Source organism: Anastrepha obliqua, chromosome 4, assembly GCF_027943255.1.
Source record: "Anastrepha obliqua isolate idAnaObli1 chromosome 4, idAnaObli1_1.0, whole genome shotgun sequence".
Taxonomy (NCBI): domain Eukaryota; kingdom Metazoa; phylum Arthropoda; class Insecta; order Diptera; family Tephritidae; genus Anastrepha; species Anastrepha obliqua.
Genome location: NC_072895.1, coordinates 54,913,167 through 56,066,599, shown reverse-complemented (window position 1 = coordinate 56,066,599; position 1,153,433 = coordinate 54,913,167). Strand labels below are relative to the sequence as shown.

The 1,153,433-nt window shown below is 35.3% G+C and overlaps 26 protein-coding genes, 1 long non-coding RNA gene and 5 pseudogenes across 39 annotated transcripts; 18 read left to right on the top strand and 14 right to left on the bottom strand.

The window, feature by feature from the left end:
* The first annotated feature begins 304,617 nt into the window (after positions 1-304,617).
* LOC129244165 (syndecan-like) lies at positions 304,618-341,444 on the top strand. The gene is made up of 3 exons (XM_054881779.1): positions 304,618-304,728; positions 340,040-340,325; positions 340,624-341,444. Exons 1-3 carry the CDS (start codon positions 304,618-304,620, stop codon positions 341,442-341,444), a joined length of 1,218 nt encoding a protein of 405 aa, XP_054737754.1.
* Positions 340,081-387,374, top strand: LOC129243633 (syndecan). 2 transcript variants are annotated; one of them, XM_054880804.1, is made up of 4 exons: positions 340,267-340,325; positions 385,174-385,191; positions 385,270-385,347; positions 385,646-387,374. In XM_054880804.1, exons 3-4 carry the CDS (start codon positions 385,287-385,289, stop codon positions 385,816-385,818), a joined length of 234 nt encoding a protein of 77 aa, XP_054736779.1. In that variant the 5' UTR covers positions 340,267-340,325; positions 385,174-385,191; positions 385,270-385,286; the 3' UTR covers positions 385,819-387,374. The 2 variants fall into 2 exon arrangements, with proteins under 2 accessions (XP_054736778.1, XP_054736779.1); XM_054880803.1 differs by lacking the exon at positions 340,267-340,325 and adding an exon at positions 340,081-340,160 and having other exon boundaries at positions 385,174-385,347.
* Positions 387,375-398,498: 11,124 nt separating this feature from the next.
* On the bottom strand, positions 398,499-426,876 carry LOC129245429 (probable peroxisomal acyl-coenzyme A oxidase 1). Its single transcript, XM_054883590.1, has 8 exons — positions 426,581-426,876; positions 405,510-405,666; positions 401,079-401,371; positions 400,588-400,993; positions 400,016-400,522; positions 399,838-399,943; positions 398,988-399,143; positions 398,499-398,920 (listed from the first exon to the last, which is right to left on the bottom strand). The coding sequence occupies exons 1-8, from the start codon at positions 426,705-426,707 to the stop codon at positions 398,660-398,662; spliced, it is 2,013 nt and encodes a 670-aa protein (XP_054739565.1). The 5' UTR covers positions 426,708-426,876; the 3' UTR covers positions 398,499-398,659.
* A 4,130-nt stretch (positions 426,877-431,006) lies between these two features.
* On the top strand, positions 431,007-431,440 carry LOC129246476 (general transcription factor IIH subunit 5). The gene has a single exon (XM_054885331.1). It carries the CDS (start codon positions 431,151-431,153, stop codon positions 431,370-431,372), a length of 222 nt encoding a protein of 73 aa, XP_054741306.1. The 5' UTR covers positions 431,007-431,150; the 3' UTR covers positions 431,373-431,440.
* An 18-nt stretch (positions 431,441-431,458) lies between these two features.
* On the top strand, positions 431,459-432,255 carry LOC129246474 (zinc finger HIT domain-containing protein 1). Its single transcript, XM_054885330.1, has 2 exons — positions 431,459-431,978; positions 432,046-432,255. The coding sequence occupies exon 1, from the start codon at positions 431,459-431,461 to the stop codon at positions 431,921-431,923; it is 465 nt and encodes a 154-aa protein (XP_054741305.1). The 3' UTR covers positions 431,924-431,978; positions 432,046-432,255.
* A 538-nt stretch (positions 432,256-432,793) lies between these two features.
* On the bottom strand, positions 432,794-450,350 carry LOC129246473 (probable peroxisomal acyl-coenzyme A oxidase 1). Of its 2 annotated transcripts, XM_054885329.1 has the most exons (9): positions 450,326-450,343; positions 450,059-450,255; positions 435,313-435,469; positions 434,961-435,253; positions 434,493-434,898; positions 433,915-434,421; positions 433,758-433,863; positions 433,322-433,477; positions 432,794-433,257 (listed from the first exon to the last, which is right to left on the bottom strand). In XM_054885329.1, the coding sequence occupies exons 2-9, from the start codon at positions 450,201-450,203 to the stop codon at positions 432,997-432,999; spliced, it is 2,031 nt and encodes a 676-aa protein (XP_054741304.1). In that variant the 5' UTR covers positions 450,204-450,255; positions 450,326-450,343; the 3' UTR covers positions 432,794-432,996. The 2 variants fall into 2 exon arrangements, with proteins under 2 accessions (XP_054741304.1, XP_054741303.1); XM_054885328.1 differs by having other exon boundaries at positions 450,059-450,350.
* A 2,848-nt stretch (positions 450,351-453,198) lies between these two features.
* LOC129246472 (probable peroxisomal acyl-coenzyme A oxidase 1) lies at positions 453,199-459,512 on the bottom strand. The gene is made up of 7 exons (XM_054885327.1): positions 459,222-459,512; positions 455,302-455,461; positions 454,942-455,234; positions 453,961-454,873; positions 453,791-453,896; positions 453,550-453,705; positions 453,199-453,485 (listed from the first exon to the last, which is right to left on the bottom strand). Exons 1-7 carry the CDS (start codon positions 459,361-459,363, stop codon positions 453,225-453,227), a joined length of 2,031 nt encoding a protein of 676 aa, XP_054741302.1. The 5' UTR covers positions 459,364-459,512; the 3' UTR covers positions 453,199-453,224.
* A 6,800-nt stretch (positions 459,513-466,312) lies between these two features.
* Positions 466,313-566,928, top strand: LOC129246471 (uncharacterized). Its single transcript, XR_008582467.1, has 3 exons — positions 466,313-466,400; positions 566,280-566,320; positions 566,431-566,928. It is a non-coding gene; the product is annotated as an uncharacterized LOC129246471 (long non-coding RNA).
* Positions 566,929-571,953: 5,025 nt separating this feature from the next.
* Positions 571,954-599,204, top strand: LOC129244164 (diuretic hormone receptor). Its single transcript, XM_054881778.1, has 12 exons — positions 571,954-572,028; positions 572,553-572,709; positions 580,637-580,835; positions 581,063-581,159; positions 583,546-583,639; positions 583,699-583,779; positions 586,191-586,270; positions 589,055-589,165; positions 589,322-589,510; positions 592,882-593,000; positions 593,076-593,126; positions 598,802-599,204. Exons 1-12 carry the CDS (start codon positions 571,954-571,956, stop codon positions 598,845-598,847), a joined length of 1,299 nt encoding a protein of 432 aa, XP_054737753.1. The 3' UTR covers positions 598,848-599,204.
* A 9,447-nt stretch (positions 599,205-608,651) lies between these two features.
* Positions 608,652-611,058, bottom strand: LOC129245681 (uncharacterized). The gene is made up of 3 exons (XM_054884008.1): positions 610,941-611,058; positions 610,573-610,836; positions 608,652-609,015 (listed from the first exon to the last, which is right to left on the bottom strand). Exons 1-3 carry the CDS (start codon positions 610,980-610,982, stop codon positions 608,872-608,874), a joined length of 450 nt encoding a protein of 149 aa, XP_054739983.1. The 5' UTR covers positions 610,983-611,058; the 3' UTR covers positions 608,652-608,871.
* An 8,506-nt stretch (positions 611,059-619,564) lies between these two features.
* Positions 619,565-694,150, bottom strand: LOC129243625 (probable beta-hexosaminidase fdl). 4 transcript variants are annotated; one of them, XM_054880783.1, is made up of 8 exons: positions 693,568-694,150; positions 624,650-624,832; positions 623,830-624,578; positions 621,695-622,430; positions 621,318-621,541; positions 621,140-621,234; positions 620,841-620,935; positions 619,565-620,366 (listed from the first exon to the last, which is right to left on the bottom strand). In XM_054880783.1, exons 2-8 carry the CDS (start codon positions 624,811-624,813, stop codon positions 620,207-620,209), a joined length of 2,223 nt encoding a protein of 740 aa, XP_054736758.1. In that variant the 5' UTR covers positions 624,814-624,832; positions 693,568-694,150; the 3' UTR covers positions 619,565-620,206. The 4 variants fall into 4 exon arrangements, with proteins under 4 accessions (XP_054736758.1, XP_054736756.1, XP_054736757.1 ...); XM_054880781.1 differs by lacking the exon at positions 693,568-694,150 and adding an exon at positions 686,212-686,309; XM_054880782.1 differs by lacking the exon at positions 693,568-694,150 and adding an exon at positions 669,539-669,773.
* Positions 694,151-702,732: 8,582 nt separating this feature from the next.
* Positions 702,733-707,065, top strand: LOC129243938 (cytochrome P450 4p1-like). The gene is made up of 8 exons (XM_054881419.1): positions 702,733-703,084; positions 703,157-703,357; positions 703,462-703,543; positions 704,583-704,683; positions 705,772-706,036; positions 706,125-706,348; positions 706,403-706,717; positions 706,778-707,065. The coding sequence occupies exons 1-8, from the start codon at positions 702,886-702,888 to the stop codon at positions 706,936-706,938; spliced, it is 1,548 nt and encodes a 515-aa protein (XP_054737394.1). The 5' UTR covers positions 702,733-702,885; the 3' UTR covers positions 706,939-707,065.
* An 8,343-nt stretch (positions 707,066-715,408) lies between these two features.
* LOC129243937 (cytochrome P450 4p1-like) lies at positions 715,409-725,068 on the top strand. 2 transcript variants are annotated; one of them, XM_054881417.1, is made up of 8 exons: positions 715,409-715,698; positions 721,597-721,794; positions 721,852-721,933; positions 721,994-722,094; positions 723,666-723,933; positions 723,996-724,219; positions 724,298-724,612; positions 724,709-725,068. In XM_054881417.1, exons 1-8 carry the CDS (start codon positions 715,500-715,502, stop codon positions 724,867-724,869), a joined length of 1,548 nt encoding a protein of 515 aa, XP_054737392.1. In that variant the 5' UTR covers positions 715,409-715,499; the 3' UTR covers positions 724,870-725,068. The 2 variants fall into 2 exon arrangements, with proteins under 2 accessions (XP_054737392.1, XP_054737393.1); XM_054881418.1 differs by lacking the exon at positions 715,409-715,698 and adding an exon at positions 721,368-721,470.
* A 2,493-nt stretch (positions 725,069-727,561) lies between these two features.
* LOC129244163 (uncharacterized) lies at positions 727,562-733,730 on the bottom strand. Its single transcript, XM_054881776.1, has 4 exons — positions 733,596-733,730; positions 730,176-730,408; positions 728,159-728,269; positions 727,562-728,085 (listed from the first exon to the last, which is right to left on the bottom strand). Exons 1-4 carry the CDS (start codon positions 733,728-733,730, stop codon positions 727,935-727,937), a joined length of 630 nt encoding a protein of 209 aa, XP_054737751.1. The 3' UTR covers positions 727,562-727,934.
* A 320-nt stretch (positions 733,731-734,050) lies between these two features.
* LOC129245073 (uncharacterized) lies at positions 734,051-734,845 on the bottom strand. The gene has a single exon (XM_054883043.1). The coding sequence runs from the start codon at positions 734,707-734,709 to the stop codon at positions 734,281-734,283; it is 429 nt and encodes a 142-aa protein (XP_054739018.1). The 5' UTR covers positions 734,710-734,845; the 3' UTR covers positions 734,051-734,280.
* Positions 734,846-735,108: 263 nt separating this feature from the next.
* On the bottom strand, positions 735,109-738,137 carry LOC129245072 (zinc finger protein ubi-d4 B). The gene is made up of 3 exons (XM_054883042.1): positions 737,433-738,137; positions 736,921-737,190; positions 735,109-736,851 (listed from the first exon to the last, which is right to left on the bottom strand). The coding sequence occupies exons 1-3, from the start codon at positions 737,821-737,823 to the stop codon at positions 736,010-736,012; spliced, it is 1,503 nt and encodes a 500-aa protein (XP_054739017.1). The 5' UTR covers positions 737,824-738,137; the 3' UTR covers positions 735,109-736,009.
* Positions 738,138-739,212: 1,075 nt separating this feature from the next.
* LOC129245493 (uncharacterized) lies at positions 739,213-740,474 on the top strand. The gene has a single exon (XM_054883683.1). The coding sequence runs from the start codon at positions 739,308-739,310 to the stop codon at positions 740,097-740,099; it is 792 nt and encodes a 263-aa protein (XP_054739658.1). The 5' UTR covers positions 739,213-739,307; the 3' UTR covers positions 740,100-740,474.
* Positions 740,475-740,500: 26 nt separating this feature from the next.
* On the bottom strand, positions 740,501-741,850 carry LOC129245494 (josephin-like protein). Its single transcript, XM_054883684.1, has 3 exons — positions 741,568-741,850; positions 741,340-741,511; positions 740,501-741,262 (listed from the first exon to the last, which is right to left on the bottom strand). Exons 1-3 carry the CDS (start codon positions 741,641-741,643, stop codon positions 740,908-740,910), a joined length of 603 nt encoding a protein of 200 aa, XP_054739659.1. The 5' UTR covers positions 741,644-741,850; the 3' UTR covers positions 740,501-740,907.
* A 434-nt stretch (positions 741,851-742,284) lies between these two features.
* On the top strand, positions 742,285-743,672 carry LOC129245317 (ribonuclease kappa-B). The gene is made up of 3 exons (XM_054883401.1): positions 742,285-742,523; positions 742,660-742,779; positions 743,026-743,672. The coding sequence occupies exons 1-3, from the start codon at positions 742,455-742,457 to the stop codon at positions 743,122-743,124; spliced, it is 288 nt and encodes a 95-aa protein (XP_054739376.1). The 5' UTR covers positions 742,285-742,454; the 3' UTR covers positions 743,125-743,672.
* Positions 743,673-759,151: 15,479 nt separating this feature from the next.
* LOC129246350 (guanine nucleotide exchange factor DBS) lies at positions 759,152-997,604 on the bottom strand. 5 transcript variants are annotated; one of them, XM_054885104.1, is made up of 19 exons: positions 997,162-997,604; positions 922,331-922,876; positions 922,160-922,274; positions 922,010-922,100; positions 920,034-920,264; positions 919,025-919,174; positions 918,837-918,949; positions 914,442-914,670; positions 914,061-914,369; positions 913,790-913,999; positions 876,860-877,027; positions 783,985-784,110; positions 779,105-779,200; positions 776,605-776,790; positions 771,641-771,958; positions 771,360-771,557; positions 770,792-771,298; positions 763,296-763,422; positions 759,152-759,679 (listed from the first exon to the last, which is right to left on the bottom strand). In XM_054885104.1, exons 1-19 carry the CDS (start codon positions 997,502-997,504, stop codon positions 759,564-759,566), a joined length of 4,179 nt encoding a protein of 1,392 aa, XP_054741079.1. In that variant the 5' UTR covers positions 997,505-997,604; the 3' UTR covers positions 759,152-759,563. The 5 variants fall into 5 exon arrangements, 4 of the variants coding, with proteins under 4 accessions (XP_054741079.1, XP_054741080.1, XP_054741077.1 ...); XM_054885105.1 differs by having other exon boundaries at positions 914,442-914,562; positions 997,162-997,603; XM_054885102.1 differs by lacking the exons at positions 876,860-877,027; positions 913,790-913,999; positions 914,061-914,369; ... (6 more) ...; positions 922,331-922,876; positions 997,162-997,604 and adding an exon at positions 811,313-815,404.
* LOC129246351 (uncharacterized) lies at positions 833,502-839,676 on the top strand. The gene is made up of 11 exons (XM_054885106.1): positions 833,502-833,559; positions 833,640-833,890; positions 833,958-834,114; positions 834,463-834,710; positions 836,458-836,593; positions 838,068-838,176; positions 838,247-838,324; positions 838,413-838,760; positions 838,825-838,927; positions 839,000-839,108; positions 839,167-839,676. The coding sequence occupies exons 1-11, from the start codon at positions 833,502-833,504 to the stop codon at positions 839,592-839,594; spliced, it is 2,025 nt and encodes a 674-aa protein (XP_054741081.1). The 3' UTR covers positions 839,595-839,676.
* A 7,296-nt stretch (positions 997,605-1,004,900) lies between the features above and the next one.
* Positions 1,004,901-1,050,573, top strand: LOC129245812 (uncharacterized). The gene is made up of 3 exons (XM_054884210.1): positions 1,004,901-1,005,017; positions 1,048,667-1,049,881; positions 1,049,943-1,050,573. The coding sequence occupies exons 1-3, from the start codon at positions 1,005,011-1,005,013 to the stop codon at positions 1,050,008-1,050,010; spliced, it is 1,290 nt and encodes a 429-aa protein (XP_054740185.1). The 5' UTR covers positions 1,004,901-1,005,010; the 3' UTR covers positions 1,050,011-1,050,573.
* On the top strand, positions 1,004,902-1,048,660 carry LOC129245813 (glycogenin-1). Of its 3 annotated transcripts, XM_054884213.1 has the most exons (7): positions 1,004,902-1,005,017; positions 1,025,171-1,025,481; positions 1,025,583-1,025,872; positions 1,025,948-1,026,128; positions 1,036,579-1,037,361; positions 1,042,075-1,042,288; positions 1,047,352-1,048,660. In XM_054884213.1, the coding sequence occupies exons 1-7, from the start codon at positions 1,005,011-1,005,013 to the stop codon at positions 1,048,074-1,048,076; spliced, it is 2,511 nt and encodes an 836-aa protein (XP_054740188.1). In that variant the 5' UTR covers positions 1,004,902-1,005,010; the 3' UTR covers positions 1,048,077-1,048,660. The 3 variants fall into 3 exon arrangements, with proteins under 3 accessions (XP_054740188.1, XP_054740186.1, XP_054740187.1); XM_054884211.1 differs by lacking the exons at positions 1,036,579-1,037,361; positions 1,047,352-1,048,660 and adding an exon at positions 1,026,424-1,026,471 and having other exon boundaries at positions 1,042,075-1,043,377; XM_054884212.1 differs by lacking the exons at positions 1,036,579-1,037,361; positions 1,047,352-1,048,660 and having other exon boundaries at positions 1,042,075-1,043,377.
* Positions 1,050,574-1,053,954: 3,381 nt separating the features above from the next.
* LOC129245656 (UDP-glycosyltransferase UGT5-like) lies at positions 1,053,955-1,067,771 on the bottom strand. Its single transcript, XM_054883965.1, has 7 exons — positions 1,067,573-1,067,771; positions 1,058,451-1,058,612; positions 1,058,266-1,058,362; positions 1,055,111-1,055,572; positions 1,054,851-1,055,054; positions 1,054,503-1,054,777; positions 1,053,955-1,054,407 (listed from the first exon to the last, which is right to left on the bottom strand). The coding sequence occupies exons 1-7, from the start codon at positions 1,067,573-1,067,575 to the stop codon at positions 1,054,012-1,054,014; spliced, it is 1,599 nt and encodes a 532-aa protein (XP_054739940.1). The 5' UTR covers positions 1,067,576-1,067,771; the 3' UTR covers positions 1,053,955-1,054,011.
* A 7,045-nt stretch (positions 1,067,772-1,074,816) lies between these two features.
* LOC129244858 (UDP-glycosyltransferase UGT4-like) lies at positions 1,074,817-1,098,671 on the bottom strand. The gene is made up of 6 exons (XM_054882746.1): positions 1,098,607-1,098,671; positions 1,084,002-1,084,163; positions 1,083,804-1,083,900; positions 1,083,217-1,083,675; positions 1,075,311-1,075,789; positions 1,074,817-1,075,228 (listed from the first exon to the last, which is right to left on the bottom strand). Exons 1-6 carry the CDS (start codon positions 1,098,607-1,098,609, stop codon positions 1,074,833-1,074,835), a joined length of 1,596 nt encoding a protein of 531 aa, XP_054738721.1. The 5' UTR covers positions 1,098,610-1,098,671; the 3' UTR covers positions 1,074,817-1,074,832.
* Positions 1,098,672-1,105,539: 6,868 nt separating this feature from the next.
* LOC129244967 (UDP-glucosyltransferase 2-like) lies at positions 1,105,540-1,113,312 on the top strand. The gene is made up of 6 exons (XM_054882898.1): positions 1,105,540-1,105,634; positions 1,111,018-1,111,179; positions 1,111,250-1,111,346; positions 1,111,404-1,111,862; positions 1,111,934-1,112,412; positions 1,112,849-1,113,312. Exons 1-6 carry the CDS (start codon positions 1,105,632-1,105,634, stop codon positions 1,113,239-1,113,241), a joined length of 1,593 nt encoding a protein of 530 aa, XP_054738873.1. The 5' UTR covers positions 1,105,540-1,105,631; the 3' UTR covers positions 1,113,242-1,113,312.
* A 12,601-nt stretch (positions 1,113,313-1,125,913) lies between these two features.
* Positions 1,125,914-1,129,639, top strand: LOC129244162 (NADH-ubiquinone oxidoreductase chain 2-like; annotated as a pseudogene).
* Positions 1,129,640-1,130,054: 415 nt separating this feature from the next.
* On the top strand, positions 1,130,055-1,131,590 carry LOC129244161 (cytochrome c oxidase subunit 1-like; annotated as a pseudogene).
* Positions 1,131,591-1,135,361: 3,771 nt separating this feature from the next.
* Positions 1,135,362-1,136,703, bottom strand: LOC129244160 (NADH-ubiquinone oxidoreductase chain 5-like; annotated as a pseudogene).
* Positions 1,136,704-1,137,863: 1,160 nt separating this feature from the next.
* LOC129244159 (NADH-ubiquinone oxidoreductase chain 6-like) lies at positions 1,137,864-1,139,421 on the top strand (annotated as a pseudogene).
* Positions 1,139,351-1,140,541, top strand: LOC129244726 (cytochrome b-like; annotated as a pseudogene).
* Positions 1,140,542-1,144,413: 3,872 nt separating this feature from the next.
* On the bottom strand, positions 1,144,414-1,152,949 carry LOC129244158 (UDP-glucosyltransferase 2-like). The gene is made up of 6 exons (XM_054881775.1): positions 1,152,926-1,152,949; positions 1,147,543-1,147,704; positions 1,147,376-1,147,472; positions 1,146,274-1,146,732; positions 1,145,706-1,146,184; positions 1,144,414-1,144,806 (listed from the first exon to the last, which is right to left on the bottom strand). The coding sequence occupies exons 1-6, from the start codon at positions 1,152,947-1,152,949 to the stop codon at positions 1,144,414-1,144,416; spliced, it is 1,614 nt and encodes a 537-aa protein (XP_054737750.1).
* Between the last annotated feature and the right edge of the window lie 484 nt (positions 1,152,950-1,153,433).

The following is a 1,153,433-nucleotide window of genomic DNA, read 5'->3' as shown; positions in this document are numbered from 1 at the left end:
TGAAGGAGATTGGCCTTTGGGGACAACTTCCTGTAGGACATAGTAGCATTTCGGCCTCCTTCAAACTGCCGGGAACAAGTAGTGTTTTTCAAGCAGAGGTCTTCGCGATGCTACCGGCATGCAAAATGCTTCGGGATCACTGTTGGGAGGGAGACATTAATATTTTTTCCGATAGTCAAGCTGTGATCAAGGCCCTGTCGTCGGCATATTGCAGCTCTCTTTTGGTGAACTCCTGTAAGGAAGAACTCAAACGTCTCGAACGTGCTGGAAACATTTCACTTATCTGGGTTCCTGGGCACAGAAATATAGAGGGAAATGAAATTTCCGATGAGCTTGACAGGAAGGGATCGACAGAACCGGTTTCAGCTGTCCCCTTCTCAGACATCGGTACTCATGCGGAGATGCTTGAAATTCCGTACAACCCCTATTGCAGAAGCTGTGGGGATCCTGCAGAGAAAGATACTGCGGAACACTTTCTCTGCAAATGTCCGGCTCTGGCGGCTGTCGTGTCCTTTGGGGATGACTTGAAGAAATTCTCCAGCCTAGATCCCTTTCTCTCCTCCACAACATCAACAGCACTGGATGGCTGTAGACGGTTTTTCTCTTCCCTAAATCTTTTCACAGGTAGTGGTCCACATTATGGTATCAAAACGGCACGTAAGTGCTACCTGCCATCTTACCTACCTACCCATTCAAGAATTTCTGTAGCTATGAAGGGTTGCATGTTCATATCAATAGAACAGTTTAGTCAGTGGTAATGCTCCGATATTGAATTACATTGGAATTGAACTTTTTCTAAAATTTTATGGTCTTACACTAAATATGTACTACAATCAGTATTACCAGATGTTTTTTTCTCAAGAAATCCAATTTCCAAAACAAAAAACTGTATTTTCGACCAAACTACTTTACTCTCCAAAATGAAATTTGTTTAGAAATTTTATTAACCATATATAATAATAAATAATTTTATTAAACCTAAATAACAAATATGAATTTAATAAAAATAAAGTATCATAACATAAATACTTTCAATTGTATTTTACTCACGAAAAGCAGTCTTCATAAACTAAATCACATTTTGCATTCAGTTTCAATATTTTTCGTAAATTGCTTTGTTAATTTTTTTATAAATTTGATCGATTTCGAGGTATCAAAATTTAGTACAATTTGAGGCATTTTTCTTAAGAGATTTGCAGGAATATCTAATTTCTTTAAATTAATTTGCTATTTTTTAATTGTATTAAAAAAAAAAATAGTTATAAAAATATGGAATATTTTAATTTATTCGTTCAATTCTAAAATTCCGAAAAACCTGTAATTTATTTCAAACTGGTGCATATTTTTTCTTGTATTGTGAGTGAAAGGCAAAAAAGGCAAAATTGCAGAGAGTCTAGACATTTTCTTAGCCAAGATTAATGCTCTAAGTTTCGACAGATTGGGTCCAGAGGAACAGAGGGGTGTTATTTGAAGATGCCTCCTGACATGCTTGGGAGGTGACTCAGACTCTAGAAAATGTCTGCAGGAGTGATACCTATGGTAGCATCCAAGGAGAAATTGCTTACTGAGCATTTAGATGTTCTCCTTAATTTGGAGCATGAATGGCTCGTTGTAAAGGCGCTGCAGGGAGGACATCAGAAGGCATCCCGCGGCTGCCCTGGTTGCAGTATTTTTGGTAGGTATGGAGCTATGTGCATCGCGTATCACTAGTGCCAAGCGACTAGACGGGCGCAGCATTATCTCAAAACCGACTGGTCGATTGCTTTAAATGTTGCCACCAAAAACCTTGAATTTCAGCTGAAGTCAGTCTCACAATTTGGGTTTTCATCGTTGCTACAATCTACTCCAGAGCTACTCAACTTCATCTCTATCAATATCTGCATAATTCCTCTCTCACCATGCCACAACTCAGTCAAACTACTTTTATGCATCTAAGCCATAGTTCAAGCAAAAACATTCAAGTGTAAATTTCGTTCAAGTGTCTTGTTATTTATTTCAACAACTTCTTCATAATCCACTCACTATGTAGCTGTCCATATGTATATGATAAGACAACTGAAATTCCTACACCGCTCATATGCCTCAATGTCTACCAACAAAAGGGAAAGGTAGATAACTTTAAAAACCCAGGCCTATCAAATACCTTCCCTTTATCTATTGCTATTGTTTATTTTGTTTCTCTTGTCGTACTTTTCATTACTTTTTATATAATTTGTGATGATATGCATACTTTTCTGTAACATATTTTTCTACTTCCCTTATAATTATCAATGCATCCGGTTTGCCTTGGCTTTATTTCTGTTACCTGAATTGTTTTGTTGTATGCTCTGGCATTGCTATTGCTATTTCTGTTGCCCAAGTAGTACTTTCAACTCTTCGTTAGTATCATTCAAATATTCACACATACCTATTTTAATTTACACACACGTATTTACATATTTTTATACTCACATATTCTTGTTTGCTCGCTGATACTTCTATGGGACTCCATGATGTTGTGTACCCTCATAGTTGTATGTTTGTCTGCGTGCCTTTTGCCATATAACATGCCACAAAATGCTTGTGCGTGAGCAGAGCCTTGCAAATTTTAAGCATTTTTTCGTACGACCATTCAGAGCGTGTATAGAGTCTACATATTTGCATTGGTCGTTCACTGCTTGCATTGCATACGTGTACTTACTTTCGGTAGAGGTAGTTGTGGTTGTATCTTCCGTACTCATAACCCACTCTTATTCACTCTCGCCTCCAAGCCATTGCGCAGTTTTTCTCTACATCCATCATTTGCTTTCTTCACATTACATATTGCACTGCTTCATTTTGCCCACTTAACTACTCTACCCTCCTGCAGCCTTTTTTGCTCTTTCCCTCTTTTGCTCTCTCCTTAGCCTTCACCCTTTGTCATGGCTATTGTCGAAAAATTAAGTTTAAACTAATTTTTCATCCTTTGATTGCTGTCCTGCACATCGCTGTCTTCCACCATTCTTCTCTCGGTATATTTCTTTTGTGTAATGTTATACTATAATGTTGGTTAATATGTATGTATGCACATCTGAGTTGCATTTCGTTGCATTCACCGGAAGTATGTTGCTTTGTGCAGCGGATGCGGGTATTTGCCGTAGTGAAGACGCTTTTGAAAATTGCGTTGATCCCTGGCAGGACATTTGTATGCGTGCGCACAGAGTGTAGATATGAATATGAAAATAGGCGTCCTCCCCATCTTTTTTTACACTGGCTCTACCTTTTTCTACAAGTACAAGCTCCTACCATAGGGTAGGACTTTTGTATGAGTGTGTATATAGATGTGTGATTGTGTGCGTCATTATACTAGCAAAGGAATTTGGTTGTTAAGCATTAAATGTCAGCTGTTGGTTGGTCGATTGCCTGTTTGAATCTTTAAACAGTGTTTTAATTTAGAATAAAGTATTTTGTGCGTTCTAGTCTCAACTAGTCGTTGACCATACCCCAGTCTTGAACATTTCTTCCAAAGCATGCGCCATAGACAGCAACAGCTTCAACAAAAAACCAACCAGTTATATCTGAAGAACACCAGCAACAACGATGACTTGTCAAAGCCTTCACTGTAAAAATCATTACTGGAAAGCTGTGTGATGAGTATGAGTTTTTAACTAGGAAAACGTATTTATGCCTCACCCTTGACAACTGAACAGTTTAAGAGAGAAAAAAAGTTCCCGCGTAAACCGGTGACGCTCTAAGGCAACTGATTTGGTCTATGTTTTTTTTTTTGTTTTTTTTTGTGTGTTAATTTGCCATGTCTGTGATTAATAGTCCAACCAAAAATTTATCGCCATTGCTTTGCATTAGTAAAAGTTATGCTGCATTGAATAAATTTTCCTCTTCACTTGCTTTAGATTTTTCATAGTTTTAAAAAAGGATTTGAATTTGCAACAAAGAGATTACATTAAATTTTGCGCCAAAAATGCATTCAATCGTGCAAAAATCGTAAAAATGTTGTGGAACTATGTCGGTAATGATACTCTAAAGAAAACAGCCGTTTTCGGGTTTCTCGAATGCTTCAGCAGAGATGTCGAAAGCAGTGGCAGGCCATCGACATCGAAAATTTATGGAAAAATCAATAAAGTGAACGAAAAGTTGATCAGTAAGCCCAAATCGATCATCAAAGAGAGGACTTCAGCATTGCTTATGGATCTATTGAGACAGTTAGGTAGTTAATCAAACACATCATTCCTGGAGACGAGACGTAAGCTTATGAGTATGACACGCAATCTAGCCTTCAGGCGAGTGAGTGGAGAGCTCCGAATGAATCAATACCGAAAAACAACTCGTTTTGAGTTAAAAGAGAAATCGATGCTCACTGCTTTTATGGATTAAAACGGTATTGTATGTTACGCTACGAGTTTTTGTCGGAAGATCAAAAAGTTAACAGGCACTATTATTTGGGCGTTATGAGACGTTTATGTGAAGCGATTCGCCAAAAGAGAAAGGATTTGTGGGAGAATAACTCTTGGATTTTGCTCCATGATAACGCACCATGGTCATCATTATTCGAAAACGTTTGACCAACAACGAAACGAATAGCATCCAACAACCATCGAGTTCTCTGCGATTTTTTTTTTTGCTTGATCGAGTCAAGAAACCACCACAATTGGAGAATTTTAACAGACGAAAGGAAGTGATATAAAAATCGAAGACGGTTCTGATCGCTTTACTACTCGTAAAAATAGAGTTCCAGAAATGTTTGGTGAGCTGGATCAAACGCTGGCATAAGTGCATTGCAGTTAATTAGCGTACTGCTTCAACAATAATATCACTTTTGCGAAATAAATTTGTATTTGAATTTACTAAGTACGTTCCGGGACCTTTTTTTATCAAGGTGGTGTTTCGAGTTACTTTAACAATTTTGTCTAGTTGGATTATTACTACAATCACTTGGCCTATCTCATTTCTGAAGTTAGTTCTAACATATAGGTGCAGGTAGGTAGGTACCTGTCAGTGGCGCGGGTTAAAGTATGAAAAAATTAAATTGTTAAATAGCAAAACTTGTTAAGATTTAAAAGAGGAACCGAGTCGGGTTTATGCAGTTAGATTACTACTAACCTGGACTGGCTTTCTTACTGAAGTAGATCGTATCATGAATTTGTAGAGTCTTGCCCCAAATTCTTTTTATGTTCGTGCATTTCTGGCTAGTGGGAGTTTTGCATAGCCTTTGGCCAGACCAAAAAATAATGTAATGCCCTCATAGCCTTACTCTTAATATGTCTGTACAGATTAAGTTATTTTAAATTCTATTCTAAATATATATTTGGCTATTTTAAGGAATTTGGTGATTAAGAGTATAAAGACTTGTCTTCAACGGGCACAGTATGTACGGCAAGGGAGGAGAATATGGTGTATAAAAATTTCTATATTCCGGTTGCACGTGCATGCGATTGAGTTGGAGTTGGCCATGAGCTATCCGTGTGCAGCCTTTGAGTGCCCAGATCGAAGTCGTTCGAATTTTATGACGTCCAGTCTGGTCACATTATGCTTATTTTTTGTTATAATGGCTGAGTTTTTGTATGACTTAGTTATTGGTACCAATGTTTAGTTGAGCTCCATCATTTATGATGGTATTTATTGCACGTTTTTCAATTTTTACATGTTTTACAATGTCAGTTCTGTTTTAACTTCAGTTGTCTAATGCTAATACTGGTGCTTGTTTAATGGTATAGCTGGCGAATTAATTTTCGGTTATGTCGGTGTGTCCCGTCACTAAAATTAATATTATTTCATGGCACTTTGCTATCATTCCAGTCATGCGCGCAATCAGGTGAAGGTTTTGAAGTTCAACTCTGTAAAGGAATTTACACAAAAACAAAAGTAAAATATTTGACAAGCTGAATTGAGATGATGCGCGATTTTTGTATTTGTAACTATTGAGACTCTAAATCATAATAAGTACAAAAAAAAACCGCAAAACAAAAAAAAATATTTTTTTAGAAAACTGAGCGGATTTTATAATTCTGTTGAGTCTCTAAATCATAATAAGTACAAAACAAAACAAAAAAAAGCAAAACAGAAAAAACGGAAAATTATATGAGAATTATATTTGTTGCGAAACTAACGAAGCAGGGGTTACAGGGGCTAATTTCTAGGAGAAATGTATTCTATTGTTTGGAGAACACTGACTACAGCTCAGATTTAAGCAACGAACGTTTTCAATAAATTATTTCATAAGTCAGTTGAGTATTGCCAGCATGTGTATTAGGTGAAAGAAATATTTCTTTAATAATATAATAATGCAATACGCTTAGAAGCTTCTATGTAAAATAGCTAATTGAAATTTTTAAGCCTTAAAAAAATTTCATATATATGAGGTCTACAACATTGCTTATTAGCAAACCACAATCCGAATGAAAAGTCTGCCATGACTAGCCATTTTGCACCACTGTACTCCCCTATCCCCCACTATGCTTCTTGTCTTTGCACTCCAATTACGTTGCTATGCAACCGAGGTATTTTACAGCTGCTTACAGTAACCATATTGCTATGCAGATATATCATCGGGTGTCCGTTTAGCTGCATAAGAACTAACGATATCGATAACTATGGTTTTACAGCTGAGAATGGCAAACTGTGTTAACATTTCTGTTCAGTAAGTCATCGTGATTCATTTAGCGCCAAAATAACGCTTTCAAATTGTAGAAATTTATTAAAAAAAAAAAAAAAAAAAAAAAAAAAAAAAACAATACAATTGTTCGAAGAGTTGCTGAAGTCGCCAAAATGGCGATTCGTCTTCACTCTCTACTTGTTCGCCTTTATCCTTTGACTCTTGGAAAATTGTACGTAAGGATCTTGGCTCACGTGCCTGTAAAATACAGCTCGTGTAAGAATTGAAGCCAAATGAGCATCGTTTGCGTGGCATTTTTGCTGATTGGGCTCATTTAGGTTTATCATTCAGATTTATTAGAAAAAGTGGTAAACAAAAAAATGGACTATGTAACTCGTAGCGGCGGCGGACGTATTAATAAATTAAGTGCCATGAAATTATCTGCTAGTTTATAATAAAAAAAATCATTCCAACATTATTTCCATTTTTTATTATCATTTTATGTTCTTAAGCTCTTACAAAACACCCAATATGTACGAAAGTGTGTTTGCAGGAGCCTACAGTGATGCTTCTTAGTATTGGAGCTGGCGCTGGTAGCCAAAGTGATCATTGTAGTTGCATACATACTCCATAGCCGTAGTAACTGTTGCTCCTAACAGGGATGTTGCAGTAGAGGCAGGCAGCCAGCGGCTAGTGTGGTTACATGAATTTCACGCTTCGCCTATTTGCAGCAGCATGCGTGCATTAAATGCATATGTAGAGGTTTGCCACAACTGTTCGGCCAGACGCAAATGAGCCGCCACCGTACACATACGAACATTTGAGTGTGTGAAGCCGTGTGTGAGCATGTGGGCGAGTAAAATATTTGCATACTCGTATTAACCAATTTCCGTATGTGTGGATGAGCTTAGTGCTGAAGAATTCTCGGTTACTGCAACATATTTTTGCTTTCTACAACCTCAACCGGTTTTATCCATGATCATTTATCCCTTTTTATACTTTGCGTAGCCTTCATAGCAAACACTCGATTTAACTCTGCAGCTGTGTTGATGCATTTCATTGCTATTGTTGTGGTTGTTGTAGGGATTTATCAGTAGCATGTGGCCAACTATTGTATTCTAGAAGCGGTAGCAGCAGCAGCGGGAAAGAACTTTTGAAGTGGGCAATTTCACCAATTCAACTCTGGCTTCTACTGCATTGCATTGCAGCGCATACTTCAACATGTACACACATTGGCACAATATAAACCTGGAGAACTTTTGTGATACCAATAAAACAAAAAAGAATAAAAAACGTGAACCAACAACTGCTGAAGCGGCACGCACCGGCATATTTTTGAGTGTCACTCTTCAGTGTATTGAAAAATTTCATGCCAAAAGGAATTTAATGAAAATTTTTTACTTGAGTTCTTTCGCGTTCTTTTACCACTCGTTTACGTGAATATTTAAAAAAAAATGGTTAGCAATGCATTCATACTAACTATGAGAATAGGAGCTGGGTAGCAGATTTTTGAGTGATGTAACTGGATGTGAGGCTTTACAACTGCAGTTTCGTTCATAAAATATAAAAAGTTGTAAATAAATAAATACATCTCAGCTAGATCCTTCTATAAGGGCATACTCTCGTTTTTTTAATTGAGAACAAAGCTCCAAAAGTCATTAACAACCATCTCGGAACGTTTACTTATACAAGAATGTCAAAGATCCATAAAATCACGTCTACAACACGACGTCACTTCGTACTGACTACTGGTACTTAGTGGTGTTTCAAGAAATAAAGAAGCATACTACTACTGGTCTGCCATTTGGGATTCCTGTCTTCACAAATTAAGAAGAAGGTTAATAGCAGGTGAATTAATGTAGAACTTACAAAGGCTCTCAAAAACGAATAAGCGGCGTCTGATAGGCATGCTAATGTGATACTGGACTACACAAATCTAGCTATCTTTTCAGACAGTCAAGCAGCTGGCAAGGCCTTAGTTCAAACTAGTTTCACAATGTTGAGAAAAACTAGGACTGCTTGGTGATTAGCTTCAAGTTACTCTGATATGGGTTCCCAGACACAAAATAAAGAGGGTAGTAAAAAAGGAGACGAGCTGGCAAGAAAAGGTGCGGCCTAGGTATAACAGAGGCGGTTCTAGTAGCTACCCCTTTCAATACAATAAAAACACCCATTGCTTCGCACTACTATGCTTTAGCCGAAAGAAGGTGGAAGCAATTAACTGCATGTACTACACCAAGAGGGCGAACTACCTGTTACCTCTCGCTCAAGCACTCCACGTATTACCCTTACAGTTCACTGGTAGGTAGGGGATCATGCAACCAGACACAGCCTTCCTCTCAATTCCATCTACAGAAGCTGTCAGGCGGAGGAGTGGTGAAAGCAAGTCTTTTCTTACCTGTATCTGGATCTCACGAAATGGATCTGAGAGATCACACGAGAACAGGGGTAATAAAACGGCGCTATTTATGATTTTTTATTGCAAATACTCAACAACAACAACAATAACACAAATCCATAAACTAAACGTTTTTTGGATATTGGACTAGCTTCGAATACAGTATTTTTTACTTAAAAGACGTCTTTTGGGTGCCTTCGGCCCATCTTCTTACAAATCTGGCATATTAGAAACTTGAATTTACATTCAAATTTAAGCTTGAGTCCTACGGTATAATGCCCATAAATGACAGTACCAAGAAATAAAAAAATAAACAACTTTGAGCGAAATGATTCTGAAGCGCGATATCAGCTTAAGAAGCGGTTTAAGCAATTTTGACCAAGTTTAACGAAATATGCAAGTCCTTGCTTCCTCGTACTAATTGGCGCCAGTTAGACGCACCAAGTGAATCCAAGTTCTTCTCCACCTGAACTTTCTAACACAGAGGAGGACTTTCTTTTCCTCTCCTATCCCCAGCTGGCGCCTCGTCTAACACTTTCAGATCTGGAGCGCTTGTATCCATACGGACGACTCGACCTACCCAAAGCAGCCGCTGAGTCTTTATTCACTACACTATGTTTATGTCGTCGTAAAGCCAATGCAGCTAATTTTTGCATAGCCTACGATACTCACCGTAGCCAAAGTGTAAAAATCTGATTATTTCTCAGAAGTCTACTCTTAAACACTCCAAAGGACATCACATCGGATATTGTCATCTTTCAAGCTTGTTTTTGTCGAGAGAGGACTCTATTAATCAATTGCCTACTTAGTCCAAAGTTGTTGGCAATTATTTGCAAAGGTTACTCTCCGCTGAATTTCCAAGCTGACGTTACTGTCAATGTTAATGCTAGTTTCTTAATGTACGACGTTTCTTTCAAGTTTTGTATTGTACTACTGTAGGTTTTATAATCGAAGAGTATGCTTTCTGATCCCATCTCTGTGGCTATATTGACACATTTCTTGAGAATTAAGAATATTCATAAAGCTTCTCAAAAACACATTAAATGTATAGTTTCCTGTGTCAGCTATACTTACTAATTTTATGCAAACTTTCACTGCCACAAATTGTGCTCTTCCTACACTCACGTGACATTCAGCTAAATACATCAACGCATATCAGCAGCCATGTCCGGCTAAAAGTGCGATGAACGTGTGTTCTCACTGCAGTTTGTTAGTGCATAGTTACGTCAGTATATGGAGTGCCACTTAACCCGAGAGAGCACAACGTGGCGTACACGAGTGACCCCACAGACCTACAAACGCAACGTACATATGTACATATCCGACCAGCAGCCACAGCAACGCGCATGCATGCATAATTTTTTCTTTAATTTCAGTACCATTTTTATTCTTGTTAAACTATTTTGCAATTTTACAGAAAAAATGTTAAAAAAACAGTGAGAAGAGCAAAACCAACCAGCATTTCACAGACGTTTCAAATTACCTTACAGCTAGAAATCAAAATATATACTTTCCACAAGTTGGAATACTCCGAATATTCTGGTTTATAGGTGTACAAGAGTCACAGATTTATGGTGGTTTTCTCCAAAAAATAAAAAACAAAACGCAGTCGAGCTGAACTCTTTCACCTTGCAGTTTGCTGGCCTGCTTCAAGCTCATCCACTGTGGAGGAAATGTGCAGACTTCTGTCTAATTATTTCGGTTGCCTGCGCTACAGTTAAGTGTTCATGTGTGTGTGTGTGTGTGTGTGTAAGGATGCTCTTGAAGGTATGTTTGTGTGTACGAAGCGCTTTTTGCTCGCAATTTAAAGCTAAACTATTGCAAAAGATTTTCATCTCACTCACTGCTTCAAATTCATGATTTTTCGAGAAATGTTTACATTTACTTTTCAGTAGCTCAAATGAGACATTCTTTACAATTCTAAACAGAATTTGAAAAGCGCTTACAAACTTTTGATTTCGCTGAAATTCTTTGAGAAAAGAACGACGTTTTTTTTATTTTATGGGATTTGGAACTTCAATAAGCCACAAATAAAAGCTTTAACTTAGGCTTACCTTTCTTTGCACGATTTTTATTTTTGGTTTAAAAAAAAAATATCTAAATCCAACGACAATTTTTCTGTTGTGAAAAATTCTGTGGACTCCTAATTTGGACTACCGTTAGGCGGAAAAAACTAGGTTCGATTCGATTCGATTACGGTGACTGATGCTTCCCTTATGTATGCAGCGCGGCTTACTTTTGCCTGGAGCCCCATTATGATGCCTACCTATATATTAGCTTGTGGGAAAAGAAATTCATTTTTTTCCTGGTAGATGGCTGTAAGGATCGATATCTCGCAAAGTATAGAGCAAACAACTTAAATTTTATGATCGTTGTCAAGGTTACATTTCACACAAAAATAATTTTTTTGCTGCTTTTTGCTTCTTTCATTCAGTTGTGAGTTACAGGGTGTTAACAATGGCAGTCAGCAAGAGGAAAACTTGGTACATTTTACATATTTTCATTGATAAAGGCGAAAATACAAACAAGCCCGCTGTAAATGGTAGTTACGTACAATTGTGGTTTCGTCGATTCCGTTCAAGCATTTTTGTTATTAAAGAAAATTTTGATAATGTAGAAAAGGTCGATAAAATTACAGAAATAATCGAAGTTGACCGGCATGTCATACCTTGGCACTGGAGCCAAAAATTTACCATGCAATAGTTTGAAACCATTTGCGCAAAAATTTGACGCTAAAATAATACATTGTTTTCCCCCAAACTAATACTTGTGCAATACTGTGCATTTATCACAACATAAAATTTATCCGTATTGTGACTAAAGCAGGGCTGGGATTGCCAACTTATTTTTTTCAAGCAAATTATGAGCAAGTTTACGAGCTTTCGGCAAACCATTTCTAAGCAACAGTGCAGTATTTTCGAGCTTGTAATTTGGGTATCTTCCTCTCTTTTTAGACACAGCGAAGCGGTTGTAAGAATTAGCACCAAAACAACAGACGATTGTAGTATTAAAGTGGGGCAACACGCTAATAAAGTGTCTTCCAGTGCAGAAAACACAGCGACTCAAACAAGTTATTTTTTTCTTACGTAAATAACGACTGGTTTCGTTATTGAAAATCCAAGAATACACTATTTTGTAAAATTTGTTTTACCTTTTTTTCTGGTTCTGAAGTGTATGTTACTCAGACTTTTCTTTCAGACAAATTAAATATCCAAAATTTAAATATCTTTCAGAAAGATGAAATATCAATTATATTGATTTCATTATTTTTTCAATTTATCTTTTTTTTTGCCACGGAAGTGGCTAGGTTTGAATCTTCGGGCATAAAACACTAATTTCTATAAAAAATTGCTTCTCATAGCGGTCGTCCCTCAGAAGGTAATGTTACACCTTCGAGTATATTTTTGCCATGAGAAAGCTTCTCATAAAAACTGTTTGCCGTTCGGAGGCGGCGTGAAGCTAAAGAAGCAACATCAAAACTGCACACCACAAATAGGAAGAGAGCTCGGTCAAACACCCGTTAAAGGGTTTAAGCGCAATTATATATATACATTTATTATTACAAAAAAAATATATATATATTTTTTACCTGAAATAAAAACCTAAAAATTTCTTAAATCTGCATTTAAGTCTTTTTATTTCTCAACACCATTTGATGTTGAATACACTTTTGTAATTAAATGAATATGTACCACTGTATGTATGTATATATGTGCATATGCGACTGTGTGCTAGAAGACCGCAGCTACTACATAAACCCGAAATGTGCATTTTAATTAAAAATATGCGAAATCTGTGAAATTTTTAATTTTTAAGAATTTAGTTGAACTTCTAATAGCTCAGTCTCTCTGCGCCAACACTTGCTAGATCCCTCCTTCTATATGTGGCTGAAAATATGATTTCCTTTATGTGGTTTACACTGGCAAACATGAGCTGAAACGTGACAAAATTGAAATTTTCCACCGTAGTGAATTGCAGGAAAAAAAAAACGAAAATGAAACGAATAAACAAAAAATAACCAACACATTTTTGAATTACATGAATTGCCATGGGAACTGGAAAAACAACAATAAATATGGTTGCAACGATTGCTTGCATTCACGACATTGTAATTTGATTGTTGAAGGATTTAGGTGTGAGCGGCGGTTGATAAGCACGTGCCGCCACAACAGCGCCCAACAGGGCGTATGAGTGATGGCGCGTTTATTCGACGAGTATTTTACCCCGTTATTGCGCGTTTGATTTTGTTTCGCATCTTGCTGAAATTGATTACTAGTGAGTTAATTATTTTTTGGATGCAACGATGGCGATGAAAATTGTTTGCAAATGAAATGAAATATTTGTCAAGTGGGAAATTGTGATTTTTTGTAGTTTAAAATGAAGTGGACTTGACGAACCGAAATTCCAGTTGAGTTGCATTTTTAATTGAAAACAATTTGCAAGTTAATGCCAGAAGTTAGTTCCGGACTTCCTATTAGTTCGAAAATTAATATGTCTCTGCCTACGTATGTACATGTGTTTATACTAAATGAATAAAAATATAGAAGCATTTTCGAAACTGCAACGCGAAAACCTGCTGCGACGATTAGAATGTTTTGTACTTTATTTAATTAGTTTTAATTTTTATTTACGGTAAACGTTTATTGGTATAGGGGTTATTCTGTTCAACTCACCGATTGAAAAGGGCAACTCCACATTCATATAGTATCTGTTTGTAATGGGGGTATGAAAGCAAATACATAAAAAAGTGCAGATACTAAAAAAATCAATTTTTTTTAGTGCCACATAATTTGTATTGCGAAAATAGAAAAAAATTAAGTACTAAAAGTAATACATGGTGTCATCAGAGGTAATGCGTTAAAGAAAACATGTTTGAGTTATGCTGTCGCTTAATTTTTGAATGGAAAATCAGAAGTTGATTATTAACCTGAATCAAATTACAAAATATAAGTATTTTGGTGTTATCATCTGTTTTTTAAGGGAAAAATAGAAATTATTAACAAATTTCAATAAAATACTGGAATATCGGCCCTCAAAGAAAAGTGTTATATAGGGTGGTTAAGGGCCGATGTTGAATGTGAACCACACCTAAACGTCAACGACGCCGTTGGACTTCTTTCTTTGGAGTTATTTGAAAGAAAAGGTGTACTTCGATAAACCAACAAAAATTCAAGGGCTAAAGGATGAGATAATTCGGCACATTAACGGCATTGAACCTTAATTATGCCTCAGCGTCATTGAATATTTGGACCATCGGATGGAGTTGTGCCGGCAATGCCGCGGCTGTTATTTGGCCAATATTTTGTTCTAGACGTAATTGAGCCATACCAATATTATCATAATAAAGAGAAATGACAATAATTTTCTAAAAAAATTTTATTTTATTTAAAATCAACACCGGCCCTTAAAAGTTAACCACACTTTAGAAAACGTAGGAAGCTTTACTTAAAAACATGATTGCATGCCATTGTCACCTGAATTTTAATGTGAATATTGTAGCTAATTACAAAGATAAATTGAATGTGAGAATAAGTAGCGCAACAGATGGAATTAAGAACTGTTTCACAAATAAATATTTTTGAGTAGCGTGGCTGCCTGTTTCTAAACTTAGAATTACAGGGTTGCCCATATTCGACGGACCCATCTGGCAACCCTGTATCTTTTGAGAGAGACGTCAGATCGCCTAATGACATACCGCGTTGGAAGCGTCAGTTCAAGCAGAATTTTACTATGGAACAGTTAACGCCACGCGAGCGCTCCCAAATTATTGAAATTTACATTCAACAAAAGAAGTCAAAAGAAGAAGAAGAACAACAAATTCATCAGGTCCGATGAGGCTCATTTCTCATTGAATGGGACGGTAAACAAGCAAAATTGCCGTATTTGCGCCTCTGAAAATCCTCACAAAATTCAAGAGGTACCTCTTTACGACGAAAAAGTCACTGTTTGGTGCGGCTTTAGTGCGAAAACAATTATTGGGCCGTTTTTCTTCGAAAATGAAGATGGTCAAGCTGTTACCGTCAATCAGGAGCATTATCGCGATATGATAACCACTTTTGTGATGCCAATTATTCATCGAAAGCGTATGAGGCAGTTCTGGTTTCAACAAGACGACGCACACTGGGGATTTTTGTACAGAGATGCGGAAAAAAGTATACATCCCAAAAAATATTTACATTTGTTGTAATATTTGTGTATGAAAAGAACATGTCTAAAAACAATTTTTTAAAAAAATTTAAAACAATTTTTTTTTTAAATTCATAAATTTTAATTTTTTTTTTCGTAAAATTAATTATAAATAGATAATCAAATGCTTTACAGCCTGTGTTCTTCCGGCTAAAATATATAAAAATATTGTACCCTAAATGAAAAATAAAAAATTGGAAGTCGGCTCAAGCAAAAAGAAAAAAAACCACCTTGGGCTTTGAAGTTTTTTCTTGGTCAGTTCAATACTATAAAAAAATTATACTTTTGACATATCTATAAAAAAAAACTGTAAGTCGGAGTTTAGTAATTCTTTTTGATTTTATTGTTGGTTCTATTCTGGAATTTAGAAATACCATTAAACATTGCGTAGGTGGTATGTTGCAAATTTGACTTTTTTCCGCAAAACCCCCAGTGTGCGACGCTCCACCACACACAGCTCGCACCAAAACGGGCACAATACGCCGTACAGGCTCAAGGCGGCCATTTGAGAGATATCATATTCAATACCATAAAACATGGGTCCGTCGAATATGGACAACCCAGTAGAACTGTCCTCTATTCTCTACAATCTCTGGGTGTTTGTCCGAGCTCCTCCTCCTATTTGCGGTGTGCATCTTGATGTTGTTCCACAAATGAAGGGACCTACAGTTTCAAGCTGATTCCGAAGGGCAGATAATTTTTTTTATTTTTATAAGGAGCTTTTTCATGGCAGAAATACACTCGGAGGTTTGCCATTGCCTGCCGAGGGGCGACCACTATTAGAAAAAAAATTTTCTTTATTTTGATATTCCACCGAGATTCGAACCTACGTTCTCCCTGAATTCCGGATGGTAGTCACGCACCAGCGCATTTGGCTACGGCGGCCGCTATATGTCTATTACATGTATTTATAAAAATTTAGTCGAAAAAAGCGAAATACGGCAATGAAACACCAATGGCAATGGTCGATCAAATTCGTATTATTCCTCTGTTACTCTTAAATTTTAGTGCCTTTTTGCATACAAACAATAATATTATTGCACTCCCAATAGAACTCATTTTATTCGCAAAAAAGGAAAATAGTTGAAAATAAGGCTAAAGATTTAGTGATTAGTAAGATTGCCTTGGTAAACCAACAGTCTTTGGAATGGTGAAACCCGGGCTGACTATTGTGGGAGTGAGGTTACCTTCGATAGTTCAACCACTTCCTATTGTACTAAAGTCGACAGCATATTGAAGGGAAAATACAACCTGGTGCGAAGTGATCATCGGAAGATGATACAATTCTTGGCAAATGGCGACAAATGCTAATTCTGCTTTGAAGTTTGTTAAGTAAACTGATGCAAAATGTACATCAATCAAATATACATAAACTGGTCAACCACCACGACGTTTAGCCACTCACTATGAATAGTACGAAACAACACGAGATGATGCCAGGTGTGGTCGGCGCCAGAGCTGACGTTCTGCTGAGAACATCGCAGTAGTGGCTGAAGATGTCGTGGAGGACTATGGACTATCGACTTGTTAGATTTGTTCGAAAACCCTACAGCCCAAGTGACTATTATTGACGGTGAGCGCTATTGAGTAGCCTTTTCCTTACTCTTTTACGCGAATTGTAACTGGAAATTATGTGGCTTCAACAGGGTAGAGCATGCACCATTGCTGCTATCAAAATCCTGAAGGCTGCATTTTTGGGTTGCCAAATATCTCTCGTTTTGGTTAATTGTATTGGGTGGCAAGATCGCCCATTCCACACTTATTTTTATGTAGTGTTTTCAAGTGACGCGTTCGTGACAACTATCTACAGTTTTAGGCCGCCTTCGAATGGCGGATGGACTTTTATGAGGAACTTTTCATTGCAGAAATACACTCACAGGCTTGTCATTGCTTGCCGAGCAACAATCGTTATTCGAAAGAACTTTTTCTACCATGCACGGGACTTCGAGTTCGAGCACTACCAACCCATTCGGCTACGGGGCCTGCCGTCAAGAAATGCAGGATCTAACGCTGAAAATTCTGGCAAGAGGTTTGAAAAACGTGTTAAAGCGGGGCCGTATGGTCATCAATTCTAATGATGAGAACTTGACCGTTATAATATTCTAGTTCTAATGAAAAAAATGGCGGCCGCCGTGGCCGAATGGGTTGGTGCGTGACTACCATTCGGAATTCAGAGAGAGAACGTCGGTTCGAATCTCGGTGAAAGATCAACATTAAGAAAAAGTTTTTTCTAATAGCGGTCGCCCCTCGGCAGGCAATGGTAAACCTCCGAGTGTATTTCTGCCATGGAAAAGCTCCTCAAAAAAAATATCTGCCTTTCGGAGTCGGCTTGAAACTGTAGGTCCCTCCATTTGTGGAACAACATCAAGACGCATACCACATATAGGAGGAGGAGCTCAGCCAAACACGCAAAAAGGGACTGCGCGCCAAATATATATTTAATATATATATATAATGAAAAAATTTACACATCAAATAAACATCATCCACAAGCAAGCTAAAATTTTTAATTTATAAAAAAATTAAAGCCAAATTACACTGGATCACAACTTTGCGCCGCCTTGTTTGACTTTCCGCTGACTGCTGAAACCGAATTCGAATTTTGAATAAAACTACACTATTCCCACTAAATAAAGCTAATATTAATAATAATGCTAATTTTATTGCATTCCCTCTTTGACCTCAGTAAATAAACTCTCTTTGGCATCTTCTGCCGCTCATTGAAAACTTGCTCCACTTCTTCCACTTAATTTATAGCTTATCTGACCGCTGTCGATTGAGTTCAAACGACTTAATCATTTGGCCCAATTGAAGCTGTGGCATCCGCTACCAAAGACGATGAAAAGAAAAGCAATAACAATAGCGCAAATGCAGCGTAAACGCGCTGCACAAAAGCAAAAAAAAAACAACAACAGAAATATAAAGAAGCCACCAGATTAGCGAGATATTAATGAAGTCACCAACAAGCATTAAAGATAAGGCGATGAAAAAATGAGAAAAAAAAATAAAACGAGAGGAAAGTCTAGAAACAAAAGCGCGCTGGCACCATCCGTCGCCCGCCTGTATTCTTCTTTTATTACTTTCACCCAAATCTATTAAAATGTGTAACTTCGCTTCGATTTTTGTTTACTTAAGTGTAAGTTGCAATCAGCTAGCGATCATCCTCTGAGCGCACACACTTCCATTGTGCTTAAACTGCTATCAGCTATTTTTAGTGCGTGTGTGTGTGTAGGTTCTTTCGCTACTTGGTGGGCGAGAGCTCGTGTTCGCGTAGCATTTTGGGTCATCAATTTCAACGCCCACAAACAATGAACATATTCAACATTGTTGTTGGTGTTATTATTGTTGTTAATTGTTATTATTTCGTATCAGTTTGTGGGTGGGTTGATCATTGCTTGGTATTATTTTGCTGCTTATGCTATTGACGTTGCACAGTGACCAAGCAAGTGTATTGTTGCTGTTTTCACTGAGTCAGTTGGTGGTCTGTTTGGTTGAAATTTTAAAGTAAAGCGGAACTAACGATACGGGAAATGGGGAAAACTGGAAAGATAGAGGAAAGGAGTGGCAACGGCAACACTCGCACTGTTGCGATAACAATAATAACAATAAACGTCGTTCCAGTTATAAAGACAACAAACAATAACGACTTCAGCAGAGACTACAATACGTGGAATAATACGGGTACAACAAACATTTTATTTCAACTTCACAATGTTGTCGGGAAATATACGCGTACAACCAACAACAATGCGTCTGCGTTTTTGCTCACTGGCTATGTGCGGCGCGTGTCTGCGTTGAACGCGTTCGATTCTCCGTCAATTCATGTCTTTCCATTGTGTTGATTTGTTCTATTCTTGTTTTTATTCTTTAGATGTTTTTTCCTGGCACTTGGCTTTATGTTTGTTTTGGCTTCATTTCATTATAACTTTACATTATAATTTCTGTGTTAATTTCTTTTTCACTCGATGGTCTTTGTTTATTTCCGCAAGATTAGAGTTTGTGTGTGGTTTGTGAGGAAATCGGTAGGGGAAAATATCGAAAAAATTGGATTATATTATATTTGTAAGCAGAAGATGGGTTATGTGAGAAGTGATGTGTTAATAGATTTTGCAGAATTTTTCTGGAAAAATGAAGGGGTTGTGAAACAGAAAACTGAAGTTTTTCTTAATTAAGTGTCATTTTCCCGATTATGTTTTTTATAATATAAACTAGTTTACACATTTTGGGTTAATCGAATACGCTAGCAAACATTTTCTTTCACATTACATAAATTTTAGGGTAATTTAAATTTCATTAAATATGAAAATTGTATATATTCTATCAAACACAATTTTTCAACTATTTTTGGAAAACCCGGTTTTGGATGTTTTTTGGGTAGTAGCAAATATCTTGTGAAAAAAATCATTCGATCGGAATAATATGTCTCAAAAGTGCAGCAGTGTATATTGAATAGTACTTTGAGAAAAGGGTTCCAATTTTTATTCGAATTGACTACTTTATTTAAGTTTTTCTTTTCCATAGGAAATGATTACGCTAATAACTCTAAAGCATAAATTAAATTGAAAGATCAAAGCTCAACTTGCCGTTGCCAATTTGTTAAGAGCTTCAAAAACAGTGTCAAACAAATCGTCTTATAATGTATAATGCATTCTATTCTTAAGTTCATAGCTAATTTTTTCATTACTATCAAATCATAAGATTTTGCTATTTCTTAAGAGAAGATTTTATAACTTTCGTTATAATACATGTCATACACATGACTTCTGCAGAAGGAATGTCTTCTCTAAATGAGGAAGAGACGATCTCGCACCTTCTGTGGCACTGTCTTGTTCTATTCAAACATATACCACTCTACAGTACTGTGGAAATTAGGCATCTTCCTAAATTTGTGAAAAGCTCACACAAGTTTTAGGTGAGATAAGTATGTCATCACAAAGGGCAATGAGCCTTGTCCATAGTGCACTACCGCGCCAACCTTACCTAACCTAAGCAAAGCTCTTCCATTTACGTGCATGAGTAGATAAGGCAAACGTTTTTGATCATCATTAATTTTTATAAAAATTCAGTTAATACTACAACAAAATTCAAATAATACAAGGACTCAAACTTTGAACAAAATTAAAAAAAAAATTATAATTTTAATTTTAAAATTTTAAAAACAAAATTTTAAAATTTTTTAGAAAAATTCATAAAACTGCAAATTTTCCTGTCTACGCCCTCTTTATAGTCCATTAAATTTTAGTATAAGTTTCAAGTGGTTATATAAGTCTCAAGTGACCACAAAATACCTTTGATTTTGTAAAATTCTTTTGATGACGAAGTTAAGTTTTTTTCGTATAAAAAAATTCGAGCATGTTATTCACAAAATTTCTTCGACAGCCAAACAATATGAATTTTCTTCTTAATCTTATATATATATATATATATATATATAATTTGCGCGTACAGCCATTTTGGGTGTTTGGCCGAGTTCCTCCTCCTATTTGTGTTGTGCGTGTTTGATGTTGTTCCATAAATGAAGGGACCTACAGTTTCACGCCGACTCCGACCGGCAGATACTTTTTATGAGGAGCTTTTTCATGGCAGAAATACACTCGGAGGTTTGCCATTGCCTGCCAAGGGGCGACCGCTATTAGAAAAATGTTTTTCTTCATTTCGGTGTTTCAGCGAGATTCGAAGCTACGTTCTGTCTATGAATTCCGAATGGTAGTCACGCACTAACCCATTCAGCTACGGCGGCTTAATGTTCTTCCCTAAATTTGTGCTATGGATTGAAAGTTTGAAATAATTTTTTTTAGAAATAAATATTTACTTGTGCCATCAATTCTTTGAAAAATAACAAAGGGAACAAAGAGAAAAGAATGCACTTTTCCGTAAATTTCGTATAAAATGTTTACAGATCAAAGTTGCTTAAACCCCTCTTTTAATTTCACTTCTGAAATATCGTAAACATGTTGCTTCAGTGCAAAAAAAAAAAACAAAATTAATTTGAGTTTCTATAGCAAACGTCCAAATAAAAAAAATTAATAATTAAAAAAACAAACAAAAAAAATAAATATTCATCTTTTTGTATTATTGGTCGAAGACATTTTTAATAGCAAAATAAAGGTGTGTTTTTTGTTTTATTTAAACGTCTCAAACAATTTACTGTCGGTGTTCAATAACTTTTATCTTTTATAAAATGTTGGAGTTTGATTAGGAATCCTTTCCTTAGGTATTATATGATATACATATATGTTGATCTACCTTTCTTCTGTAATTCAAAACCTTTAGTTGGCGATAGCTCATAAGGTTAGGTTAGGTTAGGTGAAGTGGCTGTCCTACGACGCACCTAGGCCAGTTAGAGGCCCCTTGTGATACCACCGGAACTGTCCTGTCCTACTCAACTTGGTCCTCTCTAAACCATTGTGTGGCCTTTAAAAAGCTAGCTATACTAGATAGTTTGAGATTTGCAACATCTGCAATGCTGTCCAGAAAAGGGAAACCGAGCAATCTCCATTGTCTCTACCTCCTCTATATCTTGACAGCTTCTACAGTAGTCATTAGATGGTGCCCCTAATCTACTGGCATGTCTTCCTATTAGACAGTGCCCAGATAGGACACCTACTACAATCCTTAGATCCCTCCTGCCTAACTTAAGTAGACTCTTAGTGCGACCCATGTTCCATTCGGGCCACGCTAGCCTACTTATAGCGCAGGTGTTTAACTGCCTCCAGTTGGAGTTAGCAGCACTAATGGTGTATCTGTCTATCAAAAGTTTACATGTTGCCAAGGGCATATTTATGTCAAGCCTGTCCTGACTAATTTGGAGCGAGGAGCCTAATCTAGCTAACTCATCTGCCTTACAGTTACCTATAATGTTACTGTGTCCCGGCACCCAGAGTAGATTAATAGAAAAGTACTGTGCAAGTGTTGTTAATAATTTGTAACACTCCTTTACTGTCTTAGACGAGTGTTTGCTTGATAGAAGCGATTTCAGAGCTGCCTGACTATCGGAATAAATGAAGATATCTCTAACAGTGACTACGCTTTTATTTAGCATTAAAAGGTTTTCTGAGATTGCCAGGATTTCGGCAAGGATAAATTGGCGAAAATAATTTTCGAATATACACCACCTCCCACTTGATCATTGAGTTTTGAGCCGTCCGTATATATACTAACCCCGTTTTCGTTGTTTGTTAACCCATTCACCCAGTCCTCTCTGGATGGAAAATGGACTGTATAAGGCCTGTCTAGGTATGTATTCACCGAGTCACAAAAGTGGGTGGTATTAGGAATACCTGGAAACATCCCAAGTATGCGCGAGTGTCCCCATTTGTTTGTCTTGAGCATCGATGATTCCCTCAATCTTAGAGCCGCTTTGGCGGCCAGTTGTCTACAATATAGGTCAATTGGTAGTAGATGCAACATAACGCTTAGAGCCGAAGCTGGCGTTGTCTTGAGCGCCCCAGTAATACTGAGGCTTGCCGCCCTCTGAATACTATCTAGTTGCTTAATGGAAGTTTTCTTATCAAGGGATGGCCACCAGACCAGGACTCCGTAGGTCATAATTGGTCTGACAATGGCCGTATATAACCAGTGAACTATTTTGGGGGCTAATCCCCATTTTAAGCCTACAGTTCTCTTACAGGAATAAAGCGCCGTAGCAGCCTTCTTTATTCTTTCCTGAACATTCAGCTTCCATGAAAGTTTCCTGTCAAGGGTTAAACCTAAGTACCTGGCCTTTTCACCGACCAGCAAAAGAGTTCCGTTGAGTGTCAGAGGCCGACAGTCGGGAATTTTATATTTCCTTGTAAACAACACTAGTTCCGTTTTGGCCGCATTCAGGCTCAACCCACATGTTTTGGCCCAAGTATCCACATATTTTAAGGTTCTATGCATTAGACTGCAGAGGGTGTCTGGAAACTTCCCCCTTATTAATATAGCTACATCGTCCGCGTAGGCCACAACCTTGATTCTCCTCTCCTCCAGATCCAACAACAACTTGTTCATTGCTAGATTCCACAGAAGAGGAGAAAGTACCCCGCCTTGAGGAGTACCTCTACAGACAGATCTGCGCATCACCGAAGAGCCCAACGTCGAATTCACGAACCTGCTCGTAAGCAACTGCTCAATGAAATTCACAAAGGTTCCGGAAATGCGCAGGTCTGACAGCGTGTTCGTTATGACCTTAGGCAGGATATTGTTAAAAGCTCCTTCGATATCTAAAAAGGCTGCCAGTGAATAATCTTTAACTTCAAATGAGCTTTCAATTGATGTGACCAGTGAGTTTAGGGCCGTCTCTGTAGATTTTCCTTTACAGTAGGCATGTTGCGATTTGGACATACGTGATTGGGGTATGCTGTTCCTGATAACCGAGTCAATCAGCTTTTCTAATGTTTTCAGTAGAAAAGATGATAGACTAATCGGTCTGAAGTCCTTAGGTTTGGTATGCGAGCTTCTGCCTGCCTTCGGGATAAAGATGACCTTAACCTCCCTCCATGCTGAGGGAATGTGATTTAACTGAAGAGTACTTTTGAAAATGGTTACTAACCACCTTGTGATATGAGCCAGAGGCTGCTGAAGTTGTGCCGGTATTATCCCATCAGGGTCTGGCGATTTATACGGCTTAAAATTTCCTATAGCCAAAGTAATATTAGTTCCATTGATTATGTCTGAGATATCTGAGCTAATCTCAAATTCTGATACTCTGGGGTTGCAAGTTCGGGTAGGACCCGAGTTATAGACTTCAGAACTCCCCGGAAAGTGGGTATCTAATAGTAAACTTAGCGACTCCTTGGTAGAAGTCGTCCAGCCGTTGTCTGGCTTCTGTAAAAAGCCAATAGATGTCGTTGATCTAGCCAAGACCTTTCTTAAGCGAGAAGCTTCCGCTGTAGTTTCTATATCCTCACAGAACGACCTCCATGAAGATCTTTTTGCTTTCCTCAACTCTTTTTTATAGACTTTGAGTTGCTCATAATAGAAGTCCCAATCGTCTTCCAAATTAGAGTATTTCGCCTTATTAAATAGTGTTCTACATACAATCTTATGAAGGCTAAGTTCTGAGGACCACCATGGGGGTTTTGTCTTCCCCTTGTGCCTGACAAGAGGGCAAGACTTATTTAGCGCTTTACAACATGTTCCGGTAAACAAATTGACTAGCTTATCTAATTCTTCCTCGTTTTCTGGATAATAAGGGGGAATTTCAGGAAGATTTCTCTCCAACTCGTAATTATACAGCTGCCAGTTGGTCCTCCTGTAGTTCCTAAAACTAGTTGGTTGAGGGATTTCTTCTTCTAATATTAATTAAATATAGCGATGGTCTGAGAAGGAGTGCTTCTCTAATACTCTCCATTGAACCACCTTATCTATTAAACAATCTGAGACTAGGGTGATGTCAAGAACTTCCTGACGATTCCTGATTATAAAAGTAGGATCGTTCCCACGATTACATAACAGCAATTTAGTACATAAAATGTAATTGAAAAGTAACTCACCACGTTCGTTGATATCCGAGCTTCCCCATACAGAGTGGTGTGCATTCACGTCACCACCCAGTATTAATCTGCATTTGGAGGCCTCGCTGTCCGATATCAAATCCACCAACAGTTGTGGTGGTACGGGTTCTTCGTGGGCCAAGTACATCGATGCCATTCGAAATTCGATGTCAACTGCTTCCCAGCTTACCGTCGTGAAGTCTTCATTGCTATATTTTGGGATTAAGAAAACGTTAAGTTTAGATTTAGCTAATACGCATGTCCTACTTTTACCTGCACAGCTGGCAGCGTAAAGTTTATAGTGCGGAGCCCTCAATCCGCATATGCGCCCTTGTCTCACCCATGGCTCCTGATTGAGGACAATATCAGGATTTTCTGCCGCCATTAGTTCAACAAGGGCTGCTGTAGCTGCTTTACTGTGGTGCAGATTTATTTGAAGGAGCCTCATTGGTTACATCTGCGTCTACCTCACCCAGGAGCTCTTTCTCCGACAATAGGTTTGCAAAGTCTTCTGTCAAATCCGCCCCAGAAGAAGCGTGTCCAATACTGTCGACATCGCCTATAGACTCTTTTTCGTGCACGTCCATCTCGCTAGACGAATCTTCATCATCAGCAAGCTGGCCTAACGTGTCGCTTCTGTATGTCCTGATTTTAATCTTACAGAAGCCATAATTGACTTCGCCATCGCTCTTCGCCAATGGCTCTAGTGAGTCCTCAGTCAGCAGTAACATGACTTGCATAGTGGCTCTTTTCGACTCCACCTCGGTGGTTGATTTCTCCTCAAAAGACTTGACAAATTTCCATTTGTCAGCTGGAAGATTAGGATTGCATGATCTTAACAGCTGCATGATATCCTCAGGCTCTGATGGAGTAGTTGGTAGCCAAACCCTTGCTCTTGGACGAGACGGAATTTCCTTCTTCTCGACCACCGCCAGCTTGGCACCGGGATATACTTCGCCAACTTTAGAGATGGCAATCTTGTAAAGCTGCACCGACCTTTCGTCGTCGCAAGCAACTATCTTTATTTGACCCTGATACCACCCTGCATCTGTACAGGAAGGAGGAGGCCCAGGGTTGCTGGTCATAACCTCCATCGCTACTTTCGTCAGCGCAGCATTCACCCATTTCCACTGGTTCTTGGGGATTTTTCCTTCAGGGTCGTTTTCGTCTACAACGCCTATTATGATGCGGTTTTTCGCAACCTCCGCAAAAGACTTGTGTGGCGTGACATTGTGCAACCTTATTTTCTTTGCCCCTCGGCTGACCTCTGACGCTTAGATATGTCCGGATGCACCGGACGCTCAATTTGGAAATTGGGTAGTACCGCCTTCGCCCACTCGATCGCATCTTGCAACTCCTTAGTGAGTTCTTCCCCAGCTGGTGGCGTTGAGTGTACTCTAGTGAGTAACCTGGCCGCATTGCGCCTTTCCTGGTACCCAGCTTTTGACGGGTCGGAAATTTTTATTGTAGGCCATTTCTGGACCTGAGAACTGCTTTTAGCGCTGACTGAGGTCGCAGTCACCTCAGCTTGACGACCAACTTTCGGTTGTCGCAACAGTTGCTTGTTTGGCTGGACCAAATTACCAGCCGTAGATTTGTTAGCCACCGAATTTTGACTAGGCTTGGCCTCAGTCGCAACTGGGGCTGAAGAGAGGCTCGTCAAGGACGCTGCCCTTTTTGCAGAGCTGGAAGCTCCTTCCGGTCCTTTAGCGGAGGAACCGGTCTCCATAGAATTTTTATTTTTAAATTTGCCAATATTCATTTTGGACCCACGAGTGTTGGAGAAGGAGAAGTCCGCCTACGCATAGCTCCAGGTACGTAGGTAAGGCTAGCTATTACGGAGGGCGCCAGGTATCCGTAAGCTCCGTTTACGACTGAGTTATTTTTGAAAACGGCCCCCAGCCTGACAGATCCTCGGCACGGGTCGCATTACACCTTGATCCACCCTTTACCCCCGACCATGTTAAAGATACTCCGAATGATGTTGTACTATTGAGGAGTAGCGAACACCAAACTTTGTATAATTAGCTTAGCTAGGTAAAGTATAACAAAAAAAAAAAAAATAATTTGTAGATTATCGGTCTAGCAATTGCTTTTATAGAGGAAGTGAATGGTCTGGCTCTTGTGTAAGGAAATCATTAATTATTTGTAAATCTGTGTCATTAGTTTTACTAAATGATGTAGAAGAAAATTATATTCCTGAAGCGTAAAGAGTGTTCCTGCTGGTGAAAAGCCCAGACGTATTTTTTTTTTAATTTTTGTGAGAAGAAAAAACAGCTAAATGACAGATAAAAAAATAATAATAATTTTGTGGACCTACCACTGCCGGACTCCTTTCTAAATCGGGCGAACCTACTTTCCCCGAAAAATCATACAAACAAATCATAAATATTAGAGGAATCTAAAACAGAGGAAATTCATAGACTTTTCTCTAGTACAATATCTATTTGTTTAGTTTTACCATGCATGCAACAAGTTAATATTTCAGCTCAATTATGAGTAGAGTTACATTTTATTATTTTTAAGTTTCACTTATTTACAAAAAAAAAACTCTCCATTTCCATATTGTAACCATCTGCCCACCATGATACATAAAATTCAGCAATAACTCTATGTGCGAAAAAAACAAAAATTTAAATTACTCAGTGTTGAACAAAAGCTCAGTAAATTATTAAAATTGTGGGAATACTGCATATTACTTTGTTTTATGTGTATAAAAAAGATAGAACAAAACTGCGCAGCATTTGTAGAAGTTGGAAAAACACACACAAAATCACTCAAAGCAATTAAAAACTGTTAATGAAATTATGTTGGTTAGTAGTAATGAAAGAGTTGTTCAAAAGCAAACAAATAATTGGTTGAATTCCGGTCATATTTTGACTTAAAATGTGAATGCGATAGAGTGTTACCTTTTTTGTATTTTTTTGTTTTACTTGTTGGTGAATAGTGAAATTTTGATGTATTTAAACGTAAATTCTTAAGAATGAGCTTGGAAGTTACATATCATGGAAGAAAACTGTTGTTAATAGGACTATGAATAAGTTCGTGCGGTTTTTTTCGAAATTTGAAACTTTATTGACGTAAAATGGTTACAAATTTAATATTCAAAGTATTGTCCATCGCTTACTACTACTTTTTCCCATCTTTCTGGCAATTCACGGATTCCCTTTGTGAAAAATTCGGTCGGTTTTGCCGCAATCCACGAATCGATCCATTTTTTGACTTCATCGTAATTACGGAAGTGCTGGTCAGCGCAAGGTCTGGACTATACGGCGGGTGGGGTAGGACATCCCATTTGAGCGTTTCTAAGTATGTTTTGACCACTTGTGCAACATGTGGCCGAGCATTGTCATGTTGCAAAATAACTTTGTCGTGTCTATCGGCGTATTGCGGCCGTTTTTCTCGCAGTGCTCGGCTCAAACGCATCAATTGTCGTCGGTAGACATCCCCCGTAATCGTTTCATTCGGTTTCAGTAGCTCATAATACACAACACCCAGCTGGTCCCACCAGATACACAGCATAACCTTCAGGCCATGAATATTCTGCGCCGACGTCGATGTTGAAGCATGGCCAGGGTATCCATACGTTGCCCGACGTTTTGGATTGTCGTAATGGACCCACTTTTCATCGCCAGTCACAATTCGATGCAAGAAACCCTTTCTTTTGTGCCGTTGAAGCAGTTGTTCGCATGCCATAAAACGGCGTTCAACGTCTCTTGGCTGCAATTCATACGGCACCCAATGGCCTACCTTTCGGATCATTCCCATGGCTTTTAAACGTTTGGAAATGGTTGATTGATCAACTCCCAAAGTTTTTGCAACCTCTTCTTGCGTTTGAGCCGGATCTTGATCGAGCAATTCCTCCAATTCGGTATCCATGAACTTTGGCGGCGCACCCTCGCGTTCTTCGTCTTCCAAGCCAAAATCACCACTTTTAAAGCGTGCAAACCACTTCTGGTACGTTCGCTCAGCTAGAGCATGCTCACCATAAACTTCCACCAAGATACGATGACTTTCGGCTGCTTTTTTCTTCATATTAAAATAATGAAGAAGAATTCCCCGCAAAAACACATTATTTGGCACGAAATTCGACATTTTCAAGTGTGGTAAAAATATTGTTGTTTACGCTTCAAATAAAAAACTTATACTGACGTTTGTGCCTTACGACAGTAGCTCTCCAATGAATGTTTGGAAATGTGGATCGATGGAATAATAATCAAGTTACGCCATCTGTTGTAAAACCGCACGAACTTATCGATAGACCTATTAGGATATATATATTATATATATAATTGACGCGTACACCCTTTTTGGGTGTTTGGCCAAGCTCCTCCTTCTGTTTGTGGTGTGCCTCTTGATGTTGTTCCATAAATGGAGCGTCCTAGAGTTTGAAGCCGATTTTTTTTATGAGGAGCTTTTTCATGGCAGAAATACACTCGGAGGTTTGCCATTGCCTGCCAAGGGACGACCGCTATTAGCAAAATGTTTTTCTTAATTTTGGTGTTTCACCGAGATTCGAAGCTACGTTCTCTCTGTGCATTCCGAATGGTAGTCACGCACCAACCCATTCGGCTACGGCGGTTGTTAGGATAGCTTCTACCAAATTTCAGTTTTATGTATTGAGCCGGAATATTAAAAATGAAAAATTTAGTGCATCTTTGTCCTTAAATTGTTTGAACAACACATCTTATTTAGACAGAAATTGTAGAAAAAAACTTCATGAGTTATTGATATAATGTCATAAATCGTATTGGGTTCACACTCGAAATACTGGGAAAACTAATTCTGAAACTTTCACTTTAAATTCAATGTGCTATAAAAATGCATACCCAGGAAAAATCTAAAAATTCTCGCTTAACTGAAATTTGGTGAAATTGAAAACTTTCTTTTTTTATTTTGTATAAAATTTCAAACTGTGGGTTATATGGTTTTTGCTGTTGTATGAACTATATATGTATATATAAAAAAAAAACTCAAAAAATAGTGGAGTATTCACGATTTTGTTACGGGGTGTATATGAGATGAAATCACAGGGGTGCGAATTATTATTAGTTAAAGGAAGTATGCCTTAGCTACCCAAAAATAAATATTTTGATTTAATATTTTTTGTACAAAATGTAGACTCTATGTAGATGTGGTCCGCTTGGTAAAAATAATTAATGCAATTTGTTTAAATAAATATTTATTAACATTTCATAGCTTGATTATTCTTCTTTTTCTTGATTGCTAAAACCACTTACATGGCAAACTACTTGTCCATCGGCTTTAAATATCAAGCGATTTCAAAAAAAAAAGCGTCATTATTTTTCACTAGAGAATAACTCAGGAGATGTCGTAAAAAAATGTAAAACTACCCTAATTTATATGTATACGAATATATAAGTTGAAGTTCAAAATAAACAATGACGCCAGTGTTTTCGATGGTCATAAATGACAATGAATATACAAACCGCCCAAAATCAGGAATCACCGAAAACTGTATCGAAATTGTTCGTAAATTTATGAAAAATGAACCGAAATCATCGTTGACGGAGTTGAATATCTCCAAAACATCGACTTATCGCATTTTAATTGATCATTTGGGCTCACGAAAGCTCTGTGCACGTTTCATTCCGCACAAGTGAGCTGAGGACCAAAAATTGTTCAGAATTCAACTTTCGAAAGACCTCGTTAAAGATGCGAGAAAAGACGAGAACTTCCTTTAGAACATTTACCTGGTGATTAAATGTGGTGTCTCCAACATGAACCTTAAACTAAGCGTCAAAATGCTGAATGGAAGGGCTTATACGAGCCACCACCCAAAAAATCGCGTTTGGAGAAGTGAAAAATCAAGTCAATGCTCATTTGTTTTTACGATTCCAAGGGAATTATCCATAAAGAGTTCATGCCAATGGGCCAAACCGTCAATGCAATTTTCTATCTTGGTGTTTTGAAGCACTTGTTGCATCGCATTCTTTGAATTCGCCCTAAATACCACGAAGGAGGAAGCTGGCGCTTATTGCATGCTAATGCACCATCTCATCGATCCACTCTTGTGACTGATTTTTTGACTAGAAATCGCATTTTAGCCATCAATCACTCACCCTTTTCGCCTCATATGGCTCCCTGTGACTTCTACCTATTCGAAAAATCGCACTTGGCCATGAAAGAAAAACGTTTTGCATCCGTAGAGGGCATTCAAAAGGCTTGTACCGGCATCCTGAACGACATTCCGGTCAATGACCTGAAACACTTTTTCGATAAGCTTTTAGATGGCGCAAACATAATGTTCGATCGAGACCAGGGAGAACTATTTTGAATAAATAAACTCGAAGTTATTAGAACAAAGCTCCTGTCGTTTCTATTTTAGCTCAGTCTTGTTTATTTTGGACTTGCAACACCAAAATTAAGAAGAAGTTTTTTCTAATAGCGGTCACCCCTCGGCAGGCAATAGCAAACCTCCGAGTGTATTTCTGCCATGAAAAAGCTCCTCATAAAAAGTATCTGCCGTTCGAAGTTCGGCGTGAAATTTGTAGAACCCTTCATTTGTGGAACAACATCAAGACGCACACCACAAATAGGAGGAGGAGCTCGGCCAAACACCCAAAAAGGGTGTACGCGCCAATTATATAATATATATATATATAGAATGTCCAAAATAAATAATTAATAATATATAAGGTGACCCAAAATTAATCCTCCGATTTTATTTTAGAATAATTTTTTCATAAAAGAAAAAAGGATGATTTTGAGTGACGGAAACCTTTAGTTTGACCTTTACGCGCTCCGTTGCTTGTCTATTTGTGTACTGCAGGTGTCTAGTTCACAAGTGTCAAATATGATTGACGTACGAGGCCTTTTGCAAAAATTATGTATTGAGTGATTAATTTTGCTGGTATATGTATTATAATTTAATTCACTAGTACATATTAACCTTGTATATTGTTGAAGAGCGAGATTTTAAAAATATCTGACTGAAAAAAAAAACTATATATTTTTATTCATCCGCATTAAAATGCCTGCAACTTATAACGCTACCAGTGGCTAATTAAATTAGAAATTCAAATGTGTTCACTGGATTAAATTAGAAATTCTAATGGATCACCACAAAACCAGTCATACTTGAAAATTTGTAACGACGACACCACAATATGTTGTACAATTATGTAAAATCAAATGAAAATTGTGGCAGTGGCGGAAGCTTTGAAATGAAAGCCCATCCGCACGAGCACCATAGCAATAACCATCGACAGCAGTGTTGCAGCAACAAATGTTTGTATCTAGAACTAACGAAAGCAGCATTAGGATGTACATATAGGTGTATAAGAATGAAATCCGCCAATAACAATGGTATTACATTGCACCAACCCAAATTACAGGGGCAAGCGGCATATGCGAGTGTGCTTACATATGTGCAGCAATCCAAATGCTGCCAATTTCCACACTTTAATTAAGCGCGAATTATGTAGCGGGTGCAGGAAGATGCACACTTTTTCTATTCAAGTAGCTGTTTTAACTGGGCATCAGTGATGCTCTAGCGCTGGAAAATGGCGCATTTCTTTCTACTTTTGAAAAATTGCTTCATTCCTAGATTGGTTCACATTTACTAAAATAACCACCTAAAATTTGGTTTAGTAAAATAATATCTGAAATTAAAGTTTTCCTACCGGGTGTGTAAATATTTTCATATACTTCACATCTAAGTATGCTTGTGCGTATGTTTTAGATAACCACATGCTTATAAATGAATTTTCACATTAAATGTCAAATGTATTCAAAATATTCTTCTCTTCTTAATTGGCGCGATAACCGCTTACGCGATTTTAGGCGAGTTTAACAAAGCGCGCCAGTCGTTTCTTTCTCGTGCTAACCGGCGCCAATTGGACACACCAAGTGGAGCCAAGTCCTTCTCCACCTGATCTTTCCAACGCAGAGGAGGCCTTCCTCTTCCTCTACTACCACCAGCTGGTACCGTATCGAATACTTTCAGTGCCGGAGTGTTTGTATCCATTCGGACGACATGACCCAGCCAACGTAGCCGCTGGATTTTTATTCGCTGCGCTATGTCTATGTCGTCGTAAAGCTCATACAGCTCATCGTTCCATCGTCTACGATATTCGCCGTTGCCAACTTGCAAAGGTCCAAAAATCTTGCGCAGAATCTTTCTCTCAAACACTCCAAGCGTCGCTTGCGTGTTTGTGGAGGTACACTAAAAATATGATCGACAAATTAGGTTCTTCCGTATACTTTAGGTTGTAGATATGGCTGAATACATCTTAAAATTATATTTTTAATAGTTCCTGAACCCTCTAACTTTTATGCAAAAAAATCTATAAATCCGTAATGTGTGACTATTTTCTTAGCAATTTATTAATATATTTATACATTCTGTCAAAAAATACCGGAAATTGTTCAATAAAACGCAAAATAATTGTTTAATCATCAATATTTATTTAGTCGCCTTCAAAATACACTCCATTCGACGCAATGCACATAATATGTATGCCAACGATTAGCCCAGTCATCATAGCATCTTTTTAACGCATTTGAAGAGATCTTCTTCAGCTCCTTCAGCGAATTCTCCTCAATGGTCTCTATGGACTCAAAGCGGCATCCGCAGCGGAGTGGCAATTTAAGTTTTGGGTCACAGGGGGCTAAATCCGGCGAATACGTTGGCTCTTTGATGATATTTGTAGAGTTTTTGGTGAAAAAAGAGTTCACAATATGAGCCTTGTGAGACGATGCATTATCATGGTGCAATATTCATGAGTTTTCTTTCCACAAATTAGGCCGTTTCACATGGCACATTCTCTCTCAAACGTCGCATAACTTCCAAATAATATTCTTTATTTACCGTAGAACCATTTAGAATGAATTACGACCGCACAACTCCATGATAATTAAAGAAAACGAGTAGCCTAACTTTCACTTTTGACCGACTTTGACGTGGTTTTTTGGGTTTCGGCTCATTTAAAGAGGGCCATTCAGCCGCCTGTTGACCGGTTTGCATGTCACAAACTCTTGGGGCGAGTCGAGAAGTCACGCGTCCTATGCCTAATTGATGGTGTAAAATGTTGCGAATTGATTCATGAGACACGCTAAGGTCACGAGTTACCTCCCTCAAACTTATTTGATGGTTTTCCAGTACCATTTTCTTGCAGCTATGAAACAGTTAATGCAAACCCTGGTTATATAGCATTGTTCAGAAAATATAATCATTTATCTATATTTTTTTTTGTTGTTTTTTTTTATCAAAAGTAATGTGTTAGTTTTTCGCTTTGCAATAATAACTATTTTTTGAGTCTCATACATATTTTTTTAATCGAAAATAAAAATTCTACTCTAGAGCATTATTTTTGCTCTCAAAGCAATTAATTTAAAATCGAAATGTGATACCTTTCGAATAATTTTAATTGACATTTAAATAGTAAATCCATCTTAAAAAAGAACAAAAACTATGCACATATGATTGTGTTTGTAACCGAGAAAGTTGTCCGAGATACTTAATCTTCGGAAGACAGACCATTTGTTTTTTTTTTTTGACGTAAACGACACAATGGTGTAAGTTTCTCTCCACCTCATAAACTTTTTCCAAAAACTGAGTTATTTACACTGTTTGTTTGTAATTATTTAGATGAAATAATAATAAGATATCACTTAATATAATAACATGGTAGTATTATATTGATATAAAAAACAAAAATATATCGGAAAACTATGTATCTTGGACTTCAGAAAACTATCTTGGGCTTCAGAATACCATATAAACTAAAAAATTAGAAAGAATACGAGAACATAGGAAATTCATAGTTAGTAAATTATTAGTGAGTTAGATAGTTGCTTTATATGATGCTTGTAGTAGCATAAACTATGTTTTAGAATAGAATTAAATACAATTAAAGAACCAAAAAAAAAATATTCCTGCATTGGTAATTTTTTATCCCACATTATCCCTTTTTACGTATTTCTGACGTTTACGTTTAATAATGACTTTAACCCACATTATTAGAGTGGGTTACAAGTATTTTTGATCCTATTTCAGTAAAGAGACAACAAATACCCACTTAAGTTCGAGCGTAAAAAAACGCTTCCCGTTATGCCTTATATACATAGAATTGCTGAACATCTCATATATCTAAACTGTAAAGATTACATAATTTAATTACCATAAGAACTAGCAAATTCTGAGAAGTTTCAGATGTAAACAAAAAAAAAAACGCCGATATACTTTAATTTTAATTTACCCCCTCTATCAGAATGCTTTGTCAGAACCTAATATTTTTTAATTATATGTTGCACAGCATTATTATAAGAATAATTTGAAAGGTTTAACTTTTTTTGCTGATTACAATTTTTTTTTTCTATTTACAGGTAATAATGAAGAAAATAATTATAAAATAAAATACCACGAGAAAGTAACTGTTTTTATTCAACCAAAAATAATGATTTTTTAGTTGCTTGACAAGCCAGCTCAGAGATCGGTAAGAATTGTAAAGTCATTCAGTTTCACTTCGTGATGGAATTAGCGACCAGCAAAAACCCACTCAGCTATGGATGTTGCAGCACATAAATATCTTATAACTATTATTGAAGGAAAACTTCTTAGGCGTCGATGGACGAACGCGAATGGAGAGTCAAATTTCAAGGCCATGCAACGTTTCGGGCATTTTCGTTCCGCGAGAGAGAAAAACGATATAACGTAGAGGAAATGGAGCGAGAGAGCTATACCTTATGTATATCTTAAATACACTTCAGGCTATTTTTCCAGAGTTTTTCATTGTGGTTGCTTATTTCTAGTGAGAAATAACACTGCCTACTTTTTGGCGCTTGTTTGTTGCTGCAAATTTGTAGGAAATATATTTTTGGTGCCTACTTTTTGGCGTTTATTTCCGTTTCCTGGCTAGTGGTTGTGCGTACTATAAAGTGCTATCCATTCCGGCATCGGATTTATTGGTATTGTTGCCTTGCGGTAATTTGTGCCGTTGCTGCGGTCCTGGAATCGCTGCGTTTGTGCGGGTGATAAATGCTCGGAGTAGTGCGCGGTGTTGCCACGGTTTGTGCCCGGCGTTTACCTACACCGGTCGACCCTTCTCCATTTTTTGTAAATTTTCTCTATTTGTATTCTCCGCAAATGTTGTGAATTTATTTAGGTATATATTCTTTCTCTCTCTTTCTCTCATTCTCTCTTGGGTCTCTCCCACTTTCTTTGTCTGCCTTGGAAGTTTCACTTCTGTTATGTGTACTACGCTACACGCACTTTTTTGAAAGGTTAGTTAGCGCTGTACCTTAAGTATTAGATACAATAATTAATTATAAATCTAAGCGCCAATGATATGTGGGAATGCTCCCACTAAAGCAGACCTTCCCTCTTCGGCTGACTTCCACCCCTGGACCGCATTTGCACTACATCGATGCTGGAGCCGCGATTGTGGTTATCAACCAAAAAAGAAACTTGCTCTCTACCTACGACGTATGAAGGTTACACTTCGCTGATAGTCTCCACTATTTCCATTAAATCTGTCTCACTTAGCTGTCTTCCAAGGATTATGGTTCACTTCGAACCTTCAAAAGCATTTACATATGTGCTTGTATGCCTATTCACTAAATGTTGTTACTTTTCCATTCGTTGAAAATTTCAACCTAACTGCATATTATATTTCCTGCGCTCCATTTATACATGGCAGGGAACTTAACTGCAGATCGCAAAAAAGTTAGGAATTGTGTGTGAAAATTAATGGGAGTACTGCGCACTTTGATTTAAATAAAAAAAATTTAAATACAAAAAAAAATGCTAAAATCAAAAACTCATTTCATTGCAAAGTCCTCAACTCTAATTAGGATAATCAAAATGAAATGTGCGATGACGCAGGCAGTAATTAATGGTCATTGAAGGCAATCGATTCACACAGCAGCAAGGCAAATATACCACACACACATATATACACTCCTACATTACACAGTAAGGCAAACCAATTTTGACTGCGTGTTTGACTGCCGGGTCGAACTGTCGGACTGTTGGACTGAGTGATTTCTCTATTGGTTTGCATTGAATTCATAATTACACATTAATTCGTTGCCAATGGAATTGTTATACATTTTTACATACATATGTATATCCATTATATACATATAACCATTTACGTAGCTGTATAAATAGGCGTGTGTCCCTGTATTGACATATAACGTCAATTGGCTTGTCAATTGTTTGTATTTAGATGAAATTTGATTAGGTGGTATAGTGGTTGAATGGCACAAGCAGCAGCAACAAAAATAGAAATACTACAACAACATTTAGTTATCAGTGCTGCAGTTAGCTTGTGAGTGAGAATTGGACAATTGAACAGGCAGTCAACCTATGTATGTACGAATGCTTCACTTGTATCACACCGATGAGACTTTCCGATTATTAATGGTGTGAAAGTGCAGTGATCACTCCACAGGCTGGCCAATAGCAAACACAATAGAGCATAGGTTTATCGGTGGCAAAAACAATGCATACATCTAATAAATGTGGTTAAGCGGCATAACTGGAGTTCAATCATAATTTGCTGGTAGTTGTAGAACCGGTTGGTCGTTTTTGCAATTGCGCAATTTTTGCGGCCAGCCCCACTAATCGTATGGCACATAAATGCTTACATACATACTTGTAGATAACACCACAAACTAAAATTTTGGTTGTTTTGTACTTATATAAAATTGAGCGGAATTAGTGCTTTTGGTTGACCAGCCATGTAGGCGGTTGGCGTTTAACAGTTTTATTGTTGTCGTTGTGGTTTCAAGTTCTCTGCCGATTGTTGCAATTACAGTGTTGTCTTCTTTGTGGTTATTTGTTTGCTGGTGTTGTTGTAAATGTCATTCATAAGCGATTTTCGCTTATCATAATTAACATGACAAGCGAATGTTTTGTGGGTGCAAATTTTACTTCAAATTTGCAAAACCGCAGAATGTGTTGCATGTATTTAGGTGCTAGCAATTTTTGGTTTAATTTGGACATTTAAAATATGAAAAATAACACTTTACAAAAAAAAAACACAGTATGCTTATGCATTTTTGGTGAAATAATGTAAGAGTATGGAATATTTTTGTAGGTTTCACAAATAAAAAAAATGCTTTTGACACGTTCGCTACCAAGCGTTACATATACTCGTATATATGTATCAGCTGAGTTTCCATGTAGCACCGCCGACACAAATACAGCCCTTGAAAAATACTTCAGTCTCTTTCCATTTGAAACTTTTTTCAATAAAATTATTTGATTATTTTGCATATTAAGTTTCAATCAAGTCAATTTAAAATGTTTTCAATCTGCATCAGTCTTTTTGTCTAAGAAAAATATCATTTTTTTTACTTCTTCGAAAAAAAACTTAAGAACGAAGCAAAATAATAATGAAATTACAAAAATGTAGGCGAAAGTGAAAAATGGCATTAATATTTTGTTAATACTCTTTTTCTGCTTTATTCTCTCTATTAAATTCTCTTGACCGCATTCATATTACCTTCAAGGCGATGAACTCGTTCGACACCATTCAACGAAAAGCAGCATCACATCATTATTTAGTCTCCCGTGCTTTATGATTGGTGAGACGAACTTGAAGTCGAATGCTACACGTTTGGGCCGCCGTTTTCTACCAGCTGAACGTGCTCTATTTATTTTCGTTTCATCTTGTCGTTAGATGCAGAATCCAAAATTAAGTAATCATCTATGAGTTCGCGAGCACCTAAAGCGAATAGTACTTTTCAGAAAAAATTAACTAAAGGGTTAAGATGCCGTTTATGTTCTCAAAAAAAGAGAAGATCGTACCACGTTTTGCGAAAATAAAAGTCAGGCATTTGGTCAATGTATCCATCCATATTTAGAGATTATCGTACCCAGAATAAGCCAGCTGTATTTTCATTTAGACATAATATTTTGTAAAAACCCTATAATTTGCCTGCCACATAAATGTGTCCCTGGTGCGTACCAAAAAAATATTTAAAAAATATTTTTATAATGAGCTTGAGTCTCTAAGATACCCAGTTATAAGCAAAACGCACATTACTACACAAAAACATATAAATTTTTAGTTATACGAAACAAATCGGACCAAAAACACGATTTGTTGGTAAATCTTCACCACTGCACCACCATTTTTGCCCAAAAGTAATTATTTTTAGAAAATTAAGAGAATGAATTAAATCGGGTTATAAAAACGATTTTTCAGATTATATCGACTCCAATGACTCCTAGTGAGCCCAGCTCTTCCAAATATATTTGTAAGTAGTTCAAATATCTATCGAATATCAACCAAATCGGTACATAAATACGATTTTTTAGAATAAATCGACCCTGCCAGTTTCTTAGGTAGTTATGAAAAATGCCGTGCATTTAACTTGATAAGTTATGGAACTCTCACCATAAAAATTTCAGGAATTACTGAACGCATCTCACCTATAAATAAAAAAATAAATTAGAGAAAGGGATTTTTTAAAAAATGAGAAAAAAGTGTCTTAGTGACCAAAAGGAACCCAACTTATTTCATTTCGACGAAGTCTATATCAAATTTTTCAATCCTGAACATTAAATAGCAATTTTCAAAATTTGTTCAGATTTTTTTTATTATACGCAAGCCCGCAAATAAACCAATTTTCAGAAAAATTTACCTGAAAAGCCAAAAGAACTGTATCACTTGCTATGGAATATTTTGAACCTGAGCGAAATCGGTTCATAGATACAGTATCTATTAATATTTCAACCGCAGCATCTAAATTGCCTTAATAAATTTTAAAACCGTTTTATGCACGCTTTCAGCGTCCAAAATTGTACCACAATCGCATGAAGAGTTAACGGATTGATAAAATTAAATTAAAATAATTCCTACATAAGATTTCGTTTTGGTTTTCATTGTGTACTGCATAAGTTCTCTGGTAGGATATTCTATTTTCTACACCTCAAAGTATTTTAGTCTTTTTTTTAATTTCAGTTTGAAATGCAAACCAGCAGTAAATTTTTTAAATCGCTTGTTCACTAATAGCCCTTGCCATTATAATCTGATTTCCAGGTATTGAAAACGCGATAACAATTTGCTGCCGGCAGCATTAGAGAGTACACCTCTTGACCCAATAAATCTAACATACACACGTGAGTGAACTACTGCTCATCTAAAAGCTTACTCTGCTTCTTCTCGTTTCCTGCCTAAGTACAGAATATGTTGAAAGCAGCTTTTCAATGCCCATCCTCTACTGCAAATTTTGCGTTCCCCTCGATTAGTATATTTGAAATTTTGTTTTTTTAGATTAACAACTTTTCCTATGCTATTTGGTTTTTTTACTTTTCTGCCTGTTAATCTATACACCAGCCACGGTAGCTTCCGCAACTGATTTCACAACAGACCCCAAATGCACTACCGTTGAAATTCCCAATTCCCGATTATGTACGTCGCTGCTGCAATACAAATAGAGCGTATTTTTCTTTTTTGTGTGTGAATTTTTGGTCTGTTTTTGAATCGCACTTGCTGCGTATACGCAACCACCTCCCTAGGACTGCCATGTGCACACCGTGCAGTCAAATATACTCATATAAGACATCGTTGCTTGTTGCACTTGTTGCCTGCTGATTTTTCTTGCATCTACCAGTTTTCTATATTCTACATACATTGGCGTCTTCTTGCCGCACTGAAATGTCACAAAAAGTCTACCCACCCATTGGACCAACTATGTAGCACAACACGTCAATTAAGTTCGCTTACTGCTTGGTTGGTTCAGCGATTGGCACATTTTCCTGTTCCCAACAATGCCTTCCGCTGCCTCTCGTTCCTATATTCAGTGTCATTGCTGAGTTTTAAATGACCCGCTTGGCCTCACATTGGCTTCGTTGCTAGTGATGCGTTGGCACATGCTCCCGGCACTTCTGTTGTAATCTTTCGCCTAACCTGTAGTTAGTATATTTGCTCTTTGCAGCTCTTCTGTGTAATTTCTTGGTGGTGTGTTGAGTTTATTTATGTTTGATTTTTGTAAAATATCCACTCAACATAACTGGGATTTTTTATTCTACGTTGCACTATTGACTGCTGATTTATACTATGAATTCGATTACTCTATGTGTTGACCCCATTTTTCATGCCTTCGACTTTCTTATTTACTATGCGGGCTGCATTAGTGCCTTGAGAATTTATGGTATATTGTGGCAAATTGTAAAATAAGCTACAGCTAAGTTGTTAACCTGCTCGGAAAGCATCATTCAATTGCAATTGAGTATTTGTAGATATTTTACTCGATTGAACGATCAGCAAATTAGGTTAATGCCGGTGCTCTTTTGCTATGTAAATAAAATAGAATTTCATTGTATTTAACTTTTTTAAACAGGGTCACGAAAATTAGAAAAATATGTAACATCCTTCAATGGGATATATTCAAAGAGACAAGGTGAAGCCGGTGTTTGCGAAACTACGAGGTGCGTTCAAGAAGTAAGATGACGAAAAGCACAATTCGATTTTAAATTCCCGGTTTTTTCTCTTCTTAATAATTACAACTACATGCCATATGTACTTTGATTTTGATGGATACAAAGGTTAGATATGTTTTGATTTGTGGACATGTGGACATTTTCTGATACCGGAAAACAATTTTTTAAAAAATCTGAATTTTTTAGCCAAAACAATTAGCCCACAATGCTCACCGTACTTGGCCTCTTGCGACTTTTTTTTAATGCCAAAATAGAAAATACTTATGAATGGTTGGAGATTTTCCACGATTGTAGGGATAAAGGGCGCATCCTTGGAGGAACTCAGGCCATTCCGAAGATTAGTTTGTGGCTCGAGGATTGTAATAAGTAAACGCTTAAGTGTATTATATTTGAGGTGAACTATTTTGAAGGCAAAAAATATATATACATAGGAGATTAAATAAATATTTTTCGAAAAAAATTAAAAACTTACAATACCTTTCGAACACATTTCGTATATTACATTAGAAGAAAAGTGGTCAGTTTTAACAAACACATCGGGAATATACTCAGAACAATTATCCTTAAATTCTTCCTTTAGGCTGCCAAACCGGTGTAGCGTCTACCAAGCTGAGATCTACGCTATAGACCAAGCAGAAAAAACGATAAGAACAATGGACTTATCTCCATCAAAACGTACCGTTTTTGTTGGTAATCAAGCAGGGGTCTGAGCTCAGCGCGCATCAATTCAAGATGTGCTAAGGAATGCTGGAGGTCGCTCTCGCTCATCCAAAGACGCAGCTTGGAATTTTTTGGGTCCCTTACCACTCTGAAGTGGAGGGGAATAAAAGAGCGGTTGAGTGTGCATGGGAAGACTCTGAACTTGACCTCCAGCGAGTGGTTCAGAACATTAGCATTATCCTATCCAAATTGTATACAGAAAACAACTGGAGCGTAATTACGGAAACCAAGTAGTCTCTGACCACTAACTGCAGGGTCTCCAAAGCGCTATGATTGAAACTGAATCTAAAAAGGATAAAATGTCTAATTGGATTCAACAGATCAACCACCAGCACCCTCACAGGTGTTATAACGGGTCACTGCACTACCGATACCCTAGCCAGTTGAATGGGTGTACCTCACAACGACTTCTGCAGGAGTTGTGGATATTATGAAGAAGTTGAGTCGGAACAGCACCTCCCCTGTGAATGTCCTGTGCCTCAAAGAAGCCGTGCCAAATTTCTTGTCCAATATTTCTTTAAAATTTGCTAGTCAGTTGAATGGGTGTACCACAGAACGACTTCTGCAGCAGTTGTGGATATTATCATGAGTATTATGAGTCGGTACAGCACCTCCCCTGTGAATTTTCTGTACCTCAAAGAAGCCGTGCCAAATTTCTTGTCCAATATTTCTTTGAAATTTGCAGGCTGTCTCACTGGAGGGAACATCTAAGTTTTTTAAGCAACTTGGTTTAGGGATGGAAATCAAATGCAGGTATCACAATGCATTTTAAGGCCACCGCATGTTTTTTTCTTAGATAAGCAGCCTGGTGTATAAAAAGTGTTTAATAGACTTGGCGTTTTTCCAAAAATGTTTCAAAATTGAAGGGCAAGTCCTGCGTTGGGGTTATTTCCATACAAAAAAAAATCGTAATAAAAATCATCAGGTCTCTGCCTGCAGCTGCTGATTCAAGCGTTTGGTCGTAAATTTTTCTGAAATTGGCTTTTTTGTAGGTTTGAGAGTAATAAGAGGAAAATGGAAAAATGTTGCTATTTCCTTGTTTTTTTAAATTAAAGTATTTTTGGTTATTTTAAACATTTTTTGCTAAATTTTTTAAATTAAAATATATTAAAAAAAAATTGTTTTTGATGAAATTTTTATGTTGCTTTTTTTTTAATTTTTGCGCAAAGTTTTTTTTTGTAATTCTCTCCACCATTCTTCTTAAATATGGTTCAACTATTCATATTTTTCGCTGAATCAAAGCAATTTCTCCAGCGAGATTTTGTATAAGCTGTCCAGGTACACAAAGTGCAGAGCGTTGGAATAAACTCAACTTTAAATCACATCTAAAGAAACCAGAGCAAGATCTCCAAACAGGGCGACCACATGCCAAATAGTTCAGTGTTTCTTTTAGACTAACGTAAGAAGCCAAATTTTCGTATACAAATAATATTATAATCCGTAATATCTCTCGCTGTGTTTGCCAATTTATTTGCATTTTATCATATATTTGTTAATAGTCTCTGCTTTAACAGGACTTGGAACTTTAATCAAATTTACTTCCATTTATTCCATTCGCAAATTAACAAATTAAATTGTTTATTTATTATTTTACTTCTGTAATAACTTAGTTAAAAGTCCATAAATTCTACCGAAAGCTTATCAAATCCTCACACTAACTTGTCCTTGCAAACATATGCCTACACATATATACAAGCGTCTGCGCAAAATTGGGCAGCAAGGACATTTGACATATGTGATTTTAATTGCATTTGAAATACGAATTTATATAAATTTGGGCATACATCCGCAAGTGGTCATGTATTTCAACCATTTTACTGAAGTTTATTTAGCCAGGAGGTAAGAAATTCGTAGAAAGGAAGATTTTTCTTATGCTGTTTATTTTTCTTTTAATTTTTCTTTTTAGCAAGTATCCCTTAAGAAATTTTAGGCTCATTATACCACATCAGAGTTGCCCTTTAGTTAAGACTTATCGTAATAATTTTTTCGTTTTTGAGAGCACGTCAATCGACCTTGATCATAAGCACGCAATTTCGTCGCAGGTGATCGCTTTTATGCCTGAGATATACGTAATAGTTTCTAGGCTCAATGTCAATTGCGGACGTAGAATATAAAGGTGTTCTTTTTTTTTTTAACGAACACCACAATTGTTGGTTGACACTGGTAAACTTACGTAAAAAATGAATGAATGAAGATCATCATCTCGAAAAGAGTTTCAAACTGTGGGCTCCTTTATTTGTAGAAGAAAATTAGTATGGATTGAACAAATAAAGACTGACAGCTCGTTCAAATACTAAAAAAGAACGGATTGCACTGCACGACAAAGTCAAACCTTTTCCAAAATAACTAAAGTTCCGACAATAGATTCTGAAAGAGTGGGTAAGAAAAAAATACTCATGAGTGTGTCGGCGATTTAAAGGATTATATCAAATTTTTTTTTTTTTTTGTTTTTACATCAAAAAATATAAGTGTATCGGCGGTTTGAAGGCTTACATATGCATTTTTTTTTAGGGCGTTGAAAATTCTAAGTTTTTCCACATTCTTATGGTTAATCGGCATAGGAGACTATGTGCTCTTTACAGTTAGAGGAGTTCAGTTGTAAGTAAAAAAAGGGCAACATTTTTTTAGAACGTTTTGACCCTCAAACTCCAAAGGTCAAAAATACTCATAACAAAGAGGTATAGTGAATTCAAATGTACCATACAAATATTTGCCATAAAATTCTACATAAGAGTCTCTACATAAAATTTTCTTAATACACCAAAGCGTAAAGCTCAACTTGTGCGCCAGAAATAGGTCATTGCCACTCATATCTGCCTCCATCTTCCGTCTTCAAAATAGCATGCTAAGTATTTAGAACTACATGACAGCAAACTCGTTAGTCTTATGACTAGTCAGCTCATTAGGCTAGCAGCCGACCAATCTGTCCACATGTGTGAGGTGTAAATTGAATATAAATTTATAATCCTAACTTTATATAACTCTATTATAACAACACTGATACATACAAACAAACACACATACATACTTACATTTGTGCAAAGCAACATTGAGGTAAAACACAAATACACACAAACTAAAAGTCATACTCGCATTTATAAATAACGATAAGCAGACAGGTGTAAAATGTAATTTAATATGACACCTGCCTCCTTGCATTGGCTTTGCAATATGTGTGTGAATGTGTGTGTGTGTTTCTCGCTATCTATTTTTGATTTATACACATGGCTATGTGCAAACGCTCGTGTGCCTTTGAGGTGATTACCCTAGGTAATTTGAGCAAAAACAAAAGGAGACGAGGTTGGATTACGATATTGCAATTACAACAACTACGTATACAATTGTCAAACGGTAACCATAATAATTGTCATAAATATTGTAATTATTCACATAAAAGACCCATATGGAGTGGATGCAGTCATAGTAAATATATATAATGGACACACATATGTATATGTAAACACATATATGGTACACACATACGCTAACACAGATATTTATTAACAATCTGTCACAGCTGTATAGTTATACACATGAATTATAAATGGGCGCCAATTAACCGAGTGCAGCCGCAGGCATATACAGGAGGTGCCTATGGCACAAACACTTACAAAACTGCACATACACCTACACATGTACATGTGTATGTATGAATACTGAACACATGCTAATATTAACACGTACTTGCTAAGCTTCGTAGTTCATTATTATTAATTTTAAGACGTGTTTTTGCATTCGGCACACGTTTGACATTTGCATGTCGCATTTACAGGATTTATTGGGAAAGTTGTCAAGGTGTTAACTTCGTACGAATAAATGAACATAAACTTTGTGTCTCTGCATAAAAGTGAAGATAGGATAGTAAAGAATCGAATAAGATAGGGTGTGGTAAGATGAGCTGGAACAGGATGGTCTAGGCTGAGAAATGACTGGAAAGAAGAGGAGAATATAGGATGTATTAGCATAGGAGAGTGGAAGGTAGTGTAAGGAAGGATGCGTTAGAATAAGATGGGTTAGGATAGGATATAAAAGTGTGGCATATAGCAGGATATAAGAGAACAAGAAAGGGATTAAATAAGAAATAAGATAGCATTGCATAACAAATTAATTTTTTTTTCCTTTTTTTCCATATGTTATGTGTAATATTTGACAAATTCTTTAAAGTATGTAATGGGAGAAGATTGCTTTAATTCCGAGTTCTGGTATATCACATTGCTATCAACATATCCCGTATTGGTAACTTGTATAATTATACCAAGGAAAATGTTGGGGTAGTTGGCGCATTGTTGGCGGCGTGCGCTTATCACATGGGCACATGAATTCATCAGTGTTGAGCCAATTACTTGTGCTTCCTGTTTTTTTACGGGTAGCGAATCCCTTGAGTAAAAAATGAAAAATGTTTGAGTTATGCAAAAGTGATCTCAGTTACTTGAAAATATTGAAGGAAAGATAATTGCATTCACCGATACTCGGAAAAATACCTGGCAACATTGTGCGAAGTTCAACAGGGATCTCTAAACGAACTCTCAAATTGGTGTAGCAATCGGGAACTAGTCGCAAATCCGAAAAAAAGGATCTGCTGCTTTTTAGCAGCAGACATAACGTACATGTTCTTTAACAAATGGTCCTAGGGGAAAAACCTCTTCGAATAACCGAAATGGCTAAACATCTAGACAGTATGATGGACAAGAAGCTAAATTGGGGACTCACTGTTAGAGATAGAGTACGCAAAGCAATGACGACGTTGTACTTCCGCAAAGATTAATTTGGGAAAAAGGGGGGATTTAATCCAGAGTAACACATTGACACCACACAGCGGCACCCTTTTCTTGAGCCTCGTACTATCTGTGCATACATGGATCATCCCGTTCCCACTCTTTCCTTGAGGTGACGAAGATGCATGATCATCTGGTGATCAGTTTTCGGCTCGTCGACTACTGCAGTTTCTTTCAGGTTGAAGTGATGGCGATAATAAAGTCCGTGACACTGGTGCAGTGTGATGCTATGCCTACATTTTCGGTGATAGCAGTCAATAGCCCTCAAGATAGTCATGAAATGCCGCACATCTCTTAACGAAGTGGCTCATCCATTTCAGCCACAGTTAACATGGGTTTCTATCCATTGCGATATCGAGTGCAAGTGCAATGAATGAGCGAGACTTGGCATCAAGAGGACTGATGAGTTCACAGACAAGCACATAAGCATACTCTTACTGACTTCTAAGCTACTTAGTTTTGAGAAGATTTTAAGAGCAGCGAATGAAAGATGGCATAATGAAACCACCTGTAGGGTTGTCCACCTGCAGTCCGTCTCTCAATGCTAAGCACACAGAATCTCCGCTAAACCAATATAAACAAGACTAGCACATTGATTTTCATTATAATGGAACACTGCCCAATAGGCAGACACGCCCAGAGGTTGGGCGTTTAAACACATGACTTCTGTAGAAGCTGTCTAAATTAGGCAGAGTAAGAGACGATCTCGCCCCTTCTATGCCGCTGTCCTGCTCTATCCAGCCGTAGATTGGCCACTTTAGGTAGATGATTTTTCGAAAACTTGGAAGATTTCAGTACTGAGGAAATCAGGAATCTTCTAAAGTTTTTTAAAAGTTCACACTAGTTTTAAGAAACATACGGACCAGCTTCCCATGCGTCATCACGTGTGGGCTCGTAAGTGTGCCCCACAGTGGGCAACCGTACATCATCTAACTGCCTTTATTTAATTTAAAGAAATTTGAAATGACGTCTATTCGCTGTCGATGTCAGCGGTCGACGACGGAACAAGCAAAGGAATAGTAAGAAAGAAACAGAAAGCTGAACGCAGCACATTTCTATTTGCTGCCGGATCCTTCCGAACTATGATTGAAAACGAGTTGTAGAGAACTAGTTGTGCTATCACAAATATGTATATTGAAGCGGGACAATTTATATGGACCAGTTTTTTCGACATCATTCTTAGCAGATTCGTGTTCTATATAAAATTATAAAAAAAAGTCCATTTGCCTTAAAATCAATTCCAATATTTACTGACGAATTATGAATATTATTTGTTTAAATTTGCAGATTTTTTGTACTACGAACTTATTTTTGATATCTATTTTTACTTAAAGAATTGTAAGATAACCAAATAATAAATAAATAAAAATATAACTCACAAAATGGAAACAAATTTTTTTTTAATATTTAACAGATACAAAGATATGTAACTTTTTAATATTATAATATGAAATGTGATTGCATGAAAGTTGCGTAAGATTTAAAAATTATTTCTAACACTTAGCCCCATCGTGCTTGGTTCTTGTAGTAAGATTTGATATATATAAAAAAAAACCGTATTACTGAAACATCTCCAAGTGGAACTTTGTATTGAAAGGAATAGCGTTCGTAGTACTTTAGCAAATAAGTTTAGGGATATGCTTTACTGGACTGTTTTTCTTATGATTTTATGTAGAATCCAAATCTTGCCAAGAACGATGTAGAAAAAAAATGTTTTTGGATAGCTGAAGAGGCATATTAGCCTTAACATAATTTGCAAAATTGTTTCCATACCTTTTTTTTATTGATGCGAAGTAAGAAACACTTAATGAAAAAATTTTAATTTTACTAAGCAGTCGTTTCTAACTGTCAGTGCTTGATTCAAGGCACATTTATGGAAGGTGGTGGGACTAGACCAACAACAATGTTAATTGTCACGGCAAGGTATTGGGGAAGTAAAAAATAAAAAAATAATTAGCTTTGTTTAATTTTGTGCTAACAGCTACCAACACCACTTTTAATAGATACGCCTTGGCTTGATTCAAATTTTATTCTTGATTTTTATGAATTGATATACCCCTTACCTAAAAACTCAGAAAAGACCCTTGAGGGCGTACAAGCGAAATAAAAAGATATATGTAAAGAGTTTTTATTTTTAATTCATCTTAAAACCGTTTTAGACATCATCCCATGTAACTAAATTTATCGGAAATGACCTAAGAATGTTAATAATAAATGATGTATAAATACATTTGCTCTGTGACAAAGGTAGGACTCACTAGAGATTGATTAAGAAAAAATGTGACAAGATATAATACCACTGATTGAGATAGAAAAGAGTTTTTGTATATCCTAGTCGACAACTCTTTAAATGAGTATACTATTTGGAATATCGACATTTCAGTATGACAACCTCACAGCAGCTAAAGTCTAATTAAATTCACACTTTCCTACAAATAACCCAATTTTTCTTATGTGCTAGAAAGCCTAACTATATGTCTCATGCCAGGCTATCTCCTACAAATTTTGGCTTCTCAATCCTTCGCACCATAATACGCTCATATCATTGTCAGCTAAAACTTTATTTAACCGATAATAGTGGCAAAATGTGCGCTAGAAACCATTTAAACCGAATCAAATGCATTTTCCATTTTTCCGTATTTTAAAATTATCTATCCTTCTCCATTCAACCTAACCATTTTCGAAATTTTTTCCTAACTTACACTCTTCACTGCTGGAGTATTACGCGAAGTTTTCAACGATTCTAATTAAACCTTAATTACCAAAGTCATTATGGCTGAACGAAATGAACGTGAACGAAACATTTAAACGCTAATAACAAAAACAATAATTTTCAGCGTGCTTTTGTGATTACCGCCCTTGCTGTTGTTGCTTGCAATCACTTTACTGGCTAATCCTAGTTGTTATCCTTTCTGCGCCAACTGCAGCTGCTTTTGCAGCTGAGTCTAATGACCTAGAAATTTGTTGCAGTGCAAAAGCCTTTCACGCTCTAAATTACGTAAAGTGATGTGTAAATAACCTGTAGGGAAATTCATTGGATTTCTAATGTTTATTACTCTTCTAGTGAACTAGTTTGGTTGCCTTTTCTATTTCGTACAAGCAGCGGTTGAGCTTCTCTAGTTGATGCCTTTGAAATTGTCAACTGTTGCCTCACTATATAACTTTTTTGATAAATCGGAGCTAAGCGCTGACGAGGAGAAGAAGTGTCGATTGTGTTTAAATTACTTCCTATTTGGGTTCTTTCAGACTAGTGATAAATGGACCACTACCAAACTGGTTCGCATTTGTAAGAATGGGACTAGTGTGAAACTAATTCTCCATGTTGGGTGTACTAGTATTGTGTATATTGGCGTAACTTTGCTGTAGTTCTCTCCTAATTATGTTGTATTTATTTATTGTGAAGTTTTCCTTTTTTTTGTGATAGGGGAGAGGTGCATTGCAAAGCACTTTAAAAAGCAACAGCAGACAGAACTAATAAAAACTGTAAAACAATAGTTAAAAATTATTTGGATGACCGTACTTGTTCGTAATCATTTTCCGCACACGCACACAAGCACTTGCATATGCGTTTCCAAGTGTGTTGGTGTTTTGCGCATTAGCCAAAAAGCTAGCGCAAGCTAATGTCATGCGAATCGTTTTTATAAATTTACAAAAATAAGTACTCATTGCCGCTGTCTCTGGTTTTCCCTAGCCAACTGGCATATCCGCTGTCATTTGTGGTAAATAGCAAGCATAGCTTACATTCATTTTTGTTGTAATTTTTTACTTTGTCATTTTATTTTTGTAGATTTGGTCGTTATCGCTTTGTTCTTGTTGTGTGCTGTTATTATTTTTGTTATTTTTTGTGGTATTTCTTGATACTAATTCGGCATTGCAATTCAGCTCGCCGAAAAGTATGCAACAAATGTGTCGTGGTATAAAAACTTTGCTTGCGTATTTCACGTTCTGCGTATTTGTGGCAAAGTTTTCGGCGATAGTTTTTCAATTTACCAGAGAAGCACCACTTTCAGCTTTACTTCCAATATCTTCTTTCTCACTCACTCACAAACAGCAGCATACGAATCGCATGGCATGAATGACGTTAAGTATGTATACCCTTCCTCTTGTACTCAGCTCTAGAGTTTGGTTTTCCGGCGTCCTTTTGCCGCCATGCTTTAACCGTTTTTATGGAAATATCCAGCTTGTCATTTTCCTTGTTTGCTTGCTGCCTGCTTTTTTGCTTTTGTTTCCTTGTGCTTTTGTTTTTTGTTCTCTTTACTTCTTCTTCTACTTCTCTCTATTTATTTTTCGCAGCCGTGCGCAGTTGCAGAGATTTAGAGATTTTTTGTTTGCATTTTTGTTAACTAACACTTTCGGCTGCTGTTTAACTAATGAATTCTTTGCGTTCTTTTGATTTTGTTCTTTTGCCTGCTTTTTGTGTGGATATTCACTATTTGCTAAGTACATAACAACTCTTCGTAGATAGTTTCGGATTTTATGTGTTATAACTTGTAGCGAATTTCAAGAAACTTGCAGGCATGCGAAATATTACACGTAACGATTTGGAAATGTTCGACATATGACTGTACAGAGCTTTAGGTTTTCTTAAAAACAAAAACTTGCTAGTTTCTCAAAGAGAAACCATTATTTATAAAAATGTTTAATGCTAAACTATTTATCTAAGTATTTTTTTTCAAAATAGCAGGAGACAGCGGGGAATATTTGGACCCAAGAGCTTGCTATGGAGGACTATTTTGACAATGAAATAATTTTGAAATATTGATAACAAAAATCTGCTAACAATAATTAAATGTATTCAACTGCTCATGTGATCATTTCATTTTTTTCTGTGCATTCAATTACAAATATTCAAATATTGTCTTACTGACGCAAAATCGTAACATATTGTGTTTCTTTGATTTCGGAATGAAAGCCTATTGAGAGCATATTGCATTGGCAATATACAGATTTAGTCGAAGCTGGTAATTTAGATAAAATATGTTGAGGTGTCTCAATGTCCTCCAGGCACAGTCATTACTTTGTCTGAGTAAAAAGACCAAGCGCAGACGCGAACACTGGTCAAGTAACCTGTGGAATAACCTATGAGACCAACTGTGAAGCAACTCTCACTTCTCCACCTATTCTCTACGGTATACTCCATGACATTTCATATTGCGCTCATCAAATTCGGTAGATTGATAGTATGAGCAACCTGAGTACAAATAAACTAAAATACAATATATGTGTAATTTCGCACAAACTACCTTAGAAATATGTAATATTTATAATCCCTCAAGGCATAAACTGTAATTAAATTATTCTTTTACCAGCGTATCCATGAAAAAATAAAATGATAAAAGTCAACAAATATTTGTATAACTTTTCGTATTGCCAATTACATTCATGTGTATGTAGATATATGTAACTAAATATTGTTGTTGCTAAAAGCCACTTCAATATTTCAATATATCCCAATAACCCAGAAACTTATATTAAATTTAAAATTTCATTTAAGGTAAGTATCAACAAATATCATCTTGTGGGTATTCTTTTTCCCTTGTGACGCCTACGTACACAATGGAGAGGCCCGTATTTGTCAGCGGTGCAGAAGCAAAGTTTGGCATAAAAGACAAATTAAAGTACGCTACCTTCACCCTTTCCCTTTTGGGGGGGAATCTCGTAATCCTATGTGTATCTGGAGATTATTATTTGTAACTACACAGAAACGTATTTCGCAAAGCATGCAAAATACAGGTACCATTTGTTTTATAGCAACGTTGCATATTTTACGGCAACTTTTCCTTTCTCAGCACGTGTACAAACGAAGGTTTATTTTTATTCGCTTAATTTTAATATTTCTTTTGTAACTATCAAGTAAAAATACATACGAAATATAATAACAAAAATGGAAAAAGTAAGGCCTTTTGAACTTACTTTTGGATTTCCTTACCTTTACCTTTGCGAAATATCACCATAAAAGTAAATAAAGTTTGAAAGCAAAATAAATTGCGTTCAAAGGAAAAATTTTGCAATTATGTACATATACTTGTATCAGTTTGTGTGTTTGACTTTATTACACAGAAACTAGGGTGCGTGCGCCTTGCAGGTATTTGTTGCAATTACTTTTGTGCGTCTTGTGTACCTACTAAGGTCGGCACAGAACAGGCAGCAGCTGCTCCATTCAGTCATTGGCCGACTAAAAACTTTCTGCTTGTGCGTATAAAAATACTTGTGTTTGCTTATTTATATTTGCAAACGAACATCGTTTGGGCCAGTGGGTTTTAAATATTAGCTTGTTATGATTCGTACTTTTCTTAATTTTGTTTAATGGTACGTAGTCGTAAGTGAGGCACTTGGCATAGAATGAATCTCAAAATACAAACATATCCATATGTTAAAAACTGTAAGCCAGTTAGGCTTACGTGTCTTGCAGGTAAATAAATTAGTAAATTGATTAAACTGAAATTGTTGAAAAGTAGACTTCTTAATATTAGCTTGAGGGAAACTTTTGTGTTGTAGCTTTTACAGGTAACTATAGAAGAATACGAACTCAAAGCCGAATTCTATAACTTTTCATAGATCGATTCCTCGCAACACTTGCACTGTATACAGTTAAATTGTATCCCGAAAACGGCTGAACCGATTGGACTCAAATTCATATATAAATTTTGTCGACAGTCTCACGCTTATCCTGCAGAAAATGTTAAATGTATTTCAGAAACTGTAAAATGTATTTTGGAGTAGTCAATTGTGGCTCAGAAACCATCAAAAGTGTTTCAGAAACGGTAAAATGTGTTTCGGAATAATCAATTGTACTTCATATAACGCAAAATGCATAGAAGAAAACGTAAAATGTATCTCGGAATAGTCAATCGTCCTACAGAAAAATTAAATGTACTTCAGAAGACGAATACTACTTCACATTGTATTGCAACTATGCGAAAGTAAAAATGCTTGCTCAAAATTGATTCATTGGGCTTCAAGGAATTTTAAAAAATCTTATTTCAGGACCAATGGGTTTCACGTGCCTACTTATAAAAATTCAGTCCACGCAACTCGAAGACATCGATATCACAAAGAGCTGAAAGGCTTATTTTCCTTCAAAGTAGCAAAGATATTACACTATGCCCACCAAATGAGAGAAGTTTTAGGAAATCTGACTGCGTCCTTTTTAATAAATATGGTTCCTAAATGAAATAAATATCTAAGATAATTGAAATATTGCAATGGGCACATTGATCGATAGGGGCAGGTTTTTTTTTAACTAGTGTTGCCATCTCTCTAAAATTTCAAATGATTTAACCATTAATCTTAATAATAATAGGCACATCAATCGAAATGTGTTTAAAGGCATAGGACTAGAAATATATTTAGTAGCGATGCCACCTATCTGAAAATGAATTAAAAGTGCAAGCTAATGTAAATACTACAATAGGGACATGGATGTAGTTTAAGAAGCTTAAGAAAACCTTAACGTAGACACTTTTTTCAATGTGGTTGCCACCTTTGTAAAAATTGAACTTATATAAAAATGTGTAAATTACAATAAATTATTGCAAATCAAAGTTGCTAAATATCAATTAGGTCCAAAAAATTTTAGAAAATGGAATAGAAAGTTAAATATAAAAATAAGGCCGTCAAAAGAAGAATTTTTATAGATACTTCAATGCAGAAACATTTTTAAGTAGACTTGTCACCTTTCAAACACATTTTTTTGTATTCGTTGATGCTTTTTTTGTAATAAAATATCTAAATTGTTAAAAGTCAAACAAATATGTAACAATTAATGTAAAATAAAAACCGCCCAACCGATACATTTTTGTAATAACCTGAAAATTATTATTACAATATGAAACTACAAAAATTCCATTCCTGTACACATTCGAATAAATTTTAATTTAAAGCTGCATAACAATATGAATATCAACACAAATGTGAAACAAAATTTGCTGAAAAAACCCAATTAAAAAAAACATTGAAACAGCTGTTATATATAAAATAGTCGGTAAAACTGTACAACTACACCTGGTGATTATCTAACTCAAATTTCGTTTTGAATTCCCAGTTCCAATTAAATGCCATATTTACTTTCTACTGTTTTTCTCGAAAAAGAAAACAACGTACATGTGCCTCAGCGTCGAACATACGAGTATACGCGTAAAATTAATTTCCTTCCCTACTTTTTGGCGCCAAGCCATCCCATCAACAGTCATGTAATCGATTACACGTACATTTATCATTATTTTTTGGTGTTTTGTGTAGGGGTGTGTGAGTGTGTGCATGGTCAGTGTCTGTATTCCATTTTTGGCTTGCACTGAGTTGGAAATGATTGTAAGCGCCTGGAAATAGGTAACACAAAAATTATGCAGGTGCGGATGTGTGCGTTTTTGGTGTTTGGCAAGAGCAGCAGAAAGCAACAACACAAATTTGGCTTATTGCTAAATTCGCAGATCAGTTTATGACATTGTGAGCCTATTTGCGTTCGGCCAACCCAGCATTACTAGTTTGGTCTGACCATACAATAATGGATCCTTTGCTCTATCTTCTGTATGCTTCTACTTTGAAAAGAAGCTTACTTTCTTAAGTGCTAAAATAAATCGTCGTTTCTTATGCGGCAAAAAAAAGTTTCCAGTCGCTCACTTTATTGCCTCCCGTGCTAACGCTTTTTATTTTTAGCCTTCGTTTGGCATTTTTACCCGTTTTCCAGTGCCTTTTTTCACGCCCTACATTTACTCTTGATCTATGCGCTCGTTTGCCACTTTTACATCACACCTTTTTTATTGTTTTTTTTTCTTGTGGTTTGCCGCGGCGAAATTTTATCATTTTTTAATGTGTCACGTCCCTTTTCTGCTCATTCCGCGTATATCCACAAGAACAGGAAATATTTTTTCTTCGCACACTCTTTGCTGTTTTCTTGTATGTTCTTCGCATAAGCCACAATAAAAATCAGCTCAACAACGTCATTACAATGCTCCCAAAAGTAGACGACCGTGGCGTGGGGCAATGGTGCTGTGTTAATAAACAGACAGCTAAATGCCTCTGGCCACAACATGGAATGTCTTGCATTGTTGCATATTACAATTTTCTGCTATTTTTTTTTTTTTGTGGCCAGCAATTCTCTTCGTGCTTGCGGTGTAGTTCAACTTGCCGCGTCGGAAAGTATACATCATTTGCATGTCGCCTCAGCGTAACTTCCGTCACACACACACTTTTTAACGTGCATCCATTATATTCGCTACTGTTCGGAGCAGCTGTGCCTCAGTGTATAGCAAACAATAATTGCTGATGGTGCTACTTTCATGGCGTAACGCTTCCTGTGTTGAGTTTCGTAAGTTGGTGTTTGGTAGTCTGGTACGCGATTATTTTAAAAGTAGTAGAGAATTTTTGACGTGATAACGTCTTATAATTCGATTTAACAGGCTGCACGCACGAAAAAATGTGTCGTTACCTTGCTCATATGTAGTTACCTTGCTCATATGTAGTTACCTTGCTCATATGTAGTTACCTTGCTCATATTAGTGTTACCTTGCTCATATGTAGTTACCTTGCTCATATTAGTGTTACCTTGCTCATATTAGTGTTACCTTGCTCATATGTAGTTACCTTGCTCATTGCATTGAATGAACTGCAAGCGAAAGAGCGGAAGAAACGACAAAGCAAACAAAGCAAACGAACGGCAACGTTCGACATCTTGCTATCCCCTACTTAAGTGAGCGTATATATGTATGTATGTATATGCGCATATGTACATATATAAATTCACTTATTTGTATTTGCATATGCCTTCTTATTGATTATTATTATTTTGATTTACTTGAAGAATTTCAAATAAAACCAAGTTTGTTAATAATACCTGTTGTTTTAATGTTATTATTATTATTTTTTTATTATATCTGAAGGAAAAAATGTATGGTAATATTTACCATATCTATACTAATATAATATTATAAAGAGGAAAACTTTGTTTGCTTGGTTGTAATGAATAGGTTCAAAAACTACTGGACCGATTTTAAAAATTCTTTCACCATTCGAAAGCTACATCACGAGTAACATGGATTATATTTTATTTTGGAAATAGGGCTCGAGATATAGGTCAAAACGTGGACCCGGGTAACCTTCGGATGTGTATGTACAATATGGGTATCAAATGAAAGCTGTTGATAAGTGCTTTAATACGGGGTAATTTTCATACCTATTGATGACTAGGGTCTGGAAATATATGCCAAAACGTGGACCCGCCGTGTCTTTGCACCGAATTAAACCAAACTTACACACATTGTTAAGGAGGTATTGAAGATGGTTTCCGTATTGTTTGGGTACATATTGGTAGATATGGTCTCGAGATATAGGTCAAAACGTGGACCCGGGTAACCTTCGGATGTGTATGTACAATATGGGTATCAAATGGAAGCTGTTGGTGAATGCTTTAGTTCAGAGTATTTCCATCCGCTCCATGACTAGGATCTCGAGATAGAGACCAAAACGTGGACCCTAGAATGTGTTTGTACAATATGGATATCAAATGAAAGCTGTTGATAAATGCTTTAATACGGGGTAATTTTCATACCTATTGATGACTAGGGTCTCGAAATATATGCCAAAACGTGGACCCGCCGGGTCTTTGAACCGAATTAAACCAAACTTACACACATTGTTAAGTAGGTATTGAAGATGATTCCCGTATAGTTTGAATACCTATTGGTAGATAGGGTCTCGAGATATAGGTCAAAACGTTGACCCGGGTAACCTTCGGATGTGTATGCACAATATGGGTATCAAATGGAAGCTGTTGGTGAATGCTTTAGTACAGAGTATTTTTCATGCCGCTCCGTGACTGGGGTCTCGAGATATAGGTCAAAACGTGGACCCGGGTAACCTTTGGTTGTGTATGTACAATATGGGTATCAAATGAAAGCTGTTGATAAGTGCTTTAATACGGGGTAATTTGTTATGTTATGTTATGTTATGTTATGTTATGTTATGTTATGTTATGTTATGTTATGTTATGTTATGTTATGTTATGTTATGTTATGTTATGTTATGTTATGTTATGTTATGTTATGTTATGTTATGTTATGTTATGTTATGTTATGTTATGTTATGTTATGTTATGTTATGTTATGTTATGTTATGTTATGTTATGTTATGTTATGTTATGTTATGTTATGTTATGTTATGTTATGTTATGTTATGTTATGTTATGTTATGTTATGTTATGTTATGTTATGTTATGTTATGTTATGTTATGTTATGTTATGTTATGTTATGTTATGTTATGTTATGTTATGTTATGTTATGTTATGTTATGTTATGTTATGTTATGTTATGTTATGTTAAAGTATATTAAGTTATGTTAATGTTAACTCATTCTCTATATCCATACAAAATATCTATCAAACAAATAAAATTAAAATTTTCTTTTGAAAAATGCAACCATTCAATCAGTATTTTCTTATGACGTTATCACGTTAAACTATCGTCAGTAAACCGACTTTACAAACAACCTCTTTTTTTTTTTTGCACTTGCAAGAACATCGCTGTCTGCAATTTTTTCTGTATGCTGTGAACCATCTACATATGGCGTACTGACTGAAAATCTTGTTTTGCTAAAGCACTACGCCGTATTCATATCCTTCCAACTACTTTCTTATACTTATCCGGTCTCAAATATTTTTGAGTATACTCTGTAAGGTATTTTTGGTAAGGTCACAAGTAAGTTTTCGAGCAACTGTGCATAAAAAGGGGTTATGAGTTTATTTGCAAAAAATTGACTTTATACCAGCCTCTTGTTCCTTAAAATTATTTTCAATTAATAATTAATGTAAATATTTGTCACTGCCAATAATCCTGATAAAAATAATTGAGCGGTATCAGCTGAAATGAAAAGTAAATTGTTCCTCCTTTAATTTTGCTTGGGCTGTATCGTAGATGCCATATATCCCACGATGCGGATTATGCAACCTGCAGAGGTAATCAATCAATCTCAAATAATAAATCATATATTAAAATAATTATAAATTATGGATTATGATTAGCAGATCATGGGCCGTACGGCATAGGTAATGAGTCATAGATTGTGTGGAAATACTTGTGAGAAAAAAATAGATAGTAGATCAGAGATCGTAAATTATAGATCATAGCTCATAGCTCATATGTCACTCTTGGATCGCAGATTATAGGTCACAGTTCGTAAAATATAGATCATAAATCAAAATTCACTGATCATAAAACATCGCAAATTGTAAACTATAGATCGCAAACGATAGAACATAAATCATATAATATAGCCCATATATGTATAAAAGAGATGACAGATCGTAGATCAGAAAAAAAATCGAAAAAAGTAATTAGGGCACAGATCACAGACCAAAGATCTTAAATCACAATTCACGGTCATAGGCTATTGATCATAGATCATTCATCAAAACTACCTACCATGAATTTGCATCATTGCTCATAAATTATAGACCAGAGCTTACAGATAACCGATCACAGATCATGCCTGTAGATCACAGTTTATAGATAATAGGTCCGAGAATATAAATTATATAATTATGATCGCAATTTTAGATCACAGATATACATAATAAATAGACAGATCAACGAATTACTGGTCACACATCATAGATTATTGATCATATATTGTATTATGTATCATAAATAATAGATCATGCATCACAAAGCTCAAATTTCAGATAATTCATAATAAATCATAGATCACTTATGGCTTACAGATTACAGATCTCAGATAAAAATCATAGAACATAGCACATATATCACTGTTTGTAGATTACATATCAATGTTCATAGATAATAGATTGTTGGTAAACAAATCTTACAAACTTACATCATGGATTGTAGATCAGAGATCACAGATTCTGAGTCACATCATTCATTATTGATCATCGCGTATACTTATCACGCATCTTTAATCATGGATCGTGCAGTATTTATTCGTTAAATAAAAGTAAATGGACGAAAATGAGATAAGAGTAGATACGTATAGTTACACGAGTATTCCGTCGTTCTCTTCTTCGGTCCCAAACACGTTTATAGAAAATGCAATACAATAACAACAACCAACATCATGAAATGTTCATTATTGATTAGTCCTGCTCTTAGGTGAACCCATGGTGATGCAACGAGTATTAAATTGAGTCTTGCTAGAATACTTCGTCTGCTGCCAAGACTTCGATGCAAAATGTCAAACCAAAGAAATGAAATAACCACAAAATTGCTGCAGAGTAAATATGAAACTTTCAAGCAAATGCTCCATTTTTCCTAACTTGTGCAGCATGCCATCAAATAAGAGTGACACATGTCAAAAAGTCATAACGCATATGTGGCACAACGTGGATTATGAAAAATTGAATAAACCTGTGACAGCTTATGGCAACAAGAACGAGAAATTTCATAAAGGAGCCCATCAGTGAAAACCGCAACAGATGCTGAGCAACAGAAAGCATGCAACGCACTTTTATCTCTAAGCTATTTTAACTCAGTGGCGTTATTATTTTGGAAAATAGTAACTAAAAAACACCGAGAAACAATAAAATCATCAAATGAAAGCCTAAGACGCTCAAAAGTTTTCAGTCTCAAAGCAGCCAAACCATTTCACAAAGAGCTTTGGCTCTGCCTCTTTTTGTAAAAATCGATCGAAATTTGTTGCGCTCAATGTTTCTTTTAATATTAGTTACGCATATCTCTGACGAAAACGTGATTCACTTATTGATTTATATGCACACATGCATGTAAAGGGTCATTCAAAACACACGCCTAGATGTTGTTTTAAAACAAAATATGTGCAAATTTAGATATTTGCAGGTTTCATTATTTTTATTCAAAATGCAGCTCCTAACAATTTAAATTATCTTAAAAATTACATTATTTACATGTCCATGAGCACGTCTACAAGTGAAATTCGCCATACAGTTCATGCATGAATGCCTAAGTTGAAACGTCGAGATATCGATGCTGAAGTTTATTTGGCAGCACTTTCCGCCGCAGCAGCAATATTCTGAACAGAATGCCAAATTTTTGGTCTGCTGGTAATTTTCCTATTCTGGACTGGTTTTGCAGTTTCTTGAAATTTTTCACAAATCTTTGAATTGTCAACTCAATATAAAATTTTACGATATGTTGCACATAAATTTCGATTATTTTCATAATAGTTTCAAAAACTATAACGCGTTATTCTATCGTGTAAAATTATACATCTGTCTACTTGACTTCAAATTTCAAAGATTACATAACAAAATGGTAAAAATCAAGTAATTAATTCGCATCTACACTTCAGTTAGGAGTTTGGCCTAGATCCTCCTACTATTTATGGCGTGCGTCTTGACAATGCAAGTGTAGGGGCCTACAATTTAAAGCCGACTTCGAACAGTAGATATTTTTTTGAGGTATTTTTCATGGAAGAAATACACTCGGAGGTTTGCCATTGCCTCCCGAAGGGCGATCGCTATTAGAAAAACTTTTTCTATTATTTGGTGTTCATGTACGGAGATTCGAACCTACGCACTCCCGAATGGTAGTCTTAGACCAACCCATTCGGCTACGGCGGCCACAAACAGCAGCCTCTTAGTAATTATTCATAACTGACATATAGGCGTCTCTTTTGAAAGACCCTTTATAAGCGCTCAGCCGCCCAAGGATGTGTCTTTGAAGGCGAAGCATCAGTCTACAGAAGTAGAGCAATTGTTATCAATTTAGTGCAATATTAATGAAGAATAACAGCTTAGGAGACTTACAAGCAACCAACGAGCATTCGAGCATTGAGTATAAGTACATGCACGCGCCTAGAAATAGATTTATACATATAAGCGCTGGAAATACAAAAGTTTAATTACCAGCCCGCGAGAACGGGTGTGAGATGAGGGGAATGTGAGTGGAATAATAAAGCGAAATGGTTAACGATAACACGTGTGCGTGCGCAGAGTGTAGTGAAGAGTCTACTAAAGCTACGTTGATGACGCGAACGGTGTTGCGAAACGCTGCGCTGTGTCGCGCCGCTCATTCACCACGTATTGCATGCAATGACAGAAACTTCGTCATATAACTTTAACATGCATTGTCATTTGCAGATTAACACTTTTAGTTACTTTTCGAACTTATAGCATACCCAAAGGGACGCTTAAATGATGAACGCAGATGTATGTCTATGTGTGTGGGTCATGTGTGAGCACGAAATACGAAATGATGAAAGTAAAAGTTTTATTATGCGATTAAAAGTGAAGTTTGAGGACTTAATAGAGAGAAGAAAAGAGAAAACTGATTAGACGGGGAAAGACAGAGCGAGTGGAAGAGATGAAAAGAAAGCGGTGGACTGGTGAAAGAAACAGGTATTAAGCGATGTAGTGCTGAAATGGAAACATGCTGGAGTGAAAACCGCGCGCGGGTGCTGAAAGCAGGTGCATGGTGCCGCGCTGCCGCTGTGGCAGTAAACCAACTCTTTGGGTTAGACAAACACAGCCGCACTTTGCTAAGCAAACATGCTAGTGTTCTTACACGTACATATATGCAAGTAAGAGCGCATGCATTTAAGTACACAATATTCTTGTGAGTCTAGGCGACATAGTCTATGTCATCAGAGATGTATTAACCTATGATAGCTGACCTCTGCCAGCATGTTTTTTTTTTGATTTACCAAAAGTGGAATAGGTCTCAACGGTCCATGAATATGAGCACCATTAAAGTAGCAATACAACAAATTATAAAGGGAGGGGATGTTCAGAAAAAAAAAATATCCATTACATACATGTGTTAATTTCAATTATGTATAGCAACTGTGAAGCATCAATTCATAAGTAGCGTGGCTGCCAAAACGCATAAAAAGTGGAATAGCATTGGGAATCGTTGACGACTAGTAGGCAAACAATTTGGGTAAAACACGAGCCAGCTCGCACATACTCAAACACTCTTCAGCAGACTCAACCATTAATGCTTTGAAAAATCTGGTAAATCGTAAAAATCGTTAACTTTTTTGCCCCAGCGCAATCTATCCAATCGCAAACCAGAGCATGCATGAGTTTTAACTGTCGAGCGCCTTAAAGTATGCCACTCAGCGCCACAAATATGCACATACCCAGGGTTTGTGTGCGGTACACCACAGTTGTGTAGCGTAGTTCGCGCGCGTATTCCGATATTTACGCTGAGCAGTTTTTTTTTCTACATTCTGGTGCAGGGAGCCGCGGTTTTTTGTATAGCATTTTTCCTCCTATTTTTCTTGCTCGCCTTCGCTCACTGCTGATGGTTTTATGCAAGCGTTCACTTTTAGTCATAGCGCAATAAAATCTTTTAAAATCACACAGAACTCATGAATTTAGAAGCAATCTTTCAAGTCATGCTTTCAAGTATCAAATATAATGTACAAAAAATTTTCGTTTATTTTCGACTACTACGATGGCAGTGGCACTATCATCATATCCTTTGCGAAAATCATACGAAATATCCTTATATATTGTATATCGCTTTTCTTTTTACGGAAAACTCCTCTGTTATCCTTATCAACATACAAGTACATACTCGTATATGTATCTGTGCGCATTTGCCTGTGGTAGTGGAAAATTTTTCGTAAGTTTTTACCACAGTTATTCATACGTGGATACGCCGCTTGCTTGCTTCTGCTCTACCAAATTGCTGATGTGGAAAATAAAAATCCTATTGATCTTCTGTAATCCTTTCGTATGCGTTTGTATGCATATGCCTGATTGTTTGTTTGTTTGTTTGTATTTGAGTTACCAATTCGACAGTTAAGCGGATGTGATTGCTGGCAAAATGCTGGGTCATTCATAATAAATTTTATATGTATATTGACTGAAAAACTCTTAAGGATTTCAGCTGATACATTTGTGCAATGAGCAGGGTAGAGTTGGATACACAATTGTGCTGAATAATGTCTTTTTGGGTGAGGTTATGAAGTTGGGCTTTTCCCTCCTCTATATTTACTTGAAAATAATTTGAGTTTAATTTTTGGATGGAAAGTACCCAGCTGGAGGTGCGTGGAAGTAAGCTTACCAAGTTTCAAGGGGATTAAAGCAAGACTTGTTGTCAAAATCGAAATTGAATAACGCTGCATCAAAATATGGAGACAAATTTTAAAGGGGACTGAACCCTCAACGCCGATGATTTTTACGTCAAAGTCATGAAAAAATCTAAAAGAGTACCTAATCTAACGCTCAATGTTCAAATAAAAATTTCATCGAAACAGAAATTTTTTTTGTTTAAATTAAGGCCCAATGTTGAAGTAAAATTTCCTTCAGAATTAGAAAGGAATTAAAAAAAATAGCTCCCAATATTCAAATGAATTTTTTCAAAATCAGAGAAAAATAAGCAAACATTAATGCTTAATGTTTTTTGGAAAGAAAATTGTCAAAAAACTTCTTTTTTAGTCTAAGATCACCTTTAAAATGCCATTTTATTTGGGTCGATTTTTGAGTGCCAGTTGAACCATAATGAACTTTTTAATCTGAGTTTAAGCCTGTAAGGGTTCTGTAGACATAACAAATTTTTATGATATATACTCGTATTTTCTTCAAGCCAAAATCTATATTCGGCAGTATATTGAAAACAACATATTGCAAAAACATATAATTTTACATAGGAATAAGCTGGTCTGGTTAGTTATTTGGAAGCCTGTGTAATTTAGTTATCCCGAAAAAAACTTTTTGTCTAAATGCCCAACAACTTGATCGCGAATTGGTTTTGTGTACCTGTAAGAAAGTCCTTACTCGAACAAAAATTGGAAGTTGGAAAGGAAGTAACGAAGCAAAAAAGATTACAAACTCTGACATGGTAGCTCTATAAACTTATTAAACTGATTGTCCTTAATACTTTTGTACGCGTTCAAAAAAGAATAGCCTTCCTTTTTTTGAAATAGATTTATTACAAAATTTCGCTAGCTTCACATAACAATAAAAGTGTATTTTCCCTTAATTTTAATGTAGCAACTACAGTGCGTATAAGTAACTTCTCTGATATTAATTTGATTTCGTTTCACATTCTCCCTGAGTACAGTACAGTTCTAATGGCTCTGGAATTTCTAATAGCAATAATTATATTTCAGCAGCAGCACGAAAATAGACACCTCTTAACAATTATTACAACAACAAACACCTAAACTGCTAGAAGCGATTCACAATCTAAACTTGATTTCCCGAGCCTCCACTCATTACTCCAACTCATTTACGCCGTTTAATGTACTTTTCATCGATTTTGAACTTTTGCAAATTTTTATTGCTGCTGATTTTCCAAATCTATGAAAATGGCAAATTTACTTCATCATAACTGTACTTATCCACCAGTACATTTAGCTACTTAGTTTATGGGCGAATCGACTAAATGCTTGACTGAACTCACTGAAGAGGGTTAGCGACTGAAGGCAGTGCCTGTGGCTGTGGCTGGAGAAGTAATTTAAAGTGATTATGGTGCATGCTACATTGGATAGCAGCAACATAGACTTAGCTAATCATAGCAACAAAAATAAAATATATAGAGAATTATCACTGATTATAACAACAAAAAACAACGGTTCTGATGCAACACTCATGGTGAGAGAATAGGTAGATGATGCTGATGATGCTCGCATTGGCAATAGCAACGTTTTACTAATTGCAATAACACCAGCAAAAACTAATATAAAACAACAGTAACAACATCACAACGCTTGTGCACTGCGCTAGCAGCTGGCTGTTTGGCTGGTCGACTGGCTGTCTGATGTAAGTGCTGTGGTAAGTGCAACTGCGGCTGACACAACTGAGACGGCATTACCCGCAGCAAATAGCCAGACATGCCAGCTATGATGGCAATTCAACCACTTTAATTATGAAATGAAATGAAGCTAATGAAATTCAGTTTACTGCACACTTAAGCGTAAATAGATATGGAATTGCGCGGGCAGATAAGCGTGAGCGGTGGACGGAGTGTAGCTAAATGGATGTCGACTGCGTAACTGTGGTTAGCATAGGCTACGCTGCTGCACTTTATTCGAAAAGTGATAAAATTAGCGACATGCTGCAGGACGTACGCATATAGACACATACACATGCACGGAGCACAGCCGCGCACTCACGCACTCACCCATTCAAATGCACGCACACCACATTTTGAAACGCCTTAACCAACGAATTGTGTTGGAAAGCTTTATGGCTTAGTGGTTTGTAAATATGGCAGCAATGGCACTCACTGATCAATGCACCAATGCTGATGTAGCGTTCTACTCGCGGGCCAATGGTAATGAACATTGGCTTAATTCACTTTCAATTGCAGCTACTCGTACAGAGCATACGCCCGATAGTCTCCTTGCAGTCAAAGTTGCCAGTTCTGAACTAACTTAAATAGCCAGACCACGAACTAAAACTTGATTGTGCGCAGAAATGTATATATATTTTTTAACAAACCGTACGTTGATTAACTGGTACGCACAGTAGCTGAATAAGAGTACATACTGATGATAACTCAATTATGAAATGGTATCTATCCATAAGAAGTTAAGTATTTATTTGTTTACATTTTATCGATTTCTAACGCATTCCGGTGGTAGGGATGAAATATAGCGATGATTAGTTGGATGTTATCAGCTTGAGGGGGTCACTTCGTATTAGGAATATACTTACATATTATTATCCTAAAAAACCTACTCTTAGAAAAAAATGTTTCGATAGGTGAAGCTGAGGTAAATGTAGTCAAAAAATTGTATTTGTGCTCTAATTTCATTCCGAAGCAAAGTATATTTGTTTGGCACGATAACCGCTTACGCGATTTTGGTCGAGATTAACAAAGCGCGACAGTTGTTTTTTTTCTCGAGCTAACCGGCGCGAGGTAGACACACCAAGTGAAGCCAAGTTTGTTTCCATCCGATCTTTCCAAAGTAGAGGAGTTCTTCCTCTTCCTCTGATACCACCAGATGCTGGTACCGCAACGAATACTTTCAGAGCCGGAGCGTTTGTATCTGTTCGGACGACATGACCCGGCCAACGTAACCGCTGGATCTTTATTCGATGCACTATGTCCATGTCGTCGTAAAGCTCATACAGCTTAACGTACCATCGTCTCCGATACTCGTGGTTACTAACGTGCGAAGGTCCAAAATTCTTTCGCCAAATCTTTCTCTCAAACACTCCAAGGGATCCCACAAGGTATATTCCTCTCGTTTAAGCGTCTGTGCCATACAATAAGAAGGAAATGGTGAGAGTCTTATAAAGTATGAGTTTTGTTCGTCGTAAGTAGCACTTGTTGACAAGGGAGATTCTACGTTGATATTTCTAGGCTGACATTGTTATCGGTGTTAAAGCTGGTTCTTAAATAAACGAAGTATTTTACAACCTCGAAATCATAACTGTGAATAGTGACGTGGAAAGATATTACACTCCATATATTACAACATTCATTAAACGCATCATTAATGTGGACGAGATGTGGATTTATGAGCACCGCATGAACCAAAACTCCGAATGAACCAAGTCCAAAAAATCACGTTGTTTTCAGTCGAAGAAGAATGCGATGCTCACGGTTTTTATGGATTACAGAGGTATTCTACACCACGAGTTTTTGCCAGAAAGTCAGACAGTTAATGGGGACTTTTATTTGGGCGTTATGAGAGGTTTACGTGAAATAATTCGCCATAAAAGAAACAATGTAGGAAAATCACTCGCGTTGCACAGGGCCATCATTATTGGAGAATATTTGACCAAGAACGAAACGTATAGCATCGAATAGCCATAGAATTCACCTCACCCTCTGCAATTTTTTTCTGTTTGATCGAGTCACAAAGTCACCACGGGGAAAGAGTTTTAACAGATGAAAGATAATAATGGAAAAGTCGAAGACGGTCAGAGCCTAATGGGTATACCGAAAATAGAGTTACATAAATACTTCAAGAGATGGCATAAATGTGTTCGAGTTGATGCGAAGTACTTTGACGGCGATAATATCACTTTTGAGCAATAAACTTGTATTTTAAATATTCTGAATATATTTCGAGAACTTTTTGATCAACTTTTTGATAACTTAAAACCCACAAAGGAGGTATGTAACAGCTTTAGGGTATACGGATTAGTAAAGTTGCAACTGATATATAAAACAAAAGCATTTAATTTTTTTAATGAATACTCTACATTTATTGAAAATTTATAACTATTTCATTACGTGCACATCTTTTTACTTGCTTGTGCATTAAAAATGGGAAAGAGTCAAAGCGAATATATGCGGTGTCAACGAAAACAAAAAAAAATAGTTTAATTAAATAAATAAAATTGATGTATTGCATATATGTGTAACAAACAAGCGTGTACATGTATATGTGTACAATATTTATTTACTATGTCGCTCACTTTTAATTGATATACTGCGGTGCGTGCCATATGACGCATTGGCATTAAGTTCGTGTAAATATGCGGAGATTTTATTAATTTAATTTACTTTTGTTTTCATTTCACAAATAAGTACCTTGTCGCTCATAGCGGCAGATAAAATGCAATGTCAACAAAAAACTAATGGGGCAAAATTTTGCACGAAAGAATTAACTCAGAAAAGATGTGACTACCGAAAATGACTGCCAATGGTACAATGGTATCATTTTATCAGGCTTGGAAGCAGGCAAAAAAACTACAACAAAAAAGCAAAGAAGCAAAGTAAATAGACATGAAATTATTTAAGCAATGTGCAACATGAACATATATAAGTATTTTTGTGCACGTGACAAATTTCGTTTATCAGTGGCGGAGCGGGTCAAACTCACTTGGGATCAAAAATAAGTTTAGTTGGAAAAATTGTCTAGCCATTCAACCCATTCGGATAGAAATATAATTTTTGCACATTTTTTTGGCACATTTTAAAAGTGCAAAATATGTGAAAAGTGGAGAAGCACTTTCATTGAACAAATACTACACCAATTAGTCCACCGTGCGATTAGGATGATTAAGTTTCAAGGGCCGGTGTTGATTTTGAATAAAATACAATTTTTTTAAGAAATTATTGTAATTTCTCTTTATTATGATAATATTGGTATGGTTTAATTACGTGTAAAACAAAATATCGGCCAAATGGCCGCCGCGGTCTCGGCGGCACACCTCCATCCGATGGTCAAAATTTTCGATGACGCTGAGGCATAATTGAGGATCTATGCCGTTAATGTGCCGAATTCTCCCATACTTTAGCTTTAGAATTGTTGCTGGCTTATCGACGTATATAACCCTAAAGAAAGAAGTCCAACGGTGTCGTTGACGTTTAGGTGTGGTTCACATTCAACATCGGCCCTTGAAGTTTAACCACCCTTTATAATCGGAACGTACTACTACTACAACACTATGGCGAATGTGCTGCAAAGGGTTAAATTTTACTGAGACGCCGGATTCAGAGTATTCGAAATTAACCTCTTTTCCCAGCTCCATCCACCTCTTTATGTTATATACCTACGTTGTTTGTTTGATTCGTAAAAAAACCAGATTAGCACTCTGAAATGTAGGTACATATACACAGTGGCAAACATAAAAATGTGTACACCGGTTGTTTTATCATTTGTCAAGTGGAAACATTTTTTACTTGGAAATCAAAGAATTATACTCATATAACTACCGTTGAAAGAATTAAAAATATTATTAGTAAAACGAAAAATTTCCGTATGGTTCAAATAGGTTGCACAATCGTGCAAATTTTTCAAAATGTGGTTTATTTGTAGGCTTGAGTGAAATGAGAAATCAACTGAAAAATTTTTGAAAAATATTTAATAATTTTCAGGTTTATTCAATTTTGAAAATTTTTGTATTGAGCCTTTAAAAATCAAACATCTTCATTTTTTTTTTCAATTCTCTATGCTTCTTTTTAAATTTGTTGGATAAAATACACTTTTTAAAAAAATTTTACTTATTTTTGTTCAAAATTTTATGAAAAACAAAAAGAAAAGTTGTGTTTGGTCATTTTCAAAAAACAGGCGCCTTCAAATTTGTTATTTATTTTATTTTAGTAATAGCTTAGGATGAAATATGTTCAAATTTAAAACAGAAAAAAATTGTTTGAGGAACAATTTGTAATTCTTAATCCAATTAAAAAAAAAAAAAATTTTTTTTTGTGAGTTTCGGAGCACATATCGCTGGGACATTTTTCTTATTTATTTTTTAATAATAACTGAGGATAAAATATACTTAACCAAAACTGTTTTTTTTTGGGAGAAAAGTCATATTCCATGTTTTAAACGTTTGAGGATCTTTTTTTATTACTGAAAAACACCCGCGCACAAATATTTTTCTTCTTTTATTAATTAAAACTGAAATTATACTCAGTTTTTTCGGCTATCTTCATAATGAATGCTCATAGCTTTTCGAGTTATATTCAAAAACGTGCAGTGAAAAATACCGTTTAAGTGAAGCGAATAGCTATAGCTCTAGCTGCGCAAAAGGTGTGCCCGCGCTGTTAAAAGTTATGGGAATCCCATTATGAAACTGAGCTATTATTTAAAAAAAACCTTAAAGCGTTTTTTCAAAAACTTTTATCAAACAAATTAATTTTTTACAAATTTTTGTTTTAAAAGCATATATTTTGCTAAAAAATAAAAAAAAATTATAAAAGTGTCAAGTTGAGTTGACTTCACTTCGCTTCGAAAAATAAATCTCACAATTATAATATTTGTTCCCGTCTACTTTTTAATCCTTTCTCTTTCGTACAAATAAATAAATTTTTAGAAGAATATACGACACTGCCCAAAATACGAGGTGTGTTCAAAACATAAGGCGAATTTTCATCTCGAAGATATGTTCACTGTTTCACAATAAACCATATTTAGTTTGTTTGTGAGAGGCGATTTTCTGTTATCTACTCTCCTGGACCCTTCCATTGGGACGCTTGGGTTGGATGATGTCACAACCATATAAGCATGATCCGTCCTCAATTGTTCCCTATTAACCCCTTGCAGTGCTTTAACGAGTCTGACACGTTATGAATTTTGGTCCAAACATGAATAAACGAGCCAGGCTTGTGAATAGATCGTCGGGCCAAACGTAAATATCACGAGCCGAGGTCGTGTACAGATAGTCGGATCAAACATAAACATCACGAGCCTGGGTCGTGATTGCATGTTGGTTTCAATCTGGTGGCGTAGGGGTTATGTAAATCTGGATCATGAGCTATGCTCATGCGACGTGGTTTTTGGTCAAAATTCAGCAATTTTGGAACGATTTTCACTGCCACCCGTTTCATGCCCTTATTTTTTTAACACAACTCGTACTTGAATCACTTGACATGAAATCGCTCTGGTACCATATCTTTGAAAACGTGGAATTCTTTCACTTTTAATTACTTTCCATTATTAATTTTTATTACATATATTTGTACTTTTTATAGCAGTATTTTTATTGTTAGTCAGCAATGATTCGCAATCTAGTTTTTCGAAATTTTGTGACCACGTACCTTTGATTAGGTACTTAGTTCATTCAGCAAGAGTTTTCGGACTCTGTTTTTTTTTGCCTACTATTTTGTGATATACCCAAGGGTCTCAATAGTGTTCATATTGAGGCTGCTTCCAAACTAATTCTTCCAAGAAATTCTAACTTATGATAAATGTTGATATATCCGATAAAGATACGATCGTATCCGATAAAAGGTTCATCAAAATGTTATTACCAGCAATTACGTTTACGGATCCTTATATCTATGCCGATTCTGCAACGCTTTAGTAAGTAAAATACTTCGAAATCATTTGGCTGCATTCCTATCGAACGATTCATTTAATGCAATTCTCCGGTAAGCGTTCGCCCGATTAATATCTCACGTATACTCTCACGATTAATATCTCACGCCTCCCATCGTGTTAGTTGAATGAATTTTAAATCATTGCAGTCTTCAACAAAACGTTTGTGCACCTTGCACTGTCTCATCTTATTTCGCAAAATCTTTTAATACTCTCCTCCAGTTTGAAACTGTGATCACATAAATTTTTGCAAGCGTTCTTCACGAGCGATTGGGTTTTTTGTTCCCACAACATTCGGTGCTTGTCCAAGAGCTGCCATTTTTGAATCATTCCTCCAAAATATATGGGAAATGTTTTATTATCTTACAACCACAACAGCTGTGCCGTTTTGTGTTGTATGAGTCAAATAATTTAAAAGTTTGCTTATTGTGGGTAACTTATGAATTTGAAGACTTCTGCCTCATCACTTTCCGTAATTCTTTACAATTACAATTTTTTCGCCGTAATTCGAAAAAAACAACGGTATTTTTCAGCAAATTTGCATTTACACTTTATTATAAAAAAATTTAATAGGCTATAAAACTGCATAATCTTTCTAAAGATTCTCATTAAAAGCCCTGAAATTGGGTCCTATCGCTTGTCGCTGGCTGTATACTCAAAAAAAAAAAAAAATGTCAGAACTGTCAGTTCAGTATGCTGCAATGCGGCGCAAAATTATTCATCTGTTTTTGTTTCTGAACAACTGTTTTACTATTATAAAAAAATAACAATTATTTGCGTGATAGAAATCTTTATTTTGATCTTTACGCGTTCCATTGCTTGCTAATCCACAAGTGTCAAATATGATGTCATTTGCAAAACTTTTAAGACTTCTGATAGCGTGATTAATTTTGCACCACCTTCAGCACCATTCGTATGACTCCTCAATCGGTTTTGCACCTCTTGTTAACACTTTTATGCGCACCACTGCGTGTCTGGGTATGCCGACATGTGCGTGCGTGTATGTCATGCGTGTAAATCATTCATTCTTTATTGTCATAAAGTTTTTATTGAGCAGAAAAATAATAATGCAATCATATTCGTGTGAACACATCTGCATATGTACATAAACCGAGAATGTTTTTATATGCATACGTTTTGAAAATTGTCGAAAATATTATTTATTTATTTTTCGCTTAAAATCTTTCATTTGTTAATTTTCATTTATTTTTTACGCACAAATACAAAAAAATTTAATTAAATCTTCCACTGAATCAATTTAATTTGAATTATACAATTACAAATTTTTGCCTAATGCCGCCGTAAATTAGTTTACCGCCACGACAAAGTGATTATATAAGTTGTAGTTGTCAAATATTTATTATTTAAGTAGTGCATAGGCGACAAAATGTATGTCAATCATAAGCCAACATAGCAAAAAACAAAAAAAAAAGAAATAACCAAAAGCAAAAAAAAACCAAAAACATCTAATTTTACAACGATTTCGACATAATTTGCATAACTTAATCAGTTGGTCATAAAAAAGTGTATTTTAAATGAAAATTTAATAGAAAATATAGAATTTTTAATATTATTCATAAATAATTAGTTTCTGTTATCATTAATTCATTTACAAAAGGAAATACTAATATACTAAATAATATATTTGATATTATTATAATATTATTTTTTATTAAATATGCGAGTATGATTTTGTGGGATTTTGTTTTCTTTTTTTCTAATAAAAATTAAAGGTTTTTCTAATAGCGGCAAATCCCCGTGGGTAGTTCTGCCATAAAAACCTGCTCACAAACACCATTTGCCCTTCGGAAGCGGCGTAATACTGTAGGTCAATGAAAAAATTTCAAAGCAACGTGATTTTTGCGCCACTTCAAACGTGTTTTTTATTACAGTAAAATTCAATGGGCTACAAAGCTGCATACTCGATTTTTTTCAATTCTTATGAAACTTTTTCAAGTTTTTTTTTATTTGCAAACTATTTGAAAGTTGGATTTTGTGGGAGAATTAACTGTTTTTTCATGAAAAAAATACCAAAATTTAATAAAGAACAAATTAATGGTGATCACTTGTCAATAAGGCCCTGTGATGTAGTTATTTAAAGCAGTGTGAATATTATTTTAAGTAGTGTGAACGGCAGTACTTGGCGCCGAAGTCTCTCTCCCACAACAAATCCGACACCGAATTCGCGCTCCTTTACATGTCAGCTTTAGTAGACGTCGCAAGTTCCTATGTCTTTCTTGCCTTGCCCCGTCCATCGTATTTCTTGAATGGCAGTAATGTCAGCCTTTAGTCTCACGAGGACATCAACCAGCCGGGCAGAGGCACCTTCCCTATTAAGGGACCGGACATTCCAGGTGCATCCCCTCAAATAGTTATCCTTATTTCGTTTGCAGGGGTCGTCTCAGTAAAGGTAGTTCTCATCCGAAGCTTTGTAAGTCTTTTAATTGGAGGGGATTTTTTAATGACGGGTCCCAAACCCAGCGTACAACCAGCTATCCTGGAATGCTTCGCCTTCTCACTTTAGCTCACTCCCGAACGGGTGTTCGGAAGCTAACCAGAGGATACGTGGGCTAATCCCGGACGTTGTGAGCTGCTTGAACCATAAGCAGAAGAATCGTCCTGGCCACTCCCAAGTGAATGGCGGTCAGTAACTTTCCCCACTTGCGTGGACTTTTACACATGGAACCATCCTCTATACTAATATAATTAAAGTGAAAAATTTAAAACATGTTTCTTATTTTGTTATTCGGAGAAAATTAGCGGCCTTCGCTTTGAGCGACGTATCCAGGATTTCAATTTTGCCTAAGAGATTGCGTCAAAAAAGTTAGGAATAGGTGTAGCGAATGCTCTGTCTTGAGGTTTGAACTTTACAATCTTGCCGAAAATTTGATGACCCATATAGCTTTATTCATAAATAGTTTTAAGTTTATCCAGTTTTTGTTTTTTTAGTTTTTGAAATAAGTTTATGTAAATGAGAAAATAAATGCAAAGAACGCAAATTAACTCATTTATTTATTAATTTCTTACACATCACTGGCATATACTTATATTAATATATTTGTTTATATATAAATATAATTGGCGCGTATACCCCCTTTGGATGTTTGATCGACCTCGTCCTCCTATTTGCGCTGTGTGTCTTGATGTTGTTCCACAAATGGAGGGAACTACAGTTTTCCAGTGCTCCACCAAATGGTTTCTTATGAGGAGCTTTTTCATGGCAGAAATACTCTCGGAGGTTCGCCATTGCCTGCCGAGGGGCAATCGCTGTTAAAAAACTTTTTTCCGAATTATAGTCACGCATCAACCCATTCCGCTACGGCGGCCGCTCAAGTCTGGAATAACTCAACATTTTTGCTTATCCAGCCATGTGAAGAAGTTTAAGTTCAGCCTGCGTTTTAAAAAAAAATTTGTAACCTACGAATTTTGTGTGAAACTTTCTTTCGGGCAATTTGCGATTTTAAATTTTTCACAAAATCGCGCAAAATTATTTTTATTGCTGAGTTTTTTTATTATTATAGGAAATTTTTACTATTATACTAGATTCTACTAGACGCGGGGTTGGACGCGGGGTTTAGTCAAAATGGAAAATTTTTACGGTAACGTACTTATATAGATTGAAATTTCACCAAAACAATTGTTTCAATTCACCGCAGTGAAATTTGTCCTTACACATTTTCCGTGTTCAATTATTTCTGACTTTTACGTTGAATTTAAGGCTGTTATGAGTATTTTTTACCTTTTCCTTCCAAAGAGACGCAAAAGCGATATCCAGTAAAGACTTAGAGAGTTAAGATTTTCAGAATATTTTGATTATGTTAGGGTCTCATAAAGATTTTGTATGATTTGAAATATATCACTATTACTTATCAAGCCAGAAATCTGTCCACTTCCATTGGGCGAATTACTTTATAAGTTTTCAAAATAAATTTCCGTGGTTTATAAACCTTATTCGGATATGAGTCGGAAAGTCACTATTTTTCATGCTGAATAGAAATGTCAAATGAATCTGTTTACGTGTAAAGCTGGGTTGACAGATATCCTTACGGAAAGGTCTGCAGGTCTAAAAGCACATTCGTCAAATACTAATATAAAAAAGTTTCAATAAAATCTGACGTGAAAAATGTTCTTATTTACCACAAAATATCTACTCATTTATGCGGTTGACGCCAAACAGTATGCCACAAATAATGCTTATTGAGCGAGAAACCCTTCAGTCACCATTTCAACAACCAGCTAATCATCGGCAATGAGACGTTTGGGTCAGCATTTATTAAAAAACGTAAAACGTGCTGAGCCGACAATCGCATTACATTTTTATGCCACCAAATAAATTGGGAACCTTTTGGGATAAGCCAAACAGAGCATAGAAATATGCAACAAATAAAAAAGAAAAAATAAGAAAAATTTGGTTGTACCCAATATAATGAATTGATTGAGATTTATATGCGGCGCACGTTTGACGATTTCTCTTTTCAAGTATTTCGTTTCAATTGAGATTTTTTTTCTATTTTTCGGTTTGTTATTTGCGTAAAAACACTGCGTTAAATAATTATAGCGCATGCACTTATTGACGAGATTTGGCAATATATTTGGTTCCGATTAAATTTTAATAATTCCTTTCTAAAAACATATTTTGTTCTTTGACAAAAACTACATAAATCGAAGTTTCACACTTTGTGCAAATTATTAAAATTTTCATTAAATTTCCATCAAAATTTCACACATTTTAATCAGAATTTTTAGAAAAATTTGGAGTATGCGCATTAAATAGTACAATAAAATAAAAGTTTCAAGTGACTAAAAACTCACATTGATTTTTAGGACTTTTTTTGGTTGCATTCGCATCAAGCATTCGCTAAATGAAGCAAACATCGCCAATAAAAAAAATCGTAATAATAAATGTAACAAGTAAAAGCGATTTTTTAGCCAAGACTCAATGTGTTACTGCATACCCAATTTTTGTTTTAATTCTGATTAAAAAGTTAAAAAAAATATGTTAATTTTTTATATGTGGACAAAGTTTAATACTTAAATTTTTATGGATTTTGCATAAGAATTATCTACATTTTCATAAAAATTACTCAAGTTAATTAAGAGTCAAAAAAATTCTGAAAATTGATAAAAAGTTAAAACTTTAAATGAAAATATGTTTATTTTTTATATTTGTGCAAAACTGAAAACTCATAGTTATACAGCTTTTGCGTTAATTCTAGTGCATATACAAAAAATAAAAATAAAATAAATAAATAATTGGCCATACACTTCTGTTGGCCGTTTAGCCGAGCTCCTCTTCCTATTTGTGGTGTGCGTCCTGATGTTGTTCCACAAATGCAGGGACCTACAGATTTAAGCTGACTTCGAACGGCAAATAGGTTTTATGAGGAGTCTTTTCATGGCAGAAATACACTCGGAGGTTTGCCATTGCCTACCAAAGGGCGACCGCTATTAGAAAAAAACTTTTGCTTCATTTTTGGATTTTCATGCACGGAAATTCGAGCCTACCTACTCCGGATGGTAATCACGCACGAATCCATTCGGCTAAGTTGGACGCCCTGTTTTAAAAAAATATATTGAAATTAATTTATAGCCAAACAAATTATCAAAAATGCTCAATAAACCCTAGTGCAATAATTATTTAACGTAGTGTATATTGCTAGTTTGCGACTACTATAGGTGCTTTGAATCGGTTGTGCCACATTTGAACTTCTTTTTTGCTCCCATTTGAATTGTGAAAAGGTAACTTTGATTTTTTTTCAATTTCCAATTTATTTTATCCTTATCAAATGGTGACATGACTGCTGTCACTGCTAACCGACTACCAGGCCAAACAACTGACCGCCTACCCAGCGGTCAGTGTGCCTGACTACGTGGGTTTGTATTTAAAGGGAAAAAAAATTCTTTGTTTTACCAAATGTGCGGCTGTGTGTCTCTTGGCTCACCTGCACTTGTTTTGTCTACCTTTTTCTCTTTGCATCAACCGATCAAACTGTCTGTTTTGTGTATTTGCGCTGCTGTTGCTGACTGACCTTTATTCTTCTCTGTTTGTCTGTGGTAAGTGCACTTGCTTGCTGTTGTTTTCCTTGTTTTTGTTGTTGGATTAGTAGCACCCATCGCTCACTCAATTACACGTCTAAAGCATGCACACAAAAGCAGCAAAGCAAAATGAAAAAAAAAACGCACCCACACACACACATAAGTATTCTAAGCATTGCATACTTTTAGGGATTAACTAGTAGGCGAAAATCCTCCCGCGTAACACCACAGCTGGTAACCGCCAACGCCAATCACATTTTCCCTGTTCTACATCGTGCGTACCCTCTTTCTACGGCTCATACAGTCAATCCCTCAAGCGGCAATTGAGGCGGTCAGTTGTCTGGCGTGAAGTTTGGCTTGTCGACTAACTTTGTTTTTGTTATTGCCGTTTTGTTTTTCATGTTGTAGCTGAGTGACGTGTTGCATTTCCATAGCCCTACCTGGTAGCGTGGCGACCATTAAAACCTATTGACCTCAATGCCTTGCGTGCTTTTAGGCGCTCCGACTTACTGCTTCATGCCCACCTACGTAGGTATGTCACTGCTTGTGCATTTGTATTGCACAACACGTTTATAATTGTGCCGAGTGTCATTGTCCATCTGGTTTTAGCTGAAATAATTGCTTAACTCGTGAATACCTCGGGGTATTCGGGGTAACACTTCACCTGACTCACCCATCCATACCTCCTCACCTCAGCTTCCAACAACTCGGCTGTGTTTGTAACTGCCACTTCTGTTTAGCTTATGGAAGCTACCAAAGTTGAGTATTATATGCAAAGTTGTTGAAGTATGCTTTGCATGCAAATACTAGAACACCCTATTCAAACATCTACTCCCACCTACGAATGTATACTACGAATGAATGTTAATATACGCTTGCGAATGTGTTTGTGTGTAGGCATAGTAGGTGCTTCAATCCCTTTATGCTCTTAACTCTCAGCTACTTTGGACACTCTCGCCCGTCTGCTGTGGTGGCACTGATTTTGGTTCAAGTGGCTGGCGCAGCCAAACACCTCTAGCGCCTGGTGGTATGCAATGGTTCATTAAGCTTAAGCGTAAATTGTGTTTGTGCAAATCGATAGGGAGTGAATGAGGCATTCAGGTATATCTAAGTGTTGCCTGCAATTGAAGTTTTGCTTTTCGCTGTTGTTGATTTATTTAAGTGTGTTTATTTTTTCAGTTTTTGCTGCACAGGATATTATTATTAATTATTATATTATTATTAATAGGACTATGAATAAGTTCGTGCGGTTTTACAACAGATGGCGTAACTTGATTATTATTCCATCGATCCACATTTCCAAACATTCATTGGAGAGCTACTGTCGTAAGGCACAAACGTCAGTATAAGTTTTTTATTTGAAGCGTAAACAACAATATTTTTACCACACTTGAAAATGTCGAATTTCGTGCCAAATAATGTGTTTTTGCGGGGAATTCTTCTTCATTATTTTAATATGAAGAAAAAAGCAGCCGAAAGTCATCGTATCTTGGTGGAAGTTTATGGTGAGCATGCTCTAGCTGAGCGAACGTGCCAGAAGTGGTTTGCACGCTTTAAAAGTGGTGATTTTGGCTTGGAAGACGAAGAACGCGAGGGTGCGCCGCCAAAGTTCATGGATACCGAATTGGAGGAATTGCTCGATCAAGATCCGGCTCAAACGCAAGAAGAGGTTGCAAAAACTTTGGGAGTTGATCAATCAACCATTTCCAAACGTTTAAAAGCCATGGGAATGATCCGAAAGGTAGGCCATTGGGTGCCGTATGAATTGAAGCCAAGAGACGTTGAACGCCGTTTTATGGCATGCGAACAACTGCTTCAACGGCACAAAAGAAAGGGTTTTTTGCATCGAATTGTGACTGGCGATGAAAAGTGGGTCCATTACGACAATCCAAAACGTCGGGCAACGTATGGATACCCTGGCCATGCTTCAACATCGACGTCGGCGCAGAATATTCATGGCCTGAAGGTTATGCTGTGTATCTGGTGGGACCAGCTGGGTGTTGTGTATTATGAGCTACTGAAACCGAATGAAACGATTACGGGGGATGTCTACCGACGACAATTGATGCGTTTGAGCCGAGCACTGCGAGAAAAACGGCCGCAATACGCCGATAGACACGACAAAGTTATTTTGCAACATGACAATGCTCGGCCACATGTTGCACAAGTGGTCAAAACATACTTAGAAACGCTCAAATGGGATGTCCTACCCCACCCGCCGTATAGTCCAGACCTTGCGCCATCCGATTACTATCTCTTCCGATCGATGCAACATGGCCTGGCTGACCAGCACTTCCGTAATTACGATGAAGTCAAAAAATGGATCGATTCGTGGATTGCGGCAAAACCGACCGAATTTTTCACAAAGGGAGTCCGTGAATTGCCAGAAAGATGGGAAAAAGTAGTAGTAAGCGATGGACAATACTTTGAATATTAAATTTGTAACCATTTTACGTCAATAAAGTTTCAAATTTCGAAAAAAACCCGCACGAACTTATTCATAGTCCTATTATAATTATTTTTTTATTAATATAGTTTTTAATACTAGATTGCTTTCTGCTTCTCAAGTTGTTTAAAATTATTTTTTTAAGTGCTTACAATTTTTAAATTTAATTGTATATAAAAAGACTTATTTTTTCTTCTTTTTGAATTTTTTCCACTTTTTAATGCAACATTGGGAATGAAGGAAATTATTTTTAAAGAAACTGAAAATGTTGTGTTATTATTAAACCGACCCTGCGCTCACAAAATAACGAAAAAATACTAAAATTTTCTTTTTTTAATAAACCAAAAATCCAGCTCAATATTTACCATGAAATAAATTGCAATCAATCACATAATTATTTTTAATTTCAAAATCTGTAGTCACTCAATTGGGGTCATATTTCTAATAAATAATACCATTTACATTTAAAATTAATTATTTTGGCAAGGAGAGCATCCTTCACTCCATTTTTTATAAAAAGCGTTTGTTCTAGAAAATGTGAAAATTAAAGCTTTCTTAACATTTTGTTTTGGACAAATAACAATTTTTGTTATGCATAAAAAATAAAACAAAACATAAATTATTATGTTTATAGTAATGCAAATTTTGTATGAAGATTAGGGCGAAAATTGAATTTAAATTTGAAATATTATATTTGAAAAAAGAACAGTATTTATTTTAAATAAAAAGAAGAAAAAAGTTGTTTAAGCTTTTTGTAAAAATAGAAATTTCGTATGAAGATTAGCGAAAAATTTGAATTTAACTTTCTTTATGTTTTTATTGTGAATGATAGATAGGTCTATCACCCTCTCTGATGCACTGGTGCTACACGGCAGTAGTTAGACCGATATTGCTGTATGGTGGACTGCGACAAGAAAACTGACTTACTTAATGCCACTGAAAAGAATTCAACGACTCGCTGCTCTGTCCATAATAGAAGCGATGAAAACCACTCCAACGGCGGCGCTGGAGATGATACTCGGCATGCGACCTATTGACCTTATGGCGTAAAACCTGGCAGCGAATAGCAAAGTGGAGCTCAGGTTGCAAAGACTACATGACTCCTTACTTTAATTGGGAGAGAAGGTTTGCCACCACAATTGAAGAGAAGGGATTGCACAAAGGCATGAAGCCTGGCCATACAACTATTCACATCTATACAGACGGCTCTAAAACTTTAGACGGAGTGGGAGCAGGAATTTACTGCTCAAAACTAGGGATAAGGCAGCCTACCAAGCTGCCAGACCACAGTAGTATTTTCCAAGCGAAAGTTTTTGCTGTGGGGAAAGCCGCAGAGCTAGCCTACACTAGAACAAGAAAGAACTCAACAATTAATTTATACGTGGACAGTCAAGTAGCAAAAAAAAACCATTAAGCTCATATTGCATTAAGTCCAAAAATGTTCGACGGTGCATGGAGGCCATAGAAAGGCTAGCCGCAAACAGTAGGCCGCATATCTACTGGGTACCTGGTCACAAAGGCATTATGGGGAACGAAATAATAGAGAGATAGCAAAAAGTGCTGTCAGACTACCTTTGAACAAGATAACGACATACCAAAACCGCTAAATACAATATACAATGATATGTACAACTACATGAAAAGGCGAGTGGAAGCTAGGTGGATTAATCGGACCACATGCAAAACAGTGAAAGTCATGTGTAGAACTAACGACAAAAAACTGACTCAATTCGTAGTTACGCTCTCGCGAAAGGACTGCAGCACTATCATAGGTATGCAAACAGGTCATAATCTATTGGCTGCACATGCGTACAAGAGAGGGATTGCTAACACCGACAAATGCAGGAAATACAGAGAGGATGTTTAGGAAATTTTAGAACAATTACTGTGCGTTTGTAAAAATGTAACGAATTTACCGTTTGTTGACTTCCATTGTTAACACCGCGTAACTCACAGCTGAATGGAACAAACAAAACGATCAAACAAATATTTTTAGTATGAAGTGTCACCTTAATAACGACTTAGAATTTTTGGACCGATACTGTACGAGATATCGATCCCTACAGCCATCTACCGAGAAAATAATTGTTTCCTCAAACTAATATACTGAAGTTATAAAAAAGTTTTATTGACAATGTTATTTGAAAACAAAATTGTACGTTTAACTTTGCATCCCCTTGTATTTATTATAATTTAAACTTTTCACCCCGCACACTAATAAACCAAAATCGGTCGGTTAGTCACCGGTGACCTGACGACTTTATCAAATTATTTTCACTACAATGCTGCCCATTAATTATTCCGTGCAAGTTATTTACAGCTTAATTAAACGCTGCAATTAAAATATTCATATAAATAATAATGTAAGTAATGAAATTAAAGAGGAAAATACAAAAAGAAAAAATTTTATAACAAAACTCACGGAGGCATGACATGAATGAAATGTAAGCAATTGTGATTTTCCAACATAATTAAAAATAATTATTATTTTTGTGAAAGTAAAACAAAAGAAAACAACATGCGTGTGTGGGCAAAAACTGGTTAAATGTTTGCAGATTTTTGCCAGGCTGGTTGCGTGAAATGGCTTAAAAAATTAATATCTCATTGGTTCTGATGGCACGTTATGTACCTGGAAAATTATACAAATATACTGAGCTGTGTCATATTTTATTAAGAGTTTTCAATAGCAGGAAAAAATTATGAATTTTTATTTAAAGCTTAAAATTTCGTTGTTAAAAGACATAAATTCAAAGCTTTGTGTTGGACATAGTTTCAACGAATGCTTTATTTAAATTATAATTCTATAACAATTTAAAATATTCTAAAGTCAATCAATGCCACTTTGAACAGGTAAAGAAATTACAATAATTTATTGAGTTAATTATTTAGTTAGCATAAAAAAATCACGTAGATGCACAACAAAAGCACTTTCAGAATAATTTAAAATAAGAAGCCTCAAAAATTATGGAATTGCCGCTGTAACTGCACTTCATATAATGCAAGTAGTAACACCCACACCCCTCAGCTCATTCTTGCTCTGTGATAGTGACAATAGACCTGTAGTAGAACAATTTCCAACAAAACATTCTAAAGGATATGTTGCGGTGAACACTTGCCACTTCTTACTTGTCATGGAGATAATTAATAATGACGAAAGTTATTGAACCAAGTTACAAAATTGCTCTCGAAGAATGGTACGGAAAAGTCATTCGCCGTGGTCGTGCATGCTGCTCCATCAATTTTCAAAAGCTGCTCGGAAAAATCTCGCGATATAAATTTTAAGTATTAAGGCCCTCTCCTCATTTGAAATGGTGTTTTTTGAGTATTTCCTTAAAAACGTGTAATAGAAACGAAAAAAGATTTTTTATTTTTGATTTCAATATTTCATTTTTGCGCCATTGTTAAAAAATAAAATTTTTTTTTAGCCATACAAGGTTCGTTCAAAAAGTTGTCAGCCTTCAAAAAATGGTATTTGCATGGACAATGGACACAGATGTAGCCGGTTCTACTCAACCGATTTTGATGAAATAAAATTTAAATGACACAGAATTGATGTCGTTTTTGTGTGAACTACGATCGTTCTGAAAAAAATCGGATCTTTAAAGTCAAAAAAGAGGGGGAAAAAACTGGGCCCCATATTTGAATGTCCGCCATTTTGTCAATTTCTTTTTTTAGAGATTGTAGCTTACACGATAATGGCATGCATATTGAACAAGAACCCTTTTGTCTTTCTGATTTCAGACACCTGTGAGTTCCGGAAACCATGTCGCCAGCGCCATATCTTTTTTTGGAAGACTTTTCGAACATTTTTTGAAGGCTGAAAACTTTTTGAAGGGACCTCGTATGGTCAAAACAAAATTTGTATATTTTAATAATGGATCAAAAAATAAAATGCTTCTACACGCTTTTAAAGAAACACCAAAAAAACACTATTTCAAATGGAGCGAGGGACTTAAGGGGCTAGGAGTAGTCAGAATTTTCTAAATTTTTTTTTTTTTGCATTTTCGAAAAGTATGAATTTCCGACAAATACTTTTTCGAGTTACTCAACATTTAACAAAGGGCGCTCGGGCGCTCCGGAGCCGATAGCAAAGCTTTAAATACGTTTTTTTCAGAACTATGTTTTTTGAATTGGTAATCACTGTAACTTAAAAACGGCTTGGTAGACTTCAGTAAAATTTATACTGCTTTTGAAAAACATAAAAAACTTGTTCCTGACCGAAGGATTTTTTTGTTTGTCGGTTTTTTTTTCTCGAAAATCTGAAAAATATTTCCTGAGTCCGCCATATTGTTAATTTTCAAAAACAAAAAAAAAAAAAAAATAGCTTCGACCAGGCACAAGATTATCTATTAATAAAACTAATTTCTCTAGCCTGAGATGAGGACTTGTGATGATCACCGCAAGGGACTTCTGGAGAAACCGGTTTCACACAAACAGCGATAAGTTTTACAATTATTTTTTTTTTTTTTGTTGAAATTTTGCTAAAGTCAAGTCGAAACATGGTGTATAGTATTAATGCTATGTTTTTATTTTTGTAAAATAAAGCAATTGACTAGCAAAAAAAAATTGTCGAAAATCATCATTTTTTCGGGCCTTTGACTACCCATAACCACTTAACCTATTTGAATTACCCTTTGGCATAACATACTTATCTCGCCTTAATAGTTTCTCAGACTATGCATTTCACCCACTGCTTTGGTGTAAAGGTTGCAACATATGGACCGAGATATGTTGCAACCTTTACACCAAAGCAGTGGGTGAAATGCATAGTCTGAGAAACTATTAAGGCGAGATAAGTATGTTTGTTATGGACCGAGATATGTTGCAACCTTTACACCAAAAGCATACTCCTAACCTAAGAAAGTTTTGCCTTACAAAATCATTACATTTCTTTCCTCACAGCTGCTTGCTAGTCATTTTCGCTTCCTTCTTAAATCAGAACAGTTCGTAAGTAAATTAAATTCCTTCTAATTTCAAACCAGACACGCAGTGAGGAAAGGATTTTCGCGTACAATATTCGGTGTACTAATTCATCTTTATCTCCGTCATCATCTTTACAGTCTCAATATGAGTTTGAAAAATAACTTCTGGGTCGCAGTGTCCTTCTGTTCCTACTATACTACGCATCATATCTTATTTTATCTTACCTTTTCATCTAATATTGCTTTTATATACATATATGATATATATATATATATAATTGACGCGTACACCCTTTTTGGGTGTTTGGCCGAGCTCCTCCTCCTATTTGTGGCGTGCGTTGTGATGCTGGTCCACTTTTTATTTTATATTATTTTTATCAGGCTCTATTTCAACCCATTTTATCTAATTTATCTTAACTTAAATTTTATTTCTTGATCTTATTTTATATTATTTATCTTGCTTCATCATACCTTATCTTATATCATCTAATCTTATTTATGGTATATTATCTTATCATCATATTTTATCTTTTTCTGTCTTAGTTTATTTTTTCTCATCTTACCCTGGTTGGTTGGTTGGTTTAAGGTTGACCCCGCATCGGAGTGTCACATAGACCGCAAGTTGGGTCCGTTGTATTGCCCTAGAGCTCATTATATTATATGATTTCCCCACCTAACCGAGATTTTTATTATAGATTTTGGTCTAAGATATTAATTCGTTTCGAGAATTTAATGAGAGATTCGACTTTCAGGTCCGAGAGTACTGAAAGATTGTCAATTGTTGGAGAGCCTAGAAGAGCGAGTCGACTTCTGGCTATGCCGGGACAACTGCACAGCAAATACCTGCTCGATACTTCCTCATCTTCGTCGTTCCTCATCTTCGTCCACAGGTCGTTTTGAGGAACCCCAAGCCGACGTGCATGAGTGCCCAAAAGGCAGTGGTCGGTGTTAAGAGATATTATATGCCTTAGTTCGTATTTCGAAAGACTTATAAGGGTTTTTGTCTGTTTCAGATTGCAGGATGGCCAGATTAGTCTGGTCGTAACGCAATTAGTTTCCACTCGCCACCACCGATCAGCAATGCTGTGAAATTCTCGATCAATGATCATTTTACATGTTGAGAGCGGAATGTGGATTGTGGGTAAATTACTAACATTTGATTGCGCAGCTCCAGCTCTTGCGAGCTCATCAGCTTTGCAGTTACCTTCGAATCCACTGTGACCCGGTACCCAGATAACTTGGACAGAATTCTGAACACTTATTTCTTTAAGAGATAAGAGACAGGATCGAACCACATTTGAGTGGGTATAAGAGGAGCTGAGTGCTCGAACGGCCGCTTGACTGTCAGTGAAAAAGCGGATATCCTCTAGTGATATTCTCTTTTATAAGAGAGTTTTCGCAGAATACCAGATAATGCATACTTCCGCTTGGAATACACTGCAGCAGTCGGCTAAACTAAATGAGGGGAGTTGGAAAGGATTCCAAATCCCTCTTTACCGTCTTGTTTTGAACCATCTGTATATATGTATCTTACCCTACCGTTACATAAAGGGTGGCGCAAAATTAATCGGGTGGCGCAAAATTAACCATTCAACTTTTTACCAAAAAAAAAAATTATTTTGAATGACGGAAATCTTTATTTTGACCCTTACGTGCTCCATTGCTTGTCTGTTTGTACGCTGCAGCTGTCTAGCTCACAAGTGTCAAATATGATTGCCGTAGGACAATATTTGCAAATAATATAAATCTTTCCATAATTGATTAATTTTGCGCCACCTGTTATTATTTTTAAATTAAATTATTTTAATGAGTTATTGCATTTTATATTATCTTATCTTGTTACTTCTGATTGACACCTTATCTCATGTTATATATTTTTTCTCATCTTACATTTACTCGCACATATTATCTTTAAAAAAATAAATAAATAAATGGGTAATAAAAGTTTTTTTCTTTTGTCTTTCTTATCTTATCCTATTTATCATATCTTACCACATATTGTTTATATATTTATGACCTATATTTTCGTATCTCATCTAGGCTTAGCTTATGATAAGTCTTTTTTACTTTATTTGATTTTATGTTGTCTTATCTTGTCTTATTTATCATAACTTATCTTATTTTTTTTATATTATCTAATGTTTTTTGTCTTATCCTAGTTTATATTTTCCTTACCTTATTTTATTTTCATCTTGCTTCTTACCGCATCTTATCTTATTCATCATGTCTTTCATCATTTGATCTTATTTATCTTATCTTATTTTATCTTATCTTATCTTATCTTACCTTCTCTTTGCCTTATGTTAGCTTTATGTTATATTACCTCAACTTATATTGGTTTTATCTTTTATTATCTTAGCTTTTCGTGCCTTATCTTATTTTATGTTTTCTTTTTGTTTTTATCAGAACTTGTCTTATCTTACCTTCATCTTATTTGTATCTCTCTTTAATTTTATCGTATTCTTTTCATATTCTATTTTATTATCCTTCTCTTATATTATCTTTTTATTATCTTTACCCTATCTGATGTATACTATGATTTTTGCTTTCTCCAAACTTGACACTTCATATATGTAACTGTGTCATGTATGAATGTTCTGTGTACTACACAAATGATTTTACTGAACTATTGATTAATTTATTTGCTTTTGACTAATTTAATTCATTAAAGAAAATAATATCTTCAACACAATTTTCCAATTACAAAATTTAATATTATGCTTGCTGGCCTTATTTATACAGCAAGCTCATTGTCATTTGCAAATTATAACATGCCATTTTGTATAATTTGATTAAACCTGTTGTCTGTTTCTTATTCTTCAACACATGCATACACTCGTATTCGCACCTGCATACATACATACATGGGTATGTTAAATGGTTAGTTGCTGTGTGTGCTTGAATGGTCGATGTGATGGCGCTTTTGCCATTATTGGTAAATTAATTGAATAGTGGCGATACAAATACAAATATATCAGTTGAGTCATGTAGTCATGCACACACATGCCTATACATACATATGTGAAAATGCAAAATGTACTTTGAAGAAGTGGTGGTATTTTCCGATGTAGGTCGAAAGCTGATGGCTTTATATATGCACATTTGTACGTGCAGGTATATAGCGATTGTTGTAACTGGTGCATTCTACTGGTTAAATCTAAGTAAACGCGGTTAGCTAGTTTGTGTTGGTTTACATGTGATACAAGTACATATATGTATGTAGACATTTAATCACTTGATGAGCTAAATTCCGCAGGATGTTTTGTGGATATCATATACCATGCACTAATCTCAATTATTACAATTTTCAATTTTCATAGAAATGCACACATGCCTATGCATAGAATATATACATACACATACACATAAAATGATGGGAAAAAGGGATAATTCTGCTGAATGTATGTGAAGCATTCTTGGTCATGCCAAGTTGATCGTTAGTGATGTTCAAAATGCTGGACGATAATACTCCATAGACCACTCACTTTTGTCAGTTTTTTCTTTCTCAACAAGAAGGTTCCAGAACCAGTTTTTCGAATCTTTTGACAATTCCTACGAACTTCGTTTCAAATCGGTATGTTTTGGTGCTCTGATCACATTTAAGTAATTCGCTATCTTGCTTTGAAATGTTTTTCTTCTTATGGGAAACGATTTTTAGCTGATTGAAATATACGTATACAGATTGCATGGTTTCGTTGATAATTATCGTCGACCATATGAATATGTTAAGTTTGTCGTTGTATTTTAGTAGATTTTAAAATATGCTTATCATTATAAAGCTGCCACAGCTCACCGTTCTAAGTATGTGGAGATGGTCAAGTAGCCTGCGGAAAGAATATAGCAACTCAACATTTTGACCCGTTTTACCTTTTTTATTGCTTTTTTGTTGTTGTTGTAAAAGTATAGCTCATTGTCAAACCAAAAATGACACACATCTAAATTTCAAAGTTTAAATAAAAATTTAAAAAGGAAAATTTTCATTGAAATTTTAAACTTTTTAGTGTGAACTAAGAACTTAGGTACGCAGTTTCTTAGCACATTAAATTTTAGCATAAAAAGTGTAAGTTTGAATTTAATTGTTTTCCTTCACAAAAATGAGTAATATTATACATTTTTTTATGTGGAAGAAAACAGCAAACACCGTCTGAATAAAAGTTATCAAAGTTCAAAATTTGAGTCACTGGAAATTTGATCTTTTTTATATAGTACTAAATTTAGTGGGCCACAAAATTGCATAACAAAATTTTTTCTTTTAATCTGTATAAAAATTTTGAAATTTTGATGTTAATTTTACGATTTTTTATAAATTTTGTACAAAGTTTGAAACTTGAATTAACGTGGTTTTATTTTAGAATAAACTATATTTTGATGAAAAATAATTAAAATTAAAAAATAAATAAATAGGCAAAACTTGTCCAAATACTGGGGTGCTATATATTTTTTTGGGGTTTTCTGGATGCTTTTCCAGTAGCCAATTCGACTTGGCCAATTTTTCAGTACATTTGCGCTACCTTCAGCATCTATCTCACAAGAAGCAATTTCGATGTAATGCTTCAACTCTTGAATCATCTCTGTTGGGCTAGCATCTGCAATGGCTTTTCATAAAAATAGACTAATAGAGTCAAATCTCAGCTTCAATACGTCCATTTGACTTCACCGTTGCGGCTGATTATTCGGGCTTCGAAGTAAATGCGCAAAAGGTCAAAAGTGAGGTTGGCTGTGTAAGACGAAGCGTCAAACGTCGTCATTAATCTGAGAAATAAACGATAGTAAGTTCGCTATTTATTATTACTATTCGAAACAAAAAATTGCTTTAATGATGCCGTCATACTAAAATCTAGCCCAACAGCCACATGTTGTGGATTTTCCGTTTCCCAAATATGGCAAGGCTGTCAAGTAACGTAGCTGAGGCGAGAGAAGTGAGATTCATCATAAATTTCTTACAGTTTATGTTCAAGACTCATCACTGTGGAAATATGTTTTTAATATTTCTTAATTTTGTTCAATCGAAATTCGTCTTATTTTTTAAATAGGCTGTTAGTTGAACTGCAAGAGGTAAAAAAATGAATAGCTGGACGCTTTTGTATAACAGCAGAATATGAAGTAAAGCTACTTGATTTTAAATCTTCCACGTTTTCAATTAAAGTTCCAGTATTCAGGAACAGCCACTTCGCTTGAAGGATACTAATTCAATTAAAGCAACTCTTCTACAAACATTCAATGTGGCAAATAAATTTAAAGCTTTAAAAAATAAATTAGCTTCCAATGACTAAAGTTTCGCCTTTAAAATAAATATTCATTATTTTTCCTTCAGTCCCTTGGCAGCGCTAGAAAGTTCCAAATTAAGACTAAAATCACAACAAGGGCGTCAAATGCGTTTCCCAAATGTGCGGCTTTGTATGAACATCTGTGTGATGCACAAGAAAATTGAATACCACATGCTCACTAATGATGTTGCCGCAAAGCTGGAACTACCATAGCAACCAGCGCCTGGCAATCTGCAATTCCACGCCGCTCCAAATTAGCAGCAAACGCTATGCTGCCATATCTAATTAGTTTGCGGTGAGTGCGAGTTGCCGGTGCCGCACTTAATTTTATTTCACTTTTGTTGAAGGGAAAAAGAAAACAAAAAAATTGTTAAATAAAATATATGGATAAAATAAAAGTAGAAAGAAGAAACTCCGAATAACGTAAAATGTGGCAAGCAGGTTGCGAGTAAACCATTTTTCCCCCTTAATTGTTTACTCTTCTTTGGCTTTTTGTCAGTTTTTTTTATTTTGTTGCCGCACTTTCTATTCCATCGTAATTTTAACCCTTTGCAAGGAAGTTTTACTCAATTACTTAGAACTTGTATTTATTTGTTTGGTTTTCTTTTTCTGAAGTGTTGCAAATTGTATTAAATTATATGAAAGCTTTGCTTTGGTCTACTAGAGCCCCAGCTACGCTTTTGTATACTCAAAGGGTGAAAAGCTCAGTATCTAACTTAGTACGTAAACCCTCTCCGTCGTGGATTGGTTGTGCCTTATTTTATTTTCATTTGAATTTTTACAGTCGGAGGAACTTCAAATTGCCGTAAAATCGTTTCCTAGAATTTTAATGTAGGGAAAAATGTAACAGCAAATAAGTAGTCCTGCTTAAGCCCTTTCGCTTGAGATAATCCTGTCCATTCCAGCTTTAGTTTGCTCTTTCACTCTTTGTATGTGGTCGTTTATCTATTTTTGCAAATCGTTAATTTTTGAAATTTTATTTTGTTTATTTGCAGGTAAGCAACGGATTGATACTAAAGGGTTTAGGCTTTGTTCAAAAATACGACATTAGAGTAAGTACTTACAAATATATACTGCGTTAAACAGCTGTGGCACAGGCACTTATTGACAAATTTAAATAATTTTTTTGTTTGCCATTTAATTTTAGATTTTTTTTTTATAAAAATAGAGTTTATTCTCCTACAAGGACCATTCTAAACCCAAGTTTAAAATTTTATGCAAAATAAAAAAAAAGAAACATTTACATAAAAATTTCCCAGTTTTTAAACAGAATTTTTAGAAAAAGGCAATTTGATAACCCATTGAAATTTGGTATAAAAAAACGCAAGTCTGAAGTTTTAAAAAATGCCCTGATTTTTGACAACTTCCTTCTTATTTTCAAAACAGAAAAAAAAGTATTGGCAAAAAGCAAGGTGATTTTTGAGTTACTTGAAATTTTAGTAGCATACACTTTAGTATACGAAATTTCAGTGGGCTAAAAATTCAGTTTAGATGTGTGAATTTTCGATACAGTCATTGTAAGTAAGAACTTTTAAGCAAAGATAGTTTTGGTGACATAAGCAAGATGAAGTATCTATCGTCAATCTTCAAACCAAAAGTACCATCGCACTCGGCGATTATAATATTTTTGTTGTGAAGAACTACGTTAACTGCGGAACTATCACTAATACTGCCAATAATGTCGGCCTTGAAATGCAAGGAAGAACATATTTTGTCAACTGGTTATACATTGAACGGCCATAGTTCTATTATAAGGTAGAGTGAGATGAAAGATGGCAATATCTAGAGTGGCAACTTTTGTCATATTCGAGAGGTTTATGGATCTTTGTGTTTCGTTGACAGCGAAAATGGATGTCGTAAGCAATGGAACGGTGATCATCAGAAAGTGCAGTGAATTGAAATTATCTACATAGTCCCGATTTACACAGGTAAACATTTGGTAAGGGAAACGTTTTGTTCGTTAGAGAAGGACGTAAAGAGAGGGGTTTTTGTTGCCCGTACTGGCGACACGTTATATAATGGGCGCTTACACCCTTGTTTGGTGTTTGGCCGAACTCCTCCTCCTATTTGTAGCATACGTCGTGTTGTTGTTCCACAAATGGAGGGACTTACAATTTTAACCCGAATTTGATCGGCAAATATTTTTTATGAGGAGCTTTTTTATGGCAGAAATATATTTGGAAGTTTGCCATTGTCTTCCTATTACAAAAACAATTTCTTCATTTTGGTGTTTCACGGAGATTTGAACCAACGTTCTCCGAATTCCGAATGGTAGTCCCGCACCAACCCTTTCGGCTACGGCGGCCGCTCGGAGTGTGTAGTATGTAGCTTATTGCGGAAACAGATCATTTTCGATGTGAATCATATAATTCGGAGTTTTTAGCGGCAAAAAAACAAATTTTTTAATAAAAAACCACAGAAGTCTCTCAACTGAGTCGTATCCGTCGACACCCCAAACTGGCGCCCCATAAAACATGATTGATCTTGAGCACGCTTCATAGATTTTTAGTTTATTTGAAATGCAGATTCGACGATTATTAATATATTTAAGCCAAGTTGCATTGATAGTTGTTTTAGAATCTGCAAGCTTCACACTTAAGTATTCTCGTCACCAAACATCCAATTATAAGAAGAAATTTCGCTACACTTTCTGAGCACCATTCACTTCGACTTGATGAAATTTACTTTAAGGCTCCATTGAATGCTATAATCTCGGATTGCGTCGTTTATATCCTGCCATTTATTTGGAGGCAAAAAACCATAAGTCGTCGGCGTGCATTAAGAGTTTGATACGGGGAGTAGCCATCCACTCCATCAGGAAGGGAATCATTTAAATCATTTAAGAAGAGAGAACAAAAGTTGGGCTTAGCAAGACAACCTTGCCTTATCCTTCCATTTGCATAAATTATTTATTTATTAATTTTATTATTTTATTTGTAATATCATTTTACAAATTTTACAAAGCCGTTTCATTTCAAAATATTTCTATCTGAAAATAATACAAAATATACAGTGTCAGCCGAAATAATAGCAGCGTGACATATTGGAAAGTTTAGACGATTTGTTAACTTTTTTTATTCCTTCATTTTGTATATAAAAACAATTAATAATTTGATGTTATTTAATTTTTAGAGTTTTTCGAAAAAATTAGAGTGTGGGCATGCAGTTTCAAGCCCATTCGGCTCTGGTGTAAAATTATATAAGTTCAAAAGGGGTTCAAATTTATATTGATTTTAAACAATTTTTTTTCGGACTCTCTGAAACATAGCATATTGTCAAAATAAGTTGTAAATGCGACAACAAGTTTTGAATTGTTATGAAAATTTATTTTTTTCTTTTTTTTTTAATTTCGTACGAAGTGTGAAATCTTAATTTCTGGGGGTTTTGTTGTAGCATGAACTGTACTATGATTAGAAAAACATTGTATTGTATTTATATGTACCTATATCTACAGGGTCCACCATATGACTTTACGGAATTAAAAATGCTATAAAAAAGAACTACTCAATATTTTTCCAAACTGTTTTTTGTATTTTGAAGTACAAACCTTCCGGTTAATGATGGAATACAACTTCATTCATATGGCTGCCTCGGCTAGCAATGCACCATCCCATACGATCGGTCCAATTTTTCAACACATTTTCGATTGTATGCGGCTGTATTTCAGCTATGACATCGCGTATGTTGGTCATCAATTGTTGCTGGTTTGCCAGCCGCCATAACACTAGTCTTTGACGGCACCCCAAAAATAATAATCCAACGGCGTCAAATCGCAGCTCCGAGGCGGCCAAACGATATCAGAATTTCGGCTGATAATGCGATCTTCGAAGACAGTGCGCAAAAGATTGATCGTATCATTCGCAAGTGTGGCAAGTAGCACCATCTTGTTGGAACCAAGTGCCACCAATATCCTCTTCTTCAATTTCTCGGAACAAAAATTCGTTCAACATGGCCCGGTAACGCTCTCCATTGACGGTTACGGCCACTCCTCGCTCATTTTCGAAGAAAAATGGACTAATGATGCCTCTCGACCAAAATCCGCACCAAACAGTGACTCCGTGTGAATGCATCGGCTTTTCTTCAAGTGCGTGCGGGTTTTCTGAGCCCTAAATGCGGCAATTTTGCTTGTTAACATACCCGCCGAGATGGAAATGAGCTTCATCCGAAAAGATTCATTCGGTGCTTTTCTTCTTCCCATTGCCGTACGTAATTTTCGTACATATTCTGCAACATTACCATGATTTTCAAAGTGATGTCGCAATATTTCCCAGCGTTCCTTGAGCGTATACACAACCATTTTCGTTCAGCGGAAGAATAAAACTAATTTTCTGTCAATTAAGATGACAGCTAAGTGTTACCATTCTTCAAATAATATATTACCTAGTTCAAATCCGTAACGATAGATGGCGGGCCCTGTATTTTCAAAGACACGCCAAGATGGTCATTCATAATAAAACAAGATTAGATTCTTTCAAGTTTCACTATTTTTATTAAAAATACGCTTCTTAAGAATTTTATGGTGAAAATTACATCATTTGAATGTCCCACCAGGAACCGTCTGCAGGGAAAATCCGCCAAACAGTTGATTCATAAGCGTCTAATTGTTGAGAACGTCGAGATATCGGTGTTGAAGATTGTTCGGCAACACTTTGCGCCACAGCAGCAATATTCTCAACAGAACGTCCAGTTTTTGGTCTGCTAGTCCTTTTTCTATCCTCGTCAGAACCACTTTTTTGAAGTGTCGACTCATTCGGAGGATTATATCCAACAATTCAGAAATTATTCCACACACATCTAGGCGTCACTTTTGCAGAACCCTTTTCTAAAGAAAACAAAATGTTTTTTTTTAATGTTATTCTTTAAAAAGATGAAAAATTGCACTATGTACTCAGTGTGTTAGATCTAAATTCGAAAATTCCAACAATACCAACCTAACTAATGTGCATTCAAACAATTTATTTGACTTATTTAGCTTTTTTTATACATAAATTTTTGTATTGTTCTCACACACACACTCTACCACCCATCGCATGGTCTATTAAATTTTTATTTGCATGCTGTTGCTGCAGCGCTTTGATGGATATTCGCTCCATTCTAATGCACACCAAAATCTAGTATGCGTATGCATGTCTTATATGTATGTATCTGTGGCGCATTTATCAATTTATATATACATATATACATTTGTGCAATAAGTGTTTTCAGCTTGTTCTGATATCTACAGTGGTCATGTTCTCGCCATGTCCGTAGGCTCACACTCACTTCTCATGAATGCTATAAATTTTATCACATCTGCTTTTTATGTTTGCCGCTTGTGGAATGCAACAACAATTTGGTCATGCTGCGCCATGTTGTTGAAATTGTTGCAGCAACATAATTTTAAGCATTTCTATGAATGCAACATATCACTGCACTTTTGCTTCATCGGGCATTCGAATGTGATTAAGTGGCATCTACTATGTATGCATATATTTATGTACACATGTAAGTGGGTATGTACATACATATATGGTGCGTCGTTAGCAGGTCGTTAGTCTGTGAGAAATGATAAATGCACGGTCGAGCTAATATTTTCGGTGCCTCGTTTAGAGATGTCTTCAAATTTTAAAGTGAAATTCACATGTGTTGCATACGGAGTTGGTCAATAAGTTTTGAGGTTTGATAAGAAAAACACAAATTTATGGTTAAAATGCACTTTATTATTCAGTATGGTCTCCCATGTATACACTTGTTCCAACGAGATTCCAACTTATGAATTCGATCCCTAGAAGAGCTGCAAAATACGCTTCCACAGCTGTTATGACCTCATTATTCAATCGAAAACGCTTTTCACGCATGCCTTTTTTAGGTATGGAAACAAGTGGAAGGGCCCACTCTGATGAGTGTGGTGGATGCTCCAACAATTCGAACTTTGATTCATGGATTTAAACCATTTTGTCAGAATGCTCTTGTGACACCATGCATTGTCCTGATGGTGTCCTAATATCCATGACATTTCGGGATGCTACCAGCATCCTTGTTACAAAACTTTATTTACCTTAAGGTACTCGAGCTCACGAACAATCGCTGGTGGTGATTTCCCAGTCAAATATAATGCAATCACACTATTACGCTTGAAATCCATTACTGATTTTCTTTTTTCGCATTTACTCTAGGCAAAATGCTTATCCGCGCTTGTAAACAATACTCTGGACTGTCATTTAGCCAACCAAGAGACACGGGCATCAGCTGCGTGAGCGGACTGAAGTTGGTTACACTTTGAGTGTCGGATCCTGTAATATCATTACCATTGTCACTACCTTTACTGGTAACATTACCCTTACCCTTACGATTACCATTACCAGTACTACTATCGTCGTTATGAACATTGCCATTACTATTACTATTGCAATTACCTCTATCATTATCAACATCATTACCAATACTATTACCATTACCACACTCATTACCATTACCACTACCAATACTATAATACTATATAGAAGTACTGTTATTTTTAAATAGATTGACACTAACATTACCATTCCCGTTGCCATTCCCACCAATCCTAACGTTAGTAGTACACATTTTCAAAACATCGAATATGTTTATGTACCCATACCTCATAGAAGTATAGGACTATGAATAAGTTCGTGCGGTTTTTTTCGAAATTTGAAACTTTATTGACGTAAAATGGTTACAAATTTAATATTCAAAGTATTGTCCATCGCTTACTACTACTTTTTCCCATCTTTCTGGCAATTCACGGATTCCCTTTGTGAAAAATTCGGTCGGTTTTGCCGCAATCCACGAATCGATCCATTTTTTGACTTCATCGTAATTACGGAAGTGCTGGTCAGCCAGGCCATGTTGCATCGATCGGAAGAGATAGTAATCGGATGGCGCAAGGTCTGGACTATACGGCGGGTGGGGTAGGACATCCCATTTGAGCGTTTCTAAGTATGTTTTGACCACTTGTGCAACATGTGGCCGAGCATTGTCATGTTGCAAAATAACTTTGTCGTGTCTATCGGCGTATTTCGGCCGTTTTTCTCGCAGTGCTCGGCTCAAACGCATCAATTGTCGTCGGTAGACATCCCCCGTAATCGTTTCATTCGGTTTCAGTAGCTCATAATACACAACACCCAGCTGGTCCCACCAGATACACAGCATAACCTTCAGGCCATGAATATTCTGCGCCGACGTCGATGTTGAAGCATGGCCAGGGTATTCATACGTTGCCCGACGTTTTGGATTGTCGTAATGGACCCACTTTTCATCGCCAGTCACAATTCGATGCAAAAAACCCTTTCTTTTGTGCCGTTGAAGCAGTTGTTCGCATGCCATAAAACGGCGTTCAACGTCTCTTGGCTTCAATTCATACGGCACCCAATGGCCTACCTTTCGGATCATTCCCATGGCTTTTAAACGTTTGGAAATGGTTGATTGATCAACTCCCAAAGTTTTTGCAACCTCTTCTTGCGTTTGAGCCGGATCTTGATCGAGCAATTCCTCCAATTCGGTATCCATGAACTTTGGCGGCGCACCCTCGCGTTCTTCGTCTTCCAAGCCAAAATCACCACTTTTAAAGCGTGCAAACCACTTCTGGCACGTTCGCTCAGCTAGAGCATGCTCACCATAAACTTCCACCAAGATACGATGACTTTCGGCTGCTTTTTTCTTCATATTAAAATAATGAAGAAGAATTCCCCGCAAAAACACATTATTTGGCACGAAATTCGACATTTTCAAGTGTGGTAAAAATATTGTTGTTTACGCTTCAAATAAAAAACTTATACTGACGTTTGTGCCTTACGACAGTAGCTCTCCAATGAATGTTTGGAAATGTGGATCGATGGAATAATAATCAAGTTACGCCATCTGTTGTAAAACCGCACGAACTTATTCATAGTCCTATTATTTTAATTTATCTTTGCAATTTTGACAAAACCTAAAAACGCGTTCCATTTACCCATGCGCCAAGTTGAATAACTTGCAACACGAGTTTCGAAAAAACAGAATGTCGCAAGCGACCGAAATAAACTGTTGTATTAATAAATACGAAAAACTTCCCAGCGCGCACACATGGAATACACCACTATTGTTGTCATTGTATTGGTTATGTGCAAAATGTTGCACATTATTTGCTCATTTTGATATTTGCAATGGCAAGGGCGACGTTCCAAGCAGAACATTCGATAGCAGCCGAAATGCAGCCAAAACTGCGAGGATGTGTGGAAGTATGTGTTACATATATGCACATAACTGTAAGCACAAGTATGCGTGTTTGTGGGCAAAATTGCATGTATCACGTTCTAAACTGAAGTTGCACACTTTCCGCTTACAGCAGCCACCCTCTATCTCTTCTTGCTATTCTTTACTGCCGCACTTCGTCCTGCAGCTTCCTGCCATTGAAGCAATGAGTTTTAGTTACAAAATTGTATTTTGCCTGCGAGTTCATGTTGTTAGGCGAATTGATGCTGATAACGCTGTTATTATTGTTGCTGTTGTTTGTGTTGTTTTTATTGTTATGCTCCACTAATCTACTAATGTCAGTGCAATGGGAACAAATTGTGGCACTAACAATCGAGGTCGTAGCAAAAGCGAACGCAGAAGCACGAAAAGCATTTCAGAGGAAACGAGGCAAAAAGTCAAGTCAAGCCAAACCTAGTACAGGCTAAGCGCACAGCAAAGCCGTATGAATCTATGACATCGCATTCTTTCCACGAACCAAACGACGCGTCTGCCAAGATTTACGAGTTCACAATGCAGTGTGTGTTTGTTGGTGCTACATGTACATACCTATGTGTGTGTGTATGAACATGTGTGTGTGAATGTATGTATATTCATAAGATGGAGTGAATGAGTGTGAGGGCGTTTGTTTACAAGTGTTCGGTACGTGACGCTGCTAAATGTCATATGTTGTCAATTTGTATTGAAAGCTGAATGTTTTGTGGCCAAAGTGCAGATGACTGGCTGATGGAATGATTTGCAGATTGATGATGGTTAGGAGTTAGTAAATCCACAAGTAAGAGAAATATGACTAGTATTAGGAATAAGATGAGAATAAAGATCGTACCACAGGACAATATGGTAATGTTATTGGTTATGTTAATGTAAACGTAATTTAGGTCTTAAATGCGGAAAAATCGGTGATTTCAGTGCGAATGGTAATGGTAATAATATTGGTAAACGTAATGAAAAAGTTAAAGGTAATGCTAATAGTGATGCTAATGGTAATGGTGATGGTATTGGTAACAGCAATGATAAATTAAGGTTTTGTATTAATAATTTAAATGTAATTCTGATTTGAGAGGTAGCACCAAAGCAGATTTCAAGAGTAATTATACTTTTAATGGATATATCAATGACAACAATAACTGTAATAGTAATGGTAATGGAAAAATAATTAAATATGGTTGTAAAAGTAGGTTTCATGCTAAATAAGATAGCAATGGTGATTTTCAGAATAATGATGATTGTTATTGTATTTGTTATGCTAATTGAAAATTTTAGGATATGTTAATTTAAAACTAATTATGAACTAAAAGGCGATGATAGTGGTGATATGCCTGGAAAAATAATTATAAAGGTAATGATAAATGTAATGGAACATTGCAACTAGTTGTACATGTTTTAAATAACGAGCTATATGAGTTGAGTTTTGTGTAATGTAAATACTTTCATGGGGGTGCTGTAGAGTGGCAGACATGTTGTTTACTCCAGAAGCTTATATGGCTTCTTTCGTTTAAGCCTTGTCTTCCGATTTTCTAGATCAGACAGTACCGAAACCTCGCTATTGATTGATACAACGCTGTTGAAATGTATTTATGTGTAACTTAGCATACTTTTGTATTGTGGCGGTGACTGATTTGATGCCAAGATTGCCTTCAAGGTCGTTATAGCGAATATACCAAAGAGCATTTACGGAGCACCTTAACACTTTATTCTGAAGTCTTTGAATCGGCATTACATCGCTGGAGCTTAAGCAACCGCAAAGTTATTTTCCATGTGTCCATACAAGTTACAAAAGTTGCTTGTACAGCAGGACTTCGTTGAATTTTGATAATTTGGCCTTTTTGTCCACGAGCCTATTGGAAGATTTTATATCTTATTTAAAGTTCTTTTTTTTTCTTAAGTGTAATGGGGATAACAGTGGAAATGATACTGTTAATTGCAATTCCAATGATGGTAGTAATTGTATTCGTATTATTGGCGATCTATAATGCTGATCGTGTTAGTAATGCCACTAGTAATGGTAATTATAGTGGTGACGGTAATCATAATGGCATGAGTGAGTAACGAGATTCACTTAGTGATTATTTATAATACTTAAACAGCTTAGGCCATTAGGCCCATTACTATATTTTTGAAGCGCCGTTTTGTTTTTATTTAAAAACTAAATCTATTAAGCTTTGTATTATAGGTATTTTCTCTATCTCTTACTCACAGCTAGTTTCCTCTATCTCTCTCTCTCACAGCTAGTTTTCTCTATCTCTCTATATCATGCAAAAAGCTTCTTGAGAGGCCTTTTCAAAGCCTTGTTAAGCTTGCACACCATCATTCGCCTATCCTCCAATATCATATTTGTGATTTTATAGACCATTTCTGTTGTGATGAGTACAAATGAGTGATCAAAGTATTTTGCTAGTACTACCGCATCGAAATTGAGTAAATAAGGTGCATAACTCCAGTCAAATGCGAATAGTGCCCGTAATATTTTGAAAACGTTTTTTTTTTAATTTTTTTGCTTAACAAGTTATATATTATAGGGTTTCGGTGGTCTAGAGCTGAAAAATTTAGGGTATTTTTAGGAATTTTCTTACAATAAAAAAATTAAAACCGATATTTGAATTTTTTAGGCTTAATATTTAACTTCGTTTACATACAAAAATGAATTTTTTTTTTTTTTAATTTTAGTAGTTTTAAAAATAGCGCTGAAGTTGAAAAGTTGAAACACAAAAACCAAAAAATTATTAATCAGTATATCCCATACTAACATAAACAAAAAAAACTTCCACGGTTTTGAATTCGAGACTCTAAAAATTGTTTTTTTTTTAGCTTTTTGGTAAAGAAATATACGAAAGAATTGAAATAATAATATGATTCTAGTACGGGCGATAGCCATTGATGTTATGATTAACATATTACAGACGATTCGGTTGAATAGTTTTTTTTTTTTTGACAATATCAGGCCGAAACAGTCGTTTCGAGATAAATGAGTTTAAAGTTTGAGGTACAGGAGCGCGCGGACCACTCTTCTATTTAATGGACTGTAGAAGTTATAATATTGGGAATTTCCGCAAGGAAATTTCAGTGTATTTCTAAGCTACTATACTTTCAAAATACCCAAAAAACAAATTATCGATTTTTTTTAATTTTTAGACCACCGGGTCCCCTTAAAGTAAAGGTAATTTTTTTGTGTTTTATTACTAAATCTCTCAGTAGTATTACTAATCAGTAATATATTTTTCCCTAAGTTTATTTTTTATAAAAAATAATACTTTTTCCATTACATTTCATTCATTTTTTTTGTAATTTTTATGTACAAAGTATTTATAATAATGCATATCAAGGGAAAGAGCATTTAATCACTTATATACCAACTTCAATGTTTTAGAAATAGGTAATGAAAATTAAGAAATGTAACTAATGTTTTTAGTTTTTCGAAGGTCTGTTTTTTGACCCCTAATAATACCTACCTGTAATAAAATTGGGTGCGCTAAAAGTGATATGCTATTTAAATAGATGGAATAAGTGAATCACGTCCATATTTAGTTTTTTGCATAAATTAATTTTAAATAATATTTTACTAATGCTCTTATTTCAAGTTTCGAAGGTCTATATATCTATTTTGGAGGCTAACTTTGAAAATTGGAGAAATTGATTTTTACTTATGACTCAATTAAAAAGAAATTGGCTTGGTCCAATACCCAACCGACTGCTGTACCGTTTAATGTTTATTTAGATGAAACTCACTTTTTAGTTTTTTGCTACACTATTTGTAGAAAAAGACTTTCACAAAATTGTTTGAAAGATGGGGATGCGTTCCTTTGGATATGATTCTTAACAATATCCTGATATTGGATTTTGGTTGACAATGGCATCTGCTTCATAGTTATCAGGGCCTTATGGAGCCACCCTGTATCGACCAAAGTTATTTTTATATTAACAAAAGTCTTCATATGAAGAGATATAAACCTCACAATTGTAGCTACACAAATTGATTTGACTTGCTCTTGAGTTTAGTTCTTAAGTGTATGCAATATTTATTTTACTGGGGTATTTGCAAATGAGCAATAGAGCAAATGTGATCCGTTTCAATTGAACTTATCGGTCTATGCAAAATGGGACATTTACCCTTTATCTAATAAAAATATTTTCCAGCTTCAACCCTTAAAGTTTACAACACTGATTTATTACACGCCCAAAGCAATGGATTTGAATGTTGCTTTGGATTCCTTTCTATTGAAATTTAAATGAATGTAATATCTTTATTTATTTTAAAAAGTTTTGCTGGCCCATATCATACTCATATAACCAAAAGAACCCAATTTTTAGCTTAGGGGGGAATTAAACCTAAGTTAGGTTGGGTACCGCAGCACTCAAAACTTATTTGCTTCGTTGTGTTTTTATCTTCAGTTGCCATATTTGTTATTTTTTCCTTTCGCGCTCAAAAAATGTTCATTTGCATACAGGAATATATGCACGCATTTACTTTTTGACTTAATTTTCTTCCCGGCCATTATTCAATTTTGCGCCTCTGTATCGCCTGCCACCTTATTTTATTTATACATTGTAAATATATCTGCGTATCATTTATATATATTTATGTACTTTTTGAAAAAATTCGCACTTGTGACCATTTGCATAAATAATTGTATTTTTTCATTTACTCATTTTTGTTTTTTTTTCATTCATCCTCATGCACATTTGTATGGAATTTCGTGTTAAATAAAAAATATATTTGCTCTTTTGAATGTATAAAAAACGTGACCTTATTCGTTTTGTTCTTTTAATATAATTGCAACGGCAACCGCTTAACAAGTGTAACATTTTGTCAGTATCCCGTTATAGACAGCGCGAATTCGGGCAATTTTTTATGCCATTGCAATCATTTATTCTCTCGACCATATTCGATTTGCCGCCATTCGATTGGTTTGCGTGACACTTATGCGCACAGCACGCACGTATATGCAGCCGGTAATCAGAATACAAACTATGTAGCCAAAATTTTTGCTCACGAACTGGTACTTGTTGGAAAAAGCGGTACTAGTTTGAATGCGACTACAATTTTTCTAGTTGCAAATGGCCAGTTAGAGGTGTATGCTGAAACAAATATTCCTCCATTGCTATAAAAAAGAAAGCCGCAAACATTGAGGATACTCCTAATGAAGAGTAGATAAATATTAGTGTTGATGAAGCCAGACATTTACTTTTTTGTTCATTATGGACTAGTTCTTTAACTGGTATGCTACTGGTGCAGTAGCTGATTGGTTTGTTAAATGGTATGGTACTGATACAGAGGTTGACAACATACATTTTTTCATGTTAAGAATACCAATTGCTTGAAAAAAGGTAGAAGACCAACTACGCAGTTCAGGGTAGTTCTGAACTAGTAAGTTAGACTTGCACTACGATGGCTAAGGTTGTTCACGTGAAATATTTAACTATTTTTTATTCCTTTAAATATCACACACGTTGATACAATGAATAAAGTAATCATTTTTAGGCTATGGCATAAATTTAAAAAATCCATATATATTTAAAGAGACTACTTGTTGCTATCTTATGCTTCAAATAAGTTGCAGAATAACTACGCATCACTTTGTTGCACAGCTAGGAAATCGACTTGGGAAATTACTTACTACCATGAAAATATTTTGATTGCCAAAAATCACCCCTTAGGCAGCTGACAGCGGGAGCCTGATATGAGGACACTTACGCTTTTAGGATGCTCGTACGAAACGCGCTCAAGCTGTGCAGACAGACGAACGAAAATGCTATCCCTTCGAAAGTTTTGGAATACATACGAGGTGTGCGAAAAAAGTAAGATGACTTTTTTTCTCGAAACACGCTTCTTTATTCATCATTTTCTAGTTGACCCTCTTCAAAGTAATCCTCTATACAGCTAAAGTTCCAGCGCTTTTTAAAATCCGCGAAAAACCTTTCTTGGTGTAACCTCTGCCTCTATCAATGGTTCAAAATCGCTGATTTGGTGGCTGAGGCATGATTTCCGTATTGGTTTAGGTCAAAAATAACAATTCTTTTATAATTTATGTCAGTAGCGGAAAATTACCGAGCAGATCACAATTCGTCCAATCTTTGTATCTGTCAAAAATAAAATAAATATGAAAAGTAAATAGCCACCTTACCTTTTGAACACACCTTCTGAATCTCTATTTTCTGCCATTCCGATGGGCTATTTAAAATAACCGTTATTTAAGCAAAGTTTTAATACCCTGGTGCAGTAGAACCGGCAGACATTGAACACTTTTTTGGATGACATTTTGGGTGTATGTTTATTTGCAATGCCACTTCAGTGCCTGTTCAGAAGTCAAATAATCCTTCTCTTCGATTTACCCAATGCTACCGTAGCCTAGTTACTCTAACAGTTTAAAAAAATTTATTCAATTATTGTGAACCTCGTTGGGTCTTGTGTCCGAAGAATGCTGGGCTCGCACATTCGTATAAAAAATGAAGTAGATTTTTCTTCTCCATTCTTGTAACGAACTTTTCTGGTGGTTGATATCTTGTAAGTTTGTTGTGACATGGCGTGAGTTGGCTACCGCGGTCGACTAGTTAATCGTTTCCTTTTTTGAGAGTTCTTGTGAGAAGGCAGAATTTCAGATTTTCTGAAGTCTGCCAATGCATCGTAATCGACTGATATCCTCAAAGTCCACATAATCCAAGACATTGTTCATAATCAGATGGGTATCTGCAACTCACACGTAAGAGATCCATGCCTCTCTGCGAAGCCGCGGCGAACATTTAAATTACGTCAAATTTCATTAATAGCAGTGGACATCAGCCTTTCAAATAACAAAATAATAATTTTTATAATACCTCACTTGCACCAGGCAATAAAAGTCTGCACTCAGTTTTTCTTTCTAAAATATTTAGAAGGATTTCCATATTAAATATTTCTCGTTATTTCTTAACAACAAATACAGTTTCTGCAATAACGTAAATTATACAAATTACAACTTAAAACTGTCTTTAAAATTCAAGAAAATTCTACAAATTCCAAAAATTTTCCCCACAATTTAAAATTTACTAGTCTAAATTTTTTTTCCAATATTAAGTTTTATATGACATCTAAACTGTTTAAACACAATGAAGTTCAAGTAAGAAGCAACTCAAAATTTTCCATTGATTTTGGGTATTTCTTCCGTCAGGAGTCATGCGAATTTTCTTTCATATAAAAACCATATGGAAGAATATGCGAAGCACCGTCAATAAAACAAAAAAGGAGCAACTTTTACGACGAAGTTTTAGAGACTTAAGGCCTACACCTTATTTTACTGAAATTTAATTATTACTGTTATTTGTAGCTGTTACGCCGATTAGAGGCGCATAGTGCCGAAACAAAAGATTGACAATGTTGTCGATTATTCGCTTTTGTCTTGATCTGGGACCACGTTATGTTTTGTCGTCTCCTAAAATCTCATCGAAAAGGCTATGTCGCCATGATCCTTAATGACGTCCTCTGCGGCGATGCCCTTGAGGATTATAGTCCAACTGTCTGCTTATTTCGTTAGCTTGTTTCCGGAGAGTGTGCCCAAAATTAAAACGCTTACAAAATTTAAATTTTTATGAAGATTTCTTGAATTTTGTTAAATTTTTGTGAGTTTTGGACAAAACAAGCTTATGTTGAGAAAAAATTTAAACGCTTACAAAATTTAAATTTTTATGAAGATTTCTTGAATTTTGTTAAATTTTTGTGAGTTTTGGACAAAACAAGCTTATGTTGAGAATAACATTTTCATAAAAAATTAGCGAAAACGATTCAGCACGACCAAAAATTGTGAATTTCGTTGGCAGAAAAACTGAACTCCGACTTTTCAGAATAAGAAGAAAAAAAAAAAACACATAATTGTGTAAATAAAATAAAAAATTAGAAAAAAAAAAAAATTAATACTTCCACAAATCATAAATGAAGTGGCGCAAAATGAATCACCCTATCGGCAGATCTGTAATTTTAGCAACTGGTGGCGCACGTCAATCATATTCGACACTTGTTAACTAGACAGCTGCAGTATACAAGCAGAGCAGGGCGCAATAAGTGCAACATTATTCCGAGCGAAAAAAGACCATTACTTTATTTAATTACCGACCGCTTTTATTGGAAACCTCTGTGAATCCTTATATATCCAGAACGGATATTTTTGAATATCTTGAAAGGCAAGAAAGGATTTTGTTATTAACTTTCCTGAAAAAAATTTTGCATCCAGTTATATAAAACTTCTGATTCCAAACAGTTCCGTCCTAGCCTGATCCGGTTCACTTGGGGGATTAACATTTTTTTATTTATTCATTTTATCAATACAAATAAAGTCACTTTGCATACCTACATTTATTTCCACGCTGCTTGTTGCCGGAAGCTGTTTTTAGGCGTTTTATACATTTTCCCTCTTTTGCATATTTTGATTGGCATTTTATTTTCATTGTTTTAAACTCTGTTTTAACACCCTCGTGCGCCATATCGTAAGCAACACTCTTGCGTGCCAACAAAACTAAAAAAGTATGCATCAAAACGGATGTAAGCACTTGTCTGTATAGGTTTATGCTAACATTATTTGTTTTTGCCGTTTTTTGCATTATTTCATTTTTTTTTCAGGTCAATAGTGAAATTTATTGATTTAGTTATTTGTTTTATTCGATATTTTGCTATGAATGCTAGAGATAAAGCCGTATAAATATTTTTTACGCATTTGGGATATTAAAAATTTCACGCTTCGAATCAAATTTAATGTAATTTTTAATTATTTTAAACAATGAATTTTCAGAGTTGTGTACAAGTTTAAGTTTTTAGAGACACAGATTAATTTAAATGATTTGTTTCTTTTTCGTTTATAACGAATATAAAATAGTGTGAATCCATTCAATTTTTTTAGTACAAAATTCATTCCAGGTATGAAAGCCAATAAGGGTTAGATTACCATTTAATATAAATTTATACATTTTGGAATATATGTATTGAAATTTTAATTGTACATTAAGGTGATTGTTATCATTCAGATTTCGTAAAGTATGCAGATTGGTATAAAATCGCCAATCGCTTTTATCACTTAAATAATGATAGTGTGATTTATTGTTATTTTTTTAGATCGGATTTTATGTGTGCTGCCACCTGTCATAGTTTGAGAAAATAATAATGTGTTTTCCTACAGATTATCAAATTATTTGAAATAACTATATAAACGTGAGAAATAATGCCAATGAAGCGAAAATAATGCCTTAAGGGGTTACATGGGTTTCGTGGGTTCAAAAAATTGATTTTTGTTTGGCTTATTAATTTCTACATCCTATCATCCTAAATTTTCAAGTCGATCCGAATAATAGTCTCGGAGAATGTGTGCGCTCCGAGACACTTTCATTGTTACTCAAAACTTTAAACGCGTTTTTCTCGGAACCGTGTTTTCAAAGTCGGTTATCAAATGTTCTCGAAAACTACTTAACCGATCTTGATGAAATTTTACACAGGTGTTGGAGATACAACTTACTCGTGCTTACAGATAAAATACAGGGTGGGCCATGTAAAATTTGCTTTTTGAATCGGCTATCAAAAAAAAAACTAATCAATATTTTTTCAAACTTTTTTTTTTATTTTGAAGATTGAACATTGTAATTTATGCATGAAAAATAATATCGATCAAATGACTGCCACGACTAGCAACTCGATCAACTCAAATTTTAAGCACATTTTCGATTGTTTGGGCTCCAATTTCATGAATGGCAACTTCGATTTCGTGTTTTAAAGCATCATTCGTCTCTGGATGGTTCGCATAGCATTTGTCCTTAACGACTCCCCACAAAAAATAGTCTAACGGGCCTAAAACACAGCTCCGAGGCGGCCAATTGATATCGGAATTTCGGTTGATTATTCGGTTTTCAAAAACGGTAGCCAAAAGTTTGAGTGTAACTTTGGCAGTGTGACAAGTTGCACAGTCATATTGAAACCAAATGTCGTCCATGTCATCCTCTTCAATTTTTGAAAACAAAAACTCGTTGAGCATGTCACTGTAACGCTCGCCGTTTACTGTAACCGCGGCTCCTCGCTCATTTTCGAAAAAAAAATGGCCCGATGATGCCGCCAGACCAAAAACCGCACCAAACAGTGACTCGTTCTCTACAGTAACGTGTGGATTTTTTGAGCCCCAAATCCGGCAATTTTGCTTATTGATGTAGCCAACGATGTGAAAATCAGAAAAAAAGAAGAAGGCTCACCATTTTGGAAATACATAGGTTTTCAATATTTCCCAATTTTGTTCAAGCGTATAGCTTCCCATTTCTTAAATGTCAAACCTTTAAGTAAATTATGAACACATTTGACATGTCACTTGTGTTACCATTCTCAAAAAAATAGGTGGTTCAAAAAGCAAACGCTATATGGCCCACCCTGTACAATGCAAAAAAAGCTACATTATTAGCATGAAATACTTTTCTTTTCGTATAATAATTGTTCGATTCATATTACAGTGGCTCACTTTTTAATTAATAAAATTCCTGAGAATACAAGGGCTGCCTTATCGGAAGCTTTATAATTTCTGCAAATGTCCTCTTCTGAACCTCTATTTGCACAAATGTTTAATTGTTGTTTATTTCATTTTTGATATCACTGTAACATCATAAATATTATTTTGAATAAGTTGAAATCATCCTTCAGATCTTACGACAATGTCTGATTAGCTTTGAGCTCAACTAATTGAAAAACCCCGATAAGAGCCCCTTGACTTTTGTCTTATTTTTTGGGAATTTAATTTAATAAAGAAATAGGTGAAAAAACGAATGAAAATTTTGTATGTTGCGCCTACTATTTAGATGTAAAGAAAAAGTTTTTTTGGCATCTATTCAAATTCGCCGTCATACTAAGTGAAGTGTAGCTTAAGGGGTCCCGGTGGTCTAGAGCTCGAAAACTTTTAGGTATTTTTAGGAATTTCTTTTAAGAACGCGTGGACTGCTCTGTACTTAGTTAGTGAGCTGTAGAAGTTATAATATTTGGAATTTCCAGATGAAAATTTCAGTGTATTTCTAAGCTACTATACTTTCGAAATATCGAAAAAACAAAAAATTTAGATGTATAATTGTATTTACCATTAGATTATTTTCGAGATCTTGAGCGTCTTCTCAATTGGTATACGATGACATGTTCATAAGCAAAGATCAAAATGTAGTTTAAAAGCCGAGCCACAAAGTCAGACGAAGAGACAGGCACGGAGTAGCATATCAACCACGGACAAATCGATATCAGGCACTGAAGAGGTAAAGTTCCGAATCGATATTTGTTATGATTGACTGTTTGGTTGAGCTACTCCTTCTTTATATGGTATGCGTCTTGTTGTTGTTCCGCAAATGGAGGGACCTACAATTTTAAGCGGACTCTAAACTACAGATATTTTTATGAAAAGGTTTTCTATGGCAGGATTACACTCGGAAGTTTGTCCTTGCCTGCCGAGGGGCGATCGCTATTATAAAAAACTTTTACAATCATTTTTTGTTTCATGTACTGAGATTCGAACCAATGCACTTCGGAGTGGTAGTCACGTACCAATCCACTCAGCATCGGCGGCCGCGTTTAACTCTTTAACCAAAAAGGAAAAAATCGGATACTTCAATTAGAAACATAAACTAGTGTTCGAGCAAAAAGTATAATATTTTATTTTTTTAAATAATCTTTAAAATGGCTTATGATGAAAATGGTTAGATTTTGGGTATTATGTTAATTTAAATAAAAATTACTTGAGTAATAATGTCCTTAAGTATTTAGGACGACTTTCCCGGTAACTCTGTGTGTAACTGGTGTAAAGTTAAATTTCATAAATAATGGAAAAATTACTCCTTCTGGTGAATTTTAATATTTAAAAGAAAACATCCTGCTTAAATTTTTCGAAATGTAGTATGCATTAATAAACCACAAACACACTCGGTTCTGTAAGCAGAATTCAAACTTTGTCGCCACTTTGTTGACCTTTTCAATAGTATGAGTAACTATAATTAGAATACAAACATGCATCTGCGTCTGTGTGCGCAATCAAAAACTTGTTTTAGCTATTGTCAACTTTCACCAACGGTGGTTCCAGTCATGTGCTATTTTTGCCACATTACCAGCAATGTAAAAACATGAGATTTAATTTAATTTTTGTGTTGCCTTATTCAGCACACTACACTTGTTATTGTTATTTGTAGTTTAGTTCATATGCTCGTATTCGTATATGTTTAGAATTTAATGTATCTAGGTAAGCGTTAAAGTTTATGCCCCTGCAAGCGCATGAAGCAGAGATTCATAAAAAGCAAAGCATACTTAATGGCGTGTAATGCAAATGGTGAAGTTGTGTGTGGAGAGCAACACGTTCTCTTAACTTTATGATTCTACTTATCATATTGTGGACATTTTTGTAAACTTATTATCATAACCATGAAAAAGTAATTACACAACTAATATAGCATATTTGAAACACTGTAGGTGTGTGTAAGTAAGACCGCTGGAGTGACCTTTTGTTGGTGCTTGGATAAAGAATGAGTTATTTCTGAGTGGCGCTCTATACACACAAAAGTAGCGAATATAAAGCTTCACAGCCTTTTGCACAAGTTGAACTAAATGCGTACTTGTAATGCGAGGGAAGGGGAGTTGCGTAAATGTGTTATATTAGAAAATGTTACATATGCAGCAGCATAAAAATACAGCAAATAGCTTACAGTTCTCATATACTCTCAATATAGATTTAGGAAAACATTCTTTTCATCTAAAAAGAGGTTTCTCGTTTCCCCGACAGTGGGTTCTACGTTACTTGAACATACCGACTTTGCATAGGGCTAAGAAATGTTATTGTTTTAAGATGTTACAAGAAATGATAGTAGAAAAGAAACGAACAACGACAAGATGCTTCACCTTTTGGGTCGGCAATAATTTAAGGCAGTTTCGGCATTGTGTGAACTGAAAGCCCCTCAAGCCTTACCTCTGCTTTGACGGTTTTGACATTTGATTCTTTGACCGATGCATAGTAAAATCTTTCGTGTTGTTGCCATGAATTCAATTTTACTCGAAAAAATAGTAAATGTTCACTATACAGGCGCTGCATCTGGAAAATTTCGAAGAATTCCTGATATTTTATGACCTTCTGTGACCACTATTAAAAACTTCATCAACTAATTTGAGTCGTCAACACCAGCGCGTGCTCGACCGGATTGAGCAAGTGAAAACATCATCATGCAATATGGGAGGGAAATTAGAATTTTTTCGAACTTTCAGCTGGAAATGCGCTTGGAGCCCTGTTGACCAACACTTGGACATAACTTTACATAAGTTATTGATAAGTTTCTGATTTTGCCACTTAACTTGTCGCTAACATACCAGCATCATGTCCTTCTGATTAACCTAAACTCCACTAAATCTAGAGAGCATAGAAAGCTCTAGGTTTTAGATTCCTAAGCTTTGTATTTTACCTGCTTTGAGAGCCGTGAGGGAATCGTAATGCCATATAATTTTTTTAAATATTGGGAATAAAACTCACCCAAATTTGCAAGGCATGGTATTTGTCGAAGGGAAGACCGAGAAACCGATTGATAGACGCAGCAGGAAACGATCTCACAGCAATGGGAACTCGCAACTACGAAGGAAAAGCAAGCGGTAGAACACTTTGGAGGATTTTGTGAAGGAAGCTTTGACGCACCCCGCGTTATAATGCTGTGAATGATGGTATTTGATTGATATGTGATATGAAATGTAAAACATATGGGAAAGCGTTAAGGCGAACTGTCGAAAATAAGAAATACGAACTAAGGAAACGAAGAAAATAACACAAAACATTAAAAAAATGTACGATGAAAAACTAATATGGCCGGCGCAATTTTGAAGACGCAAGCAGTTTCTATGAAAACTGAGTAAAATCTAAGTCTTGGCTAACACAGCTCTTATCAAATGACCTCTCTTGGAGTCTTGAACTTTTGTCTGCACAACCAATAGATTATTCCAACGACGGATATTAACTACTGAATTTCACACAGGCACCGAAACAATGAATTTTTTCCAAATAAAATTAATTTATCCCTAAATATCATGAACGTTTAGTTGTCAATGGGCTGCCCTGCGAATTAATACTTCTGGCTTCTTTTTTGAATAGCTGTGTTAAAGGTTGAGTCTATAAGGAGGCAATGAATCGGTTGAAGCCTTAAGACTTAAACGAATTACGCCCGCCATTTAGCCAACACTTGATTTACAATTTTTGACAAAATCATCGACTTCTCTAATGGGGGCCGTGGTAAACATCTGTGTGCTATGATTTTTTTCTTCATTTCATTTTTCATTCACAAGCCTTGCTCTTTCCAATATAATATAATACAAATTTTAATACTTTCCATCTAAATTCTTTGACTTAATTTGTCTGCTGGAGACTGGCGTTTACCGACTTAAATGTCATAACTAATTTTGGTGGCCATCCTTGTTCGCGCAATGATCTTTGTTGAACATAAATCATCGCCCTCAATCAGTTTGTCTATCATTTGTGATCCTTATTTGCTCATAACCACTTTCTGATGATCAATACAGTTGTGCTGTATTCAGACGAGGCTATGTACGAATTTTTCGGGCTTTCTTTGTTAGGCTTATACAAAAAATTTCGCCAAATGTTTGTTTTTTGTGGGGCCATCGGCATAAGAGGCCATAAGAGGTTCCCCATATACTTTATGAAAGCAGCACCTGCATCGAATTGAACCCAAAGACCATAAATCGAACAGCTACTTTCATGGTTTTTGGAGTAGAGTAAGAAAATTAATAATAGATTGTATTAAAAAAAAATAAAGCTTTGCCCAAATTTGTTGCTATTTGCTATGATTTTGATTATTTAATCGGTTTCATTTGGTAGAAAACTTACTTCAGTGTATGTTGCGTTCAAAAGTTAGGATTTGCCCTATTTAGCTGACTCGAACTCACTCGAGCTTGAGTTGTTTACAGTAGCACAGAAAACAAACAATGTGACATATTACCATGTAAGCTTATAACAGTCCTACCAAAAAACAAAAAAAAATTATTTTTGCCATATGTCATCCGCGGACCGTTTTATTGATACCGTCTCGTTCATATTTGAGCAGAAATTATTTATATTATAACGGAAGTCAGCACTGCGATGTGGAAGATCTATTGTGCCCGCTTTATTGATTCAGAGTATTTCTATGAGCCCAACTTCCTCAATAAAGTTTAATATATGTTCTATTTTATTGAGTTTTATTTCCTCCTCTACTAAAATATGTTTACCATCATCCTTGACAGAGGTCTTACATGGAAGCCAAACATTGAGGAGAGAATCAGAAAGACAACAGTCGCCTTGTATGGTTGCAGGGGCGCTATCGGCAAAAGATGGGACCTCTCGCCTAAAGTCACTTTTTGGCTTTATAACACGATTATAAAACCAATCTTGCTATACGGAGTCCTTGTCTGGTGGAACTCGCTTGAAAGGATGGTATCAGTTAAGAAGCTGGAGAAGGTACAAAGGTCTGCCCTCATTGGAATCAGTGGGGCTCTCCGTACCACTCCTACTCTAGCGCTTAACGCTATGCTGAATGTGGCGCCCGTGGACATTGTAGGAAAAACTACCGCTGCACGCGCCGCAATCAGGTTAAGGTGTTCGGGTCATAGGCTAGACTTAAGTTAAGGACACTCTAGCATTCTTAAAAACTTTGAGTTCATCCCTATGGTGCTGGACCACTGTACACCCATGCTAGGTCCGAGTGGACCTTTTTCTACCCACATTCCCTCAAGGGATGAGTGGGCGGGGTGCAACATTCGGCGGCAAGGCATGGCAAACATGTTCACGGATGGCTCGAAGTTGGACGGAAGGGTTGGTGGGGGAGTATTCTGTAAGGAGCCTCCCATCAAACTTAAATTTAGGCTCCCGGACCACTGTAGTGTTTTCCAAGCGGAGGTATCCGCAATTAAGGAAGCGGTGGACTGGTTGCTCAATTCGGTAATTACCGTTAAGGAAGTAAATATCTACTCCGATAGCCAATCGGCAATTAGGGCCTTGGGCTCGCTGTTTGTGCGCTCGAGATTGGTCGGAGAATGTCTGGCTTCTCTCTCGATTGCATCCGAATACTTCATCATCAGGCTCATTTGGGTTCCCGGGCACAGCGGCATAGAGGGAAACTGCTGGGCTGATGAGCTGGCTAGACAGGGAACTTTGGAGACGGTTTCGTCGCGAAATGAGAGAATTGTGGTTCCCCTGAGAAGCTGTGGTCTGCTCCTGGAAAGATGGGCCTCGAGTCAACTCAGCGAGCGCTGGGCTACTGCGCAAACGTGCAAGGTCGCGAGATCCTTCTGGCCACGGGTAGATCGGGGACGCTCAAGGGAACTCCTAAGGCTAACAAAACCCCAGCTCTCAAATTTGGTGGGCATCCTTACCGGACACTGTCCGTTAGGTGTTCACGCCGTAAGACTTGGGATTGCCTCAAGTCCGTTCTGCAGAAACTGTCTGGAGGACGAGGTGGAATCATCTCAACACCTTCTTCTCAGCTGCCCTGCTCTCGTCTGGCAAAGACTTAGATATCTAGGCTCTTACTTTTTCGCTACGCCTGCGGATATAGCCGGTGTAGATATCATAAAGTTGGTGAAGTTCATTAGTAGCTTGTTACGGCTAACTACGAACGCAAATCAGCCCCCGTCGGCGCCGTCGTAAAATGTTTGGTCATCATCGTATCCAATCCCAAGGCTCCTTCTTCCTTCCCATCTCCTTTCCCCTCTCCCATGTATGGCACCACAACGGACGAATTTACTAACATTCGTCCAAGTGAGCTCTTTAGCTAGGGCAGCCATTTAACCTAACCTAAAATATGTTTACCCGGGTGCCGCGATCGATCAAAATGAGGTATAGAGGCCAACGGCGCCGATTCACTCATCTTAAATACACCGCGAGTGCACCTGCTTAAATTGCCGGCAAGAACCTCCACTTCAGCTAAATTCATCTATCGACTTCTGATTTTAGTTAGTTCTCACATAAGTTGATATGACGCACACAATCGAGTTGGCTCTGTAATTCATTTTCGGGTAAATTTCAATGCAATTGCCAGTAAACTTCAATGAAGCTCATTCGGAAGCTAGACGAATATTATAATTGCGCGCAAAGAAAACGCTCTGTTTAAATTTTCAAACTAACTCAACTAGGCTTAAAATTTATTCATTTTATTCGCTTATTTTTGTTAATACGACCCAAGTTACTCTTAAACATTCCACACTATAATTCGCATATTCCGTCTCGTATAATTTTTTGCTTTTAAGCCATATTTTTCCTCCTCAGCGTAATTGCCCCATGGACACATTCTCCTAGCAGAGCTCATTGTTTAATGCTGTAAATACATTCATGAGATTTACTGCTTTCATATGCACCAGCCGAAACATACTTGCATGCATACATACAATGGTTCATATACATTACTCAAGTCAGATCCCAATATGAGCGTCATGCATATAAACTCATAAATCCACAGATGATATCAATTGCTTGCTAGCGTCACGCTTACTATGTTACAACACAAGCACCGCCATTGGCAACTTCGTACGAATTAAAAACAAAAATTCATGGAAAATTCATTATGTCCATCCAGTGTCATATCAGCATGCATGCCATAGTGGCTGCCTGTCTAGCTGGTTGCTTGTAAACATGCTGCTGATATCGTTACCGCCACTGTAGGAGACAAAATGTGAAGTAACAGATCGACGAGTGGCAATTATACACATGCGTGCATGCTATTTGTGTTTGTATGCGAGTGGAGTACAATCCACAATCACTGTCACACTATCAGCTTTCACGCTACTGACCGCCTCTTAGTTAGTAACGCAACTACCAAGCTCTTCGCTGCTACGCTCCGCTTCATTTCGCAGCGAATCACTCTGCATGCGAATTTATCACTCATACGCACCGGTGAACGAAAGTCAGCCAGAGGCGCACTCAATACGTAGCTAGTATCCAATTCGCCTTGCGATGCGCTCATTGCCTTGTTGCGCTTATCGGTGAAAGCAACTTTTGTTGTTGTTTTTGCTGCGTGCTTTGATGCTTTTGAGTGCTCTAGCTAGTGCTGGCGTTGGTGGCGCGAATTTGCACTGATTTTTTCATCAATTTCGTTGACTTTCGTTTTGTTTTTGGCACCTTTCGCTACTGAACACTTCAGTTGAGTCTGTTGTTGCTTCTGTTGACCCACCTTCGCTGGCTGCTTTCCTTGTTCATGTTGACGTTGTTGGTGTTTCTGTTGTTGCTTAATAAATGAAAATGAATCCAAAGTTCACAATAGCCAACCAGCCAGTAGCAGTAGTTGGCTGGCTGTCTGGTCAAAAGATTTTCTTGTTTATTTTCAGTTTTAATTTTATTTTCATTCTTGTATTCATGTCTTGGTTTCGGGCTTTCTTTTTCATATTTGCTGCTACCTCTTTGCTACTTTATCTTCTCTAGCAGCACTCGCTTTCGCAGTTGCTGCTGCTGCTGTTGTTGCATTCATTGTTTGTGGCACAAATTTGACTTTTATAAATTGCTTCAGCCTTGCTACACCCCACAGTTGCACACTTGCTTCTGCCATTTTTTGCCAGTGAGAATATTTATTATTGTTGCTTTTAAAGTCGGCGCCCTTCTTGTTGTTGCTTTTACAACTTCTTTGATGTGTGTTATTCTGTTTGCTTGCCGCTGGCGGACGACAGCAGGATAATTAAAAATGTTGCTGTTGCGGTTGCGATGTTGTAGTGGTAGTTTGTTGTTGCGCCATGCTGTTGTTTAATTTATTGTTGTTTACGCTTTCGCCCCAACCTGCTGCCTCGCCTTGTTTATTTACTTTTTTTTATATTTTTGTAACTTATTTATATGTAATTTTTGTTTTCTCTTTCATATTTTCACCTGTTTTATGTTATTTGAGCTCACTATTTTCACCATTAATCGCATTTTTGTTGCTGTAGTTTATTTGCACTGCTGTTTCTGCTGCTGATTATTTTTTGTTTACTTTTAAACTTTAAAGTTTAATTCATTTGTTTTATTTTTAGTTCGGCTTGCTTCCTTTTTTTAATAGAATGTTGCATATTTTATTTTTATTCGCCATTGCAACTTTCACTTTACACACCATGTTAATGGTGGAATGTTCAGTTTTAATTAACATTATAGTAATTAAAATTCAAGCGTTTGCAGCGCGTTTAAATTACCACAACAATTAACTGTAATATAAAAATGTTGGCTACTTTAAAATGAAAATAAAACCACAATTTTACAAAATTTCTCTTAAGAGCTACCAGCTGTAAAGAAACGTTGAAGAATAGCAATCGACGTCTAGGTGTTCCTAGGTGAACTTAATCTAACAAAAGTTGTTCACGGAAGCAGCATCTCAGGCAATCGGTTACCTATTTTACCATTTTTGGTAAATCTGGTTAGGTTGAAACTGTACCATTAATGAAACTTAAATAGTTAGTTCTGAGTAATACACAACCATTTGTTGTCATTGCAACTTAAACAGATATCTTTAATATTTGATTTCCAGTTTTCTGATTATACTTATCGTGATAATCGTTTGACGCTACAGCCTCTTGTGAGCTTTGACCTGCAAATCGTACACCTCCATGTTGATCGGCCCGTGGTTTTGTCCTTTCAATTCTTGAAATTTTAGTTGCTCTAGATTTTCTTTCACTTCATCTAACCATTTCGACCTTGGTCCTTTTTAGTTTTGCTGGTGTATGCGCTCGTCTACAATACTTTTCTTTGGGCTCTTGAACTGGCCATTCTCGGAACTGGCGCGATCTTATTAGTTGCGCTTGAATGTAATCTACTACATTTTCGCCTTTAATTAGATAGTTCCGCCAGTGCCTCATTCTATCGTAGATGGCTTTCATCTTGCGCGGTTTTAATTACGCCCAATGTTTTCTGAAAACTTTTCTTTCAAGGGTTTACAGTTTTGTCTTGTGTTTTATCATTCAAGGTCCATGCTTCGGCCCCATAGCATAAACAGTGCGAGCTACTACCAGCTAGCGAGGTCCGTTCAAGTGTTTTGGTTTGAAGAGTTTTATACGTGACGGTTATGACTTATTAACTGCTTAAATTGGTTCGCTCGTTCGACTTTTAAAAACTGCAGCCCGTTTCTTGAGAGAGTCACATCTTACCAAGTAACCAGAGTTAAGTTGCTATACTATGCAACTGGAGTTCTAGAAGTCATTCGGAGCATAATTGCGACGCATTTATAACACACCTTAAACGTTTTTCCCCTTTTGTCTTATGATTATGGACGGTAAACTGTGATTTATATTTTTTTGTTTTGAGTTCTGCCATGCGGTCCCTTGTATATACCGCAGAAACTATCTGCAGTAAAGCCAGCCCGTTACATTAAAACCTAGTAAGTCTAGGAACCCACTGCAATCTTGGCTTGTTATTATGTTTAGAATAATCTTGGAGTTTAAGTCCTGCTAAAGAGAAGAGTAAGCTTAGTGTTATAAATGAAATAACTTTTTGTTTTTTCTTTAGAAAAAATGTATTGAATTTTTGGCTGCTACTCCCTTCACATCTTCAATCTGTGTGTGCACAAAACTAATTTTCGTATTCAATTTCATCAACTAACTGCTCACCAGATGGTTTCTCACAATTTGTCACGCTAAGAACCATTTTCTAGTTTTTCATTTCCGCTTGCCAATTTTTCTTCTCCATTAATATCGTTTGACTTTTCGCTTTGCTCCAATCGTCATCACTTTGTTTCAACTTGCCAATAACCTGCACTTAACCACATTGCAAGGGCAAGTTACATAATTTCGCATGCAAATGTAACGAGTTAGTGCCAGTTTTCTTGATTGTTGGTGTTTAAATTGCGGTTTGCGGTTTCATGATCCTAGAAGTAAAAGGTGTTTTTTTCAGAGCTTCAGAACTTAAAAGGATAATACAAAAAAGAAATATTGTTGGAAAGATTCTTTCTATTGTGATCTGGTGGATTGTTTCATTGGATTTACATTCTGTATACGTTATCCGGCATATATCCGCCACGACTCCGAGTTACATGGTCCATTCGATCAGTCGAATAAATCGCTTTTTAAGCAAGCTGTGCCATCTTTTTGGAACCAAATGTGGTCTATGTTTAGCCGATTACTTTTTGGGAACAAAAATTCAGTCAGCATGGCTCGATAGTGTTGGCCATTCTCCATGAGAAAGGACATTTCGAAAAAAATAACAGCTTTGAAAAGTAAGGAACATATTAATTTATTGTTTCAAAGTATATTTCGTTGTTCTGGCATTAAACGCTTCATGATAACTTATCAAACCTTACTTTTTCGAAAAGCGAATATTTTTTTGTGACCAATCACTCACAAGTTATCTGAGAAGTGGAAAAATGTAAGTCCAGAAATCCGCTTTTTCGTTCGAGGTTTTTTCTGCATGTTTTTTTCCACAAGTAGGTTGGCACGCTTGATAGAATTTCAGCACGAAGTTTGGTTGAAGGCTCTTCCGCTAATTGACTAAGCTCCGCAAGTGCAGGTTAGCACCACTGCGTGCTAGATTGAAGTGTTACCGGGACGTTCTCCATCTAAGAAATATCATGGATTGAATCATTTCGAACCATTATTATCTATAGGGGTTAAGTAATAAATGTCCGTTTCAAAGGTATACACCTAAAATGATTTTTCTGAAATTGTTGCCACCTGTAGAGTATGAATAAAAAAGGTTAATGTTTCTTCAAATAAGAAATGAATATTTTTCAAATTCAAAGATACACACCTAGTAATAGGTGCATTCCGGAGGACCTCAAAAACTCTCAGATCCCCCGTTCTTGCTGCTGCATCGCGCGAAAAGGAGACTGAGGTGGCGAAAGATAAGATCGTGAACAGCGCGGATAGTAAGCGAACAGCATTTTGCGGGCTAGGCGAGAAAATACGTAGCCTAGTTGAAATGCTGGAGGAGGGTAAAAGGCGTTCTATACACCAGCCTATGAGAGATGCCATAGAGAGTATCAAGGCATTATACGAGCTGGCAGCCATCGAGCAGGGAGACCAAAAAGCCAAGGAGGTAATTAGAAAAAGCAGCGGTTCGCAAACATCCCCATGGCTAAGGCACAACCCAGACCCAAAGAGGAAATTGGATGGTGCGGTTTTGACTCCAAAACCTAAGCGGACCAACTTGGAGAAAAACAGAACAGGCGTACAGCAAGTTACTGGAACACCACCTACCTCCACCACACGGAGGGAAACTAAAACAGTGGATGCAACTGAGTGGAGAACGGTGGCTAAGAAAACCAAGCCAAAGGATGCAAGACCAAGGAAAGTAAGACCTGACGCGATAGTGATAGAAGCGAAGGGCGAAACTTCCTACGCGGAAATACTGAAGTCAGTAAAATCCGACCCCAAACTCGGAGAACTTGGCAAAATGGTGTCAAAAATAAGGCGAACACAAAAGGGTGAAATACTCATCCAGCTGTCAAATGCGGGTGAACAAACCAAAGAGTTCACCTCAATAATAGGCAATGCACTTGGAGAACGAGGGGCGGTACGGAGCCTAACACAAAAAAAGGTAAAGTGTAAAGACATCGACGAGATCACTACCAAGGAAGACATCATAAGCGCAATATGCGATCAATTCGACATTGGGGCATCTACCGTAGAGGTAGTAAATATGCGAAAAGCGTTCAATGGCACACAGACCGCAGTCCTAAGCCTGACAGAAGCAGAGGCGAACAAAATTCTCGCTGCTGGACGAGTCAAAGTGGGCTGGGTAAACTGCCGGATCCGTGAACGGCTCATACTAACTAGATGCTTTAAATGCTTGGAGTTTGGACACATTCGGCGAGACTGCAAAAACAAAGCAGATCGTTCGAAACAGTGTAGAAAGTGCGGCGAGGAAGGCCACGTCGCAAAAGAATGCAGCAAGGACCCAGAATGCATGCTCTGCAAAGCCAGGGGGGAGTCCAATTTTAAGCATATAGCGGGCAGCGGTAGATGCCCAGTTTTCAAGAGAGCTCTGAGCGACCAAAGGAGATGAGAGTTATCCAGATTAACTTAAACCACTGCGAAGCAGCACAGGATCTGCTTACTCAGATGGCATTAGAGCAGAGAGCAGAGGTAGTCCTAATATGCGACCCCTTTAGGGTTAAAAAGGACGCTAGATGGTGTTGCAGCAAAGACATGGAAACTGTCATTTGGACGCGCAAACACCCTCTCCAAGAGACTTATGACCAAGTCGAGGGCTTCGTAAGAGCTAAAGTGGACAACATTTATATGTATAGCTGCTATGCCCCGCCTAGATGGACGCGAGAGCGCTTTGAAAAGTTTCTAGATGACCTCACGCGGGACGTCGAAGTTAGGTCGCCAGTAGTAATTGGCGGTGATTTCAACGCATGGGCTACCGAGTGGGGCAGTAGACTTACCAACGCCAGAGGACGTAGCCTGCTAGAAGCCATTGCTAAAGTAGACATTAGTATCGCAAATAATGGACGCGCGCTTACATATCGCAAGGCCGGTACGGGATCTATTATTGACCTAACACTTGTCAGCAGCTCACTTTTGCAGAAAATCAAGTGGCGAGTAAGTGAGGAATTCACTCATAGTGACCACCAAGCTATTATATTCGAACTGGCAAAGAATAAAAGATTACGCGCAACTAAGCCAGTAGGGCCAAGGTGGAATGACAGGAAGATGGACACCGAGGCCTTTGGGTACGCCCTAAACGACCAAAGTTTAGAGCGAGGTACAGCAAGTGAGCAAGCTCGACAACTAAAGAGCATTTTGTCTAAAGCTTGCGATGCGGCAATGCCAATAAGAAGGCCAAATCGACAAGGAGCGCCCTGCTATTGGTGGACTGAGGAGATAGCGCAACTGAGACGGACCTGCCTGCAAGCGCGGCGTAAAATGCAAAGGTCCAGGGGCAGAGCTTGCTATGAAACGGTGCTAGCGCACTTCCGAAAGGCAAGGAAAGCACTACAAGAAGAGATTAAAAAAAGTAAAGTCGAGAGCTTTAAACAACTATGCAACGATGCGGACATAAACCCATGGGGTACTGCATACAAAATGGTACTAAAGAAACTGGCGGGACAACGAGCTCCATCAGTGGTATGCCCAGTTATTCTTAATCGAATTGTAGCGACGCTATTTCCCCAGGGACCGAGTATAGATAGATTAGAATCTGCTGATACCGTAAATACCCAACAGATTCCAGTCGTATCCGCAATAGAGATAATGGAAGCGTGCAAGAAAATCGGCCACCGAAAAGCACCGGGGCCGGATGGCATACCAAATGTAGCCCTTAAGGCGGCTATCCGTTTGCGTCCCGAAATATTTGTTGCGGTACTACAAAAATGCCTAGACGAAGGTGTTTTCCCTACACAGTGGAAATTGCAACGACTTGTGTTGATTCCAAAAGGAAAAGGAACAGCCGATGATCCGTCCTCGTATCGGCCGATTTGCCTACTGGACACAACGGGTAAAATACTCGAACGTATTATTTGCAATAGACTATTGCCTATACTAGAGGAGAAGGGAGCATTAAGTACAATGCAGTTTGGCTTCCGGAAAAACCGTTCGACGATTGACGCAGTCACTACGGTTGTCAAAGCGGCTATTAAGGCTATAGAAGGAAAGCGGTGGCGTTGGGGCACCAAGGAATACTGTGCTATAACCACATTAGATGTCAAAAACGCCTTTAACTCGGCAAGCTGGTCGCACATTTTGAATAGCCTATACGAAATTGGCATTCCGCCGTATCTTCTCAGGATACTAAGGAGTTACTTCTCTGATAGAGAACTGATGTATGAGAGCAGTGCTGGAACAAAAACGTACCAGGTTACTGCTGGCGTGCCGCAGGGATCGGTCCTAGGCCCTGTACTCTGGAATATCATGTACGACAAAGTCCTTCGCTTACCGGTACCCAGAGAGGTAAGAATAATAGGCTTTGCGGATGATATAGCGATAGTGACGGTGGCTAAGCACATACAGGAAGTGGAACAGATCACGAATGGAGCGATAAAACAGGTGAAAGATTGACTCGAGCAGGCGGGACTCAAATTGGCAGAGCAGAAAACGGAGACGGTTCTGATAACAAGTCGGAAAAAAGTCGAGCAGATGAGAATCAGAGTAGGAGAGCAAATTGTTCACTCACAACCGGCTCTGAAATACCTAGGAGTTATGATAGACTGTAGGTTAAATTTTAAGGCCCATATTGACTACGCGGTAGAGAAAACCGCTAGCATACAAGCGGCACTCTCAAGGATCCTACCAAACATAGGTGGTCCTAAGTCAACTAGAAGGAATTTGCTTGCAAATGTGGCCACTTCAGTCCTCCTGTATGCAGCCCCAGTTTGGGCAAATGCGGCGGAACTGAAGGATAACAAAAGGAAGCTATTGTCTGTATATAGGCTAAGTGCCCTAAGGGCATGTTGCGGCTACAGAACAATATCGGATGACGCGGCGTTTGTCATAGCTGGTATGATACCAGCGGACATTCTCGCGAGTGAAATGAAGCGAGTCTATGACAGGTGTGCAGCGGATGCCGAAATAAATAAAAAAACGGTGAGAGAAGAAGAGCGGCTTGTGTCACTAACAAGGTGGCAAGACCGATGGAATACCTCCAGTAAAGGGCGATGGACCTATAAACTGATTCCCGATTTGCGACCATGGCTAAATCGGAGTTTTGGAGATACAACCTACCATGTGACACAGTTCCTTTCTGGACATGGAGGTTTTAGGAAATATGTGCATAGGTTCGGGCATGATGACAGCCCCTACTGCCCTGTGTGCATCAATGTAGAAGAAGACGTGGAACATGCCAGTTTCCACTGCCCACGCTTTAGAACAGGAAGAATAATTCCAAATGCAACTGACGTAGTCGAGTTCATGTTGCAATCGGAGGAAAAGTGGGAGGAGATAGCTGCATACGCTACTAGAGTTCAGAAGGAACTCAGATACATTGAGCAAATGAGACGCATTAACCGATAGACATTGACGAAGCTATATAGCTAACCAGCCCTGCGAAGTAATACGTTGAAGCAGTCCCGCAGGGATAGTGGTGGAGGAGACGGAGTTTAAGGGTTTAGTACGTAGGTGTACTGTTTTGCAAGGCCAGACAGTATGAAAATTACTGACTGTGCGTGGTCCCGAATGAGGTGTACCCTTAGCGAGCAGTATGAATCGTGCATGCCGTCTAAGTTGACGGTATCTATGAAAGATTCCCCCTTCGTTAACCAAAAAAAAAAAAAAAAAAACACCTAGTAATAGATTTTACTATTGTATTACTGTGCATAAAATATTTTGCACCATTTTCGCATCACAAATAAATGCTTATTTGTTTAAATTCCGGTTTCATAGGTATATGCAAAAAATATATGCTTTCGAATTGAACTTGCGCATTTTACTTGCATATTTTATAACAATACTAACTTCTAATTCTCAGCACCACACATGCCATTTTTCCAGTAATACAGTTTTAATTTAAAATCAAAAAAAAAGAAAGAAAACAAAGAAACAAAACATAAACTTTCTGCATTGCTTTCCACATATGAGTCAAACTGGTTGCCGGCAAAACTTTTTGCATTCAAATGCCACATATCCATACGTACTCGAGTGCATGGTGTGAAGTTATTTTCGCCTTAAATAACTTTTCTAGTTTCTCTCTCATACACACACACACACTTCTCCACATACAATCCTTCAAACACATGTACATATTAACACTCAAAACTTGGACCATTATTGCTTGCACATGACTCGCCACGACTTCTAGGTCAGCAAACGTCATTGTATTATTATTATTGCCAACAAAAATGCAAAGCAACAGTCAATGCAAATGGAAGCGAGGAGAAGTGCGCTGAGTGCTTTTGTTGCCAACTGCCTGCCAAGTGCCTTTTGGTTACCAACGTGACTGCAAATCTTTTTGGTTTCTATGTAAACAACTTTCTTATTGTAATATATGTAAGTTTGAGCATCTTTGTACATGTATATGTATGTATGCGTATGGCTGTATTAATGTATATATGCTATATGCATTTCGTCTGCTCCCCAATTGCTGATATGTAATTAGTCTCCGTTGTGCGAGTTTGCATTTTCGGTTTTAGTTGCCAACTACAAACTGCCGCCCGCCATCACCCGAATTCCACAAGTCGCAAAATTTTAACCCAATGCAGCCGGTGCTGGCTTTTAGCCACATGACTGTATATATGTATGTAGATGTGGTAAGAACTACGCGCTTCTCTCTTCACTCACTAGCATGAGATGGTATGTGACAAGCGGCTTTGCAAAGCATCTCAGAAAAAAATTAATATTATATAAGAATCAGAATATTTTTAAAAATAATATATAAAAAACAAATTAAAGCCTCACAAGACTTGCCAGCTTGCCACATTTTTAATGACTCCATAACATTTTATTTTCGCTTTTCGGATAGTATGGCTTTTATCTGGAGTGGGCGGGGTGCACGATTTCTGGCTGTGGTTAGCCAAAATGCTCTTAGCAACACTTAACGTCATCCGCTGGCATGCAAGCGCCAAATTAAAAGTTATGTATATATGTATGTATGCATTATGTAGACTATATAGAACTGAAATTAGAGTACTAGTCTATTCAAGGGAAAAATTCGACTAATTACGTAACTAGTTAAAAAAGCAAAAAAAAAAAACGAAAATAATAAAAACTTGCAGATATTTGTTTTATTTTCCAAGAGGCGTACACAGATCGCTACCAATACTCGATTCACGGGTTCGGATATTCGCTCGAGCCCTATTATTATTAAAGTGGAATCATACCTCCAGTTTTATACCGCCTGCGGAGGCCTATACCTATACCGGAGGATAAGAACTTAGTACCTTTAACAAGAAAAAGTAAAAAGTGCATGAACTGATAAAATACCTATTTCGGCATACCCTTGCCAAGTTTTGACAATTAGTTTGTTTCTTAATTAATCTAGTTAATGGGTCTGCAAACACATACATCTGCAGAAATTCACCTTCTGTGTCACTGTCCTGCTTAATACACACGTAGACTCACCATTTAGGGTAGTCAATCCTTTAATGAATTGGAAGATCTCGGCTCTGTCGGAATTAAGGATCTTACAAAATTTTGGAAAAGTGCACATTGGTTTTAGGTGGGATGAGGGCATCACAATTAAAAAAAACCACCAATAAATTTTAGACAAAAAATGTTTAATCAGTATTTTTAAGCTCATTCTGAATTTTTTTATCAGCAAAAAAAAAAATGCAAAAGTTTACGCAATTTTTAAGCTTTATAAAACTTGCATTTTATTAAAGCAAAAATCATTGGGGTATAAAATGGTATACTTATGTCTTTCCAAAAATTCTGATTAAGTTGCATAATATTTTTATTAAAATGTGAGAATTTTTTTTTGTTAATTTACACAAAGTTTTCAATTCGGGGCAATATAGTTTTTGTACCAGATTGAATCATATTTTCATGCAAAAATTGTTAAAATTAAAGAAAAAACAAAAAAATTTTAAAAATTTGTACATAATTCGCTGTGCTATAAATATTTAAGATTCAACTCTAGTAGCTTTAAAAGATATCATAGCATAATCCTTGAAAATGCTTGAAATGCATAGCAGAAAAAACGTCCCAAAACTTAAAGTGTCCTTAGCATCACCTGTCCAAACATCGGGCCAACGCCACGGCTGTATATTCAACGAAACTATAAATGAACATAGAAAATGGGCTATGTGGCTCTGAAAATTAAAATTGACTATTTTGACTATACAACTTCTAAAACTACGACGTCCACAGATTTGACTTAAACACTTGCGCTAATCCGGGTAATTACCAAGGTATATCGTCACTAGTGACTATTGTGAGTAAGGAAGTATTATTTTGAACTTCAGTCTGAACTAAGTTAAGTTACACAAGACATCTTAAGTGCAGTCTATGTTTGAGACTCTCCAAATTTCTGTGAGGACTTCAACAGGCCATGTTCTAAACCCCTGATCACAAACTGTAGTCCAATGGATTCAGATCTGTACTTCCAGACAGCCAGTCTTCTGCGGAAATGATCCCAGGAATATTGCTTTTTAGCCACTGGTGGGTGGTTTTGGAAGCTCTCCATTCTCTCCATTGAAGACAGTACTGCTCAACTGCTACACCCCGTCTTCTAAGACATTCTTTTGGTACACTTTTGCCTCGGTCTTAACCCCTCTTACGCAGAAATGAAGAAATTTAACACTCACCTTTCCTCACCAAACCATCACGGAGGCTGGATGGTGGACACGCTAAACCCTAGGAACAACATATTTTGCGTTTTTAAAAGTTTTAAGAAAAACTTTATTGTTTTGATTACTAAAAACTTCTTCAAGTGAAAATTTTCTCATCTGTAAAAATAATATTTTCATGACCGTTAACCGCATGCCACCGAAGAAGCTGGTTGCATCTGTTGAGTCAAATTTTCTTCAAGCGCGTTGACGAAAGATGATCAGTTCAGCGACGAAAGGTTTTCATGTAGAGATCATCTCTAATTAGTTCTGACATTAATCTGGTCGATACAACCATTTCCCTGGACATGATCTTTTGCTTTCTAAGGGAATTTCTGAGAATTCTTTCTCGAACGCCTTTTATGGTTGCGGTGGTTCAAACTACGCGAGAACGATCACTTCTTTTTCTGTCTGCCAGTTCAGACATTTGGGAAAATGATTGATCGTGCGGTAAGCAAACATTCTCGAAATATTAGGTTTTTTCAGTAATTTGTACATCTCGCTTGCACTTTTATCACACTAAAGTAATGCCATCACTGCAATGCGATGTTCCTTAGCTCGAATGAGATTTTCCTTGTCACGAAACTGAGTATAATTTATGAGTAGACAAGGCATACGAACAAAAGCAAAAATAACGTTACTTTTTTCTGCAAATTTGTTCTTGTCGTATGCATTGTAAAATTTGTCATAAGACTAAGTATATATTCAATTTTTAAAAACAGAACATTTGCCTCTCTTAAAATTTTATTTTTTTCATTTTTTTGTTTTTTAATTTTTGACAAAAAAATGTTCTAGCGTCATTTCTAAAAGACACCACCCTTCATAAGAATTCATATAACTTTGCGAGTCCACTGTGAATCTGTGAAGAATACCGTACTTGGACCAATACTTCGATCACCTGACATGGAATCTCTCTATTGAAAACATTCGTAATCATTATAACGCCTTGCGCAATTTCACATTATTTCTCAAACTCTAAATGTTCTCAGTCTGAGATGCTGAGTACAAAGCACACACATACAACCGACTATTCATTATGCGGTTTACTTCATTATCAAAACGACTTCCATGTAATTATTTCACTGTGGCTAAGGTAAGAAGGTTATGATCATTGAGAAAAGGTAGGCTGCGATCGCTAGTTTCAATTCCAATATAGAAAAGCATAATTCGTTGAACAATTTATTTTTGACTAGTCCATTTTACTACATGGTTTCTTTTGCATATACTCGTATTCGTGCATATTTTACACATACACTCACTTGCCTTCTACAGCTTGATCATTTACTCTGCTCGGCCGCCACTTCACTTTCGACTCTCATCGCAAGCTTTCGTTGACAATTATAAGTTTGCCACACTCACCACGCTCTACTCGTTGGCGCAGGCATTGCACGATGCAGAGTGTGACCAACAAAAACTAAAGTAATTAAATTTTATGCCGGAAAGATGAGAGATTTCTCGTAATTGGTTTAGATTTGGTTGGGTGTTTTGTGTTTTTGATACTCGAATTTTGGTAATCTCTTTTTCCAAAGATTGCATTTTGTCGTTGTTGTGTGTGCGTTTATTTTAGTTTTTTTGTGGTTTGTGATTTTTCCCATTACCCAAAGTTTTCTCATTGCTTGTTGCTGAAATTGACAACTGCAATTCGTTTATTGAGCAAATTGCTGATATGGTGCACTGCAGCATTGCATACTTGCAGGCGTTTTGAGGGTTTTTGAAAGTTGTTGTCAGCTGAATTAATTATTGCAAATTTGCTGAAAGGCGATTGTGTTCGCAGAACTAATTATGTTTGGCTTGAATACAAAATCATTTACATTAAGAATGCAAAAATAATCTAAGTGAAGATTAAGGAAAAATTGACAACTCTCGAAAATCCCGTTTTATGTTGCCAAATAGAATTTTCAAACTTCTATGGCCTTGCTGACGTAAAAAATTCGCTCACACTTTTAAGCATAGATGTGGTAATATGTGTATATCTAAAAATAAAAAAAATAAATAATTGACGCGTACACCCGTTTTGGGTGTTTGGCCGAGATCCTCCTCCTATTTGTGGCGTGCGTCTTGATGTTGTTCCACAAATGGAGGGACCTACAGTTTCAAGCCGACTCCGAACGGCAGATATTTTTTATGAGGAGCTTTTTCATGACATAAATAGACTCGGAGGTTTGCCATTGCCTACCGAGGGGCGACCGCTATTAGAAAAATGTTTTTCTTAATTTTTGTGTTTCACCGAGATTCGAACCTACGTTCTCTCTCTCAATTCCGAATGGTACTCACGCACAAACCCAATCGGCTACGGCGACCGCCACGTGTATATTTATGAAACCGGAAATTGGCTTCGAAAATGGCGGAAAATACTTAATTCAAAGTAATACCGCATACTTAGTGGAATTTGGAAGTGCCATGGCAGAGAAAAAGAAAAAAAATCAATTCCTCGGCCTTGCTGCAAATTGGTGATCGAGCCCTTTTCACATTATCTAAAATAGCGTTTATCTGTACGTGTGTGACTGGTGGAAAAGTACAAGTGCTTTTCAGGAGGTACTAAGTGTTTTTCAGCTATGCACTCTCGGAAATTCCATAGCCAGGTTTACTCGTTGCCAGCAGATGAGCTTTTGAAACTCTAAAAAAAGAGTATTCTAAGGTAGAATAAAACTTCCTTTCTTACTGCCACCATATGGCTTGTCCCTAAAATTCGAATGGCGTAGGCTTTTGTACTCATTGGCTGAATATGGCCTTGCCTGAGAGTGCACTGCAACTTAACTTGGCAAACCATCTCCGTACAGTTTTAAAACTTATGCTCAAAGGAAAATTGTTCACTGCATTCTATTGATCTTTATCACGTTTAAAAAAACACAGTACAGACCATCACAATAACTAAAATATTTTTTTGTTCCCAGGAAGTATCTCATGACTATAAAATTCAAAGAGCCAGTTTAAAAACATATTTATAATAAAAACTAAATATTTTTTATATTATAATTATATGTATATGCCCCTCCATTTGTATGTATGTAGTATAAACACAAGACGTCCACAACAAATTAAACAAAAACCTCGGACAAGCCCCAGGAAAATGATGTTTGCGACAATCAAGCCGCCGGAATGGATAGCACTTTATAGTACGCACAAGCACTGGCCAGGAACAGAATTAAGCACCAAAAAGTAGGCACGAAAAACATTAGAAACAAAAAACGCTCCAAACAGAAGGCACCAAGGAAATATAAAGCCGAAAAGTAGGCACCAAAAATTTATTTCCTGCAAGTTTGCACCAACAAAAAAGCGCCAGAAAGTAGGCAGTGTTATTTCTCACTAGAAATTAGGAACCCCAAGGAAAAACTCAGGAAAAATAGCCTAAAGTGTATGTAAGGTATATATAAGGTAAAGCTCTCTCTGTCCTTTTCCTCTACGTTATATCTTTTTTCTCTCTCGCTGAACGAAAATGCCCAAACCGTTGCATGGCCTTGAAATTTTACCCGAAAATGGAGTATGGAAGCGTCCATCGACGCCTAAGAAGTTGCACTTCAAAAAACACGACTTTCTGATGTACTTTATCTTCAATCAGTTCAGCTCACATAAATCTTGAAGCTTGACCGAAATGTTTTGGCAGAAGTTGTAAAATATAATAAATTTGATAATTTCGGTTGGATAATAGCCACTTTTATTGGTGAAGCCCTCAAATTTACATCCTGTGAGCTTATGTTTTAATAAAGTAATTTTTTACTCCTTCGAGAATCCTTCGTACAGCTCATCCCTGCTATTTAAATAACTTCAATACAAATTATGCTCCCAATCAACGTGATCTTCATCATGTTAATGAGATACCTAATTCTAACTCGCTGGATTTCTCAGTTTCTAAAATAAAATATTTTGTACTATTGAACGCTATCTGTAAACTTCTTATTCAATTATGTATCTACATATATATTTTCTTTTTTTTTTAGTTTTAGTAGTCAGTCTGAAATGATGACTTTGACTTTTTGAAAATATGTACATAAAATATATTATATAAAGCTAAAAAGTGAACAATTTCTTAACTTATTTTTATCACATGGAAGTCAATAGTAGCTGATGCATAACATATAATGAAAATCCGTGTACCAGATTCTTTTCGCCGACATTAATAGACTCATTCTGAATGAACATTAAAACTATTTGCGTGAAGTTCATTTTAGGTATATTTTTGACGAAAAATTTAAAACTCAAGTGCACTGAGGAAGCACCCACAAGGGTTGGATGAGACAAGAAGATATTAATAATTAAGAAAAACTTCGTATTAATTATTCCCCGCATGGCCATTCCATGTTGAAGCCACTAAGTAAATGCGGAATATCGTACGCTTAAGTTGCAAAAGCTATGCAAATTTTAAGAAAATCAACAAACATTTGAACCACGGATAAATAAAACTTTTCATAAGTATACTACATAATATTGAACTGGATAAGGGTTAGTCTCTTGTTTTTCACTTGTTCAATAAATAACGCTCATGTGTGTGTGTCCCAAAGTGATTCCTGTTTTCATAACTAAACGTTTTGCTACATAACTGATTTTACTTTACATATTCTGAGGCGATCATTTAACCTTAAGCAAGCCATTTTTGTACATGCACTACATGCACATGCACTTAGGAACACCAATTTTACTTGTTTATTTTCATTTAAAATTTTGTTTTTCTACTTGCTTTCTACAAATCTGCTTTCTCAATGGATTTCTCGTTTGAAATTTATGTCTAACCTACTTTTGTAGAATGTATCTTCCTAAGTACATAAAACACAATTTACACTTTCATCATTTTACTACTCATTTCTTCTAAATATTATGGATAATAAAAATGACTTCTAAATTTATGGCCACATGAAATCTTATTTGCTTTTACTGGCATTTGAGTCATTTCTGCGCCGCAAAATATGCAAATATAAAATTTGCACTGCTGCCATAAACTTTCGGATTATTGAATTTGTCGGCAGACTTATTGGAAAATCCGTAGGCACACAAGCAAGTTAAGAGATCTCTAGAAAGTGTACGTTTTGTAATGTCGGTGTAGGTGTTAGGAAAACTAAGGGAGGGATATCCCAGAAGGAACAGGAAGGCGGTTTTAATAATATTGATACTTTTTCGGGGTAGGCCCGCTAATTAGTGTACTCTCAAAAACCGTCATGTAAAAAAGTAAATAACATGATATAAGTTATGTGCCAACAATTTTTGAGTTGTTTCGGCCACCAAAAGTTCAATAAAAAGATTTTACCAGGTCCTGCAGAGTTTGTTGCATCCACTTGCTGTCTGCGTTTATCACTTAGGTGATTCTTACTAAGGTCGGAAACCAAAAAAAAACAAATTACGTGGTTTTCATATTCAGTTTCGAAAAGATATATATGAACCATTACTGCATCCTACAATGAATTTTATGGGTATTAAGAGAGTCTCGGGAGTCATTCAACTTTCATTGCTTTAATCTAGACATAGGAACTTTTTCTCAATGATTTTCAGCCGATTTGCCGCACGTACACTGTGTTAATTAACTATAACATTCGCACTTATTAAAAAGTTTTGACAATTTATTTTTTGATGACTTAATTTCAATCAGTTTTTTTATCAAACATAGTTTATTCTCAAACAAAAACCATACAAATTCAATTTTCACGCTAAGTGGAAATAAAAAAAATTCGAAAAATTTTCATAAAAATTAGATTATTCAAGTGCGCAGATTTATAGCCCATTAAATCATACGGGCCTTTTATTATACTGGCAAGCTTAAAGTGGCCCAAAGATCGCCTTAAATTTTCATATATAGATATATATATTTTTTTTACGGTCTTGTTCATTTTTCTCTCACAATGACTCGACTCATATGCGGGCAAGCTCCCAACACCGTCAGTAAAAAAAAGAAAAATTAAAAAAAAAAACGCAATTTTGAGCCAATTCAAACAAGCGATATTTTACACCAAAACCCAATGAGCTTTAAAACTGCGTACTCACAATTTTCTAAAAATTCCGATTAGAAATGTATAAGTTTGAGTTTTTTTTTAATCTACTTGAAGATTTATACTGGGATTTATCTGGTTTTTGTAGTAGAATTAACCATATTTTCAGAAAAGAATTATAAGAATTAAATAAAAACAAATAAGCTGTCTAAACTTATCAATAAGTATCTGTAGTATAGTTATTTAACAGAGTGTATGGGATACCACAAAGCCTCAATTGCTACACCAGATACAACTTATATGGATGTAAGGCAAAACCTTTCTTTAAACTTCTGTTAGTCAAGAGCAAATAGGGACTTGGAACTTTATTTTAGAAGAAATTTCTTCGATCACATTAAAATTATTTTCATCTTGGACTTAAAGCAATAAATTTTAAACAAATTCAGCAACTCCCCCAAATATGACTAGTTAATAACTACTTATTAGAGACTACTGGCCAAGTGCAGTTTTAAGCTATTCCCTGGTTGGATTACATCCATGCATAGGTACATGTTAATGTAATAGAAGTACGTTGTTGTATAGCATTAACTCCATTGCTGCTGATTTTCATCCGCACTGCAGCCATATTTATGTACAAGACGAATATGTCACTGACGTATGAAAAATACCAAGATGTACGAGTAGGTACGAGCGCATAGGTATGTAAGTATGTAGGCAACCAGAAAAACTGCCAATAACAAAGGCAATAACGCATGCAATCGTACGTGTTCGCTTCCGTTTTCTTCGCTCGCACTGGCGTTACATACTTACGTATACGTTTGCTAGCCGCTTGCACCACTGTTGTGCACAAAGCTTCACACGCTGATGGTTGCTATTTGCTATTTGCAATTCAAAATCACTGATTCAGTGTGATTTTTTTCATTTATCCTTTATTTACTTAACTCTTCTTTTGGGGCTTCTTGTCACATATTCTCTGCAATTTTTCGTGCTATACAAGTATAGCGCTTATGCTTCCCCTTTGAGTGACGTTATACAAATTTATTCCGGCGCATAATATGTGATTTCCTCGCGCAGACACTCGTATTTGGTTTTTTCTCTTTCTTTCTTTAGCTGCGCCATCCCATCAACATATGCAAATGAGGCGGATGTGAACTATCAGGGAGAAGTAATAAGTTTTCCTATTAGCGGATAATAGGATGTTCAAATCAGAAATCATAGCTCGGAGTAGGAGGCTGTTACCAAGCCTTGGATTTATGCATCTTCTAGCTTTTGTCGAAAGTAGGCAAGGGGACTTCTTATTGAAAAATAAATAATTATGGAGATGTTGATAAGACCGTCAGCGGAAAATGTTGTCAAAAACCAAATAAAATATGAATAACAACTGCGAAGTATTTAGCAATAATTTGTGATTGTTTTATGATAAACTGTGATGGATTAATGATGAATAATGGTTGATGAATGCTAATCAAAGACGAATTTTGAAGGTTAAATATTGTTTGATGCAAAAAATATTGGCTTGAGAATAATCAGTGCCAAAGACTTCAAGCCATATTGAAGCGAAGGCCGGGCAGACGCACAGAAAGCTGTGCGCCGTCTCAGCCTACTCTCCATATGCTGGGCAGAATGCACTGTCTGAGATGCCCACCTTTTCCATGTTCTCTGTCACAGAAAGCGGCCCGTCATCAGTCCAACCAGCTGCCAACAGTCCCCTTTGCTTAGTGACAGGATTAACTGCGACAGTCGGTCGGTCATAACAAGTAACATCAGTTACCTGCATCCTCTCTCAGCTTGCCAAGCTCGTTTGTGGGTTAGAGAAACCCGTAGTTAACTGCGGATTTGAGGGCTACAGGCAATGGTGTATTCTTTTATTTATTCTATATATTATAATTAAAATTACCAATGAATAATGAGTTATTCAAAATTTTTGTTATTTGACAAATACTAATCAGTGAACGTTCAATCTTGAAAGGGGACTAATACCATCTTGAATAGATGGCGTATGATAATCTGGTGATGATGGCTGAGGTCCAATAAGAGATAGGTCATTAATGATAAATTATTAAAAGGAGTTGAAAGAGTGATTAGCAAGGATCAGTTAAAAGCGATGAATAATATCTGATGGATGATGAATGCATAAGTTGAAATGAGAAATTTAAAACAGATAAATAAGAGTCCATAATAGTTTATCATTGACTATGGTCCAACATTTATATTATATAAAATTTGCATCGTTTCCAGTGTGATGAATAATGAATTAGAGTAAGAGGGCGAATTATTAACGAATCACGGCCAGGTATTTATGAACGGGTACCTGTGAATGGTTAATCATGAATAACCAATTATAAATAAATAAACAGTAAATAATGAATGAAGAATTAAATTTTCTTCAATCCCTTTTTCCCACTTTTCAAGCAGTAGATTGCCTTCAGCGTACTAGTTGATTTTTATATACCAGGAAATATATGTATACCTATATGCATATTTTAGCTTCATGAAATGACGTATATAAAATCAAGTTAACCACGAAGCAAATCTCTGCAGCACCTCTCACCAGGCACAACATGAACGAAAAGGAAAATGCAATTGCCGCATTTAAATTGAAGTATTTTCTGCATTTTTCCGCCATTTCAGACGATGTAAGTGCACTCTCGAATCTGCACATATACATGTACATACATACCTGTGTATGTATATATGAACCTACATATATTTTTATGTCTATACTCAACGATATGTGCGCTTTTTAAAATTGTATATGCATGCACAGATGCAATAAACATTTGCTTGTGTTACTTCTTCTTCTTCTTGGCCTTCTTGTTCTTCTTAGTTTTCATTTTATATCCTTGTGCTGGTTTACTGCTTCTTTATTGGCAAATGTGTGAAATATGCAGCGACATTTGTTGTATAGCAACATCATTGTTCACACTCTCACACACACTCGCACACGCCCGCACACGCTCGCTCATGCACAATACGTGCATTCCTATTGTGTAAGTAGCGCATACATTACCTACTTTTTACAACTGCCAGCTGATAAACGACTTCGGATTGTAGGGCAAATGTGTGGGCGTTTGCGGCGAAGTATTCATGCACTACATATTGAATGGTAGATTTACTTGTGTGGGTGTCACTGCATACATATTTATACGCACTCACATATTTTTGCATTATTGCCACAATGCATTTTTTAATATCGCAGCAACGGCTGTGATTTTTATGCAGCATTGTGGTAAGATTGAATTACGGGGTCGGAATATTTACATTTACAAACTTAAATTGCAAATATAACACCTGCAAATTGAATTTACTTTAACCTAATTTTGGGTCGCGTGGGAAGATTGCGTTTCTAAAAAAGTTTTGCTAGAAGAGTAGAGCAAAAAAGAATGGAGGTTAGGAAAAATATTTGCTAGGAAGAGATACGATTTGTTGAACGTTAAAGTGCTCTTAATATTAAAGACGTTTTTAGCTTTTCTTTTCAAAATTTGATGTGTGTATTTCTGAGCCTTCTTAAAAATACTTCTAACAAAATTGACACAATTAAGGAATAATGATGAGGGGAAGTACAGGCCGCAAACATATTTTTTTTTAAATAATCTTATCTTTCCAAACTTAGATAAAAGTCTTCCAAAGTGGCAACATTGCCTGGCTGGGCTATTAGTGTTAGTCCTTTTTAAGTTCCAACTGACACTGACACTTTTTACTTTGTAAAAAGTTCCACCGAATACATTTAGTGAAAAGAAAGTAAGTGAAGCGCCAATCTTACTGCTTTTTCACAGAAAGTTTTAGCCTTGCAGAAGGATTGCTCTTTTGTAAGCAAATTTCTATTTAACAATTATTCTATTCATTCAAGGAATTAAAATTCCAAAACTCAAAAAAATGAATCGAAAACTCAAAGCTCTGGCACAAAACTCCAAATTGAAAATTTAAAAGCGCAAAATCCAAAACTTGTAAGTCAAAACTCAAAACCCAAAATAGCAGACGCAAAACACAAAACCGAAAGCACGAAAATCAAACCTCGGAACTGAAGAATCTCTCACTCAAACTCTAAACTGAGATCTCACAATTAAAAGTTTAATATTTCACAAGCTCAAAGCTCTCTTTGTTCGTTAGCAAAAAACCCAAAACTTAAAACTCAGTCGCAAAATAGAAAAATCCAAAATTCACAAACTCAAAATTCAAATCATAAACTCATATCCCAGAGCTCAAAACTAAAATCTCGAAATTTAAAATAAAAAAATAAAAAATTTAGAACTCATGACTCAAAACTCAAAAATCTAAATAGGAGATTCCAAACCCAAAAATCAAATCACAAAACTGAAATATAAAAACTCAAAACTGAAGATTCAAAGTTTCACAAATTAGAATCCCAAACTCAAACGCAAATACAAATCTCAAAGCTCGAAACACGAATCTCAACACTGAAATTTCTAAACCACCAAAATGCATAACTCAAGTTAAATCTCAAAACTGAAAATTCAAAATTCATAATTTATAAATTACAAATTAAAAAGAAAGACACTGAACTTAAAAAAAATATATTTCAATAACTCATAAACTCAAAATGAAAACTGAAAATTAAAAATCTCAGTTTGAAATTCAAACTAAATACTGAACATTGAAATCCACACTAATTCAAAATTCAAACTCAAAAATTTCAAAAAAAATGGGAGGTTCAAAGCTTAAAACTAGATATTCAAAATAAGAAAACTCTGCTTCTTCTGAACATTGAAAAATACGATAAATCATAATACAAACTCAAATAACAATTCACGATTCAAAACTTTAAACCAAATATTTAGGAATTTATAACGCAAAATTCACACAATCAGAGACCTAAAAATAAAAACTCAAGAATAAAAATTCAAAAAGGTGAAATTTAAGAATCCAAATTGATAACTCCAAACTAAAAATTTAAACTAAAAACACAAAATGTCAAAAACATAGAAACTGAAAATTGAAAGTCACGAACTCTACCTCTCAAAACTCAGACTTGAAGAATCTAGGTATAAACTGAAAATCTCAAAACTATAAACTCAAACAAAAAAGAAAGAAAAAATGCAAATAACACAAATTGAAAAACTATTAAGCAGAGCATTCGAAATTAAAAATGGAAAACTTAGCACTAAAAATTTCAGATCGCCATAAGCGCAAAAACTTTAAATCCAAGACTCTGAATTCGAAACTACAAGAAAGCAAAAACAAATAAAAATGTAATTCAAAATTGAGGACTTAAAACCAAAGCACAAAAATTAATACTCAAAATTAAAGCTCAAAGCTCAGATTATAGAGCTCAATCTTCAAAGCTACAAAAGCTACAAAACTAAAAATTAAAAAAAGCTTGAAATTAGGAACTCAAAAATCTCAAGTCGAAATTGAAAATTCCTAAGTCAAAAGTGATAAATCGAAATTTCAAATTTTAAACTAAAAACCAAAGAATCCAAATTAAAACTTTAAACCCGAAATTGCGAATCCTACAGGGTTGCCAATATTCGATGGTCCTATCTGGCAACACTGTATCTTTTGACAGAGACGTCAGATCGCTTAACGACATACCGCGTTGGAAGCGTCAGTCCAAGCATATTTTTAGCATGGAACAGTACATGCCACGCAAGCTCTCCCAAATTGTTGAAATTTACATTCAATAAAAAAAGTTAATATAGTCGTTGCTCAAATATCTGAATAATAAAATATAAATTGTCCGCCTGCCGCCTGAATATAAGTAACAAATTTTGTACGTAGCTCCAGCTCCCGAAATAGTCAGCATTCAAAATGCGAATTGTTCAGAATTTAATTTGAAATTAGTAGTTGAGAGTGTGCGCAAGCATACCAGATGAGGCGCGTAAAAGTATGCAACGCATATTTTTGCATACCATGACTCATCACCTAACTGTATGCTAGAGCAGCTGAATATTTAAATACTACAGAGAAAATTACTTGTATTTAAGCTATAAAATGAAAAATTGTTATTCTAATGTGGATTTACTTTCACATACTTATTTAAATATATTCGGGCATATATGTTTATGTGCATATTTGTGGTCTAACTGCATTTGCCTATTCACCAAAAATTGTTACACTACCGCATTGGTATTCATGTTGCAATTTTCTAGGCACAAATAAATAATGAGCTAAATAGCAATGAATTTTCTGTCAGAAAATTGGCTTGTGATTGCCCAACTAACTTGACTAGCTTGGCTAACTGTAGGTACCAACACTACAATGGCACATTGACTGAAGCACGCTTGCTCGTTATGCGGTGCTGCCACAACCTTTAGCCACATTTAACTAATTGTCAACAGCAATAAATAAATGCAGCAATGCTGCTTTTTGCGGTTTTCCCCATTCGACTGACCCATGGCGCAATTGCCCTGACGATGGAAAGTGCTGCATTAAATTTTAGTACTTCGAAAAGGAGCATAAATAAATAGTTTTGAAATTGAAAAAGGACTTATTGTTTATTTTACCATTTTTAGGAACACAATTTGGCCGACATTTTGTAGCTAAAAAATTTGCTGCACTCAAAAGAGCCTAAAAATATGTGCGAGCATTAGTGAACAGCATTGCTGTGCATTGCGCTTGTGTTTTTGGTCCCATTTCACATTTTCTTTTAACACTTATTGCTTCCGTTGTCGTTATTGCATTAGCTGATATTTGAAATTTTTACTTTGTTTAGTACTTTGCCACAGTTATTACTCGTATTCTAACAAAATGCATACACCATGGCGTATGAGTGTCAATTTCAAACAAAAGTGCATCTTGTAACACATTGTTTGCGAAGTGCAGCAAAAGTGACACATTTTCGTTTTCAAATAAAGTAATTGTTGTTGCGAATATATACGTTTTGTGGAGCAGAAGTGCAAAAGAGCAAAGGAGAGCTGGAAAGCGGATAGCAGCACAAGGGCTGTTGGTATGGCGCTAAAATGCAATAAAAACTTTCGCTAACACACACATATGTACGTACACAAAAAAACGGCTAAAAGTTATAAAAGCCTGTGTGTAATGCATAGCAAGACACAATAACGAAGAGCATAAACCAAAGTGCAACAAAAGCGTCCAACTAATACTTTATTTTTATTTTTTATGCCAGAAGCAAACTTTCGCTTTTGCGCCCTGCGGTTGCCCCACTAGCGTCGCGCTCTGCCAACATTTTGAAAATCATGATGTCCGCTGCTATTGAAAAATTTACATACAAACTAGCAAAGTTTTGCTTTGATGCGTTTTGCACGCCTCTTACACTTTGATGCTCCAACATGTGCCACATGTTGTACATAGTTTGCGCGCTGGGACAGAGAATTATGCCGACGTTAAGAGCTGGATGACTTTGGTCAGCATTGTGTGACTACAAGTTCATAGCTTCATTTTCAATTTTGTGAGCCGCTGAAGAGTAAAAAAACAAATAAAAAATGGCTATGCGAAAAACGAGGCATACAACACATTTAAGGTTGGAAATAAATAAATAGAAAGTAAGAAAAAATGTCTTTTTAGATGGGACCATTTACTCAGCCTTTCAACGCTTTTTGTAATATCCTAAAGTTGTACAAATTTATTTAACATTCGGCATATATTTTTAGTGTGCTTGAAATAAGATTTTTATTTGTTTTTATTGTTATTGTAGAACTTTTTGAAAAAAATTCTGCGGAAATACTGAAAAGTGCCTATAGAATGGCAAATCTGTATGAAGTACAAAATTTATTAAAATTTAAAAAATGTTCATCAATTAAAAAAAAACAAAAAAAAAAAAAAGGAATTCTCGTGGCCATTGATAATTTTTTTAATTCTGGTTTTGAATAACCAATTAAAAAAAACATGATTTTTTTGCCTTTCGTGTACAATTTTCTGTAAGGGTACCCACGAAATTCGAGAGCTACTACTTTGTTAACCTTAGAAAATCACTCAAGCACTGCCGATTCACATGTGGATAGAATGATTTCGCGATCTCGCAAGTTCGTGTACTTGCCCTGCACTCTCTAAGTTGATGCAAAGCCCACCCCTTCAGGAGCAGACCGCAAGTAGTGAAGGAGATGCGAATCCACTCATTTCGCGGAGACACTCTTAGTTTTCTGCAATATTGATATGCTAGAGCGATCGGAAGTGAAGTCAGGTATGCCTCAATTCGCTGACGAGTTTCATCAAACCAAGGACTCTGATTGTCGCTTGGCTGTCGAATTAGAAATTTACTTCCTTGACTCGGTGAATCAGCTGCTTCTTTAATTCAGGCTACATACACTGCAATGCTGCGGTGGCCTGTTTTTGTGCTCCTTATAGTATACTCTTTCTCTAAACCTTCCAACCAATTTCAAGCCATCAGTGAAAAAGTGCAACAGGCCCTGCCCCTAATTGCTGCACCCCACCCACTCTGTGCTTGAGGAAGTGTGAGTGGAGAACGTCCCGCTTGAGCGGTGCACACTGATCAGTCGAAAGGGGGACGAACGCAAAATTATGAAAAAAGTACCATGCAAAATTTCAACACGATTGATTATGTAAATTTTGCGTTATGTCGTAAACTGGCTTCAAAGACGAAAAGCACGTTACTGAAAAACACTTCGAAGTCGAGCGGGTACAGTAACCCGGCCTGGAGCAACGGATGCTCATAACTTCAGCATTTTTGTTACGTCCGATTTTTGAGATACGAGGGACACCTCTTATACTTTGCGCGCAATAATAAAAAAACTCAGTAAAATAATAATGAAAATGGCTTTATTGTTTTTCAAAACATTCTTCTCGAAAGTCAGTGGCGCTGACTACGAATTCTATTTAAGATGTTCGGAAACCAAAAACAAAATCATTATTTGCGAAGTTAGAGCTGTGAGAGGGATGGCCCATTCGATATTTTGAGTGCTCAAAAAATCTTTTGTGTGAGCCTACAAGTAAGAGCTCGCATTCTCTTCGTGATGGATGGTGTGTCTGCGGCGTTAAGTTTTCCTTAATTCTCCGAAAACTGCTGGCAAACAAATAGTTTTGTACCACTCAGAATTGACTGTTTTTAGCTTCCTTAATGGTATAGTTGCGACATAACCAGATTTCCGAATATAACCAATCACGCAACAATTGCAAAGATTCGTCATCTGTTAAAATGTCAGAGGCGTGCTTCGAACCACCGAGGTTAAGGATGCCTTTATCTCGTGACAGTCTTGCTTTATCATTTGACGTATCACTTCTTTGCAGAACAACCGTTTTTGGACGGCCTTCAGTCAATTCATCCTGCAAGGATCGACGGTCATGTTGGAGCTCGTTGTACCAACGTTTCACAGTGGCTAAGTTTGGTGTTTCAACGCAAAAATCGAAGTGAGTTGGTCAGTGTACTATCGTTCCGATAGACTACGTAGGAAATCTTAATATATGGTCGCATGAAAATTTTGATTTAATTCTTTGAATTCCATCTTTTAGGCGAGACGAATTTTTCAACTTACTGAAAAAGACCAAAAAACCTCGTAAGTGGAAACGTTGTATGCAAGTAAACGAATTACAGCTCATAGCACGTACTGCTGCAAAGGCGAGAAATATAAAATGCAACTCTGGGATTATTCAAATTGAAAAATGAGAAAAAGCAAATGGAATTTCCAGTAAAGGTTATAAAATTATTAAAAGTATACACGAAGGCAATAGAAAAATATGAAAAAAATGTAAAATGTAAAATCTTTTATGCAGCCGCTATTAATTTGAAAATTAGGTAATTTTTTTAATTTGTATGCTAATTTATGCATTTCTGCGCAACATTTTATCGTACCCTTATGCTAATGCGTTGCTAGTGTTTTCAATTTTTCTGATTTTTTTCTGCTATATTTTTGTTTAAAACTTTTTAGTTTGCTCTTAAATGTATTTGTAGTTTGTTGTTTTGAAACATGTTTTTTTTTCTTCTTTTTTTCAAAAAATGTTTGCCTACACAACCATTTACAGAACGTTAACCTCAAAAGTTTTCAAACTATTTTACAACTGCTGGTAAAACAAAAAAGGTTAAAATACAAAAACAAAAACACCTACACAGCTCAATGCCGCTAAATGTATTCTCAGCTCGCACACTCAGAAACTCAGAAATGAAAGCATACATACACATACACATGTGTACACAAGTGTGTTGGCTTACAGCCCAGTTTGTTTATAGCCGGCCACAAATTTTTGGTTGCATCGCACAACTTTGACTACGACTTTCTACTCAAACTCCAACTCCAACTACAACACCAATTCCAAACTCCGACACTAATTCAGTTTTGTAGGCGTCTAAGTTGGCTATGATTTTTCGTAAGCTGACTTTCAGCAACGGGCTTTGTATTTAATTCATGTTGTGTGTATTAGTATTTTGTTCTTTCATTTCAACTGGATTGTTGTTGTTTTACTTGCTTTACTTTATTAATAAAATTTTTGTATAGACTCGTATTTCTTTTGTGTTGATAAAAGTTTGTCTGCTGCTTTTAGGCTGATTTATTTTACTTTTGCTTGGCTTATGACTTATGAAAATGTTTTATTGTTTTTCTAAGTCATCCACATAAAGTTTGCAGGCGTGCATGTCTTCATTATATAAAGGGTGATTTTTTAAAAGCTATAGGACAGTTTTTTAAAAAAAACACACGTAAAATTCAGAAAAATGCATGAAATTTTTATTTAAATCGATAGTATAGTCCATATAATTTAATGTTTGAAGATTTTTTTATGCAAATGTTGACCGCGACTGCGCTTCAAATGGTACATCCGCTTAGTCCAATTTTGGCATACTCTTTCCAATGTTTCGGCCGGTATCTTCCAATATTGAAGCAGGCTTGTCTGAATAGACATGAGCTTTAACATAGGCCCACAAAAAATAATCTAAAGGCGTTATATCGCACGATCTGGGTGGCCAATTGAAAGGTCCCGGACGAGAAATAAAGTGTTCACCGAACTCGCCTCTCAACAAGTCCATTGTTACGCGTGATGTGTGAAATTTGGGCAAAAAAAAGTTGGATATCATTTCACGGTAGCGCTCACCATTCACAGTTACGTTACGATTCGCAGCATCTTTGAAGAAGTACGCAGCATCTTTGATACCTACAGCCCATAAACCGCACCAAACTGTGACCTTTTCTGGATACATTGGCAGCTCTTGCAATTCTTCTGGCTGATCTTCACTCCAAAATCGACAATTGTGTTTATTTATATTACGTACTCATTGATCCAAAAATGAGCTTCGTCGCTGAACATAATTTTTCGATAAAAAAGTAGATCTTAAACTTTCTTAACAGAACACGCATTTTTATAATAAAATTCAATGATTTGCAAGCGTTGTTCGTTTGTAAGACGATTCATGGTTAAGTTATAGACCAAACTGAAGATGTTTGACAGTGAAACAACACACGAAACGTGCGTCAGCTGTTTAAACCAACTGTTTAAAAAGATAATACCTAAAAAATCACCCATTATCTACATATATGTATTGTGGAAAGAAAATGCACGTCTATGAACTTTTTTCGCAGTAAAATACTTATGCATTGCACATTTTTATAAGGATAGTCCATGTTTTGCTTTCCAAGTCTATTCGTTTTAAGTTAATAATAATAATATAATGATTTAGAATTTTTAAATAATTTTTCTAATGCCCGGTTACACTAAACAGTTTTAAAATTCATCAGGCTACTCAAATTTAGGGTTAAACAATTTTAATACGAAACTTTGCTTTTTAACATCCTGATCTTACATCCTAAATCTGACATAAATATTTTGCTTATACATTGTTGGAGCGTATACCCTTTATTGGACATTTGGCTGAGCTCCTGCTCTTCCAACTTGTGTGTGCGTGCTTATATTTTTCCACAAATGGAAGGACGTACAGTTTCAAGCCGACTCCTAACGGCAAATTCTTTTTTTATGAGCAACATTGTTAGGTTTGTCATTGCCTGATTCTGATTAAAAATTGTGAAATTTTGATGAGCATTTGTTGCATCTTTTTTTTTAGTTTGCACAAAGTTTGAATCATGTGTTTATAATATTTCATAAAAGATATTAATGAAATTAAAATTAAATCCTTGCGGTATAGTTACGAAACGCATTTTATAATACAAATTTCTCGTAATATTCAGCTGGCGATATGTAGAGTGTAACCGGGTTCGAAATACACTGACTTTCAGTTGTTCCTACATTTACGTTCACGGCTTTTTAACGGTTCAATCTATTATCTAATATAATACTATAATTTGTCTGCTGAATAGTTCACGACATTACCAGAAAACTTAATATATATTTTTTGAAAACATCCTTCTAGAATTAAAGTTTGTTGATTTGTATTTTATTTCTTTTTTGATATTTCCCTTTTCTGTATTATTATAATAATTTTGTGGTACATATAAGTACATATATTTAGTACTTTTCATAACTTTTTGTGTGTTTTCCGTACAACGCAAAAATAAATAAAAAACAGAGTATTAAAAAATAAAACTCAAAAAAATTATAAAAAAATTGTTTAAAAACTAATAGAATTAGTGTGAAAAAATCGTCTTGCATTAGTAAAAGAGTATAATGATCTTAATTGTACAAAGATTGTATATTGTTAATATATAACAGATTGTAATAAATAAATGATAAAAACAAATATGTACAAATTATAAATTTTCCGATAGGGTGATTAATTTTGCGCCTCCTTGTATATAAGGAAAGAGTTTAGGTATATCAGCTGCAGGATTTATTTTAATTATTTATTTTTATTTCATTTATTTTCAATTCTCAGTCCATTTATGAGGGCTTTAATACACAAAGGCTGGCAAGCTCAACTATAATTACATCCCTACGACTTTTATTTTGCGGACATGATGTGAGATCGTACCAATTTAGCACCAGACTTTAAATGACGCAGCCCTCATAAACGAAATTTTCGAGTTCTTGAAGCTCAGGCTATGCAACTATGGTGGCGGACTCTACTTACTTGTACCAAACACCTACATAAATGACTCTTTCAAACAATCATATTAAAAGCAGTCACAATCTAATCGAATTGAAGACACACTGCAACCTACTAATGGTAAAAATGGAAACCACAGAGGCAGAATAGATGGAAAATCCGAAAATGTTGGAAAAGTTCATAAGCATTTAATGCATCAATGGCTATAGGAATGCTAGCACATAAATAATGTAATGCACCGAAAGCGATTTAAAAAATAATAGAAAATACTTAAAAATTATACAGAAAGTAGAAGAAAGACGAAGAATGGTGAAGAAGAAGAACTGAAACGTACCTAAGTCGTTACAAATGCATGCCCATAAGCACTTGTAATCTTATTGTTGATACACACCAACGACTTACGCAAGTTTTCAGTTTTCATTTTACAATATTATTGTTAGCACTCGATGCACCCCAGCAACCTTTCGCTCAGCCATCATCGCGTCCGTTTCTATTCTTACTTGCGCCCTGAAATGTATGTATGTACTTGAGGAATACCAGCCCCGCGCCACCAATCAATCCAGCTGCTTTTATAGAATCATGTGGACATTCAATCACTCATTGCTTTTGTTCCTTTCGACTGTTACTTCACCCATCTATCTCTTGTTTACTTTTGCTAATAGGGTTTGGTTTTTTTTATTTGCTCTTTTCAATTCCCGTTTACTTGTCAGTCTGGCCTGCAATATGAGTACTAATTTTATGCTTTTCATTATTTATGGTAGTTTTAAAATCCAACCGCTTAAAGTTAACTTTTTTGTTTTCTTTTTTACATTACTTTGCTACTTTTCCTTAGCCTCAATAAAACTCATGTCTGCACCTTAAGCATCATTTTAAAAATGTTAGTTCGTATTTGCGCGCGGAAATTTCCGCAATGCTTACATTAAGATCTAAGACTTTTCCTTCCATTAACGTTTATTCTATACTTGCCATATATAAATTTTTTATTACTCTTCTTGCGTTCATTAAATATTTAATTATACTTGGTTTATTTAGAGAAAAAAAAGTACGCAACTCAAAAGAAATTCAGCAAGTCTCAGTCGCTATTTGCCACAAGGCATGAGGAAACTTTAATAGTCTCTCTCATATTAAAAAAAAAATCAAGAGCAGTTTATTCGATGCAATAAATTTAATTTTTCCATATTTCTAAACTGATTTCTGGTAGGTGGCCGCCACCAGAGTTCATACAAATTTCGTATGTTTTGCTTTGTTTTGTTTTTTGAAAAGTTTGTAGACCAACGCCATTGAGTAATATCGCAGTAGGTAGTCTGGTACTGCCGTCTAACGAAAATTCCAAAATCAAGAAATCGAATGGCCTGGAGATTTACAAAATTAACAGGGACCTATGTATATCATAATTATTTTTCTAAATTGCAAATGAAAATAATCAAAAGCTTCCACATATCGAAAAGCAGTTTCGAACGTCGACATATGCATATTTTTAATGTTCTAAAATTTTATGCTATACAAATTATGTTAAATAATCACATTTCGATATTTAGTAAACCACTCAGATATCTTGCTATATATTTTTATCAAACTTTAAGCATATTTTTCGAGTGGAAAGCACAATTTCCACCCACAAATAATGTTTATTTTCTGAATTACTACTTTTTCGCGTGTAATTTTCATCAAAATCTCACAACTTTTGAAGAATTTTTAGAAAAATTTCCGGTATCAGTTTTATAGCCAAGAACAATTGCTAGTTCTAATTGGCTTAAATTAGTTTTTAAATTTGTTTCTACATTCAGAACATATAAAAATTTTTTTTTTTTAATTTGAAATTTTGATTTAATTAAAAAAATGTTTTATTTTGAGATTTTTACACAGTTGTCATTTTTGATTTTAATTTTGACATTTTTATTTTCGAAAATTTTGCTTGCTAACTGGTTTGGTTTTTTCTTCATTACATTTAGAATATATGTACATAAAAATAAAAAACTATATCAACTATCGAATTGGTTTTTATAGCTCTTTACTTTGGGCTTAGTGGTATTACGTTCCTGCAAAAGACGTGTAATTGTTATCTATCCTCTCTAAGCGGCACAAAAATGGGTTCCCGGAAGCATTGATTATTAAATCACCAAGATCGACTTTGTCTACAACTTCGATGTTTACTTCCTCAATCAGGGTATCTGGGATTTTCATATCATTCCAAGTGACTGCGAAATACCAAAAATGCGCAGTGAGTCATGATCTGTAGTCTTTGCCAAGCATCTTTCATTGATATGACAGCCAATATATTGAAAATGCTGAAGCTCCCTCCTTCAAAGTATGTCAGCCAATGGCGCATTAATCAGTTCTACAGCGTATTTGGTAGCAGAAAACTAGATAGTTCGGCAAATGAGGAAAGCTCAAAAAACTGCTCGTAAACATAACTTGAGACATCGAGTTAAAGCACACGAGCTCTGATGGGTTGCCGGATTTTGAATGTCGCAAATGGATGTACCAGTGGGGCACTGGACTATGTAGCATATGGATGCCAAATTCGGAAGTTCGGGAGTTCTGGGACGCTTTATCTGTTCTTTTTGTCTTACTTGAACTACGTAGCTCACGACTTCTGTTGTTGTGCAGCAGCATAAAATATTTCTCATAAATATTTGGAAATTTTGCTGAAGTGGCAGTTCTTGGCGGGGAATAAGGTAGGGTCGGTTTGATAGTTGCAGAACTCCCTCGCCTTGCCTCTTACAATGATTTCTGCGTAGGTTTCTTCTGATTTTGCTGATTCGGTGTATGACTTTCACGTGTAAAATTTGAGTTCTATAATTAATTTATTATTATTTTTTTTTTAATAGCGGTTTCAATTCTTATACAATTCTAAAATTAGAACATTAAGTACAGCTTTTTATAAATGCTCTGTCTCCTCATAAATTTCCTCCATTTCTATGCAGCAGTAGTTACCGTAGTTACCGTAGTTACAGTAGTTAAGTTAAAACCTAGCTTGAAATTTGACTTTCCTGTTTGAGTTTAAAAAACCACCTATCATTCGTGTGCCGTGCAACTACACAGTCTCATTTAAGCGCATGATGCCTAGAACTCAACAAAAGTCCTAACATTTCCACCCGGTTCATGCGTATTTTGCTATCGAGCACTTTTATCCGAAAAGAAAAAAAGAGAGTGTGAGACCAACTAGAAAGTAACTTTTAACTACATTGAAACTCAATAGTTCCACCAGTAAAAGTTTTGCTGCATCACTTTGAATTAAATGAAACAACAAATATAAAAGATGTAGCGGGCTAGCTTAGCAACTTCAAATAGAATTACAGTTAAAAGTTAATAGTGTTGCTAAGAAAAGGGAAGAAACAGAAGAGGAGGAAGAAGCAACGTGTAATAAGCGCACCCCCTTGGTAAGAGTATAATTGTCGAGTTGCCTGCCTGCTAACCTGTCAGTCAGGTGTATAACGGCGCGGCTTGAAGGGAATAGGGAAATATTAAGAGTGTCGAAAGAACGCTTTAGAAAATTGTGCATTTCAGCAAAGGTAGCAAAAGTAACAAACTGAGAAATTAATTATTAATTCTTATTTGGTCATCAGACCACACAAATTGGTGCGCTGAAGCAAAGTAAAGATGAACGGGGCAAACTAGCTAATTTTAGAGTGTGAGAGGAGAAATGAGAAATCACCGAGGGGAAGGGTGCGCGAAGAGTTTCACAGTGAGTGGAAGTGGCATTGAAGTACTGTTACTTCGGTAGGACATCATTGCCGCAACGGTAATTAAAAATTTCATTATTAGATATTGCGATGGCGGCAACAATTCCGGTCACGCCGACTCAACGGCATCCAAATTACCTCTTAGTTATTGAGAGAGAGAGAGAGAGAGAGAGAGTGTATGTTTGAGAGCATGTACATATTGACGGCGTGTTCGCAAACGTAGTTAAGAGCGCGTGTTAGCAAAATAGTGCAACTTGTGTGTACTTTACGCTAAAAGTTTTTAAATACTTTTGCACTTTGTAGGGTGGCGTAAATAAATGCGTTGCAAATCAAGGGGTGGAGGTACAAGTAACTTTTACGCCTATTCTGTGCTCTGCGTTTGCAAAATCAAGTTTTATCGTGCGTGCTAACGGTCGTGGCTTTAAGGGGGATGGCGGCTAAATGAAAGTGCTTCAAATTACTTTTAAGCTTTTACACGAGGCAATATCATACATATGTACGTATATTAGGGTGGCCCAAAAGCTTGTTTGCTTGCCCATCAAATTTGTCTAAGGGCCAAAAACTTTCACAACTTTTTTGTAAGATATTGTTGTTCATTTATAATACTAAATAGTAATAGTATAAAATAAATAGTAACACTTTTTATAGCTAACCTGAAAAACCCCCACAATTAAAAAAATTGTAAATTAAAAACAGACAAAAACAGGTATCTCGTATTTTCATATTTGAACTAAGAAAATTAAAATAAAATATATAGGGTTATCTAATAAGAGGAGTTATTTTGATATTCAAAGAAAAAGGCTATTTTCTAATATAAATGATCGGATGTTTATTTCATTACAAAGAGGAAGGTATGCCGTGAATAGTGGAAATTAACATTAGGCAAATGACCACCACGACCATGCTTACAGAACAATATACTTTTCATGAAATTTCCCATAACCGAATTGCAAAGTGTCTGCCCTATGTCCTCGTTAGTCTCACGAATTCCATCTTTGAGGTCTTGAATTGACCCTGGACTGTTGGTGTAGACCTTCTCTTTCATGTGGCCCCAAAGAAAAAATTCACAAGGTGTTAAATCACAAAATAATTCGAGAGATAACACGGTCCGGAAACTTTCCCCGTAAAAAATCAATGGTTTCGTTGCTTGTGTGGCACGTAGCAACGTCTTGTTAAAAATAAACGTTGTCCAGATCAATCCCATCCAATTTAGGACATAAAAAATCGTTAATAATTTCTCGATAGCGATAGATAACTCCTGTTATTGGAAAACCCTTGCTTTTATATGCTTCTTCAATTTCCCAGTTTACGAGTAAGAAGTTTGCATATTCCTCTTAAAATGAAAAAAAAAAAACACAAATGTCTGTTTTCTTTTTGTAAATTTTGGCCTACAAAATTTTGAATAAAAAATAATATCTTATTATATTGTTTTCACATGCTTTTTGAAATGTTGAAATAATTTATAGCTCGCAAGTTGGGCAGCACTATTTTTGTACTTAATATCAAGGAAGTTACATATTCTGACATTTTAGAACTGAATTAGATTCAAAGCTTAATAATACGCGTTATTTCATATAATAACAATTCAGTTTTTATTTAAGTAGGTTAACACAAAGTATAAAAGAAAAACATAAAACGCAAATAGATTAGCTGTGCCTGCTTACAAATAAAAAGTTGAAAGGAGACTGTAGGAGGCATTTCGACAGAAGGTCGAAGTGAACAAACTAGGGTTGACATGTAGCTAAAATATACAAATTATTTCAACAAAAACAATAATTTTTCCTAAGAAATATATTTAGAATGCTTCTCTGATATAAAGGGTATTTTAAAAGTGACGCCTAAATATCAGCAGTAAGTGATTCCTAGACCGACCCTTTTTTTAATATCATCTTTGACATTTCTCAAGTAGTCAGGTGTACAACTTTACACGATAGAACAACGCGTTAATCGTTCACAAAAAAGCTAATATAAAAATAGCAAAAATGAAATTTCTAAAACAGGAAACAATTTTGACCCTTTGACTTAAGGGTTTGCAATTTTTAATTTTGTTTTTGATAGTCCCCTTAAGGGGTAACATGGGTTTCGTCGGGTAAAAAAAGGCCTATTTTCAATATTTTTTTTTATGTAAAAAATTATTTATTTAATTCAAAATTTTCCGGTCTTATAGATTCATATTTAAAGAATAATTTCTGAAATTTTCCAAAAAAAATAATTGAAACTCCTCCATTGTGACGTAATTTCCGGTGACCCCTCGAGAAAAAAGTGCGTCCGCGTTGTCAGCATAACTCTAGACAGGATCATATGAAATGAAAAAACAAAAATAAATGTTTTAGTTAAGACCATTAACTCGTGCTTGAACGAAGGAAAGAAAATAAAAGTAAAAATTGTTTTTTTTTTTTAAATAGTCTTAATTGGAAAAAAATCCTTCATCCAAGCACGAGTAAATTGTATCTCGAACACCTGTGTAAAATTTCATCAAGATCGGTGGAGTAGTTTTCGAGAGGATTTGACAACCGACTTTGAAAACACGGTTCCGAGAAAAATGCGTTTAAAGTTTTGAGTAACAATAAAAGTGGCTTGGAGCGCACACCTTCCAAAGGATGTATCTCCGAAACTATTATTCGAGTCGATTTGAAAATGATTATATTCTTGATAATCTTCTTGAGATGTTGTAGAAATTAATAAGCCAAAAAAAAAAAATATCGACTTTTTGAACCCACGAAACCCATATAACCTCTCAATGTTTAACTATCAAATACAGTTCACGCTGTACAAAAGAAATCTGAACTGCAGTTTATAGAAACTGGACTTGTGCCTTTTTGGTTTTTTTCCAAATGCGCTTGCCCATTTTGCTTTACAAGAAATTCATTTTTATATGCAAAAAAGAGATAACTAAAAATTCGGCAAAAAATACGCGTAAAACTTCCACTTATTTTACTAACATTTGATGATTAGTGTGTCTGCGTACCCTAACAGTTCTAAAGATTCTGATTGCAAAGTTCAACGTTTAGATAAAAATTTGTGAATTTTATTCAAACTCTGAAAAAAATAATGACAAAATTTTAACTCAAAAAACATAACAATTATTAAAAAATATATCCTGCCCTCAGCTATGCTCAGCACTGTGTATACAAGGTGGCGCGAAATTAACCGTCCGATTTTCCTTTTAAATAACTTTTAAAAAGAAAAAAATCGGGCAATGGAAATCTGTATTTTGACCTTTACGCGCCATTGTGTGCCTAGTTCACGAATATCAAATATGATTGACATACGTAAAAGTTAGTAAACTTCCGATAGGGTGACTAATTTTGCGCCACTACTTATTGCGAACACCCTAATGTACTTCTTTATCTATTATATATTTATACGCTATATAATCATTAAGAAATACCAACAGACTTTGCACTAATCAGTTTCACATTTCTCTCTTTCTCCTTCTCTTTACAGGTAAGGGCTTGCTTTCGACCCGCTGCTTTTAATATCTACATAAATACGATTACATGCACGAGTACATACATCACTTACTATGCTTAGCTAGCTGCTTTGACATTTTAATGAGCGCTGTGTACATGCCATCAAACTTTGGCGCTTTTCCTATGTACATATGTTTCAACTGCGCGTGTGCGTGTGCGTTGGTGTTTCACTTGTGAGCATTGAATGTTGACAGCATTTTAGGCGCCTAAACTTATTTGTGGCATTTGGTAAATTAAATATGTAAATATGTGTTTTGCAACGGAAAACTTCTACACGTAATCATATCTCTGCTGCTCATTTAGCACGTGACCTTTTTAGTGGGAGTGCGTGAGTGACTTATGAGCTCATTAGAGAAGAGTTATGAGTAAATTTTTTGAGATGGTGCAACCCAGCAAGAAATCGGAAGTGCATTTACATGTATGGAAATAGCAAAAAAGTGAAGGAGTTTGTGTTGATATAAGAGATCAATTTGTAGATCACTGCAAATTTATTTTTTGTGTACTAATGTTATGTTGACTCAAAGACGATGCAAAAATGGTGACACTAAATTTTAGTTGGTGGCAAGGTGGTTTTTTCTAAGAAGACTACTAGAATAGTTTTCTAGAGCAATGTTATTCTCTAACAAATTTACAAATTTGTTTTTTGAAGGTTTAGCGACGTAAGACTTAAAACGACCCATTCTGTTGCCCATGTCTGACCACCAGTGGCCTTGATACAAGCTTGGCAAAGTCGTACTAATGATGAAAAAAACCGTACGGAAACTACGCTTAGCTAAAACTTCTTTATTTATTACTTGCAAAAGCCGGTTTATATGTAAAAATATTTTTGACGTGATAACGTCTTATAATTCGATTTAACAGGCTGCACGCACGAAAAAATGTGTCGTTACCTTGCTCATTACTGTTCATATGTAGTTACCTTGCTCATATTAGTGTTACCTTGCTCATTACTGTTCATATGTAGTTACCTTGCTCATATTAGTGTTACCTTGCTCATATTAGTGTTACCTTGCTCATATGTAGTTACCTTGCTCATTGCATTGAATGAACTGCAAGCGAAAGAGCGGAAGGAACGACAAAGCAAACAAAGCAAACGAACGGCAACGTTCGACATCTTGCTCTCCCCTACTTAAGTGAGCGTATATATGTATATATGTATATGCGCATATGTACATATATAAATTCACGTATTTGTATTGGCATATGCCTTCTTATTATTATATCTGTATGGTAATATTTACCATATCTATACTAATATTATAAAGAGGAAAACTTTGTTTGTTTGGTTGTAAAGAATAGGCTCAAAAACTACTGGACCGATTTTAAAAATTCTTTCACCATTCGAAAGCTACATCACGAGTAACATGGATTATATTTTATTTTGGAAATAGGGCTCGAGATATAGGTCAAAACGTGGACCCGGGTAACCTTCGGATGTGTATGTACAATATGGGTATCAAATGAAAGCTGTTGATAAGTGCTTTAATACGGGGTAATTTTCATACCTATTGATGACTAGGGTCTCGAAATATATGCCAAAACGTGGACCCGCCGTGTCTTTGCACCGAATTAAACCAAACTTACACACATTGTTAAGTAGGTATTGAATATGATTTCCGTATAGTTTGAATACCTATTGGTAGATAGGGTCTCGAGATATAGGTCAAAACGTTGACCCGGGTAACCTTCGGATGTGTATGTACGATATGGGTATCAAATGGAAGCTGTTGGTGAATGCTTTAGTTCAGAGTATTTCCATCCGCTCCCTGACTAGGATCTCGAGATAGAGACCAAAACGTGGACCCTAGAATGTGTTTGTACAATATGGATATCAAATGAAAGCTGTTGATAAGTGCTTTAATAGGGGGTAATTTTCATACCTATTGATGACTAGGGTCTGGAAATATATGCCAAAACGTGGACCCGCCGTGTCTTTGCACCGAATTAAACCAAACTTACACACATTGTTAAGGAGGTATTGAAGATGGTTTCCGTATTGTTTGGGTACATATTGCTAGATATGGTCTCGAGATATAGGTCAAAACGTGGACCCGGGTAACCTTCGGATGTGTATGTACAATATGGGTATCAAATGGAAGCTGTTGGTGAATACTTTAGTTCAGAGTATTTCCATCCGTTCCGTGACTAGGGTCTCGAGATAGAGACCAAAACGTGAACCCTAGAATGTGTTTATACAATATGGATATCAAATGAAAGCTGTTGATAAGTGCTTTAATACGGGGTAATTTTCATACCTATTGATGACTAGGGTCTCGAAATATATGCCAAAACGTGGACCCGCCGTGTCTTTGAACCGAATTAAACCAAACTTACGCACATTGTTAAGTAGGTATTGAAGATGATTTCCGTATAGTTTGAATACCTATTGGTAGATAGGGTCTCGAGATATAGGTCAAAACGTTGACCCGGGTAACCTTCGGATGTGTATGTACAATATGGGTATCAAATGGAAGCTGTTGGTGAATGCTTTAGTACAGAGTATTTTTCATGCCGCTCCGTGACTGGGGTCTCGAGATATAGGTCAAAACGTGGACCCGGGTAACCTTTGGTTGTGTATGTACAATATGGGTACCAAATGAAAGCTGTTGATAAGTGCTTTAATACGGGGTAATTTGTTATGTTATGTTATGTTATGTTACGTTATGTTATGTTATGTTATGTTATGTTATGTTATGTTATGTTCTGTTATGTTATGTTATGTTATGTTATGTTATGTTCTGTTATGTTATGTTATGTTATGCTATGTTATGTTATGTTATGTTATGTTATGTTATGTTATGTTATGTTATGTTATGTTATGTTATGTTATGTTATGTTATGTTATGTTATGTTATGTTATGTTATGTTATGTTATGTTATGTTATGTTATGTTATGTTATGTTATGTTATGTTATGTTATGTTATGTTATGTTATGTTATGTTATGTTATGTTATGTTATGTTATGTTATGTTATGTTATGTTATGTTATGTTATGTTATGTTATGTTATGTTATGTTATGTTATGTTATGTTATGTTATGTTATGTTATGTTATGTTATGTTATGTTATGTTATGTTATGTTATGTTATGTTATGTTATGTTATGTTATGTTATGTTATGTTATGTTATGTTATGTTATGTTATGTTATGTTATGTTATGTTATGTTATGTTATGTTATGTTATGTTATGTTATGTTATGTTATGTTATGTTATGTTATGTTATGTTAAAGTATATGTTATGTTAATGTTAACTCATTCTCTATATCCATACAAAATATGTATCAAACAAATAAAATTAAAATTTTCTTTTGAAAAATGCAACCATTCAATCAGTATTTTCTTATGACGTTATCACGTTAAACTATCGTCAGTAAACCGACTTTGCAGACAACCTCTTTTTTTTTATTAACAGCGCAAAACTGCTCCTAACACCTTCTTTTTGTATTCATAACAATTCACTCATTAATTCGGCAATGCTTTCACTCTATCTTTTGCCGATGATGCCCATGCATCCATACAATTTGTGGAAAAAATGTGCTTCTCTGGCGTTAACACCTCTTTATTGGGTGTTTGGCCGAGCTCGTCCTTCCTTTTGTGGTGTGTCTTGCTGTTTTTCCACAAATAGAGGGACTTACAGTTGATTGTTTTTCATGGGGAACTTTTTCATCGCAGATATACATTCGGAAATTTGCCAATGCCTGTGCAGAGGCGACCACTGTCAAAAACCTATTCCTAGCATTTGGTGTTTCATCCTCGAATTTTCAAATCCGGGAAAAATATAATGATAGTCATGCCCCAACCTATTCGGCTACAGCGGCCTCCCTTTGCACTTTGCCATTTTTGAGCCACTTGAAATTTTCATTTGATTATAAAGAAGCTCAATAGACCATAAAACTGCATGCTCGAAATGTTTCTAAAAATTCTGGTTAAAAATTGTGAAGTTTTGATGAAAATTCGTTTCAAACTTTAATTTATGCGGTCTTTGTTGGACAATGCAAAATTTTTTTCACAAAAAATAATACTTAAACTAAATGAGAGACACAAAGATCATCAAAACTTGTCAATATTACGAATAAATAGAAAGAAATGCGCAATCGGCTAATAATAATAATACTCATAGTCATACCTTCTGAAGTTTAACAGAAAAAAATGTATAAGGTGGCACAAATTAATCACCCTATTGGCAGATCTATAATTTTTGTAAATGTAAAACAATGATTTCGATATAATAAATTTCTTTTAGTGAGAAAAAAGTGCTTCAAAAACAAGTCTGATTGATTACTTTTTCGCCACTTTGTATTGGTGCATCATGGTTTGAAAGGGGTAACTGGTATTTTGCTTACCTTCAAAATATCACTACTTTTCTACCAGTGCTATTCTTTATTTCGGAATATAAAAATATTTTTATATATATTACATAATTTTTTTACTTTATTTTTATTGGAAGCAATTGAGTCCTCAGCCCTTAAGGCATACAAGTACAATGCTAGTGGCGGTGAAGCAGAGCGGCAGCAGGCACTGAACTAGCAGACAGTGAGGCAGTAACGCTCATGGATGTACAACACTTATTAGTTTAGATTTATTGTCAACAGCCTTTTGAGGCTTGCAAATTAGTTTATTTAGAGATTGGAAGCGACTCACAGTCGTATGCCCTTAAACGTTTGTCCATTGTCCCCTTCTGTGGCAACGCTCTCGTTAAAAAGACCATGCGAATTGGCCAGAAATTCCCATCGCAAATCAATCGCTACTCTTAAGGTTCTCTAAGTCCCTGAAGTCCAAGTACGTGGAGCCGCATTCCATTTTAACTAATAATACATAATATTGTGAACTGAATGCTCGCAAACAAATAGTAAAGGAGCAAATGGTATTAATACATGGCTCGGTTTGCTTTTGAAGAAAAAAAAGAATTATTAGAAGTACGAAAAATATTACAAAATAAAACATTTGGAATACTCTAGCCCAAAATTTGTCTATGTGTGTACTCCCACCAACATTAATGTTCATTAATATTTGGCACGCGGTACTTCAATCGTATTTTATTTTTGTTTAGGATCACTTATTTTGCACATAAAATACAAACTCATCCTTAATCAGAGTAGAAATATATATACGTAGCAAGATTAAATGAGTGACCTCTGTATGGCCTAGCCAAGATAATGGCGCTAAATATAAATATAATTCTACTGCGCGCGTCGCAGAGGAAATGAATAGTACTCTTATACGAAATAAAATACAGCAGCCGTAATAACAGTGACAGGGGCAAAAGCAACACATTAATTTAAGGCTCTTTCACACCACCAAACGACCGATGCTGCTACGTATTCTATGGAAGGCTATTATCTTAGACTTAATCTCTATGCTATTGTGGCATATACATACATACATATATTACTACACACAAGCATGTAATGTTTATTATTATTAACATCATAACTACTGTACCATTACAAACAACATATAAGTACATACAAAAGTACACGCCGTTATTGCTTTGCGAAAGGTCGAAAAGTCAAAGTGTGATGACATTCATCAACAACAAAGCAACTAAATATGCGTAAAAGGTTATGAGTGCATAGTTAAAATGAAGATTTAAGGATACATTTGGCCACACAGAAGTCATAAATATATAATGCAGAGACACACATACATGCATATAAATATACGCACACTTAATGTTTCTTGCATGTTGACTGCGAGTAATGCCACTATTTTCACATCTGCATTAGGGGTTTTGCTTATTCAGGTGCGGAATAGTTTAGTGTGTTGAACATGAGTAAATCTCACAAGCATAACTTGCATGCACATATGTAGATACATGAACATATAATTGAGTTGGTTTGTGAAAATAACACATTATTTTTGTTTTCTACTACTTTTTCCAGGGCACATTAGTTGAAGAAACAACACTTGAAAAATTCGCTTTTGTCTTTTGTATACATTTGTACAAGGCATAATGACAATGGAGTGCATAAAGATCATAATAAATATTTCAATCACTCAAAAAAATATGGTACACAATATATTATATAAAAAAGTTAGTCAAAAACATATTTGAATGATTAATTTTGTGCCACCTTGTTTGTACATACATCTGTGAATGAAGTTGAAAATCTTCTGTAGGAACTCTGAATTTTTAAGCTATTCTGCTTATCGAAATCAACTAAATCTTTCCATCCAACTATACAATATATGTACTATATTTTGCTTCTAGAAGGAAGAAAAATCTTCTTGGTCTACCACTGCGTATACGTGACATTTAGTGTTGATGAGTTAATGTTTCAACAACATTAACAAGTAGGCTTCACCATGTAGTTATATACAATCACATTGACTTCGTTAAGGTTACTAACCCTAACCACATTTACTAAGTAAATAACCTAAAATTTTCTTCTTTTAACGTTTGCTGGAATTCAAGCATCTTGGAAAGCCGCTTGTGCGTGAAATCAACACTTTGTATTCAAAGTCATACCGAAATCTTTCGAAGCCTTTGAATACATTGGATTGGATATTTTTTGTGATGCGTGCACGTGAAATAAAAATTATATACGACTTTGAGCATATTCCATATGTTTTCACTACTAATTAGCTATACGGTTCGTATTTTGCATCCTTAGAAGGAAATAGTTATGATAGGTATAAAAATGCAATAACAAAATTGATAGATATGAGTAATTATATACTTGCACTATCTAGTATTAATTCATACGTGGAAAAATTTTAAGCACAATACTAGTTTAAAGAAAAAAAATTATATAAAAACCATGTAATGCAAATTTTTAAACTTTGTACATAATTTTTCATTAATATTAAAAATTTTATACAAACTTCCAGGGTTTTAATCAGAATTTCAACAATTTTTCTAGGTATACGAGCTTAAAAACACCGTACAAAAAAACAAAAAAAAAAAAAATGCCAATAGTCAACGGAATTTTTCAGTCACTTTCAACTTGCAATTTGATATATTAAAATTTAATGGGTTACACAACTGCAGATCTAAAAAACTTCTGAAAAATTATGGTTAAGTAGTTGAAAGTTTTCATCGAACTTCGAAAAATTTTGTAACAGTGTCTATATATGAGAAGAAGTCGAGGGGGTGTGAATTAATAGCGGTTAGGGCAAGTGTATATTAATTAACGAAACAAATCATAGAAATAAAAACATTTGATTGTTTTCCGCTTATAATGAAATCAGTTTTGTAGTTTGGAGAAATCAGCTCTACCAGAAATTTGCAAAAATTTAAAGCTAATTTTGGGAAAGGTGTGTAATTACAATACTAAACTTGGCTTTTTAAGCACACATTGAGTTTTGCTTTCGGTTCTAGCTTCACGTGGATGTCTCATTTTATCTCTTTTTTCGCTAAATTTCTTATGAATAGATAATTAACTCTCTACCCTTTGATCGTTTAATGGCTTCGCCGTATAATAATAACACCAAAGGGCTCTCTGTTACATCAGAACTAATATTGTAGGAGCAAGTTTTTGAAAGGCTTTAGAAATAAAAATTAATACAAAAACATCAACAAATTTGTTCATATATAATTCTCCAACGTAGTATAGAAATCTCCACGCTGTACGTTTTATGAATCATATGTCACCATGTTCAAGAAATGTATATTAGGTAAAATATGTCCAAATTGCTCATTTATCATACCTGAGCATTTCAGGCATTGTACAAAATTGGTGATATGAATCATATATGATTCATCGGATAGGGAACCTGTTAAGTACCTTTGTTTCGCTTTTAAGTCATCCGCGGGCGCCAGACCCCTTAAAAAGGTAATCAAAGTCTTTCTTCCTCGTAATTGTTTAGCAACTCTGGCAACACTTACCTTCTATTGTTGGAATGCCGACCAAAAATTTAATGCTCTTCTCTTTTCTAAGCAGCTTATTTGAATACTTTTGAATAAATATTTGGCATTGCAATAGGTGAATAAACAAATTGAGCAGTTGCATTTCCTCTGATTTTATAGAAATCTAAGTCATTAAAAAAGGTAAAAATAACAACATTTCACTTTTTGTAAGGTACCATAGGTTTTTATTCAATGTAAAAAATTAAACTAAGAAAGTATAACTGTGACTCTTTGCTATTGTTTCCAGTTTGCATTGGTAACATATAAATACTTTCCGTGCAACCCCACATATCTCAACAGCAACTTGTCTTGCTTAAAAATCAAAAAACTCTGTTAAAGCTGCCGCATGTATTTGAATATAAATTTTGCTAAATACATATTTCCTTTTACTGCCATGATTTATATCACCCCAAAATGTCTGCTAAACTTTTCCTGGTGCTTCTTTATTCTCTCCTCGTTTTGCCTCATGCAATCGGCGCGACATAATGAACACCATAAATCATAATGAGCTAAAACTGAAATCTTCGCAAAATATAAATACTTTATAAGGATGCTACTGTCAAGATTTAAATGTAATATTTGGAAGTAAAAAATGAATGTTGGAAGTTCAGCGATGAATAAAAATGTTTGAGAAAGAAAATGAATATTAAATGTAATCTTGTAGTACAACTAAAATCAGACTTCAAGCATGTTTATTATTTGTATTTACTGGTATAATAATAAACTAAAGAATAAATGACGCTACGCTTCATAAAGCTTTATTTACTTACAAAATAAAAAATAAACAAATTTCATATTTTTTGTCAAGGCATAAGCAATAATGAAATAGAAGGGAAGTATTTTAAAAAATGTGGCGTTTTGGAAGCAAATATTATTGATGCCACAACATAGAAGTTATGTCTCATGCCTTGTTTAACGTGGAGAAATATTAACGATTTCTATATCATTTTATAAAGATTTAATAACTAGCAAAAACCATTTATGTTATGCCAGAGTTTTTCTCATGTCAAACAGTTAAAATTACCTGGAATTCGAAAAAGTTGCATCTTTTACAAAAAAATTAAGGAAATAAGAAATATAAACAAATTCTCTGATCTGAAAAGACATCGTAACTAGCGAAAAGTAGGGGTTTTTAACATCTTTGTTATGCCAAAATACGGATTCAAAACAAAATTACCAATTCAAAAAATTTTTTTGTTTGCGAAATTTTTTTTCTTTTTGTAATATTTTTATAAAAAATGTTGCATTATACAGCAAAAACCATTCAACTAAAAACTCCAAACTCTATAAAAACTGCATTAAAATTTTCAACTTTTTTATCAGTATCTTTAAAAGCTCATGACATCAACGTCAAAATTGTTCTAATGGCAGTTCAATATATTGTTTATAAGCCATCAAAAGCATTTGCGTCTCAGTTTTGTTGAATTTTTTTTCTGTGATGGAATTCAAACGTTATATTTGGCAGCGACCGCTGATGTACGCTCTCCAATCGTTTTCATCCACATCCGATGGACTATTCCATCTGGTCCATTTTGGAGAGCAAGGTGAGGACTAAAAAATATGCCAGTATGCGTTGAAAAAAGCGATTATACGATAATGGGCCAAAATACCTCAAGATCCCATTCGTGCACCATGCAACTCATTTTTTGACCGTTTGAAGGCTATAGTCAAGGCAAAAGGTGGTCATATCGTGATAAAGTAAATATATGTTAAAATTGTAATCATTTTTGAACAATTTTGTCTTTGAGATCAATAAAAACTAATGTCACACAAAAAAGTTATGGTGTTTCGAATAGGTAACCCTTCATATCGGTCACCCTGTATATGTTTGTATATTTTGTTTTTTGTAATGTGAATTTTCGTATATATTCGGACGCTTTTATATAAAAGAAGGTAACGTCGTATGAAACAACTTGTCAAAAATCAACGCGATTTTTAAGTATATTCAAACTTACGCCTTGTTGTACCAAAATTATGTTATAGTACTTCTGTGAATTTTGCGAAAAATTTTGGGGCTTAAGCTGCGTAATTTTTGTTCTAAAACATATTATACTTTTATAAAAACATAAAGAAGAATACCTAAATACAAAAAATCAAATGTTTAAACTAGGTAATTCAGCTGCTCATCCGCTGTAAATCTTGTTCGTTATTGTACTGTAGAACCGACTGTCGTATGAATCTACGCGCATTTAACATAAATACTGGCAATTAAACCCAAAAACTATTTATATATTTACACTAGGGTGAACCATCAGTTTTTCTATTGGAATGATTTGAAAATGGCCCCAGAAATCGAGTGTTGTATAAAAAAAATTAGTTTGTAAAGACATATTTTTTCCAAAAATCACCTCAGATAACGCAGTGCAACAAAATGAAAAACAGTTCCACAGCTGAAATATCGGAGTACTTTTCTGATAGGTTGTAAAGGATAAGAAGGCTCGTATTTTGTCAAGTTTTTGTATCAATATTTTTTTTTTAATTTTGTGCCAAATTAATGTTTGCACTTCTCATTTTAAATGAATTTGGAGATATTTTTGGAAAATTATATCTTCACCTTTAATTTTAGCGATAGAACTTAAAAAATCCGCTTAGTAAATTTTGTTTTATAAGCAAAACTGTAAAAATTTTGGTAGTTCTGTGGATAAAAAAATACTAGTAATAAATTAGTGAAGTAAATTAGAAGGTGGTGTACAAATATAGGTTATAAAAAAAATTGTATTTGCTTGTCCTCTTGGTTGCTCTGCCAACATGTCACAAAACGTAGAGTGGTGTTACTCTTAAAATTAAAATAAACAATTGGCGCGTACGCTTCTTCCAGGTGTTTGGCTTAGCTCCTTCTCCTATTTGTAGTGTGCGTTGTTACTTTGTTTCAAAAATGGGGCGACCTATGGTTTCAAGCCGATTCCAAACGGCAGATATTTTTATGAGGAGCTTTTTCAAGGCAGAAATACACTCGGAGGTTTGCCATTGCCTGCCGAGGGGCGACCGCTATTAGAAACGTTTTCTATAATTTAATGTTAATGCATAGATATTCGAACCTACGTAATTCGCTTGGTAGTTACGTACCAACATACTCGACTACGGTGGCCGGCGTATCTTCAGAATCAAACAGATTAAAGAAAATGTATAATAATTGTGATTGCCTTGAATTCTGCTTGTTGGTGCTATTTCTGACAGATTCTGAATTATAGAAAATCAGCCAAACTTTCATCAATTTAGACTTCTAAGCTCTAAGCTAACTCTGAAAAGATATTTTCTTATCTTTTCGTTTCTCGGAGGCTTACGAATGGATACAATTTCTTTTTCGCACATATTATTATATTGATAATGTTCATAATCACTTTTGTGCAAATCGTAAAGCTCAAACTTTACATGTACTTGACGGGATTTGTTTAACAAATACATTTATTAAAGCAACTTTAATTTTTACAGAAAACTCAAGCTTTTTGAGGTACTTTCAAATCGAGACAGCTATAGCAAATCTCAATATTTTTCCGAAATATTTTAGCAGAGATCTTAAACTTGAATGAGGTTTATAATTCCGTTGAAAAAGCTTTACCGATTTTTTTTTCGTTCTTTTTTTTTTTTGTTTCATTTTATTATTTTTGTTTTTTTGTAGAGTAATGCACCCTAATGCGCATAAATATATGGTATGCATTCCATGAAAATGTTTGTCCGCGTTATCTCTTTCATCTTGTTCACAGCACTCGCCATTTCAGCATTTTTTCCGTGATTTTATATATCAATTTTGTTTGCTCTCCCGCCCACCCCTCTTCTTGTATTTGTTGTCTGATCATCACTACCAAAATTATCCTCCTCATCACAACAATCGAATCGAAAGTATCCATTCACTCAATTTAATTTCATTTATTCTTCCTTTCGCACACAGCAGCCGTCAGCAAATTCACTGTCTTCCAAGCATAACTACATTTGTACGTGTGTGTGCGGCTGCAATATACAGATATCGCTTGCCTATTTTCTTGCTGCTGTTTTCAAGCAGTATTGTCATTTGTATTGAGTGCACTCAAAACTCTAAACCACAGTCGTATCAATGTCATTCCATGCTTGTCTTTTATGGCTTCTGCTTATTTTTACTTTTATATAAGCAAACATTTGAACACATGTACACATAAATTTGAGAAAAATAGCTGCTCTCTTTGTGCACTGAAAATCTATAGTGTATACATACAAGGTGGCGCAGAATCTAACCTAAGCTCTATCGAAAGATTTATAATTTTTGCAAATATTTTCAGTATGAAAACAGGCAAGTAATGGAGAGCGTAAATGCCAAAATAAAAATTTCCATCACTCAAAATATAATAATTTTTTTATTCAAAATCAAAATTTGATCATTAACTTTGCGTCACCTTGTATACATACATACATATATGTGCGTATGCTATGATAAATGTGCTTGAATTCAATATTGAGTATTCGTATGTCCTGCTTCGAAGTTGTTTTTGTATTTTCTCATTTTACTTTCACCTAAATTTCTAGTATTGCTTATTCTTCTGGACTGCGCACAATGTAGGGGATTTGGACCGATAATGTGCTTGGCCAAGCACTTTTCTACCTCTGGTTCTTCTCTATGCCAGTGAATATACATACATACATATGCACTTGTACATATACAAAGCCAGTCGCAAGACTCGCTCGAACTTTTTCAATCACTCAATACAATAATGGGATTTGATGATGTGACGCATTGTCGTGCAATGATTTTTAATAAAACTTGAGACATGTAATTTAGTGGCTCATGAGAGTAGTTTTATTGCTTACAAATTTGTTAATGTGTGTGTGTGCACATGTTTGCGCTGCAGACCAGTATTTAGAGAGTATAGGAAATTGCGAGAGAGTCAGGCATTTATTACTTCAAACAACTTTTTGTCTATTCAGAAATAGTATATTTTTTGTTTTGGGTTGAACAGCACATAGCAACAGAGCACAGCTTATGTTCTGACATAAACTTTGTTAAAAAAATTATGCCAATATTTTGTTCTTAAACTCAAGATGTAAAAAAAATAATTGAATAATTTTATAAAATAGCTCCCAATGTTACAGTTAGAAAATGAAATATATGTCATTTCATTTTGTCTTCATGCCATAACATTAACACGCAGCAGGAATATTTTTGTTAGTCGTAGTACATACTATCTAGTGCGAATTGCGGTCATATCAAAAAGGTTTGTCTTACCATTATTTCTGTCATAAGATAAAGTCAAATGCGAGTTATAATGTGAAATATTTGTGTAAACTGTTAAGACTCCTAATTCTATTATGGTATACGAGTAGTTGGTAGATGAATCGCCTTATACAAGACAAAGCTATTTGACTGTATGTTATAACATTAAGGAGGGAGCCTGCTTTAGAGGCTTCAAAAAATCGATTTCTTTTTTTTTGCATAAATCTCTTCCCAAACTATCCAAGAATGTGTCCTCAAAATTTCAGAAGCAAATTCAAAATAGTTTCGGAGTTACAGAAGAAACTGTGATCAAGCGTCGAGCAGGTATACGAGCGGATTTTTTATATAGAAAAACTTTGACGCGCGATTTCTCGGTTTTTTATTTTTCCGATTTTTCCTGATTGGCGGGAAAGATAGTGAAAAAGTTAAACGTCCTATCGAAACGAGATATGATGGATTGTATTCGGAATTAAATTCTCTTCTAGTTGAACTTAAGAAACCTTAAGAAAGTTATGATCAACCCACTTTTTAAACAATCTAAAGTGAATTTGTTTGTCCAAAAAAATTATTATTTTTTTTAATTAGGGAAAAGTTGTTGAATTTCTCACTTTTTGTTTAATTTTCTTGGTTTAACTAGAAGCTATACTATACCAAAATAAAGACTTTTTGGGTTTTGGGTTTCAGATGAAAATTGCGACCTGTATCTTTCCCGCCGCGCGACACATGCACACTCGAGCCGCCTCGGCAAAATGCTTGTGCCAGGCATACTATAACATATATTTTAATGAAAAAATTTGAGAAAACTGTTCAAATATATAACAATAAAACCAGAAAATTTCGTTTCAATCGAATATTTCTTTCCTTTAAAGCAGGCTCTCCCCTTAAAGGGTCCCAGTGGTCTAGAGCGCGAAAATTTAGCGTACTTTCAGGAACTTTTTTTAATAAAACAAATGAAAAACAATATTTACATTTTTTAGGCTCTTTATTTAACTTCTTTTATATACAAAACTGAATTTTTATTTTTTTTATTTTAATAATTTTAAAAATGACGCTGAAGTTGAACCCTCCGAAAAATGGGACCTGGACGGTGTTGTCCATTTTGGCTCTTCTATTTATCTGAAACACAAAAGCCAAAAAAGTTATTAATCAGTATGACTGTAGCTATATCCCGTACGAGAATAAAAAAAATTGTCAAAATGGCGCGGCTTTGAATTTGACATTCTAAAACTCGGGTTTTTTAATAACAAAAATACAAAATAATTGAAAAAATAATATGATTCTAGTACGGGCGAAAGCCACTGATGTTATGAACAACATGTTACAATTTCAAATGATTGGGTTGAATTTTTTTTTTACAACACCAGGCCGAAAAAAGTAGTTTCGAGATAAATGAGTTTAAAGTTTGAGGCACAGGAGCACGCGGACCGCTCGCTATCTAGTTAATGGGCTGAAGAAGCTATAGTATTGGGAATTTCCGTATGAAAATTTCTCAGTATATTCCTAAGATACTTCCTAAGATACTTTCGAAATATCGAAAAAAGAAAAAATTGATTTTTTTCATTCTAGACCAACGGGTCCCCTTAATACTTAATCTTACTTTTACTATTTAAACATACGATAATGTAATACAACCTTAATTAGTTATGTACTTACATATTTATTTATATTTATACATATTTACAATACACCTCTGCAATCGCTTGAGCCAATCTTCAAAACAGTTTTGCCACTCAGAAGTGTATACCTCCATAACGAGCTGTTTAAAGGCTTTAACAGTTTCTTCTTGCGTTAAAAACGTTAATCTCGCATTTAATTTTTGATGTTCGGGAACAAGAAGAAATCAATAGGTACCAAATAAGGGCTGCAAGGTGGATAGCCTATTAACTCAATCTTTTGAGTGCTCAAATCTCTTTTGTGTGAAGTGACATAAGAGAGCTTGCATTGTCTTGATGGAGGATGATTCGTGTTCGGAGTTTGTTTTTCCATCTCCAAAAACTTTTAGCAAACAAATGGGTTTTTGCTAGTCAGAATTTACTCTCTTAAGCTTCTTTAATAGCATACATAGTTGCGACATGACCAGATTTTCCGAAAACGGAGGTACTTCTTCTGCAAACAACATTTATTGAACTAAGCTCGTCTTGGAACACCCATACCGCCGATTGCTGTTTTGGTTTCGGCTAATATACATATATACAAGAGCCGCCACCTGTTTTGATGTCACAGATGTGCTTAGAGCCACCGCAACTGAATTTCTTCAGCATTTCTTTACACCCATGTAATGTGTCATTTTTGGGCGATTGCCAAATTATACGAGAATAAATCTTCTTGAAGGCAAAATGTTCTTGCAATATTGAATGTATGCTTGTCACATTAATACCCAAGGATGCCGCAATGTGGCGATGTGTCACATGATGATCTTGCGCTATCAGTTGACGCACAGCATTTATTGTTTCTGACAAAACAATTGTTTTGTAATGCCCTTCATAAAATTCATCGTGCAACGATCGAAGACTACGTTGGAATTCCTTGTACCAGCGTTGCGATGCCAAAAGTCAGTATGTAAGTTGATCTATACGCTACTGTTTCGATAACCCACGGCGAAATCATAATAAATCATTGCATGAATATTTTCCCCAGTTAATTTCATCCTTCGGGCGAGACGAATTTTTGAACTTACTGAAAAAAGAACAAATAATGTCATAATTTGGTACACCAGTTTTTGCTAAGAAACGGCAAAGGACAAGGAAACAAATGTAATATATTTGTAATATATATGTATAAAGTCGCATTTATATGATTGGCACGTACACCTTTTCTTTTTTGGGTGTATGGCCGAGCTCCTCCTCCTATTTGTGGTGTGTGTCTTGATATCCTTCCACAAATGGAGGGGCCTACAGTTTCAAGCTGACTCCGAGCGGCAACTGGTTTCTTATGAGGGGCTTTTTCATGGAAGAAATACACTCGGAGGTTTGCCATTGCCTGCTCACCGCTTTTCTAATAGCGTTGTTTTTCTTAACTTTGGTGTTTCAACGAGATTGGAACCTACATTGTCTCTAAATTCCGAATGGTACTCTCGCACCAACCCGTTTGGCTACGGCGGCCGCCATGCGATTGCTTCACATTAATTTGTAAGAACTTAACTTTATTACTAAATGCGTTTTGTAATTAATTAACTCAAATAATCATAAATAAATAACATCACATTAATTACCGTATAACTTTCCACAAAATACGTACAACACAAATTTTATGTAGTACTACCCATAATTGAAACTTTGAAGTTAATTTGTAGCAACATTAATATTTTAGAGAATGCCAATAATTTGCTCTGTTATTGTTGCCGACACTTCTTTGTTACACAGTTGACCAATAAAAATGCGTTAAACTATTTCACTACACATAAATTTTGCGGTTATTAACAACACTTTGTTAGATAAGTTGTAATTGTATGCCAACTTAATTGCTATTTAAATAACAACAATTACGCCTGTTGATCATACGCCATGGCGTGCCGTCTGCGGCTCCACAAATAAAAACAGCAGTGCGCAAACTGCGCATGGAATGTTTTCAACCCACTAAGCGCGAACAATAAAAAATGAGTTTACATAATTAAAAAACAAAAAAATGCATTTAAATCTTATTAAAATGCAATCAAATAATAATTGTAACAAAAATTGTGTTAAATAAACAGGTTTATTAATATAGGCATATACAGTATTGCGAAAAAGTTTGAAAACACTAGAGGTGAAGTCAAAAATATTTAGTTTATTGTACACATCGTTTTTTTTTTCTTTAACTTATTTTTTTGATTTTTTAAATAAAATAAATATTTTTGGCGAATACAACTGAAGGGAATGAGAATCACTCGTTTTTTTATTACTTCTTACACATCACCAGAATAATTTAAAACTTTGCATAGCTATGTAGTCTATGTAAATTGTGTTCGCCGTGTTATTCCTCCAATTTGTGGTGTGCCTCTTAATGATATTCCACAAAAAATGTAGTAACCTTCGGTTTTTATATCAGCTAATCGTATGGCGGTAAAAAGTGGCCACAATCAGAAATGGATTTACCAAGAAATCCGGAAATATGATTCGAAAATCCTTAATCTATTGATCTTCAGTAACAAGGGGTGAAGGCAAGTCATAGCCACGATTGAAGCGATAGCTGACCGTACTGCTATTCTCAGCCATGGTATCCATACTCTCATAGAAGAGACTTTCCAGTTTTACGAGCCCATATCTTCATGATATTAAGAATTGATAGAAAGCTTTGGGTGACCACACTGCTGCCAGGAAGAATGTTAATGTTTCTTAAACGCAGGAATTCCTAATTCACGAGTAGAGCGAAATTCCCAAATTCAAAGCATAGTAAATTTTATTGGACAAATAATTAAATCATATTTAAGGAATAAAATTGCGTTATAAATTTTACGAAAACTTAATAATCTGCAGTTGTCGCAAACTTTTGCGACAGACTGTATACGCACTGCATTAAATCAGCAGTAATTTTCTTAATGCGCTTCATTTATTTAAATTGTCACTTTTTGTGCGAGGACCATTTCAATTACTTGCACCACTTAACTACATAAATATCAGCTCGGACGCGATTTACTTTGGCTAGCGCATTTAATTATTTGCTTGCAAATTTATTAGTATTTTTTGTGACTCTTTTTTGGTTTACATATTTATTTTCTGGCATTTATTATTTCCTAGCTTTTTAATCCATACTTGTAGAAAAATAAAAATTAAAAATTGCAACATCTACATTTACCTTAATTTGAAATTAAGTGTTTTTATTTACGTCATTTATCGATGTGTATGAGGGATGTATTTTTAAGTACCGAAAACTCTCAGACTATTTTCCACAAGCCTGTGGCTTTCGGAATATGAAATGGAGACTGAAAAATACCTTTTTATAGCAAAATTGACTTTTTAATAAAAACCAGGATATGTTTGCTTTTATTTTTTTTTCTTGTAACATAAAAATCGATCTAGAAATGCTTCTGTTGTAAAAAGTTACACCTTAACAATTCTCTGGCCACTCCGCTTAAATTGTACCAGATTGAAATATGCATGAAGTGGTTTAAGCCGCAGAATCCACTGTTTACTTTTCAAGTTGCAATATATAATATTTTACATTTTATATTTTATAATTTATAATTTATATTTCATATTTTAAATATCTTATGTTTTATATTTTATATTTGATACTTTATTTTTATATTTAATTAGCATCTTCACCTTTTTCGGTGTTTGGCCGAGCTCCTTTTCCAAGTTGCGGCGTGCGCCTTGCTGTTGTTCCACAAATGCAGCGACCTATAGTTTCAAGCCGACTCCGAATGGCAGAAATACACTCGGGGGTTTGCCATTGCTTGCCGAGGAGTCTTTCACAGAGATTCGGACCTACATTCCCTCTGAATGCCGAATGGTAGCCACGCCCAACCCATTCGGCTATGGCGGCCACCGTTTTAAATTTAATATGTAATATTATTAGTTTCAATAATTTTCGTCTTAAATTAGAAAGTGTATTTAAAATAAGGTAGCTGCATAAAAGAACTTATCTCTGAGCCAGCGTTTGAAGGTGCGGTGAAAAACCATGCACTTCTATGTGACTTTTAAAGCAAAACATTGGCATTCAGAAACACTTGGGTTGAAAATCCGCCACCGCGACATATTTAAAAAGGGTCCATTGATCGGCTGTATGCATTCATCCTTACATAGCTTAACATGTCATCTAATTTATCTTTTTCCTTACTAAAACTTTAAAGTATAACTCATTCAAAAATTTCAACTCTATGGCTGTTAGCACGCTCACTTGTCTAAGTCCTCTTTGATATACGCGATCAAAGAACCGAACAGTACTGTTTATCATACTAGAAAGAGAACCATTTTAGTCGAATTTACATAGAGAACCAAAGTTAATCCTGATTTTTCTGTAAATTTTCTATAGGCAAGAAAAATATAAATTGCATGGTCTTTTCGAATGCGCCCTCAAAGTCAATCCTGGGCTTTGATGGTTCTACCAGGTAGTACTGCGATATCACCTATATAATTGAAAATATTTTTCCTGCTGCCTGCTTGCCCTAATATTTAAATATATCCACCATTTGGTGATGCTTGCAGTCATAATCGAAAATTTATATTGCCTGCACTTACTCACCACTTATAATTCACTTTATTACTAATTTATCATAATAAAAAAATCTGAATTTAATTAAACATTTGGGAATACATCGTTATAAGTTATATTATTATTTTGCATAAAAAAGCACTAATTAATAAATACAATAACTTTTTCAGCTGAACAGAGTGCAGTCGGTGATAAATGCTAAAATTTTTTAATGCGCTTTGTATATGGAAAACAGTACTTTTTCGAGCGCACTGAATTAGAAAAAAAATTTGCTTGAAAAGAAAAAAAATGTCTAAGGTTTTTTAATTGATTGAAAAATTCCATTATCAAGTAGAGAATATTGAAAATATTAACTGATACCTAGCACCGCAATTGTTCAACCTTTGAGTTTCCGCAGCACTGATAAATAATAGTTTAACCAGCTGTTTCTCTAAGCTTCACCTAATAAATGTTTTTTTTTTTCAATAATGAATTTATATTTATCATTAATAAAACATTTATATTACATGCATTTCTTTAGTCGTTCGTGAAAAGACTAAGAAACCTCTAGGGCCTACACAGGGCTACACAAATATGTGCAGGATTTCTTTTGCTATAAGTGAAATTTAATGGCAACGCACTCGCAACTTCCTTGTTTTTCTATATAAATAAATTTCGATTTATCTTGGCCTAAATAGTGCATTCTTTCATCAAGATCGAAAGAAAACTCTTACTGAGCTTTTCCCTTGCCTTGGTTTCCCATGATTTGCAGTTCAATGTTAATTTGGGGCTTTATATCTCAGGCTATATATGTAGGCTGCAATATTAGGACAAGCTACACTAGGGCGGGTCGATTTAAAAACCGTTCATTGCTCTGTGAAAATCGTATACCCAAATTGGGGGACATCAGAATTCGTTTTAGAGGTATGGTTCCTTCGGCAAAGTTTCTTATTTTGATCCTTAGAATATGATTTTCACAGAGCAATGGGCGATTTTTTTGCCTCCCCACAAAAGGCACTAAAAGTTCGACCCAAATTGAGGGACATCAGAATTCGTTTTAGAGGTATGGTTCCTTCGGCAAAGTTTCTTATTTTGATCCCTAGAATATGATTTTCACAGAGCAATGGGCGATTTTTTTGCCTCTCCACAAATCGACCCGGCCTAAGCTACACTCTTTCATTCATGCCCGTCCCTGTATATTCTTAGCCCTTTCTTTGCTAGATTTAATTTCATGGTAATTTACAAGTTTATAAGTACATTTATTAATTATCCATGGTTTGAACTCAAGGGCTGTGTTTGAACTCAACTCCTGATTCAACAATTTTCGGGTATAAAATTATTCAAAAAATTGGTGTATATGGTTAAGTAAAAACTTACAGAGGTAAACAGGATTCCTCAAATTATCTTTAAACCGAAAAAGCAGTCGGAGTTAAAACTCACTTTTTGTTCATAAAGACAATTATATCCTAGTATGAGAAAGATCGTCAAAGCTTTGTGGATTCTCAGAAGCCTGTATTTTTTTAAACCTTAGTTCTCTATCAGTTCCACCATCATTTAACAGTTCAATGTTATTTTTTGAAGGAATAAATATTTTTTCTCGAAGCTAATGCTCGTTAGTGGAACCTTTCTCATTTTATAAAAATAATCATACTAATAAAGTGTTGTGACACCTGCAGCTTTTAGTTTATATAGAATTTCTTCAGCAATTTTTGGTACTCATTCTGATTATTTTGCTATTTGTCAAATAGAAACGGTAGAAAAACGAAGTTCGCTATTGTCTACTTGTCACATTACTACATCATATTTGAAGCATCAATTGCATCCGCAACCTCAAATTACTGGCGCATTAAAAATTGTTCCCACATAACTCGCAAAGAACTCGTGAACTTGTGTTTAACGAGTAAAATCTTCCATTAAATCTTATACATTTTTGGAATACATAGTACATACACCCTCCAAGCAATACAATAACATACTGGCAATTTTTAGTCTTTCACTTATTCATTTATTTATATTTTTAATTTCAATTTTGGTTTTTTGTTTTTTTGATTAATATAGTTCATTCTATGATAAAGACCATAAATATCCAAATGTGAAAGTTAGAGATTTAAAAAAGATTTAAGAAAATTCACGTGCGCAATTTTACAGCCCCTTAAACTTCAATATAGCTTGAAGTTGCTCAAACTGTTCGCTGATTTTTAACCATTTTTTTACGGTATTGGGTGTCTTCTTCCATATGAAAAAAATGTCGTGCATTCGTTATATAGAGACTATCACTAAAAAGAAATTTTCACAATCAAAATGGTTTTGTGCTCAAACCTTCCTTTTGTTATAGTGAAATTCAATAGGTAATAAAACTGCATACTCCACATTTTTCTAAAAACTCTTACTAAAAGGTTGAAATGTTTGGTAAAATTTGTCAAGCTTCTTCTTTTGAATTTGCAAATGTTTAAAATTTATGTAATTATGGTTTTTATAGTATTATACCTACTATACTAAGCACATCTTTCTCTGATAACTTAAAGTAAAAAATAGATTAGAAAATAGTCAAAAATGGTCGATATGTGGTGCCTTTCTGACAATTTCGGACGGGCGTATTAATTAAATAGATATCCACGTCGCAGTTACCAATTCGGAATTTTGAAAACCACTTTTCCGCATTCCTTGCACTCACGGTATCCTCTCCATGAACAGTGTTTATTTCTGCAGCAGCGGTTGTTGCATTTTTACCACTTTTATAAAAAAAATACAAAATATGCCACTTATACGCGTTTGAAGATTCCCTTTTATTTTTTAACAACACGTGCTTCTATCCGCGATTAAAATCCCTTGTTGAATGCACAATATATCAAAGAAAATATAAATAGTTCCGATGTATTCCGCGAATAATTTTTTGTATGCAAAAATCGTACAAAAGTGAAATTATGGGTAAAATACGCATGAACTTATGGACTGACGTGATATATTAGCAAATACTCGCCATTCACTGCTCTGCCGATAAGGCAAATGTACGAAAGAGTAGTCAGCTACTCAAAAACAAATAAGAGATAACTATTGAAATCACAGACCATAGACTTTTAATCTATGCTTTATTTTCTTATTTCCTCTGAGTGGAGGAACACAAAAGCTAAGTTTTTGAAAAACATTTTTCTATTGTTTTTGGTATTTTAACAGTAATACGAAATGATCTATATATTTGATTAATCTGCATTAGTGAATTTAACAAAGTTACACAGTAAAATAGTAGTATGATTTTTTTATTTGCTCTTCCAGCAACGTTGGCGAGATGAGCGATTATATGAAAAAATAACTAATGAAGCACGATAAACTTTTTTAAAGTTCAAACTGCGTAAACCATTTTAGCTTCTGGAAAAAGCAAATAACTGTATATTATTATGCATATGAAAATAAGGTAGTGAACGCTGATGGCTGCTATTGTTTTTAATTGGTGAATGAATTCAAAATTGGCGGAACTTAATTAGAGTGGACATTGTGTAATGAAGTATTAACATAATAATACTAGAAAAACAAGCACAAATCTTTTGTTGTATATCCATATTTTCAATTTGTTACTTTTTTGATTCTGTGAAAACATAAATTGCGGTTGGTAGCACCACTGGCGCACAAGAACCAAAAAAGCGATGCAACATAAAATAGCAATCGAGCACGAATGAATAAAAAGCTTTTAATTAAATTACTAATAATTTATTCAATAGCAGAAATAAAGCATACAATATAGTAATGATGTTAAAAAAAAGTAATTGCTTTAACGAATAACTTTTCTTTTCGTTGCAGAGAAATTATAAATAAAAATTAACTTTAAAATAAGCAATCAACTGATTTATATTAAATGTAATTAAAATTGACGTATCTGCCTGTGGTTTTGAAAAAACTCATTTTCTTTTGAGCTCATAAGATTATTTGTGTTCAACTAATACCTAAACTAGCCTTTTTAAATTCTTAAGCTGTCTCCAATTTTCCCATTTGTATAACTTTTATTAATATCATTAAGCCTCACGCACCTCACAGCGGACACGACTTATTCGAAGTATCCAGATGCAGGGCTAATAACGTACTAAACCACTGAGTACAGGCGTTTGCTTTTGCTGAAAGCAACGAAATGTTCACATTTTTTATAACATGCGAATGAAAAGTAAAAGGATATAAATCAGCTTTTTAACTCAAAATCTAGTAAAAGAAACACAATTCCATAGCTTTGAAGTCGTTGAAGAAATACCAAAAACAGCAGGAGTGTGTGTTTATATATTTACAAGAGCTCACACATACATACATAAGCTGTATGTGAACTGTGCACTAGAGAGTAGTGTGGTTAGTATTTCTGCAAGTGTTGCTTCTCTATTACCAAGAACAAAAACATATATTTGCGATAATGTGCCACCAGTTGATCGCTTAGCTTCAAACGTTCCACGAGTAAATACCATTAAATAAATATATATATCACTGGGGGAAGATACCACTGCAACAACGACACACACACACAATCCGATTCAGTAACTGATAATATCCGCTGACAATTTCATTGCTCCATAGCACAGCTAATGTCCCTTGCGGCGCGGCAATGGACTAAAACTCCAGAAATATGTACGCATGTACGAGTAGGCTACATATAATTCTGCTAACAACTCGGTTGATTGCTTTGTTGCCCTTTCAACCGCTGCTGGTGCTGGTCAAATAATAAAATGAGCAATCATAAAAACCACACCAGCCAAACCGAACAAAAGCTGAGTTAAAAGAATAATCTAAAACAACAAGAACATAATTTTATAAAAAAATAGGACAACTCACATGAAAAGCACTGCGAATTGAGAAAGAATTGTCATAGAGACTAAACACATAAACTATTTATTTTAATTGTTAATATTTGGTTGGTGAAGTTCACAAGAAAATTATTTTTACTAAATCGATTTGTGTACCATATGTATGTGCATATATTTTTAAGTATGCCTTTAAGCGCTTATGGATGTGTTTGAGCCTTGGCCGCAGCGCTGAATGTAGCATGGAAACTCATAAAACGGGCATTAGAATGATAAATGAGGCATAAGTGATGTAAACAAGAAGAAGAAAAATATGCTCTTGAGTTGATTCTAAATACAACTGACAGCTCACGCTACAATCTAGCCGATAAATGAATTTCTTTAAATAAAAGCGGTTAAGAGTGGTTTAGAGTTGTTAAAGTAATGCTAAGCTGTAAACCTAAACACAGACACTTGCGCAAGAGAAAACTTCATTCTCCATAAAAAAGCGGGTACTGTTTTCGCATCGCAAATATAAAATGTATTATATTTTAAGACTTCCACCAAAATATTTATATCTAAATATTTAATATAAAGTATGTACCTTCCAAAAACTCCTTAATTCGATTTCGGTGATACAATTTTTTTAAATTCGTTATTTATAGCTCGTTAGTTATAGCCAGATCAACCATGAAAATTGTTACGTACAAAAAGTTTAAGAAATTTGGACGAACATTTTTTTATTCTTTGTTGTGAATACTCAAATTCTTAATGGCTTAATTCTAAACTCCTACAAACTTAGAACGAATAGCAAACAAACTGATTGCTTTATTTTCTGATTTGTTATTGCAAAGAGGAAGATGAAATAAATAAATCAAAACTTTACTGGAACAAACCTCGAGTAAAGTAGTTCCTTTTAATAATAGGAACTATTTATGTTTGTCATCCATCCAGTCAGCGCCTTTGTTCTCACGTAGAATAGTTTCCTTCAATGCCTTATTATCTTTAATTGTTCTTTCTCTACGAGACGGCGAGGACACAAAACTTGTAGAATTTGGTTTTACGGAATGAAAATTGCTTATTAGTATACTTTTGGTACAATTTGGTCCTAGATGCAATTAAAAAAAAATAATAAGAATAGTTAATAATTAATAAAAATAAAAAACGAAATCCGTCCAGACTCATTTTGGCTTTCCAAACGTCAAACGCATAATAGCATTATTTGGCGATCTTTAATAGTCGCTTAAAAGCGCTTAACAACTTCCGATAAATTGTGAACAACCAAGAGTTGCATGCGTTCCCAGCGCCAAGTCTCTTTGTGTAAAGTCAAGAGATACTTTGTCCTCTTTGCCGACTGTGCAGAACTAATTTTTATTTTGCATGGACAAAACGCATGCCGCTTTGTTTTGAAGTATTTCAAATGAAGTAGTACCAACAAAAATAATCAAACATTATTTTGCAATTTATACTTTTGCTTTTTTTTTTGAGTCAATATGCAACGCTTAGAACATAAGTTACTCATACGCCCAGGGGTAGTCAAAGGCATTCAAATATAATATAATATAATAAATAGATAAGAAACTATTTGCTTTAGTGGTCTTTGGAGGTATGCCAATTTGTTCCAAACGTAATTGAGCCGTAGAAAATATTATCATAATAAAGAGAAATGCCGATAGTTTCTTAAAAAATTCGTATTTTATTCAAAAGCAACACCGGCTCTTGAAACTTAACCACCTTTATAATAATTTTTTCGACATAAACTTAATTTATTTATAAATCTAATAATACCCAATGATTTAAGTTGAGTTCATAAAATTTTCAAAAGAAACTACTTTCGGCGAAATTATAGCTCTTTTTGTAGGACTACTTCTTATATGTAGTGCTTTAACGGGACCATCATAGTTGTGTGCAACAAAAATCAACTAAAAACAAAGTAAGTACCTAATATAAGGTTTTTCCAATTATCGGTTTGTAACACGTTTACCTGAACGTCGCGAAAAAACCCCATAAATTTTTTGTTTGAAAATAATCGAAGCTTTCGAATAAACAAAACACAAACGATCAAGGGTTAATTTTGATTTTCTTTTAATGTGCCCTAAAAACTTAGTAAAAACTCACATCATTCGCGTGATTTAGAATCGCGAAAGTAGCCAAATATGTTTGCAAGTATAGTTTCGAAAAAATGCCTTTCCAGGTTCTGCCTCTGCCATCGACGGTCCTTGAGTCCATCACTAATTGTCAGATATCTCGTAAACAATTAACTTAATTGACTTTAAAATTTCAGGAAATATTTTTATTTATTTATTATTTAATTTTAAGAATTTTTTTTTATAGAAATCTAGGTTTTCCTCCTCCCAAGTTTTCAGTTTTTTGCAAATAATTTGTTTTTATTTGCAGCAAAACATCACACCTTTTAATCAGATTTTGGCTCAGGAAGTTTTAATATATATTAATAAACTGCAAATATGAAGTGACCCAAAGAACGCTTTATTTTTCTCTAATTTTTGTATTGAGCAACTTGAATTTTTTTTGGTAAAGTTTATGGGACTTTAAATCTAGAAAGTCAGAATTTTTCTAAAAATTCTTGTAGAAAAGTGTGAAATTTTGATAATATTTTTGTATTGCTTAATTTGTAAATAGTTTGAAACTTGGATTTATACGCGTTTTGTAGGAGAATGAACTATGAATTATTATTATAAAATTAAAATTAAATAAAATTAAAATTCATCAATTAAATTATTATTATAAAAGTAAATAACTCAACTAGTCCTAGTGCTAAAGCTGTATAACACAGTACATAATTTTGAATGCCGAACACCTTAGCTGAACGCACTTGAGTGCAGCCTGCTGGCAAAAAGTCTCATTTTCAAACTGCATTTCCTGCCTGTGATATGTGTTAGTTTTCTACAAATGGAGGGGTCTACAGTTTAATGTCACCTACGAACGGCAGACAATTTTTATGAGGAGCTTTTTCAAGGAATAAATATACTCGGAATTTACGATTGCCTACCTTGAGGCGACCGCCACTGGAAAAACTTATTCTATTATTTTGTGTTTCGTGCCCGTGGTTTCATGCAAAGAGCAGTCGCAGGCCATTCATTTCGGCTGCGGTGGCCAGCTCTTGGGTTAGTGAAAAAATTTAATGTAAAAATTTAAAGACAAAAGTTTTTCCACCAACAGGAGCCACTCGATAAGCTTTGGTAAACTCCACCTGCATTTCGAGCATGAAAATTCTATTCATAAAAACCACGATTTTTTACTAAACTGAACAGTTTTCTTTCCATGAAGAAAAAGATTAACCCAACTTGGAGGCGAAACTCGATCTAAAAGTCTATCAAATGCTACCCTATTTTCTGTTATTATTAATTTTTAAAATATTATATTTAATAAAATATATATATATAATAAACAAATTATTCTTTAAACTTTGGAGAGTTCAAAACACCAATTTTTTCACAAAAGCTTATTAAAAAATATTAAAACAAACAATTGACAATCTGAGAACAATCTGACAAAAACTGAGCACTATGAAAAACTTGCAACTTGTGAATGTGTGTGTAGATTCATAGAAAACTGGCGGGCAATAAAAAGCATATAAATATTTATATGAGCAAACAATGAACTACACAAGCCGCATTCAAACAAATGAAATTGCAAATTGTTGCTAACCTACTTCGAGAGCGACGTTGCACCAAAAATACTACTGCACATAGTTTTTTTTGCTTTTTGTCCACTACACCACAGCATTTCAGGTGCTGTCTGTATGTAACGTATTGCTGAAAGCGGCTTTAACTTCATCCGCTTCTAAGCTGCCTCTAAATCTCTATGTTTTTGGTTATTTTTTTTGTTTTGTTGCTCTGCTCTTTTTCTTTTCTTCTACTTTTCACCACTCTCTTTCTAGTCTGCTGATTTTCTTTATGACTTTTCGCACTTTTTCACTTTACTGTGAACTTTGTTGTTACCATTTCTTCTCTTTATTTTCAGCGCTCGTTCTTCACTTTATGAGACGTTTTATTTTAATTCCTTTGCTTCCCTTTCTTGCGCCATTTTTTCACTCTGCCATGCAAATCGGTTTTAGGTGCAGCCACAAATATGTGGCTTTGCGGTTAACCTGTTTCGTGGCAATGTGTTTTTTTTCCTTCTACCTTCTTTGTGCATTTGGAATCAAATTCAATTCATTGCAATATCATAAAATTCTCAGAAAATATTATTTTAACAAATGCAATGTGCAACAGAAGCGAAACAGTAAAAAGAAAATAAAAAGTAGTTTGCTGTTGGGTTGTAAATTTTTATGAATAATAAATAATGTGGTCTACTAATGAAATATCACTCAACATAGCAAAGTTAAAATTAAAATTTTTTTTTTTTTAAATCTGTCCATATGGTGGCATGCCATTTGATGGAGCATCACAAATTAAATGAGGTAATAATAAACGATAAATATTGAGCTGATTGAAGCCGTAGAATTGTTAACACAATAATAATAGGCAATTTGAGGTGCTCAGGAAAAGTTAGCCCTTGCCCACACCTTTCGGTATACTCCATGAAGTAACTGCTTCTAGTAGCTAACTTTAAGGCTTGAGGTTTTTCGAGTTCATCACTGTTTAGTGTGCCCATTTTGGTTATCCCAGGCTCATTACTGTCATCTCGTCGCAGAGCCTCAAATTTTTATCTAGTTTTATTCTCGTAAATTACACTGATCGACAAAAATGATGGGTCTCATGAGCTTTTTTGGAATTTTCGCTCTGGGTATTTTTTATTTTGTTTTGACTCCCTAAAATGAAAATAATAAAATAGAGAAAATTTGACGCACAAACTCTTGCGTGATACGAACTGTAATATTTGGCTAGAAGCTGGTCTCTTGCAAGCATTCAACAAAAATCTCCGAACATACCGCAACTAATTTTTCCCTGGCATTGTTTCTTCATGCTTCAAATATCTTCATGGACACCATCCCCATATTCGTCCCCCTTTCGCTAACGTCTCGGAAGTTCTCGGGAAGGAGATGTTGTTGTTGTAGCAGTAATACTAAACCCTGTCAGTGTACTATAAATCACCGTCTTCGTCTAACTCATCTAAAGGGTGGTCCAGGGAACTTTCTGTTTCGACAGGTTGGGCCCAGAGAGGGAGAGGGGTGTTAGATGAGTGGGTTTGGTGGGGCAAGCGAAAAGGTTGTTAGTGTCGTGCGGGGTGCCTTCACATGTAGGACATATGTTTAGTATGTCGGGGTGAATTCTGCATAAGTAAAAGTTTAACCTGCTACAATATCTAGACCTAATTGTAACAATGTTACATGGGTCTCACGGGAAAGCTGGAGCTGGCACTCGGTGGTCGGGAGCTTAAGAAAGGGGTAAGGGTCTCTGGATGATTGTTGTTTATTGTCTGTCTAAACACTGTCAGTTCCAGTAGTTGTCTGTTCGTTTTGTCCTGGATCTCATCGGCGTAAGGATCTCTCAGGTGTCTCCTGACATTCCTAGAAAGCGGCTCTTGCTTAAGCAGGTGTTTGCATGGGTGAAGCCTGCAGTAAGCCTTCGGAAAGAGATCGAGGTAGTTGATAAAAAGGTGAATTTTTAGTGACACATTACAACCAAAGAAAGGAGTACTTCTATCAGAGATTTGTAGTGATATACTTTGTGCTTGTCTAAAAAGTTGCACGTGACATTTTATAGAAGCAGATTTCTTTAAAGAATTCAACTTTTCTGCAATTTCCTGACATGAAGTTCAACGAATTCTTGTTCCCTTATTTTAGCGTCAGTAACTTTCGGGTGTATATATGCTGAGACATTGTGAACCATCGCTTTAACAAAAGTTTCAACCTACGAGGCCTCGTTATTAATAGGACCTCTTTTGCTAAGAGACAACACATCATCAAGGAGAAGCTTAGAAGTAAAAAAGCTAAGGCTAAGAGACACCAGGGGTAGTTTTTACAAGGGGTATAATCAAACGAAGTTGAGGCAACTCATAACTAAGAACAAACTCAGAATGCTCATGGAACTCCTGTCGTTTCTGTGACCAGTATCCGGAAACTTCACTACACCTTCTTTTTGGATGTGATGGTATAACGCAAAGAAGGTTGAGATATCTCGGCTGGATACGGTCGGAAGAAAGTCATATACGCTCAGTCTAACACAGCTCTCTCACTATGGAGTGAATGAATGACTTACTAATGGAACTGGGTTCCGATAAACTACTGTGACGAGTAGAGGGCAGAGAAGACCATGATACCAAAGTGCAAACCTAATTTTTATTCATTCATTCATTCAACTTCGGACGATGATGAGCTGATGAAAAGAGCCTATAATTCCGTGACTATTTGAAACAATGTTAGCAAAGGCATCTACAGATGTTGTGAAAAAACCAACCAGGGAATTCCGAATACACTTGGTAATATTCAAACTTTTACCATCCAACTTTAATTTTAAATTTCTTGATTTACTCAGCCTCTCGACTTGTTTTGTCAAGTGAACGTTTCCTCAGTTGCTCTTCAAGCCTCCGTTGCAACCTTTACAATACAAACAACTCATTTTATTTGCAAAGAACTCATTCGGCGACTATCACCTTGCCACGTCAATTAGCACCATCAACAATGCAAAAATAACAAACAAACAATGCACGCGAAGAAAAGCAAAACCAAAAAAATCATGGAACGAAATCCATGAATAAATAAAAAGAAAATAATAATTGCACGAATGTAAAAAGGATTTAAAATTCCGGCCACGCACAGTTTTTTTTATTCCTTTTCCTTCTTAATGACACCAAGGTAATAATACCTACCAAAATTTAAATGACAATAAATAAGACAACGACAATGAGATGATGAACAAAAAAGAAGAAAAAAAGAAAGCGCAAATAAATTATGAATGGACAAAAAGGACGAAGCTAGTTGGGACTGACAAGACTAATAAAGCTATGTAAGAGCCGAGGAGGTGAAGACGGATGAAAGTAATTATGATGATGAGGAAAAGAGAAAAAAAATTATGGATGGCTGGTGAAGGTGAGCGAGATGAAAGGGTAGGGAATCAGTGTGCAAATGAGAGAGAAAGAGTGAGCTACAGAAGAAAACCTGCAAAACACGAGCTGCGGGAAAGTGAAGGCAGCAGTTGCATGTACATAGAAAAGCCAAATGAAGCACAGACAGACCTAGTCGGTTACGAGAAGATAAACAAAAGTAATTTTAAGGACATCCTGGACTAGACCTACGCATTCCTATCCTCACACTATTGTCCATTATTAGTGCAATAACATACAACAATGGCCGCGCAACAACAGAGTAATAGCAAATAAGGAGCAAAACTCTAAACGACTAAACGCGTTGCATAAGCAGTCTTTGCGCCACAAGGTATGCAAGGAGAAAAAATATTGAGGAAAGGGAAAGATGGTATGCAGAAAGAAAAAAAGTGGAAAAAACGCAGACAGTAAAAGAAATTAAAAGCGACAAGCAAAATTATGTCGACGAGGAAGCGAATTTGTAGGAATTTGTAATTAAATGTCAAGCCAGCCGGCAAGGCATACCAAAGCATGCTCGTAAATGAAGTAGATAAGTGAGTAGGCGGCAGCAACGAAATGTAAAAGTATAAGGGTAGGAAACTGCTTCAGGAAGCGTGGCATTTAAGAACATTCGCCAAGCCCAACTGCCACCAACAGACAGTAAACCACTTTAAAGTGGGGGACAAGGCAAAACAACAGCAGTGAGTGGATACCTACAACAATTTATAATGTGTCACTTTGCTGGTGCTGTCAGCACAAAAAAATTACAACTAACCTGTCACTTGCTGCTTAATGTCATTAAACGTGTAAATGAAAGGACAAATGACACATAGAGGGCGACAAAGAAATGAACAAAGTAAAAAATAACGTTGTCAGAAGTGCGAAATAGTGGACGGAAAAAACATTTCACTACTCAAAGTGTGCAAATAATATGAAAATCTAATTTGTAGAGGCGCCTAAATTGTTTATGCACTCACACACATTCGCATGCACACGAGACGGCGACATCGAAGCCCACACACTAACGAATGCCTAACAATGCGTAAATATTTAATTGAAGAGATTTTTGGCGCTGATTACATAAGTGCCGTTTTTTCTTCTTCCCCTTTCTCTTAAACAAACTGAATATCCTTATGTGCTTGAAGAAGTTGTAAATGTGTATTGCCTCCTTTTAGGCTTGAGAGAAAAAATCTGCGTAGCTTGCGTTTATAACGGCAAGTGAGGCTGACATTTACAGTTGCGTGCGCTACATTGCATCTGTGTGTGGTTTCGTCTGGCCACTTTGTTAAATATGTACTTGCGTTATACACGTGCTTCTATTTTGTTGCATACTTATAGGTTGTCTGCACGTTACGCCTTCCTCGACGACATATTTATGACTCTTATCCATGTGTGGCATTTAATAAGCGTTGCAGATAAAAGTGAATTGAATATTTATTTGAGAAAGCATTGCAAACCTACGGAAATCAAGAAAAGAAAAAGAATAAAAACTGATACTCGAAAGTAAAAAACAAAAAAAAAACCAGCAGATATTTCCCAAAAGGCAAAAAAAGGAAAGCATTCTCACTTAAAGCAAATAAGCTGCCAGGAAAAAAAATGTTTACATACCAACACTTTTGAATTTTCTTATTCTAACGGTTGTGCGCCCAAAAGCCGTTTAAAATTTACATTCGCTTTCAGCCTCCGACTTAGCTACTCCTTCTCATTATGTACAAACGCCACCACACATAAATTTAAAATTTAAAATTTACATTCGCTTTCGGCCTCCGACTTAGCTACTCCTTCTCATTATGTACAAACGCCACCACACATAGCTTTTGAGATATGTATGCGTATGTCGGTGACGCACTAGAAATAGCATAAATCATCAGCCACTTAATTGTGTACGCCAGCCAGGCATAACTTTCAGCCAACAAGCGTATATGTTGGCGGACAAGCTGAACAACGCCAAACTAGCGCACTGACCAACCCCAGAGCAAACAAGCAGCAAAATATGAGTTCAACTCTAGTAATTCAGAGCAGATACGTAGTTGGTAAATGCTCTCTACCTTACCACTAACTAGTGCCCGATGAATTACTTCTGCTTTCGCCACTTTCTTTCCCACTCCAATTTCTCAATTTAGCTGTCTGCCTGCGCAGGAGGAATGCTGTATCATAGATAGCTTGTAAGTTAATTAAGTTGGTGAAAGTGTGCTATTATAGTATTTCGAGATCGGACTACTTTCATACACATTCTTGGATTAAATTAATCCACAACTGAGCAGGCACAAAGAAAACGCAAAACAAATATTTTTTTAAAGCCGCAGATGCTTGCAAAATATAAATCCTTTTCGCTTATCTGCAGAGCTTTGATTCGCCAATGTCATCGCTTCAATACTCCAGAACTAACAAAGGGTAGGACGCTCAAAATTAGATAAAAGAGGAAGGTAACATTATTTAAGAAATACAACTAAGAAAAAACGACTTTTTCAATATTAGAAATGTTTTCTTAAAATTTTCTTGAATGCCATACATTTATCATATGAAGAAATTGCGCAACCCTGCCAAGAAAAAAAAAATATCAGAATCAGCGGGCTCTTTTAGTAACTCCTTATTAAACCAAAATTTAATGAGAAATAAAATTGCACACCAAGAACCTTTCTCGCACTCTAATTAAACGCCGAATTTTTATACTTCTTGTATAAAATTTGAAATTTGAATTTATGATATTCTATATAGACAACGAGCTTTGCTTTTATATTTGCAAAAAATCAAATAATCGATAACAATTTGTTCATGTGCTATTTTGACGAAGTTTTCAAGAGCAACACAATTCGTTACAAATAACGAACAAAGGCCTGACAAGATTCTGCTGCCTTTGTCGGCTGTCAATAGTCATCAGATACCACTAATTTGCTATTTAGTATGGACTCCATCGTCACTTGCAAAGGCTATAGGCTCTTTGGACATCACCATTTACTATTTTGCCACTGCCAACTGCCAGTTGTGACCTAACATTTTTCAAATATCTTCTTATATTTCCATAAATTTTATCTTATTTTATTTTATTTTTTTTATTTTTTTTTTATCAATTGGTGTGACATTTTTCAAATATCTTCTTATATTTCCATACATTTTATCTTATTTTATTTTATTTTATTTTATTTTTTTTCTTCTTTTTTTTATCAATTGGTGTAGTCCAAAATGCTTTATTCCCCAATTTAATAAAATACTTTCTCTAATTTGTTGTTCTCACTGGCGATTGAAATTCATATTCCATTAGCGACAAGGGCCTCTTATACATCTCGATACATCAACTTGTTGAACAGTTATCAACTACCAGCTCGAATTCACACTTTTACTTATTATACAATATGTTATATGAGTTTTAATCACTTGGTAGTAGCCAACCAAAGATCCAGCTTTCATTAGTTACCAGTTAGTAGTTAGTAACTCCTGATTCTAAATAAAACTACCTAACTTCTTTTTCTTCTTGATTAGTGCGATAACCGCTTACGCGATTAGTCCAAAATACCTAATTATTCGCCTTAATTTTAGTTTAAGAGTTACAAATTGAATCGCAATCAGACTGCCCACACTTTGAGTTTTTTAATCACTCCAGCCTGACTATTTTTCACTCGAGAGAATTAATTTTCGGTCCAAGTTTTGTTTGTGTTTATCACTGTATCGAAAAAAAAACGTTTGCACATTTGAGGGCTGCTCTAATGTATACCCACATACAGTCGCAATATTCCCATGTACCCATGTAACCCATTAGGCATGCAATGACTTTTGTAGCTCTGTATCGCTTTGAAATTGTTGTATTCTAATACGGAGACTGGAGGCATGAATTTGAGGTGTGCTTGTGGGTGCTATAAATATAAAACGAAAAATGTTTTTACCATCAATTTTTTTACCAGACATTTATTAATCTTGTAACAATACATAAAAAAGAAGTCAAAAAATTACGAACTGTAAATTGTATAAGCTGTTGAAGTAGGGGCTCCAAAGAAAATGGCGCGCTAAACTTGTCATGATTCCAAGCTTTCTAATGATCTGAAATAAAACAGTGAAAAGTTTGTTCATTTAAATGAATATCACTATCGTACTAACTAAAAAAAGGTGGAAATAATTTGTTTCTGCTAAATTACGGCTATCCAAAATTTCTGAATTTTTTAAAAATAGTCAAATAAATGTATTTTCTTAAAATAAAACTTTGTACAATAGAGATGTGTTTTGAGAAGACTCACACCAACTTTCAAGTGGTTTCAGTTCAGTAGAAACGTTTCATGTCAAACGTTTTGGAAAATGTAGTCGAGCCTTTAAAATTTTCAGACAACACAGATCGGAACCGATGACATGTCACTGAAAAGGCTATAACTCACGAAATAATAATGACATAATCTAAAAATAGGAAATATTAAAAAAAAAGTAAAAAATAAAAATATTCAGTTTCGTGAAAGAGTTTTCATTTAACATTTTTCTTGTTAAATTTTTTTCTCGCTATGTGCATCCGAAGTGGGACTCAACATCAATGCCCCTAAAACCAAGGTCATACGCATAAATATAAAGAACACTACTAAACGCAGCACCTATAGAGAAAGTTCAATGTATCTACTTTCTAAAATGCATTATTTCGATCTCTGGTGCTTAGAAAAACCTGCACGATATATAAGGTTGGCAAAAAAGTCTTGCGGTATTTTCATTGAATTTTCAATTGTTCATAAAATTGGTTATAATAATGCGATTTAAGTCAAATATGCGCCATTTTGTTCGATGACGAGTTCCCAACGAGATGCCAACTTCATAATGCTCCTCTTATAGAAGCTCGCTTCCCTATTGTCAAAAAACTCGGAGAGCCAATTTTCACAGGACTCTCTTGTGGACAACTTCCGACTACCAAGCTCGTTCGCCATGGACAGAAATAGGTGGTCATCACTTGGTGCGAGATCCGGACTATACGGTGGATGCAAAAGAACCTCCCATCCGAGCTCCCGGATCTTCTGGCGCGTCACCAAAGATGTGTGTGGCCTGGCGTTGTCCTGATGGAAGACAACTCGGCCTCTGTTGATCAAAGATGGCCTCTTCTGCATGCGTGCTGCATTCAAGCGGTCCAGTTGTTGGCAGTACAGGTCCGAATTGAGCGTTTGGCCATAGGGGAGCAGCTCATAGTGGATGATTCCCTGCCAATCCCACCAAACACACAGAAGAACCTTCCTGGCCGTCAATCCAGGCTTGGCCACCGTCTGGGCAGCTTCACCGCTTTTCAACCACGACCGTTTGCGCTTCACGTTATCGTAAGTGACCCACTTTTCATCGCCAGTCATCGCCAGAAGCGATTCGCATGCATCCATACGGGCAAAAATGTTTTTTTTTGTGTCAAGTCGAGCTTCTTTTTGAATCCAAGCTTCTTCAAATAGTTTATAACGGTTTGATGACTCATGCCCAGCTCTTGGCCGATGCTACGGCTGCTACTATGCCGGTCTCTTTCGATCAATTCAGCGATTTTATCGCAATTTTCGACGACAGGCCTTCCGGACCGTGGCGCATCTTCGATCACCTCTGCACCAGAACGAAAACGTTGAAACCATCGTTGTGCGGTGGAAATGGAAACTGTATCGGGTCCATAAACTGCACAAATTTTATTGGCAGCATGAGATGCATTTTTGCCTTTATCGTACTAGTACTGTAAAATATGCCGTATATTCTCTTTATTTTGCTCCATGTTTGCGACGCTATAACTCACGAACGACTAAAAGCAAACAACAATTAATCAAACACGTGAAAAGAGCTTTCCAAAAAGCCCTAGCGTGAACCGATGCGACGAATACAACTAGAACTACGCGCTTGCAAAGACAAGCTTGCGGAAATACCGCAAGACTTTTTTGCCAACCTTTATATATTACGAGGCAAGCCATCGAATGGAATCCCCAAGGGATGTCCAACGCACACTTGGAGAAGACAGCTAGAGAAAGCAAGAATATTTAGTGAATTGAAATGGAATGAAATAAAAATAATGTCATTGGATAAGGACATATTTAAGAGTTTTGCTATGGCCCTTTCTTTCACTTTGGAGCGGAAGGAATAAATATATATCAACCAGAAAATACCAATGTGCTGCAAATACAATTAATGAATTTTTCCTATAAAAATTTAGAATAAAATACTTCCAAGCATCAGAAAAAAAAACCACTTCTCCATTATTCTATTTTTTTTTCTTTTTGTATTATGTCAGCAGCCGAAGGCAGTCAATTTAGTTGTAAAATTTTTCCAAAACTCCAATGAATTAACTTGCTCTGACAAAAGACAAATAAAACTGTCTCAGTGTTGTCATAACTTTTAAACTTTAATAACTTTTTATATATTTATTGTATATTCCATCTCACAATCATTAATCGCATTTTATGCCAAAGTTCAGATTTGCGTTTGTCATTCAGCAGTTTTTTTTATACGAGTATATAAATATCTTGTTCTGAACTACCGTTATTGGTTGATCAGTGAAAAAGAATTTCTGCTTTTTTATTAACAAAAAAAATATTGTAGCTACTTGCCGTTCCCGCCATTTTCCGGTATTACTCACTCACTTTAACTCATTACTTTCCCTAGTTTCGGTAATTAAATCCATCGGTTAAGCGAAATCGCTTCCTATGTTCCCTATCAAATGTTCTCTCAAAAGTGCTTATTTTTCTCATCCGCTTTTTTTTTCTTTGAGTAACAAACGAAGAACTATAACAAAACTTATCACCTGACATAATTTAAGGTTCAACTTTCACTCAACTTCGTACCAACTCCACAAAGTCGACAAAGAAATAGAGAGAGCAAAGTAAAAGTGTCGCTAAACCAACCTGACTACATTTCATTTACATCCCTTCAGCAAAGTTGACCATTTGCAATTTATTTTCTGTTTGCCTCAAGCAAGGAACTAAAAGGAGGGGAAGTGCAGTAAAGTTCAAATTAAAATAAGTTCGAGAAGGAATAGAAACGAAAAGAAAAATGTGCGGAAATGCGCATTTTTAAATTACACATTTGAAATAATTCACAGTATCATTTATAAGGCAGTCATATACTCTTTGTCTCGCTCTAGTTCGAGGTAGCCAACCATATTTCCCCTTACACGCTTTCGCTCACCATTAGCAGCTCATCGGCTTACTACTTACTACCACCACTTAGATCCTCTAACTGCAGCCCCATTTCATTCATTTTGCATAATTTTTCTTGCCATTTTCATGGGATTATATCGTGTCTGTTAGCCATCCATTTTCCTTCGATAACCCCTCTTCTTTTTCTTACGTTCTTCTTCTTCATTCCGATTTCTACTTATTTATTTATTCATTCATAGTATCAACATGTGACACAGCTAATTATCTAAGGCCCTTATAGGTAATAATTGGAGAAGTGTGGGCGTGTAGAGAGAAAAAGTGTGCAGGCAGAGATGATTAAGAACGCAAGTTTTACTAAGAGAAAATGAGACCATAGTTGTTTTTTGTGTCAACTGAATGAACAACATTGATTAAATTAGATTACTTCGAGGCTTGCACTTCAACCTCATAGTCTATTGTGTCGTTTACTCATCACAGTTACGCATCCAGGCCCAGTTCTATTATTAAAATAAAGATAGAGTTGGATTGGATTGGGTCGTATGTGCCTTTCTTCTGACTGCAGATGCCTCAACCTGATCCGCCCTATAGCGTCACATACGAGAAGAAGCTGCATTAGAGTCATGTGCAGATAATTACGCAGTCTGCAGTGGTCTATGAAAATGGCCGTGAGCATTCTCAGTTAATCCTCGGAGAGGGTTATGAGTTTTTTAAACCTATATTGCTTGTGCCCTCCCAGTAAAGATTTCACCTGGCGTAGCCCCATATTTTGGTTTGAAATTTCGTTATTCCAACAAAATTTCGGCTTCAGACGCCTTAAAAATGTAACAATGACAAACGACAACCTATGGAGACTCTGCTCTATCGCGTGCACGTGTTTTCCAGTGGTACAAATTGTTCAAAGAGGGCCGTACATCAACCCAAAAAACCACGTCAAAGTCGCTCAAAAATTAAAGTTATGCTGACTGTTTTTTCGATTACGAAGGTGTGGTGCACTCGGAGTTCCTTCCTCAAGGCCAATCTCTTAACGCTGAATATTATTTAGACGTATTTAAAGCGTTTGCGCTAGAACATTCGTCTTAAAAGGAAGGAATTGTGGGACAACAAGTCATGGTTTTTGCATCACGATAATGCACCAGCTCATACATCACGTCTTGTTCGCGATTATTTGAACAAAAATAATGTTAATATCATTCCGCAAGCACCGTATTCGCCTGATATGGCTCCATGTGACTTTTTCCTGTTTCCTAAGCTCAAGTTGCCGCTCCGTCGAAAACATTTTGAGACAATTGAAGTCATAAAAGAGAATTCGACGAACACACTCGAGCTTGACTTGTTTACAGTAGCACAGAAAACAAACTATGTGACATATCACGCTGAAATTTGCCATGTAAGCTTATAACAGTCCTACCAAAAAACAAAAAATTTATTTTTGTCATATGTCATCCGCGGACCGTTTTATTGATACCGTCTCGTTCATATTTGAGTAGAAGGTACATCTCCGTTTGGAAAATTACCCATCCGCACGAAACGCTCAGTTCTGGGGCCATATTCTGTGTGCCAATACAGGCCACACTCCTGGAGTTTCCTTTAAAATGCAGGTCTACTCCAGTTTACCTTGTCGTCCAGTTCAATTTTGACTTTACTGATGTCATCTCTCGGTAGCTGGGAAGTGGGGGCTGCAGATTTCACAATTCCATGCTTTTAAATGGCATCACTTTTCCTCTACCGAAGCCTTCCCTGGTAATATTCAATATAGTACGCTTGGCTGATTGCTGCATAACTATATGAAGAGGTGTCAGCTCAGGCATCACCTCCATCGCAGCTGTAGGATAGGTCTGCATCCTCCCCATGATGCACACGCATGATAAGCTCTGAATATACAACTTGCGTGTACGCTAGCTAGAAAAGGTCTGTGTTCAAGTGTAAATCAAACTTTCAAACTTTGCTCAGAACTCACAACTCACAATCCAACAAATTGAAAAAATTGTCGTAGAAATTTCAAATTTTTGATCAGCACGTATTTGAAAGTCTTTTATATGGAAGAAGTTGAGAATCGTATGCAACAAAAAGTTATCAAAAAGCTACATGACTTTAATAGACTGCAAATCTACCTACTTCATGTTTCAGGAAGTTCTAAAATTTTAAATTTTGATTTACACGACTTCTTTTATAGTAACAACTATATTTTTAAATTTAGCACACCAAACATATTGTAAGAAAAAAAATGTGGTAAAAAAAACCGAACGCTGACTTTTTTCGACCAGTGTAGTATTATCATTCATGTTTTTCCTTTCCCCTCAGTATAACACACACTACTTAAAATACTGCATGACCCGTTTTGAAATTTTCACTCGCTCTGAATTCTTACCTTACTTAAATAAAATCGGCTACTAGTGCTTACAAACGTACTTCAAATTCTATTTCCGAAAAAAGGCAACGCATAATTTGAGGTAGATAGATAAGTAAAATGGTTGAAGTACCAGCCTAGAAGCCAAACAGAGCTGTTGATGTAATGGAGAAGATTGACAGGATGTAAGTTAGCGCATTTCCCCAGGCTGTCGATGAAAGAAGCACCTAGTGATCTTAACCGTATACCTGCCAAGCCCGGACATTTACAGAGAAAGTGGTCAACAGTCTTTCCAGTCTTGTAAGGCCCCCACTTGTTCTGCAATGGGGATTAAATGGTGAACCTAGGTTTTTTGAGTGGGTGCTGATCGTCCAATGAGCGGTAGACAGAGCTACGAGTTTGAAAATTGAAAGACGTGGAATCCACAAGACTTTCTGGGACCTGCATCTATTGTACTGGGATCAACGGGCTTTCGGAATAGTACACGAAGAAAGGGAACTCCATCTCTCTTGCACTTCCAGGTATTTTATATAAAAAATTGTTAAACGCAAAACGCAATTGAAGAGGGAAAATAATGTCAGGTTCATACCACCATGGGAATTTCTAAGGTAGCCAGCTTAGAGTGATTGAGATGTGCTAACTTTTGACACTAAAAAATAGAGCAGCATAATTTTTGTATAGCTTGATTTTACTCTCGTTTCTATTTTTACTTCTATTTCTACTGCCATTTTTGTACCTCCATCTCCAACGTAATCCCATTTCACTTCCATAACTTCATATTTCTTTTTTTCTATTGCTAGACCCGCTATTACTTTCTTTAATTCTACTCGAACCTTATTGAACTTGTTTTCTACCTTTTTCATTCTATACCATAGTACTTTCCGCTCCCTACTTTCTTATAGCAACTCAACTTATACATACTTTCGCTAGTGCCATCTGGTGTCAATTGACGAAATCTCTGGCAGAAACTTTACGTTTCGAAAAGTTTCTTTTGTGTAAAGACAATGGCTTTTACATCAACATATTTACAGCGCTGACTAGCGGCTAATGGATGCATTTACAATAAAGTTTAAAAGTTTAAGCTTAAAAGCTTGAAGCTTTGTGAACTTTTAAAAACGTGCAACCAACTCTGGTGCAACTCTGGATCCCGCTTTCGGTACTGGAAGTTGATTAAGCTTTTATATAATTTCATTTCGCAACACCAAAAAGTAAGCTTTTAGTTAACCAAGTGCCAAACTTTATAAGACTGTCTATAAGACTTTTTTTAAGACTAGCCGTTAAAAGCTTTTGCCTATGATTGGTTGCGAGGCTTTGACCCATATTTTCGTGCATTCCAAAGGGGGCCCGTAAATGGCCTTGAGCTGCCCTCTACGTCAACTCACTAATGGATTTGAGCTTTAATGCATTTACCACAGCCGCAGTTGCGATTGTCAATTAAACTACGTACACACACATGAATTACACTGATATAGGTGCCTATTATGAACGTCCACATTTGGGTGTACAGTAGGTTCTGTTTTTATGCGGTAGATACGTTCCGCAAGAAACAGCATAAAAAAAAAACAGCATAAAAAAAGCTACTAGTTCTATAGTAAAACTATAGATACGTTTCAAACGCTAAAACCGCATAAATCTGAAATAATGTAATAAAATCGCATAAAAAAGGGCACTAGTCCCATATTATTACTATAGATACGTTCCATAGACCGCATGAATCTGAAATAATTAAATAAAATCGCATAAACAAAATATTGTATCTTTGAAAATTATATCTTTATATATCTTCCATACTTGTAGGGTTAGCTTTTCTGATGTAATCTGTGATGAGTTTTTGCTTAGCTGGTTTAGAATCTTGTTTATATGTACAATTCCCGATAGGTCAACATGCATTTTGTAATTAAAAAAAAAACCGCACTATTTCAAAACCGCATAAAAAAAAGCCGCATAAAAACAGAACCTACTGTATATGTTAAGATAATTACGATACTGAAAAGCTGTTGTCTGCACGTTGTTTGCAGTAGATAATGTTGCTATTTTTAGTAGCATACTTTACAGCGTCGGCACTCACTGGCACAAGTGCCTGCATACAATTACGCGTACGCACATAAATACTAATTCCGAAGCATTACAGCTTGTTTGTGTTTAATGATAACCATTTTCAGCATTTCCTCAAATATCATGTTGCTTGTGCTTAGTAAGCGTATATTTTTTTATATTCCACGTTTCAGGTAATCCTTAAATTCATTTATTTCTTTATGAATTTTTTCGAATTAAATTATTTCCTCACCAAACCTTCTGTTGCTCTACGAAAAAATTTATATTTTGTGACAACTCTTATACTATTCTATTATACATATGCATATACCTATATTTAAATATATATTGGCGCGTACACCCTTTTTTGGATGTTTGGCCGAGCTCCTCCTTCTATTTATGGTGTGCGTCTTGATGTTGTTCCACAATTGGAGGGACCTACAGTTTCAAGCCGTCTCCGAAAGGCAGATATTTATATGAGGAGCTTTTTCATGGTAGAAACACACTCAGAGGTTTGCCATTGCCCGCCGAGGGGCGACCGCTATTAGAAAAAAGTTTTCTTCATTTTAGTGTTTCACGGAGTTTGGAACCAAATCAGTCCCTATCGATGGTCACGCACCAACCCCTTCGGCTGCGGCCGACCTCGTCTTTTCTAATTTAATCTCTACCATCTGTCATTATTTACTCTTCATTCTGGAGTGTTTTATGTTTTGTACCACTTTTTTCTAAAAATAATATAACTGAAAATTTCGATTCGTCAAAATTTCTAGCATAAATTTGCACCGTTATCATCGTAACTTAACTGTATAAATAAATAAGCTAATAAAAATATGATACATAATATAGTATTTGCAGTTTATTGTGAAATTACTTTTTTTCACTGCTCTTATCATTTGTTAGTACCACGCGCAGTTTTTTATAATCCAATCCTTTTGCCGGTTACTGTTTTCAACCCTCGTATTTCAGAGATTGTTTTAAAACCTGCATGCTTTCTGAAACTATCTATATTCTAACTGCCACTCCTCTGTTTCTTGTTATATATCGTTTGTGATCTAATCGTTTTGTTATCATTTAATTCCTTCATCACTTTATTGGAACTTGAATGACATACTTCAACCCTCCAACCATTGATTTGTCATCTTAAATCTGTCATTTGTCATTATTTATGTTTCATCTGCCACCATATATATATTCGTATATATATATATATATATATATTCATATATATATATAAATATTCATATATATATCGTTTTTCTATCACCAGATATTTGTATCACCTCATTCATTCATCGCTCAATTCGGCGATTGAATGTGTTACTTAGGTGATTCATTTGTTGAATGCAAGTAACTATTATTTAATATTAGGTGCGCAACTAAGCACAACTTTATTCTAAAAACTGCTATCCACGCATCAAGCCTTTTTCATAAATCATGTGCCATCGATCGGAACAGGTGATAATCAGACGGCGCAATATCTGGAGAATGTGGCGAGTGGGGTAGGATTTCCCATTTTAGTGTTTCCACGTAAGTTTTAACGGGGTTGCCAACGTGAGGTCGAGCGTTATCATGCTATAGAATCACTTTTTTATGCTTCTCCGCGTATTGCCGCCGCTTCACGCACAGTGCTCGGCTCAATCGCATCAATTGAAGTCGATACCGATCCCCAGTGATGGTTTCGGTTGGTTTAAGCAGTTCATAATAAATAACACCAACTTGGTTCCACCAAATACATATCACAACCTTCGCAGCGTGAATATTCGGCCGAGGCGACGGCGTAGAAGCATAACCGGGTAGTCCCCATGACTTTCTTTTCTTTGGATTGCTGTAATGAATCCGTTTTTCATCACCCGTTTCGATGCGATGAAAAAACCCCTTCCTTTCTTACCGCTGGAGCAGCTGTTCAAAGGCGAAAAAACGACATTCAACACCCCTTGGTTTTAACTCATAAGGAACCCAAGTCCCCTGAATAATATTAAAGCAAGCTCTTCTTGCGTTTGACACGGGTCCTCATTGAGCAATGCCTCCAATTCAGTGTCTTTGAAGGTTTTTGGCCTTCCTTCACGCGGACGCTTGTCAATATTAAAATCTCCGTCTTTGAAGCGACGGAACCAATTTCGGCACGTTGTTTCACTTACAGCCGCATCTCCATAAACTTTTTGTAGCTCTCGATGCGCTTCAGCCGCCGTTTTTTTCGAATGAAAGAGAAAAATCAACACTTCCCGCAAATGACGATTATTCGGCACAAAATCAGACATTTTCACAAAACCAAAAGTATATGATACAAAAACAAAATCACTAATGTATCGAAAAAGTTTGTTTACCATATGTCTAGGCTTGGTTTATGGCGTTTAGGTTATGTTAGAATCGACTAGCCATCTATTGACAAACAGCGGGAACTTAGTTGCTAATATTAATTTGTCATCAATCTTCTGTCTTTAAGATATTCACATTACTTCAACCCTCACCTTTCTGATACTGCCAAACTTTTATTCACCAGTTAAATGTTAAGCTCATAAGCTTCACCTGCTAAGTCCTAGTCACTGTCATATCAGTTTTCATTCAGTTTGTCATGTACTCGAAAAAGTAGTCCTCACCTCCGTCATCCTTAACTTGTTTTCTTTCATTTATCAGCCACCATATAAATTAGAGTAAGAAATATCAGCTTATCCTAAACATTACGAGTAGCTGTCAAATTTTCTATAATACAAAAACTGGAATTCAAATAATTACCCTTAGAATGTAAAAAACTCCACGTTATTGAAGTACACTATGAATGCCATGCTTAATTTGCCTACTAATTGGAAAACCATTGGAAATTTACATTGTATTATTTGTATTGATATAAGAGCCATTCCAATAGTTAAGAAACATAATATTTTTCTTTCTGAATACATTTCTTTTTTAATTGGAGCTTGTGAAGTGAAATAAATTCTATCTGGTGGCAACTCTCTTAAATCAAATAAAGATTTTTGCGCTCATCAAAAGCTCCAAATAGCTTAATGCTCTCACAATTAATGGACATTTACAAAGCTCTTTATTCGTCCTTCTAAGGATGCCACACTTGAGCTTTTATTGTGCCACTACCTAACAAGTGGGCATTCGTAATAGCCTGGCAGCTCAGTAGCCCCAGGAAAATAATTGTAGGTATTTGTGTATGAAGGGAGCGCTACTCATTTTATACGGCATCATACTCACTATTGCGCTCTCTCTCTCTCTCTCTCTCTCTTTCGCTCGAATCTCCTTATCAAACATGGCTGCTTTAATCTGTAGCTCATTGTTTAAATAAAATTCCCTCATTCTTCGTTGCCACACTCTCATCTGCTTTGAGATGTGTAAATATGTTTGTCAACAACAACATATTTTGGCGTGCTTTGTAGCTGTATCAGTTGTAGCACATGTCAGCGCATGCTGTGCGACCAGTTTGAAAAATTCCAGTGTCGCGTTCGGTTGGTTCCGCTGAACAAATATTTCAAACGTTCGAGTGTGCCAAATATTGATGAAATACAAGACAATTTGTGAGTGAGATAAAAATAGGTTTAAAATAAAAATTTATAACAAAACTTAATTGTAGAGTTTTGGTGAAAACGTTCCAAAATAAATTAAAAAACAAAAACGAAAAGGAGAAATCGGCCGTGAAAGTTAGTTCATTAGAAAAGTGTTGCTTACTTTTCGGCGTTTGAGAATTTTCGCCAACTAGGTAAGTTGTAGCTGATTTTGTTTTCTAGTCGCTGTGCTCCGCACTCTCTTTATATATATTTAAGCAGTCAACCAGCATGAAATCCAGCTTCAAGGCAGTGCGCCTAAATGTACTACACATATGTTTGAAATCAAATTGAAGCACATTAAGCTGTCAATAATCTGTAATGCAATTGCAGCAGTATGCATACAAAACATGTCAATTTTGTTGTATGCATGCCAAATGCGCAATTTTCATTTACTTATGCATACCCACACACATGTGCTTATACATACACATACATGCACCCAGTGCCGTTTTTCACAAACGCCTTAATCCATGTACTTGTATGCGTACAGACGTGCGTTGTGCACGTTTCTGTTGTAGGTCAGTGTTGCAATATTTATGATGTTCGGCGCTCCACATATACACGTCGCTCATCAATTCGTTATGGTGCGCCAAATAATAGGCAACAGATTTTCATGCGCTACAAACAAATCGTTATGCTTGTTGTTTGTTTTTGTTATTGTTTTCTGTCAATTTTATCGTTTATATGTTTTTGTGTGCCATTAAATTTTCATTCGTTCCACTTTTATTTGATAGCCGCTATCCCACCACCTCTCGTGGCTGCTGGCAGTTGAATTTGCCAAAAATGATTGTGTTATTTTAGGCGCTGTGGCTGCGCATAAGCTGATTATGAGCTTATTGTGTGACCTGCTATGGTTTTTTGCGTGTTTATGTGCTAGAGCTATTATGCGTTCGGCCAGCAGTAAAAAGTTAGGTGATTTACGGTTGTGTACTAGTTGATAAATATTTTAATTCTTTATCCTTGTACAAATTAACAACCGAATATTTGCGATTGCATGTGCATTTTTGAGTGTAGGGTTTTTCGTATCGTACCTAGGCAAGTAATAGGAATTATTTAAATTACTAAGTAGTGACAAATTTTTGTAGGCACATTTTGTGGGCGTTAACGTTTGTGATATTAAGCACATTTTTTATCCCTTAGGGGTTTATTTGTAGTACAAATAGAGTGCACCATGCAAGCAGGCAGAATTCAGGCCAAATTTATCTTTTAACAGACGACTTAAACCGATTGACCACCTTTTTGGGCGGGTTATTAATTCATCTATTTTATTCATTATACGCCTACAATACTCGATAGGCCCCTACAACATTTCGCATACAAGCTAAATGCTCAAAATCATTAGTAACTCAGCCTTTAGCGTTACATGCCATCATTGAAAATTTTGTGCAGATCGTAATATAGGGATTAGCGGCAACTTGAACACTAGTTCTATAGATCAGGGACCCTTAACTCAACTGAATACACGAACACGGCTCAGTTTCGCCTACAGGTGATGATAGAGTCGAGTTTGTTGGAAACTTTCCCTTTTAACCAGTAACTAAGTAAGCCAAAGAGTACAGCTACCAGCTAAAATCAGCTACTGATAATTTTTCTGCCTACTTGTCTTTTTTTTTTAAATAAAAAATAATGCTGATAGTTTAGAAACTATGTATGGTAAATAGAATGCATATTAATATAAAATTCAGCTGGTTTTGGTATGCAAATAGTGTCATTAAGCCTTCTTTTTGGTCGTTCAGGTGAGGTCTCCTCACAGTGTAGAATTTTAGGCGCGTGACAATTTCATATATTATTACTTTAAAATCCCTGAGAACATTCCAGGGTATTTCATGCACAGCTGCACAGCAGTTAGTTTGATTTATACTGTCAGAAGCATTGCATAGCTCTTTCTGCATATCTAAAGACACAATAAGAAGAATGTTAAGACAATTTGGATATTTCATTGATTTTTATGTATGAAGTAGTGTATGGTATAACGCATATTTGTGGGCGATTAAGCCAAAATTCGTATTTATTTTATTCAATACCAGAAATAGTTCGCAGTCGTTGTTGTTGAATAGGAAAATATATATACATTGCTTCTTTCTTCTAAGTGTCAACTATATCTCTTATTGACCGAATTTAGGCCATCTGCCTACACTATCGCCTATAAATATGCATTATACACTACTTCATATGGTATAATGCATATTTACAGGCGATTAAACCAAAATTCGTATTTACTATATTTATTTAACTTTTTTTATAATCAATACTACAAATAACTCAGAATTATTAGTAGAAAATCATAAATACACTGTTACTTTTGTTTTTTTAAACTTCGCATCCTTACACACTTTTAAATACTATCTTAGCGCCAAGTTTAACTCTCATTGGCTATAACTCTTCCTATAACTCGTATCGCCCATTTTCCAGAAGCAACTGGTAACTTAACGTATGCTTATAGGCGATTGAGCCACATTTTATAGCATACTTTAAAGCGCAACTTGCAAAAGGTAGGTGAAAAGTTTTGCTTTTCCTAAGATGCAAAAAACATTCAGAGATTAATTTGCGGCTTTTGGCCGGCTTACTTATGCATTCCTCTTGCAATATGCTTTTATGCCATTTACAAACCGTAAACATTTGGTAACTACGGCATTCAATGCGACTCCTTTAAATGTCTTACTTGAAACTTGTACAGTACAGTTAGGCGCTAAAGAGAAACTATTATTTTTACATAAATTGGAATTAACGAAAAATGCTTCAATATTCTGAGGTTTAGGCTACTTTATAGGCCGGAAATATTATTATTATTAATTTTTGTTTTTGCTGAGAGAATTAAAAAAACAGAAATTAGAGGGTGAATTCAAAAACATTTCTAAAACAATTAAGTTTAAATTGACCTTTGAAACGATATTTCTGCTTTTTAAAGAATATAACCGAAAGAGCAGCAACTTTTAAATTGCCAAAAGTCTCGAAAAGTTTGGCATTATTACTGCTACACTACCTACAGAAATAAATTGGATTGTTTAGCAGCATTGAGTTTTGGACAAATAACGCCTTTCTTGCATAATTATTAAAAATTATAATATATTATATATAATAAATGTATTATCTATGCTTAATTTTAAAGATGTTTGCTTGCGGCATATCTTTACGCGCTTTATTTGGGCACCTTATGCCACCTTTTGTACATTTGAATGCTCGAATTTGTCAAATTCATTTTTATTCCTGCTTTTCGCGTTTTTAACCAGCTTATCGTATTAATTTTCCAACCACTCTTAAAGTAAAACAAAAAATCATCATGCTCGTAATTGAATCACTTCCATCAAATGCCATGGCGGTTTTCTTAACTGTCGGTGTGTTTAAAACGCTCAAAATTAGCACCAGCTTCTTCTTCTCTTTAAATCGCATTACTCGAGAGGCTCCCACTTGCCTTTTAATTGACATTCCCCACAAGTTTTGTGTCAACTTGTCAGCGCATTGCTGCATTTGTTTTTGCCCAAATCTTTTCTTTCTTCTTCTGCGGTGTCACCCTCATCTGTAAACCTTGATGTTTGTTACGTGCTTTCATGCACCAAATGTGTATGTTTGTATTCAAGGGTTTCCACGCGCACATTCTCTGTGCCCTTACGCGCTGTTTACTGTACGGTTATCACGTACATTTCTATTTGGAGAATACATACAATGAAATGTGAATGTACTCGTATTTATGCATGCCACACGCGTAACTGTATTTGACGAACGCTCAGGAATACTAAATTATATGCGAACCTTGTTTTTTGTTTGAGTTTGGTTCGTTCTTTCTACTACTTAAATTTAACACTACAGCGTATCGAGTAGCCTTAAAGTCTTACAATGTACTTGGAGGCATATCCCCGAGCTTAGGCTGTCTGCAGGTGATGATATAGTACCTTTTGTAACTTGCTAATTTTAGTTGCATAAAATAGTAAAAATGTTAAAGGCACTAGTGAAAAACACCCACACTCACGAAGCTAAGCCAATCATAAAATGAAAGTTAATACTTGTAGAGCTTATAAGGAGCTGGAATTATTATAGTTAACAGTTAATTCAACAAAGCCAACTTCAATGGAATTCTAGTCTGCAAATAATATGCCTTCATATTTGCTGCCTTCTTTCAAGCGAAAATGCATATTTGCCGTTACACACCAGTTTAGAAACTTCTTGAAAATGTAAAAAAGTTTGCATATACTCTTGACTTGTCTCTAACTAAGCGCACACAAAGTTCAGCAGAAAATTAGAAGAGGAGTTTGCGGGAGAGGGGCGGGAGTTTGAGAAGGTAGTAAGAGGTGATGCATATCGTTCACTACATGGCTCGTCCAGTTGTTGTAGTTGTGTTTGGTCTCTTAACTCACCTGGTAGGCGGCCAGATGGGCGCTGCAGAATTCAGAACTGACAGGCCAATTGCTTTAAATGCCGCCAAAAAAATTTCTTTGTATTTTCCCCAAATGCTACCAACGAAGGAGCGATTTGAGGACCTTCCTGCTGTTTTGAACCTTAGTAGCAATTAGAGTTAGATGCACCGAGAAGGAGAGCAGACTATCAAAGGTTGTTTTCAAAGTTTTGGGATCATTTACGGTCGGTAGTGGTGTGTAGTCGACATGGACTTTTTGCTGTACTTTGACCTTCATTGTGCAGGTGGTAAACAGAGTCGCCGTAGATTAGTAGGCGAAAGTTTGAGATTCCCGCAGTGAAGAAGCGAGATTCTTGTTCACTTTGGAACTGAAGCTCCTTCGGTCATTGCCGCGCACCGAACTCCCTGTTTTGGTTAAGGAAAATATAAATTGAGACATATAAATTGAAATGCAAGGGTAAAAAGACAACACTTTGCGGCAATCTTTGTATCATCCTCCTATGTACGGATTTTTGATCTCAAAATAATACCACCTCTTTAGTTACGGTGGGAGGGTCTATTGTTGAATACCACCTGCTAGTACGGAATTGCTCCCTGTATCGAAAGCCCTCTAAAGGTACAATACTATAATACTATGACTGTCCTGTCGCAGCGGCGGTGTTGGTTAAAAATTTGTTTTAAAAATTTTTCCGATGTTGAAAATTTTGGTATAGAGTTTTGAAGGTGAAATATTTTCGACCCTTTTTTTTTTGTTAGGTAATTAGTGTTATATTACAATATATATTTGAATAAAGATGTATTTAAAAAAAAAAATTTTGTGAAAATTTTTGGAAAAAATTGTTTTTCATTTCATTTTTAAAGAACACTCCGTCAGATTTTTTCTTAGTTACTAGCTGAGACTGTGCTTTGTATTCCCTGAAATTTCCATTATAAGATGGCTATAACTTTTCAAGTTATGTATCAAACATGCACGGGATGATTTATCTAGCTTTTCGATCGTCGACATCTGCATATATCACAAATTGAGTTCATAGCTAAACATTTTAGAAAGGGGTCGCTTTGCGCTTGAACAACGTTACGAAATATTAAAATCGAATAATCAGCCAAAAAGGTGATCGGCTTAAAAGCCTCAATTTGACTCCATTAGACCATTTTTTTGGGCGTTCTGAAGAGTAAATGTAATTTGTTTCAAAAGTGGAAATATAGAACTGACATTGTCATTAATGACGTTGAAGTTCACGGCAAAATTAAGTTGGGGAAAATCAAAAATTTTGGAAAAAAAAGTTTTTTAATGTATATTTTAGCATAAACAGTTTAAAGAATATATATAAAAATGTTAAAAAAACCCCAAGGTATTTCTCTTCGCCCACACAAAACTTTCGACTTTGAATAAGTCCAAAAATTAAACAATTTTTTTCATTTTTTTTTTCGTTTACTTCTTGTTATTTTCTAGCCTAAAAATAAACTAATTTTGGGAAAAATTTACGACAATGTTCAAAATACTTGAATCACTTGACATGGACTTGCTATAATACTCTATTTTTGACTTTGTCCTATTTCTTCCTTGAACTTTACATATGATATAGCCAAAATGTAAACAAAAAACATGAGGATGCGTTCTTTTCCCACTATAGAGTATGTCAAGCCTCAGATATTGGGGCATCTTTCAGTCAAAAAACAAAAAATAAATCGAATTTAAAGATCTTTGTAGTAGTCCAAAACCCTCAAAAATAACTTCTTAATTTCCTAAACACATTTTGGCCTACATTATGTAACTGCTTTAGGCATTTGAAGGCAGTTTTACATTAACTGAAACAACGCTACTTGCCGGAAATAAGTTCAGCCATACAAACTAAAGTTTTATTTCCAGTAGTCCTTACTTATCATACTTGCAATGTATGTATATATGAAAGTATAGTATGAAGGGCCCGACTCATCTAACTGTCACCTATAAACTTCAACTGTCAACCGCACAAAATTTTCAAGCAATTCCTTCTAACTTTTCTATAATGCAAAACACACAATTCCCTGCTGCTTTTCATTGACACCTCATTAAGGCTCGTTCTCAACTACTCAGCAACTTTTATTGTACTTTTTTTATGTCATTTGCATGCTACCTTTCATTGCTATGCCTAATATGCGTACACATGAACTCGTACAGCTTTCCACATGCGCCAAGCCCCTCTTTCGCTAGCAACACCATTTTATTGCCGCACTGTTGTGTTGTAATATTTCTGAATCATTTTTCTTTTCCTTCTCTTTATTTTATTTCATTTATTCTCGTATTTTTCTTATGCACACAATTATTGTTGATTACTTTTCATAACCGTTTTTTATGTTAGTCATAGGCACATAAACAATATTTACCCATACCAATGATTGCGAAGCATTTACTGCTTGACTGTATTATAACAAACACCCACACACACTGGTATTGTGTGATATTATTGATATGAATTCATGGGTGGTGAGCGTAGCAGGTTGAAAATAAATGAAGAACTTAAAGCTTGTTGCTTTCAGAAACGAGTAAGCGCGAATGAATTTTCAACTCTGGAGCATTAATTTGTCTAAAAGTCATGCAGCGTTGATAGACGACAGATGTTCAGACAGTAGATATTTTTTAACCCATTTGGTAATACGAAGGATCCAACTTGGGCCTATGTGTATGGCATAAGTCATAGCAGCAACCTCAACTCAAAATATTTTTTGAGGTGGGGAAAAAGTAATGTCGTATTTTGTCAATTGAGCGCGACATTTAAACATATCTTGCGTTGTACTTTTTGCATCAGGTCACACTAAACGGCGATTTGAAGCCGACAATCTATACTACAAGTGTCTCTTTAATAGTGTTGTGATCGTACGTTTCAGTCTTAAGTTATAGCGCGTCAAAGATGGAGTCCACCAACCAAGAAATTCGTCATATTTTACGTTTTTACTACCTAAGAGGTAAAACTGCAACGAAGGCGGCGGCAAGAATTTGTGAAGTTTATGGGCCTGATACTGTAACGATTCGCACAGCATAGCGTTGGTTCCACCGATTTCGTTCTGGTGTAGTAGATGTCGAAGATGCACCCCGTACTGGTAGGCCAATCGTCGTAGAGACTGATAAAATCGTTGGAATTATCCAAAGAGACCGGCATGTGAGCATTTGCTCGATTAGTCAGGAACTAGGTGTAGACCATAAAACCGTTTGGAACCATTTGCAGAAGATTGGATTCCAAACAAAGCTGGATGTTTGGGTGCCATACGTGTTGACGCAAAAAAATCTCTTGAACCGAATCAACGCTTGCGATTCTCGGCTAAAACGGAACGAACTTGACACATTTTTGAAGCGGAAGCCGAGCCGGCCCAAACCATCACCAAGCCCGGATTGACCGCCAGGAAGGTTTTGCTGTGTGTTTGGTGCGATTGGAAGGGAATTATCTACTTTGAGCTGCTCAACTATGACCAGACTCTTAATTCGGTCCTCTACTATGAGCAACTTGACCGTTTGAAGCAGACGATTGACCAGAAGTGGCCAGAATTGGTCAATAGGAATGGTTCTGTGTTCCACCAGGACAACTCTCGTCCTCACACTTCTTTGATGACCCACCAGAGGCTACGAGAGCTCGGATGGGATGTCCTATCGCACCCACCATATAGTCCGGACCTGGCACCAAGTGACTATCATCTCTTCCGGTCCATGCAAAACGCCCTTGGTGATTCCAAGTTGGCCTCAAAAGAGGCTTGCGAAAACTGGTTGTCTGAGTTTTTTGCAAATAAGGAGGAGGGTTTCATAAAGGGGGGATAATGAAGTTGCCTTCTAAATGGCAACAAGTTTGGGAACAAAACGAGGCATATTTGACTTCGGATAATTCTAAGTAAATTAAATAAAGCGTCAAACATCACAAATCCGACATTTCCTTTTCCCCAACCCAATATTATATATGGACCAGTCCGTCAGAAGGTAAAAAAAAAAATTATTGAGCAAAATGAATTCTAAACCAAAAAGAGGGCATTTGTGAAAGAAAATGAAAGAAAGAGGAGATTAAGAAATATGGTCTATAAACCTTTTGTAACAAATTTATGGAAGAGTGATGATAACATAGGCGCTGCGATAGAGCCCCTTTCAACAGATAGGATGAAATATAGACAGGCCACGAACCAACTGACGCGGTTCAACTGGCTTAGAATGAACTTAGAGCCCTTGCGCAAAGCAGTGTTGGATGGTGCAGAGCAGTTCTGGACCGAACAGAGTAGTCTGGTACCAAACTTAATATGTGATATCTTTGGATATAGCAGTATCGAAGTAGTGTTTGCGGTTTTAAATTTTTGATTTGATTTTTAAATGACCAGTATTCCTTTTAAGTTCATAACTAAATATAGAATGCCTCGACGTGCCTGTGATGTGCTCAATCAGGCTACCGCTTATTTGAGTACAATTGAACCGTTTCAGTAGTGTTTCAGATATGTTATGCCAAACTCAAATACCCTATCGCAGACTACTTCCTCACCCTTAATCACACCTCTAAATCCAACTTTGGCAAAAATAAAAGTACATTTTCTTTAACTGTATCTTCCTTAAGCTCTCGTCGCAAGCATCTCACTGAAATAGCTTTCATAAAACCTCTAATACGTAAAACTTCTTCAACTTTAACTTTATTCTGCGTATTACTCAACAATTTTTACACTCATACCTACTTAACTTCCTACACTTCATTATATTATTCACTTTTACATTAAACTTTCAGCATAGAAATATTCTATATTTTCACGCACTGACTTTTACTGCCTGCTCCGTTACATGGCAACATAACAAAGCTTGGAAATAAATACGCACACTTATTCGCTTAATTCACGCGCGTACACACTTTTATTGGTGCTATGTGCCTTTGCTGTTTATTTTCAGATTATTCTTTGAACTCTTAATTCACGCCGCAGCCATACACACCTCTCACTAATCCGCCCGCTCGATGTTCATACATATTTCTAGGATATATTTGCATTATTTATTCCTTTCACTTGTAACTGTCAATTTATGTACATATACACTCATACATATGCATAAATACAATATACACAATTTTGAAGTCGTCAGAAGTTCTGCGACTTAGTTTGGCGCCCGTTTCCCAATGTCCACATTCTTAACTGATAGTTCCTGATACGCGTACGCTTACCTTGCGCACACTTCCTCTTCTCAACATTGAATGTCACAAAACACAGGCGTTTTTATAACATTCCATACATCTTTTGCCTATAAAAGTTCGCAAAAAGTGCGAAAAAGTTCCGAGAAAGTGTGAATTTATTTGTGTTTTACTCGGTCTCGTGGGAAACACTGTATGCATACTTGTTGGAAACATTGGGGAGAATGGTGGTAGTATTAGTAGTAAGAACTAAAGCAGTCAAAACATAATTCAATTTCCTTATTGACGATAAAAGTTTTGCGCAGCAGCAAAAACAGGTATATAATTCGTTGGAGCGGATAATCATAACTTTAGTTGAGTCATAAACGAATAAATGGTGAACTTTTTTCCGTTATCGCACACTGTTATTGTCTAAGAAGATCCCTACTATACTTTTTCGCGGTATATTTTTTAGAGTATTTTACTCGTATTACATTATGTTTTTGAAGACTAACAACTTTTTGAACGAACCGTGTATGGCCAAAAAAAATTTTAGTTTTTTTAACAATGAATCAAAAATAAAATATATACTTAAACCAAAAATAAAAAGTATTTTATTTCCCCTTTACACGCTTTTAAGGGGGGAAGCTGGTCTAGAGCGCAAAAAATGGGCATATTTTATGAATTTATTTTGACTCAACAAAGGAATCAATCGAAAATCTGTGAAATAGGTTTAATAATATAGCTTTCATGGTACAAATACAAAATTTTTCGTCTGAATTAATTTCAAAATGGCCGCTGTCCAGCAGTTCTCCTAAGGCGCCTTTTTTTCTAGTGGGTCCATTGCCGAAGACGTAAACTCCTTAATTTTTGTCCTGGATCAAAAAATAAAATTTTTTCAGTTTCTATATAACAACAGAAAGAGACGTACGTAGGATTTTTTCGATATTTTGTTTTTTCGCGAAATGGTGCACGTTTGAACAAAAAGTTACAATTTTCACTTTAAAGAACGACATAAAATTGTTGATTAAATCAAAGACCATGTAATATAAATAAAAAATCCTACGTGCGTCTCCGGAGAAAGGTATTTCGAATGCATTGTCAAAATTTCGTAAGAATCGGTAAAGATTTGTTCGAGTTATGTCTTCGGCCAGTTTAAAAAAAGTGATTTCGAGAAAAACGCGTTTAAAGTTGTAAATAGCGTTCGGGGCATACCTGCGAGGCACTGCCGTCGAATGAAAAATTTGGGCATTTAGACATTTTTGCTGGCATCCCTCATTTGGTATATTATTTCTAAGACCCTAAAGCACCTTTTAAGACAAAAAAAAAATGTTCGACTTTTTCAAAATTCTAGACCAGCTTCCCCCCTTAAAGAAACACCCAAAAAACACCATTTCAAATGACCCACCATCGACCCTATACACTTCACATTATCCAAATTTTTACAAATATGGGTCAATGTGACCTACAAAGGTAAAAGATATTGGGTTAAAACGCTCGACAAATATATGTATATTCAATTTTAGTATAGCTTTTTAAAGACAATTTTAAGGATAAACTTGGTTTTATGCTTTTTTTTTCAAATAGTTTAGATCAACTTGAGACCAAAGTAGGCAGAGTTCAGTATACGTCCGATATTCTGCAGCTACATCGTAATCTCATTATTTTATTTAATTTTGTTGCATAGAGTATTTGTCATAATTTCCACCCACTAGTCAGTTTTATGAGTTGTGAAGCCAAATTTTTTTTACGTAGAATAAAAACTCGAAAATTTAGTTAGGTAATAGTTTTAGTTCAAACTTGGGTTGTGGGAAGGAAAGAGTGATTATGCTCATTTTCAAAGCGTTATCTATATTAAAAAGTAATATTCAACTTGAATTTGGTAGCTGGAAAACCATTGCATTTCCAGCTAAGGCTTATTGTGTGACGTCTTTCTACCATGAACTTAGCTGCAATTAAGAATTCTGTTAAGAGTTAAGTCAAGCCGCTGATTTTTCCTGAATTTAATGTGCGTTGACAATAGTTGGCTACCAGGGTTGTCTGTATCTTCATGTAACGACGCTCATTTACCAGAAAAATTTCTCTTTTGTTTTTGCTTTTTTACAATTTTTCCCCCAGTACTGGCCTTATTTACTTCTTATTACGTGAAATATATATTTCACAAAATTTTATTATAATTTCATAAAAATAAAAGAGGAGTAATTTTCTTCTTTCATTTCCTTATTTGAGTGAAACCATGTCCAGATATTTTGGACATTAGCATAAATATTTCTGAAAATTTGAGGCTTGAGTGTAATAAGAAACAAACTTAAAAAATATAAAAGCTAAAAATTGTAATTTAGAGATTGAATCAATGCCGAAAATTTTGGTGTATAGTTCTTGAAGTGAAATATCTCCGTTTTTTTTTTTCAATTTTATAGATATATTTAAATTCAATAGTTAAAGGTTTTTTTTTGAAGTTTTTAGGAGAAAAAATACTTAAAAACAATTTTATCTATATATATAAAAAGAAGTTACATTTCCTTGATAATCTTATAACTCAAGAACCGCCGAACCGATTGACACAAAAATTTTAGAGTTCTTTTCTATCTTTGAGGAGGTGGTTTGTGTGAAGTTTGATTGAAATCGGTGCAGCCGTTCCTGAGTTATGACATTTTATGTGAGTAATGGTTTCCTCTCATACGAAATGCCTGTATGGGAAAAACAACAACAAATACACAGCCGCTTATGAGCGTTTCTGTTGTACTGTTGTGGTTGTAAGTGTATTATGTTAATATTAATTTTGGACGAAAATATAATAGAAACTGGAGCATTCAAGGAATTGGAAAAACATTTTTAGCTTTATTTATTTTAGCATAATTTATTTAGCGTAAAAAATTGAAATGGAAATTAAAGAATCAAAGTTTAATTACAAGTTTTTATCGGTTTCACCTTGGTGACCACCACAATCAAATTTTAAAAAAGTAGAGAAAAGGCTATTGTGACATCTTTAGAAAGTATGTTGAATGAAAAAAATCAACTAATTCAACTGTTTAAACATTTTACGAGTTCTATAAAGAAAACTTAATATGAAAAATTTCTTGCGATATAAAAAAAACATTTTATGTATGGTGGTGCGAAGCCCACTGGGAAATGCTAGTTTTTTGATAAAAAATTTTTAAAGAAATGTTGATTGTCAAAAAAAAAAAATTTAAAAATTAAAGTTGTTGTCGACAGTTGACAATTTAGAGTACCTGCATACTTATTACTCTCTAGTATAAAATCAAAATACTGATACTTAAATCAGCTATTTATTCCAGCAACGGTTCATTGTCTCATATTTTTTGTTCCCCTTCTATTGCCCTCATTTCTACCGGGTCTTCGGTGTAGGTTTGAACATTTTTTATAAAAGTTCTTACTGCACACTTACACACTCACACCATTACAAATATTTGTATAATATATATATCAGTGCGCTCGACATTGACCTCGTCTACCTATTGCGATTTTAATCAAAAGTTGAATGTATCTTTCCACCGCCCACTTGAACAAACATATGACGAAATTGGTTTGCGCAATTTTCCACATGCATACATACAAAGGCATATTTAAAATAGGTTGGAAACTTTTTCAGACAACTCATTGTTTTTTAACCGTTGCTGAAAATTTCTTTTGTTTGCGTATGTATGCAATGCGCCTAAAAGTATGTCAGACAAGGCTTTGTTATGAGAAATTGTTATTGTTTTTTTATATTTGCTTGCATAAAGGCGACTAACTAGCTGACATTGAGGAGGGGGTTGAGATAGAGATGGAGAGAGAGAGAGAGAGAGAGAGGGAGAAGTAAAACGGGGGGGAGAAATTCTGCAAAAAGTTTAGAAGTGTAAAAACTGCTTCAAAAGTTTAATGTATTCTTTTAATGTACTAGTAATATTGTTTGTTTATCTGGATTTTTTCCTATAAAATAAAAGACTCTACAATTTCGTGCGAAAAATATTTGTTTGAGGTGATTATTTACTTGTGTGTACAGACACATAACTGATTACTCGCGTATAAGAAAAATGTGTTCCTTTTCATGCAGTAGACTGTTATATGTTTGAGAGCCCGTATAACATATCGGTTTAGCGAGTATATTAAATATAAATATATGAAATACAGTAGGTTCTGTTTTTATGCGGTAGATACGTTCCGCAAGAAACAGCATAAAAAAAGAACAGCATAAAAAAAGCTACCAGTTCTGTAGTAAAACTATGGATACGTTTCAAAAGTGCTAAAACCGCATAAATCTGAAATAATGTAATAAAATCGCATAAAAAAGGGCACTAGTTCCATATTATAACTATAGACACGTTCCATAGACCGCATGAATCTGAAATAATTAAATAAAATCGCATAAACAAAAAATTGTATTTTTGAAAATTATATCTTTATTTAAGAATCGAAAAATAAATTTACATCGTCAGAAATAGAATCAGACAATACCCGCATGTTGCGCCTTCGTTTAGGATTTGGCGTAAAATCACTTTCGTCACTTGAGGAAATGTACACGTCTGATCTAGATAGTTATGCAGGCGGTTCCATACTTGTAGGGTTAGCATTTCTGATGTAATCTGTGATGAGTTTTTGCTTAGCTGGTTTAGAATCTTGTTTATATGTACAATTCCCGATAGGTCGACATGCATTTTGTAATTTAAAAAAAAAACGCACTATTTCAAAACCGCATAAAAAAAAGTCGCATAAAAACAGAACCTACTGTATAATAAACATAAACCTAACTGTGGGATACTTGAGAAGTAGTAGGATGCCAACAGAAAACCTTGGGGGTGGGGTAGCCACCATTAGTAGCAAGAATTTCTATTTGCATGATCCGGCCGTGGCTACTTCTCGATTAATTTTCTGCATGACATTATAGCTAAAAATATGGTCATCAAGGCTTTCATGTGCGAGCGTTGATATTGAGAAACAAAAGGCACGTTAGGACGTAATATCTCTCTCTCTTCTCAGTTTACTCAATGCCTTATTTTACCTGATATTCTCATAATTGGCTGAGTCATTGTAGCGCCAAAAGAAATAAGCACGTTTGGGCGAAGATCACAATTTTTATCATTTAAATGTACGAATATGACAGATATGATGAACCTATTCTAGACTTTTTTTAATATTCCGGCCTATGCAAAAATAGTGGGTTAAAAACAAAGAGTAAACAAAAAATCAAAAAATATCGTCGGCAAAATTGTTTGCTAAAAAGTTCCTTAATATATCGATAAAAATCAATCGACTAATACTTTGAAACAAAAATTTTTGCAAAATCTTTTAATTTTCGCCGAACATCATCCAAAATTTTTTTCTAAAACAAAATGTAATTAATTAATTTAATTAATAATTTTTCTAATATATCGATTTTTGTAAGAAACGTTAAAAATATTCAAGAAACATCGCTCGAAATTTTTTTCAAACAAGTCAAGTAATATATCGATACATATCGATCCACTAATATTTTTGATACAAAAATTTTTGCAAAATCTTTTAATTTTCGCAGAACATCGTCCAAATTTTCGATCGAGTATTATTTATGTTATATCGATTTTTGCAAAAAGTGGCACATAAAAAACAAAAGAACAACTTGAACGAAACAGTTTTCAAAAAACAATTTCCGAAATTTTTTTGTAAAAAAAAAATCAAAGTAAAAATACGATAAAAATCGATCGATTTTTTAAATATACGGTTAAAATTTAAAATTGATCGATTTGAGAATAATTCCCGGACTCTTTACTGGAATATCTGGGCTTAGATATTTTTAACACCGTTATTTTTAAAGTATTAGGGCTCGTTTTACTTTTTTCAGTAAATCATCGTTCTTTGTTGGCTGCGCCTTTCATTTTATTCTTTGCATCTCTCTTTTTTTATCTTACCCCCAAGCTAACACTAGACCTAACAAAACATTACTTTATCTGGTTATAGAATTATTTTTAGCGATATGTGCCACAAATTTAGATACAAATAGCTTTAAACTCAAATCAAAATTATCTTGCTGCAAAATGTACACCTTAAAGCTAAACCTCATTCCTTGGGTGAAAAGTAGTCCGCCCATAATCCAAACCAATATCAGCCTGCCCATTTTGTCCCTATTTTTTTATCTCCTCCTTTTTGCCTTACTACTTTGAAGTAACTGCCTGCATGTCCAGCTACCATTACCTACCTTGCATTCCATCGCTCTTGCATTTCTCATAGCTTTTACCTCCTCGCCACTACCTCTAGCCACTAACACTCACCACTCGACATCCTTTTTTGCGTACTCCCAATGAAGCCTACTGTCGCATTGAAACTCGACAATGCGGACACTATGAAACAAAGTGAGAAACCTAGTATGCCTATCTCTGTATGTGTGTGTGTAATCATAGTAGCTCGACAGGCGCTGTCACAAGCTCCGACAGGCTAGTACAGCAAAAGGCTTTGTTATGTGATTTTTTTCGAATTTTTTTTCTTCATTCTTTGGTGTAGTGAAAAGGGAAAATTACAGCATGGCGCCTTTATTACCACAACTCTGTAACTCTGTGGTAGTGGCAGATTTGTTGTATGTGTTTTTTGTTGTTCTTAAAATTTTTCATTGTTACTGCTTCTTTAGTTGTGTTCACTGTTTATTATGTGTAGCGCACTGGACATGGTATTACGTGCACTCTCTCGTTTATTTACCTTGTTGTTGTCATCGTTATCCTCTTTGTTTGCCAAAACGCTTCGCTTCTTCGGCACTTGTTCACTATTACCAACAAACACACGCACTAGGCCGCATTTTGAATATTTGTGTCAGATTCTTTAACTTGGTTAACAGCACCTTAACCCGCTTTCTATGGGCAATGCTGATATGCATTTCTGCAACGCGTTCATAGATATACTGATACGTTTCTGTCCCATTGTTGGCTTAAAATTCCTTTTTTAGTATGTGAAGTCGTGTGTGAACAAAACTTCGGTGTTTCTTTGTATGCCTGGTTATAGATTGTGCCCGACGCTTAAATAGAATTTCAAGTAACAAAGATCATTACACGGAACCCAACTCATTGTCCTTTAGAGACCTACCGTAGTAGGGGCTGTACTGGATAAATATCTCATGGATTCACACCAATCTCAAGAGTTGGACCCTTCGATCGTTTTTGAGCTACGCAGGATCAGAGGAACGTTGATGTTCCATTGGGTTGAAACACTCAAGCTTCCGCCCTTTAGAAAAACAGAGTGCGTGTACTCCTCTTTCTCGAAAAAATTAACACAAACGTGGGCTGTGTAGCCAATTAAAAAGACATAAACTTCAATAAATCCAATAGATCAGATTTTACCAAAATTGCAGTCTGGCATTCTACGTCTATTTCTGAAGCACTATCAGTCAGTTCAGGACTATAATTCCCGGTTGGTCATCTGAATAAATGTTGCCTTCCTGAATGCAAAAAGGGGGTCATCTCATCGTCTGATGATGACGGCATTACTGGTCCCACCATTTGTAACACTATATCTAGACGTATGCCACGAATTTGAGGAGAAGCTCGTACAAATACACAAGAAGAGCTTTGTGCACTAATTGTAAATAATATATAAACAGTCTGTCTAATGGGAGTGTGGCCGCTGAAATGCAAACTTAGAGTTTCGTTATAAAAAAATTAAATGCTGTTAAATAGGTTTATCTTTTTCGCAATACGCGTCCTCGTTTTTAGAAAATAAGTTTCATTTAGGAAAAGCGATTTGAATCAGTGTTCTTATGTATACACCACATAGGTTCGAAAATTTCACGTGTATCTACAGCAAAATATTTGAAGAAGTCGAAGACGTTCGCAGATAAATGGGTGCAACGGTATACCGAAGTAAAGAACGTTGACAACTTCGTGAGATGAGGACTAATATATATATATAGCAAGATCAGAAGATCATTGATATGTTATTGACAAAGCCGAACTAACTGAAACTGAAGCAGTTTTAAGGAAAAGTGGTGTTAATGTAGCCAAACACAAAAATCGAGAACATTTACGTGCAGAAGACTTGAAATTGCGGAGCACATTGAAAAAACTGCGTATCTTATTATCACAAATAAAAAAGGACTTGCTTGGGGGAAGGAAAATTCAGAACGGAATTGGGCAAACGCAATATTCACAGATAAATCTTCCTTTTGGGTGAATAGATGCATACGTCAGTTCTGTTACACTGCTGACAATTGACAACTTCAACGAATTTTTAAGCACCCAGTTAAAGTCCATATTTAGGGCTGCTATACCGCCAATTTGAATGAAGTTTTGACGAATAAAATTTCCCAAGAAAGCCTTATTGTTATTAGCTGACCTTGTATTTTACAAGAAGAAAACGATCCCAAGCATCCCAACCGAAAGTGTGTGGAATGGAAACCGCAAAGTGGGATTGATATGTTGGATTGGCCTTCACGGTCGCCTGATGCCAGCCCAATTGAAAATGTTTGGGTAATAGTTAAACAAAAACTCAAAGAAAAACAAATGTGGACGTTCAAAGGCAAACTCGGTTGGCTTATAGTCGATTAGCTCAACTATTTGCCAAGAAATTAACAAGAAGGTTGACTCGAAGATGTGAATCCATTATTGCTTAGGGGAAACTAAACATTTTACTGAATATATTACGTATTATACATATTATAAGCCCATATAATGCAGTTTGTTAAAATAAAATTGGTCAAATAGTTTCTAAGTTATGACTTTCATAATTCCATCAGACAGATTGTATATAAGGATGAACCAAAAAAAGCACCTTCTGCTATATTTAAAAAACAAAAATTTAAGGGGACTTTGAAAACCTAACAAAATTTAACAAACAAAAATTGTTTAAATATTTATCTCGTATTTTTTCGATATCATTTTTTAAATATTTGTTAACACGTTCGCGGACGTGAATGCTACAGGATTCAAATTTTAAAGCCAAGTTTTGTTCATTTAACTTCATGTAACTTTAAGTTTTTGTAATTAATATACATTTGAAAGTAATGACCACTTGATTCATTAAATACTTTCATACAACAGTTAAAATACGATGTTCTGACTACTCTTATAATACGAGGAAAGAGGAAAGTGCAATAGGTAATTTTAAAAGCACTAGCAGAACGGGTAGGTGTAAAGTAATAAAAAATAATGAAAAATAGGTGCCTCAGTTTTTTGGCCAAAGAATATATTTAGGGGATAGTATCAAGAAACATTTTTTTATCTTACTATGCGTATATGTATGTATAAAAAACTGCATTTAATAGGGAATTGCTTGCCTAAGAAGCCTCCAATACTTTTTTATCCAATAGTTTTTATAGACTTTGTGGTTCCATTGAGTTTTCTTTCTAAATATGTGAAGGCCTTGGAGGCTCTTAATTTTCTCAAATTAATTGTAGTCCAATATTGGTGTCAGTTCACTCATTAAAGATCTTTTTAGTATTTCTTTATTGACAAATTTGTTTGTTTAACACAAAGCTGTGTGCGTAGATCAGCACTTTAAATTATTGACGAACTTTTCTCAAACCAGTTTCAGTGCTCTTGACCTCTATGAACTTTTGCCTATGTTTTCGGATGAATCAAAAGTATTTTGGCAACTCACACATTCGGAAAGCAGTCATTCCTTCTTCTAAAAGAAATCTAATTGGCACATACACCCTTTTTGGGTATTTGGCCAAGTTCCTCCTACTCTTAGTGGAGCGCGTCTTGATCTTGTTCCACAAATGAAGGGACCTACAGTTTCAAGCTGACTCCTAACGGCATGACACCAGGAGCTTTTTCACGTCAGAAATACACTCGGAGGTTTGCCTTTGCTTGCCGATAGGCGACCGCTATTAGAAAGAAATGTTTCTTCATTTTGGTCTCTTACAGAGATTCGAACCTACGTTCTCTCTGAATTGCGAATGGTAGTCTCGTATCAACCCATTCGGCTACGGCGGCCACCGTAGTTCTCATAGTTATTAGATTCGCAACTAAGTTCCCGCTGTTTGTCAATAGATGCCGCCAGCAGTATGTGCTAGTCGTCGATTCTAACATAACCTAAGAGTTATAAACCAAGCTTAGACATATGGTAAACAAACTGCTTCGACACATGCGTGATTTTGTTTTGGTATCATATATTTTTGGTTTTGTGATAATGTCTGATTTTGTGCCGAATAATCGTCATTTGCGGGAAGTGACGAAGACACTGAATTGAAGGCATTGCTCTATGAGGACCAGTGTCAAACGTAAGAAGAGCTTGCTTCAGTATTACCAGTTACCCGTCAATCCATCTCCAAGCGATTGCATGCTTTGGGAATGATTCAGAAACAGGGAACTTGGGCTCCTTATGAGTTAAAACCAAGGGATGTTGAAAGTCGTTTTTTCGACGTTTCGCCTGTGAACAACTGCTTCAGCGGCAAAACAGCAAGGGTTTTTTTCATCGCATCGTGACGGCTGATGAAAGATGGATTCCTTACAGCAATCCAAAAATCGTCGCCTCGGCCGAATATTCACGCAACAAAGGTTATGCTATGTATTTGGTCGAATCAAGTTGGTGCTATTTATTATGAACTGTTAAAACCATCCCATTGATCCCAAGTCAATTGATGCGATTGAGCCGAGCACTGCACGAGAAGCGGCGGCACTACGCGAAGAGGCATGAAAAAGTGATTCTACAGCATGACAACGCTCGGCCTCACGTTGCCAAACTCGTTAAAACCTACCTGGAAACACTGAAATGGGAAATCCTACCCCACTCACCACATTCTCCAGATATTGCGCCGTGCGTTTATCACCTGTTCCGATCGATGGCACATGGTCTAGCTGACCAGCAGTTCCATTCATATGTAGACATCAAAAAATGGCTTGATCCGTGGTTAGCCTCAAAAGATGAACAGTTTTACCACGACGGTATACGAGATCTACCAGAAAGATAGGAAAAAGTAGTAGGCAGCGATGGGCAATACTTTCAATGATTAATATTTTCATCAAAAAAACAGCGAGAACTTAGTTGCGCGCCTAATAGTTAGTTAAAGAATGTCTTACGGTAGATCTCCAAATACTACTTGTTCACTAATTTTGCAGATACTAGATTTTGGATAAAAATTTTACGCTTGTATTGTTTTCGCAAAATAGAAGTACTTTGTGATTTACAAGGGCACAACTTACTTGAACGTATTCCAAAAAAACACCACCTGAATACTCGATCTACTAGACATTTTATCCGCTTAAAAGCAATCCTATATCTATCTAGCTATTCGGAATTGTGTGTTTGCCACTGTATAAGCGATGAACTTATTTCCTCAACTATAATAAACTTTCTTTTATAAATTTTGGCCTAATTTCCGCTTCCTTAATGGAGATTTCACATAAACTACTCTATAAATGGCTGCCCTCTTGTTGGTCAGAGTAGGAAATTTCTCCAGAGCACACAGAAATTTACAAAAAATGCACACTACTTTCATTTCGTTGCGAAATATTACATAACTCAGCCGAATGACTATCAGACTGCTACACAGTAGAGAGCGCAGAGCAATAAATACAAATTTAGTTAAGTGTGAAGTAGCGTAGATGCAAATTAATGCAGATTCACATACATACACACACGTAAGTAGCCGTTGCATGGTTTTGTGCGCAAACAGAATTTTTCTGCATTTACTCCAAGTGCACTCCCAAGTGTAATTTTCAACTAGTTTACAGCATTTTAAGCTCGGAAAGCTTATAGATGTGTGCATGCGTGTGTGTGTGCATTTCTCAGTCGTAAAATGCAAAATCGAGACTCATATGTTATGTGCATGTATGCATGTGAAAAGTAGTTGTGTATGAAAGTGATGCGAAAAATGTTCTAATTATGCCCAAAACGAATGCACAGCGACGCTGTAGTGGGAGCTAAATAGCACTTGAGCGTATTGCTCAAAAATTCCTTTAGCTAAATTGCTAGCTCTTCTAATCATAGTGAATATTTTCAGCAGTAATAGGTTGTCTGCTTAGTTTTATTTTTTTTTTTTTCAATTGCATAATATTAGGCGTTTTCAAATGGTGATGGCTACGGGAAAGCAACAAAGTGTGTTTTTAAACAGAATGTGCATGAATGTGGCTCTTCTTTTTTTTAATTACACCAACATATTTCACTCCCTTTTCAAACGCCTAAAAGCGCGCAAATACATTTTCGCTAGCTATTTAGCTTTACAGACACTGCACCAGCAAGCGGTATTTGCGTGCGCGCAAAATTTCATAGTTCCGCCCAAATACGCAGACGCATACACAACGTTACACGGCGACTATCGGTATCGCCTAGATGTATGCAATACATTTGTCAAAAAATTGCATTGCTAAGTAGATACGCCATGCGCGCATCTGCATGTGAATTAGTATTTGCGAATGCGGATTTAACATTTTTGTTTTTTTTTTTCAAAATACATTTACGGAACAGCTAAATAAGATTTTATCAAAAAATACATATTTTTTTTCTCATAATCACATACATCCAATGTTAACAGTGGTGCAACAACAACATTCGCAAAAATACAATATTTAGCCAAATCGAAACATTCCTCGTTCATTGTTGTTGATTTTGCTCAAAACCTTTTATTTTTCTATTTTATTTTGTTTCAAGAGCACAGTTTTGTACAATTTTATTATATTGTGGCTGCGTGCCGCAGTGCAGTGTATTCACACTTTTTATTTGTCTGTTGAGAACACACGCCAGTGGGCATGCATGCATTCGCAGATATACGCTGCACGCTGTGGTCTACTTTTCGGCGTTAACTCCATTTATTGCTAGCTTGGCTTTGCTGCTGTCATTTGAGCTGCCGTGGAATACTAATACATTTTTATTTCATAATGCTCATGTTTTGAGTTACATTTACATGTCTACATATATTTCATTTTTCTTTCTCTTTTTGAATAAATGTATGCATTTTATTTCTGAGTGAAATATCACAGTTTTCTATTGGTTCAAATTTTTGCGCTGTTTTTGTGAGTATGTAGCAAAAAATATATTAAAATTGTAACAGCATTTTAGGAGAATATTACAGCATACTTTTCGGGGTAGCTCAATGATGTTTCGTAAAAGCCACATAGTAAATAAACAAATATTTTAATAGCGAAATAGTAAATAACCAAATGGTTAACAAACTTAAATATTTTATTTGGCTGAATAGCCAATGAATTGCATTTGAGATCTTTTTTTTTATTTGCATCTGGCATGTAAAATGCAACTTTTGGGAAAATATTTATATTAATTATTTAGCCATTTCAATGTGATTGATTGTGGCCAAAGCATGTCTTTTCAAATTGAAACGAAATAAATTTACTACATCACTGGGAAAGAAATTTATTTCATTTTTTATTGCTTTCAAACGATTTGATTTATTAAATTCATTGTAGAATTCTTATTTGCTTAACATTTCACTTCATATTTTCATTTTTTATTTTTTTCAAAATTTGTATGGAATAAAATATTTCTATTCAATCCGATATACAATAAAATGAAATAATTTGTTTGACTATGAAATTAAAACCAGCAAATATTTCTCTTGCATTTCATCTGAATTTATTCAATTTATTACTAAAAATTGGGTAACATAAAAAGTTATGTATAAAGTCCTACTTTTATTGATGTTCATTAGGAATTTTATTTTCAAATTCAGTTTTTGGTGTTTCCACTTCATAATTTCGGGTTTGAATATTGCCATTCTCATATACGTTCTTGAATACGCGGCTGGAATCGAGGAAGCTTAGCTCAGAAATACGGCTCTCTAAGGCTACCCATTACAATAAACGGCGTGCTTTCTATAATATTTAGGTACTACAAATTAAATTAGGTTTTACTATTTACGTTTTGCTATAAATTTCAAGTGTGCGCGTTGAGCTCTTCCTATAAAATGGGCGATGCATTTCTGAAATAAATGAATTTAAAAACCCATATCCTTGTAAAGAGTTTAGATATGTTAGACAAATTTTTCTGAAAACTTACTGGCTTGAGCATAGAAATAAAACCTAAAAAAATTTAAAAACATATAACTTATTATCTTGCGATTGATTCAATGTTGAAAATTTTGGTATAGAGTTTCTCAAAATGAAATATCATGGGTTTCTTTTAACATATAATTATATATTTTTTATTTTTTAGGTAAAAATACAAATGAAAAAGTCTTTTTTTAATAATCAAATTTTTTTGTTCTACATTTTTTAGAAAAAAATTTTACTGTGACGTTTGAAAAACACCCGCCTCGGACTTTTCCTTTATATATCTATTAAAGGCCGAGAAGAAGCTTTATATTGAGACTTCCTTAAAATGTCGCCTCACTAAGCAGTTTTTTCCACCAATTTTGGACAAAACAAAATTAGGCTTAAACAATTTTTTTTAATAATACATTCAATGTTAAAAAATTAAAAAAAATTAAATATTAATAGAAACCAAGCCAAATTATAATTTATCTTAAAAAATGAAAGAGTATTCTAAAATGTTAAAAAAATCGAAGTTATTTCACTCTATACCAAAATTTGTACAATAATACAGGGTGGCTGATGAATTTTGCTACATTAAGAAACTCAAGTAACTTTTTTTTTAGTGTATGGAATTCATTTATTTTTTTTTCAAGTTGAAGGTCATTAAATTTTATTAAATGTAGCTTAACTAGTTTTAAAAATAATTGAATTTAAATGCGCCCCATGCTCGTTGACACAAGTGCGGCATCTTAGTAAAAAGTTGTTCATTGCTGCTTTGAGAGTTGCGACAGGAATAGCCGCAATTGTTGCCCGAATGGATTGTTTTAGTTCATCCAAATTTGTTGGCTTTGTTTTATAAACTTCTTGTTTACATAAACCCCACAAGAAAAAGTCAGGTGCAGTAAGGTCAGGCGACCTGGGGGGCCAACGAAATTCGGAGTTTCTTGAAATCAGTTTATTGGGAAATTTTCGTCGCAACTCTGTCATAACAGTCTGGGCTATGTGAGACGTTGCCCCATCTTGTTGAAACCACACAGAGTTGAAAGGAATTCTCTTTCGGCGTAGTTCTGGATAGAAAAATTCTGTCAGCATTTTCAAATAACGGTCTCCAGTAACCGTAACGGTGTGACCATTTTCTTCAAAAAAATAAGGCCCGACAATACAGCGTGAAGAAACCGCACACCACACTGTCACGCGAAGAGGATGCAATTCCATCTCGCGGAGTATCTGTGGGTTAGAAGTACTCCATATTCGACAATTTTGTCTGTTCACATTGCCGTTTAAATCGAAATGGGCCTCATCAGACATGAAAAGGCAGTTTAACATGTTTTGGTCTTCTTCCACCATTTGCAGGATCTTCTGGCAAAATTCCAAGTGAATCGGCAAGTCTGCTGCATTCAGTTTGTTAACCATTTGAATTTTATAGGGAAATAAGTCTAAATCTTTGTGCATTATTGTTTGCAAAGACTGTCGGCTGACACCAAGTTGAGCAGATAAGCTTCTTGTTGAAACCCTTGGATTGCTTTGTATAGCTGCAGCTACAGCAGCGATCGTTTCCTCCGTCCGAACTGGTGGGTTTCGATGATAAGGCCTTCTTGCGACTGTTCCTTGCTCAGCAAAATTATTCACCAGTCTCATTATGGTCCATCTGCTCGGGGGATCGCCGCCAAACATCCGCCTGTACTCTCTCTGTACCAAAACTACGGACTCCAGTGCGTGATAGCGGCGGACTATCCAAATTCTTGTTTGCGTGTCCCAGTTATCCATTTTAATAAATTTTAAAGATCAATCTGCAAATTAAAACAAAAATGGAACAGATAACTTAAAAAGAAAAAAAGTTATTCAATTTTTTTTTGGTAGCGGCTTTCATCAGCCACCCTGTATTAAATGAATCGCAAATTTTTATTATTTTTTTTCGAAGCTTTCCAATTTACTACTTGTTATAATCAAACCTGCATATAAACAAATTTTCAGAAAAACTCCCCACAATGCCCAAAATATTTAAGTCAATTAAATAGAAATCACTCAGGTAGGTTATTTCACATTAAACAAAAACACTGCTGGGTTCAAACAAAAATCAAAGCGCAACCAAATAGGTTTTTGTGTGATGAAATAGGCTAGATGAGTTTCATAAACGTAACACGTCGGGCCGCACCTTCTATGATTCAGAAGTTCTCTATCGACTTAATTCAGTTCATATCTCTTTCACTTTGTTGCACTCCTTTTTCTTAAGCAGCCAAGGAGAAGGATTGTTTTCTTTAGAATCAATGTGGCGTACTATTCTTAACACAACACTAATCATGGTAGCCGCGGACATTGCAAGCAATCAATCAGGCTGAAAAGTACGGGGCGACAAGCTTGATGTAAGTTTCGACTACTCCAGCGCTCTTGAGTTGATTGCATTTGTGACTAATCAATGCACAACCATACTAAATCCAAGCAAAAGTTTCTCTATTCACAACCCTTTTTCTTTTTTTTTTTTGGTGGGTGAGGTAGGGTTCAAAATGCCTTCGCACTTATAGCGACCGTCGTCTACTGCGGCGTGTGGTATGGCCACTAAAACGATCCTTCCTCTCCTTCTGGGGAGACACCCTTCCCGGATCTGCTTTCTGTATTACTTCGGTAGGGCCCAGAACGGCATCCATAAAGGACTAATGCTATTCCCCCACGTCAAAGTCCACCATATTTGTAGCCAGCTTTCATGCTATAGGCTCGTCTTCTTGTGTCTCTATCTGTGCGGCTTCACTTTGCTGCACTGTGTCGAGGTCAATCTTTTTTTTTTCCCACCCCTTCTTAAAGCGAAAATAGACAGCGTGCAACATTTGAAGACAGAGCTCGGTAAATCTCCACTCGGAGCTCCTCATTAGTTTAGGATACCGCGCCTTCTTGGGTGTGTTCAATACGGAGGTGGATGTCATGAAAGAAGAAGTTGTGTAACAACTGTGAAGCAAGTAAACATTTACTCCAGCACTTAAGCGCGCTGAAGTTGCACGCGAAATCAGTCAAGAGAATGCGTAACTTCGCATATGAATATCAATATCGAACTCATATAGGTTTCAGTTTTGAGAATATTACACGGATTGGGGATTAACTAGCCAGACATGGAATTTGCGATGTGGTTTTCAAAGAAAGACTTGAGGTTCATTTGACTACCTGCAGTCTACTAAAGTTCTCTAGGAGAGGTCGTGGGCTTCGTGTTGGCTTATTATGGCTGAGTACATGAACTTGTAAGGTCGTGTGACCTTTCTGATCATGCGCGATTCGAAGGCGCTTAAGCATAGCATGCCTCGGCTATTGATTGTGGTACTATATGTGATCTAATCAACGGTCTCCGTTAGACATTCATGCGGTAAAAGTTCACATTACTTAGATTCTTTTTGCGGCATTTATCGCAGCATCTACTTCTCAGTTGCTTAGTTTTAGTGAAGCTAAGATTCAGTTTTAGTGAAGCTAAGATTCGACGCCTACAGAAATTTTTAGGTCTGAACATCACCGGCTTGCTGAATTTTGTCAGTAGCCGGATGTCAATACAACCGTAAAAATTAATCACTTGGTCACTCATTTACACACTCCTCTTTTTCTTCTTAGACGTCATAACATTGGACGAATGCACTGAATATTTATTTGATTTTATTTCGATTCTCCATAACTTGGCACAAACTAACTGAACCACTTTCCTTCAGTTAGTGCAAACTAACTTTAACTTTACCTTAGAATTATCTAAGTCATTATATTTATCCTCTGTATGGTTACTCTTCCACCGCCACTTCGCACTATCCATTTTTCAATGCTCAGACGGGTGTCAACACCTGGAAGTATTCACAAAAATATAATCTCTACACCATAAAAACCGCACACAAAACTTATTCGCCATAAACTTCAGTTAGAACATCAAGCAAATTTCTGACTCAAATCTAAATGCGGGAAACTATTTTTGTCAAAGAATAAAGAAAAGAGTAAAAATTGTGTAGAAGAGGAACCACAAAAACTTCAACATTTCATGTGGTTGCTTGCTATGCCTTGCAAGAAAAATGTGGAAACACTTGTGGCAAAAGTGCACCAGACATTGATGTTGCAACTTGCAAACTAAATATGCAAAAAAAAATATAGGAAATGTGGAAGGTGAATGTGCCAAAATTGCTTAGTCACGAAGTGCATTAGCAGAAGAGCAAAAAGTGAGGTAGTCGGAGATGCCATAGAGATGGTGTTACCTGGGGGTGCTGGCAAAGGTGAGAAAAATAGTCGACACCCTGAATAAGCAAAGCTGTGTTGATTGTGCGAATAACACATTGCACCAGTACGCAAGTCAGTATTGTGTCTATTACTCCATTTTTGTTTGCGCTCGCATATGCAAGAACTTAGCATGTACGAGATACGACTGATAACAACGATGACAGTAAAAATTTTGCTGGACAACTTCCTATGTATGTGAGGTCCCATAAACTTTATTATTATAACTTAGCAAACTCAGTTTTTCAATTCCTTTCTTTACAGTTTGAAATGACTATATTTCCAAAAAATATTTTTAAACGCTTATGATCATTCTGTGATAGTGATGTGGACATGAAATGAAAGAGAATACGTCTAGCAATGAACAAATATAATTTTTTTACTTTTCATCAGCACAAATATAGTACAATAATGTTCTCTGAAAAATCAATCCTTAAACATCCTTGAAATTGGCAATTATATTATTTTTTTTGGAAAAAAGCATATGCTTCTTCGTACTTTTAGTTCTTCCGAGCGCTGTAAATAATAATAAAGGTGTAAAAAATATATTTGAACTTTCCTCCTATGAAAACAAGTATACGCAGTGGATATCTCAGTTAATTTCCCTATGAAACTTTAAAGTCCCATAGAAATAAAAATATTGAAAAAAGAAAAAAAACTGAGCACACAGTGTTACTAACTAAAATCTATAGTTTCGCATACATATGAAATGTACTCAAGGTACTGTCTCACCCTATTCATATAAATAAAACTTCAATTCTTAATCGGATTTTGGAGGATACCATTTTTTCAAGATTTTAGCCCTCGTATATAATAATAAAAATCATGGTGAAGTGGCGAAAGTTCGAAGAAAATATCCAAAAAGTCGAAAAATTAGTACTGGCTGATCGAATATTTAAATTATACAGATGGCAGAATAACTACAGGTCAGTAAAAAATAAACTCGAGAGATTTTGCATGCATATTTGCACATGAAAAAACGGGTGCCCATGGAGTGCCACGAATGCTCGCTAATACTTGAAGTAATGTGAGAGTTATTTGGACCGAATTCATAAACGCATTTGGAACTTCAATGAAACCTGGATCTATCAAAGTGATCTGAAGTACAAGCAGGACTCAGTAAAATAGACGGTAGAAAAACCGCCAAAGAATTTCGAAGAGAAAAAAACCCGCCGTCTTATGACTACAATTTTTTAGGTTAAAGAGGGAGGTTTATTAACTGATTACATGCTTAAAGAGACTACATTCAATTTGATCCAATTGTTACGCTAATTTACTGGGTCAAGCGCTTGCAAAAGTAGCACAATATATACACAACCGTTGCCAGTTGGAACGCGGTGTTCTGTTTCTGTGAGATAGGATCTCAGCACACACCACTCGAATTGCAAGGAAATTTACAGCAGTCAACTAATTGCCTTACAGTCCAGACTCCGTATATGTCTTACAGCGATTAGAAATTAGAAAAAATTATTACGAGAGTGCAAATTTCAAACAACAGCGAAATGAAGGCCAGAACTATTTATTAGGTTGTCCGGAAAGAAATTGCCGATTTTTAAAACAAAGTAAATACAGTTTTATTAAAACTTAGAATGAACTTTAATCAATTATATATTTTGCATTTTGTTCGATAACCTTTTGCCATCTTTCCAGCAAATTCATTATTCCGCGCTCATAGAACTAATGGCTTTTATTTGCAAAAAACTGAACCAAGTGCGATTTTATAGCCTCGTCATTCCCGAAAGTTTTACCTTATAAGGAGTTCTGCAACAAATGGTAGTCTGACAGTGCAAGGTCAGCGCTATATGGTGGATGCATCAAAAGTTCCCAGCCAAGCTCTCTCAGTTTTTGGCGTGTGACCAAAAATGTATGCGGTCTAGCGTTGTCCTGAGGAAATGTGACACCTTCATGATTCACCAATTCTGGTCACTTCCCGTTGATGGCTGTATTCAATTTGTCCAATTGTTGGCAGTAGACATCCGAATTAATCGTTTGGTTCCTCTGGAGCAGCACAAAATATACCACACCGTTTCAATCCACGAAACTAACAGCTTAATCTTCTTTTGGTGAATATCAGCCTTTGAAGTGGTTTGTGGCGCTTCATCGTGCTTGAACCATGATCGTTTTCGTTTCGTTGGCATTATTGTAAACAATCCATTTCTCATCACAAGTGATAATCCGCTTCAAAAGCGGATCGACTTCATTGCGTTTAAGATGCATATCACGAGCGTTGATTCAGTTTCTTAAATGAATTTTTTTCAATTTATGTGGTACTCAAATATCAAGCTTTTTTATTAGACCAAGACTCTTTATATGCTCATGAACGGTTGATTTGTGTACATTTAACTTCCTCCAATCTCACGCAAAGTTCTTCCTCGACGTCACTTGGCCGACCTTAACTTTGCTCATCTTTAAGTGAAAAATCTCCAGAATGGAATTTGATAAACCAATTTCGACACTGTCTTTCTTTTAAGGCTTTATCACCATACAAATCCTATATGGAAATAATAAAGTAAAATATAAAATAAAGTAAAAAATCAACTCCGTCCATATGAAAATCGGCAGAAATCGGAGAACTCTGAGTAATAATTTTCCATTGCTATAGTGGTATTATATTCACCACGCGAAATATGTGTTTCACTTAAGGGAACTTACATGGAAACATAAAAAATATGAAAACCGTACTTTACCTTCATTATGTACCGTAGGGCGCGAACTTATTAGCTAACCCTCGTATGCATGTAATATGTCATTTGCACATGTGTTGCATATGTATGTATTTGAGAAACCGTTATTTACACCTTGATTGCTTCAGTTAGCGCCAACACACACACAGATGCACTCTATGTGCTTTGTAGTTAAATTAATGCGTCGACGACGAAACATATTTTGCCAGCAGACACTTGCCACAAATATTGAAAAGAAAGCCAACAGCTGTGTTGTTTCATCATTGCTCTTCCAACTTCTATGTACTTTTTTTCCTTCTGCCCTCTCCGTTCACTCTATCGGCTCATACATGCGGCTTGATGTGCATCAACATGTCTGTTCGTTACAAGAAGCTACCTACAACCCATTGAAATGTGCAACGTAGATTCAAAATAAATGGCAATGGCAAATTTTAGTTGGCGTCTGAAAGTCTATGGTTGTCGCTGGGGAAGCGCGAAAATTGCAATGTGCCAGCAGCAAAGCCATCTATGGCAGCCACATCACATGCTATGCCAGCTGTCAGCAGTACTGCGCCTGTTTATTGTCTTCGCTTGTGTTGCTTTTGTTTTGCTATTCCAAACTTTTCAACTTACCACCAAGAGTTCGTGTCATGCTTTGTTAGGTATTCTGATTTTTTTTATTTTCCTTTTCATTTTCTTTTTTCCATTTGCATTTCATTCCTCTCTCCTTTTTTATGTTTTTATTTAGTGGGTTTTCTGCAGTTACACTTGAGTGGCAGCGCTTTGTGTATTTGGTGTTATTTGCAACTATGTTTCTGTTTTCATGTTGTTCTGCTCTTGGCAGCCCAACTGTCTAACAGCGACACTTCGCTTGCCATATTTCGGCATTTGCTGCATGTATGCGTTGGTTTAGCTACAAGAAGATGGTGCCAAAGGCAATATGAAATTTCTTCATTTCCTTTGCCGGTTCATGTAAGGAATTGTGTGAAGTTTAAAAATTTTAGCAAATAAGAGTGCGAGAAATTAAAAGAAAAACCCCTGCATTGGGATTATTGTAATTTTAAATTAAAAATATGCGAGCGTTGGAAAAGTAGGGAGTAAAAGAATTAGGATTATGAAGAAAAACATTTTAGGTGAAATAGAAAATTGTGACAGATGTTTTTTATGTGGCATATCTCTCAGTGCGCACATCTCATCGGATCATACTGTACCGTTATTTAAAGATAATTTCTTGTGGCATAAAAACTTGTTTGACAAGCTTATATTCGGCGACGCCACTGTTGAGTTAGAGCCTTTCAAAATGGAGGTGAAATGAAAAAAACTTGATAGATAAAGCGTAAAAGGTTATAGTAAGCGGTAAAAACAGGAGGGTGCTTACATGTCAAGAAAACACGATAAGAGCTTGAATTCAAATGAAATAAGTTATATATATTACTTCATTGTTAGGTGCTTAAGCATTTCAATTTTGAACAAATTACTTATTTACAAACAAACACTAAGACTGGTTTGAACTAACAGCATATAATTTTGGTGATGCGCTAGCCAAAAGCACATCACCCCTATCCAACGTCTGCAAATAGAAAACAAATTATGCGGAGCATAGAAAATGCCCAATAATATATAAAGAAAAGCGGCCTTCATTGTGATACAGGCATACTAACTGTGCCTGCAGTAACGAAGCAATTTTCCAAAGACGCTTAAAACGCACAATAATAGCAGACCTTATGGAGAGCAAATAGTGATTATGTTGAAAAAATGTTAAGTTATCAAATGAAAATTGCTTATTAGTATCCCTCTAGTGCAACGGTACAATTGGATAATCCACAATCGATCAGATATTCACAATACGTCAAGTCGTGTCAAAGACCCATGAAGGGAAAATCGATGCACTCCAATTTTGGTCGGTTTTAAAACTGCATTCGACGGCATGAAAATTAGTGCCTTATATTTGTTGACATTGTTCAATACCAAGATGACGCTATTGAGTACCAGTAAGGCCGTCAAAATTGGGATGAACTTCTCTTAACTGCTTGATACCAAACGCGGTTAGGGTAACTCACTATCGCGTGGCTTCTTTGACCTGATGCTTGGAAAGAGCATACAATTTCTGTCCTTCTTGTTCGCCCCTTTCTTCTAATTGACACAGTAAGTAATGCCTTAAAGTCGGTTGGAAGGATTGCTCTTAAAACTAAAAGTATTCATGACTAGAGATCAATCTGCGGCACAAATTATTTTTCGTTTTGTTATCTTGGAAAAATTTCATATGAACGTGAAACTATATAGTAGACTATATTTAGTAATGCTGTTGGCTCAGCTTTTCCCTTTTTATAAATTAAATTTCTAACAGAAGTCTAAAGCTTCATAGGGACTCTTCAAGAGATATCCACTGCGTATACTTTATTTGATGGGAGTTGAGTTGAAAAAGGTTTTTATAAATTGAAGTTGAGGTATGAACTATTTTCTTTTACTGCATATGTTTCTTCTTTATATATATATATAAAAGGAGGTTAAATTTCAAGGACCGATGTTGAATGTGAACCACACCCAAATGTCAACGACACCGTTGGACTTCTTTCTTTGGGGTTATTTGAAAGAAAAGGTGTACGTCGATAAGAGAGCAACAATTACACATTAATTAATGGCATAGAACCTCAATTATGCCTCAGCATCATCGAAAATTTGGACCATCGGATGAAGGTGTGCCGTCGAGGCCGCGGCGGCTATTTGGCCGATATTTTGTCCTCCACGTGATTGAGCCATACCAATAATAGCATAATAAAGAGAAATGATAATAATTTCCTTAAAAAATTTTATTTTATTCAAAATCAACACCGGTCCTTGAAACTTAACCAGCCTTTATATAAGTATACATTTTTTTATTCTTACAAAATAATGCATTAAGCAATTTAAGAGATATTTAAGGATACATTTTTCGACGGTTATAATTGTACTCTATTTGTGCTGACGAAAAGTGAGCAACGCTTTTGTTTTACTAGCTCGCTGTAATTTCTTTCGTTTGATAATATCATAGAGGGAGTTCAATTATTTGAAACTTTAACGTCCTTAAAAAATGTAACTATTGAAAAAATGAAGAACTGATTATGCAGGAAAATTTTGCTTCGGTGGCTTTTACCGTCGTAAGATAATGCGCATTGTAATGCAAGTAGACTTATTCTCTTCTATTCTTCATCCAATTTAGAGGTTACAAAACAAACATCAAAGTTGTTGAGCCCGATTCATTTTCTAATAAGTTCTGTTTGGTTTCTGAAAGTTTTCGGTTTTTTACGATTTCACAAGTCGAGGTTTGAAATCCAAAATCATTTTTTATTATTTGTATTGCTTAAAAAGTGGGTGACATAATTATAATGTCAGCACATATTGGTACGTTAAAAAACAGTATTTTTTTCAACTCAATTGATTTTTTTCAATTCAATTTATTTTTTTTTTAAATATACAATATTTTGTTCTACCACAAATACATAAACATAAGCTCAAGTTTTAAATTGTATGCAAAATTTTTTAATATCTCTCCAATTAACATCAAAATTTCACATTTTTTATACAACATTTTTAGAAAATTTTTGGGCATGCAATTTTTCAGTGCTATAAAATGCCCAAAAAGTGAACTGATTTGTGGGAATTTTTTTCGCTCAAATGTAAAGCTTCCATATAAAGGATGTACGATTTTTTTTATACGGAAGGAAATGAACACGTATTTTGCCATCTATTGCCACCACTTTGTCAAAATGTCACATCTAATGTGCTCTAAAACTGCGTATACAAATTAAAATTAAAAATTGTGTTTAAAAATTTTGAAATTTTATGAAAATTTGTGGAATTTTTATAAATTTTTACAGTGTGTGGGTATTGGATTATAGTAGTTTTTATTATTGAATGAAATATATTTTTAGGAAAAAATTATTAAACTTGATTTAAAGAAAAGTAATATTTCGTCCAAGGGTGTCGGTAAAACTTCGTATCCAACAGTATAAAAAAGCAAAATTATATAATATTAAAAAATAAAAAAATAATCAAAACTTTATTGGTGCTCGCTGCTTTTAAATTATTTACAACGGACGATTTATTGTTTAACTAAAACACTTTTCAATTAAATTTTTAACGTAAACCAGCCATTGTATAAAAGAAAAGCTGTGAATTAAATGCCTGCCCTTTTGGCAATTTTAGATACATTTTAACGAAACTTAAATGATTGGCATTTAATACTCTTCAGATAATGCCGGATGTGCGCCTAGGAGTAATTAAAAAGGATTGGAAAGTAGACTTGCATCAGTTCAGCTCCATTCACATTGTTTATTTTCAATGTATTGCAAAAACAAAAATCCATCTACAGGGCACACCACGAATAGGTTCAAAAAAATAATGATATAACAAAAAACCAATTTCGTTTCGACTGCTGAAATAGAGTTGGCGACTATGGCAGAAAAAAACCAGCTAAGTTTCCGTCGGTCAAGACAGAAAACATTAGCCGTGTCCAGCTAAGTTTGATGAATAACGCGATACAATACAAAGTACTACGCTCTCTCACCCTCTTTTCGTCTTTCTTTTTTTTTTCTCATTACATCATCAGCAACTTATCTGCTTATCCACCAGCTTGCAAACAAAGTACCAACTTCTTTCGAATTACAGCCAACTTGCACCGAGCACCGGAAATTTTCTTAACATTTTGGCATTTGCTCCTCCACAAGCAGCTGAAGTCAAGGAAGTGAAATTTCTGTAGCCAAACTTATTTGCGCCTACCCACATGCCTACACAAGAAATTTACTTTAAAAAATAGTTTACCTACGCTGTGCTATTCCATAGCACAAGTTTAAGCGGCAGCGCCCACATAAAAGTGGCTTTAGAATTTGTTTCTTTAACTTGCTGTCTGTCGGCCTATCTTACGGCAACAACTTCGCTCGACTTCCGACGTGACTTGCACTTCAGACTTGGCGCAACGAATACCAACTAGCAACAAAGCGCTCATAAACTGTGGATAATTTGTGAACGCCGGTGAATGGCAGGCGAACGGCCTGCAGACGCAACCGCAGCCACAACGGCAGCGGCAGTGGCAACTAAAACAGTGAATAGGAAAAGTTTGCATTCCATCACTATGCTGCCGTACGTTGCATAAACAAATTAATGATGTTGCCAGTGCTTGCCTGCTTGCACGGCAACTTCTTGCGCATATTAACAAGCATTGAAGAGGAATAGTCGGGGAAACCGCAGCATTAGTGGTCGGTTGCTGCTTTTCACAATTTAATGCTGTCTTTATTTCTTTTTTTACTTCAGATTCATTCGCGCTTATTTTTTACTGTTTTTTTTTTCATGTTGAAATATTTTTAAACCCAATACGCCTCCAAGTATGCTATAATTACTTGTTTTTCGTGAAAAGAAAGAGAGATAATGAAAAACAGGAACCAACTTGCCACATTCATGTAGCATGCCAACTTTTCCACTTGCTTCCGACTTCCTTTTCACAGCAACATAATAAACAAAAAGAGAAAATGTAGAAATAACTACTTCTTTGAGCGCCTTCACATCACCGCATACCGTTAAAGAAGTGTTAAAGACTGACATAGAGCCCCTGACAAGGGTGTAGCTGGGTCTAGTGAATATATGAACGAAGTAGTGGCGCTTGATTTTAATTATCTGCTCGTGTTGCATACACGGCGGCGCAGGCCATTCACCGCAATACCACCGATATGATGTCGAACATACGAAAGCATTGCAGGATAGCGAATCCGCATACCCTAACAAACATACATATAACGGTATTGCCGGCATACTTATAGACGCAAATTATTGCAAATTTTATTGCTCCTAGCGTTAACTTGTATTGTATGACGCATTTGCCGCTGCACGCCAGCTTGTAATCGTAATAGCAAAGTATGCATGTGTACACAATTACTTGCAGCGTGCATTTGTTTGCTTACCACATTAACAATTCGCAAATTGAATTGCATAATTAAAATACACAAGTAATTGTCACATGTGTTGGTGTGCAGTTTACCATGAAAATTGCTTTTTGCGGTTTCATCATACCCATGCATGTATGGTATGCTGTGACGCCTAACAGTATGCTACATGCATCACAATGATTCAAAACTGACAGTGATAAATAAAAAAATGTCATTTCATTGCAATGCCACTTCTGTTGCAATGTATGCATGGACACGCGTTCACTTACGCCAACCATGTGTGCACGCAGTCCGCTAGCGCCTAAAGAGCTGCCTTCCAATCGACGCTGTGCATGTAGACGTGAGTATTTAAGCCACAAACCACAAAACAAATAAAAATGCATTACTTAACCTCAAATATTTTACGCGTATCATCACATTTTCACTCAAATCAGCGAGTAAATTAGTAAAATTAAATTTTTTAATTTTGTAGCATGTTTTCAGGCGCCGAAACAGCTGTATTAGTATAGCAGACAGCACGCAATAGAAAAATTTAGAAACCGTTGCAAAGTGTGCATACTTTCCATGCCATTAACTCTCATTACAAGTCAGCGGCATTTAATTTTACTGTGACAATGATATGAATGTGTAGTACAGAGCTCAGTATGCACTTTCCGGCTCATTCACTTCTTTAACGATTTCTTAATCTCTAACCTAAATATAAACACTATCATTTCGAATGTTTCATGAACCTCGGTCAGATTGCAATGTAAACGCAAATAATGTCATTGATAAGCAAACCGCGTAGTTGGCAACATCTCGCTTATGAGTTGAAAAAATTCAGTGAAGCATGAATGCGCAAAAATGACAAGTAAGTTGAAGCAGCAGACGATGGGCAACATGTAATAATAACGTGCGCTTGTAGTCCGAACAACGAACCAACAGCCTTGTCGGGTGGCGCTACTTGGACACTGTCACCTTTACAGCTTAGCAGAAAAAAATAGAAAACAAATAGAAAAAATAGCTGTGCATTATTATACACATATAAACACCTATTTATGCTTTTTATTGATTGCCTGCACTACAGGGAATATTTATGGCGCCCATGTTTGATACTGCGCCTAAATTTATGTCACACAGCAAGCTCAATCGAGTGGTGTGTATGTGGGTAGAGAGCATTGACTCATGATGGCTGACTACAGATGATTTATGATGTATAATCAAGGAGTTGATTTGTTTTTGTGCTTTGGTTGTGCAATATGTTTAATGTGTAGCCTATTAATAATACTTGCGCCTAAAAACATATCAGCGTAAAGTGCTTTTATTGAATATTACACAATAGCCAATGGACATGCTCTTTGCTTTTACTACTATTATTTTTCCATTTAAATAAAATAATGAATAATTAATATCTATTTACAATTAAATACAAGGCTTTGTTGCGTACAATAAAATATTGATTTGATTTGCAAATAATTTGGAATATTCGGACAGGCAACTAAGCAGTATAGGATACACTAAGCCAGAGCTTTGCAATCTTACAATTAATCAATAATAATAAGGCCCCACCAAATGTGTACTGACAACGGTATTCCTTCTCAGCAACATGTTACTGCCCAAAAACTTGAAACAAAATTACAAATCATAAATAGTTACTTTTTCATTCATATATATAATTAGCAGGAAAGTAGACTTAGATTAGGTTAGGTAGTAATGGTTGCCCAGAGAGTGGGTCCACTTGGACGAAAGAAGTTTGGTTCATCCTTTGTGATGGCATTGCAAGGGGGGATAAAGAGGTGAAGGACAAAAAAAAAACAACGATAGGGCGAAAAATAGCGGGGACTATGAATGGTGACTAATTTGCGGTTGTGTTAGCCCCTTTGTGCTGCTGATGAAGTTCATCAGATTTTTGATATCAAGCAGGCGCTCGATGTAATCCGATTCCCACGGAATTTGAGAGATGAGATTTTGTCATCCTCAGAATATCCCTCGAACACCTCCTATCCAAACGCGGCCACCTTACACGTACTTGTACTTGCTGAGCGCTCGCTGAGTTAGTGCAAAGCCCTCTCCCCTTTCGTCCAACTTCCAACATCCGTGATCAGGTTAACCTGGCCCTGTCCCCAAGTGTTGCCCCCGATCCACTCCTTCCTTGATAGAATATGGGTGGAGAAAGTTCCGCTTGGACTAAGTGAGGGCACACACTTATCCGTCGACGGGGGGATGAACTCAAAGTTTCTGAAGACGCTTGAGTGCCCATATGTGAGATGGAGCTTATAGCCTAAGCCCCTCAGTCTGATTGCGGTACGTGCAGCGGCAATTCTGCCTGCGATGTCTTTAGGTACCACATTTAACATTACATTAAGCGCTAGAGTAGGAGTAGTTCGAAGCACCCCACTGATTCCAATTAGTACAGACCTTTGAACTCTCTCTAGCTTTTTAACTAATGCCATCCTCTCCAGTGAGTTCCTCTAGGCAACGACTGCATATAACAAGATTGGCTCTCTTATGGTAATATAGAACCAAAATACAACTCTAGGCGAGAGACCTCAACTTTTGCCAATTGCGCCCTTGCATCCATACAAGGCGTTTGTTGCCTTCCTTACTCTCTCCTCAATGTTGGGCTTCTACGTTAGGTTACTGTCAAGGCTTAGATCTAGATACTTCAGCTTGTCAGAAAGCACCCTCATCGAGGGGAGTTGAGCTCTGGGTATTTTACATTTCCTCGTGAAAAGGACGAGCTCCGTCTTAAGAGGATTCACCGATAAGCCGCAGGCCGCTGGCCATCTAACAACTACGTTCAGATATCTCTGCATTAAATCGTACAGTGTATCTACAAACTTTCCTCTAACAATTAGAGCCACATCATCCGCGTAGGGAATCACCCTACAGCCCCTTCTCACCAGTTCCTCAAGCAAGTCATTAATAACAATGACCCAGGTATTTAAGGATATTATTTGTCACCTCAATTCTGATTTATCAGGTTATACGTATATGGCTTGATGTCCAAAACTGAATCGGTTTCAAGATGGAAGATAATTTTAAAACAATATATAATATCTGTTTTTGGTTATAAGTCAACTTTTTCTTAAATGTTGCTTCAAGTGAACGAATTTCTTTGGTGTTTTTAGTGAAAGGAGATTTTAATTAAAAAAAATCATGATTAAAATTTTAAATAAAGCTGTTGAATAAATTTTTGAATTTACGAGTTTTCACTAGGTTTCTATTTCATACCATTAAAACAAAACACCTTATTTGAAAACTATTCTGCAAATTATTTAAGAAACTTGTATGTCTCCTTAACTGTCCAAAAAGGTATGCAAATATGTATACGAATGTGAATAGTAGCTCCTCTATTTTCGAATCAATATATTTCCACTAGAAAGCAATGCCAATTCAACTAGAAACCAATATTACAACCTTTCTTGAAAACTAGTTTTCAATTGTATAAAAAATGGCTAGGGTTTTAGAAACTAAATTAGGAGTAGTTTCTCACCATCCAGCTCAAAACTATTGTAGTTTGATGGAAAATTACTTTTTATGATAAACTTTTATAATATTACAAGCAATCAATAACCTAACAAAAAAAAATGTTGCTTCCACTAGTAAATTTTCTCACAGTATACTATAAACTTTACATACATACGTACTATTACAATAAAAAATATATTATATTGCATTTTATATTGTTGCATTTATTATTATCACCAAAATGAAAGCATTCATATTTACTATCCACATTTTTATTTTTTAATTCAATTTTTTTTTGTGTCACTAAAAGCCCAAATGAAATATTTACAACCATTTGCTTTATTGCTATACGAGTACACGCCTGAAAGTATGCAACTCATATTATAAAAATACTTATCGTTCGGTAGTAATTTATTTGCTCAATACCAATCATTTTTGAGTATTATGGCATATTAAATGACAGTAAATGTTTAAAATACATTCCATTTATTTATTTATTTATTACTCATAACTCCACGCAGCTAAGTATGCAATAAAGTTTTCCAAAATCGAAAAAAAGAAATATAAGCAGAATAACTTAAATTAAAAAATGTAATATTTTTGTTACATTCGCCACCGTACAAACCCCTTTCCGGCATCTTCCCAACTTTCTGTATTATTCGCGCGCAATTACGTGCGCGCTTCGACCCAGTTTCATGCTTATATTTGCTCATATAAATTTTACATTTAATAAAACTATTTTAATCAATTTTGCTGCAAACATACACATATGAATGTGAATGTGTATGCATACCCATAAAGCATATATTTATGTAATAAGTGCATCAAAACTTCCACCGCCACTCTTTTATTTATAACCCATTGTGCGGTGACAGTGTCGAAGGCTTTCAGCAAACACTTGTCACATTCGAAAACTAGGTCGACTGTCGCCATTTGCACTGAAAAGCTTTCTCTAAACGTCTATTCGCTTGAAATTACTTTTCTGTAAATTTACAAACTTTACACTTTCTATACACCTTGACACTAATGAGCTTGCGCTGTCTCGAATTGCTCCATTTGGCTCTTTTTCGGCAACAGAGAAATGCAACTTTGTTACTTAAGATATTACTGTCGACATTTTCTTCAAAGTTGCGCTTTTCTGGGAATTTTGCTTCCTATCGTGCACTTCACGTTTGAACTATTTAAACTTTTTATTATGCCGAGAGCATTTGCTGTATTGATTGTTGGACGTTGACACATGCCAACGTACATTGTTAGCACTTTGTTGCATTAAATTTCATTAAAGTTTCTATATTATACGTTACATTGTTGTTGTATGCATTTTCCTAATAACATTTCATTTCTTATTTATTTGCAGAAGACTGTTAAACCATCGCCGATATCGCCGTCATTATCCTCATCAGCGAGTCTCTCAGCAACACCCAAAGACGAAATTTACATTGACGATGAGAGCATTGAAGGATCAGGCGGTCGTGGCGGGGTGAGTTGTGCATTTTAGTATTTCTTTCTTTTATGTAGTAGTTGGTGTTAACAGTAAATAAGGATTTACATATATAAATATTTATATTAAAGAGTAATAAGCGAAAGAAACTAGTAAAAGGGAAAAATTTGAATAAAAAATAGTAATTAAATTATCAACAGGACGGATAAGAGAAAAAAAATTATTAAAACATGTATATGTAATTAAGAATATGTACGATTGCTATATTCTAAAAAAAATCCTAAATTAAGTTTGTAAAAATTAAGCACTAAAGAACTTTCAACAGTTATGATAGCAGACAATACTTAATAGATTATAACTGCATTGACATTTCCTCTTTCCTTATTAATTTCAAAGTGTTATCTGTAAATTTGAAAGTAGTGTAAGACCGAATCTTTGTTAAAACAATGGTTAACTAAGAATGGATCCCTAGTAATGACAACTGACCGATGGCATGACACCTAATTGGTCATAGCGTATTGACAGTTGCTTCCTCCTATTTATTTAAAAGTGGTGTAAGCCCGTAAATCTCTTTAATTCAAACAATAGCCGACTAAATATGAATCGCCAGTAATGACAGCAGATATTCATCAATAGCAGTTCATAAAGGAGAGCTTCATGCACAATTGCTCCTTCCTATTAGCTTTACAGTATTTAAGTTTGAGCCAACATAAAATGGATCGTAGGCTATGATTATTGAGAGATCTCAACTCATGGATGATATTGCTTTAAAAACAACTCAGCTATTAAAGTGCAATTCACACAAGTTTTTATCTTTATGTAAGTAAATAATTAGGGACGGACACCGTAGCCGAATGAGTTGGTGCGTGACTACCATTCGGAGAGAACGTAGGTTCGAGTCTCGGAAAAAAACCAAAATGAAGAAAACGTTTTTTCTAATAGCGGTCCCCCCTCGGCAGGCAATGGGAAGCCTCCTAGTGTATTTCTGCCATGAAAAAGGTTCTCATAAAAAGTATCTGCCGTTCGAAGTTCGGCGTGAAACTTCTAGAACCCTTCATTTGTAGAACAACATCAAGACGCACACCACAAATAGGAGGAGGAGCTCGGCCAAACATCCAAAAAGGGTGTACGCCCCAATAAGGTCTACGGGTCATTTTCTTATCTTGTATATCAAGCAGTATTTACAAATCGGGGCAATAAGTTGTTCCTCACTTTAAAGTGCACTTCGACTCTCACCTTTCTTTCTCGACAATCTGTTTTCCAAAAATTTTTCAACTGCGAAACTATAGCAACGCTCGTTGAAAATTGCAATTCGTACATAAATTGAGCAACATAAATTTACTTGTTGTAGACAAATTCAAAAAATAAAAACAAAAATAAAAAAACGAAGTTAAAAAATTTTAGTGGTACTATCAGCTGGGCTTTAAATATATCGATTGCAGGGTTTAATAAACGATTAGAAAACTAAAAACGCTTTTACCGCTACGACAAGGTAGACTATGAAGTCAGAGGTCAGTTGATAAATGGGCTCTGAATGCTGTAAACTCCCTCAAATGACAAACTTCAAAACTAGAGATTTCCAAATAATGTTCGAAGATTTTTATATAAAAGTCTAAAACTTAAATTCCTGTTTTTTTTAGTTTAAACAGTATCACACATTTTCTAAGCTATAATCTAAAATACTTACAAAACAAAATTTGTTTTTAAAAATTAACAAGTTTTTTTTAATAAAGTTGCTAAGCTTTCAAAATATTAAAAAAAAAATCGAATATTAGATTTGTGACTCCAACACGTCGCTCATTTACTTCGAGTTATGACACCTCAAAAAACCATATTTGCAAGAAAAGTGACATTAAAATTTTCATTTTACTATATCTTCCTAAGTAAAAGTAAAGGTGCATCAAAATCCGTGAAATGAGAAATGGCGCTTCCACCCTTTGTTTGAGTGCTTGACCGAGCTCCTCTTCCTATTTTTGTTAGCAAACAAATTTTATTATGAATTGTGACAATATTGAGGTAAAAATTTTAACGATTCCTTTTTTTTAATTCTGCTAAATTAAATATCATGCAGTTATTTAATCTCTAAAATTGTTTAAACTCATTGAAATTTAATCGATTTTCCAAAATCGTGGATAAAGTTATTTCCTAAATAACGCTTTTTATTTACTTTAGAGGCTAAATATCGTGGTAACTACCAAAAATTCTCATTTTGTTAATTGAACTAATAATTCTTCTTCATTCCCTTCTCACTTTAATTGTAAATAAATGCTTAAGGGGGTAGTATGGTATTTTTTTTTTCATTTTTTTTTTTTTTTTTTTTTTAAATTATTCTACAACATCTTAAGATTATTGTGTGAAAGTTTGAAGTGCATTAGAGTAAAATTGACAAAGACACAAAGGATTAAGTATCTACCTCTCCAACCGGATTTCACGCTGCCGAAAATAGCTACCTAATCTTTAAACGCGTTTTTCTCACACTTGCCTTTTTTACGGTCGGTGTCCACTGTAGATTCATATCTACTGCACCGATTCTTTTCAAATTTGGTTTTTTTGTTTCCTTACTTTATTCACGAGGTAATGACGTCGAGTTTTTTTTTTTTTTAATTTTGTCATATTTTAAAACAACAAAGTTTTCAAGTTTGTTTTATGAAAAATCGGTGTTTTGACTTCAAAGCGCTTTAAAAATTAAAAAAAAAAAAAAAAATTCGACGTTGTTACCTGCGAAACTTTATTAGCTGATGAAATCAATTTGGTTTTTTGATTTTAGTTGATCCAGTAATGAGTTCTGAGGGACACCGCAATAAAACTTTTTTATGAGACGTCCGCGAAGATTCGCTGCCACCAACTCATTTCTTCATAAAAATCAATGAAAATTTCACACAATATTCTTTAAATATGACTTTATAATGAAGTAATTTTAAAATTTTGAATAAATCAACTGTGTCGACAAAAAAAATTTCGAAAAATATGCTTGTTTTACACCGAATTAACCATACTACCCCCTTAAAACTTCTTAGTTAACATTTTAAAATAAAAGTAAGTAAAAGTAAACAAAGTATAGCATTTTTGAGTACTTCAAATCCACTGATTTTAACTTTTAAGCAACTTTCACACACAAAAAACACCACACATATTTCCAACAGCTGTCTAAAGCATTGCTGCAACGACTTCAATAAATTTACTCACACATACATATGCCTGCAAATGCTTAGCGACATCCTTCTACTCAAGTGCATTTTGCCTGTTTACTCAAGCTACACCTGGCATATTTTTCTCAGGTAAACATTTACAATGCACGCATGCTTTTCACATTTAATTTGCAAATACAAAGGCGCATACAGAGCGTACGGCCAAAAGCTATGCAACAATATGGCAGCAGTGCTGCAAAGTCTAGCAAAAGTCAAATTTCAGCTAGAAGCAAAGAAGCACTTCTCTGAAGTTGCACGCTTGCTCCCATTGCATACGAAAGCAGTAAAACATCATTGTTTGTTTACTTTGCTTGCGTGGGTGTGTCATATACCTGTATGTGTGGTTCTGTGACTTTGGAGCAGCGAATTGCAGTAGCCAAATGGGCGAATTGTGTGCGAGTAGTTGTTCAACCTGCCAGACGAGCGAAATGTTGGCATGACTTAGTTGAAATGTTTGCAATATTTCAAAATTTTTTTTCCTCCCTTGAGTACTCATAAATATGTACATATGTTGCTGCATGGTTCTTATACATATTTAAACATTTTTGTGAATACTTCTTATAATAATAATGAACAATTGGCATGTAATTTACGGAATTTACAGAAATCACATTTGTACTGTCCAATTCCATACTGTCAAGAATTTGCATTTTACACACAAATCTATGCCGCATAACCAGAGTGTCGCAGAGAGAAAGCCAAGGCCCTAGAGCAAAACGGTTTGAGACCCTCTTCACGAAATATTGCTTTTACAAATCCTTCTCTTCAAATTTGTGAGAACCCAACTATGACAGTTTCAGGGATTCCTGAGCAGAGTTTCAGCTATTACTGAAACAATAAGAAAAAACTCTGAAATGGAAGTTTTCCAAATGGCAAAATAAAATTTTTTCCCAAAAATTTTAAAGAAAATAAAAAAATGTTCCAAACAAAATTAAAAACAAACAAAAAGTTTGTATGTCATTTTAGGCTAAACAATTAGAAAAAAATATTATAAAAGTGTTAGATATTTCATTTGAAACAGAACCCAAACCAACATTTTGTACTTTATTATAATTTATTTATAAATTTCAAAATTATTAAATCTTTTTCAACATTTTTTTACTTTACTTCTTAATATATTTAGGCCAACAAATGAACAAATTTTTTCAAAAATTGACGGCAATGTCCAAAAGACTGGGATTGCTTGATAAGGAATCGCTCATCACGTCACGTGAACTACTACAGCAACAAAAACAGATATCGTTAATTATTTGAGAACTAAAAAATTCCAATTTTTTAAATATTTCGTATCAAGATAATTAGTAGAGCTTGAAAAGGCTCCATGATGCACACTGAATATTGGAAATCGTCCATTAAGGGGGGACCCTCATTTAGACGGTCGAAAAATGCATCATTTTTGGGAATTTTTTTCTCAGGTAAAATAACTTCAAACGTTTTGTAATTCATAAAGTACTTTAATAAATGTCTTGACTGTCTACAAAAATTTTCGGAGAAGAAAAAAAACATTTTAAGTATGGAAATATACACCTCGTCCATGGCACCTCATTCTATCTGTGTACATTCTAGCGCTCTGAATTTTTTTCTGAAATAAAAAAACCTAATTTTTTTTAAAACTTTAGGATAATACCTGTGACATTTTGATTTAAAAAAAAATGTCGAAATTGATATTTTTTACCCAGTTTTATGTTAAAAGTGATTTTTCATGCATAAAAATTGACTTTAAAATTACAAAAAAATATGAAAATCTTTTTTTTTTTAAAAACACTTAATGTCACATTGAAAACAATTTAATTATCTTTAAAATGAGCTATTGTAAAGCCTGATTGGTTCAATACAGCGTTCTCAATTGTGTACACAAAATCGAAAAATGATGTTTCGAGAAAAACGCGTTTAAAGTTTTGGATGCAGGCGATCAGGCCACCCGTCGCGTCCTGTTAAAAATTTTGTCACTCCTTCAAAAATACAGATATCGACTTGAAATTTTGAAAGTATATTCTTAAATAGTTGTAGAATAGATTAAAATTATTTCCAAAAAATCGATTTTTTTGACCCGATAAATGAGGGTCCCCCCTTAAAGTTTAAACGAATATTTCCCCACCAAAGCAAATATGCATTCTTAATTTTCATTGCATAACTTCCGGCGCCGATGTCGCTAACAAAATGTGGCAAATGCCACATTCTTATTTTTCTTATTCGCTACATTGTCGCCACATTAGCGCTCAGTATATTTAAGGTGATATTTTCACAGTCCACTGCACGTGAATGAACGTACTGCGAAGCGCTCATTTATGCACTGCCTGCCTTCTCTGGCACTTGGGCACTGCCGATCGACTCTGCCTTCCAGCATTACTTTATTGCCAGTTGTGGTTTGTTTTACTCATTTTATTGCTCATTTTTTATTCCTTACTATATCGTTCATTGTTTTAACTTTTACTCCCTTTGGCATCTTTCACTGTGCAGCAATCGCAATCGCAATTTAACTAGACCATGTGCCGGTCTCTTCCTGCAACATCCTGTGATAATTTTTAATAGCTTAGTGCAAAGAGTTACTTATACAACGCATTCAGTGGTGAGGAAGGATATTTAGTCACAGCAGCAGTAAAGATTTCATTGGTGACTTATTGGCTGAGGGCCAGCAAAGGCAATAAAATGCATTGGCGTTGAATGTGTAAAAGTAGATATGAACTCAAATATGATAGTACGGGTATTAAGTACGGGCATGCAATTTAAATCTTTAAATGGTAAATTTAAGGTTGAAAGGAAAATCATTATATATATATATATATATATATATATATATATACATATATATATACAATATAATTGGCGCGTACCCTCTTTTTGGGTGTTTGACCAAGCAAGCTCCTCCTCCTATTTGTGGCGTGCGTTATTCCACCAGATATTTTGCATGAGGAGCTTTCTCATGGCAAAAATACAAACGGGGGCTTGCCATTGCCAGCCGAGGGGCGACCGCTATTAGAAAAAACGTTTTTTTTGTTTTTTTGGTCTTTTACGGAGGTTCGAACCTCCGTTCTCTCTCTGAATTCCGAATGGTAATCGTACACTAACATATTAGGCTACCGCGGCTCTTTTGTATAACTGTTCAATAATATTTTCTGACCCTAGTAAGCTTATTTAATTAAACTAAATATCTGGCTTGTCTATTAGATTTCAAACTTTGTGCACACATCCTTCAAATTCCATTTTTCGCCACTCTTTGCCCGCAAAATCAATTACCAACTTATTTTATATTTCATCACATTCGATCACGCGTTTACTCATCAAACTAATATAAAAAGTAACTGCTGAAAAATTAAAAAAAAAAAATCTCAATAAACGCATCACGCACACACACACACTCCACTCAATGGCTTTCTGCATTAATGCCATTCTTAGCTTCCATACACACATTTCATTCTGCCGCATCTTGTGTCCACTCGTTTTTTCACTGCTTCTCCCATTTCCACTTTATTTGTCACTACCCGCCAAAAAATTCTGCGAAAAAGTCATTTAATTAAATTTCATGTCATGTTTTCCCAACAGTTGCGCAAAGCACTCCCCCTCTCTACCACTCAAGCGTCGGTAGATCATCACACAGCTGCTGCTTTGAGTTACATTTTTTGTTATATTGTCAGTTCAAAATTAATTTACTGGCTTAAAATCAACATGAACCGCCGACGTTGTAGTTGTTATTGCTGCTATTGCAGCCACCGCCATTCACTTGCCTCGTGGATGCTTAAGCAAAGGGGTCGCGCCACATGCACCGCAGGCATTCCTCGATGGTTTGTTGGCTCTCACTGCTTTGTTCAGCTGCAGTTGCCGCCAAACCATACTTTTATCCATATGTGCTCGTTTTCATTTAATATCATTAAAAATAAAAATATGTGCGCATCCCTTGTATAAATAACCGTGTTAATAAGGGATTCGTGGAATTCTATGCGAGTGGTAGGTCATACAGAGCTCTTGGCTAAGCTATCATTTAATAATTGTTTTTGCAAAATAATGTTGTGAATCATTTTGAACTGGACTGCCAAGTTATGCAAGGAGGCGCAAAATGAATCAACCCATCAGAAGATGTACAATTTTTGCAAGTGGCGTACGTCAATCATATTTGACACTTGTGAACTAGACAGCTACAGTGTACAAATATACAAACAATAGCACCCGTTTTGTTTTAAATCAAGGAGATCTTTCATGGCAGAAAAACACTCGGAGGTTTTCCATTGCCTGCCGACGGGAGTCCGGTATTAGAAAAAACCTGTTCTTGATTTTGGTGTTTCATGCACGGAGCCTCGAACCTACGTACTCCGAATGGCAGTCAACGGCCATGTTAAAAATAATCAAATATATTTGTTATATATATTTCATACCAAGGCATATTGTGGCAGAAATGAAATGAAGAAAAATTGTTTTCTAATAGAGATCACCCCTCGGCAGCCAATGGGAAACATTCGAGAGTACTTATGCCATAAAGAAGCGCCTCACAAAAACCATCTGCCGTTGGCAGCCGGCATTTGTGGAAAAATATCAACACGCACGCCACAAATAGGAGGAGGTGCAATATGTGGGTTGTGACTCAGCTGAGTTCAAAGTAATTATAGGAGTCTGAAGATTCTTCGAAGGCATTCTCTGTCATAAATGTTTTCTCCTAAATTTCCGCATAAGAAAAAATTGTTGCTCATCATTTTGATTTTGTTTTTTAAGTTCGGCAGCAGTTCCCAGAAAGTTCATTGTGAGAATTTCCTCTTTGCCAGCTCATTTGTTTAAGAAGTTTATTATAACAGATTACACCCCTATTGACATGGTGTCCCCTGCCAACTTAAAAACATACAATTTTTAAAAATGTCAGAATTGTGTGTGAAGCCCTACAAAGTAAAGGCTAGCGCCAAAATGTCACAGCGCAGTTGACAAAATTGTCGAATTTATTAAGTTCACAAGCGTACCTGCGAGTACTTTGCATATGAAAATTTAGCTGTTTTCAAAATTTCAACATCTGCATGACACCAATTGGTACAGCAACCATCAGTCATTCACACTCTGTCAACATAAAATGGCAGCAGCTCACCAACAGAGCGAAGTAATCAAATTATGGAATGCTTTTGGGTAGTGTAAGGGTACACACACAGCCAAATAAATTTGTGAGAAGTAGGGCAGTAGTAGCAGCGTTCACATTGTTCGTATAGCAAATGAAATGAAATAGATGTATAAATTTACGACTGACAAAAATTCCCTGCTACATAATGATGACCCCCGTAATCTTTACTAAGAAGCATACTAATGCGCTCGTTTAAGGGGGCCCGGTGGTCTAGAGCCCGAAAATTTCACCTATTTTCACGGACTTTTTCCCCCCATTCAAAATGAAAAAACGATATTTCAACTTTTTGTGATTATTACTACATCTATTGAGCATCCAAAAAAGTTGTTTTTATTTTAATATCAAGACTTATTATCATAAAAATTCCGCTGAAGATGACCCTCTCGAAAAATCGGGCGCGGACGGCGTAGCTGATTTCCAGACTTCTACTCATCTGTAATACAAAATTCAAGAAGATTCTTAATCAGAAAGAGTGCAGTTATGGTCAAAACTAGAACTAATCGAAAAAAAATTAAAAATTGACAAAATGGCGCGCTTTTGAAAAAAAGTTCGTAAAACCGGGTCTTATTTCACTAGTTTTTTTAAAGTAAAAGTGTAAAAAATAGGAAATTATTTAAATAAAATTATGAATCTAGTTCCGACGGGAGGAATACATGTGGTGAGCAACATATTCAAATTCCAAGTGACTCGGTTGAATATTCTTTTTTTCGTCCACGCCGTGCCGAAAAACGTCGTTTCGAGATAAATGAGTTTAAAGTTTGAGGTACAGGAGCGCGCGAACCGCTCTCTACCTAGTTAATGGGCTGTAGAAGCCCATATGGGAATTTCTGCATGAAAATTTCACAGCATACGAGTATTCCTAAAAAAATCGCTTTTTTTTAATTTCTAGACCAATTTATGATGAAGACTGCTGGGGATATTGCCTGTGTGTGGGACATACATATAAGAATATGAAACCGTTTAATAAAATATAATAATTTTAGAGAATTCAAGGTGATAGTTAAAAGTCAAACAATTTAAAAATGTTATCACACTGAGGTTCTATTTTATATTAATTGTAGTTCACCGACTCTAACTGTATTTAGAAAAGATAAACAAAGAAGGAGAAATATGCGTAAATTCCAAATTCGAAAAATCAGCTAAGAATTTTAAATAGCTGAAAATTAACTAGATGCAGTTTTCTGTACTATTAAGAAAAATAAGGAAATTGTAGTTTGATATTAAGGTTACTCTATATCCATAAAAAATGTCAAGCCCCACGTTTGAAAAAAACTTTGCGATGAAGCGCACATTTGCCTAAATTTACTAGCTTAATGCCATATTCTCAAGTATATTTCTCCAGCATAGAATCGTTAGCAGCAAAGGTTATATACAAGGTGAAGTCCAAAATAAACAATACTAGCGTCATAAAAATGTTTTTGATGGCGCCATCCTTTTAGTGAGTTTGTGCGTTGAAAGTTACATCCCTATCTGACTATAAGCTTGGTGACACTCGGTTCAGTGGAAGCGAAGTTATTGCGTCTAAAGTGTCAGAATGTTTGTGTCATCGGTGCAAAAACAAGTTTCGGACAAAAAGCTAATATCAAATTTTGTTTTAAAATCGGATGAACGTTTACCGAAACATTTGAATTGATGCAAAAAGTTTATGGCGATGATTGTCTATTTCGTGCCAGTGATCATGAGTGGTTTACACGTTTCAGAGATGGTTCAGAGGACATAAATGACAATGAATATATGGACCGCCCAAAATCAGTAATCAACGAAAACTTCATCGAAATTGTTCGTAAATTTATGAAAAATGAAACGAAATCATAGTTCAAATTCATGGAATTGCAGTTGAATATCTCCAAAACATCGATTTATCGCATTCTAACTGATCATTTGGGCTTACGAAGGGTCTGTACACGTTTCATTCCGCACAAGTTAATTTGGGACCAAAAGTTACTTAGAATTCAACATTCGAAAGACCTCATTAAAGGTGCGAGAAAAGACGAGAAATTCCTTGACAACATTGTAACTGCTGATGAAACGTGATGTATGCAACATGAACCTAAAACTAAGCGCCAAAGTGCAGAATGGAAGGCCCCAGACGAGCCACGACCCAAAAATCGCGATTAAAGAAGTAAAACATCAAGTTGATGCTCATTTGTTTTTACGATTCCAAGAGATTTGTCCACTCAATCAATGCAATTTTCTATCTTGGCGCTTTGAAGCGTGTGGTTCATCGCATTCGTCGAACTCGCCCTGAATACCGCGAAGGAGGAATTATTGCACGACAATGCACCTTCTCACTCACCGTATTCGCCTGATTTGGCTCCCTGTAACTTCTACGTATTCGGAAAATTACATTTGGCCCTGAAAAGAAAACATTTTGCGTCCATAGAGGCCATCCAAAACATTTGTACCGGCACCCTGAAAACATTCCGGTCAATGACCTGAAACACTCTTTCGAAAAGCTTTTAGATCGCGCAAAATAATGTATCGAGGCCAGATGGGACTATTTTGAATAAATAAACTCGAAGTCATGGGAACAAAGCGTTGGTCGTTTCTATTTTAGTTCAGACTTGTTTATTTTGAACTTCACCTTGTAGCAGTGAATGAGGACCAAATAAAGTATCTACTGGCCACTCAAAAAGAATCCTCGAATATTGGGGCATACGTTAGAAGTGGAATTGTGAAAGACCTGGTATACTTAGAAAGCAGCAAAACAGGCGGCAATTAGGACTTAGAGCTCGTTGTTTCTGGGATCAAAATTTGTCGGGGAATGCTTGACTTTCCTTTTGACTGCATCCGAATACTGTGATATTAGGCTCGTTTGGGCCCCCGGTCACAGTGGCATAGCAGGAAACTGCTTGGCTTATGACATAGTTACACAGGGACTCTTAGGACAGTTTCAACGCAAAATGAGATGATTGGGTTTTCCTTGAGAGCCTGTGGCCTGCTCCTAGAAAAATGGGCCTCGCATCAACTCAGTGAGTGCTGGGTTAGTGCGCAGAGGAGCACAGTCGCGAGATCCTTCAGGCCACGGGTAGATCAGAAGTGCTCGAGGGATCTTCTGTAGCCAACAAATCCAAAGCTCTCAAATTTTGTGGATATTCTTATCAGGTATTGTCCGTTAGGTGTTCATGCGGGGAAATTTGGGAATGCCTCAAGTCCTTTCTGCTAAAGCTGTTTGAAGGCGGAGGTGGCTGCCCTCCTCTCGTCGTGCTAATATTCAGATAACTGGGATCTCATTTTTTATTGCACCGGATTACTTAACTGGTGAATTTCGTCAGCAGATTGGAGTGGTTAGCATAATTATTATTCACGCTTTGGTCAGCATCCGCCTTTCTCTTTTCGGGTTTTGCTTTGTTTTACCCCCTCTGCTTTTCCTTTGTACAGCATCACAATGGACGAATTTAATTCTTTGTTTTTATGCCAACCTAATCTAACTTACTTCATTTTTTGACAGAAAACATATAAATTCAAATTTCCAATTTTATACACAAATTTTAAAAATTTCGCCTTCTTTTCACCTCTACTCCATAGATTTAACTAAAGCATTTAATTGTTTAATTCATACTATACAGTCAAAAATCCCGTTCCTGATTGAAAATCTAAGAAAATATAAAGCTTAAAATATAGAACGTTGCATTAAATTAATTGAAACTAAATAAAAATTAAAAGCAGTCTTCTCAGGCCGCCTCTATAAATGACTAAGCACTCTTTAACGCCACTTGTACAAGTCCAGTGAGCAACAATGCACCAGCTCCCTGCACATACGCTAATACATATACATACATGAATATCTATGCCTACAACTCCCTTTGCGCTGTTGTAATATCCGCCTTCAGGATATGTTGCACTTGTTCATATGTGTATCCTTTGCGCTCTAAAGCCACCATTTCGCCTACTGTGCCTCAGCGACTCGACCTACTATGAAAACTATGCATGTATGTGTGTAGTAGCAAAAGTATCCCAAGCAAGGCGTGGTGTAACAAAATAAATTTCCGTAATGTATATCGGTCAAAAGCGACGGCGGCGACGACTTTTCCACATATGCATAAGTAGGACCAGCTGAAATCACTGCGCTGCCATTTCGCATTTGTCCGTCCCTATTTCCGTTTGCCTCTTTAGCTTTTTTTTTTGTTTTTTTTAACAGATATTTGTCGGTATTTTTTCATTACTCTTTCTGCGCACTTACTTTTTGCGTCCAATTTTCTAAAGTGCTATTGCCTAACTCTGTCCCTGATTGCACACTATTGAGGGAGCTTGTAAAACGCGCTTGTGAAATTTGTAAGGAAATGAGAGCATAAACATTTACTACAATGACGATCGACGCCTATGTAATGTGTATATCAACCGGAAGTTTTGCGGCTAAATGTGAGGAAATTTCACTGGGTCAGTTTGTGGTTGTGTGTGTGGTTGTGTATTGATGTTGCTATTGTTGTTGTTTGGTAGTCGTAGCATTTTTAAATTGGCTGTCGATTTATAACATCTGAACACATGTGTCTACAGGGTGCTCCAACTGCAAATATCTATTTTAATTATATTTTATTTTTGCCCTGGCAGCTTTTGGCGCTGCAAATTTTTTCTGTGAGTTAGCTATTCATATACAACACATACCTGTGTGGAGAAAAATCAGATACCTCATGCTTCAACAAGATTGGAAATATTATAAACTTTTTTCCAAATAAGTGCTGTGTTGCCAAGTTTCAAGTTTTATAAAAAAAAAAAAAGAGGTTGTCTGTAAAGTCGGTTTACTGACGATAGCTTAACGTGATAACGTCATAAGAAAATACTGATTGAATGGTTGCATTTTCAAAAGAAAATTTTAATTTTATTTGTTTGATAGATATTTTGTATGGATATAGAGAATGAGTTAACATTAACATAACATAATATACTTTAACATAACATAACATAACATAACATAACATAACATAACATAACATAACATAACATAACATAACATAACATAACATAACATAACATAACATAACATAACATAACATAACATAACATAACATAACATAACATAACATAACATAACATAACATAACATAACATAACATAACATAACATAACATAACATAACATAACATAACATAACATAACATAACATAACATAACATAACATAACATAACATAACATAACATAACATAACATACCATAACATAACATACCATAACATAACATTACATTACATTACATAACATAACAAATTACCCCGTATTAAAGCACTTATCAACAGCTTTCATTTGATACCCATATTGTACATACACAACCAAAGGTTACCCGGGTCCACGTTTTGACCTATATCTCGAGACCCCAGTCACGGAGCGGCATGAAAAATACTCTGTACTAAAGCATTCACCAACAGCTTTCATTTGATACCCATATTGTACATACACGTCCGAAGGTTACCCGGGTCCACGTTTCCACCTATATCTTGAGACCCTATCTACCAATAGGTATTCAAACTATACGGAAATCATCTTCAATACCTACTTAACAATGTGTGTAAGTTTGGTTTAATTCGGTTCAAAGACACGGCGGGTCCACGTTTTGGCATATATTTCGAGACCCTAGTCATCAATAGGTATGAAAACTACCCCGTATTAAAGCACTTATCAACAGCTTTCATTTGATACCCATATTGTACATACACAACCAAAGGTTACCCGGGTCCACGTTTTGACCTATATCTCGAGACCCCAGTCACGGAGCGGCATGAAAAATACTCTGTACTAAAGCATTCACCAACAGCTTCAATTTGATATCCATATTGTAAAAACACATTCTAGGGTCCACGTTTTGGTCTCTATCTCGAGACCCTAGTCACGGAGCAGCATGAAACATACTCTGGACTAAAGCATTCACCAACAGCTTCCATTTGATACCCATATTGTACATACACATCCGAAGGTTACCCGGGTCCACGTTTTGACCTATATCTCGAGCCCTATTTCCAAAATAAAATATAATCCATGTTACTCGTGGATGATGTAGCTTTCGAATGGTGAAAGAATTTTTAAAATCGGTCCAGTAGTTTTGAGCCTATTCATTACAAACAAACAAAGTTTTCCTCTTTATAATATTAGTATAGACAACATATCTTATAAGGTATATGGTAAATATTACCATACATTTTTTCCTTCATATATAATAAAAAAATTAATAATTATAACATTAAAACAACAGGTATTATTAACAAACTTGGTTTTATTTTAAATTCTTCAAGTGAATCAAATTAATAATAATCAATAAGAAGGCATATGCAAATACAAATACGTGAATTTATATATGTACATATGCGCATATACATACATACATATATACGCTCACTTAAGTAGGGGAGAGCAAGATATCGAACGTTGCCGTTCGTTTGCTTTGTTTGCTTTGTCGTTCGTTCCGCCCTTTCGCTTGCAGTTCATTCAATGCAATGAGCAAGGTAACTACATATGGGCAAGGTAACACTAATATGAGCAAGGTAACTACATATGAGCAAGGTAACTACATATGAGCAAGGTAACTACATATGAGCAAGGTAACTACATATGAGCAAGGTAACACTAATATGAGCAAGGTAACTACATATGAACAGTAATGAGCAAGGTAACACTAATATGAGCAAGGTAACTACATATGAGCAAGGTAACTACATATGAGCAAGGTAACTACATATGAGCAAGGTAACTACATATGAACAGTAATGAGCAAGGTAACGACACATTTTTTCGTGCGTGCAGCCTGTTAAATCGAATTATAAGACGTTATCACGTCAAAAATCTGTAGACAAAATGTTTGCAGAGCCTATTCGGAGAGGTTTAGGCGTTTCAAATAATAAACAGGGGTTACTCCTACGATGGGAACTTTAAACCATATTCGTCATATGAAATGTGAATGCCATTAGATCAACTTATTTGGCTCAATAAGAATTGAAGCTGCGATAGTTTTGTTACCTTGACGAGTATATTCACTGTAGCATGCACACTAGAAAGGCCAAATTCTAGCACCAAGAACTACTCCCAAAATTTTTTCTGTGGAAAAAATTAGTCACTTCCATCCTTGCATTGGAAAAAATGCCGTTTTCCCTAAATTTGGTATAAAATATTTAAAAGTCAATATTATGAAATTTAATTTTCTTTCACAAACATTTAACTATGTATTTTCTATTGTTAGCCAAAAATCCACCAAAAATTAATAATAATAACAACCATAACCATATAACAAATCTAGAGGATAGCACCGAAAAAATATGTTTCAGGTCATCCTGTAATGTCTGTGGCATGAGCACTATTGCGCAAAATTTGATGAAGTTGTGAAATCAAAATTTTGGTAATTATTTTTATTAATTTGCTTAAGCGACTCGTTGTTTACTTTATCACAATAAAAATACTAGATTTTAAAGGGGTTTTGGCATTTCCAGATTATATAAAAAAGTAGATTCGTTAAGAATATCAATTTGGTGAACTGTTGGACTATTTTTAAGGAAAACCTAATGAACTTTTGGACTATTTCTAAGGTAAAACTATCAAAAGCATCATTTTGTTTGCTTAGTCGCGATTAACTAAACTTGATTGAGAAGTTCAGACATCCGCTGGGCAGATAAAGTGATAAATGAAAAACACAATTCACTGCATACTCTCTGGCGAGGGGATTACTAAGCGCGAAGCTCTTAAAGAAACGATTAATCAAGAAACGGCCGAGATACCTAAAGCATACATATTCCGAGTCTTTCATAAAGCAGAAGAAGAAACCTTCAAAAAGGCTTGGGAAATTGTACATTAAAGGCATATAAATAAAATAATGCTCCAGAGATATTGTGGCTATTTTTTTATTATTATTTTTTCTCATAAAATCATCAAATTCATACTATAAAATATAGCTTCCTTAATTTTTATTTTTGATTTGATTTGTAAAAAGCACTTAGTTTTGAAACACCCTGTAACAGTTAAGCTCTCGTGTGTGTACTTTGCCGCAGTTGTCATGCTATACTCTCATAAACAACCAAACAGTACTACATATGTATTCAACACCCTCGGGCTTTGTGACAACATCCGTTCGCCATTAAATCATTTTATTTCACCTTTCTCACTTTATTTGTTATTTGCAAAAAATGTGCCTGTCCTTTTTCATCTCTAACTCTACATAGCTTAAGGCTTATAGCTTATAGCTTATCTTGTGAGTTTTATAAATGCTTCGCTGCTCTTGGCTATTAACTGTCATGAAGTTGGCAACAACAATAAATAAGCAACATAAATAAAAGTTGAGTTATGTTAGCTTTGAAATGGTTTTTCTCGTATTTCATGTGCCACATTTGCCAGCTCATAAGTGATAGAAACAATCAGGTGCATGGAACATTTACAAGTGCTTATAAAATATTATCTATAAACATGCACCTACTTATGCACACACATAGTGCCACGCGGAAAATTGGAAACACTGACAATTTCTCACATCTTGCAAATTTTTGACTATCCGTCTATGTTTTATCTCATCTTTTTTTGTGTTTTTATAAAAATGTAGTTCACATCACGAGAAAAACCATATAACTCTAAGTTTCAAATTTTTTACAAAGTTTCAAAATTCAACAAATTTTCATAAAAGTTTTAAACCTTTTATTCGAAATTTTCAGAAATATTCTGGCTTTCATTTCTAACCTATTCAAGCCAATTCAATTATGCTCTAACATTCTGCCATTCGAAAGTGGCTCAAAGTTTTTGTTAATTATTGATACTTTGTTTTTGTTGATTGTGTTATGCATTTTCGTTGATATAAGGAATATTCGACATTTTTTTCATATGCAGAAAATACACAAAACCGTCAGAAATGAAACAAAATGACAAAACCTAGTGCGTTTTTTGAGCTACTCAAAATTTCCACTTCCTCACACCACATTTCAATTTGCTATTGTTACGAGTTTGATACGTTTTTGCCCAAATAACGTCTCGAAATAAGTCCTTTGAGCTCGATCACTGGATTGTTAAAGAACAGTTTAAAATTAATGGCAACACAGCTGGCTTGCTTTATTTTCGGTATTTAATCTATCTACTATTCGTGAACACTAGGGCGGGTCGATTTAAAAATCGCACTCTAGGGATCAAAATAAGAAACTTTGCCGAAGGAATTATACCTGATGTTCCCCAATTTGAGTCGAACTTATAGAAAAGAAACTAAAAAGTTCGACTCAAATTGGGGAACATCAGAATTCGTTTTAGAGGCAATGGGCGATTTTTTTGCCTCCCCACAAATCGACCCGGCCTAGTGTACACACTCACATACTTAACTTAAGACCTTTTCTGTATGGTTACTTGCCAACAACTGTCTATCATCGTGTGTAACCGAGTGTAACTGAATGAGTGTCCTTTCCTCGATTGCAGCCTTGTAGATATACTCCGACTGCCAACCAAACGGCGATATTCCGCTAAACAAAACTCCGCTACAACATAAAAAATAGTAACAGCTTTGGGTGGATTTCCGCAAGAACCCACTTATTCTGCGCCAGATGTAGGTGCTTAATTGTCAACTACAAAAGTACAGTTGAAAAGGGGGTGTGTACTCCTGGAAATATTATCCATTATCGTTAAACTGTGTATTTGTTTCGCCACATGTGGTCGCTATCTGACGTCAAGCGCGTTCATGTTCTCGTAACACTATAATGGACAAAACTGATGTTACCAGTCATGTCCTCCTCTCATTTCGCAGAAGGGTCCGTAGGCAGCTGATTGGACTAATGACGGGTCACGTTCTATAGGGGAAGCACATGGAAAAGGTAGGCATCTCAGGCAGTGCATTCTGCCCAGCATGTGGAGGGGAGGATGCGACGGCGCCCCACTTTCTGTGCATCTTCCCTGCCTTCGCTCGAATTTGGCTTGAGGTCTTTGGCACTGATGTTACAAGAAGCGGCCACCTTGGCTCCTTGGCACCACAAAATCTACTCAGATTTCTTCGGAGGTCGGGTAGATTTAAAGAAAATTCAAAAGGGAACCCGAATGCTGTACAATAGACTTAATGTTGCCTGAGTTCTGCACTTGCTAGTTGTCCCGACAAAAAGTAAAAGATAAAATAAAAAACCCCTATAAAACAACTTGGTTCAAATTTTTCTAAAAACACCGATTAAAAAGTTTTAAGTTTGGTAAAAATTGGTTATTTTTTTTTTAATTTGTACATTGTTTGAAATTTAGACGCAAATGGTTTTAGTAGAAGAATGAACTAGATTTTCATAAAAAAGCATTCCAATAAGAATAAAAAGTATTGCAGATAATCATAGATTTTTCTTAAAAAAAATTTTTAATATCTAAAAAGTTCATAAATAATTCTTAGACTTACTTCTTTGATTAGCGGCATGAAGATTTCAAAAGATTTTTGTTCCAAACTTCAATAGTAATAACAGTAAAGTTTACAGAGGACGGGTTTCTAATAGCGGCTGTCGCTCGGCAAGCAATGGAAAATCTCCGATTGTATTTCTGCCATAGAAAAATCCACATAAAATAAACCATCTTTCAACGTCGGTACACAACTGTAGGTCCCTCCATTTGTGGGAAGACACCAAAACGCAAGCCACCAATAAGAGGAAGAGCACGCCAAAATACCCAGAAAAGGTTTAAGAGCCAATTATATATAACCGTTAACGAAACACTCGCAATCGTCCCTTCTCACGGTGACCTAGCTTCGTTTTCTTATTCAAGTGCTGCTACTTACCTGCTTATCCTTACACAAAGAGCCCAATAACACGGCTGACCATATAACCATTGTTCTGCCCTACTCTTTATTATTTCAGCTCATTATGTCTTCCGTGTCGATATGTCGTTGTGTTATCAACACTAGACATTGTTTGCATTCTCATTATCTTTCATTTGCACGCATTGCAATTTCATAGCTGTATTATTATATTCACTCATGTCCTTGCACACACGACAAACGCCTTTTTGTTCATGCACGTGGCATTACGTATGCATTATCGTCTCCGCACTCTTTGTTTCGAACACTAATTATTTATGTCCTGCCATCAGAAATGTATTAAACGGAGCAAAAGTACATTGAACGGACGAAAGCAGTGGATAGATGGAGAATGCTGGACAAGGTTTGTCGAAATAATTCAGTGAAGTTTCATTTTCTGTCAGAGTGTGAGCGGAAAGGACTTCCAAAACATTAATACTGCCATATCGGGTGTGGTTTAACAGCTGAGAATAGCAAATTGTGTTGGCATTTATAAAAAGTAAGGTTTGGCAAGTCATCATGAGCGGCAGAATAACGCTTCTAAATTCTGGAAATATACTTTCAGAAAAAAAATCTCTTCGTGAAGTTAAACACTTCGTCCATTCAAAGGGTTTTCCAATAACAGGTGTTATTTTTAATAGGATGGCGCTGTTGAGAGATGATTAACAATTTTTCATGACCGGAATTGGATGGTATTGATCTGGACAACGTTTATTTTCAACAAGACGTCGCTACGTGCCACACAAGCAACGAAACCATTGATCTTTTACGGGAAAAGTTTCCGGACCGTGTTATCTCTCGAAGAGGTGATCACAATTGGCCACCGAGATCTTGTGATTTAACACCTTGTGACTTTTTTCTTTGGGGCCACGTCAAAGAGAAGATCTACGCCAACAGCCCAGGGTCGATTCAAGACCTCAAAGATGGAATTCGTGAGGCTATCGAGGACATAGGGCAGCAACTTTGCAATTCGGTTATGGAAAATTTCATGAAAAGGATATTGCCCTGTAAGCGTGGTCGTGGCAGTCATTTACCTTCCCCTTTATAATGAAATAAACATCCGATCATTTTTATTAAAAAATAGCATTTTTCTTTAAATATCAAAATAACACCTCTTATTGGAAAACCCTACCATATATGTGTTCTTTATACCCTGACGCCATCATCGGTCCTTATTTCTTTCGAGCTGTGGAAGAAGCTGCCGGTACGGTGAGGGACGAGCTCTATCAAGCCATGTTGACTGAATTCCGAAAATTAAACATCTAAACATTGACGGCATTAATTTCCAACAATACCGTGATATTTGCCATACAGCACACTTAACAAACGATTTATTGCAATATTCCAACCGCCATTGAAATTATAAAAAAAAAACAAATGCGTGAAAAAGACGATTCTAAACTCACCATAAATATAACAGATCAGCTCAAAAGGGGTTTCTCTGCAGCGAATATCTACATATACAATAGCACTTGGACAAAATTCTACTACGCTGTCATTGCTATTGTCCTCATTGCTTGTTAAGGTTAACTTTGCAATGAGATTTCCTTGAAGTGGCTTCCTACAAACCATATCGCTGAGACAATGTCACTATATAGTTACATACAATTTTCTGTATTTCCTCAGTGCCATTTATATAAGTATTATACTTGTATGTATTTGTTAATGCATGTAAACCAATATCGATTTGATTGCATTCAATAAATTCTGTTTGAATTGTCATCTTCCTACGGTAGTAATATTCTCTTAGCTATTCACCCGCACGCTTTTTAATAATTTATTATTTTCAGTATGTAACTGTCTCTGCCATCATCATCTCTGCCTTTGCTGTCTTGTTGCCTATCTGCTGTTATTCGAATGTTCTTACTGTGTTCAATGTCATTAAGGTTGTTCGGTTCCATGCACTATCTTGTTGGCGTGTCCCTTCGCAATCCCATTATGTCCTGTGCTGTCCTGTTCAGTTGTCTTGTTCGCCTGTCTTGTTGCATGTTCTCTTTCATTGTTCTGCTGTGCGGATCATTTGTTGGCTCCCCAAAGTTTTGCCACTTCAGCACACATCAAATTGTTTAATATGTATATGGGTGTGTGCGTGGGAGTATATGCCCGTGTTTGCAGCTGCGTCACTGTGCATTAATGATAGCTGTATTTATGTATTTATTAAACATTTATTTACTATTAAGTAAATTCATATTTATTCATATATTCATATAGACTCAGAAATACAAATAAATTATTTATTCATTAATTCATCCGATTCGTCCTCATCAGTAACATTATTAAGATGCTCCCTGTTGAGAGGTCATTGACATAAGGAGAGACAACAAGGAATGATAGAATAATTGGAGTGTAGCAAAATCAGAACTTTTTATGTCCAAAGCATTTAATGTTTGGTGAAAAGTACTGGTTGATAACGAATTAGTGCGCTAAATAATTAAAACGAAGGGATTTCTTTAGAAAATTTCGAGTATAGGTGCGAGATGGGAGTAATTTCAGATGTTTCACTGTTTTAGGTATGATGATACGGCCTTTCAATCGGAAGTCGTAGCAATACTTAAAGTAACGGACTTACAATAGTGGATAATTGTTGCAAGGCATAAGAAATGATCTTTAACTTATGTGGGTGAAGGGACACTGTGTTATTCAAGGCAACGAACTGCGGTTTTTTAGAGTGCCCAATTAGACCAAAACCAATTTTAAGACCAAGCATAGTGGAAACAGTTGGTTCAATCATCTGCAAAACAACGAAGTCTTTACTGAAAATATGTGATGGGTGGGTAGTAACATTTCTTCTCAAACTGATGAGGAGTTAGCTAAGCACCTTGATAGGACTTTTCTCTTAGGACTACATAGAGCCTTTTCTCGTTGGAGAATGCTCATTCTATTTCCTTTGACAAACTACTAAAATTTGCTGCCTTCCACAACTCTATTTCATTTCACTTCGTATTATATTAATTCAAATGGCATATGCAACAAGAAATTTTGATTTATAAACAAAAGCGATATTGCAGTAAATTCCTCACAGAATAATGCAAATTTTAATAATTTTTGGCACTTTTGTGGCTATCATCCCCCATTAACTTATTATCATGGGCATTATAAACTTTTTTTGTTGCAAATTCAGAATATTTCCACTTAATTGCGAACTCGCCCATTATCTTTTGTATATAATTTTGTTTTCACTTAGTTACATTAAATGCGCATCAGTTCAGTCAATTTAAGCAAGCACTGCTGTTATAGCAACATCCAAATACTGAACTGCACATTCTGAACTCCAAATTGTCTGTAGGTGCACAAATCAAATGCATGGAATTTAATGCGAGAGCTCGCATGTTTGTATGTGTGAAATATGAACTGTGTTTTGACTACCTGAGATAATAAAAATACCGGTTGCAATAAAGAACGGTTGCACTACAACTACATAAATATATACACTTCACCAGGTGGGGGTGTGCTTGCACATATACGAGTACACTTACATATGTTTATATGTATGTTTAAAAAAATGCTGTGACAGAGCGACACCTTCACAATAAGCAACACACGGCCATGGAGGTATAAACTATGAACAGAGCTGTTGTGGGAAATTAATGTTTTTGATATTTTTAATATTGTTTTCCTGATTTTCTGTACGAGCGTAGTCCATTATATTTTTATATACTTTTCTTATTGTCATAAAGAATAAAAAATAATAAAATGATTGAATTACGCACCACATACGTAAGAAAAACGGAGAAACTTATGATATGGTGGCATCAACTAACAATACGAAAAAATTACTACTGGTAAGGACGCACAAATCTGTTCGCTGTTGAGCGACTTCTTGTCAAGGGATGGAAGTGTTTTGGACGTTGTTGTCAATTCCGTTGTTGTCCGCAAAAATGTTGAAAAATTTGGTGCAGAGTTTTTTATAGTGAAATATTTTCAGTTTTCAGTTTTATTTTTATAATTATTTTCTTAAAGTTTTTTGGGAATTGCATTTTTGTTCCTTGTTCACTCCTCTCTGGAGCATAGGGCCTCGACATGACTCAGTTTTGCGTTGGTTTCGTTACTCTGTTTTGACTTCTGACAGGATAGGTGATTAGCCTGCCGATACATATTGCATATACTTAATGAAAAAAATTTGGCCAAAAAAATTTTATATAATATTTTGATAAAAAATTTGGGAAACAATTTGAGCTATTCCATTCCAAGTGATCCAGGTAATTTGGACAAGGTCGTAAATTTTTTTGAAAATTGGTTTATTTGTAGGCTTTTGTACAATAAGTAGTAAACTGAAAACATTTTCAAAAATTTTAAGAATTTGGAGATTTATTCAAAGTTATAAATTTGGATATGTAGTATTTTAAGTAAAATTCTTCGGATCTTCTTAACACTTTTATAATATTTTTTTGTTATTTAAGATAAAATAAACTTTGTAAAAAAGTTTGATTTGGAATTTTTATTTTATGCAAACCTTTTCCAAGTATTTTTATTATTATAGTAATTTTTTCTAAAAATCAATTTAGTCCTTGGCATGAGTATAGTGAAAAGTAAACGCTATATTAGTTGCTTTCTAACATTTTCATAAACAGTCCAGTCTGGGCATGATAAAAAAATGAATACAAGAAGGTGTTTGCTATATCGCGACTGTCATTTAGTGAACAACGAAAACTGTTTGCTTTTCCTTTTCCGGTTTTGCGTTTTTTGCTTTTTAGTATGATTTCGTGATCCATTTCAAAAGCTTATTTCTGTTTTTTTTTTATGTTTTCTAAAAACGAAATAAACAAAAAGTCACTTCAGCTTTCTAGATGCTATTACTTGCCACACATATCGTAGTAAAATTTGTCAAAATTATTTACTTCTTTCTTGCTTTACTCATTCTCTAATCTATTCGCCCTTTCTCCTTGCACGCAGTTTGATTAAATATTTCTTTTCCGTATAAAAAGTGCTTTATATAACAGCCGGAGTTAATTATTTTAATATTTTTTACAACGGTCGTGCGCATTTTTTCCACCAGAAATAAATTTTTATAAGGAATTAAAAACAATCCACGCTATTCTTTAGCCGCTCAAAACTTGCACTTAATTATTACAAAAAGGTATGGGCTAAAAAACTGTATGGTAAACCCCAAAATATTTCCTGAATTTCATATTAAAAAGTTCATAATTTTGAAGAAAATTTCTCTATATTAGATTATTTGTAAAGTTTAACATTTTGATTCACATGAATTTGGGTACAGTATAAACTTAAAAAAAAATAACAAACAGATTTAAGCTCGACAAATCTTGTAAATATTAAAATAAAAAACGATCACGAGCACAATTTTACCCGCCACTGTATAGCACTGTATATGCTTAAAAACTGAAATGTTCTTTTGCAAATTGTGGCGTAGAGATCTCCAAGTCATTTAAGATATGGTACACCATCGGTTGTATACATTTCTCTACATTGTTTTAAATACGAAAATCGTTATATTAAATTCAATTTTACTCATGATACGAGCTCTTATGACCTTACCATATGTTTTCTTCATGTGTTCCTTTAATTTGTCTAATATTCTTCTGTTGAGTGAAGTCCGTGAAAGTCCGTATAGACTTCGGATTGATTCTGATCGATATGAAATCAAAAACAAAAAAAATGTATATATATATATATATTAGGGCGGGTCGATTTAAAAATCGCTCATTGCTCTGTGAAAATCGTATTCTAGGGATCAAAATAAGAAACTTTGCCGAAGGAACCATACCTCTAAAACGAATTCTGATGTCCCCTAATTTAAAAATATCACCATTTTTGGCCTGTACATGAAAAAATCAGCTAAATGACTATGTTTTTTCTTTATTTTTATTTATAATATAAGGTTGTCAAAAAAGTCTTGCGGTATTTCCGCAAGCTTGTCTTTGCAAGCGCGTAGTTCTAGTTGTATTCGTCGCATCGGTTCACGCTAGAGCTTTTTGGAAAGCTCTTTTCACGTGCTAACACGTGTTTGATTAATTGTTGTTTGCTTTTAGTCGTTCGTGAGTTATAGCGTCGCAAACATGGAGCAAAATAAAGAGAAAATACGGCATATTTTACAGTACTACTACGATAAAGGCAAAAATGCATCTCATGCTGCCAATAAAATTTGTGCAGTTTATGGACCCGATACAATTTCCATTTCCACCACACAACGATGGTTTCAACGTTTTCGTTCTGGTGCAGAGGTGATCGAAGATGCGCCACGGTCCGGAAGGCCTGTCGTCGAAAATTGCGATAAAATCGCTGAATTGATCGAAAGAGACCGGCATAGTAGCAGCCGTAGCATCGGCCAAGAGCTGGGCATGAGTCATCAACCCGTTATAAACCATTTGAAGAAGCTTGAATTCAAAAAGAAGCTCTATGTATGGGTGCCACACGACTTGACGCAAAAAAACATTTTTGCCCGTATGGATGCATGCGAATCGCTTCTGAATCGCAACAAAATCGACCCGTTTTTGAAGCGGATGGTGACTGGCAATGAAAAGTGGAGAAGGTTCTTCTGTGTATTTGGTGGGATTGGCAGGGAATCATCCACTATGAGCTGCTCCCCTATGGCCAAACGCTCAATTCGGACCTGTACTGCCAACAACTGGACCGCTTGAATGTAGCACTCATGCAGAAGAGGCCATCTTTGATCAACAGGGGCCGAATTGTCTTCCATCAGGACAACGGCAGGCCACACACATCTTTGGTGACGCGCCAGAAGCTCCGGGAGCCCGGATGGGAGGCTCTTTTGCATCCACCGTATAGTCCGGATCTCGCACCAAGTGATTACCACCTATTTCTGTCCACGGCGAACGAGCTTGGTAGTCGGAAGTTGTCCACAAGAGAGTCCTATGAAAATTGGCTCTCCGAGTTTTTTGACAATAGGGAAGCGAGCTTCTATAAGAGGGCCATTATGAAGTTGGCATCTCGTTGGGAACTCGTCATCGAACAAAACGGCGCATATTTGACTTAAAGTGAGTTATAGAAAAGAAACTAAAAAGTTCGACCCAAATTGGGGGACATCAGAATTCGTTTTAGATGCATGGTTCCTTCGGCAAAGTTTCTTATTTTGATCCCTAGAATATGATTTTCACAGAGCAATGGGCGATTTTTTTGCCTCCCCACAAATTGACCCGGCGTAATATATATATATATATGTCTGTATATATATATATATATGATGGGATGTTATTGTCATTTTAATACAACTTTAAAGGCGAAAGTCTTTTTAGGAGGTTTCAGAGATCAGTCTGAAAGATTTCGACACTTTAGCAAATAGATCCCTCACACTTTTACACTACACTTCACCTGGTGGAAAAGATGACTTTCCTGGTGGATTCAATAACTAACTCAAAAAATTATAGAATAAACATTTTTAGTAATTCTTTAAAAATACCCCTGAAATGTTTTTCCAAATTTTTCAAAAATTACAAAAAAATGTTTGACAAAAATAAAAAGTTTTGTTAAAAGTTATCAAGGAACAAATTTGTAAAATGTTAAAAACAACTACAAATATTTCTCTTTAAAAACTCTGTGAACAAAAAAAAACTATATATAATAAGTTTTTCCACAAAATAAACGTGTTTCCAAATGGTTTCCCAGAAACATCTAGAAAAAAGGAGTAACGCCACAATTTCAAACTTAAATTTCGCATGGAATAACTTTTTGAAAAATAACGAAATAAAACTAGGCATGAAATGAAAAATGTTTAAATCAGCCTGCGATTATATCCAAGACACAATATTTGCATATCAAACCTCTTAACAAAAATAGTTTTAAAAATAAATAATATATTTTCTGGGCTAAGGTTCTCAATCAAATGGGATTGGCTTATAATTTGAAATAGGAAGAAATGGTGTTGGGGAAAAAAGCAAGTGAAGTATTTTTAAAATTCATTAACACTACTAACAGGCAATTAATATGGAATAGAGTACTAAGCAGTACGCACAAATTATTTTAAGAACTGTACCCTAGAACAGGTCAAAGTCATTTTACGGATGAGATATCAAATTTTTTAATGCAAAAGTAATTGCATTATGCTCAATGGCATTTATAATGAAAACTTAATGCAACTTAAACGAAAAGGAAGCAATTCAACATATTCTTGGACGATGCCCAGTACCGTTGTACTTTCTTTGGAAAACCCGTCCTTGGTAATACTGAAATACTTCTTGTTCTAAATAGTGTAAATGTTTTTCAATGCAAAAAATTACTATTTTTTCCAAATTTTTTCAGTTGACTTCTTCTTACATACAAGCTTACAAATGAAACAATTTTCAGATAAATCGACAGCAATATCAAAAATAATTGTATCACTTGACAAGGAAGAGCTCAATAAATATTTAAAATACTTCTTCAAGCAACACTTTTCTTTCCCTTTATGTATATCCTTCCTTCTAAAGATACTTCCAAATTTTAAGTGTGACATTTGTATAATTCTTCATTTTGGTTTCACCAATACAATCAAAAACAAAAGCAAGTGTCTTTGTTTGCCTCCAGCGTGAGAGGTGATTTCTCGCTCCATTACTTATACGTTTTATATCATTTTTAATGTGCGTATAATGTTCATCCAAATTCCCTTGTTGGCTGCTATGTGGCATGCAGAAGAAATATATTTTCATTTAAGCAAAATACTAAACGCTAAGAGAAGGCAGACAAGGAAACAAAGCAAACTGGAGCAAGAAAAGCCTAACAAAAAAGCATTGCGACAAAAGATATTAAGACAAGAGGGTTTTATATCTTAGCTAATATATGAATGTTGGTGCTTTTGTAGCTTGTTTATGTTTTACTGAAAGCATGAGAATTCAACTATACACCATTTCAAGAAAGACATATTCATGTTAGGTTAAATAAAACGCTCTGAGCGTTTTCCGCTGCTTGCCTTTATAGAGCCCTATTTCTTGATATATAAATGTATATGAATGTATGTGTCTCCCATTGGGTTGTATTTACTATATAGTAATTTAAAGGAGACATTACGCACTTAAAAAAGTACATGGCAAGTTTGTATTTGATGGAACTAGTTGTGTATTGGAACTTTGCAAAAGAAAAGTAAAGCAGAGAAATTTCGAACACTCTTCAGTAACACTACGACTATGCTAGAAAGTCGTAGAAGGTGATCAGAAAGAATGGATCTAATATAAAACCAAATGCAATAGCAAAGCTGAGATCCAACGATTATGTTCTTATAATACGGCCGTCGAAAAGGTGGCAGTGTGCCGGTGGGTAATTCGCCGAAAATTTAATTTTATGCAACTTAGTAAAGGAAATTTGAAGTCATATATCCATTGCATGAGCAATGGATTAATCCAGAATGTATTACAAAAGGTTTTATAGATATTTTCTTTACCGGTTGGTCCAAGAATGAAATAAGTTCTGGAGCCGGATGGTACTTAAACGAGAGTAATAGGTATCATTACGTCATAAAAGAGAATGGCTGTTTTTCAAACGGAAATTTTTGCCATTCTGAAAGTAGCAGAATGGATAATTGAGAGGAGATGGAGCGGGAAACAGATTGCAAGACAAAATAAGCTCATACTTATATGGATTCCAGGACACAGCGGAGCTCAATGGAATGAAATTGAGCCCATACTCGGAATCAGTTCCGCAGGAATTAAGAAGGGGATCAGTGATTATGTATGCAATGTACATAAAGAGCGTTGGTCGGGTCTTGAACGCGGCAGAACTGCAAAGTGTTTTGTGTAAAACTTGGAAGAAAAGATGTTTGATTGACGGTCGGTATTATTATAGGACACAACCCATGGGGCAACATATGACCAACGTTGGAATTATTGAGCACCCAATTTGCCTGTCTTGCTTGAAGGAGGTTGATGACAACGAGCATTTTCCCTGTAAATGTGCCGCATTTGCTAGAGCAAGATTAAAAAATTCGGGTTCCGATGCCATGAGAGCAAGTAAAATTCGTTCACTCAAACTGGAGGATATTTTTAGATCCATCAAAGAATCTGGATAGTTCTCACAGGTCTAACTACCTCTATTCCTCTATTCTATCCCATCATTTTCCTTTTGTTACTTCTCTCCTTTCCTCCTTGACTATCTACCCTTCACTATTCAGAGCTTTAAATTACTACAATAGCCTTTTGAGCCTGAGTGTTTTAGGTGTTACCAAATCTCTAGGTGCTTCTTGGCTCGACCTTTCAAATTTCATTTTCAATGGAACTCATGGAAATTGTGTCGTCTGATCATTGTGTGAACATTCACGTCATTCCCAGAAATTAAAAAATAAGTCTAGCAACAGTGACCGAAAAAAATCATGCTAGAGTCGCGGTGAACCCGCCAATAATATCGCAAAGACCTACTTAAGTACAATAAACGTTTTTTGCGGTTTGGTAATAGTGAAAGTAAACCTGTGCTTGGCAATTTGGTGTGACATTTCCCATTATCACGATATTTATATTAGTTATAATGCGACTGCGACTTGTGACTCTTTTATGTTTACCTATCCTGACGTAACTTGCAATGTATATTTACGCTCATTGACTTGGGTTTTATATATGATGATTCACTAAACGAGTATCATAGAAATGTCGAGCATCCATAAAATTTAATGGGCTACAAAACTTCGCACTCGAAATATTTAAAAAATTCTAACTTCATATTTGGAGTTTTAATAAAATCTTAAAACCTTTTCTTTTAATTTCCTTAACCATGTATATATAAATATATATGTATAGATGTAAATCTCCGTAACCAAATACGCAAATTTACCAGTGGAAAAAATGCTTACTAGCAGACACAACCAAAAATAGCAATAAGAAGAAAGCAAAATACCAAATAAAATGCACCAACATCAAGCTCTTAAAATTTTTACCAATTTGAAAAGCAAAAGAAGAAACAACATACGCCAGCACTCAATTTAAAACACAAAAAATATATATAAAAAGAAACAGCTCCAACCAGTTTTGCTTCGTGTGCGGGCATCCTAGCAACCACTCAACGCCACTTCGACTTGCTTGAATTGGTGTGCCTCTTCGCTCTCTATTCTCTGCTGGTATTCGATGTAATGTTGCTCGTAGTTGTTGCTGTCGAGCCTTTAATTTATGACAATAAATTCGCTTAACTTTACGACAAATTGAAATGGTAGAGTGCTATAGTGGGTAGGTAATGGCTGTGCAAAGTCAACAAGGACGTGCACACAGAGCACTGGCAGTGGCGCGCATAAAATCATAAACATGTTGACATAAATGTGTAGGATAGGAAAACTTTCGGTGAGCCGTGTGGCAATCGGTGGTATACGGCGTTGTTTGCTAAAATTTTGGCTTGCCTGGCTGACTAGCGCAATTGCTTAAAGCCTGCCTTGCTTGTTTGCCAGGCACGAGCAAACGCCTGTTTGACTTTCCGCCACACGATTAGCTAATGCGCTCGTAACAAAGAATTTTGCAAGCAAAATTTTGCTACTATCGTCTTGTAACTGTGTCTATATAGCATTTGTTTTTAAAGGGTAGTTCCACTCGAGCGGGAAAAACATATACTTGACTTCTATTTTTTTTTTTGGTGCATTGAAGAAAAGTTCCACTGAAGCACTATTAACTCGTATCTCTTCGATTTCTTTTTATTTGCAGCCCTTTTGTATAATTATAAATGCGTCATTTGTTTACCCCTTTATGTAACTAATACTACAACAAAAATCATATAATGCAAAGTTGCTAACATTTTTCTTACTTTATCAAGATTTCATCAAAACTTTCGACCTTTGAACGAATTTTTTAGAACCTTTCCGGCAGAAAATATGGAGAAAATTGTCAAAAATCAACGTGCATTCAGAGCTATCCACTTTTCTATGTTTGAATTATATCTGCTAGAATGTTTAGCTTTGCACAAACTTTGAAAAATGCTTTTTAATATAGAATGAATATATTTTTATAATCCAATTATCAAAGCTAATTAAAAAAAAAACAAATAGAAAAAGCTTATGGTGTATGTAATGTAACTCTCCTTATAACCTTTGAAAATAATTCCATATTTTTCTTACTGTTAGTCAAAAAAGTAGAAAAAATATTAAAAGGTTATTTTCAATAACGCCGCGCCACAATCCCACTCACCGATGAGAAGATCGCCGTGGATAGTTCAAAGTTAAATTTCGGACCCGAAATTTGAAGAATCATTACAAACTTACTAAAATTGGGTATAGGAATAACCTTTCTTAGCCACAGTTACGAATTATTTAAACAATTTTGTCATTGGAAGCTACAACTTTACTCCATATTTCCATCTTTCAGGCAGCATACGTGTTCCTCTAACGAAAAATTCGAGTTATTTTGACTTGATCCATTCACTGAGCCAGTTTGCGATGCCCTCATAAGAAGCAAACTGCTCTCCAATAAGGCCTGACTGCATTGATCGGAACATTGATCGGAAAACAGATAATAATCCGAAGGTGCAATGTCTGGGGAATTCGGCGAGTGGGGCGAAATTTCCCAATCCAGTCCCTCTAAATATATCTGACCGAATTAGCATTGGCGTTGTCATACAGCAAAATCAGTTTGTCATGTCTACTGTCCCATTCTGGCCGCTTTTCTTTGAGAGCTCGATCCAAACGCAATACCTGCAGTCGGTAATGATCGCCAAAGATGGTTTCAGATGATTTAAGGAGTTCATAATAGCTGACACCCTTCTGATACCACCAGATGCACAACTTAACTTTTTCCGTGCCCCTTCGCGATCATTATCACTCATGACGAAATTGCCACTTTGGAAGCGTCAAGTTGCATTTGATGGAGCGTGATTACCGTAAATATTGATGAATATACGACACGTTTCAGCTGCACATTTCTTTAAAAGGTAAAGAGGGTGACCTCCCGCAAATGCTGTTTTTTCGTCAGATAAAAAAGAATCTTAAGGCTTCAAACGATCGTGATCTACTCCGATCGAGATCTCACATACTCCCCTCCAAAACACCAGTACATATATTACTAGAGCGAATACAAAAATAGTATCAGCCACGACACCTCCTTTACGAGGGCGGAAACTTATTCCCATACCCAATAATTTTATATGGATATATGCTTATCAAGTGGAAGCAGATTGTGTGTATGAAATTTACTTGCATTATTACTTACACTTATCTTTTTTGAAACTTATGAATCATGTACTTGAAATATTTGTTCTTCAGTGCCTATATGTTTACGAGTCAGCTTGTACATTTCATCCGAGTAAGAAAGTTGACTGATTCTATTGCTCTTCCCACGAACAATTTTTGAAAATGATTAAGAAAGAGTAGCTCCATGTAATACCTTTTACCCATCCCCTTCAAAATATACCAGAAACTAACTCCATCGTTGCTTGTTAAATTTTATTTTGTGTACTTTATAATACATAAACCTTCCTGTACAATAATATATGAACAATTTTTTTTAATTTCACCTCTTTTTCCTTCATCTTCCATTTATTATGTATTTTCTCTACTATCCTTTTTTTTGTTTACTTTTTTTCATTTTAACCCTTACAACGCACGCACACCCCCTCATTGGCAGCTTATGAGCAATCTTAAATTTATTAGCGGCACATAAATGTGGCGCGTTTTAATGACAAGGATTAAAGTGCACATACACACACACACCAACACAGGCGTTTGCCCTATATAAGCGCTTAATTAATTAGATTGTCAACTCGGCGCCCTGTGTTTTTGTGTATAAGAATGTATGGAAACGCGTGGCATATGGTTCGCACAATTAATGGGCGTGCCCCTCAATTTGCAAATGATGACTGTCTGTTGGCCCAATTATAGTTGTATGTTAGTGGAATATATTGTATAAACATACAGACATACACATTGCCACATGATAGCACATATCTGTGTATATGTATGCGTGTGTAAATGTTGTGCAGTTTATGCGTCAATTAATTTTTATTTTTGACATGTTTGCCAATGAGATATGAACGATTGCAGCTGTCGCTCATACGCCATGTCATCTGGTAGAGTATTATAATTGTTAAATGTTCCATTGGTCTTTACTACTCAATTGCCGACTTAGTCTAAAGTAGTACTTGTTGGCAAGAGAAACTGGATTTCAGTGCTGGCATTATTATCTGTATTAATGCTGGTTTCTAAATAAACGAAGTCTTTTACAACCTCGAAATCATAACTGCCAATAGTGACGTGGTTGCCGAGACGCGATAGCGCCGACTGTTTGTTTGATGACAGTAGGTACTTCATTTTGCTGTCGTTCACCTCGAGACTTACGAAACTTATACTAACTTTATAATATTACTATGGATATGAAATGAAAGAGAATATACCCAGCTATTAAATGAAAAAAAATGCTTACTTTTCGCCCGGACACATAAAGTACAATAATGATAGATATCTTTGAAATGTTCTAATAAATTATTAAAAAAAAAATGTACGAGCATGTTTAATGTATTTGCATACCTCAATGCATAACTCATACATCAATGCATAACTCATACCTCAATGTTCCTCTTGCTGTGTTATAAAAATGTAAAAATAGTTTAACTTTCTTGCTGTGAAATAAAGCACACGCAACGGCTGTCTCTTACGTTTTCCCTTTGAAATTCCAAAGTCTTTTAGAAAATTAAGTTGACGAAAGAATTAAGAACTAAGTATGCAGCATTCATTATCATCATCATCAAATCAGTTAAAGCTCGAGGTAAGCTAGGGCTTCCTTTATTATATGTCTCCATAGGTCTCGGTTTTTTGCATCGCTCCATTTTGGTAGCGTAGGTTTTATTGGATATCATCAATACATCATCTTGGGGATCTTTCACGTTTTCTGCTGCCCCTAGTATAAGAATTGAAGGTTTCCATCGTAACATCAAGCGAAGAAAATCACAGATTTGGTACCCCAATCGATTGACAATTAGAGACCTCGCTGGTGATATTAGCATTTCATTTCATTAAAACTCTACCAATCAGAGTGATGATTTGATAACAAAAACCGAATCTCATTTATTGTCAAAAATACGCTTTTTGGGTTGATGTATGTGAAACAATACAATACAAGAGAGGACTCGGAGCTATAAGTATGATTTGGAAATACTCAAGCGAGGGATCTGAGTCAGCACAAAGTCGTCCAAAAGTCAGCATTTCGATTATTTTCGTGTGGTGCATTATGAGTTTCTTCCGCTAGATCAAATTGTTAAAAGGGAATATTATTTCATCGGTTATTGCTTGTCAGAAAATGTTCTGATCTATGGACAACCAACATTGATTTATGCGTCACAGTAATGATAGCACAGGTCTGAGAAAATGGTTCATCACGTAAGCATTTTGAACATTTCTTGGTTAAGTCTTCCAAAAATGGAATTTGTCAATTTTTTTAGAAAATCGAATCTATTTTTTTTAATGTGGTGTCACATTGCACGCTTTCTCAGCTTCAAACCCTAGTTAGAAAAACTCGTTTACGATGCTTCTTATATTAAAAAGCCATTTTTTGAGCATTTCATCACGAATTACTTAAAATCCAGAGGTGGTGGATCATTTCAAAGGCCAGATTCATATTCAGCACGAAAAAGAAACGCAGTTACTGAGAATATGTTATTTTAGCAGCTCACACTGCACTCATTTTTCTGACTTAGTATCGTAGGACTTCCAACTATACAGAAATCAATTAATATTGAAACATTTAAGACTAAATTGGCCAAGTTTGGCTAAGAAATAAATTATTCCTGGTGAATACAAAACAGAGCTGAGTCTCAACAAAATATCCATTACAGACAATATGAATGAAATTATATTCACTCAAATGAAGCACTTCAAGTCACAAGAGGGTTATATGCAAATGATTTTCGCTGTTGTATTTTCACTACAAAATCCATCCTTGAAACAAGATGCTCACCAAATTGCTGCCAGTATTTGTTTATTCACTTAACGCCATTACATGAATCTTAGGATTTGCACTACTACTCGCTCTTCTGGCTGTTACCATTCTCAAAGGCACTAAAGGCAGCAGGAAACCTTGTTAAGCAAAGTGTACATCAATATGCAAACTGGATTACTGCGTACAAAGCAAACGAATAAAGAACTGAAACAAGATATAAACAAAAAAAAAAAAAATAGTTTCATAAAACGAAGCTTATAACTTATTTACCAAACAATTTTGTACTAGCAATGTTACGTATACGCCCCGTGGAGTGCAGTTGTCCACAATGCCGGCAAGTGGTGCAAGGAGTGAGAGTAAGTAGTTGGATGGACGGGCAAATAAAATAAAAGTAACAATAATTTGACCAGCAGCGAACAAGTGCGACACATTTTCGGAAATGGAGGTGGAGAGTAGAAGGTAGCGTAGCAGACATTTAGTAAATTTTTAAGTACTCAAAAGCCAGTGCAGGCGATATGGTAAACTAGTCGCTAGTAGCCTTAATTTAGTGACTACGTTTTCTTTGTACTTCACTTGGTCTCACTGACCATATTTGAGTGCTCGCGATGTGGCGAAAGCTGATGAAAGTGTATTATATCTAGAAAGAGGGAGCCTTTTTTTAAGTTCACTCAAAGCTCGAAGTCGAAAGCACATCTAGTTTGTATGGATTTCATATCATTTGACTTCAATTTCATTTTAATCTATGGCATAAAAATCATACAAAGTCCAAAACAATTCAAGCATTGGTCTTATCTGCATTGATATGGACAAAATGGGTCTATTTCTCCTTTATTGGTCAGAAGTTTTTGTGAAAGAAGGCATTCTAATCAAGCCACCTACACCACATAACTCCTATATCATCCCGAATGATTTTTCTAATAACTCGAAACGAAAATACACTTCACATAAACTCATCATGGTGGCATAGAAGAGGTCACGGAATGTAATATATCAAGCGGGTGCTTCTAAAAAATCATGACACGAATGTTGGAATCGTTGTGTAGAATTGCAATTGTGAGTTTTTTTTGTGAAAGTCGAGATAACAAACTTTGTTGTGTTAATTTCCTTCAATAACGCCTACGGCGGCCGCCGTCGTCGAATGGATTGGTGCGTGACTACCACTCGGAATTCACAGAGAGTACGTAATTTCAAATCTCGGTGAAACACCAAAATTTAGAAAAAACACTTTTCTTATAGCAGTCACCCCTCGGCAGACAATGGCAAAACCTCCGAGTGTACTTTTGCCGTGAAAAAGCTTCTCATAAAAATATCTGCTGTTCGGAGACGGTTTGAAACTGTACGTCCCTCCATTAGTGGAACAACATCAAGACGCACACCACAAATAGGAGGACGAGCTCGGCCAAACACCCAAAAAGGGTGTATGCGCTAATTATATATATATATATATATATATATATATAACGATTAGGTTTCAAAGCTTTATTACTACACCTCGTATGCTAAGTTAGCTTCATGTAGCTTCTTGACTTTATTATTGCCTGTACCTTTATTACTACCTGGCAGCTCCATCACTTACTTGAGTTCATTGAAAATTTGTGGAGCTCTACCTATTTTTAGGTTTATCACTATTAGGCTGACATTCGCTTACAATTGCTGCTATGCAACCTACTTCCGCTGTCCAGTATCTGTTTAAAGTATATATGTATGAATTTTTCTACCTTATTTCTATTTTTTCTCTAACAGATTCTTGCTCTTCGAATTACGTACATTTTACTTAGCCTGCCACTTGTTTTCTGTTTATTGCTGCAATTTTGTGAACATTTTTAGCAGTCTTGCTAGCAATCTTCCTATAGCACTGTTTCTGTTACTCAAGTAGCCTGTTTGGTGCAGTGAATATTTTTGCATTGTGAGCTCTTCTCTTCTGACTCTCTTCCAGCATTCCAGCGAAGTTTTCCTTGAAGCTTCAAACCCTTCTAAAGCTGCATACAATTTTTATATCTTTTTCTTTGTTTGCTGTCACACTCTTGCATGCACCACCTCTTTTTCTCCTCTTACATTGGCTTGGCAACTTTACATTTGTGCATTCCTTTTATGCAAAAAAAATTCTAACCTTCCAAAATTTTCTGCCTTTCTTAACAGTCTGAAGTTTTTTTTAACTATTTCCCCACTTCTGCTCTCAAATGCACAATAACTCACTGCTTCTCAAGCAAGTGAGCTTGGTTTCATTTCTCATTTAAACATTTTTCCATTTAAACATTTTTCCTATTATTTTTAGACTTTTTACTCCAACTTGTGAAAACTTCTTCCCACCGGTCCTCCATACCTAACAATCTTTGGCATCATTTCGTCCACATTCACCATATTTTCAAACTGCCGTCCCAACAGTACGTCACTAAAGTGGTCACTCGTTACATAAATTCCCTACGTCCTTACAACCGCACACAAATTGCTAGTTACCGGTCGTCGGTTCCATTCCGGCATGCGTCCCGTGATGTGACTGTATGTGTATGTATTGTGTGTATTGTGTAGTTGATCTCAGTCGCAACGCCATTGCCATCGTCAGCATCATGTTCTCCATTATTCAAATTATAACTTGTGGCAAGTTGCCGCTCCCCAGCAGCACAGCACCGCCAGCTCGCCACACTGGCAGACAACCACAGTAATCCCCACTTTGGCAGCGTTCATTGCACTTATAGCCACTGTTGGTGTCGCTGTGTCGCTGTAACTATACAGTTGACTTCATCTGAGTTCACCAGATCTGGGTTGTGGTGGTGGCAATCAGTGCAATAGCAGCATCAACAGCACCGGTAGCAACCACAATCTCAATTCATGCCTTACTTTTCTGCAACTCCACCATCACCATCGACTCGGTTACATAGTTTCAGTTACGCTTCGTTGCCGCTTTTCAAGCTGGCGTATCTAAAACGGTAATTTGAGCGGCGTGCGTCAATCCGGCAGTAACTGCAGTTGCCTGACTGTTAACCGCTCTTCGCCTAATATTATTATAGCTTTTTTCTTTGCAGTTTTTAACTGCGCTGTAATTCAGGCGAATAGTTTACTCTACTGAGTAGCAACTAGTAAATTACTTTTTCGTTTTTTTTTTTGTATTTGTTTTGTTTTGTTGAGGATTTTCTCAAATTTTTGTTGGCTGTTTATTGTTCAAGTTTCAGTAATGGCATTTCAGCTAATATACAGGGTTATACGTTTCGGTATTTAAAACGTATAACACATGGGATTTGTCAACCAAGGAGCTTAATAGGCAACTGTCGAAGTGAGGCTCAAAAAATCCATATGTGGTTACTGAGAAACTCTAGAAGGCGGCTACTAAAACCGAACCGTCTTTCCATTTGCCTGCAATATCTTAGTGAAATCGGTTATCTACAAGGGACTGTGTACTAGGGGAGGAGAGTTGACTGGACACACCTGAAAACCCACTGTCGTATGAAATATAATATTAAAAGATCAAAAGGGATTTCTCTAATAGCAACCACGGCAGGCTATAGCAAACTTCGGATTGTATTTCTACCACTAAAACATCCTAAAAAAATGAAAATGGGAAGTACTTAGGTCGAAAGCTCCACCTCATTTACTATGGAACTAAAAAAGGATGCATACTATGACCCCATAACGGAGGGGAAGCGGAAAACATGATTTTTTGCGATATTTTCACTCTCAATTCCAATGTATCCAATACATATACAGGCGTGTTTCGAAGAGTATCACACTTTAAAAGTGTACCCAATTTCAGGCATCTAGTTGTCTACGTTGGAAAGATCAGGTGGAGAAGGACTTGGCTTCACTTGGTGTGTCCAATTGGCGCCAGTTAGCACGAGAAAGAAACGACTGGCGCGCTTTGCTAAACTCGGCCAAGAAAGCGTGAGCGGTTATCGCGCCAATTAAAAAGAAGAGCAAGCTATCGAGTAGGTATTAATCAAAATTCCACTAAAACATAATCATTTTATTTCCTATACTTTTATAAAAACATATAATAGTACACAGTTCTCGGCATGAAAAATATCTTGAACCTGGTCGGAAGTAAACTGGAAGTAATTTCAAAGCGTTAAGTATAAAACCAATGTAAAACCCCTTCCCTTTTGACTATGAAAATGAATGTACCTATGCCAAATATCTGCCGCCGTAGCCGAATGGGTTGGTGCGTGATTACCATTCGGAATTCACAGAGAGGACGTTGGTTCGAATCTCGGTGAAAGCAAAATTAATAAAAACATTTTTCTATTAGCGGTCGCCCCTCGGCAGGCAATGGCAAACCTCCGAGTGTATTTTTGCCATGAAAAAGCTCCTCATAAAAATATCTGCCGTTCGGAGTCGGCTTGAAACTGTTTGTGGAACAACATCAAGGCGCACACCACAAATAGGAGGAGGAGCTCGGCCAAACACCTAACAGAAGTGTACGCGCCAATTATTTATTTTTCTCTTATTATTACGCCAAATATGTGACAACTTTTATGGATTTGAAAGATACAAAAAGGCGCAACAATAATCATTCAATTTTGTTTTTGAATAACTTGTTTACTAAATTAAAATATTATTTTGAGTTAGGGAAATCTGTATCTTCACATTTACGCGCTCCAATATTTCTCTGTTGGTAAACTTCCGCCGTCTAGTTCACAAATATCAAATATGATGCAGGATGCCATTTGCAAAAATTATACGACGTAATTTGCAAAAATTATAAATCTATCGAACTTTACCCCACCTTGCATAACTTGGAGAAAACTTGCAGATAACATTCATAGAGTGAAAATTCTTAGAAGCATAGTACTAAGTTCCCGTTTCACATGAAATGACTATCAAAATCCATTCAAATTACAAAGCCGTGAAGCATGCGTGAAATTTCCTATTCATCTCACTGCTGTGAAAACAACGCACAACGTGTCAGCAAGATTTTTGCACACCTATTTTAAGTACTCCGAAGATATAGCATTTTTAAGTGGAATGTATTAGCAAGAAGTGTAACTGCTTCTTCTTTATTTGTTTGCATCAATATATTAATTGATTTTTTATAATTTGGCCTCTGCGTTGGAAAGATCAGGTGGGGAAGTAATAGGCTTAACTTGGTGTGTTCAACTAGTGCTGGTTGGCACAAGAAAGAAACGACTGGTGTACTTTCTTACCCTACACCAAAACTGCGCAAATGGTTATCGCGCCAATTAAGACGATAAAGAAGATTTTTTTTAAAAACACTTTTCCTACCTTTTCTCATTGACAAACAACGTTTGCTAGCAGTATTTCACGGCAAGCCAAATGTACGTTGCTAGCAGAATTTCACGGATATTAGTAATATAAATTCATAAAAGAGAATAAAAATTCATAAAAGAGGCCATTTGGGGAGTAAAGGATCATTTGAGTGATGCTATATTAATACAATATATATTATTATATCTTAATAAAATAGTCAAAATATTTCTTTTGTTTAAATAGTCCTTTAAATAATCATCAAAATTCCAATTTTAAACGTATTTTGCACTTGCTGCGACATTCCCAGCTGTGTAACCCTGTATTTCTTGTTTTGCTATTGTGCTTCTGTTAAGGGTTATTACCTCAATTGCAATTAACCTTCGCCACTGTGAGTTATCATAAAAAGTATTGTGAGCAGAGTGTAATGAAGTGTGTGAATCACCTGAGATATGAAAGTGATGGGAGATCTGAGAGGCGGTGAGGTTAAACGAATGTCTCATTTTGGCATAACTGAACTTTGTACAACCTCCTATGAATCTTTTGTAAGGACGAAGCTCTTCAGATTTCTGAACTCAGTAAAATTCAAGCTATTAAATTCCAAAACAGCACTCATTAGTGGCAGAGAGGTTTTTATATAGTTGTTGTATATTTGTACATCCCTTCAGCGCTCTTCAACATACCTTACCTTAGTGAATTTTATCTACTTAACTGCATTTATATGTACCGTACTAGCGCCCCTGCTGGTAGTGTTAGCAGGGGCGCTAGTACGGACGGCGCATAGTGAGGCTGCGCATCTGGAAGTTTGAATCGCACGGCCTTAGAAAATCTATGTTTTGGTAGACTGATAAAAATGGGCTGCAAGCCTGCCCTGCACTCTTCTTGGGTGTTCGAACGTCTACTCCTATTTGTGGTATGCGTTTTGATGTTGTTCCACGAATAGAGGGACCTACAGTTTCAAGTCGACTCCGAACGGCAGATATTTTTATGAGTTGTTTTTTCAGGGAAGAAATACAAAAGAGCACAAATACGCTATTAGAAGAACCTCTTTCTATCACTTTAATGTTTCCTGCACGGAGATTCGAGCATACGCACCAACTCATTCGGCTACGGCAACCAGTATAACTCGTAGTATAGTATGACTGCCTTTTCGTCCCACTAAAAACACAACATGAACTTTTTGGTGGTGACTAAGTGGGGGACTAGTCAGGCTTCTATGCAAAACTACCTTTTCTGCGACTTTTAGAAGTTACTCTTTCGACACCACTAGACTTTAACTCATACTAATGTACTTATTTACTTTTATAAACATTAAAATTGTTTTCTATGCGAAATCCAAGGACTTGAAATCTGGTATTTTGCCACATAGTAAAAAAATTCAAGCAACTTTCGTCAAAATTAGAAAACTCTTTAAAAAGTTATGAGTCTTTTAATTACATAAATCTGGCTTATTTAATTACAGTTGACAAAATCTAAGTTTGAAGTGGTGCAAAAATCGTATTGATATTTGACAATTAGTTTTTTTTCTTTTTTCCTTTGGTTTTTCTTTTGTTTGAATTGAGTTTTCTGATTGCCGTGAGTTTTCTTTTATTGAATATTAAAATGAGTTTCTTGTATAAGAAAATGCACAAAACTGTTTCCAAAAAATAAAAACAAAATAAAAAATAAATTTAATGACTGCGCTATTTTTATCAATTTTTGTTCTTGAATGACAAAATTGGAAAAGGAAAAATTAATTAAGTAGATCGAAATCAACCCGGATTTGTAACCGCTTCAAATTTGCAATTTATTTTATTAAAATTTCGTGAGCCATGTAACTGCATATTCCGAGATTTTTGAAAAATTTAAATTAAAAAGTTCAAAACTTAGATGAACATTTTTCTGAAATTTTCCACATTTGCATTAGGTCTATGGCTCGATATCTATATGTGGGTTTGGTTAAACCATAAACCAATGTTTTCTAAACAAATCTCAAAAACATTTTAACTCAAAAAGCATTATAAATATTACTCTCACCTGTGCTCGTCAGTGTATGTTGCAGATCTATTCAATAACTAACAATTTTATTAAAAACAAAAAAAAATTCCGTAATACATGTAGTAATAAATTTCTTTTCTTTTCGCATTGCAGGTAAGCGGCTTTTAACTATCAATCACTATGCTTATTGCATTTGCTTTGAGTCATCCAAACTGAGCGATCATTTAAGTATTAGCCCATAGATTAAGATACCGTCTTCTAAGTTATTATTTTTAAGTTTTTATTTTTACCTTGGGTACAAAACTTAACTTAACTAGATTAAAACTTTGTTAGTGACAAAATGCATCGAAATTTTGTAAACATTAGTCCTTATTGAAGTTGTTTATGTACATGATTCACATTAAACTTTATTAGTAGAGTCCAAAAACTAAAACTTACAAGCTGCAACTAACCGAAGCAAACCAAACAATGTTGTGGTCGCTGCTAGGAACGCTGTCGTGGTCGCTTCAGATTACATTACGAGCGAATTGGGATGCTGCCGCGGACTATTGCTGCAGGTGTCCATTCAGACGTGCCATAGTCTACATAAACGCGCTCTTACGATTTGTGAGAACTTCTGCGAGAAAGTTTTGGGACTTTTTTTAAGAGCTAAGTCACCAACTGATAATGCATAACAGAAATATTATTCAAAGATTTTTGTGTTTTTTTTTTGATAGAATTTAATCTATAATTTCAAGGCATTTATTTTTTAATATAATATCCGGCAAATATACACCGCGGCTATGTGTTACATGGTCCCCCTGATCAGTCCAATTTTCGTCTACTTTTTCCAGTAAAACTGAATAAGAAATCTAAATGAGCCCAATCAGGAAATATACGGCCCAAACGAGGGTCATTTGGCTCAAATTCTTGCACGACTTATATAATTTGATTAAAATTTTCTACTCAGTCGAAGGGCAAGGGCCAACAAATTGAGAACGACGACAAATAGACATTTCGCCGTCTTCTTCAACACTTTGCAATATGAACTTCGCTTACATAGTTTTTTTTTTTTTGTGCTTTCGCTTTTGCTTTTGCAAAGTCAATTTGCACAATTTGGAAGTGTTGTTCTGGTGTTAAATGATTCACGATGACTTGCCAAACCTTACTCAACACAGCTTCCCATTCTTAGCTATCAAACCAAGTTATTGAAATCGATAGTTTTCATGCCGCTAAACAAAAACTTCCGCTGTTATGTATGAACTCTGTTACTAATTTTAGTTTTTCCTCTCAACTAATTGTCATTCTGACTTTTTGTCAGTTAGCTGGATAAAATGTAGTTTTATTTGGTGCAGACTTTCGTTGTTAACTTCTATTACTCGTCTACCATTATAACCCTAATTCATCCTTTGTGCTTAGTTTCCTGCAATTTGTTGTTCCCTTTTAATTTTTGTTGTTGTGTTTTTGCCTTTTCTATGCTACGATTAAGGAAATGTCATGGCGAATTACATAAGCTCTGAACATTTCAACAAAGTAAATCTACTTGAATGTTAAAGCAGCCGATTCGTAACAAAATTGCTACTTTAATCCTTGAGCGCCAACGATGTAGGATCCTAGAAGAACGCAAAATTGATGGGAAAGAGGATGAAGCATTTGTGCACTATTAATTCAAGTGTTGCTATCAACAAAGTGTTGGTAATAAAATCTGTAATGCGCATATAAAATAGATACTTGTGCCACAGGCAATATATAAACAGCTAGTAACGGTGTCAGGTTGTTCGCAGTGGCAGGGAAGTGGAAAACAAGAAAAGTGAATTTGGAAACTACAAGTGAAAATATTACCTGGAAGCTAAAGTGCTGTGAAAAGGTGCAAGTGTAGGCTGAGTGAAGAGCGAGCGACAGATGACAAGCCAAAATTGTCTGAAAAAGACGAGCACAAAATTGGCAGCGGAAGTGATAATGGAAGAGGTAATGAGGTGGTGGTGCGGGGTTGATAATCAAACATCAATGGTGGTGGCTCTAACGGGCAGACGATTCATACAGCACATCTATGTCTCACTCTCTCTCCCTCCAGGTGTGGGAAAAGTAACCGTAATTGGAGTGGCGTAAAAGGTAAGCAGACAACAGAAATATAGAGAGCGCAGAATTTAAGATTTTAATTCGTACATCGTAATAAACATGAAAAGCTACTTTCCACAGCCTTGAAGTAGGCTATATATTTTTCCGCAATTGCAAAAAAACCTAATTTACTAAATGACCAATATTTTCAACTCACCAATTCCTCCTCTTTCCTTCATATTTAAACCCTTTTAGTGTAGCCTTACCGTTTTTCACCTCTGAATTATTGATGATATAATTTAGAGCAGTTGGAAGCGTCCGTTGCGAGCGTGACAAGTCAATATTAATGAAATTTCATTTCAACGCATTAATAAATAAAATTTAATTAAATCCATTCAAATAACCGGAGGAAGAAAACAAGTGCTTTTATAGATACATACCTGTATCGGATATTGTGGTACTTCAGCGTTCCTCTACTCAGTCAGCTCACTTCCTGTCTTCACTGCAGTTTGCGACGAAACAACTGCATGTTAATTAACAAGTCTTTCTCGAGTGACAGAAGGAAAGCAAAAGCACGACGGTTTTACTTTAGCTTAACGTGGCAAATAGCTTGACGACCGCATGCACAAACACACACACATGTACACATATACACATACTGCATGTTTATCCAAACAAGCACCGTCTAAAAAGAATAAGCAAGTTCCGAAAACTATTGTCAGTTTCGTACAAAAAGCAGTAGAGGGAGCGTGGATAACAATAAATAAACAGCAGTGCTCAAAGAGTAAGCCTGCCCATTCCGATGCCATTATTATCAGAGACACGAGCGAATATTCTTACGCGGATGGTTTGAAGCCGGTAAAAAAAGAAGGCTCGTTAACAGAAGAATCACTCCCTGATATCCATGACATAGATGAAGTAACTACGCTTGAGCAGCTCCCTTAGCACTAAACTCCCCGCTGCTCAATTCCAATGTAGAACTTTCGAAGATTAGATCGATACAAAAGGTTTACAGCGTTACGCAAATTGCTACTATTTCTATACCTTCAGAGACAGCCAAAAAGCTAATAGACATGGGTAGAATTCGTATTGGCTGGGTGTTATGCTGCTGCGTTTAATGCTGGTCTAGATGCTGCTTTAAATGCCTGCACTTTGTGCATATATCCAGAAATTCAACCAACGAAACCGATTTTAAGGTGGTATGCTTTAATATAGTGAAAATATGAACAAGTACTCTAAAGTATGAAAGAAGAAAACCCTACCCCACTGACCATGTGTTACCGGCGGCAATAAATGCCCGGTATTTCAGGAACTGCTTCGAAAGGTAAGACCGTTATGAGATTACTCCAGCTCAATATCAATCAATGAGAAGCCGCACAAGATCTCTTTCCGCTAACAGCAATGGAATTAAAGGTTGAGGTTGCCATACTGAGCAAACCGTACTGAGAAGGTCAGCCAATCGGATGGAAGATGCTTTAAAGCATACCTCCACCGGTTCAAACACAAGCCGGAGTCCAGCTATGACTACAGTGTGCAAAACGCGATAGAAGATATTCATCACGTATTTTTCGAATCCAGGCGACTCGAATCTAGGCTTCCCAACATATTTGGCGGAAAATAAAAGTCCGAATTGTTCGTGCAATTTGTGCTACAAGCAGCAACAAATGGATGGCAGCATACGACATAATATTAGCAGCGATAAAGAAACTAACGTTCCTCAACAGACTATGGCGTAAGAGCGGCGACTAGTTTGCCGTTTCCTCCCACGATGTAATGCTTGGCGGGCAGTGGGAATTCAGCACAACACCAAGCTTGTCCTGGTTTCACAGTACCATTTGAGGGTAGCACCTATGATTAAAAAAAAATACTGCATGCACCAGCGTTCAAATGCTTTCACACACAGCAGCTTATTCTATACCTTTGTCTCTCGCTCTCCGTTTTCCACTAACCCTTTCTTTCTCTACCTCACACACGCTCCCTCGCTAGCAGTAAATCCTTCGCCGCAGTAATTACAGCATGAAGCTCAAGTTTATTTGCGTTTTGGTTATCTTTGAGCAACAGCAATTACCCAAACAACAACAACAGCAACATCACTTCAAATACACAACAACATCACACAGTTTTCGGTTTGCCGCATTGCCAAGCGCAGCTAACTGTGTTCATGGTTAAGCACCTTGCTGTCATGTGGCGGTGCTGCAGTATTGCAAGCAATCCAGGTATGGCAATTGGGTAGCGTCAAGTTCCATAGCTAAGAGTAAAACTTTAGTAAAAGCGTTGGTTCATAAATATTTATTTGCATGTCCTTGTATTTTGAACCCACTCTGTGGCACATAAAATTGCATTTGAATCAGTAAAATAAGCAGTTGGTTAGAATGCAATAGCTTTGAAGTGCAAAATTGTGAGAAATTTTGTTTAGGAATTGTAGTTGATTTAGTTAACGGTAGACAAGATAGAATAAGTAAACAATTTGTGAGTTAAAGAAGGTCATTTACATAACCAGCAAAGTGAATATGAGGGCAATGAAGAGGTCGAGACCCCGGTATAAGAGCTCCTATTCATATTTTGATCAGTCGTTAAGTGCTTCCCGAAATGCAAGAAATAATAAAAAAGCTGCAGTGTCGTTCGCAATATCTCAATGTATGTATTTTAGCTGAGCTCCTCCCAATTTTCCTTGGGAGCGTCTTGAATTTTTTCATTCAAGTAGTTGGCCAAAAGATAGCTGTGACCGCTTACCATTGATTTCTGGTTTATGGATTCAAATATAAAGCCTGAAGGTGATAGCAAATGATGTACTCAGCTCAAGAACAGTCACATGCCATAGGCCGCTATACAGTCATTGTAGTCTACGGTTGCGTATACGTAACGTTAACCCTTTTCTTGGGGATAATAATACTTAAAAGTATGTACGAAAATTAGGACTCCTAAGGGTTATGGCACGCTAGATGCTAAAAAAAATTGGTTTTTGTGTGAACTTTTTATTAATGAAAAATGTGAAATCAATTATAATTATTGTAAAAGGTTTGTGTCCGACGACTCCTTTGTGAGCATTAAGTGAGAAAAAAATTTTGAAATATATGCTGGTTTAACATGAAAGTCGTTCTCTATGCTCAAGATCATTATTAATTATTTATTTACGCTCGGTAAAGATGATAATAATAACTAACAATGAGCCACCAATCCGGCGACGGGTTGCTTCTTTAGTTTAAATGTTATACATATTGAAAAGGTACACAGACACACAAGTTTTTAAAATAGTTTGCAGAATATTTTGTACCTACATTTTTCCTTAAATATGTGAATTAGAAATCACTTAGTGAAAAATCGTAAATTATAAACTTCATCAAGTAGTCATATATATCTGTCAAGGCTGCTTATTAACTTCTTATACTCTATAACTAAAAACAGAAATAAAAGTCCTTATTATATATTATACTATGATATAAGTAGTATATATTTTGAAAACATATATATATTTAAAATAATAAATACATATTTAAATAAATTTTTAAAATAATATTTATTGGGCGCCATGTTAAATTAATCAGAATTGATATAAGTAACGACGTCCTTAAGTATCGAGGACGACTTTCCCGGCAACTCTGTATATTTGCACTTGTAAATATAAATTTTCAAAATTTTACCAAAATATCGTTAAGAAATTGTTAGAGAGAAATGAACTTCGCTAAATAAAACAAAAAATACTACTTGATATCCCATAAAATTCCGTTTCAAAAATGAATATAAAGTTTTAGCCCATTTGAAAATTGTACAAGTCAATGGCAAGGCTAACTGAACGAATTTATGTAGTTTAAGGTAATCGCGTACAAAATTTGCCCTGAAGCTCACACTACAGGCATCAAGAACGCATTCCTGGCAGCCGAATTACCATTTTCTCTACTTCAGTCGGGCATTCGCCAGACTTAAGAGCATGATTTTTGGTTAATACAAATAACACATATTAAGAATATATACAGTCAAATTCTGATTCCTTCGACAGATCTCTAAAATTCTTTCTGGTATCAAATAGGTTCGAAGAAAAAAAAACTTTGTAATAAATATCTCCCCTCTCTACTGTTTTTATTTCAATAATTCTCTCTTCTATAATAAAATACTATTAACACCTAGACAAAGGGAAATATCTCGAAGGCAAATACCTATAAAAAAATATCATCCATTCAGACGCGGCATAAAACTTTAGGACTTTCCACTTGTGAAAAACATCAAGACGCATATCTCAAAATACCCAATCAAGGGTGCGCTATATTATATATATATGTAAAGTTGCATTTCATATACAACACTCAGAATTATTGTATATTTTCAACTTCATATCACACCTTGAAAGCGAGTAATAAATGAAGTCGTTGTGAAGATAAACCCAGTTTAACTTTGGTACTCTTCGTAGACGAAAATTGGTATGATCTTAAACTTCTCCCTAAATAAGCTTAAAAAATGTTATACATTTGGCAAGGAACACAGTGACTTAGGAGATATTAGACTGATAAAATCCCTTTTCAGCTACTCATTTACCATTGAATGAATCCATCTCTGAGACAAGTTTTCAAAGGCTGGATTTATTTAAAATATGTATGTGACAATATTCCTCCTTGCAGTTTGATACCATTTCAGTTCCTTATTGGATAGCAGTTTAACATTTTTTTTTTACAACACGTAAAAATTAATGGTTGTTATATCCGAAATTCGCGCGAATTCATTTATTATTTTTGCACTGATCTTCCTGCAGAGATATAAAATCGTAGTGTAACCAAGATTTTTATTTATATCGCGTTGATTTAACTTTCATAAATATCAAATTAACATTTTAAAAATATATTTAGCTCAGCAATATTTTTTCGTTCGTTGCGGTTCGTTACATTGCGCGCACATAAATGAAGTTCTTTTCTCTCTCTCCCCCTATCTTGTTTTTGCTCATAATTATGTATATTCGATATTTCCCCGCATATATTCATTCCATTATAACCCTGACATTACTAATTTATTTTTCAGCATTTTTAAACTCGTACTGATATTTCTTTAATGTAGAAACAATTTGTTTGCGCACCAGTGCACTTCACAACGTAGTTATTTTTATTTTTAATTTATTTTTTGCCCTGCTTAATTAAAAAATATTCGCAGTTGTGCGAATAAATAAAGAAAAACGCTCTAAGCTGTTGTATTTATGCGAAAAGTGTATTGCTTGCGTGCTACATGGCGGATGAGTGATATGTTTAAAAGAAATTATTATACAACTTAATGAAAAATTACCTTTTACTATTTGTTATAACTTTTTAATAATATTTTCTTTCATATTTTCTCTCTTAATTTTTTTTATTGCATAAAAATGCAAAGCTGTTGAAAGCATACGGAAACACTTTATGGCATTTGGTCGTAGAATTTTATATTTTTGAATTTTATTATTTATGACGATATGCATTATTTTCCTAAATAGAGTATAATTATTACATTGCTTTGTGACTTAAACCTTTTTTTAAAGTTAGTTCAAAGTAAGTAGTAAAATCTCCACTTTTTCAAGATATGTATTACCTTGAAGGCGGAATGTTTATATCCGATTTTGCCACTCCACTTCTAAATACCAAGAATTTGTGTAATAGCGACATATGTGCGTACTGAGTTGGATTTTGTATTTCCTTTTTAATGAAATATTTTTTTTGCTTTGGTTTAATTGCAATTCTCACTTCAATAACAAGATTTACAAACAAATTTTTCAACGGAAATAAAAACGAAATGATACAAATTGGGTAGATTCACCAGATTCTTAGTAATTTCATTGTATGTAGGTGAATTTCGTTGAATGAAAATTTCGACTCACATACATTTCTAAGCTATATAAAAATCATGTAAATTGTGCAGTTTTGGAGTATTTTTGAAAAATAAATGTAATTGAAAAATGCAACAAAAATAAGAAACCGTATTTAAGGCAAGACTTCAACGCACAAATGTTGCTTCGGTCGAACAATTAATAAAATTAATTTTCTTAAGGTCTGCAAAGTTCTAAATTATTATTTTTCTTCGAAAGAAAAAATTGTACCCTTAAAATATTTTCTTTTATCTAGTTAGTTTTGAAAGTACAGGTATTGAGTTTTCGGACTGAAAATGTGTGTTTTTATTATATCTTTTTTTTGTATGATGTATTGTGAACTATTTTTTCATGGCACCAAAAGTATTTCATAGCCTACAGGTATGTAAGGGTGACTATTATTAGAAACTTTTTTTCAAAATAGGGTGATGCAAAATTTATAGGTACAGATTGATCTCATTCCGGTGGAATCGAGGAACGTAAAATTAATAATCACATAGAGCTGACACGAGTTTCGGAACCACTTTTCTTTTACTTAGTTCGCTTATCATTTAAGGTTGCCCAAGGCTTGTCTGAAATCGTTTAAATCGTACTATAAGGTTGAATATACCATCTGATGAACATATTTAGCTTATCTCGTTTTATGTAAAAACGGCAAGGAAAAAAACTGAACAAAATTATTGTGAAAGCCCTTAACTAATATATGTACAAGAAACGAAAATTATCCGATACTTTTAGGATGCCAACGCTTATTTAGAATATGCTCTATATCCTAATACAGGGTTATTAAGTAAATGTCCTTGCTTCGGCGTTTCATTTTGACTTCTGATCACTGAAAAAATAAGTCCCTAATACGCTTCGCTAAATTTCAAAAATATATTATAGATAAACAACAAATACAGTCACCCTAAAGGAAATACATTGCAGCAGGACTTATTTATTCAATATTCAAAAGCTTCAAAATTTCACCTCTTTACTTATTTGTAAAATTATTGCATACCTTAAAATTTCAACCTCTTCATTACATTCAGCATTTTCAACTTGCAAATACCGGACGATGTCAAGTGATGGCCTGTAATGAAGAGAAACCAAACGGAGAAATTCTCTTTGACTTGTAATACTTATGTGAACAGTTTTGTTTTGTGGATGTACTTTTTTCTTCTTCATCATGGCAATTGAAAATATAAAACCAAAAAATGCCGTGAAGCAATTCGTTCGAACATATCCTGCCATTGCGCTCAAAAATACACACAGGCACTGCAATAATTTAACTCGTTTTTGCATCTTTTGCTTTACTGAAAAATGCAATCCGTCGAAGTTTCTTTGGAAACAACAAATGGTGGAAGGAGAAACTCATTAAAATTATTTTCCCAAATTAAAACGTGGTCTGGCATGGTGAATGTGATCGCACGTAAATGAATGGTACAAAACAAGTACATATACATATATAAATAAAAATACGAACTCCGGTGGCTGACAATCGCCATTAACAAACAACTTTTTAAGAATTACACAAAAATGTGTATGGGTTCTCAGCTTTAATAGGCGCAAAATTTTTGAAAATAAAAATACGAAGTGAATATCGATAATATTGGCTAAAAATACGACATATGGTAGCAGACTTAGCTAAAATTACTTTTGTTGCAAAAATTACAAATTATTTCGTAGTACTTGATTAAAAGCTCACATAAAAAATGGGTGGAAACGCGACCCAGAAATACTTTACTGGAAGGAAACTTCAATTTTTTTAGATATAAATTAAGAGTTTTTACAAAGAGCGTCGATTACAAATTTAAGCTTATATTTAAAGTAGTTGGCAACCTTGTTAATTTAAAAATTCCAATTTCTGCTTTTCATTTAATATTGTGTTGGGGTAAATTCTGTATTGTCTCATACACTTAATATTTGACACAAAAATGTATGTTAAAAAAGATGGCAACCCTCTCAGAACAATGTTCGTATATCTTTTATAAATATTATTTCTACTGTGCCAAAAAGTTCAATATTTGTTAAGCTCCCTTCGTCCACCAACCCACCAACATTTTCACAGATTTGGAGTACAAATGAAAATACGGGAATTAAATGGTGTCTCAATATAATCCCGATAGCGTTTATAAAACGCAAAAGTTGATAATAAATAAACTGTACATACATACATACACATTCACAATATATTTAAATACTTTGTACAAATGTATATATTTGTGTATGTAATTCACTGCAAATTTTCATTTTTCGCTATCAGCACAAAAACGCAGCATTCATCCATCCAACTCCTGACTGACCCCATTTCGCGCTACTGCGCCTTTTAGGTGTCACATGTCGTATAAGTAACATGTTGAGCTTTTGTGCAAATATTCACTGGGGAAACGTGCGAAATACAAGCATAAAAATGTATACATGTATGTTTTAGTATATTGCAGTACGTTTGCCAACGTTCATGCAGCCAGCAACTTCCCCCTGGAAATAATTACGCACACCACCTGCTGCTAGTGCCATCGCCGTCGAGCAGAGAAATCATAAAATGCATATTGAGCCAGCCACAAGCAGCCATCACTTGCTTTTGCGTGCGTGTGTGTGTGTCGCAACCTCAACTTTATCATTACACCAGTTCAACTGCAACCGCAGTCAAGGCAATACAGTTATTTACATACAAGTACATACCGGCGACAAATTTTTGCAGGCTTCATAACAACACTGCAGCATAACTTTTGTTAACCCCCAGCACCTCTTAACCATCTGAAAACACAGTGAAGACACAAGAAAAAAGTGCTCATTAAATTTTTAATGAAACACCCAAGTTGCAATGGCAGTTTGACACTACAAGTACGCGTAGCACGGGCTGTTGATTTATTATGCGTATATTCAGCGTGTAGGAATTTCATGAAGATGAGCAGAGGCAAGTAAGTTATGGCAACATAGGCCACATATTGAGCAGACATTGCCGCCGCAAAAACGTATTTGACATGACATGGCCATGGTAAGCCAGCCCAGCCAGTTTGCTACTCCTTCAAACACACGCAGACATATCACACGCAACAAAGCAATTAAGAGGAATGTATGCGATGTGTAAAGCAGCTCAATCTTAAAAAATAAAGCAAGTAAATATGTAACCGAATCCCACATCATGTCAGACCATCTCTTGCTTGCAGCCTGAGCTGCACTTTTAAACACAGCCAATGCATCCACCTGCCTGCCTCTCACACCTCCGGGCTCCACCAAAATACTTGCACACATTTGAAGTTCATTATTGCCATACCTAAAGAAGACCAATTTCCAGCAGCTGCAGCCTCATATTGCAACTGAGCTAACATTATAATATTCAGTTATCAATATGCCATTACATGCTGCATATGTTGCACAAGTATTTTGATATGTAAATTGCGGCATTGAATGAGCTCATTAAATGTTTTTAATTGAAGGTGGCAACCTGGTGTGTGGCATGTGGCTTTTAGCATATGCCATATCATTTGCATACAAATGTGTTAACGTATGCTCCGACATATACGCATACATGCGCACATACATATCTGACATTCACCAATAACTATTGTTTTCCTTTAACATAAGCTGGTGAATACTGTGGCAGCGTTATTGGTTTCATATAACCTACAACTTGCCACAATATGGTCATATGCTTGAAATGCGAACATACAATAGCGATATGTATCTTTGGTCATCTTTGTATTACTTAACATGTTTGACTAGTGAGCTTTTCATGTGTGCGCGTGTTTAAAAGTATATGCAACAGAAGAATTTTCTGGTTTTGCACTTATAACCTTCTCCATATCATTCTGCGCAATCAACAGCAACTGCTGAGGATATTCTTAGCTTTTTAGTACGCTGCTGTTAAGTTACAGCTTGAGTAAAAAAAAAAGTTGCCTTAAAAATCTAGTGTACATAGCAAATGGCCAAGATCCTGTAAATTAGGTGTAAGTCTGATTATCTGTATATTTCCTACATATTTATGAATATGGTTTAAGGTTGATTTATACTTTAAAAAGACCACAAACTGTTGCGGGTTCTAGAGGATTTTAGGCTTTCTCATGCTAGGTTGTCTAAGCTAGGAAAATGTTGATTGAAAGATGATACGTTTATGCGGCAAATCTTCTGCACCACTTAGGTATGTAGTGCTAAGCCATTTTGCTCTTACAGGTAAGCGACTACATGTCAAGTGATCGAAGTATCAGTTTATTTGAAGATTTGAGTGTAATCATTTTCATCTTTGCTTGGTTTTGAAAATTTTTGTATAAATCTGTTTTCTGTTCTCTTTAAAATTTTCATATATGATTTTTTTTAGAGGTTTCTTTAAGTAAAATATCTTCGGATCTTATTAAAATTTTTTTAAATTAACATTTGTTTTTTTAATTTTTATATTTTTTTAGTATTACATGTCTCTATGGGGACCAATTTCAATCTAATCTAGCATTAAACATACCCTTAAACATTTTTTTTTTTTGATTTTTTATATAAAATATACTTGTTAAAAAAAAGTTTGTTGCTGAAAATTTCCAAATTTTTCTCTTTTTGTGTGAGAAGTGTTTCCCTAAACTTTTGAACAAAGAAATAAAAATTTTATCCAAAATTTTTTTTTTTTTGATATATAAGGTTGGCAAAAAAGTCTTGCGGTATTTCCGCAAGCTTGTCTTTGCAAGCGCGTAGTTCTAGTTGTATTCGTCGCATCGGTTCACGCTAGAGCTTTTTGGAAAGCTCTTTTCACGTGCTAACACGTGTTTGATTAATTGTTGTTTGCTTTTAGTCGTTCGTGAGTTATAGCGTCGCAAACATGGAGCAAAATAAAGAGAAAATACGGCATATTTTACAGTACTACTACGATAAAGGCAAAAATGCATCTCATGCTGCCAATAAAATTTGTGCAGTTTATGGACCCGATACAGTTTCCATTTCCAGCGCACAACGATGGTTTGTAGAGGTGGTGTAGAGGTGATCGAAGATGCGCTACGGAAGGCCTGTCGTCGAAAATTGCGATAAAATCGGTGAATTGATCGAAAGAGACCAGCATAGTAGCAGCCGTAGCATCGGCCAAGAGCTGGGCATGAGTCATCAAACCGTTATAAACCATTTGAAGAAGCTTGGATTTAAAAAGAAGCTTGATGTATGGGTGCCACACGACTTGACGCAAAAAAACATTTGCGAATCGCTTCTGAATCGCAACAAAATCGACCCGTTTTTGAAGCGGATGGTGACTGGCGATGAAAAGTGGGTCACTTACGACAACGTGAAGCGGGATTAGTGGGATTGGCAGGGAATCATCCACTATGAGCTGCTCCCCTATGGCCAAACGCTCACTTCGGACCTGTACTGCCAACAACTGGATCGCTTGAATGTAGCACTCATGCAGAAGAGGCCATCTTTGATCAACAGAGGTCGAATTGTCTTCCATCAGGACAACGCCAGGCCACACACATCTTTGGTGACGCGCCAGAAGATCCGGGAGCTCGGATGGGAGGTTCTTTTGCATCCGCCGTATAGTCCGGATCTCGCACCAAGTGATTACCACCTATTTCTGTCCATGGCGAACGAGCTTGGTAGTCGGAAGTTGTCCACAAGAGAGTCCTGAGAAAATTGGCTCTCCGAGTTTTTTGACAATAGGGAAGCGAGCTTCTATAAGAGGGGCATTATGAAGTTGCCATCTGATCGTACACTCGTAGTCTCATAGTTTCAAACTTATGAGGTTCTACACCTCATTAATCACTTTATATACTTATTGTACTACCTACGACATATTACTTGCGTATTCTTATCTGTGCTACATGTCGTATGAGTAACATTTTAATATGTACGGCGTTGTATTTATTAAAATTTTACTCATAAGACAAGCAAACATATTAAAATTTTGCTCAAAGCATAAAATGTTGCACGCGGCAGCAAATTAAATTTGCCAGTGGCAGTAACTGTGTGTTCATGCATCACCGACTCTCGAGTTTCCATACTCTTCACCCACAACTGCACTCCCAAGACGCTTGCCATCGCTGTACTATGGGATCCATGCTCTAGCTTAGCTTTTTATCAGTTGCATCATTATCATCAACAGCAGCAGCATTTGAGTTTGTAGCAGTGTCACTGGTAGCAGCTGCATTCTTTGCATTTTACTTCCGCTTCTCAAGCACTCAACCGCCTAGCTGGAATGCTGTAAAAACTATTACAATAACTACAACTAAATTGTTGCCTTTTCGCAGTTGCCTCAGCTGCTGCTACAGCTGCCAGCTATGCACTTTTTCCGCTATATTAATTTTTGCAAAGTGCTTTTGCTACTTATTTTCCACGCACTCTCGCTACAGCTGCTACTCCTCCTTTGCTGGAAATCGCATTTGGCGGGCATGAAATTTTGCTTCAGCTGCTATTAGTGTTTTTTTCTCTACACTGCTCTTTTTTAACTTAACGCTTCTTGTTTTATTCTCTTCCACTATTCTCAGTAAGTTGTTAAGAATCTTTAATATTTTCTCTTTGTTCTTTGGCTGCGTCTAATTCAGCTTAAAAAAGGGTAAACGAGAATCGAAATAATTAAAAACATTTTTTTTTTAATTTTAAAGAAAACATTAAAAAAATAAAAAGGGCATTTATTTAAAGCAAGCATCATTTTAAGAATTTATTCATTCAAGTTATCATTAAATTAATTAAGGTGCATCATGGCAAGCACCATTCGAAAAAATCTTCAGAAAGTAAATGCAAAAAAAGGAATTATTATAATTTAAACTAATTCAAAATCTTCAGAAAGGTCGCTACAAACAACTTGAGCTAATTTTAGCCCGGCGTTCGTCCCTACTGTGTAAAAAATAGCACAGGTGTAATAAAACCACTTCTAACTTTTGTTCTACAAAATTTCGGACCTGCCGCTTGACGTACCTTTCTGCATAGAAACAAAAGACGCGCTCCCTACATAAAAAAATATTTAAATAATTATACACCCTTATGTTATGTAGTAATTTTTACTTGTTGCGACCGTTTGTAAGTGCCTAGCGACAAACCCCTAGTTAAAAAAGTTTTGAAACTCCGTTTTTTCTTTTTAATTAAAAAAACTATTTTTCTGACGCAAATTTAAACTTTTTTTTACAAAAATAAGCACTTTAGTAAATAGTTTTAAATTGCAGATTAGCTAGTACTTCACCTCTATCTACGATCTCTCTTCATTGCACGTTTCCAACTCACTGCGTTTGTCGTGCTTTACCATCATCATGACAACTTAATGAGCTTCTTTTAATTATGAAATTAACACTTTACATCAAAGCTCGGTTGTTGTAGTGCTACTGATAGTATCATACTTAGCTCGATTATACGGCAATGACTTCTATTTGCTTTTCGTAGAAATTTCTATTACGTTGAGCAGCATTCAATGTGCACTAGAGCATCATTCGTACGTTGATTAGATTACAAATTTCTTCCTTATTAACCCTTCCTTATTAACCCTTATTAACCCTTTGACTAGTCTGTTGCGTTTCTTCGTTTATTAGCTGACTGCTTATTTTCCAGACTTATTTCTAAACTTATTTGTGCATCGGCATTGGCCGTCCGCTCGCTGTCTTTGAACAGCTGGCAGTGCAGCTAAATGCACGTTTCGCATTTGTTGCAGAAATTCACCAAATACTCTAATTAAAGTGTCAAAGAGTAAATAAATTGAGTTGGAATTTTAAAATTGTCTGAAGCAATATCGCTTAAGGAAGGAGGGAAAGAGAAGGGCAGCAATAATGCATGAAGGCATGTATGCGTGAGCACATACTTACTAGGGAGATCCCTTCCGTAATTTCAGTATTTTTCAATTTTCGGAGCTTGTAGATTGGGAACTGAGAAATTGGTTTTTATGGAATAAAAATCAATATTCACTTCAATTATTTTGCAAATATGGATATGTTTAAAAGTTTTTGTTTTCTATTTACAGATGGTAATACCTATGTACGCCTCTGTTGCTATAGTGTCACTTACAGTGTCACTTGATTATTTATATCATTATAAATTCTTCTTATTTTTCTTCAACATAAATTAATTTAATTTAATTTAATATATGGAAAATAACAATAAATTATTATTTTACAATAAAAAAAGGAGCACTAGCTGCCAGGGCTTACGGCTCAAATATGAAAATATCACTTGTAATTTACTTGCACACAAATTAATTTACATTTTTACATTCCGCCCCCATCCTGGTAATCCGCAGCATCAGTTGGCTGTATTTTTCGCGATTTTCGTGATGTCACCTCGTCTTCCTCCGAGCTGTACGCGCTCAATTCATCCGACATATCATTGTTAGCATCTAAATCGTTGTAGTTGTGGTTGCTTTTATGAGTATTTGTACTCGTATTGCTTTTCGTCGTTTTACTCATTTTTTAATTTAATTTTAATTCAATTTCCTATATTTGAAAAATTTAATAAAACGCAACATAAATTAATATGTATTAAAATCTACCACTCTTAATTATCTCTTTATTGGCGTACATTTGTTTACTGCTTAAGCTTTTCCGCATTGAGTTTTTTCGACCTAACTTAAGTTACTTCATCATAAACTTAATTATGCTCTCTTATTTGCCAAGGGGCGACCGCTATTAGAGAAATGTTTTTCTTAATTTTGGTGTTTTCGCCGAGATTCGAACCGACGTTCTCTCTGTGAATTCCGAATGGTAGTCGCGCACCAACCCATTCGTCTACGGTGACCGCTAACTATAGGCCAGATTTACTCAAATTCATATTATTTATTTCAAGGACTCCACTAGGAACTTCTAGGAAAACTGTTATTGGTGATAATGAAGCGAAGCCAACTATTTCTGCCAATTTTAAAAGCTTGGACTGAATATTTCTTTACGGTGTGCGGATTCAGACCTGGGTACTCTGGACTACTGTTAATATTGAAAATGAAGTCGACTGTTTGTGTTCACTTCCCAGACCCTAACAAAGTTTACTTTTTTGTTTGTTATAAAAACACATTATAAAAGGCTTGAGGCGCGTATTAGCCTCGGATATGAATATGAATATCACAATGAATAAGATAATATACCGACTATAACAGACTAAGAAGAACATGAGAAAAATATCTAATCGGGCAGGTTCTGTTATTAACTTCCAAATGAAGTTCTTTGAAATGTTCTGGTGACTGCATAGAAATTTACTCAGATGTGAATTGCAATACCTGTCCGTTTGCATTTTTTTCTAATTCTTCCATCTTCTCTACTTACAGTTTTCATCGGCGCGCACTTTTGTGTCTCACTGCCCGCACAAACTGCTACCTTACTCTACGTCTCCCTCTCTTAACCACCTTTTGTTTAATTACTTACAAGTAGCTCACCTTTCTTGCAGTACTTTCTGCCAAACATAGCTTTTCAGAATTACTGTACAGTCACGTCAATTTGCCGCGGTGCTTTCTCGTTTTCTATTTCCCTTTTATTACTCCATTTTTGTCCTCTTACTATGCCATTGGGCATAGCATGCCATCACATATTCCCACAAAGTCTTTGATTAGTTTCTATTTTTCTGTGAACATCCAATTATGTTCTTAGCTTTTGACTAAGTTCATTGGAGAGCTAAAGCTGTTCTCCTGTAATTTACTCTCGTTTTTTTCGACCTTCATATTCAACATTTTTCTTTTATCAGTTGCTCACAAAATATCTAGGTGTGACGTTAAGCCCACTCTGCTATAACTTCGGTGTTTTTGTTTTATGATAATGAAAAGAGCTCAGCTTTGAACTGCTGCTTTGGAAACTATTAAAGTTTTGGTCAATTAAATTACTACCATTTGTTTCTCACAGCTGAAAAGGACATTTTCTGCATCATAGATTATTTCAGGTGTAAAAGTATGTCTTTCTAATGCATAAATGGAGAGCGAATTTTATTATTTTGCCCACCAGTCCTGTATACAAAAAAATATAAGGTTCCTAATGATAAACTTCGTTCAATCACCATCCGGGCTTACACTTTTTTCCGTGGCAGCTTTAAGTAGCTAATAGAAATGTTAGGGAAAAGAAAAGAAGCCATCAATTCCTTTGAATTGTAGTAAGGGCACAAATTTTACATTTTTAAAGTTATATATCTATATTTACATATTTACTTTTATCATTTATAATTTTTTCCACCTTTCTTCATCCTTTCTCAATCGCTATTATAAGATTATGTAGATAGGTGAACTGGTTGAAGTACTAGTCTGGCATTCCCCAAGTACCACTAAAGCGCCTTTTTGATATTAATATGGGACCTAAAATGGGCCACAAGGTTTTCATATAGCACATGAAGAAATGGAGCTCCACCTCTTCTGCGCTTTCCTGAGAAACAAGTTGGGCGATTCCCTTTTGACAACAGTCAGGAGGGTACCCATGACCCTGTAGGAGACTTCTATGACCAATTCAGTGAGCCCCTTCCTTGCAAGCTCTGCAGCAATTTCATTTAACTCTATGCTTCCATGTCCTGGAATCTCGATCTGAGAAATGTTACCTACACACCCAAGAGGTTTGATCTTCTCCTCACAGAAGTTGACCAGTTTGGATCTGCATTATGGCGTCGTTAGAGCCTTGATCGCCGCTAGACTTTCGGCAAAAATGTTTATATCTCCCTCTCTCTTACATTCCCTAAGCGTTTTGCATGCTTCCAGGATCGCAGTGACTTCTGCCTGAAAAACACTAGCAGTATTTGACAATTTTAAGGAACTAGAAAAATTGGCGAATTTAGATGAAAACCCCTGCTCCGATTCTCGATTCTATCTTGGAGCCATCAGGGAAGAGTGAAGGTAGAAGTACCAGCATCGGTACAGATTTTGTCCTCGTTCCAATTTTACCAACTTGGAATGATTGTCTTAGCATGGCCCTTATAGATTGCCTCCAGAGGCCAACCTCCTTTAACATGATTTCACTTTGAGCAGCGATGGAAATAACATGAAAGTCGAAAGGAAGTAAGTGCAAAACGATATTCAGCCCAGCACAAGTTCTACATGTTCTGATGGTGCCATTATAAGCAGCTCTTTGCACCCTCTACAAAATGATATTATAGATCTTCCGCAGACCTTCCCACCCAACTAGGCACTAGGACGTTAAAATTTTTGTACATCCAAGCAACAATGAAAATTTGTTTTTTTTGCGATTATGTAGTTCCGCAAACGATCGATATACTCGTACATAGGTTTATAATCTATTTTACTCTACAGCCGAAAAATATAATGAGATTGACAAGTTGTTTACTTTTCATGGTAATTAAACGAGAGATTATCAGATATGATAACACTGTTCCGCAAAGGTTATATTTTTAGTTTACCTGCAAAAATTTCATATTCATGTGAAACTATAGATTTTATTTACACATACTTAGTTTTTTTTTCTCATCAATTTCGTTTTTTAAAGTACTTTTTTTTTTGTTTTTTTTTATTTCAATTATAAATTACGATCTGTTAATATTAACAATAAGTAATTGGTGTTAGGGTTTGGATTTAAAATGTCCCTTCTCTTTGAAAGAGAACATTATTGTCTTTGGTGGTATTTAGTTAAAATTTTACTAATACTTAGTTTTCTATAATTTTATATTATTATATTTTATTTTATATTACAGTACCAGCAAGATCTGTGGGTGTTTTGCGCTTTAGTCTTTTTGGTTTAAGTTCCATTTCCGGTATCAGTCTCATCTCATGGTTTTTGTGCTCAAATAGACGCAAGATGGGCTTACTGCTGCTTCTTTTTACTGCTTCAGTGACAGTGTCTATACCGAGGTCGCGGTGAATGTCGTCATTTTTTATGTACCAATTTGCGTTTGTGATTGTCCTTAGCATCTTAGATTGACTTCTCTGAATGATTTGTAGGTTTGATTTACTGGCAGTCCCCCAAATTTCTAGTCCGTAGTTCCATGTCGGTCTGATTATTAATTTGTATATCATTTGTTTATTAAGTAAGCTTAGGGTTGTTTGTTTTCTTAGTAGCCAGTAGAGTTGTCGGAATTTGTTTTTCATCTCGTTTCTCTTGTTCAGTATGTGTTTTTTCCATGTGAGTTTTGAGTCAATCGTTATGCCTAAGTATTTTGCACTTGAGTGTATTTTTATGTCTTCCCCGTTAATTTGGATTGGATATCTTGCAGATTTTCTCTTCGCGTATATTACATGTTGTATTTTGTCTTTATTCACCTCAATCCCCCATTTTTCAAACCGTTGTGTTGTAGCTGATAGCGTATCTTGCAGTGTTTTTGTTGCTGCTTCTTCATTGTGGTTAGCTGACATTAGAACTGTGTCGCTGTGTAGCTATCATTGATCCTCGATAAGTTGGCGTTGGTATATCTGCTGTGTATACTAAGTATAGTATGGGGCCCAGTACGCTTCCTTGAGGTACTCCAGCAGACGCCGTCAAGATAACAGAGCACTCATCGTCATATTCTATGAAGAAATGTCTATCAGTCATGTAGCTTTTAAGGATATTAAATATGTTAAATGGTAAAATGGTTTTTAGCTTATATAGAAGTCCTTTGTGCCATACCCTGTCAAAAGCTTTCGCGATGTCCAAATACACGGCAATGCAATATTTCTTCTTATCGAAGTCGTCTGTAATTTTGTTTACTACTCTGTGAATCTGTTGCACAGTTGAATGTTTTTTTCGGAAACCGAATTGGTGTGAGGGGATAGCGTTTTTTTGTTTTAGAATCAAAGGCAAACGTACATAGAGGTATCCATTATTTGTACTTTATTTCATAGGTGGAAAGTTTAACAATATTTTTACGTATTTATAACAAGGCAAGAGGAACGAAGTAGAGGTATGCAAATAGTACATGTTCAATATATATATAAACTTTTTTTAAAACAAATTCATTCGAAAATGTCAAGGATGTTTAAGGATACATTTTTCAAAATACGTTATTTCATTATCTTTGTCTTGACAAAAAGTATATTAGAAAAAAAACAATTATTAGCAGCTGGATATACTATCATATATCCTTTGTTATCCATGCCAATATCATAGAGAAAGTATCAGCATTTAAATTTCCTTTTTTTTAAATTGGTCCTTTTTAAATTGGTCCTTAAAAACTTTAAAATATTAAATATATGAGCAAAGCAAAATCTGAGTACGCAGCATTGTCGTATCACATCTAGAGTTTTACATATCCACAAAATGTGATTTTTATAATAGTCACTATATTTTATTAATACTTTGAAAGGAAACGAGCACACATATAAGCACCTAAAAGCGCATTACACTAGTGCCTTATCAAAACACAAAAGCTAAATACTCTTTCAAAAGACTTTCGGCTTATTAATGGCCAAGCTGAAATACAATTAATTAACAAAAACAAAAAAAAACACACACACACAAAACTGATAATATAATATTTCCTCTGCTTCAGTTATTTCTAGTGATTCGCCCGGCACGATAAAATTGCAAAATTTTCCAAAGCTGAGGATGCATTTGGCATAAAAAATATGAACTAAATCCTCTTAAGAGTGTAAAAATAACAATACCTCATTATTCATTCATATTATTATTAAATTAATTTATTTCATTAAAACCCTTCCAAGCATCCATCGAAAAAGCATCGCAAAGTAAATGCAAAAATAGAATCATTAAAATTTAAATTAATTCAAATCCTTCAAAAATATGAGTTTAAGAATTTACCATATTTGAACAACATTTGGAGATTAAATAAATGGGAATGAAAAGGTGTCATCCACTACATTCAAGTTAGCTAAGGCGTCGCTATCTCTCAAGGAGACTTTCCACGGAGCATACAACTGCCGCTCATATCTACTATATTACATAGTATTACTTAGTGGTTCTTTGCTACCTCCAACAACACTTGAGTACGCTACGATTGCTAATAGCAATATCTTCGCTACCACCACTCAACTGATGCTGCTCTGCTGATTATGTTCGCCACACTGCGCTTTGGAATGTCCTTATTTTTTATAAGTTGCCTGGGTGCTTGAAAATCTACAACTAATTAGTAAACAGCAGCTGATGCTGAAAAAATATATCTTACGGGAGCAATTTCAAATGGCAAAAGCACAACGGAATATAAAAGTAATCAGCTATTAAGCGGCTTAGATGGAGTAGTGGGAAAAGGATGCGATAGAGGTGGCCGCAAGTCAGAAGGGATATAAATAAGAAACGAATCCCGAGAGTAAATTAAATAATTCTAGCTTGTTGGCGACTGAAAGCTTTTGTTCCCGTTGTTGTTGTTATTTTAGCAGTTTATCAAGCTCTGTCAGTATTAAATAGGCACCGATCGTCACCGTATATATCATCCAACGGTAAGCCCAGGAAACATGCTGTATCGACGAGAGGGCCGAAAGGGATACGGGTGGAGTAGAGGCGGTGAGTGGCTTTAAGGGAGCAAGTGAATTGGTGGTTGTATCGTGTAAGGTACTTTCATATGCCGAACATTTGTTGGATATGTCAAGGTATAATTAGGAGTTTAACGTACTGCAATATCCAGAACGCAATTGTGCTAAGATAAAGCAAATCTCTCTCGACTACGACGGTGGTTGGTCTCGGAAGACGGCATTCAGAAGGCGGGTGTTTAAAAAAGTGGTAAAATATTGCCGATGAATATCGTTCAATGACTGTCTACATACTATCCGGTCCTTTTAGTTGTCTTCTACACTGGATTTCATCAATGTAGTTGAAGAGATGGCCAGCTCAGCCACCAACAAGTGGCTGCAGGGGCGCTTCTTGCGGTAGCAACTCAGGTGAAATTGATGGCTGAGCATCTTACCGGTAGCGTATCAATCTCATTGTCAATATGTTGCAGGGACGACATCAAGAGGCATCCCATGGCTGTCGTGATGGCAGTATTCTCACTAAGCTTAGTGCATTGCAAATCACTAGTGCCGGTCTACCAGACGAGCGCAGCGTAATTGAGAACCAACCGGCCAATTGCTTTAAATGTTGCCAGCAACATTTCTACGTATTTGCTCCAAGTGCTAGCGGCTAGCGATTTAAGGATCTTATTGCGGATAGATTTTGGATCTTAGAAGCAATTGCAGTTGTATGCGCCAAGAAGAAGAGAAGGTTTAAATGTGGAAAACTGGAGATTACTCGCAGTGTAAAAGCGAGAAAGACTGGCGAGATAATCGTTCGCTTTGGAACACAAGTCAGCTATGGCTTTACCGTACGCCAATCCCAAGCAATAGCCAGTGTAGGAGACAAGTGAAACTGCTCTTGTGTTTCGAAAAGCTTCAAAATGTAGAAGTCGAAAAGTAAAGGCGAATGGACACCCTTTCTATCAGCTTTTATATATATGTATATACTTCTGATTATCGAATCAAGTAGATGCAATAAAAAACTATTCAATGAATTTATATCGGTTGTTGCAAGTAATAAAATAAATAAAAATAAAAAGAAATACAAAAAATATTTTTAGTAATAAATTATAGATTTCAGTATATTTTGGATACCGAAAACTTCGGGATTATTTGGCTACAGTCTCGCGATTTTCGGGATTTGTAATTTCTTACGAAGCATATGAACTGAAAACTGAAAAATCTATTTTTATGGCATCAAAAGCAAAATTGACTTGAATTATTTAAATATGGATATGTTTGAACGTTTTTATTTTTGTTTGCTGTTTAATATAAAAGTCCATGCATATGTACACGATTTTTTGATTTTTGTTTTGTTTTGATTTACTTGATTTTTGTTGCAGCTTAAATCAATATGCAATAAAGCCCACTACTATTCTTTTATTCCACTTGAGTTGTATGAGGGTAAAAACTGTATGAGCTTCTTCTAACCGCCAAACACATTTTTTATTTTAATTTTTTTTTTACATCAATCCTTCTATGACATACCATTAGTTACTTTGCAAATAAGGTATATTAAACGCGTTTAAATTTAACTTTTGCCTTTTGTTTTGTTATTAATGAAATAATTTTCGACTTAAGTAAACAAATTATTTTTAAAACCCACTATTTTTGAATTATATATATGGTAGAGAAGCTTCGGAAACATTATTGATGCAATTTTTCCAGCTAAATTGTTACAAACTATAGAATATTTAATGCCAATATTTCGGGATTGTCTCGAAAATTTCGGGATCACAAAATTCAAAATAACGTACATCTATAGCTCTTTCAGCTCATCATGCTACAAATTTATGCATTACCCACGCTACCGGGGCCACAGATCGCGAGGAGAATAGATCTCCCGAATGCTCTCCAGCATCATTGAAATAAAATAATTTCTATTTTCTAACCCATTTGTATGATTCATGTGCGCAAAGTATTCGGAGAAATCTATTTTTTAGTCATAACCTATTTGGGCAACGGACTTTAATATTAATATTCTTATCAGCATTGCCCTGAATTACTCGCGTTGCAACTAAATATGTATGTACAAATGGGATTGTCGAGATGTTAACTGCAGATGCTTCACTATTCAAAATCCTCAATATTTTTATTTGTTGTTTGTTGAAAGTAGACAACGAGTTGGCCCCAGTCGAAGAAGAATTAAAATCTTACAATTTAACTCAATTTAATTTCGCTTTTTATGAGTCAATTGGTCTGTGAATTTCTTAGTAGTAACAAATGATATCAATAAGCATTTGGTGTTTCATCTTATATGCATACACACACATTTACACGTACAAGGCACAGCTGTTTCTAAAGTAAATGTTGAATATTATCGTCTTTTTGTGCACATTGTAAAAATATACCCAATTTAATGCGCCAGTTACCGCAGCCATACCCTAATTTTTAGTGCCATAAAACTCAAGCAATAAAATTTTTCATAACTTGCGCTTTCATAATATTTATTGCATTGCTTTGAGTTTTTTCCTCAATCGCTTATTATATATATATTTTTTTTTTTTTGTGCTACTTTTATTGCTCTTACGACTTTGTTTCCCAGCACCTTGGAAGCAACGCAATCGAACACCATTAAATTTTGCTTTTGCATAGCAATAATTGTTTGCTTTTATGTAAGAATTTTTAAAGTAGCATACCCTGAGGCGATAATAGGTGCTTATACAAACATATACCTACATTGTATACCTAAAAAGCTATATTTACTTTCATTTGCTTTTCGTTACCGCCTAAGCAAAGCATTTTATGGCCCATTGAATTTGCATAAGGAGATTTTCAAAAATGGTTAACCACTTACCATGAAATTAAATAGTTGTGTGTGTGGTAAGTAAAAGAAATGAAAGCCAGGAAAATCAATGCAACAGTCCATCATCAGACTAATGACGTGTGATGGTGTGAGAGACGTGCTGAGAGGAAGATAAAATAAAAACTGGGAAGTAGAAATAGATCTAACATTTGAATATAATGGAAAATTTGAAATTAAAATTAAAATTTGATTTTCCTTTCAGAGAATTTTCTGGTGGTACTGTGCGCAGTACTCTAACCGCAGCAACCAAAAGAGGTGATATATCTGCATTAACTTTGTCAAAGGCAGTATTAGTCTAACGGGCCTAAGTATTTTTTATTTGTTTTAGTGAAGGTTGAAGTTTTAAAATTTTGGCCGAAGGCGCGAATAGTTCCTCGAAAATGTTATGTATGAGACAAATTCGGATATATGTAATATGTGTACTTAGTATTTTATATAGAATTTCAGGAAGAATTTTTTCGTAGTATACATAGACACTATACCTCCACCTCTCGAATCAGGTCTAATGAAAGTTTATGAAAAAATTCATCTAGAGTGTTAAATTATACACAGAAATTTTAAACAGTCAATTTTACTAGGAGTTACCGGAGACGGAAAACTCGCGCAAAAGACAACTTTACTTTACCGCATAGGATGAAATAAAAATGAATTTGCAGTCGTTTTTCCGACCAAAGTATGGCCTTAAATACACTTTAGTCTCGTTTGTTGTAATTTTTTTTTTTTTTTTTTGTTGGTTCAAGCCACATCCTCTCACTAATTATTAACATTTCTTCGCGTTGAGTCATGAGTATTGGATAGTGTAATCACACCCTTAGCATACTTCGATTTGGGAAAAATATTTACTTACAGCTAATTAAGTTAATAGTTTGCCAATAACTAGCCGAAAAATGAAAAGTTATATCGTGGAACTGTTTATAAGGAAATGAAGAGTCATCAACAATGATTAATGCCATTGCAATTCAGTCATGAATTCAATGTGAATATTGAATGGCTTGGCTTGTTTCAGTGCATTTGCTTGTTAGTATTCGTTTCATTTCAATGACAAACATTCATTATGCAGCAAATTGAAGCCAAACTAGCAGATTTTCATTTGATTTTTTCCAATGAAGTTTTCATTAAATTTTGCAAATATGTACTCATAACCACAACCAAATGGTTATTATTTTTTATTCACTTCATTTCGATTGGCTGGGAAAATATGCAAAGAACAACATTTTTTTAGATTGTGGTTGAAATGGCAATGAAGCAGGTCGAGCACTAAAAATGACTATTTTCAAAGCAAACTAAACGAGAAGCGCAAAACAAATGAAACGAATTGAAAACCGCAGCACAAAAGCATTAATTTCATATAACTCATTACACGCATTTACAAACAAATGGTCAAACTAATAATTACAGGCCCATTGCCTTTAATCGTTGCTCAATTTTGAAAATTTTCTGAAGCAAAACATTTTAATTAATTCATTTAAGTTAACTTGTCAATTTGGTGTTTTAGCTGAAGGGAATCACTTTAAATCTAAGAACAGAAGGTAAATGCCTCAAATCGATTACCAGAACTTTATTGTTTTTTGGAATGATTTAAATGCTCAGAAAGTGACCACTCACCTTCTATTCACCAGGCCTTAGAAAGTGGCGCTAGATGAAGCAACTGGCATACATAAACATTTGTAGGCCGTAATGGAAAGTAGCTGCCAAAAATTACGTTTATTTGGAAGCGTTTAATGAGTATTAGTAAGACCACGTTCATACAGGGCAGCTTTTATTGCTTCAACTCGTCACTTGTAATGCTCGTACTCTGTCAACACTTTTTGTGTTCTTGTTCCACTCAACGAAGTTGCTGGGTAAACATGACGGAAACAGCGAAAGAGAATGCACGCAGCTGAATCAATAAAAGTTATCTTGTTGAAACGGGGTCGAATTAAACTTGCCTAATATCCGACAAAAGCGATTTGGCAGCATGAAAAATGTGTTTAACTCATTACACTATTATAAAGTATAACAATACTCGCAAGCAGCGCATCTTGCTCGATAACTTTGTTGTTGTTTTCATATGCAAATTTTTCATCAAACGAGCAGAGCCCAAGCAGAGCGAGCAGAGAAGTGGCGTATCGAAAAACGGTTTAAAAAATATGAAAGAAAAATTACCGAAGAAGCGTGCTAAGCCTTTTCCCTAGCCCGCCTAAGCAATTTCTTATTTCCTTGCTACTTTTTTACGAGTATAGGTATTCACTATGAATCAAAGGGCACTTCTATTCAATCTAATCTGATACATTCTTATTTTAATTTACCAATCGTTGGCAGAAGAAATCTTTCGTAAATTTCATACGGGTACAATAAGTTTTCATTTTAATTTTAATTTTACGAAAAGATGGGCCAAGGTGTGGAACCCGCAATGGCTACATAATGGCTAAAACTTTAAAAGAATGTAGAGTTAAAAATAAAAACCTTTTTCATAATTTCATAAACCAAGTTACAAGTAATGTACAGTTCGAGTTCTTTAATTATTTCTTGGCGTGCAAATTGATTATTTCCCACAATTGATTATTTCTTAGTAAATAATTTGCTCTTTCTGACGCCTACGAACTGCTGATAATTTTTATGATAAGCTTTTCGTAACATAAGTCAACACACAGTTTCTGCACTAGCAGTTGAGGGTCGATACAGTTCTTTCTACAGCATCCATACAATGAAGATAAAACTCAAAGCTTTTAGACTAAGAGCGCCGATTTCAAATTTCAGAAATTGTAATTAAATTCTCATAACTGTGTAAGAAAAACCTAATAAGACGTTATATAATATTGTACTGAAGGAAAGAATTTTAATGACCCTCGGGGCAATTGAAAGAAAATACGAAATTCCATATTATGAATACGGCAATTTTCCTTCAATCAAAACCTACTCGCTCTAACGCTCTTCGCTCTGCGGATTACGCGGCTAAGCACATTTGCTGCCATTTAAGATATTGCATTCAGCAGCTCATGTTTTCCCCAAACCAAACAATTCCCATTGACTTCTGCCACTTCACTGTACTTTAGTACTTTAATGGCGCCTTTGGTACTCATCTAGTGCGAACAATGGAAATCTTATGATGAAGATGCGATGCGGCAGCAGTTTGTCATGGTTTAATTTTCCTCCATGCGCTGCTACCCTTCTTGTCTTTCTTTTTGTTTATTTTATTTTTATTTTTTTTTTTATTTTTTTTTTACGTTGTGTATAGTGTAGTGGGTATATGTATGTACTTCTTTCGACTTTTCTTCAGTTTAACCGCTTCTTACTACTTTTTGCTCTAAGCGCTCTTATAACCTCTTCTATATGTGAGTATTTATGTCTCTACTCAGCAGCGTAATTGCGGTGCAGAAAATAATAGTACAACCGTTACGCAACGTTAATTGTTGGTGGAGTAGGTTTTGGTTTCGCTATTGTTGTTCTTGCTCACTCCCGTGCCACCATTGTTTTTGGAAGCAGTTTTACAGACACACACACAAGCAAAACACAATTGAGGTTAAGGTAAATATTCGTTAAGCATTGTAAGGATGACAAAACGCTCCTGGCGACATCGCTCTTTCAATACGCGCAGCACGCTTTCAGGCTCAAGTTGGTAAATACCCATTGTGTGGTTTGGCGTAGGTTTGGTTGTTTTTTTTTTTTGTTTTTGTCCACTCTAATTTCTATTATGTGTCCCTTCACTAGCGCTCTTTTGTTCATTTAGCCTGGAATTTTCTTAATTTCTTTTCACTGCAATGCGTTATGTGTGTGTTTGGATTTTAAAGCAGAGAACTATGCTATTGGTTTTCCCTTTCATTGTCAAAAAAGTAGTATTCTCGAGTAATGGTGAATTTTTGTACACGCGTACAAGTAGACGTACTAAGCTAGTGAGATGATTATAAAAAAGCAAGGAATTTGAACTATGAAATGAAATTAAGCCAAATAGAATAAAATAAATGTAATTAAATTCAAATAAAATTAAAAAAATATCAACAAATTTAATCGGTAAATTCTATACAATAAAACTCATTTAAACTATTGCAAGTTAGACCAAAAAACATATAAATCAAAATAAGTTTATTACATTAAGTTAAGCTAATTGTAATCAACTAAAACTAAGTTAAATTAAGTTTAGAAAAAAAAATATATTAAAGAATAAAAATAAATAAATAAATAATTGGCGCGTACACTTCTATTAGGTGTTTGGCCGAGCTCCTCCTCCTATTTGTGGTGTGCGTCTTGATGTTGTTCCACAAATGGAAAAAGAATAAACTACAAAATAAAACAAAACTAAGGAATGAAGAATATATTTGAAATAACTTGATTTCGCTAAAAATCGAATTGAATTGAAAAATATAGAACATTACGAAAACTCAACAAAATGAATTATGAAAAGGAAACACTAGTATAAAAAAAAAAAAGCGGACGTATGAAATGAACATAATAAATAACATGAAACAAAATAAAAAATTAAACAAAAATAAAATTAAATATAAAATTATATTTGATTAACTAAAAAACAAACTAGATAGTTCAGAAGCCTAAACTATATAAAAAGTTTCATTAAACAAACTAAAATAGAGTAATAAAAAATTAAGAAAGTAAATTAAATGAAATAAAATAAAAACAAATAGAAAAAGAAACCAAAATTAAATAAAACAAACTAAAATAATATAGTGTAAAATCAATTAGAAATAAAATTTAAAGAAATCAAAGTACGTTTAATTAAACTAAAACACATAAAAAATTAATGAAACTAAATTAAAAAATAACATAAGGTGCAATAAAATTAAATGCGAGAGAAAATAAAGGAAAATAAAACAAAATGAAATCAAATAAACTGTTAAAAATAAAATATAATTAATTAAAACAAATAAAGATGAATAAGCGTTAAAGCAATTAGAAAAATAAATAAGAAAAGCAACTCGAAATTGAAATTTGAAAAGGCCGAGCCAAGGAGCAGCAGGAGATTTGGTGGCTCCTAAAACACTCAGGCTAAAAAGCCCATTGTATTTAAAGCTCTGGAAAGGGGGTAGATAGTCTAGGAGGAAAGGAGAAAAGTATCAGAGAAAGAGATAGGAAAGAATAGAGGCAGAGATAGAGGTAGTTAATCCTGTGAGAATTTTCCAGATTCTTTGGCAAATCTGTAAATACCCTCCAGTTTTAGAGAAGGACTATTACTCATTCTCATGACATCGGAACCCAAAACTCGTAGCCGTGCTCTAGCAAAGGCAGGACACTCACAGAGAAAGTGCTCAGTGCTATTCGCCCCCTCCAAACATGACAGGCACAATGATTCCAATGATGGTCGTATGCTGACCCCAAAGGTTGTGTCCTGTAAGGATACCGACCATCAACCGAATGTCTTTCCTTCTAAGTTTTAGTAGAAAGTTTGACAGTTTTCTGTTCGGACTTGTCACAAAAAACTTTGCAGCTCTGCAGCGTTCTAGACCGGATCATCGCTCTTTATGCAGATTGGCTACATAGTAGCTGATTCAAGATTCCTGCGGAACTGATTCCGATTATTGGCTCTGGCCCTTGTGGTGGAACCGCTCATACACGGTTGGCCAATTCATCGGGAATTTCGTTTCCTAGAACACCGGAGTGTCCTGGAACCCATATAAGTACAAGCCTGTTTTGTCTTGCGGCAGAATTAAGCTTCTTTTTACATTCTTGAACAATCTTTGAGGTTTGTTTCGCATTCTCCAGTGCCCTCAGTGCAGCCTGACTGAAAACTCCCATCTGTTTCCCGCTCCATCTCCTCTCGATTATCCATTCGGCTACTTTCAAGATGGCAAAAACTTCCGTTTGGGAAACTGTTGCCATTTCCCCCATAGCATAGTCATACTTATTACTATCGTTTAATTACCATCCTGCTCCAGACACTATTTCATTCTGGGACCCATCGGTAAAGAAAATATCTGTTAAACCTCCCTGCATGCATTCTGGATTGCTCCATTGCTCACGCAATGGATATCTGACATCAAATTTCCTTCCAAATGAAACTGTGGGTATTAGGTCTTCTTTAAGTGCCAAAAACAGTGGATACTGCTCAGATAGCAACTTAAAGATTTCTCTGTGTCCGAAGTTCCGTCTTCGTGCCAGAAACCATATTTATGGAGTCTACACATTGCTTTTGTTGCTTCCTGTTGTATCTTAAGATCCAAGGGGAGCATATCAAGCATAGCATTTAGGGCATCACCAGAGGTTGTACTCATGGCACCCGTGATGCATAAACACATACTTCTTTGCAGCTTGTATAGTTCCCGGATTGTGGACTTAATAATGCTCCGTCGCCACCAGACCACAGAAGCGTAAGTGATGATTGGTCTGATAAGTGCCGTGTATATCCATAGGACCACAGCAGGTTTCAGACCCCAGGTGTTACCAAAGGCTCAGCTTCTTATCCAAGATTACTTCTAGATATTTAACATCATCGGAAAGACCAAGTGTCACACCTTTCAGTGTTGGAAGACTGAGTCCATCCAATTTCCGTTTTCTCGTGAACAAGGCAATGGTTGTTTTGTTCGGATTAATATTCTGTTGTTCTGCAATTTCGTGCAAAGCCTCCTTAGGGATTTATCCGATGTTAGCGCACAGACATCGTCCTCATAATCTTAGTAGAGGGTCTACGACGAAGTACCACAGCAGCGGAGAAAGAACACCGTCTTGAGGACATCCTTGCTTGGCCCTGACTGTGATTAGTTCGTCACTGCTCTCACCAGCGGTTAACAACCTCTCAAAAAGCATGGAAAAAGCCATTTCGGCAGAAGAATATATTGAGCCGAAAATGGCATTATCAAAAGCCCCCTCAATGTCCACGATTACGCCCATTGTGTATTCCTCAGCTTCCAGCCCCACTCTGGTAAGCGTGTTAATTTTTACTAAGTGGACTTCTCGGCAATACCCCCACTCGAATATGTTTCTCCACCACTCGCTCTAGACTTTTCAACGCAAACGATGTCAATCTGATTGGTCTAAAACTTTTTACTAGGGAATAGTCGTCCTTTCCTGGTTTTCGCAACTTAATAAAACACAAAAAACTAAGATTAAATAAAATCTAATGAAATGAATTAAAATAAAATTAGACAAAAAATTAAAAAGATTAAATAAAATAAAATATAACAAAAAACAAAACTGAATTGAAAATTAAACCATTAAAAGGAAAATAAAATAAAATCAAATTAAATTAAATAAATAATAAAAACAAATCAAGTTTATTTAAACTAAAAACTATATAAAATAACCTAATTTAACTAAAATTTAAAAAAGTAAAAAAAACTAATTAAAATAAAATAAAATCTTATTAATTTATTTAGTCAATTGCATAGTGGCCGCCGTAGCCGAATGAGTTGGTGCGCAACTACCATTCGGGGTACATAGGTTGGAATCGCTGTGAAACACCAAAATGAAGAACAAGTGTTTTCAAAAAGCGGTCGCCCCTCGGCAAGCAACGGCAAACCTCTGAGTGTATTTCTCTCATGAAAAAGGTCCTCCCAAAAAAATATCTGCTGTTCGGACTCGGCTGAAAACTGTAAGTCTCTCCATTTGACAGCATCAAGACACACGCGACAATAGACAGCAAGTAAAAAGCAGTTTAGTTGAGATGTGGCGTTTAAATTTTTCGATCTGCCAAAAAAGCTGAAAAGCTATTTTTTTATTTCTAAGAGAAAAAATAAAGCGTTGTGTTATTTTATTTTGTTTTATTATTAATATAATAATAATTTTTGATAAAAAATTTAAAACTCAAAAAGTAATGATTATAGCTGATTAAAAAAATATGAACTCTAAAAATAGTCTTTAATTAAGAGTAAAAAAAAAGCAATAACAAAATGTGGTTTAAATTTGATACAAAAAATATAACTCGATATTTGATTGTATTTCCCGAACAATTAAATAAAACTCGGATATTTTTTGTTATTGCGCGCAAACATAAAAATCCCCAAATAATGATTAAATATCAACTTTTTCAATAGAACTCAAAATGTTCACAGTGCCTAGGACTTGCTTGTTATTATTGCTATTAAAAAATCGTTTGTTAAATATTTTTAAAGCATGGATAATAATTCTTACCCGGCAGATACCTTTATTGTATCGATTTTCATCCTATTTATTCCCTCTCAAACAAATAACACATAAAGAAAATCTCTTAACAATGCCCTCTGCTAATTTCTCAATAAATAAAAGAAATTTCTTTCAAATACTGAAAATCAACACTCACTCCTCTTATTATTCTCATAACGTCAACACAATTTTGTTCGCTGGTAATAGCTACCAGAGAGCGCCCCAAGTGTTTGCTGCCAATTGGCGCTTCAGTTCTAAGCAAGGGAATTAAAATTACAAGGCACTTAATTTAATCCCATGAGATGCTTGTTTTGCGTGAAAATCTTTAAATGAGTCGCGGTTACGTGTATCTGGCAAAAGCAATGGAGAAAGTGCGGCATAAATAAACGAATTGATAGAGTAGCAGCATATAAGGACTGCAATCAAATAAGGGGAGAGGAGAAAGTGATAAAAAAATAAATATTTTTAAAACGAAGAATGAAGCTAAATAAATTGGCGATACCAGCTAATAATGCTGAGTAGCCAATTTTTGTTCTCGTTTTCGCTCATGGCAGTCGTTCATTGAGGGCGTTCTCAGCAAAGTACATGACAATATTTTTTCTATTACTGTTATTATGCTTAATCTTCTTTTAACGGAATTACACTACAACACTTATATGCGCTGTTTTCATTGTCCTTTGGATTCCAATGTTACTTTGCTGCCTATGAAGCTGGAAGCTTGTACATAAAGCAGTCATTTATTGATGCTGATCGGTTGTTTCATTCCGGCTCAGCGTGCTTCGTTCTTGCCGTTGGCCTTCAAACTCTAATTGTAATGTTTCTTTATTGCCTTGAGGAGTGAGTGGCAAGCAAGGAATAAAACATTAAACGGAAATAGTATACCAACAGACGCTCTGACACCCATGGTTAAAATTTTCGGAAACGGTTATCATTGCTGTGGTCTTATGCTCTTATGTACTTGGAGAGTGGCCACCCACCCCACTTTAGCGCTGGTTGGAGTATTAAGCTATTAAGCGAAATAAGACGAAATAAGATGAGGAAAGCGAACTAGGAATTAAAGGCAACTAAGACGTGCAGATAATAGTATGAACTGGCAAACTTGTAATCGATTAAAGAATTAAGGACTTTTGTAATTTCTAAGTTAGCTCAAACGGAAATGAAGTAGACTGCAGATAAAAAGTAATTTCATTACGTATTCATTCTTGGAAATTAAAAAGAGGTATTCATTTAAATAAATAATATAAAAACTAAATTTAATTGTTTGTGTCCAAAAAAATGTTTCTTTGTCAGATATATATGTTAAATATAGAAAATATTGTGTTCTGTTTTACGTTCTACATAGAGAACAGTTTTTGAGGTTTCATATAATTTTATCGTTTTTGTAGTTTATAATAGAGTTTCAATTTAAAAACAATTACTAAAATAGGAATTTTTTCTGGATGTTGTTTCACAAATGGAGAGACCTAAAGTTTTAAGCCGACTCCGAATGCCAAGAAATGCTCTATCTCTGCAAATCGACTTCTGTGATTATAGAAAATGAAATTTTCTTGCACAGTGTTGTAGTATTTGTTGGTATGTTCTTGCAAATACTTTGTGAGAAGTTCCTTTAAAATTTATATAATAGAAATTGGTTTCAGCTTCCTTTCCTTAATTTACACAGAAATCAGAATATGATCCGAGCTAATGTAACTTTATTTTGTCTAATTTTCAGAAAAAAGGTGAATTTTTAAATTTCATTATTTGTTGTAAGCAATAGTTTTTCTATTAAGAGCATTGAAAAAATGTTGGTACTTTTCTGAACAATTTCGATATCGTGTGACTTGCGTAGTTTCAGCTAAAAGATTTTGTAAATTAAAAACACGAACCTAGTTCTCAGATTTAAGCTATTTCAACTCGACAAATAAGCAAATCCGTCTTTAGGCTATCAAGAATAGCAATTACTTATAGAATTCGTAATAGCTTTTTCCGTACATAAATACCTAAGAAAGGAAAAATACAAAGTGTTGCTTATCTTAAGAGGGATAAGGGTACTAAAGGGTGATTTTTTAAGATCTATAGGAAAGTTTTTCAAAAAAGCACACGTAAAATTCAGAAAAATTCATGAAATTTTTATTTAAATCGATAGTAGAGTCCATATAATTTAATGTTTGAAGATTATTTCATGCAAATATTGACCGGGACTGCGCTTCAAATCGTCCATCCGCTTAGTCCAATTTTGGCATACTCTTTCCAATGTTTCGGCTGGTATCTCACATATAAATGCTTTAATGTTGTCTTCCAATGCGTTAATTGAAGCAGACTTGTCTGAATAGACATGAGCTTTAACATAGCTCCACAAAAAATAATCTAAAGGCGTTATATCGCACGATCTGGGTGGCCAATTGACAGGTCCCAAACGTGAAATGAAATGTTCACCGAACTCGCCTCTCAACAAGTCCATTGTTACGCGTGCTGTGTGGCATGTAGCACCGTCTTGCTGAAACCACATGTCATGCAAGTCAAGCTCTTGCATTTTGGGCAAAAAAAGTTGGATATCATTTCACGGTAGCGCTCACCATTCACAGTTACGTTACGATTCGCAGCATCTTTGAAGAAGTACGGTCCAATGATACCTCCAGCCCATAAAGCGCACCAAACTGTGACCTTTTCTGGATACATTGGTAGCTCTTGCAATTCTTCTGGCTGATCTTCACTCCAAAATCGACAATTCTACTTATTTACGTACAAATTGATCCAAAAATGAGCTTCGTCGCTGAACACAATTTTTCGATAAAAAAATGGATCTTCGGCCAACTCTCCAAGAGCCCATTAACCAAAAATTCTGCGTTGCGGTAGGTCCTTCGGCTTCAATTCTTGCACCAGCTGTATTTTGAAAGGCTTCACACCTAAATGCTGCGAACGGCGACGAATTGATAATTGATGGTCATCATTATCACTGGCCGATACAGCTGCGATATTTTCTTCAGTTCGTACTCTACGTAAGCGTGTTGGTGATTTGATGACCAATAATGTAAATTTGGTTCTAAATTTAGTCACAATAGCTCGAATAGTCGCTTCAGTGGGTCGATTAAAATGACCATAAAATGGAAGAAGCGCGCGATAAACTTTCTTAACAGAACACGCAGTTTTATAATAAAATTCAATGATTTGCGAGCGTTGTTCGTTTGTAAGACGATTTATGGCTAAATTATAGACCAAACTGAAGATGCTTGACAGTGAAACAAAACACGAAATTTGCGTCAGCTGTTTAAACCAACTATTTAAAAAGATAATAGCTGAAAGCCTCCGTTGCTAACGCTGCGTTATCTTTTTGTTTATTTAGGAATTCTATTGTTATTTAAGCTTTTAAAAATAAAATAAATAAAAATAAAAAGATAATAGCTTAAAAATCACCCGTTGTTTACTATTTTCGCGTCAGTAGACACTTTTTATGCATATTTTGTCTGAGAATACCTCTAGTAAAATTGTCTACGGAATAATTTTCTGTAACATATTAACCCACTAGCGACCTTATAAATGCAATGTTTTTGAACCTTCCACTAAAAAGTGTCAAAGCGACCATATTTTGAGCGGCTAATGGTTAAAATGTACCACAAACCAATCCCTCTTGAAATTTTCTTATACATGTTCAAACTAGGTGTTATATTTCACTCAAATACTTATTTATACATATTTTTCATTTTTCTACTCTCAGTTGTATATAGAGGCATCTTCTATAAATTGCATGACTTGAAGTCATTGCGATTTGCCAAGTATTTTTGATATTTGTAATGAAAATAATACATTTTTCTAATAAAACCTCCTGAAATGATATCATTCATGCTATATCCAGTGACTTAGTGCCGAATTTTTGGCTTTTTGCTAAGAAATCTTCAAATAAGTTTTGTATATTGCACTGATTTCAAATCGTACATTTAGAGAGTATAAAAATCAATTAGGCAATAAAAAAATTTAATTGGGAATGATCTTGAGTTGGAATTACTTAGACTCCAAACTGGCTGTTAACCCTACCAAACAATGAATATTATTGAAGCTCTTTCAAACTAAACAAATTTATTTTTTATTTTCTTCATAAACTTGCACGCTTTAAAAGTACTGTGAACTCATGCTGGCCATGATGATTCATCAAACCTTTCTAAAAAAACAGAATTCGCTTTATTAGTACAATAAAAATGTCTGATATGATAATTAAATTTACTACACTTCTATGAAAAACACTGATACAAGTCAAAGCAACTTTTCGTAATTAAAAATTGTCGGGCGCCACAAAAAAATTTGCCTAACATCCAAAGTAATTTCTGTTTTTTTCACTTTCCTGCTGTGTGAATCATCCTTCATTGTCATGGCTCTTGACACATTTTCCTTTTAATTCCAGCTACTTATTTTACACCAACAAAATTTTTCATGTTCGCATTTCTATCGCCCAAATTGCTTTCAATAACTCAAATGCTTCCATTACCCACTTGTTCGAATGGCCAATCAACGCGTGTGTCCTTTCTTTCTGCTCGCACCATTGCGACATAAACTTTTCTCAACGATGACATCAATAAATTTTGTGTGTGCCTTTGACAAGTTTTATAACAATCAACGAACAAATACACACCGCAACTACAATATTTAAACGGTCAACAGGAGGTAAAGAATAGAATGAAAAAGTGCAGAACAGATGGCTCTCTCTAAATGTACCTACTGTGGTCCCTTTAAATGCACCACACTGGACACAAGTTGCATAGGACAAATGTGGGGTAATTGAGCAATTTAAAAGCGGTGCTTTGCCAGCTTAGCTTTGTAGCTCTTGGGCTTTCTAAGTCTGTTTTTAGTGGCATTTTAAACTATTTGCTTAGATGAGAAGCAAACTAGTACCTAGTAATCGACCAGCCAGCAAACCAACAACAATTCACAGTGAATCCACTATCCAATACTCAATCGATTTGAGAGTAATCCCTTGTGCGAGCATCTGATTACTTTGTCGATTTCAAATGGCCTTTGGCGAATTCATTTGTATGAGTAGTTCTCCTTCCTATCTTCGATTGCCATCCAAGTGCTTGTCCACTTCCCGCTACAACTCAAATTCAACGCCTAGCACTTAGACGAGCTGGGATGAGCGAACAGTTGGCGGTTTGGTGGTACAACTTGCAAGTTGTTGGTTTGTTCTGCACACAGTTACCGACAATAACAAACAAAATGGTCTCGTATGCTGCGCCTGAAATGCTGTCTTAAAATGCTGCATCCAGGGAGTGCGGTAAAAAGCTTGCTGGGAACAATTTTCCTAATTTAACTTTGGCATTCAGTGAGTCGAGTGATATCGTCGACGTGGTCGTCATCGTTGTTAACGTGGTCGTTGCTGGCCGCTTGCTGCAGCCACAAATGGTGCATAGCATTTCCTGCCATTACACAGTTACATTGGCGGCAATGGCAGTTGTTTGATGCCTTTGACTGCTTCTGCAGGAAATGGAAAAAGTTTTCAATTCGGTTTGGTTGCTGAAAGCTCGCGTTGATGCTGGAGCAGAGTTAACGGGTTTTTGCAAACAAACAAAAAATAACAAAAAAAAAACAGAAACAGAAAAGTGATGGACAAAACGCAATAAATTCCGCAGCAGTTTGTAATGCTAAGGGGGCATGATGGAACGGGCCAAGGAGAAGAAGCGGTTGGCGAGTGAGAGCGAGGAATACAAAGTGATAAGCCAAATCCCAACAAATATAGGCATTTCAACAACTTTACTTCTTTCCTTTTAACGTAAAATTGAAACTATTTCTCTCCCTTCACTTTTCTCTCTTCCATTATTCCCATCAATAGAATGAGAAGTGGGTTCAGCTGAATTTACGGAAATTCAATAAAATGCGCATCTTTTATGCAACGACATATTTCACTTCGATTACGATTTAATTTCGAAATGTGCCGCTAGCCAACTTACTCGATTGAATGTGGCCAGTATGGGCTAAAGCTAGCCAGATCCCGATACAGGTCACTTGCAACCACAAAGTTGTGAAAATCAACCAGCCAGCCAACCAACCGCTGGCATAGTTTCCAACAGCAGTGCCGAAATTGCGTTATTTGCAGTCAAATAACAAACAATATAAAAACAACTACAAAAAAGCGGAAAAATTGAAAATTTATTTATTTAGTGGAATTGAGTTTTATGCTGTGGTTTATTTTTGTATTTTCGGCAGTTTCATTCAATTTATATGAGAATTGGTTCGTTGCGTGTGGCGCTGGAACATTTTATGAAAAGGGTGAATTTAATACTTTGTAAGATGATAATGGCTTTAGTAAAGTTAAATATATTTTTGATTAAATTCATGAATTCGAAATGGAAATAGAAACATTGTTTCGTGTAATTCAAACAAAATTTACAATAATATTTGGTAACTGAAAATAAAAAATTAACTTCATAATAACACAACATCAAAAGTCTAAATTTTTAAAGTTCAATCAGAACCCCGAAAATCAGAGAAAACTATCAACTAAGCGTCACTTTACTTGCCCATAAGCGGGAACACTCTTCTCCCTAAACGTGATATTTTGCCTAGGGACAATTTTAGTGAATTAATATATATAGCAAAAAAATATGAAATATATTATGCATTTAATGGCATATATTTATTATTTACATTTTTTAGTCTAAGAATTTACAATCTCACAGACTACGAACAACACAAAATAACTTAATACTAATAATAAATTCAAAAGCAAAAAGCGAGATTCAAAAAATTAAAAAGGGTGACCTTGAAACAGGAAAACGTAAAGGAAGGCAGTTTGGCTAGTAGCATAAATTCACGAATAGATCGAGGAATATGAGCATTAGAAGAATAGTTAATTCTCACATTATTCCCATAGAACGGACGTAAGTTACGAAGAGGACATTGGAGAATATTAAGTATGATTTGTTCCAACAAATACGGACAATCAAAATCACTATTGATGGTTTTATAAGTAAAAGAAAGGCTTAGGATACACCCACAAATTTCAAGATTTCTACAGGACGGCAGCTTAGTAACTATGATTTGGAAAAAGCCAGCTCTTTTTGTACCTAGGTATTGGTTTTATTATTCGCTGGAATTTTATAACTATGGATGTAGTTTTAAAGAAGTATAAAATTCAAGTTAATTTATTATATTTAACTATCTACTTTGGATCCGAAGATGATTTAATTTTTAATGCGTATCTACTTATTTATATATGTACTTACATAAACAAAGGTAGGGCCTGTTGACGTTCAAGCTACAAGTACTTTATTTTTTAATGCAATCGTGGTTTATGAGGAAATGAGAAGAGAAGAAATATCCTGCTGGTACTGTGCATAGTTTCAATGTTGTGGCTTATCATCTCGGCAGTCTCGGCACTACCTGCTGCTGTTAGGTTTGACTACATGGACGTATCAACCGCATTATCAAGTGAGGTGCTTATGGAGTACAAATTTTTTTAGCGCTTCGTGATGCTGTACTGTATTTTTTCCGCATATAAAGTCACAGTGCATTCATATGACTAAACTCAGATAAAAGAAAACTTATTTATGCTATGCAGTATTAAAAAAAGTGATTGCTTTTGTAGACAACCACAGCATATTTTTTTAGAAATGTTGTTTTTATGCTGCCAGTTTTTGAAATATTGGTTCAAGCACATTGATTTTTTCAATTGTCTCTTATTTTGTCACTCTTTCCATTGTTGACAATTCCATTTGTATTCCAGATCATGGAGCTCATCATCACTGTCATCACTTTCACTCCACGTATTTTTGTATACTCTCTCCATCTTAATTCGAATGATAAGCTGTGTCTTCGTCAGCTTCAGTTACAAAAAATTAGTTTCAATTTTCCAAATAAGTGACTCATTATATTGCGTCAGCTAATCTAAATTCTTTCCATTCATTCTCAATATTTCACCTTACTTCCTTCTTTCCTTCATCAACCCTGGAGAGAAAAAAGTTTCAATAAATTAAATTCACATGAAGTCCACAAATAACTTTGCTTCTGAAGAGCTATTAATGAATACTAACATTTTTCTGATATTATACTTGTACAGCCAGTCACAAGCATCTCAAGCTGGTCGTAACCTCACGATTTTCTGCCTCAGTTCAGCGCTTCATTTAATATTTTCGATATGTCATTCCCTGACATAACAACCCTGTAAAGACAACTGCAAAAAGATATATCACAAATGGGGCTGAGCGTTTTTTTATAAAGTTTATTGGAAATTTATTAACAACACCGCTTGACAGAGATAACAAATTTTCTAAACAAAAAATCAGTCGCGGAACTAGGCACAAGTATTCCAATTCTTTTATCCGAAATTATAAATATTAAAAGGCGGAAATTCGAGGATGTGGCAGGGGGAAAATATGTATTCTTTAGCAAATATTTTTTTTATTTTTTCAAAAATAATTACCAGAAGATTTCCAGAATATTCAAAGGTAAAAAGTGTAAAAGAGCCATTTCAATACCTGCTCATCTTTGTGCACCAGAAACTTTTTTTTCTTAATTCTAGATGATTTTCTATTTTAACTATTTGATATCCAAATTTTTATTCTATAAGCACATTGTACTGAATTTTTTAAATAGTTCTTTAAATTAATCATATGCTTGAATATTCAAAGACCTCTAAAAAGAATTCTGATGTCAAAGGCCATTAGTATGTTGATTTTTTTTTTTTGTCAAATGGACTCGCAACATCAAGACGCACACCACAAATAGGAGGAGGAGCTCGGCCAAACACCCAAAAAGGGTGTATTCGCCAATTTTATATATATATATAATTTAAGTAGCGCCAATTATTTATATATATATAAATTTGAATAATAAAAATTCAAATTCAGCACAAAAGTGGATGCCACAGAAAGTACGAGAAATTTGATTACCAGTATTTTTCCGTATATTACCGGAAATCCTTCAAATTAATTTAATACGAGTGCATATGTTTGTATGCGTGAAGCGCAGTGAGCGTCCAAATCTGTGAATTGTGAAAATATTCCAGTCATGGCCAACTGTTTCCATTTAACTCCCACCAATACCTAGCAGTATTTTGCTACACGTTTGCCTTTGGGCGTTTACTGCGCCATTTGCTTGAGGATTTGTTATTGCAGTTGCCTGAAAATTTTCCAGAGGTAAAGAAAAGTTTATTTGCTTGCTTTCACTCAAATAGGTCATCTATGAATTTTAATGACGTCATGCATTCAGAGCTCTGGGCTCAAAGGCTCAAAATAGAGCTGCGTAATGGAGAACGCATTTGTGAGAAGCGGAGTAGAGTAGAGAGGATGCCTGAGCAAGTCTAGTGACATAGTTTATGATACAATTTTTGGCAAGGCAGCAAATCTGGTAAATGATTTGCCAAGCCAAAGGCAAAATATTTAGGTGAGCAAAAGTTCAGTAAACCAAATTTTTGCTGTTGGCAGTTTCAAAATTGCTGCATGATGTGTGTTTTTGGAAAAATCTGAATATTTTGTTGTTGCTGACCTGGCAAGAGGCTAATAATATGTATGAAGGCTGCCTAATTTTTTTTTACCAATTTATTTCAGTTTCTACGTTTTTGAAATCAACCCATAATTTGGGTTAGCAGAGGTGTTTGCTGATTTTCGATATGTTTTTTTTTGTAAAGTTATAAGCATTTAAAGTGAATTGAAGACATTAAGATTATGCTAACAATTATAAAAATTTCTTAGTTTCACAGCTGATTGCGATTATTTGACCAGTTTTAACTGCCGTTCCTTTTTTAATTTTCATTAATTTCCTATAAAAACACAGTTAATTCTACATCAAATACCAAATAAATTTGCATTTCAGACTTTGAAAAAAATATATAAAAATGCCAGAAATGTTCACCATAATTTCTACGCTTTTATTGCGAATTTTCAGATCTAATCTAGAAAATCGAATTATGTAGTTCTACAGTCCATTAAATTTTAGTTCAATAAAGAGCAAGTTTCAAGTAGCTCAAGATTTCTGTTTTCCCTCGCGATGTTGCGTATTCGCGCTTGGGTGTACAGGGTACTCTCTCCTAACGGACACCTCTCTTAAGCGGACACTTTTTTCATTACATATCACAAGTCCGTAAGAATTATTTTGACTTTTTTTCTCTTGAGCGGACATCTTGAGCGGACAATTATCCCATAGCACGTTGATCCTCCTATAACGGACATATATTTCCCTTAAGAGATAGTACACAGTATATACATACATATATGAAAATAAATTCAGATAAATTTGCGTCACGGTTTGGGGTACATAAAATCTTAAGCTTATTTCAAGTAATACGATAAAGCTTCCACAAAAAACTTATGCTTAAAATCGCATGCAACAAACGAGATTGACATACATTTTTTTTAGATCTGAGCAGGCCGTAAGATCATAATGGAAAACCATGCACTCAGGCATAGACATCAATTGTACTTCAGATCTAAGTCAAAAAGTATGGTTGGGATAACGAGGAGAGAGGAGGGCAGTACAAGGTTAACTCTCTCCAAATTTTCCTGACTCCTTCTCGAGCCTGAGAAATGTATTGAGAGATACAGGGGAAGCTGATGCATTCGCAATATGTTTGATATAGAAAAGTGCGTTCTGAGCCTACGGAACGCAGAGAAAAAGCGCTGCGTAAATACTTTTCGGTTATTGGTGCAGAATAACTTCAGTTTTTATATTAACTATTTCTTTTACTGAGTCTTAACATTGTTGCTTTTTTTGTTTTGAATCAATCAATTCTATAGAAACACGTTATACGGAGAAAAAAAAATTTAAAACTGTTTCATAATTTTTGTATCATTCTTTGTTTTACTTTACTCGCTCGTTTTAAATGTCTGATAAAAACAAGAAAAAGCAATTTTAAATGTTATATAAAAGAAATTTTTTAACTTTCAAATGAACCTATTTTCGTAAGCATAAGATTTCTATATCAAAATATATATTCTATTTTAATCACACTTTCATCGTAACACAAGATAAAAAAAAATAAAAATGGTCACACGTCGCAGCAAGAATGTTCATTAGAATTAGACGCCAATTTTGCATTCTTATTCATCATAAAATTAACCACAGAATGTAATCTAAAAGTCGTTCTTCTCGATAAAAGAAACACCCTGAATAGGGCGGAAAACTAAACAAGAGACAAAAAACCAAATTATTCAAATATATTTAACATTTTGTTAAATTTCATCTGAATTGAAATCTCGTAATTCACACGATAACAATAGTTCTACCTTAGCATAATTTTTTATTCTTTTTTTCTGATATTCTGATTAATCAAAAAATAAGTACAATACGTATTACTTTTTTATTATTTAATAGCTACATACTCGTACATATATATGTATAGGATTACGAGCTGATATTAAATTTTAGTTTTGGAAACAATTATTCAAAATATGTACAATAATAAGCCTTAAAACACAAAATTCAACACAATCCAAATCTCGAATATTTTAGAATTTTCAGAAGCCAATCACATTCTTTGGTAAAATTCAATAAAATATGTTGAAACTCATTCCAAACTACGGCCGTATATGCTGGTGCTGACAATGCGAAAATGTATGAAACTATTTACGCTTATTTTGGCAATAATACGTAGCTTTTGACTATCAAAGCTTGTACGGTTGCGTTTGTTAATTTTTTCCTCTTGCCTCAAATTCTTTTTTTGTGACCACACAACAATCCATTTGGGCTGCCTCCAAAACAAAATGCATACACACATACATACAAGCATATATACAGAAAAAGTAATACAACACAAATTTTCCGCAGAGTCAACCCAAATCAGCGCGTGACAGTTACTCCTTCCACAGATTGTTGCAGCAACGAGTTTATAAAAAATGTACACCTCTTTTTCATTTTTTCGCTTGGCCGACTTTCAGGCGACTGTAAAATGTTAGCAAAGCTTTATACTACTACACTTTCATCCAAAATTCATTTCAAATTTTTAGCCTCCGCTCTTACGTGGTTTTAAATCTTATCCGCCGCATACCATAATTCTGTGTTCTTGCTCGCCAATTAAATTTGCACTGGAAATTGTATTTTAGTGTAAAAATTAAAAGCATATTACCCAACTTGTTTTCAAATTTTAAGCTGGTCTGCGAAAAAAGGTTCCATTTTACGGAGTTCTGGGTTGTCAATGAAAGGTGAAAATTTTACCCACGCTACGTTTTGTGATTTGCATACTAATACCTTTTCTTTGCTTTAACGCTGCTTTAAAATATTTTTATATTGTTGATAGCTTCTTTAATTCTCATTTTTTCCTCCTCTTGCATTTCCTTTCAACCATAGAATTGCGGCAAGTTTATGTATCTGACATGCGAAATTTCGAATTTTTGCTGAAAAATTATAATTCCCATCCAACAGCAATTTGAGTATTTTCCAGCATGACTATCCGAGTAGCGCCTTTTTTATGGCATATTGGCATACCTATTTGTTTCCTTTTTTCTCTTCTTTTAATTTTCATTTCACCTAAGTTTCGTTTGTTGTAAAATTTTGGCTTCCTGTGTATGCGTATACGTTATAATAACCGTTAGAGAACTGGTAGAAGTAATTGCAAAAGTATGCATTAAAATATACTTTAAAGTATAAGTCAGGTAATAGGTTAGAAAATAAGTTATATATATGAAAAAATATAAGTTAAGTTCTGCGTTAAAATATAGGTTGACTTTCACTATTGCTATAAATTTATGACCACTACTATTTTAAATTATTAAAACAAAAGTATGAAAGAAAATTTATTTTAATCGTTCGCAAGCAGTCATGTGTAAATTTGCATCTAAAATATATAATAAAATAAACATTAGCTAAAAATGAGTATTCATTTAACATAAGTCCAGTCCAACTGGTTATGCAATCATGGTGTCATACAACTTTTATGCAAAATATTTAAAACAAATGATCACTTTTCGCTTAATAATAATTGTCAACATTGCCCATATATAACCTATAATAAATTGTGTATTAGAACATAAATAAATAAACTGAAATATTAAACTGAAAGCTCAATGCATCAAAAAAGAAATCTATATATATTTGAAATTTAAAGAATATTTAATGGCTAGCAAAAAGTTTCACTAAACAATTTTTACGAAATTCTAATTAGTGAAAAACGAGCTAAAAAAAAACAAAATTCGCCATAATAATTGCCAGTTACGCAATGGCAGACAAAAGTGAAAAGTGGATTGAAAAATTAAAAATAAACGGTAATGGAACGCAAAAGAGAAAAAACGAATATTGTTTGTGCATAACTAGCAAATCCAATACAATATTTTTTATTGTTTTGCTTTTTTCTATATTTTCCTTCCTACGCTTTTTCGTAGAAATTAAGAACAACACGAAATTGCACGCTGGACTATAAATTTTTATGTGTTGGCAGTTCTAAATGTGTCCACTAACTGCTTCGACTGCAAAAAAGATGAATCATCAAAGTGGTGGAAAATTAAATGACCAAAACAAAAACCAAAAGTAATAAATGAGGAAAACCAAACCAAAGCTCACTATGAAAAACCATAAAGAGAAATCGAAAAAACGTTTAGTTCCAAATGGTCTAAAATAAATCGTTGCAACAAAGGTGCAAAAACAGCTATTAAAAAACAAAATAAAACCTCATTTTATTTAACTAAATATACAGATGTACAATTTAGCATCTTTATAAAATTCGTATTGCAGTATATATTATTCTTTTTTTTTATTATTGTTTTTGTTTTCATACAATTAAATTGGTCAGGATTTTTTATTGCTTGGCCTCATTATTGCAACCATTTGGAGTTTGAGGTGACCACTCAATGATTTATAGTGCAATTAGCGTTTGCCGGTTAGCTTTTAGCGCCAATGTTATTGCTGCTGTTACTTTCCACCTTTCTTTAATTAAACCAAACGTTGCTGAACTGTTTGTCACTTAACACCACCACAATTAAAAATTTAATCGCCTGACAATTAGACTACTGGTGAGATTTTGAGAGATAGGTTTTAAATTGTGAGCCAAAGAGAGCAGAATATTTAAAAGTTTCAAGTTGTAGTTAAAGTAGAGGATCTATTCAATTTTAAGAAGTTAGCTAAATTTGCTATTTTAACAAAACAAGTGCACCCGTCGACAAAAAAATCTCCGCGCCCGTTGTGATTATAAATTTTTACAGATTATTTTTAAAAACTTTCTAATATTAATTACTTTTCAATAAAAATAGGGTTCATTCTTTAACAAACACCTAATAATTCTATGTTCCTACCTTTGCACAAATTCAGGGAAATCCATCAAATGAAGCCCATGCAATTATAATAGGACTATGAATAAGTTCGTGCGGTTTTTTTTCGAAATTTAAAACTTTATTGACGTAAAATGGTTACAAATTTAATATTCAAAGTATTGTCCATCGCTTACTACTACTTTTTCCCATCTTTCTGGCAATTCACGGATTCCCTTTGTGAAAAATTCGGTCGGTTTTGCCGCAATCCACGAATCGATCCATTTTTTGACTTCATCGTAATTACGGAAGTGCTGGTCAGCCAGGCCATGTTGCATCGATCGGAAGAGATAGTAATCGGATGGCGCAAGGTCTGGACTATACGGCGGGTGGGGTAGGACATCCCATTTGAGCGTTTCTAAGTATGTTTTGACCACTTGTGCAACATGTGGCCGAGCATTGTCATGTTGCAAAATAACTTTGTCGTGTCTATCGGCGTATTGCGGCCGTTTTTCTCGCAGTGCTCGGCTCAAACGCATCAATTGTCGTCGGTAGACATCCCCCGTAATCGTTTCATTCGGTTTCAGTAGCTCATAATACACAACACCCAGCTGGTCCCACCAGATACACAGCATAACCTTCAGGCCATGAATATTCTGCGCCGACGTCGATGTTGAAGCATGGCCAGGGTATCCATACGTTGCCCGACGTTTTGGATTGTCGTAATGGACCCACTTTTCATCGCCAGTCACAATTCGATGCAAAAAACCCTTTCTTTTGTGCCGTTGAAGCAGTTGTTCGCATGCCATAAAACGGCGTTCAACGTCTCTTGGCTTCAATTCATACGGCACCCAATGGCCTACCTTTCGGATCATTCCCATGGCTTTTAAACGTTTGGAAATGGTTGATTGATCAACTCCCAAAGTTTTTGCAACCTCTTCTTGCGTTTGAGCCGGATCTTGATCGAGCAATTCCTCCAATTCGGTATTCATGAACTTTGGCGGCGCACCCTCGCGTTCTTCGTCTTCCAAGCCAAAATCACCACTTTTAAAGCGTGCAAACCACTTCTGGCACGTTCGCTCAGCTAGAGCATGCTCACCATAAACTTCCACCAAGATACGATGACTTTCGGCTGCTTTTTTCTTCATATTAAAATAATGAAGAAGAATTCCCCGCAAAAACACATTATTTGGCACGAAATTCGACATTTTCAAGTGTGGTAAAAATATTGTTGTTTACGCTTCAAATAAAAAACTTATACTGACGTTTGTGCCTTACGATAGTAGCTCTCCAATGAATGTTTGGAAATGTGGATCGATGGAATAATAATCAAGTTACGCCATCTGTTGTAAAACCGCACGAACTTATTCATAGTCCTAATAATATTAACAAAGAGATTTTAAGTCTCTCAGAAATCTCGTAAATTTCGAATTGTATTTTTTTTTTACACAAATGTGTTTCGTAAAAAAGAATATATAGTATATACATTGCCATCAACTAAAAGAATTCGCAAAAGTCAATGCATTTTTTAAGCACATAAAAGCCCATTTTTATAAAACAAATTCAAAAAGTTAGAAATATTAAAGAAAATTTTGTGGAATTCTCCAAAATCCAAACTTTAACTTAGTGTTAAACTTACTCTGACACTCAAATTCAAGCCCAAAGTGGAACTGAATTTCTATCTCACACCCTAACCTTAACAGTAACTATTCATGTAACTCTAATTATAACTCAAACTATAACTCTAATTCAAACTAAACCTCAAAACCAGGATCTTATTCTAATACGACCAATACTAAAACTTGAACTTCAAGTGTAAGTTCAAACACAACCTCAAATTTCAAACTAAGGTCGAGCTGAAACTCAATCTCATACTCTAACTTCGACTTTAACTCTAACACGAACTGTTGGTAACTCTAATTATAGCTCTGAATCTGACTCTCACTTTTAATGAACGTGAAAGATAAGTCCAAGTTCTAGCTCAAATAAGCATAAACTTCAAGTGTAAGTTCAAACTCAAACGCAATCCTTAACTCAAGTTCACAAGTAAACTAGAAGCTAATCCGAAACTCAAACTCATTTTCAAACTCACACTCATACCCGGATTCAAACTTAAAGTCGAACTGAATACCTATCTCACACTCTAACTGCAACTTTAACTTCAAATCTCATTCAAAATTCAACTCCGGCTTATACCTACTGAAGCTCATTTTCTAACTCCAACTGTAACTATAACCCTAGTCTTAATGAACAACACCAACTCTAACCCTAAATCTAATTTCAACTAATCTCAAATTCAAACTAAGTGTCAAGAACGAGATCAATCCTAATTCAAACCATACTGAAAGTTAAACTCCAAGTGTGAATCCATGCGAATTTAAACTCAAGCTCGCACTTAAACTCAAACTCGAAGTAAAAGCCAAAATCAAACTAAAACTCGAACTAACACGCAAACTCAAAATTAAAGTCGAACTATTACTAAATTTCATATCCTAACTCAAACACTAACTACCATTCAAATTGCAATTCCGGCTCCAACTTAAATTGAAACTGAATCTCGCAATCTAACTCTACCTCTAACAATAGTTTTAACTCTAATTTTGTATTCTAACATCAACTAAATTCAAAGTAAAACTTAACTTCAATAGCAATATCAAACCTTTACTCTAACTTTACTGATACATAAGCTTCAAGTGTGAGTTCAAACTGAAGCACAAACTTGAACTCAAGTTCACACTTGATTTCAAACCTACACTCAAAGTCGAAAAACTCAACCTTCAACTGAATCTCAAACCCATACTCAAACTCAAAATTAAAGTCGAACTGAAAATCAAACTCTATCTCCAACTTCAATTCTAACTCTATCTTCAGCTCCAACTGCAAGCCCAACTCCAACTCAAACTAAAACTAAAACTCAATCTCAAACTCAATTTCAAATCCAAGCTCCAACTCCGTCTCAAAGTGCAACTCATACAATCACAAGATCTCATGCCGTGCTCCAGTTTGAGTTTCCATCCCTCTTCTAATAACAAATTTATTACTTTTTACACTTTCCGAGCAAAAGTGAAACTTCATAACTTTTTTCCACATTATTTCCAAGCTGTTGCATATTTGTTGCACAACTTTGCCGCTCCGTAAAAAAAAACAGTAAAATACCCAGTACTTAGCTAATTAAGCTTGCCAACTGCTTGTTTGAGGTTCAGCGCACGTATTTGAACTTTTCGCTTTTATTTTATAAGCTTTTTTTCGTACACACAATTATTTTAACATATGAATATGACTTTAAGTACTTGTGCAAAACTTCTTCAAATAAAACTAAACCGAACAACTACTAATGAGCGCCAAGCAATTGCACTCCACTTTAGCCATACACAAATACAATTATGGCATTTACAAATACAATGCGAGCAATTGAAAACTCGCGTGGTGCTTGCGGTGAAAAAAAATTATGGAAGTCCTGGCAATAATTTAAAACGAAAACAAACAAATGAGCAAAAATATTTTTTTGTAAAAATAGGAAACTATAATGCATGGCAAATTAGGTTAGCCATGCACAGTTTTGCGATTCTCAAGGAGCAAATATGCAACAGCTTTTTCACAGCACCCACAATTTCACTACTCGCGTGTAGCATTTCCGCCAGCCACATTGCAGCTAATACTTTTATTTATTTTTATCGTGCATTTGCGGCACACACATACATACATATATCAATACATGCATATATACATATCCCTACCAAGTATGATATTAGTTTTATTTCGCTCTTTTCTGAAAACCCCAAAAAAAATCTAAGAATATTTGAAGTACCACCGGCGGTGCCCGCTCGCTACTGCTTTTCAAAGTAGCTACTTGCAACACGCTACAGTAAGCAACATTTGTTGCAAATTACAAATGTTTTGAGAATAAAATAAAACACTTATTTAACATAGCGTAACCGGAAATAACGCTAAATGTGCTAAGTGGGTGCTATAATTTTATTATTGCATGCAATGCGATGAAGTTGCTACCTGTAACGGCACGAAATTAAGTTTTTTTACGATAAAGGAGTAGAGTTTACGATTTCAATGAAAAAAGTATTAATATTATTATATAATTATTTTGAGTTGAATCGTGTTTTTAGTGCTATTTAATTAATTTAAAGTTATTTGTCTACGAAAGTTGCTGTATAGATTTGTAGTCAAATAAGAGGAGATTTCCACGTTTTAGTCAGAGTGAGTGTTAATTGAGCTTCTGATTGAGCTCGTTTACGGATTTATTTATTGGGCTTGTTAGCTCATAAAATTTGTTAGCATATATCTGTGAGGTACGGCTAAACATATTTCGATAAAACTATTGAGCATTGTGGTTAGATGAGTCATAGAGTCGCTTTTGTGAAAAGAGCTTGCAGATACGATGTGCTGTCGCAGTTTTCATGGTCGTTGTATGAATGCAATGTACGTTTTAAGTTTATTTTTTCGTAAGCCCTTTAAGAAATGCAGCGATCTGCTTGGCAAATTAAGTGATAATCAAAAACACAACTTGAATTTAAGGTTGGAGATTGATTCCATAGTACCCAATTCTGGATATCTATACACAGAGTGGACACTGCAGCATCTACTTCTTATCGGCTGTACCCATGATTCAATTATAGAATTTTCCGTAAGTAAGACGGCAAAGCTTTCTTCTTGACAAATCGGTTCCCAAATTTGAATACAAGTTGCTTATTTAAAAATTTTTTATAAAAAAACTTTTAAATTGTAGTAAAAATTATTATGCAAATATTATCATCGAAAAAACTTATTGATTTTGGCGTTTTTTTTTGTTTTTAATCGTTAAAAATAATTTCAATGCAAACATTCGGGTAAGTATGCGCAAAACTAATCACCCCATCGGAAGATTTATAATTTTTGCAAATCGCGTCGTATGACAATCATATTTGACATTTGTGAACTGGGCAGTTGCAATATACAAACAGACAAGCAGTGGAGCGCGCAAAAGTCAAAATAACACCAAAAATGGTTTTCTAAATTTTGAGCAAAAAATTAAAAGTTTTTCCAAAAAAAATCTATAAAGGATACTTTATGCTAAAAAATAAAAGAGGTTAAAAAAGTAAAGAAAAGCAAAAACTATGTTCAATATTGAATAAATCCGAAAAATATTCAACTTTTTTCAAAGTTTTTTCAGTTTCTTTCCTATTATGCCCAGGCTTATAAATACACAAATTCCTAGAAAAATCGACGGCAATGGCCAAAATACTTGGATCACCTTACAATATACAACTATATATATATATATAAATGAGCCGTAAGCCCTGGCAGCTAGTGCTCCTTTTATTGTAAAATAATAATTGAGTGTTATTTTCGATATATTAAATAAATAAATAAAATATACACTTAGCAGAGGAGGTTTTCATGGCAGAGGAGCTTTTTCATGGCAGAAATACACTCGGACGTTTGCCATTGCCTGCCTAGGAACGACCGCTACTAGACAAACACGTTTTCTATCAATTGGTGTTTCGTGCCCGTGGTTTCGAACCAGTGCACTCCCGAATGGTAGTCGCGCAGTCACAGATGATTGTACACTTGGTCAATGATTTCTGGAGTTAATACACTTTTTGAACGTTCACTACGTAGTTCATATTCAGATTTCTTTAACACTTTGAGCATTTTTTTATGAGTTGCTACACTGTAAACCTTCAAAAAATGGTATCATTGCACAATTCCCGATTCTTTCAACTTTAAAAGCAGTAACAAGTAAACTGCATACGGCATTTAAACAAAGAATGAGTTGACAGACTAGAATAAAATTTTTGTGTGTTCAAATAAAGGATGACATATTTAAGTGGCGTATAAACTTGTTATTCCTCTACTAGTTTATTCCTCAATACTTTTCAAGCAACCTGTATTTTCCTACTCATTTAACGTTAATTCAACATATTTCACTTGTCGTTTGCAGAAGCCTGTACAGTCTGTCTCTCTCTCTTTTATTTCTACCATCTTAAGACACGCGAACAAATAATGCAATAAAAGTGCATTAGATGTTCCGTAATATGTTGTAATTAAATTCCATTACATTTCCTTCGTGTGTGGGAATCATCTGGAATATGCGGTGTTGTGAAAAGTTACTGAAGAAAGGGAAAACTTTTGCAATTTTCTGCTATAAGAGTAAAAGTTTTTTATGGGACAAAGGCATTCCAGTACACACAGGAATATATATACCCACTGACATGCACACGAACATATGTATATACATGCATATATAGGAATATACTCGTATATATATCTACATAAGTAACGATTAACGTATACATATTTTAATGCGGTAGCGGCCAAGAACCATTTGTTAGGCAGGATATGAACCAGATACATAAATATATATTAGCAAGGATATTATTATAAAAGCAAGCTAAAAGCTTCGTGCGTAAATGAGAATGTTGCGCATGCATTATTATCACATAGCCACTTTGCCCACTGGCACACTGACACTTTGAGGCCACATAAATTGCGGTTAGCGAGCTACGTGTCATAGATGCTACTATTTTTCCCCACATGTTGCCTTAAGGCATTTGTAGAGAATGCGACACTACATAATTACATTTATAAAATTTGTAGCTGGGGTGAACTTTTCCAGGGCTAAGATAGATAAAGGATACGAGGAGTTAGGCAATAGCGCAAAAATTTCATAGTTGGTGGAAATTTTTCTTGAATCAATCGAAAGCTGTAATTTAAATTATGGAGAGTTAGAAACAGAAGAGAAAGAAAAATAGAAATTCAAATACAGAGAGAGAGATGAAGGGGAAAAAAGAAAAAAAAAACCAATTGAATGCAACAAAACTATTATGTAGATTGTCGCTATGATTCAGAAGTTTTTATCTCCGATAATTCAAAACCTTTGAATAGACCACTTGCGCGCTGCAAGCAGGCCACCATTTAAATAAACATCCATATAAACAGGCTGTGATGCGAGAATAAAAATTTGCAAGGTCTCGCTCACTCACCCATTATCGCATTGAGTTCAGCAATCTCGATCAAAATGTTTTCCTTCAGCTGTAGAATCATTTTCGGCTTATTCACGTGGACTTTTCAAAAAACCCGCACAAAGAGTAGTCTTGTGGAATTAGATGCCAGGATTTAGGTAGCCAGTTCATGCCGGCATTACGTGAAATCAATCGACCGGAAACTTATATCTCAATGATGCAATGCTTTCCTCTTTTATGTGACATGTGGTTCCATCTTGTTCGAAATAAAAATCGTCTATGTATTTCCTATTTCCTTCAAGCTCAGGTAATAAAAAATATTGAATACGTTGTAGTGATACCCATTGCCAATATAAACTTTTTATTTTCATCTTCGAAGAAAAAAGGGCAATTATACCAGTTCAAAAACCACACCAGTCAAAATATTTGCATGTTATAATTTTTCTGAAATTACGCGAGAGCTTTGTTTCTTTGAAAAGTACCAATTCACAAATTTTTTGCATTGATAATGCGTTTTTCTATTTGTAAATCTTCTTCTTCTTGATTGGCGCGATAGCCGCTTACGCGATTTTGGTCGAGTTTATCAGAGCGCGCCAGTCTTTTCTTTCTCGTGCTAACCGGCGGAAGTTGGAAACATCAAGTGAAGCCAAGTCCTTCTCCACCTAATATTTTCAACGCAGAAGAGGTATTCCCGCTGGTGGTAGAGCTAATGCCGCACCTATCGTGCAAGTATACATGGTTAAAATTGTACGTCTATCTACTTGACCAAAGCCAAAGATTACATAAAAAGTTGTCGTCGAGGAGTTATTCACTACTGACATCTAAGCGTCATTTTTGAAAGACTCTTTATATCATGCACCGCTGAATTTCACTTCAGCTATTTAGCGTTCACAAGTTTACGTTTCTGTATTTTGAATTCTTATAATTTTTGTAAACCATTTTATTGTCTTTTTTATTCATTAAAAATTTAACTTTGCTCTACTCTCCTTAATGGCATTGCTATTTTTTCTTAGTGATCCTATTTTATGGCCAGCAAATGGCAATATTTTATAAGGCACATATCTGTGGCAGCGCCTAAAAGCATGCAATTGCCTTTCATGCTTCTTAACATGTTGCGTGAACACGTTGCCAAATATGTGACAAAATATATAATTATAAAAGCTTCGATATAAGCAAAGTTATAAACATCTAAGTGATAGGGAGAATATGCCACACTTTTTGCAAATACTTTGTAATAATTGGCGCGTACTCTCTTTGTAACAAGTTTAAGTTTTTTGGTTATTTTTAAATTATTTTTGTGGAAAATTAGGAGATCGTTGGTTCTTTCGGTAAACTAAATACAGGGTGGCTGATGAAAGCCGCTACCAAAAAAAAATTGAATAACTTTTTTTCTTTTTAAGTTATCTGTTCCATTTTTGTTTTAATTTGCAGATCGATCTTTAAAATTTATTAAAATGGATAACTGGGACACGCAAACAAGAATTTGGATAGTCCGCCGCTATCACGCACTGGAGTCCGTAGTTTTGGTACAGAGAGAGTACAGGCGGATGTTTGGCGGCGATCCCCCGAGCAGATGGACCATAATTAGACATCGAAAACCACCCTCCGAATTTCGTTGGCCCCCCAGGTCGCCTGACCTTACTGCACCTGACTTTTTCTTGTGGGGTTTATGTAAACAAGAAGTTTATAAAACAAAGCCAACAAATTTGGATGAACTAAAACAATCCATTCGGGCAACAATTGCGGCTATTCCTGTCGCAATGTCGCAACTCTCAAAGCAGCAATGAACAACTTTTTACTAAGATGCCGCACTTGTGTCAACGAGCATGGGGGGCATTTAAATTCAATTATTTTTAAAACTAGTTAAGCTACATTTAACCGTTTGAGTGCGATTCGTCGATATAGCGACGATAACTAATTACTCCAAATTTGCGGCGCGTCGCTATAGCGACGATTGCATCACTGTGCATTTGGCGTTCGGCTAGGAACGTGTTGAATATTATTTTGCGATATTTATCAAAAATTTATGTTATATAAAAGTATAAATTAGTTGAGACCGTTAAAAACAATTTTTATTTTTCGTTCAATATCGATATTTTGAAAATAAATTGCGCAAATGTGTAGTATGTAGTGTAAAAGGATCTAAAAATCCAAAGCGTTCCCGGCTAATATGCAACATTTGCAAAAAAGATGTGCATGGTACATGTGTGGGGAACCACAAATGTGCCAAAATTTGAATAATAATGCCGGAACTTGTTGTAAAAAAAAAGATGATATTAAAAAAATGTAAATAAGTTTTTCTTATAATCATAACTAATAGTTTAGTATACAAAATAAAAATAAAATTATTGAAATATGTAATTTTTTGTGTTCTCTATGCTTATATTTGTAAAGCCATCATATTTCAGTTTTCTTAGACCAAATTTTGCTGCGCAATTTTCGTATGTATTAAAGAAAATCGCTTAGCACTCAAACGGTTAATAAAATTTAATGACCTTCAACTTGAAAAAAAAAAAAAAATGAATTCCATACACTAAAAAAAAGTTATTTGAGTTTCTTAATGTAGCAAAATTCATCAGCCACCCTGTATATCGATTTTGTGAGGCAGTTATCGATATATCATATACTAAATAAAACAAATATTTTATCTGGAAAAAAATATCGATATTATGAAGAAGTTATCGAAAAATATATTTTTTTATAGAAAATAACAAAAATTAAAATTATTGTTTGAGCAGAATGTTGATTATTTCTAAAAAAAATATCGATTTTTTAAGCAGTTATCGAAATCTCGTATCATATGTTATTACCCATATATTAAATTAATCGGTCTTATGAAGTAGCTATCGAAAAATCATACAATCTTTGATAATATCTGAAAAAAGCATGGATTTTTTGAAGCATTATCATATCACAGTGTCACTTCATTTATTATATTCCAAGGATTTTCGGAAAATAACAACAGGAATTAAACTCAATCGCAGAAGCGATTATTAATTATTTTTGTGAAAAATTACACGATTTTATGAAGTTGCTATCGCGATATAATATTAATTATTATACACCTTTTATTCTTTATATAATAAAAAAATACAAGAATAAATTTTATTTGTTGAAAAGGTTATTGATTATTTTTCAAAAACAAATATTAAATGATTTTACGAAACAGTTATTGATATATCATTTCTATGCTAAATTTGTGAAAATTATATCTTATTAATTACACAGGCCGACAAAATTTAACCAACATTCAGACCCAGAAACCAGACTATATATTTCCGAAGGTTTATGATGCGCTGAATCCAAATCTGGCCTCAGAATTGCTCTATCAGTTCTGGTTTTCGAGATGTCCTAACCTAAAAGTGCAAAAAACCCCATTTTTGCCCATATTTGAGGTTATGTAGCCTTGCAGATGTTTTCTTTCACCAAAATTAAAGGATGGCATCTTTAAATACAATCCTTCTTTTTTCAAATGGCGTTTTGTTTGCTCAAATATTATTTTTTTTCGCAGAGATATCGCATAACCTCAAATATGGGCAAAAATGGTGTTTTTTGCACTTTTAGGTTAGGATATCTCGAAAACCAGAGCTGATAGAGCAATTCTGAGGCCAGATTTGGATTCAGCGCATCATAAACCTTCGGAAATATATAGTCTGGTTTCTGGGTCTGAATGTTGGTTAAATTTTGTCGGCCTAGTTCCATTAAACACGAAAGATACGATTATCGTAAAAACTCAAACTAATAAATTAATTTTAGTTATCAATCCGAATTTTGCATGGACAGAGAAGCAGATATTAGTTTAAATTATTTCGGATACTTTTCCTTGTAGACTAGTGTTATTATAAATTATATTAAAATTATTAACTATGTATTTCAAAATATCTAACTAATTTGTCATTCGCATATCTTTCAGCTGCACGATGATTTAGAGAAGGATCCCGATTACTCCGGTTCCGGGTTTGGACCTGATGACGAGGACTCATCCACCGATCTACATCAATCGCATCGTGGAATTAATTCACAAACACAATCGGGTAAACATAATACGAACGCCAATAATAACGACGACAACGACGATCTCATCACCAGTAGAACTCATCATCAAACGAATAGTGGCACAATCATTGGCAGCAATAGCGGCAGCAATTCAGGCATCATCGGTGGCAATAGTGGTAGCAACACTGGCCTCAATACAATTGGTAAAAATCATAGCACATTCTCACATTCTCGTATACATACATTCATGAATATCAATCACACTCATACATTTTACCAATCTATTCTATGGTATATATATTTTTTCGCGCTCACGCATATCTTTCATACTCACACTCTCACTCTCCTCACAATCACTTACAAAACTCGCCTTCACCTTTAACTCACCCACTTTTGATTTCGAATCTATTAAACGAACGTTCGCCCAATGAACGATAATTTTGGGAAAATTATTGAACCATCCACACTCACCTCCCTCTCTCATACCTTCACTTTCTAAAGACATTAATACAATCAAATCAATATCATTGCCATCGTTCATATCAACAGCCACAACGACCAAACAAACGTCTTCATCCACAATCATAAATCAAAACACCCCCATCACCACTTCCACAAGCTCTGCGACGGCGAGCAAAAATCGCGGCTCATCCTTATACCCCAACCAAGTCCAACAAACCCACTTACCCGCAGCTCCCCATTACCCTGCAGGCGGCGTCGCGCACACAGACGACGAAGACTTCGACCTGGGCGAGGGTGGTGATGATGACGACGGGAAACAGCAAATTGGCGGCGGCGGTGGTGGCTTGTTTGCCGGCAGCGGTGATGGCGGCTTCATCGATCACACTGATGACGATGATGATCATACCGGTGATGTGGATGAGGACGATCAAGATCTGATTGAACGTCCGCATCAACGTCAACACGAATTGGGCGCAGCAGCTGGTGGCAACAAGTCCACATCGACCGACGACAACAACACCACTAGCAGTACCACATCTTCCACCTCATTCTCGACTACTACTAGTAGTAGCAGCAGCGACAGCAATGAGCGCAAGAAAATTTTGGGAGCTACGGGCGATGAAGATGATGATCATTTTGGCGAGCATGAAGAGGACGAAGATGAGGATGAATTTGATGAAACTTATGATGAGGACACCAAGGGCGATGACGACGGCGACGACGATGATGTCGGCCATGGACATGACGAGGATGAGAATACCGAAATATACATTGATGGCACGGAGCCGAATGCCAAGGGCGGCAGCATCAGCCAGGATAACGAACGTCAGTGCCTTTACTTTGTTTTTTCCATATTTTAGCTTTTACTTTATTATTCTGCTTAGTTTGGAATCAATTTAATTTGGACAATGTTTTAAAATTTTGCTTTTGTTCTTGGCTAATTTGCATACAACCCATTTTGTGTTGGTTATATATTATTTTTATGTATTTTTTTTCTATCTTGTATTTGTGTTTTTGTCACTCACGCTTGCGCAGCGCTGCGTTATGCTTCACATTCATAGTTATCGGTTTTTATTGAGAAATTCTTTTACCGTTTTTTTATAAATCACCAGTATGCACATTTAAGCATTTTGGCTATGATGGCGCATGTTGAAATTTTAATTTGTCATTTAGTAAAAATCATTATTTATGTATGACACTTGTTTTTGTAGTTTGTGTTAATTAAGTTTAAAGTTTCAGTTTCTTGTAATTCGTTTTTTTGTTTTCTTTCTGAAAAAGTTTCACCTGCTTTAGAAGTAGAAATGATGAAAAGTTTCAGTCTCCCAGGGATATTAAATTAATCTTACTTATCTTAAAATAATCTTTGTTGAAGGGATAGTAGTATACCACATAAATATGAAAGAAGGAATAGGAATCAAGAAGGAAATATTTTTTGTAATCAAGATTGTACTAAAAATTGCTATCAGTTGAATCAGTTAAGAAGACATGCTCGAATAGTAGACGACGAAATGTTTTATTCATATTATTTCTCAAAATTTATTACTCAGATTAAAGTGGAAAAATAGGCGTAACTTTGACTTGACATAACTGCATATTAGATCTGTGAGGGAACTATGAAGAGAGTGTCAAAACCGTCAGCGATAGCAAACAAAAAGTTAAATTGGGTTAGTAAAAATGAAGAAGATAATAGAGAATATAATAAAAAGAAAAAATTGTTTGTGACCAAAAAAACATACATAAACAAATATTTATCACTGATTCTGTCAAATGAGAAGCCGTGTAGCAATATGTTTTATGTGCAATCTTCTGCATTCCCTCAGTCGTGTAGACTGTTGCCTAAAGAACGGCCAGATTTGAAAAAAAATATTGGCGCATAGTCATAGCATGCTTTAGTTGGAGTAATACTAAAAGAATAAATTTGATTTTACATCATAGTCAGTTTAGTGCCTTGCTTTTGCGTGAAGTTCTACTTGTAATACTTAAAAAAAAATCTTTTGCTCAATACTGTCAAACAAGAGTTTTGGCATTCATCCGGTTTATTGTTTACATACAATTATTTACTTGTTGGTGGTGAGCAAATGAGGCCGATTTGCAGCTAAATGCACGAACTTCCCATAAGACCCGAATGCAAGAGCTTGTCGAAAAGCAAAACCAGAAATTGCACGCTTTGAAAGGGAAAGTTTGCTTGTTTGTTTGAAAATTTGCAACAATTCTAAAAAAAAAATTAAAATTATATACCTACTTGCGTATATATATATGTAATTAATATATATACATACATAAACGAATTTAGAATTAGAAAGCAGAAATATTTCTTCAGTGGCTTTGTCTAGCCTATAGCGCCTTCTTCCTATAAATCGCGTGAATTGAATCATTGCTTAGATATTTTTGGAGTTCTTAATAAACGTGAATCATTTATAATATTAAAATACCTCCCAATTTCTTCACAATAGTACTTATTCATTATCTTTTTAATCAAAATCAAAAACTTAAACTCTCCGAACGCAGAGATTTAAATTTCGTTTAATTTACCAGGCTTAGTAGGAGTTTTATTACTGCCTCTAAATGAAAAAGCCGAGTCTACCTCATGACTAAGCCAAAGTACACTTTTATATATAAATACAACTACAAATAACGTATGTTTAAAGTACTTATTTAGAGCCAGCTTTAACTTGACTATGATTATGCGCAATTGTGTTAAAACTGATTTTGTGAGTAATCTAATAAATTTTAAGAGATCTCGCACCTGTTTTAGCGCTCCTAGCATTAACCCATCCAGATGAGCAAACAAACCAGTAGAACACCAAAAATATTCTGTCAATAAATCAGAAAATATGTATCTGTATATTTATCAACATTCTGTTAAAGCTGCAACTCTCTGCCATGTCTCCTTATTCAGGTGATAAATGCCATTGTAGAATATTTAGGAAGAAAAAAATTGTTTCAGATCTTGTTTTTTAATAGCTCCTGATTGCCTTTGAAAGAAAAACATAACTTAGTCGCATTTTTGCAATCTGCATAGCGCTTAAACACTATTGAAAGAAAAAATCAGTTGAAATACACGCAGCTCCATTCCACTAACTCTGGAGAAGTTTGACTATAGTATATTACTATCTTTAAATTCAGATTATATGAGCGCGTATCTCTTTAATAAACTGTCTGATTGGTAATGGAAGCTATGATTTTTTCAAATAATGAGAGCTTGTACTCGTATGCTAGCTAGTTTGATCGCCTCGTTGAAATTTCAAATATCCGCCCGTAAGATATCTAAGCTCACCGATTTTCCATCTAACTTAGAGATGATACCAAAGAAGACATAATCACCACTCGAAATATGTGTTTCAGAATTTTTCATAGAAATTTATTATATTTGAAAGCGAAGTACGTTGCATGGAGAGACAAAATCTAAACTCTCTAAATTGGTTAGTTGGCCAGAGTTGATTGTGAACTGCAACGCGCTTCATTGTAAGAATATTTGGTCTCAAGTTAGCTAATATTACTAATACATAGAACGAGTAGCAGAAGGCCGAAAATAATGTTTAGTCGTGCCTTGGAGCTAATTTTTTGCATAGCAACATTACGGCCAGTTTACTTTGCAGCCGAAGAAGTTTGTCTTCTATTTCTCAAAGCTAGCAACTGGTACTCGTATTAATTTAGTGTCAGTTATTATACCAGTTATACTAAATAGTTATTGATCTAGTTCAAAATGGCAAAAATAAGGAAATAATCGGTTCCACCAAAATTCATATTGGCCTAAAATTCTATAAGAATTGAAAACACTTGAGCACGAGTACCTTACCACCTATTTTTAATTTTTTAAATATTTTTCGTTTAATCTTAGTTTTGCTGGTAAACTGACTTACTCTCGACAAACACTCACTCAGCTCAGAAAAGTATGCTTCACTTAACTGCCTCACTGCCTACCTTGTTTACAATGCGTCTCGGCAAACAATGCACAACAAAATAGTTTACTATCATTTATGTCTGTACGTGAGTACAAAGATGACTAACAAACATTGCGCTTAAATGTAGACAACAAATAATTACACACTTTGTGTGGTTTGCAGAGTAAAGCCATAGGAGTAAATCAATAGGAGGGAATTAAATAAAATAGATAAAAGAAATGTTTGTTACTTTCAAGAGTAGGAAATTTAATAATTATTGACCTAAAAATAGGGAAAATTTATAATGCCTTAAATCTCTGCGATTTATATATGAACGAAAAGGAGATATATTGAGTTTTATAGGCGCTGCAATTTGAATGAAACGGAGTAATAAATAAATGAAAAATGTTTTTTGTTGAATTTGTAGGCCGTAGTTAGCTTCGAAAATAAGAAAAATGATAAAAGTTTTTCAAAAAAAAAAACACAAAATTAGAAATTTTCTAAATTATGTATTTTCGTAGTACTGTTTTAATTTGTTTGATTTGAATTATTTAATTTTCTCCTCCCTTGTTTGGTTATTTTTGTAAATATATATAAACTCTAAATTCGCGACTTATTTTGCACCTCACTTTGGCAAATGATATTTTTATTTAATATAGTTTAACAAATAATTTTGAAACTGACAAACTGGCGTTCGATAAAACAACGAGGCAGTGATGAAAATGCACAAATTGCAGCGAAAAATTATAATAATAACAACAATAAGAAAAGGGCAAGCAAGCCAACAATATGCCTATTTTTTAACTCAACATTCGAAAGAGAAAAATACAATTCAGCAAAATGTATTTAACAAAAATCCCAAATCACCTCAGCTGCCTGCGCAATGCATAAATATTATAAACGCACTATATTTGTGTTGTCCTGGTTTTGTGTCCATGTAATGTCATGACTAGCAACTACCAAAAGTAATAAAAAGCTTCCATCAGCTTTTCACTTATACTGCACACAGTTACTTACAACAAATAAAGTACCCCCAAGCAGGCATATTTTGAGAACTACATACAAAACATACAAAAAAATATAAAAATAAGAAAAAAAAAATTCATGCTCATTTAGCATAAATTTTGCAAAAGATAGTACACTTTTGACTCAGTGTTACATACCAATTTGTTTACACATTTACGCATCCATTCACACATTTCGTTTATTTACTCATTTCAACCAAATTCATGCCAAAATCTGCATTTACAGTCAACAAAATAAATCAGTAAACACTAAACCATTTTTAAACAATGGAGTGAATTTCACCAACAAAAATACATATTGAGCTGGAAATTATATTACTAAATTATCCAATTGTTCAGTCACTCAGCAGGCAATCATCACAATTCCATCCTTCATTCACGTATTCATTTGTCCATTTATGTGTCTGTATGTGTGTTTGTGTGCGTTGTCGTTCGTGTTTTCATTTCATTAGCGCCTTTCGCGGCGCAGCCAAAATTATTTGCAGTTTCATTTAAAATCGCTGTAGTCACTGTACCTGTAACACGTATTTACTGTAGTCTAAATAAAATATTTTTGTAAAGGTAGTAATTTGTGAATGGTGAAACCCACTAGTATCAACGATATTTTAATTTCGTGTATTTTTAATTATTATTTTTGCATGTCAAACTTATCCAGCTTTATATTATTAGCGCCTAAATATTTGGATTAAAGCCATTACCATATTTTTGAATTTGAAATTTCTAAAAACAAATTTTACTTAACTCACTTCATTAGACATATGTATGTAGTTAAATAATTTGTGATTCAATTAGCACTATTTTGCAAATATTCACTAGCCTATAAAATAATTTCAAAAACAAAACGGTACTAACATTGATACATACACGAATATAATAAAATAGTCACATACAAAATTAATTTAGAATAAGGATTTTTAACACGTACGCAAATCTACCACAAAATTATGCAATAGAATAACGGTAAACATAACTAGTTGTTAAGTGTTCATGTTTAGCCTTAAGTTTCAAGCACAAAAATGATCAACAGAAGGTAAGTACCAACATACATCGACATATGTAAGTGCACTAATTAAAAACTATTTAGCATATTTACAAAATATTTTATATACCAAATATGAATTTTGAAATTTTTGGATTGTTTTGGATTTGGAATTTTTCGAAAATCGTTGTAAATTTCGACATTTTTAAATTGTTTGAAACCATAGCATATGTAATAAACTTATGTCACTTTGTTTATTGAAAACTTACATAGCTTTTTAAAATTGAAGCAACAAAAAATACGCAATCCATTTCTTTACTGAATTTGAAAAACTAAATACCCCTGTGAAATATTTAGTTTTGCCTTAAACATGTTAAACCTGAAAATCTCTTCATTATTAATAACCTTTGCCTTATAATCCTCAAAACACACCTTATTATAGTAGCCTCATATCTGACCCAATACCATTCCAGCTCTTTTGAGAAGATAAAAAGCTTCTAATCATTAAATTTTCTGAAAAAGTACTCAAGCAATATCGCAATTATGAGAAAATCTAAAATCACGCGCTACAGTTAGGCCTTAAACGGTTTCCAAGTAAATGTATAAATGTTGTTATTTTTTGAGTGGCAGTGAATTGGAAGACCCTTAATTAGAGAATAACTCCATTTTCGTATCCTTTGTTGTTTCGGTAGTTCAATTTTTCCAAGAGCGCTCTTTCCTATAGCCACTTCGCTGTGCGAGCAGCGGTTAGTGTTGAGATGTTGTGGCGTTCGTACACATACAGTTATTTGGTCCTTGATACTTTATACTAGTCAGATCATGTCTTCCTAGTCATTGCACAGGTTGGTAGCAATGGTATCCTTGCAATGCTGTAATAGTGAAACTCTAGTTCCGCCTTAATTCGGCTGAAGAAAACTTCTGCTGGTTGCGCTTCGTCTAGAAGTATCCTGATCTAGCAATTTCATCCGCCTTCTCGTTATTCTTTATGTTCCTGTGGCCTCGAATCCTAACTACTAGAGTCATATCGAGTTAGATGTTTGGCTGTGCTCCTTCTCCTATTTGTAGTAGGCGTCTTAATGTTGTTTCACAAATGGAGAGACCTACAGTTTTAAGCGGAATCCGAACAGCAGATATGTTTTTTCTTTATGTGGAGCTTTTCATGCCAGAAATACACTCGGAGGCTTTGAACCCACCCTCTTCCTAATGGTAGTCACTCAACAACCTACCGATTACTGACTATCGAGTTGTTAATACTTAATATATAATATATATATACATATAATTGGCTCGTACACTCTTTTTGGGTGTTTGGCCGAGCTCCTTCTCCTATTTGTGGTGTGCGTCTTGATGTTGTTCCACAAATGGAATACTGAATACTAAATTCTGAAAATTGAACACTGAATACTGAGTATTCAGTATTGAATAGTGAAAATCAATGCTTAATATCGAATGCTGCAACTGAGTACTGAACACTGAATACTGATTACTAAAACATTGCATCTGATCTACTGACTATACTGAATACGGATTATTCAGTACTAACGGACTTGGTTTTCTGAAGGAGGCTGAATGTGGATTTTTAAATGACGACGTACATTTTTCATAACCACTACCTTGCTGGCAGTGCCAATCGACACCTCACAATGGGAGAGTGCCTGCGATTTCACTGATTTACTTCATCAACACCAACGCATAGGAGCGTTTGACACGGAAATCCGAAAACTAATGTGTGGGCGGTCTACTACAGTTGAACTGTGACTAGTGGACTTCATTTTTTTTTCTTTGGCCATTTAGATCAGATATTCTGTACTTATTTGAGTGTGCGACTAGTGAGTTGTAAAAAAGATCTTAACCATAAAAAATTACGTGAGTGTGATGAAACTCAAATTTTAAATTCACATCGCGAAAACTATACCCTTTGCCAAAAGCGTTAAATTTAGTAAGGTTATAATTTTTTCTTCAACTAATTTGAACCTCCTGGCGGCAAAAGTATTCATGTGAAAATACTGAATTTTAAAGTTATTAAAAAATTTAAAAACTATTTGAATACTATTATATAAATTAGTTACAATTCCCACCAAACGTTTTGTTTGTTTTTATAATTTTATATTTATGCAGTTCAGGCATATGTACACATACATACACATATATCAATTCTTAAAATTAATTTCGATATAGATTTCAAGTGTACAAAAACGCAATAAAAGTTTTTTCTGGTTTTTGAGTGTCCAGGGCTTTCTAGAAAGGGGCCGAGAGCTAAATTAAGTTCGTCGGTTTAGTGACTTGTCGAAGCTATTTAAATGGGTCACCATCAGCTTTGTTACTTTTGCTTGCGTATTACTCTCCCTTTCTAAGGTCTTTTTTCGGGCGAATTATTCTTTTAAAAACCTTTTGCCATATTCACTGACCACTAACAACTTAGCACTCGTCTATCTCACTTATTCGATGCTATATAATACATATTTTTCTCAAGCACCCTCTTCCTCTATTTTACAATTTCGTGATTTGATCCACTATTTCTCACACCCTTCCACCTTCACCAAGCTTGTTTAGCCGTTGACGCTTCAAAGTAAATAATTCAATTTTTGACACAAGATTAAATATGATTGTGTGCAAATTAAAAGCATACTTAGAGGCGCACAAGCAGGAACACAATGGTAAATGCGAAAGTTATTTGTATTTCGTTCGTTTCTTTCTGTATTAGATATGTATGAATGTTCTATCATCGAGCCTATGGTGCTCATTATCAGACGAGAAAATATACAATGTGCAAGTCGCGTATTAGGTAATGTGAGGGGAGGAAGTTCAGTAAAAAATGAGCAACAAAAGTAGGCATAACAAAAAAGAAACAGTCACTCTAGCAAATCATAATAAAACATGACTGTCACTTTCTGTGTAGTATAATACTTTTATGTATACAAAAGTATTGTTGTATTTACTGTTAGACATGTGTAGCGAGTATAAGCCTGTCAGGCGAAAGTGCACATCATTAGTAATCTCCTATATTGCTGATGCACAAACACAAAATTTCAAGTGAGTGTGTATGTTTGTAGGAGTGTATTGATTACACAAATTTCGCTCTAAGCCATGCGCAAACAATTGGCGACAATAACAATGCCATCAAACACATCATCAAGCAGCAATGAAATGAGTTAAAAACAGCAATAGCAACAACACCTACACTTTATCGGTAACTTTTAGCAGCAGCTGATGGCAAATGGTAGCAACAGTCATGGCAAACAATCGATAAAGGAGGAAATGAGAGTAACTAACTGAAAAGAAGCGCTCACATACACAACCGCCCTACACATCTAAGCATACCGATACATGTATGTAAGTAAATAAACAAACATAGACATTGGATGTGCGTACGTAGAGCGGGTATGAGAAAAGGAATAAAGGAATAAATATAAAAGAACACATACACACATACATACATAGATGGCTTGCAAAGAGATGAGTGGAATTGGAAGAAGATTGATCAGAGAAATGAGTGATGCTGCAGGCGACAATTTAAGGTCATCCTAGAAACAATTTTCCGCACATGTGCATACATACACAAAATTGGTGCTCAGCTATACATATACACACACACATGTACTCAGCGCTATGCACAAAGGCAACACAGACATTAGGCTTCATTGTTGTGAGCCTTTGACGCCATTCACTGATGACTGTTTGAACTATAATAACATTTACTTATGTACATACAGACATCAACTAAAACACGCAATTCATAATGCAAAATTTTTACAGGCGGCAGGAAAGGGGTATGTAGAATAATTGTGTAGTAGATGCCTTTATTTTGAGTTAGCAAAAATAATTACTAGAGCACCGAAAGCAGCATTTCATTTCATATAGGCAAGTATATATGCGTATATGTATATGTACATATATATTTATATTGCATGTGTTTTGTTTACTTTAGTAAATCTACTTGGTAAATAGAGACAGCGTATATTGGCGTAAAAAGACAGATGGCATAGTAGCACTCGTTTCGGACAAAATCAACAAATACGTATTTATTTTCCTTTTTTTCTTAATACCTTAAGTCAATAGAAATGCTAAAGCAAATATCAACTGAATGTGAGCTTGCACCTAGTACAAGGTGACGCATTATTAGTCATACATCTTTGGAATAACTTTTTCACTAAATAAACAAAATTATTTGTAGTGATGGAAATCTTTATTTTGACCTTTACGCGCTCCAGGCTTTGTCTTTTTGTAAACTCCTACTGGCCAGTTCATACGTGTAAGAATTGTAAAGCTTCCAATAGGTTGATTAATTTTGCGCCACCTTGTATAAAAGAAAAGTATGCACAAAAAGAAAGACAAGAGAAAAATCATAAAAGTTTATTTTATTAAACCAAGGTAAGTGGATGCTATTATTTGTGTCTTCACTGACGACTCCTAGATGGAGCCAAGAGTCAGAGCAGGGGTTTTCTCTAAATCAGACTATTCATCTTTTTCCTTAAAGCTGCACCGCATAATACTGCTAGTGTTTTTCAAGCAGAAGAATTTGCTATAGGCTCAGGAAGATATAAGCATTTCTTCCGATAGTAAAGCCACGATCAAGGCTCTGACGACACCATGGTGCAGATGCAAACTGGTCAATTCTTGTGAGGAGGAGGTAAAATCTATTGGGTGTGCAGGTAACATTTCTCTAATCTGGATTCTAGGACACAGAAACATAGAGGGAAATGAAATTGCTAATGAGTTTGCCAGGAAGAGGTCGACTCAATTGGACTCTGGGATCTCCAGCTCAGTCATCGGCATCCGCCTGACTGTTGTTAGAGACGGATTGCAACACTTTTCATGCACCATTTCTTCAAGCGCTACTTCAAAAACCCTTTAGCTCCAGTAGAATAGACCCAGGGCTCAGAAAGGTCTTAGGATCCCACGCCATTCAATTTCCTAACTCTTAGCTGTATTTTCCGGTCATTGGATGATCGGCATGCATGCAGGAAAACAAAAATAAGCATTTAATTCACTTTTCAAAAGTTCTGGGGATCTTTCGGAGAATAAGACTGTAAGGCATTTTCTCTGCAAATGTTCGGGTTTGGCGGCTAGATGATTAAGGTCGGTGGGTGATCCTTTCTTGGACAGAATGGAACAGTGCTCCTACCTAAGCCCCATCAATATAATCCATTACATCAACAGATATTACTGGTTGTAGATATCTGCCTGTTGGAGGTCTCATAATGGTATAAAAACGGCGCCTTAGTGCAACTTGGGGAGTGCTAGAGTGGTACTTCAACTATTTCACCTAACTACTTATCAAGCTAGTTCTAAAGCAGGATTGCAAGTTTTCATCTTTTTTACCAAAAATGATGATAAAGGAAGGAAACAACTTTACTGTTAAACAATAGAAAAAAGTGAATAAAACTCCGAATGGGATAGTAAATTGAGTAAAAATTTGTGAAGTGTGCTAAAGTTTTGTGGGAAGAAACCAATTTTTTCTAGTTTACATTATTACGAAATACAAATTCGGTAATAACTCGATATTCGATTTTTTTTGGAAATGAGAGCCATTGACCTTTTTCAAAATTGGTTTGATTTCATTTACAGTATTTTTTTGCGATTTTTCCAATTTTTAAGCAGTATTTTCTTCGCATTAATATTTTTATTTTTTGAAAAAATTAGTAACACTTTCAAAAATATTATTGACTTCTCAATAGCTTTAGGATCGTGTTTTAGCCTCATACTGAATATTCGATTCGAAATTATTTATATGAAGAAAAATATTTGTTTGCTGTAAAGCAATGAGACCAACGTTATTCACGTTTTTCTCTTCACGCGCAAAAATTATGTATGGAAAACATTTATCGTACATATCTACTTCGCACTTTTCAACAATTGTCGATTGGCAGTGTGTCCGGTCGGCTGAGGAAGCATTCAAAATTAATTCTACGATTTTTTTTATCACTTTCATAGAAATTTTTTAGTCATATTACTTCTACAACTGTATTTACATGTTTTTAATTTGAAAAATGAAAAAGGAGTTCACAATTACCTTACCGGAAGATTTAAAATTTTTGCAAATGGCGTCGTATGTCAATCATATTGGACCCTTAGGAACTAAACAGCTGCAGTATACAAACAGATTTCGTAAAAAAATTATTTAAAACAAAATTGGATGATTAATTTCGTGCCACCTTCCGTAAGTACATACAGCCCACAAAATGATACCAAATTTTGACCAGCCTTGACAATTTTGTGCGAATATTCATTATTTATGATTTGATATTGACTATGCCTTTTTTATTTCTTTTTTTTGCGAAAACATTGTTCATGTTACAACAAAGACGATGTAATTAAAAGTTTCAGACTTTGGAAAAATTTAACAAATTTTTATCTAAACTTCGAACTCTTAGATCGAAATTTTAAAATCATTCTATTGTACCTATATACGCAGTTTTTTACCAGTCTAAATTTCGATGTATGTAATATTGTGCCAGTTTAAAGTATTAGGAATAGGAGTATTGATAGTAGTAAGTTCACATTGGGCTTTGATAAGTTTTTTTCCTTGATGGTGCTATGCATTTTCTTCTATAATATATAACGAATGCTTGAAATTTTTTTTCACATGGAGAAAATGCTCAAGACTGCTAGCGCAAAAAATTGTCAGAAATCTATGTGATTTTTGAGTCACTTGAAACTTAGACTTTACTATCCAAAATTCAATAGGCTAACTTAATTTTATATACAAGTTTTTCTAGAATTTCAGATCAAAAAATTTCAAGTTTTGATGAAAACTGGTTGACTTTTTTTTGGAATTTTATAGAAGGTTTGAGACCTCAAATGACGTAGAATAAGCTGTTTAAAATTCATATATACACAAATAAAGAAAGATAAATAAATAGCGAAAGCTCTTCAATGCATCGCGCTTCTATTATTGTGAACGTAGAATTTTACTCAGTCTCAGAGCAAATAATCGAGCGGGCTTTTCAAACTTAAACCTCCTTTTGTAAGCTGCAGGTGGTTCGTTAACTTGGTCCGCTTTCGATTGCTGTGAATAGTAAAAGTAGATAGTGAATGTAGCTCTTCCCGTATCTTCGCAAAAATGAGGACTGGTAAATCTACACCCAACAGTTGTTTTCAATATGTAGAGACACCTGTTGAATCTCCCGTGAATTTTCGTCACTCTTGCTTCTTCACGAAGCCTCATCACCGAAGATGATTTTCTCCCCGAAATCAGATTCTGTTCCAGTAGAATAATGCACTTGTAGGAGTTCATGATCAAATGTTAAAACCAAGTAAGTATTCTTTCGATAGCTGTAGGTCTACGACTATCACCACAATATACTATCAAAGCTCGAGCGTATTTTGAAAAGCACTGTATATGTATGTATGTGCAGTCATTAAGTTTCTAACGCATTCGTGGAAATCAAAGTACAATACAAAACTTTTGTTATCTATAAGAGATATAAAAAATGGCAAAAATTATAATCTTCACCTAACCTACTTCCCACCATTTTCACTCAGGCTCTGATGAATATCCTAGACATAATATTTTTTTTTATTTTTTTCAAATATTTTCGAGTGATGTTACATAGAGAAATCTATCAAAGTGAATGTCATACACATAATAATCTCCAGCTAGAGAGAGAAATTGAAATGAGAACAAACTTAAATTAAATTAATAGTAATTTAGTGTAGGCACTCGTTTAACCCTTTGTCGGCAGCTTCCATATAAATCATCACTTTTTTGTTGCCACAAACCAACTTGATATAAAAAAGGTAGAATCATTTTGCACTTTCTCTATAAAGATCGAACAAAAAGGTCCTTTTTGGATTTTGTTGTACACCAAATTACTGGACAAAGAGATTTAGAAAAGTTGCTAAAAAAATCACAATAAACGTGATAAATTGAAGCATAGAAAAAGAAAAGTAGCAGTGAGGTCAATGAAAAATAAAAGGAAAATAAATATTGAACCTTTTTTTTACGTTTCTGTCAAGCAAACACGCTCTCACACAAGTACACGGTGGGGAGTGCCAAGCTGCATCATCAAATCGAACTTTCCAAATCAATCCATCCAGTCAATCCCACAGCAGGCAAGTGATAAATTTGATCAACTGCAACTTGATAAATTTGTATTTTATTCTTTGCTACGCAATAGCTTGGGAACGAACATTCAGAGCCAAACAAGAAAACCGTATGGTGTGCACTGACAACGACATACACACAAAGCAAAGAGTGCACATGTGTACATATCTATAGCAGAGCTCTTGCATTTGTTTGCTTGCATATCGAGCAAAAAAACAAATTTAAAGTGGTTACTCAATTTTCTGCCCACACAGATATTTGTCTTCGCCGCAAAAGTTAATCACCGACATTTGACACCACACAGAAGACGCATAGACGGATAGACTGGCAGATACAATTGTCGGAGAGCCCTGCAAGCGTTTGTCGAGCACTGAAATTTTGTAACCTTTTTGTTTTGTGTTTTTTTTCTTTCTTTTGCCTACATATTTTTTTTAAACTACGATTCCTTGTCAAGTTCCTCTGCATTTCTTGGCTGCGCAAATATTTTACGCAATTCGAATATGTTTTTCGCTAACGCTCTAATTCTCATACATATCATATTTTCTTTATAGCGCAAAACGTCATTAGCCGCAATCGAGCATTTTTATGCCCGCAAGCATAATGAGCCAACCCATCGTGAGACCGCTGCCGCTCGCCGCACATTGGCTGAGTAGTTCGGTTCAACAGCCTTTCAAATTTCACTTCACTTTCTCTCTTTCGTTTGACCCTCGGTATGCCGTTTATTCGAAGCTAACGCGAGTATCAGCCTTGCCTTCACCTTCTAGCTGCAAGTACATACAATCTACATGACCCCCGCCCTCGTTTGCTTGCCTGCTCAGCTCAAGCAACAGTAGCGGGCTTAGTGCCTTTGGGTTAACCAATATTTCTCGCTTGCGTCAGTTTGCATTTGACCTGAACTACCTACCTTCTTGCCTATCTGCTCGCTTTAGTGCCAGCCAGCACTTTTTAGTGCATTCAGTTTTCGTTGTTACGCCCGGCATTACCCAACAGCCTTGCCTCCCTTCGTTCTGTGCCTACTACTTGCATCCACTTTAGCTTGACTGTGGTGCGGTGCCAAGGTCGTTGCTGTCAGGCAATCACCATCGCAAAAGCTGTAAAGTGCACTCCCACGCACCTTCAGCCGTACTCTCCACCGTTGCTGATTCAACAAACTTAAACCTTCAACCCCAGCATTGCGTCGTTTTTATCCGCAATTTGAAAGCACTATTTGAAGCATTTTGCTTGCTCTGGTCTCTTATTTATATTTTTATTTTTTTTTTATAATACTTTCATGGTTTAAGTATCTTTCCTTTTAGCTTACGAACCTTGACTTTTTAAATGCACTAATGCGTTGATGCACCTAAACGTATGCAATATTTTTTTTTTTTATACAATGCATATGCACTTTCAAACTGAAGCTTCTACTCACAAAAAGGGAATGAATTTTGCGGAATATTTCGGCTTTTAACCAGAAATTGTAGAAAATAAAAGAGAAACCACATTTGACAATGGCAAGAGTATGTACAGCGTTCGGTGAATGTGGCACTCAACCTAGCGATCATTAATTTCGAGCAGCGCCAAAAAGCAGGCAACAACTATTATTTCAACGCTTTCAGCAAGCACACATACATACAAACACTTATGGATTTGTGCATGTATGCGCAAATATGGAAGCTGATACGAAACTCTGCACTTCACCTGATCCATAGCACTAGAACGCACTCTAAATACACAGGTACACAAGTGTGTATGTGTATGTATGTGACAGGGTGTCTGATAAATTTTGCTATTTTGAGGAGTTCGAATAAATTTTGGGGTAATTTAGATTATTTTTTATCTCGTTTCAAAATTAATTGAATTTCATTTCGTTTTCTTCCAAAATATTTTTTTTTAATCCATAGAATCGAGAGGGACTAAATTTTATATTTCTGTTATATTTCTACAGAATATAATTGTGAATATACGAGGTGTGTACAAAAAATAAGGTGACTTTTTAAATTTCTATCGTTTTTTCTTTTTTTTTTTTTTTTGTTGTGTTAGTCCCATGTGCTGAACATACATATGTTTACAGTTTTATCTGTATGAAATATTTAGTTTGTTTTTGACAAATCCAAAGTTAGACGTGTTTTGGTATGCTCGCCGATTTTCCGCTATCAACAAAAAAAAAAAAATAATTGAATGAATTGAATTTAAATGAATGTTTTATCTAAAAATAACAGTCTTAGCACAATCATCGGACTCATCGGTCTTGGCCTTTAGCGAATTTTTCGTGTTCCCAAAATAAAAAATGCCAATGAAAAAACTAATCTTCCATAATTAAGAACCTTCCGCATCTTTGGATGGGCTCAGCGCAAACCAAAACGCTTTTCGGTCATAGGTGGCTCGAGGATCGGAAAAAGTGTTATTGGCACAATTGTATTATATCAGAAGGTGGACTACTTTCAAGGGGAAAAATCGATATTCGAATCATAAAAAAAAACAAAATAATAAAAGTCCTCGTGTCAAAAGCTAAAAGTCATTGATCAAACCTTGTGCAATTAAAATGTCAAAAAGCAACTGTCAAAATTTGTACGAACGCGTTTTCGTTAAGGTACTCAAATCTATATTGAAAAGGGCTGTTCCAACCTTCAAGATGTAAACATTTAGGCATTTTCTTCCTTAATATCTAAAGTTTGACATTTGTAAGGAAGCGCGCTTCATCCGTCACCCTATACACACATACACGTGTATGCATTGCCTCGTCTGGTTGCATACTCGTATATGTCACCCATGTGGCTGTGCGCTTTATTGCGAGCATTTGCCGTTATCCTTTGCTTCGAATTGCATTTGTTTGCATAAAATTGCACCAGTGTCCCGTGCCACTAACCCGCTACAAAGCGCCTGAATTTATGCAATGCACAAATGTGTGTGCACAAATGTGTGTGCACAAATGTGTGTGCACAAAGGTGTGGTTATTGCGTAAATACGAAAGAACAGAGTGGAAAAAATCTATCTGCAATTTGGTAGTGATTTATGAACGAAAATGAATATTCTTGTTGTTATAGTAAAGTTTCACCTGCAAACTCTGTTTTCAATTTTTTTTATTTCGCAATTTCAATTTCAGCAAAGCTTTAGAAACAAGCGTGGTAAAAGCATACACATAGACATAACACATACATTCACACAAGCGTTAATTTATGCTGAACATTCATATTTACGAATTTAATGATAATTTCTTTGCTGTTTTCACTTCGTAGTGATATTAAAATAAGCTAATGAAAAATATTCGGAAATTCAAAATTGAAAATTCTCTGATTAAGCACTTTCATTGGATAGTAATTAGTTGAAGTTTTATTTTTTTTTTTCAAAATATAGATTGTTTGTGATTTTCAGTTTTTTAAAATGTCTTTTCTATCAATAACAATTTAATAAAAAAATATTTGGAAAATGTTCAACTCAATAAACTCTCCTTTAATTGTATTTGTAAATATCAAAAAATAAAGTCAAGCAATTATTGTGCGGTATATTCCAAGCTACTCAACAGAAATAACAATTGAATAAAAAGAAATAATTCCAGTAGCTCTGAAGTGAGTGAAGAAATATGAGTATCTATTTTTGGTAATACCAAGTAATTCCAACGCTCACTTGCAATTCTATGGTTAATTCCCTCTGTAGTATTTTACACACAATTTAACTTATTATTTATTCTAACTTTTATCTATTATTGTAATGACGTGCTAAGGCCTACCACATTTTGAAAAAATACATCTTACAGGAAGCATCAAAGAAATCTTCTAACCTCTAATCAACAATTTTTCGGTGCTAATTTATTTTGTTTTAATGAAAAAAATAACATACATCTAATATATAATATTTTAACTTGAATTCAGCAAATTTCAGACAAAAAAGTTTATAGTCATTAGTTTCAAAGATTTCACTAGTAGTGTTTTCCGCTAACCAACATAACCGTGTGCTGGTTCATTTAGAATTTAAAAAATAAAGAAAACTATTTACATAGTTTAATATTGCTTTTTAAAAATTAACAGAACGGGAACTTCTCCAAACTTACAGTTGAATTTTTAATAAAAAAATCACATTAAGAATCTTATAATTAAAATATTATTATATATAATTAAACACCTCAATAAAACGGAAATCCTTCGATCAAGTACTACTTACATCTAATATATATATATATATATATATATTTTTTTTTTTTTTTCGTTTTGCTGTATGTATTATATTTCCATGTACTGGGTGGTTCTTGAATTACAGTTGCCTTCGAAAACATCATTAAGAAAAGAAAAATGCTTTTAATGTTTTCGTGTAGGCCATCGAAAAGACCCAGAAGCCCTTACTAATTATCAAATAACTTCGAAACTTATTCATTCAAGTAACTTAATATATCCAGGAAATATGTTCAAAGCATAATACTACAAGAAACAAAAAAAATTCTGAATTCTGACCAACACTAAACTCATAATTTGAAAAAAAAAAATGCAGGGCTTACCTCAACGTAGGTCGCTGTCGACCAAAAAACACTTGGAGAAGGTCGATGTTGCGCGAACTAACAGATGGCGACATCTCATGGAACGGGGCAAAAACAACAGCACAGAACCGTGTACGATGGAAGAATCTTGTCGAGGCGTTATGCTCCCGAGAGGAGTGAACAAATACAAAAAAAAAAATCTACTAAAAACGTAAACGTACGCACACGATATTAAAAATTTACATTGCCAGAAGCATGAATGTAAAAATTTTCCAATTTTTAGTTAATCGACTTCATTAACGTTTGGCTGTTCTATTTTAAACCATAACCCAGAATACCAAGCGTACAAGAAAATCACAAGCAATGTTTTATATCAGAAACCAAACATTCTAATTTTCGTGGGGCAATCAACTTTCAAATTTGATTGTCAAACATTTTCATTTCTACACGTTCATGTTTCAGGCATAAGGGGGACGATATGCAGTACATTTCTTATAATGTTGATTTGAGTCATATTTTTCTCTTCAAGTTCTTTTTGCAACAATTTCTTAAAGTGATTGTTGCCGGACTTTATTATGTGGAAAATTATATGAAATTTAAACTTATTTCAAATACTGGTTAGGCTTAATGTTGAGAAACATCTGTGTCTTCAACATATCTCACAGATTCATTTTTGTTGCTGAAATATTTTTATTGCAACATGTTGCTATATACATTTCGTTTGCCAAGCACACGTTAAAAATTTACTTTAATATATGTATGTATACATGTATATTTACTTATTTTAATTTTGCTTTAAAAGCAATGTTGCGCATCATTTGTCCTGCAACATGTGGCTAACGATTTATTTTTCCCATAAACATGACTTAACTTTGGTCCAACAGGTTGCACAATACAGAAAACGTACAAATACTTACTTACTAACATTAATTGCCGTATACTTATACAATAATGCTTTGGTATTTGGGCTGTAAGCATTTCTCAGCCACATGTGAATACACCACGTTTCAACAATAACACCATGCAGCAGTAAAAGTTATGCAGGGAAAAAATCATATGCACATCAAACTATAGAATTTACATAATAATGCTGAGTACTCAATTTTTCATCAGCTTGATTTTTAAAGGGCTACAAACGTTCAAAGTACATAATTTTCCAAAAATAGTTTCAAATTCTTAAACTCAATCTATAATATTAATGGGGATACCAAATGAAAGAGGATATATTCAGCTACTAAAAAATTAAATATTTTGCTTACTTTTCACTAGAACAACTATAATGAAATGATGTGTTTTATGAAATTTATCTTTCAATATCGTTGAAAATATACCTTTAACATATATTTTCAGTAATACATAATACATTTATTTGTAGTAAAACTTACCCCAACTTCTCTCTTCTTACTGTTTTATAAAAATGTAAAAACAAGTAGTTGGGCTTTGAGTTGCAGCTGTTTATGGTAATGGAGAAGACTGATGGGACTTAGATTGGAGCAATTTCATTTCCCTTTATGTTCCTATGTCCTGGAATTAAGATCAGAGAAATGTTTCCCGCACACCCAACATATTTAATCTACTCCTTACAGGAGTTGATCAGTTTGGATCTGCGCCATGGTCAGAGCCCTGATCACAGAAATACTATCAAACAAAATGTTAATATCTCCACGTAATTTAAGCATTTTGGATGCCTGCAGAATCGCAGAGACTTCTGTCTGAAAATCACTAGCAGTAGTCGGCAAATTTAAGGGAAATGGATAAATTGGCTGTATAAAAAAACCCCTGCTCCGACTCTCGATTCCATCTTGGAGCCGTCAGTGAAGACAGAGGTACAGTGCATACTTCCTCCTTCTTCCAATCGTGCCTACTTGGAAATATTAGCCTGACACGACCCTCAAACTATAGAGAGATTCGTCTGAAGTTCAGAGAAATATGGTGTTAACTGTCCAAAAATACTACCATGTCCCTTAAGAGATTACCTCCAGAAGCCAACCTCTTTTGACCTGATTGCACTTTGTGCTCCGATGGAAATAACATGAAAGACGATTTGAAGTAAGTGCATAATGGCATTCAGGACAGCTCTAGAACCAAACCAAGCATCCACAAGTTAAAATTGACAAAACCGCTACGTTGTGCATCCAAATAACGACCTGTGGTTTGAGTTCCCATTTTAAACTATTCTGACCTTTACTCGATTTTAAATGTGTAGCTTCCAATGGAGTTTTTGAGTCAAATATCACCTACCTTCCGATGAAAGTGGGAAGACGCGGTTATTTAATCTGGGAAGTTTGAAATGTAGAGGTTTTCGTTCGGGTTATCCTGGTGAAAATTAAACACGTTTTTTTTTACTAATTATCTGGATATATTCTCTAATATCCATCCATTCTAATATCATAGGGTAATCATAAACATTTTTTTGAAACTTTATTCCGTTAAAATTAAATTAGTGGAAAATGAAAAAAATTATAAGCAGCATTACTATGTGCGTTAGAAATTTTTACTGGATAACAAAAAAGTTTATTCATAGTCACAACTTTCAGACCATTCGAGTGTCATGTAAACGTATTGACATCAACTCAGCTAATACCACCAATGAGAATTGTGTAGTGCAAAAAAAAAAACAAAAACCAGTATATACATCAACTCAGGTTTAATTTTTCACCATGAAATATGTATATGCAGATTTTACTTTGAACAGCAACATCATTGCAATCTCCGTCGCCACCATAAATGTTGCTGTAAATAAGACTATGTATTTTATATGTATGAAACCTGCTCATTCCTATTAGAAAAGTCATACATAGAATATACATACAAACTTTACTTTTACATATGAGTCCATGCATTTACATATTAGCATACATATGCGCCACCTTGGAGCCAGCTCTGCGTCAGCAACATTGGATACATGAAAATCAAATCACTGGATCTCCATCCATTTCACTGCGACAACTATTAGTGACTGTAGTCGTTTTTATTCCCTTTTTTGTTCTGCTTGTGAACTGTAGCGCGCCAACTTAGTATTTCAGTTGCTGCCGCTTAACCGCATAGCCTGCACTGCACTGCACAGCACGAATTACATCATGAATTGTCAATAGTCAACGTCACCGCTAACATCTTCAACCTCTTGACAAGAGCTGCTTTAGTTACAATTCGTTGGCCTTGTCGCTGTTACTGTTGGTGTTGTCGCAAAATACATTTCGAAATTACGAGACATTTTCGCATTTGAATTCGCATACGCTACCGCAGCAGAACTTCAATAACCAATAGCAACCTTTGACGGCAACGCATTTGTACGCATTCAATAACCATCGCTTGATTGATGTTAGTTCGGCAGCTGCCATTTATGGCAAAAAGGCTTTATGACGAAATGTAAGGAGCGTCAATGGATTTTATGAATCCGTATTGTTGTTATTGTTAGCAGAACACGGTTCTTGAAAATCTGCATCATAGTACAGATGCATGCATTAATGGCGCTACTGGATAGCAAGGACTTAAATTACATCACTTTCAAATAAACTTTTCGTTTGTCTGTTATGGATTAAACATAATTTGCAATAACAACAAACACAGTCATACTCTTTACACTTTATTTAATAACAATATTTTTTTTTAGTAAATTTAAGATATTTCAATAGACTCATCAGTAATTTCATGTCAAGTGATCCACGTATTTTGCATATTGTCGTAAATTCTTCTAAGTTTGTTTGTAAACTTGAGTACAATAAAAAGTAAAGTGAAGAGTTTTCAAAAAATTCCAATAGTTTTTAGATTTATTCAATGTTGAACATTTTGTTAGAATTTTTTAAAATAAAACAACTTATAAATTTTTCATATTATGTATACTTTCAAACAAAAATGTTTAGCATTAAATTATTTATTTTTGTTAACAACTTGTGGGACCATTTTTTTGTCGTTTTCGAAAATCATCTCTCGTCAGATTTATTTACTTATTTTTTTTATTGGTTGCCAAGACTATCAGTAATCCCTGCAAGTTTCATAATGAGACTCTCATAACTTTTTCAGTTATATTCAAATACGAATAATGAATCAGTGAAAAATCAGTGCAGAAACTGCTCTCCCAAAGTGATAGCATTCGTAGTCGTGCATACGCTCATGTGCAAGTCGATCGATCCGCCGCCACGTACAATAGTAAGCTGATACAAGGTATTTTCGCTGACAGACATTTGAATATAACTTTACAAGTTATCGGATTTCCAATTTTAAAACTAGCTGATATCTGAGCATAGTCTCACAAAACTATAATTGTTTCTCTAAAAAATTCATTTTAATGTATATTTTATCCAGAAATTAAAAAAAAAAATTATAAAATCAGTGGCTATCAAAAATGAACAACAACAGTTTTCCCGAAAATTTTAAGCAAAATAATAAATATTTTTCTCAAAGAATTTTTGTAAACGTAATTTATTTTAAAACGTTAAAAACAATGTTTTAAATGTCAAAAAAAAAATTAAGATATTTCACTTTAAAAAACCTAACCAAAATTTTCAATATTGATTGAATATCAAAATTATTAAATTTTTTTCAAAATTGTTTCGCTTTAGTTTTTATTATACTCAAACTTACAAATAAACCATTTTTACAAGAATTCACGACATGGTCGAAAATACTTGGATCATTTGACATGTTATCAAGCTCTTGTCTAATAATATTAAAATAAGCATAAACTTATTTTAAAATTTAATAAAATCTTTAAGAGAAGAAATCAAATAATAGAATCTGTAGAATTTATTCTTTCGCCTAAAATCAATTATTTTAATTTGAATAATTTTTCTAACAGTCTCCTTAAGTCCAACACGGCGTATGCGTAACCCGTATTTACGTAAATAGATAACGAAGCTTATGCAAAGCTTTCGTATTTTCTTGATAAACGCAACGTTTTGTAAGACGAACATTTTTCCTGGTGTTTGCGTGTAAATCCTCTTATGACTACAACTCTTTGCAGTTACGCATATCGAACGAAATTACACTTTTTACCAATTTTTACTTTGAATTCGACCTAAAAGAAAATTAAAACAAAAAACTTCTAATAAAAAGCTTAAGTAATTTCGCATTTTCACATATCCATAGCAGCTGGGACTTGTAGTAGACGAATAGTACTAAAGTAGACTATCATTCTATTGAGGCTGGGTTCGAAGACTACTGTGGACATGAAACACCAATTGGTAGAAAGTCTTTATGTGAGTAAAAGCGGGCATCCCTCGGTTGGCAATTGCAAACAAACTATTGTCGTTCTGACATGAACAGTCTTAATAGAAAATCATCTGCCGTCAGGAAACGGCACAAAACTGTAGGCATCTTCAATTGTGGACATCAAAAATTAGATGAAAAAGTCTAGCAACCATTTAATAAATAGTACAAGAACCAGCAACACATATGCTTATATAAAAACTATACGCTTCAATTTTGTATTAGAGAGTGTCTTCATTCCTAATATGTTGAGCGATCACTTTTCGTTAGATCTCGTTGGTGAACCATATCTTAACAGTTCGAAGAAGATTATTCCTTTAAATTCTCTTGATATTAAAATTAAAACAAACCTCTGACAAATGTCTATCAACAGCGGTTTTCAACTCGAAGTAGTTATCACCCGTATTTCACATATCTACTATCTTTTTTCTGGATGTATTTCAAATCTGATAAAAAACACTTCAAAATTAAATTTCGTCAAACTCTTATATAGCACCAAAAAGTCCTAGTTATTACCTTATAACTGGCTTATGGCACTTATTCAATGCATTATTTATAGCTCTCGTTTTTCGCTTGTTCTCTGTTCGCCCTCTTCATTTTCCCAATTTTCGTTTTTTGGTCTTCTAGCACATTTTCTTTTCACTTTTCTGCTATGGGATATGCTTTCTGTTATTTTCCACTGCGTTCTTTATTTTTACAACCATGTTGATAGTAAAATATAATTTATTGCACATCCCTGTTGACTTGAAACTCCCTCAAGCAACAATCGAAACTTGAGAATGAAACTAAAATAAAAACATAAAAACAGAAACTTTGTGCATAGTTATGAGTAGTTGGCAGAAAATTTGGTTCAACTGCGTATGCCGAATTTTGTGCAGGGGGGAAAACAAAATAGAGGAACATTGCAAACTTCGAAAAACAATACAATAATAAAAGAAGTAAATAAGTAAAGCATAAGTACGTTGTAAGGAGTGGCAAGAGTAAAAGTATTAAGCAACAAATAAAGTAATATAATCTTAACAAAATTAAAATTTGAGAATATCAAGAGCAACGCAAATTTTCAAAGCATATTCAACGAGAAAAATAAATTTGAATCGAAACTAAAATTAAGATTCAAGCCGCCGAAACCGGAATTTGCTGAACGTTATGATCGTTACTAGATTTACATTTTTCATATGTCTTAGTCTGTTTGTGAATACCATACAGTAGTAATTTGGACCACCTTCTTTTTATATTTAAGCATGTTTTCATATTAGTTTCTTTAAATTACGCCCGGGATTTCAAAGCTGATACAGAATTTCTTAATGTGTTCTACGGAGAGTTCACAGAATTAAGGGTATTTGGGTTATCTGCAACACTGCATATACCTTTAGTAATCAAATAGATTTGAATACTTCAAAATATTAAGCATTGCTAAGGTTCGTTTGGTAGACTTATCCTGATTTTCTGATCTATATACGAGGAAATCAATCTACATCCCCTTGGTCCCATTACAACTTGAGAAGGATATAATTATTTGGCATTAGCAGAACTGAATGCTTTCAAAAAGTTCTTTTTAGATATGCTGTTTAATCTTTACATTTCTCTGATGCCATCCGATCTGTTTTGTTGCTTTTAGATTTAAAATCTTCGAAAGGTAGGAGCTTCACCCCTTGTACTTTTGTACTTAGTTTTATCCAGGGAATTTTCGAGTTTGATTCTTTTTAGATAAGAAGAATTGGGTAGCTACTATCCATTTTATGCCAACAACGATGAACTAATTATGCTCGTAATGCACTTCTTTCCCATGCTATAAATAGACTTAACCAGTTCTCAACTACCATTCGGAATTCAGTGAGAGAGCGTAGGTTCGAATCTCGGTGAAGAAGAATGAAGAAAAACATTTTTCTAATAGCGGTCGCCCCTCGGCAGGCAATGGCAAACCTCCGAGTGTATTTCTGCTTTGAAAAAGCTCCTCGTAAAAATATCTGCCGTTCGAAGTCGGCTTGAAACTGTAGGGCCCTCCATTTGTGGAACAACGTCAAGACGCACACCACAAATAGGAGGAGGAGCTCGGCCAAGCACCCAAACAGGGTGTACGTGCCAATTATATATATATATATATATATATCTTTTGTGCTGCTTCTTTTGATGTGCTACCAGTTTTTGATGCAAGGCAGGGTTACATTCGATTTATTTTATAATCTGATTTGACACTTTTCTCATTGCATTGTTGCATAAATAAGGCTCTAATATTTTCGCTGAAAATCGTTCGTTCTAATAAATCCAAGGTTAACTGGACACCAATCAGTGGTACGAGTATCACATATAATTTTAGGGAAAAATAAATTTCAACGTTTCTCACTGAATTAAATTTCTTGTAGAAGAATACATGGCAATTAACTGCGCTTGTTATATGAGATATAGTATCATCAAATAAAAAATTATTACAAATCTATGCACATTTTAGCCGCTTAAAATTTGCGCTTGTTTTATTAAAATTTCATAGGCCATTTTAGTACATACCCAAACATTTTCTAAAGTTCGGATTATGAAGTTCATCATTTAGATGGAAATTCTTAAATGCTTGTAAATTTTGTATACAGATTAATAGTTTGATTTGTATTGTTTTGTAAATATCAAAAAAAATTAACTCGAAAAATATCGAAAATATTTAAAAATCGTGTTAATGACCGCATGAAATTATATAACTTTTCATAAAAAGGTCATCTTGAAGTTTTTATTTTAATAATCGGGCAAAATTATAGTGCCTGCCTTAGAGAGCACAAATTGCGGCCATTGGAATGCATTTATTTGTTGAGGAAAATATTAGGTTTTTCTGCAAAGATATTCAAAAGTAATATTTGAAATTTAATTCTGCGGTCCACACCCTCAACTTTCTTCTTTCATTTGATACCCACATGGTTATACTACGTCAAGTTTAAGCAATGTTATCGAGTTTTCCAGTGAAAAAAGCTGAGAAATGCTAAAAATTGATTTTCTTGAAAATTGTCCGTGATACAAAGCTCTGGTGCGTACCGATCAACTCTGTAAGCTTCTCCCCAACTAACATATATTAATTTACGAAAATATTGATATAAAAATGTCTGGTCACAAATACGCTCATATATTTCCTAAGATTTCAAGAAAGAAAAGAGGCTGCAATTTACTCATATTTTACTCGAGTTTCTTAGAACTCAAACTTGTATATAAATATATATATATATATATATATGTATGTATATGTATATATAATAATTGGGGCTTACAAACTTTTTGAGTGTATGGCCGAGCTCCTCCTCCTATTTGTGGTGTACGTCTTGATGTTGTTTCATAAGTGGAAGGACCTACAGTTTCAAGTCGACTCCGAACGGCAGATATTGTTTATGAGGATCTTTTTCATAGCAGAAAAACACTCGGAGATTTGCCATTGCCCGCTGAGGGGCGACCGATATTAGAAAAAAACTTTTTGTTCAGACTTGTTTACCTATGCATAATTTTTTACTTCATCATTGTTATTCAATATTTGCATATACACATACGAACAAATTGATAAAATGAAAAGTTATATGAACAACCTGGATCACTCATACGCCCAGGAGTCCCACCAATTTCTCTCCTAGCCAACAAAACCAAGTTTAAAGATTATGGTGTTTTCGCTTTTTTATACTCTACATGCATTATTCAAGCTTCGTAACTTGTTTTGCTTCGTTGGTACAAACATATACATAGTTACGGACAAATAAATACGCCCCGACAAATTGAAGCAATGCCCATAATATTTAATTTCCTAATATTTTTATATTTCCACTTGCACTATCATTCTTTAAAAGACCCTATTGCGGACTCCTATGTTGGCTGTCAAAAATTATTAATGCCTCTGTGACCAACGACACTCAGCGATCAACGAAAAGTACTGCATTATGAATTTTTTGTGTAAGTAGTGGCACTTAAACCCGCAACGGAAGCCATAGTATGTGGTCAACAGCCGTCCACGCTACTTCCGCTTATAAGATTTATAGAAAATAGCCCTTCCTCTGGTGGTTTCCACATTTTTACACATACAATTTTTTATTTTTATTGTTTTTGTCTGCTTGACAGTTCTAAGAAACATAAAATCCTCTGCTGTCATGGACTTTATTAGTTTATTAGTAAACTTTTTTTATATCATTCTTTTATATCTTTTCCAGCTGCTGACCTCCTTTACATCATCGGTATTTTGTTTGGTTTTTTTTGTTTTTTGTTCTGTTGCTTTCTAATTGAATACAGCACCGGAAACCGGAACTCACCCTACGTGTTTGTAGTCCACTTGAAATGAAATGTTCGTTTTTCTTCATAATTTTTCCCCCGTTTATTTCCTGTTTGTTTTTTTTTTGTTTATTATGAAAAAGGAAAATAAGAGCATAGTGGGAAAATTGGCACAGGATGCTGCTGAGACGAGTTTGTGAAAGTCAATGAAAATTAATTGGATTTTTGTGCAGTTTCTTCTCTTGGGGAAAATGCTGAAAACTTTTGTTAAAATATTTGAAAAAAAATACCTTAAATATGAATATTCTTCTTATATGTATATGCATTGGTATATTTACAAGAATGTACGCCATTATTTTTTGGCTTGAATATAAATTAAGAAATTCCTTTAATCGCCTATATCAATATCTCTACGTCTCATAGCATTTAGTGCTTTATTTCTAGATTGGTTCGCAATCAATGCAAATGCAACACCACGACCTTCATTAACATACCAACGCGCATAGAGTGCCACGCTTCAGCTATTCCCTCTCACACATACACTAAATTGTCGATAAAGGCAAAGTGGGCGCAAATATTGCATAAAATCGATGACGATTGGCAATTTCATTAAAATAGTTTTCCGCACGGTTGGTTAACAGTTTGCTAGCCACAGCCAATAAATGTAAATATGTATTTGTATGAATGTGATGCCATTAAGTTCTGCAGCCACTGAAGAGAGAGGAGAGTAAAAAAAAAATAGCGATTCAATTGCAATCACTTTCAAAAGCTGCAAAACAGCATTTGCCTATGGCAACAAAATGTTGCAGCAACGGTGGATGAAAGCAGGGACAGTGTGCGCTTATTTATCAGCTATTGAGCTTTCCACTGGTAAACCCCATAGATATATATGGTGTATACGGGTATGCACATAGCTTACAAAATTTCTCCCCTTAACATCTTCGCATACAAGACTCAGATGCCACATTCACCCACTTTGCCAGCGTTGAGTTTTTATGCGAATACGTATAGAAAGTGCTGACTCTCATGGCAATTCGATTAAGTAAATTATGTGGAAATAAAAGAAAAGTATATGCAAGTAATTTAATAAATACTTATAAATATGTTTACATAAATACTTATTCATTTAATAAGAGTAAGATATTTTACATATGTAGCGCAACCAAAACTTGTTTATCTGAGGACAGAGATAAGGCGGAGTTTTCATATATTATTTATGTATACGTGCATTTTGATACGAAAATGTGATAGATAGATAGATAAGAAGAGGTATTTTTCTTTCGGTTTCGTTCTTCCAATATTAGACGGAAAAGCGTAAGGATGTCAATGAAACTCTCGTCTCTTACTATGAGCACGTTTTCCAATTTTCGTTCTTATCAGACACCAATCATGGCAGTGAGGAGCTGGTAAAACATATGCGCCTGCTCATTTGCAGAATTTGCTGGGATGAACCCATACCAGCCAACTCCAACTCTAGTGTACACAGCCCAATGCTGAAATAAAATGAAATGGGTGATATTTTAATATGCGCCAATTACCGAAGAATCAGTAATAAGATCCTATTTAGCAAAAAGCATTTCATCAAGGTGGCACCGTGTTTATACCATTTAGACACACCAGTTCAGGCTTCTCTCTTAATTGCGTATTGGGGTTACACGCTATCGATAGCATCAATTAGTTTGTCACCAATGGGGCATCGAAAAATTGCAATATCGTTACTTGATATCGACTTATCATCTATTTGGGTTCGTCTTGAGGCTGGCTAAGTCTGGACTGGCAATGGACTTAAACACACAGGTTCTGAAGCTATTCGATACAATGGGCGAGAGTAGTAGCAGTAGAAGTTGAAAGCATTCACTGCGTTTGAAGTTGAGAAGGACTTAGCATCGGTTTGGGCATGAAAAAAAAATCGCTTAGACGGTTACTGCGGCAATAAAGAAGAAGGGTAAAAATAAACAAGGTGCTCATTTCTTAAATTTGTGAGCCAGTTCTCTTGTGATTAAGACATTTTTTTGTAAGCGTCTCTCATAAGTTTGGTTCCAGGAGGTTAATTCGTGCTGCAACCGTTCTTTTTAGCTCTTTTTATGGGAATTTCTGTTTAACGCGGAACTTCTGTAAAAAGATATCGCTGCACTGACGTCACAATTTCGATACTTTTCGTTTCATGTTTTAGAAGCTAGAAAGAAATACCATAAGTGCCAAACTTTCTATAAAGCGATGGATGACAGAGCAGATATTGTGCTATGCTCGAGTCTAAGAAATTGAATACATTTACCTCAGTTTTCCATTTGGGCAAGTAATTCTAAATCCCTGTAAACACACTATTTCTTTATTAAATGGGGTCCAAGGATTAGTTCAATGCATCACTACTTAAACGCGTAATTTCTTTTCATTATTATTTCATATTATTTCATTATTTTCAGGAAATATATACCTAATATAATAATATATTCAGAAAATGTACGCTACATGCTCTCTACATTTCCTTCTTCCTCTCAGCAGCATTACAAAACCCATATTTGTCTCCTGTTACTCACAAGATTCTCTGCAACGATTTTTATAAAGCTTGGCAACTTTCCTAGGACTTCCTACTTAGTTAAATCTGCAAGAAATGCATGTTTGCTTGTTTCCTTTCCTCCGTGATTCTCTCAGTTTCTTTTTAATTCTGCTTTTCAAACTCGAAAACTCAGATTATTTATAAGTTAAATAAAGGGAATCGCAGTGAAATGAAACGAAGCGTATTGAATCGAATTGAGAATCAACAGCTGGAATGTCCTTGCTCACCGCCTCGAGCTAGATGTGAAGGACTCCCGCAAAATAGCTGCAAAAGTTGCAGTGCGCGAATTTTATTTGAGGTTAAAAATATATACTCGTATATTACTACATGCATGCATTGCCTCCAATATCAAAGCTTAATGCAATGTATAAATATATAAATATATTTGTTGTTGTTGCTCAGATTGTGAGAAATGTAAACATTTGTTTTCCTTCTGACGCAGAGAAATTTTTATATCTAATGCAGAATTGAATGGGAATATTAGAACACCGTTCACTCAGCCGTGATAGAAAGTTTATATGTCAGCTACCGAAGTACGAGTATACGTGTATGGGTACCGTATATTCAGTCAAATTTTTACTGGAAGTCATTTCATAAAACGCACAATTTTCATTTACTTACTAAATTTTATTTTTTCAGCTCCAAAGTACTGAACGCTAAGCGCGCCAGATTTACTTTTGTCAATATTTTTAGTATTTAAAACAAAATTGGTTTTTATTTTTTGTTGTTTTTTGGTATCCGTTAACGCTGAAAGCAAAGTTTGTATTATGACTGGTACTCCGAATAAGTACAGGCTTTGATTGGAAAGTAATGAGCCTTTCCGCGCGGAGCGTCTGCCAAGCGATCAACCGAATCGGCTGGTAGGGGAAAATGATCGTTGGGCCTTCCCCTTCCACTAGAAACCGGTCTCAGTTCGCTGGCAACGGCGGTGCAGTTATCATCGCTCCGCGCGTGAAAGCTGTTTTAAAAGTGTGTTAGGATTTTGCAACGATCGATCGAAAATGCAACAATCGTTGGAGCAGCGTTACTCGATCAAATTTTGCGTAAAGCTAAACAAAACGAGTACCGAAACCATTGGGCTACTCAAGGATGTTTACGGGGACCAATCTCTGTCCAGTACCCAGGTAAAGCGGTGGCACAAGTCGTTCAAGAAAGGCCGGGAGGACGTCGAAGACGAACAGCGATCTCGAAGGCCTTCGACGATGCAAACAGACGCCTTTTTCTGCACTTCTGCATTGGCAAAGATGGGGGTTCCGGTGCTTCCCCACCCTCTCTACAGCCCAGACCTATCCCCTTCGGACTTCTTCTTGTTCCCGCGCCTGAAAAGAAAGCTGTACGGGAGGCGTTTCGACTCGATCGAGGCGATCCAAAAAACTGTGACAGCGGAATTGAACGCGATTCCGGCGGATGAGTTTAAAAAATGTTTCCTGCAGTGAAAGGACCGCTACCAGCACTCAAGGGTCCTATTTCGAAGAATATTAGTTGTACAAAGGTTTAATAAACCTGTTTAAAAAAATAAAGCTCATTACTTTTCAATCAAACCCTGTAATTACATTAAGGTCATCGAAAAAGGACATCGAATACACAAATCGGGACATTTCTTGTGAATGCTTTAAACCAAACTCTCTCGACGATCAATTGTTACTACTTTCGGAAGGACTTCTTCTTTGTCGTTAGGGTGTATGTCACGGAATATGAAAACATGTTCACACGAGGGCCACATAAACGCTTTCCGATTGCCAAATCGGCACACCAGGCCGATATTTTGATGAATCAGTCAACCCTTACGGGGTAATTGTGTCTAAACTTCTTAAGCATTCTCGAATGTAATCCTGCACAAATCTGAGATTTTGAATAAACTCTGCCTACTTCTCATCCCTACAGCTCCCCAGAAAATCGTGCTGGCGACGAGAAGACCAATGACTTTGCACCCTGATAGTATTTCCGTCAGTTGTACTACATTCATTTTAGAAAGCCTAAGAGAATGTTGACAACAATGTGCATTCTACGCTGATAACCAGTTTTGCCTTCAATTTTGATACAGGTTTCTAGGTGAAAGCATGGAATTTGTCAGTCATCCGCAGCCCTTATGCAAAATGCTTTCAAATGATTACCAGGATAATTTTACGTTGCTGGATAATTAATTAAATAATCAACGCGTCCGACTTTATGATTTTCATGATTTGTATCGACATTTCCGCTGAGTCGTTGTAGTAGACACGTTGCTGTTGCATTCGATACAATATTGCGTTTATAAAGAGTACAAACTTTTTTGACCTCTTGCTTCGCCCTTTCACTTCGGTTATAGTGTCGAAATGAAATGGAAGGGAATTGTTGATGGGCGGAATTCTCGGACAGAAGATTTAATGGATAGGAACAGACTGGTCGGGTGGATATTAATTACTTCTCTGCAAACTTTTCAGTTTTTTTTAAGAATCTTACCATTTTTTGGAGCGAAAGAGAATGTAGCTCGTCTATTCTCACTATATTCTATTCTAAAATGTTCCACCTAATTCGAACAGTGACAGAGAAAATACCCTTTACTTTTCTTATCCTCCAAATAAAACGTACGCTGTGGTTGGTCGGTGATGTCTATGCCCGTAATTAGTCAGGGGTATCAGGGCTCGTGACTTGTTCATCTTCTGAGAAGCAGTTTTGTTACCATGCTATTAAGCCTTTTTAGGAAATACTTGGGCATAATGGTCATCAGACAATATCAAACCTCCGAATTTGTTTCTATCGAGAAAAAGCTCCTGATAAAAAATACCCATCTGCCAGTTGAAGGCGGCGTAAAACTGTAGGTCCCGCCATTTGTACACAAATATCGAGACTCACACCACAAATTGGAGGAGGAGGAGCTTGTACTGATGCACTTTAATTTTAAAACGCAGTCCTTTTGTGTTGAACGGATCCGGTGGAAAGCAGAACTTCTTCACTTTTTAGTATCAGTTTGATGTCATGTATGTATAAAAACGAGTATAAATGGCCCCTCAGCATTTTTGCCGTATTAAGTATTCTATCTCAAAAACGATTTAATTTTGAGCTACTTGTATACATATATTATTAAGAGAGTCATTTTTTAGAGAGTCATATATAAGTAAATTAAATCAAATTGAGTTCAAAAAATTGCTTTGTTCAGTCCAATACCTTTTTGAAATACTTCGCGCCATGAAAAGCAAAAAAAAAAGTAAAATTTCACCTTCATATGAATCTTCACCGGCATTCAAGCAATGAAACAAAATTCGCCCCTAAAAGCCGGCCACATTACCAGTTTTCCTTGCATTTTCAGCTTCTTCACATTTCCAATAAGCATTCATTAGTAGATCTATACGAACTGTTAACCAGAATTTTGTCGAAATTGGAAATCAAACCACCTCTCATCTCTCTACCCATCCTATGGCATACCAACTTCTCATTTAATTACGCATATCACTTTGCTCTAACTCGCTCAGTCATCTCGGTTCAAAGGCATGTCTTAGCCACGGCTACAATTTGCACCATTTGTGACTGGCAACTATCAACGGACAGTGACCGACTTTGCCATTTCGCTGAAAATGACGCTGATATTCCACTTGTTCCCCCCACATATGCGCTACTCAAATGCAAATCAGGCAAATAACGCAAATGGCTTGTGCGGCTACTGCACAGCCACCATTTCCATTTGCAGTCAAATAAAACAAATTCCTCGTATGTGGGGCTGATATGTGTGCGTGTGTGCTTTGATCTTTATCTAAGCGGATGGCCGTTCGGATGTGCGCGCTTTCGAAGCATACTTACTATCTATATTGTGGTGCACTGCGGTAATTTTGGTTTGGAAGCTGTCATAAAGATATCAGGCATTCAATTTACTTATTGCTTTTAAGGCCAGTTGAATCAGTTACGTTTGTGTGAAATATTAGGAAGTAAGCTTTTGGGAAAACGTGGAGCTTAAGGGCTCATATGACCTAATTCATAGACTCATATAAATACAAATCCAGAAGTTATCGAACTGATCTGCATTATTAGAAAATAAGAGGTGATCAATTTATAGGTATCGGATTTAAAATTAAACAACCTAAATCCAGATTGATTGGGCAATATTTATTATTTTTATGTAGAACTCTTCACGACATTTATGTTTTAAAGATAATCCCTTTCGAATGTTGACCGCAACTGCGCTGTAATTCGGTCATCTGTAAGCACCAACTTTTAATGACTGGCTGGAGGACTCCGGTCTGTATCTCGTGAATAACTTTAGTAATGTTGGCTTCCAAAGCATCAATCAAACCTGGTTTATCTATAAAGCATTTAGATTTTACATACCCCTACTAATAAAAGTCCAAAGTGTGATATCACACGATCTAGGTGGCCAATCCACCACTCCACTGGTCCGAGACGAGAAATGAATTGCTCACCGAAACGACGACGCAGTAAATCCGTTGCTCAACGGGCTATATGACAAGTAGCGCCGTATTGTTGGAACAAAATTTTATGGAGATCAAGGGCTTCAATTTGCGGCATCAAAAAGTGGTTTGTCGTGGCGCAATAGCATTCGCTATTCACTGTTACACTGGCGTCAGTCTCGTGTTTGCGGAAATATGGGCCGATGATTCATCCAGGCCATTGGTCGCACCAAACGATTGTTTTCAATGGCTGGTCCTGAATAGCTTCGGGTTGCTCTTCAGCCCAAATACGCCAATTGGCTTATTAACGTAGCCATTAAGCCAAAAATGGACCTCATCTTGAACACTATAAGTTGGCCTGAGCGCGCGATAAACACTTTTCACAGAGCGTCGATTTTCGTAATACAATTGTACGATTTGTATACGTTATTGAGGTGTAAGTCTTCCCATAATGAAATGTCAATGAATACTGAAAACAAAAATTTATTTAGTTTCACAATAGTCACGCGTGATCTGTCAAAAACAACTCTATTGGAAAAAGTCCTTCAAATCTAATCACCTTTAGGACCTTGCAAGCTTTTCAAACTTATTTCGATTTCTGTTACAAGTCGTATATCTTTTACAAAAAATTTATTTGGCACTTATTTTCTCATAATTCTCTAAATATTTGAACCTTTGACAACGACCCGTTTCAAGGTTTTCGTATCAGTACGCCAAATCTTCTCGAGCTTATTGGCATAGGCCACAATATTTAGCTTCAGAGAAAGAAGTTTAATGGTGTCAAATCGCAAGATATTTGCGATTTTTAACCCCGTTACTTCATAAAATCATGCGTCTTAGGAAACTCGTTCGCATCATGTTGAAACCACATATTATCCAAGTCCATGTCCATGTCCATGAGTTCAAGCCATAACAAGTATGTTATCATCCAGTACCGGAACAGCGTTGCCGCATCATTTTCGAAGAAGTGTGTCCAATGACCCCGCCAACGCAAAGGCTACACTTTTCCCACTAACTCCTTGTGGGTGCATAATTTTCTCATGAATGGCATGTGGGTTTTCTGTAACCCATATGAGGCAGTGTTATTTGTTAAAGTATTCGTTTAACAGGTTAAAATGTGCATCATCACACACGACCGAACGACCATTTTCACAAATCCTTTGGATTACTTTCCCGCGATGTTTCCTGTAGTACGGATCGGCTGAAAAGTATAATATTTAAGTATCGTAAATAATTTTTGTGAAAGATCTGTATCATCCTTGAATTCATTTTTATGTATTTTTTCCGGGTTCAAACCATATTCTTGGCTTACAGGAATCAACTTCCTTGTTGTGGAAAGAAGTGTGTTGGAGAGGATTAATAGGTATAAACATTTTCTGAGCAGTTTTCTTTAGATATAGAAGATACTTTAATACTATCCAAATAACTCTGACATCAAATTATATCTTGAAACGCCTTTTTTGATCCAATTTGGCTCATATTCCAAAAATATAATCGTAAGTGAAAAAATAATAATTTTCCAAAAAACAATGTACCCGCTATTTCTTTTTTTTATTCTTTTTTGGTCTTATTTAGAAGTTTTAGTTTTTTTGGGGTGTTTTGAAAAGTAAAGTCTGTGGGAATAAGCCAAAAGTCCTTCAAAATTTTAATTATCGCATGACAGCTTGTAGACGTGCTCTTACATTTAAATGATGTTAAATTATTAAGTGCCTTATTTTGAATAAAAATAGTGAAACATTACAGAAACTTAATATTTCCATGTTTTATTATATCTAGACGCGTCCTTCGAAAGACTCTTTACAATCACTTAAATATTTTATTACACTAAAATGTATGGTTCCTTTTGGCACAAATTCAGAATATGCCAGAAGCTTGAATGTGCAAATTTCTCAATTATTACTTAATGGGTTGACTTCACTATATTATATGCCCAAACCCACAATACCACGCCTGCAAGGAAACCAAAAATAGGAATAATAAGAAACCACAATTTCTAACTTTCATGGCGCAATAAACTGTCAAACCAAATTTCCCAGCATTTTTATTTCTACACATCTATGATAAGAGGTGCGATATTCTATTGCGCAGCACTTGCTTGACGCTGACAACCACTGGAATGATAATCTGTTTGATGGCTATTAAAAATTTTATTACATTTATTGGAAGAAGCCATCCTTCTCAAAATATCTTCCCAGTGCCTTTATTAGGAAGTGATTTAGTGGAAAGATTGACATAGTGCCGCCAACACTATGGGAAACATTTCGTACTTGAATGCATCTGGTATGACAAAAAAAACATAACTCAACAACATTTAATTTTTAATGGTGGCAAATTTCAATCTTAAACTTTACCAAAAATCTGTTGCAATTTATATGGTCCCACACCCACTCCATACTGCGTTCCCTTCTGCAACATTTTGACCTTTTATTTCCACAGTTTCTCAATTCCACTTGATTTGTTTTCGCAATTAAATTTATTCACATATTTTCATTACACTTTTATTGCCAAGCAACTTTTGTCTCGTCTTTGTTGCTCACTTTTTAAGCTATATTCTATTTGTTTTACCCACTTTTCTTGACTTTGTGCACTTGAAGTTAATACAATTTGTGTGTCCTTGATGCATGTTTGCATGTATGTATGTTTTATATAATAAAAAAAAAAAACAAAAAAATACTCATACTGGCAGCTTGTGAAGAAACAAATACTTAGAGACAAGACTATTACAAGTAAACAAAAAATATTTAGAAAAAAATTGGAACATGGAAGCAAAAATTGAATGCAGAATACTGCAAAAGAACTCTTATATATTTTATATTTTATTTGGAAATTCCAATTGAAGAACCACTTGTGTTTTTACTTATTTTCCATAGTAAAATATTTGAATTTAATATTTGTTGGAAATAAACAACTAATCTAATAAAACTAAGCTAATTGAATGGCCTTTGTGTACCGATTTGTGAAATATTCAGCTTTAAATAAAATCACTGAAAATTTAAAATACAATATTCAACATTTTTAAATAAATATTTTTGCAGAACTAAAACCAAATTAAATTAGAACAAAATTCAAGTATAAAATTTTTGGTGAGTGTTTCAATGTTGTCCGGCAAATAGAAAGCCGTACAGTTTTATGCACAGTTTTATAGCAAAACTGCCACATCTGTGTAACGGAAAACCCACACGTGGTCGTCGAGAATTCTGTACAGTCTCCAGAAGTGGCAGTTTGGTGCGGATTTTTGAGTGGTGGTATAGTGAACCCATTTTACTTTGCAATTTAATGCTGCTGGGAACTCTATTTCGATCAATGATGAGTGCTACAGGGACATACAATTGAAAGCATGTACTAGGACAATCCTTGGTTTCAGCAGTATGGCGGGCCATACAGCCCATGCCACTATCGATCTTATGTTTTCGATGTTTTGAGTTTAGTTATTGTGTCAACCGCCAACTGTTTCGGCGATGGCAATTGACCACCTCTTAGCTGTGCTTTGACGCCGTAAGACTTTTCCGTTTCCGGTGTTTTATTTTCGTGTGAGTGAAAGTCAAATGATTTGCAAGCAATATATTCACAATTTAGGCTCTTAAGCCGAATATTGAGCAAGCCGTTCGTGAGAAAGAGTCAGAAACCGCCACCAATTCATTCAGCTATCTCTCATTAGTTATTCGTAAAACTTGCTCAAGAATAGGTAGCTTACAAGTCTGTATGAGTATGCCTATGTCATTGTCTGTATACTCATAAGTCAGTTTGATGCCAAATCTCACTAGGCCCTACAGGCCCTCTCCTCGATGCCGCAATGACCCGGAGCTCGCGTTACCTTGGAGCGAAATGGCTCAGCCACCTCGTTAAGCCATGTGTGGTATGACGCGGTGTTCATGGCATCTTTAGAGGTTGTCGACTGCTGCATGAGCCCCCTGGCTGTATATCATCTCCAGATATCGTATAGCACTGAACCAGTGTCATGATTTTTATTATTGTTATTAGTGCAGCCTAAAAAACACTTCAGTAGTCGGGAAGTTGAAAGCTGAAGGAAATCTCCCGCTATTCGTAATATACACCTCCACTCAGCCTACCCTCAAGCAGAGAGCCATCAGTGTATTCATAATTTCCCCGCTTCTACTTTTTCCTTGAGGGTTGTGAACATTATAATGGCGGTTGTGGACAAGAGGTCATAGTGCACCTATCGGGGAACCGCCAAAAGACCAATTAGCATCTTACCGTGGCCGTAGTAGCCCATGTTTGACCACTTACTTAAGTTTTTCAATCTTATTTCCGCATTGCTAGCTACATATGTATTTTACCTTCAAGTCTACTGGAAGGAAGTTAAGTATCACATATAATACTTTCGATTTTGTGATTGATATTGCATCGGTTATGAGATCAAATGCGAGTCTTTGAATCTTTCAACCTTTCTCAAGGTCACCCCACCGTACTACAATACCATAGTAGAAAATTGCCTAACTGCTGCTGTGTAGAATCAATGTGTTATTCTGGGTTTCATTCTCCATATTTTCCCAATTAACTTTCTTGCTTTACGTACACTATCTGCAACTCTGACTACCCAATCAGGCTTCCATACTTTTATGTTACTCAAAGACGGAGTAACAACATTCGTTATATATTTTTGTACTTCACCTGACCTTTGCTTTGTTGACTGAAAATACCGCACGAACTTATTCATAGACCTAATATATTTTTGGAATATTGCGAAATGCGAGCGCTCTTTTGATAAGCCTTTTAATAGCCCTTTAAAGTTTAACCATTTTACGAAAAACTTAACTTTTACCCCAGATTGATTAAATTGAAATATTTCACATCGAACAGCCAACATCGGTGGAACCCACCAAGCTTTCCAATTAATATTTATCATAAGGAGTATATTTTTGGCCTCTTTTGCTTCTTACTTTCAGGCAATTCCATATGTGTGTGTGTGCGCGCTAACAAGCCCATAATACTCAGCAATCCATCAATTCATCCACTGATTTGCTTGTCTGTTTGTTTGTCTTCCGGTACATGCATCCATTACTCATACTACGTTAGCGAAATAATCTAATCTCTTCACTTCAACCACAATTCAAGTCAGTCAATATCTTACAGTGCTAATGATGCTGATGAAGACACTGATTATGGTTTTTCAACAGCACCAGCGAAAGTTTGTGGCGTTCATTATTGTTATTATTTTTGTTTTTTTTTTTTGCTTATTTCTTCGGCGCTTCCTTATCTGTGCGTTACTATGCTATGCTTTACATTGCTTTTGATCTTGATAAAAAGTTTTGGAATGCCTAATGGGCTAAAATAAGGCACTATATAAAGGATTTAAGAGTTTATATATGTATGTTATGATATGTATGCATATTTACAATAGAAATCCGTTGGTTTTTTTATTGCAGAAAAAAAAAGTCCAAAAAAATATTCTGCATTTGTTTTGTAACTAATTTCCGCTAACAAAAGTTGTGCTACGTCACTTTTCGCGCTAGATAATTTTTAATTTTAATTTCCTTTTCACATTTTTTCTATTATTCGCAATGGAAATTTTTTCAAAATAAGATTCAAGCAAAACTTTTCTTGCAGTCTCTTCAGTTTTATTATTCAAATTTTGTCAACTCATTATACATTCTCGCGCATTTTTTTCCAAGCTCATACCCATTTTTATTCCATTTCTCATAATTTCTTCCATTTCTTTGAGTAAAAAAAGGCATTGGACATTCTTATTCATTCACTGGATATACATACTATAATTTTAGTATAAGCTCCATCATGTCTGCTATTCGCTCTACAAATTCTCTATTCATGCTTTAGATACGTTGACTTGCTACAAAGGTACACCTGTATGCCATCGCACACATTCATGTGTTTTATTTAAACTTTCTGACGACGGCGCTAATGCATATGTAGATGTGTGTAACTCGACCCTGCCATCGACTCTAGGCACGTATACCTTTCAGCAATTTTATATCAAACAGTTTGACACGGATACATAGACACACATGCGTGAATACTTGGTATTGTTTGCCAAATGCATGAGAGCCAGTGAGTGAAGGTGTGCAGGCAGTGATAATTTCCACGTGGCAAGTCTAGACAAAATTTACACGTGTCGTAAGCATTTTTGCCGATGACATTATTTGCAGATTGGCCAAAAATAGTTATTGTAGAGACACTAGTGTGCAAGTATGTATGTATGTGATAGCATATATTATATTTGTGCGTATTCTTTTGAAATGAATTCATTCATTATTCCACTATCCTATAAAACTGCGCACAGATAATTTTTTCTAAATTCTAGTTAAAAATTTTGCAATTTTGTTTAGAAATTTGAAATTTTGATTATTATGGTATTTATTATAGAATGAAGCATATTTTTATAAGCAAAGTAATTGAAATTAAAAAATAAACATTATTATTTTTATTCAAATGGCTATTTATGCACTACGGCCTGAAAATATATACTTTGCAGCTATGTAGTCTTCTCTTCTTCTTAATTGGCGCGATAACCGCATACGCGATTTTGGCATAAGTTTAACAAAGCGCGCCAGTCGTTTCTTTCTCGTGCTAACCGGCGGCAGTTGGACACACCAAGTGAAGCCAAGTCGTTCTCTACCTGATCTTTCCAACGCAAAGGCAAAGTGATGTCAATATCAGTGGCATACGCCAACATCTGTACGCTCTTATAAAATATTGTGCCTGAGCGATTAAGTTCTGCGGCTCGTACGATCCTCTCCAACATCAGGTTAAAGAAGTCACACGACAGCGAGTCACCCTGTCTGAAACCTCGTTTGATATCAAACGGCTCGGAGAGGTCCTTCCCAATTCTGACGGCGCTGCTGGTGTTGAGCAACGTCATCTTGCATAGCCATATTAGTTTTGTGGGGATACCAAATTTAGACATCCCGGCATACAGGTAAATCCTTTTCGTACAGTCGAATGCACCTTTGAAATCGACGAAAAGGTGGTGTGTGTCCATTTTTCTTTAATGGGTCTTTCCCAAGATTTGGCGTATTGTAAATATTTGGTCGATGGTAGAGTTTCCAGGTCTAAAGGGCTTCAGCCTTTCACACAATACGATCGCTAGAACCTTATAGGCGATATTTAGAAGACTAATCCCGCGGTAAATAGCACAGATTCCAGGATCGCCCTTTGGATTGGGCAGAGCACACTTAAATTCCAATCGGCAGGTATGCTTTCATCCGACCATATTTTGCATAGGAGCTGCGCCTGCTGTGTTATTCTTTAGCCGCTTTATCGCTATTCTCACCTTGTCATGGTCGGGTAGCGGAACGACAATTCCGTCGTCAACGATTTAGGTAACGGGATCTTCATATTCTCTGTGACATGCGCAGCTATCACTATTTAACTGGTTCGCGAAGTGTTCCCTCCATGTAGTCTACTCATGCAATTAATGAATCCTAAAACTGCTATAGGCTTCCCAGGTAATTTAGTCTACGTTGTGAGTCTACATGAATCATTTTCTACCACACCAATTTTTTTCACGTGGTAGTTAAGTTTACAATGTCCTGTTAATAGTTCAGTGCAAAGTTGAATGCCATTTTGCTGAGCTTAGGGATTGCCTCTACATCTACGTTCTACATCAATAGTCTTTTTGATTGCCGCATGCCCGTTTGGGCTCTCCAGTACTCGATTAGGCCTCGTTGTTTCCACTCACTTAGCTAGGCACTTTTGAAGCTGCTATTTGCCCCGCAGAATGATTCAGGGCCTATGAGGGTGTGGTTGCATTCTTTTTCGCTAAAGTGTCTACAATTTCATTCCCTTCGGGTCCCTCATATCCCGGTCGCTCAACAGAATAACAAAACTTCTTGATGTTAAAGTTTCGAGAATTTTGAAAAATTCCCAGACCAACCTTCATTAGAATGAATAGCTATCTAGCGGTTTTAGAGCTGCTTGACTGTCAGAGAGAATGTTGATATTGGCACCACGCATGCCTCTACTAAGATATTCTCTGAGACTTAGTTCTGGACCTCCGCCTAAAAAATGGAAGTCGCTTTTCCTATTGCAATTGCCTTCTTGAAATGTGGTCCGACAACTCCAGCCCCGCCCCTGCGGCATCCTATTTTGGACCCATCAGTAAATCACATCTGTGCGCGCTGTTTTAAAGATATTTCATTATTATTTTTTTTTACTAATTTTTTTCCATCTTGTCATAGACTGTCAGGCTCGGTGAGTTCGAGATTAAATCCATAATCCCCACATGTCCTGTTAGATGGCCTTCTTTAAGATGAAATAGATTGAAAAGCCTTAGGGCTGCAAAAATATATAAGTAAATAGTCAAAACTGAGGAATAGGTTGTGTCTTTATAATAATTCCCGTAGATGTAGTTTAAGTTTGGTTTAGATTTAAGCGGAATATTTCAATGTAGCAGGTAAGTAATTTCTAAATATAAGCAAATAGATTGATTAAAAAGATTATTGAAGAATTATTTGAAAAAACAACTTTAAATAGCAAAAGCTTATTTCATGTATGTAATTCATTTATATAAATATTGAACAAGTTTAGTATTTATTTGCTGGAAATTTGGCATGCGTGTATTTGTAATATTGCGCTTTTTGCATTGTAAGTAGTCGTTGAACTCTACCACCATATTTAAAAATATATCAACGTATTATAATATATTAGCCTACAAATAAGTTATTTTCTTGATGCCAGCACGCTAAATTTATTCTATGGCCAAAAAACTGAAACACCAAATTTTATAACAATTATTTGTTTTAATATTTCCACGAAAATTACCATTGAATTCTCATTCAAAAATACACTTTCCCGTAATTTTTCTATAGAATGTTTACAGATCGATAACGTTTTATCCATCCCTTTAATTTCCCTCAAGAAAAGATTATACTTCAGACGACTAAAAAATGCTAACAACTTTTTATAGCATTCCTGAAACAGCCCACATTACAAAAAAAGTTAAAAATAAACAACAACAGAATATTTATCTCATAATTTTTGATTTTTAATTTTAGTATAATATTTTGGATTTTTTTGAAAAGAAAGTACAGACGGTGATGCAATCATATCAGATCTGTAAAAAATGTTCACCAAATTTACGGATAAGTGCATTTTGTTCATTTGAATTGATTGATAATTTTCATATCGTTTGCGGCACGGGTAAATATGGCATAAAATAAATAAAAAAATAGAATCTCATGGCCGTAGAACAAATTTGAAACATAACTTGAAACAATTGTTTTTGGGCATTCTAATACATATACATATAAGTACACGTAAAAAAAGTATCTATTAAATTAAATTATCCAGTAGTTGTTGCTGCGCCGTAGAATTTGCGCTTTGAATGTTGCACAAAAAAAAAAAAGGATTTTCAGAAAATAAAACTAACCAGCACTCATTCCACATCCTCTCATCAAAGCAAAATTACTACTAACACAAACAAACTTTATTATTATGCCTAGCCAACTAAATAAAAATTGTTGAAGCAAAAAATTCTATGAATTATTATTTTTAAATTCAGTGGTCATAGTTTTATTTTGCTAGTTCAAAGTCTGATTAACAATAAAACCAGTAAATCGAGGTAATAATTGAATTTGTTGCTTTATTTTTAATCTAACTTTTAGCTCGCAAAATAGGAATTATAACATTCTATATAAAAATCGTAAATATTTGTTTGCTAGGCACGTAAATGAAGAAAGAAATATACAATTTAAGAATTCCTTGTTATTTTTTTTTTTAAAGCAGACTAACAACAGGACAAAGAATTTTTATAGCCAATGAAAACTTAAATCGAGAACTCTAACCAATTTGCTCTTTCTTTATATTTCTTTCTCTCTCTTCCCAATTAATCGCTCGCTTGCTTACGCCAAACACAGGTGGCAACACTAATCAAGGTAACACCATACACGAATTGGATACAAATAACATTAATAGCCAGCCGACAGATACTAAAGTGATCGAACATACCACAGGCAACGAAGTACTCATCATGAATACCAGCGACGACGATCGAACGGCGAGTTTCTTCGCACAGCCGGGCATCTTGGCAGGTGAGTGGGCTACCGAAGAAGCTTATCAAATATACAAATATTTAATAAGTAGCGCAAAATGAATCACCCTCCCAGAAGATTTATAATTGTCGTAAATAACGTCATGCGTCAATTATATTTGACACTTGTTAACTATAGTAAATCCCTCAAATTCATTTTTTTTTTATTTAGTAAAAAATGTATGCAAAACTAGAATTGGGTGATTAATTTTTGATGATAGATTGCATACATATTATCTATGTATGTGCAAGTACATATACCTACAAATTAAAAATTGTCCCTCCTCTTCCTCTTACAGCTGTCATCGGTGGCGCTGTTGTCGGCCTGCTTTGCGCCATTCTCGTCGTCATGTTCATCGTTTATCGCATGCGAAAAAAGGACGAAGGCTCCTACGCACTCGATGAACCAAAACGCTCGCCGGCGGTCAATTCCTATGCGAAAAACGCGAATAATCGAGAATTTTATGCCTGAGATAATTCCCAACGTTACTAGAGAGTAGAAAAGGTGATGGTCGAGTAGAAGGGCGTTGAGCTGGAGTCAGGACGAGGCAGATGGAAAGCGCCGAATGAGAAAAGCAGCAATGGGAGAAGAAAGAGGATATAAATAAAAAATAAGCGAATAAGTAAATAGTGAATAGTGAAACAAACAAACAAATAAAAAAGCAAAGAAAGCAGCAGCAAAATAAATTATAAAAATGTATGAAACTGAGGGATAACGAAAATGTAACCCTTTTGTTTTTGTATATTTTTGAAGATTTTTAATTGTATGAATTGCAGCAGAATTTTGAGATGAATTGAGTTACACGTGGACACTAACACAACGTTGCTGTATTAAAAGTGTAGGTATAAATATGGGAGACGCCAAATGCAGCAAAATATATGCAAAGGATAATAATTGTTTTTTGAAAGGCAAAACAAAAACAACAACAAAAACATTAATGAACATGAATGCATAACACAATTAAGTGTAAGGTTTTTTGTGAACTTATAAATTAAGTTGAAAGTTGGAGTTGAAGTTGAAGTTGAAGTTTTGTGGAGGGAAGTGAATGTGAAAAAAGAAACAGTAGCAAAAATGGAGTAAACAAGAAAATGTTTTTTTTTTTTCATTCGTAACCATTAAGTTATTTACATTTAAGTAACGTAAACAATAACCAATTAGTTGCACAAGACAACAGCTACCACAAGAACAACAACAAAACAAATTTCAAAGCAAATGAGAGTACTGAAAATAGATTGTATGTAAAAAACTGATGCTGGAAGGCGCGTGCAAAAATATCAAATTTATTTTAATTGCAATTTTTTATTTGAAAAACATTAAGAAATTACGAAAGTATACAAATGGAAAGCAAAATGATTATAGACTTAGCGAACATAATACAAAAAAAAAAAAAAACAGAAACAGAAACAAATACAAGAGTTAAACACATGAACACATGAAATATATTGAGAAAAAATGTGTGAAAAAATATAAATTTAAAAAATATGCGTAAATGGTAAATGAAAACAAACAAATACTTTAAAGCGGGACACTTTTCATAAATGTAGCAAAATTTAAATACAATGAGGGAAACAAGAAAAACAAAACACATAAACACATACAAACAAGAATGAAAGCAACAACAGCTGACACGACCAAACACACGCCGTGCTAATCACACACGCATACACACACACACCTATTTAATTATTTAAGTAAATATATATGTATATGTGAATGTGTGTGTAAAACTAAACACTCGAAATAATAGGAAACAACAAAAACAAAAATGTATGTAAAATTTTAGTACCGACAATTTTGAAAAAAAAAAAAAATATTAATAAAAATGTAATATTAACACAAAAAATTTAATATTGAAAATAAATATTACGAAATACAACAAATTAAAATAACTGAATTGCTAGTAACAAGTATTACGGTAATGAGAAAGCAAATAAATTAGTTGAAAAGGCGAAAGAAGAGTAATCGTAAAATCAATAAAATAAAATTTTGTTAATCGAATAAAATTTTAAGAAAAAAATATTGAAGAAGTAATAGTAATATAATATAATATTTATAATTAAGTAAATAAAAATGTGTTATGTTATGCAAATAATTTACCGAAAACAAATTTAAAAATGATAAAAAATCGTGAATACCAACTTTTATAATTGAAACACTAAAAAGAAGTAATAAAATCTATCAAAATAAAAATTAAAAAATACTAATACACGCCATAATTAACAAAAATTTTATTAATTGAAAATAAAAACTAAAAACCATAATATTATAATACCGAAAAAATATTAAAAATGTGAGAGATATAAAAAAAGTATTAATATTAACTATTATAATAAAACTAAATCAAAAAATAATTCCAAGGAATGAAAGTTAAAAAATAAAAATGTAAATATTAAAAAATAATAAAAAAATCATTTAAGATAATTACAAAAAATAATTATATGAATATGAAATAAAATAAATTAAAATTGTATTAACAAAAATTTTAATACAAATGAATAAATTGAATTTATAAAAACTATATTAATAACATAATTTGTTTCTATTCAAAAAAAATAAAAATACAAAGGTTTTTAAATGAACAGTAAAATGTAATAACCAGAAATACAAAAATGTTGCATATATTTTCTTAATTTAAATGAAAAATTATTAGTAAAAACGTTTTTGGTCAAATGCATATAAATATAATAAAAAAGATAATAGAAATTTACTTAAAATTTTACATCACTGCATTTGTAACTGTAAAAACTAAAATCACCACAAACTCACAAAACAAAAAATATGAAAAAATAAATGTTGCGATTTGTGGCAATTAAAAGTAAAAAAATAATAATAATAAAAATAAATAATGAAGAAGAAATAAAAAAAAATATTAAAAAAAAATAAATAAAAAAAATAAAATAAAAATGAGAAATAATAAATAAAAAAATGATAAACAACAAATAGATAATAAATAACTAACAAAAATATAAATTATAATTAATAAATAATAAAAAAATAGAAAAATAAATAGTAAATAATAAAAAATAAAAAATAAATAATAAAAAATAAATAATAAATAGTAAATAATAAATAATAAATAATAAATAATAAATAATAAATAATAAATAATAAATAATAAATAATAAATAATAAATAATAAATAATAAATAATAAATAATAAATAATAAATAATAAATAATAAATAATAAACAATAAATAATAAATAATAAATAATAAATAATAAATAATAAATAATAAATAATAAATAATAAATAATAAATAATAAATAATAAATAATAAATAATAAATAATAAATAATAAATAATAAATAATAAATAATAAATAATAAATAATAAATAATAAAAAATAAATAATAAATAATAAATAATAAATAATAAATAATAAATAATAAATAATAAATAATAAATAATAAATAATAAGTAATAAATAATAAATAATATATAATGAATAAAAAATTGTTAAAACTATTGGAATAGCTAACAGGATGTCAAATTAATAATTGACTAATAAAACAAATGTCACTGTGCGACATTAACAAAAAGGTCTCAAGGTCATAGGATGCAGTTCAATACAAAAATTTATGAAATGCAATATGATGAGATGCACTTTGAGCACAAATTCAAAGCTTTGTTCACTTCTGAAATAATCTTTGAAGTTTTTTAATACTTAGAAGCAAAAAATTTTAAATATTGTAATTACTAAAGCCAAAAGTTTGTAATAAAATGCAGCTTTTTGAAGCAGAAAAAATTTATAACTTCAATTTCCTATATTTAGTGAAATACTCTAACTCTTTTTTACTTTTACTTCTAAACCTTTTTTTAACTGTCACGCGATGATATATAAATCCAAAGTCTTGTGATTTGTAATTTACTCAAAAAAAAGCGTTGGTCGTGCAAGTTATGAATAAAAAGGCGTTAAAAAGTTTAAAAAAATGTTTAGCATATTTGTTCATACTCCTTTCACCAATAGAAAATTTGAAGCTTAAATAGTTCCCCTTGATGAGAAAGCACAAATAAATACCTTTCCAGAAATTCCTTTCTAACAAGCTTGATATACGCAGTCCATCTTGCAAAGGGTTCTCCTTTCAGTTGTTCCAAAAAAAAGCACAGAATGTTCTCACAATACATTTTGTAATGGTTTAAATTTTTTGATATTCGATAACCGATAATAAAATTTTGCAAACATCAAAATATATGATATTAACCCACTTTGTGAATACTTAATGGGTTAAAAATATAAATTTTCACCAATTAGGGGAAAAACCTAAGAATGACAACAGTTTCGTAAAATATTTCAAAAACATGTCCGATGCTTAATTGCTGTACTTGCCATTAAAAAATGGCCAATATGTGAAATGCTTTATTATGCTCACGGAGAAAAAAGTTTCAAAAGCTTAAGATAACAAATAGCATGCAGTCTACAATATATAGAAGCTATGGTGGATTATCTGACAGATCTTATTTTGAGATTATACTTGGTTGCTCACCTCTTTTGGGTCATCAAGCTTTTTGGCTTGTCGCACAGTGCCTAGTAGTCAATAAAAACTGGATATGACGCAGAGAAAAAATAAAAACTAATTTTTAATAAACTAAAGCAAATCATTTAAACGGATTGACAAAAATGCAAATTCAAAAGGAATTATTATTTTTTATTTTCAAATGAAAAATAAAAAGATGAGAAAAATAAACAAATGAAATGTAAGTGTTAGGGTATAAATAATTCAAAGTAAATGAAAAAATAATACTGAAAAATATTAAATAATAAAATTTTTAAATACTTATTAAAAAGTTATGCAAGAGCTAATATTAACAAAAAAAAATAATAATAATATTTAAAATGTACTATTAATAACACTGATGTCGTCTACTATTATATACTAGAATTGATACTAATAACAAATAATTATAACGTGCATACAAAAGTGAAATTATTATTGTAATAAATGAATAATGAACGAACACTTTTCTATTACTATTTACTCTTATTTTTATGATTATTATGTATTTTAACAATAGTTATGATTATCAAACAAAATATTTCGATGTGTAAGTTTTTTTCTATTGACTTTTATACGACATTATAATTTTTATAAATATCTGTACTTTATTTCATTTTATTTTTATCTCTTTACATATTTTTTTTTAACGAAATAAATTTAAATTAAGTGCAGGTTAAATGAAAGCAAAAGAAGAGCAGAGATCAGAAAAAGCGGCTAGGATAAAGCAGAGAAATGTCTGAAGGAATTTAGAAAATAGTACAGCTTGAAAGGAACTTGAGCGAGAATTTCGTTTGCCAAAAAAAAAAAAAAAAACTGAAGAATATCAAGACAAAGTTGCCATGCTTGACAAAATACAAACGCCCTAAAAGCATTTACATTTTCGCACAGTGTGGCCATGAGCGTTGAATTCACTACTTTTTTTTTTGTTAGAGAAAAAAAAATGCACCATAGAAAACTTTAGTTAAAAGTACCAATTTATGTTTTTAGAGCAAACAGCACTTTGTCATTAAAACTGGATTTTGTAATTAAACTTAATATTGTTGTGCATTTTTAATAACAAAATTTTATATTTAACATTATTCCATTAGATAAATTTGTTTCCTTTTTTAGAGTTGAGTTATGGGATAAAGCTTTCACTATCGCATTTAATTAGTGAATAATAGCATTTTATTTGAATTGAATTTGTCTTTGTCCGTATGGCTACCGTTGAAATCATTACAAGTGCTGTTTGCTAACAGTAAATGAAATATTGAACTTTTATAAAATACTTCTATGTATCAGTTAAAAAGTAAATAGTTTGTTAATATATAAGATGTCGATTGTAAATCAAATATTTGTATTTGGTATTTAAAAATAGTTTTTTGCAAGTGCTTCACAGTCATATACACCAATGCCTTTTTAAGTAAATAAACTTATGACTGTCTCCAAATCAAATTAACAAAAAATGCAATAAATACATACCTACACACATATTTTTATTCGTTTATAACTATTTAATTAAACCATAGTGCCCGAATATTGCAATTAGTATTTGTTTTTCTTTATAAGTTTTTTTCTATTTTTCAACCGTTTTTTTATATATCTCCGCGTTTTTGTTTTTGTATTTGTCTACTCTTCTATTTTTCTTTTTTTCTCCATTTTTTCTATTTCTCCGTTATTTACTTTCTGTTCTGAAGTACCTACATGGATTTAATTACTAAAAACTGCAATTCACATTCAAAAAATGTAATTAAATAATTAACAACTCAATTTGAAACAATCAGCTTTAGGATACTAATTTATTTAAGCTGGCGACTAGATTTCGAAATTCGTTACAATAAAATTTCAACTTCAAAAATTTTTGAAATTATTAAAACGTGCGCAGTGCGAACTGCCAGTTGAAATTCAGTACATGGCAAGTTTTAGATGTTGCATATTTCCAGGCTTACTGCTTTTTGTTTAAACAATTTTTGGAAGGGCAAAAAGCGAATTTCGAAATCCCACTGCAGAATGCTCAATAACGATTTGTGGTACACGTTTGAGTTGATGAAATTAATGTGTGAGCCTAAACTCACATAAAGTGTAGTATTCAATATTCTCTTCATGCAACTGCCCATTTGTTGTTACGCCTCAGAAAGGTATAGAGAGTGTGTACTTATTAAATTGTTCTTCGAAATAAGTATATAATAAAAATTACAGATCATAAAAACTTCTAGTTACTTGAGCGCTGGGGGTTTCCTGAATGCTCTATTTGTCAGTAATTTTTTTTCTAGTTACCTAAAACTGCTTTTATACTTTCAGAACGCGAAATGGGAATATTTGCCAGGAATTGTTTGCATTATCAGTTGCTTTACTACCTACAAAAGTAAAAACGAAGTGTATAAAAAAATTAAATCTAAGTCTTTAGAAATTCTCCGACTATTATTGAAATCAACAGTAATACTCGTATATTTCTTGAACAAATGCTTTTGATTTTTGAGTACTACTCTCGCGATGTGTTCTGGCACGCTTAACTCATTCGGCCCCAACGTTCACATGTTAATAGACTTGCCAGCAACGCTCTTTTTGTTCTTGTTTGATGAGATGTAATGATAACGGTAGTAATGTGGGTTTGCACAATGCGTGATCATTTTCTCATTTTGTGAGACATTTATTCAAGTGTTCAGCAACACGTTTTTAAATGTGCGTCCGCGTTGGCAGCATAACTCCTGACAGGATCATCAAAAATGAAAAAAGAAAAATAAGTGTTTTAGTGAACGAAGGGAAGAAAAAAAAGTAAAAATTGGAATTTTGGCAGACATTTTTGCAAAAAAATGAATATTTCGGCCAAATTTCTTTGACATTTTGTTTTTTTTTAAGAGTTGTAATTGAAAAACAAAATCCTTCGTCCAAGCACGAGTAATTTGTATCTCCAACACCTGTGTAAAATTTCATCAAGATCAGTTGAATAGTTTTCGAGAACATTTGACAACCGACTTTGAAAACACGGTTCCGAAAAAAACGCGTTTAAAGTTTTCAGTAACAATAAAAGTGGCTTGGAGCGCACACCTTCCAAAGGCTATATCTCCGAAACTATTATTCGGATCAACTTGAAAATTTAGGATAGTATTCTTGAGATGCTGTAGAAATTAACAACCCCAAAAAAATTGATTTTTTGAACCCACGAAACCCATTTAACCCCTTAAATAATATATAATACTTATATACCTAAAAACTTAAAATGTTACACCAATTTGTTTTTTTTTCCTTGATTTTTTTAATTTGAAAATAGTTTTAAATGGCTTACCTGCATTCTTTATATCAGAAATGCAATAGTAAATGGAAGATTAGAATTGTTTAAAACTAGTTTTTTTACAACTAAAACTATTTAATATTTTTTTAACATTAAATATGCAACGGAAACGGGGAGACGGGAAATAACATGTGCTTAAACTATTTTTCTTTAATACATATACATACATAAAAATGTTGAATATTTTTAACTGATAAATTAAAAAAAATGTATGTTTTCTAATTATATGTGAAACCATTAGTACACCTTCTTTAACTTTTTCCCTTTTAAATTTTACAACATTTTTTTAATTTTTAACGTGACTTTTACATATAAAATATTAAAGTAATACACTTTTTGCTTATACTTATTTTCAAAAAAACTGCATCTACAAAAATAAAAATAGATTAGGGCAGTTCACAATTAAAAGCAAATGAGCTGACATCATGGCAGTTGCACGTTCTTATGGCAGATATACCATATGCTTTAAGTTGTCATGCTGCCATGGCAGTATGCAACTGTCATCATGCGCTTAATTGTGCAGGACAGTGCTTTCTTGAAAAATTGCCTATTGATTGCAATACGGTTTTTTTATCAAAAGGCATACCCTTTCGCGTTTTTTCTAACAAAACTGACGAACAAAAAATTTTACTTCTCTTTTTACTTCCAAATGTTTCTAACTTGTTCCAAAAGATACATTGCGAGTTTCCAAATATTGCATACAGCTTGAACGTGTTAAGTTTTATTTAATTTTTTTCTACATAAAAGTTGCCTTTACTTTGCAATACACACATCCGCCTAGTTTTCTTAGTTTAACTAGCAAAAAATCAAAATATTGTCTTTTTCATGAAAAATTAGCTAATTAATATTAAGTCGCTGCTCTCCTTTATTCACTTAAAGCATAAAAACACAATAATTGAAATTAGATTGAATAGAAAAAAATCTAAAACTGAACTTAAAAATGACTGCCGCTAAATTGTATACTTTTGCGCAACTATGAACGCCGAAAAAAAAATTAATTATTATGTAAGGAAACTGCATTTTCAAAAGCAAGATCAATCATTTACGCGAACAAAACACTGCAAAGGTCCTATCAAAGCGTTATGCATAAATAACTGTTAAAAAAAATGCATGCATGCATACATACATACATACATAAATACATATCGGTACGCCACATTGAACATATACAAGCATACACTAACGCATACATATAAAGCAAGCAATAATTTCTGTACTGAAGCAAAAATAAAAAAAAATATAATTAAAAAGCAAAAGCAACATTAAGCAACATCTACATTTTTTCTACACAGCAAAAAAAATTAATTTTCGTGCTTAATGCAGTAGAGAGCAAAAACAAGACAAATATTACATAATTACAAAAGCTAAATGAAGACTCGAAATTGAAATCGAAATGCCATAGCAAGCAAGCAACTCGACTGCGCACTCGAAACTCAACTATAACAACAACAACACAAATACGCCAACAAACCCAACATTTATAACCACTATATACACTGTAAAAAAAACTTATATATGCCTAAATTGTTTGTGTTAAGCAAGCGTAAAAATCGCAAAAAGCAAAAAAAAACACAAAAAAAACAGAAATAGGAAACAACAAAATAGTTATAGTAAAAAAATATATAATGAAGATATTAATTACTAACAAAGAAAAAACAAGAAAATAAAAATTTAGTTGCAAACATCAAAATGCAAACAAAAACTAGAAAAGTGTCCTCTTCTACGCAAGAACACCCTCAATTTGCATATGTATGTATGTTTACATACACATTTACATTCTTCATGGATACATGCATACACACAGACATACATACATGCGTATATATGTACATACATTTTGAATAATATGTAGCACTGTATACGGTAAATTGTGTATGGCATGTCAGTCACCACCACACGAGCGTGTGAAGTCGCGCAAAACTGTTCTTTTTTCACATATACAAACATACGAACACATATACACGGTCGACAGATATTATACATAAAACAAGCTGCTCTTCTTACAAATAAAATAAAAAAAAAAAAATTAAACAAATTTGAAACATACTTACAAATCGTAAGAGATATACACACATACTTACATAGCTATGTATATCTGTATACAAATATGTATGTGGTATGACTACTTTAAAATTTTCAATAATTGTCTTTCCAATTTATAGTTTAGTATTAAATAATTGTCTTTGGTTGTTTTTTTTTTGTTTAATCTCACTTACGCATACATACATACATACATACCGTAACTATGAGTAATTTTTGATTTTTGTATAAGAGCTTTAGTTTCGTAGTTTGTAATGCTAAATGTACTGAGAAATTGGTTATTCATTTGCTACAAAATAATAATATAATAATAATAATAATAACAATTATGATAAACGTGAAAAAGTGAGACGTAAAGAGGAATAATTTAATTAATAAAATGGAAAAACTGTAACAAAAAAATGCTATTTGTTTTTATTTAACTCGTCTAGGTAAATCCTTTGAAACTGTAGTCGGCTTGAAACTGTAGGTCCCTCCAATTGTGGAACAACATCAAGACGCACGCCCCAATTAGGAGGAGGAGCTCGGCCAAACACCCAAAAAGGGTGTACAAGCCAATTATATATAATATATACACAGGGTTTGATTGAAAAGTAATGAGCCTTATTTTTTTAAGCAGTTTTATTAAACCTTTTGGCTTATACAACTAATATTCTTCAAAATAGGACCCTTGAGCGTCAATACACCGCTGGTAGCGGCCCTTCCACTGCAGGAAACACTTTTTAAACTCATCTTCCGGAATCACGTTCAATTCGGCTGTCACAGTTTTTTGGATCGCCTCGATGGAGTCGAAACGCCTCCCCTTCAGCTTTCTTTTCAGGCGCGGGAACAAGAAGAAGTCCAGAGGGGACAGGTCTGGGATGTAGGGAGGGTCTTGGTCTTGGAACCCCCAATGCAGAGGTGCAGAGGAAGGCGGTGTGCGCCGGCGCATTGTCGTGATGAAGGGTCCAATTGTTGACGAGGTCGGGCCGATCCCGGGCGAAGCGGTTTTTAAGGAGCACTTCTTTGTAAAATGCCGCGTTTGCAGTGCTTCCTAGAGGTACAAACTCCTTATGGACGATGCCTCGAGAGGTTGGTCATGGTTTTGACCTTGGATTTCGACATGCGCCTCCCGGCCTTCCTTGAACGACTTGTACCACCGTTTTACCTGGGCACTGGACAGATATTGGTCCCCGTAAGCCTCCTTGAGTAGCCCAATGGTTTTAGTACTTGTTTTGTTTAACTTTACACAAAATTTGATCGAGTAACGTTGCTCCAACGATCGCTGCATTTTCGCCACTGCAAAATCCTAACACACTTTTAAAACAGCTTTCACGCGCGGAGCGATGTTAACTGCACCGCTGTTGCCAGCGAACTGGGACCGGTTTCTAGTGGAAGGGGAAGGTCCAACGATCATTTTCCCCCACCAGCCGATTCGGTTGATCGCTTGGCAGACGCTCCGCGCGGGAAGGCTCAATACTTTTCAATCAAACCCTGTATATATAATAAGCATAAATTCTCGATGACGTTCAAGTCAGGTGATAGAGCCGGTGGCTGCATTACTATAAATGTGGACAGTTTCATATGAGCCATGTTTGCACGATTGCCGCCTTATGTTTAGGGTGATTGTCCTGATAGAAACGGAAATCTTGAGGTATTACAAGTTTCGCAGCACTTTGGAGTAGATTATCTTTTAGAAGATTCAGATACATTAAATGATCATTACTGGAAACAGAAATCCGCACACATCACATAAGCAATAGAGATCAGATAAAAGGAAGTAACGAAAAAGCTAATGGAGTCAATGCCAAAAAGGTTAAAAGCTGTTAATAAAGCCAAAGAATACCACACAAAGTGCTGAATCATTTTTAAATCATTAGTTTAACTTAAATTTAAGAAAAAATTAATACTGCATGAAATAAGCTGTGACATAAAATTTTGAACTGTTCTGTGTTTTTGTTTTTTATATTTCTTATTTAAAGTTTAAAAAAGTATATGAAGTACCTTTTATATACTGCAATTGCGTATACATTGTTTGATATTTAAATTTTTTCAAAAAAAGTTTTACCTTTCACGGCATTCGAAGTTTTAATAGTTCGCATAAGTCCACCACAGATCACACACTCATTTGAAGGTACTACGAGTATACCAAATATCCACTATGCCAATTACTTAGTTAATGCCGCCCGCTAGAGCGCTCAGAGTCGACTTTGAGTTAACCCGAAAAAAAAATCAGAACTTTAGTGGAATTCACTAACATATTTTAACGATATTCGCATGGTTATCTTTCCTTTACCATACTTTCTCTGATTTTGTTGTTCAACTATTATAAGACCAAATCAGATGTTTTTGATAACAAGTCGATTATCGCAAACTAGACGACAACAATTTTAATGCGGTTAAAATGTACACTTAATAATACACTTAATGTTGAATGTAAACCACACCTAAACGTCAAGTTTTTTTCTGCATTTCATTTGACATTTTTCAATTTCAGACTAACTCAATTTGAACCATGGAAAGATACACAATCGAGCAACGCGTTAAAGTTATTCAGGCTTATTATGAAAACGGCTTATTATCTCAAATTAGTAAGATGGCGTGTCTCTTTATTTGAGCAAATTTCATATTCAATTGAAACAAAAATTCGTTTCAGAAACACAAAGTGAAAAGCTTTTGCTTATTTGTTATACGCTTTGAAAACCAAACACAGTGGTGATATTCATTTATCCAGATTGCTTCAAATGAGAGAGATTTTCGTCTTAGAAATTGTGATGAAATAATCATTTGATCTAATCATGTGATCCTATCATATGATTGACAATCATATATCATATCTACAATGAATACCAGTTCAAAAATACGAAATTCGTCGCCTGCTTTTTAATATAAAGGGTTTTCCAATAAGAGGTAATATATTATTTTGATATTCAAAGAAAAATGCTATTTTTTAATATAAATGATCGGATGTTTATTTTATTATAGAGAGGAAGGTAAGCCATTAATAGTGGAATATATATTAACATCAGGCAAATGACCACGACGACCACACTAACAGGACAATATCCCTTTCATGAAATTTTCCATAACCGAATTGCAAAGTGGCTGCCCTATGTCCTCGCTAGCCTCATGAATTCTATCTTTGGGGTCTTTAATCGACCCTGGGCTGTTGGCGTAGACCTTCTCTTTCACGTGGTCCCAAAGAAAAAAGTCACAAGGTGTTAAATCACAAAATTTCGGTGGCCAATTGTGATCACCTCTTCGAGAGATAACACGGTCCGGAAACTTTTCCCAGGTGTACTGGTTTTTCTTGACATAAAATCTCAACAGCGTGATGCTTCGAACTCAATCAGTTATAAAAACTTGTATTATTACACCCTGAATTTTATTTACAATAATTCTACAGTATTAACAATAATTCCACAATTACAAATACGCATTCATAAGGACACATATTTTTCAATTCCGCATTGTCACCAACACAAAAGCCGCATATGTACGGGTATAATTTAAATTCCACGCCCTTACAAATTCGATTTCATAAATGGTTTCAAGTGTTGTTCAAATGACGCCGGAACGACTTTCTTGTTCAAGGGACTTTTCTTGGCCGCTTCAAAAATGCGCTCGTAAACATTGCCATCATAGCAACCTAAAACAGAACTCAAAACTTTGTCGTGAAAATCGAAACCATCACAAATGGCTACAAGGTTGGGCCGCAACTGAGCGAGCGCTGTTTCGAGGCGGCTTTGCAGAGAGGTCAAATGGTCTTCGGTTAGTCGAATGAACTGCAATGGATAGAAGGTAAATAATTATAGCTAACTTTCTGCTTCCATTGAAGATATAAACGCTAACCCTCAATATGTCAGCCATATGACGTTGGACCGTGTGTATCAGGTAGAGTTCGAGCAGATCTTCGAGCAATTTGTTCAGTGATGCCGAACGCTTAGCTTTACTACTACCAGTAACCTCTTCGTAGAAGGTGTTGGCAACAAAGGCCCGGCCATGGAGCTGAAATTGTACAAATAATATGATGATTTGATTCTGATAAATATGCACATACAATGGAAAGTGGAGACATCTATTATATGTATGTAAAGTAAAAAAACTTTATGTGAAGATATGTGAACTTATAGTTAGAAGAGATGATGGGTTTGTTCGCTTCACTTATAACCGTTTGCTAAGATAAGCTGATATCTTCAGATGTTCGACACTCATTTTATATAGATGTGGCAAGTGAAGGTGAATAGGTAAATAAAAATAATGCAGTGCCCTATAAACATTTTCCTATTGAAAACGGCAAAGAAAAGAGTGAAGCAATCATGCAAACAAAATATTTTAGGATGCCAATTAAAATGACTTTGCGCGCAACAATAGCCGAATTTCGAAACAATAGAACGCTATACTTTTGCCGAAGTCTCAAGAATTTCACATCGAACACGATTCTTCAAAATATCGCGCAAAAAAGTGGTTGTGATTGCAATTCGAACAAGCCCGATATGTAATGAAGTAAGGTGAGGTTAAGTTGGTAAAAAACCTTTAAATAGACTTAAGTTAGTTAACTTAGGTTATGTTACATCAAGTTAGGTTATGTTACGTCAAGTTAAGTTAATTTAAGATAAGTTAGGTAACTCTATATTCGCCTAGCCCATGTTAAACTCAGTCGAGTCAAGTTAAGTTAAGTTGCACTAGGTTTCAAAACTACCTCAGCTGCCTGTGTCAACTCAATACCAGTAGCGTTGGATGCCTCTGGTGGCGACAAGTCTCGCTTTAATCGCTCGTTGTAGTTTTTATATGCAATGCGTGTCTTACTGAAAATTTTTCAATTATTAAACTAATTAAAATTCATGAAACTTAATGAAATTCACAAGACCTAAGCTTACTTGGTAGCCGCAAACTGCAAAGCCTGCACCAGACACATCCAATCGCCACTCCAATGCGGAAACTCACTCCACCGAGCACACTCGCTTAAATATGCCATTGTAGGCATCAGCTGCTTTCCAGCCAACACATCCGCCCAGGTTTTCAACAAAATTCTGCCCACTTGCAGGTATAACACCGAATTCTCGCCTTCATAGGTGCACGCTGCTGTGGCCCACGTGAAAAGATTACCCAAATTGGCGGATGCCAAATAACCATGACCACCACAGGAGAGTCTTAGGCGCTCAATACCAAATGCAGAGTCATACGTGCAGGATGCCTTCATGGCACAGGCTAAAGCATGCAACTCAGGTAGGCGCGAATAGTCGCCACGGTTGACAGCTTTAGCGGTTTGTACGTACATTTTGTATAGTTTGCCACCAGCAAGGCGATAAGTAATAACTGCAGCGATCTCCGGCACGACTTTCATTTGCTGCGTCAGATGATCCAATATCTGTGGTTCCGGTAAACTGAAACCCAAACACATTGATCAATTAATAGATGAGGAGATGTGAAATTTTAGACTTTCACTTACTTTGGGTTAATGGGACTTTGGCGTCGGACAGCCGAGTAACGTGTCGTTATAGTCACAGCTTGAGCATGAAATATGCAATTACTCAGCACGACCATACAACGTACATACACCATCGGAAAGTAAGTGAGCTGTGACACAGGACTTTTCACAAAAGTGCCATCCGGCAGCACTTTGGCGTTCTTCATCAACATATTCGTGCGCGGTATGCGTACATTCTTCAAACCCAAATAGCCATTGTTGACGCCCGGCATGCCAATTCTCTTACCAATATCGCCAATGTCGATGCCGGGTAGTGGCGCATGCGTCTGCTCATCGCGTACCTGCAACACAAACAACTGCACTCCCAACGGCTCGTTATCGATGTACAGCTGTGCAACCACAATGCAATAGTTTACAGTCTGGCCCACTGCCCCATAGTTGAAGATTTAAGTGTGTACATAATTGGGAGCCTTATAGATTGTAGTAAAAATTCGAATGTCATTAATACTCACATCCACCAGGCCACCACTTATACGAGGTCAATGTGGGTGTATTCAGCACAAATTCATCGGCTTGGCGATCGTAATCAGCGCGTGTTTCCAGTCCTCGCAAATAAGTGCCATGCCCCAGTTCGGTTTGTGCGTAAGTACCAATGATCTCGCAATTGTCCGCTCTTCGACCGAATTTCTCATATTGCTCGGGTGTACCTTGACCTCTGAGTGCACGTGTGAACATCACAACGTGCACTGCCAATGGCGTACCGGCGGGCATGAGAGCCATAGCCACGGGTCCACCCATAAGGGTACTGGAAAGAAATATTTTCGAAAGATAACACATTTCAATGGGTATCTAATATATTGAAAGTAATTTTCCACTTTCGGTAGTTCATTTCACATAGGATCATTTCTAATGAACTTTAAAATATCAAAGGTATATACAATCGTTCTCAATATGTTCATAGAACTAAAGGTTAGGTTATGTTGTCCTGTGAAAAGCCCATAGCCCATTGTGATGCCGCGTGGGGGCTTGTCCCTATCTCTCCTAAAACCAGTGTGTGCTTTTCAGAAATTTTAAAATATCTCTGATTTCTGCAGAACTGAGATCTCCCAACTCATTAAAATATTGTCTACCCAAAATATCAAACCTACGTCTGGATAGAGCAATACAATGACACCGTAGCTGCGAGGTTGTTTCTTCCTCCTCCTCACCTAGATAACTTCTACAGAAGTCATGTGTTTGCACACCCATCCTTTGTACATGTCTATCTATTAGGCAGTGGTCCCTTATGACTGAAATCAGTGGGCTAAGACTGTGCTTATTTTGGCTTAGCAGAGATTTAGTGCGTTTAGCATTGAGAGTTGGCCACACTTGTCGGACGATTCTGCAGGTGGTTTCATTACTCCATCTTTCGTTCGCTCTTCTTACGATTTCTTCAAGGATAAGTAGCTTGGCTGTCAATCCCTCACTCGTACACTAGTGCACTGTTTTTAGTCATTGTCAATTTTAAAGTCATTGTCTGGAGGCGGAATGAAACCAGTTTAGAATTAAAGTGCTAGGGCCATTTACTAGTACTCCCAAAGCTTGTTGCATACCTTGGTCAGAATGAAAGTTAATTTTTTTTAACCACAACTTCGCTCAAATACGCCATTTCATTAAGCTATGCAAATTTTCCAAGATGTATCTACGTAAATTTGAACAAAAATAAAACTCTGAACAAAAAGTGAACAACAATCCAATCCATTTGTAAGGCACTAAAAATTCAATTACCTACACAGGTAGCAGCTACGTTTAGTCGCAACGTATATGAATATGAAAGAAAGAATAAAAAGTGCTGCATGTCTTAAGGGTAACTGGGAAACTGTTTGCTATTTTAGTTTCTTCAGACTTTGCGTACTTTATGGTATATTCCGAGTTTGTCTGAGAAGAAACGAAATTATCGGAGAAATAATTTTCTGAAACTAGGTGGCTATGCGCTTCTTTTAAAACCCATCCAAAAAAAGGGGTAAAAGGGCCCTATTTCAATGACGTTAATGGCTGAAAATATTCTGCACAAATATAATCCAAACCATATAATTCACTCAGATAAACATTTCAATATTTTTCCCACATTTTCGAAAAGCGCTCAGATACTTAAGTGAAAATTAATTACACTATAAAAAAAAATGTTTGACTGAAATTGTAAAAAGCTTTGAGGGTTTTGCTATATGGCCCTAAAATGTTTATCAAATGGTTGCTATCTGTTATTTGTATTCCAAAAGGGTGATTTGCTTTATTCCGACTTAAATAAAAATAAATAATTGGCGCTTACACTTCTATTAGGTGTTTAGCCGAGCTCCTCCTCCTATTTGTGGTGTGCGTCTTTGATGTTGTTCCACAAATGGAGGGACCTACAGTTTCAAGCCGACTCCGAACGGCAGATATTTTTATGAGGAGCTTTTTCATGGCAGAAATACACTCGGAGGTTTGCCGTTGCCTGCCGAGGGGCGACCGCTATTAGAAAAATGTTTTTATTAATTTTGCTTTCACCGAGATTCGAACCAACGACCTCTCTGTGAATTCCGAATGGTAATCACGCACCAACCCATTCGGCTACGGCGGCCGACTTTTCCGACTTATCCTTGGAAAATATTGTATTTATTGCTTTCTCAAATGTAAAATACAACATAAAGTAATGCTAAGACTTCTCAAATCCTGTGTTGATTTAATTATATGATATTATGGGCTCTGCAGTCTTATCTTATTGGTATTATCGTTGTTGTCCGAGATATGAGTGTAAATAGCAAGCGGCAATGTTTTATAACGAATGCGAGTGCGAATTCAAATACGAATATGGAAGCTAATATAGTATAAGGCTGAGGTAGTCGAATGGGATGATGTATGAGGGGAGTGTGTAGATTCGAATCTTTGTACATGAAACAGCAAAATAAAAAAAGTATTTTCTAATAGCGCTCGCTCCTTGGAAGGCAATGGCAAACCTCTGAGTGTATTTCTGCCATGAAAAAGTTCCTCATAAAAAAACCATTTGCCATTCAGAATCGGCTTAAAACTCTAGGTCCCTCCATTTGTGGAACAACATCAAGGCGCACGCCACAAATAGGGGAGGAGCTCAGAAACGTACGCGTGAACTGCTCAGTTTTTTTTTATTAGGCGCCTTCAATTTGCCACTGCTCTGCCCATTATGGGTTCTGCTCGCTTAACGAAAAATTTGCATGTGAAAACAACAACAAAGTTATAGAGCAAGATTCGCCGCTAGCACGCATCGTTATAACTCATAAAGCTGATATAACTCAGTATTTTCAATGCTGTTAACTCTTTTTTCCGATATTAGGCAAGTCTCATTAGTCTGTGTTCAGACAAAGCAACATTTGCTTTGGCAACTCGTAACCGTTAGTTGGAAGGTCGACGGGAAAAGGAGAGGGAGAGGGCACCGAGTTGCTCGTGCCCGGTCAACATGCTTTGTGGTCTCGTTCTTGTCAATGTTGTTATTCACTGTAGAGTAAAAAATAAAACAAATGCAACAACGCAATTAGGCGTGTCTGAACGCAGTATTACTAATACTCATTAAGTGCTTTCAAACAAAAGTTAATTTTGGACAGTTCTCTTCCAAGGCGGAGTAAAGGCGCCTCACAATTTTCCTCAAGAAAAATGTTTGCGATCATTTCCAAACAACTATTATTATATTTTCCGATTTTGAAAAAATTCATAGACCGCTATCAAAAATTAAGAAAGCTTCCTTAAAGTCAGTTAAGGAATAAGTTAAGCCTACGTATTTGCATTTATCACAGCCAAAAACAGAAAATATTGCAGTACAGCAGTTATGAAATTGGAAGAGCTGTAGAATATTGTTGCTGTGCCTAAATATCACAATTTTTTGTTCTTAAAACTTTACCAATTTGGTCTTAAGTTTATCTGAATTATTTGAAAAAAATGTATAAGACTACAATTAACTCTAATATTGACTTTAAGAGCCTTAAATAAATTTTAACGGCGCATATTTTGGTGGAATATTTTAACAAAGTATTTCTTACCCTTCACTTTGTATGTCACTTTGAACCTTATTTTTTGAAATCTGAAATGTATTATATCGACCCTATAAGATAAGAACTTAAAATGTTCCACAAAAATATTCGCTGAAAAATTTCATTAGTGGTCTTCTCAGACGGAAACAGTATGCGGCAACGGACGCCAATGTGCGCCCAGAATTTATTTCTAACACTTTACACTTTTTATCGCTTAACCTTCAAATTAAATAAATTTTGGTAATTAAAATATCTTTATTATTGAAAGACTTTTTTAAAAAGATTAGTAGCAAAAATAATTTCTCGGCCTTTGCGGTTGGATAAAAATAAGTTTAGTCCTGCTCAAGGGAGTTTTCACAGTTCAAAAGTGAAATCGAACATGATTATTAATACAAATACGAATGAAAATGAATGATGGCTAGGTCTAATGCCGTATTTTAAAATGCTGTACTTACATACCATATACACCAAGCGACAAAATGGTAGCACATCAACATTTTGACCCAGTTTGATTATTTTTTGTTTTGTTTTTCATTGTTCAATATTTTTGTATAAAAGTGGAGCTGTTTGTCTACCAAAAACCATATTAATCCAGTTTTAAAGTTTTGTATAAAAATTAGAATACCTCCACAAACTTTTCATTTCAATTCTGCAGTTTTTAATTGGAATTTTTAGAAAGATTTTTGGTATGCAGTTTAATAAAATTTTGATAAAATAGAGTGCTAATTAGAAGTTGCTGAAAATTTCGTAGATTTTTTATATTTTTCCCCCAATAATTCTCGAATCCACGACTTTTTTGTCTAGAAAAAATATGCACCACCATCGAGAAAAAAAATTATAAAAGTAGTATTTCAAAACTTCTTGAAAGCTCAACCCTAACACACCCTATTTTTTATTTATCTTTCGTCTAAGATTTTAACCTACGGATAAATTTCGCTGCCTCCAGGATGCAAGCGATCTTGCAACGCTCGCAACTTCTTAACTGCCTCCACAGAATGCTTAAGACCGCGATTGTAGATGTCTTCGTAGGATAGATAATCCAATTCGATAGGATCGTCTAAGTCTTTATAGAGTTCTTCCTCTGCAAATAAAGTTAGTTTGAAAAAAGACAAAGTTGTTGAAAAATATTATGACCTTTTTCTCAATTATTATTTATGAGAGTGAAATATGCATGCAACTTGAAAGATTTAAAATAACTACATAGGTGTAATAGTGGAATAATAAGAGTTTTCAAAAATGAAAAAATTGTATAGCTGAGTAAGTAACCATTAATTTTCATATTACCGTGGTGAAATTTAAATGGCATTCGTGGAGAAATGTTAATTACTAGAATTTGTCTCGAATCACGGATGTGCTAAGCTCCATAAATACTAACGAATACTGGTTACTAATACCAATACTAATACCCGCTAATAATTCTGAGAGGGAATGCCTCACAGACCAATTTTGCCGAAGTCAGCGGGTCTGAGTTCCTTTTACGGTGGGTGGAAGTTTTAAAATTTTTGGCGAAAATTTAATTAGCTTATCGAAAATATTAGGCATAAAATGACTTTAAATAACACTAATGCTTTCTTTATGCTATCAGGCTACTTTAGTAGAATTTGGTAAACAATTTTTTTCACCCTCTATTTGTCTGATTTCCGGACTACTGAAGCGTCGACCAGGCAGAAGTCTTAATCATAAAGGAGGTAACTGTGTACCTTAACACGCACGTCGTAACAAAAACTACCATAAATACCTTCTCGGACAGCCAGGCTGCCAAGGAATCAATGGAGGCAGATATAATAAGATCAAAAGTTGCTCAGGAATGCATGCATTTGTTGTACAGTCTGTGTCAGAAAAAAAGGAACCGCGATTATTCATGAAGTATATTAGATATATGTATAACAATTTTTTACATGAAACTATGTACAAAATTACGAGTCGCAATTACTCAATAAACCGTGTAGTCTTCTTCGTTGTCGAGTATAGCCTGGCATCTTCTTCATGCTTTAAAACAGCTTTTCTGCGTAGCTCGTCGATAAACAGGACTAGAGTTTGCGAACTTGACGCACGAATTGCTTTAAATCATGGACTGGCCCTCCGGCAAGATGCGTTTTCATAGCTCCCCAAATATTTTCAAATGGATTGGCGTCTGGAGACTGGGAAGGCTAGCCCAATACTGTGACGTCGTTTTCTTGTTTTGTTGTTTCTCAATGTGTTTTGCTGAGAGCAGTGGTTTGAATGAGATGGAACGGTAAGATATGTTCGCTTTCTTCAGTCGACGTTCGATGGTGTTGATACTCACATCAATTCCCTTTTTAGCAAGAACTGATCGTGCGTGGCATAGTCCCAAAGAAGGGTCCGCTTAAAAAGTTGGCCGATCACTTTATCCTGCTTTTTTGTCGGCACTCGCTTCAAGCCAAGCTCGGAAAAATCTTTAGCATTTTCATACACCTAATGCCACTGATTCCACATCCCAACAAACTTTTTTGGCTGTTTAATCACTTCTGCAGCCGCGGCGTAAGATAAAACGCTTCGCGTACTTCCCACTAATTTTTGTTTGGTTGCGTTTACGGGAAAGTTTCGAACGACACTAACCTGAGTTAGTAGCCCTTGAGTAGGACTATTATGCAGCAAAAAGCAAAACGTAATATATCTTGAAGTTATAAGAAAAAAACGATTATTTTCTTCTGACACAGACTGTAATTTGTTAAAAAATATTACTATAAAGTGGCGCCTATATTTGAGTGGTAAGTTACTCGTATACGATAATTGTTTTATAACATCTTTGGCATTTGTCAAGTCGACAGATATACAATTTAACACCATAGAACAACGCGTTAAAATTATTAAAACTTATTATAAAAATTGTCGATCTTTAAGAATTAAAAGAATATAAGAATATAAAATTTAAAAAATTTCAAGTTTTGGCAAGAATAGAAAAAGGACTGGCAGACCAAAAACTGGACGTTCTGCTGAGAATATTGCTGCTGTGGCGCAAAGTGTTGCTGGACAATATCGATAGCCCAATGTTCTGAACAATTAGGCATTCATGAATCGATTGTAATTATTAGGAACGGTATTTTGAACAAAAATTGTGGATCCCGAAATTATCTAAATGTTTACATATTTTATTTTAAAACAACATCTAGACGAGTCTTTTGAAATACTCTTTATTAAACTTGTTATAAAGTGTTTATAAATTGCCATACCTCAAATATCATTTCTCAAAACAAAAAAAAAAAAAAAGCAGTTCAAAATGAACTACGGCATACTATGTATTTGTACGAATGCTCCATTCCACTCTCATTGCGTTATTTATCTTCTTCTTTTCCTTCTTTTTCTTTTTACTCATTCCTCTTCGTATGCAACAAGGAAACCAGCGTCTAGCTTAGCATGCGATTTATACGAATTTTGCCTCAAAGTATTAAACCAATGCAAAAACGGAATAAAAAAATCAATACCAGAAGTTCTTACAACAATATAAGCCAAATGTCAAGCCTAATTTGAATTATCGAATTAATTAGAACAAACATTTTTTGAATGAAACTGCATTGCAAATTCACTTTTTTTTCACTATTTGCTTTTGCGAAATCATTGCAGCCCCCATAGTTGAGTACACCTGTGCGCGTAGCATTTCGCCGCAAGTAATGTGTTCGTTATCAGTTTTGAAGAATAATAGAAATAGTTCTTTTTTTGTAGTCGACGTTATATATTGTCATTTCGTTGACTGTATGTATATTGTAAACTTTTTTTTGAGTTGTAAAAAAGGTACCCAAAATATATCCATAAAAACCAGCAACATTTTAATCAGCTCTAGCTAATTTTACCTGTGGGTCAATACATATATTTATTTGTTTATTGAAGTAAAAACTAGTCACCAAAAACAAATTGTCTTACAGACTACTACAGATAACAATAATACAAATGACATAAAAATAATTTTAATCCGTAAAAAAAGTACAACAAAACATACTACATCAAATTATTTCAGAAGAAGCTAAGTCAACCCCAAAGCTTTAAGTGAATTTCAGCAGATAAAATGTTTGCTTGGAGAAAGGAAAGCCTTGCGAGAGTTACATTATGTGTACTTCTGCTAACGGATGACTGGCTCGTGAATATTCCCTATTGCTCACCCACGGGTCGTTGATAACATCAAGTTGCAAAAAATCGCAGTGCAGTTAGAACTTTGTAATATAAAGGCATGGTTTAGAATTAAATTAGCTGTTTTTCAGTCGAAATCAGTGATATTTTGGAAACTCTAAGATGATTGTCAACCAAAGAAATTGGGTGTGCAGCCAAATGGAAAGGATTGTCCACATCCCGGAGGCTAAAGGAACACAGCATAACTTCGCAATCAGTCCTGTAGAATGCTTTAATTCACAACTGGAACGCCATAAGTACAACCGGATATGCAAAGCTTGTACGCAGCATGCCCCAGAGGATTGCTGCTGCTATCAAAAGCAAAGTGTGAGCCTACTAAATATTATTGTATGTATTTATCACTAGTTCCTTTTTACTGATTTATTAATAAAAGATCATTATTTCACCTTTTCAAACGAAAAATTCGGTAATTTAATACTTTTGGCCAAGGCGGTACATATACAATATTTAAGATAAGCAAAAAGTTTTATTTAAAAGTGATTGTCTTATATACTTTTTTAAACTTTCTGGAGGATTAAAAATTATTCTGTTGAAAGTTAAAAAAATTTAATTTCATTTTACTTTTGAGTTTATTATTTCATAGCACCTTATTTAAGGGGGGCAGCTCCTCCAGCACTTTAAAATTTGCCTATTTTTTTTTGGTTTTAAAAATTCATTTACAATCTAACGAATATCTTTTCAATATTTTAAGCTTAATAGAAAGTCTAAAACGACCCTATAAAGCTAGTGAAGTGATGAGCGTCGAACGAAAGATGCGTACGTTTTTTTCCGCTGTCGAATATAACTCAAAAAGCAAGCTCAGCTTAAAATTTCACAGGGATATTCTTTAACATTTTGACTTTTGCATGTACTTCAAGTTTTAAATTATTTATCACTAAAAATATTGTTTTGATCAATTTGCTTATAAAAAACTGTAATTATTTCTTTTTCACTTTAAATTTTCATTTTTTCGGTAAAAAACAGTGCAAAGCGGAGTAACTTATTTTAGTGAAATTTTTTTGTCTGGTGGATTTCAGTTGATTACAAAAGGCTGTAAATTTCATGGCGCAAATGAAAGGTGCCACGTTTAAGCAGCAGTAGCACCGCCATTTGGTTTTTCTTTATTTAAAAAAAATGTTGTACAATCATTTAAGCAAGAATATTACTAAGGAATTTATTTTAAGATAATAAATACTCTCAGTTTTTCGCAAAAAAAGTTTTAAAAGCTCGTTGTCTGGTGGAGCTGCCCCTTAAATTTAAACTGATCTAAATTGTTACTATAACTACTCAAGAATACGTGGTACAAATTTTAAAACAAAGTTCGCATTATTTCCGATTCTATGAGCACTTAAGTGACCGCCTATCGGTTCGGCACCGTAGCGCGCGGTAGTTAGAACGGAGCGTTTTTCTCGAAACGACTTTTTTTCAACTGGTGGGCACCCTAGCTCAAAAAGTTATCGATCAATCGTTATGAAATTTCGAAGTATTATTTATTCAATCCTAATTCATAGGAACCTATTTCTGGGATTGATTATATTATCATTAAAAATATTTTTTTAAAGCAAAATAGATGAAAAAATATGGTATGAAAAAGTGGCATTGTGTTCAAGCGCCTCAAAAACATGCAATTTTCAATATTATTTTATCACCATTATGTTCATATTCTTAAGAGACATGTTGTTGACCAAAAAAAATAGATTAAATAATAAAATAGAAAAAATAAATTGTTTTTGATTACAGAGAAAAATTGGATCTTCAGGAATGTTCACCAGCAAGGCGATCGTCCTTGGACAGCACGCTCTAACGCCTCTATTTCTGGAGGAAATGGCTTGAAAAAATTTAAAAAGTGTACTTAAAAATATTAATAAAATTCCTTCCAAGTTTAAAAAAATTTCTGATTATTCCTTCCTTGTTAAAAAAAATTCACAAAAAACACAAAAATTTCGGCCTCCTAAGCCGGTTTCCCTCCTTATGAGGTCATTAAACTGTTTTTACTCTTTTTTAATAAATATTTTTGAAATATTAATATTAAATCTGCATATTAAAAAAGATTGCCAAGTATTATTTTTTAAGCACTTGAATTGAAAAATCTGTGTGTACTTTAACCACTTCACTTTTTTATACACCAAGGCCCATCTGGAGAGTGCTTTCGATGCGAAATAAACTTTAATTAAATGATTTCGATCTCGGTGAAACGCCAAAATTAAGAAAAACATTTTTCTAATAGCGGTCGGCCCTCGGCAGGCAAGTATATTTCGGCCATGAAAACAGCTCCTAAAAATATCTGCCGTTCAGAAGCGGCTTGAAACTGTAGGTCCCTCCATTTGTGGAACAACAGCAAGACGCACGCCACTGGCATACAACTCTAGGTCATCCCCTTCTTTGTGGACAAACATTAAAAAGCACACCACAAATAATGAAATAAAATTGTTGAATATATAAATCCAGGCACTAGTCTCGGTGGCGTAATAATCGGAAAAATGTGCTTCCCTAGTATGTATTAATAACAGTAATTATATTGCAAGTGCTTTGGTTTGATATAAATATTTATTAAATTATATATGATACATTTATTCCAGTAGCGGCCGGGTTCAAATTAAATTATATAATATACATATATGTACACACAATTATAAACAATTATTTACCATTTATTTATTGTATTTTCTTTCCAGCAGCTTTGTAAAGTGCTTGACAAAGTATTACGTCACAATTAAGTATTTTTAATGCAAGCGATTAATGGAAAGCTGAGTAATTGCACTATAACTCAATTAATATATAATATAAGCGAACACTTTTGCCTTAGACGCTTAACAAAGTCTCATTATAAGTTTAAGTTGTTTAATCATCAACATTTATTTTGTCGCCTTGAAAATGGGCTCAGTATAGTCATAAAAGCACCTTTTAAACGCGAGAGATCTTCTTCAGCTCCTTCAGCGAATTCTCTTTAATGGCCTTTATCGACGCAAAGCGGCGCCCGCGGAGTGGTAATTTAAGTTTTCGGAAACGGAAAAAGTCACAGGGGGCTAAATTCGGTGACTACGGTGGTTGTTCGATGATATTTGTCGAGTTTTGGTCAAAAAAGTGTTCACAGTGTGAGCCTTGTGAGACGGTGCGTTATCATAGTGTATGAGTTTTCTTTCCACTAATTGGGCCGTTTCCTGAGCACATTCTCTCTCAAACCTCGCGTAACTTCCAAATAATATTCTTTGTTTGCCGCAAAACCATTTGTAACGAGTTCCGAGTGCACAACACCACTCTGACGTGGTTTTTGGTTTTGGGCTCGTATGGATAACGCCATTCAGCCGCCTGTTGACTGGTTTGCATATCATACTCATATACCCACGTCTCATCATCTGTTATGATGCGCTGGATAAACGTTGGGTCCGAATTCACTTGCTCAAGCATGTATTCAGCCTCCTTCCGATGAAGTTTTCATCCGTTGAAAACGTCAATGGGCGACCAGATCGGGGCAAATCTTCCACAACTTCTCGATTCTCTGTAAAAGCCTTATACCACTCGTAGACCCGTGTTTGTATTGTGTTGATAAAGCATACTCGCCATGGGCTTTCTGCAACATTTTCAACGATTCGGCACACGAAATCCCGTCGAAAACACAAAATTTAAGACAAACTCTTTGTTCGGTTGACTGATATAATTAAATGCCAAAAACAAGCTAATTGGCATATCACAGTTGTACCAACATTCCATCAAAAAATTGTGTAACGCGCGCCTTTTAAATGAACAATTCACTATATTTTTTTTGACAGAATGTATGTGCTTTTTGTTATTTAGAGTCAACAGCAAATTCCATTGCTACTTGTATGAATTATTTTTTTTGAGACAACCTTTTAATTTGCTTCTGATTTTTATACTCGTATGCAGATATTGTTTGTACTACAAATGGGAACTGTTTTTCTTTTATTTTCCATATAAGGAACTGCTGAATATAAAGAGTGATTCTCCATTGGATTTCAGGGACAATATTGTCTTCAAATCTGCTAATGCCAGTAATGGAGCACTTGGAGGTATCCTTTGTATGTCGCATTGGGAAACAACTGAGTCTATTGTACTGTTTCGAAAAGATTGTGAATAACCGTTTTCCTTATTATCTTTATTGTTTAATGGTAGTTATTCGAATTTTAAACCCGATTCCTTTGGGGACAATTCTGTTGCCACTAAATAATTTATTGAGTTTACAAAATTTACCACAATTCAACTATTAACAGTATATTTTTTTGAATATGCATAACCAAATTTAAAGCAATTTTCTGGTTGACTGTTATTTTTATGCCAAAGAGGGAGATTTTTTTAAACAACAAATTAACAAAATACTCTAAACCGTTAATCAGTGTTTATCGATTTTGACATTCTAGGCACAAAAACAAAAACAAATTACATTGCTCTTGTTTGTTTTCACTCCACTGTTGTTTGGTAACTGAAATATAATATTAATTACTCAAAGGATTAAGGTAGGAAAAATGTCTATCTACTTTTTTTTAAATTTGGCTCAGCAGTCTGATGCGTGCCATACCGAAAACTTCAAAGGCATTTATTTCAAAACTATTATACATAAATTTTCCATGACGGACAGACTCATAACTTTTGGATAATTTACTTGAATTAATCCCTTTGCATAGTGAGTATCTAAACCTAAGTTCGCCACAGGCACAAGCAGGCCAGATTGACCCTTGCAGAAAGTACCAATTTTAGGAAGATGAATGGGAAAGTGCAATTTTTTCGATAAAAGGAAGATGTCAATCTTGACGGGCCAGATGGTTCCCAAATTTATTGGCATAACAAGGGGAAGAAAAGAGAGCAGAGTGTTAAAATTATAGTGGTTAAGTAAGCTTAAATTGTAAGATGTTGTAACAGGTCTGGCAATGCTTTAATGTCAAATCATACCATCAAATCATACTATTATATTGTACTATACACATTCAGTCTGTCTTCAACCCTGATAAGCTGTGCACGCACATTTCACATCCTTACCTGAAAATAAAAGGCATATTTACAAATACAGATTTTATTCGCTGCGTTTTTATCCATCAAAGAGAATAGCTCATAATCGATGTCAAAGGAATAAGTACTTGTAATTTTCCTTAAGAATTCCTCCTGTAAAAGGCAACGGAACCGTCCATACTTCCAAACGCGCCAAGAATTACCAATTTTGGAATGGCCTGCCTGCGGCCGTGACCTTAACCCTGTTTTTAAAGATAAAAGGCAATTTGATAGCGCTGAAAGCCTTAGTCGAGTGGTCAAAATTTTATTAAAATGTTATAAAGAACTTAATCAAATCGATGCCTCGACGACTTCAATAAGTTATAATCAAAGGAGAATCCAACACAAATTACTAAGCTTCAAATTACAATATAAACAAACCCTATTTGTTTATTTTAAATAAAATATTGTAACATTGATCTTACACTTTTTTCATTCTATAAATTTTACTTTTCTTAATAATTCATGAAAGTTTCGTGAAATGTGTGCTCATTTCTGGATATTTTTTAACCATTTATCATTAAAAGTTTAAATATTAAAAACATAAATTTTTAGCCCTCAACTGATAATGAAAATATACAAAAATTAGGGCCGAATATGCTGATGGTAATGTTATATTAGTTTGAATAAATTTAGTATGATATCCAAAGTGGTTCCTTACTGAAGCCGGCTATCTACCTTCTACTCAAATATGAACGAGACGTTATCAATAAAACGGTCCGCGGATGACATATGGCAAAAATACATTTTTTGTTTTTTGGTAGGACTGTTATAAGCTTACGTGGCAAATTTCAGCGTGATATGTCATATAGTTTGTTTTCTGTGCTACTGTAAACAAGTCAAGCTCGAGTGTGTTCTTCGAACTCTTTTTTATTATGTAGAAGATGGCTTCATTAACAGAAAATGTATAAGTTATAGATATTAACATAACATTCAGGTCAAATGTGTTAAGTGATTCTGCAATCTTGTGATACGCCATATATGACTAGATTGTTGAAAATGGTTCACGAATGCCCTAATGTTCATCAAATCCAATTAGGGCTTAACCTCTTGAGTGGCACATGCCTAAACACAAAATGTATTGGACGATTGTGACAGCATGCGAGACAATTCAGCGAATGGCTGCGCCTTAAATTCGAGTCGTAAAGTTATTACGACGTGTCGCAAATCTAATTATTTTTTGTGAATAAAATAGAGAAATGTAGACGCATTGTAAACGGCATCGTTATTATAAACCGAATTTTAGACTGCTCGGTCAACGAACTAGCTATGTGAGAAATGTTTTTATTTTTATTATGCTTTTTGCAAAATAAAAAAACTTACTTCCTCCATTGTATTTGTGGTGAATAAAATAAAATAAAAAATTTAAATCTAAACTTTTGTTTATTTAAAATGCTGACATAAATACAATAAAAAGCGCATCGGACTTTGCATTTTCTTTCAGGTGCATTTTTATTTTTGCTTTTAACTAAATATTTGAGAGTGAACTTAAACCAAATTACTGCGTGAGCGGTGGTGTACTGGAGGTTTGAAAGTAAAAGTGGTTGAAGGTAGTATTTGAACTATAAGAGGTACAATTTTTTTTATAAATAAACATTTTTATTTAGTAAGCACAAAAAAAATTTCAGATTAATGGTTTTTGATAAAATTGATAAAAAAAGGAAAAATTGATAAAGGAAGGAAAATTAATAAAAGACAAAAATCATTTCGAATGATGGAAATTGGAAATTGATGGAAATCTTTATTTTGACCTTTACGCTCTCCATTGCTTGTCTATTTGTATAATGTCGCTGACTTTACGACTTCTTGTACTTTGAAACAACATTTAAGGAATATTTGAATTTATTTTTTTAGGTTATAAATTTAAAAAATTGGTTAAATTTGTAGACTATACATATGTTGCATATAATTAACTAACAATATCCATTTATGAGTTTCTCGAAGGATCTTCTTACTAAATGCCATGCAGTCAAAGAAAACTCCCACCCCAATCAAAATTTCTTCTTTAAGATTGCAGATAGGCATATCAAATTGGTTGCTCCAAAAAATTTGTGAAGCTGCTACAACAACAAGAATGCGACCTGCCGCATCAGTCACAAGATATATCTGAGCCGACATATCTACGATCACAGCAGGCGTCCGTCATGATTGTGTGCCGCATTCAGCATTGCGCTGGACAGCGTGACAATGGAATAAGAGGGCTAAACGGAGGTCTCCAAACCTGGAGATAATATCCATCTAATGACGCACACCTTCACTGATATGTCAAAACAAAAAGTGGTTGTACAGAAAACAGCGGAGAAAGTAGACCTGAAGATACAAATCGGTAAAACCAAGGTAATCCGCCTAATTTCCACCTCCACTCAAAGATTCGACACTTAGAAATTAATTCCTTTTGTCATCTTGGCAGCATAATGTCCTCAAATGGTGGATCAAAAGAAGATACTACGACTCGCATAAAAAACCCAAAGCAGGCTTTCGGCTCCCTTAAAATCATTTGGTACTCGTCTATAATCACACGAAACACAAAGATACAAATTTTCAATTCGAACACCGAGTCAGTTTTACTGTACGGCGGCGAATCTTAGAACTTTGCAGTTACAGACATGCAACGCCTAAAAGACTTTGTAAATCGCTGCCTGCGGACAATGCTTCGCATTTTCTAGCCTAACACCATACCAAATAGCAGGCTGTGGAGTAGCACCAACCAAACTCCTATGCAAACGGAAGTCCTGCAAAAAATGGGGTAGCCTTGGACACATTCTTAGAAGAAAATCAATGCAGCATAATGCGCACTACAATTGATTGGAATCCACAAGGAATACGATGAAGAGGTAGACCCTCACTATCCTGGAGGAAGAGTTTAGTAACGGAGATAAAGATAACCAACAACAGCTGGAACGAGCTGAAGAAGATTGCTTGTGATAGGGTCTAATAGAGGAAGATTGTTGTGAACCTTCGGCCACCTCGCGGAACAATAGGAAATTATAAAATATATATATACAACAACAACAAATTGGTATAAATTTCTGGTGTAAAGAAAGAGGCATTTCTCGATATTTTTTCGTCACGAGCCTAACTGATACACAGTTGTAGAGTTACATAAGCAGAAAGAGTTTTTCTTACTCGCAAAGTTTTGAAACAAAAACAATTTTTTTAACAAACATGCCACTTTGCTCAATGCTTCTACGCTAAGTAATTCGCGAATTATCCTGTTTCCACGACGTAATCGTAATTCACTTTGGCATCTTTCTTTCTTGTTCATGATCGCTTCTTTTTATTATTATTATTTACTATTAACAACGGTGGCGAGAGATTTGAATGATTTACAAAAAGGTATTTGGCTCATCCGGTAATTATATATTATTTGAAGGAAAGTTCATCGAACGCAGTTTGTCTCCCAGTAGGATTCAGTTCGATGCTAAAATATGTTATATTTTCATAAATTCATTCATTCACAAATTCAAAGTCCTAAGTTTCTTCCAAGTTAAACTGTACAGTTCTTAGAAAATGCAGTAGCCTCAATAGCTGCACTTCCTCATGGATGTGCAACAGTTCCTCAGTAGACAATTTGGTCTCCTCCACAATTCATGAGATGTTCAACAACCTCCTTCGACATAATAATTTTTTCAAAAATTTAACTCTTACTGTTTATTATTCAACATTTATTAACTTTGTTTTGGTTTACTCTTTCAGCTAATTTCGATACATTCCCAATAAAAATTATAATTAAAAATTTATACCACACAAAAAGCTAAATTGCTCGTTCTTAGAGCCTCCACACACTGAAGACTTTATCGGCCGACTATTTAGTCAGTCCTTATTTAATCACATGAAGAGATATGAAGGTGCGCGTACCACATCGCTCACTAAATAGTTGGATGGGCTGCACATTGCAATCAAACTCTAATCTAAAAATCTGCCAACTAACGGCCGACTGCTTGATCAGCAAGGCGCTCCTCTACAAGCTTTTTAGTAGGCCAACTTGTTACAAACATGCACACATTCCCATATAAAAATTGTGATTATCAAGTTAGGAAAAATGCGTAATGGAAAATTATATGTAAATTAATTTTGGAACGTTTGTTAGCCATTTTACAAAACTGACTGAAGAAATTTAAAAAAGATCGCCATTGTACAAAGATAAACTTAAAAGAGTAGGCTGATATACCTTCTGCTCAAATATGAAGGAGACGTTATCAATAAAACGGTCCGCGGATGACATATGGCAAAAATAAATTTTTCGTTTTATGGTAGGACTGTTATAAGCTTACATGGCAAATTTCAGCGTGATATGTCACATAGTTTGTTTTCTGTGCTACTGTAAAGAAGTCAAGCTCGAGTGTGTTCTTCGAATTTAACGATGGAAATTCAAGTTTTGTTATTCCAACAAAATTTCGGCTTCAGACGCCTTAAAAATATTGCAGACAACCTATGGGGACTCTGCTCTATCCCGTGTACGTGTTTTCCAGTGGTACAAATCGTTCAAAGAGGGCCGTACATCGGTTGAAAACTTGCCTCATGAACGTCGTCCAGCAACATCAGTAACCGACGACAGCATCGGAAAAGTAAAGGAAATTGTGCTTGAAAATCGCACAAATCGCAAAATCGGTTAACGCTGAATATTATTTAGACGTTTTAAAGCGTTTGCGCGAGAACATTCGTCTTAAAAGGAAGGAATTGTGGGACAACAAGTCATGGTTCTTGCATCACGATAATGCACCAGCTCACAAAAATGCACCAGCTCACAAAAATAATGCACCAGCTCACAAAAATAATGTTAATATCGTTCCGCAAGCACCGTATTCGCCTGATACGGCTCCATGAGACTTTTTCCTGTTTCCCAAGCTCAAGTTACCGCTCCGTGGAAAACATTTGGAGACAATTGAAGTCATAAAAGAGAATTCGAAGAACACACTCGAGCTTGACTTGTTTACAGTAGCACAGAAAACAAACTATGTGACATATCACGCTGAAATTTGTCATGTAAGCTTATAACAGTCCTACCAAAAAACAAAATTTTATTTTTGCCATATGTCATCCGCGGACCGTTTTATTGATAACGTCTCTTTCATATTTGAGCGGAAGGTATGCCTAAAGAAAAAGCTATGGACAAAAGCTGTGAAGTAGTTTGGAATAGACTCGATTGGAATAAACTTAGCGGCGACGATAAAATGAATGTTATTTACGGTTAAATGAGTGCGAGTATATGAACGTATTACTTTTAATAAATTAATTTGCATTCCGTGACACAATTTATTATATTGAAATGCAATGGAGCCTTGAAGAGAAATGAAATAGGATGGCATGTACTGCCTGCCACACGTTGTCTATATCTTTTCGTCCACGTCTATTAGTTGTATATAATTCAACCATATTCGGCGGCCGCCGTAGCCGAATGGGTTGGTGCGTGATTACCATTCCGAATTCACAGAGAGGTCGTTGGTTCGAATCTCGGTGAGAGCAAAATTAATAAAAGCATTTTTCTAATAGCGGTCGCCCCTAGGCAGGCAATGGCAAACCTCCGAGTGTATTTCTGCCATAAAAAAGCTCCTCATAAATATATCTGCCGTTCGGAGTCGGCTTGAAACTGTAGGTCCCTCCATTTGTGGAACAACATCAAGACGCACACCACAAATAGGAGGAGGAGCTCGGCCAAACACCTAACAGAAGTGTACGCGCCAATTATTTATTTTTTTTTTTTAATTCAACCATAGGGCAATTGAACAGGGTATTCTTGAATTTCGCTCCATATGTAAGGTTACTAATCAATCGTTGTATTTAGATGGATTGCACCCAATTATTCTTTTTTTGTTTTTCTTTTTAATTTTTCGCCGTATTTCAATAATTGCAATAATAACTCTTTTGGGCAACATTCTATCGAACAAATGGCAGACGCAAAATTTAAAAATTGCTCGACACTTATCAAGGAATGCGAAAGCAATTGTTCGCCGATTTTACCAAGTTTGGTCATACGAAGCAAAATTGTGAGAGTAACTTCAACTGACATGTCACCGGGGACGGTAGCAGAATTCTGCCGATTTATTCCACATATATTGACAGACTTCAAACAGCAACGAAGTAATAAGTGTTAGTTGTTTTGACTTTTTTGTATATCACCAACTCAATCACAGTTTTTTCGTAAAAAAACCACTTTCATAACCGCACTTTAACCCAATCAGTTAATTCCTGCAAAATCGCTGAGAGCCGACTAACGCGCTGATGTTGGCCTCACCTCTGCATTCTGTGTATCGTGTGTGCACCTATGCACCGATTGAATAGTTGGTCAATTAAAAAGTCTGTACTGTGCGGTGACTCTTAGTTAGTTCATTGCATTGCCACCTTGGCAAAAGTTAATTGCTGCAAAGCTACGGTTTCACAATGTACATTCAACGCTTCTACACACGGAAAATAAGCCTGCATCTCAATCAAAATGTATGAGTATATACTCGTATGTCTCATAATTTGGCGCTTTAAAGGGATTGTGGGTAGTATCAACCCATAAAAATATCTTACTACAAAAGCGAAGATCACTGAGCTCGAAAAGAGCGAACTTTATATGTTATGATTTGTGTTTTGCTCTTAATTGTTTAAAATGTTCCTTGTGATTTTAGTTTCGGTCTTTAGAACAATTCGCTGTGAAGTCTAATGGATTTTATCCATAAAGTATTTCAGCTATGAAACCGCTCAAGATCTTTAACGGCTGAAGGTAGCACCAGAGGAATGATTGACAAAAGGTACATCCTATTCACATCGACTGTAAGACATCTAAGTGCAACCTTCAGCACCCGATGCCATTTGCCAACTCACTAAAAATACTGTTTTCAAATTGTCTGTAGTGACTAGCGTGGGGACTCCGAATCTATTGATCCAGCCGTTGAGTAGCTCCCTCGCAGCCGTTTCAGCCGTTATGTCTACCAGTGGGAAAACTTCGATCTACCTCAAGAACCTATCAACACACGTTAAACAGTAAGTAGGTATAGCCTCATAATACAGGAAACGGTTCAGCAATGATATATGTTCGAAACGGTTACGGGAAATTGAAAAATTCTCCACAGCACTCCTGGTGTGCTCTGTGATTTTTCATCGTTGGCATGCAGCACAACTGCGTGCACGTGATAGGATTCTAACTTTGCAAAAGATATCCCTTAAATTTGCTCTAAGATCATTCAAGTATCCAATCCTTTCCCCTTCTTACACATATTTTTCGCAATTAATTAACGTGAAGCCTGCAGAAGCCTTTTCAACGTTCTTTAGGGTGATATTGACTGCCCCTCAGTGGTTAAGTATTAATTTGATTCCCATCCAACAATTCCCTTCTATCCAAATGAGCTGAATACCAATTATGTATGTTGTAAGGCTCCTATTGAATATGCTAGATTTCTCGGTTTCAAAGAAAGAAATTTCTGTACTACTATAAGCTTAGTTGGTCGCACCTTTGTAATTTGATTACATAATTTCATTATTCTTTACTTTTAGTACTCAAGTTGAACACACTTTTTCTTGGTTTTTTGAACATTTAAAATTATAATTTTAAAATACTTTGTAATACCTTTTGCCGACTGCAAACTTTTTCACAATCATAAATATGTATTGTAGCATTACCCAGGTACTTATATACATATATAATTATACGGGTATGAAGCCTCACTAAAAAAAGGTCCAAGTTTTTCCACCGGAATTATAAAATGTATTATATTTTCAGACCTCCGGCCAAATATTTCGAAAGCATATTTAGATTTACGTGAGTTGAACTGATTTTATAATACCTCCAAAAATCAAAATTTCAATAAAAAAAAATTTATTTTTTAAGATATTAGTATATATATTTTCTTTTAATAACCTCAGATAGTAGAAGAGTTTAATCTTAAAAGGTCGGCATGAAAACGTTCTAATAATGAAACTTTTGATGCTATTTTTGCTCGTTTTTGGAAAAGCTGCAGCCGTACTATAATCCACAAATTAGTATACTTATTTAGACGCAGCATTTCCAATCTCTTCCAAAAGCAGTAGTTGCCAAAATCGCTTAAACGAAGAAGAAGAATGTAGTTCCATATATATAAAAATGTATATGCATGTACGGGAGGGGAGAAAATTATTTTCTATTTTTTTTTGTTAGCACCGTCACGCTTTATAAACTCATAAAGGTTTACATAACAGGTGGCGCTAAAGAAATCCTCCTATCAGAAAATGCTATAAATTTTGCGATTGGCCCCTAATGTCAGTTCTGTTTTGACATTTGTGTAGTAAACACATGCGAAATACACGTTAATAAACAATATTACGCTACACTGCTCCAGAACGCGGAATATTGCTGACATTTATTTGACCAATAATCGGTCGGTGACTTTGGCACAACGTGAATTTCGTCGCAGATTTCCTCGCCGTCCAACGCCTACTGGTGAAACACTGCGACGTTTAGCCGCTCGCCTTGAAGAGACTGGCACAACACGAGATGCTGCCAGGGGTGGCAGACCCCGGAGTAGCTGTTCTGCAGAGAATATTGCTGCTGTAGCCGAGGATGTCATGGAAGCGCCGTCGACATCGACCAGACGACGTGCCACGCAAATGGGTATCAGTCGACGGTCTTTACAGCGAATTTTGGTACAAGATTTAAAGATGTTTCCGTACAATGTCCAGACGGTGCATCAGCTGTTAGCTGCTGACCGCCAATCGCGTCTAACATACGCTCAAGCCATCCTTAATCACCACCAAGAGGAAGATGATTTTTCATCAAAAATAATCATGAGTGATGAGGCCCATTTCCATCTTAGCGGGTACGTAAATAAGCAAAATTTACGCTTCTGGGGCACTGAAAATCCGCGCGTAACCCACGAACAGCCATTACACCCGCTTAAAGTCACTGTATGGTGTGCTGTTTTCGCTGGAGGAGTCATCGGACCTTTTTTCTTCGAAGACGTCGCGGGCCAAACGGTTACTGTGAATGGTGAGCGCTACAGAACAATGATAAACGAGTTCTTTTTGCCGCAACTTGATGAATTGGGATTGGAAAACATGTGGTTCCAACAGGACGGTGCAACGGCACACACTGCACGTGCCACAACCGATATGCTGAAGGATGCATTTCCCGGGCGCCTAATCTCCCGTTTTGGCGATTTGCACTGGCCAGCAAGATCGCCTGATTTGACCGCTCCAGACTTCTTTTTGTGGGGCTTTTTGAAGTCGCGGGTTTATGTCAACAAGCCTCAGACTCTTGCAGCTCTTAAAGACAATATCCGTCAAGAATGTGAGGACCTATCGCCGGAAGTTTTGGCCAAACTGATGGAAAATGCCATAAAAAGGGCTCAAATGGTAATCAACTGTGGCGGCGGCCATTTACATGACATCATATTCTCGACTTGAGACTTGAACATTAAAAGGCCAAATAAAAATAATCCACAAGAAGAATCAAAGTTTTTCATTTTTTTTTTAAATTACAGCCAAAAAACATCGCAAGGTTACTTTTGCGCCACCTTGTATAACTAGATTATTTACTTTTCGACCTTAACTACCAATCCGTAAAAATTTCTCTCCCGAAATCCGAGGTTTTAAAATAAACCTAGACTATAAATATTTTTTCCGATAAAACCCTGTGATTTCTGTGTTATCAATAATTATTATCACGAGAGTAAGGAGAAACATCAATGTAAAAACCAAATGGAATGCACGCTGGCGAAGAAAAGAAGTTTTTAGACGCAATTCTAATACAAATTTTGTTTGATATTATTAATTATGCGTTCATATTATAGAAAAAGCATGTGTCCATAGACTCTTTAGCCTGTTATTGTTTATTACAAAATTGCTGCCAGTAAACGTCATTTACAGATTTGCACCAACTGTCTATTACTAGCAGCAAACTTCTATCTATTTGCTGTTTCTTCATATCGTGAATAAAAATTTAACAAACCAAAGACAAAAAAAGATTCCCCTAAACCAGTTTCTATGAAGAAAAACCTTTCAAAACAGCCTTGACAGCTGATTGTCAATATTGCAGCTAATCTGCCATATGTGAATAGGTGGATTTTTTCTGGATTTATTGCTAATTACTGCATATGTGAACGTACTGTTACTTGTAGAATATAAAATTAAAAATTACGTTTTTTCATTGTTTCGGAAACTAAAATAGCTACCAAAAAATATTGGAAGTTCAACAATAGGTTTAAGAAAAATTTGGATAACTCAACCAAATCTTGACCGACCCGAATCCTAAAAGGCGTAAGTGCAGAATAGCGACTCCTCACTTCGAAAAACGGAATAGTGGGAGTGATTCGCCTTATTTAACTAATATAATATTAAAGGTATATAGTATAACATTTCTTGTGCAAAGAAATAATAGGGGTGCTAAAGGGGAGGGGATAGGTGGAAATTTCAAAGTCTTAAAATACCTACAAAAAATAAAAAAAATTGTGTATCAATCCAAAGGTAATTAAAATATGTTTCGTTTGCTCTGCAACAAGACTGCCGTCATAAAAATATTTTTGATGGTGCCATCTTTTTAATGAGTTAGCACGTTGGAAGTTACATCCCTAGCTGAGTTCCAATGAAAGCTTGGTGGAAGCGAAGTTATTGCGTCTGAAGTGTCAGTATGTTTGTGTCATCGGTACAAAAATGAGTTTCGAACAAAGAGCGAATATCAGACTTTGTTTCAAAATCGGTTAAACGTTTACCGAAACATTTGAATTGATGAAAAAAAGTTTATGGCAATGATTGTCTATCTCGTGCCAGAGTTTATGAGTGGTTTACACGTTTCAAAGATGGTTGTGAGGACATAAATTACAATGAACATACGGAAATCGAAATTTTAAATTCGGAATCGTTCGTGAATTTATCGAAAATGAACCAAAATCATCATTGAAATTCATTGAATCAGAGTTGAATATCTCCAAAACATCGATTTATCGCATTTTAACTGATCATTTGAGCTTACAAAAGGTCTGTGCACGTTTCATTCCCCACAAATTAACTGAGGACCAAAAATTGAATTGACTTCAACATTCGACTTTATTAAAGAGGCGAGAACTTCCTTTACAACATTTTAAATGGTGATGAAACGAGGTGTTTCCATGAACCATGAAACATGAACCTGAAACTAAGCGTCAAATTGCCGAATGGAGGGCCCTAGATGAGCCATCACCCAAAAAATCGCGTTTGGAGAAGTCGATGCTCATTTGTTTTTACGATTCCTAGGGGATTGTCCACAAGGAGTTCATGCGAACGGGCCAAACCGTAAATGCAATTTCTATCTTGGCGTTTTGAAGCGTTTGTTGCATTGCCATCGGTCGAATTCATCCTGAATACCGCAAAGGAGGAAGCTGGCGCTTATTGCATGATAATGAACCATCTCATCGATCCACTCTTGTGACTGATTTTTTGACTAGAAATCGCATTTTAACCATCAATCACTCACCGTACTCGCCTGATTTGGCTCCCTGTGACTTCTACGTATTCGGAAAATTGCATTTGGCCATGAAAGAAAAACGTTTTGCGTCCGTAGAGGCTATCCAAAAAGTTTGTACCGATATCCTGAAGGACATTCCGGTCAATGACCTGAAATATTCTTTCGGAAAGCTTTTAGATCGCGCAAAACAATGTATCGAGGCAAGAGGGGATTATTTTGAATAAATAAACTCGAAGTTATCACAACAAAGCTCCTGTTGTTTCAATTTTAGCTCAGTCTTGTTTATTTTGGACTTCACCTTGTAGTAATCCCCCATTGTAGGGCGTTATAGGAAAACGCGTTATAGGAGTATTTTCGTATAACTCGCCCGTTTGGTCCCATTTAATACGATATAGAAATGGTTTACATTAAACTGATCCAATATACGAATTTTTTGTTGTTGTTCTTTTAAACTTAGGTCTTCTTCCATTTTCGTTTTTCATGACGGAGAAATACAATATTTATTTAAAATGTTCAAATTCTTATAAATATAAGATTTTTTTACCTTTCAGTACATAAAGATATGTATAATCAATACTCTTACACTACAAAAACCATGAACACGATGTAAATTTAATTTTTAACCCTACAAATAATTCACCATAGAAGTATGTATGAGGAAAATACCAGGGGGCAGAGGAACATAAAATCGCGTTATAAGAGTTCCGCATTATAGGGGGATATTTATAACTTTTTCTTCTTACAAAATGCGAAATTAACCTCATTTAAAAACTAGTAGTTTAAACAGAAAATAATTACCTTTCATCATCATTACTTTAATATTTAAGCTAAAATTTCAAAAATTTTTTTTTTTTTGTTTGAATGAGGCCACAGACTGCTTTTAATTATTCGCTTCTTATATACAGATATTAAATATATGTCTATGTAAATATGTATGTATGCACTGACGCATATCAAAACGGCATTTTAATGATCTGTGGGATTATGCTAAATTTCTTAAAATCTGTTTAGTACTTTTTTCAAAATATAGGCATTTTAAAATTTTGAAATGTTCATCTTTCCCGATTAACTAATTTGGTTATGTTATCAAAAAAAATACCACTTTTATGCTGACCTTTTAAATTTAAACGTTTCTACTATATGAAGTGATTTTTCTGGAAAAAATATTTTTAAAAATTAATTTCTTTTAAAAAACTTGATTTTTTAAGTTATAGTACTTTCAAATTGGTCCAGCTCACGTAAATCTTAATATTTTCCATAAATATTTTAGCGTAGGTGTTAAAATGTAATAAATTTTATAATTGCGAAAAATGTATAATTTAAAAACCAGTACCGCATTTTTTTGTTAGCAAAATGAAGGGTGATGCACCCTAATGTGTGCACATCTACGTGTGTATGCGTTTTATATGTGCAATCCTACTTAGTAGACTGTTGTGAAACTTAGCGATTATTTTCTTAATTCACCACTTACCAATTAATCTCTTCATTTGCAACAGATTTGCACTGTCATAAATCCAAGCAGAAAATTCCTCTACATCGAATGTGGCACTTTTACGTTCTTTCGCCAAATCAGGATTAATATCTTTTGGTATTGACATTTTTTTTTTTTTTATGATTTATTTGTTAAATTTATTAACTATTTTTAAAGCTCAATTAAATCCAATTATTTATTATTTACTCAATTCACACAAAACACCGGACCTACCGCGATTACACAACTTTCAACTGTTTGAGTAGAAAAACAGCATTCGACTGGCGTCTGTTGACGTAGTGCGGATCGCTTGCGGAGCTCTTCAGCTTTTAGACCTAATAAATAAAATACTCTGCGCTTGCTTGGAGCTACGCTGAGCCACATGCATTAAAAGAGCAGCAATACTCGTTTGTATGAATGAATTAAGAGTGCAAATATAAGTTTTTATTTTGCAAGCTTTTTTATGGATTTCTACGTGCATACATAGGTATACTCATGCGAAGCAGCAAAAACCATGCATGATAGGTTTGCATATAAATAAAAATATTATGCATAGGTTTTTTTCTAAAGTCACTAAGTGCTTTCTACATATAACATATAGGGTGGGCCATGTAAAATTTGCTTTTTAAATCGGCTATAAAAACAAAACTAATCAATATTTTTTCAAATTTTTTTTTTATTTTGAAGATTGAACATTGTCATTTATGAATGAAAAATAATATCGTTCAAATGACTGCGACGACTGGCTTTACAGTAGGCCATTCGATCAACCCAATTTTTAAGCACATTTTCGATTGTTTGGGCTCCAATTTCATGAATGGCAACTTCGATTTCGTGTTTTACAGCCTCAATCGTCTCTGAATGGTTCGCATAGCATTTGTCCTTAACGGCTCCCCACAAAAAATAGTCCAACGGGCTTAAATCATAGCTCCGAGGCAGCCAATTGATATCGGAATTCAAAAACGGTAGCCAAAAGTTCGAGTGTAACTTTGGCAGTGTGACAAGTTTCACCATCCAGTTGAAACCAAATGTCGTCCATGTCATCCTCTTCAATTTTTGGAAACAAAAACTCGTTGAGCAAGTCACGGTAACGCTCGTCTTTTACTGTAACCGCGGAAGAAGAAGAAGACTCACCACTTTGGAAATAGGTTTTCAATATTTCCCAATTTTGTTCAAGCTTATAACGTCCCATTTCGTAAATGTCAAACCTTTAAGTAAATTATGAACACATTTGACATGCCATTTGTGTTACCATTCTCAAAAAAATAGGTGGTTCAAAAAGCAAACGCTATATGACCCACCCTGTATTATGTGAAGACTACATTTGGTATATTGTTTGTTTTTTTTTTTTTTTTGTTATATTTAGCTTCATCTTTTGCGATAATGCAGTTCAAACTGCAATTTTTCTAACAGTAATGACCAACTCCAGTTAATATTGCAAAGCACTAAGTAATATCAAATTCTTTTGCAACTGATCTTTATATCATAACTCTGCGTCCTCCCACTGCCATTATAATTCTCAGTAAATGCATCACTGAACACTTTCAGACACATAAACCGCCTCGGATATTGCCGGGAATATAAAAGGTTGCGCATACCATATATTGTATTTGGCTCTCAGCAAGGTGGATTTAATAAGGTGACAGCATTCACCCAGCTGAATTTTTCGCCGTAGGTATGGCTTACGTCAAAATGATATGCTTTGTTTGAATGTATTGGTATGTTTACATTCGTATGTTTACATTTGCTTGCTGATTTTGACGTGATGCTTGCACCAAACGCAACAACAAATACATGTAGGATTTTACTTATATGTGTTTGCTGTCACCTGTAATAAATCCGCCTTGGCTCTCAGTGATTCTAACAAAATCCACAATGGAGAGAAAACAGAAGGTGTGGCCAATATCAGACCGTTAACCGTCTCTGAGCTATTTTGAGGGAATCTGCTGATTCGTTCATTGGATATGACAGCGGTTTGTTCACAGCAGAGGTCGGCAAAAACTGGATTGTGTTTATGATATATGCATGAAAAAATCAACGCAACCATTGTAGTATAAATAAATAAATTTATTTGACGACGTCTAAGCATCTATCACATATAAAGGTTTCCAATAACATGTGTTATTTTGAATAGCCCGCTATTTCGGTAGATGCCATTTTTGAAGCTGATATTTTTTGATATTTGACAAAAATGGAACAATACACGCTTAAACAACGCATTGAAATTATTAAAATTCACTATAAAATGGTGAAAATTTGGCAGAGACATTTCGTAAAATGCGAAGATTTTGGGGTCATCGTGAAGCACCTTGTCGGACCGCAATACAGAAATTGGTTAAAAAATTCGATCTGTTGGAACAAGTTAGTAATGTGAAGAATAAAACCCGTGCACGTCGCTCAAGAACAGCCGAAAATATTGCTGTTATAGCCGAAAGTGTTGAAGAAAACCCAGGTTTGTCCATTCCTCGTCGTTCTTAAGAATTAGGCATTTCATTAACGTCATTACATCGTATTTTGCATAAAGATTTGGGTATTAAGACTTATAAAGTCCAGTTAATACAAGAACTCAAGCCGGCCGTTCATCAACAACGTCGTGTCTTTGCTGATTGGGTCGTTGAAATGCACGAAAATGATCCGGAATTCCATCGAAAAATCATCTTACATTACACGAGTAAAACAAATAATCTCAAGCTAACATAAGTTAGAGGGAGACGCATGCCTCCATCAAATTTTTCATATTGGTCATTGACTGTCACTGTTCTTGCAGGATATCTGGTAGATAGAAGCAACCCTAAAGGCACAAGGATAAGGATATGCTTATTGTTGAGAATTTTCTTACGTTAATATCCAAATAAATCTCTCACACCAATTGTTCTGAGTTTTATCACTAGAGTGTCAAATAACCCCCAATAATTAAAGTCAACACAACTTGTTTGCTTTATTCAATTTCACCTTACTTTACGTTTGCACGTACACACGCTCAACTTAAGACTCATTACTTTATGCGCATGCACCTCTGCTTTACTATATATATGTGTTAAATAACTATCGTAATTACGAGATGTGGTAACTCGTGTCTTCTGGCAAGTTCTGTGTGGTCATCTGATGTTCATATTTTTGTTTATAATGGGCCTCTTATTTTCACCAAAACTTGGCAAGTGGAGAATAGATGAAGCAACTGTTACAAATGAACATACGTCGGCAACGCGAGAAGAAAGCTACCTTAAATTATATGTGTAGGTAAGGCAGTGCGTCAAATGAGCTATAGCCAAGGTGAATAATAAATCCACCTTGTCTATAGCCATACTCGCTAGCAGCGAATCTTACTCGATAACTTTATTGTCGCTTTCCCATGCCAATTTTTCGTCAAGTTAATCGAGCATAGCGATAGCGTGCGGGAAATGACGAATAGAAGAGGCCTGGTATTTAATTCGCTTAGTATTGCCAATGGTTTCGCTAACTTTCGTGATTTGTTACAATATGTATGTATGAGTCCAATGGGTGACTGCTTTGCTTCGACAACTAACATACAGAAAAATTATGTATTTAAGCCCGCATGAGTTCGGCGCCTTCATAAGCTAAAGAAAACAAGGCATTTACAGTAAGTAGGTTTCATTGGATTGCATACCGAACTATAGAGAGTGGTTTGAAGACTTTTCTGAAAGAGAATAATAATATTATGTCCAGGTGTATGTGGCTTCATTCATCTAACTTCTGTTGAAGATGTTCGTAATAAGGCACCGATTGCAGGTTAACCAAAATAAAATTTGACGACAGGGAAGATAATATACGTATAAATCTTTGTTGCTATCGTTTTGGAACTTAGCAAAGTTTATTCTTAATTCAGCTAAGCATTTCGATTGAATTCCCCTTCTATATACTTAAAATACCATGAATGATAGAGTGCGAGACGTCAAGAATATACAAACAAAATAAAGGAAATTACTCTTTGTGAAGAGGTGTAGTGAAAGCAATAAAAGCTGCGAAGCACAAGAAATTATAAACGCACACACACACTTTTTTGCCACGGCGCCATCGACATAAAAATGTAAAAAACTTTTTTCTTTTTGTTGTCTTGTATCAAAATAGCGAATTATATGGTTTTCAGAAGACGTCACCTTAATTTTTGCACACCGTGACTAAATACTTTTTGAGGTATAAAAGTAGTCCCTACAAATCGCTTAATGTATGCTAATATTGCAATAACTTCGAAAGGTTTGCTGAAAATCCTACTAACCTTTCCGATGGAGTATTTTTAATCATTTTCTAACTTTTATTTATTAAAGTTTTAGTTAGAAATATCCGGTTCTCAATTTATCAGAATCCCAACTAAACTCTGTGGTCTGGCAGCACCAAAACAGTGACAGCATTCATGTGGACGGTATGTGGAACATACCATAAACAATTATACGAATTTGGAATCTAACGTGATTTGTAAACATTCGTGAAAATATTGGATTTTCACTGTTCCGCAAAAAGTGTGACTTATTTACAGATAACTTTTTAATTAGCGCTACTGAAAATATCTAATTAACCTAATGTTTTATGGTTTTTTAAGAATTTCGGTGCAATGGTGAATGTAATGAAAGGTGTTTTCGTTGAATGTGACCCGGCTATGAAACAATTTCTGCTGCATCTAGACGAAACGCTCGCATTGGGACGGAAATTCATCATACAAGATTTGGACGAAAATCATTTGTTTATTTCTACCGATATTGTGGAGACACTGCAAGCACGTGTAGACGATTTGATGGATCGCATTAGTTTTCCACTGCATGAGAAGGAACCTTAATTTATTACAAAAAATCTCTTCTACAATATAACAGAACAAGCAGACTAGCTACCATATTAATCATAAAACTAAAATAACAACAAACAATGACTGGCCGAGAATCCAACCGCATCAAGGACGCCGAAAAAAAACGCGTACTTGATGAAGCCGCACGCCAACGACGCGCACGTAAGGCGCTCGAAGCACTCGAGCAGGACAATTTCCATGAAGATCCACACGCTGATTTGGTAATGTCTAAGAAAGTGCCCAAATTTCAAGATGGCATAAAAAACACCAAAGAAAAAAAAGCAAAGCGTAAAGGCGCCGAATACTACAGGGCGAAGTATCGAAAAAATTTTCCACAACTATTGGAAGAATGCAGGCAAACTTCTTCAGATGTGCCCAACTACTTGAACGCTTTAGCACCGCCGCCAAATAAGCCGGCACGTCGGTTCTGCGCAGTTTGTGGAAATTTTTCAAAATACACCTGCACCGCTTGCGGCACTCACTACTGTTGCATTCGTTGTCTGGGCACTCATCAGGATACACGTTGTCTCAAATGGACGGCTTAAAGATGTGGTTTATGTTTTTATACAGTTGCTTAAGTAGTTTATACAATTTATGATGGTAAATATATATATAAGAAAAAAAAAGCTAAATATATGATAATTGTTTTTAATTTTTCCTATTTAAGCGTCTCCTTTTATGAATTAAACTGAAAAATAGAAAGTGGTTGGAAGCAGAGTAAAAAAGAAGAAGTAAGAAAGTAAAAACCTCTTAATGTTTTCCACGAGATATTTTTAAAGAGCCATATTTCCCTATGTATAAAACTTAAAAATGAGAGCTGACGGGAAATAAATTTTGAAAATTTGTCCTGTTTATGGGCACAATAAAGTATGAAATGATACAGCAAAGTGGTGATTCCAAAGTTTACGTTCTAGTAGGCCAATCATCGAAAATGATGTTAAAATTATGGAATTTTGTGGAGTCATATCCTCATTTGAGCACAATTTCCATAGCCTAGGAATTGAATAATTAGCCATAATAATTATAACTGTTGATTTCATGGCCGAAATAAAGTAAACGAGCTTAGAACTTCTTACTCGTTCCGATGACAGTCGGTGCTACGTTACCTGAACGACCCGGATTTATAGCCGGCCAAGGACTGTCACTCCAGCAGCATTCTACGTGCATGTATCGCGAATGTTTATGCTACCACAACAACAACAGAACTTTTTACTTTATGTACAATAATATTTTGTCGCTAAGTTTTTCTTCCAATTTACTTCAAAAGCTGCTACTGTGCACAGGGTAATTTCTTACTGTTTAGCGATTCGTGCAAAATATAGTATTCGATTAGAGATTATGTACGATTGTGAACTAGACAGCTGCATTGCACAAAATTACAAGCAAGTGTGTAAAGACCAAGATAAAGACTTCACTCATGCCAAATCATTGTTTTTTATTTATTAAAAAAGTTATTCAAGAACAATATTAGATGATTAATTAACTTTGCGCCACCTTGTACATGCCTACAGTTACACCACCTACAATAAGCATTTGCTATACATTTATATACAATAGTTTGCAAACTAATTAAGGCTGTTATACAAAATGATAAAAATAATTTGTTTTTATAGAAATTTTACAAATTTGATTTCATGAAGGGCTTCAAATACTTTTCAAAAGAGTCGGGCACTGGTTTCTGATTTAGTGGACTCTGCTTGGCCGCTTCAAATAAGCGTTCATAAACATTGCCATCGTAGCTACCTAATGTTGAGTTTAGTAAACGATCATGATAATCGAACCCATCACAAATGCCTACTGCGTCAGGGCGTAATTTCTTCAAAGCTACTTCGAGACGATTTTGAAGAGAGCGCAGATTTGTGTCGTTAATTGGAGTAAACTAGAACAGTTAAAGAATTAGAAGAAGAATTATGCAAATTGAAGTAATACAAGTATATGCTTACCCTCAGTATATCGTTCATATGGCGTAAGACAGTTTGAACTAAATACAGTTCTAAAATATTCTCCAATACCAAGTTGAGCGCTTTAGAACGTTGATTAGATTTAGCGCCGGTGACATACTGTAAGATGACCGAGGCGACAAACTGGCGACCGTGAAGCTGTGGGAGAGAAGTGATAAAAAAAATACGAACAAGGAAAATATACTTTTAATTGAAACTTTAATACACAGTAGCATTTTTTTCCCCTAAAAACAAAAATACTGGATACTCTAAGCTACTTAGAACACCAACACCATAGAATTATAATACCCGAAACCCGGAAAACTTTTTAGGCACTGGCCGGATTTAAATGTCGTCTACCAAATTCATATTCTGTCAAAGACAGCCATTATAGCAGCATTTCCCCAAAAATTGTTGCCACAAAACCTTTGCCACTCACCTCTGCTGCCTGTGTTAGCTCAATGCCTGTATTATTGGCTGCTTCCTCTTGTGTCTGCCCCGCTGCCACACGTTTTGTCAGATTCTCGCAAGCCAGACGAGTTTTGCTGAAATTCAATATTTGAATATTTTGTATTCCCCTTCGCATATCTACTCACTTTGCCGCCGTGTACTGCAGTAACTTAACCAGGTACTCCCAAGTGTCGTTCCACTGCAGCATCTGACGCTGTCCATGCATTTCCGCCAGATATGAAACTAACTGTGACATTTTCTTGCCTTGTGTCAACTGTAACCAAGACTTTACTAAGTAACGCCCAATTTGCAGCAGCAATACCGTATTTTCACCCTCGTAAGTGTATGCAGCCACGATATTGCCGTAGATGGTACTCAAATTAGTTGAGGACAGATAGCCATGACCGCCACAGGACAAGCGTAAACGTTCGATGCCGAATGAGGCATCTGTGGTGGTGAGCACCTTTAGCGCACACGAAATGATATGCATATCAGTCATACGCGCGTAATCGCCAGCAGCGATCTCTTTTAGTGTAAGATCATACATTTCCCAAACTTTTTGTGCTGCTAGAAAGAGGACTATGCCGTTGGCTATTTCGGGGAAAAGTTTATGCTGCTGTGTTACATGATCGATAATTTGTGGTTCGGGTTCACTAGAACAGAGATACATTTCAATACCAATTGCAAAGTAACTGTGTATAAGTAGTTTCAGGAAGGCACTTACTTAGCATTAATTGGACTCTGTCGCCTCACTGCTGAGTAACGCGTTGCTATAGTGGCAGCTTGTAATAGTGCGTCCGATGAAAAGCTTGCAATCAAACAACGTGTGTACACCATAGTCATATAATTCAACCTTGATGCCGGACTGGCGACAAATGTGCCATCCGGCAGTACCTTGGCATTGCGCATTAGCATATTTGTGCGTGGTATGCGCACATTCGTGAAACCAAGGAATCCCTGGTTCACACCAGCCATGCCAAGTTTCTTGCCAATTTCACCAATATGGACACCCGGCAGTGGCATATGTGTATCCAAGTCGCGCAGCTGCACCATGAACATTTGTATGCCGTGGTGTTTGTCGTCGATGTATAGCTGGGCTACCACCATGGCGTGGTTGGCTGTGTGACCCACTGCACGTCAAAGTTCAAATTTATTTCAAATACAATCAAACAAGTTAACTACTTCCACTTACATCCTCCCGGCCACCATTTATAGGCCTGCAAATTGGGCGTGTTCAACACAAACTCATCGGTTTTGCGATCGTAGACAGCACGTGTTTCAATACCGCGTACATTTGTGCCATGTCCAATTTCAGTTTGGGCATAGGTGCCAATTATGTTACAGTTTGCTGCGGGTTTGCCAAATTTTTCAATTTGCTCCGGTGTTCCCTGATTAAAAATCACATCAATAAACATTGTGATGTGCGTTGAAAACGGATGCCCACCAGGCGCCAATGCATAAACAGCGTTGCTGTAGAGTATTTTCCTGAAAATTAAAAGGGTGAAGTTTTTACATTTGATTTCAAGTCGGTCGCTAGTGCTTACGGCCAGATATCATTGCCGCCTGGGTTGCGCAGAGCTTGTAATTTGCGCAACTTTTGTGACGCTTCGGTAATATCCTTCACTGCTAGATTGTAAAGATCTTCATGTGAGAGGTAGTCGTGCAGGTGCCCATCTCTGAGATCCTTGAAAAGGTAGTTTTCTAAAATTACAATTTAGATTCAATAATAAAATTAACAGGTAACTAATTAAAAATGATATTGTTCAGCTGATATTCAGGCCAAATATTAAGTTTACAGTCAATAGGATTCTTATTATTATTCTTGTTATGCGAGTTTTGTTGTTTGAAGATGTTAGGCTTTTTCTTCCATATAAAATAAATTCCAGCATGGGTTTGATGAAATTTGCATTGAAATTTCATAGAAAGTTTGAAACTTTGTTGTAATATGAGCTACATACTTATGTACAGTAGATTCTGTTCCGCTAGAAACAGCATCAAATAAACAGCATAAAAAAGCTACCAGTTCTATAGTAAAGATTCTTAAATAAAGATATAATTTTCAAAAGTACATTTTTTTGTTTATGCGATTTTATTTAATTAATTATTTCAGATTAATGCATTAACATTCTCTGGTAAAACTATAGATACGTTTCAAAAGTGCTAAGAACCGCATAAATCTGAAATAATGTAATACAATCGCATAAAAAAAGGGTACTAGTCCCATATTATAACTATAGATACGTTCCATAGACCGCATGAATCTGAAATAATTAAATAAAATCGCATAAACAAAAAAATGTACTTTTGAAAATTATATCTTTATTTAAGAAACGTCAGAATCGAAAAATAAATTTACATTGTCAGAAATAGAATTGATTAAATAGATTTGGCATAAAATCACTTCCGTCACTTGAGGAAGTGTACACGTCTGATCTGGATGGTGATGCAGGCGGTTCCATACTTGTAGGGTTAGCATTTTTGATATAATCTGTGATGAGTTTTTGCTTAGCTGGTTTAGAATCTTGTTTATATGTACAATTCCCGATAGGTCGACATGCATTTTTTTATTAAAAAAAAAAACCGCACTATTTCAAAACTGCATAAAAACAGAATCTTCTGTATATGAAAGTGGTGTAAGTCCATTTTATATTATGTGGGTTTGCATTTGAATGGTTTGAAAAATATTGGAATATGTTAAAGCCCTGATTTTATGTTTTTTAAATATTAACTTGATTTAAATTTATAATGTAATCATTTTTTTAGTGTGATTAACAAAAATTTATACTTTTAATGTCTTCAGAAGGACTTTCGAAGTCAGCAAAAAGTGAAAAAGTGAGAATTTTTCTTTGAAAGTGGTGTAAGTCCATTTTGACAAAAAATTAGTTTGTGATAAAAACAATGAAAATTTTTACAGATTTTTTTGGAAACAGTTTATAAATAAAAAGTTGATAGTAAATTCTATTAATTTTTATCATTAACTAATTTTTTGTGAAACTTTCATAGAAAACGGCTCATATAGTAAGTATGTTAGTTGTGTGTTTATAATTTTGCAACGGGATGTATGTATACGGTTGTTCAATAGGTGCGCTTCAACTTTTTTCCGATAGGCCCTCCGCTTGTCATTTGTAAACTTCATTAGTATACATTTCATCATGGAACACTACACACTTGAGCAACGATTGCAAATTTTTTATGAAAATAATCGTTCTGTTGCTGCCACTTTAAGAGCATTACGGCCATTTTACGGTCCATTTAACAAGCCGTCCCGTTTTGGGGTTATGTGAAGTCATTGGTCTACAGTAACAAGCCGGCGACGTGTGTTTTATTCAAAAAAGTTCAAAAGTTGAAGCGCTCTTACTGAAAAACCCTATATATGACGAGAAATCATAGTGATACGTGGGTATGGCAAGTACGAGGTGTGTTCAAAGAGTATCGCGAATTTTGTGTTTTTTCAAAAATTATTTATTTATTCATTAATATCTATTTTGTCCCCTTCAAAGTAATCTCCATGAGATATTATGCACTTGTGCCAACGTTTTTTCCAATCTTCGAAGCACTTCAAAAAATCAATTTTTTTATCTTGTTCAGCTCCGCCTTCGATGCCGTCTTTCTCTCGTCAATCGTAGCGTAGCGTCATCCTTTCATGGGCCTCTTCAGTTTCGGGAACATGAAAAAGTCACAGGAGGCCAGATCTGGTGAATACGGTGGTTGTGGCATCATTAGTGTGTTGTTTTTGGCCAAAAAGTCGCGCACAAGCAACGACGTGTGAGCAGGGGCGTTATCGTGATGCCAGAGCCAATTTTTTTTCTCCCACAAATCCGAGCATATCTGGCGGATTGCTTCGCGTAAATTTCGCATAACTTGCAGGTAATATTCCTTATTGACCTTTTACCCTGTGGCAAGAACTCATGATGCTCAACGCCCCTGCAATCGAAGAAAACGGTAAGCAAAACTTTTACATTCGATCGAAATTGAGCAGTTTTGTACGAATTTTGCGGCGACCCGTCTCATGCTCAGTTCCTTAGCAACTTCTCTAACGGTGATTCGGCGATTGTCCAATACCATTTTCTTCACTTCATCAATTTTTTCGTCTGTTGTTGAAGTGCTCGGGCGTCCAGCACGCTTTTCGTCGTTCACATCTTCTCGGCCTTCTAAGAAGATTTTGTACCACCCGTTGCTTTGGTCCAAAGTAGCTTCTACGTATGACACAGTCAACATTCGGAATGCATGCGCGTACTTAATTTCGTTTTTCACACAAAATTTGATACAGGTTCTTTGATCCATCTTTTTGAATAGGTAAAAATCGAAGACGAGCCGAAACATGTGCAAGCAAAGCAGCTGTCAACAAATAACTGAACATTCAAAATGGCCGAACTCGTCGGCATGAGTGAGAGACATGAGTACCAACATATCGCCACAAAAAAATCGAAATTCGAATATACGTAACCTGCGAAAATTCAAAATTCGCGATACTTTTTGAACACATCTCGTATACCACCTTATGAAAGCGAGTAACGAAACTTTACCTTTCAACCCTCAAGCGTAGTTCATATTTGGTCACGAATGAGTAGTTATTGTGTATTCTTTTGTTGGTTTTTTTTTTGTTTGGACAGCTTACACTGACATTTACCGGCTAAAAGAAACGTTAATAAGCTCACGTCGAGCAGAATAGAATAGAATATTGCACTTCGACCTAAAGGTTTTTTACGACCTCTACTCATCACAATAACTCATACAAACCCAATTCCCTAAGTAAACCTAGGATGAAGCTGGACTGTGCTGAGTGTGTCTGCCTTTCTTCTGAACGTACCACGCCATGATCTCTGATCCTTTTTCTCGCCAAATTAAATCCATTTATGTTTCCAATTTATAAGATTTTTTTTTAATATAATAATTTTAATTTAATATAAGAAGCTTTTGTCCTATGCAAATCTATTTTATGCGCAAACGGATATATCTTATGCATTCAGTGAACCAAAAAAAAAACTGGAACACCAACATTCAAAAAATTCAAATTTATATAAATAAAGAAATTATTCACAGACTTTTAATAAATCATTTGCATTGAATATAATTCATTTTTAACTATTCACTATGCATAATTGCTGTTTTGGTATTAACAGTAACTCCGTTTATTTAAGTAATAACGGCAATAACATAATTTTTCAAAGTCAAACAAAAAGTGGGACACGCAAATTTTTTAGTATATTATAGTAAACTATGTGTGTTCCGTTATTTTTTTTCCATAATTCAACTGCAAAAGTTAGTTTTATTTCTCATATTTTGCCATTGATGTTGCAAGTTTTTAAGAGTGAAGATGAATAAGCAAACAACGAGTGATTTAAATGAACTGATAGTGAAATAACCGCTTACACGATTTTGGCCGAGTTTAACAAAGCGCGCCAGTCGTTTCTTTCTCGTGCTAACCGGCGCCAATTGGACACATCAAGTGAAGCCAAGTCCTTCTCCACCTGATCTTTCCAACGCAGAGGAGGTCTTCCTCTTCCTCTACTACCACCAGCTGGTATAGCATCGAATACTTTTAGAGTCGGAGCGTTTGTATCCATTCGGACGACATGACCCAGGCAACGTAGCCGCTGGATCTTTATTCGCTGCGCTATGTCTATGTCATCGTTCCATCGCCTGCGATATTCGTTGCCAATGTGCAAAGGTCCAAAAATCTTACGCAGAATCTTTCTCTCAAACACTCCAAGCGTCGCTTCATCGGATGTTGTCATCATCCACGCTTCTGCGCCATACGTTAGGATGGGCATGATGAGATCCTTGTAGAGTGTTAATTTTGTTCATCGAGAGAGCACTTTATTGCTCAGTTGCCTACTCAGTCCAAATTAGCACTTGTTGGCAAGAGAGATTCTACGTTGGATTTCAAGGCTGACATTGTTATAGGTGTTAATGCTGGTTTCTAAATAAATGAAGTCTTTTACAACTTCGAAATCATGACTGTCGACATTGATGTGGGTGCCGATACGCGAGTGCGCCGACTGTTTGTTTGATGACAGGAGGTACTTCGTTTTGTCCTCGTTCACCACCAAACCCATTCGCTTTACCGCTTTATCCAGTTTGGAGAAGGCAGAACTAACGGCGCGGTTGTTAAGACCGATGGTATCGATACCATCGGCATACGCCAACAATTGTACGCTCTTATAAAAAATTGTGCCTGAGCGATTAAGTTCTGCGGCTCGTACGATGCTCTCCAACATCAGGTTAAAGAAGTCACATGACAGCGAGTCACCCTGTCTGAAACCTCGTTTGGTATCAAACGGCTCGGAGAGGTCCTTCCCAATTCTGACGGCGCGGCTGGTGTTGAGCGACCTCATCTTGCATAGCCATATTAGTTTTGTGGGGATACCAAATTCAAACATCCTGGCATAATGGAAACTCCTTTTCGTACTGTCGAATGCAGCTTTGAAGTCGACGAAAAGATGGTGTGTGTCGATTCTCCTTTCATGGGTTTTTTCCAAGATTTGGCGTATCGACAATATTTGGTCGATACAGAGCGTACACTCTTAGGAAAAGTCCCCTACTTTCCAGGATTCATGCGAGTAAAAAATTTTGTTCTTTGCTGAAGAATACGTTAGCAATCCAAATGAATTTTGGAGCAATGAGATGAAAATAACCATCAACGAGTCAAAATTCAACATACTTGAGTAGAAATGACGCACTTTTGTCTGGAGAAGGGAAGGTACAGCGCTCAATCCATCTAATGTGGTTGGTACTGCGAAATATGGAGGCGGGCTATGGTATGATTTGGGCGGGCAATGACGGCAAATTGAGAGGGCTCGTGGGCTTGAAGGCTCTATTATTAGGATATTAGGATGGGGAATAAGTTCGTAGCGCTTTTACCGAATACTTATTTAAGCAAGAAACAATAATTATATCAATAAGTATACCAATTATATATTCGCAATTCCTGTTTACAATCTCTTCTCACCTCTCGACCACCTGGTCTGGTGTCAGAGAAGTTGTTGAGCTAGTTTTTAAGGATCTCGTCGTTATCGAAGGTAACGCCCTTCACATGGTTTGATAGGGAGTGGAAAGTATGGTAATCGGTCGATGCAAAGTCCGGAGAATACGGCGGACGCTGAAGGTCCTCTCATTCGAGATCTTGAAGTGAAGCTTTGACGATTCGGTACAAAAAACGCTGTTTATGACCGCGTGTTGCTCGATGGCGGGCGAGGTGCTGAGAAGCAATTTGAAGGCGTATTTTTTCGTTGAGCTCTTGAGGCAACCAGGCTCTCAATTTTTCGGTAAATCCCCATAAATGAGGTTGATTGAGAATAAGTGATCGTTTTGTGATGCAGTTTATTTTTTTCACCAATTCGCGACTGGTTTGGCGACCGTTCTCCTTCAAAAGTGATTTGAGACGTTCTTCATCGAATTCAGCAGACCTTCCGTTGCGGAACGTGTCATCGACGTCAAAGTCGCCATTTTTAAAATTTGCAAACCATATCCGTGCTGTAGACTTGCCTATGACACCTTCTCCATACACGTCGCAAATGTCCCAGGCTGCTTCGGTAGCTTTTTGACCTCGATGAAAAACAAAGACAAAACAAACTTTTTCCCCCTACCCAATAATTTATCTAGAAAGATTGAAGGAGGACAGTCCCATAACTGTCGGAAAATTACAGTTACCAGCAACATTCTCCTTTAATCACAACAACATCCCAAAGCATACCGCGCTAATTGTAAGGGAGTGGTTGCTTTACAACTTCCAAATAATTTATATACAATATTAATTTTTTTATAGTTCGTGTTTTGTAATAAAATACTGAATTAAAAACTTTATATTGGCTTCGGCCTGTGTATTTATGAAAGAAAAGTTAATGAAAAATGTTTCATCAAAAATAAATATGTCAATTGTTCATATATTACCAAAAAAAAAAATTGTTGAATAAGCGAAATATTTAGGATGGCTTTTGCTTGAATCCTTTTTCACACATTCCTTCGCAAGGCAAGAATAAAATTGTTTAACGAAATCTAAAAAGGTTAATTAGCGCAATTAACACCAATTAAAACTTTTTTGCTTACTTGCATATAGGGAGGTATACACATACATATGCGTATGTAGTAGATGTGCATGTATAGGGTTTTCCAGGTGTTATTTTGATATTCAAAGAAAAATGCTATTTTTTAATATAAATGATCGGAGTTTATTTCATTATAAAGAGAAATTTATGCCGTTAATAGTGGAAAATAACATCAGGCAAATGACCACTACGACCACGCATACAGGACAATATCCTTTTCATGAAATTTGCAAAATGGCTGCCCTTTTCTTGCCATTGCTTCGCTTGAACGGTATTTTTTACCATCAAGAAGCAGTGTAAAATTAAAACAAGAACTTCTTTTTGATCAATTTGTTTTGAAAGTAACAAAAGTAGCGTGACTCTTAGCACAATAGCTCACGAACTAATGAATAGAATATCATGAAATGTGAACAGCTGTCTTTTTTAAAATTAGTACAAACTGAAAAAGAGATGAATGCAATAAAACTTGTGTCATATACATACATACATATGTGTTAGACCCGGGACTTTTCAGCCCAAGTGTTCTCAGGCACTAATTGCACTAATTACTCATACGACTCTTGCGAAACGTAAGTATTGATGTATATTGTACTAAGGTGAGTTCATACACACCGTGCAATTAATAAAATTACGAATTTTATCTGTATTTAACATAATTTTAATATATTGTGGAAATTAACCAGGTCTTAAATTACTCCATTGAAAAGATTGCATAGAAAAAACAAAGTATTTTAATATCAAAAGGTCTGTTAACCCATGCTGACTTTTTTTCATACATTTTTGGTTTTAAAATTAAAAAGTAAAGTTAAAGAAGCACAGCAAACTCATTGAATTTGATGCATGCAAGTTCTTTCCCTATTATTAGCGGAGTTTCATAGGGTTAAGTTCATATTATTAATCGATAACTTTTATTCTATTCCTTGGTAATTGTCAAAATCCAGACTGGATAGAGAAGCAAAGCGAATGGGTTTGGTGGTGAACGAGGACAAAACGAAGTAGCTCCTGTCATAAAACACACAGTCGGCGCACTCGCGTATCGGCACCCACGTCACTGTGGATAGTTACGACTTCGAGGTTGTAAAAGACTTCACTTATTTAGGAACCAACATTAACACCGATAACAATGTCAGCCTTGAAATCCACCGTAGAATCTCTCTTGCCAATAAGGGCTACTTTGGACTAAATAGGCAATTGAGTAGTACCATAAAGTCCTCTCTCGACGAACAAAACTAACATTCTAGAAGGCTCTCATCATACCAGTCCTATTGTATGGCGCAAAAGCCTGAATGGCTTTACGACGACACCAATTAAGTAGAAGAATTGTCAAAATCGGTTCTATTGTTTTTAAAACTTTAGTTTAGGCTTATTCAGGTGTTCCGCAAGAAATCCACAGTGGCACATTGTTACTCCTTATTTTTATAATTGACTTACCGACCTATTCTAAATTTGCCAACTGCCTAATGTTTGCGGATGATGTACGTACAGCGTTTTTCAATAGGTGCGCTTCAACTTTTTTCCGATAGGGAGGGCGAACGACGCAATATTTTTTACTTTTTGCTTGTCATTTGCAAACTTCATTAGTATACATTTCATCATGGAACGCTACACACTTGAGCAACGATTGCAAATGAAAATAATCGTTCTGTTGTCCTACTGTAATCCAGATTTTTTCCAAAAAATCATCTTCAGTGATGAAGCTCACTTTTGGCCCAATGGCTTTGTCAACAAGCAAAATATGCGTTACTGGGCAGAAAGCAATCCACACGTGATTCATGAGGCACCGTTGCATCCCGAAAAAATCACTGTTTGGTGCGGTTTACATGCCGGCGGCGTAATTGGCCCATATTTTTTCGTTGACGAGAACGATCGCCACGTTAGTGTGAATGGAAATCGATACCGCGACATGATAAACGATTATTTTTGGCCGCAACTGAATGGTATGGACTTAGACGACATGTGGTTTCAACAGGACGGGGCCACAAGCCACACAGCACACGCTATAATTGATTTGTTGAAGAGTAAGTTCGATGAGCGCATTATTTCCAGAAACGGACCGGTCGAATGGCCGCCGCGCTCGTGTGATTTGACGCCTCTAGACTATTTTCTTTGGGGTTATGTGAAGTCATTTGTCTACAGTAACAAGCCGGCGACGATTTGTGAGCTCAGAGCCAATATTGAACGCGAAATTGCTGGAATTTCGGCCGATTTATGCAAAAGAGTGGTTGAAAATTGGGTTCAACGATTGGACTTCGTAAAACGTGCACGCGGTGGTCATGCAAAAGAAATCGAATTTCATACTTAAATGTACTATATGTTCAAACTCGATAATAAAAAAAAAATTTTTTAAAAAAGTCAAACCGTTTGTGTTTTATTCAAAAAAAAGTTGAAGCGCTCTTACTGAAAAACGCTTTACATAAAACTTCTACTTGAAGTACGCAAACCATCTGACAGCAATAACCTGCAGTCAGCTATAGGTATGTGCGTTCGAGCAATGGTGTATAATAAACCATTTATATCGCAATGTAAAAAAAATTATTGTGATAATTTTTAATAGGAAATCAATCATTTAATTACAAATTAGATCAAAGTGTACTAAATTGCTGTTACGAAATGAAAGTTCTAGGTATTTCTTTGATGCCAAGTTATTATTCTCCAATGATATTGATTTTATTGTCTCCAAAGTATTCGCAATGATCGAATAGATCTGATAGAAGAATCTACTTCTCATTCATTTTTGTTTATAGTGTTATCGATGCCAACATTAACTCCAATGAGTTGACCAATCTCTTCCATGCTCATATCTCGCCTTATAGGCTTAGAATTAACCGATTGTTTATTCATGCAACTAACAAATCCAATTATTCAACGAATGAGCCTATTATACGATGTGCCCGATTATGTAATAATTACAGCAATATTATAGAATTTAGTGATGATATTAAGAAATTGAAATTTAATCTTTTTGTAAAATTTAATGAATTGTATTAATTGTCTGTACTACACTTTTAGATGACATTTTTAATAAGAACTAGTAAAACTGGTTACGTCACTAATTGGTTCAATGGTTTCCTAAGCAGCATACTGCCCTTAGATAAGTTGAGTGTGTGCATTGGTTTGAAGCCTTCTGCGAAACAATGGAAAGCTGAGTCCTGTCATTATTTGCCTCCTTCTGCATTAGAATAAAAATGCCAACGTAAACTAAAATATTATGTGTGTAAGTATTATGGCTGTTAAAGCTGAGGGGGCTAATTATTGACTACTATTCAGTTGGTCTAAGGTTTAGTGCTCACTGTGACATAAAACATTGACTGCTAGAAAAAGTTGTATTCCAAAACTACTGGCGTCTCGGCAGGCAATAGCAATTCTGCGAGTGCCTTTCTGAGATAAAAATGCATGTCATACAAACTATTAGCTGCTTGTAGTTGACATTAAGTTATGTTTCTTCAATTATAGGGTAACAACAAGGCCCACCACATATTGGAGGTGAAGAACGGTCAAGCACGTAACCTATTCATATGTATATACAAGGCGAATTGAGTAACTAAGGTGGCTCCATTAAAAACAGTTACTTTATTTTTCGCGATTTTGACAAGTCTGACGTCAGGCTTCTTTCCAATACAAAAGAAATCAACAAAATAAACAAAAAAAGAAAAGTTAGATAATATGTTTGTGAAAATTCAGTGAATGGCTTGGTAGTATTGTGATTTGTGAGATTTAAAGAAAATAAACTAATGAATGAAACTGAAGTGAAAGCACAAATTAATATAATATAAAGCCTCCAAATGCAGTTTGTTTGCGTTTTTATGCGGAAGACGCCGTGGTAAGAAAGTATGTGTGTGCGCGTATAATTTCTTGTGATTGGTTGTTTCCATAGCTTTCGCATACTCTGAAATATTCTTCTGAGCAGTGAATTGTACTTTGCACTCCTTTGATGCGCACAATTTATTTCAGATTACATAATTCCGTACTTATGTGTGTATGTAATTTAAAATTTTTAAAAATAAAATTACAGTAATAAAATATTTTTCGGAACATTTTACGCATTCTGAAGTACATTTCACACTTTCTAAAGAGCATATCACATTTTTTGAGGTGTATTTAATGGTAATTGATCATTCTGAAGTATATTAAATGGCATCGGAATTTTACTGTGTTACTAATTTGAAATAAACTTAACGGTTTCTGAAATACAATTGACTATTTAGAAATACATTTAATGGGTTTTGAGTACTTTCTTGAATACTTCTTGCGGCTTTCAAACCAAATGGACATCGGGTTTTCGCCACTATTTCAATGTCAATTCTAAATAACTTTTTCCAATGAAGGCGAAATTACTTATTTTTCGAGCTTTTGTAGAGCTTTCAGTAGCTTTAACTGATTTTACTGCTGTTAAAATACAATATGAGGTAAAACACTTAGAAAGCAGTAGAGACTAAAGACGCCTTTTCTTACACGTAAAGTGCATGCCGAATTTGTTTATATGCAGCGTTAAAAATTGCCAAAAATCAACAGTATGTTGTAATCATTTCAAACTTGCACTTTGTTGCACTCAAATTTTATGGGCTATAAAACTGCATACCCTGATTTATTCTACAAATTGGGGTTAAAAGGTTTAACGTTTTGTTGAATTTTTTACTTATTTTGTAGGAAGTTTGAAACTTTGCAACATATCGTTTTTGTTGGTGAATGAACTGTATTTTTATAAAAAATAGTGCTATGTTTATACTTTTGCAACGGGGTGTATATGAGAAATTGTAGGTGTACAAAGGTGAATTAATAGTTGTATAAGATGTCTGAATACTACATCTTTATGAGCAATTTCTTAAAATTGGTTCGTCTAAAGGTCTCGATTGCACTTACTATATAAACCTAAGCTCTGCATTAGTATGTTTTTCGTCAATGCCACCTGTATATGGAGCTCAGTTTTAACCTCTACTCGCAGTAATTTAAATAAAAGCTACTTTAAGAATTACTTTGCAAACATATTTTCACTATTTAAATATATTCTAGTCTAATATGCAAATATAACGATAAAAAACCTGTTTTATATGTATTTTAGTTATTTTTGTACATCTGTTTCTGACATCTTGTGATTATGTAATTCCATTTACATATAAGGTGAAGCAGAAAGTTCTGAGCGTTTTCCGCTAGAATACTTCAGACCCAATACAGTAAAGAAGAGCAGTATCGGAAACAGCAAAACTAACGATACCGTTCTGGTAATAAAACTGGGTCTTCTACCAATGAAAGTTAATTCTAAGATCGATTCCTATGCCATTGATAATTTTTTAAGTCTTAATCTAGTGCAAATAAATTGTTTCAAAACAAACTCAATAGAATTCTAGATCTGTATTTTTGTCCGTGACAACATCGATTTTAACATTTCGGACTGTCTTTGTCCATTTTAACCTACAGGTAAGCAGCATATTGCTTTGGTACTTAAATTAAATGTTTATCAATTTCCCATTAGTATTCCTGAAGATAACATAAATTAGCCATAAATTAGCCTTACAGTTACTGTGATTTTTCAAGCGTTGATAATTCTTTACTTGAAGTTAACTGGGAAAACTTGTTTGTAGATTCTGACGCTGCCCAAGGTTTTTCTATTTTTACTTCTAAAGTGGTTGAGATCTGTCGCATAAATATTAAATATTATAGTTAAAAAAAGACAGTACAGGTTCCCTGGTTCATGCGCGAGCTTAAAAGACTAAAGAATAAGCGTAACAAATTCTTTCAGAAGTTGAAAGCAAACAATAGAAAGGAAGTTTTTGCAATGTATCAGCATTATTTAAAAAAAATTAATTGGTTAAATAAGTTCCTTTATAATAACTTGAAAACAATATTAAATCTAGTCCTAAATTATGCTGCCAATACATCAAATCTAGGAAGTCCAGTTCTTGTGTCCCATCTGCTGTTTTTCTGATTGAGAAATTGGCTACCCCCCCTTCTGAAGTGGTAAACCTGTTTGCTGAAATTTTTAAAGCAAATTTTGTCAAAGATGAACCTCATTCAAACTGGGTTAGCCTTATAGATCTTACCTCGTCTCTTAACTTCGGGTGATTGAGTCTGTCAGTGGAGAATGTTGAGAAGGGTATCTTAGACCTAAAACGCTCCATAAAACAATTGCTGAAGGTTTTTCAGTTGTTCTTCCCTTGCTCTGACCCTCAAATTAATTTTCAACCAATCGTTAGCCTCTGGATGAATGAAAAATGACAGTGGTTACTCCAATTTTTAAAAGTGGTAAAAAAAAATCCATTTGAGGAAGAACATCAAGACGCACGCCACAAATAGGAGGAGGAGCTCGGCCAAACATCCAAAAAGGGTGTACGCGCCAATTATACATATATATGTATATATAAAAAAATTATGTTCGCAATTACAGACCAATCTAAAAGCTCTCGTCAGTATCTAAGTTATTTGAAAATATTGTCCAAAATAAGATGTATTTTGCAGTTAAAAGTATATTATCACCATATCAGCATGATTTTGTTACAGGTAGATCCACAGTTTCTCATTCAGCCGTTTTCGCTGAATACTGTATTGCAGCTGTTACAGGTAGATCCACAGTTTCTCATTCAGCCGTTTTCGCTGAATACTGTATTGCAGCTTTTTCAGCAGGGCCACAGGTCGATTGCATATATAGTGACTTTTCTAAAGCGTTCAATAAAGTATCGCATAAAATTGTATTAGATAAACTTCTACATCTGCGTCTTCTGGTTTACCTCAACGAAGTATACTGCGGCATTTACTCTTTGTTTTATTTATCAATGATGTAAGTAGTTGTTTCTCTTTTGCCCACTTCCTTCTGCATGCTGATGATTTAAAAATGTATTTCAAGCTCGGCGGATGTACATAAACTTCAAGCTTCGCTTAATATTAAAAAGTGTTTTAAACTCTCGTTTAAAAAAAAAAGCTCTATTATTCCTACTTCTTACAACATCGGGGAAGAAGAAATCAAAGATCTAGGGGTTATTTTTAATGCACGTTTTACATTTCTTAGCCATATAGATTTTATTCTATGTAAAACGTACTTTATACTGGGGTTTCGCAGACCCTTATACACTTAAGTTACTATTTACAGAATTTGCTCGTTCTATATTAGAATATGCCGAGTTCATTTGGAGGCCTTACCACCAATTCTCTATCGACAGAATTGAACGAGCTCAAAAAGTTTTTCTTAAGTATGCTTTTTCCTCTCTAAATTTCTCTGATCCTGTCCCGTCATATAAATCTCGCCTACTTGTAATTAATCTCAAACAGCTAGAAAGTAGAAGATCGATTTTGTCGCTGTCTTTTCTGTTTAATTTTATCAAAATTATATTATTGACAGTTGTTCTCTTCTAGAAACGGTTAACTTTTCGGCCCCTATCAGATATTTATAAATTATATGTAAATCCGTTCCATTTATAAAGGTGCGGAACAAATTATGCTTGCAATGCTCCTGTTGCTCGCTCTCTTCATGAACTCAATGAGATCTGGAATACTATTGAATTTGATTTTACCTTATCTAAGCTATGCTTTTCTGCTAATTAAACCGTTTATTATAATTTAATTTTTCGGTATTTTTGTAATATGTATGTAGTGGGTAAGAATAATTTAACATATTTTTCTTTTTGTTGAATATGCTTTTATTATAAGTATTCCGTAATAAGAAATGTTTATTGATTTCAGAAATAAATAAATATTTATAAACCTCAAAGAAGAGGCACCATCTGCTGAGACATTCGTCGAAAATGTCGTTAAAATTGTAGAAAGCGTAGATGTCGACCGACATGCATGCACTTATTTCATTATCCGGGAAGTGTAGATCAGCCAGAAGAAATCTAGCTAACTTAATTTCATCGTCAAAATAAAATGAAAAAAAAACGCTCTGAACTTTTCACTTCACCTCATAATTATTTAATTTAATTTAGTTTTTCGTAATTTTTATTTTTATTTCACTGCCTCTACTCGACTATAAGGTATCACTTTATGATCTTATTGTACTAATAAAATTGCTTAATAATTGAAATGATGATTTAATGTATTTATGAAATTATTTCATATCTATCAAACTTCCTTTTCAGCAGTGCAGACATTGTTTATAAAACTTTCTTTAGCTCATATTTAACACATTAAAAATATTTAAAAACTTATTTCTTTTTTTATACTCGTATATTTGACTTCAGCTTATTTTCTTTAATACCGCGCACTTGTCCCCCTTGCAAGCCTACACCTACTTCCATTCCGTAAGTTGACTTACCGATTTCGCGTTTTTCCTTCAATTTTTCTGCGCCACCATGCCACCAGCACTGAAACTCAAAAATACTAAAACTGGCCGCCCTGCGCTCTTTCTCCAGATCGGGATTGACGCGTGCAGGTATCAGGCTGTCGTTTGGTGCGGGCATATTTACAACGTTGTTCTTTTCACTTGCAATATGTAACTGAATAAAATTTTAGCTTTAACACAAATGGTAAATTAAGTTTACTGATAAACAAAATCTATATGTGAATTCCTCGATTTTACTACCAACAATCAGCGTTCATCTAACGCAACTGTCAACAAACGAAGTCGAAATGAGCTGAAGCTTTACTAAAACAAGTTCTCTTTCTGGGTCGTTCAATGCAAATGAAAAGAGTGATCGTTTTACTGCTCTCACTCACTTGGTGCTCTATTCTTATATGTATTCATATATGTATTTATGAAGAGCTTAATAAGAGACGGTTTGTGCGCTCTCTTGGGTTGCTTTCTTATCAACAGCTAATTTATACGGTTGTTTTGTATCTTGGCTATATAAGTATGCACCAAGAATGAGTATGCACATATTTTTCTCTGTTATAAGAAATTTGTTGATTGTTTCTGTTTATTTTTATTAAAATGACATAGTTTGAGATATTGCTAGCCATTATGATAATAATTACAGATACACAAATTGTTTCTCCATTTCATTTGCATTTTTTTTACTGTATGGAAAAACCACTTCATGCTTATGTTAATCTGTAAATACTAAATACAGTAGATTCTGTTTTTATGCGGTATATACGTTCCGCAAGAAACAGCATAAAAAAAACAGCATAAAAAAAGCTACCAGTTCTATAGTAAAACTGGTTTCAAAAGTGCTAAGAACCGCATAAATCTGAAATAATGTAATACAATCGCATAAACAAAAAATTGTATTTTTGAAAATTATATCTTTATTTAAGAAACGTCAGAATCGAAAAATAAATGTACATCGTCAGAAATAGAATCAGACAATATCCGCATGTTGCGCATTCGTTTAGGATTTGGCGTAAAATCACTTCCGTCACTTGAGGAAATGTAAACGTCTGATCAGGATGGTGATGCAGGCGGTTCCATATTTGTAGGGTTAGCATTTTTGATGTAATCTGTGATGAGTTTTTGCTAAGCTGGTTTAGAATCTTGTTTATATGTACATTTCCCGATAGGTCGACATGCATTTTTTAATTTTTTTAAAAACCGCACTATTTCAAAATCGCATAAAAAAAGCCGCATAAAAACAGAATCTACTGTATGTCTTGTTAGCTGGGATCTAAGTAACATTTTCTTCTTCTTCTACAGGAGACGGGAAAAACTGAGTCCAAATTTAACCAGAGCAATTATAGTTTTTTTAAAGCATGAAAGTATTGTATCATTTCCGTTAGTCTACATATAATATAGATACAATAAGTTTTTTAGTGAAGGCATATTTAGGTTTCTCTATGAAAACTCTATTTGGTAAAAATATGAGTTAGGGTCTTTCGATATTAGGGTTGTGATAAATATCTTCTAAACTTGTTAAATCTTTTTCAGATTCTTCTCCACTCTCTTCATATTTTTTTCTTTCATTACTAACTACAGACATACCTACGTACACCAAAATAATAGGAACGCGACGAATTACAAAATTTTAACTAAATATATTTTTTAATGGTCTATGGATAAGTTCGTGCGGTTTTACAACAGATGGCGTAACTTGATTATTATTCCATCGATCCACATTTCCAAACATTCATTGGAGAGCTACTGTCGTAAGGCACAAACGTCAGTATAAGTTTTTTATTTGAAGCGTAAACAACAATATTTTTAAAACACTTGAAAATGTCGAATTTCGTGCCAAATAATGTGTTTTTGCGGGGAATTCTTTAATATGAAGAAAAAAGCAGCCGAAAGTCATCGTATCTTGGTGGAAGTTTATGGTGAGCATGCTCTAGCTGAGCGAACGTGCCAGAAGTGGTTTGCACGCTTTAAAAGTGGTGATTTTGGCCGCGCCGCCAAAGTTCAAGGATACCGAATTGGAGGAATTGCTCGATCAAGATCCGGCTCAAACGCAAGAAGAGGTTGCAAAAACTTTGGGAGTTGATCAATCAACCATTTCCAAACGTTTAAAAGCCATGGGAATGATCCGAAATTCAAATTTCGAAAAAAAACCGCACGAACTTATCCATAGACCTATTATAAAAATTTGTTTATGTTCTTATAAAAGCGTAGTGCATTCTACAGCAAGAACCATATAACTAGAAGCTCCAAACTTTGTATAAATCCCACAAAAATTTAACAAATTTAAAAAAATTGTCATTAAAATATACAAATTTTTAATCATAATTGTTGGGATACTTGAAGGTGTTAAGTTGTATAGCCTTTAATAAGTTTGAGGCCGCTCACACATCGCGTTTAATTTTGACAACTTATTTGCATACGATATTCAGAAGTTTCTTCCATACAAAAAACAAAAAAAAAATGTCAAAAATCTACGAGAGTTTTGCGCCAATTGAAATTTGCATTTTGTTATACAAATGTATTATTTGTTTTTTTATGGCAATTTTTTTAAACTGCTAAAAATTCTCAAATAAAAGTTGGAAAATCGAAGCAAATATTTTTTTAACTTTATGAAAATTTAACGAGTTTCTAGAAATATTTTGGGTATGCACATTTATGACCCATTCAATTTTAGTACAATATTGTGCAGTTTGGAAATAGTTAAAAAATTCTCTTTAAGTTTTGATAACTTTTTTAATGAGGTGCTATGCATTTTATTTCTTACAACGAATGCTGGAAACTTTTTTAGTCGGACGTAAATAAAGGTTGTTCCGGTAGCGCACAACCGATTGGCGGGGAAGCAATATAGCCGATATTTCGGACTTGCTTGCAGACTTCCTAAGCTTTAAACTGTTCTAGCTCTAGCCCCTTGTTGGATATTAAGCCACGAACAAGCCCATTTCACTATAGCGACAAGTTTTTTTAGGTTAGGTTATCGAAGCAATAAGAAACAGTATACTAATTCTTTTTCAGTATGAATTCAACAATTTATTAAAAAAACAAAGAATATCTTTTATATACGAATATCTGCAAACATATATTCGTATATATACATATAAATGTGTACCTAAATTTCACCATACGCTATGCAGAAAAGCACACATCAGTTGGTTTATAAATTAGACTTGAGGAAAGGTTTGAGAACTGTGTGGAATGATTTCGGCACTGGCTGCTGATTCAATGGGCTCTGCTTAGCCAAATCGAATAGACGCTCATAGACATTGCCATCATATGCGCCTAACGCCGAGCTCAAAGAGCGATCGTGGAAGTCAAAACCATCGACGATTGGTACAGCATCAGGACGCAATTTCTTCAAAACGGTCTCAAGACGAGTCTGAAGCGCGCGCAATTCAACTTCACTCAAACTGATGCACTGCAAAGACAAAGAGATACGATTACAGTAGGATCGTAGAAGGCAAGAAAAAATGTGTATTCACCTGTAGTATATCACTCAAATGACGTAGCGCTGTATGCACTAAGTATAGTTCCAAAAGATTCTGCAGCACTCTATTGAAAGCAGCAGAATGCTCAGCAGCTTCGGGACCGGTAACATGAGCTAGGAATGTGGCGGCGACAAAAGAACGGCCATGTAACTACAGAAAGTTGATTAAATAAAATAATTATGTTGAAGTAATTAAAATTATTGTAAGTAAACTTAGAGCAAAGACACACACATACCTCTGCTGCTTTCGTTAGTTCAATGCCCGTATGGTTGGCCGCCTCTCCCTCGGTTTGGCCTTGCTTCAGACGCTGCGACATATTCTCGAAAGCCAAGCGCACCTTACTGCAAGTAAATAAAGTTGCAGTTAGTATTGTAGGGAATCAACCTCTTGCAACAGTTAACCTACTTTGCTGCCGCATACTGTATCGCCGCAACAATATTCGCCCATTCGCCAGTCCATCGACCAAAAGTTTTACCTTGTGCCGGTGCGGTCAAATAACTTGCTGTCGGTGTTAATGATTTGCCTTCGCTAGCCGCGCGCCATGACTTCATGAGGAAGCGTCCAACTTGCAGCAGTAGCACCGTATTCTCACCCTCATAAGTGCAGGCCGCTGCTGCGGATGCGACGATCACATGCATATTGGCAGAGGTCAAGTAGCCGTGACCGCCACAGGCCATTCGTAGACGTTCGGCTCCCGTACTAGAGTCGGAGCTGCAGAGCGCTTTCAGAGCGCACGCCAGGTTGTGCAATTCCGGTAGACGTGTGAAATCGCTGCGTTCAATGCCGGCATAGGTTTCATGATACAAGGCCCATAAAGATTTTGCAGAGAGTTGGTAAGCGATAGCAGTTGCAATTTCGGGTAAGATTTTGAGCTGTTGTGTTACATGATCTAAAATTTGTGGCTCCCTCTCATTGGGATTGATCGGACTCTGACGGCGCACAGCTGAGTAGCGTGTTGCTATTGTAGCTGCCATAGCGAGAAGGGTTGCGTTATTTTGCGTTATCGCACAACGCATCATCACCATCGAGAAGTATAACAGCACAGAGGTGGGACTCTCAACGAATGTGCCATCAGGTAGTACTTTAGCATTGCGCATTAGCATATTAGTGCGTGGTATGCGAACATTTTTCAAGCCCAAGAAGCCGTTACTTACGCCATAGAAACCCATTTTGTGCCCAATTTCACCGATATCAACACCTGGCAAGGGCATATGTGTTTCCTCGTCGCGCAACTCCACAAAGAACATTTGCACACCCTTCGGCTCGTTGTCAATGTACAACTGTGCCACCAGCAGGCAAAAGTTGCTGCAGTGACCCACTGTTGGTGAAGATTAATTACTAAAAAGAAGAAAGAAATACTTAAAAATATGGCGGTTCTGCACTCACATCCACCAGGCCACCATTTATATGCACTCAACGTCGGTGTATTCAGCACAAATTCGTCCTTGACACGATCGTAATCAGCACGCGTCTCCAGCCCACGCAGGAATGTGCCGTGACCCAATTCGGTTTGCGTATAAGTGCCACAGATTTCGAAATTTTCCACGCGCTTACCAAAACGTTCCCATTGTTCGTCGGTCGCATGCATCTTAATCGCGTCAACCACCATAGCAAACTGTACACCAAATGGGTTGCCAGCGGGCATGGCACCCCAAATCGCAGAGGTCCCGTAAAGTTTGCTGCAATTGTTAATTGAAGTACAGATTTTAGTAGCGCTGCTAGACACAGCTGGGAGTTATTTCTTACGGCCATATGTCATTGCCGCCGGGATTGATACGGTCCTGCATGGCACGCAGCTTTTTCGCTACGTCGAGTGATTGCTTCAATGCTATTTCGCTGATTTCCTCATGAGATTTATAGTGCAACAGTGTATTGTGAGTGGTCATGTCATTCAATATTTCTTGTTCTAAAAAGGGCAGGTGTTTGCACAATTAACAAATTGAAATGGATTAGATTAGATGGATATATTATGCCTCGATTATCGAATAATTTCGTACAATTAAAAAAACTACAATGTCAAAATATACAATATTTAATTCTGATTTAAAATTTTCTGTACTAGGATATCAAGTCTTGCTATACAGGGTTTGATTGAAAAGTAATGAGCGTTGAGCCTCAATACACCGCTGGTAGCGGTCCTTCCACTGCAGGAAACATTTTTTAAACTCATCCGCCGGAATCGCGTTCAATTCCGCTGTCACCGTTTTTTGTATCGCCTCGATTGAGTCAAAACGCCTCCCCTTCAGCTTTCTTTTCAGGCGCGGGAACAAGAAGAAGTCCGGAGGGGACAGGTCTGGGCTGTAGGGAGGGTGGGGAAGCACCGGAACCCCCATCTTTGCCAATGCAGAGGTGCAGAAAAAGGCGTCTGTTTGCATCGTCGAAGGCCTTCCAGATCGCTGTTCGTCTTCGACGTCCTCTCGGCCTTCCTTGAACGACTTGTGCCACCGCTTTACCTGGGTACTGGACAGAGATTGGTCCCCGTAAGCCTCCTTGAGTAGCCCATGGGTTCCGGTACTCGTTTTGTTTAGCTTTACGCAAAATTTGATCAAGTAACATTGCTCCAACGATCGTTGCATTTTCGCCACTGCAAAATCCTCACACACTTTTAAACAGCTTTCACGCGCGGTGCGATGTTGACTGCACCACTGTTGCCAGCGAACGGGACTGGTTTCTAGTGGAAGCATCATTTTCCCCCACCAGCCGATTCGGTTGATCGCTTGGCAGACGCTCCGCGCGGGAAGGCTCAATACTTTTCAATCAAACCCTGTATACTTTTGAATTTCATTAATGCGTTTCTGACCATACGAAGGTTAGGTTAGGTGAACTACTTCTAGAAATTAATTTGGCAACCACAAATACCTATTATGATACCCAAAAAAGAAATATTTTTCAAGTACAATACCAGTCTAAGATATCCAGACAGATTGTCTAGCGAAATTAGCTGGTATTTCAAAATTGAATAAACCAAAATTCATTTGTGGGGTCACCAAAGCCCACATAAAGGAAGTTATCATAGACTGGGAAGACAGGGAATTCATACGACACTGGATGGAGTTTTAAGGACGGAGGCAGGCTTAATAATACTTCCGTCCAAAAGAGTATAAAATAGGTTCCTAAATCAGGATAGAGAGGACTTACGAGCTGTTGTTGTTGTTGTTGTTGTAGCAGCATAAACATTCCCCATACTTACATACGGTGAATGCTGCTGGAGTGACAGTCCTTGGCCGGATATAAATCCGGGTCGTTTCGGTAACGTAGAACCGACTGTCGGACGAACTCTTACTGGATGCTAAGTATATGGGATATTGCAGTCTTCGTAGTCACTAAACTAGAATTAGTAGAAACAAACGTCTGCTATTATTTATTGTATGTACTACAGAGCACACTCTATGCGAATGTGCACCTCTTTGAAGACAAAGACTCATAAGTCTAAGTGATGCGACACTAAATCCATTGGTGATATGGTGAATTTGTCAAAATTCCCAAATTGGAGGCTTGCGTTCAACGATACTATTCTTAAATTGTATATACTCAATGAGCGTTGATGCGGCAGAAATCGTTTGTTTTCCAGATTTTAGTAAAATTCACAATTTTCGTGCATGAGTAGGTGTTCTAGTGTTTTGCTCAACTTGTGAACACAATAAACCCAGAGAGACTTGAACGTTGCTCTGGAATCACCAGTGCCTGTTTTATGCTTTAGTTATCTATGTTCTGAACCATAATGTACAGAATACAGAAGAGTGGCCAATATCAAACCATTAACCGGCCCCCACGATTTTGAAGGAGGCTGCTGATTTGCTGACGTTTAATAGCCTAAGGCACCTTAAAAAATTTATTCAAGAAGAATTGGCAAAAGTCGACCTTTGCATCCTTCAGCCACTAGTAAATTTCATACCCCTATGACTACTATCAGTTGCAATAAATAACGGAGGACATATGTATGTACAAGCTGCTAAATATTATTGTATTTTACATTGCTTTCTTAAGATTTAATTTAGTTTTGTCCTATTTCCTTTAAGACCTTGAAAATTATCAAATTTTTAAAACAAAGGGCTGAAATAAATTCTTTAACGTCTTTCATTCTTACGTTTGTTGTCTTCCCTTATGCCGAAAGGTAAAAAGATTTATTATTATTTTATTACATACAAAAATTTTTGTTCAGTATCCCAAGTGAATATTATTTACAATACATTGCTAACTTATATTGTACATAGATATGTACATATTTGAGGGTTTATTGCCCAAATACAAATCTGAAATTATTAGGTATTTTTCTACAATATATCAATATTTTCTTATCTAATATTTTTCTAAAAAGCTTTGTGAGTTAGTTTGTTTTCGGGTCCAAAAATATAATACAGGGTAGGCCATTTAAAGCGGGCCCATTTGTTTCTGAAAAAAAACATTGAAAAAAACATTTTTTTTTGTGTTGATATGAAAAATCATTTATTTTGATTCAAGGAGATTTGTTCCAGCTAGTTTTTGAAAATGATATCCTTCAAATGTTTGCCTCTGGCCTTGATGGCCAAATGTGTCCTTTTTTCGGCGTTTTCCATCGTTTTGGCCAATATTTCGGCCGGTATGGCGGCGATTTCGCGTCGGATATTGTTTTTAAGTTGAGTTAGAGTCCTTGGCTTGTTGATGTATACCTTGGATTTCAGATAACCCCACAAATAAAAGTCCGGTGGCGTCAAATCTGGTGATCTCGGTGGCCACGGAAAATCACCATTTTTCGAAATCAACCTTCCAGGGAACAATGGCTTCAAAAAATCGATTGTAGCGCGTGAAGTGTGGCATGTAGCCCCGTCCTGTTGGAACCAGTAGCCTTCCATGTCATTTTCTTCGATGATTGGCATAAACATTGGGATAACTCGATGTTCGCGGAGCCTCCTCAACACTGGCTCGTACAGCCTCGATATTTTCAGCAGAACGTCGTGTACGTTGTCTGGATGCGTGGCTGGTATTGCTGAGACTACCGTGGTTAATAAATTTTGCGTATAAACGCTGTAAAGTGCTTTTGGATGGCGCACTTTTAACTTTATTTTTTTTTTTTTAAACGCACGTTGAGTTTTCACAATTGAGAAGTTATTTTGGATGTAAAGCTGAATTATTTCAGCGCGTTCTTTTGGAGTGTACTGCTCCATGGTAAAAATTGTCTTGGACTGACGCTTCCAACGCGCTATGTCATTAGTCGATCTGACGTTCCTGTCAAAAGTTATAGGGTTGCCCGATGGGCCCGCTTTAAATGGCCTACCCTGTAATATATTCACAAGATTTGTCCTCCAGACGAAATCGAATTCGTGGATAATGAGAATAGCTGCAATTGATAAGAAGCCAATATAGCTATTAATACTCCAAGCTGTCGCGTTCCATTTTTACCCTAATCAATAAACTTTGGAACTTTGATTTTTATCTAGTAAGTATAATGCTGCTTTTTTTAGGCAATTTAATAAAAGGGCAAAGTCATCTAATTTCCATCAAAGAGAAAAAATTATGCTCAGTCAATATTCAAGACGCGGTGGCAAAGAAACAAGAAAGTCCACTCGCACTTTGTTTATGCTCTGTGTCAATACAGGTATTACAACTTATCACATTTAATATTCACACACCTACAAGTTTAAAAATGGTCAAAGTTCAACAACTCAACAAAAATAAAATATTTTTACCCAATTCTCTTTTGAAGCGTAGCTTCTCAGCGCCTCCATGCCACCAGCGGCTAAACTCATCTATACGAAAGCTGGCCGCATGACGTTCCCTTTGCAGATCGGGATTAACGGTGTGTGGTATCGTTTGCTTTCTTGCAGGCATTTTTCACTTCAATTTTGAGTAAAAGTTCAAGGATTAGAAACAAAAAATAAGCCAAACAAATTTTTAGGATAAAAGTGTCTAATTGATTTCACTAATTGTTAAACACTAAACTTTCTCTACGAACGATCACGCACTGACTGATCGCCATACTCTTCGGTGGCCAACTCTTAAGAACTGCGACTGATTTGCTGAGCGCTTAAAAGCTCTGAGTGATCAATCAAAGAGAATACGAGTATCTACAGGTGCTGTTTTGGTGTAATAAATAAGCTGAGGTGGGTGAAGGGCGCAAAAACAGCGTGCTTACTCTGAGCTAATAACAATAAACAATCGCGAAAAGCACATTGATAACACAATATGTGTATATGTATATACATACATATCTACTTATTCATATATGATGGATATTTTGACTTTATGGCCTGTAGGAAATTCAAGCCCTTGTTGAATATATGTATTGTATATCCACTGAATGATAGAATTCAAGATTGCGCCTTCCGAGTTCGCCGTGTCGTAAGAGCCCATGAATAAACAAGTAAAAGAAAGGGAAATTACTTGTTTGTGAAGAAGAAGAGTATGCAAAAGCAATGGAAATGACGTCTTCCATATAAAAACGCAAACAAACTGCATTTGAAGGCTTTATATTAATTTGTGATTTCACAATTTAATACACGGCACTTCATTTTCATTAGTTTGATTAGTTTATGGGGAACGCCATTGTGAAAATTCAAAAAATCGATTTTTTTTTGCATAAATTGTTAGTATAACTACTCAAGAATATGTGGTAAAAATTGAATGTGCACTTAAGTGAGCGCCCGTCGGATCGGGCCCGTAGCGCTTACGATACTATGCTTTATTTCAAACGCGTTTTTCTCGAAACTCCTTTTTTTGACACGGTGGCAACGATTTCTCGAAGACTAATTAACCGATTTTAATTTTCTTTTTTCAAAATTTTTGTTATACCATTGGCTATTGTTGTACCTAGCCGATTTTCAAAATTTTGAAAATAACAATTTGTTTGTGCCTGTTGAAAATAAAAAAAAATGGCAAAAAACACTCATCGAAAATTCAAATCACCACCATTTTGTCACAAAAAAAACTGCTACGTACAACGATAGCAATAATAGTAGATTAATGAAATTTTTTGTCCACGAATAATTTTTCCTACTTACAAAAAAAAAAAATTGCCAAAAATCAACCTTTCTTTGACCCCCCCACAGTGGCGTTCCCCCTTAGATCTCACAAATCACAATACTACCAAGCCATGCACTCAATTTTCACAAACATGCAATTTCTCCTACTTTTGATTGTTTTGTTCATTTGTTTTGATGGCGAAGAGAGCTGACGTCAGACTTGTCAAAATCGCGAAAAATAAAGTTACTGTTTAATAATGGCACCACCTTAGATACTCAATTCGCCTTAAATAGACACTGTGTACGCAGACTTTTCAAAAGCATTCGAAAAGACTAAGATTTAGTTTCCAAATTGAGGGTCTTAGGATTACACTCAACTCTTTTAAAGTAGGTTATTTCCTCACGTAAATGTATTGTTATTGTTGATGGCGTATCATTCATTTATTTCGTTGCGACCTCTGTTGCCCCATAGGAAAGTAACTCGGCCCCCTATTATAATTCCTATTAATACAATAATGTTTCCAGTTGTTTTAGTAACTCACATTTTCTTTTGTATGCTGATGATTTAAAGGTATACAAGTACTTGGTAATTGGAAGTACAGCAGACTCTATAAATCTTCAATCTGATTTAGATGACGTCCTTCCATGGTGTAAAAGAAATGAGTTAATAATAAGTAGAATATAAGAAAGTGTTTTCAGGTCTCTTATTCGAAATTTTATTCTGCTATAGTGACAGTCCTATATATAAAAAAAATAAATAATTGGCGCGTACACTTCTGTTATGTGTTTGGCCGAGCTCCTCCTCTTATTTGTGGTGTGCGTCTTGATGTTGTTCCATAAATGGAGGGACCTACAGTTTCAAACCGACTCCGAACGGCAGATATTTTTATGAGGAGCTTTTTCATGGCAGAAATACACTCGGAGGTTTGCCGTTGCCTGCCGAGAGGCGACCGCTATTAGAAAAATGTTTTTATTAATTTTGCTTTCACCGAGATTCGAACCAACGACCTCTCTGTGAATTCCGAATGGTAATTACGCACCAACCCATTCGGCTACGGCGGCCCTATATATACATATATATAATTGGCGCATACACCCTTTTTAGGTGTTTGGCCAAGCTCCTCCTCCTATTTGTGGCATGCGTCTTGATGTTGTTTCATAAAGTTAGAATGTGCTGCCTTTATTTGGGTACCATATTGTGCCATATTAGTTGGCTTGAATGTGTCCAGAAAATCTTTGTCCTTCATGCTTTGCGTTCTTTGCATTTCATTGATTCAATTCCACCTCATAAATGTCGATGCTTGTTCATTACCCTAAAATCGCTAGGTAGTAGAAGGACTATACTCTTCCTCGCTTTCGTTACGACTTAATAAGTGGGCCGATTGACTCCCCATTATTATTCGAGAAAATTTAATTCAAATGCGAAATCATGATACTCGTATTTTCTAGTTGGTGATGGTTGGAACTAATTATGCTTACAATGCTTCCATTTCTAGAACTTTGAGAGAATTAAATTCCCCTTCGAATGCAGTTGGATTTGATTTTTCTTTCATAAAATACTATTTCTTCCATAAAATGCTCTTTCGAAATACTACTAAATCTATTAATTTGTTTAGCTATAATACATTTATTTTTTTTATATTTATTTATTTAACTAGTTTTCAAAAGAGATTATCTTACATCTAAGATCTATAAAAATTGAATAAACTCCCGAATTCACTCATTTTCAAAATTTTAGTAGCCATTATTAGGAGCAAACGCAAAGAAATACCATCCCCCATAACTAAAACCATTAAACTGCCACACAAACCTCCTAGATCATATAACATAAAACCAATTCTATGCTTTCCAAATAATGCTAACAAACCTTAGAAAATACACCAAATATAAATCCAGTACAAGCATTTCTAATAAAAAAAATCCTAAATATGCCTATTTTTTCGCTTCTACAGTAATCAAAACTCACTATTCATGGTAGTGCTTTTTCATAGTGCTTTTTTTAGACTAATACTTTCGACGGCGGCCACCGTAGCCGTATGGATTCGTGCGTAACTACCATTGGGAAGTGCGTAGGTTCAAATTCTCGTGCACGAAATACCGAAGTGATAGAACACGTTTTTTTCTAATAACGGTCGCCCCTCAATGTATTTCTGCCATGAAAAAAATCCTCAGTTGGCTTAAATCTGTAGGTTCCTTCAAGTGGATGATTAGCTCGGCCAAACAGCCAAAAAAAGGTGTTAGCTCCAATTATGTATATACTTATTTATAAATATGTAACAACTTTCGATAGGGATATCTGTCAAATTAGCTGCCCAACTACACACACTTTCCGAATTTTATCAAATCATCATAGATTGACTTAAAGCCAACAATCGTTACAAATAAAGGTAATTCAATTCACGTTCACTATTTTTTCTGAACTCTCTCTGTATATTGTCATCTTGAGGCAAGAATGGTAGAATACAAAGTTACTCACATTGAAGTTAAAAATGAGCGCAACTTTGCAGAAACATAATTGTAGAAGAGGTAAATGCGAGAGAAAGAACTCAGAGATTCAAAACAGCCACTTTCTGTACACAAAAATAAAAAATTCGGTTAGGTTAATGTTAAAACAAAAATACAATATGCATAAAAGAGAATATATAAAAACGGCTCTTAACAAAAAATATAAATAAAACTTTGAAAATACTTCAGCCCGATACCTGATTTTGTCAAATTCAGTAGCGGTAGCGTCATAATACTCAATATTTTGTATTCTCTCAACAGTGGTTTTGAGGAAAGCTTTATGTTCCTTACATTCACACTAAATGCAGCTGGTGCATCGAACGGAATGCCTAGAATATCCATTATTAGTGATTGGGCGGAAAATCCACTGAAAGTTGAACTAGGTTTTTAACGATAAATTACTTTTTATCATTTTAATGTTGTTAATATTTATCAGTGTTGGAAAATATTATAATTGTACTTTTTTATCATATTTCCAACTAAAAGATTCTTTAAATAAAAATAAATAATTGGCGCGTAAATCTTTGTTGGGTGTTTGGCCGAGCTCTTCGTCCTATTTGTGGTGTGTGTCTTCACGTTGTTCCACAAATGGAGAGACCCACTGTTTTAAGCCGACTCCGTACGGCAAATATTCATTAGAAAATTTAATCTGGAATATTTAAAAAATTGTGCTTTATTAGTCAGTTTAAAGGATTTATTGAACTTGCGGTTCCCATGCTTTCTGCTCTAATCAATTGTTTAAAACTTTAAGTCCACAACCTTATTGAAAGTATATATGTGTATTAGGTCGGGTTGATTTGTGGGGAGGCAAAAAAATCGTCCATTGCTCTGTAAAAATCATATTCTATGGATCAAAATAAGAAACTTTGCCGAAGGAACCATACCTCTAAAACGAATTCTGATGTCCCCCAATTTGGGTCGAACTTTTTAGTTTCTTTTCTCATGTAAAGGCCAAAAATGGTGATATTTTGAAATAATTGTATGGGGAACCCCCCAGGGGAGTTCCAGGGGGTGTGCCACTGGCATGGGTGGATCGGCCGTCCAAAGTTAGTGGGGGTCGGTCATACATTTGGACTCGATTGGAGCACTCTAAATGGGTCAAAGTGGGATTTTTCGTTCGACCCAAATTGGGGGACATCAGAATTCGTTTTAGAGGTATAGTTCCTTCGGCAAAGTTTCTTATTTTGATCCCTAGAATACGATTTTCACAGAGCAATGAGCGATTTTTAAATCGACCCGCCCTAATGTGTATGTATTATATAAAAATGTATAAATTAATTGGGAATAAGCCTAAAAATTTAATAATTAAAAGTTGCGAATGTTAGTATTACTACAACTGGTTTTATAATTAGCAATTTATAGCGACTTATAGTAGAATAGCCAAAGTGTTCGTACCCACTGTGAATAATTCGAATTGAAGTTGAATAACACGGTGAGCCCTGATTGAGATAAACGCAGGCACACACCATTTTAATAAATGTTAATTTAATTCAAATGAATGTGAAAGAATTCATTTTATTAAATTCATTTTCGGAAAAATGCCGGCATTGCATTTGTTCATTTTTAAGTTCCACATGCGTTGTTATGATTACCAAGAGAGAAGTTCGCGATACTCAATAATTTAACAGCGAGCGTGAAAGGCATTCACTTTTTACTTGGTATACGCAAACAAGTGGGAGCTTATTCGACAAACAAGTAGCAGTAAGTGCTTTAAAGATAGGAAATTTTGTATTTGAAATAAATCTGATTTAGTTAGTGAAAATTTTAAAGAGGAAAGTAAGAAGCCAAATAACAATTAAATGCATAAAAATGTAAAATGTTCACTATTTTTATAAATCTCCTGAAATATTAGCGCAACCGATACGTATATAAAGTAAAGATGTTAATCCATATTTTTATTGAAATTTAGTAAATCTTACAGTTGCTGCACTAATTTAAACCAGAGAATATCTGATAATGTGTAAGAATGGTCTGCTGTTAGAAAGGTACATACATTTGTAAAAAATTTCTTACAAGCTCTCTATTTAAACATGTTTACAGCCTTCCATTTACCTACAGTGCTCAGAGCAGAAAACATAGAAAATGTAAGCATCACTTTACAGGTATTTTATTGAACAGAGCACCACCCACAATTACATTATCTGGTGCCAGTATATACCCACATTGCGCTGTACTTCACTATTTTTATTATTATTGGCAGACAGTTCCTAAAAGTTCTCTGTTGCATTGTGTGCTGTTAGAAATGCATGTAAGAAATTTCTTACAAGCTCTCTGCTTGAACATGTTTACAGACTTCCATTTACAGTGCAGAAAACATAGAAAATATAAGTAACACTTTATATTATTGAACAGAATGCCACCCACAATAGATTTTACCACATATGCGCTGTTATTAGCATTTAGCAATCGGTCTTAGTAGTGCTTGCGCACATTTCACTCGACTTCACAGCAGCATTTATTGCGCTGGTATATAGTAATAACCTAAAAGTTCTCTGTTATATTTCTACTAGAAAATATAATGGGTGTTTTTAGAGATTTATAAGTTTTTCTACGTGCCAAATATTTTCCAGCATAGACTTATGGCTTAACATAAGTATGTGTTCCCACGGCAGTCTAACTAAGGATTGTTACTCCAAACATTTATGGGTAGTGTTTATAACAAAAATAATAACAACCTAACATACTTATACAAAAAGATATCCAAAGGTTTTAAATCATTAAATTTCCAATGCCGATTCCTTAAATTGATTTGGGTTACCAAATTTTGCCAGAGATTTTCGCGTATTGTATGCTATACCTTCTTACCGAAACTATTCAGCAGTTTGGAAATAATATACGAATTGTGCTATAAGTTAGAAGCCACAAATCGGATGTCAAAAATATGCGTTTACTTGGCCAACAGATTTTACCGACCAGTATATCGAAAGTTTGGTACATGAAAAAAAAAAAGAAAACCAGAATAATGCCCGTTTGACGAATATTATTACAATTCATTGCTACTCTTCGTAGGGATCTCAATGCCACTTCCAGCTTACTCACTCCCACTCATCTTCAGTTAACGCCCTGGCTATACTAACAGCACTGTTACAGCGTATGCTACCTCCATGTTTCATAAAACTTTAGCAACGGAACAAAAGCTTTGCTCTACAAACTAACATCAGACCACATACAATCCACCCCATATTACACCTACATCGGTAATTATATTCGTTTATGCGCGTGTTATCATTTCACATGCATCCGAAAGTCTGTCAGTCGCTGAATGACTATTAGCATGTTAGCTTTCCATTTGGTACTCCAGTACATTACTAAAGTTCACCAGTTCAGCGCTGGTTAGTTGCGCGAATAAGTGAATTGCCAGTTTTAGTTGGTGTTTGATATTCATTCTGTGCGGTTAAATTGGTCAGTATTATACTGGATATTATTTAGAATTTTTCAATACGAATACGAATATAGGTTCCGAACGCCCGCGCCACGCTGTCTCGTAAAGTTAAACATAAATAATGTAACGAAATGCTTGTTCTAGTGCTAATTAGCGATGTTTTATAACTAATATGCCACTGTAGTTTGTGAGTGTATTTGATTACATACACTTATGTTGTTTCCCGCTTGTGTTGCAACCAAATTTTGCGCGGGAAATATCTATCAGCTCTTATTATGCTCTTTTAGGTGCTGCAAAAAATTATAAAAAAAAATATAAAACACGTGTCGTTTCGCATTGTGAAAACAATTAGTTAGAAAATAGGAGAAATATTTGTAAGAGCAAAAATGTGATTGCACATAATTTTATTTGACAGAAATATAATTTGGTGCTTCTGTTCTTTCTGCCAAGTTTAGGCAAATTATATTAAAAAGTTTTAAAGTTGAAATACAAATGGTAATATGAAATTTAAATTACTTGTGTGAACTGTGCGGTCATGTGAAAAAAGACGAGGAATAATGTTAATAGCAAAAAAGTGTTGAACTAAAGTAATCAAAAATTAATTAAAGTTACTGTTATACAAAAGAATAGTAAGGAGTTGATGTATGAAATATCCAGCAATTAAATTTCAACTACTTTCCTAAACATTTGAGGGCATACGAGTATAACTCGTTAATGTTGCAACCGATATTGCTTTTCAAGGCGACAATAGTTCTTTGCGTCTCTTCGCTTGCAAAAATCACGTCAGCCTCAGAAAGATGAGGTCAGGGTTATGAGGGTGAAATCACATAACTCCTAGAGCAGATATTCTTAACCCTTTACCACATGAATTAATAAAGCGTTCGAAAAAATTGTTTTACTGTGGAAATAACTTTCTTTCTTTTTTATTTTTTTTACGGAACCATATACGAAAACTGGTTGCGATGTATAGGAAACAGTTGATAGGCGGAACAATGATAATCCGATAAGAAATATGAGTATATCGGCTCCATGATTTTTTGTCGATGACGATTTTTTGAAAATGAACACAGGCACTTCAATTCTGCTTTTGCACCCACTTGCACAAAAGTGAGATTATTTCGAAATGTCATAAAATCATCGACAATTTTTTGCCTTTTATTGTTAAATATCTATTTGATGGATTAAAGTGGTTTGAATTATTTTATGATACTTAATTTGAAAACAAAATTGAATCAAAACTGCAATACCATATATGAGCTCATATGTGGTAAAGGGTTTAAGAAAAGTACTACAACTTTTAAAAATTTCATTTCTTGTTTGTTTTTTCGACAAAATTTTGCATAATGACTTGTAATAAATTTATAACGATTTTTAATAATGAAAACAATATTTTTTAATATTTACCGCGTTTGTTTTTTAAAGGATTTTTTTGGAATTTGCTGAAATTATAACTTGAATAGAATCATCCGATCTCCTGGTTTATATGTATTTATCGCACCATACAGTGAACCTCCAGATGTTGCGTAAGGGACAGAAAATTTACTAAATTTCTGTACTTCCTATGAAATAATTTTATTTTAATAAATTCTCAAAAATCAGCTGTTTCTTTGATAATCACACTTTCTGTATCCTTAAAACCCGCATACTTCCTTCTTTCAGTGATTGTTCTGTTGATTTCGCAAGCGGCTAAAAGAAAAGCCTTTGAGCTCATTTGTTCTAAAAATTTTGATAGTGGCAGCTCAAGTTTTTTCGTTTTTAATACTTTTTATCTACAAATTGCGCCATATAGTTAATTTTTCGAGGTGGCTTACCTGCGGATTAGTATCATTCGGAAATATTTTTATTTTTTATTTTTCTTAATTAACTACGAGTGGATTTTGCATGGATATTTTGCTTAATTTTGTTCTTATTAACTTGGCATGCTGTAAAATTGAATCAATTCCTTCCTGGGATATTCCCTGCAGCATAAAAATGCCATATCTGAATTGATTCGTGATTTGAAACATTCTTGAGTTACTACGACTCATTGGTAGATACCTGCAACTTCAGAAAACCCCCTCTTTAACCTCACGTCAGTAACATATATAGTGGAAAGAATGCAGAAGGTGTGGCCGACATCAGACCGTTAATCGGCTTCCAGCGAATTTGACAACATCAGCTAATGAGCTGACGTAGCCCATTGTTTATGAAAAAACTGAGATTGTGTTGGTGGCATGAAAAAAATCAGCACAACCACTGCTTATGTCACTTCCGTGCTACCTGAACAACGACTGACTGTACGAGTGTGTGAATACAAGTGAAATGATCGTGCAGAACACGGCTGCCGAGTCCCCCTTGACGTGGTAGCTGAAGTTCCCCACATACATACATTCAAAGTTTTTACTAACGAACGTTAATTTTGAGACATCAGTGACTGAATAATAAAAAACAAATCTGACAGACATCGACAAAACAACATGACCAATACAGCCTTTTAACATCAATCCGTTCCTATTGGAAAACCCTATATAATGTGCTTAAGTGCACCGACACTTTATTGCACATCTTGCATGCACTTTATTGCACAACTCAATTGCCTCAAATTTTTATTAATTGAATATTTTAATTGAATTTCAAAGCAGATATTTGTATATTTTGCTTACTTGCCTCCTTAATTTATCTGATCCAATCTTTTATTTTGCTATACAGAAAAATAATTTAAATGCGCCACTAGTCGTGGTGTAGTTTTACAAGTAGATGTGCTAGACTGCAAATTTCATATCGATGGATTTCTGTACGAGTAAACATTTTAGAAAATATATCTCTATTTTCACTTAGAAGGGATTAGTAATTAATTTATATAAGTATGGCTTTCCATCTTCATTGGCACGCGTATTTTACTCAAAAGGGGTCATAGATTTTCGTAGAATAATTCGTTTGGATTTCTTAGCGCTTTGTTATCTCTGATTGACTATTGCGCGATTTCAAATCAAGTGATCCAAGGATTTTAGATCAATTGAGTTATATTCAAATACATATGTACAAGGAATAAGAGAAAAATGCCATGTAGGTAGGTAGATAGGAATAGTGGTTGTCGGTTGACATTCCTAGGCCTGCTGTAGGCCCATTGTGAAACCACCAGGGCTGTGCCCTCTCCTCACTCTACATTGTCCTCATTGAACGAATCTGTGGCTTTAATACCATATTTTTATCTAACAACACTTTTTATTTCTATATTGGCTACTTTTGCCAAGTTATTCAGGGAACTTTTCCCTAAAATATTGAACCTTCTTCTATCCAAAGCCATGCACTCGCATAGAAAGTGTACTATAGTCTCTTCTTCTTCAATGTCGTTACAGCTTCTGCAATAGTCAATATAGGGTGCTCCCAGTCTAATGGCATGCCTGCCAATCAGACAATGCCCTGTTAGGACTCCGAGAAGATTTCTCTTATTTTTCTTGTTTAGTTTCAACAGTGGGTTTGTGCGGCCCATGTTCCATTCCGGCCACGTCATTCTATTAGTTGCATAGGTCAGGGACTGAGACCATAGTAGCATTGGTAGCACTGATAGTGTGTTTATCTATAAGCATTTTACAAGTTGCTAAAGGTATGTATGTTCGCTTTGTCTGGTTGGATCGGTAATGTGATAGCCAATCTCGCTAGTTCATCTGCTTTGCAGTTGCCTTCTATGTATGTCTCTATGACCCGGCACCCTGAGCAAGTTTATTACGAAGCACTGTGATAGTTCTGTCAAAACGTCGATACGGTCTTTTACTGTCTTCGACTTAATATTAGGCGATTTTATTGCTTTCAGGGCCGTTTGGCTATCTGAATATATATTTATATCTCTTGTGGTGAAAACGCTTTTATTTAGGGCTAGCGGGCCTTCCCTGATAGCCGAAATTTCAGATGGAAATACACTGCAGTAACCCGTTATCCGGAATTAGATGTTGGCATTCATTCTTCAGAATGAAGGTCTCTGCCTACTTGATCATTTAGCTTGGAACCATCGGTATAGATGCTGATTCCGCTTCTATTGTCCATTACCCCATCAACTCTACTGAGCTACAAAAGTCTGTAGTTTGATGTAAAAAGGGGTATTCGTCTAGTATTCTTGCGTGACCCCTTCTGTTAATGGCTAAGTTAGAAGATTCTCCTAAGTGCCGATTTCGCCGCCAGCTGTTTGCTGTAGGCCTCAAGCGGTAATAAGTGCAGCATGTCAGAGGTTTGCCATTACCTGCCGAGGGGCGACCGCTACTAGAAAAATGTTTTTATTGGCGTTTTACTGTCGTTCTTTTCTCAAGTGTTGGCCACCAGACTAAGACACTGTATGTCATGATAGGCCGTACCACTGCTGTATATAGCCAGTGTACTATTTTTGGGGTTAGACCCCATTTTGCCCCCACAATTCTTTTGCATGTATAGAGTGCTGTGGCTGCTTTTTTTACTCTATCATTAATCGTTTGTTTCCACGAGAGCTTCCTATCTAATACTAGTCCTAGGTAGCTCGCCTCTTCCCCAATTAACAGTATGATTCCCTCAAGGGTAGGGAGCTTCGAGCTTCTCTCCAGGGTAGACTTCCCCGATCTTCGCTATTGCTGCTTTATATAGCTCTACCGACCTTTCATCGTCGCAGGCTATAATTTAATTTTGGTCTTGTCAGTATATGATGGTGGCGGACCTGGATTGCTTAGTAGCTCTTCCAGCGTCACATTGGTCAGAGCAGCCTGCACCCATTTCTATTGGGCCCTGGGAATTCTTCCTTCGGCATCACCCCCATCCAGGACGCCAATTATGATGCGATTGCGGGCCACTTCCGCGAATATTTTATTAGGTGCTATGCCTCGATTTTTCGGTCTTTTTGCTGACGGTTTGTCCTCTTCAGTAGACCTCTGTCTTTTGGTGGCAGTTGACGAAGTGGTTGGCTTTTCGAGGGTGAAGTTAGGTCGTACCTTCTTCGCCCACTCTATCGACTCGTTTACCTCCTTCGACAGCTCCCCCGTTGTTGGTGGTGTTTCGTGCAGCCTTTTGAGTATCTTGACGGCATTACGCCTCTCCAAGTAGCCTGCTTTGGTTGGACCAGTGATCCTTACTGTCGGTCATCTTCCGGCGAGAGTACTGGTCTCGGTGCTACCTGCGGCAGTATCTTCCCCAGTTCTCCGCATAGCAACAGGATGTCGACTACTTTGTTTGGTTCCGACGACTGTCGCAGGAGGTACCGATGTACTGGAGGTAGGCTTAACCTCAGTCCCAGTGCCAGCGCTTGCTGCCGGTCCGCTCAGATTGAAAGCTCGTTTTAAACGCTGCTCGCTTCTCGGAGCTTGCTGCCCTTCTGGTTTGTTTGTTTGTTTTGGTTTTTGTTTTTTGTTATTTTTTGATGCATTCATAGTGTCGGAGAAGAAATGTCCACCTGTGCATAGCTCTGAACTACACAGGCAAGGCTAGTTATTACGGAGGGCGCCAGGTATCTGTAAGCTCACGTTAACGACTGGGCTATTTTTGAAAAAGGGCCCCCAGCTAGGCTGATCCTCGGCCCTTTACCTCACACCATAGTAAAATTCCATTTACAAATGCTGTAGTATTAAGGAGTAATGAACACTTGTCTGTGAAGTCTTTCCTTAGCTAGCTACCTTTCAACGGTGTGCAGAGTGAGAACTGTGGTACCTATTACCAGTCGGCACCCTCTGGGAGGGTTCAGTGGAGGGGTTTTTGCCAACCAAAAAAAAAAAAAACACAAAAATGCTCTGTATTTCCTATAATATTACAGCTCACAGAAGTATGGGAATCTTCTTCTTCTTAATTGGCGCGATAACCGCTTAGGAGATTTTGGCCAAAGTATGGGAGTCCATTAACGAAATATAGAGTGACCAAGGAATAAAACACACGACCGTCTCGCAATGAAACAATATACATAAACTTTTTTTGGGAACAAATTTCCCCAAAAATGTTTGATGAAACAATATCATTTTTCCCCAAATTTAGAAGGTATATTCTATGAAAAAAAAAAATTATAAAAATGTTAAAAAACTAAAGATATTCCATTTGAAAAAAAAAACCTGCATCAATTTTGAACACTGAATGAATCTCAAATTTATAAAAAATCAAACATTTTTTTTTCAGTTTACATCTTTTTGCACTCAAGTTTACAAATAAACCAATTTTGAAATGAATTGAGGACCACGTCTTACATATTTGGATCACTTCACATGGAATCGCTCTATTCTTTTATTCTTTAAAAATATAAGCAGGCGCATGTTCATGCAGTTGTCTTAATCGGTTGTTTTGCATCGAGGCAGTGCTTTGCTTTTTCATTTCTTAGCGAGCTCAAGACTGTTAGAAATATCTATTCCTCAAAATGAACTCCACAATGAAATCTGCAAGAGTTTATCCTGGTTATTAGGTGCTTCGCGACTTTAAGTCCATAACTGTTAATGGCGACACCTATAATAATACGCGAAGTCTTGTTTTATTTTGTTAGAAGGGACTTCTGTTTGTCACCATACGACTACACTAACCTCTTTCGCTTCATTATTATTAAGATGGAAGAGAGTCGCACTGAATACCTGATTTTGTTGCATCAGAATGTTGTTTATCTTTAGCACAAAAAGAACTAATTATTTTAATAGCATCTTAAATTAACCAATGCTTTTAGCACGCGGAAGAGACGACTGCCATGATTTGTCGAACTCAACAGAGTAGAAGAAACAATCAAATCAACATCTACATACATACATACTCGTACTATACATATGGTATCACACAGAACAATTTAGTTGTAAATACACACATACGAGAAATCTCTGAGCTGAAGCAACTTGAAATATTTCCTACACATTTGTAATTAAAAACAAATTGCTGTCATTCTTTTTTGTTTTTTGCAAAATGTGATGCAGTAATATTTTCCACAAATATGCTCTGTTGCTCGAATTTCAATTATTTGTTGTAACATTTTTCATTTTTTTTTTTATTTTTGGTTTTGGTTTCTGTTTTTTATTGTTATTTTATTTTTTTTGTTGTTGTGGTCTTTTTTTTACAAACACTATATGTACTACTACGGCGGTCGCCGTAGCCGAATGGGTTGGTGCGTGGCTACCATTCAGAGAACGCAGGTTCGAATATCCGTCAAACACCAAAATGAAGAAAAAAGTTTTTTCTAATAGCGGTCGCCCCTCGGTAGGCAATGGCAAACCTTCGAATGTATTTCTGCCATGAAAAACCTCCTCATAAGAAATATCAGCAGTGGGAGTTGACTTAAAACTGTAGGTCCCTCTATTTGTGGAACGACATCAAGACGCACGCCACAAATAGGAGGAGGAGCTCGACAAAACACCTAACAAAAGGTACGCGCCAATTATTTATAATATTTTTATTTTTATATATACTCAGTAATATTCCCCAAAATATGCTCTGTGAGCGCGAATTAAAATTTTTTTTTTTTTAGAAATTTTTTCTTTTTACAAATGTTATGCAGAAAACTCCCCTTCCTCTTTTGGGGTGAAATCGATTTCACTTAATCTAATTCACGCTGTTTGTCGGGCAAAAGCGGCAACGTATTCAAGTTGTCATTATATAAGTTATGTATGTAAATATATACGATTATATGCATATATATAGGTGTATTTTATTATCCACTCAGTCGTAACAAATAAATGTGCATACAGGAAAACCATATATTAGATTGTACGGAATGAGAGCCAGAAGCGGAGTAGTGCGACAATAATAATGCAGTTTTGAATTGTTCATTTATTGGAACTATTTAAGCGAACTCATAAATACTACAGTAAATAAATTCTACGAGAGCAACAATTAAAATAAATGCATCTTACTCTATGCCTGTCTTCGCAGGCTACATTTACGATATGAAATACATGCATGCAAGCAGGTATGTATACTCGTATGGTATATGTATTTATATATTATAAAGGGGCTTTCAAAAGACGTCTGCTCTAAAATAAAACATGTAAAAATTCGAATTCTTTCGCTTGCACTGCTTTTATTCAAAATCGGCTTTTAAGAATTAAACTATATGTGAAAAACGGCATCATTTAAATGGCACCCATGAGCACGCCTACAAGTAGAACATGCCAAACAGTCGATTTATGAATACCTAATTGCTGAGAACATCGAGATATCATTCGCCACAACAGCGATATTCTCAACAGAACGTCCAGTTCTTGGTCTGCCAGTCCTTTTTCTATCTTCAACAGAACCAGTTTCTTAAATTTTTTTTCACCAACCTTTTGATTGCTGACTCATTGGGATGATTATTTCTATCAAAAAAATCACGATTTTTTCAATATGTTGTTCTTAAATGTTGGCCATGTTCATAATATGTTTCAGTAATGTTCTCGCATTGTTCTATCGTGTAAAATGGTTCATTAGTCTACTTGACAAATGTCAAAGATGGCATACAAAATGTACCGTCTAAGAATTATTCACTACTGACAACCAGGCTTCACTTTTAAAATACCCTTTATGTGCTATATGTACAACATTATTTATTCAATTTTATTATGTTTAATAAGTTATTGCACATTTGAATGTAATTACGGGATAAATAATTTATTTTATTCCATTAGCTAAATTGACTTACTTCTTAGATATCAGAATTTACGTTTTACGTTCCTTTCACTACTACATTTTTCATTTGATAACAGTATTGTGTAGATTGTCTTACTTGGGAACTTTAAGGTATGGGCTACGCCCTGCATGGATATGCGAGCATTTACGATTTATGCCAACTAGTTCAGAGATGGTGGGCGAGACTTTGGAGACACCACTCAGTGGATTTGAGGATCCGTGAATGTCGTACAATTTGCAAAATTAAAACAGTGTTTTGCTTTGTATAGAAACTGGCTGGCGATATTCGTCCCGAAATTCCGGGAACCCGGCCTTTTTTAATCTCATGAATCCTGGCATAATTTGGCAATAATTTAGGGTTTCGTAATAGCGTACGAAATATACCAATTAGAGGTAGAGAAATCACCTTTTATAGCACAAAAAGCAAAATTGGATTTACCTTTTTAGCAAAAATGAATGAGCTTGAAGGTTTTTGTTTGTTTTCTTTTAAGTTAATTTGGCTCAAAATCCTCGTAAATTATTGTTAATTTATTTCCCAAACGGTATTTAGCATCTTCCCCATATAACGGAGAGAACCGCTAACCACTTCAAACTTGCATTTGGTCGAGCTGCTCCTCTTTGTGGTTTGAATCTTGATGTTTCACAAATAGAGTGACCAACAGTTTCAAGTCGGCTCTAAACGGTAGATATTTTTTATGAGGAAATTTGCCGGAGATTTGCCATTGCCTGCCGAGGGGTGATCGCTATTAGAAAAAACTTTTTCTTCATTTTGGTCTTCACGGATATTCGAACCTATGTTCTCTCCGAATTCCGAAAGGTAGTCACACACCAACACATTCAGCTACGGCGGCAGAATAAATAATACGAGTATAATAATAATATCTGATAGACCGCAAAACTGCGTACTCAAATACTTTTTTTTATTCAAATACTTTATTTTTATTAATTTTGTATCAAGTTTAAAACTTTTACTTATAAATATAATATTTTCTGTATAGTATATTTAAGAAATATGTATATAAAAATATGGTATAAGTATATTTGAAAAAAAAATTCCGGGAATTAAAGAATAAAGGGAAAGTGGTGAAAACTAAGCAAAATTTTAAGAAATTGGCTTCGTCGAGGATAGAAAAAGGTCCGACGGACCAAAAACGAGACCATCTGTTGAGAGTATTGCTGCAATGGGGTGAAGTGTTGCCGAACAACCTTCAATATTGATATCTCGACGTTCTCAACAATTAAGCCTTCATGAATCGATTATTTGGTGAATTTTTTCGGCAGGCATGCTTTCATCCGACCATATTTTGCATAGATGCACCTTACCAGCTCCTCGCCGCCATGTTTAAATAGCTCAGCTGGCAGGCTGTCGGCGCCCGCGGCTTTGTTGTTCTTTAGACGCGTTCTCGCTATTCTCACCTCGTCATGGTCGGGTAACGGAACGACAATTTCGTCGTCAACGATTGGGTTTTCGGGATTTTCACATACTCTGTGACATGCGCAGCTGTCACTATTTAATAGGTTCGAGAAGTGTTCCCTCCATAATTGAAGAATGCTCTGGATGTCACTCACCAGATCATCGTCTTTGTTCTTACACGAAAACGCCCCGGCCTTGAAACCTTCTGTAAGCCGCCGAACTTTCTGGTCGAATTTTCTGGGGTTCTTCGTATTGGCCAGCATCTCAAGCTCCTCGCACTCACGTATTTCGGCCTCTCGTTTCCTCTGTCGGATAATACGTCTCTCTGCCTTTCTTAGCTCTCTGTAGCGATCCCACATGGCATGCGTTGCGCCTGATCGCAGCGTGGTTCTATAGGCAGCATCTTTTCTTTCGGCGGCAGCATGACATTCCTCGTCGTACTGACTGTTTTTTCGGGCTCGCCGGAATTCGATTTCTTCATCGGCGGCGGTACGTAGCAAACGAAAAATGTTGCTCCATTGCTCGTGCATGCCGGTTTGTTGGGCAGTACTCTCTGAAAGCAGGAGTGAGAGTCGAGTGGCGAATCTTCTGGCTGTCTGTTGTGATTGCAGCTTTTCGATGTCGAACATTCTTTGCATAGTTAGATGTACGTGTGCGTAGTTTAGCTGCAACAAGGTAATGATCCGAGACGATGTTGGGTCTTCGGATCGTACGTAATCTAAAACACTAGAAGCGTGTCTTCCATCTATCACAACATGATCGATTTGGTTTTGCTTTTTCCGATCAGGAGACAGCCACGTTGCTTGGTGTATTTTCTTATGCTGGAATCTGGTGCTGCAGACTACCATGTTTCGGGCACCGGCGAAGTCGATCAGCCTCTGTCCGTTACTGGATGTTTCGTGGTGCAGGCTGAATTTTACGACTGTGGAACCAAAAATTCCAATTCGCCAAGCACGATTTTTATGTCGTGGCGGGGGCAGAGCTCATAGGAACGTTCCAAGCGCTCATAGAAGGAATCTTTGGTCGCATCGTCCGTCTCTTCCGTCGGGATATGTTAAAAAAACGGGATTTGATGCGGATTGTTGCGAGACATTCGTCCACCGGAGTGAACGACAGTACTTGGTGACGAAGTTTCTCTCCCACAACAAATCTGACACCGAATTTGCGCTCCTTTACATGGCAGCTGTAGTAGACGTCGCAAGGTCCTACGGTTTTCTTGCCTTGCCCCGTCCATCGCATTTCTTGGATGGCAGTGATGTCAGTAATTTTCCCCACTTGCGTGGACTTCTACATATGGAACCATGTTTAATTACTATGTACAAAAAAAAAACTAAAAAAGCAAACAAAGCTAAAAATAAAACCAAAAGTTATATAAAAAGTCAAAAGCGTTTTCCTTTCATTTCCAAACGTGCTCGACATCTTTGACTGAACGATATTCGAACTCCTTCTCCAACACCCTCAGTGGCTGGAATATTCCTCAGCTCGAGAAGACAAAATTATATAACTGCTACGTCAAAGAGCTCGCAGTCGGTCTCGGGCTCGGCACTGTGCCAAGTTTATGTCATTCACTGTGATCGCTCTGGCTCATCCATAGTACACAGGCACACCATAGATTCGCCGTTCGACCCATTCATGAGGCTTTTTTAAAGACCATAACATATATGAGCAGTGGAGCATCACATTTTCTGCAGTGGAACATCAAGTTTCCTTTCAAAAAAAGAAGTGTGTGGCCGTAAAATCACATTGAATAATCTGAAGGTTTCGAGGCTGTAACAAATTTATTTTCCAAATCGTACTCTGCATCAGTTAACTTCCCACGATGTTGCTTTCTAAAGTTCAAAACTGTATTAGGTGTTGATTAACATATTACATACATACATACATATATATGTAATATATATATATGGTATCATTTACGCTTGTCTTATCGAAAAAAGTACAATACTTTATTTCGTGTCTGTAAATTAATTGAATGCATTTTAATCCGTATTTGCGTATTTAATTATATTATGGGCTTATTTAATATTAAGGCTGTCAGTACAAATATGTTACAAACGTACTAATTATTTATAAATACATTCATATGTACGAGTATGTGAACATGTGCACATGTGCACACATATAAATATATGTATCTGTTATGTATTTATTGCGTACGTATGTAGTATCGAGTTTCTGCTTCCATTTTTTAGTGACAGTCTTTGTCTTGTTGTACTTATGGAGAGAATCATCAGTTTTCATCAGTCATATAACTATAATTGTTTTTCTTTTGAACCTTTTTCAAGACAAAAATGCACTCCAATCGCTATTGGAAAAGATGTTGTCATCATTTCATATTTTTCCTCCATAGTAGGCCTTGAACGTGGGGACAACAAAATGGTTATCACACACAAATCCACTCGATCATGGCAGCCCCAGTGCTGCTAATTTCTGCACCGAATTTAGTGCAATGAGATTTGATAACCTACACCCTTTTTGGGTGTTTGGCCGAGCTCCTTCTCCTATTTGTGGCGTGCGTCTTGATGTTGTTCCACAAATAGAGGGACCTATAGCTTCAAGCCGACTCCGAACGGCAGACATTTTTTGTGAGGAGATTTTTCGGAGATTTGCCATTGCCTGACGAGGGGCGACCGCTGTTGGAAACAAATTTTTCTTGAATTTTTCATTTCCTCATAATTTTAATTTAAAATAAAATTAATTTCATAAGACCAACTATTCTTAAAATGGTTTTAAATACTTATACTCACTCTATTATACGAATATAAATGTCAAACGAAGCAGGATGTGCGTGTACTTGTATTTAAAAATATATATATTTACGATTACTTCTCGCCAGTACAAATATGGCACCATAATGTGCTTTGAAACATTTGTGTATAACCATTTGAGTCCCAGAGTGTATTGAAAGGTGTTGTCAGAGGAGCTCAAATAGCACAACCGCGCCTTCTCTAAACGAGGACGGATATATCCAGGCAACGCGATAGCGCTTCTTCCATTTAATGTCGAAAATAATCAATACTAAAAAAAGATTTATTTTTTAATGTATTATTGCATTATCATGAGTGATGTTCTTGTTTCCTTAAATCTGAGCGCGTAAATTTAACGCATCATTATGGGCAAATGGATCGCAAATTCAGACTCAGCAATCTCAAAAAAATAAACATCATTCTTTTTTTAATTTTTTCGGTAAATATTCCATGTTTGACTTTTAACTGACCTTCAATTTGACCCCAAAAGGACAAATACATAATGAATTCGGGCTCAGCAATCTCAAAAACATGTTGATAGTTGCTTTTTTAATTTTTGCGGTGAATATTCTGTATTTTTCCTTGAACTGACGTTGGATTTCACCCCGGAAGAACAAATGGATAATAAACTCAGACTCAGCAATCTCAAAAACATATAAAGGTTGTTTTTTTAGAGGTTAGGTTTTCAAGTTGGCACTACTTTTTTCGTAGATGGTCTTTTTGACAGCTGTCACTTGATTTATGATCAGTTTGGTTTGCCATTTCATAATGAATAGACTTACACCTGAACAACGTTTGCAACGTTCGGTGAATGGGCCCAAAACGAGATGGCCACCGATCCCGATTTTCACAAGAAAATTTTGTTCAGCGATGAAGCTCACTTTTGGTTGAATGGGTATGTCAATAAGCAAAATTGTCACATTTGGAGTGAACATAATCCACAAGCCATTGCTGAGACGCCGTTACATCCTCAAAAAGTCACTGTTTGGTGTGCTCTATGGGCAGAGGGAATCATTGGTCCATATTTCTTTAAAAATGAAGCCGGCCATAATGATTAATGACTTTTTCGTGCCTGAATTGGGCGATGTGGATGTGGACGACCTTTGGTTCCAACAAGACGGCGCTACATGCCATACAGCCAACGCAACAATCGATTTATTGAAGGAAACTTTTGGTGAGCGCATTATCTCGCGCCGTGGACCTGTGGCGTGGCCTCCAAGATCGTGCGATATAACACCGCTGGACTATTTCTTGTGGGGCTATGTGAAGTCGCTTATCTACGCAGATAAGCCCGAGACGATTGACGTCTTGGAAAAGAATATTCGGCGCGTTATTGCTGACATACGGCCCCAATTGCTGCAAAAAGTGGTCGAAAATTGGGCCTCTCGGCTGGAATTTATTCGAGCCAGCCGCGGCGGCCACTTGCCCGAAATCATTTTTAAAACATAATGGTAAACCCTTATATTTATAATAAAGCTAAATTCTTGGCCATAACATTAAATTATATACGTTTTATTTCATCTTGAAAACCTAACCTCTAAAAAAAAAACCCTTTACATCATTTTTTTTTAATTATTCCTTTGAATATTCTCTGTGTGACCATCCTTCAATTTGACCCCGCAAGGATAAATGGATAACGAATTCGGACTCTGCAGCCCCAAAAACGTGTATAAATTGGTTTTCAGTTTTTAGGTACTAAGGAGATGTTTTAATCTTTTAAGGGGGTTTGGGAGTTTGCGTATTTACCGGGATGTATTACCGTTGATTAGCGCTGCAATAAAAAATTGCAAACCGAATTTGAATATATACAATCTTTTTTTTATAAAAATACCCTTATTCAAGGGAGTGCTTTTATATAATAAAAAAATTGAAATTCGGGTCTAGACAATCTCTTCCAAAATCATGTACGAGCATTTTAAGAAAAATATTATTAAAACCGGTCAAAAATTGCCTTCTCTAAGATTTATGAGCAAAATTTGTCGAAAAATCCCCATCGTGCGTCAGTTGTCCACAATGCTCGAAATGTACTGAGTTTTCTCGACACAAAATCTCAAGAGCGTGATCGTGCTGCTTGGGATTCAAACGGTTAAATATTTTTGAAATTTCCTAACTAATTACTTCGAGAAAAATATATTGTATGTTAAACGCATACAAAAAATTTTGTAATACTCCTTCTTCTTGATGTTGTATATACTCGTAAAAAATAGTTGAATTTTCCTACAATGAAATAAAGTATACGCAAAACGAACATGAGGGTTGTCTTTTAACCGTGTCGCATTTGCAACACCACAAGTAATGAGTTGAGATTCGGTATTTTTATTACAAATTTTGGTATTTTTTAGCATAACCTTACATATGACATTTTTACTTGCGAGCTTTACTTGTTCTTTTTTCAGTGAATTCAAAAATTCATCTCGCCCAAAAGGCGGAATTAATTTGTGAAAACTTTTGTGCGCTGATTTTTTGCAATTTCCGACGTGGGTTATCGAGGCAGAAGTGCATTGATCAACTTACTTCGACTTTTGACGTTAAAGCACCACATTTCAGCACTGCAAAACGCTACTATATTGAGTGGCCGTCGATCCTTGCAGGATGAATTTCGCGAAGGCCAACCAAAAACGGTTGTTGCGCCAGAAACAATCGATGTTGTACGTTCATTGATAACGAAATATTGTCATATGATACATCGTGAGATGGAGGCATCCTTGGGCGCTAGTGGAGCCGAATATATTCATTATTGCATGAGCATTTGGTCGTGAAGAAGATTCCCATACTTTGATAACTGCCCAAAGAACAGCTCGTATCGATTGGCATATAGAAATCGTCTATGACATCGTAACAGATGACGACTCTTGGATCCATGAACATGTGTCGGAAACAAGGCGAGAATCTTAAAAAAGTCAATTGTGAGTGGTAGACAATCATTTGTTTGCCAGAAGCTTTAGAACAATTAAGGAAAACCAACCGCCGAAGACAAATCATTCTTCACCAAGCAAATCACATATCGGCTCGCACAAAAGAGTTTTTGAGCACTCAACAGATGGAATTAATGGGCTATTCGCCTTGAAGTCCTGATTTGGCTTTTAATGATACATTTTTATTTCCGAAATATGAGTTTGTCAAAGCTGTTGAAGCTCGTTTTGGAGGCATCCACTTCTGAGCGGCAAAAGTGCTTTGAAAATTAGTTCGAGCGCATGCAGAAGTGCATTGACTTCTAAGGAGACTATTTTCAAAAACAATAAAGCCATTTTCTATTTTATCGTACTGTGTTTGCATTATTGCGCGCACAGTATAAAAGGCAACTTCCGTACCTATCCCTGTTTTCCCCCCATTTGAAACTTTAAAATCCCTTAGAAAATTAAACTCATCTGATACAAAATCTATAGGTGCACGTGCAAGTACAATTTTTCCTGCATTACAAAGAAAGTGGCTTTTTGTCGCACGGTGTAAAGAATACATACTTATGGTATATATAATATATTTTGTATACGGACATTTCGATGTTGACAGACTGTGGTGGCAATATTGATTTGCTGCTGCTACGAAAATTTCCCTCAGCCACTAGGGAGTTAAGCATGATTTCACTGCATTTTCTTATTAGAAGGAATCCAAAGTACGGTTCGAACCAAATTAAAAACAGTCATACACGGCTCATTACTCGGGTGAGGGTAGAATCTTGACGGTACAACAACAACAACATACGAATTATCTTAGACATTCATTGCGGGAAAGCGATGGTTCCCAAACAGGGGCGCTCTCAGAAAGCTACGAACTATGGCGTTCCTACCCTTTCATATTAGCGAGTTGTGAATTTTGCATAAATACTCAACTAATTCTATTTAAGAATTTTTTTCAGTCGTTATTTTCTGTAACTGAAGTGTAAATTTATCTACATTTGTGTAAACGAGTTAATAAAAAAGGCAAATATACATTCATTTATTTAGGTATTGATTAAGAATCAAATGTAAATAAAATTTACAAATAACATATTTTAAAGGGAAATTATCTGCTCCCCCATATTCATTTAACTATTGATGCTTTCCATTTCAATTCAACCGGGCTATTCGGGTCATGTTCTTCGATTTCGTTGTAACTCAAATATGTTGCTCTCTGGTCAAAATAATGAGACACCTATTTTTTTGTTCGCCCGAAAAAATTTTTTTTCAAGATTTATCGGCAATTTTGCTCCTCGGCTCAAAATTGATTTTTTTTTCATTATATAAGAATTTTTTTTTAAATGCCCATAACTTAGTCAAAAATGAACCGATTTGAATGATTCTGGATTCAAAATAATCGTCATTACTTACACGAATGACTTCATGTAGAAACAATTGCAAAAAAGTAGTTGAACATTTTTTATTTTCCAAAAAACAAAAAGTGCGAAACAGGTTTTTTACTCAAAAATTCATTAATAAAAAATAACTCATTTTAGCTACTGGGCATTCAGCTCAATTGAAGTTTGAGGTGTCCTCTTGATTTGGAAAATGTTATAAAAAAAAAAATACACTTTTTGAAATATTGAATCTCGAAAAAATCTCAATTTTTTTCTTTTTTGCTAAATAAAAAATTGTCAACTACTTTTTTGCAATTGTTTCTACATTAAGTCGCTCCTGTACTTACAGGATCAATGGCGATCATTTTGAACCCACAATTATTAAAATCGGTTTATTTTTGACTAAGTTATGGGCATTAAAAAAAAAAAAAATTCTTATATAATGAAAAAAAATCGATTTTGAGCCGAAAAACAAAATTGCCAATAACTCTTGAAAAAATTTTTTTTCGGGCGAACAAAAAAATACGTGTCTCATTATTTTGACCAGAGAGCAACATATTTGAGTTACATCGAAATCGAAGAACATGACCCGAATAGCCCGGTTGAATTGAAATGGAAAGCATCTATTATTTTTTTTATATATCAATTAATACGCGTCACTTTTATTGAACTACAAATGCTTAATTTACATTTCTATTTTGATTTGTTGTAATTAAATGTATCGAACTGGCGCCAACCACGTAGCCACATGCACAAATGCAGGTCCCAAAAACTCAATACATTCACACTTTTTAACTAATACTTGTACACTCGTACCTTTTGAACTTGCAAGGTTACTTGCAACGTAAATTCAAAAGTAGCGCATGTTTTCTGTTGTTTGTGCAGTTGTTTAAAGTGAATAAGTGAAATTTTAGCTACGACTGTATGGAATTAAACAAGAATATCTTTATAGTCATCAGAGGAATTCTAACAGGCATTGTAGGTTGAATCATCATCTTACTAACCTGGGAATGTACTCCAATGGAACCTTTAGGTTCTGCAGGAATGAAGATTTGACCGCCAAACTTATGCTGACATCGTGCCGAGCACTGACGAATAAGCGGAACAAACGCTTGGGTAAACATATTCTATCAGAGGAAAACTTTTATTTACTCAATAAAATAGGACAAGTACTAAAATTGATTGTGCTCAGCGAAATACTATGCATTCATAAAGGGGGCATAATTGATCGTTCAAAACGTAGTGCTAAATCCGTTCATAAAAAAAATAAAGAGCATTTCAAAAGACGTGCCTAGTGTGTTGCTTCTAAATAAAATATGTACAAATTTTGTTTCTTTCAGATTTCACTATTTTGAATCAAAAATATATCGCGTTGAGTTTAACAATCTCGATCAAACGCAAAAGCGGGAATTGTTATTCGCCTATTCACATTAAAGAGAACAACCCCACAAAGATTAGGTTAGTCGAGTTAGATCATCCGATCTATGTGGCCAGCTTATGCCAGCATTACGTGCAATTAGTCGACCGAGAAACTTGGATCACAATAGTGCAATGTTTTCCCATGTTGTGTTAGTTATGGCTCTATTCCTTCAAGCTCAGGCAACAAAAAATATTTATAGCGATGCCCATTGACAGTAATAATTGTTTCATTTTCATCAGCACAAAAACCTCACCAAATAGTACATTTTAGAAGATGTAATGATTTTTCTGTAATTACCCGAGCGCTTTCTTGTCTACAGATGCGGCAATTTTGTTTGTTGAAAAATCTATTCCGTGTGTAAAGAACGTCATCGCTAAAGAAGATGTTGTGTGAAAAACCAGCATCGTATGCAAAGAACCAATTCACGATAATGATCTGCGTTGGTAATGATCTATTGACTTCAATTCTTATTTTAATTAAATTTTGTAAGGAAGCATATGAAAATCCTTATGTGAAATTCGCCAATTCAATTCATGAATGCCTAATTTAAGATATCAACGGAGTTCGGAAATACTTTGCGTTTCTGGTCTGCCAATTTTTTTTCCTAACCTCGACAGAACCAGTTTATCGTCGGCTCATTAGGACGATTATGTTGACAAAAAAAGCACGAATTTTGCGATATGTTGTTTTTAAAGATCGACAATTTTCATAATAAGATTCAATAATTTTAACGCGTTGTTCTATCGTCTAAAGTTGTAAATCTGTTTACTTGACCAATGTCAAAAATGTCATAAAAAAGGTCTAGGTCACTACTGCCATCTATGCCCCACTCTTGAAAGACCCTTTATCTGACCGTAATAGTCTATTGTATTTGTGTATGATTAGTTGGTTTGCATTTTTGCAAATGCATGGAATTTAAATGAAATTCCAAGTTGATCTAGAAAAACCAAATATGTATGAGCAAAATCAGCAAAAAACAAACAAATTCTTCACGCTGCACAGTGCGGCCGATTCCCAAAAAGCTGACAAAAAGTCGAAAAAAAAAGTTTCTAGATAGAGTTTTTTTGTCTTTGGGTTGGTTACAGTAATGCCTTGAGTAGTGAAAACCGTTCATAGCAACGTCCTGTACCCTAAGTATCCTCTGTATTTTCAGTCGCAACGTGGCCTTCGTTTGAGCATCGTATTACTGTCGATGAATAGTGAAAGTTGTACACATTTGAAAGATTTTGTAATGGAGTAAATTGAACAAAACCAAATGGAATCATCTTCGGAAGGTTAGTAAAATACGAGAAATCTTTAGTACATATCAATACCTCGACACAAAATTTTTAGCTGCAGCAATACGTAGATACATTTTTTGCAATTTTTTTTATAAAATTTGAGTTTTCAAACTGTATAGTAATACAACGCCGTCATATGCTGCTTTGAAACCTATTAAAGGTTACTCAAAAAAGTAATGGTTACTGAATAAAACAAGATTCAGCTGCTACCAATTGCTACCTTGCGACTCCGAAAACATATAAATTTACATGCATCTTGATTATGTTCTTGAATATACGCTATTTCACGTGAGGGGGTGGCCAATAGGGGTGGAAGGGGGTGGATTTTCAAAATTTTAAGATCAAATTCGTAATCAGCGACCCCGACAACCCCCGAGTAAGAAATTTTGAATCAATTACTTAATTTTTTGAGTTTTGGCCAGCTTTTCGGGAATCGGCCGCACTGTGCGCTGCCTTAGGCTGGTGGCAGCACGTGCTTTGAAAATTACTATTTAATTTCCATGGAAAATGTGCACATCCAGTTAATTTACCATCACAAATGTTCAATAATATTAATTACATATTCGTCTAAAATGTTAAAACTTTATTTAAAAACAAACAATAGTTTAACCTACTTTTATACGGACGCTGAAAATTAAATTTATTAATTTAGTTTTTTTTATTTTTTGTTCTGTAGGTGCGCATGACAAAACAAGCAAAAGTTAATACTCGTATATTTTAATGAAGCTTGGAAACTTTGTCCAAGTTAGGTTGGTATTAAAAGCCATCGAAATTGATAAATAACTACGCCCACCTCCCATATAATACTAATCTTCAAAAAAGGAAGGTGTTATGTTTGTTATAAATGGAGCAAAATAACTCACATTTTTATACAAATAATTAACCAAAAAAACAATGAAGCACGTGAAATTTGGCAAATATGCGCCACATAAATATTATTGAGCTCTCTGACGCCCACTTCTTATGTATACGTTAAGATTACATTTCATATCAAATTCTAACCGATAAATATTGAAAATATGCAATTATTGTTACACATTTTTATCCAAAAAGCGTGTCCAATTTTATAGCTTTTACTGCATTGGCATAGAATTTTATTTTACTAGTTTATTTCTTTCAAGTGAAAAAAAAAAGTTTTAGATATGGAAGGCATATATTACAGTTGTTTTTTGAACAAAGAACTGCTCATTAATTTCCATAAACTAAAATAAACAATAAAACAATTGAAAAAAAATTCTCATGATGTAAGTATGGCATTGAATATATCTATACATACAAGGTGAAGTCCAAAACAAACAAGACTGGCGTCATAAAAATGTTTTTGATGGCGCCATTTTTTTAATGAGTTCTGAAATCTGCTCACGGAGTTCGTGCCAATGGGCTAAATTATCGAAGCAATTTTCTAGCTTCGCGTTTTGAAACGTTTGTTACATCGCATTCGTCGAATTCGCCCTGAATACCGCGAAGGAGGAAGCTGGCGCTTATTGCATGATAATGCACCATCTCATCGATCTACTCTTGTGACTGATTTTTTGACTAGAAATCGCATTTTAACCATCAAGCACTCACCGTATTCGCCTGATATGGCTCCCTGTGACTTCTACCTATTCGGAAAATTGCATTTGGCCATGAAAACAGTGTATCAAGGCCAGAGGGGACTATTTTGAATAAATAAACTCGAAGTTATCACAACAAAGCTCCTGTCGTTTCTATTTTAGCTCAGTCTTGTTTATTTTGGACTTCACCTGGTATATACTGCAAAATTTTTTGTTATTTCATTGCATTAATTGTGTTTTAAAAGAAGCGGAAAACACTTGTTTGCCTATAAGTAATCCATAAAATATTGAGATCTGGGTAAATATGAAAAATATTTTTTTTGTGTAGTGCTAATTACTAACCTCACTGTTTGACTTTTTGCTTTTCACAACATCTCCCTACTTTTGATTGCAATCAGCAAATTCTTTGACGTAGACTTTTTCTCACTCAGTATAGCAGCTCCATCTTTTGATCGCATCACTACTAACAATTAGCTCTGTTCACTGCCACAGTACTTATTTAAACCATATTTAAACTCATTTAAACCAAAAAATATTATAATAAAAATATTTCAAACATGAATCAGCCACAAACAGTTACTCGTACTTGGTATGAAAAATTGCTATTGAAAGGACTCGGTTATCACTTGATTGATGATGGTGTAGTTGTGTGCTCAAGCAGAAGAGAATTACGCTGAAAATTTGGCTGTTAACATCTTCCTTTTATAATACATTGTATTTCACAAATATTTTATAGCCACCAAACTTCGTCGAATGGAGATGTCACCGAGCAAGCATATCAAGAATACGCAAAAATTCAATGCCAATAGCAAATAAATTATAATAAAAAAGTCTTCACTCTGCGCATCTCTCCCTTCGTAATTATAAAGTCGTTGCCGATAATATTTGCTCACATTATTAATCACCATTTATTTTGAATTAATATTATAACACGCAAGCAACTAAGCCTATGGGCTTTCGAGTTTACAGTACAAATTACTATGGAAAAGTAAGTTTAAATACAATATTCAAAATTATATTTATATAATTACGCTTTTTGGGTGTTTGATCGAGCTCCTCTTCCTATTTATGGCGTGCGTCTTGAAATGGAGGGACCTACAGTTTTAAGCCAACTCCGAACGACAGATACTTTTTCCTGCTTTTTCATGGCAAAAATACACTCGAAGGTTTGCCATTGCCTGCCGAGGAGCGACCGCTATTAGAAAAAACTTTTTCTTAATTTTGGTGTTTCACCGAAATTCGAACCTACGTTCTCTTTGAACTCCAAATGATAGTTACGTCCCAAGCCATTCAGCTACGGCGGCCGTAAAATTAAGTCTGCTAAAATAATTGTAAATGATATCAACATGAAAGTCACTAGATTTAATATTTTCTCATATTATTTTGCTTCATCTGGTATTCTCCAGGTTAGTATTTTGGACCCATTTATCCTTGCGATTTTTATTAATGACATTTCCGAATGCTTTACATATTAAAATTACCCTTCATATTAGGATGACTTAAAAATCTATTCTACCTTTCGTAGCCCGCTCGATTCGACTATTATCCCACTGATATTAATAACGTTACTTTGTGGTTTCATAAAAATTGTTTACAACTTATTATAATATAAGGAAATGTTTCCATGTTTCTTACTCAAAATTGTACTCTTATTTTCCCACTTTCTATTTCGCTACAAGATAGAAATTACAAACTATGATAACTGCTGGTTTTGCAATGAACTGGAAGAAAGGGAAACTTTACAACTCTTTCTATGTTCGTACCCTGCATTAGCTAGAACACGAATGAAATGCTTAGCGACTCTACAATATGAGAAGCTGGAATATATCTCGGGGTTAGAGCATCAGAGTTTACTTAGATTCGCAAAAGAGGCAGACTTATAACGAGATGCCTACTATAGAGGAACGTAAAGGTCTACCTCCATGTGATCCAACTAAACACCAATAGGTCGATGTGATGGCTTTCAGCCAGCCAGATTAACCTAACGAAAATGCATCGAGTGCGCTTCTGGCGAAATATGTCAGACAACCCTCATATTTTTTGAGCGTAAATAACTCACTTTTTCCATATTTCAGAAATAAAATATTTACTTATTTTAACTTCTATTAGAACGCTTAGTCAAGTCACTGTCATATACACATATTTTTATTTATATATACTATATATAATTTTGTTTAAATCAATCATTGGTTATACTCGCGTGTACATTACTTAACGCCTACATAACACAGACACACACACATGCATGGCTTTAATCGACCGAAAACTGTTGTTTATGATTTCAATTAGTGCTTTTTATGAAATGGGTTTTAAATCAATTTTAAATTTACAATTCAAATGCATTGGCAGCTATATTTTTAAATATAAAAAATACATCAGATGCTTTGCTTTGCACATTGGTACGTATGTAAGTATGTACGTGCCTCTGTGTACTTGATGATTACGGCCAGAGCAAAGTAATGGTTTTTTGTTATAAATCACATTCAATGGTAAATATTTCATTCTAAATTAAATTAGAGAAGAAGGCAACACGAAGAATCACTTACGCTGGCATTGAAGCATTTTTAATGGTGCCCCGTACTTGCTCACATTCTACATACATACATATAAGTACGTATAATATTATGCAAATGTATTGCACATTTTCAAGTATAGACACCCCGCAGCACGGGATTTTAGCGCTGAAAGCGATATAAAAATGGGTTGAAGGGAAATATTATTGGCCCTTGAAAACAAATCTTCCTAGTTTAGGAAAACTCATAAACTATCGATTGGCTGGGTCATGTCATCCGAATGGATACAAACGCTCTGGCTTTGAAAGTATTCGATGCGGTACCAGCTGGTGGTAGCAGGGGAAGAGGAAGCTTGCTCTGCTTTGGAAAGATCAGGTGGAGAAGGACTTAGTTTCACTTGGTGTGTCCAATTGGCGCCGGCGCCAAAATCGCGTATGCGGTTATCACGCCAATTAAGAATAAGAAGAAACTATCTATATAATACTAGTCAACAAAATTATGTTTTTCTTTTTTTCCTCCGAATTGTTAATCCTGCAATTTCGGGATCATAAAATATAATCACGGGATTTCGGCATTTGATAAGGTATCTCGGGACTCGTACCGCACACCAATTTTCTTAAAATCCAGAAAAATGTTATATGTTTTCAATTTTTGTTTTTATAAAAACTAGAAACATTTTAACTTAAATGTTAAATAACTTTTACTGGAAAGGTATTGAATATTTATTATATAGTTTCAAATAACACAAATAAACTATTCTTAAACTATCTCCCAAACATTTTTTCAATCTTTTTAATTATGCTTTTGCGGGTTTGGTCAATTGAAAATGAACTTTTGAAAACAGGTATTTAAATCACGTGCGATATATTTTTTTTTTTTATATTTTTTTAAAACTTAATGTATAGGGTGATTTTTTAGCTATTATCTGTTTAAACAGTTGGTTTAAACAGCTGACGCACGTTTCGTGTTTTGTTTCATTGTCAAACATCTTCAGTTTGGTCTATAATTTAACCATAAATCGTCTTACAAACGAACAACGCTTGCAAATCATTGAATTTTATTATAAAAATGCGTGTTCTTTTAAGACAGTTTATCGCGCTCTTCTTCCATTTTATGGTCAGTTTAATCGACCCACTGAAGCGGCTATTCGAGCTATTGTGACTAAATTTAGTCAACAACCAAATTTATATTATTGGACATCAAACCACCAACACGCTTACGTAGAGCGCGAACTGAAGAAAATATCGTAGCTGTATCGACCAGAATGATGACCATCAATTATCGATTCGTCGCCGTTCGCAGCAATTGGGCCTCTGTTACTCAACAACGTGGAAAATTTTGCGAAAGGATTTAAGTGTGAAGCCTTTCAAAATACAGTTGGTGCACGAATTGAATCCGAACGACCTACCGCAACGCACAATTTTTGGGCTCTTGGAAAGTTGGCCGAAGATCCACTTTTTATCGCAAAATTGTGTTCAGCGACAAAGTTCATTTTTGGATCAATGGGTACGTAAATAAGCAGAATTGTCGATTTTGGAGTGGAGATCAGCCAGAAGAATTGCGAGAGCCACCAAAGTATCCAGAAAGGTCACAGTTTGGTGCGGTTTACGACCAAGAGGTATTATTGGACCGTACTTCTTCAAAGATGCTGCGAATCGTAACGTAGCTGTGAGTGGTGAGCGCTACCGTGAAATGATATCCAACTTTTTTTGCTCAAAATGCAAGAGCTTGACTTGCATGACATGTGGTTTCAGCAAGACGGTGCCACATGCCACACAGCACGCGTAACAATGGACTTGTTGAGAGGCGAGTTCGGTGAACATTTTATTTCACGTCCGGGACCTTTCAATTGGCCAGCCAGATCGTGCGATATAACGCCTTTAGATTATTTCTTGTGGGGCTATGTTAAAGCTCATGTCTATTCAGACAAGCCTGCTTCAATTAACGCATTCGAAGGCAACATTAAAGCATTTATATGTGAGATACTGGTTGAAACATTGGAAAGAGTATGCCAAAATTGGACTAAGCGGATGGACCATTTGAAGCGCAGTCGCGGTCAACATTTGCATGAAATGATCTTCAAACATTAAATTATATGGACTGTACTATCGATTTAAATAAAAATTTCATGCAGTTTTTTGGATTTTACGTGTGTTTTTTGAAAAACTTTCCTATAGCTCTTAATAAATCACCCTTTACATAAGTATGTATAATAAACAGTCTGATAAACGGCATTAGAGGTAACCTTATTTAAATTTTTGAATATATTTCTTAACAAATGGGGCGGAACAAAAAAATTCTATTTAGCTGTCGAGTTTTCGTACAGAAAATGAAATGTCATTGTCTATGACACTATGTGGAAAACTAATAAAAACCCGCGTAAACAAAATGTGTATGAAGTAAATAAAAGGTGGCGCAAAATTAATCATCCAATGTTGCCTTTAAGGTAATAGTCTGGTCAAATACTCATTCTTAATAGATATTTTTTAGGAATTTTTTCTTAGGAAAATAAAATGCGATCGTTTTGATTTTATAGTACGGAACGCCTCTTTAATGCATTTCTTTCTTTTATGAAAACTACGCTTAATAGAAACTTTTCTTGGTTCAGGAGCGAACGTTCTTATACCCACACTAATTACTAAAATTAAAAACTACCTTTATTCTTTGCCCATTTGACTCAAAGTATGATGTTGGAGTTCTTCTGTCTGCTTCATGTTTCCTATATAATGCGAATTAGACACATTTCAAGAGTTATCCCGCAAGTTTTTTGTACGAGGAAATACAAAAAGCTGTTCTCACATTTTGCAGGTGTTAAAATAAAATATTTTGCCTTAACGGCAAAACAGCTCATACAGGGTATTTGCTGGTACTTTAAAAAACAAACCTCTTTGATGATCAAAACGTCTATTTAAGTAAATAAAAAAATTTTACTCTTTTTGTTCGTATTAATATCTCGTTTGCTTAAATTTGTGAGACAAATGTTTTCAGCATAAAAGCTGATTAATATATATCAATAACATTTTGTTCCCAAAACTGTCCTAAATTTAATTTAAAACAAATATGGGTATTTCCATATATGAACATTTCAACAGTCCAAGTAACAATTGAACTGAAAAATAGCCTTAACTTTTAGTACTTAAATAATTCTACAATTGATGCTAAAATTGATTTTGGGAAATTATTTGTCTTCCCGATAATTAAAAAAAACCAATTCATTCGCACGGCTCAACAATAGAAGAGATGTTCGTGGTCAACAATTCAAACGCTCTCGGCGTGAACCTGAGATAATATTTCAATACGACTGTGCATTGCAAATGCGAATATGCATTGATGTCTCTGCGAAATGGTATTGAAAATTAAATATTTGTAAATTTGTTTAATTAAATTTTAATCACTGTCACTCGAGATATGCCACACATGACATTTTTTCCATCGTAAATGTCAATATATATTGTTCGCTCTTTTTACGCGGCCCCGCTCGAGTAGGAGTAGTTTTGAGGGATTTAGGATATGTATATAAAAGAATTACAAACAATAATTTCATAGAATAATTTTATTAAAAAAATATTTTTTTATTAAATATTATTAAAAATAAAAAAAATTTTTATAATATAGAAAAATATCAAGAAAAATTATTTTTATTAATTTTCTATCTCAAACCGTTTTTGAACTTTGCATTTGGGTCATAGTTGAACAGCTTATGCGGATTATGAAGTCTAGAGTGTGCTATAAATAGTGGGAAATAGGAAAAACTAAGATTTTTTAGATTAAATTTAAACAAATATTAGTGACGAATGAGAGTGGTGGCGCGGCCTGGGGGTTGCGGGAAGGGAGTTCCATCATAAAAACATGCCTATAACATTCATTGGGTGAAAATATGAATGTATTGTATAAAATTTTTTACGTCATTTGGTGTTGTCGTTTCGTAGTGATGCGCGGACAACGTACAGACATTCACCTTCATAGTATATATTAGATAAAAGCTGAGTAAAGATGTTTTTGAATAAACAGAACACAAACTTAACAAAAATAGGCACTATGAATTAAGTTTTGTGTAGTATTAAATATAATAAACTTTTACGGCCCATATCGGCATGAGGGTATGCTACAATATTTATAGACCTAGACTTACCTGCGACAAGCTCTTCAAGACAAGTATACCGTCAAGAAGGGAGTGGCAGACACCAAGGCCATGGAGAAAGGGGGAATTAAATTTTTATACAGATGGTTTCAAGCTAGACGATTAAGTTGGCTATGGAGTATTTTCGAAAGAATTAGGACTGGAACTATCCGTTCGACTACCAGACTACTGCAGCTCCTATCAGGCCATAAAAGAAGAGGCTACATACCTAAATATGCATACCTTGCTTGAACTGCAAGCAATAGCGCAGAACGAACGACAAAGAGGCACAATCGGCTCCCGCGTTCGGCAACGTTCGACATCTGGCTCTCCTACTTGAGTGCGCATATATATGTATGTATATGCGCATTTGTATATAAATTCACATATTTGTATTTGCATATGCCTTCTTCCTCTGTGCATGGTAATGAACCATTTCTCTGTTGAGAATAGGACGATGATAGAAAAAGTAGGAAATGAAAGGGAGTGTTTCGAGTGTAAAGTGTCTTGAAAAAGGCAAATCGTTGATGGTGCCTCTTCGTGTTGTTGACTTATTAACGTCTGATGCACAATCGAAATTGAACATATCTTTCATGAATTTGATAAATGTTTCGTCATTTTTAACGTTTGTGTAAATATTACTTCACCTATTCCATTGCGATTCCATTTACCTCCTCCTCTATATCCATACAAAATATCTATCAAACAAATAAAATTAAAATTTTGTTTTGAAAATTGCAACCATTACATCAGTATTTTCTTATGACGTTGTCACGTTAAACTATCGTCAATAAACCGACTTTACAGACAACCTCTTTTTATTTCATAAAAATACATCATGGGCTTGGATTATTAATTTGATTTACTTGAAGAATTTAAAATAAAACCAATTGTATTATCATCATCCTTACCGAATTCATAATTAGTGACGACTAGTTGTTAATAATACCTGTTGTTTTAATGTTATAGGATAAAATAGGACGATGATAGGAAAAGTAGGAAATGAAGGGTAGTGATTCGAGTCGAATGTGTCTTGAAAAAGTTAAATCGATGATGCTGCCTCTTAGTGTAGTTGACTTATTAACGTCTGATGCTCATTCGAAATTGAACATATCTTTCATGAATTTGATAAATGTTTCGTAATTTTTCACGTTTGTGTAAATGTAACATGATCAATTCCGTTGCGATTCCATTTACCTCCTCCTCTATATCCATACAAAATATCTATCAAACAAATATTTATATCCCCTTTATTTATTAGAGTCTGTTATATTGATATTAACAATATGTAATTTTTGTACAATTAGGGACTATTATGTTCTTTTACTACTGTAAGAACAATCTGCTATTATTATTATTATTATTATTTTTTTTTTTTTTCTAATTACACTGTAAATCTTATAGTTAGATCAGTCGGTGTGAGTCGCTTTAATCTTCGTATGATATTTTCTGCCGATACTATTTTATGCAATTGTTCGTTTTGGTGGACTGACAGCCGCGGTAGGTATGTATATGCTTAGTGCTACATTTTGTGATTGTTTCTTGGATTGTGTCTACGTTTAAGTCACGATGTATGGCTTCATTGGAAATAAACCAACCAGCATTTGTTATATTTCGTAATATTTTGGATTGTGTTCGCTGTATGGGCTGAAGATTTGTGTTTTTAGCCATTCCCCATATTTCTATTCCGTATTTCCAGATAGGAGTAATAATGGTTTTGAATATAGCCATCTTAATATAAAGTGATAGTTTTGATGCACGTCCGATTAGCCAATTTAATTGCAGGTACTTATTCTTACTTTGATTTCTTTTGTTAATGATATGCTGTTCCCATGTTAGTTTTTCGTCAGATTTTTATTTTATTGTTTTTTAAAGTAAGATTATATTTTGATGTATTTTTGTTTGTATTCGTATATATAACATGTATAGTTTTATCTTTATTAACTTCTATACCCCATTCGTCAAACCAGTTTACTGTATTGTTTATTAATTTTTGAAGTGTAAAGGTCGCCAATTTTTCGTCATTGTTTGATGCCATTAATACAGTATCATCCGCGAACGTTGATATCATTGCATTATCTGTTGTCGTAGTTGGCACATCTGCGGTGTAATTAGATATAAAAGAGGTCCTTATACACTGCCTTGCGGTACTCCAGCTGTCCTTGGTAGAATATCGGAATATCTTATATAAAATTTTCGTTATGTAGCTCTTCAAAAGTTCAAAGTAGTCTTGTGGAAAGATTCGTTTGAGCTTATGCAAAAGTTCTTTATGCCAAACTTTATCAAAGGCTTTTGCAATGTCCAGGTGTACAGCTACACAATATTTTTTGTCACTCATATCGTTAAGTATCTATTTTGTTAACAACCCTTTGGATTTGTTGGACTGCTGAGTGTTGCCGTCTAGTCTAATTCCAAATTGATGGCTTAGTATCCCTTCTTTTGCTGTCAAAATTGGTTCTAATTGATCGAACAATATTTTTTCATACACTTTTGAAAGTATGGGCAATAAGCTGATTCATCGATGTGAGGAAGTTTGGGTGGCATCTTTTCCTGGTTTGGGTATGGCGGTAATTTGAGCAATTTTCCATAGTCGTGAGACATATTCTATAACATGCAATTAAATATATTTCTTATGAATTGCAATGCTATTTCAGGTAACTCTTTTAAATTTTTTCCATTTATTATCATATCCTGGAGCTTTTTATCATTTAGCTGTCTTGTTTGATATTTAGTTTCCCTTATGGTGGCCTTTCGTGTTTTGATTTGCGGAACGTTTATTATGTTATCAGATTTAATGCTAATGTTTTGATTATCCACTTCGCTTGTAAATGTGTCTAAGAAATGTTTGGCTAGGGTATCGGTTTTTTCTTTGCTTGTTTTTGCCCATGTGCCGGCCTCTGTTTTGATGGGAGGTTTATGTATTACAGCGCCATTAATGTGTTTTGTTGCTTGCCATATAATTTCGATATTTACTATCCTTGTGTTTTATAAGTATTACCTTTTAGCTCATTTGTCGCCTTATTAAGTTTGGTTTTATCTGCTGGATGTCCGGTAGTTTGCCATGTTTTGCGGAGTTTTCTTTTTTCACCGATTTTTTCTTTAATGTATGTTGGGATATTTTCTTTATTTCTCATTTTCGGTGTTGGTGTAGAGGAAGCAACTGCTTGTATTACGCTATCATTGAAATATACAATAGCGGAGTCAATTTCATCTTGAGTTTTCATTAATATATATTTTGAGTGTTTGTTCTAACATTTGATAAGCATTAGTCCAATTCGTTTTACAACTATATAGGCCCAGAGATTGTTTTACTTCAATAGGTCAGTAAGGTCATAATTAATGGTGAATGGTCTGAGAATAGCTCTAAACATGATTTTATTGTCAGACTTACATACGATATATTTTTAATGATGCAGAAATCAATTAATTCCGGTTGTTTTTTCGTATCTGTTGGCCAGTAGGTTGGCTCACCTGTGCTAATAAACCGACTATTATTTTTTCTAATGACTTCAATTAATTGCTTCCCTTTTTTATTTGTTAACCTTGACCCCCAAAGTATGTTTTTAGCATTGTAGTCTCCTTCGGCTAAGTAACGATCTCCTAGCTATTTTAGATAAAGCAAGTATTGATATTTTGTGTTGTTATATTTGGGAGGGCAATAGACTGCATCAGTGCATTCTTTCGCTTGCCTAATCACTGTAGTGTCTTTCAGACAGAAAAAGTCGCCATAAGAGAGGGCTCATTGCTCTTAAAAAAGATACCCCTAACTACGAGAGAAATATATATCTACTCGGATTGCCAGGCAGCTCTGAAATCGTTAGAGTCAGTAAAACATTCGTCAAAAACGGTAACTGAATGCCACAGATTATTATGTGAAGTATCGAAATGTGTTAAAATAAAATTGATCTGGGCGCCAGTCCATAGAATAGAGAAGGTAACTGCTTCAACTGCTTTGAGCTAGCAAGGAAAGGTACAACTCTAAATATTCACCCAGATAAAGTACTAAGACCGATTCCCTCAGCTAAGTGCAAATTATTAATGTATAGACACTATATCAATGCTGCTAATGCCCGCTGGAGGTAATCACGATTTTGCCAAATAAGCAGACAAACTTGGCCAAAATGGAAGCACGACCTTACAACATCGCTACTGAATCTAAGGCGAAAGAATATGATACTGGAACTGAACTGGATAGGGGCAATAACAGGGCATTTTCTAATTGGAAGGCATGCAAATAGACTGAGGGTAACAGATAATGACTTTTGGCGAAGCTGTCGAAATATTGAAAAAGAGGAAAACGTGGAACACCTCCTGTGTACAAGCATTGCTCTATTCAGAAAAATGCTTTCTACGCTCGGGCTCCTCTTTCTTGACAGCATTGAAGAGGTCTCTCCAATTAGGCTTGTCGAAATTAACAAAATTCACTAAATCTACAGATTGTTTCAGAGAAGGCTCCGGTATGTAAAGGACGAGCTCCAGTGGTATCACAACGGGACTATTCGGGTCTAAGTGTGTCGGATGACAGGCACTCCACCTAACCTAACCTAACTTAATTTAGGCAGCATTGACTCTTATGAAACAAGAATAAATTTAAATAAAAATACCTCGAAAAGGCGTTTTGTTATTATATTAAATTTCATTGCCTCCCTCTGAAAATATACTGTATAATGTAATTTTACTAACTTTTAGTATTTTTTCTGCGTTGAACGTTCGGTGGAAATACCTATATATGTTACATATATAAATTATCTCAATATTCATATAAAGTAGTCCCGGAGATTTAGTTACTTACAACACCGGGATTGACATTCCTGGTAAGTACAAATGCATTAGGATTTGAGCAAAAGTAGCATAGACATATGCATGTATGTATATGTAAATAAAAATTGATTTATCTGAGCAAATAAATAGCCGCTCTTTTTAATGTTAATTCCTACTTTAGCAGCATTTCATCTTTGATGGAGTAAAACTTTAAGTGTTTGCCATTTATTTTTGGCCAAAACAAATATGTACAAGTATAACTCAGTTTGAATATAAGCTTGTTTGAGTTTGCAATTTGAGTTTCCGAAATCTGCATGAAAAATTATAAATATTTTTTTGTTTGCTTTTCTGGCAATGTATTTCAAAGAAAGACTAAGGCACGGATTTTAGCTTCTCAGGTTCTTAAGTGACGTTTTGCCATCAGCAGTTAGGGAAAGAAATAGAGATTGCTTTTATTCTTAAAAAATAAAAAAAATAAAATGTTTAAAAGATGTTTCGCAGTCAAATTATATTCTGTCTCTATGTTTGTATACTACAGATGCCTAGTTCACAAGTGTCAAATATGTTATTATAAATTATAAATTTTCCGTGCCGTTTCCTGACAGGTAGAGAAATTGCATAAACGGGCTATAGGTCACTTTTCCCCTCATTCTAAAACTACTACTCCCTTGTTGAGGGAGATATTTCGAAAAATCATTCTTACAGACCTCAGAATATATATTAATTACAATAAACAAACAAACAACAATAAGAATTTGTTTCCATGATTATTTTTGAATCAAATTCGGAGTTTACAATGGATCAAAAAACTATAGCACAAGTACTTTTAAACAAGTTATGGCAATCTAATTATTTTTCATTTAATTTTAGTAAATGATTTAGGAATATATATTTTGGAAAAATTTGGAGCACACAGTTTTATAGCCCACTGAATTTTGGTACAATAATATCCAAACTGAATAAAGAAGCAAACCGAATGGTCCGAAGTCATCAAACAAACAGTCGACGCACTGGCGTTCGGCAACAACGTTACTGTGGACAGTTATGATTTCGATGTTGTAAAAGACTTCACTTATTTAGGAACCATCATTAACACCGATAACAATGTCAGCCCAGTAATCCAACGTAGAATCTCTCTTGCCAATAAGTGCTACTTTGGACTAAGTATGCAATTGAGTAATAAAGTGCTCTCTCGACGAACAAAACTAACACTTTACAAGACTCTCATCATGCCCGACGCTTTGAGTGTTTGAGAGAAAGATTCTGCGCAAGATTTTGGACCTTTGCACATTGGCAACGGCGAATATCGCAGGCGATGGAACGTTGCTCTGTATGAGCTTTACGACGACATAGACCTAGCGCAGCGAATAAAGATCCAGCGGCTACGCTGACTGGGTCATTTCGTCCAAATGGATACAAAGGCTCCGGCTCTGAAAGTATTCGATGCGGTACCAGCTGTTGGTAACAGAGGAAGAGGAAGGCCTCCTTTGCGTTGGAAAGATCAGGGGAAGAAGGTCTTGGCCTCACTTGGTGTATCCAGCTGGCGTCGATTAACACGAGAGATAAATGACTGGCGCGCTTTGTTAAACTGGGCCAAAATCGCGTAAGCGGTTATCATGCCAATTAAGAAGAAGAGGAAACTGCTAGCTTAAAAAAGCTGAAAATTGCTTTAATTTTCTTTTTTCTTTTTTTTTTGGGAACATTGGTTTTTCTGTGCACACAGGGAACAGTATTTGAATGTCTTCGTCAGTGTTTCAACAACTTGACAGTAAAATTAATTAGCTTTCATTTTGAACAAACTTTAATAAAACTTCACAAATTTTTACACAACATTAACCTATTATACTTGTTTATTTATAAAATAATTTTATAAAATTTCCAGAAGCTGCAATCACCTCTTCGATTCAGGTCCGGAAACGATTGCACGTCCGAATGAAAAGTCACATTGACCATAATGGTATTAATTGCAACCTTCAGAGAAGGATTTCGTGTTTGTTCCGACTGAAACTGTCTTTTGCGCATAGTATAGAATTTATGCAGAAGATCTTCATCGATTTTCTATCGCCGCCTGATGCTTCCAATTCACGGCGAACCTTATGAACAAATGAACGGGCGAACTTAAGAAAATTAGCGATTTCTAAATTGGTGCGATTTTCATATATAACGACGACAACTGCATGCCCCTTCATTTCTAAAGTTACGTCGTAGTTCTGCATGCCTTATCTGAAAGAGAACAAAAAGTAAACTAAAGTAGCTACTTTAAAACTGTAGCTTGCGCTGGTAGTAGATAACGAGACAAGCCTCTCTCTGACCTGAATTGGCTGAAAAGAAGAATGTGGCATAACAATATTGTCAATGAGATTTTCCGAGTCTAGCGAGCTAAAGCATGCAAGAAACGTGTGATTATTTCCACAAATACGTATTTTATACAAAATGATAATTTTCCAAAATTACAAACATTAGATGAAATCTTTTTTCATATTGTATTTGTCTTATTCCTATACAAAATTTCAGTTTTAAGACTTAAAAATACATATACTTTTTCAATTTTTGGTGCTTTTGCAAATAGCTGAAAGTCAGTTCAAAATAGTTAATTGCACGAAAGTTTACAAAAAACTAAATAATGTGAAGCCTCTCAAATCTATAGTTTTGAGTAATCTTATTTATTTCTAAATTCCATGAAGCACAAATTCTTACAGGCAGCTAACACAAACTAAATAAGATTATAAAGGGTGGTTAAGTTTTAAGGGCCAGTGTTGATTTTGAATGAAATACAACTTTTTTAGAAAATTATTATCATTTCTCTTTATTATGATAATACTGGTGTGGCTCAATTACGTACGGAATAAAATATCGGCCAAATGGCCGCCGGGGCCTCGGCGGCACACCTTCATCCGATGGTCCATATTTTCGCGGACGCTGAAGCATAATTGAGGTTCTATGCCATTAGTGTGCCGAATTATCTCATCCTTTTGCTATTGAATTGTCACTGGCTTATCAACGTACACATTTTCTTTCAAATAACCCCAAACAAAGAAGTCCAACGGTGCCAAATCACATGATCTTGGCGGCCAAATGACATCGCCGCGACGTGAGATTATTCGGCCATCAAATGTTTCGCGCAAAAGAGCCATTGTTTCGTTAGCTGTGTGACAAGTGGCACCATCCTGTTGAAACCACATATCGCCCACATCCACATCTTCCAATTCGGGCCACAAAAAGTTCATTATCATCTCACGATAGCGAACACTATTCACAGTAACTGCCTGACCGGCCTCATTTTGGAAAAAATACTGCCCAATGATGCCGCCGGCCCACAAACCGCACCAAACAGTCACTCTTTGTGGGTGCATTGGTTTTTCGGCAATCACTCTTGGATTATCATTCACTCAAATGCGGCAATTCTGCTTATTGACGAATCCACTGAGGTGAAAATGTGCCTCATCACTGAAGATGATTTTCTTCGAAAATTGGTCTTTCACTGTTGCCATTTTCTGCCACCATTCTGACCATTGACGACGCTTGAAATGGTCAAGAGGCTTTAGTTCTTGAGTCAATTGCACCTTGTAAGCGTGTAAATGCAACTCTTTTTGCATTATGTTCATCAACTACGAGCGTGAGAGGGGGAATTGTTGGGCACGACGACGAGTTGAGGTGGACGGCTCTTCAACCACACTATCGCGAACAGCAGCAATATTTTTTGCAGTGCGAGCTGTACGATCATGCACTGGTGTTTTTACATCTTCTACAGACCCGATTTGCTCAAACTTTGGCACAATTTTTCCGATTGTACGCACATTTGGACGATTAAATTAACCGAAAAAATCATAAAGTGCGCGATATGCATTTTGATTTGAACGCCCGTTGTCATAATAAACCTGAGTAACTTTAACGCGTTGCTCGATTATGTGTCTTTCCGTGGTTCAAATTGAATTAATCTGGAATTGAAAAATGTCAAATAAAATGCAGAAAAAACTTGACATTTAGGTGTGGTTTACATTCAACATTGGCGGCCGTCGTAGCCGAATGAGTTGGTGCGTGATTACCATTCGGAATTCGCAGAGAGGTCGTTGGTTCGAATCTCGGTGAAAGCAAAATTAATAAAAACATTTTTCTAATAGCGGTCGCCCCTCGGCAGGCAATGGCAAACCTCCGAGCGTATTGCTGCCATGAAAAAGCTCCTCATAAAAATATCTGCCGTTCGGAGTCGGCTTGAAACTGTAGGTCCCTCCATTTGTGGAACAACATCAAGACGCACACCACAAATAGGAGGAGTAGCTCGGCCAAACACCTAACAGAAGTGTACGCGCCAATTATTATTTTTTTTTTTTTTTACATTCAACATCGGCCTTTGAAATTTAACCACCCTTTATATGTACAAGATTTCAGAAGGTTAATGAAAACATTACTAGATACAAAAAAACCGAAATCGGGAAAAGAGAAAGAAAGATTGGACTTTTCGAGTTATTCAACAATTAGCAAAGGGCGCTCGTGCTCTCGATAGCAAAACTTTAAATGCGTTTTTCTCAAAACTATGTTTTTCGAACTGGTGATCACTGTAACTTAAAACCCGCTTGGAAGATTTTTCAAAATGGAAGGGTTTTTTCAAAAATTTCGATTTTTTTTAACAATTATTTGTCGTTTTTTTCTCGAAAATCTGAAAAATATTTCTTGAGACCGCCATATTGTTAATTTTGAAAAAAAGCTTCGATTAGGCACAAGATTATCTATTAATAAAAATAATTTCTCTTGTCCGATTGATTTTAGACAAATCTCCAAAGACTTGTGATGGTCACCGCAGGGGAATTCTGGAGAAACGGGCTCCACGCAAGCAGCGATAACTTTTACAATTATTACTATTATTATTTTTTTTTTTTGAAATTTTGTCAAGCCGAAAAATTATGTATTAATGTTATGTTTTTATTTTTGTAAAGTAAAGCAATTGACTAGCAAAAAAAAAATTATTGAAAATCATAATTTTCGGACCTCTGACTACTCCTAACCCCTTGAGAGCGCGAGCAATTGGCCTGTTTCGATCCTGTTTGTTTTGTTATTACTTCCATAAAAAGGGTAGGAACTTCGAAGCTCTCTTCTTGGAACATTAAAGTTTATTTAAGTAAACGAGTCTTATATGATGGAATAAGTTCAGTAAATCGTAAAGCATACTTAAAAAACCATTTGAATTTTCTCAATCCTGTTGATTGAGAATTGAAAAAATTAAGAAAAAAATACTCAAATCAGCAAGTTATCCGGTAGAAAAGTGCGATTTGTTGACAAGAGTGAATATGATGGAAACTTGCACTGACGCATTGTGATATTGAAAAAGTTTTTGTTTTTCGCATTCAACTTGAATTCTTCTATGCAAGTCAATGTGGTTGCATAGCAGCGGAGTTTATTATTTAATGCTTGTTTGAAATTGAATAATTGTTGTTGTAATGATTTAGATAACATTTATTTTTATAAATGTTTATATATGTTTGCATATCATATAAAGTCTTTTTTATAGATGAATTGTGAAAATTGCTGCATTTTATTTGCGTTTGATTGGATTGGCTTGCAAAATACTCATTAATCTCACTCATTTAAAATTTCATTAAATTAAGAAAATAGGAAATTCAAACTCAAGTTAAAAAAATATAAAATAAAAATAAGTTAAATAAAAGAAGATACACATATATTCGAAAAACTAACATGACTGAAATGGTCATTCTCCAATTTAATGCCTGATAAACCAAAATACAAAGAACAAAAAAAATTATCATTGCTTTGTGTGAGCAGCACATTTTCCCATTCAATAATTCTATTCAAATCTTGCTAGTGTATTTAATTTCAGGTACCCCACAAGCCAGTCGCAACTTCCGCTTTTGCCATAGTTGTCAGGTCATTAAATATATTTATTATGATTTAATAGTTGAAATACTTTTACGCCAGGATTTATTGTTAGCAGCTCCCTAAAAAGGCGAATTCATTCATTAATTCAGTCATACACGTTTGCACGCACCAAGGCACACCAGTAGGTATATATGTATAGATATATAAATATGTACATACATACTCATATACATACATCTATATACATGTAAACCACTTCAATGGGCTGACGCATTTAACTGTCATGGGTGGTTTCTTACTTGGTTGGTTACCTTTGTTGGTTGCGTTGTTGTGTCATCTCAGAGTGCCTATAAGTAAGAAAGTTTTATACACCTTTGTGACTATATAACTGCCTCATTAATGCTGCAAAAATCATTAACACTACATTAATTTTAAATTGAATCATCTCCATTTATAAGTGAATTTGTACATGTAATTGCAAAATAGACATTCAAGACACTTATAAAGAATATCAGACAGCTTATATAAGTACATATGGGCAATTCCATTAGAAGGGGTCGAAGTGTTTTGGAACTGGTGTTAAATTTTTTTGAAAATTGATTTATTTGCTAAACTGAAAAAATATATTAATATTCAAACTTATTCAGGCTTGAACATTTTTTTATGGAGTAAAGCACATTGAACAGGTATTAGAATAGTAGAACAACTGATTTCATTTCATTCTAATATACTTGTTTGGTCTCTAAATGATAAAGTTTTGTGTCAATTACTCTACACTGTCAAACGTGCTTGGCCAAACACTAGCAGAAGTGAACGCGCCAATTATTTATTTTATTTTTTAATTTTATTATATAAAATATGATTGGTTGGTTGTTTGGTGATTCTTCCAGAATCCAGCTAGCGCTTCCGCGCCATTTTGTTGCCACATCCTCGTTACCAACTTGTTTACCAGTTATTTGCGGCATGACTATATCCAGTCTGCGCGGTTTAAGAACCTTATTAGGTTGTTGACATCTAAGCCACACAGCTGTTCCCCATGGAATATTGTTTCCTCTTTCTCCGGTTGTTTACAACTGTGACAGTATGTTTGTGAGGGGTGCCCATTTTGGCTGCTTATTCTGCGACAGATCAAAAGCTAGTTATGACTGCCGTTAGTCTCCAGGCATCCCGTCATTTAATGTTTAACAATATTAACGATTGTTTGAGGTTGTAGGTATGTCATAACGTTCTGCTAATTTTGCATTTCGTCTGGTCTCTCCATCTACAATCCGCGATTCGAAGGTATTTTAGGGAAATTGTACTCTTGACTGCACCTAATGGTGTGAATACCGATTCTGCAAGAGCGTTATTCATGGCAGATCCCCTTCTTGCCAGTTCATCTGCTTTTTCGTTACCTTCAATATTGCGATGTCCCGACACCCAGATTAAGGTAACTTTATGGTTTGCACTCAAAGTGGTGAGACTATTCCTACTTTGTTCCACCACCATAGTGTTTGTTGTAGCTGAATCTAGTGCCTGGATTGCTGCTTGGCTATCCGAAAGAATAGCGATATTGCCCTTAAAAGAGAAATCTGCGATTAGTAGCCTACAAGCTTCCCCAATTGTCAGTACTTCCGCCTGGAAGACACTGCAGGCATTGGGGAGACGCACAGATTTTTCAATTTTAAGTCTATGAGAATGTATACCAGCACCAACACCACAATCCATTTTAGAACCATCTGTATAGACTGTAGTGTCGAAGTTGTTTAGTGAGAATCATTCCTCCTTAGATGGAAAGAGAGTGGCAAAACTCCTATTGAATGTTACCGTCGGGACGATGTAGTCAGTCCTCACCGAGGTCAACTGAGTTTGTCGCAATAATAGACTGGCATGACCATAAGTCTTCTCTTTCCAGCGACCCGCTTCGTTTAACCTAAATGCACTCATGGTTGCCGTCTTCTTAATGTGTAGGTCTATTGCAATATAAAATATATTAAAAAAAAAAAAATAATAAAATAAAATAAAAAAATAAAATAAAAAATTAAAATTAAAATTTTTTCAAAAAGAAAAATTTGAACAAAAATTTAAAGTTTTTTTCCAAATATATTTTTTATTTTCTTAATATATTTTTTTATATATATAATATAAAATATATAAAAAAAAAAATATTGTTTTTGGAACAAATATTTGGAAAAAACTATACATTTTTGTTAAAATTTTTCTTTTTGAAAAAATTTTGATTTTAGTGTTTATTTTATTTGCAGGAAAAATTTATTTTTATCAATCTGAACAACTCCCTTCAGTTTTTTAGTTTTTTTTCCATTAATCGCTGAGACTATGCTCAAGAAATCCCTGAAGTGACATGGTGGGCTTCCATTAAACTATAGAGCTATATTCAAATACCTAGAGCGATTTGCTACGGTGTACTTAAAGCAGAGATATGAAATAGTAGCGATCTCATATTAATGGTTGTATGAATCGAGCCCATTGCTCATTGGTTCTAGCGTTCATGAAACGATGCTTTAAGGCCTTTAATAACTCCCACATTATCAAAACCTATATTTATTTGCTCTAATAAAATCGATTTCAGAAAAGGCATCAGTAAAGGAAGCGCAAAATTAATCATCCAATTTGGTTTTTGAATATCTTTTTTTATTAAGTTAAAAAAAAAATACCTTTAGTGATGGTTTGGCAGTAGAAGATAGACCGCAGGCAACCAATATGGGTATGCCTGATAATAAAATTTTTTTTTTGTTTTTCAATTCTTAAATTGCTATTTCTCAAGCTGTTCCGAAATATCAAAACAGTTAAGGCACCCTTCTGGTCTAGAATTTCGAAGAAATCGATTTTTTTCATGCTATGATAGTTTATACTTTCAAAAATATACTTGAAAATTTTATATTGAAATTCGTTGTAGTGTAGACGTTGCAGACCTTTAAAACGAGACCGTTTTGGAGTACGACGCCCAGATATAAGCGCGCTAACCGTGTTTTTCTCGAACCAATTTTTTCCGAGTTTGCGTCGGTAATTTCTCAAAAAGTACTGAACCGATTGATTTGAATTTTTAATATTTTATTAAGTAGACTTGTGGCTCTCGCGGGTAGCAGAATTATAATTTTATACTCAATTTTTCTATTTTTTTTTTAAGAGCGAGAACGTGAAAAAAATTTAAATCTGCTACCCACTGTAGCGACATATCTTTTGAGGAATAATCGACCGATTTTTTTTTCAGCTGTACCTGAGTAGCCTAATCAGTTACGCCAGTGGCATGTGTTACGTCAGGGGAAGCAATTTTTTAATTATTTTCATTGAAACAATTTTTTTTTTTTTTGTAAACAAAAAATTGATCTAATAGATAAAAATAATTTTCAATTTATACCGATTGTTTTTCTTCAATTTTCAACGCCTTAAATTTTCACGTCTCTAGACCAGAAAGATGCCTTAATGGAACTTCGAACATGTTAGTGCAAACTAGCATTGCAACCAGTCTTTCTTGTTCTTCTTTTTAATCCGCTTAAATTATGAGAATTAAGTCCAGTTGTCAATACGCATAAGTTGCACTGAACCCCGGAGATAATTCTGAATTAAATCGGTAATCCTTATTAGGCTATTCGGGCTTCTGTTTAGGCTATTACGCGCTTCAGTGCTTGTCTGTTTGTATTGATGTACGGCACCAGTTGCAAAAATTATAAATCCGATATGGTGATTAATTTCGTAGCATCTCGTAGAATCCATGGTGCAAATGCCATGGTTTGACTGCTCAGTATTTTATTTTGAGTCAAGTCATAAAATGTATCATTAAGTCTTTATTACATTTAAATCTCTTAACTTTTGCATTTCCAAGCCTATTCTTCAAATATATTCTGTGAAAAAAGTAACGGAAATTGATTGTTTAAAGGTATCTCGTTTAAAGATATTGTCAAAATTAAATTAGAAAAAAAGCGGCGAGATGGCAATTAAAGCATACCATTTGGCCAAAAATTCGACACATTCTGCTGTGCTCAACTGATATAGCCCCAGCGGGTTTCTTTTTCTCTCCAAAACTTAAATTAGAAGAGGATAAAATAAGTTAAAATTAATATTTAATACTTTTCTCTTTTATTCACCAATTCCAGAAACTTTTTTGACAAAATGTACATTCGCATTTTCATTGTTGTCTTATATTATTTCAATGCGTCTTGATTTTGTCCTACAAAGTGATGGATCAGCAGTTTTATGTTGCCCGAGTTCTGGAAAACTCTTCATGGCATAAATCTGCTCAGACGCCTGCCATTTTCTATATAAGAGGGATTGCTATTAAAAAAACCAACATTTAATCTTTCATGTAAGTGGTGTGAAACTAGCCCGTGATCCAAAGAAATGTTACGTGAGCGTAAAGAATAGAAGCGCATTTCAAAAATGCATAAGCAAATAATATCTGCAACTTTTTTATTTCACGAAAACTTTTGACTTATTGAGACACCATTCTCTCCACTTCTCCTCAACTTTCATAATATTTGCTACTTGAGTGACTAGCCGCACTAACTCCAGCTACTGTGTCTTTCTCTTACAATTTGCCAGGCCTTGATTGACTCATGAAAACAATAGCAATAAAAATGTGTTATTTCTTATCACACACACACTCATATAGACGTATATATATATTCAAAATTATCCATTAGTATGTGAGAACTTTAAACTTAATTTGAACTCAATTGAGTTTTCACCTTCAAAGCCAAATGGAAGTAATAACAACAAATGTGCTGTGATTTTATTAAATTCACTTATTGCGCATTTCACAGCAAATAATTCGAGGAAAGTGTTGTTGAGTAAAAACAAGAACCAGAAAGTAAAGTGTGTGTGTTTGATGTGTGTGTATGTGTGGATGTAAGCCTTCACTGGTGGCTTGAGTAGCAAAAAGTTGCTGTTTCAACAGAAACTATCAAAAATAAGTTTATCATTACTTTTCAATAAAATATTTTATTAAATGAAAGCTTTCAATTATTTTTCTTCTTGAGGCTTTATTGGGTTTATATGTGTACAGCGCCTTTCAAGTTGGAGTTTAGTTTTTTAGCAGTGGTTTGTTTTGGCAGCTGTCATAGTTTTATGTAGAGCCCGACCGAACCATGAATTTCAAGACCGAACTAAACCGAAAATAAACCGAACTGCAACCAATCTGGAAATGAACATTTTCAATGACCCAAGTAATAAGCAAGCAATGTCTCAGAAAAGGTACATAACCTTCAACCACGTTTAATTCGACTCGTAACATATAAACCTGTGTTCACATATGTGGGATATATTCTGAGGTGTCGAGCATTTATTTCTGTTTAAATTAATAACATAATTCATACTACAAAAAACCCCCTATAACTTAAGGTTCCAAACTTTGTACAATATTGAAAAACATTCAACAAATTCTCATAAAAATTTCAAGCTTTTTAATCATCCTCATCACCAGGTAGCTTTACAGCTCGGGGTTAGCTTTTGATTCGTTCAGGATTCATTTCCATGCATTCGATTCTCGGTAACAGTTCTCCAGTTTCTAACACCCAGTATCCGCAGGTCCACTAGAACTTGTTCAAACCATGTTAATATGGGACGCTTCAGGTACCATGTGGTGGTGTGGCACGATTGATTTCTATTCTATATTTCTCATTATGTGATCCCACCAGCGCAGTCTTTGGGATTTGACGTATTTCACGATGTCCTCGCCATTATATAGCTGCAGCAATTCTTCATTGTAGCGCATCCGATAGATACCATCTTGCAGTCATAGCGAACCAAACACCATTCGCACCACTTTTCGTTCGAATACTTTAAGACACGATTAATTTTTAGAAGTCATTGTCGAGCATGCAGAGCCGTATGCAAAGACTGACCGTATTATTGGCAGGTATGGACGTATTTTAGAATCTCTCTTAAGAAGCTTAGATTTTAATAGTTTGGTATGACCGAAATATATTATATTTCCTGCTTTGTATTGTGTCGTGTGAGCTATTGTCGTTTTGTATCGGGACGCGTAGATACTTCAACGATTATACGCACTCGAAGCGTAAGTGCCAATTACCATATCAGCTAGCGATCTTCTCTCCACCTTTCGCAAAATCTTCAGATATTTGGTCTTTTCTGCGTTTATTTTGAGTTCTAAGGTTTCAGCACCTTTTTCGATGTTGAGAAAATGTTCGGGTAGGTATTTTTTGATTCGCGCGATTATCGCGATGTCATCGGCATATGCAATGGCTAGCCCAGAGAGGTTAAAGAAATTATCAAATTTTACCTCATCTCTCAGCTGCTTAATGAGAATTTTAAAAATTTCTACTAGGCAGTGTGTAGCCCATTAAATTTGGTATAATAACCTGCAAGTTTGAAGCCAGTCATGTAATATTTTCTTGCAGTAGTTTTGAGCCTTTTCTTGATATAAAAATAGTTTCGAGCATTCGAAGCATTAAGAGGTAGCACTATTCGGGAAATCGCCAATATAGAAGCACTTTATGCACAAACATTTGCAAAAAATTTCCCCAAGAGAAAAGTTCCTTCAAAAAGAAAACGTCCTTTATCGTTCACCAATTATAGGCTTTCCACTACAAGCACCAATAAACAGATAACACACCTCATTTGAAGTATATATTTTCTTTGAATTTAAAAAAGTAGCTCGCACTTGAAAGTCCCTGTACTTGCGTGCTTTACAAGTCTTGTGCTGAAACTGTAGTCATTACATTTCCTCCGTCACTGCAATGCACACCGCACTCACTTGTGTGCCATTTAATTTTATTTCTGCACTTCACTATCTTTCTCTCTCTCTGGGCTGCTTGAAGCTTTGTCGCCCGTAGGATAATGCGTTATCCAGCTTCACTTGAATATCCCTACTTATCCTCGACATTTGTTATTTAATTCCTACGCAACATTCACATTATTTACCTGAAATTCTTGGAGTGCATGGGCACCGAGCACAGTATCTCAGCATAAGATTTTCACCAAAATCTTCGTGGAGTGGCAAGCATTTGTATGCGCATATTTTATTTTTACTTGCAAGAGGTTTTTATATTCATTTCTGCACATTGAATACATTTCGAATTTGTTTCGTTTGATTTGGTTTTTGATTTTGTTTTTGTGTTTTGTTTTTTTGCCAAGTGTATCCTCTGTTAGGTATTAATAAATGATTTTAATGTACATTTCTAATTTTCGTGAATATTTCACTTTGCGTTGTTGCTATCTGCAGTGGTACGCTCACTCGTGGATACATAATTTATTGTGCACGTATTGTAGATTAACGACATGACTTGCTAAGATGGATTGGTATCAGCTGCTAAGTCGCTAAATATTTACTGCGAGTAAAGAAATGCTACTCTAAACGTACCAGCAAATTTTTAGTATGTAGTTAGGCAAATAGCACCAGTTTCTCCAATAAATTTACCACCAAAATAAGCGAATAGCTTTTACTTTTTTATTCTTATTTGCATTTTTACTGCCATTTATTCACCAGTAAATCTTTCTTTTGTTCTACATTTATCCAGTCCAACTATTTAGTTGCATACCAATGCTGCATAGAGACTTTCATTGTTATAAAATAAGTAAATTTTAAGTACTTCTGCTTCAAATGATTGTCACTTGAGTGGCCACGTGACATTTGCCACATTGCGTATACGTAACATTCAGAGTGCGTACGGCATGAATCTGACATTGCTCATACGTCATGTAGCCTTCATGGGCAATGCATTTCAATTATGAAAGAGCATTCAACTGGCAGAATTTTGAATGCCTTCTGGCATGGATTTGAATGGAAAATAATAATAATATATGCTTCTATTTATGTAGATTTCTTGTATGTGCCATTGATTTACAAATGCCCGAATAATTTATGATAGAATGATTTTTACAGACAGAAACTCAAAAGTTCAAATTTAAATGTAGTTTTACAAATGAATTATTTTGATGTTTCTAGAGAAGTCACTTTAAGCAATAAAAGAAATGGCTTTTAGAGCAACTAATTTCTTCTTAAAAAATTTTAAACAAATATGTTCATAAAAAAGATAAAAAATATAAAAAAATTGCACCTTTACTCTCAAAGAATTTCATTTAAAATTTCAGTGTCATACTTAAATTATTTAACTTGTCCTGTGCCTGTGCATAAAAATTCAGCTCAATTAATTCAAAAGTGATGAAATCCCTATGCTTCATATGCAATAGATAATAGAAAAAGCAGAGCATAAAGTATACAATACAAAATTTATTCAAGTTAAAGAAATTCAGGGGTCTTTCTTCGGTGTAAAAAGGCGATACTGGGTTCCCATATTCGACGGACCCATGTGTTTTTTTTTTTAAATCAAAGAAGAACACAATTTTTTTGATGTTGACGATAATAATCATTTTTTTTGGTTTAAGTAGATTTGATGACATCACTTTTTGAATATGATGTCTCTGAAATGGCCGCATTGAGCCTGTACGGCGTATTGTGCCCGTTTTGCAGCATTTTCCATAGGTTTAGCTAACATTTCGACTGGAATAGCGGCTATTTCCTCACGGATGTTGTTCTTGAGCTCTTCTATGGACTTTGGCATATTAATATAAAGCTTTGATTTTAAATATCCCCACAAGAAGAAGTCAGGTGGCGTTAAATCGGGCGAGCGCGGTGCCCAGTCAAAACCGCCATTTTTTGACATCAAACGACGAGGAAACAATTTATTCAAAAAATCGATTGTGGTGCGAGCTGTGTGTGGTGGAGCGCTGTCTTGTTGAAACCAGAAATGTCTCATACGATATCGACGAATAATTGGCATCACAATTTTCTTCTTTTCTTCTTCTTCTTTTCACAATTTGGGAGCGCTCGCGTGGCGTTAACTGTTCCATGGTAAAAATCTGCTTCGACTGACGCTTCCAACGCGGTATGTGATTAAGCAATCTGACGTCTCTGTCAATAGATACAGGGTTGCTAGATGGGTCCGTCGAATATGGGCAACTGTATTATGAAAGACTTCTAAATCAATTTATATTTAACTTAACTCATCTAAAGACAGTTGGAGACTCTGAAAAAAGTCTGAAGTCCATATCTGGTCCAGTTACCAGGCTATGTTAATACTAGTATAAGAGAGCAAAAATATTGGACTTTTAACTTCACACTATTATATTTCTCCTGTTTGCTTCCCAGTCAGGGGGTCTTGCATAATGGTACTTAGTGAAGGTCAGAGCCCCTTGTGATTCCCTAAAATTATTGTAAGTGGTACTCAGAATGCTTTTTTCAGTTTTTTGCATGTAAGTACTTAAGAGATACAGAAAGTGTTTTATGGTCGCCTAATCCTTCACGAACCGGTGACTTCCAAAGGAATTTGATGTGTTGATGATGTTTGTATACCTTTTTATCTAATCATCTGATAATTTGAAAAATAATTATTTTTACAGATTAAATATCATAGATCTAATTCAAATTAAATGCAAAATTCAATAAATAATATGAATTCAGACTTTGAAGAAAAATATCGAAGGTTAAGGATTCTAAGAAGAGGAAATTCAGTTATATTAAAGTTTTATAAATAGAAGTGTGACTGGCATAAATAGCTCTAAGTTAATTCAGGAAAAAAATGAATATTCTGAAGATAGCACTGAGGGTTGTAAAACTATATGCCCACTAAATCAACGCACGAAAATTTCCACGAGTTAACTCCATCTTTTGCGGGAGTTGAATTTTTCAATTCACTGAAAAAAGAACAAATGAAACATGTAAGTGAAAACGTTCCAAAGGCGCAAAATGTAAAAGGCAACTCTCGTAGAAATATGTTTTTCTAATTCAAATCGCAATAGGCTCTGCTAGACTCTGCTACCACACAAAAGGTTAAATTTTGTCTTTACACACACACTCGCATGTAAGTTAGGACAAGACAATTACACAACTTGGAGGCTGGTTATGCTCATTACGACAATTTATGTAAATACCCAATAATAGCAACGTAGCTACTGAATCTTCCTGCCACCACAGCGCATATATTTGATTTCATAGCTATTCAATCATTTCGATTTCCGTTTCCACTGTTGCGATACATGTCGGCTTATTGAACACTTTGTCAGCTGTCTTCATCTTTGAGTTCGCCTTGTCATTTATGCCTTTGTTCAAATTGAAGGCACTCCGTATTCAGATGTTTTTCCTATACTATACCACCACTGAAAGGCAAAAGTCAATAGCCTAACTACTGTGTAAATCAATTTCGTTGTCATTGCTGAGGGTGCCATTATTCTCCTTTTCATACTCATTATCATTATGATTTTTTTGTGCTAGTTAGTTTGCACGGCCCATTCATCTTTATCACGTCTCCAACATTATGACTTATCATGCGCTAATATTGGCTAAAATACCAGTTAAACATTGACTCGTACACGCAAACAAATTAAAACATGTAAGTATGTATGTGCTCAATAAACATGTCCGATTTATGACAGTTGGCTTTGACAACGAAATGCATCAATGAGCAAACAAAAATGCAATAAACATTATTTGTTGTTGGTTTTCATAAAATGCGCGTATTATTACTGTATTTGTTGTCGACGTGGACGACTGCGACTATTTGCTGTGATTCAAACAGCGTATTTGTGTACACTTGTCAAGCCATAGCAGCGACAGCTGTGCCAGACCTTTTTGCACTGCTTTCTGTATCGCACGCCACCAACGAAGTGAAGTGTTGACATGGATGTAGTTATTTAGTTGTCTAGTGGATTCTATTTTTATTTTTACTTTTTTTTATAACTTGTAATCAACTGATGTACATATACATATGAATGGAGATAGAAAAAATATATTTCTGAGTAACCGACTAATGATTTGCTGGAATTTTATTGAATCGTGAAGTATTCCTGGACACAACTGATTCATATTTCCTTTAAATTTATTTTATTTCGCTTATGTATTGTTAAGGCGGAAACATCCAAAGTAATGGTAATGGAACCACATCAAGACGCATGCCACAAGTAGGAGGAGGAGCTCGGCCTAACACCCAAAAATGGTGTGAACGCCAATTATATCTACTTATACTTATATATATTTACATAGTTGGTGAGCGCGTTGGAAATTCGAACTTCATCATTCTCACATCGAAGATTTACGCTGGATTTGTAAACAGAAACTAGTTGAACCAAAAAGTGGGTCGAAACCCTGCACACGATTTACAATGAGCCGTACATATCGAAACTAAATAGTCAGCTCATATGCTCACGATAAAACTCGTGCACGAAATAAAGGGCCTTTCAAATAAGTCGCCTAGATGCCAGTTATGAATATTTCCTAGGTGGCGTCTTTTTTGATGTCATCTTTGATATTTGTCAAGTAGAAAAAAGCATATGTACGTCTACGCATATTTGGGACTAAATAATAATTATTTAAAACCTTTTCAGCAATATTTATTTAACATTTAAGATGATAAGTTAAAATTCTTCTATTTCAATAAAAACGCAAAACAGAAAACATTTTGCATTTTACACATTTTAAGAAAATTCTTGTGCGGTATAGGTCCCGAGATAAATTTTGAAAATCAAACCCCGAAATCCCAAAATTTCGTGATTATAATTTAAGATCCCAAAATTAATAGTCCTGGAATTAACAATTATTGCTAATATTAGCATCCTTATAGGCAAACAGAATCAAGTACGGTCAATAATGAATAATTTCTAGACGGTTCCTTAGAGCAACGCGTTAAAATACTGAAATTTATATCAAAATGATTGATCTCCAATGGGTTGACCATTCAAAGGTTGGTGAAAAAATTTCAAGAAATTGGTTTCGAGGATAGACAAAGGACCGGCGGACCAAAAATTATACCACCTGTTGGAAATATTGCTGCTGTGGGGCAAAGTACTGCTAACAAACTTCAACATCGATATCTCACGTTCTCAACAATCAGGCATTCATAAATCGCTCATTTGGCGGATTTTATCAGTAGGCATTTAAATGATGTGATTTATACTAAATAATTGTTGTTGAACAGAAACTGGGAAACTTGAAAAAATCAAAATTTTTAAATGTTTTATCTTAAAACAACTTGTAGGCAACTTCTTTTATTTATTTTGTTATTTCATTAGTTAACCTATAAATAATATTTATACAGGCTACCTTTTAAAGGAAGCTATAACTAGTAGATCGTGAGCTAGCTAACAAATAGTGCTGGAAATAGTTCAAATATATTTTCAATTAGTTCATGTGTGAATTTGATTCAACTAAGAAAAAGTGAAAAAAATCCTGAAAAAAATGTGCAAAAACCCAAGAATTATAAATGACGAAAAATAACATGTCGAAATGTAAAAGAATCGAAAATAAACATTAAAACAAAAATTGAATTAATGTAAGAGTGATGTGCAAACTAGCAAATATTTAAGGTGAATACAGGGAAACCCCTTCTGAGGGGACACTCACCTTCAGTCAGCATGTATCCGTCCAAGAGAGATGTCCACTCAAAAGAGGGTAACTTCCTGCGATACATAAGATTTGGTATAGAAAAAATGTCCTCTCAAGGGAGGTGTGCGTTTAATAGAGGTGCCGGTTAGGAGAGGTTACACAGTGTTTTGTTTCCTGAAAATATTTATAAAACCCCATATATGCAATATAAAAACTAACAGTTACATAATTTGGCCATACATTGACCATGACTTCGAATATAATTTCTATTATCTATGTCGCCACTGCAGAAGTGGCTAAATGTTTGCCACATTAATGCATTTTTGATGGATGTGGAGTAATTTTTCCAAATAATGCTATCAAATATTCAGGTTAAATGCTTAATTTATTTAGAAATAAAACGTATTAAATCAAGTTTACACAATATTTGAAAAATAAAGAAAAAAGATATTACAAAAATAACAATGAAATAGTATTTAGCCAATTTTGCTCGGCAATAACTTATATTGCATAAAACTGAATGTTAATATTTTGCCCCCAGATCTTTAGCCTTAATAACGCCTATACGTCTTGGCATGACCTCGCCCTGTTTTCAATAGTTCCAGGAATATTTCGTCGATGTTCTTAGGAACCATTTCGTAAGATGCTGGTCTTTTCCTTAGAATATCCCATAAATTTTTCAACCGGAAGCCTTGACTTTTTTTCCACTCTTGAACAATTTTCGGCTCCCTGTCTTGCAGCTTTTCATGTGGTCGGTGCCAGTAATACTGGTTACCAATCGACTGAAAAGGCTTCAAATGCATATGGATTTTCCAAACCTAATTTTCTAAATCACAACTAAATTGACCTAAAAGATTTCTCGTTCAACTCTATATGAAAAATACTTAAACAGCTAATAGACTTTGGGCTTCATCGAACTTTCAACGGGCAAAGAAATCGTGTAATTGCTTTGGCCGTTGCTGGTATGGACCAGAAATACTAGAAATAAACCGATAAAAAATTCTATCAAAATTATCGTCTGTCTGTTTGCATGTATAGCTTCTATACAAAAAAACAAAAAAGAAAAATCGTACTTTCAGCTAATAACAAAAAATTTCACACTGGTTGTACTTATTGTAGATAGAGAGTTGACAGTGAGAATCATTAAAATCGGGTCACTATAAAATATTTCATGGCGTGCGCCATAAAAACTGACTGTTCTGATACGAGATTTCTCATCAAAGCTCCATAAAATTAGGTGAGCTGATTGCTTAGGAAAATCATTTATTTTGATGATCTCCGATGTCACCGATATTGTAATAATAAAGAAATTTTAAAATGGTTTCAAAAAATTATACTATTGTAAGTTTTCAAGCTTTCTTTGACATTTTAGATATTTTTACCATTTTCCCTATTTATGCCGACCCTTTTCATTTCAGCAGATTTTGACATTTTTCGTTTCGGCAAGACTTAACTTTATTTAGAAAATTTCGAAATTTTTATTTCAGCAGTAACAAGAAGGTATGTTCGGCAACACTTTGGGCTACAGCAGCAAAATTCTTAACTGCAAGTCCAGTTTTTGTCCCACTTCAGCCCTTTTTCTATACTAGCCAGAATCAATTTCTTGAGTTTTGAAATTTTTTCACCAACCTTTGAATTGTCTGCCGAATAACTCGGAGGATTGTTTACACCAAAAAATTACGAATTTTGCGATATGTTATTCTTAAGGATCAACTATTTTCGTAAAAAGTATCAATAATTTTAACGCGTTGTTCTATCGTGTAAAGTGGTACATCTGTCTACTTCACAAATGGTAAAGATGGCATAAAAAAAGTTACCATCTTAGAAATATTCACTGCTGGGATATGAACTTCACTTCTGAAAGACCTTTTATGTTTACTAGATTCCTATTAAAAAAAAAAATCAAAAATAAATCGAATATATCAACTCTGTTTGTATGACAAATAGCGTCATTTAATTTTATAAGAAAAAACGCGGTATTTCAAATTAAGAAAAATTTATTGAGATCCAAACCAATCTTCTAAAATTATATTGAAGACATAAACTTTATTACATAAATAAAGATAAATGGCAAATAATAAAAATTATTGGCAATACATCAAAACAACTTAGATCCACCAGCTCGTCAAAGTTTATAGCTGTCTCAAGAATTTATTTTTATTCGGAAAATCAAAAAACGTGGACTAATAAAAGTGTCTGACGTTCGAAGAAGCTGCTACTAAAGCATAAAAAATAATAATAATACAATTAAATATTAATTATTAAATTCACAATTTGATATTGCATTAACTACATTATAAATAAGCCTGAAACTCTCGTCTCTACATGCATTTCAGTCGATATGAAAAATTTTGCCAACTAAATTTTGTGCATTGGAAAGTGTTATTGCAACGGTATTTTCAATAAATCATTGCAATGAAATTACAAATCCTGATAATATACTCATAAAATTGCCCAAATTTCATATGGCAATCAAAAAGGCAATGAATGGTGGATTGTGGTGATGATATGCAAATCGCTCATGCAACATTCATCACATCATTGACTGCAATTCCTAGTGAAAATGTCCAAATTGTTTACTTTCAGCCGTAGCCGTAAGAATATTTAAAGTAAATATTGAAATAATATTGACGAGTAGCCATAAACGCCAGCCATTGCTAGTCATTGCCTTCTAGCCAAGTACGAAATGTTTTTGATACCATCAACAGATGTGGGCATATCTCAAGTTTGAAAGCACATACGAATATTTCAATATATCACCAAAAGGAATATAAATACGGATAAGATATCACCAAAAGAAAAAAATGGACACATACCATTAAATGGAAGGTATAAAAAGTTTTCTGAACTAAAATTGGAAATTTCAGAATTTGAAATGAAACTTTCTGAATTAAAAATGGAAATTCCCAAAATGAATGGAAATTCCCAAAATGAATTGGAAGTTTCTGAACTAAAACTGAATCAGGTTTAATAATAATATAAAAATTGGCTTTATGTTGGCCACTTGTTTTTGTTTTAGTAAAATATTGTCAATGGAAAACGAAATTTTTTATTTCCTATATTTATGGAAAAATTTTTTAAATCTCCTTCTTAATTTTTTTATATGTTCTAAAATATCTTTGTTATATAGTCTAAAATGAATTTTTTTTTAAATGCAATTGGCCATCGTAGCCGAATGGGTTGGTGCGTGACTACCATTCGGAATTCAGAGAGAACGCAGGTTCGAATCTCGGTGAAACACTAAAAATAAAGAAAAGGTTTTTTTCAATAGTCGTCGCCTCGGCAGGCAATGGCAAACCTCCGAGTGTATTTCTGCCATTATCTGCCGTTCGGATCACAACATCAAGACGCACGCCATAAATAGCACGAGGAGTTCGACCTAACACCCAGAAAGGGTGTACGCGCCAATTATATATACATTTATATGTATATAATCATGATCAATATTTTATTTCTTAATTGTTTTCGTTATATTTTAGGTCTAAAAAATCAGTTTCGAAAACCGGTTTTTCAACATACACTCAAAAGCAATAAAGTAGATGTGCGACATTTTGATCAGTTTCGACTACTATATTTTTATATATTTTGTATCCATTAAGTTTTATAAAAGCTTAACTCTTTCTACTACAAAAACTGTATAAAATAATTTTTCAAACTAAAATTAAGAAAATCCTTTATTTTCAACAAAATTTACAACTTTCTAATTACAATTTATAAAATAATTTTTGTTGTACAATTTTAAAGCCCAAGTTCCAGGTAGCTACTAAATACCGCAAATATTTAACAATGTTTTTTTTTGCGTTTAATTTGTTCAGTGGAGAGAGAGGCAGCAGGGAGGGTTCAAAGTGCTGTATTCAGATATATTTCTCATGTAAATCTATCATCCTTGGCTCCATATCATAGAGAAGAAGATTACGCCTTCCGAATTCGCCGTGTCGTAAGAGTCCATTAATAAAGAAACAAAAGGAAGGGGAATTACTTATTTCTGAAGAAAGAGAGTAGGCGAAAGCAATGGAAATAATCAAACACAAGAATTAATACGCACCCACACATACTTTCTAGCCACGGCGTATTCCGCACAGAAATGCAAAACACTGCATTTGGAGTCTTTATATTCATTTGTACTTTAACAATTTAAATCGCGGCACTTCGTATGCATTAGTTTCTTTAGTTCTAATCTCACAAATCACAATATTACCAAGACATTTACTGATTTTTCACAAACATGCAATTTCTCCTAATTTTGCTTATTTTCTTTGTATTGCGAAGGGAGCTGTCGTAAGAGTAAAGTAATTGTTAGTGGCGCCACCTTCAGCACTCAATTCGCCTTGGTTAACCATAAGCTGCTGATTGCCGATTTGTTTCATTTATTGTGATTATAGTTTTCGCGTTCTCTTCACTTCTCTTCAGTTCGGTGAGTTCTAATTGCAATTTTCACCAGCGCTACTTTTCATGTTCAGCATTTTTGTATATGTATTTTGAACATTTTTTAGATAATATTTGGTTCGAAACTGCCCGTGTTTGTATGATAAGCCAATGGGATGGTATTCATCGTCTTCTGCGCTTCAATTTCCTCTTAGTAGCTTTTAATGCTCTTGTTGGTATCTTTTCTACATATCTTAATATCAGTTGTTTATGGTTATAGCCCCATTCATGGAAGGCAGCAAATATAGTTATGGTGAATGCCACGGTTATGGCTAAGGCGTTATCCCTCTCGCCTTTGTTTTTTGCTTTTCTTGAATATTTTGTTAATTTCAAATTTCAAGTCGTTTTCGACGCACTAAAAAGTTACTTGTGAGCAAATTTGGGAAACGGTGTTAAAATTTGCTGGAAATAGTATTATCTTGGATGAATATGTATTGGGACGGGGCTAAAAACGATTCCATATACATATTTATAATATTTTTTAGAAGTATTGGAAAAAGTTGTATACTTAAAACTCCCGCACTGAGTTTTCTCAAAAAATATTTAAAAAACTACTCTCAGGTAACGTTGGCGTGGAATGTGCATCTTAGAGCGTCTTTTGAGCATAACAGAAGAAAAGGATTTCTGAAAAGGAAGGCCGATAGAATTTGCTGTTATTTGCCGTAATTGTGTAGTAAATCGTTTATATTTATATGTCGTGTAAATAAAGTGTGGGCCATGTAAAATTTGCTTTTTGAATCGGCTATAAAAAAAACGAATCAATATTTTTTCAAACTTTTTTTTTATTTTGAAGATTGAACATTTTGATTTATGAATGAAAAATAATATCGTTCAAATGACTGCTACGACTGGCTTTACAGGAGGCCATTCGATCAACCCAATTTTCAAGCACATTTTCGATTGTTTGGGCTCCAATTTCATGAATGGCAACTTCGATTTCGTGTTTTAAAGCATCAATTGTCTCTGGATGGTTCGCATAGGATTTGTCCTTAACGGCTCCCCACAGAAAACAGTCCAACGGGCTTAAATCACAGCTCCGAGGCGGCCAATTGATATTGGAATTTCGGCTGATTATTCGGTTTTCAAAAACGGTAGCCAAAAGTTCTAGTGCAACTTTGGCAGTGTGACAAGTTGCACCGTCCTGTTGAAACCAAATGTCGTCCATGTCATCCTCTTCAATTTTTGGAAACAACTCGTTGAGCATGTCACGGTAACGCTCGCCATTTACTGTAACCTCGGCTCTTCGCTCATTTTCGAAAAAAGGCCCGATGATGCCGCCAAAAACCGCACCAAACAGTGACTCGTTGTGGATGCATTTGCTTCTCTACAGTAACGTGTAAATTTTCTGAGCCCCAAATCCGACAGTTTTGCTTATTGGCGTAGCCACCTATGTGAAAATGAGCTTCATCAGAAAAGATGATTTTTCGGTGAAAATGCTCATCTTCAGTCAAACGATTTTCTGTCCATTGAGCGAACCGAAAACGCATTGGATGGTCATTAGGCTTCAGTTCTTGCACCAATTGAACTTTGTAAGCCTTCATACCGAGGTCTTTATGCAAAATTCTCCTCAAAGAAGTGCGTGAAATGTTCAATTCTTGAGAACGATGACGAGCTGAGGTTGTTGGATGTTCACGGACATTTTCGACTACTGCAGCAATGTTTTCGGATGTACGCACTGTAGGAGCACGTTCGCGTATTGTTTTATCCATTAACGATCCACTTTTATGAACACGATTAACAAATTGATTCACAAACTGTCTTGTTGGCAAATCTTTTTTTTGGATTTTTTTTTTCAAATTTCTCACAGTTTGAGTAGAAGACTCACCACTTTGGAAATAAGTTTTCAATATTTCCCAATTTTGTTCAAGCGTATAGCATCCCATGTCGTAATGTCAAACCTTTAAGTAAATTATGAACACATTTGACATGTCATTTATGTTACCATTCTCAAAAAAATAGGTGGTTCAAAAAGCAAACGCTATATGGCCCACCCGTTATATTGTATAAAAAATAAATAATAATGAGGACTTTCAAGCTGGCAAGTGCCATTTATTCTTAGATTAAAATATTGCGATTACTTAAGTCATTATTTCTTATTATCTTACTACTCATGAAATCCCAGCCGATTCTCGATTAGTTCACTTCGGCAGAAAGGGCTTCAGTTATGCACTAAGAAAATCTGGTCACTAATTTAGATATGCCCTTCTATTCGAAAATATATATGTTTGTATATCTACAACATCTACTTTGCTTATTTGAATCAAAAGACCGCTGAAAATTAGTATCTGTCAAATATGAATGCCATATGCACCATTCATCTACTTACACTTCAGACACACACACTTCCATAAATATGATTTTCGCAATTTTTCGTTTCACAGTAGAAATATGACCCCATTTAAGTTTTTTCTTTTTTCTCATTTCAACTGCCAAATTTTTAATGATTAATATATTTGTTTGAAACTTAAATCATTCTACATATTCTAATTTCAAAGAAACTGCATATTTACAATTCACTTTTGAGGTTTATTCATATTTTTAGAAACTTGTTGAAGATTAGAGCTGAAGCATCAAAAGGAGGAAAAATATAAAAATTCAAAGCATACAAATTTGCAAATGGGCTTGTAGATGAAGGCTATTGAACTTCAGCCTTCACATTTAATTCTAATTTGCATGTATTTTATTGTGTGTATATATGCATTTGCATCACATAAATATAATATGTAGTGCACCCTACGTACCGGCCACAGCCGAATGGGCTGGCACATGACTACCATTCGGAAGTGTCTAGGTTTAAATCTCCGGACATGAAACATCAATTAAAAGAAACAGTTTTTTAATAACGGTCGCCCCTTGGCAAGCCCTGACAAACCTCCATCAGGCAAAAGGAAACTAGTAATGAATTCCCTTAAACAAAAAAAAGACTGAAAATATTGAATGATTCTACCGGAACACTCGAAAGGTTTGCCAACGCGAAATTAATGAAGTGCGAACGGCGGCTACTGTAACGAAATGGGGAGTGCATGAATATCATTCGGAATTCCGAGTACGTAGGATCGATTCACCGTGGAACACCAAAATCAAGAAAAATTTTTTTCTTATAGCGGTCGCCTCTCCGCAGACAATGGCGAATTTCCAAGTGTATTTTTGCCATGTAAAAGCTGCTCATAAAAACTAGTTGCCATTCGAAGGTGACTTCGACATTTGTATACCTACAAACAGACGAGAAATTGACCGCGTAAAGGTCAAAATTAAGTTGCTTTTATTGAGTAAAAAAGTTATTCAAAACCAAAATTGGATGATTCATTTTGCGCCGCCTTGTATATCCATATAAATAATATATATTGCATATCTGTATATATGGTGCGTTTTACTTACTTGTTGCTTACCGCTGCTGGCACTTGTTGCATACATACTTTTTATTATGATTTATGTTTGTTTACATAGGCTATCGTGTGCATCGCAAAACATCTACATGCAAACATACACATATGATCATTAAAATAGGTACCCTACCTCCACGTTCATATGGAAAAAGCAATTTTTTTTAATTAAAAATAACAGATATTGAATTGTATGCGTTTTTTAATTCATAGATTAATATAATATATTAAATATATATAAAAGTTCAGGAATCTTTTAAAACTTAAAACAGTGGCAATAGGAACAAAATTAATTAAAATGGATATCAAATAGAAATACAAGTCGATACGATACAAATAGAACATAGTAATTTAACTGCTTTTTTAATTATAGAAGTTTAATCAATAACCACTGTGTCCACCATGATTCTCAATGACAATGAGTTTTTGTACACGATTTGGCATAGAATTGATAATCCTACGGTAGGGTTACTGTGGGAGTGCAATACCACAGTTCTTTAATTTTTTGTCATAAATACTCCTTATTTTGGAAAGTTTCCTTTCGATTCGCTTCTCTAAATCGGCCTAAAGACTTTTAACGGGGCTTGTGTCGAGTGACTGACTTGGCCAATCCATAACTTTAACATTATTTTGTGAAAAATATTCACGTATATTGAGGGGTGTTTTGCGTCATTATCTTGCATAAAAAGCTACCGAAATGGCATATTCTGCTCAGCAAATGCTCATCAATTCTTGAAGTGTGTCCTTCTAAATAAATTTGTTCATTTTATTGGTTATGCGGTGAATAGGTCCTTACTCCACACGAAGAGATGCATACCCAAATCATTATGCCGCTACTGTACTCGAGTTTTTTGTTTTGTCAACCGCGCTGAGATCTCTGGTCCTTTAGGATGTCTGAAGTTTCGTCCAGCATCATTTCCATATAAATTTATTGTTGCTTACTCGCTGCAAAATATTATATACTATGTTTTCATGCCTTATAGTTCACGCCATGACTTGCGCACTTGAGTAAAACTTCTTCTTCCTTAAGGGGGTCTTCTGGTCTCCAGCGAAAAAAAAATCGATTTTTTTTTTTTGCATAATTTTGTTGTATGTGTATACGAGAATACGCCACAGAAAGGATTTTTTGAAAATCGCATTTTTTCACATTTTTCTGGGCACCGATGTGTACCCTCCTCCGGCCGTTTTTATCATAAACTTTATCTTTAAACGCGTTTCCCCGAAAATCGTGTTTTTTAAGCATTTTGGTCACACTTTTCATAGTAGTTATACTCCGATTTCAATGGTTTTGGTCTTAAAAGGTTCGGAAAACTTACCGCTAAGTTTCTCCGTGTACGATTTTTGAAATTTTTTTTCATTCCATTTTTATAACCTTTTAAAGTTCAAAAAATGAGCAAAAAAAAATTTTTTTTGCAAATTGTTGCATAACTTTTGAAAAAAATTAAAAAAAAAAATCTGTCACGGGAAAACTTAACCAGGGCAACTCTGAAGACAACGCATATTTAATTTTTGCTTTCTGATTACCCAGGTGGAAAAACCGTGACCAAAATGGAGACCTGTTTCGTTTGGAGGTGGACGTCTTCAGCGCCATTTCAAGGTCGCGGGTGTTAATTTTTTTCAAAGTCAAAACCATTTTGTAAAAGCCAAGACATGTACCTTTAAAATAAAAAAAAAAATTTTTTTAAAATATTCACAGGATTTGTCACAATCAATCCCCAAAAAAACCCTTCATTTCAGGGCCTCGAGACCAGAAGACCCCCTTAAATTTGCTTGTTTCAACAGAGGAACTTTACGAGTTATTCTGCCTAGTAGGTTCATGTGGTACAATGGACGTAATACGCGCTTATACTACGTTGTTGATTTCAGCTGCAATGGCCTTTGATGCCTTAAAATGTTCGCTCTTGACAATGTTCGCTCACAATTAAATTATTAGTAGTACAAGTCGTTTTGTTTTTTGCTACAGAACGACGTCTGTGGATTTTTTGGGCTTAAGGGCACCATTTTTGGACCGAGCAACTCAGCGATAAATTGGTACGACTTTTTATGTTTTCGAAGATGACAAGAAGCCTACGCTCCTCAAACGTGCAACTCTGAGCACGACCCAGCTTTGAAAGAAATTCATATTAATTATTAGTTATTAAACGCACTATCTCAATCCGATAGCCCCAGATGTTAGTTGCTTTACGATTGTAATGTAATTATTTATAATTATATTTCATATAAATACCGAAATAAATAAATAAACCAACTATCTAATTCAATGTTTTTCACTTAACTAGTTCAAATGCAAGAGCTAAAATAACCGCATCTGTGCAACCAATATATATATTATATATATAATTTGGGTATTTGACCGAGCTCCTCCTCCTATATGTGGTGTGCGTCTTGATGCTGTTCTACAAATAGAGGGACCTACAGTTTCAAGCCGACTCCGAACGGCAAATATTTTTATGAGGAGCTTTTTCATTGTAGAAATACACTCGGAGGTTTGCCATTGCCAGCCGAGGGGCGACCGCTATTAGAAAAATGGTTTTCTTAATTTTGGTGTTCCACCGAGATTCGAACCTACGTTCTCTCTGTGAATTCCGAATGGTAGTCACGCACAAACCCATTCGGCTACGGCGGCCGCAACCAATAACGCAACTTAATATAAAAGATATGTATTTTATATTCCCAACGAAACAGTGATGCCAATTGCAAAAAGAGCGAAATTTCAAGCTTTCAATTTTTCCGAGTGGCACCAGGAAATCGGTAGAAAAAGGCAGCATACCTATTTTATTCGAGAAAAATTCTAAGTATGCAATTTTATAACCCATTAAATTTTGACGTAATAAAGTGCAAGTTTGGAGTGGCTCAAAAAGCGAATTATTTGCTTTTTTTTTACTGGCGATCTTGCGCAGTTTCGCTGTGTATTAAAAATTTTGAGCGCTCGTCAAGAATGGAATGGAAGAAAGTGCATAACACCGTGAACGAAAAAAATTAACAAAAACAAAAATATTGTAAACTGGCACATTTTATAAAGGGCTACAAAGCTATGCGCCCGGAATTTGTCGAAAAATCTGAGTTTCGAAATTTTGTTGATTTTTTTTTAATTTTGTACAAAGTTTCAAATATCAAGTTATGTGATTTTTATTGTAGTATAAGCTATGTTTTAATAGAAAATTTAAAAAAAAAATTTAATAAAAAATAAATAACTAAAACTTTGCAATATGTCGCGCTGCTGTTATTGTGAGCACTGGTGTAAGTATACATATGTATGAGTGTGTACTAAATATGAAAATGTTTTTATATTCAGTGAAATTTGACTGCTGTATTTTTCTTGTGATCTTAAGCAATCTGAAAATAAGGCGCTAGACATACAAATATTTACTAATTTATAGTAAAACTCTTTTATGTACGTTTTATTACTTATCACTGCTATGCTCATGACAATGAGTCTCCAAAAATACACACGAGAAAGCAAACTCGAGCATAGCTTATTTTTAGATTATATGTATGCACATACATACATAAATTATATTAGACTAACATTTGTCTTACGAGATGGAAGCCTTCTGTACGAGCGAAACTTATGGAAAGTTTATTCGCCTGGCATTTGCATACATATGTAATACGTAGGCATGTTTTTGTACATAAAGTTAAGTGGATATGTAAAGGCGTTCCTTAAAAAATAAAAAATATGTCAAACGTCTTTGACAAAAAGTTGATGTGACCGAAGGTTCCGATTTACATATACAATATAAAATTGGCGTTTATACCCTTTTTATTTAGTGTTTGGCCGAGCTTCTTCTCGTACCTGTGGTGTGTCTTGATGTTATTGGCGTCTTGATGTTGTTCCACGTATGGAGATACCTACAGTTTTATGCCGCCTCCGAATAGCAAATGGTTTTTGATGGCAAAAATAGACTCGGATAATTGCTAGTATCTGCCGAGGGCGACCGCTATTAGAAAAAACATTTTCCGCGGTGTTTTCACGGCATGAACTGAGTACTACTTTACCGTGAGACATGAAATTTTACGCATACTTCACGGAAATGCAATTTTTATAGACTCTCTTGTATTAGCCGATACGCGAGAGCTCTCATTGCCTTGGTGAATTGATTATTCGTTTTCGGCGGTTGGTTTTCTTTAGTTCTCCGAAAGCCTCGAGCAAACCCCTCAGAATTGACTGTTTTATGTTTGTCTAATGGAACAGTGGCGGCACAATCTGATTTTCTGAAAACGGTGGAACAGGCGACCATTTGATTTATTGTGCTTCTTCCGCGAACAACTTTTGTTAGATCGAACTCTTCTTGGAACACTCATTCTGTCGATTTCTGTTTTGTTTCCAGCTCATATGCATAAAAGAGGCGTTACCTATTACAATGGCATGGTCGGCTGAATTTCTTCAGTATTTCCTTACAACGACCGACACGAATTTTTTTTTAAGCAATTATTAAATTATTGGGTTCCAGGGAGAGCAATTTGACTTCCAAATGTTCATGCAGTATTGAATGTATGCTGGACCTACTAATTCCCTAAGATACCTCTATCTAGCTCTATGTTATATGACGGTCTTGCGTTATCAACTGACGCACAGCATCGATTGTTTCCGGCACAACAACCGTTTTTGCATGGCCTTCACGGAATTCATTCTGCAAAGATCGACGGTCGTTGGAAATCGTTGTAACAGCGTTTCACAGTGACTACGTAGAATGTCTCAACGTCAAAAATCGAAGCGCAATAAGTTCATCAATGCACTTCTGTCTCGCTAGGCCAAATCGAAAATCATCATAAGCCAACCCACGAAAATTTTCACGAGTTAATTCCATCTTTTGGGCCAGTTGAATTTTTCTACTCATTTGTGTTGCAAAGGCGTAAAAAATTATATAAAAGGCAACCTTAATAATTCTCATATTTATAATTTTAAACTTCTTTACATTGTTGCTCTAACCAATACCGTAATTCAGTAGGGAATCATCGAATAAAAAAATTGTTGAAGTGAATGCTAACCGCAAGTTTGCTTTTGAACATTTGAGCATCCAAATTCGCTTGGAATTCATTTTGGAATAAAAAGTGGAAATGAAGTAGTGAAACACAGAATATCAAATGTCGGATTTACAGTGAATTCGATTGAAATTCAGTCGGCAGTGAATTGCAGGGCTTGCCTGTATATTTCGAAAACTAGAAGGCTGCATGTGATGTGATGTACTTGGAGCAATTTTAAAAATGTTTGGTGCCTTGCAAAATCGTCAAATAGCATGAATATAAAAAGTATGTACAAGCATCATTTTTAATACATACACACACACCAGTGCATTTAAACGTATGCTTTAAAATTTTGCTCTCATTACTCGGACATTCTTTTAAGAGTCAATCAAGAACAAGACATTGAAGAAATTGCCTTACAGTGTCTGTCCAAAATTACTGTTATGTGCAGATCTTTGAAGCCAATTTAAAAACCGTTTTTGCTCTCAACTCTGTAAAGACTACTACGAATCAAACTCTGAAAGCAGAGTAAGGTGGTTTAAAAATATTTTTAGGGACCCTTGTGTCAAAAACAACACAGTTTTCCATACTTTTATTTTCTTTAAGTCATTACCAATGCAGATCCCAATACGAAGGAAATATGTGGTACAGATTTTGTTCCTCCAACAAAGAAACGTTTAACTCCCGCACTGATTTCAAGCTTTAGTTCCAGTGTAGAATCCGGGGCAGCACTGGGCATGTCAATCTGGCATTTCGATGTTTTATCAGGTGCGCAACTAAGTTCTCGCTGTTTTTTTCATAAAAAAAAACAACTTTATTCTGAAAAATGGTTACAAATGAATCATTGAAAGCATTACCTATCGCTCGATTCTACTTTTTCCCATCTTCCTGGTAGATCTCGTACACCGTCACGATAAAACTGTTCATCTTTTGAGTCTATCCACAGATCAAGCCTTTTTTTGAAGTCTTCATATGAATGGAACTGCTGGTTAGCTAGACCATGTGCCATCGATCGGAACAGGTCATAATCGGAAGGGCCAATATCTGGAGAATATAGCGGGTGGGGTAGGATTTCTCATTTCAGTGTTTCCAGGTAGACTTTAACGGGCTTGGCAACGTGAGACCGAGCGTTGTCATTGTCAGTGCGACTGCGCAGTGCTCGGCTCAATCGCATCAATTGAAGTCGATACCGATCCCCAGTGATGGTTTCGGTTGGTTTTAACAGTTCATAATAAATAACACCAACTTTGACCCACGAAATACATAGCATAACCTTCGCAGCGTGAATATTTGGCCGAGGAGATGACGTAGAATCACGACCGGGCAGTACCCATGACTTTCCTTTGCTTTGGATTGCTGTAATGAATCCATTTTTCATCACCCGTCACGATGCGATGAAGAAAACCCTTGCTGTTTTGCCTCTGGAGCAGTTGTTCACAGGCGAAACGTCGAAAAAACGACGTTCAACATCCCTTGGTTTTAACTCATAAGAAACACAAGTCCCCTGTTTCTGAATCATTCCCAAAGCATGAAATCGCTTGGAAATGGATTGGCGGGTAACTCCTAATACTGAAGCAAGCTCTACTTGCATTTGACACGGATCCTCATTGAGCAATGCCTCCAATTCAGCGTCTTCGAAGGTTTTTGGCCTTCCTTCAGGCGGTCGGTCGTTATTAAAATCACCGTCTTTGAAGCGACGGAACTAATCTCGGCAGGTTGTTTCACTTAAAGCCGCATCTCCATAAACTTTTTGTAGCTCTCGATGCGAGAGTGAGTGAAAGAGGAAAATCAACACTTCCCGCAAATGACGATTATTCGGCACATAATCAGACATTTTCACAAAACCAAAAGTATATGATACCAAAACAAAAATGTGTCGAAGTAATTTGTTCACCATATACAGTTATTAGCCGATCCGAATAAAGGGATAATATTTCCCAGTCAAGTTACCGAAAAGGTTTGAAATAAAATTTTTGATTGGCCAAGTTGTAATCAAAAAGAGGTTTGCACTTCGACCTTAACCTAATCTGGGGTTGCTATAATCTATTATAAGTTACAAATTTTTCCTTTTTTGCCGTGTGACGCATATTTTTTAAGTCGAATGCTATTACATCTTTACTGAATTTCAAATAAAATTACAATTTTTCTAATAAAAAATAAGGTTGATAGTATTATCACTTCATTCTAGAAAGTTATTTCTCGACACGAATCCCGAAATCCGGGTATTACATTAAAAATTCCTTGAAAGTTTCAAAGTCAAGCTTATAAGAATTGCTCAAAAAACTGATTCATTTGACTGAGCCAAGCAACGCGGATATCGTGATTTGCCATTAGGCGCACTCCGCACTCTCCAGCCGGACCAACACTTAGAGTTTAGCAGCTGTCGTTTAGCATCTCGCTGGGACGCAGTTGTATATAAATCACTTAATAAATTTAATAGTACAAGTGTCATCATTACCAAAGCCTCAACAACAACACCAATAAATCAACGCTAACAGTAAGCGTGGAATGGACGAAGAAACGAAATATTAAAAGGAAAACCTACTCTAGATAAACGAAAGCTGTCAGTGAATTGTTGTTGTTGTTTGTTTTTTGCTTGTTTATTTGCTATAAGTAAAATGCATTCAAGTACTTATCATCATCACACTTTAAATTAATTCAATTTTCTGAATGCAAACGAAGGCAAGAGTTCACATTGCCTTTGGCAAATATGTACGTACTTTGTTAGCGTTTTGCATATGGGGGTGTTCTTGTGCGCAAATATTGAGATAACTACAATGTAAAAAGTTTAACTAAGTCATACTACTTATTTGAAAATGCCAATATTGACATTCGAGATCACACTGACAATTGGTGACAAATGCCTTTGAGCATTTAGAGAGTAAATAAAGGAGTAAAAAATATATGTGCGCGTGTGAAAGAATGTACAGCCCGCGAACAAATTATAGCAGCTCAACATTTTGACAGTTTTTTATTTTATTATGACTATATTTTATTAAATATAGCATTATCTAACGAAAAACCATGATTCTTAATAATTGGCTTGTTCACTTGTGACATTAGAACTCTGGCACTCCCATACAAAAATTTCAAAAATGCTTTAGCTTAAATTCAAACTGATCGCGAAGTAGCGAAGTTTCGTCAATGCTTAATCACGCCATTGCTTTGCCCATGCAAGTTTGGAATTTTGACCTCCAAGTCACACTTTTTACATTTCTAACTAATTGACAAAATCACTGTACTTATTTAAATTAATTAATATTACAAGGTGAAGTTCAAAATAAACAAGACTGAGCTGGCCTCGATACACTGTTTTGCGCGATCTAAAAGCTTTTCGAGAGAGTTTTTCAGGTCATTGACAGGAATTTGCTCCAGGATATCGGTACAAGCCTTTTGGACGACCTCTACGGGCGCAAAATACTTTCCTTTCATGACTAAATGCAATTTTTCGAATAGGGAGAAGTTACAGGTATCCATATCAGGCGAATACGGTGAGTGACTGATAATTATAATGCGATTTCTAGTCAAAAAATTAGTCACAAGAGTGGATCTATGAGATGGTGCATTATCATGCAATAAGCGCCAGCTTCATACTTCGCGGTATTCAGGGCGAATGCGATCCAACAACGCTTCAAAACTCCAAGATAGAAAATTGCATTGGTCCGTCGGCACGAACTTCTTGTGGACAATTTCGTTGGAATCGTAAAAACAGATGATCATCGACTTCTCTAAACGCGATTTTTTGCGTGGTGGCTCGTCTGGGGCCTTCCAATTGGCACTTTGACGCTTAGTTTCAGGTTCATGTTCTTGTTGTCCATGTTTCATCACCAGTTACAATGTTGTCTTGTCTCGCCTCTTTAATGAGGTCTTTTGAACGTTGAATTCTGAGTAATTTTTGGTCCTCAGTTAACTTGTGTGGAATGAAACGTGCACAGACCTTTCGTAAACCCAACTGATCAGTTAAATGCGATAAATCGATGTTTTGGAGATAGTCAACTCCGATTTCATGAATTTCAATTATGATTTCTGTTCATTTTCGATAAATTTACGAAGAATTGTGATGGAATTTGATTTGGATTACTGATTTTGGGCCCGTATATTCATTGTGATTTATATCCTCACAATCATCTCTGAAACGTGTAAACTACTCATGAACTCTGCCACGAGATAGACAATCATAGCCATAAACATTTTATTCAATGTGTTTTCAAATCTTTCGGTAAACGTTTTTTAAGTGCATGACTATCACGCATTTGCAAAAATTTCTTGCTGATGAAGAAAAGGTCCCAAGCAAAGCTTGTGGAAATGAGCGGGTCACGTTTTTTAACATCAGAGGCGAGAACTTTCCTGCAAGTGTAGTAACAAGCGCATATTTATTCTAAATCGGACAATTCTATTTATATTCACTTCATAAGTGAAACTTTTTACTTGGTCTCTATAAATACCCTCGAAATAATTATCAATGCAGGTCATATGTTGAATTTAAATGTTTATTGGGCTATTTACTAAATATATACTTGCCTTCATATATCATTCCTATGAAACGATTCATAATTTATTGAAGGTATTAGAAGTTAATTCCCGGTAATTAATGCCTATCTATTATTACTGCCAGTCGTCGAGGTACTTAATGCAGGTGCTTTAACCCCATACATTGTAATAAAGCGCAGTAGGAGGAGGGTTACTTTCAAAACAATTTCAGACTAAAAAGCATTTCTTAAGTAGAACACTAAATACATTCACAGTCCATTAAAAAAAAAATAAAGAGTTCCTCATACATGTTGGACAGGTATTTCCTATTTACAAAATGTATAAAATCTAGAATGATATACTAGTTAATCCGATTCAAGTGGTTGAAAGCTAAAGACTAGTAATTTGGCCTACATACACTTATATGTAAACAAGGTTGTTCAATAAGTTTTGCTATTCGGTAAGCGAGGGTGTTGCTACTAGCCTAATTATTATTACTTTTTTTGTTTTGTTGGTATCCTCTTCATATGAACGTATGTGGGGTTTCATTTCTCTCTGTAAATTCATTCTTTGATTGCAAGCCATTTAGTACCGACGCGTCACAGTATTTTCTAGAATGAAAAAAAATCAAGTATCGTGCGATGATTGACTTCATAGTTTTGGAACGTTTAAAAGCAAAGGAAATTTATGAACAAATGTTGAAAGTCTATAAGGGCTTTTCGCCATCAATTAGTATATTAGAAAAATGGGTTGCTGAATTTAAACGTGGTCGTAAGAGCCTGATGACAATCCGCGCCAAGGACGTCCAAAACCAGCAACAATACCAAAAAGCGTAAAAAAATACAGGATATCGTATTGGAAATGCGTCGAGTGACTGAAAGAGATTTAGTAGAAGCCCTAGGAATTCAGAGAGAACGTAGGTTCGAATTTTGGTGAAAGACCAAAATGAAGAAAAAGTTTTTTTCTGATAGCAGTCGCCTCCGAGTGGATTTCTGCTATAAAAAAACTCCTCATAAAAAAATATCTGCTATGCGGAGTCGGCTTGAAACTGTTCATCACGACGCACACCAGAAATAGGGGGAGGAGCTTGGCCCAACACCCAAAAAGGGTATACGTGCCAATTATATATATATATATATATATATTGGGTTTCAGAAAGCTGTGTGCGTAATGGGTGCCGCGTTTGCTTACAACATTTTAAGGGTTTTTGAAAGCATAAAAAGGAATTTGTGAGTCGATTCATCACTATGAATGAGAGTTGGGTCGATCACCAGGATCTAGTGTTGATTTACTAGAGGTTAAAGAGTGATGTGAACCTGGTTCTTCGGCATCGAAACGAGTTAATGTCCAGAAATCGGCCTAGAAGTTGTAGAATACTTGCAAACTGGTACAATAATAAATTGTGAATGTTTTTGTAACGTTTTTGACCAGCTGTAGAAAAAAGTTCGTGAGAAAAGACCTACTTTGCAAAAGAAAAAAATTATATTTCTTCGCAAGAGCATTTTGACAGTGGCTAAAATCCATGAATTAAACTTCGAATTGTTGGAGCATCCACCGAATGCACTAGATTTTACCCCTCGCAAATTCCATCTGTTTCCAGACCTAAAAAAATTAATGCGTGAAAAGCGTTTTTCATCAAATGATGAGGTCATAACAGCTGCAGAAGCGTAGATACTTTGCAGCGCTTCCAGATTCTCACTTCAGGGATGGAATTCATAAATTGGAATCTCGTTGGAAAAAGTGTATTGATGTTCAGGGAGACTTTACTGAATTATAACGTATGTTTAAAGTCAAAATATTGTGTTTTTCTTATCGAACTGCAAAACTTATTGAACTACCTAGTATATAGTGCATTTAATGTTAATACGTATGAATTAAAAAAGTGATAAGTACACAAAAAAAAACTTATCAAATAGAGGATTTAAACTCCGGTAAATATATTTCACAGTCAATAAATTAAATACTCTCGTTTCACATCGAAGTACGAAGAAACATAAAAAGTATGAAAGAAAAGAATGAAAACTTCCAAATAACAACGCATTATTAAATTAATTGTCATAGCAAAAATTAGAATTGTGTATTAAAATATATAAAAAGATTAGCATAAGAAAAGTTCCAATTAATGAGTTTTCTGAAATTTTTGGAGATATAAAAAGAAAATCAGATAAATTATGAATTAGCAATAAATTCAATGTATTCCGAAGAGTTTTAATGTTTATAAGCAACTACTAATAAGGGATATTTTCTAATATTTTGGAAAAAATAGTATTGCAATTATAGTTTACCAACTTTTCATTGTCTCTAAAATTTTGTTTTAAAATTGCAACCTGTTCTCTAACATTTATAAAGGGTATTTCAAAAGTGACGCCTAGATGACAGTAGTGAATAATTCCTGGACGATAACTTTCATCATTTGTTAAATAGGCAGAATAGCACCTTAAAATTATTGAAACTTATTGGGAAAATGTTCGACCTTTAAGAACAGCACATCGCGAAGTTCTTGATGTTTTTTTGGTGGAAATAATCATCCGAATGATAGGTCAACAGATAATTCAAAGGTTGGTGAAAAGTTTCAAGTAACTGGTCGAAACTGTTGAGGATAGAAAAAGGACTGACAGACCAAAAACTGGATGTTCTGTTGACAATATTGCTACTTTAGTGCGCAACTTCGCTAAACAACCCTCAAAACCGATATCTCGATGTTCTCAACAATTAGGTATTCATGAATCGACTGTTTGACGTATTTTACCTGTAGATGTACTCATGGTGGACATTTAAATGATGTAATTTTTACCATACAAGAGCCGTATTTTGAATAAAAATAGTGAAACCGTATTTTGAAAGAGCCTTTATTTGTACTGAACACTAATGAATAGGAAACTATATGCAAATACATAGTATATACAAATGTGTGTGCATAAAGAAATAAAATATTTGTAGCAACTAAATCAAAACGCGCGATGAAACTAATTTCCAGTCATCCTGTTTACGCAACTTCAAACAAAACCAAATTTTATTCATAGGCGCAGTCGCAGACAATCATTACATATGTACACACATATATAGGCACATGCGCTGTTCACATATTTTATTCGCCTTGGAGCTCGCCTCTTCGGCAAACCAACCTACAAATACAATTTTTATAACTCTCACTATATACTTGTACTATTCACACATATTTGCCGGTTACGTTCGAGTTAATCGTTGTTGCCGTGCAGAGAAATTACTATTACAGCTACTGTTACAGGATCTGTTAATAGGAACGACATGCTGTTATTAACAACCACATTAATTTGCCCTTACAAGCGCGCCTAAAGAAGTTTTCGCCTCAAAAATATGCACAGCGAAATAAAAATTAGTAGTAATTCACATATAGAACAATAAGACACAGAACACAAATTGGACAAAGAGTTCGTCCAAACACCCAACAAAATATGTACGTGCCAATTATATACCTACTATATATATGTATTTAACACTTTATCCAAAGAATTTTATGTACTGCTCAAAATCTAGTATAGGTACTTTGCTGAAAACCAAAAAATCACAAAAAATACGTGATATAGCTTTTCTTCCGGAAATTTAATCTGGAATAACAAACTCAATGGGTTTGGATATTTTCAAGAATAGTTTTTAAGTTTTCTCTTTATATAGAGTAAAAACTTTTTTAAAGTGCCTGCGGATTCGAGTTATTATGAAAGACATTATTTTGGATGATATAGGCACGGCAACGGAATATAATACAATAGTAACAGATGAACTGAATTTGATGGGATTTTCTTTAGTATGTAGTGACGACCGCCGGAGCCGAAAGAGTAGTGCGTCACTACCATTCAGAGTTGAAAGAAAACGTAGGTTCGAATCTCTCCGAAACACCAAAATTAAGAAAACGTTTTTTCTAATGGCGGCCACCTCTCGGCAGGCAATGGCAAACTTCCGAATGCATTTCTGTCATGAAAAGGCTATAGTGAAATTTTGTAAGAAGGTTATAAGTTAATTAGGTAGTTCTTAAATCCCTTTTTAAGACACAATTCATCTCATATCCAAAACGTATGTAAGGTGAAGTCCAAAATAATCAAGACTGGCGTCATAAAAATGTTTTTGATGGCTCCATCTTTTTAATGAGTTAGTGCATTGGAAGTTACATCTCTAACTGACTTCCAGTTTCAGTGGAAGTGAAGTTATTGCGTCTGAAGTGTCAGTATGTTTGTGTCATCGGTACGAAAATGAGTTTCGAACAAAAAGCTAATATGAATTTTTTTTTTTAAATCGGTAAAACGTTTACCGACACATTTGAAATGATGAAAAAAAGTATTACATCGATTTATCGCATTTTAACTGATCAGTTGGGTTTACGAAAGGTCTGTCCACGTTTCATTCCGCACAAGTTAACTGAGGACCAAAAATTGCTCAGAATTCAACATTCGAAAGACCTCATTAAAGAGGCGAGAACACACGAGAACTTCCTTTATAACAGTGCAACTGGTGATGAAACGTGGTGTTTCCACCATGAACCTAAGACTAAACGTCAAAGTGCTGAATGGGAGGCCTCAGACGAGCCACCACCGAAAAAATCGCGTTTGGAGAAGTCAAAAATCAAGTCGATGCTCATTTGTTTTTACGATTCCAAGGGAATACTGCACACCGAGTTCGTGCCAATAGCCTAAACCGTCAAAGCAATTTTCTACCTTCCCATTTTGAAACGTTTGTTGCATCGCATTCGTCGAATTCGCCCTGAATACCGCGAAGGAAGCTGGCGCTTATTGCATGATAATGCACCATCTCATCGATCCACTCTTGTGACTGATTGTTTGACTAAAAATCGCATTTTAACCATCAAGCACTCACCGTATTCGCCTGGTATGGCTCGCTGTGACTTCCACCTATTCGGAAAATTGCATTTAACCATGAAAGGAAAAGGTTTTGCGTCCGTAGAGATCGTCCAAAAGACTTGTACCGACATCCTGAAGGATATTCCGGTCAATGACTGAAACACTCTTTCGGAAAGCGTTTAGATCGCGCAAAACAGTGTATCAAGGCCAGAGGAAACTATTTGAAATAAATAAATTCGAAGTTATCAGAACAAGCTCCTGTCATTTCTATTTTCGCTCAGTTGTTTATTTTGGACTTCACCTTGTATTACATAACTCAATAAAAAATACTTTTCTGCTTCCCAAAAAAGTAGCAAAGTGTATATATAGTACGACAAGATTTTGCACATTTGATAAAACCAAAAGTGAATGCAAGTTCACAGCTCCCATAACAAAATACAAACGAAATTTTAACTAATAGGAGACCTTGGCTTTGTTTTGTCTTCAAACGAACAGTCGGCGCACTCCCGTATCGGCACCCACGTCACTGTTGACAGCTATAATATAATTTTGAGGTTGTAAAATACTTCGTTTATTTAGGAACCGGCATTAACACCGATAACAACGTCAGCCTTGAAATCCAACGTAGAATCTCTCTTGCCAACAAGTGCTACTTTGGACTAAGTAGGCAACTGAGCAGTAAAGTCCTCTCTCGTCGAACAAAACTAACACTCTACAAGACTCTCATCATGCCCGTCCTTACATATGGCGCAGAAGCTTGGACGATGACAACATCCGATGAAGCGACGCTTGGAGTGTTTGAGAGAAAGATTCTGCGGAAAATTTTTGGACCTTTTCACGTTGACAGCGGCGAATATCGCAGGCGATGGAACGATGAGCTCTATGAGCTTTACGACGACATAGACCTAGCGCAACGAATAAAGATCCAGCGGCTACGCTGGCTGGGTCATGTTGTCCGAATGGATACAAACACTTCGGCTCTGAAAGTATTCGATGCGGTACCAGCTGGTGGTAGCAGAGGAAGATAAAGGCCTCCTCTGCGTTGGAAAGATCAGATGGAGAAGGACTTGGCCTCACTTGGTGTGTCCAACTGGCGCCGGTTAGCACGAGAAAGAAACGACTGGCGCACTTTGTTAAACTCGGCCAAAATCGCGTAAGCGGTTATAGCGCCAATTAAGAAGAAGAAGAAGAAGTATTGAAAGTTGGTGATTTTTAAAGTAGCCTATATACAGGACAAATTTAGTGAAATGGTCGTACGATTTTTTCGAAAAGGGTGAGATGTATATTTCAGTGCAAAACTTATACCATGGCACTATAATAAGTATATAAGCACAAATGGAAAGTCCAAATACAAATAATGGTGAAAAAATTATGACTTTAGATACGCATAAAAAAAACAATTTTATGGCTAAACATTTTTTGGAACTTTGTGAGGGGGAGCGTAAACATTCATTTACTTTTAGTTTCATCATATATAGAGATATAAACTTCCGCTTCATATCATTGTATTATTAATATACTGATATCCTAGCTAGTTAGATAAAATATGGTAATTTCCCTAAAAAGATGCCCACTAGGTGGCGCTAAGATCGAGGTATTTCGAAAAATCGTATTTCTATCCCAATAGATTTGTTTAAGAGTGCAACGCTCCAGGATCAAAGATACAGCCACAATTCGAAGCGAGTTGCATTTTTATCACTTTTATAAAAAAAATACAAAATTATACGCTTCGAAGATTCCAGTTTATTTTTTAACAACAACAAAAATCACTTGTTGAAGGTACAATATACCAAAGAAAATATATATAGTTGCGTTATATTCCGCGAATAATTTTTTGTATGCAAAAATTGTATAACAGTGAAATTATGGGTAAAATACGCACGAACTTATGGACTGACCTGATATATATGTATATTGTATACACAGGGCCGTCGAGGTAAATCCAGAATGTTGAACTTAAAAACAGAACTATTGGATATTTACTCAAAAATAATTTTATTTGCATTTAACTTTGTATAATGTCAGTACACATATCATAGTTGAAAATTATTCAATGTAACTTCCATCTCGTGCAATTATGTGCTCCAGCCGGGACCTGAAGCGGCCACATGCGCGAGCTACCTCCTCTTTGTCCATTGTGGTCATCACTTCTTCGATGGTTGTCTTCAGAGCGTCCTTAGTGTTATGAGGCTGTGCGTTAACTTTTGCTTCAACTGTGTCCCACACGTAATAATCAAGAGGATTGCAGTCTGGGCTTGAAGGTGGCCAAAAATCTGGCGACCAGTGGTAGGGTAGGTTATTCTGAAGCCAAGCCTAAGTCTTTGTATGACTTGCTCGATCAGAAAAGACATCATCCTTGCAGTCGGCTTCACGAAAAACTTTTGCAATTTCGTAAACTTGCGTTTTTTTGTAGCCAAACCACTCAATTATTTCTTTAGGGCTTTTTCCGGCGCGAAGTGACTCTAGTATCGCAGTTCTTATAATACACTAAATATATACACTAAAAATATGTCCCTTTATCAGCGGTTTTAGACTTAACGCTACTGCTCCAGAGCTTTCGAAATGTTTTCCGGATTTACCTCGACGGCCCTGTATATGGCCGAACTCAACCTATTTGTGGTGTGCGTCTTGATGTTGCTCCCCAAATGGAGAAAAGTACGGTTTTAAGTCGTCTCCGAAGAGCAGGTATTATTTGTGAGGAGCTTTTTCATGGCAAGAATACAGCTTTTACGAGCATCCGCAGCGGCCTTAGAAATTAAGGTTTCGGCTTTTCATATTTCCTGATTCTTGCAATAAGTTTTTAGTGTGGTCTGCATTAATTTCGCGTTGCAAACCTGTTGAGTATCTTGGTAAAAGCATCCAATATTCACAGTATATTTTTCTTAAGGGAACTCATTACTTGTTTCCTTTTTTCTTTGGTATTCCAGCAAACCATATAAAACCGAGCCTAAAGTGTTGGATGTATCTTTTTATAGTAGCAAATACATATGTAAATATTTATTTTTTTTTTGGGTAAACAGTTTCCTTTTATTTCAGATGTTGTTCTTTTGCTTATCGCTTATTTAAATGAGAAACCGCAAATGAAGAATAAAAATTATATGCGCATTTAAATTGAAGAAAGATAAAAATAATATATGTATAAGATAATTTGTGTACGCCCATCAAACGCTGAAATGTTCTGCACCGGCTACCAAATAAAAATAACACAGACGAAAAGTAATTTCTTTTAATTTGGAAAGTAAACTAAAGGTAAAATGTGTACACGAATTAGTGGCTTTTTGGCTTGTTTATAATTATAAGTGAAATTAGTGTGTTTGTTTGTTTGTCCTTTGATGTGTTAGTTGAGCGCAAGCATTATTCTAATAAAAGTCATGCCAATATAAGAAAAACATATTGAAGTTCAAAATAACAAATGTGGGCATATATTAAGGTCGCAAAATCCATTTTCAACCAAAAGTACATGTACGCAAATGAAATCGGGTATTTGTATGCATTTATTTACATATCTATATGTGTATAAATGTACTCTAAAGTACATAAATATTATAAAAAAGAACTAAATGCACTTCGCGTGTAGATATCTATATGTTTGTATATATTTAGCACTTACTAAGTGCACATAACTTAGCATTTTTAAGAAAATATTTCAGTATCAATTTGATGATGCTCAATAAACAAGTGAATCAGTGTGCGAATGCTCAACCAACAATTCAGGTGAATAAGTTTTAAAGGTTACGTATACGCCCCATATGCACGCTTTGGTTTGCATTCAAGCCTCAGGAATGAGTTTTTCCATACAATAACTAAAGAAATGAATGCATGCGGCTGACATACAGCACTGCACTTTGTCCTTTGGTCATTTCTGTTCCAGAACAGTTGTTCACTTACTCGTCCATTGTATGTTGCATTTTTCATGATACTTCCGAACGATAATATACTCGTATCGCAAATACATATGTACGCGTGTATGTATGCATATACTCTTGTACGACTCTATATATATGCCCCTACTGCTGACAATTCTGCTGCTTCTTTGAATGCAGCTTGAAAATTTTTCCAAGAGCAAAAAAAATCATATGAAACATAAGTGCAGCAGAAGCATGACATATAAGGATGTGGAGGTTGATGGGTTGCCAGCAGCCAAATAATGAATACTAATCCCACATGCCATACCATATGTGCAGATGCAGATACTATATACATGTGTACTATCATATAAATATATAATATTATATTAAGGAGTAATACAACTATTCTCTGGAATACAAGAATTACAATGAGCTATCAATCTCTGTCATGCTTTGCTATAAAATTGCATTCAACTCGAGTATTTTTAATAACAATGTACGTAAGTACTCATATATACAAAAGCGCAACTACAGAGAAGAGTGATTCGAGTATTTGTGGTCACACAACCCAAGATTACGCATATTAAAAAATGCATATCACATTAAATTCGAAAACCCAAGAATAAAATGTTCAATAGTTTTAAGATACCAAAATAATTAATTTAATTTAATTAAATAATTTTCGGTTTTGTGGTATCGCTCATCATACTCCAGAGAATGTCTGCAACTTAAATACCTGGTAATGATGTTTTGTGGGAAAAAATCGTTCATAAACTCTAGCCGACCAATAACTAATATTTTTTGATAACTAAGTCAGAAAATGGAGATGCAATTATTGATTTGGAGAAACGTTCGAAAAAGCAATTTTTATTATTCCTATAATAATCATCCTATAACCCTGCGCATTCGCTTACTAGCACACCAAGTAAAATATTCTGCTCAACTGCACAATAGCATACAGCATTTAGCACAGATGTCCGCATCGGATACAAATTCGATGCCATAATGTTCCTCTCTGATAAGTTTATTCATAACTGCGTTTGAAGCTAGATCCATATGGAACAAATATAGGTTGAAGGCATTACTCGTTATACAAGTTGGCGCGCAATTAATCACCCTATCGGTAGATTCATAATTTTCTCATATGGCGTTGTACGTCAATTATATTTGTCACTTGTGAACTAGACAGCTGCAGTATACAAACAGAAAAATAATGGAGCGCTTGAAGGTCAAAATAAAGGTGTTCATTACTCAAAATCTTTTTTCTTTAATTAAGTGCAGAAATTATTCAAAAACAAAATTGAATGGTTAATTTTGCTGTGCTGGAAAAATTTATAACTCTCACTTTTATTTGAGAAGTGGCTGTTCAAAAGATGATAGTTCGAGAGAGATACGCATACGTGCCACCCAGAGCGACAAAATAGGCTTTAATTTACAACCTCCATCCACAGAAGTGGATTTTTAGTACTCATTTCTCATAGAAAAAATTATTGTGAAACCCTAAATATTTTGCCGAGTCTTAAAAAGAATTCGACGCAAAAACAAAAGGAAAATCCACTGAGAGAAAGTGTATTTCAGAAGTAGGTTATCAAATCTTTATACGCGTATTTATAGATACCCAAACTCCCACGGTGGAATGAATTTTAGAAAACAAGAGACGTGTTAAAATCTTATTTAAAAAATTTTTTTTTTTACTTAAACCCTTTTTATTTTTTGTTGTTTTGTGGAATTTTATGCAAACCCCTGTTTGCAAGACAGTCTGTGTCAGAAAAAAGGAACTGCGATTATTCATGATGTATGAAAGATATATTTATATTTAAAAAATTTTTTACATGCAGGTATGTACATGTATGTATCTTCAGTCGCACGAGTTGCTTTAAATCATGGACTGGCTTTCCGACAAGATGCGTTTTCATAATTCCCCACACAATTCCCCAGTTTCTTGTTTCCAGGCCTTACAGAATCAACTTTGGTGTTTTGGGTCATTATCCTCTTGCAAGACCCAATCATTGTTTCTTCCTGGATACATCTTTTTCACCGACTTCAATAGTCCTCGATTGCAAATTTCGACCATTTTTTAGGCTTTCAAATTTTGGGTGTAAAGTTCCAAATATTCGAAACCAAATATCCCAAAACATTCACTTTCACCGGATGTTTAACAGTGCGCTGTACAATTTTAGTATGGCTCTTGGACCAAGCTCACTTAAGTGGAACCCAAGCCTAGAAAGTTGCTTCATCCGAGAAAACAACCTTACTCCAATCGCGTTCCCTGTTTTCGGTAGCTCAAGCCTCGCGGTCTGAATGTAGTTTTGTGAGAGCAGTGGTTTTGATGAGAAGGGACGGTAGGATATGTTCACCTCCTTCGACGTTCGATGGTGTTGATACTCACATCTATTCCCTTTTTAGCAAGAATTGTGCATGCTTGGCATAGTCGCAAAGAAGGGTCCCGCTTAAAAAGTTGGACGATCACTTCATCCTGCTTTTTTGTCGTCACTCGCTTCAACCTGCGTTCGGAAAAGTCATCAACATTTTTGAACACTTTATACCGCTGATTCCACATCACAACAAACTTTTTTGATTTTCTAATCACTTTTGCAGCCACGGCGTGTAAGATAATTTTGACCCTTCCGAATTCATGCATAAAAATACTGCCTCGAAACGCTTCGCGTACTTCTCACTCATTTTTGTTTGGTTGTGTTTACGGGAAAGTTTCGAACGACACTAACCTGAGTTAGCACTGGGACTATTACGCTGCAAAAGCAGACCGAAGTATATCTTCAAGTTACAAGAAAAAAACCGGTTCTTTCCTTCTGACACAGACTGTATGTTGCCATAATTTTTGTTTTTAAAATTTATTAACGTAGTGTGTTGTAAAATATGCTACCTGCTAAATAAATAAATAATTGGCGCGTACACTTCTGTTAGGTGTTTGGCCGAGCTCCTCCTCCTATTTGTGGTGTGCGTCTTGGTGTTGTTCCACAAATGGAGGGACCTACAGTTTCAAGCCGACTCCGAACGGCAGATATTTTTATGAGGAGCTTTTTCATGGCAGAAATACACTCGGAGGTTTGCCATTGCCTGCCGAGGGGCGACCGCTATTAGAAAAATGTTTTTATTAATTTTGCTTTCACCGAGATTCGAACCAACGACCTCTCAGTGAATTCCGAATGGTGATCACGCACCAACCCATTCGGCTACGGCGGCCGCTACCTGCTACCTTATTAAATATTTCTATTAATAAGTATTTTCATCAGGCATTCGAGGAAAATACTATATAATTATTTTTTTTTTTCTTTTTTTTATTAATTTTTTCTAATCCATTTATTGAAATCTCGTCTCGTTCCACAATTCGATTTTGATGCAATCACGCCGTACACCGACAAAAGATAATTGTGTACACTTGATGTGTTAGAGTGAGTGGTTGGCTGAGATATCCGCTTTCTGGACTGAACGTTTCATACGCACTCTATGTGAATGAAAATATAGCCTAAATTGAAGCCATTTAAATTGTACAATACCATTGCAAGCAAAACTTGATACTAAAGAGATTTGAAGCACATTTGACTGATATTTTTACCAAAAACAGATTTTTGTTTTTTTAATTTTTCTAAAATTTTATGCATTCATAATCTTATATTGTATTCCATGCTTGCGCCGATTCAACTCACATTTTGAGACTCTTATTCACCTTTGCAGTTTTTTAGAAAGAGCACTCACTAAAAATCTTTAGTAGCATTGTTAGACCTGACATTGTCTAGTCGTAAGGGATTGAACTTACGCAAAGTCCTCAATGGAATGAGGAACAATACTAATTATCAACTGTTTCATTAATTATTTTCAAGCACGAAAAGGGGAGAATAACCTTTCTTTTTCCGTTCCCACGACAATCGATTTTACTTTACCGGAATGACCTAGTATCTATATATGAAGCTTAGGACAGTCACTCTAGCAGAATTCCCCAAACTAATGGGGAATGTTTATAACAACAAAGTGTTGTAACAACAACAACAACTTTTCCTCTCGCTTCAAGTGACTGCAAGGAATTAGAAAAGCCAATTTCTGAAAATTATTTTACACATTTCAGTCTATCGATAGCAAACTAAATGCAACGTAATCCTGTTTTGAGCGATCAAAAGATTAAAAGGTAGATTTAGGTTATAAGGGCTTAAGAAATTTTTGAGCGGCGGCACACAAAGCCCAAAACTGAGTAAGATTTAGAAATAATAAAATTAATGCCAGAATCACCACTTTTCAAACATACAAAGTACATATATAATTTTTTTAATATGCCACTTGCCCTTTGTTATTCTAAAATTTAATGGGCTATAAAACTGCTAACTCAAAATATCTAAAAACTCTGTTTACAAAGTTGAAAGTTTTGATGAAATTGTGAAAAATTGTGTACAAATGTGAAACTTTAACATATCATATATATATAAATTTTGCAATAGGGTGTATGTGAGAAGAAATCGTAGGGGTGCGAATAATTGGTGGTTAGTGCAAGCAAGTGTTTTCTGTGTTCTATGTTCCCTACAGGAATAAAAGGGTCAAGTATATACTTATATTATATACAGTTATCTACATGCCGCGGCGTTTTACTTGGTTTGAATCTGAGACCTCTAATTCCAGCTAGTCAACAAATATAATATATTGTAGCCTCATTTTCACTTTTGCAGACATGCACGAATTTGAATGGCATAGACTTTTGCCTGAAATATGGTTAGATATTTAGTACATTCACACTTTACTAAGTAATTCAATAACAAACTAAAAAAGAGAATCTCACATAAAAAGTATATCAAAAATAAAAGCTCTGTAGTAAATTTTTGAATGCATTTGCGTCATGCAGCTGATTTGCTGCTGTTCAGAGGCTCTTCGTTTACAAGACAACGCTAAGCCACACATCACAAATTGGGGGTGAAGCTTGGCCAAACACCTGACTAAGATGTAGTATGCACATAAATATATGTATATATGCATTAGAGTGGATCAATTTGCATGGATTCGGATTCTACATGCAATGCCACGAAAAAAGTCCGTTAAAGTCAATTTTGAGCACCCCCACATTTTAAAAGAGGCTATCTTTAGCTAATAATAAGGAAGGGAGTTATGGCAATGAATACAGAAAGTGGAAAAAATACACCTGCTGTCGAAAGCAAAAAAGATTGTAGCCAAATAATTTGAACTTGAATTTTGATACTGGAACCAAAAAAAATGTGTAATTCGAAAAAAAAGATATATAAAATTTGCAATGCAATTATCACTTGAGTAAGAAGACATTTTTTGGTGCTCTTAAGTATTAGTGTTCTTCCTCGGAAATTTCGTTTAATTTGCCAAGTGTTGCTGGTCTGCAGGTACGAGTATGTGTGTAGGCTGTTGTTCTTGTTGTAGCAGCATAAACATTCCCCATACATATACGGGGAATGCTGTTGGTGTGACAGTCCTTGGCCGGATATAAGTCCGGGTCGTTTCGGTTACGTAAAACTGACTGCGTGGGAACGTCTGTGTGCTGCCTCTTGTTCCTGTTACTGATATATCAACGTATTGACTTACCTTACTGGATCAGCGCTTTTTCATTTATTTCATTTTCTATATTAAGAGGTGAATACAGACGTAAAAACTGAGAAAGAATTCAACCAGAAAACCTCCTTTCGCGCTGAAAGCTCCTCTCACACCTGCATCGGTCATGTTGGATAGAATGGAGAAAAAAATCGAAGAGCTGAGAGACTCAATCATCCAACAATTGACTGCAGTATTAGAAGAAAAGGTTAATGCAGTAGATTTTCGAGCTGACTGCAGAAACGAAAATTGTAAAGCTGACTATAACGGGAATTGAGAAAAGAGTGGCTGCTGTCGAGAGCAGAAGGCAACCCTCCAGCAGCTGATGAGTGTTTGCCAGAACCTTTTGCGATTGATGGCGGTGCAATTCAGCACACACCTCTGCCTTTGCGTGACGACTTTCGGCTGCGTAGTGCAAAAGCCAATGGACTAAAAAACAGCAACAATTGCCCTAACAATAAAATACGTTTTTTAAATATTGGTTTTTTTGCGAGTTTAAAAAAATTACATCCCACCCTAATATGTATATATGCAAATATATGTATATTTGAAAACATATCCTTAGTACATGGAAAACGAATCTTTAACTATCTGTGGTTCTCTTTAACCCTTAGCGAATTTCTGCAGCAGACACTGCATACTCGTACCTACATACCATACATATAATATACAACCGTTTTTGTAATTTTATGCTACTGCATTGGCAGATGACAATATTGTTTTTGAAATATGCAAGTAATATTTTCTTAGATGTGCATACGCTCATATCAATTTACATACATAAATTCATGCACATACATATTTAATGCCACTCTATATGCATTACTGTATATGCATGCATATTTTACCACCATCGCTTGCTTAGAAAATATGTGGTATTATTTTACAGCTTATGCATTAACGCATATCGTAAATATTTAATGAGCAAATTGAGAAATTTTATTCCCAATAAAATTTATTTTTTCGCATGTGGCATACCAACCATATGCCGCGTGCGCGTGTGTTTCCAACAGAGACGCATGGGACCCTTACTTTATCAAATGTCGATTTTATGCAATTATAATAATATGGTTTTCCTTCATAAGTAGCACACAAGAAGCACAATAGTGGGAAAGAAAGAAATCGAATGCGATAAAGGTGCAAACGTTCCGTCATCCAATAAAATAAAAGAAGACTCAAAATAATGATACGTTATTACACAATAATTTCATGAAACTAAAGACCATTGTGGAAGCAATTGACAAAGTTGTTTCATTCAGCCCCCAAAAAGAATCGTTTTTCGTTTCTATTTTCTTGAAATTTTGTACAGTTTCTATGCATAAACAGATTTCAGGATTTCTATGAAAAATTTGTATTTTATTTAATAAAGAGTAAGGTATTATTTTTCATATATTCCATGCCAACTTCTACAGAGATTGATCACAGAATCTTTATGGCGAACCGCTGCTATTTCTCTTTGTGTAATTACATAAACAGGCGCCTTGTAGACATGAGAACGAAGATTTCTCTTTACCGCTCAATTATTATTGTAATCTTGCTACACAGATAAAACCTGGTCACTCAGAGATGCGAATAAACAGAAGCTGCTGATCTTTGAAAGAAAAGTTCTGCGAAAAATCTTCGCGGTGCCCAACGCAAACGGCCCAATTTGTGGAAAGAAAACTTATGGCTCTTGCACCATGATAGCGCACCGTCTCACAAGGCTCAGTTGTGAACACTTTCTGGATCAAAACCTCGACAAATATCATGGAACAACCACCGTATTCACCGAATTTAGCCCCCTGTGATTTTTTTCTGTTCCCAAAACTTGCATTGTCACTCCGAGGACGCCGCTTTGAGTCGATAGAGGCCATTAAGGAGAATTCGCTGAAGAAGATCTTTTCAAACGCGTTCAAAAGGTGCTTTGATGACTGGTGAACGATTAGTTGGCATATGTGTATTGCTTCGAATGGAGCCTATTTTGAAGGCGACAAAATAAATGTTGCTGATTAAACAATTACTTTGCCTTTTATTGAAAAATTCCCGGTACTGCTTTGACAGAATTTACATAAAAGAAGGGGTGGCTCGCTGCTCAGATGGATTGATGGTGTAGATGAAGACGAAGGCTTTTTGGATCAGGAATGTAGGACGTAGGCACGAAACCGAGACAATTGGGGGCATATGCTGCACTAGGGTAAGGCACCTAGCATTGACCAACCAACAATGATGATGATAGGGCATTATTTTTTCGACATTTGAAAATTAAGAAAAGAAATTTAAGACGATATTAAATATTATCGATTTATAAACAAATTTACGGAAAAGTACAAGTTCGCATTAGTGGCATGAACAAATATTAAATAAAAACAAAAAACGCAAAAATAGGTATCTCATTTTTTTACTACAGAACTAATTTTGGGGGAACTAATTTTGGGGGGAGCAAGAAAAAAACTTTTTTGATGGACTACAATCTTCTGCTGGGCCTCAATCCCCCTTGGGACATAGGGCTTCAAAATTGATACAGATGTGCGTTTAATAAATAATGAACAAATAAATAAAAAAAAAAATTAACTACAGCAAAGTGGCTCATTGAGAAGTTTTGAAAATTTATTTGTAAGGTAAAGGGTGGTTAAGTTTCAAGAGCCGATGTTGATTTGGAATAAAATACATTTTTTTAGTGTCATTTATCTTTATTGTGATAATATTGGTATGGCTCAATTACGTATGGAGCAAAATATTGGCTAAATGGCTGCCGCGGTCTCGACGGCACACCTCCATCCGATGGTCCAAATTTTCGATGACGCTGAGACATAATTGAGGTTCTATGCCGTTAATGTGCCGAATTATCTCATCCTTTAGCTCTTGAATTGTTGCTGCCTTATCGACGTACACCTTTCCTTTTAAATAACTCCAAAGAAAGAAGTCCAACGGTGTCAAATCACATAATATTGGCGGCCAATTGACCGGCCATAAAATTTTTCGCGCAAAGAGGCATTGCTTCGTTAGGTGTGCGACAAGTGGCACCGGCCTGTGGAAACCACATATCGTCCACCGAGGGTGCATTGGTTTTTCGGCAATCACTGTTGGATTATCATTCGGCCAAATGCGGCAATTCTGCTTATTGACGAATCCACTGAGGTGAAAATGTGCCTCATCACTGAAGATGATTTTCTTCACGAAGTGCGCCATATGCATTTTGATTTGAACGTCCGTTTTCATAATAAGTCTGAATAACTTTAACGCGTTGCTCGATTGTGTATCTTTCCATGGTTCAAATTGAGTTAGTCTGAAATTGAAAAATGTCAAATGAAATGCACTCTTTATTTAGAGTTAATAATTTTTCTATGAAAATATAGTTCGTTCTCCTACAAAAGCCACGTGAATCCAAGTTCCAAACTTTATGTAAATTAAAAAAACATTTCACCACAATTTAAAACTTTCGCGTATGCATTTTTATACACCATTGAATTTTGGTATAACAAAGTGTAAGTATGAAGTGTTAAATCGTGTTAATTTTAAATGAAAAAAAAATGTCTGCCGCCCTTGTACATTTTCTTTATATAACGAATATTCAAAACAAATTGTCAAAAATCAATGCAATATTTAAGATGCTTCAAGCTTGCACTATATGAAATCAAAGTTCAACATACTATTGTATAACTCTCATTACTCGAAATTTTTTCTGAGAATTCTAGTTAAAAATCTTCAAATTTTGATGAATTTCCTTTTTTTTTAATTTGCGACAAGTAGCGCATATATTCTTTGTTGAGTACTTCGCCGAGCTCCTCTTTCAATTTATGGTATGCGTCTTGATGTTGTATCACCAATTGAAAGGAATTTACAGTTTTATGCCGCCTCTGAACTATTTTTATGAAGAGCTTTTTCATGACAAGAACTCACTCGCACGTGTGTTATTTCCCAACAAAAGACAATCGCTGTCAGAAAAAATTTTTTCTATCATTCGGTGTTTCATTTCACAATTACAGCGTAGTTCGAACCCATGCCCTAACGAATGGTAGTCATTCACAAGCCTCTTCGGCTACGACACCACCAAAGGGATCAAGTGTTGACGATTACCCAGTTGGCACCTAAAACATAGACATTTATAACACAAATGCATTCTCGAAACAATAGCTGATAATATAATATAATAAAAGAAAATATAGGGTGATCAATTAAGAGGAGTTTTTTTCATTTGAGTTTTTTTTACAGATCGCGCGCGAGTTGTGGCAAACTGTCATCATGGATTTGTTGAACAGCGTTTGGCATTTCATCATGGAAAGACTCACACCGCAACAACGTCTACAAATTGTTCAACTGTATTATGAAAATCAGCGTTCTGTTGCCATACAGCTCGAGAAACAATGACTTTATTGAGAAGTCATTTCGGAGAGCAGCTGATTTCACGTTTAGGACCTGTGAGTTGGCCACCAAGATCTTGTGATATCACACCTTTGGACTTTTTTCTTTGGGGATTCGTGAAGTCCAAGGTCTATGCTGATAAACCAGCTACGATTGAAGCTCTGGAAGCCAACATTACGACATACCAGTCGAAATGCTCGAACGAGTGATTGAAAATTGGACCTTCAGAATGGACCACCTTAAGCGTAGTTGCGGCCAACATTTGAATGAAGTCATATTCAAAAAGTAAATGTCAAAGAATGTCCTTTCAAATGATAAATAAAGGTTTTGAACATAATTTACATTTTTGTTTTTTTTTTAACTATTGAAAAAAGCACCTCATGATTGATCACCCTATATCTATATCTTTCATTGTATCTAAATGGCTTCCAAATACCGTATCGTAACACGGCGAAATACTTAGGTATGACTCTAGATGCTAAGATTAAGTGGAACGAGCACATTAAGAAAAAAATAGAAGAACTTGAAATCAAATATAAAAATCTATCGCAAAAGGTCCAAGTTATTAATATTCAACAAAGTTCTGCCGTAAAAGCAAATTCTGAAGCCTGTATGGACATATGGAATACAACTTTGAGGTTGCTCAAGTTCCAGCAATGTAATGCAGATTTAAAGATTTCTAAGAAATGATTGGTGTTATTGGTAACACTGAAGACTGAAATTAGTGGCATAGAAATTTGAAATAAACTTTTGAAACCCCGTAGAACTTTTTAAAGCCTCCTAGGGTATTGTAGTACGCTTCTGGCACATTCTTGGAACCTTCTAAGAACTTTCTTTAAGCTTATAAGATTAAGGGGCAGCTCCTCCAGCACTTTAAAGTTTTCCTTCTTTTATGTTTTGCTTTAAAAATTCATTTGCAATATAAAGAATATATTTTCAATGTTTTAAGCTTAATAGAATATCTAAGAAGACCCTATAAAGCTAGTGAAGTGATGAGCGTCGAACGAAAGATGAGTGAGAACGAAAATTTTAATCGCATTTTTTTCGAAATAAGTGTTTTTCACGCTATCGTATATAACTCAAAAATTAGTCAAGATATTAGCTTAAAATTTTACAGGGGTATTCTTTAACATATTGACTTTTGCATGTACTTCAAATTTTACATTAACTATCACTGTAAATATTGTTTTGATCAATTTATTTATAAAAAAAGTGTAATTTTTTCCTTTTTTCTACAAATTTTCATTTTTTAGTTTTTTCGTTGAAAATAGGTAAGTGCCAAGTAAATGAAAAATTGTTGTCTGGTTGATTTCAGTAGATTACAAGGGACTTTACATTCCACGGCGCAAATTAAAGGACTAAGTAATTATTTTGAAATAATAAGTACTTTCAGTTTTTCGCAAAAAGTGATTGAAGAATTCGTTGTCTGGAGGAGCTACCCCCCTTAAAAGTCTTATGAGAATTTTTTTTTAAACTTAATAGAATCTCTTAGAAACTCTTTAAAGTACAGTCCAAATCGTATTTGGCGCTAAAGAAACCTAATAAAATTAAGAAGTTAATGTAAACACGGCAAGTAATAGAAAAGTGAACAGAATTATAAAAAGAAACACTCTATAGCCAAGTCAGTCCAACAACTAATTGGACAAATTCACTGAAAGCCGAATAGTGATACTGGGATATGCGCATCTTTGGAAATGTTGTTTCACCTTTCGCAATAAATAATATACTGTTCTGAAGTCTGTATCTTTTATTGTAATACTTTTCATTGCGTAAGTATCTCCGGAACGCGCACTTAAAATTGTAGATAAAGAAAAGGAGAAACAGAGATTAAAAAAACATTGGCACAAACCTTTCGCTTAGCTTTTTATAAACACACACACACACACTCATATATATGCAATACAAAAACACTCACACTGACACAATACTTGACACTTTAACAGCGACACCCACCAATCAACTCCTTAATTGTGCCTCCGAGTCAAAGTATCAAGTCACTACTTTTTTTGCGTGGCATTTGAGTCTTGTTGTGGTTTTCGAAACATTTTTATTACCCACTTTGGAGGCTGCATTGATGATACGATAGTGTAGAGTGTGGCAGCGGTGGTTTTGGTGTTGGTTTTTACTGGTGGCATTTAATGTTGGCTTATGAGATAAACGCTTATCAGCTAGTACTTGGTGGGCTTCCTGGTGGCACATGGGAAGCTGTTTATAACATTTCGCAATTTATGTGAGACACACACGCATACATACCACATGTGCGTATGTGTTTACACTTATGTATGCGCGATAGTAGTCCGAACATTCGTACTATAATAATACATAGTTCTACAGCTGTGAACATGAAAATAATTTTTAATAAATTACTAAATAAATAAATTTAAAAATTATTTAGAATTAATTTAGTTTATCCCTATAAATCACAAAACAAACAAATCTCAATCATGTGAAAATAAAACGAATAAATAAAATAGCAGTGCCTTCAGTTTTGTAAGATTATACAATAAATGTTCAGCAAATTTTGCATAGATTTAGACGAAAAGAAGTTTTTTTATTATTTATTTATATATTTTTTAGTTTTGGGGAGCGCCCTGCATATATTTCTTACATTTTGACTTTAGCGAGACGAGTGAAGCACTGCACCACAGAATTCGGAAATTGAGAGTAGATAAAAGAACTCTCCCAAAAATGCGAAATATTCTTTCTTGTTCAACGAAAATGATTTCCAATGCAATTAAATTTGTGAAAAGCCGAAAAAACGGGGAGGAAAACGAAAAACTTCTCTGCAAGACGATCGCAGATTTGTAAGGTGATCCAAAGAGAATCCCATAAATTCAGCCAAATAAATCAAAAAAGTGGTGAACTTAAATGTTTCTGACAGAAGACTATGGATAAGCAGCTCGCAGCCCACGGATAAAACCACTCCTAACACCAAAACATAAGGCAAAAATTTGAAATTTGCATGAAAACATGCTAGCTGGGCAACTGACATGTGGCGTAATATTTTATGGACTAACGAGTCTAGGGAGGATGGTTCCATGTGTAGAAGTCCACGCAAGTGGGGAAAGTTACTGATCGCCATTCACTTGGGAATGGCCAGGACGATTCTTCTGCATATGGTTCAAGCAGCTCACAACGGCCGGGATTAGCCCACGTATCCTCTGGGTAGCTTCCGAACATCCGTTCGGGAGTGAGCTAACGTGAGAAGGCGAAACATTCCAGGATAGCTGGTTGTGCGTTGGGTTTGGGACCCGCCACTTAAAAATCGCCCCCCAATGAAAAGTTTTAAAAAGCCTCGGATGAGACCTCCCTATACTGATGACGACCCCTGCAAACGAACTAAGGATTATGATTTGAGGGCATGCACCTGGAATGTCCGGTCCCTTAATGGGGAAGGTGCCTCTGCCCGGCTGGTTGATGTCCTCGTGAGAGTAAAGGCTGACATCACTGCCATCCAAGAGATGCGATGGACGGGGCAAGGAAAGAAAACCATGGGACCTTGCGACGTCTACTACAGCTGCCATGTAAAGGAGCGCAAATTCGGTGTCGGATTTGTTGTGGGAGAGAGACTTCGTCGCCAAGTACTGTCGTTCACTCCGGTGGACGAGCGTCTCGCAACAATCCGCATCAAAGCCCGTTTCTTCAACATATCGCTAATTTGCGCCCACGCCCCGACGGAAGAGAAGGACGATGCGACCAAAGATTCCTTCTATGAGCGCCTGGAACGTTCCTATGAGCGCTGCCCCCGCCACGACATAAAAATCGTGCTTGGCGACTTCAACGCCAGGGTGGGCAAGGAGGGAATTTTTGGTCCCACAGTCGGAAAATTCAGCCTGCACAACGAAACATCCGGTAACGGACAGAGGCTGATCGACTTCGCCGGGGCCCGAAACATGGTAGTCTGCAGCACCAGATTCCAGCATAAGAAGATTCACCAAGCCACCTGGCTGTCTCCTGATCGAAAAACGCGAAACCAGATCGATCATGTTGTGATAGATGGAAGACACGCTTCTAGTGTATTAGATGTACGTACGATCCGAGGACCCAACATCGACTCGGATCATTACCTTGTTGCAGCCAAACTGCGCACCCGCCTCTGTGCAGCAAAAAACGTACATCTACCTACGCAAAGAATGTTCGACATCGAAAAGCTGCAATCACAACAGACAGCCAGAAGATTCGCCACTCGACTCTCACTCCTGCTCTCGGAGAGCACTGCCCAACAACCCGGCATGCGCGAGCAATGGAGCAACATTTCTCGTTCCCTACGTACCGCCGCCGAAGAAGAAATCGGATTCCGGCGAGCCCGAAAAAACAATTGGTACGACGAGGAATGTCATGCTGCCGCAGAAAGAAAAGATGCCGCCTATAGAGCCACGCTGCGATCGGGCGCAACGCGAGCCATGTGGGATCGCTACAGAGAGCTGAAAAAGGAAGAGAGACGTATTATCCGAAAGAAGAAACGAGAGGCCGAAATACGTGAGTGCGAAGAGCTTGAGATGCTGGCCAACAGGAACAACGCCCGAAAATTCTACCAGAAAGTTCGGCGGCTTACAGAAGGTTTCAAGACCGGGGCGTTTTCCTGTAAGAACAAAGACGGCGAACTGGTGACTGACGTACAGAGCAATCTTAGATTATGGAGGGAACACTTCTCGAACCTATTAAACAGTGACAGCTGCGCATGTCACCGAGAAAGTGAAGATCCCGATACCCCAATCGTTGACGACGGAATTGTCGTTCCGCTACCCGATCATGACGAGGTGAGAATAGCGATAACGCGGCTAAAGAACAACAAAGCCGCGGGCGCCGACGGACTGCCGGCTGAGCTATTCAAACATGGCGGCGAGGAGCTGGTAAGGTGCATGCATCAGCTCCTATGCAAAATATGGTCGGATGAAAGCATGCCTGCCGATTGGAATTTAAGTGTGCTCTGCCCAATCCATAAGAAGGGCGATCCTGCAATTTGTGCCAATTACCGCGGGATTAGTCTTCTAAATATCGCCTATAAGGTTCTAGCGAGCGTATTGTGTGAAAGGCTGAAGCCCACCGTCAACCAACTGATTGGACCTTATCAGTGTGGCTTCAGACCTGGAAAGTCTACCATCGACCAAATATTCACAATACGCCAAATCTTGGAAAAGACCCATGAAAGAAGAATCGACACGCACCATCTTTTCGTCGACTTCAAAGCTGCATTCGACAGTACGGAAAGGAGTTACCTGTATGCCGCGATGTCTGAATTTGGTATCCCCGCAAAACTAATACGGCTATGTAGGATGACGTTGCTCAACACCAGCAGCGCCGTCAGAATTGGGAAGGACCTCTCCGAGCCGTTTGATACCAAACGAGGTTTCAGACAGGGTGACTCGCTGTCGTGTGACTTCTTTAACCTGATGTTGGAGAGCATCGTACGAGCCGCAGAACTTAATCGCTCAGGCACAATTTTTTATAAGAGCGTACAATTGTTGGCGTATGCCGATGATATTGACATCATCGGCCTTAACAACCGCGCTGTTAGTTCTGCCTTCTCCAAACTGGATAAAGAGGCAAAGCGAATGGGTTTGGTGGTGAACGAGGACAAAACGAAGTACCTCCTGTCTTCAAACAAACAGTCGGCGCACTCGCGTATCGGCACCCACGTCACTGTAGACAGTTATAATTTCGAGGTTGTAAAAGACTTCGTCTATTTAGGAACCAGCATTAACACCGATAACAATGTCAGCCTTGAAATCCAACGTAGAATCTCTCTTGCCAACAAGTGCTACTTTGGACTAAGTAGGCAACTGAGCAGTAAAGTCCTCTCTCGTCGAACAAAACTAACACTCTACAAGACTCTCATCATGCCCGTCCTTACGTATGGCGCAGAAGCTTGGACGATGACAACATCCGATGAAGCGACGCTTGGAGTGTTTGAGAGAAAGATTCTGCGCAAGATTTTTGGACCTTTGCACGTTGGCAACGGCGAATATCGCAGACGATGGAACGATGAGCTGTATGAGCTTTACGACGACATAGACATAGCGCAGCGAATAAAGATCCAGCGGCTTCGTTGGCTGGGTCATGTCGTCCGAATGGATACAAACGCTCCGGCACTGAAAGTATTCGATGCGGTACCAGCTGGTGGTAGTAGAGGAAGAGGAAGGCCTCCTCTGCGTTGGAAAGATCAGGTGGAGAAGGACTTGGCTTCACTTGGTGTGTCCAATTGGCGCCGGTTAGCACGAGAAAGAAACGACTGGCGCGCTTTGTTAAACTCGGCCAAAATCGCGTAAGCGGTTATAGCGCCAATTAAGAAGAAGAAGAACGAGTCTAAAATAGTTTTGTGTGGGACCATGGATTCACGACAATTTGTTAGATGTCCACCTAGCGCCGATAATCGGCCTCAATACGCTCAACCATCACATTAAACGTACATTAAACATGAGGGCTCGAAAATATTGGGTATGGGTTTCCGCCCTCGCAAAAGAGGTGTCGCTGCTGGTACTATTTTTGTGTTCGCTCTAGTAATATACTGATGATTTGAATATGTATATGTGAGATCTCGATCGTAGTAGTTGACACTCGTTTGAAGTGCTTTTTTTATCTGACGTCAAAAATGTCTACGTTCTTTCCGAAAAAACAGCATTTGCGGGAAGTCATGCTTCATTATTATCTTTTAAAGAAAAGTGCAGCTGAAACGTGTCGTATATTGATTAATACTAACGGTAATAAAGTTCCATCAAATTCAATTTCTAAAGAGTGGTTTCGACGAATGAAGACGCAAGTCGAACTCTCGATGATGTGTCTAAAGAGTTGGATACTGACAGATCAACCGTCGGTAAACGTTTGCACGCAATGGGAATGGTTTAGAAAGCAGGTAACTGGGTGCCACATCAATTGAAGGAGAGGAATATCGAGAGACGTTTGGTGACGTGTGAGATGCTTCTTGAACGGCAGAAATAAAAAGGAAGAAAAATAGATCTATTATGATAACGCTAAGCGTGAAAAATATTGGAGGTGAACCGGGTCATCAACAGCGAAAAAAATATTTATGCTTCAAAGGGTATGTTGTGCATGTGGTGGGATCAAAAGGGTGTCATCTATTTAGAACTCCTTAAACCATCTGAAACATCACTGGCGATCGTTATCGACTGCAGCTAATGCGTTTGAATCGAGCTCTCAAAGTGTAGCGGACGGAATGGGGCCGTAGACATGACAAACTGACAAACTAAATCGGTCCAGAATATTTAAAGGGACTGAATTTAGTAATCTTGCCCCACCCGCCGTATTTCCCAGATATTGCACTTTCGGATTACTATCTGTTCCGATCAATACAGTCAGGCCAAGGATTGGTCTCGCGCAAATAAAATTGAGGTTATATTATGGCCAGCTAGGTCCACCAACCTCAATCATATAAAAAATCTGTGGAGAAACTTAAAAAGAGCTGTACGCAATGCCAAAACATTTGGGAAATTGTTAAAGATGCGCGGCTGAAGATTCCGAAGCAGCAAAGTGTGCAATTGCTGGACTCAATGCCTCGCCTTTGTGCTGTCGTAGTAAAAAATTGAGAACTTCAACCAAAGATTAGTTTCAACTTTGTATCTGCAAACTATGCCAATGCAGTTTTTCTTTAAATTTTTATGACTACTTCTATTTTAATGTTAAGCCTGAATTATTTTTTTTTTGTTATAAATATTTTTGTTTTTCGTTATAGAATTGATTTAAATATGTGTTTAGATAAATAATAGAATAAAAGCTTTCTAATTCCCTCATAGATTAAAACTATTTTGCAAAAATCTAGTATTATATATATTTGGTACTACTATTTTCGTGATCGCCACTGTATGTATGTAAATAAATACTTTGTGTGTTGGAAATGACGCGAAGTGTTAAAAACTGTTGGCTACAGAATAATTAAAAGTGGAAAGGAAAAGTATAATAGAAAAAACTATAGGCATGAGCCTAAATATAAATGTGTAGCATGTGAAGCACATAATCATAATGTGCATGTGCGTACATATGTATGTAACAAGTGCAAAATTATTTATAACTATTTGCTGCTGAGGCACATGGCAGCTCTTCCATACCAAGTATAGGCATCAAAAACATAGACTACACATACATACATGCAGTATGCATGAATTTATGTTTGTATATGGTTATCTAAGCATTAGCAAAGCATATGCAAATAAGCTGACACCCATATAATTCAAACATAACTACATACATACTATCCATGTAAGTGCCCTGCCCTATGCTTTCGAACACGCATTAAAGAAGTGAAACTGTTTAGTAGCATATTTCAACTGATATCTTACTAAAGAAAACCAAAAATGCCAACAGATAACGATAACAAAAACCCATGCCAAGTACTATCGTATTTATTTAACAGTAAAAAGAAAATATTTGGGAAACAAACAAAGATGTGTCTCAGTTTGGATGTACCTGAACTTTATAAACCTGGTGCATATTTTAAGTGAAATGTTTTAAACTTGATCTTGGGGGTCCGGTTTATTACTTAAAATTTTTTGAAAGCTTCTGTATGTATTATATATATGTACATACATAAAAATCTCATATACACACACATATGCATGTATGTATACATACAAATTTCGAAAGAACATCACTCACAAGCTCCTGCCTCGATTTCAAAATCTTTAGACTGCTGGAAAAGTTTATTTACTTACATACTTTACTAAACACAAGCTATAAACATAAGTTTTACAGCAATGTTATCAAGTAAAATATGTTAAGAAAAATATATTTCACAGGCAATTTGTTTAATGGCAATGCCACCTGAATTTTATTTTATCAAGTTGTTGCAAATTTCATTTGAATACTAAGTTAGATATTAAATAATAACTGAAGAGAGTTCAAACTAGATTGAATAAAAAAATACTTTCACTTAGTGTTGCCACCTGATTTTTTTTTCCAAACATAATAACTTATATATTATATATATATATATATTATACCCCTTTTGGATGTTTGATTGAACTCCTCCTCCTATTTGTGGCGTGCGTCTTGAGAGTCAAGCCGACTCCGAACGGCAGATATTTTTTATGAGGAGCTTTTTCATGGTAGAAATACACTCGGGGGCCTGCCATTGCCTGCCAAGGGGCGACCGCTATTAGAAAAAAACGTTTTCTTCATTTTGGTCCTTCGCCGATATTCGAACCTACGCTCTCTCTAAATTCCGAATGGTAGTCACACACCAAACATTCGGCTACGGCGGCCGCCCGTAGTGAATACATTACATTTATTTCATGACTGAAATATGGATAAGAAATAAAATAATAAAAAAAATATTTTTAGCAGGTGTTGCCACCTAATTCCAATTTTTTTTTTGGCAAGTGTACTATTCGAAATGTATCTGTATATGTAAATATATGTGCAGGTAAGCTACATCACTAGCCATTCAAAACAAAACCGGTACTGTTTTTCTATCAGAATTACAGGGTAACCCAAAATTAATCAACAAATTTTTTTTTTTAATCCCTTTTTTGCTCAATAAAAAATGATGTTAATAATAATGAAAATCTTTATTTTGACATTTACGCGCTTCATTGCTTGTTTTTTTTTTTTGGTTTAATTCAGTTATCTAGTTCAGCAGTGTCAAATATGATTGACATACGACGCCATTTGCAAAAATTAGAAATCTTGCAATAAGGTGACTAATTTTGCGCCATCTTGCATAATATGTATTATATTTTAAGACTTATGCCAAAATATTTCGGAAAAATATTACGAATTACGTGAGCTGAGCTGAATCAAAAATCAAGCTTCCTATAAATAAAATTATTTTCTAAAAATTATTTTTCACAAAATCACCTCAAATTATAAAAGAATTCTTACTTAAAACGTTAAAATAGTGATTGCGAAATAAATTGGGGTATTATGTGTTAGTTTTCCATGAAATGAAAGGGGTGAGGAGATACCTTCCCAATGATCCCTTAGAAGTCCGAGTCGGTCAAAATTTGGGTGAATTCACTACACTACAGTACCCATCCACTACATTACTTACATGAAAATATACCATAAATAAATCCGGTAGGTGGCGTTGAAAACGAGAATATATTAAAAACACAAATATTCTGAAAAATAAAAATGCTTAATATGTAAATTAATTGAGAAATAATTTCGCCAAAAAGCAATATATGCGCTACGGAAAAGAAATATGTGATCCAAGAGAATCTATTGCATGCACAAAAACCGTGTAGTTTGAATTTCATGCCAAAGGTGTGACCATATTGTTTGGTCAATGGAGTTCACTATTGTGCCACGTTTTCCTGAATTGCATGGAATTGAAAATAATGGCCATATAGTTGGTCAAGCAATTTACTTATAGAAGTGAAAGTGCGGCAAACGTGTACTCGTAATCTCAAAAAATTGATAGCTCGATTGGCCACCTCCCCTATGCGAGGAATAAAAGCCAGTGACATGAAAGAAGCTTAGGAAATATTGTATATTGATTGTGAAAGTTTCGAGATTCTGGCCAATAAATGTTAAGGAGTGGTGTAGCGTGGCTTCGAAGATTCGATCGCTACTGACGTGCATACAGTGTTCATATGAACGATAAGAAATTTCATACTTAACTGAAACAAATTTCAATCCGATATCCAATTATTCCATTACTTAAATGCAAAATTCTTTTGTTGATTTTGAAGATACCTTTAACTCCTTGACACCTTCAGTACCTCCAGTAGCTGCCGCCTTGACCATGATTCAATAATAAAAGGTTTGCTCAGTAAGCAGCTTTCTCATTTCCTCTTGACAAATCGACTCCCTTAGCAAGACACTGGGGTGCTAACTCTAGAAATTTTTATCAAAAATGGAAGAAAAGTAAGATTTGTAGTAAAAACATTTTGCTTTCAAAAGGGTTTTTAAGCACAAGAACTTGCTCGGTATGTCCATAACCAAAACGATATGGAAAACATCTTGACATACAGCTTAAATGAGGATATGATAGCGCATCTTTTTGGGGCAATGAACGTGAAAGATGGACGTTTTGACAATTTTAGTCCGATGCCTTTCAAATATAGGTTGGGAAAGTACTTACTAGATTACTTTAAAAATACATAAGTTACCAACAAGAGCTCATTTAGCAATATGTAATAATTCACAGATTCCGGATGGCAGTTGATTTTTATGAGGAGCTTTTTTATGGCAGAAATACACTTGGAGGTTTGCCATTGCCCGCCGAAGAGCGATCGCTATTACAAACAACATTTCCTATAGTTTGGTGTTTCAGGCCCGGGGTTTTGACTCCTTCCACTTTTTAATGGTATTCACGCAGCAAACTATTCGGCTAAGGCAGTTTAAATAAATGCAGGTAGATTGTAAACTATTTATGAATGTAAGAATATTCTTGACTGGGTGGTCAAAACTCTAAACTTACGTGGGCAAGGCATGGTAAAGTAAAGCGCCGTGAGTATGTTCAAAGTTTGTTTTTAGTCAACCAAATTCATGATGAATTCGCTTCTTCTATGAAAGAATTCACGGTCATAATACTTAGGTAACATAATTGCGCGATACTTCGTGATCAGTTTTGGATTTAAAAATTAATTCACAAAATATAATTCTGGCATTCAGTTAAACCATTTTTTTAATATCATACTTGGCAATTGCCGTTTATACTATATATTGTTTTATAATTTAACTAAGAAAGGACTATTTTGCTACCATTTTAAACAAAAAGTTATCAATATTTCCATTTTCTTCATCCTTTTTAAATGCGACCTTTGTAAGGGAGTGTCAGAATTATAATGCCATAAGTGAGCAAACCTTTAATAATCGAATCATGACCTTGACTATGTGGTCGAGCGTGTAACAATCAATTATAATTTTTTTTAAATTGTTAAAATTTATTGACAATTTAACTAAGTAGCTCCTTTTGCACTCGACAAGTACGCCATTCAAAAATATGTAGAAAAGTATTTCCATAAGCGAAGAATCAAACCAAATGTAATTTGGTGTTATTTCATTTACCTCAGATTGCATCAAAGTAATATGAAATAACGCAAAATGAATTTGTTTGAAAATTTTTGGTACACTTCTCAACAAGCTTTATTTTTGAATTTTTTTCATTTTCACACACTGATTTTAACTTTTATCAAAACGAAGATATCAAAATTTTGATTAAAACTTCTTCGTTTTTGCAGAAGAGCGGGCAACTTTTATGGTCGGCCTTGTAGAATAAGTTTATCTAATCGTGTATAATTTTATTTGCGAATTTATATATACACATATATATGCGTATTTAAAATTAATACATATGTTAAATTTTTATATGACTACAGTATGGTAAGGAAGTGAACGTACAGTGACTTGCAAAAACTTTACAGCAATGATTATTAAGGCATTGTGCATTTTCTCTATAAGTATGTGATATAACGAATATACGACATTTTTGTTTCAAATACAGAAAGTGTGCAGCACGCTTGAGGAAAAAATATCAAACATCAACGCAAATTTTGAACCACTTCAAACTTACACTTTATTTAACGCTAGAATTTAATGGGCTATAAAACTGCATATCTAATTTTTTTTTTTTAAATTGTGAATGAAAGTTACTATATTACAAGGTGGTGCAAAATTGGAAGATTTATAATTTTTGGCGTCATACGTCAATCATATTTGACACAACAGCAGTCTACAAACAGATAAGCAGTGGGGTGCATTGAAATCAAAATAAAGATTTCTATGATTCAAAATTACTTTTTTTTATTTCGTTTAGTTTAATTAAAAAGTTATTAAAAAACCACATTGGATGATTCTTTGTTGGTTGCTTAGCCGATCTCCATCAATTTGTAGTTAGCGCCGACTGCTATTAGAAATAAGCTTAAATAATTTCGTGTTTCATGTCCGTGGCCTCAAACCTAGCACTACAGAATTCTTTAAAAAACCTTGAAAAGCCCCAACTACTTTACTGGACTATGGGCTATTCAAAATGCGGTGCTGATGGAAATAAAATACTTCCATATAACCTGAACTTTGACGAAGTTCATGTAATTTTTGTTTTGTTTAGCACTTTAAAATTTTATTAAATTAAAATAATATTTTATATCGTGTAAAAATATATTTGCCGCCCTTATACACCTAAGCATATAATTTGTAGTTGTTTTCTTTTTTTCAATATGTATTCGCACTTTTATAACTCACTGTATACACGTATATATATAATATTTAGGTGAAAATTTTACCACCGTGTCTTACTCTTTTACCTCCTCATATTCTTAATGCCTGCACACATTTTTGATTGCTTTTGTTTCTACCTTATTTGCAGTTATTGTCCAGAGATAAGACCCAACTCATCGCTAACAGAAAGTAAGAATTCATTTCGTTAATTCCATTTTCATTCGCAAGTGATATACATAGATAGTAGGAAATGTGTTGTTGGTGCACAATTTACAATAAAATAATTTCCCTGCATGCAGTTACATTAAATTATTGAAGTAAAAAGAGAACAGCACAACCACACTCACACGCGCATAAAGACTAATTACCAAACACACCTTTTTGCCCATAAGGAAAATAAAAGGAAAACGAAGACGATAGGCAAAGTGGAATTGTAGAAAAACAATGAGGATTATGAACGCACAATTTGCAGTTCAAACGGCTTTCTCGCCGTACAATCATCGCCAATAGACTCCAGTTAGAGGTTGAGTCAACAAATACGCCAAACGAATTGCAGCAGAGGCAAGAATAATAAACCGAGTAATAAGAACTAATTGCTATCGACTAAAGTCCCTAGCACAAGCGACACGCAAACAGCTTACAACAGCAGCAACTACAACCAGACACTTGATTTCAAAAATATGTTTACCAATTTACCAGCAGAAATGCCAGAACAGAATCGCACTTTGGAGGAACAATGCGAGCAGCTGGTAGAGGCGTATAAGAAACAGCAACGGCTCAGTAGTAATAGCAACTATTATTCGGTAAGTAAAATTCCAAGTTTACATCTACATACGTAAATATGTACACATTCATACATATCAGTCTGACCTTTATGACACTATTCCGTTGCGTAGCTGTGAGGGTGTAATATGTCGCACAATAGGCGAGCCGCTTTATCAGGATCAGGAATTATGTATTCATACCCTGTAGAGAAATGCACTAGTTAGTTCTAAAGATGTGTGCTTCTAGAACATATGTTTAGAATCATACCAAGTTAGCCATACTTATTTTCCATATAACTACTTACACTCATGGGCAATAAAATAGGTCGACGATACCCTTTTTGGGTGTTCCACAAATGTTGGAACCTACACTTTTAAGCCGACAGCCGACTCCGAACGGCAGATATTTTTTATAAGGAGCTTTTTCATAGCAGAAATACATTCGGATCCGAGGGGCGACCTCTATTAAAAAAAAACGTTTTCTATCATTTGGTGTTTGCACGGAGATTCGAACCTACGCACTTCCAAATGGTAGTCACGCACCAAATCATTCGGCGATGGCGGCCACTTTTAAACTTTGAATGGGATATGAAAGTGCATACCAAAATTATTTTAAATATTTTCGTGAAAATTTCCTGAACTTCATGAATTTGCAGAATTTTAATACTTTTTGTTGTATAAAGAGTTAAACTTTTGTAAAAATTAATAGGCACTAAATAAAGACCAGTGAAAAGCCAAAACTACTATTTTATTTCCCATGTATATACACATATTTTAAATTTCTATATCGGAGCAGTAGGAAAATAATCAGACGGGAAATAATATTATTTGAACCGTTTTTTTATTTATTTTTGGATAGATCGGTCCCTGTCACTATAATCTTACTGGCACTGATGCCGCTACCCAGTGGTCGATAGCGCAGATAGCGTAACATTTAGGAAGTCTAGGATTTAGTTCTACGAAAAAGCAATATATACACATTTGTTTATTATATTATAATAATATAAAAGATGACGCAAAATTAATCACCCTATCGGAAGATTTCCAACACTTAAAATCATTTTTGATCTAGTAAAAAGTTATTCAAAAACAAAATTGGATGATTAATTTTTTATCACCTTGTACAATAGCATTTTATGTCGCGGGCAACAGCTAAGGAGAAAGCGCTGAGATGATTTTACCTAAGGTCCAGGTGAGGTCCACATTTTGAAGAACAGGCCAAAGGGAGTCAAGGAACTCCAATTTCCTTCTTTCGCGGAGAAACTACCTCACGAGTCGCTTCTCTAGCTAACTCATTCAGCCAGCAATTTCACGCAATGTCTCTCTGAACAGGTATCCAAATTTGCTTGGGGATGCGGTCGAAATAGAAGTCAGGCATTCTCGACTAATTTCGAGTATAGTTCCTTAATGGCCGCTTGGCTGAAATTTTACTTCTCTGACAGTTATAACGCACGAGAGCAACTAATTATGCCTAAGACTTAAAAAAAATCCAATTTGTATTATTTCGGAAGGGGCGATTAAAAGTTAAATGTATGGCCTATTCACCGTAATTTTTATATCATGAATTTATGTAAATTTAATTAAAATTCAAGCAAAGTATCTTCCTTTTCGACTCGAATCCTCAAGTTACTCACCAAAAGCTCAAAAAAATAACAGACAACTCACGAGGGTACAATAGAAAGATGTGAGCAGACGACTTTGTGATTTTCCTTTGCAAGAGACGGTTGCGACATGATTAGCAAAATGGTTGGCAAGTGGGAGAATATGTAAATAGTATTACTATTAAATTGAGAACTCGTTTCAGTTTCTCAGATTTTCCTACAAGGTATGCGCCAACATAAAACTTTCACTCAGTTGCCGATTGAATTATTTTCATGCGTTACTGAGGAATTTTATTATTTAGTAGTAAGCTGAAAAGCAAGTTTGAGTTTTATGACTTTCTGAATTTTCTAATTATATGCAGTAGAAATTTTTAGTTTATCGTAAAAATGTCATGCAGCACAGACTCAACCAGCAACAAAAAAGTTAAACAAAAATGTTTTTTGGCAACTTTAAGTTCTTTATGTCCATAAGGTTTTAGTTTTCATTGGCTTTTTTATATTTTTTACCCTCTGAGCTTAGCGGATACGAAAGACACTTTTTCATGCCGTATTCAAATTTAATACCAAAATAAAATTATCACTGCCGACAGAAGAAGATCCGAGATTTTTAGAATATAGAATTTAAACAACTTTCTACTCTTTTGAACAGGTTTTTATTGATCCCTTTCAGTAGAAATTTTGCAATAAAATTTTAATTAACTTCAGATATAACTTAGGTTAGACGTGCTGCTCCTAAATAACTTTACTTGGCGGACCTTTGTGTTGCCCCGGAAATACATACCGAGTTCTACACCGACATGCTCGTGGGCGGATTTTTTTTACCCATACGTATCAAGATTAAGGAAGAAGTTTCACATTTGGTGAAGTGCGAGGCATACCCACTGGAAGAGCTAAATGTACTCCACCTTTTTCTTATCTTAACAACTCCAACAGAAATATTTATGCATCACTTAGAACTTTGTTTAAAGATCTCGATGATAATATTTGTGTAAGAACTAGCGCGTACAGCATTTTTTGATATTTGACCGAGCGTGCACAATAATTTTTCACGCTGTCTTAGAAATGGAAAGAAATCTATGCACTACTGTGGGAGGAGCGGCATTCCGAGGTACTATTTTCAATGTAGTCCTTCTCATTTTATGCCACTGAAATAATAGTCTATATATTCCTCTGGAAAATGGTATTCAACGACCGCCTCCATATCATTATCGTCCGAAAATCGTCGAAACCGTTGGGCTCAGATCCTAAAAACACCTACTACTACATTTACTACTATTATTATTATTGTGAGGGGACTTAGCACTGCAATCTTAAAGATTTACTCTGAGCCCATGACGGATGCACAATACATTCCTCAATAAATTTTAGTGAGTGTCCTATTTTATTAAGTTTTATTTCTTCCTCTGGTAATATATTTATGAAAGTGTTTGTCCTGCTTATGCCTCAGTGTAAAGCACGATGCCAGCACATGTTTGGCGGTTTCATCTTCCTCCCTACATAGCCTGAAAATTCCATTGGAATATATTCCCAGGTGTGTAAGATGATAATCTACAATTATTTTTATTTAATCCGCCCATTTAATCCATACAATGTCTAAATCGATTTAGGTTAAGGCTGCCTATCGTTGACTACTGTAAACTTGGCAGTATTATCTTCTTTTCATTTCCTCTACTTTCTGAATAAGGCCACGAAAGGGATCTGGGCTTATAAATGGCGAGCGCACCCTTTTCCTGGTTAGTTTATCTGTTATTTCGTTCCCAATAATTCCTGTGTGTCTTGGAACCCATGGGATGCCTACTCGTTTTTACTATTTAGATTTATGTTCAGCTCCATCTTAGCACCCCACCTTCTAGTAAGTTTTAACCCTCATAGAGTTTTGCTACTTAGAGTCTTTTAGAATTTCCCATATTAGAGATATTAGCGAAATTGCAGTACAAAATACTAAATCTCTTTTTGAGTTACAATTACCATTCGCATCGTATTGCAGATGGAGGTCTACCCCAGACTACCGTTCATCAGACGTTTGTCTAGTCAGAGTGTATCCACTTAAAGAACTCAAAAATTTAAAATACAAAATTATTTTAATTCACTACCAACATTTTCTACACTTGTTACAAATTTTCATATACGAGTATGCAACACTATTGCACCCACGATACCTACATATGTATGCCATAACATTCTGCTGGGCTCTTACATACTATGCGTTTACCACATAACTGTCAGCTTTACAAGCCAGCAATTTGTTGCCACAAGCCAACGCAATAAAGTATTCGCTACGGGTCACAAATTAATTAGTTGCATTCAACATTTGTACTAACCTCGCACTTAGTGCAATGGAAGTTCTGCAGTGCGTAATATTTGTAAACATATATGTACATACCTATGAACCGAAGTAAATATATATTTTGTGTGAGTACACATGCGAAATGTTATTTGCTGTTTTTAAGTATACAAATGTTATTTGCTGACATTTGGTGGACTGTTTGGTTCAAGCTGAGCGCGTGCACACAATTTTAGTGCATGCAGGATAATTTCTAAAATTTGTTTTTCTAAATGAAGTCAAGCACAGAATACCCACATAAAACACAGTTTCAGCGTAAAGCGGACTCTTAATTACACATTCCTATTTTAATTATTTTTCATAACACATATGTATACATTCTGTCAAATAAGTACAGGCGATTATTCAATAAAACACAAAATAATTGCTTAATAATCAAAATTTGTTTTGTTGTCTTCAAAATAGGCTTCATTCGAAGCAATACACATATGCCATTTAATCGTTCACCAGTATTTAGAGCACCTTTCAAACGCCTTCGAAGAGGTCTTCTTCAGCTCCTTCAGCGAATTCTCCTTAATGGCCTCTATCAACTCAAAACGGCGTCCCCGGAAGGGCAATTTAAGTTTTTGGAAAAGAAAAAAGTCACAGGGGGCTAAATTCGGTGAATACGGTGGTTGTTCCATGATATTTATCGAGGTTTTGATCCAGAAAGTGTTCACAACATGAGCCTTGTGAGACGGTGCGTTATCATGGTCGAAGATCCACGGGTTTTCTTTCCACAAATTGCGCCGTTTCCTACGTATATTCTCTCTCAAACCTCGCGTAACTTCCAAATAATATTCTTTATTTACGTAGACCCGTTTGGAATGGATTCCGAGTGCACAACACCATGATAATCAAAGAAAACGAGTAGCATGACTTTTACTTTTGACCGACTATAACGTGGTGTTTTGGTTTCAGCTCATGTGGATAGCGCCACTCAGCCACCTGTTGACTGACTTGCATGTCAAACTCAAATACTCACGTCTCATCACCTGTTATGGTGCGCTGGATAAACGTTGGATCCGAATTCACTTACTCATGCATGTCTTCAGCCACCTTCTTCCGATGCATTTTTTTAAAAGAAATTCAATTCTCTTGAAACGAGTCGAGCAGCCACGCGCCTTATGCCCAATGGATGGCGTAAAATGTTGCGAATTGATTCGTGAGACACGCTTAGATCACGAGTCACCTCCCTCAAAGTTAAATGTTGGTTTTCCCGCACCATTTTCTTGACTTTGTTGAAGAAGTTGATGGGCGACCAGATCGGGGCAAATCTTCCACGACTTCTCCGCCCTCTGCAAAAGCTTTACACAACTCGTAGATCCGTGTTTTTGATAAATGACACTCGCCATAGACTTTCTGCAACATTTTCAACGATGCGGCACACGAAATCCTGTTCAAAACAAATTTAAGACAAATTCTTAGTTCGATATTTTTATCTACTAGTGAAACGCGCAGAGCACACCTGCGGTTGACTAATATAATTAAAAGACAAAAACAAGCTAATTGACAAATCAAGCTAAAATTCTGCGACACTATAGAGGACATTGGTACCAACATTCCGGCAAAAAATATTGGACATATGTGTAACGCGCGATTTTTAAATAAACAATTTTTATATTTTTTTGACAGAATGTATGTACAAATATACGCTTTTAAGACATGCATACATAGACATTTTCAAGTCAATTACAACTTCCTATTGAACTAATGTTTATGTTTGTTTTTAGACATACAAAGAAATTCGTCAGTATACAGACTTAGCCGCCAACATAAGCTGCCCGCCTTATTTCGACTCAATTCTTTGTTGGGCAGCTACACCAGCTGACACAACGGCCAGGCAGCCATGTTTTTCAGAATTCAAAGGCATACATTATTACACAACAGGTAAGTCAATAACCAAAAAACAAAATTGATTCGAATATGAATAAAAAATTATATAATAAAATATTACGGAGATTGAAGTAAAAAACAGGTTTTGTCACAAATACCTTTGTTTTTCTTGAGGGGCAAAGTCTATTTCATGAGTGTTTTGACATAAACATACACGGTGGAGGCTTTGCCAAATGTTACAATGAATTCAAGTTCCCTCGAGAATCGCATTAAAATTATAAAAATCCGCTAAGATAATTTTGTTGTTGAGAAGCTGTTGCCAAACTTAAAGTGCCACTGTTTGGCGCGCTGTGTGGTCTGGAGGCGTGATAATGTCAGTTTTTTTCGAGAATTTGGCTGGAGATACGTTATGGTCAATAGAGCTGTTGGCTCGTTATTGATCATGTTGGTATTACTGAGATATGGTTTCAATATGATGGTGCACAATGAGGAGTGTTTAACACATTTTCTTCAGAAATGGCTACGGGAACCAACTTTAATAATTATTTTTCCTAAATGCTCGTAAATGATTTTGGAAGAGGTTGTCTAGACCTGAATTTTTTTTTATTATATCAAAACACGCCCTTGAGTAATTTTATTTAAAAAAAAAAAATAGAAAAACTTTAAAACACAAAATATATCGCAGCAATTACGTAAATTTCCAAACCCTCTTAAGAGGTGAAATCCTCCACTAACTACCTAAAAACTATTTTTTTTTTTTTTTCAAGACAAGCGTAGATATTCACCGAAATTTTTTCAAACAATTTAGATACACAGTTTTGGGGTTGGTGAATCTGAGTTCTTTGTCCGTTTATCCTTGCGGAATCAAGTTAAAGGTCAGTTCAAAGCTATTCCTAGAGTATTCACCAGAAAAAATGAAATTAGTTTCTTCTAATTGACTTGAGGAGAAACCCTACGTAGGAGTTTGAACTCAATCAGCCGGCTACTTTTTCTGTTTATCAATCACAAAAATACGCCGAAAAACAGCTACAGTTTATAAATATGATGCGAAGATATGAGATAATATGACGCCTATCAAATATGATATTTTCTTCCTTCTCAATTTCCTTATAATAGCTTCGTCGGCAGCGAAAGTTCATATACGAGGTGTGCTCAAAAAATAAGGTTAATTCTCATTTTTCTCAAAAAATATTTATTTATTCATCAATTTCTATTTTATCTCCTTCAAAGGAGCCCCTCAAATATATGTAGTACACTTGTGCAAGCGTTTTTTTTCTAATCCTCGAAGAAGTTCTGATGTCCACTTTTTGGTATGGTCTTGAGCTTTCTCAGCGATTCGCTTTTTGTCTCCTCATTCGTCGCAAAACACCGTTCTTTCATGGTTCTCTTCGGGCATTTTTTCGTATTGCTTCACACAAACGGCGCAAAACTTCAAGGTTATACTCCTTATTTACCGTACAATCTTGTGGTAAGAATTCCTGATGCACTGCGCCATGGTATTCGAAGCAAAACCTTGACATTTGATCGATCCTGGATTCTTCCATTAGGACGATTGGGCCTTGTTTTCGATGTCATAACCATATACCCTTCATTCGTCACCAGTTATGACCCTTTTAAGCAAATCTGGGTCGTCGTAGATGTCATTCCAGAGAATTAAGCAATTTTGGAACGAACTTCGTTGCCACGTACTTCTTGCCCAAAATTTCCGAAAAAATTGCATGGCATAAGCCAACCGATATGCCGATATGCCGACATCCTCAGCAACTTCGATAATTGTGATTCGACGATTCTCCATAACAATTGTTTTCACTTTCCCAACATTTTCATCGGTTGTTGATGTTCTGGAACGTCCAGAGCGAGCATCGTCATTCACATCTTCTCGATCTTCTGTGAAAAGCTTGTACCACGTGTAAATATTTTTTTGACTCAGAGTACTCTCACCGTATGCCACTGTCAACATTTCAAGTGTTTTCGAAAATTCACCTTATTTTTTGAACACACCTTGTATCGTACTATTACTCAATGCGTTGTTAGAGCTCTGATGTGTATATCACCTTTTCCGAGGGCACAATATACTAATATTCTTTTCTGGTCCCATTTGACCTGTTTGGTTCTATGTAATTTGCAGTCGGTTCTCTTAACCAGTGCTATGTATAAAACTTAGCAAACCACAAAGATAGATAAGGTTTCTGCATTTCAGCAAGCTATATGGGAGCTTTTCTATATTTTTTAGATAAGTATGCAGAAATGACCACAAGCATGGCTATGTCTATTAGCAGTATCTGTTTTTCTTGTTATAAGAATTGTTTTTTCTCAATTTCTTTTTATTGGAATATGACACTCTTTCAGTATATCAGTGATATGGCTCCACGCTTTTCAACCATCATAACCATTCATGTTGACAGTGGGACGGCAAGCAGCACATCTACAAGCACACATTCAGAAATCAGGGCCACGCTTCTTGCCTTGAACGCATACGAAGTTAACTCAAAGCTGAAGTGGAACTGCCTTCAACTTATGGGTACCTGGTGACATTGGTGGCCTCCCTAGGGAACGGGCAGCACAAGCATACACTTAGAGTACATATTATCGCTCTTAGTCGGAGCATAGGCAGAAACAAAGGCCCTCCGACGATTTCTGTCAACCTCTATACGTATGTGGGTCTAATTTGATTTCAGATGGCGTTGGAAGAGCTCTCATTTAGGATTGTGTGCATCCAAATTGGTCGTGAGCGCTTTCTGCGCCGACTTCCTTGTGGGTTCCATTCAAAAGTCATTTTGGCAACATTGTTCGCTTCTCCACGGAGAATATGTCCAAACCAGTTCCACTTCGTCTTTCGCTTTGTAACAGATCGTATTTTAATTTTCAAATTGATTAGGCAGCTATCAGTGAGCAAAAGAAGGTCCGTATTGGAAACTGCTCTTGGGCAAAAAGTACGGCTTACAAGTGCTGAAGTGTAAGAAGTATATTACAATAGATGAACTCTGTTTACCGTGGCTAGTAGACTTACTCCCTGCTTCTTAGGCTGAACTGATACAATGTACTACCGGTAGAATAACCAGTCTGTTGTTGCTCAACGTAGTGTAGGACTACAAGAGTAGTATTAATTATAAGGGTAGTAGATTTAATTATAAGGAACTCCGTTCTGACAACATGAAATTTATTTCTTTGTTCTTTCAAGGTTAAATTACGAATTGCGATAACAGTACGTCAATTTGTGGTGCTAATTAGAGTCGTAAAACACTCGCCATATTAGCCAATCAAGCAAGCAACAAAGTAAAAATCCAGCGGGCGTACATACCATATGTATGCACTTTTAATGAAATTTCTCTTGATAAGCGCCTGAAGTTACTAACATCTGTAATAAATAAATTTGTATGTGTCAACGAATATATCTGAGATTAGTGCATTTTTCTGAATGAAACTTAAGCTGGGCATACTTACCAGTGTGTTAAATGTTGGCATACTAATTCATTGAAAGCACCTCACTGGCAAATAAAATCTATAAATATTTGCAAAACAACACGATTTCAATCGTTGCAATCAAATGCTCGCGCATAGATAGTGACAGAAATGAAGGTATATCCATTTCAAATTTACTACTACCTACAGAAATATAATTTCACAAATAGAAACCTTTTTTTATAAGTTTAATACACTTACATACATACAGTATGTATATATATAATACCTTTCTCGGTGTTTGGCCGAGCTCCTCCTCCTATTTGTGGTGTTCCACAAATGGAGGGCCTACAGTTTCAAGCCGACTCCGAACGGCAGATATTTTTTGGTTTTTTTATGAGGACCTTTTTCATGGCAGAAATACACTCAGAGGTTTGCCATTATCTGCCGAGGGGTGATCGCTATTAGAAAAAACTTTTTCTTCATTTTGGTCTTTCACCGAAATTCGAACCTACGTTCTCTCTGAAAATTCTGAATGGTAGTCACGCACCAACCTTTTCGGCTACGGCGGCAGCCGACACTATGTATATACTGGGAAAATATCATATAATAGAAACAAATATGTTCATGAAAGTTTTTTTTTTTTGTTTTTGAAAGCTTGGGATCGTTGGCCTGCATAAACCGCATCTTAGAGGCATCTCTTCACTTGCAAAGGGAATCATAACCTTATCTAATATTCTCACATAGTCTACCGCTCACATTTTAGCTTTTATCCAATATACTGGGCCTGCTCTTTCTTCCGACGAGCGTCTGCACACCAATATTAGTTTGTCACCGTGCTTTACTGTTTTTTTTCGTATATCTGGGATCACATGGTCTACTTGTGGATCGTCGAACATATTGCGTTCGGGGTTTAAAAAGTGTTTCCTTGCAAATTGAAGCTTTTCTTTTTTGTTCTGTAAACTTAACAACGACACTCTTCTGGGTGTTCTTGCTATTAATCCGATTTCTACCAACCCATATCGAACTGTCCGACTTGTAACTCGCAAATTGAGCTCAGTTTGATGACAAAAAAGGCTTAATTTTGCTATAACGTATGTGATTTTTGTTTACTCTCCCCAGAATTTTACATTTTCTTCCACGAGTTTAAGCTTTTGGTACGTTATGAAAAGCATTTTCTATTTGATACATTATTTTTTTCCTTGTTTTCTTAAATATTTTATTAATCTGACTTTTTTCTTCGTACAGTGCTTAGCGCGGCCATTTTACTTATTTTATTCAATACTGAGTAACCTTTACTCAACATTTAGTTAACGAATTTTACCTTGAAGGGCAACTGAGCGAAATTTACAAGCATTAAAATTTGTTGCTATCACCAAATAGTCTCCATTTCTATTATTTTTTCCAAGCATAAAACTCATTTGTTTACTCAAGTGTGTCCAAAATAAGATTGAGGCAAAACAGAAGATGGAATTTAATACAGAGCAAAAACCGTTAATCTCTGATCACATATTATTATATAAACAATCTTAAGAAAAATAATTCGCATATAAATGCTAAAATTTAAGCCCACTCATTCAAAAATTTTTGAACAGTATGTGCATATTTTTTTCCTCTTATAATCTGGTTTGATGAGTGTGACCGTTGATAATTAAAAGTAACAATTATTATTTTAACTTTATAATTTTGGCAAGGAAATAATTAATCCTTTAAATTAAGCTACACATTTTTTTGCTGGCCCAGCATCTCTGGTTCCATGAGTAATTATGCTGCGGAAATAATTTGTCAAAAAATTTTGTTTCAGGGAATCAGTTAATAATTTTTTTACACTACTTTCATATATACATCATTAACTGGAACACACTATCATCTGACTATTGGTTTTCGCCACTAAATTTGGCGAACTTTTTGTGGCTGTAAGTTACTGAATACCTGAATAACTTGAAATTACAAAAATAGTCTCTAACACAAAATCTCAATATTAGTGACTTGAGACGGGTATAAATTTTAGTATATCAGCATTAATTTAAGAACTGGTTGTTAGCCCGTTGAGTGGTATATTTTCGATTGTACGTACCATATGTGCGTATTTCCATCTAAAGTTGATGCTTTCGCTACAGACGTGATATGTCGATTGTGTGTCGAATGGGTCTGATATGTTTTTTGCCATAATTTTCTCCGCTATTTTTGATTTTGTTATCGTCCATGAGTATTTTATGATTTCTGTGTATGTTCTAGTTGTATCTTGAGTTGTATTCTTACATGATATCGATTAGTAGAGCAGTGTAGTGCCCCAAAGCTGAACACCATACACCGATATCGGCGTTATTATTAATTGTATAATAGCACTTTGAAGGATAATTTTCAAATTTATTCGTACCTTGAATGTATATTCAATGTATGTATATATAACGTAGCAAGAATGTATATTTTCAAGGAAATCATCTATCCAAATATATGCTAAGGTACACAACATTGTTCTTGTGTTAGATAATTCAAGACAAAACTGTACATGTGTTTGTCTTCAGCGTAAATTTTAAATATGTCCTCCCCCGCACTTGCGCTATATAAGCAACTTGCAAAGTACCCTATACCTATCCTCTTCTTAATTGGCGCTATAACCGCTTACCCGATTTTGGCTGAATTTAACAATGTGCACCAGTCGTTTCTTTCTCCTGTCCTTCTCCACCTGATCTTTTCAACGCAAATGAGGCCTTCCTCTTCCTCTGCTACCAGCAACTGGCACCGCGTCGCTTCATCGGATATTGTCATCGTCGATGATTCTGCGTCATACGTTATGACAGGCATGATGAGAGCCTTGTAGAGTGTTAGTTTTGTTCGACGAGAGAGGACTTTACTACTCATTTGCCTACTTATGCTGAAAACAGTGAACGACGTACGCAGTCCCTTACCGCAGCCCCTAACGAGCACAAAAACTCATGCCGTGAGAACAACTGCGTATTTACACAATACATCGTTTTGTGTCTGTATGTGTTTGGTTGTATCTACACATTGTTGCCATTGATATTTTTGCTTACACACTTTTTCACACATCCGCGTTATCAGTTAAAATTTTTCACTGTTTAATAAACCAAAGCCAAAAACCAACAAATGGAAATAGTTCATTTATCTATAATTAACATTATTCAACAGTGTTTTTAAGTTATTTTAATAAAAATTATAATTTTTCTTAGTTCATTTTTGTGTGGTGAGAGAGCAATCAGCTGACAGGGTTCTACGGCAATTTTTAAAAATCCTGAGATAAAATCTACGATACTACCATACGGAAGGAAGGAATTTTTCATTTACATGGGGTTGTCATTAGTTTGATCGTAACAGCTGACAGGGGACTACGTTTACGTCGTTCACTGTTTTCAGCATTAGCCCAAAGTAGCTTTTGTTGGCAAGAGAAATTCTACGTTGGATTTCTAGGCTGACATTGATACCCAAATTTTGGGTATGTATTATCCCCACCTGATTTTGAGCCGATATAAATTTTAACTTTGTATATGGTAAGACTAACTTTCCGTCCGTCTGTCTGATGTTTCAGCTTTAACTGTCGATGTTTATGAGTTTATTCGATTACAAAAATTAACAGCTAGCGCAAATAAAATTTTTCTGAAATATGCGAGGGTATATAAAATAAAATTCGGACCATAATAAGCACTTTCTTACTTGTTTAACAAAAGGTGTTTGTCCGTTTTATTTTTATATCTACATATGGAAATATGAAGCATTCTTTTATAAGCCGAACCGGACATATTTTATTTTATTTCTTACCGACATTTTTCGATTTGACTGAATTTGGTTTTTTCGGGCTTTACAATGACAAAAAAATAAGCTGTCAATTTTGTTTTTAAATAACTTTTTTACTACATAAAAATTTATTTTGAGCGATGGAAATTTTATTTGAACCTTTATAGCCCAGCAAGCGCAGTAAATTCTCATAAAAATTGTCATGTGGCAGACCGTTATTATGGTTAATGAACAGCTGATTTGCTTATTCGATAGTTTGGTCAGCAAAAGATGAACTGCAGGCAACAAATTCGAGTATTAGCTGCCCTGATACTAAGAAATAATTATTTATTTAAAAAAATCTTAAATTGTAATTTCTCAAACATCAAAACAATTAATGGAATTTCGAACGTGTTAGCGAAAACTATCATTGCAACCAGTCTTTTTCGCCCTTCTCATTGAAAGTTTCATTATTTTTCATTCTCAATAGATATTAATTGTCATACTGTCTTTTTACGACAATGTTGCCATCGAAAATTTCCCTAATTCGCTTAAATTATGAGAATTAAGTCTAATTGTCAATCCGCATTAGTTGCACTGAATTTCTAGATAATTCCGAATTAAGTCGTTAATGCCGATTAACGCCACCATCCGTCTAGCCTATTACCGGCTTCATTGCTTGCCTGTTTGTGTACTGCAGTTGTTTAGTTCACAATTGTCAAATATGATTAGGGTACGACACCAAAAACTTACAAAAATTATAAATTTCCCGATAGGATGATTAATTTTTCCCCACCTCGTATGTCTATTGAAAATTTCCTTTCTATTCTCTTTTTTCTCGTAGAAAATGTAACACGTGATTGCCTTGCAAACGGCGAATGGAATACAAGCGATTATTCAAACTGCGAAGCATCAACCAGTTTGCCACCACAACTGGCAGATATTTCACCCACAATTGAATTATCCTCCTACATATATTTCTTTGGATACTTCCTCAGTTTAACATCGCTCATTTTAGCGCTTATCGTTTTTTATTTTTTTAAGTGAGTATGCAATTAATAATTTTCAAATATGTATTTTTTTGTTCATTTGTTCATTTGAAATAAACAAAATGTGAAAGTGGAAACATTTTGTAATAAATTTCGTTTTATTGAAAAAATAAATGAATAACCAATCGCAATATGCCCAGTAATATATGTACAGACGATATAAATGCAATATTTAAACTTATGTATTCATGTATTTATTGAAAATGCTTTGTTTTAAATAGAGACTTGAAATGCCTGCGCAACACCATACACGCGAATTTATTTCTTACATACATACTCGCAGCGCTGTTATGGATATTGACTATGTGCCTGCATGTGGTAAGTCAAAACCTTTGGAAAAACAAAACAAGTAATAGCTTAGGTATATAATAATACACCTATGTATAAATACAAACAGTTTGTCTCATAAATCTTTTCATATGAAAATATTATTTCACATATTTATTTATTTTTATAGCAAAACAAACATATTCTACTTTTCCGCCATTAATGAAAAAGTTATTACATTAAAAACAAAACTAACTAAAAAAGATATTCGACACTATCTCAAAAAACTTTTCACATATCAACAAAATAAAGGACAAAATAATAAATTTTACGACAGTTTTTATGCGAAAATTTGTTGGGACCAACTGCAGCATCTATGGTATTACCGATTTTAACCTCCTGAGCATTGATAAAATTATTTTTTAAGTCATATTCCTGAGAAATCTTTTCCCATTCCTCTTTGATGCACCTTATTAAGTTGTTTTTGTAGGACACCTTTCTTTTTCAAAGTCGGTCATAAATTTTAAATTGGGTTGATATCTGGGCTTTGGGCAGGTGTATCTAGCACTTTTGAGTAATTATATAGCAACCAATACCTGCATAAGACTTGTAAGACTTGTGCTTGGGATCATTATTTTGGTATATAACTTTAACAACACTTTTTTTGAATTTTCTGGATCATTGGGTCCAAATGCTTGCACCCAAATATATAAATAGATTACTTTCTTTTCTTCAATAATTGAACACTTTTGCCACAAACACAACCTCAAATGATTACACTTAGCTTCCCAAATTTCACTGTGGGGATAATGTTCCTGTTTTTTAAAGCCATTAGGGGCTTTCTCTAAAATCTCTCTCTTGCGTCCATCGAGGTTATATATAATTATTTTTGTCTTATCATAAGAAACCATGATCCTAAATTCCAGTGGAATAATGTTTGGTTTTTTTCTTTCATTATCATAATATTCCACTGCGCCAAGACGAAGGCTATGAGAATCAACTACAATAATATATAATAGTTGACGGGTGCCCGACGGAATTTGTCGAAAGTTTCTGCCACCTCGGCCGCACTATCGCGACAGACGGCGGAGCATATGAAGATGTCAACTGCAGACTAAACAAAGCAGGCGGTGTTCGCGCGAATGCAAACAGTATGGGCGAGTTCGCAAATCTCCAGGCGCTCTAAACTGCGAATATTCAGTTCATATGTATGTGAAGTCAGTATTGTTGTGCGGAAGTTAAACATGGCTGGTCTCTAATCAACTGGTTGGTCCATCACACAGAGACTACAATCTTTCGTCAACAAGTGCCTACGCATCATCTGTAGAATATTCTGCCCGAACACCATCAGCAACGACGGGCTGTGGAGATCAACGAAGGAGGAGCCCATCCTATGGCAAATCAAACGCAGAAAGTTGCGACGGATAGGTCACAGGCATAGAAAGCCGCCAAATAGAATCACAAGAATGGCACTGGGCTGGAACCCGCCAGGCAGCAGAGGTCGCCGCGGTCGGCCAAAGATTACTTGAAAAAGGTCGATGTTGCCCAGAACCGTGTACAATGGAAGAGTCTTGTCGAGGCGCTATGCTCACGAGCGGAGTGAATAAGGATATAAAAAAAAATATTTCACTGAATGCGAAACGTGAGTTCGAGCGAAAGAAAGTAGTGTGTCAACATTAGCTTGCGATAGTAATGACTTTTTTCTTGTAATTTTTGATGAAAATTTGAGTTTTAAACGAACTCTTGGGACTGTTTCGTGGCCTACTTTCACACACTGGCGGTCTACGTTCAAATCTGCGGCTAACATTCTAAGGCCGCTCTGCGGGTTTTCTTCAATTTGTTCCACTATCTACCTTTCTACTCTAGGTGTGAGCTTTTTCAACCTGCCTCTAGATTTGCGCAATTTATAATACTGAACATTGCCCGTGCATTAATAAAAAACATTTCAGCTATTTGTTTTGCTGATTTACTTTTATGGTAATTATAATAAACCGAGTGTGTAATATTTTCACTCATACGATAACCCAGCATTTTTACAAACTTTTTTTATTGAAAAAACTTGTAATGTAATGAAGAATATAAATCATTTGACCCATCAACTTTAAGTCTAGCAGCAGCCAAAAATATACAAAAAAAAAAACATAATAGTATACCGTTAAAGTTTCTGGTGTTTGTTTATGTTTCTTCAAGTTGAGAAAACAATTTTGAGACAACGCAAAATATGACGCATTTCGGTGTTCGTCGTTGTTTTTTTTTTTTTGGATTTTTGTTTACTCAAACTAAATTGCCACTACCAAGAAAATAATGATACTATACAATATTACATTGTGAAAAGAGTTATGAGACAAACTGTATGTTTATTCTTCATTTTTGCTTTTGTGCTGCCATTTTCACCGCAGGTGATATAACTGAATTGAATTATGACTTGATTTTACAGATGACCGAGCATCCTAGTGAGGCCGGCTGCATCACTTTAGTTATGATGTTCCACTATTTCAATCTAACAAACTTTTTCTGGATGTTTGTGGAAGGTATTTACATAGTATAAATTGTATTGTAATTGGCTTTTAAAGCCTGTTATACCCTGCAGGTCTCTACCTCTACACTCTGGTGGTGCAAACATTTTCTAGGGATAATATTAGATTTGTCATATATGCCTCAATTGGCTGGGGTAAGTATCATAATTTAGATCAAATGTACATATACATGCATATGTACATATTTATTTTTCTATATGGGGATGGTTTTCATCACCAGCTTTTTCTTGGCAACCATTCACTCAATGGCCTGCATTGTCTGCAGAAGTGCTTAGTGGTCATTAATATTACAGAAAAAATACAGCCAATGAGAAAAAAGTAGCACCTCAACATTTTAACAATTCTTGAAAATTGTATTCTCTTTTGTTTTTCTTTGAATGTTCAATATCTAAATATATAAATAAAGTTTATTTTCTAACAATTAGATAAAGTCAACTTTAAAATTTTATTCAAAGTTAGAAAAATTCCACGAACTTTTCAAACTAATTCCACAGTTTCTAATTCAAATCTTTTGACAAAATTTTGGTATACAGTTTTATAATTTACTAAATTTTGTAAGTAGTATAACAAAACGTGCAAGTTTTTATAAAATTTTTATATCAAATATCATTCTGCGGTTTGACGCCCCGAGATTCAAACCTGCGCACAGTGTCAAAAATCAAAAAATATATAAAAAATTAATGCGAATTTCGAATCACTTAAGGCTGACCCAATGTTGAACTAAAATTTAATGGATTCCCAAACTGAACATCAAGAATTTTTACAAAAATTCTAAATAAAAAGTTTGAAAATTTATTGCAATTTTTTTTAATTTTGTGCAAAGTTTGAAATTTTGAGCCGTATTGTTTTTTTTGTAGTAAAACTCTTTATATTTTTATAAAAAAAAAAAATGTATTAAAATTAAATAATATGTTGCGCTGCTATTACTGTGAACGCAGGTGTATACCATACATCAGATTATTAGATTATAGTTTTAGCTTCTATTTATTTATTTATTCACTTTTTCATTGTATCGGGTGTTTTTTTGGCTGCATGAGAACTATCGATATCGTTCACAATGGTTAGACACTTGAGAATGGCAAACTGTATCGACATTTCTGCTCAGTAAGGTTTGGCAAGTCATCATGAATCGTTTGTCCAAGTTGTAAAAATTTTTTTGAAAAAAATAAATCTGTTCGCGAAATTTATAGAGCACTTCATCCTTTTTACGTGCGGTTTACACTCTGGTCAGTTCTTATTTCTTTCGAAATGAAAAAGAAGATGCGGTAGCACTGAATGGCAAGCGCTATCGAGCCCTGCTGACTGAAGACGGCTCAATTTGCCATACACGCTAGTTATGTCTTCGCCCCAAACTCCCTTTCCCGTAGTCTTAAGTAGGTAAATAGGGTATGCAACACTTGCTATGACTTTCCTTGTTCTTGCTATTTCTATGTTTTTCTTCCTTTAGGGAAAATAAGTACACATAAATAATTTGGAATTTGAGTAGCTGAAATTAAAAATAGTATGAATTGGCGGCCGCCGTAGCCGAATGGGTTGGTGCGTGATTACCATTCGGAATTGACAGGGAGACCGTTGGTTCGAATCTCGGTGAAACACTAACATCAAGAAAAACATTTTTCTAATAGCGATCGCCCCTCGGCAGGCAATGGCAAACCTCTGAGCGTATTGCTGCCATGAAAAAGCTCGTCATAGAAATATATGCCGTTCGGAGTCGGCTTGAAATTGTAGGTCCCTCCATTTGTGGAACAACATCAAGACGCACACCACAAATAGGAGGAGGAGCTCGGCCAAACACCTAACAGAAGTGTACGCGCCAATTATATATTGTATATATATATATGAAATTGCCTCTTGCCGTGACACAAAAGATAATAGATAGATAGAACCTTATCTGGCTAAAAGTGATTAAATTCGCGGAATTCGACCTATTACAAGCCACTATTGATCGTGAGGCAAATAGGGATATTGGAAGAGTTGGTAGTATTTGTCTTTTTATATTTAATCTTTGGAATATAATTTGGAGATAAAAAGAATAGCGAATATCGAGCAGTTGTAAACTGGAAAACAATTTTTTAGTTATTTTAAGATACACTTGGAATCAACCGGATGAGGGTCGGAAATTTACAAAAATAAAGCTTAAAATAACAAAAGTAAAGTTTTTGATTATTTCGTGTCAATTAACAATTTATTGCAATAATCAAGCCACCCTTGACGCCATACGGTCAGATTTACTGGAAAAGTAGCCAAAAATTGAACTGATCGAATGGAGCATGTAACTCGTAGCCGCGGCGGCTCATATTCATAAAATAAATAATAAAAAAATTCATTCCAACAATATTTCTCTTTTGTACTACGTTTTAAGTTCTCAAGCTCTTAAAAAACACCCGTCATTATTTATTCTTTGTTTAAGTGCCATTTTTGGAACGCCTACTAGGCACTTCCTTATACTAGAAATTAAATATCATAATTTTATATGCAACTAACTTACTCACACATACAAACATGCATGCACTTAAATGTGTGCTTGTGATTTTTAATTTTATAGGTTGCCCCGCTGTCATTACATTTATTTGGTCTATTGCAAAAATCTTCGCCACTTCATTGGAAACTGAGCATTTTAATGCTGTAAGTATCGATGAATATTTATGTACCTGTAATAAGCAATGCTTTTATAAATAAACCGCAATAAGAGAATGCGCATTTTTATGTTCATAAATATTTGTACAATATTACGAGTAAAATTACACTCATTGCTACTTTTATCGCATTACTGGTAATTATTGACTTACACGTAAACTAAATCACTCCAATTTACGTCATTGCCTAGCTTTGTCAATTGTTGTTGTATTTTTAATAATTTGGCCATATGGTAATCATTGGTAAGCATTTTCTGTGTGTTTATTTAACTGTACTCGGAGCAGTGCCTTTAATTGCTGTCAAAAAAGTTTTGGCAGATGTTCACTGTGTTTCACAATAATTAAGTTAGCCATTAGGAATGTTCTAATACCTTTATATTTTTGTTTGCATACCTAAGTATACCTATGTATAGGTGTGTTCGATTGTGAAACATGTGTTCAGGAAATAACATTGCATACGTAGCAGTTATGTAAATTACAGTTCAGAAACACATTTTGTTTTGTTTTTCATAAATACAGAATGGCGTAATTATTTCCTTAATGTTATATTTTTTCGAAATAAATACCAAGACCATAAAACTCTAACCACATTAACCAAAGAAATTATTGAAAATTATTATTAGACGCTTCACTTTACAAGGTGAAGTGCAAAATAAACAAGACTGGTGTCATAAAAATGCTTTTGATGGCGCCATCATTTCAATGAGTTAATGCGTTGGAAGTTACATACCTAACTGACTTCCAGTGAAAGCTTGGTGACATTCGGTTTAGTGGAAGCGAAGTTATTGCGTCTGAAGTGTCAGTATGTTTGTGTCATCGGCATACAAATGAGTTTCGAACTAAGAGCTAATATCAAATTTTGTTTTAAAATCGGTAAAACGTTTATCGAAACATTTGAATTGATGAAAAAAGTTTATGGCGATGAATTTCTATCTCGTGCCAGAGTTCATGAGTGGTTTACACGTTACAGAGATGGTTGTGAAGACATAAATGACAATGAACACACGGGCCGCCCAAATTAAGAAATCACCGAAAACTCCATCGAAATTGTTCGTAAATTTATGAAAAATGAACCGAAATCATCGTTGAAATTCATGGAATCGGAGTTGAATATCTGCAAAATGTCGATTTATCGCATTTTAACTGATCATTTACGAAAGGTCTGTGCACGTTTCATCCCGCACAAGTTAACTAAAGGACAAAAATTTCTCTGAGTTCAACATTAAAGAAGCGAGAAAAGACAACATTGTAACTGGTTATGAAACGTGGACAACAACAACATAAACAACATGAACCTGAAACTAAGCGTCAAAGTGCTGAATGGAAGGCCCTTAGACGAGTCACCACCCAAAAAATCGCATTTGGAGATGTCAAAAATCAAGTCGATTTGACGTTTTGAAGCGTTTGTTGCATCGCATTCGTCGAACTCGCCCTGAGTACCGCAAAGGAGGAATTATTGCATGATAATTCACCATCTCATCGATCCACTCTTGTGACAGATTTTTTGACTAGATATCGCATTTTCACCATCAATCACTCACCGTACTCACCTGAGTTGGCTCCCTGTGACTTCTACCTATTCGGAAAATTGCATTTTTCCATGAAAGGAAGACGTTTTGCGTCCGTAGAGGCCATCCAAAAGGCTTGTACTGACATTCTGAAGGATATTCCGGTCAGTGATCTGAAACACTCTTACTCACACTAAAAGCTTTTAGATCACGCAAAAGCAATTTATCAAGGCCAGAGGGAACTATTTTGAATAAATAAACCCAATTTTAGCATGTAAAGTATGAATTATAAGTTTAAAATCGATTATTCCTATTCATTTGTGGCAATTTTTTTTTGCAAACGATATTGAAAATTATCTTTCAAGCGCATGTTCGCCTGTCTTTTTTCAAGTTAGGAAATGCTACTGCACGCACTTTCGCACGCGAGAAATATGTGGTGAGCTTTTCGAATGATTTCCTCGGTAGCCACGCCTCCTAGGTGTCCTGGTCGCTCCTCATCAAAAACGGATGTGTGCCCACGTTTAAATTCGCTGAACAAATATCTAACTGTGGTCATAGATGACAAGTACTTATTGAACCACCCTCCCTCTGTCAGATATGTATATCCAGCCCATCTGTCGGGTTTTATTCAAATTATTAACGCCTTCAATTGGCATTTTCGCTGCAACAACGCTGCCATTGTTTTTTGCTCTCTTGAGTTGTTTATACAAGGTGCCTCAAAACTGATCACTCTATCGAAAAACTTATAATTTTTGCGTAGTAGATACATCAGTTATATTGGACACTTGTGAACTGGACAGCAGCAGTATACAAAGTATACAAACAGACAAGCAATGGAGCATGTAAAGGTCAAATAAAGATTGCCAGCACTCGAAAGTATTTCTATTATTCAGTAAAAAATGATTCAAAACCAAATTGGATGATTAATTTTAAGCCACCTTTATATATATTAGGTAGAGACTATTTCGTGTAAAACAAATTTATTAGTGAACCGTGTTATTTGAAAATCGTGTAAAAACAGGCCGTGCCATAAGAGAGTTAGGTGTATACGAATTTATGGGCACTTTAAAAAAAAACAAAGAACGCCTGTAAAAGTAAATTTGAACCTTAAATGACTATTCAACCTTAAATTGTCATTATGGACAAATTAATTCATATTTTTTGTTTAAAAAGTCAAAGAGTTTTTAATAAATATATTTATCTTATAATACAGTTCTTCTCTCGTTGCCCTGCACTCAATTGAATTCTTATGCATCTCCTTTCAGTTATTTATCCAATGTTCTTGGTTAAGGGAATCTCACATTGATTGGATATTCCAAGGACCTACCTGCCTAGTATTAATACTCAATTTAATATTTCTCATACGCATTATGTGGGTAAGTAAATTTCCAGTCAATTCAGTTAATCGAACTGTTTTTGTTCTGTTGGTTTTTATGTTATACATATGTACATGTGTATATACAAATATATAAGTATAATATATTGACATTTCTGTTACACTTAAACATCACTCATTCTCTCATCACTCCCAGGTGCTCATCACCAAATTGCGCTCAGCCAACACCCTGGAGACGCGTCAATATCGAAAGGCATCGAAAGCTTTGCTTGTGCTCATACCGTTATTCGGTGTCACGTATCTGATTGTTCTATTTTGTCCTGGAGGTGACGGCATTACGCAAAATGTATTTGAAAATCTGCGCGTCTTTCTTATAAGTACACAGGTGGGTATGTATGTGTGGTAGCATACAATTGCATTGATGAATGAATTTTATGGCGCGACAAACTACAATTTCATACTCTATTATAGTTATTTTTCAATGGTAGGAGAAATATTAATTTACATTGAACTTATAAAGGGTTTTTCAGTAAGAGCGCTTCAACTTTTGAACTTTTTTGAATAAAACACAAACGATTTGACTTTTTTAACTAATTTTTTTTTTATTATCGAGTTTGAATATATACATTTTAGTATGAAATTCGATCTCTTTTGCATGACCACCGCGTGCACGTTTTACGAAGTCCACTCGTTGAACCCAATTTTCGACCACTCTTTTGCATAAATCGGCCGAGATTCCAGCAATTTCGCGTTCAATATTGGCTCTGAGCTCACAAATCGTCGCCGGCTTGTTACTGTAGACCAATGACTTCACATAACCCCAAAACGGGGCGGCTTGTTAAATGGACCTCAAAATGGCCGTAATGCTCTTAAAGTAGCAGCAACGGAACGATTATTTTCATAAAAAATTTGCACGATTTGCAAACGTTGCTCAAGTGTGTAGCGTTCCATGATGAAATGTATACTATATATACAAGTTTACAAATGACAAGCGAAAAATAAAAAAATATTGCGTCGTTCGCCCTCCCTATCGGAAAAAAGTTGAAGCGCACCTATTGAATAACCCTATATATGTACATATCTGCTAAACTTTTGGATAGAATGGTTAAATTTTCATGCAAGGAATAGGAATAGAATCCGTAGTAGCTAAACAGAAGGCCAAAGTAAAATTTATACACATTTAATAATACTTCAGCGAGGACATGAACGGTCGAAAAAAGCTGGATGCAAAAATACGTAACAAGTAAACAAAAGTACAATACATATTTTGTTCCTTTGATATTAAAATGAAAGTAGAAATAAAAAACGTTCAAACATATCCGTATTTATTAAAAAGTTAACTAAATTTTTCTTTTTCTGCTATAAAAGAAGATTTTTCTGTCTGCTTTTCGTTTAACTGGTAAGAAAATGCAAATCCCAAAAATCTCGGGTGGTTTAAAATCCCGGGATTGATATCCCTAGTATGGACATTAGGCCGGGTCGATTTGTGGGGAGGCAAAAAAACGTCCATTGCTCTGTGAAAATCATATTCTAGGGATCAAAATAAGAAACTTTGCCGAAGAAACCACACCTCTAAAACGAATTCTGATGTCCCCCAATTTGGGTCGAACTTTTTAGTTTCTTTTCTGATGTAAAGGACAAAAATGGTGATATTTTGAAATGATTGTATGGGGAACCCCCCAGGGGAGTTCCAGGGCGTGTGCCACTGGCATGGGTGGATCGGCCGTCCAAAGTTAGTTGGGGTCGGTCATACATTTGGACTCGATTGGAGCACTCTAAATGGGTCAAAGTGGGATTTTTCGATCGACCCAAATTGGGGGACATCAGAATTCGTTTTAGAGGTATGGTTCCTTCGGCAAAGTTTCTTATTTTGATCCCTAGAATACGATTTTCACAGAGCAATGAGCGATTTTTAAATCGACCCGCCCTAGTGGACATGTATATCCAAATAAGTGTATCTCAAGGAGTTATCGAAATCCCAAGAGCCTTTGCGCCCAGAAAAAGTTTCTCATAAAGCCAGCTGATATTCAGAGGTAGCATAAAATTAGAGGACCGAAATATGAACATCTGATTGAAACATACGAGCGAGGTTCTGGTAGAGTTTCCGGAGAGCTTAAAAATGAATTTCATTCTCAATAGAAATAATAAACAGGGTATTATACCTCCACTGCAGAATAGCCAAATTCGCTTATCCGGCATAGGTCCTAAACAAAATGTTCGACTTAGCCTTCAGGTGTAACGAATTATATTCACCACGCCACATGGTTCTTTTATATGGATATATTGGAACCAAAAAAGGCTCCCACGAGTACCTGCTAGCTGGAAGTACAGATATTTTGCCATCAAAATAACCTAATCAAATCTATAGTCAAAAAACTACTAAAAAAAATTTCAAAATTTAATATGCATACAAGACATATTCATAAGTAAATAACTCATAATAAACGACCATTTCTTAATACCTGCCGTATTTCTAAATACCTGTTGCCACTTTTTATGCTTTTCCTTAAAAACATCCTTAAGAGAATTCGGATTATGAATCGAAATGAAAAACAAATTAAATAGTTTCATGCTATTACGAGTAGTAGAAGAAAATCATTCGGATATATGGCGATCACGGAACCATCTGAGCTACGCCATTCTAGAACGATAACTTTCGAATATTTATTGTAGAGGTTTTCCGTAAATTTTTTTATCAAAATATTGTTCCATGTATAAATCAAAACTGTATAAATCAAAGTTGCAAACTTTGCACAAAATTCACATAAATTTTGCGAATTCAAAAAAATTAAATCAAAGTTTTAAAGTTTCAATCAGAATCTTTAGAAAACTTATTCATATGTTGTTTTATTGATCATTCGTTTTGAGTATTAAAAAATGAGCTTTAAAGTTTGAAGTTGGCCAAAACTTCGTTAATTAAAGAAAAGAAAAAAATCACAAAATGTTGAGTATTTCCTCCCCTTGCTCCCATGCGTAAAACAAAAAAAAACAAATGCCAGATTTCAATGCGATTTTTGATCGACTTCACACTTACACTTTATCGCACTCTAATTCAATTGGCTATAAAACTGAGTGAAAATTTGTTGATTTTTTTTTTTAATTTGCACGAAGCTTGAAACTAGCATTTTGAAGAAAAATGAACTATATTTTGACAAAACAATTATTAAAGTTAAATAATTTAATTAATTTAATATATGGAAAATAACAATAAATTATTATTTTACAATAAAAAAAAGGAGCACTAGCTGCCAGGGCTTACGGCTCAAATATGAAAATATCACTTGTAATTTACTTGCACACAAATTAATTTACATTTTTACATTCCGCCCCCATCCTTGTAATCCGCAGCATCAGTTTGCTGTATTTTTCGCGATTTTCGTGATGTCACCTCGTCTTCCTCCGAGCTGCACGCGCTCAATTCATCCGACATATCATTGTTAGCATCTAAATCGTTGTAGTTGTGGTTGCTTTTATAAGTATTTGTACTCGTATTGCTTTTCGTCGTTTTACACATTTTTTTTATTTAATTTTAATTCAATTTCCTATATTAGGAAAGTTAAATAGGAAATAAAAAATTGTCAACACTTCTCGAAATCTCTATACTGTAGTTTTTTAACACAATATCTACTTGATCTCCCGTCATTATCGCTCTTGCTAAGTTTCTTGGCATTATTTTCTAGTTTTCTGTTTTTTCTCTTGCTTTTCTTCTCTTATTTTCTAATTTTTTCAATACTCTCCGAACACATGCAAGCACAGGGCTTTTTTGTGTCCTTACTATTTTGCTTCCTCAATTCAGAAGTGCGCCAAACCTTGCGACATCGATTTTTGAGATGGCGGGAAAATCGGAACTTGGGAAGCGGCAATCGCATACGCAGGTAAATATTTCATATTTGTAAAAATCTCTGCATGTAGCTTAATACTAATATATTAACTAATCAAATAACTAGCAGATATCGATTGTCCAAAGATGACTCGCACCGCTCAAGAACTGAAAGCTTACGGTGAGTAACTTATAAAAACAATTGGTTAACGAAATTTGTAAAGTCACCAAAATTTGTAATGTCCTCTGAAAACGTTAAATACAGTTTTATTTTAACAAAAATAATCTCAAATTTCTCAAAAAACTTTTTAGCTACCCGGTAGTAATTTCACGTGATAATAGGTTTTTATATATAGCTGATGACCTGCGCATATGTAATATATTCTATTAAGCTTTTAATTTATTATAGGCTTAATAAATAATAATATCAATAATAATATATATCATTATATTTTTTATGCGAGTCTGCAAGCTTTTATTGATTTTGTGTCCGATCTAGAAATTTTAAAGTTGCTAGTAATTCAGGATGAGGGCTGATCCTCAAGTCCGCCGTACGACAAGTAACAATAGTTCAGTTTTTCGACCTGTAAGGCATGTAAAGTTGTCATTACCAGTTAAATGCTCGAATTGCTTTCCGATCAGTTTCCCTAAGTAATCTTGTTTGGGTTTTATGAGAAACTGACCTACTAAATCATTCACCCCGACTGCGATAAAACTGAAAGTAGTTGTTGTTAGAGTTGTTTAAAATGCATTAATTTTTTAATGCATAGCATTTTAATATTAATGTAAAAAATTGCATGCATTAATTATTGAAATTTTATACAAAATGAAAATCTAATGCGTAATAAAATTTAAATGCATTAATTCTGAATGACATTTTTAAGCCCGCGAATTTGTGCTCAAGGTTATTACGATTTTGGGAAGAAATCGATTAAGCCATGTCCATTCGTCTGCCCGTGCGAACGATAACTTCGTTGAACAACATAATTTATTGATAAGTTTTGACATTTTATTCGATTCTCATTGAATTGCGCTTATCTTCTTGTAAAAATATAGTTCATTGTCTTACAAAAACCATATAAATTCAAGTTTTCAAATTTGTGCAAATTAAAAAAAAAAATCATCAAATTTCACACTACATATTTATTCAGAATCGGTATACAGCCTTTAAGCCTACTGAATTTTAATATAATAAAGTGCAAGTTTGCGAGTTCGGCAACTTATAGAAAGTTTCAGGACTGAGCCAATTTTCTATATGAGCAATGACTCCGATCTGGAGACTAACATCCAGAGCATACTTAAGTTTATGTGAAGATCCCAATTGCACAATCAGTTGACGACGAGACTGTCGATCCGCTACCCAATGAGGTGAGAATAGCGATAACGCGAGTAAATAACAGAAAAGCCAAGAGAACAAACGGACTACTTGCTGAGCTGGCGAAGAGCTGGTAAGGTGTGTGCATCCTATGCAAAATATGGTCGGACGAAGGCATGTCTGCGGTTGGAAGTTAAGTGTGCTCTGACCAATGCACAAGAAGGGTTATACTGAAATCTGTGATGCGCAATTTTAAGCCGCCTTAGTATTCCCTGTCCAAAAATTAGGAACCATTTGATAACAAACCAGGCTTCAGAGAGAACTCGCTGTCATGCGACTTTTTGCAATCTGGTGTTGAAAAGGATCATGCGAGCCGCAAAACTTAATCGCACGGACACAATTTTTTATAAGAGCGTACTATTGTTGGCGTATGCCGATGCTTGCGCTGTTAGTTCTGCCTTTTTGAAGCTGTATAAAGAAGCAAAGCGAATAGGTGTGGTGGCGTTCGAGGGCAAGACAACAGTCAGTGTTGAGAGTTATGATTTTGAAGTTTTTGTCGTTAAATTAGGAGCAAGCATTAACACCGATAAGAATGGCAGGCTTGAAACTCAACGGAGGATAGTCTCTCTTGCCAACTTGTGCTACTTTGGACTAACTGACTAGGTAAAGCCGTCCGAATGGATGCAAACGCTCCGGTCATGAAGGTTTTCGATGTGGTACCAGCTGGTAGTAGCAGAGAAAGAGAAATACCTCCTTTGGCGTTGGAAAGATCAAGTGGTGAAGGATTTGGCTTGATCTCAGACTAGCTTTGTTAAAAGCGGCGAATCAAGAAGAAGAAGAAGAAAGTGAAAGTTTCATGCCGTTAAAAAATCAATAATTTTGATTAAACATTTTTTTTTTCCTTAGCCTTCCTTAATTATTTTGTATTAACATTTCCCAATTAATCTTAATGTAGTAATTTATAACATTAAGAATATAACAATTATTAAAAAACAATTAGCTAATTTTATTTTGATGTAAAAATTCTTTGTTCAGATTAAAACTTTGAGGTTAGAAATGGTATTGACGGAAGAAAAAATTACATATGGAGTTGCGCACAAGTTGCAGTTATTTTCAATACTCATTACATTTATCGAAGAAACTGCTTTGTATTTCAGTAATATAATTTATTTTGTGGCTCCCTATCAATGGACATTACTTTTCTTATTAGCTTTCCTTAATACAGACGAGCAAAACGATTATGAAATATTAATGCATTAGAATTTTTCATTACCATTATACGTATATTTTATTTTAATAAATCAGCATTTTTATTTGCATTAAATATGAAAAATTTATGATTACCTTCATGTAACATTAATGCATTTTGCACAACTCTTGTTTGTTGTCAATACTTCTGGGCAAGTTAGGACGAGTTCGCTGGGTTCGCTAGATATTGCTGCGGTTGAGATACTCAAAAAAAGCAGGTCGACTACAGGTCGGTTTGGGGCATTATAGTAATGTATATTAACACGTAGGAGGATGGTTTCAAATTCGTGAGGTACAAAATGGACATAAAATCCAAAATAAACCACAACTTAGCCTCTGGTGCCGATATTCGTCAAAACTGCTTGGCACTTCAGAGGTCGCGGTGGTCTAGAGCTCGAAAATTTTGGGTATTTTCAGGACTTTTTTTACAATAAAAAAATGGAAAACGATATTTAACTGCTTGGCGCTTAAGGTGGGAGCCTGGTTTATAAGGTCAAAAAAATCAATTTTTTTGTCGCTTTAAGCGATTCCTAATATATTTCAAAATATTCACACAATGTTACAGAGCCTATTTCTCAATATTTCCGTACTTACAAAGCCGAAGGTAGGCGAGCGTTAGGTAGTTACGCTGTGACCGGACAGCTATAATACAAATTTGTTTGCAAACTTTATCTTCTTTTCTCGAATTTTCATTTTTATGATTTCTTTGAATTGGCGTACATGAATGAAAAAAAACTAATGAACCTTTTGAAATGAATCATAGCTTGTTCCCTTCAGTATTAAATTCTCTTCTATTTGAACTAACAAAATAGATTAAAAAAAATTTTTCAAGATTTTTATACCAAGTTGAAGTGAATTTTTGTTTTTTATAGAAAGGCATTTTTTTCTTTAAAACCTCCTAAACTTTGCAGTGCTAAATTAATTTTTTCCTTAAAAAAGAATCGCAAAGAGATGCAATTTTTAGACCTCATAAACCTAGAGCTCGAAAATTTAGGGTATTTTTAGGAATTGTTTTACAATAAAAAAATGAAGAACGATATTTAAATGGTTTAGGCTTTTTATTTAACGTGTTTTATATTAAAAATTATTTTTTTTTTAATGTTAATAATTTTAAAAATGTCGCTGAAATTGACCCTCCCGAAAAATTGGACCAGGACAGTGTTGTACATTTTGGCTCTTCTATTTATCTGAAACACAATAACCAAAAAAATTATTAATCAGTATGACTGACGGGACTATGTCCCGAACTAAATAGAATAAAAAGAAAACATATTTAACAAATTGGCGCGGTTTTGAATTTGACACTCTAAAAATCGGGGTTTTTATATGATTCTAGTACGGGCGATAGCCATTGATGATGTGAATAACATATTAAGATTTTTAACGATTCGGTATGTTTCTTTGTTTTTTGACAACACCAGGCCGAAAAAAGTCGGTTCGAAGTAATTGAGTTTAAAGTTTGAGGTACAGGAGCGCGCGGATCGATCTCTACCTAGTTAATGGGCTGTAGAAGCTATAATATTGGGAATTTCCGCATGAAAATTTCACAGTATACTCTTAAGATACTACATATACTTTCGAAATATCGAAAAACAAAAAATCGATTTTTTGAAATTTCTAGACCACCGAGTCCCATTAAGGTGTTAAAAGAAAGATTAATTAGTAAAATATTGTTTGAAAAAACATTAATGTGCATTTGTTTAGAAATTTGCAAAAATCGTCCTAAAAATCTGACTTAGCAACACTGAGGGTTTTTGTTTTGCGTATCCTCGATATACTTTTGAAAAACCACAAATATTTTTAATTGGATATATTCCACGATGGCTGAATAAGGGCTTGTGATACCTCCTTTTTCTACTAGGGCGTAACAACTTCATAAAAAATTTGGGTACGACAGACCGGCTTGATTTATAATGCCCAGAAGTGCAAAATTTACAAAAAATTACGAACTGCATTTCGATCTCGATGAAAGTGCCGAATTGAGACCAAAAGAAGATGTAATTAATTTCTTTACAAAGGCTATACGCCTGGGGGATGTAATATAAAAAATGAGAGTAGTCAGACAAGAATAAATTTAAATTATTGTTTTACTCATATGTTTCACCCTAAAATCAATAGAAGTTTACCCTAGTTATTCTAAAGTAGTAGTTACACTGTGCAACAAAATGGAACGAAAAATAGGCAAGAATGCGGTATCGCATATTATGAAAGAACATTAGACCACTTACTGTTTTGCTCCTAAGTGTCACAGTTTTGCTTATAAAGGTCTGATTGGTAAGCACTAGAATGATGTACTGAACGACATAACAAAAACAATGTTCCCCTTTAGACATATATCATACTTTGAGATCCGACTGTAAATGTCGAGGGTGTGACGAAAAATGTTGAAAGATGACAAAAAAAAGCATTTTTCGGAATGAATTTAAAAAAATACTTTAGACTCAGAGGCGTACGCCGAACTTTTTTTATTGCAAGGTCGTATGGTTTTATATTCATTGAAGAAGATAGTGTGTACGATAAATAATGCAGAATTTTTGTCCGTTATCGCACATTCTACTCGTCTGGGAAGACCGCCACTGAAAATTCCCGAGCAATATTTTTGTGAAACATTTTAACCCTCTAATGCCCATATAAACTTAATATTTTTCATATTTAAAAAAATAAGAGTCAAAATAACTCATACGGGTAGAAATTAGTAAATATTAAAACCGAACTATTTCTTTTTTTTTCAATTATTTTAGATCAACCTAGAATCAAATTAAGAAAACTTCAATACACAGTAAAGAAAATTGTGATGTTTAGTGACAAAACCGCAGGTGGCCAAGTTTCCAAAGCTCTTCTTCTTTCATAATTACTACACCGCTTCTTACCTTTTTTTGGCTGTTGTACAGTTTCAGTTATGCAGCCACATAAAGACAAAGTTTCCATTATTCTACTCCAATGATTTAGCAAGAAACAAAGTTCACATAGTCGTAGAGAAAATAGATTGAACTCTTGTTTTTGTTTTAGGTTATACGGGAAATTTAAGTTTGACAAACAATTTGTTAGCTAAATTTGTATTAAGCAAAATGAAATTATGTAACTTTATAGCAATTAATAGAGCGCAATAAATGCTGACTAGGTTAAGTTTCGAACCCACTTTAATTTTTAACCCATCCCATATTGCTATAAAGTGATTATTTCCCCACTAATTGTCGTTGATATTTATTATATTTGCATTTATTTATTTATTTTTTTTTTTAATTTATACCTATTTTGTTATTTATTCATTTTTTAATTACTTGTTTATCTAGACTGACGTCAACTAGTCCCGTACCAAATGGAGGTAGTCATACATAGTCGCCATGAAGCAAGAAATAAACAGTCAGACTATTCCTGCTCTAGAGATGATCAGTTTTAAAAAGTCAAGAAGTTCAATAAAGGTGGAAAGCTTGATATTCGAAACTATCACCCGCAATGTGATTACCGTTAATTGTTATTGTTTTAATAAGTTCATGTATGTATGTAACATTCGATACTGAGATTTTCTTTTTTAATTCCTAGCTTTATTTATTGTTAAGTGCATTTTGTTAATCACTATGCTTTTGTTAATATGCTTGTGTGTATATGAATAAGTTTTTGATGTAAATACATCTCGTATCTCATATTAAGTTTATATTAAAGTTTCTTCATTACCCCAACGGCACCAATTGTAAGCAGTGGAGCAAAAGCAACAATGTATTTCTTTTTTATTTTTGGTCTTTAAAATTCCAAAATCTATAAAAAAACTACACAATTTAGAGACCAGCTAAATAGAAAACAATCAAATCAGCTACTTTACTGTTATCTACTACCCGTTCAATGTGCCTTGATCTGGGAACGAAGATAATTGTTATTTTCGAATTTTCAATTCAAAAAGTTAGTCGGAAAGAATTTGTCTATTTAACATTTTTATTTAAAGGGTTTTCCAATAACAGGTGTTATTTAGAATAGCCCGCTATTGCGGTAGATGTCACTTTTGAAGCTGTAATTTTGTGATATTTGACAAGTAGAAACTACGCCATTAACAAAAATGGAACGATACACGCTTAAACAACGCATTGAAATTATTAAAATTCACTATAAAAATGGTGAAAATTTGGCAGAGACGGTTCGTAAAACTCGAACATTTTTGGGTCATCGTGAAGCACCTTGTCGGACCGCAATACAGAAATTGCTGAAAAAAATCGAACTGTTGGAATAAGTTAGTGATGTGAATAATAAAACCCGTGCACAATTTTATTCAACTGGTTACAAGTGAGGATGGTTCCATGTGTAGAAGTCCACGCAAGTGGGGAAAGTTACTGATCGCCATTCACTTGGGAATGGCCAGGACGATTCTTCTGCATATGGTTCAAGCAGCTCACAACGGCCGGGATTAGCCCACGTATCCTCTGGGTAGCTTCCGAACATCCGTTCGGGAGTGAGCTAACGTGAGAAGGCGAAACATTCCAGGATAGCTGGTTGTGCGTTGGGTTTGGGACCCGCCACTTAAAAATCGCCCCCAATGAAAAGTTTTAAAAAGCCTCGGATGAGACCTCCCTATACTGATGACGACCCCTGCAAACGAACTAAGGATTATGATTTGAGGGCATGCACCTGGAATGTCCGGTCCCTTAATGGGGAAGGTGCCTCTGCCCGGCTGGTTGATGTCCTCGTGAGAGTAAAGGCTGACATCACTGCCATCCAAGAGATGCGATGGACGGGGCAAGGAAAGAAAACCATGGGACCTTGCGACGTCTACTACAGCTGCCATGTAAAGGAGCGCAAATTCGGTGTCGGATTTGTTGTGGGAGAGAGACTTCGTCGCCAAGTACTGTCGTTCACTCCGGTGGACGAGCGTCTCGCAACAATCCGCATCAAAGCCCGTTTCTTCAACATATCGCTAATTTGCGCCCACGCCCCGACGGAAGAGAAGGACGATGCGACCAAAGATTCCTTCTATGAGCGCCTGGAACGTTCCTATGAGCGCTGCCCCCGCCACGACATAAAAATCGTGCTTGGCGACTTCAACGCCAGGGTGGGCAAGGAGGGAATTTTTGGTCCCACAGTCGGAAAATTCAGCCTGCACAACGAAACATCCGGTAACGGACAGAGGCTGATCGACTTCGCCGGGGCCCGAAACATGGTAGTCTGCAGCACCAGATTCCAGCATAAGAAGATTCACCAAGCCACCTGGCTGTCTCCTGATCGAAAAACGCGAAACCAGATCGATCATGTTGTGATAGATGGAAGACACGCTTCTAGTGTATTAGATGTACGTACGATCCGAGGACCCAACATCGACTCGGATCATTACCTTGTTGCAGCCAAACTGCGCACCCGCCTCTGTGCAGCAAAAAACGTACATCTACCTACGCAAAGAATGTTCGACATCGAAAAGCTGCAATCACAACAGACAGCCAGAAGATTCGCCACTCGACTCTCACTCCTGCTCTCGGAGAGCACTGCCCAACAACCCGGCATGCGCGAGCAATGGAGCAACATTTCTCGTTCCCTACGTACCGCCGCCGAAGAAGAAATCGGATTCCGGCGAGCCCGAAAAAACAATTGGTACGACGAGGAATGTCATGCTGCCGCAGAAAGAAAGGATGCCGCCTATAGAGCCACGCTGCGATCGGGCGCAACGCGAGCCATGTGGGATCGCTACAGAGAGCTGAAAAAGGAAGAGAGACGTATTATCCGAAAGAAGAAACGAGAGGCCGAAATACGTGAGTGCGAAGAGCTTGAGATGCTGGCCAACAGGAACAACGCCCGAAAATTCTACCAGAAAGTTCGGCGGCTTACAGAAGGTTTCAAGACCGGGGCGTTTTCCTGTAAGAACAAAGACGGCGAACTGGTGACTGACGTACAGAGCAATCTTAGATTATGGAGGGAACACTTCTCGAACCTATTAAACAGTGACAGCTGCGCATGTCACCGAGAAAGTGAAGATCCCGATACCCCAATCGTTGACGACGGAATTGTCGTTCCGCTACCCGATCATGACGAGGTGAGAATAGCGATAACGCGGCTAAAGAACAACAAAGCCGCGGGCGCCGACGGACTGCCGGCTGAGCTATTCAAACATGGCGGCGAGGAGCTGGTAAGGTGCATGCATCAGCTCCTATGCAAAATATGGTCGGATGAAAGCATGCCTGCCGATTGGAATTTAAGTGTGCTCTGCCCAATCCATAAGAAGGGCGATCCTGCAATTTGTGCCAATTACCGCGGGATTAGTCTTCTAAATATCGCCTATAAGGTTCTAGCGAGCGTATTGTGTGAAAGGCTGAAGCCCACCGTCAACCAACTGATTGGACCTTATCAGTGTGGCTTCAGACCTGGAAAGTCTACCATCGACCAAATATTCACAATACGCCAAATCTTGGAAAAGACCCATGAAAGAAGAATCGACACGCACCATCTTTTCGTCGACTTCAAAGCTGCATTCGACAGTACGGAAAGGAGTTACCTGTATGCCGCGATGTCTGAATTTGGTATCCCCGCAAAACTAATACGGCTATGTAGGATGACGTTGCTCAACACCAGCAGCGCCGTCAGAATTGGGAAGGACCTCTCTGAGCCGTTTGATACCAAACGAGGTTTCAGACAGGGTGACTCGCTGTCGTGTGACTTCTTTAACCTGATGTTGGAGAGCATCGTACGAGCCGCAGAACTTAATCGCTCAGGCACAATTTTTTATAAGAGCGTACAATTGTTGGCGTATGCCGATGATATTGACATCATCGGCCTTAACAACCGCGCTGTTAGTTCTGCCTTCTCCAAACTGGATAAAGAGGCAAAGCGAATGGGTTTGGTGGTGAACGAGGACAAAACGAAGTACCTCCTGTCTTCAAACAAACAGTCGGCGCACTCGCGTATCGGCACCCACGTCACTGTAGACAGTTATAATTTCGAGGTTGTAAAAGACTTCGTCTATTTAGGAACCAGCATTAACACCGATAACAATGTCAGCCTTGAAATCCAACGTAGAATCTCTCTTGCCAACAAGTGCTACTTTGGACTAAGTAGGCAACTGAGCAGTAAAGTCCTCTCTCGTCGAACAAAACTAACACTCTACAAGACTCTCATCATGCCCGTCCTTACATATGGCGCAGAAGCTTGGACGATGACAACATCCGATGAAGCGACGCTTGGAGTGTTTGAGAGAAAGATTCTGCGCAAGATTTTTGGACCTTTGCACGTTGGCAACGGCGAATATCGCAGACGATGGAACGATGAGCTGTATGAGCTTTACGACGACATAGACATAGCACAGCGAATAAAGATCCAGCGGCTACGTTGGCTGGGTCATGTCGTCCGAATGGATACAAACGCTCCGGCACTGAAAGTATTCGATGCGGTACCAGCTGGTGGTAGTAGAGGAAGAGGAAGGCCTCCTCTGCGTTGGAAAGATCAGGTGGAGAAGGACTTGGCTTCACTTGGTGTGTCCAATTGGCGCCGGTTAGCACGAGAAAGAAACGACTGGCGCGCTTTGTTAAACTCGGCCAAAATCGCGTAAGCGGTTATCGCGCCAATTAAGAAGAAGAAGAAGAAGGTTACAAGTGAATCTTTGAAAGCATTACCTATCGCTGGCTATTACTTTCCCCCATCTTCCTGGTAGATCTCGTACACCGTCGCGGTAAAACTGTTCATCTTTTGAGGCTATCCACGGATCAAATCATTTATTGATGTCTTCATATGAATGGAACTGCTGCTCAGCTAGACCATGTGCCATCGATCGGAACAGGTCATAATCGGACGGCGCAATATCTGGAGAATATGGCCCAGGTAGGCTTTAACGGGTTTGGCAACGTGAGACCGAGCGTTGTCATGCTGTAGAATCACTTTTTCTTGCCTCTCCGCGTATTGCGTCCGCTTCTCGCGCAGTGCTCGGCTCAATCGCATCAATTGAAGTCGATACCGATCCACAATGATGGTTTCGCTTGGTTTTAACAGTTCATAATAAATAACACCAAATGTCTCATCAAATAACCTTCGCAGCGTGAGTATTCGGCCCAGGCGACGACGTAGAAGTATGACCGGGCAGTCCCCATGACTTTTCTTTGCTTTGGATTGCTGTAATGAATCCATTTTTCATCACCCGTCATGATGCGATGAAAAAAACCCTTCCTTTTTTGCCGCTGGAACAGTTGTTCACAGGCGAAAAAACGACGTTCAACATCCCTTGGTTTTAACTCATAAGGAACCCAAGTCCCCTGTATCTGGATCATTCCCAAAGCATGAAATCGCTTGGAAATGGATTGGTGGGTAACTCCTAATACTGAAGCAAGCTCTACATGCGTTTGACACGGATCCTCATTGAGCAATGCCTCCAATTCAACGTCTTCGAAGGTTTTTGGCCTTCCTTCACGCATCTCCATAACCTTTTTGTAGCTCTCGATGCGCTTCAGACGCCGTTTTTTCGAATGAAAGAGGGAAATCAACACTTCCCGCAAATGACGATTATTCGGCACAAAATCAGACAATTTCACGAAACTAAAAGTATATATTAGGTTATGTTAGAATCGATTATTGTGCACCTAATAAATAAAATTAATAAATTAAAAAATCGAAAAACTAACATCAAATTTTAACTTTTACTTTTGACTGCAGTCAAATTTTGACTTTTATTTTCAATCGAAAAAATAATTGATTGTCAAAATTCAGCTATGTTTTACCGAATAAAAGTCAGATGTTAACCTTTTTTTATATAATACAAAAAAACATTCAAATTACTACCTACCTACCTTAACTTTCATAGATGATCAAAAAATTAGAGTTAGGTTTTAACTTATATTTTTGAATGAAAACATAACGGTGAAAAAATTATTATTTATGGACTCTCCTCAAAACAAAAAAGCATAACAGTTACGATGATCGAAAAAATCGACACATTTCTGAGGTCGAAGCGCAAATTGAGGGAAAGTAATTCGTAGTCTAGTATCATGTAACCGCGCACAAATACACCGTTATAAGCAGATTGCGGTGCCAGTGAATATTAAAAAATAGATAGCGATTAGGTTCCAATGAGAAAAATAGATTGCACAAATGCACCACCACCAGAACGATAATTAATGCGATGGGATGCACAGCTCCTTTTTATCCCAACCACTTGCAAAAAATTAGGAAAGCTTATTCAAAAAAAAAAAAAACAAGTTATTTGTATTTAAAATGTATCATCCTTTTTTTTTAATAACTTTTTTATTGCTTCGAAAAAAATTGAGTGATGGGAAATCGTTATTTTAACCTACACGCACTCTACTGCTTATCTGCGTTTATATACTGCAGCTGTCTAGTTCTCAAGTGTCGAATATGATTGATGTACGACGTCTTTGCAAAAATTATAAATCTTCCCAAAGGGTGATTAATTTTGCGTCACCTATTTAGGTAGTCACGCTACTGAACGCAAGTGAAAGCTCTTACGTTACTTCGGCGAAGTAAAAAAAGTAAAACACACTTTGGAAGTTTGTCAAATTCCATTAAAAAGTTAGAGTTTCAAGGGGTAGATGACAGTTTCCATAGCCATGATAACAACGATATTTATAATGCTACACACTATTTTTGGCCATGCGGATAGAAAGTGTCGGCTAAAATTTATGAAATTTTAAAAAAGAATCCTGCTTTCGAAAACATATAAAAAGTAGCGAAAATGATTTGGGTTATAGCAACGAAGTAGCAAATGGCATTTAAATTCCCGGCCACATATTAAAATTTGCTCCGGTTACATTTTGCGATTTTGCGTGTTCCTTCTCGGCATACAAACTCACTTTAGCCGATAAGCGCCACAATTCTTGATTCAAAATATATCCGTAGTCTTGTTATATGCCATGAAGTGTCCGCTTTTGGGTGATAGTAAGAATAAAAAACCTAAATAAATATTTCCTTTTTATTAATTTCTGTAGATTTTGTGGGTATCCATAAAAATAGATCATTTTCACAATTTTTTTTTTTTAACTTTTGGTTTTGTAATAAATTATCGTAATATTAAATATTAAATGTGTGTCCAATTTTTTAGGCCTTAGAACAAATTTTGGGGGTAGCATCAAGAAAAGGAAAGTGTTTCTTGCATTAATGACATCAGGAAAGCTTCCACAAGTTCTGAGCGAACTGTTACAAAACACTATCTACATTGTGGATACCTGTGCCGGGGAATGTGTATTAAGTCCATTCAACGCCACTTAACCGAAATGAGGCTAACATATAAAATACCTACTTTCAAGCCCCCCCTACTAAATGGGGTGGCATGTACACTTGCTTCCGAGGTAAAATCATTCTAGATCGTAATCTCAACTAAAACCGAAACATTGAAAATAGGTATAGAAAAGCGGTTACTACACTTTATGCGTGCTTTAACGGCTATAGGTAATAGATGAGGCTTAAACCCGCGCATAGTTCACTGGCAGTACACTGCCACTGCCTATCCTATTCAAGGGGGTTACTTTTTGGTGACCAACATAAAAAAAATGTTATATCTAATATCAAAATGGAAAGCGTACAAAGGGCGGCGTCTATGCTTATCACAGAAACGGCGTTCTAACGGTAAATGGGTTAACGTTAAGAAGCTTGACTCAGAGTCAGTGGCTATCTTCACGAATAGATCAAGACTAAATATCTAATAAGGTGGGGATTGGCATCCACTCAGAAGTGCTGCAGCTGAACTTAAGGCTACTTGTCTGCTGATACTTGTCTGCTGATACTTATTTCAATCAAGCTGAGTTAATAGCTATAGGGCAGGCTTTGTTGTGGGCCAGCAACTCGTCTATTGCAACACAACCGATCACTACCTACAGTGCGTACCCTGGCACCCATCAATCAAAGTGGCAATTGAGTTTAGAGCTAGTCGAAATTAGCTGTCTAAGCGGTGCACCAAGTACGTTGTCTGGATCTCAGGGCACAGAGACATTCCTGGAAATTGCATCGCGGATGAACTGGCTGGAGGGAATCTCATCTTAAATCAATTTTCCTGTATGTGGGCATCCCTTTATCCTCAAACATCCCTTTATCCTCAAACAAGATCTGAATCAGGTCGGTCTACATCGCACAAGCCAACGGTAACTGGACCACGGAGCCCACTTGTGAGATAACTAGGCAGGTTTGGCGTAGAAGGAATGAACATGGCCTTCCATTAGGACAGTGATTGGTATCATCACCGGCCACCGCCTAATGGGAACATATGGAAAACGTATAGCGTTTCCCTCAAATGGGTTTTGTCGAAGCTTTAGAAACAAAAAGGGAGTGATTAGCGTTGAATACTTCCTCTGCCACTGCCACCCTCTTTCCAAAACCCCCTTCTTGGAATCGGCAACCATCTACAGTATTCTATCGTTTATCCGAGGGACGAAATGATTTCACCAGATTAGGAATTAAAAAGAGAATTTGAGTCCAAACTAGTGTTATTACAATGGACCTCCAATTCGTAGAAGAATTTGTCTGCTAATAGCAGTCGCCAGACCATAGCGAGCCTCTGACTGCATTTCTTCCATGAATAATCTTATCAAAACTGCCAGCTGTCATTCGGAAGCGGCATAAAGCTGTAAGCCAACCAACAAAAATGAATTTTTAGATCATAACTCTAAAAATTCTGTCTTATTAGCACCAGATAAAGTTAAATCGCGTCACATTGTGTTTTAGGCTATTTTTAATTAAAAAACCATAAACAAAATTATTTTCTATTCTATTTGATATGTAATATTTTCTTTTATGCTCGCATTTATGCAGTACTGAGGAATACATGATTTGTGTGCGTCCCTAGCACAGCTACCATTCCAGTTCCATGAAGCGAAATCACTCGCATACACGCATCGATTACGTTTGAAGAATTTGGAGCGACGACGAGATGGATCGGCCGAAGGCTAGAAGATGATATAAAGACTAAAAACTCCCAGAGTGGCGACTGTCGACTGGAAGCGCTTCAATATTTGCTGAAACAAAATACCTAAATTTATATTTACTAGTCATTTGTATGTATATCTAATTGTAAACTAAAAATGCAACAAAAACCAAATGTGCTAAGTACCTTAGAAATTTGTAACTTTTTAAAAATATAACAATTTAAATAAACATTTGTACATAGGAATGTACTTATATACACTATTATATCTCCACAAAAATACGTTCATATGTATGTATAAATTTTGTAGACTATATACACTTGTGTTTGTCCATAGATTTACATACATAAACTAAAGAGTGTATATGTATTTGCATTAGGGTGTCTCCTCAAGAAAGGCGCCGTTTTTCCAGTGAAATTTTAGAATTTATTACATCTTAAGATTTCTCCCAAAGTATTTAGGAAAAATGTTAAGATTTACACGAGCTGAACCGAATGGGAGGTAACTCAAAAAATCGGGTTTTATATATAATAAATACTTATAATTATTTTCCAAAAATATCTCTTCTAAAAATTCTTTCAGGCGTTAGAAGAGTTTATGCTTAAATGGTATGGATAACAAATTTTAAAAATTACTTCAACGAAATCAATATTAGCTTTTTTTTTATTAACGAATTTATTATTTGCGACGGCATTCCATTTTTCTTCGCATATCATCGTTCTATCTGTTGTCTCTCTATGTTCCACCTCTCGCATTTTGGGAGAAGGTGTGCTCCGCATCATCGTATTCAGTGTCGGCATAAATGCAATTTTGTAGATTCACCTCTACTATTCGCCACAAATACTTGCAAAAGGGTCCGTGCCCGGATAAAAACTGTGTGAGGTAATAGTCAACTTCACCGTACTTTCTTTCTATCTACTTTTTTAAATAGGGTATTAACCCCTCGGCAGGCACTGGCAAACCTGCGGGTGTATTTCTGCCACAAAAAAGCTCCTCATAAAAAAAATCTGCCATTCGGAGACGGCTTGAAACTGTAGGTCCATCAAGACGCACACCACAAACAGGAGGAGGAGCTCGGCCAAACACTCAAAAATGGTGTACGCGCCAATTATATATATAAATACTAGGACCGCCCGTACGTCGAAATCTCGACGTTATATATATATACGGAGAGCAAAATTTAGTCATGCCTTTTTTTTTAGTATTTATAGTCATAGAAAAAAGTTTAAACATATATAATCAAATAAAATATGTGAGTGTTTGTGTGTGTAAACGAAATCTATGCAAATCTGTCATTCTTTTTTAATGCTGCGTTTATTAATATTTTCACTTTTGTTTGCGGCTCCTTTACCTAATCATTGTTGTGCAGAAAATTTTAACAAAATCAAACGGTAATTCATTAAATATTTACATACATACAACACATTTAGTTCGCAATAAAGTGTATAATTAAACAGTAAATTTCATTAAAAATAAAATTTATATATTATATAAATAGTAAAACCATAAAAATGTTTTCTGGTCTACTCTGGTTAATTATTATTTATTATTTTCACCAACTGTTTTCGTTTTTCTACAAGGCAAGTGAGGAAACTTTCCTTATTGTTCGTCTTGTAGCAAATACACAGATTTGATTGCTTGTAGAATTCCTTCCGGTCTTTCAGAAATATAGCATACTTCAAGGATGCCAGTTTCGTGTATATTGAAGATGCGCAATAGCAGAGACATGGAAGAGAGGAAAAGAGGTAAGGTAATAATCTGTTATTAAAAAATTAATAGATGTATTGGAGCATGTATATGTATATATAGTGATGTGGAATTACTGAACTAGGCCAATTCGGTACTCATGCTGCGAGTAGTGGCAACTCTCTTAAAATTGTGATAGTGTTAGTTTTTATTTTTACTTATTTCTTTATTAATTTCCCCGGCAACAACCTTTGATTATATGTATTTCAGCATTGAATACAAGGAAGATGGCAATATATTTATATTTTAAAGCTAAAACTTATTTCTAAGGCGAGTACATTAAAAAAAGACGAGAGGCAGATAAAAGTACTAAACAATTGGTAAAATTGTTACGAAACTCGATTTTAATATTTTTCAACTTTTGTGGAAGGCTCTTCCAAAGACGAACAGCGAAAACAAAAAGTTGGCATTTGATGTGATCTAATTCACTTGGTGTTATATAGTCCATGCCTGGAACACTGAGGTTCGTTTGATATAAATATTTTGTGCAACACATTAAGGCATCTCAGAATTAATATTTTTTCAAGAGATATGAATACATTTTAGGTGCGTATATTGAAATGTGCTCACGACGTTTGTATTATACATATATATGTATCACTATCAATATTGTTATATACCACATTCTTCTTCTTTATCTTGAATAGCGTGATATTCGCTTAAGCACGTTTGGTCGAGTTTAACAAAGCGCACCCACCAGTCGTTTCTTTCTCATGCTAACCGGCGCCAATTGATACTTCCAGAAATACGGACTGTTAAAAATTCCAGTTGTATGGGAGGTGCTACGCCCCCTCTTCAGTTATACGCAGTTTTTGTGAATGTGGTAAGGATTAATGTCATATAACCCCTTACCAAATTTCAGTGGTCTAACGTAAATACTTTCAGAAATACGGACTGTTAAAAACTCCATTTGTATGGGAGGTGCCACGCCCTCTATATATATCAAAATATTTTTTAGCCTATGACCATCCCGGTAAGGTATCCAGTTCGTGTTTCAAATTTGGTTACGATCGGTTTATGCGTTTAGGACGCAAGTCGATCTATAGATACATAAATAATTAGAATTTTATATATATATATATAGATAATTCAGCGTATTCTGAAGTCAAACCGCTTTCTACAATTTTTCATTTACGACCTATGTACAATATTTATTAGCAAAGCATTAAGCGCGAGAAAGTACGTCCCGTCGACCAATTTTCGGCACTTCCAAATACCTGAATATTATTTGAGCTCTATGCAATTAACAAATCGCATAGAAAGTGTGATATGGAGTTCTAGCTTAAGAGTGAATGTATTTGGAAAATTATTATTATTATTTTAAAAATAGCTGCCTAATGTTATAGATCCAAAGGGAAGTCGGCGTTTAGTCCTATCCATCAGTTTTTCTTCTGTTACAAAAGTAAGGTATCAGTATACAAAAATTCAGCAGTGGATTCATTGGCTTAATTGAGCAAAAAATCGTTGAAAAGGCCACAAATACTTACGTTATTATTTGCACATAAGCCTGCGCCCGATTTTTTTACTTCGTACATTTCAAGCGCAACAAGAAAGTTTTTAAAATGGTTCGCCTCATTCTCGTACAGTTCATATCCCTTTGGATCGGCCGTTTTTTTCTGATAAATAGCGAAGCATTCTGGTGTCAAAAAGCTTGGTTTCCATGGCTTATTAGAATCCTCGCCATTTTCACTAACAAGATCTAGTTCACATGTAAAATAATCCGTTTTCGCTGCGCATATCGGGGTTATGAACTGGAAAAATACCAAAAGGAAGGAAAGTTTTGTTTTTGTATTAATTAGTGCGACGTCAATATATTTCCTGCACATGCAGTCCATCACTGCCTTATCACACTTACCAGGACGGAAAATAAAATCAATAACAAAAATCTAATTTTCATTTTCAAAATAATTTTGATGTTTTTCCATGCCACAAAATTGGAAAAAGAAAAAAATTAAAAATTAACTGAAGCTTCTTTGATTCCTCGTTTAATATCGAAAGCATGATTCAGTCTTTGAAGGTGAGTAAGTAGCTTTCTGGGATGACAGGCCCACGTAAAGCACGGTCATCGCACTTTCCCAAATTTACCTAGTTTCCTTGTTTCTAAAAAAATAAAATATCTCATTCCTCAACCCCAAAAACTTATCCTTTCCATCTTTACTCCCGCACAATAGCCAGCGCATTATTTGCATTGTGGCTACTAAAACAAGCAAAAACGAAGAAAAACACATATTTACACATTGCGATAATAGCGCAGATACACAAAATTTTGCGAAGTCCTTAACCATCTGTACGATCTTTCTGGCAGAAAAAAATGGAACACAGATGCCGCTCCAAGCAGTAAGAAGGCGTTATTCCTAAGCAACGACTGGTGGGTATTCCCAGTATTTAGTACGGAAGCGGCAGGCTAATCACCTACCGTGTCAGAAATCAAAATAGATTAACGAAACCAACCCCAGACTGAGTCTTGTCGAAACCCTCTGCTCCCGAGAGGAGTGAACACGGAAGAAAAAGTAAGTAGCTTTCTCGCTACCTCTTAATTTTACGGTAAATTACATATACATATATATACGTACTAACGAAATGTTAGTAACACACAGTGTAAATGTTGCAACTGTAACTATTCATTCAAAACTCGCTATTAAATACCTAACATAAGATTGATGATTGATAGTCGTTTCAATTTTAAAACGCTCCTGGAATATATTGCGAAGCAGGTAGCGAGTGTGCAGTCCTGTCTGTCTACTCGAATAATGCCAAACAACGGCGGCCGTGGCCATACCAAAAGAATCCTATATAGTAGTGTAGTCAGCTCAGTCCTTTTGTATGCCACACCGATCTGGGCTAGCGCATTGAACATGAACAGCAACGCAAGAAAACTGATAGCTGCCTATCGGCTAAGCGCTTTACGGACTATCTGCAGCTTTCGTACAATTTCTGATGACGATTCGTTGAAAGAAATACATAGAATATATATGTACATATAAGACTATCCGAACACGGTGAGGTAGAGTGAGGCGTAAAGTCATTATTGCAGCTGAAGAAACTTTTCGTTTAATCGCCCAATGGCAAGACCGGTGGAACAGATCACCGAAAGGTAAATGGACGCATGAGTTAATACTCATCCTTGCAACGTCAATCGAAAGGAACCATGGAAAAACAAACTACCACCTAACCCAATTCCTTTCAGATACGGCTTATTTCGAAAATACCTCCATGCTTCCATGAATCTTGACCAAATCCAGTTCCCCAAACAGCCCAATCTGCAAGGAGAGGGAAAAATATGTAAATATATATCTGTTGAGAGGTTGGAGGGCTAAAATGTTCCACAAAAATGGTCACAGTGGTTTTCACACATCATGAACGGCACGCTTTTCTGGATTCGAATACTTTAAAAATATTTTCCGGTCAGCTGTTGCTCTCTTTCGTGCCTCGTTGAGGTAAGTTTTTGTAAATTGTTTATTTAATATCCTTAATTATTTCGTTACTATGAGTTTTATAAATGACTAATTTCCGTCATTCTCTCTTTAATAAATCTGAACGAAGAATATTTCCTACACATTTGATGGAAGGCATAAAAATTACGTCCACATATAGGCTTATTTTGTATGCCAGCCAATTTTTTTTTTAATATAATGAAAACGCTCTTTTAAGGACTTACTAGCCGCGACCACTATCATGAGTTTTGTCGAATTTTGGCTTGACTCAAGTCTAACTACAAATTTTGTGCCATCTAAATAAATTTTACATTTGCACTAAAAAAAAACAATATTTTGTTTTAATGTACTTTCGATAACCAGTATAGCTAACATTTCTAATTTTTTATTTTCTATTTGAGTCCTTATTAGCCTACGTTTTTACTACCTGTACGCACGAAGGGAAAATGTTTCCTCTTTCTCCATCCTTCTTAAATGCAACCATTTATGAGGGAGTGTTAAAACTCCCTTGTCATTGTTTGCCTAATCTTTTTCCCCATTACCAACTAATGTTATGCGAGTTGATCTTCGTCCATGATATCATAAGTGGAACCACTGATAGCTCTTTTTACTACAACTCGTAAAATTTAATGCTTCAATGAAATCTTTACGTCGAATTCTAATACAAAAATTAAGCGATATTGGTATCCGTGGACTCGCCTTGAATCTTATAAAGAATTATCTTACTGGCAGAACACAATGTGTAAAGGTAGATGGTATTGTTAGTAGTGAAACGATGGTGGATATTGGAGTCCCTCAGGGGACAGTATTAGGACCTTTATTATTTTTGATATACATAAATGAAATATATAGTGCTGTACAATTTAGCCAAAAAAACCCTCACAATATAATATCGTATGCTGACGATACAACCATTCTTATAAGTGGCGATACTTGGGAGGATGCTGAACTAAATGCAAATTTAATTGCAAATAAAATATTTACATGGATGTGTCAAAACAAGTTATCTGTGAATATTAATAAAACGGTATTTCTAACTTTTGGAGTTTATAAAGGTTCTGTACCTGGAAATATTAATATATTTATGCATAATCATGATTCTAACAGCAAATGTAACTGTAATCCAATAACACGGGTTGAAAGCACTAAATATCTTGGCATTTTAATCGATTATAAGTTAAAATGGGATTTTCAAATTAATTATTTAATAAAGCGAAATAGATATTTAATCTTTGTTTTTGCCAAATTAAAATATATATTAAACAAAGAACAATTATTAACTATTTATTATACCCTATTTGAGTCAGTCACCTCTTACGGTATCGTAGCTTGGGGAGGTGCGTACAAATCTGAACTAAATAGGATTGAATTAGTACAAAATAAAATATTAAAAATAATATTTAAGAGTAAACAAAACTCAATAACGGATAATTCCTTAAATATTAACAACATTCTTTCGATAAAAAAGTTGTTCTACTTTACAGCTTTAATACAAAATTACAATAACTTAAAGAATTATTTTCTATCAAGGATAATAAATACTAGAAATAGACAAATTGAGCACATAAAATGTAAATTACGTATTGGTTCAAAATGTTACATAAACCATAGCATTAAATTATTTAATCAGCTTCCAATGAAGTTAAAAGCCTATGATGTAATTAACGACAAAAATAAAAAAGATATAAAAATCTGGTTAACAAAAACTAATTTACACCTATGATATTTGTTAATATCGCGCTATTTCATTGTAAAATAAAAAAAAAATAAAAAAAAAGGAAAATTATTTTATGTTCTTCATAGAACCGCTAGATATAAGTAAGTTTGTTGTTAGTTAGTTAGTAAGTCAAATGTATATTACGTATGTTGCATACAAAATTTATTTTGTTAAATGTTATATTTAGTTTGTAATATTGTCATTATAAATGCTACTAGCCTACGAACAGACTTTTAATAGTCTCTGTAGGACTTACAGTTTATTGTAAATTATAATGTATTATTATACTAGTAATAAATAAATTCAAATAAATTCAAATGAAATATTTTCAATTGAATTTTACAATTAATAAATGGTTATGAATTCAACTCTTTGCAATATAAAGTTAAAAATATGTATCGGGTGTTTTTTTAGCAGCATCAGAACTATCAATATCGATAACTCTGATTTGACAGCTGAGAATGGCGAACTATGTTGGCATTTCTGTTCAGAAAGATTTGGCAAGTCATCATGAATCGTCTAACGCTAGAAGAAATTGTGGAAATTTGGAAAAAATAAATCTGTTCGCGAAGTTCATAGAGCACTAGCGGCATCATCCGTCCTTATTATCTTCGAAATCAGGGACGAGCTGCACTATCGAGCCATGATGACTGAATTTTTGTTTTCAAATATTGATCAGCTAAACATCGACGACATTTACTTCCAACCAGATGACGCAACTTCCCATACAGCGCGCTTGCGGAGTATGCAAACCAACATTGACCCCATACGACCAGATTTATTGGAAAAAGTAGTCAAACATTAGACAGATCAAATGGACCATGCAACTCGTAGCCACGACGGATGTCATATTAAAAAATCCATGAGATTACGAGTCGTTGCAAAAGTCCGAGCAAAGTCAGAAAGATGGCACTACTAGCCCGTATCAAAAGTATGTTTAGTTAGTAGCATCTATTGAAAGAACACACACCAAGTTTTGGCCAGATCGGTCTGTTTCTTTGTATTTGGCATTCGTTTGAATCGAGGAAGTCGAATTATTTTCCTCTTCCACCACGACAACGCACCAGCTCATACCTCAGCAGTTGTGGTCACAAAATTAATGAAAATATAATTGCAACTCGTTTCACATACCCCCTCTTCTCCAGGCTTGACTCCCTCGGATCCCTGGGACTACTATTTGTTCCCCAATTTGAAGAAATGGCTGATGGGAAGGAGATTTTATTCAAACCCGATATATATTTTCTAGCCATAATGTATTTAAGACTGCCGTGCCTTCATATCATATTTAGTTCTAGTTCATTGTACCTAATCTGTAAGGTTCTGTGAAACCATTGACTTTAAATAAACAAACATATCCTTTGCTAGATGTTTGACGGCGCTTCTTCTCTTATTTGTTCTGTAAGTCTTGATGTTGCCCTATAAATGGAAGAGTCTGTAGTTTTTTGCCACCTCTGAATGAAAAAGTTCTTATGAGAAGCTTTTGCTTGATAGAAATGCATATCGAGAAATGCCTGATTCCGCTTCTGGACTCAAATAGGAGGCGCAAAAACAGCAACAAGACAAAGTCTCAGGAGGCCAAGTCCGTTTGAATAATGATAACGGTTTGTTTTTCGCCCAAAAACTCACGAACAAGCAGAGAAGTGCATGACAAATTGTATCACATTATTCGGGCTACTTCACGCTAATGGTGCATAACTCCAAGGTGCTATTCATTTTTCACCTCACGGTCTTCTGGACAGAACTTAGAGTGCACCACGCCAATGTAAATGCAGACAGCAGTGAGTGAAACCTTCACATTTGATCAAAATTGGTGTGATTTTTTTAAGTATTTGCTCTTCAGGCCGCTTCCTTTAGGATGGTGGGGCTTTGGTTTCAACTTCACAGCCATGTAACCATATTTCGTCGCTAATTACGACACTTTTGAGAAAATTTGGAGCATCGACGAATTCATTACCATCTGGAATTCGCAGAGAGAACGTAGGTTCGAATCTCGGTGAAACACCAAAATTAAGAAAAAGCTCACCCAAACACCCAAAAAGGGTGTACGCGTCAATTATATATATATATATATATTGCCATTCCAGCGGCATTCCATTGTTATAGCGAGAGCAAAGCTACAGCCTGCACTTCATTCCGCTAACACAAACACCGAAATCACTTCTTTTCTAGGGCTCAGGTTAATCAAGTTGAACGACGAAAAAAAGAAGGCTGCTATTGAAGTGACCGTACCACCAAGCGACCATCCAAACCCAGCTTTGCTCGAGATGGCAAATACTTGCCTAGTGTGGCAAATACTTGCCTAGCATAGCCAAAGACCTTCGGACTGCATCATTTGATGTCGCACCTGTTAGAAGAACAAAGCCGATTACAGCTAACGAAAGCATCTGAGCGATTTGTACAACGCTGATAGATCAGCAAAAGCAACAACAACGATTATAATTCATGTCACATCTACACTAGCGGAGTAATGTAAATAAATATTCGGCCAAGAACCATCACTAATACAGCCCTAGGAGGATTGTTTTACGCTCTTCGATCAAGAGGCAGTTGCAACAGCATAATTTGCTAAATTAATGTTTTTTTCAATTACTATTATTATTATTATTTTTTCAATAAGTACTTTATTAATTTTCTACTGTTACAATACATCATTTGTTAAAAAAGAAAACAGTGTTTCTGTATAAATTATGACTGCCTAAGATTATATAATTCACATAAATCTTATACGTACAAACTTTACATGAGTCAATTTGTATACTCAATTCTTAGTTCTTAAACTTATTATTAGATATTATATATATATATATATATGTATATATATATATTTTTTTTTAATTTTTTCGAATCTAGTAACAATTTTTGTAAGTAAATTTATTCTGCTTACTTTTTATACATTTTTTATGCAATTATTTTTCTTCCTATTTTCGCTATACCTAAGGATACAGAGAGCATATGTGTGTACGTTTTCAATTAAATTCTCAATTAATGCATATCTATGTAAATGAACATTAAAGAAACATTTGATTTAGGTATGTATACATTTTAAATATGTACAGTTTGAAATCTACATACATTCAGACAAAACAATATTCTTCAAGCATTTGAAAATAAATTTACATACAATATTACCAATTCATTTGTAAATTTATAAATGTACATGTAGACTTGTATGTATGTATATAGCATAGCGTGATTTATGCAAGAGAGTTTTAAGAGAGATTCAGTGGAAGATTAACAGTTTTTCATAGATAGCAAAGCTTTTGAGATATGCGTTTGGGTCGGCAGAATGTATAAATAGTATAATTACGGGATTATAAGTAAAATGCAAGAAATTTATGGAAGAATGTTTGCTAAGTGGCCATTAATAACATCAAGAAACTAATAAGTAAATAAACCAGCAATTATTTGGTTTTTGTTTTTATTTGCAAAGCTTTTGGATTGCAAAGTAAACAATTGAAATCATTCGCAAACTAAGCAGGTGCCGTAAACGTCATTTAATAAATTTATAAGAGAGATTCCTGCAGTATAGGTTTAAAATTTTTTCTTCATGTTTTCACTTTTTTTTATCAAATAAGGTCACATTGTATCACTAAAAATCACTTAAAACTAGTAGCTTCCCCCAACTCGATATATGCTAATTAGAATGCTATATTACTACTTATAAATTATGGTTCACATGTATGTAATTTTGTTCGTGCCAAAGCCAGTGATGATATTCCAAAAACAAAAAATGTTCATAATAAATAAAAATATTTATAAAAAAAAATGTTATCAAAATAAACAATGTAATAAAAACAAAATTTCTAAAAAGAAAAATCATACATTATTTGTGAGCGCGTGAGTGAGATTAAAAATGTTTATTCACATTTTGGCTTAAAATCGTATATGGCTGCTAATTGCATTGATAGACGGCGGCGTTAATCCGGATTACCGGTACAGCTAATCTCAATAAAATAGTAGTGTGACAGACGGTAAGCAGCTGATAGTTTTGTCAGTAAAAGATGGACCTCAGGCAACAAATACGGGTATTAGCTGTCCTGAAACTAAGAAATATCTATTTATTTAAAAACAAAATGTTGTAATACGTTCACATATAAGTAGATGATCTACCTTTTCGCGCTTAACTCAAAACCCGTTATTAAAAAGCGCGATTTCCCATGCAAAATTTCTCTCCCAAAATCAGAGATTATAAAATAATCCTAGATAATAACGATACTTTTTGAAATACAACCCTGTGTTTTCTGTGTATCGATAACTATTATTACGAATATAAGGAGAAACATCAAAATAAAAACTAAATGAAAGGGATGCCGGCAAAGAAAACAGGTCTGTAAACATAATTCTAATACAATTTTTGTTAAATATTATTAATTAGGGAATCATTTTACAGAAAAAAGCGCGTGTCCATAAACATTTTGTCCTCTTCTTACTTATTATAAAATGTAATATAGAATATCCCATGCGCATTGCGCTATAATTTTTTGCAACCTTAGTAAACGCCGCTTACGGATCTCCTCCAACTGTTTATTATTAGCAGCCAATTGCGCAATTGAATTAGCTTTTCCTTCTCCTTATATTTTATTCATATCGTTAATAATAATTAAAGAAACCAAAAACACCGAAATATTCCACCAAAATAATTTCTATGAAGAAAAACCGCTCAAAGTAGTATTGACAGCTGATTGTTAATTTTGCAGGTAATCTGCCATATGTGGACGGGTAGATTAATTTGGTGGATTTATAGGTGATTAATGCATATGTGAACGTATTATTAAATTGCAATTTCTCAAACTGCTCCGAATTATCAAAACAGTTAATGGAATTTCGAGCGTATTACTGAAAAGTAGCATTGCATCCAGTTTTTTTTTTTTTTTTGTTCTTCGTTTTTAAAGCTTTATTATTTTTCATTTACAATAAATATTAATCGTCGTTTTTGGGCAGTGTGGCCATCGATAATTCCTCTAATTCGCTAAAATTATGGGAATTAAGTGTAGTAGTTGATTCAGATTAGTTACACTTAATTCCTGAGTTCATTCCGAATTAAGTCGTTAATCCCGATTAACACAATGGTTATGTAACAGCCGCTCGCTTAATTAATTCATATGTGTAGGTACCTATGGCTAGGCGTTCGCTGATACATTGAAAATGTGAGACCTTCGTTAAGAAATTTTTGTAAATAAAAAATAAGTTTCAGCACACAAAGTGCTTTGGAACTTCATTTTTTTTATGTATTGTACATAAAAACAAACCATCACAAATAATCACAAACTAACACAAAATAATTGAAAATAATTGAAAATATTGCCAAGAAATGAAAAATCACTAATAAATTGTTCTTAGTTAGTACTGGCTTTGCAGGGTGTTTGTCTTTTAACAGCTTACAATTTAGAAATTAATTTAACTATTTTAGGTTCTATTTCAGATAATCTACTAATTATAAAATACATACATCATTGTGTGTGCGCAATTATACATATACATATGCACTACAATATTAAGGACTTATTTAAAAGCAAATGATTTGCATATTTAAACAGTGCTGATGAACATATTTTATTAAAATCATATACGGTATATTATTTTAAATAAAAGGCTAGGAGAAATAAAAACAATTGCACTAATAAAAGTTTAAAAACAATATCAATATCCAATATCAAATATATTGCTGAGTTGCGCGTCATATGTCAATGAGCATTGCTTTTATTTTTTTTTTATTTCAACCTTTAGTTTGCAAAAATTCAGGAAATCAGCAACCTGCACGTGACTAATTTTGTAATCTTATGCTAAATAAAAATGATATTAATCGAGCAACTTTAACAAATTAAAAATGTAGACAACTCCGGCATGAACATGAAGTTTACACTGTTTAGGCACAAATCGATCCACACTGAGTTATCAGAGATTCTAATTTTCTTGCGCATACGCGTACATATGTACAAATGCAGACTAATTAGGCAATTAGAAATAATATCAAATACATTCGCCTGGATGTTGTGCACAGAATTTTGGAAATATTGGCTCCGCCTCCAAGCCTAATTCGACAAGTCGATTACGAAATACAGACATACGCTTAAAAACATCCTGTGGTACCACATCGAATTCCCGATCATCGTCTAGATCACTCCATAGTCTGAATAAATGATATACAAAAAACGTAATATTATTTAATATTTTGAAGTCTTTAAATGCTAATGGTAGAGTGTTTGTTTAAGAGAATGAGAACGTAAAATGATAATGCAAAAGATACAATCAGCAAAAATGCGATGCCATTTTTTGGCCATTTATCTTCAATTCTTGCACAAACTGTATTTTATAGGCACGTAAGCATCGATCCTTACGTGTAAATGTTACACGTAGTCGAAGGACTACGGTTGAGAACAACGACGGAATGACTTTTCGGTGTCTTCTTCAACACTTCGCCCTATGAACTTCGTGAGCAGATTTATTTATTTATTTATTTTTTTTTTTCAAAGAAAATTTCCACAATGTGATAGCGTTGTTCTGGCTTGAACGATTCAACAAGAATTTGCCATTCTCAGCCGTCAAACCTTAGTTATAGATATTGATAGTTCTCACGCGGCTAAAAAAAACACCCGATACTTACCTTTCGCCTAGTGCAGCAGAACGCGGCCATAATCGATTATCCAATTGATACTCATCGGTTTGCTCCGTCCACATGCAAGCCTCGCCGCCCAGTACCTAAATGGAAAAAGAAGAAGAAGAGAATAGAGTTAATTAGAGAACAGGACACATTTTGGTTAATGCGAATTATTTAAACCTTAAACTATAAAGCGACATTATTGTTGTTGTTTTTGTGGTTATTGTACAGCATAAAGCATTCCCCATACATTTTTTGGGGAATACTGCTGAAGTAACAGCCCTCGGCCGGATGTAAATAGTTACCTGTTTTCGCTGCGCTTTATTTAGCCGCATGCGCTCCCACGGTCTATGTTTGTACACATTCTGCCAAGTGCGGTAAGGCGAACAGGCGCCCTCACCTGTAAGCATAAATTTCATATGTATGTGCAACCCTCCATTCAATCTCGTTTGGCTTATACGTATGCCTCTTCTTATCACTCACCTGTTGATCGCCAATTACCGAACCCACAGTCCAGATACCAGGCATCCACATGGGAGAAGATCACATTGAAACCGTTATCAATGAGATCATAGTTTTCCTGCCACGAACTACCGCCCCACACTTGCACAGCAAATCGGCTGCTTGGAAGACATTTTGTATTCGTCAGACCACTCGACCAAACACTCACTATGCGCGGCTCGATATTATTGTTTGCGATTTTCAGTCTACAATCAACAAAAATAAATATTTGAATATTACAGTCAACCAAATTAAATATTACAATATTAAAAAAAAAAAATACAAAAATTAATATTTAAAAATGAAAAAACAAAAAATCGTGCATCGCCTAGTTCCACCTTGTCGTTTGCAACACTTACCGCGTCAACGCATTCAACATAAAATCACACCAAAGTCCACGCAAGTCTGTGTCGTTGAAGTACTGACCCCAACATTCAAGATTCACCTCATCACCGCCGAGATGAAAATAATCTGTTGGGCCGGTAGCATTCAATAACTCCTCATACAGACGCTGCAGTACAAGATAAGTGTTGTTGTTTTTAGGATTCAGTTGCCCGCACGGAGGTTCACCACAGAAAAAACTCCACGGTTGTTGATTTATACACAAACATAGATCGCCAAGGCCACGTTTTGGTCCCCATTCCCAACCGTTACCAGCGTGCGCCGGCGCATCGATCTCCGGCAAGACTTGTACGCCATGCAAACGCGCAAAAGCTGCCACATCACGCACATCTTCAAAAGTGTAGGTTTCATGTTCCGAGTAGGCGCCATGCATTGCCATTTCGGGGAAATGTTTCGACACATAGGGAAAACTTTGGGAATCGGTTATGTGCCAATGGAAACGATTGAGCTTCGCGTGTGACATGCCGACAATGGTGCGTTTGATTGCCTCTACCGAGAAGAAATGTCTTGAAGTGTCCAACATAAGGCCGCGATAACGAAACCTCGGTGTATCAACAATTATTGCCTTTGACAGAATGCGCAAGAGATTGTCATCGTCATCGTACCAGATCAATTGCTGCAGTGTGGACAAAGCGTGGCGAGCGCCAAAGAATGAATTAGCGGTGATGTGAACATTAACGGTTCCTCGTTCATCTGGAAGTAATAATTTTTAGTAATATATGGTTGAATATAGTTTGATTTACAATAACAAAATGTAATTGATGTGTACTATACAAAAATGAGAGATATGTATTTCCGTCATATATGTAGGATCAAATTAGACCAAAGTTTATCTTAGTGCTTTTGAGTCATACAATTATTCATCACTATCAAAGCATCGTCAGATTGACTTATGCCCCGAATCAAACAACAACCACTACCTATTGAAAGTAATGCGCCCAACTCAACTAGTGAAAGCCGCTTGGTTTTGTATAGCATAATATCATATTTTATATAATGTAGCAAGCTGAGTTGCAACATCGGCATCCCTTTTTCTTTGGTTCAATCTCGTCGCCAAAGCGCACTTTCTATACCTCCTCGTGCGCTGCTCATGAAACCCAGGTCCTATAATTTATACTGCAGGACTCTTAATTTGTTTATTTATTACTCTGCTTATGCCTAAGCTCTTTAGATCGATGGGAAAGAAATTTGAAGATACTATTAATGGTTGCCCTAAATAGGTTTTTACTGATCGTTGAACTGTAGGGTAATCTGAATGGTTGTCACTGGGGATCAAAACTGTAAATAAACCGATATTTTTTGAAGAAAGAGCGGAACCTCTTTCTGAACGTATACCACTGCAATTGCCAACAAAGTACAGAGGACACATAAACATCCTTCCAACATACAAATCATTTGGCCGGCCGGTTTTCTGCCACGCAACGCAAGTTTGCTCGCACTTATGACAGTCGCACAATGCATCTTATGTCGTTGTGACAGGACTTGCATATTTAAGTCCTAAAGATCCTGTTATTTCTTTGAGCTTAAGGTCGAAATCCAGAAAAAGTATGTAGCTAACTGTCACATCCTATCAAACTGTAAGCGACATTAACCGAGGTTCAATCAGCAATCAATTTAATCAAAGGCCTACCACAGGCGAAGAGCTCGAATTGCCTGACGAGAGTCGTGTAATACCGGCACAATTAAGCTCTGAAGACTGTAGCATGTTAAACATATGTCGAAGCTACGTACGATCCTGACCACCGTCTCCTATATCGCACTCATCTAAGATCGCTATTCTTCGGTCTGATCATCCGAAAGCTTTCAGATCCTACAATTGTGTGACCCACTTGGAAGAATACAGACCGACATAGATGAGGCTTAATAAAGCATCTAACTCTTCAGCTACTAATTCCAATCGAAAAGGTTACTTTTTGGCATAGATTTCAATATATATATACTGGTGATTACGAAATATGTATGCCTTGGAATGAGAAACTAAACGACTTTTCATGAAATTTCAACCCCATCTAAATGGTTATCGAACATTTGAATTAAGTATACAAAATAAAAAATTATCAACTTGTGTAAGTATTATTTTTCGTTTACTTACGTGCAATGGAAAGTTTGTAGCTCTCATCGGTGTCCAAGCTTAGATTTATTTCGCCGGACTTGTGCACCTCCACCTGCACCAGCAGCGTGCCTATGTCACAATGACGACGCGTGTTGAATACATTGCTCAAAATTCCAGCCGGTGCCACATTCTCATTTAAGCCCACTTTACCCAGCGCTCGATCAATATCGACATTCCGCCGTATGCGTTGATGGTGATCTGCACCTGCCATTTCTGATGCACTATCACCTGCAGCTGCAACAGAGTGACCAGTGTGATACGCCTCGTAAGCTGTATCTCGACGCGCGCGATTATGATTCTGCTGATTTTGTTGTTGCTGCTGTTTATGAATGTAATGAATTTCAGGCACTTGAGAGCGCACACCGGAATTAACATCGGTAGACACATCCCGACCACCAATACCGGCGACTTCTGAGGTTTCATCCGTACTTGGCAGTCGTTGTATGCGACGCAGATCGCTTAGGAAATAGGCAAAAGATTGTTTGAATTGTGATTCGACTGCGCTGTGCGGTGTGTCCATGCGCAGTTGCACATCTTCCATTGTGAATGTGAGAGACACTGAACTAATGGCAGTCTTTATAGTCGGATGCGGCCAAATATTGACTTCGCCGCAGGTCATTGCGCATGTCATGAAGGGTATGCGGCGTTCGGTGGACACTCCACCACCATACGAATGTCGTACGCAACGTTCATTCTCACATTTGTATGTCCACAGTTTTTCATCAGGTCTGCGTGTATGAGAAAGGAATCACAAAATTTATTTTCTGTTATGTGTGCAAAATCATCATAATCAACTTACAGTGGCGGTCGCATTTTAACATCACGTCGGCGATTCATCGATTTCTCAACTAAAAATGCTTGCGGCTTAATACCATCTTGTTTCCAGTATAAAACTATTAATATGAATATCGTTACCGTCAGCAGTATGAGCAACACGCGACGCAATGACACAGTAAAGGCCATTTTGAGGACGTGACGAAACCTGGAAAAAAATGAAAAATTTAGTTCTTCCTTATTTGAGTGTATGGAAAAAATATGTTGTTATGTTTATAAGAGCAAAAAAAATAGAAAATAATTCAGACTCATTCCATAAATATTATATATATATTTTTTTTAATATTGTTCTGCTGCCCAAAAATCACGTATGTATGTACTAGATGGTGCCGCCATAGCCGGATGGGTTGATGCGTGACTACCATTCGGAATTCGGAGAGAACGTAGATTCAGATCTCCGTGGAACACCAAAATGAAGAAACAGTTTTTTCTAATAGCGGTCGCCCCTCGGCAGACAATGACAAGTCGCCAACAACAGGACGCACGCCACAAATAGGAGAAGAAGCTCGGTCAAACACCCAAAGAGGGTGTAAGCGACAATAATATAAATATACATATATATAACTTAAGCCCTGACCGATAGGGGCTTCCAAAAAATTAAAGTTGCGGTGAACCAACTGTTCACCGATAACATAAAAAACGCGATTTCAATTGTTCATTTTTAATTTTTTTTCCGCACTACTTGCGGTTCTGATTCTAACTAAACTTTACAAAATATAATTCTTACCAACTAACTTCTTAATTTAAGCTAATTCGCCAACGTTGCAGTTCCCACCACTTGCTGGTATTTCGCAATCGTTGGGTTGCGCGTGTTGGCCAATATGCTGGCCTTGCAATTCCCAAGCATTGGATATTGCAATTGATCGCTTGCGCGTGTGTCGCGTCAGCGAAAGTTCTTGTGTGAACTTTAATTGGAGCAATGAACTCACGTGTAGTGCAATGTGATCACAGGGTGCGACGTTGGGAAGTATAGTGGCAACATAACTTATATATATACGAGATGGTGGAAAGTGAATCACCCTATAGAAAAATTTATTTAATAATTTTTGCAAATGGCGGCGTACTTCATTTATATATGGCACTTGGGAACTAAACAGCCGCAGCATACAAACAGACAAGCAATGGAGCGGGTAGAAGTCAAAATAAATATTATATTTCCATCACTCAAAACAATTTAATTTTTATTTAGTAAAAAAGTTATTCAAAATACATTTGTATGTATGTAGCATTGTACAATGTATGTGATCGTGATACAATTATAAATTATTTATAAATAAAAATAAAATTATAAAAACCAAGCTGAATTTTTGAGCAACCGTAAATCTGCACTTTATTGTACTAAAATTTAATAAGCTATAATAAAACTGCATACCAATTTTTTTTCTAGAAATTCTAATTAAAAACCGCGTGATTGGAATGCTCGCGGAATTTTTCTAATTTTTGAATAAAAATTCCACAACTGCATTTATATGGTTTTTATTAGAATGACCAATGGACATTAAATAAAGAGAAGTATCCAAAACAGATCAAAATCCCATTTGATGTTCAAAAACTCGATTCAAAATTTACTACGTTACTATGATAGCAGGTACAACTGCTGGCGTTTTTTGGCATTAAAAATAATTTTGAGTTTAAGGAGCCCCTTCTTGTGTTTTAGCAAAGACAAACAGTACAAAGAGCGGCAGTTAAAATCTTTATCGCCTGAAATGAAAGTGGCAATCAGAGCAAATGAATTATAAGAAAAAAGAGAAAGAAGGAATAAATTCACATAAGTGGCCAAGAAAAAAGTAGGGCAAAGGATATGTAGGCCACATAGTAGAGATGTTTTTGTCAATATCAAAGAATGTGGCAATTAGCACTCGTGTATCACGTGTAGGTTGATTTTAATGATTGTAATTATACTTTCATATGTTTGAAGGTGCACACAAGGGAACTATCATATATATGGGCATATGGCTATAACACACATATGGTGCACACATACAAGTACAGTGTATGTATTTTTGGGTACATTTTTCGAATTGGTCTCGAGTGGTCTGATTAAAAAAACGCAGGAAAATAGTAAAGAAGTACCTGCTGAATTCATTTAATATTTACAGCGTTTTCCGAATTAAAATATGTGTTATTTTTTTATATTAAACATTCTTTAACAAGTAAATCAAACTTTCAAACTTTATACAAAATTTAAAAAATTTAACAAGTTTTCAAATTAAAATTTAACTATAAATTTTTAATCGGAATTTTTAGAAAAAAATCATGTATGTCCATTGAATTTTGGTATAATAAAGTCCCAGTTTTAATTAGAAGTAAACGGGGTTCATATAATGAGACAGAATCAGTGGAATTCAGGGCAGAGGGAGCAAAATTCTTTACACTCGTTCAATTCGGTCAATAGAGAATTGGCGGTATGATCTCGAAATAAACACAGCATATTCTAAAGTAGATTGGTCAAAAGCACTAAATAGCAATTTAAGGATATAAGAGTCTGCGAAGTTCGAAAGTCTGTTCGGAAAGAAGTAGGCTTTGATAGTGATTTTTGTAAATATAAAAACCTGAAAAACTGTTGTTGAAAATATCATAAAAGCTATGACAATTTTTCAAATAAATATAGAAAAATAATTTGAATTCAATTACGTAATGAACAAAAACCTAAAAAAAAAGAATCAAAAAATTAAAAAAGGCAATTTAAAAATCAAGGCAAAAGGCAACAATCAATCAATCACAGACACAAGGATTTGACTTGATATTGTGTACAGTTCATACAACAATAACCGTATAAATCCTAGTTTAAAACATTGTTCGAATAAAAAAAAAATTTCAAATTTTCATCAAATTCTTCAATTTTTTAAACAAAATTTTTAGAAACTTTTCCGGTGTATAAAGGGTGGTTAAGTTTAAAGGGCCGGTGTTAATTTTAAATAAAATACAATTTTTTTAGAAAATTATTGTCATTTCTCTTTATTATGATAATATTGGCTTAAATACGTATGGAACAAAATATCGGCTAAATAGCCGCCGCGGTCTCGGCGGCACACCTCCATCCGATGGTCCAAATTTTCGATGACGCTGTGGCATAATTGAGGTTCTATGCCGTTAATGTGCCGAATTATCTCATCCTTTAGCTCTTGAATTGTTGCTGGCTTATCGACGTACACCTTTTCTTTCAAATAACCCCAAAGAAGGAAGTCCAACGGTGTCGTTGACGTTTAGGTGTGGTTCACATTCAACATCGGCCCTTGAAATTTAACCACCATTTACATAGTTTTGTAGAAACGCACTTGCAGGCTTGCCACGGACCTCCTTCGCCATTGTTTCACACACAAATTGTCAGTGAAAATAAAATTTTCATATAAAAACATTTTGAAGTTTATTTTCATTTTTTTAGGATACGCGAATCATTTTACGTTTACGCAGAACAAAAATCGACTCCCAGAACAATGTTTGAGAAGAACAACTAAAAGACCATCCTCAACATTTTCCATTGGAGACGAGGCAACATTTAAAAGACTATTCCAGTTTGAGTCAGATTCGTCGCTAACAAAATTTCCTTTAAAAAAAATCACCAAACAGATTCACCACTTCTTTACTGGTGATAGCTGATTTATCATCCAGAAAAAACAGTTGGTGGAAGACTAAAACAGAAAATACTAAATTTGATGTATTGCCAAAAAAACTTTATTATATTTTATTAATTTATTCAAATAAATAATTAATCTTAATGTAACCTAATTAATCTTTAACAATTAGAAAGCCGAAGACTGATTTTGTCCCTGTATCTTTTGTTTAATATTATCAAGCGTAAAATTCACGGATTGTGGATTGATTTCACTCATAGCCAAAAAATATGGATATATTCACAAAAACCATCACTTACCCCATGCTTCGAATATTTACACACAAATTTACCCTATGAAAAAATCACTTTTTCCCATAGGAAAATTAGCGAAAAACATTAATACACATGGATGTAAAAATATTGATGTGTGTATTTAAAGCAGGTGACAGCGCCTATTTGTGACAGCGTCTAACATAATAATTATCTGAATATAAATCACTGGCAGCACATTCGGTTCGACATTATTAACACACTTTTAGTTTCACTTATTTTACCAAACACGATGTTATTTCCTACACAACAACAAAAGCGCTATTATACCAGACACTCAAATGTTTGTCATTTCTGGCATTGCGTTTGTTTGCCACAAAAAAGCGCAACTGCAACATTTCACTATGCTGCTGATCCACTAACACCCACTACATTCAGCCACAAAGCCAACGCCACTAACAACAACAATTGGATGAGTAAAAAATTAGCACTTTAATAGCCATTTAAGAACAGGAATGCAATGAGGAATTTTATTTCTTCTTTTGTCTTTCGTCTTTTTTTTTTTGTAAAGAATGCGTATTCACTTCATCATCATCATCATCATCCAATGACTCTAGTTGGCCCACTACACTGCGCTCCGAGTGAGTCCTTGCCACTGGTTGTGGTGCTAGCGAGTGCGCGCCTTATTTAACTTTGAACACACCATCGACCCAACGGCGAGTCGATGCCAGTCAGTGCTTGTCAGACATCGCGTGTAGTAAAATTACTAGCACGCCAAAACACCAAAAATGAAAACACACACACGCGCAGTACAAGAATGAGCACAATTCCAATAAACAAAAAATACAAACAAAACGAAAATATATTTTACTAATGTACAAGTGTGAGAGTCAAAAGGCCAAATAAGAGTATGTATTTGTATGGAAAAGGCCAAAGCAATGGAGACAACAGAAAAACAAAAATGAGCTCGCAGGCGCAATTGAAAGTTCGAATGAGGCATGGAATGTTTGCCACAGGCGCTGCAACACCAATAGCAGGATATCAGAAAAGTAGAAGGCAATGCCAAAAGCATAAGCGAAAAAAGCCCACAAGAATGTTGACCCTCTGCGTTTGTTGCATTTAAAAGTGGTAGCAGTGCGCCGTGCTTTTCTTCCTCTAACGCCGAGTAGTCACTTGTGCTACCGCAATTTGGTTGCTGTAATGATTTTGCTGTGCGACTAGACTCATTTTGTAAACCTTTTTTAGTGCAGATCTGTATTTCACACACTCGAATAGATCAGAGAGGTAGGTAATGTCTCGTGCCCATATGCGCTCGGTTTTTACTGTTTTTTTATTTAACCCTTCACGAATTTGAGATCCCGCCTTTGGCTTTCATAATCACTGCCTACGGTAAGGAACTATCAAATACCATTGATTCTGATCTTTTGGTGAGTCGTCAAGATTTTCCTTCCACACAAAGTGCATGCACTCGAATTTCTTTATTTGCTTGGATTTTTTTTTCAGGTGAAAGAAAATCCGTTACAACGTAGGTCAACTATAAAACCATAAGTTCTGGGTATACTTTTCTAAACATTCCGAATAAAAAGTTTGAAATTTTCACGAAAATTCTTTGAATATTGTATTTTAAAATTTTGTACAAAGTATGAGTCATTTGAGTTATTCAGTTTTTGTTGTAATAAAGGGTATTTCAACAGTAACGCCTAGATTCAGTAGTAAATAATTCCCAGACGGTACTTTTTTATGCTATCTTTGACGATTGTCTGGTAGGTAAATGTACAATTTTACAAGATAGAACAACGCGTTAGAATTATTGAAACTTATTATGAAAATAGTCGATCTTTAAAAACAGTATATCACAAAATTCGTGCTGATGAACAACCTTCAACATTGATATCTGGACGCTCGCAAAAATTAGGCATTCATGAATCGACTGTTTAGGGGACTTTACCTCTAGAGGGGTTTATAGTGGGCACTAAAATTATGAAATTTTTTACATATAATGGGTGTTTTTTTAGCTGCATGAGATCTATCGATATCAATAACTATGGCTTGATAGCTGAGAAGGCAAACTGTGTAAATAAACAAAAACAATCTAATCGCGAACTCCATAGAGCATTAGTCACACAGAGCAACATCGGCCCTTATTTCCTTCGAATTGAGAAATACTGACTGAGTTTTTTTTCCAAAAATTAATCAGCTAGACACCGACTACATTTTGGTCCAACAAGATGGCTCAACTTGCCAAACAGCACGGTTAACAATCTATTTATTACAATATTTAAGCCACCGTTGACGACATAGGGCCAGATTTATTGAAAAAAGTAGTCAAAACTTGTAATGGGCCAAGTAAAATCTAAATTTTTACATGTTTTATTTTAAAACCTTTAGGCGCACCTTTTGAAAGACCCTTTAGCTTTTTTATTGTAATAAAACCTATATTTGTATAAAAACAATTCAAGCAATTAAATAATTAGTCAAAACTTTGCAATGTGTTTTTATAGTGACCACCTCTGCATATAAAAAAATGTATGTTAAAAATATGTTTTGCTTTGTTTAATATTAAAAACTATTGCATTAAAAGTTTAAATATATATTTTTTTACTAATAATTGTAAATGCAGGTATACCTGTCTCTTTATTAAACATTTTATTTTCACAAAATTTTGTAAAACTATATAAATTAAATTTCGTTTTTATTTTTAGCAAAAATGAAGAAAAAATTATATGTATGAATGTATTTATATAAATGTATTTATATAAACATTGAAAATAATTTTTTTAATAAAAATTGTTTATTTAAAAATATAAATAAACTTTCTTCTATTAAAAAATATGTACAGGGTGGGCCAAATAAGTCCTACTGATGTTAAGCACAAATAACTGTTTTATTTTTTGACATATTTATTTTTCTCTTTTTGTAGGTTATAATTGAATTGTTGGAAATTTATTATGGAACTCTACCGAAAGACCACCAACAACGACTACAATACGCTATTCGTTTTACACAATTAGCCACACAAATTGATTTTTTAAATAATGTTTTGATGTCGGATGAAGCGCATTTCCATTTAAATAGTTATGTTAACAAACAAAACTGTAGATTGTGGGGCCCAGAAAATCCAAGGGCAACACACCAACATCAGTTGCACCCATCTAAATGAACTGTTTGGTGCGGTGGTATGGCCACTAGAGTTATCGGTCCATATTTCTTCGAAAATGAGGATGAAACGCCGGAATCGATTTCAGAAGCTTCTTACAGAACATTGATTGAAAACTTTTTGCGGCCAATGGCGGAGCAGTATTCTAATTTGTGGTTTCAACAAGATGGAGCAACTACGCATACTGCTAGTAGTAGTAGTAGTAGCATTAGTAGGGCTTATTTGGCCCACCCTGTACAACAACATACAAGGTGGTATAAAATTAATCATCCTATCGGAGAAATTATAATTCTTGCAAATGGCGTCTCAAATGAATCATACCTAACGCTAGTGATCTAGACAGCTACAGTATATAAACAGACATCCAATGGAGTGTGTAAAGGTCAAAGGAAAGATTCAAAATCAAAGACTCAAAATCATTTTTTAGTAAAAAAAAATATTCAAAAACAAAACTGATTAATTTTGCGCCACCTGGTATTTATTATTAAATTAAGTATATTCACCAGTTAGTTACTGGCTACTAATAGCGGCAAAAAATCGCTAAAGTGTTACTCCATAGCACAGGCCAAAAATCTTTGGAAGAAACACAATTTTTTTTCCAATTTTGAAACTCTCTTGTCGTATATGCTAGCACTGGAGTTTTTTTGAAGACTCACTTTTTGCTTTAAACCAAAATTGAAGCATGTGTTTCAGATTTTTAGGATACGGCTACTAACCTTTACGTTAAAATTCAATAAATTTTAAGAGAAGTCTTCGCTCTATCGATATGGCGCCATTGCCATAACATCCTATAAGTCTTTGTACAGCTAAAATGTTAAAACTAAATGTTGGGTCTGAAGTTTTGAAGTAGTTACTCTCAACATCAAGATTAAAATTACGCTAATTTTATGTTACATGTGGCGGGTAAGAGAATGTTGTTCAACGGCAGGCTCCCAAATATGATAGTTCGAAATTCTTTGTTCGGCTACTACTTTATTCAATAGATAGGCTTGGTCTTTACGCAAATTTTGGGTGGTATTATGTCGAATGATACTATAATTTCCATATTTATTTATGATGATTACTTTAAGCCTACTTTGTTATTTTTTTAAATTCAGCTTAACAGTTGAGAATCGAAAGCACAGTTTACCTTTCTAATACCAACCACTACTTTATTGCAGATAGTCTTAAGATACCCCATATTTATATTTCATTTTCCCGAATATAAGTGCATACATGTATTTATATTGTGTAAGAGGTAGTTCAATTTATGATATGGACAATATAAAATTGCGCCTAAAAGACGTTTAACACTTTGCACGGCACCAAAAGAGAGCAGAATAGTTCGTTTCTCTTTCGTTAGTATTTTCTTCCTAAGCTAGTATTGTACATAGTATACATACATATCTACTGTCGTCGTTCAAAAGTAAAACTGCTATTCGGTAAACAACAGGCAAAAGCCGATACAGCACTTTACTACAAATCCCGCCAGCGATGAGAGTGAATCGATACGATACATTTAAGTGCAACTGTACAGCCGATTGTTATCCGCAAGAGTTGCGTGTCCTTTACGAGTGAGCGAACTGGTGGGAAGGTCGTTGGGTGATGGTAGTAAAAGGGCAGGAAATGGTTGTCCATGCATTTAAGTTATGCATGTATGTACATATATATATTTCACAAGTAATAGCGCAAGTTAGCTAAGGATGTATGTGTGTGTGTATGTATGTGGCTACAGTATGATGCGCTGATGGAATGTGTTTGTCTTTTCACTGTCGAAAAAGTGCGGATCGTTCGAAACAGTATTGTTGATGGTCGGCAAATTTCAGTTGTATAAACCGCGGCCAAGTGTTAAGTTGTGCGCGTTAGTGTTTGTGAGAGTGCATTGTTCTGAAGTGTTAATATCTGTGGCGAAGAGATACAGTGAGAAAAAAATTGTGGTGTAACTATTATTATAAGTCGTGCTATAAAACAACGACTTGAATGTTTGAAAAATGTCAAAAAAAAAAACAATGTTTAAATAAAAAGATATTTTACATTTGCATTACATTATAATAAGAGAAAGAAGAAAATCTTTGGCAAATTGAATAAATAAAAGAAAACTAAATCTCTAAAAATGTCTTGACGGCTAAAACAAAGTCAAGAGTCACCGAAGCAACTTTGGCTTAAATTCGCTAATACATCCACCGAAATTATTATAAAGGCAACACACATTGACATATTTTGACTATTTAGTTAAATATTTTTAAATTTCATTTATTATTATTTTTTTAATATAGTTCAATTATATTTAAATGCCGGAGATTTGTTTTTTATACGGAAAATTGAAAAAACGGAAATTGAAAAAATATAAAAATAATAATAATAATAAAAAACTTCCATTTTGCACTTTGCTATTGCAAATTTTTAAATAAATATTAAAAAAAAAATTAGAGTTATACTTTTTTTAATTTCGATAAAAATTTTTTCGAATTTTTATAAATTTTGTTCAAAGTTTTAAACTTGGGGTCTTATGATCCTTGTTATAGAATGAACTATATTTTCATAAAAAATAATTTAAATTAAATAAGTAAGTCAAAGCTTATGTGATGCCTCTAATAATAGTTTCGGAGGCACTCTGAAAAACTATGTATTCCATTATTTGTATTACGAGCTCACATTTCCTACATTTTTTTATACTAACCAGCCGCTTTACCGCATTACAAGTTTGCAGTCTTTTCTTGAAACTACAAAGGTCTTAAGGGTTGAGGTCTCTGTAATTTTTTTTTCTTCAAAAAAGATTTTTTAAGGGGCCCTTTTAAAACAATATTCCTAAAGATTGAGTCCGGAAAAAATGTATAAATACTCGATTAGCGAATTTGAAGTAAGAACGCCAGACGCACAGTAAATTGTTGTGGTGACTTTGCAAACTATTTTACAATATTTGCAGAGAGAGTTTTCAACTAGAAAAACGATTTAGTGCCAATCTTTTACCTTTGTTAAGAAATGGTTATCTATACATATATATATAATTGGCGCTTACACCCTTTTTGGGTATTTGGCCGAGCTCCTGCTCCTATTTGTGGTGTGCGTCTTGATATTGTTTTACAAATGGAGGGACCTACAGTTGTAAGCCAACTCCGAAAGGAAAATATTTTTCTATGAGGAGCTTTCTCATGGCAGAAATACACTCGTAGGATTGCCATTGCCTGCCGAGGGAGATTCGAGCTTACGTACACCGAAGTAGGTTTTATAAATCGCCAGATCATGCCGATATATCTTCAAAAACAAAAAAAGGATTTCGTATTGTATATTATTTGATTTAAACAAAGTTTTTTTCTTAATTTTTGTTTACTTTTTAATTTAAAAAATGCACCATTTTCCCGAAAAATAATATATAAGTGAAAAACAAAAACTCTACCTACTTTTTAAGCTTTTCCCAAGAAAATAGAAAAATCTTTACCCTTAATAACTAAACATTTACAGGAGCTCTTTATCCAGCAGTGTATCATCTGAAAATGAGACGTTGAGATGTTGCACAAAAACGCTATAACTTTTACATAAAGCTAGCTGTTTTAATTATATGGTCACATTGGTTTTTAAATTTTTTCTTTGTTTTTTTCATTTTTTTGTAATTTTAGGAAAATTGGCGCCGTGGCCTCGCTATTGGTATTGCAATTGAAAATGAACGTAACTCATTTGTGCATTTTCAAAGACATAAGGAGAGATGATTTCCACTGTGCTGAGATCTTCCAACTCATTGAAAAATTGTCTACCTAAAATGGTAAATCTTCGTCTAGATGTACAAGACAGTGCGAAATGACAGAAGGTGCGACTTCTGCAGAAGTCGAGTACCGGCATCCTCTGGGTGTGTATGCCTATTAGACAGTGCCCCACCATAACGAAAATCAGTAAGCTACGATTATATTTAATTTGGCTTAACAAAGATTCTTTGCGTTCAGCAAAGAAAGCTCCGAAATTTGATGGCGTGCTTGGCATTGCCCCGGTCAAGAGAGAGCAGAAACGAGTCTTTTAACTTTGCCAGTCCCATAAAACCATTTCAGCACTAGATATCCTATATTTTTTTAAATTCTTATTAACCAACTTTTAGGTTTATCACTGTGGCCATAAAACTTATAAGGCAGAAACTGCATATTCAGTTCGAGTAAAACAAAAAAAAAAAAAACTATTACTACGTTTTAAAGGTCCAGATATTTTTTCACTGACGCCGGGTGTCTTCTTTCATACATTTACTTTTACTATATTATTTGCTTTTATCTCTTTATATACAGACAGAATGTTTTTGCATCTACCATCAAAATAAGTGTCGTTTGTGAATTGGCTTATTTAGGGAACTTGGAACTTCTTGTAACTGCCGTGAGCTCATAAAGAATAAAGTTTATTTTCAACATTGGCCACCTTAAGTCTCAACAAGACCTTTATTGCAGCGATGTGCAAGCCCGGAGCCAATCAGATTTCAAATAATTGCAGCGCCCGGGTTAATTTTTTTCTGTCTAATCTATATCTTCTAATTTCTTTCTATCTTCTGTCACTGTAGTCTATAAAACTGCGTACCCGAAATTATTCTAAAGATTCTGAGTAAAAAATGAAATGATGAAAATTTCCTTAATTTTTACAAATTTTTATACAGAGTTCGAAACTTTGCTTTATATGTTCTTGTTGTAGTATGAACTATATTTAAAAAAAAAAATATTTAATATTACAAAATCTATTAATACGTAATTAGTCAAAACTTATCAATTATTCTGACCCTGACAGCACATATATGTATGTATATATGTATTTTCAGAGCTAATAGGACTATGAATAAGTTCGTGCGGTTTTACAACAGATGGCGTAACTTGATTATTATTCCATCGATCCACATTTCCAAACATTCATTGGAGAGCTACTGTCGTAAGGCACAAACGTCAGTATAAGTTTTTTATTTGAAGCGTAAACAACAATATTTTTACCACACTTGAAAATGTCGAATTTCGTGCCAAATAATGTGTTTTTGCGGGGAATTCTTCTTCATTATTTTAATATGAAGAAAAAAGCAGCCGAAAGTCATCGTATCTTGGTGGAAGTTTATGGTGAGCATGCTCTAGCTGAGCGAACGTGCCAGAAGTGGTTTGCACGCTTTAAAAGTGGTGATTTTGGCTTGGAAGACGAAGAACGCGAGGGTGCGCCGCCAAAGTTCATGGATACCGAATTGGAGGAATTGCTCGATCAAGATCCGGCTCAAACGCAAGAAGAGGTTGCAAAAACTTTGGGAGTTGATCAATCAACCATTTCCAAACGTTTAAAAGCCATGGGAATGATCCGAAAGGTAGGCCATTGGGTGCCGTATGAATTGAAGCCAAGAGACGTTGAACGCCGTTTTATGGCATGCGAACAACTGCTTCAACGGCACAAAAGAAAGGGTTTTTTGCATCGAATTGTGACTGGCGATGAAAAGTGGGTCCATTACGACAATCCAAAACGTCGGACAACGTATGGATACCCTGGCCATGCTTCAACATCGACGTCGGCGCAGAATATTCATGGCCTGAAGGTTATGCTGTGTATCTGGTGGGACCAGCTGGGTGTTGTGTATTATGAGCTACTGAAACCGAATGAAACGATTACGGGGGATGTCTACCGACGACAATTGATGCGTTTGAGCCGAGCACTGCGAGAAAAACGGCCGCAATACGCCGATAGACACGACAAAGTTATTTTGCAACATGACAATGCTCGGCCACATGTTGCACAAGTGGTCAAAACATACTTAGAAACGCTCAAATGGGATGTCCTACCCCACCCGCCGTATAGTCCAGACCTTGCGCCATCCGATTACTATCTCTTCCGATCGATGCAACATGGCCTGGCTGACCAGCACTTCCGTAATTACGATGAAGTCAAAAAATGGATCGATTCGTGGATTGCGGCAAAACCGACCGAATTTTTCACAAAGGGAATCCGTGAATTGCCAGAAAGATGGGAAAAAGTAGTAGTAAGCGATGGACAATACTTTGAATATTAAATTTGTAACCATTTTACGTCAATAAAGTTTCAAATTTCGAAAAAAACCGCACGAACTTATTCATAGTCCTATTACTTAAAAATTAAATACATAATTTGAAAAGATAAAAAAAATTTTAGTTGCGGGTTCTGTGGTATTTGTTTTTTTTTTTATAATAACTAACTTTAAAAGGCGTCAGTCAGAAGTAAATTTAGGCAACTTACACTTTTAGCTTAGCGGTTTATGCATAGATATATCGCATAATCCATCCCATACTTTTGTATGGGCACATACATACGTGCATACATACAAATGTATGTAAAGATTGCATACTTGCACTAGAAACTTTCCAAACTAGACACAATTTTTCGGTTAAATGCGACTATATATGCAATCAACCGATATTGAGCATTATTTGTAATGATATACTGTTGTTAGAATGCCGTTAGAATGTGGGAGTCAAAAGTAAAAGCGTATCGCCGTTATTTAGCCTGTCTCTTGGGACACTCGGAAGGGTGGCATGTGGATGGTGTACAAAAATGCCAAGTAAATATAGCACAAATGTCCATGTATGCGTTTCGTAACTGCCATTCGAGCTAGGCTAGACTAGAATAGACTTTCTAGCATGCTCTCTTTATCCTGCCCGACTAGTTTAGTAAATGGGAGCGAGCTGTACAGTCGTGATGGACGAATAGAACGAACGAGGAAAATCGCTATTTTAATGCGTTTCTCAATGTAGTGAGAAAAGTGATTTCAAATAAATATTGTTTTGAATAATTCAGAGAAAAGTATTTAATAAGCATTTAAAAAATAAACGAATAAACCGTTTGTAATTATTGAATACAGCAACAAAGAGCAAATAAAAAAAAAACTAATAATAATAATAAACTTTAATTAACGTTCAATGCAGTAAGTTGTGTAGGTATGTGCGTGTATGTGTATTAAATCAGTGAACTAATCGATGGCAACAACTTTGCATGCGTGATTTAATCATCTAAAAGGGTTTTGTAATCGCTACTGAACTTATGGACAGATTTGTGCAGCAAAAGGATTTTTAAAGGATTAAAAGCGATAAAAAATGAAATATAAATTTAATAAGAACTCAAAATATTTAATATTTTAACAGTAATTTTCAGTCTTGTGAATCTAAATAAATTATAAAAAATGCTTTAGCTTCCGGTATTCATTAAATAATCAGGAAATTATTTTTCATTCCGCAAAATGTTTCAATAAAAACAGCGATGATATTTTATTATAAATAAAAATAATTAAGTATTGCTGAAAATTCTGAACATTTTTTTTTAGAAATTTTGAAGGGACTTTTCTTGTAACAACAGATTTATTATGTAACTTTTAGTGGATCCAAAAATGTGAGGCGAGAAAAATTCGACTCTCGCTTGATTTTCTGTAGCCAAATTTTAAGAACTTCTAATTCGAATACAAATTTTGAGGTGCATCCAAGGTGTAGCTATTTTTAAGCAAACACTCCAGAGCTTATGGAGTGTAAATAGTTACATAGCTATGAATTGAACTTTATTTGAAACTTTAAATTAAATTAAAAATTTTAAGTTTTTTTTATTTTAAATTGTTTAATTTAAAAAACTGTTTATTTGCGAAAATTATAAATACCTTCGACGATTGTAATAAGTTTTTATTACATATATTCCCTAAAACAAACATTCCATAAACTCTTACTTTGTAAGTAAATGAATAGCAATGAGTTGAATTTAAGTTGATATTTAAAAGTAAATTAAAAATTTAAGTTTAAAATCATTTTCTTTTTTATATAATTATTTAAATACTTTATGCAGATATATTAAGTTTTTGTTACATACAAAGGCCCTAGGACAACTTTATTTTTGTAGTATTTGGTTGTGTAACAACGGTTTTGAGTATTGTTGCTGCCGAAATTTTAAAGTAAACCAAAAGTAGCAAATAAATTTAGTAGAGATTTCTCAAGGTGTACATTAGTAATATGTCTCATATAAACTTAAAAATAACAAAGTTTCGCTTTGATAATGCCAGCACTGGCTCTTTCTGTAATTTCATTTCATCATTTCAAGCGAGAAAAAACACCAAACTCTAAGCAATTTACTTATATCTATATAGCGAAAGGACTGTTTTGACCTATGCTTCTAATCTAACACACAGAACATACCTAAAAATATGCCACATTCTAAATAAAATTAAGCAACAATAAAACAATAAAGAGAAATTGTTTTTGGATTACTTTATCCGTGATATATGTATGTATGTATTTTCCCTGTATTTATGTTGATATGTGGGACTTTATCAAGACATTGAGATGTATAGAATCCATATTACTCATTCGACCCATTGTTCCATAACTTCACTGCACTTAGATGTGTGAAATTACGAAACATACACTAAACGAAAAATGTAGACGAATGATGGGTTAGATTATTATGAGATATGGAGTAGATTTTTTGTGCTCTCTTCTCTTTCCAATACTTCATCCGGACCGCATACTCTTATGAGCACTAAAAGAAGTTTGGATTTAAATGATGGTTTGTATGTACTTCATTCCTTTATCCATACTGAACTAAGATATTTTCCACTTCTCGAGATGGCATCAAATTCGATAAGAGGTACATACATTGGTGCCTATGGTGATAAGTTTCAAAAGCAAGTTGAGTCGGTCCACCATATGCAGACTCTGTAACGATGACTTTGTAGTACGAAATGGTCCGCGAAGATGCTTATGGATAGTTTAAAGGGCCATTAAGCCTAATGGTATAGTCACATATTGTTTTCCCAGTGAAGATTAGAAAGATTTCGGAACCGATTCACAAACCTTCATTTCAAATTTAAAAATAGTGAAATTTTGTTGGATAATCATTTTCCTTATATACAATATTTTTTTCATGGTTTAGTGGTGCGCCAATCAAACAGTCATAACTTCTGAAGCCTTTGAGACTTCATCTCGGGCAAATATTATTTAAAAAATAATTTTTCTATATTAATTTAGTCAAAAAAATTATGGGAACATCGAAAGAAATTAAAAAGTAGAACCTTTTAAAAAAATATCATAATTGCTGTGAAAAAATTTCAAATTTTTTTAAGCCGATTTCCGTCAGTTTATGCATGAATTTATCCCATGTGCAGAATTTGAACGAAATCGATGGCCACGTTTAGTTTGGAATGGCTGTATACAGTAATAATAATGATGCTACAAAGCTTGGACTATTTATATATTTTTTATAATTTTTTTTTGTTTTTCATAAAAAATATATTGTAGTTCATTGGTACAAAAATTTGAAAAATTCAACAAATTTTTATTAAAAAAAATTCAGGCTTTTCTTATATGCAAAACCAATTTTTCTAAAAATTCTGACTAAAAAGTTTCAAATTTTAACGAAAATTTTTAGAATTTTTTTAAATCTTGTATAAGCTTTGAAACCTTAAGTTATATGGTTTTTGTTGTTGTATGAAATATGTTTTCATAAAAGATAATATGTATATAGTCAAAACTTGGTGATATGCTGGGCTGCTTTTATTTTGACCGACACTGTATATAGTTAGAAGTACTGGAGTAAAAAGGCAAAATATTAGGGAAGCGGGACATATTTCAAATTTTTTTAGATGAGTATAGAGTATTTGAAATTAAAAAATTTTGAGTAAGGCTATAAATTTTGGAAATCTATCAAGCATTAACTAGCAATATGTACTTCATAGACGGATAGATAGACAGGTGTCCGGCGTAGCCGAATGGGTTGATGCATGAATACCATTCAGAAGTGCACGGCTTTGAAACACTGAGCATTAAAAACTAAATGATGGAAAAAGGTTTTTTCTAATAACGGCCGCTCCTCGGCAGGCAATGGAAAGCCTTCGATAATACTTATCGTCATAAAAAATCGCCTGCCATTCGGAGGCGGCTTAAAACTGTAGGCCCCTCCATTCGTGGAAAAATATTAACTGGAAAACCACAATTGGGAGGAGGAGCTCGGCCAAACACCCAATAAAGGATGTAAGCGCCAATAATATAGTATATACTATATTATATATATATATATATATATATTTATATATACAGTAGGGAGCAAAAGTGTTTCCATAGTTAACATTCTCAACTTTGTGGGCCAATAAAATGCAAACGAATGAAGCAAATCAAAAAAACCTTTTGTTCTAATAATATGTCTTTAATTCTTAACAAATTGCCGTATATGATAAAAACAAAACAGAATCAGAAAAATATTCAAACAAAAAAAACCAAACCAACTCGCATGTGTACAATTTTGCACCTTTAGTGAACAAAATCAAATGTGATATGAAATTAATATTTTGTCCACAGACCCTTATTAGCTATTACACCTTTTATTCGGTTTGGCATACTCTCGACCAACTTCTCTATGGTTTCTCTTGGAATTCGGTTCCACTCCAGTTCTACACGCTTCCAAAGATCGTCAGGTTGGATGGCGCTAATTGATATTGCCCGAGCCGTCGCTTCACGATTGACCACAGGTTCTCAATCGGATTGAGGTCGGGACTTTGAGCTGGCCACTCCATCAACTTAAAATTTTGGCTTTTTAACCATTCGCGGACAATTTTGGCAGTATGCTTCGGGTCCCCATCTTGTTGAAAAGTAATTTCCTCTTCGGGATATGCACACTTGTCCAGAAAATTTGTTAGTTGGGTTTGCAAAATATTGAGGTAGTCTTCTTTTAACATTATACCATCAATTTTTTGTATTGGTCCAATGTGCCACCAAGTAAAGCATCCCCAAACTTTGACATTGCCTCCTCCATGCTTGACGGTTTGCTTCACATGGTGTTTTTGAAGCTTGTCGCCGGGTCTATGCCAATAGTATTGCTTGCCATCCGACTGAAAACGGTTGAACTTGGATTCGTCTGACCAGATAACACGTTTCCAGTCATCTAGAGTCCAGTTTCTGTGTTCCCGGGCAAATTTCAATCGAGCTTTGACATTCTTCTCGGATAGGGCTGGTTTATTTTTTTTCACACTTGCCACATATCCAATCTTAGCCAGTGCTCTTCTAGCTGTCCACCGACTCACGTCTTTTCCTATGTCCATAGATGCCTTCTTTGGTGTTAGGAACTTATCAGATCTCATTTTCGACATCATTAGTCTGGCGTCAGAGTCTTTTAAGAGGCGTTTACGGCCTTTAATAATGTTTTTGGGAGCAACATTTCGTCTTTTTTGGACCTTGGACACCGCTGAATGGGAAATCTTAAGCTGATCTGCAATAACACGAGTCGAACAGCCACTTTCAGTTAGGCTAATAATACTATTTTCGACATCAGACGAAAGCTTCTTCATTTTTTCGCAGTACTTTATAGACTAATTGCTAAAATCAACAAATCTGCTTCGAATAATAAGAAACGCGTGATTTTCTGGATCTTATAAGCGAAGAATGAACAAACGAAACATATAACGGTAAAACCGCATGTCTATTGCTGAAAAGAGAATTAAGAAATCAAACAAAAGTAAGAATAACGGAAGGTGCAAAATTGTACACATGCGAGTTGGTTTGGTTTTTTTTGTTTGAATATTTTTCTGATTCTGTTTTGTTTTTATCATATACGGCAATTTGTTAAGAATTAAAGACATATTATTAGAACAAAAGGTTTTTTTGATTTGCTTCATTCGTTTGCATTTTATTGGCCCACAAAGTTGAGAATGTTAACTATGGAAACACTTTTGCTCCCTACTGTATGTGTACAGCATTAAAGCATGGTATATGGTATATTTAAGACGTTAACAGGACAATAATTATGGATAGAAAAATTAGAGTGGAAAGAGTTTAGAGAGGAGTTAGGTTAGGTTAGCCTGGTTGACAATAAACCACGCATAGACCCTTTGGTCCCGAGCGATACCAGATGGAGACCGACCTCTATGAATACTGAAAGTAGACATCATGTAGGTCATCAGCGCTTTTGGCGAATATAAGCAGAGCTGGGAGATCCGCTTTTCAGACGTCCTCCAGACCCTCAAACAATGGGGCTCCCAGGCATTTTAACGCGTTTTTAATAATGCCGGACAGACGCACAGAAGGTGTTCTAAAGTTTCCTCAACATCCTCTCTGCATTTCCTGCATTTATCCGTGTTAGCAATCCCTATCTTGTACGCATGTGCAGCCAATAGATTATGCCCTGTGTATGCTAACATGCATGATAGTTCTGCAGTCCTTTCGCGAAAGCGTAAGTACAAATTGAGTCAGTTTTTTGTCGTTAGTTCTACACATAACTTTTGAGAGAATTTAACTCCTTTTTAAATTTACCCGACACCTTGATTATTCCGGGAAGTAGTAATGTAGCTAATCCGTTCTCTACACAACTGCGCTAAAAATGCGCCTCCATAGTCTAGCGAATGCTGGGCAAAAGTAGAGAAATGGCGCTCATTTTCTATTCACCTCCCAGCAGGAAACACATATTGGGTTCTCGATGATGCCGATGGAAGTCATATATAAATCAATAATGAAAAGGCTCCAAAATATTTTTTTTATTTATTTAATAAAAACATATGGTTTGAAAAGGAATTTTGCATTATTTTTGAGCAAATTTGTTTACTCTCTTTGCACCTCAGATTCAAACTTCTCGCTAACACGAACAATAGCGGCAGAGGAAAATAATTTATAGCATTTTTTTTGTCTCTCGAATTCAGCGGAAATCAATAACAACAAATTAATGCAATGATGTCTTTAAGACGTTTCGCAGTAATTACGCCGTTAATGTTCAAGTACAATAAGCAAAACATTTCAAATGTTGCCAATTTAACGACAAATACACAAATGCATAGTGCAAAAGGAACAACACCCTCAACAACAACAAATGTTAACATTAAACAAACACAGTCGGCAACAACAGCAATAACAACGGCAACTGATAGTAACAAATATAACAATCATCGAATTATCGATAATGATGGTTACGCTGATGAGAGCAGTGACAACAATAGTTATGATGACAGCAATGAGACATATACGAATATAATTAACAAATACGCAGCCGACAATGGATTGCAGACGATACGTGCCAGTTTCGGCATAAGTGGCCTCATCGGTCACAGTCCAGGTGGCATTAGTAGTGGTGGCAACATTGGTAGCGGTCATCAAACATATCCACATGCAATTAATGGAAATGCCAATTTGTTGTTATGCGGGTGAGTATCAGCAACGAAAACAAAACTTTTGCGAACCCACTATCAGCAAACGAGCAACATGAACACCCACTTTCACATACACATGCAAGCAACAATAGAGCCCTTGGCGCAATATTTACTTTAAATTTTACTCTCAGCTGGTATAATTTAAAAAATACGTACACTTTGCGATAGATGTTCTTAACTAAATTAGCCAATTTTGCGCTCAGCAATTTAGGTTTCTTTTTTTCATAAATTAAATTTGTAAATTATTTCTTCATTTTATTTTACTATTTATTTCTACACTTTCTGACAACTTAGACAAACAAAATTTTTTAGAGACGACGCAAATTCAATAGTGTATATGACAAAAACAATCTATCCTGAGTTTTTGTGAAATTTAAGTTCCTGTTTCCACCAGGAACTCAATAGCAGTCAAGAGCTTTCTTAAGTTTCAAAAATATCAAGCATTTTGCAGCAATAGAATTAACTTGAAACATTTGATTTTTGTTCCCATTTCAAATATTTTATCTATAGATAACTAAATAGTGGTACATCCAGTGCCGGCATTCATGTCTGTAGCTTTGCCTAACCCTTGTTGCTGATGCGCAGCGTCCATAGTAAAGCAACTTACTACATACCCATTGTTTATTTTATCGCATTGTTCTATCCTATTCCAGCCGACGTGTGCGTTGAAGACGTGTATGCGTACAAGGAGAGGTGAATATCGAGCTTGACACCTAATATCTTTCGGTTAATTGTCATGTACACTCGATTCCGTCGACCTCAACGTACAGTTCGAGTCTCACTGTTATTCAGGTGGTGAATGGTGTAGCCGTGGGCTTGCCGACAAATGCTTTGGGATTGATGCCAAAAAAACTGTTCACCAGTGTACATGGTTGGGCGAAGTGTGTTTTCATAATGTAACAGTTAACAGAATATGAGATAGCTAAATATTTTTGGGGCGGCAGAGAAGTTTTTAGAGGTAAAAGTTGAAGAGAGTGGATGATCCCTACGTCACCTTGCGTTATCTTGTTTTTGATACTCTTCGGTTTTCGAGACTTTAAAGTACCGTTTATTCGGTTAGCTTTTAACTGACTTGAGATTACTGGCTGTAGATACGCTACACAGGAGATTTAAATGCCCCAAATATTTACCGAAAATCTTTCGCTATTGAAATGGCAATTTAGAAAAGTGAAAATTGGGTTTGTTGCGAAAAAAGCGAAATTAGAATATACAGGGTGTTCTTTTCAGATCGCAAAAAACGCAATATTAATATGACAAGCGTTGATGTTTTTATTATAATAAAAAGTACCATATATGCAAGACGGTTACGTATAAAACACAGTAATAAAAAATCGGCTTATGGCATTGGAACGTTTGACGAAATTTTAGCTGACATTTTGGCACACCTCGATTTCATCAATATCGTCGCACTCAATGGTGCATCGAGTCGCGTATGTGAGGCCAGAAATTTTTCTGAGATTGTTTATTGGTTTACACTTTTTCATTTGGAAAACCGTATAAAAAAGTAATCCAACGTGATCAAATTCCATGATGTTGGTAGCCAATTCACATGATCGTCGCATGATATAACGAAATTTTCGAACCTTCTCCGCTAAATCCTCATCATTCCGGTAGTCTTGTGGTTCAATGTGGTCCCGTGTGATGCTTCATGGCTGCCAAACAACGCTGTAACGAACGTCACAAATAACATCGTTAAACTCCAACTAAGCCGTTTCAGTGTAATACAAAATATAATATAATGAAGCAGTGATCGTTCATTTATTATTTGCACGTAAGTCTCAGCTAAGAGTGTTAGCAATTATTAATGAGTAACGTTGTACTGGACAAACAATGAAAATGTGACAATAGCAACGTTTAATATTTATATAAGAATGTCGCATGCATGCATATATATATACACATACGTATACTAGGGTGGTTCAATTTGTATGGAACACTTTTCGACATGGTTTATAACAAAAATATAAAATTATAAGAAAATACTACATTAGAGCATAGCTCTAATATCTATCTTTAATTAATACGAGTATTATATGAATATTAATTTTTACTTATTTATTTCCTTCTTTTTTTTTGTAATATAAACTTATACTTGCAGACCCTTCGGTGGGAAAAATTTACTTTAATATAAAATTTCTTATTGAAAAAGCCGGAAGTGGACGCTAAATGTTAAAAATATATATTTTTTTTTTGTCATTTTTGTTCCTCGCAAGCTTTAGTTCAATTAACATATTAAAAAAACATTACACGAAGTCACTTTTCCCCTTACAATATTTTAAAATACATATTATTTGCTCTAATGGACTTCTTCCTCATAACTCTATGTAAAATCCAAATCTGTTAGGCGCGGTGTCGAAATAAAACCGTTCCATACAAAATAAAACCATCCACAGACCCACACTAATGTATACTCATTATGTACATATATTCGACACCATTTGACTTGACATTTAAGCAAAGTAAGTCACAATTTCCCACTTCTGCTTTACAAGGAATTTCGTAACAACCTGCAACAGTAGTAGGTCTCAAATATTTTCTCTGTCTGTCATATTGTTCGATTGACGACTTTATCTACGTTTCCTCAATTTGGAAACGAACTTATTTTTGTTTTCGTTTTTTTTGGTTTTTGCCCTTAATTTTTATTTATAGTAGTGCATATATACATACACACACGTACATATATTCGTGCGCGTGGAATATAAATAAATTTCTTGCACGTAGAATGCGAATGGCCAAAAGTAAAAATATCAATCACGCAAACACGCACAAGTGTTTGCGTCCGTCTATTGATTTTATTCCCTCTCATAAAAAATAGAACTGGATAATCATAAATCAGCATTACATTTCAAAATTTAAATATGAAACCATTTAAAATACTTCAGGTTAATTTCTCAACTACCATTCAAGTTATTTAAGGCAGACATTTTGTTAGTAAAAGTATACTTTTACATATTGTATATTTATTACACTAACTGCTTTGACCCAAACTTACTTTATTTTATACACTTTTCATATATAATAGTATATATGTATGTATGTGTATATATATGTATATGAATATTCCAACTTTACTTGCAGCGCCATGCTGTCAGTGGTTACCACAATTTTATGCGTTGTTTGTTATTGTTGCCATCGTAACATAAAGAAGCGCACCGAAGCAGCATATCGCCAACAACATCAATGGCTTGAAAGTGATCCAAATATGGAAATATATAGTGTGGAGCAGGTATGTTGCTATTCGATTATTATGTGGCGAAAGGACTTTTTAATACATATTTTCATAAAATAGAGGTCGATGCACTTCTTTTAGTATGGGAAGACCAATTCCATGTCAAGTAATCCAACTATTTTGGACGTTGTCATATATTTTTCTGAAAATTGGTTTATTTGTAGGCTTGAGTATAATAGGAAGTAAACTGAGAAAATTTTTAAAAAATTTAATAACTTAAAACATAAAATTAATAATTTTAAAAATAACCAACAATTTAAAAAAAATTACTAATTATAAAAAAATAAGGAAAAAATATTAATTTAAAAATTAATAATTTAAGAAATATTAATCATTTTGAAAAAACAAATTATAATGAAAAAAAGCAAAATTATAAACAATTTGAAAATATAAAAAAAAAAATTATTTTGAAGTTTATTCAATTTTGAAAAGAAAAAATTTTATAAAAAATTTTAAAATAAAAAAATTAATAATTTTGAAATGTATTCAAAATTAAAAATTTTGGTATAGTTTTTGCAAATGAAATATCTATGATTCTTTTTGACATTTAATTTTTTTTTTAATTTTTAGAATAAAATATGTTTAAAAAAAATGTTTGTGAAAAAATCTTAGTTTTTTGTTCAGAATTTGTGAGGAAACATTTTTGTTGGCGTTCCCTCAGATATTTTTTCTGATTTTTTTATTAATATCTGAGACTTGCTCTGTAATCTCTGCAAACTTCATAATAAGATCCCATTAACTTTTCGAATTACATTCAAATACGTAAAGCGAACCATTGCAAAATACTTCTCTACCGAAGAGCTTCAAATCGATCGAAGCCTCGCTACGTGTACTAATAAGCGATACACGATATTTTTCATTGATTTGCTGTGCGTATTTGAATATAACTAGGAAAGTTAAATATGGTTACCTCACTATGAAACTTTCAGAGTTTTCTGAGCATGGTCTAAGCTATTCATGAGAAAAAGAAAAAATCTGAGGCTGGTGTTTTCCATAAATTATAAAGCAATACAATTTTCGCCTAAAGTTTTTAATAAAAAAATATGTTTTTCCAAAAAATAAATTTAAAAAGCATATTTATCCCCAAAAAAATACATTAACAAAGTTTTAAAAATAGTATAGAAATTGGAGATGTTTCACTTTAAAAAACTTTATAACAAAATTCCCAACATAGAAAAAATTTCGAAATTATTATAATTGTACTCAATCCTAACTACTTGGATCACTTGCCATGGAATCACTCGCTCACCTGATTTATTTACTTCAATATTTCCTAATCTACTCACCAACACAAAAACTTTCTCAATTATTCGTTTATCGTTTCTTATTGCTGCACATCCAAAAAATTGTGCATACTATATACAAAAAATTATACAGACTATATACATATATATGTATATACAAAAATCAATTGCCTTGCTAGAACTCTAGAACGGCTTGACGATTTGTATGATTATTTCTAATTTTCTTCATCTCAATAATGGGATGGCTTGGCAAAACAGAAAATTCACGAAACCCAAAGAAAAAAGTTTGAAAATCAAATTTGTGTCAATTGAAAATAGTTTCAAAAAAACTCAATACAATTTTTATTTTCATTATCACAATAATTTCGGGGAGTAAAAAAAGAAGAATTTTGAGAACCTAAAAAAATCAAAGTAAATTAGAATTACGTTTTATACAGGAATGGGGACTCAAGCCAAAGGTCGTGCTGTGGATGTACAACTCAGTGATTTTGCCAATTTTAACGTATGGATGCCTGGTTTGTTGGGAAGCTCTTAGCGAATGCTACAATATCACTAAGCTGGGGAGGGTGCAAAGAACGGCATGCATTGGCATCACTGGAGCATGTAAAACTTGCCCCAGTGCTGCCCTAAATGTCGTTTGCACTTACATCCCATCGACTTTTACGTTATTTCCATCGCAGCTCAAAGTGCAATCAGGTTAAAGGAGGTTGGCCTCTGGAGACAATCTCTCAAGGGGCATGGTAGAATTTTCGGGCAGTTAACACCATATTTCTCCAAACTTCGAACAGATCTCTCTAACCGCAAACTAGAGTTTGAGGGTCGTACTAAGGCAATTTTTCCAAATAGGCAGGATTGGATCGAGGAGCAAATCTGCACCGAAGGTTGCACCTCTGTCTTCAATGACAGTTCCAAGATGGAACCGGGAGTCGGAGCAGGGGTTTTCTCAAAATTAGCCAATTTATCTATCTCCTTAAACTACCGAATACTGCTAGTGTTTTTCAAGCAGAAGTCTTTGCCATCCTGCAGGCATGCAAAATGGTTAGGGAACGCGGGAGCTAGGGAGATATTAACATTTTCTCCTACAGTCAACCCCCTTGATCGTGGCGACGCCATGGTGCAGAACGAAATTAGTGAACTCCTGTAAGGAGAAGATCAAATCTCTTGGGTGTGCAGGTAACATTTCTCTGATCTGGGTTCCAAGACTTAGGAACATAGAGGGAAATCAAATTGCTGATGAGTTTGACAAGAAGGGGACTGAATTGGCCTCAGAGACCTCCTACCCGGTCATCGGGTATCATTTAACCCCCATTGCAGAAACTGTGGGGACCTTTCAGAGAAGGAGACTGTAGAGCATTTTCTCTGTAAATGTTCGGGTTTGGTTTCCTGTTGGAGGTGTCATAATGGCATCAAAACGGCGCTTTAGTGCTACTTGAGGAGCCCCAGACCGGCACTTCAACCATTTCACCTACCTACCTACAGGAATTGTTATACGTGTACAATGAAATGGAATTGTGAATGCTCTAAAATTTTCCACGCAGTCCGGCAAATATTGCCCATAGCACTTAGGGCTTGGACTTAGAGTACAGGGAAAAACCAGTGATGGGGGAATTCATTGCTTCGCTGCAAATTTTCCAGTATATTTTATGAATCATAGCACTTTGTCAAGGAAACGAGAATGCACAAACAGTGCTAACTAAGTCGGGGAAGGCCATCTAAAGGAGGAAAGTCACCCTCCAAGCAAAATGTACAGTGGAGCGTCGCTGATGCCTATGGAGGTCGTATGCCGCCCCAAAGAATTGTGCCTCCTACGCTGTCTGAGAAGGAATTTTGCTCCTTTTTCCGATAACAAATGGAGAGCCATGGGTTTGATTATTGAAAACTTTGATGTATCCGACTGTTCTCGCTACGTTTAATCCTAAAATTAGCTACGGTCCAAGTGGATGCTTGAAAGATTAGATTAATTTCAGTAGATGGTGCCAGCGATCATGCCTTATATATTTCTGATTCGATTATTCACACTGTGCGGTTTGCTTAAAGCATTTTTGAAATTGAACATATTTACATAGGTTTATGTACCGTTTTTCCAGATTTTCACAGCCAATGTCATAATTTGAGTTTCAAATATTGGCTTCCGGATTGACACCGCGTTCACTTTCAGTTTTACGCAGGCATGTAAAACATTGCAGCTAGCTTCACTAGGTTTAGGTGTGACAGGATATGTCACTAATTAAAGTAGAATTCAGCCCCCTAATTAATTGCCTAACTGTTTGGCTTTTTTATTGTTGTCACCTATTACAAAAGACTTATATACTTATATATGTGCTCATTAATAGTTTGTAAGAAAGGAGGCAAATTGGATTATTTTTAGTTTTCATAGAAAATATAATCAATAAGAGACTAATGGTGGTGGGGTTATCAATAATATAAGTACCCGAGTATGCGTGCATGTAAATAATTTTTGTAGGTCGTATTCACTAGAGAGGTTATTTTATTTATTGTATTAATCTACTTCCTCTGCACGATGTATCCAATATAACTGTAGCCAAAAACTACCAAAAAGGATATTTTGGGCAGGACGTGCACTTATGTGAATACTTAAGTGTGAAACTTAATTGGCGCTAACAGCAGTGCGTGCATTGTAAGATATGTAATTAGGAGCAAAGCAATTTAAATATAAATATATTATATGTAGTTTAGCCTACTTTTTACTGCGTGTGCCCCCTTTTTTCACATGTAATTATTTTTGATTTTATTGACCAATCGAAAATTACATAGCTGTGCCAGAATGGGAAGAAACTAGAGCAGCAAAGAGTTTATACTGGCCTGAGTTGGTAGGTAGTAGAGCCTTGCTCCAGAAAGGACAGCAGTGTGTGTGTACTAGTAAAATTACTAATATGGCGATATAACCAATTTTAACTAACAGCCGGAAGGGAATAAAGTTATCAAAAATTCACAAGAATTTTGAATCACTTTTAACTTGCACTCTTGTTTTTTGTTTTTTTTTCTCGGTTTTTTATTCCCTGATAATATTTACTTTTAGTGACATTTTAAGAACTACTATGAAAAAGTATCTATCTACTCATATTAAGCTCCTAGACGGAGCATAGGGCGCTTTATTATAATAAAATTTAAAGCTAAGAAACTGCATGTTCAATTTTTTTTTTAATTCTGATTGAAAGGTTTAAAATTTGATGAACATTTCTCGAGTTTTCATAAATCTTGTACAAAGTTTGAAACTTCGATTTACATAAATATATGAAGTTTGTTAGAAAATGAACTATATTAAGAAAGAAAATTATGAAAAACTGTTTAAAATATCGCTTTTCTAATTTGTTTACCGCGGGTGTAATTGTGGAACAGTGCGGAATATATAACCGAGTAGTAATAGGCATTGTTTGCTTGAATGATAGTTGGGCAACCGGAAACGTCTTAAACTAGTTTTAAAAACTATAAGAAGCTTCAAAAATTTCTGCTGCATATATATTCTTTTATTAACTTACAGAAACGAATAAATTTTTCAAAAACAGTTTGCTTAAGTATAAAGAAATTTGACATAGATACATTTTTTTACCAAAAAAAGGCGAGCGTAGTTTATAAAGCAGACAAAAATAAAGGGCCAATTTTACAGTCCATATAAAAAACACCGCGCTATATTTTTCAATGATTAGAAATAGTAAACCTTCATTCAAAAGGTATCATAAACTGACCTTGCAGCAGAACATGTTGTCAACTCAAAATCACTGCACATTTCCGTTGATTTCTGATAAGGCAGCAGTATTGCGTTTAGGTACGTGAGTCATTGCGGATTGTAGACAGAACAATACCTTCAATGTTAACGCTACAAAAAAACATCGTTGAGATTTCAAAATGCAATAAAACAGGTATATCAAATTAATGGCTAATTACTGGGTTATAGAACATAAACCCCCGATCGAGTTCGATTTTTGGGTGAATTGTAAGACATATAACACCTTCTTACTGAAATATCGCAAAAGAAATACAGTGGTATGATAATAGCGGAAATTTCCAAAGATGTCGGCGTTTCAAAAAAAAATACCGAACACGGTCTCACGTTGAGGTAATATTGGTTTATGTTGTTGTTGTAGCAGCATAAACCTTCTCCGGGTAATGTTGCTTGAGTGACAGTCCTTAGCCAAATATAAATTCGGGTCGTTCCGGTAACGTAAAACCGACTGCCGTGGGAAAGATGTATGTATTGGTTTATCTATCAATATGATGGAAGTTTTCTAATCTTCAAATACGGTAATCTTGTTTGTTAACACTAACGGTAACGTGCCCGGTCAAATGACCGTTTACAAAATTGAATTGAAAAAATATAAACTGACTATTTCTTCCTTTGTTAATTTAAATTTATATAAATTCATATGTATATAACATAAAAAAATGAAATTGTATGATTTATTATTTGATTGCTATTTGAAAATTTTATTAAGTATTAATTAAAATTAAAATTTTGTTTTGAAAACACAATTATTTCGTAACCGGTCAAATGACCGGTTGAGGTAAGAATAGGTATACGTGATACACCGATACGGTTAGTGTTAATGTAGTCGCTGCAACGAAAATGCGACTAATTCGAAAATGTGATTTTTTGAGCAGAGTCGTCGTTGCTTTCCGATTGATCCGACGGCCCTACAGGGAATTGATAACCGCAGCGGGTGGTAGTTCACCTTAAAAGTATGAGTTAATTGAATTTTATAAACAAGTAAACCGACGTCTTCATGCAGAAGGGTTGCTGAGATCTACGTCAATTTGATTTTATCGGGTTCAGGCCCACATTTTGGACAATTTCTCATACTGGTTTCAAAAATTTACTTGCACAAGGTGAGGTCAAGTGAGTGCCTTATCTCAAATGAAATTTCTTTCTAAATTCGTACTGTTTCAGCAACAAAGCATACACTTTTAAAGTTTTCGATTTTGAAAGGTTGCTCAAAAGTAAAGCGATCCATTTTATATCACGGAGATATGAATACTGAATTTATGGTATTAACTAGTTCGAACTCAAATAACGAAATAACAATTTTAAAATAAATTAAACCACTTTACAATAGTAATTAATAAATCGTATTAAAGCAATTAATTTGTAGTAAGCTTCATGATGTACATAGTTGCGACTTAATGCTTTTGAGCTAACACTAATGTGTTACGCCTAACTATTTTTACCTTTTTAATTCGTTTAGCTTTATAGCTCGGGGACTCCTTTAATGAGTCTTGCCCATAAAGGGGATAGAGCACAAAGCAAAGCATAACTGCAGCGATTTTTTCAGGAAATGATATGATAAACTAACTTTACACCTTGCTGCCTACTTACAGCCGGGAAAAACATTTTACGTAACACTAATACTAAATTTGTTCAGAATTCGCAGCTTTTTTTTTTTGGGAGCGTAAATAGCTGTAAAATAACATTAAAATGTTCGCCTTCAAGTTGGTTTTCTTTGAATTCTATCTTCCATTTAAGGAGCGCGATTCATATTGTGAATCAAAATTGAATAGGCTTTAAACTACTTATACATACCCATAATCGTTTGAAAATTTAATAAAATTTTGCCGAATATATTTAAAAAAATAGTAATAATAACAAAAATAATCGAAGCTTGTCAATATGGGGAGTGTCTTTCCTTTTAACGCTGACAATAGATAAATGGATAAAAATTGGCTACAGCAGAAGAGAACACATCGCGACCTAAAAAGATATATTATATCTTAGTAATAGGTCCTCAACCCTTTTTGCCAATAGAATTGCAATCTCCCAAATAAAAGATAAGAGGTATTTGCTGGACGAATTCCTAACTCATGGGAGTTCTACTATTTATACAACACTTCTCATAATTCGCAAGACAGAGCCTTCATGCAATCCGTCTCAATAGGCAGACCAAACTGCTGCAAGTGAAAATGCACGCGATTATACCCGGTCAGGTAGCCAGTGAGCGCGTGCAACCACGCCTTTCGCTTCACACACGCACAGAAACGAGTAAGATTCGTCGATTCCAAAAGTTACGCCGATGCGACGATGCTAAATTTACAACCATCCATGCAAGGACAATCGATGACTCGTAATTGGTGATTACTCATTTATCACGCTACTTTTTACTTACTTATGTTGGGCTCATACTCAATACTACTCAATGCTGTAGTTTTTATAATTTTCTTTATTTCCCCCCTACTTAATTTCACAGCACAACCACACGAAAAACGAATTTAATGAAATTTTAGTTTATCCTTAAATGTTTACTTACTGTTAATGTGACTTTACGAGCTCAGCATTTTCTAATTTCTCAGACAAGGCACATAAATAACTATTTTTTACTCTGCGACTTTCTTTGTGCCAAACCGTGGACGTAACATCATCACCAATAACTTGACCACATTTATTGTAATTCGACCTGTCGTGTCTTTAGTATATTGGGTGCACGCCCAAAATGTTTATATGTATATAAATGTATACAAGTACATACATACACACATAAGTAAATATAATTAAGTTTTATGTGTCGTTTGCTTTTCCTGTCTTTAAAAGCATCAACACCAGTTGTTGAGATAAGTTTTGGGTAAATCGGACATTCGCTAACATTAAATCAGTAAATTAATTGCACAACAAAATTGTTGTTTATTTAGTACACTTACTATATACATATGTATGTACATACAAGTCTTTTAGCGCTGTTAGTTCACAGATTAAAATCGATAAGGTTATTTGACTTGTAACACGAGCAACAAATTTCAATTGATTTCAGTCATTTCAATAGGAACATACGAGTACTTTTATAAAACACATACGCTGTGCATACACATTTGAATATTTAAACAGAAGTTTTAGGAATGTAAAACAAAACTTCTGTATTGTATTCTAACACGGAAAATTACCTAACTACATATATAATATTACTACATTATCACGTCAATCATTACCTCCCGGTGCACCGACTCGCATTTTCTTCCATATCACCAAAACAAAAAAAATTGTCAAAAATCAACGCGATTTTCCACCGACTTCCAACTTACACTTTACCAAACTTAAATAGGCGATAAACCTGCATATTCGAAATTGTTCTAAAAATTTTGATCGAAAAGTGTGAAATTTTGAAGAAATTTTTTTGATTTTTTTTAATTACACAAAGCTTGAAGGTTGAATTTATATGATTTTTGTAAGAGAATTAACTGTATTTTCCTAAAATAATATTAAAATTACATAAGAAACAAGTAAATTGTCAAAACTTATCAATAATCCCGGTACAATAGTTAGTTGACGCACTATATTTTTATAAAATATTAAATTGAAATGCCTTGAATATCAATATTTTTCTAAAAAAGCATTTAAGAAAAATAAAAAACAAGTTTACGTCCTTTATTTAAAATTTAAATGGATATGAGCAAAAAAAATTTAAAAAAAATTGTGTCCCAATTTTGTTTTTGTGTGTGATGAAATACGCTTTAAGTAAAATTTGAAGATTATCAAATAAAAGGATCCGAAAATTTGTTCGCTTTGTCTCGAATATGAAATTAACATCGTGAGTATTATCCGATTTAGATCAAATATTCACCGTTTTGTGCGGCTGTTTGAAGCCTGAAATATTGGTATGAATGCTTTTATCATTTGGATATGTGCTGAATTCAATGTTTTTTCAATTAGGTACTTTCATGTACAAGGTGGCACAAAATTAATCCCCCTATCGAAAAATGAATAATTGTTGCAAATGGCGTCGCCCAATTTGGAAACTAAACTGCTACAGTATACAAATAGATAAGCAATGGAACGCGTAAAAGTCAAAGTAAAGATTTCCAAAAGATTTTCAAAAACAAAATTGGATGATTATTTTTGCTCCATATTGTATTTTGTTAACATTGCCATCTCAATAAACCAATTACGGCTGTACATTAGCTTAGCTTTGTATGTAATAATAACAGATTATTTTCAAAGACTTTATTAAAAAATTAAAAATAAAAAATTAAATAAATTGAAGAAGTACTCGTCCTTATGAGAAGGTAAACAAAAGCCGAAATATCTATTTCACAAGTCTCACTTGAGGCCACTTTTCGAATATCACGAAAATCACATAAATGATTGAAAGGATGCCAGATCTGGATCAAGCGGCGGTTACCATAGCACCTGCCAACCAAACTCAAAGCGCTTCTGGAGCGTCGTTACAGATGCATGTGACTAAGCTTTGTTTTTATGAAACGTAACACCACTCCTATTAATTCAATTCTGGTCGATCCTACGATCGCGTCTGGTTGAAAATATTAATAGTAGAAGAGGTCCGAATTCAATGTTTGGCTCAATGGGAACAGCTTAAAGTGGATTATTCCCATCCAATATTACCAAGCACAAACAACAAAACCTGTTTGGCCGTTAATCCGGCTTACCCTTATTTGATTATGTCTTTCGTTCTCCCTAATTACCATCCGCTTTCAAAAAAGGACAACATTTTTACGATACTCAAATTGGTCCAGAAGATTTTTGCGTCAATTTATGTAGCACCTAGATACTGACCATTTTCTTCAGAGCAGCTTCATCCAATTGACTTCAATTGAGGCATATTGAATAGATAGTAGCCATAGAGCAAAAGCAACAAGAGCAATGTATTTTGTTTCCCTAGAATATCAAAATCTATAAACAAAGAATGAGAATTTGGAAACCAAATAAATAGAAACAATTCAAATCAGCTGCTCGATTTCCATAATTTTACTAACAATTTCTACCAGAGTGTATTTCATCTTCGACCTTCATGTTCCCGGAACAGAACCATTGAAATCATAGCTTGTATTGCAATCGATAACTCTACTCTGGGTCCATAACAGCATGAAGATTGCACCAAATTTACCTTTTTTTAAATTTTATTTTTAAACACAACTGACTTCGCTAAAACAACTTTTTTTTAAGCGTAATGTAACCTATAAAGCGCCGTTCCAAATTGTATGTATTGAGATATGTTCACTAAAGATATCTAGCGGAAAACGCGGAACTGTTTACCTCATTATTGATTTGTTTATGACTAAGTCGAACTTATCGTTCATGATGCAGAGCAGGAAAAGTGGCATTGTTTGGGCTTACAATATCTATTATACGCAAAATTTTGACTCATAATAGGACTATGAATAAGTTCGTGCGGTTTTTTTCGAAATTTGAAACTTTATTGACGTAAAATGGTTACAAATTTAATATTCAAAGTATTGTCCATCGCTTACTACTACTTTTTCCCATCTTTCTGGCAATTCACGGATTCCCTTTGTGAAAAATTCGGTCGGTTTTGCCGCAATCCACGAATCGATCCATTTTTTGACTTCATCGTAATTACGGAAGTGCTGGTCAGCCAGGCCATGTTGCATCGATCGGAAGAGATAGTAATCGGATGGCGCAAGGTCTGGACTATACGGCGGGTGGGGTAGGATATCCCATTTGAGCGTTTCTTAGTATGTTTTGACCACTTGTAGACATCCCCCGTAATCGTTTCATTCGGTTTCAGTAGCTCATAATACACAACACCCAGCTGGTCCCACCAGATACACAGCATAACCTTCAGGCCATGAATATTCTGCGCCGACGTCGATGTTGAAGCATGGCCAGGGTATCCATACGTTGCCCGACGTTTTGGATTGTCGTAATGGACCCACTTTTCATCGCCAGTCACAATTCGATGCAAAAAACCCTTTCTTTTGTGCCGTTGAAGCAGTTGTTCGCATGCCATAAAACGGCGTTCAACGTCTCTTGGCTTCAATTCATACGGCACCCAATGGCCTACCTTTCGGATCATTCCCATGGCTTTTAAACGTTTGGAAATGGTTGATTGATCAACTCCCAAAGTTTTTGCAACCTCTTCTTGCGTTTGAGCCGGATCTTGATCGAGCAATTCCTCCAATTCGGTATCCATGAACTTTGGCGGCGCACCCTCGCGTTCTTCGTCTTCCAAGCCAAAATCACCACTTTTAAAGCGTGCAAACCACTTCTGGCACGTTCGCTCAGCTAGAGCATGCTCACCATAAACTTCCACCAAGATACGATTACTTTCGGCTGCTTTTTTCTTCATATTAAAATAATGAAGAAGAATTCCCCGCAAAAACACATTATTTGGCACGAAATTCGACATTTTCAAGTGTGGTAAAAATATTGTTGTTTACGCTTCAAATAAAAAACTTATACTGACGTTTGTGCCTTACGACAGTAGCTCTCCAATGAATGTTTGGAAATGTGGATCGATGGAATAATAATCAAGTTACGCCATCTGTTGTAAAACCGCACGAACTTATTCATAGTCCTATTATATAACGGAAAAACGGTTTTAATGTCTCCAAAGACACATTCGAGGACGTTTATGTGCAGAAGACCTCAATTGGGGAGCACATTGAAAAAACCACTACTCTAATTATTGCACATTGAAAAAAAGACTTGCTTGGGCTAAGGCAAATTCAGAACGGAGTTGGGTAAACATAGTATTTACGGCTGAGTTTCCCTTTTGGGCGAATAGTTGCATACGTCGTTGCATGTATTGCTTATAATAAAGAACTTCAACGAACTGTTAGGCATCCAGTTAAGTTTAGGGTTTTGGACTGCTTCTTCGAAAAAAGAATTGTCCGTTTATTTGTATTTATCGCCAATTTGAAAGCAGTTTAGATGGATAAAATTTATCAAATTTCATTATTACTGTCAGCTGCAAAACTATTTGGAAAAATTAATCAACTTTGTATTTTACAAGAAGACTACGATCCCAAGCATCGGAGCCGAGGGTGTGTAGAGGGGAAACAACAAAATGGGATTGAAATGTTGGATTGGCCTTAACAGTCGTCTAATGCCAACCCTTTTGCAAATGTTTGCGCAATAGTTCAGCAAAAACGCAAAGGAAAACAAATATAGACGACCAAACAATTATCAAGGCAAATTCGATTGATTTGGAGCCAATTTTCATTCATTTAAACATTTATTTTGAATTTGGAATTCTTTATCTGTTAATACACCTGAATATACAATTTATAATGATAAATAATATTTTCCGAATGTCATTCGGTATATTTTCAAATCAATGCGAATGTGTGGAGACGAATGTGTACCGGTGTATCATTTCTTGTACCGGGCAATTCGACCAACATTTTTCGATTAACTTTTGTATTCAACGCTCTGTTCGGCGATTATTACTTTCTTGCTGATTGTGCTAGTCACATTTTGCGCCTCCTCTCACCATGAATATTTGCTACCATCTTTCGCAGTGACAATTTACAGTTGACCAATTTCCTTGCATGACTGCCGCTCTGGCGGCTGGTCACTGGTTTCCTCATATTTTGTAATTTTACATACAATTTCATCTTTTACTTTGGAACTCTATATTCACATATTTTTTTCTCTTTTCTTCGCAGAGCTACGAAACTTCTGGTCTCTTTTTGGGTGAATCCGGGGAGGGGTTAACCACCGTAGCAACGCTTCATCACGAGCCGCCACCATCGTACGATGCCGTAGTGGCAATGCAAGAGCAACAATTAATACAGCAACAATTTTATCAACAACAATGTCACCTACAGCAACAGCGGCAACAACAACAAATGCATTTACAACACAACTCCCCACCACCAGGTTACCGTTCCACGCTCGCCGTCAACGAAATAACAACACCAACAATGTCTGCATCAGCAGCAACCAGCAACCTGGCTATGGACACGCTGAACAACGACAGCAATGGCAATTTGAGTGGCAGCTGTAACATCAGCATCAGCGGCAACAGCATTGGTGGCAATAGTTGCAGCAATTTCTTTGCTTGCGGCAAACCAAACACTCCGAGCAGCAGATACAATACCAGCAATAATAATAGCAACAATGCAGCATTTTTGAACATGAAAAAGGTGCTGAACGCACAGTCATGCTGCTCACTACAGCGTGCTGAGGTGGAGAATATGTGGAACGCAGCAGCCGCTGCAGTAGCGGTACGCGCCTCACACGCCACGTCGTCACCATGTGGCGCCACCAACCTCACAGGTGGAAATGCCGCCAGCAGCAGCAGTAACAGCAACAGAAACCACATATCACCAATGTTGCTGCCACGCAAATCATTGCCCTTGCCACTCACGCTGCCAGCAAAATTAACAGCGAAAAGAGGTGGACGGCGTTACTTGCCACATCACAGCACTTACTATCGTCGCGGTTGCCCACTTTGTGGTAAATTTCGTTACGATGCCGATGAGACGCTCATGCTCTCGGTGGAAAGTGAGCTGGACGTGTCCACAACCTTCTCCACATTACCAGCCACAACAAGTACCGCAGTGAAGACACCAGCTACCACAGAAACTGCGGCACGCAGCAACAGTGAGTTGAAGTTGGCTGACAGCTGTCAACAGCTAACTGCAATAAATGATGACGAGAGCAGGGATGAGAATTTGCAAGTGGAAGTATGTGGTGAGCATGCGATGGCTGCTGTGGTAACCGCGTCAAATGCAGATCCGCTGGATAATGACGAATTGGAGAGGTGTGCGTGTGCTGTGCGTATTTTGGAGTCGCCATCAACAATAATTATGGACGGTGATAGCAATGGGAACAACAATAACAATGCGGTACCGACAAATACAAATAATAATGCAGACGCAGGGTCAAAGGAGGTGATGATCGATCAGAATGCAAATGGGCAGACAATGATAGAAGAGTTAACAACACCCGCTGAAAACGCAGCCAGTGATATGGTTGTTGCAAACGGCAAAGGAATTGCTGAAATTGCAACATCCTCCCAATGTACGACGGACGTCGCGACGCCAAAATTGCCCGAAGACACTACTTTGGATGCAATTAATGGGAATAGTGGTATAATACGAGTCGACATGAGCAAAGTCATCGATCAGACAGGCTTACCCACCTATGAAGCAGCCGCAAAGTTGGAGTCAAGTGGATATGTGTAAAATATAACGGCGAGCCTGCTTAAGTGAAAGCCAGAAGTGCTTTAATAGTTTTAGCTAACAATTTCATATTCACTGAAATGCATAAAATTTGTCACACACTGTACCAAAAATAAAAATTAAATTGAATAAAGGGAAACATTATAGCAACAAAAAGTATCAAAAAAAAGGTGTGTCACCTTAATTTCGAGCGATAATAAAAAAATAAATTTCTTTCTAGTCACTATCTCGATTCGGGTGACATATTAATAGGCTTGGGGGTTTGCAGAAATTCCAAAAAGTCACTTTTTTTTACTTAAAACATGCCCTAATACTTTAAAAATTAATATACTTATTCGCAGGTTTAGTCTGAAACAAATATCCAAATATAATATTTTTATTTTGAATTTTGCCTAACGAAAATTTTAAATTATTTTGCTGGACACCATATTTTTCAAGTCGGGCGTAATAAAACCTGAAACGTATCTTGACTATGGATTTGGAACGTTCATTTAAAATTGCATTTGCATAGAATTATGGATGAAGTTTTGCAATATATTAAGTAGTTTTGTTATAATTCTTTTTTTAAATTTTTAACTTATTTTTAAAACGCACCGTTTTTGCATACTTCAACAGCTCTTTACGTGTATAATCAAAAAAAAAATGTCTTCACCGTAAATTAAAGTTGTAGGTGCAATTTCCCATCCTACAAGATCAAAAATATAGCTTTATCAAAGGAAAGCTGTACCGACGCAATAAACCTTTTTATGATGCAAAAAATCTATAGATATATAACACATCAATATTTTGCAATTTTGACTCTTTTTCGTGCTTTCTTGTTATAGGGAAACTGGCCAACACCGTTAGGGAAAAAAATTATAATAACTCAAGGGGATTTTTTAGCAACTTCATACTTATACGTCATCATACTAAAATTGAATAAACTGTAAAATTGCACGTAAACATTTTTCTAGAAATTCCAATTAAAACCCATGGAATTGGGATGAAAATTTAGTATGATATATTTTTTGTATACAATTTTAAAATATGATTTATCAATTTTAAAATATGAGGCCATCAAAGCATCTGCTTGGCTTCTCGCGGAAATACTAACGGGATAGTGTTGTATTGTCAATATGACCGAGTTCTAGAGGTGTGGAAGAGATAGCATCAATTCAACACTTCCTGTGCAAATGCCCTAAATTTAGAAGTACGAGTAAGTATGAGGCCACTTCTCCAAGGATCTGAACGGTTAACGGGGCAGAACTTAGCTTGAGGGGCTAATGAGATACGCCAAAATATCAGGATGATTTAAAGGCATTTTAGGGTAGGACTGACACAATATCGCTCGGGCCCGCGAGTACTCTTTTTAAGAGCAACCAGTCCAACCTAGCCTAGCCTAATGTATAAAATTGTTATGATGCTAAATTTTTCAGCAAATAAATAATTTTAATACTCTGTAAAATGAAATAAAGGGTGCTTAAGTTTTGACCAACACTATACTTATTTAAGTATATCGATTTATTTGAATGCCCAAGAAACAAGACAATATGTAAAAAAAAGTCCCACTATCTGTCACGCTTAGAAAAGCACAACCAATAATTACCGTTGCGTTTTGACATATTTACAAATGCAAATATATGTATGTATGTAAGTATGTATATATATATAAGAACAAACACAGCCTTCTTTTGTTAAGCGTAGCGTGTTGAGGATTATCGTCGCTGAACAACAACTGTCAGCTAACGATATCGAGTAAAGAAATGGGAATACATATACATACATACATACGTAGGGGGAAAATATGGCACGTGTTGGTTGTTTGTGGACTTGCGTGGCAGCACCGGCACACTTGACGGCACAGCAGGTGCCGCAGACTGTAACCCCATATGTGTATATGTGTGGATATATATGTATGTAGCCTGGAAAGTTGGCCAAGGCGTGTGAAGCAGGTCATTGCGTGCCTCAGTAATAGTCCAGCACAAACGGGTATGTATGCGTGGCTGTGCATTATGAATGACGGGGCGACCACAAATCTAATTCGCTTCATTTGCATGCGCACATACACATACATATGTACGTACAAATGCATTTGTTTATTTCAGCGAGACGTTGGCACTGTACAGGGAATAATGCTAGAAAATCAGAAAAATATGAATAAATATTATGCAAATATGCATACAATTCAACACATCCACACATTCACATAGTTAAGCAAGCTTATAAGGGTCAAATGAGGGTTGGCCAGTGCCTAATGAATCTTCTATATGATTTTCAAAGAAAATATGTAAATAGAAAAATACGAGCAAGTGTGCCAAGTGCAGTGTAAGGAACTAAAAAAACTCACAGTCGGCTCAGCGGGAGGTGTTGAATACAGACAATTAAATCGACGTTGCAGCGACGTTGGCACAGGTATTTTAACCTTGAAATGTAGGCCGTTTGCGCATGACTGCATGCAACGGCATCTGTGTGCGTGTGTGTGGGAGCTCATGGCGATGAGAAGGTGCAACTGCAGTTAAGCGTATAACATGCATACAAGCAGTTTTAGTTATCCTTTCAAGGATAATAAGGTAGTGTGCCAAATGTGGAATACAATACTGCCACATAGTGGCATTATAATATTAAATATATGCAGCATGCGAGCGAGCAGACACCGATTTGATTTTTTTTTTTTTTTTGAGGTAGAAGAGACATAAAAAGGTAGAGTGAACAGAGTATACCGTCTATTAGACTGGGTCCGTCGCCACGTGAAGAAGAAATAATTGCAAAAGTACACCCATGTGTTTAAACCTTATGTTACGTAGAGGGTTTCAGCACCATAAAAAATGTGTTTTTGTTCCTTCTGAAAACCGCCGAAATATATTTTTTTCTTGTAACTTAGTTTTTTGACATCCGATTTTAAAAAGCAAACTGGCATTATTTCAGTCTTGAGTAGTTCTACAGTTCATGCTAATTTTGTTTTGAGCTCCGAAGCCGTTTTCACATACAGTTATGTACACCTAATTAGAACCGCGATTTTTGACTATTTTTATTTTCTTGTCTTTGTTTTCATAAATTTTTTACAAAATATATATTTTTAACCCAACAAATACCACATAAATCAATGATTCAAAGTTTTTGAGAGATTAATAATTTTTACAAAAAAAAATGTGAGTGCATGCTTGAATTGACTAAAAATTCTTATTGATTTTTGATGTTTTCCCTAGCTGCACATTTTTTCTTATAACAAATGATCTACAGGTTTGTTTATATTTTTATAGTTTTTTCAAAATATTCTCCTTGGAAGACAATACATATCTGCATTCGCTTAAACTAATGCCCAAAGCACGTATGCCACTCAGAAGTGGATACCTCCAAAACGAGTTCTGTAAAGGCTTCAACAGCCTTTTCAGGCGTTGAAAAACGTTGACCTCGAATTTAATTTTTGATGTTCGGGAACAAGTTAGGCGCCGAATCAATAGACCACTCAAAATTTAATGTTTTAAGTTTTTCTAGTGGTACAGTTGTGACATGACCAGATTTTCCGACAGAACAGTTGGCCATTAGCATTGAGGTGCTTCTTTCGCAAACAACTTTTGCCGGATTAAGCTTTTCTTGGAATACCCATACAGTCGATTGTTGTTTTGCTTCCGGCTCTTATACATCGATCTAAGATTCGTCACCTATTACACGACAAGAGTTTTTTTTGAGAACTGTCAAATTATGCTGCATCCAGCAAAAACAAATCTTCTTGACGACCAAATGTTCAGGCAATATTGAATGTATACTAGTCACACTAATGCCCATATCTGGGGAATGTTTCTGGCACAACGACAATTTTTGACAGAGCTTCACGAAATTCATCTAGCGAGGATCGACGACCACGTTGGAACACATCGTACCAGCGTATCACAATGGCAAAGTATGCAGTTACAACGCCAAAAGTCGAAGTAAGTTTATCAGTGCACTATTACTTAAAAAATTCACGTTGAAAATCGTATTGAATCATCGCACGAAAATTTTCACCAGTTAATTCCATCTTTTGGCGAGATGAATTTTTCAACTCCCTTAAAACTGAACAAACAAAGTTCGTAAATGAAAACATTTTTTATGCTAAAAAATACTATTATATATTATATTACAATTTTCGATAAAAATACCGATTTACAGCTCATTACATTCTAAGCAAATACATTTTTAGCTTAGATATATTTATTTGTGATAGAAACAAAACAAAAAAATCCAAACAGCCTCTTTATAGTGCCAAATTTGTCTCGAATATAAATTCTCGGATGAATATTTGTAACTTTTTTTTCAACCCAGTCTACTGTCTACTCAGCACAATGCCGACCGGCTGTGCTCACGCTGGCGTATACATAACCTGAATTTCACTTGTGCGCACTATTTCGGTACAACGACACTGCCAATTACTCAGGCAACGCGTACGCCCCGCTGAACAGGGGGAAAAACAATGGAGTATTGTGTTGCGGTAGACGCCGTGCATACAGTATTTTGCTGCAGTCTGCATAATGCGGCTTAATGAAATATGCATAATGGGTCATTTGACTAACATAATCTATGTATGTGCATCCATACATACATAGAGACAGATGCATTACGTTAGTATGGCAAGGAAAAAAGCAAACAGAGAATTTAAAAGAAAAAAAGCAATACGTATGAATAATTTAATACATATTGAACAATCAATGCTTGCACTGCACTGACAGTTATTGGCTGCTTTTAAGTCCAGACCGTTCCGATAACGTGGTCGACACCACATTGTTGTGAGAGCATGCGAAAGGATATTGCGAATGAAGAATATTGGGGGTAGCGTATTTAAAACCAGCTAAATACAGGATGAGCAGAATACAAGCTGATGACATCTTTCGATATCCCCCGCATTAATCGTCGTAAAACTGTTACTGTGTTATATTCTTTGTTTGTGTAATGAAGCGGTTGTCGGTGTACATTTTTCGTGCTCGATTTTTCACCACAAAAACGCGTTAACTCATTCACTGTGTAAGGTGTAAGAGCTTTTTGGCAGAAAAATAGTATTCTGCGACTTTTTTATATTACCCGAGACGATGTCGCACCTAAAGATTACTCATCGTGGGCGCGTAGATGAGGTCAATGAATCTGAAACCGCGGCACTGAATGGTTTAGCATCAGAGGATTGCCAAGGAACAACAATCATTGTATAGAGTTAAGAGGGAGATTATGGCGAAGATCGAAAATACCATTTTCTGTTAACAACTTTTGATGTTAATTTGCCTGTGTTTTATTGACGAATTCCCGGAAATTAAATGAGTAAACATCTTTTCTGATGAAGCATATTTCCATTCAAAAACTATGTTAACAAACTACTCGGGGTCTCCGATTTAACTCTGTTGAACTTTTTAGTAAGCAGCCTTAAATCAATTATGCATGCACACATTTCAGAAACGGTATTCCTTATACTTGTCGGGAATAACTTTCCAGCATTTTATTAATATTTATCACTATCTGGCACTTAGCAAAAGAAAAGTGCGCACGCTTGGCAAACCGTTCTTAAGAAACCTTTTGGGGGCATTTATGTGATGAGGAAATTAGGATGATGAGAAGTGATGAGGAATTATAATAAGATATTGACATTTGATCTTGAGTGAGCCTCTTAAAGGAACAGTGCTGCATAGTACAGGAAGGAAGATAATAGCTCGCGCGCCATTTCAACCTAACCTAACTTTTATGTAATAGGCATTAACAGTTAATAAAGCTTCGGAAAGTTAGTATGTTATACAGTCGCAGTAAAAAATAAAAAAAAAACCTGACACATTTAACTTTTGGGAATATTCATTCTTTCCAATAAGGCTAAAAAATAGACCGAAGAAATTTATTTTTTCGATTTAGTTTTAGATTTTATTTTATTTAGTTTCGCTTTTTTCTAATTTTATATTATTACTTTTTTTTTGTAATTTATTTCATATTACCCAAATTTTTATTTTCTATATTATTTAATTTCATTATATTTAATTTACTTGAAATCTATTTTTTTTTTATTTTACTTATTTTATTTTATTTATTTCATTTATTTCGTTTTGATTTAGTTTACTTTTATATTGATTTATTTTTCAATTTCATTTCATTTTGTTTCATTTAATTTCATTTAAGTTTATTTTACTACATATAAAGGGTGGTTAAATTTCAAGGGCCTATGTTAAATGTGAACCACACCTAAACGTCAACGACACCGTTGGACTTCTTTCTTCGGGGTTATTTGAAAGAAAAGGTATACGTCGATAAGCCAGCAACAATTCAAGAGCTAAAGGATGAGATAATTCGGCACATTAACGCCATAGAACCTCAATTATGCCTCAGCGATATTTTGTTCCATACGTAATTGAGCCATACCAATATTATCATAATAAAGAGAAATGACAATAATTTCCTAAAAAAATTGTATTTTATTCAAAATTAACACCGGCCCTTGAAACTTAACCACCCTTTATGTATAAATAAATATATATAATTAACTCTTACACCCTTTATTGAGTGTTTGGTTGAGGTCCTCCTCCCATTTGTGCTGTGCGTCTTGATGTTGTTCCACAAATAGAGTGACCTGAAGTTTTAATCCGACTTCGAACGGAAGAAGGTTGTTTTTTTTTTGTATAAGGAGCCTTTCCATGGCAGAAAAACACTCGGCATTGGCAACTGCTGAGGGACGATATTTATTGTATTATATTTAATTTATTTTATTTTACACACATACTTTATTTTATATATAAATAAATATATATAATTAACTCTTACACCCTTTATTGAGTGTTTGGTTGAGGTCCTCCTCCCATTTGTGCTGTGCGTCTTCATGTTGTTCCACAAATAGAGTGACCTGAAGTTTTAATCCGACTTCGAACGGAAGAAAGTTGTTTTTTTTTTTGTATAAGGAGCCTTTCCATGGCAGAAAAACACTCGGCATTGGCAACTGCCGAGGGACGATATTTATTGTAATTATTATATTTAATTTATTTTATTTTACACACATACTTTATTTTATAATTTGATTTGATTTCATTTTATTTTTTTCATTTCATTTTGTACATATTTTTTATTTTTTATTCTTTTTGGATTTTATTTAAAATAACTTAATTTTGTTTTATTCCACTTTATTTTAGTCTATTTTTATAGCGAAACTTGTTCTTGCGCCACCCTGTATTTGCAGTGAGTACAAAATAGTAGTTTGCAGTCATATATTATTCTATGGTTAATATTTATTGCCAAATGGAACACACATTTTTTTTTTGCATGCATTACCAGCAAATGTTATTAGATTGACCAGCATTTTTCTGATCTCATGACATAGACACAAAATTAAATGTTTCCCAATTATTTTCTATATAATTATTTAGTATTACATATATTAACATTGCATTGTATGATAATTGCTTTCAGCATTTTTTTCTCCTACCTGCGCGATAATAGCATTTTTCTCGCGTTTACGCTTGCAGCAAAAAATTTTAAATTGCCGAAAAACACACATACACATACAAAATAATATAAAACGAGTTAGCAAAAATTTAGCGACGTCATAGAGCAACACAACAATAAACAACAAAACGCCAATATACTCGTATGTGGTCGCTCAATAGTTGATTGCCAATACCCGCACAGTGGCGCATCTACCGACAACTGGCATTGTTGGGAAATAGTCACTACGACAACCACTACCAATTGGATTCGCACGTTAATTACAACTGAAACAATGGCAAACGGATACGGCACTAAAACAACAGACAATATTTTTGCCACGAAAGGCAGCCGCCAATACAAAGGGTGATTTTTTAAGAGCTATAGGAAAGTTTTTCAAAAAAACACACGTAAAATTCAGAAAAATGCATTAGATTTTTATTTTAATTGATAGTACAGTCCATATATTTAGATTATTTCATGCAAATGTTAACCGTGACTGCGTTTTAAATGGTCCATCCGCTTAGTCCAATTTTGGCAAACTCTTTCCAATGTTTCGGCCGGTATCTCACATATAAATGCTTTAATGTTGTCTTCCAATGCGTTAATTGAAGCAGGTTTGTCTGATTAGACATGAGCTTTAACATAGCCCCACAAAACATAATCTAAAGGCGTTATATCTGGGTGGCCAATTGATAGGTTCCGAACGCACCAAACTGGGACCTTTTCTGGACACATTGGTAGCTCTTGCAATTCTTCTGGATGATCTTCACTCCAAAATCGACAATTCTGCTTATTTACGTACCCATTGATCCAAAAATGATCTTCGTCGCTAAACACAATTTTTCGATACAAAAGTGGATCTTAAACTTTCTTAACAGAACACGCATTTTTACAGGGTGGGCCATATAGCGTTTGCTTTTTGAACCACTTATTTTTTTGAGAATGGTAACACAAATGACATGTCAAATGTGTTCATAATTTACTTAAAGGTTTGACATTTACGAAATGGGACGCTATATGCTTGAACAAAATTGGGAAATATTGAAAACCTATTTCCAAAGTGGTGAGTCCTCTTCTTCTTTTCTGATTTTCACATCGGTGGCTACGTCAATAAGCAAAATTGTCGGATTTTGGGCTCAGAAAATCCACACGTTACTGTAGAGAAGCAAATGCATCCACAACGAGTCACTGTTTGGTGCGGTTTTTTGTCTGGCGGCATCATCGGGCCATTTTTTTTTTGATAATGAGCGAGGAGCCGCGGTTACAGTAAATGGCGAGCGTTACCGTGACATGCTCAACGAGTTGTTTCCAAAAATTGAAGAGGATGACATGGACGACATTTGGTTTCAACACGACGGTGTAACTTGTCACACTGCCAAAGTTACACTCGAACTTTTGGCTACCGTTTTTGAAAACCGAATAATCAGCCGAAATTCCGATATCAATTGGCCGCCTCGGAGCTGTGATTTAAGCCCGTTGGACTATTTTTTGTGGGGAGCCGATAAGGACAAATGCTATGCGAACCATCCAGAGACGATTGATGCTTCAAAAGACGAAATCGAAGTTGCCGTTCATGAAATTGGAGCCCAAACAATCGAAAATGTGCTTAAAAATTGGGTTGATCGAATGGCCTACTGTAAAGCCAGTCGTGGCAGTCATTTCAACGATATTATTTTTCATTCATAAATGACAATGTTCAATCTTCAAAATAAAAAAGAAAGTTTGAAAAAATATTGATATATTTTTTTTGTATAGCCGATTCAAAAAGCAAATTTTACATGGCCCACCCTGTATAATAAAATTCAATGATTTGCAAGCGTTGTTCGTTTGTAAGACTATTGGTTAAATTATAGATCAAGCTGAAGATGTTAAACCAACTGTTTAAAAAGATAATAGCTAAAAAATCACCCTTTAGTAACAACACCTCAGTTGTGCAAAGTGAATGGACACAGCTGACGCAGTCGCCATTGCAGCAGCCGCTTGGTCTCAACGATAGTCAACGGCCCCGGCGAATCCCCCATTCGCACATACTCTCGAATAAGTTGAGCGGTAAATACTCACATACATGAACGCATATTAGTGATGGTCACACCGGCGACAGCTGTTTTTAGCGCCAACAAATCTCCAAACGTAGGGCTGCCGGTATGCTCTGACACACATTTACATAAATATAGTGCATATTCTTACAACTTTTGTATGCACTCGTATGCATGTAAGAAATTGTGTATTATGTGTACTTGGGTGTCTAGCATTGCTTAGCTAACACTCATAAGTAGGCTTAAATGCTGCTTCGTTGCAATCTACAAGCTCAACACACATATATATAATACATACATCCATACACGCATACAAGTACATATATGTATATCTACTTATGTACCTGCAGACATTGTATGTCAGGGCAACAACTTGTGCAATTTAAAAATAGCTGAATAGAGAAAAAACGTATTATTAAACCTGCGATTGAAAAGTAAAAAAGATATTGAGAGGAAAAATTTCAAACGAAAGCTATGCACAAATATGCACAATGTATATCGAGCAAATTAATAAATAATTATCATATGTGAGTGTGGTGAGCGAAAGTAGGCAGCTGTTTGAAAATATGTAGATTATAATGTAAACGAATAAGCGATAAGCGTCGAATGATGCAATATACCGCACACGCAGCGGCTAAGGGAGGTATAGTGACAATTTTCAAATTTTCAACTACCAATTCATTAGACGCAGGTTGTCATATCTTTGTGTGCTTTTCGAAAATCATTTTACTGTCAACAAATTTTAGTAGCCAATCTATACTATAAAGGTGAATGTCTGTACGTTGTCCGCGCATCACTACGAAACGACAACACCAAATGACGTAAAAATTTTTATATATACATTCATATTTTCACCCAATGAAGGTTATAGGCATGTTTTTATGATGGAACTCCCTTCCCACTTCTTTTATATACATATCCTCAATCCCTCAAAACTTCTCCTACGCGAGCGGGGCTGGGGGTTAAAGCTAGTAGTATATATATATATATACATACAGTAGTATTTTTTTTTTTACATTTATATTTTTACATTTTTTTATTTCAAATATTTGTGATTTTATATGTTTTTTATGACTTTTACAAATCTCACCTATGATGGGTACAAATATGAGTACAAATTCTCACCGTGTTGCATGGCGTTAACTCAAAAACTTAAACCACTGTGAATTGAAATTCTATATATATTTTTTTTTTTGAGTATGGTACGAAGAACACACGTTTTATGTAGGGTTTACGATATCTCTTATATCTAAAGCGCCACGTGAGATAATCTAAACATAGATGGGTACAAAATGTATTAATAAAGCGTTGACAAAATATGTTATACGGTGGAAATAGCTTTATTTAATTATCAATAAGACATAGTAAAAGAAAAGTAATGAAAAATCGTTATATTTTGGTTTTTTTTATTTTTACGGAACCATATGGTCTATAAAAACTAGTTGCTAAGTATAGAAAACAGTTGGAAAGCGGAAAAATTACTTTTCACCAAGAAAGATGTATAAATCGACTCCAAGAAAGTATGTTCGTTTTGTCAAAAAGTGCTAAAGTTTTACTCTGTTATCGTTTTTTTGAAATTGAGTCACTCGCACCTCAATTCTGCTTTTTCACACACTGGCACAAAAGTGAAGTTATTTTGAAATGTCATAAAATTTAAGGCAATTTGATTGCGTTTTATTAATGCTTAATATGTATTTGATGGATAAAATTTGCACATTTAGAAATGTGTTTATTGACTACCGCAACAAAAAAAGAAACAAATCATTTTATGTATTCGATTACTTCTGACACTCAACTGTCAATAATTTTACAATTTTTCATCGTATTTGATTCAAATCAGTTTCGTTTTGTTGATAAAACATACTTCAGGTATAAACAACTTAGTACAGTGACAATAATTGGCTTTAAAAATAAATGCCCCTCAGTCATACTTGTGCGTTAGAGGGTTAACAGATGACTTTTGTCATATAATTTGTTTATTTTTAACATTTTATGCTGGTGGAGTAGTGTTATATTTTTTTATTATTATTTTATTTCTTTTTTTTAATTTTATTAAATTGTCAGAGGAGCCATATTGTCCTTCTTCTTCGCTGGGGATCACACGCAAAGATTAGCTATGGTTTCACATAAAGCAACGCGAATTTTCACCTGAATTTGCAAAATTTCTCATCTGCTGTGTAGCATATGTATAGATACGAGTATTAATTATGTCACTTTTAACCACATTTCGAAACATTCCCACGCAAAATGACTCGTGGACAGATAGATCATTTTCTTCTATCTATCGTAACTGGACGTCTATAGCTCAGCGCCTCTTTTAATATCAAATTAGATGGTGCTTGTGTTTTGAACTCTCTGTTTGGGCAAAGGTTTTGATAGCTGATCTCACTTTATGTGGGCTTTCTAAGCTCTAGTTTTCGAGATAACGATAATTCAAAATTTGCTTACCTTTATTAATAATTTTACCTTTTTTGTAAGCAAGTATCTCATTTTTAAGAGTATTTTTCTAAAAGTTTGTACATGACGGTTTTCTAATACTACCTGGACTATTTGCGATAATAATCGAAATCGGTTCACTGCATTATGTACTTTCATACAACAGGTTGTTCAGATATGAAGTTGGCATGTGATAATATTTTTTATGACCGGCATAAAACGAAAACTTTTTTTTTATATTTTTTAATTTTTTTAGATAAGTAAAACAAAGTTCAGCAACGGACAACTTAAATTTCATACTCATCCACTCCAATTTAAACAAATTTTCAAGTGCCCTTCTCTCGAAAACCGGAGCCAATCTGGCTAAACGAGAGATGTTATTGGAATTAGATGGTCGGAATTAGGTAAGACCAACTATCAAAACCTTTGCACATAGTGTTATGGAAACTCATAATCATATTTTAAATTCAAAATCAACCAGTGTGGCAACTTCGTTCACGATTTTCCCAAATTCCATAGTTCGAATATTGGAAGCAAAATAAATAAAATTAGAAACGGAAGATATTTGATTAAACTGAAAAAAATATGTATGGATTTATGTATTGTACATACATGAAATTACCTGAATTTTGACATGACACGGTTTTTCAAGCGTGAACATGAACAGTTTTAGGAGAAAATTACGTTACATCCGTGAACGTGCGTGAGCTTGATCTTTCTCTTAATCACATAATTCCATACATACATACATATGTATTATACATTTTGGGTCAAGTGAAAATTTCACATCGTTTTCCGCTGTCTTTATTTTAATACTTAGCGACCTAAGAGAGTATCGAATGCAATAGCAAAGGTAACATAGGCATCGAAAATGAGACTCGAGTAGGCCTATCATCAAAACGTCCATGAAATTATGAAAATCGTAGAGTCGGACGGGCATGTGAGCACTTATTCCATTGCACTCACTGAAGATCAGCCAGAAAACTAACAATAACTCACTCACACATCTTTAATATAAATATTTTATTTTGTAGTTTACACAAATTTTTAGTAACTCGAAGTACAATTTGGAGTAAAACAGCGCTAACTTTGTTTTCTCCGTGCTTTTCCTTCTAATCGAATTTCTTCACGTATTTTGGGGATATTCTCAACCAATTTGATATCTTCTACCTGTTCTGATAACCAATTTGGCTTCCTAATTTTCATATGTTAAAGTATGAAACTTCAATTCTTCCGACCTAATTCTTTTCAATGAAAAATTCGATCATTTTTGTGTCATGATTTTATAACATAAACTGCTACATTGGTTTGGGAGAACCAATGATAGTAACTACCAGCTCAACCTGCCCATGAGTTCTATGGATTCTATGTTTAATGTGCGAGTTATGGGTAGTCGAAAATCCAAACGATAGGGATTTTTATCAAATCCATAGCAACGTGGATTTCTTGTTCCAACCCTTGGACACTCTCTAGATAGTTGGCATAAAATGTATGTGCGCTCTTCGGCGCCTTACAAAATAAAGTCTAATGAGTTCAAAAGGCAATTGATATCACTATTTCGGCTCATTATTCGAATTTTCTATATCTACACCACAAAAATAAACAAACTCAGCTGATATGTCTTCTTCTAACGGTTTTTGCAGGTGATGCCGATTCGTTAATTTTTTTGCTTTTTCTTCTCTTTGAGAGAGAATGTTCGCCTTCGCTCTTGATTTGGATTGATGGCTGGTGATGGCTAACTTTTTAAATTGGCCACAGCTAATATTTCCAAATTATCAAGCGAAAAGCGGCGCATTTGTAAATATGCCACTATAAATTTGCCGACACATCACGGATATTGTTCAGCTGTCAAAGTCGACACGAAGCGTTAGATTAAGCATCGTGCAAAAAGTGTTATTGAGCCAGACTTTTCATACATAAATAAGTAACTATAATGAATTAAAATTTTTGTATTTTTGTAAGTACTCTAAGGAAACTATATCCACTAAATATGCGCTATTGGGGTTACTTTAAAACTGAGATACTAACACAGACAAAATAAGGAAATACAAGGAATAATTTATAATAATAAAATAAGGAATATTCTATTTATTTATAAAAAAAAAACGTTTGTTTTCAAAATACATATGTATGCAGTCCCGTTTTAGCTCGATACATAATTAAAATGTTCTCCATTTTGTATGCCTTTCAAATAATAACATTTAGCGAGATTCTCTAAATAGAGGTTTGCTTCATCTGCAATGCAAATCTCAAACTATCGAACTATTTTTCCATGTTGGGAAACAGAAAAGTTACAAAGGATTAAATCTTGAGAATAAGGTGGAGGTGGAGGTTAAAGCAGTTTAAGCATTTCACTGCGGGCTAGTGAACCGCACCAAAATTTTGTAAATCATAAAGGGTGTAAGTGAAAAACATAAAAGAAGGAAGAGCGAAGCTGTATTCCTATGGAATATGAAAATATTAGCACGTGGACACGATTCTTTTGATTTTGTGCTTCAGACAACTCACATACGAAATCTAAGCCAGTGACCTATTACCACAAATATTTTTGACATTTGAATTATTACAGATATATATACTTTAGCTTGAAAACTCATTAATTCTTCTTCTTCTTAATTGGCGCGATAACCGCTTACGCGATTTTGGCCGAGTTTAACAAAGCGCGCCAGTCGTTTCTTTCTCGTGCTAACCGGCGCCAATTGGACACACCAAGTGAAGCCAAGTCCTTCTCCACCTGATCTTTCCAACGCAGAGGAGGCCTTCCTCTTCCTCTACTACCACCAGCTGGTACCGCATCGAATACTTTCAAAGCCGGAGCGTTTGTATCCATTCGGACGACATGACCCAGCCAACGTAGCCGCTGGATCTTTATTCGCTGCGCTATGTCTATGTCGTCGTAAAGCTCATACAGCTCATCGTTCCATCGTCTGCGATATTCGCCGTTGCCAACGTGCAAAGGTCCAAAAATCTTACGCAGAATCTTTCTCTCGAACACTCCAAGTGTCGCTTCATCGGATGTTGTCATCGTCCAAGCTTCTGCGCCATACGTCAGGACGGGCATGATGAGAGTCTTGTAGAGTGTTAGTTTTGTTCGTCGAGAGAGGACTTTACTGCTCAGTTGCCTACTTAGTCCGAAGTAGCACTTGTTGGCAAGAGAGATTCTACGTTGGATTTCAAGGCTGACATTGTTATCGGTGTTAATGCTGGTTCCTAAATAGACGAAGTCCTTTACAACCTCAAAATTATAACTGTCAACAGTGACGTGGGTGCCGATACGCGAGTGCGCCGACTGTTTGTTTGAAGACAGGAGGTACTTCGTTTTGTCCTCGTTCACCACCAGACCCATTCGCTTTGCCTCTTTATCCAGTTTGGAGAAGGCAGAACTAACAGCGCGGTTGTTAAGGCCAATGATGTCAATATCATCGGCATACGCCAACAATTGTACGCTCTTATAAAAAATTGTGCCTGAGCGATTAAGTTCTGCGGCTCGTACGATGCTCTCCAACATCAGGTTAAAGAAGTCACACGACAGCGAGTCACCCTGTCTGAAACCTCGTTTGGTATCAAACGGCTCGGAGAGGTCCTTCCCAATTCTGACGGCGCTGCTGGTGTTGAGCAACGTCATCTTACATAGCCGTATTAGTTTTGCGGGGATACCAAATTCAGACATCGCGGCATACAGGTAACTCCTTTCCGTACTGTCGAATGCAGCTTTGAAGTCGACGAAAAGGTGGTGTGTGTCGATTCTCCTTTCATGGGTCTTTTCCAAGATTTGGCGTATTGAGAATATTTGGTCGATGGTAGACTTTCCAGGTCTGAAGCCACACTGATAAGGTCCAATCAGTTGGTTGACGGTGGGCTTCAGCCTTTCACACAATACGCTCGCTAGAACCTTATAGGCGATATTTAGAAGACTAATCCCGCGGTAATTGGCACAAATTGCAGGATCACCCTTCTTATGGATTGGGCAGAGCACACTTAAATTCCAATCGGCAGGCATGCTTTCATCCGACCATATTATGCATAGGAGCTGATGCATGCACCTTACCAGCTCCTCGCCGCCATGTTTGAATAGCTCAGCCGGCAGTCCGTCGGCGCCCGCGGCTTTGTTGTTCTTTAGCCGTGATATTGCTATTCTCACCTCGTCATGGTCGGGTAACGGAACGACAATTCCGTCGTCAACGATTGGGGTATCGGGATCTTCACTTTCTCGGTGACATGCGCAGTTGTCACTGTTTAATAGGTTCGAGAAGTGTTCCCTCCATAATCTAAGATTGCTCTGTACGTCAGTCACCAGTTCGCCGTCTTTGTTCTTACAGGAAAACGCCCCGGTCTTGAAACCTTCTGTAAGCCGCCGAACTTTCTGGTAGAATTTTCGGGCGTTGTTCCTGTTGGCCAGCATCTCAAGCTCTTCGCACTCACGTATTTCGGCCTCTCGTTTCTTCTTTCGGATAATACGTCTCTCTTCCTTTTTCAGCTCTCTGTAGCGATCCCACATGGCTCGCGTTGCGCCCGATCGCAGCGTGGCTCTATAAGCGGCATCTTTTCTTTCGGCGGCAGCATGACATTCCTCGTCGTACCAATTGTTTTTTCGGGCTCGCCGGAATCCGATTTCTTCTTCGGCGGCGGTACGTAGGGAACGAGAAATGTTGCTCCATTGCTCGCGCATGCCGATTTGTTGGGCAGTGCTTTCGGAGAGCAGGAGTGAGAGTCGAGTGGCGAATCTTCTGGCTGTCTGTTGTGATTGCAGCTTTTCGATGTCGAACATTCTTTGCGTAGGTAGATGTACGTTTTTTGCTGCACAGAGGCGTGTGCGCAGCTTGGCTGCAACAAGGTAATGATCCGAGTCGATGTTGGGTCCTCGGATCGTGCGTACATCTAATACACTAGAAGCGTGTCTTCCATCTATCACAACATGATCGATCTGGTTTCGCGTTTTTCGATCAGGAGACAGCCAGGTAGCTTGGTGTATCTTTTTATGCTGGAATCTGGTGCTGCAGACTACCATGTTTCGGGCCCCGGCGAAGTCGATCAGCCTCTGTCCGTTACCGGATGTTTCGTTGTGCAGGCTGAATTTTCCGACTGTGGGACCAAAAATTCCCTCCTTGCCCACCCTGGCGTTGAAGTCGCCAAGCACGACTTTTATGTCGTGGCGGGGGCAGCGCTCATAGGAACGTTCCAGGCGCTCATAGAAGGAATCTTTGGTCGCATCGTCCTTCTCTTCCGTCGGGGCGTGGGCGCAAATTAGCGATATGTTGAAAAAACGGGCTTTGATGCGGATTGTTGCGAGACGCTCGTCCACCGGAGTGAACGACAGTACTTGGCGACGAAGTCTCTCTCCCACAACAAATCCGACACCGAATTTGCGCTCCTTTACATGGCAGCTGTAGTAGACGTCGCAAGGTCCTATGGTTTTCTTACCTTGCCCCGTCCATCGCATCTCTTGGATGGCAGTGATGTCAGCCTTTACTCTCACGAGGACATCAACCAGCCGGGCAGAGGCACCTTCCCCATTAAGGGATCGGACATTCCAGGTGCATGCCCTCAAATCATAATCCTTAGTTCGTTTGCAGGGGTCGTCATCAGTATATGGAGGTCTCATCCGAGGCTTTTTTACACTTTTCATTGGGGGCGATTTTTAAGTGGCGGGTCCCAAACCCAACGCACAACCAGCTATGCTGGAATGTTTCGCCTTCTCACGTTAGCTCACTCCCGAACGGATGTTCGGAAGCTACCCAGAGGATACGTGGGCTAATCCCGGCCGTTGTGAGCTGCTTGAACCATATGCAGAAGAATCGTCCTGGCCATTCCCAAGTGAATGGCGATCAGTAACTTTCCCCACTTGCGTGGACTTCTACACATGGAACCATCCTCCAAACTCATTAATTAGAAACATATATTTACATGAAAAGAAAGAGGCAAATTGCTTTGTGCGAATGCGATTATTTGTGTACGGAATTGTACTAGTGCATAATCAATAACTTTGACACGTACAAACATATGTATATACAGTGGCACAGTAAAGTCTACATACCCCATTGAAAAGCGAGGTTTGGAGATTTCTGTGAACATTGTAGCATTAGAATATATTCCAAACAAATCCAATCTAACAACAAACAATAAATTTTAACAAAAAAATTTTAATCCAAAAATATTTATTAACAAAAACAAACAAAATTAATTTTCCAAACACAGAAAAGTCTGCATACGGCTTTGTAGTGGAGTACACAAAATGCAGTTCTGTACTCAAACAGTGCTACCAATCACTTCAGGCGCCTTTACTAGATACCGTTAGTTAGAAAGAAGTTTAGTTCTTCGATATTTATATTGTAGCTGTGTTAATTTAACCAAAATGGGTAAAGAAATCTGTGTTAAAGTACGTGAGCTAATTGTGAAATATTATAAGGAAAAATATCTTTAAGAGAGATTGGAGAACTGGTCGGACATCCAAAATCAAGCACTCAAACAATTATTCGGAAATATAATCACACTAATAGTGTAGAAAACAAACCAAGAAGTGGTCGCCCACCTAAACTGACTCCTCGTGCTAAGCGAAAAATATTGTTAGACGTGCAAGAAAATCCAAGAATAACAGCACGGTGGTGGCTCCATAATGGTTCGGAGCTGCATGTCAGCGGCTGGTGTGGGTAATTTAACATTTATTCAAAGATAATTTGAAGCAGTCCGCGAGTAAACTGGGTCTTACGGCGGGTTGGTACTTTCAGCAAGATAACGACCCAAAACATACCGCTGGTGTTGTCAAAGAATGGCTACTATATAATGTGCCCCATCAACTTCATTCCCCACCCCAGTCACCGGATTTGAACCCCATAGAGAATTTATGGGATGAATTGGATCGTCGCATTAGGAAAAGGACAAAAAATGCTTTACTTGAAGAGTGGAATTTAATTTTGAATAATTACACAAAAGTATTGGTAAATTCCATGCAAAATAGATTAAATGTTGTTCTAGAAAGTCGTGGCGGACCCACCAAGTATTAATTCTGTTGTCTTTTTATTTCCTTTTAAGTGAAACACATTCTTTTTACAAAGTATGCAGACTTTTCTGTGTTTGGAAAATGAATTTTGTTTGTTTTTGTTAATAAATATTTTTGGATTAAAATTTTTTTGTTAAAATTTATTGTTTGTTGTTAGATTGGATTTGTTTGGAATATATTCTAATGCTACAATGTTCACAGAAATGTCCAAACCTCGCTTTTCAATGGGGTATGTAGACTTTACTGTGCCACTGTATATATAATATATTACCGAGAACAGAGCGAAGGGCTCAACGAATTCAGTGCGATCAATTTAGGAGGAAATATTAATTTAACAAAATAATTGTAATAAATAAATAATTACGTACCCATTTAACTTCAAGCACCTCTACATTAGCAAGCTTAATAAAAACAATGTGACTGTTGAATAAAACAAAATACAAAAAAACAAAACAACAAGAATTTGATTACCGCTTGTTACTCGAGCGCTCAACTTTATTAGTATTTGGCGGCGGTTGAGTTCAATGAACTAAGCGTAAAAACCAAAATAGAGAAAAATAAAGAGAGAAAATAGAAAAAATATGATAAACCAGTTCATTTTTTTACGCATTCGTTCGTGTTCGTATAAATAGCAACAATTACAGTGGCGATCAAAATAATAGTACCTTTTTTGTACAAAATAAAGTTAATTTTCCTACAAAAGCTATATAACTTCAAGTCTTAAGCTTTGTAAAAAATTTAATATATATTACAAAATACAAACAATTTACAGCAAAACTTAGAACTTTTTAATCCGAGTTTTTAAATAATTTTTGGGCACGCAGTTTTACAGTCCGTCAAATGTTTGTATAATAATTTTTTATCAGGAAGAAAAAGCCTAAAATAGCCGAATTAATAGTGGTTATGAAATATTCAATGGAATTAAATATCTGACCAACCGAACTGGAACGGTAAAGTCACAAATATGCCGGAGTTGAAGGAAGTTCTTCCGCTTCGCTGATTCTTACATCTCAAAATTAGTTAAGTTTGGCTAACCGTAGTTGAAGGGCCTTACAGTACTGAATGGTTTCTTAGAGTATTTCTTAGAAAAAAAGGGTAGAGCAACTACTATTCAGTTGTTTCAAGGGTGATAGAATACAAGGTGTGGCCATCTGCCCAAGAATGATAGGTTACCAGGTTTAGCCTTCAGCTATTGTTAAAAACGAAAACGAGCGAGTAACTTCGGCTGCCACGTTAACGGGTACTCGGCAACCGAATTCTGCCCGCTCATTGCACAAATATTCACACACTCGTCCAATCAGTCGTTGTTCAGAAGGCAACGAAGCGACATGAGCGAAAACTATGCTGATTTGTTTCGTATATCCCCGCCCCAATCTCAGTCATGCCCACGGTTATTTCAGCCAATCAGCTGATTCCTTCAAATTCGCTGCGAGCCGGTTAACGGTCTGATGTTGGCCACACCTCCGCATTCTGTACATCGTTCATAGTTATTGGTATTGCACAGAATTACGATGAGGTTTCTAGCAATATTTAAGCAAAGGTTAAATTACGAATTATGACGCCAAAACAACCTAAATAATGGCGCAGAAATATAATGGGTGAAAATTTGTAAGATATGAAGCATAATGGACATCAAAAAAATAAGTCAATGAAAGCGTTTTTTTTACTAGCTCAAAAATATTTTTTACCCTTTAGATAATATTTTTGGACTAAGCAGACCATTTTTTACCTGCTCTATATGTAAAACAGACTGATACGTATGTTAGGCTTTTGAAAAATAGATGGAAAAATTGTTGAGTGATTTTTGGTTTAGAGCCTTATTTTCAAAACTTCATGACTCCTGTTCTGTTGCATTTCATTTAAAAAAAAAAATTGTTTAGACAATTAATATAATAAGGAATTTCTATATTCATTAACAATTTACTCGATTGTTAACATTCGCTTCGGTGCCTCGAATCGAGTTTTTAGTAAAACTATAGTATTCCTCGTGCAGCTTTCGAAAAAAAACGAACTTTTAATTGATTGCGAAGTTATTATTACCATCAGAAAAAAATTAATTGAAAAAATTATTTTATAAAATTGAACTCCAAAATGACAAAATTTTCAAAATTTGTATACCGTAATTGTCTAATATGTTTTTGGTACAGAATCGGATATAGAAATTCCAATTAACTCAAAAATGTGTCCGTAAATTTGCCCTATGCACATATTTTTCCGAAATAACGTCTTCGTAATTTTCGGTACATGTTTACAAACTTCACTTTTCCATTTTTATTATATGTACAAGGTGGCGCCAAGTTAATCATACACTTTTCTTTTTGAATAACTCCTTTACTAAATAAAACCAAAAATGCTTTTAAATTATGGAATTGTTCATTTTGACCTTTACGCTGGATTGTTTTTCTGTTTAGATAATGCAGCCGTCTAGGCCAGAAATGTCATACCAGGTATATACCTATGAAATGAGAATTTCAGCTATTAGTGCATAGCTGTCGCTGGGAGTATTTTTAAACCTTCTCAAATGTCTTGTTTTTTTTTGTCTGTCATCTGTCAACAATATTCAGTTCATTGTTTGTTACGTTTCATACAACAATGCGTTTTTGTCGCTCTTAAAAATGTCGAATTTCGTGCCTTCAAACTACGATTTGCGGACATCGTTGATTTTCTGTTATCAATTGAAGAAAAACGCTTCTCAAGCTCATCAAATGCTTATAAAGGGTTTTTCAATAAGGGCGGGTAGATGTTGAAATGGAATAAAATGGCGTTTGCTGTGTGGCACGTAGCGCCGTCCTGTCGTCTAGGTCCATATGGTTCAATATGGGCCATAAGAAATTGGAAGGGCCACCACGTCTACCGAAAAATGGGGGCAATGCCCGCAACGTTTGCGTTAATGAACACTCATTTTGATAATAAAGTTTTATCATTTGAACGTGCTGTTCAATCGTGTAACTTGCCACGATGATTTGGCATAAACAACTGAATAATAAACAAAAGATTTGACAGATGTCACCAAAACAAAATGGCTGCTACAGGGCGCCAAAATCGACCCGCGCCAATTGAAAACCCCTTTAGAAGCTTATGGTGGACATACTCTAAGTAGAGCACAGTGCTTCAGGTGGTTTGAAAACTTCCGAAGTGGTGATTTTAACGTGGAGAACGAGGACCATGGCCGGCTAACGAAAAAATTTGAGGACGCCGAATTGCAAGCATTGCTGGATGAAGATGATCGTCAAACGCAAGAAATGATGGCAGAGCAGTTGGGAGTGACTCAAAAAACCATTTCCAAACGTTTGAAAGACATGGGCATGATTTTAAAGGTGCCGCATGAACTGACAATGTGACAATGCACCGCCACATCGAACAAAAGCGACCCGGGAATTGGTGGAGACGTACGATTGGGAACCGCTGGTACATGTGGCTTACTCACCAGACTTGGCGCCTTCCGATTATCATTTGTTTGCATCGATGGGCCACGCACTTTCCGAGCAGCGCTTCAATTCTCACGAAGAAGCAAAAAAATGGCTCGATGATTGGTTTGCGGCCAAAGACGGCCAATTTTTTTGTGTATGCCAATGTATCGGCCAATGTATCGCTAGCGATGGCTATTATTTTGAAGGTTAAATTTGTAACCATTTTTTGCTATATAACTGGTATATGATTGACGTACGACGCCCTTTGCAAAAATTATAAATCTTCCGATAGGGCGATTTATTTTGCGTCACATTTTATTGCACTTTTTTTTTTGTTTAGACTCAGGAACTTTGGTTGTGTGGCACCATTAATATGAGCACAGCTGTATTTCATACACACAAACACACTACATAATATGGATAATTATGTTTTTTTTTTTCTTTACCGCTTTTTCTACATTTAAGCCTTTCTGCTTTGTGAATGAATTTTTTATTCGCTTATTTCAATGAATTATTGTTGCAAGTTATTTAAATTGTCAATTAATTGCAAAACCGCGAAGCACGCCACACTTCAAAAAAGCTGTTAATTAATTTAAATTGGGTAAAGTGACTCAATAAGGAGAAATAATTACATATTCCAACAAAATTTAGCAAAACAGTAAAATGTCAAACCGAGCTTTGGTTATATAGTAATTTTTGTTTTTAATGTTATTTGGAATCATTTTTATGCATTATTATTTCCATACCTATGTATGTAAGTGCATACGGAAGCCTCATTTAGGAACCTGAAAATTTTGTTATGCACTATATTTTAGCGTGAATATATTTTATTTAAAACTTGTTTACGTAAGTGTTAGTAAAATGTAAATGATTAAAATTCTAATAAATTCTATCGCCGATTGTAAATCAGTTACATATCTAATGCAAATTCGTTTTAAACTTTCGTTAAATTATGGAAAAATTATTCATCGTTTCCTGCAAAACCCTATAAATAAAATTTTCAAACTGTGTACATATTAAAACAAAATTATCAAAATTTCATACTTTTCAAACAGAATTTTCAGAAAACTTTCGATATGCTGGGTCATAGCTCAATGAATTTTAGTATAATAAATTGCACGTTTGAAGCGTCTCAAAAATCGCATTGATTTTTAACTGTTTTTTTTTTGTTGCTGACGGTGTTCGCTGTTTTCTTCCTTATAAAAAACAATATCGAGCATTCAATCATTTTGATTTTGAATAACTTTTTTACCAAATAAAAGCAAAAATTTTTAGTGATGGACATTTTTATTATGACCTTTACGCACTCCTTTGCTTGTCTGTTTGTATACTGCAGGTGTTTAGTTTACAAGTGACAATGATGATTGACGCACGACGCCATTTGTAAAAATTATAAATCTGCAGTGTAAAATGTAGAAGACCGCCAGCAAAGAAAAATTGTGAAAAATCAACTCGATTTTTGAGCCACTTCAGACTTGCATTTTATACGACCAAATTTCAATAGGCTTTAAAATTGCATACTCGAAATTTTTGTAAATTTTGATGAAACCTCGGAAGTTTTGATGAAAATTTGGTGATTTTTTTTTAACTTGCACAAAGTTTGAAAATTGGATATAAATGCTTTTTATCATAAAATAATAAATAACACTAAATGAAAAACCGGTAAATAGTGAAAATTTGTCAATAAATCCAATAGTTATTTAACTCAGTGTATGTGTATGTGGATTTTGGAAAACAATTTTTTTTTATTTATTTAATATCTTGAATTTTTATGCAAAAGTTTAATACATACATGTACATGTCGAGAGCGGGCATGTTTTTGATTTACTCCTGCAAGTTCGAGTTATACGGTTTATAAATAAAAATGTATACTCTATAGAAAACAAAAAACTAAGCAAAAGGACGCTTTTAATTACGCGATTAATTACACTAAATTTTTAAAATGAAAGTGTTTCAACAGCTGTGTATTTTCCCAGCGTTGCGCGCGCGTGAATTTGTCTAATGTTTCAAAACAAAGCAAGACATTTCGAGTTTAAAATATTTAGCGAAAAAGTGCGACACTTTCTGCAATATATTATACTAACTAGCAACCAATAAAATACCAATTTAAAGTGAATTTAATAAAGTGCAAAAAGTTACGAAAATGGAAAACAGCCACAAGTGCAAATATCCTATTCGCGGTGAGAGCGGAATCCGTTGTCACGGTATATGCGGCAAAGTTTACCACTGAACCAAAAAGTGATCGGAATTGGATGAGTACAGTGAGAATGTTCTCACGGGACATAACTATGTATGTAGGCAAGGCAAATCTATACAAGCTGATATTCTTTCATCAGCTGATTGGTGCCTGATGGTCAAAGGGAAAATGTTAGTATTATCTTTCTCTCTTCTTCCTTCAGGGAGGAATAGCCGAAAAATTTGGCAATAGCCCACCAAATTGTTGTATTTGTAGAATCGATGTTACCTTGCATGTGCGTTTTGTGTGTGATGACTGTGACACATATGTACATGGATAATAGCGATGAGCTGCTGCGAAATATGAGAATATCGATGGAAAACAACAGCAGAAAAATACCAAGGATGAAAATTCCGAGAGAGTAGAGCACTGATGAAATTAATGGTACAAATGCACTTTTTTGGCACAATTTGAAAGTGAAGTGTACAGTGGTATTACATTAACATTTTTAGTACAATTTTGGAATACGTTAAAATAAATTTTAAGGATACAATTTTGTGTTGGGCTACTAAGGTTTCACTAAAAAAAAGAACTTAAAGAACTTTTTTTCAAAATTTGAAGCTAATGAATAGAGCAAATTAACACAAATAATAAAACAAATAACACAAATATATAAAGAATCAAAAAATAATTAGGATCTTGAGTAATTTGGAAGAAATTCATTTATTGAAAAATATTATTTATGATATTTATGGGAAAACTGAATGCATATGATCAATTGCACACTCTTCTACAAATGTAAAAAGGGTACTTTCGATATAAAAACTTATATAAGTCAATTTATATAGACTTCAGTAGACGAATTCACTAACATATTTTAAGGATATTCGCATTGTCATATTTCCTTCATCCCAATTTTAACTATTTTGCTATAACGATAATCTGTTTCATAACAAAAATCGAGAGGGCAAAATCATTCTTCTGGCTGTTCTTCACTCCAAAATCGACAATTCTGCTTATTTATGTACCCATTGATCCAAAAATGAGCTTCGTCGCTGAACACAATTTTTCGATAAAAAAGTGGATCTTAAACTTTCTTAACAGAACACGCATTTTTATAATAAAATACAATGATTTGCAACCGTTCATGGTTAAATTATAGACCAAACTGAAGATGTTTGACAGTGAAACAAAAGACGAAACGTGCGTCAGCTGTTTAAATCAACTGTTTAAAAAGATAATAGCTAAAAAATTATGAGATTAGATGTCAATAAATTTGGTGCGACTAACTCCAGAGGAATTCGAAAAAATATTCCTGTTAATTCGAAACTTGTATGAGAACCTACTTTCTCAGCTTGACAGTCAACTCAGAGGTTCCAGAATAACAGTAATTTCGACTGAAAAACAGGAAAATCTTGTAATTTTCAAACTTATTATTCAATTCTAAATTCTGTTTTTAAATTACTGGACGGAATGTTATCAACGACCCAAAAAATTATTAAGTAAATATTAACTTCAAATAAATAGTTATTTCATTTTACCCAATTTGAAAGAATTTCGTTTAAAAAAGCACTCAAAGTTGAATTTAACAGCTTGACTTGTATGCATAGGTTTGTTGTTTTTGTATTCGTATTTGCGTTATGCGCTCGTTTTGTTATTTAATTTGACAGAGATGCCACCCTCTATCGGTTTGATCAAATGGAAGAAAACAACTATTTAGTGTTATTTAACATAAGTTTGCAAATAGCTCAATTGTTAGTTCCAATTGCAAATGTTGTAGATAAAAATAACGATTGTCGAATCGTTAAAGGTGAGTAATTTGCACTACAGATAAACTCAGTTGCGGATTTATTAAAAATAAAAGACTTGTCAAAACCAGCAGTTACTGTCACATTATAAACATTAAAAAGTTCTTGCAGCTTTCGTTGATAAGCTCCTTAAACTATTCATATGTTTTCCTACCTTGACACGCCGTGTTTTATTTCAGCAAAAAACTTTCTTATACAGAATTTTACCTCACTGGAAGCAATATTTATAAGGCTTTTAAATTCGTATACTTTTTCGACTGATTTTGTAGATCTTTTTGGTGGCCATTCGGTACAAAATGAAAAAAACTCATTTACCTGGTGAAGGGGTTTAAAACGATCAAATGAAGGAGCTTAAATATCTCTAGAATTAAACACGGCGGACAGAATTCAGAACATGTGGCCAACAACAAACTGGTAACCAACTCGCGCGATTTTGAAAGGATCAACTGCCCTGAGTACCAGTAAAAGCTAGAGCAAAAGACGGACACTGTAAACTATTAGCAATCAAAGGTAGTAGATAATAATCCTATCGTAGAGCTAACTGAGCAGTAATCGAAGACGAGAAATGAAAAAAATGACTTTCTATATATTAAAAGTGGGAGAAGTGCGGGAAATTGCCAAATAATTAACAAACTATGAGATGAACACAATAACTCTGCAAGAAATAAGTTGCAAACCCTCTGAAGAAATCTCAAAACCTATCTATATTTTGCACTATGCTGATCATTTTCTTGCATGAGTGATTCTAGGGCACAGTCTAGCGGCGATTAGCACAACTCCGTGGTTTGATTAATTGGGGATCCGGTGTTACAAAACAATATCTCGAAATTTCCGGGATAAAAAAATCCCGAAACTTAGCAACCCTAACACACATGTTTTAGATATAGATAGAAAATATTTATTAAATTTTTGTAAAGCTTTTTATTAGATGTTGTTTGTTTTTAAGTAATATTAGTTGAACTTTGTTTATTCAATTTTTATATATGCAATTATTTGACTAGCTATGGATGATTAAACAATTTAATTTGCTTTTCTAAAGGGGAGTCGTTGGGATTTGGCCTGTGAATGACAATACATATGTATGTGTGCATCAAATACCAGCTAGTTAAGTAAAAATATAGCATGTGAAAGATTTATGATTTTTTATCATTTATCATATACAGTGAAACCTCCCTTGGACGGAAACTTAACTTTAGTCAGCTTTTGTCCCACTCCGATACATAAGATTTGCTATGTAAAAAAAATGTCCGCCCAAGGAAAATGTCCGGCTAGTAGAGGTGTCCGTTAGGAGAGATTATAAAGAGTGATTTTTTAAGAGCTATAGGAAAGTTTAAAAAAAACACACGTAAAATTCAGAAAAATACATGAAATTTAATGTTTGAAGATTATTTCAAGCAAATGTTGACCGTGACAGCGCTTTAAATGGTCCATCCGCTTAGTCCAATTATGGCATACTCTTTCCAATGTCTCGGCCGGTATCTCATATATACAGGGTGAACGATATGAAGTGTTACCAACTTCACACTGCTTGTATCAGTAAAAAAGCTCATGACATCAACGTCAAAATTGTTCAGATATTGTGTATAAGCCATCAAAAGCATTTGCGTCTCCGTTTTGTTGATTTTTTTTTTCTGTGATGGAATTCAAACGTAATAGTGTGATTGCGTTATATTTGGCTGGAAAATCACAACCAGCCATTGTTCGTGAGCTCAGTCACCTCAAAGTGAATAAAATGTTTGTGTATCGCACCATAAAACGTTACAATGATACTACCGCAACAACGTATGGCCACTCGAAGCAATTTCCCATCGCAAGTAATGGTATGGTTAAAAAATCATGTTGCACACTTCATTTCGTCCACACGATGGCTTTCGAATTTGTCAGACGCAAATCCGATGGACTATTCCATCTGGTCCATTTTGGAGAGCAAAGTGAGGACTAAAAAATATGCCAGTATGGATGCGCTGAAAAAAGCGATTATACGAGAATAGGCCAAAATACCTCAAGATCACATTCGTGCAGCATGCAACTCATTTTTCGACCGTTTGAGCTAAAGTGAATATATTTTAAAATTGTAATCGTTTTTGAACAATTTTGTCTTTGAAATCAATAAAAACTAATTTCACACAAAAAAGTTATGGTGTTGTGAATAAGTAACACTTCATATCGTTCACCCTGTAAATGCTTTAATGTTGTCTTCCAATGCGTTAATTGAAGTAGGCTTGTCTGAATAGACATGAGCTTTAACATAGCCCCACAAAAAATAATCTTGACAGGTCTCGAACGTGAAATAAAATTTTCACCGAACTCGCCTCTCAACAAGTCCACGAAACACAACAAAAAATATTTTTATGAGGAGCCTTTTCACGGCAGAAATACACTCGGAGGTTTGCCATTGCCTGCCGAGGGGCGACCGCTATTAGAAAAAACTCATTTACAATTAATACTGGAAGAAAATATTGAAGGGGAACGATGCGTTGGCCGGAAGCAGTTATCATGGTTACGAAATATAAGGCATTGGACGGGCATATGCGATGTTGCAGAATTGTGGGATGCAGCTAAAAATAGAGATATTTATAAAGAAATTGTAAATAATTTGAATTAAATAATAACGTTTAGTAATGTATATAGTTAAGAAACAAAAAAATATAAATATTGTATGATCACTATACATTCGTAAACGAATAAGCAATACAGAAGACGAACGTTTTTATAAAGTATACAAAAAGCAATTTGATGTAGGGGAATTTTTTGTTTCTCAAGAGCAGAACTTGATTTGCGTCAAACGATTTAACGATCTCTTATTCCAAATATACAAAATTTACTGCCGTCTGAAAAAATGGCATGTTTCGAAAACTTTGGAGGCTTACTTATATTCAAATTCAAATGCGCTCTTGTGCGTTCCACAAGTGAAATAAACTGTTTTCTTGGAGCGACTATACCATGGTATCTACCTTTTTTACCATTTTCTAGCAATTTCCGCACAAATCCTTTTTTTAAATGTTTGGTTAACGTTTTCAACAATTTTTGATGATGCAATTCGAGGGTTCACATTTGACATGTTGGTTATGCTGCGCTCTTCTCGGACCGATAGTGCTCTTGGACGCCCAGATCTGGGTTAGATGTTAAAATTCCGGTTTGCTTGTAATTGTTTACTACGCGTTGAACAGAGGAAAACGTTCTCCCAATAGCTTTGCCAATATTTCAGAAACTATTTCCATCACAACTTTATAATTATTTTTCTTTGTGATACGCTAATTTCATTTCCTTTGATTTTCATACCACTTTTAAATAAAATGTGCAACTAAGTGCGCTAACCGATCAACTAAAATAACAACAATTATAATGAAAGGCGCGTGAAAACGAGAAAAAAAGTCATAATAAATCAACGGTATTATTAAAAGAAACAAGCTTTGCGCAGACTTTCTGGTTGCCATATTTACATGTTGCTGCAATTACTTACCGTTATAAAAACAATGAAGTGAGAAATCTTGTTATTGTCTTTTGCTTTTGTAACTTAAGAATGTAATGAAAGAATAAGTAAATAAAATATGTTTTCAACTATAAATTTATATTGGTTTTTAATCAAATTAAAAATATTTGTAAAGTATACGCAGACTTTATGGACTACGTGTATATGTGATGAATATTTGTACAAAGTTTGATTAGTGAACAGTGAGTAACAATTACATCAATTGTGATTTTTCATAGGTGATGAATATTTACTTCACTATTGACCATAGAGAAGCATTGACGGTAGCAAATGACTGTCACTGTTCTTGTAGGAATACTTTGCTCTAGAATTTTGAAAGAAAAAAACTTTGCAAGGAACAAAGAGCAAAGACGAACAGCTTCCAACTAAGAAGGACTTAAAATACTTTTAGATACTTTTGAAGTTTTTTGCCATTTTTTATACTTTAATTAGAATTGATTTTATTATTCTCCCTACATATTGCAGCTGAAATTTAACATCTCATTATGTACTAGCCGTGCCTAAAATATCCTCCCACGAAGCTCGTATGTAGCTTCGTATAAAGACTACTATTGTGTGCAACACACTAATGTTTTTAATATTAAATGACAATAAGATAAATAAAAAATTCCAAAAAAAACTTATGTGCATATATATTTGTTGTCGTACTTCATGTATTTTGTTGTATTGTTTTTGTGCTGCTTATCAAATGCGAATTAGCAAGAAAATTTGAATTAATGTAAGGCGATACTGTTGCAATGTTATGTATGTATATCTGTTTGTGCAAATGCATCTGCATACATATATAAAAACTACGTTGTAATAGAGCTAAAACACGTACGCTTCAAAAAATAGAAAAATGTATGAATTTGAAGGTTTGTGCTTTATCAGGAATTTCGTTATCAGAAGAATTATATATATTATATAGGAATTATATATAAGTAATTATATGCATGGGCAATATTTGTTCATTTATTTCTGGGAAATATGAGTTTAAAATAAAATCTCAGATGTACAAAATGTTGGGTTATTTGTATTTTTCAAGGACTCTGAAATCTCGCATTATACTGCCTACAGCAACTCAAAAAGGAAAAGTTTCATCTCAGCCGATTAAATAAATATATAAATAGTAATGTTGACTTTGTTGTATGGATATAAAACTCAGCCGTTGCGGTAATGTTCATATATTTCATAATCCTTGGAACGGCAAAATAAATGACCACACTTGACTACTTATACACACAAACATATGTATGTACGTTTGAAAAGTTGTACGTTAAATGCAAAACTCCAATCAATTACTTTCCCTATGAAATTTAGGTATATGTATGCTTCCGAAATCTCCACTGTGTGTTGTCACTCCTTTCCGCAGTTACGCCAGTCATTCATAGCAAATGCAAGCAGGCCCATATGAACTTGCAGTAATCTCACAAACCAATTGTTTACAGAATGATTGACCGCATAAAATGCAATCGATTGTTTTGCACATCTATATTCCACATCTACTAAAAAATGTGTTTTTTTGTGTCCCACCCAATTTCCGTGGCAATTTCCCTTTCACCGCATACATTCTTTTGTAGCATCGCTTTTTGGCTAAAAATTCCATGCTTCACACTCAAAGGGGCAAGCCAAATGTATGTACATATGTATGTAGGTGGTTGCACATATAAAATACAAAATTTCCATATTCACCTTAATGTAGTCAATTTGAGGCAGGCAATTAGCAGACTTTTCACATATCCTATAATCTCACACTTGAAGGCACTCTTCGCTCCTGGCCGTCCGTTTTTCTTAATTTTTATTTATTTTTAACACTGTCTAGGCAAAAACAAGGGCTACGGTAATTGGCACGAGATGAAATCTCTGTCACTGAGTTGAATCGACATTTGTTCCGGTCACTAAGTATGGGTAGAGCGGTAGTTGTCGTACGAGCACCTCGCACTTTTTTCACATAGTTTTATATACTTTACGGCTGAGAAATTGCTTCAAAACCATATTTCTTTGTTTTTACATTCGTTATAAAAGCCGTAAAGAACGCCACAGCACTAGTGAACCGGAGCACCGGAATACACAATTGCTTAACACATAAAATACACCTCTCTCAGAGCGAAGAAACACTTTTCAGCTTGTCTAATTATCAGACATTTACTATAAATTGAATTATTAATTAAATACAGAAATGGGATTTTGTTTCAGCCTAAATAAACTCTAAAAAAATATGAAATTCCAACAGATACTTTAAATCGGTATTGCACTAAAGCAGCTACTTTGAAAGTTTCGGTCGGGAGGCAATGCCTAGTACTTTGACAGTTTTCTTTTGGCTACAAATTCTTGTGTTTGTTTTTGCACCACTGACAGCTGCACAGGCGCTTCGAGTGCTGCCACTCTTTATTGTAAAGCGCAGTTTGTAACTAATAATTCCTCAATTTGAGAAATAGGGGGAAAATATAACTATCGTTTTCAAATATATCCAATTTGCATTGTTTATTTATGTATTTTAAAATTTATTTTCAATATATGGAAATCCAATTATTTCAATGAATACAAGAGAAACATAATCTCTTTCTATGACGCATTAATTGAGTAACTAAATTTAAACGTAGATTAAAATTTGTATCCCAAAAGTTTAAGTAAAATATTATTATATTTTTGATAATCTTTATACAGGGTGGCTGATGAATTTCGCAACATTAAGAAACTCAAATAACTTTTTTTTTAGTGTATGGAATTCATTTATTTTTTTTCAAGTTGAAGGTCATTAAATTTTATTAAATGTATATTAGCTTAACTAGTTTTAAAAATAATTGAATTTAAATGCCCCCCATGCTCGTTGACACAAGTGCGGCATCTTAGTAAAAAGTTGTTCATTGCTGCTTTGAGAGTTGCGACAGGAATAGCCGCAATTGTTGCCCGAATGGATTGTTTTAGTTCATCCAAATTTGTTGGCTTTGTTTTATAAACTTCTTGTTTACATAAACCCCACAAGAAAAAGTCAGGTGTAGCAAGGTCAGGCGACCTGGGGGGCCAACGAAATTCGGAGTTTCTTGAAATCAGTTTATTGGGAAATTTTCGTCGCAACTCTGTCATAACAGTCTGGGCTATGTGAGACGTTGCCCCATCTTGTTGAAACCACACAGAGTTGAAAGGAATTCTCTTTCGGCGTAGTTCTGGATAGAAAAATTCTTTCAGCATTTTCAAATAACGGTCTCCAGTAACCGTAACGGTGTGACCATTTTCTTCAAAAAAATTAGGCCCGACAATACAGCGTGAAGAAACCGCACACCACACTGTCACGCGAAGAGGATGCAATTCCGTCTCGTGGAGTATCTGTGGGTTAGAAATACTCCATATTCGACAATTTTGTTTGTGCACATTGCCGTTTAAATCGAAATGGGCCTCATCAGACATGAAAAGGCAGTTTAACATGTTTTGGTCTTCTTCCACCATTTGCAGGATCTTCTGGCAAAATTCCAAGCGAATCGGCAAGTCTGCTGCATTCAGTTTGTTAACCATTTGAATTTTGTAGGGAAATAAGTCTAAATCTTTGTGCATTATTGTTTGCAAAGACTGTCGGCTGACACCAAGTTGAGCAGATAAGCTTCTTGTTGAAACCCTTGGATTGCTTTGTATAGCTGCAGCTACAGCAGCGATCGTTTCCTCCGTCCGAACTGGTGGGTTTCGATGATAAGGCCTTCTTGCGACTGTTCCTTGCTCAGCAAAATTATTCACCAGTCTCATTATGGTCCATCTGCTCGGAGGATCTCCGCCTGTACTCTCTCTGTACCAAAACTACGGACTCCAGTGCGTGATAGCGGCGGACTATCCAAATTCTTGTTTGCGTGTCCCAGTTATCCATTTTAATAAATTTTAAAGATCAATCTGCAAATTAAAACAAAAATGGAACAGATAACTTAAAAAGAAAAAAAGTTATTCAATTTTTTTTTTTGATAGCGGCTTTCATCAGCCACCCTGTATTTTCGTTGCATCTGACATTTTCTTAGAATGGAAAGTATTAAACATTTTTAATATTTTAACGCATATATGTACATTTACATCAGCTTGTTCTCTTATATATATATGTAATTATTTTAAATGCGCAACCTAATTTCCGATTTTCTTAATTCCTATCACTAAAATCTGAATGTATAAAAATTGGAGCTAAAATTTAACATAACATAATGTATTCTGGTACTTCCTGCAATGACTTCGCTGGTTTCCTTGCATTTTTATTGAGTATTATTATACACTGGTGCTGGTTCCCCAGACAGCGTAGCCTACGCTACTATAACGTCCCGTTCCAAGAATGCTGTATTCCTCTAATATTTATAAATCATTTATTTAGCCGTTAAGTACATAATATAAGTAAAATGATGTGAAAACGCTCAAATTCTTAAAGGTCAATCCATTTCAAATCGGGCAAGCCAACTTGGTTCGTGTTGTGCGACAAAAAGATGAGCGGTTTTCAACGATTCTAACAAAAATCGGCAATGGACTTAACTAAGCAACGATAATATCTCCCTTAATGAGTCCAGACATAATACTCAGGCTTGGTGCACGGAAAACGTGCCTAATGCTGTCAGGCGGTATTATAGTAACAATGAAGTGGATTCGTACAGCCAAGCGGAATTCTAAATGCATACAACTGTCTCGCACGTGATATTATGCTTGGTTATTCGACTGAACAAGAGAAGAGACAGGTTCAAGGTAAACTACACAAGATGACAGTAGCAGAAACCGATGGACTACCGTACCTGCTGCCTTTGGCAGAAGGATATCCCTACATGATAATTTCTAACATAGATGTCGCTGATGGCTTGGTAAATGGAGCTATTGGTGTCTTGCGACATATCGAACGTCAGCAGTCAAATGTAGATGACAATTCTGCAGAAGCAGGACCATCGACCAGTACAACTTCGCCAGCAGCTAGAGAAGAAATTGTTACTTTATGGTTCGAGTTTCCGGAAGAAACAACAGGAACCAGAGCTAAAGTTAAATGCCGACCTCACGTGCAAAGCAAACAAAACACTTTGTCTACAAACTGGATACCAGTTTAAAAGAAATTAGTAACCATTACACTAACAAAAACTATAAAATGGAACCGAAAACAGTTTCCTTGCGTACCTGCTTGTGCCATCACTATTCAAAAGTCACAAGGTGGGTCGTTTGCTGTCATTGTTGATAAATACTCATCCAAGCAACCGCAACAGTTGGTGCACGTGGCGCTGAGTCGGGTAACAAGTATAGAAGGCTTGTATATTATCACTGAAAAATATGCTGCATTTCGCTTTAAACACGGACGGGAGGGAAACGATTCACAGACAACAAGAGATATCCGTAACGAATACATTCCACTTCGCGGACATACACTTCGACCAATTACTGATATTGTAGTACAATTCTGTAATGACTCAAACAATGCAGGACAAACTCTAATAAAGAACCTTAATTCACAGAGTTTGCCTGCTCACTTAGCAGATATTGAAAAAGTCACAGTGATTCCAAGGTCTGATTATTTGATTCTGACTGAAACCTGGATGCGTGACAATTGTGATCCAATTTCAATTGAAAATTTTGAATGTGTAACCCGGCAGAATAATCGATCAGATTTTGAAACAAGCGCAGCAGGTGGAGTGGCAATTTATAGAAATTTATCATCGACATCCACGGCCAAAATTGTCAACGTTGAACTGTCGAATACAACCCGCCTTATTAGAAACACTGGTGACATTTGCTTGGCAGAAGCTACTTGCTTCACCGCTGATACCACGTTTAAAATGGTTCTTGGCGCGGTTTATATTCATCCCCGAACAAATATCTCTAACATCCGTGTTCTGCTGCATGAAGCACTATTTCCGTATGTTTACAACAGCCAGTATGTACATCCCACCAAGGAAGTTGATACCGATGTACTAATTCTTCTTTGTGGTGACTTCAGCATAAACGTGAAAAATGACGAAACATTTATCAAATTCATGAAAGATATATTCAATTTCGATTGTGCATCAGACGTTAATAAGTTAACAACACTAAGAGGCACCACCAACGATTTGACTTTTTCAAGACACATTACACTCGAAACACTCCCTACTTTTCCTATCATCGTCCTATTCTCAGCAGAATAACACAAATAGTAAGAAGTTAAATATCACATTACTAGAAATTCACATATTTGTATTTGTATTTGCATATGCCTTTTTCCTGTGTGCATGGTAATGAACCATTTCTCTGTTGATGCTTATTACCTCACTATCAACTACGCCCCATACGTAGTAATCTAAAGGATTAAGGTCTGGGGAGTTTGAGGACTATAAGTTCGGTGTTATAAGGTCATGAAAATTTTCTTGTATTTCCATTGCTTTGTGTGAAGGAGCACGTTATTATTATATTATTATTATTAGAAGGCCATTACGCACTGCGACCAGAGCTGATCTATTGTGAAAGGCCTATTTTGTAACCCTAGAGTTTTAGGCTTTTTAGAAATTTTAGCACAGTTTTGGGATTGTTGTTCCAAAGATTGCATGGAGATACTACGATACCACCAAGGTGGTGAAGTCTTTGTCTGCCCAACGCAGGACATTCACAAAGCACATGTTCTGAGCTTTCTATGTCCATTTCGCAAAAGCGGCAGACATTGGTCTCGGATAGACCAATATTGTTTAGATGGTACCTCAGGCTGCAGTGACCTGTAAGGTATCCGGTTAAAAGACGCAGATCTACTCTGTTTAGTGAGAGAAGTTTGTCAGATATTCCTTTGTTGGGTAGTTTGGCTTGACGCTGACCGGCACAGTTTAGTCAGTGTGCGGCAAGTTTTCTTTCCTCCTATTCCTAAGGAATTCATTAATGTGGCCTTTTGTCAGTCCACAGAAAGGCTCAGGACCAGTAAGTTGCATATTTGCTCCTTGGTTTGCAAGGTCGTCAGCCATTTCATTTCCCTCATGTCCTTCATGTCCCGGAATCCAACATAGTGTTACTGTGTTGAGGTTTCCTAACGTGTTTAGGAGGTTTAGGCAATCGTTTACCAATTTAGAGGTGATAGTTGTTGATAGAAGGGCTTTTAGAGCCGCTTGGCTGTCTGAAAGTATGTAGATGTGAGTACCTCTCATTTTCCTTCTAAGGTATTCTCTCACACATATTTCAATGGCATGAATTTCTGCCTGGAATATTGTTGGGTAGGATCCTATCGGAATCGATTTTTTGAGCACGTTACTGCTTGCACGATCAATCCAGGTGTTCACTACTATCTCTAGAGCCTCGAAATATGCAGAAGAATTCACTCGAAATCCTTGAGTAAAGAAGTGTGGCTGCATAGCATGTCCTTTGTTGCTCTCAATACCTAAAACTATAACAGTGGCCAGAAACTTCGTGCGCTTGACAACAGGAATCTCTGTATGATTAGAACATAGCCATCTGTAATTTCTGCGGCTAGTCTTTTGGTCTTGGTCAAACATTTTTTCGTCAGAAAAAAACCATAACATATTCAGGGAGTTTAATTACCCTTGTTGAATAAATTCTGCACATCAGGCGGTTGCGTTTTGCCGCTTGATGCTTCGAATTCACGGTGAACCATATGAACGAATGAACTGGCTCACTTAGAGATTTCTAAACCAGTGTAATTTGCACAAATAGCAACGATAACTGCATGTCTCTTCGTTTCTTGAATTAAGTTGCAGTCCTTCATGTCTTATCTGAAAAAAGCGAAAAGAAAAATATTGGTTTCGAGAAGTTATAGGCATATTAAATTAAAGACTAATATATTTTAATAAAACTCTTTGTTGGAGCTAAGTTGGCATTGAAAATTGGCGGAATTGCGTTATTTTCGTTTTTGAATAAAGCCCAAAAAACAGTTCCGATACGAATTATTGTAAAACAAATTTTCGACATCGTCATGTACGATTTGAAATGGATTACCTCCAAAGCGATAATTTTGCTTGAACTTTAAAAAACCCTTTTCCAAAACCCATTTTTTGTCTCAATCACCTTAATGCCAATGTAGAACCCCAAAGAAAACCAAATCATTTTTCACTTTATCTAATGCAAACACAGAGTTAAATTAAACGTAGATCAACAAATTTTTCTGCATGTCACTTGTGCTTGAAAAGTTTCATTGTGCAACAATGTTGTCACACACTACAATTATTGCGCTCATAAACACAAGCAACTTATTTACGTAAATATCTACATAAACTTAGTCACTTAAGTAAGTAGACAACTAACTAATTTCGTGTCTAATAAATGCCGCGGCCGCAGTTGTCCAGCATTCGATAGAACACGGGCTCGAAATCCATTATGGGTATGAAAGACCAAATGATAACAAAATGATACATATATAAAGAAAAAGTTCTAACGGTATCATCACATTAGGCGATAGCAGCCCTCTGAGTTTGTTTCTACCATGAAAAAGTTTCTTATTAAAAAAACCCTGCACGGGTAGCATAACTTTGCTGCCTCGTCTAGAGGATAATTATACAACGGAAGGCTTTGGGCGCGAGCGTCGTTAAAAACCACTCTTGCCAAAAACCTTTTATTCTTATTTAGAATAGATCAAAGGGAGCTCGAAAACGGTAAAATATACAGAGTGTAGACAGAACGATGCACGTGTACATATATTTCTGACCATGTTGCTTTAATGTTTCCGAAACTTTTGCTTATAATGGAACTACGTAACGTAAACAACGACTCGTAGACTCTCATATTATGAGCCAGTACTGCCGGTACTGCCCACTATAATGGTGCTTATAGTGCTCACAGTTACCAACGTAAACGCAAGGCCGTGTCAGCTGACACGATAAAACTAATGAGAAGCCCCATGTAAATGAATTCTCACCACCCTTCCGTTCCGTAGTATCGTAGGATTTTTGATAGTTTCCGTAGAATCGTGTCAGCTGATTGCTCTCCCACCACGCAGTGTTGTCAAACAGTACATTTCGAAATCATTTACAATATAAATTTTAGTTTTTATTAAAATAACTTTAAAAAAATGTTGAATAATGTTAATTATAGATAAATGAACACAGGTGAATATTCCTTTTAAGTTTTGTCTGATTTTTAAGGTTAACTGGTTGTTTTTTAAGGTTATATCGTTTTAAAGGAGAAAGCCTTACCAATTAAAGGTCCTCCTCCTAATCGACAACGCTCCTTCGCACCCAAATGAAGCTGAACTGACAACGGAGAATGGGCAAATTTCGGCAATGCTTATGCCACCAAACGTTACCTCCCTCATTCAAGCGATGGATCAGAATGTAATAAAAATCACTAAGTTGCATTACAGAAACAGCCTTCTAGCTTCAATAGCAGCGACAAAGTCTGATTTGCTCTAGTCGTTGAAAAAAATTAACTTAAAAACAGCTATAAATCTTTTGGATGCGGCTTGGTTTCGTGCTGGTGAAGCAACATTAGCTTAGTGCTGGAACAGTATTTTAAATTTTGCGGTAAAAAATTATGATCCCGAAGATAATGTTCCGTTGGCGGTTTTACAAGAAAAATGGGAAGGTGAACTTCGCACCTTGATGAGCAACACCGTTGATCTCCTTAGTAGTTTAAATACTGAGGTTCGTTCGTGTTCGCAGATATGCTCAAAGATGTGTATGAGGGTTATTGAAAAAACTCTTTTTTATTAAAAATTTTAGATTGAATTCACGTTACCAGCCATTCATGAATGGAACGAAGATATCGAGGAGGGCAATGCAGATGACGATCATCTACAAGAAGACAAATCCGATGATGACAGCGTATCTGAGCAACTGGAGAAAATTAAGCCAATTGAAGCAGTTGAAATTTTCAACAAGGCGTTAATATGGGCTGGTCATGAAGACGTCGATAAAAATGATGTGAGTGTGCTAAGACGTTTAAGGGAGAAAGCTGTGCTTCAAGTTTTAGAAAAACAGGAGATATAAAAAACAAGTTCACTGACTTTTTTATAAATAAAACCATAGTATGACTTAATTTTCAATTAATATGTAACGAAAACAAGAATAAAATGTGAGTTTAAATGTGAAAAAATATATTTGCTTAGTCTTTTTGGGCATTCCAAAACGTGGACACTTTTGTTAACGTGAACTGCCTTGGTTTGAATTAGTTCACGTTATCGAGCGTGCGCTGTATTTGCATTTGTTGGTTTTTGGCTTTGCCTCATTAAACAATGAAAAATTGTAACTGATAACGCCGATGTGTGTAAAAGTGTGTATGCAAAAATATCAATTGCAACATTGTGGCGATACAGCCAAACACAAACCCACACAAACCAATATACGAGTATTGTGTAAATATGTAACCAATAGAAAGTAATTGTTTTCTACGGGCTGAAGTTTTGCTCAATTTTGTTTATCTCAGGGGCAACAGAGGGGGACTTCGATGAATGTCGGCACCATAAGAAAGTGGCTGACCATGGAGTAGATGAATACGTAGTACCAGGACAAGTGTGCATTCATAATGTGAAATTTTTGAAGAGCGGTGGCTTTGCTTGCTGCACCGTCTGGATAGTAAATAAATATAAATATTAATATAATATAAAATTAAAATATAGTAATTTGAAATATGACATTGTGTTTATATGTAGTATAAAAAACAATACTCGTTGAGAATAAAAATCTTCAAATTATATTTTCACCGGATGAAACATTTTCAAATGTCTTTTTTTGTCCGTGCGGTTGATCCTCTATGCAATTGCGTACAGGGTGTCTCATACCTTTCAGAATGCGCGGAAGGATTTTTCTGCGAAGTGAAATTTTTGTAGTATCAAAATGATTTAAATTCTTATATATATTTTAACTGATAAATAAAAGTATACTTACTTATGTGACAAACTGTATAAAAAATTTATTTATTTACTCACCCTCTTACATATTACAGGTACATTAGCTACCAAGTCTCCATAGTCAAGCTCAGTTAATTTTTGATTGCTCTGGCGAATGGTTTATCACAATATTTCTCTCGCTACAACTAATTCAAGCCAAATACAAAAAAATATATCTACATACGTCTGTATCTAACTTAAATCAACCACTTCGCCCAATGTTGCTTTTCGCTTTCATCATTGCTGTGATTTCAATTGCTGCCTGGCTCTATAAGCTCAATCGAGATTATTGTGTAATGGCATTTTTTGCCAAACGCTTAAAGACAATAGACGGCACACCGCTTGAGAACATTGTACCGCAGGCAAATGCAGAGACAATTTTCGCAAATGTGTTCGATTGTTTTCGTGCTGATAATGGTAAGCAAATAAATAATAAAAGCATATACACACATATGTACGTAGATATTAAATAATCTCCCAATTTAACAGTTGCACTATTTGAGAGCTCGCGTATTTCAGCAGCCAATTTGGGAAAAAGCTACGTGGAATACGGATTATTTACGACTTTTTATAACGTAATTACCGCCGAAGATGCTGAGCTATTGTTAAATGATAAAAATTTAATTACAAAAGGCATAGCATACTATTTTCTAGAGCCATTTTTGCATACTGGCCTACTGACATCAACAGGTACTTAAGTAGGAAATTTTAAGTTTTATTCTTTTATTTATAATTTTTTTACACACGTAATTATATGTATTAAAAACTGATACGATTTGCTTTTCTACTTTAAGATAAAAAATGGCAAATGCGCAGAAAATTATTGACACCTGCTTTCCATTTTGATATACTCGGACACTTTGAGGAGGTTTTCAAGTGAGTGGCTTATAAGAGGTCAATAAATTTTTTTTATAACTCTCATGAAAATTGGTGAAATTCTAGCAATACAAAAGCTGATTTTGAGATTTTACGGTTATGAAAATTAGTATACTTATACATATGTACATATTTACAATTCCAAAATATTTTTTAATTGAAATGAAAATGTTCAAAGAAAATATGGAAATGTAGAATTGAATGCTTCAAAAATTGGTTTCGTTTGTTGCTCTGAAGTGTGAGAAATCGATCACAATATGTGTAGCTACCATAAAACCATAATCAAAGCCATGATCAAAAAGGTAATGTGAATTTTTAATTTAAAATATGTGAGCACGGGAATCCGGTCAAAGTTTTTCAGGTTGATAATGCTGTCGTCTTAGATATCTGTGCCAAATTTCATGTCAATATTAGCAAACGTTCAAATTTGGATAATGAATAAAATTTCGGTGTATATGAATAGTTGAATGGCGAAATGAAGAAATGGCATTAAATTTGGTTTGCGGAATGAAATTTTTGCGTGAAATGCTGAAGCCCACCTTCAATTATGCTGGTTTCAGACTTAGGGAATTAACTATTGAACAAGCTATATTCCAATTTTTTAAAAACCAATGAAAAGATAGTCGATATAAAACCGCTTCGGCAGCATAAAAAAGAGTTGTCAATATGCCGCGAGCTCTGAATTTGGTATCCTCTCAAAACTAACCTCTGCGTACATAAAATGACAGCCGAACTTCTTATTATGCCATTAATCTTTTTACGAAGACTCAAATGATGAATTAAAAAAAGATCTTTTCCAATGGTCACACGTTTTCTAGAATCCAATTCTAAAACCGCCCTTCACACTTTTCCCACATTAGTATTAGTACGAAGGCACATGCTAAATTATAGTTTTTGAATACTCTAGGCTGCGAGAATTAAATCTGAAATCTGCACTAAAATCCCTCAAGGTTGTAGACTCTGCACAATTGTAAAAATTAAAAATACTTTTATTCGAAAAACGTTTCTCTTTAATATATACTCACTTTTCCTCTTTCAGGGAGGAGAGCCAGAAATTCGTCGATCAACTTAATACAATCGATACAAACTCAGTCCTTTTGAATGAAATAATACCAAAATTTACATTAAACAGCGTTTGTGGTAAGTTAGTTAGTCGGAGTTTTTGAAAGTAAAAAAATATGAAATTGAAACGGAATCAATTTTAGCGCCAACTTACGATAATATAGAAATTAGAGATGGTCATACCAAAACAATTTCAAGTATATACGTGGATCGATCAAGTAATTATGAGGAAAGTTGAAATTTCCGTCGTGTACTGTGCTTTCTCAAGCAGCGCCAAACCAATTTCGTACACTTTGTTCGTAATTTCCAAGATAATTGATACTGAATTACTTACAAATTTTCATTCAGAAAATTTTGTATGGCAAATTGCATAATTGGAAAGGTATTTGGAAGGCAATTACGAATGAGAGGGCGAATCGCTTTTTATTTTTGGATACAAAAATATGCGAAGAAATAATATGTGTACCTGCCCCACTTTTAGCACCATTGAGGTATTAATTTAATGACCAGCACCCCACCAGATGTGGTTACCAAAGGAATCGTAGAAAATATCTATATCCATGTCTCACGTCAAGGGCGTCAAACTAAAGTACGCGAAGCTATAGCAGTAGATGTATCGTTGTAATGATGGATTACAAAGTTATAAAGATTTTAGTAGAATTTTGAGAATAATTTTGATGTGACGACATTTCAGAGAAATGTCACAATAGTGGACTTCTGTAAACAAAAATGAATAGTTAGACTAGGTTAATTTGAATGTGGAAGAGAATAGAGTTGCTTGTAAGCAAAATTTGTACAAAATTCCAAATTTACGTCAACCGCGCAACTGATTCTTTCAAATGCGCTGAGAACTAGTAGCAATTCGCATTATCGTTATAAATGAAAAGTAGGAATAGAAGTCGGCCGGAGTATATTACAATTCTTCTAGTTAAACAAAAAACGGTCACGGCTATCAGTATCAAAGCAGTTTCCAGAAATTTAAGTTTTTTTAATTTAAAAAAAATTATTATTAAATTTCTGCATAATTATTCAACTAAAATTTGTCTTCTGTTTCTTTTTTCTTTGATCATATGAGTTACTAGTATGTTTTAAATTGCCGAAAAATACAATTCCTCTCTACAAAGAATCTTTCCATAATAACTACATAAAATTCGCTCTTTTCACAGAGGCTGCTCTGGGTGTCAAATTAGACGAGCAACTGGATGATGAGCAATATCGAGCGAGTTTTAAAATGATCGAAGAAGGATTTATTGCACGTATTAGGAATCCATTCTATATGATCGATGCCATTTATAATATATTTATGGCACCAAAAATGGAAAAACACTTGAAAATCGTACATGGATTCTCCAGCAATATAATTCACAAGCGGCGTCCACTTTTTGCAGCAGAGTTGGAGCAAAGTTCCAAAAATGGAGTCATTGAGCAGGAGTAAGTAAAAGTGCGAGGCAGAAAGCGAGAGAGCATTTGTTTAACAATTCTCTATCATTGATTTTATTTTATTTTTGATTTCACGCAGCATTGGGTTTATCAAGAAAAAGCGCTACGCCATGTTGGATACACTCTTACACGCCGAGCGCGATGGACTTATCGATCATGCGGGTATATGCGAGGAAGTGGATACATTCATGTTTGAGGGTTTCGACACTACATCAATGGCACTGATATTTACTCTAATGAACCTATCGCTGTATCCCGAAATGCAGGAGCTGTGCTATCAAGAGATACTCGAACATGTCGAAGGTTTTGTATTGAGATTTACATAATTTTTGTAATTGTTTTATATTCCTCAAGCAGATGATCTTAGTAAACTGGATACAAATCAGTTGGGTAAACTTAAGTACCTGGAGTGTTTTATTAAGGAGACTTTACGTCTTTACCCCTCGGTGCCGGGTATAATGCGTAAGGCAATACGGGATACATATCTTTCTAATAATGTCTTTCTACCCGCGGGCACACAAATCTCCATACACATCTTCGATATACAACGCAGTCCTAAGTACTATAATGATCCGAATATGTTCGACCCGACACGTTTTACAGCTGAAAACTCCAAAGGTCGGCACCCATACGCATTTCTGCCGTTTAGCGCTGGTCAGCGAAATTGCATAGGTAATATTTTGTAATTTTCATTTTGATTATTTAATTTTATTTCTTATCTTCTTATTTTAGGCCAAAAATTCGCCATGTTGGAGATGAAAACCTTATTAGTTTTTATGTTAAAGAAGTTCAAAGTAGTGGCCTTAATGGATCCAAAAGACTTACGCTTTGAAACGGGCATTATCATAAGAACAGCTAACGCGATTAAAGTAAGACTGCAGAAAAGGGTTTAAGCAAATAATTTTTATTTGAAAACCCTTAACTTTTGGGTATAAAGAACAACGATTATAAAATCGTTCACAGTTACATAAATAAAGTACGGAATAAGTCCAAGTCTATACATACCCTTGAAACATTTAAGTTAAGTGAATGTAATCAATAACAAAAAGCAAATAAGGAACAAAATCGCGTTAAAAATGTAAACGTTTAATTTCCGCAAAAATATGGTTTCAGGCAGAGTTAGAGATGGCGCCACGCCATATACGGCCAGAAACCATGGCGATTTTACGTGATTTCTTCGCTAACAAAGTGATAACCCGTTTTCGTAACATATCCTCGCCACTCAGATCGCCCCACATTACCGGAATGAACTTTTTTCTATTGGGGTACCTCGAAAGTAAAGTCTATGAAGCAAACCCAGCGACTAAAGAAAGTATCTCAGCACTAAAAGAAAATATCGTTCGCGTATTCAATGACATTCCGACATCTCTTAGTTTAGCGAGTGGTATGGAGTATAGAGGCCAGATTGCAAAAGTATATCCGACGTAACGGCCAACATCTAGAGGAAATCATTTTTGAAAAATAAAATCCGCACTTGTCTTTTAGTAGTTACTGAAACAAACTTTTATCATTAGTAATTATTTTTTAATTTAGCTTTTAATTCCTAATTCAGCCGCCGAACACCCTATAAATGGGTATTTTTCGTACTGTAATTCATTGAGTAAGTAATTAAGGTAGATACTAGGTAGATAGTTCAAGATATCTTAAGGGGTTAGGTGGGTTACAGAGGTTCAAAAAAAGGGTATTTTTACTATTTTTTTTTTAATATATACAATCATATATTTTATTTAAACAATTCAGCATATCAAAGATACATATTTAAACAGTATTTTGTGAAATTTTTATTAAAAAATTCCGAAAACTCAGCCGTTGATACCTCATCTCCCTTAACGTCTCACAAAAAAATGCTCTTGCCGTGGACAGCATAACTCATTATTGGTTCATTTAAAATCAAAAAACCAAAAATATTTCGTTAGTACATGGATAAATCTCGTTACTGGACGAAGGAAAAAAAAAATAAAATTTAATTTGAATTTTTGACAGACTTTGGACAAAAAAACACATTTTTTGGTCAAATTTTCGTCATGTGTTGGCTCGAAAAAATTAGTTGTAATAAAAATAAAAAAAAATCCTTCGTTCACTAACTTGATAATGCTATTCCAAAGATGTGTGCAAAATTTGAACAAAATCGCTTCATAACTTTTCGAGAAATCGTGTCCACCGACTTAAAAAATCGAGTTTTGAGATAAACGCGTATACCTGCGAAACGCTGCACTGACATGGCCTGATGGGCGGAACTTCTGAAGGGTCTATCTCGTAGAATTTTACTCGGATCAATTTGAAATTTTAGGAGAATATTTTAAACATATTATACTATTTAATAAGACAAAAAAAAAAAAATCGATTTTTTGAAATTTTCAAACCCACCTAACCCCTTAAACAGGTAGCAGCAGTAGAGCAAAAACAACAAGAGTATTTTTTTTTTTTGCTTTTGGTCCCTAAAATGTCAAAATCTATAAACAAAGATTAACCGCATAGAGTAGTTCAAACAGAATTTGAAGATTTAGAACTGAAATTAAAAGATAAAAAGAAGTCAATATTGCAACCCTATGCTGGTATCTGATTAATGTACCAGAACATCTTTCAGTAGAGTTTTTAAAATTTGTTTACTGGTCATAACCCTTAAGGTAAGAAGTGAAGTAAGTTTCGTTGCGTTACTCAGTAAGCAAAAATATTTAAACATTTAAATTTAGTATTTTTTTGATGCAGCATCCTTTTATAGAAGAAAACATAAACGAAGATAATTTTTTGTTTAAATACATCAGCTGTTTATTACAAAACCCCATAAGCAGGAGTCCATATGTACTTATACTATACATAAGCAGTTGGTCCTAGGTTCAATCTTCACTGCGCGCACTTAATAACAGAAAGTTTTCTTTTTTAGCTACGATTTCTTCCCAACCTTACTGTTTCTTACTTTCGAGCAACTTCCTTAAAAATCTTCCTCTGTGCCTTAAACAGAACAATGATCCAGTAAATTTCTTCAAAATCGGTTATGCAAATTCGAAAATATAGTGCCAAAGTATTTTTAGTTATTATATTCTGTTAAATCTTATAAACGGCAAAAAGAAATTAAATATTCGCCAACGGAAGCCAGATTTTAAATTCGAATAGCATAACTACCGTCAAACATGAAAGATAATAAAGAAGAGGGTTGTACACTATTTTTGCGAATGTCCAACTTTAGTGCGAAACAGCACAACAGACTCAATTGCTTCCCAATGCGACACCTCAAAATATGTACCTCTAAGTGCGCCATGACTGGCATAAGCGCATTAATAGACAAGTTCAAGAGCTTTGAAGGCATTTGTACTGAAATCCAATAGAAAATCACTCTTGATATTTAGCAGTTCCTAATATGGAAAATAAAAGAAAGGCGGGCCCCATTTGTAGAACAATCAATGTATACGAATATAAAAATTTCAGAAGCAAAATATTGCAATAAGCATTGATACGTTGTCTTAAAGAGGTCTACTACTTCACTCGCACAAGTAGTAATGGGATTTGCTGTTGTATACAAACCACAAACACATACGAGGTGTGTTCAAAATATAAGGTGAAGGTTTCAAATTTCGCAGACTACGTTCGACTTTCGATTATTATTACTTTTTTGTTTTTGTCGCTGAACTCGTCTCGAAGATATGTTCACGCAAGTGGTTTGCATGTTCGGCGCTTTTCTGCTATCGAAAAAAATGAATCAAAGAAGTTGCATCAAATTTTGTGTAAAAAATGGAATTAATTGCCCAAAAATACTTGAAATGTTGACAGTTGCATACGGTGGAGTACTCTCGTGAAAAAAATGTTTGTAAGTGGTACAAGCTTTGCACAGAAGATCGAGAAGATGCGACTGACGACGCTCGCTCTGTACGTTCCAGCACATCAACAACCGATGAAAATGAATGAAAGTGAAGAAAATTCTTATGGAGAATCGTTGAATCACAATTAGAGAAGTTGCTGATGATGTCGGCATATCGGTTAGCTCATATCATGCAATCTTTTCGGAAATTTTGTGCAAGAAATGTGTGTTCGTTCCAAAATTGTTGAATTTCGATCAAAAACAACGTCGGACGAGCATCGCTCAGGAATTGTTGAATGACGTCAACGGTGATCCAGATTTGCTTAAAAGGGTCATAACTGGTGACGAATCATGAGTATATTTGTTATGACATCGAACCCAAAGCCCAATCGTCCCAATGGGAGAGTCCAGGAGAGCCAGGAGTCGATAGCAGAAAATCGCCGAACGCGCAAAACACTTGCCTTATAGTGCTAAAACCGTGAACATATCTTCGAGACGAGTGTATCAATAAAAAATAGTAATAATCGAAAGTCGAATGTAATTAGCCCGCGAACTTTGAAATCTTCACCTTTATTCTTAAGCACACCTCGTACTTACATATATACATACTTATAAATATAATTAGAACGTAACCACTTTGTTAAGTGCCTAGGACAGAAGTGTTCACTTACACATTAATCAAGTTATTGCAGTTTATAACAATCATTCAGCACTTTATTAATAGCTAGTATTAAAAATACTTGATTATGACGATATCGCCGTTTAATACTTTGTCATGCACATATTTATTATTCTCGTTGTTTAATGCTTTGTCATGATCAAATATTTTTAATACTAGCGATTAATAAAGTGCTGAATAATGGTTACCTGCAATAACTTTGTATTTCCTTTCCAGCAACAATAAAAAATTTAGTACATATTTATACAGTTTGTCAAGAAAATATGTCGTCATATTAAAATATTCCAGTTTGCACTTCTTAACTAAAACCATCACTTCTGCATCCAAGAAAGTAATTTTACATACCTATTTTCCGAGGATGATAGATTTACCAAGTTTGCTTTGTAACTATAGTGAAAAAAAAATTGTGAGGGGAGCTTTGGCTGCCACGTCACTTGGGCATTTAGCAGAATCCCGCACAATCATTTCAAACATAATTACACACTCGTCCAATCGGTGGTTGTTCAGATGGTAACGAAGCAGTATGAGCGAAAACCAGCCGAAATTCGCACGATCATTTCACACATATTCACACACTCGTATAATCACACTCCAAATGACGTTAGCCCATTGGCTGATACTGCCAAATTCGCTCAGAGTCGAATAACGGTCTGTTATAGTACGTTCACATATGCATTAATTACCAGTAAATCCACAAAATGAATCACCCGTTAACAGATTGGTGGAATATTTCGGTGTTTTGGTTTGTTTAATTATTATTAACGATATGAAGAAAAGGTAAGGAGGAGAAATAGCTAATTTAATTGCGCAATTGGCTACTAATAATGGAAAGTTGGGGGAAACCCGTTTACGACGTTTACTGAGGTTTCAAAATGTTATGGCAGCAATACTCACCAAAATTCGATATTAAGGGGTACGTAGGATTTTTTATTTATATTACATAGTTTTTTTTTAATCAACAATTTTATGTCGTTCTTTATAGTGAAAATTGTAACTTTTTGTTCAAACGTGCACCATTTCGCGAAAAAACAAAATATCGAAAAAATCCTACGTACGTCTCTTTCTGTTGTTATATAGAAACTAAAAAAATTTTATTTTTTGATCCAGGACAAAAATTAAGGAGTTTACGTCTTCGGCAATGGACCCACTAGAAAAAAAGGCGCCTTAGGAGAACTGCTGGACAGCGGTCATTTTGAAATTAATTCGGACGAAAAATTTTGTATTTGTACCATGAAAGCTATATTATTAAACCTATTTCACAGATTTTCGATTGATTCCTTTGTTGAGTCAAAATAAATTCATAAAATATGCTCATTTTTTGCGCTCTAGACCAGCTTCCCCCCTTAAATTTTATACTAAGTAATAAGAGGGCACACGTTTATGGTCAAATGCTTTTTTCTATAATATGAATTTTATTAGAATGCCTACAAACCTGTTTTCTTTGCCGTCATCCATTTTATTTAGTTTTTACTTTAACGTTTTTCTTTACACTCGTAAAAATAATGTTTTATAGTATTACACAGAAAACACAGGGTTGTATGCCAAAAAGTATGGTATAATAACCAGGACATATTTCTGCCATGAAAAAGCTTCTCATAAAAAATCGTTTATGTCGTTCAGACTCGGTTTTAAACTAGCTATTTGTAGAACAGCATCACGGCGCACATTATAAATAGGAGGAGGAGCTCGGCTAAATTATATACAGTTTGTCAAGAAAGTGTTCTGACATCTACTGATCTATAGAAATTCAGACATGTTGCTTAAGAAAGTATGTACCCTATGATCAAAAAGTACCGCGAATGTTTAATTTAAACGCACCGCGCACGTGGGAACCGGCCCATATTTTTTTCTTATGTTGGTAGGACTGTAAGAGAATAAAGAATATTATTTATCCGTTTTGAAGCGTTTGAGAGATGTTGTGCGTCGCAAACGGCCGGAAATGTGAGCAAACAATTCTTGGATTTTGCTTGGCCAAGAGCACTGAGCACAAATTGTGCTGGATTATTTGACCAAACACCAAGTAAATATCATCGTGCAAGCACCGTATTCACCCGATATGGCCCCGTGTGACTTCTTTTTGTTTCCCAAATTTCAGTCGATAGAAGAGATCAAAGAGAATGCGACGAAGGAGCTGAAGGCCATCCCTTTGTCGGCCTACCAGGCGTGCATGGAGGACTGGGCCAAACATTGGCACATGTGTGTTGCTTCAGACGGGTCATATTTTGCAGGAGATAAAATAAATTTGCCTGAAATTTAACTATGTTTTGTTTTATGTAAACATTCCTGGCACTTTCTGATCATAGGGTACATACTTTCTTAAGCAACATGTCTGAATTTCTATAGATCAGTAGATGTCAGAACACTTTCTTGACAAACTGTATATAATTTAGCCGAGCTCCTCCTCCTATTTATAATGTGCGCCGTGATGCTGTTCTACAAATAGCTAGTTTAAAACCGAGTCTGAACGACATAAACGATTTTTTATGAGAAGCTTTTTCATGGCAGAAATATGTCATCGCGTGCTGAGCGACGACCGCTAATAGAAACAAGCATTTTTTTCATCTAACGAATGGAATACATATTAAATGTATACCAATAAATTATATTATTACATTAACCCTTTAATAATCTTATAAGTGTCGAGTTTCTGAGAAGGTACTCAGATTTAAAAATTTAATAATTTAAATATAAATAAATTTAATAAATGTTGGCAGCTCTATTTAACCTTAGATGGTAATTTTAAATAAATTAATAAATGTATAAGTTAATAAACGTATACAAAATTAAAAAAAAAAAAAACTAATAAAAAGGAAATCATTTTACTAAACTTGCAAAATATCCGAATTTATTTCATATTGTAAGCACTGCACACCAAACTAAAACCGCCTCCGTCGAATCGATGAAGATGGACCTAAGTGTATAAAAAATAAGAAGTGTCAGAATCCTTAATTTAAGTGCTTAAAAAAGTGTTTGGCAAGCTTATTTAATGCACACATTTAACATTTATTTTAAAGAAAATACGAGCAATTGAAGTCCCCTTAAATGATGGAGCATGAAATAATATGTCCCAAAGTACACTGAAATTATTATTTTTTTCCAAAATTTCATGGCAATCCTATTCGAAATTGTTTTTAATCGAATTTGAATTTTTTAAATCTCAAAAAAGTAAATATAAAAAATGACGATCATGGTGCAAAGGTCCAAAAATATTGCACAGAGTCTCTAAAAAAACACAAACAAAGCCTCGGATGAGAATAAAACTTCTTACTTATGTTAAATATTATATATATATGTATATACTAGACATAGTTTACAGTTCGCATTTCTCAATTCTCTCACTCATATCTGCCTTGAGTTCAAAGAGAAGAAGTAGGAAGTCAAGTCTATAACTGCAAATTGGGCAGGGGTAATCGTTGTATACGAGGGGTGCCTTTTATATGTCGGGATTTGGCAACCCTGGTGTGCAATCTGGCAATTGACAGCTGTATCGCAAAGTTTGACATTTTTTGGCTTTTACGTACTCAGAACGTTTTGAAATACCAGCGCTATTTGTGTTGTTTACAGTAACTTAAAAGATTCATCTCGGTCCAAAAATGGAATTAAATCGTGAACATTTTCGTGCGATTATTTTTTACAACTTTCGACGTGGATTAACTCAGCAACATTGCATAGATGAACTTAATTGATTTTTTGGCGATGAAGCTCCATCAAGGACCAGTGTTTATCGATGGTATGGTGGATTCAATCGTGGTCGTAGTTCACTCCAAGACGAATTTCGTGAAGGCCGTCCAAAATCAGTTGTTGTTCCGAAAACCATTGATGCTGTGCGCGAACTGATATTGCAAGATCGTCATGTGACCTATTGTGAGATTGAGACAATCTTAGGCATTAGTGGGACCAGCATACATTCAATATTGCATAAACATTTGACTGTCAAAAAAATTTGTTCGCGTTGGATCCCACACAATTTGTCAATCGCTCAAAAAAAGGCTCGTGTCGATTGGTCGAAGGAAATGCTCAAAAAATACGATCGCGGGGCTTCGAAACACGTCTATGACATCGTGACAGGTGATGAATCATGGATTTACGCGTATGAGCCCGAAAGTAAACAGCAGTCGACTGTATGGGTGTTTCAAGATGAGCCAAATCCAACAAAAGTTGTTCGCGCACGAAGCACTTCCAAGCAAATGGTCGCCTGTTTTTTCGGAAAAACTGGACATGTCGCAACCGTACCACTAGAACAACGCAGAACAGTAAATACTGAGTATTACACAACCATTTGTTTGCCAGTTGTTTTCCAAAAAGTTAGGAAAACCAATCGCCAAAGACGGATCACTCTTCACCAGGACAATGCGAGCTCTCACACATCGGCTCAAACAACTGCATTTTTGAGCACCCAAAACATCGAGTTAATGGGTCATCCGACGTATAGCACCGACTTGGCACCGAATGACTTCTTTTTATTCACGTACGTAAAAAACAAACTGAGAGGTCAACATTTTTCGACACCTGAAGAAGCGGTTGCGGCATTCAGAATGCATGTTTTGGAGGTACCTCATTCAGAATGGCAAAAGTGTTTCGACAATTGGTTCAAACGCATGCAAAAGTGAATAAAGAGATTTTCGATTATTAAAATTTGTTTTTGTTCCCTAATCCCGAAATATAAAAGGCACCCCTCGTATAAAGTTGAATTCGTATGTATTATACGTACATACAATGTATATCTTATCTTCATATAATATAACATTTCTAGATTGAGAACTTTTGCATGCATATGTATTTATATATTGTATACATGTATTTACATAGTTGTATTTTACCTCTGATAAACAATTTCACGCTCGTTTGTGATATTAAGGCGCATAACAATTCAGTTGTTTCAATGTTTTCTACAATCACAGTCGCAAACTAGATTTTGTTCCGAAAGTATTATTTTGCTTCTATTCTTGTTTTGTTTGCTGCTAACTTATACATACGTCATGGTGTTCTGGACATTAATCATTGGTGCGCTTCTAATCGTTTGGCTATACAAGCTCAACAAGGATTATGTTGTACTGGCATTGTTTACCAAACGCGTGCGTACAGCTGACGGTACGCCCTTGGAAAATTCAGTAGGAATTGCAAAGGGTAGAACAATATTTGCTAATGTATTCGATTTGGCCTTATCCAGTGATAATGGTGAGTTTACATATCTACTTATACATACATGCATAATTGTTGTTGCGATTTGCCTGCATGCAGTAACCAGGTGTAACTAAAATTGCAAAAAAGGACCTTTAGAAAGAACTGGGCACTGTCACCCATTGCCCATTGAGCCCTAGACAAAAGAAACTATTAGAATATAATTGCAAAGGTAAAAACGCTCGCCTGCTAATTTATATTTGCTTCGATATATGTGTAGTTTACTCACATCAAGAAGGGCTAGATAAGATATCTCACCCTTAACAGCAAAAAGCTTTTTCTCAAGCCACAGAGACTTTAGGTTAAGGCATTCAAATACATGAATACCATTCTACTATGAATATACCACCTTAATCAAAAAATTCTCACAATATATTCAGACAATTTAAAATAAAAGTTTATTCCTTCGGCTCTTTAAATATGTTCCCCGTTATGGCGAAGTAATGACGATAGAATTTTGGTACGAATGCTAATCACAGATGTGGCAACCTAACAAAAACAAAAAAAAAGTAAAACTCAAATTAGTTGACTTAGAGCGTCACCTGGCGATTAACGAGAATTTTTTTATCAAAGTTGTATACCTAGTAACTAAATACAATAGAAACTAAATTGACTGGAAAGCCATACGGGCTGCATACGATCCGGCATTTCTGATTAATACTTACGAACAGTGAAATTACAGGTTCACCAGCAAGAATAAATGATGATCAGTCTAAAAAGGCAATTTACTTACGCCGATGGCTTGATAATTGTGAAAGGAACAACAACCCCTCGACAGGCAATGGCAAACCTCCGAGTATATTTCTGCTATGAAAAAGCTTCTTATAAAATCATAAGAAATATCTGCCGTTCGGAGTCGGCTTAAAACTGTGACACTATCCCTTAAATTCCGAATATAAAAACCATGGAATGAGTGAGATGACTGCTTAGATAGTCGGATCTGTGAGATCTCATAGTCGTTTGGTAAATATATAGAAGAAAAGAATGAATGTGATTTTAACGGTAAAAAGCATGTGTTTTAATCAGCGAAATGGCAGGTTACTATGCTATTTCACCAATGCTCCAACAACAACGTAAACCCACATTTCTACTCTCCCTGGTGAAATTGTTTGGGTAAAGAAATTGCAGTGTCTCAAAAATATTTTATTTTTTTATTTTCCTTTCTACTACCCTGGAGGTAGAAATATTAGTGTCCTTGTTACCGATTTAACCAGACGGAATTTTCAATAATTTTAGGAATCTCGATTAGAACGCTGCGTCTCTCCTCAATGAGCAAATATGCAACGAGATGAGAGATTTCCTCTGAGCATTTACTCTTCCAACCTAGGCTAACCGAATTTTTCGAACATGTAGCTCGATAGCAATAGAAAACCACCTGATAGACCTTTTCTGCGATTCAGAAAAGCGTCCTATTTATGTGTACGGATATTATCATTAATTTATAAAAAAATTTTTAACCAACCAACCAAGCTCCAATAAGTTTTGCCGAGTGGCCTTGCATTATCATGATGGAATACAATACTTTTTCGATGTGCCAATTCAGGCCGCTTTTCTTTAACAGCATTGTTTAATTTCATTAGTTATTCAATGAAGACATCAGAATTGATTGTTCAGTTGGGTGGTAAGCGTTCAAAGTAGGTAATTCCTTTATAATCCCACCAAACTGATAACAAACCCTTTTTTGATGAGCATCAGCTTTTGATGTTGTTTGAGTTGGTTCACTTGGCCTGCTCCACGATCTTTTCCGCTTGATATTGTTGTAAACAACCCATTTTTCATCGTCAGTTATCAGTCGTTTTTTACTACTTTTCTTTAGCAAATCGCAGCTGTTAATGCGTTGCCTTAAATGCGTTTCTTTCAGTTCGTGAGGAACCCATGTATCGAGTTTTTGAACATAGCCAAGTTGTTTTAAGTTATTTTCAATGCATGTTTGTGATGCATGAAGCTTCTCTGCAATCTCACGTGTTGTAGTGTGACGATCCGAATCGATTATTACTTTCATTAGGGCGTCATCAATTTCAACTGGACGAACAGAGCGTTTTTCATCCTTGAGTGAAAAATCACCAGAACGAAATTTGGCGAAACAATTTTGACAGTGCCGTTCTGTTAAGGCTTCGTCGCCATAAACAGCACATAACTTTTTATGAGCTTGCGATGCGGTTTTCGCTTTGTGGAAGTAAAAGAGCAAAATATGACGAAAATATCCCTTTTTATTTTCCATTTTTCAACGAACGCCAAACGGAAACTATGTAACCAATCAAAAAACTGTTTTTACTGATTGACAGCTGAATTGCCAACTATCAAATAACAAAACGTGTTTTACATTTGTACTACGTCTGCAAACCTAAAAATTCAACTGAGGCCATCTATGAGTGAAATCCGCAATTACTTAATTGCCAACCCAATAACAACGAGATTACAAAACTCCCTACAGTAAAAATTGAGCTGTTTGAAAATTCTTAACAATTAATATATGTTTTGAAGCAAATCAGTCGAGGTGAATACTGTACGCAGGCCAGAAGTAAAGCCAGCTGTAAAAAATTTCTCAATTAAAACGCATGGATGCAAACCATTTTCTATGGTTAATGCAATTAATGACTGTTCCCTAAAACGTAGAAACCTACTCAATAAGCAAAAAGTATTTTTTTTGCAAAATACCAACTGTTTACTTGTGCACACAAAGTACAAGGTGGTGCAAAATTAATCACCCTATCGGAGGATTTGTAATGTTTGCATTTTCGCAAATGGTGTGGTATTATATCATAGTTAACACTTACGAACTAGACAGCTGCAGTATACAAACTGCCAAGCAATGGAACGTGTAAAGGTCAAAATAAAGAATTTCGTAACTCAAAATCATTTTTGTTCTTTTATTTAGTAAAGAAAGTGAAACACGAAATTAGATGATTCATTTTGCACTACCTCGTACATGCTCGAGCTGTTTTTTTTTTTTTTGAAGAAAACCTCAGCACTGTCAACAAAAACAACTGCCAAAAATCGACGGTATTTTGTATTAACTTGAAACTTGCACCTTCTTATACTAAAATTTATTCAGCTATAAAACAGCATACTCGGAAAATCGTACAAATTCTAGTTAAAAATTTTGAACACAGTTTGAAACTTTGCATTATTTGGTTTTTGTTGTATTTAGTATGAACTATATTTCTATAAAAAAATAGTGATGCGTTTATGATTTGCTCAAAACTATTTGAAAAGAAATCGTACGATTACGACATCCATTCGAGCATTTAAGGACCTATGCCACAAATTTCGCACTAGTTGCTCTTGATCGCGGCATAATGAGAATATAGTGATGTCACTAACTTAACCTCACTTTTTCGGCTGGTCTATTTGGATCATGTATGTAAAGGTATTAAACAGCGATGCGATAGAGGAAATAGTTTAGTTTACAAATAGCAATTACTATTAAGGAAATAAAAAAAAACAGGGAATAATTTAAAAACCTTTTCGCACAACGTTTTTTAGTACTACTTTAAATTCTTGTGTATTTTGGTTTAGTTATATTAAAGAAAGGTGTGCCAACTACAACGTTACCTTAGATTACATTAATATTTTACTTGGAGTATTGCCACTTTAAGTGAACCACTTGAAACATTTTTGTGATACGAAAGTCTTTGGAAGTCCAACACGCAATAGGACTCGAAACAAGTAAAGTTAATTTTTGAAATAATTTTCACATCTTATTAGAAAAAAATAGTACGATTAGAAATTGTGATATAAATACGTATTGTATATACCACCTTAATCAAAAAGTTGCCGGAACAACCATCACTGGCACTGTTCTTTCTTTGTGTTAGATTACCACATTTTATCGCCATTGCTTGACATTTGTAAAAGTTACACCATTTTGAGTAAATCTACCTGTGCTCGTCTTTTAAATTTTTTACAGTTTTAAAAATGGATTTAAATTTGCAACAACGAGTTTGTAATAAATTTTGCATTGAAAATGGATTCAATGGTGCGAAATGTTGAGAAACAACCGTTTACGAGTGGCATGAACGATTCAGAAGAGATCGTGTGGCCGTCGAGCGTAACAAACGTAGTGGCTGGTAGGCCGTCGACATCAAAAACTGACGTAAACATCGATAATGTGAAAGAAAAATTGATCAATAACCGCAAATCAATCAATAGCCATTAGAGAGCTGGCAGAAAACTTGAGCATTGCTTATGGATCCGTTCAGGGCATTGTAGTTAATAATTTGGGTTTACGTCGTGTTGCTGCAAAGTTGATCCCAAATGGACTGAATTTCATACAAAAAAGGAACCGCGTTGGTATCACCAAAAAGACATGAATTCCCATTCTGAATCCGACCCAACATTCATCAAATGCATTATTACTAGAGACGAAAATACGATACGCAATCCAAACATCAGGCGAGGGAGTGGAGAGCTCCGAATAAACCAAGCCAAAAAACCACGTCACTCTCAGTCAAAAAAGAAAGCGATGCTCCCGGTTTTTATAGATTACAACCGTATTGCACACCATGAATCTCTGCCAGAAGGTCAGACAATTCATAAGGACTGTTATTTGTGTGTCATGAGACGTTTACATTAAGCAATTGGCTAAAAAAGAAAGGATTGGTAGGAAACATTTCGTGGCTTTTGTACCATTATAACACATCGTCGCACAGTACCATTATCCGTGAATTTTTGGCCAAGGACGAAACGAATACCATCCATTGAATTTATTGCATTTTGAAGCGAAACTTCTTAGGCGTCGATGGACGAACGAGAATGGAGAGTAAAATTTCAAGGCCATGCAACGTTTTGGGCATTTTCGTTCCGCGGGAGAGAAATAACGTATAGGAAAAGGAGAGAGAGAGAGCTATACCTTAGATGATGTTCTTGCGCTTGTGCATTATTGTTTTTCATGTACATACATATGTAATTTGCCGTCGAATACATAAACTATAAGTTGAAATAAAACATAAAAGAAGTGTTGATTTATCTTAAAACATTATTTAATTTTTGTAAATTTTGTCTATTTGTATTCTCTGCAAATGTTGTGAATTTATTTAGATATATATTCTTTCTCTCTCTCTCTCTCTCATTCTCTCTGGGGTCTCTCCCTCTTTCTTTGCTTGCCTTGAAAGTTTCACTTCTGTTATGTGTACTACGCTACACGTACTTTTTTTATTTGATCGAGTCAAAAAACCTTTCTAGGGAACGCGTTTTAACAGCTGAAAAGAAGTAATGGAAAAAGCGAATACGGCACGAAAATAGAGTTCCAAAAATGTTTCGAGAGCTGGATCAAACACTGCATTGCAGTTGATGGGGAGCACTTTTAAGGCGGTAATATCACTTTTGAGGAATAAACTTGTATTTCGAATTTTCTGAATATACTCCGAGACCTTTTTTGATCAAGGTGGTGTAATTTAACAAATAATCTTCAAATTTTCCATGTCCAAGCTTTAAAATATGAGTAATGTCACATTGACGTAAATGTTACTAAAACGGAGTTTCAATACATAGGAAAACAAGAATTAGAAATCTTCCAGAATAGTTCAAGTTGCCATCATTCTAAAATAAGCATGCCGAATGAATCAAAATTACAACAAAAACTACTCTACTGCCAACATTTTTTTTAGTTATTGGTTTGTTCGAGCAGATTTATAATTTCCAATATCTCCACAGTCCAAGGAGATTAATTCATCGATCTTTTCGTAAGCCGAAATGTACCAACGTTTTGCGGAAACCAAATGACTTCCAGAATTTTTCGACCACTTTTGGCCAAAAAACAGTCCATCCGTAAGTGCTAGTAGTGGGTGGTTAATATAATAAGAATTTTTGCAACAAATATTGAATAACTGTGATATTACTGTTATGATAATTTTCAAGCAACGAGCATTTACTTCTTTTGTATTTTATATCTAGTGTTTGAATTTTCTCGCAAGCTTGGCGCCAAAATGAAAAGAAGTTACTTACTATACACGCTATTGAAGCCTATTTATAATATCATAACAGCTGAGGAGGCTGAACTTGTGATGAGCGATCAAAAAAATCTAATCACCAAAGGCATTCTATATACCTTTATGGAACCGTTCTTGAACAAAGGACTCTTGACGGCATCAGGTAAAAAAAAATATGTTTCACTATTTTAGGTATTTTGCTTAATTAAATTTTTTGAAGGCAAGCAGTGGCACTCTCGTAGGAAAATGCTAACTCCCGCTTTCCATTTTAATATACTTGGGCAATTCGAGGAGGTTTTTAAGTGAGTTTACTTATTACATATTCATTTTTGGTTTATGTACTTAAAAATATTTATTTCCAGAGAGGAAAGTAGTAAATTTGTACGGAACTTAGAAGCTGGCGATTTGAACTCGATTACTTTAAATGAAATTATACCAAAATTTACACTCAACAGCGTCTGTGGTAAGCTATTAATGTGACTAGATAATTTTTTGTTCTACGCGTTTGGAACAAAAGTCATAATTTTCGCAATTCCTAAACCATCTATCAAAGATATACGAGTGGAGGTAGAAAAGCTCGCGGTATGAGGGATTAGAGAGTTTAGATGGGATTTTTTTACATATAATATCATGGCTATTTAGCACAACTATACCTAAATACTCAATTTTTAGTCGAAATCGGTTTATTAACAGTTGAGCACAAATTAGTTTGGCTACGGTGACTACTAGAAAGAAAAACGAGTCGCTAAGCAAATAAAATACCCCAGATAATTATCAAAGAGATATCTTCTGTCTATGGAGACGCTTGCTTAGAAAAGGCAATAATTTGTTGGTGAATTAGTTTAGAACCGGCCAATTGTTGCAACTTTCTCACTTATTGTCGAAAAATAATGAAAAAAAAATTTGGAAGATACACATTTCAAAAATAAATAAATCGCAAATAGGTAGAAGTACGATGCACGAGCATCTTTAACATCCTCCTTCATCATCACAGTAAATTTAAGGCCAGCTCAAGATGGCGACCGAGAGAGCTTATATCACTTCGGAAGTAAAACGATCGCGGCGAGTGTTCCTCCGAGATTTTGAAACCTTATGGCGAGAACGATGAATTTATGAATCAGATCGTGGCTAAAGACGAAAACTAGATTTAATACTTTGAGCTTGAGTCGAAGTCGAAATCTGTGTAATGGCACATAAAAGTTGCAGCCCCGCCTAAGAAGATCTTTATTTCACTCTCGACTGATGGTTAGTGCTTTTAAGATTTAAATGGCATCCTCTAATTATTCTTGATTGGCGCGATAACCGCTTAAGCGATTTTGACTGAGTTTGACAAAGTACGCCACTCGTTTCTTTCTTGTGCTAACCGGCGCTAGTTGAGCACACCAAGTGAAGTCAAAGGAGGCCTGTTTCCTTCTTTACTAGTAGCAGCAAGTACCGCATCGAATACTTTCAGATCTGGAGCGTTTGTATCCATTCGGACGACATGACCTAGCCAGCGGAGCCCCAGGATCTCTATTCGCCGCACTATGCCTATGTCGCCTCAAAGCTCATGCAGCTCATTGTTCCAAATACGCCTTACTGATTTATTAAACATTAAAAAGTACCACTTAGGAAGAAGAAGAGTAAGACAGACTTAAGTTTGCTTCGCCTACGAGGGTCAAGTTGAATTGGCTGCCATAGAGAGGATACGAAGTACCTAAAAACGCAGTCTATAGCTCAGATTTAGCTGCTTAAGATTATTGGTAATTTTTAAAAATAGAAAAAGGGGTACTAAAAAAGTAAACTTACTACTGATGATAAAAAAGTCAGCTATTTCTACCTTTGAAGGCCTGGACAAAACAAGTTTTTGTATTATAAATAAACTATATAGAAAACTCCGAAAGAAGAATATACCTAAAAGGAGAATCTGTTTCTTATTTAATTTCACTCTCCTTTCTCTTCATTCCGCGAACACATTATCTTCACTTGTATGTGCGTATTCCATCCAAACCTAGAATTATATACTTGTCCTTTCACTATTTCCCTTACCGACAGAAACTGCATTAGGCGTCAAGTTGGATGAGCAAATGAATGCCGATCAATATCGCGCCAGCTTCAGAATGATTGAGGAAATGTTTCTTGTGCGGATCACTAATCCTCTTTATATGTTCGATCCGCTATATAAACTATTTTTGGCGCCCAAATTAAAAAAACACATAATGACTGTGCATAATTTTTCCAGTGAGATAATCAATAAGCGTCGTCAATTATTTGCAGTGGAACATCAGCAAAACCGACCGCAGAGCGAAGAGGATGAAAAAGAGTAAGCAAATTTTATTGAATATAAAAAAGATTTTTTATGATATGTTCACCATATTTCACCAGTATTAGTTTTACTAAAAAGAAACGCTTTGCAATGTTGGACACACTCTTGTACGCCGAGCGCGATGGACTCATTGATCATGCGGGCATCTGCGAGGAAGTGGACACATTCATGTTTGAGGGTTTTGACACTACATCAATGGCACTGATATTTTCACTTATGAACTTGTCACTGTATCCAGATATGCAGGAGCGTTGCTACCAGGAGATACTCGAACATGTCGAAGGTTTTGTATTGGAGTGTGGATTGTTTCTTAGTAAAATTGGTTTTTTCTTCTACAAATGTATATTTTGACTTTCAACAGATGACATCAGCAAACTGGACATCAACCAGCTGGGCCATCTTAAGTATTTGGAATGTTTCATAAAGGAGACTTTACGTTTATACCCCTCAGTGCCAGTGATTGCGCGCAAGGCGCCAGTTGAAACTCGTCTTGCAAACAACTTAGTACTACCTAAGGAGACCCAAATCACTATACACATCTTCGACATACATCGTAACCCCAAGTACTGGGATAATCCAAATGCATTTGATCCGGATCGTTTTACCCCTGATCGTTCAGTTGGCCGACATCCATTTGCATTTGTGCCATTCAGCGCTGGACAAAGAAACTGTATCGGTAAGTTTTCAATTGATATCGAAAATGTCAGCTATATATAATACAATATATATTTTTTGAATTAATTAATAACATATTTTTTCTTTTGTTTGGTAGGACAAAAGTTCGCTATGCTGGAGATTAAGACCCTTTTAGTTAATATTTTAAAGTCTTTTAAAATTCAACCATTGATGGATGAAAACGATTTGAAACTTAATGCTGGTATGATTATAAGAACACCAAATTCAGTGAAAGTTAAATTGGAAAAAAGAGTCTAAAATTATACAAATTATTTTAAGTATCAAGTCATTTATATACATATATGTATGTAGTCATGCATATAAGTGACTCTAAACGTAATTTAATATTTATTTTTGAATTTAATAGTGGTTTCCCACCGTTTCTAAAAAAAATAAACTAACACAATTGTGATATGAGTTAATAATAAAGACGCTCAATCTGGCAATAAAACCTGAATAGATTTTTAGCAAACAAAAGTGGAATGACTGAGTCGAGTGGCTAGCCAAAGAAGAAACGACACGTTTTAATGGGTTCTAAGACTAAGTAGGCAACTGAGTAGTAAAGCCCTATGTCGACGAACAAACTAACACTCTATAAGGCTCTCGCCATGTCCGTTCCAACGTATGGTGCAGAACCTTGGCCAATGGCAATATCGGATGAGGCGAGTGTTTGAGAGAAATGTTCTGCGAAAGATTTTTTGACCTTTGCATGTTGGTGACGGCGAGTATCGTATGCAATGGAACAATGAGCTTTACGACGACATAAAATAAAGATCCACCGGCTTCTTCGGCTGGGTCATGTCGTCTGAATGTATACAAACGCTCCGGCTCTGAAAGTGTTCGATGCGGTACTAGCTTGTGGTAGCATAGAAAGCAGAAAGGCCTCCTCTTTGTACAGCACCCGGTGTTCTTGCACCACTCTCAAGGTTTTCGAACGATAGGAAGTGAATTGCATAGTCGCGTCCAAATAATATCCAAGTTCTTGTTCTTGATGTTCCTTGATACGGATCTTCATTTCGTAGTGGTATCAATTTTGTACCTTCATACTGTTTTATCTATCCGGGGCGTTCCTTGTCTTCCGCATCAGAATAACCTGCTTTTAAACCAATTTTAATATGTTTTTGCACTAAAAAAAGTCTAAAAGGTCTTCTTTTGGAAGTATGACATTCCATATTCACTTACTTTGATGTTCTATGTGCACAGTGGCATCAAACTTGAATCAAGAATCGTTCCTTACGAAGTTGCCGGAATATGTCTTAGCGATAGCCGATTGTTTTTGTTGTTGTTGTTGATAGCGAATCTAAATGCTCGCCGTGTATTTCTTTAAGTAGCTCGATGGCCTCAAGTCAATGAATATCTGAAGCCTGATGTAAATCAAATCATTCTTAGTGCTAATTGGATTTAGTTGAAAGACCGCGGATGGCTCCATTAGGGACAACCGCTGGACTTCATTTACTCTGAACTGAACAAAAAATTAATATCAAGGTGAAAAAGAACTGTACCGTTTGGCTTTACAAGCCGAGATAGAACCCAAAATATATATCTCACCATTTTAATAAGAGAAAATATATTGGTTGTCTCAACAGAAAACGTTTACCTTAGCTGTTTTTATTTCATGAAAATACTTCATCGCGAAGCTTGACTGTTGGGCTTGTGATGTGTCTTAATATTGTTCTACAAATGAGCATTGTTCTACAAACTACAGTTTTAAGCCGACTCCTACAGCAGATTTTTTATGAGGAGCTTTTTCATGATAGAAGCACACTCGGTGGTTCGTCATTGTCTGCCAAGGGGCGACCGCTATTAGAAAAAACTGTTCTATCATTTTGGTGTTCCATGCACGGAGATTCGAACCCACGCGCTTCCGAGTGGTAGTCACACATCAACCCATTTGGCTTGAAATTACAGTACATATATTTTTCCTTAGCACGCATAGAGCCCCCACATGTAAGACCAGACGTAAGTCTTTAAAAAATTGTGCCCGAGAGTCCCGGGTGTAAAGTTTCCACATATGACCGTAGAATAGAAGCAAGTGCGGGGATCCCGATCACTGGAATACGCTAAGTTCAGATATGAGCTCCTTAAGCTCAACGAAACCATGACTGGAGGTCGGCATGGGTTGTAAATGATGGCTTAGAATAGAATTGAATATTGAAGGGAAAAGGAGCAAGACACGGCAAACTAGCTTGATAACGCTTGGTTACAAGTTATAAAACTATTGAAAAACTATTCGGAAACGCTTTTAAATTAGGATTAACTGATTACCACTTGTTCTTACAGCCTAAGTTTCAATACTTCATTTCCTGCGAATATGACAAAAATGAGCTGATTGGTGAATGGTGAATGGCTTTAAAACTAGTCGCGCTTAAAACACTGGCATTCGAATACTGCCAGAAAGATGAAAAATGTCAAGCCGTGAACGTTACTTCTAATAACATGTGCCCCACAAATTTATTTAGAACGAAGTCGTTTTTTCTCGAAGATATAGCGATTATTTACTTTTTCAAAACCCGAATATTTAATAATTAGCTTGAAGGCAACTTATGAGTTATGTCCCTCTTATAGCGGGGAAATATCATTCAAGATTTTATAAACTGATCGAAACAGGGCACCGCTTAGCAGACCTCAAAAACTTGTTTCTAAGCACTGCAATTTGTATTTATTTCAGAACAAAATTTAGTATAAATTTTATATTAAAAAAAGTTTAAGAACTAATTTTCCAATAAATAATAAATAAATAATTAAAAAATTTAATAACGCATTACAAAATAAAATATTTATATTTTAACTAAAACAGAAAAGCGACCATACAAGTATAGTCCTGAAAGTAACCATAAGTAGATATTTTTTGTGTAGCAAAATTTACATATACACGTAATAGTTCAGCGCATCTTAATTTAACACGCGATTGGTCAAATTTAGTCATAGAAATTTTTAAATTACGTGTAAAAATCGTTATAAGTCAATTTCTGATAGATATTTTATTTGCTATGTTCGACAGTAGAGTTTCACGAAAATTATTTTGATCGAGCATTCTAACCATCTATCTACCCTATTTATAAGTCAATTTGACCAATAAAAAAATTCTAAAAATTTTTTTTGAATAGTTGAAAAAAATTCATTGAGGGTTATCGAAAGTCATCAACATAAGCGTTTCTCATGATTGACAGAAACACTGGCCTAGAACCATATGATCGCTTTTCTGTTACATAAATGCTGCTCGACAGCATATCAACCAGTATTAAATAGACCAATTTTTTAAAGCTGGTTTTAGATATTTCAATACATATTTTCTTTATACTTATATTAAATTTTCATATCATTTACGGCTCGACCTTGAGCACACTTGATATCCAATTCAATATACTGATTTTACAATCATAAAAATCGCAATCGCCGTTATCTCTACCGATTTGCTCAGCCTGTTTGTAATGCAACCCCTCCGGCGTCGCCTTGTCAGCAGAGGTACTGGGGCTAAAAAAACAGTTCGTTTTTCACATTCACTCACAGTGGCTGCAATATTAAATTTATATGTATTTCGGCATACCTCAGAAAAATATGTATGAGTTCAGCAAAGATGCTGTGACCCCGTCGAAAACTTATCGAGCTCGCTTCGCATATCGCCTTCAGTACGCATTCCATGCCTTTGTAGCCATAGCTTTAAGTAAAATAATGATTTTATTCAGAGTATTAAAATTTGTTTAAATATAGTAAGTAGTTGTACAGAGCAAGCTATAGGTAGAAGGGAAATTTCCTGTTTATTTTAATATTTTTTTTAATAAATTATCTTCTTGTTGATTGATACCAGAGCACTTTGTAATTTTCGTTATTCTGATTTTCTTAATATACAAAGTTTGAAATCTTAAATTGTTCATTAATAAAATCCAATTTGTTTTTTTTTTTTTAATAATATATAGCAGAAAAATATGTAGGTATGTACGTATGTACATACATGTAAATAAGCCATGAATATTCCATAAAATTTCTCAAGCAATTTTGCGGTGACCGCCGTATTCGAGTGAGTTGTTGCGTGACTACCATTCAGAAGTGGAAATTGCGGGTACGAAATACCAATTTATAGAAAAAGTTCCTTCCAACAACGGTAGTCCTTACTCCTCGTAAAAACCAATTGCTGTTCGGAGTCGGCGACTGTTGGTCCCACCATTTGTGAAACAACATCAAGGCACACACCACAAATAGAAGAAGGAGCTCGTGCGAAAGTCGAAAAGGAGGAAGCGCATATATGTATATATTCAAAGAAGTTATGGAGCTTTTTATGCCATAATAATAAAATCAAAAACCAGCAGACCTACCACAAATATTCTAGAATTTCATATGATTTCTTTAATTTTATTTTACTTATATTCTTCGAAAAAATGAAAATTTGCAAATAAATTTTAAATTTTTATTCAAGAAAAAATTTACAAATGAGTATATACTACGCATACATACATATATCATACATTAGAGCGGGTCGAAAAAAGTCTTCAAAAATACCCCTTTTTGTAAGCCTATGTGAAAACAAAAGAAGCAAATTTTTCAAGCGCCCTAAAAACCAATAAAATATTTTTTTTTTTCATAACTTGGCTGGAATTTAATTAAAGCACACAAAATTATATTTTATTTATTTAGTCTGTCTATATTTCAACTTTAGTCTGAAGTCAACTTGATCAAATTTTAAATGAAAATGTTTTTTAAATCAGAGATAATTGTAAAGAACGATTGTTAAATTTTTTTCTAAGATGTTATTCATTCCCAAAATTCATATTCATCAGCGAGGCACATTCAACAAGGTAAAGTGACAACCCAGCAGTACCCTCTCATATGCACCTGAGGTATGCCAGGAGAGCGTTAGCAATCAAATTAATCCTTTATGATGCAAGTACCATTTTTGCTAAAGCTCAATAGCATTTGGAATTAAAGTGTCTGTAGATATGAAAATATTTCAAAATATCTTCATTTTAGCATTATTGCATTTTAGTTCGCCAATGTTATTAAGCATTCAATTTCTTATTCAAAAACTTAATTTTAAGTTTTTATAATTCAAAATTTTTAAAAATTAAACATTTGAATACTTTCTTCCAAATTCAATCAGAACTTAAATGTATTTTGTGCAACTCACAATTTGTAATTGAAATTAAAAAATTTAAATTACGAATTATAAAGGATTAAGAATTGACATTTCAGGCTCAGTTTAAAAGAGAGAAATGTCGAAATCATGTCTATCTTGTTGAATATGTCTTGACTCACTGTGAAGTCTTATGCTCAAAATTGTATCCCCAACTGCAATTTTTTTTCAATTATGATTATAACCAAACAAGTTATACCGTTAAATTTAAGTGCAATCCCATTTTAAGCAGATATTAAATGATATTAATTTGTTGACAAATATGATACAAATTTTTAATGTAACATATAAATGATCAAAATATTTTCTTTGGTTCGAGATACTTTCCCATAAGCTTTCAAATAAGGGGTAGTTTTAAAAAAATTCAGGTATGTGGAAGCCGGCCAGCATATTGACCTGAGTGTTTTATTAAATTTATAACCTTTTAAGTTACTACCTGTCAAGTCGATTTGCTGCATAGGAATACAAACTCCAACGCAGCGTTGATTGTCTCCCTTGTAATGCATACATCGGAAATGTGTCGTTGTATTTATTATAATACTCTGGCCAAAATGGATTTTCACGAAAAACTGTCGCATTATAGGGTAGCCAATACTCAGCCTTTAATACGTGTCCAGTGGTGAGAGATTCATACGAGAGATCGGCTGGAATTCCAATGCCTCCAATGAACTATTAAAATAAGATATACAAATTTTTGAAATTCAAAAATTTCTGCAAAACAAACTTAAGGCATAACTTAACGTATAAATTCAAATTTATAAAATTTATCCTTTTCGATAATATTAAAACAAAAATGTATATTTTTCAAAACCGATTCTAACAATTTAGTAAATTTCTTACACTTTCTAAAATATAATTAAATAAAATAAAATGCAATAAAATACAATAAAGTGGGTTAAAATGAAGTAAAATGAAATGAAATAAAATTTAATGAAATAAATGGAAATAAAATGAAATGAAAAAACATAAAATGAAATTAAATAAAATTAAGCACAATAAATAAAATAAAGAGAAATAAAATAACGGGAAGTAAAAAAAATGAAGTAAAATTAAGCAAAATGAAGTAAGATGAAATAAAATAAGTGGAAATAAAATTAAATGAAATAACATAAAGTGAAATTAAATAAAATTAAGTAAAATAAATAAAATTAAATTAAATTATATTAAATTAAATAAATCAAGTAAAACGAAATAAAATAAAATAAGTGGAAATTAAATAAAATGAAAAGAAAAAAATAAAATCAAATGAATTGAAATAAATCAAGTAAAATGAGGTAAAATAAAAAAACAGTGAAAGTGTGAATAAAAGAAATGATCCAAAATCTAATAAAATAAAAGAAAAATAAAATAAACTAAAAAAATGATGTGAAATAAAATAAAATAAGTGCAAATTAAATAAAATTAAGTAAAATAAAATAAAATAAAATAAAAGGAAATAAAATAAAATGAAGTAAAATTAAATGAAATAAACGTAGGAAAATTAAATAAAATAAACCAAGTAAAATGAAATGAAATAAAAAGAAGTAAATAATTAATAAACGAAGTAAAATTAAATAAAAACAGGAAATAAAATAAAATTAAGTAATATGAAATTAAATAAACGAAGTAAAATTAAAAAAAAAAAAAAACAAAATAAAAAGTGTGTGTAGCGTAGTACACATAACAGAAGTGAAACTTTAAAGGCATACAAAAAAAGAGGGAGAGACCCGAAAGAGAATGAGACAGAGAGAGAAAGAATATATAATATATCTAAATAAATTCACAATATTTCTAGAAAATACATATAGACAAAATTTACAAAAATAAAATAATGGTATAAGATAAATCAACACTTATTTTATGTTGTATTTCAATTTATAGATTATGTATTCGACGGCAAATTACATATGTATGTACGTACATTTGTATATGAAAAACAATAATGCACAAGCGCAAGAACAGATCTTGCTTTCATATTATATGTACATATGCACGTATGCCCAAATAACCTTGACTTATTTATTCACATGTAACAGCACATCACATTCCTACAAGAAATCAGATACGCATACACACTAGTGAACGAGTTTCTTTCTCACAAGTGCAAAAACAATTCTGCTCTAAAGCCTATGTAGGTGGGTATGTATATAAACCCACTTAAGTCCTAACATGCATACAAACACACATACCTACTTGCCTTCTAAACTTCCAACAAAATAATTGTATTCATATGTAACTACATCGATGGATCCATGCACATTCAAACATAAATGCATATGGCGCGAACATAGCGCTACCTTCTTGCTTCCGTCTACTTTTGTCTTTCACCAGTCGATATTCCGAATGTTGCACTTACAAAAAACAAAATACCTTGATTGACGCAAAAGCAGCAGAAAGCGCAACGCGAAGATCGCTTTGGCACCACGCATTCCAAAATGTTCTAGAACGCAGCGCACTAAATTCATGCCTCAATACGCGTATGTCGTCCAAGCCCAAAATCTAAGCCTAGCGACTACAAAAACAAAATACATTCGTAGACGCAGTCGCAGCGGCTATGATTCTTTTAATCGCGACGGCGCTGAACAATTTAGAATATTATATGGTACAAAAACAAAAAAAGGGAGACGTGAATAGCCTAAAGTGTATCTAAGATATATATAAGGTATAGCTCTCTCTCTCCTTTTCCTCTACGTTATCTCTTTTTTCTCTCTCGCGGAACAAAAATGCCCAAAACGTTGCATGGCCTTGAAATTTTACTCTCCATTCTCGCTCGTCCATCGACGCCTAAGAAGTTTCACTTCAAAAACATAAAACAAGTGTAAATTAAATAAAATGAAGTAAAATAAAATAAGTAAAAATTAAATCAAATTAAGTGAAATAAAACAAAATTAAAAAAAATAAAGTTAAGTAAAATATGAAATTAAATAAATAAAATTATAAATAATAAAAATGAAATAAAAGGAAAAAAATAGGTACATAAAAAACGATAATTAAATAAAATTAAACAAATTAAATTACTATAAATTGAAATGTCGATAAATTAAAAAAAAATACAAAAATAAGAAATATGACAAAATGACAAAATAAAAATTCGAATAAAGGCCGATTTAGTGCAAAAATTTGGCGTTAAGATGGGACTGCATCGTCGTTATTTTGATAGCATACCTAGAATTCTCTTCAAATAAAAATTTGTTTGAATGCTATTAAAATAACGGCCCATGGAATGACACAAACTCAAAGCTTTATGCATTTCCTTACCGCTACTCAATCCATTTGACAAAATTTTACATAAATATAGAATTTTTTTTTTTGGTTTTCTCTACAAACAATTTCTTCCCTCTACTTCCTTCTTTGATTACATTAACATTTATATTTAAATTAGCTTAAAACAACGTTTCACTTCTATTTAAAATCTTCGCTATTTTGACACCCTGTTCTTAGTTCTCTCACGCAACTCATTTAGAATTACGGCTCGTGAATATTTCTTTTTATTACCGCTTCGATCTTGTATTCTATAATTTTTGTTCACCGCCTTCCTTTATAGAATTTTTCAATAGGCACAGGTTCATCTTGACAGGCATTTGAACGATATCATGTCCCATTCATACTCGCAAATCATACTTACATATGTACATGGATCTTTCAACAAAAACAAAAAAATCGTTAATACTGGCACAGCTTCTTTTATTCCATTTAAACATCGAACCCCCTTTATTGGGTAAGGCGACTTCTATGTAAATTTTAAAGTAGTCTCCGTTCAGGGACTACGCCTGAACCAATAATCTTTTAAATATGTATATAAGATTCTTATGATGTTACAACCCTACCACCGCTAAAACTGACCCTATACTAACTAATAAATCAAACAAACTCTTACTTGATAACGTGTGGGCGCTTGACGCGGAAATATAAGAAATCGCTTATTCCTCTGCAATCCAATGCTATTTATCAGGATATTACCGCTAAGAGAAATAATCACAAAGCACCGGAAACAAAAGGAACAACAATCCATTTTGAACAACTACCATCAACTAAATTAACAAAATCTTAGCGAACCAAGCCTTCCGCTAGAGAACAAATTTAATTGGTGAAGAAATTTTTTGTAGAAGCTGTTACACATATACGTATGTATGTGCATAGCATGTATTAAGGTATGCATGAATGTGATACAACGATACCGAAACCGAGGTGAAAATGCTAATTGCCTTGCAATGATTTCACACTCATGTACTAAGCGGCAACTTGATGCTCTTGTCTGCATTACCTTAGGTAAATAGACTTTAACATTCAATATAATTCATAACTTAGTGTTGATAAAAAATGCAATTTTTTTTACAAGCATGCCACATATTGTTTTTGCGATCATTTTTACTACAAAAATGTTGATTTAGTTTTATTTTGACAATCCAGGTGACGAAAACGAATTGATAGCAAAAAGAACAGTTTGTATACGCGCGATTACACGCTATTAATAATATAAAATTATAGTTCACAAGCAATTTTTGTACCATCTAAAAAAAACTACCTAATTCATGAAAACGTCAAATCACATGCACACATAATTAATAGTTGCGCTGCACGATGCGACGTTTTGCTTGATCCTCTTCCGTTTTCAAATTACTCTTTTTCACATTCAATTGCCAAGCATCGCTTAGCTGAAAGATATCGACCAATGTTTTGAAAGAAACACTCTTCTTGGGGTTATACTGCTGGTGAGAATGGTGATTTTGTTCTTGTTGATAGTTAAAATGCTGCTGCGTTTCTGTATTCACGTCTGCATTAGCGTCGGCGTCGGCATCAACGCTAACTTGCTCACACTCTTCTTGCATGCACATGTATGTGGCCTCATCCACAGTTGACTGATAAACATTGCCCATATTATCATCCGTTACAGCGTTCATGCTCTCTGATTGCTCAGTTTCCTGCTGTTGTTGCAGCTGCTGCTCTTCATTCTGTTGCATCGGTTGTTGCGTTTGAGGTTTACTTTCCATAACGATGCTGCTACTGTTAAGGTTTTGTATTTCTGAATTTTTTGTTGATTTTATTTAAAAAAAAGGTAGAGATTAAAATATACAAATTATAATTGTGTACATGAAAAGCGAGTTCTTCGAAGTAAAAAAAATGTTTTCGAAAGCAGTTCTGAAAAGTGTAGAAAACATAAAAAACTTAGAAGCTGTCGTTTCAAGTGCACATTCCCAATCTAATTTTGTACTCAAACTCAAAAGTTATTGATTGAATTTGACCCACTCTTATTGATGTAGTCAAGTATGCACATTTTTAAGCCACTAGTTTATAATTGGTTACTTTAAAGTTATTTTCCCCCTTCATGATTCTCTTGTAACAGCAGATTAACAAAACAGTCTGTAATTGAAATAATCAAACACATTGGGTTTAAAGTAATGATTTATTATTATTGCTCAGTGATGATAATTATGAGCGCATATTGCAATAAATATTTATGATTATTTCCCATTTAGTCGTACGGTAATGCGCTTATATATGCTTGTACATTTGTATGTAGATATTAATATGTAAGGTAATATATACTATTTCGGTTACACATTTGGTCAGCTAGTGACCTACATTACATACTTATAAAAATGTAAGTGAATTATATTTTGAAATTACCAAATTTCTCTCCAATTAGAAGCACTGAGATTAGTGGGGATTCTTTAAATGTATTAATAAAATAGAAAATATTAACTATCCAGCCAACTACTTGTTGCAGCTGTCCATTAGCTAATTTTTGATCAAGCACAAAACAAAAACAAGCATATAAGAGCAAAACACTTCGGTATAATACTTGCGTACATGGGATTTTTAATACAATACTAATTTATATATGTACCACGATTCAAATTACTTACATTTACGGTGGCATCACGACATGATAATATAAAACTAATTTAAAAACTAAAACACACAAAAAGTTGCCATCTTATGAACCTTTCAGCTTAAATTAATATATTCAAAATAAAACAGCGGTGCATCCAAGCTCTGCAAAGTGTTGTGTTGTTGCTTGTGCAGAGCTAATTTAAATAAAAATAAACAGTGTAATATTTCTTTACTTTAAGTATTAATATTCGCCAATACTACACTATGACTTTAGACAAAATTGAAAAAAAAAAAAAGTCTAAACGAGAACTTCAGACAAAGTCGCAATGCTACTTTCACTCAATTTATGATAGTCAAAATAAATCAGAAAGTAATTCAACTCAGTCTATTTCCATTCTGGCTTTTTACTGGAAGCTGCGTTCATCGTATTTCGTTGCCCTTTATTTCTTAGCTTTATTATTTCTCATCTTTATGAAATTCCTCCATGCAAAGTTTACAGCTCCATGAACCTTCGGGGGGCGTTATCAATGGAGGTGACAAACAGTACATATGATAACCACGATCACAATCGTCACAGAAAAGCAATTGATCGTCATTATCTGAAGTGCCACATATTGAACAATATTTGCATTCTATGCATTGCCACCGATAACGTTTCACTGAGATAATCATATTCGGTGTAAATTGTAGGCAAGATGGATGACCGGAACGGCCACAATCCGAACACGAAACTAATTCCTCCGGCAAATTGGTCTTTTTATTCTCCCGCTGATCACCCAAACAGAAGTCGCAGTAGGTTGAAGGTGTTGCTACTTCACGATCAGCACGCATTTTGTTTTTTAGATCTTTTTTGACCGCAGCACCAGCAACTACTGGCGCAACGATATTTGCTGCAACTGTAGTTGGAGGCGTGCCAACTGTAGCTGCGACAGTGCTTGTTGTACCACTCACCCCACTTGTACTGGGTAGTACAGGCGCTGCGACATCACTAACACCAGCAGTAGCCGCCGGGCCTGCTTCACTTAGAGTCTTGTCAAATGTTGGCCCAGCAGCACTAGGTGTACCAGGTGGTATTACAATCGCCGATTGTGATGTTTCATCGTTCGTACCAATTGGTGAAGCTGAATTCGAATTGCTCACTTCCATGCTTGATGCTACGGCACTAGCTGCAGCGGCAACTGCAGCAGCTGCAGCGGCTGCAGCAGCAGCAGTGTTTGCATTGTTGTTATTGGCATTGTTAGCGACGCCACGACGACGACCACCACCTTCACCGTCCACATTATTACGACGACGACTGCCTGCATGAGAAAACAAATAATTATGTCTTTTAAAACTCAGAAAATGCTTTTCATGTGGCTGATACACACCGCCTCCTTTACGACCGCGCTTTGGAGTGCCATCAGCAACAGCAGTACTCTTGCGAGCAGAGCGTGAACCGCGCTTGCGTTTACCGCGACTACTATACGACTCATCGAAGTCGTTGTCCGATTCAAAATCCTCTTCGAAGTCATCAACATGGTGATAGTGAGACATGTCAATGTCCTCATGGAACCAATCTTTTTCAGCATTGGCGTGCGAATCTTTACTATCATTATCGCCTGAGGCGCTCATTGAATTGCCATCAGCGGCAACGATTGCTAAAAATAAGAGTGGCAATAATGTAAAAAAAACACTACTTTTACAAAAACTATTAGAAGAGAGCTGGTTTTTTACTTCTTAAGAAACGTTTTTTATTGCATTTGGCTGTGACAATAAGTGTGTGTAAATAAGTTTGGAACGCTATTTTAACGTTATTTTTATTGATTTTTCTATTTGATATTATAATATATACGTTTGTACAAAAGGAACATATTACTTTACAGCTCATATATGTACATACCTGCACTCTCTGTTTGATAATGATCGCGCGCTGAGGCATTGCTAGTTGATTGATGATAGTGAGGTTCTCGATATTGGTATGCCCTATAACTATGATGATGATTGAGCAAGTACTGGCGCTTTGGTTTACGCCAACGAGCAGATGGATACGTGTAGATCTGACCATCACGGAAACCAGGCATACGCTGGCGTTGCTTCATGAACAAAGCACAGTGGGTTTGTGCAACACCAGTCTGTGGGTCCAAAAACGGCATACGTAGTCGACGTTCAATACACAAACGTGTGTTAAAATTCTCGCTATTCTCCAGTATCTCCTTGTAAGCCGAATCATTAAGAAAATTCTCAATTTTTTCAAAATTGTTGAGGTTTGAAATTTCAATGTCGGAAGCCATTGTCAAGGGACAATATAAAGGGCTACACGTACTGGCTTGTGCTTCTTTGCAAAGTTGAATGGACTACTTTTACTTTTGTGTGTGTGAATGCTTTTGTACGAAAGGGGCTGCTGGTACAGATGTCGAAGGTTGTTTCACAGCAGCTTCGGAGTCTTAAAATTATTCAAAGCAGCTGCGAACTATGCACTTTGAAATTTAATACTTATTTTTTGTTATAAAATACATAAACGTACAATATTAAACGATTAGAAACACATTTTTCGCAGCTTATAAGAGTATGTATTAACAAAAGCAAAATTCAGGTGCGTCTCTAACAAAGCGAACACATAAAGAAAACAGAGATGGAAGTTACCATATTTCCCGAAAATTAAATAACTGATACCGGATACTCATGGAAATGTTTTCTCCCTTTAGTGGTTAACCATGATTTTAGCTCATCAAATTTTAAATCACAGATAATAAATCAGTTCAATTGGGAGTATTTCTCTACTTTACAGATCTGGAGCCAATATTTTTCAAAACCAATCAACATCAGTTTCAATTGAAGTGTTTTGATCCTAATATTAATATTCCAAAAACGTAGAGCAATATTTTTAGACTATTCAAAAATTATTGGCCCAAACAGTTCCGTAAAATTGGTATTTCGAGCCACTAATTACTCATTCAATAACGCACCAAATTGCCATTTTACATAACTTGAATACTAATTGCACTGTATTATTGATATTTTCAGCAGAGTAAATTGCTGATTATTTCAACTTAAAGTGAAGTAAACTCTAGCAAATAATATCTGGTATTGCTATTTAATACAAAAAAATGTTAATTCAATTTGTTTTTAAAGTGTCTGTAATATTGCGCCAGATTTGGTGAGCGCCAGATTTATTAATATGGAAACTTTAGAATATGAAATTTCTAATAACAAATTTTATAACAAATAAAGGCTAATAGTATATTTAGTTCATATTGCTTTATATAAAAAAAAGAAGCATAATATCTCGTAAACTTTTCTAATGAAAAATCGTGCTTGGTCCTTCCAGGCATTGTGATTTTCGAAGCTGTTCATCAGGAGGTAAATTCTCATTGTTTTGTTTCTGAAGTTAGAGCAAGTCGTATTCTTGCGAAAGAGTTTCCATGATGCCATCATCAAAGAAACGACTGTAAATCTTTTCCTTGGCCTTTTATGATATTTTTGATTTCTAAAGAACCTAAAGCAAGAATTGTAAGGAATATAAATATCTTGCCTTTTGTTAAAGTAATGTTTGTAAAAAAGCTTTGCCATCTTCAACGTGGTGCTTGCATTTATTCAAAAAGTTATTTAATTAAAAAGTTCTTTTTAATATGGCAGCACTTGCGGCCAGTGTGTCATCAAATATCTTAGTTAGGGCGTGGAAAGGCAATGAAAACAACTTTATTAACAAGTGGAATATTAATATTCTTATAAAATTAAACGGTGATTTTTTTTTAATTTGGCAAAAAAATTAACAATGGGTGCCAGTAATCGCTCTACGCGCATAGCCGTTGGAATTTCGGCAATATCCTTTCTGTTATTTCTGATTGCATTCGTCTCTCCCTACTGGTTGATCACAGATGGTCGCATTGCTAATCCACGCTTTACAAATCTTGGACTATGGGAGGTGTGCTTCAATCATTTCCAAGATATACATCGGTTTTACGACACTGTATTCAAAGGATGCATGTGGGTTTTCGAAGAGGAGTATTATATTATACACGATTTCCTGCTGCCGGGCTTCTATGTTGCTGTTCAAGCTTTTGCCACACTGTGTTTCATCATGTGCCTTATTTCTTTGCCACTGACAATAGCTTTTTTGCGTACGTCCCGGGACGACGATCGTTACGTGGTCTTGCTGCTGACTATTGGTTCCTGCCAGGTGGTTGCTTCCATATTCGGTTTTATTGCTGTTGTAATTTTTGGTGCAAAAGGTGATTCTCGTGATTGGATACCAGGATGGCAAAATAACGATATGGGTTGGTCATTTGCATTAGGTGTGGTGGGTAGCGTTATGTTGTTACCAGCAGGAATACTATATTTAGTAGAGGCACGCCGTGAACGTTATCGTCATTTAAACGAGATTAGTAATCGAGAAGTGAGTGAATACGGTGGACCCTCCGATGATTACTACCAGCAACAAGCTCAACAGTATTTCGCACCCGAGCCAACTAGGCCAAGGCGTCCGCCACCTGGTCAAAGTACTTCCGCCGCTGCTGCAGCAGCAGCTGAACTACCCAAAGCGGGTGGCATACAAACAGATATTTGAGCGGTGATGTTGTAAAATTAAACAGAAGCACAATACCAACGAAATTTGCAAAGGTGCATATTTCAATAAAAAAATATGCAGTATAATTAATTTTAGAGTCTCCGAAATAATCGATATGTTTTTATTTAAAAGTCGAATGTGCCCAAAACACAATATATGTACGTATCTCGAATATCGGTCCATTTCCTTGTGGCCAATCGATATTAACAAGTCGTGTTTAACATTCCTAAAATATTAAGTGCCTAAAACAGCATAACTCGTCTATCCGTCCATTTTTTTTTATAATTTGTATGTTTCTATCATTCCAACATTGTTATTTGTCCAGTATTGTAAGCATATATCAAAAGTTTGTGAATAGAAATATATTCACACATGTGTAATCTTCAGAAAATAGTCGACAATTTTGACTTACACGAATGTATTTTATAGAATGTTTTATTCGTAAATTATGTCTTCTATGTATAATTTTTACAGAACCTAATAAAGTTTTTACATACAAATTTATATACACACTATAGTTTAAATTCATTATTGATTAAGAGTTTTTAACCAAATATGCCGTTCTGAGCATTTGTAAACTGATTTGCGCATGTGTTTCACACTTTACAGTATATATTAGCGAATCCGTAACATACCAATCAACAGCTCTGTTCTTTAATAATCTTAAGATCTATATTGAAAAAATAGTATTCAAGCATTATGTGAATATTTGGAATTTAACGAAAGTCGTTCACATTTTGAGTTATATCATTTTTACTTAAATGAAAAAATGACTAGAGAGCTTATAAACTGCTTTGTTATTCTGCACTCAGGTTGTGCAATCAGACCCATTCCTATTGCTTTGATATGTACCATTTGTTTCGCCTTTAATCCAATTCGGATGATGCTGTTCACCATTTGCCATCGTTTTTTCCACAATTACGAACAATTCCCGTTTATTTGTTTCTAACTGTGAACGCAAATAGGATAGTAAGTCAGTCTCGTCGCCAATACAATCCGGTTCCCGCAATTTCGAATCCAAGTTGTAATATTTGCCATCAATGCGACGTATTGCTATCCAGTGGCGTTTCTGCAGCGGCAATGTGACAAATGCGAACTTGTAGTCTGAAGGCACGTTAAGAATAAAGCCAACGATGGCATTTAAATTAATGCAGGACGGATCTCTGGTTATAGCAATGTAAAGTGGAAGCAAATAGAGTTGTAAGTATAAGTGTAGAAAAAAGTTAGCTACAGGACTTACTTGCGTTTATCGAACCAGATAGCTTCACAATTACGCATTTGCAGGGCTGTCATTATAACATTAATATCGTAATTTCCCAAACCTAATGGTGAACGATGCGGGTTGATCCAAACATTAGGACTTAGATCGTTACATATTTGATCTAACTGCTCTTTTGTGTAAGATTGTTGGCCTACAATAATAAAATAAATCAAATTGTTGCGAGGCAACAAATATACCAAGTGTTACCTTGGAAAAGATTATTAAGTGTATGAAGCGCGCACAATTGACGGGTCTGTTTCTCGTGGTAGATATTTGTTGGCATTATGGTGCTAAAGCTTTTGACTTAGACTTGACAAGGCTAATCCGTTGTAATCATTGATTGTTTTGTTATAACTTATTTTGGATTTTGTTTTTCTCGGCTTGTTTTTTACTTTCTTATTGTCTTCGTTGTATTTAGCCTATTGTCAACCATGATTTGCTGTCCAATTTATCGTGATTACACTACGAAAATATGATGTAGGCTTTCCATTGTGAATTGTTGAATATAACCCGTAATACCGGACCGCTATTTTTTAAAAGGGGAAATATTTGTAATGGAATTAATTTTTTTTAAATACAAACAATAACTATTAAAAATACAGAAGCAAGTTTGCGGAAGCCGTAAATAAAACAATAATCGTATTGTAAATAAAATTAGTTTCTAAAGGGCCGTAAAATACTAACCCCGTACAACTGCCAACTAACAAGCTTTTATTTAAAGTAAAAACACAACATTTAGTATTTATTGATAACAATTACTTTTTTTCAATTTAATAAAATTGTGGATGCCTATATACCATAAAATGTGTAAGAATTTTTCTATACTTTAATTACTCATAAATTCCTCAATTGGAAGGCAAGGAAAAAATGCCCACTGGCAATCATTAAACTCTGACAGCACTTGGTCGTACTGGTCGAAGCTGTCATGTGATTACATTTTTCACCTGACTGACATTTTTCTTGGCGAATTTCTTCAACAGTAATTGGGCGACGACTGAAAAATTGTAAATTTTCCCCGTGAAAATTTTTGGAATTCAAGGAGAAAAATCACAATTTAACATTTTTGCATAACACTAACCAATACAACAGTAAAAATGAAAATCTGTGGCCCAAAACTGTCGCTATGCGGTTTGATCATCTCGGTCTGGGGAATCATACAATTGGTGAGTAACCATTCAAAGCAATGAACTACTTTGATAAAAATATATGAATGCTCTTTATCTAAAACTCACATAGTAGTCACGTTTGTACCAGAAATATTTCCCATTTCCCATTGTTTGTTCTATTTCTTCATTTTAGGTATTGATGGGAGTTTTCTTCTTTATACATAGCGTTGCGCTTATTGAAGATTTACCTATCAGCGAGGACTACTCTTCGGTCGAGGAATTCTATACTGCGGCCAATGCTGCGTACAACCAGGTATAGTTCCATTCAGTTATATACAAAATTCACATTATCTTTTCGAAAATTCAATGTTACTTTAACAAGTGTGACCAAACACTCACGAGATTATCGTTCGTGACCTTGATCAAATATATTGATTTATAAAAAGTTATGATTTATAATGCATAAAGCATACTAAAGGTATATAAATAAGATATATAATAATCATAATATTTGTACGTGCACACATCTAAATAATAATTCATTTTAAAATAATTTCAGAACGCCTATAACTGCTGGATTGCGGCCTGCATCTATGTGCTAACTCTCCTGTTATCCGCTCAACAATTCTATGTGAACAGCCGAGCAACTGCCAACTAATTTACTGATCGAACGCCGTAGACCAACAAGACAAGATATAAAAGTGCAGACTATTCCCATTTATAACCACTTGTTAAGTTCTCCGGCCTAAGTAATACCTCTATCATCATCCATTGTGGCAGTAGCAGTCAGCAGGCGTGCCCCAATAAAAAACATACCAAAATATGTATCTGGTATTATATTGGTGCGAAGACGGAAAAATTCGAAGTCTGCGGAGCGGCATAAACTCATATTGTCATCTCGTTCAATATCATCAGCGTCGAGGTTATTGTTGATTTTTTTCATTAAGTAAGCGGTGTCTGCAATTTTTAATGCAACAATATTGTTTCCGAAAATATTAAAAAACAGTTAAAATTATTTACCTTCTTTTTGAAGTAAAGATAAGAGCATATTTTATTGAACAAATTACTTTGCTATTAATTTCTGTAACAAAAACAAAAAAACCTTCAAACTAATGTCATCAGTACTCATGTATTTGGACAGCACAGATAGTGCTTGTAGGAAATTGAAAACTTAATAACACATTCCATGATCGACCAAATCGCAAAGTTACCTAGTTTTTTTCTTTAATATTTTGATTTTTGTTGTATTTCACTGTCTGGTATTCTTCCCACTTTGCGTTAGCAACGTGCTTAAAAGTATTTTTTTGATTTATGTTTATTCTTTATATGCTAAAGTTATTCTGTCTAACACAATGAAAAAACGCGATGCACTTTAGTCATGTTTGCGATATTTATTGTAAAAAAATAGAGAAAATATAATCGAGTTTACAAAAATTTGCAAATTTACAAGAAAATTCATTTTTGATCTAAACAATTTATGTACACTTTTCCTGAATAGGAAAGAGAGCATTTGTAACGCACCTAAGGGAAAAGATGTCGGTATTAAAGCAAAACAGAAAATGGGCAATATTAGAAAACTGTGACTAAACACATTTATATACAAAAGCAAAGGTGACAAAGAGCGTAAAATAGAACGTAGGACGGGTCTTCTCGTTTAACCTCTGGCCCCTTCGATGCGTGTTTGTGTGTGAATAAGATATTGATATTGCAGTTACTGATTAAAAATTGTTGCGCTGCTTCTGTGTTGCTACAATTTTCTTTTTCCTAAATTCATTTGTTTCTTGTAAAAGTTTAAATAATATGGTGTAAATTAGGTAAAACATATAAAAGTATATAGAAAATTCTTACAAATACAAATACCATATAAGCATACTTGAAAGATACATACATACATACATATGTAACAGGAAAGGGAAGAGAAAACCGCAAAAGCTGGTTAAAGTGTTGTAAATCTTAAAAATTAAAATTTCTTTGAGAAATGTGTATATTAAATAAATATAATTTACATAATAAATGAAACTTTAAAAAGGAAAAAAAAAACAAAAACAAATAGTTATACCTTTACTGCTGGGAGGATCATTGTCACATCACATACATATATACAAAGGTGAAGTCCAAAATAAACAAGACTGGCGTCATAAAAATGTTTTTGATGGTTTCTAGCTGACTTCCAGTGAAAGCTTGGTGACATTCGGTTCAGTCGAAGCGAAATTATTGCGTCTAAACTGTCAGTCTGTTTGTGTCATCGGCATACAAATGAGTTTCGAACTAAGAGCTAAATCAAATTTTGTTTTAAAATCGGTAAAACGTTTACCGAAACATTTGAATTGATGAAAAAAGTGTATGGCGATGAGTGTCTATCTCGTGCCAGAGTGCACGAGTGGCTTACACGTTTCAGAGATGGTTGTGAGGACAAAAATAATAATGAACAAACGGGCTGCCCAAAATCAGTAATCAACGAAAACTCCATGGAAATTGTTCGTAAATTCATCAAAAATGAACCGAAATCATCGTTGAAATTCATGGAATCGGAGTTGAATATCTCCAATATATTGATTTATCGCATTTTAACTGATCATTTAGGCTTACAAAAGGTCTGTGCACGTTTCATTCCGCTCAAGTTAACTGAGGACCAAAAATTGGTAAAAATTCAACATTCGAAAGACCTCATCAAAGAGACGAGAACTTCCTTTGCAACAGTGCAACTGGTGGTAGAACGTGGTGTTTCCAACATGAACCTGAAACTAAGCGTCAAAGTGTCGAATGGAAGGAGCTGTTTTTACGATTCCAAGGGAATTGTCCACCAGGAGTTCGTGTCAACGGGTCAAACCATCAATGCAATTTTCTATCTTGGCGTTTTGAAGCGTTTGTTGCATCGCATTCGTTGGATTCGCCCTGAATATCGTGAAGGAGGAAGCTGGAGCTTATTGCATGATAAAGCACCATCTCATCGATCCACTCTTGTGACTGATTTTTTGACTAGAAATCGCATTTTCACCATCAATCACTCACCATATTGGCCTGATATGGCTCCCTGTGACTTCTACCTATTCGGAAAATTGCATTTGGCCATGAAAGGAAAACGTTTTGCGTCCGTAGAGGCCATCCAAAAGGCTTGTACCGACATCCTGAAGGACATTCCGGTCAATGACTTGAAACGCTCTTTCGAAAAGCTTTTATATCGCGCCAATCAGTGTATCGAGGCCAGAGGGGACTATTTTGAATAAATAAAACGAAGAACAAAGCTCCTGTCGTCTCTATTTTAGTTCAGTCTTATTTATTTTGAACTTCACCCTGTATGTACATATACACATTCTGGTTAGATAATATTATTTATACTATTATATTATATATACTATGCTACCGTATGCAACAAGCCTTGGGTAAAATAAATATGTATGTATATCGTTGAAGATCGTATCAATAAAATGAAGCAAATATGTTTCTAAGGCGGAATAAAATAATTGTGTAATTTGAGGCATTCATGAAATCGATGTTATTATAAAGACTTGTTTTTCGTGTTCTGAAGGTAATATGTTTTCATATACATAATTATAAAAACAAAATCCATATGGCTTTAAATTTTGAAGCCATCTGCCCGAAGTTCTTAGGAAAAATGTACTTCTTGGACTTCCGTTAAAATTTTTAAATTACAAAATATTCTGATTGTGTTGATATATTATAAATGAGTTCATTTGTATTCTACATCGATCGGATTCATTTATTTATATTATTTATTTAAGAAATGAAGCTGTGTCTGTAAGACTTTTTAGTCTTTTATAACACATCGTTGCTGAAAGTTAAAAAATTTGAAAATAACAAGAAACTTTTGTTTTTTAAATGTAACTTTACAAAAATGTAATACAACTGAAATTAAAATAAACTTAGAGATAAATACAATATATAGTCAAGAACATACAAAATGAGGATTAAAAGTAGAAAATAGAAAGACAGAGAAATGGTAACAGTTAAATCACAATCACATTCATTATATAGAATTGAGACACCTTTCTGTTCTAGAATTTTGAAAAATCGATTTTTTTTTATGTTATAGTAGTTTATACTCTCAAAAATATACTTGAAAACTTGTATATTGAAATTCGTTGTAGGTTAGACGTTACAGTCCTTTAAAACGAGACCGGTTCAACTGTGTTTTTCTCGAAACTATTTTTTCCGAGTTGGCGTTGGTAGTTTCTCAAAAAGTATTGAACCGATTGATTTGAATTTTTAATATGTTACTAAGTAGACTTGTGGCTCTCGCGGGTAGCAAATTTATAATTTTATAATCAATTTCTCTATTTTTTTTAAGAGCGAGAACGTTTTTCCAATAAACTTTTTTTTTGTAAATCTTCTACCCACCATAGCGACATATCTTCTGATGAATAATCGACCGAATTTTTTTTCAGACCTACCTAAGCAGCCCAATCAGTTACGCCAGTGGTATGTGTTATGCCAGGGGAAGTAATTTTTTTATTATTGTCATTGAAAAAAAAAATTTTGTTGGCGGCAAAAAATTTTTTTTTTTGTAAATAAAGAATTGATCTAATGAATAAAAACGATTTTCAGTTAATACCGATTGTTTGTCTCTAAACCAGAAAGGTGCCTTAAAGTAATCGATGAATTTAGTTCCAGAACCTCACAGCATTATTAGATTTCATCAAACTTAATTTCTCGTAATGGCATTTGGTAGTTTTGAATTCAACTAGCTTGAAAAGAAATTTGGTAATATCTTTTGAGACCATACAGGGTTTGATTGAAAAATAATGAGCCTTCCCGCGCTGAGCGTCTGCCAAGCGATCAACCGAATCGGCTGGTGGGGCAAAATGATCGTTGGACCTTCCCCTTCCACTAGAAACCGGTACCAGTACGCTGGCAAAACAGCGGTGCAGTCAACATCGCTCCGCGCGTGAAAGCTGTTTTATAAGTGTGTTAGGATTTTGCAGTGGCGAAAATGCAGCGATCGTTGGAGCAACGTTACTCGATCAAATTTTGCGTAAAGCGAAACAAAACGAGTACCGAAACCATTGGGCTACTCAAGGAGGCTTACGGGGACCAATCTCTGCCCAGTGCCGGGTTCGGCCCGACCTCGCAAACAATTGGACCCTTCATCACGACAATGCGCCGGCGCACACCGCCTTCCTCTGCACCTCTGCATTGGCCAAGATGGGGGTTCTGGTCCTTCCCCACCCTCCCTGCAGCTCAGACCTGTCCTCTCCGGACTTCTTCTTGTTCCCGCGCTTGAAAAGAAAGCTGAAGGGGAGGCGTTTCGACTCCATCGAGGTGATCCAAAAAACTGTGACAGTCGAATTGAACGCGATTCCGGCGGATGAGTTTAAAAAATGTTTCGTGCAGTGGAAGGCCCGCTACCAGCGGTGTATTGACGCTCAAGGGTCCTATTTTGAAGAATATTAGTTGTATAAGCCAAAAGGTTTAATAAAACTGCTTAAAAAAAATAAGGCTCATTACTTTTCAATCAAACCCTGTAAGCATAGTATTAAGTTCGCATTTGCCTTGAAATGACTGTCTATATCCATACCAATTGGATTGCCGTGGAATAGAGAGAGTCTGCAGAGATGCTTAGCTTAAAAATTCCATATCTTTGGAGTATTCGAACTCAGGAACTTCACTCCTAACCGAACAGTCCGTTTTCGCTACATTTTAACTGATAAGTGTATTTTGCGCGGTGTTTTCACGGGCGTGAACGGATTACTACTTTGCCGTAAGATACATACGAAATTTCACTCATAATTCACGGCTACGCAATTTGCATGGATTTTGATTGCCATTTCATGTTAAACGCGAACTTAGTACTATATTTATTGAATTAAATCACGTTGCAATTCTTAATCTACGAAAAACAGTATGCTCGTACTTATCCAAGTTACTTACAACTTTTTGATTTAGCCTAAATTTGAATTTAATTTTTTTACTTTTGCCACTTGATTTGGAATTTACATGGGTTTTCTTTTTAATTCACTTAATTTATACTTTTGAAATGTTTAAGACTTGGGTACACTTAAGTGCGTTTATATAACATTAATTTAGATATAATCTGGACACCTGCTTGATGAGACTTGAATCTGACTCAAAATAGTTCTCGTTTACACTCATCTTGATTCAAAATCAACTTGAAATTGTTCGTGGTTTGATAAAGAGTTCACTAGATATTAAATGGGACTTCACTATATTAACTTGTTTTTATGGTTGTTCCAAGAGTTTCACAGGAAGTTTTTTTTAGGATTTGACAAATTCAATCAATGCTGCACTTGAGCATCTTCAATATTTGAGTAATTGTTTACACTCGATTTGTGCTTGATTAAGATTAGACTTGACCTTGACTTTTATTCGACTCGCATTTGAATATTTCGTGATTTGTTATTAACATAATTTGAACTTTATTTTTGTTTGACTTAGATATGTTTTGGAAATCATCAAAATTCGGCTTAGGCTTTATTTAGACTCGAGTTGGACTTGTGTAGATTTTATTTACAAATACTTCGCTTCTGCTTGATTTAGACGTAACCTTGTCTGGACTTGTACTTGAGTTGGATTTAACTATGTCTTGATTGGGTTTGCCTTAGCATCGATTTCGGTTCAACGTACGCTCAAAATGGGCTCTTCTCGTTCCTGTTTTTCGATTGACGTAGAACTGCCTTGTGTCTAAACTTGATTAATGTTGCATTTGAAACTTACTTGAGCATAATTTCGCAATAATGAAGATTATTGATCACGAAATGGTGACTAATAATAGGTTCACATAAAACTAGATTATCCAATTTTTCGAGTTTAACTCCCAATTCGTTATTAAAAAGCGAGATTAACCATACAAAATTACTCTTCCGAAATCCGAGATTGTAAAATAGTCTCAGATTATAAATATACCTACTTTTTCCTGTACAACCCTGTGTTATCGATAATTATTATTACAAATGTAAGGAGAAACGTAAAGGTGAAAACTAAATAAAATGGATGCCGGCGAAGAAAAGAGGTTTGTAGATATAATTGTGATACAATTCTTGCTATATATTATTAATTATGCAGTCATATTACAGAAAAAGTCTGTGCTTATAGACGCTTTGGCCTGTTATTGCTTATTATAAATTGTAATATTGAATTTCCATGGCAAAATTTTTTGCAACCTCAGTAGACGTCTTGCACAATTAAGGGGGTATTCTAGTGTAGAATTTTGAATAAATTGAAATGTTTTTTGCATATTTTCAAATTTTTAATATTTTTTAAAATTCCTATTATTTCATGTGTTATATTATATATAGCCTTTTTGGTGACATAGCCTTTTGGTGACTACTTTTTTCGAGCTGGCGGTAAGGATATCTCGAGTTCTAAAGGACCGATTTATTTCAAATTCTCCCCAAATTTATGCATTCCGCCATCGGATGACCTTAGCTCTAAACTATAACTTTTCCTGCAGTATTTAAAAAAATCGGAATCATTAAAAAAATAAGCAAAAAAAATTTTTTTTTCAAGCAGCCGCCTTATTGTGAAATTTTTTTGAACTTGTCCAAGGCTCAGCGGTATCTATAATAATTAAGAATCCGTTTTGGTTTTTATTTTTCAGATCACCAGGAGGGTTGGAATCTTTCATGCCAGGACACCCTCTTTTTTTTGGACCCTGCACTTTGAGTGCACATAATTTTGTAAATTTTAATTTTTTTGGATTAGTTTTTAATGTAATAATTATGTAAATATGTCGTAAAGTAAAATGGATAGTAAACATTTTTTTGATTTTCTTTGCACAGCGCTTCAAAAACCGGGCGAAATTCTTGTCTCTACACTAGAATACTACCTTAGCCCTAGAATGTCATACTTCGTCGAAACAACGACGCTGATTTTTTGCTGATTTTTTGTATAACATCAGTGTTTTCTGAACTCTCTTAGTGTGCGCATGTACAGCTCAGTTCTGTTTCGGTAAGTTTTTTTTTTGTGTTTGTGTCGTCGAAACGACGAAGTATGATGTTTGTGTAATTTTTAGTGGAATATTAGTTTTAACTGCTGTTAAGAAGGATCAACATCTATCAGCAGATGAATTGTTTGATCGAGCCTATTCAGGTGCTCAATATTTATCCACAATGACTAAAGCTAGGTTTCGATTTCTCTTATCTTGCCTTCGAATTGATGATAAAGCTGTACGCATTCTGCAAATTGGTGACAAATTTGCCCCAATTAGAAAAGTGTGGGAGATATTTGTTCAATAATATCGTGACAGTTATACTCCCGGACTGTAGCTTATAATTGACGAACAGCTGCTGGCATTCAGAGGCAAATGCAGTTTTCGAATGTACCTACCCAACAAACCAGCAAAGTATGGTCTAAAAATGGTAATGATTAGTAACAGCGGCACGAAGTATATGATTGATGTTTCCCCATACTTGGGGAAAGGCTCAAACACAACAAAAATATAACAATGGATAACTGGTTCCCATCAATTCCCCTTGCAAAGTCTCTTTTATGTGAACCATATAAACTAACGTTAATCGGTACTCTACGTTCAAATAAAAAAGAAATACCCAAAGAACTAAAGAATTCTAAAGGACGTAAATGCGGCACATCAATGCTCTGCTACGACAATGCATTAACGCTACTTTCTTACAAGCCAAAGCCCAACAAAATGGTTTATTTGCTGTCATCATGCAATGAAGAAGGAGCAACAAATCCGATTTCTAATAAGACATGTATGGTAGAATTTTACAATAAAAAAAAAGGTGGTGTGGACACTTTTGACCAAATGTGCGCTACTCTGAATGGCTCGCGTAAAACAAACAGATGGCCAATGTGTCAATTTTACGGTACACTGAATATAGCTTTTATAAATAGTTACCTCATCCATACTCTAGGATGCCGTGAGTTTATGAAAAAATTACATTTTTCGCTTATTCAACCACATGTTACTGAGAGACTTGATGATACGCCAACGTTGAGAAGATCGGTTCGCGACAATACTGTATTGCCGGCTGATACAGGGATCAATGACGATATGTGTCAACAACCAAAAAACGAGAAACTAAAAATTTGTGCATTTTGCCCTTCGACGAATGATTAAGTCAGTTTGCGCAAAATGTAGAAAAAGCCTGTGTGGGGAGCACAAAGTTGAACTTTGTGCCTCTTGTACATATTAAAGTCTGAGTATTCCAAATTTTTTTTTCTAATTCAACACGTTAGCTTTAAGAAAGAAAAAAAGATAAATTGATTTTTTATTTATTTTATTTATTTATTTATTTATATAAGCTTATACAATGTAAATTTACATATGTACAACCTAAAAACATGCATCGCTAGCATCAGAGGCTATCAGCTGACCGTTGAATGAATGATTTGTGTTAAATTCTTCTCAATAGGTCACAATCTTTTAGTAAGTTATAAATGGTTTTTATGTTTTCCTCAGTTGGGCTGGAAAGGAGGGAAATAGGATCCGTATTAGAGTAACATTCTCTTTTATCTCGAAGCATTGGGCAAAATTCTAATAGGTGTAGGACAGTTGCTGTGTCGTTGCAAAATGGACAGTTATTGGTTCTTATGCCACCAAGGAGGTGAGCATGCGTAGCTATTGTGTGTCCTATCCGGAGACGTATGTATGGAGTGAGAAAGTTAGCTGGAATTGTTGCAGGATATACTGGTTTGATCCTTGCTGAGTTGACTATTGTATAATGATGATTATAAGAAATCCAATCGATGAAGAGTTTCGAGTGCCTCTTTTCGTTGATGAGACGATATATATCAGATTTTGTAAAGAAGTTGAGTGTTAATGTGGGCGCGTTAGATGCATCTTTTGCTAATTCGTCTGCATAAATATTTCCTGTTATACCAGTATGGCTAGGAACCCACATTAGCTTGATTTTCTTTTGATATAAAATAAGATATTCTCTAATTGAATTGATGACAGTAGTTTGGTTATAGCAATTTTTTATAGCTTTAAAACATGATAAGCTGTCGGTACATATTACATACTTTCCCGAGTTTTTAGAAGCATGTAGCGTGGAAAATTGCGGTGGCCTCAGCAATAAATATAGAACAGAAAGGGAAGAGCAGCCCATAGGATATCGGCTTACCTTTCTCGCTAACGACAGCAAAAGACGTATTTGAGTTTTTAGACCCGTCCGTATAAAGAAATTTCCAATTATTATGTTTCAATTCGCTCGCGATTACTCGAAACTCAGCGATATAAATCGCATTAGGAGTGATGTTCTTAGGTAGGCGGACTAGATTGTCTATAAAAGATTCTTTAGGGATCAACCATGGTGGATGACAAAGTTTACGTAATTTAGGTGGTTTTAATGGCAAGTTATTTGTTTTAGCGAAAATCGCGCAAATGTATATAGCTGATTCAATTTTTGGCAATCGGATCCGTGATGACGATGAAAACAAAACTTTTCGTAGCAAGTTGTTGGAACCAAGAATAATCCTAGGGTAGAGTTTCATAGTACTGTCTTCCATGTTATCCCTTAGTGAGGGAAGGCCAGATTCAGCTAATAAATTTTTTATAGGCGATGTTGGAAATGCACGAAGCGATCTTCTTATAGCTGAATGATAGGGTGCAGCAAGCAGTTTGAGATGGTTATTTGAGTGATGTCCATAAATTTCAATAGCGTAGTTTATTACTGAGAGTATTAGAGCGTTGACGACTTGAATTAATAGAGCTGGGCCAATGAGCGAGCGCTTACATGATAGGTACTTAACAATATTTGAGTTTTTAATAATTCTATTTCTTATATACAGTACATACTTACTATCTAGAACTAATCCAAGAAACTTAAGTGTAGGAGAACATGTAATATTAACATTATTAAATGAAATGGTTGGAAAAATACAATTTTGTTTTCTACAAATGTGGAATGATTTAGATTTAGAGTACGATATTGAAGCGCCTGACGAAAGGGACCAAGATGATAGCTGGGAAAGGAAATCTACAAAGGAAGATGATATGGAATTCAGGTCGGAAGATTTGGACAATAGGAGAAGGTCATCAGCATATAGCTGGTGACATATATTAGGAAAATTTGATAGAATAGAACTAATTTCGTCAAATGCTATGGTGAACAAAATAACTGATAACGGAGATCCCTGAGGAGTTCCGTTATCTAAGGGAAGTGTGGAAGAAGATGTATCAGAAATAAGAACTTTGATTTTACGTTTATAAAGGAAAGATTTTACGAAATTAAAAACACGGGGTCCTACCTTCCATTTAATTAATTGTCTTAGAACTACGTGTATGCCAACACGGTCAAAAGCCTTTTCAAAATCAAGCGAGAGAAGGGAAACGTGGTTTTTGTTAGATAGAGCATCACAAATGAAGTGGTCAAGGTACAATAGAGCATCGATTGTGCTTTGGCCTTTTTTAAAAGCAACCTGATTAGAGTGAATAAGCTTATTAAATTGGAGGAACCAGGAAAGCCTTGTAGCAACAATTTTTTCTAAGAGTTTACCTAGGCAAGGAAGAAGAGAAATAGGACGATAGCTGGTAACTTCACAGGGAGATTTGCCCGGTTTTAAAATTGGAATGATGACGCTGGTTTTCCAGACTTGAGGGATGATGGAGGTTTGAAAAATATTGTTGTAATGTTTAAGGAGTCTATTGAGGAGAAGAGGGGGTAGGTGTTTGATGATGGGATAGGAAATTTTATCTAAGCCAGGAGTTTTACCTTTCACAGAAGACAGGGCAAGATGGAGTTCAATTGAAGACAAATCAGAGTCGAGATATTTGGCTGAATGTGATAAGGGAGGGGGTAAGTAACTATGGGAGAGAATAGATTTCTTGTTAGAAGAGTATACAGGTGAGAAATTAGAGTCAGAGGAGATGTTAGAAAAATAAGTGGCGAACTCTAAGGCTATATCCTGAGGATATAGTAGAGTGCCTTGGGAGGAGTTGAGGGAGGGGATAGGAGAGGAAGTCAGGTTACCAGATAGTCTTTTTATGTTTCTCCAGATCATTTTGGGATCAGAAGAGGAGTTAATGCTGGAGGTGAGAGTCTGAAAAGATTTAATTTTTGCCAACTTAGCTTTTCTTCTAAAAATTGCATTCGCTTTTTTATATGCTACAAGATTTGATGGCGAGTGATTATATTTGAAATGATGCCAAGTTTGTTGTTTGTGAAGTCTAAGCGAGGAAAGTTCGTTATCCCACCAAGGAGGGTTTTTATTGCGGGGCTTAGGAGAGGTTTGTGGAATGGATTGGTTGGCTGCAGATCTTATAATTTTTTGAATCCTGGAAGTTTCTTGATTAATATTATTAGAAGGAAGTAGTTTATCTGAGTATTTCAAACAAAATCCTTCAAACTTAGGCCAGTCAGCTGAAGAGGTTTTGAAGAATATTCTAGGTTTAGTAAAAGTTGAATTATGGTGGGAAATGTTAGCTTTGATAGGAAAATGATCGCTTCCATGAAGATCATCAATACGATGCCAATCAACTTTGGGGGAGAGTGAAGTAGAACAGAATGTAAGGTCAATATGAGTAAACGTGGAATGAGTGGAGAAATGGGTAGGGGAACCATCGTTAAGTACAAAACAGTCGGAGCTAAGTAGAGCGTCTTCAATTGCGCGGCCTTTGGTATTAATTAAGGGAGAACCCCAAAGCGGACACCAGGCATTGAAATCACCAGCAAGTAAGAAAGGAGAGGAGGAGGGGGGGAGAAGGTTAAGGAAATCGGCTGAAGTAAATGTTTGCTGAGGCGGGGAATAGGCACAAATTAGAATAATTTTAAAGGGGGAGGAAATTTCAAGGGAAATGGACGAGATGTTAGAATGAGGTGTAGGGAGAATGTTATGAGGGATGTTTCTTCTAATCAGGATTGCGATACCCTGCTTGCTTGTTGTGTTAGACGGAAGGTTATAGAAGTGACCAATGTACGGTTTAGGAGTATAAGCTGTTAAATTGTTTGCTATATGTGTTTCATTTAGTAATATAACAGAGGGGTTGTGTTCTTTAATTAATATTTCAAGTTCAAAGTAGTTATTTATGTAACCGTTAATGTTCCATTGAAGGATAGTTAACATCATGAAGAGAAAAGAAAAAATAGTGTAAGGATTTATGTTTCCATGAGCGAGGGGATATGTGAGGAGGGAACGGTAGATGGAGAAGGCACAGCGGCGGGAGGCAGATTATTGTCAGGAGATGAAGAAAGGGAGATAGGAGAGAAGGGAGGGGAAGGAGAGTTATTTAAGGAAGATACTGAGGGAGATGGAGTATAAGAGAAGTCTGTAGAGATTGTACGGATGTTGGTATTAGATAAGGTGTTATGGCTTGAAGTTTTAACTATAATATTGAGGTTGGAGTCATTTGAGGTTAGCTTGTTTTGATTTTTGGTGAAATTTGTATTTAAAGAATCGATGTTGCTGTTAGCAGTTACATTTGCGTAAGAAAATGGTGAAGGAGTAGTAGGAGTTTGAGACTTATATAGACTGATGGCTTCTCTCATGGAGCATTTGTGAATAGTTTTAATTTTGAGTAATTCTTTAGATTGGACAAATTTTGGACAGTCATTAGAAGAAGAAGGATGTTCACCACCGCAATTAGCACATTTAACTCTAGTACAATCAGAGGGGGAGGAATGGTTAGAGGGAAGATTGCAGATCACGCAAGATGGGTTGTTGTTACAGCGTTTGGTCGTGTGACCTAGCAACTGGCAATTTCTGCAGCGCATGGGATTAGGATAATAAGGACGGATATCTAGTGTTCGCCAGGCCACTTCAATACGACTAGGCAAAGTGTATTTATCGAATGTCAGTAATAAAGCGCCAGTAGGTGACCGCGAGCCATTGTTTAATTTGGTGAATTTGTGAACTGCAGTAACGCCTTGATCTTTAAGACCATCAATTATTTCCTCATCGGCAAGTTGGCAAATGAAAAAAAAAAAAAAAAAACTTTTTTCGTCTTATTTCATTAAAATACATTAAAAAGAATTAATTAATAAAATTTAAACCACTTTTTTAAACAGAAGACATCCTTTGTACCCTTTTAAATATTACCGTAGTCGATTCGACGAAATATGATGTTAACGTATTAAAAATAAGTATGATATTATAGGGTTAAGTTAACTATTGCTTCTATTTACCTTTTCTTTCTAATTAATCAAACAAAAAAAAAATATTCTACTAAACTAACTTCTATTAAGAAAAACCTTTCAAAACAGTCCTGACAGCTGGTTGTCAATTTTGCAGTTAAGCTGCCATATGTGAACGGGTAGATTAATTTTTGAGTAATTATTGCTAATCACTGCATATGTGCACGTACTTTAAGGCTGTTTATTGACTTAATATAGCTTTAACTTTCATATGACCATGATTTGATGTAGACTTAATTTTTTCTTGAGAGTTCAATATCGGCCTGTTTTGAATTTGACTTGAGTCCATTTTTGGCTTAGTTTGATCTGGCCTCTAATTTGATATTGAGACTGGCCTCTAATTTGATATTGCATTGGCACTGGCATTAACATGACCTGAATTTAAATAATTTTCACTTACAAAATTGTTATTATTTTTGTTTGCTTTCAATAAAACACACGCTTTGTTAGATTTCTCTTCGAACATTTTATTTTATTATTTTAGACGCTTTTTGATTTTGATATTTTGTATGTATTTAATAGATAATATCTCTAGAAATATTTATATTTAAGCAGGTATTTTGCATACTTAATTCGATAATTTTCCTCGAAATAATATTGTACAAGAAATTGTGTGTGTGTATGTGTGTACATATGCATTATTCGTACACACTTACGCCCATATTTTTTACTTTTTTCACTTCATAAATATTTATACCAGCACTATTTTTCGTTTATTTATTTACTACTTATAAATAAATAAATTATCAACTTAATAAATACAGTATGCATATGTAGGTATGTATGTAATCACATTTATATGCATATGTATGTAGCTATGTATGATGGATATTGCTTTTGTGTGCCAATTATAAGTACATAATTTTAAGCTAATATGCCTAAGAATATATAAATTTATAGTATATAGATGTAGCATTATTTACAAATGATAATTGATTTAATTTTTTTTTAGTATATAATTATTTTTTTTTTACTATTGTACAAAAATATTAACCCATTAATATTCTTTGATAAATATAATTTTTATTACAATACAATATGTTTTTAAATTAATTCGTGAATATAAATATCTCTACTGCAATGAAGTTATTAAAATATTTTTTTTTTAGTGTAACTTTGAATTAAGTAACTACTTGTTTTGTGGTAAATCCCTTAATGCAAAATTTATTGAGATTTCAAAAAAAAAAAAAACAAAACCAAAAAAAAAAAATCAAGCACGTTATTTGCCATAATTTGTTGCTATTATTGCTTTATAAATATTTTGGCATATTTTATTTTTAGTTTTCCTTTTATTTAAATTTGATTATTTTAGTGATATAATCTTAAAAAAATATAGGAGAGTAATAAAGCTCCAGACGAACTAACAATGAATTTCTGCGTCTACTTCGGCTTATATCCATATACATATTTATATACTTAAGCACGTACACATGTACGCATTTACATATACATATAGAGAACTCGTGAGAATTATGTGGATTCAGTACATACAATACAATAAATCAAAATATACGCATACAAATTACAAGGTGGCGTAAAATTAATCACCCTATTGGAAGATTTATAATTCTTGCAAATGGTGTCGTACCTCAATCATATTTGACAATTCATCCCCTTTCTGTGTTAACCTCGTAGCTTCATTTTTTTCGAAATTGAGATTTTTAGTGAAAAACACTCCTTAGTACTCCTGTTACGTAAAACAAAACATACAATGTTCATAATGATTATAGAATTTTTTTCAGAACGTTTAGATTTTTCTCGTACCTACATGTTCGAATTCAAAAACCTCGTACTCTAAACATTTTTATCGATTTACTGAAAATTATGATTTTGTAGATACGAGGTTAACACAGAAAGGGGACGAATTATGAATTCGACAGAAGCGGTATACAAGCAAGACAAGCAATGGAGCGCGTAAAGGTCAAATTAAAAATTCCCATGACTCGAAATAATTTTTATTTAAGTTTAATTTTCCATCACTCAATAATAAATTTTTTTTTATTTTTAGTAAAAGAGATTTAGAAAAAAAATTGAATGATTAATTTTGTGCCACTTTATACGTATATATTATATTATATCTATTGATATACACATTTATTATAAAATTTATATCATTCTGTTGTTCAGTAGCAAGTTTTTTTTACAAATAGCTATCGAAAATTAAGAAAAGGCAATTGGTGTTAATGAAATATGTATAGTTAGGGCCAATTTGCAGCGTAAGTTTAACCTTCCTTTCCAGCAATACGAAAATGTCCATTTTTGCAGGTCAGGTCTTAGGCGTTTAGAAATTCAACACAGTTGAATTAGCACTGTCAAGCTGACTCTTAAGATTTTAGGTTTGCCAGTATTACATTTTCTCATATTTTTTTTATTGGTGCGATTAAGCTTAATATTGTTGGAATATAAATTTTCATAGGCATTTGCATTTTTTTCTAGATATTTCACATTTGTATGCACGTAGGTATGTATGTATGTATGCAATAGTTGCTAGTCTCAAAAAGGTTTTCAATAGTGAAATTTGTATGTAAAGTGGATTCCATATTTTCTTTCTTTATTTTTAATATCAATCGAATTCCTGTTTGGGGTTCATTTAATAAATGTTAAATATCATACTTATATGTATGCATGTATGAGCTTTAATAGTAAACATTTTTAAATTTTTTATGACATAACACAGTTTGATAAACGACTTCGCCACAGTCAATGCGATGCCATAGAACTACAGACATACATCAGCAAATGCGTATTATTCACATCTTCTGCGGCATTCTTGATGTGATTTGCAACCGGCATTTATGTACATCTTTTGTGACACATTTACTGCTCACGTTTTTACTCAATTGTTGGTTCTTATTTTTTATCCATTTCGGTTTCATCACTTTACTGCTCTTTATGCGCAAATATCCACATATAAAAATTGATTGATGGTGCCGATTTAAGATTCTGTAAATTTACAAAAGCCCCACTTGCTGCTCTCCTCCTTCGCCTCTTACTTCTTCGCCGCATCACTCCATTGATCTCTCGCTTATTCTGTATATTTGCTCAAATTTATTCGCTCCTGATTGCGGCTCGAACTTCGAGAAGATTTTCTATTGAGCGGTTCCAAATATGCCGCTGGGGTCCAACCCTCTGCATTGGCTTCTATGGATTTGGAGTAGTTAGATGAAAGTAAAGGCATGTGAGAAACAATTAGTATTACTATATTTTAATAAATATTTAACTTATAATTATAAAAAATAAATTTTAAAAGTAATTAACTATTAGAAATTAAGTGGTATTCATCTAAAATCAAGATACAATACATGTATTTTTATATTCGGCATGCATGTTATACAGTTCCAAACTACTCTTTGTGTATTTACAACTATTTATATTTGCATTTAATTCTTAATATATAATAATAGTTTCACGAGTTTCATAGTAAAGCTCCAAAAAATATTTAGAGCTAAATAGAAATGGTTTTCAATGAAAATCTTATTTTTAATCCGCTTTAATCTAAAATTTCATTTGAAATAATTTTTTACTAATTTAATCCTGAGTTTAATCTTCTTTTATTGAAATACTTCTTAAATTTTTTTAGGATAAATAATTAAGTCCGTTCACAATTAAAAAAATTAATTAAAACATTTCCAGATGATCGTTTGGCTACCATTCCGCAAAGTACATATATACAATACCAGTTTGATACCTCATAACTTAACAAACAGCATTACTGTTTGTTGAAAACCATTCAAGTTTAAATAATGTTGGGCATCATTGTTGGGCTACATTGAGGTCTGGAAACATTGCTGCGAAGCATTTCTATTAAAAATAAGTTGCTTTCGATTCACTTCTTCTTTGCTCACAGTGCAAAAAATTTGTATGATAAAGCAACAACAGTTCAGCGATTTTTATTTTTAGTCGCTTAAAACACAAGAGCCATGCTTAGGCCACTACTGTTAAGTATAAGAAGGGATATTTTTTATTATATTTTGCATACTTTCTGACAGGATGCCTTGAAAAGCATTGGAATTACATAACAGCCTGTCAAAATAAAACTAATGCAGGGCTGACAAATCGTTTGTAATGCTTGATTCAAGAGAATTTTTTGTTAAATTTATTACTCGCTAGGTGGCTAGTGAATCGACAGCAGCTATAGTTTGACTAGATTTGAATATGGTGATATTGTTGAGCAATATTTCTATCGAAAGCATAGTACTAAGCGCGCGTTCCATGTGAAATGGCTGTCAAAATCTATACAAATTGCATTGCCGTGAAATATGCGTGAAATTTCGTATGTATCTCACGGAAAAGTATAATCAGTTCACGTCGCACTTCACATATTAGATAAAATTTAGCGAAAACTGACAGTTTGTTTGCGATTGAAATGCTTGAATTCCTACTCCGAAGACATGGCATTTTTAAGCGAAACGTCGCCGCCAAGAGTGTAAAGGCCTCTTCTATTCGCCATTTTCCCGCTCGCTATCTCTATGCTCGTTTAACTGGACGAAAAGTTTGCATGCGAAAGCAACAACAAAGTTATCGAGTAAGATTCGCCACTAGCGAATATGGCTATAGCTCATTAGGTCGCACTGCCTTAACAGCACATGTAATTTAAGGCAATTTTCTATACTCGCGTTGCCGACATATGTTCATTTGTGGCGTCGCTTCATCTATTCGCCACTTGCTAAGTCTTGGCGTAAAAAAGAGGCATTAAGTAAATCTTCTTTATATTTTTTTGTGTCAATATATATGTGTGTTAATTTATTTTAAAACACTTTTCTTATCAAAATTTGCAATTGCTTTTGGGGTGATGTTCAAAAATTTGACATGTCTTCCCATTTAATATTCAATATTGCTGGCAACATTTCATGGCAACACAAATGCATGTTGTTGGCGAAATTTCACGGACGTGAAGGGAGTACTAGCCTTAACAATTTGGTCTGACAACATTTGTATTCGAGATTTAGGTTTGACAGTAATGCTGTTTTGACTGGAAATATTACCGCGTAACGCGCAACATTTGAATCTGAAGTTTCCATCGCGCAATTCTGCAGTTACTTGAGATTCGTTTGGCGACACACGCAGCATTTTTTATTTATTAACATGAAATATAATTATAAACTATCATATTACAGAACCAAGGCAGACTAACAGCAAAAGCTATCGGTAATACATTCTCGCAGCATTTGTTTTTGATATTTGCCTATTGCAACATTGTTGTATCTGAGACTTTGTTCAGCAAACATTGTTGCGAAACATTTATAGCTAAGATTGTTGATATACAATATATTAGTAACAGGTGTTATTGGTGAATGGATAGCGCTATCGAGAGATGATTAACGATTTTTTATTGCCGGAATTGGATGGACAACGTTTATTTTCAACAAGACGGCGCTACGTGCCACACATGCAACGAAACCATTGATTTTTTACGGGAAAAGTTTCCGGACCGTGTTAACTCTCGAAGAGGTGATTACAATTGACCACCGAGATCTTGTTATTTAGCACCTCGTGACTTTTTCTTTGGGGCCACGTGAAAGAGAAGATCTACGTCAACAGCGCAGGGTCGATTAAAGACTTCAAAGATGGAATTCGTGAGGCTATCGAGGACATAGGGCAGCCACTTTGCAATTTGGTTATGGAAAATTTCATGAAAAGGATATTGTCCTGAAAGCGTGGTCGTGCTGGTCATTTGCTTGATGTTATTTTCCACTATTAACGGCATGCCTTCATGTTTATAATAAGATCATTTATAATAAAAAAATATCATTTTTCTTTCAATATTAAAATAACACCTCTGTTTGGAAAACCCTATAGCTGACATTTTGATCTAACAAGATCGATGCGAAATACATATATTGGAGATTTCATGTGAACGCATTGTTGCGAATAATTTGCAACTGAAAAACGTTCCGAGTAATACTTAATGTTTTTTTCAGGGTTTGGGTTTAGAAGTGAATTTTGATAGATTTTCGATAATAATCATTGAAGACAACGATTTGTCCGTAAATTGCAAGGTAATACGCTTTCAAAATTTTGTATGGCGAATTACCAAGGATGATAGATTACCAGTTTTGACATCAGTCATGGTGAAAATGATGTGGAGTAACTTCGGCTGCCACACCGTCGGGAATTTGGCAGTCGAATTCTGCCCGCTCATTTTACACGTATTCACATAATGGTCCAATCAGAGGTTGTCCAGACGGTAACGAAGCAACATGAAAGGGAGGTTGTGTTGATTTTTATCATATATCACTAACACAATCTCATTTTTTTAGGAAACAAACCGATTCATAACTCCTACTACGTCAGCCCATCAGCTGATTCTGTTAAATTCGCTGAGAGCCAGTTCTGGTCTCAACGGTCTGATATGCGCCACATCTGTAAAAATCATTTCACCATGTGTAATTCGACGGGTAATTGAGAAGTGAATTACAAATGAGAGGGCGAATAACGTACTGTGGCAGCATAGCATAAGATACGGAGATAACTGACTGCCACTATATGCCAATATAATCTAATATGTATGTATTCGTAAAAGCATATAAGTAATTACATATGTATGGGCAAGTGAAATGCGAATTATAAGTACGGTAGTGCAGCAAAATACTAAAGAACAGGAATGCTTCTACTGTACATTTCTAAACTTTTCATAAATTTCTCGTCTAATTATTGCAATATTATTATACAAGTATGTATGTGCTTTGGAAATATATAAGCATGCATTCAAATATACATATATACATAAATACTAATAGAAAAGCAATTGAATTACCTAAAACACGCACAAACCACCAGCCAGCACAGCCCACCTTCAACAATTCAACTGTATCACCTTCACGCATCGATACTTCCGAATGTCCCATCGCCGCATAATCGGCAAGGGCAACAAATTTACTGCCCTAAAATAACAGTATTTACTATTTAACAAACTTTTCAAGTTCTACTGCAAATGATCATATATTTATATATAATTAATATTTACTTATACACTAAACTATGATATTTAAGCAACGCTGCATTATTTGCTTTTTTTCTCAGTGAAATTTAGCGAGCTAATTTTTTGAACCCTTGGGCTAACCGCATTCTTTCAGATAATTCGATTTTGAAAAACATTTTATTATCCATATTATTTTTAATGAATAGTTACGGTAGTGAAAGGGTGTTTTTTATACAAAACTCAATAATATGTATGCATTTGTGTCATTAACAAAAAGCGTTTCTGCAATATGTTTATACTCGTATATGTAAAAGTACTATGTGAACTAAGTAAATAAAAAAGTCTCAATGCGAGGCGTTAAATATGTGAATGATGCGATGTGTCCCAAGACAAACACGAATGCAGAACTAGAACTAGACAAAAAAGAGCAACAATCGCCCCTTAGGCATACATATATATCGATATGTACATATAAATGTTTATAAGCGCATAATAAAGCATTTATAATTTATAACGGATATTATAAGCATATTTTCCTATAGCATAGACACGCAATTTTTTTTTAATTTTTTATTTTTTTTTATTTCACAAAATTTCATTTACTTGTAAAAAAACTTGAACAGAAAATCAGTAAAATTTAATTAAAATTAGTGATTAAAAATGTCAAACGAAATCTATAAGCAAAATGTATGCACTCTCGGAATGGCGTTTATATTTGCATGTAAGTATATATGTTTGTATGCGTGAGTTCGATATTTGTGCATGGCTGTGTGGATGTGCATTTGTTTAAAATTTCATTGTAGTTAGTTGGTGGGCAGGTGAATTGTGAGTGGATAAGTTATATTATATTTTAATTTAACTAGTTTGCTTTTGGTGCAGTGGCCCCTCTTGTTTAAGAAGTAACTAATTTTGGATATAATACTTTAAACATACATACATACGTACATAAATACACAATTATATGCAGCTCAAAACTGATTGCTTGGCCCGCAAGAAAATTATTTTGCTGCGGATACTTTTCGCGTTAAATCAATACTGAAGTTTTCTACTTTTCGAATTTAAGCCCTGCAATCATAAAAGAAGTACGAAAGAATGGAAGAAGCATTTTCAACGTTCTGGATAACGTTCCAACGCAGGGCAGCTAAAGAGAAGGTTCTGAGATGATTTCACCTCATCATCCCTACAACTGACACAAAAAGAACGCAAATTACATGCACTGGTGAAAATGACGATAAGCTTTGGTTTTTGCGCTACAATATACAATTACTGAACTATGAATATTAAATAAGTTCTACAGACGCATGTGAAAATAAGTTTTTTTTTATTTTACACACGGGATTGAAACTTATGTACTTTTACCTTTTTAGTAATAGAAATACTGTATTCTTAAAAAATCATTGTTTGTTTATAGCTGATAAATGTTGATTATACGCCACCGCGCCTGGCTATACTAATCGGGAAGCAGAAACAGAAGTAAATGCTTTGCCAGCATATGGAATTTATAGAGAGCTGATATTGACACGAGGTTTAGTTAGTATTTGTCAGTTGGAGCAAAGTCAGTCAACTATCAATCCACTGCTTCGATATGAACGGGAAACGGTAAGTAAACCACGTAGATACTAAATTATGGTATTATGGCAAATGAGTAGTAAAGTCCTCTCTCGACAAACAAAACTAACACTCTACAAGGCTCTCATCATGCCCGTCCTAACGTAGGGCGCAGAAGCTTGGGCGATGACAACATCCGATGAAACGACGCTTGGAGTGTTTGACAGAAAGATTTTGCGCAAGACTTGGACCTTTGCACGTTGGCAACGGCGAATATCGCAGGCTATGGAACGATGGGCTGTATGAGCTTTACAACGACATAGACATAGCGCAGCGAATAAAGATCCAGCGGCTACGCTGGCTGGGTCATGTCGTCCGAATGGATACAAACGCTGCTGCTCTGAAAGTATTCGATGCGGTACCAGCTGGTGGTAGCAGAGGAAGAGGAAGACCTCCTATGCGTTGGAAAGATCAGGTGGAGAAGGACTTGGCTTCACTTGGTGTGCCCAACTGGCGTTGGGGGACTTACGCATTTTCTGAACATGCTCAAATTTTTATTTTTATATGGAAGAAAATATCAAAAATAGAAAAACGGGGAAAAAAACATGAGAAAAGGAAGCATTCAGTGCACTTTTATTAAATGAATAATTTATCAAATAGTAAATCCCCACACTCATGGGATAATAATGAGATTAATCACATCCCAAAACAATCCTTTTCTTTCGACATAAACCACTCAAATCCTAACTGGAGTTCAAGAGTTGTTTTCTATATGGATCTAGTTTAAGTTAGTTTAGAAGGCCTGTTTTTGAAAAGCGTTCACTAAAACTACAAAGCTTTATATTGCTTTGAAACTCTTACAAAACCTTTAAAATTTCAGACATGTTTCTAATGCCACTAAGTAATAGTTTGTTGCCAGAGGTAGATATCTAACCGTTAGAGGTCTCATAATGGTATCAAAACTTGGCTTTAGTGCTACTTGGGGAGTGCCAGTCTGGTACCTTAACATTTCATCTACCTAATTACCTAATTTCATCCTATGCAGAAGATGCTATGCCTCTAGAGCTGCAGTTGCCTTTTTTAGTTATAACAATTCCAGCGAAAACAATGTAGACTCCTCCAACAATTTCGAAAGGCACTTTGCCACACAATTTTTTTTTAATCCTCCGTTGGATAGCTTTTTTAAAACTTTCGGTTGGGCTCTCGGATCTGACTTTTTCCATCCTATTCGAGGATGCTTTTTTAAATGTTATATTAATAAATCGATAGAAAACTAAATTTTAGGAAGCTACCTGGAAGATCAAATCGTTAGCTATAGCAGAATTGTGTTAAATTCACGTCAAAAGTCGAAAAAATCTGCCCAGAAAAGTCTGCCGCACCCGTGTGCCCAACGAAAGCTTAATGATTTCCTCTTGCTTCCCTGACGTAAAATTGTGCCTTTATTTGCTCATTGTTTTTTCAAGGGAAATTTTTATGAATTTATTTTCTTCTTCCCTTTTGACTTTGGTTTGATAATGCATTTTAGATACAAATCGGGGTAGACAGAAGTTTGTAAGCAATTCGCAAGGTAACTCAATCTCAATTATATCTAGTTGAGGTAATTTGTTCTTAAAATTGTATAGGGCGAATTTCGAATGAGAGTCCGAATTACGATCGAAGTACGAATAGCGCTGTCGTGGAAGCATACAAGGTGGTGCACAATTAATTATCCATTTTGTTTGTGAGTAATTTTTTCACTAAATAAAAACATTATTTTGAGTGATGGAAATCTTTATTTTGACTTTTACACACTCCACTATAAATTCTGATAGGGTGATTAATTTTGCGCCACCTTATTATTAGCGTGAATAACTATAAGTATACAGGTATGCATATTCAATTGTGTATGTATGTATGTACGATGTTGTTTTTTCATCTAATATGTAAATTATAATATTTGTACTTAAATCGTGCAGTAATCTGACGCTAATTATGAAATTGCTGTCGAACTTCTGATATTCAAAATCTCTACAATATGTACGAGTGTGAATTCGCATTTTCTGTCGATTTGAGGAGCTTTTGTGAAGTGATTGCTAGAATTAAATATAATTAAATTTCAGAGCTTTCAATTTGTTAATTGTGAGGGGTTTTTAACTTGTGAGCCTTTTTGTTTTCAATTGTGGAAAGAAAACTGTCAGAATATTTCGGCAGTGTTAGAGTGCAATGGTCTTCGTATTATTGCTTGCTTTTTGAAAGCTTCAAAACATGTGAACACTTTGAGGTGGCATTCTTAGAAGCTTTCTAGTTTATAAGTTTGTGTAACAATATTTATGTACGAATATAGATTATTTTTGTATTTAGAAAATTTCAATACGTATTGCAACAACCAATATATTTGTTTCGGAAAGAACAAACATTCATTTTTTCTTCAAGAAAACTGTTAACAAATAACTTAAAAGTAAATTTATTCATTCATTTCAAATAACCAAAAAAAAAGACTTACGCAATATTTAACTGACAGACTGCCTCCATTTGAATAAATTTTTTACACGTAGATTAAATCACGTTACGTTGTTGATTAACTTTGTTTATGATGAATAACGAAATAACTGTTGATGACGACATGTATGTACATATGATGAACGATCACGATCAGTGGGATGTCGAGGAAGCAAGAGAGAGAAAGCGAGAGCGAGATCGATATTGACAATGAGACAAAAGACTGGCAGGCATTCATTGCAGCCGCTTGTACCTCGTACAGTTCTATATGAAAACACACATGCACACATATACATATACATATGTGTGAAACGAGCAAGCGTAGGTAGATGGATGCACGCACACACGCGCGTAAACGAGGTGAAAAAGTTGTATGGTTTGCACAAGCAAGGAAAAAGAAACATATGAATGAAATAATGAAATTGAAGAGCGCAAACGGAAGAGGAAGTACATATGTATATTTGGTATGTGTGTTTGAGTGAGGGCAGAAACAGTTTCGTCTTTTGTTTGTGGTGTGACAAGAGAATACTGACTGGTTTAGTTAGAAAATAGACGTGTATTCATGTGGGAAATAAATTTTTTAGTGCATTTGATTGCTTTTAGTTTTACTACAGAATAATTTTATAGGTCAGAGATTCGAGTTTTGAAGATGATTGAAGTGTCTACTCGTAATATACATACATATGTACATAGTAGCTAATTACGTATGCTTTTGCGTTGTGGTGGTAACTATGCGTGCACTTCTTTTTGCCTTCGGCGATGTATGACTGTCAATATTTTATGAAATGCATTTTTTATGAAAGTATTTTTGTAAAACTTTATGTACTTTTTTTAACCATTTTCATTTTACACTTTTTTACTTTGCTATTAGATATGTATGTACATTATTCGTTTGTAACTACAATAACTCTAATGCTAACTTGTTTACTTGTTTGGGGATGGTTTTTTGCATCCCTTTCTGCCATACTAAATTTACGTGCATTTTTACGGCGTTGCGTTTACTTTACTAAATATTATTTTGTACTATAATTAAGCGGTCGTAGTTTTTGTTTACACATAATATTTCATTAATTTTTGGTATTTCGTACTTTTTCGTTTTTTCTTCTTCTTGTTTTGTGTAGTTGTTCCATCCATTTTGTCGTTATATTTTTCACTGCTCAATTGTTATTTTTTCTAACTCGCTGCTCAATGCTCAACGGAGACATAAAATTTCGAATTGGATTTGCTGTTACGCGGATAAGAGCCACCACCATTACCGTCGGAATTATAGGTCCACTGAGCCAGAAAATTCATGAAACGCTGTATTATTTTATATACATTAAAGGGTGTTTTTACCATTTTTTTAACAAATATTTTGTTTTTCAATGAATGAATTTTATTTTTATTTATTACGGTTTCGAATCATGTTTACATATTTGTTTTTTTAGTGTTATTTTTAGTAGAAAGGAAATGTATGTATGAATAATTATTTTCGTTTTTATTTGGTTTAATCCGGTTTTTAAGATTTTCAAGTATTTAGTATTTATTTTATTTATGTACATTTATTTTTTTTAATTAATTTATTTTTTATTGAATTTGCATTGTAAACATGCATTTGTACATGTTTTTATTTTTATTTATCGGATTATTTTTTTATTTAATAGTTTTTATCACAATAAAAAATTTTGTTTTTACCGTTTATTTAAAAAAATAATAATATTATTTTTTGGAGTTTTATTATTTATTTCATTTAAATTTCCATTATTATTTCGTAAAGAATTTTAATTTGTTTAATATTTTTAATTTATTGTTTTGATATTTGTTACATCAAAAATATATATTTGGTGTTATATTTGTTATTTTATTACGTATGTAGTAAAGTTATGTGTTTTATGAATTAAAAAAAATATATATTTTTATTATAAAATTATTTTCGTTAAGATTTTTATTTTTTGAATTTAAAATAAAGTTTTTTGTATTATTTTCATTCGCATTCAGATATATTGTTTTTATTTTTTAAATATTATACAATTTTTTCATATTTAATTAAGTTTCATAACACATTTTTTATTCATTTAAGTTGTATTATTTATTATATTAAAGTTGTATACAATTAAAATAATTTTTGGGTTTATTTTTATTTTAATTTGTTGTTGTTGTTTGAAACATTTCATTAAACATTTAAATTAATTTAATTTCGAAGTTTAAAATTTAAAGTGTTTTTTCATTATTTTCATTTGCGTTTAGAAATGTTGGATTGGTATATTTTTTTATGTTTTAATTAAGTTTTATGAAACATTTTTTTTATTTAAATTTTGTTATTAGTTATTAAAAATATATAAGTTTAAATTATTTTCGTTTTTATTTTTTAAAGATATTTAATTTAGTTTAAAAGTTTTAATTTATATTAAAATTTGAAGTTTTTGTATTATTTTGATTTACATTGAGAAATATTGAATTTATTTCATGGAATTTTTTTGGGTGTTATTGTTATTTTATTTTAGAAATTATTAATATAATTTTTTTTAATTTTTTATATTTATATATATTATATAATTTTTTAGTTTTCATTATTCCATTTTTGGTTTTATTTTTATTTTATTTTTATTTATCAGGTTTAATTTTTAATTGTAACGTTTTACAGAAATTATAAATTTTATTTTTTATTAATTAACATTTTTTTATTTATTTTTACACACGTTGTTTAAATTTTTATATATATTTGTATATATATTTTTACAAATCACACGAAACCATTTTTTTATTTGTACAGGGTTGCATTTTGCAATTGCAGTTGTGGGGATATTGGAATATTTTAAGACAAAGTGTTTTGTGCATGAAAGTAAAAAAGAGAACCCAAAAAAATTAAATAAGACAAATAATATAAAACATATAGTAGAAGAAACTATGCAACATGATGGATGAATATGCAACAAATTAACAAATTAATTTCAATAAACAAAACAAAAAGCGAGAAGAAAAGCAAAAAATTAAAACCAAATACATTTTACATAAAAAGCAACTAAAATTAAGAAATAAATGTTACAATAAAATGTTAAAAAAAATATTTTAAATAATAAAACCGAAACCAAAAATGTTTGTCTAAAATAGAATTTGAAAAAATAACATAAAACAAATTTTGTACTGTATATAGGTAAATAAAACAACAAATAAAAATAAAATAAATGAATTCACCACTTCAACAAAAACAAAAAAATGTATTTGCCAGTTTCTAAATCTTCTGCAACATTTGAATAGTAAAACATATTTTATACTCTTAAATTTCGCCAGTCCCCCCCCAATCACTAGAAACTTTTCTAACTTACCGGTGCACTGTTGTCTTCGATTATCGACATTTCATCCTCACTATTCGAGTAATCTGAACTCCAACCGCATGCCTCTTGCTGCTCCTTATCCGCACCAGCACCATTACCATGTCCATGGGCGTGGCCATTGCCTGTCACTGCGGACAATGGCGGCATGCCGTGAGGGTAGGCATCATCACCGCTGCTACTGCAGTTCGAATTGCGATTCGATGATTCGGATGATGCATCACAGCTTACAGCGCGTTGTGGCATACCCAACAAAATATTGGGCGTATCCCATGAGGTGGTCTGTCGCAAGCCGTGGTGATTCATGCCATACTGTTTTATCTTTTCACCCTTCAATTCTTCCAATTGATTGAGTAACAGACGCTTGATTTCCGTCACCCATTTATTCTTTACCTCATCGGTGAGCGCCTGCAATGTGTGCACTTCTTGGCGTCCCTGTAGCCAGACTTCGAAACGTGTCAAATCGCCGCGCACCGACTCAGTTAGACCAATTTGTGACATCTATATGTGAAAAATTAGGTTTAAGGTGAATGGAGATTCAAATTAACATTCGATAGCTTACCTTAAGTTGATGCTTAAACTGATAAGTGCTTTTGTTGTGACCTGGTTTCGAAGTCTTTTTACAGAATATCATCGATTTTTGGTAGAGAAATATATGTCGCTGTTGTGGTTTTTTGCGTAATCGTAAATCTTTCTTGGACTCTGTCCACACTTGGAAGGGATCCTGTAGCAGCAGTTCGCCCTGTTGCGAAAGGTTGCTCTGTAGGATGTGAGTTATAGAAAATATAATATTTTATTATTTCATGCTTGGATTTAGTTAAATTACAACATTTTCATACTAACCGGAAATCCCGTTATAGCCACCTGATGCATTGAATCGTTCACACAACGCAAAACGATTAGCATGCAATCTAAAGCTTTTTGTAATTCTTTGGTACAGCTGCCACTATCGCTGGAGCCCAGTAGGTTTTCGAGCAGTAATTTGTACTTGGTAATACGCTGTACTGGCTTCAGCAGATATGCGCCCAATGGCAGTTTGTGACCCAAACGCTTTTGACATTCTTGCAGGAAGAGATGTGTGTCAACGAGCGTTTCACGCAGCCTATCGGAGCGTGGTATGTTTTGGCAGTAGAAGGAGTACAAACGATAGAAAGTGTCGCGCTGAAAAAATGCGAAATTATAAATATTATATTTTAAAACAAATAAAACTAAACAAGATCTTCAGTCAAATCATACGAGAGTGTCATTTGGGCCCCTTTTTTGAATGTCTAAATAAAACGGAATTTGGTAGGTTTCTATTTCGGTAAATTTTACTGTATGTATCCAAATTAAAGATTTCTCACCAATTATTCACTAATTCTGAAAATTCTCAGGCAACAAATTGCAAACTTAGCAAGGTTATAAAAAAACTTTACCTTAGAGTGCAAAACGATCAGCCCAAAGAAGAACTCGTGTCGATTGGTATAAAGAAATGTTGAAGAAGTCAGTGCGGTGATTCAAAGCACGCCTATGATGTCGTAATAGTTGACGACTCTGGAATGTATGCTTATGGTTTGGAAACAAAACAGTAACCGAAAGTATGGGTGATCCAATACGACCTTAATCCGACAAAAGTTGTTTTAGCGGAAAATTTGGTCATGACGCCGAAGACGAATCATTCTTCAACCAGACAATGCGGCCTCTTACGTATCGTAACACACAAAAGCACTCAAATAATCGAATTAATGTGTTGAATTATGTGTCATTTGACATCAAATGATTTCTTTTTGCTCTTGAAGATCAAAAACATTAAGCTGTTAAATGCTTTGAACAGCTTGTTTTGTAGGCATCCGGCTTTGAATGGCAAAGTGCTTGGAAAATTGGTTCAAGCGATTGGTCCTGGGGACTCCACGCTATTCGATTTCCAAAGTCGTAGCTGTGTTTACCGGTCATTGGACGATCAGCACACACACGAAAAAACTAGTTTTACCAATTAATCTCCATTGCAGGAGCTATGGGGACCTTGCGGAGAAGGAGACAGTTGAGAACTTTCTCTATGAACGTCTGGGTTTAACAACTAGACGATTAAGATCACTGGGTGCTCCTTTATTCGATAGCCTGTGCTAGTGCGCCAACCCAAATTTCATCAATCTTCACTATTAATATAACTACTCTGACTGTCTGTAGATTTTTTCCCTGTTGGAGGTCTCATAATGATTTCAAAACGTTGCTTTAGTGCTACTTGGGGAGTGCTAGAGTGGTACTTCAACCATTTCACCTAATTACCTACCTACCTAGGATATTAAACCACTGAGAGTAGAGGTTTGATTTTTAGCATCGACAACGAGTTGTTTATGGAAGCTGACGGCAGGATTGAAGTCTGGGCTGTTTCATAAGCAGATCGACGATGATTATTCCGAGCTTTTATTGTTTGGTAGAGGTAATACCCTATTTTAATTGTGGACAAGAAGATTTTAATAGAGTTTTAAAGCTTTAAGTTTTACCAATACCGTAGCGAATAATGTTTACAAGAAAATAGCCAATTCAGTATTATTCCCTTTGACGGGATAACTCTCTAGAAGAAGAGATCGTAATGGGAATGGGTGATCTATTCCTGGTTTCACCCTCTGCAACGATAGCTATGCTGAAGTGTCTATTGCTGGGACCGACAGGTATGAAAATGGGTATAATAAAAAAAAAACAATTGCATTTTACTTTATTTTAGTGCTGAGTATTGCTTCTTAGGAAATCCATTAAATATAAATACGCTTGCAGGAAACAAGTCCTTACTCAGGTTAAAAACTCTTTAGAGCCCATAAAGCTTGGGCAAAATAAATTTGATGCAGCTAACTTTGAAAGAAATATTGATCAACTTCATTTGTGATATCTAGAATCACGAATTTTAGCAAATGTTGCACTAATTGCACAATTAGCACTAAAAATTTGGAATACACAGCTTACCAGCTACTTCATGTCCTGAAAAGAGTTTGTGGTATAAAAAACTATGGTGTAGAGTTTAATGAAGATTCTCTTTCAATGAGCACATTAAATATATAACGCCTAAGGTGGACTTTATGCTGAGCTCTGCACTGCCCCGCTTGTTCTTCCTTTCACAATGATATTTTTCTTAAATCTTCTGAATTTATATTTTTAGTTTTATGATATATTTTTAATAGTTCACAGTTAATTTGTACTCTTCATAGTCTGTGATGTTGTTAAATCATAGACTTACTAAATAAAAAAAACTTGAAAAAAATTACAAAGTTCTATTGGGTACTTTGAAATATTCTATGAAATGCTGTTAAGAAGTTTGCGGTTACCTGCAGATCAAAGCCTAAGTTTTGGCTGCTTGGATAACCTATTGTACTTATATAATTATTATACCTGGTGCTTGAGAACATTTCCCAATTAGCGAGCATAATTTCCAATTAGCGGGCATAAAAATATAGAAAAAGGAGTATACTAAATTATACTTAAGCCTTCCGATATACAAGAAATGCTTGTTCCCGAGTATGGTTTTGTAGAATTACATTTATAGAATTACACACACACTTGTATTACACACGCATTTGTACCATCTTGAATGTGGCACACTGGATAATTGAAAAAAAAGTGGCGGGGTAGCAGTATTGGTATCAAGCTGCACTGAAAGTCCTTGCTAATCCACCCTGCTCCTCGAAATTAGTCGGTGAATGTAAGGCAAAACTGAACAGCGTTGCGAAAAACACAACAATGTTAGTCTTATTTGGGTGCCTGAACATTGTGGTATTACAGGGAACGAGTTAGCTGGTAAACTGGCTAATGAAGGCACTGCAAGTATGCCACTAGGCCCTGAACCATTTCTAGGTGTCAATTCTGCATCAATTCAACTATGGATTGACGAATTCATGAGGTCTACCCATAGAGGATGTTGGTCTGGGTTGAACTCGTGCAGAGTAGCCAAGTGCTTTGTGAAAGAACCAAACAGGAAAATAGCGACCTTTCTCGTAAAACTCAGCAGAAAGGACCTGAGAGTACTGGTGGGTGCAATCACAGGGCATAACGCTTGTGGTCAGCATATGGCTGTCATGGGGGTCGTCGACAGCCCAATATGCCTATCCGGTTTCGAGGATGACGACACTGCAGAGCATTTTCTCTGTAGCTGTCCGGCGTTCCAGAATCAGACTTAGGGTGCGGCCAGAGTGAACGCTGATGCCGAGCCGAGCCGAGCCGAGCTTATTGACGCTTATTTTCATGCGAGAAGAAAATTTGTATATAACACAGTGAATGCGAGAATCAGCGCTGAAATTTTGTTTATTCCATGTGTTTTGCTCTTATGTCATTTAATTTTGTTGTTCATTTGTGTTTATAAAATTGCTGTACACGGTAATGGATTCATCTGATGAAGAGTATTTTGCTTCTCCTAGTGTGATTAATGCAATTATTAACACAAAAGAGTTTGGAAAACATCCAATTACACTAAAAAGGAATGAATTTGGTGAATTTCATCATTTATATAATGATTTGTCTTATATTTATTTCGTGGAGGGAGCCTGAGAAACGGCTACCCCACTCCATTGGCCAGTTTTTTTTCGATTTTCGTGGTGTGGTGCACTATGGATTCCTTCCACCTGGCCAAACTGTTAATAAGGAATATTGTTTAAGCGTTATACGTCGTTTACGTGAAGCAATTCATCTAAAAAGACCAGAATTATGGGCCAACAACTCTTGGTTTTTGCATCACGATAATGCACCGTCTCACACTGCACTCGTTCTTCGTGACCATTTCGCCAAAAATTCCACGCATATCGTTCCGCAACCACCGTATTCGCCTGATTTGGCTCCGTGTGACTTCTGGCTATTCCCAAAACTCAAGAGGCCACTCCGGGGAACGCGTTTCGAGTCGATTGAGGAGATAGATGCTGAATCGAAGAAGGTGCTGATGGCTATACCGGAAATGGACTATTTGGCATGTTTCGGGGATTGGAAAAATCGTTGGCATAGGTGTATTTTATCGAGAGGGGATTATTTTGAAGGGGATGAAATTGATTTACAAGAATAAATAAAGATTTTTCATTTTACAACCAAATTCACCTTACTTTTTGCCCACAGGTAAAAAAAGAAAATATTAATCCTGGCAATCCTAATAAGGATAATGGAAAACTTTTATCAAATTATTGCATTGTCATCGGTCCTTGATAGGTGTGCAAAATTTGAAGTCGATCAGATTTTTAGAAGCCAGTGAAAATTAAGCTCAAAGATTCCGTTACATACATACATACATACATACATACATACATACATACAATCCGACCTAATAAAAGTGTGTTAGAAACACAACTGCACTCTAAAAAGTATACATCAACAATCCAAAAAAGCGAGCAAAACGCTTTGAAACTGTTTTCTCGCACTCATCGGCTTTGCTCTCTGCTCTTGTCGGCGCTCACTGTGTTATACACAAGCTTATTTGTATTGACTTGTATGTAATCAGTTTTATCGCACTGACAATCTTTATCGCACTGACAATCTCGGCTCGGCTTTCAGCGTTCACCCTGGCCGCACCCTTAGATTGTTGGGTTGCGATATACTGAGTATGGATAAAGTTTATACTCTTCCTCCTCCGCATCTTTTAAGATTCATCAATGAATTCAAGAGATTTGTGGAAGAGTGACCTCAAACTAATTTTTCCGTCTTACCACCCACTTTTTATCTTTCCTATCTCTATTCTTTCTACTACAATCTATTCGGGTGTAGTACAATAGTCTCCTGATTGAGTGCATCGACTTGTCCAACCCACAACCCCAAATCTAATCTAATCTACTACGAATATAGCAAACAATTTTACTCACCCTTTGCACGAAACACAGCGCCACCAGCTCCGTTGTAGATATACAGTTTTCTAGATCCTTCAAAAAGATCTCGTTGTGAAATGTATACAATTCATGTAAGTTGCCGAACAAAATGTCCTCTTTGCCCTGCAGGCTGGCGGGTACAAGATGCATCATTTCTTCAGATAGCATTTGATCACGATAGCCCTAGAAAGAGATTATTCAGGTGGTAAGAGTTAGGTCAATGTTTGTTTATTTTATTTATTAAAACTACGAAGCATAATTGCTTACAGACAATCTGAGCATTAAAAATTCTAACATATCTAAGCGCAATGAGTGCATACAAAAAAACAAAACTATAAAAAAATTCAAAAAATTGCAAACATATGTGCATGTCCTTTTAAAATAAATGATTCAATTAAATTAAATCAATTAAAATAATTCACATACTTTCTTAAAAACTCGAAGAATACATCACACAACATCACTATCTGTATAAATTCTATTACCGAACAATTTTATTTCACTTTACCAGATTTATATTTGCCTTCATGTTGCCACCTTCCCACTCTTTCTTTCTGCCAAACTCAACACTAAAGAATTGTCCGCATTTCGCTTCAACATATTCGTCAACTGCCGAATATCCTTGCGCACCAACAAACTCTCGTAGCACACGCTCGTAATTTGCTTGCTTGAATTTGGATTTCGTATTGAATTTCGGTAAATTGAACCCCGATTTTGCGTGGAAGCTCTCTTCGAAAAATTCTTGACAAAACTTTAAGATCTCACTGTAAGAATTGGAAAAAAAGTTCTTCTCTTCAACTTGTATTCCATCCTCTGGTGAAGTTGTGATTTCGTTTGTCAGATTATTGGATGTTGTGGTGGTGATGGTCGGACCACGCGAGGAAGACCACTTGAGCGCCGCGTTGCAATCAACGCTGGTGCGGCATGAATTACAGAGTTGTCCTCTAAATTTCCAGGTATCACTCGCGGTGAATTGTAATGCTTTAGGCGTGGCAAGTAATTTAGCTCGACTCAGTGTATGTTTGCTCAGCGCCGATTGAGCGCGCGCTACCGATGACGAAATCGACGTGAGACTCTTTGATTGTGCGTCATCTAAGTAGTCCAGTATGTCGTTGTAGTTTTTGCGTTGCAAATATTCTTTGAATTCGGAATCGTTTTCGATTTCCGAGTAGGTGTTATATTCCAAATAGTCTTTGACGAGTCGATATTCGAGCGATTCGTCGCCGCTAGAGAGTTCGATGAGTTCTTTAAATATCGTTTTGCGATCGTTCTTCAAGCGCTCTAAGCTATTCGAAACAATTGTGCTATCGCTATTATGCTGGTGAGCTTCGAGTTCTTTGAATTTGTTGATGATTTTAATTGTCGATTTGCCGTTGAGCAGATTATGCGCTGAGAAATTACACAAATTCGTGCCAAAGATGTAATTGGGCGCTGAGTTGTTGCTGCTCTGACTATCGTCGGTGGAATGATCGAAATTCAAATGCAGGTCAGTGGGTTTGTAACGTAAGCTGTAGTTAGTTGAGGGCGTAGCACGATAACTGCCAGCACTGCAGTGTTGTTCGAAGAGTGAGCCACGAAAGGATACAGGCGACTCGCAGAAATTCGAACGTTGAAGGTGTAAACGCTTAAGCGAATCAGTGATTTTCAAATTGAAGCGTCCAACTATGTTGCAGGCGGTATTTTGCACTTTTTTTAGTCGCAAGGAGCCGTGCGATGAGGGCGATTTTGATTTTGATGCCTTTCGTAGATCGTAACCGCCGTAACGCATATTTTTGCGGTGCACGAATACGTTTCTTAAATAAACTCAACTAATTGTTGCAAGGAATTGGTGCCAAGAAGAACACTGCTATTTTTCAAAGTTAATATAATAAAGTTAATTTCGAAAAAAAATGTTTGTCGACTGCACGGCGCGGTGGTTAAACGCGAAATGAAAAATGTTAGACCTCAAAATTACATCTGATGTTCAGGTACGACGCTGTGTAAATGAATTCTACTTTTGCGAATTGTTTACCCGTGGCAAGCGGAAAATTATGCTCATATTTTAATGCACTAATTGCAATCGAAGGCATTCAACTGTTGCAGAAACGGTTAATAGCAACAAAAGCCAATATAAACGACCAAAGAGATAAAAATGTTGCTACAGTTTCTTTGCTACTGTTTATAAGTATATAGTCAGGCGGCATCTAAGCGCAGTTATATTTCAATTCTTTTCTAATTGCGTGCTTGTAAATGTGTGCTCCATTAAAACGATTGCCCAAGTGGGTGCTGACCAACATGCTTTATGGCAAATCCACTTCGGCTATGAGTATTGACTAATTAGTTGCATGTTGCATGGTCATGGTTATGATTATCTGTGGTCTGTTATGCTAACTGCCACATAATCGGTTATAATCTTCTCATATATGCAGTAACAGTATTTATGTATTTTAATAAAATTTAATAATTCCTAATACTACTTATTTCCTATTTATTTTTACAATATTCAAACTAAACTTACCTTTAAAATAGAGGCCATTTCATTTACGTAAATCCGTTCTGTCTCCAGTAGTTCGGTGAGTATGTGCCCTCGATGTATACGTCGCGCCTCGGCATCCTGTAGACAAAAACAACAGATGTTTAGAATGATGTTTAGCCTAAGCCAGAACTCTGAACCAGTCCTTTCAGGCGAGTCCACATACACCACTTATGCTTCAAAGAATAAATTACTATAACCACAGTGAAATCGCAAGAGACCAGTAATATTTTCCGAATTAATGAGGTAGTCGGATTAGCTAGATTTAAATCTTGAAGATTTGAAAGTCAAAATAAGAAAAATACGAAATAAAGAGAGTTTTTAAAATATATGCTTGTTTAACCCTTTACCGAATACGAGCCCATATATGCTATTCCAGTTTTATTTCCAAATTATTTTCAGGGTGGGCTATATAGCGCTGAACCACCTATTTTTTTGAGAATGGTAACACAAATGACATGTCAAATGTGTTCATAATTTACTTAAAGGTTTGACATTTACGAAATGGGACACTGGGACAATGGGAAGAAAATTGGGAAATATTGAAAACCTATTTCCAAAGTGGTGAATCTTCTACTCAAACTGTGAGAAATTTGAAAAAAAAAAAAATTCCAAAAAAAAGATTTGCCAACAAGACAGTTTGTGGATCAATTTGTTAATTGTGTTCGTGAAAGTGGATCGTTAATGGATAAAACAGCACGTGAACGTGCTCCTACAGTGCGTACACCCGAAAACATTGCCCCTGTAGCCGAAAATGTGCGTGAACATCCAACAACCTCAACTCGTCATCGTTCTCAAGAATTGAACATTTCACGCACTTCTTTTAGGAGAATTTTGCGGCTTACAAAGTTCAATTGGTGCAAGAACTGAAGCCTAATGGCCATCCAATGCGTTTTCGGTTCGCTCAGTGTTCAGAAAATAGTTTGACCGAAGATGAGCATTTTTACCGAAAAATCATCTTTTCTGATGAAGCTCATTTTCACATCGGTGGCTGTGATTTAAGCCCGTTGGACTATTTATTGTGGGGAGCCGTTAAGGACAAATGCTATGCGAACCATCCAGAGACGATTGAGGCTGTAAAACACGAAATCGAAATTGGCATTCATGAAATTGGAGCGCAAACAATCGAAAATGTGCTTAAAAATTGGGTTGATCGAATGTTCTACTATAAAGCCAGTCGTGGCAGTCATTTGAACGATATTATTTTCCGTTCATAAATGACAATGCTCAATCTTCAAAATAAAAAAAAAGTTTGAAAAATTATTGATTAGTTTTTTTTTATAGCCGATTCAAAAATCAAATTTTACATGGCCCACCCTATTATTATAAATTATTATAAAATAACTCAAACTATTTTAGTACATCAAGTATATTTTTAGCAATAATAAAATGCAAAAAAAATTTTAAAGATTAACATTTCGAAATAACCTCACTTTTGTGCAAGTGGGTGAAAAAACAGAATTGAAGTGCGAGTGATTCATTTTGAAAATACGATAACAGAGTAAAACGAAGTACTTTCTGACAAAAAAAGAAATGTTTTTGATGGTGTCGATATACTCATGTTTCCCGACGGATACTACTTTTTCCGGTTTTCAACTGTTTTCTATACTTTACAGCTAGTGTTTGTATTGTATATGGTTCCGTAAAAATAAAAAAAACTATTTCTTTAATATGTCTTATTGATAATTAAATAAAGCTATTTCCACCGTGAAATTTTTTTATTAACGCTTTATTAGTTGAAGCAGTAAAGGGTTGAGTTGCATTATAAACTCTCTCTTTTGTAGAATTGAACTACGTGATGATGAAGCAATATTAAGTTCTTTAGCCAAATATAACGAGGGTCCGGCAATCGAGTCTGGTAAAGAGAACCAGAAAAAAAAGAAAGAAAAAGGTTTACGTGTATTGACGGTTTGAAAGTTAAGTCCTGAATTTGTTTTTAGGGTGATCCCACTTCTTGCAGATCTTCTTGGCAATCGGCTTTTTGCACATTCTTATTGTATAAATTGGCATGGGAAACTATGTGACAATTACATTTTAGATACATGAAGTGTTCAGGAGTTCGATATAAAAAAACAAAAGAAAGCATTTAAACGGTCTAACTCCTCAATAGAATGGTATTCTATTCTTCTGATTTGGTGTCTTGCGGCAAAGAAAATACTCTTAACAGATGGTCCTAGCTGGTTAAAATGTACCACAAAAAATTTGTCATGAAATTCTATAAGTCTAAAAGTCTAAAAAGTCTAAAAAGCCAGAAATAAGTCAAAATGAAAATATGTACTGTAACTTGCATATTTTGAAAAAAAAAAAAATTATTAAAAATAATAATTTCAATAAACACTAATGAACAATGGTTTGGGCTGTCACACGCCAATCATGTGACAATGAATTTATGATTTACGAGTAATGAAGTTCGAAGGTATTTTTCGGAGACATTTAAAAGCTGTGTGGCTTCAGCTTCAGGTGAAGTAAAAAGTTCTGGTAGGTACCTTCAGTGAGGTACATTGCATAGGATCATAGAAGGTGACCGTTGGCAGATTAGGGAATAAGGGCTAAAATAAAAAAGAATTACTAATGATAAAAGTACTCCGTGTCCCTCGCTAGAGAAGTGATGCTGCGATGCCATTGACCTCGCGAACTATTGTATGTATATTTTATATTAATGCTGAGGAGCTCACTGGGTTTATTTTATAGACTTTTGAGGAAAAGTATCCTCTGACTGGCCATATGTTACCGAAACGGCTTATCAATTTATTAGGGACGAAATCACACTGTATGACCATGGGCTCTCTGGCCGTGTACGACGTGGCGCTGTCTCACTAAAACCATGTGTGTTTACTGAAGAGCGCGGTTTGAAGCCTGTGACTACGACAAGCACGTCCAAAAAAAAGAGAATAGATGTGAGTATCAACATCATCGAACGTCGACTGAAGGAGGCGAACATATCCTACCGTCCTACATCATCAAAATCACTGCTCTCAGAAAAACACATTGAGAAACAACAAGACAAGAAAGTGGCGTCACAGTAATGGTCTGGCCTTCCCAGACCCCAGACGCCAACCCCATTGAATTTATGAAAACGCATCTTGACGGAAAGGCAGTCCTTGATTTAAAGCAACTCGTGCGTCAAGCTCGCAAAATCTGGTCCTCTTTGTCGACAAGTTACGCAGTGAAGCTGGTTTAAAGCATGCTGAGAAGATGCCAGGCGATACTCAAAGAATTGCAACCCCGATGGAGACTACACGGATTATTTAGTAATTGCGACTCATAGTTTCTTACATATTTTCATGTAAAAAAAAATTTTGAAATATATATCTTTTATACTTCATGAATCTTCGCGGTTCCTGTTTTCTGACACAGACGGTATTTACGCAAATTGTAAACGTTAGGCTTAAGCGCTTGATCGATTTGAATTTTAAAGGAGTGAAGTCAGAGATCCTTCCTAAATATTTCATGTATAATAGTTTTTGGAAGTCTCAAGGCAGCTGCTCTCTTGCACACGGACTGATGGAGGTTATCATGCAAACTCGAAGCGACGAGTTCAATATTTTCATTTGTTTTCAACGTCTATATGGGCCCTGGCCGTGAGCTGTTGCCGGAACCTTCGCGCCTATGAATTAATCAAATCTTCACTTGGGGCATCATGTAAACGTCGCATATTGTACCGTTAACAAAATCTACGACGAGCAGTTGCGCACGAATCATGGGCCTTGAATCATCAGTATTCTATTACGAGCGCGCGTTGTTCAACCGTCCACTGACGCGATCCCCTCCGCGCTTATACGCTCAACGGTAAGGTAGGGATTTTAAATTTAAAGCCTCATTCAGCAGCCTAATACCATGTACTATACAGAGGCTTAAAGATGACTTTATGTTAAAAAAAGGTATGTGTTACAGATTTCTAAAACGAAGATAAACAAGTTAGCATTGTATGTGTTACGGAGCAGGCGACAAAAGAATTTGTGTTTTGATGAGCTCAATACAATATCAAATGAAATACCACTCTGGTAATGTACTTAGACGTCAAACATGAGGCATGCTTTGTTCGGCTAATCGTCGAAAATGTCGATAAAATTATGGAAATCGTAAAATCGGACTGGCACCTAGCACTTATCGGCTCATGGATTGAAGATTATACAGAAAACCGTTTGGAACTATTCACATAAGACTGGTCTCAAGAAGAAGCTCGTTAAATGTGTGCTTTATGAATTGCGGCGAAAGAACCTTTGCACCGAATCAACGCCTTCAAATCTTTACTTAAATGAAATAAAGACAACCTTCGAAGCCGATCTTAATGACGAGGAAAAACGAGAACAACAACATCAAAAATCGTGGTGAAATTACGGTAAGACGACGCAAATGATAGCCAAGTTCGGATAAACTGCAAAGGGGACTATGCTATGAGCTGTTTCCATCACGCCAAGCACTCAATTTAAATCTCTACTTTCAACATCGCATCAGATTGAAGCAGGTTATCAACCAGAAGGAGTCGAAATTGGCAAAAAGGAAAGAAGCGCTTGACCGCACAGATTTTTAAATAAGCTCTGAAAGCGTGTATGCGAGGTACTTTCGCATTTCGTTGTATAGTCTATATCTGGCACGACGGAACTCTCAGCTTTTCGAGCATTGCAACTTTTCATGATGGTACAAAATTGGCCTTAAGAGAGGCTTGTGAAACTGCGGCTATGGCTTTTGTTATAGATAGAGACAAGAGTTCACTCAGTGGAACAAAAGTTATCGAACAACTCATATTTTATCTAAGGTACTCAACTATTTCAATTTCATCTTCGAAATAGAAAGGAAAAATTGTCAGCACTTCTTAATTGACCTAATATTTTATTCTACATATTTCCATTTTAGTAGTTTACCTGCTGATTTTGTAGATGACTTCCACTATCTGGACTTGAGCTGGTCGTGTCACCATTTAATGACCCAGATGATGAGTCAATGACACCATCCATGGATCTGGGTCGCAATTCATGTATAAGATCAGCCTGAAAATACAGAAAAAAGTAACAAAAATTAAAGAAAGCTATTAACCGAAATACAGGCAAATTAATATAAAATGCAGGGAATTCTTGTGTTTGCTTTTAATTGTGTGTTCATCTTCATAACAATATTTTTACAAATTTCTGAAAGTTTTGAAATATTCATTTTGTTGGAAGAAGCCTACAACTGATATGCATTTTCTCAAATAACTATTAGCTTTAAAAGTATGCATGTGTTTGCTTCCAAATTGCTATACTATGCAGATCAGAGAACTAAATATTTTTCACTGCTGGCTTTCTATAATTTTCTTTAAATACAGAAACATATATATAGGTATTGTATTGTATATTGCTATAAATATTTAGTTACTCTACTTTATGTGAATTAATGGACAAGCTATGAGTAGATACATGCTTTACAAAAAATAAAAATAAAATAGAAAAGTTCATAAAAACCTTACAAACAAAGACAAACAACGGTTGACATAGATTCTTGGATTCTTTGGCTTTAGCTTTTGAAAAAAAACACACTTTTTCGATACAGTTGCTGAATGCTTGGCTGGTGAATTGTTGAGTCAATGGCTGAATGCTAGATGGTCGGATGGCTAAAAGCCCCGTAGAAGCTGATAGCTCTTAATCGCTTCTTTCAATACTTCTCTCTTCTGAATGGGAATTTTTAGGTAACTACAAAACTATTTGCATACATATATATTCATACATACCTACATATTTTAATCACTAAGATATAAGATTTCAATTTTTATGTGAAAAAACGGTTAGCCTTTTTTGTTATTTGTATCGCACCATTATTTATACTACTAACGTTTGTTTTGGATTATTGTTGTTTTTGTTTGACTCGTATTTTATTGCTATTTTTTGTTGTAGCTGTTTTACCTAAGCATTGATATGTATTTCCTAATGTTTCTTTTTGTAATTTTGCTTATGCCCATCAACGTTATTGTGTTGGTACCACTTTCGCTTTATGGCAGTGGCGTAGAAAAGTCAAAACATTCGAGCAGCAGGCCTAAACGAACACGAAAAATACAATTGCACATACAAGCACACAACATAACACCATTAGCACACACATATATACACAAATATATACAATTTATAATTTCTTGGAGATATTAGAGAAGTGAGTTATGGTTAAAAAGTTTGGTGTTAAAGAAGCGCACAATTTCATTTTCCTTAGTCACCTATTTTTTGTGTAAGCAAATCAGTAAATAAGTAAGTCAGCTGCACACAACATCCACAATCACACATAAGTATTAGAAATATTTTTGTACTGACGACTCGTCGCTACGAGAATCATCGTCGCCATCAACTTCGTTGCTGATGGTGTTGATGGCTACTGACACCTCACGCTACTGATAGCTTCGGAATACCACCAATAAGCTCTGCATTGACATACCAACACTAATATATGTGATGTATAATACTTTCCTCGGGGTGTTATAATGTGTTAGCGAGAATTTGGAAGCTAGTGTTGTTGTATATTTGCTTTCGTGTGCCATCTAAACAATAAAATGGCAATAAAAACAATGAAGAAATGAAAACAAAAGCATAGTCAAATCGCTAAACTAGTTGCTTATTAGCTAGCTTGGTGTGTTAAGTAGCTTAAAATACCAAAACAAAAAAAAGTAGAAAAAAATAAGAGACATTAGAGGAAAAAGTGGCGAATATAAGCAAAACACAAAGTGTTTAAAATTTCGGATGAAAAAAATGAAGAGTTCTAAGACAACTGAGTTTGGCTTATGGCATGCTTACTCTGTGCGCAAGCGACCCATTAGGGACTTGAAAAAGTTATTGTTATTTCCTGACGCGTTTCTTGCGTCTTGTCTTTGATGATTATACGCAGCGCAAATATGAGAGTTGACAGTTGACATGTGACAAGTAACAAATGACAATTGGAATTAAAAGCTATTTCATCGGAAGACTAAAAATAAATTTGCTTTATCGAGAATAAGAAATTTTCAGCAGCGGTTGGGGGGTAATTTTACTGTATAATCAGGCCGACAAGAGAAGGAGTCAGGTAAGAGAATAAGAGGGCTTTGAGAGCGCGGTTGCGAGAATAAAGATGACAAGAACTGCGAGAAACTAAATTCGATTCTCTGTAGAATGGCCGACATTTTTTCATGCCCAAAACCATCATAAATACATTTTTTTAAATTAAGCTGATTTTTAAGCTACTTCAAAATTTCACTTCATTTGAATTTAATGAGCTATATGCGAATTTTTCTCAAGACTCTGATTAAAAAGTGTGAAATTTTGTCGATTTTTTTTTAAATATGCACAAAGTGCGAAACATAAATTTTTATGGTTTTTGTTGGAAAGTGAAGTATATTTTCATTGAAATATTATAAAAATTAAATAAGATTTGCATCTTAAATCATAAAAACGTGTCAATAAGTCCCGTGCTATGGTTATTTAAGGCATAGTATATAATTTTCGAGCAAATGAAGGAACGTACAGTTTTGTACCGACTTAGAACCGCAGATGGTGTTTATGAGAAGTTTCTTCATGGTAGAAATTCACTTCGAGGTATGCCGTTGCTTGCCAAAAGGCGTCCACCATTATAAAGAAAGTTCTTTATAATTTGATACTTCATATCCATGATGGGTTTTGAACCCGAACCCATCTATCATGGATCAAAATCGCTTGACACAATTAGATCAGTCTATGAAAATCAGATTATCAAAATCATACAGAAGATCTGATACTAGTCACTGGTTCCCAGAGTTGCTAGAAAGGCGTGTGTCTTAATTTGAATAAAATTCACAGCAGTATTTAACTACTTTGACCTGGCGATCTATGGAATGCAAGCTGAGATATATTTCTTCTTTTCACACTTCTCCATGTTTCATCAAAATCAGTTCGGCCACGTGGATAATTTCTAGTACTCCCTTCAATATCTAGTTAGAGTCTACCCCTTTGGAGTTCCAGATGGTATCAGATGGTGGTTTCAATATTATTACTATCCAACATGGTTTAAGCGGTGTTCTAAGGTCTCGATGCATGCCAGAAGTTTAAGATTTGACCTTTCCTTAGAGGGCATTTTTATGCGCATGAGTGTGAGTACAAGTATTCTTAATCTCCTTTTATGACGCGGAGCTCTAATTACTTTACTTTTTCTTCGTACCAACTACCGCATCCATCATTGTAATCTTTAAGTTCTACAGGGTAGACCAAAATTTGATTATTTTTGTGGCTTGGAGATTATCAGATTTTTGATAATCAGGTTTTTGTAGTGGTGGCTTTATGGGCCAACTTTTCGTTCGAAAGTGCTGCCATAGATACAATCTCAGTAACGGTGAACATTGCAGAGTCGTGATTACTGATTTTTTATGGCCCAAAATTGAAGATATGTTCATAAAGGAACCAGCAATTTGACTAATTAGACGCTTTTTGTGAGATATGGTTAAGGATTGACATTAGCAGTAGTGATACCGACTCTCTATGTGAATATTGTCTGAGCCACTTAAGTGGTAGAACCATGAATGAAGTGTATTCCATGAATAATGGAAACGTCTTTTTCTGTCCAATAAATAAATTGAATTTGGCCCAATTTTTTTAGAATATAACAGCATGTGGACTACCCTGTGCTTAATTATTCGCTAATTTAGTTACTGCTAATGTTTGCGTTGACAGCTAGCACTTTGGTGAAAATGTTCATGTGGGCTGCACAATCAAAAGAAGGTAAAGTGTAGCAGTACGCATTGCTTGCTGAAGATCCAGAGTTGTAAGCCGAATGCTTACCAGAGTATGACTTCATTGGCTTCGGTATAGATGTGCACGCATACAAATACAAGATACGTACGAGCATTGGTACATACATATATGCTTTTATAAAGTAATTAGTATGACAATTGAATTAACAACTTAATATGTACTTGTTAAGGCATCTAAAGTACCAACATGAAATAAATAAAAACGACAAGAAAATAAGGAAAACAGTAAAGGTTATGTGAAAATAATTTTAAAAGCATTAGAGTTGGTCCCACCTACCATAGGTTTCAGAAAATTTATGTGTTTGTCGATTGAAAAAATTGTGACTTTACATTAGGATGGTCAAAGTAAATATTTTTTATCTCTTTGTTCTATAGCCAAAAAAATGAAACATACTATATATTTATTTATCCAACGTAGAATCTCTCTTGCCAAAAAGTGCTACTTTGGACTAAGTAGGCAAATGAGTAGTAAAGTCCTCTCTCGACGACCAAACTAACACTCTACAAGATTCTCATCATGCCCGATCTATCGTATGGACATCATCCGATGAAGCAACGCTTGGAATGTTTGAGAGAAAGATTCTGCGGACGATTTTTGGACCTTTCCACGTTGGCAACTGCGAGTATCGCAGGCGATGGAACGGTGAGCTGTATGAGTTTTACGACGACATAGACATAGCGCAGTGAATAAAGATCCAGCGGCTACGTTGGCTGGGCCATGTCGTCCGAATTTTTTAAGTAATATTAACCCATACGGACAACGCTTTGAAAATCACTCTTGAATTCACGTGCAAATGCACTTTTCCGTAGATTTGGTATGTTAACAAACTGAACGAGTAGATCTCTTTTAATTTTCTCACACAATTGTCTAAACAATACCATATGCTGTATCAGCAGCAAAAAAAAAATCAAAATTTTTTATCTCGAACAAGTTTTTATCATAAAAAAAAAATATTAATGCATTATTATTATTATTATTTACAGGAGATATATACAATATAACACTAACTTAATTAGCACACTGGCTAGTAGGGCCTTCAGTGCTTAATGACGATTACAAAATGAATTATTTCTAACTGTACAATTTATGTAAGTATGGTCTGTTCTATTAATACATTTCATATAATTGTATATTTTATCACATTGTCAAAAGTAACATTATTTAATAGAGTGGATGGTACCATAGTTCCAAATGCAGTAGTCCGTTTGGTGGTTGGTGTTTAGGTCTAGGATGTGTACGATTGAGAGATGCCCTCCACAAAACTTACAAGTCCGGGAAGGAGAGTCGAAGAGATGTTCGTGTATTAGTTTAGTATGACCGTGTCTCAGACGTATGAAAGTTGTGATCTGGTGTTTGGAAAAGGAAGTTGGGAAAAAGGATTTTTTACAATCAGGATTTATAAGGATGTATGGATGATTAAATTGAGACCATTCAACGTTTTTCAAGTGGGAAGAATGTTATTATATGAAAAAAATTTTATTTTTGGCCTAAAAATATGTTATTGTGTTGTTTCAAATGTTTTTTAAGAGTTTTAATAATTTGTTGGTGATATTTAACAACATTTTTTATCTAACCTACTATAGAAAGTTGTATGTAATATAATCTAGTTTTTTCGGGATCACTTTAAAAATTATTTAAAATATATGGTTTTGAAATCATTCTTGACTTTTCGAGAATATATATACTCATAGGCCCTTTACAAATTGGATGGAAGAACAGTTGAAGCTTGCAGGAACGACATACCAAGATATGAATTAGAAGCTGTTGAGGGTGCATTGCTTGAATTGCGTTACGAATTTCGTTTGAACGCGGCCCAATCGCCCAACCTGGCTCTCGGTGACTTCTTTTTGTTTCCCAACCAGCCTGTTTAGATTATCCAAATATCATCATTTCCTAATGTCAAAGTGTACCAGTGACTTTTATATACGCAGAAACAAATTAATCAGCTATTACTACAGAAATTTACTCATCAGACTATTCTATTTTATTTGGAAAACAATTGCAATATCTTTTTCGTATCGGTAATTTTCAGACTTACTATTATCGAATTATTTTTGACTTCGCTAATATACCTTTTGCTAAATTGTGCTTGAAAGAAAAAAATCAATAAATTCAAAATATGTATGTACTGTTACTAAGTTTGAACTTTTTTGTATGCAATTTTTTTATATTTTTATAAAAGTGTTACAACAAAAACTATATAATTCAAAGCTTTAAACTTTGTACAAAATTCGCAAAATTTTAATAAATTTAAAAAAATTTACATTTTCATTAAATTTTTAGAAAAATCCTGGGTATGCAGTTTTAACTTGAGTGCAAGTTACAAGTAGCACAAAACTCCCGTTGAGTTTTGGAAATGTTTTTGCTGAGGTTTCGACCATTTTCTTCCATGTAAAAGACTTTCGAATATGTGCGTTATATGAAAGAAAACTCTCAACATCGTATCCAAAAAAACAAAATAGTAAAAATTAACACGATTTTTGAGCGACTTTAACTTGCATTTTGTTATATAAAGATTTTGATTAATAAGTTGAAAATTCTAATAAAACGTTTTAAAATTTGTAAAATATTTGAAAATTTTACACAAAGTAGTTTATTGTAGAATGTGTTACACTTTTATAAAAAGCATGAAAAACAAATTAATTACAAAAACAAAAAAAATTGTAAAACTTAGCAATTCGTCGCGTTCTTATTAATTTGAGCACAAGTGTATATAATGCGTACCACATTACATATTTCGAGTTTATGGATTTTTTTTTAAATTCAAGTACAATTTCACAAAAGGTTTTGTACGATACGCATACATAAGCCATTTATTGAGCTGAAAGGGAATATTACTTCACATAATTAAATGTAATATCTTATTCACTGCTTTAAAAGCATATTTACCATGTCCATTACAATATTACCATACACGACACCTCATTCACGCACTGCGGGCATTCCTACTAAAACGCAAAACACAAAAAACACACAAACTTTGGAAATCGTGCCGCCCAACACTCCATGCTGTCCGCGTGATATGTAGAAAACAAATCTCTCAAAGTTTTACAATTTCCTTTTTATTACACACATTCAATTGAGGTGTCAAGTACGTCACCATGGTTGCGATGCATGATGTCCCCTGGGTTCACTGTAGTGTTCATAGTTAATTTCAATTACTTTGACATCACAAGTCGGAGAATTGCAATGAAAAAATAATAATTTTTACCTTGCGCCACTACACTAAAAGAAGTAAAAAAATAATAAGTTTATACACACTTATATTATATAAAAATAAATAATGAAAGTAAACAATGTCACCCGCACCTGGTTACGCGTGCCTTCACACTCGTGCGTGTTGGTCAATGGTACGTACAGATAGACAGGTGAAAAGGCATACTTGAAGTCATTCAAAACTTTTGGCTATTCGTTTTACATATTTCACTTGCATTTTAGTTTTTCTTTTTTTATTTGATTTCCTTTTCTTTGCCATTCGACAGAAATTGCACAGGGGGTGTCTGTGTAGATAATAAAAAGGCAACAGATAAATTATGCTAGTGTCACTTCGTCCATAATTAGGTGCAGGGTCCAACAGAGCAAACCCAGCATGGCGGTGTCAAGTACTCAGATGTAGATTTATATATGTGTGAATGTGTATCTGTGTGTAGCTTTAAAGTCATACTGAGCAATCATAATTTGAATGACATTTTAATGTGTTTCTGTTTTGTCATTGTGTAGCTTTTTTGTTGGTTTTTCGTACAATACTGGGATTTTACTTCGTGTAGATTTTTTCAGCACAAAAGAAGTGTAGCAAATAGTTTTGCATACTTACATCTACCAGAGCTACATATATTTGACTAATTAGTTACTTTACAAAAAGTAAATTTCTTATGAAAAATGATTGTTCGAGAAAAGTGTACACGCGGTGAGATGACGCGACCTTTGGGTGCATAATTATTTACTTAAGTAGTAAATAATAATTTTAAACAAAGTTTCTAAAGCGAGTAGCTGGTTTTCGTGTTTTTCGGGAACTGCAAAAAAAAAGAAGAAAATATTCCCTATTTCTAGGCAACCATGGAAATTTTCAGAACTAAAGTGGTAATATAGTAGAAGATTGATTGAACTGTCCCAATTGTGTAGTCTAGCGCATCTACTTATGTGGGACATGTCACACATCGGAGCTAGATGGATGAACATTTTTTACTACTTTTTTTCTATTGGAAAGCAAAAACATTGCCGTTAAAGATGGCTGGCTTTACAATAGTCCATTCTGTTAACCCAATTTTCCGCGAGTGCATCTTGCAACTGCGGTGATCTTATGTTTCATCTCCTCACTAGTCTCTAGATGGTTGACATAAAATTTATATTTGAATTTGTTACGGCTGCTTATTCGGTTTTAACAGTCAGTGTGGCAGTTTTTTTTAAAGAGAAATTAGGCGATGTTTGGTGAAAATTTTTTTAGTATGATGTAATTAAACTCCGATGAAATTAGATTTGACAAAAAATTATTATTGAAATAAAAAAGAAAATAATTAAAAACGACCAAGAAATTATTCTTCATCTGAATTGCAGAGTACCAATAGCTGCACATAATCCAAATAATATTATTATTAATGCTCGCTGACGTCACACTAACTCCATGTAAGATATTCACAAACTCTCTCTGTAGTTTCAAAGGTATTCGAAAAAGAAATAATTCTAGGAGAAAAAAAAAGATCTCACTAATTATTACGAATATGAGATACAAAAAAAAATTTCATATGATTTTCATATACCGAAAAGAGATGTGTTTTAGAAGAACTGCGTTGCGGAAGAACTGCCTATTGAATGTTTTTTAAAACGAGCCATAAACAAGGCATGTATCATAGCTTTAATGCCGAAAAATTAAAAATGCACCAGCAGATCAAGAAATTCCGCCTGATTCATTTATCGAAGGCCGAATGTTAGCACACACAACTCACTTGCAAAGCCCAACTCTACAAAATGTAAAATCTGTGGCAGAGAGGTAAAGTTGGAGAGTTGAAAAATAAATATAATTTGGCGTAAAGTGGTTTTGAAGCTTTTTTCTGAAAACTATAATCCTCAAGTTGGTGTGCAGAGGAATATATACTTTATAAGTATATAATTTAATAAAGTAATATAAATATATATAATTACATTAAATTAATCGACAGATTTTCCTTACTGATACGTACTTTCTATTATATAAATAATTGAAGGCCAAACTTTTCGGCGAACATTTAATTTTTGAAAAGCCCAAACTGACGGATTATTCCTTCTTTTAAATATTCCAACAAATTACAACTTATGTCAAGGATATATTGAACGGCTGTCATAGCCGAATGGGATTGGTACGTGACCACCATTCGGAAGTGCACAGGTTCGAAGCACTAGGCACAAAACCCCAATTGATTGAAAAAGTTTTTTCTCATAGCGGCCACTCTCGGCAGACAATGACAAACCTCCGAGCGCATTTCTGCCAGGAAAAAGTCTCTCATAAAAAAACACCTGCAGTTCGCAAGCCGAGTAAAATTTTATGGCCCCCCATTTGTAGCAAGACGCGTATCTCAAATAGGAGCGGACCTTGGCGATACACCCAAAAAGGGTGCCAGTTATACATATGTAATGAAATAATTTTTATTCTTCGATTTTAGATGATCTAAAAAAAGATTTGGTGTACAACACAAAACGGGGTTTTTAGAAGACCTTCCGCGAATTGGCTGCGGTTGCTTCAAAATCATAATTTTAAAACAAGAAGTTAATATTAACATAAAGTTAAAAGTTACAGCAAATAGCAATACATTTTTAAGCTAACAAATTAAAACAATCTAGTCGAGAGAAATTCATGAAAATCAATCCTCAGGTCTCCTATAAAAAAATAGAATTAACCAAAAAATAAAACATCTGACATTATTTTGATTAAAGAAAAGATATTCGCATCAGAAATGCTTGGAAAATTCTTGAAAAGAATCTAATATGAAAAAAGAGGGTCAAAACTTTAAGTAAAATATTCAAATTATTGAAATAAAAATATAATATAAATAATATCATTCTTTTTTATAGGAATCTCTCTTGCCAACAAGTGCTACTTTGAACTAAGTAGGCAACTGAGCAGTAAAGTCCTCTCTCGACGCGTATGGCGCAGAAGCTTGAACGATGACAACATCTCATGAAGCGACGCTTGGAGTGTTTGAGAGAAAAATTCTGCGGAAGATTTTTGGACCTTTGAACGTTGGCAACGGCGAATATCGCAGGCTATGGAACGATGACAGAGCGCAGCGAATAAAGATCCAGCGGCTACGTTGGCTGGGTCATGTCGTCCGAATGGATACAAACGCCCCGGCTCTGAAAGTATTTGATGCGGTACCAGCTGGTGGTAGCAGAAGAAGGCCTCCTCTGCGTTGGAAAGGTCAGATAGAGAAGGACTTGGCTTCACTTGGTGTGTTCAACTGGTGCCGGTTAGCACGAGAAAGAACCGACTGGCGCGCTTTGTTAAACTCGGCCAAAATCGCGTAAGCGGTTATAGCGCCAATTAAGAAGAAGAAGATTTATATGTACATACATACACGTAGGTATTGATTACAGTTCACAAAACTATAATTTGATGGAAAAGTAATTTATAACAAAAATGCGAATAAATTATATTGAAAATCACGTATTTTAAACATTTTTACTTATATCACGTCTTCACTTGTTAACTAAATGATGCATAAGTCACAGTTTTCTACTTCAAAAAGTATTTAATACTGATAAAACTGAATCAAATCACAGAGGCTACAGCAGTTTTCCTTAAATTTAGTATAGGAAATGGTTTTTTGATGCACTGCTATGCACTACATTTTAGTTGCAAACTCATGCACAATTTCGTCAGATAAATACTCCAAGGGTATTTTTGGGGTTGCCAATTTCATACTAGAATTCGTCAGCATCTTAATTGTAAACAAGAATTATGTCGCATGCCTCATAGCCAGTAAGTTTAATTATCAAATTTCTAGCCACAAATGTACTGCCTTTTATAAAGCAGTAGAGCTATCGCTAACCTTCATATTTTCATTTAAAGTACAACAGAAATATTTTAAAACACATTTGGTTTTGGTTTTATATTTTCCAAAAATTTATTTTCTTTATACAGTACCTATATTCATTTAAAAAATCTAGATATACAAGGTCTCGTACAGACTACATAGCGAACAAGACTAACAATTATGTATATGAACATTTAAAAAATTCATTGTGTGATGTATTATTAATTATATTTAGCAAAAACGATAAATCAAAAGCCATATAACTTGAAATCTGGTTAAACTGATTCAATGTTCCAATCAAAGGTGCTTTCGAGGCATAAACAGTTCTAACCCGTTCTAGGAAGAACAAATCATTTTATATAATATATAAATCTGAAAAAATGCTAGCTAAAGTTATAGATATTACATAGTATGGATATTAGGATAGTAGGATATTCCTGAAGATACAAAACAACTCTGAAAATAGCAAGGCAAACATCAGGTGTTCCAGTGCCTGACTAGATTTTATATGAGTTTTCTTCACTTCTGAGCTTACAAATCTGTTAGCCCCGATTGACAGAAAACTAAGCGATCTATTTAAACAATGTTCCCGCGATAGTCGGTTCTGCGTTACCGGAACGAAGTGGACTTATATTCGGCGAAGGACTGTCACTCAGCAAAATTCTCCTAGATCTAGTATTTGAGCTCAGACACTGAGGTTTTAAACACCTTCTCCTAACAAGTTAAAGTCATATTTCTTTCTTAATAGTGTTTTTTGTTATTTCATTTTTTTTTTTGTAGTTCATATATCAGATAAATGCCTGCTACAGAAAACTTGTGGGAATGTCGGTTTCAGATAAGAATTACGAACGATTTTTTTTTTGAATAACCTTTTTACTAAATAAAAGAAAAAAAAAATGATTTTGGGTGATGGAAATCTCTATTTTAACCTTTACGCGCTCCACTGTTAATCTGTTTGTATACTGCAGCTGCCCAAATATGATGGAGTTATGACGCCATTCGCAAAAATTGATCAATTTTGTGATTAATTTTTGGATACATATGTTTTTGTTTTTTGTATAAACACCCTCCCTAAATTATTATAAAGGTACCCCATACGGACAAGTTTTGAATATTTACTTAATTATATTTTAATTTTAATATTCTAGTATTTTTATTGAAATATAGTTTATTGGGGTTTTCCAATAAGAGGTATTATTTTGATATTCAAAGAAAAATGCTATTTTTTAATATAAATGATCGGATGTTTATTTCATTATAAAGAGAAAGGTATGACGTTAATAGTGGAAAATAATATCAGGCAAATGACCAGCACGACCACGTTTACAGGATAATATCCTTTTCATGAAATTTTCTATAACTGAATTGCAAAGTGGATGCCCTATGTCCTCGGTAGCCCTACGAAATCCATCTTTGAAGTCTTTAATCGATCCTGGGCTGTGGCACCAAAGAAAAAAGTCACAAGGTGTTAAATCACACGATCTCGGTGGCCAGAAAAATAATAATTGTATCATACGATGTCAATTTTGTATTATTATACAATTATTGTATTATTTTACAATACAATTAATATTTTACATCATTTTAAGAGAATCACTGGCTGGGTTTAGGTAAAAAAGTATATTTGTTTGGAATAAAATCATCCAATTGTTTTAATAGCCCTATTTCCTGTATATACGAATGATTTGGAAATTATTGTTTTATTACAAATAAAATAACAATAACGGAAACAAATTTTAATAGTGATTGACTCAGCTAAAGGGAGGTTGCAACCTTGAAGGAGTTTAGCCCTAGCTTGCTCTTTAAATAATAAACCTTACAGTTTTACGCCAACTTCGAAGCGTAAACAGTTTTTTTGCATACACATTTTTTCATTACGAAAATACAACCGGAGATGCACCAATGACTGCATCTCGGGTGTTATTATACCGTTATGTAATTACATACATATATTTACTCATTTAAAATTTTATGCTCGTTGACAAAAAATAGTATGAAGCACAAAATGTATCAAGTGGAACGATCGAAAATCTTTCATGAACTACAACAATAAAAATTTACGCTCATCCCTTTTATATGAACGTTCGATCAGTTGAAAAAAATTTGCGCGCAATTATATAAGATTAAATCTTAATTTTTATTCCTCAAGCAAACATGTCTATCAAATTAAATAGAGGAAAGTAAGCTCACAAAATATTAAATAAGTGAAGTAAAAGTATCCGTAAGATGCAAAACTTCAATCCAAAGCGTACATTAAGCTTTGTTAGTTGTGTATTGAGCCAGAAGAAAAAATTGAGCCGGAAATCAGTAAATTATTTTAGTTAGTATGCAATGTACAAAAAATGCCAAATTTAAAGTATAACGAAAGCGAATGTGAAGTGTGTTCCAACTCGGTAATGTTTATAAACATCAAAGCAAACATACATACATACATACTTATATACATCTAAAAAAACGCAAGGAAACCAAAACTGTATAATGAATTAAGAAAAGGTGAGTGGTAAAAAAAGAAAGAAAAAAACAAAGTAATATACCCATTTTGGGAAGTTGGCACAAAAATGCAAATCGCGTGCTTATAAATTATTGCCTGCACATGGATAGTTTGTTATGTATTTTATAGTAATTTGCGGATTTGGCTGTTTAGATATTTTATGCTGCTTTCGCGAATTGGAAGCGAAATACCGATGAGCTTGGCTAATGAGTTGTTGATTTCAGTTGTAGTGCTGTTGGTAATTGTAAAGTGGATGACGCGCATGTCTTACGAAATTATGTAATCCAAGAAATCTTCAAGATAAATAAAAACGATCTTGGACTTTTTTCAAACAAAAACAAAAAATAGCAAGAGAAACCATAAATATGAATAAACATCTTTTCTTATGCTTTATGCCTTTTTCGTAAAATTTGCCATTTTAGGAGAATGGAGGTAATAATATTCACAGATATGGTGGGAAAAGAATTAGGAGTTAATAAAAGTAAAACCTAATAAAACAACAGCAAAAAACAAAAAAACAAATGTAAATGAAATTGAGCTTAAAAATAATAAATAAAGGAAAAAGAAAAAAAATTTTAAAAGAAATTAAATTAACAACCAAAAATGGAATAAAATATAGTAAACGAAGAGGAAAAATAAAATAAAATGAAATAAATACATATATAAGCTATATTAAAAAACTCTTTTATTAAAAAAAAAAATAAGTAAAACAAAGTACCATAAAACAGATTTACATAAAAAAATGAAATAAAAAAGAAAATCAAAATAAATAAAAAATATAAAAAAAGTTGAAAATTCATAATAATTAATTATGATTAATAGAATAAAAGGAAATACAATTAAGTGAAATAGTATAACAATTATAATATATAACACAAAAATAAAATAAAACAAAATAAAATAAAATTAAAAAACATAAAGTCGAATAAACGAAAAAAATTAGTAAAGCAAAATAAATTGAAATAGAGAAAATAGTCAAATAAAATATGGCAAAAATTAAATAAAATAAATATAAAGATATATTTAAAAAAATCAAAAGAAAAATTATTTAATAAAATGGAACAAAGAAAAATAATAAACAAAAAATTTAAAATAAAATAAGATAAATCAAAACCGCATACAATAAAATCATAGAAAGAAAATAAAACAAAAAATTATATAACCAAAAATTAAACAAAATAAAATAAAAACGATAGTGAAAAAATTAGTTAATGAAACAAAATTATTTAAAATAAAATAAGACGGAATAAAAGAAAACAATACAAGATATTAATAATATATATAACATATAACACAAAATAAAAGTATAATAAAAGGGAGAAGAAATAAAATAAAATAAAAAATATTAGAAAAAAAAACTAAAGAAAAAATAAATAAAATTAAATTAAATCAAATTAAGTAAAATAAAACGGAACAAAAAAGTAAAAAAATTAGAACAAAGAAAAACAAGACCAAAAAATTAATAAAATAAAAAAGGTTACTAAAAAAAATTAGTCAATGAAATAAGATTACGTAAAATAAGATAAGTTAAAACGGAATAAAGTCAAATAAAATAAAATAAAATTAAAAAATTAAAGTATTTAGAGTAAGCAATAAATAAAAAATAAATAAAAAAAATAAAAAAAGAAGAAAAAAATAAACGAAGTAAAAGTAGTATAAAAAAATTGAATTATTGTTTGGAGTAAAAGAAATTCATTATTTTCTCGATAGATGGCTCGATATCTCGTAAAGTATCGATCAAACAATTTAAAGTTTATGCTCGTTATCAAGGTTCACACTAAACAAATAGTTCGCCATTTTCGGTTTGTTCCATTCAGTTGTGAGTTACAGGGTGTTAACAATCGAAGTCAACAAAGAGAAAATTCCGTACATTTTCCAGTTTTTATTTGAGAAAGGCGAAGATGCAAACTAGGCCGCTGAAATTGTGAATGATGTTTATGTGGCCGATACTTTAGCAGCTAATTACGTGGAATTTTGGTTTCGTCTCATTTTTGATGTTAAAGAAAATGTCTATAAAATCACAGAAATAATCGAACTTGGCCGGCATATAAGTAGTCATAGCATTGCTCAGGAGCTAAAAATCGACCATAAAACAGTTTTAAATTAATTAAAAAAATTGTTCTAGAAAACTTTCGAAAGTAAAAAAAATAAATCGTTTTTAAATAAAAATAGGTAAATAAGTATCATACAAAAATAAATAAATAGAAGATCAAAAATTAACTGGAATATATAGCTTAGTTTCTCTAAGATTGCCATAAAAGAAATTACAGAAGTATGCAGATATGACCGCAAGCTTATCTTTTATGCTGTGCCAAAAATTTATTCAACTATATCAACTAATAGTACCCCTTTAGATGAGAATATGGCTTCATAGTTTTTTAGGGAGGCGCATACATAATAAATTGACAACTTTGAAGCCGTTTTCCCGAAATTTTGGTTTTTTAAATCTTAAATCTTTTACACCCGAGTTATTAAATCACCTTGCTAAAAAATAATTTGAATTTTATGTGGAAAGTGCCCGCAAATCCAATCCCCATCCAATTTTAAATTTGTCAGATATAGACTACTTTGGTGACAACTTCTCTGCATATCCTGTAAGCCGCATATTTCGTTCAAGAGGTGGTCTCTTAAATCTAAATGCAAGTGCTTTTGAAAATTTAATACCCAAAGTCTGCCTGTAATTTAGGTGAATCTGAAAATATATATCATATTATTGGCATCTAACCAGTGTATAAGAACACGTGTTTAGTCATATTTGGCGAAAAGACTCGAATATACTTCGATAAAGTCATTAATGTATTAAATGGAAGTTATTATTTATTATCTAAACTCGACCATTTTCTTCAGTTTCATATGCGCCTTTATTTTGTATCCCTTAAATAGATATCGTTCCAGTTCTACGGCAGTTCGCATTGAAGGAAAGTTTTATTTACATGATAAACCTCTCCAGAGGCTCCCCATTGGCTGAAAAGAGGCGAGCTCTGTTAAAAAAGTAGTTTTCCTGCTTTTTCTGTTTTTTGTCCATTTAATGTTTTATGCACTCATATTTGTTATTAATCAATCCTACTAATTTCAGATGAACAATTATAATGGCATGCGCTTATACATTTACACCAACATTACAACAACATGCATATCATTCAAAGCATATTAACCACCAAACTGCATCTTAAAATAATACAAAATGTCATAAAGTGATTACGAAAAATTTGTTTTTTTGAGAGGCATATGCATTTGCACATATACTCTTCCATAAAAATACTGGTCACATTATAAACTTTGTTGCCGATTACACATTACAAATACAATATACAAATATGCAATATAAGCGTTCATTTCATTTATACCCGTTTAACAACAATAAGCCCATTTTGTGCTTGGCCCATTGAGCCAGCAAATTAGTTTTTTTATTTCATTTTTTCATTTGCGGTTCGGTTGGTTAAGCTACCTAGATATGGCTCATGCACAATGCCATCAAACGGTCAACAAAACTAAATCAGTCCACACATCAGTTGACGTTGGACTTCCAATTGTAATCGCCTATATGTATGTACAAATGTGAGTCTTAATTTGTATTTGGATTTTTTTGCTGTTGCAACTTGTGATAGCCCAAAGTCAACAAAAAATATGAATAAATAAAAAAAGTAAAGAAAAAAAGATACAGCAAAAAAGGTTCAATTATTGTCGCAGTTAATAGTAACAGTAGTTGATCAAAGGTTGATTGTTCGTATTGCATATTTATTGGATATTAACATGTAGCCATGTGTAAATGCATGTGTGCAAATACATAAAGGAAAATATATAAGTACAAATGTGTTCATCCATATCAGAAATTTGTTAATTTGTGATTTCGCCACGGAATGTATACATATTTGTTGCTTATTTGTTAAAAATTTGTATTGATTGACAACCAAATATTATTAGTTATGTTGAGTCGAGCCATTGATTTCTTAAAGAAACTCTGCCAACGTTCACAATGGCTGTGTTCCTATGGTCAGTGGGTCCTTTCGTAAGTATTTGTAGCGAATGGGAAGTTGAATCTACAAAATTGCTTTTATGGAGATGCTGAATACAATGTTGCCGAGCACATCTTCTTCAAATGCGAGAGGCGAATCAGAGAGAGAACAGCTCTGCAACACCTGAAGAAATAATCGAGGAAACGATGATATGCGAAGAAAAATTAAATGCCGTCACAAATTTCCGTGTAGATATTAGTCGAAAAAGGAGGCGTGAAATGGAAATTTATGTTGAAGAGTATTAAGCATATGTTTTTCAAATTAAGTGACCCTGGACTCAGGGAGAATAGTGGATGTGTCCTTTTTAAGACGCGCCGTCTTGAATCTCTATCTCGAAGCAATGCGAAAGCAGTTGCGGGGTTGGCGGAAAAATCCAAAAGAAGAGGAGGGATGTTTTTAATGCAATCATACGTAGTCACGACGGTTACTATACTATACCAAAAAAAAATAAAAAATGGTCAGTGATCGCGTCGGGATCCGGACAAAAATTCTGATAGAAATCTGGTACATTTTATAATCCGTTCTGTTCGTTTTGTTTTTCGTTATGAGTTTGGCAGCACAGTCCTTTGGAATTGGTAGCACTGACAAGCAATGAAGTAAATTACAACAGCTTTTATTTCAGATTAGCTCCTGAAAAAAAGCGGATTTTCAGTTAAAGTATCGTTTTCTTGAAAGTGTGTATTATTTGCTGGCCCATTATCTTCAATGCTGTCATGTTTCAATTGGATTGGATTTTATCGATTGAGTACAAGTTTGTATTTTCTTTGAAACGAGGTAATTCTCTGAATTTTGATTTAAATATTCCGACTGCATTTTTGGCAAAAATTCTTGTGGAAGAATGTAAGAAATTGTTCATATTTCAGACTTTTCTGCCACATTTAATTGTCAAATAGTGGATTAACGAATTTGGAAAATATCGCGCAAGCACTGATGACAACGTATCACTTGTGCTCCGACGACACTCGGTTTAACGATACCGCAATAACCGAGATTTAAAAGAGAAATTTACAGGTGTTCCAAAAACTAGACACTATAGGAAAAAAATTGTATCACAGCAGCTCAAATTTTGTATATTTTTCTCAACACGGCACTTGAACTAGTAAATACCATAAAAATTAATTCCACAAAAACCATTAACCACCAATGCAGTTATTTTTACAAAAAAAAATTTGGATTTCTGAAATGCTCTCATGGGAAGTTTTCGCAGTAATTTATAACATTTTGTATTTTTATTTGCTCCATACGAAATTAGAAACGCTCGTAATACAATCTAATGTACTTTCCAATTTAGTCCATAAAAACTAATGAAATTACAAGCGGCTTAGATTGATAAGCTTTATAAGAGATGTTTTTGAATTTGCTGTTAATTAGACTTAAGCAAATTATCTTGCAAAAACTTACTCGTGCAACATTTGGCGTATTCAACGGTAATAGATACCAAACGAAATGAAAAAAAATTTACGAGTGTGAGTGGATACTAATTTAAGGACATAAAACAGATAAAAAGTAGCCATTACTTTAATTGCCATGATAGAAAAAGTATCACATAGGATATATATGGCAGGCAGCAGCGACAAGAAAACTGCTGTAATATTCAAAAAGAAATACATTTACGACTGTCTACGTAGATATGGGAGGTGAGGAATATGAGAACTTGAAAAATTAAAGGTTGATATAGTAAGAGAAAATCATATTTAAAAATCAGATGAGTGAGAAAATTTGAGTCAAAAACTAGAAGGCAGGTTATTTTGTGTATTTGTAAAAACTGAATGTTACTATACATAATGTAAAAATCATATTGATCTTGTCTACTCGGCCACAAATGCCATTCGCAATCGTTGAAGCTACAGTTATGTACATACTTGGATTAGCAGAATCGTAACCGTCTGTGCTAAGCGCTAAAAACAAATGATTCGCGACTTTTTGATACATCATTTCAATACCAATCCTTGAAGTGCTAAATTATGTCATGAAAAGGGCATGCAGATCATATAATTTGATTCCTTCATAGCCTAGACAGACGACGGCGTTAAACGGGATTACCGCCGCAGTTAATTCGTATTAATACCTGTATTGTAGTGTGACAGACGGTTATTACGCGGATTAGTGAACACCTGATTTGCTTATTGGATAGTTTTGTCATGGAAATATGGAAAGCAGGCAACAAATGTGGTTATTAGCTGCTGTAATACTAAGGAATAATTATTTATTAAAAAAAAATTAATACAAATAATGTAATTTTAAACGTGTTAGCGCAAACTACCATTGCATGCAGTTTTTAAATTATGAGAATTAAGTCTACTTGTCAATCCGCATTATATATATATATATAATTGGTGCATACACTCTTTTTTGGGTTTTTGGCCGAGCTCCTCCTCCTATTTGTGGCGTGCGTCTTGATGTTGTTCCACAAATGGAGGGACCTACAGTTTCAAGCCGACGGCAGATATTTTTATGAGGAGCTTTTTCATGGTAGAAATACAATCGGAGGCTTGCCATTGCCTGCCGAGGGCCGCACGCTATTAGAAAAATGTTTTTCTTAATTTTGGTGTTTCACTGAGCTTCGAACCGACGTTCTCTCTGTGAATTCCGAATGGTTGTCACGCACCAACCCATTTGCACCAACCCCACCATCAGTCTAGGCTATTAGATGGATGTACTACTTACTACATGTCACTAGTCTTTGCTGATAAACCAGCTACGATTGACAATTTGGAAGCCCACATATGCCACATGGAAAAATAGTACAATTTTGAGTAGAACGAAGGGTTTTCATAAGACACAGACGAGGTGGCCAAATATGGAGGAAAATTTTATTAACACTAATGCCAAAATAGCTCTTCATAAAAAACCGCCTGCTGTTCGTAGTCGACTTAAAACTGTGGGTCCCTTCATTTATGGAACAACATCCGGATGCACACCGCAAAAGGGAGGAGCTCGTCCAAACACTCAAAAATAGTGTAACCGCCAATTATATATAAATATAATATATATAATACAATTAGATTAATAAGAAAAAAATCCAAAATGTAAACTATTTTATTATTTACTCTTTTATTTTTTTTATAAAAAACGAATAGAAAATGTTTAAATTTTTTTAAAGGATTTTTAATTTAAAAACATAAGAGACGTACAAGACGTACAGACGTATATTGCAAGTATATTAAGTACACTTATATCGTATATTTACAGTAGCGGACTAAGAAATCCGGGTGCAGGCTTGACATTTTTTTTTTCCTTTTAATTCACATATCCGTCTGATTGGTAAATCGTGAAAAAGTGGAAAAATTTCAAATCATAAAAACATTCGCTAATTTTGTGATAAAACAAAAATTTTGCTTCACCTTTCACGAAATTAGTGCTAAAGTTAGAGTCAGTAAAGTTAATATTTTTCCTCCCATGCAGCAAAAATACCATATGTATTTAAAAGTACTCTAATTGAAGACAATTAGAAACTCCTTTAATAAATAATAGCTAGGGGTACCTTAAAATTAATTTGGGTGTGCAAAAAGACAATAAAAATGTGGATTTTTAGTGTCCAGATTTCAGTGTCCGCTGCTGTATTTATGCACATATATTGAGAGTTAGCGCCATGTTAGGTATGCCAATAGTACAGAAAATTTTACTAACGGCATTTCGGGATATTTAAAAATAGTCCCGAGATTCCCAGATTAACTTAGAAACACAACTTTTTTAATATGAGTAAAAATTTAATAAATGAAAACATTTAATTTGCTATGTAATGAAACTATTTTAAATTTTAGATAAATCTATTTTTAAAACCAACTTTTATGAATACAGCCCAATCTTGAAGTAACCAATTTTTGAAATGGTATTTGAAAAACCATGTGATTCAAAAACGTATGTGTCAAAAATTTAGAGTGTAGGATAATATAGGATAAATGGCTGCCCAAGCGAGGGGGCCCACTTGGAGAAATAATCAAACTTCGGCCATTGTGATACCGGGGGAAGAACAGAGGGAAAAGGTGCAAACAGGGGGAAAGAGGAAGAAGAGGTTTTGTCGTTTCCACGACAGTCGGTTCTAAAGGGCCCGCCATCTATCGTTACGGATTTGAACACTTAGCTGTCATCTGATTTGACAGAAAATTAGTTTTATTCTTCCGCTGAACAAAAATGGTTATGTATACGCTCAAAGAACGCTGGAAAATATTGCGACATTTCTTTGAAAATCATGGTAATGTTGCAGAATGTGTTCGAAAATAACGTACGGCAATGGGAAGAAGAAAAGCACCGAATGAAGCGTATGTGCGTTACTGATATCGTTTGGCCGCTTCGGAGCTGCGATTTGACGCCGTTGGATTATTATTTTTGGGGTGCCGTCAAAGACCAGTCTTATGCCAATAAACCAGCAACAATTGATGCACTGAAGACCAACATACGCGATGCCATAGCTGAAATTAAGCCGCATACAATCGAAAATGTGTTGAACAATTGGACCGATCGTATGGGATGGTGCATGGCTAGCCGAGGCAGCCATATGAATGAAGTTGTGTTCCATCATTAACCGGAAGGATTGTACTTCAAAATAAAAAAAAAAGTGTGGAAAAATATTGAGTAGTTTCTTTTTTATAGCATTTTTAATTCCGTAAAGTTATATGGCGGACCCTGTACGTTACCGAAACGACCCGGATTTATATCCGGCCAAAGACTGTCACTTCAGCAGCATTCCCCGTATGTAGGTAGGGTGAATGTTTATGCTGCTACAACAACAATAAGTGGTTTTGTATTAGCGGATGACGGCTAATTACGTTTGTATTAAGCGCTTCAAGGTGTTGATGAAATTCATCAATTGTGTGATATTTAAACCCGCAATATCCGCAGGTATAGCAAAAAAATTGGGAGCCCAGATGCCCAAATCTTTACTCGACGACAGCAAGCAGCTGAAAAGAAGATGCTGAGATGATTCCACCCCATCCTATAGACAGCTTCTGCAGAAAGAACTTCAATCAATTCCAAGTCTCGCCCCTGTGAACCTAACGGGCAATGCCCAGTAAGGAGAGAATGCAAATAAGTAATGTATTAATTAATATAAAAAATACATTAAATCAAAAATTAACAAAAATATACAAATTATTTAAAAATTGTTTAAGAAAAAAGCTTACTCAGTTGAGCATTCGCATCAAATCAATTCACGTCAAACTGCATAAGTGTAATAAAATTTTGTAATAAACAAGTTTTTACTTCTTTCAATTCGATGTTTAAAAATTTTCGGAGTCCCGAGTTATCGGGGTTTCGGAACTGACACCCCTAAATAGTGTTCAAGTATTCAGTAGTTTTAATCAGTATTCTCATTTTTATTTATTCAAAAAAATAAAAAAATTCAATCTTTATGCTTCTTTTTTAATAAGACACATTCCAATCTTAGTATAAAAAGTGGTATAGAGTGAGTTACATAAAATTTATGGATCTATATAGATTTGCGTAGGCATTTTGTGTTGCTATGTATGTAGGCTGTATAAAAATATGTATACATATATGCATATTAGGCCGGGTCGATTTGTGGGGAGGCAAAAAAATCGCCCATTGTTCTGGGAAAATCATATTCTAGGGATCAAAATAAGAAACTTTGCCGAAGGAACCATACCTCTAAAACGAATTCTGATGTCCCCCAATTTGGGTCGAACTTTTTAGTTTCTTTCATATAACTCACTTAAATTAATTTTTTCATTTACATATGTTCTGACTAAATAAATTTCTTAAGAGAAAAAATAGATATTATTATAAATAAATAATAAATATTATTATAAATAAATAAAAATAAAGAAAAAACATAGCCATTTAGTTGATTTTTTCATGTAAAGGCCAAAAATGGTGATATTTTGAAATTGGGGGACATCAGAGCAATGAGCGATTTCTAAATCGACCCGCCCTAATGCACATGTATACCTACATATCTTCACATGTTATGTACGAGTATTCGATATGCAAAGCTGCATCAAAAACTCATTCACATACCAGCAAACATGAATCTGCACTTCATTAATTACAAAGAGTTTAGTATTTAGTAAAAGTAGTAAAACCTGTTCAAATGTGTCGATTAATTTGCATAACTATAGGTGATACATTTTGTTAGCATTTGCGCATTAAATGCTTGTTGGTTTAAACATTAAAGTAATGCTCAGTTATGGCATGCAACAGGTAATAGATATAATATGTATGGTAGGTGCACAACTCTTTAAGTTGCTTGTGTTAATTGCAGCAAAGAATTCCAGAAAATAACGGATTTGTCGTCGTAAGTACCCACATTTAAACAAACATATATTTGTAAATGTGTATTTAATGCAAACTCTACATGGAAGAGCATTATCGAATAAGACAATTTTCTAGTTTACAACTAGTAATATTTTGGCGAATGCGAACTAGATCGGTATTGATAGAATTGCATTTAATAAACTGAAACATTTAAGAGAGAATATCTATCACAAGAAGTCGCAACAGCGCGCGTTTTTTTAGAACGGCAAAGCACATCATCTCTTGAGATACACACCTCATCTTGTAAGCGACTATTTCACTACCAGTCGTTATTCTTGTAAGTTTTTCTTTTCCCAGGAGTTAAATTACCACTACCCCGAAAATGTTCTAAGGAAATAAGCATGAATTCACGCAACAAACTGAAAGCGACTATAAAGCTAGTCTATGAGAAGCGTTGTGAAGGTTGGAAGAAGCAGTGGAATATGTACATATACTGGTTAACATGGAATAGGTGTTAGCAGTGAATAAATAAATTACTATGAATAAGTGAACCGTTTTCCCTTTATTTACAAATACCGGGTACTTTTAAAAAATTGAATTATTTCATAGTAATAAAGCAAGCATAATTCATCAAGATAAAGCAAAGATAGATGAAGCTATGTGTTCCCACGCTTATCTGGGCAGCACCACTCCTTACGCATTATTTACCAGACTTAGTTCTCTCTGATTTCCACTAAGATTTACCGAAAGCACTTGGCTTGATTACTGCGAGACTTTCACAAATTGCCTGAGGAGGAAAAACTGTGTAGCAATAACCATTGCTTTGAATAACTTAATTTTTTTTACCATATTTAAATAATAAATGTGAAACACTACTAAAATGTTGAAAAATAAAAAAATCAGCGATCTTAAGTATTAATCGCCTTAGTTGAAAATCATGCTTTAGAAATAAACCCCTTATACAGTGCACGAATGCACTTCAGCGAAAGAAAATTGTCAAAAATCAACACGAATTTTGAGCCACTCGAACTTACACTTTACTAATATCGAATGGGCAATTAAATTGCATACCTAGAATTTTTCTAGAAATTCTTAAATGAAAAATTTGAAATATTGATGAAATTTTCCGAATTTTCAAAAATATTGTACAAACTTTGAAACTTTGGAAAGGTGGGGGGAAAAATAAATAAATAGTCAAACTTTGCGTTATATATTTTTGCTATTGTATTCTGAACCATATTTAAAAAAAAACTAAAGAAAAATAAAATTATTACGTTTTTGTTGTAGTTCATGCATTTTTTCAGAAAAAAAGTAAAAAAATAATATTAGCCCAACAATTTAAATTAGCCCTTTATTTTGACGCTGACTCTATGTGAAATATGAACTATCGATTTTTTTTACTTTGACAGTCAAAAAAACATCCGTAATGTATCTAAAATTTTGTAAATAGTTAGCTCTTTATAAAATAAGACACTTTTAGCGGAAAGGGTAAGGTTGATATCAATTGGTCGCTTAGAATCTGTGATTTGATTTAAGATTTGAAGCATAAAACCCAAGGGGTTAAAGCCATGGTCAGTTAAGTGTCGAAACCTGCAAAAATGTACTAAAAAATTTGGTTGAGATATTGGCCTATTTTAAAGTCCGCGGCCGTCATGTGAACAAAATTTTGAGATTAAAAAAAAATAGCAAAACAATGACTTCTTTGGGCCTTCAAATCGATCAATATGAATCTCAAATATCTCGAAATCGAGAGTACCATTTGGATACAGCGTACTTCAATTAGGTTTTCTGGCTGGGTGTCCTGCTTGACGGATTTCGAGTGTAGCCGAATGTAATTGTTTAAAAAGAATGGTTATGGGATACATTTATACATACGAGTACATGCAGTTTATATTTATAGTTAGTAGAATATTTATGCATAACTCAACTCTTTCTCAAGTAGACTTACGCGATTGTTGCTTTCGACCACATAATTTATATAATATTCGCCTGAAGCTAAGAACTTGTAAAAAAATTAATTTTTTTTCTTTGCGCATTTTTTCCTATTACCTATTTCCAAATCTCGTACCTTCTCTGCCCTACCGAATGCGCCCTTCTACACCACGTGCCACATCCATTCGAGCAGTAAATATGTTCCTACTGTAAACAAACCAAATGAAACGGTAAGTGAACGTGCGGCATATAACACACACATAATTACATATGAAAGAAACTTCATCCATATAACTAAATAACTTCCGGGCTAAATAAGACAATTTAATTACAGGTGTGCACTAGGGTAGCCATAATTTGTATGAGGGGTGGGAAAAACATAATTTATGTTTTGCGGCACACGCTACAGAAAAGGCTATCAAAAAACTCGTAAATATGAGATTTGAAGTCAATAGTGGTTTCGATATCTTTCAGTCACGATCAAATCCTGAAACCTCCTTGTGTTTGTGCCTTGAATTTTAAGTTATTAAATAAACCACCTTTTTAATTTCTTAATTCATATTTTATTCAAAATTTTTGTTCTCCTACGTAAATTTTTTCTGAATTTTTCTAAATTTTTTTCAAGTTTGAAAAGTGCTTTTGAAAAAAAAAAATTAAAAAAAAATTGTTTGCTAGTTTTTCGAAAAATCCTTGGAGGTTTTATTTTTTAATTTTTTTAAGTCTATCAAAAAACTACTAAATATGAGATATTTAGTTGGTCAGGGAAGTTTCAGAGGTTGGGATTAGATCCTTGTTTTCTTGTTTTTCTAATTAATTTTTTTTTTAATTTTTATGGCTATTACAATAAAAACTACTAAATATGAATTTTCAAGCCCATTGGAAAGGCTTAGAGATTTCTACTAGATTCTCAAGTTTGAAAAATGCTTTTTGGGTAAAAAAGTCGGGCAATTTTTGAAGAACATCCGCCTCAGATTTTTCCTTATTTGTTTAAGGTTATTAAAAAACTACTTGATATGACTTTTCAAGCCAAATGAAAAAGGTTTAGAGGTTCCAACTAAGTCTCAAGTTTGAAAGATTTGGGGTAAACAGTGTTTTTTTGGTAATTTTTGATAAACATCCGCCGTTTTGTTATTTTTAAGGTTATCGTAAAGAACTATCAAATACAAATTTTTAAGCTCATTGAAGAAAGTCAACTGGGTACTAAAGTTTGAAAACTGTTTTTTGCACTGTTCTGTATTCTTTTAGTAATAATATAGGCTATGCTCAGTATAACTTTTGGAGTTATATTCAAACACGTACATCGCGAAGCTCTGCCATACAACTGCATTTGTTGCTATGCTAGAGTAGTCCAATTCACTAACTCCCTGATTCTCTCCGATTTTTAGAATATTTTGAAATCTTTATTTATCTCACGATTTTGAGCTTCAATAGTGTTTTGAAAATGTAAAGATCTAAAGGAATGAGTCGCATGGTTTTTGGAAAATAAAGAAAAGACAGTCGAAACTAATTTTTTTATATTATATGAACTTATTTTAGAAAAATTCTCATTTTTCGAACTTCCGGCTCAAGTGTTTCTAGAGGATATCCCGAACAACATCAACAATTTCAGAAATAGCAGCCACCCTAGTGTGCACATATGTACACTCGCAGTATAACATACCCCACCATACATTTTGACTTCGACTTTGCTGTGTCGTGGAAGCTTACATATGCAGATACAAGCAAAATCATTACATATTTATTGAAATAGGCACATATGACACTGAACGTGCGCCTAAGAATCAATGGGAGTTCACCATCATCTCACACTTACTTACCTTTCTCAATAAATGTTTATTACGTATCAAGACCTCCTCGGCGCTACTGTTTCTTATGAACTGCATTTGCCGCTCTCGTTCGCGCATGCGTTGTCGCAACCATTGCTGTTCTTGCTGCTGCTGTTGGCGCACGGCGCAACGTTCACGTTCTCGTACACGCTGACGTTCCGCTTCGATCGTGCATTTGTCGTTTGAGTTTGTGTTTGCAGTACAGCAAAGCGGTTTGTCACATTCGCAAGCGCGCAGGCAATCGCCACTTTTACCGTTACCGGCCAGTTTATAGCTGCTGCCACTGTTGCTCCCTTCATCGTTGCCATAACAACTGTTGCTACCATCACAGTTACTTGGCGTATGCACGCTTGCATGCACTTCAATGCGCGAGACGCAGTGATCATCGTCCGTCTGCGGTTCACCAGCGCTGCCACCACATTCATAATATGAGCAATTATCATCATCGCAGCTAGTTAAGCTGCAGCAACATTGTTCGTTGTCGTCGCTGTTCGGTTCGGAATGATCAGCTTTGTTTGGAGCTGATAGTATGTTTCCCTTTTTGTGTTGCACTTTGCCAACGCTCTCTTTCGACAGTTCAGTATCTTGTTGGAAGTACGAGTTATTCCAAAATACGCCATTAACTGGACCACTTACATCGGGACTGTTGCTAGCACTTTCTTGGTAACTGCTCGTCTTTTGGTCACGCTCACTTTCCGCCTCTTCACCACATGCGATGCAGCTGATCTCACTGAAGTTATCCGCTGAAGGGGTCGGTGAAGAGGCACATGCGCGTAGGGTATCGGTTATAGTGCGTTGACTACACCTTCCCGCGCCTGCGGCACAATTGTAGAAAACTCCCGCTTTCGTCATGCGGTCCAAGCTACAGCAGTTCTTCGTGCCCACTGATCCGCCGTCGTTTTCGTGGTCTTCTTTGTGCGGTACTGTACTGTCCTGCCTGCCTCGCCGACAATTGCATTTGCACCCGCTACTCGAAGCGCTACTTGATATGGTCGTGTAGGAGCTACCGGATGTTGATGTTTTGCTGGCGTTTGTTAGTGCGGAGGCGTCTGAGTTTGTTGAACAACCAGAAGTTTGCGAAGTGTGAGAGCACATGGAAATTGATGAAGCACGCGTCGTATTTCCATCCACCCCACCGCTGGATGTTGAGCTGCGCACAAAAATCTTCACACTGTGCTTGTCGCCGTCGCCGCCAGGGCTATGACTGTGTTTACTGCTGTTATTATTATTGTTGTGGAAATATTGGCGCGCATTTGCGAACTTGGATGAGATACGCAGCGGGGGCGGTGGAGGCACCATCAGCGAGTCGGTATCGCAGCCGTTTTGCTCTTGTACCCAATCATCATCGATTTTTATTGTGGTAGCGCATAACGGTTTGTGTTCGTTGCTGCAATTTTTCCTTTTGTAGCTGTTGTTGCTATTTGTGTTATTGTAAATGCGTTGTTCGTTATTTTTGAGGTCATTTTCGATATTGCACTGTTTGGTTTGGTTGGCAGCATTGCAGGCGCTGGCGGCGCCCGTCCGGTTAGACAACTTATCAACTGCACCTAATTTATTGCTTGTGTTGTTTTTTGCCGCAGCCGCCGTCAGTAATTCATCTGTTGTGGCCTTAGTGAGACTTTTTTTAGCAAAATTTTGCACATCGTTTGGATCGCCACCTGACGCTTTCCCAACGTGAATTTTAATTTGTCCCTCTTTAACCACATCAATATCCAACTCCTTTAGCTTGGGTGCCGCAGCATTCGCGGATAGCTTAAAACTTTGTTGCATTACGGTTGGCTTCACGCTTGCTTGGTTGAGCAGAATTTTCACACAGTCCGCACACTTCTCGAGATTTTTCATATTATTTTCCTTAGTATGGCGCTCCTTGAGATCTGTGGAGGACGAGACACCTGAGTCCGAGCAACAGCTCTCGAGTGATAGACGCTTGCGCGCCTTCATTTCCTCATCAGACTGTTGCGGTGTGCTGGCGCTACTGCTGCCTGCATTACTCGCCGCCGACATAGGACAGTTAGCGTATTTGCAATTCTTGTAGCCACAGGTACGTCGATTGGCGTCCAGCGCCGATTTATGCGTAGATTCTTTACCCAGCTTATGAGCGGCGTTGCATTTATTCTCATTTAGTGATTCTTTTTCCTCCGTCACCTTATTATTGTTTGCGGGCTTCGATTCATTGAGTTGATTAATTATGAGGAGCGGTTGTCGCTTCTTACGTATATGTATTCGCTCCATTTTATGCTTCTGAAAACTAGCAGACGCAGGCTGGCGCGTTTGCTTCAGCAGGCGCTGATCCAACTCATCACAGCTGTCCGGTTTTGTTTCACTGTTACACTTAGGCTTATCCGACTTCTCGAAAGCTGTCGATTTGGTAGCGCGCAGCTTGATTTTCGCACCTTCGCAGTGCGTACGAAACTCCGCAGTTACCTGTCGGTGAAGCTGCTGTTTCCGCTCCTCTTCATGGTCGAACATTTGACGTATTCGCCTCTGCAATTGCTCATTTCCTTCGTTATAAGACTGCGCCGAGTTGGTCGAGTGCCGCTGTTGTTGCTGTGCCTCGCAGACAGGCTTTGGTATGCGCGATACTTGCTGTCGTTGCTCAGGTGATCCACGCGATATGCGCACCTCATCAATAGTACAGCGTGAGTTTTGAACTTCGCTCGAATTGGTATTGCTTTCCCGTACACAATCAGAACAATCACCAGGCGCGCTTGAATTACTACAGCGTTTCGAGCGCTCTTCAATGCAGGGCAGCATTTCGCGCAAGTGCATTCGCATGTTAGGCTCTTTTTTTATCGGTGTAGATGCAGGGCGTAGTGGTTGTGCAGGCGGCTGCATTAGTACAGAAGCGACGCTTTGTGTTGCCGCGGGCGGTGCTGGCGCGCGATGTTGTTTTGTGGAGCGCCTCTGCTCGGGGCGCTTGGCGTGCTCGAATAATCGATTAATTTGCGAAACCACCTCTGGCTTACGCGCATCATCACCTGCTAACATTGCGGGTAGTGATGCACGTTTACTATCGGCAGTCACGCTACTTGCTGCATTATGCTGTAACTGATGATCACAATCAGTTTGCTCAATGCGCGCTATGCGATCGGCGCGGGATTTAACACCTGCACGCGCCATATCGCGTCGTACATCGCAAGTTGAGATGCGTGCACGATAATTCCAACTGTGAGACTTCTCACAATCTGGATAATGGACAGTGGACGCATCATCATCGTCATCCGATGAGGCAGACGATTGTGTAGCAGAATTACAGGAGGAGTTGCAGCACGATTGAACTTCTGCATAATCTTGATCATCGGAGTCCGCGCCATTAGCGGTAGCAGTAGCAGCACTAGCAGTGGCAATGGCCGAGGCGGATTGTGCGCGCGCGAGCGGTGCTCGATATTTCTGCGTTGCGGCAGCGGACGCTGGCTGCTGTTGCGGCTTCATTTGTGGCATTTGATGTTGCAGAAATTTCCACGATTCAATTGTGGGTGGCGGTAGTGGCTGCTGTGCGCGTTGCGTCTTGCCTTTAGATGCTATGGGGCGTTGTGAATTGGCAGCGGCCGCGCCAGCTTGCACTTTATTTGCATTGGCTGCGCTCAATTTGGCACCAGCAAGCTGACTGTGGCTGCTTGCCGTTACAGTTTGCTTGTAGCCTGTATATTTCATGCCAACTGCCATGAAGGACTGCCTGTGCTGCTGCGTTGTTGTAGTCGGCCGCGGCATGCGTACTTCCTTGCACTGATGCACATAGTTCACCGGGAGCAGTTCCATTTGCGGTATTTCCGCACTGGACATGCGTGAGTCTAGCGTGCTGTCAAACGCTAGACTGGCGAGTGTTTCGCTAGATGGTTTGCGTTGCATTTTATTGAGCAGCATTCTTTCACGTCAATTTATTGCACTGCATTTGTTGAAAACTTTAATAATCCACAATTATTGCATTTTTGCTTGTATATTTTCGTGATGTTTTTCTTTTTCTTCTTCTTGAATACACAGTTTAGTAATTATTAATTTTATTGAACAACAATTACACACATCGAATTTGGTATGCGCCTGCGCGGCGCCACATATACGCGGATTTGAGGAATTCGCGCGTTTATCTCTATCGGGTTCGTGTTCGAATTTGCTGATTTAGTGTCGTATGCGTAGAAATTTGGTTTATCATTTAATATACAATAAACAAATAATACGTTTATTTTGAGATTTGAATAATTTTAATACGTAAAAAACACAATAATGCGGTTTCTAATTTGTGTGGGGCACAAAATGATATGACAAAGCACTGCACCAGAAAATCAAAGCTAGAGTGCCATCGGCAACTATGACATTGTAGAAAACTTTAACTTTTCGTTTTTATATCGAATTACTTCATTTTTTCCACTCTCTTACTTCGTTTGCATTTATTTTAATTTTAATATATATATATTTTTTTAAACACTGTATAACCACAGTCAGTGCTCTGTCGCATTCACCACAAATAGTTTATAATTAATTTGTTTTCATTTCCACATATCATTGTTGTTGTTATTTGAACACAACATTTTGTGAAATTGTAAAAAACACACTTTTAACCGCTCATTGTTGTTAACCCATCAAAGTTTCGGCTTAAACTGTTCGCTGCACTAAACTAAGTTTGTAGTTTCAAGTTTACCAGCTTGAAGCTGATGTGGAGGAAATTTGAAAAAGGTTCGATTGAATTGCACCAACCAAAATGTGCGCTCAAACATGTTCGCTGTTCGTTGTTGCTCTTTGAAGTTCGATCGGTTGCTTTTTGCGCTTGGCAAGCAGTTGAACGGAAGCCGCGAACATGTCGCGCCGGATTTGATACTTGCGTACGTTGTACACATCAATTTCTTATACATCATACATATGTAATAAAAAGTATGTGTTTAAACGTATGCATACGTGCATGGATATGTGCACGGCTAATTGCGCTACATTTCATTTTCAGCATTGTTTTATCCAAGCTTTGAGTTTTTGTTGGAAGTTCTTGGTCAAGTCTACGTTTTATTACTTTGTTCCTTCAATTTAATTTTTCTATTTTTTACTACGTTTTTAATCTATCTATAATCTGTTAGCCATTAATCAGTTTATTATGGGCGCGCTTACTGCTGTTACCAAGTTCAAGGCGAATGACTTGTGAATGGAGAATTAAAGGGTTTATGGATGCGAGTGATAAATTAGAGCTTCATCTTCTTGTAAAACTTATGAAATTTTAGCAAAATGACTTAGGCACTATGGTGGCTACGTTAAAGTTGGGAAACGGCTGAGTATTTGCGTTGCACGAAATCGTACGGACAGGTCCGCCAATAGAAAATCCGAGCTCGAGAGTTAGTGAAATTGTTCTACTAATATTACATTTTTTATCCAGCATATTTCTTCAATGCACAATATCCTACTTTTTTTCAAAATATCAAAATACATATACGCTAGAGTTCAAAATAATAGCGCGCTAAATTTCCAAGTTCTAACAATTAAAATTGATTGATGCACCCGTATATCGAAGTCTCAAGTTTTGTACAAAATTCACAAAACAAATTTTTTTTTTTAAATTGACATCAAAATTTTCTACTTTTTAGAAGGCATGCAGACTAGTGTATAGCCGATTAAATTTTATCATAACACAGTGTAAGACTGAAGTTGCTCAAATATCGCATTGATTAAAAAAAAATGCATACGATGTTCAGACTTATCCCCTTTTCGACGTCTCTTTTATCGAAACCACGAGCATAAATGATAGAAAAAGACTTTTCGCCAAGAAATGGCAAAGCTCCGTGTGCATTTCTGTCATGAATAAACTCCTCATAAAAAACCATCTGCGATTCGGAATCGGATTAAAACTGTAGGTTCCTCCATATGTAGAAAAACATCAATACACACACCACAAATACATAGGAGGAAAGGCTCGGCCAAATAGCCAAAAGAGGGTGTATGCGCTAATTTTATATAAAGGGTGGTTAAGTTTTAAAGGCCGGTGTTGATTTTGAATAAAATACAATTTTTTTAGGACATTATTGTCATTTCTCTTTATTATGATAATATTGGCAGGGCTCTATTTTTCGATGACGCTGAGGCATAATTGAGGTTCTATGCCGTTAATGTGCCGAATTATCTCATCCTTTAGCTCTTGAATTGTTGCTGGCTTATCGACGTACATCTTTTCTCTCAAATAACCCTAAAGAAAGAAGTACAACGGTGTCTTTGGCGTTTAGGTGTCGTTCACATTCAACATGGGACCTTGAAATTTAACCACCCTTTATATATATAATAGAAAAAAGAGTTGCAGTATTAAGGAAATTTTATGAGTAAAGCCTACGAATAAAATTTATTTGCATTCGTAAACGTACCAAGAGGTAAATGAGCTATCAAAAACTAAATCCCTATCTGACTCTTAGCCCCTTTAAGCACGTTTATCTTCAAAACTTGAAAGAAGTTGTGCATTATATGGAGAAAAAGCACAACAGCGTTAGGGAAAGAATTATCAATTATCAACGGGAATTTTAAGCCACTTCAAACTTGCACTTTCTTATACAAGGTGGCGCAAAATTATTATTCCAATTGTGTTATTATTATAAATGATGGACATCTTTATTTTTACGGACTCAATTTTTTATATGCTTGTATGCAGTTGTCTAGTTCACAAGTGTCAAATATGATTAACGTATATTGGCAAACCTATAAATCATCCGAATTGACGATTAATTTTGCGCCACCTTCTTGGTATGCACGTCAAACTATTGTTTACAGGCCAAATTGTTTACATGCTTGAAATTTAAGAATAATGTTTGTTTAAGAGTTCTGCAGTAAGTGTCTTACCAAGGAATATTTCTCTAAAACATATAAAAACTTAATATATGTATGTACGTCCAATTTATTTGCTTTAATCAATTAAAAAAACTGATGGATTCAGTTGTTTTTTAATGTCGCACCAAGGCCACAGAACTTGCATATGTTACGAATATCTTGAATGCTTCTATTGCCCTTTCGGCTTTGTTTGACATAGATAATGTTTCTCATGCCTTTTGTGTTGTTGGGCTAGGATTCCCAAGGATTGCTACTACTTCGCTCCCAATTCGCTGTGGGTATAACACTTTCCTGTAAATGTAAGCTGTCTTGGCAAATCTTCCATATGCAGTGAAGTGAGGACGTTTCCCGCCGTTAAAGAAGCTCTCAGGAAGGCCGGTGCTTGGAATGAAAAATACGCTTAGAATTCTTGATAGACCTATATAAATATGATTTTTTTGTCGGGATAACTAGCAAGTGCAGCACTCAGACATTAATTAAGCACATTGTACTACATTTGGATTTCCTTTTAATTTTCTTTAAATCTACCCGATCTCTGAAGAAATCTGAGTAGATCTTGTGGTGCCAAGGAGCCTAGGTGGTCGCTTCTTAACACATCAGTGCCAAAGACCTCAAACCTGATTCGAGCGAAGGAGGGCAGACGCATAGGAAGTGGTCCGCCGTCTAATCCTCCTCTTTACAAGCTGGGCAGAGTACACTATCTGAGATGCCCACCCTTTCCATGTGCTTCGCCCACAGAAAGTGGCCCGTCATCAGTCCAACCAGTTGTCTGCACTCCCTTCTGCTTAATGGCAGGAGAATTTGCGACAGTCGAACGGACATGACTGGTAACATCAGTTTAGTCCATCTGCAGCCTCTCTCAGCCTGCCAAGCTGTGGGTTGAAGTAACCCATTTGCTAACCGTGGCTTTAATGGCCGCAGAAGAGAGTTGGCCTCAGACCCCATCTTAGCTAAGGAATCAGAGGTCTCGTTTCCCACGATACCCACGTCTCCCGGTACGCATGTTAGCATCAGGCTGTTAGGTCTACCGACATAGTTCAGCCTATATTTACAGGACTCGACTACCCCTGATGTGGTTGGGGGGTTGTCTAAGGCCATGAGCGCAGCTTGGCTTTCGCTGTAGGTACATATAGGTCTGCCTCTCTATCGGTTTTCCACAACAAAGTTCATCGCTTCTTGAACTGCATGCACCTTCGCTTGAAACACAGATGCATGCTGGACTCCACGTACACCCCAGAGCCGGAGCCTTGCTCAAATATAAATATGATAATGAAATCGCATTTAACTAGAAAATTGGGGTTTAGAAAAATCAGCTGTACTAATAAAATTACAAAGGAAACTTAGTCAATAAATGTATAAATGACTCTGATTGTATTTTCACTATAACCTGCTCAAATGTCTTTGGGACACAACTAATGGGCATTCATATGTCCATTGCATTAAAATGAGAGGAGCGCGACGAACTACCAAGTTTTAGCAATTTTAAAAGAATTTTTGCTTAGTATTGAATTTCTTTTTGTGTTTTTATAAAAGTATAGTGCATTCTACAACAAAAACCATATAACTCCTCAAGGATCCAAAATTGTAGAAAATTCACAAAAATTTAACAAATTTCAAAAGAAATACATCAAAAGTTCCAACTTTTTATTGAGAATTTTTGTAGAAACTCTGTTCATGCAGTTATATAAAGGGTGGTTAAATTTCAAGGGCCGATGTTGAATGTGAACCACACCTAAACGTCAACGACACCGTTAGACTTCTTTCTTTGGGGTTATTTGAGAGAAAAGATGTACGTCGATAAGCCAGCAACAATTCAAGAGCTAAAGGATGAGATAATTCGGCACATTAACGGCATAGAACCTCAATTATGCCTCAGCGTCATCGAAAATTTGGACCATCGAATGGAGGTGTGCCGCCGAGGTCGCGGCGAACATTTGGCCGATATTTTGTTCCATACGTAATTCAGCCATACTAGTATTATCATAATAAAGAGAAATCATAATAATATCCTAAAAAAATTGTATTTTATTCAAAATCAACACCGGCCCTTAAAACTTAACCACGCTTTATATACACGCGTACACCCATTTTGAGTGTTTGGCCGAGCTCCTTCTCCTATTTGTGGTGTGCGTCTTGATGTTGTTCCACAAATGGAGGGACCTACAATTTTAAGCCGACTCCGAACGGCAGATATTTTTATGAGGAGCCTTTTCATGGCAGAAATATACTCGGAGGTTTGCCATTGACTGCCGAGGGCCGACCGCTATTAGAAAAATGTTTTTCTTAATTTTGGTGTTTCACCGAGATTCGAACCAACGTTCTCTCTGTGAAATCCGAATGGTACTCACGGCGGCTATGGTAGCCTTATAATCCCCATTTGTTTGTAGGTCAGGCAAAAGTATTTCTGAAAGAGTATATTCCGAGTAAAACACCAAATTACAGTGCAACAAAATGAAAAAAAAAAAATCATTCCAGGGTTCTCATAGTATTTTTCGGATAGGTCTTGGGAAATAAGAAGGCATTTACTAAATATTTATATCTATATACATCAATTTAATACCACCTTTAAGTTCACAGTTCTCATTTCATATCAAATTCTGAGATATTGTAGTAAAAAGCATATCTGAAATCATCCAAAACTATTTGAAATACTTATAAATCTTATTTCAAAATATTGCTTAGGTCTTCACTTTTAATTTGAGGCATGGAACTTGAAAATAATAAAATAATATTAGAATATATTTTCTTAAGCCTTTTATTAGAAATTTTTTTTTTAATCAAAGCGATTTTGAGTGACTTTAAACTTACACTTTAGTGTATCAAAAGTAGGGCTATTGGATTTTATACCCATAAGATTTCAAAAATTTGTAAATAGTCTGATGAAAAAGTTAAATATTTTGTTGACAAAAATATTAAATAGTTTGCTTACAAATTTTGAAATCCTTAACTCTATCAAAATGTTGCACCAATTGCCTCTTCTTTGCACGCGTTGACGCTAGTTAGAAACACCGAGAGCGGTCAGGACGTCGTCGTCTTGCTCTTTCCAACGTAGATGAGCATGTCCTTTTTTGCGAATTCCACCAGTGCATTTTAAAAAGAGCACCTTATTTGGTGGAGCGTTATTGTCCACTCGTTCAACGTGACCTAGCCAGCGTAGCCGCTGATTTTTGATGCGCTTCACTACGTCGATATCGGCGTACAGCTCGTGGTTCCATCTTATTCGATATGTATTGTTCACGCAAATTGAAACATAGATCTTGCGAAGAAAATTTCTCTCTGAAGCTCCTAAATAAAAATCGACTAAACGCAAATCTACGGCTAAGAACTGAAGTATTACGCGTACACGCATGGGGAATGTGTAAGCTGCTATAACAACAACAGCATCCCTAATTTATGCGAAGGTGTAGTTTTATATTAAAAATAATTTACAGACCATTAGTTTAAAAGTCATCCAATACATTTTGTAGAAATTATTATAGTGAAGAGAATTCCAGAAATAAAAAAATCAATGTAGAATTCGAATTATTTATTTCTGTGTTGTGCACAAATGTTTTTATACATAAATATATTATATTGAGTGTTTAGTTTCAAAGGATTACACCTTGACGTGCGCACTAATTTTTCAATCAGGAAGTTTTCCTACGTAACTCTACAGTAGATTAGTCTCGCCAAATCTACTTAACACCCATCCAAATTGATGCTGATTACGAACAGTAGATTTTGTTTGACTTTACCGAATCAATGATAAAAACTGAGAAATAATAAAAAAAAGTATTAGCAACTAGCAAATTGCAGCATGTAACTAGTGAAAAACATATCCAAAAAAGAAGCAAGCCAGCCAAAAGAGAAAAACTTTCAATTTCAATTAGAAAACTTATGTGTTTACTTTAAGCGCACCTCACGACACAATAATTTCTTTTAGCTGTCTCCTCCGCACCGTTACAGCGTTTCACGTCACGCTTGACACCTCAACTGCCAACTGTGGTTAATTAAATAAATACGGACATGCTTACTTATAACATTTTTCAACATACCCAGTAGAAAGTATTATTCTGCAGTTAACAGGGAAGCCGACTGAGTTCCATGAACAGCTGATCGAATTTTTACAAGGTTGTTTTTACCTAAACGTACTCGTGTTCTGCAGCAGAGTAATGCCGATCGATTTTGATAGTTTGAGTTTCAGGTAAAAACGTAAATGCACATAAATTTATAATTCGCAGACAAACGAGCTGATTTGTCTTTGGAAATGTACTTATCTAGCAACTTTCTTAATTATCAGAACTTTAAGTATATAATTATTTTATATTTCAATGCAATAAATTCTTAAAAAAATTGTATTAACGTACGTACGTATGTTGATCTTATTCACCCAATAAATTTAAATTCATGTACCAAAAATTCCTATTTTGAATTCGTACAGATATTTACATTATAAGTATTAGAGGCCAAATCATTGTGAGTTTTATTAAAATTATATTTAATCATTATTTTGAGATTTTAAAATTTGCGATCAATAACAATAATAAATTTCTAAGTTTCATTATTTTGTTTAGAAAATATAATCGTATATTGAGTTTTATGTTGTCGTTTTTCGAGTATTATTTCTTCGCTCTGAAATAATGATTATTAATATAGTTAGTAGCTACTTTTTTGATCAGAAATAGATTTTTTTTTAGTTTTAATTTGTCATCAAGAATAACGGTTACGAGTTTTAGTTCTCTTATCGAAAATAAAACTAATATTATTTTATTTTGGGATTTTGTTTTTTGCCTAATCGAAAAACTCAAACCGCTTAAATACATGAATATATAAAGTGTGTTTCATAACTATAGCACATATACTTATTGACGAATTTTGTCAATATATTTATTTTTTTACTTTCATTATTTTTATTTAAATTTTTATTTGATTATTTTTATTTACATTCTTATTTTATTTCCATTTATTTTTTGATTTAATTAATTATCAGAGTTATAAAAGAATGCAGTCGAGCGCGAACAATTAGTCACTTGATTTTGTAGAAAATTGCAACCAATTTCTCTATTCTATGACTGAAAATAAAAAATATGAAGTCCCCATTCAGGCAAAATTTTTGTGACCAAGTATTAATTTTTAAAGCCTTTTGTTTAAAATTTGATTGAAATCATTCAAATGAAGTCTCTTTTTGAAGTCAATTGATTGAATTCCCTTTTCGAAGTCAATTGTAATCATTTGAATGAGGTTTTCACTGAAGTCATTTGCAATAATTTGAAATCAGGTATATTTGGGCTGTAGTCAGTCCTACATTTTACCTGTTGTATGTGAATAAGTAATAAAGTAGAAATAAATATTTATTTAATTTTAATTTCTACTTTTCTACCTTTCTTGTAAAAAAAAGATTTTTTAATTATTATAAATTTGCTGTAATAAGCGACTTGCATTATGAATTATGTTCGGTAAATGCATCCATGGTGAAAAGGTTTCAGAGATGTGGCCAATTTCAGACCGTTAACCGGCTCTCAACGATTTTGAAGGAATTAACTGATTGGTTGACGTCACATGGGTCATAAGGGGGGTTTGCTTACAACAAAACTGAGATTCTATTGGTGATATAAGAAGAAAATGAACACAGCCATTACTTCGTTGCTGTCTAACAACGACTGATTGGGCGAGAGCGTGATTGCATTGAAAAGTAAAGTCATTTAATGATTATCGAAATACAGAACAAGACTTCATTGTTTTACTCTTTAGCCAAAACTTTAGTCACAGACAGCATTCAAAAAGTCAAAAATTGAAGTAATTGATTATGACTTCAACTGATTTAAATCGCATATGATTGCTCTCATTACAACCCTGAACCATATAAATCGAATTTTTAAACTTTGTGCAAATTAAAAAAAAAAAAATTCAACAAAACTTAAAATTTTTTAATAAGAACATTTTTTTTTTAATTTCGCTCTAATAAAGTGTAAGTTTGGAGGAACTCAAAAATCCATATAAGGCGTCGTCGGGGAAAAAGAACATTTTTTGCAGATATTTAAAACACTCAAACGGAAAGTCCACATCGACAACATTTCTTGCTGGGTGCATGCATATGTATGTAAGCATATACAAATATATGTGTCCTATGGAATTAAAAGTAAGTCGCTACTGGGTATTTACAATCATAGAATATATACAATTAATATTGTAGACAAGCAAATAAGCACACTTGAGTACCGATACACAAACATTTACAGAAATACGTTGTACATATGTACAAGTAAATGCGTTTATTCGTTGGCAGCCAGCAGTCAAAGCGCAAATGAAAGTAATTTGATGTCACTGCGGCTAACTAACCACACCAAGATTTCAGCTCAGCCTCAGAGATAGCAATCAAATGCTGGAAGCTATAAACCAACAGCCAAACTACCTATCAACAATCTTTGTGTAACTTCTATGAACGAGTACATTGCAGTTTCTAAAGAAATATACGTATGTACATACCTACAAATATATGAACGTATGTCTGTCGGCTGATTTACTTTTAATTTTACTTTTCCATTCATACCGATAGCCTGAGCTCTGCCACTGTGGGCTGCAAGAAATTGAAAACTGCAGTAACAAAGAAATTATGCCGTGACTAGCTATCTATGTAGATACATATTTGTACCATGTATGTATGTATATACGCAAGCAAGCATGTGTGACATGCAGCTGTGAGTTTTCCCCATCTTTCTTAATTATAATTCCCTAGTCGAAGTGTGATGAAAATCTTTTAATTTTATTACTTATCATTTTTTGATCGTTCACGCTTAAATATAATATATACATATGTACTTGCAAGTGTGTAGGTATGAATGTGGGAATAACTCATATGAGTATCAATTGCAGTTCGGAGCAGGCGCACAAAGCCTTCAGCTCGAAATATTTGAAGATATTTACATACATTGGTATGAGGTCGAAAACAAACGAGTCGAAAAAGTTTGAAAGATTTTAATTAAAGATTTGAAGAAAATAGACTGATTTTTGGCGCCATGCTGTTTGGGTGCGGTGTCATGAAAATGAGTTTGATAATGTTTTTGGTAGATGTTTGGTAAGCAACATATACTGTTTTCTGAGAAAGGTCAAAGCACATCTTGAAGTTTATACACATATTAAGCCTTTACTTTATATTTATGGTGTGACGTTTTAGATAAAATTTGAATAAGTAGTGATGGATTGGATTTAAGATTTTAGAAAAAAAAATATTCTCACGCACCACCGCGAAAAATTAATAGCACGCCAATTTTGTATATGAAGAAAAAACTGTCAGGAAAAAAATTATAGCCAAAATTAAAAAAAATCCTTCTAAGAGTTCTAGTTAAAAATTGTGGTATATTTCTCCACGCATACAGGAATAATTAGTCAGCATTTGACACATTACTGCGATCAATTCTCTTTCCACTTTATTCTTCCTCCACGTTTAAGGAGCTTTGCCGTATGCTTTGGGAATTGTCCTGTTGGACGACCCACTTTAGTGATATTCCGCACAAGGAAAGTGGAAAAGCATCCCCAGACCATAAAATAGCCACTATATATGATTTCTGATACCGTTGGCTCCGTGGACGTAGGATGTTGCATTTGCCATTACTTGCTACCAAACTTAATTTTGGACTAGTCGCGAAAAAGACATTTTATAAGTACATTTTTTACAGTTTATAAACGATTTGCAACCAATTTTGCTGGTTTCGTTTCCAAATTAGCGTTTTTTTGCAGTTAACGACGGTTAACTACGCGAATCAGTCAGGCGTCGAGCTACAGTTCTTGAACAGATTCGTAACTGAAGCTTTTTTACCAACTGTGGATCTCTTTTAAGTGGAAATTTTTTATCTCTTTTACAATTCCAGCATCAGTATTTTTGGTAAACAAAGTTCCAATTGTTTTGACGCGTAGGATTGCCTCATGAACCTTTGAACTTTTTTCGAATATAACCAAAAACAGAAAATATATGTCAATAATCATTTTAAAACATGTCCAAAACAAGAAATAAAAAGCATTTTGAGCGACAAAATGGCTTTGTTACAAAAAAAAAAAAAGAAAATGGTGCTTCAGTATCAAATGATTTGTCCGATACAGTATATCTACCATTGTCATTCTCTTTATGACAAACCAACCAAAAAGAAAAACATAAACATTATTTTTTTTGTTTTAATTTGCAAAACTACATTTACTCTTCCAATGTTATAACTTATTGTGTTTTACATAGTTTCTGTTGAGCTACAAAAGATTTTAAATTTTATTCAACTAATCTGAATTTTTAATAAATTTCATTGAATTCCTACAATAAATATTTTTTTAAACCAAGTCAAAGCTTTCAATGTCATTGATTTGTCATTTGAAAGAGTAATCAAATTAAAGCTGAAATGTTTACTCGCTTGCTTAAGCTTCACTCGCTTTTATTAAGAAGTAAATAAAGAAATACAAATTAATACCAAACCACGGAAGCGACATTAGCAATAAAAATATATAGGCCAATTGTCAAACGAAGATGAGTAGCAATCATTCAACACAACAAATAATGAGTTAATGCTCTTATTAGACATTTGACAATGTTTACAAATCTACACATTCATAAATGTGTTGCATTATTTTGTATTTGTATTCAATCAAAATTTTACAACCTTCCCAATTACATATGCATCATATCTACTACAAAAATATGGCAAATAGGTATTATAGTTTGCGCTGCCAATCCAACTGAAGGTTGAAAAGCTGAAGAGTAAGCCTCGGCGAAGAAAAAGCGATAATACTCCTTTATGTCAATGATATTGTTCTCCTGACGGATAACCCTAAGGTCATGCAATCCATGATTAATAACCTAAGAAATACTGCGCTGAATGGAAAATGGAAGTAAACCCAAATAAATGAGAGATAATGTTCTTTAGAGGATGTGGATGACTTTCCCAGACAGAGAAATGGTGGTACCAAGGTAAAGAAATTAAATTGGTGGCAGAATATAAATACCTTGGTGTCATTCACACATCCAAAATGGCATTCGGCAAGCACTCAGAAGCCAGAAATAGATCAGCAAAAGCTAGTATTAATAGCACATGGAACGATTTTTTAGCGAAGCCATTACTCCAAGCGGTAGGCAAACTTATGCAGTGCAAGTTTGGGGTTATGCTTTATTTGATGAAGTAAATAAACGCCGTAGCCGAATGGGTTGATGCGTGACTACCATTCGGAATTCAGAGAGAAAACGTCGGTTCGAATCTCGGTGAAAGATCAAAATTAAGAAAACGTTTTTTCTAATAGCGGTCGTCCCTCGGCAGGCAATAGCAAACCTCCGAGTGTATTTCTGCCATGAAAAAGCTCCTCATAAAAATATTTGCCGTTCGGAGTCGGCTTGAAACTGTAGGCCCCTCCATTTGTGGAACAACATCAAGACGCACACCACAAATAGGAGAAGGAGCTCGGCTAAACACCCAAAAAGGGTGTACGCGCCAATTATATATATATTCAATTCACTTCTCCTACAGACCCGGTTTGCTCAAACTTTTGCACAATTTTTCCGATTGTACGCACATTTGGACGATTAAATTGACCGAAAAAATCACGAAGAGTGCGATATGCATTTTGATTTGAACGCCCGTTTTCATAATAAGCCTGAATAACTTTAACGCGCCCAACATTTAAATGATGCCATTTTTCATATATAATTGTCAAGCGCCATATTTTAAATAAAAATAGTGAACCCTGAAATAATCTACATTTTTACATCTTTTATTCTCTGGGTGAATGCCATTCGGTTGCTTCGGGTTCGAAACTCACAGTAGACATGAAACAACAATTAAAAGAAAAAGTTTAGTTTTTTCTAATGACGTGCGCTTCTCGGCAGGCAATGGCGAGCCTCCGAGCGTATTGCTGCCATTAGAAAGCTTCTCTTAAAAAGTACCTGACGTTCGGAGGAGGCATGAAATGTATAAAAATTTCATAACTTCCAAAAAAAATATCCATATGCAAGTACACTATAATAGAAAAGAAAATATCACACTCGTAATTGGCTCAGTGAAATTATGGCAAGTGTACGAACACGTAAATTTTTTTAGTGCTAAGATTATGCTCGTATTTTCGATTTTGTAAAGCTTAAACACAGATGATAAAAATAATTGTCTAAAAACAGGCAATTGAACAAAGTGGTAAAATATTATATTTAATGCTGTATTTATGGCGGCTAAGTTTTTTCCATTTAACCTTTCTCTTTTTTTGTTTAGGTTTTCTATGTTTTTTGTTTTTTTTGGCAGGCGACTTTATACGATTTTTTGGCAATTTCTGAGCACTTAAAACTTAATTATTACGTCGATTTCGAAGATATAGTAGATATGAAAATCAAAAACAAAGGAAAGCAAAGAAAACAAAAGAAAATAAAAAACAAATATAAAAACTGCAAACAAAGTTAATGTGCAGTGATTATTTTCACTGACTTACTTTGTTGTTGTTGTATTTTTATACCATGAACATGAAGAGTTGATGAGCTGTAGCGGCTGTTTGTGTTGCCACACTGGCCATAACTTCGAGCAATATCATGACTAGCGGCTGGCAGCTGACAGCCTCCAACCGTTTGCTGCCGACCGACAGCCGCATAAGCATTTACACACTCATAAATACATTTTACTTTTATTTATGACTTAAGCTAACATTTGCCTCAAAGTATTAAATGCATATGAATCAAGAGACTCTTTCTTTGCTAGCCCTTTTTAAGTGTCACGCTGCGCATGCGCATTTGAACTTTACAGAGCAGCAATTGCGCTTTAATCGGTCAAGCGAAAGTGGCGGTAAATTTTGGTTTTCAAATATGCGCAAATAAATTTAAAGCCAATAATGTTTTTTTTTATTGTTTTTTAAACATATGCATATGCGTGGGTTTTGTAAATCAATTGTAGACGTTTGCCTAAAATGAAAAAGTGATTAATTGTGAAAATGTAAGCATTTGCGAAAAGTGTATCACACCATTGACTTAATGAGTTAATTTATTTTATTTACAGCATTTAATATCAATGCATACATATGTATGTAGGTATGATATGTAGGTATGTCTACTTTTTCGGCACTTTTTTTTTCTTCTTTCTGCTGCCTTAGCTTGACAACTGAATGTCTTATGACGAATATATAATTGCATGCAATTATGTATTTTTGAGTTGAGTTAACTGATTTTTGTTAGCAGATTTCTTTTGCGGCAAGAAAAAAGTTCAAATTTGGCTAGTTCAGCATTTAGTTTTCACTTTCACGAAAGCTGAAAAAATTGATGAGAAATTATGTTTAATTACTCGTATAATAGAAATCTAGTGTTTGTTGCCGAACTTGGAATAAAGTAATAGAGTTTGAGAAAATCGTAGAAATATTACCCTTTATTGGCGGCACGCTACAAATCTTCTACATTTTCGTAAGCATAAACCCTATACAATTTGAAAAACACTGCTTACTGTTAATTTAGAATTTCAAATTATAAGTTCTAGCTAACAAATCTTATACTTGCCCTAACCTATATTAATTCATACCCCTGCGATTTCTTCTCATATACAACCCGTTGCAAACCTAAAAAAATGCCACTACTTTTTTTATAAAAATATAGTACATACTATAACAAAAATCATATAATGCACAGCTTCTAACTTGGCAATTTCTTTTTTGAATTTCATTAAAACTTTTAAATTTTTAATTAGAGAAAATGATTTTTTTTGGGTGCACAGTTCTATAGCCCATTGAGTTTTAGTACTACAAAGTGCAAGTTTCAAATAACTACAGAGTACTGTTGATTTTTGAGATTTTTTTCGTTGAGATGCGTCATACCCTTCTTCCATAGAATATACGAGTACTTGCTCTAATTTTTTTATATAGGAGAAAAAACCCTAGTGGCTAGGTGCGTTTGTGCCTCGTTAATTGTCGTTGAAAAACGTAAACTAATAGGAAATTGAAATCGGATTATTTGAATGGGTAATTTGTTGGAATAATTGGAATTAGGGAATTGAAATATAATCCCTTTTGCCACAAACAGGTAAAATAGTTGCTTTAAAAATATTCGTTTGCAATTTTTTTAACCCGCAAACGAGGTTTTAAATTTTTTAAAAATACTATCGGAGCTCCAATTTTTAATATGATTTTGTATGTAGGTACTCCTGAAGCTTTTAGGTCATTTAAAAATTCGACTGTATAAAAAGTTAGTTCACCTTCACTAAAAGCTGAATCTATGAAGGTATACGTCACTTAATTTTCGTTTTTTCCCAGAGTTGTGCAGTTCATTATAGCTGGGCGCTCATTTCTCGACGACAATATATGAAGTTCGTATGCAAAGTAAAACTTCAAAAAGTAGGTGCACTCGTATTTTTAGTTATAAGACAAAATCAAACCTTTCTGAATTAAAAAATTTGTGGCAACGCCATTAAAAATATGCTTTTCCATTAAAACGTTCTTAATCAAAATTTGGCTGATTCCCACATTCTAGTACGTAATTTATCTGCACTGTGATTCAACTGATTCACTATTTTCGCCTTAAAATCTAGGTGGCAGCGCTATGCATACATAATTTTCGGTATATCCGAATTTGTATTTGAATTTGTTATTAATTAAAATTTTTTTTATATAAAATCATATCTTTAAAAATAGTTATTAAAGCTTTCTTTACTTTTACATTGATATACATATATTTGATATATTTTATTGTAAATAATATATTTTTGTAATAAATTTCTCAATTTCTAAAAAATAGGTGGCAACACGAAGTTAATATGTTTTTTGGTAAATGATGTCTAAGCACCTTTCAGCTCATACCCATATCTTATTATTTAAATGGAACTCCTTTTTTTTACAATTAAGATCATTTGGCAACACTAAAAAAAAGTGTTGAATAAAATAATTTAAAAATATCTGCTTGATACCCAAATAATAAATTACATTTCTTTACACAAAAACAGGTTGTCACCTAAAACTAGTACTATACATACTATCGAATGGTGTAAAAAACTCTTCGAAACAAATTTCTCTGTTTTTATATATCTGTACATATGTATGTAGAGATAATACGCTGAAAGCCCCAACGCCTTGTAAAGTCCTAGCTTTAATGTTTGCTGGCCAAACCTATCTCAGAAATGAGAATGGCGTTTGGATAACATATTGACCCACTTGAGGTAGCTTTGAACATTTTTATTTTTGGCAAGTAGCATACATATGCCCTACAACTTTTTAGTGTGCCATTAGAGCATCCTATTTATCTAAGAATGCCTTAAACAGTTAAAAGTTATACGAGTTTAACTGGTCACTGATAATAAATCATAAATTAATTTCTTTTCACCTAAAAAGTATCACTTAAATAACCAAATTATATCACTTAGCCGTATATTTTGAAGACAAAATTAAATTAGATGTGCCCATTTACATGCAATCCATTAATTATTGCACGTTTTCTCATTTTACTTCGAGAGAATTTTTACAGATTTGGTATTTTGCTTTATTATTTATTGTTTGACAGAGCGTGCACATGTTTACAATATTAATTGTATAGGGTATCCCATTAAGACCACTTGTTTTAAATTTGACGACACTTTATTTTGTCGGACTTACAACGTCGTTGACAGCTGTCACCTTGTGCCTTTTTCGAGAAGTCGTGGAGGATCTGGTCACCCATCACCGTGTTCAACGGATGAAAATGTCGAAAAAGTTAAGGAAATGGCCCTGGAAAACCATCATTTAAGTTTGAGAAAGGTAGTGACACGTAACCTTAGCGTGTCTCACGAATCAATTCGCAACATTTGACACCATCAGTTGGGCATAAGACGCGTGGCTGTTCGACTTGTTCCAAGAGAATTGAATTTCTTTCAAAAAATGCATCGGAAGAAGGTGGCTGAAGACATGCTTGAGCAAGTGAATTCGGACCCAACGTTTATTCAGCGCATCATAACAGGGGATGAGACGTGAGTATTTGAGTTTGACATGCAAACCAGTCAACAGGCGGCTGAGTGGCGCTATCGACATGAGCCAAAACGAAAAAAATCACGTCAAGGTCGGTCAAAAGGGGAAGTTATACTACTCATTTTCTTTGATTATTATGGTGTTGTGTACTTGGAATTCATTCCAAATGGTTCCACGGTAAACAAAGAATATTATGTGGAAGTTATGCGACGCTTGAGAGAGAATGTGTGAAGGAATCGGTCCAAATTGGGGAAAGAAAACGCATCGATCTTGCACCATGATAACGCATTGTCTCACAAAGCTCTTATTGTGAACACTTTTTTGATCAAAAACTCGAGAAATATCATCGAACAACCACCGTATTCACCGGATTTAGCCCCCTGTGATTTTTTCCTTTTCCCAAAACTTAAATTGCCACTCTGCGGACACAGCTTTGAGTCGATAGAGGCCATTAAGAAGAATTCGCTGAGGGAGCTGAAGATGATCTCTTCAAACGCGTTTAAAGGGTGCTTTGATGACTGGACTAGAAACAGTTTTTTTTTAATAGCGGTTGCTCCTCGGCAAGCAGTGTCAAACCTTCGGGTGTATGTATATTTGCCATAAAAAACCACACGCCTTTTGGAGCCGGCCTAAAATTCTATATCTCTCTGTTTGTGTAACAACCTCAAGACGTATACCACAAATAACAGGAGGAGCTATATATATAGTATTGCCGGAATAACGCCAAACATATTGGAAAGAATCAATAAAAATTGGACTGGCCGCTTGAAGAACTTCCAGCCATATTGCATGATATGATATTTTATTGAAAATAAATACAGAATGAATTTGATATCTCACATCGGTGTTATTTAATTTAAATTTATTTTCCTATCGTTCTTATCTGGCCACTCTATAATAACATAATTTAATAATTCAGTTTTTGTGTAGTAAATCTAGTGCTATTCAGGCTATTAGCCAGTAAACTTGCGATACACATATTTGAAAGCTTTGGAACGCAGCCCTTCTTCAATGAATGACGAAGAAAGAACACACGTATCACCGACTCCATTCTAATGGGCCAGAGTGATTTAAGCACAAACGCATACATACATATGAATGTATTTTTGTAAGTCTGCAAATATATTGCGGTTACTATACTAATTTCACATGTTAATGTTTAATTTTTCCAAATGAGCAAGTCGTCTGAACTATTCAACCCACATTTTCTACTGCCACTCTACTATTTGCTAGGCAATTTGGCAACTATCAAAATTGCAAATGGCTTTATTATGAACAAAGAAACGTTATGTGACATACAATGAACAGTTAATTGTTCGGTAAACAAACCTAGTATTTTTTTTTTATTTCAGCTATTTTCAAAGTTTTACGAAGTCTGGTAAATAATTGGCTTATATTGCAAGGAAAAACGCTGACGAGGGCCAGTTCATTTGGAGACGTTGAAGAAGTATTCTATTTATTATCTTGAAACTGTTTTGATTCGAAAATGTTGCCAATAAATTTATTGCACAGCTTCTATTGGTCAAGAATGCTTGATGTGATAAGTTAATGTTTACTCTGTTGCTTTTTTTTAATTTTATTCCAGGAATATATTGTACTAAATTAAAATTCTACTTTTCCACAGTGCAAAATTATCTTTTGTCCACTACAACGTGTATCATTTGGTCTGAAAATGAAGAATTTTCAATCAACTGGCAGAATATAAATCCACCAGCCGCTGCAATCGTAAATATTCGCTTGCATAATTTGGAGGTATCTTTTCCTGAAGATATAGTTGATTTTGCCGCCAAACGTGAAGAGCTTCTCAATGATTATGTGGTTTTGAATCCACTGGTGGAGAAATTGACTTTGTCAATCGAAAAATCGCATTGTGAGGTAGATTTGTTTATAACTAATTTGAGACTGTTGGATATTTATATTACATGCATTTTCACTATCGCAGAATTTTATAACCTTCCAAATGGATATTCCAGTTTTCATTGAAGCGATTATAAATGCAAGTCGCTATTCGATTTGGCGTTCGGTAAATAATAAATTCTTATTCGTCTACAATAAGGATGAATTGCTGGACGATCACTTTCAACATCACTTTTTTGAAGGTAAGTTCGAGTTGTCTGATGGTTGCTAATACAGGAGCTCATCAATTAATTTAATATTACGAGTTTTATTCGCGAAATAGCTACAGTGAGAACTATCGGAATTTTAATTAAATTTTGGAATCCGATAACACCAGTTTGTAATGAAAAATTCACCTCGACGGAAAATTGATTTCTGGTTAGCTAGACACGATAATTATAACATTGTTTTAGAAATTTTACGAAGCACGTATTTTTTGTGTTTTTTCTTTTTGTATTTTTCACTTTTTTATTTCTTTTAAAACTCTATATATTGAACCTTTTGCCTGTTTTGAAAAATCGAGTTTAAAAAAATCGTTTTTCATTTCACAGATCAATCAAGCATACTTCTTATTGAGAGATCGAATACCAACCCAGAAATTTTCGAGTTGAAAACAAACAAATTTGTTGGTCTACGTGCGGATAACCCCAAACAAATTTATTCGATTGATCGGTTCAATGCCTCAAGTAATACTTTTCTGCACAGCAACGTTCTCTTTCCGGACAAGTTGGAAAACTTAGAAGGCCGCGAAGTGATTATGGCAGTTTTTGACTATCGGCCAGATGTCGTTTTGAAATATGTGAGTAAAATTTTTTACCTTACATAAATACAATCCGTAAACTTTCTAATCCTGAACGCACTTATCTTTGCGTGATGTGACAAATTAGTTGGGTTAAAATCTTAAATCAACAAAAAAAAAAACAGATATGCCAAATAAACCAAATTTTAGATGAAATACACGACAAAACAAGTCTATGCGCAGAGATTGACTTAGACAGGATCCTCCGGATTGAGCGATTTGCCACACTGAGCGACGGTGAGGCGACAATCAAGGCACTGTCATTTTGTGAGATTAAGTCTTTGCCAGTCCTTGAGGGTATCGAGAAACTGAATTTGTTAGGAATGCACAATCGCATCCTGGTAATTTGGGTCGCAGGGCTCAGGGGTATAACTGGGAATGAAGTGGCATTGGAAAGATAGGCTGCAGACTTGTCATAAATAGGACCCGATCCCTTCTTTGCTATGGGACAACACACCGTCAAGGCGAAGCTTTGGAGTGAAGAGCTAGGGTTGGCTGGGAAAACCTCTCTAGGGGTACAACCAAACGAGGTTTACAAAGTCATAACTCTCCCCAAGGATTAAGTGAGAGTACTCACGGGGATTCTCACAGGCCATTGCAGACTGTGAAGTACATAAACGAGATATGGTTCTGACTCGTTTCTAGGACCAATTCCAGGAGACTTCAATGCACCTTCTCCTTGAATGCAAAGCTATAGCGCGGAGAAGCTTGAGACATCTTGGCCATTTGCAGCTAGAATAAAGTCACATACGCTCAGTCCAACCCAGCTCTATCTTAAGTTTAGTAAGGGCGCTGCGTCTGGATGTGATGAGTAGAGGGCACAAAAGATCATGGAGTCGAAGTGCAAACCTAATAAGCGCTACAATATTGAAAGGGTTCGCAACTTTTCCAGGCCAGCGACCTCGGTTACTTGGCATTAGTTAATTAAGCATTCGGAAAAAATACATAGAAAGTATTCCCGAATACCAAATAGTAACGAGGTCATATATGTATAAATACAAATTTTACCATTTATTTTTTTTATCTGTATTACAATGGAGACGTAATAGTAATAACGCTACTAAATACTGTTAAAATTACGGAATTTTAGGCATTCTTTAAAATATATCAAAAATTAAAACGAGATGCAATGAATATTTGTGTGACGAACAAATTTTGACAAACTAAATTCAATTTTAAGCTGGCTTATTATTCCAGTTTCTTCTGATGTTAACTTATTGTAGGGGCCAACCCAAAGGCACTTAGAATAATGTGATTATATACTCGTATAAGAGTATTCGTTACCTGGCCACCGTAGCCGAATGGATTGGTATGTGACTACCATTCGGAAGTGCACGGATTCGGATCACCGAGCATGAAACATCATGTGATAGAAAATGTTTTTCCTAACAGCGGTTGCCCCTCGGCAGGCAATGGCAAACTTCCGAGTGTAATTCTGCCATGAAAAAGCTCCTCATAAAAGCCATCTGCCGTTCGGTATCGGTTTAAAACTTTAGGTCCTTTCATTTGTGGAAGGAAATCAAGACGCACACCACAAACGAAGGTGATGTATATATGTTCTTATTCGTTACCCACGCTTCTGAATATGTTATATGCAGTGTTAGGTTCAGTGAAGAAATTGAAAGCATTTTTTAGTAGCCTGAAAGTGTACGACGTCATAAAAGATTTCAATCCTGAGTCAAATGTATTACTAACTTTTTCTTTGTGTTTAGCATTTTCTCAAAATTTTGTTTGATTTCTGTTTTAGTACCCTGGTGCACCATCGCGTGACAGAGCCTTTGCAGTAGACGATGTCAATGGTGATGTAGAGATCGATGGCACAGAGGCCAGAATACTTAAGGAATTTTGCGTGAAACGTAATTGTTCAGTAGATGTTGATACCTGTAAGTAACCTACTAAGATTGAATAATTAAATTTAACTTTTCAGAATTTTCAAAAATATTAAAAAGATAGGTTGAAGTGTAAAAACCCATACGAGTTCTTTCGCCATTTCCTTCATGCTTCCTCTTAAATCTGTATACGTTGTGTAAGGGACTCATTTTTCCCCCTTTTGCACATTTTTATGGTAAATCGGTAAAAGAAACTATGTGATCCTTACGTTTTAGATTTATGATGTGCTCAGTCTCTTTTACGGAAAAGTACAAAAAATACTCATACGAGTTAAAGTGGTATACTTGTCATAAAATTCTACTATAGGTGCCTTAATACACCAACGCTTAAAACTTAACTTAAACGCCAGCTACAAATTGACCCTTACACTCTTTGTGGTGTTCCAAATATTTGAGGCGCCTCGACTCGAGCTAGGACATCGAAAAATCCTATTGAACCTCTTCCAAATTATGTTAATTTTCGCTACTCTACGTTGCTGAATTACTATCGCTTAACATTTCTAGGTGTAGATTTGGACTCTGCCTTACAGCATCTAATTCCATATGCAGCGAAGGGTTCCTGGGACATGCTTCGTATAACTACCCAACATTTTGCATATCATGACTCGCGAGTCGGAGGATTAGCAATTTACGAGTAGGGGCCGAAACCTACAACTCCATGCAATCTCTGTGCGATGTGAGATCACTGTTGACCAACCAAGTGACACTAACCCAAGTTAACTTGAGCTGAGAGAACTTGCAGGAATGCGATATTGTTGTAGCAGTGATGCAAAGGCATCGCATCTAATCATGCCTCTGTTTGAACTTTTAGTACAGTCCCTTACATAAGTCGTAAGGGCGCTAACGTAGTTTGCCTTCTAGTCAGGGCCATACAAATTTGATCCGTATATAAATATTTACGAGTATGGAATTGTGGGTTCTCCTCATATCTCACAAAGAATTTAGTCATATTCAAGAGCCCAGCAGAGCACTGATGATCAAGAGGGATCGACACTTAATTCCTATAGCTTTGCATATTAAATATTTAGCAGACCACTAGACTATCCAATATTTTTAATCACACCACTTGCTCTTACGATTTCTTCCCCCCTTTGCAGAGTTATAAGAATAGCATAATTTTTTTGTAAAAATGTAATTTCAACTTTTTAGAGTTTTTCTGGGTAAGTAGTTTTATAGCCCTTACTAAATGCAAACATTTTTTTTTATATACATAAATTCGCGCGTGTACTATGAGTTTTCAAAAATCAACAGTACTTTTTAATCACTTGAAACTTGCACTTTGCACTTAAAAAATTTCATATAAAGTTCGAAACTTAGCGTTGTATGGTTTCTTCTTATAAAAAAATAGTGGCGTGTTCATAGTTTTGCAATGGGTGTATAGGAGAAGAAATCGTAAGAGCACGAATCCAAAGTGGTTAGGGCAAGTACAACTTTCATATGTAAAACAACTTGCTCACCTTAACTGCAGCTGACGCCTATGACTGGGGCGTTGCTTATAGGAATATGACTGGAGAGGCTGCTTTGGGTATGATTGCCAGAGGCAAAGCAGAAGTGGGTATGAGCGCCATGTATACCTGGTAAGTACGAATATCTGCATAGCTGTGCTAGTAAGGGTAGTCGAATACTAAAGTGATTTTTAATTCATAGGTATGCCGATTATGTGGCTCTCGACATGTCGATGTACATTGGACGCTCGGGAATCACCTGTGTAGTGCCGGCACCTAAGTACTTAAAAATTATAAAATATACTGATTACCTACTTTTATTAATATCTTACTAAATAGGATTTTCTATTACCTATTTTCTATAATAGACGTTTAGCTAGTTGGTTGCTACCGATTGAACCTTTTCAGCCTGCACTTTGGGGCTTCGTGTTCGCTTGTTTGTGCGTCGAAGTACTAGCGCTGCTCTTCATAGATCATTGCAGTGCAATAATTAAAGCTTTAAATGAAAATTCGCATTCCACAACTAAGAATAGTTGGCTACATAATTTTGAATATGCTTTCTCGACAACAATGCTGTTATTTGTCTCCCAATCGAACAAGGGCGCCATGGTGGGTTTTACACCAATAAGGGTGATGCTGTTCGCCTGTTTCTTGAATGACATTGTTGTAACGAGCATTTATGGTGGTGGACTGTCTAGTATACTAACTGTACCTAGGTAAATTATGCGATTAAATATAATTTACATTCAATACGTTTTGCAACCTACATTTTTTCAATAGCATTGGACTAGCAGCCGATTCGGTTGAGCGCCTCTATGCCTTTCAACTCAAATGGGGCGCAGATTCTGAGGCATGGGTGGCGGGCATACGCGACGATGAAAGTGTAATTTTATTGATTTGTGGAATGATTTTTATTGGTATGAGAATGTTCTTGCTTGTTTTTAATTTTTTTCAGGAAATCATGCAGGGTCTGTTGCGCAATTTTAAAATTTATACGGAGGAAGAGCTCAAAGAGCTGGCTCAAACTGAAGAAATGGGATTCACCATTGAACGTTTACCTTTCGGTAAATTTAAATGCAATACACATTTATTCACAGCTCTATCAACAAAACATTTTTCCAGGCCATTTCGCTGTGCAGGAACATTTGACGAGCAGCGTTTTAGAGAAGATGAAAATTATGATAGAGGACATTTATTTTCAGTACACTGTCGCATTTACCGCACGCATGTGGCCGATGTTGGGGCGCTTCAATGAAATGGTTTTCATGTGGCATTCTTCTGGCTTAGATAAATTTTGGGAGTGGCGCATTGTTGCTGACTACTTGGATGGTAATATTCAGAAGATGCTGATGGCTTCACTGTATGCAAATTTGGATGATATTGGACCGGTTAAATTGGGCATGTCGAATTTCGTGGGTATGTTGTTGCTTTGGTCGCTGGGTATAATTTTTGCCTTTTTGGCTTTCTTGGGAGAATTATTATTGGCTCATTTGAAACGTGTGAAGAAAGTGGCTGCAAATGAAGAAATTGAAATAAGGGAAATTCATTAAGGTAGTAGAGAGTGTGAAGGGAAGTACCAACAAACGGTTATTTGTAGTTGTTTAAGCCTTTTAAATGTAGTTACTTAGTAGCACAAATGAGTAAAATATACAAAAAAAAAAAAAATTCAGTACTACTGACATCATATGTTTTACATTTAGAAAATTCTGTATGGAAAAAGAAGCTCGATGGGCGATTACCAAATGAACAGAAAGGTAGAAATTTAATTGACCAAATTTCCAACTACGAATCTCTGCTCAGAAAAGCTACAGTAGATTCATTGTAAAGGCAATAAATCCCCCAGTCCTCCATACAAATATGTACACCTGTATTCAAAATGGTAGGAGTGCGACGAATTACCAAGTTTTAAATTCTTTTTATTCATTTTTTATTTTTTATTTTTTTATGTTTTTTTTTAAGTACGTGCATTCTACAACAAAAACCGTATAACTGAAAGTTTTAATCTTTCCACGAAATTGACAAAAACTTTAGAAATTTAAAAAAACATTAAAATTTCCAACTTTTTATCAAAATTTTATTCAAAGTGCACATTTCAATTGGTTCAAAATTCTTGTAGATGTTTGTCAACGGTTTTCGGCAATGGGTCCTGGTAGAGGCGCAAAAAAATACACGTGTATCGGCGATTTGAAAGTTTACGTTTGAATTTTTTTCTACGGGGTTGTGGTTCGAGTTTCTCAAACCTTTGGAAATCGCGTGCGCATTTTTATGGTAAATCGGCATAGGAAACTATGTGATTCTTATATTTTAGATATATGATGTGTTCAGCAGTTCTACGTAAACCACCACGGGACAAATTTTTGTGGAACATTTAACCCTCTAACTCCTCAATTGTGGGAAAGTGCAAAAAATACTCATAATAGAGGGATAAAATGTACAATAAAAATGTTATTTAGAAGCGTTGTACAATTGAACCCAGTACTATATATATTAAAGAATTCTAATAAGCAATTTCCATTTTATAATTTAACACAAATATTTGCCATACAATTCTATTATAAATTACACTAAAGCTTAAAATTAAATTTAAACGCCAGAAATAAGCCAAAACGAAAAATGTGAAAAACTTATATTGATGTATATTATGTAAATTTTATCAAACAATTTTTTCAATATAGTCAAACGAAAGTTAAAAGAAGACTATTCCTATCTTATTTTTTTCTTTGCATCACTTCTTTCTATGTACTAACTCCACCACCAAATTAAACAGCAACTTATAGTTAGCACCACGAAGAAAATTACATTAATAACAAATTTCATTATTTCCGAAAAGTAAGTGAAACTTTTTTAAAAAAGCAAAAAACAGAATTAGTTTTTTACATGCAAGCAACCTTCACCTTGTGCAGCTATACTTATAAATCATTTAGACATTTTTGTCAACTGTTGCTTGGTGGAGCATCGTTTTGATTTCAGCCATCCTACAATTCGTTTCTAGACTGAATCTGCCTCAAATGTAGTACGAGTATAAAGAGCATGAAGAAAGTTCTTCAGGCATTAAAAGTGTACTTATAAATTGATTTATGGGTGTACAAAGCGAAAGTGAAATAAATAAGCGAAGCTAAGCACATATTACAGATACTTTATAGTTCTTCCTCAATTGATGACATACACACTTTCTAAGCCTCTCATCAAAAGTAACAAGAAAAAACCAAAACAAACATACGCTGAAAAATAACTCTGGTTTAAAGAAGTATTTTAATAAATCGTATTTTACTTCCGGGAAATATGCACCATTTAGTATATCCGAACAAGGAGGAATAAACAAACACTGGTTACTCAACACGAACAAATGCTTATAATTATGTCTGCAGGATTAAGTTTACCGAAGACAGTATTAGTAAAGAGGCCCTGAGATTTTTCTTTATGGAAGGTTAAAGATTTAAAATTTGAAAAGTGCGAAAAATTGATCGGCAGTTTATAAAACGGCTTAAAATATTGTATAAGACTTTTATAGAAGCATTTAAAGAGGAGTTATTTGTACTACATTTTGACGCTTCAACTTCTACCTAAATGCTGATTTGCAACATTTTCTCAAAACTGATATAATGAAATTTCATTAAGAGGGTTAAATTGTTTCACAGAAATTTTAAGTAGATTTTTACTGGAGCTCATTGGAGACGAAAACTCGTACGGTTTAACACCTTCGGTATAGATACATTGCAAACATACGAGGTGTGTTCAAGAAGCATCGCGTATTTTGAACTTTCGCAGCTTACGTATATTCGAATTTCGATTTTTTTGTGGCAATATGTTGGTACTCATGCCGACTAGTTCGGCCATTTTGAATGTACTCTTAATTGTTGAAAGCTGCTTTGCTTGCACGTGTTTCGGTTCGTCTTCGATTTTTACCTATTCAAAAAGATGGATCAAAGAACCTGTATCAAAAATTGTGTGAAAAATGAAATTAAGTGCAGATGCATACCGAATGTTGACTCTGTCATACGGAAAAGCTTCTTTGGATCAAAGCAACGTTTATCGGTGGTACAAAATGTTCTCAGAAGGCCGAGAAGATGTGAACGACGAGAAGCGTGCCGGACGCCCGAGCACTTCAACAACAGACGAAAAAATGCGTGTACGAATGCGCAGACGAAAAGGAATATGGATATGAATATGAATACAAATAGGAATACGACAACAAATACAAATACGAATACCAATATTAATATGGGTGCGAGTTCGAATTCGAATACGAGTTCGAATAGGAATAGGAATAGAAAATCGAATATGAATATTAATATTAATATGAGTACAAATACGAATAGAAACAGAGATTCGAGTTCGAATATGAACATGGGTAGGAATACGAATACGAATCTGACTATGAATATTTGTATGAGTACAATTACGAATATGACGAATACAAATAGGGATAGGAATAGGAATATGAATATGAGTACAAATACAAATATGATTACAATTCCCAGAATTTTGTTACTTTTGCTTCTTAGAATATCACGACAACTGATTCAGCTTATTGTAAAACTTTTTGCTTTGTAACAAATTTTAAACATACTCCCCTTGCTACTAGGAAGATAGATTTATAATTGTTTGAAAGTAGCTAAAAGTAGTTACATGTCTTTGGAGGATGGTTCCATGTGTAGAAGTCCACTCAAGTGGGGAAAGTTACTGATCGCCATTCACTTGGGAGTGGCCAGGACGATTCTTCTGCATATGGTTCAAGCAGCTCACAACGTTTGGGATTAGCCCACGTATCCTCTGGGTAGCTTCCGAACACCCGTACGGGAGTGAGCTAACGTGAGAAGGCGATGCATTCCAGGATAGCTGGTTGTTCGCTGGGTTTGGGACCCGCCACTTAAAAAGCCTCCCCCCAATGAAAACAGCAATCCCCCCCAAAAAAACAGCGTCGATTTCAAAGCTGCATTCGACAGTACGAAGAGGAGTTATCTGTATGCCGCGATGTCTGAATTTGGAATCCCCACAAAACTAAAACGGCTTTGCAAGATGACGTTGCTCAACACCAGCAGCGCCGTCAGAATTGGGAAGGACCTCTCCGAGCCGGTTGATACCAAACGAGGTTTCAGACAGAGTGACTCGCTGTTGTGTGACTTCTTTAACCTGATGTTGGAGAGCATCGTACGAGCCGCAGAACTTAATCGCTCAGGCACAATATTTTATAAGAGCGTACAATTGCTGTCGTATGCCGATGATATTGACATTATCGGCTTTAACAACCGCGCTGTTGGTTCTGCCTTCTCCAAACTGGATAAGGAGGCAAAGCGAATGGGTCTGGTGGTGAACGAGGACAACACAAAGTACCTCCTGTCTTCAAAGAAACAGTCGGCACACTCGCGTATCGGCACCCACGTCACTGTTGACAGTTATAATTTCGAGGTTGTAAAAGACTTCGTTTATTTACCGATAACAATGTCAGCCTTGAAATCCAACGTAGAATCTCCCTTGCCAACAAGTGCTACTTTGGACTAAGTTGGCAAATGAGTAGTAAAGTCCTCTCTCGACGAACAAAACTAACCCTCTACAAGTCTCTCATCATGCTTGTCCGAACGTATGGCGCAGAAGCTTGGACGATGACAACATCTCATGAAGCGACGCTTGGAGTGTTCGAGAGAAAGATTCTGCGGAAGATTTTTGGACCTTTGCACGTTGGCAATGGCGAATATCACAGACGATGGAACGATGAGCTGTATGAGCTTTACGACGACATAGACATAGCGCAGCGAATAAAGATCCAGCGGCTACGTTGGCTGGGTCATGTCGTCCGAATGGATACAAACGCTCCGGCTTTGAAAGTATTCGATGCGGTACCAGCTTGGCTTCACTTGGTGTGTCCAATTGGCGCCGGTTAGCACGAGAAGGAAACGACTGGCGCGCTTTGTTAAACTCCCGTAAGCGGTTATCGCGCCAATTAATACTCGTAAGAAGAAGTTACATGTCTTTAATGCCATTGTAAATATAAGTAAAATTGACAAAGATGTATGAAAGTTTTCTTAAAGCTTCTATTATTATAAAAGAAATGCAATTTTGCAGAACATTTTTTTTAACTCTTCGTTGGGTACCCGGGTGTGGCCAAACTGGCTTTTTCGACTTTGCCAGCTTACGACTTGGGCCTCTAGGTAGCTTCCTAAAATTTAGGATAAGGATCCTCGAACAGAACGAAAAAAGGTCAGACCTGGGTGCCCAACCGAAGGATTTAAAAAAGGTGTCCAAAAGAGGGCTAAACTTCTACAATGTTTGAAATATGGACTTATATGCTTTTTGCAGAAGAATGAACTAAATTTCAATAAAAAAAATTATTATATAAAAAATTTTATATAAAAGTTAAATGTATTAATTAAAATTAAATGAGAAGTCTCTGTATTGCAGTTATTTAACACAATGTATAGAGTATACGATTTCGAATACGAATACCAATATTTAAGGAAATTTTAACTTCACTAAATGATGTATTGTAGATACTTATAAAATTGGGTAAAATAATTCAAACTCTGCTCCTTTCAAAGTTACATAGAAACAGCTTAGTGAGGGTTAAATGCTCTAAAACCATGTTTTTTTTGCAAAAATTGTATTGCACCATAGTTTCAAATGCAGAAAAACCATTGCACTCAAGTAACTTTACCTAAAAATTTTTGCTCTATAATATTTTATTATTTTCCATGCGGTAATATTGACACTGTATGTGTGTGTAGTAACACTCATGGAAAGTTAAGGATTACGAATAAAAACAATTTTTTAAATAAATAAAAATAAACAAATTCAGTGCAGAATTGAAAGTGAAACTTAAGCAATCATATGGCAAGTATTTGCAGTCTCTCAAAAACGTCAACAACGCCACAAACGCTTTCGTAATACACACAATTGTCGGTAGATGGACGAACATGTAGACCTGTTGTTATTTTTGTTGTTAGCAATAATAAGCGAAAGACTGACGGTGCTTGCTATAAAGATGAACAATAACAAATTTCTTTTTTACTTAAAATAATTTCATATTATTATTATAAAATGGCATTTGTGTTTTTTTGTTGTATAAATTATTACAATAATTTTAATTTGAACGTAGCTTAGCCGAAGCCACTCAAGCGACTAACTAACAAACAAACCAAGTATTTGGAGGGGTAATTAAAACTTCAATGAGCGCATAATTGGTGGCAAAATCGAGCGACAGTAGTTCGGCATGACCGAATGCATGACGAAAGTGGCAATGTACAGAGGAGGTGCATACTTATGTACATGCATGTGCGCATAAGTACTTTGCGTTTGGTCGTTTTTAGCTTATTGCTACGGGTTTTATTTTTGTTTATTTTTGCAGAAGCCCATAAAGAAAGGAGAGCGACGACGTGCTGAGCATGCAGACAATTCATAATTCAGACATTCATTACAAGTATTATGCAAAAATATGTATGAATATGCTTATTATCACATATAAGCGCATGAGTTGCTTAGTGAGTGTATGACACTTAGGGAATGCCACGCTGCTTGCCATAGTCGTTACCACGCCGAAACAGTTTTCTACAGCTCGATTTGTGTTTTTCTTGTAGCAATAGAGAAAATTGCCACCGAAACGCAATGAAAGTGTTTCCTTTTTTGTAGCCGTTACTTTTGACACAAAACAAAAATAAGAAAACTTGTGCAGCTTATAGTGCCGTCTTTCAATCATATGTCAACTGCCGCCCATTAGCGCATCAGCTGGAGGCCTACTGTGGACGTTGTACGTTCTGTCTCTGGGGCTTTCTTATGCAAAAATTTCACCTTAATTACATAAAGAGTTTGCCAGCTTTTCTAATTTGAGTATTTTCTCTTATATTTTCTTAATTTACTTTCCGCTCATTTTTATTTCTTTGCTTATTTTTCTCGCACCACACACAAATGGCCATGACCCACTAAAAGAAAGTTTAACTGCACAACCATTGGTGATAAAAATTAACGCTGATTTACAAGTACACACATATGTACATACACACTTACATGCCTACATGTATATTAGTTGCATTTATTTGTATATTTACATATTTACTTTTATATCATTGCTTATGACAAATAGCCAAAAGGAGGCACTTAAGACACATCAAAATGTTTGTTATTATTATGAAGATACACCTGTTTTCAGAATAATAGGTGTGCGTCAAGTTACCAAATTTTAACTTTTTATTGCTTTTTTCATGTTTTTATAAAAGTATAGAGTACATTTTACTACAAAAATGATATAACTCAAAGCTCGAAACTTTGTATAAAATTTACAAAAATTTTAAAATTTTAATTAATATTTTCAACTTAGAGTTTTTAGAAAAATTCTGGTTATGCAGTTTTATAGTCCATAACATTTTATTATAATATAGCGGACCCTCTGCCTGCTTCGCTAGGCATATCAAAATTAAGAATGAATAATGAACACTCGATTTAAATTCACTCTATGTGTATTTATTCTTTTTTTAGAATATAAAATTAATGTTAATTTTAAACTTAAACTAACGCAAAGCCTTTTCGTAAACTACATTTTTTGTTTTGCCCTGAGTTGTGGTATAAATAAACAGAACTGATGGTTTTCCTACACGTGAACATGATACATATAATTGTCCGTGCGAGAAGCATGGATATTCTAAGTCAATTCCGCATAATTCTAGCGATTGTCCTTGTGCTTTGTTTATTGTGTTTATTTTAATCTATCTTGCTCATTACGTTGTATACGTTCTTCAGGTGAATGGCCTGAACGTGATCTGGCTATACGTTCCCTTTGATTTTGGTTTTGAATTTTTCGCTCTTCTTGTGATTGATTTTGCCTTTCATTTGATCTATTTTGCGTTCTACGCGACCGACGATCGATATCATTTATTCGCATTTGAATTTAATCAAAAAAACATGAAAAACTCACAATGTGCATTACAATCGCTAACAACAACAACGAAACCACCGTTTTTTATTTTCACTGATTATTAAAATTTTTCGCACAATATATTTTATTTTTATACATTTTTTCCCAAAAAAAAAAAACAACAATGAAAAACGCACTTTAAAATTGTTGACCACTCATCAAATGGTTTTGATACAGCTGATTATTTTGACCTCAGTATATCCAGTAAACAAACTGTGGTGAAAGCCCTTTATAAGGACCAAGTTTATAGTGGTGAAGTTTTAGGTACAACACAATTTTCTGTACGCAAGGTTGCTCTTGGGCAAAAATAAAGTAATCTTTAGAAATCATAAAAAAAAAGTTGCAAATTTTAGATTAATTTCTTAAAGAAAAACTAATACATGCATTTAGTTGAATAAGTAAACACCAAAAGTATACTAAAATGACTATTTAATGCGTTGTTTGATACAAATTTATATTATTGCTCAAAACCCTCTGCGCGCTGTCGCTGTCTTTTTGTTTCTGTATCGTATCGCGGTGAATTCACGTTTTTCAGAAAGTTGGCAACAGAAGAAAATTGAAGAAAGTACATATTTTGCTCATATTTGTTATTTTAGTTGTTAAATGAAAATGTGTTTCAGCAATTTTTTAATGTTGCAACTATTCTTTGGCTTTGAAACCGCTTACACTCACAAAATAATCCAACTCTTTTAAACACACATACAAATATTATATAATTATTTATTTTGGTTTTTCCACTCGTCAAAGCAGAACATAAGGTTGCATTATTTAATTATTACCTAATACAAACTTGTTCTCTTTTAACAATGATAATATTACTATGTGAAATATGCATTTTTGTACTATATCCTGAGCATTTGCCTTCAGCGCTATACCTTTATCTCGTAAACGTACGTTTGCCCATATAAAATTGACTACCTAAATGCATGAAAAAAGTGTTAGCATAACTTTTTCGAGTATATATACATACAGGAGGATTTATTTTTTACATTTTGCTCGTCGGCTTTGAACTTCGAAAAATACAGTCTTATGGTTATTAATGTAATCAAATATATTTAACGAATTTTTATTTTATCTAAATCATAAAACGTTCAAATGAAGCTCAAAATATTTTTCCAGTTTAAAAAAAAGCAATGTGCTTTGATGCCGTGTCACGCATGCATAAAAGGGAAACAAAAGAGAGGACAACTATTGCGTTACGAATAATACAGTCCCATACGTCACTCGACATGGAAGCAATGTTATTCATGTCTGTGTATATTCTATTCATTCGCGTGTATTTTCATTCCGTATACCTAATGTCCGTATAAGGGAAACACGCAAATATTGCATTTTTCACACTTACACAACGCACGCATACTTTTACCGATTTCTTTAAAACTTCACATAAACCATCTATGGACCAATACCAATGATCTGTGAAAGTTTGATTGAAATCGGTGAATGCGTTTAGGCGTGAATCGGCGACTAACGAACACAAAAAAACGTCTCCATTTTTATATATAAGATAGCGTAATTTTGAAGTCGTGCTGATTTTAAAGTTAAGTAAAGTTTCGAAAATTGTAGTTTTAAAATTTTCATTAATATGTCAAAGTTTTATTCAGAAGTTTTAGAAAAATTATGGGAATGTAGTTTTATAGATCATTGAATTTTGGTATAATAAAGTGCAAGTTTCAAGTACATCAAAAATCACATTGACACAACCTCTGAATTGTGGATTCAATCGGTCGATTATTTCTACTAAAACAATCACGAACTTTGCTTTGTTCTTAAAAGACGACTATTTTCATAAAAAGTTCAAAGTTCACACTGTTCTATCGTGTAGAATTGTAATTCTGTTTACTTGAAAAATACCAAAGATGACAAAAAAAAGGTATCACCGACGAATTATTCACTACTGACATCTAGGCGTCACATTTGAAAGACTCTTTATCTTCATTTCCTGCGATAGATGGATGCACTACAGCCAAGTAAACTGCAGTATAGGTTTGTTTCGAGAATCTAACACTTAATGATGATATTAAAGCATTCAAAAAAGGTCTCGGACGCCAAGCGGTTGCAAATGGCGAATATGTACCATAGATGAAGCAACTGGTATAAATAAGCACATTGTGGCAGCGTTGGAATAGAGGTGCCTAAAATTACATTTGTTTGTAAAATAGTGAGTTATACCAGTTTTACGAGGTCTAACCATACTCGCTAGCGGTGAATGTTGCTCGATAGCTTTGTTATTACTTTCATAGGCAAATTTTTTGTCGAGTGAGCCGAGCAAAGAAGTGCAGAATGGGAGAGATACAGATACAACTGTGTAAGGAATATTTACTCTTTTTTTGTTTTTCCATAATTTTCGGCATGGTAATATCAATATAATCATTTTCTATTCACACAGAGGCAGACACCAAAATCGTCGATCAATCTATGTAATTTTACCAGAGGATACCTCCCTTCAGTATTCCATTCATGCTCAATGAAAAGCACTCCTAACTCATGCACTTGTAATGCAAGCAAAGTTTTTTGCTATGTCATTGAATTGCTGAAGCATTTATGACATCTATTAGTTAAGAGTATCAGTGTTGTTGCTACTGTAGTTATTGTGGGTGTATCACTTGCCATGTTTACAAGTTAAACAATTCAATTTACCAATGTGCCGTAGAAATGTAATATAGAAGCCTGGAAATGCAGCAGACAGTCTGGCAGCCAAGCCAACATGGCTACATATACTCAACGCACATTCACAGCATTGACAAATTGTAACGCTCAGGGAATGCGCCAACCGCCGACAGCTGAAGAGTGCAATGCAGCAGAAAAGCAACCAACGGCAGCAACAGTCAACAGTCAACACTCAGCCACAATCAACAAACAATCAACACTAATTTAGCAAATCATACAAAAATATATGCAAAAAAAAGACACCATATATCTGGGTATGTTTGTATGTGCGACAGTGAATGGCATATGGCATGTGGAGGCATGGATTTGGTTAACGATGTGCGCGCCAAGCCAAATTCACACATTGTCACTGCGCTACAGCGTCGATTGTTACAGTTGCTTACTGCTATCGCTATTGTTACTTGCAACTTTCAAAATGCATGCAACATTTTTACACCACAACAAAATTTGATGCGCCGCGCTGCATTCACTTACTCTTCTTTTTATATTTCGTTCGTCTGCAGGTTGACATGATTTTATATTGCTGACGACACAATATAAAATTTTCCCATCACTTGTGCATAAGAGTTGAGTAAATTTGTGATTGAATGCCGGTATAATGATGGAGTGATATTTTTTCATTCTTTTAATTTTCGCTTTACAGCGCATTCACACTTTCTTATTGTACATATGTATGTATGTGGGGTGTGGTTGGTGTTGTTGTTGTTGTTTTTGGCAACGGTTGCACTTGCACCGTAAAAATTCGCACTTACTGCACTCTTGACATGCTGGTCCAGTGCTCGGTGCGGCAATAAAAATGACTACTCATAAATTAAAATGTATGTGCCTGCATATAATAATTGAATTCATGTATGTATGTACGAGTATGTGAGCGTATGCTTACGGGTTTACCATTTTTTGCTTTTGAGTTTGCCGGAGTCGTGTATTTTTTGTTTGTTTGATAGACGGTTCATCGTTACTTTCAATCGCTGTTATGAATTTATTACAACTCTTCTTTCGTTGCACATTTATACATATGTACGTTATGTTTCTATGTATGTGTATGTGCATGAGGTTTTGTCTGCATTCAATGCCCTTTTTATTGCGAAAATTTTGCAATCAAAAGCTTACTAATGTTCCTTCGGATTTTTTCTCTTTCTGTGCCTGTTTTTGTTTTTTACTTTCAATGAAAATTTTTGCGCTTACTTTTGCCACTACTTACAAAAAAGAGCAATGTCCTTATACGACGAGTTCTGCGGTAATTAACCTAAACGTTTGCACTTTTATAGCTGATAAGAAAAGTTAGTACTGGGAGTAAGTCATATACGAGTAAATAATTTTTCATAGTTGATGAATCTTAAATTGAACACATTGAATAATGACATACAAACATACATATAATATAAGGCAAAGTTGTAGTAATTAAAAGAAAATGCATAAGGTCACTAAAATTTTTCGATAAAAAATTCTGAATGTGGATATATAAATATATATTTGGCGCTTACACTCTTTTATGTGTGTTTGGCCGAACTCCTCCTCCTATTTATGGCATGCATCTTGATGTTGTTCCACAAATGGAGCGACCTACAGTTTCAAGCCGATTCCGAACGGCAGATATTTTTTTATGAGGTGATTTTTCATAGCAGAGATACACTCGGATATGAGGATTTTACTATTATTTTTATAATTGTTATTATTTTTATTATTATATTCATAATAACAACCGTAAAACCTCCATTGCAGAAGCTGTGGGCATCGTGCATAGAAAGATACTGTTGAACACTTTCTTTGTAAATGTGCGGGTCTGGCGGCTAGGCGTTTGAGGTTTCTCAGTGTGCCTTTTGAGGATAGCCTGAGGTAGTTCTCTAGCCTAGATTCCGTTTCTCTTCTCCACTACATCAACAGCGCTGGATGGATGTAGATGGTTTTTCTTCCTCTAAGTTTTGGAATTTTTCGCAGGTAGTGGTCTACATTATGGTATCAAAACAGCACTGTAGTGCTATTTTTAGTGCCATCTTTTGCCATCTAACCTACCTATCTACCATACATAAAGCGAGTGGCATAGTAATAAGGTACATATTGATAAGTTGTAAATACGAGGTGTGTTCAAAAAGTATCGCGAATGTTGTGTTTTTTTAAACTATTTATTTATGCATTAATATCTATTTAGTCCCCTTCAAGGTAATCCCCACGAGATATTATGCATTTGTGCCAACGTTTTGTCCAATCTTCGAAGTACTTCAAAAAATCATTTTTATATCTTGTTCAGCCCCTCCTTCGATGCCGTCTTTATCTCGTCAATCGTAGCGTTGCGTCGTACTTTCATGTGCCTCTTCAGTTTCGGGAACAAGAAAAAGTCACAGCGGGACAGATCTGCGAAATACGGTGGCTGTGGTATCATTATTGACCGTTTTACCCTGTGGCAAGAACTCATGATGCACAACGCCCCTGCAATCGAAGAAAACGGTAAGCAAAACTTCTACATTCGACCGTCCTTGGCGCGCTTTTTTCGGTCTTGGTTCGTGCGGCAGCTTCAATTGAGATGATTGAGCTTTAGTTGCCACGTCATAACCATAAACCCATGATTCGTCACCAGTTATGACACTCTGGAGCAAATTTGGGTCGTCGCGGACAGAGTCCAACATCTTATTAGCAATGTTCATACGATGCTGCTTTTGGTCGAAATAGAGCAGTTTTGGGCATCTTTCATCGGGAACGGTGCCGTAACGGTACTTTTTGCGCTTAAATATATTTGCTTGGTTCACATTCATTGGTCTATCTTTGATCATTTATTCTTCTATTTCTCTTGAAGGATTCGCATTGACTTTTTGCGCTTCAGTTGGAGCACTGATATTTTTGTGAGAAACATACCAAAGAACTATTCAGTCTTCGTCCAAAATTCTGAGAATTGTTTTTTGTTTTATTTTGTAACTGGTAATCAAGTAAAACATAATGTATCTGGAGTATTCCTACAGCGCTTTACTTTAGTTGATACGGTTCAATAATGTCGAAAGGGGAAAATTATACCCCAGCTCTTTGAAAATCAATCATAGAGTTGCAAAACACAGGATTTATCCTACAGTCCTATTTCAACACAATTAAACGTTTCAAAAACGATGGGTTTCAATGCTTTGAAGTATTATTCTGAGTATAAAGCAGCAGAAAACGTTTCCAGAAAAAAGAAAGCACCAAATAGTACTAGCCAGATTGATAGTTAGATCGTTAGACGAAGGGGAATCTATTAAAAGTGGTGTCGGCAAATCAGCTGGTTTGTTTTTCCGGACTTACAAACCAACGAAAATAGGGGATGTGTAAACTTTTTTTCATTACTGTACAATAAATGAATTATTTTGGAATTTGTACTGCACGACAATGAAGTGCTGAAAAAGAAGTTCCCAAAATATGACAATTTTTTTCATTGGCCTACAGGACCTTAATCCCTTAATATAAAGAGTCTTTCGAAAGTGACGCTAAGATGTCAGTATTGTACGAGTATAAGTTCAATTTTTCACGATAGAGCAACGCTTTACTACGAAAATGGTCGATCTTTAAGTACAACACTTGCGAAATTCCTGATTTTTTTTATGAAAATAATCGTCCGAATGAGTTGACAGTTTAAGGATTAGTGAACAAATTTTAAGAAACTAGTTCTGTCGAGGATAGATAAAGGACTGACAGACCAGCCTGGATTTTTTTGAAAAAAAAGTAAGTATGTAAAAGTATATAAATAAACCAGAGCTGAAATACAACATTCGTATTGAGATTGCTGAACTCAGTGCGATATGTGTGAAGTCCTTGAAAATTTTAATTCTCCTATGACGCCCTGTAGACGTGCTCATGGTGGACATTTAAGTGATATAATTTTTCACATGTAATTGTTAAGAGCCGTATTTTGTATAAAAAATAGTGAAAACAGAAAGAGTCTAAATGTTTACATGTTTCATTTTAAAACAACACCAAGGCACGTATTTTGAAATACCCTTTACATACAATGCATTTCTTACTTTTATTCTAAAATTTGCCAAAATATGTATGCTTATATGTATGATTAAATTTTTGTGCACATTTGTATTTTCTACCAAATTTCAATTCTACCATGTTGCATGAAATTTGAATTTGGGTCAGTAAATGTATTTATTTTTGTCATTACGCAAACTTTATGATTACCTACCTGCACTATTCGCATTTACGCACGGGAATATGCCCACTATTTTACCTTAAAAATGCAAAAAAAAGACAAATTGCACAAAACACAAAACAAATGAGAATTATTTTAATTTTTTTAGTGGGAAATTACATGACATTAGGCTTAAATGTCATCCGTTAGACAACAGAAAACCAACAAATATACCATGGAAATGCACACATTGGCATACAACAACAACGAACACTGGCTATTAGTGACCAAAACAACAACGGATCAACAACCACAAACTACCAAACAACACCCAACATAATCAACAACGCTCGGAGCAAAATTTTAGTTATCTTGACTGTCGTTGGCACCATAAGCAATAACAATATTTGCCATTATGTTGAGGGCTACATATCAGGTTGCTGGTGGTGGTAATGGTCGCGATGATGGTCATACTATTTCCATTTCACACGCTTACCCACTAAGCGAATTACACAATTTCCGTTGCTATTTACGCCTATACACAAGTGCACTTGCACTGACACCAGCGGACACCAACAATAGGCAATGTAAAATCGGTGTACTTGTAATCTGTTTGTAAATATATGTATATATGCATGTTTGCAATGCGGGTAAGCACTTTGTTGTACGATTTTGGTACTAAATTGTGGGTAGAGCTGGGCAGAGATGGGCAACAAATTACTGCATTAGTTTGAGATGTCTTTTTGAATTTTGTATGATTTGTTTTGTATACAATTTAGAAAACTTTTAAATCAAAAATGACAGATTAAATTTTAATTGCACCCCAACTGGGTAATTGCTGAGAGGAAAATACTTTTCAGTTCAATGCTGAGAGGACAGATGAATATTTTATATTAATAATTAATTAGTGTCGGAAAATGAATTTATGAAACTTTTTGAACAAACAAAAAAACAAAAAATGGTAGTGAAAAAGTAGTAAAATATCTGAACTGTTCGTTCAGCAGAGAACTGCTTTTGATATCAATTGTGCCCAAAGTGTTGTCAAACGGTAAAGAGATCGCTAATACCTGTTGTGAGCGAGAGTGAAAATTGTCCTATTGACACGCACGAATCCTCAATTTTTTGCAACTTATGCGGGGTATCCGCTTATGGGACTTGAAGAACAAAACTGAAAATAATGTATGTAAGTATAAATACACGTTTTGTTTAGTGAAGTAATTTTTTTAATTAACTTTTTATGGTACGTTGATTTTTTTCTATGTTTATTCTGACAAAAAAAAACACCAAGGCGTAATGGTTGCCTTTTATATTTTGCACCTTTGCAACACTAAATGCGAGTTGCAGCTCGATATTTTAATCGAAAAGTTTGGTATTTTTTAGCATGTTCTTTTTTCATCTCGCCCTGAATTAGCTCGAGAAAATTTTTGTGCGATGATTTATTACGACTTTCCACGTAGATTATCGAGACACGTGTACATGGAGTTATGGGGACACTCAGCCACTGTGAAACGCTGGTACAACGAGTTCCAACGTTGATCGTTTGTCGTTTGCAATCGATGTCATACCGCGTGGTAGAGACATCTTTGGGCAAGAGTGGGACCAGTATATATTCAATATTGTATTAACATTCGGTAGTCAAGAATTGTTCTCAATGGATACCGTATAATTTGACAATCGCTCAAAAAAGCTCTCATTGAGGTAAAGAAATGTTGAAGAAATTCAGACACAGTTTTTCAAAACATGCCTATGACATGATAACAGTTGATCGCAAAATGAGAGTTAAACGTTTTTCATGACTCGTTTTGGAGGTATCCACTTCTCGAGTGGCGGAAGTGCTTTGAAAATTGGTTCAAGCGAGTGCAAAAGTATTTTGACTTCCAAGGCGAATAAATTGAAAAACAATAAAGCCATTTTCATAATTATTATACTGTGTTTTCATTATTGGGCGTCAAATAAAAAAGGTAACCTTCGAATACATATATAGGGGTTTTCAGTAAGAGCGCTTCAACTTTTGAACTTTTTTGAATAAAACACAAACGGTTTGACTTTTTTAACTAATTTTTTCTTTATTATCGAGTTTGAACATATACATTTAAGTATGAAATTCGATTTCTTTTGCATGACCACCGCGTGCACGTTTTACGAAGTCCAATCGTTGAACCAATTTTCGACCACTTTTTTGCATAAATCGGCCGAAATTCCAGCAATTTCGCGTTCAATATTGGCTCTGAGCTCACAAATCGTCGCCGGCTTGTTACTGTAAACCAATGACTTCACATAACCCCAAAACGGGACAGCTTGTTAAATGGACCGTAACATGGCCGTAATGCTCTTAAAGTAGCAGCAACAGAACGATTATTTTCATAAAAAATTTGCACGATTTGCAATCGTTGCTCAAGTGTGTAGCGTTCCATGATGAAATGTATACTAATGAAGTTTACAAATGACAAGCGAAAAATAAAAAATATTGCGTCGTTCGCCCTCCCTGTCGGAAAAAAGTTGAAGCGCACCTATTGAATAACCCTATACATGGAAATTACAGTAAATATTATTTATGTGTATTCGTTCTAAAGAAAAAACAATTTTTTTCTAGATGACATTACACATTTTTGATGTATTGGATGACAATAATGTCGCCATTGACAAAAGTTTTAGAGCAGAGAATATGTTGTAAGGCGTGAGGATATAACTTAATTTGCCATTCATACTAAACACAGGCTTCATTCCAGGTACATATATACTTATACATATATATAATTGGCACTTACACACTTTTTGGGTGTTTGGCCGAGCTCCTCTTTCAGTTTGTGCCGTGCGTCTTGATGTATTTGCACAAATGGACGGACCTACAGTTTTAAGCCGACTCTGAACGTCGGATATTTTTTTATAAGGAGCTTTTTCATGGCAGAAATACACTCGGAAGTTTGCCATTGACTGCCGAGGGGCGATAGCTGTTAGAAAAAAGCTTTTTGTTCATTTTGGTGTTTCATGCACGGAGACTCGAACCTACGCACTTCCGAATGGTAATCACGCACCAACTCATACGGTTACCGCGGCCCCCAGATACATATAGTTTCCTTCATTAATTAATTACAATTAAGAAAAATCACCGGAATACGAACGAAAGTCGATAGTGTTGATATCGGAATATCATCCCATTTACTTATACAATCTCGAAAACAAAGCAGAGTGAAAGTATACTTTTTTTTACTTTATAGTGATTTTAAATATAGTAACGCACCTCTTGCATTGTATGAAGGAATTGGATCAGTGAAGTTTAAAGATCTGAGTGCATACCGAAGAAAGAAATTTCTTGCTAGTTACTCGTCTTAGTTATGCCAATCATTCGTCTTCGGTGTCCGTTAGTAAGAGTTTCAACTCTATCCTTGCATTTTCGTCTAATATATTTTGCTTGTCCGAGTTCTTGAAAGTTCCGAGCTCGCATACGAGAGGTGATGAAAACAAAAAAAAATAAATCAAGCGCCGCATTCGGATATTCGAATGCCCGGTTATCTGAGTGGAATTTGTTCTAAAAATGTAACGTAAAACCAGCTTTTGGACATTTGCTCGACTATAGTTTTTTACGCCAAACTTTTCCTTAAATTTACGATATACATCTTGATGTTTTCCCTGCAAAAGCAGAGTGACCTTCGAATACCAAATGTTATTGTTTTTCATTCCAGAAAAGTCTTTCAAGGAATTGAGCCCGCCGCTATTGCTGTTTATAATATGCAAACAAGAATGCTCAGACATGTCATCTAGTGAAATGCTATTTGCCAGGAGGATTGTACCTGATTTTCACTATGACATTTGGCATAACAAAGAGTGCCGTTCTAATGAGAACATCGGCCACTTTGGGTCATTTCGATTTGAAACCATTGCAAAATGTTAAAATATCAAGATGTTGAATATTCTGGTCGTATTATGACGTTATAAAAATGGCATATTGAAAACCAGGCATCACAAATTTCTGTAAAACTATACTCGAGCTATTCACTTAGATTACTTGTGCGAAAGGAAAGAAATTTTTGTATCAGCAAATCACCATATTCTGTAGAGGTTATATTGGGTTGGCAACTAAGTAAATGTAGATTTTTTTAGAAAATCAAAGACAATTTTTTCATGGAACTAAATAACTTTATTCTGTAATGTAGAGTAACTGCGGGTATTGTGGTATAGGCGGTTAACCCATTTTCGGCAGCTGGTTGATTTTTCGACCACCAACTTCGGACTCCAATATCTCAGAAACTAAATGTACATTTATTGATCAGTTTTCACAAGTTTTAAATTTGGAATCTAGTTAATTTCTAGAGCATAATTCTTTAAGAAAAAAAGGTTCAAGCAAATTTTTGTAAAAGAATGAAATTATCACTATTTTTACGTGTTTTTTGTGCAGATGAAAAAATAATGAAAAACAAAAAAACAAATAATTGTTACTGATTTATTGTGAAGAGAAAAGATGAAATTAAGAGAATCAAAAAAGTAACATATCGATATTGCAATAATTTTTACTGTTTCATGAACGTAAACTTTAGTGGTCGAGAAATCGACCGCTGGCCAGGAACTGTCATGTAGGATAGAACAAAATCTAGCAATATTTTTTTCTTATTGAAAGAGATGGAAGTAAGTATCTTTGTGGTATAGGAAAGGTACTACCCCTGCAGAGAAAATCACTACTAGTGAACCAAAATTATAGTTCAGCACTAGTACCTTACCTCCAAAATCGGACCTGTCCTATATTGGATGGTACGGGACTATTAGAAAATACCTACAAATCGAACTAGTTCTCATTCGTCTAATATCGAACTAGGGCGGAACTATCCTAAAAGGGTTTATTGGAATATTGTACCTATCGGGGTACCATACTTTGCCACACATTGGCCACTACTGGTCTGTTGGACCGGACATGGGGGTTCCAATTGTGAAGCAGGCTATGAGTCGTAATCGGTTTATAAAATTAAGCAGTTTTTCCATCTCGCTGACAACACGAATTTAAACGCAGCAGACCGTTTTGCAAAGGTTCGTCCTATTATTGACGCTCTCAACAAAAAGTTTATGCAGTTTGGAGTCTTTAGCCATAATCTCTCTATAGACGAACAGATGACTCCATACTTTGGACGCCACTCCTGCAAAATGTTTATCAAGGGAAAGCCAGTCCGGCTTGGGTTTAAAACATGGTGCTTATGCTCTGAAAGTGGGTACCTATTTTCTAGTTCATTGTACGGGGGAGCAGCAACCCCTCACGATAAAACTATTGGTCTAGGCGCACAAACAGTCTTAGACTTGCTTGCCAACGTATCTGACCCTGAGTGCCACATCATTTTCTTTGATAATTTTTTCTCTTCATACCATCTAATGTGCCTTCTGAACGAACGTCGATTTTTTGCAACTGGTACTATACGCGAAAATAGAATGGGCAATTGTCCTTTGAGAAATTTAAAAAAAGAAATACGAGGAACATTTGACCAACTACTTGATCATCAGCAAGAAATATTGACTATTCGGTGGAATGATAATGCTGTAGTCAATGTTATAACTAATAACTCCACAGTCAATCCAATTATTAGCACTAAAAAATATTGTCGGAAGAAAAAACAAACTTTCACTATACCGCAGCCAAAAGTTATTCGAGAGTATAATCATGGCATGGGTGGTGTGGATCTCCATGATAATGCGGTGGCAAATTATAGAATATGTATGAGAGGAAAAAAATGGTGGTGGCCAATATGGACAAATGCTCTTGGTAACGCAATGGTAAATGCATGGAAACTTCATTGTATGATGGCAAAAACTGAAAAGATAAAACCACTGTCACAAATTGATTTTCGTTCCAAAGTCACAACAAAATTATTGAATTACAACAAGGACGAGTATGAAAACGAACATGGAGTTGAAAGTCCATCGAACCTTCCTCGGATCAATGAAAGGGTACACGCCGTCATGAGAAGCATTGAAAATTTCGGCGGTGTAAATTTTGCAAGAGACATACTATTTTTACTTGCAAAAAATGCAGTATTCATTTACATACTAAATGTTTTGATGATTATCAACCGACGGTTTTTGGCCAGCGGTCGATTTTTCGACCAGTCCATATCTAAAACACCGATGGTCAGAATTTTTTTTTTTAATTTTTCTAGATTATGGTCCTATAAGCACTGACTAAAAAGGAAATGGAAAAATTATGTCGAATTCTTGTAGCGGCCGAAGATGGGTTAATGTGGTATACCAGCTTTATTATTTTTTTGCTCAGTGGAAAATTTCCTGCAAATTAAAATCCTGGTATAGGTAAAGGCGGCTAAAATGGTATAGTGTACCATATTACCCTCTCGATCAAAAAAGTGCCGAAGAAAGGTGAAATACGAAAATGGAAAGCAGAGGATATGAAAAAAGCTATCCAAGCGGTTAGAAAAGGTGAAATGGGTATTCTCTTGGCTTCCAGGACATTTAGTGTCCCCCATACCACTCTGCAGCGCATGTCAAGAAGCGAGAAATCCATCGAGGAGCTGTTGACAACTAAACTTGGCCGGGCTCCAATTTTAACAGCGGAAATTGAAAATGACTTAGTTAAATATTTACTAGAAATGGAGCCAAGGTACTGGGGACTAACACGCGCAGACGTGCGGTCATTGTGTTATCAAATTGTTACAAGAAACAACATTCCCAATAAGTTCTCCGTTATTAAAGAGTGCGCTGGCAAGGATTGGCTAAAAGGCTGACCGTGCACGTGGTTTTTCTCGAGAAAATGTTGATATATTTTTTAAATTGCTGGAAGAAGAAAACGCAAAACATAATTTTCCGTATCTGGAACGTTGACGAAACCGGAATATCAGTAGTTCCTTCGCAGCAGGCACAAATAATCGCTCGGAAAGGAAAAAAACAGATTGGAACAATGACTTCAGCTGAGCGAGGATCGCTTGTTACAGTCATCACTTGCATGAGCGCAGGAGATGGTTTCGTACCACCATTTTTCATCTTTCCACGAAAAAACCATAACCCTCTTCTAATGAAAGACGCTCCCCTGGCTCAAACTCGGCGTGCCATTTGTCTGGATGGGTTCAGATTCCCATCTTCACGAAATGGTTCAGGCATTCTTTAAGCGTAACGAAACCATCTCCGTCTGAGCCTCTGCTTCTTATATTAGATGGGCATTATAGCCACTCATGCAATATAGAAGTTATTGATCTAGCTCGCGAACACAATGTGACTATACTTTCTTTGCCACCCCATTCAATGGGACCTTTTAAGAAGTACTATAATGACGAAATAACACGATTTATGCGTGAACAGTGCAGAAAAGTTACACATTTTGATATCGCAGGACTATTTACTAAGGCTTATTTGAGGGTTCAAACTGGACAAATTGCAATAAATGGTTTTAAAGCCACGGGGATTTATCCGTTTGACAAACATACTTTCACAGATGCAGATTTTATAGCTGGAAACTCATCATCATCAGGTACGATTCAGTTTTAAATATAAAAAATCTTGCTAGATATATTGTTTTCTCAGAGGATCCAGTTGAAACTATAATATGTATACGGAAAATGTATGCCACATATTAAAATCAACCGCTAATTGATTAACGCAAAAATGTCTAACACTTGTACTCGAACTAATAAAACAATAAATCAATGCGTGTTAGATAATGATACAATAAAATATAATATAATATATCCGCTAGTGGTGCATGCAACAGTTGTGCGCACTTTGCGGTAAAGAATTTTCTTCCTGCTTGCTTACGTTTGCGAGTACTTGCCACACTTTATTGGGGGTTTAGAGGCAATACGGTACCGAACTATGTATATCGTAGCACATGAAGATACATTTACATAATATCGTACGCACATATGTTTCTGCTTGTTAAACCGTATGCATCTGAACAAGCAACAGTCTTTGTTTATCAGTTCCGGTGAATTGCAGCGGTCACGAGACGTATGCTGATTCTTGACCGCAAGTAAGCCACAGTTAAGGGCGACCAATAGCGGAACCAAACGGAGAGTAGTAGACACATAGAATGAGGTATGAAGAAGAAGAGTGTGTTATATTGGCTACAGGAAGCATACTAAAACTGTGATGTACCGCAGCACAAAAAATTTACATAGACTGTAATGTATGAAAGTGGCCTACAGGAAAACTCAGCACTAACGAAAAATTGCTTACAAATTGAACAAATTGTTCCATTCGGGGGTCGAAAAATCTACTCATCGGTATGGTGATCTACAATATTGATGCTAGTCCCGGAAATTCGGTATTTTTAAATCGCGAAAAACCCGGTTTTTTTTATCTATAAACCCGGGATTTTTGGCATCTGTAATTTCTTACGAAGCATATGAAATGGACGCAAAAAATCTATTTTATAGCAAAAAAGCGATATTGACTTTAACTTTTTAGCAAATATCGATAAGTCTGAATGTTTTGGTTTTCTTTTTAATAAAATAGTAATAAATACATATGTACACGTATGCCTCTGTTGTAAAAACTTTTTCTCGACGTATTGGAGTTTTTTATTTTAACATAAATGAATACGCAATAAGGCCGGGGCTACTCTCCGTTTATTTCACTTAAATTTTACAAGATTAAGATACCATCTTGATCAAAAAGTTCCTGGAACAACCGTCAGGTTACGCTCTAAGTCAAATGATTTGTGATTAACATTCCTACGAAAACTTCATTGCCATTGCTTGACATTTGTAAAATCTACGCCTTCTTGGGTAAATCTAACTCTGCATGTGTTTTAAATTTTTTACAGTTTTAAAAACGAATTTGAATTTGCAACGACGAGTTTCTATTAAATTTTGCGTTAAAAATGGACTCAATGTGCGAAAATCTTAGAAATATTGAGAAACTGTTTCGGTAATGATGCTCTAAAGAAAACATCCGTTTACACTTTAGAAGAAATCGTGAGTTCATCAAGCTTGACGAATGTAGTGGTAGGCCGTCGACATCGAAAACTAATGAAAATATCAATAAAGTGAAAGAAAAGTTGATCGATAAACGTAAATTAACCATCAGAGAGTTGGCAGAGGACTTGAGTATTGCTTTAGGATCCGCCTAGGACATTGGGGTTAATAATTTGGGTTTGCGCCGTGTTGCTGCAAAGTTGGTTTCAAAGGACCTGAATTTGATACAAAAAAGGGATCTTGTTGATATCGTCAAAGACATGATTTGACATGAATGAATCAAGATAAAAAACAAGTATTTTTTAGTCACAAAAGAAAGCGATGCTCATGGTTTTTATGGATTACAACGGCATTGTACACCACAAATTTTAGCCAGATGGCCAGATAGTTAGCAATGACTACTACCTGGGCGTCTTATAACGTTTACGCAAAGGAGTTCGCCAAAAACCAAAGAATTTGTGGGAAAACAACTCGTGGATTTTGTACCATGCTAATGCACCGTCGCACAGTGCCATCACTATCCGTGAGTTTTTGACTAAGAACGAGCCGAACACCATTCAACAGCCATGGCTCCCTGCGATTTTTTCTATTTGATCAAGTCAAAAAAACCACTATGGGGAGCGCGTTTTAACAGCCGAAAGGAAGTAATGGAAAAAACGAATGGAGAAATCTGCCGGCTATACCGAAAATAGAGTTCCAGAAATGTTTCGGGAGTTGGATCAAACGCTGGCATAAGTACATTGCATTTGATGGGGAGTACTTTTAAGACAACAATATCACTTTTGGGGAATAAAGTTGTATTTTGAAATTTCCGAATATATTCCGGAACTTTTTGATCTACCACCTTCACACGAACTTCTTTGAATCACAAAATGCGTGCTTTCGTTTGCTCTTTATAGTTTTTGTATCGATCCTTTTTTGGCATACCTTAACTTACTTTATCAGGTATGTTTCATTACTAATGAAAAATTTACATTTTAAATAAAAAAGTACATTTAAAACCCATTTATTTATTATTTATTATTTATTATATGAGAGCAGAGCTTCTCAAATAATAGTGATTACATTTTTTCGAGTTAAATTGTTGCAAAACAATGAATATCTAAGTTCCGGGACTAATCTTGGAATCCCCAGACAGTAATTAAGAGTTCCCGAAAATGCCAGGATCGCAAAAATCAAAAAAATTGACATCCCTAATCCACAACGCATGACCAAGTTTTGGACGAACGATACCATGGGGCCAATGTTATTTGTTTTTGTTTTTTAATGAGTATAAGACTTCCGCTTACCGCCAAATGTTAACCGATTTTTTCTCCTACTTTGTTTACGCATCTAAACATAAAATGGGATACATAAAACGGGAAAACTTTAATTATATTTCCAAAAAAATCGAATCTAAAATTTCCTTAATTTAAGCCAATACTTTATCGACTACACTGCTTCTTAAACCATTTGTTAATTTTGTGATTTTATTATTAAATAATTTGAATTACCGAAAAATGTGAGGACACTTTTAGGTCATCGTCGTTTGAAGTTCATCAGTTGCTTTTGTAAAAAAGATTGGTCACGGTTTGGATTTCACTAAGAGCGCAGCAGTACGGTACTGGTTGATTTCCCAGCAGGGTATGTGTCTGTAAGCTTCTATGTACGCTTATATTTCTGCCACAATTGGTTACTGTGCCTAACCATTAACGGAATGCTACTAAGGAAATTAAAAACTGAATATGATTTTAGCATACATATGTATATACACACATATATACATATATATTTTGATAGTATTTTAGTTTTTATACAGAAACAATTGCCGCTGGCGAATAATGTAAGGAAGTGTGAAGTCGAACAATCTACCGCATTAATATTCATGCACCTATTAAAGGGGTGTATGCTTTTGCGAATAGGTATGTAAGTATATTAATAAGTGCTTGTGTATATAGGTATATATGCCGTTGATTGGCATACCCGCAAACGTTTCAATACTCAAGTTTGTACACTCTTCTAAATATCTTCACAGGTATGTGCATATGTATTCCTTGACTTCTTCTATTGCATAACTGCTTGTTGGAATTATGATTTTTAGCGATGTTGCTGCTGCCATCCAGCACATTTCCTAGACATGCAACGCAACAACAGCCAATCAGACATGGCACAGTGCACCAATATATGTACATACATGCATACATTATATTTCACCTACTAAATATGTGAATAAGTATAATAGTTGTGTACGTTTATATATGTAGGTATGTACATTTGTGTAGTGCATGGTATAAACCCTTTGCTACCTTTATAAAGCGTTCACTACTTCCTATTTCCTTTTTCACTTGAATTAATTGCCTGGCAATGTGTCATTGTGCCTTAAAGCGAACTTTACCTTTCCCTGTCAGCTCAGCATCCGATATGCATCTGTACACCCAGCAATAACATATAGGAGTAATGTGCATGAGTATGTGTATGTGTATTGTGGGCGCAGAAGTAAGCCAGTGGTGTTTTTGAGATTTCCCATTGCTGCCAATTGCTGTTTCAATTAACTTAATTAACACACTCAACACTTTTGAATAATGAGAATGAAAATGAAAATATAAAGCGGAGACATATTTAGTATTTATGAAACTGTGTTTCACTGGAATAAATTAGACTGATGTCATTTCAACACAAGGAAATGAAGCGTGCTCGGCATCATTGTTTGACTATCCTTCCGCTAAAACTGGTGACATAAAAAATGTGTGGCATTAAAAGCAATTGTGCATACTAAAGCACAAGTTCGAAAAAAAAATTATAAAAATCAAGGCGATTTTTCAGCGGCTTCCGACTTACACTTTATTGCACTAAAATTAGTTGACCTATAAGATTGCATACCCAGAAGTTTTCTAAAGATTCCGATTAAGAAGTTGAAAATTTGCTAACAATTTTTTGAAATTCATTAAAGTTTTGCGAACTTTGTACAAAGTTCAGCACATTTATTTATAAGGTTTTTGTTATACCATGAACATTATAAAAAATTGGTTATGTGAGAATAATAGTCAAAGACTAGAATCTAGTCACTAGATAGAACTGGCATCTTAGTGAAAAGGTTTCAGAGGCGCGATCACGCCGTTAACTGGCTGTCAGAGCTGACGTCAAGGGTGATACATTACCAGGTATGGCCTTCAGCTTTCGTGAAAAACGAAATTGAGCGAGTAACTTCGTCATGACATATTTACATGCTCATCCAATCAGATGTTGGCCAGAAGGGAACGAAGCAAGGCGAATTGAGTACTGGAAGTGCGGCGTGTTAAATTGTTAAAGCACAAATATATATAAAACCTCTAAATGCAGTTTTTTTGTGTTGGTTGTTTCCATTGCTTTCGCCTACTCTTCTCTTCACAAACAAGTAATCCCACTTTCTTTTTGTTTGTTTATTGATGTACTCTTACGACACGGCGAATTCGGAAGGCGCAATCTCTTTCTCTATCATTCTTGGGAACAAAGCAACATGAGCAGAGATTGTGTTTTTTTGCGTATCTCACCAACATAATCTCAGTTTTTTCGTAAACCAACCGCTGCATGACTATGGATACGTCAGAAAATCCGCTCATTCTTTCAAATTCGCTGAGAGCCAGTTAACGGTTTGGTATTGGTCACACCTTTTTAATTTTTTTCACCATGAGTATTTTCGACAAGTTGCTTCGATTTCATATCTACTATACATGGGCGTTCTTGCACTCATTGCCTATGTGTATGGTATTTAGCCGCATCTGGGAAAAGATGACCAAAACTGGATGTGGATGAAAATGGATTTTTGATGTTTTTTATAGTTTTATTCTCTATGCAATGCAAATTTATTGCAATGCAGTCTTAAAAATAAAAAAAAAATGCAATTATTTGAAAAATTTGCAATTCTTTAAAAAAAAATTTATGAAAAAAGTTTCAAAAAAATTTATTTAGAATGTATAGTTTATCGAATTTTGCGATATGTTGTTCTTAAAGTTCGACCAATTTCACATAAAGTTTAAATATTTTTAAGGCAAGTTGAAAAATTGGCACCAGTAGCGCAAAAAGCTCGTACACGAAAAAAGCTGTGAAATCGTTTTACGCTATACATATTTTGTTTTCGTTGTAAATCCTGTTCTTAATTTAAAGTTTTTTTTTTTTTTAATTTATCTGTTGGCGTTACAAATTTAAATATATGCATCTTTGAATACGTTTCTTTGAGACTGTATAAGTTCATATATGTATATAAGTTTAAAAGTTGATAAAATAAACGCAAATATGAATATTTGGAAATTTTGCTCAATTTTTTAAATTTTATTTTCATTTAGCAGGGACGCGTTTCGAGGCGTCATAATTTCATACTTTACGTAAGCATAAATTTCCTACTTTTGTGTACAATTGTGGACACCCCATGGAGTGAGAAGCTGGTACTATCTGCTAATATCAACATGAGTAAAGTTTAATAATATGTATATGTAAATATATTATTTATACATATGTATGTATGTATATGTAAGTATGTACATTTTATATGATTGGAAATAATGCGCAGATATTTTATTTTGTATTATTTGGCTACTATTCGTATGTATGTATGTGTGTGTGATTGAATTTTCGCATACCAAAGTCAGAGTGTTGCCAATGTGCACTAGGGAATATTTCATGAGTGTGTGCGTATGTGTGAACATTTGCATTCAGATACTCATATGCAGAAAATCTCAGCAAGCAACATTTTCTCAACTCAAAACAAAGAAAGTTTAATTAAGAGGTCCATAAATACTTAACTACTAACTATTTTTGCGTGTGTGTACGTACATATGTATTTAATGTATATTTCCAAATCAAAATTGTAAGCCATAAATTTGAAAATAACAAATGTTAGTTGAAATTTATATGCGAACGAATATTTGTAGGCAACAATAAATGGAAAACTTCATGTATTAATAGTTAGTGCAGATATGAGATAGGTAGGCAAACAGCTGCAGCATTCATTTGAACTTTAGTCCCAGTCTGAATTGGATTTGTTTATTATTTGTCGCCTCGTACTTTTCGTTGCGTTTTTTTGTGGTTGTGCTTGTGTTTCTTTTGTTGACACTGAGACACTTTTATATTTAGTAATGAGAAAAAGGGGCTTAATCTACAGTGAAAATTTTCCCCATTTAAAAGTGAAATTCATTTTGCATTAAAGTGGAAAAGGTTGACAAGCGTATGTATGAGACTACTTGTTGTTTTGCAAAACGAAAAAAAAAAATACATTTTTCACTTTTTAGTCTTGCATGGATTTGCTACAGTTCATTTACGTGCAAGTGACGTGGCTCTTGAGGCTTTTCGTTATCACTTGAAAAACGTAAGTGAGCCATTGTACAATTAGCGCAAACTGACAGTGTGCATTAGCGTTCAGTCATACATAGAATAGTAAAGGCCAAAAGAGGTGTTAGATTTACAATTTTCATTCGCGGCGCTTGGCCATTATTTTATATCCACTTTTCTTGTCTTGTCGGACGAGATGAAAACTGCAATAATAAATTACAGCTAACAGATGTTGCACTAACTACATACATATGTGTTATTTGATAAAACAAAAAAGCCACAGAAGTTCTTAAATTTTTGCGATACTGAAAAAAAAAACAACAACTGATACCCTAACCAATACTATGGTGCAATAAAAAGCGCGCGTTACACATACAGTGGCCGACAGAAGTCTACATACACCCCTCCCTTTCGTTGTTTACAAAGTACAAACACTGCCACTGTGTTAAGCCAACTTCATTTGAAATCTTTTTCTAATCGACTTAACAAAAAAAAAAATCAATTCTTTAACATAAAACAACACAGTTATGCTAAAAAAAACGAAAAAATAGCGTTGACTAATATTGATTTTAGTTGCAATTTGAATACTTAAGTATGTACAATGGGTCCTCGAAAAGAAATATCAGTTGACCTTGGCAATTTAGTTATTCAGCACAGGCAAGAAAAAAAAATCATGTGGGGAAATTTCAAAATTCATAAACTTGAGTCGTGCAACAGTCCAGACCATTGTAAAAAACTTTAAAAATAGTGGTTCCACCGAAACTAAGCCGCGCAGTGGCCGCCCGAGCAAACTATCTCGCAGAGACGTCAGCTTGATTCTAAAAGAAGTGGACAAAAATCCAAAAGTTTCTGCTCCGAAAGTGGCTGAGAAAATAGCAAGCTCATCCATCCAACAAGTGTATTCAAGAACACTAACACTAAGAACAATTCAAAAAGTTCTGAACAAAAACGGCTTTCATAGTAGAACACCACGAAAAAAGCCTCTTATTTCTGAAAAAAAAAACCCGTAAACTTCGCTTGGAGTTCGCCAAAGCACACAGGGAAAAGGGGATGGATTCTTGGCAAAAAGTTTTGTTTACAGATGAGTCGAAGTTTAATATATTCGGTAGCGATGGAAGGGCAAAAGTGTGGAAGAAAAAAAAAATACTGCACTGAGTCCGAAGAATTTGCTGTTGGTGCATCTGGTGCTGTTGCTGCATCTGGAGTTGGAAGATTAGTATTTATTCAAGATAATATGGGTCGTTATAAATACAAATCACTATTGGAAGTCAATCTGAAATCTTCGGTGGATGATTTGGAGCTTGGTCAAGGTTGATTGTTTCAACAGGATAACGATCCAGAGCACCCAACACACATTGTGAAGGATTGGCTGCTTTACCATGCTCCAAGGCAATTAAATACACCACCGCAAAGCCCAGATTTGAATATTATTAAACATGTCTGGGATATTTTAGTTCGAAAAATTAGAAAACATCCAATTTCAAGCGCTTCAGTACTCAAAGAACGACTAATAGAAGCTTGGAACAATATAACTTCTGCAGAGTTAACAAATTTAGTGAAGAAGGAATATTACTTAGAGTTAAGTGAAGTTTTTCACACTGGAGTAAGATGTTTCTGTACTGTGTGTAACCTTTTGTCAACGTTGGTTTTAGGGTTTTTTGCCATAGCTTTGCTATTTTCCTGCTATTGTATGGATTTTTTTAAGCTTATAATGATTAGAAAAAGCTTTCAAATAAAACTGTGTAAATACATTTTTCAGTAAAGTTTTTAAACTTTCAATCCAGTGGAAATGGGGGATGTATGTATACTTTTGTCGGTCAGTGTATGTTTAATTTTTTTGCTGGAATGTTGATACAACTGTCCTCTATAGTGTCGCAGAGTTTGAGCGTGATCTGTCAATTAACTTGTTCTTGTCATTTAATTATATCAGTCAACAGTAGGTTGTCTCTGCGATTTTCACTATGAATAAAAATATCGAACTAAGAATTTGTCTTAAATTTTGTGTTTTGAACGGGATTTCGTGTGCCAAATCATTGAAAATGTTGCAGAAAACCTATAGCGAGTGCGCTTTATCAAAAACACGGGTCTATGAGAAGTCGTGGAAGATTTGCCCCGATCTGGTCGCTCATCAACGTCTTCAACGGATGAAAACGTCGACTAAGTCAAGGAAATGGTGCTGGAAAACCATTACTTAAGTTTGAGGGAGGTAGCTCGTGACCTTAACGTGTCTCACGAATCAATTTGCAACATTTTACACCATCAATTGGGCATGAGACGCGTGGCTGCTCGACTCGTTCCAAGAGAGTTGAATTTCTTGAGCAAATGAATTCGGACCCAACATTTATCCAGCGCATCATAACAGAGACGCGATTATATGAGATTGAAATGCAAACCAGTCAACAGGTGGCTAAATGGCGCTATCCGAAACCCAAAAAACCACGTCAAAGTCGGTCAAAAGTGAAAGTCATGCTACTCGTTTTCTTTGATTATCATGGAATTGTGCACTCGGAATTCATTCCAAATGGTTCTATTTTAAATAAATAATATTATTTGGAAGTTCAGCGACATTTGAGATAGAATATGCGTAAGAAATAGCCGAAATTAGTCAAAACGTCGCACAGCTATTTTAATTTCCATGGGTGTACAAACGCGATGATGCTTAAATATTCAAGTTAATAATTAACTGCCACTATTCCAGTGACAAAGCAAAAAAAAGTTAATATAAAATTGAAAACAATGCCAACAAAGTAGCAGTGGAAATAATATTAACAAGTACATCCACGCTCATACAGACATAAGCTAGCATCCATATGCTTGTAAGTGGGTAAATTGTGTTAAATGATACACCCATTTGTTATGTGCATCCAATGCAAGGAAAGCTAAGTACTACATGCAATGATGACAATAGCAAATGTGTTGCTTTGTAGGTGATGGTGATGAAAGCAGCAATAATTGGTCACTTATGGCCAAGCACTCAACTAATAGACTAACTAACCAAATACAAGTTCAACAAAATACTTGTAGGTATATGCACACATAAGTATGTGTATATGTATATGCACATGTATTTGTATGCCATTCATTCATGCTTTCATTCTTTCATAGTACATCTATTTATTGACCGAGCGACCGCATTAGCACCGAATGCCAAGACAGTGACAAAAAATTTGAAGCTCAGCTGCGGAAGTGTTGAATATTGTAGAATAGTTCCCGGACATCTTTTTATAATTCTGACATTTCTTTTTTATTACAAAAATGCCACTTAATAATATCCAAGGTTTTAACAAAGCAAAAAAAGAACATTAAAAGCGGTTGTTATGTTAAAAAAAAGAACAAGAAATTTACAAACTGCCTGACCACAAATAGTCGGCAAAATGATTGGCCGGGTCACTTTGCTAGCTAGTGTTGTTGCAACCACAAATTTATAAATATTATATCTGTGCATTTGTGTATATACCTAAATACTCATATGTATGTGAGATCACTTGGCTGTACAATATATTAACTGGGTCAACGGCATAGCATAAAGCATCGTCACCGTGAAGAAATGTTTTAGCTGAACGATTCAATGCTACAAGTATCTTGGTAAAAAAAAAAAACGGTGTCATATGGCACAACAATCTGTATGTGCATACGTATGAATGCAAAACATAAACATATAAGTCCAAAGTAAGAATAAAACCTAACAATATAATACTACAATAATAATAATAACAATCATAAATTTTGTAGAAGAAAATATAAAAAGTATCTCGGCCACTTATAATTTTCTTTCTTTCATTGCATTCATGAGAAAAATCTAAAGTTCTTATTTAGGTACGCATAGTTCACATGAGTGGTTCATATTGTTCGTAAGATGTGTGCCCCTTAAGTGTTAAAACATAATAAAGGGTATTATTTTTCGAGATATAGGAACTATTTTTTGAACGATCAATCGATGAAGAGGCTAGTACATTTTAAATTTTAATATTATTTATTGTTTGTTTTTAAAAAATGAGTTCCGTGCATAAAAAACGATTTGAAGCAGCGTTCCTATATTCCTAAAGGTCCCTAAATGCCACGTTCAACTGCAGCAAAACATTGCAGAAGTCGAAGATTTTCATAAATAAATGCATGGAACGGTATACCGATCTCCCCGGGCGTTTATTTGTGTTTACCGCCAATTTGAATGCAGTTTTGATGAATAAATATTATTAGCACCAGCTGCAACGATGTTTGGTAGAACTAGCCAACATTCGATTTTAGAAGAAGACAACAATCCCAAGCATCAAGGCCGAAGGTGTGTAGAGTGGAGGCAGCAAAATGGGATTGAAATGATAAATTAATCTTCACAGCCGCCTGCTGTCAACCCTGTTAAAAATGTTTGGACAATAGTTAATCAAAACTTAAAAAGCAAAAAAATAATATGGACGGCCAAACAGTCGTCACAACACCTTCGATTGCTTTGGGGCCGACTATCTCCAAAACGTACGCAGAAATTAATACAAAGTATGACTAGAATTAGTGAAGCCATTATAGCTAATGGTGGTCACTATACATCATGCAGCCAATCGGCAAAAAGGCCTTTAATGAGGCGATTCATTTACCGAAAACTCGTATCTGTAAAACAATTTTTTTAATCGGTGTATGATATTTTTAGTTTTGTAAAAGAATGAACCAAAAATGTATCCGGCAAAACAAATAACACCAAGGAATATGTTGTATTGCTGTCTCGAAAGCCTCATAACGCTGGTTATATCTCCAAATATGGCATTTTTGTTTCCTTTAAATTTGCAAGCTTTCCATTTAAATGAGACTCGTCTCGAAAGATGATTTCACTGTAAAAAGTGCTTTGTAATTTTAGCGAACAGAAAGTGATTTTTTTTAATAAATTTCTACCATCTGCATAGGTTCTTGAACTGTACACCATAAAGAGTGCACTACGAGGGTTGCTATCTATATTTCTGGTTGTCAGACACCAGTTGACTATTCCCTGGGCAAGGTTGACATATTTTACCATAAACGCACTCAGAGTGTTTTGAAGTGTGAGCCTAAAATTGCTGTTTATAGTGGCTGTAAAAATTCATATCGGCTAAAAAGGTTAATACACAATTTTCGATGTGAATCAACAAAATAAGAATGCGTCGATGAAATAACAGCGTATAGTATATGGCAAGCAAGCACCTTTAGCACCGTAAAAAACAGGCACCGTGAATTTTCTCAATGCCGATGTTCACTCACCGACGAATACCAGGAAGGTCGTCCAAAATCAGCTGTTGTGCCGGAAAATATCGATGCTGTGTGTGAAATGATTAAAGAAGCTCGTCATACTCTATAACATTTAGGCATTAGTATGATCTGCAAGATCTTGTTGTGCTAAAAAGGTTTGTTCGCGTTGGATCCCACACAATTAAAAAAAAACGCCCTGGAAATGGGATTGGACAATGGGCTTCGAAAATTGGTTCAAAGGATTTTAAAAGTGTATTGATTATTATGGAGAATGTTTTGAAACACAATAAAACCATTTTGAACCTCCAGTTTTCAATGCGATTTTTGGATGTTCCCAAGATTAAAAATATTGCTCAAAATACACATTTCGGCATCAAAAAAATATCGAAACTAATACGAGAAACACTGTAAAGGCTATACATACACAAAGACGAGTTCCCGTGACCGCTTATCATTAATCACTTTATTATTATTCAGTATTCTTAGTATTCTTTTTTATTTTACTGCGTTCTTACTATTGGGTATAAAATATAAAAGGCAACCCTCGTACCTAATCTATAACAGGACAGGTCTTTTTAACCCAGAAACATGGCGAGTTTTACCCCAAGGCTTGAGCAATTTGCCTTTCGCTCAATAAACAAATATCAAATGTTCATTGTTCGCGGATCGGGCTGCTGAAATTTTCTGAAAATAATCAGTATTTTTATCGAAGAATGACTAAAAAAATTTGAGATTTGAAATGACATCAATCCACATGAATTACTACTGACTCCACTATATCCACGTTAATGACACCTTGAGAAAATTCAAGCACTTCAACAGAATATCAGATCTGTTGTTAAAATGCAACACCACTGTAGGTAAAAATCAAATTTGATTTAATGAAAAAAGGTATGCTTTTAAAAATTTGTATGACTATAAAGATGGCATTTGCTTATTCAGTTTATTTCGTTATATTAAAGCAACATTTGAAATTTTAAATTTTCATTTGCAACATAAATTTTGCAGCTTTTAATCAGTTCATGTATTGTAAAAACATAAAAAGTCTTACCAATGCAGTTCGTTTCCTAACAAAAAAATAAAAATAAAAGGTAACAAAAATTTTGAAAATTAGACGCGTGACCACGAATCTCGGCAGGTATCTCGAAAAAACTTGTCCAAAATGCATTTGTTAATGGTTCTCGATGTATCCCGGCGAGGACTTTTTTCAACTTTTCGTAGCACTTGGAAGCCAGAATAACGCTAAAAAGCTGTTTAATTTGTTACTTTAAGGTACATAATTATTTAAAAACAGAGCTATCTGGTAATAGATGTGAATAACTTGAGCCAGATTTCGAAACTATTGGTCAACTAGGTTTTTTAGTTATTACTGACACAAAATAAGAGGTCTCCGAAAAAGCTCTTTAAAGCTGAGTAGTTATTGAAAATTTTACTTTAAAATTTAGGTAGCCAAGCCATTTTTGTAATTCCTAATTTGTAGATAAAAATTTTTAACGATAGCGCCTAGAAATATAGAACATTTTCTTCTAGCATTTTAAAGATCTAAAATAACTAAAAATTAAACTATATCTGCTACACATTTCAATGCATGGACGGTATACTAGTATGTATGTGTTATGAGTACAAAATGACCAAAAAAAAATTTAAATTTACAAAAAGTACAATATTTTTTATGCAGGTCAAACAAGCATTTGCTCTGAATTTCTTGCTTGCGCTGTTTACTGGGTCAACATTTTTAGATGTTTTTTATTACACTAAAATATTCATAATCAAATTTTTAGTGCGTTTACTCATTGCTACCGTCTTACCGAGTACTTGTTTGTACCTACTTTGGCGAAAAGGAAAGGGGAGTGAAATAAGTACATATATCAAATGTATAGAGCGTATCATCTCATACGCATCTCAATTAAAAACGTACCGAATGCTTATGGTTTTTCAACATTTTACTTAGACCGTTATAATACTCGTAATTTATTAACTCAAAAGAAAGAATGTGTGAACCAACAGGCACAAGTGTGACCAGTGGCCGCATTGAAGCATGGAAACAGAACCATACTCGTAATGTAACACGTGTGCTATGGTATATGGAAGTAGGTATGTTTGCACTGTGTTTGTATGTACATAACTGTAGTGCATTATATATGCTTACATAGGCATTTACATATTCACAAATGTTTATGGCAATGTAAAATTACTTAAACGCGCACATCTGATAAAGGCGGCTAATTTGTTACACACATTTTTGAAAATTACCCAAAAAATTGGTGTAAAGAAATGTTGAAGAAATTCAGCCGCAGTGGTTCAAAGCACGTCTATGAAATCGTCAGAAGTGATGAATCTTGGATTTACAGATATGCATATGAGCTGGAAAGAAACCAACAATGGTTAGTATGGGTGTGCCAAGACTAGACTAGCACTTCAAAGCAAATGTTCACCTGTTTCGCCATTTTCGGAAATTATGGTATCCTAATTGTACTACTGAAGAAACTTAAAACAGTCAATTTTGAAATTCAGAAATTTTTGGATAGTTAAGGATAACCAACCGCGGGAAAAAAATCATCCTTCACCAAGATAATGCGAGTTTCCAAGTTTCGGCTCACACAAAAGATCGAATTAATAGGTCGTGATTCCTACATACAGCCCTGATTTGGCATCTAACGGTTTCTTTTTGTTACTAAAAGTTTTTTAACGTCTGAAGAAGTTGTTAAAAGCTTTAAGTAGCCCGTTTTCGAGGTATCTACTTCTGTGTATAATAAGAATGCTTTGGAAATTTTTTGAACTGAGTATGGAAGTGTATTGAGATATTTTGAAAAAGAATAAAGCCATTTTCATTATTATTTTACTGTTTTCATTATTGGGCGTTAAATATAAAAGAGAACCCTCGTATATGTAAATAATGTTACATTTACTTAAAAAAGTGTACCTATTAATAACAGTTTCATGGTTTAATGTAATTATATACTACTAGCAAACCCGACCCGCTTCGCTGGGCAAAGACACGGTGGGTCCACGTTTTGGCATATATTTCGAGACCCTAGTCATCAATAGGTATGAAAATTACCCGACGTTAAAGCACTTATCGACAGCTTTCATTTGATGCCCATATTGCACATCCACAAGCAAAGGTTACCCGGGCCCACGTTTTGACCTATATCTCGAGACCCCAGTCACGGAGCGGCATGAGAAATACTCTGTACTAAAGCATTCACCAACAGCTTCCAATTGATATCCATATTGTACAAACACATTCTAGGGTCCACGTGTTGGTCTCTATCTCGGGACCCTAGTCACGGAGCGGCATGAAAAATACTCTGAACTAAAGCATTCACCAACAGCTTCCATTTGCTACCCATATTGTACAAACACATCCTAGGGTTACCCGGGTTCACGTTTTGGCCTATTTCTCGAGACCCTGGTATCCGATTCTTAAAATTTTAAAACACAAACCATCTACTGAATAGTCCAAACAAAGCCTAAAAATTTGGTTTGGATGGGTGAGCCCGTTCGCGAGTTTTAACCGAATATAGGGACAGATTTTCACATTTATATATATATATAAGAAGATATACATATATAATTTATACACATATACGTATATATTTTTTAAAAACTGCGCATCCAGCTTTTTTAGTGTAATTTTTAATTAGATAACTTCTGTCACTTTTACCATGACTAAACACATTTTCGAATTCCCCGCAACCTCAAATGTTCTAAAAATTCTTTAATGAATGCATAATTTCTCTTTTTCTCACTTACCTTATGTTTTCGTCGTAGCAAATGTGGTGCACCTCCTTGTGGTTGCAAGGGCACTGCCGGTTCTGGTGTAACTGTTTGCACCGGACGCGGTGGTTTTAAAGCCAATTTCTTGAGACTTGCAATGCGTTTATCGCACATTAAGGACACATCATCGATTCTTTGGAGTACCTGGAAAATAATTATGATAAATATATTTGTATAATCGAAACTTAAAGTACAATCACAAGTACAGTTGAAACATAGTACAAAAGTAAAAATATTAAGTATCTTAAGAACATACTTGGATCATTTCGAAACTAGTTTAATATTTAATATTATTAAGCAGGATGAGTCCCGAAAGCAGCTTCAAACTAATAGTAATTATCGGTTTTTCTAGAACTTACTCTTCACGTTCATGTCAAATTTGAAGCGAGGATGCCTATTCTAAAAACAACCAATCTAAGAATAATTTTTCCTGGTTACAACTGGTGCAGGAATTTCTTGAAAAGCTGAATATCTTAGAGCGAAACAATCAGGTGCTCATCTTATGGGTTCCAGGGCACATAGGAATTACAGGGAACGAAATGGCAAATATGTTAGCCAGCAAATGGGCAGTCTCCCTATTTATAGGCCCAGAGTGGTCTTATTCAGATATTAAAATAAAGACAGGGAAGCTCATAGTGGGACAATCTACCAGATTTATCGCAATAAAAATGAATGAGCCTTAACCAAAACCGATTGTATGGAATTAAATAAGAACTGCTCGGTACCCGGGTATCTGGAGCTTTAATATACATACACACTTCCGCCGCCGTAGCTGAATGGACTGGTTCGTTAGTGCACGGGCATTAAACGCCAAAGTTTTTTCTAATGGCGATCGCTCCTTGACAGGCAATGCCAAACTTCGGAGAGTATTTCTGCCATGGAATAGCTCATCATAAAAGACCATCTGCCGTTCCGAGGTGGCATAAAACTGTGGATCCCTTTTTTTGTGGAACAACATAAAGACGCACACCACAAATTGGAAGAGAAGCTCGGCCAAACAGTCAATGAAGTCAATGAAATGCCAGTTATACCTATATTGTTTTTTACTTTAAAAGGGCTAATTACTTTTTTATGCCTTCGACTCGTTATGTTTGGCCGCTGCTTGCTTGATGAAAAATGTGTATGTGAAAGCAACAACACAGTTACTGGGCAAGATTCGCCACTAGCGAGTATTGCTATATCCCATAAAACTGGTATAACTCACTATTTTCAATGCTGCCAAGACTCTTTTCCGATATTTGGTAAGTTTGATTAGACCGCGAACATACATATAGAGCAAATTTTTTTGCTTGAACTTTGCGAATTCTGTTTTGTTTCAACTCTATTGCTTGAAGAACGAGAACACAAAGGATGTTGATAGAACACGATCATTATATAAATATAAGGAGTTGAATCAACAAATGTTACCCAGTATGAACGCGGTTTTACTAAAACTTATTAAGGGTCAGATACCTGTAAAATTTCGAACAATCTTTTTTTTCATAAAATGTTAATATATAATATATAATTTAAGAATATGTCAAAAAATTTTAGAACGTAAGTTTAATTAATTCTTATATTATAGATCGCCAACCGTGACGACTCTATTCTTTGCGTTCGAGCGCTTTGAGAGGTTGAATTTTTATGTATGCAAACTTTAGACGACGCGTTTTTCTCAAAATTTTATTTTTTGAATTGGTGAACTCGAAAAGTTATTGACCGATCTCCCTGAAATTTCGGACACATCTTTTTTATGATATTATTTTCTATGTGAATTTACAAGTTTTCGAAAATTTTTCGAAAAAATAATTTTTTCGAATCAAAAATAGTAGGAAAATTCGCCCCAAAACTCATTTTTTTAACATTTTATTCCATGCATTTTTTTCCCCATTTTTTTAATTCATATAGAAATTATGGCATTAATAAACAAAACAATTTTTGGTTTTTGTATTCAGGTCACTGACGCCGATGCTACAATGCCCGCCTATTGAGAAGCCCCGCTGCGGCCTTCCTGGAAGAATTGAGTGTACATCCGCCATTTTTAATGATTAAAATAAAAAAAAAGTTTTATTTTTTTATTGTATAATATAAAAAAACTGTATGCCAATTTTGAAAAAAATATATTGACGTCTTCATTTGAAATAATTTTAATGAAAATCAGGGAAAATATGGCCGGTTAGAAGTATCTGTCCCCTTAAATGCTTCTAGAAAAATGTAATTTTTGGCAGCCATTTTCCAGTGCTGCCAATATAGGCTTATTTATACCATTTGCTTCTTCTATTCGCCACTTGCTAACTTTTGGTTTACGGTTGGTAACGCTAAGTTTAACTACCTTTAACGGGCTTTATTTTTAGTGGAAACGGGAATTGTTATCAACCGTAAACCAACGGTTAGCAAGTGGCGAATAGATGAAGCATTAACGCATTTACTGGCAGTGAAAAAACTGTCCTACGTTTTGTTTATGATGACCGTTGTTAAGATTTTAAAATCCAATCTTATCAATACTAATTTTATGAGTCTGGGAAAAATACTTTTGTTGTTTTTACATATTTTATAGTTAATAGCTACGAGAACAAAATTTCTGGACCATCAATTTGAAAGAGAGACATCTGATATAAAAGAAGAAGAAATTGACCCATATTTTTGTAGTAATTTTTTTTAATATACTTTATTTTGTTTGATATTTTTTTTAATTCCTATATATTATTTATTTGACGTTTCTAAAGCGCTCTCCGGCACTTTGTTTACATTTTTTCATAACGCAGACAAAAGAGATCTTAAATTCAACCATTATTGTATTTAGTTCAATTGGAGTATAACAATTACATTCACATTTCTAGGCTTTTCTACCCACAGTGATCAATTTCGTGTTTGTAGAGCTTTTATCTATTGTGTGCATTGTTAGCCTTTTCATTTTCATTACAGTTTGTTATGACGCCAATAAAAATTCTTAACACAACAATCCGCTTAAACAACTAAGAACAGCTTCAGCGGCGCGACGCGGAGAAAGCGATGGAAGGAAAGCTCACCTATGCACCTGAACTCAACGTGAAAGAAAATGGTTTAGGAGCGTGTGGTAGGCGCATGCGCGCAATACGAAGAGTTCAAAGTTTTATATAAAAAGAAACAACAACAAAAAAAAAATACTAGTTCATAAAGCACAATGTCGGATTAAATGCAAAAGAAATAAAATGTTCTACTTTCATTACTTTAGAAATATGTTCGTAAACGCGTACGTAGCTCACATAGCAAATGAGAAAATTATGCAGAGTCTAACAGAGAGCAGAAAAAAGAATAAAGTAAGACCTTTTTAGAGTCAATTTTAGGTCTTACTTTAGACCTTTTTAGAGTCAATTTTATATTTATACTTATACATGACGCGCACACACATGCATACCAAACATGCAATCCTACCTGTATGTAAATGATAATGCTCGTGAGCACGAAATATTGTCAGATCACGCATGCGTGACGCCGGTCAAAAACAAAAGTGCGCATGCGTTCGCTCTTCGCTGTCTTTTTTTCGGATGCTTTGAAGTATTCCTAGTCGTGTGTGTCGTTAGACTAAAATTGCTCCCTGGGCAACAGGAAAATATACATATTTTTATGATTGTAGGCTTAGCTTTTGTTGGCATTGCAAAATTCGTCAATCCGTTGAGCGAAATAAAAACATTTTTGCGCAAAGTGCCGCAAGTGGTGCCACATGCGTTGCACTTAGCTGAGGCTTTCATACAAGACTTACAAGAATTTTATAAAATCCCAATAGTACTAAAAAAAACCTCTGAATTTATTTCATTTTGATTGAACAATTAAGGCATTGAAAAGTGTTTTGCACATACACATATATATGTATATGTATATATGCATGTAGATGTTGTCCCCAATATGTTTGCGAAAGTCGTTTGCATGTTGAGATTTCTTTGGGATTTATTTTAGCCGCAAAAAGCTCTTAACTTCGTTGTTATTTTCACTTTTATTGACAATTGCATGTAACAGATTTAAACATACATATGTGTATACACATACATACGAGTATAGCTCCTACCTGCATATGCCATTAATCACCATTACTGCTGACGTTTGATGCTTTGGCAATTTGCCACAATTGCAACTTAACGTTTTTATTGCCTGCATTGCCTGTAACTACTCGTATGTGGGCATTGGTTGCACATTTGCTGCGGGTTATATTGACAGCAGGCGTGAAACGTCAGCATTTAGCTACGCATACAGGCTGTCCGACTGACCAACGAAATGTGTGCGCATGCGTGTTTTACATTATGCCCATGTCTTGGATTGTGTGCAAGTGTCACTTTCATTATTGACGAGCAAAAACGAGCACGCACGCAATAGTGCAAAAGCGAGTACGATAAAATGGATGCAAGAGGGCAGTAGTTACATTTAGGAATATGGTATTACTGAGTAGAACTATTCGGTATTGATATAATGATTTCACCAGAAGTATGTAGTTACAACGAATGCTTGACCTTTTTTATATGAAGGGCAACACTCAGCAACTTCAGCAAAAACATAGTAAAAATCAACACAATTTTTAAGCCACTTGAAAGTTGCATTTTATTATAATATATCAGAAATCGTAATTTTTTCGAAAAATTCTAATTAACAAGTTTGAACATTCTATGAAAATTTGTTGATTTCCTTTTTAATTTTTACAAAGTTTGAAACTTAAATTTATATATTGGTTTGGGGAATAAGTTCATAGCATTTTAATATATTTTCTTTTATTTTACAACGATTTGCTTGATGTTTGGCAAAGTTTGGGTAAGTATCCATCCGACAGAACACTTTCTGCTCTAAAAAACTATTGTATGTTAGTTGTATTTTTGAGTTATTTAATTTTTTATTAGTTTTGATGCTTAGAAATGAAATACCGGAGGCAAAAATCAATGAGAGGTGGGAAGAGGTTGTAAACAGCAGCGGCGAATATATAATTGATTAACTTATTGATACAATTATTGTTTTTTGCTTAATAAAAGTCTTCGATAAACACGCTACGAACTTATTATCCAGAAATACGCTCGAAGGTTTGCCATTGCCTGCCGAGGGACGACCGCTATTGGAAAAAAACCTTTTCTATCATTTTGCTGTTTCATGCACGGAGATAAAAAGCTACTATTAAATAAGAAAACAAAAATTACATGGCTATGGTTTTTAATTTAGTTTTAGGAGAAAAAGGGGGTTCAAATTAATAAATATTTGGGTTTGCCGAATTCAGTGTAGGGGGCAAGTTTGTAGAATATGTGGGGGTATCGGTTACAGGAACTGATAATTAAATAATAGAGTTGTTGTGCTAGAACAAATCGATGCTAGCCATCAATTGATAATGTAAGATCGTCATGTGACATATCGTGGGAGAGAGGCATCCATGGCCATTTGTGGGACCAGCACACATTCAATATTGCATGAACATGTGGTCATCAAGAAGATTTGTTCTCGATGTATAGCGCATAAATTGACAACTGCCCAAAAAGAGCCTCCATTGGTGTAAAGAAATGTTCAAAAAATTCAGTCAAGTTGGCTCAAAGTACGCAAAAACACTTGCAGTTCTGCAGCGTTCTAGCCCGGACTATCGCTCTTTATGTAGATTGTCTACATAATCGCTGATCCAATTCATGAATACTGCGGAACTGATTTCGATTTTTGGCTGTGGGGGAACCGCTGATCCACGGTTGTACAATTCATCGGCAATTTCGTACATATAAGTACCTACAAGCCTGTTTTGTCTTGCGGCAGAATTAAGCTTCTTCTTACATTCTTGAACACTCTTTGAGGGTTGCTTCGCGTTCTCCAGGGCCCTCAGTGCAGCCTGACTGTCACTGAAAACTCCAATCTGTTTCCCGCTCTATCTGCACTCGATTATCCATACGGCTACTTTCAGGATGAAAAAAACTTCCTTTTGGAAAACAGTTGCCATTTCCCCCCATAGCATAGTGATACTTATTACTATCGTTTAAGTACCATCCGGCTCCAGACTCTATTTCATTCTCGGACCCATCGGTAAAGAAAATATCCGACAAACCTCCGTGCATGCATTCTGGATTGCTTCATTGCTCACGCAATGGAAATCTGACATCAAATTTCATTCAGAGTGGTACACAACCATTTGTTTGTCAAACTTATTTTCGAAGAATGAAGGAAAACCAACCGCCGATGCAAGCTTCCACGTATGGGATCACACAAGAGAGTTTTTGAGCACTTAAAAAACCGAATTAATAAGTTATTCGCCTTTCAGCCCTGATTTGGCACTGAATCATATGTTTTTGTTTCCGCACATCAAAATTAAATGCGAAAATTTTACTTCGAAGTCTTAGGGTGTATTTCTGAAAAATTGAAATATTGTATATTTCGGAATAGTTAACTGAACTTCAGAAAGTGTCCAATGTACCTCAAAATAGTCAATTATAAATATTTAAGAAATGCTAAATGTAGAAAAAATAGACACTACTGCGGAACGGTCAATTGTATTTCAGAATCCATCTACTTTTTAAATAAAATTAGTATTTTTACTAACTAAAGACTATTTTTTCTTCCATTCTTTGTACTTCAAAGAATCTTTACCGCCTTATCGCGTTGTGAAATTTAAAACCTCTGCATATTTAGTATATTTGTGCCTTTCTTATCGGCAAATTTGTATCTAATTCGCCTTCCAAAAAATTCAGTAACTCTCTTACACTTTTGGAGAGACTCGCTTTTCATGTTTTGAAGGAATTTCTGTAGGAATTTCAAAGTACAATTATGCCGAATTTGCTTCTTTGACTAGAGTTCTATCGGAGTTAAAAGTTGTTCCTGATTTGGACTCTACCCTGCCTCGTTGAGCTGCTCGTAGCTTATTATATTAAGTATTAGCTAAATAATTTGTACTCTTGTCAATAAGAATTTTTTGTTCATTTGGCCAAATACCATAAATGAATAAATCATACAATCGATGAACACGTTTCGGTGCCCATTCGCCGGCAATCAAAATTTAATAAATATAGTAAATATACGAGGGACATCTGATAAATGCGCGATCTAAAGTGCATAGCAAATACTCTTCATCATTTTATCAGCCACCGCTTTTGCAAATCTAAACACATATACTTACAAATATATGACCCCCTAAAATTTAGAATTTGGTCGTTCGCATAGCATTTCGTAATAAAAATTTTATTGGCACTTAGCAGCATTAATAATGTCTACCAACTACTGCGATGGTTATAGCTTCAATGCATTGAAAATGCATTAAAATGGTGTCATAAATAAGAAATCAATTAAATCATTAATATATCAACTAATGCGCCATAAACTATACATTGATGAAAGCTCAAAGTGCAATAAACTACTTGTCATTAATTATCGAGTGGCATTGAGGTAGGTGTCGGCAATCTCTGTGCAATCAAAAATGCGCTGGTGAAATGCTAGCGAAGGTAATTTTCATACTCGTACACACATGATAACGGTAAATATCTGTGCAATATGTATGCATGTATGCATGTAGTTGTGAATAATGCCTTCCAAGGAGGCGCTAATATATCATTTACTTTCTTTACAAGTTGCATAAACATTAGATTCCTGATGTAAACCCGAAAATTTGTTTTTATTTCAATTTGATTTTATTGTATTTTAATCACTTTCCTTGCACCGCGCACGCTGGTATTGGCAATACGATTAGTTAGTCTTCTATGTGAATATATGTAGGCATTCCGGCAATGGACATTTCTTATGCAATCTGTTGTCTTTGAACTTTCGCTGCTTGGTGGTGGGCTGTTGGCCACCTTTTGGCTGTCTGCTCGCCTGAAGTGGGTGCAGTGCGGCATCACAACGGATCGTGTCACGCAGCGCTTTCACTTTTCCAATTTACCGCACTCAACTGTTGAGGATGTTATTTATTATGATTTTTCATTTGTTTAGTTTATCATTGTTATTGTTATTGCTATTGCCAGCTGCTGCATCTTCATCCTTGCAATATTGCTAGCAGTGAAGTTATCTATTACCAATGTAGTTGTTTTTTTTTTCTTATACTTATTGCATGCCTGCACGTATGTATATCTAATGACAGATTTTGTGTCTCGTTGTTGAGCAGCACGCAGCGTGGTTACGAAATTTCCAAATCGCCAGCTCATTTTTTGCATAGTTTTTCATAAATTCAATTTTCACGATAACTGCATACTTAGGTGGTGTTTGAGTATTTGGTGAGGGCTACCAACTTTGTAGATAATTTCAAAAATTTACTATGTATTTTACAAGCTCCGTATTTAGAAAAGCTGGCGAAAACTTCTGCATCCACCTCTCCTCAAAGGAGTAATCAATGAAGTTCAGCGCTTGGAGACAGTGCTCAGTGTACTTGTTAACGAACGGCTGGAAGTAGGGCGAAAAGATTTGTGGGAAAGTATTCTGCGAGTAACTCTCCATAAAGCTCAAATTAGGGCTACCACACCACTGCAGTATGTAACAAGATCTGAGCCAAGCAATTAATTATAGTTGGAGCAAGTCGGGGAATGTCTGACTTCCCCTTTTACCGCATCCGAATATTTTGGGTTTAGGTACAAGGACATTGCGGGAAACTGCTCCTCGGATGAGCTAGCTAGAGAGGTAATCAGTAAAGTGGTTTCCTTGCAAAATGGGAGGGTTGGGGTTCCTTTGACTATTGTTTCGTTTCTAGAACGGTTCAAGGGTGACGCCAATTCTGTGACCAAATATGCCAATTTGTAACACCGCGCGATCTTTCTGGCCACGGGAGAGTCGCAAGCGCTCAAGGCAGTATCAACGGTTAATAAAGACGGCCTCTTCTAAGCACTTTATCCTCAGTTGTAATGCTTCCACGGGGCTAAGGTTTAAACATCTTGGCTCACACATTTTTGCTACACCTGTGGATATAGCATAGATAATATGATATTAGATAGTACCAACCTGACGAATTTTATCAGAAGTATGAAACGGTTAACACAACCGTAAGTAGAAATCGTTCGATCTCTTTCATTACTCTAAGTCCCTATTCCCTCTGTTCTGTTACTTTCCCTTTTTACTCCTACTTACTCCTCCAAATGGGCTCGCTTCAGGACAACCACATAACATAAAACAGCCTAATGTAACCTACAGTTGACGGTCATCATATCCGAATGGGTGGGTGCATGACTCGGTAGCACACGGAAACTTCGAGCATGAAACACTAAATGGTGGAAAATGTTTTTGTCTAATAGTGGTCGCCCCTCAGTAGACAATAGCAAACCTCCGAGTCTATTTCTGTCATGAAACACTGCTCATAAAAAATCATCCTCCGTTGGGAGGCGGCATAATACCATAAATCCCTCCATTTGGAGGAAGGATCAAAACGTCGTGCTTCTGCGCAATATAATAGAACGGGCATGATAAAGACCTATAGATCGTGGTAGAGGTTCGCCGATAGAGAATTTCACTGTGCAATTATTTACTCAGTCCAAATTAGCACTCGTTGTAAGAGCAACACTGCGTTGGATTTTGAGGCTGATGCTGTTATCGTTGTTGATGTTGCTTCACAAGTAGACGAATACCTGTACTTTTCGAAATTTATAACTGCCAACAGTGACGGGGTCGTTAAGGCCCTTTTTACTTTGCAGCACTCAGCTCGTTGATGCACGTTCAACTCGAACCGGTTTTATTTACTCGACTAGTCTATTTTTTTGGTGTTACGTTCCATGTAATTCGCTAAACAAGCCTAGTGTTCTTTTGCAGGCTGACTGTAAACGATTTATTTACTCCTCGAATCACAGTAAAATATACTTATTGAAGTAGAAAGTTCAGTTTGTGTCCCGCTAGATGTCTTTAATGATAACTTTGCCAAAAAAAAAACAAACAAAATCCAGCGCCTTGGCAACCTTGCTCAATAAAATTTGTTACCTTTCCACCCAAAAGTTAATGCACTTTAGTTTTTCAATCGATTATTAGACACGGCGTACATTGGTAATGTGCAACAAACGGCCGGAAGTGCAACAGTGTCGCACGACTGGTTTGGCGCATCTTCAGCAGGAGCGGCAACAAGTGGTGATATCGCCAACGGCATTTGTTGCTGAGTGCAACAGTCGCGCACGAAAAGAAACCAATAAAAGAAAAAAGCCCAATGGATACTTGTTTCATACAAAACGACATTTTTGGTTATCAAAGCAATAAATTGATGGCGCTAATAGAAGAGCGAAGAGCGCATTAGTGCAACGTTTTTCTTTTTCACTGACACATTGTCAATGTCAACAACAGTTAAACAATTGTTGCAGTAACGGTTCAACACCCCCAAATAAAGAAGATGCCATCAATTGTAGGTGGGCGAGGCACAGCAGACGTCAGTTGCCAGCTGTCTAAGCACTGCATTAAGCTGGCGTTGCGTTAAGCAGGAAATCAGCGATGACCTTTCTGGCATCGTTTTGCCACCGACTGGTGGCTAACGGCTGACGGCTGCTGGCTGACGTGTTGCATGCACGCCACAACAGCTGCATACTTTGTACGTATATATGTATGTACATATGCAGCTCGCATGGGAGTGAAGATGCGCGCCACTTTGGCCTTTTGCCACAGCGCGTTGGTGTTCAATTTAGGTAAGTGTTTTTCGGCTGTTTTTCGCTTTAATTTATTTGAGTTTGAGCTGATCTCTGGCTGTGGTTGGTGGTTGGTGATCGTTGTTTTCGCTGATTTTCGTGCATTTCATTGCCTATCGCCTGGTTTTGCTAGTTTTATTTAAGACATTAAGTGCCACACTCCTGAGCGTGTGTAATGAGTAGTTTTTACTGCTCTGAACAGCAACTGTAGCGGCAAAGTGTACTGTAGTAATTTGCATTTTTACCTGTGGCAGAATGTGTCATGGGAAGTTTTACATGCGATGCATTTTTAGAAAGCGAAATGCAGCAATTTCTCTTTGTTTTTTGGAATAGTTTAAACCATTGCTCGTATTTAAGTTAAAGTCGTCTCACCATCTAGGCGTTTCTAATATATCTTTAGAGCCTGAAGGAATTCGCAAAAAAGTGTTTGAAAATGAGAATGTCTGTGAGAACTAAAGTTGCACCAATCAATTTAGAGAGTCTGAGATCAGGATAGTGAGATATGTATGTAGAAAAGCAAAGTAAGCTATAAAAAGGTTTTTTTTATGTAATAGCTGAATGATCATTTTTAGAGTGTAGAATGTCAAGTAAACATTATGATAGTTTCTTTTTGTTAGAAAGTATTTTTTTCCATATGGCTCGAGCAGCGAGATCTTGGAGTCACTTCTAACTCGCACTTTCTAATACCAAAATTTAATTAAAAAATCTGAGCTTGCATCTTGTAGCGCCTGCGTTGACCTACAAAAATTGTAGTTTCCAAAGTCTACCAGGAGGAGTACCTACTACTTTTGGATCCCTTTTTTAATTTTAATTTAATTTGTTGCAAATTCTCATACATTTTTTTCTTTAAAAAAACTTTTAATTTTTTTTATTTTGTATAAATTCAGATTCCTAATCAGTAACCTCAAAAACCGCCTATGTGAAGTTTAGTTAAAATCGGATGATTATTTAATTTTTTTTTATCTAAAGTTTTTATAATTTTTATAAATCCATATTCTTAATCAGCCACCCCAAATACCGCTCTATGCGAAATTGACCTGAAATCGAATGATTATTTTTAAAATTCGTTAGTCATATTGGATCCGGTTCAATATTCTTCATCCCCATTTATCAGCATATTTTCGCGATGTACCGAAATCTCATCAAAGCCAACCTCAACCTCAACACTTAACCTCTTGCATCGTTTCCGGTTGGTTTGCGTAATTATTATCCTTAATAGCACTTTAAACAATATTTTTTTTCGAATTTTTTTGAGGCCCCTTCGCGATCTTTATCACTCACGTCGAAATTGCCACTTTGGAAGCGTCGAAACCACTATTTACAAGTTGTATTTGATCGAGCGGCCGCCTTAGCCGAACGGGTTGGTGCGTGACTACCATTCCGAATTCACAGAGAGAACGTAGGTTCGAGTCTCGGTGAAACACCAAAATTAATAAAAACATTTTTCTAATAGCGGTCGCCCCTCGGCAGGTAATGGCAAACCTCCGAGTGTATTTCTGCCATGAAAAAGTTCCTCATAAAAATATTGCCTTTCAGAGTCGGCTTGAAACTGTAGGCCCCTCTATTTGTAGGACAACATCAAGACGCACACCACAAATAGGAGAAGGAGCTCGGCTAAACACCCAAAAAGGGAGTACGCGACAAATATATATATATATTTGATGGAGCGTGATTACCGTATATATTAGTCAATATAGGATACGTTTCAGCTGCACTTCTGTTTAAAAGATAATAATGAAGCATGTCTTCCCGCAAATGCTGTTTTTTCGGGACGAACGTAGACATTTTTGACGTCAGATAAAAAAGGCTATTTACACTTCAAACGAATGACAACTACTTCGACCGAGATCTCACATACACACCTTCAAATCACCAGTATATTACTAGAGCGAACACATAAATAGTATTAGCAGCGACACCTCTGTCGGCGGAAACTTATTTCCATGCCAATATTTTGGGTTGTCCTGATAATAATTTCAGATCTCGATTTCGATAAATTTTTGAACTTTCAGACTACGCTAGATTTACAAAGGTGGGTTGCTGGCGTATAAGTATTAAAGAAATGGACTGACTAGGAAAGAAATTATAAACAATTCTGCACATGATGCTGCGCATGAAAACAAAGTCAATGACTTGACTTGTTAACGTATCGAAATTATGAGGTATTTTATAGCTTAATATTTGAAAATATTACGAGTGTTCATCCGCATACCAGCAACAGGGTTTATTTGATAAAGTAGCCGGTTTATTATAATCGCAATAAAAACTTTTTGCCACTGCGGCTTCTTTACTACATTCACCTTCACCTTACACCTAAGGCGTACAACAGCGCATGCGTGCGCGTATATGTGCGTACTCCTATAATATTTACTAGCAACATACATAAATCACCTTGCATGCAGCCGTGCGGCAATTTTCACACTCAAAATCATCACCTCATCCAGCCAATAGGTGCCACTGCTGCAACTGTGCTTTTTACAGCCATTTTATTGTTGCACCAAATGTGTGTACACACATGCAAATTATTGCTTTTATTGCCAGTTTCACTTTTAACTGCACATTTTACAGGCTTTCTCGCTGTGCGTTCTGAAGATGAGGATTTTTTCCGATACGAATTTTTGCCACAAAGCGAATGCAGTAAATATCAATTTAGATAAATAGACGGGGATAACAATATTTAATGTATGTATTGTTTATTTGAAATATTAAAAAGGAAAAAAATTACCACATTTTAATGGCCATTCACCGTGAGCTCGTAAATCGATGCTCAACAACAAACTATTATAACTACGTATGGTTTTTCAAAGTCGAACCGGAAATGTGCGTGTAAAGGAAATTTTTTCACTCTGCTTGTCTTTTGATGGCTAGCAAAATAGGATATATAGTATTAATTTTTCGTGTGGTTTCCAGCTGTGAGAGATGGTTTTTCACTACCGTTCTATCGCCAATAAACAACAATTACATTTGCAACTGTATTTCATGAAATTAGTCGAGTGCGAAAGTATTTGCCAATGATTTGAGTTCGACTTGATTTCGTGGTTGAAAGGAAACAGCAGGAAACAGAAACTGTGAAGCTGTTCATTAGTATATATTTATTGAGTTCAGTTCTACTCTTTTGGCGAGTGCCGTAGCCGAATTGAACTAACAGGTTCGAAACCTCGGCCATGAAACACCAGTTGATAGAAAAGGCTTTTCTAATAGCGGTCGTCTCTCGGCAGGCAAAGGCAAAACCTCCGAGAGTATTTCTGCTCATAAAAACAATCTGCGATTTGAATGCGGCATAAAACTGTATGCCCCTCCATTTGTGGAAAAATATCAAGACGCACCTAACAGAAGTGTATGCGCCAATTACTTGTATTTATTTTATATTGGTCTTTCGATAGAATTCTACTATCTATCAATGGTGTAAGAACTGAAGGAGCTTATTAATCTTTCGAGTGGTTTAAAAGTAAAATACTAAGCCCTGGTAAGCGTGGTGAGGCCATGGGCTAGTATCGTCAATCTCGTCTAATGGTAGGCCTAAGAAACATGCTGTTTTGACGTGATGGGTTCAGAGGAAATGGGAGGTTATATGAGTATATTTAAGGAGCATGCAATGTCTTGCAGGGATACCTTCCCATTGTCCGACATATGTTGAATATGTCAGGGTTGATTCTGGATAGGTAGGACTATAACTTGCTATAGTTTCCGGAACGTAATTGTGCCCAAAGTCAAAGGCAGCTCTTCGCCTGCAATAGATGATAGTTAGACCCGAATGACGACATTCGAAAAGTGGGAGCTCATAAAGAGGGTGAGGGACTCCATTTATTGCCTGTCTGTATTTCCGGAGATCCAATTATTCTCAAGTGCTAAGTCTAAGGTCCTTTGGCTTTGATTGGATACATGCACCTAAAAATGCAAAAAAAAGGAAACAGGGTCCGCGAAGCTGTAAGTGAGGCGTTGCATTGCCGCTTCAATGAATATAAACGAATTTCTTATAATCTAAAAGTGGTAACAAAAATGGGCGTAATACATTTCGTAAATACCACCACTGTTACTCCTAATAAGTTAAATGGTAAAATTTTTTTTGTAATTTTTTTTAATTGTCCGTTTCAGCATTTCATCCGATATTACCTGAATTACTGTGAGTTCAGTCCAAAGTGTTTGCTTTATTTATTTATACTGCAATTTTATTTCATTTAAACAAATGAGCAAACCTTGGCACAAAATCAGAATCAAAATCAGAACAGCTATAACGTCAGCAATTTGTGACTTGTAATCGGAGATTTTATTTCAAGAATTGCTCATTTCGAAAGTCAAAAGCACTTCTTGTCTTAAGAAAAAACCTGATTGCGTAAAAAATGCTGTTACTTGTGCTAATTACGGCTTTTATGCAAACAAAAGTCTCCACATTTTCATTACCAATTTATCAGAAAATATTTCATTTTTAATTGCCAGTTATAACAGCAACACTTCGCGACATTGTATATATTTTTTGACCTTGTAAGCGAAGAGTAGTTTTTCAATTAAACACACAACTACACTGGCCGAAATGCTGCGCTGATGATGAGCGTATGCAGGTATGTTTGTGTATAGGTCCAATGTACTTATGTGTGTATCTTTTTATGTATGTACAATATACATAACATATAAGACTATATCTAAATGTACGAGTATGCTCGTAAGCAAATGCCATAGAGCCAGAAGCTTATTCTACGGTTGAAGTGGGCCAACTGAGTTGTTTTGCGAACCAGGTGGTTTGCATTGATAAATTTATGTTAAACAAATTTTTTGCCACTTTCAACAGGATAATATGTAGGAACATGTTTTTAGAATGCAGTAAATGTTGACTCTTCTGATGGCGGGTGTATTACATTCGCCAAACGGCATACATACTATGTTGTTGCGGCTATGAAAAGTATTCGTGGATACTGTATATTTTGTGATAAAAAGAAAAATATTTGGCAGTAGGAGTATTATTCGATATTGTATTTTTGACAGTTACAACCAGTCTTTTGGCTGACCTATTTCCATAACGACATACAGTTTCGTGGCGGGATGAATGTTTAACACGAAGAAAAGGTGGGTAGAAAAGAGTGAGTGTGGAGTGTTTGAGCAGTAATTAGGGCAGCAACTCCCGATTGGCTGGTATAATTAAGTATGTACATACTAGAGATGTGCATTTTCGAGACTTTACTAATGACCGGATTTTCAGGATCTTATTTTGTAATGTCGGATTCTTGGCTTAGTCCCGAAATTCCATTTTTTTTATTATTATTTAATTAAAAGTGTTATGGTCTAAGTGTGACCCACAGGATTGTTGATATAAATTGAAACGCTTTCTGTAGATGATAGCCTCTATCATTGGAAAAAAATAGAACTTTCTTTAACCGAAACAACTGGCATATCATAGGACTTTCCATTAACCCTCATATTTGCGATTAACTAGTGAATGCCCTATGCAATTTATCCTTTAGGCTAATGCTGTGTGGATCGGCTGCAACTTCTCGCACTCTAAAAACACAAATTTTCGCCAAATACAAAATCGATTGTTTTCTAAAAATAGTGTTGTAACCTTTTTTCCTCAAACAGCGGAATTTTGTGATCAAAATTTGGCGAAATGCGTCAGATGAAAAAAATGTGACTCAAAAATCTCGGGATTGGAATCCACTAGTCACTTTCACTTTCTAAAAAAAAAAATATAGGAGTTTTTTCATCGTAATTGTAAAATTTATTAATTTTGTTGACTTTAAAAACTAATAAAAAAGGTAGGTGGATGAACCTCGTTGGAAGTACAAGGTGACACCGATTTAATAGCCCTGTCTGAAGATTTATAATTTTTTCAAATGGCGTCGTGTGCCAATTATATTTGCCACAAATAAATGCCATCATGTCTCCACCATCATTAAAAATCATTTTTTATTTAGTAAAAGAGTTATTCAAAACCGCAGTTGGATGATTAATTTTGCCCCACCCCACAGAAGCAAAATAATGAGTTATTTGAAGGTATTTTCAAATCGGCCTAGCTCACGTAAATCTTAATATTTAATTCTAATTTATTTCTAATTCTGAATATTTTGGATGAAGGCTTAAAATATAATAAATATTATAATTCTGGTAAAAAATCGCCTCTTTTTTGGTGAGGCATATTTTATATAAAAATAAAAACAAGATATTTTTGTTTGTTAGACATTTTTGGTGAACATTTTTTTTGAACTTTTGGAAAAATTTTTTTTTGGGATTTGAAAGTATTTTTTATCCTAAAAATTAAAAAAAAAATTTAAAATAAATAAATTAAAATTTAATACTTTAAATATTTATAAAAATACGAAAAATTTTCATCAAAGTTTCAAACTTCTTAAAGTAATTTTTTGAGTTTTATAGTCCATTAAATTTTCGCATCATTTTAGCAAGTTTTAAGTGGCTCAAGATTTTCGTTGATTTTTGCTTATTTTTCCGTGTTGCGAGTTTTCTCTGTAAAACGAATCCGCGACAATTTTTTTTAATTACTGAAAAGTAATTTTACTTAAGTAATTAAAAAATATTGTAAATATTGGTCAAAATAACTCGTTTCTATTATTTTGACCATGCGTGTACATATAACTCATATATGTATGTAAATCTGAATTTAAACCATTAAATTATTCAAAATTTACGCCAAGAAAATGTATCAATATTTATATAACAATTTGCATAATTGCTTTAAAAAAGTAGTGACTCGTATAATAACAGAAGTCTAAGTCAGATAACTAACACACTGCTACATACACACACATATCTATTAGTTTCATTCTATTTCTGATTCTATATTGCACTACCACTTATTACAGATATTCAATATTGCCGCTGAACTCTTGCTACAGTGTATGAAAAGTCAAAGGAATCATAGCCAATCAACAGTGGTCGTTCACCAATTACAATTCTTGCCATATTTCTCGCCGCTTACACTTCTCCAGCATTCCGTCCTCGAAAAGTGGTCTGTGAATTGTGATTGTGTAATCCGACCGGTGATTTCAGGTTTTATTTACTCAGAATTCTGCACAGCAGCAATACATAATGGCCGAGTGGCAGATTCTTGCAAATATGTTGCAATAAAATCCTGTTCTGCAACAAACCACCGAAAGCAGGCGAATGCACAGGCGCAGCATGCAATGGAATGCAAAATGTTTCAAGTTTAAATTATACCCGATTTGCACTCATACTATGTATCACAGTGAGGGACGATTTGTGGTTGTTTGGCTGGTGGTGGTGGTGGTGGTGGTAGTAGAGGCGCTGCTTCTAGCCAGTTCAGTTACTGAGTGGTGGTTGGTGGCCTGGTTAAGTTGGTTATTGACAGTGGCGAGGTCAGTTCAAGAGTACTCAGTATTATGGGATACCCATAAGTCATTCAAAAATTTTCGCAAGCATAAAGCAATAAAAAAGTAATAATCGAATGCAACTTGTTGCGCGTGCAACATGTGGTAATACAACAACGAGCATCGAGCTGCAACATGTTGCAGTTGTAAGCGAATTACTTCCAATTCGAACGGAAATCATTTTAGATGGGGGATTATGTTTTTGCATTATTTTAATAACACTATGTACTGACATAATTAAATAACTTTATGTTTCAACAATATTCGCAATTTTGTTCATGGTAAATTTCTTTATAAAAATATTTGTAGTGCATTGTGCAACAAAAGTCTTACAAATTAAAGTTCCAAACTTAGCAAACAAAATTCAGAAAAATATAAAAACATTAATAAGTCATCACAGTTTTAAACTTTTTAATCTAAATCTATGCAAATCGTTTGGATATGCAGTTTAAGAAAGAATTTTTCTAACTTTTGTATATAATATGGCATTTAAATCTATGCGGGTTTTGTCAAAAAAATGAGTTATATGTACTTTTATAAAAAAAATACAAAAAATATATATGTGAAAATTTATGTGTTATCATTTGTCCTGAACTGCACGTAGGTTCAAAGTGCATACCGCTCATTTACTTCAATAGCGTCCCAACTCAAAAAACCAAAATGTCGAGACAAACGGCCTCAAAAATTTCAATTTACTCTGTCTTCTAAAGTAAAACCAATAACATATTTTATTCGAATGAGGTACTGTTAACAGATAACGTCATGAATTTTTTACACAGCATAAAAGAAGAGCTTGTGGTAATTTCTCTAGAGTTTTGGATTATGACACTATTGTGGTTCATAAACGAGCGATATGGCAATTGGAATTGATTTTTCATTATATTAGTCTACCTGCTAAGTCTATTTCATTACATTATTCTTAGAATATGATACCGTTTTGGATAGCTAAAATTAGTAATAATAGTAAAGTTTTTAAAATATTTTTTTAGAATAGTTTTCATATAAAATTTTATGTTCATATGAATATGAAACACTTAGTGGTAAAAACTTTATCACGTCATATAATCAAATTAATCAGAAATTATCTAAATAATAATATCTTCAAGTGCCTAGGATGACTTCCTCGGTAACCCTGTATACATCTAAATCATAAAGACTGTTATGACCTTTGAACTAAGCAAATACATTTTTAGTTTATATATACAGGGTGGGCCATATAGCGTTTGCTTTTTGAACCACCTATTTTTTTTGAGAATGGTAACACAAATGACATGTCAAATGTGTTCATAATTTACTTGAAGGTTTGAAAATTACGAAATAGGACGCTATACGCTTGAACAAAATTGGGAAATATTGAAAACCTATTTCCAAAGTGGTGAGTCTTCTTTTTTTTCTGATTTTCACATCGGTGGTAAGTCAATAAGCAAAATTGTCGGATTTGGGGCTCAGAAAATCCTAACGTTACTGTAGATTAGATTAGATTAGATTTGTGGGGGGTTGGACAAGTCCAAGCACTCAGTCAGTAGACCATTGTATTACATCCGGATAGAAATCAGTAGAAAGAAAAGAGATAGGAAAGATAAAAGGTGGATGGTAAAAACGGATAGATTAATTTGAGGCCACTCTTCCACAAATCTCTTGGATTCATTGATGAATTTTAAGAGATTCGGAAGAGGAAGAGTATGAACTTTGTCCATACCCAGTGTATCGCAATCCAATATCCTAAGTCTGATTCTGGCAAATGCAGGACAGCTACAGAGAAAATGCTCTGCAGTGTCGTCATTCTCAAGACAGGATAGGCATAACGGGCTGTCCACGACCCCCATGGTAGCCATATGCTGACCACAGACGTTGTGCCTGTGATTACACACACCAATACTCTCAGGTCCTTCCTGCTGAGTTTTAGAAGGAAGGTCGCTGTTTTCCTGTTTGGTTCTTTCACAAAGCACTTGTCTACTCTGCACGAGTCCAACTCAGACCAACGACCTCTATGAGTAGACCTCATGAAGTCGTCAATTCATAGTTGAATCGATGCGGAATTGATACCTAGAAAGGGTTCAATACAATTAGCGAGTACGCCACATTCAAGATGGTATAGACTTCCGTAAGGAATACCGTGGTCATCTGTCCTGTGGCATAGGAGTACTTAGTACCATCCAGATCCGCTTCCATCGCTGGTTTTGGATCCGTTGGTGTAGAAAGTGTTCTGGTATCCCGTTAACAGGTTCTCTGGACTTAACCATTGAGAGACTGTAGAGAAGCAAATGCATCCAAAACGAGTCACTGTTTGGTGCGGTTTTTGGTTTGGCGGCATCATCGGGCCATTTTTTTTTTTTGATAATGAGCGAGGAGCCGCGGTTACAGTAAATGACGAGCGTTAGCGTGACATGCTCAACGAGTTGTTTCCAAAAATTGAAGAGGATGACATGGACGACATTTGGTTTCAACTGGACGGTGCAACTTGTCACACTGCCAAAGTTACACTCGAACTTTTGGCTACCGTTTTTGAAAACCGAATAATCAGCCGAAATTCCGATGTCAATTGGCCGCCTCGGAGCTGTGATTTAAGCCCGTTGGACTATTTTTTGTGCGGAGCCGTTAAGGACAAATGCTATGCGAACCATCCAGAGACGATTGATGCTTTAAAACACGAAATCGAAGTTGCCATTCATGAAATTGGACCCCAAACAATCGAAAATGTGCTTAAAAATTAGTTTGATCGAATGGCCTCCTGTAAAGCCAGTCGTGGCAGTCATTTGAACGATATTATTTTTCATCCATAAATGACAATGTTCAATCTTCAAAATAAAAATAAAAGGTTTGAAAAAATATTGATTAGTTTTTTTTATAGCCGATTCAAAAAGCAAATTTTACATGGCCCACCCTATATATATATATATATATAGATATATAATTGGCGCGTGCACCCTTTTTGGGTGTTTGGCCGAGCTCCTCCTCCTATTTGTGGCGTACGTCTTGATGTTGTTCCACAAATGGAGTGACCTACAGTTTCAAGCCGATTCCGAACGGCAGATATTTTTATGAGGAGCTTTTTCATGGCAGAAATATAATCGGAGGTTTGCCATTGCCTGCCGAGGTCAACCGCTATTAGAAAAATGTTTTTCTTAATTTTGGTGTTTAACCGAGATTCGAACCAACGCCCTCTCTGTGAATTCCGATTGGTAGTCTCGCACCAACCCATTCGGCTACGGCGGCCTTTTGAACTAATAGGACTATGAATAAGTTCCTTGCGGTTTTACAACAGATGGCGTAACTGGATTATTATTCCATCGATCCACATTTCCAAACATTCATTGGAGAGCTACTGTCGTAAGGCACAAACGTCAGTATAAGTTTTTTATTTGAAGCGTAAACAACAATATTTTTACCACACTTGAAAATGTCGAATTTCGTGCCAAATAATGTGTTTTTGCGGGGAATTTTTTAATATGAAGAAAAAAGCAGCCGAAAGTCATCGTATCTTGGTGGAAGTTTATGGTGAGCATGCTCTAGCTGAGCGAACGTGCCAGAAGTGGTTTGCACGCTTTAAAAGTGGTGATTTTGGCTTGGAAGACGAAGAACGCGAGGGTGCGCCGCCAAAGTTCATGGATACCGAATTGGAGGAATTGCTCGATCAAGATCCGGCTCAAACGCAAGAAGAGGTTGCAAAAACTTTGGGAGTTGATCAATCAACCATTTCCAAACGTTTAAAAGCCATGGGAATGATCCGAAAGGAAGGCCATTGGGTGCCGTATGAATTGAAGCCAAGAGACGTTGAACGCCGTTTTATGGCATGCGAACAACTGCTTCAACGGCAAAAAAGAAAGGGTTTTTTGCATCGAATTGTGACTGGCGATGAAAAGTGGGTCCATTACGACAATCCAAAACGTCGGGCAACGTATGGATACCCTGGCCATGCTTCAACATCGACGTCGGCGCAGAATATTCATGGCCTGAAGGTTATGCTGTGTATCTGGTGGGACCAGCTGGGTGTTGTGTATTATGAGCTACTGAAACCGAATGAAACGATTACGGGGGATGTCTACCGACGACAATTGATGCGTTTGAGCCGAGCACTGCGAGAAAAACGGCCGCAATACGCCGATAGACACGACAAAGTTATTTTGCAACATGACAATGCTCGGCCACATGTTGCACAAGTGGTCAAAACATACTTAGAAACGCTCAAATGGGATGTCCTACCCTACCCGCCGTATAGTCCAGACCTTGCGCCATCCGATTACTATCTCTTCCGATCGATGCAACATGGCCTGGCTGACCAGCACTTCCGTAATTACGATGAAGTCAAAAAATGGATCGATTCGTGGATTGCGGCAAAACCGACCGAATTTTTCACAAAGGGAATCCGTGAATTGCCAGAAAGATGGGAAAAAGTAGTAGCAAGCGATGGACAATACTTTGAATATTAAATTTGTAACCATTTTACGTCAATAAAGTTTCAAATTTCGAAAAAAAACCGCACGAACTCAACCATAGTCCTATTATGTAGTTATTAATTATGTCTCCGGGAAAATTAAAGACTCGTTTTTCAGCACGAATTCTTATCAATTTTGTCAATTTAACAATAATAGCTCTCTCTCTCTCTCTGGCTTGTAGTGACTGTTTTTAATTTTTTGATGTTGTTAACTTCCATGCGGACATAGCAGCGGTTTTAGGATAGTACTTTATAAACAGTTGCATAAATAGATAAAATTTTAGAAAAATGGATTGAAGCAATTATTCAATAAATTCCTTACGTTATTCGACTGAAATACTTTTAGTGCATTTTTAACATCCAAAGGAGACATAAAATCATTTGGAAGTGTTCACGCCTTCTATATTCTATTTTATTTATTTTATTATGTGAGGCTACGAGGGTGGATCCATAAGTTCCTGTAACTAGAAATAAAGAGCACGTGACAAACAAACTGTTAACTCAACGTTCAACGATCGAAATTGAAAAAACCATTTGGATGGTCCTAAGCTCGAAAATGCTTCCAGGCATTAGCTTTAATTAGCTACGAGGGTCGCTTTTTTTTGTTTTGCGGCTTTGCAACTATACGTGTATTGAGCTGAATTTTAATATTTTTATCGCAAAGTTTGGTATTGTTTAGCATAAACTTGCATATAACGCTAAAGTGAATTGTAAAACTCATCTCGTCCAGAAGATGAAATTAACTAGGGAAAATTTTTGTACGCTGGTTTATTACGGTTTTCAACGTGGATTATCGAGACAGGAGTGCATTTATAAACTTGGTTCGATTTTTGGCAACATTAAGCCACTGTTTAACGCTGGTACGATGAGTATCAACGTGACTGTCGACCCTTGCAGGATGAATTTCACGAAGGGTGGCGAAAAACGGTTGTTCTGACATATCGCGTGATAGAAGCATCCTTGGGAATTAGTCGGACATTCAATATTGGATGAACATTTGGTCATCAAGAAGATTTGTTCTCGTTGGATACCGCATAAATTGGCGATTGGCCAAAATAGGACTCGGGTCGATTGGTGTAAAGACATGTTGAAAAAATTCAGACGATTTGGTTCAAAGCACGTACTATATATGGCATCGTAACAGGTGACGACTCTTGGATTTATGTATATGAGCCAGAAAAAAACAGCAATTGACACTATGGGTGTTTGAAGACGAGCTGAATTTAACAAAAGCTGTTGCCTGTTTCACCGTTTTCGGAAATTCTGATAATGTCAAAACTGGACCATTAGAGAAATTTAAAACTTTCAATTCTGAGTGGCGCAAAATTTGCTTGCCAAAAGCTGTTGAAGCCTTTAAACAGCTTGTATTGGAGATATCCGGTTCTGAGTGGCAAAAATGTTGTGAAAATTGGTTCACGCGATGCAGAAGTGTGTTGACTTCCAAGGAGAATATTTTGAAAAACAATAAAGTATTTTCATTATTATTTCACTGTGTTTTCATGATTGGGTGCAAAATATAGTAGACAACCTTCGTATAGGAACATAATCATTTAACAGATTAATCCGAAAATTAGGCTGCAAGATTCCTCGCCTCTTGACAAGCAAGCACTTTTAATTTAAGTTGACAATGCCGCATTTTCCAACCTTTAGGGACTTAATATAGCACCCTCGTACTTTAGCAGCTAATGTAAAGTTGAGAATACAATGTAACTTCCATTCTTAAACTATTAAAGAATCAAAGACGCATTCTTACCTAACTCTAACCAATGCATTCTCGATATGGCTATAACTAGCGTTAGTTTTTTCTTGTGGTCAATCAAGATTTCAACACAACTATCAGAGCCATCCAAAACAAACGTGACAGCGATCAATCGAAGTGACTTGATGGTTGTTGTAGAAAAATGGGTGTACATTTGATTACACATACACTTACACTAATTCATAGAATAATGTCGTTAGCTTGTTTCTGTAATTCGATATGCAGTTATGTAACTGTAAGCTTGAGTAGATATATCTAATCAGTAATAAAGGAATGCAATTACATATATACAAATGTATGTGTGTATGTATATGCCATATGAGTTAGAATATACGAGGTGCCTCTATTAAATAACAAAACCGACGCCGATAAAGAAGTACGCATGCGCTAAACGTCAGCGATTGTGAACTGCTCAGCGTGAAGGTATCTCTTTCGTATGTAGTGTCACTCGCTTCTGTAAAAAAGTCGGCCAAAGCCTCTAGAGTTGTTCGTATTTGAGTTTTTTTTTCGATTTATTCACTGATACTTCTCTTTTATAGAAGTAGCGCAGCCGAAAAACTAGACGCTTATAAATGTTACTGCCCTGCTATGTCTAACCACTTTTTTTGTATATACAGAACACCGAGCAAGTAATCTTGTATCCAATCAATCATATACTAAGCAGAAAATAAGAAATACATACGAAATATCTCATAATTTAAAAAATTCATTGGTGTTCTATTTTTCCCCCTTTTCTTCGTTCGATACCCGCTGCTACTGTGAGTTGAATCAGCTTTGAATCGGGAGAAATTATGAACCAGTTTAACATTTTGGTTCTTCGAGTCGGATAAATTTTGAATTTTTTTTTTGGAATGCTCATTATTTTTTATATAAATGTATAATATAATTTATTATCAATGTATAGGTCATCCCGACTAGAAATTTTGGTAACGCGGTGATTAGGCGCAAATAAGGCAGGCCGCATTCCAAATTTGTGCCTCATAAGGCATCCAAACAAGGCCCAAGTCCCGAAAGGTATCGCCACACATCTGCCTCATTAGGCGCAGGTTCAAAAAACCGAACTTCGGTAATACTCCGGATGCCCTTATACAAATCAGTTAGGGATTCCAATTTATGCCTAAGTGAGACACTGCCACAGATTTTCGTGACCACAACCAAATTTGGTATTGTTCTGGCATACCAATCTTTGCCTTGCCTATCGTGGACCTGGTAAGGTAAGTGAGGCTGGCCTCAGTAAGGCCTGCCTAATTCAGGCCTAACTGATTCTTCGGCATGCCTCACTGTAATTTTAGTCGGGATTGTCTAACAAAAACCAACTTTGACACTTTATACAAAGCTTCAAAAATCATCTATCAAAAATTCTACAAACGTTGCCTTACATTTGCACGGTGAAGTGCAAGTTAAAAAAAGCAAAAAATTCCCGATGGTTTTTGAGATTTTTTTCGCTGAAGATGTTGCGCATTTTCGCTTAAAAAAAAAATTCTTTGAAGGAATTTTTGGATAAAGTCTGGAACCAGTATTTATACGGTTTTTGTTTAACAATGAGCTATACTTTTCTAAGAAAAAAAAATTAACATTAAAAAAGAAAGCGTGCTGAGGTGTTATCGTTTTTCTCGTGCGGTATGTATGAAATGAAAATAAAAAGCCTTATGGAAATCGCACCTACATATATAATAGCCACACCTCGTATAGAGTTTTTTTAAATAACACAAAAACAACACAAGAACATGAAATAATGTAGAAAATAAGAAGAAGACTACATTTTGCAACTGCTTCTTTTTGTTATTATTTGAGTAATTAAAGAAATTGCTGTGGCAGCTAACCACATGAATGCTGAATTGCAGTCAAGCAGTCAAGAGGTAGCAATTGTTGTAATAACAACCCACCAGATCTCCATCTCATATCCTTAGAGGAAGTATGAGCTGCATGTTTGTACAAATAAAAAGAAAATGTTACAACAACATCATGCTTTATGCAGAGTTCAGTAGCCACACCACCAGACGAGGCACAGGGAAGAAAAACATTAAACAAAAAGTATTGCCAATACGAATACATACTTGTACAAACAAGTTATCTGTTGCACATTGATGGTGCAACATTTAATATTAGCCAGCAAAGACGCGCCGACTACGCCAACAACAACAAATGCAAACGATTTGTTTTGATATGCTTTTTTAAATGTTAAGTTGAGTGGAATTCAACTTGTCCGAATTGGGTCTTAATTGAACCCCCCTTGCAAGAACCACTTCCCATTGCCGATATTTAGTGGGCGCGAAACTGGTTCAACTACTGTTGCATGCAGGCATGTGAGCGCGCATTGCCTGCCATTAAAGGCCAACCAAGGTAAATGAATTGGCGTTGAAGGAAATAACATATGTGGCTAGTAGTATTTACATGAACGTAAATAATTTTGTGCGACACATGCTGCATGCCACATTAGCAGATGCGTGTGTTTGTATTGACGTGGTGGACAAATATGGGTTAAATAATCGGACGCAGGAGATTTTTGGTTGATCAGTGTATGCATATAAATATACGTGCGTGCATATGTGCTTATGTAAGTGTAGAAGTGCAGCACCAAAACATAATATTATAAGTTACGTTTGTTTTTGCTTTTGTAGCCTCTGCTTGTATGATTGTGCGCGCAGCAGAAATACGAGTTGTAAAAATTATGCACTATTTTATTTTTTTTTTTAATTTGCTCCATCGCATTTTTGGTTTTTCTTTTTACATTTGGTATTTTCTTTTTTTTTTTGTTGACAACAACAAATTGAGCTTAACAGCAACACATGTGGCAGACAAACAAAATATGTAATTAAAAAATAAAAAAAAGGAAATTATAACGAAAACTGCATTACTCACTGGGAATTTCGTGACAGAGTCGTTGTTGCTATTGCTTTGCATACTTTGCACGCTTTCTTTGTCTACTTTGCGCGCCTCATTACTACGATCATATTTTTTAATACTGCTCCTATTATCAGTGCAGCTGTTGTTGTTTTCATTATTATCATTATTGCAACCGTATCTATCAATATCCGTCACACTATTACACAATCGCGCTGCGTAGCTAGCCATTGCCATAGACGAACTGGACCAGCGTCGACAAAACCAAATATCGCTCGCAATGGCGGACATGTTTTTGGCGTTTTTGTGCGATTTTTTCCCCCACACGAGATTCTAACAAAAATTTATGCAAACGAACTATTATGTGTTTCCTTTTATCAGCACACCGCGATAAAAGCAAGCAATAAAAGCATACATTACATAAAAACAAAAAACAAAAAAAAAATCGAAATAACTACTAAAATGTACGAAAAACCAAGCTCTCCCTTTTAAACGGCGTATGTGCGAAAACTGAACGTTTACTTTGCTAAATGCGACCGACTGATCGTTTATAGCATATCAACAGCAACAAAATACAGCTGTGATTCACAATACGCTGCTAACGCATAAGGTACATAGAAGTGGTGCGCTACAGTGAAGCGCTGATATAGAGGGCAGTGGCTTATGGGTTTTTGAAAAATACGGTATTTTGACTTGAGATAGAATCGATGAACTAAAAATATCGATTTATAGTAACAATTACGAGTGTACATATGAATAAATAATGAATTGTCTTTACTTCACTCGTAAAGCAGTGGTGGGCGATCCCTCGTACACATGCAGATCAAAGTTTTTTACTTTTACCTACAGACGAACACACCGACCACACCGTCTGATAACTTAACTTCGTCAATCCATCTTGATCTTGGTCTACGTCTTGTTTCGTCGTGGGGTCCATTCCCATAGTATGGGCTAGCCATCTCGGCTTTGAGCTTTGATGAACCGTACAACATTTCCCCTCTTATACTTGTAAGTTTGTGCAATTCATAGTTCCATTTAAGTTCCATTCGCAGTTGTCATTGACTGTCTATAATAATATTTATAATACTAAATTTTTTAGAGGACGTTAAAGTTTCAAAATACTGAATTTTCAAAAAATAGTTTTACATACATCTGCTCACTCTGTAATATTAGTATGGATATCAAACGTAAGAGGATGTATTCAGCCATTTAAAAAATTATATTTTTCTTGTTGTTTTATAAAACCGTGAAATGTCAAACTTCCTGCCCGTGAAATAAAGTATACGCATTGGTTACCATACAAAATCTATATTTGTCCAGTCCTCCGGCAGGTAAGCGGTGATCAGTGCCCTGGGCTCGATAATGGTGTACTCGAAAGAGGTCGGGGAATGTCGGTCTTCACTTTAGATCGCATCCGAATTCCTCGATATACGACTCAACTGGGTACCTGGTGTCAGTGACACTGCAGGGAACTGGCTATATAGAGGACCTATGCGGTAGTTTTCCTGCGAAATGAGAGTATTGGAATCATTTGACTACCTGTGGAATGCTTTTAGACGAGTTGGGTTCGCCCTAACTCAGCGAGCGCCTGCAAGTACGCAAAATTGTAAGATCGGAAACGATCGAGGTATTTGCTAGAGTTAAGAAAGTCTCATCTCTCGAAATTCTTGGGTGCCCTTGCAGGACACTGTCCGCGAGGTATATAAGCTGTGAGACTTGGCATTACTTCAAGCCATTTTCACGTTAGCTCTATGGCTTATGAGGTGGATCCAACTCAGTACTTTCTCTTTAGCTATCGTGCTTACAAGGAGCTAAGATTTACGCAACTCGGCTCTCATTTCTTTGCTATGCCTGCTGATGTATCAGACCTTGATATTAGCGAGCTGATGAGTTTCATCAATAGCACGAAGCGGTTAACACAACCGTAATTTAGTCATCCACCCCCATTTCCTTTTGTCCTATTCGCTTCCTGGGCAACCATTTAGCCTGACCTAACTTAATTAGGCGAAATGTAATTAGAATACAATTTACTTCGATTTTTTCGACTTTTTTGTTAGTTAGCAATGAATAACTTAGCTGATTTATTTATATTTGGATCATTGCAATAATAATGCTTTTTTCTTTGTTTTGAAATCGGAGTTAAATTTAAAACTATGAAGAGATAGAGAGATTTACATTCCATTATTGTAGACATATATATGAGAAATTAAGTGGTTTGATTGGCCCTTTTTGAGAGTCAGTGCTCCTGAGCTCAACATTTTAGAAAATGCTTCAATTTTACTCTTCTTAAAAATGCATTGTTAGAAACCCATGTCCTAACCTCGAACTGAACTTATATTTATATATTTTTTTACAATTAATATATGTACTTGTGGAATCGATTTCTTAGTTTACAAGAATAGGTAGGCAGCAAAATATTTTTTTTTTAAATCATGTTATAATACTTTTCATCGCTATTTTTGCAATGAAAATGATGTGGCAAAACCAGTATAAAAATATTTTTAAAGCTTGTTTAAATATATTTCATGTGATACCTAAACATTCATGTGAAACCTGTGCCAAGCTCCATTTTTTTAATAAAATTCAGGTCAGAACGCTTTAAAAAAAATTAGTTTTCGAATAGATTTTCTTAAAAATATTTGCCTTTTACCTATGCTGTTAGACTTATGTAACAAAATCTTTTTTATAAAAACTTTAAATTAGCGTTATACCTAACAGCTATGTATAAGTACGATGCGATGTAAAAAATTAAAAAAAAATTCAAGTTTTTAATAAGAATTTTTATATCATTTTTATAGAATTTTTATATCATTTGTATGCAGCTTTATAAAGGATGGTTAAATTTCAAGGGCCGATGTTGAATGTGAACCACACCTAAACGTCAACGACACCGTTGGACTTCTTTTTTGGGGTTATTTGAAAGAAAAGGTGACCGTCGATAAGCCAGCAACAATTCAAGGGATAAAGGATGAGATAATTCGGCACATTAACGGCATAGAACCTCAATTATGTCTCAGCGCCATCGAAAATTTGGACTATCGAATGAAGGTGTGCCGCCGAGATCGCGTCGGCTATTTGGCCAATATTTTGTTTTATACGTAATTGAGCCATGCCAATATTATCATAATAAAGAGAAATGACAATGATTTGTTAAAAGAATGGTCTTTTATTCAAAATCAATATCGGCCCTTGAATCTTAACCACCCTTCGATCATTAAACTTTGTTATAATAAAGTGAAACTGTGAATTCGCGTTGGCTTTTTTAAAATATTTTTTCATACGGTATTGAGAATTTTCTTTCATATTAAGTATATTTTTGGAAGTCTTATGCGAGCGAAAGCCTACATACATAAAGATTTTGATTAAAAAGTAGAGAATTTTGATGATCATTTTTTGAAATTTAGATTTGTAAAGCTTTTGTTAAAAGTATTGCGATTACTGGAAAAAGATGAAAAGACTTAATTTTCATTATATTTAGTTTATTTAGAAGTAAAATAATTATAAATAATTATTATACTTAATAACTAAAGCACTGGCAACTGTGGCCTTCGTCTCCAATGACTTAATTATGTGAAGGCAAGCGAATGTAAGTATGTAGAGATATTTGCCTTTTATTGTTTTGTATTTAATTAGTATTATAAACAATTAAAAACTATTTTTGTTATTCAAATTTTTTAATCCAAGTGCATACTATAAATATAAAATAATCAGAATGTTACTTTAATATATATTCTTCTGTTATATTTTTTTCAATCTTTTATTCCATTACGCGAGGAAATGTTAAATTAATTTAAATTTGAAATTTTGGTTATAAATTGTGAATTTTTCAAAATCATTATTTGATATTTGGATACGAGTAGTGGCACTTTTTCTAACCCTTTTAACACTGAGTAAGAGTGTGCCCACCGCTTTATTTATGGCTAAGCGGGGAGAAACTGAGTGTGGGACCCAAAGCCAGTGAAAATCAAGTGAGCAAAGTGTGGGCCTCAATTGGGAAATCGTTGAAATTAATTACATATCGTCTTTAAAAGGGTTCACCTGTACTTTAATACTTGTTGATTAGAGTATATATTTGTACTTGTATTTATTACAATATTATTTTTGAGCCTCTAACGATGTATTATTTAAAAGAAGAAGAACATATGCATTCAAGTACGTTAAAAGGGTGTTTGGGTTGCTATCTAAAAAGTTTACTGCCATTGTATGGGTTGTATGTGTGCGTAACACAAAAATATTAAGTCATGGGTTCAATACACAAAATTTCAAGAATTGTTAACCATAAAGGGATAAAAAAATATTTTTGGTTAAAAGATTTGGTAGCAGACTTGAAGAAAATAATAAATAAACTTTTAAGGAAAATTAAGTAATATTAATCGAAGTGCACGACAAGAGCGCAATGCATACATAGGTTAAGATAAATGATTGCCCAATCGGTATTGTTTTCAAAGACGAATTGCTTGCTGTAGTGAATTGTTTACATTTCATTTGATTGTTTGCAAATATGAAATAAACGCGAGTTACTTTTGAAAAATATATTAATTACAATATAATTAATTAAAATAAACTATCTTGGATTAAAAAATATTATGAATGGGTTTCAGTCTCCTTTTCAAATGGTTTCCCTGGGGAAGTGCTACTTTTCTTAAAGTTTGGGTTGCGCTTTAAGGTGCTGCCCTCTTCCCCCTCCGCCAACTATTCGACAGAAATGGCAAATAAGTAAACCTTTCCCATTCGGATGTCTACCTTAAAGTCCGAAGTGATCTTTCAGCGGCCATGATGGGAGTTTTATTGAAATTTTTCCACTGTTTTTCAACAAACGGCCCAATTTTTGGTATTTATTAATTGACATTCTTGAATATATGAAAAATTTCTGTTCGTCATGCCGTAACTCTTCATACAAGTGGTGAAATTCTTTAGACGAATTTATTTCGTGAATAGATTTTTTTGTTTTTAGTTTTACCTTAAAAAAAAGGAGACAGCTGGCGAGAGATTATTCGGCAGGTTGTAACTCGGTCGGCCGCCGTAGCCGAATGGGCTGATGCGTGACTACCATTCGGAATTCACTGAGAGAATGTTGGTTCGAATCTCGGTGAAAAACACCAAAATTAAGAAAAACATTTTTCTAATAGCGGCCGCCCCTCGGCAGGCAATGGCAAACCTCCGAGTGTATTTCTGCCATGAAAAATCTCCTCATAAAAAATATCTGCCGTTCGGAGTCGGCTTGAAACTGTAGGTCCCTCCATTTGTGGAACAACATCAAGACGCACACCACAAAAACGAGGAGGAGCTCGGCCAAACACCTAAAACAGGGTGTACATACGTGCCAATTATATATATATATAACTCGGAAACGGGTTGTTACGGCCAATTAAGTAAGTTAAAACAAAATATTTTCATTTACCGGCAATTGCTCATGTAAGGACGAATCAATTTTAGCTGTTATGATTTCTCGTTCGTCTTCTACTATGAATACTCGGCTGCTAGCAACGCAAGCGATTCGTCTTTGTCCTTATCTTCGCCTTTGGCTTCTTTTCCACTCTGTCTGCAACCTTACAGAGGGGGAAAACCGAATAAAATAAAAAAAAGCGGCTTTGGATTGGGGGGTATGGACTAAACGATTTGTAATTACATTTGCGTTAACCGCTTCAAGCTGCTGATGAAATTCATCAGGTGTGTATTGTTTAAATCTGCTCAGATGTGTGAATCTTATTTCGACGAGAGCATGGGCAGTTGAGGGGAAGGTCCTCAGATAATTCCACCTCATCCTCCAGACAGCTTCTGCAAAAAGGACTTGAGGCAGTTCCAAGTTTTGCCGCATGGATACCTAGAAAATGCCCGGTGAAGATACCCACCAAATTCGAGAGCTGCAGCGCGCAAGACAAATAGATGGTTCAAATCTTACAGCATTGAAGCTGAAAGAGATAAAATGCTTTTTTCATAATACCTACAAAATTAAAACTCTAAATTTGAAAACCATATTCCCATATTCCAATTTTAACTTTGTCATAATCAATTTAAAATAGGCTTTAAGAGTATTTGTAAAAGAGAGTTTTAAGTTTGAAATGAGGTGAACGTGATTTAAAATTCTAAAAGCAGGCTTTAAGTTAATGTAAAAATAAATAATAATAATAAAATATTGCAAATAATAAAAAAAAAATTAAATAAATTGCAATTTTAGATGATGACGAAAACTTAAAAGGAGCACCGTGAGCATTTCAAATTGGAAGTCCAGACTTTGTATGCCTAATAGAACTTCGATAGAGCAATAATTCATTACACAATGATAGAAAAATGAGGTCTGAATTCCCATATTTGATGAAACCACATAACAAAATCCGTACAAAATAACGAAGATTTTATTTTTTATAAGTATTTAAAGCTGCTGATTTTTAAAATGCCACGTATTCAGGGAAAATGGAGTAAAACTCGATCGAGCTGTTTTTGTTTATCTGAAATTTTTCTAGGAAGTTAATCTGTGCTACTGTTTTTAGAATCGTTGTTGTACAATTTTGTTATTTTCTACAAGTTTTTGTTAGAATTATAGTACTTTTACTATATTCAGGCCAAAAATCCATTTCTGATGTCTGTGTCATTTTGAAATTAATAGTAGATGATGCCCCCAAGATCATTTCAGAAAAAATGTTTATGTAGACTACAGTTAGTACTCGTAATTGTCGAAGCACATAGCACTAGTGCTAAATAAAATTTTTTTCCATACATTTTAAATTTCCCTGCAGGGTACGAGTCCACTATAAATTAAAAATCGCGCTCATACAAAAAAATTACAACTGTTTTCATACACCTTCCGAAAACATGTGGGAGCTGAACTCGCATGAATTCCATAGTTATCAGTCAACTGAGTTGCTGTGATTTTAAATGGCAATTTGGAATTCCACTATTTATGCTTCATTTACAGTGAAAAATTGTTTTTATTTCTCTGTGAAATCATTGAATGAATCACACAAATCTGCGCTTGAGTACTTGAAATGCGTTTGCCTTTGTTTTGAATTTCGTTCTTGATTAGGGTGCAACAACGGGTGTTCTTCTTTGGTGGCATAGAACTTGCTAATAACTAGCCGACTGCTAACTTCCGAGTCGTCGATTGGCAATAGTTTAATAGTAGAGGTCACAGTAGTCCAAAGGAATCAAATTAAATGGTCGAGGCGGTCAGTTAGGTGGCCCATTTATTGAATTGATTCGGTCACCAAACATTCTCGCTATAAACTTGCTATAAGCTTATTGCATATTGCCTTATTGGATATATTTGATACTTAACCCAAAAAATCGTGAATTATGTGCCTGAAGCATTCACAACAAACGTAGGTACAACTTGACATTATGTTTAATTTGGATAAAATATGGAAAAATGTAAAGTATTCATTTTTTGGAATACGCCTCTCATTGCGCCTTTGCTTTTTCACAAGGCCACTGAACCAAAACAAAGCTCGTCATTGGACATAATTCGCTGGTTAAACAGCTTTGAGAACATTTTTTTACTGTACCGTAAAATTGAGCATACATTTTTACGCTGTGTAAAGATTATATGGAAGCAAGTTTTTGCATGATAATTTAGTTGTCAAGAATATGTAAATATGTAATAGAAAATACTACAAGTCTAAAAAAACACTCGCTGCATGCAATATGTGATGCTGCAAATCGTAGTTGGGTGAGTGAACCTCTCTTATTCACTCCCGTTTGCGGCGTACAAAGCGAGTGGTGATAAGTATTAGTTATTATGTGACTAAAAACCTGCATAAAAGTGTATTTGAGTGCTGCATTGTCCTAACATTTTTACTTTGTTTCAACTTCCTATGACTTTCACGTGTTTTCAGAGTCGAGCTCAGCAATTTTCACCTAAAGCTTTCCTTTTTTATTTAGAGATTGGAAGTGATTCATAGCCGAAAGCACTTAAACTCTTGTCCATTATGTCTCGGCAAAGTGCCTTCCGTTTTTTATGCCAGTACTCCAAATTAACGCATGATTCACATCGCTCTTCCTAAGCTAAGGCTAAGGATCTCAAGTTTAATTAGGCGAAGCATCCTATTCGTAAAAAAAGAGATCTGTTAGATCCATCAGATTCCTCCTGTCGAATTAAATGAGACTGAGCATTTTCGTATATATAAGTAATATAATGGAACGCAGTCTCATCATCATCTAGTCACATTTCACATAAAACCGATCACCTTCTTTCAACTCCACTAAAGTATTCGTTCAAGAGAATAAATTCCGTAATTACACTCCAGATTAGCAGTAATCTAGTACTTCCGCTGTGTAGTGCCGGCAGGTTTTAAGTTTATGCTAGCAGTCATAGGGTTTCTGTGGCAAAGCTCGGCTGACTACACAGGGCAACAATTTCAAGGGTCTCTGTCTGAGTGCGGTATGATTCCAACTCAGGATGAAAGACATAGACCAATATAATGAAAATTCTAAATATTTTCGCATTCTCAGGTAAAGATAAAATATTTTTTGATCGCGTTTTTTTTCGCCCCCAAAAATGCTATTACACTGCGCTACTGACTTGAGCGCGCTTGAGCGGCATCCCACTGCCGGTTGTGGGCCAAGGAATTTCTGCATCGAACCAGTTCTATCAAGTGTGTTAGATATTTCGTTGGTCTTGACGTCTGTATGTTCAGGCATCCAAGTACGTTCAGCCTGTAAATGGTTTAGCATTTGCCTTAACTGCTGAACTCGAAAGAGAAATGGGAAGCAGTAAAACAGTTTGCAGCAAGGATATTAATAAAACTGCGAAACTTAGAATGCAAGCTCATAGCAGAAGCAAAGCGAATGCGACCGATATAGAATATCCAAGAGATGCCTAGATGCGTCACTCAATGAAGCCATTTTGAAACAGATCTCTTGCGGGGATGACTGTATTCACGAACAGGCGGCAAGCACGAACGCGTGAGGTAAAGTCTCAAGACGAACCCAAACAGACGACAAGTCGATGTCGAATAACGATATTCCAACTTTCCCATGCCCCATCGGATGCTATCGATAGCGTAAAACCCCAATATGCGAGGAACCTGGACGCAGGTACCTGGTGTGTCTAAAAGACATCAACACAGCTCCACCTTGATGAAATTGCTTTTAGCAGTCCCATGGTGGAATCAGCCGAGAGGGGAGGAATGTTATAGGGTTAGTGCGAGCATGCCCACATACCATTGGTGTGACGGCACCTTTGATGATGTTTCTGACATTTTCGATTTTAACCTCCTCTGCAAAAAAACAAAAAACAAAAAAAAAAACTGGTCTCGAACACAATCTTCGAGTTTATCTATGCAGGCTAACAGAAGTTCATATCCAGTTTTGGAATATTAGCTCCAGAGATTGTGTATCGAAACCTTTCATCCTTTCCTGTGTCAGGTCAATAAGACTCCTTTCATCACGTTCCCACGGCAGTCGGTTCTGCGTTACCGGAACGACCCGGATTTATATCCGGCTAAGGACTGTCACTTATATGTATGGGGAATGTTTATTCTGCTACAACAATAACAATAACTCCTTTTATAAACTCACTCAGTTTATCTCACCTCCTCTGCTTGGACTTCCCCTGGATCTTTCATCTTGAGTTGCGTCTTTGATCTATCTTTGAATAGTGGAGATTAGTAGAGATGAAGGCATATATCCATTAAGAAGTTCGAGGGTGTACAAAGACTTGCTAGTGTGACGTCAAACTAACTTAGATCACAGAAAATACATCTTGGCATGCTTTGCATTCGCATTTTAAGAAATTCTGGTTTCGTCTTCGAACTCTCGAAATATCAAAAGTTTCATAGACCGGGAAAGCGTTAGAATGGTATACATTTTCTCGGGTATATCCCTACTAAAATTGGCTGAAAGTTTTTTATCATGGACATCAGGCCAATTGTTTTATATATCTACAAAAATTTTATCAAATTGAAAAATCCAAAAGATCTTATGTAAATCTTTAATACTTTGCTCAAAACACGCTGCAAAAGACTATTTATCAAATATTCTTTAAAAGTCACTTACTTGTGATACTAGTGCTTTGGTTTCAGGTGTTGTACTCTCCAGGAAGATTTTTTTAAATTCACTTGGACTAGATAATTTAAATTCCGCCGCCGAAGCAATGAACGTCTGTATCTCTTGTAAGCTTTGTTCGGCAATTTCCGGCGAAGCAGAACATTTCTCGATGCGCTGTGAAGCCAATAGCTCAACACCGTTGGCGCACCATTGATTAGCCTAAATAGAAATAGCCATCACATAAATATTTTGTATAATTTAAGACTTTTCCGGCACATACCTTTTCTACTCTCTCCATTAGTTCGCGATTCTTAGCAAGTATCTCTAGACGCTTGCACAAACGCTCCGATATAATATCGCACACTCGTTGCAATTCATCACACTTTGGCTGCACAATCTCCCACGGATAGACACCGCGTACACCGAGCAGCTGCTGTCCGGCGCTAATCACCTCGCCCGCACGCTCGATATCCACCTGACTGAGTTGTTGATAGTGTTGTGTATCGGCCATTAGAGTGTCAACGCGTTCGACACTTTCGCCAATTTCGGTCATCTCAGCGACACATTTCAGGTGGGCATCGAAAATGGTCTGCAACAAGCATGAAAGTTGGAATAGTGGAAATTAAAAACCACGCCAAAAAAATATATATTCAAAGCTTACTTGCAGCTCACGAAAGTCTTGCTCGAAGCGGCGCAAATCCAGGCACTGTTGCAGCCGATTACGATGCGTGCGCCAGAATTCATCGAAACGACGTTCTGTCTCCTCCAGCTGTACCAGCAGTCTACGATAATCGCGACAATCATCAAAATGTTGCGGTTTTTTGAATTTATATTGTTGGTGATAGATTATTTGATGAGGTGGACGATTGCTAGTGTTCCCTGCACTGGGTCTGCACGTGAGTTCATTGACACAAACAATGCCAGGCATTGCAATTTTGCAGGATTTAATTGAATTTATAATTTATCAAAAGAAAATCATAATTGTTTTTTTTTTTTAAATGCCATGGAACAGATTTAATGTTGATTGTATATTTTGAAGAGATTGAAATATTTTTTTTGTGTGGCGAGTGGAGCGAAAAAGAGAGACAAGAGAACACAATAATGCTTATGAGAGCGATGACAGAGAAATGGACTAGTGAGTTGCTCTGAATTTTATGGAAGGAGACTTAATAAGTTAATGAATGTTAGGGTGGCAATTTTGTGGTGCGGGTGTAATTTAGTTTTTACTGTTTTCCGTGTGTGTGCTTGTGCTCGTTTTCTTTTTTTTTTGGATTGGCCGATTAGAAATAAAATTTTAAAATTTTAAACCGCAAAAAAGTATCGTTTTGGTGTATGGCATTGTTGTTGTATGTACAAACGATTTTTCAAAAAATAGGTATATTCACATTGTTTTGGGTGGCATTTAGCTTTATACAAAATGCGCAAAATTAATGATCCAATTTTGTTTCTGAATAACTTTTTTACTAAGTAATAAACAAAAATGATTTTGAGTGAAGGAAATCTTTATTTTGACTTTTAAGCGCTCTATTGGGTTGTGTGTTTGTATACAGCAGCTGTCCAGTACACAATTGTCAAATATAATTGACATCCTCTTCTATTTGTAAGAATTTTAGATTTTCCGATAGGGTGATTAATTTTGCGCCATCTTTTAAAATTTTTTTACTGATTTATAAATTTGTTTTAGAATGCAAATAATATAAAAAAATATTGTGGTTGTGGTTGCTCGTATTTGGTGCAGATGTCATGTTGTGGCATGTCTGTATGTATGTAAGTATCTATGTATAGTTGTGTTTGATTAAATTTATTATTGGCATTATTTTAACTGTTATTCATTGCTGCGTAGATTTTATTTCATATAATGGTCTTTAGTCATTACAAAATCGTTACAAAAACAAAAAAAAAAGTTATAAAAATCTTATACCTAATAAAGTACCGGACTAGTGAACAGGATGTGAATATAGGTATATATTTTCAACGAACATGCAACATTTATGTAATGGAAAATTACTTACATAATAAATATGATATTAGGTGAATTAAAAAGTTTTGAACATTTTTCTGCTTTTTCTCGAAGTAAAAATTTAAATATTTATAATTATTCTTGCACAGCTGATTCCAAACAGTTTTGTGACTAATCTTCAATTCTTGCGTAGGGTATGATAGATAATAAGTGTTCACATGTCAGTGCGACTCGGCGATATCCAGGATTTTATCACAATATTCGACGTCTGGCCTACCCGAATAGAATCATTGGTATTCCTCAAGGCGAATTCATAGCAGGTGACTTCGGTAGAGCAACAACCATATTTATTATTATTTCCTATGGGCCAAGGGAGCAACAAAGGGCACAGTTTCCGTAATCACGTTATTTTATAGTATATAGGTAGAGTTATATGAGTAGGTGATCGCTTCCGATTCTGCTGCTAGAGCTGCCAGCAGATCCTCTACACAGGAGTCCAGTTGCCTCGGTGGAAACATCACACATTTACATGTATTTTATTTTTGCAAACATGTGGTTTGAGTATCTGGCTGCACCAAGCACAAAACTGTCAAAGAACTTTTAAGCATATTTTCATCAGCAAATCGTCCCTTGGTTTGACTCGTTGCCATGTGTACGCTGAAGAAATTTGGCGGAAAAATGTCAGAACGTTGTACTTCACCTTTATTTTTTATAATTTTTTTTTGTGATAAACACCAACAACAACTGCAACCACAATATCAAAAAAGAAGCCTTTTCTTTTTATCTATTCTTACACACACAAAAAATTAAAATTAACGATGAACACAAGTGAATACTCATAGACAGTGACTGAAGCTAAGCTCTTGTGTTTTCACATGCAATTAACTGAAGTATTAAATTTACATATACAATTTTAAAACCAATTATACAATAATACAAATAAAAAGTTGTGTGACTGAATAATGTAGATATGTATGTAGGCATGTGTGTAGATACAAATAAGAAGTCTGATTTGAATTTTCCCTTAACAAATGGAGTCGATGACAGATTTTCTGGAAAGTCATGAAAAACGGACTGCCAAATGTAGATTCTTAGAAGAAGCCTAACTTTTACCAAGCATTAATGACAACACATTGAGTGCCAAGATGCAAGTTTTTGTACGAAGCCTAATATTTGCTGGAGTGCGACTACAACACGAAAGCGTACACGAGGAGTAGTTTCACATTTGATCTTATCATGCGCTTCCGTGCTACACTATGTTCACATAATTTTTTTATGTTTTTAGAGTAGGCTTATAAAGGGTTTTCCAATAACAGATGTTACAGGTGAATCGATTGCGCTATGGGGAGATGATTAACGATTTTTTATGGCCGGAATTGGATGGTATTAATCTGGGCAACGTTTATTTTCAACAAGACGGCGCTACGTGCCACACAAGCAACGAAACCATTGATCTTTTACGGGAAAAGTTTTATTTGCAAAAAATGTTGGTCCATTTTCAGAGTACAATGATGATTTTTATGATTCCAGTTTGGCCATACCGGGTCAAAAACGTACGAAACAAAGTTATGAAGCAAAAAATTAAGAATGAGGCAGCCAGGATACCGCTCAGAAATCAATATTTCGCGCTTTATTTACTTTAATAGTGTCATAATGCAGTAATGCCATAATGCGAAATTTCGAGCAAACGTATAAAAAGTGTTCAATTTACTAGGTATGCCACCCTAAGTAAAGGTAAATATGTACATATTTTCATCCAATGAGGTACTTCGCTTAGATATCGCTATGCATTTTTTACACGGCATAAATGATGGCTTATGGTAATTTCTATACAATTATCAACTTTTTTTTTTGTTTATTTATTTTGACACTTTTACAACAATTGAGCGACTTTCACACTTCTTTTTAAGAATAAACCTGCCTGGGTTTTGTTATCGTCAAATCCTAGGCTTCACACTCAATGCGTTAAGTACTTAGGCTGTTTGTTTTTTTGAAAACTTATGTCTTTTACAAATTGACTTTGACAAGAATTTTTCCAAGTACAATTTGCATTGGGTTCTACTTTTTGAAGAAGAAGTACACCGTTTTATAAACGTATTGTATAACGGATTTGATCAAGATTTTTGTTTTGCAGTATGCATTTTTTCCTGCTCTCGAAATAGTTTGAATCACTTCAGTAAAATATCATATGTTTGGATCACTTCAGTAAAATATCATATATGTATATACCTATATATATATAATTGGCGCGTACACTCTTTTTGGGTGTTTGGCCGAGCTCCTCTTCCTATTTGTGGCGTTGGTCTTGATGTTGTTCCACAATTGGAGGGACGTACAGTTTCAAGCCGACTCCGAACGGCAAGTATTTTTATGAGGACCTTTTTCATGGCAGAATTTATGAGGACCACTTTCATGGCAGTAAAATATCATACTGAATACAAATATTTATATTTTACATTTTGTGTTTTAAATACTAAAATTGTACATTTAGTTTGTATAGTTTTACGGTTTGTTCCAATATTATAATAATTACTATTATAAAAGTGTAGTCAAAAAATATTTGTGTAGAACTCATACACTTAAAAATTATTTTATGATTTTTCCTTCTAAAAAGAATACCAGCAACATTTTATCGTATCGCCGTTAATTTACAATTACAAGTAAAATTCAAAATCTCTTTACAAAACCAGTGCAGAGCTAGATATACATATGTATGTTACGCAAAATAATACCATACCATAGAAAAAGTTAAGAAAGTGAATAAAAAACAATTAACCATACCATAGAAAAAGTTAAGAAAGTGAATAAAAAACAATTAAAAAGGATACATAGTATGATATATATACTTTTTTTTTTGGCTTGCCACTACCAAAAGATTCAATGAAAGGAAATCCGAGGATGACCGTTGGTTAAAGGATTATTTGTGGGAATTATTTATTAGTTAGGAAAGAAAATTAAATTATACAAATTGTTTCAGAAAATAACGTAGCGGAATAAATTGCTATGCACTCATTTGAAAGCAAAGAAAGCATCAAAGAGTAAAATAGAGAATGGTAGAACGGCGTTTAGCTGAGATAAATAAGTTAGAAAATTTACCGCTCTATTGCGCTAACATTGCCGGTGCGCTCTGAGAATTCCTTAATTTCTTCATTGCCTTTGATATTATTCAGCAAAGTTTCACCATGTTTGGCAGCGGCCAAAATCTCTTCCTGCGTTTTAGAGAAAAATTAATAAAAACTTTAGTACAGAAAAATGCAAACTAATTAAGAATTTGGGGAAAAAACCTTTAGACGTTCATAATCGCTGCCTTGTACATCGATTAGTTTTTGTGTGGCCTCCACAGAGTTCGGAAATTCTGTGTCGTGTATGGTTTGTATGAAAATATCCAATTCAGTAGAGACTTGGTGCGTGAGACTAGAGAACTTCTCAAGTGACTGTGAAAGGAAGGAAATATTAAATAAATTTTTTATTTAAAAACTTATTTTGGACACCCGTTGATAGCTAATTGAAACGCGCTATTCTTAAGAATTTTGAGTACTTTTCATTTGTTTTCATTAATTGATTGATTTTTTATAAAAAATATTATACCATGTGAATCAAAGTTTGAAACTTTCTATAAAGATTTACAAAATTCGACAAATATTCATTTACATTTCAAATTTTTTTAGCAGAATTAGAATAAAAAATCGGGTACAAAGCTTTGTTACCGATTAAATTTTACTATTGAAGTGCAAGATTGATGTTACTCAAAATTTTCGTTGAGTTTTTTGAATTGTGTTTTCACTGAGATTTTGCTCATTTTCTGCAAGTAACGAATGCACGATATTTTTTTGCAAGACTATGCGTAAAGCTATCATGGAAAAAAATGATCAAAAATCAGCGATAATCTTGAGCCAGTTCGAACTTGTCTCTTATTGTACTAAAATTTGACTCTTATTGGTGTAGCCAAACTCTTTTTCAAAGTACTGATTCAAAAGATGAAATTTTTATGACAATTGTCGAAGTTTTAGCCAAAATAGATATTTCTAAAATTCTGACTAAAATTTAAATTTAATAATTGTTAATTTTTTAGCCAAAAAGTTTGAAATTTTAAAATTAAAAAAAAAAAAATGAGATTAAAAAGTTTGAAATTTTGCTGATAAATTGTCGAACTTTTATACTCCTTAAATCTTGTGCAATATTTGTTGTAGAATGAATTATATTTTTATGCTTTACATGAATATTAAAAAAAGTAGTCAAAATATCGAGTTTCTAATTAGCTGTCCACGCCTGTATGTTTTATTTGTCACTTACTATCCGCTGCTGTATCCACTCGTGATGGGAATAAATTAGCGTTCCACCCATTTCGATTGTCAGCTGACTTTTATCTATATACTCGTGCAGATCACTAAGCGCCGAACAGATCACCAGACGAAAGCGATATTCGTCTTTTGAAAATTTTGTGCTTACTTCGGATATGGCTTTTTGGAAGAGGCCCGATGGCCGCAGCACATACACCACATGCACAATGCCGGGGAAGTAGATCTGCGAAAAGTTTCGAGAGTGAAATATTAGACATATTTACATACATAATAAATCTTACATTTGACTAACTTAAAAGAGAGACCTACAATTTTACACGTATATATAAAAAAATTGTTTTCCTTCAAGGTAAAATGGAAGTCATATCGCATTTGCTTCCCAAAAGTTTGTAGAGAATCGGCCGTTAAATAGAGCCTTTACATTTTTTTACCAATCAAATGTGTAGTTAAAACTCTTCTTGTAAAAATTCTGATTGCATCTCGCTCTTCTTAATAAGGGTGCATTTATGTTAGAGCTGCGATAAAAGTGTATATCTCAGTACGATTTTAGAGTTTGAAGGTAAGGCATTTGAGACTTCAAAGAAAATATGTTCTTGCTGTCTTCAGGTACCACTTCTCAAGGCACCTGCGACCGGAATGAAAAAAGGCAGAAATTCTACGAAATTAATAACCTGAAAATTTTGATTAAAATTTGTTGAATTTTTATAAATTCTGTATAAATTTTGAAGCTTTGGAGGGGGGAAAATCGCTTACGCGAGGTTAACAAAGCGCACCAGTTGTTTCTTTCTCATGCGAACCGGCGCCAGTTGAATACACCAAGTGAAGCCAAGTGATCTTTCCAACGCAGAGGAGGCACTCTACCACCAGCTGGTACCACATCGATGCTTTCAGAGCCGGAGCGTTCGTTTCCATTCGGATGACATGACCCAGCCAACGGAGTCGCTGGATCTTTATTTGCTGCGCTATGCCGTTGCCAACGTACAAAGATCCAAAGATCTTTCTCTCAAACACTCCAAGCGCCGTTTCAACGGATGTTGCCAACGTCCACGCTTCTGCGCCATACGTTAGGACGGGCATGGTGAGAACGTTGTAGAGTGCACTTGTTGGCAAGAGAGATTCTCCAAGGCTGACATTGTTGTCGGTGGTTCCGAGATAAACGCAGTCTCTCACAACCTTGAAGTTCTACCTGCCAGTAATGTGGGTGGTGATACACGAGTGCGCCGACAGTTTGTTTGATGACAGGAGGTACTTCATTTTGCCCTCGTTACCACCAGACCCATTCGTTTTGCTTCTTTATCCAGTTTGGAAAAGGCAGAAGGAAATTCTTTGGCTCGCACGAACATTTCTAGCATCAGATTAAAGAAGTTACCCGACAGCGAGTCACCCTATCTGAATCCTCGTTTGGTATTATTATTATTAAGACTTCACTTACCTATAAAAGACTGCTGACCAGAGAAATTTAAAAGGAATTCTTACTTGCTAATTCCACATATAATATCTAACTGCTCTGGTCAATCAGCTTATTGTTCCTACAATTACCCCAAAAACATTAATACTGATCTAATGAATTTAGGGGAAAGTATTAGCAATAAACACGTAGTCCTAAGTGGTCATCTATATATATGTATATTTCGACGCGTATGTCGTTTTTGGGGGTTTGGCCGAGCTCTTCCTCCTATTTGTGGCGTGCGTCTTGATGTTGTTCCATAAATGGAGTGACCTACAGTTTCAAGCCGACTCCGACCGGAAGATAATTTTTCTGAGGCGCTTTCTCATGGCAGAAATAAACTTGGAGCTTTACCATTGCCTGCCTACATAAATGAATATCCATTGTGGAAATTGTTCATATTTTCGATTGTCTTTTGAGAGTTGCTAAATTTTCATTTTTTCTAAAGCACTATTTTAAGACTAATACACAATCATTTATTTTTATATATACTTGTAAATGAATAAGCCAAGCCATATTACCGATATCCTCTGTAGAGCTGTTTTGACCGACGTCCATTTGTCTTTCCGTCGATCAATGATTAGCTGAAAGCCCAAGTCGGTATCTTGCAGCCTGTAAGTACATAAAATTATTAATTTATGCATCAATAGATATTTTTTTCTGAATCTTACGATGGCACTGATGTGAGGTATAGAATTAATTTCTGATAATCCGCCTCCTCCAACAAATGGAAATTGTTATTATCGGGAAAAATTATGAGCGGACAACCACCATGTGAGCGACCACCTAAAAAATAAAAATTCTTAGTGAAATTATAGCAACATACTGCTTACACTATTTACCCGTTATGATGGCATGTTGCGGATGTAGCAGATCAGCAACATCGGCTATATTGAGCACACCTTCACCACTCATAGCAGCTGCCGCCGCTGCTGGGCTAATGTGTTCCAAAAGCGAGTTTATGCACTCAGCTGGCGGTAATTGTTGTTGCTGAGTTTGTTGTATTTGCGGTCGTAATGTTACCAACGCTTCTGTTGCATATGAAACACTCTGTGCTGTTGATGGTTGATTGCTGTTAATTGCGCTGTTACTGTTAACTGTTGTACTTTGCTGTTGTGTTGTCGCTTTTGTTGGTGTTGCTGCTCTGTGCGCCGGTGTTGTGTTATTGCTTGATATGCTACCGGCACGTTGTAAATGTTGCTGTGTGCTATTTGTGCTAGTCGTACTCGCGAGCATCGACTGATGTAGTACTGTTTGTATTGAGGCGCCACTACTCACAGATGTTTGAGATTCGAGCATATGTTGATTAATTAATTGGTGTTGGCGTTGTTGTGAGGCGCTCATCACAATTGCCTGCGATTCGGCGAGTACACTCTCAACGTCATTGTCTGTAAAGAGTATCAGGGAAAGTGCGGGATTTCATGTTAATAAAAAGATATACAGATAGCAAAGCTGTTTAAGGGAAATAATTTACAACTAGTTCACAGAAATATTTTTAGATTGTGTTAACAAAATACCGGACAATATTTGCATGTATTTAAGGTTTGAAGAAATACTCTGTACTTTTTTGAGATAACTGAGTGATTTTCTTTTTCTTCTTTCTTTTTGGACAAATGTTTACCTCTAAAAGTTATTAAATAATTAAAAGGGCGGACGTTTAGCTTTATCAGGGGTATATGCTATTTTACGATTTTGTGCATTGTTATGTTGCTTTGTTTGTATAATGACTAATTAGGTTGTAAACGAATCAAGTTCGTTTTCTAGTGTTACGGGTGAGAAACTACAAATGGATATTTCTGGCCTATGCTTCTAGCCCAGCGTCGAAAGCAAAGAATGCTTGATGGCAATGGGTGAATGTTTTCTAAAACTTAGCTTGGCACGTTTATAATAGTAATCGGTGTTTAATTGTTTCGGTATATTCTTCCTTAATTATATAAGGCATCTATACATAGCTGGTTAACGAAAATTGAAAGTTGAGCCCGGGAGGCATCTACTGTTTTATAAGAATCGCAAAAAATATATGCAGTTAACAATTCAGAACTTTCAGAGGATGCCGCCACTACCCCTCAAATATCTTTACAACGAGGCTCCTATGCTTCTAGTTAAAGAGCATAGTCAGATGCTCAGCAAGCAATTTCTGCTGGGTTGCTACAACAGGAGCCACCTCTACAGGCATTTGCTGGAGGCGGAGCCGTCTTCCACTTGAGCCAAGAGATATCTCTTTAACTACATGGACAATATCCAGCATCGAACACAACTACAACTACACAACAACACAACTACAACTACCACCACCCAACGCAAACGAAGAGCTTCCGCTACCTCATGAGACTCACGTCATCTTGGCACAAATACGTTCAGAATATTGTAGCAGGGTAAACGGTTATCTATCCAGAATCGGCCCTGACATACACCCCACACGACACTAGCCACCTATTCGGAAACAAATAATTGAACATTTGGTGAATTTAATGAAAGTAAAGACAATCCGGCCGCAGATACTCCTCTGCTTGAAATAGAACTGACCTGGATCCGTTAAAAACTAGACTGTCTCTCATGTATCTTCACTTTCGTTTCAATAAGTGCACGGATTTTAAACAAAAGTGGAAACGATGTTATTTTTGATGCTTTGGTTAGCAAGATATGGATGGAATAGATGAGCAGAGCGAGTTAACTCGAAAGCCATAATATAGCCTGTTTTAATCTCCGGACATAGAATTGCAAAATTTCAGACAAACTCTGCGAAATTCGTAGAATACTCTAAGATCTGGACAAGTATACCGAATACATTTAAATTTACCAAAGAACTACACTATGAGATACAAATTCGTGACCGAAATTTCATATAAATAACGAATAAATTAAATGCAATGCAACTCCAAAGAGCTAGCATTGAGAAGAAAGTAATTTAGAAAATACATAAATATTATACATTGAATTGATGCAATATGAAATCAAAGAATTTATGACTTCTCCAAAATTGCTGAATTTGTCACCAAAGAGTAACTCATACAAATAAGAAACATTTTTAATCTCACTATCGCCTTTAACTTAAGTTTGCTTTTTTCTTTTTACAATGCGTTGATAACTTTCATTGCCATTTTGGGTCTATTGACCAGAGCCAAGTACAAATAAAGCATCGTTGACGGCATGGAGAGATGCTGAAAGCGCGTTGCTCAGCAAAGTTGAGAGTAATAAAATAAATAAATATTAAAAAAAGAAGTATGTATGTATTTTCTGCTGTTTTTTATTTGTTGTTTTGTTGTTTTTTGTAATACTGTACGCACTTCATATTGAACTTAATTGGCGAAAATTGTGAAGAATAATGGAGTGTCCCATATAGCTTCAATAGTGGAAAATTATATTTACTTTAAAGCGCTTTCTATTAGCTCGAAATGAACTACTAGCCATAATAGAATATGTTTTCCTTACAATTGCTACAGTTTTTGTATGAAAAGGCAGAGAGAAGCGCCACAAGAAAAACAAAAACTTGGAATGAGCAATTAAATGGAAGAATCTATTCTAAGGTCCTCCACCGATTTTCGAATGAAAATTTGTTGTATGAAATGTTGTGAGCTTAAGAGGTAAGATTTAACATGTTCATATAGTATAAATACAATACATTCATATGTTATAAATACAAAGTATCAGGTCAGCTCATAAGTTCGTGCGTATTTTCCCATAATTTCACTTTTGTACGATATTTGCATACAAAAAATTATTAGCGGAATATAACGAACCTATTTATATTTTCTTTGATATATTGTGCATTCAACCAGTAATTTTAATCGCGGATAGAAGCACGTGTTGTTGAAAAATAAAACGGAATCTTCGAACGCGTATAAGAGGCATATTTTGTATTTTTTTTATAAAAGTGGTAAAAATGCAACAACTGCTGCTGCAGAAATAAACACTGTTCACGGAGAGGATACCGTGAGCGTAAGGACTGCGCAAAAGTGGTTTTCAAAATTCCGAAGTGGTAACTGCGACGTGGAGGATGCCCCGCGCGCTGGTCGTCCTGAAGTCTTTAACTCCGACGCCTTGCTCGAACTCGTGGAAGCTGAGCCAAATTTGACAGTCGAGGTTAAATTCAAGTTCACAGGCACCTGGTTCAGTTGGGAAAGGTTTCAATGCTGGGGAAAATGGGTTCCGCATAGACTTTCCGTCGCCAACCTTCAACAGAGAGTGAATGTGTGTTCTTAGCTGCTGCAGCGGCTTGAAAATGAAAGTTTTTTGAACCGTATAGTTACTGGTGATGAAAAATGGGTCCCTTACAATAATCCTGTTCGCAAACGCCAATGGTTAGATAAACATGAAACACCAGAACCGACCCCTAGAGATGGCCTTCACCCCAAGAAGATTCTCCTGTCTATTTGGTGGGATATGACCGGTATTGTTTATTATGAACTTCTGGAACCAAACCAGACGATAACTGCTGATTATTATTCCCATCAGCTATTAAACCTGAATGAGGCACTTAACAAAAATCGACCATCTTTAGTGAATAGACGCAAAGTTTTGTTTCACCACGAAAAAGCAAAACCTCATACCGCAAGACAAACATTAGGCAAGCTGAACGAGCTCGGATGGGAGCTAATACCGCATCCACCATACTCTCCGGATATTGCACCTTGTGATTATGACCTTTTGGACTTCAATCCCATATAAGTAACAAGAACTACTCCTCAAAAGAATCTATAAAAAGGGATATCGAAGCGTATTTTGGCTCCAAGGAAAAAATATTTTTTGAGCAGGGAATTAAAAATTTGCCTAAACGTTGGGAAGACATTGTAAATAATGAAGGAAAATATATTATTGATTAATAAATACACATCTTTTTTATTAATTTTAAAACCACCTTTAAAAAACGCACGAACTTATGGACCGACCTGATATAAACATACACACACAAATGTAATTTTATGTTCACCAAAATGGTGACGAAAGACCTCAATTCGCGGAAAGGTTATGAATCAATATTTCAATACTCCGCTGGCAGATGAATGTGAATATTAAATAAGCCATTGAATGAAGTTTCATGTACCTTCCTAACAGATAGCTATGCACATGCACATATGTACATACATATGTCGGACAATGCAGTGTATCAAAATATATTGCATTATCTTCCATGCACTATTTATGTTAATATGGTAATGCCCAGTATTTCTTCTGGAAAAGCTGACGCTTCTTGAATTAAAAAAAAAGCTTAAGTATACACAAACACCCGAAAGCCGAGTTAGAAGTTGAAGTGGATTGTCAAGTCAGGTAAATCAAATTATTTTGTTTCAATTTAATTCCACTAACATTTTTTATTGCGGAAAATGACATGTTCTCCGATAGCAACGGAATTTGTAAGTACTAACAGCGCTACTTGACTAGGGAACTACAGTGTTGTAATTAAATCCATAAAATTATATAGGCAGTTATTTATTACTTTACTTTTTTTTTGCTCATGTGGACATAGCAGTTTATTAAGAATTAGTTTCAGCATGCCAATTGTAAACATATGAATTTATTTGTTAGCCCCGCCTACTGCCCTCTAGTGCCCAACAAGAAAGAAATGTTGATCGAAAAAGGCATCAATTAACTGGCCTTCTCCTCTCTGAGTACAATTAAGAATTTGTTGGGATCACAAAGTATACTTCACATTTTTAACATTTGACAGTGGTGACATGGAAAAGTACATACGTACTCGCACATTTGTGCTTTCAATTAGAAAGGTAATAACTACCCAAATACATAACATAAATAGACAGTGGGGAAAAATGTAAGCAACAAAAGTGGGGAAATATTCGCTGTAGCACGAAACGTAGGTTAATTGCCATTTGCAAAAAACAAAAATAACAAAAAGTTTATTAAAGTATAATAAAAACAAAATTAGTAATACCTACACTCTTATATGAGCGCAAAGACAAAGCTATAAAAGCAATGCTTAGAAAATAAAACAATTGAAAAATAATGAAATGATGTATTGCGATTTTTCACGTAAAAGCCGGAAAAGTCAAAATTGTGGATTCCGTTCTATGTACATATGTACGAGTATGTACAAATACAATACAACAGCTGCAGTAATAGAGAATACTCGTATTCGCACTCGCACACTGACCAGCATTCGTTATAGTGGTGCTGAGGCTGATGAAAAACAGAACTCGAATTTGAATTTTTTTTGTATGCTGTGGAACAGTGGTTCTCAAATCCGCCACTTTTTATGCACATTTGACAATATCTGCATAATAATACGATTTTTTTCAATTTTTGTGTTTTTTTTTTTTTATTAATAGTTATAAGGAAAATATTTTTAATTTCAAAGTTTGGTTTTGTAGTAATTTTTCGAATTAGCGAAAGAAATTACTGTTGTGGTCAAAATTTTTTATAAATTACAACCTGACAATTTTTTACTGAACATCGACAGTCGAACGGCGTAGTCTTTCAAAAAGAATAATATTAATAATAGCATAAAAATGTAAAATAATTAAACAATGAATTTCAAAAGAAAATAATCTTAGTGATTTTATTATGAATGTATGGAGTCTCTCGTAATAAACAAAGGCTAAGAATAAATTAGTTTGTGTTTTTGGATGCCTATCATCAGAATTTATGCATTGAAACAGACATCAGAAAAAATATTTTGGTCGACCTGTGTATTCTACATAAATACCGAGACCAAAAGTCTGAGTTTCTTAGAGTTTACGACAAAAAAAATAATTTTTTTATAAAAAAGGACAAATATTTACACATGTATTTACATTTCCTCCAGAAGTTACAACGCACACAAAATATTAGAAGTTAATAAAATTACATTGTTTTAGTATATTTTCATAGGGAAACAATCAAAAATCAATTAATGTAAGCAAGTTTAATGCATGTATAAAAATAGTATCATATTTATAATATTTATACCCATTTCGAGATGTTTTTATTTTTATTTGCTTACATTTAATTTTATTTACATACATTGAATAATTATTTTATTTCAAAATCATTTTTGCTCAGCTTGTTTAAATGTATATAATTTCGTAAACAGAGCAACAACAACAAGGTAAATATCATGATAGAAAACATGTCCCGTGCGACAGTGATTAAAATTTAATTTCAAAATAGTTGTTGTTGTTGTTGTTGCTGTGGAAGCATAAACATTCCTTGGCCGGATATAAATCCGGGTCGTTTCGGTAACGTAGAACCGACTGTCGTGGAAACGATTTCAAAATAGTACTACTAATTTTTGAGTAAAATCAAAACCATATTTAGGAGATATCAATGCATGACATTTTAAATTATTCACGTTGAAATATTACCGCAGGGCGCTGATATCGGCGTTTGAATTATTGACCGCGAAAACCACTTCTGTTTTTGTGCCGTACGAATGGCTTGGTTTTGGGTAATCAGCTTGAAAACGAAAAATTTCTCAAAATCAACTTAAGCACCAATTACAAGCCTAACTATTAGCTATAAGTTAAGCATGTTTTCAAACGTTTCTAGATAAAAAAGAAACCTAAACAAATTGGAAAAAAATGTTGCCATTCAAATTTTGTTTTAATTGCTTTAAGAAATCTATAAAAACAGTATAGAAAAATACTATAAGGAAAACATGGTGGCACTTGTTAAGCGGTTATTTATAGAATGACTATATACAGTTTGTGCGGCTTAAGAGCCTTATTGCGTTGTTCACGTCCAAGCCAGACAGTTGTTTGAAACTCTCAAACAGTGGTTTGCCCAGGGTTGGCATTGTCTACTTCCATAGGGCAGGGTATTTACAGGGGAAATGGAAATTCGTTGCCTTTTTCTCTGGTTGCTTACGACTATGATAGTGTGTATTGTGAGGGATACCCAGGCCATATGGTACTTAAGCTATTGATGTGGAGAACAAGTGTCGATAGCCATTTTAGTTATCATAATCGTGGTTTAAATACTTATAGATAAAGTATTTATTATATACTGAGCTGCATCTTAAAAAACAAAAAAAAAAAAACAAATCTGGAGAAAAATGTTGCCATTCAAATTTGGTTTTTTTACTTTTCGTGTTTCGAACCACTATTATAAAAACAGTATACAAACTACTATAAGAAAAACATAGTGGCGCGTAGGGATAGATAACATTTTTTTTTTTGGTTCTGTTGCTCAGTTTTTTTATTTTTGTATGTTTCATCTCATTCAGTTAAAGAATGAAGAAGTGCTCATTATATTTTTATCAACTGTTCAGTATTCATCTTTGGAACTTTATATTTCCCTTTTAATATGTTTCCCTTAATTTTATTTTTCCCTTTGATGTAAATTCGAGATGACAGCACAACAAATACGTTAGCTTTATCTCTAATAACAATTTTAAGCCAAGCCAAGCAAGGAATCTCCCTGCCAATCTAAACCAATTCAACAACAGTGTTACTAAAAAATAAAAAAAATAAAAAAAAAACAGCCGCAGAATACGCTTTAATTCTGTTTGTCATCTATTTTCTTGCGCCTTTGGAGGCTTCACGCACCACTAGTTGTGGTACACAGTTTGAGAAGCGCTGCATTATAATAAACTGTACTCGTTTCCGGAACGTTTCATTGTTTTAAAATTAATAAAAATATTTCGTTAGAATTTAAAAGCTATATTGCTTGTTTATAAAAACATAATTTAAGTTTTAAAAAGATTTATTTGAAATATCAACAGTGTAGAGAGAAACTATGCACATTATGCTACCTACATACATACATATGTACCACCACTAGTGGTCCAAACGCTACATACGTATGTATGTATGCCGTTTCGGACAATGCAAAAAATAACCAAACTAAGTTAAAAAAATTTTTTTTACATTCTTAACAACTGTGCAGTAACCCCATTTTTATCAACTAAAATTCCCCATATTGACTGTCACATTAGCAATACTCTCGAGGGCGTTCCCTATGTTTGGACCAGAAAATATATAAAAAAAATATTGTTATCGCAACTTCACATTTTTATTGCAACTGTGCAGAAACATAAATATATACAACCAAACGAAAGTTACTTATGTAGTATACCCGCATACCCACTAGGAAAATTTTAAATTAATGTGATCGTAATGTGAGCTCAGAATTCACAGGGAGAACGTAGGCTCGAATTTCAGTGAAACACCAAAATTAAGAAAAACTTTTTCTAATAGCGGTTGCCCCTCGGCAGGCAATGGCAAACCTTCGAGTGAATTTCTGCCATTAAAAGGCTCCTTATAAAAATATCTGCCGTTCGGAGTCGGCTTGAAACTTATAGGTCCCTCTATTTGTGGAACAACATCAAGGCGCACGCCACAAATAGGAGGAGGAGCTCGGCCAAACACTCAAAAAGGATGTACGCGCCAATTATATATATATATATCTTCTATAGACTCGAAATGAAAATGGTATCCCGGAGGCGCTTTTTTATAGTTAATTCAATTTCCAGAAGTCAACCCTAGCTAAATCTGGAAAATACGGAACTTATATTTAGTACTATAAACATATGTAAGTTGAGTTTTTGGCCAAATGATCACGAAAATGAATCACTTCTTGACTTCTGGAAATTGAATTAACTATAAAAAAGCGCCTCCGGGATACCATTTCCATTTCGAGTCTATAGGAGAGATTCGAGGTGATTCGGTGCGAGAAATGAAAATCAATTTAGAAATCGAATATGATTTGATATAATTTAGATATCGAATATATGGATATTTTGTCGGAGGCGACTAACTTTGAAGGGAACGAAATCGATTGAGAAGAATTAATTAACATTGTAAAATATATAACAATCGATTTGATTATAGGAGAATATTACAATATTGCGGATATCATAAAATCGATTTAGCTACTTCAATTGGTTCATTGGTGCATACGCGCAAGCAGTATCCCGAGTAATAAGACAGGCAGTTTATTTCACGTAATCAATACCGAATTTATGGTATTTTTCTTCTCGAAATAATCAGCGTGAGAGTATCGTGTATTTTTCATTGCTTTATCATAGAATGAAGTATTTCATTGTCCAGCTGACATGTATTCATTTTTGTGCTAGAATTTGTTAATTTTAAATATCGTTTTGTGCTCTTAATAAATTTTAAGATTTTTTTTTTGATTAATGAATTTGAAGATAAATGTATGTATGATTTCACCCCTCAAACTATATTCTTGATAACTCAGTGGATTCACTCTCATTCTCACCCTCATTCGCATCTGATAATGAAGTTGTGCCGTTAGTACTTAGATAAGAAAAATCTTTAGACATTTTATGCTTGTTTTAAAAAATGCAGTAATTTGGAGACCATATATTTTTCCTGCAGGGTACGTAAATACAATGTGTAATTCTAATTGCGGTCGTGTTGCCCACAGATTGTGAAAATAAATAAATTCAGGGGTGTATGTATGTATGTATATATATAGAAAAAAATTCAACTTATTAAAATACAGAATTTCGTACTTTTTTGCACATAAATACTTTTTTCATTTAGACGCTTCCGTGTATGCCTGTATGTATGTGTATACATACTAATGTTTAATTTCACGAAATTCTATGTAATGAGCTCATGTGAGCGACACGTAAACGAAGTTGAAGCAAATTCTTCTGATTTAATGTAATAAAAAATAATAAAATAATTAATGCATACTCGAAATCTTATACATAATATTAAACCCTACTCGTAAGCAGAAATCATGGGACAAGAAAACAGTGACTTTGTGTTTGTAAAAGAGGGGAGATATTCATTCCAAATAAATTCTCCCTACTACTTTCGACTCTTGCTGTACAATGTAGCTTGATTTTGGCATAGAAGATGATATGCACCCCCCCTTTTTCTCCTACTGAACGAAGTAATTTTATTCAACACTTGGTCTACGGTCAAACCACATGAAACGAAAGACTGCTCCGTTTCACGATTGCCTTAATAAGGGGATATTGCGAAAGTATTTAAATATAGTAAATTTTTTAAGTCCGGTGGAAAAATCGCAACTAGTTTTTGGTTAAGCACCTGAATATAGGTATACATACATGTGTGAAAAAATCTTCTACGGGTGTTTGATTGCTTCTTAATTAAAATTCAATATAATTGTTCAGAATAATTGAAACTTTATTTGTTGAAAGAACAATTAACAACTCACTTAAAATACATATGACGAATGCTTCAAATATCTACTCGTGCTTATAAACGCTTACTAATTGAAGAATGCTTCCTATTGTTTAGAAATATTTATGTATTTATATATATATATAAACTATACTTAGTTTAAGATTCCAAGGAGAAACAATAATAATCGTTTCTTATTACATGCTTTAATATACTTATATATTCATAAATATTAATAGTGGAATCCCTGCACTAAGCAAATGCTGTACATGCTGAACTTCTTGCGAGGGTGTTGTCAAAGTTCTAACGACATTGTCAAAAAAATATTACTTGCTTGGGTAAGGTAGAATGGCAATCTAAACAAAATGGTGCATAATCGTGGTACCGGAGCTCTACCCAGGTTTAGTTAAACTGAGACTAAGTACAAACTAATAAAGGGCGCGAAAATTTATCATCAATTTTGTTTTTGAATAACTTTTTTCTTAAATCTTTTTAAACCAGATACCTGAAAGTTCAACATCAATTTATTAATGGGTAGCTCAGCAGTGCACCCTCATAAATATTACAAGTTTTGTGTAGCGAAAGAAAGAAAGAAGCAGAACTAGAAAGAGCAGACTATATATCAACATCCGATAAAGCGACGCTTGGAGTGTTTGAGAGAAAAATTCTGCGCAAGATTTTTGGACCTTTGCACGTTGGTGACGGCGAATATCGCAGGCGATGTAACGATGAGCTGTGTGAGCTTTATGACAACATAGACATAGCGCAGCGAATAAAGATCCAGCAGCTACGTTGACTGGGTCATGTCGTCCGACTGGATACAAACGCTCCGGCTCTGAAAGTATTTGATGCGGTACCAGTTGGTGGTAGCAGAGGAAGAGGAAGGCCTCATTTGCGATGGAAAAATCAGATGGAGTACTTGGTGTGTCCAATTGGCGCCGGTTAGCACGAGAAAGAAACGAATGGCGCGCTTTGTTAAACTCGGCCAAAATCGCGTAAGCGGTTATCGCGCCAACTAAGAAGAAAAAGAAGAAGAAGACTATATATCCTTCGTTTCATAAAGATTATTTAGGAATTACTTCAAGCTAGGAATTAAATATTGAATTTTAATATAAAGAGACTTTCAAAAGTGACGCTTAGATGTCAGTAGTGAATGGACTCCTAGACGGTACCTTTTTTATGTCATCTTTGACAGAGAACACGAGAGAACAACGCGTTTAAATTATTGAAACTTTTTATAAATATGGCCAATCTTTAAGAACATCATATTGTGAAATTCGTGATTTATTCGATGGAAATAATCATCCGAATGAGTCGAGAATTAAAAGGTTGGTGAAAAAATTTCAGAAAACTGATTCTGCTGAAGATAGAAAAAAGGCTGGCAGACCAAAAGTTGCACTTTCTGTTGAGAATATTGCTGCTGCAGCGAAAAGTGTTGCTAAACAACTTACAATCTTCAACAACGATATCTCGACGGTCTCAACAATTAGGCATTCATGAATCGACTGTTTGGCGGATTTCATCTCTGGATGTTGAAAGACGGTGGGCATGAAAATTATATTATTTTTCCCATTTAATTCCTATGAGTCTTCTTTGAATAAAAATAGTGAAACCTAACAGAATCTAAATTTTTACATCTTTTATTTTAAAACCACATCTAGGCGCGTCTTTTGAAAGACTCTTTACCCATTCGTTTACAAATCGTACAGTTTTGGACGAAAAATTGGGCGCGTAATGGAACCTGAGCGCCGATGCGGTGTGCCACACTGGATATATTCGTTTTTTTCTAATAGTAACAATAATTTCGCGCTTATTTTTAAATAAATTTTTAATAGAAAAATGGACGATGGTTATAATAAAAGCTCGTTATGAGATGGAAAACATTTTTAAATCCTATTTTAACAGTTAATTTGTTAGTAACAAGAAACATTTGTTAATATTTTTATAAAAACTAATTTTGCTTTGAAAATTTAATTTTATAAAAAAAAATATTGCTATGATAAAAAAAAATCCCATGAACAAGACGAGCGTTTATTAAAAACTTATTACGAGGTGTGGAAACAAGTAAAAAAAAACAATGGAAATTCATTAATAGGTTTTTTATGAAAATAAGTTTTGCTTTAAAAATATATTTTACAACATCAAATGTAGCAAATAAGAAGTTTCTAGCTCCAATAGAATCGGAATTATGAATTTTTGAAAGTGAGTTGCCAAGACAAGAATAACAAAATTTTTAAAACATGTTATTGATCTCCTTTATTTTCCATTTCAACAAAAATCTCGAATATAGGTATATAAGCTTTTTTAATTATTTAAATAGAAAAAAATGTAGTCATATCAAACTTGTGTAGGCAAATTTTTATTGTTTTGTTGTTTTATTCGGAGTGTAAAATAATGCGCAATATGTATAAATCCAGACTGCAGACCATTTGTTGAGTAATCAAGCTAAAAGTTCCAAAAAATTATTGTACACTCCCGAATTATTCATTATTTTACAAAACCAACGGCAATCTTGCCGTCCATTTTTTCTGAAAATTGATTTATTTGTAGGCTTGAGCATAATAAGAAGTAAACTGAAAAAAAGTTCATATAAATTTAATAAAAATGAAACAAACAAAGCGCTAGAAGTGCTAATCAATTTGCCTGCACTAAATCTCGTAGGGCAAAATGTGGCCGCCGCCTCGGCGCTTAGACTCAAAAGTATAGCGCTATGGAAAGAAAGTCGGTTTGGTCACGCCTGTATTTTGCACACTCTGAACAGTCACAAACAAGAAATAGACTATTCTACTCCTAGACTTACCTTCGATAAGCTCTTCAAGACAAGTATACCGTCAAGAAGGGAGTGGCAGACACCAAGGCCAAGGAGAAGGGGGGAATTAAATTTTTATACAGATGGTTCCAAGCTTTCGATGGAATTAGGACTGGAACTATATGTTCGACTACCAGACTACTGCAGCGTCTATCAGGCAGAGGTTTTAGCCATAAAAGAAGTGGCTACATACCTAAATATGCGTGCTTTGTTACGATATGACTACGGCTATAAATATATTCTCGGATAGCCAAGCGGTTATTAAATCAACGAATGGGTCTATACTAAGATGAAAGGTTGCACAGGAATGCCAAGCAGCCCTAAATGATATTAGCGTCGTGTTCAAGGTCAGCCTTATATGGGTTCCTGGACACAGAAATATTGAGGGAAACTGTAGAGCTGATGAGCTAGCCAGAAAAGGTACTGCTCTTCAACTGTTCCGGGATAAAAGTACCATTGGAATACCTTTAAATATTAGTAAATTAATAATAAAAAACAACATTACCCAAGAGGCCAATAGATCATGGGAAGATGAAGACGCATACATGCGTAACATCCAAGCTACTATGGCCATAAATAAACAAGAAAAGTACAAAGGAGTTGCTCTCGAAGGTCGTGGCTTGTGTTACCGGCCACTGGCTATTTGGAAGGCATTCCTTCAGACTAGGAGTATTGTTCCATGAATATTGTAGAAGCTGTAGAGATGAGGAGGAGGAAGAAACAGTTGAGCACATCCTTTGCAATTGTCCAGCCTTAGCTAAAACCAGAGCAGGTTGTCTAGGTAAACACTTTTTCAATTCTCTTACAGAACTATCTGGCGCGGGGATTAGACCAATCCTGGGCTTCATAAGAGCCTCAAAATGGTTTCATGAAAGTAAATAAACAAGGTTCCCGTGTCGCACAGAGGTATCACATTGCACCTGTGAGGTCTAAGTGAGTTGGTCATATGGACCGACTACCACCATAACCTAACTTAACCTAACCTAATAAAAATGAGATTTTTTGAAAATTTTCGTATAGAGTTTTCAATGTGAAATATCTTCGGGTCCTTTTAACATAAAACAAATTTTAAAGTTTTTAGTAAAAATTAAATTTTTTTGAAATAATTTTTTTTTGGATAGAAAATTTCTTTTTTGTTAAAAACTGGTGGGAAAATTTTTTCTTGTCATGTTTGCAAAATAACCGCCTAATTTTTTTTCTTATATTTTTCATTAGTAGCTGTGACTATGCTCAGTATTCAATGAAAGTTTCATACTGGGATTCCCGTAAGACTATAAGAGATATATACAAATCGCTATGCACATTAGTAAGCGGTATTTTTCAACATCAAATAAATCTCGAAATTGTAAATTGTGTTTTTTTCCAAAAAAAAATTTTTTTTTCAAAATATTTCCATCACTTGACATGGAATCATTATTGTATTTTTCGCGCTTTTTTATTACACGAATAGACACTCAACATTATTAGTTCGCACAAAATTATACCTACAAATTACAATTGTAAGCACAAATTACAACAAGCATGATAACAAAACTGATCCATAAAACCATAAAAAAAACTGACAAAAGACGCAAAGTTGACAAAATATATATGATTTTATATTAAATTAAATGCTTTTTGTTAAAATAAATTGGAATTTCATACCGACAGCGCCTGTACTGGTGCCAATTCCCATGCTGGATTGGTGTAGAATGCAATAGAATGGCTTTGTGAGAAATTTTCACTGTCGTGTCAGCTCGCGCCCGCTCCACTACCCTTGCTTTGTCGCTAGCCAACACTAACAATTTGGTAATTCGTTTTTTTCTTTGTCTGGATGTATGCTTGTAGGGAGAGCGTTTTTTTATCACTTTTATGTTGTTGAGGGTCGCGCACGTTTCTTCATTATTCTCTGTTTACCATTATTCTCTGGATATTTGCACTTATGCCTTTACGCTGTAGTTTCATATTTTTTGTTGATTTTGCAAAGTTTGTACAATTAATACTCGCATAACCCAGGCAAAGAAACAACTGCTAGCAAGTCTTTGGAGCTGAGAAATTCAATGGAAAAAAGTCACAATACACAAGAGAGACACAAAGCTACCAAAATCAGCTGTTTTGCGCTTAAATTACTGCAACAACAAAATGTTGATATTTATAAATACGCGTTTATACGCTAATGACCATAGCAATAGCAATGCCAATAACAATAAGAACACCACAAAAAATAGGCTGGTAAAAAGCGATGCGACTACCGATCCACCCGTTGTTCACAATGTCAGCGTTGGGCGAAATTGAATGCGGTGGACGACGAAAAATAGCGGCTCCACCAATTGCTCCATTGCAAGTAAAACTAAAAGCAGCAGTAAAAAGATACAAAAACACGCTCAGACACAGCAATGACAAAGTGTAAACCTTGCAAACAGCGAGAGAAGCGTCGTTACACACCAACAAACAAGAGCTACCTGGAAGTCGCAGCTAGAGATGCCGCCAAAGTCACACAAACTCAATGTGCAATAATACATTAAATCAGCTACAGCAACAACAGCGATTGCAGCAGCTCACCAAGTCCCCAAGTAATACCGTCAATTGCTGATCGTGACGCTTGCCATTGTCAACAGATCGTTGTAATAATGGCGAATAAACGACAATCCGACAACTCGACTACCGAACAACCTAAACAACAGGCAAATACGAGAACAACAACAATTACGCTAGTTTAGCTGATAACATGGCCAACTGTGCGGTGGGGGTTCTGTGAATTTTGATGACGCCTGCAGCAAAACGCGAGTTTTTGTTGTTGCTTGTCTTGAAATGAAATAAAAGCTTATATAATGTTGAAATGAAAAGAACAGTGTAATTAAAGGTGATGAGAAGAAATGTGCTGGCACTGCCCCCTGATTATTGTACAATAATTATTAATGAATTAATATTAGGCGAGTTTGAACTGAACTAGTAAAGAATTGTTATTCTGAAACTTTCTCGGTTGTCGCTCATGTCGCGCACTGCTGAGATCATCCTTTTCTATTCGTTTACTAATTTTTATAATTTAAAGGTTTTAAAGGAAATATCTCTACAAATAATTTTTAGTGAAATATTCGTTAATAATTTCATACATTTCCAACGACGACCGAAATAATGGAATCCACTACTTCTGTTTACGGAGAGTACAGAATCTGAGGATGCTCACTTAGACTGTTCAGAGAATAACTATATTGCGCCGGCCCCTAAAAGAAGATATGTGACTTGGTTCCCTTGCCTTCATTTAAGATTTAACTGTTGAGTGGGACTTATGATTCGAAAAGTAGTTATTATTTATTTTGAGAATAGCACTGCCGATCTCGGTGTAGCGAAGCAGTGCCAGAAAACCCGTACATAAATTTTCACCTTCTCCTCGCCTCTGGTCACTGGGTGATCGGCACTCATGCGGGGAAGCTTGGAATTCTGTACAACCCCTATTGCAGAAGCTGTCGGGATCCTGCAGAGAAAGAGACTGTGGAACACTTTCTGTGGAAATGTCTGGCTCTGGCGGCTAGACGCTTGAGATTCCTTAGCGTGCCCTTTGGGGATGACTTGATGAAATTCTCCAGCCTAGATCACTTTTCTCTCCTCCGCTACATCAACACCACTGGATGGCTGTAGACGGTTTTCTCTACTCCCTAAATCCTTTCACAGGTAGTGGTCCACATTATGGTATCAAAACGGCACGTAAGTGCTACTTGTAGTGTACCTGGGGTACTCTTGCCATCCTACCTACCTACCTATATACCTCGTCTCTGCGAATGCAACCGAAATTGTTGACTGGGCGACCCATTCTCTGAACGTGTGCGAGATCTAGAAGTTAAGTTCCGAGAACTAGCAACCCTATTTTGTACGTAACCTTATGTTTCGGAGAAAGATCGCCTTGAGTTCCAGGCGAAGCTTGAAGTCGATACAACATTTTATGCGTATTTTGTGGAAATAATTTTTTAGAGGCATCATTGGAATAAGTGAACATTTGTTCAGTGCGATAGTAGTGATTAGATCAGTAGGTTAGTTATTAGAGATGAGAGCTGAGAGCTGAGCGTTCCCATGACAGTCGGTTATACGTTACTGAAACGACTCGACCGGCTTTATATCCGGTCAAGGACTGTCACTTCAGCACGTGAAAAATTGCGTGTGCTGGACGTACGTTAAGTATGTCGTGGTGGATTCTGGAGTTTGACCAGCTACAATATCCTGAACGTAATAGCGAGATGACGCAGGTCTCACGAGACAGTTGAAGCTCTTCGTTTGCGATGGGGATGGTTGGACTCCGATGACGGCATTTGAGAGGTGGGTGTTTAAAAATGTGGTTTAAAAGAGTCTACCGATGAATGTCGTTTATAGTCTGACCATATACCAATAGGTTCAGTGGGTATCGTGAAAAGTCCTGGATCACGTCGGTGGAGTCGAAGAGATGTCTCCTGACGTGTTTGGGACGTGGCTCAGTCTACAGAAAATGCCGGCATGGGTATGAATTGCTTGCTGAGCATGATACTATGCTCAGTAGCTGGAAAGATACCCAGTTCGCTGTATGTATTTGAATATAACACGCAAAGTTGACGGAATTTCGCGAAGAAACTTTCAACTCTGCTAATAATGGCAAAAACAACACATAAAATCTGAGAAAACATGTTTTTCCAAAATTACAAAAACAAAAAAAAAAACAATTTTCCGAACATTTAAAAGAAAATTAAAAGAAATTTATTTATTTATTTTGGAATAATAGAAAAAATTATAAAAAATGTTAAAAAGAACCAAAGATATATCAGTTAAAAAAATTATATGCCAAAATGCTCAGCATTGAAAAAATCTGAAAATTATTGGTTTTTTATTTTTTTTTTAATTTTACAGTCTACAAATAAACCAACTGTGAGAAAAATTTACGACAAGAACTAAAATACTTGGATCACTTGACCTGGACCCGCTTAATTCCCAAGCTATTGTAGCGGGCCGTAAAAAGTTCGTTAAGTTTTTATGCTTCAGACAAATAACCGAACACAAGCGCATTATCGCTTTGCCGATTTCGGAATTTCAAAATTCTATAAAAAACACCTTTAGCTTTTCAGTCACAAAAATATACCAAAATAAATACAACTTATAATAGCTACAGCGAACAAACCTGTTTGTTTTACAAAAAGTGAAAGCGAAGCTCTTAATTTTACGTGGGAAAACCTCCAAAAAATCTGCTTACCCTTTTCTTCCACATTAATCTTGGTAAGACGGTATTTTGCCACTTTTACAAATGTTCTTTGTTTTTACACAATTTTATTGTTAATAATTTCACCTCGATTCACACACTTTATAAACAATACAAAGCAAACGCATTAACAAATTTGCTGTGAATTGTTGGCAGAGAAGAAAAATAATAAAAAGATCAAGAGAACAAAAAAAAAACGGCCGTTATGGTCAAAGACAAAGACAAAGCCAAAGAAGTGGAATGTGCTCAAACGAGGAAAAGCGTAGAAAAACAAATCAATGTAAGCAGCTAATAAAGTAAAATAAAGAAAAGAAAGAGTGTTCAAAGTGTTAAAAATTAAGAAAAAAGAACATAGGAAGAAGAAGCAACAATAAAACTTGTTCCTTCACTTTTATTTTTAATTTGCCACCACCGCCAGCATTGACACAAACCTACAACCGCTGGCAAATGAACTGTATGGGCTGGCTTTATTTCCATTGTGGCCTCAAAGACAGTTAAGTTTTAAAACGATTGTAATGATTCCCGTTGCAAATACAGAGACAAAGATCAATTAAATTAATGAACAACATGAACCAGTCAGGCTGCGGTACTGTCTGGATGATGGATGCGTTTGCAATGGACGCGTCTGCCAATGACTGGTTTTAGCGATCAACGCTGATCTTGGCGTGATGTGCACTGCTGCTGTTGTTCTGTTGTATTCCCTGCCGTAATCTTGCATTTTTAAAACCCCCTTCTAATAGAGTTAATAAATACAATATAAAAGTTAGTTAAATGCCACTACTGCAAGTATTGTATAGTAAGCCAGTGTACATATCTATGTAGATAGTCCATGACAGAGAATTTTAAGTTGCCGATATTATTGGCACCAGTGGTTCGGTGAACGCATATTTATTGTTTATTTCTTGATTATTTAATTTATTGGATTTATCAATGCTCTACTATTCTAGCTTTAGATTTGCGTATTTTCTTTGTGCTTGTGTTTGGGGCCTGAAAAATGGTTTAGCTTATCTTCAATTCACTATTTCGTAATTTTTTTGTTTCAAGTAATTATACAAAAAATAACTTCTCTTAAAAATATATTGGTAATTTGAAATAGCAAATTTGGGTTTTGAAGTAGTTCTGGCAAAAAAGAAAAATATTGTGATCCCAAATCATTTCCCTTTATCATCATTTCCTTTTATCCACAAGAAGAGTGATCCTGCATTCTGACCCAACTATCGCCGAACTAGTCTTCTGAGCAGCGCATATAAGGTCCGATCGAGCGTATTGTGTAAAAGACTGAAACCACCATAAGTTAAATGAACTTCAATCATTGACCAGTTGCTTACGATATGCGAATTTTTGAAAAATACTCTTGAAAAGAATATGCACGCATCATCTCTTTGCTGATTTAAATGCCGCTTTTGACAGCACGACAAGTAGTTGCCTATAAGTCGTGTTGTCTAAGCTTGGTTTCCTTGCAAAACTATTGCGGTTGCATAAAATAGCATTGAGAAATAGAAGATGAGATTTCACCCATAGTGACTCCTTTTCGTATGACTACTATAACCTGTTGCTGGAAAATGTTGTTCAATCGCTCAGGCTCCATATTTTATTACTGATTTATGCTTCGGATATGGTATATACAGTTTGCAAGGAACTGTTTTCACATCTACTAAATTGATCCATTTTGATTCAGAAAATATGTATGTATTTTTCCATGGTTTTCTTTCTATCTTTGGTTTTATCTGACTAATATAAATAATTAATAATTTAAACTTAGGTTTATCATCAATAATGAATCAAATATTGTTGAACTATTTGTCAAAAAGCATTGCGGAATATTCAAATATTGTCGTGCAATCATCTTATTTATAAAAACCAAATCACCAATTTCCTTGCTGGATATGCATCCCACACCATGATTGAAACTTTGCCTAATTTCACTATCGGTGTAATATTCCGCTTTTTCAGTGCAGTTAATGACTGCCTTCGCACCCTTCTTTTGACCAACTCGTGAAGTATAATTATAAGTATAAACTTCGACCCCACAATAATCTTTATGCTCACTAATAAGTTTTCTCGTCGAAATCTGCGGGCTTGCGGCTACTTTTCTCAGATATTTTGCGTGCTCCTCCACTTTCAGCTCCAGCCCATTTTCATTTTTTCCAATGATTTATTATAAATGGATTGTCGGTTTAAATAAAACATTTATGATAAACGTTGCATATTTTTTCCTATTGTATGGTTATAATAGACCAACTGAATCATTTCAAACGATGCCCGTTTTCCAGTCATGTTTGCGTTCTTTATAATTTACGTACGATTTGAAATTTTGATCAACAAATCACTCTTACGACCACTTTATGACTGATTGATGAGTAGCGCGTTTGTAACAACTGAGTTTACCGCTACGAAGTAATGGTAATTCCATATGTAAATTTAGGAAATAATTCTGAAATAATTCCCCAGATTCAATGGAAAGCGATGCTGTTACCCAAAGAAGCCGAAATTACTGGAATATTTTAGTTTGTCAAAACTTCAAGAAAATGTCTTGCTTTTGCATTACAAGATGACCACAGATGTTGTTTAGGTCGATCTACCTCATAGTTTTTAATAGGTTGAAAAGTTGCAAGTCATGAGTAAAAATTGAGTCTATACTGTGGCTGAGCTTTTTGAAATAGCGGAGCAGAAGCCACAGCATAGCTAAACGAGACACTTATTTAAGCTGTGCTGTAGCTTTAGCTGTTGAAACATGCACAGCATAGCAAAGTCAAAATTTTATTCGGAAAAGTTAATGCTTTCGCAGCACAGTCAAGCCATATATGTTATTCAAATTATTCCTGCAGGGTAATTACAAAAACAATCAAACTCATATAGAGCTAAGAAGACATGAATTAGAACCTTGTCAAAAAGCTGTTAAATATGAAGGCAAGCAAATAATTGTAATGAAGTGCTGTGTAGCGATGATCAGTATTCAAACTCAGCTATTCAGGAACTGTTAAATTTATAGCTGTTTAAAATGAAATTTGTGTGTTCTCAATAATAAGATATGAACTTTGATATGCAGGTAGCTCAAACTTTAAAATGCTAAATAATTTTAATTCTTCCATACTTTTCTCTCCTTTACTGTTCGCCTCGCTATTTTTCCAATTTCCAATTTCTAAATTCATTAAAACCTGCAAAAGCAATCAATCAAAACGTTATTACTTATCGAACTTTATAACTCTTTAATTTGTGAACAACGAACGCGACCATTGCAAATGGATATCTAATAAACGTAAATTTGCATCATCAATTGAATTTAATTATCAATAAAATTTGCTAAAGCTACTGGTTTAATAACCGCATAAAAAATTACAATAACAAAAATGGCATCACTGTGGGACCACAACAAAATGATCTAAGATTTGCTAGTTCTTTGAAAGGAAATTTAGAACCAACCTTTAGAAGTTCAATCGGAAGCAATAGAATTCATAGAATTTCATTTCTTCTTCCATCTGGAGTATATCTACAATTTTCAAGAGGCATATAAAACACTTCATATGTACACAAAGTGGCACGCTTGCGATCTAAAATCAGTTGTTTCTAATTTAAAAAGGTAAAATGTAAGTAAGCTACAATTTGTGCTCCGATTTCATTCGACCTGCTAGTTCAATAATTCTCATCAGGCATATGGAGAAATTACCTGATATTATGAGAGATTTTTTCTATGCGCTGCTAGGTCTGTGACTGCTGAGATTTCTGCTGGTTTTGCTTACAATGCTCATTTATCAATTAGTAATAGTCTTAGCGCGTAACGTAGAATCTCTCTTGCCAACAAGTGCTACTTTGGACTAAGTAGGCAATTGAGTAGTAAAGTCCTCTCTCGACGAACAAAACTAACACTCTACAAGACTCTCATCATGCCCGTCCTAACGTACGGCGCAGAAGCTTGGACGATGACAACATCCGATGAAGCGACGCTTAGAGTGTTCGAGATAAAGATTCTGCGTAAGATTTTTGGACCTTTGCACGTTGGCAACAGCGAATATCGCAGACGATGGAACGATGAGCTGTATGAGCTTTACGACGACATAGACATAGCGCAGCGAATAAAGATCCAGCGGCTACGTTGGCTGGCTCGTGTCGTCCGAATAGATACAAACGCTCCGGCTTTGAAAGTATTCGATGCGGTACGAGAAAGAAACGAATGGCGTGCTTTGTTAAACTCGGCCAAAATCGCGTAAGTGGTTATAGCGCCAATTAAGAAGAAGAAGAAGAATAGTCTTAGCGCCACTTGAAAAAGCACCGGCTTACCTGGTCCAAGGTTAGTTGAACTTCTTTTACTCTTCTTTCCAAATCAATCCTATTTATAGGCCAACCAGTGTCTATTTAGATAAGCTTGTTTTTGAGTAAAATGATATCAACTCACAAGAATTATGACAAGAATTTTTCCCCTTCTTTTACCAGAATGTGATTTTCACTAAATTAAATTTAAACAATTTTTCAAAGATTCACTAAATAGACACTGGATTGTATTTTTCGAGCGAGGTCTAACTTTGAACTTTGGTGAGGGCGCTATTCTTTGAGAAGGCGGCTGCGATGATATGCAGTAGTTGCTCAGTTATCTAATGTTATTTCAGAATCAAGTCCAAGTTGACGCTGAATACTCTCTTAATATTTATAATCAAGCTTTCATCGTTATTAAGAATCGCTGGCCAACTCTTCTGAAGATGAACTAGAAAATGAGAGTGACGACAAGTTAACTTCTTAAAAGAAAGCCTTCTCTACAAGAAAATTGAAAGTTTTTTCAATATATCGCAGTGACGTCAAAGGCGTTGTATTGCTTACTGATCTTGAAATACACCTTCAAGATATTGAAATTAAAGGAAAAACTAGTCAGCTAAATTTCCAATTTTTTTAAATCTATTTGAGTACCTTGCATTGCAAATTTATTTTTAACATTTCTCGGATTTCTCTATAGTAATAAAAATTCTGTTTATTTATGCACCATATATGAGTTTACATATATTTTGGTTTTTGAAATAAAACTGATTAAAAACCTTTTTTTTTATACTTTTCGTACACAAACGGACAAATTTTTCAGTCCCTTATGTGCCCGCCTAAGAGAAAGTGCACTGTATGTGCAAAGTATGTAGTTAAATTTTTTTGTCTACAAAGAACTAATCCACAACTACTGAAATAGTGATGCAGGGTGTAACAAATGACTTTTCGTAAAATATGCTAAATCCAACTGGTCTGACTTACGCTGAAGGGAGATTGTAAGAGAACCAGTCGAATTGCAAGACCAATTCGTGGTTCGTTAGTTCAGGTTTGGCTACAGACCAAACAGACATCCATACTCGTGCACCTATAGGTACGCATTCCAGCATTAACAGAGTGCACCAATTCACTTTACTTTCAAGAAATAAAGTCAAATACATGTAAGTTAATCTTAATGGATATTATGAATATTAGAGCAAAGAAATAGTGGAGAGCGAATGAAAATGTGTAGAAATTGAAAGTTGAAGTGAAAAAACACTTTTACTTTGACGTCATTATAAATCGATTTTCTGTCTCTACTTTGGCTGTTTTGAGGGAAAAAATGTTGACGCGCATACTACGCACTGTCTGCAACATAAGATTGGTGTTTTCAATAAACAGAGGCATGATTTGAAATATATTTGTATATGTACGTATCGGAAGAATTTTTCAATATGGCTTGAAATTTTTGAAACTTGTTTTACACTGAAGTACATTTGGATAAAATATGCAGCGAAGAGACTCTCATGAAATTGAGATTTTTGTTGTTTTGTAATGCCTAAATCTAATGTCATTAGAGACTTTTGAGAGAAGATAATTAATTCTCCATTGAATTTATTTGTGAGCAGTTTTCTTTAGTTGCTGTTGATATATTCAAATATAATTTTTTTGTGTTATTTTTCATTTCATTCATTTCATTTACGTTATTTTAGCTTTTCGTTTGCAACCCTATTTTGCACGAACCACACCAGCATCACTTCAAATGCCTTCAAATACTCTAAAAGTATGTACCGTGTAAATAAATGTGTATGTATGTAGATATTTTCTATCTTTAAATAATTTTTTCAAAGGTGCAGTGCGTTGTGTTCGTCACTGATTTTTTTTTTGTTTCCGCCAATGTTGTTATGTATTACTGTGGACGTTGTACTGCCAGTTTGATGATTTATTTTTGGACAAATACGCAGAACATAAAAAGCAGAAACGGCGAAAAAAAGGTAAAAATCAGGAACGAAAGCTAAGTTAAAAAGCAAAACGGCAATGCAGAGCGATAAAAAATAACAAAATTTTGCAAATGAATTGACAATTTTCATTCGATACAGAAACAGCAATGGCACAGTAGCACATGAGATACACAATTGATTGTATTGGAATTTTTTAAGAAAAAAAATTAAATTAGTATTAGCATTTTTTGTTGATTAATAGTTATCTTAAATTTAACTTTTTTCAATTTTCCATCCACTTTCACTTCACTGTTTAATAGTATTTGGGATTGACATTTCTTAATAGTCTATTTCCGCCGATCTTTAACTGCAACCTACATTCAACTACAGCATTTAGATGCGTAAAGTACGTTAACTCACATTCAGAACGCAGTTAACATTACTAACTAACTAACTAACTACTTCTATTAACATTACTAACAGGAAATGCTGTGTTAACAGTAATATCAATTTTAGAAATGTACTTTTATAAATATGTATTTTTACGTGTAGGCAGAAACTATAAAAAAACGCAAGCGACATTATTAATTTAGCTTTTGTGCGAGCGTGCATGCGAGAAATTAAAAAAAAATCCTATTGTACTTTTTATTTGTAATAAAAATATACACATACTTTTTTTTATAAAAACAGTAAATGCGCTCATTAGTTGAAAATGAAAAATTAATGCTAAAAAAGCAAGCAAAATACCTAAAATTTGCGGACATGAAGCTCTTCTGTTGGCAGAAGATGTGAAATGTAAACAAGAAGAACAGCTGTTTGAGTTAACTATGTTATTTAACAGCAATCTTAATTACAGTTAGGATACAGGTAGGCTATATGTTTTTAATTTGTAACACTAAACTTCATTTCAAAAAGCAATTGAAGTTTTCGGTGAACCATTGGATTTAATCAAAGTATAATTTTAAGAAATAATTTGAATTCAACTTCACCATATACAAAATTTATTTTATGTAAATGAAAATTTTCAGTTTATTTCATTAACTTGATGGAAAATGTTAGATTACATTAGCGAAACGAGAAGAGTTTTGCGGGGGTGAATTGAAAAGCAGCTTCTCGTTACGTAGTAAACCGATTAATCAGGGAATTTGAGGAAATCGATATTTGAACCCAGTGCCTGCTCTTAAGAAAACATTGCAGTATATAATGTGGACAAGGAGCCCTCCACCTCGAATCGTCATCGTCTTCAGCAGCTGAGACGTTTGACGGAGTATTTGACGTCAGTAGGGCTGGGTCAAATGATCACGTAAGTGTTCGTACGGCAACAAGTTACGGGTACGAAAAAGCGTTGCTAATAAGACCTATTTCGCACTTGGTGACTTTCCCTTCAAACAGAATGCTTACATTCAAAAGAGATGCTTCAGCGATCCATGCAACAAAGCTGGTGGAGAATAAGAACGTTCTAGAAAATGGAATTAGAATAAAAGAAAGATCACTCTTGGAGCTTACGATCTTTTTTGCCCTCAACCCATCACAATACCCCATCTCAAACCTGTTCCCTGAGTAAACCTATTATACAGCTGGGCTGGGCTGAGAATATGTACCAGACTGAGAAGGCTACCTTTTTTTCTCGCCAGAGATAGGTTGCAGAAACGACAGTAGACGTAGGACCATATCCCGAACCTATGTAGATTACTACGAAATTTGCAGTGACCTGTGAGAATGCCAGTGAGTACTTTTAGTTTGTGCTTAGGGAGGATTTGTGTGTGTGTGACCACTTGGCTGCCGGGGACTTGACGTAGCCCTCATTTAAGAGCCATGGATATGAGGCAACATAATCTGCGGACTCGGAGTGAAAGGCTTAAAACTAATTGCCGTACAAGACACTGCTCAGTAGCGGCGACTTGGTGGCGTTGGAAAAACCGGCTTTTGGCTAGCTTTCGCCTATGAGGTTCGGGCGCTCGTGAGAGAGGCAGCTCTGTAGAAGAAACACTTGATTATCTCCTGCGACGCAAATGCACATAACACCCTGTGGGAGAGGAGCGACAATAACGCTAGAGAACTGTCTGGCGTGGGAATTAGACCAATCTTGCACTTCGTAAGAGCCTCAAAATGGTTTCATGAAGACAAATAAACAAGGTTCCCGGGTCGCACAGTGGTATCACACAGGTCCGTTGTGAGTTGGCCGTTCGGCTACCACCATTACCTAACCTAACCTAGCCTAGGGAGGTTTGTGAGAAGCTTAAATTTCCTTTGGGTATACACTCCTAGTATGAACTTGACCTGGTGTAGCCCCACCGCATCTGACAAAGTCAAAAAAGTTTGTTACTGTGATGTAGTAAGCAACTTCTTCTGGCCTCAAGCCACTGAAATTGATCTCGAAGGCCAGTGCTTTCCACAGAAAGGTGCAACCAGCCTCTTAGCGAAAGAAATTGAGAAGATACAATTTGAAAGGATTGTTATTCCGCACAGATGTGATGTTAATTGATCCCTAACCCTTGCGCTAGAGTCTGATGATTTTGTTACAAGAATTTTTGAATATAGAATAATTTTTGAACTAAGAACAAATTGAAGGAACATCCTCAACGATTGCTTTTTTTAACTGTCAAACTACATGAACTAGCAGATCATTTTCATTGCTCGGCTTTGAAAACTGGAGTGGAATGAACGTGTAATATCGCCATCAATAACGGGTGACTGTTTAGTGTTGGTATTGAATATCTTTTTGTTTAATTTTGAATTCCAAATTGTTACATTTTTTTATAATAGCAAGATTTCTATGTTCAATATTGATTTCAAGTCCGTATTGAGTTTTAGTTTATTCTGTTTGCGCATATACACACGGCACAATTATTTATTTTCTTCTTTATTTTATTTATTAATTTCTTAAAATCGATTTACACTTTGGTGACTCGGACATAAATCCATACATATTTATTTTACAAAACATACACGCACTCTCACATCGCATATCTAGAGGCGCAAAGCATTGCTGCAATAGGTACATCGTCGCTAATTCAATTAGAAGTCAACGCTTGTGCACGTCATTAACCTGTAATATTCTGAACAAAAAAAAGCAACCAAAAATGCGCACAGAAATGCGGTAGAGGCGCACGAAAAGATGCAACAACCACTTTTGCAATAGCATTTGTGTGTACGCTTGTGCATAGAGACACAATTTAGACATGCATACAAATTTAGTTTCATACATACATTTGTAAGTATAGTATGTATGAATGACACGCGCACTTTTTCCTCACTTTTTTTCAAATTTTGTTTTGACTGCTTAGTCGCTTAGTTTGCTTGCTAGGTTCACACACACACGATTACAATTGCGATTGCGATTGCGATTGCGATCACAGCGAGATAGAATCGTTAACAAGAATCGATGCACGCGAAATTTTTCGAAACAAATCACTTTAAAAAATTGGATGCGATTTTTTATTCACAGCTTGGAACTCATCAATCATGAACGCTACATTTAATAAAAAGTCTTTCATACGAAAGCAGACGCGTATAAGCGATTTAAGTACAAAACTTCTTTCACCGTTCGCATTTGGCACTGAACTCAATCGCTCTGGTGTTAGCGCACAGTTGGCGTGCGCTTTAGATGCTGTCGTGGGGTTTTAGCTCTTTGCAGCAATGGGAGCTGAGCGTAGTGGTTACCGTGGAGATCACTCCAAAAAATGCTCACCAACAATCAGCTGTTAATGTGAGAGCAACGTTCATTTGTCATTGCACTGGGCTACCACACGGCGAATCTATTCACTTCACTTGCTCACCACCTTGTATTTCTGGCTCTCTTGCTCCGAACACACACACTGCTTTGTCACAAGATCGCTGCTAAAATGATAATAAATGTGAATATTGCAACGTGAAGCAGTGTTGCCGTTTTAACCGTTTGGTGGGTTGATTTGCCTCTGGTTTATGTTTATTTTAGCCCAGAAATTTAACTATGCAAGCCGCTATGTTATTACTGCTAGTACTTGCGAAAATGGGTTTAAATGGTAGCCACTCTATTATATATTAGTTCATAAAAATATTGTCATCCTACAATAAAAACCATAAAATATTGCAAATATTCTGCAAAACTTTCAACTTTTTAACCAGAATTTAGTGTCAACAAGAAAACGTGGATTTTTTTAATTTTTCTTTCCCTCAGGTGTTACACCTTTCTTCCATACGATTTATGTGAGCTTAAGTTTATCCCTCAATATTAGTCTTTGACTTGCTCTACACTCTTTTATGACTCTTATTGGACACATAAACAACTTTTATTTTATTATTTTTAAAACTGATTTATGACATTTGGTTCATATGCGGCTTATTTCGAACTCTGTCTCTAGACTCTTTCATGACTCTTATAGGCGGCTTTAGGATGATTTCTCCTCGACATTGTAGTTTTTAAAACAAAATTGTCTGCGTATATTTAAGTACATGTTTGCATATATAGAAATGATAAAATTTTCAACTATTTTTCTCGACGATCCGATCTTAGTAAAGTCTTACCTCATACACCAATAAGAAGATTTTCGATACAAATGGCGAAATTGTAAAGTTTTCTTATTCCAACAAAGTGCTGTCGCACAATATGGCTTATTTATGTGTATATGTTAAAAAGATTTTTTTTATGAAACTCATATGTCCTACATACATAAAAGTATGTGATGATGGGAGTGATAAAATACAAGATTACATAGACTGATGTGGAAAAATGTAAGTGCAGATAAAGTCTTTAAGATAAGTAAGAAGAAAGTGTCAAAATAGCAAAGTTTTATAAGCCAAAATGAAATGTTAGGTTAAGTTATTGCTACCGAGTGGGGTAATAGAAGTAAAAAAATGTTTTTAAATAAAAAAAAATGTAACTATAAAATTGGTAATAATGGTTTTTCGGTGAAAAACTCTTGTTTCTAAGATTTTATTTCTGGCTTAAAAGATGGGGATAGTTTATTCAATAAATTTTCATATAATAATGCAATCGGTCGCCGTAGCCGAATGGGTTTGTGCGTGACTACTATTCAAAATTCGGAGTACGCAGTTTCGAATCTCTGTGAAACACCTTAATGAAGAATGAACACCTAGTAGCGGTTGCTCCTCGACAGGTAATGGCAAAACTCCGAGTGTATTTCTGCCATGAAAAAGCTCCTCATAAAAAAACAAATTCCGTTTGGAGTCGGTTCAAAACTGTAGGTCCTAGGGCGGCCACCGTAACCGAATGGGTTGGTGCGTGACTACCATTCGGAATTCACAGAGAGAAAGTAAGTTCGAATCTCGGTGAAAAACCAAAATTAAGAAAAGCATTTTTCTAATATCGGTCGGGCCTCGGCAGGCAATGGCAAACCTCCGAGTGTATTTCGGCCAGGAAAAAGCTCCTCATAAAAATATCTGCCATTTGGAGTCGGCTTGAAACTGTAGGTCCTTCCATTTGTGGAACAACATCAAGACGCACACCACAAAGAGGAGGAGGAGCTCGGCCAAACACCCAAAAAGGGTGTACGCGCCAGTTATATTATATATATAATATATATATTCTTTACCTTACAAATACTGCTTGTGCCTGAATTTGTAAATGCACTCGTAAATATAAAACAGTTTTATTTGCAATAAAAAAATTAATTTTTTTAGCCACCTTATGCCACTGATAAACAAAAAACTAGCTATAAGCGGCAACACTGGTATATAGAGAAGCCATTGAGAGCGTAGATGAGAGCGAGTTTAGCAAATGAAAGCGTTATCAGCTAGTTGCTCATAGTGCGCGTGCTATTATTTAGCTTGTTAACGTTTTTGATGGAGATATGTACTGATAAGATATGTAAACAAAACAATAAATGAATATCATAGCTAGGGCTAAGAAGATGATTTTAAAAATATATTTAAGCTGTAGTTTTTAATCAGAGCCGCAGTGATCTTATATTGCACATTTTGGTTGTAAATAGTCTCAGGGTTTGAAAGGCATTTTTATAATTTAAAGTCAGAATAATTATTTTATCTAGCATTAATGTCAGTTGCATTTCTTGAGTTGTCTAAAAAAATCTTTTTTCTGCCTCTTCTGCATTTGAACATTTATTTGGAACGTAAACTAAAAAGTTAACTCCAGTAATACTCAGAATTCGAGATGTTTAAATATGCCCACTTAGTTGTTCAAAATGTAAGACCCGGTAAGAGAACATTGAGAAAAATATAATATAATAAAGTACAACCCTATAACTAACAGCGCAGTGTAACCGCAAAAACGAAACAAAAAACAATAAAGGGTGTTTTTTTTAGAGGTTAGGTTTTCAAGAAGAAATAAAACGTATATAATTTAATGTTATGGCCAAGAATTTAGCTTTATTATAAAGATAAGGGTTTGCCATATTGTTTTAAAAATGATTTCGGGCAAGTGGCCGCCGCAGCTGGCTCGAATAAATTCTAGCCGAGAGGCCCAATTTTCGACTACTTTTTGCAGCAATTGGGGCCGTATGTCAGCAATAACGCGCCGAATATTCTCTTCCAAGACGTCAATCGTCTCGGGCTTATCTGCGTAAACAAGCGACTTCACATAGCCCCACAAGAAATAGTCCAGCGGTGTTATATCGCACGATCTTGGAGGCCACGCCACAGGTCCACGGCGCGAGATAATGCGCTCACCAAAAGTTTCCTTCAATAAATCGATTGTTGCGTTGGCTGTATGGCATGTAGCGCCGTATTGTTGGAACCAAAGGTCGTCCACATCAACATCGTCCAATTCAGGCACGAAAAAGTCATTAATCATGGCTCTATAGCGCTCTCCATTGACTGTAACATTATGGCCGGCTTCATTTTTAAAGAAATATGGACCAATGATTCCCTCTGCCCATAGAGCACACCAAACAGTGACTTTTTGAGGATGTAACGGCGTCTCAGCAATGGCTTGTGGATTATGTTCACTCCAAATGCGACAATTTTGCTTATTGACATACCCATTCAACCTAAAGTGAGCTTCATCGCTGAACAAAAACCATTATTTTCGAACCGCGCGAACCGAACCATTATTTTCGTAATAAATTTGCACGATTTGCAAACGTTGTTCAGGTGTAAGTCTATTCATTATGAAATGGCGAACCAAACTGAACATAAATCAAGTGACAGCTGTCAAAAAGACCACCTACGAAAAAAGTAGTGCCAACTTGAAAACCTAACCTCTAAAAAAAACACCCTTTACAAGAATTTGGTATAAAGATTCCGAAAGAGGAAGAGTTATAGAGTAGTGAACCACTTTCTACTTTCCACCACTTTCTTTTCTTACTAAGCAAGTACACTAAAAAATAATGATATATTGATTATAAGTTTGCTTTGTTTTTGGACAATCTTTTGCACTTATCGGGTGCGTTTTTAGCTGCATGAGAACTATCGATATCCATAACTATGGTTTAACAGCTGAGAATGGTAAGCTGTGGTGACATTTCCGATCAATAAGGTGGATGAATCGTTTAACGTCAGAACAACACCTGCCTAAAAAATAATTAAATCTGTTCGCGAAGTTCATAGAGCAGCACTGCCGACATTATCGGACATTATTTTTTTTGAAATGAGGAAGGAGTTGCCGTTACGATGAATGGCGAGCGCTGTTTCCAAAAATTAATCAGCTAAACATGTACGACATTTGGTTCCAACAAGAAGGAGTAACTTGCGCTAAAGCGCGTTTAACAATTGAGTTATTACAATATTCAAGCCACCATTGAATCCATACGGCCAGATTTATTGGAAAAGGTAATCAAAAGTTGGACTATTCGAATGGACAATGCAACTCGTAATCGCGGCAGATATACCTACATATGCCGCGTATCATATTAAAAAATACATGCTAGATTATAATAAAAAAAGTTCATTCCAACAATATTTCTGTTTGCATTATCATTTGAAGCTCTCCAGCTCTTAGAAAAACACCCAATACAATAAGTATCCTGTTTTGCAAGCACTTAGTAATTGTGTAAGTAAATAACTTAATAATTAAGCCGATAGCTCTGGTAGCTAGAGCTTTTATATTAGATTAATCTATAATTTTAATTATATTTTAATAAATAATAATAATAATAATTTCATTTTATTTTGTATTATATTTTCGACCACTATACTTGCTATTAAAACTTGAGAGCTTCCCGTGATAATGCAAATTTTTAGTAAGTTTGAAATTGTTTTTTTTTATACTCGTATATGCCCGTTTTTTTAATAGTGTTACATACTAATGGTACACTTTTGTACATTTTCCTACGCACATTTTCCTTTGTACAATCCATATGGTATAGATTTATGAAACGATTTCCAAAATATTATATTTTTCCAGTTTTTGAAAATAAGGGTCAAACTGACCCACATCGGTAAAAAATATTGGACTTAAATGTTCCACAAAAACGAGCGCCATTAAATTTTATTATAAACTGTTAAAGACAATATTAATGGTAAATGTAGTTTTAGACGAATTTTTCAAAATAATTTATATAAACTCGAGAAAAATTAAGAAAACTTCAAAACATTGTTAAGGAAAAATTGTGATGTTTATGGACATAGCGGCATATGATTCGAAATTCCACAGCTCTTCCGCTTTCACAACTATTATACCGCAATCCTATTTTTTTCTCAGTGTAATTAATATCTAAGACTTAATTGTTTCTTTCATACTCCATCAGTTCTTGAGAATCTTATGTAAGTTGATAGTTTGTTTTTGTAATCCTTTAACAAACGGGAATATCATATTTGACTAGTATATAGAGTGATTTTGAATGAGTATTCAAAGTATGGGTTCATGTAGTGGTCTAAGATAGGATGTGGTGACCTTTGGGCTAGTTTATAAAGATTAATGGAGCAATTTCCATTTCTTAGAAAACTTAAGCTCTTTTTTTGCGCCATATGCTGATTGTTTTCGAATTGGTATTTGAGACAGGCCTACAAGATTCAGGTTAAAAGTTCTTCAAATAACTCCGAAATTCACCAGACACCCCAAAAAATATTTACTGAGTGGCTCAGTTTCTAGTGTGAATGTCTACTGGGATCAACTCAACGATCTATCTCCATTCATGAACCTAATCTAACTTTCTTTGTAGTAGACGCTGAGAAACTGTCGACGCCATTGCCGAACAATCTTAACAATCAATGGATGCACGCATACCTTTATCCGTAAAAGTGAGTTCTACCACAGCCCGCCCTACATTACCAGGAGCTACACAACGTAAATTTAAAAACTTCAAGCAAATTTCTGTTAAATGGAGGGTTTTATTATCACACTCCTATCATAAATTACCTCAGGTCCTATCATAATTAGCTAGGACTTTCTAGAAAGTTCTAGAAATTTTCTACGAATGGTATTTGTTTTTTTTTTGGCACGAAAGTCGAAAAGCGTGGCATGCGAAGTAGCTCTGATGGACCAGCAAACAAGATCTGTTGGTTCCCTAAATACCCTAACTACTAGTAATAAACCAGACATCGCCTTCTCACATATCACAGATTTTTATTAAGCAAATTTACTTATTAAATTAAAAGGAAATTCGGATTTTTTATTTTTTTTTTATAGAAGACAATATTCAACAGCATTATACGAACCCAACTTTTTCTTTTGATCATTCGCTTGGCTTGCACTGAGTTTGTAATTTTAAGCTCCGGTCGCATTCTTTATAAGCCATCCCCAATCCGAAGCTTGTGCCAAACAACGGTGGCCATAAACGGCGAAAAATTAAAACTGAGCACAATAATCCAATGCCAAAACCCGTGCCACCTTTAATAAAAGCGTCTTTCATACAACTATCAATGAAATTATCAAGCTTTTCCTCTGGAAAAGGACTTGCCGAACCACCGTCGAAAATAGTGCACGCCTTCTGAGGCTGTATGACGTTGCTAGATTCCTGGTAACTTGTGATGCTTTCCATTTTGAACTTATACAATTTTTTTTTAATTTTATTTCAATTTGTCATATTTTTATAAGGCTCAGTGATTGTAATATTTTTAACAAAATAATCGATATATTCTTCCCCCTTCGCCTTGTGCGATTGATCGTTAAAAAATAGTTGTTGATTCTGACTAAAACATCATGCGATGTCTTATTTAAATAACGAATACTGACGATGTAACAGTGTATGAAGCACCGAAAGTTTCTACATTCCATTCGATATGGCAGCTGAAAGGCCAAAGGCATTTGCATGGGAGCGATAAGCCTCTCACTTCGAAATCACTCACTAAGAAAATGCCTGGATATATCTCATTGTAAGCGCTTTTTTCCGGACACTCCTTAGTATACTTAAGTCTACAAATAAACCAATTTTCAGAATTATTTACGACAATATTCAAAATACTTGGAAATCTTGACATGGAATAGCTCCAGTGTCTCATGTTTGAGCCATAAAGAAAAGTGAAGTGAAAAACGATTTTTTCTTCTACTCTGACCGAAAAATGTACAATCAATGATTTTTAATGTTGCCACAATGTGACTTGAGAGCAGACTTTGCATTAATGGATTATCTAAACAGACCACCATTACTTTGGGGTTCAGAAAATTGAAATGAAATCAATTTGGATAACATGAGTTCATCAGCAGTGGATTCCACCTCACTCATGCCAACAAACATAAGGAATTTGATCACGCTAAACATCGGAGAAAAAGTCGATTATAAACCATTAGAAATCCAATTATGAGGAAAAAATTTGGTATCTCTGAGAATATCTTTATAGGGACTTGTTTTGACTCTTGAAATTCATGCAAATTAGCAGAATGTTCATTAAAAATGTAAGCAATTTCCATGTACGCTGAGTAAATCCTTGCAGCGACTTCGCACTAGAGCTCTAGACTCGATCTCACCTGCGACCCAGGCCATAGAGGCATTAAGGGGAAACTGAATGGTAGATGAAATTGCGAGGCAAAGTATAGTCAAACAGACTTTTTTGGAAAACAGTGCAATGATTTTTCAAATGCTATTCAGTAAATTTTTAAAGAATAAAATGGAGTATTCGAACGCGTATTTTTTTTTATAAAAGTGGTAAAAATGCAACAACTGCTACTGCAGAAATAATCACTGTTCACGGAGAGTATACCTTGAGTGTAAGGACTGCGCAAAAGTGGTTTTCCAAATTCTGAACTGGTAACTGCGACGTGGAGTATGCCCCGAGCGCTAGTCGTCCTGAAGTCTTTAACTCCGACGCATTGATCGAACTCGTGGAAGCTGAGCCAAATTTGACAATCGATATGTTAGCTAAGAGGGTTAATTCATCGCATGAAACAGTTCACAGGCACCTGGTTCAATTGGGAAAGGTTTCAAAGCTGAGAAAATGGGTTCCGCATAGATTTTCCGTCGCTAACCTTCAGCAGAGAGTGAATGTGTATTCTCAACTGCTGCAACGGCTTGAAAACGAAAGTTTTTTGAACCTTATCGTTACTGGTGATGAAAAATGGATCCTTTACAATAATCCTGTTCGCAAACGCCAATGGTTAGATAAACCTGAAACACCAGAACCGACCCCTAGAGATGGCCTTCACCCCAAGAAGATTCTCCTGTCTATTGGGATATGGCCGGTATTGTTTATTATGAACTTCTGGAACCAAACCAGACGATAACTGTAGATTATTATTCCCATCAGCTATCAAACCTGAATGAGGCACTTAACAAAAATCGGCCATCTTTAGTGAATAGACGCAAAGTCTTGTTTCACCACGACAACGCAAGACCTCATACCACAAGGCAAGCTGAACGAGCTCGGATGGGAGCTAATGCCGCATCCACCATACTCTCCGGATATTGCACCTTGTGGTGACTTCAATCCCATATAAGTAACAAGAACTACTCCTCAAAAGAAGCTATAAAAAGGGATATCGAAGCGTATTTGGCTCCAAGGACAAAAACTTTTTTCAGCAGGGAATTAAAAATTTGCCTACAGGTTGGAAAGACATTGTATATAATGAAGGATATATTATTGATTAATAAATATTTTAGACATATTTTTTATTAATTTTAAAACCACCTTTAAAAACGCACGAACTTATGAACTGACCTGATATTAAGTGGAGATGAGAAAAGAATAAAATTTGAAAACCCATATTTACTATTTATTCGAAAGAGCTCACTAATTTCCTACGATAATGACTTCAGCACATATTCGTGGATTAAACGTATCCATCTAATTAAAATTTTTGCACACCATCCAATATCGAAAACTTGGCGTCTCTCTTCTCACCCATCACAGCAGATGTCGTCATATATCGAATTACACGCATATCCAAAGATTGGCAGTCTCCATCTAACTGAGGTGTTGCTGCAAAATTCGATACCAATGACACGTTTTCGAGAGACACCCCACAGTTAATTAAATATATAACCAAAGATTGTCTTTCTCTATTAAATTGATATGCTTCCTTATCTACCTTTTCCACAAACATATTGGGAGGTGGTCTGTCTTCATCCATTTGATGTGTTTCATCATCATACCCTACCGCAGTCTTGGTATGGCTGATATTTTCCGTCTCACTCATCCATCATGAACATTTGCTCAGTATTTGTGCAATGAGTTTCCAGTCGAATTGCTGGGGTCATAGTGCCAGCACCCTTTGTTGTAATTTTTTTCATGCAGTGAAATGATAGTAGCCTATGGGGTTCCCATGTTTATGTACACATTGATTTCCTTCCATTCTTTGATGCCCAAAATTCCGCGCGTATAACCAATTGCCCAACTGGTATGAGCTGGGAGATATGGGAACCGTGCAGTGCAGTTGATTTGGATTTAAATTTAGACATGGAAATTATAAATAGGAAAAAAAACAAAAACAAATAGTACTTCTTTACCGACTGACAAAGTATCAAATGTCATAGTGCCAACAGACATAAAAAAAGAAAAGTCCCTTATTTTGGACATAAAGGGTCTTTCAAAAGCAACGTCTAGATGTCAGTAGTGTGTAATTAATAGACGGTACCTTTTTGTCAAGTAGACAGATGTACAATTTTACACTATTGAACAAAAACATTTAAAATTATTGAAACTTTTTATGAAAAATGGTTGATCTTTAAGAACAACATATCGCAAAATTCGTGATTGTTTTGGTGGAAATAATCGTCCGAATGAGTCGAGAATTTAAAGGTTAGTAAAAAGATGTCAAGAAACTGGTTCTGTCAAGGATAGAGAAAGTACTGATGGAATAATAACTGGACGTTCTCTTGAGAATATTGCTGCTGTGGGGCAAATCGTTGCTGAACAACCTTTCTCGACGTTTGCAGCAATTAGGCGTTCTTGAATCGACTGTTTGGCGAATTTTATCTGCAGATGTTGATAGACGGTGGACATTTAATTAAATTATGTTGTTTTTTACATATAATTGTGAATAAAAATAGGGAAACCTGAATTTAATTTTTTTCATTTCTTATTTCAAAACAACATCTAGGCGCGTGCTTTCAAGGACCCTGTATATTTCTTATAAAAGCATTGTCAAATTCAATCAGACTTGGTTAAATATATTTTAGATATTTTGTATATACATACATACATATATACAGTCCGTCTAATGCACGCATGAAAGGTAAAATTCAAACTTAGAGTTCCATTACAAAAAAATATAAATGCTGCTAAATAGGTGCATCCTCTTTGCAGCAATGTTCCTGTGTACATACATTGACGGTCCAAAATGTCATCTGGCGTAAAATATTCGAAGAAGTCGAGGACGTTCATAAATAAATGGGAGCAACGGTATGCCGAAGTTAACGGATTTGGCCGTTTATTTGTGTTTACCGCCAATTTGAATGCAGTTTTGATGAGTAAAATTTACTAAAAAGGAAATTAATCTAAAGGCAAATATTTGGAAGAACGATCCCAAGTATCGAAACCGAAGGTGTATATAGAGTGGAAAAAAACAAAATGGCATTGATATGTTGGATGGGCCTTCACAGTCGTCTGATGCCAGCCCTATTGAATGTTTGGGCAAGAGTTAAGCTAAAACTCAAAGGAAAACAAATATGGAAGGTCAAAAAGTTATCAAAGCAAATTCGGTTGATTTGGAACGGAAAACCTCCACAGCTTCTGCAGAAATTAACACAAAGTATGACTCGAAAATGTGCAGCCATTATAACTAATGGCGGGACTATATAATTTATTGATACGAGTATATAGTATTGCGTAATATAAATATTAAAAGCCCATAAAATGCAGTTTGTTTGAGTCGAATTGGTCAAATAGTTTCCATGTCCAGGCGGTCACGCTTCCATTAGACAGACTGTACGTACTATATATGAAAACAAAGAAAAAATTAAAATACTTATTTTGTTTAGAGGTATTGCGAATCCATTAGCATATGCATAGAAAAAAATATTTTAATTACACATACGTATGTATGTGCTTTCATGCGTATACAATTGCATATGTATGTATATATGTAGAAAAACATACATACATTTATTAGAGTCATATTGATTGTAAAAAGTTGTCTGAGGATTTTGTTCACTCTTCTGCTTACGTCAGTAAGCAAACAGATTTGGTTACAACTTTTATACGAATTTTTTTTAGTTTTTTTTACCATGCCATATGCACTTATGTTCATGCCGTTGAAAATGAGAATATACGCTTATGTGTCCCAAGTATAATGGTATGTACATATATGTATGTTATCCAGACAATGACTGTGCGTTCAAAGCTTTCAAATAAAATTTAAAAAGTAAAACACAAATGTCGTCACAACTGCAGCCATACTGAAGTACTCAAATGTACAAACGTTTGTAACCATGTACATATTTATATATGCAAATATCATTGTAAGTGCAGCATTGCGGCGCTTGTGACAGCAGTCAAGCTCGAAATCTCCGTCAGCAGCAGCAGCCAGAGCAGAAGAAGCAACAACAGACAGTAGCCCGGACAGGCTTTCATTCAGCTATTCGCCCATTCATTGGTGGGCAATCACTGCAACAAATAAAGTCACCCGCTTCCCGATTACATGATACATTTATGTACATATTTACATACATATGTATCATACATGCTTGTGTGCTCCTACAATACACTTGTCACAGCGAGCGCAGCTCTCTTACCGAGTTAACAGCACGCCAGCGTTGGTGTTCGAGGTAATCATAACTGCCTGATGCGATATTCCTTCATTTGTTTGTTAGTGTATATGTGAGTTACCCTTTCGTTGAGTGTATAACGTGACAGTTCCTGGTGCAGTTGTCGTTGACATTTCGAGGATTGGCAAGTGGGCAACTACCGAGTACTTGTACTACGCATATGAGAGTTGCATACATATGCATATATTACACTTAGCTATGTATGTATGTGTGTGTGTAGCTTGAGTGAATGCACATTAAAATGAAATGGTTTGAAAAAACTATTACCATAAAGGCTCATAAAGATTTGCATCGGTTCGCAGGATATACGGAAGTATGTATTTTTATCACTTTATAACACAAGGAAGTGCACAGAGAGATTTTTCAAACTTTTATCGTCGGTAATTTTTTATTGAGATAGTAAATTTTTGTAAAGTTTAATTTTCATACTTTTTCGCAATTGCACTTTAGCAGGTTTAGTGTCATGTGCACTATGCTATTTTTATGTTTATTAATGGGTTATGTCTAGTTGTAACGTTACAATTTTTTTATTTCTTAAAGCATAGCACGCTATTAGTTTGTTTAAAATTTGTAAAGTTGATTGGATAAAAATCGAATGAGTTTGTGATTTTAAAGAGAGGATGTAACGATATGGAAGCTAAGTTATATAGTTCCCATGCGAGGGACCACTTGAAGAGGTACACAAAATCTCGCACTTTGTAATACCATTGTGATCGTAAAAGAGAAAAATACGGAAAAGAAAGGATGGGGTGCAGCGAGTTATGTTTGGGGATTAGGAAGAATACCGAATGCTGACTCCATACGGTCCGGTTAATTGCTTCATACTACTGATGAAACTCGTTGTGATATCTAAACTTGATATATTCGCAGGTGCATAAAGTGAGAGCCAAGGTATGTGAATCTCAGCACGTCGACAGCTGAAGAGAAACTGCTGAGATGGTTCCCACATTTGCTGCAGAATGAACTCGAGACAATACACAGTTTCACCGCGTGGATATCTAACGGAGACAATGTCCAGAAAGTACATCTACGAAACTCAAGAGTTGCGGTTACAGCATATTTGCTTATTTCTCAAAATATCACTTTTAATCTCGGTGAAGTTATATACTCAAAAATTAATAAATGCATCCTTTGAATCGATCAATGAATGCGTATTAATATTTTGGTTGGTTGGTTGGTTGAAATGGTGATTCTTCCACAATCCAACTAGCGCTTCCGCGCCATTTTGTTGCCACATCCTCGTTGCCAACTTGTTTAACGGTTTTTTACAGCATAACTATATCCAGTCTGTGTGGTTAAGGAACCTTATTAGGTTGTTAACGTCTAAGCCAGATAGTTGTTCGAGATTCTCGAACAGCGGTTGGCCCAGGGTTAACATTCTGTCCTTCCATAGGGCAGGGCATTCACAGAGGAAATGGAAGATTGTCTCCTTTTTCTCCGGTTGTTTACAACTGTGACAGTATGTATTGTGAGGGATATCCGTTTTGGCTGCTTGTTCTCTGATAGACCAAAAGCCAGTTATGACTGCCGTTAGTCTCCAGGCGTCCCGTATTAATATAGATTTCCTATAAAATCGACAGAGGAATTGAATGCATCAGTTGTAAATCTGACTGACTCTATTATATCCTCATATCATGAAAGTAGTCCGCTCAATACAAAAACCTCAACAAAGAAAGTTCCTTGGTGGAACGAAGAACTTGCAAATTTGCGTCAACTAGCAAGATCAAATTTAAACGATGCAAAGAAATATCAAACGAATATAGGAAAGCTCTAACATTGTACATCAAGAAACCGAGGAAATCAAAAGGGAACTCATGAAGAAAGTTCTGTGAGGAACTAAACCGTGCCCCAGCCACGGCAAGAATACAAAAATCACTGACCGAAGTACTGAATAGTGGGATTAAATAGTGGGAAGGACTGAACAGTGAGGCCTAGAGCACAGAAATCCCTAACACTAAGTACAGATACCACTATTTTCCATGCGGAACTTTTTGCAATAATGGGAAGATTGGAAATCATATCATAAGGGGGTTCGTGAAAGTAAAAATTAAAATAATAATACACCCAATCGGTTCTCAAAGCTTTGAATAGCTTCACATTCAAGCCAAAAGTCCTAAAGAGTGTAACAATGCACACAACAAACTGGCCACTAATAATCAAGTCTCACTGATTTAGGTACCAGGACATGACGGACACGAAGGAAACAAGTAGGCAGACTTTTATGCCAAAAAAAGAGCGGAAGGGCTATTTATTGGACCAATTCCATTTGTCGGCTCTAAGAAAAATAATATAAAACAAACTAAAAAACTGGAACGGCACAAGCGGCTTTAATTACTCCAAAAAGTTTGTGAAATTCAATGCCAATAGAACAAAATCTGCTCTAACCCTAGATAAAAAGGGCCTCAGATTACTCTGCGAAGAACTTACAGGTCACTTTGCCTGTAGTAAACACTTTAACACAATAGGGTTATCTAAGTAGTACAAGATCATGCAGGTTCTGTTGTGAGGAAGAGGAGTCTATGGAAACTTAATCACCAACTGTGAGACATTGGGCCACAGGAGGCACAGAATCCTGGACTCGTACCTACCAGAGGAGGAAGACCTACAATTGCTCCCTCCTAAAGAGCTGGTTCGATTCTAAATATACTAAATAATTACAATGAAGTAATTAGGGGCATAAAGGTCTTATCCTAGCCCGTACAACCATTACCATTACCATCAATATAGACGACCGAAAATTGTTAATTTTTGCATTCAAGCGAAAAGAAACTTCTTCGAAAGAATGATTGGAGTTCAGTTAAGATTTTTTTATCATAAGTTATTTGAAGAACCATTGGTGGGATGGCTGTGTTTGAAAAATTGTCAGCATAATAGCAACCACACTAAAAAATCTCCTCTTGTTGTGCTGCGAAGCAATTCTTGATTTTGAAAACTGGTATGACTTTGCTTTACTACGGATATATATACAGCTAATTCGTAGCACAGTGGAAATGTGGATTTCAGTTTGCCGTTCTGTCGCCTTGACTTCCAAACAATTCAGTTTTCACCCTGGATCAGTAAACATCAGTCTAATATACTACGCATGCCTACAGTTTTGGGAGTTCCACATATTACCGTCACATCCCTCATTAACAGAACTTTCATAAATAGTTAAATAGAAATTATACAATATTTCTCTTAATTTACACTCATTTATTTGGAATAAAAATATACGTCCTCTTAATTTGTAGTCTGTGAGACACTGATTTAAGTTTAGTTTAAGGTTAACTACGAGTATTCGTAACGCTTTGAAGGTGCTGTCACTTTAACTGCTTATTTAAGCTATGTAACTTTTCTCTTGCTATCCACGAGCTTCATTTTTCTGCGTACTGCTATTGCTTTGCTGTCGCACAGCATATGCATAGTCTAGCCTGCTTTGCAGAACGACGGCATCAAAGCGTTGGACTCATGGAAGTTAAAATTTTTTGTTTGCTGGTCACTTTAAGTTTTCATATTTGTGACAAAGGTAGTTGTTTCGAAAATTTAGAAATAACGTTTAAAGTAAATATCTGCGCTAAATATGTATGTATAATATTCAAGAAGATAAAATACAATTTCAGGGCCATTTTTCCGCAGAACATTTTAACCTATTATTGTCTGTCATAGTGTGTCTTTTTGACCCTTCATTTAATAAGTATTTAAAATGTTATGTTAAAAGAAGTTAGAGGGCTGAGAGGTTCGACGAATATATGCCTTGAAATAATTCATTATGGGTCTTCTCTCACGAATACTTCGTGCGATTAAGAAAAATTCCTAAAAACTTAAAAAGGCAATATGTGTTTCAGGATGTTTATTTTTTCTATTTTTTATATCACCATTCTGCAAATGAATTTCTCACTTCATAAAAATGGTGACGCACTGCGTAATTTTGGCACGTGCATCCTTCATTGGGACTTTGATCGAGCTTTAGCCCAACTGACCTACAGTTTTATGCCGCCTCCGAATGTCAGGTGGTTTTTATGACGAGCTTTTTCATGGCAAATATACACTGGGAGGCTTTCCCCTACCTGCGGCTGCTATTAGAAAAATGAATTTTCTATTGTATCATTTGCTGTGCCATGCCCGCAGTGGGTTACTAATTCAAGCTCTACCGAAAGCACAAACCCATTTGGCGGCCTTAATCTCTACTTAGCAAAACTTTGCCTTTAATGACCGCCTCGATACGAGGTGATATGCTTTCTTTACCTCTTTTAGCGATTGTTTTAAGTTTTGTGGAGTCCCGCCTTATTTTGCAAATTTTGAATGAAAAAATAGTAAAGTGGTATGCTTCGGAACTTTGGTTTTCATATTAGCTCACACATATTTTAAAGGATTCCAGTCAGGTCAGTTTTCAACACACTCCAGATGCTTGCCAAAAGCACTATGCTTTTAGAACTATGAATTCATCTTTGATAACTTCACCGCATTGGTATTGCTGCATAGTACCTTTAATGAGGAGTATCCTTTCAGTACTCTTACTGCTGATCATTGACCAAATCACTACCGAGTTTAGATGATTCACACGCTGTGTGATACAATACATTCACTGCTAAATCTTTTATGCAGTCTGCGGCATACAACGGCAAATGAATAATTCTGCAATACGATTTTCATGCAAGATAAAAAATCTTATGAGCTAATCGATTTCGGATGCTTATGTAATGCAGGCATCAGGATTATTGCTCAAATTGAACGTTTTCACAAAACCTATAAATTCACTAGAGAAGTCATACATATATAAGTATATGCAGTTCAGCTCCTTTTGCATTAAAATAAAAACACCTAACAGTGCTGAAGAAAGATTACTGAAATATGGTAGAATCTGCGAGTGTGTGTGTTTTCACTTACTTTTACTGCCACTCTTCCGCTTGCTGTTGAATGCATTCAAGCACTTTAATTTTTGCATAAGCAGCCGCTTATGTTTGCCCATTCTTGAAATTTTTATAGTTTTTCTTCACACTTTTCAGTTGAATTTATAACAATTTATGAGGTATGTATGCACTTAAAATCTTTCACAATATGTAAATTTTAAATATAGCTAATATTGAATTTGTAAACAAGCACTTTTCACATGAAGATGTTTGCATGGAAGAATGAAACAATGTACTAAAGCTGTTTTCATGTGTTATACGACATTTTTTATCGAACCAAAATTATTATATTTCAAGTGGTAGTAAATCACAATCTGGCAAGTCGTTTCAAATCCAAAGTGCGACTGTTGTGGCATCGGTGAAAAATTTGCGGCGAATGTGCCAGTCAAATGTGCAATTGTTTTGTAAGCATTAAACCAACACAAAAGGAAATTATACAACAACAAAAAAACTAATTATAAAACACCTGCAAAATATGGCAATGCCAACGCACTTCAAAATAATAAAATACATATTAAAAGGTAGTAAAAAACTAAGACTTTACTATTTCCCTGTATGCATTGAAAGAAAGCAAAGATTGGTCGTGAAATGTTTTATATGCAAGTCACATATGACACTCGTTTGGCATTCGAACATTTGAGTCATTTGGATGCCTATGTGTGCGTTGGTATATGGATGTATGTAAATATTTGTGATTTACTGGCAATCAGCTGGCAGCCGGAAGGTGATGTTGGTGATGGAATGGTCTTATGAACTAGTTTTTGGTGCAAACAATTTTCATATTATATAAGAAACATATAGACAAGGGTTGTTCAAGAAAGAATGATTTTATATTTTTATTAAATTAATTTTTGTTTTATTTTATTTTTTTTTATTAAAGTGTATTTTATACTGTAACAAAAATCACATAAATCTAAGTTTCAAACTTTGTGCAAGTGAATGTTTAACATTTTTCCAATTTCCATCAAAATTTCACACTTTTTATTCAAAATAAAAAAAAGATGGGGTATGCAGTTTTAAAGCCTATGAAATTTTAGTATAAGAAAGTATAAGAAGTTTGGAGTGGCTCATAATTCGCGCAGATTTGAGATACATTTTTTCCTTGAATGTATCATTGCGTTCATACATTTCGGCGGCGCGCGGAATTTTCAATGCTTCGGCTGACGGTCTTCCCACCGCTATAAACGCAGCTGACCATTATTATTATATTTTCAGATGTGTCCAAAATTATGTAAAAAAATTTCAATCGGCATAAAGTAGTTTTACTTTTTAATTTATTTTACAAGTTCGCCTGTTGAGCTGACGTATTTTCCACCTCTACGGCGCAGCTGACTATTTTTTTTTTATTCTACTAATGTCAACAATACACAAAAAAAATTTCAGCCGGTATTAAATGAGTTCTTAAAAATTTTTTTCCGACACGTTTCGCAGCATCCCACGTACGTATCCACCGTTACTGGACCAGCTGACGGTTGGTTTCGTCATACATTGGATGGCGTCTGCCTACAGTATTAAAATCAGTCGGCATGAAATGATAAGGTCAAAATGACCCCTGGCTCCCGGACTAAATGTTTCTATAAAAAAAAATAAATATTTAAAATTACGAAAGGTATAATTAAATGGTCAAAACTTGTTGATATGTGGCGCTTTCATAATTTTGTTCCTTCCTTCATAGTTTTGTTCCTATGGCAGCCGCCGTGGCCATTCGGAATTCACAGAGAGAACGTAGGTTCGAGTCTCGGTGAAATATCAAAATGAAGAAAAACGTTTTTTTAGCAGCGGTCACCCCTCGGCAGGCAATGGCAAACCTCCGAGAGTATTTCTGCCATGAAAAAGCTTCTCATAAAAAATATTTTCCGCTTGAAGTCGGCTTATAGCTGTAGGTCCCTCCTTTTGTGGAACAACATCAAGACGCACGCCACAAATAGGAAGAGAAGCTCGTTCAAAGACCCAAAAAGAGAGAACACGCCCATAATATATACTTATACGTTTATTATGTATCATATAAAATATTTTTATTTGTAAAATATAGAATTAAATAAACTAAAAATAAAATGAAACACGATAGGGGTACTAACAAGGCATTGTTTAATTGAAGGCTTGCAAATAGACTGGATGACTTTTGGCGAAACTGTCAAGATATTGAAGAAGAGGAAACTGTGGAACACCTCCTGTGTACATACATTACTCTATACGGTAAAGGCTTTCCAAGATCGGATTCGCCTTTCTTGACAGCATTGAAGAGGTCTCACAAATAGGGTTGCCGAAATTAACAAAATTGATTAAGTTCACTGGTTGGTTCAGGGAAGACTCAATAACATAAAGGATGAGCTCCAGTGGTATGACAATGGGCCTAAGTGTGCCGGATGACATTCTCTCAAACTAACCTAACCTAACCTAACCTAACCATATAATAAAATGCACTTTTATGTCAAGCTCTTGTTTTTTTCTCGACCCCCTTCTTATATATCCTTTTATGTGTATCCTTGACCAAATCACTTGCGAAAATCTCCAGTTCTTTACATTTTTGGGAACAGAAAAAATTCGCAGAGGACCAAATTTTGTGAATACGGTTGTTAAGACATTGATTTGATTTGAGGTTTGCACTTCCACCTCATTGTCTTCTGTGCCCACCACTCATCACAGTACCTCAACCAGACCCAGTTCCTTTATTAAACTTAAAATAGAGCTGGGTTGCCTTTCTTCTGGCTGCAATTGACCGAGATGTCTCAACCTTCTTCGCGCTATAGCGCGACATTCAAAGCACAGGAGTAAGAATCAGTGACCCTATATGAATTCTATGCATATGAGTTCGTAAGCTGCAATGGCCTATGAGAATGCCCGTAAGCATTCTCAGTTTATCCTTAGGGAGGGTTATGAGTTTTCTAAACTTCTTTTGGTTGTGGCCCTCTCAGTAAGGGTTTCGCCAAGCGCAGCCTTAGCGCTTTATCCCTTCACCCTCAAGCTTCTCTTTGATGATGTGTTGCCCCATAGCAAGGAAAGACTCGGATCCTATTAATAACGAGGCCGTAGCCGTTTGTGCTAATGTGTTATGTTATACCATACCCCAGTGCCCTGGGACCTAAACTAGGCGGATACGATTGACCGTTCCTAACAGATTCAGTTTTTCGATACACTCAAGGACCAGTGAGGACTTAATCTCACAGGAGGACAGAGCATTGAGTGCCGTCTGACTGTGGCTCGGAATGGCAATTCACTCATACCGGAAATTCCTGTCTAAATTGGTATCTGTACATAGACAGGTGGCACACACTTCCGCTTGGAAGGTGCTTGGAAAACTACCCGCTAAAACTTTTCGTTCCAACGCCTATGCCTTATGGTGTCTTCAAGCAAACTAAGGCTAAAACATCGAGGCTGAGGCATGAATGCGGTATTCTTTTTGGCCACAAAATCCGGACTTTCAGATTAATTTTTCCGATAGCAAAAAGTTACCAAGCACACCAAGCACACAAAAACCCGTCAAACTTGTATTATGTCTGCCAAAAACAACGCTTGGGGCACAATACAAAGAGAGTATAGCTTATGTGGTCGATTTGTTTAGTGATTGCAGGCAAACGAATATCCACTTTAATATTCCTATCCCAGTTAGGCTATCAAAAATTCAAACCAAGCTAAATTTCTGAGACATTAATAAAAAATCCTTCAACTGGGGATCCAAAATCTTGTCCATGTAACATAAAAGCCAATATATCTGTAAAGAGTAACAAATTGGGACGTTTTTTAGTTTCAGCAGGATGACACACCGTGCCATCAGAGCCTCGAAGCTACAGTTGAAATCCGTTTGATTTATTTCGGAAGATTACTTTAAATAATTGACTTCAGGCATATGACAATCTTCTATAAAAAGAATGTAAGGCCGCAGCTGCTTTATAAGACCGTAGGGGACAATTGGCCAAAATATGGCCATACACTGCAGTAGTCAAAAACTACTGTATCAAGAAACGTGATTTTGAACTTCTTAACCATTAGAAGTGGAAGCAATGGTCTGCACAAGACTGTAATGCTAATGATGATGATGATGATGAACCATTAGAATCGCAATGGGAAAGCAATATGCCACAAGTCTTTGCCCGACATTAAAAAATCCAAGAAGCTGGAAAATATTTCAAAGTGGGTATAATTTCTAAATTTTCTGCGGAGTCAAGCGAAGATCTTCTGGGATCCCTACACCAGGATCTTTAACTCTCTTGTCCATTAAACGTTTGCGTAGACTTCGGTTACCTGGAATACAAGTTATATGTATGTATTGAAATGTATTCGAATTGCCTTCAGCCGCTTCGTTTTGCAGACCCTGTTCCGTCTTACACAGCTTGTTGTCTGTTTATAGATTAAAATGTTTCTAATTGAAAAGATACAAGTAGGGATACATTCCCTCACGTTTGCTTAAAACTTGATTACAGTTGGTTTTACGTTCCCGGAACTACCGTATGTATAGGTCTATTCGGTCAAGGATTGTCCATGTATGGAGATTGTTTATTAGGAATGTTTAAGTTGTTACAACAACACCAACACAAACAAGAACCACAATAACAACAAAAGTAACATCATTTCTTCATCTATTTCAAACCGCATTTCTACTTTAAAGTTTTGACCAGATATTAAACGTCAACGGTATGACATTACAATCAAAAATTCACCAAAGCAAACGATGTCCAAAAGAGGAAGGATCCCAATCAGATGAAATCAGTTACATACGTAAAAGTTTGACAATCTACTGACACTTTTTTACAATGAATCGAACATTGAAAAATCGCTTTTCTAACCAAATGCGGATTAATATCTGATTGAGGGTTTGATGCGACATTCAGAAAGAAATTGAGTTTTTAGTTTTACTGAGTTTTTTTGTTTTTAAATAAACGTGCGCTTGGACTACCCGGTATATATTGTATGTTAGTGTTGGTACTATTGTTATTGCTTTCAACTTATGTAGCCTACGATAAGCACAACTGGGAAAAAGCAGGGTTACTGCCACCCAGCTGATGCTGCACCCTAACATATTATTCAACAAGCAGACAAACAAAATCGATAACGAGGCAAACACTTACACACACAACTATAAATACACAAAACTATCATTTCCAATACAAGTGATACTACCAGACGGCTGTAAAATTTACTGCCAGTGAACTATGCAGCACGCTAAATATTCTCCTACTTGAACTGTACTAATGAGATTATCACACTAATAAATTGATAAAATATTAAAAAAAATGTAAATAGAGAAGACAGAAGATAATTTTCGGCACAAAATCTACACTTACTTGAATGAATTACCCAAATATGTATGTATGTGCGTATGTGCGTATATTTTGCGTTCTATCACCGTCACTGACTGCTGAGGAATATTTATGTATGCTTGTATGTTGCTGGTATTTATTGAATAGGAACTTCCGTTTTCATTTAATTTTCTTGCACTCACTCATTTGATTGGCACAAAATATTTCATTATTTTCATTTCATTTACATTCTATTAAATAACAAAATAAAGCATCCTTTAATAAAAATGTATGAAAATATGCAGATGTCACAGCCGCAAAGTTCACTTTGTATATGGCATTCGAGCGTTCAGCCTCAGTAGTGCAAATAAAATTTTCACAATTATCACTCATTCTCTCTCTGTTATTGGTGCGTGCGAGCGCTCTCTTGTCGTCATTCACTCTCTTCTTCCAGAGTACACCTAGAATAGCATGCAGCGGCATTGAAAAGTTGTTGTCCAATGCAATCAACTGCAGAATGGCATGAATGGGTGTGTTTGGGTATGTGTGTGTGAAAACATTTGTGTTTACTTTTGTTACTAACAAGCTATGTAAACATAGACATCTATGTTATTAACTTTACTGTTAAAGGCAGAATTGTAATAGATTCAAGTGAATGCTGTTTTCAGAACTGTTAAGTTGTTTAATACTTACACATACAGTTATGTGAAAAATAATAGGGACAGTGCCTACCCAAACTTACATTATATTTACAACCGAATAAAAAATCGAAAATTCTTTCTTGTTTAAACGATTTATTTGTTCTTTAACGGTAGAAAAAAGATTAATAACAAAATTTTTGCTATTCCTATAATATATTTTGTTTTTTTTTGTGATTTTATATGAATTTATATAGTTTAACGTGTGAAAAAAAATAAGGACACTTCATGAAATCTTAAAGCTATAAATAACTTAAGTAAAACTAAATAGATATTTTAACTGAATATTGATGCATAAAGCCTTAGTGCCATATTAGTACTTTGTTGCGGATCCTTTGTTATCCAGAACAGCAGCACATCTTCTAGGCATTAACTCGATCAAATTTTTACAAACATGTACCGGTATTGCGTTCCACGCATCCTGAATAAGATTCCAAAGCTGGTCGCAACTTGATGGACACTCTCTCCTGATTGCCCTCTTAACTTCGTTCCACAAATTTTCTATGGGGTTCAAATCAGGGGATTGTGCTGGCTATTCTAAAACATTGATTTTGTTGTCCTGGAACCACTTCTTTGTGGACTTTGGCGTATGTTTTGGGTCATTATCCTTCTGGAAGACCCATATGAGTGGCATATGGCAGCATTGTATTTTTCAAAATTTCAATGTAATCAGCCGATTTCATTATGTTCTGCATGCGATATAGAGGACCCACACCATAATAAGAGAATGACCCCCATACCATGATGCTACCACCACCGTGTTTGACCGTCTTTAAAGTATATTCTGGATTGAATTCCTGATGGATAGGCCTTCTTACATGGTGGACACCTCTATCAGAAGAAAACAAGTTTACTTTTGTTTCATCGGACCACAGAATGTTACGCCATTTTTCTTAGGCCAATTGATATGATTTTTAGCAAATTGCAATCTTTGTTTTATGTTCTTTTTGGATAACAATGGCACTTTTCTCGCACTACGGGCTCTCAATTCCTCACCGATGAGTGTTTTTCGAATCGTTGATGTGTCAACGTCAATGTTTAAATCATTTTTTATTCGTTTAGATGTGATAAATGGTAGGTGTAATTTTTAGTAGGTGTAATTTTTGGTTTTCTACCACGGGTTTCATCCTTGGGAATCCATTTAATAGCATTTTCGACCATCGTTTTTGAAATACCGAGCATTTGTGCAATTTTTCTGTACGAATTTCCGCTTTTACTTAAATTTTTAATATTATTTCTAGTAGCGTGGTCACAGGGCGTATTTCTACCCATATTTGCCTAAAAAGTTACAAAATTGCAATTTATTTAGCAATTAATGTGAAGCTGGGAATTTGTTTTACGCACTTACTTAAAAAAAAAACAAGTCTCTCTAATTTTTAGTATTGTATTTTTACCAAAACGAAAAACTGTCCTTATTATTTTTCACAGCAGAAATCGCGCACTTCTTAAAGAAAATAATTTGTTATCTAAACGAAAGAAAAAGACATACAAATTGTAACGGGATTTCTCAATGTCGTTTACGAGCTTTGCTATACAACTTTCTTTTAGCACAAATTATTTCATTTTACATGAATTCGTAAACACAAAAAACGGTGAATACAACTGTCCTTATTATTTTTCACATAACTGTACATACAATACCTATGTACACATGTGTGCATGCAATATATTTCGATGCAGGATCACAGTAGGAAAAAATTGTACTAATTTCAAGTACACAGCTAGTAATGTGGCAAAGATATTTGAAAACCTCAATTTAAAAAAAAGTAAGTATGTACATATATGAAATAAACAGAGGGTAACATATTTTTCAGTGAATTTACATAGGTACAAATTTTCAAATTCGGTGTTCGGTGAATCCTAGTGCAAAGATATATGGGGAAATGCTGAGAGTATGTGGAGAGTATGAGGAACATGCCTTGCTTAGGCATCTTTTCACAATGAGATAAAAGCATAAAGTTTCGAGACCGAGAACTTCATAGTTAATGTTGCACCCAATAATAATAGGTTTAGAAGGTTTGACTACGAACTATGGTGAAAAAGAGAGTTGTGAGGGGAAATTAAGCTGCCACGTGACGGGGGATTTGAGAGCCGATCAGTTCACATGTATTCACACACTGATTTTTTTCGTATATCAGTAACAGAATCTTAGTTTTTTCGTAAGCAACCCGCGTTGCCCCCAGTTCCGTCAGCCTATCAGATAATTCTGTAAATTTCGCTGAGAGCCGAATAACGGTTTCTTATTGGCCACACCTGTTCAATTATCTTCACCATGCACCCACTGTTTCCAAAAAACCTCCCCTTCTAAGATGGGTCCACGTATGGTGAATAGATTTTAGAGGGCTGATCAATATCCGACCGTTAACTGGCTCTCTGCGAATTTGACGGAATCACCTGATAGGCTGACGAAACTGGGGATGTATTTACAAAAAACTGAGATTGCCATCGTGATATGCCATAATAGTCCACACTGTTTCCGCTAATGTTGCTTCGTTGCCATCTGAACAACGACTGATTGAACGAGTGTGTGAATACGTGCGAAAGGAGCGGGAAGAAAACGGCTGCCGTGGGCCGAGTGACGTGGCATATTGTTTTTCACCATAGCTGGTAAATTGGTAAAGTCAAAACCCGGACCAGTGCCAGATGGCAGAGCCGGAATGTACATAACTTGCCTTAAGCACTTCCTAGTAAATAGTATTGATGGAAGAAGAAATTAGGAAAAGTCTATATATATTTATATATGTATGTACATATATAATTGGCACTTACACCCTTTTCAGCTATTTGATGAGCTATGACCGAGCTTCTCCTCCTAGTTGTGGTGTGCGCCTTGTTGTTGTTCCGCAAATGGTGGAACCGACAGTCTTAAGTCAACTCAGAACGGCAAATGTTTTTTATGAGGAGCCATTTGCCATTGTCTACTGAGGTGCGACCGCTATTACTTTTTCGTATTTCATCCCCGGATTCACTGAGGTTATCGGTGAATAATTCGGAGTAATGCTTGCTTAGACCGATTGTCCCTTGTTCAAGCAATACAATTTTTTTAGGACGGAAATATTTGGAAAACTGATTTAGTTTTGCCACCTCTCATTAGCCCTGGTGATCCCAAATCAGTTCGAGTTTAATATCCTTATTTATGACTACTAGTTTTTCGCTATTTTAGGTGTAGTCGAAAATTTAACTTCTTCCCGCGAACTTTGGTGAATAAAGGTCTCCCTCGTGATATATGAATACATTTTTTTTTTGTTTCAACCCCTGTTAAGAGCATAGTGCCTGCCGTGATGTCCACTGAAAACCAGATAGAATGAGAAGTACTGACCTTGGTAACAACTACGCACCGAAACGTTGGTTACTCGGCAGACGCAGTGTATCCTAATTCATTTAAGTACGAGTGCAATGAGGAAATTATAGTGAACAGACAACAGCCGGCTGCTAGGGAAAGTACACAGTGAAGCTTGTGGTTAGAATTTCAGTCGATGTAGGAATCTAGATATATGACACCCATATCCAGTTTCATTCTGTAACTCGCAGTGAATAGCAGAGGGCTGTTAAGAGCAATAATTTACCCGACAATATAAAAAAAATATAAAAAAATCGTAGTGCATGGTTCGTAAACCTTTAGTCCGAGAAACTCTTTCATTTAGTGTTAGTAAATTTGTATAGCGCATAATTGCCATGAGTCCACTCACCACCACCACAAAATCTTAACTAAGCTTAACAAAGCGAATCGGGATACTTCGGACTATGATAATTTGCATAGGGACCTACTTAAGGATGCATACGTACACACTCACATAAATACCTAATTATGTTGCAGTATTCTTGTTGATGTTGAAGTATCCATGTGAATGATGATGCATCCTTGAATGAATCATAACTAAACCGGCTCTCCACACTCCAAGGTACTATATGTAGTATGTATGGCAACGGCAGACAGCTGAAAACATAAGCGGCCACATTCACGAATGAGTTTCAAAGCCAGTGAGTACAGGTAGGCACAGAATATGCGAATAAATTCAAAGGGCTTAAGAAAGCATGACTCATTTGCATTTTTACAAGCATTTAAACATATATACATGCATACACACATATATTTTAGGTTTGCAAGTAAGCTTATTCCTAAGCGCCAACCATGTACCACCCACTCATATTTGTATGAATTCACCACATAAAAACGCATACACCGTGCCCGCTCATACTCGTGTGCTACATAGTGCTTTGCCCTTTTCAGTGACGCCACTCAGTCTATACAAGCGCTCTACAAAAATGAAAAGAAGTATAAAAGTCTGACAGAAGAAATGTGCCATTGCAACTAAATGCACACGAAAAGAATCTAGATGTAGTACTTAGTAAGAACTACAAAGGAGTATGCACAAATATACGTACACATAATGCAGAGATATACATTTGTGAATATGGACCGGCAAGAACGAGTTTCATTTGATTTGAGCTCATATCAGTTAAATGGTTTTTTATGTTTCTGGAACTGCTCTGGCGGCAAACAAATAAAATGCAACTGCTGCTGCTAACTGGGGCAAAGCAAAAACAAATATTCTATTGTGATAAAAGGGGAGCCGCAATAGCTGCGGTTGCACACATTTTCCATGGCTGCCAATAAAAAGAAACGCAAAAGCAAAGAATCTTTTACTCCAACTTCAGCTTTTTTATCGCCAGTAGTGACCTTTTGTTCTCTATTCTTCATAAAAGAAGTCAATATTCAGATAGAAAAGTACTTATGTGCATATGTATGTACAAATGTAAATAAAAAAGGTAATAGTTTTGCACACTCGTATGGTGATATCAGTTCTACTATATTTTTTATATCTCATTGATAAATTCCTCAATATCTCACTCTTTGAAGTGGCCACCTACAAACCTTTTAACTAATTAATTTACCAGGCATATTGATGGAGTTGAGTGCCATTTGCGGGCTGCACCTACTAATGAAAATTATACAAATATGTTTCTCTCATATTTGGCAGGTTATTTTTGCATGCCATCATCAGTCATAAATTATCTAAGTATGAGATAAAAATAGTATATATACATAGAAAGGCGTTTATACAGGGTGGGCCATCTAGGGGCTGAGCTTTGAGCCATCCTTAGGTTATGGTAATATATTAACCGATTGGTTAACAATTGGTAACAATGAAGGTCAACAAAGAGAAAATTCGGTACATTTTACTAGTTTTCTTTGATCAAGGCGAAAATGCAACCCAGGCCGCTGAAATTATGAATGCGGCTTATGGTGCCGATACTGTAAAAGCTACATACGAGGTTTGTTAAAAAAATAAAGTGAATTTTCGAATTTCGCGGACTACGTGCATTCGATATTCAATTATTAATTTTCGTTTGTTGGTAAACTCGTGTCGAAGATATTTTCATGGTTTCAGCAATATAGCATGCTTAGTTTTTTTGTGAGAGGCATAACTAAGGCAAGTGTTTTGCGTATTCGGCAATTTTCTGCTATCGACTCTTGGCTCTCCTGGGATCTTCCATTAGGACGATTGGGCTTTGGTTTCGATGTCATAACCACATACGAGGGGTGCCTTTTATATGTCAGGATTTGGCAACCCTGGTGTTGCAATCTGGCAACTGACAGTTGTATCGCAAAGTTTGACATTTTTTGGCTTTCACGTACTCAGAATGTTTTGAAATACCAGCGCTATTTGTGTTGTTTACAGTAACTTAAAAGATTCATCTCGGTCCAAAAATGGAATTAAATCGTGAACATTTTCGTGCGAGTATTTTTTACAACTTTCGACGTGGATTAACTCAGCAACATTGCATGGACGAACTTAATTCATTTTTTGGCGATGAAGCTCCATCAAGGACCAGTGTTTATCGATGGTATGGTGAATTCAATCGTGGTCGTAGTTCACTCCAAGACGAATTTCGTGAAGGTCGTCCAAAATCAGTTGTTGTTCCGAAAACCATTGATGCTGTCCGCGAACTGATATTGCAAGATCGTCATGTGACCTATCGTGAGATTGAGACAATCTTAGGCATTAGTGGGACCAGTATACATTCAATATTGCATAAATATTTGACTGTCAAAAAAATTTGTTCGCGTTGGATCCCACACAATTTGTCAATCGCTCAAAAAAAGGCTCGTGCCGATTGGTCGAAGGAAATGCTCAAAAAATACGATCGCGGGGCTGCGAAACACGTCTATGACATCGTGACAGGTGATGAATCATGGATTTACGCGTATGAGCCCGAAGGTTAACAACAGTCGACTGTATGGGTGTTTCAAGATGAGCCAAATCCAGCAAAAGTTGTACGCGCACGAAGCACTTCCAAGCATATGGTCGCCTGTTTTTTCGGAAAAACTGGGCATATCGCAACCATTCCACTAGAACAACTCAGAACAGTAAATTCTGAGATGTACACAACCATTTGTTTGCCAGTTGTCTTCCAAGAAATTAGGAAAACCAACCGCCAAAGACGGATCACTCTTCACCAAGACAATGCGAGCTCTCACACATCGGCTCAAACAACTGCATTTTTGAGCACCCAAAACATCGAATTAATGGGTCATCCGCCGTATAGTCCTAACTTGGCACCGAATGACTTCTTTTTATTCCCGTACGTAGAAAACAAACTGAGAGGTCAACGTTTTTTGACACCTGAAGAAGCGGTTGCGGCATTCCGAATGCATGTTTTGGAGGTACCTCATTCAGAATGGCAAAAGTGCTTCGACAATTGGTTCAAACGCATGCAAAAGTGTATAGTTCTTCATGGAGAATATTTTGAAAAACAATAAAGTGATTTTCGATGATTAAAATTTGTTTTTGTTCTCTAATCGCGACATATAAAAGGCACCCCATGATTCGTCACCAGTTATGACGCTTTTAAGCAAATCTGGATCATCGTTGACAATTCCTGAGCGATGCTCATGCGACGTAGTTTTTGGTCAAAATTTAGCATTTTTAGAACGAACTTTGCTGCCACACGCTTCATGCCCAAAATTTTCGAAAAGATTGCATGGCATGAGACAACCAATACGACGGCATCCTCACCATTCTCGACGATTCTCCATAATTCTTCACTCCAATTTTCTTCACTTTCTCAACATGTTCATCGGTTGTTGATGTGCCTCTCGATCTTCTGTGAAAAGCTGGTAAGAGTGCTCAGAGTGCTCTCACCATATGCCACTGTCAACATTTCAAGTGTTTTTGAGCACTTAATTCCATTTTTTACACAAAATTTGATGCAACTTCTTCGATTAATTTTTTTCGATAACAGAAAATCGCCGTACACACAAAACAATAAACAAACTAGATATGGCATACGTTGTTGAAGAACTCAAGCGGGGGAATCGAACTGTAGACAAATGTTACAGCAATCCAGGACCCGGAGCGGGTGGTTTAGCAAACAATGATGATGATGAATTCCTAACTCTTGTAATTCTAAATAGCTTGAAGAAGACACAGATATCGATTTTCTCATTGATATTCCAGGAAACCAAACAAATATTCCATTCAGTGCACCATTCATACAATTTATCTTGCATTATTAAAAACTCTAGCTTTCCGTTTTTTGTGGCTATTTTCTACTTAGCATAATTACTTCAAAATGTCATTGCATATTTTCCTCCTTTTCATATTTGTATTGTCCCTCTTAGCATTTATTTCATGCTCTAGTTAATTAAAATACACTTTTTTTCACTTCTTAAACTAATACCAGCATCAAAAGTTATAATCAAAATAATGTACCATCAAAAACCAGTTCATTTCGTCTGACATTTATAGGCCAAAAAAACATTTACGAAATGAAGTGAGCATAAATTTGCTGCATTACTTCCCATCCTTTCATTGTTGCGTTGCTGCTGTAAAAGTATATTTGTAATTTTCCCATCTTTTTCGCTTTCCACTTGCAGAACAGCCATTTTTCATCACATTTAGCTCGTAAAGTAGGCATTAGCTGCCAAAATTTTCCGCCTGCCAGTATTTTTGGCGTCTCAGTTGGCTTTGTTTACCCAAAGATTGCGTGTTCGATGTGCATTTCCGCAATAGTGCTTAAGTATCTCAGCATGAGGTGGAGTATCTGCAAAACAAGTGAGCAACTTACAACATTGGCAAGCATATTTTTAGCAGCAGCAGCAGCAGCAATTGCATGTTATTGCTTTTCCTCGCTGTTCGATGCCCTGACTTGATTCTTTTCTTTTCTTTGGTTGTTCGCCGGCAGGTGTAGAAGTACCTCGCATGTATGAGTGTAGTTGTGGTACTAAATAAGATGCGAAATCTACACAATTATTGTAATGTTTTCGTTTGGATGTGGAGAAGTATTCTGGAAAGTGAAGCCAAAATCAAAGTAGTACTTGGCAAATTACGTGTAGATTTCATTAAAATTAAATTTCAGCATTGCACGAAACTACGTAAATGAAGGGTCCGCCATATAACTTTACGGAATTAAAAATGCTATAAAAAAGAAACTACTCAATATTTTTCCAAATTGTTTTTTTTATTTTGAAGTGCAATCCTTCCGGTTAATGATGGAACACAACTTCATTCATATGGCTGCCTCGGCTAGCCATGCACCATCCCATACGATCGGTCCAATTTTTCAACACATTTTCGATTGTATGCGGCTGTATTTCAGCTATGACATCGCGTATGTTGGTCTTACGTGCATCAATTGTTGCTGGTTTGTTGGCATAACACTGGTCTTTGACGGCACCCTAAAGATAATAATCCAACGGCGTCAAATCGCAGCTCCGAGGCGGCCAAACGATATCAGAATTTCGGCTGATAATACGATATTCGAAGACAGTGGGCAAAAGATTGATCGTAGCATTCGCTGTGTGGCAAGTAGCGCCATCTTGTTGGAACCAAATGCCACCAATATCCTCCTCTTCAATTTCTCGTATTTCTCAAATATTCGTTCAACATGGCCCAGTAACGCTCTCCATTAACGGTTGGCCGTAACTTCCTCGCTCATTTTCGAAGAAAAATGGGCCAATGATGCCTCTCGACTAAAATCCGCACCAAACAGTGACACGTTGTGAATGCATCGGCTTTTCTTCGAGTGCGTGCGGGTTTTCTGATCCCCAAATGCGGCAATTTTGCTTGTTAACATACCCGCCGAGATGGAAATGAGCTTCATCCGAAAAGATGATTTTTCGGTAAAAGTCTTCATCTTCTTCAAGTCGATCCCAAACCCATGAAGCGAAGCGAAAACGCATTGGGTGGTCGGTCCTTTGAGCGTATATACAACCATTTTCGTTCAGCGGAAGAATAAAACTAATTTTCTGTCAAATCAGATGACAGCTAAGTGTTACCATTCTTCAAATAATACCTAGTTCAAATCCGTAACGATAGATGGCGGGCCCTGTATAAAGACTCGTAAAGTGCATTTGGCCTACAATTGGAATAATCCATGTATGAGTGTACATTTCTATTTATTGCTTCAAATATTAGTATCCGAATTTTGTTTTTGTATGAAGGCAGTGCAAATAATATATGCGGATTTGCAGGTGCCAGAAAATTCATAACTTGTTGATTGATATGGCAAAGGCTGAAATAACTGAGGCTATATTGTTATTGTTGTACCATCGGCCACCATCATCTTCATATTTCCTTTAACGGTAGGCTCAGGAAACATGTTTCGACAAGTTGAGTCCACAAGGGGAAAAGGGGAAGAGGGCATGCGAATAGGTTGTTAGTATAGTGTGTGGTATCTTCAGGTGTCTGCAATGTGTTGAGCACGGTGGGGTCGATTCTGGATAGATAAGAGTTTACTCTGCTATAATATCCTGAACGTAAGTGGGTCAAAATGACGTGCGTCTCACGAAGTAGCGGAAACTATTCGCGATGGGTGGTGGTTGAACTCCGATGCCCGCATTCGGGGCTCAGATGGTGGTAAAAGACTGCCGTTGAATATCGTTTAGTGCTCTGTAAACTGTCTGGTCCAGTAGGTGTAGCTATGTTTGAACCTGGATCTCGACTATACATTTGAAGATATTTCGTTTGACTCTCCTTAGAGGTAGCTCAGCCTCCAACCAGTGCCTGCAGGGGGTGTTCCTGTGGTAGAAACCAAGCAGGAATTGCTTGCTGAGCATCTTTCTATGCTATTTAATCAGAATGCTCTTCTGGGGCTTTGATCTTCTAGTCGATTTTTTCTACTTAATTTTTTACTTCTGGTTTAATAAAAGACTCCAGATAATATTGAGATATTTGGAAATCAACTTTTAGAGCTCTAAAACACTACCAATACTAACAATTGTAGATTCAATAAGTTTACGCCAATTTTTCTCACGAGCTTACATGTAGGTATGTATGTAGGTGAAATGAATGAAGTGCCAGTCTAGCACTCCTCAAGTAGCACTAAAGCGCCGTTTTGATACTATTATGAGACCTCCAACAGGCAAATATCTATAGCCAGCCAGAGTTGTTTATGTAATGGAGAGGATTGATGAGATTTAGGTTGGCTCACTGCCCTAGGTTGTCGAAGAAAGGAGCAACCAGTGATCTTAATCGTCTAGCTGCCAAACCCGAACATTTACAGAGAAAGTGCTCAATAGTCTCCTTCTCTGAAATGTCTGCACAGCTTCTGCAGTGGAGGTTAAATGGTAACCATAACATTTCCGCGTGAGTGCTGATCGTTTAGTGACCGGTAGACACAGCTACAAGTTTGGAAATTGAAAGGCGAGGAGTTCAAAGGACTTTCAGAGTCCTCTGTAAATTGGGTTTTCGAAATAACACATGAAAAAAAGGAGCTCCATCTTTTCTGCGCTTTCCTGAGAAATAACTTGTGCAGTTCGCTTTTAACAACTGTCAGCGGGATGCCAATATCCGCTAGGAGGTCTCTGAGGCCAATTCAGTCCCCTTCCTGGCAAGCTCATCAGCAATTTCATTTCCCTCTATGTTCCTATGTCCAGGATCCCAGATTAGAGAAATGTTACCCGCAAACTCAAGAGATTTGATCTCCTCCTTACAGGTGTTTACTAGTTTCGTTCTGTTCCATGGCGTTGATAGCGGCTTGACTATCGGAGAAAATGTTAATATCTTCCTCTCTCCCGCGTTCACTAAGCATTTTGCATGCCTGCAGGTTCGCAAAGACTTCTGCTTGAAAAAACACTAGCAGTATTCGGCAGTTTAAGGGAGATAGATAAATTGGCTGATTTAGAGAAAACCCCTGCTCCGACTCCCGTTTCATCTTGGAATCGTCAGTGAAGACAGAGGGGCAAGCTTCAGTGTAGATTTTCCCCTCGATCCAATCTTGCCTATTTGTGGATAGAGAGATCTGTTCGAAGGTGCGGAGAAATACAGTGTTAACTACCCGAAAATGCTACCATGTCCCTTGAGAGATTGCCTCCAGAGGCCAACCTCCTTTAACCTGATTGCACTTTGAGCTCCAATGGAAATAACGTAAAAGCTTACATGTAAGTGACTTAAGAAAGCTGTAGCTCAAGATTTTCTTTACGCTCTGTATCCTGACACTAAAACATAAAATCGTGAAGAAGTGAATGAACAAAATATTCAAAATTTTTAGCTTTGAAATGAGCAAGAAAATGTTTCTAGAATTTGAAAATATATTTAGCATAGTTGATAAGTGTAAGATTGGTAGAAAGCTAAATTTTCAAGAATAATTACGAGAATTTTAATTTTTTTGATTTTTGATTTTTGTTTAATTTTTGCATTCAATTCAAATTTTTTAATGTTTTTCATATTTAAGGGCAAGACGCATTGGCTTAGCTACCAGAGGTGTTAAGGATAGCAATCACCGGGGCCCGGAAAAGTTAAGGCGAATTTATATATATTAGGTGGTAATAGTAGAACAAGCAAAATTTACGTGCATTTTGTTTTTGCTATCTGGTGGTGTGAATATCAAAACCAGCTGACTATTTCTGTGCTGAATTTTGAAAGCTTGAAAAGCCAAGCACCGTCAACCAAAAAAGCAAAAATTATCAAAAATCAAAAGTATTTATATTTATTTTATAGTCACTTGAAACTTCGACTTTCTTATACTAAAATTCCTTGGGCTGTATGATTGCATTACCAGAAAAATTCTACAAATTCTAGTTTAAAAGTTGAAAGTTTTGAAGAAATTTTCAATAAATTTCGAAAATATTTGCACAAAGTTTGTAATTTGCGTTACATGGTTTTTGTTGTAATGTGAACTGTATTTGTTAGAAAAAACAGTAGTGGGATGTTTATGATTTTGTAAAAGGATGTATTATATATGAGAAGCAATCGCACTCCTACGATATAGTGGAGGGTGGGCAAATATGCGTTCGTTTTGTTTGAGAGCTTTTTAAAGAACAAATTTATTTATTTAACAATTTGTTTGTCTATTTGTTTTGCTTCGTTTATTGTTGTTGGCTTTCTACATCCTCCATACAAAATATAAACCACATTAAAAAATCTTTTGAAAATTTTTTAATGCGATTTACAGTCCAGCGTTGCAATGCTTTGTACATTTGGATGTAAATAACTTAAGTTATTGCGTTAACTTTGCTAGTTTGTTTTGTACTGTAGTCGAAAAATTAATTTCAAACAAAAGGCAGCAATTTGTTAGACTTAGCAAATACTTTACCAAAACGCACCATATTCTTAAAACTACTTGCGGTGATGATTGTTTATTGATTTAGGCGAATAGGGCAAATGAAGACTTAGTAGCATTAAATGGCCGACCAGTTCGCCCATAGAAGGAGTTATCTCGAAAAAAATGTATGATTTCATTAAAAAACCTAATAATAAATTATCTGTGAGATTCGGCAGAAAAGGAATATTATTTGCCTCCGTCTACAACGTGCATAGATATATGCATGCATTTTCATTACTCTTCTTGGAATTTTCAGATGTGTTGTTAGTTCACTTCTCGGTTTTGATACCTGACATTGACCAAACAAGTGGCGAATAATGCGAAGAACTTTGATATTTACTTTCAGATTTTTTTTTCATTTATGCATATCTTACATTTTTGCTGTTTCTACATAGAATATATATTTTTCTATATATTATTTACATATAAATTTATTTATTTAGATAAATTTATTATTTGTATTTGTTCCAATTATTCAAACTAGAATATTTTTCTTTTTAAAAATATATTAAAATTTAGGATTGCTAAAAAATTAAAGGTGCTAAACCTTGATTTGTAGATGAGGTCATGCCAACTTGGTTTAACATGAGTACATTGAGAATTTTCGAGCACGAGCGTGTACTGCCCGACCAGGTAGCGGCAGGCTAATCACCTACCCTGCCAGAAAGTATCATAAAACAGATTAACTAAACCAACGCACGACTGAGTTTTGTCAAGGTCCTATGCTCCCGAGTGGAGTGAACAAGAAAAACAAGACTCGACCAGATCAACGACCTCTACGAGATTACTGAAATTTTTGTTTGGTTTTGCAACCCTGTGTTACTGAGATCTACATATTTTTTTCATATCGGACCCATACCACAAACAAAAGGGAATTTTGTATACATTTATCTATTATAAACTAGTGCTGTCGCCGTCGTCCAGTTGCAAAGGTCTACAAATCATCCGCCGAATCCTTCTCTTGAACACTCTAATTGCGACTTTATCGAATATTTTTATTATTCAAACTGTTGCGCCTAAGAATGGGTAGGCTTGATGAGAGGCTGATAAAAACAGATTTTTGTTTGCTGAGATAGCACATTACTGCCCAATTTCCGTATGCGCGCCACCGAAATTATTTCATAACCACCTTTTTGAGGGACAATAAAGCCATGGGGTAATACATTTGACGAACAATGGTCAGAAGCGCACCATTCGGGCTAAAAACTTTTCAACTATTACTAAATTTCTATTTTAATCATTTTAAGTAGGCAGTTTCATATTTCTTCTGTGCTTGAACGTGACTTACAAAAACAAATTCATAAATCTCCATATCTCTACTCTTTTGTAAACATGTCACTCAGCTGTAGCTTTGCTTTTTTAGCACAGTTGCTGAGATAGCTCAAGGTCGTTTAGTTGATTATTGCAGACACAAATGCTTTGAAAGCAATACACTTCAAAGGCAGCCAAGAGATGAAAGAAGTAGATAGAAAAATTATAAAGAGAAAAATACAGAAATTATTACAAAGTATGTAGGTATGAATGTATGTGGCGAAAAAGCCTGGCAGGCAACAAACCGAAACGGAAACATTTGGAAAGCTATTGTAAAATGCTAACGCAGACGCCCACAATAAGAAGTGGCAAGGGGAGAAACGCTGCTATGCTTGCAGGTAAATCCAGAGCAGCAGGGGTTGAGCGGGCGACAGAAAGGCTAAGACGACAAATGAAGCACAAAAGGAGGTAGTGAAAGAAGAGAGAACAAGTGATGAAAATTGCACGTGAAAGGCAAAACACATACAATGTACTAAAACGAGTGCATTCGTGGGTACATAACTACATATAAACAGACATAGCTGCCCTGCAAGAGCGCCCATTGAAGTGCAACTGCGACGCTGTCAACATAAGTACATCCACACACACATAAACACAAACAAACCTACACTCAAGCATATGAGACGATTTATGAAACTACAAAAAATGCGCTTTGCTACACACACACGTACACACAATTAGATAAACGGAAAAACGTAGCTCCCTAGAAAATACGCGAACACACTGGCGAGCATAATTGAATGCGTGACGATTTTTTTTTTTAATATTTTTAATGTTTTTCGAGTTAGAGTTTTTATTATTAGAAAAATATATATATTTTATGCTTTAACTAAAATTTAGAAAAATTCTATGAATTTTCCTTTATGTAAATTTTGAATTTTAGAAACTGAATTTCCAGAAAATTTCTCAGTGGTTAAGTTCATTAAATTTTAGTAAAACAAATGCAAGTTTTAAGCGGCTAAAAATTCGCTTTGATTTTTATTAATTTATTTTTGCTGATGACTCTATCGGGTTTTTCATATATCAAAAGTAAAGTAACTGGCGTTTATTTAAAACTTTTTTTTTTCCGCAATCAGTATTTTACATTTTCTTTCACAAGAAATTCATTTTGCTGTCTACTCAAAAAGTGGCTACAAATTCGTTCGCTGGGCTTGTCCCTCTCTCTCTCTCTACACTTGTGCTAACATAATTAAGCCTCTTTATTTTTTAACAATTTTTAGTAATCATCACAAAGTTTTTCGTAAAATTAAAAAAAAATATATTATATATAATTCGTTCTATAACAAAAGCCGCAGAGTTTTTTTAGTATAAAAGCCATGCATGACAAAAATTTTTCAAAGTCGTACGGAAAAAATGGTCAAACATCCACTCGATTTTTGAGGGTCTTCAAACTTACACTTTATACTAAAATTTAATGGACTATTAAGCTATATACCCATAGCTTTTCTAAAAATTTCGATTCATAAGTTCAAATTTTTTTGATAAATTTTTTCTCAAATTTGTTAATTTTTTGTACGATATTTGGAACTTTTCTTTATAAGATTACTGTTATAAAATGAACTATTATTTAAAAAAATTACGCAAAAAATGTAGCATGAAAAATATTACAAATATCGTGAAAACATATAGTGACTTAATTATGTAATCACAATTGTATCTATGTTTGTTGTTGCATGTTTGTTAGAAGATTTGCATTTAGTACCGAAATGTTCACGCAAGCAAAGAAAACAGAAAAATAAAACTGGAATAGAGGCCGTAACGTGTATACGCAGTTAGCAAAAGCACTAAAGCGTACAATGAATGAGCAAGTGAAGCGCGAAAGCGAACGTCTGATTTTTTAATTGCATTTCCAGCAACCATACGCACTCATACGCCCTGTCGGCCCAAACGACATCACCACCATCCATCTACATTCATATGTAAGTGCATGCACATGCACATTAAGCACATAAACCATGTCAACCAATAAAACAGAAAAAGTGGTCCAACGTATTTTATGGCATTTTCTTCTCTTCTTGATATTAGCTTAAAAAAGTTTTCATATACTCGTAGTTGTATATGGCAATATAACAGATGCACTATTTATATATATATATATATATATTGAAAAAGATTTCGCCCTTAGCAAAAGTCAAACACCTTTCCTTGGTTCTTTTCTTGAAAACAAACCACTGCTAAATGTACTTAATTATAGTCACTAAAGGCCAATAACTCGCAGTGAATGGCTCGTCGCTGCTACTCTCTTCTACACCCACAATAATCTGCTTTAATGCCACTGCATGCCTGAATGGCACTCCTTCGGGAAGTTAATTCGTTACCCTTTAACGCTGCAGAAAGTTCTTCGTTTGCGTAACTTCAAGTTTGCCACAGCCCTTGACAACTTTTCTTAAAGAACTAACAACAAAAAATCAATACCTAAAGCCACCCACAGTTTGTAGTGGCAGAATGTACGGCCCTCCCATCAGCAGTCATTTAAGACGTTTGGTTGTCAATTGGTACGCGTTGGCGTCATGTTGGTGGTCTCGTATGGCATACACAAATTTATAAATGTGAAAAATGCAAAGAAAGCAACGGAAAAAATGTGTATCAGCATATTTGCTGACAGTGCGGCTTAACCGCTTAACGAAGACAATTGTCTTCAAGCTGTTTCCGGTATCCTTTGAGCTTATTTTGCGCCCTCAGCTGTGGTTGTGCACAGGCTCTGTAGGGAATTCAAATGGTTAAGAGTTAATTGTTCAACTAAGTAGCGGAAAATTTGCAAATTGCGCCAGATATTTCAGGAATTGAACGCTGATGGTGTTACGGTGCAACTAGTCTTGAAGCGTTCAATGCACAGCTAGTTTTATTGAAGGAAATTCTTTGAAAGTGTGATTTCAAACTATATATTAATTAAACGAGCTGTTTAGATCTATTTAGAGCTATCGAAATGCAGCGTGTATCACACTGACAACACGAGTGACAAAGATACGTCTTAGAATCTAGTCCTCTCCAACCGCGCATGCAGTGTAGCTCTAGAATTTGTACTTTCAGACCGCTTAACGTGTGAAGGCAGAAAAGTTCCTTTGAATTAAAAAAGAAAAAATCCAACTTTCAAAATAATTACCAGATGTATACCCATAAAACCAGATTTCCCACATAGATGACCAGCTACAATGTGGCGCAAAATTAATCACCCTATCGGGGCGGCCGCCGTAGCCGAATGAGTTGGTGCGTGGTTACCATTCGGAATTCACAGAGAGGTCATTGGTTCGAATCTCAGTGAAAGCAAAATTAATAAAAACATTTTTCTAATAGTGGTCGCCCCTCGGCAGGCAATGGCAAACCTCCGAGTGTATTTCTGTCATGAAAAAGCTCCTCATAAAAATATCTGCCGTTCGGAGTCGGCTTGAAACTGTAGGTCCCTCCATTTGTGGAATAACATCAAGACGCACACCACAAATAGGAGGAGGAGCTCGGCCAAACACCTAAAAGAAGTGTACGCGCCAATTATTTATTTTTTATTTTTTTATCGGAAGATTTAGAATTTTTGCAAGTGACGTCGTATGTTAATCATACCATGGAAACATTGGCAGCTGCAGTATGCAAACATACAAGGAGTGGAGCGCATAAAGGTGAAAAGTAAAGTAAAACAGTTATTCAAAAACTAAATTTGATATTTAATATCGCGCCACCTTAAATCTGTACTGTATTAACCGCGTGGTTTTGTAATTTTGACCTTTGTGAATAACACCGATTACAATGCAATTACTTTACTGTGCTAGAGTTTTGTGCCTTCAAACTACGATATGCGGGAAGAATTAAAAATTAAAAATAAATAATTGGCGCTTCTTTTAGGTGTTTGGCTGAGCTTCTCCTTCAATTTGTGGCGTGCGTTTTTTGATGTTGTTCCACAAATGGAGATACCTACAGCTTTAAGACGACTCCGAACGTCAGATATTTTTATGAGGAGCTTTTTCATCGCAGAAACAAACTCGGAGGCTTGCCGTTGTCTACCGAGGGGCGACCGCAATTAGAAACAACTTTTTCTATAAATTTGCTGTTTCATGTACGGAGATTCGAACCTATGGAATCCCGAATGGTAGCCATGCACCAACTCATTCAGCTATGGCGGTTGCGATCAGTATTACTTTTCGAAATTTTGTAATCTCGCATGAGATTTCTTAAAAAACAGCATATTCATGTTCAGCATATCACATCATATCAAGAAAAACACGAAGTTATTTGCTTTGATGAAAATACACGATCACAATAAGCAATACGTACCAAGGCAACAGTAGTAGAGCATAACTAGGAAGCACTGCACTAAGTGACCTATTCCCATGACTTAGCGCCATTTGATTGCCAACGGCTTTTATCAAGGCGGCAATCACGTGCCGCAGCAGCACTTTGTTCTTGTGCAAATGTGGAAAAATACCTCCAAGAGCGAAGTTAAAAATTCGCTGAGTGATACAAAAATTCTCACAGGACTAAATGCCTTTGTCTCCGTCTCTATTCTTTCCTATCTCTTTCTCTTATTCTTTTCTCCTTTCCTCCTTGATTATCTACTCTCTTTCCAGAGCTTTAAATACTATGGGCTTTTTAGCCTGAATCTCTTGGTGCTCCTTGGTTCGACCTATTCAAATTTCAGTTTCAAATTTCGATACCAAAATGTGTAACTAGCATTGACCTTTGTTTTTAATAAACTAATCTTTATTCCATTCCGGACTTATATTATACCATTTATTTTATAATTTAATTATCCGGTGAAGTCTACACAAGCCGAGTGTCTAACTACACTTCGCACAACTCGCTTATACAGGGTTGCCGATATTCGACGGACCCATCTGGTAACCCTGTATCTTTTGACAGAGACGTCAGATCGCTTAATGACATACCGCGTTGGAAGCGTCAGTCCAGGCAGATTTTTACCATGGAACAGTAAACGCCACGCAAGCGCTCCCAAATTGTTGAAATTTACATTCAACAAAAGAAGTCACAAGAAGAAGAAGAAGAACAAAATCATCATGTCGGATGAGGCTCATTTCTTATTGAATGGGACGGTAAACAAGCAAAATTGCCGTATTTACGCCACTGAAAATCCTCACGAAATTTAAGAGGTGCCTCTTTACGACGACAAAGTCATTGTTTGGTGCGGCGTTAGTGCGAAAACGATTATTGTGCCATTTTCTTCGAAAATGAAGACGGTCAAGCTGTTACCGTCAATCAGGAGCGATATCGCGATATGATACCCACTTTTGTTATGCCAATTATTCGTCGAAAGCGTATGAGGCAGTTCTGGTTTCAATAAGATGACCCTCTACCACACACAGCTCGCACCACAATCGATTTTTTGAAGAAATTGTTTCCTCGTCGTTTGATGTCGAAAAATGGCCACCGCGTTCGCCCGATTTAACGCCACCTGACTTCTTCTTGTGGGGATATTTAAAATCAAAGGTTTATATTAACAAGCCAAAGACCACAGAAGAGCTCAAGAACAACATCCGTGAGGAAATAGCCGCTATTCCAGCCGAAATGTTACCTAAAACTATGAAAAATGCTGCAAAACGGCCACAATACGCCGTACAGGCTCAAGGCGGCCATTTGAGAGATGTCATATTCAAAAAGTGATGTCAACAAATCTACTTGAACCAAATAAAATGGATATTATCGTCAACATCAAAAAAATTGTGTTTTTCTTTGATTTAATTTAATTTAATTTATATTTTATATTCAAAAAACCAAAGTCGTCTAACTGTAACATCCGTTGAATAAAAATAAAAAACTCTGATAAAAGAGAAACTGCAACTTCCAAGATGCACATTTTTTAAATACATGAACATTCCGGTTGCGCATTACACTTATGTACCTGATGGCTCCTCATCCACTTCGTATTTAATTTTACAAACATTTTATTGAAGTGAAAGGCTTGAATGATGTATATAAATACTTTTTTGTTTTCCGTATATGATACCCCTTGCTTTTGTTGTCCATTAGTGGCTAATAGTTCAAAGTTTTTTTTTCAAGGGAACAACTCCATAAAAATTAAATGGCCAAAACATAAAAACGTAAAACAAGTATGGAGCTGGTTTTTCCTGCTATGAAATAAAGAATATGCAATGGATACTATAAAAAATCTATATTTGTCCTGGCGAAAGCTAAAAATAAAAATAAAAGTAATAAAATAAAAAATATTTTTCCAATAGTTGGTTATATCCTCTTGCGCGTGATATTTACACTGTATTGATATCATTAAATCAATATATATTACGAATTAGAACTTTTTTTGGAAATTTAGTGCTTTGGAATTTTGTAGTCTTTTAAAAAATTAAATTGATTACAAAATGAAAAACTAAGTATGAAAAGTTATTATATTGCTTTGGGAAAAAACAAATTCATTGTTTTTGCGTAAAATTTTTAGGCAAATGTCATTTTCGCCTTTATTAAAGAAAAACTGTAAAATTTACCGCATTTTTTCTTTGTTGATGGAACTTTTTTGTTAAGGCGAAAGTCACCCTTTGCCCTGATTTTCATTAAAATTATTTAAAATGAAGAAGTTAATATATTTTTTTCAAAATTGGCATACAGTTTATTTATACATTAAAATAATATAGTTTTTTTTTTATTTTAATAATTTAAAATGGCGGATGTACACTCAATTGTTCCAGGAAGGTCGCACCGGGGCTTCTCAATCGGCGGGCATTGTAGCATCAACGTCACAATACAATACTGAATAAAAAAAAATTTTTTTGTTTATTAATGCCATAATTTCTATATGAATTAAAAAAATGAAAAAAAAATCGCGGAATAAAATGCTTACAAAAAAATGAATTTTGGGGTGAATTTTTCTACCGAGAACTTTTTGAGTTATCGTGTACGCCAATTCGAAAAATATAATAGTTTTGAGAAAAACGAGTCTAAAGTTCGAATAAATGAAAATTCAACCTCTCCCAGGGTTCGAATGCAAAGAGTAGAGTCGTCATGGTTGACTGTAAAATGTCACCTTGAAAGCGAGTATAAACCTTAAATTGTTTGATCGATACCTTACGAGATATCTACAGAGAAAATAATGAACTTGTTTTTCCCAAAACTAATATAAAATCTACAGATTCTCCTGTTTATGGAATTTTTCGTGGATAGCAAATCAAGTTGAATTTCGTTACACTTTTTTTATACCCATACATATGACTGGTACTGAGGTTCCTATTGTTGTTATGGTTGTGACCGCATTAACATACAGAAAATATACGTGGAATGCGTAGTGGTAGTCCTTGGCTGGATACAAATCCGAGACACTCCGGTAATGTAGAACCTACTGTTGTGGGTACTGAGGTTTTTCTTCAGATTTCATTGAAGGGAAAGGATTGAATCTGATTTATTTATTAATAATTCTTCGTCTTCTTATATTATTCTGCAGAATATTTTCATTTCTACCAAAACCAAGAAATTCAGCCAGTTGACATTTTTCTTAGAATTGTATCCACTTATTCACATCTAGCCAAGGTAGGTCTCTCAGGACGGCTTGTTTTCTTTGGTCCCCCATATATACTAATTCGAAGTACCTTTTGCTACTTATTAACTTATAAAACTCGTCGCATATCATTTGATCCTCTGCAAAAATATGATAGATTACAAAGTGTGGCCAACCGAAGCAAAATTATGAAAGTAACTTCGGATTTCATATCATCGAGGATTCGCAGCAGAATTCTGCCCTTTCATTTCACACATATTCTTAATACACTCGTCCAACTCTTCGTTGTTCCGGCGGCAACAAAGTAATGGCTGTGTTGATTTTTTTTCGTATATCACTACCTCAATCTCAGTTTTTTCGTGAACAAACCGCTGCCATAACCCCGGTTACGTCAGCCAATCAGCTGATTCTGTCAATTTCGCCGAGTGTCGGTTAACAGCTTGAAGTTGGCCACACCTTCCGAACTCTTTTCACTATACTTCGGCGGTATTCATCGGCAAGAGAACAGAACAATCGCTGCAGAGTTTTAAAGAATTGTGAAGGTGTGGCCAATAACATACCGTTATTTGGCTCTCAGTGATGTAACTGGGGCCACGAAGCGGTTTTTTACGAAAAAACTAACGTTGATTGGACGAGTGTGTGGTAGGTAGTTAGGTAAGATGGCAAGAGTATCCCAGGTAGACTTCAAGTAGCTTTTACGTGCCGTTTTGATACCATAATGTGGACCACTACCTGTGAAAAGATTTAGGGAAGCGAAAAACGGTCTACAATCATCCAGTGTTGTTGATATAGTGAAGGAGAGAAAAGTGATCTAGGCCGGAGAATTTCTTCAAGTCATCCCCACAGGGCACGCTAAGGAATCTCTAGCGCCTAGCCGCCAGAGCCGGGCATTTGCAGAGAAACAGTTCCACAGTCTCTTTCTCTGCGGGATCGTCACAGCTTCCGCAAAAGGAGTTGTAGGGAATTCCAAGTTTCTCCGCATGAGTACCGATCACCCAGTGACCAGTGAACATCGCAAGAGTTTGAAAATTGAATGGCGGGGATTCCCATCACCTTAAGGGTTCTGTTTCTATTGTATTGAGGCCATAGTGTTTTCGAAATAGCACACGATGAGACAGACCTCCATCAGTCTTGCGCTTTTTTAGAAAGAAATTGTGTAGTTTCCCTTTAACAACGGCCAAGGGGACACCGATGTCTGAGAAGGGGACAGTTGAAACCGGTTCTGTCGACTCCTTCCTGGCAAGCTCATCGGCAATTTCATTTCTCTCTATATTCCTGTGCCCAGGAACCCAGATAAGGGAAATGTTTATTGCACTTTCGAGACGTTTGAGTTCTTCCTTACAGGAGTGCACCAGAAGAGAGCTGAAATACGGCGACGACAGGCCCGAGTGTGTGAGTGCATGTGAAATTAACGTGCAGAACTCGGCTGCTAATTCCCCCGTGACGTGGCAGCCGAATTTCCCCTCACTATTTTCTTTTCCACCATAGTTATTGGCCAAATCTTGTAAATATTTCATCATTCGTACCTATTCGCTAGTTGTTGTTGTAGTTGTCGTTATAGCGTAAACATACCCTATAAACGTTTAGGGAATGCTGTTGTAGTGAGAGCCTTTGGCCGTATATAAATCTGGGGCGTTCTGGTCAAGTAGAACCGACTGTCGTGGGAACCACGTAGTGACAATATTATTCGCTTGATCTGTGCTAACTTCTAAGTAGACAGTCAAAGCTGGACTGTTAGCATTGAATACCTATGTAGACTAGCATCAGCGTAATTTTGCCCCCGAAAGTTAATCAGCTTATTTAAAATTTCGTTTTTTAGTCATAATTTTGAGAAAAATTTCGCATATGCTGTTATAGCCAATTGAATTTTGGTATATTACGTGTAAGTTTTACGTGGCTCAGAAATAGCGTTGATTTTTTACAGTTTTTTAACTTGTTGGGTGGTTTCTTCCTTATAAAAAAATTAGGATATTGGTTGAATTAAACAGTTTGAAATTTCCATGACTATATTTTAAATTTGCTTTAAACTAACACGAACTTGAGAATTTAAATTTATTTGGGTGTTTGTAGGAAAATGAACCAAATTTTCATAAAAAAATATTAAAATTAAATATGAAACAAATAAATTGTCAATTATTATTAAATGCAATGTATAGGGTGGGCCAAGTAAGATCTACTAATGCTAAACACAAATAACTTTTGCAATAATCATTTATTTTGGTTAATTGTTTTTATACATTGAATATATTTTATGGAAATTATGTATGAAATATTACATCAGACAAATGTCCCCCATTTTTCTCGATACAAAGATAGGCTCTTTTTAGCGCGTTTCCATTACATCACATAATGTTTCTGGTTGAAGGCTCAGTATTTCGTCTCGAATATTTTGCTTCAGCTGTCTAATAGTCTCTGGTTTATTAGGATATACTTTGTCTTTTAAATATCCCCATAAAAAGAAGTCGGGTGCAGTCAAATCTGGCGAACGAGGTGGCCAAGGGAAATCTGAGTTTTTGGAAATCAGACGTTCGCCAAAAATTTCAGGCAGCAGATCCATAGTTTACCTAGCAGTAGGCGCAGTTGCTCCATCTTGTTGAAACCACAAATTAGGATACTGCTCCGCCATTGACCGCAAAAAGTTTTCAATCAGTGTTCTGCAAGAAGCTTCTGAAATCGATTCCGGCGTTTCATCCTCATTTGCGAAGAAATATGGATCGATAAATCTAGTGGCCATAACACCGCACTAAAAAGTACATTTAGATGGGTGCAACTGATGTTGGTATGTTGCCCTTGGCCCTTGTTGCCCTACAGTTTTGTTTGTTGACATAACCATTTAAATGGAAATTCGCTTAATCCGACATCAAAACATTATTTAAAAAATCAATTTGTGTGGCTAATTGTGTAAAACGAATAGCGTATTGTAGTCGTTTTTGGTGGTCTTTCGGTAGAGTTCCATAATAAATTTCCAACAATTCAATTATAACCTACAAAAAGAGAAAAATAAATATGTCAAAAAATAAAAAAGTTACTTGTGCTTAACATTAGTAGGTCTTATTTGGCCCACCCTCTACTTGTAAATTTATACACCTGAAGCTATTTCTGGAGATGTGTTTCATATAGCTTATACCAAATTAATGCACGCTTATTTACAAATGTATATACATTGAAAAACTGTTTAAGGCCTAAGACACAACATTTTTGCGTCTACCAAATGTACGTCGACCTCCACTGCCAATTCCACAACAAACTCGCCATTATGAATCCTTACATACAAACTAACCTGATAAATCGGAAATATCCAAGCAACTGGAACGACTCTTTGTGCGTTGCAAGAGTGGATGCTGCAATGGTTGTTGCTGTTGTGGTTGATGCATTGGCGATTGATTGACAGCACTGCCATTTGCAGTGCTACCACTAAAAATGCCACTGCATAGATTATCACCGCCAGCGCTCAAACCCAGACCAGCGGTCAGACCGCTGGACGTATTACTGCCAACGCTGCCCGCAGAAGCCGAGCCACTGCCACACCAGTCGGCCTCCATGGCCTTAGAGGCGCTGCGCTTGAAATGTTCCAGGAAATTATCAATTTGCTTTTCAATTGAGTTCGATGGTGAGTTTTCCATAATTGCTGTTGTTGTACATAATCGGAATAGAGAATTAAAACTTGGCTTGTGGAAATTGCCTTTATTTGCTTTTATTTCTTTCTTTTGTTTCTTTTCTTTTTCTCCTTTTTTTATAATTTTAGAAATACAAATCGTGGTGTAACTATGTCACCAATGCTGCTTCTTCCTCAGTTGAAGGTCAATTAACTTCCACTGCGTGAACTTTTCGTATGCGAACGACGCATAATGGACGCCTTGTTGGCGTGAGGCGTGAGCTTGCTACCGTAAAGGGGCGGCAGGGAAGGGAATGTGTCAGATTTGGTTTTGTCTGCGCTCGTAGTGGTAGCTCGGTGTTGTTGATGTACTTGCAACTTGGCCACTTTCGCCTAGGCCTTGATGTGAGTATTAGCACTGAAGGGATATTATTGTATATTTCTTTTTAATTATATTTAGATAACTCACAATTTAAATGATTCCTATATCGTTAAATTGCTCTATCTGATTTTCTCTTATGTATGTGTAACAATTTTTACTTCGCTTCTCTTCACTTCACCCACACTTTAGATAATTGAAGTTTAACAAATTTCACTCACATATTTGCACGCTCGTAGTACACATTCGAAATTAATTATTTAAGCTTCACACTTTTCCATATTTCATTTAAATCACTTTTTTCAACATTTTTCGTGCATTTTTGTACAGATTTTTTTAATTGCGCCCCGTTTATACGTGTGAACTTAACCCTCGTTCACACACATACACGCACACACCTTCGCGTAATAACGCACTTACTCACACAACCACTTGTATATAGCTTAGGCCTTGTATTGTATCCTTTAGCCACTTTTAGGCGCGAGCACTCGTTTCAATATTTTCACTGCGCAAATTTTCATTTCGATTTTCTAGTTTCTCAAGGCCCAACCGTTTATGAGGAAAGCTAACGACGAACTGAAGTCTCTGAGCGGCGAAATGTAACATTGAGTGGCGACGTAGCATGCAACGGCGCGCTGCACACGCATTATGACACCGCCACCAACTTTGCGCACCCACCGCCACTGCCGCCCCTTTTTTCTTATTTTTCTTTCTACTGCTGTGCTGGAAAATTATGCCGCGCTCTACTGTGTTGCTGGTCATATGCGGAACCGGCGACCACAGCCAAAGCCAAAGCTACACGTGACTATGCCGCCGCTCACGACGTCGACGGAGATGGAGACGGCGACGCTTAATGCAGCTAAAACGGACGATGGCGAGCCGAGCGAATCGCATTTCTTCGTTGATTTGCGGTTTACGTTTTGCTATTTGCTATTCTTCAGTTTTCTTATATTTCATATTTTTCTCAAGATGTGTTGTGCATGTTATTGTTGTTGGTGCCATTGATGTAGGTCTGTGTAGGTGGATGAAATGTGGTCATGCGCATTGCTAGTTATTGTCAAGCGAAAATTATCAGCTGTGCGGCGACTTTAATTTAAAATTGTAATAGATTTTTAAGTTCAAAGAATTCCAAAAATGCCCAATATCGCTAGTTTGGAATTACCGTAATTTGTAGCCATTATAAAATATTTAACATTTTAATTTTTAGGAGGTCTCAATATTTGAGGCACGTTACTAGTTTTGCTTCTTTAATGATCCTACAGAAGGTTTCAATAGTCCAGCTGAACGTATTTCAGATTTGAGCAATAGAAAATTCACGGAACCCCTCCGGGAACACATAGCAAGCTAGACTACACTGGTTCACAACTTTGTTTTGAAAATATTTTTTCCACACGAATGCAAGAAAGATGTGAATGAGATAACCATGTGGGTTAGAACCTTGTCCTAGGGTCAGTGACTATTTTCACTGCTGGCTCAATACTAGAAGTACTGCTTTTGAACCTAAGCTTGCGGTTACCTGAGCGTTAATGAGCGTCTTTCAAGCTGAGTTAATAACTATAAACGAGGCTGCATTATGGGTGAGGGATTCATTCGTTGTAACACAATCGATCACTGTCTGCTCCCTAGCTATCTATCTGACAGTCAAGCTGCAATAAAATCTCTACAGTGCAATAATATTTTTTCCAAAGCAAAAATTGTATCTAGAGAAATTCGTAATAAGCTGGCTAAGTGGTGCACCATGAAAGTTGTCTGAGCTGGCTTAAAGGAGAACTGATCTTAAACCATCCAATTCTAGCCAATCTCTAGTGGTGCCCACTTATTTGTCTCTGAAACAGATCGGCCTACATTGCTCAAATCAACAGTAGATGGACCACGGGGCCCACTTTTAAGATAACTAGAAAGAATGAGCATATAACTAGTTTCCTAATGAATGAAACTATTTCACAATTTCAAAAATAAAACATAAATCTCATGTCATCGCATTCAAAGTATTTTTACAAAGTAATAACTAAAAAATGTAATTTAAAACTTATTTAATATATTTAGTGGCATTGCGTACCAACTATGAAGCTTGTTATCTCTATTTCGTGCAGTGTAATAAATGCATCAAACTTCCTTTCGTTTTCTTTAAGTAGGCCTACAAGTCTTTCGTATGTTCATGTCCGGCAACCAGCTGGTGTTTGGTAATTTTTTTTACAATCCTAAAGTAGTAAATTTTCATCATGGGAGCCGGTTCTATATACCGGAATAACTCGGGGTTTTCGCTCCAATAAAGTAGCCCTGCCTAGTTCATGAACTTCACCTTTCGTTTATCGTCACTGGAGAAGCTCCATGCAGCAAGGCTGCTTCTGACACTTCTTCTTCGGAGTGGAATTAAGCCTAACCCTATACCCAAATTTTATTTTTGCGTTCTGCCTTTGCCGGCTCCCCCCGCACTCAATTTCACTTAGATGTAGTCACTGCAACGTAAGTTAGATTTAATCAGTAGAAACAGCCGTTTTGGCAAACAAGCCTCGCCACAGAAGCCAAGCCGATCGCGGCCTACTGTTGAAACATTTGGATCGGGCAGAAGTAGCCTTTATCACCCGGTAGTCAACCTGTTCATGGCGACTTTCATCATTCAGGATAAGTGGAAAACAGGAAGAGTGGCCCCACTCCTGATACCTGGGGAACCAAGGGGTGTCTAATTGCTCGATAACTTACCCAGCTGCACATCAACATGGTTTCCGGAAGGAGCACAGTAACCCAATAGCATTTAACGCATAAATACGCAGATAAATCGAGGGCTTGACCAAAGCCGCTCCCACAATGAGGGCTGTTTTGGAGGCGGTGGACTTATCGATACAGTTAGCTATTCCACGCTACTTGACGATATTCAACAGTCGACCCTCTCACGGGGTGGACGCTGGCTGGCCGGTGTGGTCAACACTGGTTAGTAATATTTCGAAATCGAAACTCAATCGGAGGAGGATAAAGTAAGGAGTGCTACAATGTGGTGTCTTTTCATTTACTTTTCAACTTATACATTTCAAAGCTTCCTAAATCACAAGAGGGAGTTTCACTGGTCGATAATGGCATCCGATAACGTCATTGATAGTTTATGAACGATTATCTTGCCAGCCTTTCTCACTTTTTCGTTGCTAGGAATTTCTAACCTTCCCACACTAAATCCACAGCGAATCTATTCTCCAACCGGGTGAAGGAGGTCAAACTAAAACTGAAGGTTACAGTAAACGACACACAAATTCCGATTGTAAACAACCTCAAACTATTGGGTGCTACCTTCGATAGTTTGCTCTCTTTCTCGGCGCATACAGCAGGAATTGCCCCTAAGGTCTAAAATCGCAACAAGTTGCTCAAATCGCTAGCCGGTAGTACTTGGGGTAAAAAAACAAAATGTTGTTAGCGATATTTAAAGCAGCGCCCATTTGGTTGCTGTAGAAGAAGCTGTAAATATACCAAAATACTGCTATCAGGACAGAGATGGGATGCCTCCTGATGTTTCCCTTACTATGATACATATCCACAGTATGGCTACTATACTCCCAAGTACGGAGCATAGTTAGATGCTCAACATGCAATTCCTGCTGGCACGTCAGAAGCTAAAGAGATGTCTCCGCTTATCTGGCACGTTAGGAGGCATCTCTGACAATATCCACAACCAAACATACCTGCAGGATATAGATAGGCATTAAAAGGCATTCGTCGGGAGTCTCTTACCATGTTTTTAAACCCCCGTCTCCCGAATGCCGTCATCGGAGTTCGACTACCATCCAACCCATCAGCGTCTAGCTCATCTAACGGTAGGTGGGGGGTGTTAGATGAGTGGGTTTGATAGGGTATGTGAAAAGGTGGTTAGTGTCGTGCGGGGTGCCTTCATATGCCGTTCTTATGTTCAGTATGTCGTTGAACCCGATGGGTAGGAGTTTAACCTGCTACAATATCCAGAACGTAATTGTGCCAGTGTTATGCGGGTCTCACGGGGAAGCTGGAGCTCTTCATTTGCAATGGATGGTGGTTGGACTCCGATTACCTCATTCTCTGGACGGGAAGTTATGAAGGTGGTAACAGTCTCCCACTGAATGTCGTTTAATGTCTGTCTAAACACTGTCTGGTCCAGTAGATGTCTGTTTGTTTTATTCTGGATCTCGTCGGCGTAGTGTAGTAGGTGTCTCCTGACGTGCCTGGGAGGCGGCTCTGTCTCAAGCAGGTGTCTGCAAGGGTGAAACCTACGGTAGCACGCTATGAGGAACTGCATGCTGAGCAGTTTGTAATGCTTCTTAACAGTTAGAATTGGGGACATCAGGAGGCAACCCGTCGCTGTCCGAATGGCAGTATTTTGGCATGCCTGGAGCTTTATCCAATGCGCGTCACTGTTTCCAGGCGACCAGACAGGCCCAGCATAGTTTAGAGCCGCCCGGCCAATTGCCTTAAATGTCGATAGCAACAATTCTTTGCCTTTGCCCCAAGTGCTGGCGGCAAGCGATTTGAGAACCTTGTTGCGATTTTGGACTTTAGTGGCAATTGCGGTTGTGTGCGCAGAGAAGGAGAGTAAACTGTCGAAGGTTACGCCCAAAATTTTGGAATTATTTACCGTCGGAATTAGTGTGTCATCGATTTTTACCTTGAGGGGAGTTTGACCTCCTTTGTCCAGGTGGTAAAAGGGGTCGCCGTAGACTTAGTAGGGGAAAGTTGAAGATTCATGTTCATCGTCTTTTACCTTGAGGGGCAGCTTCACCTCCTTTGTCCAGGTGGTAAAGAGGGTTGCCGTGGACTTACTGGGGAAAAGTTGCAGATTCCTCGCAGTGAAAAAGCGAGAAAGGTCCGTGAGGTAGTTGTTCACTTTGGAGAAATCCATTCCTTCCCATGACAGTCCGTTCTACGTTACCGGAATGACTAGGGTTTTTCCCGACCAAGGGCTGCCGGCCCAGTAAACTAGCCCTGTCTAGTCAACAGTCTAAATCCATACTGGTCTTAGTATTTGCTTGTAGATTAATAGTTTGTTTTCTATAGTTAGAGCTGATCTGCTACCCATGAGCCATTGCATGTTTTTGAGTTCTATGTGCAATTTTTCGCTCTTTTTCTTAACATGTTCTTTCCATCGAAGCCTGCAATCAAGTGTCATACCCAGACACTTTGCAAAGTTAGAGTAGAGAACCTGTTATATAGTGGTCTATGTTGCATTTCAGTGTTTGTGAAAACTATGTGTACAGATTTTATTTGGTTTAGTTTAATTTTCATTTTTTAGTACACTGTCGATTCGCTTTCAGATTTGCCAACTGCAATCAGCGCGGTGTCACCTGCAAACGTCGCCGTGACGTAATTAGGATCAGCCGGAAGACCAGGTGTGAAGATAAGGTACAACAGCGGCCCAAGATCGCTGCTTTGAGATACTCCTATTTATTTGACGAAGACTTAAATAAGCATCATCTTATGTTAGTGAGACTTTAGATGCCTTTAAGTGGAAGCTGCTTGAGTATTTCTACAGTGATTAAATTGAACCCAAAGGATATTATTTATTTTTTAGCATTTTAGTTTCCCATTTTAGTTCGGCGCCCGTAGCTGATGGAAATTCTCCCAACTCCTGGGGCACGGATGTACACAGGATTTCGCATGTTGCTCCATGAGGTGTAAAAACATCAGCTGGATAGCCTGCATATAGTTAATAGTTAGTTTTAAAATTAAAACATTAAATCACATAGTAAGTAACAGTCATTCAATTTGATTTAGTACAAAAACAAACAAAGACCATAAAAAAGAGAAGATACATAGAAAGGAAGAGAAAGAGAAATAGGGAAAAGAAAACAGTTAAATTGCAGTCAAATCCCTCATGCAATAGTAAAATGATAATGCATTACCCATTTTGTAGTTGCCCTTTTTTATATACAATTTCTCGCCACAAGTAATGCTGCAGCCAAGAATTTTAGTTTTCCCCAAAGAGATGTGGTCATACCCTTAAGGCCATAAACATATCGTGTGACGTTGTTGAACGCAGCATCTATTTATGAATCGAGTTTGTTTTATATGTGCGTGAAGTGATTGTGACAGTTGTAATTAAAAAACGAAAAAACGTAATTGTTATAAAAAAACCAGGATGTTTTTTTAAATATATGTATATTGATGGCTCAAAGATATTTATTCCGAGATTCAAATAGCAGTCAACAGCTACTTTAGTGACCAGTGGTCATTAAGCATGATTAGAGATTATTATCTGAATTCTGACACTAGATTCTCCAAATTCCTCAGCTCTCGGTGTTCTCTTTTTCAATTTGCGCTTTCTCTTCCACTAGTACTGCCTTATATGCCCAACTACTCATAAAGCGAAATACTCTTTACTTTCTCAACTTTGCTCATCAACTATTAATTATTTATTTAGTTGAGTGCAAAAGTGAATGCTCACCGACCACTTGAACGTCATCATCATTGTAGTCAACATCATCCGCTAATTTTGCTCACAAAAGTCTTCTCACACTCATATTGACTAGTGAAAGGCTCTCCGCAACACCGATACACCTCTACTAGCGGCATCGATGCATCGTATGTGGGCGCAAACAGTGAGTGAATAGTACAAAATATAAAATAACCCCCCACAGCAATCACAGCAACAATTATAGTTCGAATAAGAGTAGCAGAAACAGCAGAATGGCAAAGCCAAAATCAACAAATACGTGCGAGTATATTCAATTCAGCAACAACAACACAATTTGCGTGGAACAGTAAGCAATACACTAACACTTATACAATTATAGTAAGTAAAGGAAAAGGAAACAAAAAATAAGCAAACATTTGCTCTAAAGGGGAGGTCGATTGACTGGCGGCTGACGATTGTTGGCTGGCTATGCGCGCTTTGCTGTAGTCGAGCGGCACACAACGGAATCAGTTTCTCGCCGCCCGTGTACGGAACAACAACGTTTCTCAAAAGGAAAAGCGCCATAATTAAAACTCTGAAAAGAGACTGAGTAGAACGGGTCATAAAGACAGGCAGACAGATCAGTCAGTCAGTCAGTTGTGCAAACGCAACCCACCCCAAAGCACAGTGAATTATTAAAAGAAAAAAGTGCTGAATTCAAGTGAAAAATTTTGTTCATTTCGTAAAATAAATAAAATTAATTTTTTATTATTACATTTAAAAACAACAACTGCAGTTAAAACAAAATGAGCAGTAAGTTCGAGCGCTTAGCAAACGAAAAAAAAAAAATGTTAGGAAAATGATTAACGCCCGCACGTTTCAAGCTTCAAATTATAAATTTACCACTGCATTACAGAAACTACAAGAACAAGCAAGGAAAAAAGCGAGAGAAATTAAAAATGAAAATGAAAAATGTTATAAACAGCGATAATTCGCTAAACTGATACGAAACAAATGCAATACATACTGTGATTAACAGTAAAATAAATAAATATGCTGAGTAGAAAAACTGTAGCTCGCTGTAATGAAATATGAGTTAAAATAATAATTTTTTAATTGTAACATGCAGCTGTGTAGTAGCTGACTGCATTGGCTTTTTTGGGCACAAACGCGCGTTCAGTTGCTTGCCTAACATGTTCCGAATTGCAGCTGCAGTCCGTCCCAACAAGCGCTGAAGTCTACCTTATCAGCCATTCATAGTTCTGTGTACTCACAGACTCGGCATTTTTAGTTTTAATTATATCACCGTGCATTTCTTGTTTCTACCCTTCATCACCCTCAATTACCTACGCATCCCCGTTTATTTTTTGTGTGCCCGCAGGCAGCGTTAAAAAAAATATCATTTAATCCAAAATCTTCCTACCGCATCACACTTGCGAAGTGTGAAAGCGTGCACTTTTATTTATCCACCGCCATTCCACAAACATCCTGGTGTTCCTACCGCTAAATGTAGCCTGCCGGCGCTGCTTTATGCTGAGGTATTTGCTTGACGACTAAGCATTAAAACCGCCAAGCCACAATATTATTGATTTATCAACTCCGGTCCAAGATATATACGTTTTTTTTCAACTTCAAATTTATTGTCAACTTGAAGCTGTTGTTCATATTAGGCCGCCTGCCATAACTTGCTGACCAAACACGCAACGCATAGTTGTTGCGGCTGTTAGTAGTAGCAGCGCGCGACCTTAAGTGACCTTCAGCGTTTTGCCGCCTGCATGGCGCAGTGCAAAATACAATTTCCTGTCTCTTCTGCTCTCTTATGTTAGGCCGCGGTTGCGCTCGCTCTTTTAGGCTACTACACTCTAGAACTATTTACTATGTGTTATTGCTTTTCTAATTTTATATTTTTCTAAATTCATTCTATTCTTTTGTGCACTCGAGCGTTTTTATTTTTGTAAAACTTGTACATTTAGACGTCATTGACATGATTTATATTTATGTTTTTGCACATTTCCCTCTATACACACAAATATACATACATGCCTGCATAGAAAAACAAATGCGTGCGCAAATCTGTCGCAAAACTATTTATAATATAAAAAAAAGTGATAAATATTTGTTCAGTCGTTATGAACAAATTTTCTACATTAAAGTTTTAAAGATTTTCCTTTCTGTCTCCCGTCAATGTTCGCTTAAGACATCCATGTGCCCGTCGGTGGGGTCAAATGTCAAATGTGATATTTAACACGTTTTTTAAACTCTCTTCCGCTTTTGTTCTCCGCTGTTAATCTGCAATTCATGCATTCGCTCTTTGCCATGCGGCGCCTCCATGCGTTGGCATATCACGTTTCATATATTTTTATTCATGCTTTTGCTCCCATACATATTCCATATATGTGTGTGAGACTTTGCTTAATTTGCTGGATTTTATGTGCATTAAATAAGCATTCCGGCAGTGAAATATCTGCGTTTATAATCAAATGCCGGCAAATCGGTATAAATGTGAAGGTTTTTCAAATTTTTTTGCTGATAAGTCGCTACGCATTGGGGCGCTACTATATTTGGGTGGGTATTTTTGATCGTTTTCAATTAATTTCGAAAGTGCAGAAGCGGACAAATTTTATCATAGAAATAACTAATTATGGCAATAGCAAATCTAGGGTGTTCCCGGCCAAGGGCTGCGCCCCAGTAAACTAGCCCTGTCTAGTGAACCGTATAGTTCGAAAGTCGGCTTTAAGTATTGTTCACATATGCTTATTTCAGAGGTTAGCATTATTTTCTCTATACTTTTCAATGCTTAATAACTTAAAGTTTCATATGGATTCCTTAGCTCGAAATTCGATAGACTGCTGTAACAAATAGATCTTCACAATGCGCACTGTACCTAACTATACTTATTTTTTTCCATATCGATTAATAATTGAAAGATCGAGGAGCAACTCTCACTTCAGTCCCGAAGCATTAAATAGTTACCGGATCTCTTTTTGATTAGCTATTATTCCTCGCAAGACATCAACGGATTTGTTATGGTGCCATACAACGGTAGGTTGCTATATTTATGGCAGAAATCAATTTAAAAATTCTTGCGATTGGTTTTTTTATTTTCACTTTCCCTACTTTCCATTTTTATAATGCAGTAAAATTTTATTACTGTGTACTGCTACCGGTTGTGGTTGTTGTAGCAATACGCTGACAGGAACGCAAAAAAAGTTGGCTTCGAAAACGTATGAACACAGGGACAGATTAGACCCAAAAAAGCATTAGGGACAGTTTTTCATTGCTAGTTCAGGTATGTTTTTTTTATCTAAACAGAGTTGAAATGCTAAAATTGGCATGCTAAAACTTAGTTTGAAAATTCACTTCAGTTAAACCAGCACCTCAATTGGCTCTAATAAAGCTCGACTAGAAACAGTTACCATACAAAAACTAATTGGTTCTAAATTTATTACAATTAGTTCTAATTGGGTTTTTCATAGCTGTGTTTTGCTATAGGATTTAAATTTGAACTCGCAAGATTCTAATCATAAGTATTTGAAGCTCTATTGGTTCGAAACTAAAGATTTGATATAAAAAATGTGGACATTTTTTACACAGATTTTGCTCATTACAGAAACAAATTTCGCATTCAAACCTCAAGTGATAATCTCTTACAACATGCTAAGTGATCGATGAATTTTCTTTAACTGTTAATACGATAAATTCTAGACCTTCATTTCTTGGTTTTTTTTTTTTTTAAACTTTATCGAGAATTGGTATGCACAATTCAATAAAATTTAAGTTTTTTTTGCGCCTGTGTAAAAATTGAAACGTGTGCTATGTTGTTGTTGCACCAGCATACTCATTCCTCATAAAGGGACCCACTGTTGTGGTTTTACGACAGCTCGATTGTAGTAAGTTGGCATTTGTAGTATTTTATCAGCAGCACAAAATTTGCTAAATAACTTCAATCACTTGGAACGCAGGACTCTATAACTTACACTGTCCAAACTGGCTGCTCTCTATGAACAAACGCTAATAATTATGAAAGAAGATGTCTCGCAGACCAAACTTCACCGAAGTTGGTACTAGTTCAGAGGGTGGGGGTTTTTTTTTAACATTTTGGCCGAAAGGGCAAGTTGTTTATTAAACATTTTATATATGAAATGACTTTGATTAAAATTTCTGTCCTCAGACTTCTGGAGTAGAATTTTCGCGATACACTTTTTCTTGTAGTTGATTTTAACGCTGTAACTCCTAGCCGTTCTTAAACAGCTATCATGAAGAGAGAGGCAATTAGAGAGTTAAAATGTGCCAAGAAAACTTGACAGACAATTTTGCGGCGAATCGCAAATGAATCAAAGATAGAAAACTCTTAAGATAAGTGCACAAAAAAGCTTCGTTTAAGCTAATGCTAATATCTACTTTTGAAAAACATACATTGCGAACGCCTAAGGCAGATCGACTTGTGTGGAGCGCAACTTTTAGACCTTTTGTACGGCATTACCATGGCAGCCGGTTCTACGTTACCGGAATCACTTGGGTTTTTCCCGACCAAGGGCTGCCGCCCCAGTAAACCAGCCCTGTACCTTTTGTACGGCTTAAAACTCATTAAGACAGAATTCGAAATAGTTTTACTAAATAAGTAAATTTAGGTAGGTGATAGTAGGTTTTCGGCAAGACTCAAATGCTTCATTTGAGCTCCTCCACGAATTTGACCTGCCATCGTGATGCGCTAAATAGATTATACAGGGTTACCGCGAAAATCGTCCCAGACACATAAGAACACTATTATTTAGATAATTAGTGGTTAGTTGGGTTATTTTACATGGTGTCTGCCCGTTGTAGAGGTTTTCGATTTTAAAGATTATTTAAAAAAAATGTAATTTTTTGCGGTACGTCCGCTTTTTTAATGTTAGTTCAAGGGTTAAATTTTTATTTCTTTGAATTTTAGTTAACGAGTATGTCAATTAATAAAAATAATCAATAAAATTTCAATCAAGCCATTACAGTCAATTAATACAAATTATCAACCAAATTTCAAGACTTCATTATCAAAAATGGCGGATTGATAAAGTTTCAACTTTACGATTTTTACTAATTGTTTCCTAACTCAAATCATTAAACAAAAAAACATTAATATGAAAATTATTTTAAAAACTAGCGTGTTTTTTTAGTTATCCAAAAAGGTATATTAGTATTATTCCAACAATAGTGCACTCAAAATGTAGCCCAACATAACGAAACCGACATAAAATATCGCAACTTAAAAGTAGTAGCTTGGTTAAAATTAAATACCTAACAAAGGAAGTATACTTCAGATTCAATTTATCACTTACCTCTATTTAAAGTTTTAGCATTTTTCCAGAATTTTAGAAAATCTCCAGCTGTATAGGTGTGAAAGTTATGTCGAAGTAGGTATACAGAAAAATACTCAAGAATTTTCAAAAGCATTCTGAGTAAATTTAATCAATTTATTTTGTAAGCCAATCAAGCTCCTGCCATTTGAATAATTTATTTAACTTCGAAGCAAAATTTTTCCCACGCACTATATTTCTTCTTTATCCCAAAACTTGCATCCAAAATTTTGTCAGCGAATTTTTATACTGCAAAAATTATTTCATACTTTAAAAATAAAATTTAAGTCATCAAAAAATATTTTCCTTGACACACAGAAAAAATACCTGGTATCCACAATTTGGAAAATTTTAATTTCACAATTTGAAAAATGTTCGCTGGTTTCGCTACCCTCGAAAACTGTGGCGTTAAGAAGCCTTTTTGTTTTATTCGTAACTATATTTAGCTGGGAGAAATATGTATCGTGTGTGTTTATTCAGCTGTTTTCTATATTGCTATATTTTCATATATAAAAACTCATAGGTATATAAATATATGACTTGAAAGATGCGCATATGAACATTTTATATTTTCAGCTGGTTACTCATTTAATTTGAAAACAAAAAAAAAAAAACAGCTATAGACGAAAATTTTCGTGTTAAGACAATTTATATAAATCTCTTGTGCCTCAATGCAAATTGCGCTTGTTAATTGATTAGCTGCAATGTTTCTCTTGGCTAAACTATCTACTGGTCTATTTTTATTTTTTGAATTTGTTTGAAATACGCCCACTGTCAAAGTTTAATATCGCAGCGCATTATGCATATGTATATACACACATACAGTCACATACATATATAAGTATATAAGAACGGCTGGGTAGAAGAGGTACATACATATACATATGCATTTTATAGCAAATTTCCACTCAAGAATTGCCGGCACATTGGCACAGACGTTGGCTAAGGTTTTGACGTTTTTCCTTGGAATTCGGTGGCTTAAAGGGGTTAGTGCACACATGGAAATACTCTTATTTTATTCATGGATGCATTTGTGTGTATATGTATGCATATGGAGAGGTTGGCCCAAATAGAAAATAATTTTTAAAAATAAAAATTAAAAATTAATATATAAAAAAGCGAATTATTTTGTTCAAGTTGCGCTTCAACAGCTGCCCTCAGCACAGTATAACCCATTTAAGTGCCTCTCCGCTTAAGTGCGCATCATATTTTAATGTACAGTTTTCATAATTTACATCTCCTGCATTAGTATTGCACAAAATTCGACTTTTAAGGTTTGCTGCTCGCTAAGTGCCCTAACCGCTTAAGTGCCTCAATGGCTTAAGGGCTTTACTCGCTTAAGAGATTTACTAAGTCAAGTGCATAACCTTTTTAAATGACCTTACTTGTTTATATGTGAGTGTCTTATGCTCTTAAGTGCTTTACTCGCTTAAGTGCCTTACTCAGTTAACATAAAAAACAATTTTTTTTATTTTAATTATAAATTACTCTAAAATTGTTCGCTTAAGTACATTTATCAAAAAGTAAATACAATTTACATGTTTCGAAATTCAATATCGAGCCTGAAACTGTTCCATGACACATTTTTGACAAGATTTTTTTAAATTGTTACCTAAAAATATCCAAGTTTGGATGCGCTCACCAACAAATGCACATACATACATATATCTAAGGTGTAGAACGATATCCAATCATATCTTGGGTACTTCGAGGCACTTAAGCGGACCCATTCACGGGATAGTCGCATTGCTTTAAAGGAACTACTAGCAATTTTATCCACCGAAGGAATTGCGCTGCTGCAATATTACCTTAAAAACACCAATATCGCAAATATTTAGTGCTTCAGCCAAAACAGCAACAGGGTATGCAAAACGATTATGCACATTTAACTGCTGCACTTTTGCTTTGATGCACTTTAGCAAGTTTTACTGTACATAAAGGCCTCTTTATTCGCACACACACACACACACATCCATACCCATTGCTAACTAGTACTTGCAACTGGAATGGCTACAAATTCGGAGAAGAGTTACTGCCATTAAAGCGCGTGTGTATTCACACAGATTCGTTGCACTCATAAACACTTACATGTGCACACATGTACATACATATATATCCGAATGTTGCAGTATGCCACAATGTAGTTGCCGCCACCACATGGACAGCCGCGCACCGAATGCACTCGAACCGATGAAACGTGGCAGTCAGTGCCAAAGTGCCTACAACGCAGTACAGAAAATATTGTTTCTGGGTATTTTTAGCAATGGGCCTTCACCCTCACCCCCACATCCTCGACATCAGCGAACGACGAACAACAATCGGAGTCGAGCAACTATGCAACCGTAGCGAGTTAGTGAAGCAGGGAAGATAGCAGGCAATCAAATGACAAAACAAAAAAAGAAAGAGAGAAAAAAAAACAAAAAACGAAGATGCGACGGCATTCCACCACATGCAGTCAATGAGAACCCGTTTGGTCCCTTGCCTTTTTATATGCTCACATGTGCTCATGTATGTATATTACATATGAAGTATGTATGTAATTATGTTTGCTGCCGGCGAAATTGCCCGCACAAACAAGTAGGAGCAATAGCGCAACGGCAACAGTGACAGTCGTTTTCGAAAACTCTGCAACATTTGCTGCAGTACCAGCAATGCCGGTTTCCGTTGTCAGCAATGACGCACAGCTCTACTGCCTGTCCGCGCAGTAATTCATTGAAGTTTTTGCGTTGCTTCGGTTGCTAAATTTATTTCCATACCTACTCAAACATACTTAGGGATATAAGCTTTGTAGATTTGTGCACATGCACTTCATTAATCTTATGGGCACATACACTTGCCTCAATTAGCGATTGGCATTTCTGTAATACCTTTATTTTTAAATAATAAAAACAAACTTTTTTCTGTTCATTTCTATTCTTTGGTCATGGATCATTGTACGCGCTAGCATGAGGGCGCATAAAAAATACATATGGGTGTACATACGTGCCATATTGTATGCTTTTAATAAATATACAAAAATGTTATGCTTTCCCCACTTTTGGAAAAATAATGTACAAAATGTTCATTCCAATTTTGTACTCCTTTTTTTTGCGTAAAAACATAAATTTCTATTTATTTTCCTTTGCGAAAGAGGCAAAACCAAAATTTCGTAGAAGCATTTAAATCAAAGTGCAGTTGCAATGTGTGAGTTCTCTTACGAATTTTACAAATAAATACAAATTTTTCGTTACGCAGTTTTGTTGCTGGCGTGTCAACATGTTCATGTGTCGCAAAATTATAAAACTCAAGGACAAATACATTTGTTTTTGAAATATTCACCTTTGAAGACAATATAAAAATTTTAATTTTGCACTTTTGCGCAGTAGAGAAATTTAAGTGACCATTACTTTGACCATGAAATTTGGTCGACAGACTACTTTATTAGACTCCACCGAAATAGCGAAGAAAAATGAAAGAATTAAAATTTTATAGAAATCCATTTAAAGCTATTTTTTTTAATTAATTAGTTAGTACATAGATGTAAATATATGTTTGAATAAAAATTATGTGCATTTCAAAACTGAAATTTAAACTAACGGTAATAATAATATATAAGTTTAATTAACAGAAAGTATAATAAAAGAAATTTACGATAAGTGTAGGAAGAGAAGCTAGAGAAAGTGAGAAAACAAAAGATTGGGGATAAATGAATTACCACGCAAGCCAGAGCTAGTGCTCAAGGTGCGCGAGAAATTGAATTTCCGAATCTTTTGCCATATTTTTCTAGATTTGCCTGCATTTTCTTGCCAACAGATAACACATTTTATGATATTTGCAATTTCAAAAATTTCACTCCTGAATTTTACAATTCTGCCAATTTGTGATCCACTGTTAAATTGGATAGCAGAGGCCGCTCTTTATTCCACATGTGTAGGACGTAGTGTGGGTCATGAAATAAATCTTTTAACTTTAACTTTAAGAATTATATTGCCCCAGAGTTGAGCATTATTAGAAACAGGCTGAACAGAAACAATAGTATTTCATACTACGCCTTGCAGCAGGAGTGCCTAGATATGATTACATTCAGGTGATTCATATACCCCCTTAAGACGGCTCATCTAATACCCCTCTCCTTGCGGACCTACCTCGCGGAAACAGCATATTTCCTCATGAGATTGATAATGACGAACGGTGCTTTTATTGCACCTAAAAATACTTTTAAACTGTTACAACAACAGCAACAATGACATATCACGAATGACATGGAATTTATGTACATACTATATGTATTTTCTTTCACTCTGTTGCCGATTGCGACTTCTTGATGTCACGAATAAATATGGTAAATTAAATTTTTTTTTGCTTTTAAATAATGGAGTGTGGGTATTTGAACGTATTAGCAATTTATTCAATCATAGACCATCTTATGATTGGCTAATAACTTCGAAAATTATACAGATCGGCTTGAATGCACTCAACTTGATTATTTTAGTACAGAAATTAAAAAAAATTAACCGGCAATAAGTTATCCAAAGCAATTGAACAATCGAAGTACTTGACGTATGACAAAATTTCTCTCCAAAACGGTAGGATCGACTCTTACCAATTTCTTAGTCACACTTCGAATACTTTATTGCTTAAATATGAACAACAAGTACACAAAAAATCGTGGGTACCATAGCTTCACCATAAGTACTCCTTCATTCGATGCATAATTTCTTTGTCTTCGCTTCCAACCGTTTTAATAAGTGGCTAAGTGTGAATACTATTGGGCTCCGCTTGGCTTTTCGCACTCAAAGCTATGCACCACAGTAGGTCAAGTTTGGCCAACATTTCACAAGAAATACATACATACATAAATACCATTATAGACACCTCTAGGGACTTCAATCCCGGAATCCAGCTAAAGAATATATTGGAATTCCGGGATCAGGGTCTTTTTTTAAGCCCGATAATACTGGTACTATTTTTGAGATTGCACTTTAAGCAAAACAAATAGAAATTTAGTATCAAAAATCAATGCGCTAATATAATTTGTATACAGCAAAAAACTCTATTCTTCGTTTAATTTCAGACAACGAAATTAACGACAATGTTAATTTAGGAACTATTTAAATGATTCGTCTGCAATTTTGGTGTTTACATAAATGCATTAACTTTGTTCATTAGAAATTGTATGCAAGTACTTTCGCTTTAAATAGCTGTTTTATCAAATATATTTGCACTTGTGGTGCAAAAACTTTATTATGAAATATCGATATCGAAGGCTACAATGTGTAGATGTTTGTGAAAACTATTAATTATTGCCTTAAGAAATCAAAAATCTTTTAATTTCGATACAGTTCCGGGATCTTGGAGTCCCTGGATCTGGAAAATTCCGAAATTTTACAAACCTAATGTAAACATTTATACATACACACATATTTGCGGTGCATGTTCGCTAGTGCATGTGGAATTACGTTTTTCACACTTGAACTGTTCCTTAAACACAAGTACCTACTGTGGTTTACATTGAACTTGAAAGACTTGTTCGTATTACAAAAGCGACCGTGCAACTAAATAGTATGCTTACCTACAGATATATGCGTACATATATGTATGTTCATATTGCATAGTTTTTGTCATAAATGCTCTGCTCAGCTATGAAATTGTTCACTCTTATTCTGCTTCATATACTCTTATCATGTACTCGCTCTCTTGATATGCGCGAGAAAGGTACTGTTTGTTGTTTACTGTTTCATTTAAGTTGTTAATAAACTATATTTCTTTGGTGTCTTAATGGAATTTCACGTACCCCTCCATTTGTATGTCCGAAAATTAAAAATTGTGCATTCTCTTCCAAGTATATGTATGCGTATATGTAATTCGGTACAGATTGATTAGACGCTAATATGGGTAGGTAAAACGGTGAGGCCTAGAAGCCGATTGAAAAGAGAGACTTATTGCAATTAACATTTTAGCGAGTAATATACCAACGCTACCAGTTGTCTCAGCTTATCAACTTGACATCTGATTGTGAATAAACAATACATATAACACGTACCGGTACGTCACAATACGTGTGTAGTAACTTAAGATCAGCTGCGAAAGTAGAGTGAGAAGAAGCATTTTGCAAGCATTTTTGGTGAGATTAAATGTCAAAGGCGGCAATTTTATGTAATTTGAGAGTGCAGATATGCATTGCGAATATTTTGCGAGTGTAAATATTATGGTTTTGCGCCATCTTTAAATTTCATGTTCAAAAAAAGATATACTGAAAATATGGACGAAGATATTCATCTTAATTTAGTCCGTTTTAAAAGTTTCTAAATATTTCTTTAGCAGCTGAATAATCGAAATAAAAAACTGTATATACAAATAAAAATTTAACTTCGCATTATACAAATGCAAGTACTACTCATTTTCATCAATTTACTTAATATAAATATCAGTTCTTCTGCTTTAACCCCCTGGTGAGCTTTAGTATTATTTGATTTACGTACACCCATGCAATACAAATCCCGTGGGATTTTATTCTAAAAACATTTTCCTTCGTAAAAGCAATACATAACAATAATCTGCGTTCACTAAATGGCAACAAAAAATTTCGTAAACAAATTCGTCATCGGACCTTCTCAGCCAAAGACGCATTAGACACTTCGCCCACCTGGTGCCTGGGAGGGAAAGAGAATTTTCAATTTGTTTATAATAAAAAAAAAATACTTGTAAAATTTTATGGACAATTGGCCTGTGCAAGCGAATATTTGGAAGCTCAGCAAGCAGCTGCCTACAAAATGTTAACTTATTTTATAGGTTTATTTTAGATTGTGACATACTAGACTATATATTTTTATGTATATTATGCATATGTGTGAGTTAAGTACTAAGCATTAAAATGACAGAATGTAGGGGTGGTAATTTAGTACTTAAAATACGCAGCTCTTGTTTTGTATTATATTATAAATAAGCATTATGTGGGAGGTGGCTAATTTTTTAGTTTTAAATTTTTCTTTCTTTTTGATGTGTATTTTGAAGTTTAAAAATATACCTAACCCTACTTTACTGCCATTTCAGTTGATTGGGTTTTTAGGTAAACAACTTCAATTAGGGTGGTGGTTTCGACTGCAAGTATATTTAAGTATTACAATTTTTAAATACCTATATAAATTTTAAAGGTTTAAGATTTTTAATTTCAAAAATATCCCAAAAATCGCCTTTGCTCAAGATATTTACCTGAAAATAAAAATAAAGTGAAGTTAGTTTAGGGAATTGCGTAATCGGTAAATATCGAATCGGTAAATATAAAATTTCTCAATTTCTATTTTTCTCCACAGCTATGATATGTATTTTCAAGAAGTTTACTATTATGTAATAGCCTACAGATTCTTCTAGGAATTCTCCTTGATCGGCTCGATCGTCGCCGACCACGCTTACCGCGAAACACTAACTTCAGTCGTGGGAATACGAAAATTTCACTAGGGGACATGTTACGCAAGTACGAAGCGTGTAGAAGATTTTAGCACAATGACGTCAAATCGCAACATATGAAATTAAAAAAAAGGCAAACTTTCATGAAAGATACAAACTTTTTAGTCAGCTTTTTTTAAGACATTTGCCTATCCAATTTTCGTATTATATTATGCAAGCTAAAATTGGCTAGAAATTCGCTTTAATTTTTTATCATTTTTTTCGCATAGGTGTTGCGCATTTTTATTCATTCGTCATCAGCAGGCCTTGCACAATAGATTTCGTTTAGTGAGGTACGGTACACTAGGGCTAGTTTACTGGGGCGGCAGCCCTTGGTTGGAAAAAAACCGCGTCATTCCGGTAACGTTGTTGTTGTTGTTGTAGCAGCATAAAAATTCCCCATACATATATGGGGAATGCTGCTGAAGTGACAGTCCTTGGCCGGATATAAATCCGGGTCGTTCCGGTAACGTAGAACCGACTGTCGTGGGAACGATTCCGGTAACCTAGAACCGGCTGCCATGGGAATGAGACTTCTTTTGGTTGTTGTTGTTGTTGTAGCAGCATAAACATTCCCCACACATATATGGGGAATGCTGCTGAAGTGACAGTCCTTGGTGGATAAAAATCCGGATCGTTCCGGTAACGGAGTACCGACTACCGTGGGAACGATTCCGGTAACGTAGAAGCGGCTGTCATGGGAATGAGATTTCTTTTGGTCGCTGTGTGCAGTAGCCTAATAATAATTATTCGCTTCATCATCTAAAGATCTACATCATCCTTGAATCACCCGATAGGTGAGCATTCGTGGATATTCATATACATTCATGTATTATACTCGTCTGTCCGGAGTCTTGCCGAAATTCGGTTCCATAAATATTTATGTATTTGTATTGAAATGTCAACGAACAGTTATTTTATAAATTTGATCTCGGAAAATACACTTCTGACATTTTTTTACTTATACGAAACCTGTCTAATTGCTACGTTGTTTCGCTTTTAAATGGAAGTTATCATATTTTAGCTAAAATATCGACAAAAATGACTATCCGCTAAATACTTAATTCGTTCATCCCAACGGTTGATTGGCTATATTTTTTTTTTAATTTTCAAGTTCTATTTAAATGTAAGTGAAAAGTTGTTTAAACCCAAAGAAAATGAGCACGGTAAGTTTTGAAGTCTTTTTTTCAAGCAACGAAAAGTAAATTATCTAATTTTTATTCTAGGCTGTGCGATAATGATTCGCGCGAACTCACAAACCAGACACATAAATCACGAACACACCCATGTACACATGCACACTCAAAGAATAAGCACACATATTTACCCACAAACAAATTAAAAACGAAATTGAAAAATTCCACATCTAAAAACTAACAAACATACCCCCACATGAATATGTGTACAAATACAAATACAATGTACATACCTATGCATATGCAGAGAAATGAAAAAGAGCTCGAGTATTGCGACATACTCAACTGCAGCAAACTTCTCAAACAGAGCTTCATATAGTACTTCTATTTGAGCACAGTTTTAGGCGCTGTGATTCTGACTTGGAATTATCACTGTTGCTGTAGCTATGAACCTCCTCCGCACCACACAAAGACATCAACGCACCCATATATTAGCAAGCGCAAGCAAAGCAAAATTATTTGATTGATTCATTACAACGTTGGTTGGTTGTTAATGGTTGCACAAACACATATACACATCTCTATACATGTACATGTAGTAGCAGCAAATACATGCTCGTGCATACATTATGGAATATCATATGCGTTGAATGCGTTTTGTAAACATACAAAGGTAGATTGATGTCCTTTTTATATATTTTATTTGATTTTTTTAATGAAATAACTTTTTTTCGTGTTTTTCTGTTTTTATTTAAATTTTTTTTTGTATTATTTGATTCTTTAATACAAAATAATAACAATTTAGTGTTTGCCTCGTATGTAATGCTAACTTTAATATTTTTTCTCACTTAACTGTAATTGTTTGTGGAACTTAATATTCTTCCATTTAGTCACTAATCACTCCTCATCTATGTGCGTATGCATTGATGTTGCTGAAAATTGCGATTTTTAATTCTACTATAATGTATATACCAAAATTGAAATTGAATAAATTTGCACACATTATTAATCATCACCTAATAAACGTTTGTTTTAATTCTGCTAAATATAATTTTAGAAAGAAATGATAATACTTTTTTTATTTATGTGACATTGGTTATAACTTTATTGCAATTAACTGCTAACCAAAAGAGATTTAAAGCCCCAAACATCTTACCCAAACTTAAAATGTTGCCCACCAATATCGAGTAGGTAAATAGGTAAAAAAAACAATTATAGATATAGAAGTTAACCAGGCAATACATACTGAGTGCGTTTCTGTGTCGCAAGAAGCCTTCGTAACTACGATTTCTCATCCACAGAGTGTGGTAAACCTTGAAGCCCCTCTACTTTTGAGACGACTGCTATATATGATTCACAAATTAACCCCTTTACATATAATATTCATATTATTATTGGCTTTATTGTCACCTCCATGCTAAAAAATGATTCCCATAAACTACAATGCCATCGTTCAAGTGTCGGTACGTACAGTTAAAAATAAATATACGGTATTTTTCAGTGACACTCAAAAAGTTGTTGAAATCCGACTATGAAACTTTCAGGCATTACTGCGCATATGGTAGCCTCAGCTATTAATTAAAAAAAAAAAAATCGACTGAGGGGCGTTTTTCTTAAATTACAAACAAATTTTGAACAAAAAAATAAAAGTTTTTAGAAAAAAAAATTTTTGTAAGTACATTTTAACTTAAATATATTAGTTAAAAATATATATATATATATAACGATAGAGAAAAATTGAAGATATTCACCCTAAACAACTTTTTACCAAAATTTTCAGCAATATATCTAAAAAATTTTAAAGAAATAAAGAATAAATAAATTAATAATAAATAAACAAATAAAGAAATTTTCAAAAAAATGTACGACCCAAATACCAAAATACCCAAAATGTTTGGGTCACTTGGCATTGAATCACTGCAGGTTCTGTTGTGATGAAGAGGAGTCTATGAAACACTTAATCACCAACTATGAGGCATTAGGCCACAGGAGACACAGAATCCTGTACTCGTACCTACCAGAGAAGCAAGACCTACAATTGCTCCCTCCTAAGGAGTTGGTTCGATTCCTCGTTATACTAAATAATTATAATTAAGTAATTAGGGGCGCCCAATAGATCAATCTGGCCGCAGTGCATAAAGGCCTTAGCCCAACCCGTACAAGCATTACCATTGCAATGGAATCATTCAGAAAATAGATATTTTCGTAGTTTCAGAACTAGCAAATTTAGGTTTTTCAAGCCGTTGGGAAATAAGAGTGAATGTATACTTTGAAATTAAGAATTTTTGTTTCATTTTTCAAAGCTAATCTTAGTTAGGACAAAAGTAATTTTGGATAAACTGTAATTTTTCCTTCGGGGCTTAAAACTCGGATATGCGGAATTATTAAGATCATAGATTATTTTAAACACAAGAATTTAAATGACTGTAATGTTAGTCAAGCTACTCTGGGGGCACAGATCGACCCACTAAACTAGTTCATATATGTAAAACTTGTTAGAAAATATATATGGCATTTGATAATTTTGTCAGAGTGAACTCCAACCAAGTGTAGCAATAGTCTATCTCTAACTCCATACAACGATTTCAATATGAGTTGTACATATTCAATGTTAGTTGTACATATATTTATATAAATACAATTAATCGTCCAATTTTGTTTTTGAATATTTTTTTTACCAAATAACAGAAATAATTTTGAATGATGAAGATCTTTAGTTTGATCTTATTCCATTGCTTGTACGAGTATGTTTGCATACTGCAGCTGTCTCAAAATTGTTAATCTTCCGATAGGGTGATTAATTTTGCGCCACCTTGTATATTAATATACATATGTACAACTAACATTGGAATCGTTATACTACTAACCCACTTCTCATCAAAAACACCATCAGATACTAGCTGAGCCGTTCGCCTAGTCTTAACTGGGAGATATTGCGGAACTGTAGGAGTTCTAAACTCATAGCTTTCACAATTTCAAAATTTGGTGGATATTTAGTCCTATTGAATAGTTTGAAGCGCGAATTTTAAATAGATAGCTTTTATGGTTTGAGTCTTTGAAGATGAGCTGTAGGCTTTAAACTTATTTTTATGCGCATATACTATTATATTATATATGTATATGTACCTGTGTTCCAAATAATAGGAATGTGACGAATGACCAAGTTGTGACTATTTTTTTTAATATCATTTTTTATATTTTTTTTACAAAAGCTTAGTGCATTCTACACCAAAAGCCATATTATTCAAAACTCCTAACTTTGTATAAAATTAAAAAAAAAACATCACATTGTCATACAAATTTTAAACTTTTTAATAAGAATTTTCAGAAAACTTTTAAAGCTGATTCAATTTTAGTACAATAAAATGTAAGTTTGAGGAGACTAAAAAATTGCATTAATTTTTGACAATTTCTTTTTTTTTCGCTGAGGCGTTGAGAATTTTCTTCCATAATAAAAATTTCCGAACAGAAGTTTAAACTTATTAATTCGCCGCGCTCCTATTATTTTGAAGACAGGTGTATATTATATATATATGTATATATATATATGAGCTTAAATTTCTTAATATAAGATAATTTGTACATCTATAAGTAAATCCAAGGTCTAAAAGGCTGCAATTGAGCTATTCGTGGTTCCCATTTTTATTGTATGATTGAGACTAAAATGTTGACTAGGTTCATTTATTTTGATTAAACCAAATAAATTTTGGAATAAAAGTAATTTTTATACATACACATGTATGTATGTGCACCTAAGCACTCAAGTATGTGCGGAAATTAGTTTGGGAATTTTTTTTTTTTTTTTGTTTCTTTCGGTTTTTCTTTATTAAAACTATATCGCAATATTTGCTTCTGCGAACTATTTATAATATTTGCCATTGTATTGCTATTTGTATGCTGTAGATATATAGTACATCATATACTATGCAAATATAAAAAGCGCACAAGAAATATGGGCCAAATGCCACCTACGAATTAACATCGCTAATTATTGCGCTGAAGATATGCTTTGCTATTCTGCTCTCAACAGCCTTGCTAATTAGAAAACGCGCCAGCATTTGAATATAAAATAAGAAGAAATAGAATAAAAATTAAAAAGGAAATTTCTAGAAAATAATGGACGTAAAGTGAAACATATTTTTCAAATTTTCTTGTCTTGTTAGTGTATTGAAAAAGTACAGCATCTGCGCAAAAAAATATGAACGAAAGTAAAATATTACAAACTCGTCAGTTTTGACTAGAGATGAAAATGAACGTGCGTATGAGATAAAATAAGTTAGAAAGATTAGTAATAGTAATAGAAAGTAATATTTAGTCACCCCTCCTCCTTCAGTATACATAGCGTTTAATCTTTTTTGCGTACTAGTATGCACGTATTTTATACCAATTTCCCAAATCTGACGTTGGTTTCCAGCATCCTTAATATTTTCTTTCTAAATTGTTTTCCCATTATTTCCCATTTTTTTCTTCATACACCTTCTTTCTCACCTTGTGTCAAGCGAAATGTCTTTTCCAACAAGAATAGGGGAGTTGGTATAAATTAACGTAAAAGTTATGGTTGAAAGTCCAAAAAAAAGAAACTAAACAAATTGGTACTATGATATTTAAAAAAATATTGTATATTATAATATTTTATAAACCAATTCAATTTAAGATATGTTCAAAAAATGCCAAAGAAAGCTTAGGAATTAATCCATCATTGCGGTAGACAAATCGCCTTTGTATCAATTAGATCAGGTGCACCGAACGGAATCGGGTTTAGGTTTGTCATGTTCCCAAGCCGCACCTTCAAATATAACTCAATTAGGTGATTAACGTTCAGTACAGCGAAATTCATTGAAAACATAGCTTGAAATTATCACAGAAGTTGTTGGGAAAACACAAACAGTGATGAATTGTTCCCTCATTCTCCTCAGTATGTAATATGAGACTTTGATCACGGGCGATATTCGTCGTTAAATAAAACCTTTACTACTAAAAGCATGAAAGTCTGCATTATTTTTGTCGCAAGAACTCATAAATATATTTTTCAACAATCTTATCTTACTTGCTGCTTGAATGCTTTGGGACCACCCAAATTTGGACCATCAAATCTTTTTGCTGTGCTCCAAAAGGCTACTCATATTAGTGAACGAAATATCAAAAAAAAAAAGAAAAGGGTTTGCGATTCCATGGATAGAGCGAGTAATAGTTATCGTTATGAAGGTAAACTTTTTAAATAATTCAAGAGGAATAGAGAGCCTAAGTTTTTTTTTTAAATTATTACATAAACACTTTTCATGCAATATTGATAAAAATATTTTGGCCAAGACTTTTAATGTTTTTATATATTTTTATATTTTTTACAAGTAATTTTCGTTGCTTTACACGAGAAGTGGCAATTTAAATCCGCCACACTGGCTGCTCCCAGAGCTATCAAAAGATTAGGCCATTTTGGGGTAGAATATTTTTGGAATTTTTGTAATGGAACAGTGGAATAAATCGAAATTCTGAAAAAATCATATATTTTACATGCACTAATTTATAAAAATTATAATTTTTTTTTCCCAAAGTAATATGAACGAAAATGGCGGCTGACAAAGCCAGTTTAGGGCGTTCCACCTTAAATTTTTAATTTACGATGTGAATTAAGCATGGGGACATCTATAGAAGTACAAGAGAAGTTTTTGCAGTACCGATTTTTGCAAAAAAAAAAAAAAAAAAAATACAAATTTTCTAAACAGAACTGCGCCAACTTTTGTTTTATAAAAAAATATATTTGACGCATCACAAAATCCATCCGTACTTCAGTGCAGAATATGCAAGCCTGGTTAGAATTCATTAAAGTTAATGGGGCAAGATTTCTTTGAGTCCGGAATGAGTCCGTCGGGCTTGAGAAAAGGAGTTTCGAGAAAAAAATATTTTAAAATTTCTGGAGCGATTACCTTATTATTGACTTTTCTGCCCTTTTTAGCAGTCTCGTAAACAATTCGTCTGCTTAAGAATTGAATATCTTGTTATTATTTTAATAACACGCATTACTTTTTTCTTCTTCTTCTTCTTCTTTTTTTTTTTTTTACTTTTCTTCACTGTTGAAAATTCCACGCAATAATACAATTTATTAGGCCAAATATTTAGGGCGGCTGTAATAAAATTATTATATATACATATGTATATTTACAGTATACTCGTATTAGGGTGGTCCCCAAAATTAAAAGTAGTGTATCTATATTTTTTAACGAAATCAGTTGATTTAATGATGCTGCAAATACGATGAAGTTTCTTATTTCTATTTTAATTTTATATGGACAAAAGGCATTTTTGGTTTTGAAAATTTGATATGAAATCGGTAAAAAATATTTTTTCGAGTCAAACTATCAAAATTGATCAACCTATGAAATTTTAGCCTTTACTTAATTACGCTTATTGAAATTGCAAATACAGCTAAAAACTAAAGGAATAAATATTCAATATTACAGCTTTTCGTAGACGACCCTAAGTTGTAGACACATATACGCATACATATATGATTAGAAATAAACAAACCAAAGCATTTAGTTCTTCGCACAAATTTTCTACATTAAAAGTGCATCTAAAGCCAAGATACTCATTTGGAATGTTAATGGTATTACGCCCACTAGCCAAAAACTTTGAAGCACTGCTTTGTGCGAAAGGCAATACTAATAAAATAAAAAAATAAATAAATCCGTTGCTTTTGAATAGTTCAGCTGTTGTCGCTAGTCCTGCTACCACTGCTGCTGTTGCTTTCACAATTGCGCCGACTGCTGCTACGAGACACATATACACCTGTACATACATATATACATACATACCTATTTCCGCCGCCCACTTGCCAACGATTATGAAGCGCCGTAAAAAAAAGCATTTGTACATATTCACGTATGTAGTATGCAACAAAGTATTCACATAATTTTCTTATAAGCAAATAGAACAACTAAAAATCTAATTTCACTGAAGCTTGAATACGAATAAATTTTTCCTTTTTTTTGATTTTTTATTTTTGCTATTTTTTTTTCTTAAATCATATATTTCATCATAACTTATTATTACTCTTGTCTTCCGTTGTTTTTAGAATTTGCGTGGGTGACGCTGACAACGAATGACACGTACTCGCTGGGCGCTTTGGTGTTGGCACATTCACTGCGCCGCACCGGGACCGCCCATCAGTTGGCCGTCTTGGTGACGCCTGCCGTGTCGGAGGCTATGCGCCAACGCCTTAAAGATGTCTACAATGTGGTGCAAGAGGTGAATGTTTTGGACTCACAGGATGCCGCCAATTTGGCACTGCTCGCACGCCCCGAATTGGGTGTCACATTCACAAAATTGCACTGCTGGCGCTTGATACAATTTGAGAAGTGTGTCTTCCTTGATGCCGATACACTGGTGCGTATGAGAATGATTGAATAATTGATTGATTATGCACTGAAAGTAAATTTCCAAAATTTGAAATATCAAACTTACGCTCTCCATTCATTGGCTGACAGGTGCTGCAAAACTGCGATGAGCTCTTCGAACGCGAGGAACTATCTGCCGCACCTGATGTTAGCTGGCCCGATTGCTTCAATTCCGGTGTGTTCGTGTATCGTCCCAGTGTGGAGACATTCAACAAAATCACAGAATTCGCTGTACAAAATGGCAGTTTCGATGGTGGCGATCAGGGCTTGTTGAATTTGTACTTTGCCGATTGGGCGACCAGCGACATTAAGAAGCATTTGCCATTCATCTATAATGTGGCCGCATTTGCTTCCTATTGCTACTTGCCCGCATTCAAACAGTAGGCGGCATGTTTTTTCTTGTGTTTAAGCTTAGACTAAACTTTTTTCAATTTATTTCTTTCACCACCGAATAGGTTCAGAGATAAAATTAAGATTTTGCATTTTGCGGGCAAATTGAAGCCATGGCTCATACAATTCAATTCCGAGAACCGCACAGCGCTTACGCCTTCAGAATATGCGCATGCCACTGACTTAATTCAGCTCTGGTGGAATATCTTCTGTGATAATGTTCATCAGAATTTGTCTGGCAATATGGTGAGTGCGATGCTGATTTGACTGCTTACTAAGAGTATAAGAATTTAAGTTATTCATTCTTGAACTAATTATTATTTTTATTGTTAAATTTATGTATGCCTTGCGTTTAACGCATATTTTTAAGTATTTTTAATATTTAACAATCAGCTGTTTTCATTTGCTAGTTATCGTCTTTTTATCAAACTAATTATGTTATTTTATTAATTTATTTAATTTATCTAATTTTTGTGTTCGAATTTAATACCTGAGCCTAAAATAATCCTTTAAAAATGCATTTTCGTAATTCCGTTACAAGTCGGCGCAAGGATTTAGTAGTGAATGTGAAGCTGAGGTGGTACGATATGTAAGTCGATGCGCTTTCTTTAAACAATTCTAAGTACATTTGTATGTACTTGTACATAGATAGAAATATAGCAAAAAGTGCAATCCATGAGATTGCCATATAACTAAATGTTGTACAGCATATACATACATACATATATTCACACAATTAAATATGTATACACACATACAAGCATATACACGCAATTAGTATAAAATCAAAGGTAGCTGGTATGCATTTGTTGTAAATAATTGATTTGAAAATTTTTTTTCTTAATACACATACACAATTGCCCACACAATACTACCTAATAATAGACATGCGAAAAATTGCTTATGATAAAAATAGTATAAACACATTTTAGCATGTACAAACATAGCATAGATTAGTAAGGAGTGGTGTACGAGGAGCGATCCTCCAATCCAATCGTAGAAACGAATGTTCTTTGATAAATTCCTTTAGCCAATTTAACTTTTAACAGCTCAGTTACTTTTATATTTTAAGTTTTTAAAGGCATACGCCTTTGTTCGAGTAGTGTCACTTGTTGTTGTTGTTGTATCAGCATAAACGTTCCCCATACATGTACGGGGAAAACTGCTGTAGTGACAATCCTTGGCCCGATATAAATTCGGGTTCGTTTGGTTACGTAGAACGGGCTGCCTTGGGAATGAGAGTAGTGTTGTTCTTAGCAAGTGCTGAAGCAAATGGTGAAGGAGTCAGTACCATTACCGATTACACTGTGTAACAAGATTCTACGTATTTGATGAAACCAAAGTTAATGGAAGTTTACGCCTCTCAGAATGAACGACGAAAAGAACTTTAGCCTATAGATCTACAATAGTTTTTATTATACATAATTAAAGTTGCTGATTTTTAAAATATCCTGCACACCGAAAAAATTTAGTAAAATTTTAACAAATAATTTGTTTTTTTTTCTTGGAATTCTTCTCGCAAATGATGCCAAATAGTGTGATCGAGGTAAAATTGTTGCTTTGTTTATGGGTTTTCATAAAAAAAGGGGGGGAAACAATGCTTATAAAAAAAGTCACATCTACAGGGTATGGATTCTTTTGAAGAAAATTCACTTCAATTCGAAAACTACTTGAATTAGTTTCAGATTCCTTACTTCAAAAATTGTTCACAACAAATTGAACGATAAAGAACTAGAAAAACCAAGAATAGAGGTGCAAATTTAATAAAATATCACCAATAATAGATTTGCATAACAACACCTTTGCTTCCGATGAACAAAATCAAAGTCACGCAATTCAAAAATAAATTCTTTAATTTTTAGGCGACGACGAGTAAAGAGTTTTGGAAACAATCTCGCAGAAAAAAATGTCCGCATAGCAGCCTGACTGCAATATATGTATAAACTTTATCCTATGTTTAGCTCCACGCATAATTGTAAAAACGCTTTTGCTATATTAAAAATCAGTGTAAGCGAACATAGGAATAGTGTAACAGACACGAATTTAGAAGATCTTATGAGGACTAAACTTGACAAAACGAAAATAAATATAGAAGAAACTTTAAGAACTGTTTAAAGTTTGAGCTAATGATGCAATTTGCCGCGCAATATTTTTGCAGTGTACAATTCGACAGCGGCAACGCTTCCTGGCGACCTATACAAGCAAAAAATATTTTTCGTTTTCGCCTAGTAATGTGGTAGACCTTCATTTATGTACATTTGGTTTCATTAAATACAGAGGCATACATCTTAACTTTGCATCACTGTGTTATTGAAACTTTAAAGTTTAGTGGAACAAAAAACAGAAAAGTATTTGCCTCTTTTGTACCGAATTCTGACTCTCCAACCAGACCACTATTAAACATTTATTCGCTGCATGAATTAAGTAGCTGGCAAAGAAATAATCGCTGCACAATTGTATACTACTTTTTTTAATGTTGTAGCAGCTTATTAAACCCCCTGGCTAAGTTGGTTTGCGCATTAGCATGACCTCAAATGTTAGCTCCAGAAAACGAGATGTTTCAACTATGTCAGATCAAGGAGTAAAGTGCATTAGGTGAGTTGGTTTATTAGGCCGCGTTTGATCCTCTTTGCATCTGCGACCTCCGTAGGTGTATACTCATAGGTGATGGCTGCTTCCGTACTCATTCTACAAGCGAGTGTTTGCTGAACCGTATGGAAGACTTTTTCGGATTGAAAAGCAAGCAAAACAATTAAATGACCCATATTTTTTACTGCATTAGTAGTATCATTAGTTAATACCAAAGTTTTAACTTTTTCCTTGAGATTTTTTTGTAATATTAAAATTTATTTTATTGTCGTTAAATAGTGGTACAAAAAATTCTATATATATATATATATATGTATATATATTTGTTTTTCAAAGATAAATCGTAGAGTGTATTAGTTTTTGAAGTGACTTCTATTAAAAATCGGTTGAGAAGATATGTCAAGGTTGGAGAGTCTGAAGTGAAAAACAATAGATATTAAGGGGTTACATGGGTTTTGTCGTGTAAAATGGTATTTTCAATATTTTTTTTCTATGTAAAAAAATTATTTATTTAATTCAAACTTTTTGCTGTCTTATAGATACAAATTTAAAGAATAATTTCTAAAATTTTCAAAAAAAAAAAAAATTTAAACTCCTCCATTGTGACGTCATTTCCGGTGGCCCCTCGAAAAAAAGGTGCGTCCGCGTTGTCAGCATAACTCTTGACAGGATCATCAAAAATGAAAAAACAAAAATGAGTGTTTTAGTTAAGACCATAAACTCATGCTTGAACGAAGGAAAGAAAAAAGTAAAAATTGGAATTTTGGTAGACATTTTTCCAAAAAAACGAAAATTTCGGTGAAATTTGCTTGACATTTTTTTTTTTTTTTAAATAGTTGTAAATGGAAAAAAATAGAGTCCTTCGTTCGTGTAAAAGTTCCTCAAGATCGGTTGAGTAGTTTTCGAGAACATTTGACAACCGACTGTGAAAACACGGTTCCGTGAAAGACGCGTTTAAAGTTTTGAGTAACAATAAAAGTGGCTTGGAGGGCACACATTCCAAGGGCTGCATCTCCGAAACTGTTATTCGGATGGACTTGAAAATTTAGGATAATATTCTTGAGATGTTGTAGAAGCCAAAAAAATCGATTTTTTGAACCCACGAAACCCATGTAACCCCTTAATAAAAAGTGGAATTCTCGTTTTGACATGAACTACAGTGGTTGAAATCCAAAAATAAAAAAATGAAAATAAGATTGAACTAGATTGGAAATTTGAAATTTACGGTTTAAAATTGTTTAAAAAAAGGGTTAATATGTGCTATAAATTATGATATCTAAGAATTTATAGCTTTTAGAAAAATTACTTTTTATAATAGGTCTATTAATTAGTTCGTGCGGTTTTTTTTCGAAATTTGAAACTTTATTGACGTAAAATGGTTACAAATTTAATATTCAAAGTATTGTCCATCGCTTACTACTACTGTTTCCCATCTTTCTGGCAATTCACGGATTCCCTTTGTGAAAAATTCGGTCGGTTTTGCCGCAATCCACGAATCGATCCATTTTTTGACTTCATCGTAATTACGGAAGTGCTGGTCAGCCAGGCCATGTTGCATCGATCGGAAGAGATAGTAATCGGATGGCGCAAGGTCTGGACTATACGGCGGGTGGGGTAGGACATCCCATTTGAGCGTTTCTAAGTATGTTTTGACCACTTGTGCAACATGTGGCCGAGCATTGTCATGTTGCAAAATAACTTTGTCGTGTCTATCGGCGTATTGCGGCCGTTTTTCTCGCAGTGCTCGGCTCAAACGCATCAATTGTCGTCGGTAGACATCCCCCGTAATCGTTTCATTCGGTTTCAGTAGCTCATAATACACAACACCCAGCTGGTCCCACCAGATACACAGCATAACCTTCAGGCCATGAATATTCTGCGCCGACGTCGATGTTGAAGCATGGCCAGGGTATCCATACGTTGCCCGACGTTTTGGATTGTCGTAATGGACCCACTTTTCATCGCCAGTCACAATTCGATGCAAAAAACCCTTTCTTTTGTGCCGTTGAAGCAGTTTTCGCATGCCATAAAACGGCGTTCAACGTCTCTTGGCTTCAATTCATACGGCACCCAATGGCCTACCTTTCGGATCATTCCCATGGCTTTTAAACGTTTGGAAATGGTTGATTGATCAACTCCCAAAGTTTTTGCAACCTCTTCTTGCGTTTGAGCCGGATCTTGATCGAGCAATTCCTCCAATTCGGTATCCATGAACTTTGGCGGCGCACCCTCGCGTTCTTCGTCTTCCAAGCCAAAATCACCACTTTTAAAGCGTGCAAACCACTTCTGGCACGTTCGCTCAGCTAGAGCATGCTCACCATAAACTTCCACCAAGATACGATGACTTTCGGCTGCTTTTTTCTTCATATTAAAAAATTCCCCGCAAAAACACATTATTTGGCACGAAATTCGACATTTTCAAGTGTGGTAAAAATATTGTTGTTTACGCTTCAAATAAAAAACTTATACTGACGTTTGTGCCTTACGACAGTAGCTGTGGAATGAATGTTTGGAAATGTGGATCGATGGAATAATAATCAAGTTACGCCATCTGTTGTAAAACCGCACGAACTAATTAATAGACCTATTAATTTCCTTTGGTACATTTAGTCATTTGGTAATTTAGGAGAGATATCTAAATCTTGTAAAGACCATCTGGTACAACAAGCTTATCAGCCTATTCCAGTGACTTGTTCGGAGTATAGTGAGGTCTGGGGAGCCGTCAAGTTTTTCCTCACACCAAAGAAGACAATTTTATTTATTTAAACACCCATGAAACAGAACATATATATACACTGCGTTAAAAAATTATATCACTAGTACTTAATGACAAGTTTGAACAATTTATTTGCTTCTTATTTCATTTTAATATTTTTTTTATGAAAATGTAATTCATATTTTCTTCAACAAAAAGCATAAAAATCCAAGTATCAAAGTTTGCGTAAATTAAGAAAAAAATCAATAGACTTTCATAAAAATTGCAAATCTTTAAATCAAAAATTTTCGGAAATTTCTTGGGTATGCAATTTTATATCTCATTGAATTTTGGTTTTAAAGTTCAAGTTTGAGGAGGTGCAAAAATTGCGTTGATTTTAAAATTTTGTTTGCTCTAATATTCGTTATAATAATAAAATGTACAAGAATACCAAGTTTCCACTTTATTATACCACAATTTCTTATTATTCTTTAATCACTTCCCATTAAAAAGTATGAAATTTTTGTGGAAGCATGTAGATTTTTTTTAGTAATTTGCACAAAGCTTTAAACTTTAATAGGTTGGAGGGTCTGAAACGAAAAACAGTATTTATTAATATAGAGTAGAATTGTCGTAGTTTCTGTAGAAGAATAAATCACATTTTCGTAAAAAAATTATTTAAATTAATTGAGAAGCAAATAAATTGCCAAAATTTGCCAGTAAGTAATGGTGCTATAATTTTCCAACGCACTGTATTTATCGATTCACGGTATAAATTCACTGCATTGCCCTCATTGATTCTCAACTGCATTAGTGCAATTAGTCAATTCCCGCACAAGTGGATGGTAGGTGACAATAATAAAATAGGTCGCCACAATAAGTTGGTTTATTAAATGTTTGTGTTTTTGGTGTTTTGTTAGTGTACTGGTTACAGCAAGTGAATCTCTCAGTAAATAGAAACATTTGAAAATAGGCAAAAATTAAGTGACAGGAGCTCTGTTGGTTTAAGTGGTTGGTTGAAGTTGATTAAAACCAAACAAAAAATGTATGCAACAACACGAAACCTAAATCTTGTGCGTCAGCACTTATTTCGTGTCAAAGCAGCAGGATTATAAAAAAAACAATAAATGTTCAAATTTTTTTTTTTTGTAAAATCACCATAGCAAATATCAAAAGATCACTAAATACTCTCTAAATGTTAATGTAAATAGTTTTCAACACTTCGCGCATCATTTGATTTTTTGTTGCTAGCACCATTGCTCACACACACAAAGACACAAAGCTAAATATTTGTGTTATCTCTGTAAGCGTGTCGTTTTAAAAATATATTTATTCGCCCGATGAGGTCAAAAGCTGGTCGGCCCTCTTCGGTTCAAACTAATTTTTTTTATTTACTTTTTTTCTTAGTTTTTGTTTGGACTACTTAATGCATTGCCAATATTGCGCCAATAGTAATATAGTATGTGGAGATGCCACTAATTACAAATATTTTGATCTTATTCTTGTTTATATTTATTTTCTATTTATTTGCTCAACCATTTTTGACAATTTTTGCCTTCCGCCAGTTACCGCTGCTTGACAAAAAAAAAAAAATATTCAACTTTTTTTCAGACAATATGATTTGGGTAAATATTTAATTTCGAAATTTACCATAAATATTTGCCTAAACTCAATGAGCGCATCACTTAAGTAAGCCAATAATCAAAAATAGTGCACGAACACTTTTGCAACTACAAAAACAACTCGCATTGTGCGAAAAATATTTATGAAGAATGTGTGCCTGTTTCAGAGCGGCATCATTTTTAATAAGATAAATGCATTTTTTCAAAACTTTTAATATCCATATATGTACGTGTATGTATGTATAGTGGGTACATTTACGAGTTTGATATATACATACATATATGCTATATGCACACGGATGTGTGTAAATGTAGAGTGTCGTTCGTTTGATTTTTCGTTGCCAACCGCCTCAAATCAAGTCATGGCCGCCACACCCAAAACAATTTCCACGCATAATTGGCGCAATCACCACCGCAGATTTATTTCAAAATCGTATTTTGATTTTGAATTTTTTCAGTCTCATCCATATTTTCTGCTGTATGTGAGCGAATTTCGCTTGAGCGCAAAATTGGCATTTAGCCAGGTTGTGAAGTAAATAAAAAAAAATATAGTTTATTTATACAATGACGGCAAAATAGGTTGAGGATGTATTGTATAGTATATGGAAATTGAGATTGTACAAACATATGTATAACATTATATGGACAAAGAAGAAACAACTTGAATGGCCGCAGATGTAGAAGATTATTTTTTCTGTGTTAAATAAAAATAGATTAAAATTCTTGGTTCACTTTGCTAATTTTCCTGCCAATAAAAATATTGTAGGGAGGGACGTGTTTTATTTTTTTTAAGAAAGGAAATAAAATTAGAATTTAGTAATTAGAGTATTTTCTGTAAAACTTGTTAAATTTTGTTCTTTCCATAAAACAAAAATATTCTTGCTGTAAGCTTAAAAATGCTGCTTTAATAGTGAGCGAGTGTTACCCGACCTATTTTTATAATTTTCGTACCCATTTGCATGCTAAAAAGATCGATTTTGAACCAAAAAAAAAAACTTTTTATGGAAAAACACTTTATAATAATATTTCCCTAAAAATGAGTGCAGCTGGGATATGTAGAGTTTGCTAAGTAAATTAGACATTTTGCAATGTGTGTGTCAAATTTTTTTAAGCACCTTCATCGGTTTTAGAAATACTTGTGAAAATAGTAGCACCTCATTATTTGATCGGTGTTAACTATTTTCATTAATTTTTTCATAAAAGAAGGACTCATAACGGAAGCTTTAATTGGGAACATTTCGTTATTAGTTAATAAACAAGTTAGTTCCGAAATCAGTTAATAACCAAAAAGTACAAGCGTAAAACACAAAATATACCTTGATTGCTTTCAATTTGCATTTCGGAAATTGCAGCAATGGTGACTGGAGGCTGTGATTCAGTAGTACATACTTTTATATGATTTCAAATAAAGTTTATAAATTTTGTCTAAAATATATTATAAAACACTTACCTACATTCTCCATTTTAATCACTATTTTTATATAAATTTGGAACTTTTACTCAATTCGCAAATTTTAATTCCAGTTTATTTTTACTTTGCGATCAGTTTTTCTCGCCTGCAAATTCTTGCAAGTAAAAATGTATCCAGTTAACTGCCCGTCAAAATGAAATGCCATTTTGCCCTCTCAATTTCTCCTACTTTGCAAGGTGTTTGGATACATGACCTCCAAAACCTGATAATTTGATTTTTTTTTTATTATGATGTTTAATTTTGGGTGATTAAGTGTGCGTAGTTGTGTTTATTAACACAGCTAAAAATTCAAATCAAGATCGCAAGCGAAAATTCTCGCCCAAAGTGAAGAAAAAAAAAATTAAAATAATAAATGAGTACAATCAGCAAAAATGCTATGCAAGCAATGGTCAATTATTTGGCGTGAGCTGTACTTTATAGACATGTAAGCCAAGATTATTGCGTAAAATTTTCCACGTGGTTGAATGATAAAGACCAACAAGTTGAAAAAGACGACGGCGTCTACTTAACCACTTCACTCTAGGAAACTCTCGGAAAGATTTTTTATTTATTTTTTTTTTTCAAAGTAAATTTCCACAATTTTAAAGTATTCTTCTGGCGTTAAACGATTCATGATGACTTGCCAACCTTACTGAACAGAAATGTCAACACAGTTAACCATTCCCAGCTGTCAAACAATAGTTGTGGATATCGATAGGTCTCATGCAGCTAATACTCGTACATATGAACCATTTTTGCTGACTAAAACTTCTTCAAGTTCGCACAAAATGAGCGTCTCTCTTGCTTCGAACAGTCACTTTGTTCTCTCGATTTTTGAGTGGTTGATAATGCTTTGGTTTCAACGAACATCCACTAGCAATAATTAGAAATAACTACTAAAAAGTGTTGTGTTATCGAACACGACTATTGCCAACATACAAGGCGAACTGGTTTGAAACGATGGCTCAAAAATAAAAAATTCTTGACGCTCTTTATTACTATAAATTACTCTGAACCATGGAAAAGTCCCAAAGGTTAAAAGAATGTTAAACATTAAAAACAGTTGTAGAAAATAATTTTGTTTAAATTTTGTCTTCTTCTTTGAATCATAGTATATAATTTTTAGAACATTTATGAAAGGAATTAAAGGTGCGATAAAGTAAAATTGAAACCAAATTTACGGAAAAGTGCATTTTTCACATAGAAATTCAATGGTAATTTGCAAAGCATTTTAGCCGCACGAGTAAATGTTAAATAACAAAATAGAAGAGGTGCACTATTTTTGTGGTCATATAACAAATTTTGAGGATAGCATCAATAAAAAAACAAAAATTTGGCAATAGAAAATAAGAACAAAAAATAATCAAAAATCGGAGGACTATGTAGCCTAAGAAATTTGAAATTTTTATTAACAACAAACCTTCCGACAAACACAAAACGTACGAAGATATGGAAGATGGATGGAAATTATGGATATACATACATTCAAATTTTTTTTCTCAAAATTTTACGTTGAAGTTATGCTTGAATTGGTATTTCGCAAGCGGGATAAGAATAGGTCTAAAATTCAATTCACTTTTGATTCTTTATTTTAAACAAAATGTTACTAGAATTGTAGGAAATTTGAAAGCATGCATTTCCGAGCAGATCTATTGCATAGAAATTTGTAATCGCCTGCTATAATTATTAACATAAAATATGGAGTTTATTGTGTGAATTATAAATATCAGCCTACAATGAAGTTAATCACTGAAACTTTAGAATTTACAGGTCTTAGAAGTTATTTAAAGGCTAGTTTGCAATTTAGTACAGCTTCTAATTTCCGCATCATGTTTGGCCTTATCGCCAATTCTACTTAAAATATTTCATTTCTAGTTTATTAAGGATTATAACAATTTATAGAAAATTAGAAAGAATGTATTTATATAAGCGTTTGAAGCATTTATGCATGCTACTAGCTTAGTTATATCTTTCTACTTATAATTTATTTTACTTCTCTTGATTTGTTACTAACAACTGCTAAAAATTGTTTTTATATTTTTCGCATATTTAACATGCCAAAACCCCATTAATCAAAATTAAATTTAATTAAAAATAAAAATAAAATGACAATAAAAATAATCCGAAAATTTTGCTTGGAACGCATTTATGATTTGACTCACTCATGTGAACACGCTAATGTAATACAATAACAAAAAAACCCAAAAATATTGGCCTGCTTTGCTGTTAACAACAAAAATCAAATAAAATTTCACCGACAAAATCGCAAAAAAAAAAAAATTAATAAATAAATAAAAAATAAAAACTGAAACGAACGAAAATCGAATGCTGAACGCGCAGTGTGGCGCAATCGCTCATTATTATTATCATTATCAACCACAACAAGCACAGCAACAACAACATGACCACTACCTTCATCACTACGAACATGAACAGCATCAGCACGATCATCAACATCATGAGCATTCGCCCTCACCAACTACGCATTTTTATGAATTCGGTGAAGTCAAAGAGTTTCGTGATCCTTGGGAAGATTACTATGAAAATTTAGCCAGAGAGCGAAGTAATAGCATCAAAAATAATGAACAACAGCAACAGCAAGAGTGGCAACAGCATGCAGCATCAGAGCCGAAGTCAGCGCCGGCGCCTGAATGGCATGGAGGAGAAGTAGAACAGTCTAGTAGTGAAGTGCGATCGCGTGATTGGTCGCAGGAACAAAATGAGGCTAATAATAACCGAGAACAAACTTGGCAAGAACAACAAGATTACCATCATGAAGAACAAGAACAGCAGAAAGAACAATACCATGACTATGGTTCTCATGAATCCCATACACACCATGAAGAAAGTCAAGAGCAAAGTACAAATCTTTCAACCAGCGATCTCAATGCCAATGAGAATGCTGAAGCAACAGCAACTACTAAGAATCAAACTATAATTTATGAAGCTGATATTCATAACGAAAACACTGCCCAAAAACAACAAGACTTTTCGCCTGTAACGCAACCAATGCATACAGATGATACAACGACAAATACCATTAGCGCTAGGTGTAGTACAGATAAGCAAGCATTCCGTAGTGAAGAAGTGAATGAAAAAGAAAACAAAAATAATAACAATGAGGTAAAGTGACGTCCCACGAGCATATGACAAAGTACAATATTTACTACTGAAGTATTGAGTAGTACATATACAGTACATGGGTGTGTAGTAGTTAGTAATGCTTAGATGGTGATGCAATTGTTTGTAAATATCTGGAAGCTGTTCCAATCGTCCAAAATTGTATCATGTGTAGTTATATTGAAAAAAAAAGTAAAATAATATGTAATCATAATAATAGCATGTCATAAGCTTTGGCATAGGCGGGCTATCTTTGGATACTGTAGAACGTATTCTAGCTAGTACAAAGGCGGCGCTCTGAAGTTTTATCATTAAATGGCTTTCTACAAAAAAAAAAACTTCGATATCATCGTTCATTAAATATTTGTTAGTAGTTGCTCATTTTGTATGAATAATTTTCGTAGATACCACGTCATGTCAAAAGTCATGTCATGCCATTTCAAATTGTTTTCAAATGTAAATATATCAGTAAAACTTTCCATTTTATTTGCTTAAATTCATACTTCACATTTACAATATATATTAAGTTATGACAGTGAAATCACTTTTCTGTCAGATTATGTCATTAGTCATGTCATTGTCAAGAAGCTTGCCATGTCACTGTCATATTATTAGTGATGGTAAATGTTGCATCAAAAGTAAATTCGAATGATCACTCCAAACTCATATCAAATGTAAAGTCAAATGTCGTCTTACAGTTCATTTCGTATTAAAGTGTATTGTTTTGTTGTCACACTTTTCAGCTCATACGTGTGCTCGTCATTTTATTTCATTTGTTTATGTTTTCTAATACCATTCATTCACGTTTTTTTACAATAAAAAAACTCAAAATAATAAAAAGAAACAAGTAAAATTGTTAAATAGTCTCAGCGTCTTATCCTTCCCAATTCAAAATCCAGAAAGCAAACTTATACATATCAAGGACAATTTAGTAACATTTTCAATCTCTACACCTTTGACTCAATACTCTGGGTACTTCTAGAGCAGCTAACCATAAATTCGCTAGCCTATGAAAACTTTTTAAAAAAGTGGTATGTGGAATTTTAAGTTGTTTTCAGGTTTTTATAAGCAACTCATGGCCATGCATCTCGAGGTACATTGTCAAAAACATGATAAATTGAAGATCTATATTTAATGTCCGTCCGTCCATTATTTAGTCTCATTTTTATAGAGCAAAGACATCTTTGGTAAAGCAAACAAAACTCGCTCAGCATAGCTATAGAATATTATAATGGTAATGAGCATTTTTTAGGTCAAAACGAACTCAGTAGAACCATTTCTTTAGACTATAAATTGTCAAGCTTGTGGTCAGAGATAATATGATTTCAATGGCATACACTATTGATAGCAGAATTCACAGAAGAAGAATATGTATTCACAGTATATGGAGTATGTCTGCAGTTTTTTAATAAATCTATCTTCAAACGGCCTGAACCACCCAATTGGTGACCACCAAAAGTATAAGCACCGAAACCCGATTGAAATTTCTCAGTGGGCATTAAACATCAAATGATAGGAAGTGTTTTTTAATAGAAGTTGCAAATCGGCAAACCTACAATTGTTGTTGTTGTTTTAACAGTAGAATTTGTTTAAACCTACAATTGCAGGTTATGTTGGGTAGTTTCCCTATTTCTACCTGACAAATACATACTTGACATACTTATGTGTTGATCTTAGAATACTTCAACCTTAAGATTTATTGTGGCCCATTTCAAAATTTTTTTAAGAGTTACTTTCAACCCAGCTATCGATAGGAACTTTAGTGTGAACTCTCGCTGGAATTCGTCCGACTCTCACTATTCGATGATTGCCTACGTCTATTTTGTCTTTGTTCATTAGCGCAGATCATTTCTCAGATGCATATAAGTTGCGTTCTTTATTGTATAGAATCTGCAGATTTCAGTGAGTTTTTTAATGGAATTTTTGAGTGTTTTAGAAGATAAGTTTAAGAAAACTTGAATAACTCGCCAAAACTGGACCAGCTTCGGCTTTTACGGTATCATTGGAATATGTATTTTCTAATCCTTTTCTCATTGCTTAGAAAATTAAAATATTCACGCCTCAATTTTTCTTTCGCAAAATATCACTCTTTAGATTTTGCTGCTAAAATATTCAAACATTTTCATGCAACCGGTTTTTTAAGCTTAAACACTTCTATCACTTGGGGTGATATTTTGGAAAAATATTTTTAAAAACTAATTTAGTATGAGCCCGAAATATATTGGCCAGAGTCTTACAATATAACAAATTTTATAATGACGATTTTTTGGAACAGATAGTAATACACGAGTGTTCAAAATAGTAGTCATCATCATCAGGTAGCGATTACAGCTCAGGGTGAGCTTTAGCTTCATCCACAATTCTCTTCCAATCTGCACGGTTCATAGCAACAGATCTCCAGCTCCTAATTCGTAGCTTTTTCAGGTTGGCTATGGCTTGGTCAACCCAGGTTAACCTTGGACGTCCTCGGGCTCGGGTTTTAAAATAGTAGTAGCGCGTATAATTGCCAAATTTTAACTCTGTTTAATTTTGTGGTTTTATTCAATTCATTTTATCTCTTTATATCAATTTACCAAGAGCTTCCTCTAGTAAATAATATGTGAAGCTAGGCCTCAAAGTTTTATGCTATGCCGAGACTGACTTTTTTCATCCCCACTTTTCTTATTTTTCCACGAGATCAATTCTTATAAAAGAATTAAGAGAATTGATAGACTTTGTCAGGATCTTCCTTGAAATTTGAGCTCTTTTATTTCAGAAGTTTTTTCTCTGCACTCTGGACTACTAGGTGACTAGCAAAGTGCGTTCTCAACGTTAGTTATGACTGTTTGAATAGCTTACCTTAGAAAAACTTATGTTTCCATGTCGTACTTAGTGTTCCATGATGGAACAGCCTCTAGGCATCAAGACTTTTGACGCCCATTAATTAAATTATTTTAAAAACTCGAATCATCTCATTTAATTTAATATATTACATTATACAGTTTTGACCCATAAGTATCACCAAGTATTATACTTCATATACGATCGTTCTATTCACTTCCATGAAATCATATGTGGAAATCGAATCATCTGATTGAAGAATTATGTATGCATATACGAATCACATATCATTTCGTTATCATTTCTGTGCTTTTGAGAAAAAATCATATATCTATTGTATTTTTAAAGCAATATTTCTTTTGAAGTCTAAGATGCACTTAATCGTATTGAATTTCGCACAAAGCATACATTTTCTGCAAATGATTGAAATCACCGCTAACCATAGTAATCTTTCACAAGTTGAATGACGGAATTCTTTGGTGTCTTCATAGGATGATAAATGCTAATAATAAATAAATACTCATAAATTTACAACAACAAAAAGCATATATGTTTACCCAGCAAGTTTACGTTTAAAATTCAATGTTCTGTGTTTTTAGATACTAACCCAGCTTTTATGGCTTTTTATGTTAAACACTTAAATATTATATGTACATACACTTACTTGGGTTTTGTCACAAAATATTTGCCGATATTGGTATAGTGTAAGTACATAGATGTAAATATGTTTATTATATATAGACATTTACTATACTATATCCAGATAGTGATGGGAAATATTGAGTACTTAAAGAGAAAATTGGGTGTGGCAAAAAAAAAGTTTTTTTTTTTAATATTGCTTTGAAACAAAATAAAAATATGACTTTCGAAAAAATATCGAGAATATGGGAAATATAGAGTACTTGAGCGAAAATTCGGTGTTTTTAAAAGTATCAACTAATTATTTAAAAAAAATATGTTGTTTTTCAAAATAAAAAAAAAAACTGTTTTGCCAAAAAAATATGGTTTTTGAAGAACAAAATATTGTTTGCGGAAAAAAATTGTTAAAACAAAGTTGTGTCTGAAAAAATATTGTTTTTGACAAAAAAAAGTTTCTGGAAAAAAATATGGCTTTTGGAAAAAAAATATTTTTTTTGAAAAATGGAGAATCGAAATTATCGAGAATAAGGTATCGGGTACTTTAAAGAAAATTGGATATGATTAAAAGTAAAAATAACAAAAAAAATATTGTCAAAAAAATATTATTTTGACCAAACAAATATTGTTTTGGCAAAATAAATAAATATTGTTTTGGAAAAAATTTCCTTTCGAAATTATTGGTTGCGAAAAAATGAGAATTGTAAATATAGCCAGCATTTTAATCTTCTGTAATCTTATAGCACTTAGTTTTTTTACAAACTTTCAATTTGGAAGTTACCCATAAAACAAATCTAAAAACATTTCGCCAACGATCCTAAGAGAGCAACTAAAAATGTCAACTAACTGAGCACTGGTAAGAAGCCCACATTGAGCACAAGTATTTATGCGGAACTTAATGCTGAGTACTTTGAATCGATACTAGAAAAAAAAAAATTGGGTATCATTATTCTCTTTGGAAAATCTTTGCGACTTGCAGTATCCATTCAGACCACCACTAACTGGCTACAAAGAAGAGATGTGTGAAGAGAAAAAGCACTTATTGTGCTCATATAAATCATTTATATCATATTCAATCCTTTCTGACTAACTAATAATCGGCAAATATTTATTGACCAATGCAAAAGTTTATAAAAATATAGACTCATAAACTTCACGTAACTTTTATCTGGGTACTATTCACATTACCTAGAAAACATACAGAATAATAAAAATGCATAACATTGACACTTACTTTCTTTCACCTCCGTCGCTTTCTAGGCTGGTTTGGCTGGCGCTTTGTCACAGCTGCGTCTCGGCGAGCAACGTACTCCCGAACAGGAGGCCTACGAACAGCTGATGCGCCGCCAATGCTGGGAGGCAGGACAAGTCGATTATGCAGGCCAAGACTCTTTCGATAATATTTGGAAGAAAATAACTAAAACATTGGAATCGAAGCCCAGCGCATCGTTGCCACAGGAGGAGGATAAGTCTGGTACTTCATAAAAATTTTAATTAGAAACAAAAAAGAAACAAAAAAATGAAAACATCTTTAAAAAACGAGAAACATTTTCAAGCACTTGAAATCAAACAGACGTCCTCCACTGATATACATACATATAAATATAAAAAACAAAAAATAAATAAATAAAATTTGCAAAAATGCACAAAACACACTGCAATCATCTTACATTTACAATGAAGCAAAGATTTTTGCTAATAAAACAAGGCACAACGAACAAACTGTTTGCATCTACTACTCACACCAATGCAAACGCATGCACACACCTAAATAAGAAAAAAAACATACAAACAAAAATATTTATTTTTTTAAAGCAGCTTACAAAAAAGTTGCTTACAAAAAACAAATATTTATTTGGAGAGAAATCGGCCTAATTGTTAACTATGAAAAAAAAAGTTTTGATAATTTTTACAACGTTTAAGCAAATTATTTACTAAACACTAGTGCCAAAATTTATTTTAAATATTTGTAACACTTAAGCTGAAAAAATACTCATATTTGCCACATTCATTACACCATCAACATTGCAATTGTTAAATATTTACACAATTTATTAATTTTTTATTACTATTCATAAATTTTTTTGTTATAAAAATTCTCTATCGAGTGCATCAGTTGAATATTTGTTACATTTAATTCAAACATTTTTTATTAATTGTGTATTGTTGCTCTCAAAAATCATAATTTAATTACAAAACAAAAAAAAAAAAACACTGACTATTTTGTAAGCCCTTTTTTGTATTTCTAATAAATTTTTCAAATTTCGTTCAAATGATTGTTTCGAATTCTATGGAGTTGTGTGTGTGTTTTTGGCGTATATTTTATATATTATTCTACTACATACTTGCATACATGCATAAGTAGGTACGTATTTTGAGAAAGGACATTTTTGAAATTCTTTTGCAACAAAAAAAAGCAAACAAGACAATTTTTCACTATTCACTACTTTGACATACGAATACCATGAAAAACAAAAATGCAAAAAAAGTTCGTTGACTAAATTGTTAAAATTTTCGAGCAAAACTTATTTGTACTACAGAATAAACTAAATTATCAAACGTATTTGTATTTTTATTTCATGAAATGTTTTAGTGTATTTTTTATGCATTGTCTGCTTATATAAATTTGTTTAAAACTTTTGTATTAATTTTTATCTCTTTATTTGCAGCACACTTTACTTAATGTTCGTGTACTTTGTGGTTCACCTGTGTAGAGCAACTTATTTTGTACATTTAATTTGCATCTGCTGTGTATTCATAAATGTAACCCTGTTAGCGTTCATGCAGGAAACCCCAACAGCCATTTTTCTAGTGTCAACATTTTTTCATTGAAATTACTGGTGAATTTTAAAGTCAGAAATCCGGAACTAGTCCATTGCACTTCAACAATGGGTTATTGATGTTGTTGTTGAAACAGCATAAAACCTTTCCCATAAATTTCTGAGGGTTTGTTATTGTAACAGCAGAAAACATTTCCCCTAAATTTGTGGGGAGTGACAGCGCTTGGCCGATTTCAATTCCAGATCGTTCCACGATCAAATCGATTGTCGTGGGAAGGCTTCAACACTGGATTGCAACTGGTGCTTGATAAAAAAAAATTCTTGATAATTCCTACTGCTATCGTTTTCATTATTTTTACACTTCATATTCTTCCTAAGTGGTGTACTAATTGTGGGGAAAAAAATCAGATTACTTTGTTGCCAGATGGTGCAGCGTCGAATATTTGCAGAGCTTATCTAAATAATTGGCGGCCGCCGTAGCCGAATGAGTTGGTGCGTGACTACTATTCGGAATTCACAGAGAGAATGTAGGTTCGAATCTTGGTGAAACACCGAAATTAAGGAAAACATTTTTCTAATAGCGGTTGCCGATCGGCAGGCAATGGCAAACCTCCGCGTGTATTTCTGCCGTGGAAAAGCTCCTCATAAAAAAATATCTGCCGTTTGGAGTCGGCTCGAAACTGTAGGTCCCTCCATTTGTGGAACAACATCAAGCCGCACACCACAAATAGCAGGAGGAGCTCTCGGCCAAACACCCAAAAAGGGTGTACGCGCCAATTATATATATAGTATAATTTCTTTTTTTAATTGGCGCGTACGCCCTTTATACCTATATATAAATAATTCACTGGCCTATGGCGATCTTGCCATGAAGTTGATATAGTTCATTCTTCATTGTACATAGTTCCATTAATTTCTATTTTGTTATTGTACAGGTATATGTTTATATTTTTTAAATTTTATTTTGTTTCAAATCTTTCTTTCAAATACGAGAATTCTATATTCCGACTTACACAAGAGCTTAATGGTTTTATGATTATACAAAAATTTTGTTATAATAAACACTTTAGTCTAACGTATTGAAATTTTAATTTTTTCGAAAAACAATTTATTTCACTTTTTTATTCTTAAAATTCTGCTGTGGAATATATTTCTTATATATAAATCCATGCTTACGCAAAAAACTAAAACTTTTATACTGTGCACTTGTGCCGCAGGATATTATAACTTTTTTCCCCCATAACGATTGTATATAACAGCACAAAGGAATCGAGACAGATATAGATATATCTGTTATAAATAAAGGGTGATCAATTTAAAGGTATCGGAGTTTAAATTGAAACAAAACAACTAAAATTAAAATTGATTGGACAAAAATTAATTCATACAACGGTAAAATATATACCGATAGTTTTCAAAAAAGAAGGATAACGGTATATCCTTGTATGAACGAAGTAAAATTACTCAAATATGGCACAAATGATGCAACCCCAGAAATATATATGACGCATGTAAAATTTTGTTAGCATGGACGGAGCCAAGTCCCACAAATAGTATTGAGGTCGCATAACTGGATAAGCCACGGCCACTTTTTAAATGTTAAAACTGAAATTCTTTTCATACGCCTGATGATAACTCTCATTGTCTATGGGTTGATTTTAAACCAAAAAGTAATGGCGAGCCCAAAATAAGTTTTTACTAAAATGTGCGCTGTATATAAGGTTCAGATCGGACCAATTTCAGCCTTCCTGACTAGCTTTATTAGCACTCTGTTTGAGGAAACTAAATCACTGTTATTTATATGTTTTCATTAGGCCAAGCGCATCACTTCGAATTACAATGAAACCGAACCTTCTGAGTTTTATAAAGTGCGTATTCTGTCCCAAAAGTACCGGTAATTGGTCAATAAAATACAAAATTTGTTTTTTCCCTTAAATGTATTTTAGCGGCTTCAAAGTAAGCTCTTTTTGAAATAATTTATCAATGCCGATTGATTTTTGGTTCTGACTTCTAAATGTCCAAATTGTGATCTCTTTACGTTGCTAATAGTGGAAAAAATCATTTGTTTGATCAAAGATGTAAAACCAGCGAATTTTAAGGAAAACTACTGATTTTTTCAAGATTTTACTATAATTTACAATCGAAAAATATCTGGTAAACATCCGGCGTCTTTTTGAACTCAATATTGACTAATAATAGCATAAATATTTAAAATTGTAAAAAATCAAGTGCAAGTGAATATTCTTAATGATTTTCTTGTGCTTGTAACCGATAGCATGGCTTAGTTTTTGCTTCAACTTCGACTTTATTCCTCAGAAGTGATATTAATCGCTTTCAAAGTACTCTCTATAAACTGCAATGGCACTAATGCCAGCGTTTGGTCCAGCACTCGAAACATTTCTGGAACTCTATTTTCGGTATAACCATCCGTCTTCGATTTTTCCTTCGATACTTGCTTTCAGCTGTTAAAACGCGTTCCCCAAAGTGTTTAAAAAAAAAAAAAATCGCAGAGAGTCATATCAGGTAAATTTGATGGCTGTTGGGTGGCATTCGTTTCGTTCTTGATCGAAAATTCACGGATAATGATGGCACTGTGTGACGGTGCGTTATTATGGTGCAAAATCCACGAGTTGTTATCCAACAAATCCTTTCTTTTTTGGCGAGATCGCTTCATGTAATCGTCTCATATCACACCAATAATATTCCTTATTAACTGTCTGACCTTTTGGCAAAAATTCGTGGTGTACGAGTACAATTCTGTTGTTATCCATAAAAGCCTTGAGTATCGCGTTTTGGTGGTTTTTTGATTCTGGGGTGTCCGGAGCTCTCCACTGCTTCACCTGATCTCGGGATTGTGGTATTGTACTCATAAACCCACGTCTCGCCTCCCGTAATGATGTATTTGTTGAATGTTAAGTCGGATTGAGTCTTAAAAATCATGTCTTTGGCTATATCAAAGAAGTCCCCTAACAAAAAAAAAAAGAGCATCACCTGGCGGTGTTTCCGGGAACTTGCTGCTATCACGTAAAGAGTAAAACTGCGCAATTATTACAGCTCGAACACACCCAAAGTACTCTCGTAGTGTAAAACCCAAGAGTTTTTCTAAGCAGATATAAAGTTTTTCAACGAAATCGCCCTATCGCATGCGACATAACGCCCGTATAATTCTCTTTACTAATTATTCGCTCGTTCACGTTTTTATGCTTGGCAGTCGATTTGATTTATTGAGTGAATTTATATTTAATCCAAATGCGTACATACGTATATAAACAAATATTCTGAAGTCTCTTATTATTGCGAGTTTCCGCCCCATATAAAATATTTGTTACGTTGAAATTCAAACAAGAAGAGAGAGCCACTTATTAAAAATTAAGAAATTTACTGTTGGTGGAATTAGTTTTCTTATTGTTATTAATATTAGTCTGTGGTGTGATTGTTATCGGATTATGTAAAATGTAATTGTACTTTTCTGTTGTAACTCCCTTATATTTTTCGAATTGCACATATTTTTTTAAGGAAACCCCTCATTAAGCTCTAGTCTATCCTCTAATCTCATTTTTTGATACGTTATCAACTGAATTCTGGTTCAACATCGTTGATTTTGTTATCGTCATTCGATCACTCGCTCATCAATCATGCAGACATCAATCGAAAAATCATCAAGTTGATAAAAATAATTTTTTAGCTGAGGAGTTATGCAAACAAAAAACGGCACAGAACTATTATAATAGCCAAGGTCGTACTTTTTTATTTTCAGCCATATTTCATTATGAAAATCCAATGCCTCCTCCTCCTAACAACTTTATCCCTTTACACGTAGTTGGCATTGAACCAGTGGAACCTGAATCGGAACGCTTGGAACGCATTAATCGCATGTTGCAAGCAAGCGCTGCCGCATTGGAAGAGCAGAAAGCGGAGAAACTACAGCCACGACCACTGCTGTCGCCGGCGCCTACTAACACCACCGCTTCGCCACGGAGCCGATCGCCCGCAAATAATAACACTAATAGCAATAACAATAACAATAACAATACTAACACACAAGGACAAAATGTGCAAAAGAACCTCAAAAGAACGGCCTCACCAAAGCCGCTACAAAAACAAATACAGACACAACAGTTGCCTCAGCAACAACAACAGACATTACAGAGACAATTGCCACAGCAACAGGAATCAGTACAAAAGCAAGTGGCACAAGCCATACAGCAAAGTGCCAAAATAATGCAACAGTCGCCACAAACACCCATACAGCAACAACCAACGTTGCAAACACGACCGCCACAACAGCAACAACAACAAACTGTACAACCGCCACCACGCAGACACAACGCAACACAACAGCAACCGACCACACAACAACCACAACGTCCATTGCGCCAGTCCCAACTACAACAACAACAAGCACAAACTTCACAACAGTCGCAAGCTCAATCGGCAGCCGCCAAGCAGATCCTTAGCAAATCCAATCGTAAAAACAAATAACAATTACTAAAATTGGTGACATGCTATGGTTGTCTGCTGCCCGTGTGCATCCTTGAGGAGCTCGCGGGCGTACGACTACCAAACCCGGTACATTTATGAGTACAAAAGAATTTAGTTGAACTCCCAAATTCCTAGTATAGCTGTAGTTATAATTTTTTCTCCCCAAAACAAAAGACATTGTAGATATATACATACATGTTTATCTATTTAAAGACGTAACGAATTTTTACAATAACTAACTCGCTAACAAACATACAAAAAAACATACTAATCTACATAGAGTGGATACTCGCAAAGGGGAAGGGAGCTACGCTTAGGCGTTGCTGTAAAGTGCTTTACTGAACGAAACTCAGGCTTCGAAGTCTAAAGTTGTTTACAACACCAATTAGCTGAATAAGACGCTTAACACTAAACTAAAAAAAATAACTAAAAACTAAAAAGTAAAACCAAAAGAGAACTAATACACAAATAAAAAATCCACCGAATATTTTTTACTCACACACACACTTTCTTTCCACACGATAAATAAAACACACAACAACAAATTGTTCGACACATCCAAACAACATCAATCACAATCCACTCTACAGAACTATTGACTTCCGCTGATATTGAGGACGGTAAGGTCGAAGTTGACCCCGTCACCAAAGCTCGCACCGAATACAAAGTTATCGATGGCGGCTATGAGGTACGCACCACCACTCCTCAGCCGAATGGCACTTTGAAGACCTCTGTACGCACTTTCTGGGATCCCAAGCCCGTCAGCGAGGAGGATATGAAACGTGAAGCTCAAAATAAATTGGAAATCCGCAAGCGCTTCGGCAAGGAGATCCGCATTGATACAAAAACAACCATGTTGACGCGTGAGATCGAAGGTGGCTACGAGGAGGTGTACACCACCATCAACGACGATGGTACACGCAGCACGCGCACCAAGACTTTCTTCGATTCGGTGCCAGCTGAAGTACCTGACAACTACAATCCTCCTGCGGCCGATAAGAATAAGAAAAAGACGTTGGTAAAAAAATCGTCGGTGGACTCCACGGATTCCACAGAATCACGTCGCGTTGTGCAACGCACCGACCAACAGCAGAGCAACTTTAAGCAACATACTACTGTGGAGGAGTCGCGTCGTGTGACGCAGAGTTCTGAGATTACGGAGAATAATCGCACTGTGCGCAAAAATTCGGTACAAGAGCAAAACATTAAACAGGTTACCACATCCAGCGGTGGTGCTGATGCAAAGGATAAGAAGAAGAAGAAGACTAAGTCAAACATCCCACCACCACCAGCCGACTTCATTCAGAACGATACCACTACGGTGGCTTCGAAACGCGTACCACATGGCGTGGAATATACATATTCTACTAAATTGGAATCGGGCAAAACTATCACCACTTCCAAGACCGTATACGAGGAAGAAGAGTCAGAACTGACTGAAGAAGAGATTCTCGCTTACAAGAAAACTTTGAAAGATGCTGAGAAGCACAAGAATGTTACCACATCAAAGAAGCTTAGATCAGAATCAGGCACAAAGAAGGTTGTACCATCCGAGAATCCCGGCGAAGTGACCACCGTTGAGACCATTAAGATCGAAGGTGGCACCGAATATCATTACACCACTGTCACCGCTGAAGGTATTGTCAAGAAGGCCGTTAAGACCGTTTACGATCCAGTGAGCAGCCAAGGTGGGGACGAGAGCGAGGAGGAGATTGTGGAAGAGTACGAGGAAGAGATTATCGAGCCAGGCGAGAAGAATGTACGCACCATTGAGACTGTGAAGCAGTTGCCTAAGAAATTCGAAGGTGAGCCCAACAAAAAAATGCAAAAAAATTGTTTGTAATTCCATATTTACTTTTTCAACAGAGGAAGTCACCGTCACCCATGAGAAGACCGAGAAAAAGGTAAAGAAGTCCATGATGATCAGCCACTAAAGCCAAAGCCTCTAAGCTAGTAGTTGCAGAGCTTTGCTGCCTGCGCAAGCGAGTGTGTGGAGCGCCAGATTCGCATCATCAGTTCTAATAAAACAGGGTGCCTACCATCTCTATATAACAAACAAAGAAAAATTCATTTAAAAATTTTTAAAACATCAACACGCACACAAATACACAAGCACACATATACACACGTTCGCATATCAATAGCACCCACCATCATGCACTTGTTTGTAACGGCTCAATAATACAATTGCGTGCAGAAAAAAAAAAGTATTGTGGTTGAAAATTAAAAACAAAAAAAAAATTTAAATTAAGAAATTTTCCAACACCTTTTGGTTTGAAACAAAATTATAAGCACAAAATTCTTTCGCATCATTTTCACATTTCAGAATCCAGTTGTATCAATTGTTGCCGGTTTTATACCAATTTTCGTCAGCCTTGTTCTAAATTATTTCACTAGTTATCTCGTTCCTTGATCAAGTTTGCTGAAAATGCACAAAAAATATATATTATGTGCTTCATAAATTAATATTATATTTTACTTAATATGTGAAACGAAAAGTAAATTCATTTGTATTTTAATAAAGAGTTTTTGGATTTGAAAAGAAAAATTTCCTCAGAAATTATTTGTAAATAATAATCAGCAAATGAGGTAAGCATACATTTTAAATCAACCCTGAGAGATGGAATAGTAAGCGCCAGGATGTAGCGACGAATATAAGTTGGCAAAGTTATATGGATATGAAAAATGTTCTACTGAAAATGAAATACTTGTCCCAACCATTAATAACTCTTAAAAACAAGTGCGTGTACAGTAGCGTAGTACACATAACAGAAGTGAAACTTTCAAGGCAGACAAAGAAAGAGGGAAAGAGGGGAAAAATATATCTAAATAAATTCACAACGTCTGTAGAGAATACAAATAGACAAAATTTACAAAAAACGGAGATGGGTTGACCGGTGTAGGTAAACGCCGGACACAAACCGTGGCAACAACGGGCACAACTCCGAGCGTTTATCATCCGCACAAACGCAGCGATTCCAGGACCGCAGCAACGGCACAAATTACCGCAAGGCAATACCAATAAATCCGACGTCGGAATGGATAGCACTTAAATAGTACTCAGAAGCACTACAGTAGCGTAGTACACATAACAGAAGTGGAACTTTCTAGGCAGACAAAGAAAGAGGGAAAGAGGGAAAAAATATATCTAAATAAATTCACAACGTCTGCAGAGAATACAAATAGACAAAATTTACAAAAAACGGAGATGGGTTGACCGGTGTAGGTAAACGCCGGACACAAACCGTGGCAACAACGGGCACAACTCCGAGCGTTTATCATCCGCACAAACGCAGCGATTCCAGGACCGCAGCAACGGCACAAATTACCGCAAGGCAATACCAATAAATCCGACGTCGGAATGGATAGCACTTAAATAGTACTCAGAAGCACTAGCCAGGAAACGGAAATAAGTGCCAAAAAGTAGGCACCAAAAAAAAAAAAAAACGCTACAAAATTGGGACCAAAAAACACCCCAAAGACTAGGCACCAAGGAAATATAGCGCCAATAAGTAGTCACCAAAAAATATATTTCCTACAAGTTTGCACCAACAAACAAGCGCCAAAAAGCAGGCAGTGTTATTTCTCACTAGAAATTAGCAACCACAAGGGAAAACTAAAGAAAAATAGCCTAAAGTGTATCTAAGACATATATTTATAAAGTATAGCTCTCTCTTTCCTTTTCCTCGGCGTTATATCTTTTTTCTCTTTCCCGGAACGAAAATGCCCAAAACTTTGCATGGCTTTGACATTTTACTCTCCATTCTCGCTCGTCCATCGACGCCTAAGAAGTTTCACTTAAAAAAAATCAGTCCTCTACTTTGAATGGAAGAGAAGTTGTAACACCACAGCGAAAAAAATGTTTTAAAAGTCAATGGTATTCTGTAGTCACTTGAAACTTGAAAGTCTCAGTGTATGAACGCGGCAAGGATGATAGATTTACAAGGTTTGTTTGTTTTTAATTGTGGTGAAAAAGAACATTGTAAGGAGAACTTCGGCTGTCACGTCATTTGTGAAATTCGGCAGCCGAATTCTGCACGATCATTTCACATGTATTCAAAAAGCCGTCCAATGAATCGTTGTTCAGAGAGCAACGAAGTGTCATTGATTAATTTCGTTCGTATATCACCAATGAAATCTCAGTTTTTCTTATAAACACATCCCTAGTGACATCACACCATCAGCTGATTCTGCCAAATTCGTTCTGGGCCAAATAGCGGTATGTTAAAGAGCATACCTCTAAAATATTTTCACCATGTGAACGCGGTCTAATAAACCTTTCTTGAAAAAGAGTTGCTAGCATTGAAAATGGTTCAGCAGGTACAACCATACTCGCTAGCGGCGAGTCTTGCTCGATTACTCTGTTGTTTCAATATGCAAATATTTCATGAAGTGAGCAAAGTCCAGCCATACCGAGCAAAGCAGTGGCGAATCGAAGGGGCCTAAGTAATTTTTCACCTTGAAAACATTTCACAATGCATGCAGAAATTACGTGCTGCAAAAGAGTTCATAAATTTGCTTGTGTTCATATGTTAGCTACTGACCGCCAATCGCGTCTAACATACGCTCAAGCCATCCTTAATCACCACCAGGAGGAAGATGATTTTTGATCAATAATAATCATGAGTGATGAGGCCCATTTCCATCTTAGCGGCTATGTAAATAAGCAAAATTTACACTTCTGGGGCGCTGAAAATCCGCGTGTAACCCACGAAGAGCCATTACACCCACTCAAAGTCACTGTATGGTGTGCTGTTTTCGCTGGAGGAGTCATCGGACTTTTTTTCTTCGAAGACGTCGCGGGCCAAACGATTACTGCGAATGGTGAGCGCTACAGAGCAATGATCAACGAGTTCTTTTTGCCGCAACTTGATGAATTGGGATTGGAAAACATATGGTTCCAACAGAACGGTGCAACGGCACACACTGGACGTGCCACAACCGATATGCTGAAGGATGCATTTCCCGGGCGCCTAATCTCCCGTTTTGGCGATTTGCACTGGCCAGCAAAATCGCCTGATTTGACCGCTCCAGACTTCTTTTTGTGGGGCTTTTTGAAGTCGCGGGCTTATGTCAACAAGCCTCAGACTCTTGCAGCTCTTAAAGACAATATCCGTCAAGAATGTGAGGACCTAACGCCGGAAGTTTTGGCCAAAGTGATGGAAAATGCCGTAAAAAGGGCTCAAATGGCAATCAACTGTGGCGGCGGCCATTTACATGACATCATATTCTCGACTTGATGTAAAAAAAATTAAAAGACCAAATAAAAATAATCCACAAGAAGAATCAAAGTTTTTCATTTTTTTTTTTAAATTACCCCCAAAAAACATCGCAAGGTTACTTTTGCGCCACCTTGTATAACCGAAAACTTTTCTTTCATTACTTGATAAAAAAAATCTGGTTTGTAACACGAAAATACCTAAACTTTGTGCCCTTTTTTGTTTAGGAAATAGTTATTTTTTGCATAAAAATCTTGCACAGTGAAGGACCAAGGACCAAAATGAGTTAATACTACATATTGAAGCATGAAGGAAATTTATTTTTTATTACTTTGATACAAAAAGCGCACAAAGTAGGTACCTACAGTTTAAAGCGGGCTCCGAACGGACGATGGTTTTTTCATGGTAGAAATACTCTCGAGGTTTTGCCATTGCATTGCGAAGAGCGGCCGCTTTTAGAAAAAAACATTTTTTACATGTTTGAGCCAAAATTAGTCCAATAAATCCTCTGAGATGAAAATAAATCGTAGTATTTTTTCAACACTCCCAATATAAATTTAGGTTATTTAGGGTGGTATTATAATACTTCTTATTCTCACCGCCTGCAATCCTTGATGTTAACTGAAGCTTCGGTGGAAAAGTGCAGATAAAAATCCATGAAAGGCATAATAAAAATCTGATTTTTATTTACAATTATTTTCGAAATCAAAATATGATTACAATTTTTTCTGTTTCTGTTTATTACCATTGCCAAATCGGCGCAAAGCAAAACGCAACATACAGACAACCAACAGCAGAAGCAAAAAAATAACTCCGACAGCAAAAGCAAATACATCCAACAAGTAGAATTGGTACCACTTCAAGTCGAGACCAGCAGCACGCAAATGGGCAGCACCTTTATGCCGCACCACATAATCAATCCAAAACATGGCCGTCTCACGCGCCTGCAGTGGACGATCATGGAAAATATGCGAGAAGCGTTTGATATTATCGCGATAACTGGGATTATTCAACAACTCGGTAAGCGCATTTTTCAACACATCAAAGGTAATTGACTGGAAGTGCAGGTTGATGGCATAACCTTGCAGTGCGGCTTTCTTCAAATTCAGGTGCTGTAGAAGAAGTTTGAAATAGAATATGTTTTTAGGTTTATGAAATACATGTTTGAGCTTGTGGTAAAACGATTGGTGTTACTTGCTCTACTCACCTGATCACAATAGAAAGGCATACCAAGCATAGGCACTCCATAGTGCACACCTTCTTGTGTGCCAAACAAACCGCCATGCGTAATAAACACGCGCACATTAGGGTGTGCTAGTATATCACTTTGTGGCATCCACTTCTTCACCATAACATTTGGTGGCAAATTTACAACGCTCTCATTTTCGAATTTCCACAAGACCCGTTGCTTCATGCTGCGAAATACATCGAGAAAGATTTTCAAATAGGCATCTGGCATATCCTTACTCTCCACATTACTGCCTGTCGTGGAGCAAAAATTTAATTGTAAATTAGTTTGGTAACAAATGTGAGGTTATGCAATCAGCTTTCCTACCCAAGCTGAAGTAAATAGCGCCATGCTCGGCTTCATCTAGAAATTTCTGCATATCAGCAGGCAATTTTTCGGGTGGATAAATATGCATGCCACCTACTGGCACCAAGGCGTCAATGGTGGGGCGTGCACTGGTCAATGGCGCATAACTATTCAGCAAGATTGCCGATAGTCTCTTTTCCATGGCGCTTACCTTGGGAACATCAACTGCAAATATGTAGTCATATCAAATTATATACCATTCCTAGAAATTAGCCACTCACTTCCCAAATGTCCGAAATATTTTGTCACCAACTCATCCATCAGTGGGAAATATTTGTACTCACGATGCAAATCTTCATAGAGTGAGTAATAAGCATTTTTCGCACGCTCCCAAAAACTCATGCGATCGGTATAGGGTAGAAAACCATGTGGCACATATGACCAGGGTGTTATAATGCCAACCATCTGACTCATATGATTTTCATAGCCCAATGTGCTGGTACTTACAATAGGAATTTTATAGATATAGCTGAGTGCAAGGAAGGCTTCCTGGTAGAATTGTTCGACCAGCAGCAAATCGTAGACACCTTCTGTTTGTTTCGCATTGATAATCGCTTGAACTTTGGGTTGCTTGAGCGCATGCTCAGTCGTGGCCATACCCAAAACTTGCAGCATCTGAAAGAAGGCAGGTACATCCATTGTGGTCAACTCGAATATATTCTTAGCGCCAGCATCCTCTTTAACTGCAAAATAAATCAAGAAAAAGAGTTTGTCATTGAAAGTATTCTCAATATTCCTCAGTGCAAAAATTTAATATTTAAATACATAATTTTATATTGGGTAGTCGAAAAAGTATTTTCGTATTTTGTCAATAGATGCCGTTGGAGGCATCTATCTCCAGTACTACCAATCACATTGTGTCATATGGTGTTAGAAAGGTTACATTTTAAGCTTCATTTAAATAAAAAAGAAATTAAATTCGGAGAAGTTGAAAAAAAGTTATAGCTGTTCAAAAATGAGTGAAAATAATGAAGAAATTCGCTATATTTTGAAAGTTTTGTATGAAAAAGGGACGAATGTCACGCAAGCCACCAATGAAATTTGTGAAGTTTGCGGAGACGATGCTGTATCAGTTCGTGTAGCACAACAATGGTTCGCTCCTTCCGTTCTGGAAATTTCGATGTGAAAGATGCACCTCGCTCCGGTCGACCTATCGTTGAAAAAGTCGTTGAAATTATGGAAAAGATTGACCAGGACCGTCACATAAGCTGTGATGACATCGCCAAGGCACTAAACATTCATCATCAAACGGTTTTGAACCATTTAAAAAATTGGGAGAAAAATTTAATGGACCGAATTATCATCTGCGATTCTTTGCTGAAACGAAATGGAATCGAACCATTTCTGAAGCGAATGGTAACAGGAGACGTAAAGTGGATCAAATACGACAATAATGGGCGAAAAAGATCATTGTGCAAGGGTGGTGAAGCTCAACAAATGGTCGCAAAGCCAGGATTGACGCCTCGAAAGGTTATGCTGTGTGTTTATTGGGATTGGAAAGGAATCATCTACTATGAGCTGCTCCAGCCTGCTCGAACGATTGATTCTACACTTTACTGTCAACAACTGATGAGATTGGAGCAAGCAATCGAAAAAAACGGCCAGAACTGATCAGCAGAAAGGGCGTCGTCTTCCATCAGGACAACGTTCGGCCACACACATCTTTGATGACTCGGCAAAAACTGGGAGAGCTTGGGAAGTTTTGATGCATCCACCATATAGCCCTGACCTTGCACCATCGGACTACCATTTGTTTCAGTCAATGCAGAACTCCCTTAATGGAGTAAAGTTGGCTTCAAGAGAAGCCTGTGAAAATTACTTGTTGCAGTTTTTCGCCGAGCAACCACAAAAGTTTTACACTGATGGAATAATGTCTCTAGAAGAAAAATGGCAAAGGTGGTCGACCAAAATGGTACATATTTGGTTTAATAAAGTTCATTATAAATATAAAAAAGAAAATGAGTTGAAGTTTGATTAGAAATACGAGAAGACTTTTTCGACTACCCAATACATCGATCAGTTCAGCGGTCTGAATACTGTAGGTGTTCAAGCAATTCGTTCTTTAATTCACTCAATTTGATTTTTTTATTCTGTAAATCATGTCTATTCTCGCATAATTTATCATTCAACTGATCTAAAAGCTTGCAATAATATTCAGATTAATTATTTTAACTTTCTCAAGATAATCTAGAGAAATCTCTCTCTATCTATTGATCATCCCATGTAATATATGTAAGTACCCGGCATCGTTAAATAAAATTATTAATCACAATTTATTTTGTCGCTTTTAAAGTAGGCCCCAACTAGTGCAATACAAAACCTCCATATATTTCTAATTGATGTATTGGCTTCAGTTCTTTCTGTGGATTATGATATTTTGGGGTTGTGTTCATTTTCGAGACGCCATTTCGAAGAGTGCTCGGTAATTTGCATCTCATATCCGTAATCCCATGTCTCGTTGTTATTTGTGATTCGTTTCATGAAGGTGTGGTTAGGAGAAGCTTGGAAAATCATCTTTTCATTTACTTGCTTACGATGCTGTTTGTGGACATAACTAAGCTCTTTTGGAACCAGTCACGCTGCGACGCTTTTCATGCCCAAAATATCAGTCCTAATGCGATTTCGAAAAATAACTTATATTATAACTCGATTAAGGCAGAACAATGCAATTCAGCTACTACTTCTCGACCTCTTTGAAAGCTTCATACAATTCATATGATTGTTTCATTTTCAGTGATTTTGCACAAGAAATTTTGTTTGAAACGCAAAATTTAAGACACACTCTTCGATCAACTAATTTTTCCATTGTAAAAGTCGCAGAACACTCAGAAGTATAACAGCCAAAATCAGCTGCTGCCAACACAATGAGTGACAGAATGCGGTCAAATGAGGAATAGTAGCTTATAACAGTTGCACCTATAAATTGTGGTGACATACTCTATATTACGCTTGTCTTTTGCATGATTAGTTCCGGGCCTGGTGTATAGCTTTGAAATCGGAATTCGCTATTAAACTGTGTCATTTAATTCGGAATTCATTATTCAGTTTCAGTTAGCGTGATCAATTTGACTCATTTTGAAGCTGCTATATTGTTGGTGCCTCGACCAATATTCAATAATTAATGTATTGGCTCGACTTTATGTGCTATAGATTGCACAGCCTTTCTGGTAGAATGATTATTACAACTAACTTAAATTTGCGTCCACTGACTTAAAATTTCGTTATTCAAATTTAATAATTTTCAAACGCAGTAAGTTCATGAACTTCATCACGACAAAAATGTAAATTTTGAACTATTCTGGATATTCAAATTTATTTATTATATGTAAATATTTAGCGAACGGCTATTGAATATGGTAACTTTTTCATTACTTACTATCCTTCCAAAAATCATAAACCGGTTCAATTAATATCTCAGTGTAATTACTGCCCAGGTTGAGTGATGCCATCGTGTATGCGGTAATCATGGTCACCTAGATGAGTATTAAACAAAAAAAGAAAGGTTTGGATAATAAAATTGGCAAAATTCTTCTCAAAATTATATAAGGTAATTTTATGCACCTGATGTCCATTCTTAATCAACTCGCTTATTAGAGCTCGATGCATCATGAAGTGACTTTTGCCGGGAAACGAGTAAACCGCGAGTATTCTGGCGCCATTGCTGGGGGGAGTAGCAGCTAAGAGAATTGAAAGCGCCAGTAGGCCAATGAATATTTTTGAGTTCTAGAAAACGAGATGTGTTGTTCATAAATATTTTGATTGAAAAAATACAGAATTATATACATACGAGTACATACATATTTTGAAAGTTATGTGCCTAAAGTATTTGGAGATTACAAGCTTATAAAATATTAATTTTCTTATAAAATTATAATATATTTTTGCCTCTTCATAACTAAAATTCCTTTATTTCATCCAGTAAGAAGTAGTAAAGACTTAAACCTTGGAGATCAGGCCAGATTTCTTGGCTTTTCTGGAACATATAAACGATCATATAGTACTAGAATAGCCCAGCATGTTTCAGGGTTTTATGTACACTAGGTTAAAATTTTAATATTTTGGTCAAAGAATTCTTCTTTATATAGTTTTTTTTTAACTGCATGAGAACTATCGGTAACGATGGTTTGATAGCTGAGAATGGAAAGCTGTGTTAAAATGTCTGCTCAGTAAGGTTTGACAAGTCATCTTGAATCTTTTAACGCCAGAAGAAAGCTTCCTAATTGTGGAAATTTACTTTGAAACTTATAAACTTGTTCGTGAAGTTCATACAGCACTGACGGTATCATTGGTCGTTATTTATTTAGAAATGACGAAGCAGATGACGTTACGGTGAATGGCGAGCGGTTTTGCGCCATGCTGACTGAATTTTTGCTTCCAAAAATTAGTCGGCAAAGCTTCGACGAGGTCGCAAATTGCAATACAGCGCGGGTAACAAACGATTTTTCGTAATATTCAAACCATACGACCAGATTTATTGGAGAAAGCGATACAAAATTGGACTGATCGAATGGAACATGCAACTCGTAGTCCCGGCAGACATATGTCAAAAAATAGATACCATGAAATTATCTACCAGAATATAATAAAAAATTATTCATTCCAACAATATTTCTGTTTTTTTTTTATAATTAAAAGTAAAATAACCGATACTGTTACGTGCAAAAAGTGATAGAAATATTGTTGCTAATGTTCTATTTTAGAATTTCATAAGGATCGTTTTTGGGGAACTTGTGGTGGGAGTTAAGCTCCTATTTAAACTCTATTTTGAGAGAAGTCCAAAAATGCTTATTGAATAAGATATTAAGGACTAAAGTATTATACGAAGATATTTATTTGCCAAAAAATGTCAGTGCGAATATTTTTTTTTTTATAATAATAATATAGTAGGTAAAACATACATTGAGCCAAAAAACCCAGAACCAACCCATCAGTCGAACTACAGACCCATTACATTTCTACCTACTCTTTACAAAATAATAACTTCTATAATTATATACACAACTTTCACGCTAGAACATTTTAACGAATCATCAGAAGTGCTGCAAAAAGGGCTGTAGAGGATGTAAAGAGCAATTAATAATAGATACACTACCCAAATGCGCAATCTACATATTATATATTATCAAAAAGCCTGAAAGTGCTACAAATATATAAAATACACCCAAACCTTATACACTTTTTAACAACTAAAACATATGGATAATAATAATAATATGTGACGCTTTCACCCTTTATTGGGTGTTTGGTCGAGTTCCTCCTGTTTTCCAAAAAAAATTGTTTTTCGTAAAAATCCAAAAAATATTATTCAAATAATAAGAAAACAATTTAAAAACGACAAAATCAAAAATTTTTTTATACAGTTTTTTTTAATTTTGTAGAAATTTTCAGAATTTTAGTTATATGGTTTTTATTTCAGTATGAACTATATTTTTTATAAAAAATAATATTAGACAGAAAGTAAATAAGAAGTCAAAACTGTGAAATATGTTGCGTTGCTATTATTGGGAACACAGGTGTATATAGATTACAGTTATTGGATGTTGGTACTTCGACCTTATGGTCTTTTATGCAGGCGTATATAACCACAAAGCTAGCCCGCCGCACAGTGCGGCCGATTCCCGAAAAGCTGGCCAAAACTCAAAAAATTAAGTAATTGATTCAAAATTTCTTAGTCGGGGGTTGTCGGGGTCGCTGATTACGAATTTGATCTTAAAATTTTGAAAATCCACCCCCTTCCACCCCTATTGGCCACCCCCTCACGTGAAATAGCGTATATTCAAGAACATAATCAAGATGCATGTAAATTTATATGTTTTCGGGGTCGCAAGGTAGCAAGTGGTAGCAGCTGAATCTTGTTTTATTCAGTAACCATTACTTTTTTGAGTAACCTTTAATAGGTTTCAAAGCAGCATATGACGGCGTTGTATTACTATACAGTTTGAAAACTCAAATTTTATAAAAAAAATTGCAAAAAATGTATCTACGTATTGCTGCAGCTAAAAATTTTGTGTCGAGGTATTGACATGTACTAAAGATTTCTCGTATTTTACTAATCTTCCGAAGATGATTCCATTTGGTTTTGTTCAATTTACTCCATTACAAAATCTTTCAAATGTTAAGTACAACTTTCACTATTCATCGACAGTAATACGATGCTTAAACGAAGGCCACGTTGCGATTGAAAATACAGAGGATACTTAGGGTACAGGACGTTGCTATGAACGGTTTTCACTACTCAAGGCATTACTGTAGCCAACCCAAAGACGAAAAAACTCTATCTAGAAACTTTTTTTTTCGACTTTTGGCCAGCTTTTTGGGAATCGGCCGCACAGTGCTGCGGACGTGGACAAAATCGCAAAACTCGAAAGTCTTCTAACTTTGACTTTTTGGAAGCTTTTTGAAAGCTAGCACTCCAATTAAGAAAACTTGGACTGATTGGTATCATTTGAAAGCTAAGACTCCAGTTAAGAAAATAGTTTTCAACCAATTTTGGGCAAAAATAGACCTTAAGCTTTATCCTCTCAAATCATAAGTAAGTTTTACACACAATTTCACTTCCACGCTTGGTATATAAAAGTATCTAGTTGTGGTAATTTCTTTTTCTTAATTCATTTTTATCCCTAACTAATTAGATGTACCGCTGTACTTTTATAGAAATAATTATGATGAACTCAAAGTATATGCCTCATATAAAAAATTAAAAACGAATATTTTTTTTTTAAATGTATAAAAATAATTTCAACATGCTAAAACTCAAAATTGGGAAAATTTAGACACATAAAAAATCCTAAGATTTGTTTATGGTTTATGCCAATTGAAACCCGCTATTAGTAGAGGAAAGTAATATATTCTCGGGCTTTTTCCACCTCGCAAAAGTACTTCATTTAAAAAAAGGGGCTAAATGCCATTTTTTCGTAGTTGTTTTAGGTAACCTGTATTTATAATACGAGAAAGAATTTTTTATGAATGTCATCAGACCTGCATTGTTTGTTCGATTTTCAAAAATGAGGCGTGGCATTAAACAGCTTGACCATAAAGTTTTGTTTTTGGAAGTAAAGACTCGATTTGGCGATTAAGGACTATGTGAAATTTGATGAAATGAACAACTGACACCAGAGAGATTTCTCTTCACTCCGTATGGTTAGACGGATTTAGATGGAATTCGGCGCACGGATCGCTTATAACTTGTTATAACTAATAACTATTGTTACGTAGAAAAATCATCAGGTAAGGGGGCAACTGCTCCAGCGCTTTAAAATTTTCGTTTTGGGCTTTTTTTCCATTAAAACTTATTTTACAATCTAAAGAATATCTTTTCAGTGCTTTTTTTTAATTATGTTTATTTGTAAAGATTTCGTACATAAATTGATGTAATCTAAATGAACAAGACTAATAAATTTAAACAAAAATTAAGATTAACATTAATCCTTATTAAATACAAACGTAGATTATTTTAAGAGTATAATGAAAAAGTCGAAAAAAAAACATTATACGAACAACAAATTTATGGGGTATAATATAAAAACAGACGACACCAATTCAAAATAAAAAAACATATATTATTCCTTTTGGCACCAAAATTTTTGGCATTTAATGTCTTCTAAACTTTACAATATTTAAAAGGTATACTCATATCGAATCTAAGTTCATTTTCGTCAGGCTTAGAGGATTTTATAGATTTACCTGTACAGGTATCTGTGGTATAATATCGGTAGAGCCTCATCATTTTGCACCATTGTGTTTTTGTCAAGTTAGATAAAGGCCTCAGGGGGGATAAATCCTAGTTCCGGAGAATTTTTTATGTACTCCTCGTTAGTGTAGAATGTCCCATTTATGAGATTGTTCATAGTGCAGTTCAGGCATCTTTGTATGTGCTTCCTTGTGAGATTAATCATGTAATTATCTATTCTGTGAACTTTGGATATTTTATAGAGATAACTATTAGAATAATATTTTGTGTAATCACTTTGTGGTTTATTGTATAGCAAGGTGCATGCCCTGAGACATTTGAGTTCAAAGATTCTAATTTTTTTCATGTAGGATGGAGATATGTTGAACCATATGGGAACGACGTATATAATTATAGGTCGTATTAAACATTGGTATATGACTAACTTGACTCTAGGAGATATATGTTGTGAAGAGAATAATTGTTTATATAAAAAGTATGCCCTTGTGGCCCGCTCCAACTGTTGATTTACGTGATGATTGAAGTATAAAAACTTGTCCAGGTGTATTCTTCAATATTTCACTGTGCTCCGCACCGAAAAACTTGACTCATTTATCTTTGGTTTCATTCTAAAATTTTTCCAATTTTTTTGAATATCATGATTAAATTTTTTTAGGGGGGGTCTAAACAAGATTGCTTCGCACTTTTTTGGGTTTATTTTTAGGTGCCAATTTTGTGTATATTTTTCGATAGATATTGTTGTTTGCGCGATAGATGACGAGATCGTCAGCATATGAGATGATATTTTCAAAATTATCGACAAGGTCCAGAATAAATATATTAAAAACGTATTGGTGAGTTGACTGTTCTTTGCTGCAACTCATAATAAATGATTCCTTTTAAGTCCCACCAAATAGAGAGTAGAACGTTACTGGCCGTTACTCCTAGTTTAGCCATCGATTGAGCTGTTTCATCACGCTTTGACCACGCTTCGCACAATATTGTCGTGTCTGACCCATTTTTCATATCAACTTCAGAAAATAATTTCTGTTTACCAAAACTGATCTATTTATCCATTTATTTGCCTGCCTATTTGTTTTAACGAGCAGGTTTTGGCAGGTTTATTATTTAAAGAAGCCATAGAAAGTTACCAAAAACACTTAAGAAAATATCGATTTCTGATACACGAATAACTGGAGTACATACCAAAAAAGATTTCATGACTCATTTGCTATTACCATCAAGACCATTAGTTTCATATCGAAGGAACTTAAAACAAGGAAACAAAACTTCAAAGGGTTCTTATTTAAGCATTAAGCAATATGTGGAAAATGAAGAAAAAAGATAATAGCATCGTACTCTTTGCATCATTTATAAGTTCCTCCTGACAAGATTTAAGTTCAGAAACTGATGCATAATACACTATGAATATATCATCACTTTATAGCTCCGTTTTATTTTCCTAATTTTAGGAAATTTGTGTTGATTTCTGCGTCGGTTTTTTTCAAACTTTTTAACTCGATATTTTTCAAAATTGGTAACTTGTACGGAAAAACCGATATCATTTTTGAAATTAGTGTGATGTAATCCCTTTAGGAGCACAGTTTCAACAAATTTCAACCATTCCTTCAATTTTTTTTTACTCTTTTCATGGGGTCAGAGGACTGTGCGCCGTCAGCCACTGGTATCGTTAGTAATAATATTGTAGTAAAATATATGTACGTAGGTCTCATAAAAACGCTTAATTTGTGTAATTATTTATTGTGTCATTAAAAAAAACACACAAACCTGTATATTAGTACATACTTTATTCTGGTCTATCATTAGCTTCTGTCTAATTTAAATTCTATAATTTAGGTACGTGTATGTATTTATTATTCATTTCCCGAGCATTTATTTCCACATTATCTCACGAAAGCCTCCGCAAAGATAACTACAATGAATGGGCAAAAATTTAATAGTGTATATGGTAAACAAACAATTTGATAAGCACGCAAGTTATAAAACTATATTTGAGTGGAATAAACAAATTAGTTTCTATTGTAGTACAATGTTGTTAGTTGCGCTGAAAGAAGCAACACATAATTGTCAGTATTAGATCGGGTCGGTCTTCATACAAGCAAAAAGTAAATTTGCAAAATGTTTGTATTTATTGTATTATAACTTGATTATTTGCTTACTGCTTTCCTTATTGCTAAATTCATAAAAAAAGTTATAAAGCTTCAAACACTTAACAATTAACCCTTAAATGAGCGACCTTTGTTTTTTGGTTGTTGTTTAAAAATATATATTATTTTTTATTTATTCAAGAATCTTCTTAGTATACGAATAATAATAGAAAAGTCATTTGACCATTTTTTGAATATCATTTAGGCGAAGAATGGTAAGGACAAGAATGAAAACTAATGAACTAAATTCAAAAGTTTAGTATTTTTTTAATTATTAATGCGTCATTAAATTAGACCTGTTCTCAAACTAGAGCTCCTGTATGCATCATAAATTTGGAAAGTGACTGACGTGATCTGCAATAAATTACAAGCTTTCGTAAACAAAATTTGTTTTTTCTTTGTTCGCTCCACTCGGGCGTTGGTTTCGTTAATCTATTTTGCTTTCTGGCAGGGTAGGTGATTAGCCTGCCGCGTAAACAAATACCACCGCAAAATCTACCGGACTTTCTGGCCAGTTACCATCAGAAAGGAGAACCTTCCCTCTCCTTCGCAAAAACATATCCCCTAATCTGGAAATCAAAAAGCGAAAATGGAGCTGAATTGGCCACACGTTAAGTAAAGATAAAAGCAACAAAACAAAAATAGCTTTTGCATGGAATCCACAAGGGAAAAGAGGTCGTGGTCGCACAAAGATGACGTGCGTGAGAACGGTGCGCACTGAAAGCGAACAATTCGGTTCCTGGAGTCATAGAAGTCATGAGAAAATACTGGTTTCCGTCCTAAGATATTCCAAGGAATAAATAATAAGTATACTTTGCAATAAAATAAATAAAGATATAAAGATAATAATAAGGTTTTTTTTTTTGTTGTTTTTATCGGATAACAAATAATCAAATTAGAATAATTTTGGTGACTTTGGAAAGATCAACAAAATCATTTTTTATAGTGCCGAAATTTTCGCGACGTATGTAAGCTTTATATGCAGGAGTGGATTTTTGTCACTTTTGTTTTTGATCTACTCTAATAATGTATACATATATGTATGTATGTTTATATGGTATCACGTAACATGGTACCCAGAACAAATGGCACAATGTGTCAGCCAATTGGCAACATTTACTAATAGTATTTTATTAATGTAAGCAACCGTTTACTGTTGTAAAGGTATTAACCCATTAACGGCACTGGAAAATATGTATATATTCCACCTACAAAAGTAGTCATAACTTTTCAAATTTGAATGCATTGCTTTCTACCTCGATTATTAACTTTTTAGAAGTTTCTAGAGACTCGCAAAAATTATATAAATGGGCACTATTTATTTGCTGTAAATTTTTAAATATAAAAAACTAAAAAGATGGGGTTGTTTTCCAAAAACAGTTTCAAGCACAAATTTAATTTGACATTTTCTAGATCGAGTACGATGTCTGTTTTTCAAATTAGAAATGCCGAATCAAATTTGAAGTTTTCAAAATGTTTGCAGGTGCAAAATTTCAAATCAGAACTTCAACGAATTCTTTGTTTTAGTAGTCAGAAATTTTAAAAAATTGTCACCACATGAATTCCACCATATTTTTAGAATTTGTCAACTTTGACCACAAATTTCAACTCAGCACATGAACAAACCTTAATAAACATTTTACATTTTGTTCAATCGCTTTTAGATTATGCGAAAGCGTGAACGGGTTAAACATCAATAATATTTCACTAAAAGTTCAAGTGTTTTATGACGACAACACCGTTTAGTTAAACTTAAATATCATGCGCTTGTTAAGTGCTCAAAAGCAATTGTAACAATTTAACTGTTTTTATGTAATACCCTTAAGCATGTAAATTTAATTTGATTAGGACGAATATCCTTTTGTAATTGTTAGCAGCCTGCTTTTAGTCCATGGGCAAGTCATAGCTGGAAACTGAGTTGGTGACACCTCCACAAAATGAGCTGATTTTCTTACAGTTCTGGTACATAGTTTAAGCTCTAGAGAGATTCTAATCAAAATTATTTAAAACATCAGTAATTCTCTTTAGGTAAGATATTTACATAAAAGAAGACGGCCGCTGTAGAAAAGTCGTTCGCGCGTTCTTTCGTTGGTTATTTTCAAATTTTTCGAGTCTAAAAAATTCAACCATTTGTCATTTCAAAACGAATGGCGACATCCACAAATACACTTGACTACAGAGGGGGCCTTTGCCAATGATATATGTAGTGTCAAAATATGATAGTATTAACAAAAGTTTATGGCTATGATTTCTTTATGGATCCAGGATCCATGAGTGATCAGTGATTTAAGAAGATTCATGAGGTTGATGGCATACAGACATTTACAGTCACCGCAGATCTGATCATAAGTTCACCAAAGGTGGTCAAAATTTGCTTTAGAAATGGGAATGAAGCCCTGCAAAAAAAATAAAAAAACATGGTGAAAATGTGGGCTACGACCGATAAGTGTATGCATGCTCGGTTCCACTAAATCTCATTGTCCGACTTTTTGACTAAAAATCATATTTCAACTGTCAACCACTATTTTCCTGAATTGGCACATTGAATTAAAATGCATTCATCCTTAAAAGGTAATGTCTTATGTGTACGCAGAAGCTATCCGAAAGCCTTCATCGTTAATTATCTAAATCCCATTCGATCTGGTTTTAAACACCCAAATCGCTGTATTGAGTCGGTTTTTACTGCTCTTAGCACTTGTAGCTGTTTTGCAACGAATTTTCACTCTCTTTTAATTATTCACTTTAATAAATACACATTTATCGCTTTTTCCAAACTGATTTTGTTTATATTTTTTTAGAAAAAAAAACTGAGAATTTGTATTACTTCTCCTATGCACTTAATTTACCATTTCTTTGTAATTTCAATATTAAAGTATTAGACTGTGACTATATTTATTTATTTTTCATTCAAACGTTGCCTTTGTAATGTATAATTATATAATTAATTTTCTGGTTGGTTTTTTAAGAATAAGTCCACATCACTTCACTGACAACATTTTATTAGAATCTTACTTCATATGTTGCCTCTTCATCACTGATTTATATCAGCTATAACCATATGCTTTGACGCGGTGAATTCTAAAGTTCTCCTGTTGATAATACAATTTGTAATTTTTTATGTTTCCGTCATCTAAACTGCTTACAAATGAACATTAGGAGTATCCGTTAATCATTGCAAAATGAGAGGTGTCGCTATTAAAAAGCGAGATGGATGCTGTAGAACATTTTATTTTGACTAAATACATATCGGCGTCTTGCGGTTTAGTTTTTCAAATTTTGTAGGAAATAATAAAATCTTTCAAAGAAATTTTCCTCAGGCATTTATTCTAAAATATCCTTAATACATGGCGGCGTAAAATTAGTCAGCCGAATATGTTTTTGGATACATTTTTTACTAAATTAAAAGAAATGATTTTGAGTGATGGAATCTTTATTTTGGCATTTGTGCGCTTCTTCCTTGTCGGTTTGTTTGCTGCTCCTGTCAATATCTCAAGTGTCAAATATGATGGACGTCGAAGAAGTGGACTTAAAGTACATTCACATATAGGTATACATATGGCAGAATACTATTGTGAAAGGTTTTTCTTCATAGAAATTATTTTGGTGTTTTTGATTTGTTTAACTATTATTAACGATAGCTATTTTAGAAGTAGAAGGAATAACTTATTTAATTGCGCAATTGGCTACTAATAATAAACAGTTGGAGGCAATCCATAAACGACTTTTACTGAGGTTTCAAAAAATAGGTATTCGAAATTCGATATTACATTTTATAATAAGCAGTAAAGGCCAAATGGAGGATGGTTCCATATGTAGAAGTCCACGCAAGTGGGGAAAGTACTGATCGGCATTCACTTGGGAGTGGTCAGGACGATTCTTCTCCATATGGTTCAAGCAGCTCACAACTCCCGGGATTACCACAAGTATCCTTTGGGTAGCTTCCGAACACCCGTTCGGGAGTGAGCTAACGTGAGAAGGCGAGACATTCCAGACAAACAGTCGGCGCACTCGCGTAGCGGCCCCACGTCACTGTTGACAGCTATGATTTCGAGGTTGTAAAAGACTCCCTATGCTTAGGAACCAGCATTACCACCTATAATAATGTCAGCCTGGAAATCCAACGTAGAATCTCTCTTGCCAACAAGTGCTACTTTGGACTAAGTAGGCAATTGAGTAGTAAAGTCCTCTCTCGACGAACAAAACTAATACTCTACAGGACTCTCATCATGCCCGTTCTAACGTATGGCGCAGAAGCTTGGGCGATGACAACATCCGCTTGGAGTGTTTGAGAGAAAGATTCTGTGACCATTGCGCAAGAGAATTAAAAAAAACAAAAATAATAATATTTAAATGATTAAATAAAACTAACTTCATTTGAAAAATCTTACAATTTCATATCTATAACGGACTTAACTTGTAACAGAACTTATGGCAGGACTAAGTATTGACGAGCAGATGTCGAAAAGATTGGCGAAACGACGAGAAAGCGGATGGAAGTAAATGCCAGCCTTTTTCTTTTCGACATATTTTCTTAAGGGCTAATACACTTCTCAGATCTAAATACATTAAAAAAATTATTATTCAGGCCGAATTCACTTCATGACTATTAGTCAATTTTTTCCTCGATTCTCTTACGTCGATTTTGGCCGAGTTTAACAAAGCGCGCCAGTCGTTTCTTTCTCCTGCTAACCGGCGCCAATTGGACACACCAAGTGAAGCCAAGTCCTTCTCCACTTGATCTTTCCAACGCAGAGGAGGCCTTCCTCTTCCTCTGCTATCACCAGCTGGTACCGCATCGAATACTTTCAAAGCCGGAGCGTTTGTATCCATTCGGACGACATGACCCAGCCAACGAAGCCGCTGGATCTTGATTCGCTGCGCTATGTCTTATACTATTTATATTAAGTATATGTGCGCATTCTCACCTTTTTTTTATTAAAGTTTAGGTTAGCAATCTTTCATATACCGTACAACTGTTCACATATTTTTTTTTGCTAACTGACCACTAAGGCGCCTTTATCATGTAAAAAACAAACAGCAGTCAATATTTTTACAAGCGATTGTAATGCCAGCGCATTGACTTCTGCGTCAACTCAGACTCATCGAAGTTTCGTCTTCAGTAGCAATAGTACAGGGTCCGGTACTCAAAGTGTAACCAATTAAAAAGGCCATACATTTAGTTTAATTTAGAAAAATTACTTTTATTCAATTCAAAGTGTTTACTCAATTCAAAATTCAAATGTTTGAAAATAATACAAAGTAAGGAATCAATTCACTTTTGCTCGATATGACCACATTTTGCATCGACTATGACCTTGAGACGGTGCAGGAAGGAATCGTAAGCTGCCCGAATATGACTCACAGGTATTTTGGCCTACTTGCAGGCAATGGTTTTTTTCAGCGCCTCGAGACTTGTGAATCTTTTAGTTCGGACCTTGCTCTCCAAAATAGCTCAAAGAGAATAATCCATCCGATGCGCGGCTGGTGAGTTTGAGAGCCATTGTGTGGACGTTATGAAATTCGGAACGATGTTTTTTAGCCATTCTTGGTTCACTCGAACTTTGTGGGAAGGTGCTGAGTCCTGTTGAAACGTTCACGGTCTGCCACCGAAACCTTTGTCTGCCCACGACTTTAAAGCAACCTCCAGAATACTTTCCCTATAATATTTCGCCTTTACCTTGACGTCAGATTCGATGAAATTGATTGTAGAGCGCCCATCTGCGGTTATAGCTGCCCAAACCATTAGCTGTGGCGGGTGCTGCCTCCTGGTGGCCAATCGGTGACTCAAATTCTCGTATGAACGGTCGGTCAAATGAACCCCATCATTTTGGGATTTTACGAAATGCTCAATTTGAAAAATTTTCTCGTCAGAAAACACAATGTTTGAAAATTGACCGCTTTCGGCCAAGCGAAGCAACTCCTTCATTCTCTCAGGTCTGACTTGTTGCTGTTTTTGTGTGAGATAATGCGCCTTTGGATCTTGTAAGGCTTTACTTTGAGATCATTTTTCAGTATGAGGCGGAGGCTACGATCAGATATTTTCAGTTATTTCGCAATTTCATTGGTAGTTCGTCAAGGATTTCGCTCAAGATCCAGAAATTCGGCGAGCTGTTGCTTCTGAAGTGGCGTTAGCATTCTCGACACCCATCTTGTCCTTACCTTAAACTTACAAATATAATCGTGGAGCACTTGTAAAAGTATCATAGATGATTATACAATCATTTCTGCGATTGGATTCTTTGTTAACGGTACTCCATCCAGAAAGAATTTTCGACTTTTTCAAAAATGCGTCGTCTAGCGGTCGGGCTAAGCGCTCATCGTCTTCTTTTCCTTGCTGGAATATGGCATATCACTTAGATGGTAGAGAAGCGAGAGTCTTCGCCCATAAATAGAAGACATCTCTTCAATAATGATTTGTAGTATTTTTACTTTCCTAACTTGTTATCGATTGGCGATCTTTCAAAAGTCAATGAACAGATTTAACGGAAACTTAAAAAAACTTAAACTTAAACCTTACATTATATCGCCATGCTCTAAGTAAAACTCTTAAATACAAACTGACTAAACGAATATCCCTAATGTGTATAAATTGAGGGTATGACAGAAGCTTGTTCTTCAAATCTACCGGCATTTGGCGTAGGCTAAGTGAATAATAAATAGAAAAAATTGAAAAGGTAGATATGTAAATAGATATAAGCATTTGTATGAGGCTTCCTATTTATATTTCTGGCCTAGCAATGGAAAATGAAAACTGGTTTTATTATTTTTCAAAATATTTCCCATTTGACAATAAATTGATTTTTTAAATTGTGTTAGATCCAACGCGAACATAACTTCTTTACCTTATGGTGATCATGTAAAATTTTATTGATAGGCGTCATATTAATGGCCTACTCACATATTTTGCTCACAGCATCAAAACATTCATACGCAATTTTTTACGGTTTAATTCCATTTTTTTGCCGATATCAATTTTTAAAGCCACTGTTAGTTGCGCTAAAATGGCTCACACTTCAAAACGTGCCGAGTTCGTTTATGGTAAAATATGCTCAATTTTTGAATGGAAATGTCAAATGGCGCCTGACAGCATTAGAAGTGCCAACGTCCACTGGATTCTGGATTTATCTTTAGTCTTTCCACTTTTTTCATTTTTAGTGACACCTAGATGTCAGTACTGAATAATTCCTAGACGGTACCATTTTTTGTCATCTTTGACATTTGTCGGACAGATGTACAATTCTTCACGATAGACCAACGCGTTAAAACTATTGAACTTATCATGAAAATGGTCGTTCTTTACAACATATAGCAAAATTCGTGATGTTTTTGGTGAAATAATCGTCCGAATGAGTCGATAATTCAAAGGTTGGTGAAACAATTTCAAGAAACTGGTTCTCTCGAGAGTAGAATAAGTACTCACAGTATTGAATATTGCTGCTGTAGTTTAAAGTGTTGCTGAACAAACGTCAATATCGATATCTCGACGTGCTCAACAATTAGAAATTCTCAATTTACTGTTTGGCGTGCTCGTCGTGGACAATTTTTCACATATAATTGTTAAGAGTCGTATGTTTAACCCCTTGCCGAGCTTTAACGAGTCTGACTCGTGATGAAAATTTTGGCCCAAACATGAATATGATGAACCAAGCTCGTGAATAGATCGTTAGACCAAACGTAAATCAAACATAAACATCACGAGCCTGGGTCATGAATTAATGTTAGTTTCTATCTGTACGCCACCAAAGTTAGTCACGAGTCTCATAATTGCTGTTACATCATCTCGCGCATCAGTCTGGCTTATTTATCACGCGTTGACTCGTAACACTTGGGCCCTAGTTTCGTTGAGCTAAATGACACTGCAAGGGGTTGATAAAAATGTTAACCTGAAAAAATCTACATTTCTATAAGTTTTATTTTAAAACAACATATAGGCGCGTCTTTTGAAATACCCTTTATAAATACGAACTGAAAATAGATTTGGTTTGGAACGGCTTATGTCGCGTACTGAAATTTCATATGTATGTATATGTATACAGCGAAAAATCCTTTGGGCGAATACTTACCGTCAGTTAGATTTTGCCCGTCTAAGAGAGGTGCCTTCCAAAGAAAAGAGGGTAACTTCCACCCATACATAAGATTTGGTACAAAAAACAAAAGCCTGGTCAAGAGATATGCCTGGCTAATGGAGGCGCCCGTTAGAAGTTGTTACACCATACATACATATGTATATGATATAATTAAGGTTTCCTATCTGTGGTGTGCGTCTTGATGTTGTTCCACTCCGAACGGCAGATGGTTTTTTTTAAGATCTTTTTCATGGCAGAAATACAACCAGAGGCTTGTCATTGTCTGCCGACGAGCAATAGTTATTGGAAACAACTTTTTCTATCATTAGGTATACTATAGATTCGAACCTGAAAACATACGAATGATCGTCCCGCACTAACCATTCGGCTACAGCGGCCTACTGAAACTTCATACAGTTACATTAATTACGAAAAGCGTTAGGTATTGTAAAAGGGCGCGTATTACCTCTCATACAAATCACATATCGTGACATTCTCAAATTGATTTATTTTATCACAGAAAAAATTGGAAAAATGCGTGATGAGCTCAGGTATCGCAAACAAACTCCCTCCTATACAGAGGTGCTGGCATTTGTCAAGATACTTATTATGATGATTATATAGTTACATTGTAGATACGAGTATAGTTCAAATGAAATTGGATAAAATCTACTGCTTACAGTGAGAAGTGAGGAGCTCTAGAAGTTTTTCTATTGCTCGCTGCGGCTTATTTATTTTGTTTTCGATGCCTTCGGCACGGCTGCTAGAAGTCGATGTAATGCAGAAACTTTGAACTTCCCCTATAAGTGCTGAGTTTAGTAGGAATGGACGGTTGCTGCTTGTAGTTATACGCATAATCTTCAGTTTCGAGACATTGATATTGAGTTCCCTATACCGTGCCACTGTCGATATAGATTCGAATTTTCGTACCATGCCGTCGTAGTTTTGCGCAAGGATGGAAATATCGCCGACTTAGTAGAGGTCGTTTAAGGATCAGCAGAGACCTGAAGTGATACGTCCACATAGCCTTATTAACTAGAACTTGACCTACGATGACGTCTAGGACTATGTTAAAGAGAGTTGGAGAGAGCAGGTAGCCTTTTTTAACTCCAGATTTTATGCTAATTGCATCGCTTAATTATCCTTCATGCAGAATTCGGCAGCCTGCGTCGTGGTATGCATTGTCGGGGATGCATCGGATACATCGGAGTGCAGCCCAAATAGCATCGTGCCGAAGATTATCTAATGCCTTAGCAAACTTAGTAAATATTAGATAAATTGGTGAACGATAATCCGCGTAGGGTAAGCTTCGTGGATTCGCTTATTTATAATATGAGCAATGATAAGTGCATTGTGAAAGATCGATTTTTTGAAATTTGGAATGTCAATGAATGGGATGCGTTAATTGGACTCAAATTTATGGAGTAGTTCACAAAATCATCAGACTATTCCACTCACATAATATAAGAATAAAATAAATAGGCAAAATGCTTACACAGGTGGCATTTTATGTTCCAAGACGATTGTGTTTAGCCACCATTTGGGCTCAGATAATATTCGTTAATTGTCATTAACCAATCGGAGAGCGTCATCGGTAACAATTAATCATGGAACATCTAATGCCACAAAAACGTGTTTAAAGTATTTTAATTAAACAGTTATTAAATTGTCCTCTTGCGAAGAAAAAAATTTAAGTCTTCTGTTTAATATTTTTAATTAGCGTCATTAGCAGAAGAAAGAAACATAGACTGGCGTGCTTTGTCACTATAAATTCAGTTAAAGTCGCCTATTTGATAATTTTGCCAATTAAGAAGAGGACGATGTAATGAGTAAATATTATTATATATATTCTACATTTGTACCTTAAGTATTCAATATTGACATTTACACTGTGAATGAGAAAATTCCTGAAATATTTTGTAACAAATAAATTGCAAAAAGTTTTCCTATTAGTAAATATAAATTAAATATTGTGCTACTATTAAATTTAAACCTATTCATAATTTTTTTATAATATTTAAAATTTATGAAAATCATTCATTATTGAGTTTTTTGTTTAATTTCTTGCCAACAACTGAGATTGCGGAAAATCCAGCGCACTAACAAAAAACTCAAGCTCAGCGTTAAAATAACCGCTGCCATTAATGAAACAACGACATCCACCAAGTAGAATTGGTACCATTTCAAATCCAAACCAGCAGCGCGCAAATGACGAGCGCCCTTGTGCCGTATCACATATTCGATCCAGTAGAGCGTTGTCTCACGTGGACCCATGGGACGATCGTGGAAAATTCGCGAGATTCGTTTGATAGTGTCACGATAGGTTGAGTTGAAAAGCAACTGCTGCAGACCATTCTTCAAATCATCACGTGTAAGCGTGTGGAAATCCAAAGTAATGGCATAACCACCAAACTCAGCCTTCTTCAAATTCAAGTGCTATTGAGGGTCAAAGAATACGCAAAGATTTGTGTTTGAGTTTTGTTACCTTTGAATATTTACTTATATTTATTAGTTTTACCTGGTCACAATAGAATGGCAGTCCCAGCATTGGCACGGCATAATGCACACCTTCCTGCGTGCCCAGCTGGCCGCCGTGGGTTATAAATACTCGCACATTAGGATGTGCTAGAATATCGCTTTGTGGCAGCCATTTTTTCACCATAACATTTGCTGGTAAATTAATTATGCTTTCATTTTCAAATTTCCACAAAACTCGTTGTTTCATGTTGCGAAATACATCGAGGAAAATTCGCAATCTTTCCGCCGGCATATCTTTGCTCTCCACCTGGCTGCCCAAACTAAAGTAGATGGCACCGTTTTCTGCGCCATCCAAGAACGACTGAAGTTCGGTGGGAAGTGGGTTTGGTGGATAAATGTGCATGCCCCCAACATTGATCATATTGTCCATAGTTGGGCCTGCCGTAGATAACGGTGTATGATTATTGATTAATATGGCAGAGAGATTCTTCTCCATTGCTGAAACGCTTGGGAATTTGACTGTGAATTGAAAAAATTAAATAAAAAATGTTTTGAATATATAGTTAATAATATTGTAGAATCTTGTATTATCTAATTTATAGTTTCATTATAAAATTATTCTGCTACATTTTCTTATTCAATGTAAAATTATTTATTAAATTAAATATATTCCTGCCAGTTACGAAGAAAAATCTCGGTGAATTCCAAGTGAGAAAATTATTTCTTTAAATTAAAAAAATATAAAAACTACCTTGAAATACTTAAAAAGTGGTCTTAATTATTTGGGATCATCATCATACAAGTGGCCAACGCGATTTCAAATGGTTAGATAAAAGCTTAGAGACCATGAAAGTTTGCTGGTTTTGTCATTTCTAAAGATTAAATTATCCTCAGAAAGCATCGAAAAAGTGAGTAATATCATTAAAAATGTTGAGAAGTCGTCAGTGATTTAAACGGAAATGGGGATTCTTCAGTTATTTTATTGCGCTTTGACTGGTTTTTAGGTCTACGTACACTCATTTCAAAAGACGACAAAGTTGTCAGATGACGACAAAGTTGACAGATGACAAAAAGTCGATAAAATAGAGTGTCGTAAGAAAATCACTTGACGAAAAGTTAAATTATTTCATTGCACTATTTGCCGTACATCCCGCGGTTATTTTTTAATGATGGAAGGAAAGTGTCTTGAATCAGTTCTTTCCGCAAAGATATGTGAACATAAAATACATGAAGACGAGAAAACTCGTTCGCAAAAATCCGAATCAAATTTATGAGAGTAACTTCTACTGACAAGTCATAGGGGATTCGGTAGCAGAATTGTGCCCGCTCATTCCACACGTATTCACACACTTGTCCGATCAGCCGTTGTGTACACGGCAACTACGTAATGGTTGTTCCTGATTTTTTTCGTATATCACCACCACAATTCAGTTTATACGTCAGCAAATCAACGGCCGCCGTAGCCAAATGGGTTGGTGCGTGACCACCATTCGGAATTCAGAGAGAACGTAGGTTCGAATCTCGGTGAAAGATCAAAATTAAGAGAAAGGTTTTTTCTAATAACGGTCGCCCCTCGGTAGGATATGTCAAACCTCCGAGTGTATTTCTGCCGTGAAAAAGCCCCTCAGTTAAAAAAAAAAACCAATCAAAAGAAATCTGCCGTTCGGAGTCGGCTTGAAACTATAGGTCCATCCATTTGTGGAACAACATCAAGACGCACGCCACTAATAGGAGGAGGAGCTCGTTCAAACACCCAAACACCCGAATTTGATAGAATCAGCTGATTGGCTGACGTTACATGGGGCATGACAGCGGTTTTGTTTATGAACAAATGGAGTTTGTGTTGGTGATATACGAAATAAATCAACACAGTCTATGCTTATGTTACTTTGTTGCCGTTTAAACAACAACTGATTGGATGTGTGTGTATATACGTGTCTAATGAGCGACAGAATTCTGCTTTCGAGTATCCGATGACGTGACAGCCGAAGTTACTCGCTCAATTTCGTTTTTCATCAGAGTTGAAGGCCAAACCAGGTAATCTATCATCCGTAAATTTCATCTAGATATCATCCATGTTTTTCATAACATTTTGTTCAACTATTATACCAGATTGATTGTGACTCGGCTGCTTCGACAAAAAAAATCAAAATGGCTGAATTCGAAGGAAAATGAAGGAACTCGCATACTGGAAATGCCCTTTCAGATACCAGATCTGAATTCTATTCAGAAATTATGGAGTTCACATTCCTCCTGCGGGAGCTCTTTAAAATGCCGAGGCCCACCTAATAAAATGCACTTTTGGCGAAAAGTCCAGCTAATTTGGCAATCCATAACGAAAAAACAGTGTGAACTCTGAGGAATTCGTTGCCCCGAAGGTGCGCCGCAATCATTCAGCAATTAATTATTAAGAAGAAAATGTTAGTTTCAAAAGTTCTTTAAGTTAAATTGACTTTTTTGTTTTGAATGTAAATAGTATTGATATTAAGAGATTTTATTTTTTTCCAAATTTTATTTGCACTTTAAATGTATCGATTATGTTTTCTAGTATTCTTTATATAGTTGCCAAGAATACGAGATCAGTACAAGAAAACGTGCACACAACAGTTTATCATCTGTGCAGTCATATTGGGAATATGAACGATTGAATGCATACAAAAACATACTATTTTTTGCCACCAGTGTAGATTAATGGCTTCTTTGATAACTGGCAATGGCAATCAATATTGTCTATCAAAGCAGCAAAAGCGAATATATTAACTATCAAAAAAAAAAAAATAACTTGAAGAACAAGTATTCGCAATAAATCAGTACTTAAGGTGTGTCAAAAATCTCTGCACATACAAAAACTATAAGGTCTCTTTATATGCAGATTACTATAATGCGATTTTGAAGTTGTGCGCTTTGTATTTCATCCAAAAATCCATATGTATGTACATATAGACTTATTTAGGAAGAGATGGTTTTAATACCTTCAGCCTTGATGATAAAAATGAATTTGTTGTAGATGATGCCTTGAATGACAATGATATTACTGATCTAACTTTTGATTTAACTTTAGGTGCCGTCGTAGGACTAGAAAGTGACTATGATGAGGAAGAAAAACCAACCCCTGCACTGCAGATTTATTCGAGAAAGTCTTTAACTTTGCAGTAAATTATAAAATCATTTTCTTATTAATGACCCCACTTCTGAACGAGCCTTTAAGTTACAACGTGAGCAGCAGAACTGCATAAGTGGATAGCGTGAGTTATACATACTAAGACTTAGTAGAATCATCATCGCAATGTTTAATTACTGATTACATTGCACTATAGGTCAAATTACTACTTTTTACAAAATTAATTACAGCTAGAAAATCATGATATTCATACCAAAACTAGTCAACAATTCACTAGTAGGAATAAATCTTAAAAAAAAGAGTTTGTGTATAAAGTCGGTTTACTGACGATATGTAGTTTAACGTGACAACGTCATAAGAAAATACTGATGGAATGGTTGCAATTTTTAAAACAAAATTTTAATTTTATTTGTTTGATAGATATTTTGTATGAATATAGAGAAGGAGGTAAATAGAATCGCAATGGAATAGGTCAAGTTACATTTACACAAACGTGAAAAATGACGAAATATTTATCAAATTCATGACAGATATGTTCAATTTCGATTGTGCATCAGACGCTAATAAGTCCACAACACTAAGAGGCGATTTGACTTTTTCAAGACACATTACACTCGAAACAATCACTTTCATTTTCTACTTTTCCCATCATCGTCCTATTCTATCCTATAAATTAATAATAAAAACATTGAAACAACAGGTATTATTAACAACTATCAAGGATGATGATGATACAATTGGTTTTATTTTAAATTCTTCAAGTAAATCAAATTAATAATCCTCATAGAGAAATGGTTCATTACCATGCACACAGGAAGAAGGCATATGCAAATACAAATATGTGAATTTATATACATATGCGCATATACATACATATACATGCTCACTCAAGCAGAGAGCCAGATGTCGAACGTTGCCGAAGCGGGGGCCGATTGTGCCTCTTTATCGTTCGTTCCGCGCTCTCACTTGCAGTTCAAGCATGAGCAATGTAACGCCGCTATTTTTGGTGCGTTCAGCCGGCTATATCGAATTATGAGACGTTATCACGTCAAAATGGAATCTAACCCATTAACGACCAGAAATTAATATTACCCATTTTGCAACGTAAAATGTAAATGTGACAATTAATTTTTTGTCTGTTTAGTTATAGAAACCATTGCTAATTACTTAAGTCTAATTCAATTTGTAAATTTAAATTAAATATGACATCTTCACTTTCATTAATTTCATCGTCTTGGTTGTTAAGATTAAAATTCTTCACAACTTAATGGTTCAATTACTTCTGAAGGAAGTGTGGAACGTTTGCACTTTTGTAAGCGTCTTTTTAAGAATAATGTGGAAATTATTAGATGTGAAGTACCGACAGCCTTATTAAATTCGTCTAATAGATTATTGGTGCGGTTGTTTCTGCGAGCGTGATGCAATCTGTCAGCCTTATATATTATATGGCGCGATTTAGCAATATTTTCACCAAAAGAATCAATTGAAAGTACAGTGTTTTCTATAACCTGTTTTGAGTGTATAAGCACTTTATGTATCGTAGAAGTCATTGGCACCCATTTCCTAAACTGCTTCAAAAACTTATTTTGCATCTCAACAATTCTTTCAGCCGTATGCTGTAAAATAGATTGCAACGAAACTTTTACAAGGGTCTCATTTGCTTCTATACCCTGAGGTCGGCATTTGAATTTAGCGGCTGTAATTTTAGAATAGTGTAGATAAATGTCCCAGTTTCTTAACTTATTTTCGTAGCGTATTGCGTTGTACTGAAAAATATTTTCAAGAAGGAAAGCTAAAGCCTCATCTGCATAAAGTTGAATTGGCGATTTGGTAGCTTGTATACACATATTCCGCATTTTTAATGGCCTTTTTGGGTTTTCCATACTTTTTTTTACTTGCAGCCAAATTGGTATTGCTGCTGCACGAACAAGATTATTAGTATCAGCTTTCTCAGTTGAAAGGTCTGCGACTTCTTTTCTTCTACCAAGTTCTTATTTTTCGCGCAATAGCACACGCGGACCACCAGCAATGGTATTAGTTGCTTTTTTGGGAATGCTATTTACCACCAACTTTAACTCCGAATTTAGTCACATATGATTTTAATCCTTGAAGACGTTTACCTTTCTGTGGCATTTTTTCCACTTTTACGTTAATTTTATGGTACAGTAAAAAATGTATTTTTCGCATTAAATCCTCCTTCATTTCATTATAAATATTAATCCTTAATTGTTCTAAGAACATTATTAAAAGCGGCATCAAAATTTTTTTTGTGAGCATTCTTTTCGTCTTATTTCAAATATATCGTTTTTTTTACACCGAGAACGCCTGAAAAAAAGTGGAATTACTCTTAAAACGCAAAAAATCGCAATTCGTAATAAATTGTCAACAACTCCTTAAATAACATTCCATCTATTTTTTCTAAATTCGCAATTTCAAAGAGGTTAAACGGGGTTAACATTTTATAGGGCTTCCAGAAAGTCAATGTGGAAGATAACTTGTATCACTTCAAGGTTATGTAGGCTTATAAGTTATTTACAAATTAGGTTGTAAGTTAATTTTAATTCATTGTTTTTGTTTTATGTGATTTTAGAAAACTACGGACAATAAAGCCTTTTTTAATGCGAATTTTTTATATGCGCTTTTCTGTGGAACGTATCCACCGCATAAAACAAGACCTTACAGTATATTGTATTGTAAAGGGTGGCTAAGTTTCAAGGGCCGGTGTTGATTTTGAATAAAATACAATTTTTTTTTTTAATTATTGTCACTTCTCCTTACTATGATAATATTGGTATGGCTCAATTACGCATGGAACAAAATATCGGTCAAATTCTGCCGCGGACTGGGCAGCACACCTCCATCCGATGGTCCAAATTTTCGATGATGCTGAGGCATAATTGAGGCTCCATGCCGTTAATGTGCCGAACTATCTCATCCGTTAGCTCTTGAATTGTTGCTGGCTTACGACGTACACTTTTTCTTTCAAATAACCCCAAAGAAAGAAGTCCAATGGTGTCGTTGACGGTTAGGTGTGGTTCAGATTCCACATCGGCCCTTGAAATTTAACCACCCAACAGAGAATCTAGCCATTGAGAAGCCTATAGGTAGTATACCCAGACGGACTTTAGTTGGGAGTTGCAACTTGCTTGTATTTAAAAAAAGCAATTTTTTGAAAAATATACATACATTTTACTGCATAGTGAGACAAATATTTTGAAGAAAATATAAATATGTATATGTATGTATATTCCTAAAACAATTTTTTTATAGTGCTGCCACCTAAATTTTTTGTTTTTTGCCATTTCGGTTTTTTATTACAAAAATATACTGATGGTATTAAAGTGTATATACGGAGATCAAAGTTTTAAAATTTATTTGGCTGTTAAAATTTAAAGTGTACAATTGCACTACAAAACTATTATATTTCAAATTTTAACAGTCTGATAAATTTAAAATTAATTGGGGAAACCGGGCATAAGTATTTATTTTTATACATAAGTGAAGCTGCATGCACCAGCCAGGCATTGTAAAGGTATTACTCGCTGGTATATAAGGGGAAAGTATGACGCTTCCTAATTCAGTCGCTACCGGATCTATCTTTCAGCTTTCTCTTCTCAAAACACCTACCGTGTTCAATTGAGAACGAAGTCGGCGAATACGATGGAGAAATTGGAAGTCTAACGGAAACATGCAAATATTCTGTGCTTTGATAAAACGGCTCATTAATAAGATAAGCAAGATTTTTCGGAATACTTCGACCATGGCGCCACCAGTTTTTAACCGACTTCGAACAGCAGATAGATTTTGGTTTTTTGAGGCCGTCATAGCTGAATGGGTTGGTGCGTGACTGCCATTCGAAAAGCTTTGAGGCTCCGAGCAAGGAATATCGAACGATAGAAAAAGTTATTCTAATAGCGATCGTCCTTCGGCAGGTAATGGCGAACCTCCGAGTAAATTGCTGCCATGAAAAAATTCTTCATATATACCGAGTATGATTCCCAAATCGGACTATAAATACGATTTCAACAAATATCTCAATCCCAGTACCACATAGTAGGTTGTAAATAAACTCGTACATATTCCAACCCACGGAAAGGTATCTTTATCGGATGAACAATTTGAGAGCATATAAACCGCTATTTATAGTGAAGAGCCTATAAACCGCTTTTAATTTATGATGAATACGGCAGAGTAAAGATAAGAGTTAATTTCGCTACTGTGTACTCAATTTTTTTACTTATTTCGCGACTTTAAAGTAAATTTTGAGCTTTGGTGTATTAAGAGACTAGAAAAAAAAGAATGTAGAATTTGATGAGAAATATTTATCTAGTACGTTTTAAGTCACATATTAAAAACATTTTTTTTGGCACATTCTACCAGAATCTCTTGACTTCTTTTAAGAACAAAGTTTAATTTTGTCATGCAATTAAATTTACTTACACTGTAAATAATAATGAATAAGGAAAAAATAATTAATAAATATAGGAATTCGTGTAACAAGAATAAAATTGCGAGGAAAAATTTTATAAAGTTCATTTAACTATAGAAAGGCGAGAACTTTTTAATACATATTTGTATGTATTTTGTTGCTCCTAATGTTTTGATATGTCCATTTCCCTCTAGTCGAAAAATTGTTTTTGTTTTACTCTCAGTAATATTTATATCTTGCACTTACGTTTGCAGAGTTGAAGACGCATTTTCTGATAAGTCACACGAGTCTTGTCTACTCTGACGTGCTCATAAAAGAAAACACAGTTATACTCTAAATATAAAGCGCTTATAGCTACAGAATATACAGCTATAGTATATGCATATGATTACTCACTTGGTAGATGTCCAAAATATTTCTCGACCATCGCATCCACCATAGGAAAATATTGAAATTCTCGATTGAAATCGGTGTAAAGTGAGTTATAGACATTTTGTACACGCTCCCAAAAACTCATTTGATCTGTGAGAGGTAGCGAACCGTGTGGCACATACGACCAAGGTGTTATAAGACCAAACATCTGACTCATATAATGTTCTTTAGCAAATGTCGCTGTACTGATTACTGGTATATTGTAGATGTGAGCCAATACTAGAAATGCTTCTTGATAGAATTGTTCGACCAACAGCAAATCGTAGACACCTTCGGTCTGTTTGGCATTGATGATGGCCTGCACTTTGGGCTGTTTGAGCGCGTGCTCAGTGCTGGCTATGCATAATGATTTAATCATAATCAAAAAGCCAGACACGTCCTTTGACATATCAAATATCGAATTGACGCCAGAACTTGTTTGTACTGTAAGTGGGACAAATATTGACATTCATTTTAAAAGACATTAAACTGAGACAGCATCGGCAAGTATGTCTGTATGTATATGTGTATGTATGTACTGATGAATCATAGTTTCAATTAACACAACTCACTATCCTTCAAGTAATCATAAACCGGTTCGATGAGTATCTCTGTGTAGTTGCTGCCCAGATTGAGTGACGTCATCGTATAAGCTGTTATCATCGTAACCTAATCGCATGCAAATGTTTATTATGCAAATTAAAAGCGAAAGTTTTTAGTTGAGGGAAAATATAAACTTATTTACATTTTGTTGTTTTCTTGATGCCTACCTCATGCCCATTTTTCACCAGCTCGCTTATCAGCACACGATGCATCATAAAATGACTTTTGCCGGGATATGCGTAAACTGCAAGTATTTTAGCGCCATCGATGGAGGGTGCTGATGCCAGTAATGCAGCCAGTACAAGCAGAGTAAGAAGAGTTTTCGAATGCTGAAACGAAAGTAAGTGATCAAATATTTAAATAAATATATAGTAAATAAAAAGTAATTAATGACTTATGTAAAAGCAAAACTGATTTCCTTATTATATTTTTTGCTTTTTTTTTAAATCATGCTAAATGCATATACATATAATTGGCTGGGTTGTGTCCTGTAATGATGCCGACCATCAACCGAATGTCTTTCCTTCTAAGTTTTAGTAGAAAGTTTGACAGTTTTCTGTTCGGACTTGTCACAAAACACTTTGCAGTTCTGCAGCGTTCTAGACCGGACCATCGCTCTTTATGTAGATTGCCTACATAATCGTTGATCCAGTTCTTGATTCCTGCGGGACTGATTACGATTATTGGCTCTGGCCCCTGTGGGGGCCCCGCTGATCCACGGTTGGCCAATTCGTCGGCAATTTCGTTTCCTTGAACACCGGAGTGTCCCGGAACCAATATAAGTACAAGCCTGTTTTGTCTTGCGACAGAATTAAGCTTCTTCTTACATTCTTGAACAATCTTTGAGGTTTGCTTCGCGTTCTCCAGGGCCTTCAATGCAGCCTGACTGTCACTGAAGACTCCAATCTGTTTCCCGCTCCATCTCCTCTCGATTATCCATTCGGCTACTTTTAGGATGGCAAAAACTTCTGTTTGGAAAACAGTTGCCATTCCCCCCATAGCGTAGTGATACTTATTACTATCGTTTAAGTACCATCCGGCTCCAGACCCTATTTCAGTCTTGGACCCATCGGTAAAGAAAATATCCGTCAAACCTCCCTGCATGCCGCCTGGATTGCTCCATTGCTCACGCAATGGAAATCTGACATCAAATTTCCTTCCGAATGAAACTGTGGGTATCAGGTCATCTTTAGGTGCCAAAAACAGTGGATACTGCTCCGACAGCAACTTAAAGATTTCTCTGTGTCCCGAAGTTCCATCTTCGTGCCAGAAACCATATTTATGGAGTCTACACATTGCTTTTATTGCTTCCTGTTGTATCTTAAGATCCAGGGGGAGCAAATCAAGCATAGCATTTAGGGCATCTCCAGAGGTTGTACTCATGGCACCCGTGATGCATAAACATACACTTCTTTGCAGCCTGTATAGTTCCCGGATTGTGGACTTAACCATGCTCCGTCGCCACCAGACCACAGAAGCGTAAGTGATGATTGGCCTGCTAAGTGCCGTGTATATCCATAGGACCACAGCAGGTTTCAGACCCCAAGTTTTGCCAAAGGCTCTACGGCATTGCTGAAAAATCTTCAATGCACGATTCACCTTCAGTGAAACGTGTGTCTCCCAGGTCAGCTTCTTATCCAAGATTACTCCTAGATATTTAACTTCGTTGGAAAGACCAAGTGTCACACCTTTCAGTGTTGGAAGACTGAGCCCATCCAATTTCCGTTTTCTCGTAAACAAGACTATCGTTGTTTTGTTCGGATTAACGGAAAGACCTTGTCTCATGCACCAGTCATCGATTTTGTCAATAATCCTCTGCACTTTCGTGCAAAGCCTTCTTAAGGATTTATCCGATGTTAGCGCACAGACATTGTTCGCATATGCTTGGACGTGAAGACCGAGTTCCTGCATTTCCACTAATAGAGAGTCTACGACGAAGCACCACAGCAGCGGAGAAAGAACACCCCCCTTGCGGACATCCTTGCTTGGTTCTGACTGTGATTTGTTCGTCACTGCTCCCACCAGCGGTTAACAGCCTCTCAGAGAGCATGGAATGTATCCATTATACAATGGTTTGATTAACTCCGTGTCGTTCGGCAGAAGAACATATCGAGCCGAAAGTGGCATTATCAAAAGCCCCCCAATGTCCACGAACACACCCATTGTGTATTCGTCAGCTTCCAGCCCGGCTTCAATTTTGCTAACAAGATCGTGTAAGGCTGATTCACATGATTTTCCACTCTGGTAAGCGTGTTGATTTCTACTAAGTGGACTTCTCGGCAATACCCCCACTCGAATATGTTACTCCACTACTCGTTCCAGACTTTTCAACATGAACGATGTCAAACTGATTGGTCTAAAACTTTTTGCTAGGCAATAGTCATCTTTTCCTGGTTTCGGAATAAATACTACTCTTACGCGTCGCCATTGGGATGGTATATATACCGCTATTAGAAAATCCGCTTATTAGAAAATCTTAGATTCGAGCCTACGTTCTCTCTGTGAATTCCGAGTGCTAGTCACGCACCAACCCATTCGGCTACGGCGGTCGCTAAATGCATGATAGGTTAATAGTTGAATAATTTAGCTCAAAATTCAGTATTTTACAAATCGAATATCCAGTTTTGTTGAATTAAAGCTAATGCCTAAAGAGAGTTAAGGGGACCCGGTGAAATTTAAAAAAATCGATATTTCCTATTCTCAGGTCTATTCTACTGTGGGATTTTCATGCGGAAATTGCGGAGACCAATGTAATGAGTGTTTATATACCATATTTCCATGAACATTTAAACTTTTTGACGATTGACTTATCACAGCGCGATTGATGCCTATATTGCCGGACCAAAGGCACTGGAATCAGCACTATACGGTTGCATTCAATACAGAATTGAGTCTATGAATAGCACACATTTTTATGTCCGCCTGCTCCAACTTTTCACCGTCGTCGTCTTGGTACGGAAAAATGTATGGAATTTTATTTATTCAACTGCATTTTGAAACGCTGCATCAGAAAATTGGCTAAACCAGCCAAAGACAAAATTGCCAACAAACTTTTCTTGAAATATAATTTTACCTTTAAATCGCTCTATAGTGTGACCTGATTATTTTGACACATTGTATGACTCACTAAGCACCTCTAACCGATAATGGTCAGAATTTTTACTTTACCTAATCTGCAGGTCATCATTTTTCTAATAGCGGTCGCCCCTCGGCAGGCAATGACAAACCTCCGAGTGTATTTCTGTCATGAAAAAGCTCCTCATAAAAATATCTACCGTTCGGAGGCATGTAGGCCCCTCCATTTGTAGACCAACATCAAGACGCACTCCACAAATATGAGGAGCAGCTTGGCCAAACACCCAAAAAGGGTGTACGCGCCAATTATATATACATATACATATATATAATCTGCAGGTTTACACTTTAGTTTTTACAATAAATTGTATAGCAGAAAAATATGTTTCGCATTTTTTTATATTTCTCTCGATTTTCTTATGCTTTGTTAAAAGAAATTCAACAAACTTATACGAGTATATTATCTACTAGACGATTTTATTGGCTATCAATCGAGTAGATTCTTCAGCGTGTAGGACTTCCGTCTTGAAAGAAGTACTCTTTCTGAGAAATACGTCATGCTAAAGTAAAATACAAACAAAATTGGCTACCACTCCTATGGCATTGGAGCTGGAGCCTTTTTCTGATTGACATTATTCAAAGTTTTGGCTACTTTTTTTTATTTCTACAAGACAAACCATAAAATGCAAAGCTTCGAACTTGGCGCAAAATGTATAAAAATAATTTCCATAAAAATCTCATACTTTTAGTCAAGGTTTCATAGCCCAAAATCATCAAAATCTAAAATTAACGTAAATTAACGAAAATTTTAAATCATTTTAAGATTACGCAATATATAATATAAAATTTTGGTAGTAATGTTAATCACAGATATGGCCATCTAACAAAAAACAAAAAATAAAAAACAGAACTCAAATCAGTTGATTAGAGCGTCACCTAGCGGTTGCTTTGGGAATTTTTTAATCAAGGTGGGATATATTTGGTGCTTATACCCTTCAGTAGGTGTTTGGCCGAGCTCCTCTTACTAACTATTTGTGGTGTGTGTCTTGTTGATGTTCCACAAATGAAAGGACGTACGGTATGACGCCCCCTCCGAATGGCAGCTGGCTTTCTATGAGGAGCTTTTTCATGGCAGAAATATGTTTAGAGGTTTGCTATTGCCTGCCTAAACAAACTGTTTCTATCATTTGGTGTTTCGTGTCCGGGATTTCGACCCTATGCATTTCCAAATGGCAGTCACGCACCAACTCATTCGCCTACATCCGCTATAAAACTGCAAACCTAAAAAGTTGTAGTAAAGGGTTCGACATTTTGATGCAATTCTTTTTATTGAACCGCTTGACAAAACTCTGTTGAGCTTAAGTTAAGTTTAAAATCTTAATCTAATTTATCTGCTTGATAGACCATTGCGTTGCCATGAAATGCCGCACATCTCTTAACGAGATGGCTGATTCATTTCGCTTAAGGATAATTTGGGTTCCTGGCCATCGCGACATTGAGGGTACCTGTAGAGCCGATGAACTAGCGAGACTCGGCACCAAGTTGACCGATGAGTACATAGAGAATGACATAGGCATATCCTTACAAACATGTAAGCTACTTATCCTTGAAGAAATCGTAAGGAAAGCAAACGAAAGATGGCGTAATGAAGCCACCTGCATAATCGCCCATAAACTGTGACCAACTCTTAATGCTAAACGCGCAGAATCTTTGCTAAACCAAAATAAACAGTCTTAGCACACTGGTTTCAGTCATAACGGGACATTGTCTATTAGGTAGGCACGCCCAAAGGATGGGTGTGCAACACATGACTTCTGCAGAAGTTGTCTTGATGAGGAAGAGGAAGAGACACTCTTACACGCCATTGTCCTACTCTATCCAGACGGAGATTTACTAGTTTAGTTAGACAATTTTTTAACGAATTGGAAGATCCTAGTTCCGCAGAAATAGGAGATATTCTAAAATTTTTGAAAAGCACGCAATGGTTTTAGGAGAAATAGGGAAAGCTCCCCACGCGGCATCACAATGGGCTATGACACAGGACAACCGCTTCAACCTAAACTAACCTAGACCATTGCGTGGAATCGTTTTTGTCTACGTATCCCCCACTAACGCAAGGCCATATTTACGATGTAAAAGTCGATTGTGTGCACGAGAGCAGTAGCAAGTAGATTCGGGTGGGTCTGGAATTTTTTGAAATATTTTTCTCTGCTATTTTTAAGTTCGTCATCGACAATGGGTATTTAAAGATCGCTATGTATGTTTGTGTTTTTAATGTACCATGGCGCTGCTGATATTGTTCTTAGTATTTGTTGTAATATTTTTTAATTTTCTTCAAAGTGTGGCGCTTTGAGTTGTGTGGTTATTGTTGTAGTGTAACCTACATTTTTATAAAAATATATAAACAAATTAAATAAATAGAAGAACTTTGCAAAGCTGCTCTATTAGTGTGCAATTGATATTGAAATTTTCATTCTACGGGATTCAGTGTTGTTGCTTTTTAAAATTAATTAATTTATTGACATACACAAATATATGTGCAAGCTTTTGTGCCTAAACGTTTTGTTATTTAAATGCGTTTTATATATATACAATTACATAAAAAACCTATTTGAGTACAAACAAACTGGTCTATATGTGTATACGTACGAATATGTGCAAATAAAAGAGCCAGCAAAAAGATTTGCGAATGCGTATTAATAGCATTTTGCAAGTATTGGCACGCCACTTAATTATTCTTGGCCATTCAGGGTCAAGACCTTGGCTCCGATATAATTGAAATGAAAATTCGTTTTACCATTTTTTAAAGATTGTTTCTTCAATTAAATAAAAGACACTAAGTCGCTAAATAAATTGATTAAATAAATTGACACTGCATGGGAGGGGAGGTGAATGTGGGATGTGTTTAATTGCCAATTTTGTTGGTTTTCTTTTCAAACCTGCTCTGAGTCAAGAGAACCATTTGTACTAAGCTCCATTTAGACGGACCGAAAGAGAAGCATTATTAAATTTTGTATACGTGGTGCATCACGAATCCGAAGCAACCCTTGTTAAATTAAAGTCATAATATTCTTGAGCATAAAAGTATTTCTCGAAGAGTGATGTTTGAAAGATTACGCAGTTTGAAGAGGAAAATTCAGCGTAACTTTGCTGTGATGCAATTATAGGAGAGGTATGTGAGAGAGCCAAAAAGAGAGTGAGAGATCGAGAAAAGATAGCGCAGCTTTGTAAACTTAAATGAAATGTTTGGATTTGTTGTTGCGAATAAAGAAGATATTAGAAAGAATAACGCAAAGAAAAAGCATGTACACAAGAAAAAAACAGTAAAGAAGACTCTAAAATTGCACCAGTTCACCATTTGACTCTTTCAGTTTCTTTCGCACTCAAATCTTTCAACTTCACTGATCCGATTCCTTCATAAAGTGGTTTTCAGTAAGAGCGCTTCAACTTTTGAACTTTTTTTTTTTAAACACAAACGGTTTGACTTTTTTAACTAATTTTTTTTTATTATCGAGTTTGAACATACACATGGTAGAAAAAGTCTGCGTTCACCCACTGTTATAAAGTATTAAAATAATTTAACGTGTTTATCTTAAAACTCTCAGTTATTTCTTTTCACTTATTTCAAAGAAAATTATTCGTAGAGGGTATGAACAAAATTTTTTGGAGTTTGAGCTGCGTCGTGTTCAGATAACGGGATTGTAGTACAGTTACTTAAATAGGCTGAGCAGAAAAAGTGTGCGTTCATTTCGAATAGTGTCGATTATTTGCATGGCAATTACGTTAAATTTAATTTTAAATCGTTCATGTAGTTGACGCGGTTAAGAACAAATCTAAAGAGGGAAAAATTGATATTAGAAATACATTTTTTGTTACTATGGACCAAAGGCGAAAAGAAATAGATATTGGTGAAAGGAAAATCATTGTAAGTTTGTGGCAAAATAGTAAGAGCTATCGGAAAATCGCGAAAATTGTTGGGAGGCAATACTCCTCGGTCCAAAGAGTGATAAACAACTTCAAGCAAACGAATTGTTTGGAGTCTAAGCCTCGTTCTGGGTGTTCAAAAAAACTGACGGAAAGAGAAGAACGCAACATAACTATTCTTGTGAAGTCTAATACACGATTAACAGCAAGCCAAACTTCAGAAGACATAGAAGTAAAATACCAAAAGAAAGTACATCCAGATAAAGTAAGAAAAATTCTAAAAAGAATCGGACTTCACGGCAGAGTGGCCCGAAAAAAACCCTTCATATAAACAAGCCACCTGAGTTTTGGAATAGTGTGATTTTTTCAGATGAGAGCAAGTTTTGCATTTTCGGGATAAAAGGTCGTAAAATTATTTGGAGGAAAAACGGAACGGCACTTGGAAAGCAAAATCTGGTATCTACGGTAAAGCATGGGGGAGGAGGTGCCATGATATGGAGGTGTATGGCTAGTTCGGGCGTTGAAAAGATGCAGTTTATTGAGACGATAATGAACAGACGTGATTATCTCGATATTTTAAAAACGAATTTGAGAGAAAGTGCAATCAAACTGGGACTCGGTGAAAGATTTGTTTTCCAACAGGACAACGACCCGAAACACACAGCAGAGATTGTTAGGTTGTGGTTGTTGTATAATGTTCCAAAACAACTTCGCACACCCCCACAATCACCTGACCTTAACCCCATTGAGCACTTACGGGACGTTCTAGAAAAAAAAAAAATACGAGAGCGTACAATAACTAGTAAGGAAATGCTTAAGAACGCGCTTAAAGAGGAATGGGAAGCCATAAGTCCAGAAATAACAGCCAAACTAGTTGGACCAATGAAAAGACGCCTTCTAGAAGTCATAAAAAGGCGTGGATATCCAACTAGATATTAATTTTAAAACATTTCTATGATCTTAAGCCTTTTATTTTATTATTATTGAAGTGAACGCAAACTTTTTCCGTTTAGTTTGAATGGCCTTTTTAATTTTATGTGATCTCATTTTAAATTTGACTTTGTTATTGGTAGCGAAATATGTGTGATAGTTACGTTTAAGTGAACTAAATAAAACTCATTAAAAAAAATTTCTGAAATATTTATTGTTTTGAACTTTTTCTAATGCAAAGAATATTTGCATAGGTGAACGCAGACTTTTTCTATAATACTATGTGTATACATTTAAGTATGAAATTCGATTTCTTTTGCATGACCACCGCGTGCACGTTTTACGAAGTCCAATCGTTGAACCCAATTTTCGACCACTCTTTTGCATAAATCGACCGAAATTCCAGCAATTTCGCGTTCAATATTGGCTCTGAGCTCACAAATCGTCGCCGGCTTGTTACTGTAGACCAATGACTTCACATAACCCCAAAACGGGACGGCTTGTTAAAAGGACCGTAAAATGGCCGTAATGCTCTTAAAGTAGCAGCAAGAGAACGATTATTTTCATAAAAAATTTGCACGATTTGCAATCGTTGCTCAAGTGTGTAGCGTTCCATGATGAAATGTATACTAATGAAGTTTACAAATGACAAGCGAAAAATAAAAAATATTGCGTCGTTCGCCCTCCCTATCGGAGAAAAGTTGAAGCGCATCTATTGAATAACCCTATACAATGCAAAATGTGCATTACTAAATTTAAAATCCTTACAAAGTAGAAGAAGTATTCTTTCACTCTGCTTAGTTTTCGATATTATAAATGGGACATTGAATCAATTTTACTCTTAGAACGCATTCAGTTTCACATATATCGGAAAAATATTCTCCTTAGAGTGGGTTAGAGCTGTTTATGCCTCGAAATCACCTTTGATTAGAACATTGAATGGGGTTAACCATGTTTCAAGTTCTTTGGCTTTTGATTTATCGATTTACTAAAGGAATAAAAAAATTTCAGTGAAAGCCGAATATTTTCAACCTTGAGAATCTAACAATATTTTTTAATGAAATAGTACCAAACAAACTTGGATTAAAAACTGTCAGCTGTCAACTATCGAATTTATTCTACGAATGAATGATTTTGTGGTGTTTATATCACCTTTTTAAAAATGGAGACTATCCAAGCATACGTCACTGTTTCGATTAACATTATCGGCGAAAGATGCAGGCTCAGTGTTATTTGAAATCGAAATAATACGCCAGAATCTTCTTTGAAAAGCGAACTATTTTTATTAAATTTATTTATTGTAAAATTGTCTGGATTATCTGGTTTGTAACTCCAAAAGTCGTACCCGGAAATACTTCACAAAATTTATTGAAGAGTGCAATAGTTGTATGAAATACGACAGGCCTCAATCCGAAAAATGTTAATCAGAGTGCCAAGTACCGCCAATATACTGGAGTGGCAAGACAAGTTCATACAAAGTGTTGTCACTAAAGCTACAACAACATTTATATGCATTTTGCAAATTTTTGTTGGTATTTTTAATGCCAAAAATCGATATGGAGGTAAACAAGCAAAGTAGCAACAGCCACTTGCATATTCAAGAAGAAAAATAACCACAAAATATTTAAATATTGGGCTGGGGAATAAGTTCACAGCGTTTTTATATTTTTTTTATTTTACAACGATGTGTTTGCTGTTTTGCAAAGGGGAAGTATTCGATAGAGCTCTTTCTGCTCTACAAAACTATGTTTTTTTTTTGTTTTTTAACCCTTTATTATTGTTTCTATTTCAACTTAAAATATTTACAATTTTTCTTTCTTTTTGGGTTTCAACAGTATTTAGAAGCCAATACCGCTATATATGTACATTGATTTAAAAAATTAACTCGTTATTTAATTATATATAATATTTATTCATTCTCATTCATAAAATTGTGACACCATTTAAATCTGCAGGTCAGTTGGTCGTTTGCGCTTAAGACTCCTCGTCTCGGTTTTCGCTTTTAATGGAAGTTACCGAATCTCCCTGTTAGAATGTTCTAGTACACGATTTGTAAGTCTTAAACTGTTGTTGCGTATTTCTTCATGGACTGTTTTTACTTTAGGTTCTCGATGTATATTATCATTTAGTATATACCATTCTGCTCTTGATATTATACGAAGTATCTTATTTTGCGTTTCTTGTATAATTTTTATATTTGTACTGCTCGCAGTTCCACAAACCTCTGAGCCATATTTCCATATTGGTGTTATAATTACTTTGTAGATATATTAGTATCTTAATTTCTAGTGAGTGCGTTGAGTTTTTCCCAAAAGCCAATGAAGTTCTTTAAACCTAGTCTTGATTTTGCGTCGTTTTTGTCCAATGTGTAACTTCCAGTAAGTAGTATTTTGCCCTTGTGTCGTGGTGGATTTGTTTATTCTTTATGAATATTGGATTGTATTGCTTTTTTCTCTTGTTAGTGTATGTGACGTGGGCGGTTTTATCTTCGTTTATTTTAATTCTCCATTTCTCGAACCATTGAGTGGTGTTGTCAAGTAATTCCTGAAGTTTATAAGCAGCCGTTCTAGGATCTTTGTCTGATGCTAGCAAGACAGTGTCGTCTGCAAATGTTGCTATTAGAGAATTCTTAGTTGCCGGTGTAGGGATATCAGCTGTATAAAGAAGGTAAAGAAGCGGCCCAAGGACACTACCTTGCGGTACACCTGCTTCTATTGTTAGCATATCAGAAAACTTATCTTCGAATTTTACCTAAAATTGTCTTCCAGTTATATAACTTTTAATTAATTTGTAGTATAGTCTGTTGGTAAATAAGTAAAGAGTTTTTGTAGAAGTCCTGCGACTGTGTCAAAAGCTTTGGCTACGTCGAGATATACTGCTTCACACGTTTGTTTTTTATTGATGTTTTCAAAAGTTTTGTTTGTAACTCTGTGAACTTGTTGGATGGTGGAATTTTCTTGCCTGAATCCGAGTTGGTGGCAAGGTATTATTTTGTCCTTTTGTATAATGGGATCGATTCTGTCAAAAAGTAACTTTTCAACATTTTTTTATAATACTGGCAGTAGACTTATAGGTCTGTACGAAGTTACTTGCGTAGGATCTTTGCATGGTTTTGGTGTTGCAATAATTTAAGCAATTTTCCATATTTTTGGGAAATATTTCAAGTTCAAGATTTGATTGAGCAAGTTCCTTATATAGATAAGCCCCTTCTCTGGGAGTTCTCTTAAAATTTTTCCATTTATTAGGTCGTATCCTGGCGCCTTTTTAGGATCAGTTCTCTTACATATCCTTTGTTTTATTTCTTCTAACAAAACATTTTTTTGTTTGCATGGATCTTTTTTTGCGTGGGTCGGGGATTTTTTTTGTAGCTTTCCATTGTGAATAGTTTGCTAACTATGTTAATTGCATTTTTGAGTAATTAAAGTTTTATTAATATAGTTTTAAAGCTTAGAAATGGAATACCCAGGCAAAAATCAACATTTTTAATACCTTCTTCTCTTTGCTTTTGATCTGTGTCAAAAAGCTGGCGAAGCAGCCCGGGACTTTGCGACGTGTATGCATAAGGTATCACTGGCGAGTCTACAGCACGGAAATGGTTTGCAAAATTCAAAAATGACGACTTTGCCGTAAAATAAAAAGTGACGATTTTTACGGAAAAATTGGGAACCTGGGTAGACACCCACGAGCTCAACGAACAAAAAAACCAGAAAGTCGCTTTCAAATTGCTTCTCAGTATCTCGCCCGCCATCGAGCAACAGGCGGTCATAAACAACGCATTTCCGAATAGTCACGGGAGAGGGGAAATGGTCGCTACGCATCAATATGAAGCAAAGAAAGGAGTGGGTGGCTCCAGCAGATACACCAAAGCCGAGAATGAATGGATTTTCAGGGCATGGTGCACTGGGATATACTCGAAAAGAGTGTCACGGTCAACAAGGAGCTTTACATTGCCCAGGTAAACCGAGTGAATGAGGCTATGACTGAAAAAGCCTGATCGACATGGTCAAACCATACTCCTTCACGACAACGCCAGACCCCATGTTGCACAAGTCGTCAAAGCCGCTCTCCAAGAGCTCTAACGTGAGATTCTTCAGCATCAGCCGTATTCTCCCGACCTTGCACCGATCGATTACCATCTTTCCCAAGAGGCGGAAGAGGTTGTACACATCAATGGCGAATATGTAATTAACTAGCTTATTGATATATTTATTGTTGTTTGTTTAAATAAAAGTCTTCGATAAAAACGCAACGAACTTATTCCCCAACCCAATAAATCAGCTGCACTTGCTTTGCCAGCGTGGTTTAACCTAGGAAGGAATGGAGCCCAAAGATGATTGATCGTAATATTTCACAAAAACGCTCGTGGATTGCCCAGATGAAAACTGCAACAAAATAGTAGCACATAAATTTTTGACTGCTTTTCCTTCTTTTTTTTAATTTGAATAAAAGTATGGCTTATTGTCTAATAAAAACCATATAAATCTAGTTTTTAAATTTTGCGTAAAATTAGAAAAACTCCAAAAATTTAGTTCTATGGTTTTTAATAAGGTTTTCTAGAAAGCTTCTTGCTATACCATTTTATAGCTCATTAAATTTTAGTGCAATTAAGTGCAAGTTTCAAGTTTCTGAACAAAATTCTCTAATTATTTTATAATTTTTTCCTTATAATTTTCTCCATATGATGTATTCTTTATGTATAGCGAAAATGCGCAACACTGTCAAGCAAAAAAGTTTTGTAGAAAGAAATCCTTCTAGGAATCCTAGTTAAAAACAGCAGAATTGGGATGGAAAGTTGAGGAATTTTTTCTAATTTCTCCATACACTTTTAAAATTCGATTTATATAGTTTTGTTTAACTCGAACAGAGAGCTATACTTTTATACAAAAATAATGATCACGAAACAAAAAATAAAAAAAAAATAAAAAAAAAATAAAAAATCGGTGAAAATGTTGATGTGCTACTATTTTGGCACGGAGTGTTTTATGTAATATTTATATTCTTATTCAAATATGCAAGTCAAATTCACAGGTACTATAAACGGAATTCATTATATGTGTATTATCATATGTACTATAGAGAATCTACAATTTATGCCTAATATTCATGCATATAAATCAAATTTCTCACTTTTAAACGCTTGCAAATGCCGATTTGTTTTTAAGATTTCGGTAACATATAGGCATAATTGGAGCCGTTTCTGGGCTATTTTACACCAAGTGCTTTCTTTCGAAATTAAATTTGTTCTGGTATATTCACATAAGCTTTAATTTTGAGATAGCTTCGTAGAAAATAGTTCACAGACATTAAGCCGAGCAAAATAGGCAGCTAAGCCGCTGAAGAATATTGTGAAATTATATTTCACGGAAATTTTATCTTCAACAAAAACATTATTTCCTTGGCTGAGTAGCATGTCGCACCGTCTTGTTAAAACCGCATATCGTTAATCGGCCTAAAAACAGGTGGTTGATGATAAGTGTTTTTCGAGCTGCAGAAAAATTGCCAAGTGACACCACCAGATCGCAATACGACACGACGAACTTACACTGGAGTTTTAAGTACAGCCAGACTTCACTATAACAAACGTCTGAATAACGAAGTCTTCTCTATGGCGAATCAACCTTAAGAATTGCCTTTTCATTTTAGTTATAGTGTATTTTACACTCCACTCCATTTCCATAAAACGAATTTTTGTTTCTCACAAAAAATTTTTTCCGCCCTAACTTGAAATTCGAAATAAAACGATAATATTCGAACCATTTTTCTTTATCGTCGATGTGTAGTGCCTTTTACCAAGATAAATATGTCGCATTCACGGGAGCCCCTAATTTTGAAAATGCTATGACCCATATTTTAAAAAAATAGCCCTGCTAATAAACATTTCTGTGGAAGATATTGTCGAAAGTTACATAAGAGCCCTGGAATCAAGATATTTGGGGTGAACTGAAATAAGACAAAACCGATGCTAATAAAATTTGTGTAAAACTTTACTTCTATATTTTAAGATTCAGATAAGGATTCAGAAATTAGTAAAGTTATTTGCACATTTAGACAAATTCCTTCATTAGCTGAGAGTTTTTGTACTTATTTGGAAAAAAAATATAACATACCAAACTTTTTATTTCCTGCTATTAATGCACTAGAAATTTTTTTGTAGAGAAAAAGTAAAAAAAATGTTTTTCAATTCAAGAAAAATCTAGTCGCTTTAAAGAAATATACTAAATAAGGCATTTTTTTACTTTTTCTAAATAACGCATTCTCTATATAACGAAGTAATTTTCTGTATTTTACTTTTTTTTGTTTGAGATTCGGTATAGAGGGGTTTGGCTGTATTTTGTTGAGCGCATTGATTAAAACTCATGAATGGCAATTTATTTGGCACTCTATTCAACGATTATAAAGACCTTTAGCTTTATGGAAATATCGGCCGTTTTTGTAGTGGAATTTAATTATTTGCATACGGCTTTGGTCAGTAAATTATGCACTTTTCACATAACTCTCTTAAAATACACGCTAAAAAATACTGCTATATCCAACCTTTCTCTTTTGTTTTAATACAAACACACAAAAATTTACTATTATTGAATATTTTTAAAACCAAGTGGAACAAAATGTTACCAATTAGAAGTTATAAAGTAAAGAAAAATTAAAACTCCACTTGCTTCCAATGAATTTATTATATGAACGGAAAATTTCAGCTAGAACTCAAAACCATATATACATATCTATTATTCACACAACACTTTAGGTATTCACAAATATGAATATACATATTTTACCAATTTTTTTAATTATATTGCTAAAAATAATTTTTTTTAATATTTTTATAAAAATTATATTAATTACCATGTTCGTTTCAAAAAACAATTTTTCTGCACAATTAGAATTTTATCAAGTGTCGCGATTTTTTTCAAAATATATATTTTTTCTATATTATTTGGTTTAACAATTTTTTCACTATTTCGCGATGCTGCTAAACGCGATAGTGTAGCTTTTCAACTGAAATGTCAACATGTTGCGTTGCAATTTTTAGCAAATTTTTTCATTGATAATTACCTATAGTCATATGTATGCACGAACATATATAAATATGTATGTGTATTTTCGCAAACGTTTCTAAATACATATGTGTTTATGTACTTGCATGCATATGTTTAGAAGCAGTGATACTCCTACTATGAACGCATTTTATGTTTTGCGCGCTTCCATTCATCGATTTATTTGTTAGTAATTACCCTGCAGCGAAGAACCAAATTGCTCAGTTAACAGTCATACGAGTTCAAGAGTGGCAAGAATTCTACCAGTTGCAAAATGAGCGATTGATGGTATATGGACAGTAAATATTATGCGTAAATATTGACATAGTTAATCATCTCTTTTGACGTGATAACGTCTTATAATTCGATGAGCAGGCTGCACGCACCAAAAAATGTGGCGTTACCTTGCTGGAACTGCAAGCGAGAGCGCGGAACGAACGACAAAGAGGCACAATCGGCCCCTACGTTCGGCAACGTTCGACATCTGGCTCTCTCCTACTTGAGTGAGCATATATATGTATGCATATGCGCATATGTACATATATAAATTCACATATGTATTTGTATTTGCATATGCCTTCTTCCTGTGTGCATGGTAATGAATCATTTCTCTATGAGGATTATTAATTTGGATAGGATTAAGATGATAGGAAAAGTAGGAAATGAAAGGGAGTGTTTCGAGCGTAATGTGTATTGAAAAAGTCAAACCGATGATAGTGTCTCTTAGTGTTGTTGGCTTATTAACGTCTGATGCACAATCGAAAATGAAGATATCTCTCATGAATTTGATAAATGTTTCGTCATTTTTCACGTTTGTGTAAATGTAACTAGATCAATTCCATTGCGATTCCATTTACCTCCTTCTCTATATCCATACAAAATATCTATCAAGCTAATAAAATTAAAATTTTCTTTTGAAAAATGCAACCATTTCATCAGTATTTCCTGATGACGTTGTCACGTTAAACTATCGTCAGTAAACCGACTTTACAGACAACCTCTTTTTTCCTCCCGTTATGAACTTTATTAACCGTGTGACACTGATACATTGGCTTACCAGTTCGGCAACAGGTACATACAATTTTGAGACAGATGCGACTTGCAAGCTTTCAATAAAATAGAGAAGACGAACTACTTCAGTTGCTAGAAAAACTGGTAGTAAGTTAATTTCGAACTAGTAGGTTTGACTGCTGGGTACTTTTGTGATTTCTTATGTGTGTGTGTGCTTTGCTTTTTATTCCTTTGGTTTCATTTTAAACAAATTTGCTACCTCTACGTTTGTTTCTTGATTACATAATGTTTTGCTTTATTCCGAAATGTTTAAATATATAACAAAAAAAAACATAAATACAAAAATAAATTAAATATATTTTATTAAATCAATTTGTAAAGCAAGTCCTCAATTTATTGTTTATATTATCATTTTATGGCGCACTCGGGGCCACTGAATTGGAATTCGTACCATACATATATTGTTTTTTTTTATTCTTGCAATATGCTTATTAGATGATAGTGAAGAAACAAAACGACTTAAAAGGTTTCACATCCTTGATTTGCGTTTTAGAAATTAAGTATTTATGCACACCAGATATATTTGCCATAATTGTTAAGAAAACCAAAAATTGAATTGAAGTAATGCTGCAATGAAATATGTTTTATATTTATTTTTATATTCTGCTACTTGTAAAAATTTATCACATTTGCTGAATGTTAACATGACAGATTGCAAATAAAGTAAGTAAGTAAAAAAAAAAAAAACAAAAAAAAACAGTATGTGATACATAAATACACAACGATAGCCATCTCAGTTTCGACGTAAATGGCTAATACACCCCACCCCATACATCCAGGTACCGCACTAATCTGCTTGACAAAGAAAAGGTTACTATAAATTTCGTGAATGAAAACAGAAACAATCGAGCAGCTGATGAATGTGACAAAATTCAACACGTAAATTTTTGCTTTTGTTTGTTTTCTGGATTGCAAAAAATACTCAATGAAGTGCTTAAATTAATTAAATATGTACTTTTCATTCTTTTTATCAATTTACTTTTGATTTAAGTATTAATACTTTGCAGAAAGGGTTCGTGCATTACTACCATTCAGAAGTGTGTAGGTTCGAATATCCGTGCGTGAAACATAAAAATGATAGAAAACGTTTTTTTAATAGCAGTCGCCACTCGGCAGGCAATGCCAAGCCTCGGAGTCCACTTCTGCCATGAAAAGGGCTCTTCATACAAAACATGTGCCGTTCGGAGTTGGCTTAAAGCTGTAGCTCCCCCTATTTGCGGAACGTCATTAACACTCACGCCACAAATAAGAGGATGAGCTCGCCCAAACACCCAAAAAGTGTGTAAGCGCAATTTTTATAGAGTATATAAAGAGTGATCAATTTAGAATTATCGGATTTTAAATTCGAATAAAATTGAAATTAATTGGGCTGTTTTTGTTATTTTTATGTGTAATCATTAATGACATTTCTCCTTTTAAAATAAACCCCTTCGGATGTTGGCCGCAACTGCGCCGCAATTCGGACATCCTTCAACACCGATTTTGAATGACTCGCTGAAGGACTTCGATCGGTATCTCGTGAATAAATTTAGTAATATGGGCTTCGAGTGGCTCACACGAAACTGGTTTATCCACAAAGCATTTAGACTTTACATATACCCACAAATAAAAGTTCAAATGTGTGATATCATACAATTTTGGTGGCCAATCCGCTGGTCTGTGGCGAGAGATAAATTGCTCACCAAAACGACGACGCAGGAAATCCATTGTGTCACGGGCTGTATGAAAAGTAGCGCCGTTTCGTTGGCCCAAAATTTGTGGAGATCACAGGCTTCATTTTTCGGTATAAAAAAGTCGTTTATCGTGACGCGATAGCGTTCGCTATTCACTGTTACATTAGCGCCAGCCTCGTCTTTGAAGAAGTGGGCGGTGATTCCTCCAACCCATAGGCCCCACTTAAGGGTTGTTTTAAATGGCTGTTCTTGAATGGCTTCGGGTTGTTCTTCTACCTAAATACGGCAATTTCGCTTACTGACGTAGCCATTAAGTTAAAAATAGGTCTCATTACTGAACAAAATTCACAGAGCGTCGATTTTTGTAATATAGTACAATGATACTATATATGATATTTGTAAAACTTGTTGAGGCGATTGCAGTGTCCTAGACCTGCTTTTATATGGTGTACACTTGTTTTGACGTTGATGAAAAAAATAGTTACGCGAAATACACACAGGGGTAAATTTCACCCAATCATTTTTTTTAAATCTGCATAAATTTGGGTGCGCACCAACTACTGAGCACTTACTGTATGAATTCGAAGAATAAAATTAGTGTTGATAAAACACACCTAACGGTACATTTTTAGTTGTCAGAAATAAACGAACTACAACACATCAAGCAATTTGTGCGGTGTGTCACACCCCAGTGTGTCTACCGAGCGTTCAGTATTCATACACTCACTCAAATGTAAGCTTACATCTTCGTTCAAATTGGACGCCCTCGACGTGCCACTTCTCTGCTCACTATATTTGGGCTCTGCTCACTTGAAGAAAAATTTGCATGGGAAAGCAACAACAAAGTTGCCGAACAAGATTCGCCACTAGCGAGTATGGTTATACCCAATTGAATGCAGAAGGTGGCGTCTTCCCGAAACCATTAATTTATTTTTGGCGATTTTGACAAGACTGATGCCAGACATCTTAAGAAAACAAAACAAAACAAAGAAAAGGAAGAGAAATTACATGTTTGTAAAAATTCAGCTTGGTAATATTGTGATTTGTGACTAAACAAATTAATGAGAGCGAAGGGCCGTGTGTTAGATTGTGAAAGCACAAATGAATATAAGGGCTCTGAATGCAGCTTTTTGCGTTCTTATGCGGATGACGCCGTGGCAAGAAAGTTTGAGGGTATACAATTTCTTTTGTTTGGTAGTTTCTATTGCTTCCGCTTACTCTTCATTTTCACAAACAAATAATTATTCTTCCTTTCGTTTGTATATTCTGGCAGCCTGACGTCACAGCGAGTTGGGAAGGCGCAATCTCTTACTCTATCATTCTTGGTTATACCTCATGAAAGTGGTGTAACTCACTATCTTCGATGCTGCTAACTCTTTTATCTGATATTAAGTAAGTTCATATAGGAAGAATTTTGTTGCTTCAACTTTCCGAAGTCTCGTATGGGTGTTGCACTTTGCAATTGTTAAATTCAAGTCTACATTCAACAACAACATTGAGAAGAACAAGAACACAAAACGGGCAGAAGTAACGAGTTGCAAAAATTTTCCTGTTTGAATGCAATAATACTATATAGCATCCATTAAGTGCCTCAAAATAAATGAAATTTTAAACTACCAACACATGCTTATATGTTACGAGTACCTACCAGTTGCTTCATCTACTTGACACTCGCTAACGCATGGCGAATGAGATGACTTGCAAAAAATGTCCTAAACTATTTTTATATATTATTATTATTTAAATTTGCTAGTGTTATCTTTGCTATTGTAACACCTGGGCTGAAAAGTCCCGAGCTTAATACATAAGTGGTACTGCTTTTATTGTTAGTGCTATCTTTAAAAAAGACAGCTCTTAAAATTTCAAGATATTCTATTCATTAGTTCGAGAGTTGTTGTGCCAAGAGTGACGCTACTTTTGATATTTTCAAAACAATGGAACAAAAAGAATTTCGTGTTTTAATTTTATACAGCTTCTTAATGGGGAAAAAAGGGTTCAAGCGAAGCAAAAGTGTGTTGGTATTATGGGGACTCCACTCCATTAGAAACAACGGTTTGCTAACTTCAACATAGTCGTAGGGACACCGATGATGTACAACGCAGTGGACGTTCAAATCTGGCGGTAACACCAAAAAACATAAAAAAATATCCAAAATCATTTTGAAAGATCGAAAAGTGAAGTTGTGTGAGTTAGCTGACATCGTAAAGATATCAAGAGGACGTGTTGGCTTTGTATAGCAACACTTGACTATTTAAAAGCTCTGCTCAAAATGGATGCCGTGTTTGCTCACTGTTGATCAAAAACAAGAACAAACACAAAGAAACAAAACTACATGAATTGAACCTTGAATCACTCACTTCCACCATATTCGCCAGACTTGGCTCCCAACGACTACTGGCTGTTCGCAGACCTATAAAAATGCTCGCCGGTAAGAAACTTCGCTCGAATAAAGAGGTTATCGCCGAAATTGAGACCTATTTTGAGTCAAAAGATACATCTTTCTACAAAAGTGGTATTGAAATGTTAGAGCGGCGATTGGTTGATTGCGTTGTTCTTGATGCAAATTATTTTGATGAATAAAGGTAATTTTGAACAAAAAAACGTGTTTTCTTTGTCAGACCCGGGAATTTTCAGCCCATATGTTACTACATTTAAATGACACATTCAAGCAGCGAACAATTGAACAATTTCGGGACTAGCGCTAGACCAAACCATTTCGTAGAAAACCACTAGAAAGTAGTATAATAATAGTTCCATGTTAGTGTTTGCGTTCTTATCGATCTTTAATAACATACTTAAAAATTAGATTACAAAATAGAGGCAATGTTGCCATTAGTCGTGAATATTTTCAACGTATTGTATTGAAAAGTTATAAGCTACTACTTCATTTGGTTTTATATTATACCTATAACACAGGCCGACAAAATTTAACCAACATTCAGACCCAGAAACCAGACTATATATTTCCGAAGGTTTATGATGCGCTGAATCCAAATCTGGCCTCAGAATTGCTCTATCAGCTCTGGTTTTCGAGATATCCTAACCTAAAAGTGCAAAAAACCCCATTTTTGCCCATATTTGAGGTTATGTAGCCTTGCAGATGTTTTCTTTCACCAAAATTAAAGGATGACATCTTTAAATACAATCCTTCTTTTTTCAAATGGCGTTTTGTTTGCTCAAATATCATTTTTTTTCGCAGAGATATCGCATAACCTCAAATATGGGCAAAAATGGTGTTTTTTGCACTTTTAGGTTAGGATATCTCGAAAACCAGAGCTGATAGAGCAATTCTGAGGCCAGATTTGGATTCAGCGCATCATAAACCTTCGGAAATATATAGTCTAGTTTCTGGGTCTGAATGTTGGTTAAATTTTGTCGGCCTAGTTCCATTAAACACGAAAGATACGATTATCGTAAAAACTCAAACTAATAAATTAATTTTAGTTATCAATCCGAATTTTGCATGGACAGAGAAGCAGATATTAGTTTAAATTATTTCGGATACTTTTCCTTGTAGACTAGTGTAATTAATTAGTTTTGAGGTGCTGAAGCTATTATCGCACTTACGCATTTATGTGAGTAAATATACAAGGTGGCGCAAAATTAATCACTCAATCGGAAGATTTTTACAAATGGCTTTGTACATCAATCAGATTTGATACTTGTGAACTCAACAGTTCCAGTATACAAACGGACAATCAATACAGCCCATAAAGTTCAAAATAAAGAGTTCAAAATATTTTTTTTAAATTTATTTAGTAAAAATGTTATTAAAAAAAATGATTAGTTGTGCGCCATCTTGTACATAATGTGAATTTTCTTTAACAAAGAAGCTTGGCAATTTTGTTTACATAGTGCTGCTATTACTTAAGAGTGCCTTAGATACTAAAATTTATCAATTGAATTAGTTATCAAGTTTGCGACTTTAATGAAATAAAAATAGCTTTTCTGATTTTAGTACGCGAACTTATTTTAGAAACTGCGGTGGTCTCTAGTGAATTAGGTCGTACTAACGAAATTAAAATAAAGTAAAATGAATGAATGAATACATTTTTTAAAGAAAAGGATTCGTGACTAGTTCAAAGTGAAAATGGTACTTATAAAGATATATACCTAAAATTCCAATATTCAAATAAAAGAAAAGAAAGTGACAATAATATAAGGGAATTAACAAATTTTTGCCATATCCAATTTTTTGGATATTGGTTATTTTTTGTCTTATTTACCATGTAAAGCTATGTGAGCATAAACATCTTTAATAGAGCACATACATATGTACATGTATATGTACAAGTTATTCACCAAGTGCTATTTTAAAGTCTTCATGTGAGGTGTGTGTGTTGTCCCAATCCGTTGTGAAATAAGGAAAAAGTAAGGGATTTTTTAGCATTTTGCAAACCATGTCCTTTACTGCAGTTGTATTTGCGTTGTATTCTACATACATACATATAAGTAGATCTTAAAAAAAGCTCCCCCTCTGCAGCTGAGCGATTCCATGTCAAGTGATCGAAGTATTTTGGTCATTGTCTTCAATTCTTCTAAAAATAGTTTCATTTGCAGGCTTGATTTAATTAATTAATAAGGAAACTAAAAAATTAAAAGATATTTATAATAATTTTGAGATTTGTTTAATGTTGAAAAATTTGGGTTCTTTTTAACATTGAAACTTTTTTTTTAACTTTTTACTATATTATAATATAGTAGATAAATAAAAAATATTTTTTAGTCAATTTTTTTGGAAAACATTATATTTTTTATTTAAAATTTTTGGGGCCAATTTTTTACCATTTTTAAAAATATCTTTAAAAACCCAATTGTGCTTTGCTTTTTGGTTCATATGTTTTTGATTTTAACGAAAAACCCTTTTTTTGTTTTGGAACACAAATCCCTCAGGTACTTTCCTTATTTATTTTTATTAATAGCTTAGCTTTTTAAATGATCAGTTATCCCTGCAGATTTCATAATCGGATTTCCATAATTACTTTTTGTACAGCAATTATATGGTGTTTTTTGTTTTTTTTTTGTGCTTTCTCATCTGACCGCCTAAGACCTGAAGGTAATTAATTCGAAAATGTGCAGTGAGAAACTTATAAGGTTGTGAACTGAATGTAGTTACACAATGTAACTTTTTAGGTGTAAGCTCCTCTTCTTATTTGTGGTGTGCGTCTTGATGTTTTTCCACAAATGGAGGGATCTATAGTTTGACGCTGCTTCCGAATGACTGATGATTTTTATGAGAAGTTTTTTCAGGGTAGAATAACCGCGCAAAGTTTGCCATTGCCTGTCAAGGGGCAACCGGTACTATAAAAAATGTTTTTTAGTATTTGGTGTTTCTTGCCCCGAGTTATGAACTGGTGCGATTGCACCACTCGAATTTGAACTCCGGCTGGCACATTTAGTCACCATGACGCAGTGAACAACATGCGCAATCGAAGCGTATTTCAAGGCCAATAATTGATGAGTGTGCAACTGCTCGTCCTAGATTTTGTTCACGTTACAATATTCAAAGTTTGCGTGATGACCCAAGTGATTCGTTCATGGGTGCTCCATCAGGAATCAAGTTTGGTGGGAAACCACCCACAGCCGGGGCTTAGCTGGACATCAAGAGCAAATGAAATCATTGAACTCGTCGCTTCAAGTTTGCACGATAATCTGCGTCAGTCTTTGCATAAGAGAGGGGCAGCGCTGGGACTTTCAAAAACTGCTGTAAATGAAATTTTGAGGAAGGATCTTAGATTTCTCCACTCGAAATGCAAATTAAGCATGCGCTTAAGGCTAACGATTACAATTTGTGTTAACATATCTGCGAGACAATGTTGGAGCAATTTCGTACGGTAAACGCTATATTTTTGAGTGCAAAAACCCACTTTCATTTAAATGAGAGTGTAAAAAAGCAAATTGCCGTTATTGGTCACTTAAAAGGCGGAACCCAGTATTGAAACATCAACAGCAAATCCAGCTCAGTAGCTCATGGTGACTGCAAGATAGTGCCACGCAGTACATGACTCTCTCTCACCATGGTGATACTGCGTGCTTTCTTTCCTAACAAACTGATAAGCCGTGTCGGTGACATATCTTGGCCACCCATGCCTCCCGACTAACAGGCAACAAAAGGTAAATCGTTTAAATTTAACTCTTTCACGACAATGTCTTCGTATCTACAACGGGGTAGTCATTCCGGTCATCAAAATTCCAGTTGCATGGAGTCAAACAAAGTTATCGTATTAGCCTAAAGGTACAAACTGTACCAAATTTTAAGTTGTTTTATTTAGTAGTTAGTTGCAGCTGAAGCTTCAGTTACTGTAATAGGAGTTGGAAAGAATTTGAACTTCGGTATTCCTTAGAGTATATTAGCTGGATTAGCAGTATACCAACACTAATTCCATCATTGCTCGGAAAGGCCAGGCATCTCTTAACGAGATGACGGAACACTCGTATTTCCGCATCTACTTGATATGTGTGCCATGGCACAGTGATATGCAGAAGTTGCAAGAGGAGAAAGAAGTTCCTCGCTCAGCTTGTCGCCAAACTTGTGAGTTATCAACATTCATAAATTCTTAAAATTTTCCTTTTGCAAAGATGTTCATTGCCTTGTCTCGACTTGGTCTTTCGGATATTTTTTCCTCCAGATTAAGGGGGTGTCACTGGAAATAAAGCAGACGGAGGTCTCTGCAGCAGAGCCAAATTCAGTTCAAACACCCGTTCTGGCATCCAATTAGTATCAAAAATATTTCAGTATTATATCCCGAAAATTGTCATTAGTTATTGTGAAAGCCATATTTGCTTTTGTGAAGTTGAAGGTGTCACAATCGACTGGAATGCAAAAAGCATATTATTATTCAAATATACTAGAAAGGGTGTCAATATTATGAGAAAATACTAAGCTTCACTTTAAGAAAAACCATGGCAAAATTAAGGAAAAAATGGGCCCGAAGTGGACTCTTTTGCATGTTGCGATGGTTGCCTTCCTTGCAGTACCTTCATATTAGTTTTTCATTGATAAAGGCGAAAATGCAAGCCAGGCCGCTGAAACTGTGAGTAATGTTTATGGTTCCGAGCAACGGGCAATTTTGGTTTCGTCGACTCCATTCAGGAATTTTTGATGTTATAGAAAATGTCGATAAAATCACAGAAATAATCGAAGTTGAAAGTTATGTTAGTAGTTGTAGCATAGCCCAGGAGCTAAAGATCGACCATAAACAGTTGTAAAGCATTTGCGCAAAAAATGTACTCAAAAACAATGGATTTGTCACATTTTTCCCCAAACTAATATAATTATTTATTTCTAATAATGGGAAATAGCTTAAACCAACAACAACAAAAAATCATATATGTGATGATGAATTTTCTGCTTAGTTTGTTTGTAGGTCTGTAAAACAGAATTTCTACAATCTTTTAAATTTTCGAAAAGCGTTAGGCTTAAAGAAGAATATATCAAAAAAAAAATAATAATAATAATAATTAATAATAGTCCCTTTCTGTTTATTGCGATAACTTTCTGACCTCCTGCCGCCCATTAACCAACATAGAAGCCTTCGTCACTGCACTAAAATAGAAATTAAATATTGAAAGACTTAATTAAATATTCTTCGGCTGCAAGTTTTTAACGGGTAGCTTTAAAAATTCAATTCTTTCAATTCTTTGGTAAAGAAAAATGCTAGAATTATATTTTGTTTTACATTTAAATTTTTATTCATTTCAATGGTGAAAGTACATATTTTTCAAAAATTAGACGTAAATTTATAAGAAATTATATTCTACACTGCAAATTCATATAATCTACAATAAATACAATAAAAACAAAATGGTGTCATACTTAGAATATAAAAAGAAGAAAGAAAAAAAGAGACAAACTAAAAGAAATTATCTTACCAAAATTTTATCCATTTATTGTAATATATACTGAAAGTCCGTTAAGCAATTTTTACACCCAAGAAAACAATCGCATTTGAAGCACTAGTATTTGGTCTGTCCTTTTCGCCCTTTGATTTTGCATTTTTTTATCCCTCGTGGGTTTCGGCCAATGTTTGTTTCCGTAAAGATAAGAGTTTATTAAGTAGAAAAACGTTACAATACTTATGTTATCGCACAATTTACAGAATATGATTTAAATCTTAATTCTACATCATTATATTTGTATATTTATCACAGGTTTGGTTTTTTAAATGATTTTTTCTTTTTTTCGAAGGAAAAAACTACTATGAAAAACCTCCGCTATACATCTTACAAGCTAGGGTTAATCTATACGCATTTAAGTACCAGGGCCTAATTGAACATTAAGAAAGTTCAGTTATTAGTAGATTGTCCGAAAAACTGGAACGAATTTTGAATCTTTTAGTCAAATTTTGTATTTGATCTGACAAAATCTTAGTTTTTGATTCATCATGAAGCTTTCTGGTGGAGAAATGCCATGGGAGTCGTAGCATCATTTTGAGTACCTTATTTTGGCAGATTTGCAGTTTCTTAACATGTGACTTTGCGATACCTATAGGTAATTTAAAAGATTTCTCTGGGTACGTTTCAATAAAACTAGTCTTTGGAGTGGTCCAAGAAGCTTTTTTCCAACAAATTTGGTTAGCCTTTTTCAATGCTACCTGTGAAGATTGGAAAACAGCCCTTTCTTGAACTTTCCCATCAACTGAAAGGCTCTCTACTATATCCATTTTCCCGAACTCGCATCGTTGCCAACATCTATATCCTGCTTATCTCATTCGGACCTTCTCGAGAAAGCTCTTCTAATAAAAATCTTTCATTGTTCTCAAACATATCTAATAAATTGTTAGCCAGGTGATATTCGCCCGATTCATATTCTAAGTCAGAAATATCAGAATGTAGTTAAAGGTTGTTATATTTCATGATCCTCTAATTTTCAAAGCATTTTTTTAATTACATTGCTGGCAGTAGAGCTAATAACAAGCGTCTGCACGATAGCAGCATCAAACGCAAAATGATTTTGTTTGTTTTGTACATACACCGTTCGCAATCAAACGAATGAATGTTTAAAAAATCGGTAAGGCTTTTAAAGATATTAAATTAAAAAACTGATAAGGCAACAAAATTAAAATAGATGTTTTCCTATACATTTGAATTGTTTAAAAGATATATATATGGTCACATATACTTAATTTTTATATAATATAAAAAAAATTTATTTTTCCCCAAAAATAAAACCATTTATGGCCCTTTTTTAAAATGCTATATTTTTTATAGTTAAAAGAAAAATTGAATAATTTTATAATAGTTGTTTCCTAAGACCTTTACAAATGATAATCAGTTAACAACTAAGTGGTTTTTCTGGTGGGGAAATTGTCAGCCACCCACACAGGTTAGTGTACCCATATGGATACTAGCATACATAGCAAAAAGCTTAACTGATTTTGTATATTATAATTCTATCAATAAGCTAACTTACATTACTTGAACACATGTTTTTGCATAATATTTGTTAATTTTTTAACTTTTTAACTTCCAACAAGCTTTCAAAAATCGTTTTTACCCTACTGGCACTGGTTTTTTTAGTTGCCCAAGCACCTTTTACTGATGGCGCGAAAATACTCGCTGTGTACTCATTTCCTGGCAAAAGTCACTTCATGATGCATCGTGCGTTGATTAGCGAGTTGGTTAAACATGGCCATCAGGTAGAACTTTCATTTTATCTAAATTATTGTCAATGAAATTAAACTAATTTCTCTACCAAATAATCAATAGGTCACCATGATAACTGGACTATCACTAGAATCACTTAAATTGGGCAGCAACTACACAGAGATACTTATTGAACCGGAATACGATTACTGGAAAGATGGTGCATTTTTATGACGAATATCAAATAGTTAACATTTTAAAATATTTTCCATTGCAGTACGGGACGAGTTCGGTGAAGTCTCCATCTATGAATTTAAAAACGATATGTCACTCTTCATGGATATGCTGCATATAATAGGGATAGCCTCTACAGAGCATGCGCTCAAACAGCCCAAAGTGCAGAATATCATCGATGCCAAACAAACCGAGGGTGTATATGATTTATTATTGGTAGAACAATTCTATCAAGACGCATTCTTAGCATTAGCCCACGTTTACAATATACCCGTAATCAGCTCTGCAACATTTACCCAAAACCCTTACATGAGTCAAATGTTTGGCATAATATCACCTTTTTCATATGTGCCTCACAGTTTTCTACCACTAACTGAGCACATGACTTTCTGGGAACGTGTACAAAATACTTACCATTCATTATATTATGACCTCTATCGAGAATTTAAAACCTTTCCGAAAATGGATGACCTGGTGAAGAAATACTTTGGGCATTTACCGAGTAAGAATCTGAAAATATTTGATTAAAATAAAGAAGTTAACCGATGTGCTTTATTTTCACCTCTTCCACAGTTAAGTTCCCAAGTGTTTCGGCTATGGATAAGAATCTCTCTGCCACATTAATTAATAACTATACACCATTATCATCGGCCGGTCCCACAATAGATAGCATGATCAATGTCGGGGGCATGCATATTTATCCACCAAAGCCACTTCCCACTAATCTACAGAAGTTCCTAGATGAGGCAGAAAATGGCGCAATTTACTTCAGTTTGGGAAGTCAAGTTCAGAGTAAGGATATGCCTCCAGAAAAACTACAAATTTTCCTTGATGTCTTCCGTGAACTGAAACAACGCGTCTTATGGAAATTTGAAAATGACAGTATTACAGATTTACCAAAAAATGTTATGATAAAAAAATGGATGCCTCAAAATGATATCTTGGCACATCCTAATGTGCGAGTTTTCATCGCTCACGGTGGGCTCTTTGGCACACAAGAAGCCGTGTATCATGCTGTGCCAATGCTAGGCATGCCCTTTTATTGCGATCAGGTAATTTTAAAATAAGAGAAAGTTATTCAAACATTCGATGTGCGCTTTAAAGTAAACAGAGCTTCGAATAAGAAGAAGATGTTTTGAATAAGAAGAATGATAACATATTTATTTTCACAAACTTATTTTTTTCACAAACTTTGTCACTTTTTATTCAAGATTCAGTTTAGACTAAAATCAGGTGTTTTAAGTCTTGAGTCGGGATATTTTTTCAATATGCTATTACAGCATTTCGTATAACGTCTCCAAATACAATTATAAGAGGTTTTTTATCATAGATTGATAATCAATAGTTGACAATCCTGGAAACGCCTACCTATTTTTAGAAAGCTGCTATTACTTTGGACTGCACACTGAAATACATATCAAATATTCATATAATTTAATATATCTTTAATTATTATCTCCCGATATGTTTTCTCTCCTCTCCACATAGTATCTAAATTTGAAGAGAGCTGAGCATGGCGGCTATGCCATTACCTTGGATTTCAACACACTTACACGTGATGATCTGAAGAATGGTCTGCAGCAGTTGGTCTACAACTCTACCTATCGTGACACTACCAAACGGATCTCGCGAATTTTCCACGATCGTGCCATGGGTCCGCGGGAGACGGCACTCTACTGGATCGATTATGTGATACGTCACAAAGGCGCACGTCATTTGCGCGCTGCTGGTTTGGATTTGAAATGGTACCAATTTTATTTACTGGATGTTATCGCAGCGGCAGTAGCTGCTGTAGTTGTTGCGCTCGGAGTTGCTGTTGCGTTAGTGCGTTGGATTTTACAAACAATTAAGGGAAGGAAGATTAAACAAAAAGTGCAATAAAAAGTTTAGCTAACGGATTATCTAAATCTGTGTTATGACAGATGCGATAGCCTCTATGCCGAAAAAATTCATTCAGGCCAGCTCGTTCTTGGTTCGAAGTAATAGATTTCGATTCAAACAATAGGTTTATTTGTATTTATATAAGTCTTTTAGCTAATAGAGGTGAAGAACCAACATATGTGGGACCAACCTCGAAGAATGTACTCGATTTAACACTCTACACAAGCAGGCATGTTATGGTTCAGGAATGGGAAGTGTTGAGTAGGCCCTCATTCTCTGATCACAGATACATAAGCTTTCAGGTCATATTCCGCTCAAAAAACAAGCTTACATCCTTTAGAAATCCTAAGAATACGAACTGGGACTTGTATAGGGATATACTATCAAAAACACCAATGATACCCCGGAAATACAAGTCACACGTCGCACTTGAGAAAGGGGTTGAATTGTTTGCAACTACTCTCGTCAAAGGCTTTAAAAGATCCTGCCCCCCAACACGTAATAAACGCAAGGTGAAGCCTCCCTGGTGGAACAGGGAATTAGGAGCACAAAGACGTAGAGTACATGAATTCTATAGGTTAGCCAAAGTGGCTGACAATGAGTTCTGTTGGAAGGAGTATAAGGATCTACTAAAAGTATACAAGAAAGAGATACGTAAAGCCAAGAGAGGATCTTGGAAAGACTTCTGTTGCAGTATGGAAGACACTAACGATGTGGCTAGACTCAGGAAACTGCTATCCAAGAATCCGTCTATGCCAAGAACAATACGAAAAATTAACGGGGAGTGGGCTGACAGCTGTGAGGACTCTCTAGAAGACCTAGTCAGTACACATTTTCCAGGGTGTGCGGACATTACAGATCTCGAACCTAGAGGAGATATTGTGCACGAAATCCCGACGAACGTAATTACAACCAACAAAATAGAATGGGCTATACAAAGTTTCGACCCATATAAATCGCCAGGACTGGATGGAATGCTCCCAGCCATGCTCCAAAAGGTAAGCCACCTTGTGGTACCATGGTTAAGAACGATATTCAGGGGATGCCTGAAGTTCGGCTACGTTCCTGTATCGTGGAGAGAAGCGAGGGTTGTGTTTATTCCAAAAGCGGGAAAAAGCAACCCTCTATACTCAAAAGAATACAGGCCCATTAGTTTGACTTCATTTCTCCTGAAAACGTTAGAGAAGATTCTAGATACATACATTAGAGACAGAATTGCGCCGGACGAATTATCCAAAGGGCAGCATGCTTACACTAAAGGTAGATCCACTGAAACTGCACTTCACTCACTTGTACTAAACATAGAAAAGGCGTTAGAATATAAGGAGTATGCTCTAGGAGTATTTCTAGATATATCAGGGGCCTTTAACTACGTGACAAAAGATGCTATTTTAAATAGCATAGAGTCACTTAATGTGCAACCCGCGGTTTATCTATGGATAAGGCAGCTATTAGCTAGCAGAAAGATAAGAGCGGAGTGGAACGATGCGAGCGTCACCAAATATGCATGCAGAGGTACTCCGCAAGGTGGGGTACTATCGCCGATATTATGGCTACTAGTAACAAATGAAATTCTTAAGAAACTTGACAGAGGGGCACCTAAACTAGTGGCATATGCCGATGACATAGCTATAGTAGTTACAGGAAAGTACCTGGACACCATCAGTAATGTGATGAACAGCACTCTCAAAACGATACATCAATGGGCATCTCACGCAGGGCTAGGGATAAACGCGGGAAAAACGGACATGGTACTTTTTACCAGGAAGTACAAAGTTCCGGCGTGGAACCTCCCTAAGCTAGGCAACAACGAATTACTTCTCAAAGATTATGCAAGGTACCTCGGAGTAATATTGGACAGCAAATTGCTGTGGAAGCACAACGTTGAGGAGAGGGTGAAAAAGACCAGTAATGCGCTGTACGCATGTAAAAGAATGCTGGGCGTTACTTGGGGTCTATCACCCTCCCTGATGCATTGGTGCTACACAGCAGTAGTCAGACCGATATTGCTGTACGGAACCTTAGTATGTTGGACTGCGACAAAAAAACTGGCATATTTAATGCCGCTGGAAAGGATTCAACGACTCGCTGCTCTGTGCATAACAGGAGCGATGAAGACCACTCCAACGGCGGCGCTGGAAATGATACTCAGCATGCCACCTATTGACCTCATGGCAGAAAACCTGGCAGCGAAATCCGCGAGGAGGCTAATGGCTGCGGGAGTATTCATCTGCAGAACCTTCGGTCACAGCTCAATAGGAAAGTGGAGCTCAGGTGGCACAGACTACATGACTCCGTACTTTAATTGGGAGAGAAGGTTCCGCACTACAATTGAAGAGGAGGGATGGCACAAAGGCATGAAGCCTGGCCATAGAACCTTTTACATCTATACAGACGGCTCGAAAACTCCAGACGGAGTGGGAGCGGGTATCTACTGCTCAAAACTAGGAATAAGGCAGTCTATCAAGCTGCCAGACCACAGCAGTATTTTCCAAGCGGAAGTTTTTGCTGTGGGGAAGCCCGCGGAGCTAGCCTACACTAGAACAAGAAAGAACTCAACAATTAATATATACGTGGATAGTCAAGCAGCAATAAGAGCAATAAGCTCATATTGTATTAAGTCCAAAAATGTTCGACGGAGCAGAGAGGCCACAGAAAGGCTAGCCGGAAACAGTAGGCTGCATATCTACTGGGTACCTGGTCACAAAGGCATTATAGGGAACGAAATAGTAGATGAGATAGCAAAAAGTGCTGTGAGACTACCATTTGAACAAAAGAACGACATACCTAGACCGCTAAACACAATATACAATGAAATGGACGACCACATGAAAAGGCAAGTGAAAGCTAGGTGGACTAATCTGACCACATGCAAAACAGCAAAACTCATGTGTAGAACTAACGACAAAAAACTCACTCAATTCGTACTTACGCTCTCGCGAAAGGAATGCAGAACTATCATAGGTATGCTAACAGGTCACAATCTATTGGCTGCACATGCGTACAAGATAGGGATTGCTAACACGGACAAATGCAGAAAATGCAGAGAGGATGTTGAGGATACTTTAGAACACCTTCTGTACGTTTGTCCGGCATTATCAAAAACGCGACTAAGATACCTGGGAGCCCCACTGTTTGAGGGTCTGGAAGACGTCTCAAAAGCGGAGCTCCCAGCCCTACTTAGATTCGCCAAAAGCGCCGACATCCTACATGATGTCTACTTTAGGGATTCATAAAGGTCGGTCTCCATCTGGTATCGCTAGGGACCAAAAGGTCTATGCGTGGCTTATTGCCAACCAGGCTAACCTAACCTAACCTATATAAGTCTTTAATTTAATGCGGATCAATAAAGTTCAGAAACCGAAGACTTTATGGTCTCCAGCATATTTTAAATGAAACCTAATAAATGATGTATAGAGTATCTTTATGGTATAGGGATGATGAGAGACTTGGTCGAAGGCTTTCGAACAATCAATGTAAATACACTCGCCCTGGAAATTGGTCGAGAAAGGATTAATGCAATAGTCACTAAAAACAGCCAAATAAGATATTGCAGATCTGTTGGCAGTAAATTTTAACCATAAAGCTCAATAATTTCGGAAATAGGCGATACTTTTGAAATAGGCCTATAATTTCTACCGTTACTGTTATTTTCTAACATTATTTTAAAGAAGGGTCTCCGACAATAAACATTTGCCGAATATTAGGCTTCTATATTTATACACTTCGTTCAACGCCATTCTAGTTTGTTGATCCCTTCCGAATAATAGGATTTGCCCAAGTCTGAAAAAAACCTTCATTTTAGCAATCACCTTCTCGTTGAATAAAATTGTTTTCCCGCCAGCCGTGTATTCTATTCGGGAAACAAGTAGTAGTCCGAGAGATCCGAGGAAGCCAAGTCTGCAGAATAGAAGGATGTCAGACGAGTTGGAACCTAATTCCATTAATTTAGAGACCACAACTGCTGAGGTATGAGCTGGTACGTTGCCATGATGGAAAAGGAAAATCACTCGACTTCCTCGTTTCAAACGAATGTCAAACAAAAAGAAATGGACCGATCTGGCTAAAAGTTTTTGCGTGTTCTTCCAAAAGAGGCTAATAATTGAACATAATCTCGATACTCGCCAGTAGTATCTTCTATTTCTCTGAAATTACACGGACTTTTCAAACGACCCTCCTACTTTCAGGTTATAGCCCAAGGCCAACCAATTTTTTATTTACTTCTGAAAGTACATCAGCATCAGTTTGAGATGAAGATTTCAGTCATATACATATATACATTGCGTGGTCATTTAATACGTTTCTTTAAAGTTTTGGGAAGAGCTGGTTCTGTGTTTTACTGTATGTTGAAGAAATAACAATCGATGCCATGGATTAATTGAAGAGGTTTGTGGGGAGTGTGCTCCAACTTATACGCGTTACAAAATAGGTATTTTTTTATATTAGTGATAAAGAGTGTCGGGGGATGAAAGTTTTTAGAAACTGCAGGGGATCGGTATGAGGCGAGCAGTAAAAAAAAAACGCAAATAAACCGCGTCAAAACATGACAATGATCAACCAAATGTTGGAAGCTTATTTAAAAACCTATTTGAAAACCCTCAAATGTTGGTCAGTCCAACATATGCAGCAGGCTTTGGCTTCCATTATCGCAGCTTTCATATGAAAAAGTTGAAAGTTGGCTCAATTCTTAGAAGAGCCAAGTTAAGAAGGACCAGTCTGCACTTGGTGTAACTAACTGTCGAAACTTCGTAAAGCACTGAAGAAATCAACGACTATTTTCATCTAATTACAAACGGACTAACAATGATTTTATGGTATATCGGAACCATAGATAGTTTGCAGTACTTGTTATAGAGAGTAACTGTTGTAAGAGCATCTTATTTTCCACTATTCTCAAGCTTCCACCAATAATGATAATTGTGATTTAAATCTCAAACTTTATTAAAAGACTTATGCAGACATGCTGAAGGACATCGTGGGCCTCTATCTGAAATGCTTATTTTACATGTTTATATAGGGTGGGCCATGTAAAATTTGCTTTTTGAATCGGCTATAAAAAAACTAATCAATATTTTTTCAAACTTTTTTTTTATTTTGAAGATTGAACATTGTCATTTATGAATGAAAAATAATATCGTTCAAATGACTGCCACGACTGGCTCTACAGTAGGCCATTCGATCAACCCAACTTTTAAGCACATTTTCGATTGATTGGGCTCCAATTTCATGAATGGCAACTTCGATTTCGTGTTTTAAAGCACCAATCGTCTTTGGATGGTTCGCATAGCATTTGCTCTTAACGGCTCCCCACAAAAAATAGTCCAACGGGCTTAAATCACAGCTCCGAGGCGGCCAATTGATATCGGAATTTCGGCTGATTATTCGGTTTTCAAAAACGGTAGCCAAAGTTCGAGTGTAACTTTGTCAGTGTGACAAGTTGCACCGTCCTACTGAAACCAAATGTCGTCCATGTCATCCTCCTCAATTTTTGGGAACAACTCGTTGAGCATGTCACGGTAACGCTCGTCATTTACTGTAAACGCGGCTCCTCGCTCATTTTCGAAAAAAAAAAAAATGGCCCGATGATGCTGCCAGACCAAAAACTGCACCAAACAGTGACTCGTTGTGGATGCATTTGCTTCTCTACAGTAACGTGTGGATTTTCTGAGCCCCAAATCCGACAATTTTGCTTATTGACGTAGCCACCGATGTGAAAATGAGCTTCATCAGAAAAGAAGAAGAAGACTAGGTTAGATAGGTTTTCAATATTTCCCAATTTTGTTCAAGCGTATAGCGTCCCATTTCGTAAATGTCAAACCTTTCAGTAAATTATTAACACATTTGACATGTCATTTGTGTTACCATTCTCAAAAAAATAGGTGGTTCAAAAAGCAAACGTTATATGGCCCACCCTATATATTTCATTTTGTGTGGCTTTCGTTGACTGTTTGAAATAATCCAAAAGATTTTTCATTATCGACGGTTATTGATGTTATGTTTTATGTATTCAAATGAATTAATTTCACATGCGCAGCTGTCGATATTAATGAATATATTCTTTTACCGGACGCCAGGGCATATGAAAGTTATTCCTTAATTGATATAGAAGTATTTTTAACCAAATTTTTGTGTATAGTAAAAAATTAAATCTCTCTGTTTTAGTAACCATGCAATATATTCCAATTCAAGGTAAAATATGTAATACAATTTGTATGCACTCTATCAGCAATAAATAAAATTATAATTAAAATCAATATTACCATATGAAACAAAAAAGAAGGAAAAAGTTATTGGATGTGAAGCAACATTCGCTATTCCCAAACGGTCTTCCATCCAAGTACTAACCGCGCCCGGCGCTGCTTAATTTCGGTTATCAGATGAAAAGTGATGCATTCAGCGTCGTATGGTCGTTCACAATTGAAATACCATACTCCAAATATTCCTACAAGTCGCTTGTGGTTAGTATTTTAAAAATTAATGAAACCATAAATAAATTATGTAGGTATACATATTACAGTGACGATATAATTATCATCTTTTCGCTATCTAATTTTCAACGCATTGGTTATGCCGTAACGAGCTTTCGACATAAGATCATCGGAAGGTTTTTTTTTGGTAGACTAGGTTAGGTTAGGTTGAAGCGGTTGTCCATTGTGGACACACTCAGGCTCGTAGCCCATTGTGATGCCGCATGGGGAAACTAGCCCTTATCCCTCCTGAAACCACAATGTACTATTCAAAAATTTTGCTAGATCCTTAATTTCGACAGAGCCGAGATCTTCTAATTCATTAAAGAAATGTTTGCCCAAATTGGCGAGTCTACGTCTGGATAGAGCAGGACAATGGCACAGAAGGTGCGGAATCGTCTCTTCCTCTTCCTCGTCTAGACAACTTCTGCAGAAGTCATGTGTTTGCACACCCATTCTCTGGGCGTGCCTACCAATTAGGTAGTGCCCCGTTATGACTGAAGTCAGTATGTTGAGACTATGTTTGTCTCTCCTTAGTAGAAGTTCTGTGCGTTTAGCATTGAGAGTCGGCCACATCTGTCGGGCTATTTTGCAAGTGGCTTCGTTTCGCCATCTTTCATTCGCTATTCTTACAATTTCCTCGTGGATATGTAGTCTACATGTTTGCAAGGGTATACCTATATCAGTGTCTATGTGCTCATCAGTCAGTTTGGTGCCGATTTTCGCAAGTTCTTCAGCTCTGCAGTTCCCCTCTATGTCGCAATGGCCAGGAACCCATGCTATCGTTAGGTGAAATGACTCAGCCATCTCGTTAAGAGATGTGCGGCATTTCATGGCTACCTTAGAGGTTGTCGACTGTTTAGTGAGGGATTTTATCGCCGCCTGGCTATCAGTGAAAATGTAGATATCATCACCAGATATCGCATCACACTGTACCAGTGTCACGGCTTTCATTATTGCCATCAGTTCAGCCTGAAAGACACTACAGTAGTTGGGGAGCCGAAAACTGAAGGAAATCCCCAGATGCTCGGAATACACACCCCCGCCCACCCTGCCATCGAGCTTTGAGCCATCTGTGTATACATGGATGGACTCTTACCACGTCACGCTCCCACTCTTCCCTCGTGGGTAGGAGGGTCACGAACGTTGTAGTGGCAAGTGTTGGCGGAATTGTGTAGTCCACCTGTCTGGGAAGTCCCAACGTGCCATCCAGGATTTTGTTTGACCACTTACCATAAATTGTGTTTGACTACTTACTTAAAGTGCTCAGCCTTATTGCTGCACTGCGCGCCATGTACTTTGCCTGCAGGTCTACCGGAAGGAAGTTTAGTATCACATTTAGTGCTTTCGACGGTATGGTTGACATTGCACCGGTGATAAGAACAGATGCAAGTCTTTGGACCCTGTCAACCCTTTTGATGTTCACGCCCTTCTCCAGGGCATTCCACCATATTGCAATACCGTAGTAGAGAATTGGCCTAATTACTGCTGTGTACAGCCAGTGTATCATACTGGGCTTCAAACCCCATTTTTTCCCAACGAGCCTTCCACAGGAGTATAGCGCCGTCGTAGCTTTGCGTACTCTGTCTGCGACTGTGAGTCCCCAATTTAGCTTCCTATCTAGTACAAGTCCTAGGTATAGCGTTTTCTGTTACTTTAAGGGGGTTTCCCCCAAAAGAATTTGTTGAAGAGCAGGTGTTTTGTGTTTCCTGCTAAACAGTATCAGTTCCGTTTTTCCCGGATTTACTTCTAGTCCTCGACTCTTGCACCATAGTGATAGTCTGTTGAGAGCTCTTTGTTGAAGATCACACATAGTTGGAAGGTGTTTGCCAGAGATTGCTATTACAATATCATCTGCGTATGAGATTACCTTACCTCCCATTTTTTCTAGCTCCTGAAGGAGATTATTGACGGTCAGGTTCCATAGAAGTGGGGAGATTACCCCACCCTGCGGTGTGCCCCTGATCGGAAATTTCTTGATGGATGTTTCACCCAAATCTGCGCGAATCGTCCGCCCGACTAGCATTCTGTTTACTCCCATTTCTGTTAGCGATTTGGTAATTGCTTCCGGGTGTATGTTATTGAAAGCACCCTCGATGTCTAGAAAGACAGCAAGGGTGTATTCCTTATAGTGAAGTGATTTCTCAATCGTGTCGACCAGCGAGTGAAGCGCCGTCTCTACTGATTTGCCTTTGCTGTATGCATGTTGGGAAGGTGATAGCTTGTTGCCAATCTTCCCCTTGATGTGCCCATCTAGCAATCGCTCTAAAGTTTTTAACAGGAAGGATGATAGGCTCGTATGTGTGGTTTTTCCTGCTTTGGGAATGAAGTCACTTTTACTTCCGCCCATTTCTTGGGGATATAACTAAGTGGTACTACTGCCTCAAAAATTGAGACGAGTCTAGGTGCAATCATACTAATTGTGTGTTGCAGGTCGGCGGGGATGATTCCATCTGGTCCCGGCGATTTATAAGGTTTGAAACTGCCAATGACAGATTTTATATTGTCCTCCGTAATAAAATCTATTGGAGGACCCCCATTGAGAACTGTAGGATGAGTTCTACCATCTTCATTGCATAGACAACCTGGGAAGTGTGTCTGCAATAGTAATTCTAGTGTTTCTTCACTATTAGTTGTCCAATTGCCGTCCTCTTTGATGAGGTAACTAGGGTTGCTGTGGCTCATTGATATAACTTTCCTGAGTCTACTTGTCTCAGAGGTACTATCTATCTTTTGACAGAAATCTCTCCAAGACGCCGTTTTAGCTGCCCTAATGGCATACTTAAATCTGCGTTGACAGTCTTTGTATCCATCCCATGAGTTAGTTCTTCTCGCTTCGTTATACTTGGTTCTGCATTCTCTTCTTAGGTCTGCTATGTCTGTGGACCACCATAGAGGTTTCGGTTTGCCTCTTTTCGTCCTCGGAGGGCAGGCTGCTTTCGCAGCCTGTTGAAATGCTGAAGTCAGTTCATCAACAGTAGAGTCGAGTTGTAGCTCGGAGTTAATTTGGTATGTCATGCCCGTAAGGTTGTTGGCTACAATGTTTTCGAACATACCCCAGTTTGTGCGTTTGCGGTTCACGACCGGTTTACACAGTTTAATTGGTAATTCAATGCTATATGTTAAGTACCTGTGGTCCGAGAAGGAGTTGTCTTTAGACACTCTCCAGTCTCTTATAATTTGTGACCCCCGTTCATTGACACACGTAATGTCCAGAACTTCCCTTCTAGTAGCTGTTACGAAGGTAGGGGAGTCGCCTATATTGCTAATATGAAGATAGTTACACATGATGAATTCAAAAATGTACTCACCGCGTTCGTTAGTGTCTGTACTAACCCAGACATGATGGTGAGCATTTGCATCTGCGCCCAGGATTAGTGGTATGCCACGTCTCGCGGCTTCCTCTGTTTACCTCTTAGGAGTGGAGATGGTGGTGGTTGTACCGCGTCATGTGCCATATAGGACGAGGCAAGCCATATTGTCCTTCCGCAGGACTCCACTGATATTACTGCGTTGTCCGCATCGCTAAATTGCATCAATAAGAATACATTAATATGTTTTCTCACTAGTATACACGACCTGGGTTTACCTTTGTCGGTGACATAGACCAGTTTAAAATCTTTGTTACTCAACCCGCAAACCCGATCTTTTATGACCCATGGTTCTTGGATGAGAGCGATTTCCTCTTCTCTTTCAGCGAGACGGAGGATGAGTGGGGCTGAGGCCGCCTTACTGTGGTTGAGGTTGATCTGTACAACCCCCACCATCGTTGGTGTGCGTTGTTAGATGACAGCCAACCACGGTTTGGTCAGCGATCTCCTCGTCAGAGGAAGTGGGAATATATTCCTCGTCCTCCAGGGCGTCTGAGAGATCGGAATATTCCCCCATATCCTCTAGGGTAACCCTTCGGAAGAGTTCGCCTACCATACCGGAATTGGATGCCACCTCGTCGTCCGTTAGGTTGTCTAACGCAACCGTCGTCTCCTCCGCGGATGACGTCAAGTTATCTGCGGAGCTGCCTTTACTGGCTACATCCTGTCTGTAGACATGGAGTGTCAGTGATTGGAAGCCGTAGTTCACCTTCCATTTCAGGTTGGCGAGTGGATCCAGTGATTCCTCATTTAGGATGATCACCGCTAGTCTCCTCTTGCCATCCACTTCGCCAATCTTTGCTATTTTCCAATCGCTGGTAGGTAGCTCGGGGTTGCCTAGTTTGAGCAGTTCCAACACTTCCTCTGGGTCGGTGTGGAACTCTGGTATCCAGGCTCTTGATCTTGACCGATTGGGGATGTCTTCACGGAGGACCACGTCGAGGCGGGCCCCTGGCCAAGGCTCCCCTATACGTTTAATTGCCAGAGTGTACAGATCGACCGATCGTTGATCAGCGCACCTGGTTAATTTGACGCGTGATTGGAACCAACCCGCGTCTGAGCAGCTGGGTGGGGGTCCTGGATTTTCTTGCAGGATGTCCCTGTAGACTTTCCACAGACTCCTGCTTATCAGATCCCAGTTTTCTTGCGTGGTAGACTATCTAATCATAAATTTTAAAGTTATTCCCTGGGAATGTTATCCCTATATTTTGAGTTACACCTTTGGTGACCGTAAATGTGAAATGAAAATGCACGACAGTTTTTCAAATAATATGTGTACATACTTATATAAAAAATAATAAAAATAGAATTATTCTTCCCATGTTATTTAAGTTGAAAGCTTGAAAACTAATTTTTATTGACACTTAGATTAATTTTACTGCGCTGCTGATAGTAACATGGGTTACAAACAGAGTTGGCAAGCTTCATTGATAAATAAAATTTCTTATAATGAATGACCCAAGTGCACGTGCACTTATTGAGTTAAATAAGATCTTGAGTTGAACATAATTTGATTTTTTGTTAAACAAATATGAATTCGATATCATTTTGAACACATATATTTAATTAAATAAATTAAAAATTTCCTTGTAATTTCTTGACATAATTGAACGCAATGAGCAATTCGAATGATTTTATGGCAACACTGATGGCACTTCAAGTCCGTTGTCTTTCAAAGACCGATAAGAAAACTAGCCGAACATTTTCAGACAATCTATCTTATGTTATACTAACTGCACGTATATACATATATGTAAATATTGACGACATATTAAGTAGTTTGTTTGTAAACAATTAATAAGAATGTATATAATATGTATGTATATTAAAAACTTGCAACACAATATAATGGAGAGGGTAGTGGACGCAGAACTCCTTCTATGGAATTCTAGGCTTTCTAGAAAGTAATTGTAAATTTTTAATTGGATCGCACTTACAGTCAGTCGATTTCTTTGTAAGTCCGAGGTTGTCCACCGGTGCCCGAAACTGCCCATTTTGTATTTCTTTTGTCGGTTATCGGACTTTTGAGAGCCACTTTAAGAGAGAAATTTGTGTTTCTCACTTGCCCGAAGTCGGCCAGAAAAACCATGTTTGCGAAAACTGTCAATTTAAGTTGTTAACTGTGTGAGAAGAAGGAGAATTAAAAATACGAATAAACAGCAACAAATAACTTTACCGTTTCGTTTCGGGTAATATAATATATAGAGTGTTTTTTTGAGTTCCAGTGCTTCTCTCTAATTTAAGCTAGAACGGCATTTTGCTCTTATGTCCGAAGCTTGCATGTAAATAAAAAAAACATATCGAAATCGATTTCCTTTCAAATTTTTGGTAATTAATATTACTAGATGCATACTAACAGTCAAGAAAGTAAATATGTACTCTGACAGCCAAGCGGCAATTAGGGCCCTCGGGTCAGTGACGGTGCATTCGAAACTGGACAGGGATTGCCTGGTCTCACTTTCGGCGGCATCTGAAGTCTTTGACAAATGCCTCATCTGGGTTCCTGGTCACAGAGACATTGCGGGAAACTGGGAGGCGGATGAGCTTGCCAGACAAGAGACATGTAAGGGATTTCCCCGCGAAGGGAGAGAACTGGGATCCTCCTGATTACCTGCGGTCTGCTTCTGGAAAGATGGGCTTCGCGCCAACTCAGCGAGTGCTGCGCAAGTACACTAAATTGTAATGTAGCGAAATCCTTCCGGCCACGTATGTGTCGGGGGTGCTCGGGCGAGCTTCAGAGGTTAACAAAATCTTTGCTCTGTTTGTAGGTTTCTCACAGAAGAGTGCATACTGCAAGACTTGGAATTGTCTCGAGTACCTTTTGCGTCGGATGAATGCAGGTGAGGTGGAATCATTTCAGAACCTTCTTATTAGCTGCCCTGCTCTGGCGGGGCTAAGATCTAGGCATTTTGGCTCTTAGATCTTTGCTTCACCTGCTGATATAGCTGGCGCCCGCCCCCTCCTATCATCCCATCGGTTTTCTCCTTCACCTCACTTCCTTCAAAATGGTATCACGAAGGACGAGTCCGTTTATCTTCGTCCAAGTGTGCCCATTCATTTGGTAACCATTCCAACCTTACCTAACCTAGTATTACTATAAGTTTATAGCGTATTGGACATATTTCATAGAAATAATTTAACTCTCCGCAGGGAAGTGCGCCATATGTGTATAATATACAAGTATATATCTGTGTATGTGTGTAGTACAATAGCAAAGATAAAGTTTGGAAATTTGGCTGGAAATAACATAATTTGTATTTGGAAACACCACATTATCTTCCAGCTCCACTTGAACCAAAAACTGAGTGTATTCGATAGTTGCAATGTCATCACGTATAAGAATGGTGACTTCCATGCATATTTTTCTTTTTCCATACTACTAAACTCTGTGAACATTTATCGCTACTAGCAACACTTATCTGTGGTATATCAAAATGCGTATACACTATGACACAGCTATATTTATGCCCAATCGCGCTATTGTCGTCTCGTCGCCAAAATAGTTACTTATCACTTGATGAGAGGCAATAATTTTTATTAAATAAAATTATTACTAAGGCAACTGTACTTAATCTAGTAACAAAGTGGTTCTTATTTGCTTTAAAATAAACAGTCATGAAAGTAGTATTGCATCTAACGGTGTTTCGCAGCAGTAAAACTTATATACCATACATATATATATACATATAATTGGCGCGAACACCCTTTTTGGGTGTTTGACCGAGCTCCTTCTCCTATTTATGGCGTGCGTCTTGATGTTGTTCCACAAATGGAGGGATCTACAGTTTTAAGCCGACTCCGAACGGCAGATATCTTTTTATGAGACGCTTTTTCATGGCAGAAATACACTCGGAGGTTTGCCATTGCCTGCCGAGGGGCGACCGCTATTAGAATCAACTTTTTCTTCATTTTGGTGTTTCACCGAGATTCGAACCTACGTTCTCTCTGAACTCTGAATAGTAGTGACGCACCAACGCATTCGGCTACGGCGGCCGCCAGTAAAACTTCAGCAGCTATAATATTGTGCTTGATTTATTGGTTCACTTGAATAGGGGCGGTCAGTTTGCCCACATTATTAAAGCTGTGAAAAAGGTCATTTTTTAAGCAGTCATTGTGTTTGGTCGACAACTCTTTAATTCCAATAAAATGGGTAAATATAAAGGCTTAAGAGATCGCGAAAATTGCTAAAAAGATTGGTCGAGTTCCCCATTTTGTGGATTGTTATGTGAAACCAGCAGCCCAGTACGGTAAGAACTACAGGGTCCGGCACTCGAAGTGTAACCAACTTCACGGGCATCAGCTTTCTGTTAGTTGGCTGAATGATGGTCCAGAGTATTGTTTACAAACGCGCGGAAGCATTTTGCCCAGAGTAAACGCGAAAAAAGAAAATCAGTAATGGATTTCAAACATAATAGTGTGATTCCTTTATATATGGCTGGAAAATCACAACCAGCGATTCTTCGTGAGCTCGAGCACCTTAAATCAAATAAAGTGTTTGTTTATCGCAGCACTATTCGCTACAATAATACTGTTCACGAAACGTCATGCAGATGGTCATCAAAAGACGACGTGACGTTGTATCGTGAAATGGTTCAAAAAGTGAAGAAGCGACTTGAGCGAAATCCCCGGCCAAGGGCCAATCAAATAGCGAAAGAAATGGAAATGTCTACAAGATCCAAGAGGCGCATGATCTCACACCAAAGCAGCAACAACTCAGACTTGAGAGAACGGAGGAGTAACTTGGTTTGGCCGAAATCGGTCAATTTCCGAACATTGCGTTTGCTGACGAGAAAATTTTCATTTTGAGCAATTCGTAATCTCCCAAAACGAAACGGATTATCATTCATTAGTCACCAGAAGACAGCACCCGCCACAGGTAATGGATTGGACCCGTGTAACCGCAGATGGGTGCTCCCAATCGTTTTCATCGTGCTTGACGTCAAGGTAAATGCGAAATATTATCGAGAAAGTATTCTGGAGATTGCTTTAAAGTCGTGGGCAGACAAACACTTCGGTAGTAGGCCATGGACGTTTCAACAGGACTCGGCACCATCTCGCAAAGTTCGAGTGAACCAAGAATGGCTAAAAAATAAACTGAAAAACAAATTTAAGTTAGGTACATCGTGGATTATCAATTTGATTATTATAATAAAATAAGTAAATTTAATTAAATTTATCCCGTTTTTAATAAATCAACTATTAAAAAAAAAAAAAAAAAAAAAAATTCAATGAAAACAGCTTATTTCATTTCAAATAAGTTATTTTCCTTTAATGAATTGCCTGACAAAAAGGGTTACCTTGATAGGGTAAATTATGTAATAACTTTACATTCATTATATTTAATAGAATTAAACTATTTCTAAAAGTATCAAAAACTTTTGTGCATCATACACCAAAATATAAAACAATTATTAATGAAAATAATAAAATAAATCACAAATAGTTTAATCTATTTATTTAATAAAAAGATAAGCTAATTAAGCTACTGGGTTCATACCCCATTTATAAAGGTTTTAATCCTTTTCTTTTTAATTTTCAATAATTCTGCCAAAATCATATTTTTTTTTATTTTAATAGTAGGAACATTAATTACAGTATCATCTAATTCTTGATTAAGAGCTTGAATAGGTTTAGAAATTAATTTATTATCTTTTATCCCCCTAATAAGAGATAACAACTTAATATCAACAGAAGCCTCTCTTAAGTACTTTTTAACTCAAGCAATAGCATCTGCTGTTTTATTATTTGCTATTATCATAATATACCTTAATAATTTCCCTATATTACATTCAAATTCAATATATAATGATATAATTATCTATTCTTCTCTTTTATTAAAAAGTGGAGCAGCCCCTTTCCATTTTTGATTCCCTAACGTTATAGAAGGATTATCGTGAATAAACGCTTTAGTATTAATAACATGGCAAAAAATTGCCCCAATTATATTAATTTCATATATCACAATTCAACAAAATATTTTTATTTTTTCAATTATTGTTCTATCAACAATTATTGGATCAATAGGAGGATTAAATCAAACATCTTTACGAAAATTAATAGCATTTTCATCAATTAATCATCTAGGATGAATACTAGCTGCAATACAAACTAGTGAATCAATATGAATAGTTTATTTTTGTTTTTATACATTTTTATCTTTTAGTTTAACATTTATCTTCAATAATTTTAAAATATATCATATTAATCAATTATTTAATTCATTTTTTAATTCAAAAATTTTAAAATTTATATTATTTCTAAATTTATTATCCTTAGGGGGTCTCCCGCCATTTATTGGATTTCTACCAAAATGATTAGTTATTCAATTATTAGTTTTAAATAATCAATATACTCTTATGACAATTATAACTGTAATAACTTTAATCACATTATTTTTTTATTTACGATTATGTTTCGCTGCTTTTATATTAAATTATAATGAAAATAATTGAACAAATTATATGCAAGTCAACAAAATTTCATTTAAATGCATAATAATTTTATCTTTTATTTCCACATTTAGATTAATTTTAGTGTCTATTATCTACATAACTTTATAGTGTCCTTATAAGCTAAAGCTAAGTCAAAAATTTAATACTTTATAAAAATTTTAGCTTATTATAAAATAAAGAAAGGCTTTAAGTTAAATAAACTAATAACCTTCAAAGCTATAAATATAAGTTAAATCTTTTAAGCCTTAGTAATACTATATTTATACTCCTTTAGAATTGCAGTCTAATGTCATTATTGACTATAAAGCTCTAAAATTTAAATTTAGTTTAATCTATTTTTTTAATAAATTCTTAATTATTTAATTAATTTGATTTTGTTATTTAAACTAAATTTTTTAATTAAATTTTTGATTAAAAAGAATTTATTCTTATAAATAGATTTACAATCTATCGCCTAATCTTCAGCCATTTAATCTATTTATTTCTTACTTAATAATAAAGAATATTTCAATTGTCTTAATCGCGACAATGATTATTCTCAACAAATCATAAAGATATTGGAACATTATATTTTATTTTTGGAGCATGAGCTGGAATAGTAGGAACATCTCTTAGAATTCTAATTCGAACTGAATTAGAACATCCAGGAGCCTTAATTGGAGATGATCAAATTTATAACGTAATTGTAACAGCTCACGCATTTGTAATAATTTTTTTTATAGTAATACCTATTATAATTGGAGGATTTGGAAATTGATTAGTACCTTTAATATTAGGAGCACCTGATATAGCATTCCCACGAATAAATAATATAAGATTTTGATTATTACCCCCTTCTCTTACACTATTACTAGTAAGTAGTATAGTAGAAAACGGAGCTGGTACAGGATGAACTGTTTATCCTCCATTATCATCTTTAATCGCTCATGGAGGAGCTTCAGTAGATTTAGCTATTTTTTCATTACATTTAGCTGGAATTTCATCAATTCTAGGAGCAGTAAATTTTATTACAACGGTAATTAATATACGATCTACTGGTATAACATTTGATCGAATACCTTTATTTGTATGAGCTGTAGTATTAACAGCACTTTTATTACTTTTATCTTTACCAGTACTAGCTGGTGCAATTACTATATTATTAACTGACCGAAACTTAAATACATCTTTTTTTGACCCTGCTGGAGGAGGAGATCCAATTCTATATCAACATTTATTTTGATTTTTTGGTCACCCAGAAGTTTATATTCTAATTTTACCTGGATTTGGAATAATTTCTCATATTATTAGTCAAGAATCAGGAAAAAAGGAAACATTTGGTTCTTTAGGAATAATTTATGCAATAATAGCAATTGGACTATTAGGATTTATTGTATGAGCTCATCACATGTTTACTGTTGGAATAGACGTAAACACACGAGCATATTTTACATCAGCTACTATAATTATTGCAGTACCAACAGGAATTAAAATTTTCAGTTGATTAGCTACACTACATGGAACTCAATTAAATTACTCACCAGCAATATTATGAGCTCTAGGATTTGTTTTTTTATTTACAGTAGGAGGATTAACTGGAGTAATACTTGCTAACTCATCTGTAGATATTATTTTACATGACACTTATTATGTAGTAGCACACTTTCATTATGTATTATCTATAGGAGCAGTATTCGCAATTATAGCTGGATTCATTCACTGATACCCTTTACTTACTGGATTAAATATAAATCCTAGATGATTAAAAAGTCAATTTATTATTATATTTATCGGAGTAAATTTAACATTCTTTCCCCAACATTTCTTAGGACTAGCAGGTATACCCCGACGATACTCAGATTATCCAGATGCATATACAACATGAAATATTATCTCAACTATTGGATCTTCTATTTCATTATTAGGAATTTTATTTTTCTTATTTATTATTTGAGAAAGCATAATTTCCCAACGACAAGTTATTTACCCTATACAACTAAGTTCATCAATTGAATGACTTCAAAATACTCCTCCCGCTGAACACAGTTATTCTGAATTGCCACTTTTAACTAATTTCTAATATGGCAGATTAGTGCAATGGATTTAAGCTCCATATATAAAGTATTTCACTTTTATTAGAATCGTAAATATAAAATAATTATTTATTTAATAAATTCTTAATTATTAATATATACATATAATATGATATACATATTTATATAATGACAACATGAGCAGCCCTTGGCCTTCAAGATAGTGCCTCTCCCTTAATAGAACAATTATCATTTTTTCACGATCATACCCTTATAATTTTAGTAATAATCACAACTTTAGTGGGTTATTTAATATTTATATTATTTTTTAATTCCTATACAAATCGAAATCTACTACATGGACAAACTATTGAAGTAATTTGAACAATTTTGCCAGCTATTATTCTATTATTTATTGCTTTTCCTTCTCTACGACTTTTATATTTAATTGACGAAATTAATGAACCTTCAGTAACTCTAAAAGCTATTGGACACCAATGATACTGAAGTTATGAATATTCAGATTTTATAAATGTAGAATTTGATTCGTATATAATCCCAACAAATGAATTAACAGCAGATAGATTCCGATTACTAGATGTAGATAATCGTGTTATTTTACCAATAAATTCACAAATTCGTATTTTAGTAACAGCCGCAGATGTAATCCATTCATGAACAGTACCCGCTCTTGGAGTAAAGGTAGATGGAACTCCTGGACGATTAAATCAAATTAATTTTTTAATAAATCGACCAGGATTATTCTACGGTCAATGTTCTGAAATTTGTGGTGCTAATCATAGTTTTATACCTATTGTCATTGAAAGTATTCCTGTTAACCATTTTATTAAGTGAATTACAAATAGAGTAAATTCATCATTAGATGACTGAAAGCAAGTACTGGTCTCTTAAACCACTCAATAGTAAATTAGCACTTACTTCTAATGATTTATAAATTATATTTAATTAAAAAAAAAATTAGTTAAATATATAACATTAGTTTGTCAAACTAAAATTATTAAACTTATTAATATTTTTTAATCCCACAAATAGCCCCAATTGGTTGATTAAGTTTATTTATTATTTTTTCTATCACATTTATACTTTTTAGAATAATAAATTATTACTCTGTAATCCCTCAATCTCCTAAATCTGATTCAATTAAAAAATCTTCAACTCAACCTCTTAATTGAAAATGATAACAAATTTATTCTCAGTTTTTGACCCCACCTCAAGTATTTTTAATTTATCTCTTAATTGAATAAGAACTCTTTTAGGATTAATAGTAATCCCTTCAACATATTGATTAATACCTTCACAATATCATATTTTCTGAAATTCAATTTTGTTGACTTTACACAAAGAATTTAAAACTTTATTAGGATCTACAGGACATTCAGGATCAACTTTTATTTTCGTTTCTTTATTTTCACTAATTTTATTTAATAATTTTATAGGATTATTCCCTTATATTTTCACAAGTACAAGCCATTTAACATTAACTTTAACATTAGCTTTACCTTTATGATTATGTTTCATAATTTACGGTTGAATTAATCATACCCAACATATATTTGCACATTTAGTTCCTCAAGGAACGCCAGCAATTTTAATACCATTCATAGTATGTATTGAAACAATTAGAAATTTAATTCGACCAGGAACTTTAGCAGTACGATTAGCAGCTAATATAATTGCAGGTCACTTACTATTGACTCTTCTAGGAAATACAGGTCCATCACTTTCATATACTATTATTTCACTATTAATTATTGCTCAAATTGCTTTATTAGTACTTGAATCAGCTGTAGCAATTATTCAATCCTATGTATTCGCAGTATTAAGTACTTTATACTCTAGAGAAGTAAATTAATTCTAAATAATGTTAACACACGCTAATCATCCATTCCATTTAGTAGATTATAGCCCATGACCTTTAACAGGAGCTATTGGAGCAATAACATCAGTTTCAGGTTTAGTTAAATGATTTCATCAATATGATATTTCATTATTCTTATTAGGTAATATTATTACTATTTTAACTGTTTATCAATGATGACGAGATGTTTCTCGTGAAGGAACTTTCCAAGGATTACACACCCTACCTGTAACATTAGGCCTACGATGAGGAATAATTTTATTTATTTTATCAGAAGTTTTATTTTTTGTATCATTTTTTTGAGCTTTTTTTCATAGTAGATTATCTCCAACAATTGAATTAGGAGCTTCATGACCACCAGCCGGAATTAAACCTTTTAACCCATTTCAAATTCCTTTATTAAATACAGCTATCTTATTAGCCTCAGGAGTAACTGTAACATGAGCTCATCATAGTTTAATAGAAGGTAATCACTCTCAAGCTACACAAGGGTTATTCTTCACAGTATTATTAGGAGTATATTTTACTATTTTACAAGCGTATGAATATATTGAAGCACCATTCACAATTGCTGATTCAGTTTACGGATCTACATTTTTTATAGCTACAGGATTTCATGGAATTCATGTATTAATTGGAACAACTTTCTTATTAATCTGTTTAATCCGACATTTAAATAATCATTTTTCAAAAACACATCATTTCGGTTTTGAAGCAGCTGCTTGATACTGACATTTCGTTGATATTGTTTGATTATTTTTATATATTTCAATTTATTGATGAGGAGGGTAATAAAATAATATAATTAATATTTATAATATCTATATAATATATAAAGTATATTTGACTTCCAATCATAAAGTCTACTAATTAGTAGTATAGATAATTTTCTCAATTATTATTATAGCTCTAACCCTAATAACAATTACAAGTATTGTAATAATTTTAGCTTCTATTTTATCAAAAAAAAGTATAGCAGATCGTGAAAAGTGTTCCCCATTTGAATGTGGATTTGACCCAAAATCATCATCACGACTTCCATTCTCTATACGATTCTTCCTAATTACAATTATTTTTTTAATTTTTGATGTAGAAATTGCATTAATTTTACCAATAATTTTAATTATTAATTTATCAAATATTATAATATGAACAATTACATCAATTATTTTTATTATAATCTTAATTATTGGTTTATACCACGAATGAAACCAAGGAATATTAAATTGATCTAACTAACACTATAAATAATATAAATAAAATAGGATTGTAGTTAATTATAACATTTGATTTGCATTCAAAAAGTATTGAATTTTCAATCTATCTTATTAAACTTATTTATTTAATAAATTCTTAATTATTAATTTAATAAGAAAAATGAATATGAAGCGATTTATTGCAATTAGTTTCGACCTAATTTTAGGTAATTTACTACCCTTATTCTAAAATTCGAAATTTTAATTTAATCTATTTATTTAATAAATTCTTAATTATTAATTTAATTGAAGCCAAAAAGAGGCATATCACTGTTAATGATAGAACTGAAAATTAGTTTCCAATTAAGGAAGTAAGATGTTCAAGAAAAAGCTGCTAACTTTTATCTTTTAATGGTTAAATTCCATTTATACTTCTATTTATATAGTTTAACAAAAACATTACATTTTCATTGTAAAATTAAAAATATTTTTTTTATAAATTACTAAATTTTATTACTTAAATTAATTCATAAAAACTAATAATAATAAAATTAAAAAAAAATTCAATGAAAACAGCTTATTTCATTTCAAATAAGTTATTTTCCTTTATATAATTTACTAAAAATTATTCACTACATTCAAGAATTAAACAATTACCCTAACATCTTCAGTGTCATACTCTACAATTTGAGCTACTTGAATAAAATAAGAAAAAAAACATAAAAAGGAAAGTAATTCATAAAACAAATAATAACAGATAAATTTTTAAATTATTATTATGTAAAAAATAAACTAATTGAGAATATTCTATCAACTTATTATACAAATTCTGTCCTCCTATAAATTCAGACCATCCTTGATCAAAAGATTTATAAACAATTCTTCCTAAAACTAAAGGAGGATTAATCACACCATAAGTAGAAATATAAGGTATAAATCATATTGAACCAGAAAAATAACTTACTAAATAATTATTTAAAGATTTATTAAAATAAAATAAAGATACATTTGAAATTAAATATCCTAATAGCCCCCCACCAATACAAACAATTAAAGTTAATAATTTCAAATAAATTGGTAAACAAATTATATAAGGGGTAGGAAAAATTAATCATCTAAGTATACTACCACCAATAATACTTATAATTAATAATCCTCTCATACCACGCAATATAATTCATCCTTCATCTCTTAGTATATTCAAAGAACCACAATTTAATTCACCAGTCATAGAATAATAAACCAACCGGAAAGAATAACATACAGTTAATCCAGTAGAAAAAAAATAAAGAAAAAAAGAAAATATATTAATATAACTCAAAGACACAATTTCTAAAATCAAATCCTTAGAATAAAATCCAGCTAAAAAAGGTATACCACATAAAGCTAAATTAGCAACATTAAAACAACCAGAAGTTAAAGGTATATAAATTCCTAACCCACCTATCAAACGAATATCTTGTGAATTATTTATATTATGAATAATAGCCCCAGCACATATAAATAATAATGCTTTAAATAAAGCATGACTCAATAAATGAAAAAAAGCCAATTTATAAAACCCTATTGATAAAATTCTTATTATTAAACCCAACTGACTTAAAGTAGATAGAGCAATAATTTTTTTTAAATCAAATTCAAAATTAGCTCCTAGTCCAGCTATAAATATAGTCAAACCAGATAATAAAAGTAAAACTTGACCTATTCAAGAATTACATAATAAAATATTAAACCGAATTAATAAATAAATTCCAGCAGTAACAAGAGTAGAAGAATGAACTAATGCAGAAACAGGAGTAGGAGCTGCTATTGCAGCAGGTAGTCAAGATGAAAAAGGAATCTGTGCTCTTTTAGTTATAGCAGCTAATATAATTAAGCTACCAATAATTTCTATTTCAATTCTATTTTTTATTGTTTCCAAATAAAAAATATAATTTCAACTTCCATAATTTAATATTCAAGCAATAGCTAATAAAAAAGCAACATCACCAATTCGATTAGACAAAGCAGTTAATATACCAGCATTATAAGATTTTACATTTTGAAAATAAATTACTAAACAATAAGAAACTAACCCCAATCCATCTCATCCTAATAAAATTCTAATTAAATTAGGGCTAATAATTAATAATATTATAGACAAAACAAATATAAGAACTAATATAATAAAACGATTAATATTTACATCTCCTCCTATATACTCCTTTCTATAATAAATAACTAAAGAAGAAATTAATAAAACAAAAGATATAAATAATAAACTCATTCAATCAAATAAAAAAGTTATAACAATTCTACAAGAATTAAATCTAACTACTTCTCATTCAATAAATATACAAAAATCCTTAATTAACATTAACAATCTAAATAAAAAAAAATTAATTCTAAATAAAATTAGAACCAAAAATCTAATTCTACAAATAGATAAATACTTTCTCACGATTTAAAATGATTAAAAATCATATCATTGATACCACAAATCAATATTTTAAATAAACTATTTAAATAAAATTAAAGTCAAATTATACAAATATCACTCTTCAAAATCAATAAATTTAAAGGAAATCAATGCAAAAATAATAAATAATATTCCCGAATTTTACCACCTCTAAACGAGTAAACTCCAGAAAATAATTTACCATGTTGACTATAAGCATATAAATATAAAGTATAAGCAGCTCTAAAAAAAGATAATAAAGATAAAGAAATTATTGTTAATCAAGATCAACTAACAATTCTATTTAATAAACAAATTTCACCTAATAAATTTAAAGAAGGAGGTGCAGCTATATTACAAGCTCTTAACAAGCTCATAATGTTATAGAAGGTATAAAATTTAATAAACCCTTATTAATTAATAAACTTCGACTACCTAACCGTTCATATGTAATATTAACTAAACAAAAAAGTCCTGAAGAACAAAGTCCATGAGCAATTATTAATGTATAAGAACCACAAAATCCTAAATATCTTAAAGTTATAAGACCTCCTAAAACAATTCCTATATGAGCAACAGAAGAATAAGCAATTAAAGCCTTTAAATCAGTTTGACGTAAACAAACTAAACTAATTAAAACACCTCCAATTAATCTAATTCTAATTCAAATGTAATTATATTTAATACCACTTACTTGTAAAAAAGAAAAAACTCGTAATAACCCATACCCACCTAACTTTAATATAACTCCAGCTAAAATTATTGAACCAGAAACAGGTGCTTCTACATGAGCTTTTGGTAATCATAAATGAACCAAAAATATAGGTATTTTAACTAAAAAAGCTAAAATTAAAGATAAATATAATAAATCATAACAATTAATATAATTTATCAAAAGATAATAGTTCAATGTTATTAAAGTATTATATAAATAAAAAATTCCTACTAATATAGGTAAAGAAACTAATAAAGTATAAAATAAAAGATAAATACCAGCTTGTAAACGTTCAGGTTGATACCCTCAACCCAAAATTAAGAATAAAGTAGGAATTAATCTTCTTTCAAAGAATAAATAAAACATAAATAAATTTATTCTACCAAAAGTTAAAACTAAACATAATAATAAAATTAATACATTAATTAAAAAAAAATTTTCATAATTACTATATTTATTAATAGATTCACTAGAAGTAATTATAAGTGTACAAATTCAAAAACTTAATAAAATCAATCCATATGAAATAATATCAAATCCCAAAAAATAAGAAATATTTACAAAATAATTTATACAATAATTCATTAAAATAAAAACAAAACTTACCAAAAATAGTAAATTTTGAACCGTTCAAAATGAATTTATAATAAAACAAAAAGGTATAATAAAAATTATTATAAAAATTAACTTTAACATTGTAATACATTAAATGACTGAAAATAATCATTTCCATGAGTTCGAATTATAGATACTAAAATTGAAAGACCCAAAGCCCCTTCACAAACACTAAAGGTTAAAAATATTATACTAAAATATCTTCTAAAATCTATTAAATTTAAATAAATAAATAATAAAAAAAATAAACTTAAAACAATATACTCTAATCTTAAAAGCATAGATAATAAATGTTTACGATTAAAAACAAAAACAAATACTCCTATTAAAATTAAAAAACAAGGTAATCCCCAATATAATAATATTAACATTAGTTTTAATAGTTTAACAAAAACATTGGTCTTGTAAATCAAAAATAAGAATTAATCTTTTAAAACTTCAAGAGAAAAGAAATAACTTTATCATTAATCCCCAAAATTAATATTTTAAATAAACTACCTCCTGATATTATACAATTAACTTTATACTCAACAACATTGATTTCTAGTTTTATTTTTATTCAAATAAATCATCCATTAGCAATAGGATTAATATTATTAATTCAAACACTACAAATTTGTCTCCTAACTGGATTAATAGCTAAAAGATTCTGATTCTCATATGTATTATTTTTAATTTTCCTAGGAGGAGTATTAGTGTTATTCATTTACGTTACATCCCTAGCATCAAATGAAATATTTACACTTTCAATGAAAACAGCTTATTCATTTATATTAATTTTCATTTTATTAATAAGTACCAGATGATTTATAGATAAATTATACATTTCATCCTTCATTCAAAATAACGAAATACAAACTTTAATTAATTTAAATATATTTTCAGAAGAAAATTCTCTAAATCTTCATAAATTGTACAATTACCCAACAAATTTAATTACTATTTTGTTAATAAATTACTTATTAATTACATTAATTGCAGTAGTAAAAATTACTAAATTATTCTACGGACCCCTTCGATTAATAAATTAAACTAATGAACAAACCTTTACGAACCCAACACCCATTATTCAAAATTGCAAATAATGCTCTAGTAGATCTTCCAGCTCCAATTAATATTTCAGCCTGATGAAACTTCGGATCACTATTAGGATTATGTTTAATTATCCAAATTCTAACAGGACTTTTCTTAGCTATACATTACACAGCAGATATTAATTTAGCTTTCAATAGTGTTAATCATATTTGTCGAGATGTAAATTATGGCTGATTATTACGAACTTTACATGCTAATGGTGCATCATTTTTCTTCATTTGTATTTATCTACATATTGGTCGAGGAATCTATTACGGTTCATATTTATTTACACCTACATGACTAGTAGGAGTTCTAATTTTATTTTTAGTTATAGCAACAGCATTCATAGGTTACGTTTTACCCTGAGGACAAATATCATTTTGAGGAGCTACAGTTATTACAAACTTATTATCTGCAATTCCTTACTTAGGAATTGATTTAGTTCAATGAGTTTGAGGGGGATTCGCAGTGGATAATGCCACTCTTACACGATTCTTTACATTTCATTTTATTTTACCATTTATTGTATTAGCAATAACATTAATTCATCTATTATTTTTACATCAAACAGGATCTAATAATCCAATTGGATTAAATTCTAATATTGACAAAATCCCATTTCATCCATATTTTACATACAAAGATATTGTAGGATTTATTATTATAATTATAGCACTTCTATTATTAACTTTAATTAACCCTTATCTATTAGGAGATCCTGATAATTTCATCCCTGCTAATCCTCTAGTAACACCAGTACACATTCAACCTGAATGATACTTTCTATTTGCATATGCAATTTTACGTTCTATTCCTAATAAATTAGGAGGAGTTATTGCATTAGTTTTATCAATTGCAATTCTAGCAATTTTACCATTCTATCATTTAAGAAACTTCCGGGGGATCCAATTTTATCCTGTAAATAAAATTCTATTTTGAATTATAGTAGTTACTGTAATTCTATTAACATGAATCGGAGCACGACCTGTAGAAGACCCTTATGTACTAGTTGGACAAATTTTAACGGTAGTTTACTTCTTATATTACATTATTAATCCACTAATTAATAAATGATGAGATAATTTAATTAACTAGTTAATGAGCTTGAACAAGCATATGTTTTGAAAACATAATATAGGAACAAAAATTTCCTATTAACTTTACTAAAATTAATTAACAATATATAATATATTAAAAATAATTTAACTCCAATAAAAAATAATAAATAATTTAAAGAAAAAGGTAAAAAACACTTTCAAGCTAAATATATTAATTTATCATAACGAAACCGAGGTAAAGTTCCACGAACTCAAATAAAAACAAATGAAATAAAAACCAATTTCAAATAAAATACTAAGTTAAACAAATCACAACCAAAAAAAATTACGCAAAATAATATACTTATAAATAAAATTCTAGCATATTCAGCTATAAAAATCAAAGCAAATCCACCACTTCTATATTCAATATTAAACCCTGAAACTAATTCAGACTCACCTTCAGCAAAATCAAAAGGTGTTCGATTAGTTTCAGCTAAACAAATACAAAATCAAACAAGTCTAACTGGAAATATAATAACAACAAATCAAATATAACTTTGATAATAAAAAAAATCTAAAATATTATAACTTCCAATTAAAAAAACAAAAGATAATAAAACCAAAGCCATTCTAACTTCATAAGAAATAGTTTGAGCAACAGCTCGCAACCCTCCCAATAAAGCATAATTAGAATTAGATGATCAACCAGCTACTATAACAGCATAAACTCCTAATCTAGTACAACACAAAAAAAATAAAATACCTAAATTAAAAGAAAATAATTTTACAAATAAAGGAATACATAATCAAACAATTAAAGAAATAAATAAAGAAAAAATAGGAGAAAAATAATAAGAAATATAATTTGATAAAAGAGGATAAGTTTGTTCCTTAGTAAATAACTTAATTGCATCACAAAAAGGTTGAGGAATCCCCATTAAACCAACCTTATTAGGACCCTTACGGATCTGAATATATCCTAATACTTTACGTTCCAAAAGAGTTAAAAAAGCTACTCTTACTAAAACACAAATCACCAAAATTAATCTACCAACAAAAGATAAAATCATTTCCATAAAAATCAAGTACTATTTGTAGTATAAACTACATAAATAAAGTCTAAATTTATTGCACTAATCTGCCAAAATAGTTTATTTATATTAATAATATTCTATTATTTAAAATATAATTATTTTAATATTTGGTCCTTTCGTACTAAAATATTACAATTTATTAAAGATAGAAACCAACCTGGCTTACGCCGGTCTGAACTCAGATCATGTAAGGATTTAAAAGTCGAACAGACTTAATTTTTGAACGGCTACACCCAAAATTATACCTTAATCCAACATCGAGGTCGCAAACTTTTTTGTCGATATGAACTCTCAAAAAAAATTACGCTGTTATCCCTAAAGTAACTTAATCTTATAATCAATATTAATGGATCAATAATTCATAAATTAATGATTTTAAAAAATTAAAAGTTCATTAAATTTTAATATCACCCCAACAAAATAATTAATATTAAAAAAATAAAATAAATCAAAAAAATTTAGTTAATATTAAATATAAAGATTTATAGGGTCTTCTCGTCTTTTAATAAAATTTTAGCTTTTTAACTAAAATATAAAGTTCTATTATAAATTTATATGAAACAGCTTATACTTCGTCCAACCGTTCATACCAGCCTCCAATTAAAAGACTAATGATTATGCTACCTTTGCACAGTCAAAATACTGCGGCCATTTAAAATTATTCAGTGGGCAGGTCAGACTTTAAATTTAATTCAAAAAGACATGTTTTTGTTAAACAGGCGAGTATAAATAAAATTTGCCGAGTTCTTTATATAAACTTTTCAATATAAAATATTTTAACAATAATTAAATATACTAATTTGATCATTATTACTTTTTATTTTAAAATTAATAAAAAAATTTTTATAAATTCAATGAAAATAAAATTAAATAATATAAATTATAAAATAATTTATAACAAACTTATAAATGATTGCTAATTCTATGCATACATTTTAAATAGATTATTCAATAATTTTTAATATTTTATTTTAAAGCTTATCCCTTAAAATATTCAAATTAATAAATTTTTAAATTAAAAAAATAAATTAAAAATTAAAAATTTGTAAATTAAATTTATTTCTAAAAAAACTAGATACCTTTATAAACGAATAACATTTCATTTCTAATAATTTATTTAAAATAATTTTGATACATTAACTTTTATAAATTATTAACTCTTATAAAATCGAGATTAATAAATAATTATTAATTATTAGATCAACCCTGATACACAAGGTACAATTAACTAAATTTTCTTTTTAATTAAAAATTTTTCAATTTATTTCAATATTCTTTCACAATACATAATAAACTATTATTAAAATTATTTTTTCACTAAAACTTACTAAAACATTATTTTTTATAATTATTTTTAATAAATTATATTAATAATAAAAAAAATTAATAAATAAATATTAAAATTCAATTTATATTGATTTGCACAAAAATCTTTTCAATGTAAATGAAATACTTTACTTAATAAGCTTTAAATTGTCATTCTAGAGGCACCTTCCGGTACATCTACTATGTTACGACTTATCTTATCTTAATAGTAAGAGCGACGGGCGACAATGGCTCTCAAACTCACCAGCCGCGAATGGGATGGATTATTCTCTTTAGGCCCTTTTGGAGAGCAAGGTCCGAACTAAAAGATTCACAAGTTTCGAGGCGTTTAAAACAGCCATTGTCCGCGATTGGGAAAAAATACCTGTAAGTCACATTCGGCTAGCTTGCGATTCGTTTCTAGATTGTCTCAAGGCCATAGTCAGGGCAAAAGGTGGTCATAGCGATTGATTCTTAATTTTGTATTATTTTCACACATTTTTTACTTTGAATTGAATAAAAGTAATTTTCCAAACTAAATTTATGGCCTTTTTAATTGGTTATATTTCGACTGCCGGACCCTGTGTATTAGTATAGCGTACGGCGACTCAAAATCTCATCAGTTTTATTTGCAAGACTTGGATAGGGCATACTTAAAAAGACAATCCGACCTGTTTCTTGAAAAAGCGTACTGTTTTAAAGAGCTTGAGAACTTAAAATAGTAATACAAAACAGAGAAATTGTTGGAATGCATTTTTTTGTTATAATTTGGTAGACAATTGCATGGCATTTATTTTTGTATATTGTAAATGGTACATTCGATCAGGCCAATTCGTGACTACTGTTTTCAATAAATCTCAATAAGAATTCTAAATGAGTCTAATCAGCCAACAAGTTGAGAACGGCAAGAATCGACAGTTCAGCGCTATCTTTAACACTTCGCTTTATAAACTTAGTGAGCATATTTATTTTGCTCGAAGTGAATTTCCACAAGTTGGAAGTGTTGTTTTGGCGTTCAACGATCCATGATGACTTACCAAGCCTTACTGAACAGAAATGTCAGCACAATTAGCCATAGTTGTTGACAGTTCTCATCTAGCTAAAAAAGAGCTCATACATGCAGAATAATTAAAAAAAAATTAAAAAGTTGTGTTTAAGTTTTTTACTGATTTCGGCTGAGAGAATACGGTTTTAATAACGAAAAAGCCATTTTACCTAACTATCTTGATTTAATTTAGATTTTAATTCAACAAACAAATGAAAGATCTAACTATGATGACTACATGCCATCATGTCTGAGATGTTAATTTGAAAAAAAAAAATGTGAAAAAATGGTAAGCTTTTTGTTCTTGCCTACCTCATTTCATATAATAAAGCTACCACACCCCAGTATAGTTAAAAGTAAAATTTTATTTTGAATTTAAAATATTCTATTCCTTTTAAAGCAAAATACTTCTTTAAACTTAATTACCTTTTTTAACAAAGGTATAGAAAATACCCACACCCAAATTTTTATTGCACTTTTTGTTTGCTTTTCGCACCCTTGATTCTTTGTAAAAACCAACACACTAGCGTTACTACAACGCCGAGCGCTACAACTATGACAGCTACAGCCAGACCGATAACATCCAGTAAATAAAATTGGTACCATTTCAAATCCAAACCAGCTGCGCGCAAATGACGTGCGCCTTTGTGACGTATCACATAATCAATCCAGTAGAGTGCCGTCTCCCGTGGGCCCATGGGACGATCGTGGAAGATTCGCGAGATCCGCTTGATAGTGTCACGATAGGTGGAGTTGAAAAGCAATTGCTGCAGACCATTCTTCAAATCATCCCGAGTAAGCGTGTGTAAATCCAAAGTAATGGCATAGCCGCCATGCTCAGCTTTCTTCAAATTTAGATACTATATGGAGGGAGAGAAAACATATCGGGAGATATAATAAGTATTGCACTTATATTCAAGGATAATAGATTACAAAGTTTGACTATTGGAAGCAAAATTTTGGGAGTAACTGCGGCTGCCACGTCATAGAAGATTTAGAAGCCAAATCTGCCCGCACATTTCGCACGTATTCTTAAGAGCACATTGTGCAAACTTCGCACCGATTTTAAACTATGAGATAAAAATCTGCTGAATGCGTTTTACATTTGTCCGATTACCCAAAAATTAGCACAACTATTGACTTAGTAGTATGTTGAAATTGGATTTTGCAGTTTTGCCGTAAATAAACCGCCGAAACATTCTATGTTATGCCAGCAAATCAGCGGGTTTCAATTCGCCGGGAGCCGTTTAACGGTTCGATGTTGGCCACATCTTCTTTTCACCATACTTCTATTATAATGCACCGCTCAAATTCAACAGAGCTTATTGCTTTTTCCTCCCATATGTGAGTAATTTTAATGCTATGAGAAGTCTGCATCGACTTCGAAAACTCACAACAATGAGACGAATAGAAGTGACTTCTGAAGTAATTGAAAGCCTTTATAATCGGTACAAACACGGAATTCGGGTAATGAACTGATATTAATTTGCTAAAACTTTTACTAACACGTTTCAATTGACGAACTAAAGAGTCGTAAGAACATAAATGTTGCGCAACATGTTGACAAACCGAGCTGTGCCGTAGCAGTGGCCAGCTGCACCCGTACACATGAAATTGGAAAACAAACTTGGGCAAACACCTAACAAAGTATGTATGCGGCTATTATGTGTAAATTAGTGTTCCGAAACTAACTTTTTTTATCTACTTTCGAAACTAACCGGTCTCATATATAAACATATTTATCTCATAGTTAACTTACCTGATCGCAGAAGAAGGGCATGCCTAGTATTGGCACGGCATGATACACGGCTTCTTGTGTGCCAAAGAGCCCACCGTGAGCGATGAAAACGCGCACATTAGGGTGTGCCAAAATATCATTTTGTGGCATCCATTTCTTTATCATAACATTTTTTGGTAAATTTGCAATGCTATCATTTTCGAATTTCCATAAGACGCGTTGTTTCAGTTGACTGAACACATCAAGGAAAACCTGCAGCTTTTCTGGTGGCATATCCTTACCCTGAACTAGAGTGCCCAAACTGAAGTAAATTACGCCATTTTCTGATTCATCTAAAAATTTCTGTAGATCTGTGGGAAGTGGCTTTGGTGGATAAATATGCATGCCACCGACATTGATCATGCTATCTATTGTAGGACCGGCCGATGATAACGGTGTATAGTTATTAATTAATGTGGCAGAGAGATTCTTATCCATAGCCGAAACACTTGGGAATTCAACTGCGGAAAAGTTGGAAATAAATATAATACAAGTAGGTTAACTTCTTCATGTGACTAAATACGTTTAAAAAAATGTTTCAGTGTCTTACTTGGCAAATGTCCAAAGTATTTCTTTACAAGCTTATCCATTTCTGGAAAGGTTTTAAATTCTCGATAGAGGTCATAATATAATGAGTGGTAAGTATTTTGTACACGTTCCCAGAAAGTCATGTGCTCAGTTAGTGGTAGATAACTGTGAGGCACATATGACCAAGGTGTGATAATGCCAAACATCTGACTCATATAAATTTGTTGAGCAAATGTTGCAGAGCTGATTACAGGTATATTGTAAACGTGGGCTAATGCTAAGAATGCGTCTTGATACAATTGCTCTACCAATAATAAATCATATACACCCTCAGTTTGTTTGGCATTGATGATGTCCTGTACTTTGGGCTGCTTGAGTGCGTGCTCTGTGGTGGATATGCCCATTACGTGCAGCATTTCCATTAATAATGACATATCGTGTTTCAAATCATATATCGAAATTGCGCCAAAGTGCTCTTGAGCTACAAGAGAAGTGCGTTGAATGTATTATAATCTTAAATATCGTATGTGCGTATGTGCACTAGTGCTGACATAATTAAGTCGCTTTGTCTTTTCCCAATATTTACAATATTTTTTGTGCTAAAAGTTTTACTTAATTTTTTATCAAAATAAAGGTCATTAAATAATGCAAACTTTATATATAAAAGTTCCACACTTTGTATGAAGTTCAACGGGTTATTTTATCAGTATTTCTAGCAGGTTCAAGTTATTCAATTCTGATATATTGTAATATAATATAACAAAATTCAATTTTAGCATAATTAAACTCATAATTGGTAGTTATTAATAAAAATGGCATGCGATGTTCAGAATTTTTACCAAATAAACTTCCAGCTCTTTTCCTAGTTTGCTAAAAAAACTTTCTGATTAAAATGTTGAAATTTTGATGAGAATTTTATGAAATTTGTTAAATTTTTGTGAATTTTGAAAAAAATTTGGAACTTAACTTGGTCTTTGTTATGGGATGAACTGTATTATTATATTGTAAAAAAAAAAACGAAACATTTGAAACAATTAAAATTGAAGCACTAAAATATTGCGAATATTATAAAAAGGTAAAGTGACTAAATAACATGAGCACAAGTGTTTGACGCAAACACTCACCATCTTTCCTTATATCGAACTCCGGTTCAATAAGTATCTCTGTATAGTTGCTGCCCAATTTAAGTGGTTCTAGTGTTAGTGCGGTTATCATGGTGACCTATTGATTGCTCGGTAGAGGAATTAGTTTAATTTCATTCAATACAATTTAGATAAAATGATAGTTCTACCTGATGGCCATGTTTAACCAACTCGCTGATCAGCGCACGATGCATCATGAAGTGACTTCTGCCTGCAAATGAATACACAGCGAGGATTTTCGCGCCATCAGTAATAGGTGATTGAGCCACCAGGATGGAAAGTGACAGAAGAATGTAACAGATTTTTAAACGCTGTGTGGAAATAAGCAAGATGTAAATTTAATGAATGCTGTTAAAAGTTATGTCTCAAACGATGTATGAGAGGCTACTTTATAATTTAATACAAAATTAGAAAGCACCCTATACGGGCCCTACGTCATGCCGATATGCACAAAAGTTTCCTACTTTCTACTTTTGCCTTACGCAAATCCTACCCAAATGACAACTGTTTAAGGGCACAGATACCTGTAAAATTTCGAAAAAAAATTTTTTTTTCATCAAATGTTAATATAATCCTTAAAGAGTGTGTCAAAAAATTTTAAGAGCGCGCATTTAAGTATGTTTTATATTATGGATCGTCAACCGTGACGACTCTATTCTTTGCATTCGAGCGCTGGGAGAGGTATAGTTACGTATTCAAACTTTATACGCGTTTTTCTCAAAACTATATTTTTCGAATTGGCTTACATGATAACTTGAAAAGGTATTGACCGATCTCCCTGAAATTTTGCACACATCTGTTTTACGATATTACTTTCTATATGAATTTACAATATTTCGAAAAAATAATTTTTTCGAAGCAAAAATAGTAGGAAAATTCGCCCCAAAATTCTTTTTTTTTTTGTGAAGCATTTTATTCCGTGATTTGTTTTCCATTTTCGTTTAATTCACATAGAAATTAATACATTAATAAACAAAAAATTGTAGTTTTTTGTATTCAGGTCACTGACGCCGATGGTACAATGCCCGCCGATTGTGAAGCCCCGCTGCGACCTTCCTGGAAGAATTGAGTTTACATCCGCCATTTTAAATGATTAAAATAAAAAAAAATACAATATATATTATTTTAATGTATAGAAAACTGTATGCCAATTTTGAAAAATATAGTATATTGACTTCTTCCTTTTAAATAATTTTAATGAATCCCCTAAAGAAAAAAAATTGTGTATCGTGCAATTTTTAACAGTGGTGTTTCTTATTATATCAAATAATTTACTAAAAATAAATGTAACTCTAAAAATAAATTGTGTCAATTCACATGCACCTTTGCATCTTCAACAAAGGAGATAGTACAGGAATGGGTCTCGCGAAAATTTGTGTTCTCCATTTAACTATGTTTTTTTGACGTGATAATCTTATAATTCAATGTAGCCGGCTCCACGCACCAAAAAATGCGTCGTTATCTTGCTCATGCGCCGTTTTCTTGCTCATACGGCCTTACCTTGCTTATGTTTATGTTATGTTATGCAATGTTATGTTATGTTGTGTTGTGTTTTGGTTTGTGTGTGCAGTATTATGTTTATATACATAACAATGATGTGTTTATATATATTGTATATATATATATATATATTATTGTGTTTATGTTTATATAAAAATAATGATGTTTATATATGTTATTATTATGTTTATGTACAAATAAATATAACAATAATATTTATTTAATGGGTTATTTGTATATATAAATATAAAAATATAAATAATGATATATATATACCGAATTTATAATTAGTTATAATAATAACTAGTTGTTAATAATACCTGTTGTATTAATGTTTTTATTATTAATTTATTATTATATATGAAGGAAAAAATTTATGGTAATATTTACCACATACCTTGTAATAATAATATATGTATATAAACATGCATACATACATATACTTTGGTGCAATTTTCCTAGTCCACATATGTCCTATGCCAATACATATTAACGTGCATATATACAAAGATGCATACAAATCATGTGGACATATATGAAATGTACGAATATATTCTCTACGATGTGATATGATAAGAAAAGTAGGAAACGAAAGGGAGTGTTTCGAGTGGAATGTGGCTTGAAAAAGTCAAATTGATGATGTTGCCTCTTAGTGTGGTTGACTTATTAACGTCTGATGCACAATCGATATTGAACATATCTTTCATGAATTTGATAAATGTTTCGTCATTTTTCACGTTTGTGTAAATGTAACTAGATCAATTCCATTGCAATTCCATTTACCTCCTTCTCTATATCCATACAAACTATCTATCAAACAAACAAAATTAAAATTTTCTTTTGAAAACTGCAACCACTCCATCAGTATTTTCTTATGATGTTGCCACGTTAAACTATCTTCCGTAAACCGACTTTACAGACAACCTCTTTTTTTAATTCTTCAGTAAATATACGCATTTAAAATTATTCCTGATAAATCCATTTGTGTCCCGATCACAAAGTTGAGATCGCACCTGCCACCTACGTCAGTAAAATGCGTTGCCGCAAGGAACTCATTGGAACAAGCCTTTTAACGGTAAAACTTTCGAAAGTGGAAGAGAAAGTGATACAAGCACATACAGCATTTCCAAGATATAAGCATCGTTTAAAGTGCCCGACATTTGGTGGTTATAAGCGGAAAGTTTTATATTCAAATTCGGTCTCGATTCATCCAATTGAATCTATTAAATTTAATAAATTTCCAGGTAAAACTAGAAGAAACATGATATGATATGAAAATATGTATACAAGCCTGAAATCAAATATCAATCGACAGTATGAGTATTCCAAGATGAACTTAATCCAATAAAATAATTCCAATTCGCGGAAGAAGCACCAAATAGTCTAATAGTCGTCTGTTTTTTGTTTTTGGGAAAATCTGGTCATAACGCAACTGTTCTACAGGAGAAACTTAAATCAGTCAATTCTCAGTGGTATACAATTATTTGTTTGCCAGTATTTTTCGGTGAATTAAGGAAAACCATCCACCGAAGACGAATCATCCTTCACCCCGACAAGTGAGCTCTCTCGTATTGGCTCACTCAAGAGAGTTTTTGAGCAGTCAAAAGATCGAATTAATGCGTGACCCGCTTTACAGACCAGACTTGCTACCTAATGATTTCTTTTTGTTCCCGAACATCAAAAATAAAATGCGAAGTGAACGTTTTTCAACGCCTGATGGAGTTATTTAAACAGCTCGTTTTGTAGGCATCGACTTCGGAATACTAAAAGTGTTTTTTCAAAATTGATTCAACCGATTGCGGAAGCGTATTGTCTTCTAGAAAAACAATAAAACCATTTCATTTATTTTTTAATGTGTTTTCATTATTGGGCTAAAAATTTACTACTTCTTTCGACCTGGTGTTGTCAAACAAAACAAAAAAAGCTATTCAACCGAATCGTCTGAAATTTTAATATCTTGTTCACAACATCAATGCCTATCGCCGGTACTAGAATCATATTGTTATTTCAATTATTTTGTATTTTTTGATTAAAAAACTGAAAAAAAACGATTTTTAGAGTGTCAAATTCAAAACCGCGCCATTTTGTCATTTTTTTTATTCTAGTACGGGAGATAGCTACAATTATAATGACTAATATTGTTTTGGCTCTTGTGTTGCAGATAAATAGAAGTTAAATAACAAGCCTAAAAAATTTAAATATCGTTTTTAATTTTTTTATTGCAAAAAAAATTCCTGAAAATACCCTAAATTTTCGAGCTCTTGACCACCGGGACCCCTTATAATACAAAAATTTACCAAAAAATTATACATGTCTTTAAAGGCCAATAGGTATTTCGTAAAAGTGAAAAAATTCCGTTCGTATGAACTTTTAACTTACAAGTGTCCATTCCTTGGGGCTTTAAGTGATCTAAGTAAAATTTCCGAAAACTGATTTTTCTAACGGCTAAAATAAATATTTCACAAATAGAGCTTATGTGGGTTTCACGTCGTTTATTAGGCTAGTTAGTATAGTTTTATTCAACATTTGATTTTTTCTTAAAATGTATTTTTACAATCGTGGAAAATTTTGAAAATGAACGAAAGCACTAATTAGGGTTTTTTTTTTAATTTAGCACTTTTAAATACTCCATACATTTCGGCTTATATATGTATGTAACTAGTGAATCTGCTAATACAATCGTTGGTCTATTCCACACCGATGGCAAAAATTTCCCCATACTATATGATTTAACTATCATACTATGCCTAAAGTTTTGGCGCCGAACATAAGCATTGATTGCTTTGTCATTGCTATGTTTTCAATAAATAATAAATAATAAATAATTGGCATGGACACTTCTGTTAGGTGTTTGGTCGAGTTCCTCTTCCGAACCACAGATATTTTTTATGAGGCGCTTTTTCATTGCAGAAAACATGGTGTACATTCATTGTGATGCTTCGTGCACGAAGATTCGAACCTACATACTCCATTCGGCTAAAGTGGCCGCTCAATATGTAGATCATAAAAATTACATAAGAATTTTTCGTTATTAGACTGCTCAAGGCCATTTTTTTAAATAAATTAGTCTGACAATTTTTTATCCATCAAATCACACTATGCTGTTAAAAAACTTAAACAAAAATACGGCACTGCAGGGCTTGAACCTGAATAAAATATGCAACTATATTACAATTATATGGATCAGCGATTCGACTTGGATACCTGCGCGGCACTTTAATTTATTACTTCATTTTCTAAATCGACAGTTCGCTATCGATTCGCTGTGGTCATTTGTAGTATTTTACCACATGAAGTATAGTGAATCAACTTCAGAACTTCAATTTTAGACCTCGAAAAAATGTTATTTACCATTTGCGCTTTTTTTTTGTTTATTTTTTTTTTTGATTTATCAATGTTCAACAGACTTCATATAAATTAAGAGAACCTTGTCGAGTAACTTTTCTACGATAATTTAAATGCTTTTAGGACCATATAGCACTTGAAAAAAAAAATTAATAAAAAAAATTACTTTATTTTTGATCTATCTTTTGCTTTTTTGTAATAATATTAAAATTTGGGTATACTTCCTTATAATTACCATTTTTAATTTTGACGATCTAAAAATGTATCCCTTTCATACAAAATTTATTCATTTATCAATTTCACTTTTGCTTTCGTTAGTACTCGTATTACTCAATTAAGAACAAGGCCACCGTACTTGGTAGAATAGATTTTTGTACTAAAATCATAATAGTTCAATTTCTTTTATTTAGGTTGAAAGCTTGATAACTAATTTTTATTGATAACTCCTAAGATTAATTTTACTGCGCTGCTGATAGTAACATGGGTTACAAACAGAGTTGCCAAGCAACATTTATACATAAAGTTCGTATTATGAATGATCCAAGTAAGTAGATCTTGAGTTGAACATAATTTGATTTTTTGTTAAACAAATATGAATTCGATATAATTTTGAACTCTTATATTTAATTAAATAAATTAAAAACACCCAAATGAAGGCGTGAGCGCCAATTATTATTTATTATTTACCTCGAATTCACTCGAAGCATTCATGCGTATACGGTTCAAACTTTTCAAAGGTGGTAGCATAAGCCGATGACTTGGTCCTAATGGTCTCAGGTCCCTTCCCATCCCATAATGGCTGAAATTTTGGAGGGTGCACTGGCTATACTCAGCAGATGGGCCGCCAGTAGCGGTCTCAGAGTCAACTCTGACAAAACGGAGTTGATGCTATTCACCAGAAAATACAAGCCTCCACCTTTTAAACTTCCTAGACTTAACAACCAGTGTCTTACTCTTTCATCGGAAATCAAGTATCTTGGTGTAATACTTGACCCCAACCTCCACTGGAAGCTGCACATCGAAAATCGAGTTAAGAAGGCCAATATAGCCTTCTACGCCTTTAAATCTATGTTGGGAAAAAAATGGGGTCTCGAGCCACGTGTCGTACTTTGGATGTACAACTTAATGGTTCTGACAATTTTGACATACGGTGACTTAGTTTGGTGGGTAGCTCTTCAGAAGGGTTACAACACCA

What these genes read in the sequence shown, in the direction of transcription:
- LOC129244165 (XM_054881779.1), top strand. Translation starts at nt 304,618, where the DNA reads ATGTTGCAGGGACGACATCAAGAGGCATCCCATGGCTGTCGTGATGGC. An exon ending in GTCTACCAGACGAGCGCAGC is followed by an intron (nt 304,729 to 340,039) that starts GTAATTGAGAAC and finishes CATATCTTTCAG; the next exon opens with CTGCACGATGATTTAGAGAA. An exon ending in CACTGGCCTCAATACAATTG is followed by an intron (nt 340,326 to 340,623) that starts GTAAAAATCATA and finishes CACTTTCTAAAG; the next exon opens with ACATTAATACAATCAAATCA.
- LOC129243633 (XM_054880803.1), top strand. Translation starts at nt 385,287, where the DNA reads ATGAATACCAGCGACGACGATCGAACGGCGAGTTTCTTCGCACAGCCG. An exon ending in ACAGCCGGGCATCTTGGCAG is followed by an intron (nt 385,348 to 385,645) that starts GTGAGTGGGCTA and finishes TTCCTCTTACAG; the next exon opens with CTGTCATCGGTGGCGCTGTT.
- LOC129245429 (XM_054883590.1), bottom strand. Translation starts at nt 426,707, where the DNA reads ATGTCAATACCAAAAGATATTAATCCTGATTTGGCGAAAGAACGTAAA. An exon ending in GCAAATGAAGAGATTAATTG is followed by an intron (nt 405,667 to 426,580) that starts GTAAGTGGTGAA and finishes CTTTATTTGCAG; the next exon opens with AGGAAGAACTCTATAAAGAC. An exon ending in GGAGGCAGCGAAATTTATCC is followed by an intron (nt 401,372 to 405,509) that starts GTAGGTTAAAAT and finishes ATTTCTTTCCAG; the next exon opens with TACCCTTATGGGTGGACCCG.
- LOC129246476 (XM_054885331.1), top strand. Translation starts at nt 431,151, where the DNA reads ATGGTGAATGTAATGAAAGGTGTTTTCGTTGAATGTGACCCGGCTATG.
- LOC129246474 (XM_054885330.1), top strand. Translation starts at nt 431,459, where the DNA reads ATGACTGGCCGAGAATCCAACCGCATCAAGGACGCCGAAAAAAAACGC.
- LOC129246473 (XM_054885328.1), bottom strand. Translation starts at nt 450,203, where the DNA reads ATGCCCGCACCAAACGACAGCCTGATACCTGCACGCGTCAATCCCGAT. An exon ending in GGCGGCAATGATATCTGGCC is followed by an intron (nt 435,254 to 435,312) that starts GTAAGCACTAGC and finishes TTTAATTTTCAG; the next exon opens with GAAAATACTCTACAGCAACG. An exon ending in TAAATGGTGGCCGGGAGGAT is followed by an intron (nt 434,899 to 434,960) that starts GTAAGTGGAAGT and finishes TTTGACGTGCAG; the next exon opens with TGGGTCACACAGCCAACCAC.
- LOC129246472 (XM_054885327.1), bottom strand. Translation starts at nt 459,363, where the DNA reads ATGCCTGCAAGAAAGCAAACGATACCACACACCGTTAATCCCGATCTG. An exon ending in GGCGGCAATGACATATGGCC is followed by an intron (nt 455,235 to 455,301) that starts GTAAGAAATAAC and finishes TAACAATTGCAG; the next exon opens with CAAACTTTACGGGACCTCTG. An exon ending in TAAATGGTGGCCTGGTGGAT is followed by an intron (nt 454,874 to 454,941) that starts GTGAGTGCAGAA and finishes CTTCACCAACAG; the next exon opens with TGGGTCACTGCAGCAACTTT.
- LOC129244164 (XM_054881778.1), top strand. Translation starts at nt 571,954, where the DNA reads ATGGATGGCGTAAAATGTTGCGAATTGATTCGTGAGACACGCTTAGAT. An exon ending in TTTCTGGATGTTTGTGGAAG is followed by an intron (nt 583,640 to 583,698) that starts GTATTTACATAG and finishes TATACCCTGCAG; the next exon opens with GTCTCTACCTCTACACTCTG. An exon ending in AGCGGCAATCGCATACGCAG is followed by an intron (nt 593,001 to 593,075) that starts GTAAATATTTCA and finishes AATAACTAGCAG; the next exon opens with ATATCGATTGTCCAAAGATG.
- LOC129245681 (XM_054884008.1), bottom strand. Translation starts at nt 610,982, where the DNA reads ATGAAAATTAGATTTTTGTTATTGATTTTATTTTCCGTCCTG. An exon ending in TGATTTTATTTTCCGTCCTG is followed by an intron (nt 610,837 to 610,940) that starts GTAAGTGTGATA and finishes GTATTTTTCCAG; the next exon opens with TTCATAACCCCGATATGCGC. An exon ending in GCTTATGTGCAAATAATAAC is followed by an intron (nt 609,016 to 610,572) that starts GTAAGTATTTGT and finishes GCATCCTTGAAG; the next exon opens with TATGCTATATTTCTGAAAGA.
- LOC129243625 (XM_054880781.1), bottom strand. Translation starts at nt 686,234, where the DNA reads ATGCCCGCTCTCGACATGTACAT. An exon ending in CTACAAACTTTCCATTGCAC is followed by an intron (nt 622,431 to 623,829) that starts GTAAGTAAACGA and finishes TATTACTTCCAG; the next exon opens with ATGAACGAGGAACCGTTAAT. An exon ending in ATGTTGAATGCGTTGACGCG is followed by an intron (nt 621,542 to 621,694) that starts GTAAGTGTTGCA and finishes TGTTGATTGTAG; the next exon opens with ACTGAAAATCGCAAACAATA.
- LOC129243938 (XM_054881419.1), top strand. Translation starts at nt 702,886, where the DNA reads ATGTTGCTTTTCGCTTTCATCATTGCTGTGATTTCAATTGCTGCCTGG. An exon ending in AATGGAGTCATTGAGCAGGA is followed by an intron (nt 706,037 to 706,124) that starts GTAAGTAAAAGT and finishes GATTTCACGCAG; the next exon opens with CATTGGGTTTATCAAGAAAA. An exon ending in TGGTCAGCGAAATTGCATAG is followed by an intron (nt 706,718 to 706,777) that starts GTAATATTTTGT and finishes TTCTTATTTTAG; the next exon opens with GCCAAAAATTCGCCATGTTG.
- LOC129243937 (XM_054881417.1), top strand. Translation starts at nt 715,500, where the DNA reads ATGGTGTTCTGGACATTAATCATTGGTGCGCTTCTAATCGTTTGGCTA. An exon ending in GGCCTTATCCAGTGATAATG is followed by an intron (nt 715,699 to 721,596) that starts GTGAGTTTACAT and finishes TTTTATATCTAG; the next exon opens with TGTTTGAATTTTCTCGCAAG. An exon ending in TACACTCAACAGCGTCTGTG is followed by an intron (nt 722,095 to 723,665) that starts GTAAGCTATTAA and finishes CCTTACCGACAG; the next exon opens with AAACTGCATTAGGCGTCAAG.
- LOC129244163 (XM_054881776.1), bottom strand. Translation starts at nt 733,730, where the DNA reads ATGGATTGTTGTTCCTTTTGTTTCCGGTGCTTTGTGATTATTTCTCTT. An exon ending in AAGCGCCCACACGTTATCAA is followed by an intron (nt 730,409 to 733,595) that starts GTAAGAGTTTGT and finishes TTATTTTAATAG; the next exon opens with TTCATTGGAGGCATTGGAAT. An exon ending in CTCATACATATTTTTCTGAG is followed by an intron (nt 728,086 to 728,158) that starts GTATGCCGAAAT and finishes CTGTTTTTTTAG; the next exon opens with CCCCAGTACCTCTGCTGACA.
- LOC129245073 (XM_054883043.1), bottom strand. Translation starts at nt 734,709, where the DNA reads ATGGAAAGTAAACCTCAAACGCAACAACCGATGCAACAGAATGAAGAG.
- LOC129245072 (XM_054883042.1), bottom strand. Translation starts at nt 737,823, where the DNA reads ATGGCTTCCGACATTGAAATTTCAAACCTCAACAATTTTGAAAAAATT. An exon ending in TTATCAAACAGAGAGTGCAG is followed by an intron (nt 737,191 to 737,432) that starts GTATGTACATAT and finishes TCTTATTTTTAG; the next exon opens with CAATCGTTGCCGCTGATGGC. An exon ending in GCGCGGTCGTAAAGGAGGCG is followed by an intron (nt 736,852 to 736,920) that starts GTGTGTATCAGC and finishes TTTCTCATGCAG; the next exon opens with GCAGTCGTCGTCGTAATAAT.
- LOC129245493 (XM_054883683.1), top strand. Translation starts at nt 739,308, where the DNA reads ATGGGTGCCAGTAATCGCTCTACGCGCATAGCCGTTGGAATTTCGGCA.
- LOC129245494 (XM_054883684.1), bottom strand. Translation starts at nt 741,643, where the DNA reads ATGCCAACAAATATCTACCACGAGAAACAGACCCGTCAATTGTGCGCG. An exon ending in ACTTAATAATCTTTTCCAAG is followed by an intron (nt 741,512 to 741,567) that starts GTAACACTTGGT and finishes TTATTATTGTAG; the next exon opens with GCCAACAATCTTACACAAAA. An exon ending in ATCTGGTTCGATAAACGCAA is followed by an intron (nt 741,263 to 741,339) that starts GTAAGTCCTGTA and finishes TGCTATAACCAG; the next exon opens with AGATCCGTCCTGCATTAATT.
- LOC129245317 (XM_054883401.1), top strand. Translation starts at nt 742,455, where the DNA reads ATGAAAATCTGTGGCCCAAAACTGTCGCTATGCGGTTTGATCATCTCG. An exon ending in TCTGGGGAATCATACAATTG is followed by an intron (nt 742,524 to 742,659) that starts GTGAGTAACCAT and finishes TCTTCATTTTAG; the next exon opens with GTATTGATGGGAGTTTTCTT. An exon ending in CCAATGCTGCGTACAACCAG is followed by an intron (nt 742,780 to 743,025) that starts GTATAGTTCCAT and finishes AAATAATTTCAG; the next exon opens with AACGCCTATAACTGCTGGAT.
- LOC129246350 (XM_054885102.1), bottom strand. Translation starts at nt 815,185, where the DNA reads ATGCTGCTCAATAAAATGCAACGCAAACCATCTAGCGAAACACTCGCC. An exon ending in AAATGGCCTCTATTTTAAAG is followed by an intron (nt 776,791 to 779,104) that starts GTAAGTTTAGTT and finishes ATCTCTTTCTAG; the next exon opens with GGCTATCGTGATCAAATGCT. An exon ending in TGGCTATAACGGGATTTCCG is followed by an intron (nt 771,558 to 771,640) that starts GTTAGTATGAAA and finishes CACATCCTACAG; the next exon opens with AGCAACCTTTCGCAACAGGG.
- LOC129246351 (XM_054885106.1), top strand. Translation starts at nt 833,502, where the DNA reads ATGTTGCCAATAAATTTATTGCACAGCTTCTATTGGTCAAGAATGCTT. An exon ending in TCAACATCACTTTTTTGAAG is followed by an intron (nt 834,115 to 834,462) that starts GTAAGTTCGAGT and finishes TTCATTTCACAG; the next exon opens with ATCAATCAAGCATACTTCTT. An exon ending in AGTATACTAACTGTACCTAG is followed by an intron (nt 838,761 to 838,824) that starts GTAAATTATGCG and finishes TTTTTTCAATAG; the next exon opens with CATTGGACTAGCAGCCGATT.
- LOC129245812 (XM_054884210.1), top strand. An exon ending in GTTGCCTAAGAAATTCGAAG is followed by an intron (nt 1,049,882 to 1,049,942) that starts GTGAGCCCAACA and finishes CTTTTTCAACAG; the next exon opens with AGGAAGTCACCGTCACCCAT.
- LOC129245813 (XM_054884213.1), top strand. An exon ending in ACAAAAATAATAACAATGAG is followed by an intron (nt 1,037,362 to 1,042,074) that starts GTAAAGTGACGT and finishes GTCGCTTTCTAG; the next exon opens with GCTGGTTTGGCTGGCGCTTT. An exon ending in ACAGGAGGAGGATAAGTCTG is followed by an intron (nt 1,042,289 to 1,047,351) that starts GTACTTCATAAA and finishes TTTTATTTTCAG; the next exon opens with CCATATTTCATTATGAAAAT.
- LOC129245656 (XM_054883965.1), bottom strand. An exon ending in TTATGATTTTTGGAAGGATA is followed by an intron (nt 1,055,573 to 1,058,265) that starts GTAAGTAATGAA and finishes TTTATTTTGCAG; the next exon opens with TTAAAGAGGATGCTGGCGCT. An exon ending in ATATTTCGGACATTTGGGAA is followed by an intron (nt 1,055,055 to 1,055,110) that starts GTGAGTGGCTAA and finishes ACATATTTGCAG; the next exon opens with TTGATGTTCCCAAGGTAAGC.
- LOC129244858 (XM_054882746.1), bottom strand. An exon ending in TGGTGAAAAATGGGCATGAG is followed by an intron (nt 1,083,901 to 1,084,001) that starts GTAGGCATCAAG and finishes GCATGCGATTAG; the next exon opens with GTTACGATGATAACAGCTTA. An exon ending in TTATGATTACTTGAAGGATA is followed by an intron (nt 1,083,676 to 1,083,803) that starts GTGAGTTGTGTT and finishes TCCCACTTACAG; the next exon opens with TACAAACAAGTTCTGGCGTC.
- LOC129244967 (XM_054882898.1), top strand. An exon ending in TGGTTAAACATGGCCATCAG is followed by an intron (nt 1,111,180 to 1,111,249) that starts GTAGAACTTTCA and finishes AATAATCAATAG; the next exon opens with GTCACCATGATAACTGGACT. An exon ending in ATACGATTACTGGAAAGATG is followed by an intron (nt 1,111,347 to 1,111,403) that starts GTGCATTTTTAT and finishes TTTCCATTGCAG; the next exon opens with TACGGGACGAGTTCGGTGAA.
- LOC129244158 (XM_054881775.1), bottom strand. Translation starts at nt 1,152,949, where the DNA reads ATGAATGCTTCGAGTGAATTCGAG. An exon ending in ATGCTTCGAGTGAATTCGAG is followed by an intron (nt 1,147,705 to 1,152,925) that starts GTAAATAATAAA and finishes ATTTCCACACAG; the next exon opens with CGTTTAAAAATCTGTTACAT. An exon ending in TGCCCTTCTTCTGCGATCAG is followed by an intron (nt 1,144,807 to 1,145,705) that starts GTAAGTTAACTA and finishes CCCTCCATATAG; the next exon opens with TATCTAAATTTGAAGAAAGC.